Raw genomic sequence first — 1,020,538 nt, forward strand, 5'->3', positions numbered from 1 at the left:
GGTGGGGTGGAGTAGAGTGGGGGTTCATTGGGTAGAATGAAGTGAGTTAGAGTGGGTTAGATTGGGGTGGAGAGGTGCGTAGATTGGAGTGGGATAGATTTGAGTGGAGTCTGGGAGATTGGGGTAGACTTTAGTGGAGTATGGTGGTGTTAATTGGGTTAGATTAAGTGGATTGGGGTAGAGTGGAGTAAACTGGAGTGAATTTACTATACTGGGGCAAAGTGGTGTCGCTTGGGTAGATTGCAGTGGAGGGGGTAGTCTGGAGTACAGTAGATCGAAGTAGATTTCAGTGGGGCAGAGTGGTAGACTGGGGTAGATTGGATTAAAGTGTAGTGGGGCCGAGTGGTGTAGATTGGAGTGGGGTAGATTGAGGTAGACTGAAGAGAAATGGTGTAAATTTGAGTAGAGTGCGATAGAGTGGGGTAGGATTTATTGGGTTTGATGGAGTGTAGTGGAGTGGGACATATTGGGGTAGATTGGATTGGAGTGTAATGGGGTGATTGGTGCGGAGTAGAGTGGCATAGAGTACAAATGCTTATGGTGTTGTGGAGTGAGTGGTGCGGAGTGTCGAGTGGCTTGTCTTAGAGTGGAGTGGCGTAGAATAGAGTAGCGTGGCGTACACTGGAAGTGCATAGAGTGCAGTAAAATGCTGTAGAGTGGAGCGGTGGAAAGTGGACAACAATAGTGTTGAGTATGCATGATGCGACAGTGCACTACAATTAAAGACAACACATTTTCAATTGAAATGACCATTACATTTGCACCCACATACATTTTTACTGTGCACAAATTATAAAGTGTGCAGATATCATCACCTAGTGGATTGAGGTGTTTTGATCGTACTCAAATGTTTGCGTCACCACACTTAAGAATTATAAAAACATGTCCTCCATTTGTACTTTCCTAATTCTGATATTTTCTGAAGCATCAGTACAGTTCATTTTGTTGTATGCCATAATAAAATAACACCCTATACCCTCTTCTCACCTGGGTATTCAGCAGGATTGCCACAAATATTCAAACTTTGAAGTCCGAGAGAAAAGTAAACACCAAGCTCCCTCAGAAGACACAGCCTGACATTGGACCTCCCTCTTGAATGCACAGAAAATGTGACCAGATGAGATCAAGATTAAAAGTCCCGTTTAGAGAAAGCGAGTACTCGTAAGGATACAGTAAACAAGGGATGCTCGTGGGAGGGACAAATTGAAAGTGGACAGCCTAAACCAAATAAAGCCACCAAACAGAAAGCAAGCAACTGTGAGTTACAAAGTTAATAGTAAGCGGTGGGCAAAATGCATTCCCAAGGAAGCTTTCAGAATGCCCACAAGTCGTAAGTAAACCAGACAGTGCAGCTTCCACCTAAAAACGGCCAGGTCAGTAGACCCTCAAGCTGGCCAATCTGGCTGCACATTAATGTCCGACAGACCAGTCCAACAATGGTGGTGCAGCCCCATAGAGGTCTGCTTCCGGTAACTGTTCTAGGTTTGTGTTCTGTTAGAAAGCAGTCTTGTCTTATTCAACAGCGAGCGATAGCAATCACTCGCACTGTGAAGTATGGCCTCTTTGCTAACAATACAGGCATTTCATGTTTCTCAACCTGTCTCCTGGTACAAGACAACTCAAACAAATGTATGACAGAATTCTGCATGCTTTAGGAACTCTATCATTTGAACTAATGCATCTTTAGCACGCAAGTCGTTTTAACGACTTGTCTAAGGGGGCGCTGTATATTGGAATAGTTTAATTTACTATTCCAACTCCAATCTGGGCAACAGTAGAGAAGCTGTTAGACTTTAATTCCAACACCACTCCACCATTGCGCCCCACTAAAAAAATTGCTGTAATGACTTGCGTGCAGAACGACTGCGTGCAAAAAGGCGCTTTAGTTCTGTTGCTGGCGCTGTGAAGGCACAGCATGAATCCGGCTTCGTCCTAAAGGACGTTTCCCACTCAAACTCTAAAATCTGATAATGGCCTGCTAACCAATCTGTTTCCAGAGGTAACTTCACTTTTGCACAAAACTTAGGTCGCAATAATCAATAATGCCTAGCAAATCCTTAAAGCAAAGCCTTGAAAGTACCTCCACAGAAGTCTATAATGAAATAGGCAACTATAACATCAGATTATTTTCCAAAGAAATGCTAGTTAAATAGCTACTTTATGTAAAATGGACATTTTGTTTAAATGTGTCGCTCTCTTCCTCGATCCTTTTTCGTTTCTTCCCGAACCTCAGTTCCTAGTCCTCCCCTTTCCCCGAGCATTTATAATTCAGCCTCAGAATGCTGACGAGGTGAACATTCCATGGTTTGCCCTTACTAGTTATGCGATGCCTATCTTCATTAGAGGAAATATGTTCTCTCCACTTCCTGACTTAACTTATTTTACAATACCACGAATACATTTTATCTAGAAATACTCCCATACTCTGGATCTGACAAAAACTACTCAGAGTATGCAGAGTGGGGCATGCAAGAAACGGGTCGTGACACAGGAAAAAGAAAAAAAACTGCTGTTTCTTTTATATTTTACAAATCGCCAACTAGTTTAACTATTGCCCATTCTACTAACACTTCCAACAGCAGAAAATGAGGCTAAACAACGCGCTCTACGTACGACACAATAACACCAAGAGACAATCAAGATTATACAACTCTGAACAAACTTTCCAATTTTTCCTCATTAGATGGACCAGATAGTACCTCGATATACATGTATATATATATATATACATGTATATATATATATATATATATATATATATATATATACATATATATATATATACACACACACACACACATATATATACACACACACATATATATACACACACACACACACATATATACACACACACACACGTTATATACACACACACACACATATATATATATATATACACATATATATATATATATATATACACATACATACATACACAAACACACACGCACGCACACACATATATATAATTATATATGCTATATCGCGGTTATATTATTAGTCTATGGATATACTTGCAATACATCTACTTCATTCATGCCAATAAAGCATTCATGTATCGAAAATCATCGTTCTAAATCGCCAAACGCAGTTCATCCAGAGTTTTTGTGTGTCTTTCTGCCTCCTGCCTTCAGCATTGAGGTGTTAGTCTTCACTATCTCCGTTACTCGTTATAATCCGTCTTTCCAAGCGTGTGCTGGCTAAAAGCAGGCCTGCCTGTTAAGATTTGGAGGGCCGTCTGGAGCGTGTCCAGTGTGACAGTTCCCTTGTGAGGCGGGCTCGCGCGAAGAAAACATGCCCAGAGCCCACCTCTGTCACACAGATCGTGGCAAGGCTAATAATGGAAGATTTACAGACGTGTGTCTCCACCTGAGAACACAAGCCTCATTCATTGACCGGGTGACTCCAGGCAAATCTAGACACGGGAGGAAAAAGCTTTGCAGTGCGTCCCAAACCGTGAGATCACGGAAAACTAGTTTGAAAGAGGCCTGTCTGATTCCAAACCCACATGGAAATGCCAGTGGCTGCATGTAAAAATATATATGCAAGCTTTGTGGCTTCCATCCATGGGTGAGCTCCGACGGGCCTCGCAGCCAGAGGAGGGCGGGCCACGCTGCAAGCACGGGCCGGGAGCAGAGGATACGCATTTGTCCCAACTTTTGAGTAAGAGAACTCCAGGCGAGTAACACGGAGCGTTTACCGCCTTCAAAGTGGAAAAAAAACCACATCTTGACGTGGACAGTGCTTAACGAAGATGCAGCATAGCTAGGGTGACCAGGCCTCCCGGATTTGCCAGGACGGACCCGATTTTCCGCAATCTGCCATAACAGGTTTCAGGAAATTGCATTTTATGTATGTTCCAACTTACTTACTGTTCTGTAATTCTCTGCTGAGGACTCGGAGCCGTGTCATTCCGTGCGCTCTCTTGAAGTTAAACTGTAGTCCTATTTTTGTGAAGTGTACCGGTTTTTGGCTTTAAAATTCTGGTCATTCTAAACATAGCTTTTTTCCGAAAAAATGGCCTCCCTCTCCACGGCACACGCTTGTGTTTGTACCCATTGACCTTCAGAGGGCATTCGAGATGGCCACCAAATCAGTAGCAGAGCATAGAAGTTTATTGATTTTCCACAGACACTTGTGTATGTCAGTTTTGTCAACAAGCCCGCCAATGCTATCTTTGCGTCATACACATACCATTATTAAATATATAAATATGCGGAAGACTTCAAATAAGTCAACATTTTGAATAAAACAAGACAAAAAATGAGTCAACCACAAAAATAAAATACTTACGAATAACTACATAGCACACACTAGAATTCAATAGTCTGTAGATGCTCGACTGAACCGTATTCAACCTCTAAAAAAAAGTGCCAAATATGGTTATCATAATTAGTTAATTGGCCCAAAACAGAAATGAAAACTGCAAACGTAGTGCAGTTGTGTGAAAAATATATTCTAAATTTTAAAAAGCAAACCGAAACAACAATACTTGGGCGACAAAGCTTGGCGTGCAGTCGTGAGCCACACCTGTTGTAGCTTTCTTAGCAACCCTCATGTTTAGAAAGCCTGTTCCGCCACCCTCATACGCCCGGCTTCTTCAAACATCGGGATTACACGTATTTTTAGCTACTGCTCTTGTTTTGTCTGTATGTAGCCAAACAACCAACCTCAAAATCTTCCGCCAACACCATGCCTTTACACAAAAATATGAAGTTTGATATAAGATACTGATTCAGTAAACCAATTAGTCTCATACAGGGCTTTAAGTAGGATGAAAAAACTGGGGGGGGGGGGGGGGGGGGGGAACTCTCAAAGGGGCGTGGCCGATGTAATTAAGGGCATGGCTTTAAAACACTTACACTAAAAATCTGTCTTTACCATAGTGTGCCGCCCGACTTGTATTTTGCTGTTTCTGTCATTGCATACAGATGTGATACAGCAAGTAACATCATACCTTCAACAAGTCAGGACTATTGACTTTGTCAATGGTTGTTAGTTGCATAATATAAATAATTTGCAACTATGGCTTGTTACATATAATATTGAAAAAGCTTCCGCTTAAAGCCCTGGTGACACCACAATGTTGATGCAACTGTGTTTCAAGAAGAGAAGGGAAATCCAGCAAGAAAATGACTCTTTAAAGTATTTCCCTCCCCCACAAAGCTCACCTGGCATGACGTCAGTAACTTCTCGCCCCCCAGGACCAAAAGGCGACTTTTCTGATAAGTTACTAAGACTATTGCACCGCATACACTAGCTGCAGACAGTTTCCCTGCTAATTGGAGATTTTAATCAAACAGAAATGCTATCAAATTCTAACACTGATAAGCTGATCTCTAATATGAATACCCTTGGTCTTGCCCAGCTGGTCGTTGGACCCACACATAGTGCTGGCCATACCCTGGACCTCCTTTTTACTAATCCGTCCGGAATCATAGTAGAACCCGCAGTCCCACTACTATGTAAATACTACAGTTTACTGAAATTTGCTATCCCCTCAACTATGATTAAAAACGTTCATGAAAGCGATCTTGTATAGCGAAGGCCATGGCGCCAAGTTACTGTGCTTCTCTTTTTAAAACATTTCTGCCTTGATCAGACAAGTTCAGAAGTTAGAGTAAACCAGGCAGCATATAGTCTTGACAAATAAATTTCGAGCGCACTTGACAAAATTGCCCCCCTTAGTCATGTGAAGACCAAGACCAGAACTGCCCCCTGGTTCACTGACCAATTAAGAATGAGAAAGTTCTCGTGTAGAACCGCAGAACGTAAATGGCGCAAAAGCAAAAACCCAGCTGACCGTGAAAAATATAAATAACTACACCACAGCTACATGAATGAAATAAAATTGGCAAAAAAATCATTTCTCATAGACCGGATAAATAGGGCAGAAAATTCCTCAAAAGAGCTTTATCAAATTCTGAAGGAATTCACACCTCCCAGCACTCAACTGTCAATCCCCATCTCTCAAGAAGGGGCTGACTCTCTTTCTAAATTTTTTTAGGAAAAAACTATTGCCATCAATCACTCTCTCTCATCTGAGCAAAACAACTTTTCTTCTGAAGATATGCCCTGTACGTTTTCTGACCCCTCTACATTCGGAGCGAATTTATTAAATGCGACATCAAGTCAGTTACATCTGTCATGCAGAAGATAAAATCTGGCTCTCCCACCGACCCTGCACCTCCAAAAATGTTGTCACCATTGCTCCAGTACTGTTGGAAACTTTAAATCGGCCTTTTTAATAAGTCACTCTCAGTGGCGGATTTCCCTACAATATAGAAAGCAGACAGAGTGAGACCAGTCTTAAAAGAACTGACGGTCGTTCCAAAACTTTTCCTAAATTATCGTCCCATTTCTCTACTTCCCTATTTTGGGAAGATGCTGGAATCCTTTATTAACCAACAGCTCGTCAACCATCTTGAGAAACATGGACTTTTAGAGCCTTCACAGTCTGGCTTCAGGGCGGCGCACAGTACTGAGACAGCAGTGGTCGAGGTCACTGACAATATCAGGCTGGCATTAGACTAACATCAGTCAGTCATACTTGTCCTGCTCGACCTGTCCGCCGCCTTTGACACCATCTCCCACAGCATTTTAGAACATCGGCTCTGGGAGATTGGTGTCAGAGGAAATGCCCTTAAGTGGTTTAAAAGCCATCTATCTGACCGAGTAACTACTGTTCAGATGGGAAACAGCATCTCATGTGAAAGACCGGTCAAGATGGGAGTGCCAGAGGGTTCTATTTTGAGCCCAACACTTTTTAACCTGTACATGACACCCTTGGCTAAGGTCATCAGAGCCTACGGATTTGATGTCATATCGTATGCAGACAATAAGCAGATCCTGGTCACCTTAGGTCCGGACCCTATTGAAACCAAGCAACGTTTCCAAAACGGTCTGTCCCATGTGGATCGTGGATGAGATCTAGCCACCTTCAATTAAATTATGATAAGTCAGAGATCATGCTCTTTGGCAAGGCCACAGAACACCTGGCACATGACTGCTGGCCTGTCAATCTAGGCCCCGGCCCAACCACCATGGAAACAGTCTGCAACCTTGGTTTTTACATGGAGAATCAATTGTCCATGAAAAGTCAAATAAATCATATCATTGGCACCCGTTTTGGTGTATTGCACAGTTTGCGGAGGGTTTTCAAATGGATACCTATAGAGGCGCGGAAATCATTAGTTCAGGGACTGATTATACACAGGATGGACTATGGCAACCCCTTATTGCGCTCAATAAATGAAAACCTTCTGAACAGGCTCCAGATCCTGCAGAACACAGCTGCTAGGCTGGTCTTAGATCTTCCATATAGATCTTCCTCTGCTCCCTGTTTAAAAACCCTTCATCGGCTTTGTGTGAACAAACGGATTCTTTTTAAAACTCTTTGTCTGACTCGTAAAAACATGTACGGAGTTGGCCCAGGATACTGGTCAGGAAAATTACGTTGGTATCAGCCACGTACGGTACTCAGATCTAGTAATGATGCTCTGCTTACTCCCCTCTGAATCCAAACTGCAAGAAAAGGGGTAGATCCTTCTCCTTTCTCGCGCCGGCATCCAGGAACAAAATGCCCTCACATCTACGCTCCATCTTTGACAATAGCTGCTTGCGCAAGAAGTTAAAAACATGGCTATTTGGTAACTAAGGATATTAAACAACAATGGTCCGAGACCTATATATTTATTTAATGGCCACCTATTTGGTAACTAAGTCAGCAGTTTGTTCAGAGCAGTCTGCATGCGCCATGAGACTCTTGGAGTGATGTGTGCACAATACAAATGTCCCCGACTTGACTTCTACACTAGTGAGAAGTGAGCAGCGCACATCAATGTGCTTGCTGTCTCGAAACCGGTCTCTATCGGGCTGTTTTGCACCCTGGCACTTATTTCCAGGCTGCAGTGACAGCAAACTGCAGTCACTGCAGTCCGGGGAAAAAAACGGACAGCCTGTGCCAGGGCTCAAAACAGAGCCCGATAGAGACCAGTTTCGAGGCCCCCTTTAAAAAACTGTCGGTGCTCAGACCCCTTGAGACTCGGTCCACTTAAAGCCCTGGTCTCATAATTGGGGAAAAAACAACGCTCAGCCCCCACCATTAAAACCAAAGACAGCCCTTTGAACAAGCCCATCACAGACGAAAAAATTACAAATACCAAGATTATTCTATGCAATAAATCAATTTCCTGCCTACAAGTGGCTGCTCTGCCTATTTCTTTAAGCAACAATTTCCCTTAAAAAAAAAAACACATAAACGTGACTGTTTGTCCCTTTCGTGATTGAGGGATGCAGGGCAAGGGGGCCAAAGGCACAAACTGAAGAGAAGAGCATCAAACTGGTGCTCAGTGACTGCCTCCCACTGATGAACAGCATCTGGCAGACTTGCATTTTGATTCCCGTCCATGAAAAAAATGGCACCGTCTTGGCGAACATCGCCTGTTAAAATAGTTCAAATTCCACAAGGTTGCTATCTCACGAAAGATCTAATCTTGGCAGTAGCAATGCTTTTACCCTACAAAAAGCGAGGTAGTAATTCAACCGCAAAGTCCTCGTGTGCTTCTTTAGAAAGACTAAGGTGTCAGGGTGCGAGAGGGTAAGAGCGTTTTATTACCTAAAACATGTAAACTTGTAAAATAAAAGAGTGACTTTATTATCCTGTAGGAGCCGGGAACCATTGGATTCCCAGCATCGAGCCCTAACTCAAACTGTGGGCCAGATCTTAAACAAGGAAGGGGGCGTAACTATCAGAGACGCCTGCACCAATTGGAACGCTCCTTGCTCCACAGTTCGTTTTAGATGTGGGTCGGCTTGTTCCAGTCTAGGGAAAACGCTGTCAGTCAGGCAGAATGATGCAAATAGCTTATCTCCGTGCTGTGCTTCTGGAAAAACTGTGAAAACCAGCATTTCCAATGCAATAGGTCTCGCATTTTCAAGAGTTACATCGATTGGCATTGTAAATAATGTGTTTTACCTATGAGTTTTGGTTTGGAGTGTAGTGGACGCATGTGGTGTGGAGTGGAATTATGTGGGTTGTATTGTAATAGTTGTGGTATGATGTGTAAATGTGTTGTGTGTATTGGAGGTAGGTGGTGTATTTGAAACATGCGGTTTGGTGAGGGTTACATGGTGTATTGGAAAGGTGTGGAATTGAATTGTATGGGGTCATGAAAGGAAGCAAGTAATGCATCTGTTTACAAGTATATTTTTAAAAGTAGAGAACACACTGTATTTCCCAGGAGACAAGCTCCAGGGAGGCACGTTTCTGACAAAACCTTATTTTTAACCTAATGGCAAAAGGTTGCGAGGATGTGGCTTAATGGCTAGGACGGCCGACCTTGAAGCAGGTTCGAGTCTGGCATTGGCTCAAACATCCTGTGATTCTGGGAAAATCACTTAACCTCCCGTGCCTAAAAATTAACGTGTCCGTCACTGTCAAAGATAGAAGCTAAACATAGTAACGTGCAGGTGAAGTCTACTGCATGCAGAACAACCAGCGAATGTAAAGATCCGAAACTGTGAAGGGGCGAGGGGTGTTAGACTTTCTGAAGGGACAGCAAGGTTTCGAAGTACTTTTTGGGTGCCTCCAAATATCAATGTGCAACCCAAAAACAAATGATGGACGGAATGCTGAATACATCATACATTCACTCCAGTCAACAGATCTGGGTTAAATGTATTGTTCTTTTGCTCACCATGCCCCCCAGTTTAGACCCAGCCATATACAAATCAGTCTTGACCCTGTGCCTCATGGAAACAGTCCAGACCGAACTGCTAAACCAGGTCCTCCCTGGACCGGAAACAAGCATCCTGGGACCGGTTTCAGGGTGTTACCCTTCATCAGCCAGGCTAGCTTGTATCCGGTGGCACAGTGAGCAAGGGACCCACGTCTGGACATACCCATCCCACTTGGGGTGAAAAGTGCTACGCAAACAAATGGACGGAATGCTGAATAAAAGATACATTGACCCCCAGTCAAAAGATCTGGGTTGAATCCAGCGTTCTTTTTCTCACCATGCCGCCCAAGTTTAGACTCAGCCATATGCAAATCAGTCTCGACTCTGCTTCTCATGGGAACAGTCCAGACCGAACTGCCAAGCCAGATCCTCCCTGGACCTCAAACAAGCATCCTGGGACCAGTTTCTGGGTATTACCCTACATCAGCCAGGCTAGCTTGAATCCAGTGGCACAGTGATTCAAGCTAGCCAGGCTGATGAGGGATGATACTGCAAAACTGGCCCCAGGCTGCTTGTTGGACAGGCCACGTGAAAGGCTTGCTCCCTCCCCGCACGACCAGGCCCGAGCCTGGCTCTTCAGGTGTTACACCCAACAACCACCCGTTTCCCGTCTCATATGGGACCCCTGCCCCTGGACATCTCCCCCTCATGGGCCCGATTCCCTACCGGCCCTCTCGCCCGGCCTGAGCGCCATCTTGGACACAGCACCACGAGGCCGCGTGGCCTCCGAGCGACCCTAACCCTGGGCCTGGCCAGGCCCCGACATCCCGGCACCACCATCCACCCAGGAGGTGAGCGGACTACTTGGCAGGTCAATGGGAGAAAGAGGTGTCGATGGCTCTCCCCCGCCAGGTGCCGATCGCCCCAGCTCCCCGAGGCGCTGGCTCCACCCCCCCTGCTGGGTGTCTGGACTCCCTCATCCTGGACCTCCCGACCTCCAAGTGCGAGGGTCCGGACATCAAAGGGCGCCAGACCTATAACTGGGGCAGCTCCAGAGCAGGAAGGCAGTTGTATCCTGGAGTCGAGAGACGCAGTGAAGAACTCATCCTTGACGGACTACTGGCGCTGCCGTAGCCCTGCCTTGCGAACTATCGACCTGCCTGCTGGCGCTGCCGCAACCTTCTGAAACCTTCATCGTCGTCGGAACCTGCTGGCGTGGCCGCGGACCGTTTGTAACCACCACCTTCATCGGGACCTGCTGGCTCCGCCGCGGACCGTCGCTACCTTCAACCATCCCGGGACCTGCTGGCTCCGCCGCGGCCCGATCCTCTAGAACGCCGAGCTCGAGGATTGTGAGCTATTTCATCTACCAGATTGGTAACGAGACTGTCCCGCTACCCTTTTCCCAACCAAGAGACTAGCATAGAGGGGACCCCTGAGTCCAGACCTCCTTGTACCACTTCACCGTACTTGAAGAATTGCTTATAAAGTAACGTTGAACCTTATCCTTGTGTGGTGTACATCTGTGGGGGGGAAGTTACTTGTCTGTACGATCGCTGGAGACGGCTCTCCCCGGAGACCTCTCCCCTTGTCCTCGGCCGACCCTCCCGGTCCGTCTAACACTGCTGGTTTCCTGTACAGGTAGGACTTGGCTTGGCAGTTTGGGATGCACTGTTACCATGGTGAGCAGGGTCAAGACTGATTTACACATTCAGGGTCCAAACTGGGGTGGTGTGGTGAGCAAAAGAATGATGGATTTAACCCAGATCCTTTTGACTGGGGTGAACATTTTCATTGTCCATCAATTGTTTCTTTTGCATATGTCGCCCTAAGTGGGAAGGGCATGCCCAGACGTAGGTCCCTTGCTCACTACACCACGGATTCAAGCTAGCCTGGTGGACGAAGAGTGATGACCTGAAACTGGTCCTAGGATGCTTGTTTGCGGTCCAGGGAGGACCTGGCTTGGCAGTTTGGGCTGGTCTGCTCCCACAAGGAACAGGGTCAAGACTGATTTGCATATGGCTGGGTCCAAACTGAGGTGTTGTGGTGAGCAAAAGAATAATGGATTTAACCCAGATCCTTGTGACTGGGGGTGAATGTTTGCATTGTCCAGCATTCCGTCCATCAATTGTTCCTTTCCAATATTAATGGACACGCAGTGGGAACCCCCAGTTGGCCAACACGTGGCATCACTGCTGGACAAAGACTGTCAGAGAGCAAGCATGAAAAGATACTGTCAGCTGTCAATCGCTGCAACTAGACAGGCTCACCTCAACCACTCAGTTCACATACAGGTATGCAGATAAGTACAGTGGTACAGATTAGCCTAAAATATTGATGTACACGGTTGCTTTTCCCCATCTCATTGCGTATTTGATGGACACGTAGAGCAAAGAACTGTTTATCGATAAGTACAGTTATGTGCTCGAAATATTTTTTTAAGTTGGACCTGGACAACTGGGGATTGGGGGCTCACGGCATGCTAACCACATCCCATTTTCGTACACGGCAAGACAACGTAAGAGGGCAATGGGCAAAGTATGCTTGCCACCTTCTGTTGAATCCATGTCCCTCGTCTCTTGTACAGAGTTTTGCACTTGATAAATAACCACACATTTAGACAATCGGCATGCACATAGAATCCATATATGCATCAATGCCAATATTACAGGTGAGAGGACTGCGTTATTCGCAGACACTGATGAGTACCTTTTAATAGATAGTTATAAGAGTATTCAACGCCACCTCATATCAGACAACAGGAATTTGCGGTCTGACAACAATACATATAGAAATCGAACACCTGAGAGAGATCTGAAAGAGCTAATACTGACCATTAGTAAGCACTGGGTATTAATACACTCGCCCCCTCCCTCCCCCCCAAATTGCTTTTTAAAAAGAACGGATGAATTTGGTTATTGGTGGGTACTTGATTATTACCACAACGCTGGATGTTGACATACCACCCCACCACTGCTTGAGCAGGAAAGGAGAGAATGGTTATGAATGTAGTAAAGCTCGGTATTATAAATACCTGGGTACCAACACATAATCTGATGCCCCACCCGTACTTGAAGCTGGCCGGCTAAGAGAGCAGCGAGGTTCCCGCTTTGGGTAGTAAAGTGACAGCTACTAATCAGTACGTGTTTCACACAGCTAACCAGAAATTTTCGCACCTACTGATGTTGAAAGAGCAAGATTTAATGACAAATTATTAATAATTTGATCTGTACTGAACAGCAATAGCTAGCTATATTGCCTCACAGTTTCACCGCTGTTGGAACCAGACCGGGCTGGCGAGTTCAGCTTGAGCCTCTTGGCGGACGATGGGCCCTACTCCTCCACATTCTCCGTCATCCTCTGTCAAAAGGTGCACTTTTGTTCTAGCGAACAAAGGGGCGTAACCCTGTTGAAGACCTCTTTGTGGAGAGAGTGAAGGGGCCTTTGCTAAAGGTTTACTCTATGAGAAACAGTAGTTTGATTACCGTCATTGTAACATTTTTATGGTTCAGACATCAGTGCAGTGGCGTCACGGCCAGAGCTGCAGACTCTGGAACTGCAAAAAGAACAATTGATGGACAGAATGCAGAACAATGTCATTGTGTGGGGGTGTCTAACATGGCAAGCACAATGGCGGAATGTACGCCCACACATCCCCTACAAAGCTTACCTGCACGAGCGATGTCCGCCCGATTACGGCGCTGGAAAAGGCTAACAACAAACGTAACTCCTCCCCCATGTCCTTTCCCCGTACAGCCTCAGGACTCCACGAAAGAGGAAGTGGGCATGGCTAACCCCGGAAGAGGATCAGCACAGGATGTGAAAAGGGCCAGGGACACCACCAGATGGGGCGACACAGCCAGGAGGAAGGTGGAGAAGAACCAAGCGGACCGTGACGAGGGAGAAGGAGGAGCCGGAAGGAAGAAGGAGCTTTCAGCGAAGCCAGACGAAGAGGAAGCAGACGCGGGAGACCAAGAAGAAGCAGAGACGTGGTGCGAGGACTGGTTGTCCCCAACGGAGGTGGCTGAAGAGCGGCCGCAACTCAGGAGCGTTGCAGCAGAACCCGTGAGTTTTCGGAACCTGGGGGAAGAGGGGCTTGGGCAGCGGGAGGTTTGAATGTGTACAGGAGGGAGGTGGGAGGTTTAAAGGTGTACAGGAGGGTAGCGGGAGGTGTAAATGTGTACAGGAGGGAGGTGGGTGGTTTAAGGAGACCGAGGGAACCTTGAGTTGTGTGGCAGAATGAGACTTGTTATTTTCTTTATTTTTCCTAGTCCTTCCTATTGTTATTGTGCTCTGGGATGAGGAAAACCGGGAGCGCATTTGGGCCCTCAGGAGGGGTGCTTAGAAACTAAAATTCCCATAACACCATTCTCCTTAGAGTAGGACACTTGTATTTGAGGTTCTGTTCCCTACCCATTCCCACCCCGCATGCCAATCCCTGTGCATGACCTGTCCTACCACATACCCCTCCCCAACCTTTCCTCAAAACGACCTACCTCTCCACACTTGCCTCTAACCCCGTATATTGTTTAACAACAACTGGGTGTGGTGACGGAGACCCTTGTGTCTAAAACCCCATGTTGAAACTCTGCAATCACTGACAGTTCGTTCTTTCTTTCCTCTTCTGAGCCTCCTGGGGAAGGACCATCTAACGGAGAGACGCCCCACTGAAGAGGAAAAGAATCCCCAAGACCAGACCAGAAAGAAGACGTGGAACCCACATTGCAGAACCACCAAAGACAATAACTATTCACCCATTTGCTTGACTTAATATGTGGTTGAATAAAGACCGCCCCACTGGCCCACTATATACAGCCTCCAAGCCTATTTGTCGGGCCTGCACTCCCACAGTCATACATTCACACCAGTACAGAACAGGGCCTTAATACATTGTTTTTTAGCTCACCATGCCATTCCAGTTTGGATCCAGCCATATGCAAATAGGTCTGGACCCCGCGCCCACTGGGAACAGTCCAGCCCAAACTGCCAGGCCAGCTCCTCCCTGTGGGTGAATTTTATGATTTATTCAGCATTCCGTTTCATTATTCGTTTGCGTACGACTCTGGAGCTGGGCAATCCGGTTAGAGTCTCGGAGCAGCTTAACACCCTGTAAATCACACTATTGTTTTTAAAAATGCAATTAAGGAAGGTCATCATCCACTCACAAACTTAAAATGCCTACATCTGTTAAAAGCAGCATTACGGAGAATGGAACACCATATAGCGTAAAAGTTAGAGCTGCCGGCTTTGGAGTCGAGGAGCAGGGTTCGAATCTTCGCGTCGACGTAACATCAGATTCTGGGCTGATCACTAGATTTGCCATGCCAAATGTAAACAAATAATTTAAGCAGCCTCTGCCATATGTATACTAATAGTTTACGTGGCCTTGTGGAATGTGCTCCAATAGTTATCAGCCACTGTAAACAAGCATTGACCAATGCAAGAAAACATGCTACAGCCAATAGAACTGGAGGAAAAATAAGTGGCTGCACAGGAACCAATGAACAGCCAGGAAAGAGAGGAAGCGGCACATAAACCTTTGCAGGCCATACCTAAAAAAAAAAAAAGAAGCCAAACCAAGCAAATATGCTACTAGAAAAAGCCCAAATGATGGTAGAGGTCGAAAAGTGCAAAAAGCCTAATTAAAAAACACAAGCAAGAGTAGGGGAGCCACAGTAGCAGCAGTAAAAAAAAGTTAGCAGTAATACAACTGTGGTATTAAGAGGAGGCAGGAGGAAGAATGCTATATTTGAGTGAAAGCAGCTAGAGCGCTGAAGTTAAACAGACAAACAGTAACAGATCAGGAAACCAAGAAAAAAGGGTCCCCCAGAGAACATATAAAGAGCCATAGCGAATGAGAAAGTACCAAGTCCCTGCTTTGTGGGAGGAAGAAGAGAGAGAAAGGCGGGACAAAGAGGCAGGACTGACCACTAGTAAACAAGGATTTTTAAAGGACAGTGACATAGACAAATTAAAAGCACTGGAAAACAAGCATTTGCAATGCAATAGGTCTCGCATTATGAAAGTTTGAGCTATTGGTCTTGTAAATGACAATTTTTTTATTTATGTGTTGGTTTTGAAAATAGCTAAATTAATAGCTTTGTCATTTCTAAAGCCAATAGTTATAACTTTCGCAAATGTGACACCTATAGCATTTGTAATGCAACCTGTTTTGTATTTACGTGACTTAGATGTATTGATATTACAAATAGCGGCTTTTAATTTTTTTAAATAATACTTAAATAAAAGTGATTGAAATGTATAATGGCAATAGCTTAAACTTTTGTAAATAACGTTTGTTAGGATTATGTTCAGTGTATTTTATTGTGATGATAATCCAAGAACAGAAGTGAAATAACATATTTTTGTGACATTTGTAATAAAGCTTGGAACATTGAGAGAACATAATTTAACCAGTTGTTGTTGAATGGTGGCGCCGAGTGATGCTGTGGTGGCGCCGAGTGATGCTGTGGTGGCGCCGAGTGCACTTTGAATCTGCACTTTGCACTCTAGATATGGTATGTTATGCTTACATACGTTCCATATATTATCCATGTATATGCCACATTTAGTTAAGAATATATGTTCTGTTTAGTTGCATTACTTTGTTTGTATACCCTTTTATGCTGCTCTAAATTTATTTCAATGGGTGAAATGCGGAGCCTGGTCAGCAGGAAGGAGAAGATAAGAGTGCATCGAGTGCAGACTTGTGAGCAAGCGCCTTAAGCCATCAGGATGCTACTTCAAGGCACATAGACAGGGTTGTAATACCCAATGATACTCGTAAAGGTAGATACAAAAAATGGCGTTAGGTTGTGCGCACACCCTGCAAAGATGCGTGTAGCGCCCGAAGTCACAAGTTGAACCTGGTGTTGTTCGCTACAATAGGCGATAGTTATCAGTGAGGTATGATATGGCTCACCTGGCTTTTTTCCACCATGAAACGAAAGTAAGCAGCTCATTATAAAGCGTTTCTTTTATGAATTTAGCGTGGTATGCAAGGCAAATGGGCACCATTCTGCCTGCTAAGCACGGGAGGTGTGAATGAGGATAGCAGCCCCTTTGAAGCTTGTTTACTGAGAGGTAATAAATGAAGATGCACAGGAGCCAGGAGGGAGGAGTAGAGAGGCGAGCCAGATGGTCGCTGCAGGGAAGAATGCCTGCTTTGATAAGCGGGCGTAATGCCGCACTGGATGGAAAGCGCGTGCAGCAGGGGGCGGAGCGGATCCCTTTGAAGTGACGGAGTTGCATCAGGAAAGCTAAACCAGCAGGCGGATGCGCGTTCACGATCACATGCACTGAATCCGCCGGCTGGTTTAGCTTTCCTGATGCAACACTAAAATTCTCCCCTACCCATTCCTGCGGAATGGGATAGGCTCAACCTAAAAAAGGGGATGACTTGAAGCACACAGACTGATCACAGCAGGTCTTGAACAGCACATGAATTTAGGAACAGGTAATCAGGACAGGACAGGTCCTTCTAATCCGTAGCACTCTTAGCAAACTTCACTTCCTTTGCTTCTTGCAGAGTAAGCCTTTGTGTTTAGTCACCGTTTATCTTTGAAAACATTGTGAGTGGTGCCAAGTGCCCCAAAGCCATGCAAAAGGCAAGTGGTGCTGTGTATATATTTGTTGTTATATAGACTCACACCTGTAAGTAATTGATTCCAGTAGTAGTCCCTTTCGGATTTGTGTAGCAATTAAAATGTAAAAAAATGCTGCAAGAATGCTCACGATCATCGAATCTTATGTGGAATAACTGAGCACTTCTCCATCTATTTTAAAAAATGACTGCCACATTAGTCTGACCACCACCTACCTACATGGATTCCTCTGGCTTGAAGTGCTAGACGTACTCAGAAAGTGTAGACAATTACTTGTTATCCTCCTTGAGGACGAGTTTGGCTGGCAGCGCAGGATAAGATGGTTCCAAGTAGATGTTGGATTCATTTAAAATGGTGTCTTGCCATTGTGCAATGACCCAGATAAACTAAACATTAGCAATTACTATCATGAAGGCAAATAAAAGTTAGCCCAATGTCTGTAAAAGCTATTTCACTGCTAGGAGTGTTTTATACTACAACAACTGGAGATAATGGTCAGACTTAATGATGTAGGACTTAATAGGAGTAATATTTTGAGTTTTTTACAGAGCAAGCTGGACCCATAGGTATCAGAGTGCTTTACATGTTATGTGATAATGGTTACAAGAGGTACACGAGTGGATTAAGGACAGTCCTAGTTAAACAGTACAAGTTTAAGTAGTTATAAAGTCAAACAAGTATAACACAAGGACGCATTGAGGAATGGCATCTGGGACAGAATAGGAGACTTAGTCACTAGTCAAAGAAGGAAAGGTTGAACAGCTTGTGCAAGTGGCGGTACCGGCCGACACTGCATAAGCTCCTTGTCCGTGCACCTGGCTCCAGAGGGGGCCTGGTAAGATAATGCCGCTCCTCAAATCTCTAGGTTAACAAGATACTGGTGTGTTCAAAGTGACTAGGTAGACAAAGCTGGAACAGTCGGCCTTCAGACAAAAGTGAGTACAAACCAGGCACCAAAATCCAAATGTACACCCAAAAGGTCTAAATTCCATGAAAAAGTAGAACACCTTAGGGGGAATTTACGTGTGTGGAGGAAATGTTCATCAACAGCAAACATGCTGTTGATGACTAACATTAGATACGCTGCATGCAAATAACTGAAGAGATGTAGAAAGTAGCATGAAGCACTGAGAAAGGTGCACGGGTGAAGCTACATGATATTCCTCTATGGACTAACCACAGATTTAAAAAGACACTGAATGTGCTGGGTACGAAGGAAACAGTACACAGTGTTATGGATGAGTTGTACACTGAAAAGTGGTGTATGCCCTGCAACAACTTTTTGCAATAAACATTACTTGGGCAGAGGGTACTTCCAAAATATGCCTGAACGGCACCAAACGTGAAAAAGTACAATGCAGCCTAAAGAACAAGTGGCATGTAGTCAAGGACTCAGGGAAGGTAGGCTAGGTAGGAAGTAATACAGATTTTTTTAAAATATGCAGAACTATACACAGAGGGTTGCTTGTTTTTTTGAACACACAAACTTGGACTCAAATGCACAGTTGATAAAAGACAGCTCAGAAAAGCAATTTTTTTAAATTGAAAATTCATACAAAGATGTCTTGAAAGTGAACATTTATTTAATAGAATGGAAGTCCCTGGTCACCCATGTCTCTGGTAAGCACAGTACTCTCCCAGTCGCTAAGATCAGAGACTGGCAAACCTGCCTTCATAAAAAGTAGAGGCCCATTGTAGGAAGCTGGCTCTGAATATGGTATACCACATCCAGTGCACAGAGTCCAGAGATTACTCCAGAAGTGTACAGGGCTCAGAGCAAACCCAAAGTGCTCTATTTGCAGTAGTGTGGGTGAGCAGCATTAGGCCTACCACAGAGGAGTATAACACATTTGTTGTGCACACAGTGACACATGACTTCAAAAGGAGATCCACACAAGTTTTACAAAAACAAGCTTTGCTCAGTATTTATTTCAAAACCAAGATCTTCGCAAAAAGGTAAGTATGTTTTTAAATAGAAATTCCTTTCTGTTTATCAAGTGGACACATTGTAATTTTCAGCCTTTGCAATGTTAACCCATGGAGGAAAACAACAATGCGGTTTTACAGGTAAGTAACCAACTTACAAATCCAGTCCTTGGGTTGCGGGGTCAGCAGAGGGCAAGGTTCAGGTAAGCACAAACGCTACACCACTAGCGGCACAGGGGTGGAGAGGTCAAAGTTAAAGATCAAGCCCAATTTAACCAATGGAGACTGGGGGTGCTTGAAGACCATGCTTGAGGGTAACTAGATTGGTTGCAGAGCTGAAGATCAAGAGGTTATAACAAGCAAAGGGAGGAGACACAAGGCAGCACAAAACATGCAGCACAAAAACACACACCACGTGTGGCACATGGGCGGCCAGGTGCAGGGTGCAAACATGGGTCGGGCGCACAATGCAATTCAATGGAGAAACTCGGTTTGGAAAACAGGCTGCAGGCGATGAACTGGATGATACAAAAGGGGATGATGGACGGAGCGTTTGAGCAAATCAAACACTCACCCCCAGTCAACTGATCTGGGTTTAATCCATCACCATTCTTTAGCTCACTCAGCCACCCCAGTTCAGACATGGCCGGTTTTGGATTCATAATCCTCATCAGCCAGGCTATCTTTAAACCAGTGGCCAGGTGTGTATACCTCAATTATGCCACCCTCCTGTGGTAAGGGGCATAGTCCTAGCTCACATTAGAGGAGTGCCCCCCCCCCCAGTCCTGTCCCCCCCGCCCCCCCCAACAATCCTGTGTTCAGGGAAGAGGTCGAGTTTCCAGCCAATGTACTCTCTATGTATGACTTCCCTGGCACTTACAAGATCTAAGGATAGTCTTAAATATTGTAGAGCAGATATGCAGACACCTGAAATATAGTGCACCCTGTCTTAGGGCTTGTAAGGCCTGCTAGAGGAGTGGCTTACCTATACCTTAGGCGGTGCTAGTTGGCATGGCACACAGGCAGTGTGCCACGTTAACAGTCGTTTTGTCTGAACCAAGGCATGCATGATGCAGTGGCTTTGGGGAGGGGTCGCCAGGGAACCCTCTTCGGTCCCAATGCCCTAGGTACCATTTATTATTGACTTACAGGGGGCCTGAAGGGCCAATTGTGGAACAGTTTTAGGGAATGAAAACAGGTATTGGTAACCTAGACAGAAGGTACCCAGTACTTTACCGTCAAAGTTGCATCAAAAGCCAGGCAAAGAGTAGGGAGGTGCTGCAACAGAACCCTATTTTTTCACATCAATATATGCCTACGTTGTGTGAATGTTCAGCATGTACTTTCTCCTATTCCTCTGGAGGAAAAACACAACTGATAACACTAATCAGACTCTCCAATGAATATTGCACAGACCATAAAAAGCAACTTCCTCAGGATAACTAGGCTTAAGATTTGAGTAGCATGTACCTATAGCGCAGGGCACGTATTTATGGAAACTATAAAGCAGGCATCTCCAACCAGTAGCTCGGGAGCTACTGGTAGCTCACCAGTACCCTCAAAGTAGCTCTCAGAGGTGAAGCCAAACCAATCTGATCTCAGGGATTTTGTGTATATTAAAGACGGCAGCACAACTTGTTTCATTATCAGTCAGGGTTACAGACAGCCAAACCAATGGCAGGTCCTCTTGATAACACTCAAACACACACTCTGTTGGCCTATCAATCAATCAATCAATCAGGGATTTATAGAGTGCACTACTCACCCATGAGGGTCTCAAAGCGCTGGGGGTGGGGGGTGGGGGGTGGGGGGGGGGCATTTGGGCAGCTCCGGTCATTCGAAAAGCCAAGTCTTGAGGCTCTTCCTGAATGCTTTCAGTGCGGGGCTTCGTCTGATGCTGAGAGGGAGTTTGTTCCAGGTCTTGACCGCGATGTAGGAGAAGGATCTGCCTCCTGTTCTGGCTCTGTGGATGTGGGTAATTTCGGTCAAGGCCTGGTCAGCAGAGTGGAGGTTTCTCTTTGAGGTGTAGAAGGAGATTCTTTTGTTGAGTTATTGGGGTCCGGTGTTGAGGAGGGTTTTGTAGGTGTGTGTGAGCAGTTTGATGGTCACTCTTTTTTTTTTAAGGGAAGCCAGTGGAGGTCTTGTTGGTTCTGGGTGATGTGGTCTTGTTGTGGGATGCTAAGGACGAGTCTGGCTGCAGCGTTCTGGACGGTCTGGAGTTTGTGGGGCAGATATTCCAGCATAGAGGTCATTTCGGTAGTCCAGCCTGCTGGTGATGAGTGCAAGGGTGACGATCTTCCTTGATTCGGGGGGATCCATTTAAAAGGTCTTGCGAAGAGTGTTGAAGCATGTGGAGGCTACGGTGTTGGCCTATGGGTTTGTCACATGAACCATCTTTATCCACTGTAAATCTACCTAAAAAGGAGATTGGCCATGTTGTATGCCCTGCTCTATCAGTCTCACTGTGTGTGACATCTTAGAATAGTGGCAGCAGTAACCAGGGCTGACCCACCAAAGTGTGTGACTGCAAGAACTAGAGTGAAAATGCGTTGGTTGGGAAAATGATCAACCAAAGAACTGAGGGAAGAGAGTATGCATCCAGGGCAGAGAAAATTAGAAGCATCACATTCATTTTTGTGTGGGTGTGTGACATTGTGTCGTTCCCTAATAAATAGTATTGGTTCCTTAAAGCTACTCCTAGTGTCAAGGGCCGCCAAATATGTATGCTGGTCCCCATCATAAGAGTATTATCTCTGATGCAATTGTGCCAGTTCACAGTATAATTGTGCCATTGCCATCATATTTTCAACCTGGACTATTTTGGACATACAAGTCTAGTAATTACATACTTGCTGCCATCACTGACATATTAAGAGCATGACTGGCTTGCTTTTAGCCATTCCTGACAGAGTGGCAACCGCTTCTCCCATAATAATATTGATAACTGATATATGTTGGGCATCCAGCTGTGGCACAATGGTAGCCCCGGTTTAATGGTGGGCATTATTAGCATAACAGCTGCATTAATAGTGTTATTGTGAGCAATCATGTCCTTCGATTCTAGTTCCTGGGTATCAGAAGCGGAATTTGTCCATCAGAGGCATTTTTACATGGCGGTACTCAATGAAAACAAAAAGCTGATGTTTAGGGACTGTGTATTTTCTAACAATGAAAACTGATTTGATTTTTAAAGAAAAAACTTATGCTTTTTCTGAAAAGGTTTTTTTTTTGTGGAAATTTTAGTTTGATTGCTCAAATTGAAAAGTGGTTTTGATAGAAAAAATATGTGCATTTTAAAAAACTAATATGCCCTGCCGGCGAGTTGATGTAGGCAGCTGGGCTGTGTATGATGCTAACTGGCCGCATGATAAAATGTTTGACTCTAAAAACTAATATGTTAATGAAGACAAAATATTACAACTCTAAAACACATTTAAAGTTGTTAGCTGAATGATAATTCAATTTGAGTTGGGGAGACTTACTGCTGTGGTAGTACCCTTTGTGGCACACAGCATGTGATGATTTGAATTTGATTTGATTGCAAGCATTTAATATTGAAAAAGTTTTCCTAGCATTCTGCTCATAACTTCATCTGGAATGTGTGGGTGGTGACTACTGATAAATCGTTCTTAGGGTGGTCATGGTGTAATGTTAATACATATCATCAGCATTTTACAGTGATAAAATAGGCTGGTAGCTCAGCAGGACTTTCCTTGAGCAGAATTAGCTCTCACTACAGAAAAGGTTGGAGACCCCGGCTATAAAGCCATCTAAAAAGGAGAGAAAAGACACAGCAATCCCTTTTCTGGAGATTAAGGGCTAGATGTAGGTAATTCCCATTTACAGACTCTTAAATACCAAATTTTACCGAATCGGTATTTAAGAGTCTGTAAATGGGAAGGGGGCAGATTTAGGTAATTCCGAATTTAGGAATACAGAATCTGTAAGATTCGGTATTGCCCATTGATTCCTATGGGCCTTGAAGCCCATAGGAATCAATGGAAAATACCCATTCGGTATTTACCGAATCGGTAACTACCGAATCCTGCAAGGGTGCAGGGGGTGTCACTTTGACACCCTCTAGCACCCCAAGTACAGGCTTGTGTGACATGTGGCACACATACATGCCCTAAGGGCATGTCTGTGTGTCACATGGCACAGGTGTGCATGCACATCTGAATTCGGTATTTTACCACACAATTGTGTGGTAAAATACCGACTCTTAAGGGCCTGTGGCACTCTTAGGAGTGTCAGCTACATATGGATTTACCAATTCGGTAAATATACCGATTCAGTAGGCCCCCTACATCTGAAAAGCCTAATACCGGTTGGAAACGGCCGAAATCGGCAGTTTCCGACCGGTATTAGGGCTCCTACATCTGGCCCTAAGCTCCATAGCAGACTGAATCATCATAACTATCAACTCCGTAAGGAAATCTTTCACTTTGCACCATGTACTTAAGTGTATATGTGCGTAGTAATTCAGATGTCCAGAATATCCCACCATTGGTTGCAGCAGATTCTCTGTCAAATTTTTAGCATGAGAGCATTATTGATGATTACAGAGAGGCTTCTGGGTTGAATAAAATGGCCACCTTGTTATGTTATGTTAAAAACACTTATAAAGCACACTTACACCAAGCGGTTTCATGGCGCTCACTCGCATATGAAGAGCACAAAGAATGGTCTACAAGGACACTATAGGATCTACTATAGGATCTAGATGGATATACCAGCCATCCATTGATTTTAGGGGTCAGCACGGACCCACAAGGTAGAGGGCTGCACAGATCCCCTGACTGCACTCAAAGGTTTAGTGGTCTTCCAGTTTCACCATTGTGTGCCTTCTGGATTGTACAGTAGCATATCGTCACCCAGTTGCAGGCCACCACAGTAGAAGGGTGGGAATCATGGTCTCCATGAGGATACACTTCAGTGGCTCAATATGGACATAAAGTTCTAGAAAAACTAGTCCTGGAACATATGCAGATAAACAGTAAAAAAAAGTGGGATATCAGCGCCACAGATTAGAAACACCAAATGTATGTATACTTGAGGTAGTGCTAACAAAGAAATCAAACATCGGCAAAACCAAGTGTTCTTGACAAGCTGGTGTGATGGTTAATAAAAAAAAATTTAAACACATTGCAAGCATATGCTGCAGAACACAACAAAACATGCTGCTGTATAAAATGAAAGGTTTTATATTAAAAAAAGAACCATAGCACATAAAACAGTGTAGGTGCTTCCTAGCAGGCCAGTGTCTTTTTAACATGTTTATAGCCATGTTTAGTTTTTATGCACAACCAATCAAAATACGAAGGAAATGTCCCATTTGCTTTGAAGTTCTGTAATTTGAAGACAGTTTAAACACGTAAAGGAGGACTAAGAAAAACATTAAAAAGGGATAGAGAACGGAATGACAAAAAGCATTAGCAACGTAAAGCAGTGACCCACCAGCCCTCGCACATTTCTTTTTAGGCAGGTGTGCACATCTGCCAACAAATGCTGTCAGTTACAGAGAACGAGAACCTGTTAGTGACGAGGGCTGACCCACTGTCCCATGCTGTATGATGGTGTGGGCAAGACCAAATGTGATTGACAACTGAACAGACTAAAAGTAGGGGATTGCACAGATACCTTCTGTTGTCGTGAGAAACCCAAAGCTTGAATTACGGGCTGCCCTCTAAAGAGAATGGCCAAGCGCTGGCCTGAGATCAGATTTTGTATTTGAGAAAACTGTCCTCAGGCAGTATTTATTACACAACACGATAGCATTAAAACATGTGATTAAGATCACACAATGTATACATCTTTTCATTTTAAGTGGAAAATAGAGAACGTATATACATTGAAATCACCTAACCACATTGTCGAAGTCATGTTTGGCCAACCCATTGGCCCTTAGAGCACAGTCTAATTCACTTGGAAGCCAGAGTGCTAGCCACCAGGTTCCCCAGATATATTCTCTACAAGGAAAACTCCCCTGCTCCCTCAGAAAGAGAGGAGTCAAAGGCCAGCAAGACCACTGAGCCCCTTAAGCATTCATGCCAGAACTACCCAAAGAGGGACCCCCCCACCACCCGGGCACCCTTCGGGAGTTGGGCTTGAACAAGCGGACTGGGTCTTGGTTCCCCGATGCAAGCTCCAACTCCCAACAATCCCCAGGGCAATCTGGACAATCTCCTGTAGTGCAGGTCACTGGCGCGGCCTCACAGACCGTAGTAGGTCTGCTCTGACTTGATCAAAGCTTTAAAGCCAAATATATCCAGGTCTTGCCTCCCTTCTTGTTCCATGTGCCGAGGTGTCTACAAGCTTTGTGGCCAAACCTGACTCAGTCTCCTCCAGATGGCTCGGAAGGTGACCGGCTAGACCTCCCCCACACATCTGCCCCTGTGTGGACAAGAGAAATGTTGCACTGAAACCGTCAACTAGGATTCCACCAACATTTCATTACCCTGAGCAGATACATCTTTGAGAAAGTCGGCATCGCCTCTAAGGCAACCACGAGGCATGGTCTTAAAATGGCTGTATAAAGCATAAAGCTTTACTCAACAAATCAGGTGCCTTACTAACTCATTTAGTCCTTACGAGGGAAGACCTACATGTCATTTGACATGGAATTACAAGGCCAAGCCATCACAGACACCGGGAACATTCTAGCCAGTCGCGAGATATACACCAACAACTTCTCAAAAAGGCCTTTTCTCCCTAGAAGTGCCAGATCATTACCACTTATGTGGAGAATGACAAGTTCGGTTGGCTGCAGCCCTTGCCCTCAACCTCCTCCTCTTCGACCAACTGGTGCAGTCCATTGAGCTTAAGACTGCAAAAAACAGTTGATGGACAGAATGCAGAACAATGTCTTACATTCACCCCAGTACAAAGATCTGGGCCTAAATCCATCGTTTTTTTTGCACTCCAAACCACCTTAGGTCAAACAATGGCTATATGCAAATCAGTCTTGACCCTGTGCCTCATGGGAACAGTCCAGCCCGAACTACCAAGCCATGTCTTTCCTAGACCGGAATCAAGCATCCAAGGACCGGTTTCTGGCTATCAGCCTTCTTCAGCCTGGATAGCTTGACTCCAGTGATGTGGAGTGCCTGGGACTCACGTCTGAGCATACCCAGCCCACTCGGGGTGAAAATTGCAACAAAAAAAACAGTTGATGGACAGAAAGCAGAACAATGTCTTACATTCACCCCAGTACAAATATCTGGGCCTAAATCCATCGCTTAAGACCCCATTGCCAGCCCAAAGAAAACAGAGTCCTGCATTAGTTGCTTGTCTACGAAATCCATTCTGCTCAAAAACTGCTCCTGCTTGTTGCACAAACCAATGGCCGGGAATCCACACACTTAGTAAAGCCATGTGACCCGATCCATTGTTGTATGTTGTGGTGCGCAGAGTCACATGTGAAGGACAGTTCAAAAGACTAAAGGATGGAAAGCGCTGACCGAAAGCCCCTCCAAGTACGTATGTATATTCTTTTTTCAGAAGGTTTGTTGATTATATTTGCTAGCAAACAGCTTAAGCAGTCACCTGGCCTGGCCTAAAAAAACACAAGGACATAACTGCAAAATATGTGCTTAATAGTTATTTTTTTGCATAGTATGTGAAAATTAAACTTGCAATCATTTCTCGCTAGTTTAATATCTGTAAACACGACAGATGTGAATTGTTACACCACCACCAATGGTGCTATTGAGGGGTGTGTGTCAGGTCACAGGTTGCATTTTATAAGGGAGTAAGAGCCAAGATATTAAAAAACACTGCACGTCATCAAAACAGCAGAAGATAGGAACAAGTCTGAGCTGTAATGAGCAGTTTCAGAACAAACTTTGTTTGCATCCCAATTTTGTTAACTACATCAAATGACTTAATTGTTGTTTTCTTGACAATTTGCATTTTACAACATCACAAATCCACCTTAAGGGTGGGTAACAAGGTTTCCTTGCAAGTCAAACGTATTTCGTCCCTGACTACAGCAACGGAAACACAAAACAACTCTTCAGCTTTGATGGGGTTTGTTTTTATTTTTGTTGGATGGAAAATCAATTGTTGCCACTTTATGACGGCGTCTTGCCAAACTGGGGAATAACCACCACTAAGCCTCAACAACATATTTTACCAACTACCTGTAGGCAACAAAAGAGTATACATTCCAAAGGCTACTGATGAGAAGCTCACGTGCCGCAGGTAGAACGCGGTAAACCACAAATCTAGGTCAATGCATGCTTCAACATGAACCATGGATCATTACTAGATTAACATTGATTAATATCTTAAGGTAGATCCCTTGCCCAGTCAAGTCGGTTTTGCGGAACCCTCTCACTCCTAATAAATGCATAGCTCTCGATTTCTGCCCTTCACAGTCAATGAAATATTGAGTGCCTGACTTCAAGTAAGATACTCAAGGCGATCACCAGGAGCCATAGTACAATAAGTGCCAACGGGGCGCAACAGGCGTTTGCACACACCCCCATAGGAGGCGCAGACGCTTGTGCGTCCCCTTCAGTAATACCAGTAGAGCTGGCGCACTTAAAGCACCAGCGTTACCTTCAGGGGGCATTCCTTCATTGGCATAGCGGCATGGCCTATGCAAATGAGACAATCCCTTAGCCTCTGCGCCCATGCCATATTACAGATGCTAGCGCAAAGGCGAAGACTCCCAGGGGGCATACTCACAGTATGCCACCTTCTAGGTGGCGCACTGAGTGCACTCCCTGAGAGCAGCCCTCTGGAGGGGAGAAAGTGGGTTTTATGAACCAGCCAGACATCCCCTTGCAGGTGGGTGCAGTCACTCACTGCAGCCGCCTGCAAGGGGATCCCTAATCCCCTTTAAAAGAGCAGGCTGTTTGCCTTCTGCACTGTGAAAACACTGAGCGGCTGCCAGTAGCCGCTCCGTGTTTTCACATGAATGCGCGGCTGCCCTCGGGGCATCACATACATCATAACAGGGTGCATTTTCATTGTTTGCGCCCAGCACAAACAATGACAATGCGTGGTGATGAGGCTGCGGCAGGGGATGTTGACGATCAATCAGGTGGAGGAGTTTTGGATGCGTTGTAGTCGGTGTAGATGTTTGGCTGGGATTCCTGCATAGAGAGCGTTGCCGTAGACCAGTCTGCTGCTGACTAGGGCATGTGTAACCGTTCTTCTGGTTTCGGTCGGGATCCACTAGTAGATCCTGCGGAGCATGCGGAGGGTGTTATAGCAGGAGGAGGAGGAGACGGTGTTGACCTGTTTCGACATGGAGAAGGAGGAGTCGAGATTAAGCCTAGGTTGCGTGCATGGTCGGTGGGTGTTCGTGCGGTTCCCATTGAGGTCAGCCACCAGGAGTCGTCCCAGGCTGAGGGGGTCGGTCCAAGGATGAGGACCTCCGTCGTGTCAGAGTTCAGCTTCAGCCGGCTGTTCCTCATCCAGTCTGCGACAGCCTTCATTCCGTTGTGGAGGTTGGTTTTGGTGGAGAGTGGGTCCTTGGTAAGGGAGAGGATGAGTTGGGTGTCGTCCCCATTGGAGATGATGTTGAGGTTGTGATGGCGGGCCACTTGTGCGAGGGGGACCATGTAGATGTTGAACAGTGTCGGGATGAGCCCTAGGGGACGCCGCAGATGATGTTCGTGGCTTCGGAACGGAAGGGCGGGAGGGGGACTCTCTGGGTTCTGCCGGTGAGGAAGGACGTGGTCCATTCCAGGGCTTTCTCTTGGATTCCGGCTTCTAGGATGGGTGTTCTTAGCGTGCGATAGCAGACTATGTCGAATGCGGCCGACAGGTCCAGGAGGATGAGGGCTGATGTTTTGCCGTTGTCTAGTTGGCGTCTGATGTCGTCTGGGATGGCAATGAGGGCTGTCTCGGTGCTATGGTTGCATCTGAATCCGGATTGGGATGGGTCTAGGATGTTGTCGTCTCCCAGGTGGCGGGTCAGTTGCATGTTGACGATTTTCTCAACGACCTTTGCCGGGAACAGGAGCAAGGAGATGGGCCGGAAGTTCTTGAGGTCCTTGGGGTCCGCTTTGGGCTTCTTGAGGAGGGCGTTGATTTCGGCGTGCTTCCAGCTTTCCGGAAAAGTCGCCATTTCGAAGGGGATGTTGAGGACCTTCCGTAGTTTGGGTGCGATGGCTGCGTCTGCTTTGTTGAATACGTGGTGTGGGCAAGGGTCGGACGGGGATCCTGAGTGGATGGAGTTCATGACCTTGCGTGTCTCGTCCCCATGGACTTTGGCCCAGGAGGTCAGGCGCTTGGCCCTGATGGTGTTCGCAGGGGAGGTGGCGACTGGCGTGGTGGGAGCGGTCGTAGTGTTGAAGCTTTCGTGGATGTCAGCGATCTTGCGGTGGAAGAAGATGGCTAGTGAGTCACACAGTTCTTGCGAGGGCGGGATGTTGTTGGTGTTGGCGCTGGGGTTGAAGAGTTCCTTTACAATGCTGAAGAGTTCTTTGCTGTTGTGTGCGTTGTTGTCTAGGAGGTTTCTGAAGGAGGATCTTTTGCTAGTCTGATGAGTAGGTGATGTCTGCTGGTGGCGTCCTACTGGGCTGCGTAGTTGTCCAGTGTGCGATCGTGGAGCCAGGTCTTCTCCAGTTTCCAGCATGTGCGTATGGAGGTCTGGAGCTAGTCGGTGAACCAGGTGGCTCTTTTGCTGGTGTGGTTGTTTGGTGGTTTCTTGAGCGGGGCCAGGGTGTTGGCGCAGTCTTCGATCCACTGTCTGAGGTTGCGGGCTGCGGCGTCTGTATTGGTAGGGTCGGAGGGGGGGTTCTGGGCGAGGGTGGTGTTCAGCTGGTCGTCAGTGACTTTACTCCAGCAGCGGCGAGGTGGCTCTTTCGTGCGGTGATGTGTGGTCGGTTTCTTGAGGGTGAAATGAATGCAGCGGTGGTCGGTCCATTGGAGTTCGGTGGTCGAAGGTGACGTGGAAGCCCGTGGAGAAGACGTGGGTGGGTGACGAGTTGTCTGAGGCCGAGGTTGGCTAGGATGTCGATGAGGGTTGAGGAGTTTGCGTCGCCGTCGTTCTTGAGGTGGAAGTTGAGGTCCCCGAGGAGGATGTAGTCCGTTGAGTCGAGTGCGTGGGTACTGGCGAGGTCGGCGATGGTGTCGCTGAACTGAGCCCGTGGTCCGGGGGGTCTGTAGATGACACGCAGCTAGTCCTAGTCTTGGACGAGGACATGGCCAGTGCTGAACAGACTTTGAAAGAGTGTCTGACTGCGACTTTCGCATGGATGGCAAATAATCATCTTAAGTGTAACTCCGCTAAAACAGAAATTCTGCCGTTCGGTCTAAACAACTCTTTTTCCCCTCAGTCGTGTCGGCCAGAGGATGCAGAAGCCCCGCCAAGTACTATCATAGCAGCACGAAACTTAGGGATCAAATTTGACGAGACCCTTTTGTTCAAACAGAAAGCAATGGAAGTAGCTAGCTCATGTTTTAACAACAAGGGCCTTAGGAAATTTTTTGATCTACTACCCTTGCCAGCAAGACGTACAGTCGCGGTATCGCTTATTACATCTAGATTGGACTACTGCAATAGTCTGTATGCGGGGGCAAATAAATCGGCCCTGCATAGACTTCAGATGGTTCAGCATGCGGCCGCAAGACTGGTACTCAGATGGCCGAGAAAATCCTCGACCTCTGCTGCGCTGGATGCTCTTCACTGGCTCCCAATTCAGAAGCGTATTCTGTTTAAGGGCTTGACAATCGCCTAGAGGGCTTTCCATAGGCAAGGCCCATTGTACCTTCACAAAAATTTCAGGCGATACTACCCCTCCCGCGAACTTACATCCGCTACAGCCAACCTTATGATTGTCCCAAAATTCAGATTGGCCACTAAGGGAGTAAAATCCCTGGCGGTAATAGGAGCTAGGGCATGGAATAAATTACCCCACCAGCTTCGCGCGAGCACCTATGAACTGAAATTTAGGAAATCTCTTAAAACATGGATCTATAGCCTGGCGGGCAAAGTACTAATGTGAACCGGCATTTCCTAGGGGGAGGAGGGTAGCTGTAACCATCTTTCAGCTGTGTGAGTTAAAGCGCCAAGATGCTCCTTGGAGTGGTAGTGCGCTATACAAATCCACATCACAGATCAGGGAGAAAAAAAAATGAAGGAAGACACCAAAGGAACAGGACACAAGGTGCAGCGGCTATCTGGGCAGTCGAGGCACAGAAAGCTTGAACTCGCGCTCCAAGCGGCGTGGAGCAGTCGAGCAGGCAGACAGGTGGAGCTGTTGGCAGTAGGGGGCAATCTGGCCTGCAAGCAGGGTCAGGGTCGCTCCTACTGTCCAGCAGCGGCCGCCATTTAAGGCGGGGAGGGTGGGAGGAGCAGCTGGGAGGCAGGAGCGGGGCGGCGGGGCAGAAGGGGGCAGCGGCGGGAAATGGGGGGGGTGCAGGAGCACGAGGAGGAGGGGTGGGGGGGACAACAGAAAGGCTGGGGCCGAGATCAGGGGAAAAAAATAAATACAGGGAGGAAGCCACCAAAGGAACAGGACACAAGGCGCAGCGGCGGTCAGGTCAGTCCGTGCACAGAAGGCTCGAACTTGCGCTCCGAGCAGCATGGAGCAGTCGAGCAGGCAGACAGGTGGAGCTGTTGGCAGTAGGGAGGACGACCTGGCCTGCAAGCAGGGTCAGGGGTCGCCAACTTAGTTGTCCCACAAAATATGGAGGCAAAAACCAAACACCACCAGGTGTGTCCTGATGAAAGATGAATGACCTTTCGGCAAATACAATCAGCTGAAACATGTTGACCAGATGACGTGGGTGCCATTGACTCTTGCTATCACGTTGCCCGTGCCCTAATATCATTGAAATAAAGCACTAATGAAGAACACCTGCAGGCATTTTCATCTGTTTCGGGTCCATAAATCAGACTTCACAGTTATATCCAAGTACTCGTCCCAAAACAGAGGTTGAGCCCACCCGGAGATGACGACTGGGTGACGGGTGAGGACTCTATGATGAATCACGCCACACAGAAACAGGTGGGTGAGACTCCATTTTAAACAAACAGAACACCCCTCAGAGCTAATAGTAAACATTGTGTTTAGGAGAATCCCTCTGTAATGGCATTGATTTTGAAGTATTCAGGGAATGAGGTTAACACCCCTGAACAATGTTCATCTCTCCCTCCATCTTGGTTAAATTTGCTGCTTGTGCCACAGATAAGTGGCGTTGAGCAGACTTTCTCTAGGAATTCTGTCTTGGACCAAACAGGTTGCGTTTAAGCTAGTGAGGGTAACCGTCTCCGAATTAATAAACACGTTCTGACAATGGGGATACAGCAGAGTATTGCCATTAGTGAGAGTTCAACACTGAGCTCTACTATATTATCTCCAAGAACATTACACCACACTGCATGTGTTAATTTGAGGTACAATAAACAGTCTCTTCGTTAAAAGGCATGTAAATGCTAATAAATCACGGGTTGGTTTAGGCCTCTCTTTGGTCACATAGTTTTACAAAATGTTAATACTACTCCCTATACATCCAAGAAAGAGGTCAGTACAGCCACAAAAAAACGGTGCCATCTATTCTGTATTATGCAACAAATGCACTAGCAGAGGATCATATAGTAAGGAAGGAGCTCAAGACACTAGCCTTCAGGAAAATTGTCCCACACAATATATGACCCTCTTATACACCCACCACTAGGACCCCCAGATGAGAATTAGATAGGATCCAAAATGCAATTGAATGCTCTTGCGTGTTAACTTGGGCAGGCCACTAACCAGAACTGTGACAAAGTCTTACCACATGGAGCGCACATACTTTTTGTTTTCCATTTACCCGCCCTATAATGCCACACATTCTTTTTGCCTAATTCTTAAGAATTACACCAACATCACTCCATTTTCCTGACCTTCACTCCCTCACTCTCATAAACAAACCAGGGCTTCTCAATCTTCACAGTTGGCCTCTGGGTCTCCGATAAATTAACATTCCCCCACCCAAGGCTCACCATGTTAGCCTTAATCTAACCTAAAGGGTCCCTCCCTCTTACCATTTTTTGCCACTCTCCTGTGGCCATAGGGATAAGTTAATGGTTAACGCAGATGCCATGTTGGCTTAGATGACTGCATCTACCCAATTACTCCGTAATCTCCCATATAACGTTAACTTGAGAAATTATTTACTAGCTCTCAAGTGTTTTGAATGACAGGAAGAAATATTCTTAATAAATGAGCTACACAAATGTGAAAGACTCACTATCCAGTGGCAACAGATGTCATCTCCCAAGGGTGGCATTTGCCAGATCCTATCTGACTTTGGGAATATATAAAAGGCCCCACTTCAAATTTCATACTGTGAATCACAGACCAGTGTTACTGGTTACCTCTGGCCCGTTGCATGGCGCCGTACAGATAGATACTCGCCGTTTAGGACAGAGTCGATAGAGGACTACACCGGAAAGGAGCACTAGCTGAATCTTTTCTGAGGGTTTTAAATGTTGGCCGACTACATACTGATGTTGTAACCATACTAACACAACTGACGTGGAATTCCCATTGCTAAAGTGTAGACGCTGTTGCTAGTGGTCTATGGATTGGTCTCCCAAAGGGTAACTGGTCTCGGCTGAGCGCCTACAGATGACATTGGTGGCTATAGAGCGCTCATGGACTCCTCACAACAGGCAGAATTCGGAAAGGAAAACCTAGAGACAACCAGAAGCTGGTATCTTAGCAGACCTAGGGCAGCAGCAAAGAGAGTTGGTGCCCAGCAGACCAACAGTGCACCTAATGCAAAGGGTAGGTATGCTAGGCACACATGCGTTAGTCCACGCATCCTAGAGGTAGGACCACGGCACCATTGGCACTCTTCGGAAGTGGTTATTCGCTCAGGCAGGCACACTGAGAACCTGATGGGTGCAATAAATGCATGAGATGGTCCAGCGTTTGTTTACAAGGTGACCAGGAGGGAGGAACAGCAGCACAGAAGGTGTCCTGCACAACACAGATTCAACTAAAGAGATGCTAACCAGGACAAACGTGAACACACGCAGAGAAGGGGACCAGGACTAGCAGGGGGTGGGCTCGAAGCCTTTAATGCAGCTGGCCCCGCCCGGCGTCAGTCCCACTGAGTTAATGTCACTCCACCAGCAGGTAGGACTCAGCTGGGGACAGCAGTACATAAAGTTAAGCAGGAACCATTCCACGGGGAGGTGCACGCAATCAACGCCACACCCCGTGTTTACTGTAAACTCCGAACACCTCAAAGACGGCATGAGACGAAGCCGCGGCCCAGACCTGCTCCAGGAATCCGCTCGCCCTGCGTGCCAAACTCGTCAGACGTGCATTATCCCCACCTTCTAATTACTGGCCACACAAAGGCCGGTTACTGGAGGGAAGGTTTTGTTTAAAGTGGGCAAACAAAAGCTGTAAATCACAACCAATGGGATTCATTCGTCGACCCATGATTAGGACAGTGGTAAACAACGCCCCAGTAGAAGGCAAAACAAAACCACCCAAGTCCCCAGCATTTTGTGTCGCTTTGCATCCTTATCTGCCCAACGGGAAAGTTTTACGTTTACTGTGTCGCGCACACGCACAAAACACTAATGTATGACCTCTGCCGTCTCAGGCACATTAAAGACAGGCTTTGGGGCACCTTAAAACGCCACGGGCCTCATTTGGAAAATCTGGATGCAACTGGAGAACCTCGGAGAGTCTCAAATGCCCGCTTGTTACAGGTGTATCTGGAGCTCACAAAGCGGAGTCAATCCCCAGCTTTTAAAAGGGACGATTGTCCTTCCGAAAGAATGAGGCGACAGGAGCCCCGCATCCCTGAACTGAGCAGAGTTAAACAATCCAGGCCCTTGTGTCACAAGCAGCCATCGGGCAACGGCTGACCACGAGAGCTCGAAGAGGTGCCCTGAAATCTGCGACAGAGAACACGGTGCGGACAGACTCACGGGCTCCATGCTAGCGGAGCTGCCCCCGTGCACAGGCAGGGCCGGTCCTAGGCATGGGCGGTATGGGCAGCTGCCCAGGGCCTCGCGCTCAGGGGGCCCCCTGCCCGCCCGCAGAGTAGGGAAAAGCGCACTCGCGCAGGCAGTAAGGCACTTAGAGGGGCCTCACATCTTCCCTTTCGCCCGGGGCCTCAGAAGGCCTAGGACCGGCTCTGTGCACAGGCATGTGATGGGCGGAGCCTGGAGCAAGCGGGTCACTTCACGTGGATATAGAAAACCAGCCACTGTCAAGCTAGGCCTGCCACAGGGAAAACAAACAGAGGACGAGCAACACTGCACCGGCACGTGCGCTGCGCGCGAGAATGAAGGGGCTTATTGTACGCTCTTGGAAATGGGGAATAAATGCACCCATTGAGCAATGTGGCGCACTGGCAGCATCAAACTAAAGGGGCCATAGCCATCAGGGGGCAGCTTGAAACTACAGCCGCTGCTAATGGCTGTCTGCAAGCTTCCATATTATGCTTTGTTATCCATCCAAGTGTTCATACTGCGCGAGTAATTCATGGTTTATCTACAGTATTTGTTTTAATGTTATTTTATTGTATTGCTATTTGTGTAGTGCATGCATGCCTTTGGAACGTGGTCCTGATATATTCAGTGCCCCAAGCCAGGACCTGCAATCAGCCCCTCTTCATCTCCAACCAGCTCTGTTTAGGAACATTTTATTCACAAAAAACAACTGCTGACTTGGATGGATGGTCACTTCTTACAAAGGACTTGAAAAGAAATGCGTTTTTTGCTCAGGGTAACACAGTTAACTCGATATTAGGGCTCAAACGTGGAATCACCAGTGACACAAGCAATACAGCCCTCGTTAAGAACGGTTGTGATAACGGGTGACGTGCAATCGTGTTATACCACAAATATTAACATAGTATGCGGTTTCACAGTGATGTGGTCGCATGTCATGTGCGAGGTAATGCAATTACTGCTACACCCTTTTTAATAGTGCCGGGGGCACCTTATTAAGCTGGTAGGTTTAACTGGAGAACGGTTCGCTAACACGAATACTACATGGAAATGTATCATATGACATTTAACCAACCGAGGAGAAAACGCAGACATAATTTCCCCTACAGTAAATTCGAAGGAAATTACCTCACAGTTCACCACCTAATTTACTACAAACGTAACCCATGTAATTGCTGCTGTGCTAATTGCTGTAAAGCGCTCCGATATCCACTGGCCAAGTTTGTGCTATGCAAAACGTCCTAAATAAATACAAATAAATAGGGACTGAACCTATACTCCCCTCAGTTATACTATCACAAGGCCACATGGCCACACGGGGAACCGCAAAGGCCGTATGGCCACATGGGGAACCTCAAATATCACAACTAAACCTATACATTAACCTCATCGTGAGCTAGATGATGTCTGGGCCTTGTTGTATATTTCTGTGCAGGCAGTTCAGACAGGTAGCCATTAAAAAGGAGAGTATGTCAGCACCACAAACAGAAAGCAGTTGCATTGTTCCTCACTACACTGGTAAATGATTGAAACTTCCACTGTTATGTTGTCCGCCCACTTATTATTGAACATAAGATTTACAGCAAGCAGCACTTGCACCTATCTTTGAGAGTAATCCATTTAGCACACAAGACTATTTGACTTGCTAACACATTAAATAACACTGCTTTAATGACTCCATCAATTGAGCTGCAGCTAGATAACCCAAGACTTGTGTTATTACTCAGACGCCACACTGTTGACCACCCCACTCCCCTCCACACGCAGAAGTCTCACATGGAATTCATAAGACATTTTCTTCACCCGTTGTCCTCCTACCTATCCAACAAACACCACTTTGTTCATGTGGGTAGCTTCAGGTCCCAAAAGATTCAAATCAATGACGGGATTCCCAGGGATCTATTTTCTCACTTGTAATCTTCAAAGTCTCCATGGAGCCTTTCGGGCCTCTACGCAGAGATAATATCAAAATTCACCTATACGCCAACAGCACACAATTGTAGTTGAAAGTCTTCTTTGTTTCAGACACCCAATGCCTCAAACACTGCTTGCACCTCATCCAGACCTGGATGTCAAGCACCTACCTGAAATTTAACCCAACCAAAACAGAATTCCTCCAGCTCGCCAAGACCAACAATCTAGTGTAAACCCTGCTCAACGGCATGAACCTGGATTCATTCAAGCCCCAACTTTCACCCAATGCCTGTTCACAGATCTCATCCTCATCCTCAAGGGACACATCGCCAAGTAACTATAACGTCCTGATACCAGCACTCTGTACTAAACAAAATTAAACGCTTCCTCAATTCTATGAAACCAAGATTTGGAACAATATCCCCAGGGTCCCATAGGAATGTCTCAACCCTGCTCTAATTTAGGAAGGAGCTGAAGACACGCCTCTTTAAAAAAAAAAAAATCTAAAAAATAATTAATAATCCACTTCCGCTTTTGGAAAACAGGTACTACTGCAATCACACACTGACAATGCCTGTGCATTAGGCCTTGATTGCACAGTGCTCCACTGTATTTTGGCTTGGTTCGCACTACATAAATACAACATACATACCATAGGCAGTGGCTAAAACAGGTGTGATCATGTATTGACTCACTGTCAAGGCCATAACAATCTAGTTGACGAATATGGGTTAGTCTTTTACAAGGGCAATGGAAAAATAACAGGAGAAAACCAGGCAGAAAGTGCCACAAAAACATTGTAAAGTCCAACATGAATCATAGATCTAGGTAAAAAGCTACCTTTCATTAGACCTGTTTTATGCATCATGGCTCGGCATTAAAAGGCGCAGTGATCGCGCCAAGTGTTCGATTAGGATGCCTGGATTTATATTTATTTGTTTTGTAATGTATCAAACATGTTGCTTTGAGATCACTAAGCAGAGCTGTGGGTACCTAGTAAGAGTTCAAGTGAACAGAATAAATATTTCCAAGTGGGAGGGACATCTGATCGTACAAAGAAGTCTTGATGTTAGTTCTCAACCAGGAAGGTGGAAGCTGGGCCTTCATACCACCAACAGATGTAGAATCTCAGTTTCCCCATTTCATTCAATTGTGTGATCCTGGGTAGATCACGTACCCCTCCATCTCAAAACCATGATCGGCTGTAAAAGGGGGCATTGACAGGTTATTAGCAGGATGCTCCCAGAGTAAGTGAAATCCGGCTTGTGGGAAGCCCACGAACGAGAAAATTATCCTTATTGAAATTCTAATACTTTACATAGATTAGGAAAGAATGAGTTCTGGCTAAATAAAGTGTCTTTGTTTTACACCAAAGTTGACCACAAAAAGGTACGTTTCAGTTTCAAATTGTCGAATAGATCAAAGAAGACTGTTCAACTTTAATCAAGATCCCTTAATTCTAAGTGTAATAAACCTCTGATGAAGGAGATGCTGAGATATGCCTCAGGGCGGCATGGTTCTCTGCCCTTTGAAGTAGGTCCTCCCAGTCACTGGGTGTGTGGCACTAACACCCACCCAATAGCCCCCAGCTCACTAATGACCAATGATTAGCTTCTAATGGCCACATATATATCTTTTAAATGCTGGCTCCCACCAACGTCAGAGCACACGTGAGCAAACAGGAATATCCGCCTTCCAACCTTTAAGAGGCACAATGTTGTTTCGGCAACTGCGCATAAGGGCAATCTCTTTGCCAAAATATGTTCCTGAAACACAATGCCTATCGCACACCTTCATAGGTGTGTCATTTCATGCAATAAATGCACTGAGTTGGAGAGAATGTCAAAAGCATTCTTTTAAACCCACTGAAGATTAATGGTATTGACGCCAAAGGTTTACAGGCTTAGAAGGCCAAAACATGATTAACTGTTCAACTCATTTAAGATGGGCATAACGAGGCCTTCCATGGTGGATATTCAGGTTTTTCATTTACCAGAGGATTTGGCTGGTCAAATAGCTGGCATATGGTCTTGACACTGGACTACATATGCCCAGCAAAAAAAAGGAGCCTCAACAGGTTAACCACACAATGCGAAACCAACTGACACCACTGGTCACCAACATCCAGATCCAGGACACTACTGGGATTGATATGACTGCTCTCCAAGGCAGTTCAAAGATTTTTTTTTTAAAGCATCTGGAAGCAACAGAATCCAGTAAAAAAAAAATGTAGAACTGGTGAAGTATGCAGTTACGTCATAACTCGAATGCTTTACCAAATCAGCCACAAAGATTTTGCCACATTCATCATGGAAACTTTAAAACTACAAGTACCAGAATGCATCGGAAAGAAAAAAAGATTAAGTTACTGAATGCGGACATTAAACAAAAAGGATTACAGCGGAGGCTCTGGGTTTCAAGCAAATATTAATACAACACAAAAACAATGAAATGGAAACAGCGCAGGCCCTGCATAGATGCCGAAAATAAGTGTGACACGTGTATACAAGTCATAGCTGTCAAGTGGCCTCGTCCTGGCATTTGTAACCAACAACATGGTGCGTGCAGGGAATTTTAAGTCACCACTTCGAAAGATAAACAAAACTATAAATTCCAGAGTTAACTAGCTAGATTACTGGTAACATTTGACTGCTTTGAGTTAACAAGTTTAAAATCCTATTTTATAGAGGACAGTTTAAACAGAGCGTGATCTTTAATCGTCATTGACTCAAAAACACCACCAGGCTTCATGTTTTGAAGTTGTGATCTTACTGTATTGATCAACTTACAAATCAGTGGAATTTGGGGCCAAACTCTGCGTCATTTACGTTTTTTGTGCTGCATGCACATCTATCAATCTTTCCAGGTATTAAGAAGGTCGTCCACACGTGTACTTTTTCCTGTCATTTATTTCCAACCTGGCAACATTTTGCCCTACAGCTAGACACCGCCAGGTTCGTGAGCCACCTAGCTGTCCGTGTGGGAGTGCAGCCGGGTTTCAGCTCATCCCCGACTCCCAGCAAACCCTCAACTCTCTCCACAAAGCAATAAAGTTCACGTCCGCCACCTCACGCAGCGCAGCCACGGTTAATGTTTAGCCGCAGACAAGCCACGGAACAGCTAGAAACAGAAACAATACAGAAACGAGGGTTCTCACCTCCAGCCATCTCTGCGCCTCGGTGAAAGCCGGCTCGCAGTTTTCCGTGGGGCTGTCTCTCCACTCCATGGCTGGCGGGGGTGGTGCAGAGGTGGTCAGCGGGCGGGCAGGGGTGGTCAGCGGGCGCGCCGAGACTTTATCCCGCTGCAGAGCTGAGCTTGAGTTTCCTCTGCCTGGCCAGTCAGTCCTGCTGCTTCAATGAATTGAACGAGGAAGCGGCGGGTCACACGCCCCTTCCCTGCTGCTACCGCTGTCTGGGGCACCAATGTAATAATAAACCTGCGCACTCCCGCCACGGAGGAGGTTTGAAGTAAACTTTCTGCAGGACGCTCCTCCGCACAGCGGTAGAGTTGTTCCACAAAGTGAGTCACCCGTTCGAGGAAAGCGGAGGGCGAGCTTCTTTCACTCCGACTGACTGGGATAAAAGTCAACTGAACACATTCGGTAGGAAGAGACTCCTGAACTGATGCTGCCGTGGGACTGGGAGCACTGTTAGGGGCTGGGCGGGCCCCGGGGTGGGACTCGCGTTCCGCAGGGGGCGTGGCACGGGTGGGCGAGTCAGGCAGTCCAGGTACTAGTCAAGGAAAAAAAAGTAAGAATGCAGACTATTGCGGTGATTTGATTAATATTTAGGAATGAGCAGAAATACTGGCTGGCTCAGTTTCCGACTTCTTCTGCCAAAAGTTCACCAGGGGTCGTCTATTTTTCTCAGTAAGATGGGGTGGGGCAGCGTGGGAGCTTCAAAGTTTTTCAGCCACTGGCATATTTTCAAATACGTTAAACCAGGCTTTAAGTGGGATGAACACAATTAATAAAGGAGTCTATAAAAGGGAAGTCGCCCATACAATTAAGTGCTTAGCTTAAGCGTGATCTTTATTTCTGTGATTTCCATAGTGTGCCACCAACCAGTATTTCAGTTCCTCTCTGAGCCAATGGCGTAATGCTAAATTATATCTCCCGCCCCTTCCCCACAGAATGTGGCGAGGGCCCCCCACTGTCCCAGATATTAATTATTTTTGGTCTCAATGTGGGCATCCTTAAGGGTTGGGGGACCAACTGCGCTGCAGGGGCCCGCGTTACGCGTCTGCTCCGAGAGTTCTGTTATTCCTTCCAGATATATACCATAATAGTTAACATACACATAAAACCAGCCTGGCTTATTGGCTTTGTCAGTGGCTGGTAGCTGTTTACGATATATGAGCAGCAACACTGATTTTGATGTAAATAATATTGAAAATGTTTCAATTTTGAAATTGTGAGACTGTGGGTTAAATATTACTGAGGCCTGTGGACGGGGTGATGGTGCTCAAAGAGTCTCAATTGCCTATCTTATGCTTCACCACCCCCCAAGCACATACCACTCACCGGTCAACACTGCATTTTCTTGTACTATCGCCTTGTCAGTATTTTGACAACTGTATACCTCCTTCACACACATTTGCACAGAATCACAGTTGCACAGGAACACATGACCATTGCTCTGTGCACTCTGCTGAGAGGCCAAAGATTGGATGCCCATGTATTCTGAACACCTTTTGTATCCGCTCACAGGCATTTTGAGAAACTCACACTACCTTTAGCATCAAATCTATAGCTATCATTTGTGCCAATTATAAATACCTGGAGGCGACTCACTCCAAAATGTGCACTATACAAGAGTAATATGCTGCATGAAAAAAATACAAAAACACAACATCCTGTATATAGCTAGCACTGTTCGGGAATGCAAGATTAAGTAAAACATGAAATATAAACAAACTAAATCGCTGACATGGATTACCTTAACTTTTTTTATATTTAATGATCAGGAATCGATCAGCGTTTTTGCCAGTACATTTGAGAACATAAACATAAGGCCCGATGGTTTCAATGTCCATTTTTAATTACAACTGGGTCTGAGACCCGATGGTTTCAATGTCCATTTTTAATTACTATGGAGTCTGAGACCCGGAGGTCTGAGACTTAAACCCTGTCTTTATACAACTAGCAGTGCAGGAGAGCAGCCTAAAGGGTAGTGGAAAGGGTGAGGATTGCTTATTGTTAGGGGACCTAAATGAGAAGAAACATTATATTTTGTAAAATAAGCAACATTTTTGAAGAACTTTATAAAAGAGAGGAGGAGGGAGAGAGACAGAGAATATGTGTGAATGTAAAAATTCCAGAGGAAATCTGACAGACACTTGACCATACCCAACTGACATTACCTTAACCCAACTCAACTATTTACTAGCGAATACATCTATTGGGGGTGTAACACCGCAATCACTCCCCTGAAGCTATGCCCTGAAGTTCATGAATTAACATTGAGAAATTCAGAGCTATATGTAGGAATTTTAGGGGCATGGCCTGGAGCCAATGGCATAGGACGCGTTTAAGGTTGGCACCTGCTGGGGCCGCCCCATATCTGGCACAAACCTCCAGCTTCATCCGAAGCAGGTGATTCTGGTGAGGTGCCCGTTTTTTGGTGCGGAAGAGAGGATTTTACTGGTCCTGTAGCTGCCATTTAGTCTAGCCATGGCTGTCAGCAGCAAAGCCTGTAGAGGGTCTATTGAGACCAGTAGCTGGGAAGTGGCAGGGCCGGCTTTAGGGCAGTGCGACTGGTACGGCCGCACTGGGCGCTGACTTGTGGAGGGGGTGCTGACCTCAGAGGGGGGTGTTGTGTTTAGCAATAACTTATGATTGGAGAGATGAGGGTCACTTTTGCCCAGTGGTAGTGAGAAAATCTGTGGAGGTGGTCAAGGGGTGTGGGGGCGCCAAAAATGATTGTTGCACCGGGTTCCACCAGCGCTAAAGCCAGCCCTGGGAAGTGCCAACAGGTAACATTTACAAAATGGCACCCACCATGTTGGATCTCTCATATCGTAGGTCGTTGAGCAAAATGGTATTCTGCCTTGCTGCGGACTCGAGCCTTGACCTTGCTGGACACACCTCCTAATCCTGTAATTGACCCACAGCATGGAACCAAGTAAATGAGAGGAGGATCCTGCGGGACTCGAACTTCGAGCGTGGGGTGCAGTAGGAGCAGCAGTGTATGCTAGAGGACAACAGGGCCGCTTGAGGAGCTACAACAGGAGGAACTTGGCAGTTAGCAGTCTTCTTTGTCTGACCTGGACACTACTTGAGTACCCTGCTGTGCTTACCTTACAGAGTTAGTAAGTAGCACAGTAGAGAATCCTTGCCCTGATCAAGGTCATTTAAAGACCCTCAGGCGGGGTAATGGAGTAATGTAGCCCACCATGGAAGTCCTTCCACGACATTGAATGCAAGTGCTTTGCTTAGGAATCAAATGACAGGCTGACTACCCTTAGGAGCATCGCAGTTGCCATTAGACACATAGCCAGAAATGAAGGCCCAAGCCCCCTCCTGTAATGATGATGATAAACACTTTATAATGTGTGCAGCTACTCCCAGGAAGTGTCCCCGCGCAAGCGTAGAGAGGTCGGTCGGAGGGACATTAGACTTGCACAAAGAGCCAGGTTTTAATTTTCTTCCTGAACAGCAATGTGTTACCAACAGAGCATAGCTCCAACGGGAGCTGGTTTCATGCTGAAGCGCCCAGAAATGTTAGTGATCTACCTCCAGATCTTTGATGCTGGCAGTTTGGGATCTTAGCTAGAAGTTTGATGGTAGATCGTAGATATCTAGCCGGGTTATATAAGCTGAATCTAAGTCTAAGGTATTCGGGACCCTTCTGATACAAAGCATCATGTCCAATGTCAGAGCCTTAAATGTAATCCTCTCCCTAATGGGTAACCAGTGAAGTTTCCGCAAATGTAGGCTATTGTGTTTTCTTTTTGGCACATTTAGCAGAAGGCAAGCTGCCGCATTCTGGATCAACTGCAATTTATCCCTGAGGTATTCCGGTATGCCCAGGTATAGAGCATTACCATAATGTAATCTTGTTGTAACTAATGCCTGAATGACTGTTTTTCCTGCAGAAAAGGAGAGCAGGGGCAGACATTTCTTGAGAGACCTCAACATTCCAAAACATATACCCATAAGCTTTTTGACCTGAGGAAAAAATGATAGTTATTTATTTATTTTATTTTATTTTAGGTTTTTCTAGAGCGCGTAGTCACCCAGCGGGTATCCCAGCGCTGAACCTCGTGCTCCCAAGGAAAGAAGGTCGGAAATGAAGAGGGCTCAAGGGAAGAGTAAGGTTTTAAGAGACTTCCGGAACCGCAGGAGATTAGGTTCTGCTCTGAGGTTCGAGGGGAGTGCTTTCCATTTTTTTCCCCTATTGACTGAGAACCGGCGGCCACCTGCACGGGCCTTCTTCACCCTGGGGATCATGATGAAGTTTCCATGTTCGGATCGAAGCGCTCTCTTGGGTCTGTAGGGTGTGATCCAGTTGTTGAGGATCGGGGGACCTGTGTTGTTCAGTACCTTGTGGGCCAGACAGAGGGCTTTAAAAGTTACCCTTTCCCTGATTGGGAGCCAGTGCAGCTTCCTCAATGCGGGCTTGGCTGATGTTCTGGCTGGGGTGTTTGTCAGGAGTCGGGCTGCGGCGTTTTGGGCTTTTTGCAAAGTTTGGAAAGTGGATTCCGGGGCTCCCAGATAAATGGCGTTGCTGTAGTCCAGCCTGGATAAAATTAGGCCTTGGATCAGCAGGAGACGCGACTGGAATGGCAGTAGGGGGAGTACCTTCCTGCAAGATCTGAGAAGTCCGTAGCAAATGCCGGCTGTCTTTCTCGCCTGTGTCCTGAAGGTGAGATCCGTCTCCAGCCACACTCCCAGACTCTTGACCTCCGTCTTGGGGGTGGGGGGTTCACCCAGGCAGGCGGGCCAGATGTTAGGGGGGAGGTTCGTGGTGTTGTGTCCTAGGAGCCGGATCTCTGTTTTGGATCCGTTTAATTTAAGGGCAGAATCACTCATCCACCGATGGACGTTGGAGAGGCAGTCGTGGAGATTGGAGGGATCTAGTTTGGGGTGAGACAGCGTTACCACCAGCTGTGTATCGTCGGCGTAGCTGACGATAGTAACACCAAAAGGTGAGACCAGTTCCTCCAGTGGGGCCATGTACACGTTAAACAACGTGGGGCTTAGAGATGAGCCCTGTGGCATACCACACTGGAGGGGAATGGAGGGGGAACGACTTTCACCTTCCCATACTTGGAAGGAGCGTCGGGAGAGGAAGGACGTGAGCCATTTCAACGCCCTGTCTTTTACTCCGATGTTATCGAGACGTTGGGTTAGGACCTGGTGGCTGACCGTGTCAAAGGCCGCGCTCAGGTCTAGGAGGACCACTGCCACTGATCCTCCTGTATCGATGATTTCCCTGGTCTTCTCTACTGCTGCGAGGAGAGCAGTGTCCGTGCCCTGACCTGGTCTAAAGCCTGTCTGTGAATTGTTGAGGAGTTGGTTTGATTCCAGGAAGTTTGACAATTTTTTGTTCGCTAGTTTTTCGGCGACCTTACCTATCCAGGGGAGGAGTGAGATAGGTCTATAATTGGATAGATCTACTGGGTCTAGCGATGTTTTTTTAAGGAGCCCTTTTACGACAGCCTCCTTCCAGTTTGAAGGGACTTCTCCTTGTGCCAACGAGATGTTGATGAGGGCAGTCAATTGGGGCACTATGGTCTGGGTGATGTTTTTGACGTACCGTATGGGAACTGGGTTACTGGGGGCTCCACTCTTAGTTGATGTAAGTGTTGCCGCCACTTCCTCTTCGGTAACTGGGCCGAGCGACGCTAGATAAGGCTTATCGGGTGAGGGCGGCGTGTCCTTAGCTCTCTCAGTGGTGTCGGGGTTAGCAGCAGGGAGGGAGGCGAGGATTTTTTTTATTTTTTCGTCAAAAAAGGTGGCCAGATTGACGCATTTTTCCTCCGCTTCTTTGGGGTCCATAGGTTTTTGAGGGGGGTCTGGGACATGGAGGAGCTCTTTGAGGATAGAGAAAGTCTCCTTGGCTGAACAGGAGGAACTCTTTATTTTTTCCTCGTAGAAGGCACTTTTCGCGTTGTGGAGGGCTCGTTTATACGCTTTCATGGATGATTGATAGGCGTCTTTCTCCGACACCGACTTGTTTTTCCTCCAAGTGCGTTCTGTCTTTTTACACTCCTTCTTTAAGGCGTTAAGGGAGGGTGTGTACCAGGGGGCGGGGTTGTTCCTTTTTACATGTTTTAGAGTGCTGGTCAGAGGGATAAGGCTGTCTAGGGGGTGGGTGAGCCAATCGTTAAATTCTCTGTCCGCGGTGTCGGGATCCGTGGAAAGAGGGACGACGGTTTCCCGTAATTTCGCTACCCATTCCTCTGGTGCTAGCTTGTGCCACCGTCTGGTTCGTATCCTGGTTTTCTGTTTAAATGCTGGGGTGATTTGGAAGGACCAGTGCATAGGGACCAGCATATGGTCTGTCCATGGTAGTGGGGTAGGATCTTGGGTTTCCAGGTTCTTAATATTAGTGAAAATTGGATCCAAGAGTTGTCCTTTCTCATGGGTGGCTTTAGAGTTCAGGAGGTGGAGGTCGGCTGTTGTGAGGTCGGCAAGTAGGTTGGCTGCGGCATTGTCCGCGGGGTCAAGGAAGTGCATGTTAAGGTCCCCTAGGAGGAGAAAATTGGAGGCTGAAATTGTCTTTAGTAAGATGTGATCCATCAGGGTGCTGGAGAATTCTCCTAGCGAGCCTGGCGGACGGTAGACTAAAAGTCCTGAGAGTGAGATAGATGGTGAGATCTGGATGGTGAAGTTGCAGTTTTCACAGTCTTTGACGGTTCCACTTTCGATTCTGCAATTAAGATGGTCTTTGTAGAGTACGGCTAGACCACCACCTCTGCCGACTGGTCTATTCAAGCAGCAGATTTGGTAACCGGGAGGGGTTGCGTTGACCATGTCAAAGTTACTGTGGGGGGTCAGCCATGTTTCGGTCAGAAACAATACGTCTAGCGTCGAGTTTTGGGCGAGGATGTTTATTTCGTGGGCGTGTTTTACTAGGGATCTGCAATTCAGGAGGCCAAGCCGAAGTACTCGGCCGCGTTCCGTTTCCTTGGATGTGTTACAAAGGATACATCCTGAAAAAGGGGTGTCTTCCTTGAGGATGAATTTGCACTGGGGGTGTTTTTTAGTGTTCCAGGCAAGCAGTGTATCTTGGGTGTAAGAGATACGTTTCTGCGGGTTGGGCATAGTGTCTAGGCCTAAGGCCGTCTGGGCCCGGACCGGCCCAGACGGGCTTGCCTTTGGCGCGCCTTCGGCGCGCTGACGGCGCGCCCGCTGCGCCCGTCCGCTGCGCTTCCTGGCGAGGCACATGATTTATGTTGTGGGGAAGGGGCGTCAAGGGGGCGTGGCCAACTGAGGTGGGCGTGTCTCTCGTCGCGCCTCGCCCTCGAGAATGGCGATGGGAGAGTGGCAAGCGTTGCAGCGCTAAATCCGCTGTTCGTGAACTAAGAGGTGAGTAATTTTAAAATACACAGAGTATCACACAACAAGGTTTTTAAAAGAAATCAATGTCTCGCTCACTCCCGGCTTCCGCCTCAGGAGTCTCGTGGTTCTTAGCGTCGCGCTTTCCAGCTGCGCGCACTATTTATACTTGTATCAGGGGGCGTGGCCAACTGAGGTGGGCGTGTCTCTCGTCGCGCCTCGCCCTCGAGAATGGCGATGGGAGAGTGGCAAGCGTTGCAGCGCTAAATCCGCTGTTCGTGAACTAAGAGGTGAGTAATTTTAAAATACACAGAGTATCACACAACAAGGTTTTTAAAAGAAATCAATGTCAAATGCTATCAAAGGTTATTCCCAGGTTTTTTACCAAGTCCTTTTGAAGGCAAGGAGGGGAAGTATCATCTGGCTAAATAGTTGGCCAAACATTCAGTGCAAAAGTCCCAAAGAAGAGGATTTCTGTTTTTCCTTCATTACATTTAAACAGATCTTTTACTAGCCACTAGAAAACTGCGGTAAGGCAGATTTTAATTTGAGTGCCGTTTGGCTCAGATCCCTTACTCCAGGAGAAAAGCTATTGAGTGTCGTCTGCATAAGATGACACCTTTGCTCCCAATTCTTCTGCTAGAAATGCCTAGGGTGTAAGGAATAAGTTGAAAAGTGTTGGACGTAGGGCCGAACTTTGGGGAACACCTGTGCCAACTTTCGTTGGGCTAGCCGCACGTGGCGAATCCAAATTTGGGCTTCTGTCTGCTAAAAATGATATTAGCCAGTCCAAACCATGCCCTGTCACTCCAATATCCTGGAGGTGGTCAAGCAGCAGTGTAATGAAATGTGATAAGTGAAGCAGGTTACAAGGAGACTCAGGCGCATGAATCAAAACAGGGCCTGGTCACTGGAGACCCAGTACAATACAGAGTAAGGTACTTCTGTGGCAGATGCGAGCTACACCACCAGTGGAGCGAAGAACTTGGACAAATGTCAGAGCTGGCCCATGGAGTCACATGCCCTGCTGCTGTACACAGCCGTGAAAAAGGGACATTGGAACCTGCTGGGGAACTCTGCCCCTCTGTCTGAAGCAGAACCTGAGGATCAGACTTGCTGGCACAATGGTCACCAATAAAGTTTAAACTAAACTCAGAACGGGGAAAAGAGGTGCACATACAATCTTACCAGAACCCCAAATGACACAAATAAAATGCCCTTCAAACATGGAGTGAGGAGATACAATGGACATTGAAAATACCATAATGCTTGGTTCCATCATGAAGGATATAGTTGAGTCCAAAATGGTACTGGAGTCAACCACTTGGTGGCTGTAAACCTAACCCTGTTGAGAACAGACCAAAGGACCCCGGCGGGCCAGCACTCAGAACTTTATTCATGAACTCACTCCATAGGTCTTCAAACTGAAAGCGAGCCTGCCAGATATGTTAGAAAGGATCCATTTCCTTAAATATGGAGCAGAGGATGCAGAATGCAGATCCAGACAAAGCAATATGATGTTTGTTGAGTTTCTAGAGGGGAAGGAAAGCAATGACACAGAAACCTTTGTAAAACAATGGATGAAAGAGACTCTGAACCCTAAGGGCTGATCAACATCTTCACGACTGAGAGGGCTCAGGGAATCCCAACAAGGCCTTTTGCAACAGGTGAAAGACCCAGGACGCTCATTCCCAAACAACTACACTACTGAGACCATGATATGATCCTGAAAAAAGCCAGGACTCGGGGACCCATAACAATGGAGAACTCAATAGTATTAATTTTCCTGGATTACTCTGCATCAATACAGCAACAAAGATCCTCCTTCCGTGCAGTTAATGCAAAACTTTGGAAAATAGAGATACTGACATGCTGTTGTTGAAAGTTATGGCAGAAGGGCAGACATTATTCTTCAGACCCAAAAGAAGTATGGGCTTAGGCAGGGGCCGAGAAGTGGACCCGTGGGCATCAGGTGACCCGAAGCTGAGACAACAACATCCTCCGAGACAGAACAGATAAACATGCAGAGCCAGAAGTGGGCCTACTACTATTCAAGCAGTAGCTGAGCACATAGAGACTGTTTGAACACATGCAGCCCAATGAAAGCTGTTGGGATCTGCATCGCATGGGACTCCCCGCTCACAATGGACCACCAGATAAACACCGTCTCCTCGGCCTGCTTCAACACACTCGGCCTGCTTCGAAAGACGTTTAGATGGATCCCCACCAAATCCAGGAAGCTAGTCACCTATGCCCTCATCAGTAGCAGACCCGACTACAGCAACGCACACTACGCTGGCATTACGCAGATACTCCTCCAAAGACTCGAGAATGTCCAGAACACCGTAGCAAGACTAATTCTCAACATCCCCCTTCGCAGCCATATCATTCAACACCTCTGCGACCTCCACTGGCTCCCAGTTCACAGAAGAGTAACCTTAAAACTCCTCCTTCTCCACGCATACAAGGCCTTTCACAATGCCGGACCAGCATACCTTAATCACCGCCTCACATTCCACGTACCCAACAGACACATCTGCTCCGCCCAGCTTTCCCTGGCTACTGTCCCACGAATCCACAAGACCAGAACCGGAGGCATGTCCTTCTCTCACCTCGCCTTCAAGACATGGAACACCATGCTCATCCACCTCAGGAAATCACCCTCGCTTACGCAATTCAGGAAGGACCTCAAGACCAGGCTCTTCGGATGAACTCAGCACTTAGTCTGATCTTCTGTTGAGAAATGTTATGTCTTTTATCTCTGTTATACCAGCTTCCAATCCACGGGGTATGTCAGTTGGGATGTGTGGAACTCTAGGGGCTTGCTGTGGGTGTGCTCGGCTCTATGGAGTGTAAACCAAAATTAGTTACAGGGGCTTTTTGCCCACTGGGACCTGTTGTATCTGGAAACATGGGTATGCGCTGCCAAGAGTAGCCTGAGGTTGCGCAGTACTCCTACCCAATGCTTACATGGAATGTCAGAGCGCCATGTCACACCACCAAAAGACATCAAACACACTCCAACCTAAAGCATAGGGGAATGAACATAGCAATACTACATGAAGTGCACCATAATGCACAAAATAGCAAAATAAATGGAGAGGGCAGCTCTAGTATGGTGTTTGGCCAAAATATAGAGTCCAAAATATCATGTGGACAAAATATTGTGTCAAAAACATCGAGGACAAAAATATTATGAAGTTAAGTTTCTATTGGTAAGCAAAGATTTTCTATACTTAATTCCACATATATGTACCTTGATGATATATATATCTACATGGTACATTAAAGTGGAGTTAAGAGTATTAAATCTTTACTTACCGTCACAATATTTTGGTCAACAATATTTTTGATACAAAATTCTGTCCACATGATGTTTTAAACATCAATATTCTATAAGACAACCTCTAGCACAGCCTTCTCAATGTATGTGGTGTCTTGATATGGCTACACCCAGGGGTACCATATCAAATGGATTTCTGTAAGGTCGACCAAGAAGGGTGGTGCCACTATACTCTAGGAGACTGGCTGAAAAGTTGGAGAGTTGGATGAAGGGATGGGACCTGTTAGATTGTTGGGGAGCCCTTCATCCCTTAGAGAGAGAGTAATACTTCTACTCTGCTTTACACACACTGCATCTTTGCATTGATATGCTCATTGTTACACAGCAGCTCAACACCAAAATTGCTTAGAGCTAAGTATTTAGCAAAAAGTATATCTGACCAAAACCCTTCATTGGTCACTTCAGAGTGTAGAAACGCCCAGGCAGTTGTAGGCGACTATGCTACACAATACAGTGTTTAGTCATGCCTTTAGTAAAGAGATCAACTGATTCTTTAACACAGATGTGTGCTCCATCGAGTACTTGCTGATTGTATGAAAGTAGGATAGGTTTTCATGGTTACCCCCACTTTTGGCTTGGTGTCAGTGTGTTTTTGACCTGTCTGCTGGGATCCTGCTATTCAGGACCTCAGGAACTGTGCTTTCTCGCCTAAATTGACATGGTAACTACTTTGGTACCTCCACATTTGGCTACTGGTGTACACTTGTAAGTCGTTAATATATGGTACTAAGGTACACAGGGCATAGGTACACCAGGGGCTACATCATGCATTATGCCTCCTATGAGAGTCCACTTAAACTGTGACTACAGGCCAGTCGTTGCAGCCTATGTGAGTTGGTGCTTGCACCTCTCACAACAGATATACGTTTCCTTGTATCTGAAGTCACTACACTTTAGACCTATAAGTCACCCCTATCGCAGCCTCTTCAGTCCTGAGGGCAGGCTGTTTGGTTATAAGTGTGATGGTGCCCCTGCATGAGCAGGACACCACTACGAACCCCAGAGTGGATTCTCCAGGCTTTATAAGTGAGGTCAGCTATTTTTAGACATATAGTGGACAGCAGTCATTACTAGATGTCTAACTATATAGTGACTGCTGGTCATATTGGTATCAAACATGTTGGAATCATACCCCAACACTGATTCCAGTGTTGAAAGTATGAACCCATGTACTGAGGTGCTCATTAGGGGACCCCCTCTACTCCTGGTTACAGCCTTTCAGGGTCTGACAGCAAGCTAGTGCTGCTGTCGACCACAGACACAATTCTTCCCTCTTGCTGCTGAGCCACGCTCGAGCAGGTGAAGGTAGAACAATAGGTTTCCTGTCACAGGGAGGTGTGACCACCTCCCGTACAGGAATTAGTGTATTGGGCTGGGGTTGGGGTGCATGCCAGCTCCACCAGACTGCTTTGAAGAGCACATTTGGTGCCTTCCTTGTATACTCCAGTTTGAGCCAGTTCAGGGAGCCCTTGGCTCCCTCTCTGGAGCAAAACTGGACAAAGTATATGGGAGCATCCTCCCCCGAGTTGTTCCAACCCTTCCATTAGGATACTTAAGGGCTTACCTGTGGGTGGGTCCTTAGATTCATCATGGGACAAGACTCAACCCTGAAACTATGTCACTCGTTAATCGTCTGGACCCTTGGACATCTTTGGATTTCGACTGGAACCGAGACAGCACCAAGGAAGACTCCGGCTGGTTTTGCTGTTCTTCCAGTCTTCTTCATCATCTGTGGCTGTGCCTCTGCCAGGTTCTTCAAAAAACCTGTGGGCATCAAGGACACCTGAAGAAATCTCCCTCAAAGTGAACGAGTCACTCCCCTGCATCTGCAGGCACGGCAATAAAGCTGACTGGTCTGCTGCTCCTATCGTCCTACGGACTTCCCGTGGTTCAGCAACACAGGTGGTGGTTCTGCAACTCCCTTGAGGTCTGACCGGTGCTCTCTGCTATTTTGAGGTCAGTATCCCTTGACGGAACCGCTGGGACTAAACCTCTGTGCCCTGGGTTGACTTGCCTTTGCCAAGGCCTTTGGGCTCTGCACTCAAGAGATCTTTGGACTACCTGAAGCTCCAGCCTCCAGCAGCTCTTCTTTCTAAGATCAGCATCCTCACCGCATCCCTTGCACCGTGGGTCTTCATCTTTTGTGAGCTGCGCAAGGTCCTCTTGCAACTCCTGTGCCTTTGGGCTGCGGGTCCTTCTGAGGGTCCTCTACTGTTTCAGTGAGCTCCCCTGCTTGCTCAGGGACTGCTCTGACTCTCCTGCTCTTGGTGAGTCCCTTGGACCTTACTGGGCCCAACATTGCTCCTTTTTTGCCTTCCATGGCAGTTGCGGCTACCAAGACTTGTTGATGTTCCCGCCGGACACCTAGTCACTGACATCCGATGTGGGACAGCTCGTGCATGGCTCCTGGTCTTCCTCAGGATCGCCTGGTCCTCACAGCTGTAACGACAAGGTAACTGTTGACTCTTCGAACCTCCCAACATTGGTGGGCATTGTATCTCTGTGACTCCTGATCACTTCCGAGTGGCAAAGACTCTGTAACCTCTGGTTTCAGGTTCTTCACTTCCAGAATCAACCCTTGGATTCCAACAGACTCCTTCACCGCCTTCGCCATAGACATCTTCGAATTGTTATCTATGGCAGGTTCCAACGTCATTTCACCCCTATGCATCCAGCATCCCTGGTGTATGTAATCTGGTTACTGGGGCATCCACGGGTGAGGTGGCACTCCAACCTTCTGTCTTCCAAACAGTTTATTCAGGGTCCTCTGGAAAGGGTCCTTCTTCTTCAAAACTGTAGCTGCAACTTCTGACTTCCGTTGGGCATATGGCTGTGTCTCCCCTCTTCACACAGCCTACGTTGTGTTCCTGGGTCCTTACCTTTGTTGGTTTCCTGTGTTCAGGCTCCTCTGGATCGTCTGGTCCAAGTCCCGTTCTCCTTTGCAGTTCACATTCCACTTTCTTAATATATGGTTTGTTTTCCCCGGGTACCTCAGTATTTTGTGCTACGTACCTGACAGCTTTTGAAGTATTTGATTGTATTGTGTTGATATATCCTGGTAGGAGATATACCAAGGTGATAGTGATATGGTGTTGTAATAAATAGACTTATTTTTGATAAACACTGTAGCTTCTTTTAATCTAATCTACATAACAGATTAAACTGGTAAAACAAGCGACTTAGTACTCCTTGAAGATAAGCCCGAAGGCTGCTCTCCACAGCTAACACTTTGAGAGCTATCTGTGGTTATCAAAGACCACCAAAACCACCATAGGGTTTCCTGGATTAGTGTAAGCTGAACCACTTGAATAAGTGTGCACCATATCCTAAGACAGCCTCCTTCACTGATGATCTAGGACACTTCAAAATTTACATGAGGGATATGTATCAAAACACGGTTCAGGTAAGGAAAACTCTAAACAATAGGCTAAGGCAGCCGCGGTCCGTGCAGGTAATAGCGCTGAGGCGGTGGGGCTGTGTAAGGGGGGATTCCGAGGGATGATGCAGAGGGACAAATTAAATAAATTATCAATTTTCCCTCCACATCGTCCCTTGGACTCTCCCCTTACACCGCCCCACCGCTGTTAACTGCAGGGACCACAGCTACCTTAAGGACCTTGAAAACGAAACAATATTACTGGAGTGCCAGGTGATTGGGCAACCAAGCTTCTCGAAAGACTGACAGCGGAGCAAAATTCCCATAGGGAGTTCCAGGAAAGGGTTGTTGTTTTTGAATATAAGGAATAAGTGGCACCAATTAATATGGAAGAGGACAAAACAGGACACCTGTTGGCAAAAATGATTTGCTCAGCTGTTCCATGGTATGACATTATGGTGATGTGATGTGCTTTTGGGCAGACTGCAGCTCCAGGTAGATATACGTACAGCGTACCTGTGGGTGACAATGTGCGGGACTCGAGGCTCTCGTCCGAGGTTTGCTCTCCACCCTTCTTAGGGGCTACCGCTGACTTCCATCACCGCTCGCCGCACCCGCTTCGCGGGTGCCGCTTCGCGCGGTCAGCGAGGGGCAACTCGGTTCTCCTGTGCTCTGAGGAGGGGCTGCCATCCAGAAACAACGAGGAGCTCACGGGAGGCGGAGCAGTGTCAGTGGCTACACTGACCAGGAGGCTCAGCGCATCGCCAGCAATTGCCGCCGCGCCCCCTTGACACCACGCCCCCCGCCCGCAACGCCCCTTGATCAAGGAATAGCAGCCTTGTAGCGGGATAGCAGCCTTGTAGCGGGACGCGAGCGGGACGCCGAGCGAAGCCCGGGCAGTCTGTGGCAGTCCGGGGCGGTCAGCGGCTGGGCTGGGCCACCCCCCTGTCACCCCCCTGCCCATGCTCTCCTGATCCCCCGTGCCACACCATTGGTCAAGATCTGCCTCTACCACACCAAGGCCACGCCTCAGGCCCAGCCTCTGCTGCGCTCAGCCCATGACCCCGCAGTTCCCAGGAAAAGGAAAAGGGTTGTGAGTTTGTGTAAGGGTAGCCTTACCACACTGCACAAGCGCCCGAGGAAGCAAGTTTCAAGGGTTCTCCACTCTAAGTCATGCAAAGGCCCTGCCCCAACGAACCCTGAGATGGGAGAAGGGTATGTTTCTTCGAGTACCACACCAGAGGATGAGCGGCCACATTTAAACTCCCCTGATAAACTAGCAAGTCAGTATGACCCTGTATCTCTCGAACAAATAGAGGTCCTGATCAATTCCCTATTAGTCCCGCTCATTGATCAGGTTAAGGGCCTAGGGGAAAGGTTGGACAGGTTTGAGCAGTCTACACTAGATAATTTTTTCTCCATGAAAACCCTTATTAAACTCCAGTCAAGAGCCAGGGAGGACAGCAGGGGCGGGGATATGGGTAAGCGTGTGCCCGTCGATGTAGTACAGGCTGTACCTACTACAACGTCTAAACGGACTGCTGCAGTCTGCTTCTACAGCTCCCACTGTGCTCAAACCAGGGACTAGTATTCATATTGTCCAGGTTCACTCAAGCTCCCTTGAGTCATCAAAAGATCTAAATACGAAATCTGGCAATCCCAAGTTGGCGGTTGGTGGGGATGTGGCCAAGCCCAAACGATCGGTTCATGGAGCGGCTAAAAGCAGGGGTGCCGATCAAGCTCCCCAGGCGAAAAATGTTGTGAACCGCACGGGAGCACGCTCTGCAACAGCTATACCGCTGAAAGCGACTCCCAAGAGCCCTCCAGTAAATCTTCCCCCAGAGTGCCATCCATATGTTGCTGTTCTTGTCAACGTCCCTCCCTTGAAGGACGTTGATTTTGAAAGTCACCAAGCCTTAAAGAAAAAAAACTATGTACTGGCTAAAATCAAACAAACCGCTACCTAGAGGCATGGACGGGTTGATTCTTGGAGTGCGTAGGGTAGGCTGGATAGGACAGGGTAAGAAACGTTTAGAAGGAGATTGTGTGGTAGTAAACTTTAAAGACCAAAGAGTTGCACACACAATCTGTAACCACAATTCAGTAGCGGGCCGTTCAGGCATCGATGTGGTGGATCTAACTTATTTCTACCCACGGCCTGTTATGAACCACTCCGGCCCTCCCTATGCTGCGACACAATATGGCAACATGGGGTGTGTAGAGTATGCGGCGGCAACACAGCTCAACCCCCAAGCAGTTTGGTCGGGTCTGAATTGGGGCTTTTCAGGTCATTGACTTGATGACGTCTGCGGGGTGGCCCCTGGGGCTAGTGAAGCGGGCGGGGTTGCCCACCCTACTGTACCGTTGACCACCCCATCCATCTTAATAGTAAATCATATAGCCACATCTGTCACCCGGGAATCCGGTGGGGGGCTGGGCATCAATGGAGAGGGCAGTGGATTTTTCGTTCCGGTCAGAGGGAGTGCCTGGCGCGATGTCGTGCCCGGCCGTGTCCCAGCTGTAACGGATCCAGCCCTTAGGATTTTCAGCTGGAACGTGGCTGGAATTGACAGGAAGCTGGCCCTGCCGGACTGGAATGCCCTTGTGGAGGAATACTCAATTTGTATCTTCCAGGAGACATGGAGCAGGGAGCCCATTCACAAGGCGGGCTACTCCTCCTACTCTATCCCTGCTGTCTACCCGGCCTCAGGGAGGGGACGTCCATCGGGTGGCCTCCTCATCTGGGTGGCAACTTCCCTAAACTGTAGAGTAGAAGAGTACCAAACCAACTGCCCGGATCTCCGTAACATCACTCTAAAAGATGCCCAGGGTCGAGTCATCTTGAACATCTATAACATATATGCGCGGGGCACAAAGGGAGGTAGACAGTCGCCCACCATTGCTCTCTTAGAGGGCTTGCTAAGGTCATCACCACTTAAATCATGTACCCTGGTTGCGGGCGATTTAAACTGTACGTTCGAGCCCTTGGGCTCGGACGACACTTTGGATCTGGAGGAGGGGGATCGAAGGAGGGGGATTCCGACCTTAGAGCTAACCCCGATAAAGAGGTGGTCTGAAGTTGCCATCCAGATAAACACACTTACCATGGAATTTGACCTGAGGGCACTTAATGGGAGGTCAAGCTCTGACAAGGCGGGAGCCCACACATACAACAGGCCCAACCACACGTCAAGAATTGACTACATCTTGCTTGACGTGTGCTTATGGAGTTCGGTGAGGGACATGGAAGTCATTACATCCGTTGAGAGCGATCACAACCTGCTCTCTCTCGCTCTGACCCCTTGGTGGCAGGAGGGCAAGGAGAGCCCTTGGTCCTGTACCATCGTCAAACAGGGGGAAACATCTGTCTCGAATTGTGGCAGGTGGCTGAAGTGGGCAAAGCTCACCCTTTCTGAGGAAAGGGTTGAAGCTATAACACTACTTCTGACCACAGCCCAAGGCACTTTGGACTCTCCTAATGGTGGGCCTGAGGAGGTGTCTGGGGTCTTTTGTGATTTGACCACGGCCATAAGCAACCTGTTTATTGTCCCAACCAGACTTACTGGGGCTAAAACCCGGGTCCACCCATTTAAAAGACATGGCTGGTATACCCACAAATGTGGGGCTAGTAAGAAAGCGCTGGTGGAAGCAGTTAAACTAAAATCCCAAACTAGGATCAGGTCGGCTAGGAAGATTTACACCCAAACCCTAAAAATAGCAAAAAAGGAGTGGGAGGAAAAATTCTGGGCGGACCTCCTGGTTGCTAGCCAAGAAAAGGATGCCAGGGGTTTTTGGAACTTGGTGGGATCTAGGAACAGACCTGACGATACTTTGAGGACCTGTACTATCCCGGCCCAGACCTGGTTTAACCATTTCAGGGCCTTATACTCACCGGTAGAAGGGTCCCTCAATGAGCAATTTTGCCCTGCACTCTTGGTAGAGGGCAGCATTCCTGATCCCTTCACTCCACGGGAGGTTGTAAATGTAATTAAGTCCCTGGTACCCCTGAAGGCAGCGGGTCCTGATGGCCTTCCAGGGGATTTACTCCGGGCCTACCCGACCGAATGGGGTAAACTGGTAGCCGCCCTTCTGAATGCCATCCTGGAGGGAGGTCCTGTTCCTGAATCTTGGAAAGGGGCAGAGGTTGTCCCTATATTTAAAAAGGGCTGTCAGGTCAATCCGGGGAACTACAGGCCGATAAGCCTGATTGACTCGACACAAAAGGTGGCGGGGAAGGTGATCCTGGGGAGGATCCTCCAATGGGTGGACGAAAACCATATTCTGTCAGATTTCCAAGCGGGACTCCGCTCAGGAACGGGGACCATCGAACAGGATTTCAGACTGATGTTATTGCGCTGGAAGGTGGTGGAGCTGGGCAAAGGCAGTCTTTACCTGGCCTTCATTGACTTGAAGACTGCCTTTGACCTGGTTCCTAGGGAGGAACTTTGAAGGGTTCTGCAGGGTCTTGGGCTGCCCCCTTACATTCTGTCGCTCCTGATCAAACTCCATACAGATAACTACGCCCAGGTGCGGTGGGGCCAGAATGGGGAAAAGACTGATAGGATCCCAGTCTGCAGGGGCGTCCGACAGGGTTGTGTATTAGCTCCCACACTATTTTCCTTGTATGTAAATGGTGTGGTAGAGCACCTGCTTCAAGAACCAGCAGATGCACCCTACATGGGGGGCGTACGGATCCCCACCCTGCTGTTTGCAGACGACACCCTCCTCATTGCCAAGACTCCTCAGGGTCTCCAGAAGCTTTTGAATCGTTTCCAGGAATTTTGTTCAGCAAGGGGCCTGGTGATCAATGTGGAAAAGACAAAATACTTGATCATGCACCCACCACGGAAACTAGGACGCGCTCCAGCCCTGAACTCTGTCTCTCTCGAGAAAGTCCCCGAATTTGACTACTTGGGAATACGGGTGAGCGATTCTATGAGCTGGCCACCCCACATTAACAAGATGATCCTTAGCCATAAAAGGGTGGGGGGTGCGTTGCTAAGGGAGTATCGTGCTCATCTAAACAGTCTGTGGCACCCGTAATTGACATCTACTGAGCAAGAGGAGTCACAGCAGCGCTATATGGGGCGGAGCTCTGGGGCCTCTGCAATTTGGAGGCTCTATCCAAGTCAGAGAACACATTTCTGAAAGATCTTTTGACTCTCCCCTTGAGCACCCCTACAGTCCCGGTGCTGTTGGATGTGGGCTGTAAATCAATTAAAGACCAGGCTCGCCTCAGGCCGTTGCTCTTATGGGCCCGCTTATGGAGGGTCCCTGAACTGAAAACATACGCCGATGGGCTGTCTGAGGTGATGGGAATGGGGGGCTGGCATAAGATCCAATGGCTAAGAGACGTTAAAAACCTCTTGGTGGAATTGGGTCTGGGGGCTCACTGGGCTACCAAATCTGCACCACCTAAAGCCATCTTGAAAAAAATATATTGGGAATGGGTCTCCTCCAAACTGATCGGTAATCCCCGTCACTGCAACTCCACCGCAGCCTTTTTAAGAATCAAGGACGTGGCGGCCTACGAACCCTATTTGGACTTGATCGCTATGCCAATGGATAGGGCTCTGTATCTCAAGTTCAGACTGGGCACCCTTCAGACAGGGGATCTTCTTTCTAGATGGAACATGCCTGTACAGTTGTCGCCTTTTTGTGCCCTTTGCTCCACAAGGCCCGAGACGGTGGCGCACATTCTCTTTGAGTGCCCTGATTACTCCCGTCCACGGAGGTGTTGGCTCAAACCTGTTTTCAGACTATTAGGGACACGCCAGCATATGGTGGCATTACGTATTTTACAAACTGACACCGCCCCCCCTATAGTCTGTGCTGTCTCAAAATTTTTAAAATGGGCATGATTGATTCGCTCTAAAAGACTGATTATATCAATTTAATTCATTTTTAACTAATTTATTGTATCCATTGTATTCTCTTATTGTTTTAAATTCCTGAATGTATTTTTAAATTGATGATCTGCAGTTTTATACTTGTATGTAATGCTTTTAAGATATCTGCATATTGAAATAAAGCTATCAACCAACCAACATACTGCCCTCACAATCTTCTACCAACATCTGTATGTGAAAAACACTAAACAATATAATGAAACAACAGAGCACTACATTAGAGCAGCTGCCATGTCCTGGTTGACTCCAGAAGGTGGAGGACCTAGAAAGGATTGAAGGAACTATCTGTGGTGGGTCTTACGACTTCTAGAATTTGATAAGACTATAACAAAATGGATAAAATTGTTGTACTCATTGCCCATGGCCACATTCAAACTAGGAGGGTGATTTAGTGAGGGACGACTCAGGGATGCCCCCTTTCTCCACTGCTGTTTGCACTGACAATAGAGCACTAGGCATGCCATATGAGTAGGATTGGAGAGGGGGTTGGGGATGAAATACATGACTACACACACATTAATTCTCTCAATGCAAACAATATTCAACAATATTCTACTCTGTGTGAGAGACTGTGTGGAGTGCCAGCCACATTTGCTGAATGAATTACACAGGTTTGGGGAGCACTCAGGCCTTTTAATAAACATTGCTAAACTGTGTATCTTTCCACTAAGAGAAAGGGGTGGAGAGAGGCTAGCACTGATGGCACCATGGTCCCCAGGCATCGCAAGAAACACCCCAAATATTCTGATACTTAGGTGTCAGAATATACAGGGACCCTTATGATGTACTGCAGGGAAATGTAGGTTGACCAATGATGGTAGCCAGGTCATCAGTGATGTTCTGGCTTAAACTACTGGTATCAGTAATGGGCTGGGTAGCCCTCGTCAAGATGGTACTACTACCCTGTCTAATTATTTCTTTGTAAACTTCCCTCTACAACTTAGGAGAACTTTCTTCCTGTAACTGTCCATACTAGGGATAGAGTTGGTGGGAAGGGGGGGGGGGGGGGGGTAGAGTGCATCTAGAAGGCGTGTTGCATTGGAGAAGCTGCACCTGCTGATGGACGAGAAGGGACTGGGTGTCCTCCACTTTGAATCATACTACCTGGCAGCCCAAGTGCTTGCCTAATGGAATGGTTCACCCCCAGGGTCATAACATAGCATAACATGTCTAACCCCCGCCCGGCCTTTCCCCCCCCCCCCGCCCCCCGCATTGCAAACGCAGCGACACCATATCCTCAACTATCCCCGCCCCTGCACGGCCCACGTAGGGTGCACCACACACAGCTAGGATCCAAAATACACAACCACACACACAAATAATAGTCCAACAGTTGTTGAAATGTTTTTCCTTCCCCCTTTTCTTTTACTTCCCAGTTCTATCTCTTGGTTGACGTAGAGGTAGTTAATACTGTACTCATGATAATGCTCGCTCCCCCCCTCCCTGTCTCCTTATCACACGATGCCGGCTGGATGCTCCCATGTACGGGAGGCGGAAATTCGGCGACCTACATGACAACGGAGGATATGACCCTGCCCTTGCTCACTACTGTGCACATCAGGGAACACTACTTGAAACAATGACTGTTGGTTTTCATGACCACCCTGGTCCTTTCGCAGTGCTACGAGCCGCGAGCACTGCAACACGAGACATTTTCTAGCATTGCCAATTGTGAACTACTGCATCTCCACTGGCTACTGTTTATTTTCACTCATGTATAATTGATATGTCAGTATGTGCTACTAGCTGGGTACCATTTGTAGCAATGATTCATTGTTATGATATCGTGTGGCAACTAATTACCTCCTCTGTGAAACTAAATAAAGTTTGGGACCGTTGGTCTTAAAAAAAAAAATAGCATAACATGTCTATTTCTAAAGCACACATTCACCCGAGGGCATTTTAGCACTGAACAACAGATATTTGTTGTTAATCAACTCAATGGGACATCACCTGAGTGTACTTATGTGTACAGAGAGTTGGCCTTTATGGGCATTTGGGAATACATTTAGAATCCCCAGAGCCGGGTCCACGTTATTTACATAAGCAAAATTCAATTAGGCTGCCTAGATACCGCCCATTTGCTGAAATAGCAGATAAATCTGCATGGACCAAAGCCAGAGTGACCGTAGTTGGTTCCCTGTATGACTCAGGAATCTGTATGGCATTTAAAAAATAGCCATGGTGCACAAAGTGCCCATGGGATAGCACTTGACACATGTGGCTCTGACTAAGGCAATTATTCACACTTGGAGAAAGGAAGGGGATGAGCCAGAGGTCAGTTTCTCTTCACGTTGGGAGGAAGAAGGCATGTTGTACAAGCAGCTCCTAGGTCCATTATGAAGACAAAAAAGAGCATAGAAGCCATGTGAATATAATGAAATGTGGATCTGACAGAGAACCTGTTGGATGCTGGTTAGGCCAAGGTACCACAGCACACTGGCAGTGTATCGCAAAATGCCAGCTCAAGCTAATATAATTTAACTATGGCCAAAGACCCTTCCTGACTCCTGGAACTACTACTAGAGAAAATCAATAAACAGTTCCCAATGTATTTCGGGTTCACCATGAACCCTTCTTCAGGGGATACATTAGTATCGAACATAGAATCATAGTAGTAAAGAAAACAAACAATGACGACAGTTCTTCGTAGAGTTCAGTCCAGATCCCAGTGATGGGTTATGAGATGCTGAATAATTGTATATAGGGTTCTCTTTGGGTACTAAAGATGCTGTCACTCGAAAGAACCACGTCAGTATTCGTAATGAGTCTGGCTCAAAAACTACTGTGTCACGAGTGCACACAGCACCCGAAATGGACGCGAAGTCCCAATATCGGGGGCGTGTGTATTATATTGGCGTTCAGGATTCGGAGGTTCTGAAGTTCGTGGCTTATAGCACAGAGTAATCGCAGGCAAGAAAACGCTACCCAACGTGAGGTACCGTTTTCTTTTCTTTGCTATGAACTTCAGAACCTCCGAATACTGAATGCCGATATAATACACACGCCCCGATATTGGGACTTCGCGTCCATTTCGGGTGGTGTGGGCTCGTGACACGGTAGTTTTTGAGCCAGACTCATTACGAATACTGACGTGGTTCTTTCGAGTGACAGCATTTTTAGTACCCAAAGAGAACCCTATATACAATTATTCAGCATCTCATAACCCATCACTGGGAACTGGACTGAACTCTATGAAGAACTCTCGTCATTGTTTGTTTTCTTTACTACTATGATTCTATGTTCAATACTAATGTATCCCCTGAAGAAGGGTTCATGGTGAACCCGAAATGCATTGGGAACTGTTTATTGATTTTCTCTAGTACATCACATTTGTTTCAACTGAGCATGATGATTTTTATGATTTAGATTGTTTAAACTTTAGATATGATGACTGATTTTTGAAACAAGTGTGTCTCACTCATAATCTTGTTACCTCATGAATGTAATTTTGTTTCTATTTGAATGGATAATCAATAGAAGCATTGAAAAGGAATTGTTCTCTTTTCTTTTCTTTTCTTGTGGAATTCTTATGGCAAACAATAGTTTAAACTTGTGAAGGCTTATACAGCCCTAAGCTGTGCTACATGTAGTCTGAGGTTTTCCTCAGACTTCTGCCTAATTGTTCTTACCCTGAGGGACGTGGGCTTCTTCCCTCATCACATGTAGGCACGCTAACATTCTATCACCACACACATTATTTTTTCCATGCCACCTTTGATCAGTTTCACACATATTTAGGTGTGCAGATTCACCCTCCATTAGCTCATAGTATCTTTGCTGTATTGAGCAGAGCAGCATGCACACAACGTAATTCTTCCTGATTTGAATTGTCTTAGTATCTGTTCATGGGGTAACATGCTTCAGAGACCAATCTGGGATGGAAGAAGGGAGTGCAGTGTATAGTGCCGCCCAACATTCCTGATTTTGTTCATTTCAGAGCAAATATCCTGCATTAATGTAGATGTTGCTTTTTTCCAAAAATCCGGTCATTACATGGCTCTGTGGTGATGAGAGGGGCTTATTGTGTTGTCTCCTCCTGATCCATAAGCTGTCCAGAAACTCTGGTAGGTGTTTCTCACAGAGGAGGTCAGGTTTCCGCCTCCTAACACACCAGATGGAGAATGAGAAGAGGTTTTAGATTTTAAGTAAGGATGGGCTTGGTTATTTGGTTTACTTAGTGGTGGTTTAGATCTTATTCCTTAGCTTGATGACTCACACTTGAGGTGATGGATACTTCTGGATTAGAAGTGTAGGGTGGGTATGAGTTATGGAGTGAGTAGTTTCCAAGGCTATCTTTAGGTTTAAGGCTCTTGTTTTGCATTAGACGCACAAGTAATTTTACTGCTAATGAGATCAGATTGTATTGACTGATGACACTTCTGACCCATGTCATTTCCAGGTGATGTTCTGGAACGTCAGCAGATTGCATGACAAAATCAAAACAGGGGCAGTTCTACAACTTGCGAAAATACATTCTTCTACAATGCTAACGATACAGAAGACTCGCTTTCTATGTACCAAATGTAACTTCCTACAGCAAGTTGAGTACATACAAGTCTACCACACAGGGTTCATGAAGGAATCTAGAGGGGTTACTATGCTCCTTAACAAAATCCATTGCAGTGTTACAACAGCCAATTTAGATCGGCAGGGCAGGTACAGGATAGTTTCAAGGATACTGCAAGGGCAATCTTAGACTTTTATATTGTTCGAAATTGGGTTACTGGTTGACTGGGGAAAGAGCCCTGGTCAAGCAACAACCACAATCCTAGTCAGGGTAAGGGGCAGGCAATCCCTAAATTAACCTATGCTCACCCTCTGGTAGCTTGCCACATTTCAGTCAGGCTAAACTTAGAGACAATGTGTAAAGTATTTGTGCAACTCTTCAGACAGTAAAAACAGTGAAAACACCACACAAAAGATCCCACACCAGGTTTAGAAAAATGTACTATATTTTAGTCTGTTCTGTTCTGTTCATAAATCTTTATTGGAATCCAAGAATTCATAAAAGCACATACACAATTTACACAATTATTATAAAACCCATATAAAATTAATTAAGTCATTGAAACATCAAACAAATTTCACAAATTAATATTCAGAGAAAAACTCAGGTGTTGTCCATCATTTTGCGAGCTCGGACGGCGATTCTCAAAAAAGTACTAGTGCGACAAATTATTTCTTCATTATCCATGGAAAGCAGCAGTTGATAGGATTCCCCCAGAGTAATTGATCTATATTTTTTTAAAAAGGGAGTTAAAAGCCATTTTACATATTTTAGATAAAATTTACAAACAAAGAGAAAGTGCAAATCAGTTTGTATGCTCACCCCGTCACAAGGACATCTTATATTATCGGAAATTGGCCGATAGCCCAGAGGAAAATTTAACAAGAATCTTACAGTTCCAGCCCTCAGTCAAAACAGAAGACTTCTTTCCCAATTTATCATTGGCAGAGTTAAATATAATAACAAAGGGTATCTGTATGATTCCCTGCCCATGTAGGTAAGGACTGTGGTTTTCTTAGATTCTGCCCTGACTCTGTCTGTGTTATAAAGTGCATAGAGTGCTTTCTTCAAATCATTCTTGTGTACCAAGGTAACTTTACTTGGGTCAGTGGAGATGCTACCTTTGTCAATACCACACAGACTTTTATAAAACCCCAAGAGCCAAGGAATCTCCATTCCTCTTTCACATATTAGACAATCGGTTATAATTTCTTGGGTCAGGGTAGCTGATTTATTCCTCCAGACAGAATGCCAAAATAACGTGGGTCGAGCGCTAATAAAATCAGATATAAAATGTAGGTTTAATTCCTTGTGGCAGATGTATTGGGAGGTGGAAATCGGGGCTCCCAGCAGCTTTCTACAGAACCGATTTTCTTCCTGCTGGATACACTGGTTCTTCGCCAAACCCCATACCTCTGCCCCATAGGTAGCTAAGGGGACACATTGTAATTTAAAAATCTTTGCAATTGCTTTAATGGCGCCTGTTTTCTTAGGTCGGGGGATACTTAAAATAGAATTGATGGCCTTTGAGAATTTGCTTGTGGAGTGGGCAAGGGGCCAGTCCACGATCCATTCACAGCAAAGACCATCCCCAAATATGGGAAATTTTGAGTAGAAGTAAGTCTATCGTCCCCTACCAATATGGAGTTAAGCTGACGTTTCCCTGGGCGGCATGACATGATAAATGACTTTTTGAAATTCACCCGTAGATCCAGTCCGTCCATGTATTGTGTAAAGCTTTTGATTAGGATACGCAGGGAGTTTGGAGTGCAGCCCATTAGGACCGCATCGTCAGCGTAAAGAAGTACAGGCAACGATTTGCCATTAATTATAGGGACGTCTGGGGTAGACTGTTCCAAATGGTTACTCAATCCGTTAATATAAATAATAAAAAGCAGGGGTGCTAAGACACACCCCTGTCTTACCCCCTTCCTACCTTAATTGGTCCTGATAATTCCCCCTCCCATTCCTATCCTTACTCGCGCCTTAAGATCAGTGTGTAGGAATGCTAAAAAGTGAACCAATGAATGGTCCAAACCATAACTCAATAAAATAGACCAAAGTTTGGACCTGTTAACTAAATCAAAAGCGGATGACAGGTCCATAAACGCTGAATAAATGGGGACAGAACAAACAATGTTATATTTATTGATAACCAAATTAAGATTTAAACATTGTTCAACTGTGCCAACCCTACTTCTAAAACCCAGTTGGCACGGAGATAAAATGCCACTTTCCTCTGTTCAGTATAAAATCCTGTTATAAATAACACGGCCCAGAATCTTTAGGGTGTTATCCAGTAAGGAGATCGGTCTGTAATTAACAGGGTCCGATCTATCACCCTTTTTGTATATTGGGACGATTACACTCGTTCCCCATGTATCAGGCATGGGTGCTTGGGGTAGACTATTGAAGACATTCACGAGGACTGGGGCCCATAATTCCGGTTTCCATTTTATAATATCTATAGGAAACCCATCAGGACCTGGGGCCTTGTTTCCAAGGCTCTGTGTAATCGCCTCTTCTCCTCCACCAATCTTATCTGTAAGTTGCCGAGGTGCGCCCTGCACATAATGATCCGAGCTGTGTGATGGCAAGGCATACATTTTAGAAAAGTGTTTTTCCCAAGAACCGCTAGTAATAGTGCCACTGACAGGTGTTAACTGTTGGCCCATATTACGTAAGTCTCTTACTGCGGACCAAAACAAATTACCAGTCTTCTCCCCTGCTGTTTCTGCGAGGGCTTCCCATCGCTCACTCAGAAGGATGCCCTTCCGCTCATTTATTGTAGATTTAAAAACTTTCCTAGCTGCACTAACATCTGCCCTACATCTTGGTTTAGCTGTTAGGGCCTTACGCAGTTTCCTATTGGCCTCAGAGAAGTTATGGTCAAACCATCTTGGGTCTTTTGGACCCTGAGAGAATGGCACTGATAGAAGGGATCTAATCACAGAACATATTTTGGTAAAATCTTGAATTACATTGGGACATGGTGCTGTCGTCGATAGACATGAATTAATTAAAGTCTGATACCCTGTTAATAGGGACTCAGTTATTTCCACGCTATCTATCCATTTCCACTTTAATCTTAGTTTATCTGTTGAATGGGTTATATCCCTCGCCCCTTGAGCAGTAGCATACATGGGTCGTGAGGCTAATCTTAAGGCCACTGTCAAAGGGTTGTGATCCCCAAAATCTGTTGCAAGAACCTCTTTGGCCGATAGGCGGTCCGCCAGGCAGGCAGAGACAAAAATGAAATCAATAGTTGAGACACTATCCCTGCCTCTATATGTCGGCACCAGCTGGGTTGTAGGGGATGGGCCTAAATCCATTGCGTTACTAAGAATGTGTTCGCTAAGAAAAGAATTTAGTTCTATTTCCCTCCGCGCAGCTGGATCCGCCTCTCTTGTGCCTATATTTCGGGTATCTATTGGGAGCTTGGCATTAAACCCCCCCAAAAGGAACCCCATGCCCTCACCTGAGCCCTGAATTTTCTCTAGTTTGAAAATAAATTTAAAAAGCGCAATGAAATTCTTATTTGGGATAGAATAAAAATCATTATTATAAAAAAATGTTAATAAATAAAAAGGGACTCGGCGCTTGTATTATATTACTTGTATGTTAGGATTGTTTGTATTTATTATCTTGAAACTCCCACCAGCTGCTATAAAGATCCCAATAAATAAGCCCCCTGCTGCACGGCCAAAATTTGGCTTGGGCGCCACTACGCTAAAACAGTGGAATCCTTCTATTTACAAGTCACGAGTGGCCCATGTTTCTTGAAACATTATTATATCCTGAAATGATAAAATATGTAGCCACTCTGTATCAGCGAGTCTTGGCTCGAGACCGGCAACATTCCAGCCTAAAACTCTAAGGTCAGAGTCATTATTACTTCTCTTATTATTCTGAGGGACCTTAACTATTGACCCGACACCGGTTTTAACATGTCTGGAGCCATCCTCTGCCTGCCCCTGATAATCAGTAAAAATTAATGACTGCGTATTGCATATTTCCAGGGGATCCAGTTCCTTGCTAATGGCAGGTAAATGGATACATAGAGGGTCCCTTGGTATGTTGTCATTTGCCATCCTATCTAGCAGTCAGTCTTGTGCATCTAGGTTGGAAAAAGCTAAATCAAACCGGTTAAATGTTGGCACATTGTACTCATACCTCCCCTGGTTGTGAGCACTAGTTGGTGGTTGGCATCTGTACGTAAGTAAAAGAGGGGGAATACGATAGAAGAAACCTAGAGGTAAAATGTGTATTCCTTCCCTTCCCATGTGCCTTGTCCCTGCTCTCTCCAAGATGTTTTGTACTACCTCTATTGAGCCAAAATTCAGTATTATGCAGTCACCTCTGCTAGATTTGATCGATCTACCTATCCATGGGACCCTTCTAACCATTTTAAAGTCCTGAAACAAGCAGCTGCCCAGTCCCGTCTTAGTATCAAATAGGTGAAGTGCCCTATTTCTTAGAGAACTCCAATGTTCCACTGTGTTGGGAGCTAAAGGTGGTACATTGGAGAGGACAATAACATAGGGTGTACATTCAGGGGGTAGATTAAAATGATCCTTGCTATAAGCAGTTTGTACAATAATTGAACTGTCCACATTCAGGGCCCTATTGTTCCCCTCACTGAATGATCCCCTCCTTTGATTAGGATTGCACGATGTGGGATTTGCCCCATTGGTGCGTGATGTAGGGACATGTGTGCCTGCTCTGATGGAATCATTATTTACAGTAGATGGCTGATTAAGGACGGGTGCCAAGCATGCACTAGACCCCCTGATTAAGCATGGGCGGAAAATCCGTTTCGCTCGCGGATTTTGCGGATTTTCGGTAAATTCGCAATCCGCGAGATTCGCGAATCTCCCGCAAAATCCGCAAAATCCGCAAATCCGCGAGCAGCGGATTTTATGGTTTGCTCGCACTGTTCGCGTGAGTTCGCGGCTTCCCAGTACAACTTCGCGCCCCGCGAATAAGTGCAAAATTGCAGAAATACGATCTTAGCAAAACTGAAACTACTTACCAGGTTCAAAAGTTCAGGCTCATCATTAGTAGCCATTTCCTGTAGTGCTCCCTGAGGGGCCCCTCCAGAGTTCAGTTGCCAGTTGCAACTATTATGTGACCCTGCTCTGAACCTCAGAATAGTTACACATATGCCACAAAGGTCCTGAATTACAGCTAAGGGAGACAAGCAGGAGCCAGGCTGGAAGTTCAAATCCATTAATCAGCCCCTAATTCATTATTGTCAGTTGGGGCAGGGCAGGTGTTGTAACTAATTTTGCAACAATGAAAGCACTTAGCAAGTGCAAAAGATCACTAATCAGGAAGCACTAAGGAAGCAGGTGCCAGCTAAAAAAATATTCTGTGACACATTAATCGGCCCCAAATTAATTCAGGTCACTTGAGGCAGGGAAGGTGTGCTTGCGTTGCCACAATAATGTACACTGACTGGACAACCAGAGGGTGCTGTGATGAAACAGAGGGTGGCATGGGTGGGCCAGAGGGTGGCATGAGTAGTCAGAGAGTGGCAGTGGTAACAGACAGTGGCAGTGATGAAGAAGAGTGTCCCAAACAGGCTGGACACGTAGAAACAACAAGTTCGCGAAACTTGCGACCCGACAGGTAAGTTCGCAATTTGCGAAATTGTACAAAACCCTCGCGAACTGGCAGAAACCCTCGCAAACACAAAAAAACGAGATTCGCTAAATTCGCCCATGCTTACCCCTGATGCTACCGAAGTTCCATTTAATAACTGGCTAGGCTGGGTGGGTAATTTTTGCTCGATGATATTTAGTCTTATATTGATATCAGCAAGTTTGTTTAGCAGTGGATTTAACAATACCACAAATTTGTTTACTAGCTTGGATAATAACACATCTCCTAAATCGATTTGGTGCTGCTTGCAGGGGCAATGGCATCCAGAAGTACGTGGGCCAGTGGGACTAATGACGGTGACCTCATCAAGGGGGCCCGTCTTCCCACGGGCAAAGCCTTTTGTTTTAGCTGCTTTGTTAGTGTGTTGGGTTGTAGCAGGTAAATCCCTCGCCTTCCTTTTCCGTGTTGTAGTTAAAGCTGTGTTTCCCCCACCCTGTAACTGACGTGTAGATCGTGTGACGATTTGAGGAGGGGGTAAAAGGGGCGAAGGGGACATGCCTATGGCTGTAATGGGTAAATCTGGGGCTGCCGTCTCGGGCTCAGAAGGCCCAGTGACTGGATGGTGAATACTAACTAGGCTGCATTCAGCTGGTTTTGATGGATTAGAAGAGGGACCGCCTGTGGATGTTTCAATGGGAACACAACGTGTCTCCATTGATAGTCTTTTTTGCGTGAACTCAATCTCTTGGTTTAGGAATGATTCTGCCCGGATAAAAAAAGGCATCAAGGGTACCCACAGCCCCGTTACCCCCAACCCTGTTGCGAGTACTCATTATTCAGCAAGAAAGTAATAGGCAGAAATACTGAATATTAATATAGCTTGCAGTAAATAGCAAGAGACGAATAATTATAAAAGTCACTGACCACATTAACAAAGTCCAAAAAGTAAGTCCAATGTTCCGTTGAAAGGAGGATGGCCCTGCCATGCCTTGTCATGCCTTGCCCGGGCTTAGCCCGGCGCCGCCCGCGCGCGTCCCACGACGCGGAGGCTCTCCTTGATTTTTATGCACCTCCGGGCGCGGAACAGGCGTGTGCAGCTTCCTGCCGCTGGGGACACTGGGTAATGTAGTCCCCCCCTCACTGCGGCCATGCCAAGATTTCAGGAGGCTGCGGCGGCGGGGGGAGACCAGCATCAGGGGCAAGGAGCGTGGTGCTGTCAACGGGGAGCAGGGAGCCAGGAACTGCAAGGAACTGCAGCAAAGAATCTGGGTCAGTCCAAATGTTAGAATAGAGCCCCCGCTCCACCGGGGCTCTCCTTGATTTTTATGCGCCTCCGGGCGCGGAACAGACGTGTGCGGCTTCCTGCCGCTGAGGACACTGGATAATGTAGTCCCCCCTCACTGCGGCCACGCCAAGATTTCAGGAGGCTGCGGCGGCGGGGGGAGACCAGCGTCAGGGGCAAGGAGCGTGGTGCTGTCAACGGGGAGCAAGGAGCCAGAAACCGCAATGAACTGCAGCAAAGAATCTGGGTCAGTCCAAATGTTAGAATAGAGCAAGACCAAAACGACAAGACTCCAAACCAATCAGGGAAGCCATATTTTAAAGTTTTCGGGTAAAATAGCACCATAAAGCACATAGCTGATATCTGGTAGCACCAGAAACGGCAAAAAGTCCCAAGTTTAGGCTGACCAGAATGGAGCTGGAGCATGGGCTGGCTACAGGGTCTAGGTTAGGTCAGCTGAACAAAGTACCTTAAATCCAGGTGGTGGAGCACTGCGTGGATCGAAAGTCAAGAAGCATCGTGCAGCTGAAGCGATGCATCAGTTCTGAGATGCGGCGCGGTTGCAGAGAGAAGTCCTGCTGTATCAGCGTCGATGATCCCGTCGACAAGGCTTGTAATGCGATGTGTGGGTGACGAGAATACAGCATGCAGTCAAAACACTGCATCAGTTCCGATGAGCTGCGTGGCTGCAATACAGAGGCTGGCGTTGTTGTCAAGCTGCCGTTGATGATAGAATGCAAGGATCTGGGTCGGAGATGAGCCACGCCTGCGGCAATGTGTTAGTTCTGAAGACTGCAAGGGCGATGCAGACCTTCTGTACTGGGCCCAATCCACGCAACAGTAGCGACGAATCGGTTCTGCTCGAGGATGCACTGCTCAGCTGAGGAGATGCATCGGTTCAGCTTGAGGATGCATCACTCAGCTGAGAAGATACTCAGTTCTGCTGGTAAGCACCTTACGCCCACTTCCTAGTCTCCAGGACTGGGGTAGCACCACTTAGCTGGACAGACTCACAGATGGCAGAGAACAGGTGTAGATGCAAGGTTGATGTAAGCCTGTTATGTCCCTGAGGCTTCAGCTCAGGAGGCCAGCCAAATAGCTCATGGAGTCACTCAGGGTTCTGGGTTCAAGAGATGCAGGCCCAGTCCTTCTCATCCAAGCAAGGAGGGCAGCATTCATGAGGTCACCACATCAGTGAAGCAGTTCTTCCACAGCAGCAGTCTTTTCAGCAGCAAAGCAGTCCTTCTTCCTGACTGACAATCCGCAGTTTCAGAAGTGTATAGCACTCACGAGCTCCACATGATAAGGCTAAAGCGCAGTAAATTCCTCACACACAATTGCTGTTACAGATACTGACTGCAAATATCCACATATAAAATATACATGTAAAAACTGGGTCAATGGAGCTTGTACCTATGGTGCTGATATATAAAGGTAACATAAAGGCAATGCTCACATTGGACGAGAAACACTACTTAGTTGTGTCAGCTGTGCCCACAAATCATGGTGATCACACTAGGACCAGCAAAACGGTAACAGCAAGGGTGGAGAGCTAAAAGTACACATCCACAATAGACAAGGAGCTAGAGAGGAGTATTGCTTAACAGAAAATAAGGAAAAACCAATGGAGTACCAGGCAGTGAGAAAGTAAACAACCACACTAGGAATGATGCAACTAAAACAGCAGGGTTAAGAAAGTAGCACAATGGGACCTGGAGCTAAATAAGAGGGAAGAAAGTCAGGGACTAGGAAAAAGATAACTACAGAAAGAATGAATGTTCAAAAAACAAGGACGCACTTCAACAGTGATTGCTCAGTAACCAAGGAAACTCTGTAGGGCAAGGTTATTTCAAGGAACGATTATTTTTTTTAAAATATATTTTTATTATCATTTGGTTATAACAAATACACAACAGTGACCCCAGGACACCCCTACGCCGCACGGCTCGCCAGCTGTGACCCCGGTGCCCCCTCGCTGCTGCTCGCTCTTCTAAGCTGCTCCTGTCCTCATTTTTGTGCCCCTCGTGATTGTACTTCCTCTCTGCCTCTCAGCTGGTATTGTGATACTGTGGTTTTAGTGATATTGTGCTGATTGTTCATTGTCCCCTCTGGTGTGCCCCCCCGCTCCCCGCTTCCCGCCGCTGCTCCCTCGCGGCCCCGCCCCCATTTTGTCTTCAGTACCCCCGCCCAGCTCCCGCCTCCCAGCTGCTCCTCTCTCCCACTTGTCCTCATATAGAGCCCGCGCGGCGCAGGCGAGTGTGTCCTGACCCCAGGACACCCCCAACACCGCACGGCTCGCCAGCTGTGACCCCGGTGCCCCCTCGCTGCTGCTCGCTCGTCTAAGCTGCTCCTGTCCTCATTTTCGTGCCCCTCGTGATTGTACTTCCTCTCTGCCTCTCTGCTGGTATTGTGATACTGTGCTTTTAGTGATATTGTGCTGATTGTTCATTGTCCCCTCTGGTGTGCCGCCCCCGCTCCCCGCTTCCTGCCACTGCTCCCTCGTGGCCCCGCCCCCATTTTGTCTTCTGTACCCCCGCCCGCTCCCGCCTCCCAGTTGCTCCTCCCTCCCACTTGTCCTCATATAGAGCCCGCGCGGCGCAGGCGAGTGTGTCCTGACACCAGGACACCCCCACGCCGCACGGCTCGCCAGCTGTGACCCCGGTGCCCCCTCGCTGCTGCTCGCTCTTCTAAGCTGCTCCTGTCCTCATTTTCGTGCCCCTCATGATTGTACTTCCTCTCTGCTGGTATTGTGATACTGTGCTTTTAGTGATATTGTGCTGATTGTTCATTGTCCCCTCTGGTGTGCCCCCCCTGCTCCCCGCTTCCCGCCGCTGCTCCCTCACGGCCCGCCCCCATTTTGTCTTCTGTACCCCCGCCCGCTCCCGCCTCCCAGCTGCTCCTCCCTCCCACTTGTCCTCATATAGAGCCCGCGCGGCGCAGGCGAGTGTGTCCTGACCCCAGGGCACCCCCACGCCGCATGGCTCGCCAGCAGTGACCCTGGTGCCCCCTCGCTGCTGCTCGCTCTTCTAAGCTGCTCCTGTCCTCATTTTCGTGCCCCTCGTGATTGTACTTCCTCTCTGCCTCTCTGCTGGTATTGTGATACTGTGCTTTTAGTGATATTGTGCTGATTGTTCATTGTCCCCTCTGGTGTGCCCCCCCGCTCCCCGCTTCCCGCCGCTGCTCCCTCGCGGCCCGCCCCCATTTTGTCTTCTGTACCCCCGCCCCGCTCCCGCCTCCCAGCTGCTCCTCCCTCCCACGTAGCCTCATATAGAGCCCACGCGAACGCGCAGCGGTCACGCGCAGCGAGCGCGCCGATTGCGTGCCGAAGGCGCGCCAAAGGCAAGCCCGTCTATGCCCGTCCGGGCCTGGACCGCGCCCAGCGCCATGACCCCTGGCCCTCGAAGATGCCAGCCCATACGACGGACATACGACGCCGCCACTCACAATGCACTCAAACCCGACCGGAATCCCGCCTGCTACCGAGCCACCCCGAGACGCACCCACAGACCCTTCACCTGCCAAGCCTGCAGGTTCACCTGCCTCCGGACCTGCACCGCACCCACCAAGCCGAGCACCAGCGCCAACCACCTCAAGTGCATCCTGCTGAACACCCGCTCCGTCCACAGACACGCCGTCGAACTCTGGAACCTGCTCAACACAACATCACCAGACGTCACCTTCCTCACGGAAACCTGGATGAACGCCTCGTCAGCACCCTACATCACCATAGCCATCCCGGAGGGATACAAGATCACCCGGAGGGACCGCGTCAACCAGACTGGAGGAGGCATCGCCATCGTCCACAGGAACACCATCCGCATCACGACCAACTCCGACGACACCTTCACCGCCGCCGAACACCTCCACTTCCAGATACACACCGACCCAAAGACGACCCTCAGAGGCACCCTCCTCTACAAAACCCCAGGACCACGCACACTATTCAGCGAAGACATTGCAGACTTCATCAGCCCGCACGCCCTCACCTCCTCTGACTACATCCTCCTAGGGGACCTCAACTTCCACCTGGAGAACAACAACAACTGCAACACCACCACCCTTCTGGACAACCTCTCCAACCTCGGACTCAATCAACTGGTGAACACCCCCACCCACCACGCCGGCCACACTTTTGACCCCGTCTTCTCCTCCAGCAAGCACATCTCCTTCAGCCACTCCACCGAACTACACTGGACGGATCACCGCTGTGTCCACTTCAGCTTCAGGAGAACCACGACCCACCACCACCCGCAACAAGTTCCCCGCAGGAGCTGGAGCAAGATCACCGCCGACCAGCTCACCACCTCCCTCAGCCAGAAACCTCCCACCAGCACAATGGACCCCAACGAAGCAGCCCGCATCTTCACACAGTGGCTCATCGACTGCGCAGATGACCTCGCACCACTGAAGAACCCTCCCAGCAGACCCGGCAGCAAGAAAGCCTCTTGGTTCACCGACGAACTCAAAAACTCAAAGAAGAACTGCCGCACCCTGGAGAAGGCCTGGCGCCACGACCAGACCACAGAAAACATGACTGCTCTCAAGAACGTCACCCGCAAACACCACCAGCTGATCCGCACCACCAAAAGGACAACATTCAAAGAACGACTGGAAAACAACACCCACAACAGCAAGGAACTCTTCAGCATCGTCAAAGAGTTCTCCAACCGCAGTGCCGGAAACAACAACATCACTCCCTCGCAAGACCTCTGCGACGCACTAGCCTCGTTCTTCCATCGCAAGATCGCTGACATACATAACAGCTTCGGCACGCCGACCACGCACCCAACCACCGAACCAACGCCCCCCACCACCATCATCCGCGCCTGGACCCTGGTCAGCACAGAAGACACCACCCGCACGATGAGCACCATCCACTCCGGATCCCCTACCAACCCCTGCCCCCACCACGTCTTCAACAAGGCCGACTCCATCATCGCACCCCAACTCCGGGACATCATCAACAGCTCCTTCAACACCGCCACCTTCCCGGAGAGCTGGAAGCATGCCGAATTCAGCGCCCTCCTGAAGAAACCAACAGCGGACCCCACGACCTCAAGAACTTCCGCCCCATCTCGCTCCTCCCTTTCCCTGCTAAAGTCATTGAGAAGACCGTCAACAGACAGCTCGCCGCCTTCCTCGAGACGAACGGATCCCTCGACCCCTCGCAGTCCGGTTTCCGAGCCAACCACAGCACCGAGACCCCCATGATCGCAGCCACCGATGACATCAGATCCTTGCTCGACAACGGGGAAACAGCGGCCCTCATCCTCCTGGACCTCTCTGCGGCGTTCGACACCGTCTGCCACAGCACCCTAGTACAGCGCCTCAGCAACACCGGAATCCAAGAGAAGGCACTGGAGTGGATCATCTCGTTCCTCGCCGGAAGAACCCAGAGAGTCCGCCTCCCCCCATTCACATCCGAGGCCACCGAAGTCATCTGCGGCGTACCCCAAGGATCATCACTCAGCCCAACCCTCTTCAACGTCTACATGAGCCCTCTCGCAGCCATCGCACGCCAACACAACCTCAACATCATCTCCTACGCCGACGACACCCAGCTGATCCTCTCCCACACCAGCGACCCCGCCACCGCCAGAGACAGCCTACACGAAGGGATGAAAGACGTCGCCGAGTGGATGAAGAACAGCCGCCTGAAACTGAACTCAGACAAGACAGAAGTCCTCATCCCGGGATCATCGCCCTCCACCTGGGACGACTCCTGGTGGCCCCCTGCCCTGGGCACCACTCCCAAGCCAACGGGCCACGCCCGTAACCTGGGCTTCATCCTGGACTCCTCCCTCTCGATGACCAGACAAGTCAACGCCGTCTCGTCATCTTGCTTCAACACCCTGCGCATGCTCCGTAAGATCTTCCGATGGATCCCCGCCGAAACCAGGAAAACAGTCACCCAGGCACTCGTCACCAGTCGTCTGGACTACGGAAACACCCTCTACGCCGGAACCACAGCCAAACTTCAGAAAAGACTCCAGCACATACAGAACGCCTCCGCACAACTCGTCCTGGACATCCCCCGACACAACCACATCTCCGGCCACCTGAAAGACCTGCACTGGCTCCCCGTCAGCAAGAGGATCACATCAGACTCCTCACCCACGCACACAAGGCTCTGCACAACCTAGGCCTCAAATACCTCAACAACCGCCTGACTTTCTACACGCCCACCCGCCAGCTACGATCAACCAACCTCGCCCTCACCGCCGTACCACGCATTCGCAGAGCCACCGCCGGAGGAAGATCCTTCTCCTACCTGGCAGCCAAGACATGGAACTCCCTCCCCATCCACCTTCAGCTGACCCAGGACCATCTCTCCTTCAGGAAGCAACTCAAGACCTGGATTTTCGAGCAGTAACGGACCCCTCCCCCCAGCGCCTTGAGACCCTACCGGGTGAGCAGTGCGCTATATAAATTCTGTGATTGATTGATTGACAGTAAAGATCATGTCTTATCAAAGGGTGTCAGAAAGCTAGGAAATGGTATGAAACACAAAGACAAGGAAACAGAGCTTACTGGCAGTCATTTACAAGGTTCCTGGGCAAGCCTAAGAAACCTAAATCGGGTATCACAGGGCTGTGTGTCCTTGAATATATAAGATTGGACATGTCATATCAAGGGGGAAGGGGAGAGGAGGGACGTGGTGGGCACAGGGATAGGAGGAGAACCGAGTCTGTGGGGAGTGGGGGGGCGTAATATCTCTGACCCTTCAGTGAGCTTTCACTCCTTCACCCACAACTGGGTCGTCAGCTCAAGTTCCTTCCCTCTGGTTCTCCCATTTCCCAGTTCCAATTTCATGTCTCCCTCTGGGTGTTCCCAGCACTCCAGTACCTTCGTTCATAGGCCAGCTATAGGGCATCTACTCACCCCTTGTGTATCTTCCCTAAGCAGGACTCTTTCCTCCGCTCTGGCCCAGGTGGTAGCATCTCTCACCCAGGTCTCAAGTACGGGCCCCTCACTGACTTCCACACCATTGCAATCTTTCGTTTGACCAATATGGGCGAGGTCCAAAAACCTAGTGCCCACCTTGTGAACTTTGGTTCTGGGGAACCCACCCAGAAGGCAGGTCTCAATTGTGCACGAAGAGTGAGACCCAGTGTGCTATGCAATCTGAGGAGGACCGCTTTTCAGTACAGCTAAAGCGTAATACACCTGCCTGTCATGTGACAAAAGTCTGCATCAGGTTGCCGACACCTGTGACATTCACAAGGTTTCCCCCGTTAATGACAAGTAGTCTATGCGGTGTGAGCTAGGTCATGTGGACAAAATAAAAATGGATATACTTCAGTCTTGTATTTCTAGAGACCTTCTTAGGGTAGGCCAGTATCTTACTCCATTCATGCTACGCGATTTTGAGGTCTGGTATTCTGTCCCAACTAGTCCTAAGTGCCGCTCGTGGTCTCTGCTCCATGTCGTTTAGGGCCCTATAGAATCATGTCACTAGGTACTGCGCAGTCCCTATTAATAGAAATAACTGTAGTACAGCGTGAGGCCCTGGTTCATTCCGACCCCCATTCCATTGATCTTCAGAAGTCCTTACCAGAATTTCGTAGGTCAGAAATTGACCTCGGGTAGAGTGTGTTGCCCCATCATCTATTCCAGTGAGGCGATAGTTCCCAGCTCGTAGCAGTTTCCCGCCAACACCAGGCCAGCCTCCATCCAGTCCAAAAGTTGTAGGGCAGTGAAACAGGCAATGGGTTCCCCATGGGGTAGTCCCACCAACGGCACGGCAGGAGCATAGAGTGGCACCCTCAGGGTCTGCACAACCCAACGTTGCAAACTCTGCAGGGCCACCAACAATAGGGTGCTGGGTTGTGGAATAACCACTGCAGGATGGAAAAGCCAATCCAGCAGCACTACCTGATAGGTCCAATTCGTCCTAGCGGGTCCCATCAAGCCAACTGGCAACTCATTGGAGCTACGCTGCTAGGAAGTACAGCTCAAAGTCGGGAGCCTCCAGTCCTCCCTCCTCCTGTGGGCATCTCAGAACGTTGACCTATACTCTATGGCAGCCCTCATCCCATATCAAGTCTCAGAACAGGACATCCAACTAACTAAAGCATATATCCGGTATCCTAACAAGTAGGTTTGTGACGAAACAGGCAAGAGCGCTTCACCATTTTGGAAACCGACATCCGGGCCATGAGAGGCAGCCGCAGGGACCTCCCGATAGGGACACATGCTTTAAGGGATGTTTTAAGCGGAGTGCTCTCTCCAGGTCACCCTCTTTCAAATCAACAAGGCTGTGGTACACCTGAATGCCCAAATATTTAAAGATCATAGGGGACCAGGCTAGGCCCAGAAGAAGATTTGGAGGCTGGTGGGTTCCCTGTATAATTGGAAACATGCAGGTTTTAACTCTATTAACTCTTAAGTCCGAAAGGGTCCCAAATTCCCCCAACCTTTGGAGGGCATTCAGACAAGTATTCAAGAAACAACGATTAAGCTAAGCCAGTTCATCGTTTGCATTCACTGCAAGACATAGAAAGGGTCACCTTCAGGCTACTTAACTGAGCACGGAACCTTTTCTCCTACTTTCTCTGATGAAATCTACAACATGGGTCACCTTCAGGCTACTTAACTGAGCCCGGACCTTTTTCGTCTTCTTTGTTTGATTAAATCTACTACATGTTATAGTTATTGTATGTTTTGTATAGCACTCAGCTACTCCGAGGAGTGTCCCGGCGCTTCAAACCCGATGAGGAACAGGGCAGGCAGAGGATGACCGATTCTACTGAACGAAAAGCCAGGACTTCAGGTCTTTCCTAAAAGCTAGCAGGGTGACAGTCTTTCTCAGAGTGACTGGCAAGGAATTCCACAATTGTGGCGCCAGGGGTCTAAAAGAAGATTTGGATTTGAACACAGAGGATATGTAATCGTGTATGACCCTTCGAACTTCGGAGAACTCAAACTCGACTAAGGACCTAACTAAATAATTGTTTGCGTACTCCATTCAGGCCCGGAGTACTTATTCGCTTTGGCTGCCTACATGTTTTACACCAGTCCCGAGGAAGACCCTCCGTGATGTTTACATATTAACTCATACATCATGGGTCCAAACGTCGACACTCATTTATTTCACGTCTTGAGTCACTTCACCTTCTAAGCCAGTGCCAATGAAAACAGGGTGGAAGCTGAACGACATTCATTAGGAATAAGACGGAATTCCAAATTTTTTGTCTTTATGTTTTTTGTAATTCTATTTGTAATTGTAAGTTCTGTAAATGTGTACTGGACATTGTCACATTTCATGTTATGTGAGTCCTTTGATTGATGTGGTTTGCCTGTAATTTATTTGTGTAGCCGCCATATATAACATGATACATTCAAGTGATATATAAATGTGATACATATTAAGAATATTTTGTGTGTGTTGTGCCTTTGACTTATCCTTCTGTTTTGGATTATTGCTGTGACTGACTTTTAATTATTATCATTTAAACTAAGCAATTGAATGACCCAACAGCACACATTGTAAACTTATAATAACTGTGCCAGCTGTTCACACTACTTTGATATATGTTAAGGTCTTCAAAACTCTGAAAAGCATACATCTTTCCTAAAGTTAGCTGAAGAATTTCCTAAACTTCCTGGAAGGTACCCAAAGATTCCAATTGGAACCCTATGAGAAATACCAATAAAATATGCACTGATCTCTGTCTGCCTCTTTGCCTCTCTCTAAATCGTGCCCTAGCGTTCCTTTCTTTTTGTCTCTGTTTCACTGTCATTGGCGCATCAAGGGCATCCTGTTGGGTAGGAAAAAAATCAATAACTGAAGTTCAGATCCCTGGGCCCTTGGTGGCAAAGCACCCGCTCCACCATTTATAGCTACAGCCCTGCTCTCTCGCTTTCTTTCTTTGGGTCTCCCATTTCTTCTCCTGAATAGCTCTCTAAATCAGTCCCCCTCATGGCATGGTGTGATTCCCTAGTCACAGGTGGCAGCATGTGAAAATGTCACCAGAGCCAAAGGGTCACTCGAGAGGACAGGAAGTGGCTGGAACAATAGAGCTTGTACTGGCCTGACATCTCTCATTCACATGCCTATAAATTAAGAAGAATAAATATGTCGTAAGGTAAGTTAATGCTATGCAAAATGTATGAATTATTTGCCCCAGGATAGACGAGGTGAAACTCTAAGAACTATATCACCCCACGCAGGGATTACTACTACTACCATAAACTGCCTAATCTTGTAAAATGGAAGATGTCATTTAAACTCCAAACCAGTGGTTACAATAGCTTAAGAGAAACTCGAAAACACGAGCTTGGCTGGGAGTGTCAGATAGCTATTTGGTGAAATTGAATGGGCGAGGCAGTGGGGTGAGTTCACATTTTAAGCTTTAAATCTTTTATTGTGAGTAAGACACGTTGTTACATTCTTCAACACATGAACTTAAGCAAAGTAAAAGCAGGGTGACAAGAGCCACCTTGGAACAAAGCTCTGAAAAGAATAACATTTCTTCTTAGATAGCTTTTCCATCAATGTTACTGATTAAATAACCCCACCCACCCGGACTTGATCCAGGGGAGGAAGCTGGGAGGAAAGCCATTGTGACCGTAGCGAAACTATAAAAACACATCAGCATGTCTTTGGGAATATAACAGCCAGGAAGGTCTCACTGAGTTCCATCCTCTTTTGACTTAATAGGAGAAACAGACCACATCCTCCACACCACACCAATGATGGGCCAACAATCGGCCAAAAGGGTCTCTCCTGCCACTCTGATTGAGTGGCATGGACCTGTTTGAACTTCTTAAACTCCTGTGCCCCTCCCTGCTGGTTTGGCCAACACAAACACCTTATTACATTTTTCGACAGCCACCCTTACAGGGCACAATAAGGTCAATTCTTAACGCCGGGCAGTTTGTGTTGTTTGAGACTTGCAAGTCCTACTTGTGTTTTTATGTGTGGAAGATTGCATTCTTGGTGGCAGCCCTCAGGATCAATTCACATTGTCTATAATGAAGAAGTCCAGCCAGTGGTGTACCCATACCTGCTCTTATGCCTGTTGAATTCCCATTTGGCCTTCCGTACTATCACTTTCTTTAGTAAGGGTTACATCCTGGAATCATTAGGGGCTTTGGAGGCAATCACCGAGAACATATATTCAGACTGTAATCTTGGTGCATACAGGCTAACTGATTTTCTTTGTTTGGGTAAAAGCTTTATGGGATCAGATGAGAAAGTCCCAATAGAAAAGTTGCCCAATGGGGAGGCAGGAACTCAAATGTCCAACAGGGTGGTTATTCGTCCAAGTGTGTTTGAAGGATGAGTACTACAAAATTATTTCTCAAATTCAGTTGTTTTGGCCGCTGTGATAAAGTTATAAACTGCAGACCAGATTGCACAGAAAGCCAGACAAACTGACCCACCATGAATGTGGTTCAATGTTATGTTCACATGTGAAGCATTAATTCCACAGCCTTTAGGAAGACATTGATTCCAATGTTGTTCTTCTGCCTCCAGAGTTCCAAGGATGAGACACTGCAGGGCTCATCCTGAGCAGGCTACTTATGATTGACCTAGAATGTCAGGCAGTGACCAGAGAGGCGAGATGTATCTGTACCAAAGAAGCTCTGAATGATAAAAAGGATTCTGTTTATCATGACTAAGACCTTGACCCACTGCTTGTAAAGAGGTTGTTGTCCTGTAGTGTCAAGGAAGATTTTGTCAGGATGGCACATCACTTATCGAGACCCTGGGAAATGAGCACAAGATGCAGGATAGATTGTAGGTTCCAACTTTTGTAATAGAAGGGAATGAGGGTGGAAGAGCACAACAGTCGGTGCATCATCTGAATATCGACACTGGGATATTACCTGAACTTAATATTGTGGTTAAATTATTGAGTGAGTACCGAAATGTTGAGGAATGGAATATCGAGGGTAAATATATGTTTTTTCCCCGACAATTATATGGAAAATAAAATACTAAGGGGTATATTCACAAGATTGTGTGATAACTACCGCAAGAGTAGCATAAGGCAACTTTCACCATCACAGCCTATCGCGGGAAAATAACCCTGTGTCAACGTGGAATTCACAACACGGTGGTAGCATGTGATAGACTGCAGAAATCGCGGGCAACGTCCGCGATACAACCACCTCGATGGTGACAAAACCACAACACCAAAAAACCTGCGATGGGCCAAAGCTCGATGAGGAAACCAGCGATAAGCAGCTCCAGGCCTGCAACACACACCTGGCAGGTGGGAAAAATCAACATAAAATTTGGAAAAAAAACACAAACACAAATTGACCAACAACCTAGCACCATGGAGGATGCCGGATCAGGCGCAGAGGACGAGCGCAACCCCACACGCACCCCGAATGACCAGCCTCGGACCTCGGGGCAGGGAAGGGAAAGGACAAGAAGAAGAGGAAGACGAAGTTCAGTCTGCAGGCGAACAGGATCATAGTCACAGAGGTGATGGAACACCATCAACAACTGTTCGTCACCTCCAACGTGTCATTGGGCACCAAAAATGGAATGTGGGGGAACATCGTGGACAAGGTGAATGCCGTCGGGGAGCACAAGAGGACAATGGATGAGGTCAAGAGGCGATGGAATGACATCAACCGGCGGACTAAGGAGAAAATCTCCGCCAACCGGAAACTAGCAATACAGACTGGAGGTGGGGGCTCAGCGCCACAGCTCGAGCTGGATGACATGGAGGAGCTGGTGTCGACCGTCATCAGTGTGGAGACAGTGGCCAGAGTAGGGGGATCGGACACTGCTCGACAGGACATAACACAACCGAAACAGGGTGAGTGACCACCAGGTACTGGGAAGACTGGTGGAGATGGGCATAATGGCACACATGCACTACCAAGCACAGCACAGTGCACGCCCACAACAACTCTGGGTCCTCGCCCAGATCTACAGACTGTCACAATGTACACTGCCATGCTGTCTGAATGTCAACATGTACCATGCGGCTACATACATGTGGACACATTGTAATACACCATCTCCCCTTCACATCGCAAGGGCACCGGCAACACCTCCTACAGAGCAGTCCCAGCCACTCTTCACTGATGACGAGGAGGACAACACCACCATCGACACCCAAGCCAGCCAAGACTTCATTGACCTCATCCAGAACTCACCTCCAGGATCAGGGCAGGTCAGCTGCATCGAGGAGACCCCACCCACTACTCAAAGCACCCAGCAGGAGGCACCCACAGCCCAACACCCCCCAACACCCTCCAGGAACAACACATGGCCTTCCAACTCTCTGTTCTGGAGGAGGGCCAGAGGGATACCACAGTGCAGGCGCGGTGGGGTTCGACCTCATGGCTACCAAACTTGACGCCATCTTTGGGTGTGTAGCCCCGACCATGGTCTCCAACGATCCCTGGCGGACATCGCTAGAGTCATGACGTGGAGAGAAGAACACCTGTCCGCTCAGAGTGGCTCCAGCGATACCAGCCGTGAGCTGGCACACATGCAGAGGCTCATAGAGGACAGGGTGCGGATGGAGGCAGAAAGCATGGCAGTCACTGCTGAACATCAGCGGAATGTAGCAGGGATCTAACATGCCCTGCAGATCCTCATCATGGCATTGCTGCCACAAGGCGTGGCGATGTTGAATGCTGCTGCCCCCACACCATTCACATCTCTGCACCCTGGTGTGGGTATGCCTCCCTGTGAGGCAGGCCTAACCACTCCGGCACCTGAGGTGTCAGTGGCACACAGTGTGGCAGACGGTCCGCCTCTGGCACCTGAGGTGTCAGTGGCACACAGTGTGGTAGACGATCCACCTCCGGCACCTGAGGTGTCAGTGGCACACAGTGTTGCAGACGATCCACTTCCGGCACCTGAGGTGTCAGTGGCACACAGTGTGGCAGACAATCCACTTCGGCACCTGAGGGGACAGTGCCACACATTGTGGCAGATGATCCACCTCCAGCACCTGAGGTGATAGTGCAACACAGTGTGGCAGACGATCCACCTCCAGCACCTGAGGTGACAGTGCCACACAGTGTGATAGACGATCCACCTTCGGCACCTGAGGTGTCAGTGCCACACAGTGGTGCCGCAGGTACAGCAACACCCAAAGGTGGGGCAGGGCACATATCCGGGGACAAGGATGTGGATGGGCCTGTGATCAGAAGGGCCCAGTAGCATTCATTCCCACCACCTGGCCTGTTTCAGCCTGGTCCCGCACATGGCCTCATGACCTTCCACTGACCCCCAATTCACTCAGATGTACTCATCTTGTACAGCAACATGGGCCACCACATCCCGTTTGATGATCAATGACATGGCGACCAGACTGCGGACTGCACCCCTCCTCTTGCTCAGTACTTGTCTTCCGCAGATGGACTCTGGATGGCCTCCCACAGGCCCATATAGTGTGGTGTATTCGGCAGTGCCCTGTACCGCTCCAGCTGAGGAACACCACTGGATGTGTAATAAACATCCAGTGACGCACTGCTGTGTCATGTATATCATCATTCATGTATGTATGTGTGGATGAATGAAGGGACAGTGATTCCCTTTGCGTCAATGATGCTCATCCTGAGGAATGCCAGTCAGAGGGTGCTACATGTCGAATTGGGACACCACAACAGAGACACACACACACCAGCCACTTTCTTGTCCGGACATGGACTGAACCACGCCTGGTGCCCACAAGTCATTTTTGCAAGCCCTGCCCTGTTCCGGTGTATGGCAGGCCAGACCACTCCGCTCACACTTCCAGGTGGTGCCTTATTGCTACCCGTTGCAGGCGTACTCGTTGGTGGTGTGCAGGTCACTGGTCTAGTTGTCAGTATGTCACAGCCACTCCCTAAAGGCAGGTTTACACGCACACCACACCCATCTGGCACAGGCATCACAGGCCATGTGACCCCGCAAATATAAGGCAAATATAACGGGCCGATGACGTCACATACCTCTCTGCTGCTGGGGACTGGATGACAGACCCTAAACCATGAGGCTGGCCGGCCTACCGCCACGTGGCGCTCGCTGGGGTTGAACAGGGTATGTGGCACCCGAGGCCTTGAGGCTGGCACGGGCCTTTCACCACGTGGTGCAAACTGGGTTTGCACAGGGTTTGTGACAGTCGCTGCGGAGCGGCCTGCACAGGCACCCCGCATTGGGACACTGACTGGGTTGGCCAGGGTTTGTGGCAGACACTGCATTGCGGCCTGCACAGGCACCCCACCACGGGATGCTGACTGAGGTTGGACAGGGTTTATGGCAGATGCTGAATTGCGGCCGGCATAGGGTGGTGAGTGGACAGTGGCAGTGTCCCAGCTGCTGTTACGGCGCTAGTGCTAACACGACCTGTGGCGTGATTTTTATACTTGTTTTAATTACGAGGGGGCATAGGGAGGAGAGCGATTAGGCTCCCTCCGTGTATTGTTTTTAAAACCACTTGTTGTACTGTTGGACTGTTGAGGTCTCCTGGAAGCTACCCCGCAGGTATTTTTAAACAATCACTGGTGGAACTGTTGGACTGCTGAGGTCTCCTACCTGAAGGCAGCAACATCGTGCAGGGGGGCTGGGCTCGTTTTCTTCCTTCCCGCCCCGGTCTGACACCGGTGACAAGCACCGTTTGTGCAGAGGGCCTGGAAGGAGCGAGCCAGCCACTTCCGGTGCGCGGGGGAGGACGGGCAGCGCTCTAGTCTTTTTAGACGCTGGGGGGATTAAAAGACACAGGATCCCGGGCCCCCGTGGTGGTGAGTGGACAGTGGCAGTGTCCCAGCTTCTGTTACTACGCTAGTGCTAACGCGACCTGTGGCGTGATTTTTATACTTGTTTTAATTACAGGGGGCATAGGGAGGAGAGCGATTAGGCTCCCTCCGTGTATTGTTTTAAAACCACTTGTTGGACTGTTGGACTGTTGAGGTCTCCTGGCAGCTACCTCGCAGGTATTTTTAAACAATCACTGGTGGCACTGTTGGACTGTTGAGGTCTCCTACCTGAAGGCAGCAACATCGCGCAGGGGGGCTGGGCTCGTTTTCTTCCTTCCCGCCCCGGTCTGACACCGGTGACAAGCACCGTTTGTGCAGAGGGCGTGGAAGGCCCGAGCCAGCCACCTCCGGTGCGCGGGGGAGGATGGGCAGCGCTCTAGTCTTCCTAGATGCTGGGGGGGGTTAAAAGAAGGATGCACACTCAGCCGCGCAGCGGACGAGCGCAGAGGGCGCCCGTCTGCGCCCGTCCGCGGCCGGGCTCGTGCCAGGGCCGTAACCCCTGGTCAAACTGGGGTTAGAACGCAGTGGAGTAAAGATCAACTCCTGAATCTTCGCATAAGAACCCCTAACTCCTGCCTTCATAGCATGAGAGTGGAGGAGGGTGCAGGATGTAAGCACTGTCAGTTTGCGTGTAGTATTGGAGGTGAGGGAAAACAGGAGTTCACCAGCCTGGCTTGTGGGCTACTCAACGTTAGATCTCTGCGTAAACACAGACTGGACATCTATGATCTACTTACAGAAAAACAATTTGATCTCTTGTTCCTCACGGAAACTGGCTGGATGCGAACTCAGATCCGGATGCTCTCGAGGCTTTACCGGAAGGGTATCTGATGGTTAGGCGAGACAGGCCTATTGGTAGAGGCGGAGGTATACAAGTGAGAATAACAAGGACCCCCTGGGTAGTGAAAATCTGTAGACTCCTAGGGCAGGGTAGCAACAGGTGCGAGAAAAAATCCTAGGACATCTAGGTTTTTTGAGTGAACAATTAGGTCAGACCAGTTATCAAGAAGGAACAATTGAAAAAGGTTGTCAAAATTAGATAAAAAGTATGTTTTTATTCAGATAAACAAATGTTTGTGTCCATCCATTTACCATTGTTAATTTTATCATCAGGATCCCCTTCATCTATTAATTATACCTCCACCCATAACTACTGCATGAAGAGTTCACCTCTAATGTCTTTGCTGCATGGATAGAGCATCTATTATTGTAAGTATATCATTGCAAATTGAGTACATCGTTGAGGTCTATCATGACCCTATTCCAACATACAGTAAGAATATATGTGACCAATGTATATCTATCATGTTCTTCCACCTCAAAAAGATATGATCTCATTTTTACATACTGAGAAGTGATTAAACTTCGGCCTAGATATAGACCCTTGATTGTGTATCTCATTAATGAAGGGGTCTTCCCTCTATGACCCATCCACAATGTTCCTTCTCTGAGTCAGTTACTGTACAATTGCCACACGTGATTTTGCTTATCAATGGCTTTGAGTGTACAAATTAATAGTCATGGTCAGTCTTTAAGTAAGGAATAATGTCTTGAATATGTTAGTAATAACAAAGAAAAGGTTTTTTTGATTGTATTTTGGTTAATATGCAGACACGAATTTATGAATGTTGGGATAACATATATATTGTTTTATAACTATATTTCAGGAATTAAACTGTGTCTCCTGAAGAAGGCGGTCCACTGCCGAAACGCGCGTCGAGTTTTAATGTCTGTTTCATTAATTTTGTGATTATTCCAATGTTTTTGTCAATATATTTTTTTACTTTGTGGAGTATGATTTTTATGCTAATTTGTTATTGTAATTGTATATACTTTTGACAGAAATATTTTTAATATCCATCATATTGTTTGGCCCCTTGGTCATTTCTGATATGACTTTTAAACATACTGAATAAAAACATACTTTTTATCTAATTTTGACAACCTTTTTCAATTGTTCCTTCTTGATAACTGGTCTGACCTAATTGTTCACTCCAAAAACCTAGATGTCCTAGGATTTTTTCTCGCACCTAGAGGCGGAGGTATAGCCATTGTTTTCAAGCAGCCACTGTGCTGTCAAATGCAGCAAATGATGGTTACGGACAGTGAGGCAGGTGCCTTCACTATTAGGGTGAACGCTAGTACTACGGTGAAGGGTTTCCTGATTTATAGACCCCCCGGTACTCATACCAGGTTTAGAGATAGCTTGGTAGAAGGAATCACAGAAGCCGATCTACGCAGAGACAAGTTCCTCGTGCTAGGGGATCTGAACATGCATATGGAAGACCCTCTGGACAGAGGGGCTGTAGGTTTCTGTCAGGAATTGCAGGCACTACAGCTAGACCAGAGAGTAAAAACCCCCACCCATCAGCAGGGCCATTTATTGGACCCGATATTTGCTAACTGGAGGGAAGTGGAGATTAAACCCACCATCCCGGTCCCCTGGTCAGACCATTTCCTTGTGCCCTTTGTGGTGCAGATTCCGGGTGCAAGAGCACTGGAACAGGCACCCCTTAATTATCCTAGCCGGAATTGGGCGAAATTCTCTCAGGCTAGGTTTGACGAAGCACTCACCAAAGGAGGGACGGATGTGGAAACAGCTAGCAGCAATTTGGATAAGCTTATTACAGAGGCTCTGGACTGCACTGCCCCACTCTGTCTGACCAATGCGGGACACCGCATACAGAGAACGGCTACTTGGTACAACAATGAGCTGCCGCTAGTGAAGGCGGAATGCAAGCGCTTTGAGAGGCAGTGGAGGGTGGCCTTCTTGAGCCAGGCCAAACAGGAGTACTTAGCGAAGAGGCGAGTCTACTATGGGCTCATTAGAAAGGCAAAGGCAGCCTACTTTGCCAAGAGGAATAGGGAGGCAGAGAATTCCGCGAAGGAAATGTTTAAAATTTATAAATCTATCTCCGCAGCCAAGTCCTACTCTGCGCCGGTGGATTGCTCTGTGGACTCATGCAACGGCATTGCGGAATTGTTTGCTGAAAAAGTGGCAAAGATTTACTCATCTTTTCCGGGACAAACCATAACAGGGTCCGAGTTCGTAGAAGTTGCAGGGGTAGTCAGGGGACGGAGAATTGGTCTGGAGAATTTTACTACCCCTGCCCCAGAGGCACTTTTACAGATCTGCATATCCATAAAGTCGGGATCCCCTAGGGATCCTGCCTCGCCCAAGCGGCTTGCTGAAAGCCTGATGATCCTTGAGCCTTACATCAGACATCTGCTGGAGGTATCCTTTGGGACTCACACGGTACCAATAGGGTGGAAACAGGCGGTAGTGCTCCCCCTCCAAAAAAAGCAGAATATCGGCTTTGAGAAGTTGGAGAACCTCCGCCCCATTTCACTTCTACCCTATATGGCTAAAGTGGCAGAGAAGGTCGTGAATACCCAGCTGATGGAATACGTGAAGGAAGCTAACCTCCTTCACGCTACTCAGTTTGGATTTCGACCAAGCCACTCTACCGAGTCGGCCCTACTTATGGCGGTCGAGACCATCAGACAGGGGGTGGATGAGGGCCAAACCTTGGCCCTAATGTCCTCCTGGATCTAAGCGCGGCATTTGACACTGTAGCACATGTCACCTTGCTACAGTGTCTGAATGAAGGTGGGATTTCAGGTGCCGCGCTGAAATGGATCCAGTCCTTCCTGGTAGGCAGGGGTTTCCAGGTCAGGCAGAGGGACTGTTACTCTAGTGCGATCAACTTGGGCCCGGGCGTACCCCAGGGTTCGTCCCTGAGCCCAACTTTATTTAATCTATATGTCTCCCCAGTGGCAGCCATAGTTGAAGGCCATGGGCTGCGTATAGTGTCATACGCCGATGACACGCAGCTGGTCATCTCCCTATCGCGTGCGCCCGATCTTGCTGCTGACAGGTTCAGAGCATGCATGCAGGAGCTGGCATCCTGAATGTCGACCAACTGCCTGAGGCTGAATGGTAGCAAGACGGAAGTGCTCGTGGTGGGGGCGGGGCCCTTCGGTGTGGTCATCGGCATGGTGGCCACCTTGTCTGGGGCCGGCCCCTACACCATGTCAGGAAGCCAAAAATCTGGGTGTATGGCTCGATGCGGAATTAACAGTTGCGCCCCAGATTAGTCAGGTGGTGGGGGTATGCTTCGGCGTCCTGAAAGGCCTGTGGAAGGTTCTTGAGCTCCTACCTACGGAGGCTCGAAGGACGCTGGGGCATGCCCTTGTCACCGCATAATAGGACTATGGCAATTTTTTTTACTTGGGTGCCACGGGAAAGAGCTTGGACCGCCTCCTGGTGTTACAAAACGCAGTGGCCCGCTTGGTCCTGAGGCTACCCAGAAGATGTGCCTCGAAGGCAGCGCTGCATGCACTTCATTGGCTTCCGGTGAGGAGTAGAATCGAGTTTAAGGCTCTGTGCACGTGCCATCGCATTATAGGCGGCAAGGCACCGAAACCGTTACAGGACCTCATTACTCGCTACGAGCCAGCCCAAGCCTTGAGATCCTCTGGCACGGGGCTACTGAAAATTCCCAAAGTAAAAAAGACAAGCATGGGGGGTAGGTCCTTGCGGTTTCTGGCAGCAAAAAGCTGGAATAGGCTCCCGTTGGAACTCCGCCTGGAATCATCTGAGTCCAGATTTAGGGGAAAACTGAAAACTCACCTGTTTGTCCAGTAGATTGGCCCCGGGTGCTGCGGGGACTCTGTTACTCCCACTCATCATAGCGCGGGGACACGCCGGTGTGCGTAACCAGGCACTTTATAAACCTCCCTATTATTATTATTATTATAGGCACACAGCCAAGGGATGGTGACTTAGGGTGCACTGAGTCATTGGCACCATGAGCTGCTGAGCGGGGGCGTAGCCTGCGATGATGGCCCATCCTGGCGGTCCGTACTGCCCAGGATTTGTGTGCCTTGTTGGCCCACAGTGTAGGCCACGCTAGCGTCCTGCGTGGGCCTACCGCAACGTGGCCCTGCTTCCGGGGTCACAGAGTTAGTGGCACCCATTGGGCTGAGCGGCTGTGCGGGCTGCGATGCTTCCGGGTGCCCTGGTTCATACCATGCCATGGTGTAATATGGTCCCAGCACCAGACGAGATACCTGGTGGCCAGCGCAGCGTGGATGCATGGTGCAGAGGGTGCCATGTCTGGGGGCCCCGGCTTGTGGCTTGCAGCGGCACGTGGTGGGACCTGCAGTCTACAAGTCGGGGGCGGAAGGTGAGCAGTGTCGCCGGGGTGTGCATGGGCGGGCATGCTCGGATGGGTTGCGGAAGGGCCTGGGATGCCTCTGGCTGTGTGTGCATGGGCGGGCGGGCGATGTTGTCTTGCGCACGTGTGTGTACTTTGCTAATCATGTCCCTGGACTCTATTTCAGATGATGGCTCTGTCTCATATGTGTGACCTGGTGTGCAGCTCTACGTACCGGCAAGTGGTTGGAGACACACCAGTGGCAGCAGGTGAGCAGTATGGCCTGGGTTGGCTCTCTATCTCTCTCTCCCCCTCTCTTCTTTTTTCTCTCTCTCTCTCTCCCCTCTCTTCTTCTTTCTCTCTCTCTCTTCCCTTCTCTTCTTCTTTCTCTCTCTCTCTCCCCCGCTCTTCTTCCTCTCCCCTCTCTTCTTCTCTCCCTCTCTCCCCCCTCTCTTCTTCTCTCTCTCTCTCTCTCTCACTCTCCCCCTCTCTTCTTCTCTCTCTCTCCTTTGCTCTCTCGCTGTCCTTTGATGTGTGCAGGACACACCTTCTCACCATGCTTTTTGTCTTGCAGGCTGTGACCTACGGATTGTGTTGAGGGGAGCCGCCGTCTGTCTTCATTTAATTTCTGTGTTGTTTCAATAAAGTTTCATTGTTTGCTTTGAAAGTGTATGTGTGATGCTCTTTTCTATGATGACACATGCATGTCACGAGTTGTGATTGTGTGACATCAGGTGGATTCTTTTGTACATGTTTAGGTTTAGCTGATGTGGCATGTCTTTGGCGGAGTGGCCCGGGGGTGGTCCTGGGGTGGTCCTGGGGTGGTGGCGGTGGGTGTTGTGGCCCTCTTGGGTGTCCGGCCAGCATAATCAGTTGCTCCATGGCATCTGTTGCCCTTCCGACGACACCCAAGGCTGTGCTCCCTTTTGTGATGCAGGTTGTGGTCTGACTTTGCACCAGGTCTGAGCAGGTGTAAAAATCCTGCTCCTAACGCGCCTTCTCTCGTGTTTTCTGTTCTCATAGCAGATAAGTCTGGTCGTTGTGAATGTTGAGGTGTGGTGTTGTCGCGGCTTTTGTCACGGGAACGCCTACTCTGCATCTCATTAGTTTCAGGGGTCCTCTGTGGCGATGTTTTTTTGCGGTTGCTATTGCAGAAAACGTGGTGCTGTGGGCTGTTAGCACCAGCTTGTGAATGGTGGGGGTAAATTTATCACAACTTTGGCTGCGATAAAGTGCAGTTAATTCCACGATAGCTCCTTGTGATTATGCCTCTAAGTACATAATAATGTGGTTTATAATATAGTTTTTTGTATTTTTCTTTTATTGTAGTTTTAACATTTTTTTCAATCAAGTTCATTTGAATTGGTTCTGTAGTATACTGGAGCTTTGGTTGGGTAGGGTTTTCTTTAATAAAAAATTGAACTTTAAAATATTTACAATTTATTTTGTGTGTTATTACATTGAAATTCTTATTAAATATTTCTTAAATAATACTTTCTATTTTTTTTAGTTTGTGTTTTTTGATGGGGGAATAGAGTGGGTACTATTATAAAAATTACAGAAAAATTGGTAAAGTATTACCAATAATAAAACAAATATAAAGAATTATTAATTTGGGATTGTGGAGTTAAGTTGGAGAATAGGGTTGGTTACACAAAAATGATAAAAACAAGTAATAATAAAATATAAAACATTAATATGAACCTAAATATATTGTGCTTTTATAGTTTCTTAAAAAATAAACTAAAGGTTATATTATTTTCTAATGAAAATGTTTAGTCAAATAAAGAATTAAGGGCCATATGTATCAAACTCTGATTTTGAGATTCTAAATTGCGATTTTTTTGCGAATCGCTATTTGAGAATCGCAAAACGCTATGTACGTAGGATTTGCAAAGGATGTGTATGTAGAGTTTGGAATCACTGAATAGGTTGTTCTAACTGGTATTGGTATCTCAATTTTTTTCTATTTTTGAATGTGTGTATCAAGGTTATATTACGCTGAGAGGAGGTCTGCCACTCTTTCACAAGGATGATGTCATCAGTGATGTCATTAGAGATGTCATCAGTGATGTCATGAGTGATGTCACTGACCATGTCATGAGTGATGTAATATGTGACGCCATCAGCAGTGCATTGCGGGCGCGCAAGTTATAGTTAGCTGAACTAACGGGGGAATTTCAATGGTTTTGTATGAGTGAAATGTCCAGCTAACTATAACATGTGTGAAACCTATAGTTTTCTAGTGAATTTCTAAGATTTTTTAAATGCTTATTCCTAACTAAATCGTGTGTGAAACCTATGGTGTTTTCAGTGAATTTCTAAGGTTTTTTAAATGCTAATTCCTAACTATAACGTGGCTGAATCCTATGGTTTTTTCAGTGAATTTCAAAGGTTTTGTAAATGATAATTTTGAAATGTATTATTTGTTATTTTTTTTATACTGATTTACTACATTTTTTAAAATTATTTTTTAAAGATATTTTATTTTTTAAATTACATTACATATTTTTAATATAAATTGAAAAAAATGTTTTTAAAAATATTGAAATTGTAATATTTTTTTATTTTTTTAATTTAATATATATTTTATATATCAGGCAATGATATCCTATGGAAGGAAATTCAAGTAACTGGTAAGTATAGTTAAATTTACTTTTCAGGAATAGTAGTGAGCTAGATTGGGGAATTAATTCCTCTTCAATCCTGAGGTCCCCTGTGAGCCAACTAGCCCACCAGGTACCTCCAGTATGCGCCAGGCAGCTATGTTGCAGAGAGGTGTTCAAAGTGCACGCCCCTTTTTACAACACTCTGTAACACAGCTCTGGAGATACCTGTTGGAGATACCTGTTGGGCTAGTTGCCCCCTAGGTACCCTCTAGATTGAACAGGAATTAATTCCCCAATTTAAAACGCACCGCAGGGCATGTTTGCACTCACATCAACTCAAGCCCCGCCCCCTAACTTCACCACTGTGCAAACGCGCCCTGTAGAGTGTTCTAAGTTTGGGGATTAAGCCCCCTTGCATACTGGGGGTCCCTGGAGGCCAACTAGCCCACCTGGAACCTCCAGCATTGCTGAGAGGTGTAATGAGGACACGCCCCTTTTTAACTCTCCTTGCATACTGGGGGTCCATGGGGGCCAACTAGCACACCTGGAACCTCCAGTATGCGCCAGGAGGCTGCATTGCAGAGAGGTGTAATGGGGCCACGCCCCTTTTTACACCTCTCTGCAACGCAGCCCACGGGCACTTTTGCAGAGGGGGAACTAATTCCCCTTGCATACTGGGGGTCCCTGGGGGCCAACTAGCCCACCAGGAACCTCCAATATGCGCCAGGGGTCTGCGTTGCTTTGCCCCGATGGTGGCGGTCCCCGGGGCAGTGTGGGGGGGTATTGGGGCCCCCCACACTTCTTTTTCACTATGCCCCCAGGATTTGGTCCCCCCGGGGGGTAATTTGAAAAAAAATCAGACCGGGTTTAAAAAAATTTGGGGGGGCCTTGGGGGTCCTTGTGGGACCACTTGAGCAGGCCTAGGGCGTCAGGGTGTTTCTACCCTGCCCCCTTTTTGCCTTCTACACATTTGTTTTTCTGCTTTTTTGTGCCTCGGTCTACCGAGCACAAGACTTCCTGGTTTGGAGTGTTTGCAGCCAATCAGCATGCAGCTCGTGCAAGGGAAGGTCCTGCGTACGCGGATCCGTACGCATACAGGTCTGCGTAGGTACGCGCACCCCGCGATTTTTTTGTTGTTGATTTCTTTGGGGGGTCCTTGTGGGACCCCCTGGGCAGGCCTAGGGGGTCAGTATGTTTCTACCCTGCCCCCTTTGCATGTTTTGCACACTTGTTTCACTGCTTTCTTGTGCCTCAGTCTACAGAGGGACAAGATGGCTGCCAACACTTTCTTGTTAGGAGTATTGACAGGCAGTTGCCAGCCAATTAGCATGCAGCTCATGCTCGGGAAGGTCCGCAAACGTACGCGACCCGGTACGTGGACCCATATGCGGACAGTACGCGTACGGTGCGCGCCTATAGATATACTTATGATTTTACTTATGATTTTCCCAGGGACTACTGAACGGATTTACACCATTTAACAAAAAGCGTGGTCTGCAAACTGAACTCTACCTTTTTGCCAAATTTGGTGTCATTCCTTTCAGCCGTTCGGGCTGTAGCCCTGGCTAAAGGTCCTATGGAAAATTGCACGGGGAAAACATGTTTTGGGACCCCCTTTTTTTTCGGCCCCCGCTTCACAAATCACCCCCAAACTTTCAAGGAAGGAGCGGAGCGGAGCAGGCAATTATCTTCGTCCACCAGCGCCAAAGTTATTCCAAATAGAATGTTGCGAATTTCCTATGGAAACTAGGTCCTGACTATAACTACCTACTGGTGACCGCCAGTAGGTAATATATATATATATATATATTGTGAGCAAGGCCACGCTGCTGGCCGAAACGCGTCATCTCGCACCCCACATTGCGCTGATAGAATAAAAATCAAGAACTGATTTCTGCTTGTAGTAGTTTTCATTAAAGTGTTTGTTTTCTCGTTGGTTGGTGATCGTCTGCACTAGGAGAGGTAATTGGATATATATATATATATATATATATATATATATATATATATATATATATATATATATATATATATATATATATATATATATATATATATATATAACAGTAAACTTCCTCCCAACAAGAACGAAGCAGGACCCGGAGGGGAACAGGTAAGGTAGACTTTATTGTTCAGACAGCAGTTGCAGTGGCGGCAGATGCATTTCGGCAAGGACTGCCTTCTTCAGTGCCCAACACCTGATGCAAGTCTTGTGATTATATATATATAGGTAATTCCCCGTATATATATATACATATATCAAGCCGCACCACAGGACTCAATTTTCAGTTCATTCCACCATTTCGTACAATTTTACAGGGACAGTCTATGCATTTTAGCATTTGCCTTCTACAGGCCCATAGAGCCCAGAATGTCTGTTTTTAAAGTGCTCATAGCTTATTTTCATATTTATTTCTCTTTCTACTTTTCTTCATATATACAAACACAACTAGACCACATATTTTAATCGTTGGTCAAGTGTTTTTCTATTGGTCTATTTCAAACAACATAATAACTGTAAAGTACACAATTATTAATAATTTTTTATTTTGACATGATTTCATAAACTATGCAATACTTTGTACTGATCACAGTAAAGTACTCTTCAGTCAATTTTCTTTTTGAAGAGAGAGGTAATTGTTAAATATATTTACTTATTTCTTTAGTTTCCAAGATTTCTTAAATTCAGCGTTTGACAAAGAAAAGTGGAAAAGCAACATATGATGGAGAAAGAGAGACGGAGGACTTGACCAAAGTTAATGAGATGTTTGAGTGCTTGCATATTGGATATAAAGTTCAGTTTAATTTGTTAGCAACATCCATAATATAAAGTGCTTAGGCATAAATACCTTATTTGTTCCTTTTGGTGTTAAATGGCCATATTGTGCAATTTGTGCAAAAAGATAATATAAAACAGCCTGTTTTGAATGTAAGGTGCAAGATATAGAATGCAATTTTTCAGGTCTCCCTCAGCAGCATATTAAAATGTAAAGTGTATAAAGTGCATAAGAATAGCTGCAAGACTTATTATAAATGTACATGTAACTCAGCATCTAAATTATGTTCCATGGGTGTCTCATTTCCCATCTGGATGATAAGTCTGAACTCCATTCTTCTCAATAACAACTGTTGATCTTCTCCTCTTTCATTCTTCTTTATGTTTTTAATCCCAAAGTTCTGCAGTACCTTAACATTACCTTGATGTGCTTCCTAGAAGTTGATTGCAATCGGATAAGAGTAATCTCTATTTTCCACAGCTCGATGATGTTGCAAAATTCTTAATCGTACTTTGTTCTTGGTGCTTCCAGCATAGTATTTTTTGTACTGACATACTAACACCTATACTACAAAGTCTGTGCTGCAGGTGATATGTTCTGTATTTTTTTTCAATTTTGCCTTAGGCATTTTTTAATCTTTTTGATTGATTCGATTTGCATTTTGAGCATTTCCAAAAGCCTTGATGGCTCAGACAGTTCTTTTTTTCCCTTTCTCATTTAATTTCAGATAAGTAATGGCTTTAGTTAGACAATCACCCAATGATGCAACTTTTCTGTATGTGATGCTTGGATGGTTCGGGAGAACTGTGTTCAAGATTTCATCAAACCGAAGTATTTTCCAGTTTCTTTGGATTGTTTGCTTAGTTTCCTTATGTTGCTTTTTGCAATCCACATTTTTCTTTTTTGGTACTAACAGCTCGCTTCTTTGTTCTTTCTGGACTTTCTCCTTCGCATCTTATAGTACTTACAGAGGGTATCCCCTGGCTAGGAATCTATCTTTCATTTCATGCATTTCTGCTTTAAAATCTTGGTCTTCTGAACAATTCCTCCTTGCTCTTAACATTTCCCCATAGGGGATACTTCTGAGATTTTTTGGATGGTCACTGTTGCCATACAGGATACTATTGCATGGTGTCATTTTCCTATGGATTTTAGTGCAAAGATATCCTTCCCCGATCTAAACGTCAATATTTAGGAAAGTCATTTGCTCAGAACTGATGGTGTAAGTAAATTGTAGGTTTAAATCAATGTTAATAAGGGATAGAATTAATTCTTCTATTTCCTTTCATTCCCCTTCCCAGATTATGAAAAGATCGTCAATAAATCTGGTTCATAGTTTCACCTTTTCCAGGGTCATTTGGTTTCTTTCTGTCTAGATTGTATCAGATTCCCAATATCCCATCAATAAATTGCCGTGTGTTGGGGTAAAGGATGTTTCCATGGCAGCACCCTTCCTTTGCAAGTAGTGAAGTCCATTAAAAATCAAAATGTTGTGTTTTAAGCAAAAGTCCAACAATTCAATTTTGAATGCTCCAAATTATTGATTGGTCTATCCAGGAGAATGTGCCTCACTGCTCTTATGCCATCAATGTGTTTAATAGATGTATAGAGTGATGTTTCATCAACTGTAGCCATTATATATGATTCCTTCCAAGGTATATCCTGGATTTTATTCAAGAATGCCATAGAAGCCCTCAAATAAGAAGGTAAAGCTGTCACATAAGGTGCTAGGACTATGTCAATATATCTCAAGGTTTTCTCCAGAAGCGAGTTGGTTGAGCTGACTTATGGACGTCCCGGTGGATTTTTTAAGCTTTTATGAATTTTTGAGAGAAAGTAGATTGTCGGCATTGTTGGATGTGTGGTTTTTAAGTATTTATACTCTTCTTCATCAATTAGTTCTTGCTGGTACCACTTTTGTAGCTTTTCATCATATTCCTGAGTGATATTTAGAGATGGATTTTCCTTAAAGTGTTCATAGAGTTGTCTATTTCTAAGTTGTTTGTTAGCTTCCATTAGATATTTATCGCACTCCTGTATAACAATATTTCCTCCTTTGTCAGATGCTTTGATGATAATTGTTGAATCTTCTCTCAGTTTTTTTATTGCCATTCTTTCTCCAATAGTAATATTGATTTTTCTTTTTTGTTCCAGAGAATTTCATTGAGAGAGTTTGTTCAAATCTTCAATTACCATCTCATGAAATAGCTCTATCTTGTTTCCCGGTGGTAGTTGAGGGCAGAATGTGGAATGGCAGGCCACATGTGCAGGAATGGAAACACACTACATATAATAACACTTGACTTCCTGAGCAGAATTACCAACCAGGGCTGCATACTGGTGAAGATTGTGCTTTTAATCCAAGACAATAGATGTGCACAGACCCGCTGTGTTTCAGCTCATCCCCATGAGCCTTATTACAGATGGGTGCTCACTGAGAAAACAGTGCTTATCACAATGTGAATGTGTGAACGTAAAAAACATGCATTGCACAGTCGGTTTTCTTCCAACATGAAACAATGGAAGCTAACAATCATTGATATCCAAATTCATTATTTTGAGGTTCCAGAGTCCAAGAAATGTTCAGTGATTGGAAATTGTGGTGCTATACATATTATTTAGGCTTAGTAATTTTCTTTAAGCCCCTAATGTCATACAGTTATTATAACATATCCAAGTTCATAATGTTCAAGTGGGCTATTCTTAAGAAAAAAATATTTTTTCTTTTTTTTTAACAAAATGTCACTTTATTGAAGATTTGTGGTGCAAAGGCAACAACGAATACCATGGGGCCTTGGGCACAGCAAGGCCGCAGTATTCCAGTACATTGTTTTAACCAATGCCACCGCAGGTAATGTAAGGAGTTGCATACTTCACATATAAAAACAGGGCGACTGGAGAGTATAAGCAGAGTATTGGAGTACTAGTGCGTTACTATGAGAAACCCCCTCATTCCAACAACATAGAAAGAAGGAAGAAGTACCAAAATATGTGCACCTTTTGAGAAGTTTACCATACTAGGTTAGCAAGAACCATCAATTAAAGTCCCAGGACCCAGATGGGAATAAGGCAGAGGTCTTCAAACTGTGGGGCACGCCACCCTGAGGGGGCGTGTGGGAGTTACTCAAAATGCAGCATCACATTACCTTGAAGCGGAAGACCCTTTCTAAAGGTTGACTGATCCCCTTTCTGTTACTTATTACTATATATGTGGGTGTTAAAGTGGTACTTACGAGGGAAAATATATGCCAGGACAGTGTTACCAAGTGGAAAAATGGCAAAATAATGCAGTACTGCTATCACAAAATATGCGATACAAAAGGGGGTGGTGATGGACGGAGCATCTGAATCAATCAAACACTCACACCCAGTCAAAAGATCTGGGTTTAATCCATCACCGTTCTTTAGCCCACTCTGCCACCCCAGTTCAGACATGGCTATATGCAAATCAGTCTGACCCTGTGCCTCATGGGAACAGTCCAACCGAAACTGCCAAGCCATGTCTTCCCTGGACTGGAAACAAGCTTCCGAGGACCGGTTTCTGGCATTCCAGCCGTCTTCAGCCCGGCTTGCTTGAATCCAGTGGCAAAGTGAGCAAGGGACTCACATCTGAGCATACCCTGCCACACTTATGGTGGCCAAAAGCGGTACAAAAAGGGGTGGTGATGGACGGAGCACCTGAATCAATCAAACACTCACACCCAGTCAAAAGATCTGGGTTTAATCCATCACCGTTCTTTAGCCCACTCTGCCACCCCAGTTCAGACATGGCTATATGCAAATCAGTCTGACCCTGTGCCTCATGGGAACAGTCCAACCCGAACTGCCAAGCCATGTCTTCCCTGGACCGGAAACAAGCTTCCGAGGACCGGTTTCTGGCATTCCAGCCGTCTTCAGCCCGGCTTGCTTGAATCCAGTGGCAAAGTGAGCAAGGGACTCACGTCTGAGCCTACCCTGCCACACTTATGGCGGCCAAAAGCGGTACAAAAGGGGGGGTGGACTGTTCCCATGAGGCACAGGGTCAGACTGATTTGCATATAGCCATGTCTGAACTGTGGTGGCAGAGTGGGCTAAAGAACGGTGATGTATCAAACCCAGATCTTTTGACTGGGTGTGAGTGTTTGATTGGTTCAGGTGCTCCGTCCATCACCACCCCCTTTTGTACCGCTTTTGGCCGCCATAAGTGTGGCAGGGTATGCTCAGACGTGAGTCCCTTGCTCACTTTGCCACTGGATTCAAGCAAGCCGGGCTGAAGACGGCTGGAATGCCAGAAACCGGTCCTTTGAAGGTTGTTTCCGGTCCAGGGAAGGCATGGCTTGGCAGTTCGGGCTGGACTGTTCCCATGAGGCACAGGGTCAGACTGATTTGCATATAGCCATGTCTGAACTGGGGTGGCAGAGTGGGCTAAAGAACGGTGATGGATCAAACCCAGATCTTTTGACTGGGTGTGAGTGTTTGATTGGTTCAGGTGCTCCGTCCATCACCACCCCCTTTTGTACCGCTTTTGGCCGCCATAAGTGTGGCAGGGTATGCTCAGACGTGAGTCCCTTGCTCACTTTGCCACTGGATTCAAGCAAGCCGGGCTGAAGACGGCTGAAATGCCAGAAACCGGTCCTCGGAAGCTTGTTTCCGGTCCAGGGAAGGCATGGCTTGGCAGTTCGGGCTGGACTGTTCCCATGAGGCACAAGGTCAGACTGATTTGCATATAGCCATGACTGAACTGAGGTGGCAGTGCGGGCTAAAGAACGGTGATGGATCAAACCCAGATCTTTTGACTGGGTGTGAATGTTTGATTGGTTCAGGTGCTCCGTCCATCACCACCCCCTTTTGTACCGCTTTTGGCCGCCATAAGTGTGGGAGGGTATGCTCAGACGTGAGTCCCTTTCCCACTTTGCCACTGGATTCAAGCAAGCCGGGCTGAAGACGGCTGGAATGCCAGAAACCGGTCCTCGGAAGCTTGTTTCCGGTCCAGGGAAGGCATGGCTTGGCAGTTCGGGCTGGACTGTTCCCATGAGGCACAAGGTCAGACTGATTTGCATATAGCCATGACTGAACTGGGGTGGCAGTGCGGGCTAAAGAACGGTGATGGATCAAACCCAGATCTTTTGACTGGGTGTGAATGTTTGATTGGTTCAGGTGCTCCGTCCATCACCACCCCCTTTTGTACCGCTTTTGGCCGCCATAAGTGTGGGAGGGTATGCTCAGACGTGAGTCCCTTTCTCACTTTGCCACTGGATTCAAGCAAGCCGGGCTGAAGACGGCTGGAATGCCAGAAACCGGTCCTCGGAAGCTTGTTTCCGGTCCAGGGAAGACATGGCTTGGCAGTTCGGGTTGGACTGTTCCCATGAGGCACAGGGTAAGACTGATTTGCATATAGCCATGACTGAACTGGGGTGGCAGTGCGGGCTAAAGAACGGTGATGGATCAAACCCAGATCTTTTGACTGGGTGTGAATGTTTGATTGGTTCAGGTGCTCCGTCCATCACCACCCCCTTTTGTACCGCTTTTGGCCGCCATAAGTGTGGGAGGGTATGCTCAGACGTGAGTCCCTTTCTCACTTTGCCACTGGATTCAAGCAAGCCGGGCTGAAGACGGCTGGAATGCCAGAAACCGGTCCTCGGAAGCTTGTTTCCGGTCCAGGGAAGGCATGGCTTGGCAGTTCGGGCTGGACTGTTCCCATGAGGCACAGGGTCAGACTGATTTGCATATAGCCATGTATGAACTGGGGTGGCAGAGTGGGCTAAAGAACGGTGATGGATCAAACCCAGATCTTTTGACTGGGTGTGAGTGTTTGATTGGTTCAGGTGCTCCGTCCATCATCACCCCCTTTTGTATCACAAAATATGCAGCATAATTATTCCTTGCTTGCTGCATAGTTTAGTCAACCCTGATGCATATTTTGGACTTCTCTTGCCGTATAATTCCAGTGGCCCTCTTTATAGTGTTATGAGGCCCCAGCCTATGGCAGAAAGCATTGTGAATATATAAGGCATTATTTAAAAATAGTATTTACATAGTCTAAGCTAGGCTTCTGCTGCAAAATGATGCAGTGATTGAGTATATTTCGTAGGAACTTGTTTTACAAGTTCCTACGAAATATACTTTTTAGTAATAAGTAAACAAACTGTATCTAATGCAGACATTTGTGTCTCTCCACTATTCCAGATCTCAGCTGATAACACCCCTACATTACATCTCAAAATGAATCAATCTTTGCCACCATGAAGCTTTAAGCAGAGCCACTGGAATAATTCAGCAGGAGAAGAACACAATATGCTGCAGGGTTGACTAAATTATGCAGCAAGACAAGGTAAATTATGCAGCACAATGCGGCACATTTTGTGGTTTGCATTATTTCATTATTTTATCATTTTAACTCATGGTAACACTGTCACGGGAAATATTTCACCTCATTAGTACCAGTTAAAAACCCAAATACTGCAGTAAGCAACTACAAGATTACCAGTCAATCTTTGTAAAGGTCCTTCCACTTGTTTGGAACACTTTGCCACTTTTTAAATAACTTTTGTTCCGTTTGAGCTAGAATCAAGTTTTTTGTTAGAATCTGCAGATTATGGATTATGAAGCAAATGCAGTAAACATATAATTATGTGGAAAACGCTGCTGCTGCTGAAACTCATAATTCCAGGGGCTCTGGCTTTAAGTGGCTCAATCAATTAACGTCTGATAAGAAGGCTGGTTTCTAATTTACCTTTCTGCACTACCACCACACCCTTCACTTTCAGGCAGAGGCTCCTCAAAGTCAGCATTAACCATTTAGGGGCACTTTTTGCGTGAAAGCTGAGTCCATGGGGTGACAGGTAGAAGGCCAGCAGGGTTGCATTCAGATGCAGAGCCCTAATCACCTCGACCTTTGGGGCCTCCCACTAATGGTCTAGGAGACAGAGGAAAGGTTTGAGATTCATAGATATTGTCAAAGAGAAGCCCCAGAATAGGGAGTATTTTATGGGGTCTCATTTGTATGTTTACAAATGGTCAGACACAGCTTCTTCAGAGAGATGCCCCAAAGAAGGGGACAATGTAAGTGGTCTCTCTTTTTTTTTAAAGAGCTATTCATTAGTGAAGCTGGTACTGCTGCCAGGTGTGTAAGTGGCCACTGCTGGTTATCATTAAGGAAGCAGATGAAGCAGATCTGGGGTCCAGAGGTTTGAGGGGCCCCTGCATCACAATTATGACTGTCTACCTTTAAAAAAGGGGCATGGCAGCTTATTTTCCGTTCTAGCATTAGGACTGAGGTGATGGTCCGCCATGGTGGGGAAGAGGTAAAAGATGCAGAGGAGATAGCCTGCTACTCAGGACTGCAGTTATGTTTAGTGCAGCAGGGGTAATTGCATTGGGGTGCAAGAGTGTGAGGGGTTCACAACACCCTAATTATGGGGGTGAGTATTTTTGAGATAATACGTGTTTTTATTTGATGTTTTATGTCTCATATTTAGTGCGGTTTATAAGCTATATAAAAAGTACTCCTGAAATCATCTCATGAGCCCCGCTGCCTGCACGCAGCCATGTCCCTCCTGCTCCCTCAATCCTTGCATTAAGTTTTGGAATGGGGTCCGACCTCAAAACATTTTGCTTATGGGGGCTCTGAGCAAAAAAGTTTGAAGACCTCTGGGCTAATGGATGGGGTCAATGAGGGGGAAGGAAGAGATGACAAGGATTGTCAACTAAAAGGTAAGGTTCAGTCAAAGAGCTTGAGAGCTTAAAGTCTAGGCTGGTGTGAAGCATGTGCATTCTAAACTGGAGAAGTATTGTAGAAGAGGTTGCCAGATACTGTTGAACTTCCCTTCTGTGTGTACTAGTGTATGAGAAAGTGATTCCATGGCTAGGACCTGCAATAGGTGTGTGAACCATTGAGATGTGGGGGGGGCAGCCGTCTGTTTCCAATGTACAGCAATGAGTTACTTAGCCGCTCCAAGCATGTGAGAGATTAAGTGCCAATCAGCATGTATCATGGTCTGCAGGTGTTGGGGTTGAATACCGAGAAGCACTGTTGGATATGAATCTGGGATCGGGTAGCCTATTGTCCCCCAAATATCACTAAGGATTTCCTTCCTGAAGGTGGTAATGCCAGTGCATGGCCACCATATGTGTAGAAAGTCTCCTGGTGCTGAGGTACATAGCCAGCACATTGGAGAAGTTGAGGGGAAACATAGTGGGAATTTAGGTGGGTGTAAGGGGCCAAAGGCTCATGACCTTCTACGCCTTCTCGTGTTGGGGTATGCTTTTCTGAATCTATGGGGATGTTGTACCATAGGAGCTCCCATTGTTTTGTGGGCAGCTCTTCCCCAATATCCATGTGCCATTGTAGCTGGTAGGGATTCTGACAGATAGGGGTGGAATGTTGGAGGACCTGGAATGTGCATGAGATGAGCCCACGGGACCCACTGACGGACCTGCCCAATGTCTCGAAAGCAGTCAGTTGGCAGCGAGTTAGGGGAAGAGATGGTCCAGGGGTGGAGCTGGTAATATTGCAGTCTGGTGGACTCAGGGTGATGAAATTTATGACGACATTGTTCAAAGACTTGAGGGAATCCCCCTCAAAGAGATCCCAAAGAGTGTGGCAGTCATCCTCCCTCCAGTGGCTGTAGGAATAGGATCCTAGGACGGGGGCAAATTTAGGGTTGAGCACCAAGGGGGTATTAGGTAAAAGAAAGTTAGTAAGGCAGCGTCTTATTGCAACTTTGTCAGATATTTCTAAGACGTTTTTGTGGTAATGGCAATGTAGGTGCTTCGAGGCCTAGTATTTCTGGGGACGCAAACTAGGTCTAGAGGGGGGTCACAGGCCACAGCACGGTCCATTTGAAGCCAATGCTTTTTGCTTTCACGTACTACCCACTCTGAGATGATGTGGAGGTGTGCGGCCCAGTAATATTCAAGGAGGTTGGAGCATCCTAGCACTCCTCGGACCCAAGGGAGCATCAGTAGTGTCAGAGAAACAAGCGTGCCCCCTACCCCCCAATGAAGGAGCGAATGTCCCGTTGGAGGCGTAAGATCTCTTTTTACGTGATTGATGTAGGGAGGCAATGGAAGAGGAATAGTATTTTTGGCAAGAGGGGCATCTTGAACGCATTAAACCTGCCCATCCATGATACATGGAGAGACTTTCCATCGGGGGAGTTCTTCCAAGGTGAATTTCTGAAATTCACACCAATTGTCCATCGACCATGTAGCCATGGTTGGGGTAAGTCGGAGGCCCAGGTATTGGATGGATCTAGCAGCCCATTGGAAGGATGTAAGGGATTGGACTGCCAGGAGGTCTTCTGGGGGATAGTTAAATTCAGAGCTTGGGACTTGGTCAGGTTGATCTTAAAGCCTGAAACTGCCTCAAAGTCTGGAGTGTGCAGATGAGCGCCTGGAGGGATTTCTCTGGCTATGCGAGTGTCAGTAGAAGATAATCAGCAAACAAGGCAAGCTTGTGAGCTCGCCCCCCGAAAGGGTTATCCCCGCTATGTCCTCCATCTGTTGAATAGTAGCCGCCAGGGGTTCTACCGCTAGGGTAAACAGGAGGGGCGACAGGGTGAAGCCCTGCCTAATGCCCCACTGCATGTGAATGGCTTGGGACAGGCCTTCATTGACTCAAATTCTCATGGTCAGGGAATTGTAAGGGTCCATAATCCTGTCAACCATTGCTGGGCCTAGTCCTGTCTTCTGGAGTACGACCTTCAAGAAGCTCAAACTGCCCATATCAAAAGCATCCTCCTTACCCAGAGAGAGGAGGCAGGCCGTAATAATATCGATTCAGAAAATGGGGTGGTGATGAACAGAGTGTCTGAATTAAGCAGACCACTCTTACCCAGTCCAAAGATCAGGGCTTGATCCATCACCGTTATTTATCTCACTGCACCATCCCAGCTCAGAACCTGGCTATATGCAAATCAGTCTGTCCCTGGCCCAGTGCATCATGGGAACAGGGCAGACTAAACTACCAAGCCAATTCTTTACCAGAAAGGAGACAAGCTACCGGGGACCGGTTTCTGGCATTTCAGCCTTCTTCGGCCCGGCTTGCTTGAATCCTGATGGTGCAGTGAGAAAGGGACTCATGTCTGAGTATACCCTGCCACACCTATAGTGGCCAAAATCGATTCAGAAAATGGGGTGGTGATGAACAGAGTGTCTGAATTAAGCAGACCACTCTTACCCAGTCCAAAGATCAGGGCTTGATCCATCACCGTTATTTATCTCACTGCACCATCCCAGCTCAGAACCTGGCTATATGCAAATCAGTCTGTCCCTGGCCCAGTGCATCATGGGAACAGGGCAGACTAAACTACCAAGCCAATTCTTTACCAGAAAGGAGACAAGCTACCGGGGACCGGTTTCTGGCATTTCAGCCTTCTTCGGCCCGGCTTGCTTGAATCCTGATGGTGCAGTGAGAAAGGGACTCATGTCTGAGTATACCCTGCCACACCTATAGTGGCCAAAATCGATTCAGAAAATGGGGTGGTGATGAACAGAGTGTCTGAATTAAGCAGACCACTCTTACCCAGTCCAAAGATCAGGGCTTGATCCATCACCGTTATTTATCTCACTGCACCATCCCAGCTCAGAACCTGGCTATATGCAAATCAGTCTGTCCCTGGCCCAGTGCATCATGGGAACAGGGCAGACTAAACTACCAAGCCAATTCTTTACCAGAAAGGAGACAAGCTACCGGGGACCGGTTTCTGGCATTTCAGCCTTCTTCGGCCCGGCTTGCTTGAATCCTGATGGTGCAGTGAGAAAGGGACTCATGTCTGAGTATACCCTGCCACACCTATAGTGGCCAAAATCGATTCAGAAAATGGGGTGGTGATGAACAGAGTGTCTGAATTAAGCAGACCACTCTTACCCAGTCCAAAGATCAGGGCTTGATCCATCACCGTTATTTATCTCACTGCACCATCCCAGCTCAGAACCTGGCTATATGCAAATCAGTCTGTCCCTGGCCCAGTGCATCATGGGAACAGGGCAGACTAAACTACCAAGCCAATTCTTTACCAGAAAGGAGACAAGCTACCGGGGACCGGTTTCTGGCATTTCAGCCTTCTTCGGCCCGGCTTGCTTGAATCCTGATGGTGCAGTGAGAAAGGGACTCATGTCTGAGTATACCCTGCCACACCTATAGTGGCCAAAATCGATTCAGAAAATGGGGTGGTGATGAACAGAGTGTCTGAATTAAGCAGACCACTCTTACCCAGTCCAAAGATCAGGGCTTGATCCATCACCGTTATTTATCTCACTGCACCATCCCAGCTCAGAACCTGGCTATATGCAAATCAGTCTGTCCCTGGCCCAGTGCATCATGGGAACAGGGCAGACTAAACTACCAAGCCAATTCTTTACCAGAAAGGAGACAAGCTACCGGGGACCGGTTTCTGGCATTTCAGCCTTCTTCGGCCCGGCTTGCTTGAATCCTGATGGTGCAGTGAGAAAGGGACTCATGTCTGAGTATACCCTGCCACACCTATAGTGGCCAAAATCGATTCAGAAAATGGGGTGGTGATGAACAGAGTGTCTGAATTAAGCAGACCACTCTTACCCAGTCCAAAGATCAGGGCTTGATCCATCACCGTTATTTATCTCACTGCACCATCCCAGCTCAGAACCTGGCTATATGCAAATCAGTCTGTCCCTGGCCCAGTGCATCATGGGAACAGGGTAGACTAAACTACCAAGCCAATTCTTTACCAGAAAGGAGACAAGCTACCGGGGACCGGTTTCTGGCATTTCAGTCTTCTTCGGCCCGGCTTGCTTGAATCCTGATGGTGCAGTGAGAAAGGGACTCATGTCTGAGTATACCCTGTCACACCTATAGTGGCCAAAATCGATTCAGAAAATGGGGTGGTGATGAACAGAGTGTCTGAATTAAGCAGACCACTCTTACCCAGTCCAAAGATCAGGGCTTGATCCATCACCGTTATTTATCTCACTGCACCATCCCAGCTCAGAACCTGGCTATATGCAAATCAGTCTGTCCCTGGCCCAGTGCATCATGGGAACAGGGCAGACTAAACTACCAAGCCAATTCTTTACCAGAAAGGAGACAAGCTAGCGGGGACCGGTTTCTGGCATTTCAGCCTTCTTCGGCCCGGCTTGCTTGAATCCTGATGGTGCAGTGAGAAAGGGACTCATGTCTGAGTATACCCTGCCACACCTATAGTGGCCAAAATCGATTCAGAAAATGGGGTGGTGATGAACAGAGTGTCTGAATTAAGCAGACCACTCTTACCCAGTCCAAAGATCAGGGCTTGATCCATCACCGTTATTTATCTCACTGCACCATCCCAGCTCAGAACCTGGCTATATGCAAATCAGTCTGTCCCTGGCCCAGTGCATCATGGGAACAGGACAGACTAAACTACCAAGCCAATTCTTTACCAGAAAGGAGACAAGCTACCGGGGACCGGTTTCTGGCATTTCAGCCTTCTTCGGCCCGGCTTTCTTGAATCCTGATGGTGCAGTGAGAAAGGGACTCATGTCTGAGTATACCCTGCCACACCTATAGTGGCCAAAATCGATTCAGAAAATGGGGTGGTGATGAACAGAGTGTCTGAATTAAGCAGACCACTCTTACCCAGTCCAAAGATCAGGGCTTGATCCATCACCGTTATTTATCTCACTGCACCATCCCAGCTCAGAACCTGGCTATATGCAAATCAGTCTGTCCCTGGCCCAGTGCATCATGGGAACAGGGCAGACTAAACTACCAAGCCAATTCTTTACCAGAAAGGAGACAAGCTACCGGGGACCGGTTTCTGGCATTTCAGCCTTCTTCGGCCCGGCTTGCTTGAATCCTGATGGTGCAGTGAGAAAGGGACTCATGTCTGAGTATACCCTGCCACACCTATAGTGGCCAAAATCGATTCAGAAAATGGGGTGGTGATGAACAGAGTGTCTGAATTAAGCAGACCACTCTTACCCAGTCCAAAGATCAGGGCTTGATCCATCACCGTTATTTATCTCACTGCACCATCCCAGCTCAGAACCTGGCTATATGCAAATCAGTCTGTCCCTGGCCCAGTGCATCATGGGAACAGGGCAGACTAAACTACCAAGCCAATTCTTTACCAGAAAGGAGACAAGCTACCGGGGACCGGTTTCTGGCATTTCAGCCTTCTTCGGCCCGGCTTGCTTGAATCCTGATGGTGCAGTGAGAAAGGGACTCATGTCTGAGTATACCCTGCCACACCTATAGTGGCCAAAATCGATTCAGAAAATGGGGTGGTGATGAACAGAGTGTCTGAATTAAGCAGACCACTCTTACCCAGTCCAAAGATCAGGGCTTGATCCATCACCGTTATTTATCTCACTGCACCATCCCAGCTCAGAACCTGGCTACATGCAAATCAGTCTGTCCCTGGCCCAGTGCATCATGGGAACAGGGCAGACTAAACTACCAAGCCAATTCTTTACCAGAAAGGAGACAAGCTACCGGGGACCGGTTTCTGGCATTTCAGCCTTCTTCGGCCCGGCTTGCTTGAATCCTGATGGTGCAGTGAGAAAGGGACTCATGTCTGAGTATACCCTGCCACACCTATAGTGGCCAAAATCGATTCAGAAAATGGGGTGGTGATGAACAGAGTGTCTGAATTAAGCAGACCACTCTTACCCAGTCCAAAGATCAGGGCTTGATCCATCACCGTTATTTATCTCACTGCACCATCCCAGCTCAGAACCTGGCTATATGCAAATCAGTCTGTCTCTGGCCCAGTGCATCATGGGAACAGGGCAGACTAAACTACCAAGCCAATTCTTTACCAGAAAGGAGACAAGCTACCGGGGACCGGTTTCTGGCATTTCAGCCTTCTTCAGCCCGGCTTGCTTGAATCCTGATGGTGCAGTGAGAAAGGGACTCATGTCTGAGTATACCCTGCCACACCTATAGTGGCCAAAATCGATTCAGAAAATGGGGTGGTGATGAACAGAGTGTCTGAATTAAGCAGACCACTCTTACCCAGTCCAAAGATCAGGGCTTGATCCATCACCGTTATTTATCTCACTGCACCATCCCAGCTCAGAACCTGGCTATATGCAAATCAGTCTGTCCCTGGCCCAGTGCATCATGGGAACAGGGCAGACTAAACTACCAAGCCAATTCTTTACCAGAAAGGAGACAAGCTACCGGGGACCGGTTTCTGGCATTTCAGCCTTCTTCGGCCCGGCTTGCTTGAATCCTGATGGTGCAGTGAGAAAGGGACTCATGTCTGAGTATACCCTGCCACACCTATAGTGGCCAAAATCGATTCAGAAAATGGGGTGGTGATGAACAGAGTGTCTGAATTAAGCAGACCACTCTTACCCAGTCCAAAGATCAGGGCTTGATCCATCACCGTTATTTATCTCACTGCACCATCCCAGCTCAGAACCTGGCTATATGCAAATCAGTCTGTCCCTGGCCCAGTGCATCATGGGAACAGGGCAGACTAAACTACCAAGCCAATTCTTTACCAGAAAGGAGACAAGCTACCGGGGACCGGTTTCTGGCATTTCAGCCTTCTTCGGCCCGGCTTGCTTGAATCCTGATGGTGCAGTGAGAAAGGGACTCATGTCTGAGTATACCCTGCCACACCTATAGTGGCCAAAATCGATTCAGAAAATGGGGTGGTGATGAACAGAGTGTCTGAATTAAGCAGACCACTCTTACCCAGTCCAAAGATCAGGGCTTGATCCATCACCGTTATTTATCTCACTGCACCATCCCAGCTCAGAACCTGGCTATATGCAAATCAGTCTGTCCCTGGCCCAGTGCATCATGGGAACAGGGCAGACTAAACTACCAAGCCAATTCTTTACCAGAAAGGAGACAAGCTACCGGGGACCGGTTTCTGGCATTTCAGCCTTCTTCGGCCCGGCTTGCTTGAATCCTGATGGTGCAGTGAGAAAGGGACTCATGTCTGAGTATACCCTGCCACACCTATAGTGGCCAAAATCGATTCAGAAAATGGGGTGGTGATGAACAGAGTGTCTGAATTAAGCAGACCACTCTTACCCAGTCCAAAGATCAGGGCTTGATCCATCACCGTTATTTATCTCACTGCACCATCCCAGCTCAGAACCTGGCTATATGCAAATCAGTCTGTCCCTGGCCCAGTGCATCATGGGAACAGGGCAGACTAAACTACCAAGCCAATTCTTTACCAGAAAGGAGACAAGCTACCGGGGACCGGTTTCTGGCATTTCAGCCTTCTTCGGCCCGGCTTGCTTGAATCCTGATGGTGCAGTGAGAAAGGGACTCATGTCTGAGTATACCCTGCCACACCTATAGTGGCCAAAATCGATTCAGAAAATGAGGTGGTGATGAACAGAGTGTCTGAATTAAGCAGACCACTCTTACCCAGTCCAAAGATCAGGGCTTGATCCATCACCGTTATTTATCTCACTGCACCATCCCAGCTCAGAACCTGGCTATATGCAAATCAGTCTGTCCCTGGCCTAGTGCATCATGGGAACAGGGCAGACTAAACTACCAAGCCAATTCTTTACCAGAAAGGAGACAAGCTACCGGGGACCGGTTTCTGGCATTTCAGCCTTCTTCGGCCCGGCTTGCTTGAATCCTGATGGTGCAGTGAGAAAGGGACTCATGTCTGAGTATACCCTGCCACACCTATAGTGGCCAAAATCGATTCAGAAAATGGGGTGGTGATGAACAGAGTGTCTGAATTAAGCAGACCACTCTTACCCAGTCCAAAGATCAGGGCTTGATCCATCACCGTTATTTATCTCACTGCACCATCCCAGCTCAGAACCTGGCTATATGCAAATCAGTCTGTCCCTGGCCCAGTGCATCATGGGAACAGGGTAGACTAAACTACCAAGCCAATTCTTTACCAGAAAGGTGACAAGCTATCGGGGACCGGTTTCTGGCATTTCAGTCTTCTTCGGCCCGGCTTGCTTGAATCCTGATGGTGCAGTGAGAAAGGGACTCATGTCTGAGTATACCCTGTCACACCTATAGTGGCCAAAATCGATTCAGAAAATGGGGTGGTGATGAACAGAGTGTCTGAATTAAGCAGACCACTCTTACCCAGTCCAAAGATCAGGGCTTGATCCATCACCGTTATTTATCTCACTGCACCATCCCAGCTCAGAACCTGGCTATATGCAAATCAGTCTGTCCCTGGCCCAGTGCATCATGGGAACAGGGCAGACTAAACTACCAAGCCAATTCTTTACCAGAAAGGAGACAAGCTACCGGGGACCGGTTTCTGGCATTTCAGCCTTCTTCGGCCCGGCTTGCTTGAATCCTGATGGTGCAGTGAGAAAGGGACTCATGTCTGAGTATACCCTGCCACACCTATAGTGGCCAAAATCGATTCAGAAAATGGGGTGGTGATGAACAGAGTGTCTGAATTAAGCAGACCACTCTTACCCAGTCCAAAGATCAGGGCTTGATCCATCACCGTTATTTATCTCACTGCACCATCCCAGCTCAGAACCTGGCTATATGCAAATCAGTCTGTCCCTGGCCCAGTGCATCATGGGAACAGGGCAGACTAAACTACCAAGCCAATTCTTTACCAGAAAGGAGACAAGCTAGCGGGGACCGGTTTCTGGCATTTCAGCCTTCTTCGGCCCGGCTTGCTTGAATCCTGATGGTGCAGTGAGAAAGGGACTCATGTCTGAGTATACCCTGCCACACCTATAGTGGCCAAAATCGATTCAGAAAATGGGGTGGTGATGAACAGAGTGTCTGAATTAAGCAGACCACTCTTACCCAGTCCAAAGATCAGGGCTTGATCCATCACCGTTATTTATCTCACTGCACCATCCCAGCTCAGAACCTGGCTATATGCAAATCAGTCTGTCCCTGGCCCAGTGCATCATGGGAACAGGACAGACTAAACTACCAAGCCAATTCTTTACCAGAAAGGAGACAAGCTACCGGGGACCGGTTTCTGGCATTTCAGCCTTCTTCGGCCCGGCTTGCTTGAATCCTGATGGTGCAGTGAGAAAGGGACTCATGTCTGAGTATACCCTGCCACACCTATAGTGGCCAAAATCGATTCAGAAAATGGGGTGGTGATGAACAGAGTGTCTGAATTAAGCAGACCACTCTTACCCAGTCCAAAGATCAGGGCTTGATCCATCACCGTTATTTATCTCACTGCACCATCCCAGCTCAGAACCTGGCTATATGCAAATCAGTCTGTCCCTGGCCCAGTGCATCATGGGAACAGGGCAGACTAAACTACCAAGCCAATTCTTTACCAGAAAGGAGACAAGCTACCGGGGACCGGTTTCTGGCATTTCAGCCTTCTTCGGCCCGGCTTGCTTGAATCCTGATGGTGCAGTGAGAAAGGGACTCATGTCTGAGTATACCCTGCCACACCTATAGTGGCCAAAATCGATTCAGAAAATGGGGTGGTGATGAACAGAGTGTCTGAATTAAGCAGACCACTCTTACCCAGTCCAAAGATCAGGGCTTGATCCATCACCGTTATTTATCTCACTGCACCATCCCAGCTCAGAACCTGGCTATATGCAAATCAGTCTGTCCCTGGCCCAGTGCATCATGGGAACAGGGCAGACTAAACTACCAAGCCAATTCTTTACCAGAAAGGAGACAAGCTACCGGGGACCGGTTTCTGGCATTTCAGCCTTCTTCGGCCCGGCTTGCTTGAATCCTGATGGTGCAGTGAGAAAGGGACTCATGTCTGAGTATACCCTGCCACACCTATAGTGGCCAAAATCGATTCAGAAAATGGGGTGGTGATGAACAGAGTGTCTGAATTAAGCAGACCACTCTTACCCAGTCCAAAGATCAGGGCTTCATCCATCACCGTTATTTATCTCACTGCACCATCCCAGCTCAGAACCTGGCTATATGCAAATCAGTCTGTCCCTGGCCCAGTGCATCATGGGAACAGGGCAGACTAAACTACCAAGCCAATTCTTTACCAGAAAGGAGACAAGCTACCGGGGACCGGTTTCTGGCATTTCAGCCTTCTTCGGCCCGGCTTGCTTGAATCCTGATGGTGCAGTGAGAAAGGGACTCATGTCTGAGTATACCCTGCCACACCTATAGTGGCCAAAATCGATTCAGAAAATGGGGTGGTGATGAACAGAGTGTCTGAATTAAGCAGACCACTCTTACCCAGTCCAAAGATCAGGGCTTGATCCATCACCGTTATTTATCTCACTGCACCATCCCAGCTCAGAACCTGGCTATATGCAAATCAGTCTGTCTCTGGCCCAGTGCATCATGGGAACAGGGCAGACTAAACTACCAAGCCAATTCTTTACCAGAAAGGAGACAAGCTACCGGGGACCGGTTTCTGGCATTTCAGCCTTCTTCAGCCCGGCTTGCTTGAATCCTGATGGTGCAGTGAGAAAGGGACTCATGTCTGAGTATACCCTGCCACACCTATAGTGGCCAAAATCGATTCAGAAAATGGGGTGGTGATGAACAGAGTGTCTGAATTAAGCAGACCACTCTTACCCAGTCCAAAGATCAGGGCTTGATCCATCACCGTTATTTATCTCACTGCACCATCCCAGCTCAGAACCTGGCTATATGCAAATCAGTCTGTCCCTGGCCCAGTGCATCATGGGAACAGGGCAGACTAAACTACCAAGCCAATTCTTTACCAGAAAGGAGACAAGCTACCGGGGACCGGTTTCTGGCATTTCAGCCTTCTTCGGCCCGGCTTGCTTGAATCCTGATGGTGCAGTGAGAAAGGGACTCATGTCTGAGTATACCCTGCCACACCTATAGTGGCCAAAATCGATTCAGAAAATGGGGTGGTGATGAACAGAGTGTCTGAATTAAGCAGACCACTCTTACCCAGTCCAAAGATCAGGGCTTGATCCATCACCGTTATTTATCTCACTGCACCATCCCAGCTCAGAACCTGGCTATATGCAAATCAGTCTGTCCCTGGCCCAGTGCATCATGGGAACAGGGCAGACTAAACTACCAAGCCAATTCTTTACCAGAAAGGAGACAAGCTAGCGGGGACCGGTTTCTGGCATTTCAGCCTTCTTCGGCCCGGCTTGCTTGAATCCTGATGGTGCAGTGAGAAAGGGACTCATGTCTGAGTATACCCTGCCACACCTATAGTGGCCAAAATCGATTCAGAAAATGGGGTGGTGATGAACAGAGTGTCTGAATTAAGCAGACCACTCTTACCCAGTCCAAAGATCAGGGCTTGATCCATCACCGTTATTTATCTCACTGCACCATCCCAGCTCAGAACCTGGCTATATGCAAATCAGTCTGTCCCTGGCCCAGTGCATCATGGGAACAGGGCAGACTAAACTACCAAGCCAATTCTTTACCAGAAAGGAGACAAGCTAGCGGGGACCGGTTTCTGGCATTTCAGCCTTCTTCGGCCCGGCTTGCTTGAATCCTGATGGTGCAGTGAGAAAGGGACTCATGTCTGAGTATACCCTGCCACACCTATAGTGGCCAAAATCGATTCAGAAAATGGGGTGGTGATGAACAGAGTGTCTGAATTAAGCAGACCACTCTTACCCAGTCCAAAGATCAGGGCTTGATCCATCACCGTTATTTATCTCACTGCACCATCCCAGCTCAGAACCTGGCTATATGCAAATCAGTCTGTCCCTGGCCCAGTGCATCATGGGAACAGGGCAGACTAAACTACCAAGCCAATTCTTTACCAGAAAGGAGACAAGCTACCGGGGACCGGTTTCTGGCATTTCAGCCTTCTTCGGCCCGGCTTGCTTGAATCCTGATGGTGCAGTGAGAAAGGGACTCATGTCTGAGTATACCCTGCCACACCTATAGTGGCCAAAATCGATTCAGAAAATGGGGTGGTGATGAACAGAGTGTCTGAATTAAGCATAATAATATGGCAGTGGATTTTCTCCACTAAGTGGGCCAGACGACGAATATTGGCCGCACCCTGCCTGGTGTTAATGAAGCTGACCTGATCCAGGTTTATAAGACCCAGGAGATAGAGCTCCAGCATGTTAGCTAAAATTTTGGTATAGAGTTTTGCATCGGTGTTCAGTGGCACAATAGGATGATATGAGGCACAGAGTGAAGGGCCTTTGCCCGGTTTTGTGATCAAAGCGATCTCAGCCTCAAACATAGTGGGAGTGAGACATGAAGCTGCTGTGAAAGTGTTAAACAGGGCCAGCAGTTGGTCTTGCAGTTATGGAAGAAATTTGTGGTAGAAAGCTACAGGCAGGCCATCAGACCATGGGGTCTTACCAAGGAGAAAGCTCTTGAGAGGCCGCTGGAACTCCTCCAAGGATATTGGGTCCTCAAGCAGCACAGTGTGAGAGCTGTCAAGGGGGTCCCATTGACAACCCGCCAAGTAGTTGGCGAGGGCATCCATAGGGGCTTCCTCACTAGAACCTGGTAGAAGTCATGAAATGCCTGTCGTTTATCCGTGTCGGAGGTGGCCCGTTTGGATTCCCAGGATGTGAGCATGAGCAGGTTCTGCCGGAGCTTGTGCGCCAAGAGAGTCCCCACTTTAATACCCCCCTCATAGTACTTATGTTTGAGTGCAAGGAGGAGATGCTCCACCTTATTAGTGAGGTCCGTCCATAGTTGACCCTGCAGGAGGGCCAGCCGGTGTTTAGTGTGCTTCGGTGGGGCAACATGGTCCTCGCATTACACGCCCTTGATCTCTGTGGCCTGAACCGTCCCCACCAACCTGGCTTCTCTTTCCTGGGCAATGGAAATAGAAGTAATTGCACCCCTAATAGCAGCTTTAAACTCATTGCAGAGTGTTTGTGCCAAGATGCCCGGGTGAGTGTTAGTCTCAAAGTAGTTTGTTATCGTAGTGGGGATCACCTTAGCATTCACAGGGTCCAGCTGAAGTTGTGAGGGAAGGCGCCAGGGCAGGGAAGGATGGTGGACATCGCCCACACTAGTCCAAGACAATTCTACGTGTGCATGGTCAGAGATTGAAATATCAGAGATGAGGGAGTAGCCGAAGTCCTGTAGCGGGGGGGAGTGAGGAAGAAGCAGTCGATACATGAATACGATTGGTGGACATGGGAGAAGAATGACCAATCCCTAGTGTCAGGCTGATGGTGTCTCCAGGAGTCCCAGATCTGCTATTTTGCACCTAAGGGCTGCCAACTTAACTTTGGTGCCCTGAAAAGAGGCCCTAAGGAAAGTCCTAAGGAATGTATCTTGTGCCTGGTTGGGAACATATGTAGTCAGAAGTGTAAGGGGACGTGGTCCACGTTGAATAGTGAGTTTCAGGGAGTGGCCCTCCTCATCCCAGGCCACCCGCAGGGTCTTAGAACAAACAAGGCCTTACAGAATATCGCAACTACGGCTGTTTTGTAAGTTGCAGAGGCGCAGTGACGGATGGGGTACTTGGGGTGTGCCATACGCAGGGTGACCTGCTGGAGGATGTGCGTCTCCTGCAAGAAGATCACATCAGCATCCTGCTGAAGGAGATATTGCCACACTTGTTTCCATTTATTGGGCGAGTTGAGCCCTTGACTGAGGTCATTGAGGGGGTTGGATGTCAGGGTAGAGTGCCAGGTGCAAGTAAGTAGTTTGAGGTAAGTAGGGAGGTAAAAGGGAAAGGGCAAGCAGGCTAGCGCTGCATATAGTGGGTGAACCAGGTTCCGGCCTCCTAGGGTATTGCAAGGAGGTGGGAAGGAAAGTTGGGGCGGTGAGAAGCAACCCAGTCCCAGCTGGCCAGGACTTGCAGTGTAATGAGTCCTGAGGGTGAGAGAGAGCATGTACCCCCCAGGGTAACTGTAAGGATTCGGTAGCAGTTTCCGCAGGAGTGCCAGGAGCCGATGAGAAACCCAACCCTTCCCCCCTACACCGCCTGTGTCTATCAAACACTAGAACACAAGGGTGATATGGAGGGAAAGGAGGAAACAAAACAAGGAAAGTTGGGGGAGACAAAACACTGGACTCTTCGGACACTTCTCGTCTTCAAGTGGAAGATGAAGCTAAAAGGAATAGTAGGTTAATACAACAACAGTCAACTCACAAGCCCCCAAGTAGAGACATAAACCACCTTTACCTGATAACACAATGGTGTGACAATGAAAGCAACTAGGATATCCTCTGGAAATATAAGTGTGATCGTGGAGAATATTGGTATCCAGTATGACCCAGTTTGAGGGGTATGAAATGTTACCTCTGAGTCTATCACAAGTAAGTATTTATGTGAGGGTATATCGTAACGCTTCTTACCCAACCAGAACCACAGCCACGCTAAGGTGTCTTGTATAGTAAAAGGTCTGGATCACAGAAGTAGCTGCATGGAAGGTAATAAATGCATACATAAACATAAAATAATCCTGACAAGAGCAGAATGTAAATGTAGTGCGCTACAAGCGCTTTACCGGTTCTTCATGTCCCTGTACTGTGACGAATGTCAGCATCCGGGAAGTCCAGTGAACAAACACAAAATAAGGAAAATAAAGGGAAGGAGGAAACTCGCAGGCGGACCACAAATCCCACAATGCCACGTAAACCACCCGCACCACTGCCCCAGCAAATACCGGCCGTTCGACAGGACCGTAGTCCGGCCCAATGACGGGTCCGCTAGTAGCAGGGCGCAGAAAGTCTCTTATGGCACAGAGATAAGACAGACGGCACTGAGCGAGGGGAGGTAGGGAAGGTAGCATCCACGTAAAATAAGGTATGTGGATCTACCGGGCTAATGGAGAGCTCTTCCGTAATACCAATGAGAAACACCAGAGAAACAATGACTCGGTGCGAGGTATTCTGTAAATGAAGAGCCACGGAAAGAAATCAAGAAATGAAAGCGGCTTCAGGAAATAGGAAGAGCCGCTATGGTTTTCAGGCGAGAGATAAGGTCTTCGAAACCTTAAAGCCAAGACTGGAACAAACAAACAAACGAAACGCACTTGGAATATGAATGCCGTATTTCAGATTACGGAATTAATTCCCATAACAAACATGGTCGAGAAACAGGAAAAGGCCAAGCGGAAGTAACTAGCCGAAGAGCGAGAAACTAGAGCGCAAAGCGCTGAGAGCCGGGGAGATCGGGCTTAAGTTCCGGCTCGAACCCCTCGCGCATGCGCAGTATGGCGAGGCCATCTTGGATTGGTCTTGTCAGTTCAGCGTTCTGTTCCACGGATGATTGGCAGGCGTGACAGTAACAAGCAACCTAGAGAAACAAAAGTGCACATTAGATAAAACATCAGGCTAACCGGACCAGAACAATTTATCCAGAGGTGAAGGGGCCAGCTCCTGGGGATGCCAACCGACCAGGGGCTGTCCCTCCCCAAAAGTCTGGATTCGGGGTGACAGGCTGACAGCAAGTGTAGGTCCGAGGCCCATCGGACCCCCAAGGCCCACAATGTTCAGGGCCAGCTATGCATCACAAGGTCTCATTGGAAGCATCCGTCTCCACATGCCCAGCTGAGGAAAGGAGGTTTGTGGCGTTGGGCGTTACTCCCCGCTGGGCCAGGCGACGGGTGGCCAGTAGTCAGCCCCCAATGAAGCAGGGGAGGCTGGAAGTCAACAAAGGATGGAGGTAGCCATGGGAGCGCGATGCAGGGTGTCACAGGAGACTGACACACACCCCCTCCTATGAAAGGGTAGGAGATGGCATAACAAATCACACTGAGTCTGCTGTCGAAGGGGGAGGTGTGGAGGGTGCCTCCAGATTTTGCAGGTGCTAAATGACGTCCTTCTTAAATTCACTGGACTGGAGGTCTCTGTTTCATTTAGAGGCATTTCAGGAAGGCACTGTGGACCACAGTGGCCGCTGAGGATGCTGGATCGGCATGGTGGGTGGGGACAGGCTACCCTTCCCCCAGAGGCTGGCAGGATGTACAGATCCTTCCGCAATCGGAGGACTCTACGCCTGCCCTGCCACTCAAAGATGATAGCAAAAGGATGGACTCATTGGTAGTGTATATTGAGTTCCCACAGTTTGGCAGTGAAGAGGTGGAAGTCCTTACTGTCCACATGGTGGAAGGCGCAAGATCCTAAAACTGCTGAATTGTATGTCCCTTATACACCAGATCTGCCTTTTTCTGTGAGGCTTGTAGGATCGTCTTTGTTTCAACAGGAAACATCCATTACAACCCAGTCATTACAATGACCGGCCTTTACAACACAACTGTTACAACGCAACTCCCTTTACATCACATGCCATTACAATGCATGACATTACAACGCATGACACTACAACACATGCCATTACAACGAATACCACTACAAAGCATGCCATTACAACGCATTATAAGGTAAGTAATGGGAGATTTCTTTAGTATTAGGGTGGGTATGGGTTCTGGGGTACATGGGAATAGTAATTTTTACCCCTACACTATCCAAAACTTTCCCTACTGTTGCACTGGAGTGGGAATAGTAATGTTTACCCATACACTATCCAACACTTAGTAATTTGTACCCCTACACTATCCAACACTTACCCTACTGTTGCACTCCCTGGCGTGTGAATAGTAATTTTTACCCCTACACTATCCAACACTTACCCTACTGTTGCCCTAAAAGTATTATGTATTCTAATGGTATGCGTTGTAATGGAATGAGTTGTAATGGTAGTTTTAAAAAATGCGTTTTAATGGCATGCATTTGTAAAATCATGCAATGTAATGGTAGTTGCAATGCAAAGACTGTGTTGTAAAAGAATGCGTTGTAATTGCATGCGTTGTAACATCATAAATTCCTTTTCGACAAGAAATGCACTTGGGCGAGGTTATCAGGATGGGAGCCGGGCGCCCAGAAGCTCCTGCCACCTTAGGTGCCCTATCCAACGTGGGAGCTGGATCTGGTCTGGATCGCCTCGGATAGCGTGCAGTAGATTTGCGATGAAGGACATGATGTCGGGTACTCCATTCCGTTCGGTATGCCCCTGATATGAATATTGTACCTCCGGCTGCGATTTTCGATATCTTCATGCTTCAGTTGGAGGTCAGTTTGTTCGTCTTCTAAGGTCCCCATCTGGCACCAGAGGGCCTCCAGCTCTTCCGTTTGGGAATCCAGTGTTTTTGTACCATATCATTGACTCTCTCGCCAAGACCATCAACATCAGGTTTGATTTCGTGGATGCAAGTTTTAAATTCCACTTTAAGGGAGCCGATCTCTGCTCGGAGTTCCCTGAGAAAATTTCCATATCGGCTTGATTGAGGGGAGCTGAAGAGGTGGTCGAAGGAGGGGGCCTCTGCCTTCGCTATAGCGGAATCCATGTTTGGCAGGTTTACTTTGTGCTACAAGGAGGTAACAGATATATGTTCTGCCTCAAGCATGACAGGGCACCCGCAACAAGTTGGGGGACCTCTAGCAGCTGTCTGTCCCGAAGCTCAAACTGCAGCACTCTCAGGCGGGGGAATATCCGGGACACAGGGGGGAAAGCCAAGACCCTTAAGCAGAAGTCAAAAGGTGGCACTGGAGGGCCCAAGGGTCAGCAGCACTCCAAAACTCCGGCTCTGTAGATTCAGCAGGACCCAGGCAGTCCAAGGTTCACTGATGGGAATATTACAGGCCCTGAGTATTAGGCGCACCCCCACATCCCAACAGGGTAGACTGGCAAGGTGGGAAAGGTAGAGAGGATTCCCCTGCCAGAGCTCCGGGTTCAATAGCTGTTAGTTAGGCCTCATTAAGCAGCGAGGGAGGTGGAGAGCTGCCAGCCATGCGCCTGGGCTCAAGAACTTTGTGTGGAGGCTTGTGGCTTACAGCTTATTTTCTGGCCACACTCTCCCATGTCAGCCGTTCAGGACAGAGGTATACGTTAGGAGCCTCCCGGACGGCTCTGTCTCCTACCCTCTGCAGGCAGCATGCACAGTTCAGCGGGGCTCCTTATACTGTTCCGTTGAGCCGCTACTTAAAGCGAGGGCACTGTTGAGTTCTACTGATGTGGCAGGGCAACTTTATCATTTGCAACAACACACTGATCTTGCAGTTGCTGTTGCAGGTGAGTGTCTCATCTCTCTGCGCAGATGGCAAGCAGGTGAACAGCCAGGGGTCATACAGTCCTCTCTTGGACAGTGTTCGCTTGGACAGGGTGTGAAGTGGCAAGGTGCCTACAAGGGGGGTGCGATACTCTGCTCACCCTGTACATCTTCTGCTTATGCCCGGTGTGTTGCTCTTCTCTCACCTCACCAGGACAAAGAAAGCAGGCAGACACATCAGGTAGATGCCGAAACAGGAGTCTGAAAGACACTGTGGGAGATCCAGAATACACTGGTGGTGCACTGTACTCATTCACCGCAACTTTGCTGAAGGCCCTCTCTCACCTTGAGGGGCAATGGCGTAGCGCTGCTCGCTCTTCTTCCGTGCTTTCCATCTCACAAAGTCATCAGGGCCATCTGTGTAGCCGAGGTAGAGGACTCTCCACCCCAGGACAGCCCAGGTCACCCTGATTAACACATCTTCCTCAGGCCGTAGTCATTTGTCTTGACCAGAATTCCTGTGTAGAGCCAGGCACCCCACAGGGATCAGCGTAGCACTCCCCTCAGGTGGGGAGGAAGGGGGACCGGATCGGGCTCTTAGTCCTCAGTCACGGTGATTCCTGCATTCCAGGCCTTTAGCTGGGACCTCCCCTCGGCATTGCAGTCTGTAGTTAGCACAGTGGCAGCCTCCTACCCTCTCATAGCGGAACTGCCCGAGGCTGTCTGGGGCAAGCGCGTCGGCAGCTCACGGGACCGCCAGCTACAAGTTAGGCAAACACTGGGGGAGAATGCAAGCCAGGGTGTCCGACCGTCAAGGTCCGCACAACCAATGTCCAGGGTTGGACCACCCGGATGGCACCCTGGTCCCTGACCCCCTCCTCTCAAACCACGAGGGGGCCAGGGGACTTTGGGTTCTGCAATCACTCTCTCTGGTGACTGCTCACCCCTTAGGTGCCGGCCTCCGCCGTCTGTAAGCTGCTCAGGCCCAGGTCTCTGATGTCACAGCGTCCAGGTAATGTGGCGACAGCGCCGTCTCCATCCATTGCACAAGGAAAGGTACAGCTCGCCAATCCTGGAAAGGCACCACAGACGAGCAGAGCCCCTGAGGCCACCAGGATTCCCAGGTCACTGATTGTCAGGGACTGTCCGGGACTATGTCAGGAACACAGTCAGGGACTTGGGCAAAGACTGGGAATAGGGTAAAAACGTACACAGAGAGGAGTATAGCGCTGCCCAGGATCACACAGGAAATCAGAGGAGGAAAAGGGATCCAAAGGGGAAGCCTGTACTAGTGAACAAGATGGCCAAAACCCAGAAAGGACAGGCACTTATGGAGTAATTTAGCATTCAGAAAAACTACAACCAAACAATACTAACAATAAAGGGGAGTGTGGGGTAAAGCACTCAGGAGCTCCACATGGTAATACTGAAGCTCAGTAAGTTTCTCACCCACAGATACTGACTGCAAATACCGTCATATAGGATATGCATGCAAAGGCAGGGTCTGTGGAGCTTATACCTATGGTAATTTTATAAATGCAACTCAAAGACAATACTCACAGTGAACAAGAAACATCACCTAGGTAGTCAGCGGTGCCCACGGATCCTGGCGATCAAACAGGAACATCCAAGGCAGTAACAGCAAGGGGGTAGAACTAAACACAAGCACAATAGACAAGGAGCTAGCAAGGATGAGTGCTTAACAGGAAAGGAATGAAATCACAGAGCACACTTGGCAGAAAGCAGGTAACAAACATACAAGGTAACAGATGTAAGACAGCAGAATAGAAAGACAGTAAACTAGAACTGAAACCAAGGAAATGGGAAGAAAGGCAGAGACTGGAAAGGGATATACAGAAGGAGAGGCTACAAGGGTACACTAGAATAATGCAGGTTAAGGATTCAAGAAAACAAAGTAGCATAGACGGCAGTGCTGGGGCAGGAACAAGAAGTGAGCTAAGGCTCAGGAATCAAGGCAGCACTGCAGACAGTGCCGGTTCAGGAACAGTGAATTCCCAAAGCTTCAGGTGTCAAGGTAGCACTGCAGGCAGTGCTAGTTCAGGAACAGGGAAATTACTAAAGCTTCAGGAGTCAAGGTAGCAATGCAGGCAGTGCTAGTTCAGCAAAAAAGGGAAATTGCTATAGCTCAGGAGTCAAGGTAGCAGTGCAGGCAGTGCTAGTTCAAGATCTCTAATAAAAGAGAGAGGGACCCCACAACCAAAGGGATGGAGTACCACAATAGACTTTCGTCAAACAAATATTCCCTTTGGGACACCTTACTGTTGGAACATATATTCTCAAGACACATGTACACAGACAACAAATATTAACGTGATACTCTATTAGTGAAGCAAAATGTAAAAATAGACAAACTTATAAGAATATGCTGAACAGTTTATTCATATATTACAAAATAATTAAAAATATGATTAAAAACAGGGGACAGACAATTAAAAAAAGGAAACAATCAAATTCCTATTTGTTAAAAAGGAGGTACCAAACAAAATCAATTCACCAAAGCGTCAGAATTGTCTTCAATTAGTATATAGCACAATCCTCCTTTTTCTTAAGCATCGACGCGTTTCGGGGGACCTACTAATAAAGCCACCTTCATCAGGTATACATATATTGTCTTCCCAATTAATTCTGTAATTAAAAAATAAATTATTTTTAATAAAATGCATATATACAATCTATAAAGCACATCTCACAATTACATTGCTTCAACTGTTAAGTATCACAGAACATTTGTTCACAGGACAGAATACAAGTTACAGGTTTTACAACATCAAATCAGCACAAACACATTATCTCAAACAAATTATCGTAGTGTTAGAACAAAAAAATAAAAAAATAAATAGATTGTAATAGCAAAAAGAATACTTCTGATATTCTTTCTTTGGAGGATAAATCTATCTCTAAAGTAATACACATTCGAATATTCTCCTCTAGAACTTCATACATGTTCATTTATTATAAACCATATTTACATTAAGATACATATTAGAATTCCGCCTAGATTCATTTTCAAACTGGAACCCAATATTTATCAGAGAGGTCAATCAATCAAATCCAATAATAGAGGCATAATTATTCTTTTGCCATTCTCAAAGGGATGTAAATGAGTTCATCCAGGAAGGTCATCTGCTAAGGGGAACCAACAGGACCACCCTAATGACAAAGCACCTATAGTATATTATATCTGGTCACATACCTCGCCTAATAATTCTCAAAGTCTATATTTCAGGGTAGGCACCTCTTACGTCCTTCAAATGCCACACGTGTTGCGAGAAGAAATTTCTCTAAAACAGCAGCCTATGATTTTAAAGATAAATGCATGAAGGCATGTAATACATTTACAGCCAAAAAGACGTTAGCAAAATTAAGATGATATACGTACACCGTTATACGTACATCGATATATGCGCAAGTGAACCCACCCTGCACGCTGCTTATATATGCACAAATCCAGGATCGATATCTCTGGTTAAACCGCATATGGATATTGACGGTTAAAGTGAAGGTTGCAGTATAAACTAAAAAAAGGAGGAACAATAGCCAATTAGTCAAAGGTACCGATGTACTCCCTGTGGCAACATCATTCTATGGTAGAAGTGAACGTATACTCACATCTTTATGCTAAATTCCGTACTATACACGCGGTACGTATATCAGACCTCCGTTCAGGTTCTTTAAAATCTGCCACCTGAGAACATAAGTAGCAATAGTCACTGGCTAGATCTCATATTTGTTCAGTTAATCAAGCACACCATTCCTACACTGATACTTACACTTATAGGCGATGCAATACGGCAGCTACGAGATGGTGGTTTCTAAATACATCCTATTTCATAATAAAATGCCACCTAAAACGCCAACAGACGGACATAGTTAGAGATCGAATCAGAGCCTACGGCACGACCAGCAAATAACACACAGCGCCACTCGTATCAGTTACCGTGATTATCGATCCGCCGGCATCCCGCGTGTGGTTCAACCCCAGCCTGTAAACTTGGAAGCCTCAAAGTCTTTAAACCGTCCTTTTAATACTCACTTGAACCGTGGAAACTCATCGCGACTACGGATATCCGGATCTCTTTCGGTTTCATACTTCCTGTTACCAGAAAAAGTAGTCGCCATAGAAATGGGACTATTCATATTTTAACATCATACTCAAACCGGTATTTAATTGAAATATATAGATTCGAGGACCAATCGAAATAAAAATAAAAAATTCGTCATGGTAGCGGATGTCACTTAATAATTGAACTAAACCTCAGGCATTCCTGATATTGGAAATTGTGTGCCTAAATACGCTTTTCTAGTTAAGGACATTTCACAAAAGTGATCGTTTTGAAATATAATATATGCGAAAAGCCCACAGCATAGGTCCTAAGAATAACTAAAATGGAATAGCTTATCAGTTTGTGTAAAGCATATTCAGTGTTGAAACGCGCACACGTAAAACACTAGTAAGCGGCCCAATGTAGCCTATTCATATATAAGAGAAAAGGCATATAAATGGACACTCAATTTGAGGCCCAGTAGTACACGTTCATATAGTAAGTATTAATACAAGAAGTTAGTCCCTATTAACATATCACACACAGCCCAACCCTGTAGCCACATTAAAGGTTAAACAGAGCGAGTATGGAGAAGAAATTATTGCCCCATTGCAAAATCGGAACTCCGAGTAGCCCAACAAAAATACTATGCGGCGATTAAGTCGGCCAAGGGGGAATTCTACGCGGCTAGAATTCTTAAAGCTAAGAATAATAGCCGAGAAATTTTCTCCATTGTTAAGAGCTTCACAGCCCCGGTGGCAGAGAAGATGTCAGCCCCGATCTCTACAGATTGGTGTGAGCAACTATCCACCTATTTTATTAATAAAATACAAAAAATTCAAGATAGTCTCAAACCCTTTGACCAGCCACCCCTCTGCAAGCCGATCAACTTCTACTCGATCGACTCCCTTCACCTTCACTATGCCAAGTAACAGAGGTTAAAGCCGAGTTGTCTAAATTTACTCATGTTGAGGAGATGGACGTGATGGCCATACTAAAAGCTCTGAAGTCGGGGCCCCCAGCAGATCCATGCCCTGCGAGGGTTCTGAGTGGAGTGGCCGAAGTAATAGGCCCTATGGTCACTGCTCTGGTCAACGAGTCACTAGCTTCAGGAATGGTGCCCTCCCAGTGGAAACAAGCCAAACTCCTCCCTCTGATTAAAAAACCCACTGCAGATCCACTGATTACATCTAACTACCGGCCCATATCCCTTCTCCCAGCCCTTGCCAAGGTATGCGAGAAGGCTGCATTTCGGCAGCTGGAGAGGTTTGTGGAATCCTCTGGGGCACTTCATCCGGCCCAGTCGGGGTTCCACACCTCTTTTAGCACCAAGACTGCACTTGTGGAGGTGGCAGAGGCCATCAGGGAGTGCCTGGACGGAGGCGGCAGAGCGGCTCTAATTTTATTGGACCTCTCTGCCGCGTTCGATACGGTGCCTCACCTCCAGCTTTTGACTAGGTTGGAGGATATTGGCATCTCGGGCGCGGTCCTTGGGTGGATCTTTCCTGTCTGACCGGTCTCAACAAATCTGGTTACCTCCCTTTCATTCTTCTAACCGCAAGGTAGAGACTGGAGTACCACAAGGGTCGACCTTGAGTCCCCTTTTATTTAATGTTTACTTAACACCTTTGATTCTGCTGGCAGAGAACTTGGGTGCGAAGATAATGACATACGCCGACGACACCCAACTTCTCTTTACCTGGAACAAGGATAATATCTGCACTTCAGGAGCTCGCCAATGCCTATCCTCTGTATTTGTAATTATCAATAAAGGACTAGCTTCGTTGTGTTTTTAGGGAGACTCAGTACGTACGTATGACGGCAAACCACTTGGTTTGGTTGTTAAGCCCTCAACCACCAACCTAGTTGGTGGCATGCTTCATCATCGGGCCCACCACAGTGACACCGAATGTGTCCCGGGTGTGCTTCGACTCCAGATTACTGAGGAGCTGGTATACTTCTCTGAGTGTGCTGTGAGGGGGGTGTGTAAGAAAGTGATTTAAAAGCTATGCAGTGGGTCCCAGTTCCCGAGGGTAAATAGGTAACTTTAATATCTGGGCCCCCGCTAGCGAATAAAAAGGCAGTCGGACGCAGTGGAGTGAATTATGAGCTCCCACGTCCTATGTGGTCTACATGTTTCAGCCAGGCCTTTTATATTTACATCTGGCTTTCCTCAGGACCAATGAGTGTGTGGTGAAAAAACTATAAATTATATAAAGTGATATGTGTTGTTAAAAAGTGTCGCACACGCTAAGGTGCTATACGTGTATGGAGGGGGATTCCCTCCGCTTTAACTTGCTATTTGCTGTTAAAGCCTCCTGGGTCACCTGGCAGAGGGAGAGGACCGAAATTGTCGGTCTGCGAGCTCCATGAACCTGTAGTCCTGCTGCGGTGTCCCGCAGCCAGGTGACCCAGGAGGCTTTAACAGCAAATAGCAAGTTAAAGCGGAGGGAATCCCCCTCCATACACGTATAGCACCTTAGCGTGTGCGACACTTTTTAACAACACATATCACTTTATATAATTTATAGTTTTTTCACCACACACTCATTGGTCCTGAGGAAAGCCAGATGTAAATATAAAAGGCCTGGCTGAAACATGTAGACCACATAGGACGTGGGAGCTCATAATTCACTCCACTGCGTCCGACTGCCTTTTTATTCGCTAGCGGGGGCCCAGATATTAAAGTCACCTATTTACCCTCGGGAACTGGGACCCACTGCATAGCTTTTAAATCACTTTCTTACACACCCCCCTCACAGCACACTCAGAGAAGTATACCAGCTCCTCAGTAATCTGGAGTCGAAGCACACCCGGGACACATTCCGTGTCACTGTGGTGGGCCCGATGATGAAGCATGCCACCAACTAGGTTGGTGGGTGAGGGCTTAACAACCAAACCAAGTGGTTTGCCGTCATAGGTACGTACTGAGTCTCCCTAAAAACACAACGAAGCTAGTCCTTTATTGATAATTACATATTAACCAGGGGATCCGGACTGGCTTACCCAGTCCTCTCTCTCCCTTTTGATTTGCTTATCCTCTGTATTTGCCTGGCTAGCAAGAGCCTGCCTCAAGTGCAATGAGGACAAATCAGAAATCTTGCTCTACGGCCAATTTCCAATTGATTTTAGGGAGTCCATCTGGCCCAGTGGATTACCTTGTCCTAAGGGAGAGGGTGGGATAGCTAAGAACCTTGGAGTCTGGTTTGGCGCCGATCTGTGTTTCCGTGACCAGATTTCTAGACTGGCTGGGACCTGTTTTGGAACTCTGACCACCCTTCGAAGATTCTTTCCCCTTCTCCCCCAAGCGGCCAAAGAAACGGTAGCCAGAGCACTGGTGCTCTCCCGCCTGGACTACTCGAATGCCCTTTACATCGGGGCACCTGACTTTCTGATTAGAAAGCTACAGGTAGTCCAGAATGCGACGGTGAGACTCCTCTATAACAACCCGAGGAGGCTCAGCGTTCGTAAGCAATTGAGGGAACTTCACTGGCTTCCAGTGGCCCAAAGAGTGCATTTTAAGGCTCTGGTACTCGTTTATAAAGCCCTGCATGGACCATGTCCACCCTACCTTGCAAAAAGATTTGCTTTTTATCTACCGACCCGTCAGCTGCGATCTGCCTCCCAAAAGCAGGTGGTAGTCCCTAGATTTAAGAGAGTTCGCCTGGGGGGCAATCTCTGACAGTTAGGGGAGCTCAGATGTGGAATGCCCTTCCTGATGCCCTAAAATATTCCCCCAACCTGATCAATTTTAAAAAACTGTTAAAAACTCAGCTTTTTATACATCATGAATAGCTGTTTTTCCTGATCACTCTGATCCAGTTTCCTCACCACGCCAGGACAGTCCCGACTAACAGAGCGCGTTATAAATCAATATATAACATAACATAACATAACATAACATTGGTGTGATGTGAGCCCACATCTCACCAAGAGCAAAATAGATGATGGTCAGGTTAGATTACCTCCATCCAATAAGTGTCATTTAAAGGCTAAGGGGGACTCTATCACGCCTAGTAGTAAAAAAATATAGTATACTTTGCTATTGATACAAAAGAAAAATAAAAATAAAAATGATAATAATAAAAGGAAAGCTAAAAAGAGAGAGCGGTCCTTTCCTTGTCCAGTCTAAACCGCTCCAATAATCCTTTCCCATTCTTCCCTGGAATTCAAACCCTTTCTCACGGTATTAAAAAAGGAAAAATACCATTGTTCTTTATGTTTCCGCGTGGTGGTCATGTTACCACCCCTCTTGCCGAATTTAACCTTCTCTAGGATGAACGATTTAAAGTCACTCTCCCCATGTTTTTTCTCCAGGAAGTGTGTGACAATGGGAGCTCTGATCTTTTTGGTTTTTATGGCAGATCTATGCTCTTGGAATCTGACACGGGCTTCTCTCCCTGTCTCTCCAATATAGCACAGTCCACATGGACACAAAAGAAGATAAATAATATTCTTGCTTCTACAGTTGTTGTGTGTTCTACATTTAACGGTCATTCCATTATTGGTAAAATCAGACGCAACAATACATTGGGGACATACATTACAGGTTCCACATTTAGAGTTTCCTTTTTAACAAATAGGAATTTGATTGTTTCCTTATTTCAATTGTCTGTCCCCTGTTTTAATCATTGTTATATCATCGTTTCGGTAATATTCTCTGACGACATCCTTGGGGATGTGGACCTTGGGGTCCGTAGTGACCGGGGGGCTCTGGTGCCCGGGGACTCCGAGGTCTTTGTTCTGTCTCCGAATCTCTAGTTCCTTCAAGTTGCGCTCATGCTCGTAGGCTAGTCTTTTCTCTTCCAGCTCCCTCTGACTCTTTTTCTCTTCTCGCTCCTCTCGGAGCCGTAAGTGTTCTAGTGTTATTTTTTTTCCCGCCAATTTGAGTTCTCCATCTAAGCGAAGTCGAGCCAGTTCCAATTCGTGGAGCCGGCTCTTCTCCCGTTCTCGGGCCTCCTCGGACGAGAGGCCCGGTCTTCTTTCCTCTGTAGGAGCGGTGCTTGCTTCGGTGGTCTCGAGGCTTTGGTTTGGGGTAAGGGCGTTTCCGTCTCCGCCCAAGACTCCAAGGCGTGTTTGAGGTCATCTTTCGTGCTCAGTCCGGTGGTAGCGATGCCCAGTTCTATACAGAATTGTTTTAGCTCCTTGTGGCTGTATTCTTCTAGTTTCTCCATCAGGAATTTTTCAGTTGTTCCACTCTCCTTTGTCGTCATGGTGGCTGTGTGTCGTGGGGTGGGTTACTCTCTGTACGATTATGCGTCGGCTCGGATCGCGCCGCTGGCCACCAATGTTAGACGGGGACCCGAAGGGTCGGCCGAGTACAGGGGGAGAGGACTCTGGTGAGGGCCTTCTCCGGTGATCGTACAGACAAGCAACTTCCCCCCCACAGATGGACACCACACAAAGATGAGTTCTGCACACTTTATATAGATATCTTGAGGCAAGGTGATAAACGATACAGCGGGACCAGGATACGAGGATCCTGCCAATTCTAGTCTCTTTGGGGAAAAGGGGTAGCGGGACAGTCTTAGTACCGGTCCGGTACGGGAGCAGCAGGAGAGGGAGCTCACAATCCTCGAGCTGGAGAGTTCGCAAGGATGGGCCGCGGCAGCGCCAGCAGGCTTCGACGATGGTTCACAATGAGGAGCCGCGGCAGCGCCAGCAGGCTTTGACGATGGTTCACGATAAAGAGGGCTGCGGCAGCGCCAGCAGGCTTTGAAGATGGTTTCACGATGAAGAGGGCCGCGGCAGCGCCAGCAGGCTTCGAAGATGGTTTCACGATGAAGAGGGCCGCGGCAGCGCCAGCAGGCTTCGAAGATGGTTTCACGATGAAGAGGGCCGCGGCAGCGCCAGCAGGCTTCGAAGGTGGTTCACAAGAAGGAGCCGCGGCAGCGCCAGCAGGCCTCCAAGGATGAGTTTGTCTCGGTGTCTCTCGACTCCAGGATACAACTGCCTTCCTGTTCTGGAGCTGCCCCAGTTATAGGTCTGGCGCCCTTTGATGTCCGGACCCTCGCACTTGGAGGTCGGGAGGTCCGGGATGAGGGAGTCCAGACACCCAGCAGGGGGGTGGAGCCAGCGCTCGGGGAGGCTGGGGGCGATCGACACCTGGCGGAGGAGAGCCATCGACACTCCTTCTCCCATTGACCTGCCAAGTGGTCTCTTCACCCCCTGGGTGGATGATGGTGCCTCGATGTCGGGGCCTGGCCAGGCCCGGGGTTGGGGTCGATCTGAGGCCACGCGGCCTTATCGTGTAGTGTCCAAAATGGCGGCTGGGCCGGGGGCAGGGGTGCTGAAAGGGGCCCGGGCCAGCCGATACCTGGGGGTTCAGGAGCTGGGGTTCCGTTGGTGACGGGCCGTGGGTTGCCCCGGTGGGTCGCCGGGATGGTTCTTGTGGAGGACATAGGAGGAGCAGGGGTCCGGGCCCCGCCATGCGGGGAGGGACCGGGCCTTCCATGAGGCCTGTCCAACAATCATATTTTTAATTATTTTGTAATATATGAATAAACTGTTCAGCATATTCTTATAAGTTTGTCTATTTTTACATTTTGCTTCACTAATAGAGTATCACGTTAATATTTGTTGTCTGTGTACATGTGTCTTGAGAATATATGTTCCAACGGTAAGGTGTCCCAAAGGGAATATTTGTTTGACGAAAGTGCTAGTTCAAGAAACAGTACACAGCTACAGCTCAGGAGTCAATGTAGCACTGCAGGCAGTACTGGTTCAAGGAAACAGTACATAGCTACAGCTCAGGAAACAAGAAGTCAAGAGAGCACTGCAAGCAGTGCAAATAAGGAACAAGAAAATAGCTGAAGCCAAGAATAGGAACAAAGAGTAACTATAGCTCAGAAACTGAGGAAACAAGGTAGCTTTGCAGGTAGTGCTAATTCAGGTACAAGGAATAGCTATAGCTCAGGAACTCGGGAAACAATGTAATTCATGAACAAGGAATAGCTATAGCTCAGGAATCAAGGAACAAGGATTAACTATAGCTCAGGAATCGAGGAATATCAAAAGCTCAGGAAACAAGGATCGGTCTCATAGGAAAAAAGCTACAATGACCAACCCTGGGCTGAAGGGAGCTGGGGCTTAAAAGAGCTCACACTAATAACATGCATCAGGTGTGAGCAGGCTAGCATAAGCCAGCCACAGGTGAGCTGAATTCCTCCACCTATCCTTGGCCTGCAGGGGTGGAGACAAAGCAGTGAGCAGGGAATTCTGGGTAATGGAGTTTCAGGTATGAGCTGGATGGCTTCCACAAAACCTGTCATGGATTGGGAATGGATGTCAATTCCCAAATAGTGTCCAAAAGGCTGGAAGTCAACATATGCATGCAGGGAAGTGTTTGAAATCATATTAGAACACTGGAAAGCCCCACAATGTGCTCCCCTTGTGGTGGGCACGAGAGCACCGGGAGTGAATCATGACACTGATCTGCTGCCATGGGGTAAAATTGCAGCCCATTGAGATTGGTGGCGGCTAAAGAGGCTTCAGGGGTCCGGAGCTCTGATGAAATGCGTCCTACGCCATCTTGAGTCAGGCCACACCCATAATCTTTTTTTCATTAATCCTTTAATCTCAATACTCCTTATCAACTCATGCCCATCAAACAAACAGTTCTGCAGAAGTCCATGTGTATTCTTAGTATATTTCCTATTTAATCCTATAATTGCAATTACATTTATTAAATGATGTCTGTCAAATCAAACAATTCTGCAAGACAAACCAAATGTTGATAATGAAAGGAAAGACTTTCTTTTAACCTGAATTATTGATCTACAGACTATTTCCACCATGATGGGCTTTTGGAAAATTGAAGTCTAATGGCAGACAATTCACTAATGCATTAAGAAATGTCTCAAAAGGCAACAATTTCCTACATAAGTGATGAATCAATAATATGGATATTTGCCTAATTTAAAAATGTTCTGAATGAATGAAAGAGGAAATCAAAATATAGACTGATTCTATGTAACTAACAAAATATAGCTGCAAATATATTGGTCATGATGTATGTAGGTAAGTGAATGGTTAATTCTTCACTCATGTTAGCCTAGTTGGTTCACACATGTGCACACTGATAATATATTCACAATCTAATTTGCATAATTTGTGACATCTATCTCCATCCCTTAGATGTTTGTCAACTATATCAAGTCTAAACAAGCATTTGAAATGCAATAGGTCTCGCATTTACTTGAGTTTGAGCTATTGGCATTGTAAATAACAATGCCTTTTATTTATGTTTTGGTTTTTAAAACAAATAAATAAAAGGGATTGTTATTTACAATGCCAATAGCTTAAACTCGCGTACATGCGAGACCTATTGCATTGCAAATTATTGTTTTGCTTTCTCAGCCTGCCGTGCACACACAGTCGTTAAAACTGGACTGTGCTTGGCTGAGGGAGCGAGTGGGAGCGATGGTTGCAGCACTTCCAACCCCCCCCACACCTTCGTCAACAGAGGTGGGAGTAGAAACTGGAGTACAAGCCAAAGAGATGTGAACTGCATCCCCAGGAGTTACAAGGGCATCACTGTCAGTGATAATTATTAGGTTCCCTGCAGCTTAGCTGCCATGTGCTGGGCAGTGTGAGGGCATCAAATGACTGGCAATATGAGCATATGTGTGCCGTAGAGTCTATGTGGCTGGCATTGTAAAGGACATGGCCATACGGAAAGTAACCCATGCCATTCATTGCAAACGCCATTATTGAAAAATAGCACAGTGATTGATATAAATAGTATACTTTACCTTAAACTGTATATAAGATTCAGTTTGAGGTCTTTAATGACTTGATACTGGCATGACAGCAGTGCCTTAGACTACACATGCCAACACTGTAAAAGGACTTTAATGCCTGGTATTAATACAGCCAGTATATTATAGATGATTTACAACAAACTTTGATGTCAGGAAAAGTTGCTGCATTGCTAAACACTTTCAAGTTCCCAAAACCGAAACCTATTCGCTATGTGAATGCTTGTTGATCTTACCATCAACACTGTCGCAAAGCAGCCACAATTCTGTACAAAATGGCCCAAAAACATTGAGAAAGCCAAAAAATAGAGCATTGCCTCTTTGTGTATTATTTGTGAATGAGCACTGGTTCAGCTGAAAAGCAATAAAATATATTGCAAAGAAAAATGATACTCCAGCATGGTAAACCAAGATGAGGCCTAGAGAAACTGCCCCAACCAATGCCATACACAGCAGTAGATTTCTCTCCTATTCATTTCAATATACATTTGTTTTTTAAAACTTCACCCATTATACATTACCTACATTGCCTCTGCAAATTAACCTTAAGTTGCCTGAAGGTAGCATGCTTTGCACTTTATACCTTCAAAAACAGCCGCGGTGCGTCCATTGGGGCGTAGGGGCGTAGCCCCACTAAGCCTGGACGCACCGTGAGCATACAGCAGCACTAAAGTAAAAATAATGTAACTTTATGAGTTTTATGACAAATAATAATAAAGCGCTTCAGCGCAGCGCTTCAATTCGGGACACACCTCTGATGGATGCGGAGGAGTGCGGAGGGGCTGGCCTGCTGCAGCTTGAGTGACAGTCTGTCTGCAGCAGGCCAGCAGTAGTGCGCATGAGGATTTCTGGGCTCAGACTAGCAAGAGCATGCGCGTTACAGTCAGTTCCCACTTAGAGGGACCAAAGGGGCGGGGGGTGCTGCCTTAGCTGGGGCCCCGGGCTTTGAAAGGCGCTAGGGCGAGTGGTCAGTGTGCCCCCCTAGCCAATCCTGGCGCTGCATGCAGCCCCAGGATTGGCTGGCCCACCGCGAAAAAATCTATTATTGGATGCCTCGCCTGGGGGGTGGCACACTGCTCAGCACTGAATATAATGGCCAATCACTGTGTGACTTCTGCATGTGAAGCCATGCAGTGATTGGTCATTCGGGAGTCGGGACGCGCGGCGCGTGCCATGACGTTTTAGTTAGTTACTCCTTGACCTCTAGTGTAGGGAGCGGGGCTCGGGCCGTCCACGTGCGAGCAGGCAGGACTGAGCAGATGTCCGCACTTCGATAGAGAGACACGTCGCAGTCAACTGATTGAATATTCAGTAGGTGTTCTGCTCTTCGTTGTCGTTGTGTGTAGTATAAAAAGTTGTCAGTGGGTAAGTCAGGATCGTAGCCGTAGCCCCTCCTGCAGATGTGCCACATCCTTAAACAGCATACTTCTTGTGTATGGTGCAACATTGGCATGACACCCTCCCCCCGAAACACCCGGATTCAGATTCTAGTCACAGCACCCCCAAAAGACAGGGCACTGCCTGCAGCTGTACCCCGACATGATTCCTGCCACCCATCACCACTTTGTCTGAAACGAATACAAGCTTTGTACCACTAGTTATGGCTACATTACTTTTTGCAATTTCCATGTGCATTGCGAGTGTGGCTCTAAGGGTGATGAAAACTGGTCTTGGGCACTACTGAGGCAAGCGCCTGCTGCGGCACCTATGAAATGCACCCATTGCAACGGGCGAGGCAAGGGCTATTCTAAAGCTAAGAAACCAATGCCCCCACCTCCTTGTTAGGTGGGACCCCGGGCCCTCAGTGTAAAACAGCAAGTTGCAGGCACAGCCGATAAAGCCGAACAAAATGTAGTTGGGTCCGCGGTGTCTGATTGGGTGTGATGGAGGCTGGCCGTCACGCGTCACCCCCAGGAGCGAGATACCCGTGAATGAGTGTGATATTTACCGGTTGGGGAATAGAAGCTTGTTAGGTGTGGCCGGATTGGAGCAGGCGGAAGCTTTGATGTATATGGTGTTTGTTAGCCTGCAATGTGTATGTGCTCGCTCTAGGCTCTCCACCCGTACCACCGAAGATGATTTCAATGAGTCCGGCGGCGTACTGTACCCCCACCGCCCCCTTGGATAAGACGGGGACCGCTTATAACTTTAAACCAAACAACTAAGGGCCAGATGTAGGTAGGCTTTTACCGGGTGGTAACGGCCGAAAATCGGTAAAATCGGCCGTTACCGAGAAAATGAGATGTAGGAGGCCATGATTTACCGAGTTGTGAAAATCCGAGTCGGAAACATACCGACTCGGTAAGAATGACCCGGTAAAATTACCGTGTCGGAATATACCGTATACATAAATACCGAGTTGGTATTCTCCGACTCGGTAAATCAGGAACGGTAAAAATCTGCCATGGAGATGTAGGTAAGCAGAAAAATACCGATTCCGCCGAAAAATCGGTATTAATTAGTCGGAATTTACCATGCATTCAAAGCAGGTGGTAACCAAGGGAGGGCTATAAAAAAAGTCCCAAAATGCACCTCAGGACCCATGATGGCGGCTTTTTACGTCATAGCAAGACGGCAGAGACTACAGGCAGCAGGACAGAGAGAATGGCTAAGGGAGGAACAAGTGTACAGGCAGAGGATTACACTGTTCCAATTGACAGAGCCTGAAATACTGCAGAGGTACAGGCTACACCCAGACACCATCAAGCAATTGATCAGGGACCTACACCCTCTCCTGGACCACCCAACACCCAGGGCCCATGCGATCCCACCTCATGTCCAGGTGCTATGTAGCTTACACCTGCTGGCCTCAGGTAGCTACCAGAGTGTGATAGCTGCAGTGGGTGGCGTGTCCCAGGGCTGCCTGTCCCGCTTCTTCAGGCGGTTTATTGACGCCATGATGCAGAGGATGGGGCATTATATTTCATTCCCTGTTACACCGGCAGAATTAGCCAAAACCAAGACTGACTTTTATCACCTGGCACACTTCCCTCACGTGATCGGCTGCATCGATGGCACCCACGTCCCACTCTGTCCACCTGCAGCCACAGAGCACATATACCGGAATCGCAAATCGACGCACTCCATCAACGTCCAGGTCATATGTAATGCAGGTAACCTCATCACTGACATCGTAGCCAAGTTCCCCGGAAGTAGCCATGATTCATTCATCTTCCAGAACAGTGGAATATACACGCGCCTACTTGCCGGAGAATTCGGAAATGGATACCTGCTAGGTAAATCACATTGACACACCCTGACACTCACATTAGATCTACGTCTCATGTACTTGCAATTAATGTCTATCTTTCTCCCCCTAGGCGACAGTGCATATGCCCTGCGGTCCTTCGTGCTCACTCCCTACCTCAACCCATCCACCAGGAGTGAAAGGCGATACAACGTGGCTCACAGATCCACACGAAACGTAGTTGAGCGCACATTTGGGCTCCTAAAGAGCAGGTTTCGCTGCCTCCACAAGAGTGGAGGTGCACGGCAGTACACCCCAATCATCTGCTGCAAAATAATAGCGACCTGTGCAATGTTGCATAATCTCGCCACCAAGCAAGGCACTGAGGTGGAGCTCACGTATCATGAGAACATTGATGACGACCCAGAGGTGGCAGAGCCCCAAGCTTCAGTGGCAGCAGCAGCTACAGATGGGAGACTGAGACGGGCAGAGGTTACACAACAATATTTCTGAGTGAGTAAAGAGACACAGGCATGAATGTAACTTTGTTGAAGTAGTTTAATATTCACTACGCCACAGCATTGTTAGCTCACATTGGGCTCACTAATACAAACACTCCATGAGTGTGATGTCACGGTTAACACCACCGTGACTACAGCCTTGGTTGGAGTGATAAGTCATTGTTTGTGGGCACGGGCCACAGGGCGGGGCTGCTGTGGCTGTGAATCTATGTCCTCACGCTGGCCTGTCACACTTCCACCACGCCTGCCACTCCTCCGTAACTCATGCACAGGAGTGCCTGCACCACTCCTGCTGGCGGACCCCTCGCTTTCGGCAGCACAAGTGTCGCCTCCAGTGCCAGTCTGTTGCGCGAGCACCAGCTCCATTGCAGAGGTCATCCTGGCCATGCCTTCACTTAAATTGTTGCAGCACTGCACTATGGCAGTTGCAAACGTGTTCAGGGCCGTGGTTTGCTTGCGCGCATCCACACGGGCCTTGCGTCTCGCCAAATGGTCCCTGTCCAATTTGTCACACAGGACAGTCATGCACTGTGTGATATCCGATATTCCTGTCGCCATGGATTGCATGCTCTCTGCCATGTCCCCTATGCCCTTGCCTACTGCATCCAGTTTCTCATTTGTTGTGCGTGCGTGCCTCTGAACCCCCATCATTGCTTTCGCCTGCAGGCGCTGCACCTTCACCATGGTGGCCTCCAGTCCGCAGAAGACACCTTGGACTTGCCGCACATCCTCTTCCTCCCGTGGACGTCGCCCTCGGACACTGGCCCGCGTGACTCTGGGAGTGGGCTGCTGCTCGGTATTGCCTCTGTCCTGTGTGCCACCCTCCTCCTCCTCCGATGATGTTTGCAGTATTCTGCGAGGGGGCACATCATGGCTCCTGACTCTTCCCAGCACTGGGGATGGTGATGTGGGGGTGGGTGATAGTTCTGCCGCTCCTGTGTCCTGACTACCGAATAGGAGAGGGGATTGTGGATTTTCAGCAATTGCCTCCTCAGGTATCGGGGCTGCCTGCTCTTGGTCCTGCCCTGCGTGAGATGTGCTAGGTCCGGCTCCTTCCCTCCTCTTCTCTCTGACCTCAGCTGTGTTGCGCTTTGACTCTCCTGTGGACAGACATGGACATTGAGTCAGTTATGTTGATCACCTGTGTCATGTGATAAAATACACTTCTATTGCACTTTAGCCTGTCTCTCATTTGCCTATGCTACTTGTCTGTTGCTCCCCTTGCTGCAATGCACGCTGACTGCTCTGATCTACACGTGACTACATTTCACAGGATGCATTGCAGGACATTAGTTGAACCTGTTGTGGAGTCTGATTTGCCATGTGAGGGGAATAGGTAAAAGGGTAAATGATAGTGTTCTTGCATCTTACCTGGTTTCTTGGCTCCTCTTGCTGAGCTGTCTGCGTCTCCTATTCCGTGTATACATTCCTTTTCAAGGGTGGATGCAACCATCTCCTCGATGTCGGTGAGTCTGGGGCCTCTGTTACGTCCTCCGCCTGTGAGATCACATTCCTTGCGGTAGGCAGCAAGCTTTTTCTTGGTGATAATGCGGATGTCATACCACCGTTTCTTGAGGTCTTCTAGGTCACGGTGGGTGACACCAATGGCATTTACCTTGCCTTGTATGTCCAACCAGGTGCTGCGTTTGATGGATTCTGCAACATGCAGAGTTTGCTTTCCTAGAATTCTGCCATGATGTCTGACAACCTCCGAAATCAGCACCTGCAGTTCCTCCTGGCTGAACTTCTGCTTCCTTTTGCGCTCTGCAGCTTCTCTCTGTGCCTCCTGGCTCTCCATCTTGCAGTGTATTTCTGTCTCAGGTAAGGCTGCTCCACACTCTGTCCTCCTGCTCTCCTGACTGTTTGTTTCTGCACCTGCATGGGCGTGGCCTGTCCCAAGTACTGGGGTGTGGTGGCTGGATCTGATTGGTTAGTTCCCCTGTGGCTTGAAATTTGGGTGTGGTTGAAGTACCTGATTGGTTCACAGGCGCACATGTTTGTCAGTTTCAAAATCTTCGGCGGGTAGTTCCGACACGGTAATTACCGGGTCGGTGTTTACCGACTCGGTATTTACCGGGTCGGAAGTTGCCATTCATTCCTATGGGCCGTGGCACCGGTGGATCGGTTTGGGCTTTTCCGTCTCGGATTTTACCGTGTAGGTATATTCCGAGACGGTAAATACCGTTTCCGATTACCGACTGGTTCCGAGTCGGTATTTGTTACCGCCTTCATTACCTACATCTCATTTTCCGACACGGTAATACCGAGTCGGTATGACTCGGTATTTAAGAGGTCGGTAAAAAATTTTTACCTACATCTGGCCCTAAGTTATCTGCATGAAGGTGTGCGGGAGCTTGTGTGAACACACGGGGAGGCTGAGAGGGATTATGGTCCTGGAGAAATCATTGGCTGCAGCTGATTTGGGTGTAGTCGGTGTTCGTGTGCGGGCGGTTGCAGTTAGTTAGTGGGTGACGGGACATGTTTATCATTAGGCTTTGGCCGCACGAGGAAACGTTTAGAAAAGGAGGATGGGAAATATTGGAAACGGTGAATAATGGAGATAAAAATAGGTATGAAAAATAGATCAAGAGAGGGAACTAAAGGGTGGTGAAGAAAAAGGCATGTCTTGGAATCAGAAGAACTATACTGCTTCGTGTTTTGCAGAGTTGGTGTTGGGCACAGGGCACCTAGGAAAACTTTTGGGGGCCTCTGTGTCACGAGAGTTAATTATAAATCGGTTTCCAAGTTATGATAGAATTAAAACTGCAAAGCTTCCAAGGCTGAGTTTCATTATTAGTACTTCTTTGCTAAATTCCAGGCATGCAGTGTCGGATCTTGTGGTGGCACATTATTATTAACATGTTGATCCCTACAGCTTTGAAGGATTTTGGTTAATTCCATCAGTGGACCAGTTCATAAAAGACAGAGGGAAGCCCTTGCCTGGGTCTTCTGGTGGCCACTGAAAATCCCTACCCAAAAAGTGTCCTGTATGCTGCACAATGTAAGATGCTTGCAGGTCCTACCCAAGCATCATCCCTAGCAGAACATTTCCAAGCAATGGGCAAGAATAAACACTCTATTGTATCACGGCAGCTTGATCTATTAGTGCGTGGCGAAGCGTCAGGGGTGGTTTGGGGTGTTACACCCCCTTAATAAATGTATTTTTTAATAAATAGTTGGGTACAGGAGCTTTCAGTCGGGTATGGTTAGATATCTCTCAGATTTCACCTTGGATTTAAAATACTCACTCAAACAAAAACACAGGCCTTCCTATGCAACACTGTGCGCTTTATGTCCCAGGGATGTGTGTTTGTGTGAGGATGTGTGTGTGAACGTGTGTGTGTGGGGGGGAGGTGTCTGTGTGAGTGTGTGTGTGTGGATTGATGTGTGGGGGTGTGGATTGATGTGTGTGTGTGTGAGAGTGTGTGTGGATTGATGTGTGAGTGAGTGTGTGTGTGAGTATGTGTGTGTGTGCATGTCTCTGTGTGTGGGCGTGTGTTTGTGTAGCTCTGACAAACTTTCTCTATTTCTATCCCATGGGTGGTCTCTCCTTATTTCCCCTATGTGAAGGCTATTTCCCAACTGCTGTGCAACAACTTCTACTCTTAGAGCTGAGATTTTCATGAAAGTCTTATAGTCTGAATTCAGCACTTGAGCGTAATAGGACGGAATGTATGAAGCTCTGTGGTTATTCTGAATAAGCAGCTACCTATGTTATGCCATCTATTAATGTAATAACTGCACTTTCACAATTGCTTTATTAACCTTCCTGCTTTCTCAAATTTTTAATCCTAAATTCCTCACGTAGGCAATTGGGGTATGTTTCGGCCAAGCAAGGCAGGCTAGAATGAAAGATTCCAAAATGGTGTAGCTCTTAAAGAGCCATGAAATGTGAAAAGCAAGATAACATTTTTGTACCTGTCCCACACACTTCATCAGCGATTCTTTGGTATGATAGCGGTATCGTTGGTGTAGGCATTTATTAGTTCAGCCAATAGAGCCATACGTAGATTGAACAGAAGTTGGGATAATATTAATCCCTCAGGGCCCCCACGGCTGATAGTGCAAGTTGTGAATGAATGAACACCCATTCTAATTTGAAACTATCTGTCTGTTAAATAACAACCACTCCAAAGCATAACCTTCAATACTAAAAGATCTCTAAATGGATCAACGATGATCAGAAGGTTCATGATAGCAAAGACTGATGAAAGATCTTATAAAATCAATGCAGCAGGATGATTTAGATCTGTGCTCCTGCAGGGATCATCTTGTACCAAAACCATCACTACTCCTTTGAAGCCTCTGGGACAATAAACTCACCTGCAAAGAGTATAGTAAATTGTTGGTCACTACAAAGGCTGATGTCTGTTGAAAAACATCCTGTTCCAACAATTTTGCCGAATAAGGCAGTTGTAAAATTGAGCAGTAGCCTGCCAAATCATTGGGTCTAGTAAGGTTTTTTTAGTAGCGATGTCACTTAAACAGCTTTGAGACAGTTGGGAAATATACCAGCTGAAAGAGCGGCATTAACAAGAGCCATTGGGAGAGGGTAAGTGAAATGTAACAGTTCTTTGAAAATGCTGGTGGTGGTTTGCTGTCTTGTACTAATATAAGAAAATCTTCACTGGCTACCTGGGTTAAGTTTTTCAAATTGCAACTGTTTTCTTGTGTGGCCCTAAGGGACTGTGGAATCTGATAAGGGGAGACATATTGTGGCATTCATGTCTGAGATGGTACATGAACCTTACTAATAAAATCATCTGCTGTTGTGTGCCTTTTTAAATTAGACACCTCAGCTGGGGAAACATAAGGAGGGTCTCTAAGGGGCTTATTTATGCGAGCCCTGCATCACTTTTGCATCGCGTAAAGTGGTACATGCATGATGCAGGGCTCTCATGATGATTTAGGAAGCCATACAAAGCCGTAATGCGTGGCTTTGAGCAGCCTCATAAATCATGAGTAAGGCAGCACAGCACAAACGCTGCATCACCTTAATCTCCTCCTGGACGTGGGTCCTTTGCTGGCTCTGCTACTGGATTTAAGCTAGCCTGGCTGATGAGTGGTAATAACACAAAACTGGTCCCAAGATTCTTGTTTCAGGTTAAGGGAGGACCTGACCTGTCAGTTCGGCCTCGACTGTTCTCATGGGGAGCAGGGTCAAACCTGATTTGCATATGGCTAGGTCCAAACTGGAATGGTGTGGCGGGCAAAAAACAATAGATCCAACCCACATTTATAACTGGGGTGAATGTTTGATTAATTCAGCAATCCGCCCATTGTCTGTTCTTTTTGTATTTGTTGCACTAAGTGGGAAGGATAGGCCCCGATGTGGGTCCTGAGAGAGCGCAATTTGAATAAAAAATATGTATGAACCATATTCACAAGCATATTGCATAAACGTAGAAACTGTAACGTGAAGTTAACACTTGTAGCGTAAAATTAGCCGATGTAACCAATGTAATAGGAAATGTAATTGTATTCACTTTAGAAAAAGCATTAGAAGGCCGTATACCTAGTGGGCTAATATAGAAATATATAGAAATGCTTAAGAATAGTAGAACGTGTAAAACTGAATAGACGTGTGTAACATGAAACAGAGAAAACGGCGAAACGTAAAGTGACGAAATGTGCAGAGAATGTATAGCACGATGTAAGCACGAGAATAAATGATACGTTATATGTAGAATGTATTCACTTATAAGCAAACGATTTGCTAAACTCGAGTATATATAAATGTGTGTTAAAGGTTATACTGTGTAGAAAGCTTTTTGTAGGAATGTTAGAAAAGGTTTAGGTCATATGTGATTTTAACCTAACTGACCGAGAGTTCGCAGGAGTGTAGTCCGCTGTATGTAATTTAGTGGGCTCACAGGAGTCGTGAATAGCCTCGATTTGAATGTGCGAGACAAGAGTCAAAGGTCTTGCTAGATTTAAGGTGACAATGCTGGATGAAGTTTATGGCCTAAACGTGATAAGAGACGCTTGGAATTTGAGTCTTGTTTAGAAACGACCGTTCACAGGACCAACTAAGGTTACGAATACAGTCGTAAAGAGTAGAGTTCTGCTGAGGTGATAGACTTTTGCTCCGAAAGTGTCAAATGAAATGTCAAATGAAGTCACCAGCAAGAAGACGAAGATGGCGTCTAAGGAGAAGGGTCAACTTAACGGACGACGAGAAGAGATGAAGCCATGGAAAGAGCAAAGAATGAGATCATGGGGAAAGTACGTGGTGGGCGTCGAAGGGGCGTTCCACCCATACTGTGATTGTGTATTTTAGGGACAACACCCCGGGGAGAAGGAAGCGAGAAGAGCGAGAACAGCGAAGAGCTCAGAGCGCAGAACAGAAGATCAGAGCGCAGAGCGAGAGAGCAGTAGGCCGAGGACCCTTAGAGAGCGGATGGGTAGGCAGAGAGGGTACTGCTTCTCGACATAAGTTACCATTAGGGGTTAAGAGAGTTTGAACTTCTTTGGAAGTCAAACTGCTGACACCTTTTTAGGTAAGGAACTTGCGAAGTAGGGATGTCACATAGTACAGAGTAGGGACAGAATTAACTTGTCTATTCTTTTGTAGATGACGCAACAGGACCACATTGTATCTATGCTTTAATCTGGAGATTTGGAACAGAATTGGAACAGATTTGGAATTGATTTTTGATTGTATTCCTTTGTATACTTATTGAAACTTATCCTGAGAGGATTGTATATGCCAGGGGTCTCCAACCTTTTCTGTAGTGAGAGCTACTTCTGAGCAGTGAAAATTGTAGTGAGCTACTGAACGCTAGGAAACTCGCACATTTTTTCGAGAGACCCCTCCCACGCCCAGTTTCATTGACTTTAAGCCTAATTTCTTCCAAGCCCATAAGGTGGTTTGAACAAAAGGGGGCACTCTACCTCTTTTGAAGGTACAGACAGCTGCAGGGTGTGCTACCTTAAGCAAAAGCTTGTCTTGCTTGGAAGCATTCCTGGAAAGTGTAACGAAATACTGCAAGATACACGCCTATGACCTGCTTTGGTTATAAGTGTTCACGCACTGCAAAAGTTAAACCTCAACATATCTTCCATACCAAATGTGAATTATTGAAGTCTAGCTTAGATGGGCAGTCACTAGGTTTTAAAAAAGAGACTCATTTTATTGTGAACAACCTCAATTATTTCCCCTTCACCACATACTTTTTTTTATTACAGTTTTAAAATGTCCCACCCTGGTTCAGGTTCAAATAATTTTTAACTAGTGTTATTCATTAAGGGTTTTATTAGGAATACTCCAGATCTGTCCATGATCCGGAACTGTGCTACCCAAAGAAACTGCTGCAGTGTTGGTGTTGATTGCCACATGCACTGGGAACAGACGTTTTAAGCCAGGCATGGACAAATTGGGCGTTGGCTCAGAGCTCCACCCATTCAGGTACCCCGATACAGCTAGAGTTGTAGCCAACGTTGTTCTGCAGAGAGCCTTGCCCGGATGACCTTTAATAATTTTTAAACTGATTGATTTATATATCATTTTCCTTTAATTTATTTTGAATGTGGCTGATATGCGAGTCTATTACAGAGTATTTGCAGAGAAATGTTGCATTATGTTTCATGCAACATCCTTAAAAATGTTTCATTTAGAACAGATCGAAAAAGGACATCATATATTAGAAATGTGATGGTGTCATAGAGATTATTTGCAGTAACGTTAGTGAGCTGCTGCTGTGTTAAGCATGTAAAACACACACCACTATCCCTGAATATTAAATATAATCACATTTATAATGTTGACGAGCGTGCCTATGCTGTCAATGGCTTGTCCAAAGAGGTGATTGAAAGAGTTAAAACTGGATCAGAAATTCAAAGCTCTGAAGAGTGGAACAACTTATATTCTTTTTAGGAGTGCAGACGGGGGATTTTTTTAATGTTGTGCCTTTGGTAAAGGAAACTGAAACTTGGCAACACCCTGCTTCTCCCGATATAAAACTCAGAGCTGGAAAGCAAAAAAAGACATTCTCGATTGTGTCTGTTAGTCTCATTTTTTAGCTGCTTCCAAACTGTCAGGCAATGTTGCTGAAGGGCCTCTTTCACTCTTAAATGCCCAGATAAGTAGTTAGCATTAGCAACAATTTATTTAGCATAGATAGTTCTGGAGCAGATGGGACAAGGCAGGCTCAGACTTCGCTATAAACAAGACCCGTGGCATATCAGCGTTTATGTTTACAGTACAGAAGGCCCACATCACAGCTCCAGTCTGGAGAACAGCGCATTAAGAGGTATAATGCTTGCCGATTGATCTGCTCCTCGCGTGTCTCTCACTCATCTGCCTCTCTTCCTCCTCCGCCCTCCCTTTTTACAGCTACCTCCTTCTCTAACTTCCACGCAGCCCAACCTGCCTCGACCACCCTTCTCATTCGTCTTAGTTCTCTCCCTCCCCCCGGCTGGTATTTAGACCCCTTCACCACTCGCACTACCCACCGCTTCACTGCCCCTGCTCGCCACTCCGGACAGTGTCTTTTGTCAGCGGGCCCATCAATCGCACCGCGCTATACGCCATGTGTCCTGCCCCTATGATGAGACCTGCAGGCACTGGCCTGCCAGGGAGAGCTCCTCCTTGGTGTCTGAGGAAGCAGCTGTGCTCCCTCTCTGCCAGGATGCAAAGTAGAACCAGACAGACTGCGCGACCTGGGGACCCCCTATCACACACACTGCAGGGCACAACTACCGCACAACCACTCTCTGGCCCATAGGCCACACCACCACTTAAGCGCATAGAAGATCCGGGTTCCACTCAGACACCTGCTGTTTAATTACTGACTGGAGCACACGTATTCTAGTGGCTGTTGTTGGTCTTTAGAACCAAGATACTCGGGTCTGCTCCCGGCTTTCCCAAAATCTTGTGATCTGTGGCAAAACAGTTTAACGCCTATTGCCTTGCATTCCTCATCTGCCAAAACTTGGAGCGCTCTGAAACAGATTATGTTTAACATATTTAAGCAATAATCGGCCAATCTTTTGAGGGTGGGTTTAGTTTAAGGTAAATATTGCTCACGCAGTTACCAGCCCCCCTCACTGGCAGGCTCAGAATAGCCGGCAGGCTTGGGGTGAACCGGGGCTGGGCCTAGACATGGGGTGAATCGGAGCAGGGCCTAGACTTGGGGTGACTCCATCTCAGCAGCCTTTGGGGCGGGTACCCCAGGGAGTATTCACTGCATTCACAGCCTCAGGCGATCACAACGCTCACATCTGCCCCCCTCCAGCCGGGCAGTTAAAGGCCTCTGTCCTGATGGGTCTGCCTCTGAGGCCCAGACAGAGCCGAGTCCGCGGCCGCTTATTTTATCACGTGGCTGCCTCCGAGGCCACAATAGTAAGGCGTGGGCCTGGCAGTCCACAGTCCGCCTCTTCTGGAGCCAGCGCAGAGGCCGAGGCCTCATTTTCTACTCTAGGGCCACTACCTCAGAGGCTTAGACGGCAGAGTTACCCCACTGGACTGGCTCGGGCTATCTACCCAGGGCGCCTCCTCTGGAGCCCGGGCAGAGCCTGAGCTGAAGGCCGCCCGGCATCCCTCGGTGTCACTGCCCCAGAGTGCGGAGTAACCCTGCTGGACCTGCACTGGCCTCTATCTCTACAGCACCCCCCCTCTAGAGCCCGGGCAGAGCCTGGCCTGAGGGCCGCCTGCTCTTCCTCGGTGCACCGCCTCAGACAGGCCGGAAGAAGCCTCTGCAGTCCACCTCCTCTGAAGCTCGGGCAGCCCTGAGCCCGGGCTCGCCTTCCCCCCTGTACTGCCTCCGAGGTCACTGGAGCAGGGAGCACGGCCTTCGAGACCCTCCTCTGGGTCACTGTCCCCCAGAGGCCCTTCCGGGTGTTATACAGCACCATCGACTGGAAGCCAGGGCCGCCCTTCATCTCTGATGCCTCCAGCTATCAGCATGCAGCTCCCTTCGGACCTTGGCTCGAGCTGAAAAAGCAGATGGTGCGGGTTCGTAGCAGTTCAATACTGCTTGCACCACCTGCATGCTAGCAAGGTTTTCCAGGACCTGCAGCTTCGCACCAGCACACGTCGTGCTGGAATCGGATCAAGAGCGCGGTGACTGGCTGTGAAAGGCCGGTAGCGTGCACTGGAGGCGGAGATCAGCAATAGCGTCATCATGTTTGGCTTGCCCCGCCCCAACTAAGCTCAGTTAGGCCAATCTGAGCAGTTGGGTTTGGTGAGGGCAGGCAACGGCTGTAAAAAAAGGCCCAAGAATAATAAATGACACTAACAGGCTACAAATTTAAATGCAAGGCACGAGCTACTCAAGGGGGTTCAGCGAGCTACCGGTAGCTCGCGATCGACCGGTTGGAGACCCCTGGTATATGCACTTAATCCTGATTTTATATAAAAACTTTTAAAACTTCATTAGTCGTAAGTGGTTCTTCAGAGTTGCGTCAGTTCATGGGGTTTATCTAACCTATGCGGGGTTTGTCTTTTACTCAATGACAGAAAACAACCGATCCAAATTGATGAATGAGATTAGTTTCTAAGTGACCAAAAAGGGTATCAAAATCTCATTCCCCGCAGTTGGTAGCAGAGAAAGATGGTTTTCTTCTTGAGGAAGACAACCTAGGTCAGGTCTAGATTACCCCAAGGTCCCTAGTCATCGACGACCAGAAGAAGAATCCCTGCCGAAGAAGGTGCTGACGGTGCGTCGAGAGAAAAGCAGCAGAGTCGGTCGAGAGTGAGTATAAGGGTCATGCGTTGTAAGATTGCGGTATTTTATGTTGTACTTGTGTTGTAATGTCAAGCGGAGTTGAATGCCTGTAGTGTGATTGAGGGAAGGTTGTGAGCGCGCGCAACCGGATAAAATCTTAAGTTCAAGGAGGGCTTAAGTGGTTCGGGTGTATCGAACACCCAGAGTAATTGTTCACCATTGAAAGGGGGTCATGAGGTACCATTGATCGCCCGACAGACCGATGATAGGGGGAGCATAAGCGTGAGTGTATGAGTAACGGACGCTGGTCGTACGTTTACTGTGTGTAAGTAACCTATCAGTTAAGGCGAGCGTCTGACCGTGTGAGGAAAGACGTCTCGTCAGTTGAGGAGACAATTACAGTTAGACTGTGGCCGTACAGTCAGAGAAAAGTGATCGCTTGGACGGAAGTAGTCATTTTTCAGCGTATGAATGAAAACGCATGCAAGACCTGGAGACGAGTTGGGAAAGAAGGAGAACTGCTGCAGAAGGAACGAGTGACGTCAGCGTAGAGCCGCGCTGAGATTGGTCGGTCAGCGTAGAGTCGCACTGGGATAGGCTGTTCAGCGAAAGCCGCGTAGGGATTGGTTGGTTTGTCGTCAGGACGTAAACAAGGAAGAGAATTAAGGGAAATCGTAGATTATTGAAAATGAAGTGTTTTAAACGTTTAAGGGCGATCTTTAAGAGAGATAGAAGAAACTTGTATGCCGGAGAAGAAGCTCCACCAGAAGGCACACCAGCTTATCATATGGCAGTGAATGTAGGCTTACACTCGATACTATGGATCTCTGAGTGGAATAAGCTAACAGAAGGGAATAAGGAACTGACGTTTCCGAGATACGGAACGTTTAAGCTGGAAGTATTGAACCAACTGAAAGCGGTAATGCTAGCAACAAGACCTCTACCGAGGCCAACACAGTTCGAAGCCCTTAGTGCATGGTTTAGAGCAGCACACGAAAAGAGCTTAAAGAGGCGCCAGGAAAGAGTGAGACGATCAGTAGAAGCAGTGCAGGATGCTAAATGGGACGATGAAGCTAAAAAGTGGAGGGTGCAAAAGATAGAAGCAGACAAACTGTTCACAATGTTAGAAGCTACGGGAGAAAAGAAACCTCTAGAAGAAGATGAGGATAGCGAGCCAGATGAGGATCTAATAGAGAGACTATTAACAGATAGACCACCTCCGTACAATACAGAAGCCGAAAGTCCTGCATTACAGCAAGGGGACGGAGCTAGGTGGGGGGAATATAAATCGCTCCCAGTATCAGAGTGGGATACCAAGAAGGGTGAGGAAGTACCTCAATCTAGTTCCGAACAGAGAGTAGTAGGAAGATTCGTGGTCCAGAAGGTGCCAGAACACAGCATGCGAGGTCGTATCAAATGCCCGACGCTCTACAAGTACCTGTTACCATAGGCCCTATAGTGTCAATCTACAACCCAGAAGGGGTCCAGCAGAAGGAACAGGCACGATGGGACAGAGGAAGGGCAGAGATAGAGGGTAGGAATAAAACGACCAATTCCCAAAGGCAGTTGTTAGGACCAATGAGTCGGAGTACCCCACTAGATTGCGCAACGGGTCCCTGGATAGAACAGGGGGGCCAAAGAGGACAGATGGATTTGAGGGGACCGAAACCAAAATCCTATAAGGAATTAAGGGAGTATTTGAGAGAATGGGACGCTGCCGAAGAGACTCAGAATAAAAGATTAGAAACAGGAGCAGAATGGAGTGACCAGGATAACAGAATCCTCTCTCACTGCGGAGCTGGCGAAAGCAGCCCTGAGTTAGAGGGAGGGAGTCAAGGAAGCCGAGGAGATACTTGCCATACTGCCAGTGGCAATAGGCAAATGTGCGACGACAGGAATGCAGGGTGTGGGGGAGTGCCTCGCGTCACCTTCAGTGAGGGAGAACGAAGGACGCAGGAGTACCGAAATAGTTTCAGATGCACTCACCATACCCCAGACGAAAATGCGCGACATTGGAATCACGGAAACATGGAGAGCCGCGAAGGGTCCCGCCATGCATCCGGTGATCACGAACGAAGTCATGAGAATATAGGGAGTCGTGAAACGTCTCGCCATGCATCCGGTGATCACGAACGAGATCGCGGGAGCATGGAGGGCCATGAAGGACCTTATCGGTTGTTGAGCGACACCAGACAGCAAACGAGTTACAATGGTCTAGAACCGCACGGAGGATCCTATATCGTATCGGAGGAAACTGAGCCGAAAAGACGGAATGTAGTGATGGGGAATGGAGCAATGTTCCACCACACCCCAAAGGAAGATGGAAAGGCTTGGGATCTAGAGAGGTGGGAACAAAGAGATGGAAGAAAAACTCCTCATAGCTCACCTGTGCTTAGGCGTAGGGCGCATAGTGGAGGTGAGAGGGAGGTAAGAGAACAACCTAGGACTGACGTACTGAGAGCTGAAATTAAAGCAAGACGTATTGATGTAACGAGTTTAAAATCAGACTTGGATGAGATAATTGACGGCACAGTGGCAATAGAAAGGTTAGAGCTGTACGAACCAGATGAAATACTGTTTTTATCTAAGGATGTTACTCGGAAAGCAAGGGCAGTTCACGAAAAATTATCTGAGTTGGCAGACAGGTATATGATAGACATGTCACAAACTAAAGCTTTACAGGGCAACCATAGGCTAAACTGCACGGATCAGGATCTAGATGAGCGTAGGACGATTGGGCTGAAAGTACACATAAAGGAACTGATCCTGAGTATCAGAGTATGGAGGGATTTGGATAAATGGGAGGAAAGATGGTCTAAGAGGGGATCCGTCAGAAGGAGTACACTTGCGAGGTCCCAAGATGGAGAGATAATGCGAATGGAAGCTTTCCCTTTGCGAGAAATCGCGAACGGAAGCTATGTGCATGTACCCTGGAGTAGGGGGGATTTAGCGGCATTTACCAATTCCTTTCCAAAGCTCAGGGAGAATCCCGTTGAGTGGTATAAGCAGGTAGAGAGGTTCGTGAAGATCTCTAAGGTGCTGTGGATCGATTTTAACACTCTGTTTGATATCGTAGTACCCGGAGATTTGTGGACGGCATGCAAACTTAGTGTCGAATGGCCCGCTTGTGAACCCCCGAGGGATGCTCAGACAAACGGTCCATCAGAGAGAGTCATGGAAAAGTACGAGAGAGTAATAGCATGGTTAAAGGAGAAAGTGCCAGTGCAAGACATAGACTGGGTTAAGATAGATCGAACAACTCAGGAACCTAAAGAGACCGTTCACGAGTTCTACGAGAGATTGCTGAAAGCATTCAAACAGTATAGCGGGTTGGATGTCATGGATCCTAAAGACATAGGACAGTTTGTGTCAAAGTTTGTTCTAGGATTGAGACCAGACATAAGCCTAATGATTCAACAGCATTTGATTTGTTGGCAGAACAAACCGTTAGATGAGATTCTGAGGTATGCGAGGTACTGTAGCGACGAAATAGACTCAAAAGCAAAGAAACTTAAAGAAAAGCTGATGTTGGTGCAGATGCAATCAGCTGGAAAGGGTGGACAGCGGCAACAGGGAACCGGAACACCAGCAAAGAAACAGAATAATCAAAACATAGACGAGGAAGAAAGACCGAGACCGAGGGTAGATATTGCGACACTGAAAAGGACAACGAGGTGCCATCAGTGTAACGAGGTGGGACATTGGAGACGTGAGTGTCCTTATAATGTCGAGACGGGGGAATTAGAACAGGAGGAGGATGAGGTTCAATCCAGCTCAAAGGGAACAGCAGTCCCGAAGGGAAAGTTTATCAAAGGGGGGAATCAGACTCCTCGAGCACCATTCCCTCAACCGCCTCGCATTACAAATGGAGGAAAAACCTATAGACAAATGCCATTGTTCGTAGGAGGAGAAGAATGCTACTACGTTGATCCTCTTACAGGGCAACGAGTGAACAGGGAAGAAGACTGTACTCTAGGTGCAGCCCTGGAGGTAGATCAGAGAGGACCATACGTAGAAGCTGAGGTGGCTGGATGTCCTACGACCTTTTTGGTAGACACGGGGGCCACTCGATCCACGTTGAGATCAGCGGTAGTCCCAGGTTTGCCAATGTCGGGAGAGGCGATACAGGTGGTAGGAGTCGCAAACAGGAGGATGACGAATCCTCTGACAGAACCAGTGTCAGTGAAGATAGGGAATTACAGTGATGAACATCAGTTTGTAAACTGTGATTCTAGCCCTGTGTGTCTGTTAGGAAGAGATCTGTTGTGTAAACTGAATTGCACAATACATTGCACACCTGAAGGAGTAGAAGTGCAGACCAACGATGAGGATGCCGATTTTAAAGTTGTAAACTCGCAGGAATGCGTGGAACTATATCCTACCTTGACAGTGGAGGAGCTTCCACGGGATTTGAGGCAGAAAGTGTCAGCTGAGGTGTGGGATTTTACTGGAGAAGAAATAGGATTGATCAAAGGGGTTGAGCCAGTGAAGATCATGGTAAGACCCAATGCCGAGTATCCGAGAATACCACAATATAAGTTGACACCGGAGACGATTGCAGGAATAAAGCCTGTGATCGAGTCCATGATTAAACAGGGAATACTGAAGGAGATCGTGGGTAGTCCATGTAACTCCCCGATTATGGGTTTGCAGAAGCCTAGTGGAAAATACAGAATAGTGCAGGATCTTCGAAAGATTAATAATATCGTTGTTTCATGTTGTCCAGTGGTACCGAATCCATCAGTGATATTGTTTCAGATACCGTTCCAAGCTGAATGGTTCACCGTGATAGATTTATGCCAGGCTTTCTTTTCGATTCCTTTAGATGAAGAGAGCCAGTATCTTTTCGCTTTTAAGCTGGAAAATCGCGTTTTAACATGGTGTCGTATTCCCCAGGGGTATACAGAAAGCCCATCGATTTTTAACCAGCTGCTGAAGAAAAATCTTGAAAGTCTAGTACTGCCCAAGAACTCCGTTCTAGTCCAGTACATAGACGACCTCCTAGTTGCGTCAGAAACTGAGGAAGCTTGCAAGGTAGACACCATCACCTTGTTAAATCACTTGGCCGAGAACGGACACAAGGTGTCTCCAAGTAAATTGCAGTATTGTCTGACTGAAGTGCAATACTTGGGCCACAGGATTGAAAAGGGAAAACGGAAGGTGTCTCCAGACAGAATAGAGGCGATCATGAAAATGAACGCGCCTAAAACACAAAGAGAAGTCAGGATGTTTTTAGGCATGGTCGGTTATTGTCGACAGTGGATAGCCAACTTTTCACTGAAGGCAAAACCGTTACTACAACTGACGCACAAAGGAGTAAGTGATCCGGTACCATGGGACAAAGATTGTCTGATGGCGTTTTTGCAGCTGAGGGAGGACTTATGTCGTGCCCCGGCTTTAGGAATGCCTGATTACACAAAACCATTCTTGCTTTACTGCTGCGAAAGAGAGGGATGCGCTTTAGCAGTTTTGGCCCAGATACACGGAGATGCGCGTAGGCCAGTTGCTTACTTTTCGGCTACACTAGACCCAGTAGCCGCAGCGTTGCCCGGATGTCTCAAATCCGTAGCTGCAACGGGTGTCAGCATTGAAAGATGTGAAAATGTGGTAATGGGACATCAGTTAGTGGTGTACGTACCGCATTCCGTGGAATTGTTAATGACCAGGACTAAGACTCAGCATTTGACAAATAGTAGGCTCACACGCTACGAGCAAGTCATATTGGCTGGTGAGAATGTGACCCTAAAGAGATGCTCCGTCTTGAATCCTGCTACTTTGATGCCACTTCCAAATGATATTGATGATGAAATCTGTACAGATCATGACTGCCTTGATGTGACTGAACTATGCACCAAACCGAGACCAGATATCGTAGATGAGCCATTGACTGACCCCGATGAAATATTCTTTGTTGATGGTTCATGCGTAAGAGACGATATCGGTCAGCTGAGAGCAGCATATGCAGTTTGTACAATTACCAGAGTTGTGGAAGCCGCCTGCCTGGAAGGAGTACATTCCGCTCAGGTAGCTGAAATCATTGCTTTGACCCGTGCTTGTTTGGCAGGTAACAAAATTCGAGTCACCATATACACCGATAGCCAGTATGGTTTCGGGGTAGTTCACGATTACGAGCAGTTATGGTCTCAAAGAGGTTACATGACCTCCTCGGGTTCTCCTATTAGGAATGGAGAATTCATGAGATTATTGTTAGAGGCATTACAAGGTCCGACAGCCATAGCGGTTGTCAAATGCGCCGCGCACACGAAGAATACCGACTTTGTGTCGCAAGGCAACAGATATGCAGACGAAGTTGCACGTTATTGTGCAGAACAAGGTTATTCTCACATCAATGTAGAAGTGGGGGGAATACAGGAAAGAACTGAGTTAACTATGTTGTTAGACACGGTAGATACGTGGGACAAATTAAAATGTGTTCAGGAAAATGCACCAGATGATGAGAAAAAGGGCTGGGAAACAGCTGGATGTATCAAAAGTGAAATGAATTTTTGGATTTCTGCAGATGGGAGAGCAGTTTTACCAAACGAACTTGTTAGTCCAATGGCAAGGAAATTGCATGGATCAGCACACATAGGTAGAGATGCTATGGTGAGAGTATTCAGACAAACGTGGTACAATCCGAAGTTTAGAGTAGCGGCAGAAGCAGTATGTCAGCGTTGTGCGATCTGTCAGCAACTAAACGTAGGAAAGAGAACACCAGTCACACTGAGTCACATTGGGAGGTCTGGGGGGCCTTTCAATAGAATGCAGCTTGATTTCATTGAAATGCCTCAATGCAATAGACTCAGATACGTTTTAGTGATTGTCTGTATATTTTCTAGATGGGTTGAAGCTTACCCGACACGTAGGTGCGATACACTTACAGTAGCAAAATTGTTGCTTAGGGAGTTGATACCGAGGTTCGGGGTGCCATCCTCTTTGGAATCGGACAGAGGAACTCATTTCAATAGCGAAGTAGTGAAGATGCTATGTTCAGCTTTGAGTATTGATCAGAAGCTCCATTGCAGTTATCGACCAGAAGCTTCAGGGATTGTAGAACAAATCAACAGTACAATCAAGTCCAGACTTGCCAAAGTTTGTTCATCGACATCCCTGAATTGGCCAGATGCACTTCCATTGGTTCTTATGAGCATACGTAGCACACCAGATAGGAAAACAGGTCTGTCTCCACACGAGGTGCTAATGGGAAGAGCTATGAGATTGCCATCGGTTCCGACTGCAGCGTTATTGAACATCACAGACGATTTGATCCTGGATTACTGCAAGGGACTATCTGACGCCATTAATTCTGTGTCCCTCCAGGTCCAGGCTGCAGAGGTTCCATCAACACAAGACTTATGCCATGACCTGTGTCCAGGGGACTGGGTCTTGGTGAAGAAGCACGTCAGGAAGAACTGTCTAGACGTGCGCTGGCGAGGACCGTTTCAAGTCGTACTAGTTACGAACACTGCAGTAAAGTGTGGAGGCTTGCCCAACTGGATACACGCCTCACACACCCGAAGAGTGCCAACACCTCTAGAAGAAACAGCTCCTCTCTCGGATGAGAATCCAGCGGAAAGCGGAGAAGCCACAGAGGGGGAAAGCCAAGCTGTAGAGGTGATCGAAGAGGCTGAGCCGGTGTCGGAGCAGGCCGACGATGGTCAGGACACCAGTGGGACCGAAGTCGTCTCAGAAGAAGAGAGTACATGGGAATTCGAATCAGATACTGAACAAGCTGTGAGCGATCAAGAGACAAGTCCAAGAACAAGGAGCAGGAAGACAAGGAGTGACGAAGCTAGTTGGCCGGAGAGAAGAAGAAGGCCAAGCTTAAAAGCAGATCAAGACAGAACCCTTGTCCCGATCTCTGAAGAGTCGGATCAAGAAGAAGAAACTACAGATTCAGGTTCTGAGAGTCCGAGAAGATCAAGAAGGGTACGTGTGCCCTGCAGAAGGTACGCCACCCCAGAGTGGACTTATCTAGCAGATGTCTTGGGGACAGAAATCTGGGAGAGTGAAAGAAGTGAAGGTAATCGACCTCGATCCATTTGTGGCAGTGGAGATATGGATGTTGACGCCTGGACTCGAGACTGAGGGGTTACTGACTTTCACACTTCCCATACCCCCATACCTAAGTCGGATCAAAGATCTAGTGCTAAATCGATTACAGTTTCCAACTTTTGGTCATCAAATTCCAGAAGAAGAAGAAAAAGTTGTTCGTTTTGAACTATTGGAACTTGTTGTTAAAGCTGCAGGTACGAGAATAATTATAGATGCATAAAGACTTTTGTTCAAGCTATAAAGAAGAAGATAACCTAGCGCCGAGTGGAAAGAAGAAAAAATTAGGGATTACATTTAGAGGACGGAGAAGGGTTAGGGTTGTCTGTTGTTAAAGAGAAAAAGACATTGTTGTGAAAAGAGACTTTTTGTTGATAAAGAGCACTTCACAGACTGAGAAAGCAAATAAAGCAAACCAAAGACTTGAAAAGAAACTTTTCTTCGCAAAAGAAAGAGCTACGCTGTTTGATAACATGGAGAACGGCAACCCAAACCGAAAAGCCAAATGCATAATAGGTACACTAATAGCAGTAGTAATTTTTCTCATTATTACAGTAGTGACCATATCATACACAGTAGGACATGAAAGTGATAAAGAAACAGAAGACGTAAAGCCTGTAACGACTTTGAAACCTGCTCTTGTTGGGAAGGAGGAGGAGAGCAATGTCATCCGTGAAAAGGCGTTACTGGCAAATGAAGCTCGTAGGTTACACGTAGACGAGTCACAGGGAAATTTTAGGTCAAATGCATATGCCAAGCTATTGTATGAGTATATCGATGCCATGGAGGCCAAAGAATGCTACGTTTGTATGCAATTGCCGGCTTCCGTAGACGAAGGCATCAGATATCATCATCTCCCACTGACTTATGGGATAACATGTAGTTTACTGCTCAGTATATTTTATGGTAGAGAAGGGTTCGAGTACTACTTTTCAAATTATGATTCGGTACTGCCTGAAGTTCCGAATTATAAACAAATGAATAAGTGGGACTATTATAAAAAGGAGGATAGACTAGCAAAGTTCTTTCTTCCTTGGGATACATTAGATACTTCATATGCACGCAGAAATAATCTGACTTGCAAAGTGTCAGAGGTAGAGAAAAAATTCATAGGACAAGTAGATGACCGATACAGAAGGCAGAAGATTCTGAAAATGTCAGGACAGTGGAAAACAGATTGGACCGAAGAAGAAAAAGCACACAAGAAGAAAGGTAGCAATGGTCCAATAGCTTTGGATAGAACGCAGAAAGGAAAGTTATGTTTAACTCGAAGCAAGACGTATTATGAGAGTGTATTTGTAGGTGAAGTAAATTGCGAACATGCTTTTAGACTAGAGTACTATACGAAAGATTTTATGAAAGGGATGCAAGCGATTCCAAATGTATATTTTGTATGTGGAAGAAATGCCTATGTAAAACTACCCGACAATTGGTATGGGTCGTGTTACTTGGCAATTGTCTTCCCCAAAATATATCATGCAAAGGATCTAGCGATAATAGAAGGAAAGGCTTCGACAAGGGCAAAAAGGGAAGTAGGAGATGCAGAAGTAGTTGGAGACATATTTGGAGCGATGTTTCCTATGTTAGGTTTGATACTTAACGATGTTAAGATCAGGAGACTAGCTACAGTTGTAGATAGATTATCTGCAAGTACTGCAAGGTCATTAATGTTAGTAGAAGGAGAGATGCAGTCGATTAGGGCAATGGTTCTTCAGAACCGACTTGCTTTAGATGTACTGCTAGCAAAAGAGGGCGGAGTTTGCAAGGCTTTGAAGGTCCAAGAATGTTGTACTTACATTCCTGACAATTCAAAACCACTTGAGAAAGTCATACAAAATATTACACAGATACATCGAGAAATCGAAGATTTATCAAAAACAAATGTTTGGGAAAAAGTAGGTCATGGAGTAGGAAAGGTTGGAAGTTGGTTTGCCAACCTTGGTAAAAGCGTTGTGTGGTATATATTAAAACCTGTATTGATAGTATTGATTTGCATAATCACATTGTTAGGGTTAGTGAAATTGTACAAATGGTATAGGTCGAACCGGTTACAAAGATCCATGAGAGAGCAAGAAAGGAGATTAGCTGCTTTACAAGATCAACAGTACAAGAGTTTAAGAGCTCTCGAAACGATAAAAAGAGGGAATCTTGTAACTAGTTCTGTGTAGGGTGTTATTCAAATTGCATTTAGTGATGACTCCTAGAAGTCATCAAAGGGGGGAACTGAGAGAGCGCAATTTGAATAAAAAATATGTATGAACCATATTCACAAGCATATTGCATAAACGTAGAAACTGTAACGTGAAGTTAACACTTGTAGCGTAAAATTAGCCGATGTAACCAATGTAATAGGAAATGTAATTGTATTCACTTTAGAAAATGCATTAGAAGGCCGTATACCTAGTGGGCTAATATAGAAATATATAGAAATGCTTAAGAATAGTAGAACGTGTAAAACTGAATAGACGTGTGTAACATGAAACAGAGAAAACGGCGAAACGTAAAGTGACGAAATGTGCAGAGAATGTATAGCACGATGTAAGCACGAGAATAAATGATACGTTATATGTAGAATGTATTCACTTATAAGCAAACGATTTGCTAAACTCGAGTATATATAAATGTGTGTTAAAGGTTATACTGTGTAGAAAGCTTTTTGTAGGAATGTTAGAAAAGGTTTAGGTCATATGTGATTTTAACCTAACTGACCGAGAGTTCGCAGGAGTGTAGTCCGCTGTATGTAATTTAGTGGGCTCACAGGAGTCGTGAATAGCCTCGATTTGAATGTGCGAGACAAGAGTCAAAGGTCTTGCTAGATTTAAGGTGACAATGCTGGATGAAGTTTATGGCCTAAACGTGATAAGAGACGCTTGGAATTTGAGTCTTGTTTAGAAACGACCGTTCACAGGACCAACTAAGGTTACGAATACAGTCGTAAAGAGTAGAGTTCTGCTGAGGTGATAGACTTTTGCTCCGAAAGTGTCAAATGAAATGTCAAATGAAGTCACCAGCAAGAAGACGAAGATGGCGTCTAAGGAGAAGGGTCAACTTAACGGACGACGAGAAGAGATGAAGCCATGGAAAGAGCAAAGAATGAGATCATGGGGAAAGTACGTGGTGGGCGTCGAAGGGGCGTTCCACCCATACTGTGATTGTGTATTTTAGGGACAACACCCCGGGGAGAAGGAAGCGAGAAGAGCGAGAACAGCGAAGAGCTCAGAGCGCAGAACAGAAGATCAGAGCGCAGAGCGAGAGAGCAGTAGGCCGAGGACCCTTAGAGAGCGGATGGGTAGGCAGAGAGGGTACTGCTTCTCGACATAAGTTACCATTAGGGGTTAAGAGAGTTTGAACTTCTTTGGAAGTCAAACTGCTGACACCTTTTTAGGTAAGGAACTTGCGAAGTAGGGATGTCACATAGTACAGAGTAGGGACAGAATTAACTTGTCTATTCTTTTGTAGATGACGCAACAGGACCACATTGTATCTATGCTTTAATCTGGAGATTTGGAACAGAATTGGAACAGATTTGGAATTGATTTTTGATTGTATTCCTTTGTATACTTATTGAAACTTATCCTGAGAGGATTGTATATGCACTTAATCCTGATTTTATATAAAAACTTTTAAAACTTCATTAGTCGTAAGTGGTTCTTCAGAGTTGCGTCAGTTCATGGGGTTTATCTAACCTATGCGGGGTTTGTCTTTTACTCAATGACAGAAAACAACCGATCCAAATTGATGAATGAGATTAGTATCTAAGTGATCAAAAAGGGTATCAAAATCTCATTCCCCGCAGTCCCATGCCTGCTATGCCACCGTATTCAAGCTAACCTGGCTGATGGCGGATGTTGCCCCGAAACCGGTCCTAGGATGCTTGTTTCTGGTCCAGGGAGGACCTGGCCTGGCAGTTCAGGCTGGACTGTCCAATGAGGGGCAGGGTCAAGACTGACTTGCAAATGGCTGGCTCCAAACTGGTATGGCATAGTGAGTAAAAAAAATGGATTTAACCCAGATTTGTGACTGGGGTGAATATTTGATTTGTTCTGCATTCCTTTCATCATCTGTTATTTTTGCATTTGTTGCCCTAAGTGGAAAGGGTGTACCCAGACGTGGGTCTGATGCTCGCTATGGCACCAGATCCAAGCTAGCCTGGCTGATGAGTTGTGATACCCCAAACCAGCCCCAGGATGTTTGTTTTTGGTTCAGGGAGGAGCTGGCTTGGCAGTTCAGGCTGGACTGTGCCAGTGGTGGGCAGCGTCAAAACTGACTTACATATGGTTGGGTCCAAACTGGGATGATGTGGTGAGCAAAAGAGCAATGAATGGATTTAACCAAGATCTCATGACTGGGGGTGAATGCTTGATTTGTTCAGCATTCAGTCCATCATCTGTTTTTTTTTCATTTGTCGCCCTAAGTGGTAACGGTATGCCCAGACATGGGTCCCATACTCACTATACCACCAGATTCAACCTAGCCTGGCTGATGAGGGGTGATACCCTGAAACCAGTCCCAGGATGCTTGTTTCCAGTCCATGGATGAACTGGCCTGGCAGTTCGGGCTAGACCTATTGGAAGCATGGTCAAGACTGATTTGCATACGTCTCAGTCCAAACTGGAATGGTGAGGCGAGCGAAAAACACAATGGATTTAACTCAGATCTATGACTAGGGGAGAATGTTTGCTATGTTGAGCATTACGTCCATCATCTGTTCTTTTTGCATGGTTTTTAAAGCAGCATGACATTTAGCAAGCATTTTATGTACAGTTTAGATAATTCTTATAGATAAATGCAAGCCCACCCATGTTTCTGCAACTGACGGGAGTATACTGCAGAACAATCAGGAGGGATGATGCCTTTCAAGATGTCTGCAATGCCACCACGGAGCCACATCTCTATAATACAAGGGAAATGAAATCAAAATCTCTGACTAAGCCAGTGCTCTGTCGTCTAAAGGTACATGGTAATTTTCTAATTGGCAAAGACAATGTACCTGAAAGTCCCTAGTATATGGTTGGGTATGTAGGTTAAGAGACCCCAGTGGACTTAAGGCACTTAAGTGTGCACTACTGTGGTGTCCAGAGTCTTTTTTGATTAAAAGATTTATTTCAGGTAACAGAGTCCCCTATTTCTGCTTCTTCCTTCATCTTACAAAACTGCCTCTTCTTAATCATTCTAAGGCAAGTTACACATTAAAATTCCATTAAAAGAAAGGAAGAATACATTGCAGGTAAGGAGGGGAGGTTTAGGATAGACAGGGATAAGGAATAGAGCATATCACTTTGTCATAAATGACAACATATATGGTAATTGGTATAATTTTAATTGACAACAGCAGCCTACTAGTAAGTCCATAGTATATGGTAGGGCATATATATGTTTACAGACCCAAGTGGACTAGGTGCACTTAAATGTGCACTGCTGTGGTGTGTGGCGTCATTTTAAAGCCTGGCCGGCCTTGCAGGCTGGTTTTAAAATAAAACTGTGTCCAAATTCAACTTTGGAACCAAAAGTACTTCCAAAGTTCAAGGCTACCTTTTTTTTTTACATATAAGTCACCCATAAGGTCTTCCCTAGGTGCCCTAGGAGCAGGGAAAATATTAACAAATTTAATATGCCCTGGTAAGAAGAAGCATCCAAAGCTGTTTTCCCTATTGTAGTGCCACTAGCTCCATCGGTTAACATGTGAATACTTTATTAAACAAAATAATGTCTAACTTTTGATTGGAACTAGCTAACAATATAATTCAAAGTATCACAATAATTGTTACAATAAATCCAACAACTTTCCATGTTGTATTTATCATAACTATTACAGGAAAGTAGTTTTAGAACTCACCATCCTGAGGTTACCTATAGCTGTCATGTACCAGTGTCGTCTTATAAGTGTAAATGTAAATGTATAGGCATTTATATAGCGCACTACTTACCCGTAGGGTCCCAAGGCGCTTCGACCGCTGCGAAACCCTTCCTGGCTTCCCTGAGAGATGGTCCCTTAATGGGTATCTCCAGGGTGAGACCAGGCATCCCCGGCGGTCTGGTGGGGCCGTTAGTGAAGATGAGGCAAGCTAATGCCCAGAGTTGCCGAGTGTGATCGCTGGTCAGAGTGGGCACCGAGGCGAGAGAATTATCGAGTCCGCTGACCCTGGTCCAGAAACCTGCCGCGCCGGGATTCGAACCCTGGTCCCGGGCCGTCCTCTGCTCTCGGGTCTGCCACCTCTAACCAGTGAGCCACACTACTTCACAAGTCAGCATTTGACAGCCTGAGCCAACTTTCTCCCAATGTAGGTGTGAAAAGGCCTGGAACTTAAACAGTACAGCCCTTTGGTGGGAGAATTCTTGCTCCTTGGAGAAGCTAGCGAAAGGAAGGGGGCTGGGGAGATAAGCTGGCATTCAAAGGCAGGAGAACAGATGTCACAGGACCCAGGCCAGCCCCCACTTCAGGGATCCAGCAAGATGGAAGCCCCACTAATTAGATTAGGAGAGGACCTGGAAGAGGAGTGTGGTGAGTTGTTAGCCACACCTTTGTGTGGATATATACAAACACATACACAAAGGAGAGATTTTCAAAATTTTTATTTTTTGTGAGAACAGTGCATTCTGGATCACAAATATGCCACACTTTGCAGGAAGTGGTGATAGCCGAGGGATGTAACTTTACCCCTACTGGTTAGGGTGTCCCCCCTCTTGTCAGCCCAGAATAGAGGATGAAAATGAAAGAGCTGCAAGAGTGACTCAGAACACTGTGCCTGGAAAAAAGCAATAAGAAGAACTGCCCTACTGGACCCTTGGACTGCACCACAGATGGGTTTTGCTCAAATGCGCTGCACCTGCTGCAATCTCAAGGCAACACAAAGAAAAAAACTGTGTCTGACTCAGAGGAAAGGGAGTGGAATCCCTGGTCAGCAACAGGTACAACAGAGCTGGAAGAACCCACCTGCAAGTCCAAAGAGAAGATCACCCCAGCTGACCAGTTGCAACTGGATTTTTTCCTGGACTGTACAGATACAACAATGTGGGAAATTTAGTCCTAGCCCCCAAGAGGCAATCCCGAGTCTCTGAACCCTTGGGCTGAGCTAGAGGACACTTATTTTCCCCAAAGGAGCCTAGAAACTACAAGATCTGCAAAAAAAAGAAACTTTCTGCAAGGTTTTGCAGAAAAGCTCCAGGAGGAGACCGGCTCGTGGTCAAGAGTCAGGCAACCTCATTGACTCGCCAATCAGCATGTCTATGCTGATGTGTTCTGCTGAAAGCTTCAAAGCTCCTCACTGGTAAGGACAAAGACTTCCAGAGACTCACCGAGCCATCGTGCTGCAGCAGGCTAACGTTGTTGAATCGAACTTCGGATCTGAGAAGCCAGAGGAGCCGCCTACGAGCTCATCAATGGGAGAAAATCTCCAACAAAAAGACTTAATCCGCAGGTAAACTTTTGACCGGGACCTAACATGCAGTTTCTCTGACCCACGCTCCATCGCCCTAAAATTTTGACTTTGTCCTTGTCCAGTGCAAGTGAGTGGTGCTGTACTCCATTTTGGCGCTAGAATGCACAATTTTTGTTCAATTGTTAGACATTCATATCTCTGGTTTTCTAGATTGGATTTTTGTTATTTTGGTGTCATTTTAAAGATAAAAATATTTTCAATTGTTATCAATTGGTGTTGGATTTTATTGCGTTGTGTCTTAGACTTATTTACTGTTTTGGTTATAATAATAGCTTTATGACACACCTGCCTCCAAAGTTAAGCCTGACTGCTTGTTTGGCAAGCTACCAAAGATTGAGTAGGGATTAATGTATTGAGACTTGACCCTACCTATTAGTGAAGGTGGTATTATTACTGGCTGAAGGGTAATACCTCCACCTACTAATAATCCACTTTTCTAAAGTTGTGGATTGCTATGTCGCTTCTAACTGCTGCGCATGCATTAATCAAAGCCCCTACAGTGAAGACTGCAAATCACATGGAAACAAGAAAGGTGAACAAGAATGCTTAATGTATAAGCCTAGTTCAGTTACATTTTGAACCCAATCCTATCTTAGAAATAACAATGGAGAGAAAAAGCTATAGAGATACTCCTGGCTATAACTTATCTGTCGACAAGCCCTGTAGCGTGTAGCATGCCAGGGCGGAAGGCACAGTCCAGGTGCAGATGGGCTAGCCTTTGATGTGCCTTTTGAAGGGCCTGCTGTATGAGCACGCTGTGTGGACAAACTACGGTGTAGCTTAAGTAGACCCCCGCTGACCTGGCCTGCTCCAGCTAAATACTATTGTGCTGATCAAGATTGCCACAGCTTGTTTGGTAACAGAGAAAGAGAAGAAAAGCTCTTAGGTCTTAAGCCAGGGAGTTCCACTTAACACTCTAGGGGGTTAATCCATGCTTCTTTGTGGGACAGGCAGTGTGGCTTTAACCAAAACTCTTGTAGCCAGTGATTACATTTGCAAACAAAAATACATTCCAAGGCTCAAAGGTTTTTTGGGGAAGTTGTTGTTGACTTATTCACCTACGAACAAAGAATAGTCTGGGTTTTTACTGGTTTGGATCTTGCAACAGTGATACAAATGTACCACTACCAAAATTATAATTATTCAATTGATGGATACATGTTTTCAGGCATGAGATACATGGTTCTTGGCTGAGTACTAACAAACAGCTATAAATGTATGTGCCACAGCTATCTGCTGACAAGATGTATTAATTGTTAATCTGTCATATGTGTATATGATATCTTCAATCTGGTTGCCACATGTGGCTTGTGACATGTGAATCAGGTGATCACATGATCATTGTCTCAGGTGGCAATGTAGAAGGAAACAATTTATTGCGTGTAGGACATGTTGTCAAAATGCGTACGTGGCTCCCTGCGAAAGGAGGGCAGGAGTTTCAACCACTTTTTTACTTATTCTGTAAGGCGCACGCTCAAGTGTTACGTTCTACATTATATGTCAATGTGAATTGTAATTTGTTGTTGTATCACATTATGGCCCATGCATTTCAACTGAAGAACCTCTCACGTTTTGGCTATAGTGAGCAATGGCCGGGCAAGGGAAGGCAGCAGGCCCCATGCAGCAGGAAAGAACCTCAACTGCAGGGTGGGCACCCATAACTGCTATTGAGGAGGTGTAGGACATGAAGAAGGAGAAGGAAAAAGAAGACTTGGAGGAAGAGTGAGTGAACCCTTCAGAGGCCAAGTGGATCCTCCATTCAAGTTCTCCAGGAGTCAGGCGTGGAGGGAAAGCTGGGCCATGTGCATCTTATTGTACATTAATACGTACAGCACATTTATCCTGTTCCCAGGTAGTACATCCAGCATAGAGCAAAGGAATGGCCTTGTTCTGTGCCATACTGCCCAAAGACTGTGCAGCACGGCAGCAGTGTCTCTCCCCTGAATAATATTTATAGAAACATTCTCAAGATTATGTTAAACCAGGTTTTTGGGGTTGTTATCTTTTATTGAAGTAATACAATAACAATGACATAGTCTTAGTCTCATGCCTGATTTATTATTACAAATCCATCAAAAACGATAAAATCAACTTTTTATGGCATAGGAATGTCATGTCAACATTTGACAATCTTTGCTTTACAACATCAAGTAAATATCATATCTTAGTTTCCCATTGACATGGATTGTGAAGGGGGTGGTGGTAGTGGAGTACAAGAGCTGAGGAGAATTGGCAGAGATAGCCAAAAAGTTCTGTACATATCCAGGCAACATGTCAACACCCTGGCAATCTCCTGACCTCTCATTCTTAATTTTCACTTTCTCTATTTTGGTGTTCTTTTAGGAATCCCCTCTTTATATATATCACCTTTCCGAATGCCATGCATCCATCCTGTAGATTAGAAGTAAAGGCCGAGGTACATTGGAGATACAAATAAATGATTTTATCAATCTACGATAAAGATAAGTGTTCTTTCAAGTCTCTCTTTTTTAATCTCTAAACTAGATCCTATCTGGATTTTCCTCCTTTCAGATTTCCCAGCATTTAAGAACGTAATCTATTTACACTACCTAAATTTACATCTTTATGCATTAATAATTTTCAATTATATTTCTTCTGCCCTACACATATAATTTCTACTTATACTAAATGGCTACATTGTTCAAGCTAAATGAGGCACCATTCGATTCGAAAATATTTATTTTTATTTTTCAAGTGATAGACTGTAGACTATGATTTTCAGTACATCAGCACCTAAACCTAATTTTAGACTGCTTTTTGCATCCATATCCAAAACTGGTTGAAACTAGCATAAAAATCTGCCAGCATAAAATTCGAATTAAGATGTTATGTACCTTGAATTTTTCTTTCCAGGTGGGGAAATCCCTTGTTTGATACCACTAGAAAATAGATAGGGGGTTGGTTTTTTTTACACTATAATTGTACCATGTTATATTTATTAGCAATATTGATGAATACCCACAAAATTGTGATCTTGTGGGTTGTCTCAAAATTCCTGATGACCAATCCCTGTCCTTTCCTGGTAATACCCATGTTCCCACCCATAATCCCAAGCTTGCGACTGCAGAAGATCTTTTATACTTGCTGATTTCCAAGGTCCACAGATCCTGACCCCTTCATACTGTTGTAAAACCCACTTTTGTTTCAGAAAAATATTTCTCCTATGAGTTATACTTACACTAATTGACAATTTTTATGATCTAAATGATAGTACTCTGATTAAAGCTATTGAAGTAGTAGCCTATGATTATAACATACACAGCATGTGTAGGTGATCTCTCAGTCCAGACAGAATGAATATGTGAAGGCTACGACTAGGTTGAGGAGTAAGGGGCCTTACCTCCTCATCCGTCTTCCTGGATGCAGTCCTTACACATGATACTTCTCCCTTCTGGCAGAAAGAAAAAACAGAAAGACCAGGACTCGGAGTAATGAATATTACCGGTAAGTAACCAGGGCATTAATCAAGGGTGTTTTGTGCACATGCTGCTGTTGGTTCCCTTTGGCATGAATGGGCATCATGCTGGGTTAACAGCAGAATTACCCAGTAACAGGAATGTGGCATGACGGGGTGAATTACAGGGCGTGGAGGCCAGCGCAAAGGGTGTTTTTGTAATTACCCAGGGAGCATAAGGGGCAGGCAGGCCTGAAGTCTGCTTAGCTCAGTGTGGTTTGTAAGAGTGAGAGAGTGTGAGGGAGAAGCAGGATATGGTCATGGCTGATGCTTTGCACCCCTCTGGGGTGTACCTCTAAGGTGGGTGCGATCTTGGAGGCTGCCGGAGTACCTCAGCTGTAGGACAGGTGGATACAAGACATATCCTGACGAGGTGTTATTGTGGGAGCACCCTGTCCTTTCTCCACTCGAACGAACGGAGACACCTGAGGTTTGTCACATGTTCCAAGCACTTTGGAGAATAAAATTAAGCGGGCAAGCAAGCAAGGCCACTGCTATGCGTTCACCAATCGAGTGGAGGGGTTTGGGGCTCTGGTAATTCTTTATCATGTCCATATCGGTGCTTATGTCTAGGACTGGTGGCATGCCAGATGGTAGGCCTAACTTGTTGGTTTCTGGAATGGAAGTCTTTGGATCCCCGCTCCTGTCACAGTTTCCCTGGTAGAGGAAAAGGGGTGGGATTTGGATTAGACTCACCAGCAGGCACTATAATAATGTTCTTAAGTCCCCTTAGGTCACGGAGCTGCCCTATCTAACATAAGGTAAATGAACAAGGTATAGGGGGGCTGTAGAGCTTAACATGAAGAGTAGCTCAGGACAGTCAAATTTCATCCTGCCACTTTCCTAAGCCCAAAGCAAGTGAAGCAACCATAGCTGTATGTGAGCTCTCTTTATGACTGCATATTTGGTAAAACCCTTAGCTGGGAATGAAAAGTGTGGATGGTCCTTATCCTCCTGAAAAGGATCCCCACACGTTTGTCCCTTTAAGGCACTCCTTGCAGCATTTGCACAGGGATCAGAATTAAGAGTTGTGTGATAATTATTACACCCTTGCAGTTTTCCCCTTACAGATTCCTGGCAGGTCAAACCTGGCGAACGTTTGTGAGAGAAAAAGGCCCGGAAAAAAGGCAAAGTATTCGGATTCTGGTGTTTTAAAACTGATTCTGCATGGTGTGCTTCGTTTTCATAGGAAGAACACAGAATAGGAGGTATTTACCGTATATGGTAACTACCTCAACCTGGAATAATGGCATGTACTAGTTCTGGTAAATAGCTCACCCTACTCTACCCAACTTGTAATGAGGGACTAAGAGTGCAATCCGCACAATCTTGTCTCTTCTTCAATAAATGAATACATTTGATGTCTGTACTTATTGGAGAGCGGAAGGATGGTATAGGTGATACAGTTCCTTGACTGATAAAACAAACGTTTGAGGCACCAGTTGGTGGACATCACACATGTGTGTTAAAAAGGGTTCCAAAGACAACCAGTAACCAAAGACCCTTTTTGTTGCCCGGCGGTATCGCCTCTATGACCCACCAAGGTTAATCAAATGAAGAAGCAGTAGCTGGAGACTGGAAGGCAGGAAACGAGGATTTTATTCTCTCCGGAGGAGAACACATCAATTCAGACAGCAAGTATCGTCACGAGGTGCTCTAACCACATCTCTGAGGCCTGGCCTCTTATACTAGGGTTTATGACCTTTATTGCACATAACACATTCTCGCAATACGTTAATAGTTGAAAGAACATCCTCGGAATCTCCCCTTTAGGCCCGTTCCCACATACATTTACAGTTGGATTCCCCACCCCGGTCACAACAGGTGATGGTTGTCGCACAGCAGGGCATTCCGCCGATTCACGGAATGCATGGGATTGATCGGATCTCATGGGGTGGGGGCTTTGATCGGTTCGGGGGTCTTTTGATGGGGAGGGGAAGCTTCCTACTGTACGGGGTAATAAACAGTATCCGCAGAGCCAGGTGGCGGCCTGGGAACAAGGAAGACAAACGGGGACACAGGGAAAGGGGGTTTGCATCAAAAGGACCTGAGGCCATGAAAGGAATGAGGGGAGGTGTTGCGCTGGGAACAGGATGGGGTTCTGTGGTGAAGCTGCGCTGAAGAGGGGTTTTTGACCCAGGGCATGAGAGAGCGGGGGTTGTCAGTATGCGGGGGGATGCTTGCGAGGTTAAGAGAGAGAGAGACGCGCTGGCTATCAGCGAGGGGCAGGGAGGCCATGGTGCTCAAAATGGCTGCCGCTTACGCGCACGAATGGGCTTGGAAAGGGGCAAGATGGCGCCGATAATGTTCACCAAGTTTGTATTTATTTTCCACAGTCCTCCCTTTAACATTTCCAAGACATCTTGCTGGCCTATTTCCTATCTACCCCTATATGCAGTGATCATAAGTAAGGGAGAGGGGACTTAGGCAAAAGAACTGTACATAGACATCACATTATAAACATCATATAAAAAATCTCATCATCTAGTAGGCGGATTCATCGTTAAGTTGGTTGCAGAAAAAGTCATCGTAATGCAATATCAGACTAGAAGTACGTAGCGAGGGTGTTGGATACAGATCACAGATACTTATAGTCATTTGGAATAAGAACTGGTAAGTTATCATATAAGTAAGCCCTGTTTGTATATGGCGGGAGCATAGTTAGTCCAATGGTGATTGGGAGAGAAAGGAGATACAGTAAAAAAATATCAGAGTTCTCGTTGTCTTTTGTCGTCTTCTGTCGGCTCTGTTGAGCACCTGGATTACCTATCAACAGAAATGTTCATGTGGATTGAGTCGTCGGGGGTCTGCGGGTAGGGGTGCATTTTGTTTGGTTTTCGTCAGACCTCGTAGGAGAAATGCGTTACGGTTTTGGAGCAGGTGCATCTTCTTCCGTAATGCAGAGCATAGATTTGCAATGGAAAATGCAATTGTTCTAGAATTGTGAGATCTGTTCGTTTCTTGAGTCTGTGGTGGGCATTTCCTGTTGCTTCCATCATCTTCGAGGTGCTTGGTAGCGGGCAGAACCACAGACTTTGTTTATCTTTTCTTCGGGGGCGACCCTTGGTGGAGTTTTAGGTCACCGTTCTGGGATTTAACATAGTTCGTGGTCTACTTAGTCGGAGCTCCCTCCCTTCTGACGCAGGGAGTACTCTTCTCTGGGTAGCTCAGTAGGATTTGGAGGAACTTGGGAGTTCGGGTGGAAAGGTGCGGGTGTGAACAGTCCTTATGGTAGGTCGGAGGAGGAGGGGATGGAGCAAGGCCAAGTCGGGAACAGATCAGGGGGACGGAGGGTTTGCGACAGGCGGGTCCGTAACCATGTTCAGAGAGCGGGGACTTTTTGGCACACGTTGATCATAGAGCAGGGGCTTCAGGTCAGCCCTTTCCTTAGCTTTGTTTGAAACAGTGCCCCGTCCTGCGACTCCTTACTGCTGTGGTCTCGCCTCGGCCTCCGTCGCTGATGTTCCACAATCCGCAGTCAGGCCGCGTGCTCCCACATCCGGTCTCTTTCTCCTCCGACAGTGATACCCTTAAATGAGTGTTGAAAAGACAGTCTTTAGAGATTTTGCAGAAGAAGGTAATTACATAAATCTATTTCTCTCCCAACACCAAGCAACTGGGGTAAGCACTTTTGAGATTTTTGCGGCTAACGTATAAACAATTGATGATGGGTTTGCCGGATTCCTTACAACCTCCTTTTGTTGGCTAATTCTTTGGCGCTTTGATGATTATTACGTTCATTTGTAATAGGTACGAGGTCGGGTACTCATTCATTGCATACGTCTATTATAGTAGATGTCAGTTCTTCTGGCAGAGACCCATTTCCCTAGTACAAGTCTTGCAAGGCTAGGCTGGTCTTCAGGGCCTTGTATTTTACGAAAAAGTGCAACGTGCTATTCACCATAGTCTGATAGGCATCCTTCTGAGGGAGGAACATAGGCTAAACAACTCTTCATTACATCAAATGCGTAAAAATCTTTTAGCTAAACATCCTATTTTCAATAAGGTTTACTGCAACAAGTTCTTTCGGTTTTCGATCTAATTTTAACTTTGCACACATCTTTCTAACTTTCTATATAAATTCTCGCAACCTGGTTACTACGAAAAGCTTGGGGGGGGGCTTGCAATAATTATTAAACTTATCCTCGGGGAAGGTGGGATCTTATGTAAAACAATTAGGGACATAGCGAATTGGAGCAAGGGGCGTTTTTCAAGTTCTCGTTCAGGGCAGCTGATACCAAACTGGGGGCATTTTGGGAAGATGGGGGTGTCTCGATCATATCTTACAGCTTGGGGTATGAGGACAATTTGGAATGGGGATGGTCGCATTACCACAGACATATTTTACCATAGAAGCCACTGACAAATGATTCCCTGGGAGTGGGTCAAATTTAGGGAACCTTAGTCGTCTTACCTGTCCCTTTCCTTTCGGTCAATTTAAATTTCATCCATATTTTAGTAGAAAAGGAGAGGTAGTAACGTGGTACCGATACAATTTTATTTAGGACAAATTTGTGCAAATACTTGTGGTATTTGGGGCCAATCAGGAGGTGCACCAGGTTCGCCAATTAGGTGCCAGTCGTTAGGAAAAGGGAAAGTGTGGAGGGGTGGAAGAGTGAGTGAGAGAGAGAGAGAGAGAGAGAGAGAGAGAGAGAGAGAGAGTAAGAGAGAGAGAGAGAGAGAGAGAGAGAGAGAGAGACAGACAATAGGCCAAACAGTACACGTGTGACATGGAGAATGACCGTGTATTGTTTGGGCTATTCAGTGCGTTACCTAACGTTTAGACGTTTCGGGTCTGTGTTAGGATGTAGGAAGCATGCAGTTTTGGGACAGAAGAGCATTAGATCAGGTACAAAAAAGGTCGTGCATTGGGTAGAGCGTCCTTGTTGTGCCGTTTTGCAGCGCTAGTCCGTTTTCATGTATCGGGCGTGACGTGGTTCCAGATCCCTTACGATACTCTAATCGGGATTCTAATGTAACCTGCAGAGGGAAAAAAGGGGGGGGGGAAAGGGGAAGATGGGGGAACAACATTCGAACACATCAAATGTAAGGGCACAAAAGTCCTTTACTTACCGCATACTCGTACTTATCTCTGCGGGATATAATCCTTAGGGTCTTGGTCTCTGAAGTTTAAGGGGGCGGGCAACGTGATAGGTGGTTCATGGGGAGGTTCGAGGATGGCATTAAGGATCGTGTGTAGGGAAACGCTAAAAAGATCAGAGGTGCCTAGCGTGAGGTGCCCGGTTTTGTAGATGTATCCGGCCATCGGGGTCCTTAAATCATTCCCTAAAGCTGTGATGTTCTAAGGCATATCAGTTCTTCGTTCAACCCTGTACCTGAGTACCTTCAACCACCATAACTTTATAGCATTTTATCAATCACACCGCTTTACTTTACCCATTCTCAGAAGTCGAGGTCCTTCTTCATACATTAGTTCCTGAGCTTAGTCGCATATTTTGGAGGCAACGTATCATACCTTTGATTCGATCATCGATCCAGGGTCGAACAACCATTTCTCAGATAACCTTAAAAAAAGAGCAGAACGGTTGCGCACAGAAAAACCCTCCCACTGATTCCCACATTTACAAAAGTATGTGATGCCTATTCATAGTTTTGAAGAGCTTTATTTGCATAAGTATTCAGTACGTAAAATGTGAAGAGTGCAATCATATTTTGGCCGGACATGTCGACGATGGAAGCACATGCGGTAGGGGGTTATTTTGTGGCACAAGAACATGTTAAAAAGGCCTAATTAATTATTTGCAAGTAACTAAAAACATTTCATTGCGTGACGAAGGAATCAGGGGCATTTTAGTTCATAAATGGAAACACAGTCAAGCTCATCAGGATCACATTTCCTAGGTGTAAACCGTGGGTGTGCATCATAAGCGACGTTATGTACCAGTTACAATAAACATTAAAAATAAATCGTTCATTGAAATCAACATTTTTACGGAACCCCTCTCAAATGTTCGCCAAGTGAACCCTCCTTTCTTTCTCATCGAGTGCACAATGGTTCGTATATATATCTTAGTACATCAAGTTTCATTAGCTAAGGAACACCACGAGGCATCCGTTAGTTCCCATTGATACCGGCGCCATTTTGAGCGAGGCCGGTTTAGTCCGGAAGTAGCATCAGAGGAAAAAATGTCCCCGACGATTGGCGGTTGGACCAGAATCCCTTTCGGCAGTTCAAAAGAAAACTGTGCTAACAGAGGGGCTGGTGGTGTGGACCGTCAATCAAGAGAGGGAGGGGGTAGAGTCTTTCTTACCGGGTCGTGTTGATGTTCGGCCGGAACTTGTTCGAGTTCGTTAGCCCATAATGTTCCTGGGTGGTTCAGACGGAAGCTGATGCAGACACGAGAGCACCGCCATCTTGTTGCTGTGCCGTGGTTATTTCAGTTGAGATCAATGCAGCTGTTCCTCACCGGGAGCCTGAAGGGGCTGAGGGCTCTTGGGACTTTGGTAGAATCTTCAAAGTCGAGGGGATGTTTGTCGATGGTGGGGGCTTGCGCCCAGGTGAGCAAGCGCCCGAGTTGTAATTTCGGACAAAGTTTCTCCAGTGGCCTAGACCCGCCTTTCGAGGGCCCAGACGCCATTTCGAGATCCTGCGGCAGCCACCCTTTGTCGTATCCATCAGGAGTGGAAGAAACTTCCTGTGATGGCGAAGGACAGAGCATCATGCTGCTGGAGCAGGACATTTTGGTTCGGGGCGCCAGGGTGCAGCAGTGGAGCCTTCATCTGGGGAGGTGAGGGAGGCTTGTCTGTGCCGCCTCCCTCTCCCGGCGCATCCTTCGCCGTCCCTTTGAATCAGGGGCGCACATGATGACCACCCTACGCCCCTGATTCCGACTCTTGGGGGACCACTGTACATCCGGTGCTCCGCAAATATACCAGTCGGGCGTTGTATGTCTTGTGCTGCGAAAATATACCAGCCGGGTATTATGTGTCCTGTGCAGCGTAGGTATATGGCCGTCGCCCGGCTGGAGGACATCGGCGCCGGACCAGGGCAGGGAAGCCTCCTACCTGTGGAGGTGGGAGAGGCTCGTCCGCGTCGCCTCTCCCTCCCTGCCCACCCTGCATCCGTTCGATGGAGGAATTCGTGATGGCCGGACCAGGAGATACGAGGGAGGGGGTCATTGGCAGCCGCCCCCTCCCTACTCGCGGCCCGGGGGACGCCATCCCTGGAAGGGTAGTATGGAAAGACCATTTCATTGCCTGCTTTGTGGAGTCTCCAGTACCTTCTCGCCAGCGATCTCTTTTTGGCCCATGGTTGCTTGCAGGCCCCGCCCCACACGTGCTATGTGTTCCGGATGGGCGGGACCATCGAACTGTTACATTTCGAGGACTTCCGGAGTGAGCATAACATGTTTTGTATTTTCCTTTTAGTCAAGTTTGTTTTTTAGAGAGTTCTACTAGTTATTCTATTTACTGTTGGTTGTGTGTTTTACCGTAATTAAATCCTAAGTTATATAACAGACGCTTGGCTTTCTTTGAGTCTTTTCTCTAACGGGGGGTTGTTTACACTGGCCTGCAGTTGTGTTTGGTTTTCAGAGTGGGGGAGCAACAGAGAGCAATCAGTCCCAGAACTCTAACATGTCGTTAAAATTGGTCTGACGAAATCTGTGCCATCGAGCATAATCAAACGGGGTGGTTCTGCCTGTCCTGTCTGCACTAGTCTGATTGGTTTTTATCTCGTGCCTTTTCCCTTTCTGTCGGCCTGCTCTTTCTGTCGACCCTCCGTTCTTACCTATGCTCTGCAGAATCGGGCATTGGGCTTTCCAGTGCCCAAGGCATTTACAGAAAGCACATTGGTTTTGTTTTACATCTGTTCGTCCTGTGCATGGTGTCGGGGGATTACCTTCGGGTCGTTGTGTTCCGGGGTTGACTTGTCGGCACACCCCTTTACACCGTTCTCTTTTCATGTCTACTCCTCGGGACTGTGCCATCGCTGGCCCTTCCCTTTGCCTACTAGACGTTCGGAGGGTTGTCCGTCGTGTCTCTTCATCTTTTCTAAATTCGTCGCCTTCCCTTCGTCGTGTGGCTTCTTTGCGCCACATGCCGAGACTATCGAGCATAATAGGTGTTGTTTCATTCCTACGAAGGGCTATTTCTACCGTTTCTATTTTGTCAAGATCAAAGGATCCTCTCAGTGGCCACTGACTTTCTCGATCCTTTTTCGTATATTTATGCCATAGCTCACTATAGGCTATAGCGATTAATCCATGCTTCATGAACATGTCCTTATTAGGGGTGCCTTCCAGCGGAGCCGGATGGTTCATTTCTAATAAGCGGTCCGGGTAAAACAGGCTACTAACCAGTGGGGAGAAGACAGGCATGACGGATCACAATGGGATAATAGTCAGCACTACCTATCTTATCACTGCGTGCAAAGACTAGATAGAATATTTCTATTCTACGTTGTTTGCACGTAGTGAATACCTCATGAACCAATCTCGAGCAATCAACGTTAGGTCAAAAATAAAAAATCAATATGGTCAATGGGAAGAATAAGTAGGCTCGCAAAGGTTCGCGTCACCTACCTTTTCACTATCTGCAAAGAGGGGACCTATTCTTTCCCTGTTTGCAGACAGAGAATCTCCAGAAAACAATCTATAACAGTTAATCAATGGGGGGAAGGGGCAATTGTTCAGCGGGGGAGAAAGATAGGTCCGACGGGTGCGTACCTATCCTTCCCTGTTTATAAAGGGAGAGCCTGTTGTTTCTCCGTTTGTAGACAGTGAATCTCCAATAAATTAACAAAAAGTAATACTAGTATTTTCTCAACAATTATCAATCACTTTCAATTATCTATCACTTTCGCAAATCGTCGTGTTTACACGACCTTACCCGGACCGCATGGACAGTTTCTTGTCTTCCGAATCCAGCGCCCGATCGTCCTCTTCTCTTCGTACTTCTCGTGGCACTCCTGATGGTTCCCAGTCAGGACCGCAGATCACTCGGGAGAGGTCTGTTCGGAACCAGTGAAGTTCGGATGATCGGCTGTCAGACGAGGGTCTATCGGACAGGGTACCTTCCGATCGTTGCAGTCGTTCACTCTGTCGTCAGGACCTCTCCCACTGGATCCGCGAGTCGCTGATGGGCCCCACGCTTGGGACGCCAATTGTTAAAAAGGGTTCCAAAGACAACCAGTAACCAAAGACCCTTTTTGTTGCCCGGCGGTATCGCCTCTATGACCCACCAAGGTTAATCAAATGAAGAAGCAGGCGCTGGAGACTGGAAGGCAGGAAACGAGGATTTTATTCTCTCCGGAGGAGAACACATCAATTCAGACAGCAAGTATCGTCACGAGGTGCTCTAACCACATCTCTGAGGCCTGGCCTCTTATACTAGGGTTTATGACCTTTATTGCACATAACACATTCTCGCAATACGTTAATAGTTGAAAGAACATCCTCGGAATCTCCCCTTTAGGCCCGTTCCCACATACATTTACAGTTGGATTCCCCACCCCGGTCACAACAGGTGATGGTTGTCGCACAGCAGGGCATTCCGCCGATTCACGGAATGCATGGGATTGATCGGATCTCATGGGGTGGGGGCTTTGATCGGTTCGGGGGTCTTTTGATGGGGAGGGGAAGCTTCCTACTGTACGGGGTAATAAACAGTATCCGCAGAGCCAGGTGGCGGCCTGGGAACAAGGAAGACAAACGGGGACACAGGGAAAGGGGGTTTGCATCAAAAGGACCTGAGGCCATGAAAGGAATGAGGGGAGGTGTTGCGCTGGGAACAGGATGGGGTTCTGTGGTGAAGCTGCGCTGAAGAGGGGTTTTTGACCCAGGGCATGAGAGAGCGGGGGTTGTCAGTATGCGGGGGGATGCTTGCGAGGTTAAGAGAGAGAGAGACGCGCTGGCTATCAGCGAGGGGCAGGGAGGCCATGGTGCTCAAAATGGCTGCCGCTTACGCGCACGAATGGGCTTGGAAAGGGGCAAGATGGCGCCGATAATGTTCACCAAGTTTGTATTTATTTTCCACATGTGGAACTATGATTTGGATGTAGTCTGCTGAGGCGTTACATGCCCAATCCTATCTAGATGACAGCACACCTTGTTCCACCATTGGACCTTCCTGTGGCAAAAGCAAGCGATGCTTTAGACCATCACACTCATTCTAAGTATAAGGACCAATAGAAAATATGGCCTACATATATCAAAATCCTTTTTTTATTTTCTTATTTGGAGTGTTAAAATAGATAACTATAATTCAGTGTGGCTTGTCTTGCATGGCGTAGTTTGCAAAATTGCTTTTCAAGAAAAAAAATTGCAGTTATTTAGTAGGCTGATATTTAAAGATCGTAACAATATGGCTTAACATTCCATTTCATTCTGCACCTGACATAAAATTCGCTGCCTTCTCATTCTTCAGTCTCCTTGCCTGAGGAGGGGTTGATGTGTTATAACATGATCCAACTTATTGACCTCACAAAGCCTTTCAGAAAAGGCCAATACTACATATCTCCCGGCTTGCTTCTAGAGATAAGGAAACAAACGAGCATTTTGTGACACAGCTAACGTAATCATTATAGTTTATCAACATAGGATAAAGTCTCTGTTTACCTACAAGCCAATTAGAACTGTATGTGTTTTACAGTATTCTAAATATAACTCGTGTAGTGTTTTACATCCATCCTCCACCCAGTTAGCAGGTTATGGTTGACATCAGAGCCTTTCAGGCAGGCTTACTTTACACTTGGGAAATGGACAAGGGAACCCATATTGACTAACACACCCACTTTCAATTCTGTCAAAAAAGTCCCAGTGATCTAAAGTGAAGGACGTTTTAAAGTTCTGTTTTGTTCATCCATATTTTCTGTACATGCTCAACATTAAGCATCCAATTTAATGTGTCTGCAAATAAAGGGGTCTGTGGCAATCTCATTTGCCTTTAAAATCAAGAAGCATAGCTCCCATATGTTATTTTTTTTGCTTGTTTAATTAAAAAAAAACCTTTTTAAATGTGCATGGATTCTAAACTTTGTCTTGCTTCTTACAAAATCGGATTTAGGCTCATTGATAATCAATCAATCTAACAGTTTTTATAAAACAATAGGTAAACACAGGAGAGTATCCAGGGGCTGAGAACCTGCTGCGTAGGGAGTGGTTGAAACAGCCAGGTCTTGAGCCTTTTGCTGAATTCCAGCAGGGAGGATGATGGCTGAAGGTGAAGGGAGAGGTCATTCTAGGACTCCACAGCGAGGCAGGAGAACGAGTGTCCTCCACTGTTGCTTCGGCGGATGCAGGTGATGTGAGCAAGGGAGAGGGAGGTGGAGCGCAGGTGTCTGTAGGTTTGGTGGAAGTACAGGCATTGGTTGATGTATGCTGGTCCTTGCTTGTGTAGGGCTTTGTAGGTGTGGATCAGAATTCTTGAATTAACATCTCTGCTGAATGGGGAGCCAGTGGAGCTTCTTGAGGTGGGGGTGATGTGGGTTCAATTTGAGAGGTCAAGAATGAGTCTGGCTGCTGAGTTCTGTATGGTCTACAGTCTCTTCAGGAGGTGCAAGGCGATTCCCATTAAATTAGGTTATCCCACCTGTGATTTATAATCGTTGTGTTTTGGTGTTTTGGAAAGTATTATTGCCACTAGGTGCTGTTGTGCTATAGAAAACTGTTGAATTAAAAAAATAAGATGGCTACTAAAACTCAAAAGCAAAAGTCTTGAAATTCACCTGCAAAAGTAGCATTTCATCCTTAACTCTTATCCAGCCCTGTTCATGGCCTTACAGGTGATATCAAATGTAACAACATGATGACTTCACAGGCCATGTATCCACAATAAAATAATTAGTGGCATCACTGATGACACCAATTATGACATAATCAACATAGGGGTGAATTTATGTCTCACTTATTTTGTAAACATGCAGTATTCTTTGTCCTCCCCTGATGGTAAAGTGTGCTCATGATATGGCTAAAAAGGCTAGAAGAGGAAACCTTCCATGCGCACAGAGAGGCACAATTCCCAACATTTCCTTTAATCCTGCCCCCAAAAGCATTCTTCTGTACTGGGATGGAGTAAACTTCAGATTCCACTACTCACCCCAAAAAAAGCCAGGTGGGGAATCAGGACTGCCTACCAACTACATCCACTCCTCCAACGCATGCCCAGAAAGCCATACACTGGCTTCAAGTGGATGCCATAGCTACGGTTGAGTGTGTATCGTTTGGGCACAAGTTCCTGTTGAAGTCTCACTACTAATGGTAGCCAAAGAACAAACCATACTGACATCAATATGCTGAGACCCATTGTCTCTTGATTCCCATGGATAGTGGCCATGATTCACATGCCTCATACCAATCAAAGTGGCCACGATTCACATGCCTCATACCATTCACACATCAAACGCATCTCTTTCAAGCTAAGGTTAGAGAATCAGGAAATTGACAGAATGATCCTTTTAGATGGCCTTGTATAATAAGCGATATGTAAGTTTGCCTACTTTCTTCCTTGTAATCACCATCCCTGGCATGTAAGTACTCGCCATTGCTAAGATGTATAATCACTGGCACATATGCCCCCTCTGTGACACGTACTTACCGGCAATGGTACATAAGTAGTTCAAATCATGGTTGGCAAGCTCAGAATTGCTCAACTCTTCGGTCAATAAAACACTGAATTGAGCTATAATTACACCTGTTAAATAAGTGCCTAGAGAAATTTAGTTTATGGTGAGGGCCTCATGAAAAATCACGTTACATCAGCAACAACACTACCACAATAAAAATCCCACTAACACATAAACCCTAAAACAGAGAACACTAAAACAGGATGAGAACATCCAAGAATTGGGGACAGATGTTTGCAACAGATGTTAGAGACAGAAAACACACAGATCAGCCAAGAAGCAGAGGTTCTGATAAATGTATATGTAACTGTTTTAGTTGTCTATATGACATGCCTTATAGCTAATTGTACGATGAAGGTTACCACATGACAAACTGAGATAGCACGTCTGTGAAATGTAATATTTATTTATACTTTTGTTTTGAGAAAACAAATTTGTTTTAAACAAAATCCCTAGAACAAGACCCGTATTACCACTGCAGTGAGAATGTAAATGTAAATTGGTAGTTAAGAACTGTAGTTGCATTAAGTAGGCAGCTGTCTCTGCAGGGCAGGACTGGCGGTAGCGGGCACCAGTCGTTATCCCAGTGGGCTGGAAGGGTGGGTGCTGGTTTTTGATCTGTGGGGGCAGTTCCAACCTCCCCGCCCCCTTTTCCCGGAAGGCCGGTCTAGCGGAATAGCCAGGGCTGGTTTCTGTTCCCAGTCTGGTCGTCTCTGTCTGTGACTCTGAACTACCCTCTTATGTTTCTTTTTGTTCATTTGGATTGAGTGTTCACCATGGGATATCAGTCATTTTAGTGGGCAGAATTTACAGTGTCTTATTTCAGTTTACTAAAACACCATGTTGGGGATAACTTAACAGTATCGGTTTGGTAACGCGGGCACTCAGGCAATGCCCGAAGGGCCGGTATCCTTGTTCCTGCTGTGTGCTGCTTTTTTGAGCAGCTTGGGGGGGCGCTTTGGGCGGTGTCTGCATTGCTCGATGCTGCCAGAGGCCCAGTGGGTGCCTGAGTGGCCTTTCTGGAAGGAAATGGGCGTCCATTACCTCCCTTTTATCAAACGGCAGGTGTCACTCCCTTTCTCTCGCTGGGTGGCCTATTATTATATATATATGCATATTGAGTGTGGGCAGGGGGCCTGAACAAAAGTGGCCTCACGTGTTTTCAGGTGTGTTTCATCAGTGTACACTAATCTGTGCATGTTTTACCCACCCCCTTTTTTTTAGAAAATTTCGCCAAAGCAATGTTTTGCGGAAAGGCAATATGCAAATATGGGCCACATTTTTCTAGCTTGCCCAGGTTGATTTTTCATCCCAATCCAACCATGTAACTAAATATGGTAGGCGGTACACTCCAACGCGAGTGTAAGAGGGGCAGTGGCTTAGCGACCACCTACCAACCAATTGGACTATTTATGCTGTGGGTGCATTTCTTTGGGTGGCCACCGGAGATTGGATGAACATGTGTAGTGTAGTTCCTATTTTCCCAGTAGGCCCTGTGCATTGGAATAACATAAACAGTAGTATGGACGTAGAAGTGCGGATCTTCCAGGTCTCCACTGACTATGCTAAACTTAATTGGGTTTGTTACCAACTAGCTCAGAGGTCACTGGAAACTTTCTTGACTGAATAGGAAGTGATCAGCTTCCCTGGTACAGACAAGAAGGGATTCAGTTTTCCAACAACCGCATAAACATGACAACTTTGCTCCTTAGAATAAGAGTCAATCTCTAGAGTCGTGTGAAACAATAGACAGTTATTTTACTCAGTCAGTTGTGCAGTTTACTTTCACCAAGATGCAGAGAAATAGAGAGACGGGCGTTTTCAATAAAAAGTATTATTTATTGAACAGTCTTTCTTCTCATGCAAGAGAAATGAATTGCCACAATTGCAAGACTAGTTATTATAAAAAGTGCGTACAGTAAAATGAGGATTGCGAAATAATACTGTAAAAGCATTGATATGGTTTCTTAGCCATACAATGATTAAAATGAATAAAATATATACATTCATATATACATTCAGCTAACGTACTCAACTGGTGCTTCTAACTACGCCTACCCCAGTGTACCTGACCTAAGCCTAATACTTGGAAGGGAGTAAGTAAGTAGCAGTTTTAGTTAAGTTGGTTTTGCCAAGGTTTGCTTCAAGAATTCTCTCTAAGGGTTTAGTCAACACCATACCTCTGAAATAGAATGTTGGAGGTCTTGTATCTCCTTCCAGGACTCGATATCCCAGTTACTCGCAAGAGTAGGCTGGAAACGCCGGAGCTGGATTTTCTCGGCAGGAGAAAAGACAGCGTCTCTCTCAGCGGGTCGAGGAAGAGGAGGGGCAGCGTCCGTGGGCAGCTTGCATCTGCTGGGCTCTGTAAGGGACAGCTGTTCTGCTCCTATGTTCACCACACCATTGCTATCATCAATGTCGTTGAGGCAGCAGCGTTTGCTTAAGGCAACGTTGGTAATATTTATACCTGAAAGGTGCCTTGTTTGACGTACGTTTTTGGACATAAGACGTCAATAAAGATGTCACTAGGAAGTGATCGTCTCTCAGTGCTCATTAGAGTTCTATTACTAATCAAAACATAGCAAGCGGAGTTTTCCCAGGTTGCTGAGTTTTATCTTGTTGAAGAACTCGGAGTGTAATCTAGGAATCTTAGATAGTGGCTTCTGCTGTGTCATTTGCTCTAATGAGCTGCAGAGGAAGTGATTCTGAAATGTGGCTCTGATCGTGTTAGGCCAGAGACGAGTTTCTGAAATATTACTCTTGATCGTTTATGCCATTATAGGGGTACAAATGGATTATAGCCGTATAGGGGCATAAGGTCACAGTATTGATCGGGGTCCTAGATTAGAACGCGACATCCACTCCACGAATTTATGTCCATCAAATTACTAAAAACTATAGCAATAAGATGCATGCGTAACATTACCCACCCCAAAATACATATTCGCATTTGAAATGGCGTATTTGAAATACATGGATTGTACTGTACGTCTTCAAGCATAGAAATCATTCAAAATTATAGCATATGTAATAAATGAACGATTTTGCGAAAAAATTACACATGAAATATCTCTTAATACAGAAAAGAAGGGCGAGATAATTTCATCACATAGAAATGCAATTGCTGTAACATGTGCTAGAGGCTGATGTAAAGTTATTATGTCTCTAGATTTACCTAAAAATAGAAGCTTCTGTTCTTTATGAATAGGTCTACTTTAAGCAAAGAATTTCGTGCCAGAAAAAGGTAAATATTTTTTTTAAAGTGTTCAATTCAAAAAAATCTTGGTGAACAGAGGAATAGAGTTCCAACGCTTTTCAGTAGTTTTTGTTGATCAAAACCGAAGGCCCAATTCAGAGTTCATGGGAACGCTGTGTGTCGGAATGCTTTTCAAAAATTATTGTTTCTGTTCAGGGGAGTACATCATATCAGACAGGCTCTCAAAGAATTGGTCTACAAAATCAGGTGACAGTTCGACCAAGTTCGATAGTGCTGTAACTTGGTAGGTGTGAGAATGATTGCTATCATCAGAGTCTGGATCAGCAATGCTCACAGAGGGTCGTACCTGGGTGATGTTGCTTTTATTTCTTGCTCCACTGTCACCACCTAGTCGTAGCACAGGAGTCTCAACGAATGTCGTCATCAGGATTGGTAGCCGCTGGGGACAACACAATGCGTGAGCCGTTATAGGACTTAGCAAAGTATCGATATCCATAGGTACTGCTGATGGAAGTACAAGACAGATGTCCAACACGCACTCATCTCCGCATAGCATACATCGAAGCACAGGTAAGATGCAGGTCTGCCATATAGATCTGAATGAAAGAAACCAGGTCATGTTCAGATCTCTCAGCCTGGCCAATCCAAGGACTCTAGTTATTCGGTCCCGGTAGCGTATTGCTAGGATCGTTTCTTCCATCCTTGTCGGAGTCATGTCTGAGTTTTGGCTTGCCATATCGGAGCAGGAGGGTCAAAAATAAAATGCCTGCTACTAGTCCCAAAAATAGGGGTATGCAGCCAAAGACTGATTGGACAAAATTAGGAATGATTCCTAGAATTGCTTTGAATGGTGTTAACAGTCCCGTAAAAATCGTCTTAAATATGCCTGGGATGCCTATGGCACTAGGCATGTTAAGGATTTGGCTAAGCATTTCTGTGAAATGCACGGGGCAATTTGTTGATAAAAGGTCATGAATCTCTGATGTTGTCCTTGCAACTTGGAGATCATACGTCTCTTTCGATGACGTGATGGGCACTGTTGTCTGCAAAAGCACAGACTTCATTCTGCTTAAAGTATCAATTCGTATAGAAGAGAAATTCAAACGAGGCCATATGGGAGTCTCAGTGTCTCCAGGGCCGTTTGGAAACAATGATTGCATACAGCATTTGACCATGGAAGTTACGCTTACGAGATATGCTTTCCCTGGCAAAAGGCCACAACAGCTGTGATCCGTTATTAGAATGTAACTCCCATTCGAGAGCTGCTTAAAGAAAGGCTCTATCTGTGTTGCAGGTGTGACATGTTGGTGGCAAGAAAGGTTGTTAGAATTTCCTTCACAGGCTCCGTGTAAATTAATACCTTGGCACAAAAGTATACCGCTTAGTGAATGTTTGCAATTTTCACCACTAAGAAATAAATTTTTGTTGCTGTCACTATAGCATGTGTGTGTGTATGGTAATTTCCATGCTGACTTAATGTATCCTTTACCCAATCGTTCTGGCCAGTAGGTATGTATTCAAGGCATTTTTTAAATCGGAAAGTTGTTATCGGAATTGTGATAATCCCGTGTATTATCCATTCAATGACAGGACTTTCTGACATTGTCAAAGGTAATCTCTCAAGTTTTTCGATGCTCAGGATTGTATAGTCTGCTTCTTTCTGTGCCAAGCTGATTTGTTTATCAGTAAGGTTAAAGATGGAAAACAATGACGTTGTGTTGATTAAACGCCATGGCATGTAGCCTGAACGAAGATTTTGCAGCGTCCAGCCTAACTGTACAATAGAACGCAATTGTGACTGGCCATGCTGTAACATTAGCAAGTCTTTGTCTATTATATCTATGGCAGATGATACAATACTGTCCAGTGAATATATTCTGGAGGACAGAGTCATTAACCCATTGTCCACAACAGAAAGTGATTTTTCCAAATTAATACGATCAATTTCTCGTATTTTTTCAGCTGTTTCAATTTGTGTGACTTTCCAAGCCTCGTTGTAAGCCGCATATATACTGGTCGCTATGAAACGCTTTTGACGCTGTTTGCGTGGTCCCAGAATGAAATCGCGCAACTCAGCACCATCTTTAAGTAAAGATAAGTGTTGCTTAATTTCAGCCAGTGTGCATGATTCTAGCCATTCAAGGCACAGCTTCCCTACACTGTATGTTGTTACTATCCCTGGATGTTGTCTCTGGGAGTATCTAGGGTCTAGTCTGGTCATTGTTAACCCCTGTGTTTTGTTCAGGAATCTATCTTGACAGTTGTTTGTGTCAGTAGGCCAGATTAACCACTTTTTCCAATCAGGATGTGTTCTGTTTAGATGTAACATTTTTGATACGTCTATCTCAATATCTGTTGTTGCATTATCAGGTATTGGCTTTGGAATAGACGGTTTGTTAAGGTCTATGATCTTAGCTAGGCCAAGACAGGTTGTTTGGTGAATTGTGTCATTTAAAAACATTAATTGTTCTGGGATCATGCAGGCTCGAAATAATGCTTCTAGGCCTTGTACCTGCCAATCTTTAGTACCCCAGATTGTTTTTCTTTCAATGTTATTTTTCCAAAAATCAAAACCAAATGTCATAATTTTTTCATAAAATGCTTCTGAATATATCAATTTAGTATTTGTCAGCATTGTTTTCAATCCTGTTTTATCTAACAGTTTATAATAAAACGTTTCTGCATTACTGGTGTTAAACCCTGAGAAGTACTGAAATTTCTCATAGAATGTTTTAGAACTGCTTTTAGGTGGAGTAGCACAATGTTCCCTTTGGTTATATTTAAAAACATTTCTAGGTTGTGCAGATTTATGCAAGTAATGATCCCCATAATGTGAGAAGCAGTACATCTGTTCATAACTAGACGAACCTTGTAAATAATCATGCTCTGTAAATCTTGCTGACAACACTAAATCAGACATCATATTATTAATACTTTCAAAATCCCAATCATCAGAAAATGTACTTGGTTTTACAAAGTCACTTAAGGAAACCTTGAACTGATGAGGATATTTCAAGATTTCGACCGGACCATATATTTCATAATCAGTTTTGTCCCATACTACCCCGCCGGGTATTAGAATGGCTGTGACATTTACTGTTGACAGTTCTCTTTTCTTCACGTGGGATGATCTGTGTGGTTTGAGGACTAAGTTGATGTTCTGACTTGCTGTGTCCATTGTACTATATTTTCCCTCAATGAATTTTCCCAAACAAAGTACCATGATGAGCCAAAGCAGGAGGATAAATATACCTAGACCAAACCAGAACTCTAACCATGGAGATATAAGGTAAATTTCCTTGAGTTGATGAAAGAGTTCTGTTGTTTTTTCTTTAAAAGTCTTTATTTCTGGCATCACTTCGGGACTGCTTTGATCCTCAGAAAAGTTATCAAAATTGATGAAGTAGCCAGAGGCAGTTCTGTCAATTGTTGGAATTGTTCTTTCAATTTGTCTTTCGGTAGCACATTCTGATGCCACATCATTGTAGACTGGTGTTTCTTGACGAACTGTTTCAATCTGTGTTTCAAGAGGCACGAGTTCCATGGCATTATTGCGTAGTCCCTCTCTGTGCACTGCAGGCTTATCAAATGTGATTAGTCTTTCAGTTTGAACCTCTTGGATTGTTGCAAGTTTGGGTATTCTGTTGTTTCTCGGGAGTCCACTGGGCCTACTGTTGATTATAGGCCACATGCTTGTGGTTTTACCAGGTCGATTGATATAACTCTGTTCTCCTTTTTACCAGCAAGAAGCGATAGTACTACTGATCTTGTTCCTTTGATAGTTAAGACAGGTACTGCTTTTCTGTAGGAAGGCCCAAATTCCTTCTTCACCGCTATTTTTTCTCTGACTAGATCCCCAATCTTTGGAATCCAGACAGGCCTTGCTGGGGCTGGTGGTGCCTCGTCAGTGGTAGCTGGCTGTTGCTTTAACTTTATGTTGCTTAAGGATTTTCTTGTTTCATTCAAGTCCTGTAAAACAGCCAAACGGTCTTTGATGTCAAAGTCTTGTTGCGTGTTTATCTAGGTTCCTGATCGATACTGTGACCTTATGCCCCTATTCGGCTATAAATCCATTTATTCCCTATATTGGCATAACCGTTCAAGTGCGATTTTCAGAAAAGTCATCTCTGGCCTCACACGAACAGAGTCACATTCCAGCATAGCTCTCTGCCACTTCCTTTGCGACCAATTAGTGCAATGACAGAGCAGAAGTCACTATCTGATATTCCTAGATTAACACTCCGAGTTCTTCAACAAGATAAAAACTCAGCAAACCTGGAAATCCCCGCTTGCTGTGTTTTGATTAGTAATGGAACTCTAATGAGCAACTGATAACTATCACTTCCTAGTGACATCTTTAATTGACGTCTTATGTCCAGCAAACTTGCGTCAAACCCGGCACCTGTCAGGTATAAATATTACCAACGTTGCCTTAAGCAATGAGCTACTGTTGCTGATGCCAGCTGCCTGCAAGACCCCGTGTTGGTAAATCTAGCACTCTGTCGCTGCAGCCTGCTGTCCCTGTGGTGGTGAAGCTGCTGATACCATTATCGCTGCTAAAGCGCGAACTATGGTGCAGTACGCTTAGGAGCTGAACAGCCGTCCCTCTGCGAAGACATCCAGCAGATTCCAGCTGCCCGCGGACGCTGTCCCCCCTCCTTCCTCGACGCGCTGAAGAGACCCGCTGCCTTTCTCGTGCAGAGAAATCCAGCTCCGGCGTTTCCGGTCTACCCTCGCGGGTGACTGGGATATCGAGAGTGACCCCTGAAGGAGATACCAATCCTCCATCATTCTATTCAGAGGTATGGTGTTGACTAAACCCTTAGACGAGAATTCTTGAAACAAACCTTGGCAAAACCAACTTAACTTAAAGCTACTTACTTACTCCCCTTCCACGTGTTAGGCTTAGGTCAGGCACACTGGGGTAGGCTTAGTTAGAAGCACCAGTTGAGTATGTTAGCCTAATGTATATATGACTGTATATATGTTTTATTACTTTTAAACCATTGTATGGCTAAGAAACCATATCAATGCTTTTACAGTTCTATTTCGCAATCCTTATCTTACTGTACATACTTTTTATAATAACAAGTCTTGCAATTGTGGCAATACATTTCTCTTGTACGAGAAGAAAGACTGTTCAATAAATGTTAACCCTTTATTGACAAACGCCCGTCTCTCTATTCTCTACATCTCGTGAAAGTAAACTGCACTAGACTGACTGAGTGAAATACATGTCTATTGTTTCACACGACCCTAGAGATTGACTCTTGATCTGAGGAGCAAAGTTGTCATGTTGCACGGTTGTTGGAAAGCTGAATCCCTTCTTGTCTGTGCCAAGGAAGCTGATCACTTCCTATGCAGAGAAGAAAGTTTCCAGTGACCTCTGAGCTAGTTGGTAACACACCCAATTAAGTTTAGCATAGTCAGTGGAGGCCTGGAATATCCGCAGTTCCACGTCGATACTACTGTTTATGTTATTCCAATGCGCAGGGCCTAGTGGGAAACTAGGAACTACACTACATGGCGCCCAACGTTTGGTAAGGCGATAAACTAACGCAAGACAGTTAGAGTAACTCAGTCGTGCATTTTTCACACAGACTCCTTTCTCCCGTAAATACTCCAATAGACGTCTGGAGTGGGTGAAAGGTTAAAATCCGCCCGACCTTAGTAGGAAGAGATTCCTATGTAAAGCTCTGGTTTATTCAACGTTGAAGGATACAGTGTTCCAAAATATTGTGCACCTAATCTTTGTCTCCTTGGAGACCTACTCTGCAAACCTTGCATTTTTACAATGCCAGAAAATAACGGAACCAATGGGGCCGCAGCAGATGCGACTCAGCAAGGTCCCGAATACACAGACCCAGATGCTATTATCATCCCGGTCCACTTAAGAAGATCTATAACTTTAAAACTTATAGAGAACGGACTGACACCTCAAGGAGGTACAGTAATTTTCGTGATAGAGGCTCACGAATATCGGCAGACAGAGGTATTCTATTCATGGATAAACTTTCCAGCGGTAAACGCTAGAACAAAAGAGTTTCACTATTACAAAATAGAGAAACCTCCGGAAGAGTACGCTCCTTTCGAGGAGATTGAAATTCCACTTAAATTTCAAGAGCACCTGCTCTGGTTTAATGGCGCCCTAAAACACAATGATCACATTACCAGGCTCGGTCCACTAGGTAGACCAGGAGCAACGTGGCCGGTTCTAGCCAGCTACATACCACATCCTGACATTGCAAAAATGTCAAAAGAAGATCTCTTAGTTAACATAGGAGAATTAACTAAAGCTTATAGAGAGTTAGTAAAATTATTTATTAAAAATAATTTAAACACTCCTAAAAAGAGCTGGGATGGAAATAAACAATCCACTCCCAAGGAAAAAGTTTTCCAGTCCAGAGGAAGGTCTCCTCGACGGAGGGAAAGAACTCCGACTCGAGAACGCCAGTCTCCCCAGAGGGAGCCCTCTGAGAAAAGATATAACCTTAGAAATAGGGATAATCTGAAAAAACCTGATAGATATCAAAGTATTGATACACGTCCCTCTCGATCTTTTCCACAGAATTCGGAAAGAAGAGGACGGTCAGACCCAGGAGAGCACACCAAGTCCAAAGACAAGGAACCTGCTCAAAATAAGAAATCTCAATTTCAGAAAAAGAAGGTAGCCAGTATTAGAGTAATCAACCATGCCGAGAATACTGAGGACACAGTTGAAAAACGGGGAGTGGGCATTGACAATGTTGGACAGTGCAGCAGAAATCAGTATAGCGCGCAAGATCTTGATGAGTCATCTGGAGACAGTGGACACGAATGAATTCATTCAAGTTGAAACTGCCGACGCCAGACTTAGCGAGCCCCATAAAATATACAAAATAACATTGCGTATAGAGGGTGATAAGACTAGGAAAATTAAGGGTCTATTTTGGGATAAACTCTCAAAAGGCTATGATATTCTGTTAGCTGAAAAAGATTGGCCCCCAGAGTTTGTCAGGGAGTGCCCTCGTGGCGAAGAAGTGATTATGCCTGCCTTCTCGAATCACATTCCGATTCACAAAAAATATACCTATGCAAGGAAATGGGCAGTAGCCCAGGCACCTGCATTATATAAAAATCATGTAGGATGGGATGAGGATTCACCTCCTCACAAAATCCAATTAAAAAGTGAACCGACTGCCCAACGGCAGTATCCCATAAAGCAAGAAGCTAAAAAACAGGTCAGGGAGATCTTAGATCAACTTGAGTACCAGGGGGTGATTGAAACATGCACCTCTCAAATGAACAATCCTTTGTTTCCTGTCTCCAAGCCAGACAATTCATATCGTCTAGTTTTGGACTACAGACACCTTAATACATGTTGCAAAACTTTTGCAGTACAAAACTCGCATAGTGCAGCCCTAATGAATAACATAGTTAGGAAAAAATATAAAACGACATTAGACATTTCTAATGGTTTCTTTTGTCAAAACATTGCACCGGAAAGCAGATATTTGACCGCTTTCTCTGCATTTGGGTCACAGAAAAAATTCTGTCGACTCCCACAGGGGTTCAAGAACAGCCCAGGGCTATTCTCAGCTAGGGTAACAGAGTTACTACAAATCTATGATGATGAAGCATTGTCTTACGTAGATGATATTTATCTCACAGACGACGACTTGGATACTCACTTGAAAAGAGTGAACACCATTATACTTGGGTTCGCAGCAGAGGGTTACAAATTCAACTTTAAAAAGTCCCGAATTGCCCATCTGACAGTACTATTTTTAGGGTACGAATTATCAAGTGAAGGGAAAAGCCTAGCGGACAACTTCTTAGAGAAGTGCGCTGTACTCCAAGCTCAAAAAACGCTGAAGAATTTACAATCCATTCTAGGTTTTCTGAATTTCGGAAGAACTTACATCCTAAATTACGCAGAGAGGGTTAAACCTCTCTACGAACTAATTAAACCTGATTTTAAACAAATCAATTGGACTCAAAAACACACAGAAATTTTGAGATCACTGCAAACAGACATGTTAGCAAAAACAAAATTAGATACACGTGACAACACGATCGATCTTGTAATCCGAGTCATCCCAGGAAGATGCGGATTCACGTACCTAACCTCTAATGAGGGAGAAAAGGTACCAATTTCAATTAAATCTCACTTGTACACACAAGCAGAAAAAACATTCAGTCACACAGAAAGAACTGTGAAAGCAGTGCAAATCGCATTAGCGAATGAACGAGAACTAGCACACGGCAAACGGATTAATATCCTTACAGCGGAATCCGCCTTCGAGGCGCTATTCAGCCCAGTAAACCTGCCTACAGTGTCACTGGATCCGAAATGGATACAGTGTATAGATTCTCTAGGAGCGGAAGATGTGAAATACTATTTCGCCCCGCAATACGAAGAACTGAATGATTTAGAATATGAAGAAGAATATCCTCTGCCAATCGAAATTCTGCCTCTCCCACAATACGCCTGTATAATCTATACAGATAGCTTTGTACAGCATTTCAACGTAGAGAGAAAATCCTACAATGCAGCGTGTGCGATCATTAAAGGTCGTTGGCTGTGCGGTAAATTCAGACCGAAAGTAACAAAAACTGAATCTGTAAGAAACTGTTCGGTTCAGAGAACTGAAATCAGATCTTTAAAGATGGCGCTCGAAAATGCAGAACGTGAATTCCCGACACTTATAGTGTGCGATTCTCATTTTTGCGTCAACTCTTACAACAATAAACTGCAGAGTTGGATCGAAAACGACTACAAAGATGACACAGGTGCCACAATAAAGCATAAATTGCTCTGGAACGAGGTAGCTCTTTTACACAAAGAACTACAAAAGACTCACGTGATTCACGCACAGAGTCTTCGACGTGATGGCGTTCACGTTGCAGGGAATTCATTGGCTAATACAGCCAAAGCGGAAGCAACTAAACCGGCTTCCGTAGCCACAAAAAAGCGTACAGATAAATACATAGACGGGGAAACCATGCTGGCAGTAAAAACGACCGTAAAAAGCGACTGTGCAGCACTACCCGTAAACTATCCACTCAATTATGCATACATAATCGATGCAAACTCCGTTCCTTTTGCTCGAATCCCTGGAGTGGGGGACAGAGTAATTCCAAACACGAACAGGAGAATATTTTTAATAGCAGACGCACACATGGGTTTGGGTCTTAGGCACAGAGAGATCAAGGAATCACTGACTGAATTACAATCAGTATTCTGGTGGCCGGGAATGAGTGTAGAACACCAAATATATGCAAACAACTGTGAAAACTGTAATAGGGATCGCAGTAGCGAACCTTGCTACCGGCTACCAGTCAGAAAGAGCGTAACGCTGCCTACACCCCATCCTGCGTCCTATTAACAGTTAAGACGAAAAGCACTTAAAAAATGAGGCCTCCAGCGCTCGGCTGACGCTAGAACGGTTATAAAAGATTTGCGAGTCTTTATCGGCACATACGCAATTACCACGTTCCATTCTGATCAGGGTCCTGCTTTTAGCTCTCGAGCTTATAAGGAGGCCATGGCCAGCATGGGAATTGGGTTGCGGTATTCTTGTCCGTCATACCCCGGAAGGGAACAGTGTGGTAGAAAGAAAAAACCGTGACATAAAGCAATCTATAACAGCGAAGGTATTAGGTTCAGGCGCTGGGTGGGTCAAACATTTAATAAGTGTCCAGACTAGTCTTAACAACATGCCAAGAAATTCTCTAAAAGGTTTCAGCCCATACGAACTATTGTTCGGAATTAGAATGCGTGTTCAGGACCTCGATAGTCAGATGTCAGTGGTACAAGAAGAAACAACGCACTTTGATGTAAAGGATCGTTTGGCTGTTTTACAGGAACTGAATGAAACAAGAAAATCATTAAGCAACATAAAGCTAAAGCAACAGCCAAGTACCACTGACGAGGCACCACCAGCAACAGCCCCAGCAAGGCCTGTCTGGATTCCAAAGATTGGGGATCTAGTCAGAGAAAAGATCGCGGTTAAGAAGGAATTTGGGCCTTCTTACAGAAAAGCAGTACCTGTCTTGGCAGTCACCGGAACAAGATCAGTTGTGCTACCGCCCCTTGCTGGTAAAAAGGAGAACAGAGTCGTGTCTATCGATCTGGTAAAACCACAAGCATGTGGCCTATAATCAACAGTAGGCCCAGTGGACTCCCAAGAAACAACAGAATACCCAAACTTGCAACAATCCAAGAGGTTCAAACTGAAAGACTAATCACATTCGATCAGCCTGCAGTGCACAATGAAGGACTATGCAATAATGCCATGGAACTCGTGCCTCTTGAAACACAGATTGAAACAGTTCGTCAAGAAACAACACCGGTCTACAATGATGTGGCATCAGAAAGTGCTACCGAGAGACAGATTGAAAGAACAATCCCATCAATTGACAGAACTGCCTCTGGTTATTTCATCAACTTTGACAACTTCTCTGAAGATTTAAACGACCCCGAAGTGATGCCAGAAACAAAAAAGACTTTTAAAGAAAAAGCAATGGAACTCTTTCATCAACTAAAGGAAATCTACCTTATTTCCCCTTGGCTCGAGTTCTGGTTCGGTCTAGGTGTATTTTTCTTCCTGCTTTGGCTCATCATGGTACTGTGTTTGGGAAAATTCATTGAAGGAAAATATATTACAATGGACACAGCAAGTCAGAACATCAACCTAGTCCTGAAACCACACAGATCATCCCACGTGAAGAAAAGAGAACTGTCAACAGTAAACGTCACAGCAATTCCAATACCTGGTGGGGTAGTATGGGAGAAGACAGACTATGAGATATATGGTCCGGTTGAAATCCTGAAGTATCCTCATCAACTAAAGGTTTCCTTAAGTGACTTTGTGACACCTAGTACATTCTCTGATGATTGGGACTTTAACAGTATTAATGACATGATGTCTGATTTAGTAATGTCAGCTAGATTCACAGATCATGATTATTTACAAGGTTCATCTAGTTATGAGCAGCTATTCTGTTACACCCACTATGGGGATCATTACTTGCATAAATCTGCACAGCCTAGAAATGTTTTTATGTATAATCAATGGGAACATTGTTCTACACCACCTAAAAGCAGTTCTAAAGCATTTTTTGAGAAATTCAAATACTTCTCAGGGTTTAACACCAGTGATGCAGAAACGTTTTATTACAAACTGTTAGATAAAACAGGAATGAAAACAATGCTGACAAATTCTAAATTGATATATTCAGAAGCATTTTATGACAAAATGATGACATTTGGTTTTGATTATTGGAAAAATAATATTGAAACGAAAACAATTTGGGGTACAAAAGATTGGCAGGTGCAAGGCATTGAAGCACTATTTAGAACCTGCATGATACCAGAACAAATGTTATTTTTAAATGACACAATACACCAAACATCTTGTCTTGGCCTAGCTAAGATCAAAGACCTTAAAACACCGTCTATACCAAAGCCAATACCTGAGAATGCAACCGCAGATATTGAGTTAGACGTGTCACAAATTTTACATTTCAACAGAACACATCCTGATTGGAAAAAGTGGTTAATCTGGCCTACAGACACAAATAGCTGTCAAGATAGATTCCTTAATAAAACACAGGGGTTAAAAATGACCAGATTAGACTCGAGATATTCCCAGAGACAACATCCAGGGATTATAACAACATACAGTGTAGGGAAACTCTGCCTTGAATGGCTAACTTCGTCCACAGTGGCTGAAATTAAGCAACACTTGTCTTTACTAAAAGATGGTGCTGATTTGCGCGATTTCATTCTTGGACCACGCAAACAGCGTCAAAAGCGTTTCATAGCGACCAGTATCTATGCTGCTTACAACGAGGCTTGGAAAGTAAAGCAAATTGAAACAGCTGAAAAAATACGAGAAATTGATCGTATTAATTTGGAGAAATCACTTTCTGTAGTAGACAATGGGTTAATGACTCTGTCTTCCAGAATATATTCGTTGGACAATATTGTATCCTCTGCCTTTGATGTGATAGACAGAGATTTGCTAATGTTACAACATGGCCAGTCTCAATTACGCTCTATTATAGAACTAGGCTGGACGCTGCAAAATCTTCGTTCAGGCTATGTGCCTTGGCGTTTAATCAACACAACGTCATTATTTTTCAGTTTTAACCTTACTGATAAACAGATCAGTTTGGCACAGAAAGGAGCAGACTATACAATCCTGAGCATCGAAAAACTCGAGAGATTACCATTGACAATGTCAGAGAGTCCTGTCATTGAATGGATAATACACGGAATTATCACAATTCCGATAACAACTTTCCGATTTAAAAAGTGCCTTGAGTACATACCTGCTGGCCAGTATGAACAATTGGGTAAAGGATATATAAAATCTGAATGGAAATTACCAAACACTCATTCTTGCTATAGTGACAGCGACAAAAATGTATTTCTTAGTGGTGACAACTGTAAACATTCACTAAGCGGTATACTTTTGTGTCAGGGTATTAATTTACACGGAGCATGTGATGGAAATTCTAACAACCTTTCATGCCACCAGCTAGTCACACCTGCAACTCAGATAGAGCCCTTCTTTATGCAACTCGCGAACGGGAGTTACATTCTTAGAACGGATCACAGATGTTGTGGCCTCGTGCCAGGGAAAAGTTATCTAGTAGAAGTAACATCCATGGTCAAATGCTGTATGCAAGCATTGTTTCCGAGTGGGCCTGCAGACACAGTGACTCCCATCTGGCCTCGTCTGAATCTCTATTCTATACGAATTGATACATTAAGCAAAATGAAATCTGTACTTTTACAGACAACAGTGCCTATAACGTCATCAAAAGAGACGTATGATCTTCTAGTTGCAAGGACAGCTACTGAAGTTCATGACCTTTTATCAACAAATTGCCCCGTGCATTTCGTAGAAATGTTCAGCCAACTCCTTAACATGTCTAGTGCAACAAGCATCCCAGGCATATTTAAGACAGTCTTTACGGGACTGCTAACACCCTTCCAGGCAATTTTGGGAATCTTTCCTAATTTTGTACACTCTGTTTTTGGCGGCATACCATTATTTTTGGGACTCGTCGCAGGGATTTTATTTTTGACCCTTCTGCTTCGTTATGGCAAGCCTCGGCTCAGACATAGCTCCCATGGGAATGGAAGAGACAATCCTAGCAATGCGCTACCGGGACAGGATAACTAACGTCCTTGGATTGGCCAGGCTGAGAGATCTAAACATGACCTGGTTCCTTTCATTCAGACCGATATGGCAAAATTGCATTTTACCTGTGCTACGGTGTATGCTTTGCGGCGATGAATGCGTGTTGGACATCTGTCTTTCACTTCCATCAGCAGTACCAATGGACGTCGATACTTTGCTCAGTCCAATAACGGCTCACGCATTGTGTTGTCCCCAGCGGCTACCAATTCTGATGACGGCATTCGTGGAGACTCCTGTACTACAGCCAAGTGGTAACAGTGGAGCGAGTGACAAAAGCAACATCATCCAGGTACAACGTTCTGTGAGCATTGCTGGTCCCGACTATGATGACAGCAATCATTCTCACACCTGCCAAGTTACAGCGCTATCTAATTTGGTTGAACTATCACCTGAATTTGTAGACCAATTCTTTGAGAGCCTGTCTGATACGATGTTCTCACCCGTACAGAAACAATAACTTTTGAGAAGCTTTCCGACACACAGCGTTCCCATGAACTCTGAATTCGGCCTTCAGTTTTGATCAACAAAAACTGCAAAGAGCTTTGGAAATCTATTTTTCCCCGTTCAAGCAATAATTCTTTGAATTGGACAAATTTTTTTTTTAATATTGACCCTTTTTTTGGCACGAACAATTCTTTGCTTAACGTAAAAACTATTCTTAGAGAACAGAAGCTTCACACTTCTATTTCTATACACATCTAGAGACATAACAACATTACACCAGCCTCTAGCACATGTTATTACAATGCATTTTTATGTGATGATTTATCTCGCCCTTCTTCTGTCAGAGATACTTCATGTGTAATTCTTTTTGCATAATCGTTCATTGATTTCATATGCAATAATTTTTGAATGATTTCTATGCTTCAAAAAACGTACAGTACCTAAATTTCATGTATTTCTAGTACGCCTATTTCGAATGCATTTCTGTATTTTGGGGTGGGCAATGTTACACATACATCTAATTGCTTTAGTTTTAGTAATTTGATGGACATGAATACGTGGAGTGGGTGTTGCGTGTTTATCTAGGTTCCTGATCGATACTGTGACCTTATGCCCCTATTCGGCTATAAATCCATTTATTCCCTATATTGGCATAACCGTTCAAGTGCGATTTTCAGAAAAGTCATCTCTGGCCTCACACGAACAGAGTCACATTCCAGCATAGCTCTCTGCCACTTCCTTTGCGACCAATTAGTGCAATGACAGAGCAGAAGTCACTATCTGATATTCCTAGATTAACACTCCGAGTTCTTCAACAAGATAAAAACTCAGCAAACCTGGAAATCCCCGCTTGCTGTGTTTTGATTAGTAATGGAACTCTAATGAGCAACTGATAACTATCACTTCCTAGTGACATCTTTAATTGACGTCTTATGTCCAGCAAACTTGCGTCAAACCCGGCACCTGTCAGGTATAAATATTACCAACGTTGCCTTAAGCAATGAGCTACTGTTGCTGATGCCAGCTGCCTGCAAGACCCCGTGTTGGTAAATCTAGCACTCTGTCGCTGCAGCCTGCTGTCCCTGTGGTGGTGAAGCTGCTGATACCATTATCGCTGCTAAAGCGCGAACTATGGTGCAGTACGCTTAGGAGCTGAACAGCCGTCCCTCTGCGAAGACATCCAGCAGATTCCAGCTGCCCGCGGACGCTGTCCCCCCTCCTTCCTCGACGCGCTGAAGAGACCCGCTGCCTTTCTCGTGCAGAGAAATCCAGCTCCGGCGTTTCCGGTCTACCCTCGCGGGTGACTGGGATATCGAGAGTGACCCCTGAAGGAGATACCAATCCTCCATCATTCTAGTCAGAGGTATGGTGTTGACTAAACCCTTAGACGAGAATTCTTGAAATAAACCTTGGCAAAACCAACTTAACTTAAAGCTACTTACTTACTCCCCTTCCACGTGTTAGGCTTAGGTCAGGCACACTGGGGTAGGCTTAGTTAGAAGCACCAGTTGAGTATGTTAGCCTAATGTATATATGACTGTATATATGTTTTATTACTTTTAAACCATTGTATGGCTAAGAAACCATATCAATGCTTTTACAGTTCTATTTCGCAATCCTTATCTTACTGTACGTACTTTTTATAATAACAAGTCTTGCAATTGTGGCAATACATTTCTCTTGTACGAGAAGAAAGACTGTTCAATAAATGTTAACCCTTTATTGACAAACGCCCGTCTCTCTATTCTCTACATCTCGTGAAAGTAAACTGCACTAGACTGACTGAGTGAAATACATGTCTATTGTTTCACACGACCCTAGAGATTGACTCTTGATCTGAGGAGCAAAGTTGTCATGTTGCACGGTTGTTGGAAAGCAGAATCCCTTCTTGTCTGTGCCAAGGAAGCTGATCACTTCCTATGCAGAGAAGAAAGTTTCCAGTGACCTCTGAGCTAGTTGGTAACACACCCAATTAAGTTTAGCATAGTCAGTGGAGGCCTGGAATATCCGCAGTTCCACGTCGATACTACTGTTTATGTTATTCCAATGCGCAGGGCCTAGTGGGAAACTAGGAACTACACTACAGTCTTTATTCTTATCTTCTACTACTGATACCTGACTATCTAAGTCCTGAATGTACATTCTAGTTCCGAACAATAGTTCATATGGGCTGACACCTTTTAGAGAATTTCTTGGCAAATTGTTAAGACTTAACTGGACACTTATTAAATGTTTGACCCACCCATCACCCGAACCTAATACCTTCGCTGTTAAAGATTGCTTTATGTCCCGGTTTTTTCTTTCTACCACACTGTTCCCTTCGGGGTGTGACGGACAAGAATACCGCAAGCCAACGCCCATGCTGGCCATGGCCTCCTTATAAGCTCGAGAGTTGAAAGCAGGACCCTGGTCAGAATGGAACATGGCAATTGCGTATGTGCCGATAAAGACTCGTAGATCTTTTATAACCGTTCTGGCGTCAGCCGAGCGCTGGGGGCCACATTTTTTAAGTGGATTTTGTCTTACTGATATACAATGGGACCCGTTTCTCTTGTTTGATTGCGCGGATAGATCGCCTTATGCTTTCTATTAGGGTTCCTGACACTACACTGGCCGGTTCTCCACTGCGATTTCTGTTGCAGTCTTCACAATTTTTTGCAAAATCATGAATACCTACACTCATTTCCGGCCACCAGTACTCTGATTGTAATTCTTTCAGAGAGTCCCTGATTGTTTGGTGTCTCAGACCCAACCCCATATGTGCCTCCTGTAATAGGAATCTTCTCCTGTTCATGTTTGGAATTACTCTATCCCCCACTCCAGGGATTCGAGCAAAAGGAACGGAGTTTGCATCAATTACGTATGCATAATTGAGTGGATAGTTCACGGGTAGTGCTGCACAGTCGCCTTTTACGGACGTTTTTACTGCCAGCATTGGTTTCCCCGTCTATGTATTTTTCTGAACGCTTTTTTGTGGCTACGGAAGCCGGTTTAGTTGCTTCCGCTATGGCTGTATTAGCCAATGACTTCCCTGCAACGTGAACGCCATCACGTTGAAGACTCTGTGCGTGAATCACGTGAGTCTTTTGTAGTTCCTTCTGTAAAAGAACTACTTGTTTCCAAAGCATTTTATGCTTGATTGTGGCACCTGTGTCATGTTTGTAATCATTTTTAATCCAGCTCTGCAACTTATTATTGTAAGAGTTGACGCAAAAATGCGAATCGCACACAATTAGTGTCGGGAATTCACGTTCTGCATTTTCAAGCGCCATCTTTAAAGATCTGATTTCAGCTCTCTGAGCCGAACAGTTTCTCACTGATTCAGTTTTTGTTATTTTCGGTCTGAATTTACCGCACAGCCAACGACCTTTAACAATCGCACAGGCTGCATCGTAGGATTTGTTCTCTACGTTGAAATGCTGTACAAATCTATCTGTATAGATTATACAGGCATACTGTGGGAGAGGCAGAAGTTCGATTGGCAGAGGATATTCTTCTTCATAAGTCAAATCATTCCGTTTTTCGAATTGCGGCGCGAAATAGTATTTCACATCTTCCGCTCCAAGAGAATCTACACACTGTATCCATTTCGGATCCAGTGACACTGTAGGCAGGTTTACTGGGCTGAATAGCGCCTCGAAGGCGGATTCCGCTGTGAGGATATTAATCCTTCTGCCATGTGCTAGTTCTCGCTCATTCGCTAATGCAGTTTCTACTGCTTTCACAGTATTTTCTGTTGGACTAAATGTTTTTTCTGCTTGTGTGTACAAGTGAGATTTAATTGAAATTGGTACCTTTTCTCCCTCATTAGAGGTCAGGTACGTAAATCCGCATCTTCCTGGGATGACTTTGATTACAAGATCGCGTGTGTTGTCACGTGTGTCTAATTTTATTTTTGCTAACATGTCTGTTTGCAGTGATCTCAAATTTTCTGTGTGTTTTTGAGTCCAGGTGATTGGTTTAAAACCAGGTTTAATTAGTTCGTAGAGAGGTTTAACTCTCTCCGCATAATTTAGAATGTAAGTTCTTCTGAAATTCAGGAAGCCTAGAATCGTTTGTAAGTTCTTCAGCGTTTTTGGAGCTTGGAGTACAGCGCACTTCTCTAAGAAGTTGTCCGCTAGGCTTTTCCCTTCACTTGATAATTCGTATCCTAAAAATAATACTGTCAGATGGGCAATTCAGGACTTTTTAAAGTTGAATTTGTAACCCTCTGCTGCGAACCCAAGTATGATGGTGTACACTCTTTTCAAGTGAGTCTCCAAGTCGTCGTCTGTGAGATAGATATCATCTACGTAAGATAATGCCTCATCATCATATATTTGTAGTAACTCTGTTACTCTGGCTGAAAATAGTCCTGGGCTGTTCTTGAATCCCTGTGGGAGCCTACAGAAATTTTTCTGAGACCCCATTACTAAGAAAGCGGTCAAGTATCTGCTTTCTGGTGCAATATTTTGACAAAAGAAACCATTTGATATGTCTAATGTCGTTTTATATTTTTTCCTAACTATGTTATTCATTAGTGCAGCACTATGCGAATTCTGTACTGCAAATGTTTTGCAACATGCGTTAAGGTGTCTGTAATCCAAAACTAGACGATATGAATTGTCTGGTTTGGAGACAGGAAAGAAAGGATTGTTCATTTGAGAGGTGCATGTTTCAATCACCCCCTGATATTCAAGTTGATCTAAAATCTCCCTGACTTGTTTTTTAGCTTCTTGCTTAATGGGATACTGCCTTTGTGCAGTCGGTTGACTTTTTAACTGGATTTTGTGAGGAGGAGAGTCTTCATCCCATCCTACATGATTTATATATAATGCTGGTGCCTGGGCTACTGCCCATTTCCTTGCATAAGTATATTTTTTGTGAATCGGAATGTGATTCGAGAAGGCAGGCATAATCATTTCTTCGCCACAAGGGCACTCCCTGACAAACTCTGGGGGCCAATCTTTTTCAGCTAACAGAATATCATAGCCTTTTGAGAGTTTATCCCAAAATAGACCCCTTATTTTCCTAGTCTTATCACCCTCTATACGCAATGTTATTTCGTATATCTTATGGGGCTCGCTAACTCTGGTGTCGGCAGTTTCTACTTGAATGTATTCATTCGTGTCCACTGTCTCCAGATGACTCATCAGGATCTTGCGAGCTATGGTGATTTCTGCTGCACTCTCTAGCATTGTCTGTGCCCACTCCCCGTTTTTCAACTGTTTCCTCAGTATTCTCGGCATGTTCGATTACTCTAATACTGGCTACCTTCTTTCTTGGAAATTGAGATTTTTTATTTTGAGCAGGTTCCTTGTCTTTGGACTTGGTGTGCTCTCCTGGGTCTGACCGTCCTCTTCTTTCGGATTTCTGTGAAAAAGATCGAGAGGGACGTGTATCAATACTTTGATATCTATCAGGCTTCTTCAAATTATCCCTATATCTAAGGTTGTATCTTTTCTCAGAGGGCTCCCTCTGGGGAGACTGGTGTTCTCGAGTCGGAGTTCTTTCCCTCCGTCGAGGAGACCTTCCTCTGGACTGAAAAACTTTTTCTTTGGGAGTGGATTGTTTATTTCCATCCCAGCTCTTTTTAGGAGTGTTTGAATTATTTTTAAGAAATAATTTTTCAGGATTTTCGAGCAGTTGGGGCTTTACTGGTTTTCCACCCAAGCTGTCTCTACCTAGTTCTTCATAACATTTTTCTATAATTCTGGCAAGCTCAATTGGTTGATCTGTTACATCTGTTTCCTTCAACTTCTGGCGGATCGCCACAGATGCTGCTTTTCCTTTTCATATTGGCTAGTAATATAGCCGAGACCATTTGAAGTCTTTCAGTAATTTCATACCAAGAGTTAAAGCAGGTTCTGGACCATATTCATTCTGAATCTGTTTTAGCACTTCTGGTATTACCGCCATTGACGGAACACCATGTGGTTTTGTGTAAATGGAGGCAAAGACTGTACCCCAAGTGTCACAGTCCTCCACGTGTGGTGCGACCCCCATTGGAAGGCAGATGGTCAGGATCCTGTGTTTCTCAATAGGGGTAGTTTTCGGAAATACTGCCTCTATTTGAGTAATTGTCTGCGCTAACCAGAAAGGAATTTGTTCCCGTTTTATGGGTGTTTTACCAAGACATGATTGTATGTTCTGTGGTGTAATTTTATTTGTGTTCCCCTGATGAGGGGTCAGCTGTGGTACATTAACAACTGTTTGGATTGTTGCAGTCCGCATTACATATTGGACTAATTGTCTATGTATTTTGATTAATGTTTTTAGCTGTGCTAAAAGTTCTTCTCTAGACATTTTTGCAATGTCCGGATGTGGTGTGTAGCTGGCTAGAACCGGCCACGTTGTTCCTGGTCTACATAGTGGACCGAGCCTGGTAATATGATCATTATGTTTTAGGGCGCCTTTAAACCAGGGCAGATGCTCTTGGAATTTTAATGGGATTTCAATCTCCTCGAAAGGAGCGTACTCTTCAGGTGGATCCCCTATTTTGTAATAGTGGAACTCGTGTGTTGCGGTGTTTGCCGCTGGAAATTTTATCCAAGAATAGAATACCTCTGTCTGCCGATATTCGTGTGCCTCTATCACGAAGACGACTGTGCCACCTTGTGTGGTCAGTCCATTTTCTATGAGTTTTGACGTTATAGATTTTCTTAAATTTGCCGGGATGATTATTGCACCCGGTTCAGTAGTAACGTCGGGACCCTGCTCAGTCGCATTTACTGCGGGTGCAGCGGTTCCGTTTTCTCCTGGCATTGTATAAATGCAAGGTTTGCAGAGCAGGTCTGCAAGGAGACAAAGACTAGGTGCACAATATTTTGGAACACTGTATCCTTCAACGTTGAATAAACCAGAGCTTTACATAGGAATCTCTTCCTACTAAGTTCGGGCGGATTTTAACCTTTCACCCACTCCAGACGTCTATTGGAGTATTTACGGTAGAATGGGGTCTGTGTGAAAAATGCACGACTGAGTTACTCTAACGTCTTGCGTTAGTTTTATCGCCTTACCAAACGTTGGGCGCCATGTAGTGTAGTTCCTATTTTCCCAATAGGCCCTGCGCATTGGAATAACAAACAGTAGTATGGACGTAGAAGTGCGGATCTTCCAGGTCTCCACTGACTATGCTAAACTTAATTGGGTTTGTTACCAACTAGCTCAGAGGTCACTGGAAACTTTCTTGACTGAATAGGAAGTGATCAGCTTCCCTGGTACAGACAAGAAGGGATTCAGTTTTCCAACAACCGCATAAACATGACAACTTTGCTCCTTAGAATAAGAGTCAATCTCTAGAGTCGTGTGAAACAATAGACAGTTATTTTACTCAGTCAGTTGTGCAGTTTACTTTCACCAAGATGCAGAGAAATAGAGAGACGGGCGTTTTCAATAAAAAGTATTATTTATTGAACAGTCTTTCTTCTCATGCAAGACAAATGAATTGCCACAATTGCAAGACTAGTTATTATAAAAAGTGCGTACAGTAAAATGAGGATTGCGAAATAATACTGTAAAAGCATTGATATGGTTTCTTAGCCATACAATGATTAAAATGAATAAAATATATACATTCATATATACATTCAGCTAACGTACTCAACTGGTGCTTCTAACTACGCCTACCCCAGCGTACCTGACCTAAGCCTAATACTTGGAAGGGAGTAAGTAAGTAGCAGTTTTAGTTAAGTTAGTTTTGCCAAGGTTTGCTTGAAGAATTCTCTCTAAGGGTTTAGTCAACACCATACCTCTGAAATAGAATGTTGGAGGTCTTGTATCTCCTTCCAGGACTCGATATCCCAGTTACTCGCAAGAGTAGGCTGGAAACGCCGGAGCTGGATTTTCTCGGCAGGAGAAAAGACAGCGTCTCTCTCAGCGCGTCGAGGAGGAGGAGGGGCAGCGTCCGTGGGCAGCTTGCATCTGCTGGGCTCTGTAAGGGACAGCTGTTCTGCTCCTATGTTCACCACACCATCGCTATCATCGATGTCGTTGAGGCAGCAGCGTTTGCTTAAGGCAACGTTGGTAATATTTATACCTGAAAGGTGCCTTGTTTGATGTAAGTTTTTGGACATAAGACGTCAATAAAGATGTCACTAGGAAGTGATCGTCTCTCAGTGCTCATTAGAGTTCTATTACTAATCAAAACATAGCAAGTGGGGTTTTTCCAGGTTGCTGAGTTTTATCTTGTTGAAGAACTCGGAGTGTAATCTAGGAATCTTAGATAGTGGCTTCTGCTGTGTCATTTGCTCTAATGAGCTGCAGAGGAAGTGATTCTGAAATGTGGCTCTGATAGTGTTAGGCCAGAGACGAGTTTCTGAAATATTACTCTTGATCGTTTATGCCATTATAGGGGTACAAATGGATTATAGCCGTATAGGGGCATAAGGTCACAGTATTGATCGGGGTCCTAGATTAGAACGCGACACATGAGAATTGTTACATTTAGGCCTGATTGGAATGTCTCCAGTTAAATAATTAGCTCCTAAAGTGTCTGGAAAAGGCCGCACCCATGACTCCACTATTTTGTTGCAGAGCAATGTTTTTGTGTCTGTGTTTCCTAAAAGCGCAAACTGTTTTCATTTGTATGAGGTATAGGCATGGAAATCCTTTCACTCGATGGTCCACTGTCCACTATATTGTGTTGTTTCTTCCAGTGTTGTGAGTGCTATTGTAGGAAATGGGACCCCCGGCCGGCCAGGGCTTGCGCCACAGCCAGTCAGAGACCACCACTCCTATGTAAAGTCGACCCCTGCTCGCCCTCTAGGTAACGCGGCGCGGGCAGTCAGGCCTATCTCGGAGGACATGTGTGAAGCATTTGCGCACGCACCCACCAACAACAACCTTCCGGGCCCCCCCACAAAAGGAACTCCACACCAAATATATATATGAAAATAGTCTTTGTATTACGAAGGACACATAGGAACATACACCTTACAAGGGGCTCGAGGTACGGCAGGGGTTACAAGGGGAAAGAACAGGGCAGGGCCAAGGGGCCCCTGCCAGGAGTAGGCACATGATCGATCTAGCATTAGAACACATGTTCACTGGGAGCTTCCTCGGACTAGGACTAGGACACAATCACCAGGAGCTTAGCATAGAATACGTCCCGCCCCGGGGTCTCATAGAACCAGCAATAGAACTCACTCTAACCAGCATAGACATACATGAGGCAAGGTTATACAGGAGGGAAGGAATGGCAAGGTACATAACACAACAGAGGCCCCCATCAGCAGGGCAACACATAATCAGTCTCAGCAACACATTGATAATAGTCAGTAGCGCCCCCTAGGCCAGATGGCCTTCCTGGGGCGAGGGCGCCTTAGAGTCTCGGAGTCCTGAGTGGGCTGCAAGGGGCCCAGGGCAAACCTAAACGTGGCAGCGGCCCACTAAGTGCTGGGCCGCTGGGGGACTTGGACATAGCAGGGTCCGGGACACGTGGTGGGGCCACTCGGGGCCCAGGCAGGGCCAGGGACACGTGGTGGGGCCACTCGGGGCCCAGGCAGGGCTAGGGACAAGAACTGCAGGCAGGCGGGGCCCCCCTCGGGGGACCCGGCATCACTGGGGGCCCCAGGGGCCGTGACGGAGCCTCACGGGGCTCAGGGCAAGAACTGGGCAGGCGGGGCCCCCCCTCGGGGGACCCGGCATCAATGGGGGCCGTGACGGAGCCTCGCGGGCTCGGGATCAGAACTGGGCAGGCGGGGCCCCCCTCGGGGGACCCGGCATCACTGGGGGCCCTTCGGGCCTCGAGGCACACGCGTGCTCGCGCTGGAGGGGAGGGGCGAGCACCGACAATGTGCTCCGACGCCCCGCCTCCCCTCCGGCAGCACTCACCGTCGGCGGGCAGACGCGCCGGTCCTCCTCGCTCTCCGGGGCTCCCTCTCGCTCCTGGGGGCCCCCGGGGGGGAAGCGGCAGTGGTTCGGGTGGAACGCAGGGGCGCGGAGTAGGCTCCCGCCGACCCCTGCCTTCGTGGCTCTCTCCGGTCGTCCCCACAGCTCCCCGGGCCGCCGGCCAATCAGAGCGCGGCCCGGGGAAACGTCATCAGCACAGCCCGGGCCGACAGCCAATCAGAGCGCGGCCCGGGGGCGGGCTTCACGCAGGGTCCCGGGCTGCGGCGGTGAAACACAGGGGAAATTGACGAGGGCCCGGCTCCCTCGATAAGGCAGCCAGGAAGGCAATAACGCGAGGTAGGCACTCGCTGGGGGCTCGGGCCCCCTCCCACGACAGGCATATGCCGGGTGGGCACCGGCTGGAGGAATAGAGCGCTCCTAGCGCTGGGGGCAGAACGGCAGCGCCTCGAGGCGCTAGGACAGCCGGATGGCACCGCCCCAAGGCGCTAAGACGACAGGAAAGCGCTCCCAAGCGCTAGAAGCGGGAATGAGCGCCACAAGGCACTAGGATAGCAGGAGAACGCTCTCAAGCGCTAGGGCCATAGAAAGCAGGGTCCATAGGAAGTCCAGGAGTTCAGGGGGGAGCACATCAGCTTGTAGAAGGGAAAAAGGGACATCAGCAGTGCAGGAGCAGGGCAGGGCCCAGGGAGGCCAGCCAACCCTGAGCCCACGCAGCAGCACGACCCTGGGAGGGTTCCAGGCAGGACGAGCAGGAAGAGAGGAAGAGAGAGAGAAGAGGGCCCACCCCCCTTTTATACAGGAGCTCCCTTTGTCTCCAAAAGGGGCAGGCAGGGAGAGAACCAGCCAGAACTGGTTATAAGGAATTTCATGCTACTGGCCAGGTCAGGGGCACTGGACGCACCCTAGGGGGTGGGGCCAGCCTGGTGGGGAAGGCCCAGGCGGCTTCAGCCAATCATACACCAGCACACCTACTGCACACATGCACCCAAGTCTAGAAGTGGCACTTCCCTTCTAGTCACACACATGATGCATACATCATCTTGTAGCATTCAACCTCACGAGCGCACACATACCAAACACGACCCGGCACGCCCCCACGCATCAGGAACTACCAGGGCCACATCCATTCCCCATGCATTCCTATGGGAGGCAGGTCTCTCTCACCACACACACACTCAGAGGGGGAATCACCATTCCCCGGACACATATACTAAGCACCAAACTTCAGGGGCGGACCTGCCAGACGGGCCAAGTCCAACACATGCCCCTCCCAGCCCAAACGCAGGGCAGACCAATCACTACCGTGATGGACTTCCCTGCTGCAGGGCGATAGAATTTGGACGCGGCCCGCACCGCCGGACCGATAGACATACACAGACTAAAAATAATAAAAGTTAACAAAACAAAACAACAACAAAAAAAAAGAAAAAAAAAATGAAGACATAGGCCCAACCAGGCTACCCACCTGGTACTCCTGAGTTGTCCATGACTAGGACCAGGCCCTAAGCCATCCAGATACCACTGGTCCCTGCTAATCCGAAGTGGGGGGTGGTAACCCCGGGCCCACAATAGCCCTTCTCCACTCCCTTTCTCAGGGTAGCCACGACTACCACTGTTCCTTCCACCTAGGGTCCGCACCCCCAGGCTTGCCAGAGGTCACGGGCAAGAATGCCCCACCCTACCTCTACTTCTGAGGTTCCGCGTTCTCCCAGGAGAAACACCCTCAGAACACACTTTCCTACCAGTCTTGGAACTTCCTCCCTCCACTGGTCTTCCACCTGGGAACTAAGCGTTCAGCTCTCCCCAAGGCAAGCCGCGGCCGCGCCAGCAGGTCTTCCTTGTCCGGGATACAACTTAACATACATTCAGCCAGGGCGACACCTGACGCCTAAAACACAACAGGAATACCACTTAAGATAAATTCAGCCAGGGCGACACCTGACGCCTAAAACGCAACAAGAGGAGTCTCAGTGTTCAGCTCTCCCCAAGGCAAGCCGCGGCCGCGCCAGCAGGTCTTCCTTGTCCGGGATACAACTTAACATACATTCAGCCAGGGCGACACCTGACGCCTAGAACACAACAGGGATACCACTTAAGATAAATTCAGCCAGGGCGACACCTGACGCCTAAAACGCAACAAGAGGAGTCTCAGTGTTCAGCTCTCCCCAAGGCAAGCCGCGGCCGCGCCAGCAGGTCTTCCTTGTCCGGGATACAACTTAACATACATTCAGCCAGGGCGACACCTGACGCCTAGAACACAACAGGGATACCACTTAAGATAAATTCAGCCAGGGCGACACCTGACGCCTAAAACGCATCCAGCGGGATACGGAACACATGATGCGTCAACCACATTCAACGGGGTAAGGAAGGACAGGATTATCGGTGATTCAGCAAGCTCCCCATCCCAGAGAACTTACACTCCATTACTCCGTGCACCTCAACATTCATCCACACACCGTCCCCTAGACTGGTAAGACAGTTTTCCACCGCCCCTGATTCCTCAACCCGACCCTCGGGGCACAGGTACCATTACTCTAGGGACAAGGACCCTTCACATTTGAACACAATTACACAACCACCACTGGATCCCACCCTCCTGGTGAATCCAGAAAACCAAATTACACTAGGGAGATGATTTACCCTCCCAAGCTAGGGGCACCTAACTCACAGTGCATACGCACACATTTTTCCACAGAACGGACATTTAAGTAACCTTAAAAAAACTCTCCACAGAACGGGTATTTCTATTAATCATTAAACATTTCCACAGAACAGACATTTTCAGCAACCTGACCCGACCCATGTGGCACAGGTATCATTACTCCAGGGAAGGGACAGGGACCATGCACATTGAACACAATTACGCTGCCACCACTGGATCCCACCCTTCTGGTGAATCCAGAAAAACCCATTGCACTAGGGAGTTGATCTACCCTCCCGAGCTAGGGCCACCTAACCCATAGCGTACCAGAATACATTTTTCACAGAACAGACATTTAAGTAACCTCTTAAAAGCAATAATCTCCTTTCTTTGCGACCATTTACAATGCAGAGTTTTGTAGGGAGGCCAGTTATCGTTGTGGTACTGCGCAAACACAAGTCCGGATCCCACCGCTAGCCACCAGTGTAGGAAATGGGACCCCCGGCCGGCCAGGGCTTGCGCCACAGCCAGTCAGAGACCACCACTCCTATGTAAAGTCGACCCCTGCTCGCCCTCTAGGTAACGCGGCGCGGGCAGTCAGGCCTATCTCGGAGGACATGTGTGAAGCATTTGCGCACGCACCCACCAACAACAACCTTCCGGGCCCCCCCACAAAAGGAACTCCACACCAAATATATATATGAAAATAGTCTTTGTATTACGAAGGACACATAGGAACATACACCTTACAAGGGGCTCGAGGTACGGCAGGGGTTACAAGGGGAAAGAACAGGGCAGGGCCAAGGGGCCCCTGCCAGGAGTAGGCACATGATCGATCTAGCATTAGAACACATGTTCACTGGGAGCTTCCTCGGACTAGGACTAGGACACAATCACCAGGAGCTTAGCATAGAATACGTCCCGCCCCGGGGTCTCATAGAACCAGCAATAGAACTCACTCTAACCAGCATAGACATACATGAGGCAAGGTTATACAGGAGGGAAGGAATGGCAAGGTACATAACACAACAGAGGCCCCCATCAGCAGGGCAACACATAATCAGTCTCAGCAACACATTGATAATAGTCAGTAGCGCCCCCTAGGCCAGATGGCCTTCCTGGGGCGAGGGCGCCTTAGAGTCTCGGAGTCCTGAGTGGGCTGCAAGGGGCCCAGGGCAAACCTAAACGTGGCAGCGGCCCACTAAGTGCTGGGCCGCTGGGGGACTTGGACATAGCAGGGTCCGGGACACGTGGTGGGGCCACTCGGGGCCCAGGCAGGGCCAGGGACACGTGGTGGGGCCACTCGGGGCCCAGGCAGGGCTAGGGACAAGAACTGCAGGCAGGCGGGGCCCCCCTCGGGGGACCCGGCATCACTGGGGGCCCCAGGGGCCGTGACGGAGCCTCACGGGGCTCAGGGCAAGAACTGGGCAGGCGGGGCCCCCCCTCGGGGGACCCGGCATCAATGGGGGCCGTGACGGAGCCTCGCGGGCTCGGGATCAGAACTGGGCAGGCGGGGCCCCCCTCGGGGGACCCGGCATCACTGGGGGCCCTTCGGGCCTCGAGGCACACGCGTGCTCGCGCTGGAGGGGAGGGGCGAGCACCGACAATGTGCTCCGACGCCCCGCCTCCCCTCCGGCAGCACTCACCGTCGGCGGGCAGACGCGCCGGTCCTCCTCGCTCTCCGGGGCTCCCTCTCGCTCCTGGGGGCCCCCGGGGGGGAAGCGGCAGTGGTTCGGGTGGAACGCAGGGGCGCGGAGTAGGCTCCCGCCGACCCCTGCCTTCGTGGCTCTCTCCGGTCGTCCCCACAGCTCCCCGGGCCGCCGGCCAATCAGAGCGCGGCCCGGGGAAACGTCATCAGCACAGCCCGGGCCGACAGCCAATCAGAGCGCGGCCCGGGGGCGGGCTTCACGCAGGGTCCCGGGCTGCGGCGGTGAAACACAGGGGAAATTGACGAGGGCCCGGCTCCCTCGATAAGGCAGCCAGGAAGGCAATAACGCGAGGTAGGCACTCGCTGGGGGCTCGGGCCCCCTCCCACGACAGGCATATGCCGGGTGGGCACCGGCTGGAGGAATAGAGCGCTCCTAGCGCTGGGGGCAGAACGGCAGCGCCTCGAGGCGCTAGGACAGCCGGATGGCACCGCCCCAAGGCGCTAAGACGACAGGAAAGCGCTCCCAAGCGCTAGAAGCGGGAATGAGCGCCACAAGGCACTAGGATAGCAGGAGAACGCTCTCAAGCGCTAGGGCCATAGAAAGCAGGGTCCATAGGAAGTCCAGGAGTTCAGGGGGGAGCACATCAGCTTGTAGAAGGGAAAAAGGGACATCAGCAGTGCAGGAGCAGGGCAGGGCCCAGGGAGGCCAGCCAACCCTGAGCCCACGCAGCAGCACGACCCTGGGAGGGTTCCAGGCAGGACGAGCAGGAAGAGAGGAAGAGAGAGAGAAGAGGGCCCACCCCCCTTTTATACAGGAGCTCCCTTTGTCTCCAAAAGGGGCAGGCAGGGAGAGAACCAGCCAGAACTGGTTATAAGGAATTTCATGCTACTGGCCAGGTCAGGGGCACTGGACGCACCCTAGGGGGTGGGGCCAGCCTGGTGGGGAAGGCCCAGGCGGCTTCAGCCAATCATACACCAGCACACCTACTGCACACATGCACCCAAGTCTAGAAGTGGCACTTCCCTTCTAGTCACACACATGATGCATACATCATCTTGTAGCATTCAACCTCACGAGCGCACACATACCAAACACGACCCGGCACGCCCCCACGCATCAGGAACTACCAGGGCCACATCCATTCCCCATGCATTCCTATGGGAGGCAGGTCTCTCTCACCACACACACACTCAGAGGGGGAATCACCATTCCCCGGACACATATACTAAGCACCAAACTTCAGGGGCGGACCTGCCAGACGGGCCAAGTCCAACAGCTATAAAGTAATTTAGCAGGCATTTCTTTTTTCAAAACACGTTATTGTGTTTCTGCCACAAAATAGCCCAAGAGGGTGAGTCCAAACATGTACAGACCATTACATTTTGACATGGTGTATGCGTAATAGTCTACATTGATCCATAACAAAGGCGAGCTACCATTCAACAAAACATTTAAGTGCGCTGTGTCCCAACTATGCTCCCCGAGACTAGCTCTCTCGCACCCATATGTCGCCAGCTCACACAAATTACAAAGCTGTCCAAAAAGCCAATTCTGCTTATCAGGATTCATTATCCAGTTGTGTTTGCACAGAGGTCAGAGGCTCCATTAGGCATTTCAATGCTCCATAAACTTATGTTTTTATGCAGATGGTCAGATATGACAGTGGTAAGAAATATTTGGACCTGCCCTAAGCTTGGGGTTATCTCAGGTAATATTGCTACCATAAAACAAACTCAGGGCTTTATTGCGGGTAAAATGAATGAGCAATAGCACCGGAATGTGTAATATATCGGTATGATACAGATACATCATTAACAACAAAGGGGTACATATTTTAAACTTTTTGTTAAGTAAAGTGCTTCCGGCTTTGTACATCAGCAGTACAGCTGAGTTGTGGAATTTTTAAACTCTTCAAGCTCTGCACAAATGGGTTTCACGTGTCAAGAACTGGCACTGGCGACCAGTCCAATTTTGGACGGGGAAGTATGTGCGCCCTGGGCCTTAGACAAAACGGCCTGTAAATGCTGACGATTGCAATCATATTTGTTTACAGATGTTTCCTCTGTTCCTTTGAAATGGTTTGTTATGTTTTCCCTTGCCAATTGGAACATAGTATTGCTGAATGCTGCATTCTACGGCCAGGGCTGCTTGCTTGACAGATCAGACCGCCAGACACAAAGCCTTCAATTTGTTTTCATTTTTGTTGTCGCCGCCATGATAGATTTTACTGACTGAGTTGTGAAACTACAATGTTTGTGTTAAACAGTGTCTTTTTTTCTGATAGCAACCTGGATGGTGAAGAGTTGCTTACAAATTGTATTTGTTAACCAGCTGTTACTCATGTTACAAAAAGGTTCATTGCTCTGTTATATTTTTTCCCCATAAACAGAGCCACTGAAAATATGCAGCACAATGGGCCCAAATTAGATATCCTTTTTGTCTGAACTATGTGGCAAGAAAATGACAATTATGTGCCAATAACATCCACTCATAACTCTTGTTCCACAGTATATTCTGAGGGGCAAATTTACAAGCCCCTTGCGGTACATTTACGCCACTGTTGCGTCACTTCTGTGACGCAGCATCAGCGTAAACCATGCGCCATGTTGCGCCTTATTAACAATGTTACGCATCTAGGGAGATGCGTCACGTTGTAAAGCCCTACGCCACATTAAACCTGCGTCAGGTTTAATGTATGCAGGGTGGGCGTTCCGTTGGAAGAAGCCTCGGAAAAGTGACACAGTGAAATCTACAAGATTTCACTGAGTCACTTTTCCAATGCCCCTTCGTCAAAACCCTGCGCCTGCTTGAAGCAGGCGTAAGGCGTGTCGCAGCATGTTAGGTATGGGCAGCCCCTGAGCATTGCTAGAGTTGCGTCGAGGTTGCGACACAACTCCAGCAATGCGTCGCCCTTACGCAATCAGATGCGTCACGCATCTGTTTATCCTTGCACTACGATGCACTGCATTGTAAATGTGGCGCATCTGTGGTGGCGCAAGGGTACACTTGCGTGACGCATCTTACCTGGCGCATCCCTGCTGATATGCAGGGATGCGCCAATCCTTGTAAATCTGCCCCTGGATGTATACGACGAGGAATCTGTTAAAAACACAACTGAAAGCCAGCATTGGCAAAGCCAATAGGTATGGTGTTGACTGAAAGCATTTTTTTCTCTGTTAGTGCTCGTTTTGCCATGGGATTTGCAAAACTTTATTGTTAGGGAGGATGCTGGGTGTTTTAAGGGAACTACTTTGTAGATGGATATGCTCAAGGCCATCACTAATGGTGATATTAGGCAATGGCTGAGGTGGACTGGCCTCTTTGTCCCATGCTGTATGCTGTAGGAGGCAGACAGCCAACATAAATAGAGACCAATAGGTGAAGAGGACAGGCTGCCAGCTCCTATAAAGTAAGTATATTGTACATTTAATTTTAGTAAAATCAGAAGGTCTTGGCTAATCCAAAACCGAAAACGGATGCCAAATTGCACCTTATTCCCTTAAGAAATTATGGGAAGCAAAAAGGAATGTCCTTTAACATGTGGGCTCACTTTATAATATATGAAATGTGGACAACAATGGCCTCATGTTCTCCTTTTCTGGGAGTCAAGCTGCCTCATGTTCTCCTTCTCTGGGACTGAAAGTGAAATTGCCTCCAGCTCTCCTTCTGTGGGAGTGAAGCTACCTCGTGTTCTCCTTCTCTGGGAGTCAGGCTGCCTCAGCTCTTTCTCTGGGAATGAAGCTGCCTCGTGCTCTCCTTCTCGGGGAGAGGAGCTGCCTCGTGCTCCCCTTCTTTTGGAGTGAAACTGCCTCTAGCTCTCCTTCTCTGGAAGTGAAGCTGCCTCAAGATCTCCGTCTCTGGGAGTAAAAAGTCCACATGCTCTCCTTCTCTGGGAGTGAAGTTGCATCATGGTCTCCTTCTCTGGGAGTGTAGATGCCTCGTGTTCGCCTTCACTGGGAGTGTAGCAGCCCCAAGATCTTGTTCTCTGGGAGTGAAGATGCCTCATACGCTCCTTCTCAGGGAGTGAACATGCCTCGTGCTCTCCTTCTCTGGGAGTGAAGCTGCCTGAAGATCTCCTTCTCTGGAAATGAAGCTGCCTCGTGCTCTCCTTCTCAGGGAGTAAACCTGCCTCATGCTCTCCTTCTCTGGGAGTGAAGCTGCCTGAAGATCTCCTTCTCTGGAAATGAAGCTGCCTCGTGCTCTCCTTCTCAGGGAGTAAACCTGCCTCATGCTCTCCTTCTGTGGGAGTGAAGCTGCCTCGTGCTCTCCTTCTCTGGGACTGAAGATGCCTCGTGCACTACTTCTCTGGGAGTGTAGCTGCCCCGGGCTCTCCTTCATTGGGAGTGAAGCTGCCTCGTGCTCTCCTTCTCTCTGAGTAAAACTGCCTTGTGCTCTCCTTCTCTGGGAGTGAAGCTGCCTCGTGCTCTCCTTCTCTGGGAGTGAGCTGCCTTGTGCAGTCCTTCTCTGGGACTGAAGCTGCCTCGTGCACTCCTTCTCTGGGAGTGTAGCTGCCCCGTGCTCTCCTTCACTGGGAGTGAAGCTGCCTCGTGCTCTCCTTCTTTCGGAGTAAAACTGCTGTGTGCTCTCCTTCTCCGGGAGAGAAGCTGCCTCGTGCTCTCCTTCTCTCAGAGTCAAGCTGCCTAGTGCTCTCCTTCTATGGGAGTGAATCTGCCTCAAGCTCTCCTTTCAGGGAGTGAAGCTGATTTGTGCACTCCTTCTCTGGGAGTGAAGCTGCTACATGCTCTCCTTCTCTGGGAGTAAAACTGCTTCGTGGTCTCCTTCTCTGACAGCAAAACTGCCTCAAGCTCTCCTTCTCTGGAAGTGAAGCTGCCTCGTGGACTCCTTCTCTAGGAGTGAATCTGCCTAGTGCTCTCCTTCTCTGGGAGTGCAGGTGCCTCATACTCTCCTTCTCTGGGAATGACGCTGCCTTGTGCGCTCTTTCTCTGGGAGTGAAGCTGCTTTGTGCTCTCCTTCTCTGGGAGTGAAGCTGCCATGTGCTCTCCTTCTCTTGGAGTGAAGCTGCCATGTGCTCTCCTTCTCTTGGAGTGAAGCTGTCATGTGCTCTCCTTCTCTGGGAGTGAAGATGCCTCGTGCTCTCCTTCTGTGTGAGTGAAGCTGCCACATGCACTCCTTCTCTGGGAGTGAAGCTGCCTTGTGCGCTCCTACTCTGGGAGTGAAGCTGCCTTGTGCGCTCCTTCTCTGGGAGTGAAGCTGTCTTGTGCTCTCTTTCTCTGGGAGCGAAAGTGTATTGTGGTCTAATTCTCCGGGAAAAAAGCTGCCTCGTGGTGTCCTTCTCTGGGAGTGTAGCTGCCCCGTGCTCTCCTTCACTGGGAGTGAGGCTGCCTCGTGCTCTCCTTCTCTCTGAGTAAAACTGCCTCGTGCTCTCCTTCTCTGGGAGTTAAGCTGCCCTGTGCTCTCCTTCACTGGGAGTGAGGCTGCCTCGTGCTCTCCTTCTCTCTGAGTAAAACTGCCTCGTGCTCTCCTTCTCTGGGAGTTAAGCTGCCTCGTGCTCTCCTTCTCTCTGAGTAAAACAGCATCATGCTCTCCTTCTCTGGGTGTGAAGCTGCATTGTACTCTCCTTCTGTGGGAGTGAAGCTGCCTCATGCTCTCCTTCTCTGTGAGTGAAGCTGCCATGTGCTCTCCTTCTCTGAGAGTAAAACTGCCTCAAGCTCTCCTTCTTTGGGAGTGAAGCTGCCTCGTGCTGTCCTTCTCTGGGAGTTAAGCTGCCTCGTGCTCTCCTTCTCTGGGAGTGAAGCTGCCTCGTGCTCTCTTCTCTGGGAATGAAGTTGCCTTGTGTTCTCATTCTGTGGGAGTGAAGCTGCCTTGTGCTCTCCTTCTCTGGGAGTGAAGCTGCCATGTGCTCTCCTTCTCTGGGAGTTAAGCTGCCTCGTGCTCTCCTTCTCTCTTAGTAAAACTGTCTCGTGCTCTCCTTCTCTGGGAGTGAAGTTGCCTTGTGCTCTCCTTCTGTGGGAGTGAAGCTGCCTCGTGCTCTCCTTCTCTGGGAGTGAAGCTGCCATGTGCTCTCCTTCTCTGAGAGTAAAACTGCCTCGTGCTCTCCTTCTCTGGGAGTGAAGCTGCCTCGTGCTCTCCTTCTCGGAGAGTAAAACTGCCTCAAGGTCTCCTTCTTTGGGAGTGAATCTGCCTCGTGCTCTCCTTCTCTGAGAGTAAAACTGCCTTAAGCTCTCCTTTGGGAGTAAAGCTGCCTCGTGCTCTCCTTCTCTGAGAGTAAAACTGCCTCGTGCTCTCCTTCTTTGGGAGTTAAGCTGCCTCGTGCGTTCCTTCTCTAGGAGTGGACCTGCCTCGTGCTCTTCTTGTCTGGGAGTGAAGCTGCCTCCTGCTCACCTCTCGTTCCTTCGGAGTGAAGCTCGCGTTTTAAAGATGTTCTAGTTGTTGCTAACCTCACCGCTGACTGACAATTGAGGCGACATGCTGAGGGGATCTGTCAGAGGAGAGCATTTGCGGAGCTTCCACGGTTTTCTTTCAGCGCTCCTTTCACCTCCCTCTAAATTTAATGGAGACCACAGGAATCCGAAGAAGCTGGTTTCTATAAAACTTAGGAGCGCAACCAAAGAGCTGCTAACCGGCGACCCGCCAACGGGGCGAGGGCATTTAACTCCATTCCGTAAAGATAACAGCTTCCAAAAATTCCAAAAGCGGCCTGCTTGTCTTCCAGACCATAAAACAAGCCGCTGCCACCAGGCGACAAACGGAATTAATGTTTGCTCCTAAACATGGCATATTTGAAGATCTGCATTTCTGAAGCCAGCACTGAAGATCACTTCTTTCCTTGAGTGGTTTTAGGGCCATGCTGCAAAATTTAGTTAAAAGCCACCTCTCAACCAAACTGAATACGAATATATTATTTTCGATCATGTTTTGCTGTCGCTGCAGTTTATACTCGGGGTTGGATAGCAGCAATCTTCACCGCGGCAGAGATGCGTGGCTTGTCACGGATGCCAGTGCATTACCGACCCGCAAATTCCTCCTCTTTGGGCCAGATTTTAGTCAAAAGGGCCGGGTTACAGGGCCCAGACATCCATAAATACTCCCCTGGGAACCACACTTTCATTACAGTTTTGTGTCTTTTTTTAAATGCAGTTTGGACTTGTTAAATTCACACCAATCTAGGTCTCTGTTTTTAATGCAGCTTGCTCTCTTTCATGACATCTGTTTTGTTGTGTCCTTGACCAATGACCATGCCTCCTGCCCACTTCTCTTCAGCAGGAAAAGTCTGGGTTTTGAACCTCAAGTAAAGGCTAAATATATTTCCTTTATTTGTGGGACCTCTTTCAAGAGACAATGGAAGCCTCCTGCTTTTATTCCAGTTTTTTCAAGATGAATGCCTGAAACCAAATTGATCAAGTCAACTCTTTCTTAATCTGTAATCCATACTAGGGACCAATCACCATGACGTGAGTTACGCTGAACACAAATATCAAATCCACGCAAACCACAAGGGATCCAGGGCACAGGATCTCAGATGGATGTTGGAGGGGAAAAGGATCAGTCGTTAACTATTGTGCAGGCATGTAAGTTAACACGATTTATACGTATTTAGTTAAAAAGCATTTAAGAATTTGCCTAAGGCATCATGCCTTGCGTATCTTCGTATCAACACTGTGTGATGGGGAACAGAGTTGCACATTTATCTTGCCATCTTTGCCAAGGGTGTGGCAAATGCAGCCAAATAAGAAGTACTGTATTGAACTTCCTGGATTGCAATATTATGATGCAGAGTACTGCAGTGATTCTCTCTGTGCTTTAACAGCATGGGGAAATATTCAGCACGCAGTCGAATACACAGACCCATTTTTAGTGATTTCGCTCAAGACCCACCTTACATTCCCTCATGTGGTGTTTTGACGTGGCATAATCTGGTCAAAATCATTTGTTAGGTGGCTGTGTAGGCTATGCTGCATGAATTCTACAGTAGTTCATGGTCATAATGTTCCTTAAAGTGAGATTACCTTGAAACCACGCCCCACTAGGGCAGTGTGCCTTTATTACAGACACAATGCTACTGTTCCGTAGTACTATGGAATTATGTGTATGTGTGGCATTGAAGGCATGTACTCCGGAAATTAGAACCCAATGGCCAGACTGCTAGCAGCTTGACCAGTGATGGTAAGTCCATCCCCATGACTGTTGTGCCCCCGGTCTTCCTGTAGTCCCACAAGCATGTTTGTGGGTACGGCCAGTATGTGCATTGAGAGCACGTATTGATAATGTGTCCAATAGCCTCACATGTGGCCCGACGATTCTTGGCCGTCTCCTCCTCAGCATTATACTGCACCACATGGTCTCTTCTGCCATATTGAATATGGCTGGATAGATTACATTGTTCTATGTTTCACCCTATTTCGTTGCATCTTTGCTTAAGACATTTATATTTGGGCTTTATGTACCCATTGGATTTATAGATGCATTGTTTGCCTTCTTTTGGCATAGTTACAGTTGTTGTTGGGCATTGTGTTTTTGCTGAGTGGCCATGTTGTTGATCATTCTGCTATTACTTCTAATGCAGCGCAGTTTTGCACCAAAGTTATTTCTATAACACCATACTTTTAGTCTTGAGCCACATTCTGAATGAACTTTACAGTCTTTTAAGGGTTATGGGGCACTTGGATAAAGGGTCACCACCAGATGAATCTCTCCCTGCTTCTTATGAAATTCTCCTGCTTCCTTCCTATATTCAGCATACCATATCCCTTGAGGCTGAGGTACAACTAACCAATTAAAGAAACCTTACATCTCAAATGTCCCAGATGAGGCACTAGGGCAGTGCCCCACTAACACATCACCCACCTCCTCCAAATACCTGCTCGATATGTTCAGCTTTTATATAAAAACACAAAATCTTACAAATCGTTTGTTTATATGTAAGAGCTGCAACACCATGCCAGCACCAGAAGGGGCTCCAGCATGTTCATTGGTGATGTGCATGTGTGAGGGCATTGGCTCTTACAGCCCAGCTCACGTATTCACAATATATAGCTAACATGCTTCACAATCCTCGGGCCGTGCTACATGTCAACTAATGGAGCTTTGGAGTGGCTTGTGTTTCATACGCTCATATGCCCTATAAGAAGCCTGGTTAGAGAAGGAGGGTCGACCTTCAACTGTATCCTGGCTTCTGACTGGGCCGAAGCTCGAGCATATGAATAACAAATGATAAAAAAAAGTGGACGGTGTGGTGCCAGCTTCCAGGGGCCCAGTTACACAAAGTGCCCTGGAGGCACAACTGGCATATGTGCCCGCTTTTTACACCACTAGGGCATTTTGCTATTACAGAACTTGCTGCAGATGCTTGTGTGGCCTCTTCTGTAATACTGACAGTGCTGGCACACATGTAGTGTCAGTGATATCTCGAGAGGGCATTCCCACGTCCCCATGTAAATAAGGGAATCAATGCAAAACACTAGAACAGGGGTATAGGGCCAAGAAAGCTGCACTTTATCCAATGTATTGTGGTATAATAAATTTGTTGTGGGTGCTAGGAACCTGAAGTCATATACCCCTAGACTCCCAACATAATTACAATCCAGCACAATGGTTCAGCACCCCACACAATGTACAGTTAACAGTGATAGTCAAAACAGTAATCCGGATAAAACTATTCAGTAGGACTTAAAGTTTTCTTTCTTGCTTTTATTGAAAGTCTTCAAGTAAAAAAACGTAGCCAACGCGTTTCGTCCGTAGTACTTCTTCAGGGCGAAAGATATTAAGAACGTTTTTGTCAAAGGTTTTCTCTCAGGACTATTTTTGTATATTTTCAAAGCTTCGGGTGTAAATGGCATTAATGGCCTTATTATGGAGAACTGTAGTCAAATCCTTTTTCTCAAAACTTTATATTCAGAACTTCAGATGTGCGAGGCATAAATGGCCTTATTATGAAGGATAGCAGTCAAGGATAGCAGTCAAATCTTTCCATGCATCATTCATCATGATCAATAGGCCATCCGGGAAGATTTTTTTTTTTTACTGTCCACAGCCCATTTGTTTTCGGTCACGAGCAGCGTGTGCCTTCTCCCTCGGTCCCAGTCTCGAGTTTGTAGTGTGTAGGGAATCACATCGCCTCTGCACCAGCGCCATATTGTGGACGTGGGTGCAAAGAAGCCGTCAGAAGGCACATTGACAGTGTGCCACAAAAGGTGGCGCACTGTCAGTGCGCCCCCTGAGGATAGATCTCTGGAGGGGACAATTGACATCCCTCTGCAGGCGTGTGCAGTTACTCACGGCATCCGCCTGCTAGGGATCTCTGTGCCCTCACTAAAGTGGATGCGGGTGCCACCTGTACAGTGACACACGGAGCAGCTGATCAAAGAAGCTATGTCACTAAATTCGATGCCCTTGGGGCAGCCCTGAGTTTGCAATTGCCCTTGGGGCAGCACATTCATTGTAATCAGGCGCACTGTTAATGGTTGCGCCATGGGGATCTTTTACACAGGTGCACTGGGCACAAACATGAACTGTGAGCCCGATACATAAAGCAGCCACTTCTTTCTTGCGTGGGCTGTTTCCAAAGCAGGAGGCTCAAGTTCATGATTCTTACAGCCAGCCAAGCTGGAGTTGTAGTTGTGAGCACGTCAGATGAGGTAAGTTTCAATACTGGAATGTGTGGGTTCCTAAATTCACGCATGCGATTGTTTGTATGTATGTAAGTATGTTTGTATGCTGGCGTGGTGGATGTCTGAGACCAAGCCTCTGAGTAGATTTACAAGTCTGTCTGTTAAGAAAAGAATAAGTAATGTGGTGCAGTCAGAGAATTGTTCATCATGCACATTTCTATACAAGCACGATTCTTCTCTTTGCTCTTTATTAATTCAGTCATTAATTATGTAGCGCATAATGACACATACCATATAAAATTCCAAATCTGACTGAAATTAGGAAAAACATAAAAGATGCTGACAGAACATTGATGAAGGAAACTGTGACTAACTGGCTGGTAGTGTATATAAAATTTGTGGTGTTTGCAAGGGATGGGATGCGTGTGTATATATGTATATGTATGTATATACATTCTTCTCTACATTTCCACAAGCCGCTGCTCAACACTCCGTGGGTACCGGTCCCCGTGAAGGCGAGTCACATAAAAATGTTGAACTTTGCAGGCCTATCCTGGCCACATGGAATGAAGTGCATTCACTGGAGCTCTTATTATATCAAAAATGTATTGCCAGATCGCAAAACACATTGGACAGACATTTTTCGACACGGTTGCCTTTTAAAAAAAAAAAATGTATATTACCTATTGGAGGTCGCCAGTAGGTCGCCAGTAGGTAGTTATAGTTAGGACATAGTTTCCATAGAAAAGTTTTTTGTTTTTCCAATAACTTTAGCGCCGGTTGACGAATCTTCGCGAAATTTTCAACACTTGTGATCAGCTTGGGTCAGCTCCTGTCTTGAAATTTTCGGGGTGATTTGCCAAGCAGGGGCCGAGAAAAAAGGGGGGTCCCAAAATGTGTTTTCCCCATGTTATTTTCCATAGGAAACTTTAGACACGGCTACAGCTCGAACTGCTGAACGGTATTACACCAAATTTGGTAAAAAGGTAGCACTTGGTTCAGAAAGAGTCCTTTTTGTTAAATGGTGTAAATCCATTCAGTAGTACCTAGGAAATTCAAAAAATAAAAGATGGAAAATCAATTTCCTATAGGAAACTTTATCCAAGGCTACAGCCCGAACTGCTGAACGGAATTGCACCAAATTTGGCAAAAAGGTAGTGCTTGGTTAAGAAAGCAACCTTTTTTTAATGATGTAAATCACTTCAGTCGTTGTTGAGAAATTCAAAAAATGAAGTTTCAATATCGAGGTATGCGGTGGGTTTGCAAACCCTCCCGACCACGAGCTTAAAAGTGATTGGCTGCCAACACTCCAAACCAGGAAGTGTTGGCAGCCATCTTGTGACTTGGTAGAACCGAGTCACAAGAAAACATTAAAATAAAGTTGAAGTGAAGAAAATGGGGCAGGGTAGAAACACCCTGACCCCTTAGGCCTGCTCAAGGGGTCCCACAAGGATGTCCAAATGCACTCTAGGTGAGCGAATCCGGACAAAAAATAAATAAATAAAGCAGGGGCTCCCCCACTTCATTTAAATGAGCCCCCAGGTGGGCCAGATCCCGGGGGCAATCGTATAATTATACCGCCACCTCCTCGGGCGTTGAAAATAGAGGGAGGGGGCAGCGCGGCCCCCCTCCTGGAACGCTTGATGGCCCTGTGGACCGCCAGCCCCCAGGGCCGGCTTCTGCAATGTCCTGGGGTGTCGACCCCGGGCCTTTGCTGTTTGCTATGACAGGGCAGGAGCATGGCTTCCACCTTGTGAAAGCAAACCCTTGTTTGCTTCGTTGAAGCTAGAGGAGGAAAACCTCCTCTCGCTTCAATAAAGGAAAGGAGAGTTGCTTTTGGGCAAGGGAAGCTGCATGTTAGCAGCTCCCGTTGCCCAAAAGCAATGCCGGCTCCCGCAGGAGGTGGGGAGCCGGCGGGACCCTGGGGGCATTGGGGCTCCCTTCACTGGCCCCAACAGGGAGGTCAGTCCCCGGGGATGGGGTCCCTGGGGCCAGAGGTGGTCTGGGCATGCCTCGGGGTATGGGGCCCCCGGGGCGATTGTAAATTAATGAAAGTGAACTTTTTTTCCCCAAAAAAATGTTTGGTGTTGCGACCCTAGTGCAGCTTTCAGCGAGGTGCCCTAGTGTGAGCCCAAAGGGTGCGCGGCTCTCAGCGTGGCCCCCTAGTGTGAATACGAAGGGTAGGTGGTGTTTAAAACACCGAGGGGCATATTCTCAAGGACACATTGCTGAGTTAACTGCACTTTATTGCAGCCAAAATGGTGATGAATTTAACGCACCATTCACAACCTGGTGAAAACAGCCCATATCACCAGTTTACCAGCGATAGCAGCCTGAAAAAACGGATGACCCCGGCAAATATCGCTAATGAGATACAGGGTAGGCGTTCCCATGCAAAAAGCACTGAACACACCACTTTGCAACATTCTCAACGACCAGCAAGATCGGCGAAGAGAACACTAAACAGGCGATAAGGTGCGTTAGCACCAGGAAGTTTACACCTGCTCTGACCTGTTGTTAAGTAGGATTACAACCTGCAACATAAAAGGGAGCTTAGCCCACAGCCACACCTGAATGACAACAGATGCCATGGAGCTAACGATTAAGCAGCTCGGACACCCAAGAGTGCCCCAACACCCCCCGCCATCAACCCCTTGTCCGCCATCCCCGACAAACAAATGTGACAGCAACCTTCCGAAATATGGAACGTAACAAATTGCCTGATGTCGCACAATTATAATAATGTGAGGTTGGACAAATGAGAATCACAGTCATCCATGGATTTAGATATAAAACATTATATTTACACAAAACAACAAAATAAAAGTAGATATAGCCATGGCGTGTCATCCGTCGGCAATCTGCAAATCCCAGCCTGCAAGACAAAAAGCAAGATAAGATTGTGCGTCATGCGCCCATCAAAGGAGAGAGAGAGAAAGAGAGAAAGAGTGAGAGAGAGAGGAAGAGAGAGAGAAAGAGAGAGAGAAAGAGAGAAAGAGTGAGAGAGGAAGAGAGGAAGAGAGAGAAAAAGAGAAAGAGTGTGAGAGAGAGAAAGGAAGAGATGGATAGAGAGAGTGAGAGCCAACACTGCGGACAGAACCCTCACAGCTCACATTTCCATCACTGGTGTGCCTCCAACCATGTGCCAGGACATACAGCAGCCCTCTAGCTCACTAATCTGAAATATAATATAGAATCAGTAATGGCAGAGTACATACAACTGAACATGCCTTCATCGCTGTGCAGCCCCTGCGTACCCAGGCTGCTGCACCCCATCCACACCCGCTGACCAGAGGTGTCTGCCCGCCCCAGCGCAACCAGACTGCTGCACCCCATCCACTCCAGCCGCCGAGAGGTGTCTGTCTGCCCCTGCATGCCCAGGCTGCTGCACACCATCCACTCCCACCGTCCAGAGGTGTCTGTCTGCCCCTGCGCACCCAGGTTGCTGGATACCAACCACTCCCACCGCCCAGAGGTATCTGCTCACGCCTGCACACCCAGGCTGCTGCACACCATCCACTCCCACCGCCCAGAGGTGACTGCCTGCCCCTGTGCACCCAGGCTGCTGCACACCATCCACTGCCACCGCCTAGAGGTGTCTGCCCACCCCTGCGCACTGCGCACCCAGGCTGCTGAACACCTTCCACTCCCACCCCCCAGAGGTGTCTGCCCACCCCTGCGCACCCAGGCCTGACTGCTCATCTTACGCCACCTGCGTGTAGAAAAGAGGGTCCACCACGTGCCGCTGCAAGCCCCAAAACCGGGGCCCGCGGACAGGGCACCCTCCACATCATGCATGCCCACTCCACAGGCCACCAGGTCCCACATTTGATGCTGGGTCTTGATTTCGACATGGCAGAGGACATACCAGTGCACCCGGCATCATCGTAGGCTGCACACCCGCTCAGTCCTTGCAGTGCCACTAACTCTGTGACCAGCGAGGCCACGCCATGTGGCAGGTAGGCCCCCGCTGTCCGATGGCTCAGGCCTACACTGCTGTCTAGCAGGGCACACAAAACCTGAGATGTCTGGACCTCCGGGACGGGGCATCATCGCAGGCTGCACACCCGCTCAGCACTTACGGTACCCCTACCTCATTGCACCAAAAGTCACGGTCCTATGGTGGTTTGCCTGTGCCATGCCGCAGTGCATCCGGTGCCAACAAGTCTATGCCACAAAAGTCATGGACCCTCTATGATTGGGTAACGTGGTGCGGATGCCATCATGTCACCTCAGCACTATTTTGAGAAACAAGGGAACCCGCTCGGTAAGCAAGGACCAAGGGTATTAGTATTATCATAGAACAATGGTCCTTGACAAGAGAGAATGTAACAACTGAATAATTATAGGCCACAATAAGCACTATAATACGTAAGGTGTCCAGCCGGACCCTAGAATTTAATCAATGAAAATAATGCAAGACAATAACAGCACAACAAATATGAAGTGGGACACAAGCCTGTATCCACAGCATACAACAGGACTAGACAAACAAGGGGGTAAAAATTCATCAGGCAATATTTCTTTTGTGAAAAGCTAGTACATATGGAACCTAATATCCTAGCTTTTCTCATGTAGTAGAAACATAAATCTGTCGCACAATGGAGAACTGGTGTTTAAACTACATTTACTGTTGACGGCGTTTCGATCCTGTAAAAATAAAGGATCATCATCAGGACAATCAATGTACTGCCTGGAATTGCGAGCCACGTTTTAAGATCGTGCTGGGCCCAGGGAGTAACGGAGAATTGGAGCTGGAGGGGTCCAAGCGAGGTCGGAACCTGTAACCCATGTGTCGAGATAGGCACCAGTGATTGTGGAATTCTCTGATGCGACTGTGGGGGCCGGACCCGTAGGTCGTACTGCTTCAAGGGGCAGACGATATGTGGAACGCGGTTGGTCCACAGGAGGACGAAACCTAATTCTCTGTAAAGGAGATAGGAGCCAGAGGACGCGGAGCCTGTAGTGGGGCTGCCAGGAACGGACCTTGGTTTTCTCTATGGAACCTAGTAAGGAGGTATGCGGTCCGGATCGCAGGGGAAGTGGTAGGTATTGATCAGTTGGTGGCCTATAGTGAGGCCAGACCTTCGTGTTCTAAGTGGAACATCCGTCTGCTGGGCACAATTTTTCTCACCCCCACAGATGTCCCACACCGCCCCTGTCGTGACGAGACCCTCCATCCATTAAAGGGTCGAAACGCCATCGACGCTCATTGGGAATGAACCTACCAATCAATGTCTATGAATTAAATAGTCATTGTATATATTATTGAATATTGCTTGTCTGGTCATTTTCCCATTCCCTTGTATATATACCCCTGTTGAAACCGTGTACATAACTGTCACTTGCTGTCACCTTAATGTGTGCTTAAACCACTCTTTCGGTTCACACTTTACACTTGGGACACCCTTTCATAAGTCTCCACACTGTTATATGGGAATTACAATATGTAAATAATTGAACATTCTTTTTCGTAAAAATAACAAATGATGGTACTCAATTGGTGTTATGAGTTTTGTTTTTCCTTCCTACATCCTCGGTAACCTTCATATTATTATTAGACATTGTTGTGTATTCATCGAGTATACTTTTATTGTTCCACTGGAACCACTGTTTGCTAGGAGGGCGGGAGGTTGAGAGGTGCAGGGGTATGTTTCTGAATGAGGAATTTATAGCATTCAAGGCTGCACATTAAAACTTCCATACAGGGCCGGTCCGATTTTTGCAGCATGCTAGTATTGCAGCTATTGTGCACTGTTCCCAGTGGTACCCAGTTACATCACTTAGTTTTAGAGGTCTCTCGAAGCTGGATGGGAGCAACACTTGGTATTCCATCTATATAAGGCCATGACAATGGATCATAGGTGGGACCCGTTCTCAGCGTGAGGGCCCTGGGTGTGGGACCTGGTAGCTCCAATAGGGGATGCCCATTGGATGCATATGTGTGCTTTGCTGAAGAATGTGTCGAGTAATGCACTTTTCAAACTTCTACACTTTGACTTCCTTCATTGTACATATTTCCCACCAGTGTTATTTTCATAGAAAAGATCTTGGTAAGATAGATGCTTGCCACAGGTGCTGCGTTCTGGTGGCCTCTTTTTTGCACTTGGCATGGGAGTTCCCTGAAGTGAATGAATATTGGGGAAAGTGTTGACGCGTGTGAGGTTTGTGGTGCAGATCCCTGTGGATAAGGAACTTGCTGTCTATCTCTTGGGCGACATCCAAAGGCTGAAAGGCTGAAAAATGGCTTTAAATTCCTGCACTTGATGTTTTTGTTGACGAAGAGACGGGCGGCGATGCGTGGATGGGCAGTGGTTGTGGTTGAATGGACCGTAGGCGGGGAGGTCCGTCTGAAGAGGTGCAGGCATGATGATAGGGTGCAGGAGGATATTGAGGTTTGGGTGGGACTGTTTGATAGATTTACGGATCGGGGGGCAGGGTCACCCTCCTTGTCAGAGGATGAAGGGTCGCTAGTCACGGATGAAACGTAAACATGGACTGTTGTTATGAGTGAGGTGGAAGGGTTTGGAGGAGGAGGTTCGGGCAGATCTTTCGAAAGGTATGTGAACATGTATGTTGGGCAAATCATCAATTTGATGTTACACTGATTCTACTGTATGGCGTAAACCTTTTCTGTGACATGGTTGAATATGGCCATTGGTTGGGCACCACTTGGTACTTGTTTGATTGTTGAAACTAATAAAAATGTGTATTTAAGGGGGCGTGGCCAAGCTGTTCAATATTGTTATGCTATGCTGCAGTAACCTCTGTAATTTATGTAACACGCTAATACTCATGAAAAGCGCTCTGGTACCTCCGGGTATAGCCAGCGCTATATAAAACTCTTCAAATAAAAATAAATAAATAAATAAATGGTGGACGTGTTTTAGCCCTTATCAATCTGGGAATTATTCTGCTGTTTTTTCGACACTCACCTGTCCTACTTTGTGGCTAGTGATCCGCTAGTGGATCCTGGAAACCTAATTGTGACCCGTCTTGTTGGTCTGGCTTCCTCCTGAGCCCGGCAGGGATCTGCAGCCTGGCAGTCCCCGCTCTTGCGTGGTGGGCGGTGCTGAACAGGCCTCAGCTAGTTGCCGTGTGAACTGGTCCCTGTGCCGCATTTTGGAGGCGGAGGGGTGGCGCCTCTTTGTCTGCCGCTTTGAGACTCGGCGGTACTATCGAGACGCGGCAGCTGCTCCAGTGCTCTCCTTTGAGATGCGTTGAGGGAGACGGTGACAGCGGTGAACGGCCAGGGCCTCCTTCCCTCCTGCGGGGCGGCGGCGATGATCTGCCTTGACGTGCACATCGGGCTGTGGCGCTTCTTGGGCCTGCCTGGTTTGCTGCCTGCCTCATTGGGCTGGAGTCCCCCACAGCAGGGTGAGTGGGCCTCATTAATGATCCTCCTGCGAGCGACGGCTGCAGGTCAATGTGGGGTGAGGCCAGGCTGGTGCATCAGCGGCCTACCCCGGTGAAGTCGGACCCCTCGCACTGTGGCGCTGCCGCCAGCTGGGCACCAGCGGAGGACCTGCAGAGACACCTGCACTGTTTTCTTGAGGTACAGCCTGCACCCATGCAACTGCTACTTGGAAGAGGTAACAGCGGCGTTGCTGCTTGGAGGAACGGTCATATCGTCTCGGATGACTCTGCGGCAACTGCGGGCCGCAGCGCGCCGCCTTACGCCCTGAAGGGTCCGGCCCTGTGTTTCACTCCCTTTGTTGCCGCCCTAGTGCCTGCCGACGTGGTACACCTGACCCTGCCTACTTGGCCCTTTGTGTTGTGATGGGCCTGTCCTAGGCCGCCGCTGAGGTGCATGTAGAAGGCAGATGTTAGAGGGCTTCGCCATAGGAATTGTGTGGAACCTGGCCTGCAGGATAGAGGTAGGGCCTAGACGGTGGCCTAAAGATACTGTGGCAGCAGAGCCCTGGTCTTCTGATGTCTGCGCATTGGCCTCCTACTAGACTGGGATATTTATGTATGCACACTGCATATCGCCGTGTCTAGGGGTTGCAATTTAGAGATCCATTGGCCGGGAGTTTCTCTTGACCCCCATTGCAGCCTGTAGTCCTCTCATGCCGCGACAGATGCTTCTACTGTTTTGAGGTATTGGGTGGGGGGGGGGGGCAGGAGTTAGTTAGGTTTATATCCGTTGTTTGTTTCTAAGTGCCATACATATGTCCATTCAGCCGTGGCAAAATCTGTGCTTGTTATAACTTGCTCCCCATATTTCCTCAATGATGTCTGCCCCAATCATTGCTATGTCTGGGACGGTTGAGAGATGGCTCCAAAATTCTCAGCTGGAATGTACGGGGACTACTGGATAAGGTCAAGAGAGGGGCAGTCTTGCGCCAAGCTAAACGTTATGGTGCAGACATTGTATTTCTGCAAGAGACGCACCTGCTTGGCATTAAGCTTCCATGGTTAACACGCTTTGGGTTTGTTCAGATCTTCCGCTCTGGCTTCACCCGGGGTTCGCGTGGAGTAGCAATATTGATCCACCGTAGGGTCCCTTTTGTCCATGAGAAAATGTGACCGACCCACAGGGTCGATATGTGGCCATTACAGGCTCAATTCATGGCAAGCTGTTTGTCCTGAGGAGTGTCTATGCCCCCCGCCCCTTACATTAACTCTGACTGAAAACTTGCTGCGACTTTGGGTGGAGATTCCTCAGGGACTGACCCTGGTTGGGGGGGACTGGAACAACAGGCTATGTCCTTCTATTGATAGGTGGCGGGCTACTGGGAACCGGGTCGAGACCTGGGAGCCAATTTTCGAGACCTTGCTTCGGGGGTTGGATTGGGTGGACTCTTGGAGACGGCTGCACCCCAGTGCACTGGGCTACACTTAGTTTTCCAGCACCCATGGCTCCTTTTCCCACATAGATCACATCTTCTTATTGGCCACACATGCACTTAGCCTGGCGGAGGGCGAAATCCTGCCCGAGGCCTTTCTGACCACTCCTCTTTACAGGTAGACTTGAGACTGGACACTATGCGCCCTCCCTTCCGGAGGCGCCTTTCACCGTGGCTACTGCTGGATGGTAAATATCGGTCAATATACACACATCTGTCAAGCCCACACTGGTGTCAACGCTCTTTGTCCCTTTACCTGGTATAAGACTAAAGAAGTTTCCTTGGCTATATCGTTCCCGCTTTTGGAGAAAGCCATTGTAGCCAAGAATTTGGTAGCTGACTGTTCTATCCTCATTGTGCCACGCTAACACGAGGTTAGCGTTCTAGTCTTTCCCGCTTTGAGCGGCCATTTCGTGCGCGCGCTGATTGAGCGCTGCGCACTTCAACCGTCTTTCTGGAGGTAGCGGTAGCATCCCGAAGAGTCTCTGCTGAGGCGTCTCATTTCTGGTTGCCGCTGCCGTTTGGATTCTTCGAATTTGGTGTAAACGAGCTGGCAGTATCCTTCCCGTCCTGTATGGGATTTGCGTAGCTCAGTTCAGCGATTCTGCATTTTCCTGTATATGTCCCTCGCCTCGTCTGGTTCGAGGTAAGCCCGCTAAAGACTTTATTCATTGCGGTCTCCTTCCAGCATTCCACGGTTGAACAATTCTCTAGCACATTTACTGGAACTTTCATTTGCGCTCTGAGGAATTAGAGGCTGGCAGAGTTTGAGTTGTTTGCTGCCCGTTTTTCTCTTCAGAGAATATAGTCTTCTCAGTCCTTTGTAGCGTTCCTGTCAAGACTGCAATTGTCCTTTGAACTATATCCAATGGTATCATTAATGAACTCAGGAGGCATGAGACATTTGTGAGAATATAATTGGGTTAAGGCAAGCTGCGCAGTCGTCTGAATTGCTACATAGACTTTGGAATAATCCTTCTTGAAAGCAGCAATACAGTCCAGTGAAGCAATTCTTTATAAACTGAGGACCTACTTCTACATAGAACTGCAAATTAAGGAGTTGTGTTTAGGGTTATAATATATGTGCATATAGTTTATATCCTTACTCACAGTATTGAATGGTCCAAGCTTCATCATCTGGATGAGAGTCTTTGCCATCTACTTGACTGCTACAAAGATTCAACAGAGAGCGGCGCATTCCACACTCGTATCAGGTATTCCTTTTGAACTATGGTGTCACAGAAGAGCAACTAGTCCTATTGAATGTGTAACTGTGATTTACCAAGTCTTGAGGGAACGTATTAATGTTGTGTTACTTTTGCAGGTGTCCCAAGCAACTACGCAGTTCTTAGAAGACACCAGGGTGTGGCAGTCTCTCTTGTTTGTTATCCACTTCCCCTTTCCCTATAATTCCTGGGCTCAGAGTCATCTGGGTGCAGGGGTGGCTGGGAGTTGGGAACTTATCTTCTGAAGACCCTCTTCAGATCGCCCCCACAGTCTCCAGGAGTGCAGGTTAGTCCTCTTGACAGATTGAAGTGCCATTAATAGTGCCTTCTGTCTGGGCGAGATGGCAGAGGGTTGGGATGTTAAGGCTTTGACCTCCATTCTAGAAGGAATGCAAAAACAGCTGAGTGAAACCCAGGAAGAGATTAGGAAGTCCAATCAGGAGACTAGTTATTTACGCCAAAGATTAGATGAGCTAGCCATTAGTCCAAGTCCAAGTTTTGAAAGATCAAAGTTTCAGAGTTTTGCTCCATCCTCGTCCTCCTCTGAGTTAACTACTCAAGTAGTGCATGCCATGTCACCCACTATTCCTTTGGCCCCACCCGAAAGGTTTCAGGGGGATCCACAGTGCTCTTTTTGTGCAAACCAATTTTATTTAAGGAGGATCAGTCCAAAGTGGCTTTTGTTCTGTCTTATCTGAGTGGAGATGCAGCAGCATGGTCTTTACCCTTGGTATCAGCAGATGATCCTGTGCTTTACAAGTTTGAAGATTTTAAAGCAGAATTTTTACGCATTTTCGACAGAAGAACCATTTCGCAGGCCACCGACAATGAGTTGTTGGATTTAAGGCAGGGTAACAAGGAGCTTGTGGCTTATATTGCACAATTTAATCAACTCATTGTAGAAACCAACTGGCCCACGGCCAAGAGGGCAGCCATTTTCTATAGGGGACTTAAGGATGAGCTCAAGGATGGATTAGCTCAGATTCCAAAGAGACCAACTGACTTGTCAGAATTAATTGACTTAGTGTTGCATATCGATCAACGACAATCGGAAAGGCGGAGTGAACGACGCAAGGATTTTCGGTCGGTTCCGCCTAGGTTGGATCGTGCTCGGCCAGAAGTCAGTAAGAGCCATGAAGGGAGTCAAGCCGAGGAACCCATGCAGATAGGATCAGTGCGGGGTCCTCTCAGCAAGGAAGAGCGAGAAAAGAGGCGAGCAGGCAAGCTTTGTATGTATTGTGGTCAATCGGGCCACTTTGTTCGCGAATGTCCTAAGAAGCCAAAGACGTCTACGTGGGTAAAAGATCGGCTCCACCAGTAGACGGAGTTGCACTGGTGGAAGCGGCACAAGAGTCAGCTCCAAAATTGCAGTCTTTAGCAAACACCTTACAATCCTCAGCTCCCCATCTCATTTTGTCCTGTAAAATCCAGTTTGGAGAGGCAGTTCATCAAAATATCTCGATTATGATTGATTCCGGAGCTACTGGGAACTTCTGCGATATTCAATTTGCTAAATCATTGGGTATTCGGTTTGAAAAGAAACTGAGGCCTGAGCCAGTTCGAGCGGTGGATGGTACAAATCTGTGTTCTGGACCCATTGTAGCGGATACTGAAGTAATCACAGTGTTCGGCCCTGGGGACCACCGGAGTTTGGTTTGATTCAATTTAATTGATGCTCCTCAGTTTCAATTGATATTAGGTCTGCCTTGGCTCACAGAACATAACCCAAAGATTGATTGGGCCAAGCGCACTTTGGATATGTCGTCAGAGTTTTGCCAAGAACACTGTCAAGATTCCCTTCCGACGGTTCTTCATCAGTCCATGTCCTCAAGTTTGGCGGATCAAGTTCAAACCATCTGCTCCTTGGAAATTCCTGAGATCCCAGAAGAGTACCATGACTTGGCGGAGGTGTTCAATGAGCAGGAGGCGCAAAGGTTACCTCCTCATCGGGCCTACGATTGTCGCATAGAATTGGAACCTGGAGCAGCTCTTCCGTGCAGTCGCATTTATGCCCTTTCAGAACCAGAGAATCTGCATTTAAAAGAGTACATTGATCAGCATCTAGCCAATGGATTCATACGCCCATCACAGTCCCCAGTGTCTTCTCCTCTCTTTTTTATCCCTAAAAAGGACGGTACTTTGCGAACCTGTATTGATTATAGAGCGCTCAATTTGGTCACAAAAAAGAATTGCTATCCTTTGCCTCTCATCTCTGAACTTCTAGATCAGGTAAAGGAAGCACATATTTACACAAAATTAGACCTCAGAGGAGCTTACCATTTGGTTCGTATGGCCGAAGGGGAAAAATGGAAGACCGCGTTTCGCACCAGACTGGGGTTATTTGAATATCAGGTGATGCCCTTTGGGCTCTGTAATGCCCCGGCTGCGTTCCAGCACTTTGTAAATGACCAAACGGTAAACAGGGGGGTGGTGTTGCCTTAATCCACAAATCCAAATGGACGGCTTCCTTCCCTACATATGACCCTATTGACTGCATAGAGGGTCTACCTTTTACTATCCATTTTTCCTCGTCCACCTCCTGCTCTGGAATACTTATCTACCGCCCTCCCCATTCCAACCTCTCCTACCTGCCGGCCTTGACGGATTACATCATCCAGCTTAGCACTCGCTACACCAACTTCACTGCTTTAGGAGATTTTAACCTTCACGTAAACGATGAATCATGCTCACATAGCAATAATTTTATTTCTACACTGGCGACCTGCAATCTAGAGCAAAAAATAGATTCCCCCACTCACAAAGCGGGACATACCCTTGACCTGATTTGTTCCAACCTACCTAGCATTCTGGTAGCCTCTCCCATCCCGGTCACCTGGTCAGATCACTTTCTCATCTCTTTTGAGATCATCATCTCCCGCTCCATCAGACCTACCATCGCCCCCAAAGCATCAGGCAGAAACTGGAGTCGTATCACCCTTGAAACGCTCCAGGAACACCAGAATAATTTTCTACCCTCCCCATCATCTGATCCGGATGGTGGTATTGAGCATTTCGACGCCTGGATCGGCCAAGCCCTAGAGGCTATGGCCCCTCTCAAACCCATCAAAACCTACAGGGCCACTCCATCCGCACCCTGGTACTCTGACATGCTTCGCCAGAAAAAGGGTTCATGCAAAGCCCTCGAACGCTCCTGGAGGCAGAACTATTCCCTCGACAGTAAAATCACCTATAAAACAGCTCTAAAAGAATACCGCAGAATGATTGAGGATCATAAAAGGGACTTCCTGGCTTCCAGAATTAAACATGCCAGTAACGGCGCCAGGGAGATTTTCAACATAGTCAGATCCTTTACGGACCCCAGCGCTCTGACTCGAACTCAACCAGCCTCCCAGTCTCTGTGTGATAAACTTTCACAATTCTTTGAGGAAAAAATCCAGGCTATTTACTCCTCCTTTCCCATCAGCAGTAGTGCAGGGTCGGGTGAGGAATCTACCACGTACCCGCTACAGTCACCCTCATTGCTAGAGTTTGCAGATATCTCTGAGGCTGACACACTGGTAGAATTACTCAACTGTAAATCTGGCTCCCCCAAGGACCCTTTGCCAGCCAAACAATATAAAAAACTGGCACCCCTGCTCAACCCATTCCTTAACCATATCTGGAACGAATCCCTGAGAACGGGCATTTTTCCCGCAAAATGGAAGCATGCGTCCCTAGTCCCCATCCTTAAGAAACCTGATCTTGACCCAGATAACCCTAGTAACTACAGGCCCATCTCTCTCCTGCCTGCCCCAGCTAAGATCCTGGAAAAACTGGTGCACGCCCAGCTTGCCAACTATATTGAATCCCATGGGCTCCTGCATGACTCTCAGCACGGCTTTCGATCGGGCCACAGCACGGAGTCGGCCCTTGTTGAAATGGCTGACTCGGTGAGATGGACGCTGGATCGAGAGTCGAGGGCGGTGTTAGTGCTGCTGGATCTCTCAGCAGCATTTGACACCGTCTCTCATAAGATCCTGCTGAGAGGGCTGGGAGACCTGGGTATTGGCGGTACAGTGTTGAGATGGCTCTCTTCCTACCTGGGTGACCGTACTCAGCAGGTATACACCCCTCCCTACACCTCCACCGCTAGACCACTTAAATGGGGAGTTCCACAGGGCTCCTCCCTGAGCCCGCTCTTGTTCAATGTTTACTTTTCCCCCTTGGCTAAACTGATTGCGCAAACTGGGATTAAATCCACCTCCTACGCTGACGACATTCAGTTACTCTTCACCTTTGATACCCCCACTGCCTCTGCCTTCGACCCATTGAAAAACTGTCTAAGAGACATCTCTAGCTGGATGGACTCCAATTCCCTCCGACTCAACGCTGGAAAGACAGAGATTCTGTTTTTTAACTCATCATCCCCTCTTGATTCTAATTTATGGTGGCCGGATGATCTCAGCCATGCCCCCACGCCTAAAGACTCGGTGAGAAACCTGGGAGTGCGCTGGGATAATCATCTCAGTTTCAACGCCCAGGTTCAAACAGTAGCAGCATCCTGTTTTGCTAAGATCAAGACAATTAGACGGCTCATCAACTACCTGCCGATGGACTGCCGTAAGACTGTGGTACAAGCCCTGATAATATCTCACCTGGACTACGCCAACGCACTATATCTTGGCATCACAGCAGGCCTATGCCACAAGTTACAGACTGTCCAGAATGCTGCTGCTCGGCTGGTGGAGAGAATTCCTGCCAGACATCACATCTCCCCACACCTCCGTAAACTCCACTGGCTCCCCATTTCCAAGAGATGTATTTTTAAGGCCATGACCCTGGCTTTCCGGGCCTCCAAGGGCAAAGGCTCGGCCCATCTGAAAAGCACTCTGAGACCGTATGTCAACACCAGGACATTACGCTCAAATTCCCTACTTCTGCTGGAAACCCCTAGATTTAAACGTACTCGCGCCGGAGGGAAAACATTCGAGGTCTGTGCCACTCGGTGTTGGAATAACCTCCCGGTTGCATTACGAGCCTGTCAAACCGAATTAGCATTCCGAAAGTCCCTGAAAACACATCTCTTCCCCATATAATGCCCCATTGGTGCCTAGCCTCTAAGTTCCATGATTTATCAGCGCCGGGACGCCCCTTTGGATCAGCTGTTGCGCTTTACAAAATACACAAATAAATAAATAAATTTCTTCGTGAATACCTGGATCGCTTTGCGGTTGTCTACATAGACGACATTCTAATTTTCTCAAACAGTCGGGAAGAGCATGTGGGTCATGTACGAGCCATTCTTGAAAGACTTCTTGAGCATCAACTATATGTGAAGCTGGAAAAATGTGTTTTCCATTCGTCTAAAGTAGAGTTTTTGGGCTTCATTCTTTCTCCAGATGGGGTGTCAATGGACGACACCAAATTGCAAGCCATAAAGAGTTGGCCAGCTCCTCGATCTGTTAAGGAGATACAAAGTTTCCTTGGATTTGCTAATTTTTACAGACGATTCATTCATAATTTTTCAAGTAAAGTGAGTCCCATAACTAAATTGCTGCGGAAGAATGAAAAATTTGTGTGGGAACCTGTAACTGAGGAGGCTTTTCAATCTTTGAAAGAGGCGTTCACCACAGCACCCATCCATCAGCATCCAGATTTGAATGAACCATTTTTTGTGGAGGCTGACGCTTCAAATTTAGCAATTGGGGGAATATTGTCTCAACGACATAGGAACACTGGTCAGCTGCATCCGGTTGCCTACCATTCTCGTAAACTCACTCCGGCTGAGATTAATTATTCAATTGCTGACAAAGAATTATTGGCGGTGAAGGACACCTTCCAGGTTTGGTGGCATTATCTTTTGGGAGCCAGACATACAATCACAGTCTTCACTGATCACAGAAATCTCCAATTCCTGAAGTCTGCTCGAACTTTATCTCCTCGTCAATTAAGGTGGTCCCTTTTCTTTGCTGACTATGACTTTGTTCTAACTTATAAGCCAGGAGCAGCTAATGCAAAAGCGGATGCTTTGTCCCGGTTGGAGTTGGGTAGCGAAGCTGAACATCAGACGGAGTGTTTGTCATCCCCAAAGAAAAGATTGTGGCGACTTCTGTGGAAGATGATTTGGGTGACAGAATTCGTGCTGAGTTTACTCAAGAGAAGTTTGAAAATTGGGATAAGGAAGGCCCAGATCGAGTGATTAAGGAAGGAAAACCTTATCAGTCTGGAAAAATATTTGTTCCCAGCGAAGATCTCCGAGTAAGAATCATTCAGCAATTTCATGACCACCTGTTGGCAGGACACAAGGGAGTTGCAAAGACTTTGGATCTGATTAAGAGAGAATTCATTTGGCCGGGCATGGAAGCTCAGGTGAGACAGTTCATAGCCACTTGTGAGCAATGTGTCAAAGGAAAGGTCATTAGACAGCTCCCACAAGGTTTACTTCAGCCATTACCAGTGGCCCCTTTTCCTTGGCATACTATATCAATGGATTTTATTGTAGACCTACCCTCCAGTAAAGGGAGTACGACTATTTGGGTGGTGGTGGATCAGTTTTCTAAAATGAGCCATTTCATTCCTTTAAGACCCTTCCAACTGCTCCTCAGTTAGCTGATTTGTTTGTTCAACATGTGGTTAGGTTACATGGTATTCCTAAGGTTGTGATCTCGGATCGTGGCCAGCAATTTGTGTCTCGCTTTTGGAGGTCCTTTTTGAAAGGAATGGGAGTGGATTCTCGACTGTCCACCAGTTTCCACCCAGAAACGGATGGACAGACTGAGCGGGTAAATCAGGATTTGGAGCAATATCTCCGTTTGTATCTAATGGATCGGGAAGGCGATTGGCCATCCTTACTTAGTACAGCGGAGTTTGCTTACAATAATTCTATCCATTCCGCCACAGGTTTTTCCCCTTTCTTTTTAAATTCTGGGAGGCATCCGAATATGAGAGTGGGTAAGGTTGAGGTTCCTGCTGCTCGAGAGGTTCTTTCTAATTTGCAACAATCCTATCAGTTGGCCTTTTCCAATCTTTCTAAGGCGAAGGCAAATCAGCTGATCGTAAAAGAAGGGAAAGTCCTCAGTTTGAATCTGGAGAATTGGTTTGGATTTCCACTAAACACATGCGATTGGGTGGGAATAAGAAGTTTCAACCTAAGTTTGTGGGCCCTTTTCCGGTTGACAAGATGATAAACCCTGTCAGTGTGAGAGTCACTCTTCCCAGTTCCATGAAGATCCATCCTACCTTTCATGTTTCCTTGGTAAAGAAAAGTCCGCCTCATCTACGGCAGGAAGCCCCTCCTGTACCTATTTTAATCCAGTCCTCTGAAGAGTTTGAGGTCAAAAGAATCTTAGATTCCAAGTTGAAGAGAGGTAGATTGTTCTACTTAGTGGATTGGAAGGGTTATGGCCCAGAGGACAGATCTTGGGAGCCTAGCTGTAAAGTTCATGCCCCCAGACTAGTGGCAGCATTTCACAAGACTTTCCCATTGAAACCTGGAGGGGGGGCTTTGGTGGGGGATACTGTCAAGCCCACCCTGGTGTCAACGCTCTTTGCCCCTTTACCTGGTATAAGACGAAAGAAGTTTCCTTGGCTATGTCGTTCCCGCTTTTGGAGAAAGCCATTGTAGCCAAGAATTTGGTAGCTGACTGTTCTATCCTCATTGTGCCACGCTAACACGAGGTTAGCGTTCTAGTCTTTCCCGCTTTGAGCGGCCATTTCGTGCGCGCGCTGATTGAGCACTGCGCACTTCAACCGTCTTTCTGGAGGTAGCGGTAGCATCCCGGAGAGTCTCTGCTGAGGCGTCTCATTTCTGGTTGCCGCTGCCGTTTGGATTCTTCGAATTTGGTGTAAACGAGCTGTCCTTCCCGTCCTGTATGGGATTTGCGTAGCTCAGTTCAGCGATTCTGCATTTTCCTGTATATGTCCCTCGCCTCGTCTGGTTCGAGGTAAGCCCGCTAAAGACTTTATTCATTGCGGTCTCCTTCCAGCATTCCACGGTTGAACAATTCTCTAGCGCATTTACTGGAACTTTCATTTGCGCTCTGAGGAATTAGAGGCTGGCAGAGTTTGAGTTGTTTGCTGCCCGTTTTTCTCTTCAGAGAATATAGTCTTCTCAGTCCTTTGTAGCGTTCCTGTCAAGACTGCAATTGTCCTTTGAACTATATCCAATGGTATCATTAATGAACTCAGGAGGCATGAGACATTTGTGAGAATATAATTGGCTTAAGGCAAGCTGCGCAGTCATCTGAATTGCTACATAGACTTTGGAATAATCCTTCTTGAAAGCAGCAATACAGTCCAGTGAAGCAATTCTTTATAAACTGAGGACCTACTTCTACATAGAACTGCAAATTAAGGAGTTGTGTTTAGGGTTATAATATATGCGCATATAGTTTATATCCTTACTCACAGTATTGAATGGTCCAAGCTTCATCATATGGATGAGAGTTTTTGCCATCTACTTGATGGCTACAAAGATTCTTCAACAGAGAGCGGCGCATTCCACACTCGTATCAGGTATTCCTTTTGAACTATGGTGTCACAGAAGAGCAACTAGTCCTATTGAATGTGTAACTGTGATTTACCAAGTCTTGAGGGAACGTATTAATGTTGTGTTACTTTTGCAGGTGTCCCAAGCAACTACACAGTTCTTAGAAGACACCAGGGTGTGGCAGTCTCTCTTGTTTGTTATCCACTTCCCCTTTCCCTATCATTCCTGGGCTCAGAGTCATCTGGGTGCAGGGGTGGCTGGGAGTTGGGAACTTATCTTCTGAAGACCCTCTTCAGATCGCCCTCACAGTCTCCAGGAGTGCAGGTTAGTCCTCTTGACAACATCCCTTACAGAATACTTTCTACTCATTGTTGGATCTGTGGACTCACCTCTGACTGTATGGGAGGCAAAGAAACCCACAATGTGAGGGATAGACATTGCTTACAGCATGGTGCAGCGTAAACTTCATCGGGAGCGGTGAATCTTTTAGAAGCCCAGCTAGTGGATGCGGAGTGCACATGTGGGGAAGTAAATGGACAGGATTTGCGTAGACAATTACTGCATACCCAGCAATTGTATGCCCGGGAAATGAGGCCAGGGTGGCCTGGTTGGCTACTCGGAACAGAATATGTCAGTGTACATCCAAGTCCGGGCACACATCAAAGTAAATAAATAGTATGTATAGACACTACACAATTAGTGCAAATTAAATTCAACGATCAATGGACTATAAAGAAAATGTTGCTTTGTCTTTAATTCATTGTTCCATTCGACCAAAGCAAACACAGAATATATCAGTGGGGCGACAGGTGGCCGTCAGCTTCGCGATGCATTATGCCGAGCTGTACGCCCCTCGTGAAACTATTTTGCTACAGTTAGTCAATGAACTGCCTCCTCGTGCCCTCACGGACCAGACTAGAAACACAATTGATGTCCCGATCGCGAATCCAGGAGGCACTCGCTGGGATGTGTTCTGGTAAGTTTCCAGGCCCTAACGGTCTCCCCTGTGAATTTTATAAAAAATATCAGTCCCTTCTTATGGCTCCTTAACTTGCTGCTCTTCAGGCCGCTTTCGAGTGTCAGTGTCTTCCAGCCGATTGGTGACATGCAGAGATTAATGTCTGTGGCACTTAACGTAAGTGCCAGCTCCTTGGGCACAACCTTTTAGAACATGTTTCTCATTGTTATTCCACAGTTGGCTTGAAATAAAGAATTTTTTTCACATAAACTCTTGTTTCAGATTCTTCTTTTCATTTATTTCATGTTGTGTTCACATGAAAACGATTTTTCTCAGATGATTATAATCAACAAATTTCATGCTTTAAAGTTGATACAACACATATAGGTACATCACTACCCAATGCATTTCGGACGGTCTGTCCTTCGTCAGGGGTATTCTGTAAACAAAATGAACATTCTATGTAACAAATCCTCCGAAAAGTGCCTAATTACATATATATACAACATAAGTGTAGCGAGTTTTGAAAGTGCTTTTAAGTCGATTTTCACATCCCAAGTCATATTCAGTGGTTATCCAATGTGCTCTGTGTAGTGCCCGAGTTTTAAAAAAAATGATAAATAAGATAGACTCAGTTATGTGTCAAAGATAGAATATAACCCATAGTATCGGCAACTCGACCATTAGAGTGATCATCCGACGTGGTTGCGTGCAAGAAGTAACGAAAATAACATAGATCTCAAGAGGAAACAATAACATGCACTAGTACGCATTCTTCCTAGAACTTACTTGTGAGGTAGTATAGACCCATACGTCTACTTCGTTCGTCCCTCGCTACCGAGTGTGGAAAGTACCGTAGTATATACGGAAGTGAAATCACCCGTGTACTATCAACATAGAAAAAGGACTCTGTAAGCGGCGGCCATCTTATAGTGGTGTGAATCCCGAATCGGGTAAGAATAAGAAAAACGTGATGTGTAAATAATGAGTGATATAAATGACAAGTGATTTTGAAAAGAAGTGATTTAAATAAGTAAAGGATGACAATCCTGGGGTGAAAGATCAATATGGTACATTGCATTTTCAAACATACACTTTCTCACACAAATGTTTCTCAAAGATAACATAAAAACTCCATCCGGTCATTTAAACCAAAAGGTTTGGAAGATTGCAGGAACTTAATCCAGTGATTCTCGCGTTTCAATAGAAAGTTGTTATTGTCTCTGTCATCACGCTTTTCCACGACCTCTACAGCAGCAAATCTGAGTTGGCTGACGTTGTGTTTGTTTTCCTTGAAGTGCATTGCTAGAGCAGATTTTGTATTCTCAGTTCTTATATTGCTCTTATGTTCATTGATGCGCACTTTCAGTTTACGTGATGTTTTCCCAGTGTAAACCAGTCCGCATGGGCATTTGATTATGTAAATTACATTTTCTGTATCACATGTAGCATTCAATCTTAAATTGATGTTAGTGCCCTTCATTGGATGTTTCATCGATGGCCCTTTTATCAGGTTATTACAATTTTTGCAGTTCAGACATGGTTGGTTGCCTTTAAAAGTGACAGAAGAAGTTTTTTTAGGCTTCTTGATAATTTCTTTCAAATTGTTCGCCCTGGTGTACGCAAATAGTGGTTGGTCTTTGAAAATTTGATTGAAATCCTGTTCAGTACTGACAATTGGCCAATGTTTCAATATTGAGGTTTTGTATGCTTTTGAAACAACTGAAAATTTCGAGACAACTACAGGTCTCTTCATTTCATCTTTTCTTCTGACCGCTAAAGCGTCCTGTCGGGTGATCTTGTCACATCGTTCCTTTGTGTTGGTTAGGATTGATTGAGGGTAACCTCGTTGTCTGAAGCGTTCCATCATATTGGTAGCTTGTTCTTCATATTTGTCTGAATCAGATACTATCCTCTTGACCCTAAGTAGTTGGGAGAATGGAAGATGGTTTTTAAGAGGTTTTTGATGGAATGACGTATAATGCAGTATGTTATTTTTATCGGTCTCCTTTCTGTATATGTTGGTTTCCAAATGATTGTTTACTCTTGTGACACTCACATCCAGGAAAGTGATGGTATTTTGGCTCCTTTCAGCAGTAAATTGTATTCGATCATTGATGTGATTGAGTTGTGTCAATGCTGTTTCCAAAGATGTTTGATCGCCTCGCCATAGGACAAATATATCATCGATATATCTCAAGAACACCCTGGCATGTGTATCCCAAGGATGACAATTCAAGATATAGTTCTCTTCAAAATGTTTCATGAATGCGTTCGCATAGACCGGCGCTGCACAGTTGCCTATGGAAGTTCCGGACAACTGTGCAAAACACTGGCCCTCCCATGAGAAATAACTTTGATATAAAGTGAAATGCATCAATTGCAAGATGAAAAGCTGGAAATCCGTCTCTAAACCAGAGTTTAGTAAAATGTTCTCAATAGCTTCCAAGCCAAGATCATGTGGTATACTGGTGTATAATGCTTTCACGTCTATGGAGCATAACCAGATGGGTTCATTGTCTTCAAAAGTGATGCCATCTATCTGATGCAAAAAGTCTGTTGTGTCTTTCACATAAGTGCGAGATAGTTGGATCAAAGGTTGTAGGTATTTGTCAATCAATTTGCCAGTGTTCTCATGGATGCTACCCCGAGTTGAAACGATTGGTCTAAATGGTGGGTGTCTTAGATCTTTATGAATTTTCGGTAGCATATACATGCTGGGGGTTTTTGGATTACTCGGAGTCAAATACTGTTTAGTTTTTTGATTGATAACACCATTCGCATGTGATGTGGTTAGAATGTTAACCAATACTTCCATGTATTGTCGAGTTGGATTTTGTTGCATCAGACTATAGGTGTTGGTATCTGAAAGATGCTCTTGTACTCGTTCTCGATAGTAGGTAGTGTCCATCAGGCCTAGGGCACCCCCTTTGTCTGCTGACTGATATGTGATCTCCTCTCTTTTGGCTAAGTTGTTAAGAACCGAGTATTCCTTGTTAGACATGTTGATAGATTTTTTCTTCCTTGTATAGTTGAAGCTCGAGATATCATTTCTTACTAGGTTTTCAAAGATATCAAGAGATTTGTGGCTCACAGGTGCCATGAACGTACTTCTTGTTCGTAAACCTTTCAGTTGGTCAACTTGATTATTATCTGTTGCTGGTGCAATGTTCTCAAAGAAATGTCTTAAGCGCAAGGTGCGCATGAATTATTATTATTATTGTGACATGCAGAGATTGCCATCTTTCAGAAGCCGGGTAGACCCTCCGAACTTCACTCCTCCTATTGCACGATATCTCTCCTTAATGTTGAGGCAAAACTTCTTGCCAAAACTATATAGCCAATCGTATAGTTCTGCATGTACTTGACCTAGTCCATCCTGATCAGGCAGGATTTATGCCGGGTCGCGCTACCCAACATAACATTCGACGTGCTCATAGCGCCATTGCGTCGGTAGATAGATTGGGTGAACCTGCTGCCCTCCTGCTGGCGGACATAGATAGGGCGTTCAACTCTTTAAGTTGGACGCACCAGTTTGCGCTGTTGAACCGCCTAAATCTTGGTCCTCATCTCTTGCGATATATTGAACTTTTATACACTGATTTTACAGCATTGGTCCGGGTGGCAGCCTCTGTCTCACATACCTTTTCTATTGGACGCGGCAACCGCCAGGGATGACCCCTCTCCTCATACCTCTTTGCGCTCGCTATGAAGCCTCTTGTGGCATGGGTGCTGATAGACGCTCAGTATCGGGATTCTGAGTGGCCTGGGGAGACGTTGGTTCACATAGCATTAAAAGCGGATGACGTATTATTTTTCCTTACAAGTCCAGATCGTTCCGGGCCTTGACTTCTCAGGATTATGCAGGTCATTGGTGAGACCTCTGGACTGTAAATGAACCCACAAAAATCCTTTCTATGGCCCCTGCGCACTATGGGACAGCTTGGTCCATGGTCCGAAGAAGTCACTGTGGTGTTCGATTGCTTCAAATATCTTGGGGTTTTCTTCGCTGATTTGCAGCCTTTGTCCTGGGAAAGAAATCTAGCACCACTGTGGGTACAGATTAGAGAGCAGACTCGTGTTTGGTCACACCTTCCCCTTTCCTTGTTTAAGATGGTTTCGTTGCCTCGACTACTGTACCAGCTTCAAAATCATCCCTATCTGATCCCACCTAGCTGGTTTACACAGCTCAACGCTACGCTCCGACACTTTCTCTGGGGAGATGGGTCTGCCCGGGTCACTTTGAAGACCTGTTTTCAATCAACCTACTGCGGTGGATTGGCAACGTCCGATATCCAAGCTTATTAGGCGGCCTCACACTTACTTATTTTTAATGACTGGTGGTACGGGGGTAGGTCAGATCCCGCCTATACGGTTGAACGCTGACTAATGGGCACTCAACCACTGCATTCTGTCTTAAATACGGGTGATGCCCTGAAGGCATTGTCCCCAGCGACTGCCACAGTCTTTAGTCTCTGGAAATATACTCTCCGGCAACTCGGGTGGTGGGGCAGAATAACAAAAGAAGCTCCCCTCTGGGGTAACGGCCTCTTTCCGCAATTGGCTGGTCTCCCTGGTTTTTCGGGATGGGATAAAATAGGTTTTTCCACCATAGAAGATCTCCATCATGGACAGACTTTGAAGTCCTTTCAGGAGCTGCAACAAGAGTATGCGATGTCTAGGTCGCAATTCTACAAATATCTGCAGTTCGGTCATGCCCTTGCACCCTATTTAGCACTACAGGAGTCCATGCCCGAGTTCAGCCCTCTTGAGGCTTAGGTGTTCATGGGGAACACAAGATTGCAAACATGTATCACACACTTGTCACTAATAGCCACACAACACTTCCCCACACACGAGAGGTCTGGAAGACTGACCTGGGCCCATTAGATGATAAAGATTGGACTGAGGCGCTTGCGTCCCCGTGCTCTGCTGCCATCGCAACGCGACTCCGGTACATACAGTTTAAATACCTACAAAGGGTGTACTACACATGACATTGGCTCTGGCTGGCAGGACTCATTTCCTCCCCGCTTTGCTTGAGGTGCCGTGCGGCCGACAGTAGTTTACTTCACACTGTTTGGTCATGTATATCTCTTTCAAAGTTTTGGTAGGGTGTTATTACCTGTTTGTCACGGGTACTGGGGTGGGACATCCCCTACATGCCCAGATTGGCCCTCCTACATATCACAGACAACACTGGGGGAAACGTGTACAAATGACACCTACTGTTACTGGGCCTCACAGTTGCAAAGTGTGACATCACAAAAGAATTGAAATATACCTCCCGCCATCCTTAAGGGTCTGAAAAAAGGGCTTAGAATTCTGCATGGGGCTGGTGATACCTATTTTTGCTGCTCGGAGCTGCCCTCGGAAAATTCCCAAGATATGGAAGAGATGGGCAGATTACCGGGGGATTAATTAGAGCCCATTCCTGATCCACCAACAGAGTGATTTGAACATAGTTGATATGTGGGGATATACAGATGGTTGTGATGTAGACCTTTCAGTTTTGGATGGACCTTCTACGCTCTATACTTATTGTAGATTGATGGCACTTTAGTTATTTGTTATTATGACAAGTTGTTATGCACAGGATTCTCTATTATATAACTTGATACAAAATGTCGACCTCAGTATTTGTGTTATGTACTTAACGCTGTTCTAACGCTGTTCTTGTGCAACGTCCTTTGGCTGTTGACAGTAAAAAGTTGTTGTGAAAAAAAGGGGGGGAAAAAAACATAGCAAGAAGGGATAGAAAGAACAGAGTACAGGTCTGAGCTCATTTTGCTCCCCTGGCAACCTTGTTTGGTGATGCTTCAGATTAAGGCCTGAAATCCCCTGTGCAATAGATTTTGAGATGGGGCGCCCCATGAGAATTATGCAGATTGCAAAATTGAGCTACCCAACCAGTATATGAAGCTGATGGAGTGTCATTTTCCAAGCAGTCAAAAACAGAACCTTATTGAATCCCTGAAGACCACCAACTTTTCCTTGGGAAGTCAGCACAGACCAACTATGGAGTCCTTTTTGATACTCAAAAAACTAATATTCATGAGGGGCCCACATGTCTTTTCTGCATTAGGGGAACCTGAAGTGGCATAGCACCTGCACAACATCTCTAAGGCTTTCCCACTTTGAGATGATCCTGCGAGCCCCAAAAAGTAGAAGTATTCCAAGCCTTCCAGGAATGAGCTAAATTTCTCAAAGTTTGCACAAGAGACCGAACACCATATCAGCATGCATTTGTCAAAGAATTTATGTCATGTAGATTTGTAGAGCGCTTTATTACCAGGGAAGGTATCCTGGTGCTTAGCAGGTGTGAGTCTAGGCAAACCAAGGGCCTAGTGGGACTACTTGAAAAGCCATGTGTTCAGCGTCTTTTCATGCAGAATTGAAGAAGTGAAGAGGAGGCTCTTAAGTGTAGCTACATGTCTTGGCAATAATGTCCCTGCACTCAACGTCGACCATGGCAATAGCCTGGTTAAGCAAAGCATATTTAACAGGGTACAGGACAGGGTCAGTAGTTTCACTGATTGCCCCAGTTTCCCCGGGGGACTGATAAGTTGTGTATAAGGATTTGAGTCTGTTGGGCACCAACCCCAGCAGGCCCTGATACCCATCTCAACCTCTTCGCTTTGTCAATTTTCTGTATAGCTTAGTGTAGGTGTAAGAAGTGCTGATTCTTGCAAAAGGGGACAGCACCCAAACAGCTGTGTGCCAAAATCCTAAACCATGCCTGAAACCTTCATACAGAACTTGGGCCATTTCAGTGTTGCTATAGCTGTTTAGTCAAGGGGTCATAACCTATAGGTTAACTGGGGAATGTGCCTTTGCAAACAGAGACTGGTCCTTCGTGCACCTTCTCCCTCCCCGTCTTGCAACACCAAAACTCCAGATGGGAGGGCATACTACAGAAAAAGCAGTTGTGTTTGAACTTACATGTGCCTGGGGACCTGCTACACTTCTTCTTATTATATTCCCCAACACGCCCCTCTCCCTTTCCCCCTCCCTGCGGTGACCTTACGGGCTGTTTGGAATGTGCCTTAGGCTTTTTAAGCACCATATGAAGCAACTCCACTCCATCTGTTTGACCCCAAAACAAAGTCTGACAGGTGTCCAAGCTGTTTTCCTCCTGTTGGGAACTGAAGATAAACACCCCCACTTGAGACAACCACAGCAGAACATTAGCTAATTTGGCTAGATCTAGTCAGACTAGATCTGACTATGGCATCAGCCTGGCCCTACATGCAGCACAGCATTGGAAGAACTCGCGGTTAGCAGGAGAGCAGCCCCCTGACTGCTATGCAGGTATTGCTGCTCTGTACAATGTTATTATTAACCACGGTCCCTCCTGAGCCCACCTGTAACCCCTGGGACTACCTCTCCCTCCTATCCATTGTTCCTTTCGATGTATCGATGCAGCATTATCAACTCCACTAGAACCCTCCAGGGACTGAGGAGGGAGAGGCTCAACCCGCCCCAGCTCAACCTTGCCCCTTCCTATCCTTGTTCGCTAAGGGAGGGGTGAAAGTGGCCCTGGGAGCCACCCCCCCTTCTAGGCCACTCAGGAACCTCTGCCTGCTGTGGTGGGTCAGGGCCCTCCCTAGCTAGGATTGCAGAGGGTAAAAGCTACAGTAATTCCTACAAGGAATCCTAATCATCACTCCTTCCTTATTCCGGTCCTTGCGCCCCCTTATTGAACTTACCAGGCATACCAGCCCGCAAAGTCACTAGTTACCCTCAACAAAATGAAAATGATATAAAATCAATGGGCAGTATTCCCAACACATAACATCAGCTGATCCCTTTTGACTTCTTACTTCCTTAGTCTAGGCACTGGTGGGAAGAGGGGTCAAGTAGTTGCCTCCACCAAATGCAGGTAAACCCGGCTTATGCTTGGGTGACTGATGAAACTAGTCCATTAAGCCCCCACCAGACATGACCACAAAAGTGCTGGAGCCACAGGCGAATGTAACACATTACAACACGGGCAAGCCCTAAGCCTTATTAATGCCAGTGTGGATACTAGGTAGTAAACAGTGCTTAGAGAACTGTTTTTCGCCCAACTATGACTGAGATCATGCACCTCACGCAAGCAAAACACCGATAACGAGTATATAACCTGCCAAAAGGTGCACTGGTAAGGTAATCAATTAATTTTAGCAAAGCAGAATGCCGTTTATTGGCAAAAAAATATCCCAAACTAGTGCTTGCCGCACTGAAAATAAACACAGATGTAATGGAATTAAATTAACTATTACCGGGGGATGCAGTTAAACAGGTCACATCAATGAAATAGTGATTCAAGCTTAAAATTAGCTGTCGAGAAACAATGCCCCTGGTCTTCACCAATAGCAGCCACCCATAACGAAGAGAAAGGAGACATCCCCAGGAAGGCAGTGGCTTCTGATACGCTGCCGGTTTCACAGCGGCTGTTGGCAACACTCATCATGGCAAGGAGGACAGCAAACAGAGACCGTGCCCGATCGCTCTGGGCCTTTTGACCCCTGGGCATGCCCTGCGGTCATGCCTATCATCCCCATCAGCCGCCATGAGTTCACTCCTATCACAGCGGAGGCGCAAGGTGACAAAAGTTGGTGAGCCAAGCCCAACATGGGCGCTTCAACAGCTGGCTCGCTATCTTATGCTGCCCAGATTTCTGCACCCTCCATAATGTCGGCTCTCCACCTTCTGGGGGTGAGTCTTTGGGTATTCATCACAAGATCACTTCCATCACAGTTCAATGGTAGTCAAAAATTATGTCATCATCAGCAGTCTTAAAGTACACTTCAAGAAATCAACAACCGCTGTGCTAGCTGCTCCCAGTCTAGGACAAAGCAGCCTAATTTGTATTGATACCCACCCAGGAAAGAGACATCTCAGTTTCCTGATATAACCATTTCTTCTTCGCTTCTCTGAGTAACTTGTGTTTCTGACAGAAATGGATACTTCATCTTGCAAGGGCCAGTTTAAATAGTGGGAAGACATGGGCCATGAATATGATAGGAAAGTTCCCTAATTAAAATGTAGTTTAGAAACATTTAAATGTGTGTTAATTTAATCTGAGGTTAATTATTCATGCTGGCAATAAGAGAATTAATCGGGTTTCTGGACAGTGTTAAACCAGAAGGGCTATATTTCTAAATCAGCTACATATAATCCTCTCTAGGCACAGACAGGTAAATCAGTCTCCAAGGATGACAAATGATGTTGGAATGGAACCTTAAAGACAACACAGACAGGCCTTAGCTTCTCCAAGCGATGCCCCTTAACCACCTTGCAGTCACACATCGCCTTCACCAGATACTGCTGTGATTTCCTACAGGAGAGGCCTTGTCTTGCTCACAGCTTTATGGAATAAATGAAACAATTGAAGGGCGCACAGCAACCACAAGTGATATCCACATTCCATGCTACATCTGAATGTTAACTCATCCTCAGATTGTTGTGCCTTGCCCAGTGCTTCTTGTCTCAAATTGTTAGCTGACCTTGCTGTGTCCTTTGTCAAACATGCCCTGCCTCAGGCTGGTCGAGACAGAATTTGCTGACTATGCCACACCTTACTATGGCTTTGCCCATATACAGTTGCATCATGATACATATGCCCATGTTTTGTGAGGTTTCTGTGAGATGAGCAAATTCAGAGTGCCACTGGTGTTGTAGGGTGCTCTATAGACGAGCCGCTCTCCACCAAAACTTGGGAACTACCCAGAGTTCTCTGCTTCTTTTTTGCATAATTTATGAAACACTCTATGCCTGAAATGGTATTGTTTTGACTGATACTGGGTGCTCCCTTATGTCTGGACAAAGCCAAACCTCTCTGAAGAGCTATAATGATAGTGATTTACAAAAAGGGGGTGGTGATGAACAGAGTGTCTGAGTTAAATAGACCACTCTTACCCAGTCCAAAGATCAGGGCTTGATCCATCACCGTTATTTATCTCACTGCCCCATCCCAGCTCAGAACCTGGCTATATGCAAATCAGTCTGTCCCTGGCCCAGTGCATCATGGGAACAGGGCAGACTAAACTACCAAGCCAATTCTTCACCAGAAAGGAGACAAGCTACCGGGGACCGGTTTCTGGCATTTCAGCCTTCTTCGGCCCGGCTTGCTTGAATCCTGATGGAGCAGTGAGAAAGGGACTCATGTCTGAGTATACCCTGCCACACCTATAGTGGCCAAAAACGATTTACAAAAAGGGGGTGGTGATGAACAGAGTGTCTGAGTTAAATAGACCACTCTTACCCAGTCCAAAGATCAGGGCTTGATCCATCACCGTTATTTATCTCACTGCCCCATCCCAGCTCAGAACCTGGCTATATGCAAATCAGTCTGTCCCTGGCCCAGTGCATCATGGGAACAGGGCAGACTAAACTACCAAGCCAATTCTTCACCAGAAAGGAGACAAGCTACCGGGGACCGGTTTCTGGCATTTCAGCCTTCTTCGGCCCGGCTTGCTTGAATCCTGATGGAGCAGTGAGAAAGGGACTCATGTCTGAGTATACCCTGCCACACCTATAGTGGCCAAAAACGATTTACAAAAAGGGGGTGGTGATGAACAGAGTGTCTGAGTTAAATAGACCACTCTTACCCAGTCCAAAGATCAGGGCTTGATCCATCACCGTTATTTATCTCACTGCCCCATCCCAGCTCAGAACCTGGCTATATGCAAATCAGTCTGTCCCTGGCCCAGTGCATCATGGGAACAGGGCAGACTAAACTAACAAGCCAATTCTTCACCAGAAAGGAGACAAGCTACCGGGGACCGGTTTCTGGCATTTCAGCCTTCTTCGGCCCGGCTTGCTTGAATCCTGATGGAGCAGTGAGAAAGGGACTCATGTCTGAGTATACCCTGCCACACCTATAGTGGCCAAAAACGATTTACAAAAAGGGGGTGGTGATGAACAGAGTGTCTGAGTTAAATAGACCACTCTTACCCAGTCCAAAGATCAGGGCTTGATCCATCACCGTTATTTATCTCACTGCCCCATCCCAGCTCAGAACCTGGCTATATGCAAATCAGTCTGTCCCTGGCCCAGTGCATCATGGGAACAGGGCAGACTAAACTACCAAGCCAATTCTTCACCAGAAAGGAGACAAGCTACCGGGGACCGGTTTCTGGCATTTCAGCCTTCTTCGGCCCGGCTTGCTTGAATCCTGATGGAGCAGTGAGAAAGGGACTCATGTCTGAGTATACCCTGCCACACCTATAGTGGCCAAAAACGATTTACAAAAAGGGGGTGGTGATGAACAGAGTGTCTGAGTTAAATAGACCACTCTTACCCAGTCCAAAGATCAGGGCTTGATCCATCACCGTTATTTATCTCACTGCCCCATCCCAGCTCAGAACCTGGCTATATGCAAATCAGTCTGTCCCTGGCCCAGTGCATCATGGGAACAGGGCAGACTAAACTACCAAGCCAATTCTTCACCAGAAAGGAGACAAGCTACCGGGGACCGGTTTCTGGCATTTCAGCCTTCTTCGGCCCGGCTTGCTTGAATCCTGATGGAGCAGTGAGAAAGGGACTCATGTCTGAGTAAACCCTGCCACACCTATAGTGGCCAAAAACGATTTACAAAAAGGGGGTGGTGATGAACAGAGTGTCTGAGTTAAATAGACCACTCTTACCCAGTCCAAAGATCAGGGCTTGATCCATCACCGTTATTTATCTCACTGCCCCATCCCAGCTCAGAACCTGGCTATATGCAAATCAGTCTGTCCCTGGCCCAGTGCATCATGGGAACAGGGCAGACTAAACTACCAAGCCAATTCTTCACCAGAAAGGAGACAAGCTACCGGGGACCGGTTTCTGGCATTTCAGCCTTCTTCGGCCCGGCTTGCTTGAATCCTGATGGAGCAGTGAGAAAGGGACTCATGTCTGAGTATACCCTGCCACACCTATAGTGGCCAAAAACGATTTACAAAAAGGGGGTGGTGATGAACAGAGTGTCTGAGTTAAATAGACCACTCATACCCAGTCCAAAGATCAGGGCTTGATCCATCACCGTTATTTATCTCACTGCCCCATCCCAGCTCAGAACCTGGCTATATGCAAATCAGTCTGTCCCTGGCCCAGTGCATCATGGGAACAGGGCAGACTAAACTACCAAGCCAATTCTTCACCAGAAAGGAGACAAGCTATCGGGGACCGGTTTCTGGCATTTCAGCCTTCTTCGGCCCGGCTTGCTTGAATCCTGATGGAGCAGTGAGAAAGGGACTCATGTCTGAGTATACCCTGCCACACCTATAGTGGCCAAAAACGATTTACAAAAAGGGGGTGGTGATGAACAGAGTGTCTGAGTTAAATAGACCACTCTTACCCAGTCCAAAGATCAGGGCTTGATCCATCACTGTTATTTATCTCACTGCCCCATCCCAGCTCAGAACCTGGCTATATGCAAATCAGTCTGTCCCTGGCCCAGTGCATCATGGGAACAGGGCAGACTAAACTACCAAGCCAATTCTTCACCAGAAAGGAGACAAGCTACCGGGGACCGGTTTCTGGCATTTCAGCCTTCTTCGGCCCGGCTTGCTTGAATCCTGATGGAGCAGTGAGAAAGGGACTCATGTCTGAGTATACCCTGCCACACCTATAGTGGCCAAAAACGATTTACAAAAAGGGGGTGGTGATGAACAGAGTGTCTGAGTTAAATAGACCACTCTTACCCAGTCCAAAGATCAGGGCTTGATCCATCACCGTTATTTATCTCACTGCCCCATCCCAGCTCAGAACCTGGCTATATGCAAATCAGTCTGTCCCTGGCCCAGTGCATCATGGGAACAGGGCAGACTAAACTACCAAGCCAATTCTTCACCAGAAAGGAGACAAGCTACCGGGGACCGGTTTCTGGCATTTCAGCCTTCTTCGGCCCGGCTTGCTTGAATCCTGATGGAGCAGTGAGAAAGGGACTCATGTCTGAGTATACCCTGCCACACCTATAGTGGCCAAAAACGATTTACAAAAAGGGGGTGGTGATGAACAGAGTGTCTGAGTTAAATAGACCACTCTTACCCAGTCCAAAGATCAGGGCTTGATCCATCACCGTTATTTATCTCACTGCCCCATCCCAGCTCAGAACCTGGCTATATGCAAATCAGTCTGTCCCTGGCCCAGTGCATCATGGGAACAGGGCAGACTAAACTACCAAGCCAATTCTTCACCAGAAAGGAGACAAGCTACCGGGGACCGGTTTCTGGCATTTCAGCCTTCTTCGGCCCGGCTTGCTTGAATCCTGATGGAGCAGTGAGAAAGGGACTCATGTCTGAGTATACCCTGCCACACCTATAGTGGCCAAAAACGATTTACAAAAAGGGGGTGGTGATGAACAGAGTGTCTGAGTTAAATAGACCACTCTTACCCAGTCCAAAGATCAGGGCTTGATCCATCACCGTTATTTATCTCACTGCCCCATCCCAGCTCAGAACCTGGCTATATGCAAATCAGTCTGTCCCTGGCCCAGTGCATCATGGGAACAGGGCAGACTAAACTACCAAGCCAATTCTTCACCAGAAAGGAGACAAGCTACCGGGGACCGGTTTCTGGCATTTCAGCCTTCTTCGGCCCGGCTTGCTTGAATCCTGATGGAGCAGTGAGAAAGGGACTCATGTCTGAGTATACCCTGCCACACCTATAGTGGCCAAAAACGATTTACAAAAAGGGGGTGGTGATGAACAGAGTGTCTGAGTTAAATAGACCACTCTTACCCAGTCCAAAGATCAGGGCTTGATCCATCACCGTTATTTATCTCACTGCCCCATCCCAGCTCAGAACCTGGCTATATGCAAATCAGTCTGTCCCTGGCCCAGTGCATCATGGGAACAGGGCAGACTAAACTACCAAGCCAATTCTTCACCAGAAAGGAGACAAGCTACCGGGAACCGGTTTCTGGCATTTCAGCCTTCTTCGGCCCGGCTTGCTTGAATCCTGATGGAGCAGTGAGAAAGGGACTCATGTCTGAGTATACCCTGCCACACCTATAGTGGCCAAAAACGATTTACAAAAAGGGGGTGGTGATGAACAGAGTGTCTGAGTTAAATAGACCACTCTTACCCAGTCCAAAGATCAGGGCTTGATCCATCACCGTTATTTATCTCACTGCCCCATCCCAGCTCAGAACCTGGCTATATGCAAATCAGTCTGTCCCTGGCCCAGTGCATCATGGGAACAGGGCAGACTAAACTACCAAGCCAATTCTTCACCAGAAAGGAGACAAGCTACCGGGGACCGGTTTCTGGCATTTCAGCCTTCTTCGGCCCGGCTTGCTTGAATCCTGATGGAGCAGTGAGAAAGGGACTCATGTCTGAGTAAAAAACGGTGTTGGATCTAGCCCTGATCTCTTGACTGGGTGAGAGTATTCTGTTTAATTCGGAGGCTCTGTCCCTCACCACCCCTTGTTGTAGATATTTTTGTCCACCCTAAGCGTGGAGGGGTATACTCAGATGTGAGTCCCTTGCTCATTGCACCATCAGGATTCGAGCAAGCCGGGCCGAAGAGGCTGAAATGCCAGAAACCGGTCCCCGGTAGCTTGTTTCCTTCCCAGTGTAAGAATTGGCTTTTGTAGTTTGGTTTGCCCTGTTCCCATCATGCACTGGGACAGGAACAGACTAATTTGCATACAGCCAGGTTCTGGGGCTGGGATGGTGCAGTGAGCTAAAAAACGGTGTTGGATCTAGCCCTGATCTCTTGACTGGGTGAGAGTATTCTGTTTAATTCGGAGGCTCTGTCCCTCACCACCCCTTGTTGTAGATATTTTTGTCCACCCTAAGCGTGGAGGGGTATACTCAGATGTGAGTCCCTTGCTCATTGCACCATCAGGATTCGAGCAAGCCGGGCCGAAGAGGCTGAAATGCCAGAAACCGGTCCCCGGTAGCTTGTTTCCTTCCCAGTGTAAGAATTGGCTTTTGTAGTTTGGTTTGCCCTGTTCCCATCATGCACTGGGACAGGAACAGACTAATTTGCATACAGCCAGGTTCTGGGGCTGGGATGGTGCAGTGAGCTAAAAAACGGTGTTGGATCTAGCCCTGATCTCTTGACTGGGTGAGAGTATTCTGTTTAATTCGGAGGCTCTGTCCCTCACCACCCCTTGTTGTAGATATTTTTGTCCACCCTAAGCGTGGAGGGGTATACTCAGATGTGAGTCCCTTGCTCATTGCACCATCAGGATTCGAGCAAGCCGGGCCGAAGAGGCTGAAATGCCAGAAACCGGTCCCCGGTAGCTTGTTTCCTTCCCAGTGTAAGAATTGGCCTTTGTAGTTTGGTTTGCCCTGTTCCCATCATGCACTGGGACAGGAACAGACTAATTTGCATACAGCCAGGTTCTGGGGCTGGGATGGTGCAGTGAGCTAAAAAACGGTGTTGGATCTAGCCCTGATCTCTTGACTGGGTGAGAGTATTCTGTTTAATTCGGAGGCTCTGTCCCTCACCACCCCTTGTTGTAGATATTTTTGTCCACCCTAAGCGTGGAGGGGTATACTCAGATGTGAGTCCCTTGCTCATTGCACCATCAGGATTCGAGCAAGCCGGGCCGAAGAGGCTGAAATGCCAGAAACCGGTCCCCGGTAGCTTGTTTCCTTCCCAGTGTAAGAATTGGCTTTTGTAGTTTGGTTTGCCCTGTTCCCATCATGCACTGGGACAGGAACAGACTAATTTGCATACAGCCAGGTTCTGGGGCTGGGATGGTGCAGTGAGCTAAAAAACGGTGTTGGATCTAGCCCTGATCTCTTGACTGGGTGAGAGTATTCTGTTTAATTCGGAGGCTCTGTCCCTCACCACCCCTTGTTGTAGATATTTTTGTCCACCCTAAGCGTGGAGGGGTATACTCAGATGTGAGTCCCTTGCTCATTGCACCATCAGGATTCGAGCAAGCCGGGCCGAAGAGGCTGAAATGCCAGAAACCGGTCCCCGGTAGCTTGTTTCCTTCCCAGTGTAAGAATTGGCTTTTGTAGTTTGGTTTGCCCTGTTCCCATCATGCACTGGGACAGGAACAGACTAATTTGCATACAGCCAGGTTCTGGGGCTGGGATGGTGCAGTGAGCTAAAAAACGGTGTTGGATCTAGCCCTGATCTCTTGACTGGGTGAGAGTATTCTGTTTAATTCGGAGGCTCTGTCCCTCACCACCCCTTGTTGTAGATATTTTTGTCCACCCTAAGCGTGGAGGGGTATACTCAGATGTGAGTCCCTTGCTCATTGCACCATCAGGATTCGAGCAAGCCGGGCCGAAGAGGCTGAAATGCCAGAAACCGGTCCCCGGTAGCTTGTTTCCTTCCCAGTGTAAGAATTGGCTTTTGTAGTTTGGTTTGCCCTGTTCCCATCATGCACTGGGACAGGAACAGACTAATTTGCATACAGCCAGGTTCTGGGGCTGGGATGGTGCAGTGAGCTAAAAAACGGTGTTGGATCTAGCCCTGATCTCTTGACTGGGTGAGAGTATTCTGTTTAATTCGGAGGCTCTGTCCCTCACCACCCCTTGTTGTAGATATTTTTGTCCACCCTAAGCGTGGAGGGGTATACTCAGATGTGAGTCCCTTGCTCATTGCACCATCAGGATTCGAGCAAGCCGGGCCGAAGAGGCTGAAATGCCAGAAACCGGTCCCCGGTAGCTTGTTTCCTTCCCAGTGTAAGAATTGGCTTTTGTAGTTTGGTTTGCCCTGTTCCCATCATGCACTGGGACAGGAACAGACTAATTTGCATACAGCCAGGTTCTGGGGCTGGGATGGTGCAGTGAGCTAAAAAACGGTGTTGGATCTAGCCCTGATCTCTTGACTGGGTGAGAGTATTCTGTTTAATTCGGAGGCTCTGTCCCTCACCACCCCTTGTTGTAGATATTTTTGTCCACCCTAAGCGTGGAGGGGTATACTCAGATGTGAGTCCCTTGCTCATTGCACCATCAGGATTCGAGCAAGCCGGGCCGAAGAGGCTGAAATGCCAGAAACCGGTCCCCGGTAGCTTGTTTCCTTCCCAGTGTAAGAATTGGCTTTTGTAGTTTGGTTTGCCCTGTTCCCATCATGCACTGGGACAGGAACAGACTAATTTGCATACAGCCAGGTTCTGGGGCTGGGATGGTGCAGTGAGCTAAAAAACGGTGTTGGATCTAGCCCTGATCTCTTGACTGGGTGAGAGTATTCTGTTTAATTCGGAGGCTCTGTCCCTCACCACCCCTTGTTGTAGATATTTTTGTCCACCCTAAGCGTGGAGGGGTATACTCAGATGTGAGTCCCTTGCTCATTGCACCATCAGGATTCGAGCAAGCCGGGCCGAAGAGGCTGAAATGCCAGAAACCGGTCCCCGGTAGCTTGTTTCCTTCCCAGTGTAAGAATTGGCTTTTGTAGTTTGGTTTGCCCTGTTCCCATCATGCACTGGGACAGGAACAGACTAATTTGCATACAGCCAGGTTCTGGGGCTGGGATGGTGCAGTGAGCTAAAAAACGGTGTTGGATCTAGCCCTGATCTCTTGACTGGGTGAGAGTATTCTGTTTAATTCGGAGGCTCTGTCCCTCACCACCCCTTGTTGTAGATATAATGATAGTGAAACACATGTCAGGTGTTGCTTTTATTAATTTCCGGTTGGCTTGGATAGTTTTTTACCAATCCAAAGCTGTAATACGGTGTCTGGAGTGGTAAAAGGCTTTTGCCATTTTACAGCTCGGCATGAATAGCACTTTGCTAATCTTATGCTTAAAGACTTTGCTGTAGAAATGGCAAAATACATTGGGCCTCATTTATGAGGCCCCTTGCGCCATTGGAACTTCACTTTTCATGAAGTTCCGTGGCGCAGAAGCTTGCATGGTATTTATCAGGCAGCAGTACGCCAGTTTTTGTGGCGTACTGCTGCCTGATAAATATCAGTCCCTTTAACGCAGTGTACTGCGTTAAAGGGGCGTGCAATGGGTGTAGCTGGGGGCGTTCCCAGCAACATCCATGGCCTTTTGACACTGCCCCAGATTTACAAGAAATCGTAACTCTGAAGCAGTGCCAAAAGCTTACGCCTCCCCAGGGGAGGCGTAAGGGAGGCGCAACAGGGAGAAATGTCTTTATTTCTCCTCGTATTTCCTTTTTCTATGTGCATTCTACAGCACACATAGAAAGAGGAAAAGCCTCTTGTGATTATTTTTGTACAGAAAGGTTTCCCTTCCGAGAGGGAGGAGCGAGGCAAGATGGCGTCAGTGTGAGAGGTCGCTGCAGTGCTTGCTCCTGGAGCTGAGATGCCCGAGATGCCTGAGACGCATTCTGATTAGATTGTCAAGCTTCAAAAAGCTTCCGTTTGTGCTTGTTTGTCGACGGAGATTTATCTCGGAAAAGCAAATGTGAAGCTGTAACCAAAGCTATGGTTCATACCGGCTCCATTAGCGGCGTGATGCACGGTGTCTCTCATCTCATCATGGATGCCTCGTCAGATACGGGTTTGGTGGTGAACAGATGGTGAGCGAGTGCAGGCAGAGCAGATCGCAGATCAGAGATTGGAGCGGATCGAGCCAGCAACGTGTTAAATGTCTTACGTCTGTTGTGAGGCTTTGAAGAGGCTGTGAAGAGGCCGTGAGGAGGCTGCAACATTCTGCGAAAAAGTCTTTTCTTAAGGGCTTAAGCAGCGTGAATGGTGTGCGCTAATTTATAAACGGAGTGCTGAAGTACGTGACAAAGACTCAGATACACAGCGCGACTTGAACTGCTAATCTACTTGCCTTATTACAACTAACTGTACTAACAATACTATACCCATGCTCTCTGGGTTCAGGGGGGGTCACGCAGATCTCAGTGCCGAGCTCTCAGTGCTCTCAGTGCTTTCAGTGTCATTGATGGTAGCGTTTGCAACTGCAGCATAATTGAAGCACAATAGTAAGGCAACAGGCGGCGCAGGCAGGCAGAGAAAAGGGGAAAGAGATTCGAAAGCTCCTTACCTGCCCTGCGTTCAGCAGTGACTGCTCTCCCCGGCCTTCATTAGCAGAGGAGTCTGTTCTTCGAGCTCAGTGCTCGGCTTTCCGTTCTCGGCTCTGCACTCCTCTGCGCTCCACTCACCGCCTCTGCCTTCTGTCATCTGTCATCTGCAGACACGGCGGCCGAACGTAAAAAAGACAGGAGACCACGCGTCGTTGTCAAGGGAGACGACGTTGCTAGCCCAGGAAGCTCGGAAGACCCAGACTGGTGGGGGGGAAACCGAAAGTAAAGAAATAAAGAGACAAAGAGACAAGAGATAAGAGGAATAATAATACAATACGAGGATACGAGGATATAATTCAACGCAAGGGCCAAAATAGTGGAACGGGAACCGGAGGAAAAAAAATAAATAAATAAATAAAAATAAATAAATAAAAGGAAGTGAATTAAATTCAAATCTCGAAATAAATAAACTGGGAGCAAGAAAAGGAAACCACATATGGGCTTTCTGGCGGTCATTCAAAAATTCTATCTAATCTGCTCAGACCTACCATTGGGAAAAAATATAGGTCTAGACACTAAGATCACTAGGATTTGTGGGAGAAAAAGAGTGTATGCTGGGGCCTTAAGCTTACTCAGACTCAGACTCAGACCAATTACAAAGTTTACAAGGATTAGAGGTGGAGGAATCGGAGTCAGAGGCAATGCAGTACTGTTAGCAGCAAATATGGCGGGAATTACCATACCGACTCTGATCTCACAGCCGAATACGATCATGGAGAAAGATATGGAGAAAATTAAAGTAAAAGATAAAGGTAAAGATAAGGATAAAGACAGTGATAATCAAGTTCAAAACCAAAAACAGAATCAAACAGAGACAAAGAACGATACAAAAAAGGATACAAAAGCAAAAGCAAAAGCAAAGGCCCTGGCTCAGGGAGTAGAGGGTGATCAAGAAAAACAAGAAAGTCACGAAAGGGAAGAGAATTCAGAGGACAGAGGAAATACCAAAGAGACCTATAATTTACAAGAATCTCAGAAAATAAAAGAAACACAGAGACGACCCGAAACCAGGGGTTATAAGGCGATGGAAAATAATGATGAAAATAATGATGGCAAAACAAGAGCTACCAAGCCTGATGGAAGAGATAGAGACATTGAGAATGAACAGAATGAACAGAAACTCCATAAGGAAGACGAGAAACCAAAAAAGAAAGCCAAGGAAAAACAGAGAGCAAAAGATGCAGAAAAGGAATTGGTAACCAGAGAGAATCTTGATCTCTTGGAGAAAAAGGCCAAAAGACTACAAACGATCAAAAACTTAAAAGCTGCAGCTAACGTAACTGGCCACTCAATAGGCTACCACCTAGAATTTCAAACATATTTAGCCCAGCAATCAAAGAAATACAACAGAGTTGCCTTCCCAATGAAACTGTATTAACTACAATGGATCAACAAGGATTGCAAAATAAGGCCATCACTGCGGCAGCTGAAGCTGTACCTTCAGTAGAGCATTTAGAACATGAAAATATGAGGGCAGAAAGCAGATCTGGCCCTAGCATAGACGCAGTCTCAAATATAAGTCCATTTGTGAAAGGGAGCACTTCAGAAGAAGCCTCGAATATTAACCCAGTGATGGAAGGGTATGCTTCAGCAGAAGTCTCCGATGACTCTGAGTCAGAGATCTATGAGACAGGAATATCAATCTCCAGCGAATCCAGCAAATCCAGTGAAGAGAGCGATCTTGGCAAGGATTCTAGACAGGAGGAACCTGACAAAAAAGTACCTTCACCAACAGATATTGGATCTAAAAATGCACTAATATACGATAATACACCAGCAAAAAAAATGGGGAAAAAAAGAAGTAAACATAAAAGGCACTCAAAAATAATTCTTGATGAAACAACAGATCCTGGAAGTAACCCAGAACATACAATAGTGAGAACCAAACTCTCACGTAAAAGCCCTCATCGTAAATCAAACATGGAATCTGAAAGAAATAAGAATATCTCCGACATCCGGGATGACGATGAGCAGATGAAGCATAGTGAGCCCACACTTAGTGAAGTCCTAGAATCAATAAAAACTTTTCATCAGGACGTAAAGAAAGATAGCCAAAGAAACCATGTCGCCATTCAAAAATTGAAAGGTGCTATTAATAAAGTTGGTAGTACATGCCTGGAAATCTCTGATAGAATGTGCTCGGTAGAAGTTCGTGCAGAAAACTTGGAATCAGACGTTGGCAAACTACAACTTCAGGCAAAGGAGCACGAGGGAATAATCAAGGACTTAATGATAAAGGTCGAAGACCAAGAAAATAGAGCAAGGAGGAATAATCTTCGATTTCTTGGGATTCCTGAGGGCTCGGAAGGGAGTGATCCAAGAAGCTTCATGACTAATCTACTAAAATCTTCTTTTCCGGAACTCAACTCTTGGGAAATGGATAGAGAAGTATGTCGAGCACATCGCTTTCCACTAACACAATCAAAACGGTCAGAGAAATCTCCGCAATATCCCAGAGCATTTTTAGTCAACTTTGGAAACTTTCTGGTACGTGACATTATATATGACTTGGCCAGGCCAACGGCTCAAAGAGAATATAGGGGTTTTAAGTTCTTTGCAAGACCAGATTTCGCACACGCAACAGTAGAAAGACGTTGGCGAATGCGACAACTTTTTGCCCCTTTTGAAAAGCTAGGAGCAACGGTCTATCTACAAAATCCGGCGCGCTTAAAAATAACTTACAAAGGCTCAACGAAGAGTTTCACAAGTGAAATCAAGGCGGAGGCCTATCTTAAGGAGGTTGAAGCAAGAATTAAACAAAATAATGGCAACTGAATAGAAGAGGGAATCTAGTGCCGACAAACTATTATTATTTAACATATGGTTGATACTCTCTAGGTTCAAACAGTATCAGGCCAGGGGCAAGTCCAGGCGTACAGAACACACGGCCATCAACAGCTGGGTGAGTCTAAACCCAGGTTGCCTCAAAGGGTGGCAGGAGGGGGGGAAGAGGGTGGGGCAGGGAGGGGGGAAAAGGGGGTTGGGTGGCTGGGGTGGGGGGAGAAACTAAAAAATTGAAGAGAGTTCATACTGGTAAAATGATTTCGAATGAAAGAGTAAATTTGAAACTAAGGATACGTTCCCATTATGTATATTGTGTATATATTAGTTATTTGGACAGGTTGATGGACTGGCAAAACTTGAAAACTAGATATGTCTAAGCTAAGGATCGGATCTCTCAATATTGGAGGATTAAATGATTGGAAAAAGAGGGGGAAGTTTGAACAATATCTAAATATGATAAACTTAGATTTAATATGTCTACAAGAGACCCACTTACCCTGGAGGAAAAAACACTGGTTGAACTTTAAAGGCTATGAATTGCTGTCATGTACATCCCAGACTTCTATGATAAGAGGTGTGGCCATAATTGGTAAAGTGGGGCTAGGGGGGGCCAACAGGTGTAAGGCGGATCCACTAGAAAGATGGGCAATTTGTGAAATGAATTTAGGTATCACTATCTGCTCGATATATGGATCTAACACAGACGAGTCAGAGGTCTTTAGTCACATTGAAAATGAACTAATTGACTGGCATACCCCCATTGTATTATGTGGGGATTTTAACGTTTCTGCTAATTTCTCGGATGGTAGCCCATACATAGGCAGGAAGCCAAGGGTGTTTAGAGCAATAACTTCAATGATGCAGTCACATGGCTTAGACGATGTCTGGGGAAATTTATTGAGTGGAGATCCAGGGTTTACTTATTTTTCACATCCCTTTAACAAATATTCGAAATTGGATTATTTCATGATCTCGACCACCCTGCTGAAGAGTGTTCAAATAAACAAGCTTCCCAAAATCATGTCAGATCACAATCCCCTAGTCCTAAATATGGTTATCAATAAACCATATAAAGCTCCTAGGCCTTGGACATTTGATAAAAAACTATTAGCAGATATGGATTACATCACTCATATGAAAAAATGGTCCCAGGCCTTTTTTGATGCCAATAGGTATAGTGCATCAAGGGGAGGGGTCTGGGATAGCTTTAAGGCAGGATTAAGAGGAGAGACCATAAATTATACTACCAACGTATGGAAAAAGATTAACAGGGAAAGGGAAGCATTGATGGGAAAGCTGAGTGAGGCAGAGACACAACACAGACTAGATATAACTGTAGGTGCTCAATCTGTCGAGAGTCTACATAGAGTAAACTCCCTAAAAGCAGAGATCCAGAAACAACTAGCAAGAAAGGCGGCAGCAAATTATCAGGTACAGAGATCACGCCTTTACGAAACTGGCGAGCAAGCAGGTAGAGCACTTGCCCTGCAAATCAGACAGGTGGCAAGTAAGAATATAGTGACACAAATTGAATATCAGGGCCACATATACGATAAATCAGGTGAAATTTTGGAGGTGTTTAGGAAATTCTATCAAGATTTATATCAGGAGGAAGCAGGTGTAGAGGCCCCAAATATAAGCTGGCTAGACATGGGTAGTAAGCTAAAACAGGCCCAGATCGAATTTCTGGAACAAGATATCACAATGTCTGAGGTATTGGAAGCTCTGCAAGACCTGGCAAGCGGAAAGGCCGCGGGCCCAGATGCTATACCGGTAGAGCTATACAAAAGTCTAAGGGAGGAAACAACACCAATGCTTTTAGATCTATTTAATGGCGTTATGAATACTGGAATAATACCGGAGTCCTGGCAAGAAACTAATATAGTGATCTTTCACAAAAAAGGGAAACTAAAGACCAACCCGGGCTCCTACAGACCAATATCATTGATCAACAGTGACAACAAGTTATATGCAAAAATTATGGCCAATCGTGTGGGGAAGGTCATTGCGTCCTTGGTTCCCCCTGGCAGCATGGGTTTATCCCAGGGAGGGGAACCACAGATCATATTAGGAGAGCTATCACCTTATTTGACATCGGTGCTGCTAGGGGGGAGGAGGTTGCAATGATCCTCCTCGATGCGGAGAAGGCATTTGATCGCGTCAGATGGAGTTTTCTATGGAAGGTTCTGGAGGCAAGGGGATTTGGTCCTAGATTCTGTCAAGCCATTCAGGCTATGTATTCATCACCTACGGCAAGAATTCAATCAATGGGGGAAAGATCAGATAGGATCAACATAACAAGGGGTACGAGACAGGGTTGCCCATGCTCTCCAATCTTGTTCGCGCTCTATATAGACCCCTTAATCACACAATTAATGAATAGTGCGGTTATTAAACCAGTAATATCAAATGGGTATCAGACTAAACTTCTCGCATATGCGGATGACTTAGCAGTCATCACAAAAGACCCAGAGTCAGCTATGAGGGAGGTAGTTAATATAACCGGTCAGTTTGGAGATGTGTCGGGTTACCGACTAAATGTGGACAAAACACAAATATTATGTTCCAAAAAAATAGCCAAGTTGGACGGTAGATACCTAGAATCTGTAGTTTACTTGGGAATAATAATAAATGCAGATCCAGGAAGAATAATTGACGATAATTACACACCGCTTATCCATTCGATGGAAACAGAACTAAAAAGAATGGATTCATTACAGCTGTCATTGATTGGGAGGGCTAACGTTATAAAAATGACAATGTTTCCCAAGGTGCTTTACAAATTAAGGTCAATCCCATTTAAAATTGATGAGAAGATTATTAAGAAGATTGAGGTTATATTCATGAAATTTTTGTGGCAATATGGTAAAATAAGGCGATCTAATAGATATATGTCATTACCACAAGATAGAGGAGGGTTGGGATTGCCAGATATCAAGAGCTATCATTTCGCATGTCTCCTAACAGATATGGCTATCCTATTTCATCCGGGGGGCCCAACCCTCAGGCAGGCGGTGATACCATCAATTTTTCAGCTATTGGTGGGAAGTGAAGCCGTAGGGCTCTTATTAAGGAGAACTCATAGGAGCTATTACAAGGAAATTGGATTCAAGACGCTTGAAGACGTATGGTATATATGGAAAACTGTAAAAAAAATCCTAGATATACCCACTATCCATCACAGCACACCGCTTTGGAACTCAACACTCTTTCCAAACCTTAGTAGGGATGGAGCGTGGCGTCATTGGGAGAGTCAGGGCATTGTGGAGTTGGGGCAAATAATGATTAGAGATCACTGTAGGACACTTGAAGAACTTACGCAACATTATTCACTACAAGGTTATCAAGAGTTTAAATACCTACAGATTGTCAATAGAATTAAATCAATTAGGCCACGTATCACTTTGCTTGGGAGATTTGAATTAATTGAGTATGTGAAGTCGGGGGGCCATAGAATTAGGGATATATATAAAATATTTAATGATGCATCGATAGACGATATAGGAAAAATGGAAACCGCCTGGTCCAAAAAATTGGGGGATCCCGAAGTAGATCTTGATAAGGCACTAGCAATGGATAAGAGGTTTCTGCGCTCTTCGAATCTCAGGGCCCAACACTACAAAACACTATTCAATTTATACTATACTCCGGAAAAATTATTCACTTGGGGGAAAGCGGCTGATAGTAACTGCCCCAGATGTGGAAATGGTCCAGCCGATCTTATACATATGTTCTATGGGTGTGAAAAACTAAAAAGTATTAAAACTGAAATAGTGCGGTTTTTAGAGGGGCTACTTGACGTCAAAATTAATCTATCCCCTACTCTGATAATTATTGGATGTGATGTGAAATTAAATATGTGTACTGAGGCCGAAGCTTTAGTTTTCATCTCTGTAGCAGTCCTTAGGATTTTAATAAGTGCAGCCTGGAAGGATACAGAAGCTCGTACTTTGCAAATGTGGATGTGCAGATTGTTGGGTATACATAACATAGAGGAAGCACTATATGATTTAAAGGGAGCGAAGATAAGGGATATGGGTAAGCGACTTTGGGCCCCAGTAGCTACTTGGAGGAAAGCAAAAAGGTCAAATGAATGATTTACTGGTATTGTAGTTATTCAACCTGTCTATTGATTACTATTGATTACTGTTTATTGTTTATTATTCTTTCTGTTCTTTTATTGATGGTATAATCTTACGTATCTATTTATGTATTTATGTACGCATTTATGTATATGTATTTTCTGGTATGAACTCTCAATAAAAAAAATTATTAAAAAAAAAAAAAGGTTTCCCTTCCTGTACAAAAATAATCTTCCCCGCAACGCAGGCACCCTTGCACCATTGTGCAAGGGTGCCTGCGCTGGCGCAGGCAGCCCATTGTGCGCTGGCGCAGGGGAAAAGGACAGGAATGCGCCGTATCTTATAGATACGGCGCATTTCTGCCCTTTTCTTTTGCCGTAGGGAAGCGCAGCAGGAAGGCCTGCTGCGCTTCCCTACGGCAAAAAGTCATAAATGAGGCCCATTGTTCCTTTCTATCTCGGCGTGGACAGCACTGTGCTAAATCCTATGCTTAAAAACTGTGATAGAGAAACAGACATTTGAAGTGAGCAAATTCAGTGTGGCTGGTGTTGTAGGGTGCGCTAGACAGGAGTTGTTCTACACCTAAACGTGGGGACTACACAGAGTTATCTGCTTCTTTTGCCAGTATATAGGATATATACAAATTGCTAGCTGCTTCAGTGCAGGTGCAATTTGTTTTACTGATCTTTCTATATAGCACTGTTTACCCTTGTGCAATTTATTGCCAACAGTTCCACTGCCTAAGGAGTCCAAAACATAGATTTGCAAAAAGGACCAGTGCAAATATGACAATATACACTGGCGGGTCAAACGAGGGGGTGCTAAATCACCAGTCCACTGCCACTGTGTGTAAATTAGAAACATCGGTGCAAAATTGGTCCGGCGCAATGTGTGAAATCCGACCCCAGGAGTGTAGAGGGGACAAATGCATCCCAACAAACAGAGTTGCTGCCAAACTCGTTTTCGAAGCAGCAGAGGGCTGTAATCAGGTTTACGATGGCGATTATCGCTACTTCATGGTTGCTTGGATTAGAAGAAACAACACATTAACAGGGGTGGGGACGGCACAAGGCTCTTTTTGGATTGTTTCGAAATCAATCATCACTTCCATTATCTCAGCACTCAAGATAATGCGAGGCCCGAGGCAGCTGAATGCGGTTCGAGACTCCTCTCGAGGCCTCCATCCACATTTCACATTCGTTTTCCTGCTGTCGTCTTGTTTGTTGTTCTGTCTCTCTGGAACTTCCCCTGGCTACAGCGTATGCTTGTTTGTTCCAGTCAGTTTTCAGCAAGTCATCAGCAGGTTTATTTCAGCCTTCGTGTTTGTTTTCATAGTATTTTGGGAGGTTTTGGCAAATCCATTAGAAGGTAATTAAATGAACCCTCGTCTAGAGCTGCAGTGATGGAAAGAGCTTTGGCACGCCAGGGAAGGAAAAGAATATCTGTTTCACACACTACACACAGCACAACAAAGCAAGCCCAACTCTCCCTGCAAGAAATAGTTTCCAGTTGGCAGGGATGACACTTGCTTTGAACCTTACTTTTATACATTGTTGTTTTCAGGTGTGTTAGGTCAATTGACGTCAGCCAAGATTACCCCCTCCAGATTGCATTAGGACTTACTAACTGTGTCATTAGGTTACCAGGTGAGTCGATGTCATCTTATTTCCATCCCAGAACGTTCAGTTAACACATCAGTGCTTTACAGGAGTAATAGTTTTGTCGCATTTTAATTAAAACAATTGGACTAACCAGCAGCGTAGCAAGGATGCTGCAGGCCCTGTTGTTACAAGGAAGGAAAATGGCCCCTTTGACTGTTTGCTGCAGTAGTAAAATACAGCAATTATCAAGGTTAAATATGCCCTTCAGTGCTCTGGGAACCGGCTGCACCAATTGTAGTTATGCCCCTGGGACTAACACAGTCACAATCAATGATTGGTTAAAAGAAAAGCCAAGGAATGGAAAGAGTTTGCTGTGGTGACACACAATCAGCTGGTGACTCTAAGTGGTAGGTGACATGGAGCCAATGGTAGCCCTAATAGTTTGGCACGGATAAAGAAATAATCCTCCACACCAGATAAAAATTGCTCTGTTTCAGAATGAACTGTATAGAATCAGACTGGTGGCTTGGAAACCAACTGCAACTGAACAGTTAAGTAAAACTGTTTTTTTCATGGTGGAAAGCGGCATCACAACTGCAGTAAAATAACTGCTGGATGGGCTAGCGGCCAAGGTCCCTATGTTCTGTGGCATAGCAAAAAGTTTGGCCCTACAGAGACAAAAATATTGAGGGGTGTACAGGCAGGAGGGCTGGAGGGATGTCACGGGGTAGGACTTCTACCACAAAATGTGTAATGAACAGAGGTGAAAATCTGGACAGTCAGCTGCGTTAACATCTAAACGTGAATGCCTTAGTAGCATTCATTAATTGACCTTCTATCTTTAAAGCCATCCAGAAGGGAAGAGTTGAATATAAGGTACAGATTTGGCGGCACACCGCTTGCATATCTCTCATTTATTTTATTTTGTTTATTGTTTTTTGAATAGCCGGAGGAGTAGTCAGCTACGACTGTACACCATGGAAGAAAGTGTGTGATCAGGACAAATGCTTACCTTACATCAGTTCATGATAAGCGGTGGCCAAAGTCCTGTGGATACAAATACGTTTTCAACCTTTTCCTGAATTTTAGGAAATATTCTTCAAGTTCTAGAGAATTAACACATTCGCTCATACAAGGCCTTATGGACTATGCACAAGGTTATGAACTGTGGGGCTTATTTACAAGCCCCTTGCGTTGCCGGTTCTTCATTTGTTGTGACGTACTTGCGCCACATTTTTTTTTGCCACATATTTACAAGGTCATGAAAAACCATTCTGTGTGGCTTTTTCTGTTCTTATAAATACGGCCCTTTTACACGCAGCAGTTTGGGTGAAAGGAACGTTCCATGGGTGTTGCTGTGAGTGTTCCCACGCAACACCAATGAAACCTGACAAATTTCTAGATTTACGAGAAAATGTAAACTGGGAAATGCGTCTGAATGCTACGCCTCCCCAGGGGAGGCGTAGGGAGGCGCAACAATGAGAAATGCATTCACTTCTCCTCGTTTTTTCCTCTTTCTATTGTTTTTTCCTCTTTCTATTGGAACACGGATCCAGCACAACCCGCCCACAAGAACACAACCGAACCGAAGACCCTGCAATGCATCCTCCTCAAAGTCCGAACCCTCCACAAACACGCCACAGAAATCTGGGACCTCCTCGACAGCACCACCCCGGACGTAGCATTCTTCACCGAAACCTGGACCAACGCCACCTCAGGACCGGACATCGCCATCGCCATCCCCCAAGGATACAAGATCTACAGGAAGGACCGCCCCACCCACCCAGGAGGAGGAATCGCCATCGTCCACAAATCCAGCCTCCGCCTGAGCACACTCCCTGACGAGTCCACAGAACTGATGGAACACCTTCACTTCAAGATACTGGCCAGGTGATGGAGTTTCCTGTAGTGAAAAGGGGGTCGAGGGTGTGTCCTGCTGAGTGCGTGGGCTCGGTCACGATCTGGCAGAGTCCAATGTTGTGGAGGTTGTCCAGGGGGCATGTGGTGTTGGGGTCCAGTTGATTGTCGAGGTGGAAGTTGAGGTCTCCCAGCAGGGTGTAGTTGGTGGATGTGATGGCCTGCGGGGAGATAATGTCCGTGATGGAGTTGGCGAAGGGTCCGCGGGGTCCCTCCGAGGAACTCTCATCTACCGACCCCCTGGACCCCGCGGACCTTGGTTTTGTCTAAATTCAGCTACAAAGAGTCCAGAATGAAAATTGGTGAATGCCTAGGTATAAGACGAGCAAGTGAGATAATACTCCTTAATTAGCCGTGCAAGAGGGGTCATGTATAGACTGAAAAGTGCCGGGCTCAATGAAGAGACTTGTGGGACTCCACATAACACAGAGTTGGGTGAAGATTTAAAAGGTGGCATCAATAAAATGTGTCTGTTGTTAGTTAGAAATGGTCTAACCCAATGAAAGATCTAGGCACAGTCTCAGAGCCCCCTGAGCCTACTGAACAGTATATTATTATGGCTCATGGTGACGAAGGCTGCAGGGAAGTCAAGAATAAAGATGGAAGCAAGTCGACCTTGAACCAAAACTATCTATAGACATGGAACTCTGCTTGGGTGGGGTTAAGGAGGATTTTAGCTGTTATAAACTCTGTTACCTGAAAATTAACTACTATCTCTGTCAATTTTGTGCACAAGGTAGAAGATAGATTGGGCAACTGTTGCTTAAAACCGAAGGATCTAAGAAAGACTTATTCAAAAGAGGGGTAACACAGCCATCAAATTGAGTCTGCAGGAAGTCTGCAGGAAGTGATCCAGGCAAAAGTGCGTGAGTAAATCATTAACTTGGAGATTACCTGGGCCATGACCGACCTTGTAAGTATGGACAATCTATATAGACAGGGATCATTCCAAGAGCCTGACTTAATTATGTTAAGCCTGACTTAATTATGTTGATGTCTCATCTAGGGAGACAGGCCTATATTCAGTAAGAGTCTGAGCAAGACTTAAAATCAAGTCATTGGAAGAAGATACCTTAAGTAACTGAACTGACAAAGTTCAATACATAGTCAGAATTTTGTCTCTGAACAACTTGGATAAAGATTTACAGAGCACAGGCTGTTTTAGTAAAATTCTCTAACAATGTTGCACATTTCATGGGGCTCATTGCAGAAAGTGAGTAGGCGGGATGCCTAGAAGTCCAATATTGGTGGTGTAACCGAGACTTTCAGTTCTTAAGAGCAGTCTTAAATTACATTTCTGCTTCAGTGTGGTTACTTCCATGTCACCTGCTCTCATGCAGCTTACACACTTGTTGAGCTGCCAACAAGTCAGAGGTATACTAAAAATAAGTATCAGAGAGAATTATGAAAGTTGTGAAGAAGGAATCCCATTTTTTAATCGCCATGCCTTCACCCACTTTCGAAGCACGCTTCATCGTAGGGCATGCTGCCAACACCTGAGTGTACACATGTACGTACAATGGTGAATCAATATGCATCAAGTGTTGGCAGCATGCATTATGATGAAACCTGACACAAAAATGGGTGAGGAAGTTGCACATAATAAAACGGGATTTCTTTAGAAGATAGTGGCTTTATTCACTACTTTCATCAGGTTCCATGATACTTAGGTCGCTGATTGATGGATCACTCCTCTCTCCTCATCGTGGTGTACTCATGTATAGTAAAAATAGCCTAGTTCAGTGGGACGTAAAGGTTCCCATGGGGAAATTTAATCTAGCGCTGCTGAAATCCAGGAATTAAAATTAACGTTATTGACCCGAGTGCCCCTCTCAAAGCTGCAAGGAATGACATCTCTCACAGCATCAAGATGCTCAGCATTGGCCAGTTTACGCTTAGCCATAGAACTGGTGGGAGTATTGAGCCAGCCAACATACACCAAATGTTCTATGCAGCACCAGACACTTCCCCTAGGTGTATGGAACCTGTAGCGAGGTTCTCGCACATGACCTGGTGATGGTTAGGCATTTAGGTGTTTTGGAGGGATATAACAGAGACCCTGAAGTATTGGATAGGCAGGCAACAACTCCTACATTCCAGGGAATGCCCGATCAGTTTGATGAACAGACCAATCACTCAAAAAGCTCATTGTTTTAGAAAGAAGATATCCTCAAACAGGGTCGGTCGGAAGAAGAGGTGACCAGGCTAGTAAAGTAAAAGGACAAAAAACCATGATATGGGAAGACTGGTTCATCATCCTACAGAAAGTGGACACCAAGTCAGACGATAACCCCCCCCCCATAAACATTTAACATAGGGGAAACCAAATAGGTAGCTCTCAAACTTCAACCCTGTGCTAAATCACAGATGTAAACTTTCTCAAAACCAGGGTTGAATAAAGGAGCATGTGATCAGTTGTACATACTGTTTTGTATATAGTGAACTCACTCTTAAGCACTTTTGTCACGCCGTACAGATGCTTAGAAGTGTTATGGCTTGAAAGCCATGTAATGTATCACTTTATGTGACACCAGTAATATGGCGTAACATGAATGGCATAGTCAACATAAACAAGTAGAAATAGAGTGCATTTACCTGTTTTATCCAGCATCGAGTTTCCCCAAAAAATCATAATACCAATACAGGCTTATACATACATAAAGGGCCTCTCAGACATCTCTTCATCCATTAGTCTTTTCAAGCGGCATCCTTGTTTTGCTTCTGCCCACTGCAGACAGTATGCAGCAAGGAGTAATCTACCAGCCCAGGTTAATCGGGTACAATGTTTTGCTTGTGCACCTATCCACATCCACCAAAAAATATAGGGATGTCAGTATCAGGGCTGGTAGGCCAATCTCTACTTTATTTCTGCTTTCATTTCTTGATTGTATTATTTATTTTTGTGATGGGTTCTTTTGTACTTATTTGTTTTTGCAAACATATAAACGCCACCCACCGTTAAGCTGTGGCATGGTTTACTTTTTATCATTTTTATTCTTTTAATACCCATTGCTGAATATGTTTGCTAAATAAATACATACCGCACTGCAGGCCGGACAAGGCCATACCTATCGACTTTGCCACTGCTTCTTTTAAATGTCGTAAAACCTGAAATGTCGGGTCAGGGCCATGTGAACCACTCCTTAAGTTAACCCTCTGAGGCTTAACCTCTCAAAGCCTGGAGGAGGATACTTTGCTGCTATCATGTTTATAGTTCCCTTTGTTTCTCGTCTGCAAGGCCCTTCCTTCGTGTCCTCAAACCTAAGTGTTGGCACAGCTAGGATTACAAGTCAGTCTTCGACGACAAATAAAAACATCAGCTTCCCGAAATGGTTTTCCGTTGCTTTCACCAGACTGTGGTGTTCTATTTTCGTTCCAAAAACAAACACAGAGGATGCCAGTCGAGGCATTCAAATGACTGTCCGTCGTGGACTCTAGTTGACAGGTCTCCTCTCAAAATGGCTTCCAGAATTGTAACGTTTTCTTTTCAAATGTCAGTTATATGAGTTATATAAAGATATGCTGCATTTTAAAAATGTTTGGATGTGGGTCTCACTGAAGTGCACTGTTTCTCGCGTCCCAGACTTCTGTTATCACGTGGCATGGATTTTGACTCGTGAGGCATTGGTTTGCGGTTGCATTCCCGAGCACGCGCCTCTCGCGCTCTTATTCGATAAATAATTCACGTTTTCCCACCGGTTCATCAAGTTCAGAAATGCCGTAGTCACTCGGCTAATTCGCCATTACCACCCCGTCAGTAAAAATGTATCTAACCATGCTGTTTACTAGATAGAGGGATTTTTAAAGGGAGAGGTGCAGCGATGAGAGGACGCGGGTAGTTACATTTCTATAACTTTTTATATTTTTTTCAACTGGCAACTTTTAGTATTTGGCCGAAGTCAAATACTTGCCTTTTTATAACTTTAAGTTCCAAACTTCACGAACCAGCTTAATAAAAGTAGTTTAAGCGTTCAGATAAAATGTTGTTTCTATACTTGTTATTGTCTTCGTCGATCTCGCTTTGTTAAGGCACCAAAAGCAGAAAATATTAGTTTATTTTCAATTTATGGAATCCTCTTTTCTGAATGAAAGTTATTTTTCACAGATCTTAAACATCCTTTGAGTACTGTAAAGGCATCTAACCGAATGTTTCCTTACCCTGAGCAAAATACCTACTCTAGGCTGAACATTGCTACATCAACAGCATAAATGAGTGTATAAATCATAAAAGGGATGCACTACACAATCTTCTTAACACCACTTGGTGCAATTAAATGAGGAAAAACACACATATACATAGCTGCTGTAGGTTATTTCTCATTTAGAGGTAAATTTGTGGTAATATGAAAGTTGCTTTAACACAGGTATCAAATCGTGGGATTACCACCAATATAGCAAACTCTAAATGAGCCCCTCTTTCTCCAATGTTATCCTTACCCTTAGAATATTAGTGATTTTAGGTCTGACCTATAGACAGCTTTAATGTTTCATCAACCTCATATAATTAGGTACTTTAGGCCAGCCCTCATCGTCCATTACTCAGTCCCGGTGCCTTACAGAAGCTCTACAGAAGCTCTCCCTAGCGAGGTAACTGGGGCTGCGAGCAACTGTTGTGCACATGAATGTCTAATTGGGAATTTTACTGCTTCACAGCTTCGTGATTAGCGCTTTTTAGCGCTTTTTACCCGTTTTAAAAACTGTTTGGATTTTACTCTGGGGGCTCATACATTAAGGGGAATTGATTGTCTAGGTATTCTGACACCCTAAACACCTATCCTCTGCTTTTAAACTCACCCTACCGCTCCTCAGCCGATTCTCGGCGGCGGTGGGCGCCATCTTGAGTGAGGAGTCGGGGAGAGCGCTCTAGTCGCGCCCTACTCCCGCCCTCCTGGTGTATATGAGTGGAACTCTTGCAGCGCTCTTCGCCCTACAGAAGCTCTCCCTAGCGAGGGAACTGGGGCTGCGAGCAACTGTTGTGCACATGAATGTCTAATTGGGAATTTTACTGCTTCACAGCTTCGTGATTAGCGCTTTTTAGCGCTTTTTACCCGTTTTAAAAACTGTTTGGATTTTACTCTGGGGGCTCATACATTAAGGGGAATTGATTGTCTAGGTATTCTGACACCCTAAACACCTATCCTCTGCTTTTAAACTCACCCTACCGCTCCTCAGCCGATTCTCGGCGGCGGTGGGCGCCATCTTGAGTGAGGAGTCGGGGAGAGCGCTCTAGTCGCGCCCTACTCCCGCCCTCCTGGTGTATTTGAGTGGAACTCTTGCAGCGCTCTTCGCCCTACAGAAGCTCTCCCTAGCGAGGGAACTGGGGCTGCGAGCAACTGTTGTGCACATGAATGTCTAATTGGGAATTTTACTGCTTCACAGCTTCGTGATTAGCGCTTTTTAGCGCTTTTTACCCGTTTTAAAAACTGTTTGGATTTTACTCTGGGGGCTCATACATTAAGGGGAATTGATTGTCTAGGTATTCTGACACCCTAAACACCTATCCTCTGCTTTTAAACTCACCCTACCGCTCCTCAGCCGATTCTCGGCGGCGGTGGGCGCCATCTTGAGTGAGGAGTCGGGGAGAGCGCTCTAGTCGCGCCCTACTCCCGCCCTCCTGGTGTATTTGAGTGGAACTCTTGCAGCGCTCTTCGCCCTACAGAAGCTCTCCCTAGCGAGGGAACTGGGGCTGCGAGCAACTGTTGTGCACATGAATGTCTAATTGGGAATTTTACTGCTTCACAGCTTCGTGATTAGCGCTTTTTAGCGCTTTTTACCCGTTTTAAAAACTGTTTGGATTTTACTCTGGGGGCTCATACATTAAGGGGAATTGATTGTCTAGGTATTCTGACACCCTAAACACCTATCCTCTGCTTTTAAACTCACCCTACCGCTCCTCAGCCGATTCTCGGCGGCGGTGGGCGCCATCTTGAGTGAGGAGTCGGGGAGAGCGCTCTAGTCGCGCCCTACTCCCGCCCTCCTGGTGTATTTGAGTGGAACTCTTGCAGCGCTCTTCGCCCTACAGAAGCTCTCCCTAGCGAGGGAACTGGGGCTGCGAGCAACTGTTGTGCACATGAATGTCTAATTGGGAATTTTACTGCTTCACAGCTTCGTGATTAGCGCTTTTTAGCGCTTTTTACCCGTTTTAAAAACTGTTTGGATTTTACTCTGGGGGCTCATACATTAAGGGGAATTGATTGTCTAGGTATTCTGACACCCTAAACACCTATCCTCTGCTTTTAAACTCACCCTACCGCTCCTCAGCCGATTCTCGGCGGCGGTGGGCGCCATCTTGAGTGAGGAGTCGGGGAGAGCGCTCTAGTCGCGCCCTACTCCCACCCTCCTATCTCCCTATATAATGTGCATAGCAACCAGACGGCGCAGCGGGCTGGCGCAGCGGGCGCGCCGGATACGCGCCTAAGCCAAGCCCGTCTGCGCCCGTCCGCGCCAGGGCGACGCTGGGCGCGGGCCATGCTACCCAATTCAATCCTGTTCTCAGGTACGACTCTAACACGCTACTCGCTATGCGCCCGCCAACATCAAGCCATAGCTGCAATGATCACCGTCCCATTGCTCACCTCTGGGGACCATTTTCATGCCGCTCTTGTAGATGGTCATCCTTGGGACCCACTGGCACCATCCCACACCCTTCCCCTCCACCGTCACATAAGCCGATTACCTTTCGTTGTGGACTCATCAACGCCAGATCCTTAGCTTGTCATGGACAAGATATCCATGACCTCGTACTTTCCCATAACCTAGACGCACTGTTTATCACTGAGTCTTGGCTAAATGACTCGTCGAATCCTGATCTGGCTACTGCCCTTCCCCCGGATTTCACGATTCTCAGACGAGACAGACCAGTCGGCAGGGGAGGTGGGTTAGCTATCATCATCAGAAAAGATGTAAGATTCCACACATTTGAACCGACCTCACTCAAGGACTGTGAGAGCTTAGGCTTTGTGATTCACATTAACTCCTCCTCCTCTCTTACGGGTGTACTTGTGTATCGCCCCCCCGGAAACGCCACGCCTTTCCTGGACTCCCTGGATGACACCCTTGGATCTCACCTGACTCATTACCCCAGCTTTACCCTTCTCGGCGATTTCAATCTTCATTTGGAATCCCGCGTAGACCCCCACACCTTAATCTTTCAACAATCCCTTGATATCTTTGGCCTTTCTCAACTGGTCGTGCCCCCCACGCACTCGGCCGGACACACATTAGATGGCATCTGTACCAATTCAGCCACTATAACTGTATCCCCCCCAATCCCACAAATTTGGACTGACCATCACTTTATACCCTTTTCTATCAAGGCAAAACCCTCTCCCCACCCATACTGTAAGAATTCCCCCTCAACCTTTGCGATAAACTGGAAGAAAGTAGCTGAGTCCATTAAGTCTCATCCTCAGCTCCCTATCCATCCTCCCACTATTGTAGGAGATGTATCGCAAGATTCCAAAAACTTCCATATCTGGATCAACAAATTGGTCCTGGATAAGTTCAATTCAACCAACCAAAAACCAATTTCCCATAAAAGGAAGCCCAATGCCCCGTGGTATACCCAGGCCCTCACCGATAGCCATCGTACATGTAGGGTCCTTGAAAGAGAGTGGAGGAAAACATACGACCCCACCTCCAAAACCCTATACATTCGTCAGAGGAAACTATATCTGTCACACATAAAGAAAGCCAAAAAAGAGTTTTTCACCACAGCTATAGAAACAGCCAATCAAAAACAACATACCATCTTCAATATTGTCAAGTCCTTCACACACCCCAAAGCCCTCGCACTGGAAATCCCCCCATCCCAAACTCTTTGTAACCAAATCGCTGATTTCTTTGTTGACAAAATTAATAACATTCACAAGGATTTCCCTCCCCCTGCCACCCCTCCCTTACCTCACAACACTGATTCACCTTCATTTTGCAGTTTTTCACCAGTATCCTTGCTTCAATCCCAGAAGGCCATCATGACCTGCCGCTCGGGAGCCCCTACCGACTCCTGTCCCCCGGCTATCCTACATCTTCTCATTGAAGCCGTCAACCCTCTTATCAATTCCATCATCAATCAATCCCTCAGCTCAGGCACTGTTCCGGCTGAATGGAAGAAAGCCATCGTAAAGCCTCTAATGAAAAAGCATAACAAATCCCCGACTGACCTTTCCAACATGCGCCCAATTTCCCTACTCCCAGCATTAGGCAAAATTACCGAGCAAATAGTACATGCTGAGCTTAAAGCCTTCGTGGAAAACAACCATATTCTCCATCCTCAGCAATCCGGTTTCCGCTCCGGCCATTCTACTGAAACTGCTCTGATCGAGTTATCCGACACCATCAAGTTCCTGCAGGATGAGGGGAAACACGCAGTTCTCATCCTGCTCGACTTAACCGCAGCATTTGATACCATCTCTCATGCAATTCTCATCCACAGAATGCGCGAAATTGGTGTGTCGGATCCCGCTCTGAAATGGATATCTTCATTTCTGTCTAACAGATCACAAACAGTCTCACTTGGCCCCTTTCTCTCCAGCGAAAGAACCATTCCATCAGGTGTGCCCCAGGGGTCCATTCTGAGCCCACTTTTCTTCAATATTTACATGGCCCCCCTGCTTACCCTGATTGAATCTCATGGCATCCTTGTAACATCTTACGCTGACGACACACAACTTGTCGTCACCTTAGACAAAAAACTCCCCGATGCCGCTCTTAGATTCCAGAATTGCCTTTCCCAAGTTTTTGCATGGCTCAATAATAATCACCTCAAGTGTAACAGCGCCAAAACTGAGATTATACCCTTAGGCAAAGACACCATTTTTTCTCCAAATGATTGGTGGCCCCAACACTCTGAGGCACCTCCCAGTGCAGTCTCATCGGCCCGCAATCTGGGTGTCCAATTCGACTCGTCCCTCAGTTTTGACGACCATGCGCGCATTACTGCAGGGTGCTGCTTTAACCTCATTAGACAGCTAAAGAAATTCTTCGACTTTCTCCCTATTTCCGCCAGGAAATCAGTGGCCGTGGCTCTGATCCTGTCCAGGCTCGATTATTGCAATGGTCTCCTGGCAGGTATAAAAAAGTCCACCCTTAAGAAGCTACAGAGCGTCCAGCACGCGGCGGCCAGGCTCGTTCTCGGACTCCCGAGAAGGTCCTCGGCCTCGGCGGCCCTCAACACCCTCCATTGGCTGCCCCTCCACAAAAGGATCCTTTTTAAACTCCTTGTTACTGTCTTTAAAGCCACTAAGAACACAGGCCCCTCCTATCTTGTCAAGCGCTTCCCTCAGTACACTCCTTCGCGCTGCCTGAGGTCATCAGGAGCCAATCTGGTTACCATACCCAGGTTTAAGCTCAAAACGAAAGGTGGAAAAAGCTTTTCACTCCTGGCGGCTAAGGCTTGGAACGGCCTTCCCTCCAACCTCAGGCACGCCTCTTCAGAAACCCTTTTCAGAAAACTTCTGAAGACTTGGATCTTCCTTCGACCCGACTCTTTGGTCCTCGCAGCCATATGATTCCCATTTCCATCAAGTTGGCTTCTTCTGATTGCTCAGCGCCAAGATGCTCCTTCCGGAGCGATAGTTGCGCTATATAAAAATCAATAAATATCAAAATATCAAATTTCACATTTTGCTTTCTACCATGACAGAGTACAGCACGGGCCTGTGAATCAGTCCGCTTCCGCTATTAGCTATATGGTACAACAATTTCCAAGATTACGTGTGTACAATCACCTAAAAAACTTAGTGCCAGCACTGGATGACAACGTACGTGGCCAAACAACGTGAAGGACAGATTTTTACTTTTTTTTTCTTGGAAAACATATACCTTCTGCGTTTGGATCACAGCTTTTTTTTCTCCATTTTTAATCTTTTGATTTGCATTGTATTTGCTTAACTGCATGCGCGCTAGCGGGTTTTCCCGCTGCGCGCTGAAGATTCGAAATTCGCGGGTTACGTGACAAAGCCAGCTCGTCATGCGCGCAGCGCAGGTAACGCCCATGACGAGCTGGCTTTGTCATCCGCATCGAAGGGGTTAAAAATAAATAATAAATAAAATCACATTATATGCCTACCTTGGCCCGACCTATTGGCTTTGTCAATACTTGTTTGAATTCTGACACTGATATTGTCTCTGGAATGTAATTCTGTTGCCCTGGTTTCCCCACATTGGTGCAATGTATCCCTCTAGTACGGGACACTTCTATACATGGGTCGGGTTGGCACTGATCTGTATTGGAGGGGGCTCACATTCTGGTCCTGTGTGCACACTGTACCGCAAAGACATCGTCCCTGTCAAATACGTGGTTGGAACTAAAAAAAATAGTTCTGCAATTTTGCTGTTCCTGTTATTTTCTTGTTCCCCATTATTCACACGGCATTCCTCCATACTTCCAGGATACACCAAGAAATAAATGCCCTGTGCTGTACTGTCCCCAGAAACGCTGTCCTGAAGAGACCCCATATCAAGAGAGGGTCGAAACGTCGTTGACACTAAGCAAAAGAGATCCTGAATGATTTGTTATCCATTGTGTATAGCTCGTCCTTTTGATGTTTACCTATAACCTGTTTCCCCCCCCCTTTTTTTTTACATGTTTTCACATAGTATTCACCAAGATAGGTTATGGTCACTTCACTGGGACTCACAAATTACTCCTAATGTTCAACTAATGCAAACTTTCCAATTCTTCCATGTATAAGGAAATACATCTGTGGTAAAGATGTGACTGCAGAATAAATTCCACTTACTTTGGCTGAAATAAGCACTATCTTTACTAATTGTTGTGTTGGGCTTTTTTAAGAATTCTTATAAACTAGTATGTATAGATACTTATTAGTATTTTTATACCGTGACCCAATTAGGAAGGTCGTAACTAGATATTTATGATTGAGATTAAATCTGAGCAAGTTACCTTAGCTTGCATATATTGTATTGCTTTGATAAATGAGTTCCTTGTGAACATTGTGTTTTTCTGCTTAAGTGCTAACCCAGCTCACAAGGACTTGTTTTTTTGAAATAATAGAAACAATTTCCACAGCGGAATCAAGGCCGTCGCCACCTGGATGAATAGCAGATGCCTCAAACTGAATTCGAACGAGACTGAAGTCCTAATCTGAAGACCCTCACCCACAGAATGGAACGACTCCTAGTGGCCCTCCAACCTAGGAACCCCTCCCACCGCCACAGACCACACACGTAACATTTGCATCATGTAGAAATCCTCACTCACAATAAACCATCAGATCAACGCTGTCGCCTCCTCGTGCTGCCACACGCTCTGCTTGCTTTGAAAGACATTCAGATGGATCCCCACCAAATCCAGAAAAACAGTCACCCACACACTCGTCAGCAGCAGACTCGACTACGGTAATGCACTCTATGCTTGCATCACCCAGAAACTCCTCAAGAAAATTCAGTGTTCAAAATGCCGCAGCCAGACTGGTCCTCGACATTCCTTGCCACAGTCACATCTCCTAACACCTCAGAGAACTCCACTGGCTCCCAGTAAACTAAAACATCACCTTCAAACTCCTCACTCATGCCTACAAAGCCCTCCATGACACAGGACCAGTATACCTGAACCACCACCTCTCACTCCACGGCCCCACCAGACACCACAACTCTGCCCATCTGGCTCTGGTCACAGTCCCCCGGATCAACAAGACTAGAACCAAAGCTACCACCCTCTTCCACCCCCACCTCCAGTACCTTGAGACCCTAATGGGTGAGCAGCTGCACCTTACAAACCCTCATTGATTAATTGAACTCTGACCTCTGCCCCCACTGGTTTGAATTATGGTTGCAAAGAGGCTCACTGTTGGGAGAGAAGGGAAAGAAGGATTGAGCGACATTCACACAAAGGCAAGCAGAATGTTCTGGAATTTTCCTACACATTGACTGACTGGAAATACATCTTTGATGTGGGCCTTTCTCCAGCCACACTCACTCCTTGCCCCCAAGAGAAAACACTAATTGAGTTATCCAGCTGGAATCGGTGTCTCTTTGAAGGGGAAGTCAGACAGGTGGTTAGAATGGACATGTCACTGGTGGGCTTTGGGAGCTCGCGGAGACAAACATGTCTGAGTCTCCCATCCACAATTTTGAAATGCGATGATTTTGGAGATAGTTTCAGCCATAAGGGGCTGTAAAGTCTTTGAGGAAATAGCTTGGGAACTTTGTATGCAACAGGTCAAGAATCCATGCACCACTGCAGTGTTACCTTTGTTAAACTGAGACTCCCCCAGATGAGAATCAGAATAGTACTCCAACACGACGACGTCCATAAGAGACTGCAGAAGGCATGCTTGTATCATATAGAAGAGGACTGAGGAAAGTTTGCTTCATCTTGAATCTCCAGAGATGTAAGCCATTCTTGAAGACTTTGAAAGCTAGTTCCATGGGCCACACAAGGACCAATGCTGAACCTGGGACTGATCCAGGTTCCAGGTGGCTACTGCTCTGCACTGAGTCTTCCCAAGGCACAAAAGAATAACAAGGGCCCCATCAATCGAGCAGATGGTGTCTTGGATAGTGCTCTAGCCCTGATAGCCCTGAAACACCCTGAATCATTCATGAAAGTTTTGGTGCAAAAGATGCATAAGTGCCGTAGAATTTGACCAGGGCAAACCAGGCCCTTCTACCCAATATTGTTCCATTACTGTGTGGTATTGCATGTTGTTCATTGGGGTTTTACTGTTTCTTTAAATTACAGAATTCTAGGTTAGAACCTGTTTATGTCATGTATGATTTTGTACTGCCTAAGACAGTTGCTGCTGGCTTCTGGCTTTTTGAATCGCTCCTTCCATGAGCTCTTCCTTATGTACTTACTTTATTGGTACTTCCACCAATAAAACTTATTTGGACATCTTATCAGTGTTTTCAGAAGTTTTGTGGATACCCCTTACTACAAGTTGGTACCAGGAGTGGGGTCCCGGATATTCTCTGAAATTCTCTACCCCTATGCTGATTTACAACGTCTCAAGAGCTCACCGGACTATCTAAACATCAAAAGGGCATTGAAAACCTCTCCGGATACTTTGAGTTTAATTTGACTTTGTCTGTTTTCTCTTATTTCTGCGCGCATGTCTTGTTCTGTTGACCTCGCGCCACCATTTAAATAAATACATTGCAGCCTGGCTCGCTCTTACCTGGCCGTTCCAGACTCTAGCAACTCCGGAGTTCCATCTTCTCACCTTCCTCCTGGACGACGTATTTTGCCGCATTGCATCCTGGGACGTATGCTGATGTCACACGCACGTCGGCCGCCATATTGGATGAGTCAGGAAGTGGTTCTCCTCATATCTACAACCACAATTTGGAGTGATTTTTACACGTCGGATTGATAGCATTGCAGGTTTCTATTTTAAGTGCGACATTACGTACGGTGATTCGCACACCTACCCAATTCAATATTATTTTAAACCTACTCAGCATTTTCTTCAGTGTGACACACGGTGATTCACACACCTGCTTGTTCCTGCCTTTGAATGACAGTGAGTCTATTCTACATTTGTTAGTGTGACACATGGTGATTCAGGATATATGATGTTACAACGCGGACTGTTGCAACGCATACCGTTACAACGCGGATTTTACAACGCGGATACTGTAACAACGCATGTATTTACAACGCATTTTTTTACAACGCAGGTACCTTTACAACGCAGACCATTACAACGTAAGTATTGGTAAGTATATATTAATATTAATATTATAATAGTAAATTAATTTTTAAAAATATAATTTAATGTAATTTTAATTAATTTAATTTCAGTTAATTAATTTAAATTAAAATTAATATTACTTTATTTTTACCCTGTACCCCCGTACCCCAGAAACTCAAAACTGACCCTCAACCCCAAAAATAAATTAAAGTAATTTTATTAAATTTAATTTAAATTAATTATTGTAAATTAAAAAAATGTTACCTTTATTTTTACCCTGTATCCCTGTACCCCAAAAACTCAAAACTGACCCTCAACCCCAAAAATAATGTAATGTAATTTAATTTAATTTATTTTCTATTAAATAATTTAATTTAAAATTAATTTTAATTTATTTTTACCCTGTACCCCAAAAACTGAAAACTGACCCTGAACCCTAAAAATACCCCTTTACCCAAAAACTGAAAACTGACCCTGAACCCTAAAAATACCCCTTTACCCAAAAACTGAAAACTGACCCTGAACCCTAAAAATACCCCTTTACCCAAAAACTGAAAACTGACCCTGAACCCTAAAAATACCCCTTTACCCAAAAACTGAAAACTGAACCTAAACCCTAAAAATACCCCTTTACCAAGAAACTGAAAACTGACCCTGAACCCTAAAAATACACCTTTACCCAAAAACTGAAAACTGACCCTGAACCCTAAAAATACCCCTTTACCCAAAAACTGAAAACTGACCCTGAACCCTAAAAATACCCCTTTACCCAAAAACTGAAAACTGACCCTAAACCCTAAAAATACCCCTTTACCCAAAAACTGAAAACTGACCCTGAACCCTAAAAATACCCCTTTACCCAAAAACTGAAAACTGACCCTGAACCCTAAAAATACCCCTTTACCCAAAAACTGAAAACTGACCCTGAACCCTAAAAATACCCCTTTACCCAAAAACTGAAAACTGACCCTGAACCCTAAAAATACCCCTTTACCCAAAAACTGAAAACTGACCCTAAACCCTAAAAATACCCCTTTACCCAAAAACTGAAAACTGACCCTGAACCCTAAAAATACCCCTTTACCCAAAAACTGAAAACTGACCCTAAACCCTAAAAATACCCCTTTTCCCAAAAACTAAAAACTGACCCTGAACACTAAAAATACCCCTTTACCCTAAAACCCAAAACTGACCCTAAACCCTAAAAATACCCCTTTACCCCAAACATATAACATTTAAAATATAACTATATACTTACCAATACTTACGTTGTAATGGTATGTGTTGTAAAGGTACCTGCGTTGTAAAAAAATGTGTTGTAAAAACATGAGTTGTAACAGTATCTGCGTTGTAATAGATGCGTTGTAACAGTAGTGCGTTGTAAAAAATGCATTGTAACAGGTGCATACCGGTGATTCACACACCTGCTTGTTCCTGTGTTTTGGTGACATTGAGTTAACATTTTATATTATTTTAGGTGGATCGGTTATTGTTTCATTTCAGTATTATAGTACTTTTATTATTTTGTGGTACTTTCAATCTTCATGGCTTCCAGTCAGGGCGTCATTCAGCCGGCGCCGTTCCTATTGAAACCAGGCAAGCCTGAATTAAAATGGTCCGAATGGCTTTGGGACTTTCAAAATTAACTCACTGCCATTGATGCAGATAACTACTCTCCTACAAGGAAACTAGCTCTGTTTTTGAACCATTTAGGCACAGCTGGTCGCAGGGTTTTTGATAATTTACCACGCCATCCTGCCTCTACTTCTGAAGATGCTGTCTGGAATGTCTTCATCAAAGCAAAATTCCGCATGGCCAAACAAAATTCTGACTCCACAAGTGTTATGTTAGAAAGGTTTAATTTTGCCATGTTCAAACAATCCTGTGAAGAATCAGTAGAGGATTACATAGCGACTTTAACAGTTTTGGCTCAAAAGTGTGAATTTGGTTCTGACATTGATACTTACATTAGGGACCAATTTGTGTTCTATTGTTTTTCCAAGAAAATTCAGGAGCGTCTCCTTACTTCACAAAATCCCACTTTGGCTGAAACGATTGATATTGTCAAAAGCATTGAAAGGTCAATTGTTACATCTAAAGTGTTGTCTGGTAAGACTAACCAAACTATGATTTCTCCTACGCAGTCAACTGTGCAACCTAAGGTTTCTTCTAATGTGGGTCTTATTTCTGATGAATATGTTCTATTAATACAAAACTAACATATAACAAAAATAAACCTTATAAGAATCTAACCTTCAGAGGACAGTTGGTTTGTTTTCGGTGTAGTTCTAGAAACCACATAGGAAATAATCCTAATTGTCCTGCTTTAGGAAAAAAGTGACCTACATGTCAAAAAGTTGGTAATTTTCAAGGAGCTTGTAGGAACAATGTGAACTCAAATCCAAACAGAGTTAGGATTTCTAATATTTCCTTGGAGATTCCTGATGTCCAAGATTGCACTTCACAATTCGCCAATATTGTGGTCACTGTTGAAGTTTTGGAGTCTATTTATAAACCTATTAAAGGGCCGTTGGTTGACATTTCCATTGATGGGAAAACTATTCTGGCAATGGCTGATTCAGGTGGTCCAGTTACTCTTCTTGCAGACTGTACATTTTATAAATTTTGGCCTAATGGTATGTCACTTCAAGCTCCTGACATTAACCCCAAAGCCTTTGGAGAACAAGACATCGATCTTTTGGGTTATTTTTGGGACAGAGTGGAATGTCTTGGCAGATCTGTTAGGACAAAAGTTTATGTAGCCGTTAAAGGAAGAGACATCATAGGCTGGAAAGATATTGCTCTTCTGGGCATCATATTACGTCCTGGACAAGATCCTCCCATTGTACTTGTTAATCTTCCTTCCAATATTTTAACCATCGACCAATCTGATTCAAATGTTGAAAACCTTCTAAGGTCTTTCCCAAATGTGTTCAGGAATACAGTGGGTACTGTTAGAGGCTATGAGCACAGTATTGTGTTAAAGGAAAATGCTATTCCCATAATACACAAAGTTAGACCTGTACCCCTTACTGTCAGAGAGGATTTAAAGTCTTTACTTAATAACCTACAAGCTGAAGGAATAATCTCCCCAATTGATTCCTCAGAATGGATTTTTCCAGTGGTTTTATGGAAACAAAGACTGGAGACTTGAGGTTATGCGTAGATTTAAGACCTTTGAATCAAAATATTCTTGTAGTCTGTCACCCTCTAACCCTGATGCATGAAATGCTGGCAAAAGTTGGTAAGTCCAAGTTTTTTTCTACCATTGATTTACACTCCCCCTATCATCAAATTCAACTCTCCCCAGATTGTCAAGCACTCACTGCCTTTGTGACTCCTTTTGGGGCCTTTAAATACTTAAGGCTGTCTTTTGGGCTTGGTTCAGCTGCGAGTGTTTTTCAAAAATTTATGGATAGTCTATTTGGTGACCTGCCCCAAGTGCAAGCATATCAGGATGACATTTTAAACCATACTCAAACCAAAGAAGAACACATACAAATTCTCCACAAAGTATTAACCATTCTACAAGATAAAGGCATTACAGTAAAAGCAAATAAATGTAAATTAATGGTTAATGATGTTGAATATTTAGGTCACAACATCTCAAGTGAAGGCATGAAACCAAAGTTTTGTAATGTATAAGCAATAAGTAATGCTCCACCTCTTTCTGATAAAAAATGCTTTACGCTTGTTCCTTGGCCTGTGTGAATACTATGCCAGGTTTGTACCTAGTTATGCACTAGTGATTCAACCACTAAGGTGTCTCCTTAAGAAAGGTATTACGTTTGAATGGAATGATACCTTACGTGATGCATTTAAAAAGGTGAAAACGTTAGTCATTAATGCTCCTGCCTTGCATCCGCTTGTATCCAATGCTAGTTCTTTTGTGTCAGTAGATGCTAGTTAGAAGGGTATTGGAGCATTTTTTGGCCAATGGATTGATGGTAGAGAACAAACTATTGCCTTTGCCTCCCGCGCTCTGACCCCAACTGAGTGCAACTACAGCACAATCTAACAAGAGATGCTGTCACCAAGTGCAATTGAAGCATATCATAAGATGAATGGGCCTCTGCCATGGCACTTGAGGAGACTCTTAAGAAAGTAAAACTTTTCATCAAAGGAAAATGGCCAGCTAATAAGAGTTTGAGCAATGATATTAAGTGATTTGCACAAGTTAGTGAACAACTATCCTTTGATAACAGAGTTTGTGTGAGGAATGGATTGTTTGTCCCTCCTAGCTCTCCCAGAGAGAAGATCATAAATATTGCCCACGAAGGTCATTTGGGTATTTCTGCAACCTGCAAGACACGTACATTGGTGGCCAGGTATGGACAAACAAGTAGCTCTGTTCATAGACAACCGTCCTAGTTGTGTTGTTTCTGACAAACATTGGAAGGTTCACATAAAACCTTTGATTCCTGTTCCATTCCCCTGGGATAAGATTGCTTTGGATTTTTCAGGACCTTTCACCTCCCTGCCCATGGATACAAGGTACTGCATAGTCGCCATAGACTACCATTCAAAGTGGTTATATTATTCATTTGTACAAGCAGCTAATTCAGCCAATGTTGTTTCTTTTCTTCAAAACATTTTTTAAATTGAGGGTACTCCTAGTTATTTTGTCACTGACAATGGCCAACCTTTTCTTTCTCACCAATTCACTAGTTTTTTTGAGAGTTCTGAAATAAAACACTGCTGTGTTGCTTTGTGTAGTCCTTCCTCTAATGGACTCGTTGAGAGGGCCAATTGCTTTCTTAGGAAGGAGTTCAAACTGCTATAGAGTGGCTGCTAAGCAGTCATTACAAAAACATTCTTATGATGGTTGTTCTGTATCTCATGACCCACTTCTCAAAGTGAATGATTGGGTGCTTATCAAGAAGCCTTTCAAAGTCTGCAAACGGCAATCTAAGTTCACTTTACCAGTTCGGGTTGTCAGAGTCACCAAATCTTCTGTTCTTTTAGGAAACAGAGGTTGGTGGAATAAGAACAATGTTAAAAAAGTTACTGACAACCAAGTTAAGATTTTTAACACAATTTATGCCAACAGATCTGATGAAGAAGATGATGGTTTTATTTTTGGACCTGATTTAGACATCAGATTCAATGCATCTAATGTTATATCCAATCCTACTACAAGTTCACCAATAAGCTCTCCTAGTCAATCTTGTACTTCTCTTGATGTTGTGCCTGTACGTGACCAACGTATTTGTAAGATGCCACGAAAATTGAATGACTATGTATTATATTAATCATTTTTGTTTCATATGGGGGGTATGTGGTATTGCATGTTGTTCATTGGGGTTTTACTGTTTCTTTAAATTACAGAATTCTAGGATAGAACCGGTGTATGTCATGTATGATTCTGCACTGCCTAAGACAGTTGCTGCTGGCTTCTGGCTTCTTGAATCGCTCCTTCCATGAGCTCTTCCTTATGTACTTACTTTATTGGTACTTCCACCAATAAAACTTATTTGGACATCTTATCAGCGTTTTCAGAAGTTTTGTGGATACCCCTTACTACATACTGCTCAGCCACAAAGAGCACTCTGTCCCAATCTACCATGTTTTTTTTAATATGAATTCAATGTTAATCCCAATTGCTTTGTATGGGTATTTAAAAAATATTTTCTTTAAAAAATCGTAACTCTTGAACCCTCTACAATATTTTTATTATGGTGTCATTTAGTTTACTTTAGCTTACTACTTTTTGCTAAATGTGTCAAGAAATTGTACCTGAATTATTTCTTGTACTTAACGTTGTTTTTGTGTTGCTAAAAATGTTTACACACTTTTTCTCTACGTAAAGTCTGTTGCATAGATCACAGCTATCAAGGGTATGTCCATAACTTCTCACAGAAACCTCATTTTACCTCTTAAGTACTAGAACGTGTAATGTTGGACACTCACAGCTCACATTAAGATTCAGAACCTGATTTAGACTCTGGCGGGGATGGTACTCTGTCGCAAAGGCCCTCTCCCCCAAACTGACGATTCGCCTGCCTCATTTAGAGTCAGACGTACCTTCAGAATGTTGAGGGTGGAGACTACTTTGTCTCCGCCACCGACATTACACCTCTGAGGGCCTGACAAAGTAATGGTCATTAGAGATTCTTCCATTTGTCCGCCCGCTCTATTTAAAGTGGGTGGAAAAATGGCAACTTTTCACTATCCGTCACCGGCAGCTAAAATCTGCCCATAGGGGACAGTGAAAACTGCAATATAGCCCCCATGCCACGGGAGCAAACTGCCGTAGCAAGGGGTTCATGGCATTTTTTTTTTCCAAAATAAAATTCCAATTGGGAATTTTCTTCTTGAAATTGTTTTTTTTGTTGAAAGTTTGACATACAGCTACAAAATGTCAACGGAGCTGATCATTAAACAGACAGCTGTTCCAGGAGAAGCAAGAGATGTCTGCTTGGCCGGCAGGCATCTCTAAATTCGAGAGGCAGAGTACTCTGCCATGGCATTGGTACATACTCCATGGGGCAGAGTCTAATTTAGCCCTTAAGTCTGCTCTTCTCCCTCCAGTTCCTCTTACTAAGTAAACACCCAGCACATGAAAAGCCCTTTTCCTAGATCAACCCATATTACATCTGTGGTAGGAAGACTTTGAGTTTTCCTTCGCTGGAAGTAGATGATTAACATCTTCTCTAGCCCTTAATAGCAAGGCTAATTCCCCACACGTTATGAATCTTCTCTCAGTTGGTGGTTCAATTGTTGTTATAGTTGCGTACCCATTGCAGGGCAAGGGGGAATGGGTGTTGTTTTGAGGGCTGGGACAAGGGGCCAGGCAGCAGCAACTCAGCATTCAGAGCCATAATCCTCGTGGAGCAGACAAGAAGTCCTGAGTGTGTCTGCAACCAGCAGTGCTCCCAGCAGCAGGGCTTTTGCGTCAAGCGGGAGTCTAGGCTGCCTACACAGAAGACAGGTCAGAATCAGCTCTGTAATATGCCCATTCTTCCTATAAAAACAGGCAGGAGGAGGCGTGGCTAAGATGGCGGCGAGGTAGGATGTTCTTTCCTATCCTTCTAGCGCCGCCGGCTAACAGCCTTGTGACATCGCCCACCCTGCTGCCCATCTGCACTTACTGATGGAAGGAGCACTGCATGTTGCTGTCCTGGTGCTGCTGGCAGCCGCATTTTGATCTCATTGACGCCCCTGACTTGAGAAGTTGTCTGCCCAGCCCTGGCCTTGCTGTGGCCCAGCGGATCTATCGAGGGCCCTGGTGGTTGGGCTCAGCGAGGCTGACTGATGTGAGTGCCGGTGGATCCGAGGGGTCTGCGTAGGGCCTCCTCCCTGGTGTGCTGTGTAGAGGCGGAGTCCCGGATCGCTGTGTGCTTGCGGGGATCCGAGAGCTGACAAGTGACTTAAGGCGCCCGCCATTTTGTCCCTCCCGGGGCGGCCTGCCCGTGACGCTCCAGGCTCTTGCTTTTAGACGAGTGTGCTGCAGGCTTTGAACACGCCGGAGTCCTGAGGGAATCAGAGTGAAGGGTGACTCTGTTGGGGCAGAGAATCCTGCTGTGTGAGTCCGGCTTCTGAGAGACCTGCAAAGCTTTGCTGGACGGGATGGCTGCCCCTCCGGTGCGACTGAGGTGAGGAGTGGAGTGGAGTGGAGTTGAGGGGCGGCGTGCTGCTACCCCCTGGGGGGCCCGTTCCATGCATCGGCGGACAGAGATAGCGCCGGTGGAGTACGAGAAACGAGAACGGCTGGTGGGTCCACTCTTTCCCTGCTGCCGTTTGGTAGTGCGAGGCCCTGCTGCGGCTGTGAGCGGGAGGCCTGGAGTGACAGCTGCAGTCCGCGAGCTCCGCTGGATTGATCCCGGATGCGCAGAGACTCCTGCTGGCAGAGACAACGCAAAGGTTTGCAAGGCCCTGTTTCCATTAACCCCCGCGCCTTGAGTGTGCGGAGGCCTGCACTCGGCCCGTAGATCGATGGGCGGTGGTGTTACTGCCTTGCAGATTAGGGTGGTTTCGTCCCCCCAGCTTAGACTATACAGTGTGGGACAAGTGCCTTCTGGGCCAAGAGAGCTATTAGCTCGGGGCCTTTCCTGCATTTACTTAGCCAGCGTCTGGCCTCTGGTGGAATACAGACTCAATTTGCCATGGCGCGCCTCTGGATTTGACTATGGAGGGAGAGGAGGTGCGTAGGGAAGGAGAATTCAGCATAGCTGCTCAGTAGCGATCCTACCCTCCCCCCCTATTGGAGCGCTATACCTTTAGCTTGGGCACGGCGATGCCACGCGGAGATCCATACTCTATTTCTGCTGGTCCTGGGGCACCGCTGCGTTGAGGGCTTGCTGTGGCTGTCCCCCCCGGCCCTGCTGTGCGGCGCTCGTGATTCCACCTTGGTGTGGCGGCCCTGCAGCTACACTGTGACGCCATCCTGCGCACAGGTTGATCGGGTGATCAAGAGCCTGGTAGCCGGTGCCCTTGCCCAATCATACAGCACACCGGGATCTTGCGGCGACCGTGGCTGCAGTTCACGCGCATTTCTTCATTTGCCTAGGCGTGTGCGCAGTTATCTGGCTGGGAATACTCTGGAACACGATCAGCTGGGCCCTCCCTTTACTCCGTTTGGCAACATCTCCTAACAGGCCCCGATACTCCGGCCACGCCATGTCATCAGCCAGAGGCCGAAAGGATAAGTCACAGAAAGAATTCCTGCAAAAAGGAACGGAGCACGCTGCCGCCCAACCAGATGATAAAGGCGCTCGGGCAGAAGATGAGGATGCTCTGGCAACCAAAGCTTTTATGGTGGAGCTGTTTATGGCCATTAAGTTGGATATACAGGAGCTGTGCTCCCAACTCGCCTCGGATCTCAGAGAAGTTAGAAGGGATGTTGACGCCATAGGAGAAAGGGACGCGACCCTGGAGGAGCATGATTTGGGTAAAAAGGATGATCTGCACCAACTTTAGCAAGAGGTGCTCCGGCTCAAAGATCAAAATTTAGACCTTCAAGCACATACAGAGGTCCTGGAGAACCGTTCCAGACGTAATAACATACAGATTCCAGGAGTTCCATGGAGAGAGGAGGGAGATGACCTTCGGGCTTACGTGACTGCCCTCTTTCGGCAGATCCTCGGAGAGGACGTGATTCAGGAGATACAGATGGACCGAGTGCACAGGGTGGGACTGCCGCAAGGCCCCCAGACATTCTAGTTTGTGTGCACGATTTCAAACTTAAGGAGAAGATCCTCCGCAAGGCCAGAAATCTACAGCGGGTGCAGTTCCGGGAAAGCAACCTGCGCTCTACCAGGACTTAGCCGCTTCCACGTTGATTAAGGGTCGAGAGTACAGACCCATCACTAATCACCTGCGAGACCGGAGCATCTCTTATTCTTGGGTCCATCCATTTCGCCTCATCTTTAAGCTCAACGGCAAGCTCCTGCAGATTCGCTCCCTAGAAGACGCCTATGCTGCCATGGGTCTGGAAAGGCCCTGTACATCGCCTGAGGCCGACCACCCTCTTCCATGGTGTCGCCGTCGCTCATTGGAGTTGCAACGAGTCGGGAAATCATTGCCTAGCTCCAAACCAGATATCTCTGCTAGTTAACGTGAGAGGGAGGCAGCCTTGGCGTCAGTAGTGCAGGTCACCGACAGTTCTGATGTCCCGTGAGGGGTGCAATCCAGGCATCTTGGTGGGTTCCATCATGGGCGCTGGAGGGAGGGATGAGTCCGACGGTGACGGATAATTTCATTCTTTACTGACAGGAACTTGTACGGTCCAATATGGTAAGGGTTGAGTTCGGCCTTTGCCCCCTTGAACATTTGGTCAGTGAGACGAAATTTGGTTGCATCTTTCAATTTCCTATTTTTGCTGTTTTGTTTTACTGTCTTTGTCCACAATTAAGCTGGGGTTTTTGGGAGTTTGGGGTTTTCTGTTTGGGCTCCGCATCAGTTCATGGGGATAGTGGGCAACTGGTTGGTTTAGACGAGATGGCCCTCTTTGCTCACTCCCTTGCGGAGCTTAGGCTGGCATCCACCTTTCCTTCCCTGTAGATCATCCTGAGTAGAGATCTTAAAATTGTGAGCCTGAATGTCCGGTGGTTAAATAATCTAGTTAAGCGATCTGCCATCCTTTCCCTCTTAGAAAATGCTGAGAGCGATATATGTTTGCTTCAAGAACATTTTTAACTAGGGACACCAAACGGATGAGAGATAGGTGTTTCCCGCTGCTCCTGTGGTCCTCTGGGGCGTCCAAGAAAAATGGGGTAGCCATACTCTTTAGTGCACGGTCGCAATGCAAAGTACTCTCCACTGTGGCGGATCTCAAAGGCCAGTTCTTGGTGGTACGGGTGCAGCAGGGTGACACTCAACTGACAGTAGGGTCTTTATATGCCCCAAATGAGCGTCAGGAATACTTTCTGCAGCTGGCGCTGTCTGAAGCCCTGGCCTCGCCAGATGTAGCCATCTTGGTGGGGGGTGATTTCAATGTAGTGATGGATCCGGAGATGGACAGGTCAGCTCAGAGGTCCCCTCACACAGGCACATTGACGCAAGGGGGGAAACAATGGTTGACTGACTATGGACTGAGTGATGTATGGCGTGTCCAACACCCTAGCGAGCGCGATTACACGTACTTCTCAGCTGCACACAAAACATATGCGCGCTTAGACCACTTTTTGGCCTCTTCCTCTCTCCTCCCATATTTACACTCAGCAGAAATTACCCCACACTCCCTTTCTGATCACCAACTCATTTCTGTCTTATTCACACCATAGGGTTCCCGCCCAACGAGCTCCGGGTGGCGCCTCCGCGAATCACTTCTTCACTCAGAGGACGTCACTAAATGCATTAGAGATACTATAGTACAGTATCTTTTGGAGAATGATCAAGAAGGCACTCCTCTTAAAGCAATCTGGGAGGCGCTAAAGCTTGTGGTGCGAGGTGAATTTATCGCAATTGCGGCATCCTATGCGCGGTTTCAGAAGTAGAAACATGCGGAACTAGAGAGGGAGGTGGGGGAACCGGAAGCAGTTCATAAGCGAACTGGAGCCCCGAGAATCTGGAGTGTACTAGAGACAAGGAGGCGCATGTTACAACATCTGGATCTAGATAGGGCAGAGCATGCTCTCCTGAGGGAACGCCACAATTTCTATCTCAGTGGGGATAAATGTGGGCGGATGCTTGCACATCGGTTACAGGCGCAGGCCCAGAGGTCGGCCATCCAATCTATCCGGGACCTGCATGCAGTTGAGCATTCCACGGATGCTCTTATTGCTGACACTTTTCGGCAATTTTACCAACTCCTATATGCAAAAGAAGATACCCACTTACACGACCCAGAGGAATATTTAAAGTCTTGCGGTATCACTCCTCTGTTTAAGTCCTCGGCTGACGATTTGGACTAAGCCATATGCATTGAGGAAGTCATCTCGGCGAATCGCGATTGAAGGTAGCCAAGTCACCAGGTCCAGATGGCTTTCCAGCGTTGTTTTATAAGTAATTTTGCGCGGAGCTGGTTCCCCTTTTAACAAAGCTTTTTAACTCCTTCCTTGATACGGGAGCACTAACGCCATCAATGTCTGAGGCGGTTATCTCGGTTATCTCGGTCATCCCTAAGCCCGAGAAAGACTCTAAAGAGTGTTGGTCATATCGTCCAATCTCGTTTCTTAACATAGGCATAAAGTTATTTGCGAGTGTCATGGCTGCAAAACTTAGCCCGCTTATGGATGGCCTGATAGATCCGGACCAATCCGGATCTATCCCCACGCGTCAGGGAGGGGAATATACTAAGAGATTCCTTCACCTCATTGACCTGACCCATCGATCTCGCACTCAAGCCTTCTTTCTCTCAATCGATGCAGAGAAAGCCTTTGATCGTGCTGATTGAGAGTTTCTCTTCACAGTTCTACGCTCCTTCGGCTTTGGAGATAACTTTATCCGGTGGGTCCGTAGCTTGTAAGCCTCCCCATAGCAGTGGTGCGGGTCAATGGTTGTAGATCAACCTTCTTTCCTATTGCCCGGGGCACGCGTCAAGGCTGCTCCCTTTCCCCACTTTTATTTGCTCTCTACATGGAGCCGTTTGCCCAATGTATTCAATCCAACCCTGACATAAAGGGTATCAAATTTGGAGCCGACGTACATAAACTCAGTATGTATGCTGATGATGTAATTCTTTCTCTCACGCAGCCCCGGACGACTCTGCAGCATTTGTCCAACGAGCTTACTGCTTTTGGCGATGTGGCAGGGTTTAAAGTCAATTTTACAAAATCCCAAATTCTTAATATCTCTATCCCCGCGAATGAGATTTGGGACCTGCAGCGGGATTATGCTTTCCCGTCGGTCCACGCGGACATGACATATTTAGGCATTAGTCTGACCTCGTCCATCATTGAGGCAGTCACCCTCAATTATGCCTTGTTGCTGGAGCAAACCACCAAGGCGCTCTCTGACTGGACACGCCTTAAATTGGCGTGGTACGGGAGACTGGCAGCGGTAAAGATGACTGTGCTTCCACGTATCCTCTACTTCAGATGCTCCCTGCTAGCCCTCCACCAGGGGTCCTCCGGAAGTTACAAGGGCTCCTGAATAAGTTCTTGTGGAAAAATAAGAAGCCCTGTCTCGCGTCAGCACTGGTCTCCACCTCGAAAGAGAAGGGAGGGCTTGGCTTCCCACTAGTAGGTGTTTATCACCAAGCGGCCTGTCTCCGATACACTGTTGAATGGAATAGGTCTCTATCCAGCAAGCGCTGGAATTTTATGGATCAGACTGTAGCTGGGCGTAACATTGTGGCTGCTCCACAAGCACAGAGCGTGGGGTTTGTATTCTTCGGCAGTAACCTCCCCTACCCTCAAGGTATGGGACCAACATGCGCGACAGAAAGGGTAGACTTCGTTTCCCTCTCCACTGTCCCCTATTGTAGATAACCCTGACTTCCAGCCTGGCTGCGAGTTCATGACGTTTCATCGGTGGAGGGAGGAAGGGTGCAAGAGGGTGGGTTCCCTTTTTGACCTCAATTATGTGAAGATTATGGTCTACCAGCTTCTAATGCCTTTCATTACTCGCAGCTTGCGCATTGGGTCACGCGTCCTGTGAATTGGGCCCTCATTTCCTTTCCTTCTCCAAATTTTGATTTCTGATTTGAGCTGAGGGTGTCTGATGCGTACGGCCTACGCATCAGACACCCTCAGCTCTAATCAGAAGAAGGAAAGGAAATGAGTACTAAAAACTGCTAACCCTCATAACAAAAAGGAAGAAATAAAATAACGGGTTCTAGCCACATTCTGAGGAGTCTATCGGAGGACACGATACATGTTGTTCACTTTTTTCACTGTAGTGTGTTGTTGTCAGTAATGTTAGGATAATTGGTATGAAAGTTTGAGTTCGTATGAATGATGGTATGAGTGAAAGTCATTCTTTATGTACTGTTTAGGGGTTTCTGTTTAGATATGATTCAACCATGCATTTTTTAATTATATATACACTTGTTACCATGTCACTGTTTTGTAACTTTGATAAAACGATCACCAGAAAATGAAAAAAGAGATATAAAATAAATGAAAGAAATCAAATATACATTCTATGTCTTAATGAATTACTTTTTGTCTTATGTAGCATCGTAATTGTAATTGTGTAGAGACTTTAATGCTCAGACGTAAAGGAATATAGGTCAGTATAGAGGTTCCCCTCTTTGTTTGCTGTAGACTGTCATTCCCTCCTCTAGACCTTAAAGTAGCACAGGGAGTTCCCCGTTCACTTATGTCACTCCCTTTTTACAGCTCCTTTTGAAAGACATGAGGGAAGTAACATGTCCGAAATACCTGCGGATTTTACGGCTTATACCCTTAGACCCACCTGGTACAGAAGTTGCCTGCCGTGGCCAGGAGCCTGAGACACTGGCTTGAAACAGCTAGCGACATTGTGGCACCACTAAAACGTGTTAAATTAAAATCCCCCCACGATACACAAAAATGGTTCTCAGAGGAACTTAAAGCAAAAAAATTAACACTTAGGCAGGCTGAGCGTCGTTGGAGGCGAGATTACGCCCCCAAGGAAAAATTGGCCTTTACGGCCTTGCTTAAAGACTATAAGCACAGTATTCTTCAGGCCAAATCTTTATACTTTTCTAACAAAATCATAGACTCTGCATCTAAGGCGAAAAACATCTTCTCTATTGTGGAGGAATTGTCGCACCCGGACAGGGTAACCCTCAAACCTCTCCCCTCCCAGGCACTTTGTGACTCTCTCAACTCCTTTTTTACGGACAAGATAGCAAAAATTAAAAATAGTATCACCTGTAGTACACCCTCATCCATGTCCACCTCTGCCACCGTGCCTGTCATCTTGAACTCTCATTTAGTCACACAGATACCCCCGATCTCTGAAGAAGATTTCTTCGCCCTGTTAAAAAGGGTGACTTCAGGGTCCCCCACAGATTGCTGCCCCCCTCACATTTTTCGTGAGGCTTTCACCGCCTGTCCACAGCCCCCTCTCACACTCCTTAATGATTGTCTTCGGCTTGGTCTGGTCCCTACCTCTTTTAAGACTGCTGAGGTGGTACCTATCTTGAAGAAGCCCAATGCCGGCCTTGATGAGCAACTTCCGCCCCATCTCTTTGCTCCCTTACTTGAGCAAAGTATTGGAAGTCCATGTTACCAGCTTCCTGAGTTCCTTTATTGAACATACTCAGTTTTGGATCCTCAGAAGGCTGGATTTAGACCCGCCCATTCGACTGAGTCAGTTATACTCTCAGTGATGGAGGAATTGCGGAGAGGGGCCGATCTCAAGACTAGTCAGACCTTGGTGCTCCTGGATTTGTCGGCCGCTTTTGACACGGTCAACCATGATATTTTGGTCGGACGTGTCAGGGATGCCGGCATTCAGGGGCCGGCCCTTGAGTGGGTTCGCTCTTTTTTAAGTAATCGCTACCAAGCAGTCCGCCTTTCCCACTTCTCTGCTGATAAAGTGAAACTGACTTGTGGCGTTCCTCAAGGTTCCTCCCTTTCCCCCTCCTTTTTAATTTGTACCTCACCCCCTTGATCCGTGCCCTACGAGGAAGTAATGTCACCGCATTTAATTATGCGGATGACGTTCAGTTGATCTTTGATATCGACTCCTCGGATCAATCCATCCATAACTTTCAGTCGACTCTGTGCCTCATCAGCGACTGGATGGGGATAATCATCTAAAACTTAACCCCGACAAGACCGAGTTGGTCTTGATCGGGGGCGCCTCCAACCCTTGGAGCTCCAATTTTTGGCCGCCATGTCTTGGTCCCCCTCCCTGCCCTGTTGACTCTGCTAAAAGTCTAGGCAACATTATCAGTAAGGACCTCTCGATGAAGCCTCACATTAATGCGGTGGTTTCCTCCAGTTTCTTTCACCTCCGCAAAATTCGCAAGATCTCTCGCTTCCTCACTACAGAGGCCCTTACCTTAGCCCTTCTGGCCCTTGTAATCTCCAGGATCGATTACACTAATTCCCTTTATGTCGGTATCCCCTCATACCAGCTGAACCGGCTACAGTTGGTCCAGAATCAGGCTGCGAGACTGATCTTCCACCAACCCAGACACCATCCTGTTCGCCCTCTGCTCAAAACCCTCCACTGGCTCCCAGTAGCCAAACGCTGTGAATTTAAACTAGGCCGGCCTCGGCCCAGTCTTTATTTCTTCTCTCCGCCACCGTTATTGCCCATTTCGTAATTTGCGTTCCTCCCATCTTGCCCTGCTTACGACCCCCACCTTTAAGCGCAAAAAACATGGGGGTCTCAGATTTTCGTTTCTTGCCCCACCCGTTGGAACTCTTTCCCTTCTGAGCTGAGTTTCACTACTTCCTATGCCCACTTTAGGTCCTGTCTGAAAACCCTACTGTTTCGCTCAGCCTATGACTAACATCTTCTTTCCTTTTACCGCTTAACGTCTTTCTATTCCCTTCTGCTCCCAGCGCCATGAAGCCGCCTGGCATAAGTGCGCTTTATAAAATTGTTTAACATAACATAACAACGTGAAAAGTAACATATAATAGCTCATAGTGGAGTTGGTAGTTGGGAGGTCCTGAACTGATGCAGAGGGAGGGTGGAGGGAAGGGAGGGTTCATTTTCTGTTGTTTCTTGTGTTTTTAAAAGTGGTGTCTTGCTCACGGTGCCTTGAACTTTCAATGAGATTTGCATTATCGTAAGGTCGTCCCCCGATATGTAGGCCTTATACGCTGTGTATTGCTCTCTCATTCTCGCTCTGCCGGCGCCTGGATGTAGGCAGTTGAGCTGCGTTTTAAGCACTTATCACCACACAATAAAAATTATTGATTCTAAAACAGGCAGGAAAGACCATTGTGAACAGATTCGTGCAGGGTCTTTGTGCAATTAACAATGCGGTTATCCTTCGTTTTCCTGTGGTCCTCAGCCCTGCCATGATCCTTTCTTGTATCCCCACATATGCTCAATGGTTTCAGGAGGTGGATCTGTGTTCCACATTTTTTAGATGCTCTTCCACGAACAGAGTCTGTTCCTCTTCACGTTTTCAATTAGAGGATCTCAGAATGTGTGGCAGAGGCTACCTTAAGGGTTTACAGAGTATCCATCAATCTAGTCCTATGCCTTAAAGAAAGATTTCAACACTTCGGTCTTTCCCAGGGCTCTAGCCTAGTGCAGTATGTGGGTGATTTATTGTTGGCCTCTGGAACAATAGGTCACAGCAAAGCAGTCTCTGTCTACCTCCTCGCTGAATTGTCTAAGAAGGAGCATAAAACCTCAAAAAAGAAATTGCAATTTTACCTCCTTTGGGTGCCTTAATATGGTCATGAAACCTCTGCTGGAAAGTGTCCTCTAATAGGATTGAAGCCATCGGTAACTTGCTCTGTCCAGAGACAGTCTTCCAGATATGCATGTTCTTGGGTGTTTGGCTGGGTATTACAGATATTGGATCATTGGCTATGCCACTACAGCAAAGCCCCTGCAGAATTATGTCAATAGGGACACCCCTGAACTTTTGTAGTGGTTCTTGTGTACAAATTAAACAAGCTCTTGTCTCTGCCCTCATCCATTCTGCTGCTAGAAAAGCTGACTTGCCACAAACCAATGTTGCTGTGATGTATATTGTGCAAACCGATTTGTTTGTCGTATCCTCATTAGAACATTTGTTGCTGTTAAGGGAACAAGCCTTCATAAGTAAGAAACTGTATTGGACCAAACAAGGGACTTGAAAGAAGTATGGAGAGACAGCCCAGAGCATGTGGTTGCACTGAAATTTAAACTCTCCAGCCTTGCAAAGTTGTATCATGGAGTTTCCGACGTCAGTAGAAATGGCATGATTGAGCTGCTACAGCTCAATGTTATGCACCCATCTTTACCTCAATTGATCAGAACTATTGCAGTTCCTGTATAATTTGTCAGTCCCATAATGCTAGGAAGGCAATCACGATTTTGCCAATGCGTATTCCATCTCATACGTTTCCCTGACCAACATCCACCAATCACTTATGAGTGGAGGGTTCAGACTAATCCATACCCGAGCAATTATCAGCCTAGCAATTACAAGTAGTATCAAGAGTAGGGGAGCATGTCTATGATTCATATTTTCTGGACCAATCATGATTTCCCTAATCGTAAAAGAAGGATCTGTTCCCAGCTTCTAAAAGCATATTTGGCCCACCTGCTGCCAAAATCTATCTAGTTTTGGACATGTTACAAACATGTGTGTAATATCAGCTGTGTACAGATCACATCTAGGGCACTTGGTTAGAGTACTTACAGAGCCCGGCACAGCCTACTTAGCTATTTTCTCTGGTGTATAATAAAGCAGTCAGATGGTACGAAATTGTTGTAGTCGCAAATTAGTAGAATGGACAGAGTTGCCAATACCGCTTAAATTTTGTTCTACAAAGAGTTATACACTCAGAGAAATACCCATTTCTAAAAGTAGCCTTTCTAAAATAGTAATATGAAATCCAAGTTCACCAGTAAGTAGGATTTATCACTACTATTGTAAACATACCAAACACGACAACACTACTCCCTTCTGATCAGCAATTACCACATAAAAGTATATAAGGGAATTGCCAATGTTAGTCTATGAGAGGAGTAGGCTTAACAGCAGAGAAAAATTAAATAGGCTGTATGTTACTATCAGGGCATGCAAAACATAAAAGTACATGTCCTACCTTTTACGTACACAGCATCCTGCCCATAGGGCTACCTAGGGCTGACCTATGTGTAACAAAAGGGGAGTTTAAAGCTTGGCAAGTAGTTTGAAATGCCAAGTCACAGTGGCAGTAAACTGCGCACACAAGCCCTTCAGTGGCAGGCCTGGGATAGGTTTGAAAGGTTACTTCTGTGGATGGCACAAGCAGTGTTGCAGGCGCACTCGTAGCATTTAATTTAAAGGCCCCGGAAATATGGGATACCACTTTACAAGGAACATACAAGAAATGTAAATACGCCAAACAGGTGTAAACCAATCATACGATGTTTAGTGGGAGAGCCCATACACTTTAGCACTGGTTAGCAGTGATAAAGTGTCCAGAGTCCAAAAGCCTACAAAAAGGTCAGATAAAATGGGGGGGAGGAAGGCAAACAGTTTAGGGATAACCCTGAAGAAAGGGCCAGGTCCAACAGAGCAGATGACATTACTGTACCCAAGTGCTTACTTAGGAACTCTATTCTCCATTTCGGAATACTGCGCTTCTTCTGGAGTGACCTGAAAACACTTTTAATTGTATCAATAATACAGGATATTTGCAAAGCATTAAGGATCAGCTAACGCTTCCATCGTGAGTCAGCAGGAAAAGTAGAGAGGAATAACGGTACAGATATCAAAGATCCGTTCCAAAATCTCAGCTGAAATGACCCGATGCACTGCTGAACCCAAAAACCAGACTGACTCTCTCTGAGTTAGCTATGGGGAACGCTGTAATGTTACTTTGAAACCTACCAGTCTCAGCTAATAAGTTTTATTGCTGAAATCTTATTTTCTGTGTCTACAGTTTCCATTCTCATGTTCAAGCTGCCCTAGCTGGCTGTTCGTCTGAAATCTGCTACACCCTCAAGCCTCGTGACTGGGTGTGTATTCGGATCCATTAGAGGAAATCTGCACAGTAGCCTTGTTGGCGTGGCCCGTACCTTGTGCTACTCATCAACAACACAACTGTAAGGTGTTGTTCACTGCTAATGTGGATTCACTCATCCCACTGCAAGTGCGTTTCCCCTTCCTGGAGACGCCTGCACACCACTGCCCATCGTCAGACCTGCATTGAGGCCCAGGCCAGGGCTTCCTGCCAGGACTGCTCCTGTTGCTGTCTTGCTACCCAGTGCTTAATTTGAGCCGGTGGTTTCTGGTGCTTGGCACCGCTACTTAATTGCCAACACCGGCACTTGTGACAGTCTGCTACAAGGTGGTACTGTCTGGTTAATTTAGAGATGACCACAACAACATTTGTTTATTAATTCTATATATATATAATGATGGTTAATAATTGTGTTGTTACTATCATCTGCGGCATAGGAGGGGCAATGTGCGGTGCAAGCGGCAGTGGCCTCCTGACAAGAGCCATGGCACTTACTTCTTTGCAAATTAAGCACTGTTGCTTTCTGCAAGTCCACCGAAGCCCACATTATCTGTCTGCTACACCGCAGCCACGCATGGATGCACCCATCACCCCAGATCGTTACTACCTCCATCTCAGTGGAGCCACTATCTTCTAGGTACTGGATCCAGCTGTGGGACTGACCTGTGCTTTGTGCCACTGGACTCAGCCTCTGGCTCCTCGTGGGATACTTCATTGCTGTGGATAGAGGAATAGTCAGAAAGCCAAACTGTACTGCACCTGTACTTAAATGGAGCCGCCGCTCTATATATGGGAACAACTCCTGCTTGCTTTTGCTTGAGAAGTATTGGCAAACGATTCGTCTTTCTTCATGCTAAATCTGTACTCTCTCGCCTGCTGATGTTCTGGAGGGGGTGATGTACCTTTGATTGAAGTGCCTCTCTTGCAAAAATTAAACTTGACTAGATCTGATCTACAATGAGCCCCAGCTGTTATAATGGGCCAGCGCTTCCCAGAGTCTTGGCAATGTTTTTAGGATTATAACAATCCCACTAGTTATCAATTGCTTGACGTTACTCACCTTGCATACTCTGAACAGGGGCAACGAGAAATAACTAACTGCAGGATTATTGTGGACCAAAGTGAATGACCAACTGTTTTTAAGACCATACACCAGAAAGCAGTCTCCTATGAACACAATCTTGCCACAGGCATTTTGTTTCGCAAACATCAATAACAGAAGGAGTATGCATATTTCAAAGGTGGCAAGAAGGCCTACATGTGGCCAAGTTTCCCTTAAATTATATTTCTCCATGTGCGGCAAGAGACTGTATGTGTGTGCACTTCTCTCATCCATGTGCAAAACTAAATTAAATTGTGGCACTGTGGCAGCAGCCTATTCCTTTCAGGCTAGGCGTGCTGTAGGGTTAGGTCCCTCAGCCATTTTTTCATTCTTTGTGCAAAATGGTGAAATTTTATCCGAAATGCGTTATAAAAAACAGATATCCTTTAAACAAACAGCTTGGCACACAATAACAGATTACACAATTTAAATGGGATTCCTTTTTGAGTTTCAAAACATTTTGGCGCTCCCCACCTCACAAAAGCAAATAGGTTCTTTTTATGAGTTGCCCTGTAAGTGGTCAAGCTTTTCCCCATCCCCATCCCCAGATCTCCCAATAGTGGGTTTAGCAGTAATTCTGGAAATGGTGACTAAGCGGCACATTATACAGCACACACTGTAAAGTCTTTATATCTAATATTTAACAGAGCCTAGAGATTACTGGAGAGTGTATGATGTCCTTAGCCTTAAATAAATAAACATCTTCAGGCACTGCAGTTTCATGGATTTTTAAAAAAAGACAATCCTAGTTTCAGGTGATGTTTGCTGGATGATTTCGATACCAACTATTTTCAGGACTCCGCTCCTGCACTGGCTCTCACAGCCCAGCCAGACCCCTGGATTGGCTCAGATCTTCCTGCTAATTTGTTAACTCATCAAACTCTTGGAAGGGAAGACCTACAAAGTGAGACTCCCCTGGACGGGAATTGAAAATTCTGAAAGAGAAGAAGGAAGAAGCAGAACTGGCCTGGACAGGACCAGCAAGAACTAGCAAACATCATAGATTGAGAGAAAAGCAAAAAAGGATGGAAACAGAAGACCTGTAAATACTATGGCAGTGAAGAGCAAAGCAGGTCTGTCCTGTTTAGGACTGATTTATTATCTAACTTTAAGGAAATACGAGAAATGCAGGAATGGCCTGCCTCCCCTTTCTACTTTCCTCCCTTCCTTTTTCCCTCTGCCCTTTATCAGTCTTTATAATAATTACTTCTCTTTTATATAGCTGTACCGTCCACATCGATATTGTTTCTAAATGCTGTAAAAAACATGTCATTATCCAATTTATGCTACGCAAACAAATGATGGACGGAAAGCTGAATAAATCAGCTATCCTGGCTGATGAGGGCTGAAAGCCAGAAACCAGTCTTAGGATGCTTGTTTCCAGTCCAGGAAGGGCACGGCCTGGCAGGTCGGGCTGGACTGTTCCCATTGGGCGCAGGGTCAAGACTGATTTGCATATGGCTGGGTCCAAACTGGAATGGCATGGTGAGCAAAAAACGATGGATTGAGGCCCAGATCTCTGTACTGGGGTGATTGTAGGATATTGTTCTGCATTCTGTCCATCAATTGTTATTTTTGCATTTGTCATCCAGAGTTGGACGGGTATGCCCAGACGTGGGTCCCGTGCTCTCCATGCCACTGGAGTCAAGCTATCCTGGCTGAAAGCCCGAAATCGGTATTAGAATTCTTGTTTCCAGTCCAGGGAGGACCTGGCCTGGCAGTTCAGGCTGGACTGTGCCAATTGGGTGCAGGGTCAAGACTGATTTGCATATGGCTGGGCCCAAACTGGAATGGCACGGTGAGCAAAAAAACAATGTATTGAGGCCCAGATCTCTGTACTGGGGTGAATGTAGGATATTGTTCTGCATTCTGTCCATCAATTGTTATTTTTACATTTGTCATCCAGAGTGGGGCGGGTATGCCCAGACGTGGGTCCCGTGCTCTCCATGCCACTGGAGTCAAGCTATCCTGGCTGAAAGCCCGAAACTGGTACTAGAATTCTTGTTTCCAGTCCAGGGAGGACCTGGCCTGGCAGTTCAGGCTGGACTGTCCCAATTGGGCGCAGGGTCAAGACTGATTTGCATATGGCTGGGTCCAAACTGGAATGGCACGGTGAGCAAAAAAACAATGGATTTAGGCCCAGATCTCTGTACTGGGGTGAATGTATGACATTGTTCTGCATTCCGAATGCAGAACAATGTCATTGTTGTTTTAGCAATTATCCAATTTATGGCACTCCTATTGCCGTTATGACAGTGTTCTTCACTTTATTTTTAGTAAAGAAGCCAAAACAGATTTTCTTTGGTGAGTGTTTATACCTCTACACTGCTGCCTACACCTTTGTTTCTCAGCTGACCCCAGTGATACTGTACTTTAAGAGGGAACATTTTTTGTTGCATTAAACAGTTTACCTCTATCCAGACAGGAACTGAAATATTACTCTACTGGCTCCCCGTACAGAAGAGATGCCAATTCAATCTGCTGACCCAGTAGTGTGGCTCACTGGTTAGAGGCGGCAGACCCGAGAGCAGAGGACGGCCCGGGACCAGGGTTCGATTCCCGGCGCGGCAGGTTTCTGGACCAGGGTCAGCGGACTCGATAATTCTCTCGCCTCGGTCCCCACTCTGATCAGCGATCACACTCGGCAACTCTGGGCATTAGCTTGCCTCATCTTCACTAACGGCCCCACCAGACCGCCGGGGATGCCTGGTCTCACCCTGTAGATACCCATTAAGGGACCATCTCTCAGGGAAGCCAGGAAGGGTTTCGCAGCGGTCGAAGCGCCTTGGGACCCTCCGGGTAAGTAGTGCGCTATATAAATGCCTATACATTTACATTTGTGTACATACTCTACACAATCAAGGATCAGATGGGACTTCAGTTACCTGATGGAAAACTCTAGGCATGAAAGAAAGGTAATTATCATTCAGCAATGATCTGTGAATGACTGTAGAAAGCCCAACTTAACCAATCAGCGGGTTAATATAAAGGACTAGATGTATCCCGACCTGTGAAGGCGAGTCACAACTACCACCTTCCCCTTAATAAACACCTGAGGGGGTAGAGAGTCCAAGATAAAGATGCAAAATGGAAATGCTCTGACTCCACCACAAACCAGTGGTACCATCTAGGGACTGCACGACAGGCACATGGAAGTATGCATCCAAGGATACCATCCAATTCCCCAGGTTCACAGCAGAAAGAACCTGGGCCAGAGTGACATTTTTTAATTGATCCTTACGTAGGATGGCATTCATAGGGCGCATATCCAAAATCAGCCTCTTCCACCCCTCCCCACCCCCACCCCCCCCCATCTTTCTTTTGCAACAGAAAGTAGTGGCAATAGCAATATTTTCCCTTTTCCAATCCAGTATCGTCTTGATGGTGTCCTTCCCCCACAGCAACTCAAATTCCTGAAAAACAATGCCTGTACAATTCGCTTAAGTATGAGTAGGAAAGGGTTGGATACAAGGGAGCTTGATAGGAATGGCAGGGGATATCTGTTTTGGACAATGTGCAGCACCCACTGATCCCAGCCAGTAGGCGAAATAAAATCCTGTCCTACTGTAAGTGGAAATGAAAGAGGCTTGGAAGCTGTTGCAGTGGGCAAAGATGAAGTTGAAAACTGCTGCCCTTGGTGTTGTCTAAAACTCCACCCACTACAATGTCCTGAGGAGCTTTGAAAAGCCTTGGCTCGCTACTGAACTAGATACAAGGGCTGCTGCTATGCCTGTGCCAGACCCAAGAAGTAGGTTCTGAATTTTCTCTTATTTTGGGTAAACTGGAAGTCTGTTGAAAACAACTCTAGGGAACGAGCTTAACGTGGCTGTCTTTCAACCATTTTAACACTGAGTCAGTCTTTTCTCAAAAGAGTCTGGATCCATCAAAGGGCATATCCATTAAGGAGCCTGTTGTATGCTTTTTTATAATGATCCATTTCCAAAGTTACTTATCACTACAATACAGTGCTTCCATCACAAAACAAATAAAAACTACTTGACATAAGAAGAATGAATCAGGGACTGTTTTGTGTTCCTAATTCTGGGCTCGTTAGGAAAAAAACATTGTTAACGGGGTCATTTCCCCATGAAATGCAAAAAAAGCAGGTGAAAATAAAGTCACTTGAGAGAAAGGTGCAGATGCAAAATGTCCAGTACTTCCTGTTTTGATTTGGATCTCATTCTTAACACCATAAGATGGTCTAGTGCAAACAGGGCCGACTTTAGCTCTGGTGGCGCCCAGTACGACAATGGTTGTTGGCGCCCACCAATGACCACCTCTGCCACGGATCCCTCATTACCACCCTTTAACTGTACTCCTCAAGCCTCCATATCCACTCGCTCTCTCAGCTGCATTTAATTTGTTTGATAGCACCATTCATACCAGTGTAGGGTGTCAAAGCACTTTACATCACACTCAGTACACAGAGACAATCAATCTTAGATGTGCAAATCAGTGTATAGGAAATGTTACATAAGACAGATGACTACAAGGTGAGTCACATGTCATCCACACTGGTAGACAGTATAGTTTAATAGTGCTTGGTCTGGAGAAGCACAAACTCTGAATTAAAAACCTAACACCATAGTTGGGGGTTCTCTTAAATAACCAGAATTAATTTCTATCCAAATGAATCCTTTTTCCATTAGGATAATGAAAGACTGGGGGGAAATCATAACGCTCTAATCTAATCTATACCTTGCAGGTTGCATGCAGCTGTTTGAAGACAGTTACTAGCTCACTGTTCTATGTTAGGATGGTAACTTATAAACTGCAAGTAATAAAAGGCTCTCTCAGACAAAAGCAGCAATAACCCACTGACCTATATACATTATGTGATCTGCACGGCACAGGTTCTTTGCAGTAGGCATATTAACCCCCTGCCTACCTTACCGTGGGTCATAACTTCCAATAGACAGACCTCGATTCTTTCTGTAGGGAGAAAATTAATCACGTAGTTAGTTATCTTGACATTTTTATTGTTGCCTGCAAATTGCCGGAGGCCAGGAACGCAGTCAGAAGGTGCTTTTAACGACGCCCCCGCCTGAAGGCAGCGCTTGGAGCGGTCGCACCAATATATTGAGATATTCGCTTTGCTCCATTCGTGCACTAGCTTGTTTGAAAGTTGTCCCTCCAAACCACACACACCTTACTCAAAAGATATACATTTATAGCAAATTATAAGTATATTTGTAGCAAGCAATGATGAGTGTTTTCCTCTGCTTAAATCTGAATGCTGGATCCAAGAAGGACCGTTTCATTTCTCTTTTTAAAGGTGTGTAAAATGTAGCCTCCCAGGTCAGGAGTGAGGTATGTTTGCCCACACCGAAGAGACACCTCAGCTAAGCCGGAGGCACGTCGTCTTCCTTTTATTTCTTATAATCCGAGGAACACTGCAGGCTTTCTTGGAACAAGACCTGCTCCGTGCTTCCTCCCACACTTAAGCCGGTATATTTCTCTCACGGTGCATTCCTGTCAGCTTTTCAAAAACATAATTTGTCAGGCTTAAGAACTCCTTCTGATTTTCAGTCTTCCAAACACCAGCTTCACGTGTCAGGACAGTCCCTAGTTTAGCACAATTAGACTTCTCGAGAAAGTCTAGTCAACAGTGCCACAAATGTTTGTACTCCACAATGAGGATATAGCAAGTGAAATAACAAGCATTTGCAATGCAATAGGTGTCGCATTGGGAAAGTCTGAGCTACTGGTATTGTAAATGACAAATTTTGTATATATGTGTTGGTTTTGAAAATAGCTAAATTAATAGCTTTGCCATTCACAATGTCAATAGTTTTAACTTTCGCAAATGTGACACCTATAGCATTTGTAATGCAATATGTGGTGTATTTACGTGACTTAGATGTATTGCTATTACAAATAACAATGGCTTTTTTTTATAATTAATACTTAAATAAAAGTTATTGTAATTTATAATGGTAATAGCTTAAACTTTTGTAAATAACTTTTGTGAAGATTATGTTCAGTGTATTTTATTGTGACGAAAATTGAACAGAAGTGAAATATTAACATCTTTTTGTGACATTTGTAATAAAGCTTGAAACATTGAGAGAACATATTTGAACCAGTTGTTGTTGAATGTTGCACAGATTGATGCTGTGGTGGCGCTGAGTGATGTTGTGGTGGCGACGAGTGATGTTGTAGAGGTCATTGATGTTGTGGTAGCGCATAGTGATGTTGTGGTGGTGCTGAGTGATGCTGTGGTGATGCGATAGATAGAGTGAGGGCGATAGAGTGAGGGTGATAGATAGATGGAGGTGTAGAGAGAGAGGTAGAGAGAGGGGTGCAGAGAGAGGGGTGTAGAGAGAGGGGTGTAGAGAAAGAGGGTGTAGAGAAAGAGGGTGTAGAGAAAGAGGGGTGTAGAGAGAGAGGGGTGTAGAGAGAGAGGGGTGTAGAGAGAGAGGGGTGTAGAGAGAGAGGGGTGTAGAGAGAGAGGGGGGTGTGTAGAGAGAGGGGTGTGTAGAGAGAGGGGTGTGTAGAGAGGGGTGTGTAGAGAGGGGGGTGTGTAGAGAGAGGGGTGTGTAGAGAGAGGGGTGTGTAGAGAGAGGGAGGTGTAGAGAGAGGGAGGTGTAGAGAGAGGGGGTGTAGAGAGAGAGAGGGGTGTAGAGAGAGAGAGGGGTGTAGAGAGGGGTGTAGAGAGGGGGTGTAGAGAGAGGGGTGTGTAGAGGGAGGGGTGTGTAGAGAGAGAGGAGTGTAGAGAGAGAGAGGGGTGTAGAGAGAGAGGGGGTGTAGAGAGGGGTGTGTAGAGAGAGGGGGGTGTAGAGAGAGGGGGGTGTAGAGAGAGGGGGGTGTAGAGAGAGGGGGGTGTAGAGAGAGGGGGTTAGAGAGAGGGGTGTGCAGAGAGAGGGGCGTAGAGAGAGGGGGTTGTAGAGATGGGGGGCGAGGGGGCTATAGAGAGGGGGGTAGAGAGGGAGGGTGTAGAGAGAGGGGGTGTAGAGAGAGGGTGTAGAGAGAGGGGGTGTAGAGAGAGGGGGTGTAGAGAGAAGGGGGTGTAGAGAGAGGGGGGTGTAGAGGGAGGGGGGTGTAGAGGGAGGGGGTGTAGAGAGAGGGGGTGTAGAGAGAGGGGGGTGTAGGGAGCGGGGGTTGTAGAGAGAGGGGGGTGTAGAAAGAGGGGATGTAGAGAGCGAGGAGTGTAGAGAGAGAGGTTTGTAGAGAGAGAGGGGTGTAGAGAGAGTTAAGGAGGGCCTTTATCTAAGATGACTTATTCATTGCACTTCCTTAATTAACTATGCTGGGCCCCAAGTCACAAGAGCCTGCTCCGAACTTTTAAAATAAAGTGTTAAGGGAAAGAGAAAGCATAGTAGCTCCAGTCTACGCCACCAACTAATCATTTCAAATGCATCATCTGACATGAAAAAACACAAAATGCTAGCGTTGAAACCTATGCATACATAGATTCTATAGCACAACCACCAGTGCTGTCAAAGCGCAGGATCTGAGGATAGAGTCTCTTTGGCAGTCCTAGTGCTTTCAGTGGGATGAAAAGTTCACGAGCCCACAGAGAGGGGGGTAGCGTTAGCCGTTTATAGCGCAGGCGGAAATGCAACGAGGTATCATGATCTGCGCACAAACTGTAGATACTGACTGTTCTCACTTTAAATTAAAAATAAAAAGCGGGTAAAATTTCATCAGGCAAAGGTCAACTACGGGTTACATAATAGAATATTTAAAATGGTGCATTAAAAAAAAGGTTTTGCCTCATTGCCTATTAATTATATATTTTATTATTATATAAACTGACGCAGCTTGTGCTTTGCCCAGGAGTGAATATCATTTGCTAAATTAATGTTACACAAGCAGAAAAAATCCATGAAACAAATGCACACACACAAACAGCATATTTAATAAGTCTTATTTTAAATGATGATTACTCTGGAAAAGTTAAGCTGTGTCTCTGTAGTGGTACAAGGGCCGGGTGAAACGTGAGCCTGTTATTGCAACAGCATGGGGGCATTGGCCTGCTCGGCGGACATGAAAGGGTGCCCGGAGAGAGGTGCTTAATTACCCATGACAAAGGAAAGGCAGATGGCCGTGCTGGGTGCTCCACTTAACAAGGGGTGCGAGGGGGCTGGTGGGTGCAAAGTCCTGCAGTGTTAGCAGATCCCAAAGAGTGAGTGAGGGCCGGTAAATAACAAACAAACGTGCGCTTTGGCGTGAGTGCAAAGTAATGCATGTCAATGCTGGAGGGAACCAGCAGCGTCGCCCAACATATCCATTCACAAGGGGTGCGAGGGGGCTGGTGGGCATCGGGTCCTAAAGTGTTAGCAGATCCCAAAGAGTGAGGGCAATGGCGCCTGTAGGGACGGAATACCAGCAGTCAGGTGGCATATTGAAGTAGAGGCGTGTAATCGAGCGCTCACTTACCTTTAGCAGTTGGAGAAATCGAGCTCCTTCCTTGTGTCGCCTCTGGAGAGGTGTGTCATCCATTGGCTCAGTAGGGAGATCCTTTATATTGGAAGAGTAATGGAAAGCAACGTGTGATGGGGTAAAATGTCAGTGGTGAAAACTAGGAGAGACTCCCGTCGACGTGCGATTCAAATCGGCTGGTCGGCCTGAGTGTTACAAAGAACGTTCGACATGCCGATTGAAGGGCCTGTGGTGAGTCCTGATAACCATGGGAAGAAGAATTCCCAGTGTAAACAAAGAGCGGAGATAATGTCAGCTTCCCCCAGAGAACGTGTGAACATGTGGGGCTGTTGGAGGCGGGCGCTACATAGCTTATCCAAAGGAATATGTGTATATGTGACAAGAGTAAGTAAAAAACGGCAAGGGATTTGCAGATTAGCGCATCCAAATGTTTTACATATAAGAAGAGAATAGAGTGAATAATAAACCAGCAATGGGTAAGCTGATTCGTAACAGTGGAGTAAAAATGCGGCAATGGGCATGCACTGCAAAGACTACCCCGCCTCGCCTAAAATGAGATGTCACAATATACATCTCTGTTCCGACCCAGAATATTTGCACGAAGGGCGATAGACCAAAAATATCTCAGCCTGAGAGTGGTCGCGTAAAACCGGTCCAAGCAGCTCTGATAAATCAAACAGTGATCGATGTTCAAGATGGTTGCACCACCCAAATGTGGCCAAATAAGAATAATATAATAAATAAATAAAAGAGCGGGTCTTGGTGCCACCGGAGTAAACAAAAGGAAGGGGAAAGAAAAACGCAAAAAACGTTCCAGGACAAGGTGCTAGAAGGCAAGGGGCACGTGTTGGGTATGTGGGTGAGCCTAACACAAGTGCTATGATATACAAAATGTACCCGAGAGAGTCGGTGAGTGGAAATAAAAATCTGAAGAACATGTGTCTAGGTAGTTGAATCGCGAGACACGGCCTGGCGGCCATGAAAGTGAAAGTACGGCCGGCCAGCCGGGAATAATTAGGGGAGGAGAAATGCCTGTAACAAGAGGCTAATGCAAGTGAAGCGGCTGGCAGCAGATGGTTGGCTTTCATGTGCACGCGCTTTTCAGGTCAATGCGCTTGCGCATTGAGCTTGCTTTTCACGGGCACAGCATGAAATCGCCCGATGGTTAAGCTCTCGTTAAGCCCCTATATTCTCGCAAGCGCATTGACAGGCGAGACCTAAAAATGGACAACTGAGTCAGAAACACCCAACAATAATAGAGTGCCTAGAGCCTACACAGCACCACCTCTACTCCACAGAGAGGACAAAACTCTGTTACCCAACACAGAAACTAGAGGATACAACTCAGCAACCCAATAAAGACGCCCAAACGAGGAAGGAGAGGACCAAGTCGCTGTCCTACAACCTCCGCCACAGAGGGCCCCAGGAAGACAACCACAGTAGGTATCATCCAGAGCGCACAAGACACCAAAACAGCTCCAGAGCACCCAGACCAGCTAAGTCACATTGTGCAACCTCCATGCTGGCAAACGTAACTTCCCCAATGATCCAAAAGGAAGAGCTGGAAAGAAAAGAGTAGACGGAACCTCAGGAGTATCCAACCCCAGACCGAGCCCCAGCCACTCCAGGGCAGGCACCCTCACCAGAACCACCAGCAACTGAAATGGGGAAAGGACAAACATCAGAACCAGAGGCCCACAACAAGATGAACTGTCCACTGGTAAAGCCAGAGGACACCGTCCCGCAGACTAAAAGGTCCACACTATGGCAGACTCCCAAGAAGCCACCTCAGACAAGTCCAGCCAAATGGCACAGGACCAGGGAGAAACGTAGGAGGGCTGGAGCTCCAGGCTCAAGCGAACCCTTGGTACATTCGACAACCCCCAAATGCACATAGCACACAGGGATAGAACCAACCATGTGCCCCGTAAAAGAAGTCCAGTGAAAAAAAGAACAGAGCCATGGACTGGGTACAGCACTGCTAGAGGACAGAAGAGCCCCCCACCAGAAAACCCGTAAGCCTCTGCATCATCCACCTCAGCAGGAACGCCAGAAATGCACCAGCGCAACGGTTGACAATGCCATCAAGAGACCAGAAGAGACCAGAACCCCAGGACCTGCCCAGACTCCTGAACTGGGGTGGTGTGGAGTGCAAACAAACGATGGATTTAGGCCCAGATCTCTGTACTGGGGTGAATGTATGACATTGTTCTGCATTCTGTCCATCAATTGTTGTTTTTGCATTTGTCACCCCGAGTGGGATGGGTATGCTCAGAAGTGAGTCCCATGCTCTGCAAACCACTGGAGTCAAGCTATCCTGGCTGAAGACGGCTGATAGCCAGAAACCGGTCCTAGGATGCTTGATTCCGGTCCAGGAAAGACATGGCTTGGCAGTTCGGGCTGGACTGTTCCCATGAGGCACAGGGTCAAGGCTGATTTGCATATGGCCATGTCTGAACTGGGGTGGTGTGGAGTGCAAAAAAACGATGGATTTAGGCCCAGATCTCTGTACTGGGGTGAATGTATGACATTGTTCTGCATTCTGTCCATCAATTGTTGTTTTTGCATTTGCCTGCCCAGACTCCAGCCAAGCCCCCAGTCCCCACCAAGAGAGGAATGCGTCTATTGCCATCACCACCGGAAACAGAGAAGACTGAGAGAATACCACATGAGAAGCCAGCCAGCACCACAGAACCCTTGGGGTTGAGGTCGACACCTGTAGGCAGACCGGATGATTGAGGGCTCCTGGTGACCAAAGAGAGTTAAAACCAGATGACTAGCTGGAGCAGGAGACACAGGCTCAAGAACCAGAAACCCACTCGAAGCCAGGTGACCCAGTGATCACAACAAAACCACAACAGCAGAGCTGCCAGAACCATCAAGGAACGCACCAGAACAAGGAAGCTGACCAACCTCCTCCGGGACTGAGGCAGCAGACGCCAACGAGTCAGAAACCGCGATCCGGCGACCATCAATTCCGGGTAAGGCATCAAAGAAGACTACACCCAAATGATCAAAAACCCACGCCCCAGCAGGAATTGCAATCGCACAACCATATGAACCACCAATTGGGATTTCAGTAGGCTGCACCAACAGGTTGCTATATTAGGGAGGAACAAAAACACCCTCATTGCGACAAATAAACATCCTTAGGGCCAGAACAACAGAAACACTCCAGGCAAAGATTTGAAGTGGAAGGGGAGACCATAAAACTGGAAAATAATCAAGCCCATCACAACACGCAGGACTGCTGCGAGAAGACCCGCAACAGGAACAAGTAGATAGGCACCCAGGAAACCCAATGTGGACAGGCTGCGGTAGACATTGGGGTGTCGGCCAGAGCAGTGGCATACACCTCCCGGACCCATGAGAGGAACCAGAAAGAGAAAAACATCAGCCGCTGGGGGAACATGCACGATTTGAGTACGCAGACAGCGGCCAAAACAACCAGGACCCATAGAACAAATAAACCTGCCAGCTAAATTAAAAGAAAATGTCAGAACCAGCCACCCAGTGGCAGAGCCCCCTGTTAGACTTGGCATCTTTTGGCATGTTTCCCCTGAGTTTTTTGCTTTCTGACCTCCCGGTTTTGACTCTGTTTTTGCTGGCTAAGCGTTTCTGCGCACTTTTCTCAATGCTGATCAGTGGTAAAGTGCAAGTGCTCATGTGGTAAAATATGTTATGGATTGGTGTTTCCATGATTGGCCTATTTGATTTGTGTGTCAGTCCCTAGTAAAGTGCACTCGGTATGCCAGTGCCTGTAAATCAAATGCTGTTAGTGGGCTGCAGCACTGGATTATGCCACCCACACAAACAACCTGTAAATGTAACTCTGGCCTGCCATTGCAGGGCCTGTGTGCCGTCTGGTACCGACATGTCGACTTGGCAAGTGCACCTACTTGCCAGGCCCTAACCTTCCCTTTTCTTGCATGTCAGTCACCCTTAAGGTAGGCCCAAGGTACCCCTGTGGGCGGGTTGCAGTGTATGTTAAAGGTTGGATATGCTCTGGTGTGTGTGGCATGTCCTGATAGTGAATTACTCCCCATTCCGTTTTTCACCATTGCAAGGCTACTTGTTCCCCAAAGGACAGAATGGGGAGTTCGTTTATAACGTCTTATAAACATAACTGGCCCCATGAACTAGGTAGGAAATTAAAGTTTGGTATGCCTGAACTCAGAATCTAAAAATGCATCTTTTAGTGAAGGTGATTTTTACATTCTGTGTTTGAAAATACCGCTATTAGAAAGTAGGTACTTTCTTTCTGAGCCATCCAGCAGGCCTCTGCTGGGTTTGTGGATTGACTGTCTAGATTTTGGATGAAAGGGGCTGGGGAGCAGCAAATGCTCCAGACAGTCTAGGCGGGTAAGGAAAGGGCTGAATAGACCTGGGCTGCATTTTGAGTAAGGGGAGGAGATTTCCTTGCACCTGAATGGGCCTGATCTGCCTCTGACAATGCTGTCGCCACCTCCTGCCAGAAAGCTACACCAGAGAGGGCAGAACTGGTTCTGGCTGGGCACAGATACTCCACACCGAAATCGACGCCGCTACTTGCACCGTGGTTCGAGGGCACCGCTTGTAAAGTTACATGACGCACCGGCCTCCTCACGTACTGCAGCCTTGGCCTATCGATGCCGGTGCAGTTGACTCCAGTTCGTCAGCCGACTCCAGAGCTTCAGTAACGATGACGCCACTGCTTGCAACGTGACTTGCCAGTACCGCGACGAGCACCGCAGCACTGCGCACTGTGACCCTGGTCTCTCCGGCGACACCACATGAAGACGCCAGCGCGTCACTGCTCGCACAGCGACCTGAGGGCATCGCATGGCGCACCGCTGCATGTTGCACCGCAGCACCCGACACCTGCCGACACCAGCGCTCCTGACCTCAACCGTGTGGAGTTCGATATGCAACATGTGTGACTTCGAGGGCCCGACAACTCCTGCACCGACCACCGGATCCGATCCGTGCAGACACCGTGCTTTCGGAAGCTCAACGAGAGGTCGCTGACGCCCTGCATTTCTAAAAGGTACTGTTTTGTGGGTCTTCCCGACACCGTAGCTGACCCGAACTGTTTGGATTTGTTTGTTCACAAAGCCGTGATAGCCCCAGGAGGAGCTATCGACTTCAAGGAACTGTTTTTCAAAGTTTTCACAGTTATTTTGATGACTGAAGATTTCGAAGTACTGTACTGTATTGTGGATTTTTATCGTTTTTGGTCTTGTCTTGAGTATATACAACAATTGGATATATTTTTAAACTGGTGTGGTGTCTTTTGTAGTGCTTACACTGTATTACTGTTGGTTATGTGCAAATGCTTTACATACTGCCTCTAGATTAAGCCTGACTGCTCGTGCCAAGCTACCAAGGGGGTGAGCAGGGGTCTTTTTTAGGAGAGTTACTCCCTTATCCCGACTAGGAAGAAAGGTCCCTATTTGGACAAAGGTACCTACCTCTGCCAACTAGAGACCCCCATTTCTCACATTGGTTGTCAGCGGTGAGGATAGGACTTGTGTTTGCACTTGACTTAGTGATTGGTGTGCACTACTACCATAATGCAAACCATTACGTATCACATACTGGTTTTTTGGCTTATTTTTGCCTTTCCATTGGTTTTAAACTTGAACTTTCCAGTACAACATGCCTGAATCAATTGCATCATCTGAGTAGGAGAGGTTAGAAACATACAATGTGAAGGAATTGAAGGCTATCTGCAAGAACCTCAAAGTCCAAATCAGGGGCCTCACCAGAAAAGAAGAGCTACAAAAGGCGCTGCTGGCCTGGGTAGCAGCCAGACATGCTAGAGAGCAGTCTGGGGAGCTTAGCCTGGAGGCGGAGGAGTCTATTCCAAGGGTGGATGTGCTTTTGGGAGGGGGGCACCCTCTAAACCAGGCAGCAGCAGTGTGTCCCCAGAGGAGCTGGAGGACAGGCGGGAAGCAAGGAGAGTTGCAGTAGAGCTAGAGAAGCTTAAGTTAGCCTTAGAGGAGAAAAGGATGATGTTAGACCATGAGATCAGGATAAAGGAGCTGGATCAGAGGAGTAGATCCGGCTCAGATGGTGGCAGCAACCCGTCAGGACAGGCAGACAGAATTGTGCACATCCCTAAGAATGTGGGCAAGGAATTCAAGAAGGGGAATGACATACAAAGGTGGTTTCAGGGTTACGATGCAGCGATACACATGAATGGGGTCCCGAGAAGAATTGGGGAGCAGGATTGTTGCCTCTTTTTTCAGAAGAAGCCAGGGATACTTTTGATAGCTTTGGGTAAGGGGTGTAACCTCATCTATGCGAACATGAAGGAGGCCTTCTCACTAATTATGGTCTCACTCTTGAAAAGTACAGGGATCAGTTTAGGTCCAGTAAGAAGTCTGATGCCAACACTTGGTTAGAATGTGTAGATGTGTATTGCAGGTCACTGGATGGCTTGGTGATGGGTAGTATTGTGACAGATTTTCAGGGGCTCCGCAATTTGATATCATGGGCGCATCTGTCTAGTCTTTTTTTTGCAGATCTGCCCCAGCACCTAGTTGATAGTAAGCTGACTGACCCCAGGAAGCTTGCTATGGTGGGAGACCGCTTGGTGAGTACCCGGGTCCACAAGAAAGCGTTTGGGGGAGACTCAGCCAAAGGTGGGCCGGGTCCCCAGCAGAAGAGTGGGGGGACAAGAGTAAAGCACTGGAGTTCTCTAAAGGCCCCAAAAAGAATACCCAGGGTAAAGGTTTCCATCCCCCAGGAGACAAGAAATCTGTTGTCTTTTCAGGAGAGACTGGCCCCCACAAGTGTTTTGCATGTGACCAGGTGGGTCACATGAAGGGGGATCCAAGTGTCCAAAGGGGGCACAGTCACCCATCAGTGGGTGGGCAGTCCAAGGTGTTGGCTAGAGTAGCCCTTGGGGAGGATGGGTACCCACAGGAGGGTGAGGATCCTGCAGAAATGACCATTGCCCCTAACACAAAGAAATACAGCACCTGGGTGACCATCAATGGGAAAAGGGTAGAGGCTCTCAGAGATACTGGAGGCAGTGTGACCTCTGTCCGGTGTCACTTGGTCTCTGAGGAGCAGGTAGTCCCAGGGGCATTCCACCAAGTAGTTGCTGTGGACAACTCAGAGTGCCAGTGCATGGTGGCACAGGTTCCCTTTGAATTGGGGGGGATCTCAGGTCCCTTGAGGGTGGTTGTGAGCCCTACCATGCCAGTACACTGTCTGCTAGGTAACGACCTGGAGCAGACAGTATGTTGAGCTCAGGTCTCACTTGGAGATGCTTGGGTTGGCAGAGTAGGCATGCATGTCCACTCGGTCAATGGCGACCAGAAAGTGTGATCAGAAGGACTTGGAGCCTGAAACAGTGGCCCAGGTCCCTGCCAAAAAACAGACAAGGGGCGCAGGAAACCGGCCCATGAAGTTCCAATGGTTAGGGAGGAGACAGACCTTGAGGGGGACGCCCCGGTGCCTACAGGGGAGCAGGTAGCTGACTGGGGACATCTCTGAGCTGACCCATTGGCAGCAAGAAGGTAGTCCCACCAGAGACACATTCTGCAGGGAGCAGAAAGAGTGCCCTTCTCTGGAGGGTCTGCGGTGGCAGGCTGCAGACCAGGCAGCTGGTGATCAGTTCGAATCACATTGGATCTACTAGGAGAATGGTCTACTGTATAGTGAGCCTAAGGTTACTGAGCCTGGGTCAGCCCGTGTGCGGGTGGTACCCCAGCGCTTCAGGACCTTGCTACTGGGTCTGGCTCATGACGTGCCTTTGGCAGGACATTTGGGGCGGGACAAGACCTTTGACAGGCTTACCACCCACTTCTTTTGGCCCCAAAGGCAGAAGCAGTCAGATGGACATTGCAGGTCTTGCCAAACTTGCCAGGCAAGTGGCAAGAGTGATAGGAAGCTCAAAGCTCCTCTCCAACCTTTTCCAGTTGTTGGAACACCCTTTTAAAGGGTAGGGATGGATATTGTGTGGCCTCTGGATCCCAAGACAACCATGAGCAACAGGTACATCTTGGTCTTGGTGGACCATGCCACCTGGTGGCAATCCCTCTCAGGACAACGGCGTCTGTGGTGGGCCGGGGGTTAATGGGGATATTTTCCCCCGTGGGGTTCCCCAGAGAGGTGGTTTCTGACAGGAGGACCAATTTCATATCCAAGTATATGACATCCCTGTGGAAGGAGAGTGGTGTAACCTACAAGTTAACCACTCCTTACCACCTACAAGGTAACGGTCTGGTGGAGAGATTCAGCCAGACCTTGAAGGGCATGATTAAGGGTCTAACATAACTCATGAGGCGTAAGTGGAAAGTCCTCTAGCCATGCCTTCTCTTTGCATACAGGGAGGTGCCTCAGAAGTCTCGGGCTCAGTCCCTTTGAGCTCCTGTATGGCCACCCCGTTAGAGGACCTCTGACTTTGGTGAAGGAAGGCTGGGAGGCAGCTCCCAGGAAAACTCCCCAGGATGTGTTTAGTGACATCCTAGCCTTCAGAAACCAAACTACCCGCTTCAGGAAACTCCCTCAGGCGAACCTAGAAGCAAGCCAGGAAGAAATGAAGAAGTGGTATGACCAGAAAGCCACTCTTGTCAAATTTCAACCTGGGCAAAAAGTCTGGGGTATGGCCCCAGTGGAACCTTGTGCCTTGCAGGACAAGTGGACTGGGCCTTTTGAGGTGGTGGAGGGTAAAAGTGATGTCATGTACCTTGTGAATATGTAGACTCCAAGCAACCTTTTGAGGGTCCTCCACATGAACCGCCTCAAGCCCCACTTCGAGAGGTCCGAAGTGAGCATGCTCTTGGCAACCGATGATGGGGTAGAAGAGGAGAGTGAACCTCTCCCTGACCTCCTGTCCACCAAGGAACATGATGGGTCAGTGGGAGGTGTGATCCTCTCCCCTACACTGACCCCCGAGTAGCAGGGGGACTGTCACCAGTTGTTGGGACAGTTCACCCTACTGTTCTCCCTATGACCCCAGGTGTTACTCAATGGTGTCCCAATGATGTGAACACTGGTGACAGCCCTCCTGTAAAACACAAGATTTACAGGTTGACTGACCGGGTCAGGGCGAGCATCAAAGAGGAGGTCTCTAAGATGTTGGTATTAGGGGTGATCGAGCCCTCCAACAGTCCTTGGGCCAGCCCAGTGGTCTTGGTCCCAAAGGCTGCTGCACCCAGTGCCACCACAGAACTGCGGTTCTGCGTGGACTATAGTGGGCTCAATGCCGTCACCAGAACAGGCGCGCACCCCATCCCAAGAGCTGATGAGCTCATTGATCGGTCGGGAGCTGCCACGTTCCTCAGCATGTTTTATTTGACATAGGGGTACTGGCAGATTGCCTTAACCGATGGGGCCAATAAGAGGTCAGCATTTTCAACCCCAGAAGTACATTACCAGTTCCTGGTGATGCCCTTTGGTTTGAAGAATGCCCCTGTCACCTTTCAGAGGTTGGTCAACCAGGTGTTGGCTGGACTGGAGGATTTTAGTGTCGCCTACCTGGATGACATTGCAGTGTTCAGTTCCAGCTGGGAGGAATACTTGCAGCACCTCAAGGAAGTGTTGAGTGTTCCGCAAATGGCAGGCCTCACGATCGAGGCCAGTAAGTGCCAGATCGGGCAGGGCACTCTGGGGTACTTGGGACACCAGGTAGGAAGCGGCCAGGTGGCGCCCCTATAGGCCAAGATTGACACCATTCTGGCTTGGAAGCCCCCCAAGACCCAGACAGATGTGAGAGCCTTCTTAGGTCTCACTTGGTACTACAGGAGATTTGTTAAGGGCTTTGGCACCATTGTTGCCACCTTAACAGAGCGGACTTCCAGGAAGCAGCCAAAGAAGATGATCTGGACTGTTAAAAAGGCTCTTAAATTAAGCTTGATTAGGGCCACTAATAAGGATTAATGAAGTGCAGTTTTGGCTATGGTCTTGCTGAATAATACCGTCTTTTTATTGATAAATAACCCCCTTTTTTAATGTTAAAATTAAGACTATTCGCTATTTTTAGTAGGGAGCCAGCAGCTGATCGAGTCGAAAGAGCAGATCAACTGACACTTAGAGCTCGAGCAGCTGTTGCCCGTAGTTATGGAGACTTGAGGGCGAGCGCGTCTTGCAGTTCTCAATGATCGCAAGGCATGCCAGTTGCCATGGAGACTTAAGGCCTAAAATATTTTTTAAAAATGGCCCTTGGCAACGGGAGCACGTAGCGCAACCGTTGCTAAGGCACGGTCCTCTAATCGGTTTGGTAATGGAGCGGGAGCCAAAGCCAGAGCGACGGATTGCGTTCGATGGTGAGAGGGAGAGAGCCCGATGGCCAGGGGACTGTCTCTCTCCCTCAGACTAGCCACAAAACCGCTGAGGATCGGGTAGGAGCAAAAATATGAGTTTAAGTAGAATAATCTGAAAAAAAGTATTATTCAAAAACATGATCGGAGGGATGGGCCCTTGTTATTAATTAAGAAAGAAGTAAGGAAAGGGAGTGTTATAAATTAAGAAAGGAGTAAGGAAAGGGAGATGGTGAAAGAAAGATCTCCGTAAATTGGAGATCGGTAAGAAAGCAGTGGGAAGGATGTTGGGTCAATCCCATATGAATTTAGTAGTATAAATATGATAGAATTAATGCTAACATGTTAGTAAGTTAGTCAAAACAAGAGCAAGTAATAAAGGTTGAACTTAACTGCTTGGAGCCGCATTTAAAAGAGGCAGACTGTTCTGTGCTCATGACTATTGTATGTTCTTAATGTTCTGTTCTGGAACTTTCCTCTTTATGAAGTATGCTTTCAAGGGGCTGCTTGGAGTAAACATTAAAATAAATATGCATAATGGTAGCCACCGGTCGTGTAATGAAATTAAATATATTCCACTAATATTTAATATATATAAATATATACTTATATTAACACACAAACATATACATATGTTTGTATTTTTAGAAAAGTATATATAAATAGCAACATAATTAATACAGATATTTATTTTACATTGTATTAATTTGTTTATATTTTACATGTATTACTATAAGAAAAATATATTAAAGAATGTAGACAGTAAATAAAATATTGAAAAATCATCAGAACACATTTACAAAAAATACTGTACGCATTAAAATTATTCAAAAAATAAAAATAAAATACAAATTATAAAAAATATAAAACAATTAATGTTATGAATCTATTTGATCAATAATATTAAAACGATTGGGGTCAAAGAATATTAAATACCCTATTCCCATTGTAGGATATGCAACATTAGGGTTAGTGTTGTACTTCGGAGGCGTTAGATTTACTACTCCTACTCCAGTCACCTTATTAATAGGGAAAGTGTTGGCCTTCGGAGGAGTTAGATTTATTATTTCTATTCCAGTCAGTGTCACAGTAGGGAAAGTGCTGGACTTCGGAGAGGTGGATAGTACTATTCTCACTCCAGTCTACAAACAGTAGGGAAAATGTTGGACGTTGAAGGGGTACATTTTACAATTCCCACTCCAGACTATGCAACACTAGGGAAAGCGCTGGATTTTTGATGGGTGAAATTTACTATTTCCACACAAACAGCACAACAATAGAGAAAGTGTTGAACTGCGAAGAGGTTAATTTTACTATTCCTACGGAAGTTTAAGCAAGTGTAAAGAAAATATTTCTCTTCAAACATATTACATATATGAGAAACCCGATGAATGTAGATAAAATATTAAACTATTAATAATAAAATATGAATGAACATAATAATAATAATAATAATAGTAATAAATGCAACTTGTAGAGCGCACAGCTACGTCAGCTGAGGTGTTCCGGCGCTGGTCACGGTTTCGGTGAGGGAGGTCGAGCAGGTCAATTAAGACTGGTTGGAAAGCCAGGTTTTTAACGCTTTCCTAAAAGCCTGTTCTGAATCCAACATGCGGGCGTGGACAGGCAAAGCAGTTCAAAGTTTTGCTGTTTTTTTTTACATAAAACGTATATGTATTTAAAAAGCTAAGAACAATGAATCAATATACGTAAGTACTAACCTAGCAGTCAACACCTAAAATATAACAAAAAATTACTATTCCATAAACTACATATCTAAAACAAATTAAATCATTAATAATTACCTGGTGCTTCATTTTTAACTTCCCAGCATAAACCCTAATAAACCTAGCATCCCACAGCAAAAATAAAATTAAATAAGTATTCCACAATTTACATATTTAAAATCCAATTAAATAATTATTTGACAAATAATAATAAACTGTTAGTTCATTATTACTCAACTCCTCACCCTACACCTCTACAAACCTAGAAACCCGCAACTAAAATATAAGTAAAATAAATAACTATTCCCCATAAATTACATAATTAAAAATCAATTAAGTAATTAACAATTACATGCTATCACTTAACTTCCCACCCTATAACCAAACAACCCTAACAGCAAGCAAATAGCATATAACGAAAATAAATCAGTAGTACATAAATTACATAATACATATCAATCATATAATCAAATAAATTGTATTGAATAATTCTTATTTATTAGCTAATTAGCTGAGAGGATAAACCTTTATTAAAAATTAACAAAAAGCTATCTTTTTTTTTTGTAACAGATTTTTTTGTCAGAGCAGTACATACAATGCAGATCTCTGAGTCCCAGAGACAAAACGGCTGCATATAAGATACAAAATACAAAAATTTACTTTGACGATTTTGCACATTTATAAACATGAGAATATTAAAGGCAATACAAATAAAATCAATCCCTGCATAACAACCAACATCCCCCCTCAATCCCCTCCCCCAGCGCACTGTCTCCTTATTCCGGAACAATATATCAAAGACCGGGACTGCCATTGATCTACACAAGAGCTTAACATTCACTGTACCATTTCCCTCCAAGGAAATGCGAGTTGCAGAGGGAAATAACGTAATGTAAGGGAGAGGTCAGCAGTTTACTCTGGGTGTTGGCCTGGCCCTCCTGCGGCGGCTCCAGCCCAAGACCCCGATAATCTGCCCAGCGCTGCCAGATCTTATAGTGTTTCCGGGGGCACCCTCTAGCTGCAAGATGGGGAGCTCGAGGCCCATACAGAAGTCCAGCCCATTTTTCCAAATCGAAACTGAAGGGGCAACAACTGCCGTCCAGGCTCTAGCTATATGCCTCTTTGCTAAAGTGAAGCCTTGGAGCATGAGATGTCGCTTATAGATATTGCTCCCAATTCCTTCCATCACATGAAGGAGGGCAAGCTTCGGCGAGCTAGGAAGCTCCCATCCCAATACCTCAGAAAGACAAGCCATAACTCCCCTCCAGAATCATGCGAGCACTGTGCAGTGCCATATGGTGTGCAAGCGAGTCCCCTCCTCGTGCCCACAACGGAGGCACACTGGGGAGGGAACATCCTTTACAACGCAACTTTTACAACGCACTACCATTACAATGCAACTTTTATAACGCAAGTGCTTTTACAACGCATGACTTTACAACGCATGGCATTACAACGCAGATGTCATTACAACGCAAGTCTTTACAACGTAAGTATTATGTATTTTTTTATATTTCTTTCCATTTTAAATTTTTTTAATTATTAAGGAATATTTAATTTTTTTTAAATTTACATTATTAAATGATTTATATCCCATTAATACTCAAGTAACAAATAAAAAAAATATTTAATATTTCGAATAATTATAAATTAAATTTCTATTAAAATTAATACTCAAGTATTTTCACAATCTGTTTCAATAATAATGGATAATTAATAATTAAGTATAAATTAATAACTGATGGTATATATTAAATATTTGATTAATTTAAAAAAAATATTAATACAATTAATACTCAAGTAACATTTTCAGTAAATGAAATATGAGTAAATGTAATTGATTTGTTTTATTGTAATTATGTATTTAAAATATAATACTCAAGTATTAAAAATTAACTGAAGGTATATATTAATTAATTTGATTAATTTTAAATAATATTATTAATTCAATTAATACTCAAGTAACATTTTTAATAAATGAAATATGAGTAAAGTTATTTTATTATTTTTTATATATTTATGTATTTAAAATATATCAAAAAATTATTGAAGTATACCATAAATAAAAAAATACTGTAGTAATAACATAATATTTTTTTTAAATGTTTTGGATTATTAATTAAAATGAAGAAAATAAATATGAATGCATTAGTATTAATCACTGAGTTATAGAATATATAGAAAAATATATACAAAATAAATGCACAAAATATTACATCCAATTACAATTTTTTTTTGAAAGTATAATATAATTAAACATTTGATTAATACTGAAGTATAATTTTTTAAGTAATGGAATGTCTGTAAAAATTCTAATTTTAAATGAATGATTACATTTTTTATATTAATATTCAAATAACAAATTATTAATAGAATATTGATTCATTAATAGTTAATTGAAAATAATATTAATTATTTTGAAAAATAAATTTGTTAAAAAACAACAATTTCTAGAACATGAATAAATTAAAAAATATCTATATTGTTAAGAAATTTTAAAAGTTAAAAAAGTTTGTTTTAAAATTAAAAAATGACATTTTCCCCACGCTTTTGTATTGAATTCAATGGAGAGTTTGGTCCTTTATTTATTTCCATAGTTGAAGGTATGAATCCCGCGGAACTACTTTACAAGCTTCTTAAAAGGTAGAATAGAGAAGTTTGGGATGGAAATGGAATAAGCATAGAGGTAAGTACTATTTATCATTATTAACTATGATATAAAATCTATAAATATTTGTAATTAAAAAAAATTACATTATAAAAAACTAAGACACAATAGTTTTCCTTTTACATTTAAAAAAAATATAGAATATAAATAATTGTATTCAATTTTTGTAATTTTTTAAATGTAATGTAACATTAATAAATACATGTTTCAATATGTTTATTATAAAAAAAAGAAACAGTCCTTTTTTCATCTTTGCAGCTTCTGATGACGTTGATGCGTAAACGTCCATGCAAGCGGCAATTTTGAACAGCGTCGATGGATGAAGCACCAGGAAGCTGATCTGCGTTCAGGTAGGAACCTCTTTAAACTTTATTTATAAACATTAGAATGTTAATTAGTATATATATATTGTAAAGAAAGGATAAGGAGAGGTTGCATATGATAAATGTAATGTTTATGTTGTAATTTCAGTATATCGCCGATCATGTTAGTAGAGAATGCCTTTGTCGGGTCGCTATAAATGATAGGTTAATGTTATTTATGGATGTATTTTGTTAAAGATAGGTGAATGGTAATGTTATTTAAGGATGTCTGACTATTTATTGCTTTAAGGAAAGTTAGAATTTTAAATGCATTTGTAACAAATATCTAAAAGTACATCGAATACATGTATTTTGAAATAATTTGGAGCTCGAGATTGAAAGACAGCTGGTTTCGTGTTTTTTGGATTATTTGGGTGATCTAGTTGGAATCAACTTTGTTTTCTGGAATTGTGGTTTTTATGGCGTTTTTAAATTTCGGAAATATGGGCTTTCGGAAACTTTTGAAACCTTGAAAGATGGACATAGAAAGAACATGGATTTCGAGGACTTAGTATTATTATTAGGATGAAGTTAGGAAGTTTTTGGATTTCGTGCACGTTGTTTTACTTTCAGGATGCATATGGAATTTGGAAACCTTTCAAGATTGATTTTGTAAGAATATGGATTTCGTGGAGTTTGGATTACTATCAGGATGCACATGGACTTTGGAATCTTTTCCAGATGGACTCGGAAAAAACATGGATTTAGTGGAGTTTGGATTACTTTCAGGATGAATATGAACCTTGGAAACCTTTCCAAATGGACTTGGGAAGAACATGGATTTCGTGGACTTTGAATTATTTTCAGGATGGATTTTGAAAGATCTTGGATTTCGTAGACTTTGGATTACTTTTAGGATGCACTTTGAAAGTAAAAGGATTTCCTGGACATTGGATTAAAGAATACAAATTTCGAAAAAAAGGAAGATGGATTTGCGTGAAAAAATCATATTTTTGAAGACATTGATTAACACATGGGTTTCGATTTTGACTTTGAAACAAGAAGAAAAATGAGAGGACTCAAAAAGAAGCATTTTCTCATGTTTGTTGTATTCGATTCAAGAAGATATTTTTTAAAAGAAAATAAATGATTTTTTGAATAATAAACAATGGATTTTGAAATAAGGAAATTAAAAAAAGGTAATCTAATTGGAAAAAAGAAAAAAAAAATGTTTTACATCCTTGTATTGCTTGGGTTATTGGATTTTACAATAAAGTAGATTTATTTTGGGGAAACAAGATGAAGAAAAAGAAAGAAGACAACTACAGGTAAGCTGACCCGACGTTAATTTATTAAAATGTGAATGCCAATTGAATTGAAACGTTTATATAATTTAGGTAAAAGCAGGAAAGTAAGGTGTAAATTATATTTAGAAATGTAGAATGTTAGCAACATTATCAAGGTAGTCTACAGCCACACACAACGAAAACTGTTGTAGAATAGCCAATAGTCTCTCAGACATTTCCTTTGATTTTTTGGAAAGGCTACCAGTTAATGTTTGAGAGATTCTCATTTCTTGAAAACTTTGCTCCTTCTTCAAAGTTTCCAAAAATGAATAGAAGTTAGGGTGTGGTTTGCCAATTGTATGGTTGAAGGAGTTATGCCATCCCTCTATGGCATTGTTTGTTTTTGCTTCTCCTTCTAAACAGCTCGTGTAGCAGTTCCACCACTCCACATAGAAACGTGGCTTCCTCCTGCGACCCGATCAGCTTAGATGCCCAATCCACGTGTCCTCAAAATAATTTATTAAGGGTGCCAATATATCTTCATTTTCGTTAAAAAAATTCTGATTCTGTAATTGCAGTGTAGTACTCGTCTACACTTTCAGGAGGAACAAAGCAAAGAGCTGTAAGTTTTTTTAATTCGAACTGTAGTTTGCTATCAGTTGAGTAATCTGCAACCAGGGATGTTTTTTGTAGTTTACGCCAGAATGCCTGGAAAAAATGAAAAAAACATCCCTGAATTTTAGTATCCGTGTACGTTTTAGTGATCACATCGATCATAGTCAATTCAAAATCAACAATTATAATTTTAGGACTTTTATTGGATGTTTTGCTTTTAATCACTTATAAAAGCTCAGTGTAGGTTGCAGATTGCTTATCAGGTAGCAAACTATATACTAAGGGAATTACATTGTGGTTAATCTTTGCGTGAATAGTGTAAATTTGGGTGAAAGGATGGGGTGTACTTTTAAACGTCCCATCAATAATCCAAATTTCACTGTTCTCTAACTTAACAAGGTTGCGGGGTGTACTAAAGATAAGAATACGTTTATGAGGGTTTTGGTTGTCATGCAGGAGGAAAGGCATACTAGTAGCAACATGACTGGGGACATGCTGTGCAACCTCTCTTAAATTAGATCCAGTAGTGTCATTGGAGGTGCATGCAATTTCTTTCATTTCATTTATTGTTTCCCTTACTTCAATCTCCATTGCAGAGGCAGAGTGGTTATGATTGATTGTTTTAATAATGGTTTCACCAAGAGTAACTGCTCTTCCACTGCAATGGGATGAGTAATATTGCACACACCTCCAATGTCTACGTTGTTCACTTATCCTTTCTTTACAATATATATATCCAGCATGCTTTAACAAGCAGTTTCCCTTTTTAGATTTAATGTAGGATGCAGTTTCTTGAGTTGACATTATCTGTTAAAAAAATAGAAAAAAAATATTTATTATGTGAAATTTTACATGTTAATCTTAAACTACACTATCACACAAGTTCCCTACTGCTGAATCTTTCTGGAGGTAGAATAGTACATTACAAAACTCTGCACTATCCCTCACTTCCCTAATGCTGCATCTTCCTGAAGTTAGATTAGTATTTTACACCCCTACACTATCCCCCACATTCCTTTCTGCTGCACCTTCCTGGAGATAGAATAGTAAATTGCACCCCTACACTCTCCCTCACTTTCCCTACTGCTACACCTTCCTGGAGTTAGAATAGTAAATTACACCTCTACACTATCCCTCACTTTCCCTACTGCTACACCTTCCTGGAGTTAGAATAGTAAATTACACCTCTACACTATCCCTCACTTTCCCTACTGCTACACCTTCCTGGAGTTAGAATAGTACATTAAGCCCATACACTATCCCTCACTTACCCTACTGCAGCACCTTCCTTGAGTTAGAATAGTAAATGGTACCCCTACACTATCCCACACTTTCCCTACGGCTACACCTTGTTGGAATTAGAATAGAAAATTACACCACTACACTATCCCACACTTTCCCTACTGCTACAATTCCTGGAGTTAGAATAGTAAATTACACCCCTACAGTATCCCTCACTTTCCCTACTGCTACACCTTCCTGGAGTTAGAATAGGAAATTACACCCCTTCACTAACCCTCACTTTCCTACTGCTGCACCTTCCTGGAGTTACAATACTAAAATATTGCTCTATGTTTAGTTTCATATTGTTGCATTTTGATCTGTTTTACCTTTTTAGTTTGGGGTATTGCCTTTTTCTGGAAACTGTTTTCTTTGTATTGGCTTTGCTTTGCTTTTCTTTGGAAGGTAGTTATGAATCTGTAAAGATTGAAAAGAAAGAATATGTTATAGAATGTTTTTATTCTTTAAAAATGTTTACATGACTGTATTCCTCTGCACTATCTATCCCTTTAATTAAAGATTCAACTCACAGGAGTTAGAATAGTATATTACACCCCTACACTATCCCTCACTTTCCCTTCTGCTGCACCTTCCAGGAGTTAGATTAGTAAATTGCACCCCTACACTATCCCTCACTTTCCCTTCTGCTGCACCTTCCTGGAGATAGCATAGTACATTGCACCCCTACACTCTCCCTCACTTTCCCTACTGCTACACCTTCCTGGAGTTAGAATAGTAATTTAAACCTCTACACTATCCCTCACTTTCCCTACTGCTACACCTTCCTGGAGTTAGAATAGTGAATGGTACCCCTACACTATCCCACACTTTCCCTACTGCTACACCTTGTTGGAGTTAGAATAGTAAATTACACCACTACACTATCCCACACTTTCCCTACTGCTACACCTTCCTGGAGGTGAAATAGCAAATTACACCCCTACAGTATCCCTCACTTTCCCTACTGCTACACCTTCCTGGAGTTAGAATAGGAAATGACACCCCTTCACTATCCCTCACTTACCCTACTGCTGCACCTTCCTGGAGTTGCAATACTAAAATATTGCGCTATGTTTAGTTTCATATTGTTGCATTTTGATCTGGTTTACCTTTTTAGTTTGGGGTATTGCCTTCTTATGGAAATGTTTTCTTTGTATTGGCTTTGCTTTTCCTTTCTTTGGAAGGTAGTTGTGTATCTGTAAAGATTGAAAAGAAAGAATATGTTATAGAATGATTTTATTCTTTGAAAATGTTAAAATGACTCTATTCCTCTGCACTATATATCCCTTTCACTACAGATTCAACTCACAGGAGTTAGAATAGTATATTACACCCCTACACTATCCCTCACTTTCCCTACTGCTGCACCTTCCTGGAGTTAGAATAGTAAATTGCACCCCTACACTATCCCTCACTTTCCCTACTGCTACACCTTCCTGGAGTTAGAATAGTAAATTACACCTCTACACTATCCCTCACTTTCCCTACTGCTACACCTTCCTGGAGTTAGAATAGTAAATTACACCTCTACACTATCCCTCACTTTCCCTACTGATACACCTTCCTGGAGTTAGAATAGTAAATGGTACATCTACACTATCCCACACTTTCCCTACTGCTACACCTTGGTGGAGTTAGAATAGTAAATTACACCACTACATTATCCCACACTTTCCCTACTGCTACACCTTCCTGGAGGTAGAATAGTAAATTACACCCCTACACTACCCCTCACTTTCCCTACTGCTACACCTTCCTGGAGTTAGAATAGTAAATAACACCCCTACACTATCCCCCACTTACCCTACTGCAGCACTTTCCTAGAGTTAGAATAGTAAATGGTACCCCTACACTATCCCACACTTTCCCTACTGCTACACCTTGTTGGAGTTAGAATAGTAAATTACACCCCTACAGTATCCTTCACTTTCCCTACTGCTACACCATCCTGGAGTTAGAATAGGAAATTACACTTCTTCACTATTCCTCACTTTCCCTACTGCTGCACCTTCCTGGAGGTAGAATAGTAAATTGCACCCCTACACTATCCCTCACTTTCACTACTGCTGCGCCTTCTTTGAGTTCAAATAGTAAATTACACCCCTACACTATCCCTCACTTTCCCTACTGCTACACCTTCCTGGAGTTAGAATAGTAAATAACACCCCTACACTATCCCACACTTTCCCTACTGCTACACCTTGTTGGAGTTAGAATAGTAAATTACACCCCTACAGTATCCTTCACTTTCCCTACTGCTACACCTTCCTGGAGTTAGAATAGGAAATTACACCCCTTCACTATTCCTCACTTTCCCTACTGCTGCACCTTCCTGGAGGTAGAATAGTAAATTGCACCCCTAAACTATCCCTCACTTTCACTACTGCTGCGCCTTCTTTGAGTTCAAATAGTAAATTACACCCCTACATTATCCCTCACTTTCCCTACTGCTACACCTTCCTGGAGTTAGAATAGTAAATTACACCCCTACACTATCCCTCACTTACCCTACTGCAGCACCTTCCTGGAGTTAGAATAGTAAATGGTACCCCTACACTATCCCACACTTTCCCTTCTGCTACACCTTGTTGGAGTTAGAATAGTAAATTAAACCCCTACAGTATCCTTCACTTTCCCTACTGCTACACCTTCCTGGAGTTAGAATAGGAAATTACACCCCTTCACTATTCCTCACTTTCCCTACTGCTGCACCTTCCTGGAGTTACAATACTAAAATATTGCTCTATGTTTAGTTTCATATTGTTGCATTTTGATCTGTTTTACCTTTTTAGTTTGGGGTATTGTCTTTTTCTGGAAACTGTTTTCTTTGTATTGGCTTTGCTTTTCTTTTCTTTGGAAGGTAGTTGTGAATCTGTAAAGATTGAAAAGAAAGAATATGTTATAGAATGTTTTTATTCTTTAAAAAAGTTTACATGACTGTATTCCTTTGCAGTATCTATCCCTTTCACTATAGATTCAACTAACAGGATTTAGAATAGTATTTTACACTTCTACACTATCCCTCACTTTCCCTACTGCTGCACCTTCCTGGAGTTTGAATAGTAAATTACACCCCTACACTATCCCTCACTTACCCTACTGCAGCACCTTCCTGGAGTTAGAATAGTAAATGGTACCCCTACACTATCCCTCACTTTCCCTACTGCTACACCTTGTTGGAGTTAGAATAGTAAATTAAACCCCTACAGTATCCTTCACTTTCCCTACTGCTACACCTTCCTGGAGTTAGAATAGGAAATTACACCCCTTCACTATTCCTCACTTTCCCTACTGCTGCACCTTCCTGGAGTTACAATACTAAAATATTGCTCTATGTTTAGTTTCATATTGTTGCATTTTGATCTGTTTTACCTTTTTAGTTTGGGGTATTGTCTTTTTCTGGAAACTGTTTTCTTTGTATTGGCTTTGCTTTTCTTTTCTTTGGAAGGTAGTTGTGAATCTGTAAAGATTGAAAAGAAAGAATATGTTATAGAATGTTTTTATTCTTTAAAAAAGTTTACATGACTGTATTCCTTTGCAGTATCTATCCCTTTCACTATAGATTCAACTAACAGGATTTAGAATAGTATTTTACACTTCTACACTATCCCTCACTTTCCCTACTGCTGCACCTTCCTGGAGTTTGAATAGTAAATTGCACCCCTATACTATCCCTCACTTTCACTACTGCTGCACCTTCCAGGAGTTAGATTAGTAAATTGCACCCCTACACTATCCCTCACTTTCCCTTCTGCTGCACATTCCTGGAGTTAGAATAGTAAATTATACCCCTCACTAAGCATGGGCGGAAAATCCGTTCCGCTCGCGGATTTTGCAGATTTTCGGTAAATTCGCAATCCGCGAACGCTCGCAAATTTACCGAAAATCCGCAAATTCGCACGCAGCTGATTTTTTTTCTTGGTGATACAATTTTGCGGCGTGCAGCGTTCACTTACCGTCATTCAGAGTTTGCCGAGTTGTTTTTCTCGATATTTTGCAAGTGCTGCGCCATTTTGGATCTTGCTGCGAGATCGCGCGGGAGTTTGGCGACCGCGATTACGTCATCGCGCTTGCCACCTTGCACAGCGAGAGTTTGTCAGCGCGAGTACGCCGTGATCACGTATCGCGGGAGTTCGCAATCGCGAACCCGTACATGCGGCGGGCAGCAACAATCTCGCACTCGCGAAAATACAAAATTTGCAATTCTGCACAAGAAATCCACCAGCAAGCAGCATAAACCTTCTGAAAATGATGATTTTTATCAGAATAACTCCTCAAGTTGACATTTGCCTGCACTTTTTTTTGCAAGGAGTCCATTTTTTGGGGGGGGGGGTGGGAGGAAGGAAGTGCCCCACAGTCTCCAACTTCTTGTTCCTGTCCAGTAGGCTCCTCTCAGTGCTTTCTTCATGTGCTGGTCACTTTCATTCGGATTCTTCACCTGGAAGGATTACTTTTTGTGGATGCTGCTGGATATTTGGATTTGAGGCCTTTTTGACTTTCTTTGGATCACTTTTGGATTAGAAATTTCACAAGTAAGTTTGTTTGGGGTATTACAGTTGCTGCAACTACAATTTTGTAATTTTTGATTTTTGAGCTGTTGTTGGGGCCTTTTGCCCAGGGGTACTCAGTGGTGGGTGGACTGAGTCTTTCTGTGGGGTCTCTTTAATAAAAACATCATGGAGGGCCTGGATGGCTTGGGATTGTGCTGATTTTTCTGTGATTTTCGTTTTTTTGGGCTGTTGTTGTGGGCTTTTCACCAGGGGTAGTGAGTGGTGCATGGGCCTAGTCTTTCTGTGGGGTGTCTTGAATTTAAACATCATGGAGGGCCTGGATGGCATGGGATTGTGCTGATTTTTCTGTGTTTTTCGATTTTTTGGGGTGTTCATGGGGACAGGCCATGAGGGTGGGGGCCATTTTGAGTGCTGCTACAGGCCCTGGCCATGTGCTGGGAGGGAGGGGGCCATTTTGAATGCAGGCAGTGTTCTTAGGTCTGCAACCATTTTGCCTAGCTTTCAACCTTTATGCCCAGGGGTAGTGAGTGGTGCATAGGCCTAGTCTTTCTGTGGGGTGTCTTGAATTTAAACATCATGGAGGGCTTGGGATTGTGCTGATTTTTCTGTGATTTTCGTTTTTTTGGGCTGTTGTTGTGGCCTTTTCACCAGGGGTAGGGAGTGGTGCATGTGCCTAGTCTTTCTGTGGGGTGTCTTGAATTTAAACATCATGGAGGGCTTGGGATTGTGCTGATTTTTCTGTGATTTTCGTTTTGTTGGGCTGTTGTTGTGGCCTTTTCACCAGGGGTAGTGAGTGGTACATGTGCCTAGTCTTTCTGTGGGGTGTCTTGAATTTAAACATCATGGATGGCATGGGATTGTGCTAATTTTCTGTGTTTTTCGATATTTTTGGGGTGTATAACTGAACTGATGTTCCTCTGTCTTCCATTGCTTTTAGGTGCACAAGACTCAAGAGAACCACCAGTGCCAGGAAGAAGTCCTGCAGCGGTGTGTGTGTGCAGCATAACGTCACGCGACGTCACGTCTGGCCACAGACAACTCTGCAACTCGTGCAACTGCGGCCTGCTGTTCTGACCTGCTCTGAAGAAGATGGCCCCAAAAAAAGTTCCCCGTAGCTCCTCTAGCAAGAAAGTTGCCAGTAAGGAGCAGAAGAAGCAAGTTACCAAGGAGACTGGTGTGCCGCCCGCCACATTTTTTGGGAGTAAAAAAAAAAAGTACGCCTGCAGCAGCGGGATCTGCTGGGGACCAAGCTGGGAGCAGCACCCCCGCTCCATTGGGCTCAGTGCCACAACCACCACCACGCCAACTTAAGTCCAAGCCCTTGAGTGCTGCAGAGGCACTTAGTCTAGTTGTTCAATCACCATCGACCAGTGATGGTGGCTCATCGCAAGAAAGTAGCAGCAATGTCCCTCAATCAACACAGTTTGTTGTAACTCATCTGACGAGTGTTGAACAACCACAGCCGCAACAACAACCACATGTGCAAGTACAAGCCCAAGTACATGTGGAAGGAGAGGCAGCGCAAGGAGATGCGCAAGCAGAGGTGCATGGAGGGTCACAAGTGCCCACAATAGTTGTTCCTCCCAAAGTAGGGGCACATCAGGAAATCGACAATCAAGCCGAGGAAGCCACTCCTCCTGATGATCATTCATTGTCTTCCACATCCCTAGCAAGGAAAAGATCAAGGGTGGTGTCTACATCTTCTTCAAGCCCACCTCCTTCTGATGATATGGATGAAAATTGGGAACCACCACGGCCGTCTGAGAGTGAGGCACACCATGATCTGACAAAGGTAGTTAAGCGTAAAAGGAAGGTCGTCGAAAAACTAATAGTTATGGAGTGTGATGCGGCTCAACAAGAAGTGGCGGATACTGCTGCTGATGAAGGCTCTCACGACAACGACCCAGTCATTATAAAGGTCACTGCAGCCCCAGCGGGCTTGCAGCAAACAGACATTTTGACCCTAGCCCGAGAAGCTGCTGAGCGTGATGATGACGACGAGGAGGCAATGGAAACACAACAATCATTGGAGTTAACTAGTACACCAACACATACCGCTTCCATATTTCTTCCTCGCCAGAAGGGACCTCCATCCACCTCAACCTCAATTAGTGGTGGTGAAAGTGCACAACTTACTAAAGTTCGGCAATCCACATCCTCCACTTCATCTGGCATTAGCAGCATGACCCCCACCACCAGTATCGCTGCCTCCTTCAGCCCCCACAGACAATTCAATTACCCAGCTTGGGACTTCTTTAGTGTTTGCCCAAAAAGGGAAAACTTCGCCATTTGTAGCATTTGTAAGGTTGCAGTTAGTCGTGGTAAGCTTGGTACCAACTATGGTACCGGAGGCCAGAGAGGTCATCTTAAGAGACAGCACACTATCCAATGGTTTGCGCACCTACAGGCGATCAAGGAAGCCCGAATTGCACGTCACGAAAACGTTGATGTTTCATCTGATGATGACGAGGAGGAAGAAGACGTGTCTAACACTTCACTTACACCCAGTACCCCTGTCAGCAGCACACCCCATGTGAGCCACACTAAGAGTGTGGGAGAGAGTGAGACACCAATGCGAAAAAGTTCATCAGCGAGCGTAACTGGGTCGAAGAAATCATCATCATCCCGTAAATGCTTGGTCCAGGGCAACATTAGAAACATGTTGTTTACAGAAGCGCCATATGAACGCAACCACCCACTGACGAGTCTGTATAACACTAAGCTGGCTAAAATGATAGCTTTGGACCTTCTCCCTTTTTCTTTTGTAGAAGGGGTTGGTTTTCTAGAATTAGTGGCAGCGCTCTGCCCTAAATGGAAGGTTCCTAGCCGGTTCTATTTTGCCAGAGTTGCGGTTCCAGCACTACCCGAGAGCAGAGGACGGCCCGGGACCAGGGTTCGAATCCCGGCGCGGCAGGTTTCTGGACCAGGGTCAGCGGACTCGATAATTCTCTCGCCTCGGTGCCCACTCTGATCAGCGATCACACTCGGCAACTCTGGGCATTAGCTTGCCTCGTCTTCACTAACGGCCCCACCAGACCGCCGGGGATGCCTGGTCTCACCCTGGAGATACCCATTAAGGGACCATCTCTCAGGGAAGCCAGCAAGGGTTTCGCAGCGGTCGAAGCGCCTTGGGACCCTCCGGGTAAGTAGTGCGCTATATAAATGCCTATACATATACATACATACTGCACACTGGGTTTCTTTTTCAGGGGTTAAAGCAAAGCTAAACGCAGGTGTTGACCCGGACCAAGTTTTTAAAGCTGCTCGGAAACATGCAACACTAGCCATGTTTGGCTTGGAGAAACGTCACACAGCACAAAACATTTTGGATGAGTTTAACACAAAGGTCCTTCACTGGCTGTCCCCAAAAAAACGCCAGATTGGTTATGTTTCCACGGATAATGAAGCCAATGTAGTTAAGGCCATGGAGCTGGGTCACTATTTCAGAGTGCCGTGTTTGGCGCACTGTATAAACCTGGTTGTTAAAAAATTCTTGAGTGATAAAGACAGTCCAGCATGCGAGGTAGTGGACACCTGCCGAAAAATGTGCAACCATTTCAGCCATTCTTTTAAGGCCCGGAAGCATCTGAGGAGCCTGCTACATGAACGTCGAATGCCAGTGAAAGCACTCATCCAGGAGGTGGCAACACGTTGGAACTCAACCTTCTACATGCTTGAGCGTCTGTATGAGCAGTATACGGTACTCGATCACTATTTCTTAAAACAGGGTACAGCTCAGAAGGACCTGAGGATGGATGCGGCGCAATGGGAGCTAGGTAAAAGCCTGACAGACATGCTTCGTCCTTTTGAGTTCTTCACGCGTGCGGTCAGCAAGGAGGACTGTAATTTGGGAAAAGTTATCCCATTGTTGTACATGCTGGAGCACCAACTGAAGGCGGTGTCTTCTGTGTTTCAAAAAGATGAAAAAAAACAAGACCCTTTTGTTTTGGCGGAGAAATTATTAGAGCGCCTACAAGGTGATGAACGTCTTAAATTGATCCACTCAGAACAGCATTACATTTGTGCTACTATTCTGGATCCACGCTACAAAAAGGCGATGGCAGGACGAGCATTCTTTCCTTTTGCTGATGAAGATGTTACAAAGTACAAACGTTGGCTAGCCTTGTCAGCCAAGAGGTTTGAAAGAGAACGGCAGCTCATTGAAGGAAAAGGCAGTACATCAGCATCAGCATCAGCAGACCATCCCCAGTCAAAACAATCCACTTCTGCGGCTGTGGCACAAGTGACCTCTCAGCCGTTAAAGACACAGGCAACTGGATCATCTGCACAAGACACAACAGTAACATTGGATGCTGAAGAGGATTGGCTAACTCTGCTTGGGTTTGGTTCTCAAAAGGTCACAGCAACAGCTAAGCAAAGTGAAGGAACCTTGGAGGACCTTGAGTCGATGGTGCAGGACTATCTGAATGACTCAACAGAGGTCTATGTTAATGCTGACCCATTGGCGTATTGGCATGAGAAAAAATTATTGTGGCCACAGCTCTCCAACCTGGCTTTAAACTACTTGTCTTGCCCACTCGCAAGCGTGTCTTCTGAACGTGTTTTCAGTGCTGCTGGTGGCATTGTAACTCCCAAACGGAGCCGCCTCTCGCCCAAAAATGTGGAGAGGTTAACAATGATCAAGATGAATCGGCACCTCATACCACCAGATTACAAAGTACGAGAAAGCACGCCGGATGAAGACGAGGTGGACAGCAACGTAGATGAGGGAATTTCTTCTCTGTTAGGTGACACTGAGCTCACCCTGCCTGAATTCGCAGAGTATGATGACGAAGCCTTATTCTTATTCCCTGACACCGAGCCCTGAAAATGAGACAATGAATCAATAACTTTCTTTTTCGTCCTTATTCACTTTTATTCCTGTGTGTCTGTCTTTCTTTGTTGTGCACAGTTAATATAATTCAAACTTTAATCACCTAATCACAAAAATAAGCCCATCAGCAGAACTGGCTTCACTTGTTTGCTTATTGATTTGAAGGTGCCGCAGTCTGCATTCCTCAGGTTCACAAGTTCAGAAGAACATGCTCCTCTATCCTCCTCCTCCAGACTCCTATTTCCCTCAAAGCAGAGAGCTGGATTACGCCCAATGAAGAAAGACTCAGCACTTGTGGGGGTGTTCTACTTCTTTGCGGGTGAGTTGACGGCTCTGGGGCCATTGCTGGGAAGCTCTAATACCGGATAAAAGTAGTTTGGACCAAATCGGAGGCGGAAATGTTTTTGCGTATTTGCTGACTTGCTTGCCTTTCAGGTGCTCTTTGGGGGGGTTCCGGGTGTTTGTGGGTGAGTTTTGGGGTCTGGGAGCACTGCTGGGACAGTCTAATCTTGATTGCATTTGCTTTTCAGGAAATCCGTGGTGGAAAACGGGAACTATGACCTAGCTGCACAGCGCGTTTGGACCGAAGGCCGAGAAATATTGTAAGTATGAGATTTTCCTTTTTGGCTGTTTGGGGGTGTTGTGCTTTTTGGCGGGTGGGTTGGTGTGTCTTGGGGCATTCCTGGGAAGGTCTAATACCGGATAGAAGTGTTTTGGACAAAATCCATGCCGATTTTTTTTGTTGCTATTTCTGACATTTTGCTCAATGTAGCGTTTTCGGGGGCCTGTTTGGGGGGCTTCCTGGTGTTTGTGGGTGGGTTTCGGGGTCTGGGAGCACTGCTGGCTATGGATACTTTAGTTTGCAAGAGGTTTGAAGCAAATCCATGGTGGCAGAGGGGAGTTAGGGCCTAGCCGCAGAGCGCGTGCGGAGTGATTTTGGAAATTGGCAAGAAAATGACTAAGTCCACATTTTTGTACTTTTGCTTTTTGGCAGTTTGGGGGTCTTCTACTAGTTTTCTCCTGGGTTGACGGCTCTGGGACCATTGCTGGGAAGCTCTAATACCGGATAAAAGTGGTTTGGATCAAATCGGAGGCAGAATTATTTTTGCGTATTTGCTGACTTGCTTGCCTTTCAGGTGCTCTTTGGGGGGGTTCTGGGTGTTTGTGGGTGGGTTTTGTGGTCTGGGAGCACTGCTGGGACAGTCTAATCTTGATTGTATTTGCTTTTCAGGAAATCTGTGGTGGAAAACGGGAGTTATGACCTAGCTGCACAGAGCGTTTGGACCGAAGGCCGAGAAATATTGTAAGTATGAGATTTTCCTTTTTGGCTGTTTGGGGGTGTTGTGCTTTTTGGCGGGTGGGTTGGCGGGTCTTGGGGCATTCCTGGGAAGGTCTAATACCGGATCGAAGTGGTTTGGACAAAATCCATAAGGAAAAGCCTTTTGGCAATTTTTGTAACTTAGGGTTCGTTAGGGTTAGCCCTAGCAGCAGGATTGCATGTGTTTCGGGGTGTTCTAGATTTTTGCAACTGAGTTCTGGGGTCTTAGAGCACTCGTGAGAATGTGTAATTTTGGTTGCAAGTCATTTGAAGAAAATCCATGGTGGGAAAGGGGGGATTTGGCATAGTTAAAGAAAGCCTTTGCCACTATTCTTAACTTAGGGCTCGTTAGGGTTAGCAGTATTTCTATTGCATGTGTTTGGGTGGGGGGGTTTTCGAGTCTTGGAGCGATGTGGATACTTTTGCTTGCTTGCAAGTGGTTTGAATACAATCCACGGTGGCTAAGGGGGTATTTGGGCCTACTTTTACTTTCAAAGTACGTTTTGTCACCAGTTTTCTGCTAGGCCTCGTTTTTTGAGATCTGATTGGGGGTCTTCTACATTTTTGCGACTGGCTTTAGTAAGGGTCTGGGTGGGAGCACTGCTGGGAAGGTCTAATTTTGTTCTAAAACACAGTTTACAGTACACCTAGCTTGAGGGGAAGATCCGCTAAATTAATTTGCCCATACTTATTTATCCTTCAAAAGGTGACTCAGACAGAGTACGCACTTTCAAAAATATTGTGCTGTCTATTAGGAAAATCAAAGTGTGACTTTTTGCACTACACAGCGTACATACCTTATATTTATTGATCAGTGGTGTTGTAATATATCACTTCCTGTTTTTCGTTCAATAATTACAGGCCGGGTTTCAGTCTGTGCAATGGGGAAAAAAAGGATGGAGTCAGGCTTCACATTAGCGAGCCGCAATTCAGCATCCGCCAGGCAGGCAGTGGACAGGGTGTCTTCTGGTCACCAACATTGATGGACGAAGCGTCAGCTGGAATGGAGGAGTGCCGCTAATAAGAGGAATTGTTTGCTGCATGCAACTTACTTACCAAATTCAACAGGACAACTACAACAACATACAGATACAGTATCCATTGTTTTCTTCTATGAGTGTGACACCATTTCTTGGATCTCTCTCTGCTTCTAAATTGATCCCTACAGCCATTCTATAGGTTTTACTTCGGCTATTTTTTTAAACCTAATTTAATGTAAGAAGTGTTTCTCTGAGTGCAGAGATAGGCAAGTGGAAACGCTACAGCTCTGTACGGTCGCATTCTAGTACTACTTACTTTTCAGTAACAATGCATGCAGTAGTGCATGCACTTCCTTTATGTCACTTAAAAGATTTATGGTTAGCTTAGTACCCAAAGATTTCTTTATCTTCAATTATTGTTTGTCCATGCTGTGCTTTTTTTTTCTTCTCTCAACAAAACCTACCCAAAAAGAAACCCCCATTCCCATCCATTTTCCAAACCCTAACCCTCTTTCCCCGGGCTGTGTGGTTTTGCTTGATGTGTGACTAAATGACATCAATAATTCCACACACTTGCTGGGGAGGATAAGGTCATAGCAACAGGCTGGTGAAGGAATCAGAGGATATATTCTAGACTTACTCAGCTTCAGTACTATTTCTTGTAGTAGTAGCCAATGTCAAAGAAATCCAACACAAGTACAAGTTATACTTTCAATACATTACCATTTGTTAGGCTACATTGTGGCACTGTTCTAGTGTACTGTCACCTGCTATATTCTCTATCGTACCGTTGTAATGCTACAGTAAGGACAAACCAGGTTTCATTTTCTTTTTTTCCATAGGCATGCAACTGCCACTGTGTCACACCACTAGTACCACCGCAATGAGGAGCAAATTTCATCCGCCCTGGATTGCCAACCTTAATCGCCATTTCCCGCGGAGCCAGCCCTGGGCCTAGCCCTACTTTCAAACACAAATTACATATAAGATGAGCGTTTGGTTCGAGGTAGTATAATGGAGTATTAGGAGAGACGAGAGATTGACGGTAGTACTACTAAAGTCCTAGGACTATTCAGGAAAACAAACTTACTGCTAAACCCCCACCCACCACTGAGGGCCAGCTGAGCACAACTATGTTCAGGAAACCTACTGACCGGATCAGCCTCCTACACTTCTCCAGCCACCACCCTAAAGCGCTACGAACAAATCTACCGTTCGGACAGTTCCTGAGAGTGAGGCAGTGTCCCCGAATACAAGAAACAATCCGCTATTTTATCCATAAATCTAGCAGAGAGAGGGTACCCGGTGAGAGACATAACTAAAGCCCAAAAAAGAGCCAGAAATAACCATAGGGAGGCCCTGCTTGAACACAGGGAGACAACCCCTAGTGAAAATGAACCAATGACCTGTGTAACTACTTTTACACCAGCATCAACACAGGTTAAAAGCATTATCAAACGCCACTGGCAGATTTTGAATACCGGGGACCTTTCTCTTGAGTTGCCCAGATTCGCTTTCAAGAGATCGAGAATGTGAAGGACATCTTGATCAAGACCAGACCGAAACCGATTAAAAAACCCACTCAATCTAGCCTCTGGCACTTACCTCCGGTGACAGGACATTATCCCTGTGGGTCCTGTAGTGTGTTCCCCTACACGGCTGTGCACAAGACTGTACAACTGACAGAATCATTTAATTGGGAAATAAGGAGTCATACCAATTGCAACACCTCACATTGCATATACCTACTGCAATGCACCTGTGATCTACAATACGTGGGCATGACCACACGCCCCATCAAGACACGCATTACAGAACATCGCAGCAGCTTCCGCTGTAAGAAGGACAACACCAAGATGTGCAGACATTTCATTGAGCTTAAACACACCGCGGACTCCCTTAAGTGGTTAGTTCTAGAATCAAGTCCCAACTGCTCCAAACGGAGTCTATTTTTGAAAGAACAACAATGGGTACACCGTCTGGCCTCGGACAGGGAGGGATTAAATGAAGCTATCCCTTGGAACTCACTATAAGGCTAGGACCCACACTACCTGCACCCTAGAACGATACTCCATCACCACTCCCGGTAGATGTCCCCAGGACCAATATATATAAAATATATGTAACTAATATACACTACTAATGAACAGATATTGTGGTATATCTGGAACTATTCTAGCCACCCAGAAAAAACGGGGGTAGTACACTGAAGCCCTGACCCCGTGAGCCTCTCTATATATAGAAATATATATTTAAATCCTAATTCTAATCGGCCATGGGTTCAATCCCCATAATTCCCATAAACACCATTTAGGCCCATTTGGTCATGTAAAGTATCCCCTGCCATACAGAATGTGCCAACACACCAGTATTTGATGGCAAGCAACTACGAACGTTACCAGCTAAACAGTTGGCTCTTATAACTAGCCACTATAAAATGGCCGCCTCATTTACCGACCCTATCATGTGACTTATTTATCACTAAGATTACAAAAGGGGGTTGCTGAACTGTTCCTATGGAGAGTAAGGGGAGAATTTAAAGAAGAATTAACTGGCGTGACCAAAGGTGTTAGAGTAACACCCTGGGGCATCCATTTTGTTGGATGTAGTTGCCTCACACACCCAGAAGGGTGTCATGCTTCATCATTGGCGGTTGCTCCTCGTCGGGGAGGCGGTGCAATCCCCAACGGGCTCACCTCAAAGAGGGGCTCTTTGGCGGAGATCTTTTAATCCAACAGCCTTATGGTGAGGTGGGGGTGTGTGGGCAGGGCTAGGTGTAATGATGTGAGGGATATTAAAATGTAGCAAGGGGTACCGGAATTCAGTGTATTCTGGGGGTCCCCTGGCTACTTATTTATCACTCCCACAACCTCCACCGTGAGCATGGCCACGCCCAAACACACCGCTCTTAGCCGAGTGCAACGGGACAGTCTGTACCAGCCCGTGCTCGGTGGAAGAAGGGGTAGGATCAATGCCTACTACACGGAGAGCAATAGGTAAGTGGTGCGAGCAATAATTTAGAGTCAGGCAATACGTATACCGACAGTTGGCCGCAACTGTCGTTCTCCCCATAACTAACATGGGTCTGCATTATATGCACACTAGCAATTTGAGCCTATGTAGGAATCTAACCACGAGAGGGAGGTTCGCCGTGTGTTCTCTCTACAGAGGGAGACTGACTTTCGGTTCTGTTTTGTTTTGTTCGGTTCACTTTTAAACTATGTTAGGGCTCGATCACACTCCCGAGCAGGTCACAGCCAGCATCTGCCTTTTGTTTCGCTTTGGTTTTGTTTTCTTGGCATTACGGAGTAAACTGTATCAGGGCTCTAGCACACTCCCAAGCAGGTCACAGCAAGCATCTACCTCTGTAGTTCCTGGGCCATGATGCGACACTACCCACCAACGTTGTAAAGGGCCCATATGCATGTATACTGGCGGGCAACTGATTCCACTACACAAGTTAGGAACTGTAGATTACTGTTGGTTCTCCCCTGATACTGGATGATGCATATGCTATTTTTAAACCCCTCACTACCCAGCCTACTAACCAGAGGCTTCTCTTTTGATGTACAACCGCCGAGTATTGATGGGACAAATAAATACTGACCTTTAGGTGAGTTGTGAATACATTCTGGATTGATAAAGAATTGAATGCTGCTGTATTATTATTGTTTTTATCACTTCATCCACACGCATGCAGCCCCACACTCACTAGCTGCATGTTGAACCCACGCTGCACTACAAGCATGACACATGGTTCAAATTGAATACATGCCTAATGCGCAAATGCAATTCATAGCATGTCATTATGTGTGCACCTGGTCACTGATATTATGTCACTCTTGCTTATAACCAGCCCTTTTTTAGTTCCCCTCTTTAGGCAAGGAACAACATAATTGAGGTAAAAATTTTCCCAATTATTTAAAATAAGCAACACTTTTTGACATAAGGTTTCTTACTTTTTGTAGACCATACCATATAGGTCCTGACGAATCGCAAGTCATTGCTACACAGCGAGAAACATGTCAACCGTTTTTATACTCCCTAGCCTAGTCTAGAATATGGAAACATTATTTTCCGGTTAAGTCTAGTCTAGCTCCACCTTTTAATTGTAACGAGGGACCACCCGAATAAAATAGTCTTAGGTACCCTGCGCTACATTTTAACTCACACCCAGGTCTGCAAACCCCTTGGCCCCACACCCACACTTCACCCATAGGCAGTTGGATTCAAAAGATCTCCGCTAAAGAGCCCCTCTCTGAGGTGAGCCCGTTGGGAATTGCACCGCCTACCCGACGAGGAGCACCGCCTATGATGAAGCATGACACCTGCAAGGGTGTGTGAGGCAAACATATCCAACACAATGGATACCCAGTGGGAGGTGAATATTGTTTAAACCACCACTTTTCCCTTGACCAGTGCACCTTACTTCCCGTTCATCCCAGAGGAACAGCCTTGCCAACTTTTGATCAATATACTTATTGAGGGCACGCACTTAGGCTGGACCTTCCGCTCTTAATTGAGTGGTAATTACGCCCTCCCTGATCCCCTCTGGATCAACTCCTCCCTCTTTTTGTACACCGAAAAATTACATTTGACATTTGCTTATTTTTAAATACAAGTAAATCGATTAGCTCTTATTCTTTTTAAAAAAACACTATTTACATACATTTCTAATACTGGAAAAAAATTCTAACACTGTGTCCCTTGACATTTAGCAAACTTGTTTTCGTTAATTTGAATTAATATGCATTGTGGGTTTTAATTTTTTTTTATATGTTACCACATTTAAACAAATTGAGTTATGCTGCTATTTTACGTATTTTGCAAACTTATGATTAATATTAATAGGTACTTACATATCTGTCAAAATTCGCTTTATCTTGAAAAAATTGCTTTTTCAAATCAGCAAATTATGGTAAATCTGTAATTTAATTAATTATATAATTTAGTATTAATACTTAGTTATTATGGATAAATCCTTGTTATACTTCTATTTCTTTTTAAACTTACTTGTATGTGTCAAAATATCTGTTTTTCAATGACTCCAGGTCGTCGCTGTGTGAAAAGGTCAGAGGGTCAGTTTTTGGCGTCTGCTCTCTCTGGTAGTTGATAATCAACAGTTTTCAAAATGGTGTCTTGCTCGTATTTATAGGTTTGTATCAGTGTGTTCTTAATTTTTGACAAAACATGCGTTTTAAAAAGCTTTAAAAATCCTTTTATTTGCTGTGTAATTATGCAATTTAAAAAATCGATTTAAAAAGTGTTGTTTTAAGTTTCTAATTCCGTTTTGGCATCCATTTTGTTTTCAGGGTTTTGGTGTTACGTTCATGAAAAGAGTTGTAGGACAATTTTTTTATATTCACTATTTAAAATGGCTGGTATGTGTTTGTTATTTGTTGGTTATTTCGGATAGTTCTTTTTATTTCTCGTTCTTTTTTTAAATTGTTATTTTTAAGTCGTGCTTCTTTTGTAAAAAAATTACATTTTAGAATATTCGAATACTTTTTTTAATACTCAAGTATTAATTTATTTGAAATGCTTTTCTTTTCGTAAAATTTACGTACAGTTTATTACCACATTTTAATACACTTCCCCACCCAAAACCCCTATTTTCCCTGCATCCCGTGCCAGGTTTTATTTTACAAAAAAAAAAAAATTACTTTTGTTTATTTTATGCGTTGTAAGGGTATGCGTAATATGTGTTTTCGTTGTAATGGTACTTTCCATTACTTTTAGTATTTCACGTTGTAATGGTATGCGTTGTAAAGTCATGCGTTGTAAAGGTACTTGCGTTGTAAAAAATGCATTGTAAAAGCATGCGTTGTAATAGTATGCGTTGTAACGTCATACATCCCACTGGGGAGGCTACCAAGCCCTCCCTCCAGAGCCTAAACCTGGTAAAAGAGACCCAGTGAAGGTATTTGAAATGAATCAACCTCAGGCTCATTGCAATAGCTGCCCCTCCCGGGGAAACCAGGGCTTCTGTCCGGTCCTCTTCCTCCATCTGACTCACGTCTCTCTCCCAGGCCACCCGCAAACGCTGCAACGAGGGGGAACAGTGCGTGACCAACAATTGATAGATTTTAGAGATCTTATGGTCTAGGAGGTCCCCCATAAATACCTTACACTCTACTGGGCTGAACTCCGGCAGCGAGTCCCAGCTCTCCAAGCTGGGGGAGACAGCATGCCTAAATTGCAGATATTTAAAGAATTGCGTCTTCGGCATCTGGTAATCTTTTAGGATGTCTTGAAAGGATTTTAAAATTGTGCCCAGCATAACATTCCCCAGAGTAGATATCACAATGCAGTCCCAGTCGCGAAACCCGGAGAGATTCAGCAAGTGTGGAAAGCGGCTGTTAAGCCATGATGGGTCCTCCGGAGGCAATTTATTCCACCAGCCAATCCTCCAGAACGCCTGCCTCCAGAGCTGAAAAACAATCCGCCTGGCAGACGGAAGGGGACACCTCAACGGAGCAGAGTAAAGAAGAGTATGGAGGGACCGGTCCCCCATGGAGCGCCGCTCCACTGCATACGCCGGGTCCGCTCTGTCCCCATACCACCAATCTTTTAAGACAAGTAGATGCGATACTACAAAATAAGACCAAATATCGGAAGTTGCCAGCCCCCCACAATACGTGGATGGGAAACATGTCCGGATCGCCACCCTCACCATGCTGCCATTCCAAAAAGACTGCCCCATGACAGAGTTCACTTGCTGGAACCACCTTGGGTATCGGGTATGATACAACAGTCGCGGGAGAGTTGCCATCTTAAAAATGGCCGACCGGCCGTAGATGGGCAGGGGCATGTGGGACCAGGTTTTAATATCCTCCCGAACCCGCTCCCATACCGGAGCAAGGTTCCACTCCCAAGCGTGGTGGGGGAATCGGACAAAAATACCCCCAAATATTTAATGCCCCCATTTACCACCTGGACCGATGACGCCCAAAAACCGAGCTAGCCCCGACTTCCCAATACCCACAGAGTGGATTTCCGAGGGTTCATATACAGACCTGATGTTTCCCCAAAGATCTGCATGATACGCAACAACCGGGTTCCGTTCGTTCCAAGTTGGTAACAAAAAGCAAAACCATCTACATAAAGAGCGATGCGATCCGAGAGACCGTGCGCCCATTCAAAACCAGACACCTGAGCGTCTGTCCATACCCAGGCAGCCAAGGGCTCCAACAAGCTATCTTTTAAAAACAATTAATGACATTAGTATAACCAATAGTAACACATAAAATGTATTTATTAACTAAAACATTCAAATAATTTAAAAACAAAATTTTTAACTCCTGAATGACTGAAAACAATCAAACACATCAATGTATTTATTTTTTTATTTATGGGGTTTTCTATATTATTTACAACAATATTACTTACCTAAACAATTATATTCTTCTCAACTATACTTCTGCATCACAATATGTGTGTCACGATATTTCATTTCTGAAATTTCTGTCTCCCGATATTTTTAAAATTATATTTTGTCCAAACAGTATATAGGGGTTGAAATTAATGGGCAACAGGAGGGATCTCGGTGGGCTACCGAGGTAACCACAACATTTCAGAATCTGGTAGTTCCTATCTTATTGATTTGCTTTCGATTGGTCAGGTAGGATGTGAAACATTGTAGAACTATGTCAGTGAAGTCCATGCCAGTTTTCAGGACATTGTCAGCTACTAGGAACATGGCTGTTTCAATATGCAGTGTGGTCAGAACCCTTATTGATAATCTTGAAGTCGGTTATTCTTGCTGATGTGCTCCTGTAACTGGCTGGTGACTGACATATTGATGACATTCCCAACAATTTGAAGGTGGTTTATTGAACAGATTTGGCACGGTTGGCTGGATCTTCTGTAGGCATTTGCAGCAGAGGGAGCATCTGTCTGGCTAATGAGGGGTTTACTATGTGGATAAGGGATGTGGGGTTTCTCCTTGCAGAGACCGCATGATAAGGAGGAAGCATGTCATCTTTGTAGGAAGTGTCATTGAGTGAGTTCAGAATATTAAAGAGGCCTGCATTGGAGAGAGTAATAAAAGATGACTAGTTAGTGGTATGGCAGCTGGGTATAGGTGATGGTGTACATGACTATGATGAACTGGTGATTAAGGGTGGGCGGCGCATGCATAGTGCCTCTACGCAAAGTTCCACAGACTTGGAAAACAACTCCGTGGAACTTTGCTCCGCTACAAACCCTCACCCCCTCCCAAAGTATTAGAATGTTTACCTGCCGTGGCTGCTTCCTCGTCCTTGCCGTCCTTCTTAGATAACCCCTACATTGTATGTCTTGCGCGTGTGCATGGGCACTCGCAAGTCGGACAACGTAGGGGTTATCAGAGAGGAAGGACAGCGAGGAGCAGGAAGGACAGCAGCCATGGCGAGGAGGAAACAGCCACGGAAGGTAAGTGAATTTTTTAATTACTTTATAATTACTTTCGGAGGGTGTAGGTGCCTGCTAACTACTCTCCGCCACGGAGTCATAGTTTTGCCTAAATTCTGCGTTCCCAACGGAACGCAGAGTATGCAAAACTACGTAAACTAGGCTGGCGGAGTGTAGTTACCCACCCGGGATTACTGGTGACAATAAATCTGATTTTGTTGATTTTTTTCTGTGACGAAGAGGTTGATACTCTTGCATCTGTTGGCTGAAGGAGGGATAGCGATTTCAGAGCTGAGGCTGACACACTGCAGAATGATACTGAAAAAAGAAGTGCTGTCATTGCATTCTCTGTACAGATGGATGCTGGGAAATCTGGAGAAGTCTTCTTGTTGAGGTGGATGCTGGGATATTAAGTCTGCTTGCTGGGTTTGTGTTTGAAGGTTGATTTTGATGTGAAAGAAGTGATGTCACTCCAGTAAGGAAGGATGATGATGCGGAGAAATGCAATGATGGCATTTCTAGTTCAGACGGATGTTGGGAAATTCGAAGAGAACTTCTTGTTGAGATGAATGCTGGAAAGATGCTGCTGCTCAATAGTAAGAGACCCAATACGGCAAGGCGCTCCTACTTGCTCTAAAGGTCATAAATGCAGTACCGTATTGCATTTTGGTGAATATACCATGACACTGGGTATTATCCTCCCCAGATAATATTCGGTCCAGTTTATTTTTGACCATGCACTTACTAGCAGCATTTACTCAGATTCTAAATAGTCCAAATCTTACCAAAGAGAGCACAGGAATAAGTTAGAAAAGTGATGACCAAAGAGCATAAAATGAGGCCTACGATAAGAAAAACATGGTCAACAGTTTCTAACTAGCCCACAACTGTGATGGAAGTGATTGATTTTCATGGCACAGCCAAGGGACTACCATTCCTAGGGAAATGTCAGTGTGTTATGCGCCAGCCCAAATTTAGAACACAGGGTTTATTTTCAGCATATTTAGGTGAAATGGGAAGCAAGACCAAAAGCCATGTAAACTAGTTCCATGACTAAAACATACCCAGTGGATTACATCCAGTTCTACAGTCTGCCCACCCCAGTGACTTGCTCACGGTCTTAGGGGTTCTGTCAACGTTTATATATAGCTTTTACCCAACATTTTCTCATTTATAGGAAAAAAGAAATAAGTAGTTTGCAAGACCTTTTCTTTGGGTCCTTTGGCAGTTGGTGGTTACTGGGCAGTATCCACGGAGGACACTGATATTTACCAATGCTTGGTCAGACCTTACACCATTTCCTTACATTTCTATAACTTAGTTATTTATTTTGTAGACTTGCCACTCAGAAGCGTTAATAGGGAGCACTAAAGGTTTATTCCAGGCGGTGGTAAATGGATTGGAACAGTGTGATTATAGTACTCACACTGGTTAATCTCAGTATCTGGTCTGATTTTGAGGAGGGGGTTATGGAATGATGCCTGAACATGTGCTCTGCAACTCACAGTCCTCCCTCCTCAACAAACATCTTCTGATGTTTCATTGTACGCCAACTGTGTCCACGCACGTAAAGTGTCCTGAGAAGATGTAACGGAAAGTTGTCCACCTAGTTAACCATATGCATTTAAATTATAAGCACAGCTCACAAATAAACCGCTTTAACCCGCTGCTCAAGCTGAGACACAGCAGCGCACCTTAAAAAATACACAAGCACAGGTGCTACATCCATAGGGATGAAAGGGCTTGAGGAAACTGTCACAGCTTAAGACCCCCCCGCAAAGTGCCTGGAGGAGCCCCCTTTTGATTTACTTGGGTACTTACTGCACTGAGTAGGCCCCCCTGGAGCGTTGGGCCCCCTGCACTGCTGGGGTTGCAGGGGCCTTTGTTACGCCACTGCTCTCACTTCGATCATACTGCACTCACACTGCTCACCATGCACTTACGCCATTCACCCTCCTATCCTGCACTCACATGAGCAGCAGCGAGTCCCAGCTCTCCAAGCTGGGGGAGACAGCATGCCTAAATTGCAGATATTTAAAGAATTGAGTCTTCGGCATCTGGTAATCTTTTAGGATGTCCTGAAAGTATTTTAAAATTGTGCCCAGCATAACATTCCCCAGAGTAGATATCACAATGCAGTCCCAGTCGCGAAACCCGGAGAGATTGAGCAATTGTGGAAAGCGGCTGTTAAGCCATGATGGGTCCTCCGGAGTCAATTTATTCCACTAGCCCATCCTCCATAACGCCTGCCTCCAGAGCTGAAAAACAATCCACGTGGCAGACGGAAGGGGACACCTCAACGGAGCAGAGTAAAGAAGAGTATGGAGGGAGCGGTCCCCCATGGAGCGCCGCTCCACTGCATACGCCGGGTCAGCTCTGTCCCCATACCACCAATCTTTTAAGACAACTAGATGCGATACTACAAAATAAGACCAAATATCGGAAGTTGCCAGCCCCCCACAATACGTGGATGGGAAACACGTCCGGATCGCCACCCTCACCATGCTGCCATTCCAAAAAAACTGCCCCATGACAGAGTTCACTTGCTGGAACCACCTTGGGTATCGGGTATGATACAACAGTCGCGGGAGAGTTACCATCTTAAAAATGGCCGACCGGCCGTACATGGACAGGGGCATGTGGGACCAGGTTTTAATATCCTCCCGAACCCGCTCCCATACCGGAGCAAGGTTCCGCTCCCAAGCCATGGTGGGGGAATCGGACAAAAATACCCCCAAATATTTCATGCCCCCATTTACCACCTGTACCGATGACGCCCAAAAACCGAGCTAGCCCCGACTTCCCAATACCCACAGAGTGGATTTCCGAGGGTTCATATACAGACCTGATGTTTCCCCAAAGATCTGCATGATAGCAAACAACCGGGTTCCGTTCGTTCCAAGTTGGTAACAAAAAGCAAAACATCATCTACATAAAGAGCGATGCGATCCGAGAGACCGTGCGCCCATTCAAAACCAGACACCTGAGCGTCTGTCTATACCCAGGCAGCCAAGGGCTCCAACAAGCTATCTTTTAAAAACAATTAATAACATTAGTATAAACAATAGTAATACATAAAATGTATTTATTAACTAAAACATTCAAATAATTTAAAAACAACATTTTTAACTCCTGTATGACTGAAAACAATCAAAAACATAAATGTATAAATTTTTTTATTTTAGGGGTTTTCTATATTACTTACCTAAAAAATTATATTCTTCTCAACTATACTTCTGCATCACAATATGTGTGTCACAATATTTCATTTCTGATATTTCTGTCTCCCGATATTTTTAAAATTATATGGGGTTGAAATTAATGGGCAACAGGAGGGATCTCGGTGGGCTCCCCAGGTAACCACAAGATTTCAGAATCTGGTAGTTCCTATCTTAATGATTTGCTTTCGATTGGTCAGGTAGGATGTGAAACATTGTAGAACTATGTCAGTGAAGTCCATGCCAGTTTTCAGGACATTGTCAGCTACTAGGTACATGGCTGTTTCAATATGCAGTGTGGTCAGAACCCTTATTGAAAATCTTGAAGTCGGTTATTCTTGCTGATGTGCTCCTGTAACTGGCTGGTGACTGACATATTGATGACATTCCCAACAATTTGAAGGTGGTTTATTGAACTGATTTAGCAAGGTTGGCTGGATCTTCTGTAGGCATTTGCAGCAGAGGGAGCATCTGTCTGGCTAATGAGGGGTTTACTATGTGGATAAGGGATGTGGGGTTTCTCCTTGCAGAGACCGCATGATAAGGAGGGAGCATATCTTTGTAGGAAGTGTCATTGAGTGAGTTCAGAATATTAAAGTGGCCTGCATTGGAGAGAGTAATAAAAGATGACTAGTTAGTGGTATGGCAGCTGGGTATAGGTGATGGTGTACATGACTATGATGAACTGGTGATTAAGGGTGGGCGGAGCATGCATAGTGCCTCTACGCGAAGTTCCACAGACTTGGAAAACAACTCTGTGGAACTTTGCTCCGCTACGCACCCTCACCCCCTCCCAAAGTATTATAATGTTTACCTGCCGTGGCTGCTTCCTCGTCCTTGCCGTCCTTCATCTTAGATAACCCCTACATTGTATGTCTTGCGCGTGTGCATGGGCACTCGCAAGTCGTACAACGTAGGGTTTATCAGAGAGGAAGGACAGCGAGGAGGAGGAAGGACAGCAGCCTTTTTTAATTACTTTATAATTACTTTCGGAGAGTGTAGGGGCCAGCTAACTACTCTCCGCCATGGAGTCATAGTTTTGCCTAAATTCTGCGTTCGCAACGGAACGCAGATTATGCAAAACTACGTAAACTAGGCTGGGGGAGTGTAGTTACCCACCCGGGATTACTGGTGACAATAAATCTGATTTTGTTGATTTTTTTCTGTGACGAAGAGGTTGATACTCTTGCATCTGTTTGCTGAAGGAGGGATAGCGATTTCAGAGCTGAGGCTGACACACTGCAGAATGATACTGAAAAAAGAAGTGATGTCATTGCATTCTCTGTACAGATGGATGCTGGGAAATCTGGAGAAGTCTTCTTGTTGAGGTGGATGCTGGGATATTAAGTCTGCTTGCTGGGTTTGTGTTTGAACGTTGATTTTGATGCGAAAGAAGTGACGTTACTCCATTACAGAAGGATGATGATGCTGAGAAATGCAATGATGGCATTTCTAGTTCAGACGGATGTTGGGAAATTCGAAGAGAACTTCTTGTTGCGATGAATGTTGGAAAGATGCTGCTGCTCAATATCAAACAGTTTGTTAAAGTAGGAGACCCAATACGACAAGGCGCTCCTACTTGCTCTAAAGGCCATAAATGCAGTACCATATTGCATTTTGGTGAATATACCATGACACTGGGTACTATCCTCCCCAGATAATATTCGGTCCAGTTTATTTTTGACCATGCATTTACTAGCAGCATTTACTCAGATTCTAAATAGTCCAAATCTTACCAAAGAGAGGACAGGAATAAGTTAGAAAAGTGATGACCAAAGAGCATAAAATTAGGCCTACGATAAGAAAAACATGGTCAACAGTTTCCAACTAGCCCACAACTGTGGTGGAAGTGATTGATTTTCATGGCACAGCCAAGGGACTACCATTCCTAGGGAAATGTCAGTGTGTTATGCGCCAGTCCAAATTTAGAACACAGGGTTTATTTTCAGCATATTTAGGTGAAATGGGAAGCAAGACCAAAAGCCATGTAAACTAGTTCCATGACTAAAACATACCCAGTGGATTACATCCAGTTCTACAGTCTACCCACTCCAGTGACTTTCTCACGGTCTTAGGGGTTCTGTCAACGTTTATATATAGCTTTTACCCAACATTTTCTCATTTATAGGAAAAAAGAAATAAGTAGTTTGCAAGACCTTTTCTTTGGGTCCTTTGGCAGTTGGTGGTTACTGGGCAGTATTCACGGAGGATACTGATATTTACCAATTCTTTGTCCGACCTTACAACCATTTCCTTCCATTTCTATAACTTAGTTATTTATTTTGTAGACTTGCCACTCAAAAGCGTTAATAGGGAGCACTAAAGGTTTATCCCAGGCGGTGGTAGATGGATTGGAACAGTGCGATTATAGTACTCACACTGGTTAAGCTCAGTATCTGGCCTGATTTTGAGGAGGGGGTTATGGAATGATGCCTGAACATATGCTCTGCAACTCACAGTCCTCCCTCCTCAACAAACATCTTCTGATGTTTCATTGTACGCCAAGTGTGTCTACGCACATAAAGTGTCCTGAGAAGATGTAACGGAAAGTTGTCCACCTACTTAACCATATGCATTTAAATTATAAGCACAGCTCACAAATAAACAGCTTTTACCCGCTGCTCAGCGCACCTTAAAAAATACACAAACACAGGTGCTACATCCATAGGGATGAAAGGGCTTGAGGAAACTGTCACGGCTCCGTTCTGGATCAGGGGGAGCAGGAGCACGAGAGGGACTGGGGTACTGATGGACTGTGCCCCCTGAATCGCCCCCTTTCCTTTCTTCACAGACTGACGAGTGGAGTGCGGAAGGGAATGCACCGCATGAAACGGGCATGGTGTTTGGTGGCCACAGTCCCTTTAACTGGGAAAGCCTTTCAGAAGACCCTGCCCAGGACACAGTCATCATCCAGGAGGAGCCAGAAAAGGAACGCAGGAAGGGCGCGCACTGTGAGTCAGAGGAAAGATACAGCTACAGGGAGAAGCCACAAGGCCCACGTTCCGCTCGAGTATCCAGCTTGAAGGAGGAGAAAGGACCCGAGAAGCAAGGAGGCCAACATTCCGACCTATCGCCCAGCCACGCAGGAAGGGCGTGCACTGTGAGTCGGAGGAAAGCTACAGCTACAGGGAGATGCCACAAGGCCCACGTTCCGCTCGAGTATCCAGCCTGAAGGAGGAGAAAGGACCCGAGAAGCCAGGAGGCCAACATTCCCTCCTATCGCCCATCCACGCTTCAGGAGGGTCGTGACTTACACAGGTACGCGACTGTGTCACGGGGTGGGTGGGGAGGAAGGCGAATGCAAGTAGCTATATTCGCCCCTCTATTTCCCCGCACCAACCCTCACATCACTATAACCGTGAACAAAGCACTGGTGTCCATCCCTTCCCTTCCCCGTAGGATATTCATATAAACCGGCCACCCTCACATCTGCCGTATTCGCTCTTGTCTCCCGAGCCTCCATCCAGGACTGGGGTGAGACCGGAACCCTGAGAGAAGACGAGATCCACGTCTGAGAACCGAACAAGAGGGGACCGAAAGACCAGACTACCTAAATATTGACTTGGGCGTCTCGTAAGAAGAGATTGGTTTCAATAAAACCTAAGTTGAATCATCCTTGTGGCTCCCCAGATCCTTCTGTACAGACTGACCCCCCCCCGCCCCCAATTGTGTGTCTCAGCTCAGTCCTGGCTGCTGTAGCTTCCAGGATACACAAAGTTCCTGAGCTGCTGTGGTCTTGGCTGTGCAGTCTGGCATCTTATCTAAGCCTAACCCGAGTATTTCACTAGTCTTTAAAAGACCTTTTACATGCCTTTATGGACTGGTTAACGAGGCTTTCTTGTTTTTTTTTCACTCTGTCCAGTACCCCCTGGGTCCCTATCCTGCCTATTCCTTACATTTGTATCTTACTTTTACTGCCACAGTGGGAGAATGCATTTCCTGGAAAGGCATATCACAGTAGGGCTGCCACCTTTCCAAGAGAACAATACCAGCATTTTTTGTTTTATAGAGTCTGCATAGCCCTGGCCACGATACTAAACAGGGCTGTAAATAAGATTGCCTGTGTTAATTTGTAACATGACGTTTCTGTCTTTGTTTCCTTTATTAGTTATGAACCATTAATGCAGCCCTGGAACAAATTTAAACATGCTTTACATTTATATTTGACGTTTTGAGTATGTGCAGACAAGGACTAAAAATATGGCTTTTGCTGATTTTGCTTATTTTTCTACAAGCCAAGACATTAAACAGCAGTGGTTCTCGTATAAATCCGATCTGCTGGCAAACCAACTCAAGTGACTGAAAGTTTGTTACAGGATTAGAAAATTGTTTGTTTCCTCTACTCTCCATCCCTGATTGATGCCATAATAGCAACAGTTTAACTTGTAGCTGAAACCCTACGTGCTAGCCGTCAATAACATGCTGAGTTACTCTAACTGTCTAGGAATATATCCTGCTTTCAGACAATTCACTACTCATTCTCACCACTCACCACTCACTTTCATGCTCGCCTTGCTCTCACACAGTGGTGTAATGAAACTTAAGCCCCCCCCCCGCAAAGTGCCCGGAGGAGCCCCCTTGCGATTTACTTGGGCACTTACTGCACTGAGTAGTCAAGTCAAGTCAAGTCAAAAGATTTGTATAGCGCGCTACATACCCAGAGGGTCTCAAGGCGCTTGTAGAAGGGTGGGGAGTTACTTGTCGAATATCCACGTTTTGAGTTGCTTTCTGAATGCTAGGTGGTTCTGAGTAAGGCGAAGGTGAGTGGGAAGTGAGTTCCAAGTTTTAGCCGCTAGGTAGGAGAAGGATCTACCTCCCATGGTGGTTTTGTTGATGCGAGGTACATTAGCAAGGGCTTGGTTGGAGGATCGTAGCTGGCGGGAGGGGGTGTAGAAGGATAGTCGTGTGTTGAGGCATTCGGGTCCGATTTCGTAGAGTGCTTTGTGTGCGTGGGTTAAGAGCCGGAAAGTGATCCTCTTATTGACGGGGAGCCAGTGGAGGTTTTTCAGGTGATCAGAGATGTGTTCTTTACGCGGGATGTCTAGTATGAGCCTGGCTGAGGCGTTCTGGATGCGTTGTAGTTTTTTCTGGAGTTTTGCGGTGGTGCCGGCGTAGAGGGTGTTTCCGTAGTCCAGTCGGCTCGTGACCAGAGCGCGGGTGACTGTTTTTCTAGTTTCGGTAGGGATCCAGCGAAATGTTTTTTTGAGCATGCGAAGAATGTTGAAGCAAGATGAAGAAACGGCGTTGACTTGTCTGTTCATCGAGAGTGAGGAATCCAGGATGACGCCCAGATTCCGTGCATGGTCCGTCGGGATGGGTGCTTTTCCAAGGGCCTCTGGCCACCAAGAGTCGTCCCAGGCGGAGGGGGAGGTGCCTAAGATGAGGACTTCTGTTTTGTCTGAGTTCAGTTTCAGACGGCTGTGCTTCATCCATTCGGCTACTTCTTTCATTCCTTCGTGTAGGTTGGTTTTGGCCGTGTTAGGGTCTCTGGTGAGTGATAGGATCAGTTGAGTGTCGTCGGCGTAGGAGATGATGTTGAGGTTGTGTTGGCGTGCGATGGCCGCGAGGGGGCTCATGTAAACGTTGAAGAGGGTGGGACTGAGTGAGGACCCTTGAGGTACGCCGCAGATGACTTCAGTGGCCTCTGACTTGAATGGTGGGAGGCGGACTCTCTGGGTTCTTCCGGAGAGGAACTAGGTGATCCATTCCAGTGCTTTTCCTTGGATTCCAATGTTTTTGAGACGCTGTAGAAGGGTGCTATGGCAGACTGTGTCGAAGGCTGCGGAGAGGTCGAGGAGGATGAGGGCGACTGTGTCTCCATTGTCCAGTAGAGTTCGAATGTCGTCTGTTGCTGCGATGAGGGCGGTTTCGGTGCTGTGCTTGGCTCGGAAGCCGGACTGTGAGGAGTCGAGGGATTTGTTGGTTTCGAGGAATGCGGCTAGCTGGTTGTTGACAGCTTTCTCGATGACTTTGGCCGGGAATGGGAGGAGTGAGATAGGGCGATAGTTTTTGAGTTCGGTGGGGTCAGCTGTGGGTTTCTTCAGGAGGGCGCTGAGTTCGGCATGTTTCCAGCTTTCCGGGAAGGTTGCGGAGTTGAGGGAGCAGTTGATGACGTCTCGGAGGTGCGGTGCAATAATGGAGTCTGCTTTGTTAAAGATGTGGTGAGGGCAGGGGTCTGTGGGGGATCCTGAGTGGATAGAGTTCATCAGACGGATGGTGTCTTCAGTGGAGATTGGCTTCCAGTCATTGAGGATGTTCAGGGGGGGTGGGGGATCTGCAGGGGATTGGGAGGCTTGGTCTTCTGGCTGGATGTCGAAGCTGTTGTGGATGTCTGCAATTTTGTTGTGGAAGAATGAGGCTAGGGAGTTGCAGAGGGCTTGAGAGGGGGTGATGTCGTTGGAGTTGGCTGAGGGGTTGGTAAATTCCTTGACGATGTTGAATAGTTCCTTGCTGTTGTGGGCGTTGTTATCTAGACGGTCCTTGAAGGCTGCTTTCTTGGCATTTCGGATTAGTTGGTGGTGAATGCGGGTGGCGTTTTTGAAGGCGTCCTTGGTGCTGGTGTTTGGGTCTTTTTTCCAGGCCTTCTCGAGGGAGCGACAGAGTTTCTTGGATTTCTTAAGATCATCGTTGAACCAGGAGGCCTTCTTGCTGCCTAGTTTGGTTTGTCGTTTTTTCAGTGGTGCTAGGATGTCGGCGCTGTTGGATAACCCTTGGGTGAGGTTGGTGGCTGCTTGGTCTGGGTTAGAGGAGTGGGCGGGGGGGTTTAGAAGAAGCGATGAGGAGATCTGGTCGATGGTGATTTTGTTCCAGTTTCTTTGCAGAATGGGTTGGGGGTGGTTGTTGGATGTGGGCTTGTTGTAGGTGAAGTGAACGCAGCTGTGGTCAGTCCAAAGGAGAGCAGTGGTGTGGCTGAAGGAAACATGCTTGCTGGAGGTGAAGATAGGGTCGAGTGTGTGACCTGCGATGTGGGTGGGGGTAGTGACAAGTTGTTTAAGTCCAAGGTTTGCGAGGTTGTCCAAAAGGGTGGTGGTGTTGCGGTCGTTGTTCTTATCAAGGTGAAAGTTGAGGTCTCCCAAAAGGATGTAGTCCTCGGAGGGGAGCGTGTGTGGAGTGATGAAGTCCGTGATGTCCTCACTAAATTGTGCGCGGGGTCCTGGTGGCCTGTAAAGGAGGGTGCCTCTGAGTGTGGTCTTGGGGTCGATGTGGATCTGGAAGTGAAGGTGTTCAGAGTTGGCGAGATTGACGTCTGAGTTGGTTGAGATGCGGATGGATTTCTTGTGGACGATAGCGATGCCTCCTCCTGTGTGGCCGGTACGGTCCTTGCGAATGATCTTATAGCCTTCCGGGATGGCGATGGTGATGTCTGGGGCTGAAGAGGCATTCATCCATGTTTCTGTTAGGAAGGCGACGTCCGGAGAGATGGTGTCGAGTAGATTCCAGAGGTCAGTGGCGTGTCAGTGGACCGAGCGGGTGTTGAGCAGGACGCATTGTAGGTGGTTGGGATCGGATATCTGTTGTGTGTTCGTGGATGAGGAGTTGTTCTTGGTGCCGTCGAACTTGCAGGAGTAGCAGGAAAAGGGTCCATGGGTGTGTCCAGGAGCGGCTTGGACGCAGTTGGGGGAGCGGCCAGGGTTAAGGGCTAGGAGGGTGGTGGCATCGTAAGTAATGCGGGAGGGGTGGGTGGTACGGGGACCAGGGGGACTGGCGCTGGGCGCGGCCTTGGCGCGGACGGGCGTAGACGGGCTTACCTTTGGCGCACCTTCGGCGTGGACGTAGCGCGTGGACGCTGCGCGTGGGACCATCTGGCTTAAATGGTTGGTGGAGGGGGCGGAGCGTGGGAGGGTCAGCTGGGAGGCGGGATCAGAGAGGCGGGTCAGGGGAGAGGAAAACACAAAATGGAGGGCAAAAGTGAAACTAAAAGCAGCAGCGAGGGCACAGCACAATGATCGTCAACAGGCAGTTGAGCGTTGGCCCCCCCTGCACTGCTGGGGTTGCGGTGGCCTTTGTTACACCACTGCTCTTACTTCGATTATACTGCACTCACGCTGCTCACCATGCACTTACGCCATTCACCCTCCTATCCTGCACTCACATGAGCACAGCTCTCACCCTGCACGCACATGGCACTGCACTTACCTGTCACTTTTACCACTCACCCAGCACTCACGGAGATCAAACCGAACTCAAACTGCTCACCATGCACTGATGCCGTTACCCTGATATCACACGAGGACACCACTCACCCTGCACTCACAGTGACCACTGTGCACTCTAACCACTCGCCATAAACTCACACAGTTCTCCCTCCACTTACCTTGCGTCACATAGCTCACTACTCAGCAATGTCCAATGTCATGAGAGCCGAATACCGAGACTTCCTGGACATGATTCCACTGTGTGCCACTTTCAACCACCACCAGGCACCCCTTGCACTTTTATCTCAATCTTGCTGTTTTTTTTTATAGTTGCTTTCTTCCTTTGTCGCCATTTTGTCATCTCCCTCTTATTCCTGTTTCCCTTTTGTGTTTTTCTCTCTCTTGTTCTGTAAAAGTGTGATGAGGAAAACTGTGTGAGGGACCCTGAAAACGAGTACCTTGGGGCTCCACCTGCAACTGCTGGCTCAAATTAAGCGCTGCTACCACGCCTAATATTTTGATACCGGTACATAAGGACAGCCTTACCCATGAATATTCTACAACATCTAATTTAAACTAAAGATGTACCTTCAGCCAACAATGGGTCGTGAGCATTTTCCTGGCCTTGCAATGAGTTGAAGTCTAGGAACAGTACAAAATCAACAAAAATATATGTTATACCAGGTTTGTACAATATGTTTAAACAGCACAATTTGTCAAAGAAGCGACCACATCATACCCATGTTATCCACCCTCCGCTGGCTTCCCATCGAGGCAAGATCTATCTACAAGACTGCCTGCATCACCCACAAAGCCTTGCACTCCTCCTCTCCTCGCTACCTGGCGAATAAACTGAAACTCTCTGGAGGCTCTAGACCATCACGAAATGCGGAAAATGTAGTGCTTGAACCTCCCACTTTCAAGAAGGAAAGATCGATGGCCCAATCCTTTTCAGGCAACGCGGTGAGAATCTGGAACTCACTTCCGCCTCAGCTCCGGACCACCTCCTCCTCCCAGGCCTTCAAAACTGACCTCAAAGTTCTCCTCCTTCAAAGACACTTCCAAATTTAATTCATGCCCTCTCTATTATCTGAAGGAAGACCTTTTATTATAGAAAATTCTATACTCCATGACTATGGAAGTGCCTTCCCAGTGCGTTCTTGTGGTTTGAGAGTCTGCCATTTACTGCAGTATTACCCTTTTACCTGTGTTTGGTACTCTTTTGTAACATGCACACGCCACTTTTCTCTTGTAACACACTGTTTGCTACCTCTTACATTTTGTTTGCTTTCGATACTTGCACAAGTGCCACCATTGCCTACGTAACGTTTGTTCTTGTGTTTGAGTGTCTGCCATGTATTGCAGTATTTTATCTCTACTTGAACTTTGTACGCTTTTGTAACCTGCACACGTCACTTTTGCCTCATGCAAATGTACCGTTTGCTACCTCTTGTATTTGTTAGCTGACGATTGTCACTTTTGCCTCATGCAACTTAGCGTTTGCTTTTGTAATTTGTTCACTTGTAATGTTCTCATGTATCAGTTATGTTCCTATTGTGAAGCGCTCTGACACCTTCGGGTAAAGTCCGCGCTATATAAAAACGCATAAATAAATAAATAAAATTTTTCCTCATATAATGACTATGCGGTTAGCTCTGACCCACTTCTGGAAATGCCTGTCCTGTCCCATTGCTGGGAGTGTTACCGCCTGTCCCCTCCCCCCCCAAAAAAGTTCGGTTTCAGTGCTGCCCCCGCATCAGCATCTTAAATGAACACCATAACCAACACGCCGTACCCAGCTTGTGAAAAATTACTTGTTGCACCCGCGGGTTTAAGGGCAACATTGTTCTCTCCAAACAAACAACCTTTATCAAATTACTTTCTCAAAGCAAACAAGAAACGTCCTATTCATTGGCGCTGCGTTCCACAATGTAAAGTACACAGCAATTGACTTGGCAATAAATCACCTTCCTGCTTCCTATGGGTTCAGCCGTCAGCGTCAAAAATCCTTCGCCAGACGGCGAGCACACACCGAAGGGCCCGGGGGTTACACGGGCTCGTGAAGTTTGTAAACAAGGCAGGCACTGACACGGCCAGCTCATTCATGCGAACAAACACTGTGTCTCGGCATCCTTGGCAGCGACAGATTCACTGCCTGCCTTCCTACAACGCGCTGGAGAGGTGAACGAAATCTCGCATTACTTGCTAAGCCTTCCATTCAACCCCGGCAGCATCCGGAAGCCGTCCGTCGCTATGTTGAGGGATTGCATGTGAGGTGTGTCACGCCACGACACTGTAACAGCGTAATCCACTGAGCTGCCGCCAGATAACCATCATCCGGTGTGCTTTGAGCTCTTGGGCAGGGTTCCACTTTTTTAGGCTGGTGTCATGTCATTGAAACAGTTGCAAACATTATTTCAGAATAAACACAGCACTTGGCTCAGGATCATTACCTCTAAAATTGACCAAAATCCATGGGGAAAAATAGCACAATAAACAGAAATTCTGTAGGCTAATGTTTATCAACTTTATATGAATGACATTTTGGTACAGAGCAGCAGTAACCATAATATAGCACAAGGTTGGTTAGCAGCAAAAGTGGTTATTAGAACTGTTGTCGGGCAAAAGAATAATGCTGCTGGCAGTTGTGACGTGTGGCGAGATGTCTCTGCATCATGTGACTGCATAGTTGGTGCGCTACATAGGGGGTGGGGGCAGGGGGCAGGGCCAAACTTGTGGACTTTCCAGTGACCCTATACAAATCGCCCGCTGTGTGAGAACTGTACGCTTCGTTAAACGATTACAATCGTGTAGTTATGAAGAGAAATACTGAGAAGGGCAGGCATGTAGTCAGAGTTTGCAAGTATGCTTTATTGTTATTTACATTCACAAAGTAATTAGACCAAATGTGAAAAAACATGTTTATGAATCTTGCATCTGTGTGCACCAAGCAAACAAAGGTAGGACAGAAAAAAGGAAGGATGAACTAAATGCTCATTTCTAAACCTCAAAATGCAATTGGACTGATTAGAAAAAGTTTTTTCTTGCTACAAGCAGCATTAAGCAAATGTACCCTAGGTGAATGCTGCCAGTTTAGTAAACCGTGTTGTTGTTTTGTTATGCCGCTTGGGCAAGACTGGCCAGAGAAAAGTGACTTACTGGAAAGTGAAGTTTAAAAGATTTGGAAAACAAACAAGCTGGAGGAGTGGCAAGTCCAAGACAACACAACCAAAAATAATGAGATAGAGTGGCATATGAGTGTGTAAAAAGAACATAGAAAGAAACAATACACACCCACAAAAAAGTGCCATAATCTGAGCACAAGCAGCATGAAAGAGCAATAATCAAGTAGTCAATCAGTGCTTTGTCCATGCTCCATGGAAGAAAACAAAAACATGGAGAAAAAAAGCGAAGCTGGCATGCATGGACATGTGCTTACCAATGAAAAGGAAGAAAATAAGAGTGACATTGAGGCCAACTAATGGTAAGTAAACTACTTTTAAGAGGGTTTTTTTGGTAGAAAAGCGAAGAGACACATAGAACAATTATCACCATACCCAACGATTCCCTGACTAATTATTATCTAAGGTTGCAATCTCGGACTTTCTCATCCAGTAGAACATTGGAGGGAGTGGTTGGTTCCATCACAATCTCACTGTATTATTCTGCAGTTTTATATAGTTCGAATTTAAAGTATTTTTCATGAGCATTTGTTTCGTTTGACAAGGTCACGTTTCTTTTTTAAGTATAGGGAAAGATGCTCTGTCCGCAGCTCTTCACAGTTGTTCTTTGCTCCTCCACAAATCCATGTGCACTTCACTTCTGCCGTCTCCCTACTCTGTACACATTGCAACAGCACATGGCATGCCCATTCTGCCTAAGGCATCTCTATCATGCCCTCAGAACCCCTATCCTGCCCTGTGCACATCCTTCATTCCCTGTGCATTCTCACCTTATACGAGGAACTCACTGCTAAGCGAAGAACCACCATTGTTCCCTAGTCTTGCCTGTAGCACCCACAACAATCAATCAATCAATCATCGCATTTATATAGCGCACTACTTACCCAGAGGGTCTCAAGGCGCTGGGGGAGGGGGATCTGCTACTGCTCGAACATCCAGGTCTTGAGTTGCTTCCTGAAGGGGAGGTGGTCCTGGGACAGGCGGAGGTGGGTGGGGAGGGAGTTCCATGTCTTGGCGGCAAGGTAGGAGAAGGACCGTCCCCCTGTGGTGGCTCTTCGGATGCGGGGGACGATGGCGAGGGCCTGGCTGGTCGATCGAAGCTGGCGTTTGGGAGCGTAGAAGTTGAGGCGGCTGTTGAGGTATCCTGGGCCTTGGCTGTGTAGGGCTTTGTGTGCGTGGGTGAGGAGACGGAAGGTGATTCTCTTGTTGACCGGGAGCCAGTGCAGGTCTCTCAGGTGTCCGGAGATGTGGCTGCGACGGGGGATGTCCAGGATGAGTCGTGCTGAGGCGTTCTGGATCCGCTGGAGTCTCTTCTGGAGTTTGGCGGTGGTTCCGGCGTAGAGGGTGTTGCCGTAGACCAGACGGCTGGTGACGAGGGCCTGGGTGACCGTCTTCCTGGTCTCGGTGGGGATCCACCGGAAGATCTTACGTAGCATGCGCAGGATGTTGAAGCACGACGAGGAGACGGCGTTGACTTGTCTGGTCATGGAGAGGGAGGAGTCCAGGATGAAGCCCAGGTTGCGTGCGTGGTCTGTTGGTTTGGGTGCGCTGCCTAGGGCGGGGGGCCACCAGGAGTCGTCCCAAGCGGCGGGTGAGGATCCCAGGATGAGGACTTCCGTCTTATCTGAGTTCAGTTTCAGGCGGCTGTTCTTCATCCATTCGGCTACCTCTTTCATCCCTTCATGAAGGTTGGCTCTGGCGGTGGCGGGGTCGTTGGTAAGGGAGAGGATCAGCTGGGTGTCGTCGGCGTAGGAGATGATGTTGAGGTTGTGCTGGCGTGCGATGTCTGCGAGGGGGCTCATGTAGATGTTGAAGAGGGTTGGACTGAGCGAGGAGCCTTGAGGGACGCCCCAGATGACTTCGGTGGCTTCAGATCTGAACGGAGGGAGGCGGACTCTCTGTGTCCCTCCGGCGAGGAAGATGATCCACTCCAGTGCCTTCTCCTGGACTCCGACGTTGCTGAGGCGTTGTACTAGGGTACGGTGGCAGACAGTGTCGAAGGCCGCGGAGAGGTCGAGGAGGATGAGGGCCGCTGTTTCTCCGTTGTCGAGCAGCGCTCGGATGTCATCGGTGACTGAGATCAGGGCGGTCTCGTGCTGTGGTTGGCCCGGAAGCCAGACTGCGAGGGGTCGAGGGATCCGTTCGTCTCGAGGAAGGCGGCCAGCTGCTTGTTGACGGTCTTCTCGATGACTTTTGCAGGAAACGGGAGCAGCGAGATGGGGCGGTAGTTTTTGAGGTCGGTGGGGTCAGCCGATCGCTTCTTGAGTAGAGCGCTGAGTTCGGCGTGCTTCCAGCTCTCCGGGAAGGTAGCGGTGTCGAAGGAGGTGTTGATGATGTCCCGCAGGTGGGGTGCGATGACAGCGTCGGCCTTGTTGAAGACGTGGTGAGGGCAGGGGTCGGTCGGAGATCCGGAGTGGATGGAGTTCATTGTGCGGACAGTGTCTTCGGTGCTGATCGGAGTCCAGCCGCGGAGGGTGGTGGTGGGGGGCGGTGGTTCGGTCGTGGTGTTCAGTCGGTTGAGTGCTGAAGCTGTTGTGTATGTCCGCGATCTTGTTGTGGAAGTAGGAGGCGAGGGAGTTGCAGAGGTCTTGCGAAGGGGTGATGTCGTTGTTTCCGGAGTTGGGGTTGGAGAGCTCTTTGACGATGTTGAAGAGTTCCTTGCTGTTGTGTGCGTTGTTGTCCAGTCGTTCCTTGAATGCAGTTTTCTTGGTGGCGTGGATGAGTTGGTGGTGTTTTCGGGTGGCGAGCTGGAGGGCAGTCATGTTGTCCGGTGTTGGGTCTCTGCGCCAGGTTCTCTCGAGGGCTCGGCAGTTCTTCTTGGAGCTCTTGAGTTCGTCGGTGAACCATGGGGCTTTCTTGCTACCGGGTCTGTTGGGCGGGGTCCTCAGGGGGCGAGCTCGTCTGCGCAGTCGCTGATCCACTTTGTGAGGTTGGTGGCCGCCTGGCTAGGGTTCGTTGTGCTGGTGGGAGGGTTCATGCTCAGGGAGGTCGCGGGCTGGTCGGCTGTGATCTTGTTCCAGCTCCTGCGTGCAGCCTGTTGCTGGTGGTGGTGGATCGTGGCCCTTGCGAAGCTTAAGTGGACGCAGCTGTGGTCCGTCCAGTGGAGTCCGGTGGCGTGGCTGAAGGCGATGTCCTTGCTGGATGAGAAGACGGGGTCGATTGTGTGTCCGGCGTAGTGGGTGGGGGTGGTCACCAGCTGCTTGAGTCCCAGGTTGGCGAGGTTGTCCAGCAGGGTGGTGGTGTTGCGGTCGTTATAGTTCACGTGGAAGTTGAGGTCCCCGAGGAGGATGTAGTCAGCGGAGCAGAGGGCGTGCGGGCTGATGAAGTCGGCGATGTCTTCGCTGAATTGGGTGCGTTGTCCCGGGGGTCTGTAGATGAGGGTGCCTCTGAGGGTGGTCTTGGGGTTGATGTGGACCTGAAAGTGCAGGTGCTCGGCGGTTGCGAGGGTGTCGTCGGTGTTGGTCGTGATGCGGATGGTGTTCCTGTGGACGATGGCGATGCCTCCTCCGGTGTGGTTGATGCGGTCCCTTCGGATGATCTTGTAGCCGTCTGGGATGGCGATGTCGGACGCTGAAGAGGCGTTCATCCAGGTTTCCGTGAGGAAGGCGACGTCTGGTGACGTTGTGTCGAGCAGGTTCCAGAGCTCGATGGGGTGTCTGTGGACGGAGCGGGTGTTGAGCAGGATGCATTTCAGGTGGCTGCTGCTGTTGCTCGTCTTGGTCTTGGTCGGTGCTGGAGTAGTGCAGGTCCGGATGCAGGTGAACTTGCAGGCGTTGCAGCAGAAGGGTCCGTGGGTACGTCTCGGTTGGCTCGGTAGCAGCCCGGGAGTCGGCCGGCGTTGAGGGCGTTGAGTTCGGTGGCGTCGTAGGTCCGGCGGGTGGGCTGGTGATGGCGGGGGCCAGGGGTCCTGGCACTGGGCGCGGTCCAGGCGCGAACGGGCGCAGACGGGCTTACCTTTGGCGCACCTTCGGCGCTCAGTCGGTGCTCCCGCTGCGCGTGTCCGCTGCGCGGTCGCTCCGGGGGCGTCATAAGAAGGGAGCCGGTAGGGAGGGTCCGCTGGGAGGCGGGGAGCGCATGGGCGAATCGGCAGGCGGGGGGGGGCGGGGTCGCGGCAAGAACCGGCGCGAAAACCTATGCGGGCGGCCCTGCGGCGGCTGGGGCGCCGGGGATCCGAGGACGAGCGGCCCTGCGGCGGCTGGGGCTCCGGATCGGCATCAGCAGGCAGGCAGCAGGTAGGAGGCAGGCAGAGCAGGCGGGGAGCGTGGGGGCAACCAGGCCGAGGAGGGCGCAGGATCACAGGCAACAGGATCACTACTTGTGTCTACCCAGTTCAGAGGATGCACCTCAAGCAGAACTCACCCAGAAGAACTCTGCTCTGGCATTTCTCAAGGTTAGGAATATTATGCAGAAACTAATATCAACATGTTAAATAAAACTATGTGCATACATTTTAAACTGTAAAAAGCCTAAGGAATAGAACATCACATCAATAAAACACAGTTTCTACTCCGGTGATACTTCCCTACAATGACCTCTAATATATCATGGTGTTGACTCCAAAATTTCCAATGAAAAGCCAGGTTGCAGTATTGCCCAATCTTGAGAGACCTACCCTGGCAATGCCTGGCAGCAGACGTGCTTCAGACAGAACAACATCAGCAAGCAAAACTGCCGAGCAGTTACACTGTGTGCATCATGAACTGAATTATGTAGTACAGATGGGCACCGCTCACAGTCCTACAACATTCTCCACTGTTTAAGGATGTATACTGAATAACCTGCATATGCCAGTTTTTGGGGTAACACAAATTGTGCAAGGAGGTGGAGTGGGACAGAGGCCCAAGAAGGCAAAGGTGTGGGGGGATTGCTCTGAGGTCACATTTAACCTGGCTGGACTGGCCTGCTTTTTAAATCTGGAACAGGCTGTTCCAGCCTGTGTAAGTCCCCATTCCTAACAGAGCATAGAAAGTGTGGGCCACTTCTGAGCCAGGCTGCGTTTTGCTTTAAATAGGAGCAGCATCAATACAAGTTTAAAGATACAAGATTAACGCTAGCTCACGTGCATCACGCTTAGCATTAGTGCAAGCTCCCATTAGAAAACAAGGAAGAGGCTGTGGTTATTCCTAGATTGTATCTGCAAAGATACTCGGTGTGACTGTTTAGTAGCTGCTATCATGCACAGCTCTCTAAATCCTCTGGGCCATGTCCATGCTATATAAAAATCACAACTATAAAAAGAATACATGTCTTCTGGCATGTAGATACATTAGTGGCCCCCTTGGTCATCAAACTGCAGGAGGCATGTTAGAGACGTGTTGCCTTAATCCGTGGCCTGCATAGATGATATTTTCTTACTAGCAGCCCGTCCCGATGTTGTCCGGGTATGAATTGCTGCCGGCCAGTAGTATATTGTTTTGTAGGATTTAGTTTTGATAGCATTTCTTAACTGTGACAGGCCTGTGAAACGCTCCGATTCACAGTGCTCTGCAGATGCACTAAAGAATGCGCGTTCAGATGTTGAGCTGACGCCGAGATTCGAACGTAGCTCCCCAGCTCTAAAGTTCGCAATTCTAGAACTTGTGGTGGGAGGTGTGTCTGAAAGTGGACGTCGGTGCTGGCCATCAATGAGAGAGACCTGTGCATTTTTCAAATGGGTGGAGAAAAAATATGAGTATGTTGCTGGCGATGTGGGTCGCCATGCCACCAATGTACTTACTGGGGGAGTGTAAACACCCATTATTCCGCAACTTTCTTTCCGCATACCATCACTCCGCATACTTTCATTACGAAAGTACCATGACTCCGCAATGCCATCATAACGCATGGCATTACATTTTATATGCTTTTACCACGCATACATTTACAACAAAATTCGTTGTAAATGCATTTATGGTTAAAGCATGTTTTTTTTTCAAATGTTTGGATAAGGTAAGTATGGGTATAGGGGTATATGTTTTGGGGTGTTTGGGTATTTTAAGGGTTCAGATATAGTTTTGGGTTATGGGGTACAGGGGTAGTTTTAGGGTTTAGGGATAGGTATGGGTTTTGGGGTACAGGGGTATTTTTAGGGTTCAGGGCTAGGTTTGGGTTTTGGGGTATAGGGGTATTTTTAGGGTTCAGGGGTAGTTTGGGTTTTGGGGTACAGGGGTATTTTAAGGGTTCAGGGCTGGTTTTGGGGTACAGGGTTATTTTTAGGGTTCAGGTCTAGCTTTGGGTTTTGGGGTACAGGGGTATTTTTAGGGTCCAGGGGTGGGTTTGGGTTTTGGGGTACAAGGGTATTTTAAGGGTTCAGGGCCCATCTCGGGACCGGGACTCAGGGCAAAACAGTATCCGGGGCTCCCTCCTGGTCACGGGAGCCCCGCAACGCTCGCGCCACCTCCTGCTTCCGGCTCCTCCCCCGATGACACGGCGGGAGGCTCGGCCGGCTGGGCCAATCCCAGCGCGGCCGGGTATGCCGGCGGCTGCCTTTCTCTGGGGTCAGGGAGAGCTAGGGGCGGCGGCGGTGTTTTTGGGGATATCACGAGGGGTCGGCTCCCTCAAAATAGGAACCACAAACCAGCGGCAAGGTCCCAGGGCGGGGTGGGCACCTGCCAGGGGACTCAAGAGGCCAGAGTACGGCCACAAGCGGCGTGGGCAGCCACACATGTGAAAATAAAGCGCTAGGGGTTCAATAAAGCGCTTCCAGGCGCTAGGGGCTCAAAAGTAGAAGCGCTCCCAGCGCTAATGGCAAGATAAAGCGCTCCCAAGCGCTAGGGCAAAGAACAAGCGCTTCCAGGCGCTTAGAGAAGGAATCAAGCGCCCCCAGGTGCTAGAGGAACAGAAAGTCCAGCAACAAGAGTCCTTCAGGGGTCCAGGACATCAGCAGTCTAGGGGCTGGGCAGGGCCCAGGGAGGAAAGCCTTCCCCTTGGCCCCAGCAGCTGCATGCCCCTGGTAGATTAGAGTTGGGAACAAGAACATTTGACAAGAGGTCACAGCTTCCTTTTATACAGAGAAATCCTTTGTCTAAAGGTGCAGGGTGGGGGAAGAACCAGTCGCAGCTGGTCTGGGAGCACCCTTGATGTGCTCAGCCCCTCACTCTATTTACTGGCAGGGCTAGGGACATTAGACGCACCACACGGGGCGGAGCCAGCATTGTGTAGGGAAAGCCCAGCCCTATTCAGGACCCAGGTGCACTCCTCCCAAGCCATCAGCATGCTAATCTCCACACTCACCACCGGGCAGACCCATCCAGACTCCTGGAGCCAGGCTCACCAGCCAGCTCCAGCCAATCACGTGCCAGCACACTCACTGCACACGTACACCCATGTCTAGAAGTGGCACTTCCACACTAGACACATTCACGCCGCACATATCATTGCGCAGCATTAAATCACACGAGTCCGCACATACCAAAGTACAGCCTGCACACCTCACGCATCAGAAACTACCAGGGACACAGATATTCCCCATGCATTCCTATGGGAGGGCAGGCCAACCTTACTCCACGCACTCAGAGTGCGTACGCACTTTCCACTGGGACACAGTGAAAGTGCACAGAAACCAAAAATCACTATCACCAGGTCACAATTAAAAGCAAAAAGTTCAGGGGTGAACCTGCCAGAAGGGCCAAGTCCAACAGCAGGGATCTACGCAGTCCGGGGGAGCTCCCCCGAGCCACAGGCTTTGTCAGGGCAGATAAAACAGGATAATCACTGAGGCAAGTGCGGAGCTCTCAGCTCACGCGTCCATACTCGTCGGTGGTCAAGCCAAGCCCCAGATCGTAAGACATTCAATACAACTAGACTTATGGCGGGACCATGTTGAACCATTTCCCCCACACTTTGTGGAACAATTCTGGAGAGCCTCGGGATTCGAACAGGGCCTCCTCTTGGGTGCCGCACCAATCCACCCCCTCCTCCACCCCTTTACAGTAGGCGCCGCGGCACGTGACCAGTACATTGCTATGTCCCTTTTGGCCACAGCCACCGCCGTTCCCAATAGGCGCTTGTCCATCATGGAACCATCCAGGCCATCAAAGATCCCCAACAGCATCCGCAGCGGGTCATCTGGTACCTCCCATCCCAGGGCCTGTGTGAGCTCTCACTCCACCCCCTTCCAGAACCTCCCCAACACCAGGCAAAGCCACACCATGTGGAAGAAATCAGGGGGGGATGAACCGCATTTCGGGCAGTCTGGGGAGGGTCGCAAGTGGGCACGGAAGAGTCGTTCGGGGGCGAGGTAGACCACGTGTAAGTAGTATATCTGCACCAGGTGAAGCCTGGAGGACGTGGTCAGAGTTCTGGGAGCCATAAGGGCATCCCTCCAATCTGCCTCCTCTAGAGGGCCCACCCAACCCTCCCACCGAGCGTGCAGCTTATCTAAGGACGCAGGGCCATTATTTACTAGGGAGCGATAAATGCGGGACACTCCTCCCTTACCCAGGTTACCCATCATCACCTGGGCTTCTAGTGGGCTGAACTCCGGGAGGGTAACTGGTGAGGGGAGATGTGTGTGGAGGGCGTGGCGCAACTGCAGATATCGAAAGTATTTGGCGTGGGGAGGGCATGACGCTGCTGCAGATCTGCAAAGGCACGGATATGGTCTCCCGCCCAGAGGTAGCCAAGGACTGAAATGCCAATTAGATCCCAGTGACTGAATCCGTTCAGGGACGCAACCTCCCGGAGCCAGATGCTGTGCCAGAGCGGCGTCTGACGAGTGAGTTTACGGTCCCACCCCGCGTGGCGCAGGGCAGCGTGCCCGGCCAGGAGGACCGTTCTAGTGATGGGCGCTATGGTCTGTGGGACCAGGCTTCCGTATAGGAACGCCTGGATCTATGGAAAGTCCGTAGCCCCTAGCTCCATGCTGTACGCCGGGTCGGACCAGCCGCCCGCGTACCAGTCGTGGATGACTATCAGTTTGGTGGCAAGATAGTAGAGGTAAAGGTGAGTCACCCCCAGGCCCCAATCGAAGGGGGGGGATGCTGCTGTGCGCCAGGGACATCCGCGGTCGTCCGCCTCCCCAGAGGAATCGGGACAAGGTCCCGTCAAGCTCTCGGAACCAGGTGCGGGAGAGGGGGATGGAGATGTTTTGTAGGATGTAGAGGAAGCGTGGGAGGACCATCATTTTAAACAGAGCGCTTCGTCCTAGGGGGTTGAGGGGAAGGGTTTGCCATTTTTTAAGGTCTGCCTTCATCAGGGTCACCAGGCGTGTGATATTTAGCGCCCACTCAAGTTCCGGCAGGAAGGCCACCCATATTCCCAAATATTTAACCAAGTGGTGTCTAAGGGGAATAGACGCCTGCCAGTCAAAGCATTCCCTTGAGGGATGAAATGGGACCAGTGTGGATTTGGCCGTATTGAGCCGGAGCCCGGAAACCCTCTCTAAGTCCGCAAGGATCTGCAGGCATCTGGGGCCTAAATTTGCTGGGTCCGCCAAGTATAGGAGCACGTCATCAGCGTAGAGGGCTATTTTGTCTACATGGCTCTCGTTCCAGGCCCATCCCTGGACGAGGGGGTCCTGCCGGATGAGCGCCGACAGGGGCTCCATCGCTAGCGCAAATAGGAGTGGGGAGAGGGGACACCCCTGGCGCGGACCTCTGCAGATCGGAAAGGCCTCGGAGAGCGCCCCGTTGACAAGCACCCGGGCCCTTGGGTTGGCGTAGAGGATCCAGATAAGGCGGCAAAACAACGGGCCGAAGCCCATCGCCTTCAGCACATCCTGCAGGTAGTCCCAGCCCACCGTGTCAAAGGCCTTCTTGAAGTCGAGAAAAAGGAGGGCCAGATATGGGGACAGGCGGGACCGGTGGGCCAAGGCCAAGTGAAGGAGGCGGATGCAGTGACGGGTGCCCCTGGTTGGCATAAAGCCGCATTGGTCGGGGTGGACCAGATCCTCCAGGAGAGGCTTAAGCCTCTGGGCCAGTATCGTGGAAAAGAGCTTGATCTTGGTGTTGATAAGGGAAATTGGATGGTAGTCCGCGCAGATCGTGGAGGGCGTCTGGGTCTTAGGGATGACCACTATCGTGGCCAGGTCCGAGTCAGGGGGGAAGGAGCCATTCTTCGCCACATGCCAGAAGAGGGCCAAAAGTCGAGGAGCCAGGATATCCCGGAAGGCAGCATAATACTTTTGCGGGTATCCGTCCGGGCCGGGCGTCTTGCCAGAGTGGAGAAGAGGGATGGCCTCCAGAACCTCATCCAAGGTAAAGGGTCGCTCTAGGGCTTCTGCGGAGTCAGGAGTGAGAGATGGGAGCCGGGCACTAGCCCCGCCCAGGAGGGTGGTCAGGGGCGCGTCTGTCGGTCGCGCCACGTATAAAAGGTTGCAAAGGTTCTGGCTATGGCCGCGGAGATCACCTGGAGGGTGCCGTCCGGAGCATGAACCTCTGGAATAATGCGATGGATTTTGGAATAAGAGACCAAGTTATGGAGGAGTTTGCCATTTTTGTACCCCCAGCCATACACCTGCGCCACCGACGACCGGCACAGCATTTGGGCTGAGTCCAATGAGATTTGTCGGATTTCTTCCCGAATCAGCGCCAGCTGCCGAGTGGGGTCCGCAAGCCCAGCGGAGGTTTGCTCTGCCTCCAGTTGTGTGGCCCAAGACTCCAACTCCACGAGCCGGGCCAGCAGGTTTGTTCGCTTGGCATGTACAAGCCCGCTAGCCACCCCGCGAATCACCGCCTTGCCAGCCTCCCACAGGGTCCCAGTGGAGGGAACTGAACCCTCGTTAGTTGAGAAGTAGTGGGTTAGTTCTGGTCTCAGCATGTCCACCAGTGTATGGTTCTGAGGATTGATTTTAATGACCTAAATGACTAAAGATAAAAAGAGGGTAGATAAATTCACAAAAACACAATTAATAGCACCAAACAATAAAAGGAGGGATTAACGGCTTTATTTGTGTAAAGTATGTTTCAGTTATAGGAACAAGATAAAGGCAATATCAACATTTGCAGTAATCGTACATGGCACCTTTTGAATTACAAACAGCTTAAAAGGGTTGTATTCTCCTTAAAATTCATGAGATTTTCCAAGAGCAACCACGGTAAATCTCAACTCATCTGGGTCCCGGTTCATGAACTTCTTACAGATCACTACTGCATCCTGCAAATAGGGAAACAAGCACACCTTTTAGAGTGTGTTGTGACTGCACACACACCTTGTACTGACAGTACATGACAATTTTAGACTGTTACAGTTATGAAAGATGCGAAACAGAGAAGTACGGCAGGCATATATTACATATTAAAGAAGGTGTACAGTCCTAACACTGCTTGTCTTTCAGGTTTCTTTTTCTCCAGATTCCTACAACTAGCAAATATCAACTGACTCCTAACAAAAACTCAAACATTTTGACTTTATTACTGTTTGGGTACTGCATACATACTTTACACATTGCCTCCGATTTAAGCCTGTATGCTCTATGCCACAGCTACCAGGGTGTATTGAGCTCAAGTTTATTTAGTGAATTTGAGGGTCGACCCTCACAAGGATTTAGATTTTCCCTTGAAGTGGGAAGTCATCCACCCCAAATAATAATCCAATTTCCTTTCTTACCCTCACCTTTTCAGGTCAGCTGGTGTTCGAGACAAACCAAGATCCTATACATCTTCCTCACCTTGGTCTATAAGGCAGCCAATCATTAGCTTTCCCTATCTAGGCAATGTCACCACAGAATTTAATGGCAAATTGCACATGGACTGCCAAGGAATTATTTGTGCTGTCTCATCTCTCTACTTCCTTTGCTTTCCCTAAGTGCACTCCATTACAGTTTGTTTAATTTTCAGTTATGTACCTCTTCCTGACTGTATATATCAAACATTTCTGCAAGAGGTAAAAAAAACAGCTAAGACATATTATTGAAAAAATGATCCCCATGCACCTTATTTGAAAGATCAGTTTAACGCAGAGGATGTTTTCATATTTCTTGATGTTTCATACCACCACTAACAAGAGTATACAGTTGTAATACTTTATTCGATATATACATATCATAAAAGTACAAACATAAAAACACATATTTAAAAGATATCATATGCGTTTCATTTCATGGTATAAAAAGATATTTACATTTAAAACACATAATTATATAAGGAAAGTCATGTGATGCATATACAGTAGTGGATTTATATACCAAGTTGGGTGCCATAGCCTAGCTTTTGACAGTGTTTAACAGCCTTGTTCGTATGACCCACGCATTTGTTAGATACTTAGCAATCCCACATACGACAAACAGAGATGTAGTGTCTGATGAGAGAATACGCAGAGCGATCCTAAAGTCTCTCACTCCCATCTCTACACACAGGTTTTAACCATCTTGATCTGGGTTTTTATATGCTATACAAGCGAACAAGAATGGTGTACAGATTCGCTCGTGCATGGGCACCCAGGGCAGGTATGAGAATGAGTCCTCAATCCTATCCATCCCTCCATGAATTTATTCAGAGGGAGTACCCCATATCTCATTTTCAGGAAGAGAGACCTATCTCTTGGGATTTGGATGAAATCTAGGAAGGGTTCGAACTTCTTAGTGGATTTGTGTTCCATAAATTTGGTAATTAGAGCCCCCCACTTTGTACTTTTTGATTCCTCCTCCTGAACCCATTCCCAGTAGATTTTTTAAATAATTTGCTTATGGGGAGGGGATTGGGAGATCCAGAATTCTCCCAAACCTAGATTCAAAACCAACTGCTTCAGTTTGTTTAGCCAGTGGATCTTATTTGAACTATTCAAGTTAATCCGCTCATCCAACACCAAGGCATAGTTTGCCAGTTCTGGCGTCCTTCGCAGGCGCACCCAGAACAGCAAAGGACGGAGGCGCACAAAGTCTGCAATTGAGTGCTTACCCATGTCTATAAAAAGGGGTTTTAAAGGGGTGGAGGGCAGGAGAGCAACTAAATCCCTCAAACTTATTCTCCGCTCTTTCCAGGTCCGTGGTGTTCTCACATCCCCACAGCTCCGAGCCATAGACAGCAGAGGCCAAGGCCTTGCCGTCATAGACTGCCAGAGCTGGAGCTACCGGTCTGCTGATGGACAAATGCTGATTTCTCAGGATTGCTCCTGAAGCTCTTTTGAGGTTTAAGAGCATTTTGGCAACATGGGAGTCCCATTTCATTCTGTTATTAATCCTGACACCCAAGTAGTCAAACTCCTCCACCACCTCTAGTGGGGGCCATTCAGAGTTATACTTATTCTCCTGGCTTTTTTCCATGTGGACAACATCATCAGTTTGGTTTTGGCGGTATTTACAGTAAGCCCCCTCTCGACACAAAATAGACTGAATATGTCTATTAGCTTCTGGAGACCCGAAGGGGTTTTGGACAGTAAGAGAGTGTCGTCTGCAAAGAGGAGGGTAGGTGTTTTCTCACCCGCCAGGGTAGGGGCATCCGCAGAGTCCTCCCTCAAATGGTCTACCACCCCATTGATAAAGAGGGAGAACAATGTCGGAGCCATCGCACATCCCTGTACAGGCACCGTCCCAGTTAATTGTCCCTGGGCCCCCCACCTAATTCTGGCATAGTTTCCCTGGTGGAGCCTTACAATCATCTCCAAAAGATAACTCGGGAACCCCATATCCAGTAGCACCTTCCAGAGTTTGTCTCGGGGGACCAAATCGAATGCCATTTTTAAATCTATGAAGGCCAGATATAGACTACCCTTTGCAACTGACACCGACTTCCAATAAATAGCATACAACCTGAAAACCTGATCTATTGTTCCCACATTTCGTCTAAAGCCTGCCTGAAAATGGGTAAGTATATTGCCTTCCTCTATCCAGGGCCCTATTCTAGTGACGATGACCCTGCCAACTACTTTCTGGATAGTGTCAATTAGACTTATTGGTCTGCAGTTGGCAGGGTCCTCCCTGTTGCCTTTCTTGTATATGGTCACTACCTCAGCACCCTTCCATGACTCAGGGACAGGATGTCCCTGGAGAATCAAATTCATTAGGAGGGCGATGAAGTCTGACCATAATTCGGGTGCATACAATAATAGGTCGCCAGGAAGCCCATCCGGGCCTGCTGCCTTACCAGGGGATATATTTACAATGGCGTCGTGTACTTCCCTGGAGAGAAAGGTTTCGGCATCGCTATGGATCTCTGATATAATTGTGGTTGGTGGCACTATGTGATGCCCCGAAATTACTGGATCACAATACAATTTAGCAAAATGGGTGTGCCACTGGTCTTCGGTAATGGGGTTCGGTATGGGCTCTACACCCCTTCTCTCAAAATTGTTTACCAAGTTCCAGAACGTGGTTGAATCTTTCAAGCCAGCAGCTTTTTTGAGTTGCTGCCAATACTCTTCCTCCCACTCCTTTTTGGCCAGTTTGATACTGTTTTGATAGTCCTTTCGGGCTAACTTCACTGCTATTAGATCTTTGCTCCTAATAGAAGACAAAATGGCCTTTCTCTTTGCCCTGCAGCCTGCCGTATACCAGGGGTTCCCTTGTTGGAAAATTTGTTTTTTGTGGGCCTCTGGACTCCCCATAATGAAGAAGGCACCGATCTTCTCTATCAAGTTTTTATAGGAGTCAACTAGATTAAAACTTGGGTCATTCGCCTGCAGAGACGTGGAGGTCGCCAGAACTCTGGTTTCTATTTGAACAAACTCCTTTATACTGGTCAGTTTGTCCTCTTTGCACATAACTCTGTTCCATTTTAGCTTGCGATTGCAATGCGAAGGGATTACTTCTTTAGCAATCATTAATGGGCCATTCGTCGCTATAACCTCATTCCCCCCTTTAATTTTCATGCAGAGTGGGTTATGATCGCTATCCTGAGACTGTACAACCTCCATGTCCACTAGTATTCCCCAAGATCTGGTGTGCAGTAAGATATAATCAATGCGCGATGGGCAACTAAGTCTATTATACGTTATTGCCCCCTTTTCATCAGAGAGAGTCCTCCCATTTAGAGCACGTAAATTGTGCTCTAATGTTAGGGCGTTTAGTTGTATCTCTCTTGCAGATCATTTCTTAATGGGTTCCAGATTTAATGAGGGAATAGACTGTCTTATATCCTCTGCACTGGATCCCACCAAATCTTCTTCAGCTAGGGGTTCATATGTGCAATTCAGGTCTCCACCTACAATGATGTTGGACAATGGGGGGGGGACATACCTGCTAATGCTGAATCAAGTACTGCTATTGTAGAGGAAGATTGGCCACCCGGAGTGCCTCTAGCATATACACAAAACAATTCTATAGTTGTTGCAGTATGATGGCCTTTAAGGGAGATGTGTTATATATCATCTGTTGGTAACTTATGCACCAACACAGTCCAATTTAAGGCCACACTAATCCATATATGGAGACCGCCTGATGGGCGGCCTCTCCCTACAGTAGTTGCCGGAATAAAATAGGTAGCGTATCTTGGAACAAGCAAATCTCAAACCTCCCAATTAATTGGTTCCATTCTGGGCTATCCAATTTTTTTGAGTGAGAGACCCGCTATGTTCCACGAGACCAGGTTAATTATTTTTAAGTTCTCAACTATGCCATTGGCAGAGACTTGGAGCTCACGACCCTCTTTCGTTATACAAGTAATAAGGGTGAGTGGTGATCTGATTGGTGATAAGCAAGGACATCAAAGAAACAGAATTTGTTTTTTCTGTGCAAATTATTTTTGGCAGATGGGAAATGGAAAAGGGAAGGGGGAATTAAGATAATGGAGGATAACCATCTCAAAAGTAAGTCCATGCTGACAATTACAAGAAACACAAATTTAACTAACTGCTATTATGGATCCAACTACAAAAATCTTACTGATAAAGACTAGAGCCACTAAAGTAATTAGTAGCAAGGCTCAGACTTGCATAGTCCTAAGGAAGTGTGAGCTCAGTTGAAAGACTTTCTAATAAAGACTGAGTTCCTTCTCTAACTTGTTTCCTTGCCAGAAAAAAAGTCACTAAATGCCTTTAAAAATGAAAAACAACACATTTTAGGTACATTATCTGGCAGCATGTATTACTCTGCATCACCCCTAAGCGAAGAATTATTTTAAATATTTTTAATAGGCTTTCATCAGAGTCATTAAAAAAAATCATACATATTTATGATTTAGAAAGTGGAAACTATAATACCCCATGAAGTACTGAATGTCAAAGGTAAGGACTACAACACATCTCTAAATTAGTGACTTTTTTTCTCCATTTTACACATAAAATACACTATATTATAAATCAAGTTGTTGCTTAATTACTCTTTGCGTTTCAGAGAAATTGCAGAAATACTGAAGCCTCTTTTACAATGTTTGGTCCATTTTCCCTAAGGAAGGGCTTCAACCATTTCTACGACTCTGATGGATCAGGAACCAATGTGCAAGAACCCCCATATTTTCGCCTACCTCTCTATCATATCCGTTATAGCATCTCTCTCTTAAAAAAACTCAATCTTTTGTAAAACCACTTTCTCAGATTTAGGGCTACCATGTCTATCAAATAGCTTCTTGGGACACCACCACTGTAATGGGATTATAGGTCTGTGGCACAACTTTTTCCACTATCTACTAACTTTCGGCACTTTGAGGCAGGTTTTTATTTCATTCTTACCTACTTACATGGATGCATACCCATTGCTTTAAGCCTCCCAAAAGAGCATAATTATCTTCATATAATTGGCTTACTTTCTCAGATCTGTGTCCAGAAACAAGCAGTTGAAGCTCCTGAAATTCAGTTACCTTCATCTCTTTGACACCTAAGTGTATAGATAGGATGTATCAGAATGCAATTTACAGATGCCCCAGATGTGACTATAATAGCACCAACATTTTCTTATTATTTCGAGGTCCATGGTAATAGCCCCTTTTTGAATATTGCAACTATAAAATTATCTGAGGTGACGACCAAAAGCACACTTCAACCCCTGGAAGTTGCTATCATGGTACTTTCCAGGAAGTCTCGAGCAGAGAGCTGCTTTATAGATATGGCCATGATGCTCGCCACATGCTAAATAGCAATGTCCTGGGAGTCTACTATGGGCCAAACTATAGCAGGCTTGACATCTGTGGTTTCTAGATAGATAAAGACTGAAGAAAATTTTAGAAGAGCCGAGGATACTAGAACGGGGTGCAAAGATTTGGCAAGAGCCTTGGGTGCTTCCTGGTCGACTGGTCAGCAAAGTATGATAAACTTCAACAGAATGCCTTCCCTAATGGCCAAAATACTCTTAGACTCTGTCCGGTTAAGCAGAACTAGGTATCCAACTCAATGATCCACACAAGAACCAGGCTAGGAGGGATGATCCCGACATACTGTTTTCTTAAATTGAATTTTGTACAAAGATGGATAACTAGTAACTGCCAGTGAATCGTGAAAGGTAGCAATCAGTCATGGGTGCTTTGCACACTAATGTTATTGACTGCTGTGTTTTCTTTTGTTATTTTTATTTATTCAGTGTTTTCTATAGCGCGAACAAGACCCAAAATGTGTGTGTCAGAGCTCTTTACATTTCAATCACTTCAACATCAGCAGATAACCAGTTCATTCACGTCAAGAACATATATACGCACTCCACTAACATGGACATATGCTTACCCATACAGAAAACCCATAAAATGAAGCATACTAGAAAGCATTAGATTACAGTAAAGTATGCCATATCATAATTAAATTTAAAATAAGACCACTCCTGAGATCGTAGATACCCATACTGGTTATAGTATTGCTAGTCTAATCAAATATAGCTGTGGATTGATCGAGGTACCTGTCCATAGACAACATCACTGTTGGTAGTCGAAGGGACTAACTGTATCCACCCTAGCTGAAAAGAGCAATTAGAGCTCAATCCATGACAGTAGCTTGATTCGTGAAGTGATCAGTTTCTTTGGTCTGCGATTAGCAGGACATTAATCCTGCTCACAATAGCTTACTTGAACAGCTGAGTGTAGAGTGCAGAGGATCGCCGGGTTGCCTGCAGATTTCCAAAAAGTCTTAGTAATCCCGGTTGTTCGTTATGGGATAAATTTACCCATCAGAAATGAATTTGTCTTCTTTTTGAATCGTGGAGCATAGGTGATTCTTCTAATATTCGGTGCTATATTGTCACACTTAAATAAATCAATATCATATAATATTATAACCTGTCGTCCATAAACATATAACAAGTGATGATAGCTACTTATAGATCTGTATAAAAATGTATATATTTTAAATCTCCGCCCTAAACTTTCCTTTTTTTGTTAAATTGAATTACCTCATAGTGTTGCTCCCCATGTCAGACTTAGTCAATAGTTACTGCTATCCTTCTGAGCTTTTTTGACTATTGGACAATGCACCTTCGGGTACTGCTGCTTACAAAAGACACCTGCTAGTTCCTGCTCAATTAATAAAGCTCATCCCTTTTCCACAGACTGTTCAAGCGGCAGTTATTGTTCTTCCCACTACCTTAGAACTGTGTTGTAAACTCCAACATCGCTAACATATGTACCTGTGTACCCATCTCACACTTCAAGTCTTCTAAATGTGGTGACTGGTACATAACTACATTTTACTACCTAAGCATGCATTTCCAATCATAAAAAAATATTGTTTGAAGTTTGACACCAACATAATACATCAAACTGCTTCCCTGTCCCCATGCTTCTTAGCTGTGGTCAGTGTTGGTGCATCAATCTACAGTCATATTCCACTGACTAAGGGCCCCATGCATCAACCGAAACACCAGTCGCAAACAAGCAGATTAGCAGAATCTGCCCCTTTGCGACTGGTAATTTTGCATTTGGGATGCATCACCCCAAATGCAAAAATCGCTATTTAAGTAATCGCTAAAATAGCGATTACTTAAATTGTGATTGCAGTTAGAGAATCACAAATTGCGATTCACTAAATGCAATGCATGATGCAATCACAAATAACGATTTCACTATTAGGGGTCGTAAATTACCATCAATTTGAACTTGATGGTAATTTGGTGAAAAGCATTTTTCAAAGTTCCATGTTACACACACACATTCCCTTGGGGCATGTGTGTGCGCAACATCTGCACACATGCATATTTCAGGGATGCAACAGGGTGTCCTTTTGGTACCCTTGCACCCTTGAAATTGCATGCACAAATTCCCATTCATTCCTATGAGCCTGTAGGCCCATAGGAATGAATGGCAAGCCATTCATTAATTGCGACTCACAATTTGGGAGTCACAAATAAGGAAGAAATGCGTTACTTACCTGTAACTGCAGAAATCCAGTATTGGTATCTTTCATAGATTCACATGCCTGAATCATTCCCAGTCGTCGGGATGGGAGTCCCCGGTACATAAATAAAGTAATGTCCCATTAGACATATAGAGTAATAGGCCAAAGGCCCCACATTAGTAACATATCCATGTCCTTTTATAAAAAGGACCAAACGCTAGAGAAGAGCCAATCAACTATCACCTCCCTCTAGAACCCTACTGTAAGGAGCTCCTGTCCCTCAGATTTTCATAAGTAGGTATATTACGTAGGTGTATTACTGAGAAAAGAAGATGAGTCCTTCCAGGGGAGGCAGGAGGGTTGCATGTGAATCTATGAAAGATACCAATACTGGATAACTGCATTTACAGGTAAGTAACACATTTCTTATCCAGTATTAGGGTATCTTTCATAGATTCACATGCCTGAATCAGAGTAGCAAGCAATGATAAGCACATTTCAGATGGTACAGCATATACAAATTCACCAGATAATAACATATCAAAGTGACACATAGAAAGTATCAATTTGTAATCAAAGATACCATTAAGAAATACAATAGAGAAATGTGCTTATACAAGAAAGGATGGTAGGATGAAAAGAAGGATCACCTCTATTGAAATAGATGACAAGTACTTCTTGTCCCACTGCAGCATCCTTCATGAGTTCTGTATCCAAGCAGTAATGCTTGGTGAATGTATACGGCGTCTTCCAAGTTGCCGCTCTGCAAATGTCTATGATAGGCACACCTGCGAAGAGCGCCATGGATGTAGACATCACTCCAGTGGAATGAGCCCGTACTGTAGAATGCAGGGATACTTTGCTTAGTAAGTGGAAGACCTTTTCTAGGTCGACTGTAAGCCACAAAGAGTTGGTTGGATTTGCGGAAGGTCTTTGTCTTCTCAATATAAAACTTTAGGCAGCGTTTAAGATCCAGAGAATGCAGAGTTCTCTCTGCCATAGTGTGAGGTTTTGGAAAGAAAGAGCGTAAGACTACAGGCTCGTTGAGATGGAAGTCTGATGGGACTTTCGGCACAAATTTTGGATTTGTTCGTAATATCACCTTGTCTTGTTTGAATTGAAGGCAAGTATCTTGAATTGAAAAAGCCTGGAGCTCACTTATTCGTCTCGTTGAGGTAAGGGCGAGAAGGAGCGCCGTTTTCCAAGAGAGATACTTAAGTTCAGCTCTGTGTATTGGCTCAAAGGGATGTTTAATGAGCTGAGAAAGAACTGTGTTTAGTTGCCAAGCGGGAGGTAAAGTCTTCACAGGAGGAAAAGTCCTGAACAGGCCTTTAAGAAACTGCTTGATCAATCTGTTAGACCAGAGAGAAGGGCCAACAGAAGATCTTATGTAACGGGATATTGCCGCCAAGTGAACCCTGATGGAAGCGTGAGCAAGACCTGAGTTCGCCAAATGGAGAAGGTAAGGCAATATTTGGACTGAAGAATAAGAAAAAGGGTGTATTTTCTGTGACTTGCCCCAAATGCAGAAACTTTTCCAGTTTAAGGAGTATGTCTTGTTAGTACTGACCACTCGAGCCCGAGCCATAACAGCTCTACAATCCGGCGGAATGTCTAGATTCTGAAATTCCTTGAACTCAGGAGCCAAGCGGATAACATGAGAGATGCCGGATCCTGATGCTGGACTTGCTGGTGGTTCATTGTGAGGAGAGAAGAGAACGGTTTCAACCGGATTGGTGGTTCCAGGGAGAGAAGGTGAAGCTCTGTGAACCAATGCTGTTGTGGCCAAGCTGGGGCTATCAGAATGAAAATGCAAGGCTCCGCTTTCAATTTCCTGAGAACTCTGGGAATCATTGGAAACGGTGTGGAAAAGCGTATGCAAAGAAGTTGCACCGTGCGATTGAAAATGCATTCCCTAGAGATCCCTTCTGGGGATGCCAGCTTGCGAAGTGTTGGCATTTGGCGTTCTGCCTTGAAGCGAATAGATCTATGAGAGGAGTGCCCCATTGTGAGAATATTTGGTTGAGATTTCACTGGTCCAATTCCCACTCGTGACACGTTTTCTGTTGCCTGCTCAGAGAATCGGCCAGAACGTTGTCTGTTCCTGGGACGTACTCTGCTCGAAGGGAAATATTGTTTTTTTTTAAAATTTTTGAAAACCTTTATTGTGCATCAATGAGAGAACAAATACGGGCCCACAACCATCAGGCCGGCCACGGATATACTTAAAGCACTAAAGCATTCAATACGGCGACACAGTAGCACGTTATTATGTAAAGCAGACATGTAAAAGTTACACTGTATATCACCATAATACCATGTCCAGGAGTAGTGAAGGTTCGTTTTCATATTTTTGTTGCAACTATTAGAGTCCGACATTTTAAATTTTCATAAGCAGCAAATTAAGAAATGAAGTCTGTGCAGGCGGTACGTGACATTACCAACAATTGTATCGAGTAATCCAAGTACCCAAAAAGACAAGTCCCCCTAGGCGAGATGGCGGCACAAAGTATACAAACAGGAGTATCAGACCTAACATCACACCCAGTGCCCACCGCCACCCACCCCAATCCGTCCCAAACACAGACCCAAGAAAGAAAGAAAAAGAAGAAGCATAAAACAAAAAATATAAAAAGGCACCATAGAAACTGAAATGAAAAAGGAAAATCCCATCCCCCAACCCCCACCCTACACGCATGCAGAGGCTACGGCCTTACACCCCCCCCCCCCCCCCCCCCCAGCAGTGTGTCTGTCGCCCAATAAACCCAAAATATAGGACAAGAAAGGAAGAAGAGAAGAAAAGAAAGAAGTAAAACACTTAATATATAGGGAGTAGGAAAAGAGTAAACTAATCTATGACTCCCATAAAAGGGGAAAGTGGGGAGGAGCCCACCAAATACCAATTCTCCCGGACTCCCCAGCCGTGAAAACATCTTCTACGCCATATGCAACAATAAATGTGGAAGGCATAGTATCGAAGGGAAATATTGTTGAGGATCAACCAGTTCCAGATTTTTGCGACTCGTGAGAGAGTGTTGGGGAATGAGTCCCTCCCTGTTTGTTGAGATAGTGCATTGTCGTGGTATTTTCCGTATGCACAAGCACTAGAGAATTCCTGATTCTTGGTAGGAAAGCTTGAAGAGCGAGAAAGTCCGCCCGCAGTTCGAGGAGATTTATATGACATTTTTCTCGAAGGGGTACCACTTCCCACTTATCTGCAGTTCTTGGAGGAAAGCTCCCCAACCTTCCAGTGACGCGTCTGTTGTGATGATATGCGGCGAAGCTGGAAGCAAGAAAGGCAAGCCTTGAGAAAGGTTCTGAGGACAAATCCACCACCGCAGAGCCTTGACTATTTGAGGGGTCATTCGTAAGACATCTTCGAATGCACCTGTGCATTGGACCCATTGAGCTGAGAGCGCCTCTTGAAGAGGGCGCATGAGGAGACAACAGTGTGGGACCAGTAAAATGCATGATTACATCATCCCGAGCAGGGACTTGAAAAGGCGAACTGTTAAGGACCTCTTGGAACTTATAAGAATAGCCAATGAAAGAAGCCTGTTATTTCTTTCTTGTGATGGAAACACCTTTCTCTGGTTTGTGTCGAGGGTAGAGCCTAGGAAATGTACACGCTGGGAAGGCAGGAGGACCGACTTGTCCCAATTGAGTGTGAGTCCCAAGCAATCAAAAAGCTGTAGACAAGCGCTGGAAGACCTGGGCGCGTCTTCTAGGGATGGTGCCCTGATTAACCAGTCGGCCAGATATGGAAGAACTTGATGGTGTTGTTGCCTGAGATATGCAGCCACTGGAGATAGGCATTTAGTAAAAATGCGTGATGCAGGTTTGAGCCCGAACGGTAGGACACGGAAATGAAAGTGTCTGCCCGCTACTGCAAACCTCAAGAACTTCTTGTGATTCCGGTGAATAGGGATGTGAAAATAAGCATACTGAAGATCCAGAGACACCATGTAGTCTTCCGCATCTAGAAGTTGTATAACTTCCTGAATTGTCACCATACGAAACAACTTCTTTTTCAAGAATCTGTTGAGGGATCTTAGGTCTAAAATTGGTCTCCATTTTTTCTCCAAGATTTGATCCAGGGTCACAAGATGGCAACGGACGGCCGTCACGCTGGCTCCCGTGTCGCGGAGGGCTTCGGTCCGGTGTCCATTAATCGTGACCCACTGGCTGTACTTCTGTGTGTTGGCCGGTATTGGGGCCCGGGGGACCATGTCTCTTTCGCCCAGACATACCAGGGACATGGCTGCGGGTTCCCACTCTGTCTGGTATTGTTCACAGTCTTCGGCTTCTTCCTCGCCTTGTTCCTCCCCCAGGGAGACGGCGGCGATCTGGCGGTTTTGCGGACCCGTGGGGTTGGATGGTTGGTTTCTCGGACAGTTGGGGTCATTGGCGTAATGACCGGGTCGCTGGCATTTATGGCTGATAACGTTGGAGCGGGATCCCGGCCGTGCCGGAGGGACTCCTCTCCCGGCCAGGGAAGGGGGAGTGCTGGTGGGGGGCACCGTGGTGGTGTCCCGGCCCCGGCCCTGTCCTCCTCCTCCTCCTCCTCGCGGCCGGTGGGACCCCTGGGGGGGCTCGGCCTTGGTCTCCCGCCCAGTTCCGGGGGACCCGGATGCTCTCTCATCGATCCGCTTCAATGGCGAGTTTCCGGGGCTCGGTCAGTTTGCCGTCGAGGAGATGCTGCCTTAGTTCGACAAAACAGTTGTTGGCGAGGTGTTCCCATACGATGAGATCGAACAATTGTTCGTAGGTGGTGACCCGGCTGCCCTTGATCCACCCCTCCAAGGCTCTGCTGTAGAAGTTTACATATTCTACCCAGGTGGTACCGGGGATCCTTTTACAGTCTCGGAATCGCTGCCGGTACATCTCGGGGGTGAGCCCATAGCGAGTGAGGAGGGCGGCTTTCATATGCTCGTAGGAGGTCATCTCAGCGTCGGGGAGCTGTAGCAGGGCGTCTCTCCCTTCGTTGACGAATCTTCCCCACAACCCGGCACCCCAGTCTTTTTGCGGAACACGGTGGGAGGTCATGGCTACCTCGTAGGCCTTAAACCATTGCTGGATGTCGTCGTTTTTATGGTACTCTCGGACGACATCTTTGGGGATGTGGACCTTGGTGTCCGTAGAGGGAGTGGAGCTCTGGTTCCCGGAGACGCCGGTGTCCCCGTTTTTCGCCTTAATCTCTAGTTCTTTTAAACCGCTCGTGCGCGAGCTTCTTCTGCTCCAGCTCCCCCTGGCTTCTTTTCTCTTCCAGGTCTCCCTGTAATCGTAGTTGCTCAAGGGCTATCTTTTTTTCCGCTAGTTGCAGTTCCCCATCTAAGCGGAGTCTAGCCAGTTCCAACTCGTGGAGCCGGCTCCTCTCTCGTTCTCGGGCATCCTCATGAGAGAGGCCCGTGTTTCTCTCCTCCTCTGGGGTTGCAATGTTCTCTGTGATTGCGATGTCTTCGTTTTGGGGTGGCGACGCTCCTGTCTCCACCCAAGTCTTCAGGGCCTGCTTGAGATCGTCTTTGGTGCTTAGTCCCGTGGTAGCGATACCCAAGTCTTTGCAGAATTGCTTTAATTCCTTGTGACTGTAATCTTCCAGTCGTTCCATCTGGAGCTCTGCGGTTGGTCCGGTTTCTTTAGTCGTCATGGTCGCTGTGTGTTTTTGTTTGTAGTGGGGCGAGTTACTCTCTGTACGATTTGCGTCGGCTCGGATCGCGCCGCTGGCCACCAATGTTAGAAGGGAAATCTTAGGGTCGGCCGAGCAAGGGGGAGAGGCCTCCAGGCGAGGGCCCTCTCCTAGGATCGTACAGCCGAGCAACCACCCCCCTACAGATGGACGCCACACCAAGATAGGTTCTTAACACTTTTATCAGTAATTTTAGGCAGGTTAACAAAACGATACAGAAGGAACAGGATTCAGGGATCTTCTTAAACTTAGTCTCTGTGGGAAGGGGGTAGCGGGACAGTCTTGGTACCAGTCTGGTACAGGGATGTCTTGCGCACAGCTCTTAAACCTCGAGCTGGGGGGTTCTTCGGTATGGGCCGCGGCAGCGCCAGCAGGACCCCAGGGATGGTCTCACGAAGATGGGCCGCGGCAGCGCCAGCAGGGCTCCAAGGATGGTTTCACGAAGATGGGCCGCGGCAGCGCCAGCAGGACTCCAAGGATGGTTCCACGAAGATGGGCCGCGGCAGCGCCAGCAGGACTCCAAGGATGGTTTCACGAAGATGGGCCGCGGCAGCGCCAGCAGGACTCCAAGGATGGTTTCACGAAGATGAGTACGTCTCGGTGTCTCTCGACTCAAGGATACAACTCCCGACCTGCTCTAGAGCTGCCCAGTTATAGGTCTGGGGTCCTTTGATGTCCGGACCCTCGCACTTGGAGGTCGGAGGGTCCGGGATGTGCGAGTCCAGACACCCAGCAGGGGGGTGGAGCCAGCGCCCAGGGAGGCTGGGGGCGATCGAAACCAGGCGGATGGGGGACCATCGAAACTCCTTCCCCCATTGATTCGTCAAGTGGTCTCTTTACCCCCTGGTTGGATCGTGGTGCCTCGATGTCGGGGCTTTGCTGGGTCTGTGGCTGGGGTCGGGCCGAGGCCACGAGGCCTGGCCGTGGAGGGTCCAAGATGGCGGCTGGGCCGGAGACGGTGGTCCGGGAAAGGGTCCGGGCCAGCCGAGGGGTTTGAGGAGAGGAGGTCGAGTTCCACCGGGGAAGAGCTGGTGGCTGCCCGGAGGGACGGCACTCGTGGAGGGTGGATGGTGCTGCTCTTGGCCGGGGAACAGGGGTCGAGGTAGTCCGGGACCCGTCATGCGGGGGAGTGGGGCCACGCCACGAGGCCAGGTCCAACACTTTCTATAGCTCCCTTCTGGAGCATAAGTGAAATCTCCCGGAGTAGAATACGTTGATTTTTGTGAAGCATAGGTCGGGGAGGAATTTGAGTAAACTCCAGTGAATGACCGTATTGAACCAATTGCAGAACCCAACGGTCCGTTGTAATTTGTTTCCAATTTTTCAGAAAATGGGAAATTCTTCCTTCAACTTTTGAGGGCGGAGATGAAATGAAGACTGGCTGAAGTGAAGAGTCATTGTCGCCGAGCAGCGCCTTTCTGTTGACCCTTGCCACGAAAGGAGGATTTAGGATAGGACGATTGCTGCTGCTGACGCTGTTGGTACTGTGGTCGATATTGTTGACCAGAAAAGTAGGATGACGATTCTGGTAATCACCTCTAGAAGAGGACTGCCCTCTCCCTCTTGAGCCACGAAAGGAAGGATTTCTGAATTGGAGAGTACCCAAAGCTCTGGGCGTGTCGGTATCCTTTTTTATACCTTGGAGAGCTGCATCTGTATGCGGCCGAAAAGAAGCTGGCCATCATTGGGCATAACCAAAGTTTTCGTTTGTATTTTAGGTCGTAATTAAGTTGCTTTCAACCAACCCTACCATCTTAACACTGCTGCGGCAGCCAGCTGTCGAAATCCAGTAGATGCAATATTAATTGCACAATCTACTATTTCCGATGCCGAGCGTTCACTTTCAAGCAAGATCATTTTTGCTTCTTCTTTTGATTCTTCCAGCAAGGCTGCCAGATACGGAGCTATGTCTGCCCATAACTGTCTGTTATAACATCCTAACAGTGCCAAGGCATTGGACGCCAGTACAGTTAACGCGGAAATTGAAGGAAAACGCTTTCCGATGTTATCAAGCTTTCGGCCTTCCTTATCCGGAGGAGCGGTTAGCGGGGCAAAAGGATTTTTTGATTTTCTTTGAGCGGCCTGCGTTATGACAAGAGTCCGGTTTGGGATGTCCTATCAAGCAAGCTGGAGCAGTATCGGGCGCTCTGTATTTTTTATCCAGGCGAGGCAATACTGGGGGCACCGAGGAAGAGTTATGCATAATCTTCACACCCTGACCCCATAAGTATTCTATCATGGGTGTAGATCTGCCCGATTTCTTGAAAGGCTCCTTAAAATCATACAAGAATCAATCTTGTTGTTGTGAAGTCATGGGTATTTGAAAACGTTGCGCCGCTCTCTCAACTATGTTATGAAATCCCCGATGTCCTCAGGTGGTGAGTCAGCCTGCGCAGGCACCGGAGAAGCAAGACAGGGAATGACATAGTCGTCCCATTCCTCATGGGTAGACTGGAAATCTTGGAGTTCCCTCCTCTTCATGCGGATCTTCCTCTTCCTCATCAGTAGATGGAGGATGCGGCAAAACGACAGGCTACGGCTGTAAATTTAAAGGTGGAAGCCGTAGTCTTGGTGGTGGAGACACCGTTTGGGGTTGAGTTTTGGGAGATGTAGGAAACCTCGGTTTATAGTCTGTAATGAGAAACTGTAGGTCTGAAACCAAGGATGCTGGTAGGCAAACCATAAGCGGAGGAGGCGGCTGGTATTCTTCCCAATAAGCGGTCTGATCCTCCTGATCTTGATCCTCCTCATCTGAACTATTTTGGTACTTTACATCGCTATTGCGAATCCTCAGGGCTCCAAAACAGCTGTATCTAGTATTGAGGTCGACCCGCTGGTGATACTTACAACCCGGCAGGGCCCGTGACCTGTTCAGTGATTGTCAAGGATGTAGATTCAGCACCCTATGTCAAGAAGTTGGCGATCACAATGTAAAGATTAAAGAAACTGCATATAAAAATTACGAAGGACGGCGTGTGTGTCCCTCGCCGATCCCCAAATTAAAGTGCTATGAGCAGTAAGCCCAGGAGCAGCGTAGAAAGTAGAATTGAAGAGCCGATAACCCTCAGTCTTTCTTATGTCAGATGCGAAAAAGTAGTTGCGGATCAGCGTACTCCATGGGTTGCTGTGTTCCGACCACACTAGGAACACGGCGACCCGGGAATAGAATTGAAGAGCCGATAACCCTCAGTCTTTCTTATGTCAGATGAGAAAAAGTAGTTGCGGATCAGCGTACTCCCGGGTCGCCGTGTTCCGACCACACTAGGAACACGGCGACCCGGGAGTACGCTCCAGTTGGTCTTTATCTTTAAGCCTCTGCAGCCAAATTAAAAGGCGTCCCTCCCGATCTTTGAGGGTCTTAGTCGAAAAGGTACGACATACCTTGCAGTCCTTAGAAGAGTGGTCCAAGTAAAGGTAGTAGAGACAAACTTTATGCTGGTCATCCACATGAAGTCTCTTTTTACCACAGGAACCACAGGGCCTAAAAAGGCCTTTCTAAGGTGTCTCAGCCATGAAGCACCAAATAACTCCAATCAGAAGATGTAAATATGAAGCAAGAAAACACTGGAAATCCAGAAGAGAAGTAGACTTGATCAGAGCTCAGAGGAGACTCCCTTAGCACAACGTGCGGTAGAAAATTTGAGGGACAGGAGCTCCTTCAAGGAGGGTTCTAGAGGGAGGTGATAGCCGATTGGCTCTTCTATAGAGTTTGGTCCTTTTTACAAAGGTACATGGATATGTTACTTATGTGGGGCCTTTGGCCTATATGTCTAATGGGACATTACTTTATTTATGTACCGGGGACTCCCATCCCGACGACGGGGAATCATTCAGGCATTTGAATCTATGAAAGATACCCTAATATTGGATACATTTTCGGTATAGAACATATTCAATTACAAAGAGGCTGAGATTGGAGCATACTTCTCTAAGAATCTTTTACAGTGGGTAATTCACACTCCCTAATTTAATACAATGTGTTACTCGAGGGCGCAGGTGAGGCAGCTGAAGACTGTAGACCGATGACCTTGCCTGCAGTGGCTCTTCATCAGAGTGAAACCACTATATCCCTAGAACTCTGCCTATACTTTGAGAAGCAGTCCCAGTACTACATGAGGACTCACCATCTGTCACTGTCTGCTCGGGGGCCAGTGAATGTAACAAAGCAACCTGCTCTGAACAGTGCCAATTTCATTTTGTGTATGTCCAACCCAAAGTTTTGTGGTGGTGGTGCGGATGGAAATGGGTGGTGGTGATGCTGATATTTGAAAAAAACAGCTTGAACATAGGCAGTACATTGATTAGGTGAGAGGTTTGGTTTGGACCACCTAGCCTCCTACTGGGATTTTTTGGTGGTGGTGATGTGGGCTAGGATGCATGTTAGCCAGTCCTCTCTGAAGCCGTCAGCTTATTGTTGTGGTGTCAACGTTTGAGAGGGAATTAATGCTCATGGAGCACCTCAACCAAGTGCCTTTTGTAGAACATAAAGAACCATCAAAGGCGCTCTGTTCCTCAGCTCAGGAAACACTCTCATATAAGCCTGTGGAAGCGCTACCTCGGAGTGTAGTGCAGGGTAAGGTACTGGGGCTAAACTTTAATGCAAGCTCTGCTGTACCACAAAATTACTTAGTGCAAGCTTAGTTGCACCACAAAGTACAGTAATTTTCAGAGAAAGTTCTCGCACAGGAAACTCCAGTAAAATCTTGAACCACTGATAATGGATGAATGCAAATGGGCTCCAGTGAAGAGAGGCTTACATAGTCTATTGTTTCTCATGTGGAAGCCCAGCACTCCAGAGAAGAGAAAAATGCGGCTGTGACTGAATTATTCAGCAGGAGCTTCTTGATGGAATACACTGAAAGGGATCTGCAGTGAAAACACGTAGAACATGGGGTGTCTTGGATTTTATTTTCTTAATTTCAGATGAGTCTTAAGTCTGCATTCAAGTGACTGAGTGGTATTTTGTCTTCCTCACAATGTAGTCCCCCCTTCAAAAATCTTGACTGATTTAAGATCTCAGCACTAGGCTAGTAAAGAGTGGCAGAAGTATGAAAATAAAACTAGGTCAATTGGAGGAAGTTGCTGAAGAGACAAAATCGAAATGTTCTGCAAAAGGACAGCTCTATGCCATAGTATGGGTGCGCTGCGCTACACTACATTTATATACCTATAGGAATTCTCTTAATTTATTATCTAGTCTTTGAAAGCAGTTAATACAAGTAAACAAAAGTCATATACAGATAGACTTGAAAATACAAGATCAGAAATTAGACTTGACTCCACTCTCCATTTCTTACTTGATAAATACAGATGATGCTTACCTAAGACACAAGTAATAAGTGACTTCTTTAATCAGAACACATTTTGCTGAAAAGTTCTCGGCGATCTATTTTCTGCCAGCCTCCAACATTGAATGGGATGAGATAACAAGCGGAGATGGTTGTGAGACTGGACACAGAGGTGCAAACTTGGAGTTTGAGCACCTCAATATGATATGATAGCAATTTAGAACGCAAGACAGCTACTTCAAGGAGTGTCCTGGCGCGAGCAATGAGATTGGAATATGGAAAGGCTTTGATTTGCCCAAAGAGCCAGGTTTTGAGTTTCTTCTTGAAACGTTCGCCTCACTCATCATCCACAGCTCCAAAGGGAGATGATTCCAGGCTGTCGCACCCAAATACGCTAGGGACCTTCTACCTACTCTGACGCGCTGAATACTAGAGATCTCTGCCAATCAATTGTGCAGATTTCAGCGGTCTAGTGGGCTTATGGGAGCCAAATCTGGCTTTGAGGTAGAGGCGGCAGATTAATGTAGAGCATCATGTACTATTATCAGAACTTTACATTTTTTTTAAATGTGTTTATTGAGTTTACAACACATATAGCAGTACATTTCAACAATCCCCCCTCCCACTGGTCTGACTTGGATTACAAGGACTGTATAAGCAACAGTGTGACAATCCCCTGTCAGGTGAATACACAGCCATTTAGCCAACAACCCTTAGATGGGCAGGCGGCGATCGTACTAAATCTGCAAGCATGCACGCCAATGGTTGACACATCCCCCCTTCACAGAGGGAGTCCCCCTCAGAGCCACTTCAATGCGGTCTCTACCCGCCACTCCAGTATATCAATCCCCCCTCCCATGGCCAAAGTCTAGAGTCCCTGGTCGCCCTCCGTGGTAGGAGTCTCGCTACTGCTGGTAAGGTATGTTCAGAACTTTACATTTAACTCTATCCCTGATGGACAGCCAATGTAGTGGATGCAAATGTAGGGAGATCCGTGATCTCATAGGAACATTCAGCAGAATTGCCACCGCATTCTAGATCACCTGGAGTTTGTCCATCAGGTACCCTGGTAACCCCAAATATAGTGCATTACTATAGTCTAATCTGAAAATTTTATCAGCACCTGGACTACCGTCTTCCTTGCTGAGAAGGATAAAAAGGCAAACATTTCTTTAGGGACTTAATAATTCTAAAACAAGTGCCTACCAGCACATTTACTTGAGGCTTAAAAAGGCAGCTGGTTATCAAATTTGATACCCAGATTTTTAAAAGTATCTTTCTGAGGCCTGTGGCGGGGAAGGGGTGGGGGCATGGGGGGCGAATGCACCATCAGGCCACAAGATTAGCCAAAAATCTGGTGGAATCGTCCCAAAGATGGCATCTTTCTCACTTCAGCCTTTTCAAATGGCAGGCTCTAACTAACCAACTGATAGATGGATATCCCAAGCAAATGGAGGAGACGGGATGCACCACTACAGATGTTTTTAAGAGAGGTTAGGTGCCAGTGAGTAGGAATCAGATGAGGAGCCACGAGAGGTGATGGAGCACTAAAGAGATTAGTGTTTTTGTGTGCCCTTGAGAGACTTGCGGTGTTGCATAGTCAAGAATGGACCATTTTGGTATGGAAGGTTTGCAGAAGGGTTACTAAGGATGTACGAAGGGAGATTTCCAGGGAGTGATGAGACTGATATGATGATTTAAGGTTTGGTCGAATAGAAGTAGTACATTCATCAGCAGATAATGTTTATTGTATAATATCTATGGTAATGCTAAACAAGATTGCGAGGCGCTGAAAAATTAGTGGGTGAAAGAACAGAAGTTCTTGCATGGATCAGAAAGGTTGTGCCTCCCTGCCACTGCTTTACTGTTTAGTGGATATCTGGCAATCTGAGTCCATCCACTGAATGAAACATTCAACTATAGAGCTAAGCTCTACTGGTAACGGGGCACTCCAGAAATGTCCCCCTATCCACAGCTGAGAGTGACTACTGCAAACATCAACTAGGCTATGAGAGAGACTGGCAGTTGATGATGGCTGGTTATAGTCACAGGGTCAAATAACTTTCTGCCCGTAACCAGAAAAGAAGAGGAGTTTCCAAGCTCTCCTCTACAGAATCCATGCAATCTTCCATAATTGGGGTTCTTACTGTACCCCAATCGTGTGGTGTGTGTTAAATCTGTTTTGCCTGAGGTAAGACAATGTGCACGGTGTCTACTAAGGAGAGCGAATTGTTGCCCAAAATACAGTTATTCTTCAGATTGTCTTTATTTTACTGTGGTTCTGCATGTTCTATGCCCAAACCTCAAAATTGTAAGGTATCTGATGAGCTGGAGGCATCGGTTACTGGTCCCTGACAAACCGATTCTCCCTATACTATAAAAGAGATCATTCTTGTGTTGTGGTAAGTGTTGCTTTGTAACACAAGGCCCTTGATTGAGGATCAGAGGGCGCACTGTAAAGCAGCCCATCATTACATACAAGCTTGACGTACCCAGCAGCTTCCCAGAACCAACTACCCGGTCATCCACTGGTCAGTTTTGTTGCTCTTGACCTCCTTATGGGGGTTTCTCCACTTCTGACCTTGTTAAGTTGGAGGCCAGAGAGTGTGTCAGACCTCATCCAATATCCCTCAATTCACTCAAGTCATTGCCCACGAGGCAGTCCTCACTCTTTAAAGAAACAGAGCACTCGTGTGCTTACTATGTTCCTCACCCAAAGGATTCCTAGATGCTGCAAGCCTAACACAGGCCTGCAGAAATAACAGGCGCCTCACATATAACTGAAGCACTCCAAGTGCTTGAAGTTCACCTGCCTGTCCCTTTGTAGCAAAAGATAGCAGCTGCAATATTTTGAATGGATGTCGAATAAGAGTCGTTTAACCTCACAACCCCAATGGAGTCTGATAACAGCTTGAAGATATAGCTGGCTCCACTGCTCTGCTACTATGCCCTATAAGATTTTCAGAAGTGATTTAAAACAATCAGGTGAACATAAACATATGACTTGGATACAAAATAAACCACAGAATGTGGTATAGGTTACTTCGGAATGCCCTTACTACAAACCAGCTAACTCTACAAAACCGGACCATTCATGGGATTAAGACAGACACCAAGGAATGTTTGAGTCAGCCTCCCCAATGCATCTCCCTTCCCCCAAAATATTTATTTTAGATAGAAAGAGGGGTCACACGGCAGGTTAGGATTGGGGGTGGGATGAAATGTTATGAGCGCAGACAATAACTGCTTATCCTCGTCCACCCAAGTAATTCTAGTCTGGTATGGAAATAAGATGACTGGGCTAGCTAGTGGGTCATGCTGAGGTGCAAGGACAGAGTTATGTTTGGGTACAATTATTTAAAAACTAGAATGGATGCTCCAGTACTATAACAGCAGTGAGAGGTCCGCAGCTGAAGGAGATACTTTCATAGACCGGGGGTGACTGCTAGTACTGGATTAGAAGGGTACTACAGCAGTGCAGGATTGGCATGTGCCACATGAGATTTTAGTCCATCCATGCAGCACCTCCTGATATTCCAGCACTGAGACACACTGGCAAAGCTGTGAGTGGGACCACAGCAATGAAACCGTACAGTGTGCGGCAGGTTTGGTTAGAGGTACATTGATAATCTGTGCCCCTCAGTACATCTGCATGTTTAATTTCTATTCCTTCCCTAGGTCTGTGAAGTTGCTGCTTCTGAGACACCTTTGTCTTCCTTCACACACTCCCTCACTATTTACAGAACTTAACTCCCATCCTTAACTTTCTCCCCCACCCACCGTCTCCTTTCCCTCACCCACTCTAATCCTGAAGGATGGTGGTGGGCATAATCCTGCTGCCTTCTGAGAAAGCAGGTAGCGGAGGATGGGGTTTGCACCGATTTTCCAACTGTTACCTCTAAAGCAGATCGAGTATTTTGTCACTACCACACAGTCATTTAATGTATAGGTAGGACTTTACAATTCACTCTGAATAAGCCATGCATAGTGAAAAGCCACAACATTGGGGTCACATCGGCAGGGTCCGCACACAGTACGCACACTTGCCGTTTTTTCAACAAAAAAAATTGTGGGCCCTGGGGGTCGTTCGGGGACCCCCTAAGCAGGTCTAGAGGGTCAGAGTATTTCTACCCTGCCCCCTTTATACGTTTTGCACACTTGTTCCACTTCTTCAGCCTCGCTTCTACCGAGGCATAAAATGGCTGCCAACACTTCCAGGTTTCGAATGTTGACAACCACTTGACAGCCAATTAGCATTCAGCGGGTGATCGGGAGGGTGCGCTCCCGGTGCGCGGATCCACCGCTCCCATAGATATATATGTACTTTTAATTGTAATTTTCTCAGGAACTACTGAACAGATTGACACCCCACCAAGTTTGAAACTTTCGCAAAGATTCGTCAACCGGGGCCAAAGTTATTCCAAATAGAATGTTGCGGATTTCCTATATATATATATATGTATCTTATGCTATGTAGACGGAGAGGTACTTACCTTTAGCTGCTTCTTTGCAGCACACATTGTTGTCCATGTGCCTCTTTTATAACAAATGCATCTGTGTTCTTGTTTCTTGGTGTATTATTTTTGTCATAGCACATATCATGCATCATTTCCAAGGTCGTCTTCTATTTAATCTTGGCTGGCATGGTCCTGAGCCTATTACTAACCGTAAATTTTTTCAGGGATCTGACCTTTCTACGGTGTTATAGTATTTAGCAGAAAAGCTTCCCCTGAACTTTGAGGAAGTGCTTCCCAGCACCAGTCCGGCTAAGTTTCAGTACTTACAACATCATCCTCAGCCTAGTCTTTCAGTAAACTAGGAGATTTTGTGATCTATTTCTAACATGGCGGAAGTATCCTCGAAGGCTGACTTACCCAGTTTTTTGGAGAGAGACTATTCTTTGGCCAGAGTTGAACTGTATCTTCTGGCCGCTGTTCAGTTGGACCTCATGTTGGTGAATTTGTCTGGCCATTCCTCTGTGTTCTCTGATAATGCAACCTGCCCTTAAAAATAATTCTGCTGTTCTCAACTTGATGATAAGAGCTGATATATATGCTGCCAACGCTTCCCATTCGTTAGCCAGATTTCTATTCGTTTGTTGAGGCTCATCGAGCAGATAAAGGCTGTTGTAGTTTAACTGCTACTACAGAGTTCTAGGCAAAGTTTTTGATTGATGTAACTTGTGACAAACTGAAAGGATCAGTTACTAATATACAGACCTTTAAGAAAGCCTTAAAAACTCATCTGTTTGCAGCCATATAAGATCTTGGCCTCCATATGATTATGTTTCTGATCTGGCATCTTGGAAGACCATAAGCGCGGAGATACCCTCCGGGTCGATTCCTGCGCTATACAAGAACCCAAATAAATAAATAAATCAGCTTTTTCCACAGCATTCAGTGTTGCAGCTCTACATCTGATACAACTTTGAGGCTGGAAGGCCAACTGGGTTCAAAGGGATGGCTTTCTGCATTTTCCTTTTTAGGGATTCTAGCTTTTTGGGAATCAGTTGGAATATGTAATACATTTTTATCATAATTGGGCTGGGTTTCTCCTGCTCGAAGCTAGTGATCCTACGTTCACTGTACAAACATTTGATGCTGTTCTTCCTTACTGCATAATGTGCTTTTTTGCATAGCCTGCTATATACCTGTTTATTGTATTACTCATCCTGTCTTATCTGCCATGTAACCTTGTAATTATGTGATTATGCCTTGTTTTTTTAATTTTTATTCTTACTCAATGTTGTCATTGCTCTTATGTCCTTCCTTCCATCATTTTTGTAAAGCGCTCTGATATCCTTCGGAATCTTGTTCGCGCTATATAAAACTTTATAGAAAAATACAGGTAACCACTCAGCCTTGAGGGACAGCTTAGCCTTTCCATTCAGCCCCCCTCACTTCCAGGGCCGGACTGGGGAATCAAAGCAGCCCTGTCAAAAATGCTCAAATCAGCTTCCCTACCTTACTCTTTATCTCTCTCTCCCTCTCTGATCTCTCGCCATCCCTCTCTTGAAACCCTCCTGTGACTGCAGTGATTAAACTCGTGTAAAGTGACAGAAGCGGCCCTGGGATCCAAAAAGCGGCCTCCAAAGGCTCCAACCCACTGGGGAAATGCCCAGTGGAATGAAATGCGAGTCCTGCACTGCTTGCTTCAATCAAGCACATGGACCAACACATTTATGAAATGGGATCAGTGCACAAACTCGTAGTGATGTCCAGTGTGGTATGCAGATACTCATAATTAAATGTGCAGGACACTATAGCACAATGTGCAAACTTGCCCCTCTAAGACAATACTCGTGCTATATTTTCCCAGAGTAAAGCCATTTCTCTTAAAGCTGGTTCTGGCATTATTATGTCAACAGTCATTCCACTTGTTTCATTGGTTTCCCTTTCTTACCTCCAACAATGTCTCACTGCTGGTTGGGCCATGGTTAATTGGGAACTCTTTGCGTCCATCTATGCACATAATGAAAAAATAAATAAAAAAAACGTCAATGAAATGCATTTGAATCCCTACATTCATATAATCAAGTGATAATTATAATGGTAATGAATGTTCTTTATTACAGTGTCCTCATCCAAGCAACAAACAAAGTGTACAATGCTGAATGACAGTAAGAGTCTCTAAAAGTACAGTAAGGTAGCTTCCTAGTTTACACAGATGTTTGTTTAAAAGTATTCTGAAAACAGATACAGAAGGAACAGAATAGTAGAGACCAGAAGGTCATTTCGGGGTAGAGAGAAAGCAGTGAGAAGGAACAAAAGCACAAGAAAGCACATGGAGGCTGGGAGAAATTGAAAAGGAATTGTGACCCTGAATGAAGCGGATGAGTAGGGGTAAAATGAAAGAACATAGATAACATTTGAAAACAATACAAAGATAACGGAATCCAATCCACTTTCTTTATTGGAAAGTTTTGTGCTGAGTCGGACAAGTTACTTACCTTCGGTAACAACGTATCTGGTAGAGACATCGTCTAGCTACAGATGCCTTAACTTAGAATTTTCCCCAGGCTCCAGTCTGGAGCTGGAGATTTTTCAGCAGTACCTCTGTGCGCCGGGGGACTGGGTCGCATGGCTCTGCCCTGACGTCAACCACGGATATGACGTCAGTGGAGTCCCTCCCGGCGCTCTGCGTGAGTTTTCTATGTGAAACTTTTCCGCGCCAGAACACGGAGCCACGTGTAAAACTAGACGTGGAAACAGTGTGCCAAAAAAGATCAAAAACCTTTAAAACAATAATAATAATAATAAAGAAATAACACACAATGGGAAACCTCAGAAATGGAGTATAGGTAAGTATAGATAAAATATCCAAGACTGAAATAGAAACAAGGGGGAGAGTAGAGAACTCGCCCCATAAAAAGCCCCGCATAAGGGAAAAACCATACTGTCATATGAGGTAAACAATAACGGACATGATTGCAAGGAAAAGGTCTACAATCCTGCAAAAGAGAGTGTCCGACAAACAATGCACACTAAATATGATCTATTGACAGTAAGAGTCAAAGAGCCACCAAACCAAGGAGACAAACTACAAGGTGGGGAAGAGGAATATGACCAACACCCACACTGTAACATAATCAGGCTGTAAGAGTGTGCATGCAGATTGGAATCGAGAGAGAGAGAGCGCGAGAGAGATAGAGAGACGGAGAACAGAAGCACTTCCTCACACCAGAGAGTGTGGATTAACCAATACCACGAAAACAGCCAGCGCTGTGGCGCAAGTTGGACCAGCAGGCACCCAGTGACTGTTAACGTACCCAGTGTCTGTGATTGTACCGTGTCACAACTGAAACCTGAACAGAAACTGTTCGTTAAGTGGAAGAAAACAAACATGCTCCCAAGGGGCACTGGCTGTACGGCTATAACAGCAAACATAGATAAATGCTTGGAATCAAAGCTAAATGCTTGAAATGACCGCCAACAGCTGGAACAGTAATATACGGGAACATGACGAGACAGTCGTGAGGGAAACCCACTCATAAAATACTCTGGAGGATCTGCATCCTCCGAGACGGAAACAGTACTACGGATCCACCGTACAACAAAACGCATTCCACAAATGCCAAAATTGAACTCAAACAGAGCCAAGTTACCCTCGTGGGCCTGCACAGTTGTAAAGTCTTACAACAACATTTGGAGCACCAAGAAGCAAAAAACATATTGTTAAAAGTCTGTAGTACAAACTACAGCGGGACCCCCTAGAGGGTAGTGCAGGAAGACAACAAACCGAGAAGGAACCAGCTGGATCCTCTGCAAGGAAATACCCTACCCAGGGCCGTTTCTATCTGTTTTGCCGCCCTAGGCGAGAACTGAAAAATGCTGCCCCCTCCCTTTTACTACCATCTCTCTCTACCCCTGTCATCCAGGCTAGAAGGACCGCCCCCCAAAAACATGTTGGAATGATGAAGGTTCAACCAGTGTTCTACCTAAGGGTATTTAACAGATAACCATTACACAAGTGAATATGTTGGGAACCGAAGACGTGTAGCAGACAGGGGACCTACAATAAGAACACACAGGCTGTTGAAGAGGTGTGCAGTGGGACCTCGAAAAAGGAACATACAGGAGGACCCCAGAGTGGAAGTACAGAGGGCACCACAGAACATGAGATTCAAAGACCCCACAGTAGGAGCCAAAGGGACCCAGAAGAAGTGCCCCTGGGGCTCCAAAACAGAAACCTAGAGGAACCCTAGAAAAGGAGGCCAGGACTCAGCGACCTGAGGAGCCCCATGGACCCGACAAACACAACCACAGGGAACGCAGATGAAGAGCCCCAGTGTTCCTGTATATTAACAGTTAGATATATATATATATATTTTTTTTAAGAGTTTAATATAGCGCAAACTAGCCCAAGGATATCAGGTATCAGAGCCCTTTACCTGAGCACCAGTTTTGTTACAGATGGACACATTTATTTGTGTTTTTGTTAGGCACAGGGAAATTAAGTGATTTGCCTAGAATCACAGGATGTTGAGCGTCGTTGCCGAGACTCGAACCCGGTTCGTCAGCTTTGAGGTCGACCGTTCTAGCTGTAAGGCTACATCCTCTTCCCAATATATAGCGCCTAATACCGTTATGTGGGGCACTGAAGCACTCATCTACATGGGCAGAAACTAAGCCATGTATGGGATGTGGTTGGAAGGCTTTTGTCTTTGTTCTTTATCCTATGTGGGAAGTATTTCCCCGCCATGCGTGATGACCACGCGCGATTAGCATGTGATGGGACGCAGCGCCTAATAAGATAGGTGAAAATGAGTGCTCCAAGTCCAGGTACGTTAGACAGGATGCATACATTTGAATAATGTGAGCCCTAGGGAGAGACCCCCATAACAGAAGACGGAAGGAGCCCGGACAGGAGATCCCAGAATAAGAGGAGGGCATGTGAGGAAGTAGAGGGAGGGAGGGGACTGACAGCAAGCCGAGGGTGTGAGGGGGCAAGAGGGAGATGGGTGTGACAGGGCTAGAAGGAGGTGGCGTGAGTGGGGTATAGTTGGCAGGAGGGCACGGGGTAGAAGGTGAGACAGGGATAGTGACATCGTCCGAAGGAGGAGTGAGCGTGTCACACCGTGACAGGACGCCTACCTGCTCTGAGGAGAGCTCCAGACTGGAACTCCTGCCGGATTCGGGTAGTGAGATATGAGAGGGGCCTCTGCAGGGCAGTGCTGTTGAAGATGCAAGGGTGTTTTAATACCGCTGTCACGTTTATTCTACTCGGGACACATTTTGCAATTCATGTTCTATCCTGAGCACACTCTGCCCTGCGTTACCAGCTATCCCGGACACACACTGACTGCGAGTCTTGCCACCCTGCCCGGCATGCCCTCTTATCTTTGACACTCTGTATTTACGGGCCTTGCTGTCCTGGACACACTTGCACTATGTGCCCCTCTGCCCTGGACTCACCTGCCTGCCGGAGCTCCGCGGCCGCCTTCTCCAAGTTGTGGCTCTAGTTTTCCGGGTTCCAAACGCCCCTGCTTTTAATGTAGTCAGGGCTGTTTCTGCCATTAGGCAAGACTAGGCGGCTGGCTAGGGCGGCATAAAACATTAGTTTGGGAATCTCGGCCAAGTGACTCGGGAGTGGCGCCTTTCCTGTATTACTATTTTTCAGCAATTAACTGCCGTGCACTTGGACAGACTCAGACTATGGCCCACCCCCCACGCATGACTGCGCCCCGGAGACTACTGACTTTGTAATAGTTGCAATTGCAAACAATGTCACGTAGTCACGCAGCGCGCCGTGTTGTAAATGTAAATGTAAATGTATTTGAGCTTATATAGCGCACAGCTACCCACAAAGGGTTTCCCGGCGCTTGCTTAGGGAACCCGTCCTGGTATTCCCCTGTGAGATAACCCCGGCAGGGTATCCACAAGGTGAAAGCCAGGCATCCCGCCGCGAGGGGCCGTTGTGGAGATTAAGCAAGCTATTGCCCAGAGTCGCAGAGTGTGAACCCGTGAGTTGAGAAGGCACCGGAGCGAGAATTATCGAGTCCGTGGAATTTTTGAGCCCAAGACCCGCCGAGGCGGGGAATTGAACCCTGGTCCAGGGCCGATCTCAGCTTCCGGGTCTGCCGCCTCCAACCCCTGAGCCACACTTCTCCACGTGTTCGTACAAACGCAAGAGTACCTCTTGAGACTAGCTCCTCGACCGAGAAAGGGAAAATAAGGGCGAAAACAGCTGTCTTGCTGTACAGTCTATCTGGGAAAGAACAGCTTGAACACAGAGACTGACAGTACAGAAGGAAGATAAAGCAGTGACAACACTGCAACCACTAACACCTCAATAAGCCTGCAACTAAAGGACTAGAGGAAATGGCAATTACTGAATACCAGACATGAGGCGCTGGACGTCCGAGTCAGTGTGGCTATAAAAAAGATGAGCTTGAACACAGAGACTGACAGTACGTAAGGAAGATAAAGCAGTGACAACACTGCAACTACTAACACCTCACTAAGCCTGAAACTAAAGGACTAGAGGAAATGGCAATTACTGAATACCAGACATAAGGTGCTGGAGGGCCGAGTCAGCGCGGCTATCAAAAAGATGAACTTGTAAAAGGGTAAATCCTAAAGAGGTTCCTGAACATTGTCAGGGAAACTGCCATCACGTAACCAAGCATGGCGTCGTAGAGCAACTGATCTGGCCATAGCTCTACCTGGAGTCTGTGGTGTCCATGACTGACTGATTTGAAAATCCGGCCAGCTCACGACCATTCTGAAGTAGCTGAGTGAGGTCAGCTCGAAGACCATCCGGAAGAGAGGGAAGAAGACGCTCAACCGATTCCCAGAGGGCAAAAGAAGCCTGTCCAAACACGCAGGATGTGTTTAAAACCCTGAGGGCAAAGCTAGTGGACACAAATACATTTCGACCACGTCTCCAAATACCAGCATTTTCTAGCTGATGGAAGCATCATAGCAGAGGATAAACACATCTTAGTTGAGGCTGTCTGAACTACCAGCACTTATACCCTAGGGTGTAGGGACAGACAGACAGGATCATCTGGAGCCGGGTGATGACGGTGAGCGATAGCGCGCTTTACCAAGTTTATCGAAGAACGTCTCGCCCAAGTCCCTAGAAGAATGTCATACAACGACTCACAAAAGGGCAGCATGAGCTCAACATTAGTGTTGCCCTGGTGGAGCAGATCCAACAAGGGATCTAAGGGCAGAGACACAAGAGGAGGCTGGAATTGCAAATTGTCGGCAGCTTTGCTAATGACCCCAGCAAACGCTGCAGTAGCCTCCATCGCCATTCTAGGGGGCAACAGCAAGTCATAGGTAGGGAACGGTTGCGGCCTAATGTGCCTTCAAAAGGTCAAACTTCTGCCCGAGGTTGTCCCAGGGCTTGAAACTGCTCAACTCCACCAGGATGTGTAGAGTGTTCAAGCAACACTGGGGAGTGTGAATCCACAGCGGCCTGCTCGTCCATTTGTAAAGTAATTGTAAAGGACGTCTATGGTGTCAAAAGAAGCAGAGATGGCGCCCTACTACCATTAACAATTTCTGGCGGAGGCTCCTCCAAGCGGCGTCGGGACGGGGTTGAATACTCACCCACTGCGATGGGAGATTGCAGTGTGGAACGACATCGAGTTGGAGACAAGTCCCCTGCTGCAGCTACCAAAGAGGCTACTACAGGAAGCCCCACTGGACTATTTCCTGACGTCATAGCTTGACTGCGGCCTTTCATCTCAATGGGAAGCCCAACTGGACTGAGTCTCGACGTCTCAGTGGCTCCGTAAACGGAGCCATGGAACTCGATCGTCATCGAGTGCGAGCATTCCGGTGAGTTCTAGATCAGAGTCATTACCACCTCTGTGGGGCAGAAGGTGCACCAGGGAGAGTGTTTGACCCAAAGATGACCTGCAAAGCCTGAAAATAGGCTTCGATCTGGGTCCTAGTTGCCCCTTCACCAGGATATGGTGGATAGGTGAGGGTCGACTGCTGTGGAGCCTTCTACGGTAAAGACCAGGAGGAACGGGAACCAGCGTCACGGCTACGCGAAGTTGACAGCCTCCGTGACTTCTTCTTGGGCTTGCTCAAGGAAGGCGAGTGGCTTCCACTGGAACGACTCCGTGATCAGCCCCGAACAGGAGCTCCAGCCCAAGATAGGGATTGACGGCACTTGGATTCCGAATGGGATATCCGGGCAGACAACTATTTCATCCGTCGTTCCCTCAAGGATTTCAGCTTCAGCTTCCTACAGGCGTCACACTCCTCGGAGTTGTGCTACTCGCCCAAGCACTACATGCAAATCATGTGCAGAACCGTCGCCGACATCTGCCTCAAACAGGTCTTGCATGCCCTAAAGCCCAAAGGCATCGGCACACTGTTTCAGACGTGAAAAGGCGTCAATAAGGCCAAAGCCAAAAGAGGGCAGAGGAACCGCTTCTCCTGGACCTGCGTAGCTGCGCGGAAAAGAAGAAAACTGACGTCGGCTCGCCGGGAATACGTCAGGGCGGAGCCATGCGACTCCATCCCCCATCGCACAGAGGTACTGCTGAAAAATCTCCGGATCCAGACTGGCACCTGGGGGAAATTCTGAGTTAAGGAATCTGCAGCTAGATGTCTCTATCAGATATTTAGTTATTAAGAAAACAAAAAAAAACAAGTTTTTTAATTTTTCTTTTTTTTTATAAATAGTTTTATTAAAGAAAATATTTGCATATTCGACAATAATCACATTGACAAATGAATTTGAACATCATAGTGCAAATGCTACTTACCAGTATGCATCTGTTCTTGGCATGTAGGGCTGCTGACATTCATATGTGTGCATAGATCGCCGCCTAGTGTTGGGTCCGGATGATTGCACATTGTTGTCCTGGAAGAGTCTTCGAAGTATCACAAGACAGGTGGCTCCTCCCCTGGACTACAGTGCGCATGGGCATCGCCTCTATCCCCAGATTGTTTTTAGCCATTGGCCGAGATGGAGTGAACTATGTGAGTGATGACCATGCTATGAGCATATATATATATGAATACTGCAGCTGCTACAGGCGCCGGGGAGGAGGGCGGGCGATATGAATGTCAGCAGCCCTACATGCCAAGAACAGATGCATACTGGTAAGTAGCATTTGCAGTTCGAGGCATGTGGGCTGCTGAATTCATATCTGTGCATAGAATACATAGCAGTCCTCCTATTATTGGCGGCCGCCCGTGCCAGCTGCAGCAGTTTGAAAAAGTGTTTTGAGAACAGCCTGACCAACAGCTGCCTGCTGTTTAGAGTGCACGTCTACACAGTAATGTTTAGTAAAAGTATGTGTGGTAGACCATGTGGCTGCTCTACAAATATCCTCTAAGGGAATGTTCCCAAGGAAAGCCATAGAGGCCCCCAACTTTCTGGTGGAGTGGGCTCTTGGTGGAATTGTGAGAGTGCGTTTAGCCTTAGCGTAACAGATCTGAATACATTTCACGATCCACCTAGCGATACCAGCTTTGGAAATAGCGTTACACTTGTGGTGTGAGGCAAATGCAACGAAAAGTTGCTTGGTCTTTCGAAAATCCTTTGTCCTGTCAATGTAGTACATTAAGGCTCTTTTAACGTCAAGGGTGTGGAGCATCCGCTCCGCCAGCGACTCAGGGTTTTGAAAAAACACTGGCAACTCAATTGTCTGGTTTATGTGGAATTGAGATACAACCTTGGGTAGAAATTTAGGGTTAGTGCGGAGCACCACCCTGTTAGCATGTACTTGGAAAAATGGTTCTTGGATGGTGAGTGCCTGTAACTCACTAACCCTCCGTAGCGATGTCATTGCTACTAAGAAAGCCACCTTCCAAGTCAGAAACTGAAGCTCACAAGAGTGGAGTGGCTCAAAAGGAGGACCCATCAGCCTTGTGAGAACCACATTGAGGTTCCATTCTGGGGCTGGTGGTGTCCGTGGTGGAATGACCCTTTTGAGTCCTTCCAGAAATGCCTTGATAGCAGGAACCTTGAAAAGTGATAGGTGTTGCCTATTCTGGAGGTATGCGGCCATAGCAGACAGGTGAATGCGGATGGAAGAATACGCCAAATTGCATTGGTACAGATGGAACAGGTAACAAATGATGTTCTGAATGGAAGCATCCAGCGGGTCAATGTCGTGGTTTACACAGTAAACGACAAACCGCTTCCATTTAGCCGCATAACATGCTCTAGTAGTGGGCTTCCTTGCCTCCCGAATGATGTCCATGCAATCGGGGGGAAGATTGAGGTAGCCAAACTCTAGGACTTCAGGAGCCAGATCGCCAGGTTGAGCTGTTGCGGATCTGGGTGCTGAATGTCGCCATGGCTCTGCGTCAGAAGGCTGGGTGTGAGATGAAGCCTTTGATGCGGTACCATGGAAAGTTCCAGAAACGGGGTGTACCATGGTTGGCGAGCCCACGTTGGAGCAACCAGAATGAGAGTCATCGAGTGCTGCCTGAGCTTGCGTGCCACCAGCGGTATCAGAGGTGCTGGGGGAAAAGCGTACGCACATCTGCCTGACCAGTTCATCCACATCGCATTGCCCTGCGATTGCGGGTGTGGGAACCTGGCGGCGAAGCTTTGGCATTTTGCGTTCTCCCTTGTGGCGAACAGGTCTATCTCTGGATGACCCCACCTTCGGAAGTACGGTTGGAGTACTGATGGATGTATCTCCCACTCGTGCATTTGGTGGCTGTGCCTGCTGAGCAGGTCCGCCATCTGATTGTCCTTGCCTGGGAGATGCTCCGCCATGAGGAATATGTTCCTCTGAATGGCCCACTTCCACATGCTCTGAGCCAGATGAGACAGCTGCGGAGAGTGTGTGCCTCCCTGCTTCTGAATGTAGTACATGGCCGTCATGTTGTCCGTCCGGATCAACACGACCTTGTTGCACAGATGTACTTTGAATGCCTTCAAGGCCATGAAGATCGCCATCAGTTCCAATACATTGATGTGCATCTTCCTTTGCTGTAGTGTCCATAGTCCCTGCACTGTGTAGTGGAGTACATGCGCTCCCCATCCCTGGAGAGAAGCGTCCGTTGTCAGGATAATCTGTGGCACTGGCTCCTGAAACGGTCGGCCCTTGCAAAGGTTTTGTGGATTCCACCAATGCAGAGAGTTGTACGCCCGACCGCTCACCAACACTAGGTCTGTTAGTTGCCCATGAGCCTGAGTCCACTGACGTGCTAGGCACTCCTGGAGCGGACGCATATGTAACTTTGCGTGCGGGACGATGGAGATGCAGGAGGCCATCATGCCTATCAACTGCATGAACACCTTCGCTGGAAGCGAGTGCTGAGGTCTGAATCGTTGGATCAGCGTCTGGATACTTGCGATTCTCACTGAATTTGGCTGCGCAGTGGCTGCCAGAGTGTCTATTTTCGCGCCCAGATACTGCCGTATATGGGCGGGTTGGAGATGGGATTTTGGGTAATTCAGTGAGAATCCCAGATCGTGCAGGAGATGAATGGTGCGGGACACGTGGTCGGCGCACTGCTGTTCTGACTTTGCCTGAATGAGCCAGTCGTCCAGATAAGGATAGACGTGGATGTTCTGGCGTCTTAGATGCGCCGCCACAGTCGCCAGGCACTTTGTAAAAACTCTTGGCGCTGTGGTGACCCCGAAAGGCAGAACCCTGAACTGGTAGTGCTGGTCTTGAATTGTGAATCTGAGGTACTTCCTGTGTGAAGGATGCAGGGGAATGTGAAAGTATGCATCCTCACCAGGACTTGGAATTGGTGTACCGCTGCTCTACTCTGCTGTGCGAGGGATCTCCCCCCGCTGACTGTATCCAGTGCTGCCTGCTCAGGGTGTGTAACAACAGCGCGCCCAGCCCGGGGGACTGCGAGGACCAGAAATCCCAGCTTGGATCAGCCGGTTCCTCTTCCCCCAGGCGACACGCCCACGGACACGCCCACTGACGAAACGTATAAATAACATATCGCTCCCCGCGACGCGGGACGCGCGCGGGACCAAGCGCGGAGCTAAGCCCGGGCAAAGGGCGGGCCGTCTGAGGCCGTCCGAGGACGACCTAGGACGGGACGGGCCACCCCGCTAAACAACTGCTCCTGGTAAGCAAAGTCTCCATTAGATTAGTTCCCTCAACTAGTGCCAAATTCTGCTCTCTAACCACGAGGAAATAGAAGCTAGCAAGTAGCAAAAGACATCGTGGAAAAAAGAAATGGGGCTAATAAAATTACGATCTAGGACTATCTTTATGAAACGTATGGGTACAGAGGACGCTGTTCGGAAAACTTCAGATAAATCAATAAAACAAGGTCGAATTACACGGACCCCGGCTATCACTGAATATTTCTCTGCCCTAACAGCTAAAGATGAAATTGACAAAACAAATTTGGAGACAGAAATGATAGCCAATCCAATATTGCATACAGGGTTAGAAGAATGTATTCTCATTAAATCTGGATCAAATCTAAATTCAAATCTGAGCGATATGGTTCTTGACAACAAACAAAAATCTTTTAACATCTCTAAAAATCTCCAAACCCAGGGTTATGAAGAAAATCATTTAACATCTTCAACACCTAAAAAAAGCCCTGGAAATACCTGCCAACTGGAAGAACTCTGTGCAAATAATTCCAAGATATCACAAAACCAACCTGAGCCTAAAATAACAAATAGTCCCCTTCTACAAAAAAACCAAGCACAACCTCACACACTTGAATCATCTGTAGATCCTTTTAATATAAAAACCAACTATTCAGCTAACATAGCTACACCTATGTCAAAAGCCCTATTCTCCTTACATGAAATACTTGAGTCTGTCCTTTCCTTTCTGGGAAACATATTAGAAAATTCGGACCAAACCTTGGATGTTCAAATCGGAATTCTTAAGCATCTAGTGGAGGAAAAGAAAAAAAGGAAAGAATCTCCGGAAATGGAAAAAAACCAATTGAAGCTCAATAATAATGAACAAAGGAATAACACAAGCTATCAAAATAGAGAAAAGGAGATAGAAAAAAACGATTGTGGTACACAGACATCAGATGTTCCAAAACAAAAAACGGGAAAGTTACTAAGACAACATGAAACACCAATATTCTCCCTGAAAAAACTTTTTACAGAAAAATCCGTCAAAGATAAGCAATACCCAATTTTCACAAAGGCAAAGAATTTAAATACTCCAAAAAATGAAGATACGGATGAAAATACCCAAAAAGTCAACTTTTTGGGTAATACATCAGAAAGCGAAAAAGGAGAAAAAATGGATAAAACGATAAATACTGAGCAAGTAGAAGGAAAAAGAAAGAGGAAAAAACCACTAAGACGTATCCATAAAAAGAAAAACCGCAAGTTGAAATTTCAAAAGTTTACAATTGTTAATAATACACAAGAATTACAAGAAGCTGAATCTACAAAGTCCGGGACCATTGTAAATACGGAAACTAGCTCTAAAAAAAGAGAAGAGAAATTAAAACCATTAGATCCGGCTGCAAAAGAATTTCTTCCGTATAATGTCCTTGAAGAATCACATTATCAAAATACGACTGAAAGAAATAACAAAGGAAAAAACCATCATGGAGTAGGAACACCATACTCCAGAACATTACAACTTGAAGAACTTTTCCCAATGGATACGATACCACTTAACAGAAGAAGGGTCATCAATCTCCTTCACTATATAAAACCTTTCGAATCCTTGAACAGTAATGAGATAGATCTAGTAATTTTCCCGCAACAGGATAACAATAAAATAGTTACAGTAACTTTCTGGTCATACGTTATTCCTGGGATCATAATTAGTGAAAAGGAAGTACTACACAAACATGGATACGATGTCTATTTAAGAAGGGATCCTAACGAAAACAGAATTCCCCCAGGGTATGATGAACAAATTCGAACAATCTCAAACTCTCAATATAAAAATCCTCCGAGAGAATCTGATGTGTCCAGAGTAACGTACTCAGGAATTAAACAATCAGGGAAAGACACTCTAAAGGTAAAAGTGGAAAATGGAGAAAGGTTAGTATGGCAACAAGATTCAAAGGAAAAGGAACACAGAGAAAGCATCAGATCTTGGTCATGGGTATCCGAGAACTTGAATAGCAATAAATCCTCCTCATGTCCAGGACAATCTGTTTAGCAATGGTCTAAAAATAATATCGTGGAACATGGCGGGAAAAACTAAGACCAAATTGACGAAACCCATAAGTAACCATCCAGATATATTAATGCTACAAGAAACCTGGGCAACTGAAACATTTTCACAAAAAAACTACTTTGTTTACGACATCCCAGCCAAAGCATCCAATCGGGGCCACGCAAAAGGTGGTTTGGCCATTTTATTGAAGGAGGATTATATGTGGGCCCAGGAAATTATTCAGACTAAATCATACTATCTGCAATGTTTAAAGGTCCTTCTAAAAACCCATAACGCAGCACCTAAAAAATCAATCTTGTTGTTTAATGTATACGCCCCCCCTGGCAAGAATTATGATACCACTTTCTTAGAAATCATGGAACCCGTCACACAGATCGTAGAAGAACAATCATATATTCCATACATAATAACAGGCGATCTAAACGGCAAAATTTCCAATTTGGAAATTGGTAAATGGATACAACTTTATGATGAGGAACCTGTCGAACTATCAGCCCCGCAATTCCCCAAAGGTGCAAAATGTGATAAAAGAGGGAAATTACTACTATCGACACTACCTACCCTAAGAGGGGTAATTCTGAATGGAAACATAGAAGGAGACATTCCGGCATCATACACCAGACGGGGCAACGGAAGCTTATCCATCATCGATTATATCATTTGCAATATGAATCTATTAGAGACTGTCACTCACCTACAAGTACAGCCAAGCCAAGAGAGCGACCATGCACTGTTGATCCTAAATTCTGAATGGAGGCCTCAAACAGCAACTGACAGACAATTAATATTCCGCATAAGTTCTGTTGTGATAAATAGTGAGCAAAGAAGAATTTTCTGGAGCTCCAAAGCACTAGACAGAATATCGTCATTGATTGAACATAACGATATCCTAGTAAAAACAATCTCGGATGACCCAATAGAAAATTTTGAACACATTACTAATGAGCTAAAAAATCTTCTACTGGATAAATTGCATCATGCTTCCCCAGGTGCTAACAATGGGAATAATAATAACCGTAATAAAAATAACACACAAAATACCCAAAATTCTATTACGAAGAAAACATTGAATAGACTGGTACGTGCACAATACCTGAATCATTCTATGTCAAATAAGAAAGAAATCAATAAATTAAAAAACAAACTCAGGAGAGAAAAGCAAAGAATTAAAAAAGAAATCCAAGATCGCAATTGGGTGGACATTCAAGAAGCCGCAAAGGACATAAATTCCCGTAAATACTGGTCCCTCGTAGCTAAACTAACTGGGACGAAAAAGAAGCTCCAAGCAATACCCGTTCCACCAAAGGATTGGGAAACTTATCTTACAGATCTATACCAAGCAAACCCGATATACTTTGAGGGGAAAAGCACTGAACAAGTCAAAGGAGACGTTGACTTAGAAATGTACAGAGTAACAGCTATCTCAGTGGAATGGAACATTAGAAAAGCGAGAAAAACAGGAGCTTCTGGCCCAGATCAGATACCTATAAAGATTTATCAGGCAAACCCAAGGGAATGGAGTAAGTTGTTATCACATCTATTTACCTATATTCTTAAAACTGGACTAATACCTAAATCCTGGCAGGGGAGTACCATCATCCCAATACATAAAAAGGGAAGTAAGACAATAGCAGGAAATTATCGGCAAATTGCATTAATGGATGCTGCAGGAAAAATCTTTGCAGCAGAGGTTCTACAAAGATTAAAGGACTGGGCTTTTTCACTGGACAAAATCCCAATGTTTCAAGCTGGTTTTAGGCCAAAACATTCAGTTACGGATAATATTGCTATCATCCAAACAATATTAGACAAATACGTAACAGGAAAATCTCAGGCGGTATACGCAGTGTTCATAGATTACTCGACTGCGTTCGATCGTGTCGACCGACCTACTCTATGGCACAAACTCAGGGAACTTGGAATCCCAGAACTACTGCTTCAAACTATAGTGAACCTTCACACCAACACTTGGTGCCAGGTACAAATGGGAGGTGAAAAGGGCTTAACAAAAAGGATAAAAACAGCTAACGGCCTAAAGCAAGGGTGTCTCTTGGCCCCACTACTATTCTCCCTATACCTCAGCGATTTACCCAAGCAATTACAACAGGGTTCAAATCTATCCCCAAAAATTGCTAAACAAAGCATTCAAGTACTACTCTATGCTGATGATATAGTGATGCTTGACCTCACTCCCTTCGGTCTGCAAAAATCCTTGGACATTCTCCATAATTATTCAAAAACAAACTTTCTAATTCCGAATTTAAAAAAAACAAAAATTGTGGTTTTCTCAAGAAAGAAATCTAGTGACAAATATAGATGGAGTCTAGGCGGAGAGAAAATAGAAACAGTAAGCGAATACTCATATTTAGGCAGGATACTTACAAAGAATAATACAAATGTAAAACAGTTAGAAAACTTAATGAGGAAGTCAGAAGTACATACTGAGGCCCTCTTAAGACTTTATCGGTCAACTGGGAATCGGCATTTCTCTTCTCTAATAAAAATATATAAGGCAAAAATTCCTCCTGTATTGTCATACGCAACAGAATACATTCCAATGAAACAATGGACCTATATGGACCGCAAAGAGGGAAAAATTTTAAAAAAGATAATGAAAGTTTCCGACTCCACACCAGTTCAAGCATTACGTTTGGAATTCTCGATCACAAGTTCCTACGCCACGGCGGTAGCCAACGTAATCAGGTGGAGCTACAATCTTCTCCATGCAAAGGAGGGCACATTAAGACATTTGTTGAAACAAGAAATCTTCGAGGGTGTATTTAAAAATCAGACGTTTTTAAAAAATATGACAAATATTTTTCAAATGCCAGAAATTAGCCCAGAAATGTTAAAAGGCTGGACAGCAGCCCAAATGAAACTCTTTTTAAAATGCTTCACCCCGAAGTTAAGTTATGAACTGGATTACCAACACTGTAAAAAACTGTCAACATACAATTCCTTTGTAGATTCTTTGGAATATAAGCAGAATCAACCATATATCGGGTTTTCCTTGACTCATGGTGCAAGGAGGTCAATTACCATGTTAAGATTGGGCACCTTACCCATATTAACTTATACAGTAAGATGGTTGCCAGGAGGATCTTTGTTATGCCCCCTGTAGGAGAGTAGGGTCTGCAATCCTATGATCACCCAGATTTTTTGCTTTTGTTTCACTGGTTTACGACTTTCTCTGGCTGTGGGCCTGCCAATCAGACCCACAGCCTGGCTGTTCTCTCTCTAAATTACGACATGTACCCTAGGTGCATTTACCAATTGGTACTGGGCCACCTTATCAGACCCTGTAACTCAGGGCATGGGCGTACCCAGGGCTGCCAGGGGCTGCAGCATGTATTATGCCACCCCTGGCTGGCCTCCTAAATTTGACACAAATGGCTGCATGGCAGCTGGGGCAAAGTCGTGTAATCACCCTTTGCTGTAGGTGTAGTATACCTATACCTAACCATAAAATGGACACACAGATTCCTATCAGTCATTCCTATGGCAGGCCTTGACAATCCTGAAGGCAGAGTGCTTGGAATCGTGTGAGATGGTGCTCTGGCATGAGCTGAGCCTGTCTGCAGCTTGCGGAACCAAGTCCCAATAGCTGTTCCATGATATCGCATACCATATACTCTTAAGTGCATTATAATCCTCGCGGTTAAATGCTAACTTTGGTATTGCTTTATCAAAACATGTCGAGTAAGGTGTCATACGAATTGGAATACTAACCCCTCGCCAATTCTGGCGACGGGGTTAGCATTCCACCCTTCTAGAGGGACACGACATGTATGTAACTGTGAACCCCGGTTAAAGTTAACTGAAGCCTCAGCTCCACAAAATGGATGCTGCCACCACAGACACGAGTCTGACCCCCTGCAGCTGGGAGTCCTTCCAGCGAGGGGAGCCTGGACAAAGGGTTTCCTGTCAGGGGCGGTGCTAGCACCGTCCCAGACATGGTTTTGTGTATCCTGGGTAGGCAGGGCTTTACAGGAAGGTGACTGCTGAGTGGCACCCCGGTGCTCACTACGCATAGGCCAGTCAGAACCAGTTCCAGGGGCACACCAGCCCCTGGCCTGGGGAATGTCCGGCAGGGGAGAGGGGTGTAACCACCCCCCTCCTAGTCCCACCCATAGGCAGGACCTAGTCACCGGGTCAGCCCCCTTTTTTAGTATAAAGATGGGAGCGGGCCCCCTGTTAAAATTAGATCATCTTTGGAATCAAGACACGACTTTCTGCGAAAGGACTTCAAGATTTCCTTCTTCAAGATTCTCCCTTGTGGCTAATGAGTAGTCACCCTGCATCCGCAGGCACCATCCTAAGAACACTGCGGTCTGCTGCAAGTCCTTCATCACGAATCCGACGACCCAGCTCGACGAGACCCGGCTTCCCTGGCACCTCTGACCTCTACTCACCTCTACAGCAAAGCTGAGAACCGTGAGTGCGACGAGACCTCGAGGGACCGACGATCGCCAAGACTGCACGACTTCTTTGTAACAAGCCCACCGAGTCTTCCACTGGTGAGTGCTTTGGGGTCCGAGAAGCCCCAACCCTGAGCAGCTCCAGCACCGAAGATCAGCCCTCCAGCATCTCCACGATCTGCGTGGGGCCCTTCTGCTTTTGCGTGCTCACCGCGCTGTGTGGCTACTAGCCGGCTGGCTTGTGGCCTTCACGACGCCCGACGACATCACTGCTGCTGGTCTGGTTGCTCCAGACTGGCCCTTGCTTCCTTCTTCAAGAGAGGCACCCCGGACCCTCCTGGTCCACTCCAGACGCCATTTTGAGTCCACCGCGTGGGCTTGAATTTGCCAAGGCTTTGTTGCCCAATCCTGGGTCCAGCGACGCCGACAGCTTCAATCTTCGTGGGACAGCTCGCTCCTCCATCCTGGTCGCCGACAACGCCTCCTGGTCCGTGAGATCTCCGAGCACAGCGTCACCCACTCACCTAGTCGAGGTGACTACCATCCGGTGCCCTCCTGGTGCCCGCTGACTACTGGCTAGTAGTCTCGAACTTGGTCCCCTCTGCTTTCAGGTGTCATCTTCCATCGATCCAGGCTTGGATCCACCGAACTTTCTTCACTGGTCGCCTGCCAGCAACTTCTTTCTTCCAGGCTCCTGGTCCGTCAACGAGGATTCCCGACGTCTTTTGAGTCCTATGCAGCTGCAGCCCCTGGGCTAGGTAACTTCGGCATTTCGGTGCCCCAGCATAGCCTCAGTATCCAAGGGTCAGGATCCACTTTCGTTTTCTCCCTACCAGGTCGGGTTCGCCCGAGAACACTAACTTTGCAATTTCTAGCTACCATAGACTTTGTCCCGCATCTCGCGTGAGAGTGCACACACTGCACCCGAGTCACCTGGGTCTCCTAGAAGTAATCTAACGATTCTATAGTCAAGTCCTAGCGATTCCAAAGGCTATTAGTACTGTACTTACCTGCTAGTAATTTCGCATTCCACTTTCAGAGTATATGGTTTTCCGTGCCCCTCGGGCATTTGTATATACTGTGCTAACTTAAGTATTTTCGTAAGAGTTTTGGTTTGTGCTTAGTACCCTGTCCTCATAAAGAGTACAGGGCTGTTGTGATTCTTAATAAATATCTGTTTATTTTCATAACACTTGTGTGGTGTTTTTTCACTTGGTATTCAAGGGGTATATGTGTGGTATAACAGCTGGCTTAACACGCCCTCTCGAGTCTTTAGCCTTAGACTGCTCGTATCCACGCTACTAGGATAGCTGGTCTATAAGGTTGACTTACAACCAATCATCAATAAGGGTTGCTGGACTGATACATAGTGTTCACTAGAATAGTGAGCACTACATATCAGGCCACCTTCTCACACCCCCTGTGCGAAGGGGGAGACCAAAATTTAGAGCACTTGTTCGTGTGTCCTAATTTAAAAGTATCTACCGCACGGACAAGATTCCTTGCTCCTATCTATCGAACTTGCAGAATCTCCTGAGTGAGCGAATTAATAGAATTATGTAAACAGCCACCAAACGAATTTGTCTGTTATAATTTTTATAAATTTCTTACATCTTTTTTAATACTGTATTGATTAAAATGTGTAATTATCTTTTTATTTTTCTGCAAAATGTAAATTTGTGGTCCTCTGTTGAGTACCTTTACAAATAAAAAACTTTGACTTTGACTTGTATGCATCCTTGAGATCTAGCGTAGCCAGGAAGTCCCCCTGCCGAAGCAGAGGGAGAACCTGCTGCAACGTGAGCATATGGAAGTGTTCTGACAGAATGTACCAGTTGAGGGGCCTGAGGTCCAGGATGGGCCTGAGGGATCCGTCCTTTTTGGGGATTAGAAAGTACAGAGAGTAAACTCCTGTTCCCCTTTCTTGCAGTGGCACGAGCTCTATTGCCCCTTTTTGCAGCATGACTTTGACCTCCTGCTGCAACAAGTGCAAGTGCTCGCCGGACATAGGACGGTTTCTTGGAGGTATGTTTGGTGGAGTGGAAGTAAGTTCCAGACAGTAACCTTATTGGATAAGAGATTTGACCCACCTGTCCGTGGTGATGGATTTCCACGCGGGCAGGAACTGCTGGAGTCTCCCCCCGACCGGTGTTGTGTGGTCGGGGGGCAGTGACAAGGCGTTACTGTTTGTTGGTGGTGGAGGACCTGGAGCTGTTGTTTCCACGTCCTCTGCCTTTGACGTTGTTGCCCCTGTAACCACCTCTACCCTTGTTGGTGTATGAGGTCTGGGTGTTGCTTTTATAGTACTGCGTGGATTGTGATGCCTGACCCCTTGAGGTGCCTCTGTTATTGGAGCGGCGAAAGGAACCACCCCGAAACTGCTGGGACTGGAGGGCCCCCATAGACTTAGCAGTGTCCGTGTCTTTCTTCATTTTTTCAAGGGTTGCATCCACTTCAGGGCCAAACAGGTGGTCTGGATTAACTGTTTGATTTAAGATGGTTGTCTGTATGTCTGGTTTAAAGCCTGATATTCTAAGCCATGCATGTCTACGCAGTAACACGCTAGTGTTTATAGCCCTGGAGGCGGTATCAGCCACGTCCAGTGCACACTTAATGGAAGCATTGGTGATTAGCTTCCCCTCCTGAATTAACATTTCAGCTCCCTCTTTGTACTGATCAGGTAAGTGCTGCAGAAGTGTTTCTAGGGTGTCATAGTGCGCCCTATCGTAGCGTGCAAGTAGGGCCTGCGTGTTTGAAATGCGCCAAATATTAGCTGCCTGTGCAGCAATACGTTTTCCTGAGGCTTCAAAGATTTTCGATTCTTTGTCTGGGGGAGGAGCATCACCCGTTGTTTGCGAGTTTGCCCGCTTGCGTGCGTTGGATACAACCAAAGAGTCCAGTGGCAAGTGTCCCTTGATGTACGTTGGATCAGTGGGCGCTGCCTTGTATTTTTTGTCAATACGAGGATTGATGACTCGCGCCCGAGTGGGCTCCCTGAAAACCTCAGGCGCGTGCTTCAGCACTCCCTTGAGCATAGGCAATGTCTTGACAGTCTTTTCAGCCACCGAGAAAGTGTCAAACAGAAAATCGACATCCACTGGGTCCGCATGGAGGTCGACATCATGATTAGCCGCAGCTCTCTCAATTAGAGCGTTGAAGGCTGCTGAGTCCTCTGTTGGAGAAGTTTTTGCTGCAAAAAGCTGCGGTTCGTGACCTGACTGAGGGTCCTCAGGGTCGCCTCCAGCAGACCAAGGTTCATTGACCTCCTCTGGATCCGAGTACGCTGGATAATTGTACTCGTCCTCCTAATCTCCGTCACCTCCCCCAGCGTTAGAGTGAGTTGGTGAGAGTTCTAGATTGTGTGGAGATGCAGGCTCCACAGGGGCAGAAGTACCCGCAGAGTCCAACTTCTTTTTGAGTGGAATACGAAAATGTTCTAACACTGGCTCCGGGGTGATCTTCCTTTTAAGGAGAGAGAGTTTGCCTGTGTTGGCGTCGATGACAACCTCTCGACGCTCCTCGTCCGCGAGTGGCTGGAGCTGAGGCTTCGGCACCACCAATGACACTTTAGGCGTCGACACCAGCTTCAAGGGTACCCCGGCCCCATGTCTTGGAGCGAAAGCCTTCGGCGTCGTCTTTGGCGGCAGCGTGAAGTGGATCGGCGTCTGCGCCTTTGCCGGTTTTTGTGGAGGCTTCGGCACCACATCCTTCGGTGCGGGAGCCAATGCGTCCTTCCGAATACATTGAAGGGACTCCGTGACCTTCTTGGTCAAGGACGGTGAGGGCTGGACCGGCTCGAGCGATTCCCCCGAGTCCGGAGTCGGGTCGGCGATCAAAGGCACGGTCTTCGGAGCCGACACATCACCACCCTTGGCCTTGTCGACCGGAATCGGCGCAGCCAGAGCTTTGGGGTCATCTTGACGCTTCTTCGAGGCTTTTTTCGGGTCGTCGACCTTCTTAGCGTCGACGCGGCTCTTTAGAGCGTCGACCATCTTCGGCGCCGACGCGGCCGCGTCGGTCGTCTTCGCCTTCGACACCGGGGTATTCGGGTCGGCCATCTTGGCGTGGCTCTTGATGTCGGCGGCCATTTTGGACTTTTTAGGCGCTGAGGCCTCTGGAGCCTTCTGTCCCACCAGTGCGACTTTTACTTTCGGTTTCGATACCGTTGGTGTGGACCCTGATGGCTTCACTTTCGGTTTCTGTACCGGGAGTGGCGCATCACCAATGTCCATGGCCGGGCCCGGAGGCGGGGCCGTGGGACGAGTATTAAGGTCTTGGGTAAGGCCCGAAGGCGATCCCTCGACCTGGGCCGTATAATGGGGATTGACCCCTGAGTCAGTTTGAGGATGCTCCTCCTCTGAGCTATCCTCCACGGTGGCAATGGCCCCGTCGTCGTCCCCTACCTCTCCGACGACTTCCTCAAACTCCTCGTCCCCCGCGTCGTAGTTTTCATCCTCTGACGCCGGGCTGGAGTCTGAAACTTGTAGGACGGTGTCGTCATCAACCTCTTCCTCAAAGATGTTGTCCGGCGGGGGCGCTGATAACTGGGCCTGGAGTCTAGCGGCCCGACGAAGCATGAGAGTCTTCTTGCACCGGAACTTGGAGCAGGCCATACACCTGGCCTCATCGTGGTCCGGCGACAAACATTTGTTGCACACTGGGTGCACGTCGAGGTGTGAATACTTTGAGGTGCACACCGGGCACCTCTTAAACGGAGTTCGTTCCATGTTGAGTAGTCTGGAGCGTCGTGTAGGCCCGTCCGCGCCGACAGCACGCGGAAGGGCAGCAAGTGTTCGGAGCCGATGAATAAACAAACCCGAACGATGGACAATACCGACGCCAATCGTAAAGACCTTTTGGTCTCAAGTTAGGAAAGCTAAACAACTATTGATTCCGACAGAGGGAACCGAAACACATCCGAACCCAATGGCGGAAAAAAACAATCTGGGGATGGAGGCGATGCCCATGCGCACTGTAGTCCAGGGGAGGAGCCACCTATCTTGTGATACTTCGAAGACTCTTCCAGGACAACAATGTGCAATCATCCGGACCCAACACTAGGCGGCGATCTATGCACAGATATGAATTCAGCAGCCCACATGCCTCGAACCTTAGGCAATCAAATGATGCGCTTGACAGTAGGCTCTTTGATCATTCAGGCTTAGGCAATTTGACAATTCTCAAGACAGGCTGCACATCATACATTTCGCAGTGAAATAAACAATCTTTTCAACGCGCGCACCATTACGCCCCCAAATCTTCCTCATCTGAACTATCCACTTTTCTTCTGGCAGTAAGTCGCATATGTCCCCCCGTATGCTTTCCAAGATGGCCAGATTTTGTTCCATTTGCGTGGGCTTCCCCTGGTTTTATAGACTGTGCGCTCCGTTACCATGATTACATCCATATTTCTACACCACAATGCCAGCGTGGGGGGGGGGACCGCCACTCCCCATTTCTGCGCTATATCTCTCTTAGCCACTATGAGACCGAGTGTAGCCCAGGTCTGTCCCTGTCGAGTGAGGTCCGTGGGGTCCCATATATTCAGGATACATTTTCGAGGTTCAGGCGGGAGGGAGACACCCAAAGTTTGCGACATAGTGCGCAAAACCTGGCGCCAGTAGTCGACTATGACTGGAATATCCCACAGGGTGTGAAAGAGTGTGCCCTCCTCCCCGCACCATCGGAGGCAGAAGGGATGTGTCGCCCGATGTATCTTGTGTAGGGTGGTTTTAGTGTAGTATACTCTGTGTACTATTTTGAGTTGCACCAGTCGAAACTTAGCCGATATGCCCACCTCCCTGGGGGACGCCAGAGCCATCAGCCAGTCTGTATCGTCCATATCTCCCACTTCTTCCACCCATTTTTCCCGGAGTTTAAGTGTGGGGTCGGGCATATTATTAAGTAACTTCTTGTATGTGAGGGATGTTGCTCGTTGTTACATGAAATCTGTGAGTGGGCGATCCTCCAGTGGCGAGGCTTCTGGAACGTCTGTGTCAGCTGGGAGTACATTCAACAACGCATGCCGAATCTGTACGTATCGATACATCTCATTCTGACCCAGGTCATATTGTTGCTGAAGTTGTGTAAAGGGGATCACTGTCCCTTTATCCCACATGTCACCCACCGTGGAGATCCCAATGTTGTCCCATTGCGTAAAAACCTTGCTGTTCCTGAATTGTCCCAGTGCCTTGGTGTCCCACAGCGGGGCGAGTTTGGTGATAGTGTTTTTCCAACCCAATTTTGCCTGCGCCGTATACCATAAGGTAACTGTCTGTTCTGTGGGCCCTATTAATTTTGTGGCCAGACTTTTATTATATAGCACCGCCAGCATGTTGTTCCTACCCAATTGCCACCTATCTGTTCTATATGCTGGGTCGTCTTGGGGAGCGTGGATCCAACCGTTGATGGTTTTGAGTTGTGCCGCCCAGTAGTACAATTGTAGGTTTGGCAATGCAATACCACCATCATACCAGCTCTTATTTAGCTTAATTTGGGCTATGCGCGCCGGTAGATTGCCCCACATAAGGGTCGAAACATGAGCTGCGACCTGTTTAAAGTATCGTGGCGATATCGGGTATGGCGTGTTGTCAAGAGCGTAAAGGAACCGTGGTACGGCCATCATTTTGTAGAGTGCTGCCCTTCCCTGCAGAGTTAAGGGCAGGGACGCCCAGTGCTTGACATCGCGCTTCAGTCACACCGGGGGGGGGGGGGGGCTCGTCAGGTTCTTTTCAAAGAAATCTGTAGCATTTCTAGTAATGTGTATACCTAAATATTTGAAGGAATCTCTGGCAATTACGATCGGGCAATTGGCAGGGAGCGATGGATCTGGACCTTTCAGAATGTATAGCACTGATTCGGACCAGTTTATCATGTATCCTGATGTTGCCCCGTGCGTATTGCAAATTTCAAGGAGTTCAGGAATGCTACGTTCAGGGTCTTGAAGGTATAGCAGCATATCATCAGCGTAGAGGGAGACTCGGTCTTCCCAACCCATTGCACAGCTAATGCCTTTTAGCAATGGCGTCTTCCTAATTAAGGTTGCCAATGGCTCCAGCGCCAACGCGAATAACAACGGTGACAGCGGACAGCCTTGGCGTGTCCCCCTTGCCAGTTGTATAGTGTGGGATATGTGGCCGTTGGTTGTTATCTGAGCCACTGGTTCAGTATATAAGAGCCGTATCCAGGCCTGGAATCTGGGGCCAAAGCCCATTTGGGTCATGATTGCGAAAAAGGTATTGCCATTCCACCAAGTGGAAGGCCATTTTAGAGTCTAGAGACATGATTACTGTTGGATCAGAAAGCAGCGAGGCCCCCGCCAGCACTCCATGGACCCTCCTGAGGTTAAGAGCAGTGTTCCGGTGTGGCATAAAGCCTGACTGATCTGGGTGGATCAGCTGCGGGAGGTGGGGCATAAGCCTATTTGCTAAAACTTTTGCCAAGATTTATGCTTCCGCATTTAGAAGCGATATTGGGCGGTAGGCCGCGCAATCCGTGGAGGGTTTACCCAGTTTGGGAATTGCCACAATCATTGCCGTACGCTGGTCTAGCGTGAGTATAGCTGACTGGAGGCTATCATTATACATTGCTAGCAGCGGCGCACTTAGTGTCTCAGACATGAGCATGTACCACTCTATAGGGATCCCGTTGGGGCCCAGTGCCTTTCCAGATTGTATTGCTCCTATGGCTGACTGTAGCTCGTCGGTCGTGAGGTCTGCTTCTAGTTCTGTGACTGCCTCGGGAGGGAGGGTTTTGGTTTCTATGTGACTAATGGAGCCGAGTGCCTCCGACTCCAGGACTTCCCGGGCTGGAGTGTAGACTTCCTCAAAGTGTTCAGCCAGTGTAGCTACTATCTTCTCAGGGTGGGTCTGTAGTATGCCTGTCTTTGAGTATAGATGTTGTATACCCCTGGGTCCTTCCCCCTTTTTACCTTTTTATCCAACCACGCCAACATCTTTCCCGCTTTATCCCCCACGTCGTATATTCTGTGTGTCGTTGCAGTGATGTGGCCTATGGTTTGGTGCTGCAAGTGGTCCTTGTTACGCTGCTGCTGCAGCTGTAAAGCGTGCGCAGTGTCCAAGGAGGGATCCGCCATGTGCGCTATGTTTGCCGCTTGGGCGGCGAGCTCCAAGTCCGCCAGTTCTCTTTGCTGTGCTCGTTTATGCCCCGTAATGGACGTTATGGCCTGTCCCCGGAGGACCGTCTTGTAAGTTTCCCAGAGGATGGATGGGGATTCTACAGAGGTAGTATTTTCTGCAAAATAATGTTTGGTCGCGGTTTTGAGGTCTTTTTTTAATATTGGGGATTTTCAGATAGTTAGGGTAGATTGGGTATATCCTCCTGCGTGATTTCTCTCTGCAAGAGAGAGTTAACAACATCGGAGAGTGGTCCGAGATGCCCCTAGATTTGAATTCAACCTCCTCAACATTCTGTACCCTCGATCCCACCATTAGGAAGTAGTCTATTCTTGAAAGGCTATTGTGCACTGAGGAGTGGTATGTATATTGGTGTGTCGCTGGGTGTGTCTGTCACCAGACGTTGATGAGCCCCATCGCCTCTATAAAGCCCTGAAATCGGGACGGTCCCGATGTTTGCGGCTGTGCCGAAAATCTGTCTATTTCTGAGTTTATAGTTGCGTTAAAGTCACCACCAATAATAAAGTCACCCTCTGTAGTGTTAATATAAACGCCCCCAGCACCGGCATCGCCACCGACTGCAGCGCTGGAGGTACGCAAACTGAAACTATGTTTAGAAGTCTGCCCTTCCACTGTCCTTGTATTGCAGTGAAGCGACCCTGGTCATCAGTCTTAGTCTGCAGCAGTAGGAACGACGAGGTTTTCTTGATCAGAATACCCGTTCCCCTCGACCCCGAAGTAAACTCAGCGTGTGCCGCCATCTTGTACCCACGTCTATCCTGCGCCTGGCACGCCGTCTCCGTGAGATGAGTTTCTTGCAGAAGGACTACCGTTGGGCTATTTCTTTTCAAGGCCTGCAGTACCAGGCCCCTTTTTATTTTATCACCCAGTTCTCGCACATTCCATGTTAGGATCTTCAGTGGGGGCATAGGGGTCATTCGCGTCATGTCGCCGTGGACGTCCCTTTGTGAACTGCGCGCCAGCATAGGTCTATCTAGCTCAGCGACGTTGTTGTTGTGCATTGACATCACTGCCTGCATGGTGTAATCGTGGACCTAATATGTGTGTCTCACCTGTCACGATCACAATGTAACGGTCATCTCTGCGCGCATGCAGTGTGTGCCGGTTGTCTAGTCTAGTCATAAGAAATAAACATTGTTTAACTAAAACGTTCCCTACCCCCCCGCACCCCACCCCAACCCACCTCCATGCCTCCCTGTTTAACGGACATAGAACCGCCCGCCTCCCCAACTTAGCAGAGTGCTTTTCCCCAAACCCAACCATAGTACTTGCTTGTCGGGGTATAAGGTCCGTAGAGGCTGCAGCCCTTCCTGCCCCCCGGGCTCGCTTTAGTCCAGAAATCAGGGCTAGTCCAATATCCAGTATTTAGTACGTTATGACGCCGGTGGGAATCGGGAGGCCCTCATTCCTGGCTCAGTTCAAGATCTTCAGTTCCCGCCTGTGGCAAGCGGCTCGGCGCTTCCCGTCGTTGTTCTTGAGATCCCACAAGGTCTGCTTCCTGCTGCTGCTGGTGATTCCAGTTGGTGCGTCGCTGTGAACCCACTGGTCGCCAACCATCCAACCAGTCGTATGCCGATTCTGGAGTGTCAAAGAGCCATGTCTTATTGTCGGCTACTACTCGGAGCCGGGCCAGGTATAACATGGAGTAGGGTAGTTCACGCTCCCTCAATGCCTTCTTTACCTCCCAAAAACTTTTCCTGCGGCGGGCCACCTCTGCTGTGTAGTCCAGGAAGAAGGCAAGCGTTGAGTTGTGTATACGGATCGGCTGGGATGTTCTCGCCATTTGTAGGATTGCGTCCCTATCTCTAAAGTTAAACAATCTGGCCAGTACCGGTTTTGGGGGCGCTCCAGGCTTAGGTTTGCCGCCTGGGACTCTATGGGCCCTTTCAACTGAGAAAAAATGGGATAGACCCTTGGGTTGCATCTTAGTTTTGATCAGGTCTTCTACGTACAAGTCCATAGCCCGGGTCCCCTCAGTTTCAGGAAGGCCAAGAATTCGCACATTGTTCCTTCTTGATCGCCCTTCTTGATCGTCCAGCTTTTCCCTCAGGTGTTTATTTTCCATCTCGATCCGTTCCACCGCTTTCTGTAATTCTGATGTGTCCTCTACCAGCGACTTTGTGACTATTTCCACTTCTTTTTTTCGTTCAGTCATTTTGTGGAAGTCCGCCCGCAGCAGAGAAACATCTGTAGATATTGCACCCACCGTCACTTGAACTGTTGAAAGGGATTTTATTATATCCTCCAACGTGACTTTTTTGGCCCCTTCGCCTTCCGATGTCCGTCCCCCCCACCCCCCAAGGATGGACGTCCCTCCGTCCCCTGCGAACTATTCTTTTCATATGCGTATTTGTCCAACTTAGACTGTGCTCATTGGTTCCTCGGGCCTCTGCCCGCCATGGTGACCCTTTCAAATGTTCGCCGTGGAGCAGGGGGGGAAAGAGTGAGCAAAGCTGATTTCGCAGGCAAAGTAGTGTGGGGCAGTTATAGTTGTGTTGACATAGCTGTTGCAATAGGTGCTCTTGTACAGGCAAGGGCGCGCAGTGTCTCAATTACCTGTTCCCAGCGGTAGTCGGTGCATATGAGGCAGCCGTGACTGGAGTTTCGTGGCCAACAACAAAGATCAGTCAGCTTGGGAAGCGGTTGTAGCTGGGACACTGTGCCTGGTAATGCACACAAGGCTACAGGCAGGAGGGGGGAGGTTCCAGATCACTCCACTACGGTGCTCACAGCCCGCCTGCTCGCCCGTTCTAATAATGGCTACTGTCTCTTCTTTTAGGCACCCACTGCTGGCCACACGTGATCTTTCTGATCATGCAAGCAGTTAACAGTTAACCATCTCCAATGCCTGAGCAGACTAAATTACCTTAAAGATAGACGATGATGGTCATTGCTTCAAGTCATGAGACGTTTCAGTTCCTTCAACACTGTATTCTCCAGACCCCTTCTTTTCTCTACACACGTTGCCAAGGGTTATCTCGGTTTCGATTCTTTCTGAGGGTAGCTGGAAGCAAAATATCAGGATTTCCCTTTGGTTATGATTCTCAAGCTCACAAGGAATCATATCATGTACTTTTAAGTCTCTTTCCCTGAGGACTCTTCAGAGGGCATCAAAGCTACATTTTTGGCCCCTATAAGGTCAAAGTGACTTCCCGTAACATCAGGACTGTGGAGTTGTCATACTAGGTCAGGTCTGTCCTTGAACCCTGGAGTATTGAAAGATCTCTGTAGCTGAAAGGTCTGGAAAGGGCATCCCACAGTGGTGCCGGCTCAGTGTTCTCAACTAGGAGTGGAGGTTGATGCCCTGCATGTCCATTCCACCTAAAAGAAACAGTGCAAGTCTTCCGGCTTGAGGACCTTAAGTATATAGTTAACTACAAACAGGCCAACACAAGGGCCTTCTTTCTATTCTGGGATCCCCACCAGTATAATATTACTTGTGAGAGGCTGGCTTGGTATATGATGCACACTTATGTAAGTGGGCACCCTGCACCAATCCAGACAACCCTTATGGCGATTTTAGTGGTCTTAGACAACCTTAGAAAGCTCTGTAACTGGTAGCTGTGGAAAACAGCCTGCAGGCTTAGTCCAGAAGGAGTGTAAAGCAACTTATTTTACCAGAACATAATCTTATAGGTATAGATTAAGAGAAAAAGAACCACACAGTGTATTTATAAAAATATGTATTTATTATAAGACACTCACTAACACATACAGATCTCTCTTAGTAGGAGATATACACAATGCACACAATACCTTTCAATAGAAATAGGTAAGTAGCACAGAATACACAAGTCACTGGGGGGACCAAACCATATACTAAAATAGTGGTATGCAAACCACAACTCGAGTCACGACTATACCCAGAGGTCATAGAAGAGCAGGGGACCCAAAGAACCACCCAAGGTGAGTATCAAGGAGCCCCACGTAGGTCATGTGCAGTGTGGGAACACGGCTGTGGGCTCAATGTTAGCCAATGGATAAGTTGTGGTTGCAATTTTAAATAAGCAGGACCCTTCCCAGTGGACCCTTAAGAAAGAAACCCTGTGAAAGAAAAGAGGTTGGAGGGCCAACCCACCAGTGGATACCCTAGGAACAAGGATACCTACTCCAGGGAAGCCGGGTGCATAGGTGTTAAGTGGCGTCGTAAATCATAGTCAAACTCAATCGGAGACTTCAGTAAGACACAGCTCCTAGAGAAGGTGAAAGTGTATTCTGGAACCTAAAGGTAGATTCGAGGTGAAGAGTACATGAAAGCAGAGGGGACAGAGTCTAGGCCACTCAGGAGAGACCGGGGGCACAGAAGAGGAGTGCCCACTGAAGTCGGGTGTTGAAGGAGAGATATTGGTGACCTTAGAGCAGTAGCTGGGAGGACCAGGCGACGCAGTGGAAGACGAGGAGCCGTTCACCAGCTGTCCCACGTCGGCTGTCGAGAGTTGAGGGGTCGGTGTCCATCGGCAGCACCAACAAGCCTGGGCAACTGCAAACCACATGGAAAGCAAAGAAGGTGAAGTGTCGGGACCAGCAAGGTCCAGGTGATTCACCACAAGCAGTGAAAACAGGACCGGCCACAAGCAATCAGGGGAGCCCACAGAAATCAAAGGGAACCCTCAACAGGACCCACAGGCCGGAGGCACTGGAGTGGCAAGAGGACCTCGAGCAGCTCACCAAAGATGCAAGCCCACGGTGCAAGCAATGCGGTGAGGACAAAGATCTTGGTAACAGGAGATGCTTGAGGTCGGGGCTACTTTGAGCCTGAAGAGCTTGATGGAAGAAGCCAACACGCCTTTGCAATGGCAAGTTGAGGCAGTGTACAGGGGTTCGGTTTCCTATTTTTCTACTCCTTCTTGCTCAGCCACCCCACTTAAGTAGTGGCTGCCACTGTCTGAGAGGTGTATTATGTCGTATATCTTTTCGAGATCGTCTTCTTCCCTTTTCAGGAGAAAAGCTGACACCTGGTGAAACTCTTACTGTGTAGTGTTTCGGATACTGTCACAAGTCTGTATACAGCTTGGGTAGATTACCTGGAAGAAACTTACAATAAAGATGCTGCAATTATTCAGGGCCGAGTAAACCCTTATGTTAACAAGGAAATAAAGGAGAGGTTTTCAGCACCAATAACTAAGAAGACAGTTGAGTTGCTAAAACTCACAAGGGGAGCTGGGCGTTACAATCTACCGGCAGTAATGGACAAGTTACTTACCTTCGGTAACAATGTATCTGTAAGAGACATATATTAGTTATAGATTCCTTACCTTCGAATTACCCGCAGTCTTCAGACTGGATCCAGATTTTTTTTTTCTTAGCAGTACCCATGTGCGTCGGTAGGTGGCGTTGGTCGACTCCGCTTCCGTCGTCGGTGTCATGGTCGCTGGGATGACGTTGCGGTGTCTACTTAGATGCCGCCCCTGCGTACGGACGTCAGTTCTGACACGGCTTTCCATGCCACAAGCGCACAACCACGCAAGACATTGACTGCTGGTGCACAAAACTAGGACCCTGCATGGCAGTCCCTATCCCTAGAAGTCAGTTCCAGAATGGGGAGGATGGGTGGGGCGGTAAGGGATCTATAACTAAAATAGGTCTCTTACAGATACATTGTTACCGGAGGTAAGTAACTTGTTCATCTGAAAGAGACTATTAGTTATAGATTCCTTACCTTAGAATAGATACCCCAGCAATACCAACCCCGGAGGTGGGTCTGCAAACTAAGTTCACCTGGAGAACACAAAGGCCGAAAAAGCTGTCTCTCCGGATTTGGCTGTCCAGGTAGTAATGCTTACTAAACGTTTGCAGGGATGCCCACCTGGCTGCCTGGCAGATGTCAACCAGTGGAACCCCACGTACCAAAGCAGTAGTAGCTGCCATCGCTCTGGTAGAGTGTTCAAGCAGTCCTACTAGAGGTTCCTTTTTAGCCAAATAATAACAGCTCTTAATGCATAGGACGACCCATTGAGAGATGGTACATTTGTGCACTGCCCATTCTTTCTTGCCGGCCACATAACCCACGAAGAGTTGATAGTCCACCCAGAAGTCTTCAGTGAGGTCAAGGTAGAAAGATAGCGCATGTTTAGGGTCCAGACGGTGGAGTTTCTGTTTCTCTTTGGAAGGGTGCAGAGGCGGGAAGAAGGTGGTCTGACCTATGTGGAAAGAGGTAACCACTTTGGGAAGAAAAGAAGGCCTAGTCCAGAGGGCTACTTTGTCCGGATGGACAGCAAGAAAGGGAGGTCTGGAAGATAAGGCTTGAAGTTCACTCACCCTGTGAGTAGAGGTGATGGCAAGCAAGAAGGCAGTCTTTAAAGTAAGCAGGCAAAGAGGATAATTATGTAGTGGCTCAAAGGGAGCACACATAAGATGCGCGAGGACAAGATTGAAGCCCCACTGGGTCATTACGAAAGGAGGAGGAGGAAAGAGATGAGTAATGCCCTTCAGAAATCTGTTAACAATAGGGGACTTGAAAAGAGAAGGCTGATCAGGGAGGAGAAGAAAGGTCGAAATGGCAGAAAGATAGCCTTTAAGAGTGCGCACAGTGGAGCCCTGCTGGGCCAAAGAAATAATGAAGTGGATAACCTCTGAAAGAGGGGCGGAAAAGGGATCCACAGCCTTTGCTGTGCACCATACCACAGATGTGTTCCTTCTACAGGCGTATACTGTTTTAGTGGAGGGACACCTAACTGCCAACCTCAGACAGACGCTAACACTCTCCAAGTTCACAAAGGACTTCAAGACCTGGCTCTTCGACGGACCACAATGAACTTCCAGGATCCCTCCCAGCCCACCCCCTAGCACCTTGAGACCCGATCAGGTTAGTAGCTGTGAATAACAAACCCATGATTGATTGATTTTTGCTGTATGCTGCTACTTATGTACAATGATGATGGAAAAAACAAAAAAGAAGTGGGAAAGATTCTCATAGCCGGCCTGCCCATGAGGCCCATGTGCAACCATGTATCTACACTGTATACCAGAATCGGGTCCACAGATTCTACAGACTTCGGGAGGAAGATCGAAAGCTGTCAACAGTCGCAGCTCAATCTCCACGCTAGGAGGTGGAGACTGGACAGGTTTGGATGGAGGACCGTCCCCTGCTGCTGCAACAGAAGATCTTCCCGAAGAGGCAGTCTGATCGGAGGATTGATGGCCATGCTCAAGAGCTCGGGGTACCAAACACTTTGCGCCCAGTCTGGAGCCACAAGAATGACTCTGGGCAGAAGTGGTACAGGCGGAAAGGCATACAGGAAGCCGCAATTACACTTGCGACAAAAAGCATCGCCGAGTGAGTACTGCCTTGGAAACTCCAACACGCAGAACTGCTGACATTGCACATTCTCTTCTGTGGCAAATAGATCTAACCAGGGCTCTCCCGACTGCTGAAAGAGACCTTGTATCACCTCTTAGTGAAGATACCATTCCAGATCCATCATGCAAGAGCAATTGAGTTTGTCCGCCCTGGCCTTCAGTGGTTCAACACCATGTGTTGAACCACCAGAGATATGCCCTGATGTTCCAGCCATGCCCAAAGGCAAAGGGACTCTTGACATAGGGTCCGAGACCCCACCCCACCCTGTTTGTTGCAGTACCACATGGCGGTGGCGGTGGCTTTGTACTACTCTTCCTTTGACAGAAGGAATGAATGCTGCACAGTGCAAGACGAATCGCCTAGTACTCCAGAAGGTTGAGGTGGATCCCGGACTCCGCCGGAGACCAGAGGCCTCCGATCTCTGCCTCTCCCATATGGCTGCCCCATCCCAGGAGTGATGCAACCGTCACTAATGTGAACTCAGACCTGCCAAGTGTCACACATCAGGCGTGACGCTAACGCATTTCAGTGTGGTGTTCCCGCATCACCGCACTGAAATGCATTGTCACGCATTTTGGCAACTGACCGCACTGTGCTCTGACAGCGCTGAAACTGGCTGCCGGCTATGCCAGGCGCTAGCGTACGCAGGTGCTCAGACACCTGTGTGCCCCCTACCGCAGCAGACTTCACTTGCGGCCAGCAGCAGCACAGTTAGTAAATAGTTAAAGATCTGCTCCCAGATAGTGTGCTACTAGTGTTAGAATCTGCCCTGCTGCCTCTCATTGAAATCCCCTCCGGCTGCACGGCTACAGTGAGCCATTGACTGCCCAATTACCAAGACTCGAGCGGGGCCTGCCCTTAGTAGTCGAGTTACAGGTTGTGGCGCCACGTGGGGGGATCTGATCGGATGTGAGCTCTCATCCTCCTGGAACAGGCAAGTGAGGTTGGTCAGAAGCAGCGCGGGGCCTGGGTTTCGACTGGAGTCACTGCCATGGTCAAATTTAAAATTAAGTAACATCACATTTATCCTACAACGACTGGACTGAGGACCTGAAGAATCATGCTCGGGCGGCGCGGTTTGCTGCAGCCGGATGAGTAATTGCGGCTAGGACTGGAGGAGGCCCGCAAATATAAGTAAGTGCCTGGCTGACAGAGCCGTCACTGACTCCCTCGGAAAAAATATATTTGGTTTATATTAGCACGTGGTCTTCCTGATCCTCACGTAGCCTGCCCTGCTGTGTTACACAGGTGAAGTAAAGTTCGGATGTCCGCCACAGACATACACACAGTAAAAGACTGGACAGGACTCAGCTTGACTCCAGTGGTGTGGAGAGCATGTGACTCACATCTGAGCATACCAATCCCACTCTGGGTGACAAATGCAAAAACAACTGGAGTCAAGCTATCCTGGCTGAAGACGGCTGATAGCCAGAAACCGGTCCTTGGATGCTTTATTCCGGTCCAGGAAAGACATGGCTTGGCAGTTCGGACTGGACTGTTCCCATGAGCCACAGAGTCAAGGCTGATTTGCATATGGCCATGTCTGAACTGGGGTGGTGTGGAGTGCAAAAAAACGATGGATTTAGGCCCAGATCTCTGTACTGGGGTGAATGTATTGGAGTTCTGGACTTTTGGGTTCCGTCCAGAGGTGTCAGGGATAACACCCGAAGACCCCGGAGTTCTACCTGTCTCGGTGCACAAATAAACAGAAACACGGGCTTCTCGATGGTGGCGTCAAAGACCAAAGGTTTATTACTGCAGGGACACAGAAGTCACAGAAACTACACACGGGCAGAATCTAGGAGCCTGTTCGATTTGTACAAGAAGGGTTGCTCCTTATATACTAAATATTGGCCTTCAGGCGAATTCTTCACATGTTAGTACATTCCCAACCTTTGTGTCCTAAACAATAAATATTTGGCGTTGCACAGGAATCGTCGATAATACCTGATGTCAAACATTACGAAGAGGGGTTCCCACTATTCCATCACAATCCCATGTCAACATTTCATTCAAGAGCCGGACCTCCTCATCGTAAATTTCGTTACCTCCCCCTAATAAAAGCCCAGAAAGAAAGGAGCAGAGCCAGGTGCAGAAGATAGCAAAGCAGGATAAGAGATGTTTGTGGGTCGTAAATGGGCAAGGCTACCAGCTTCGGCCGCCTAATCATGATCAGGCCAACGAACACGAGAACCAGTATAGTAGGACTGGCCTCAGGCAGAGGAGGCAGCCTTTGTCGAGTCATGCAGCCACAGCGTGTTCTGTTCTAAGGTGCACGTGTCACTAGAGAGGTGAATCTCCGGCTAAGCCTACGTGTCTTTAATCGAAATGAAGTAATCAGAGGTCATTGCGTATCCATTGTCTATGTGAGGGCAAGAAACACAAAATGGCTGCCATGATCTAAGATGGATGCCATGGGTAGATCAGAAATGTGTTTGTAACAGGAGTACTCTTGCTCGTAGCATAGCGAAAACACCAGGATATGCTAAATGGATCATTTGCGGTTCACTGATACCAAAATTATGTATTTACGACAATATTGAAAACACGGGTTCAAATCGTCACGGAACCTCAGTATGACATTGTTCTGCATTCTGTCCATCAATTGTTGTTTTTGCATTTGTCACCCCGAGTGGGATGAGTATGCTCAGATGTGAGTCCCATGCTCTCCGCCCTACGAAACATCACAGCGTATGAGGCTTCCTCCTCTACAGCCAAGGTAGGGGGGAGAAAGCATACCAAGGTCTGGGGAGGTATCCAGACCACTGGCATCAACCAACTCCTATCGCCAGTCTGGCTCCTCAAGTTTGTCTGCTAGAGGGCCAATAGTCCTCCTCACCCTCCTCAGGGCAGTAAGGAATGCCTGGCATGAACAGTGGTACAAAAGTACCCTCTGTAGGTAGCCTATCAGGGAATGATACGGCTGCAGTTCCAGTACAGTGCTGAGGTGGTCTGAATCAGTAGGAAATAAAACTGAGACCGTAAAGAGGGTAGGTGCTTAAAAAGATTGCTCGCTCTTCCTGCATCTGCTATGGTCTCACCCCTGCCTTTTCACATTGTCAATTTTTCTCCTTTTTCTCCATCTCTTTCTTTCCCTCTTTTGTATTTATTCCCTCTCCTGCTGCGGATTAAAGTTTGTTAGGGAAATATTGTCCTGGCTCTCAAAAATGAATGCCAGTGGGCACCACCTGCAACCGCCTCGAAATTAAGCACTGCAGGGTGCACTTGTTTCTCCTCAGGCACACCCAACAACTGCACTTGTGACTTAGAAAAACGAAAAAAACAAGCATCAAAATTTAAGTTGAAGAATGCTCCGGATGCACTCAGTAGTTTGTAAAGGTTCATTTGTGCGGTGAGGAGATAAAGCAAGTTAATCCTATCAGGGGCCCAGAGGTTACTGCCTGTTCTGGAATAACAGAGGGATTCGGGTTCCATGACAGAGCAGTGTCCTAGGCAAGCATCACCACACATCTCCCTTTTTCCAAATAAAGAACAAATCAAACACAGAATAATAAATTAGAAAACCTAGGAGCAATGCAATGAACAATAATAGACATGTAAGTAGACAAAGTGTTAACAATGAAAACAAGAAGAACAATATACTCTCCTCCCCTCTAAAAGGGAAAGAAGAAATTAATCACAAATAAAGTCTTGAAACTTGCAGCAGGTAAACGTGGTGCCAACGCTTCTCCTCAAAGTTTCATGTGAAATTCCCTTATTCGCTTGCATGAATTGGTGAGCGAAAGGGTTAGAGGTATTTTGACCAATAATGTTCATACCAGCACTAGGATCAAGTGCTAGACGAGAAATATTCCACCAATTTCCATCTGAAGGTTTTGCAGCATTTATCCTGAGATCCAAAATTTGTAAAGGTGCTTTAAATTTAGAAAAACCTTTCCCAACTAGACATGGATTTTTAACACAAACCCAGTCACCTAACTTCAACCTGCTGCATTTTGAGTTATCAAAAATTATTTTTGCACTGGAGGCATCCGAATTGGATTCGGCTATATTCCATGATTCTTTAATATTCACATTTTTGTCAAAGCTTGTAGTCATCCAAAAAGGACATAAATCAGTTGTTGCTTTTCTTCCTCGCATTAATTTTGAAAGGAGTTTTTGTTGTAACACTGTGAGGTGTTGTTCTGTAACGCCAAATCAACTCTTTTAAAGCAGTTTCAACATTCAAGTTACACTTTAAAGTAGACTGGATACATTCAACTAAAATTCTGTTGAAACGTTCTACTTTACCATTACTTTGGGGTTTATATAAATGTGTTTTAATATGTTTGATATAACATTTCTCTAGAAAAGATTTAATTTTGAGAGGAATAAGTTTATCACCCCGCATTAGTTTAGTACACTCTAAAGATAATTTGTCAGATACTTTCCAAAAAGCTTGCAATTTATCAGATAAACTTCTGCCAACCAGAAGTAACCATTTGTATGACATCCCTGAGTACAGTATCATTGTGTAAATCTTATACCCAATCATTCTCTTCTTTACAAATGCTTGAATCGCCAATGTAGGCAATAAAGCATTCTTCAATCTCTGACTCCCAATCATATTCATCACAGTCTCCAATCACCTGGAATGTATTCTACAGAGAAAGAAAATTCTAGTAGTCTTGCTGAAAGTCGAGCTATACGGGCAGTGGTGTGCTTTAACTTCCTTCCTGACAAAATTTCTACCAGAGGACGATGATCAGTCCTCAAAGTAAAAGGTCTTCCCCACAAATAAGCTTTACATTTCTCTACGCTCTATACGCATGCTAGGAGTTCTTTCTCTAGAACGGAATATTTACATTCGGGTGAACGTAAAGTCCTAGAGGCAAAACCAACAGTTGTTTCATGATTAATGTTGAGTTGGGTCAAAACTGCTCCTAAACCATATTCTGAGGCATCTAGAGTAACAAACGTATTTCTAGCTTCTACAAATGATTGTAGTGCTGGTGCTGAAGTAATATCTTTTTTAATTTTCTCAAAAGTGTGCTGACATAGATCTGATCATACACATTTTTAGCCTTTTTTTAGTAAAACCTTAAAGCATTCAGTGATTGTAGCAAAATTCTGCATGAATTTTGCATAAAATTCACACAAGTCTAAGAAAGATAAAAATGGTTCTCTATTTTAGGAGCAGGCGCATCTACAATGCTTTTTACCAAACTAAGTTTAGGTTTTACACCTTGCTCAGAAAATACATGCCCAAGATACTCAATTTCTTTTGTTTTGAATGTCCATTTGTCTTTTCGCAGCGTAAAACCTCTTTTTTCTAAGGTCTCTAGAACATTGTTTAGTGCGAAGCCATGTTCGTTTTCGCTAACAGAAAATATTAAAATGTCATCCTGAAAGATTACAACATGTTCGTTACCAGTAAACATGTCTGACATGAGTATCTGAAAGACTGCAGCGGCAGAAGCGATACCAAAGGGCATGCGACAAAATTGGAAAACTCCATCATGAGTTACAAATGCAGTCAAATGACGGGAACTTTCATCTAACTCAACTTGGTGGTAAGCCACGCTTAAGTCTAATTTGCTAAACCACTTGGCTTGGCCAACTTTAGTGATTAGGACTCCAATCCTAGGTAGAGGGTAGTTATCTATCCAGATAGCTTCATTCACACTCCTCATATTCACACACATGCGTAATTCCCCATTCTTTTTCTTCGCTAGAGCAATGGGAGATGACCACAAAGTTCCATCAGTTTTTTTCTTTCATACCTTGTGAACACATATCATTGAGCATGACAGAAAGGTCACTTCTCACACTGAAAGGTATTTTATGTAACTTATGTTTTACAGGGACAACATCATATATGACCTTAATGCGATAGATAAAATCTGAAATTTTGCCTAATTTGTCATGAAAAACTTTACTGAACTTCCTGACCCAAGTGTTGTCGTGGTTGCTTACTGAACCTAGTCTTTTCTTTTCAAAGGAAATGTTGTCCTAAACCTGGTTGTTGTTCTAAACCTGGTCTGATCGTAATACCAAATTCAGCTTGATGAATTAAGCCCAAAACATTGATCCCTTTTTTTGCAACATACATTTTACCATTGATGGATTCATCTAAAATCCTAATGTCAGCCCGGAAGAAACCAATGAGGTCTACTTTGCTTCCTTCAAATGCTATTGTAAGAATATCTAGAGGAAGTAAATTTTTGTTATACCAGTATTTTTCAAAAATATCATTGGAGATAATAGTTATGCGTGCACCAGTATCAACTAAAAGTTGTATAGCCTTAACTTCTTCGGGCGATGGCCGTACACTTTGTGGAGCAGGTAATCGTCGCCAAATTACTCAAGAATGCTCCGGATTCTCTCAGTAGTTTGCAAAGGTTTAATCGTGCGTTAAGGCGAGAAAGCAAGTTAATCCTAACAGGGGCTCAGAGGTAACTGCCTGTCCTGGAATCACCGAGGGATTCGGGTTCCATGACAGAGCAGTGTTCTAGGCAAGCATCACCCCAGAAGTATAAGCTTGTGTTGAGCAAGTCACCACTCAAAACAAGAATGTTAAACCTATCTATGGATCTAATTTTGGAGGGTCCTGGCTATGTATAATTCCCTATTACAAAGTCCCGGTGGGACTAGCCAAAGTGTTACCCACCACACCAGCCTAGATATGGCTCAGGCCAAAAAGCAGGTGGCTCAACAAAATCAAGGGACTAACCATCCTCTATGGATGCCCCTCAGGGTTTGCCCTTTCTGTGAGGCTAGGGACCTTTTGGCATTAGGGTACTTTCCTTCAGATGCTGATATCAGGTGTCAGTCATCCAAGGTAGAATTCGTAAGGAAGTGGCCCTGCAGGCTGCCCCATAGCATTAATCCAAGAGTGCCTTTCTGGGCACAAACAGTGGTTTACCACCCCAAAATCATAATTAAATCCTACAAGAATTTGGAAGTTCTTGTACGCTCCCATGCTCATATGATCAGCCAGTCAAATGACAGTTCTGCCCTCAGTCATCCTGAAATCAATTTTTGTTTACAACTCTTTATCATCCCTCCTTCTTAGGGGAGAAAAGGTTCGCCTTCTCCCCAAACACGTAGCTTACCAGGTGCTTAGCTAATAGTGCATATGCTGCAGTCCTTTAACTTCCATACCTACCTTCACACATACTGTTGAAAAAGCAGACCTACAATATTATGAAACAAGCATTTGCAATGCAATCAGTCTAGAATTTGTTAAAGTTAGAGCTGTTGGCATTGAAAATGCCAATGTTTTATACTTTGTTTTTTTTAATTTACAGTTGAGTGATTATATTTTCATATCGCTATTGCTATTCGTATGACCTACAGTTATGCAAGCAGGAACAACATTGATGTATCGCCGAAACTCCAAGTAAAAGATAAAGTGCGGCACAGTACCTCCAGGAATGTTGCACTTCTACACCAGCGGCAGGCTGCCCAACGACAAAGGCACGGTCTCCCTAAGCAGGCAGTGGGTACGGGAGGAGCTTAAAATAGGCAGTCTTTTTTTTGGTGTTGGGAAGGAGGGCATCCGATGGGGAGATGCAGTGCCAAAGCTGCAAATTAAAGATATAGCGCAGCGCTGGTAAAATGGGCTCTGCACGGAGACTTATTGCGCGGCCCAAGTTATTTAAAAAAAATGGAGGTGGCGAGCAGAGTCATGAAGAACAAAAGAAAGACCGCGGCCGTCATACTCCAAGATAAAGCTTGGCATGCCACGCTGAAACAAAAACAAACCGGTAATAAAGAACACGCTGGCAAGAGCTGTGGTGCAGAAGAAAAAAGCTCAGCCGCCATGCTAAAACTGGATGAGTGTAGTTTTGCAGAAATAACACGCCGCAAACTAAAGCACTTGTAACTACAAACTGAAACAATTGTAACAAATGTTATCTCCTGCGAAGCGCGACGGTGCAATTAGACCCCAGGGTAGGTTGCGGGAGAGCGTGTTGTGCCTGCAACAGCAGCTAGGATAAAAGTAATTAAGAAAGTAGTGCTGACAAATTGTAAACAAAACATACTGAGGAAGATCACATGTAACAGGAGCCATCCTCATGGGAGAATACAACTGGAGAAAGGGAGGGATTAATGAAGTCCTACTAAACAAATTAACCAATGGAAAGAAAGCAATTCCAGTCAAAAGAACCAATTGAAAACGTAAGCGGGAAATGGACAGAGCATAAAGCCTATATTCTGAATATGGAAAGAGTCAATGGGGTAACCCTGTGTCCCTCAGAACCTGGGTATGTATATAACAAACTACAAATGGTTCAGTCACGTAAAGCAATTGCTTTTACGCTTATGAAGTATTAATCATGCAAACAATAATAATAAATCTTTGAAGACTGCAGAGTGAAACACGAACGACACACAATATGCGTTAGAAAAGTCAATTTTTACTTTTTTTCCTCTATAAAGTAAATAATCAAATACGGCTGTCAAACTTAAAAAATCATCAAATGACATCAGTGACATAGAATTGAGTTTATAAAGTGACAAGGTGTAGTTTATATACAAGTCATATGACACAAACAGACATACGCAATATATAAAAGCCTGCTAAACGGAAAAATTGGGGTCAGTCCAAATTAGTTATAGGCAAAGTGGCTCAGGTTCAAGCTGGGTAGGCTTACTGAGGCGCGATCTAAAAAAGAAATCAAATCTGAGCTTTTTACAGGACGTAAGAATTGAACACACGAGTTGGAACTAGCCAGTCTCAAGATTTGACAGCCACGAATTTCAATAACAAAACAAAAAAAATCCTCCAAGATATTTTCAATTACATAGTAAAATTTACATTACGTTACAGCAATATTGTGTTTCACATGAGCTTGCAGGTTCTGCACATACCATCTATATCCATTTATTAGAAATTAAGTCATGACGGTTCTTACCTAATTCGTAAAGATAGCCCTGCTCTTCTACGAATGTAATGAAGTGCAAATCTACTTTGTCATCGATATGTGGAGCCTGAAGGAAAAGATGAAAGGAATGGTTAAAGTACATGAACATCAACAGGCAAAAGTAATTGCATCTGAAAACACTGCGGAGGACAAGCAACAGTTTCAACCAACAGCATGTACAATACAATGCAAGAGATGACTGTGCAGAAAATACAACAAAATCCCCAATACAGTAAATTTTCAAACTTCCAACAAATTAATTTGAACAAATCCACTGTGCGCCCACTGACAGTGGAGTTCATTGCGACAGAAAAAAACAATTAAATTATTCCAAATTACATTTCTCAAACATTAAGCACCCTGGGAGGAGTACACTGATGGCGCTTTAAGAAACAGATGGTCTTTTACAACAATTTTTAATGGTTTTCTGACATACATCAGAGGAGTCTTGTACACATAGATATCAATATCATTACACAGATTTCACATTTTCCATTGCTACCTATCTCTAAATTTCAAGAGACAATCATGACTCCTGGAAGTAAACCCATTTGCTGCTGGAATGATGGCACTTGGATGAATCAGTCAGAACTCTTGCAGGTACTAAGTGCAGTCTTCTTCATTTAGTTACTTTTAGGGACATACATGTCCCATCAGGAGCAGACACTTCCATGCTCAGCCTTCTGCAGCCACTGCATTGTCACCCCACGCATTCAAACCCCTCGCTTCATAGCATATTTGACCACGGAAGTACGTAACATGCATATCATCACACAATACAATAAAACACAAAACAGAAAAAGAGGTTAGAAATCTTGCTACATAACACAATGCACAAAAACTACACCTTCCTCGTGCCAGAATACTAACATCCCAAGGTACCACACAACTGCTCCAAGCAAGGTGGTGTTTGCACAACCAAAATCCAAATGAATGTAGACGCAAAAGTAAAAGGGAAATTCAATGTAACACAGAAATACAAAACTGACAAGCGTTAATTCTCCACGAGAAACAAACTCAACCACAAGACAAAGTCCCAAGGTAACTCTCTGAATGACTTGCCGTGAATCAAATGAGTCTCGCACAAAACTGAGCAACTGCAGTGCACACAATGGATCCATGAGCATGCGCACCATGCAAATGTGGAAAAAATGTGGAAAACCGAGGTTCACACTATGAGCATCCTCATCCGGTAGCAGGAGACGCTAGGTGCCGAGCGGGTGCAGGGCGTTGCGGGCGGTGTGCCATTGTCGCCCCACCCACCTCCCGAGACCTATGGGGCGTGGATATTTTTTCATACAAACTATACAGGTTCCTCTAAAATAGAGGTAATCCCCACAACTTGATGGTTTGTTTTCCTGCACTAATTTTTACACAGTAATTTTTAACTTTCACGTCCTCTGGTAGGGTGGACCTTAGCGAGCCCACACCGCCGAGGTACACAACCCATGGTCCTGAAGAAAGCCTAGTAACTTTACACATAAAGACTGAAACATGTCGACCCCACCTTAAGTGGAAATAACCAATACATTAATTGCCACATTTTCTTACACATATTTTAACCTTGTCAGGCTGACCATTGAATAAAAATTTCTTTCTTTATGGTACAGTCCTTTGACAATTTTAATATCACATACTTTTTCACATCACTGTCACAAAATCCAGCTCCGCAGTAATCTGGCGTTGTAGCACACCAGGGAGGCACTCGGCTTCTCCTGGTGGGCCCGATGATGAAGCATGTCACCACCCAGGGTGGTGAGTGAGGGCTTCTAATACATCCCTAGTGATTTCCAGTGTGAATCCGACAGAAAGATTTTCATCTCTGTTTTTGTGCTAATTTCCTGTGTTTTTTGACACTCTTGTTTTACTAAGATTGCCCGGGGGACTGAGGGTGCCCCTTTCCCCTCTCTCTCATATTGTTACTACCCACAATAAAAAGACTCCACACCAGTTTAAAAAAATAGTAAATATTTTTCTGGATAAAACAAGACAAAAACGACAAAAATCCAATGGATATCATCAGCGATTAGCTTATAAGAAGAAGAGTGCTTTAAGGTACACAAACATTCCAATTGGGCTTAGCCTAGAAGTTGGTGTGCTTCTATTGTAGCAATTATGGTATTGCTGGCTGTTCCTGCGAGGTGCATTGTACAGAAATGTTCGGACCACTCGGGTCCTTTGTAAATGATCAAACGTGTGTCCCAAAATATTGTGGAAATGACGGCTAGCTGAGCTAGTGCTTGGGGAAGTGTCCTTTTAAAAATCACACAGTTCTTTTTTATCAGGCAATTTTTCTCAATTGCGGTGCCTCACTCGAGAAAACTGGTGCGCTCCCTTTTAACCCCTTTGGTGCTGATGACGGCCCCCAGCCGTCATACATTACAGTGTTCGTGTGCTGAGGACGGCTGGGGGCCGTCATGAACCCGCCCACTCATTAAAAGCGCCGCACAGGCGCAGAATCGCGGCCGCACCCAAGGGGTTAAGAGAGTTATGGTACGCTCCCTTTTAAGAGAGTTATGGTAATGTCACCAGCAGGCAAGGGAGCGGCTGATAGCCAGGCCCAGCGACAGTGTTTCTCAAGTACAGGACAGCAACACCCCAGCCCAGACTTCTTTACTTCACTTCAATCGCCCGTGAGGAACTATCTTCCAGTCTGCAGAAACCCAGGTGGTTTGGCAGTGAGACATGATGAGATTATCTCTGCAGGAGGCGGAATTGCCCTCAGTTGAGGCAACGTTTCTGCGATCAGGTGTGCCACACCAGAATCTTGAGTCCAGATCCCTGCTATTTTTCCCTGGACACCCCGCTCTGGAGGAAACACAAGCACTGTGCTTGAAGATAGCCACGTCCCAAACACACTTGGTTTTCAGAGTAGGTGGGTGCTCAACTTTCGCTCGGGCACACACTAGAATGGTGGTGGGAACATGCTGATCGTAGAAGACGTAAACACACAGAGCTGTCAATTACGGCTCCTCAGTTATAATGCACTGCTGCTGGGCCTCAAGTTGGCAAGGCTCAATAGTGGTGGGGAAGGAATAGGTGAAACCTTTTATGGCCCTGAGGTCTTGGGAACAGGAGGCAAGCTTGACAAGCCCTTAGAGTGCTCGTAGTAATGGGATGTTGAGGGCATGATCCTTCCTCCCTCACTGCAGAGGTAAGGGGCAGCAGGCTAATACAGCAGAGCACAGTGCAGAGTGGCAGTCCCTACTGTCAACATAGGAATAAGCTTGAAGCAGGCCAACATAGTATAGCAGAGATAAAGTGGCAGTCCCTTCTGACAGTGTAGCTCTTGATTGCATAGTCTCTTCAGGACTCCAAAGTTTGGGGGTGTCAGAGGACCAGTACTTAAACCAAAATGTGCCTTTGAAGTGGGGGAGACAACAAAAGAAGCCTTTGATCCTCACCAGGTCCTTTCCTTCCCTTGTTCCAGACACACTACAGAGACAAATGTAGCTATTTGTGTGGGGTCAGGCACAGCCCTATTCAGGTGTCAGCCCCTCCGTCCTAATTTATTGCAAGAAGGCCCATCCGCCTGGTGATGGGCCATCAGGATGCAAATGTCACAATCCAGCTGCCTTTATTTGACTTTCTAGAGGGAATGCACAGAGTCCAGCTTTCACCCTAACCCAGACGTGTATCAAGAGACAGACAGAGGCCCAGAATGGTTAAAGTAAGAAAATGCCAACTTTCTGAAAATTGCATTTTTTGACCTGCAATTTAAAAAAAACTATACTAAAATATGTGTTTTTAAATTGAGAGTCCAGAGACACCAAACTCCAACTTTCTATCTGCTCCAAATAGGAAGTTACACGTAAAAGATGTTTTAAGGCAATCCTCATGTTAACCTATGGAAAGGATAGGCCTTGCAGTAGTGAACAATCAATTTTACGTTTTTTCATTACCAGGACATGTAAACTCAAAAGTACACGTCCTACCTTCTAAATACACTACATCCTGCAATTTGGGCTACATAGAGCCTACCTTATGGGTGACTTACTTGTAATAAAAGGGAAGGTTAACTTGCCAGGTAGAAATAGCAGTTTAAAACTGCACACACAGGTTCTGCAATGGCTGGCCTGAGCCATGTTTAAAGGGCTACTGAGAGGGTGACACAATCTGTGTAGCAGCCACCAGACGGTGAGCACATAATAATCCACATTTGTAAAGCGCACAATCACCCGTAAGGGTCTCTAGGCGCTGGGGGCCGTCGGGAAGATTCAGAAAGCTATTGCCCAGAGTCACATGGTGTTGGGCTAATCTGCCGCCGGGGATCGAACCGCGATCCCCCAGATTCCGGAGTCAGTCCCCTTAGCCGCGGCGCCACAACTCTTCCACAGGTTAATTCAGGATTTGCTTGTGCCTTACCCTGACTAGGATTATGGTAAAGTGGCCCAAAATGATTTGCCTAGGATTGTGTAGGTACATACGGCTGATAAGGACCCCTCTGATAATGATTTAATAATAAAAATATTCAAGCTCTAAGTCTCAGGCTGTTGGCCCATGTATACAGTAATTCTGTAGTGTATGTGTATTCTTAGTTGCTCAGGGGTGTTGTTTCTACATTAGCACTTTCCCTGCCCTGAGAACAGTTAATGTTTACAGGGGATCCCTATATATGCATTTATGAAGAAAAAAAATATCATCTATTTGGAAACTGCCAGAATAAAATCAAGGTGACCCAAAACCGCCAAAGCGTCTTCACTCCCTGTTCGGCAGGGCAGTGAAAAACACATGAAGGTCTACAGACTACCACAGCAAAAGAAGCACTTTCTTCTATAGTGGTTTTCAATGGGGAGTTCAATTCTGTCTCAGGTTAAATATCTAAGCCATTTACATTTTGTAAGTCTTTATATGGGTCCGTATCAGCATAATGAGAGAGAAGTTGTTTGCCTCCTTATCATCCTCCTCATCAGGTGGAACGTTTTGAAGGCCCTGGATTGTGTCTGAATCTGAACCAAATAAGGCCTCAAGCCTAAGGTAATTACTGGCATCAAGGTAATTGTAATCCTTAGAAATCCTCAAAGACTAGAGGATCGCGTTTGTTATCTCATACTGAGACACAAGCCAAGATCAAGCTGAAGTTTATTCTGGTTCCAAAACTGTTGTCAGATCCAAAACAGGCATCTTTGGAGCAGATAGCGGCAAGGTGTTCGGGGCAGGTGTCAAGGTATGGGTTGAAGGCATCTTGGGCAAGATGCCTAACAATTTCAGTCTATGCCAGGGTAGGCGCTGCTACAGGAATCCAACCGAAATAGCTGCATTAAGGCCTCCATTGGCTGAAGGCTCGAAGATAGCCAGGAAAACTGGGGCCGCATTGAGCTTCATGTACGAATGTACTCTGAGTCAGACGACTGGGGCAAAGTCAAGTCCTTCGAGTGTGAGACTTCTCCTAGCAGTGGGAGTGACAGTAAGGAGATAAATTCTGGTTGGACGTCTACTGCCTATGATGAGACATGTCTTTCAAATTAGTCATTGACACACTCTAGGATGGTGACTTGGAGCAGGACCGGGCCCTAGAGCAGGAATGGGCCTGCAAACTGAAGCAGGCCTCCCAGATTTCGAGGATGACATGCCTTGTTTCTTTTGCTCAGTGATGTACTTCTTTGCCTTGCACTGCTGGATGGCCTTCGGGTGCTTCAGGGAGCATTCGTTGCAGGACTTTGAGTCATGATGGGACTCTAGATACTACAAAATGAAGCCATGTGGGTTTTTGATGGACATCCATTTCCTGCAGTATAGTTTGAAGCCTATAGTATTTGTGAGAGACATTTCCCTGCACACAGTCTACAAAAAGAAAATTTGGAGGTCAGTTAAGACACATACAAAAGCTTTGGAAGCAGAGCACTGGCTCTGCATCGAAAGGTGCGGAAGAAAGGAACTAATGTTAGTACACAGGGGTGGTGCCTATTTACAGCTATATGGGGCCACTTTTAAGAGGCCGTGTGATGCCAGTGGAAAGTCTGATGATGTCATATATTGCCATGCAGGAGTAATTGCTAAAACATTCTGGGTCCAGTCTGGTGCCTTGGGAATTTCAAAAGGCTAGGAAAACTGCTGTTAGAAGTACCCACTAGAAACATTGTTACTATGTGCGCTCCCAAGGCCATGCATGACTGCCATAATATAGGTTTGAAGTCCTATATTCAACCCCTTTGACAAATGAACACGGTTTTAATGAGCTATCTGAGGCCTGCACAATAACGTATAGTATCCTAGAATAAGAGAAGTGAACAGTTATTGGTGAAAAGAGTGAGAAGGCGGTCAGACATATGATGGCTTGGATTGAGTATGCGTTAACGGAGTAGAAACATTACGAGGTAAAACACTAAAGTCACATCCCGGCCTGGAAGAGGTAGAACAGCCAGAATGTAAGTATTTATAGGTCTCCTAAATAAAGAGTCTGGTATCAACAGTAGGCCAGCTTACAGTCATAGTTAAGTTGTTAGGTGTGTGATTAGCAATAACTATAACAATGCCCTGATAATGCATTGTCAAAGAGCAGGCATTAATCAATACCCATTCAGCTGCATTTGGTGACCGATTCGTAGCTTCGTGGGACTTGGGTACAAGGAAACACATGATCAACAAAGCTGATCAGAGTTCACAATTGCTTTGACATGGAACAAGCTTTTAGCGGAGTTGCTCAGAATATAGATATCTGTTATGCAGATCAATGGAAATGTGCAAAGTGTAGCACTGGTAAGTTAAAAAAATAAAAATCCAAAATGTAGTAAATCCTAGTAGAGAACTGCCCTATCAGATTGTTCTACCAACTGGCCTGATTCCCCAAGGTCAAGGGCAAAAGGTGTTGACTTGGGTATGTTTTTGCCCCACACACACACAAACACACCTGCAACCAGTACATAAGGCCTTGAACCATACAACTCCAGTCATACGAAGTGGGTTGGGCGAGGCAACAATCTTGAATGGAAGAGGCAGATCGGGTTGAAGTCTAGGTGAGTTGCAATGGTGGTATAAGTGTGGCAAGTGAAGATGCAGGGTAGCCAGTAGTAAGGTGAAACAGGATCAAGGTTCATTCTTAGGGTAGTGGTCTCAGGTTACAGGTAAAGTAGGTATGAAGGGAGCTCCACGGGGAGCAGCATCCTTGCAAATAAGCCCACACATTCAACTGACACTCTCTCAAACCATGCCCACACCAGCATTCTAATTACATCACAGTCACTCTTGTGGAGCAGCAGAGGACATAACAATAAGAGGAGAATGCATCGAAAAGATGAAGATACCACACATCCTTCTTTATGGATATAAATCCAAGTAAGACAGTAATACACAACATCAATAAAAAAATGAGAACCAAGCAAGGGAGTACAAAATGACCAGAGAAGAGAATAATGATATAAGACTAACATATACAAACCTCACTAGGCAGGAACACCCACTAGTCCCCCCTCTGCTGACAATAAAACATGGAGGTGCAACAAAAGTGACACCTAATAATAGAGTTATCGACTCTGCAGCATAGTACAAGGGTGCAATAGAAGTGCCCCAACAGGTGCCATACACTTGCCCAATATTAAAGTGCAAAACAAATGCCCCTGTGGCTGCAACACATATGCCTCAAATGCCCCATTCACAAGGGTGCAATACGTGGGCCCCAATGGGTGCCACACATTGTCCAATATTAAAGTGCAAAACAAATGCCCCATTCACAAGGGTGCACTACGTGTGACCCTACGATTGCCATACACTTGCCCAATATTAAAGGGCAAAATATAGGCCCCTGCAAGATATATGCCCCAAAGCAAAAGGTTAGGGTACAAAATAAATGCGCAATCACCAACAAAAGTAAGAAGTTGTAAAGTATGGTGGCAGCCTGGGTGAAGGAGACAGGAGCTATGGCCTACTGTCAGTTTTGGCTTCAGGCAGGCTGCATAACAGTCAACCAGGCCCCTGCTTCTTTTTTAATCGCTGAACTAAAGGACCTCATTGTGAATAAACAAAATGCATATGTAGAATGTTTGGATTTCATGACGGCTTTTGATGTGGTAAACCAGCAATTTCACTGGCACACACTGCATGAAAGAGGGTTGGCGATATCACTTCTGGAATAGGTTAATGCTGGAAGATAAGAGAATCAGTACTCTAAACAATATGAAAACCCCTAGAATGAGTGAAGCTACGATAGGACAGTGGGTGGTGCAATATTGTGCCCTTGACTCCTCCTCTACTGTGTACATAAGTGGTATCGCTGAAATTTTCAACAGCCTACCCGGATGTCTCAAGCTTAGAGCAACAAAGGATGCTGATACAGTTATTTGCAGATAATGCCATTTTCATTGCTAAGTCACTCAATACTGCTGCATAAACTAAACTTGTGGCTTGTTTTAAAGTTTTTGCCAGGGATAGAAACTGGCGGTAAGAATTTAAAAATCCAAAGCTATGAAAATGGGGAATATGAGTTCGAGGGCGCACATCTTGAGAATCGGTAATATGGGATGGCGGGCGGTCAGATTTTCTGAGTCGTTATGCCGGAGCAGCTCTCTGGCTATATCATTTCTGGCTGATTCTTCACCAAATAATGGTTTCTTGGCTGTTGCTCGACAGTCATGACCAAAATTATAGTAAAATCTAAATATGGTGCACAGATGGGCCAATAATGTGGACAACTATTTGGTGGTTCTACAGAATGCATTCCTAAAAATGATTTCGAGAGTTTCATGTAGCATATCCACTAGGATTGAAAATTGCAGGGTAGCAATTGGTCAAGATCCAAAAGGACAAGGCACTCAATAAGCATTGGTCGCTTGCAATATCTGAAGATAGAGAACAGTACCTGGGCCTAGAGCTTGTAACTTATGATAGAAAGCTCCAAAGAGCCGGAATGATAACTGCATAGAAGTGCTGCTTCACCAATGGAAAATAATAAAATGTATCTTGTAAAAGTATTTGCCTGTGTCCCCCCCTCCCTCAAGTCGAAATGAAGACATAATTATAACAGGATTTGTCTAGCACTCCACACCCAACAGAGATGTCCAAGCGAATTATCGCATCGGTAGCATGCTACGCTGTCACCGTTGGGATATGCTTGTGGAGATGGTGTTGTGATTGCAATGAAACCTATGAAGGATGCGTTTTGGTTTTGGCTACACGAAGACTCATTGGACAACAGTCCACTGTGACAGCTGCGCGCTAAACACATACTAGGCGTTCACCCACTGATTGAAGGCTTGAGAAAAATATAAACATTGGAAAAGTACCTGAAGCAGGCACACAGGAGTTATAACTGAATATATTTCAATGCCCAGATCTAGACCTGGCTATAAAACCAGTCAACAAGTCAGTTTATTCCACCGACGGTATTTTCGGTGTAAACAAGTCAGTACGGACCTTCTGTCGCTTGAATATCTCTCTATGGGCTCAGCTAAATACAATATAAATCTTGTGATATTTGGTGAGCCAGGCCGGCGGGTAACACGGTTCCACAAGGCACGAGCTGAACCCTTCACGCGTACCAGAGAGTGACTATCCCGCCGCTTGTCACTGCGCACATCAAAGCAGAATGCACCACAGCCAAGCAGGGCAGTTCTAAATAATAATTTTGCAGCAAAGCTACACAGCTGGAAGGGTTTATGCAACACATGCTCCAGACTAAACAACTCGAAGCCACTTGTTACAGCATGCAAGCCGGCTGATCTTTATTACACGCTGAAACATTAATTATACAGTAAGTAGCCTGCATCCTCCATGCGGTTACACAAGCTATCAAAACCAAAGGGTGTCTCTTTCATCACGATTGGTTTCTAACTTGAATAACGAAGGAAAGGTGTAAACACTGATTAACTAAGGAAATGCGTGACGGCGGGCTGGCTAATGTGGATATATATCTATATGCAGTAGACAGATAGGGACTGGGACCTGAAGGGAGGGGGGATGTTGGGGAACTGTTAGTGGTTTATATACATATAAACAATGTCATACAGTATGTGACTGAGCAATATTGTAGAGAAAGTGTACAATAAGCAATGAGGAGCACAAAAATTTGTGTCTATGAGAGTGCTGCACGTGTGCTCTGTAATACTGTGAATTGTAAGGTACACATGGATTGTTAGTACATAACTGTATGCAATCGGATATCAAAAACTCAAAATAGGTTTTAAAAAAAAACGAAGGAAATGCGTTTAGCGTCAAAAGCGCAAAAATAGCATTCAATAACAAACTGTATAAAAACCAAACAGGTTTATTCAAACTTCCTTGCTCTTTAGAGAGAATAAGGTGTGCGAGTAGCGGGGCGTGGCTCGTTTAAATAGTGCCTATTCTTGTAAGATAGGCACAAAGAGGTGAATGAATAACAGTGACACAACTCTCACCCTTGGCAGCGAGTATGGCAGTGAGTATTACAGTGACCACAACGGCAGACCTACCTGAGCTTCATTTCAGAGGTGAATAAAGTAGTAAGGCCCCGAAACACAAAACGAATGCAAAAACAATTGATGGACAGAATGCAGAACAATGTGATACATTCACCCCAGTACAGAGATCCGGGCTGAAATCCACTGTTTTTTTGCTCACCATGCCATTCCAGTTTGGACCCAGCCATCTGCAAATCAGTCTTGACCCTGCGCCCAATGGGAACAGTCCAGCCCGAACTGCCAGGCCAGGTCCTCCCTGGACTGGAAACAAGCATCCTAGGAACGGTTTCGGGGTTTCGTCCCTCATCAGCCAAGACTGAGGCAATACATATTGACAAAGGCAATACATATCATGAGGTCATCCAGTACAGTCTGACTAATTCAGTCCCATGGGGAACAAAACTACTTCTTTGGGACCAAGGGAACCTTTACACGATCAGGCATGTTAGCCTATGGCATTATATATTTACCAGAATTTGAATGGACACAGACTATGCAAAGACCATCCATTCCAAAAACTAATAACATAAGAAGCTTAAATTAAGAGAAACCTTAAAGTATGACAAGCAAAAATATACATTCCAATAGGAAACCCCGGAGACATAATATTTCCGAGATACAGCCCTTCACCTTTATGAAGAAAATGATCCCCCAATGGAGTCATAAGGCCCATTGTTGCTCTATCAACTGTGCATGCACCTGCAACCTTTCTACACTAGCAACAGAGACAAACTCTGGCAGTGGCCCTACTGCACACCATAAGCACACATTGCAAGAGACTCCAGAAAATAAATATCTGTAGAGACTATTGTAAAGCATTTTTTTTGCTGCATTAGTGTAGGAGTAACACATAACCATATCAGGAACACAGCCAAAGGAAATCATACAATCACCAAATCTATGGTACCTCTGATGGAAAGCTGAGGAAATGCTAACACAATCAATGTAAATCAAGGCAGGCACTTACTGTATGTTATTCTTATATTCACAGTTTTGAGACCTACACTGTCCCATGAATGGCACCTAACTTTGAATGCGGAAGGTGATGTTTGCAGGAGAAGAAGTTATAACTTAGGGTGACGTAGGCCTAAATAAAGTACCCGTGTAGAGGGACTTTCTGTTACATCAGTTCACCTATGAATGTTCTTCACTAGCAACGCATCCACATAGGGGGAAAAGACTCCAATAATTGAAATGCAACACAAATGTTGATTTAAGCAAATGCTGCACTCATAAGGTTATCTCCTTAATCACCCAGTATGTGAAATAAAATTGGCATTGACACATTGGTAAAAATACCTTAGTTCGAAAATAAACATGAGCAAAAAACAGATGAACATTAACGGTGGTTTACCATAACTGGACCTGTACTTAATTATTACGCAAGTGTAATTTCATGTAGATTATTGGGCTACTTGTTTTCGTCTGCCTAACTTCGCAGCGCATATAAAGCAGAAAAACTAGTTTGAGCAGATCGTGGTATGTAGGGAAAAAACTCTATGCAACTTCATCCACACTTAGGCTCAATTTCTAATCCGAATCGGATGTTTAGATCATAGACCAGGCGGAGAAAGAAGATTAATCCCTTGACAAAGGCGAAACCCGCCGAAATGCATTGGGAATAAGGGAATAAGGAAATATTTGTCGCATTGGATTGTTTAAGCAATATTTTTTTAAACGAAATAATGGATATAATATAAGATGCGAATGCAACATCTAAAGAGAACATGGAATCATTTGAATAAATATTCAACTATCAACTAAGTGACTCGATATATCTTTGTAATATAATTTGTATGGAACTATAGCTGATGTATCAGCATATCCTGATGCCCTAGGAGACAGAGCCAAAACGTACGTTCTGCAGATCAGGATTATCATTTAATCAATCGAGAGTAGTGGGTGATACCTAGGAGCACGGAAAGAAATCAATTAAGAATGTACCACAGCAGTGCACACCCCTGCATCATAAGTGCAATGTTAATGAATTCATCTCATGGAAGAAAGAACAAACTTAAACTTTGGCAGCTCAGCACTAAGGGCTTTGACTTTCTCATTGACCATGACCAAATTACTCTCCCCATACGACACAAGTCTAAAAATTATAAGGAAGAAAGGCACTGATAACATTTATAATCAAGACTACAGAAAAATGAAAAACACCATACAAGCCCTAGAGAGGACATAGACAGGTACGCATAATATTTGCTTAGGTGATTCACCTTGAAGAACTTCATTTGGTTCGGTCTGCTTTATCTAAATAGAAGTGCTTAACTGTTGTAGGTGGTTGGCAACTGCACCTATTTTTGTGGGTCTGGACTTCTATTTCATCATTTATTCATCATATATTCATCATTCATCGTTTTCTTCTTCCTTCCTTTTGTGCTGGGTCAAAGTTGACCCAACACAAAAGGAAGGAAGAAAAAAACGACAAAGGGAAATAGGAGGGTTGAAAAAGAACCTTCAATTGTGAGTAAAAGATATGGGTAATGTAGGACAGTAGAAGTGAAAGGTAAAGTGAAATTAAAAGTAGGCGGCCCTTGTATTACCTAGCCCTGGCATTCTGTAGCAGCCGCCTAACAAGTAGTTTACAAATGCAGTAGGTTTTGCCTTGTGCCACCCTCTCCATAAGGCCAGGGCATTAGTAAATACATTTGTCTTAGGTTTTAGACAGGTTAGCCAAACATGTACACTAACATACCTACTACTACTACTGTTTTTCATAGAAAGTATTTTTATTTTTACTATTTTCATTTTCGGTGACTATTTGTGGATGTTTGGGCTTTTGTATAGTAAGTTGCATTTCAGTAAAGACCTACAATAATTCAATGGGGACGCCCTGGGATAATGAGTTTTTGGTTTGTGAGGGATAAGAATTTATAGTTAACATATAGATAAGGTGCCAAGTACAATATTGAGGCACCTCCAGGGCTATTGATAGTAGTGTCTCAGCATTTCAGTGTTTTCAGTCAAGGATCATGTGATCAGTCAAGGATCATGTGATCAGTCAAGGATCATGTGATCAGTCAAGGATCATGTGATCAGTCAAGGATCATGTGATCAGTCAAGGATCATGTGATCAGTCAAGGATCATTTGATTTGTCAAGGATCATGTAATCAACAATTGGAGGGAAAATGCGAGTTGAAATAGTCGTGGTAACAAAAGGATTGTTTGGTCACTGATAGAAGCTGAACGGCTATCTCACTGCAAGTCGTTCCACTGCTTAAATCACAGGCATGTAAAATTGGAGGTTAATATTTTAGTTTATTGTTTAGTTAGAGGAGTACTTTAATGATTTAACATATCCCAACATCTATAATGAGTTTATAAATTTGTTTTTAAAGATATAGATTATTATGAAGAGGAAACAAAGCTTTCTAATCGATATTAAGTGGATGATCATAACTTGAGGACAAGACGGAAGACTTAGGTGAGATAAATGCAAGATGGTTCATGCTTACTTCCGACTTTATTAATTCGGGAGTTTGCATTGATTATTACCTTTATTCCCTTATATTACACTTTCAGATTAAAGTACATTTTGCTAATAAAATGTAGCGATCGGCGGAATTAAGGCTGTGCACTGCATATTTTGAGCCGAACAGGTGTTGAGTAGATGGTTTTTATTTGTGTGAAGTGATTGTTGTCATTACTACTGTTACTTACGAACTTGTATATAGACTATATAGGTGGGGTTAGGTCTTTTTTGGCAGTTATTTCTGGATGAGTTAATTGTCTTTTTGTGGTTTTGTCTTTTCACTTCATTAACCTCAAATCTAGACTAAACTCTTTTTACATAGGTTTGGGATTATCTAGTTGGAATTGAAACTATGCAATTTGTTAAGTAATTGCGGTGGTTTGCCAATAGTTAATGAATTGTCAAATTGTCATTGGGAGTGTAATTGGTTCATGTATTTCAAAGTATCAGCATCTATGTATAACCTACTGTTCCCCATTATAATATTACTTTCCATTATTTTTCACTGTTATATGGGTTTTCAGTGTTGCCTTTTCTCAAGTTTTTTGTGTGAACCTTGCGATTAATAATTTTCACCATCATTTTGGGTAATACCATAACATGAAATCATTTGCCTATGCAATTTAAATTGAGATATAACGAGTATATATGGAATTGATATTTGAAACAATGTAGCAAATGTGGTTATGTATCATTTGAAAGATTATATATGTGTAATGCCATTTTAAATGTATTGAGTAATTTATAGTCTTTGATAGGTCACTACTGTTAATATTTATTTATTGATCAGCCTTGAAAAAGCGCAGTGTCTGCAAAACATATTCACTGGCTGTGAATATTATCTCCTGGAAAACTTGAGAAGAATAAACATTGTGACGGCACATTGATCAACATTTGTTTCTATGAGTGCTATAAGAAATGGATGGACTATAAATTGAATCTAATTTGATTTACTAATACTACTGTCTCCCTAGCTAATAACTAGGGATCTAGGAGGTAAAGCGCTGGCCTTTTTCTTGGTTCTGAGCCTGCCAGAACTTTCAAGTATTCAAAGTGATTGACATTTGTGCCTTGGCACCTCATACTATGGTTGTCTACAATAGACCATGCATTACCACCACTGAGCCACGATGAGCATGGCGTCGCTAAATAAATCATTGTGTCTGGGCCAGCATGTTGCCAAATATTTCCACATTTGTGCCAGGGACTGCCATTTTGCTTAGAAACACCTCTGTTGTGCTAGGGTTAGTGGGTAGCTAGAGATTACCAATGTATTATGGTCAGTATTTTATCATGAATTACCAAAAATGTAACAGACCCAGTATGTTTGTTTCTCAGGGATAACTGTTGGACCATGTCGAGCATGTTGCCAGGATTTCGTTCCTCATTTGATGTCAAACATGATTCACATTTCTAATAGTACCTGCTCATTATTCTTCTCTATTTAATGTTATAAGACAATGACAGTTAACTGACACTTTTAGATGACATGTTTACTGAACACAAAACTGAAAAAGCTAAGAAATTTAGTAGCTATGGTGCGCAACACACAGTGCACACCATAACTCATAACCATGCCATATTTTCGTTTTGCTCTTTGAAGACAGTTTTCTTTTACAGGCCACCGGCCAAGGGGTGAAGGCCATGGTGTGCGTTACACACCATACTGGGCAAGTTTTAGGGCTATTTTGGTTTTCTGTTGAATAAACTTACAATAATCTTTAACTCTTTTTTCAGTGAATTTCATGTTTCTATGATGTACCACATTAACCTGGTAGGTACCTGTTCTGTGCTTGGGCCAGGACCAGAGCTCTTCCCCTTTTGGTCATGCGCCAAGAGGGATAGTCAGAGAGCCTGTCTAATCTTGCAGTGAGCTTAATTTACTAGCTGACAAACTTCATGCAGATTTATCGAACAGCACCTATGTTACATGATTGAAACTTTTCTTGTATCCATTTATCGCTGCGTGCCGAAGGGCCTGCTTAAGACTTGACTTAACGAACAGTAAGCAAAATCAGTAAATGTCTTGCAATTCCTCTGCAGATTCATCAAAACTTGCCAGATTTGTTAGATGACAAACACTTCTTTGACCGCTTCCCCACCCAGCCCATTAAATCTGTCCCCCATTAAAGGACCTGCAAGAAATTGAGAAAACCAACAGTAGGCTACACATGCTAAGTTGCATCCAAATTTTGTGCTGATCATCATACAGTGACAAAGTTATTAGAAAATCTAAAATATTTGTTGCCTCCCTCCTCTGTAACTCACCTCCTCCAACCCCGCCACACCTTTTTAACTGTAACCTTCTTCAATGATCTTCATGAACTTAAAACTACCAAGAGAAGGCTAAGTGGTTTAAGTCTCAGCCAATTTTCTATAAGAACCTTCAAACTCTGGCAAAGTTATTAGTGAATCAAACCATATTTGTGATCCCTCCTTTAACTCTTTCCCCCAAATGTATCTTCAAGAAGCCTGAAATACCTGCACTGGGAGCAATTTGCTAACTGTGTGTGGGCTGTGAATCAGATTCCTCAAACAGAGCCAAATTTATGAGAAAATTACATGTTTATCCTCCCCCACATTAACATAGCCCTGTGCCTCCTTGATGGATTGGAACAAAAAAGACTAATAGAAAACCAATCCTTCAAAGCCAATGCCAATTTTTGGGCAGACTCAACACACTGTGCCAAACATTTTAGCAAATGAACATGTTTTTTGCTGCCTACTTTTTTTAAGTGGACCCCAGACCAATTGATCGATAGGCACACATTTGATAATACCATGAGTAGTTACAGCACACAAGGTGTCTGCCAATGTTCATGCATATTCAAAATTGGTACTAAATCTATAGGCAAACAGCTTTTCAGCAGACAAAATAAATATAGTGTTAACTTTTTCAAGCCCACTCAACACCTTTTTCAAACTCCAATTTCTCAAAATCTACTGAAAGGATAAAGAACAAAGCCAACAAAAACACACTTTCTCAGTAAAGTACTATTTTCATGCTCAGCTTGGTGTAAATTCATTCAGTGGTTTGGGGTGTATATGTCCGCAAAATGTTCTTTGGGAGGTAAAACAGAAAAAACACATCTGTTATTCCTTTTGGAACTACATGAAATTTGGCATGCTGGGCCTTTAGCGGACTATACTAAGCGAGTGCTAAATTTGGTACCGATCGTTGATGGAGGCCAAAGTTATAGGCAAATCAAAACAAATTTTAAAAATGAATGCTTTCAACTAAAAAAAAACACAGAAAGTCACCAGGTATAGTTAGCAGAGCTAACCATAACTTCCGCCCCCACCGCGCCCTGCTTATGACCTCATACATTAAAGCACTCATGGCATGCTTTGATATTACTGATGGCATCATCCAAACGTCTTTTGCAACATTGCTCAATAAATGGGAATGGCATTAGAGCTATGAAAGTAATTACAAAATAAGTTAGAATAATATCTAGCAACATTTATGCCATTACACACGCAACTCCCTTAGATGTAGTAAGCATGTGTTTTGTGCAACATCGACTCTATGCCACACACTTCAAGGGAAGCCTAGTTCATGTTAACAAACAACCAGAGATATATGAGAAACCCTCATTGCACACACTGTTCAATATGCATACAACTGTTCAGAGAAAGCCAAGTTCCTCAAGATACTCAACATCTGTTCCAAAATTAATGCGCTACTAAAACAGCTTTTATCTGTTTCAAACCCCTCACTGTCACTAAACCTACACTGACAAATGAAGTTGATATGAGTAGAAAAGTGGATACTGTAAACAGTTTTTACTCTATGGAGAGAGCTTACTCTGTATCACACAGTTTGCAGACAGTGAAAAATTCACCAAAGAGTATTAAAAAGTATCTACCAAGAGCGGGGAACACTCTTTGCTACACTTGCCAAAAACACACTATACTCTTAAAATAATCAAGACCTGAACGTGCTAAAGATCATACTACCTGTAGACTTCACACTGTGGTGAAATCTTTACAGATAACTGATCTTTTCAAGCAAAAAATGTACGGTTCATAAGTTTGTACCTGGAGCACACAGACTTCAATGTAATGTAAAAATTGTCATGCAAAGACGATTCTGTCCAGCAAATCAAGGCTGCGTACAGTATTTACTGCGAAGAATTGTTGTTCTACTGGAAACTTTTTCTGTAGAACTAAACCACTTGTATGGAACATGCTGAACACAGGTTGTCAACTGCCATCTGCACACAGAGGTAGTCTTCAGTTCAAAGATGTAAAATGTGTTCATTACCTCTACACACCTATGATGCATTAGAAGCACATGCATTTTTTTTGTAAAAACCTACACCCATTAGACTGACACAGACTGCAAAGGAAAAGGTAGAAAAGTAATATGATAGTTCCCCACCACTATGTAAACTATAAACAAACCAAAACAGTCAATGGATGATGTCCTTAGTGATGTAATTAACTAGGTAATTTAAGAGGTCATTAGTGATGTTATAAATGATGTCACAGAACATATCACAAGTGATGTTTGGACAAAACAAACTAACGAGGGAGACAGAAATATCGAAAAAATATATAGCGATACAAAACTATTGTGATACAGAAATATCTTCAAGAATAAAGTTCTTTGTAGGTAGGCAATATAGTTAAGAATATTGGTTTTAATATAGTTTTCAATTCTATAGTTGATACAAAATTGCTTTTTGTTTATTTTAATGTGTTTTAGTGCCTCTAAAAATGTTGTGTGTTATTATTTGTATAATATTTTTTTATATATAGATTGTAATTTAGATTTCTTAATTTAATTGCCAATAGTAATTTATGGTGGCATAGAGAGTTGTTGTGTTTGTATGGGGATAGGGAGGTAAGTTAGTAACTATTAATTAATTTTTAAATAAGTATGTGGTTGATATTAATGTTGTACATTATGTTTTTGTTATTTATTTTAGTTTTATTTTAGGTGCTGGTTGCTAGGTTTGTAGGGGTATAGGGTTAGAAGCTAATCAAGTAATAATTAAATATAATTAATCGTTTTATTTATAATTCAATTAATACTTCTGTATATTGTGTAATAAATATAGAATTTAGTTATATTTTAAGTGTGTGCTGCTGGGTTTTCTAGGGTTTTAGGGTGGGAAGCTTATTAAGTAATAATTAACAATTAATTGTGAATGATTTAATTGATTATTTATTAAGCAAATTGTTTTATACTTATTTAAGTTATACTTTTATGTGTGGGCTGCTCGGTTTATTAGGGTTATAGGGTGGTAAATTAATTAAGTAATAAATAAATATGTTTTAGTTGATGATTATTAAACTGTCTATCAATTCTGCAAATTCTTTGATTTTATCAAATAAATTATTAGAGTTATTCGAATATGTAATGTGTTTGAAGTGAACTTTCCCTCCGTTGCTGTACTGGGAATAGTAAATGTTACCACTCTGAAATCCAACACGTTCCCTACTGTAGCATTGACTGGAGTGGAAATTGTAAATGTAACCCTTCTGAAGTCCAACACTTTCCCTACTATTGAACACAGTGGAGTGGGAATTGTAAATTCGATCCCTGCAAAGGCGAACGCTTTCCCTACTCTCATAGTATTTTTAGCAAATGTGTTTTGGGGGATTTCAAATTTGCAATACATGTCTAAATTAATTAATATATTTTTGCTATTGAATTGTTTATATTTTTAGGGTTTTGTGTATGATAGATATATATATGAAAAAAGAAGGTTGCCGCTTTGTTGAGTCGCACTCACTGGGGGTTAAAGCCACAGCAGGGAGGCAGCACTCGATTCATTTCCTCACACTTGGCTTGCCGATGTGTTTCGGGAAACTCCCTTTCTCTGGGCAGATGCAGACACAGGAAAGACACATCGTAGACCGCCAGATTATTCCCTCTTTTATTTCCATGCCCTACAGGTGAGTTATTGGCATTCTGGGACTGGTAGTACATTTAAACCCAAGTGGGCGCTGCCTTGCTCAATGTCCGTAAAAAGTTAAAAACATTTGTGGGACCAACAATGTTCAAAAAGCGTCTCAACCTGATCAAAGGCTCCCCCAGTCCCGCAACTCAGTCTCAGTCTCGCAACTTCATCGCAAACACTGGTGAAAATATAAAAAATATATATATTTGTACACACTCAACGGTTACTGTCACACTCTCATGTATGCACATACAAACTCACTAAGACACTGATACACCCATTCACATACCCTACTCACACACTTCTACATTCCGTCACATACTCACCCAGGTACTCATGCACCCACTCACATACCCATTCAGGTACTCATGCACCCACTTACAGACTCACTCAGAGAGTGGTGCACCCATGTACAGACCATTCAGAGACTCATGCACCTACTTAGATACCCAATCAGACTCATGCTTACAGTCTCATATCCACTTATAGAGTTTTACACCCACACTTACGTGGGCACCCATGCACAGACCCACTCAGATACCCATGCACCCACTTACAGACTCACTGGGAGAGTCATGCACCCATGAACAGACCCTCTGAGATACTCCAAAACTCACACAGCCACTTACACTCACTCAGATATACATGCACCCACTCACTTACCAACGGAAGGCTCATGCTCCACTCGCAGACACTCGCTCTCCCAGTCACAGACCCACTCAGGCACTCCTGCATGCACCCATTCACTCACAAACTCAGAGACTTATGCTCTCAATCACAGACCCATTGTGACACTCATACACCCACTCACATTTCCACTTACGGACCCACTCAGACATTCACATCTATACAGTCACTCACACACCAACTCATTGACCCACCCAGAGACTTATGCATCCAGTCAGTTATACACTCTGGACTCATGTACCCACTCCCAGTCGCACTCACAGACCCACACACCGACAGAACCACTCAGACATTCAAGCTCCCAGTGATAGACCAGAGACTTATGCACTCACTCAGAGACTCACTCACTCATGCAACCACTCACTCACCCACTTAGACACTCATATATCCAATCACAGATCCAGTCAGACAGTTATATACTTACTAACAAATGCACAAAGGCACTCATTCAGCTACTCAGAATGGCTAAGAGACTTACGCACCCATTCACAGACCCACTGCAAAAGGGAACTAGAATTCGAAAAACCTTAGAAATTCACTGAAAAAACAAGGGTTACATGGACGTTATAGTTAGGAAATAGAATTTAAAAAACAAAGAAATTCACTGAAAAAAAACAAAGGTTACAGGGACGTTATAATTAGAAATTAGCAATTAAAAAACCTTATAAATTCACTGAAAAAACCAAACGCTACAGGGACGTTATAGTTAGGCTCAAGTTTCACTTGTGCAATACCAGAGAAATTCAACAGTTCTAGTTAGCTGAGCTAACTATAACTCATGCCCCCGCAATACACTGCTTATGACCTCAGATATTACATCACTCATAACATGGTCAGTGACCACTGATGACATCTCAAATGACATCACTGATGACATCATCCACAGAATCGGATGAGCCCACTCACACCCCCATATAACCTTTCATACACTCACTCCAACTGCCACACTACCATTCTCAAAACCATTGACACACCCATATGAGCACATACAAACCCACTCACTGATTCATAAGTCTACACACACAACCACTCAGTCATTCATACACCAACTCACTAACTAGTACAGCCACTGATATATCCACTCATACACCTATACAGTCACTCACTGTCACTCAGAGATACTCGCACGTCTACTCACTCACCTAGAAGTCAATCACACAGCCATTTACTCACCTATAGCGTTATTAACACACCCACTCACTTATTCATTCAGGAAAAAGGAGTTAAAAAATAAAGTTAAAACTCTTGGAAAAAAGAGGAATGCAAAAAAACGTAATACTTTTTTTAAATGTAAGGGCTAAAAAGAGGAACTTATCAAAAAGGCTAAAATCAAATTAAGGAAAATTTGTTCTATAGGAACAAATCTTGCCGCTTTTGTGCACAAGCTAGGGCGGCAAAGCAGACACAAAGATAATTACACGGTGTGCACGCAGCCTGAGCCCTTGTGCTTAGACACCTTATATCTTTATCCTGATGGCGCATCAATTATCCTGTTCAGCAGGCCTATTCCCTCAGCCTTTGAAATGGTTATGTGTTAGGTGTAGGGCTGTAGCAACCTCTGCAATTACTTGATGGTGTGCCAACAGTCTCTTAATGGTGGTTTGGGTTTCCTCAGTTTAGTGCTTGCTCATTGGATGGAGCAGGAAGCTGACGAGCTTGTCATTAGTGCTCACATTGTCCATTCGTCTCATTTTGCCTCTCCGGATCAGTGTTGTTCAGCGAAGGGTGTTGTGGTACACTGACAAGACATTATGGATAGCCCACTTGACAATGCCATCTTCTTTAAGGCTGTTTCTATGGGCTTTATTCGGTGCCTCCATTATCTTCTCATTATCCCTGTTGTCCTGTGGCCACAGTAGCTTATCATGGGTGATACTGTGGTATGGACGCCTAGTGAATTAGGGTATTCCAGAAATTCTAATCTTTGAATGGACCGCTCATTGATCACCTTTAAGGTAAAGGCTTAGTGTGGCGGCCACACCGTTCCCTTCTGCCGCTATTTGTTTCTGTACTGCTCTCAGTCATGGTTGTAAAGTTTGTTTATCACTTACTCCATGTGGTAAGGTGCTTCTACAAGTACAGTGAGGCTTCTCAGTCTGATACTCCAAGCCATTCCGCAAGAGGGAAGACATCCTTATGTGGGGGATTGGCTGCACTCTCTGACGCACTGCTGATGAGCCATGTGGGGCTGTGGAAACTGTTAAGTGTTGGCCGTGGAGTGGATGCATCTCAGACACTCAATAGTGCTTGGTGCTATACAGGTGGCAGACAAGGCCCTTAACAGCTGGATCGATGATGGTGTGGGTCCTGCACAGACCGTCCTCTTTGCAGTGTTGTGTCTGTGAGAGGCATGTCAAAGCAGTCTCTGAGACAATTTACAAGTATCCACATTATCTGAGTCAGAATATACAAAGTCTTTTTTTATGTGCTCATGCGGTGTCTGGAGTCAGGGTGCAGAGAGTCATGATGTCATGAGTTGTTGGTACTGGGACGATCACTACAGCCACAACAAGAATTCTTATAAAGACTCCTTGAACAGGTAAGTAGATGCATGCAGATATTAAACCTGGATAGCCCTTCTGTATACTGATAACCCATTTTCTTGCCAAAGAGACTATACAATGTAGGATGTGCAACACTCTACTCTCCAAAGGCACTGTTTTAGCAAAAAATGCAATTTCATTTTACACTACTAAAATCCTCAATGAATTTGCTCTTCTTTGCCTTTAAAACGGACAGTGAAGTTGTTTAATTATGTGTTGTCTGCTAGAGCTCTCAGGGGCCATATATATCCAAATCTACAACATGTAGTGTGCGCATCATATGTAGTGTTCTTGCCAACCAAAATTATATTTGTTCACTCAACAGATCTTAAAAAGACTGGTGAAAATGAAGTTACATTGACTTGAATCAGGAACATGCAAAAAGAACAATAGATGGACAGAATGCAGGATAAATAACAAGAAAAACCTCTGGACTGACCTATTTTACTTTTGAAATGGCCAATAATGGCTCAAGACTAACGCAAACCCCAATGTCACAATCATACAACACAATTAGTAAAAAATAAAAAATAAATAGTTTTTCTTTATACAGAATTATTTTGTCCTTTTTTCTATTTCAAATTGATTTATCATTGAGCAGTTGCTTAGATTGCAGAACAATGTCATTCCTTAACCCCAGTACAGAGATCTGGGCCCAAATCCATCGTGTTTTTGCTCACCATGCCATTCCAGTTTGGACGCAGCCATATGCAAATCAGTCTTGACCCTGTGCCCAATGGGAACAGTCCAGCCCGAACTCCCAGGCCAGGTCCTCCCTGGACTGGAAACAAGCATCCTAGGACCGGTTTCGGGATTTCAGCCCTCATCAGCCAGGACAGCTTGACTCCAGTGGCATGGAGAGCACGGCACCCACTCAGGGTGACAAATGCAAAAAGAAGAATTGATGGACAGAATGTAGAACAATGTCATACATTCACCCCAGTACAGAGATCTGAGCCTAACTCCATCGTTTTTTAGCTTACCATGCCATTCAAATTTGGATCCAGCCATATGCAAATCAGTCTTGACCCTGCGACTAATGGGACCAGTCCAGCCTAGACTGGAAACAAGCATCTTAGGACCGGTTTCGGGCTTTCAGCCCACATCAGCCAGGACAGCTTGACTCCAGTGGCATGGAGAGCACAGGATCCACGTCTGGGTATACCCGTCCCACTCGGGGTGACAAATGAAAAAAGAACAACTGATGGACAGAATGCACAACAATGTCATACATTCACCCCAGTACAGAGATCAGGGCCTCCATCCATCGTTTTTTTGCTCACCATGCCATTCCAGTTTGGACCCAGGCATATGCAAATCAGTCTTGACCCTGCGCCCATCAATTGTGTCTCTTTTGCTTTCTCACCCTAAGTGCGCCGGGTATGCCCAGACATTGGTCCTGGGCTCACTGTGACACTGGAATCAAGCTATCCTGACTGATGATGGGTAAAACCCTGAAACCTTTCCTTGGATGCTATGGCTTGCAGTTCGGGCTGGACTGTTCCCATGAGGCACAGGGTCAAGACTGATTTGCACATGGCTAGGTCTAAACTGGGGTGGCATGGTGAACAAAAAGAATGATGGATTTAACCCAGATCTCTTGACTGGGGATGAATGAATGTTTTGATTCGTTCTGCATTCCATCCATCAATTGTGTGTCTCTTGAATCAGGAACATGCCATTAATTATCCATAATATGTTCTGTTCGTTAAGATTTAAGTTCTAGCTCTTCTTCTCAGGTATGGTTCTGCCCTTTCTTCAGACTGCCGTGCAATAATCCAGTTATCCAGTCATAAAATACTCATAACATCTTCAGTTCAGTAAGTTCACTGATGTTAATTGGTCACAATTGTGGGCCTAGGTCCAAGCCAAGAATGCATAATAGAGGTAAGGGCACGGCTGTTGAAACCTCAAAGCAGGCTTGAGATGGAATCATTTTAGAGATGTAGAAACTAAAATAAGCACATAAACCACATTCTGTACTGAAAGCGGAAAAAAGAAGAGGAGACTCAAAGTTATTTTAGGATATATTTTGCAAAGGCAATCCATATCACTACAAGCATTTAGCCGAGAAATGCAAATCATAAGCAAAAATGAAATGCAAATTTATAAAACAGACACATTCCGTAAGCGACCTCGTGCCTTTTTCTGTAAATATCTGCCCTTTCCATTGCGGTGACCCCATACTGAAAGCTCTAAACTTCGGAATCTGTCCAGCCCAACGTGTTTTTGTTGTTTATGTCAATATTCCATTTAAAGGTGTGACAGCAGGCGTTTCCAGTCCATCCTGCCCATAGATGAGTACTTATGAACAATAATTACCCTTTCCGAAAATGACAACCTACCCGTCCCTGGCACGCTTCAGTACAATAGAGCCCTTGGTTACAAGCTGTGTATGCCTTTTGTGCGTCTATTCTTACAGCACAAGCAGAACTATAGAGCTCTTTCAGGCACAAGATTAGGCATACAGCTGCAGAGTCGGTTCTGTAGAGGATTTATAGTTCACACGTGTAACATGACAAATGTGGGTTGACTATATATATATATATATATATATATATATATATATATATATATATATATATATACGGTGAGTATACTACACGTTGGCAGTCGATACTGTGTACCTATGATTAAGCTGCACTTTCCATTAAAAAAGTCAGTTTTTGATATTCTTATTACTTTGGTCACTATGGATGGATCAGCAACAATTTGGCACTCAGTTAAGGTGTGGAATGTGTATTTTTGTATACCTCCATGTAACAGAAAAAAGGGGTGGACTAAAAAAACAACAACAATAAAAAATAGATGCGTTTTCCCATTTTAGGGAATTTTGCTCACAACTATAGCAAAGACAGCTGAATGATTTATGCCAAACTTGGCAAGAAAGTATAGCTTTACTCGGAGTGCTTTTCGTGGTTTGGTTCAAACCTGTTCCATAGTTTTAGATATATTAGCATTTGAAAAAGGGGTCAGGTGGGCTGGAAAGTGTTAAAACGATTGTATATCTCATCAGTTGAAATGCAGGGCGGCAGCAACATCTTTTTTATTTGCATACAACTTTGGTGCTTTTTGAAAAAACTGCATCAAATTGTGCAAGTCGTAAACAAGTTACACCCAGTGCTTGTCTCATGTTTTGTGCCGATCCAATGGAGGGGCAAAAATACAATAGGAGGAAAGCAAGAGAGTTCAATTATTACTATATTTGCCAAATTTCAAGACTTAGCACATTACCACATTTAGGGCTTTTTTATGGACCGCCGAACTCGTGATAGCGGTCGGACCTTCACCACACTGTAGGCCCGCCTGCGGTATTATGAGGGTCACAGGACTGCTGCGACAGATGGGGGTCAAGGATACCGCAGTAGTCGCGCAGCGGTCAGGAGCACAAATATGCTGGCAAGCTTATTACCACCCTTTTCATGGCTGTGAGCCCGCCATGAAAAAAGTTGGCAACAAAGCGGGCCGTAAAAGAGTCCCCTTCCACCCTTGGTTTTGCACCAGTTCCAGCGTTCAATGAGCCTGGCAGACCGTTGCAGCACTGCCCGCTAGACCAGGATTCAATCTGATCTGGAGGGCGGCAGCACCATGGCTTTGTGGGTCCTACAGCAGATGGTCAATAGGACCACCAAAGTCATGATGAGGCCCTATGACTACTATGGGCATTTTCAAATTTCTGGAGATCTAAGAAGGGGAGCAGGGGGTTGTTAAACAAATGGGGGTTAAAATGTGTCTTTTGCTAATAACACGGTCTCTGTTTGATGACACTGCACACAATTTGAAAGAAGTTTGAACGGATTGCTTTCCTATTGCTTTATCAAGTTTTATGTCAAGCCATCAAAAAGGGGGGGGGGGAGAAGAGTGGTATAAAATTCTGATTTGCTTATACCTTTATTTATCTGTATCATATTACAGGTAGTTAGCAATATACACCCAGTGCGTTCATTTAAGGTTTGATCCCGAACCAACGAAAGGTGGTAATGGACTCAAAACATGTTTTATTAATTAATAACTTTGGCACCGTATGGTGGATATGAATGAAATTTAGTAGAGACTTAATATGTTAAGATTACTCTTTGTTTTCTCAATCTCATACAGCTCCATCAAAGAGAGGAGAGGACAGATGTTAACAGAGGATGGTTTAAAGAAGTATTCATTTACTAGTAAATCGAACACCTTGAATAAGTCCACACAAAATGTGGGAGCTGTTTTAATAAATTCAAATTTCTGTTGGTTATGACAAGTTGATTCAGGAAAGGGGGTGGTGATGGACAGAGTATCTGAGTTAAACAGAACACTCCTACCCAGTCAACAGATCAGGGCTTGATCCATCACCGTTTTTTAGCTCACTGCACCATCCCAGCTCAGAACCTGGCTACATGCAAATTAGTCTGTCCCTGGCCCAGTGCATCATGGGAACAGGGCAGACCAAACTACCAAGCCAATTCTTTTACTGGGAAGGAAACAAGCTTCCAGGGACCGGTTTCTGGCATTACAGCCGTCTTCGGCCAGGCTTGCTTGAAACCTGATGGTGCAGTGAGCAAGGGACTCACATCTGAGCATACCCTTCCACGCTTATGGTGGACAAAACGATTCAGAAAAGGGGGTGGTGATGGACAGAGTATCTGAATTAAGCAGAACACTCCTACCCAGTCAACAGATCAGGGCTTGATCCATCACCGTTTTTTAGCTCACTGCACCATCCCAGCTCAGAACCTGGCTACATGCAAATTAGTCTGTCCCTGGCCCAGTGCATCATGGGAACAGGGCAGACCAAACTACCAAGCCAATTCTTTTACTGGGAAGGAAACAAGCTTCCGGGGACCGGTTTCTGGCATTACAGCCGTCTTCGGCCGGCTTGCTTGAATCCTGATGGTGCAGTGAGCAAGGGACTCACATCTGAGCATACCCTTCCACGCTTATGGTGGACAAAACGATTCAGAAAAGGGGGTGGTGATGGACAGAGTATCTGAATTAAGCAGAACACTCCTACCCAGTCAATAGATAAGGGCTTGATCCATCACCGTTTTTTAGCTCACTGCACCATCCCAGCTCAGAACCTGGCTACATGCAAGTTGTGAGCAGATCTGTTGGGGGAGGGGCAATGAAAAATGAGGGGCAATACAATATTAATTCACTAATAATGCTGGTGTTATATGATGAACTTGCATGAATTTTGGCAGTTTGCACATAAAACCAATTGCAAAGCCAGAAGGATTGGTGACCTACTCCCACTGCAAACAGCTGATGCGAATTGGGCAGAAGGCCTAGCTGAAGGTCCTGTGCAGTGAGTTGAATTTGGTACATCATAAAACCACCATAACATTCACTGAAAAACAGTTAAACTTTAGTAATGGTTTAGGAAACACAAAACTGATAAAGTCCTCAAACTGACCAGTCATGGGCAGCAACACACAATGCACATCATAACGTATGCCCCCCGTTATGTCCAGTTCACATACATACATACTCCCTGTGACTTATTACTGCAATGCTTGCCTCATTCCTGACACTCATTATTATGAAGCAGTTTGGCAAATAATTAATCCTATAGAAAACAAGCACAACTGTTCAAAATGGATGTATGACATTACAATGCATACTTTTACAACGCATACATTTACAACGCATTTTTTACAACGCAACATCCATTACAACGCATTCCATTACAATGCATGCCACTACAACGAATTTTTAAAAACTACCTTTACAACACATTCCATTACAACGCATACTACCTTTACAACGCATACCATTACAACGCATACCATTACATTGCATGTATGGTAAGTATTGGATAGTGTAGGGGTAAAAATTACTATTCGAACTCCAGGGGGGTGCAACAGTAGGGTAAGTGTTGGATAGTGTAGGCGTAAAAATTACTACTATTATAAATGAGTTGTAATGACATGCGTTGTAGTGGTATCCGTTGTAGTGTCATGCGTTGTAATGGTTGCATTGTAATTGCATGCGATGTAATGGATCTTGCGTTGTAAAAGTTTCGTTGTAATGGTAGTGCGTTGTAAAAGTTGCGTTGTAAAGGTTGTTTCCCCTTCAAAATAGCTAAACTGTTTAAGCAAAAGTACTTACTAAAGTCACAAACCCTCACATGATGCAGACCATTCTTCACAAGGATGCAGTAACGTCTGCTTGCCCAAGAGGGAGAGTACAAAAATAATCACCAACTCCAACATGGTAAAGTGAAGCATTTTCTTTTAACTTGAACTAGCCCTCTATTAACAACAAGGGAAACTGCAGCTTTATGAAAATATTTCCATATTTTTGTATTTGACTAGGAGGGGAAAACTAGTACCTACTTCTGGAACTGCAGCTTCATGAAGGGATGTCAATGCATTTCCATTCCACTTTTGAGGGGCCCCTACTGACAACTAGTGGAACTGCAGGATGGATGTAAGAATTTCAAAGTTTTCCATTTAAATTGTAAGGGACAGACACCTAGTTATTGACTTGCGGAACTCCACCTTCACGAAAGATTATGAATACATTTGCCTTCATGGACATCTAGTAACGACTACTAGATGTCCCTCAAAGTCAAATGCAATAGCTTTGAAATGCTTACTTGAAGCTGCACTGCTACTAAAGACTTGTGGAACTGCAGCTTAATCAAAAAATTTCAATACTTTTGCATTTGACTGTCTGAGGGACACCTATTAACGATTTGGTGAATTGCACTTTCATGAAAGACTAGCAATGCTTTAGAATTTGACTTGTGAGGAACACCTAATAAAGACTTAGTGGAACTACTGCTTAATTTAAGAATGTTAATGCTTTTGTATTTAACTCAATAGGGAAACCTAGTAATGACTAGTGGAACTACAGCTTCATGTAAGTTCAATACTTTTGCATGTGACTGGAGGGACACCTAGCAATGAATTATGGGGGACAAACGAGCAACGAATTGTGTTACTGCACCTTCACGAAAGAATATAAATGCTAACTTTTGAGGGACACGTAGTAATGACTTACAGAACAGCACCTTCATGAAAAAATATTAAAGCAAAATTAGAGTAGCAAAAGTAGATATATACATTTGTATACTGAAGCTGCACCTCCTAAATTTTGTGAAGGACATCTTAAGCACTTGCATCTTTCTCAAGAGGGATATCTAGGGCCAGATTTACGAAGCCCCTGCGTAACGCAGAGCAGGGCAAGGCATCACAAGGGCTCTGTGAGATTTACTAAGCCATGCAGAGCCAGGCACCTTGCATGGCGCTGTTTAGCTTAGTAAATCTGGAGCAACGCAACGCAATCGGAGGCACAGGTAGAAAGAGGCAAAAGACTGAGGATTGCTTTTTTGCACGAAAGTGTCCCTTCCAGCAATAAACACAATCCTGGCAGTAATGCAGGTATATTTGAAGCATGGTACTAGGCTGCACTCAGACTTGTTAAGCAGTTGCTTTTGACTTGAGAAGTACATCTAGTAAAATTCTGAAAGGCTGCATTCTTATTAAAGACTTCACACAATGTTTCTGACTCGGAAAGGACATCTAGTTATTACTTGACATAACTGTAGCTATGTGAAGGACTAGACCAATTGGCTTTGCCAAAGCTTATTATTTGAATAGACGTGTGACAAGTGGTTGACTGCAGAGGAGGTCCATATGTCTAGAGTGAGAATGGACAATAACCTAACACACGACCTCCAAGACTGGCGAGAAATGTCAAATAATTTGACTGACGATGGTGAAAGAGATCAGCCCTCATTAGAATCTAGTAACCAGGGATGCTTAATTTAAGAACAACCCAGGAGGGAGATTGTTCAGCAGACAGATTGATTGTGTATATGTGTAACCATAATGTGGTCCCTGGAACTGTATTGTATTTCTTGGACTGAATTATGTGGCCTGTCGCTTTTGTAGATAGTCCTACCCAAATGTATTGTACTGGTTTTGTTTTTTTGTCTATTAAAGTCAATAAAACTAGATTAAATAAAGTTCTGTAAAACAAAATTAACACAAAAGTGGCTCCCTTTATTAAATGTCCAACTTAATTTACAAAGTCAGTGGGCAGGCGGAATCCGTTCTGGTTTCTACTAACGCTCTCCGCCCCGCAAAACCAAGAATATGCTGACACCCATAAGGAGTCAGGGTACAACCCTTGAAACTATTAAGTCTAGAGCAAAATGTCCTAACCTGAGAGGCCTTTAAATTCTATGTTTATCTTGTCACATTACTGGGGCTTCAAAGACCGAGGTTAAATGTCAGGCTATGTCTTCTGACACATTGCTGCTTATTCTTTTAACATAGGATTGGTGTTTCCTTTTCTTTCTCTGACTGCAAATTGAGAGGAGTTTTTTAAGTGAGTTTTGTGACAACCCTGCTGGAGTACAGAGCATGTGAAAGGAAAGGCTGTAGGATGTCATAACATTTTGAAGTGACAAGGTCTGCAAAGATCTACTTTGACCACAAATCAAATTAGTCTTCGAGGACGATTCTTACTACAACGTAGTACTGCCTCACTGTCCACTGAGGTGTAACCAGTATGAAAAGGATATGGTACTCCAAGACGTGTGTGCAACGAAAGCGTGGTCCATAGGGCACACCAATTTACTACCTGGAGCAGAACACTATTAGCTGGAAAGTCAATTTCAAATCAAGGTAATCTCAAAGGTTTTTGAAGCCCAACACCATGCAACGTGTGGCTATAATTACCAAATAAGAATAACTGGCTTTATCTGTAGTGGACAATGAAGTGGCGCTTTCTAATGTTGTTGGGTATGTTGTGTGTAAAACTAAATGGAATACAAAACACTGTGCAATGAAGATCCCGAAAGACTGATCCAAGGCAACTCTCTGCAATGTCTTGAGATAACTGAACATGCACTGGTCCTGAATGGGGCTCGTCCAGCTTGTGAGTAGTCAACCTGAACGTTTGGCATGGATCTGAGTCTCCTGGAACTATGCTGGACACCACTGGTTCAGAATATGAATGAAATGGTCAAGATAAAAAAACAGGTCAAGCTGAAGACCGACTTGAGTGACAGAGTGTATCAGTTAAGGCATTTTTTATTGTTAATGTTAAAAAAAAAAAAGCGTGAAAGGACCCAAAGCACCAGGGCTTCTGAATGCTGGTGGTGCTGGGGTTGCCAAACGCCCAGGCGGCCTAATTTTGATTTTGACTCCAGATCACGCCTTTCCTCCACCACTGGACAGTTAATGTGTCTTTATCGAACTCTTGCATGTTCTTTCGTCCCAATTTTCTTCTTTTTGACACTGTTCCTATCCTAGACTTTCCGTCTCTCTCTTGCTCAATGCAAAAGTCTGATGAAGGAAAATAAGTCTCAGTCACCAAAAACTGGTGTCCTCACTACCGGCACAAATAAGGCCCTGACTTAAGAGTGCAACTAATACTTTACTGCGACTAATATAGTGCAGAGATAAACAGAATGGAACAACGTAAAAAAAATATAAGCTAAGTTATTTCTGATATGCGATGCAACATGTTTAATACCCATCTGTTAGGCGTAGCTGAGGTTAAAGTGCCAAGAAAGATTTAAGGGAACGTGTTAATGGCACTAAAAAATGTTTGTCATCTCAGCCTACCTAATCTGTCATAATTATCGAAACCGTCTTGCATTCATTTTCGAAACCGGAGAAGTACAAACTCTTAACAAACCCGAAAGTATTTCGGTTTCTCTAGAGGGTGGCTTTGCACATAATATTCACCTGTGGTTTCACAGACTTGCCAAACCAACAGATAAAAAGTGCAAATGTATGAAATTAAACAAAGCTGTTTTTAGATAGCATCTATTTTTGAGTCTTCGTTTATTACACTCAAAGGAAAAATGCTCTATAATTACATGTAATCCCGCACCACTCTGCATGGTCGGTCCGCAGAATTGAAAATCTCATAAAAAATGGTAGGTTATTTGAAGAGGATAAAAGTTATTGCCATGTCTCTGCCGAGCCTTCTTTTTATGCGTCATACACTTCTGTGGTATTTAAGATATGCGTGCAGTGAATGTAGTGAACAATCAGGTCTCAAGGCGTGGCACGAGTCAAGGGTGACATGGACACATGGCTTGCCAGCTCCACCACTAGGAACACTTTGATCCTTAAACTAGAGTCGGTGGGAGCAGAGGCGTAGCTAGAGCTTGTAGCGCCCGGGGCTATCCCTCAGATTGCCACCCTTGGCCTCTGCAGTTGTGCGATTGTATGAGGTTAATTCGCGGTCTCGAATTTTGAATCTCACCTCTCTGTCAAATTTCGGGCACCAATATTTCTCACATAAGCCATATTTCTTTCAATATGGCGCTCTCCTGTTCTCTTCTTTTGCTTTCTTGCCAGCTGAGCTGGGTTGCGCGAGATTTTAGTAAAACAGCCCCACAGTTTACCTACACGGCATTGCCGTAACATTACACTCATCATAACTGCACAATATATATCAGTCACAGCATCATAACAGCACAGAATATCAGTGCACCCTCATTGCCTAACAATAGCATAATATATCTGCGTCCTCTCAAGGCATCATAATGGCACTTGGCTCAGCGTACCCTGGTTGCCTAATATTAGCACAAAACCTCAATGCATATCATAGCCGAATAGTGACTGTAACTCATGTCAAATTTTCAGTACGCTTTTCTATCATCATAATTGAACAATACATCGGAGTAACCTCGAGGCACACTATTTCGGTGTAACCACATAATATCACGATAGCATCTAAGTGCATCCTTATACAATCAAAATACCTCACTTTCTCGTTGTGCTCTCACGGCGGTATCAAAGTACGGTAGCTGGATGTCTGCTCGAAGGGTTGTGCTTCTTTGCGGGTGTCCAGGTCCAGGTCCAGGTCCAACTGTCTGCACAAGGCCTGGCCAGTTTACAGGTCTCCCTGTCACAGCTTCCAAGTGCAGAGGGTCACATCACTCAGAAGGAGGCATGCCATTGTGCCTCTAAAGATGTGTAATAATTAACCAGTAACCGAGAAAGATGGTTTCACCGTGCCCCTGCTGCTCCGTAACTTAGCCTCGAACCTACCTCAACGTGGAAGGAGTGACGGCGGCCGTGAACCCCTTACTTGGGCCACGCAGCCTCGCACATCCCCCACCACGCAGCAGGTGCTGGGACAGGACAGCCGGCCACAGGCAGAGGCGAGCACTGCACACACAACACAAGAACTGTGGTGATTAAGCTGAAGATTAGAAGCACAAAAGCACTGCATGTATCATTGGAGGAGAGACTTGGGTTTGCAGCTCAGAAAGGGGGCACCCATATGGACAAGCACTTAGGACTGCAAAATATTGATGGGTGGCCCAAGCTCTCCAAATTAAACTTAAATTCAGATTCATGCTTATTTCTTCTGGATAGGACAACTTCAAGGGCGGCTCCAAGTTTTGGAACACATGTCCAGAGAGCGACTTCAGAAACTTCAAATGAACTTTTCACTCTCAGTGGTTTTCTAGGGGGAGATGCTGAGCGTTCCCTATCTCCGAGCCCTTTTGATGTATCACCACCGTTGATGTTCTGTTGGAATGTCTGCCACCACACTAAGATGCTTTTTACATGATCTCCTTGAGTATTCATATTGCGGCTACTATTTTCTCCAGAGCTTTTGCCTGACTCCTGTATTACTCTTTGACTACACATCATATACTTCGAGCCTTTCACAACATGTCTATGCTGATGATGTAGAAATCTCTCTAGCCTTCTCTTCCGTCTCGCCTCATGTCCAAAAAATGTTTCCTACATGTCTAACTGCGGTCAATCTTTAGATACAGTCCCACTCTCTTCTCCTCAATAAAAACACAACACATAGGACTGTCTCTTCTATTTTTTTTATCTAAAGTTTCCCCAGTCTTCACTTATCACTCCAAGTAACCTTTCTCCTTCTGATAATAAGGATGTTTTTTTGACTAATTTTTTCCTCTCACATCTCTACTGGTGTACACACCTGGAAGTTCCAACTTAACAGCCGTCACAAGATTAATTCACTCATCAATGTGACAGCTAACAAAATATTTACATCTGTGGCTGTCATTTCCTGTCTTTACAAGTACTTACTTTTTCTCTTGGTACTTCCAGCGTCCTCAATTTCTACTGAAGCAGCCGCTCACGAGCTGGGCCATAACGAGGAGTGGGGAAACGACCCTGTGGTGCGTGTGATGCGTCACTGCTGCGTTTTCGGCGCGGGGGCTGGCCAAAAATTATGCCCAGGGCCGTCAATGGTAGCGCTTTCGCGCTACAAGATTGACCTCCCTGGGACCCACAACAAACGCAGTATGTCCTGCACCGGGCTCCTGTGGGTGTACTGTGTACGTCATCAGTCACTGTAGGGGCGGCGGCCGTGCGACACTGGTGGCCGGCTTTATAATTTATTTCGGGACACTGACAGTAGTCTCAGTGAGTGTCCCCATATAAACTATAAAGACCGCCGCCACGGGTCACCAGTGTCACATGCCACCGCCCTCAAACTAGTGCCGTCTGGGGGCGGGCTGCTCCCCCCTATATACGCTAGTAGGTGGGAGGTAGGAGCCTGTACCGCCAGGATGACATCAGCAATAGATTTGAGAGTATTACGGACATACAGCCCCATGCTCTGGAGGATTTTCTGGGACCTATGGTCCTATCGAACTTGGAGGCCATGGAAGCGGAAGACCTTGGCGGGGAGATCACAGATTCAGAGGTGAGGGTTGCGGTAAAGGCCATGGCTAGAGGCAAGGTTTCAGGAACAGACGGACTGCCAGTAGAGTTTTATGCCACATATGCAGACGATCTGACACCAAGACTGGCCACATTGTATGCGGGCGCCCGCAAACTGAGTTATCTCCCGGTCTCTACGGGTGAGCCACTAGTGGTTCCACTGCTCAAACCAGGATGCCCTCCCGAAGATGTGAGAACATACTGCCCACTGTCAATGCTTAATATAGATTACAAGATATTTAGTAGGAAAATGGCCTCTCGATTATTACTGCAAATGCCCACGTTAATCCACGCATATCAAACTGGGTTTATTACCTCAATAATGGAAGCGGATTTCTCAGGTAAACAGAGCAGCTGTAGGGGCAATTTATATAGAAAAGACATTTGACAGCTTACGCTGGAGATTTCTTTATCAGGTAATGTTGAAGAAGGGCTTTGGACAGGGATTTGTCCAGTGGATGAGGCTCCTTTATTCAGCACCCACGGCACAAATGCAGACAGGGAAAATTATCTTGGACTTGTATGGGGTGTGCCGAGGGACTAGACAGGTGTGCACGCTCTCCCCACTATTATTTGTGTTGGTCGTCAAGCGTCTTGCGAGTAGAGCATGGTCGGGGGGAGTACTACAGAGGGTTAGATGTACATGGGGCATTCCACTATGCGGCCCTCTATGCTGATGATATGCTGCAGTTCCTCTGTGACTTTGCTGTAGACTTGCCGAAAGCAATTTCGTAGTTGGAACAATTTAACGCAATCTCAGGACTCCATATCAATGGGCAAAAATTACACTTGTTCCCACTATGCAGGGATATGTCGCAGCCTCAACACTTACATGGCCTAGCATGGGAGGGGTCTTGCCTGAAATATCTTGGTACTAAAATAAAGTACAGTGCCAATGACCTGCAGGATGGTAATATTGGAGATCCACTACGAGCACTTAGATAAGACCGTTGTCTGTTGCAGGGGGGGATTGCAATAGCTAAAATGGTGGCACTCCTCCACCTACTTTTATTTCTATACCGCCTTGCCGCTGTTCATCCACATCGCAGATTTCAGGACTGAACATACTGATGATCAACCTCATTTGGGGTTCGGGCAGACGGAGAGTCGCAATGACTAGGCTGCAGAGGTCCACAGCAGAACGAGGGCTTGCAGCACCTGACTTAGAAAGGTACAATCTTTAGGTGCAGCTCTAGTGGTTTAACCAATGGATCCATGCCCATATGACACAGAATGGGAGACTTTACATTGACCTACAACCTATGTCCTTTTGTACCCTCGACTGCCACTTCGTGACCATACTAAAATGCTGCAGTTTGTTGCTGCTGGCAAGGGTGCCTTCTGAAAACCAGGACCCACCTACCCTACTCTCAAGGTATCCCATTGCTGGGGCTGGAGATACTTGATAGAAAGGGGGCACTAAGGGGAATGGGTGACATACGGTGTGAAACGGGTGAGTGATCTTTACAGAGACCGATAATTACTGGAATTTGAGGAATTCTGGTTGGCTTTTGATATACTTGGAGGTCAATTCCTGAAGCACAGAACAGTTATGGTTTGAGATTACTGGAAGGCGTGGATGACAGACCCCACCTGCCCCCCCTCCCCCACGCTGTCAAATCCTTTGCACTATCCCAGGCGGCACCAAAGCAGTGAACAACCTTTACGGGCCCTGAGAGCTGACATTATTACACTCCTGGTAAGCTTGCATGAGAAGTGGTAGGTAGAACTGGGGGCACTTATCACGGAGGCAGAGTGGGAAATGATCCTAACCGCTACCTACAAAATAGTCTGTAATGCTAGATTTAAGTTGATCCACTTCTACTTACTCCGTAGGGCAAATTTCTTCCCAGGCAAAATTATTAGGACATTCCACGTGGCTGAAGCCTCCTGCCCGAGGTGTGGGGAGCTGGGAGCAGAAATACTACACATGCTGTGGTCATTTCGTACCTTGCAGGACTACTGGAGTAAAGTGGTTTAGTGTATCAGTGATGTTACCCTGAGGCCAATTCATTGCACTCTACTGGTGTGTTTCTTGGATGGTTTCCCACGCCCTAGTAAACACAAGGTTACTACCAGATTAGTTAAACTAGCACTACTCGTGGCTAAATGTGAAATCACATTACAAGGGAGAGCAACTAGAGGCCCTAAAATATACAAATGGAAGGAGAACCTGATATTGTCGGCAGGCTATGAAAGTGCAGTGATATTCTAGGGAGTTAGAAGGGGTGTGGGATGAATAGACAGAGCCCAGTGAGGGACCACCTAGTAGACTGGCTGAAAGAACCAGAAGCAGAGCCTCCTGTCAGCACACCATCAGCTGCACCCACGCGAAAGGGAGAAGAGGGAACACCTTAATGGGAGTGATGATGATGTTGCTTCTTTTTGCCACGTCTGATGGGACTATATTGTACTAATACATTGAAAGTTTGATTATCATTGCTCTGTGTAAGGGCACCCATTTGTTACTATATTGAAAATCTCAATAAAATGTGTTTACCAAAATAAAGCGTGACATGGACATCCAACCTGAAACACAAGGCTTCTATAATATACAATGAACTTTTCCACGGATTTATGCAAAGAGACTTAAGAAAATTTGAACAGATAACATGCAACCATGATATAGATACAGCACAGATGGTAGTGTAATGGTAAATTTAGCATTTATACAATGCCACCCTCCCATGTTGTGCATTTGCTGGTCGAGTAAAAAGCGATTACGTTTGTTCTGTGGTTGGTAGAGTGGGGGCTTAGACAATTAACTATGTGGTAAGAGCATTGGTCTCGTGTGTGGCGCTTAAATGTCTTCTCCAACCATCTCACAGCAAACTTGGGCCTGTGTTTAATCATGGGCTGAGGTGAAGGGATGGACGAAAGTTGGGGTCGTTTGCGCTTAGGGCTGCATAACTTTTTTACACATAATGTATCCATACAAAATGTGAGTCCTTTTTTCCCCCAACATCCTGGGAAATCTAAAGGTACCCAGGGTTTGTGGATTCCCCTGGTGACTGAGAAAATAGGCAAAATATAGCCACATTTCGAGTTTTGGGGAAAAATATGAAAAAAGTGCTCCAGATAAAAAGTGTGTTTTTTCCCTAAAAATGGCATCAACAAATGGTTTGCTGTGGTAAAGTTACCATCTTCAAAAAAAGGATACGGATTACGCACTCCGCTTTCTGGTTTTAAAGTGAACAGGTTGTGGTGTGCATCAGAGATATCACTCCCCGACAAAAGGTGTGGATATCAATGTATTGTCCGCGACACTTAGGATAAGTGCCAACTCCCTGAGCACAACCTCTAGAAACGACTATCGTTTTTTCAAGTTTAGTTCCAATAAGGTTCAATGTTATGTTTCTCCTCAATACCATTACAATGTTGTCCTGATTATTATTTTTTCCACATTTATATCCTTTCTTTCTTTCGCACCTCTGAACTCTCGACACCTTGTGTTTACACCACTACATCATGGCCACCATTCACGATGTCCTCTTTCTATGTCTATGTTACAAGTCAATTCACTTCCGTATATACGGCACGGGGGATCACTTTCAGTTAGTGAAGGGCGTTTGATGTAGACGCGCGGGTCTACGCTTTCTCACAAGTAAGTTTCCATAATGGCGTTTGAACGTGTTTTCGTTTGTTCAATCTTTTTAATCACTTAAACTTCTTTTCACACTCTGGGCAACCACTTGACGATGTGATGTATCTTGGATATAACGTGCATTCAACCCTTTTCTAACAGTCACACATGTTATACTAGTGCACGGGGTTCTATATTATCAGTCATCTTTCCATTTCTATCGTTATTGGGTTAAAAAAAACACTCGCCGTCTTTTTCTTCACTTATCCATTTTGTATACACTATGTATCTATGCGTTTAGACATTTTTTGGTGGATCATACATATATTGTATTTATATTGTTTACAGAACACCCCTGATGAAGGACTGACTGTCCGAAATGCATTGGGTGATGATGAACTATAACCTGTTGTACCAGCAATGAGATATGGAAATCATTAACTAGAACTTCATGAACAAGAAAATTCATGTGAAAACAACATGGAATAAAAGATGAAATAATGTAATACAGTATTGGTTTGAACCTTATTGGAACTAAACTTGGAAAAACGATAGTAGTTTCTAGAGGTTGTGCTCAAGGAGTTGGCACTTATCCTAAGTGTCGCGGACCCTACCCAGCATACGAAGGTTGGCAGGGCTTCCCGACCCAAAATCGTTACGAGTGCCTCGATATGGTCGATTGACCATTTATGGTCGATCTTAGCCAACACACAGTTGCCGTCCTATATCACCTAGTCTCTGATAAGCACCCGACAGTCCCACCAAAACTGCCTGACTCATCAGAGACACCAACGATCCAACTAAACAACCCTTTGACCCACACCTCCCCCAAAAAAACGGACATGAGCGAAAGATCATTCACTGACCAAGTTTCAGCCGCTGAAATCCCTACCAACCACAAAACAGTACCCGCCACCTCGACAGACAACGAGGCCATGAATATAGGCATAGCTTTCTGGAACGTCGCAGGTCTAACCGGAAAAATAACATGCCCTCAATGGCTGGAAATAGCAGGAAGCCACCAAATCTTGTGCCTACAAGAGACCTGGCGTACATCCCCCCTCCATCTAGCGGGATATAAGACATTCTTCACCAAAGCAACGCCTAGCACAATGGGAAGACCAAAAGGTGGACTCATGATCTATTTCTCCAACACTATAGGAGTCACGGTAAAACTAACGAAAGAAACACCTACTTTTCAAATCATCCAAATTACCCATCAGACTACCGCATCGAGGAACATATATATACTCATAAATTATTATAATAACGCAGGTACTCTGGACTGCTGTACAAATCTAGACGAAATGGTGGCTCACATATCCACACTACAAAGCGCGAACCTAAGCGCGACAATAAAATACATCTAGGGAGGCGACTTCAACCACCCATTATGCCCAAACCACAAAATCGGAATTTGTGGCCTGCAATCTGAATCCGGAAATCCCATCCCCCATTTCGCACACACTGAAAGCGGAAATAAGCTAAATGAAATCCTATTCACTCTGGACCTAGACTTTGTAAACGAACTAGTGGACCCGGCCCAGGAATTTCTACCCACCTTCCATGGGCGAGGCTGCACGTCCACCATTGATTTTATCTTAGCCTCTAATACGTGTAAAAGTTCGCTAAAAAACTACAAAGTAGGGTCCAGTCCGATTAGTGATCACTATCCCCTTAGCGTGGAGCTCAAAATGGAGAAAGCGGGCCGCTCCATAACTAAAACCAGTTCTCTTGACCAACAATCAATAACAATAAAGAAGAAGAACGGGTACGCCATCAAATGGGCGAAAGTCGACCCTGAAGTGACCTCGCAAAGGATACTTGAAAAAACGCACCCCTGGTTAAGGGACTGTTTGTCCGCAGAGGCCTCCCCCGAACTAATCATTACCTCTTTCCATAACATTCAAGGGGCAATAAGAGACGAGTTACTCAAACACACGGCAAACAAACCTAAACCCCAAACTAAAAGATGGTTTAACTCAGACTGAAGAAAGGCCCTCACGTCCCTAAAAGAAGCCCTCCGGCAGAAACCAAGAGATGCCCAATTAATTTCACTCCGGAGGAAAACGTATAACGAAGCTAGGAAAAACCGAAGGCGGCAGATAAAGAGAGACCTCTGGTGCCAACTACACGAAAGCGCACTAAAAAAGGACAGCATCACATTTTGGCAGACCATCAGATCACCTTTTTTAGATAACAACACTGATCCTTACCACCTCGACGTAGCAGTAACCGAGAATGACTGGGTTCACCACTTTACAAAAATCTTTGGCTCGCCATCTGACATACCTCAAATAGAACGCGAGGACGAAGCAGAGAAAAATTTTCTTCCCATTGATCTACGTTTCACTGTCACCGAGGTCAGAAAGGCAATCAAAGCGTCAAAAACTGGCAAGGCTCCCGGCCCAGATGGGGTACCTATGGACTTGTTTTTACACAATAGTGACTATTGGTCGCTAATAATAACCCGGGTAATGACTGCAGTCGCTGAAATCGGTCTCCTCCCATCATGGTCATCATCCACCCTCTTGCCAATATTTAAGAAAGGGGACCGCAACGATCCCGCGTGCTACCGGCCGATCTCCCTTCTGGATTCCACGGGCAAAATTGCAGGCCGACTACTCCTGGACCGATTACAATCTTGGGCCCAGGTAAATAACATCTTCACAGACCTGCAATATGGCTTCCAGAAGGGGCTCGGAACGGTGGAGCAGGCCCTAAACCTGACCCTCCTGGCCGGAAAATACGCTCACGCAAAAGAAGGAAAAATCTACCTGGTCTACGTAGACCTGAGCGCGGCTTTTGACTGCGTTCAGCACGCAAAGCTGTGGGAAATTATGTCCAATCTTGGAGTAGACCCACCGATATTGGCTTTCCTTAGGGGTCTATATACCAACGCAGAAGGCCGAGTGCGTTATGGCATCGGCGGCGAACTGTCACGTCCCTTTAAAATCACACGAGGAGTAAGGCAAGGGTGTGTACTGGCTCCCTTCTTATTCAATCTATACACCAACGGGATCGAAAAAGCTATGTTGGCAGGGAGCCAGGACCTCCCACAGATAGCACGCCGCCCTATACCCATCCTCCTCTATGCCGACGACTCGGTCATCCTGGCCCGAACAGCAAATCAACTCCAGCGACAATTGAACAAATATGTGACGTTTATGGACTCTCTGGGTCTAAAAGTAAATACAAAGAAAACATTTACAATGATCATAGGACCCAAACACGGAACTTCAAGATCCATATACATAAATAACACCAAGCTGGAAAAAACAACAGTATACCCCTATCTGGGTATACTCGTGGACGATTCAATGACCTGGCGTAAAGCCATTGAAGCCAGAAACCTCAACTTCCGTCGAGCAACATCAGCACATTGTGCCTTCGAGGAAACTCGGCAAACCAGCTCCTTCCGAACTGTTAACGCTATACTATGCAAAGTGCCACAGCGTGGCTAGTTACGGAGCAGGCATCTGGGGATACGGAAGCATTAACCAACTACAGATAACAGAGAACGCCTTTATTAAGTACGTTCTGGCCCTTCCCCAAAGCTCTCCGATTCTAGCATCACATCGAGAGCTAGGGATGGAATTTGTGACAGACACCATACGCTGCCAGCCTCTCATTCTATGGCATCGCATATGGTGCAATCCAGAAAGCCATATAACACGCTCCCTCATCGCCGATTGCCTTAGCCTAGCTCACTGGAGGAAAATTCCCTGGCTCAACTACATTTTTAAATTTTTTCAAGATCTAGATCGGGAGCAATATTTTCTTGATCCACCTTCAATAGAAGACATTTCAAAGAAACAGCTTAAAGAACTATGTATGGGCCACTTAAGAGAACTCCGCAATCAGGCTGAGATTGTAAAAACACAAAACGGAAAAATCTGCCTATTGCAACCAGAGAAACTGATACAGCCCTACCTGACGTTCTTTCTTTCAAACTACGAAAAGTTTCTATTGACAAGACTCCGGTTCGATCTTTTCTTCCGCTTGGTTTCATTTCCGGAACAGAACAACTGGTCTCGGAACCTGTGTTGTTGTCCGTGTGACGGGGCCTCCAAGCAATCAACGGTCCATGTCACACTGTTCTGCAAATACTACAACGCAGCCAGGAAAAAATGGATTGTTCCCCTTCTTCGTTCAAGCGGTCTCAGAAGCACATATCCAGCGCTTGTTTATCTCCAGTCACCGGTAAACCCGCACGAAGCCAAAATGATATCGACCTTTTTAAAAAAAGTAATGAAAACCCGTCAGGGCATTGTTTTATAAACTATAACATGTGAATTTCTGTATAAAACCGATGATTTTTATAAATTGTACTTTTTATGATTATGCAAATTTTTATAATCGAATAAAAGTTTACGAAACGAAAGTGTCGCGGACAATACAAAGTTACCATCTTCTCAGCTTTCTGGAAAATACAAAGCTGAACAAAAAAACTTCTTTTGTACCACAGTTTTAGCAATTTTCAAAGAGGCAGACTATTTTTTTTTTACTGTTTGACCTCACTACCTACTTCCAATTTCTGGTGGAAACCAGTGGGAAACACATGGATGATCCAGGAAAGCTTTACAAGTCTGAAAAGTAGACATAATTTTCAATACAGCAAGAGGTCATATGTGTACATCATTCACGTTTCTTTCCAAATAAAATAACTGTTGAAATAAAGAACTATTGAAAATAAGTAGGAAAAAACTGCCATTTGGAAGAACGTTTTCATCTGTAAGGTTTTCTCACGATGGCAGATTTACAAAAGCAATATACCATTACGCCTTTTAGACCCTTCTGATTGTAGGGATATATAGGGCTTGTAGGTTCTCCAAGAACACAAGGTACCCAGAGCCAACAACTGAGCTGCCCCATACAATGGTTTTCTGTGTGTACTGACTATAGACCAATTTATCAGGTGAAACACGTAGACTGTAAAATAGGTATCAATAAAAACCTTTTTTTTTTTTAAATGGTCACAAAATATTGGGTGTATGAGCAGTAGTTTTTTGACCATACCTGAATTTGTGTACACCTGTACTAGCATATGATTTAGATGTTTTAAAAAGGTCTTCTTTCTTACACACTGTCTTACATTTGGAAGGCATAAATGCAGCAAAATCTGTAATAACAAATGTTCTACTATCCTATGCTCCCACATGTCTTCCGATAAAAATGATGCCTCACTTGTGTGGGTAGGCCTAGTGTCGGAAACAGGAAATGACCCAAAACATAACATGAATGCATCATACTTTTCCACTCAAAACTGACCCTTTTTTTTGCAACGTGGTTAGCTGTGGATTTTGGGCTTTAGCTCAACTAGTCCTTAGCTCACTTAGGGAAACTTAGCAGAATTGCATATAACTGAAAACTAGACCGCTTCGGGAATCCTCGACTAAAAAAACATTTTCTTCACATTTTTGTGATGGAAAGGTCTGGAATTTGCGAAGGAGCTACAAATGTCCTACCACCCTAAGTTGCAACATGTTTCATGATAAAAATGGCACCCCACTTGTGTGGGTGGGCCAAGAGACCATGACACAAAAAGCGCTAAAGCGCTCCCATTGATAGATAAGCAGTAGGGGTGCCTACTGTATTTGGGGCAGTGCTGTGACACCACCCAAACAAACCTATGAACCACAAACATATTTGAAAAACTAGACAAACAGGGGATTCCAGAGTGGCGTGTCTTGCATGGATCCGGTGAGATTTTCTTACCCACAATGCTCTGTAAACCTCAAACTTTGCTCAAATCATGCATTGCCCTTCTATTTCTTTGATTGAAACGTCCGAAATCTGCAGGAATCCACAAAATAGCTAACACCCGGCGTTAACTATTTGTTCCGATAAAAATGCTGCACCTCTTGCGTGGCTGGGCCTGGTGCCCGCAACAGGAACAGATCAAACCAAGGTCAATGGAAGCCCTTGCAAGGGGATTACACAAATAAGCCAGGGAGAGCATACGTTTCTCAATTGGTTGGATGGAGCATAGAGAATAATCATGTCATGCAAATCAGCAAAGCATGGATTGTCGGTGTCTGCAACCGGGGGAGTGGGGGGAGGTGAGGACAGAGAGACTTTCTGTGTCCCTTTTGGGGTGCGCTATGATCATGCTCATGGTGGGCAGTCTCGATGCCTATGTTTATTTAAAAAAATATATTCTTTGGTGTTTAGTGAACAATTATGTATTGGTTCGAAGGGAGAAACACATTAGAAAGGTTGAGAACTACATTTAAGTCCCACAGTGACATTAAAAAGGGTGTTGGTGGAAACATATGCTGCAAACCTTTTAGAAAACTCATCACAATCAGTGATTTGAACAAGGACGCTTGGTTGGCAAAAGTAAAAAGCCCAACAGGGAACTGTTAGACCTATAAGCCTTCATCCCTCCTATTTATGCTGATTTCATTTGTGTTCGCCTTATGGCTTGTTGGACCCGGCCCATTAGGCAGGTTCACCCCTAGACTTTTTGCGTTTTCCTAGCCTATTTATGGAACCTGGTATTGGTGATTTTAGGCCTCTGCGCACTTTTTCACTGTGGTACAGTGTAAAGTGCTTGAGCTCTCTGTGGATGAATGGTGAGTGACCTGCCCTCCCATAGGAATGAATGGGGAATATGTATGCCCATGGTAGTTCCTGATGCGTGGGGAGTGCAGGGGCGAGTTTGGTATGAGAGAACTCGTGAAAATGAATGCTGCAAAATGATGTATGCAGCATGACTGTGTCTAGTCTAGAAGTAACACTTTTGGAAGTTGGAATATTTGTGTAAGTTGGTGCTAGCGTGTGATTGGCTGGTGAGCCTGGCCCAGAGTGCATGGGCCTGCTTGTGGATTGACTGTCTGGTTTGAGGATGACAGGGGCTGGAGAGCCCAGGAGGTTGTCTGAAGTCAGCCCATGGATGAAAGGCAGCATCTGCTGCCAGGGAAGTGGGAGGAGATGGCACCTGATAGTGAAGGGCTGTTCCTGTGCAACTACAAAGCTGGCTCCACCTCCCGCTGGGCGACTGACACCTCTGTCCCTGATACTGAGGGGGACTTCCCTCTAAACCAGTCCAGCTGGTTCTCACACTGCCTGCTTCAAAGGACTTCCAAGGACTTCAAAGGTTTTGCACTGTATAAGAAGGGGTTGTATCCCCTTCCAAAATGTTCTTGTTTTCAACTTGAATCTGCCAGGGGCATGCTGCTGCTGGGGCTCAGGGGGATCCCTGGGCCCTGCCCAGCTCCTGGACATCTGATGGACTGCTGGGGGACTCTTCCTGGCTGTCCCCCTGCCTGGCTGCACCTTTGAGGACTGTTTGCTGGACTTTGTTTTGGCCCTGGAAGCCTTGACCTGTAATGCCCTGCAGCTGCTGGGACCCTCCTTGCTGTGGGGGTCCTTTCTGGGGCGTTTTGGTGCTTTCTGGGCTCCCCAGCGCCTCGTGGGCGCTTTCTTAACCTGATTGATGGCAGGGCGCTGTGGTTATCCCGTGGGGGGAAGCGCTCCTGCCCTGTGACTGTCCGAGTGCTTCGTGTGCACTCTTATCTGATTTGCGGGTGCCTCCCCGACTATGGCGCCCTTTGCGAGTGCCTACCTCGCTTAACTATTTTATATTACTTTTGAGGGTGCCCAGCCCTCGATTTGCCCCCGTAATCACCGCCGCGGCCCGAGCCGCGCACAGGAAGTCAGGCAGCGTTTCGCCTGACCATAGGCGGGACTTCCGGGTTGCAGAGGAAGTCCCGCCCCATTGCCGCGCTGGGATTGGCTGCCGGCAGCGAGAGGAGAGCGGCGGCGATTGTCGAAGCCCCGGTCCCGAGATGGGGGACCGGGTGAAGCAGCGAGGCGGGCGCCTGCCTGTGCTGGGCTCCCATGCGAAGGGAGAGCCCTGCAGGCGCCAGCGGTGATGTCCTAGAGCGCTCCGAGGTTTGGGCGCTCTTCCGCTGCACGGCCAGGATCCCCGGTGGACTGGAGAGGATCCCGGCGCCCGTCCTGCATCAGAAGCGGCCCGGTGAGTGAAAAGGGCCGGGGGGGGGCTCCAGTGGGGCTGCTGCTGGTGCCGGGAGACGGCACCCCGACGAGAATGGAAGTAGGGCGGCCCCAGATGGCAGTGGGCCGCCCCAACATTTCAACGGAGCCCCAGTGCTCCAACCCGGGCACATATTTTTGCTGAAGAGCTGAGAGGCTCTGGGGGCATGTCACGAACCGTGAATGAGAGTCAGGGCGGCCCCGGTTGGCAGTGGGTCGCCCCAACGCTTGGAGAGTCCAGGGAGGCTCCAGGGGGCATGCTGCTTTAGAGCCTGTGTGGCTCCAACGTGCGCAGTGTTGGCTTTAGAGCCTGTGTGGCTCAACTGGCGCAGTTTTGTTGATTCTTCAGGTGCCCAGCACTTTGTGGGCACCTGCCACGTTTAGGCCTTTCTGTGATGTACACAGTTGCCCAGCACTTTGTGGGCAACTGCCACGTTTAGGCTTTTGTACTCTGTGACTGGCGCTGCATGGCAGCGCGCCCTGACATTGGACACAGGGCATCTGAGCCCCATCAAGGCCAGTTGGCCTAGGGACTGCCACAGGTAGTGGCTTATGTAGTGTAGGCGCAATGTGATTTCTATGCTTTTAAATAGTAATTGCCTACTGTGTGTTTTTGCGCTATTGACTTATGTTATGGCATTATGTGTCTTCCTTTCCATGCGCTGCACCTCTGAATGTTTAGTCATCATGTGTCTTCTTGCGCTGCACCCCTGAATGTGATTTTATTGCATCATGTGCTCTATCCTTATTACTCCTCTGAATGTGTTCATGCATCATGGGTAAGGTGTTCTGGTTTATGCCCCTAAATGTGGTTATTCTTAGGTGGTTGTCTTTTCTACTCCTCTGAATGTAGGTTTATTGCATCATGAGTAATGTATTCTTTCTTAGACCCCTAATGCTGTGTGATACTTAGGTGGTTCTTCTTTCTTAGTACAGGTGGTCCTAGTAAGGTCCTGGTTCCTGTTACCAGTGGTTACTGGTTGTTATCTTTGATTATTATTTTATGTTACATTTATTCTTTATTCTAAAAGTGATTTTAGATTCTACACTTTATCTAGAAGTTCTATATCTGATTTTGACAGGCGCCCATGAGGCCCTGTCTTGTGTACATAATCCCTGTGAATATTGCCCGTGCCAGTTGGCACCATGTATATGTGTGATTTTATCTGATGTGTTTTTACAATACAAAAGTTATTTTTATAATAACCTTGTGTGGAGTCTCTTCTGTGGTGTGCCTAGTATGTTGTTGCTGTTGTGCGCTGGCGCAAATGCTTTACACATTGCCTCCGAGTTTACGTCAGCCTTAGCCTACCAGAAATAGCCAGTTCTAACATGGCTTAGTGCACTTTACCACTTCTAACTAGTGCTTACGTGCTTGTGCTCTCTTCCCTAAACACGGTAGAATTAACGTGGATCGATTTGGCACATTTTATTTTATTTACTTGTAAGTCCCTTGTAAAGTGGTACCCCATGTACTCTGGGCCTGTGCAGTAAATGCTACTAGTAGGCCTACATTGATTGGCCTGATTGTTCCACCCACTTAAGTAGCTCTGCAGAACATTTTCCTGCCTGCCATAGCCTATATGTGCAGTTTTAAACTGCTATTTTAACCTGGCAAAATAAACTTTTAGCCAGGCCCCAACTTTCCTTTTCAAAACATTTAAGTCACCCCTAGTATAGACCCTGAACAGCTCAGAGGGCAGGGTGCAGTGTATTTAAAATGTTGGACAAAGGGTTTCTCACTAGTCTTGTGTGTCCCCAGGCAAGCTGGGGCAGAGAAGAGGGGTTAAAACCTCCATAACCTTCTCCTCCTTCGAAGTTATTTTAACTTTAACCTTTAAAATTGCGTATCTTCGGTTCTACTGATTGGAGTTTTGTCGGTTTTGTATTTCTTAAAAATAACTATTTTTCTAAATTAGTGTGGGACTTTTCTTGAGTTGGTTAACTTTATAACTTTACACATAGCCTCTACGTTACATGTGACTGCTCCGTGCCAAGCTACCAGACGGCTGAGCACAGGTTCATTTAAGGTTTGCTTGTGACTTCACCCTGATAAGGATTGTCATTGCTGCTTGAGAAGGGTTTCACCCCCCTCAACTAGTAACCCAATTAATTTTAATAACCCTTAACTGTGCCCAAAAGAAGGCCTTGCTCAGCCAAAAACAAAGCACTATACAACATATCTTACAGTTTTGCCTGCAAAGGGACTGACTGCCAGGTATCACATAACGCCACAAATTTGTGTCACCACTAAGCATATACAGTTTTGGTGAAAAGGCGTATGGCCAACAGGATGATATCAATGACCTCATGGGGGAGATCAAAATAACAAAAGTTCTGCAGCTCAATAAAGAGTTCAGAGGGGTTGTGTTAGAAATAAAAACATATATATTTGATATATACCCTGTGTGGTGTCCTTTCATTTGGTACTCAAGGGATTATAATTGGTATAACAGCTTGCTTTACATGCTCTCTGAAGTTTTAGCCTAAGACGGCTAGTCCTTGCTACCACTAGGATAGCTTGTCTATAAGGTTGACTTTACAACCACCATCAATAAGGGTCGTTTAGACTGGTGCAAGGTGCCCACTGGAATAGTGGACATCATATGCCAGGCTAACTTCTCACAGAAAATACTCACAGCAACAGCTATAGAACGCCCCTTCAACACAAAGTATTGTGTATAATGAGGACATATTTACATAGAGAAGAAAAGCTACACGCAGTAACTTATCCTGTCCTTTTAAATAGGAAAGAGAATTTGAAAACACACTCTGTGACGTATTTTATGTTGAGAAATTTGGTCTCTTTTAATCCTGAAAGTCCCTGGTCTCTACTAGTCAAGCATGTCTTTCTATTCAATACCATACAGGTGTGTTGCAGAGACCTGTTCTCAAGCCATGTCCCATTTTATACACTATGACATCTTAGCCTACCACTATCTCACTGTAAGTAATACCTTGCTTAATCTTCCCAACGCCCCAAGCGCCAGCACACCTTTCCGAGGGTAGCTTTACGATTTACAAATGATAGCATTTTTTTTTAATTAAGAAGCATAGTAATAACAAATATGAATCCGTTTTTTTTCTTCTATTGTAAACAATATTTTTTTTAGGTCTTCTATTTAGATGTTTTTAATCTTGAGAATGCAAAAAACAGTTTACCGAGTAACATTTTTTAAACTCTCCAACATATGTAGATAATAATTACCTTATACGTGTTACTATGGAAATTGAAACCTTTACAGCTTCACAGTTTGTAACTTTTCCCAACATGTGCATAAGTAAAACAGTTAAAAACTCAGCATGTGTAAACTGTAAAACGTGACATCTGCATGGGCAGAGCAAATCTTCCTTCCATACTCTATGAAAGAACCAAAAGCTATATAAACCACACCTACTGTGCAATTAGTTTTGTTTTCGCGTGTTATTTCCGAGTCGCCAATCTGTGATGCAGGTTCCCTTTTCTAGCATCGGATTCTTCTTTTGCGTCAACAAACATATTCCAGAGTTGTAAGTTGTTTTAATATGGCATAGGCATTGTACTTTGTTATAATTTGTGGCTATGTGTCAATATTTAAACATTTATATCTAGAAAAAAATGTCATTGTATGTTTTTCGCTTTTTCTCTAACGTCAGCAGCTTGTTTTCAGAAACAGATAGATTACAACAATCATTGCTCCTTTTCTGGCTCCTTTCAGCTTATATATTGTGACTTTCTATATTATAATGTTGACACTGTACTTCGCTTGAGAAGTGTTGGTGACCCGTCGGCGCAAACCCTAAACATTTACAATCAACATCACTATCTTCCAGTTGTTATTGTGTTTTCCCCTAGAGATCATATACTGTTAATATGTATATTAAGACATTACCAGTTATGCTGATCTCAGTGGAGTTCATGATACGTCGGCACAAAGAGTAAAGATATATGAGCAAAGTCACTGGCTTTTGGTCTGTTCCCCCCTTGTGATCATGTGCTTTGAATATATATATATATATATTATAATTCTCACAGTTATGATCTCAGAGGAGTTTATGACCTGTCGCGACGAAGATCAAACTTTTTCACCTCCCGGAGAAAAGAAGTTCAGTAAATAATTACCGCTTGAAAATATTTCATTATGGATGTTCTGAAAAATAGATAACTTTATTTTCCTTTTATTTTTACTGCAACAATGGTATCAATCGTTATATTGTAATAGATTGTCCTATTGGAATAGGAGATTTTTCAGCGCCATCTGTAATATATGTCTGTATATATTTTTTTCAAGAAACATTTTACGAAATTGCACAATAAAAAATATAGCTATCATGCATACTTTGTTACTTTATATATTTGATAAACCCTACACTTCTGAATGTTATTTTCTAATTTCTATTCTTATTTGCGGTTCCTATTCGCCTCCTCCCTAAAGAATATATAGGACCAGTACTGTACATTATAAGAGTACCATCCTACATATTCTTAAGTGACTATGTGATTTGTTAGCGGAACAGTGTGCAACCTCTAAGCACAACGACAGAACATTCCTGAATTCTATAGAATACAAAATTGAAAAATAATAATGCATACATTTCTATGTAGTATGAAGTCACTTGTATGTAACTGTTTTTTACTTGTTCTCTTGACCTCAGATAATGTAGTGCGGGAGTGTTTGCCATAGCACTTCTATTCTACTTTATCTAATAGTAACTGATGCCCTCTTACATTATCAACAATATGGGGCAACACTTTTACAAACTGTAGCAGAAAAAAGGCAGATGTGGCTTAACTGATATTTTATGAAATTCCATTTTTAATTCTCACCCCTTTCATATATACAGTGACCATTTCTGAAGAAAGTTTATTTGTATTTGCTTAATAAAAACAGTTTCAAACCTAGATTGAATTTTTTGCTGCGCAACCACACCTCCCCATCAGAAAAGTTAATACCACATTATAAGTAAATAGAACTCCTAATAAGTATGTCACCCGCAAACCTGATTAAAAAAAAACAGCGCAAGACACTTTCATTTTTCCGCCGTGATTTATACACCACACGGCAATTATATAAATGACCCTTGAAACATATAAAAACAATTTTTTACCTCATAATCCCTCTCCACCACCTTATGAGCACTTTCTAGAGTTAATATTGTTCCCAACCTTCCGTCTACTACTTTCTTTTCCCATACTCCTTTGGAATAGCGTCACAAAATCACTGACAACAGTCAACCGTTCCTACCCAATAAGGAACAAACTTGTGCTCGGAACAATAAAATGTCCATGTTGTTCCGCAGAGGAGGAAGGAATGACTGCCAAAACCTCTACTTTTAATACTTCACAGCCGATGAACATTAAGCTTCGTAAGGTCCCGCTTGGAACACGTTACCCTAATACTACTTGAACAGGAAGGAATCGCTAACAACACTTTCACCAGTTTACAGCCAATAAACATTAAGCTTAGGAAAGTCCTCCTTAAAACACGTCAGCCAATCAGATGTCCCTCCTACTCCGCAGAGCGGAAATGAATGGCTGGGCTGACAACACTTCTACTTTCAATAGTTCGCAACCAACCAACATAAAGCTCAGGAAAGTCCTCCATACAACATGAAAGCCAATTACATGTCCTTGCAACTCTCCGGAGCACAAGCGAATTACAGAAAATACTTCTATTTTCAATAGTTCACACCCAAATGAACATTAGGATTGTTGTTAGAACAAATTAGCCAATTAAATGTTAAATTTCTATCACGCACACATACAAACACGCCGTCCTACATATGAATAAATTGCCTGTAACAAAGTGACTATCTGTAGCAAGAGTGAACACTGCCTAATAAATAAGTATTATTCCACATTATATTAAAGAAAAGACACAATAAGCCTCATTGTTGTTTTCCCGATATAATTTCCACAGCATACTGCACCCTCCTTCCAACATGAGTGAAGCCCCGGGACTGTGAGGGTCCCAGCGAACCCCTGCTATTATTTTTATTATATTTTCCACTGACTTCAACGACTAACGATTCCTATGGAAAAAATGTAAAACTCCACCAAGTAAGTATTTCTATTACCAACATAGTGTGGTGAATTTCTAACCTCTGTGCTCAGTAACTGTACCATGAACTGTTACTATGGTAACAGGCAGAAAGCCGTTTGGTGGTAGAGTTGAAATGTACTAGCTGTACAAAAAACGTTATATTTACCCTGCATACTCTACAAGACAGAAAGGAAAGCAAAGTAAAACAAAACACTGTGTTCCAGATTTACAACCCCCTTGCGCCACTTTCGCGTCCAAGGCCCCCCACCCTACAAAATGCTTCAAAAATAAAAACGAGTCTAAATAAAGCATTTTAGAAATTATACGAAAGTTAAAAAGTTTAGAAAGAGGCACGTTTACATAAACACGTGACGCACTAAAATAGTGCAAATGAGAACACTTAAAAGTGGGAGGAGTGATTGTCATAGCACTTCTATTCTACTTTATCTGAAAGCAAAAAAAGCCCAAAAATTAAAATAAAATGATGGAGCAACACTTATAGAATGTAAACTTAAGAAATGACTGCTTATGATAAAATAAAAGAAATGTGGTCCAACGCGTGATACCAATGAATGAAAAATAAAAATTTGCATTTCACCCATATGATGAATATAAAAGACTCAATAAAAATATTTTGAAAACTAGTGCAGATTTTTAAATACCTTCACAGTCAACAAACTCGTAAGCAGACTACACACGTTCAAAACACCCCACCAAAACTAGTTTTTGAAACACATTGTAAAATAAAGTGCGTCACAAAATGGGCTACATACATGGTGAGTGTATCGTAACGTCACACAGAAAAAAAAGCCAATCAAAATTACCATGAGGAAGGTACACGTAACCAACCATCAGCCAATAAAATGTTTTTCAAAATCTGCGCAAGTAAAGGGATTGGTCGCTAATACATCTTCTTACAATGCTTCACAACCAATCAAAAAGAGGTGTTGAAAGTATCTTTTTTTAACATACGAGCAAATCAGATAACCTTGCAAGTACACACAGCGAGAGGCAATTATTAAAGATGACTTACTTTCGCAAGAATCCGAAAGACTTCTTCCAGAATAACTACGCACTTCACTGCCAGACCCCATTTAATAATTATCCAGGCTCTCAAGCCTAAACATGTCACAAATCATCTCTCATCACTTTCTCTTCTTTTTTTAGTGTATTGCTTGAGGCAGACTGCGTGTTCCTGTGCCTAGAGTCCTCGAAGACCCTGGAGACAGCCACACCCCTGGGACAGCTCCTGCAGTGTCCCGACCCGCGCGGCCCCCCTCCCAACATTTAAAAGCCCCGGGGGGTGGTGGTAAATTAATTGAGGCTGAATACATTAGTACAGCCCACTCCGCTTACGCTACCAGGGAAACAACACTACATGGTCCAGATTTCGATTGTAGTGATTTCTTAGTTCCAGGTCTAGTTGTCAGATCGGCACACACTCCCTAATGGCTGGTATACACCTATACCACACCCATCCAGCACATACGTCACTACACACGTGAGCCTACCAATTAAAAAGACGTGGTGCACGTGCTGTACGCCATTTTAGAGGTGCTCCCATCGCAAGCGCTGTGATGGCCCGTCCTGGTGGTTCGCATGCTTCATGTAGGCCCAAACTACTGAACAAAGGGGCCCACTACCAAGTGCATGGCCTCTTTGGTCACTGAGTTAGTGGTACCCGAAGCACTGAGCGAGTGAAGAACCTGCGATGATGATGATGGGAGCACGAGTATGTCGTTAGCCATAGAGATATCAAGACTCTGCACCATATGTGAGACTTCTTAGTGGCAGAGCGGAACTGCATGATGTAGAAGGTGTCCTATCCATGAAAAGGTGAGCAGTGAGGCATGGGTACGCATCGGAGGGAGTCAAAGGGCTGTAGCAGACTGGATACAAAAAAAGCGATGCAGCAATTTAGAAAAACGCAGTCCTATATAGTGTATCAAATTACATGTATATATTTTTTTCCAATAGCAGGAACGTTTTTATAATTGCTCAAACGTCCGGAATATAAACTATACAAATAGTTCTTATAAATGTGAGAAGGAACGTGTGTGAAAAGGCATTGTTATCCAACTCCACATTAAGATAGCAACAATTACCAATCATAACATCTTCCATTACTATCTTTTAGATGTAGAGCTTCCGGGTGCATTATGTCCTAGCACGTGGTGAAAAACACACTGGTGACAGAAAGTTGAGCTGCGAATATTCTTTGCAGTCACTCCGTCACTTCCTCTCTCCTTTGATAAAAAAATTACACACAATGTTAAATTCCTTTTTATCTTACAGGCTGTGTTTCACAAATTGGCGTCCCCCACAACACTTCTGAAACTCAATGTTCGAGGATTCTGCGATGATGCGTGGCCATCGTAACAACTTCTGAGAAAGCTGGTTCGACACGTAGTGCACCCTCTTTCAATCATGCCAATGGAACAAGGTGAGCAAAGAAGCTTATTTCCGAAACAACGACAAGTCATCAGTCAAAGGGGAAAGGGGAAAGTGGAACTATACTATTTCTAACTCTTTATACTAGCTTTCAGATCACTAAATTGGAGGGTGCCATATGAACTACCACGTGCTTGGACACAACGGAGGCAAAAGGTGAGCTACGAGTATTTTCTCCAGTTTTAACTGTTCCATCCATAACTTTCTCTCTCCCACGTTTTAATGTCGTTTTTTTCTCTCTTTCGCTTTCTCTCACATCATTCCTCTTTCTCTTTTAACGTTATTGTCGCTGCTGTCCACTCTGCTGTGCACAACCTTAGCTGAGTTCAAGTAGTGAACTCGGTTGGCCACAGTGAAGCCTGCTTTGACACGTAGTGCACCCTCTTTGAATCACGCCAATGGCACTAGGTGAGCAAAGAAGCTTGTTTCCGAAACAATAACAAGTTATATGTGAAAGGAAAGAGTGGGTAATGTCCAGCACATTCATTACGTAGAAATATACAATTACCTCCGATCAATGAGAATAGATAGGTTACAACAGTCTGACGAACAGATTTACAAGCATCTTACGCCACTTTTATGTCACTTTTAACATGGGAAAAGTAGTGCAAGGAGCTTGTAAATCTGCCTCTGACTTCTCAAGAAAAATACTCAACAAAGGGCTTACGGTGCCACGCTACGGCACTTTCAGAGCATACAAATGCAACATATTCTGCATTCCTGTGCTCTCCCCTCCGCTGGTGCACAAACAGTTGCCATGCGCCGGGGCAGGCACCTTGCACCATGGTGCAAGGATGCCTCCGCCCAGGGGAGATTGTTTTTGTGCAGCCTTCCTACACCTTCCTGCACTTAAACAATCACTAAATACATTTTTCCTCTTTCAATGCGTGCTTAGAATGCAGCAAGCATTGAAAGAGGAAAAAAACGAGGAGAAATGAAAACATTTGTCCTTGTTGCGCCTTGCTACACCACGTCTAGAGTGACGTAGCATTCAGATGCATCTCCAGATTTCACGATTTCTCATAAATCTGGACAATGTGTCTTGTTCCATGGGTGTTGCGTGGGAACACCCACAGCAACACCCTTGATACGCCCCTTCACCACAAATTGCAGCGTGTGAAGGGGCCATATTTACAAGGAGAGGGAAAAGTCACGCAGGGTGGCTTTTCCTCTCGTAAATATAAAGGAGTCTCCTGCGCCACCAGTACGTCACAAAAAGTGACATACTGGTGGCGCAGGGAGCTTGTAAATCTGCCCTGCAATATCGAGAACTCATCGCTATGCAGTGGGAGTGTATGTAATATACTACTTTGGAAGAAAAACAGCGCACAAACACCTGCTTACAGTGGAAGTAAAAAAAATACATTATCCTGAGTATACAAATAAATAAAGAGAAAATAAACCTGTGCAGTTGTATGTACTATGCTATTTTTTTTACAAAGTCTACATTCTATCTTTCAGATCACTAAACTGGAGGGTGCACTATGAACCACCACATGCTTAGACACACAACAGAGGCAAAAGGTGAGCTACGAATATTTTCTCCAGTATTAACAGCTCCATTTATATCTTTCTCTCTCCCACGTCATAATGTCGTTTTTTCTCTCTTTCTCTTTCTCACTCTCTCTCACATCATTTCTCTTCCTCTTTTAAAGTTATGGACGCTGCGGTCTACTCTGACGTGTAGATCTAAATCTAAGTTGAAGTTGTGAATTCCGCTGGCCAAAGTGTTTACACAAGGTAAGCAGAGCGTCCTAGATATACAATACCTCCGATTAAATACATTACAAATAAAAGAGCTTATTTACAGTCCCCTTGCGCCACTTTTGCGTCACTTTCAACATAAAAAAATAACACAAAAGTGGCACAAGACTTGTAAATAAGCCCTAAAGAATATTGTCCAGCATAATGACTTGATCTCTCACCTAATTATGTCTCATCTCTGAATCATTTTAAAGACTTGTTGATCTGTAATTTAAATCTGACGCAGTAGGCACTTCCATACAGACACCGCTTCAACGCGGCCTTATAACACAAGTGAAACGTACCAGGCACACTGTACACGTAAAATCCTAGTGTTACTTTGACTTGTAATGTTTGACCTTACTTAGTCACATCGATCTAATTTTAAACACTAATTTTCTTTTTTGTTTTGCAGATTACTTACCATACGTCTATTGGAGTCCACATCTTATTTTGTTTATTATATTGTTTTATTAAAGTTATGTTTCTAGTACTTTATTGTATTGTTATCTTTAAGTTACGTTTCCAGTTATTTATTGTTTTAACAAAAGTTAATTTAAAAAACTACATACGTCTCTTTTTTCGGAGGGTATCGGTCCCCAATAAAAATAATATTTATAATTTGAAGTACTATGGTAACAGGCAGAACACCGTTTGAAGGTAGAGTTGAAAGGTACTGGCTGTACAAAAACCGTTATATTTACCCTGGATCCTCTACAAGACAGAAAGGAAAGCAAACTAAAACAAAACACTGTGTACCAGATTTAAAACCCCCTTGCGCCACTTTTGCGTCCAAGACCCCCCTTCAAAATTAAAAGTGTGTGGGCCTCAATGACGCCCCTCAAACCCCGGGAACAACCACACCCCGGAGATTTGTGTATTGTGGGAGGCAGGCTGCGTGGCCCTCCGCCTGGTGCCCTCGAGAACCCTGGACACCGCCACGCCCACAACCGGCTCCTGCAGTGTCCCGGGGTGCCTACCCCCGGGACACTGCTGTTTGCTATGAGAAGGCAGAAGTCTTGCAGCTCCCGCCCTCCCATAGCAAACTTGGTTTGCATTTTGAAAGACAGTAGTGAAATCTGTTCTCACTTTCAAAATCCAAACAAGATTGCATTTCCACATGCAAGTTAGCATCTCCCCATGTGTAAAAGCAATGCCGGCTCCTGAAGAACGCGGGAAGCCAGCCGGACCCTGGGGGCATAATGGCTCCCCTCATGGTCCCCAACATTTTTTATAAGACCAGGAGGATATGATCCCCAGGAATATTAGAAACTTCTGATAGGGGCTAATTTTTTAACGGAAAAAGTAAAATTTGCGCACCAAGCTCAGTGCGGACCCCTGTTGTGCACGCCCTAGATGCACGACTCATAATCCTGCGATTTAAAAAAAAAATGGGGGCCTGGTGGGACCCCCTGAACACGCCTAGGGTGTCAGATTGTTTCTACCCTGCCCCTTCTGCGCACTTTTCAGTTTTCCTGTGCCTCGGTTCTACCGACACACAATATGGCTGCCAACACTTCCTGGTTTGGAGTGTTGGCAAACAGTTGACAGCCAATTAGCATGCAGCTCGTGCTCGTAAGGGTACGTGTATAATCCTCGGACGGTACTTTGTCTATAGATATATCGATGATTTTACTTTTGATTTCTCAGAAACTACTGCACGGATTTACACAATTTAACAAAAAGCGTCATCTGCGAACCAAACTCTACCTCTCTGTCAAATATGGTGTCATTCCGTTCAACAGTTCGGGCTGTATCGCGTCTTAAACATCACTATGGAAAATTGCATGGGGAAAACACATTTTGGGACCCCCACTTTTTTCTCGGCCCGCTTTTCGAATCAACCTCAAACTTTCAGGGAAGGAGCGCATCGGAGCAAACCATCTTTTTGGAGAATTGTGCGAAGATTCATCGACCGGCGCCAAAGTTATTCCAAATAGAATGTTGCGGATTTCCTATGAAAACTAGGACCTAACTATAACTACTTACTGGCGACCGCCAGTAGGATATATATATATAAAATTGACAGGTAATTTGAAATGGAAATGTGTTTACCTAAGAAAAAATGTTTGTATGAACATTTACATGTGAAAAATAACTGAAGATAACAGATGCTCAGGAAGAATTAGAGGTTTTTGACTAACAGTCCCCATATGGGTTTCATTTGTGTATATTCAAATTAAGAAGAAATATTTATAGCAAAAACACTCATGCAAGATAAATATAGGTATGTAAGCAAAATACAGAGCATTTGAGTGAAAGGTAATGTTTGTTGTACATGGTTGGCAGCATGTCGGGTTTACAGACTGGGCTGTGTGGGAGGAGTTTAAGTGTTGAGTGTGAGGTTTGGAGTGTACTTCAAACGGCTTATGGTGATTCGTGATATGGCTCTACTTATGCATGGAGGCATTATAAGATGGATAGAGAAACTTCTGCATATTTTAGATTGCAAGTAAATATTTTGATGTTTTTCACTGGTTGGTAGAGAACATGTTTTAGTCTGGACAGAGTGGGAAGCATTTAATGTCATGAATGAAGTTCAAGGAGGTCCTCCACAGTGATGTAGCAATCTTATAGCTGTACCTAAGCCTCAGGTAAGACACAGCAGTGCAGGATGAGTAAAGAAGGGCAGTGTAAGTGAGAGAGTAACACATCATATTAGGTACAAACACTCTTGCATACAGCCTTCACCATTCACAATCTTCTACTTGCAACAACGTGGAAAGACCCAGAAGACTTTCCTCTCGGATTTGATCTATGTTCAGCTGCCACAAGTCAACTAGGGTTACAGTACACTATATACACTTCACAATCCAATAAAAAATAAAGTCACTCTTCCCACAAAAGCAACCTGCATTCCAAAAGGTTAGCACCAAACACCTTCCTTTACTCATGTCAAACAGGATGCAGACAATGTCTATACTAGAAGGGCAACTCACAATACAGCCTATAATTAGCCACCATCCGAAATCTGGATGGAAAACCAACCAAATTTTGGGGGGGGTTATTTATTTATTTTTATGTCTTTTTTTTAGGTAACATAGGCATACAATCCTCATAACAATAACTTTGGTTGTGTAAGGTACATTCACCAAGGACAGTGTTACAGTAAATAGTGGTGAAATTCGGTGAATCCCATTTCTATATCCTGGCCTATGTACAGTGACAACATTTTGGATTTAGAGCTAGTGGTTTCTTCATTATGCAGTGGTGTCAGCATAGAATTCCAACCATTTTTAACATGAACCTAAAATCTATTTAAAACTGAATGCTTTCCTATCAACATGCAAACTTTTCTATCCTCTGTGAATATTCCACTTTCACTTCACAAATTTTCAGGTCATCCCCCATCACGTCCACTGGCCAGGTCTTCTGATCCCCCTCTCAATGAAGGCAGCCCATCACCAGTCAGGTCAAGACAAGATGGTTAGAGGATCAGTTAGAATTGTGGTCAAGTATTTAGTGTTCGGATAATGCTCATCTGAAAACAAATAAGCTAACTAGAAGCGAGAACCCAGGCGAGTTATGAAGGGTCAGTGATAAAAAAAAATACAGCTTGTGAAAATAGTATGATTGGGCTTATCACTTACACACTAAAAATCATAGACACGACGTAATTAAACAGACTCTGGCCACTTCAAACCTTAGATCAAGTCTCCTTTACTCCTTTACAATCCACATTTCCCGATCTTAGGAGATCTGAAATGACCTTGTGCCGTGAAAGTTGTGTGGCTCTGAAGAACGAGGCAGTAAATGAAACCACTCAATGGTCTTAAGTGATGGGCACAGTAAAAGCAGTTCTCTAATTAAAAACGTCAATCCACAGGAGACCATGACATTGGAAGTACTCCACAACAATGCTTAGATTCCATTTGAGGGTGTCTTTCTGTCACAATATAAAACATGTATAGAAGGTCATCCAAGTGACTCATAACCAGAGAGAATGGTTACTCATAAGGACCCGTCATCGAGTAAATATGTTTCAGATCGGTCACCTTTACCATAGTTACAATAAACAAGAAAACAGTCAATGGAGAGAATGTAACTCCCTATTAAAAGCCTAGTACGTCACTGTAGTCAGCTTACTTTTGTACTGTGGTCTTTACCGTCCTCCTTCATAGACTCAATGTAAGAAGGCAACATGTTTAGGTGTCTCAATACAAGTAATTTCATTAATCACATAGTCAAGATACGAAATTAAAGTGAAAAAAGAGAAGACTTAGAAACTTTCCCTGCTCAGACAGTAAAATGAGCCCTGCAGAAAGTCGAAATTCCTGTACCTGGCAAGGTGTAGAAGTCACAAAAAAGACACATTATCCTGTGGCCGGTGCTATCAGAATGAAAGTGTCTTAAGAGTTCGGACTACATTTCTGTAAGGATATGAGCATCACAAAAAGGGATGAACTGTAGAATGTTCCTAAACCAGTCAAGAAGGAAATGTGTTACTCGAGGGATGCCTTACCCTTGAACATGTAGTAAGAGTATAATGTGTGCCAACCGTTGCACCTGTTGACATGCTGAAATAAATGCCATATGGCAAAGACCCACTGGAACACTGGGGTCTTTCATTTCCAGTCACATGTCTGGAGAATCCCAATGTCCAACATTTGCTTTTTCACATTTGCCTTTTCTGCAAGTTGGTTGTTAAGGGAGCTGTTATATACATCTATGCACAAAACCGTATGCCTAACTAGCAGGCAGGATGGAAGTGTCCCTAAGACCCTTGTTTATGAATAACAAGTCACTGAGCAGTGCAAAGGAAAGGTTGGACTGTAGGAACAAGACTTCAGGGCAAAAAAGATGGTCTTCAGCCTCAGGATGTGGTTATTCGACTTAATTTCCTTCTCCAGACACAAAGGTTTTGTGGCCCAACTATGCTGATGATATGGGCTTATGAACCAGCTAGTGAGAAGTAGTTCGTTTTGTGGTTCAGTTTACTGCTGAAGAAGGAAAACCTATTCTAGTTAGTGGCCAAGAGAAGGGAAACTCGCTGGTGGGCAGAGAATTCTAGTTTGCCAGGGTATAGAGATTAAACAGCAGTATGCCATTGTAGAACAGTCCGTAAACCAGGAGTGCATGCTGTAAAGTGGATGGGCTGCATCATAACCCGAGACAAAGAACTTCATTTGGTTAACACACCCAAAATTAAACAGATAGTGCTGGTCCTTTCCACTACCAATTCGAGGAACCTCTGATGTTAATATCAAGGTGAAAAATGAAGTAAGAATCAAGAAGTTACGCAAATCAAATTCCCCATTTCCATTTGTGATAGGAACTTTGGAAGCCTTACAGTTGGAGACCCTGGATAGCAGATAGTGGTACAAATCAGAAACCTGCCAAACTGTGCACGATGAATTAAGAAAAGAGCTTGTGATCTCATTAAGCCACTGAGGATCATTCATCTGGTAGGAGGAACTGTGCAAAGTCCTCTGTGGCACAGAATGGGGCAAAGTGACAAGATGTACGTGAAATGTTAAACCATGCAGGATGATGCTAACAAGAGGATTCCATGAGAATTAGATGTAATAATATCAATCACTGGGGGCAGAGCTAGCCGGCGTCGATGGCGGACGCGTGAGCTCTCGGCTCCTCGCCTAAGCCCCGAAATAATCCTGTAAATTCATCCTAAAGCGTGTCCAATCTACCATAGCGGGCTCTCCTGCACCCTTCGACACCCCTAGATTCTGTTGGAGGCCTTTTGGACATTGGCTGGCGAGCCTCTCCGAGTAGTTTGGAGAGCGGCTCATTGCGATTAGGCGGAGGAGAACTGGGCCTGAAGCCGCGTGCTATCCTGGAGAGAAGGCCGGGCGACGTCACCTGACGTGCGGCCTCAGAGTCGAGCGCGGGCGGACTGGTCTCCGGCCGGACTAACACTTGGATTTTTCCTTCGCCGGAGCATCCCCCCTTCTGTCTGCGACTGCCACACATCAGAACGACCAGTCCTCCCAAGCGGGGGGCCACCAGCAGAGCGGTCACTGAGCACCCGAACCACGAGGCGGAGCAGACGCCATTTCGGGACGGTTGCGGGACCGGATTCTCCCTGTGGTGACCTGCGGTCCCTGAGCTCCCACGCCACAGATGCCCGGCGATGCCCAGTGCCGACATCGTAGAACTAATACTACTCAGTGACGAGTGATTGTGGGTATCGCCGGAGTGATTGCAGACTGTTCGTCCGCCATAACGGACGCCATCTTGGCCGCATCGGGCTTCTGGCACAGACCCAGTGTCTAGTGGCTGTGGATCGCTGTCTGGTGTGTCTTCCGTACTACCTCTGCGGCCTGCGGACAGCGAGGCGCCTCTTGATCCTGGGTCCCACTGCGGCAGGAGCAGAAAATGGGGAAAAACGACGCCACTCAGGCGAAGCTCTCCTTTGATCGGCGCAGAACGAAGGGACCTGATGCGACGGCCCCGGAGACATCCCCGAAGGGGGCCACTGCGACCGCCCCAGCGCCTACAGAGCTCCGGGACATGCTGGCAGCCATGGAAAAGGGCATCCAGGACAGCATTGCGTCTGTGGGCTCTAAAATAGACGCTCTGTCATACCGCATGGACCGCATGGCGGAGCAAGTGGATAAACATGCGGAGCGCCTGGACATGGCGGATCGTCGACTCACCGAAGCTGAGGAGGCCCAGACCGAGTGGGACAAGGATAGGAAGCAGTTTGGTAGACTTTTGCAGGTTATCCGTGATAAAACTGAGGATTTGGAGGCGCGCTCACGCAGGTCCAACATCCGCATAACAGGTGTGGCGGAAACGACGCAAACTGGAAAGATGGAGCTCTACGTCGAAAAACTGCTGAAATTGTTACTCGGGGAGGAGGCTTTTCTCCCCATGTTCATCGTGGAACGGGCTCACCGTACGTTGGGCCCACAACCGCAGCCAGGCGCGCCACCTCGCCCCATCATCGCGAAGCTCCTTAATTACCGCGACAGGGACATTGCTTTACGCTTGGCTAGGGAGAAGGGTAAGCTTCAGCATGAGGGTATGGACATCTCCCTCTACCTGGACTTTACGGCCAAAGTACAAGAGGAGAGATGACAGTTCGCGCCGTATAAAAAACAACTGCGTACTTTGGGCCTCGACTACGCGATGATGTACCCTGCCAAGCTACGCATTAACACAGGAGGGCGATCACATTTCTTCACGGATCCCAAAGAACTCCAAAAATCCCTGAAGGTATGGACTCTGGAGCGAAAGGAGGCTAGGCAGAGTCAGGAAGACGACGCTGGCTCAGCTTCAAACCTGGAAGACCAAGACTAGTGGGGCTCTGCCGGGACATTTGGCTTTTCCTACCGAGTATGGACGCGTTCCTGCTATTTGGTACGCTGCACCACCCCACAAGGGGCGGTAAGTCTGGCTTACATGAGTGCTGCCAGCACTATTTGGAGGGGCAACGGCCACTATGTTCGGACATGTGCTTAAGGGATTACTGGTGGTGAGGTCGTTGAGTACTGATAGGGGGGGGATCTGGACACTGTTGCATTGTTGGGGGATTAGTAGGGGGGGGGGGGGGGCTGTTACACTTGCTTCCCGATGGGCACTGGTCCATAAGTGGGGCAGGGACGAAGTGCCGAACTGAACAATATCATTGGGACAGTTTGTGGTGTGGTACTATTCTGGCGCGCTTTGCCCCGTTGCCTTTGGTTGTGCGACTCTCCAGGGAGTTGAGTATCGAACTGACGAACACTCTGATGTTTAGGGGTTGATGGGGGGAAGTTTTGGGACCTGTCTGACCTGGTTGGGGTGGTCGGCTGTGGGTGGGTGGGGGAATGGGGGGTGGGGTCTGGGGACTGGGCTGTTGGGGGTGGGGTCTGGGGACTGGGCTGTTGGGGGGGGGGGTTGCCTTGGGGTGTTTGAGGGGTTTGTGAGTATTGAGTGTGGACTGCCTTGTGGAACTGTACCTGTTAGGGAATGCCGGCTGGTAATATGGGGGCAAGTGTACTGCTGTGTTCTGTTTTGCCCATCCCGGATGCTAAAATGGTTCATAAGCCCATGCAATGTCTAATGATGCACTGAACGTTCCCACATGTACCCCGCATAAGCTTAAATTGTTGACCTGGAATGTTCGAGGCCTTAATGACTTTCGTAAGCGGAGGAAGGTCCTCAGCTACCTCCATAGACATCATGTCGACCTGGCCTTGTTGCAGGAAACACACTTGCCACTCAACAGCAGGATGTTGCAATCTAGGGGGTTGGCGGGGAATATAGTTGCAGCAGGCTTCACGACACACGCCCGGGGGGTGTTAACCTGGGTCAATCCTACATCACAACTGAAGTTGATCCCGGTACATGCAGACACTGAGGGCAGATACGTCCTAGCTAGATGTGTGGGTAAGGGTCTTGACCAGCTGGTAGTAAATGTTTATGGCCCCAATTATGATCACCCTGAATTCTATGCGACTCGGTCTGCCCATTGCCGGTCACACGCTCAGCCTGGGATGTTGTGGGGAGGGGATTTTAATTTTGTGTTTGACCCTTCCAGGGACCGCTCCGCGGGCCCTGCTCGGCGCCCGGTGGCTTCGGCTTCATATATGTAAAATGTAAATGTAAATGTGGCGTATTTGTATAGCGCGAACAGTGACCCGGAGGCATCCCGGCGCTTGTACTCCTACCACAAGGGAACCCCTCCTGGCTTTTCCTTGTGGGGTGTCCAGTCCTGGGCATCCCATGGTGAAACCAGGCATCCCTTGTGTATCAGGGGGCCTATATGAAAGCCGAATTGACCAAATTGGACTTAGTGGATGTCTGGAGAGACAGGCACCCCACGAAAGGCGGCTTCACGCACTACTCGGCCTTTCACAACGTGCATACTAGGATAGATTATTGGTTAGCATCTCCTCCGGTCCTTGGTGGTATCAGCGCGTGCGAGGTTCTCCCGCGCACACTATCGGACCACTCCCCCATTCTATTACACCTCTCCACTGCCAGGAAGGGGATACCTGCCTTCACCTGGAGGTTCCCTCCTTTTGCTTTGCTAGACGACGCCTTCCGGGGGGAGCTTGCGGAAGATATAGAACAATATTTCGCTACGAACCTAGGCTCGGTTGATGACTTTTTTACGGTCTGGGAGGCATTCAAAGTGTACATCAGAGGAATGGCTATGTCTAAGCACTCCAGTGTGCTACGCTCCATCAGGCGGGAACTCACTGCTCTTGAGACCAGGATAGCGGAACTGGAGAGACGACAATTATCAACTCATAGCTCTGCAGATTGCCAGGCGCTCACCCAACTCCTGTCGGAGTATCATACTCTGGCGGATAGAGAGATTCTCTATATGGGCAAATATGCCACTGCCCGTGTGTATGGTGAGGGGGATAGGCCAGGTGCCTTGTTGGCTCGCATGGTTCGGGGCTCTCGGAGGCCTCTGGTTGTTGAGGAGCCAAGGACCCCGGATGGTGATACGGTCGTGGAAGAGGAACAGATACTAGGGACCTTTAGACGATATTACTCCGAACTGTATCAGTCCAAGACACAGGGTGTGGAGAGCGAAATGGACGATTATTTAGATCACATTACCATGCCATTCCTCAAGAACTCGGATAGGGAGTTTTTGATGGCCCCCTTACATGAGGACGAAATCCTAGAGGCTCTTGCGAGCATGAAATCGGGGAGTGCGCCAGGTTCCGACGGACTCACAGTTGGCTTTTATAAAGCCTTCAAAGATATTCTGCTTCCGCACTTGGTCGCCCTCTTTGATGCCATCTGCGAGGATGGTGAGATGCCACTCACCATGCGTGAGGCGTTGCTGATCACTATACCTAAGCCAGGGAAACCTCCGGACCTTTGCGGCTCGTACAGGCCACTAAGCCTGCTGAACGTAGATGCAAAGATCTATGCCAAAGTCTTAGCCAACCGGCTGGCTTTGTTGGTACCAGAGCTTGTCGCCCCGGAGCAGTCCGGATTTGTCCCATGCAGGAATTTAACCTACAATATACGCACGGTGCTGGGCACGATGCAGCATGTCAAACAGGAGAACAGTGCGTTGGCTATATTCCTTGACATGGAAAAGGCGTTCGACTCGGTCGAGTGGCCTTTCATGGTTAGAGTACTGCGAAAGCTGGGCCTGGGCGAACCGTTTCTGCAGAGAATTGGGGCGCTGTACCACCGGCCGTCTGCCAGACTGCGGTTGGGAGACAGTGTGTCGGAGCCGATATACGTTGGCAGGGGCACTCGGCAGGGTTGCCCTCTGTCGCCGTTGCTCTATGCGCTGGTCGCGGAACCCCTCGCTTGTGCTATACGGGAGTACCACAGCCTGGAGGGTATAAGCTTTCCCACCCCGGTGACCCAACCCTTTGATATGGAGTACCCACTACAGTGGTCCACCGACTCAGTCCGGTACTTGGGTATCCGCCTGCATACTGACCCTGAGGTCCTGGTTAGGGATAACTACGGAGTTGCATACAATAAATTGGTTGATAATGTAGATGCCTGGGTCAGACTCCCGCTCTCCCTTCTGGGCAGGATCGCTATAATGAAAATGATAGTTCTTCCCCGATTCCTGTTCCTTTTTCTTAACTTGCCAGTGGTTCTGTCGAGATCATTTTTTCGACAACTTACGCAAGTCATGATTCGATTAGCCTGGGGCGACAAGCAACCGAGAGTACGATGGACGACTGACTCTCCCCTGTGAGATGGGGGGCTTGGGGGCTCCGGATCTAGAGCGCTACTACCGAGTCGCGCAGGCTTCACACCTGCACTTGTGGATTCACGGTAACGCACGTACTCCGCATCTCATTCTGGAACGGTTGTTTGCAGACCCGCTCTCTCTGCCTGCCACTATCTGCCTTCCAACAGATCGATCGATCGGCCGGATGGACTCTCTTAAAGCGACCAATCATGCCTGGCACTCCCTGATGCGTGCTCGCGGCTGCGCCCTTTTGTATTCCCCATTGATGCCTGTAGAATGGGCCCTCTGGCTGGACCCATTGGGCGAAAGAGGAGTGGTCGAGGCCTTGCGTGCTCTTGGCATAGTGAAGATGGAGGACTTGTTCTCCGGTGGCACTTTAAAGACCTGGGATCAGCTTACTCCCATAGACTCGGGCCCTTCCTTGCTGCAGAAATTCCAATTTCACAGACTCCGCTCTGCGTTCCGGGAGGTCCTGGGCTCTTCCATGGAGGAGCCTGAGGAGATCCCGGAACTGACCCATGGCATTAAGTCTAAATCACCTGCAAAGCTGATTTCACAGGTCAACAGGTTGGGGGTGGCGCATCAGCGCCCACAACCCTCTAAAGCTAGAGTGGCCTGGCAGGACGATTTGCAAACCCCCATAGACGACGTCATGTGGCGATACTGCTGCTCCAGCACGCGCAAGATCTCCCTGAATGGCAGGCACAGGCTGGTGCATTTCAAATTTCTCCAGCGGGTGTACTATACCCCCGAACAACTGCACCGCTATGGCCTCCGCCCCTCTGCGGAGTGTGAACGCTGCCGAACAATGGTTGCTGACTTCTTTCATTTGGCGTGGCTTTGCCCCGGTGTACAAGCTTTCTGGGGGGAGGTGTTCGCGGAACTTGACCAGATGCTGGGGGAGACCTTGCCGCGCACTCCGGCGCTTGCGCTCCTTGGTTACTCTAAGCCGTTGGCCCCTTCTCTGCGCCGGCTGGTCGATATGGCCCTGCTGTTGGCCAGGAGGGTGGTTGCGGCCTGTTGGATGCGCGGTCCCCTACCTGCCAAAACGAGATGGTTGAGAGACCTGCAATACTGCTGCACACAAACAGAACTGTACAGCGAATTGTTACCGCCCAGGAGTAGGCCAAAGAATTTCTGGGACCTTTACAAGGAACACCTGCAAAAAGGGGAGGATGGCGACTCTGACACCTCCGAAGTAGTTGATCTCCAAGACCGGGTGTTGGAATAGTGGTTTGAGTGCATGTGACTCTTTCCCTGGGGGAGTGGGACGGGGTGAGCGACGGGGCGGGTGGGGGCCACGCTGAGGTTCTTGACTCTTGGGTTCGGTTGGGGGTAGCGCTGGGGGGGGCAATACACTTGCGATGGGATGACACGGGACACATAGCAGGCACACCTTGAGGTATTCATGACTAGATGGGGTTAGCAGTTCCACAGCCACACTCAGGGGGGAGGGAGCTGGGATGTAGTTGGGGTAGTTCCATTGTCTTAATTTCGACACAAGACCTTCTTGCCGCGATTACTGTTGGGGATTGCCAGTTGACACACTGTTCTAATAAGCTGCACATGAAGGAGCATAGCTCTTGGTTATACTGGAATAATGACATTTTACATCGCCGCCGGGCCTCCGGGATGCCGGCAACAAGGCTGTGTACAGTTCTACTTGATTATTGCTCACATGTTCCTTGCGTGGTGTGGTACAGTGCGATGCGAAACTGTAGAGACTTGGTGATGTCAATGGCTTTGCTTTCAATAAAGGTCTTTTATAAAAAAAAAATATATAATATCAATCACTGGATAACTGGAACAAAGAAGCATGATTCTTGAAAGAAAAACACACATAAAACATCAGAAAACAGAGGAATTTGGGTAAGCTTTCTAGATTCAGGAGTGCAGAATATATTTACCGAACCTCCAACCTGGTCTTATGAGATGTGGTTCTGCGCTTGAGTGCCATAAATTTCTAGAAATCTGACAGGCAGTTGATAACAGCAGGTTACTGATCAACTCACAAATAATGGGGAGAGTCTTGCGTCTGGCACACTCATTTTATCCATCTCACCCAAGGAGAATCTAATTTAATGAGAAGGATCTTGAGTCTGCAGACTTACCAGGGTTTTTACAAATTAATTCTCAGTTGCAAAACAGAATTTAAATATATGATATGGGTTCACTATGGTAATTGACCAGCAGAGACTAGTGGGTTGTGACATCTAAAGCACGACACTGCCTATGTTGATACTGATGTTCTGACATATAAAACACATTTATTTTTCTCCGTTTCTTGTCCCTTTTTTGTGACTTCGTTTTCAGTTGGATAACATAGTGATCCTGTAACGCTTCTGTAAATACACCCTGTTCCAAGGGATGAACCCATTATTTGTGCAGCTGGACAGTGCCAAGGGGCAAATAGGTGCGGAGGCCCACTACATACCAGTTATGGTTATCTGTTACTACCTACACTCAGAATGGAATAGCCCATATTTTTGCCTACATTAAAAACGATGACATTCTTGCTGCACCATTGTGTGACGCACCTACATTTTCCACCAGCCACAGTTTACTTACTTTATCATTTATTCACAATTTTTACCCTTGGTGTACCTGGCCTCCTGGCATCTTTTTTCTCTGTCCTCAATCTGAAAAGGTTTGACAGGCAAGTGCAGAAGACGCAGGGACTGAAAGATGAGGTACCACGCAGGTGGAAGTGGCAACCAGTAACATTCAGTGTATTCTCCATCGATAATAAACTGAGTATCTTAAGTCTTGACATATCACTGTCGTAAGCTGCTCTTTAGAAAGGTAGTAGCTACCATGTTATTTTGACCTTGTCATGACCAGCAAGCAACCCAGAAAAGTGGGGGTGATGATAATCATTAAGCATGGAACATTTTCTTTACAACCCTGTTTTAGGGTATTTATTTTAACACAATCGTTTCATAGAAGAACATAAAATAGTGGATGGTTTGAAAAATCTCTTTGTTATTTTGACAATTTTTTCTTTTAAACTGTGATAGAATTTTATACATATTAAAGTAGACAATATAAATGAAACTTTGTGCTACATCAGATCACTTTAGATTCGTTTAACTGATAAAATAAACCCAATAACTAAGTTAACTTCACAAAATATCAATTAAGAGTACTGATAAAGAAAATGTAGTCACGCAAACAAAATGACCCCTCGAAGATCCATTAAAACACGTACCACAAATCAAAATAATAAATATATTGTATTTATTTATTTATTTGAGGTTTTATAGAGTGCGAACGTGAACCGTAGGGTATCAGAGCGCTTTACAGGGATAAACACGTTACGTACAGGTTAGGCATAGGCAAATACAAGGAATGGGGGTTAGGGAATGGACTACAATAGGACAAAAGACAGAGTTATATACAATAATCTGTGCAGTACCAAAATCGGAGAGCAACATGTCAGCAATAAAAAGAGAAAACCAGCAATTTTATATGAGGGGGCAAATGATAGCAAAAGGCAGAGAGAACCGGCAGAACATTTGAAGGAGTGAGAATTGGTACACAGAGAGTGCCAAGCAGTACAGAAGATTATGCACAGAAACAACAGTCATGATAAAAGGTGGTATGTGCGACAAAGGAGATTTACTGGAGGAATTTGCTCATTAGGAAGGTTTTAGCTCCATTTTTGAAGATTGACAGAGAAGGTATTCTTCTGCTGGAGGGTGGTAGCGAGTTCCAGATTCTTGGTGCACCGGCACACCGGTGCCAGAAGAGGATCTGGTGCTGATTTTGATGTATGACACAGATTCGACTTCAGTCTGATCTCAACTAATGTCACGCTTCAAGACAAAAGCACAACTGGTCATCATACAGCATGACTCTGAACCAGTGCCTCTACCATAGTAGCTGTTCCAACAGACTCGGTTACCTTTTTGGATAGGACTCACAATATGCACCCTAAGAGGGAGAGGATGATGGAGGAGGTGGGGTGGTTTTCTCCCTCCTCACTGTACAGATGACAACTTTTACAAGAGACCAGTAGGCAGGATACCCGACCTCCTCTCAAACACGATTTGACTTGCCACATTGGTCACCAACAGAAAAAGTGCTTCATTTTCAGAGGTGGTCTGACACGCAGCTGATGTCCTGGATGACTGATTGAAGTTTTTATTAAGCGCTCGAATGCCACGGCATCTTGGTGCTGTAGATTAGAAGGCGATGTGAGGCAGATCAGGGTAGGGAAAACAGCCATGTTTTCAGGGATTTTCTGAACCTCAGTTTGGAGGCTTGTGAGCGAAGTTCAGCAGGCAGTGAGTTCCAAAGTTTGGAAGCCTGATTAGAAAAGGATTTTCCACCCCAACGCACTCTCTAGATTCTAGGCACGCAGACCAGGTCTTGATTGGCCGATCTTAGAATTTGGTTGGGCACATATCGCGGGAGGAGTTTGGCCAGGTCATCCGATCCTTTTCCGTGAACGGCTTTATGGGCCAGGCAGAGGGCCTTAAACTGAACTCTGCGCTTAATTGGCAGCCAGTGTAGCTCTCGAATGGCACGGGAGGTGGTGTGACACCTTGGCAGGTTCAAAAGAACCCTGGCGGCCGCGTTCTGGATAGCCTGCAGCTTGCAGATCTGCAGCTGCCTTCAGTTGAGATCAAAACAAACATCCCTAGAGAATTTTTTTTAGACTGAGCTGCCAAGTCGGACACCCCGCTTTGCTTTGCTAAGGTCCTCTATGACACCTAGATTTACACTCGGTCAAAGTCCTGCTCCTGCCGACCGGTGTACAGGCAGGTGAGCGGCCTTCATAGACCAGCACCTGGGGATCCTCATTTTCTCACTAATTATCATAATCTAGACGGCCTGGTAGTTCATGCTTCAACCAGCAAGGTAAACCCCAAATGATCCCTCGCAACTCCTCCGGATAGAAATCCCAAGAGTATCGTGGCATTTAAAAAATGTATGTTCTGTTTACCTGGCACTGAGATGGATCAATGCTTTTCAGTTGCTACACACATGACCCCTTGGACATGGGCAAAAAAATCTTGTCGGTGGTCCAGAAAGAACTTTTGGACCCTGTAGTTGTGTCTCGAGCTAGGCTCGAGAACTTAGGCATTCTATCTCGTGCCTTCTCGAGTTCATCTTGCCGTGAGTATGATTATTATTATTTTTATTTGAATACTGCCCTGTGTTCAGTTTGCACTGTTGTAACTCAATGCGCATTTGATGAAAGGAGATTGAGCCTGCGTCTGTCTCCGCACTTCCCTGCTGTTAGGGTTAAGCCGCAGTAAGGCTTCCGTTTATTATTCATCACTCATATGGTGATTTATACGGCATAATATAGCTCACACAACTCATGATCGACTAGATACTACGGATTGCCTGGGAAGGAAGTTTGTCTCCAGTGTTGTGCTCCACCGACACGTAATGATGCGTTCTACAGGATTTTTTGAAGATATACAAGCCTCTCTCCTGAATATGACCTTTAATAACTCGTGCCTTTTGTGTAAAAAAGCCACTTTGGCTTGGAGCACTCTAAAGCTAGTACAGACACAGTGTGGCCACTGAGACCGATAACACCTGCCAAGCAGTTCCAGCATCAGTTCAGAAAATTCAGAGGCTACTTCTGGGGGCTGGAATGAAGGTACAGATATTCATATACAAGTGCAACCCTTATATCCAATGTGACGGAGGACATGGGGCCCATGGGACTCACTTATAAGGCTAACAGCATGTGTACTTCTTCTATTTGGAACGAAACATTCACTGTTTGCATTTACTTTGAATAAACACATTCAATGCGTAAATACATAGAAATGCAGGACTCTCTCAAATTGTTCTATTCAGATATTGTGCTGATGGAATACAAAACCAATTAGGGTGCAGGTGGCACAGTGTTTATGGTAACATTTGTATTGGCAATATTACATCAAATCAATAACTTGTCCTAGTTGATTTCATACCACCAAATGTCCTGCATTCCAAAGGGGTGGGGGGAGGGGGTACTCTGAAAACAAAACACATATGTCGGGGAAAAGATTGCTTTAAAAATAATTAAAAATGTTTCACTTGTTAAGTAGACGACCTGTCACAAGACAAATGAAGGCAATGTGTATATACATCACATGCAGGAAAGTTCACTCCGCGAGAAACTACAGGAAAGTGGCACATCGAAGAACCGGAAGCCAGCAGGAAAAAAACTGGCATTTCAACTGCGCCAAAAGAGCCCCGGCCGTCAGTCAATTTATAGCCCCTACAGCTAATGTTCTAGGCGAGGAGTCCGGCCTCTGATCTGCCTCTGAATTCTGCCGTCAATGTTCTTGATTCAGCAGTCGAAGTCTCCGATATCCGTTAGGCCGTTAGTAAATTAGTAAAGTTGTATAATATTCTTGTAGTGCTACCATTTTCGCAAATGCGGCAGCGCCTCCCAACACGATTACAGGGCCGGTCCTAGGCATGGGCGGTATGGGCAGCTGCCCAGGGCCTCGCGCTCCGGGGACCCCGCCACCGGCCCGCAGAGTAGATCGCAGAGCAGGGCCTGACATGAAAATGCGAGAAAGCGCTGTGCGCACTCACCGTGCACGCACGCACCACCACCAAGCTTAGTGGTGTTGGTGCAGTGTGCGGGCGGCAGATCTGTTTGATGTGGGTCCCAGGGACGTCAATCTGGTAGCGCACGAAAGCGCTACCAATTACGGTCCTGGACATCATTTTGGCCAGCCCCCGCGCGCTGTGCGCTGTGCTGCTAAAATGCAGTGACGCACGCAGCACGCGCTCCCTGGCCTGTACAGTCTCTTCTTCAGCCAGGAGTGGAGTCGGGAGTAGGTTAAGCTGGGCCGCGTTGGCATAAAGTCTTCAGACAGATGGTAATTCACGGCCATTGCCACTTTGTTAAGGAAGAAGTTGCCGTACACTCAGGCGCGCAACACCCATTGGGCTCACCGGGCTTCAGCCCCCCCCGTCGTCTTCTACAGCCCGGGCTAATTTGACACGCACTGAAATGATGAAAGAAGGCTGCGCATCGGAGCCGAGAAAGTCATTTTCATGATGCTTTCTGAGAGGCCCAGCAGCCGGAGCCAGCCAGCCTCTGAAGTCTGAACAGTTAAAGTGAACCCCCTGCCCCCACCTCTTGTCATCTGATTAGAGTGTCCAAGCGGCGAGTTGTGCTTTACCCAGCTGCCTTCCTCTGCTGCTGGGGCCCAGGTTAGTGGATGCAATGGGGACAGACGTCTCATCCAAGAGTAATTTAAGCATAGCCCGAAGGCCAGGGGCAAAGAGTTGACGCTCCACTGAGGTGTGCTGCTTAAGCTGACACGACTAATGAGGTCTGTGGCTGAGCAGTAGTGATGTCATTGTTGTGTATGTTGAAAATAGACATGGGTGCGGTATTAGGTTTGGAAATGAATGTTTGTGTTAAGAAGAGGTTGTATTCGGGTGTCAATGTGTCAGCATAGGGACTTTCGCAGGAACTAATTACAGGCTGCGATGGCAGTGGAGTAATGTTTGCGTGCACATGTCGCAGTGCACACTGGTATCTGTACTGGAGCATCCATGTGGCTTCAATGCACTAAATCAATTTGATGCACGTCCAGGTATCTGGGAGGGAGGTGGGGGGGAGAGGGAGGGAAGTGAAAGAGAGAGAGAGAGAAAGAGAGGGTGAGAGAGAGAGAAGGGCGAGAGGGGGAGAAGAGAGAGAGAGAGAGAGAGAGAGAGAAACACCAGGTCTCTAAATAGGCGGAATGTTGGCAATTGGATTAGGGAACCAAATGGATTCATTCTCACAAACACAAAATATCACTTGCTAATATTTCTCTCCAACATCGCAAACCTGTATAGATACATTTCTGCTGCTCCTCTTTTTACTTTTCTCCCATTGCCCCCTTCATTCCAGTTTAGAAGCTAAAACAGTGGGGGACACAAACTCTACTATACTGGAGGTTAGGGCCACAATCACTATCCTTTCTAGCTTTTTCTTGTGGCTCTCACTTGCGCCTTGCAGACTCATGTTCTCTTTCTATGCCTCTTATGCTTTCAGCAATAAGCAAGTGCTGCACTAAAAGATAGAGCCAGTCCCTCCCAAGAGCACCTCCCAGGCACACTGCACTGAGTTAATGACTCCATATCCCACATTGAGTCCATCTCACTCCCTGAGTGTGTATTTGGGATCACAGTGGTCTGGCGCTCCATGGTCCGAAGGCCGGGTAGTTGAGCCTCGCTCCTCATAAATGCAGGCTCTCTTGCAATCCTAGTCTAGCATAATCCCTTCTCCTGACCCACCTCTACCCTGTGGTTTAACCCAACTTCTGTCCTGGGCAAATGATTGTTAAGAAGAGTTCATCCCAGGAAGCCAGCAATCAGTGCAGAAGGCAGGCCTCTCACAGTGCTCAGACACACCCAGTACCCAACCAAGGTACAGAAGGCACAAAACGGAAGCACTTGAAGGCACTGCCATGTCTGAAAACTCAGTTGCAGTCCTGCTTAGAAGTTGCCCTGACACTAGAGGAGCAATGCACCAAAGTGTACGTGACCGCACAATCTACTTCATTGGTCCACTTCCTTGAGGAGCAGACACCAACACTGCACAATAATTTGCCTCTCGGGAGTCTTATCTGGAATTTGCAGCCTGTTGCATCAGGACACAGTCACCAGCAGTAATCCCTTCTTCAAGGGCAGTGGACTCCATGGCAGACCAACCAGATTCATCTTAACCCTCTCAGACAGCAAGTAGCTGCTGCTTCAACACTCCCTGTTTCTCCTTGATCCAGCTGCAGGATTTGCCTGTATGCTGTCATCCTTCACAGATTTCTTCCCGGATGCTTTGTATGCAAATTTGAAAGACTGAGAGACAACCATTGGCCCAATAAACTGTCACATCACCTGGTAACTCCCACTTTCCTTGGTGCAACTCTCACAGTTACCCATGCAGCTCCTGAGATCATCCTTTGGTCCCAGGGCAGCGGACTCAATTGGTATCACTGTCCTGATACAGGGTACCATCTCTGCCTTTGGTCCCAGATGCAGATGCCTCTGTGTGGACAGTTCTCCAGTATTGGATCTTTCATGGATTCACATGTTTGAACCTTCCCCATCGTCGAGCTTGGAGTCCCACAGTATCATTACAATAAAGTCTAATGTTAAACATAGCCCTTAGGCTGTAAACGTTTCCACTTATGTTACCTGTTCCCATCATTTGAAAAGAACCAAACTCTAACTCTGCGGCAGTTTTGGACTTCCTCCGTCTATTGGAAGTGTGTTGAATGTAGACTGACAACATAAGCAATCAGCTTGTCTTGACTTAACATATATGGCACAAAATTCAAAACGCTTGGAATTCTCCTTTAAAGGAACCCACACTATTTTACCTCCCACCCCTGAAATGCATTCCTCATGACCTGACACATTACAGCACAAATAAATCCTCAATGATACAATATATAAAGTCTCTATTAACATCATTGATGATATGACTAAAGTTACTTTGGGATCAGTGAAAGACCCAAGGGCCTGACCTTGTGGCCAGAGTCTGCTTGGTATAGCGGCCTGTAAATCTCTGCACCGTGTGGCAGGCACCTTTTGGTGCAGGGATTTGCCGGGAGGTGCCTGCCACTCGGTTCAGGGATTTGCACAAACTCCCATTTCTTTATGGGAGCTTGTGCTACGTCAGGTTTAAGGCCACAGCACAAGCTCCCATAGAGAAATGGGAGTATGTGGCTGCACCATGTGTGGTCGCATCGTAATTATGCGGTCGGGACTGCCAACTGGAGGTCTGTCAGTCCCAAATCCGCGATGTTGTCCGTTGGAGGTAACTCCGACCAACATCATAATTGGGCCCAAAGTGTGTCATTCTGCCAGGGGAGAGAACCACATACTTGCAAAAGGAACTGTGCCATGTTACATAACAAGACATACTTTTTTTCTTACAGCATTCATCCTCTGGCTTGTGAAGCTGTTTGACTACATGCTCATTGTAGTCAAACAACATCCTTTGCATGACGTAGAGCTCACAGCAATTCCCCCAATAGTTTTTCATCACTGTATATGATATGTTATACTTTGATGCCTTTATTAAACAAGCATTTGTAATGCAATAGGTTTTGCATTACTGTAAGTGTGAGCTATTGGAGCTAGAGGAGGTTACCTGCAAAACATAAAGAATAATATAGAGCATCCCATGCCCATTGTTTGACTAGCAAATGTGTGCTCTAATTGTTGTCCAGTTTCAAATGCAGAATTCATCACATGTTTTCTCCGCTTGACCTGAGCATTAATCGATCCTGATTATCTGCCATTTTAGCCCCGCCCCATTGATTAACATTAGCCACGCCCCTTCATTTGCCATGTTAGCCCCCCCGAAATTAAGACCTAGTTGCGCCCCTGCGTACACTAGTCTCTTTCTGTACAACTTACAGCAGTGACTGCAATTACATCTACAGAGAACTACATAGACGACTGCACATACTTAGCGCAGATAATACACTAATGTGTTTAATTCCATAAGCACTGCCAGTGCTTAATTTGAGCGGGTGGATTCCGGCGCTAATTTGCACTTCTTGCAGAGGGAGAATTGCACCCCGAAGGAGTTTCCCTTGGTACTAGATTTGTTAAAGGGAAAGAACGGGCAGGATTGCAGCCAGTTTGGTTTGAACTTTTTTGTTACAAGTAGTAAGATGTTGCGCACTTTTTATCACAAACAGCTATACGCTTTCCTTTGAAGTCGGAGCCTCTAGATTCAGGTAGTCAGTGGAGAGCACGAAGAGAGGGGAGGTGAAGGAGCGGTCTCGCGCTGTTTCTGGGATGTCTGGAACTTCTTAATCACTTGGACAGATGCTCCACACGTGCACGGTGGGTGTAGTTCAGATGCAACAGTACTACTCTGATGATGGCTTTTACTTTCTGTTAAATTCTTCAGTTATATTGGACCGAGTGAAATAATGGGCATAAATGAGCAGGAAAATCTCAGATTACCAATTGTGGGACTGGATTGCATCACCTCTGTGTAAACTCTATAGGAGTGCCCAACAATAAACGTGATTCGTTTTCAGCACGGACATGATTAGGCTCGAAATAAACTATTTCTCTGCCACCTGGTGGGACCTTTAGTGGTATAACGTGTGACCTTATTCAATTTGTGAGTCAGTGAGGTTTTTAGTAGGGGGTAAAAGTTATTTGGTTAATCTGGAAGGGTCATGGACTGCACAGGGGGGCCTGGCACCCTTAAGTCAGTTTATGTACATACCATATGTGTGAAGTGCTTGTTCATTTTCACTATGGGAGCATCTCCTAACACGAGACACACAATCCGGGCCTCCTCCCATGGTGCTTTAATTAAACCGCCTATATTTTGTTGTTGCATACATCAAAGCAGCATCCGTTTACATCTTAAAATAAGAACAAAGGAAGCCCGGCTGCAAAGAAATAGGCGACAAGTCTGGTAACATCTCTGTGTGCGGTGATAGGAGTGACAAGGTGTTTCTATTTAACATCGTAAACTTTGCTAGTACCGTATAGCACAATTTCCACCTCCTCCCGCCCTGCTTTAATTAAACAGCATATATTTTGGTGTGTATTATGCACGTAAACATTTTTTTTGGGGAAAACATTGTTGTATTAAGTTACAAAAGATATAAAATTATTTAAGCAGCTAACAAATACACTGCCGTTTAAAAAACAGAGCATTCCGCAAGAGCTCCTCCTTTAGCAGCGTTTTGTGTTCACCTTTATCTACTGACATTATAAATAACAAACCTTATATTTATTTGTTGGTTTTAAAAACAAATACATGAAAGACATTGCCATTTACAATACCAATAACTTAAAACTTTGCAAATGCGAAACCTATTGCATTGCAAATGCTGGTTTGGATTGCAACTACTTTTTGTCCATGTTACTGATATCCACATTAGTTTGCTTCAGTGATGCCAAATAACTAAGATTAATAGTCCTACAAAGTCACTTTCTGTGATGTCACTTCTTGCAACGCAATTTACAATTAGAGGGGCCTCACATCTTCCCTTTCGCCCAGGGCCTCAGAAGGCCTAGGACCGGCTCTGAGTGGTAGCTTAGAAGGAAATGCTACTCGCAATGGCCGCTTGGATATTGCCTACAACTACATCCACGTCTATACGATGAACTTGGCCCCCCAAAAATAGAAATGTAATGTATTCCGACGAGAGCAATGAGCGGGGGGGGGCGGAGGCGCAGTAGACCACTTACACTGTGCACAACTCAGTGGGCAGTCGAATGTGCTTTCATCAGAAATATTATTACCCAAATTAAGCGCACCGAGTTTCTTGACCTTGGAAGGATGAATAGCTGAGTCGGGTCGTGTTGCTATTAAAAATCGTTAAAGAAGTCAGACCTCTTTGGACACAAATCTCTGCTCTGCAGGTTATATACAGGATTCGCTGCAGTGGCAATATAAGCCTCTGAGCTCCCCTAGCCTCTGTAATAGAAGGAAACAAGCCACAAGTATGTGCACATAAAACCCATTGTTATCGTGATTGCTATACCGGTAAAAAATAAATCACAGATTTTTTTTTAATGCACAATTCTTTCACATTTACTGTTCATAGAATCGTATATGTTTGTTGTACTCGGACATTGTCTAAATTACTGTGTCAGGGTGGAAGCCACACAGGGCAGGATACTGAGAAAATGAGATGAGAATAAAAACAACTGGAACAGAAACAAAGCGGGCTCAAAAACAGGACAGCCTTCATTTGTGCTTCTTGAGAAACATGCATAGAACAAAGAAACACCGGCCATGCAATTCAAATTTTAAATGCTTTACAATATCCCTCACCCCCATCCACGCAAGAATTTACTGGATTTTTTTTTCTCAGTTCGATGACAAAGGGCAAAAGTAGCCTTAAATCTAGAACAGCGAGTCTGTTTGCCCGAATTAAAGCATGACCTCGAGAAACAGACATGTTTATTAAAGAGAGACCTTACTGGAAATGGCGCGCATGCCAGCACGTGGAATCCTTTCTAGACGTTACCATAAACCTGCACCTGTGGGAGCCTCCCTCCGTTGAGTTTGGTATGCGCTGTATTGGCCTGGGTCAAATATGCAAACAACCCCCCATAAGCTAGGGGCTTCCTGGAACAAAAGCAACCGCGTTGATTTGCATCTCTGCTACGACCTGCTGTGGGGCCTCAAATATTTTCGCTGCTTGCATTGCTAAGAGATAACTGCTCTGAATACTCTTTCCCGCGTGTATGTATGAGCTCACTTCGAAGAACTCAACCCGTCCTGCTGGTACGGAAGTCTCCCCCCTCCCCGGCAGCAGGGGCGGCCTTAGGCATGTGCAAGCTGTGCATCTGCACAGGGCCACCAAACCCCAGGGGCCACCACGCCAGTAGATATCCTTAATATAATAATCCTCTGAGGATGAATATATATTTGCGTGGCGGGATTTGATTTGAAGTGTTCCACTTCCGAACTCCCTGACGGACCCCCCCCTCCCTCCCCCTCCCCCACCATCTTCACTGGCCTCCGCGCTCCGCCCCGCCCGGACCCCCTCTTCCGGAGCCCCCTACCTACGCTCTCTGCCCAGGGCCACCATGAGATGAGCCTAGAGCCGCCCCTGCCGGCAGCCATACTAGTGGTTCACGACACTGCTTCCTGGGACAAAGCACCTACCTACATCTGCGCTCCTTCAGACCACAGGAAACCTTTGGCGAAGTCACCCTTCCTGCCAGGGACATAGAGCCATAGAAGATGTCGAGGCCCGCCACAGGTCTATTTCCCCTCATCTTAAATGAGGATTGAATCACACAATTGGCAGGGTATTCGACAACGCGACGTCAACCACACCGGAGTATACTCCAACTGGTCTACAACGCAGGAAGGCAAAAACACAATAAAGTTCGACCCATTTCTTAAGATATTAAACACAAACCCCAAGGTTTAATGAAAATTCCGAAGACTCGGCTCTCAGGATGGTGGCGGTTGCGAATGGGAAAGAGGGTGAGGTTTGTAAATAGGGAGTCGAGAGGAGATTGTGACACGTTCTACTGTCTTAGCAAGCATGGAGTTTACCAGCCACTCCCTCGAGGGCTAGACACACTTGCACCCAACACCCATCCACCGCAGGAGTCACAAGTGACATGACCCTGAAAATAAAAGGCCGCTGGTGCACGTGCTCATGGCCAGTTAACGAAGCAGAACTTGGTATCCATGTCCATCATGTTCAGTAGCATGTGGGCCTAGGGCCAACACACTACATTGGCGACAAGGGGGTCCTGACCCCTGCATGCTTGCTGAAAGTCACTCAGCCATTACTTGTTTGGATAAGTGAAACCAGGGTATGCAGTACCCCTTTACCTGCTGACACGCAACAGCAGCCCACAGCTGTATAAAACACAATGGGAGATAAGCATCGAAGCAGCACTGAGCTTGAGGTGCCTCTACATTGCCAATACTCACTGCAGGAAAAGAGGAGCCCCTCACCCCTAAAGAGCCCTGGGGGCAAATAAACTACACCAATAGCAGCGCAGTTAAAGAGTCTGCGGATGAGAGGTGCGTGTCCATTGTGAACAACACATCCCCTGGATGGAACTGAGTCGACAAGGAAGCCGTAGCCCATAGCGCCATAGCCCTTGCATCTAAAGTGTAGTGGCACTTACTTGGGCACATTGTGTAAAGTGGCCCCGAGCAGGGCGAGAGTCTCAACAGGAGGAGCCGGCCTGTGTCGTTCATCTGCCCATTACCGGCAGGAGGAATGCCGCACATCCCCAAGCGGCAAGCGGCCACCACCACAAAATGGAGATGAGAATGTGGCTCAACACCACACCATGAAGCAAGAGAAGAGTGACAGTCCTGTCACCCTGAACAACCGGATGAACACAGGTGCGCTGGAGAGATCTACGAGGGGAGAAGAACAAGGACTCGTACCACTACAAGACAAGAGTGCACCCGCAGACACAAGACAGCTACCAAGGTGGAGCAATGTCCCTGGAGACAGCTCAATGGGAGAACCAAACGTAAGCTACAGCAAGCACGAACCCCGTCTCTTCCCTACACTTCCTGGTGTGACCATCAATTCCAGAGTATCAGCAGTCTAAGTCAGACGGCATCTCCTGCTCATGACCGCAGATGCCACGTTTTGGAAAACAGCCTCAGCTAAGACACGCATTACATGGCTGCGAGGTCCCTTAAGTCAGCCTTACTCCAGGCGAATCATCACCATCTATCCTCCAGTCTAACGGCAACCACACATAGTTTTAATGTGCATCACCCAATTCATCAAAGGAGTAAATCCTCACCTCATCACCCAATCCATCAAAGGAGTAAATTGTCACCAGGGTGGAGCCTTGCACCTGCAAACCACCAAGAGACTGAAAAGCCCCTGGCATGTCTTATCATCAGAGTGCCCAGACTAAACGGAGGGTGGGGGTTTGAAACGGAACAAAGGAACAAAAACATCAAAGAAATCCTCTCCAAACCAACTCCCGAACCGAAAACTTACAAAGGCACCCAACCTTGTTTTAATTGCAACCACTGCAACAGCATCATTAAGGGCAACAGTATCAGACACCCCATGAAGGGACATGCGATTCACCTGCAAGTTAATGCCACCTGTGACTCTGCTAATCTAATCTATGCTTTAAAATGCCCATGTGGCAAGCTATACGTCGGCAAGACCGAACGCAAAATCAAAACGCGTTTGAATGAACACAAATCAAACATTCGCTTAAAACAGGAGAAGTCCAACATTGCAGCCCACTTCTCTGAAGCCCGACACACCATAGCACAATTACAATTCATCGTCTTGGAAACCATCATCCCCAAAGAAGGTGTTGACAACAGAAAAACTTTACTCAGAAGAGAACTGGAATGGACTTACCGTTTACAAACTTTGAAACCACACGGCCTCAATGACCGCACAGAATACAGTTGTTACCTGTAATTTCATTGCACATAGCTGTACATATGTCCTGCATTGTTCTTTGAACTTGTTCCACCTACCTTTAAGTTCCTTCTTTCACATTCACCTGTCTTCTAAAACTCTAACATGGCGTCACCTTGAACCCACCTTAACCATTCCGACCTTAGTCCTTCGTTCACCTTTACCACCCCTCATACACTTTAAAATTTCATCACACACCCCTGGCTAACCGTCACACGCCACGCGTTTGTCCCGACTCGTTGAGGTAGCGGCTGCCACCATCATCGATACTAAGTAAGTTTCATGCCCAAACTTTTGATTATTGTTACCCTCATGCCTAGTGCCCCTCACCATTTTTTGTATCTTATGCACACCCTGCATGCATACCTTTAACCTTCACCTACCCTTTCCCTAACAACATTCACTTTCCATTCATCGAGCACCTTGTACTTAGCTTTCCGCATTATCATACCACCTCGAATTCTGATCCCTTTCTGTCTTCCTTTCAGCACTCCGTGATAAAGGGCCACCCGCCCGAAATGCATTGGAGCAGTTTAAATGTATGATGGCAACTTCAATGAGTGTAACATCCTAATGATATCTCACCAATGAAAAACTTTTCTACGAATAAATCGTGAAAAACAACTACAACCTCTCTTTGAACTTTTTGAATCATTGTCATGATCAAGTACGGTGTGCCTCACTTGGGGATGTATTAGCACTTCGTGCGTACACACCTATCTAGTGGGTAAAGAAACAACATGGAAAGGAGTGGATAAAGAAGCAACATGGAAAGGGGTAGATAAAGAAGCAACATGGGCGGGTGGGAGGCAGAAGAAGCGTATGCTTAAGAAACCAATATGGGAGACAGCCTGATAACACAAGCACTCCTATGAAGTGCTTGAACATGAAAAACAAGTAGCTCCAAAAACGGGAGCAGTGGAAGGACAAGTATTTGGTCCATGCTCCAAGGGGTGGCCAAACACAAGAAGAGTGAATGAATGAATGAAATGAAAGGGTTGCACTCTCAACACAAGAAGAGGACATGACGCAGACAAATGGGAACAAAGCAAACAAATGAGAGCGACGCTGAAGCTAACTAATGGTAAGGTATGGGCAGGCTGTAATTCCGCAGTAAATAACAAAATATCTCAAAGAGACAGTGCACATGCTGTCTAGGTGAGACATAAAAAGGGGCCAATATTTGCAAATCAGGGCAGTTTTGAATTTCCAAAGGCATGCAGTATAGGTGTTTTGCAACGTATGGGAAACTGCATGCATTTGTGCTTGCCGCAGGTAATGTTTTAACTAATATGAGGGAAATCAACAGTAAAAATGTGCATTAGACCATAACAGGCCCCCAAACATCAAAAATGCCAGCACTCACACTGCCCTCCAGGACAGCCAGACTGCCTCACAGGCCACCCCAACGCTCATTATGTTCCACATGTGTTGTGCAATGAATGGCACATGTAGACCTACCTTTTAAGTTAGACCTTGTGATCAGACATTGGAAGCCCATTGTTGCCCAGATTCCCATACTTGCTCAAGTCATTTTAAACCAAATGTAAGTGGGCAACAACAGCCACTGCCACCACAGTTGTGGAGGGCTGTAAATGAGTATTGGTGCCATCTGGACTGAAAATGGATATGGTGTGAAGTTATTCCTCATTTCCTCTCCTTCGTTATGCTGTGGGCCAAGGAGCAGCAGCATTAAAGAATACTGTCCCAGAAAAGCTACTGTGCAAACGCAGTACACCCCACTACAAAGGCTCCATTAGAATCAGTTAATATTTTTTGAAGCCTTAGTCAGACAGAATTGAACAAGACAAGAATGACACTGATGGGCACAAACCAGAACTACTGTTATAAGCAAGCGTTAACAGTGAGCACAATGAGGTAACAAGGTCTTCATGAGGGCAGCTCTTCCAGGGCTTTGGGAACATACATGCACTAGGCTTCATTATAGTTAAACAACCAACACAATAAAAATATTTAGTAATAGCAATGGCCAAGCCAAAATGTGTAGTTGCATTTCGAGTCCGGATGAACAAATTATTTACCTTCAGTAATGCTCTTTCTGGTGGATACTCTTTCAAAAAACAGATTCTTCATATCTAGAATATTCCCAGGTGCCAGACTGGATCCAGAAGATTTTTCAGCTTAGCCCCTGCGAGCCAGTCGGTGGAATTGTGTGGCTCCGCATTGAACTTTTTCTGCCCTGGAAGCGATAGTCTAAGGCACAAATAACTGCCACCCAAGCATACTGACGTCAGTTTTTTTTCTTGACACGGTCCGCGCCCTTGGGCACTTGACACAAAAAAACAATTATCTATGCCAGTGTGCGGATCTCTAGACCTGAGACCTTTTTAGATGGAAAAGAGGCCATACCAGTGAAGGGGGAAGTGTGGTTAGATTGAGTATCCACCAGAGAGCATTACTGAAGTTAAGTAACTTGTTCTTCTAATGAACATTGCTAACTGCATATTCTCACCTTTAGAATAAATACCAAACAAGTACCTCCACAGGAAGTAGGTATCTAGAATGGCTCAGACTAAAATATTCTGTAGAACTAAGTGGCCACAATGCTCTTCCTGTCTGAGCTGGATGTCAAGGAAGTAGTGCTTTGTGAATGTGTGCACTGAAGACTACGTTGCGGCCTAACAGACGTCAAGGACGGACACTCCATGTGCCAGCACAGCAGTAGCAGCTTTGGCCCTGATGGAATGAACCCTTAAACACTCGGAAGACTGTTTCTTGGCCAGTGTGTAGCAGATTTTTATACCAAGAACTATTCACCTGGACAAAGTCCTTTTCTGCACTGCCATGCCCATCTTTGCCCCAGAGAACCACATAAACAGCTGATTGTTTACCCGATTCACTTTGGTGCAATTGATATATATAAAAAAAAAAGCAAGCAAAAAAAACCTCAGTGCTTTCCTGGGGTCCAAATGATTGAATCGCTCCTCCTCTTTCGAGGAGTGAGGTGGAGCAAAGAACATCAGGAGTGTGATGGAATGTTCGACACGAAAGGAAGTCACAACCTGTGGTAAAAAAGCCACCCTAGACCTCAACACCAGCTTCTCCTGAAAGAAGGTGGTGAAGGGTGGTTGGATAAAAAGAGCCCGAAGCTCACTCAAATAACAAGCGGAAGTTATCAGAGTCAGGTGATGTAGAGGACAGCTGTGCACTGAATCAAAAGGGGTGCACAAAAGAAAAGTAAGGACACATTAAGAACCTACTGTGGCATCACAAATGGTTTAGGAGGAAACATGAATTAAGCCTTTAAGGAATTGCATCATAATAGTTAATTTAAAGAGGATAGCTGGTACAGCAAATGCAAAAAGGCCTAAAGGTCCGGCAAGTAACCTTTAACTGCCCACAGCAGGTTCTTGCTGGATCAAAGACAAAACAAACAAACATACATCAAACAGTTTGGCCTGTAGTGAATCCGTATTTCAAGTATCACCCCAAGCCACAAACTTGTGCAAGCATACGGCGAAAACAGACTTTGTAAAAAAATGCCTGGCCGCAAGCACGCATTCACTACTTCAGTAGGGAGTTCGAACACAGTCAACTGCTACAGCTCAACCTCCACACAAGGAGGTGTAGATTGCGATGCCTGGGTTGAGGACCCTGCTATGCTACTACAACATAAGATCTTCCCTAAACATCATCCTGATCAGTGAACAGATGCTCATGCCCAGGAGTTCCAAGTACCACACTCTTTGAGCCCAATCCAGAGCCTGTTCCTTTCCAATCTTCTTCAGAACTTTTGGCAGAAAATGTATTGGCAGGAAGGACATCAGTTCTGTGCTCCACTCTAGACGTAATGAGTCTCTAAGAGAGCCTTCTCAGGAATTTCAGTGGACAAACATGCTAATATTGAGTATTCTCAGCAGTGGCGAAGATATCAATCCAGTGTTTTCCTCATTTCTGAAAGACGCCCTGCACCACCTCTGTGTGTAACAACCATTTGTGATCTGCCAGGTGTCACTGGCTAACATAATTCGTTCTGGTGTTTAAAGATCCCTCCAGGTAATGCACGATTAGAGAAATGCCTTGCTAATACAGCATGTCACTGAGGCGCAGGGCCCCCTGGCAAAGGACCCCACCCTGTTTGTGGCAATATCACATGATGGTGCTACTGTTTGTGAGGCCTTAACCATCCTCTCCTTGATGGATGGCAGGAAGTCTTTAAATGCAGAGCGAGTGGCCCACAACTTCAGCATGTTGAAGTGGAGCTAGGTCTCCACCAGAGACCAGAGTCCTCTGTTCTCCACCTTTCCGTTATAACTTCCCCAGCCCAACAATAATGTGTCTATAACCATCGACCGCTTTGGGTGAGGTAGAGAGAGGGGTCTCTCGCTCATCCAAATGCTACACAACAGCCACCAATGCAGATATTTTGCAGTCTCTGAACCCTAGATGGAATCTGACAGGTTCCCTTGCTGCTGAGCCCACTGAAACTTCAGATTCCACTGAGAGCCCACATATGCAATCAGGCATGGCCGACAAGCAGAATGACGAAAATCAATAGGCCATAAAGCCTCACAGCCACCCTCATGGAAATCAAGAACAGAGGCTGAACATCAGGATCATAGGGCTTATGTTCTGCACTCGCTGATCTGCAGAGAACATCTCAGTCATTTCCGGGTTTGGTTCCTGCAGATAAAGCACCGGCCCAATAGAACTGTGAACATTCCAGTCCCCCAACCAGTCGTCAACACTCCCTTTGAGCGGGTAGGGATTGACATTGTGGGGCCCCTGGAGCCCTGGACATCGCAAGGTCAACGGTTCATACTCGTCCTGGTGGACCATGCCACCCTCTATCCCGAAGCCATACCTCTCCGGACCGTGACAGCGCCCGTGGTGGGCCGAGCCCTGATGGGGATCTTCTCACGGGTGGGCTTCCCCCGAGAAGTCGTCAGTGATCGGGGCACGAACTTCATCTCCCGATACATGAAGTCCCTATGGCAACAGTGCGGGGTCATGTACAAATTTACGACCTCCTACCACCCGCAAGGTAACGGACTGGTGGAACGCTTCAATTGCACCCTCAAGGGTATGATCATGGGCCTAGCAGAGCCCTTACGACGCCAATGGGACGTGTTGCTGCCCTGCCTCCTATTCGCCTACCGGGAGGTCCCACAGAAGTCCCTGGGATTCAGCCCCTTCGAACTGTTGTATGGGCACCCCGTCCGGGGTCCCCTAAGTCTGGTCAAAGAAGGATGGGAGGTGACCCGCCAGAATGCTCCTCCTGATGTGTACCGGTACCTCCTGACCCTCCGGAACCAGACTCGGCGGTTCAGGGACCTTGCCAAAGCCAACCTCGAAGCTAGCCAAGAAGACATGAAACGGTGGTATGATCAAAACGCCTCATCCATTGAGTTCGAGCCGGGACAACAGGTCTGGGTCATGGCCCCGGTCGTACCATGCGCCCTCCAGGACAAATGGACTGGACCCTTCAAAGTGGTGGAGCGCAAGGGCCCTGTCACCTACCTGGTGGACATTGAGTCCCCCAGGAACCCCCTCCGGGTCCTCCATGCCAACCGACTTAAGCCTCACTTTGTCCGCTCCGAACTTAGCCTACTGATGGCTACCGACAGTGGGGCTGAAGGACTCCGAGCCCCTACCCAACCTCCTGAAGACCCTCAAAAAAGACGGCTCCGTGGAAGGAGTCAACCTCTCTTCCACCCTGACCCCAGCACAGCGCCAAAGCTGCCAAGACTTATTACGACAATTTGCCGATCTATTCTCTCTCACCCCCGGGGTCACCCCATGGTGCCTCCACGATGTCGACACCGGGGATAGCCCACCTATCCGGCACCGGGCCTACCGAGTACCCGATCGGGTACGCGCCTGCATCCAGTCGGAAGTGTCCAAGATGCTGGCTCTGGGAGTGATCGAGCCCTCCGACAGCCCATGGGCCAGCCTGGTCGTGCTGGTCCCCAAGGCCGCCGCCCCTGGCGTCGCCCCCGAACTCAGGTTTTGTGTGGACTACCGGGGCCTGAACGCCGTCACCCGAACAGATGCTCACCCCATCCCTCGGGCTGATGAACTGATCGACCGCCGGGGGGCCGCCCGCTACCTGAGCACCTTCGACCTAACCGCGGGCTACTGGCAGATCGGCCTCACCCCGGGCGCCCAGGAACGATCCGCCTTCTCCACCCCTGATGGCCACTACCACTTCAGGGTAATGCCCTTTCGGATGAAAAACGCCCCCGCCACGTTCCAGAGACTAGTGAATAAGGTGCTGGCGGGGCTCGAGGAGTTCAGCGCTGCCTACCTAGACGATATCGCGGTGTACAGTCTCCACTGGGCCGAACACCTCCAACACCTCCATGAGGTCTTGGCCGCCCTCCGACGGGCAGGACTAACAATAAAAGCCAGCAAGTGCCAAATCGGCCAAGGGTCCGTGACCTACCTGGGGCACCAGGTGGGAAGTGGCCAGGTGGCCACCCTCCAACCCAAGATTGCCGTCATCATGGCCTGGGAGCCCCCGGTCACCCAAACAGAGGTCCGAGCCTTCCTGGGGCTCACGGGATATTACCGGCGCTTCGTGAAAGACTACGGCAGCATTGTGGGCCCCCTCACAGAACTCACGCCAAAGAAACACCCACCAAAGGTACACTGGACACCCGAGTGTCAGGCCGCCTTTGAGACCCTCAAGACAGCAATGTGCACCGCACCCGTGCTCCAAGCCCCCGACTACAGCCGGGAATTCATAGTACAGACCGATGCCTCCGATCACGGCGTCGGAGCCGTCCTCTCCCAAATCAATGCAGAGGGAATTGACCAGCCAGTAGCCTTCATCAGCCGACGTCTGCTGGCCCGAGAACAGCGCTGGAGCACCATCGAGCGGGAGGCCTTCGCCGTGGTGTGGGCCCTTGTTAGACGGAGACCCGGAGGAGGGCCGCGGCAGCGCCAGCAGGCTACAAAGATGGTTCACGATGAGGAGGGCCGCGGCAGCGCCAGCAGGCTACGAAGATGGTTCACGATGAAGAGGGCCGCGGCAGCGCCAGCAGGCTATGAAGATGGTTCACAAAGAGGGGCCGCAGCAGCGCCAGCAGGCCTCCAAGGATGAGTTCGTCTCGGTGTCTCTCGACTCCAGGATACAACTGCCTTCCTGCTCTGGAGCTGCCCCAGTTATAGGTCTGGCGCCCTTTGATGTCCGGACCCTCGCACTTGGAGGTCAGAAGGTCCGGGATGAGGGAGTCCAGACACCCAGCAGGGGGGTGGAGCCAGCGCCTGGGGAGGCTGGGGGCGATCGACACCTGGCGGAGGGGAGCCATTGACGCTCCTTTTCCCATTGACTTGCCAAGTGGTCTCTTCACCCCCTGGGCGGATGGTGGTGCCTCTATGTCGGGGCCTGGCCAGGCCCGAGGTTGAGGTCGATCCGAGGCCACGCGGACTGGTTGTGTAGTGTACAAGATGGCGGCTGGGCCGGGGACAGTGGTTCTGGAAGGGGTCCGGGCCAGCCGATACCGGGGTGTTCAGGAGTTGGGGTTTCATCGGGGACGGGCCGTGGGTTGCCCCGGTGGGTTGCCGGGATAGTTCTTGTCTAGGAAACGGGAGGAGCAGAGGTCCGTGCCCCGCCATGCGGGGAGGGATCGGGCCTCCCATGAGGCCTGTCCAACAGCCCTCAAGAAACTCCGGCCCTATCTCTTCGGCACCCACTTCCGGGTACAAACTGACCACCGACCTCTGCAATGGCTGATGCAGATGCGAGGGGAGAATCCGAAGCTGTTGCTTTGGTCCATCTCCCTGCAAGGGATGGACTTCACTGTGGAGCATCGCCCAGGCACCGACCACGCCAATGCAGACGGCCTGTCCCGCTTCTTCCGCCTCGGCGAGGAGAATACCCAAGGAGATGGGTGACTCTCCCTGCCTTCAGCTGGGGGGGACGCGTGTTGGAACCGGCCTCGTGGCGTGGCCCCACTCCTCCCGCATGGCGGACCCCGGACTACCTCGACCCCTGTTCCCTGGCCAAGAGCAGCACCATCCACCCTCCACGAGTGCCGCCCCTCCGGGCCGCCCCCAGCTCTTCCCCGGTGGAACTCTACATCCTCTCCTCAACCCCCTCGGCTGGCCCGGACCCCTTCCCGGACCACCGTCTCCGGCCCAGCCGCCATCTTGGACCCTCCACGACCAGGCCTTGTGGCCTCGGCCCGACCCCAGCCTCAAGCCCAGCAAAGCCCCGACATTGAGGCACCACAATCCAACCAGGGGGTAAAGAGACCACTTGATGAGTCAATGGGGGAAGGAGTTTCGATAGTCCCCCCATCCGCCTGGTTTTAATCGCCCCCAGCCTCCCTGGGCGCTGGCTCCGCCCCCCTGCTGGGTGTCTGGACTCGCACATCCCGGACCCCCGACCTCCCAGTGCAAGGGTCCGGACATCAAAGGGCTCCAGACCTATAACTGGGGCAGCTCCGGAGCAGGTCGGCAGTTGTATCCTGGAGTCGAGAGACACCGAGACAAACTCATCCTCTTGTAACCACCTTGGAGTCCTGCTGGCGCTGCCGCGGCTCATCTTCGTGAACCATCCTTGGAGTCCTGCTGGCGCTGCCGCGGCCCATCTTCGTGAACCATCCTTGGAGTCCTGCTGGCGCTGCCGCAGCCCATCTTCGTGAACCATCCCTGGAGTCCTGCTGGCGCTGCCGCGGCTCATCTTCGTGAACCATCCTTGAGGTCCTGCTGGCGCTGCCGCGGCCCATACCAGAGAACCCTCCAGCTCGAGGATTGAGAGCTGTGTGTCAAGCATCCCCGTACCAGACTGGTACCAAGACTGTCCCGCTACCCCATTCCCACAGAGACTAAGTTTAAAGGGATTCCAGAATCCCGTTCCTTCTGTATTGTTGCGATAACCTGCCAAAGAATACTGATAAAAGTGTTAAGAACCGATCTTTGTGTGGCGTCCATCTGTAGGGGGGTGGTTGCTCGTCTGTACGATCTTAGGAGAGCGCCCTCGCCTGGGGGCCTCTCCCCCTTGCTCGGCCGACCCTCAGATTTCCCGTCTAACAGTTTTGTTATGCTATGCTTTGCAATGCTAGGTTTTGTTATGTATGCTATGTTTTGTTGTGTTTTGGTATGCTATGCTTTGTTTTGTTATGCTATGCTATGTTTTGTTTTGCTATCCTATGCTTTGTTTTGTTATGCTATGCTATGTTTTGTTATGCTTTGTGTGTTTTTCTATCCAATGCTTTGTTTTGTTATGCTATGCTATGCTTTGCTATCCTATGCTATGTTTTGCTATCCTATGCTTTTTTTTGTTATGCTATGCTATGTTTTGTTATGCTATGCTGGTGAGGGTGTGTGAGGGTGGGTGAGGGGGGGGTGAGGAGGGGTGAGGGTGGTAAGGGTGTGTGAGGGGGGCGAGGGTGTGTGAGGGTGAGGGGGTGTGAGTGTGAGGGTGAGGGGGTGTGAGGGTGAGGGGGTGTGAGGGGGTGTGAGGGTGAGAGGGGGTATGAGGGTGTGTGAGGGTGTGTGAGGGTGAGTGGGGTGAGGGTGTGTGGGAGTGAGGGGGTGTGAGGGTGAGGGGTGTAAGGGTGAGTGATGGGGTGTGTGGGTGAGTGAGGGTGTGTGAGGGTGAGTGAGGGTGAGGGTGAGTGAGGGTGTGTGAGTGGCTGAGGGTGGGTGAGGGTGGGTAAGGGTGAGGGGGTGTGAGGGTGTGATGGTGGGTGAGGTGTGTGAGGGGGTGGGTGAGGGTGTGTGAGGGGGTGGGTGAGGGTGTGAGGGGGTGTGAGGGGGTGTGAGGGTGTGAGGGGGTGCGAGGGTGTGTGAGGGTGTGAGGGGGTGCGAGGGTGTGAGGTGTGTGAGGGTGGGTGAGGGTGGGTGAGGGTGGGTGAGGTGAGGGTGTGTGGAGGTGAGGGTGCGTGAAGGTGAGGGTGTGTGAGGGTGAGGGTGTGTGAGGGTGAGGGTGAGGGTGGGTGAGGGTGAGGGTGAGGGTGTGTGAGGGTGAGGGTGAGGGTGGGTGAGGGTGAGGGTGGGTGAGGGTGAGGGTGGGTGAGGGTGCGTGAGGGTGAGGGTGCGTGAGGGTGAGGGTGTGTGAGGGTGTATGAGGGTGAGGGGATGTGAGGGGTGTGAGGGTGAGGGGGGGTGAGGGTGTGTGTGTGAGGGTGGGGGGTGTGATGGTGAGGGGGAGTTAGGGTGAGGGGGTGCGAGGGTGTGAGGGGGAGGGTGTGTGAGAGTGTGGGGTTGTGAGGGGGAGAGTGTGGGGTTGTGAGGGGGAGAGTGTGGGGTGGGGAGGGGGTGGGGTGTGAATGTGAGGGTGAGAGGGTGTGAGAGTGAGGGGGTGTGAGGGTGAGGTAGGGTGAGGGTGATGGGGTGAGGGTGACGGGGGTGAGGGGGTTTGAGGGTGAGGAGGTGTGAGGGTGAGGGGGGGTGAGGGGGTGTGAGGGTGAGGGGGTGTGAGGGTGAGAGGGTGTGTGAGGGTGAGAGGGTGTGTGAGGGTGAGAGGGTGTGTGAGGGTGGAAGGGTGTGTGAGGGTGAGAGGGTGTGTGAGGGTGAGAGGGTGTGAGGGTGTGTGGGTGTGAGGGTGAGGGGTGAGGGTGTGTGAGAGTGTGTGAGGGTGGGAGGGTGTGAGAGGGTGAGTGAGGGTGAGTGAGGGTGAGTGAGTGAGTGAGGGTGTGGCGGTGTGAGGATGAGAGGGTGTGTGAGGGTGAGAGTGAGTGAAGGCGTGTGAGGGTGAGGGTGTGTGATGGGGAGGGTGTGTGAGGTGAGAATGTGTGAGGGGGTGTGAGAGTGAAGGGTGTGAGGGGGTGTGAGGGTGAGAGGGTGTGTGAGGGTGAGGGGGGCGAGGGGGGTGAGAGGGGGTGTGTGAGGGGGTGAGGGAGGGTGAGGGGTGTGAGGGAGGGTGAGGGGGTGTGAGGGTGAGGGTGGGTGAGGGGGTTGAGGGTGAGGGGGTGAGGGTGAGGTGTGTGTGAGGGTGAGGGGTGAGAAGGTGTGAGTGTGTGTTAGGGGGAGGGTGTGGGGTTGTGAGGGTGTGGGGTTGTGAGGGGGTGGGGTTGTGAGGGGGTGGGGTTGTGAGGGGGTGAGGGTGTGGGTAAGGGTTGTGAGAGGGTGAGAGGGAGGGTGAGGGTGACGGAGGTGAGGGTGACGGAGGTGACGGGGTGAGGGTGTGAGGGTGTGTGAAGGTGAGGGTGTGTGAGGGTGAGGGGGTGTGAGGGGGTGTGGGGGTGTGTGAAGGGGGTGAGTGTGTGTAAGGGTGTGTGAGGGGGGGTGTGAGGGGGTGTGTGAGGGGGTTTGGGTGAGGGTGTGTGAAGGTGTGAAAGGGTGTGCGAGGGTGAGAGTGAAGGTAGGTGAGGGTGAGAGAGTGAAGGTAGGTGAGGGTGTGAGGGTGTGGGGGTGTAAGGGTGTGGGGGAGCGAGGGTGTGTGAGAGTGTGTGAGGGTGAGGGTGGGTGAGAAAGAGGGTGGGTGAGAGTGAGGGGGTGAGAGTGAGGGGGTGGGTGAGAGTGAGGGGGTGTGAGAGTGAGGGGGTGTGAGAGTGAGGGGGTGTGAGAGTGAGAGGGTGTGAGAGTGAGGGGGTGTGAGAGTGAGGGGGTGTGAGAGTGAGGGGGTGTGAGAGTGAGGGGGTGTGAGAGTGAGGGGTGTGAGAGTGAGGGGGTGTCAGGGTGAGGGGGTGTGAGGGTGTGGGTGTGTGGGGGTGTGAGGGGGTGTGTGAGGGTGTGTGAGGGGGTTTGAGGGGGTTTGAGGGTGATAGGGTGTGTGAGGTTGAAAGGGTGGGTGAGGGGGTGAGGGTGTGTGAGGGCGAGTGAGTGAGGGTGTGTGAGGGTGAGAGTGAGTGAGGGTGTGTGAGGGTGTGTGAGTGAAGGGGTGTAAGGGGGTGAGAGGGTGTGTGAGGGTGAGGGGGGAGAGGGGGTGTGAGGGTGGGGAGAGGGGGTGTGAGGGTGGGGGAGAGGGGGTGTGAGGGTGGGAGGGAGGGTGAGGAGGTGAGGGTGCGTGGAGGTGAGGGTGTGTGGAGGTGAGGATGAGTGAAGGTGAGGGTATGTGAGGGTGAGGGTATGTGAGGGTGAGGGGATGTGAGGGTGAGGGGATGTGAGGGTGAGGGATGTGAGGGGGGAAGTGAGGGGTGGGGATGTGAGGGTGAGGGGATGTGAGGAGTAGGGGAGGGGATGTGAGGGGTGAGGGGAGAGGGTGTGAGGGGTGAGGGGATGTGAGGCGGTGTAGGTGAGGGGGTGTGAGGGTGTGTGAGGGTTTTGAGGGTGATAGGGTGAGAGGGTGTGAGGGTGTGGGGGTGTGGGGGTGAGAGGGTGAGGGTGTGAGGGTGAGAGGGTGTGAGGGTGAGAGGGTGAGGGGATGTGAGGGTGAGGGGATGTGAGGGTGAGGGGATGTGAGGGGTGTGAGGGTGAGGGAGTAGGGAGGTGAGGGGATGTGAGGGTGAGGGGATGTGAGGGTGAGGGTGTGAGGGTGAGAGGGTGTGAGGGTGTGAGGTGAGGGGTGTGAGGGTGAGAGGGTGTGAGGGTGTGAGGAGGCTGTGAGGGTGAGAGGGAGGGTGAGGGTGACGGAGGTGAGGGTGACGGGGTGAGGGGGGTGAGGGTGTGTGAGGGTCTGAGGGGGTGTGAGGGTGTGGGAGTGTGTGAAGGGGTGTGAGGGTGTGTAAGGGTGTGTGAGGATGAGAGGGTGTATGAGGGGGTGGGTGAGAGTGTGAGGGGGTTAGGGTGAGGGTGTGTGAGGGTGAGAGGGTGAGAGGGTGGGGGAGAGTGTGTGAGGGTGTGGGGGAGCGAGGGTGTGTGAGGGTGAGGGTGGGTGAGGGGTGCGGGGGTGGGTGAGAGTGAGGGGGTGTGAGAGTGAGGGGGTGTGAGAGTGAGGGGGTGTGAGAGTGAGGTGGTGTGAGGGTGTGTGTGAGGGGGTGTGGGGGTGTGTGTGAGGGGTTGTGGGGGTGTGTGTGAGGGGTTGTGGGGTGTGTGAGGGGGTGTGGGGGTGTGAGGCGGTGTAGGTGAGGGGGTGTGAGGGTGTGTGAGGGTTTTGAGGGTGATAGGGTGAGAGGGTGTGTGAGGTTGAGAGGGTGTGTGAGGTTGAAAGGGTGGGTGAGGGTGAGGGTGAGTGAGTGAGGGTGTGTGAGGGGTGTGAGGGTGTGTGAGGGTGTGTGAGGGTGTGTGAGAGTGAAGGGGTGTGAGGGGGTGTGTGGGGGTGAGGGGGTGAGAGGGTGAGGTGAGGGTGGGTGAGAGGGGGTGTGAGGGTGTGTGAGGGGGTGAGGGAGGATGAGGGGGTTTGAGGGTGAGGGGCTGTGAGGGTGAGGGGGTATGAGGGTGAGGGGTGTGTGAGGTTGAGGGGTATGAGGGTGAGGGGGTGTGAGTGTGTGTTAGGGGGAGGGTTTTTGGTTGTGGGGTGAGAGGGTGTGGAGGGTGTGGAGGGTGAGAGGGTGTGAGGGTGACGGAGGTGAGAGGGAGGGTGAGGGAGAGGGGGTGAGGGTGTGTGAAGGTGAGGGTGTGTGAGGGTGAGGGGGTCTGAGGGGGTGTGGGGGTGTGAGGGGGTGTGAGGGGTGTAAAGGTGTGTGAGGGTGAGAGGGTGTGTGAGGGTGTGTGTGAGGGTGAGTGAGGATGAGAGGGTGTGAGGATGAGAGGGTCTGAGGGTGTGAGGGTGAGAGGGTGTGTGAGGGTGAGAGGATGTGAGGGTGTGTGAGGGTGAGAGGGTGTGTGAGGGTGAGAGGGTGTGAGGGTGAGGGTCCAAAGTAAATGGTGGCAGGGCAGACATCATAAGTGTTGGACAGGCCTTGTGAAGGGTCCGCTCCCTCCCCGCATGACAGAGCCTGGACACCGGCTCTCCCGGTGCCACCAGAAGAACAACCCCGACGACCCACAGAAGCAACCCGCAACCCGTCCCCTATGGGACGCCTGCTCCCGGACATCTCTGTATCACTGCAACCCCGACGACCCACAGAAGCAACCCGCAACCCGTCCCCTATGGGACGCCTGCTCCCGGACATCTCTGTATCACTGGCCCGGGCCACCGCCAGCACCATTGCCCGGCCCAGCAGCCATCTTGGACCCTGCACCACGAGGCCGCGTGGCCTCAGCTCGACCCCAACCCTGGGCCTGGCCAGGCCCCGACATCCCGGCACCACCATCCACCCAGGAGGTGAACGGACCACTTGGCAGGTCAATGGGAGAGAGGAGTGTCGATGGTTCTCCCCCACCAGGGGCCGATCGCCCCCAGCCTCCCCGGGCGCTGGCTCCACCCCCCTGCTGGGTGTCTGGACTCCCTCATCCCGGACCTCCCGACCTCCAAGAGCGAGGGTCCGGACATCAAAGGAGGCCAGACCTATAACTGGGGCAGCTCCAGAGCAGGAAGGCAGTTGTATCCTGGAGTCGAGAGACACCTAGAAGAACTCATCCGTGACGGACTGCTGGCGCTGCCGCAGCCCTGCCTTGTGAACCATCGTCCTGCCTGCTGGCGCTGCCGCGGCATTCTGCAACCTTCCTCCTCGTCGGGACCTGCTGGCGCTGCCGCGGCCCTCTGCAACCTACATCGTCGTCGGGACCTGCTGGCGCTGCCGCGGCCCTTTGCAACCTACATCATCGTCGGGACCTGCTGGCGCTGCCGCGGCCCTCCTCAAGTGAGACTTGCCATCCGAGCCGGCTGGCGCCGCCGCGGCCCGACCTTCCAGAACTCCGAGCTCGAGGATTGTGAGCTATCCAGCAGACCACCTCAAATACCAGAAAGGTATCAAGACTGTCCCGCTACCCCTTTCCCTTCAGAGACTAGAATTGAGAGGACCCTCGTGTCCCGTTCTCCCTGTACCGTGATATTTTGCTTCGAGAACTGCATATAAAAAGCCTTAACCTTATCCCTGTGTTATGTCCATCTGTGGGGGGGAAGTTACTTGTCTGTACGATCGCTGGAGACAGCCCTCACCGGAGGCCTCTCCCCTTGTCCTCGGCCGACCCTCCAGGTCCCCGTCTAACATTGGTGGCCAGCGGCGCGATCCGAACCGACGCGTAATCGTACAGAGTAACTCACCCCACGACTCAACCACAATGACCACAAAAGAGAGCGGATCCGCAGAGAAATTCCAGATGGAGAAACTAGAAGAGTACAACCATCGAGAGCTAAAGCAATTTTGCATGGAACTAGGCATTGCTACCACCGGGCTGAGCACGAAAGAGGACTTCAAACACGCCCTAGAATCTTGGGCAGAAACGGGTACGGCTGTACCCCGGAACCAAAACAGCGAGGCACCAGAAACAAACACCACTCCAACGGAAGAAAGGAGAGTGGGTCTCTCCCCGGAAGAGATCCAAGAACGAGAGAAAAGCAGACTCCATGAATTGGAGTTGGCACGGCTCCGGTTGGACGGAGAACTGAAACTGGCAGAACAAAAGATAAACTTAGAACACTTACGGCTCCGAGAGGGGCGGGAAGAGAAACAAAGGCAGAGAGAACTCGAAGAGAAAAAACTGGCATACGAACACGAGCGCAAGCTAGCAGAAATAGAAATGCGGAAACAGAATAAAGATCATGGGGTGCCCGAGCGCCCGCACACCCCGGGCACTACCGAACCAAAGGTCCACATCCCCAAGGATGTCGTCAGAGAATATTTTCGGAACGACGACATACAGCAGTGGTTCAAGGCCTACGAGATCGCTATGACCTCCCACCGGATTGATCGAAGTGACTGGGGAGCCGGGCTATGGGGGAGGTTCGTCAATGAAGGCCGCGATGCCCTGCTACAGCTCCCGGACCATCAGATGACCTCCTATGACCACATGAAGGCCGCCCTCCTCACTCGATACGGACTCACGCCCGAGATGTACCGCCAGAGGTTCCGCGACGGCAAACGGATCTCGGGTACAACTTGGGTAGAGTATGTGAACTATTTCAGCCGAGCCTTTGAGGGGTGGATCAAGGGCAGCCACGTAACCACCTACGAGCAACTCTTTAACCTCATGGTGTGGGAGCACCTCTCCAACAATTGCTTCGTCGAGCTCAGGCAGCACCTTCTCGACAGTAAATTGACTGAACCTCGGCAACTCGCCGCTGAAGCTGACCGATGGGAAAGCACTCTAGTGGCCCGGAGTGGGCCGAGTGAACAAAACCGAAACAACCAAGGTCTCTATCACCCCCGAGGAGGAGGAGGAGGAGGCCAGGGCCGGGGCAGAGATGCCGTCCCAGCAACTCCCGCCAGCAACACCCAGCCCCCGGCCGGTCGGGGAAACCCCCCGATGCGCCCAGGGTTCCGAGCCAACGTTACTTGCCACCGGTGCCAGCGAATTGGACACTATGCCAGCGACCCGAGCTGCCCGAAGAACCAGACTCCCGTGCCCCGCCAGGTCACTGCCGCCGCGCTAGGAGAAGAGCAAAACTCCGAAGAGTATGAAGAGTACGAGCAGGAGCAACCCGAGTGGGAACCTGCCGCCATGACCCTGGCCTGCCTGGGGGAAAGAGACATGATCCTGCGGGCTCCTCTACCCGCCAACACCAGAAAATACAGCCAGTGGGTGAACATAAATGGGCGCAAGGCCGAAGCCCTGCGCGACACCGGGGCCAGTGTGACGGCGGTCCGCTGTCACCTGGTGACCCCGGAACAAATCCTGCCAAACGTTCTTTGCCCCGTCCGATCAGCCGACAATTCAGAGAGCCTGTGTCGGATGGCCTGCGTCCCCTTCGAATGGGGAGGAGTGTCCGGTATGCTAAAAGTGACTGTCCGCGATGATGCCCCCGTGGACTGCCTCCTGGGAAACGACCTCGAGAGTTCCCCGTGGGCGGCCGTTGAGAGAAGAGAGCACCTGGGGATGTTGGGCCTCCCGGATTGGGCGTGCGTAACAACCCGGTCCATGGCCGCCCGTGCCATCCCCAGACCCGAAGAACGCGAATGGCCAGCACCTCCTCCCCCGATCACCACAGAGGAAGACGCCCTCAGTACTAATCCCCCAGAGCAAACCCAAGAAGGGCCCACTCCGCTCCAAGATCTTCCAGAACTGGCTCAGTGGCGTCAAGAGGGTGGACCCACCCAGGAACAATTCCGGCAGGAGCAGAAGACCTGTCCCTCCCTTGAGGGACTCCGACAGCAAGCACTCGCCCAGAGTGCGGGATACACCGCAGGGGCCCACTGGATCTATTGGGACAATGACCTACTATACAGCGAGCAAAGAATTGCCGAATTGGGGGCCAGTCGAGTGCTAGTGGTGCCCCTCCGCCTCAGAGACTTCCTTTTGAACTTGGCACACGATGTCCCCCTTGCTGGGCACTTGGGGCAAGACAAAACGTATAACCGCCTGGTAGCCCACTTTTACTGGCCCAAAATGCGAAATGACGTCTCCAACCACTGCGGGGCCTGCCCCACCTGCCAGGCCAGCGGGAAGAGCGGCCGAAAAATCAAAGCACCCTTGCAACCATTCCGCGTCGTAACCACCCCGTTCGAACGGGTGGGGATAGACATTGTGGGGCCCCTGGACCCCCGAACAGCACAAGGGCATCGATTCATCCTGGTCCTGGTGGACCACGCCACCCGCTATCCCGAGGCCATTCCTCTTCGGACTGTAACAGCACCAGTGGTAGGCCGAGCCCTAATGGGGATCTTCTCCCGAGTAGGATTCCCCCGGGAAGTCGTCAGCGACAGAGGCACGAACTTTATCTCAAATATATGAAATCCCTCTGGCAGCAGTGCGGGGTTACGCACCGGTTCACGACCCCCTATCACCCGCAAGGAAACGGACTGGTCGAACGGTTTAACCGCACTCTCAAGGGGATGATCATGGGCCTGGAGGAACCCCTACGTCGCCAGTGGGACGTGCTGCTCCCGTGCCTCCTCTTCGCCTACCGAGAAGTCCCCCAGAAATCCCTCGGTTTCAGCCCCTTCGAGCTCCTGTATGGACACCCTGTCCGGGGGCCTCTCAGCCTGGTTAAAGAAGAATGGGAAATGGCCTCCCAGAAACCCCTCCGGACGTGTATAAGTACCTCCTGACCCTCCGCAACCAGACCCGGCGATTCAGGGAACTCGCCAAAGCCAATCTCGAGGCCAGTCAGGAGGACATGAAGAAATGGTACGATCAGCATGCCTCCTCCATCGAGTTCGAGCCTGGTCAGCAAGTATGGGTAATGTCTCCCATCGAGCCTTGTGCCTTGCAGGACAAATGGACAGGACCCTTCAAGGTGGTCGAGCGCAAGGGCCCTGTCACCTATTTAATCGACATGGAGTCCCCCCGGAACCCCCTCCGGGTCCTTCACGCCAACAGACTCAAACCACACTTCGTACGCTCGGAGCTCAGCCTACTGATGGCCACAGATAGTGGGGCAGAGGAAGACTCCGAGCCCCTCCCTGACCTACTGAGGACCCGTGAGAAAGATGGCTCGGTGGACGGGGTCTGACTCTCCGATGCCCTGACCCCGGAGCAACGCCAAGACTGTCGGACCCTCCTGCTGCAATTCGCAAACCTGTTCTCCCTCACCCCCGGGGTCACCCCCTGGTGCCTTCACGACGTGGACACTGGGGACAGTCCCCCTATCCGGCACCAGGCGTACCGAGTACCAGATCGGGTGCGCGCCTGCATCCAAGACGAAGTCTCCAAAATGCTCACACTCGGAGTCATCGAGCCATCCGACAGCCCCTGGGCCAGCCCAGTCGTACTGGTCCCCAAAGCTGCTGCACCAGGCACCACCCCCGAGCTTCGATTCTGCGTTGATTATCGGGGCCTGAACGCTGTCACCCGAACCGACGCTCACCCCATTCCCCGAGCAGATGAACTGGTTGACCGCATGGGGGCTGCCCGCTACCTGAGCATCTTCGACCTGACAGCGGGCTACTGGCAGATCGGCCTCACCCCCAGAGCCCAAGAACGATCCGCCTTCTCTACCCCGGATGGTCACTACCATTTCAGAGTGATGCCATTCAGCATGAAAAACGCCCCCGCCACTTTCCAACGACTTGTGAACCAGGTACTGGCGGGCCTCGAAGAATTCAGTGCCGCCTACCTGGACGATATCGCTGTGTACAGCCGCCACTGGACAGACCACCTCCACCACCTCCGAGAAGTCCTGCACGCCCTCCAACAGGCCGGCCTCACCATCAAGGCCAGCAAATGCCAAATTGGCCAGGGGTCCGTGACCTACCTCGGGCACCAAGTGGGGAGCGGTCTGGTGGCCCCTCTCCAGCTCAAGATCGCTGCCATCCAGTCCTGGCAGCCACCCGTCACCCAAACCGAGGTCCGAGCCTTCTTGGGGCTCACCGGATACTACAGACGGTTTGTGAAGGACTATGGCAGCATTGTGGGGCCCCTCACGGAACTCACATCCAAGAAACATCCCAAAATCGTCAACTGGACCCCGGACTGTCAAGCGGCCTTCGAGAAACTGAAGGCCGCCATGTGCCCCTGTGCTCCAGGCCCCCGACTACAGCCGAGAGTTCATCGTCCAGACGGATGCCTCAGACCATGGCATTGGGGCAGTCCTCTCCCAACTAAACACCGAGGGAGTCGACCAGCCAGTGGTCTTCATCAGCCGACGCCTGCTGGCCCGAGAGCAGCGCTGGAGCACCATCGAACGGGAGGCCTTCGCAGTGGTGTGGGCCCTCAAGAAGCTCCGGCCCTACCTCTTCGGTACCCACTTCCGGGTACAAACAGATCATCGGCCCCTGCAATGGTTGATGCAGATGCGGGGGGAGAATCCCAAACTATTGCGATGGTCCATCTCCCTGCAGGGGATGGACTTCACTGTGGAGCATCGTCCAGGCCAGGACCATGCCAACGCGGACGGCCTGTCACGCTTTTTCCGCCTCGACGAGGAGAGTTCCCAAGAGGATGGGTGACTCTCCCCGCCTTCAGCTGGGGGGGACGCATGTTGGACAGGCCTCGTGAAGGGTCCGCTCCCTCCCCGCATGACAGAGCCTGGACACCGGCTCTCCCGGTGCCACCAGAAGAGCAACCCCGACGACCCACAGAAGCAACCCGCAACCCGTCCCCTATGGGACGCCTGCTCCCGGACATCTCTGTATCACTGGCCCGGGCCACCGCCAGCACCATTGCCCGGCCCAGCAGCCATCTTGGACCCTGCACCACGAGGCCGCGTGGCCTCAGCTCGACCCCAACCCTGGGCCTGGCCAGGCCCCGACATCCCGGCACCACCATCCACCCAGGAGGTGAACGGACCACTTGGCAGGTCAATGGGAGAGAGGAGTGTCGATGGTTCTCCCCCACCAGGGGCCAATCGCCCTCAGCCTCCCCGGGCGCTGGCTCCACCCCCCTGCTGGGTGTCTGGACTCCCTCATCCCGGACCTCCCGACCTCCAAGAGCGAGGGTCCGGACATCAAAGGAGGCCAGACCTATAACTGGGGCAGCTCCAGAGCAGGAAGGCAGTTGTATCCTGGAGTCGAGAGACACCTAGAAGAACTCATCCGTGACGGACTGCTGGCGCTGCCGCAGCCCTGCCTTGTGAACCATCGTCCTGCCTGCTGGCGCTGCCGCGGCATTCTGCAACCTTCCTCCTCGTCGGGACCTGCTGGCGCTGCCGCGGCCCTCTGCAACCTACATAGTCGTCGGGACCTGCTGGTGCTGCCGCGGCCCTTTGCAACCTACATCATCGTCGGGACCTGCTGGCGCTGCCGCGGCCCTCCTCAAGTGAGACTTGCCATCCGAGCTGGCTGGCGCCGCCGCGGCCCGACCTTCCAGAACTCCGAGCTCGAGGATTGTGAGCTATCCAGCAGACCACCTCAAATACCAGAAAGGTATCAAGACTGTCCCGCTACCCCCTTTCCCTTCAGAGACTAGAATTGAGAGGACCCTCGTGTCCCGATCTCCCTGTACCGTGATATTTTGCTTCGAGAACTGCATATAAAAAGCCTTAACCTTATCCCTGTGTGGTGTCCATCTGTGGGGGGGAAGTTACTTGTCTGTACGATCGCTGGAGATGGCCCTCACCGGAGGCCTCTCCCCTTGTCCTCGGCCGACCCTCCAGGTCCCCGTCTAACAATAAGACAGAGAGATGAGACTGCGTGGTGACTGCGTTGGTCAGTTTCAGAATCAGGAGGGGCAGAGTCAGCACAGTCTGCGAGGGATCAACGTGTCTAGAGGCAAAGCATAGCGGATGTAACATAGCAGCTAACAAGTCGAGTGTATTCAAGCTGAGTGTCCCTAGAGAGAATGCAACACAGCAACAGCATTTGAGGAGCAAGGCTACTGTAAACAAGCACGGTAGACTTTCATTTTCGTCCAGAAAAAAACCAGAGAAAGGTGCAGAGAACGCCAAACAAAACATGGCTTCCCCACGAAATGGATGCAAAAAAAAAAAACAAGCTCTCCGCATTGCTGTGGGAGGAATTGGGAGGGGGGGTGGAGCGGCAACCTTTGAAGTCTGATGGCGAGGCACAGACAAATGGTGGTGTGCGATGTGCACGTGGGGGTCTGGGGAGCGGCAACCTTTGAAGTCTGATGCTGAGGCACAGACAAATAATGGTGGTGTGTGATGTGGCTGGCGATGGTGTGCACGCCCATAGCTCACATGAACTGTATGCGATCCGCAGCCGTTTTGGTAGACTTTTCTTTTCCGTTTACTATAATCGCGCCTATTTTTTTCCATGCGGGATAGAATAGGCGATACCTTAAAAGTCATCAGAACATTGTATATCCAACATAAGCATGACGTTCCATAGAAATAAACTAAGGGCGCACATGAAACATCAGACCACTGAAAACTGAGCTAGGTGAAGGCGACAGTGCAAGGCGGTATAGTCTGGCAGACAGACAGTACTTGCTGCTAACCAGAACCCCAATGCTTGAGGAAGCACAGCAAACCGGGGAGAAGGCCGGACACCTTAGTAAACAAACACAGAAAAACAGTTCATTCCTGCTATGCTGCTTTCCAAAACAAAGTGATGTTTTAGCATGGGGTGCGCATTCAAATTATTCAAAAGTGTTGGACAGGCCACATGAAGGGCCGCTCTCCCCCGGCCCAACCAGGCCTGAGCCCAGTCCCGCAAGTACCACACACCACCATTGCACGTCCTCCGTCCCCTCAGGGACCCCTGCCCTCGAGCCTGCCGACCTCGTGGGTCCGATCCACTGCCGGCCCACGCGCCCAGCCTGGGGCGCCATCTTGGACACTCCACCACGAGGCCGCCTGGCCCCCGATCGACCTCAACCCTGGGCCTGGCCCGGCCTCAGACATTCCGGCACCACCCTCCACCCAGGAGGTGAGCGGGCTACTTGGCAAGTCAATGGGAGAAAGAGGTGCCGATGGCTCTCCCCCACCAAGTGCCGCTCGCCCATCGCCTCCCCGGGCGCTGGCTCCACCCCCCTGCTGGGTGTCTGGACTCCCCCATCCCGGACCTCCCGACCTCCAAGTGCGAGGGTCCGGACATCAAAGCACGCCAGCCCTATAACTGGGGCAGCTCCAGAGCAGGAAGGCAGTTGTATCTTGGAGTCGAGAGACGTAAAGAGGAACTCATCCTGGACGGACTACTGGCGCTGCCATAGCTCTGTCCTGTGCACCATCGTCCTGCCTGTTGGCGCTGCCACAGTCGTCGTAACCTTCATCCTTCATCGTCGTCGGGATCTGCTGGCGTGGCCGCGGACCGTTGTAACCGTCATCTTCCACCGGGACCTGCAGGCTCCGCCGCGGACCGTCGTCCTTCCTTCATCCATCTCGGGACCTGCTTGGCTCCTCCACGGCCCGATCATCTAGAACGCCGAGCTCGAGGATTGAGAGCTATTTTGTACTCATTGGTAACTAAGACTGTCCCGCTACCCCTTTCCTAAACCAGAGACTAGAACCGAGGGGACCCCTGAGTCCAGACCTCCTTGTATCCATCATCGTAACCTAAGAATTGCATATAAAGTCTCGTTAACCTTCAACCTTGTGTGGTGTCCGTCTGTGGGGGGGAAGTTACTTATCTGTACAGTCGTTGGGGACGGCTCTCCCTGGAGACCTCTCCCCGTAACCTCGGCCGACCCTCCCGGTCCGTCTAACATTGGTGGCCAGCGGCGCGATCCGAATCACCGCATAAACGTACAGAGAGTAGCTCACCCCACGACGAAGTCACAATGACCACGAAAGAGAGCGGATCAACCGAGAAATTCCAAATGGAAAAATTGGAGGAGTACAACCATCGTGAACTTAAACAATTCTGCATCGAACTGGGTATCGCTACCACCGGACTGAGTACCAAGGACGATTTTAAGCATGCCCTAGAATCTTGGGCAGAAACCGGGGCTGCCGGAACCCCTGATCAAAGCACCGTAGAAAAAACGACCACGGCCCCGGAAGGGCAAAGAACGGGTCTCTCGCAAGGCGAGATCCAGGAAAGAGAAAGGACCCGACTACACGAACTAGAAATGGCCCGACTTAAAATGGACGTTGAACTTAAGTTGGCCGAACAAAAAATCAACTTAGAGCACCTGCGTCTCCGAGAAGAAAGAGAGGAGAAACAGAGACAAAGGGAGCTCGAGGAAAAGAAACTAGCGTACGAACACGAACGAAACCTAGCCGAGATCAACCTACGCAAGCAGAATAAAGAAGCAGGGGTGCCCGAGCGACCCCCCACCCCAGGGGCCACAGACAAAAAGGTACACATCCCCAAGGATGTTGTCCGAGAATACTTCAGAGAGGACGACATCCAGCAATGGTTTAAAGCCTATGAAATCGCTATGACTGCACACCGGATCGATAGAAGCGACTGGGGAGCCGGTCTCTGGGGAAGATTCCTCAATGAGGGCCGCGACACCCTACTACAGCTCCCGGACCACCAGATGACCTCCTACGACCATATGAAAGCAGCCCTCCTCACCCGCTATGGTCTCACACCCGAGATGTACCGTCAGAGGTTCCGAGACTGCACCCGCATCCCGGGTACAACTTGGGTGGACTATGTAACATACTTTAGCCGAGCCTTCGAGGGCTGGATCCGAGGAAGCAACGTCACGACCTACGAGCAACTATTTAACCTGATGGTATGGGAGCATCTGTCGAACAATTGCTTCATTGAACTCCGCCAACACCTCCTCAACAGCAAGTTAACGGATCCCCGGCAGCTCGCAGCCGAAGCTGACCGGTGGGAGATCACCTGAGTGGGCCGGAATGGGTCCTACGAACAGAACCGGAACAACAATGGTCAGCACCGACCCAGAGGAGGAGGAGGGGGCCAAGGGCGAGGAAGAGACAACGCCCCGGTCGCCCCCGCTACCAACACCACCCCCCCGGCCAACCGGGGCAGCACCCCAGCGCGACCGGGGTACAGAGCCAATGTCACGTGTCACCGATGTCAACGAGTCGGCCACTATGCGAACGACCCAAACTGCCCGCAGTACCAGAGCCCAAGACCCCGCCAAGTGGCCGCTGCAGCCCTAGGGGAAGAACAGATCTCCGAGGAACAGGAAGAGTACGAACAAGAGCATCAAGAGTGGGAGCCAGCCGCCATGACTCTAGCCTGCTTAGGGGGGAAAGACATGGTCCCGCGGGTCCCCCTACCCGCTAACACCCAGAAGTACAGCCAATGGGTGAGCATCAATGGACACCAGGCCGAAGCCCTTCGTGACACCGGGGCCAGTGTAACAGCCGTCCGCTGTCACCTGGTGGCCCCAGAACAGTATCTACCGAACATTCTCTGCCCTGTACGATCAGCCGATAACTCGGAGAGCCTGTGTCGGATGGCCTGCGTCCCCTTCAAATGGGGGGGGGTCTCCGGCATGTTGAAAGTGACGGTCCGAGACGATGCCCCCGTAGACTGCCTCCTGGGCAATGACCTGGAAAACTCTCCATGGGCCGCCGTGGAGCGAAAGGAACACCTGGGGATGTTGGGCGTCCCAGACTGGGCGTGCGTCACCACCCGTTCCATGGCCGCCCGTGCCAACCACCAGCCAGAAGAACCCGAATGGCCGGCGCCACCGCCTCCGGTCGCCCCGGCCGAAAACACCGACCGTAACGTTCCCGCCGAACCAGCTCAACCTACCGACCTCGCTAACCTCGACCAGTGGCCTCAAGAAGGGGGGCCCACGCAAGAACAATTTCGCAAAGAACAGAAGACCTGTCCCTCCCTCGACGGCATGCTGTCACTTAAGGTAAATACAGCAGACGGGGAAACACACAGTGGGACTCACAACTGCCGCAGGGATGACGGGAACTGAAAACATGTTCATTGCATCATTTCAAGAAAATGTCCTGCGTTTTGTGGTAATTACAGTCCGAATTGTCAAATGACTATAGTGGCTCATGAATCTGCCAATATCTTGTTTTAGCAACAATTTAGTGTAATGATATTTACATACAAAGACCTTCAATGAATTACTAGTACAAAGATGGTAATACAAAACATACACATACACACACACACACACACACACACATATCCAGCAGGAAACCTCCTCTCCGAGCTCATTTAAAAACTCATTTTGAAATACCCTTCATAGTAAACATTACATTTCTTGGCCCACTAAAAACAGAGAACTCCATACAAATTCCTACAACATATCCCAGGAAACGGAATTGTCTTTGCAACTATCTCGTGTAGGGTACTCATTTCAGCATTCAAAATATTAAACAGTCAGGAAGTAATTGAGCACACAGCCAGTTCCTTTGCCAAAGGAAGCTTCACACGCGTCTCATTAAATTGCCTCCTCAGGGCTGTCCACTAGACCTAAAACTCTTTTTCGCAAACAGCCTTCGATTTTTATTAATTCTTCCAAGAGCTTTCTTTATGCTAATAGCATTTAATCTTTCAACCCATCAATAAGACAAAAGTCATTATAGTTAGTTCAAAACACTCAACCACCGCGGAGGACCTTAATCTTATGGAGATGAATATAAAGCTCATTTTCACCAACCCACCAGACACCTACGCTCTGCCTCACTCTCACTCGCACACATTTCCCGCATGCACAAAAGCAAAACATTCTCCAAATCGCACCAGAGAAATGGAAAGACCTCTTTTAGCACATCAGAGCTTCCTCCTTACTACTTGAGTTTTGAAAGAGGCTGAAGATCTGGCTTTTCGTATAAACACCCTCCTTACTTCTTGAGTTTTGCAAGAGGCTGAAGATCTGGCTTTTCGTATAAACACCTTGGGGACCAAACACCTACACACCTCTCATATTAGAATTAATATTCTTGTTTCCATTAATAATGCAGAGACAAGGGTCCCCAAGAATCTATCCAATCTAAAGTGTCCTTTACTAACTATTAAACAGGGTATTTTCTAATTCTCTCATTATCATATGGCATTCGAGCTACAACACACAGCCCACAGACTTCAAAATGGACCCACACGCAGACTTAATCCTGCAAAAAATAGAATCGAATCAAAGAGCTGTCCTGTTTTCCCCACTTGAAATACTGCAATTTAAAAAATCCTTAACAAAACTAGACCTTAATGAGTGTAAGACCTGTTGGCTGACAAGTGGAGATGAAACATCCCTTAAGGATCAAACTTTTGCAAGGGTGCTTCAGCTGATACCACAAAGAGTTTACAAATTCATGTCAATGAATCAACTGAACAAAAGGAGTCCGACAACATTGTTTTCAATGCATGAAATTGGCACAAATGCAGAGTTCAACACTAAATTGCACACCTGTAGTCTCAAACATATGTGTGTGAAAACATGTGATAAGTAACCTCTCTCCACCGACGTAATACTACAAGTAAAACGTGACTGGGGAAGACATCCCTTAAGGATAAGAACCCTCACTCACCCAAGGGTGACATGCTTCATCATATGGGTCCTCCTTACCAGTGTAGAAAACCTAGTCAACACTGGGAGCTACTACTCCGGTGTTTAAGGAAGGAGCTCAGAGATGTTTTTAGGAAGTAAGGTTGCCCTTGTTGGTTCTCGGCTGGACTACTGCAATGCGCTGTATGCGGGACTGAACAGAAGTCTGCTGCAGCGCTTGCAGGTATTCCAGAATGCAGTGGCTAGGTTTGTTCTGGATTTACCCCGGCGCACTTCGGCCACCTCCGCCAGAAAATTGCTTCACTGGCTTCCTATAGAGGATCGTATACTTTTTAAGACCATGTGCATGATCTACAGGGCCTTAGCAAAAAATAGCCCTACTGGAATTGGATCCATTCTGTCTCGTTACCTACGTTCCTCTAACAGATTTCCTCTATCAGACCCTCGTATCCGGAGAACCAGATGGGGTGGCAAAGCCTTTTCCAATCTGGCACCTAAGTGGTGGAACGCTCTCCCAGTGGAACTAAGGTCCCTTCCCACCCTTCAGTTATTTTGAAACGCTCCTAAAACCTGTTGTTAGACGGGGACCCGGAGGGTCAGCCGAGTACAGGGGGGAGAGGCCTCCAGTGAGGGCCCTCTCCGGTAATCGTACAGACAGGTAACTTCCCCCTCCCCCCCACAGATAGACACCACACAGGGAGGAGTTCTGCACACTTTTATATATCTTTAAGCAGGGTACTTGACGGTACAGCAGGACCAGGATCCGATGATCCTGTCAATTCTAGTCTCTTTGGGGGAAAAGGTAGCGGGACAGTCTCAGTACCGGACAGGTACGGGGGTAGCAGGCGCGGAGCTCACAATCCTCGAGCTGATGGGTTCGCGAGTAGGGGCCGCGGCAGCGCCAGCATGCCTTCACGATGGTTCACGAAAGGTTGAGCCGCGGCCGTGCCAGCAGGCCTTCAAGATGGTTCACGAAGAGGATGAGCCGCGGCAGCGCCAGCAGGCTTTCAAGATGGTTCACGAAAGGATGAGCCGCGGCAGCGCCAGCAGGCCTTCAAGATGGTTCACGATGAGGATGAGCCGCGGCAGCGCCAGCAGGCCTTCAAGATGGTTCACGAGAGGATGAGCCGCGGCAGCGCCAGCAGGCCTTCAAGATGGTTCACGAAAGGATGAGCCGCGGCAGCGCCAGCAGGCCTTCAAGAGCGTTCACGAAGAGGAGCCGCGGCAGCACCAGCAGGCCTCCAAGGATGAGTTCGTCTCGGTGTCTCTCGACTCCAGGATACTGGAGGTCGGGAGGTCCGGGATGAGGGAGTCCAGACACCCAGCAGGGGGGTGGAGCCAGCGCCCAGGGAGGCTGGGGGCAATCGGCACCCGGCGGAGGGGAGCCATTGACACTCCTTCTCCCATTGACCTGCCAAGTGGTCTCTTCACCCCCTGGGCGGATGGTGGTGCCTCGATGTCGGGGCATGGCTGGGCCCGAGGTCGAGGTCGACCCGAGGCCACAAGGCCTGGTCGTGTAGTGTCCAAAATGGCAGCTGGGCCGGAGACAGGGGTTCTGGAAGGGATCCGGGCCAGCCGCTACGGTGGTGTTCAGGAGCCAGGGTTTCGTCTGGGACGGGCCGGGGGTGGCCCCGGCAGGTTGTAGGGGTGGTTCTTGTCCGGGGAACAGGAGGAGCAGGGGTCTGCGACCCCCCCATGCGGGGAGGGGACGGCCCTGCCACGAGGCCTGTCCAACATGCGTCCCCCCCAGCTGAAGGCATGGAGAGTCACCCTTCCTCTTGGGTACTCTCCTCGCCGAGGCGGAAGAAGCGGGACAGGCCGTCTGCGTTGGCGTGATCTTGGCCTGGGCGATGCTCCACAGTGAAGTCCATCCCCTGCAGGGAGATGGACCAACGTAACAGCTTCGGGTTTTACCCCCACATCGGCATCAGCCATTGCAGGGATTGGTGATCTGTTTGCACCCGGAAGTGGGTACCGAAGTGATAGGGCCGGAGCTTCTTGAGGGCCCACACTACGGCGAAGGCCTCCCGCTCGATGGTGCTCCAGCGCTGTTCTCGGGGCAGCAGGCGTCGGCTGATGTAGACCACTGGCTGATCGACCCCCTTGGTGTTGAGTTGGGAGAGGACCGCCCCTACGCCATGATCTGAGGCGTCCGTCTGTACTATGAATTCCCGGCTGTAGTCGGGGGCTTGGAGCACGGGGCGGTGCACATGGCGGACTTCAGGTTCTCGAAGGCCGCCTGACATTCAGGAGTCCAGTCGACTTTCTGGGGGTTCTTTTTGGACGTGAGTTCTGTGAGTGGCCCTACAATGCTGCCATAGTCTTTTACGAAGCGCCGGTATTACCCGGTGAGCCCCAGGAAAGCTCGGACCTCTGTCTGGGTGACCGGGGGCTCCCAGGCCTGGATGGCAGCAATCTTGAGCTGGAGGGGGGCCACCAGGCCACTTCCCACCTGGTGTCCCAGGTAGGTCACGGACCCTTGGCCGATCTGGCACTTTCTGGCCTTGATGGTTAGCCCGGCCCGCCGGAGGGCGTTCAGGACCTCCCGGAGGTGGTGGAGGTGTTCTGCCCAGTGGCGGCTGTACACAGCAATATCGTCCAGATAGGCGGCGCTGAATTCCTCCAGACCCGCCAAGACTTTGTTCACTAGTCTTTGGAAGGTGGCGGGTGCGTTTTTCATTCCGAATGGCATCACCTTGAAGTGGTAGTGGCCATCCGGGGTGGAGAAGGCGGATCTCTCCTGGGCACCTGGGGTGAGGCCGATCTGCCAATAGCCCGCTGTCAAATCGAAGATGCTCAGGTAGCGGGCGGCCCCCATGCGGTCGATCAGTTCATCTGCCCGTGGAATGGGATGAGCGTCGGTCCTGGTGACGGCGTTCAGACCCCGATAGTCTACACAGAACCTGAGCTCGGGGGCGACGCCCGGGGCGGCGGCCTTGGGGACCAGCACGACCGGGCTGGCCCAGGGGCTGTCGGACGGCTCGATCACTCCCAGAGCTAGCACCTTGGAGACTTCCGACTGGATGCAGGCGCGTACTCGATCAGGCACCCTGTACGCCCTGTGTCTGATAGGGGGGCTATCCCCGGTGTCAACGTCATGGAGGCACCAGGGGGTGACCCCAGGGATGAGGGAGAACAGGTCGGCAAATTGCAGTAGCAGTTCTTGGCAATCTTGGCGTTGCTCTGGGGACAGGGCATCGGAGAGGTGGACTCCCTCCACGGAGCAGTCTTCCTCGAGCATTTTCAGGAGATCGGGAAGGGGCTCGGAGTCTTCTTCAGCTCCACTGTCGGTAGCCATCAGGAGGCTAAGTTCCGAGCGCACAAAGTGGGGCTTGAGTCTGTTGGCGTGGAGGACACGTAGGGGGTTTCGGGGTGACTCCATGTCTACCAGGTAGGTGACGGGGCCCTTGCGCTCCACCACTTTAAAGGGTCCGGTCCATTTGTCCTGGAGGGCGCAAGGTTCAACCGGGGACATCACCCAGACCTGTTGTCCCGGCTCGAACTCGATGGAGGAGGCATTCTGATTATACCAGCGCTTCATGTCTTCTTGGCTGGCTTCGAGGTTGGCCTTGGCAAGTTCCCTGAACCGCCGGGTCTGGTTACGGAGGGTCAAGAGGTACTTTTATACATCAGGGGGAGTCTTCTGAGGGGCCACCTCCCACCCTTCTTTGACCAGGCTGAGGGGGCCCCGGACGGGGTGTCCATACAAGAGTTCGAACGGACTGAAGCCCAGGGATTTCTGGGGGACCTCCCTGTAAGCAAACAGGAGGCACGGGAGCAGCACGTCCCATTGGCGACGTAGGGGTTCTTCCAGGCCCATGATCATCCCCTTGAGGGTGCGGTTAAATCGTTCTACTAGTCCGTTCCCTTGCGGGTGATAGGGGGTCGTTAATTTGTAGGTGACCCTGCACTGTTGCCATAGGGACTTCATGTACCTGGAGATAAAGTTCGTGCCCCCGTCACTGATGACTTCTCGGGGGAAGCCCACCCGCGAGAAGATCCCCATCAGGGCTCGGCCCACCACAGGCGCCGTCACGGTCCGGAGAGGTATGGCCTCGGGATAGAGGGTGGCATGGTCCACCAGGACAAGGATGAACCGGTGTCCCTGTGCTGTCCGGGGATCCAGGAGCCCCACAATGTCTATTCCCACCCGCTCAAAAGGGGTGGTGACGATGGGAAAGGGTTGCAGGTGGACTTTCAGTTTTCGGCCGCTTTTCCCGCTGGCCTGGCAGGTGGGGCAGGCCCGGCAGTGGTTCGCTACATCGTTCCGCATTTTCGGCCAGTAGAAGTGGGTCACCAGGCGGCTGTACGTCTTGTCCTGCCCCAGGTGCCCGGCAAGGGGCACATCGTGCGCCAAGTTCAATAGGAAGTCTCAGAATCGGAGGGGGACCACCAGCACCCGGCTGGCTCCCAGCTCGGCAATCTTTTGCTCACTGTAGAGCAGCTCGTTGTCCCAGTAGATCCAGTGAGCCCCCGAGGTATCCCCGGCGCTCTGGGCTATGGCTTGTTGTCGGAGGCCCTCAAGGGAGGGACACGCTCTTTGCTCCTGGCGGAACTGTTCCTGAGTGGGGCCACCTTCTTGGCGCCACTGGGCCAGCTCTGGGAGGTCTTGGAGTTGATCCAGTTCTTCGTTGCCGGACCCCGGAGGACCAGGCTCAGGGGTGGTTTCTTCTGTGACGATCGGCGGGGGAGGTTCGGGCCACTCCTGTTCCTCTGGGCTGGAGACGGCGCGGGCGGCCATGGATCGGGTCATTACACAGACCCATGCAGGGAGACCCAGCATCCCCAGGTGCTCCCTCCGCTCAACGGCTGACCAGGGGGAGCTCTCGAGGTCGTTTCCCAGAAGGCAGTACACTGGGGCATCGTCGCGGACAGTCACTTTTAGCATGCCGGACACCCCTCCCCACTTGAAGGGGATGCGGGCCATCTGGCACAGGCTTTCGGAGTTGTCTGCCGACCGCACTGGACAAAGTACATTGGGTAGGATCTGGTCAGGGGTCACCAGATGGCAGCGGACTGCGGTCACACTGGCCCCTGTGTCACGGAGGGCTTCAGCCCGGCGTCCATTGATGGTGACCCACTGGCTGTATTTCTGCGTGTTGGCGGGGATGGGCGCCCGCGGGACCATGTCCCTCTCCCCTAGACAGACCAGGGACATGGCGGCTGGTTCCCACTCGGGCTGGTACTGCTCGTACTCTTCGGCGTCTTCTTGGCCCGGCTCTTCTCCCAGGTCGGCGGCGGTGATCTGGCGGTTCATGGGGCTCTGATTTTTCGGGCAGTTGGGATCATTGGCGTAGTGGCCGGGTCGCTGGCATTTGTGGCAGGTAACGTTGGAGCGGAACCCTGGTCGCGTTGGAGGGCTTCCTCTTCCGGCCGGGGGCGGGGGGTTGCTAGTGGAGGGCACTGTGACGGTGTCCCGGCCCCGACCCTGGCCTCCTCCTCCCCCCCGTGGGCGGTGAGGCCCTTGGGAGGCTCTGTTCCGTTCGCTGGGCCAGCTCCGAGGGACTCGGGTGCTCTCCCATCGGTCTGCTTCGATGGCGAGTTTCCGAGGTTCGGTGAGCTTACTATCAAGGAGGTGCTGTCTTAGTTCGACAAAGCAATTATTGGAGAGGTGCTCCCATACAATAAGGTCAAATAATTGCTCGTAGGTGGTGACCTGGCTGCCCTTGATCCATCCCTCGAAGGCTCGGCTAAAAAAGTTCACGTATTCCACCCAGGTTGTACCGGGGATTCGTTTGCAGTCTCGAAATCTCTGCCGGTACATTTCAGGCGTGAGCCCATATCGAGTGATGAGGGCGGCCTTCATGTGGTCGTAGGATGTCATCTGGTGGTCGGGGAGTTGCAGCAGGGCGTCTCTTCCTTTGTTGACAAATTTTCCCCTTAACCCGGCTCACCAGTCGCTCCGTGGGATTCGGTGGGAGGTCATTGCTACTTCGTAGGCTTTAAACCATTGCTGGATATCATCGTTCCGGTAGTATTCCCTGACGACGTCCTTGGGGATGTGGACCTTAGGGTCCGTAGGGGCAGTGGGGCTCTGGTGCCCGGAGACGCCGAGGTCTTTGTTCTGCCTTCGAATTTCTAGCTCCTTCAAGTTGCGCTCATGCTCGTATGCTCGTCTTTTTTCTTCCAGCTCTCTCTGGCCCTTTTTCTCTTCTCGTTCTTCCCTGAGCCGTAAGTGTTCGAGGGTTATTTTTTGTTCTGCCAATTTGAGTTCTCCATCTAAGCGGAGTCGAGCCAGCTCCAATTCGTGGAGCCGGCTTTTCTCCCGTTCTCGGGCCTCTTCGGACGAGAGACCCGATCTTCTTTCGTCTGCCGGGGTGGTACTTGTTTCGGTGGTCACGAGGCTTTGATTTTGGGGTAAGGATGTTTCCGTCTCCACCCAAGATTCTAAGGCGTGCTTGAGGTCATCTTTCGTGCTCAGTCCCGTGGCAGCAATGCCCAGCTCTATGCAAAATTGTTTTAGTTCTTTGTGGCTGTACTCTTCCAGCTTTTCCATCTGAAATTTTTCTGTTGTTCCACTCTCCTTTGTCGTCATTGCTGCTGTGTGTTGTGGGGTGAGTTACTTTCTGTACGATTATGCGTCGGTTCGGATCGCGCCGCTGGCCACCAATGTTAGACGGGGACCCGGAGGGTCGGCCGAGTACAGGGGGGGAGAGGCCTCCAGTGAGGGCCCTCTCCGGTAATCGTACAGACAGGTAACTCCCCCCCCCCCACAGATAGACACCACACAGGGAGGAGTTCTGCACACTTTTATATATCTTTAAGCAGGGTACTTGACGGTACAGCAGGACCAGGATCCGATGATCCTGTCAATTCTAGTCTCTTTGGGGGAAAAGGTAGCGGGACAGTCTCAGTACCGGACAGGTACGGGGGTAGCAGGCGCGGAGCTCACAATCCTCGAGCTGATGGGTTCGCAAGTAGGGGCCGCGGCAGCGCCAGCAGGCCTTCACGATGGTTCACGAAAGGTTGAGCCGCGGCCGCGCCAGCAGGCCTTCAAGATGGTTCACGAAGAGGATGAGCCACGGCAGCGCCAGCAGGCTTTCAAGATGGTTCACGAAAGGATGAGCCGCGGCAGCGCCAGCAGGCCTTCAAGATGGTTCACGATGAGGATGAGCCGCGGCAGCGCCAGCAGGCCTTCAAGATGGTTCACGAGAGGATGAGCCGCGGCAGCGCCAGCAGGCCTTCAAGATGGTTCACGAAAGGATGAGCCGCGGCAGCGCCAGCAGGCCTTCAAGAGCATTCACGAAGAGGAGCCGCGGCAGCGCCAGCAGGCCTCCAAGCATGAGTTTGTCTCAGTGTCTCTCGACTCCAGGATACAACTGCCTTCCTGCTCTGGAGCTGCCCCAGTTATAGGTCTGGCGCCCTTTGATGTCCGGATCCTCGCACTTGGAGGTCGGGAGGTCTGGGATGAGGGAGTCCAGACACCCAGCAGGGGGGTGGAGCCAGCGCCCAGGGAGGCTGGGGGTGATCGGCACCCGGCAGAGGGGAGCCATTGACACTCCTTCTCCCATTGACCTGCCAAGTGGTCTCTTCACCCCCTGGGCGGATGGTGGTGCCTCGATGTCGGGGCATGGCTGGGCCCGAGGTCGACCCGAGGCCACAAGGCCTGGTCGTGTAGTGTCCAAAATGGTGGCTGGGCCGGAGACAGGGGTTCTGGAAGGGACCCGGGCCAGCCGCTACGGTGGTGTTCAGGAGCCAGGGTTTAGTCTGGGACGGGCCGGGGGTGGCCCCGGCGGGTTGTAGGGGTGGTTCTTGTCCGGGGAACAGGAGGAGCAGGGGTCCGCGACCCGCCATGCAGGGAGGGGACAGCCCGGCCACGAGGCCTGTCCAACACCCGTCTCTTTGTGCGGGCATACCTGTAGTTGTGCTCTTCCTTTTTTGATCTGTTTTTGGTAGGCGCCTTGATACGTTCGGGTTTTAGTCGCGCAATACAAATCGCTTTCAAATCAAATCAAGGATGGTAATCCCATATGTGAGGGAGTTGGTGTAGTGAGGTATGCAGCGCTGTGTGAAGGATAAGTGAGTGAGATTAAAACTATCTAAGTGGATACACTATATAACTTTATTAATGTGTTCCGCTTGACAGGGTTAAAAAGGAAACAGCACAGTGGTGTAGATATAGAACCACTGTCACTTAATGGTCAACATGTTTCAGCCTATTGATCCAAACCATAGTATCATCGACTTTCTTCAGGACCAGATCAGAATGTGAAACTGCTGCTGCAAAAATGCGTGACAACAAAGTAAATCTAATGAAATAAAGTAAGTTTTTTGGTACTACACCTGTATTCCTGCTTTTTATTTGTTGATCAGGTCATACCCAAGTATCCTCAATAGTAGGAAAATCCTGCCTCACCTCTACCTGGCTGGCTGCTCTGGGAGGAGGCCCCGCACTGTCCGTCGGTACCTCGTTGCTCAGTAGAGCTCGCGCATTTTTGCAGCAGCAGTTTCACATTCTAATCTGGTCCTGAAGAAAGCCGATGATACTATGGTTTGGATCAATAGGCTGAAACATGTTGACCATTAAGTGACAGTGGTTCTATATCTATACCACTGTGCTGTTTCCTTTTTAACCCTGTCAAGCGGAACACATTAATAAAGTTATATAGTGTATCCACTTAGATAGTTTTAATCTCACTCACTTATCCTTCACACAGCGCTGCATACCTCACTACACCAACTCCCTCACATATGGGATTACCATCCTTACTTCCTAAAAACATCTCTGAGCTCCTTCCTTAAACACCGGAGTAGTAGCTCCCAGTGTTGACTAGGTTTTCTACACTGGTAAGGAGGACCCATATGATGAAGCATGTCACCCTTGGGTGAGTGAGGGTTCTTATCCTTTAGGGATGTCTTCCCCAGTCACATTTTACTTGTAGTATTACGTCGGTGGAGAGAGGTAACTTTTCACATGTTTTCACACACATATGTTTGAGACTACAGGTGTGCAATTTAGTGTTGATCGTATATTAGGGAACGCACACGGAGTGGTCTATAAAATATCCCTGCAGACCCCCAATCTACGGTAGTTTTTCACAAATGCAGAGATACCCGAGGACAAATGGATAATGCAGCCAGAAAATGCCGGGTTTTCTGCCCCTAGTAATTAAATCTGAGGTACACTCTGAGCTAGGAGGACAAGCCCAAGAGCAGCAGACTTATACACTGACAAGAAAAAAACTGGAACCATAAGGGCAGCAGCGCAACCTCATCCTCACCATTAGTTTTAAGACGGGCACTCATATTAATACTCAGAGGGAAATCCATGAGGCATTTACACACTGTCACACCTTCCAATACCAGTCTGCATCACAGACCACACAGAGTTACCTTGACTCCTTAGCCAAGGTGACTCTCACCAACTCCACTTTAGAACATTGTGAGGAACTTAAGGGGAAATTCACACTACATTAGATTATGGATGCAATCCGCACTCTTGCGTCAAGCAAGTCCTCCGGCCCGGGTGGACTACTGCCTGAGTTTTATATAAGCTTATGCCCCACAATTGGCCCCTCAACTGTAGACTGTATATAATGTCACATTGACTAGTGCACATCATCCCCCTACTCTGTGAGAAGCCCCTATTGGTATCACTAACAAAACCGGGCAGGGACACAGAAAACTGGGACTCCTATATACCATTGGCCCAACTCAACAGAGATTATACAATACTGGCCAGATACTGGCCGATCGGTTGGTCCCGAACAGTCCTGCTGCTGGTACACCCTGACCACGATGGGTTTGTACCAGTCAGAAACACCACCCTTAACCTGCGGTGATTTGTCAGAGTTTTAGAATATGCACCATTAACGTGGCCTCGAATGGGTTGCCTGGTGCTTGATATACAGAAAGCCTTTGACTCCCTGAAGTAGCCCTATTTATATGAGGTCTCGCCGGCTTCGGCGGTGCTCTCGCTTTCTCCACCTTGTTAAGTTTCTATACATACCCCATGGCCAGGGTCAAAAATGGGTGGCTCATCTTGGACCTGATTTCTGGCCACAAAGAATTCAGAGCTGCCTGGGGTCCCCATTGTTGTTAAACCAATGGTGCATGTGCCCCACACATTGGTGGGGGATTCACATAGGCAATGGATTGCATGTTGTTCACCCTATGTGGAAAGGGTATGCCCAGACGTGGGTCCCGTGCTCACTACGCCACTGGCGTCAAGCTATCCTGGCTGATAGCCAGAAACCGGTTCTAGGATGCTTGATTCCAGTCCAGGGAAGACATGGCTTGGCAGTTCGGGCTGGACTGTTCCCATGAGGCACAGGGTCAAGACTGATTTGCATATGGCCATGTCTGAACTGGGGTGGCTTGGTGAGCAAAATAACGATGGATTAAACACAGATCTGTGACTGGGGGTGAATGTTTTGCCATTGTGCAACATTCCGTCCATCATCTTGTGTGTTTTGCTGTCCCTGTACATGGACAACATGCTTTTATACCCCCGAGACCTGAGTGATGTCCCACTATGCCACTATGCAGCACGCATTGGAAGGCTTTGCACTAATGTCTGGCCTAGAGGTTAACTGGGCGAAGTGGTGCCTCTTACCATTTCTGCCCACCACCCCTGATCCTGCCCTGCAGATTGGCAGCAGTGCTCTGCGATGGCAGCATTACACGTTTCGTTACTTGGGCATCCATATATACCGCACCCCGACTGACTTAATGGATGGCAACCTGATCAACGCTGTGGCTTCCATTCATGCGCAGATGGCATTTTGGAGCACCCGATCACTTTTAGTGGCTGGTCGCACCACACTCTCCAAAAAGGTTGTCTTGCTGCACATCTTATATTACTTCACCAACTTGACCCTCTATATCAATAGGCCCTTCTTTCGTTGTCATGAACAATTTATTAGGGATTTCATATGGCATGCCAAGCGGCGAAGTGTAGCCTTTGTTAAACTCTATGTGTCAACTGACCAAGGAGGTTTCGGGATCCCAAATTTCGAGCACTGCTACTTGGCCTCCAATCTCCAATGGGTTGACAAATGGCTGGTGGGTCACCAACTGGAGGAAATGGGTACTACCTAACCTCCTTGGGATCTGCCCTACTGCTCCACCATTTCCACACCCTCACCAAGGCGACCACGCTACCACTCACTCATGTTGCGTGTAACACACTGCTGTTTTAAAAGGAGTCTATTTCTGACTAGAGATACCCCACCTTATGCTCCGGCTGTACCACTTCTTGGTATGCCCTGTGGCGCGCTCGTGACTTCAATGCTGGAGTGGAGTCCCTGGCATACACCAGGGTTGCATACACTGGGAGATCTCCACCGCGACGTATACATCTCACCACAGAAGAGCTCATGACCAACAACGGTATTACCCCGGAGCAGTTCATGTTCTGAATTTCCATTGTGCGCTCATTGAGACTGCACTGGGGCAACATCCAGCAGGAACCCACAATACAACAAACAATGCAATATTTTCATGTCAGGGGGATGACAGTCACTTGACAAGGTGGATAGTCACCTCCCTGCGTTCCCATGACGTCCACATCTTTCACTAGGCTGCAACACCACTGGGACAGGAACCTGGGAAGACCCCTCAGCAACAAGGAATGGCACTGCACACTGGGATATCCCGGTCGGGCATCCTGCAATGCTGGTTTCCGACTGGCACAATATTATGTGCTACAGAGGGCGTAACCCTCATAAGATCAATTGCTATTTTTATCACTCTGACACCACCTGCCCTCGCTGGAACACTCCTTACACCGAATTCCTATATATGGTGTGGCTCTGCCCCTCCCTTGCTTACTATTAGGTATATGTCAAGACCCAGCTGTCTCGCTCTACGGCACTCAACACCCTAGACACATGGAATGTATGCGAAATGGGCTTGCTGTGTCGTCCTACAATGCCTAAAGCATTCACACGCTTCATCCACCTAGCACTCTTATTTGCCAAGCGCCAAACCATGTGCTGATGGAAGTCCGCAGACCCCTACATGGTCACTAGCTGGGCCCTTTCTCTGAAGGCTTGGGCTCATGCCAACAGCAGGACGCTTCAGCTGAAGGACTACAGCTTAATCAAATACCCCATTGCCCCTGCCTGGGACAGACTTCTGATATAACTCACTGCCACAATACGCGGGGGACTGATGACACTACTGACGCGGCGCCTGTCACACCTCACCTTTGATACTGGTCTGGCACTACCTTACACCATAGCCCATACAACACATCTCCCCCCACTACACATCGGCCAGCAGCAGCAAGTTCATCCAGGACAAGCTGTTGTTATTGGTTCATTATGTTTTTATTATTGATGGGTTGAAACATTCTCGCTGCATATTTTAAAAGAGACAATTTACTCTAATGGTAAACCTCCTGACAGTCTGATCGCCTTCATAATAAGCATTTTGCTTTTGTTTCTTTTCCTTCAATTCCTCAGTGCTTTTCGGTGACCTATTGCTTAGCCATGTTAACGTTGGGAATATATGACCCATATTCAGGCTGTTTTTATGCACGGTCTTGCATTACTTGACAAAATGCAAATAAACACGAGTAATAATAAAGAAACTGGAGCCATAGCCAATTTAAGGGACATCTTTGTTTCAATATCACAGCAGTGGAATTAGCGGCGGAATATGCACACGGAGCAATAATTCCTAACACCAGTCTTCTTACCGGTCAGCTGTTTTTGGTCTTCTTTATTCAATAATCTCAACCAAACCATATTCAATTCTTGCTTTTCTCCCTAGACGTTCTTTAAATCAAACCTAGCTCACTAATTTCTGTGTATTTTGGGGCATGAGCACTTTAGAATGCTCCATATCATATTTCTTTTGACAAACCTTTTTCCCTATAATAACGTGACCTCAGACTCCTAAGCCTGTACTCGCCCCCACCAAAATCATCGCTTCTCTTTGACTGCCACTTCACTATGCACACCAGCTTCTAGTCGGCTAGTCTGCGACCCAGTCATCTTAAGATACATTAAACAACTAACAAGGCACATGATAAGGTGCACTTGAAGTAGTTAGTTTTCTAGCTATAGAACGACCATGGCTTAATTGAACATCCCTTGATGTTCAAAGTCAACTAATTATGATTAGCCTCACAATGCATACAAGGAAACCGCTCCAGCCAGGATACTTCCACTATACTCTCCGCCACAATTTGCAAACAACATTTTAGGTACTTTGACAGTTACTTTCTACCTCCTTTTGTTCAGGGCAGAGTTCCATCTTCTCGCCAGCACCATAGGCTGCTCAATCCATAGCCACATGATTAAATGTGCTTGGCGCCCATTATGCACGCCGCTGTGTTGGCAGCTTAAGCAACCATGCGAGCACGGCTCTTATTCTGCACGTTTTCTGAACGTTGCCTCAAAGAGATGACATGTTAATTAGTTGTCCCCGTCTATCTCACAGCAGCAACCCTCGGTCAGGCAACTGTAGACGCACTGAAGATCATGCAGCTTACCAGACATTTTATTTACTAACAGAGAACATTCCAGAACACTTTCGGAAGGGCGCATGCGCAGGACGGTCGCTTCTTGGCACCGATTAACACCAATACCGGTTGCATTTTATTTTCTGCCACAAAAAGCTGACAGACTACACCTGGCACAGGAAGAATTAAAATCGTGTCTCAGGGAGCAGAGGCATGTTGTTTTTCATGGCACCGTTTTTGCTATGAGCTGTATTCCCATTGAGTACACGTATTAGATATATTGCTTCTCCGGTCAGAACAAATTATTCAATTATGCTTTCAGTACTACGGGAACATCATTTTTTATAGGTATTTTCACGATTTGATCCAACAGACCTGCATCAGACGCTGAAGCCCTGGAACATTTTACAACATTCTATAGATACTGTAAATATTGCATGTAAAAGCCTGCTTAGCTAAAAACATATGGATAACTGCGTGGTACAATATATGGTCCTCAAAATGTGTAGGAGCATATTCATCTCGCCTCCTCCCCTCCCTACCCTACCCTACACTTCTAGAAATAAGTACATACTATAAAAACAGGTTTCTGTGCACCATCTCAGGCTTCTTTAAAAAAGCAATGGTTGAACAGCTAGGTCCTAGTCATCTAATCGTTCAATTCACCAAAAATGGCAATACCACTTCGAATTATACAGCTAAAATAATACTGGCATAACACTACCATCAGGTATACACAAATGATTTCACATTAGGAAAATTTCCCCAAAGAACATTTATTTTCCAAAACAGATTTCTGTCACATCATGATTAAAAGTGACAATGAGGGGCAGAAAGATAAAAAAAAATCAAATGTTTTTGTTGATTGTATTTTGACCTAACCACTGAGCAACATAACATGTTTCTGCTTCCACACAGTAAATATTTGTGCCTTCACTTTCTAAATATATATTAAAAAAACACATTTAAATAATCAATACCTCAGTCTGTCCTTCTTGCGCACTGCTCTCGTGACTCAAACGAATACTCTGAAATCAGAATGGAGAAAATTATTTGTAAGACTTCTTTTAAACACGAATGTGAACAAAAGTGTACATGCAGTGCAGCAAACCTAACATAAAATGAATGTTTACGATACCAAGGGCAGGTTTTGGTAAGGGGTGCAGAGACTGGTGGTGCAAACAGAACGAATACAATTAAATGATATGCTTTCAAATAGTACTTTCAGAGCTAATAAAACCAATGTCTAAAAAATTTTTTTTTTCTTGTGTAATTTTCAGTTAGGCCCTCCTCCATCACCTGGTCAATTTTTTAGAGCAGAAAACATCATCAACATTAATTTCATTTCAATCTAGAAATGTGCTAGCAAACATGCTCATGAAAAATGCAAAACCACTAGCTAATGTGAGTTTGGAAAAAAAAAGCAATGGCACTCATTTTTTTAAAAAAACATCCTCTGGCAGACAGAACACATTTGGCTGTATTACCGGCCAGTAAATTTGCTGTTTCAGTTAGACGTTTTCTAGAGTAGCTCATATTCATCATCCATCATTTCTTACCGTCCATCCAATGCAGTCCTTTCAGGTGTTCAAAGCACATTATTAATGACTTCTCCACTATGCTCTTACTGGTTACCAGATCAAGGTAATATTGACAAATAGTCCTCCATCTTATCCCATCCCCAGGTACAAACTACGCTATTGCTGTTACTTCAATGAGGAGGCGCTCCTAATAAGTAATTCCTATAGCTTTTGGGAATTTTTATCCCATTCTCATTTTGTTATAGAGAAACAGTCCACCACTCAGTCCATTGTTTTTCTGGTTCAAATTCAAAAATATGTCCCTGGTACAATTCAGTTTCTGATCTTGATCCTTTATTGTGCATTACATCACGTTCATAAAAGGAAGATACCAACCCAGTCAACACATTTCGTTCAAAATTGAACATTCTTCAGGGCTAGTCCAAATAAATTGTTGAATCTAATCAAAAGTCTGTTTTACTGCCTATTCTTCAAATAATAATCTTAATTTTTCTCCATAGTTCCTCTGTTGTTGTCCTTTTCTATTTAGTATCTTTATCTATATGAAGCTTTCCCAAAGTCATCCACAATGTAAAACTGTGGTACGTGCACACAGAGCCATGGTTATGTTTTTCATTTCGTTAAGTGAAGAGGGATTATAGGCAGCTAACCTCCAGAAGGCTATGGAAATTAGGGAATGCTATGAATTGATCCACAGCGATCAACAAAGTAAAAATTGAATGTATATTCCTACAATAGTATTACTCACTTGCAAATCTGCATTGAAATATTAATGTATCCTTTGTAGGTAAACTCGTCTCTAAATGTTCGTAATCCATTAAGACCACACATCTATTTCGAAGTCTAAGATTATACTGGTAAGGCTACTGCTAAATTCATTCAGTTGCAAAAGGCGCTTTCTTTTTTAGGAATCGACTTAGGATTCCTGTTAAAAAATTTCCTGCTTACTCTCATCTTTGGACTATTGTCAAGCAAACACAACAGCTTATGGGCTTTTTTTAGAGAAACGATTGAGGTTTGCTTTTTGCGTTAAAAGAAACGATTCAGGTTTCCTTTTATTTGTGTTTTTAAAAGAAACGATTCAGGCTTTCTTTTAAATTACCTGTCTCCTCACATCTCTTGCACTTCCCCGCCCCGGTTCACCGCGACGGTGTGCCGTTTGAATGGAGGGCGTTGAAGAAGCAGGCATACCAATCGCTGGGCACATCCGGGCTGCGGAAGGACGGAGACAGGCTCTCGCGCTTTCCACTACTTTAGACCAATGTGCCAGCGGACACGCAGCGGATGTGCCAGCGGACGCGCAGCGGACGCACGCCAAAGGCAAGCTCGTCTGCGCCCGTCCGCGACCGGCCGGGGCCAAGGGCCAGAACCCCTGCCTGTGACAAACCAGTCCTACATAACACCATTAGGTACACGCGAGAGGCACAGTTAGCTCCCTCGCATAACTCTGGCAATAACCCCACACAGTGTGCTTTAGCCTACCTCGGAAACACATATGGCCCGTTTTCCTGCAGCATTTGTAAATGGTATAGTTTGGGGCGAAGTCGGACAGGTAGACAGGCTGTTTCATACCACCATAAACTATCCTGTATCTACTTTAAAGCCAGATCAGTACCAAAGCACTCCCCGACATTTGGGACCTTCTCAATGAAAGGGATCCCGATCTTGTTTTCATCACGGAAACTTGGTTGGATGACAACAACTCGCCAGACGTCGCCAACACATTACCAGCCAACTACAAAATTGTCAAACAAGGTAGGCATGGTCGTAAGGGAGGGGGGTGTAGCAATCCTGTTTAAAGACCATTTGACCGGTCAACCTGTTCAAGTGGCACCACAGAACGAACACCCTTCTAAATACTCCATGAGGGTCTAATCATTCTGGCGGGAGCTGTGATTTACAATCCCCCAGGTCACCAAGTAAATCTTAGCACGAGGCTACTTACACAACTTCTTCCAGTCTGCCTGAAATACAAAAATTACCTAGTGATAGGGGATTTCAATGTGCACTATGAAAACAATGATAACCCGGTCGTCTCTCAACTGGAGAGAGACATGCAAATACTCAAGAGAAAGTGCCAACATTTTGATCATCCATGGAGGATGTCAAAAAAAGAATCAGACAAACTGAGGTACAAGCCCGAACTTAAATCCCATAATCACACCATAAGAATCGCAAAAAAGATCCACTATGCTCAACGAATCAAAGAAAACTGCTACTCAGCAAAATAATGAAATAAAATAGTTAAGGAACTCCGCAAACCAGCCAGCATGTCTCAAAGTTTACCCCCATCAGTAGATGCCTGCGAAAGAATAAGTAACTTATTTTCGGAAAAAATAAGCAAGATATATTCCTCATTCAGTCCCTCTACAAAAACCGACACAACTACTCGGGATTTTCAGACCCCACATCCAGAAGCCACATCGGCAATGTGCGACTTCACCCCCCTTACGGATATGGAGGTCCTAAAGGCTATGGGCGAAGTAGAGTCTGGATCCCCCCTAGACCCATGCCCCCATTTTATTTCTGCTCAGACTGCCACCATCCTCTGTGCATATGTCACCCAGCTCTTCAACAACTCTATCAGATCCGCCACCTTTCCCGACATATGGAAACATCCTTCAGGAATCCCCTTGCTGAAAAAAGCTGGAACAGACGTTCTCAATCCCGAGAACTATCGCCTATTATCCCAACTTCCCTAACTCTCCAAAGTTTTGGAGAGATTGGTGAATAGGCAGTTATCAGATTATCTAGAAACTAACAACCTATTGGATCCCTCGCAGACGGGATTCAGGACCATAAATAGCACAGAGGCAATGCTGCTGGCAGTGCTGGACAATATCCGATCATGCACTGACCAAGGAGGGGCAGTTGCTCTGATAATGTTGGATCTGTCGGCAGCGTTCGGCACGGTCTCTCACAACAGTATGCTGGAAACCCTCTATGAAAAGGAATTTACTCCAATGCGTTGAATTGGTTCAATTCATTTCTAAGTAACCGTACACAATCCTTTCGCCTTGGTCAATTTCAATCCAAATCTAGCGCCATCAGCTGTGGTGTCCCGCAGGGAGCATCATTAAGCCCCATTTAATTCAATGCCTATGTTTCATCTCTGCAAAAACAACAATTGATGGACAGAATGCAGAACAATGTCATACATTCACCCCAGTACAGAGATCTGGGCCTAAATCCATCGTTTTTTTTACACTCCACACCACCCCAGTTCAGACATGGCCATGCGCAAATCAGCCTTGACCCTGTGCCTCATGGAAACAGTCCAGCCCGAACTGCCAAGCCATGTCTTTCCAGGACCGGAATCAAGCATCAATTGTTGTTTTTGCATTTGTCACCCCCAGTGGGATGGGTATGCTCAGACGGGAGTCCCATGCTCTCCACACCACTGGAGTCAAGCTATCCTGGCTGAGGATGGCTGATAGCCAGAGACCGGTCCTAGGATGCTTGATTCCGGTCCAGGAAAGACATGGCTTGGCAGTTCAGGCTGGACTGTTCCCATGAGGCACAGGGTCAAGGCTGATTTGCATATGGCCATGTCTGAACTGGGGTGGTGTGGAGTGGAAAAAAACAATGGATTTAGGCCCAGATCTCTTTACTGGGGTGAATGTATGACATTGTTCTGCATTCTGTCCATCACTTGTTGTTTTTGCATATGTTTAATCTCTGGCCAAAATCAGCAGGAATTGGGGAATCGGCATATGCTCCTATGCAGATGGCACACAGCTGATGGTTGCCCTGGATGAAAGGCCAGAGGTTACTAAATCAAAACGACAATTGCCTTACAGAGATGGCAAAATTGATGCATGAGCATTGCTTAAAGCTGAATACAGGGAAATCTGAGATCTCACTCTTTGGAGGTGCCAACCTAGTTTGGGACGTCACGTGGTGGCCATAAACACTCGGTAGTGCCCCAACTCCCAAACATTGTGCAAGAAACTTGGGCATCATTTTTGACGACACCCTATCTATGAAAGACCATATCCGGTCCCTTTGTGGCAAAGGGTTTGCAACCCTGAAACTCTTAGCCAGACTCTTCCCTTGGATACCGCTGGACTGCAGGAGATCAGTCACACAAGCCCTGCTATAAGTCTGATGGACTATGTGAACGCACTATTTGTAGGTATGACAGAGCTCCTGTTCACGTGACTACAGGTACTTCAGAACGCCGCTGCTAAACTTGTCTGCAACAAGAGCATGCTTCGGCCTCGACGTGCATGAAGAGCCTTCACTGGCTACCCATGCGCCGAAAATTTGCAACAATCTCATTTTATAAGAGCTCTGATAATAGCCTCTCTGGTTATACCAGGGTTCATAATATAAAAGGTTTGAATACTAGCAATTTCTTTATTTTGCCACCTGTTGGACAGGCCACATGAAGGGCTTGCTCCCTCCCCGCATGACAGGGCCCGAGCCCCGGCCCACCAGGTATTACCCACAGAAGCAACCCGCACCCAGTCTCATACGGGACTCCTGCCCCCGGACAACTTGGTATCATGGGGCCGAACCACTACCGGCTCCCTCGCCCGGCCCGGCCGCCATCTTGGACACTGCACCACGAGGCCGCGTGGCCTCAGCTCGACCCTAACCCTGGGCCTGGCCAGGCCCCAACATCACGGCACCACCATCCACCCAGGAGGTGAACGGACCACTTGGCAGGTTGATGGGAGAAAGAAGTGTCGATGGCTCTCCCCCGCCAGGTGCCGATCGCCCCCAGCTCCCCCGGGCGCTGGCTCCACCCCCCTGCTGGGTGTCTGGACTCCCTCATCCCGGACCTCCCGACCTCCAAGTGCGAGGGTCCGGACATCAAAGGGCGCCAGACCTATAACTGGGGTAGCTCCAGAGCAGGAAGGCAGTTGTATCCTGGAGTCGAGAGACACCGTGAAGAACTCATCCTTGACGGACTACTGGCGCTGCCGTAGCCCTGCCTTGCGAACTATCGTCTTGCCTGCTGGCGCTGCCGCAACCTTCTGAATCCTTCATCCTCGTCGGGACCAGCTGGCGCTGCCGCGGACCGTCGCTACCTACGATCATCTCGGGACCTGCCGGCGCTGCCGCGGCCCGTCCATCTAGAACGCCGAGCTCGAGGATTGTGAGCTATCCATCATATCATCACCTCTGCCAGATTGGTAACAAGACTGTCCCGCTACTCCCTTCCCATCCAAGAGACTAGAATCGAGGGGACCCCTGAGTCCAGACCTCCTTGTACCATTCTACCGTACTTTAAGATTGCTTATAAAGAACGTAAACCTCATCTTTGTGTGGTGTCCGTCTGTGGGGGGGAAGTTACTAGTCTGTACGATCGCCGGAGACGGCTCTCCCCGGAGACCTCTCCTCTTGTCCTCGGCCGACCCTCCCGGTCCGTCTAACATTGGTGGGCAGCGGCGCGATCCGAATCAACGCGTAATCGTACAGAGAGTAGCTCACCCCACGACAAAACCACAATGACAACCAAAGAGAGCGGATCCACCGAGAAATTCCAGATGGAGAAATTGGAAGAGTACAGCCATCGTGAATTGAAACAATTCTGCATTGAACTAGGCATTGCTACCACCGGTCTGAGTACTAAAGACGATTTCAAGCACGCCATTGAGTCGTGGGCAGAAACCGGGGCCGTCAGACCCCCGGACCAAAACATTGCAGCATCAGAGAGGAACACCACGGCTCCCGAGGAGCAAAGAACGGGTCTCTCGCAGGAAGAGATCCGAGAGAGAGAAAAAAGCTGACTACATGAGTTGGAAATGGCCCGGCTCAAAATGGACGGTGAACTCAAATTAGCCGAACAAAAACTGAACCTAGAACATCTGCGGCTCTGAGAAGAACGGGAAGAAAAACAGAGGCAGAGAGAGCTCGAAGAAAAGAGATTGGCGTACGAACACGAGCGCAAACTAGCAGAAATAGACCTACGGAAGCAGAACAAAGAACTGGGGGTGCCCGAGCAACCGCGCACCCCAGGAGCGACAGAAAAGAAAGTACACATCCCCAAGGATGTCGTTCGAAAGTATTTCCGAGATGACGACATACAACAGTGGTTCAAGGCCTACGAGATCGCCATGACCTCCCACCGGATCGATCGAAGTGACTGGGGAGCCGGTCTATGGGGGAGGTTCGTCAATGAAGGCCGCGATGCCCTGCTACAGCTCCCCGACCATCTGATGACCTCCTATGACCACATGAAGGCTGCCCTCCTCACCCGATATGGGCTCACACCCGAAATGTACCGCCAGAGGTTCCAAGACTGCACCCGGATCCCGGGTACAACTTGGGTGGAATATGTAAACTATTTCAGCCGAGCCTTCGAGGGTTGGATCAAGGGAAGCCATGTAACGACCTACGAGCAACTTTTTAATCTCATGGTGTGGGAGCACCTCTCTAACAACTGCTTCCTCGAGCTAAGGCAGCACCTCCTCGACAGTAAATTGACTGACCCACGGCAGCTCGCCGCCGAGGCTGACCGGTGGGAAAGCACTCGAGTAGGCCGGAGTGGGCCGCACGAACAGAACCGGAAGAACCAAGGTCAGCACCGTCCCCGAGGAGGAGGAGGAGGCCAGGGGCGAGGAAGAGACACCGTCCCGGCCGCTCCCCGCTGCCAGCACCCCGCCCCCGGCCAACCTGGGCAACCCCCCGGTGCGCCCGGGGTTCCGAGCCAATGTCACGTGTCACCGATGCCAGCGAGTAGGCCACTACGCCAATGACCCGAACTGTCCCCAGAACCAAACTCCGAGACCCCGCCAGGTAGCTGCCGCCGCCCTGGGGGGAGAACAAATCTACGAAGAACAGGAAGAATGCGAACAAGAACCACAAGAATGGGAACCAGCCGTCATGGTTCTAGCGTGCTTAGGGGGAAGAGACATGGTCCCGCGGGCTCCCCTACCCGCCAACACCAGAAAATATAGTCAGTGGGTAAACATTAATGGGCACAGAGCCGAAGCCCTACGTGAAACCGGGGCCAGTGTGACGGCCGTCCGCTGTCACCTGGTGACCCCGGAACAGATCCTGCCGAACATTCTCTGCCCCGTCCGTTCAGCCGACAATTCGGAGAGCCTATGTCGGATGACCTGCGTCCCCTTCGAATGGGGAGGGGTCTCCGGCATGTTGAAGGTGACGGTCCGAGATGATGCCCCCGTGGACTGTCTCCTGGGGAATGATCTTGAGAGCTCCCCGTGGGCCGCCGTGGAAAGGAGAGCACCTGGGGATGTTGGGCCTCCCGGACTGGGCATGCGTAACCACCCGGTCCATGGCCGCCCGTACCATCCCCCGACCAGAAGAACACGAATGGCCAGCACCTCCTCCCCCGATCGCTCCAGTAGAAGACACCGACCATACTGACCCCCCAGAGCAAACTCCCGAAGGGCTCGCTCAGCCCCAGGACCTTCCCGGCCTGGCTCAGTGGCGTCAAGAAGGGGGGCCCACTCAGGAACAGTTCCGTCAAGAGCAGAAGACCTGTCCCTCCCTCGAGGGACTACGCCAGCAAGCCCTCGCCCAGAGCGCAGGGGACACCACCGGAGCCCATTGGATCTATTGGGACAACGACCTGTTGTACAGTGAACAGAGAATCGCGGAGTTAGGGGCCAGTCGAGTGCTGGTGGTGCCCCTCCGTTTTAGAGACTTCTTGTTGAATTTGGCCCACGATGTCCCCCTGGCTGGACACCTGGGTCAGAACAAAACCTACAGTCGCCTGGTGACCCACTTTTTCTGGCCCAAGATGAGAAACGACGTCCTCAACCACTGCCGGTCCTGCCCCACGTGCCAGGCCAGCGGGAAGAGCGGCCGCAAACTTAAAGCACCGCTACAACCCTTCCCAGTTGTCACCACCCCGTTCGAGAGGGTGGGAATAGACATTGTGGGGCCCCTGGACCCCCGTACAGCACAAGGACATCGGTTCATCCTGGTACTGGTGGACCACGCCACCCGCTACCCCGAGGCCGTTCCCCTGCGAACTGTAACAGCCCCGGTGGTTGGCCGGGCCTTAATGGGGATCTTCTCCCGGGTGGGCTTCCCCCGAGAAGTCGTCAGCGACAGAGGCACAAACTTTATTTCAAAATATATGAAGTCCCTCTGGCAACAGTGCGGGGTCACCTACCGATTCACGACCCCCTATCACCCTCAAGGAAACGGACTAGTCGAGCGGTTCAACCGCACGCTCAAAGGGATGATTGGGGGGTTGGAAGAGCCCCTCCGTCGCCAGTGGGATGTGCTACTGCCGTGCCTCCTCTTCGCATATCGAGAAGTCCCCCAGAAGTCCCTCGGCTTCAGCCCGTTCGAACTCTTGTACGGACACCCTGTGCGAGGGCCCCTCAGCCTAGTCAAAGAAGGTTGGGAGATGGCCCCCCTAAAGACCCCTCCAGATGTCTTCAAGTACCTCCTGACCCTACGCAATCAGACCAGGCGATTCAGAGAAATGGCGAAAGCGAACCTTGAGGCCAGTCAGGAGGACATGAAAAAGTGGTACGATCAAAATGCCTCCTCCATCGAATTCGAACCTGGCCAACAAGTGTGGGTGATGTCTCCCACCGAACCATGTGCCTTGCAGGACAAGTGGACGGGGCCCTTCAAGGTGGTCGAGCGCAAGAGCCCCGTCACCTACCTCATTGACATGGAATCCCCACGGAACCCCCTCCGGGTCCTCCACGCCAATAGACTCAAACCCCACTTTGTGCGCTCGGAGCTCAGCCTCCTGATGGCTACAGACAGCGGAGCAGAAGAAGACTCCGAGCCTCTCCCTGATCTCCTAAAGACCCGTGAGAAAGATGGCTCCGTGGACGGGGTCCGACTCTCAGATGCCCTCACCCCGGAACAGCGCCAAGGCTGCCGGGACCTCCTGCTGCAGTTTGTGACCCTGTTTTCCCTCACCCCAGGAGTCACCCCCTGGTGCTTGCACGACGTGGACACTGGGGACAGTCCCCCTATCAGACATCGGGCGTACCGCGTACCAGATCTGGTACGGGCCTGCATCCAAGAGGAGGTGTCAAAGATGCTCACGCTCGGGGTCATCGAGCCTTCGGACAGCCCCTGGGCCAGCCCGGTCGTCCTGGTCCCCAAAGCGGCTGCCCCCGGCACCACCCCTGAGCTCCGATTCTGCGTCGACTATCGGGGCCTGAACGCTGTCACCAGAACCGACGCTCATCCCATCCCCCGAGCAGATGAATTGATCGACCGCATGGGGGCTGCCCGCTACCTCAGCATCTTCGACCTGACGGCGGGCTACTGGCAGATCGGTCTCACACCCCGGGCTCAAGAACGATCCGCCTTTTCCACCCCCGATGGCCACTACCACTTCAAAGTCATGCCATTCGGCATGAAGAATGCTCCAGCTACTTTTCAGCGACTGGTAAACCAGGTCTTGGCGGGACTCGAGGAGTTCAGCGCCGCCTACCTGGACGATATCGCTGTGTACAGCCGCCACTGGTCCGACCACCTCCACCACCTCCGAGAGGTCCTGCAGGCCCTCCAACGGGCCAGCCTCACCATCAAGGCCAGCAAGTGCCAAATTGGTCAGGGGTCCGTAACCTACCTCGGACACCAGGTGGGAAGCGGTCTGGTGGCCCCTCTTCAACTCAAGATCGCTGCCATCCAGTCCTGGCAGCCTCCCGTCACGCAGACCGAGGTCCGAGCCTTCTTGGGGCTCACCGGCTACTACCGGCGGTTCGTAAGGGACTATGGCAGCATTGTGGGGCCCCTCACGGAGCTCACGTCCAAAAACCACCCGAAGAAGGTCAACTGGACCCCAGACTGTCAAGCGGCCTTCGAGAAGCTGAAGGCCGCCATGTGCACTGCCCCTGTGCTCCAGGCCCCCGACTACAGTCGGGAATTCATCGTACAAACGGATGCCTCCGACCATGGCATTGGGGCGGTCCTCTCCCAGTTGAACATCGAAGGACTTGACCAACCAGTGGCCTTCATCAGCAGACGTCTCCTGGCCCGAGAACAGCGCTGGAGCACCATCGAGAGGGAGGCCTTCGCAGTGGTATGGGCCCTCAAAAAACTCCGGCCCTATCTCTTCGGTACCCACTTCCGGGTGCAGACAGATCATCGGCCCCTGCAGTGGTTAATGCAGATGCGGGGGTAAAATCCCAAACTATTGCGTTGGTCCATCTCCCTGCAGGGGATGGACTTCACTGTGGAACATCGACCTGGCCAAGACCACGCCAACGCAGATGGCCTGTCACGCTTTTTCCGCCTCGACGAGGAGAGTCCCCAAGAGGATGGGTGACTCTCCCCGCCTTCAGCTGGGGGGGACGCATGTTGGACAGGCCACATGAAGGGCTTGCTCCCTCCCCGCATGACATGGCCCGAGCCCCGGCCCACCAGGTATTACCCACAGAAGCAACCCGCACCCCGTCTCATACGGGACTCCTGCCCCCGGACATCTTGGTATCATGGGGCCGAACCACTACCGGCTCCCTCGCCCGGCCCGGCCGCCATCTTGGACACTGCACCACGAGGCCGCGTGGCCTCAGCTCGACCCTAACCCTGGGCCTGGCCAGGCCCCGACATCCCGGCACCACCATCCACCCAGGAGGTGAACGGACCCACTTGGCAGGTTGATGGGAGAAAGAAGTGTCGATGGCTCTCCCCCGCCAGGTGCCGATCGCCCCCAGCTCCCCCGGGCGCTGGCTCCACCCCCCTGCTGGGTGTCTGGACTCCCTCATCCCGGACCTCCCGACCTCCAAGTGCGAGGGTCCGGACATCAAAGGGCGCCAGACCTATAACTGGGGTAGCTCCAGAGCAGGAAGGCAGTTGTATCCTGGAGTCGAGAGACACCGTGAAGAACTCATCCTTGACGGACTACTGGCGCTGCCGTAGCCCTGCCTTGCGAACTATCGTCTTGCCTGCTGGCGCTGCCGCAACCTTCTGAATCCTTCATCCTCGTCGGGACCAGCTGGCGCTGCCGCGGACTGTTGCAACTACCATCTTCACCGGGACCTGCTGGCGCCGCCGCGGACCGTCGCTACCTACGATCATCTCGGGACCTGCCGGCGCTGCCGCGGCCCGTCCATCTAGAACGCCGAGCTCGAGGATTGTGAGCTATTCATCATATCATCACCTCTGCCAGATTGGTAACAAGACTGTCCCGCTACCCCCTTCCCATCCAAGAGACTAGAATCGAGGGGACCCCCGAGTCCAGACCTCCTTGTACCATTCTACCGTACTTTAAGATTGCTTATAAAGAACGTAAACCTCATCTTTGTGTGGTGTCCGTCTGTGGGGGGGGAAGTTACTCGTCTGTACGATCGCCGGAGACGGCTCTCCCCGGAGACCTCTCCTCTTGTCCTCGGCCGACCCTCCCGGTCCGTCTAACACCACCTTTCTGCAGAACTACATACTGGGGCTAGAGGTAGTGGTAAGCAATGGTTCCAAGGTTGAAATGCCTTTTTGAGTCTGTGCAAACCTACTAACTTGCATGTTATAGCAGTATTTAAACTACTCAGCCAGGCACATAAAGCGTTGTACCTAAGCGGCCCTAAAATACTCCAGGAGAAAATTGAGTTCTATGCCCCCACAAGGAGCCTGCGGTCACTTCATCTAGCATTGGCCAGAACGAAGCGCATTAAAAAAGTGAGGACCGGAGGACGTTCCTTTTCTTACTTGGCAGCTAGGAAATGGAATGAACTGCCTCTGGATCTACGGCTCACCTCCAACTAGTTATTATTCCGGAAAAAACTAAAAACACATCTGTTTCCCAAGTACTAAAACCCCCTCTTGCAGCTGAACCAGGATATTCGTTTTTTGCGCCTTGATATCCCTCAGGATGAGTGTAGCGCGCTCTATAAATAAATAAAATAAAATAAGATCTTGAATTTACAAATAGGTCAGCAAACCACGAACACCTCTTTCTCAATAGCACTGCAATTTAGTTATGTCCCCCTTCACAATAATGATGCACAGAGAATTGTTACTTTATTCCTATTATGTTTTTGCAATAGAACCACTCCATACCATATCTATTATTATTGGTTATAATCATACTCAGCCCCTCCAAACATTCCGAATATCAATGTTTGTCTCACATTCTCCTTTTAATATTTAGACTCTAATCCCCATCCATTTAACCACTCACAATTTACACCCTGACAATAGCCTTTTCAGCCATATTCCTTATGAGGCTGGAGTGCCTTGCCTAGAAACGATTACACTTGTTCCCAAAACGTCAGCTCTCATGTCTTCATACTTGCTCTAACCAGACTTTCCTCCATTCTCAAACCCTCATCAGATGACACAGGTGCCCCCCCAATTATTTACAACTAAAAAGTAATTTTTCTCTCTTTAATGTCATCCCACAAAACATCCCACATGGCACAAAAATAATGACCTCACCATCAAGAAGATGCAGAGCAGAACTATGCATCACCATATATAAAACCGGAATAGTGTTGATACAGGCAGCGAACAGTGAACTTATGAAGTTCGACAAGATATTCCCTGCTATAAAAGAATCACTAGAGGGCTTAAGACACCAAATACACCCAACCCCACCAGAAGTCACTCATGATAAGATCTATATCAATCGAACGGGAGGCTGCGTGGAGCCAGCGACTAAACCTGGAAAGAAAACTGAAACAGGAGAGATTATATCGAAAAATAAGACAGAACGGACAGGAAGATCGACGAGTCGTGAGAATAAAGAACAAGACCAACTCCAAAGAGAAGAGCTGACACCGCTCCCAAATACCGAGCCTTCCCACGCAGAACACACAGTGGTGCCGAGTGAACCGCTCGATGTAAACCAAGAAACAGATATGATAGGAGATAACAACCGTGCGCTACCTACCGCTAATACTACTCTAAAACCAGGTAGAACCTCACCTACAAAAACACCCCTATCTTTACATAACTCAGACAACTCACACAACATCCCAAGAAGGAATGAAACAGACGACCAAACAGAGGATATACAGGAAACGACTGAGGCACTAAGAAAAGATCGAAAACCGAGAAAAGCAACATACAACCCCCGGACACACAGGCTAACCATCCCCAAGAAACTAATCAGGAACCAGAAGGCTACTAATGATCTTCAGAAACTAGTCAGCAACATGACACAAATCACAATTAGTACTTTACAAGCGATGAAAGAAATACTGGAAATGACAGCAAGCACCCATGCTAAGATCACAAATATTCAAGATCTTGTACACTCCATACATAGAAAGAGCAAAGAAATTGACATATCACTAGCGAATAGGAACAACCGACCAAAAAGGACGAAGGCCCTGTCGAAGGAAGATGCCACTGCCTTACTCCAATCCTATGAATCGCCTGATCATAAAGAAGAGGAGAACATCAAAACAGTTCCGATAGACCCTAATAGAATACCAAGAAAGAACGATAGGAAGCTTAATCATAACAACTTACAACAAGTCCTGCTTAATTCCGAACACGAAACGCTGAAGATTAAGAACCCTGGGAAACAACTGACATGCCTCCTACTCAACTGTCGATCGGCTACAAAACATGCGTCAGACATAGCAGACCTCATCATCAACAAAGAAATTGATCTGGCAATTCTTACAGAAACGTGGCTATCGGAATCATCATCCCCAACCATGGATCTCTTAGTACCACCTGAATATAACATTGTGAGACTTGATAGACCTATAAAGACAGGAGGAGGAATTGCCTGCATTCACCGATCGGAGATAGAGGTCAATCAAATTCAATCTGACCCCCTAGAATCTTGCGAATACTTAGGTCTCAATATAAAATCAGCAACGAATCAAAGATGCAATCTACATGCGTTTTACCACCCACCAGGAGAGAACGCTAAGTTCATAGAACAGTTAATGGAGATCATTATGACCAACTCTAACACGAATGCCAATAACATATTCCTAGGAGATTTTAACTTACATTGGGACGACTGCAATGACAAGCTAGTCAACACGCTTAAGGACTTCCTTGTTGAGCTAAAACTCAACCAAGCATGCACGGAACCCACACACTCAAAAGGAGCAACACTTGACTGGATTATCTCAGATATCAAAAATACAACAATCCTCTCAATAGCCCCATGTGACTGGTCGGACCATTATGCAATAACATTCCGGATACCCATATTGAAAAGGGGCAAGACTGTTCAACCTGCCAATGTTAAAAAATGGACCCGAGACACTAGAGATACGAATATTGAACTGCTAGTACAAAGCTGTGAGAGTGACTTAAAGCCACCCAGCAATTTACAGAATGCAAACGAGTTGACAGAGCATTATATAACCTCAATCGGGAACATCGTCAACAAAACCATGCCATTAAAACTAAGAAGAATAACGGAAAAAACGAAGAACCCATGGTTTGACGGATCATTGAACGAAGATAGGCGCAAACTAAGAATGGCCGAAAGAAAATGGAGAAAAAACCCTTCATCCCCCGAGCTGAAAGCCCTCAGAAAAATTAGGAACCAATATAACAAAAAGATCATCAACTCCAAAAAGGAATTCATAAGATCGGAACTGGATAATGCCAAAAACAGACCACGGAAACTGTTTGAAATCCTGAAACAACAATCAAACAAACTAACCAAAACAGCGCATGAAAACGTAAAAACATCCATAAGTAGTGAGGAATTTTCTACATTTTTCACGGAAAAAGCCAAAGCGCTTGAAACAGAGCTCTTAAGCGCAGCAAATAACCCCCCCATTCAGCCACTGACTACGAACGATCCCAATTCAACTACAGTGTGTAGCACAACGAAAAACAATGCAAACTGGGACACATTCGAATTATACAATCAGAACACGATCGCCAAAATGCTCGTAAAAATCAAACCCAACAACCACTACCAAGATCCCCTACCTGCGAAATGCTTAAGAGAAATCAGCCACATTGTGGTGCCAATCTGGACCAAAATAATAAATGCATCATTGTCACAAGGGACCCTCCCAGACTGTCTAAAAACTGGTCAAGTTGTTCCATTGATCAAAAAACCTACTGCAGATCCTACAGACCCGAATAACTTTCGACCAGTAACCAACATCCCCCTATTGGCCAAGCTAATTGAGAAATGCGTGCAGGGCCAGCTGAGCCAACACATCAACAAGTTTTCCCTACTAGATGATTGCCAATCAGGATTCAGATCAGGACATAGCACGGAAACAGCGATCCTCCATATTGTCGACGACGCGCTACTGGCTCTTGATCGAAATCAAGCATGCTTGCTAATTCTTCTGGACCTGTCATCGGCATTTGACACAGTAAATCATGAAGCTTTACTGGCCAGGCTACAAGACAGGATGGGAATGTCTGGAAATGTGTTGAAATGGTTCGAATCTTTCCTAAGGAACAGAACACAACGTTTCCTGGTCAATCATTCAATTTCACCATCCTGCCCTAACTCAATCGGAGTCCCACAAGGATCGACACTATCCCCTGATCTATTTAACTTGTATGTTGAACCTCTTACAACAATTCTCAGTAACTCACAGGTATCTTATCATATGTATGCGGATGACACGCAGATATATATAAAGATCACCTCCCTTGAAGACATTGAGCGAATGAATGAAATATTAAAAAGGGCAATGCAATGGCTAACTACCAATCATCTGAAGCTAAATGCTCAAAAAACAGAATTCTTACTAATCTCTCCACCAAAGTGCGCTACGGAAATAAAGGAATGGACCAAGTTGGTGACTGCGCTCAACTGCACCCCGACTCTAGTCAACTCAGCTAAGTCGCTAGGGATCACCTTAGACGAGAGTCTCGACATGAAAACTCATATTAATTCAATGGCAAAAAACGCCCGCTTCCACCTGAACTACCTAAGAAAATTGAAACCATTCATCTCTGAAGCAGATCTGAAACTGGCAATCCAATCTTTAGTCATCTCTAGGATTGAATATGGTTGCACCACCTTAGCAGGTCTACCAAAAACATCCACAGCACCACTAAAAGCCTGCCTCAATGCTGCAGCGAGACTCATCACCGGATCTAGAAAGTTTGACCACATCTCCCCGCACCTGAAAGCGTTGAATTGGCTACCCTATGAGGCCAGAATTCAACTAAAGATAGCATGTATCACCCACAGAGCACTCCACCACAATACTCCTAGATACCTATCCAAGAAAATTGAGCTATCAGGAGGCAACAGACCGGCCAGGAGTGCCAAAGAGTTGGTGCTGCGCCCAGCCATATTCAGAAAGAAAAAAACTTATGACAGAGCATTCTCAGGAGCGGCCCCCAGGATTTGGAACTCATTGCCTCCAAGCATTAGGAAGATTCCTAATACCTCAAAATTTAAGCGAGAAGTGAAGAGCTTCTTAATGAGTAAATATCTGATATAGACAAGGTTATGTCTCACTATGAGAACGAATGCTAGCAGAAAGGGAAGGACTGCCGTGAATTTAGATGGAAGATAATGATGGTCTGATACTGTCGACTTTCCTTTTGTAACTAAACTGTATACCAATTGCTACCTCTTGTCAAAGCTAATTCATACAACTATCTCACATCCTGAAACTATATAACCGCTACCTCATAGGTATGACAAAAAGGACAAATGACATAACCTCACGTTGTAAAGCAAATTCGTTTTATAACCGACGTACCCGAGTGGAATGTAGCTACTTAAGCACTCTCTATAGCCATATAACGAGTCTCAATCCCCGCCACCCAAAGCCGTTATTAAAAAACTTTATTGGGATTGGGTCCAGAGTGAGGCCACGAGGGCTACGAATGTGGGTTCACTTACGGACAAATTTTTATCAATTAAGAGTGTAAGGAAATTGGAACCCTTTTTAGACCTAATAACTAAACCGTGGGATCGATCGCTGTACCTGAAACTGCGCTATGGGACGCTTCCAGTACTTGATTTCACGGCAAGTTGGTCGGCCTCTGATGCCCTCTCACGTACATGCCCCGGCTGTGCGGCCCCCAAGGAATCGGTGGCCCACCTGTTGTTTGCATGCCCAGCCTATAAAGGGGCGAGGAAGCTTTGGCTGAAACCGGTCTGTAGGGAATTAGGGCTGAGGTGCCATAAACAGGCACTCCGTGTCCTCTCTACAGACTCTTCGTCTGCCCTCATGATCTGTGGGGTGGCCAAATTTTTGGGATATGCATGGCGGATACGCTCCCGTTTATTAAAACCCCGGGGGGCCCTACTGGTCGATACTAATCTGGTTGTGTTGTAAATCTATCAAAATGAGATCTCCCTGTTCTTATGTATTTTACAAATTTTTATTGGTAAATGTGAATTGTATATGTATATGTGCTCTTTTATGGTGATAAAATTGCCGAATAAAGATATTTCACATTTGTATATCCATATAACTATCTACCTCATATATATTTGTTTGTTTAATTGGTTATCTTCTTGTTAATATTTAAACTACTTTTATGTGAAGCGCTCTGATACCCACGGGTCTTGTTCGCGCTATATAAAACTTTAAATAAATAAATAAATAAATAAATAAATAAATAAATCTCACATCAGGTTCATCCACCTGAAGTTCATCCTGGAAAAATTCTACACTAGTAATAACATTAAACGAGTTATGCAGGGCTCTCTAGAAAAACGATAGCTGCTAACACCAGACCAAACGTCATCCTACAGCAAATGAATGTACCATTGATATGACCAGCCACTGGTCATCTGTCAAATTCGACAGGTCTTCAACCCATTTCTGCCTCAGCCCATCAGAAGAATTTGGGAAGCTGGGTACTACAGAACGGTACACCGAGGATATTTTGTGGACATTAAATTCCACTATTAGCAACTAGGCTTTTAATGGATTGAATTAAGTTCTCGATATATGGAGTAATTGTGTGATACAGTTGGCAGTACAAGAAAAAATAGCTCCCCTGGAGCTTGTATTTCTCCTGAATATCCTCAAACGAGCCTAACACAGTTACTGACATCATATCCCCAAGTCTTGTTATTCCAATAGTGTCCTGACCACTAAAACACTGCAAACTCTACATCTGGTCCAGACTATTCCCTCAAACACAAAGGGGTCTACTTAGTTAACTTTTTTCTCCAGTTTAAGTCTGACAATATCACATGATATCTTGAAGACTGTGCAGCAAGCGGAAGGGGAGTGGGTTGGAGGGACTTTTGATTAGCTCCGAAGAGCAAGTGTAGCACCTGGGTACTCTCTAAAGCCCATTTCTCATCACACATCAGGGGACAATTTGTTTGTCATACAGCCACTCAATTATTATCAGGTAGGGGCTCTGTAATTTGAGATATTTCCCGCCTTCATAGTTGGACTTAAAACATTTTGCTACAGCTTTTCTACAGACCCCGATTTCAGAGAAAGTCTTGAAATATAAGTAAGTTTCCTAAAGAACAAGTTACTTACCTCCAGTAACGCTCTTTCTGGTAAAGACATCTAGCTACAAATTCTTCGGCTTTTGAATATCCCCCTGGTATCAGACTCGATCTGGAATCTTTTCAGAAGTTCCTTTGGCGCCATCAGGTGGTGCCATGTGGCTCAAAACGAACGCCATCCACTCCATAAAAAACACGCAGAGCCTGATAGGCAGCACCCCTGTGTGCTGGCATCAGTAGCTTTGGAGGCTGTCCGTGGCCTCAGACACAGAGCCCCAAGAGCAAATTGGTTGTGACCAGTGTGCAGATTCAAAACTTGTGGCCAGTGTGCAGATTCAAAGATTTGGGAGCTTAACAAGGGATGGAGTCCAATCACATTACAAGTAGAACGGAAGGGTCAGTGAGGTATCTGTGGCAAGATAAAGTTTCTACCAGAAAGAGCGATAATGAAGGTAAGTCACTTTTTGTTTCTGATAAGAGACTTCTAGCTGCAGATTCCTGACCTTTTGAATAGATGCCAAAGCAGTACCTATTTGGAGGAAGGCCGTTGAATAAACTCAAACCAGAAAGTCTTCCAGGACAGAGTGGTCAAAATACCCCTCTTGGCAAACCTGGCTGTCCAGACATTAGTGGTTTGTGAACATATGGAGCGACAGGGCATATGTCTAGGACAGGGACTCCGCGTGCTAAAGCAGTGGTAGCATCTTTGACTGGTAGAAGGAGCACGCAATCCTTCTGGAGGCTGCTTTTTTAGCTGCTTAATGCAGAGCACGATCCATCTGAAGATTATTTTCTTCTGCAGTGTCTAGCCTTTTTCTTCCAGAGAACCCTCTAAAGAGCTGAACGTCTCCCCAGTGGTCTCTGGTACAATCAATGTGAAAGCTGAGCACTCTTTTGCGTTCCCCCTCCCTGCTGGGAGGGGTGTAAATGGAGCCTAGAATGTCAGAAGGGTGATAGTTTGACTGACATGAACCAGCGCCACAACTCTTGGTAGAAATGATGCTCGCATCTGCAGAACCAATTTGTCTGGGAAGAACAGCAGAATGTGTGGTGGATTAACGGAGAACAGGGACACCAACATGTTGTAGCCCTTTAAAACAAGCATTTGCAATGCAATAGGTCTCGCATTATTAAAGTTAGAGCTATTGGCATTGTAAATGGCAATGCCTTTTATTTATGTTTTTGCATTTAAAACATAAATACAAGGCTTTGACATTTACAATGCTAATAGCTTAAATTCTAGCAAAAGTGAGACCTATTGCATTGCAAATGCTTGTTTAAAGGATGCCCCAGACACTACTTCCCCAACCTACCAACTTTCAGCAATAGTACAAAACTGCAAGCTTATCTTAACAAGTCCATACCTGAATAAAGCGTGCTTCGAAGAGCAGCACATGCGTTGCTCAGGATCGACCTAAAAAGCATTATACAATATGGTCGGGTATACAGGGAAGAGCCGATTCTGCAGCTAGGATGGCTATAATGTTCAGGCAGTGTCGGATAGTTGTCAAGGGCTATTCATTCGTTGCCTTTTAGAGGATAAAGAACATTCTTTTCTGCTCCTAAAAAATGTAATAGGTGTCAGTTGTGTGGTTCTGTGTGCGGTTGTAGTTGTGTGTGCAGTTGTGGTTGTGTGTGTGGTGGTGTGTGTGGGTGGTGGTGTGTGTGTGTGTGGTGTTTGTGTGGGGTTGTGTGTGTGTGTTGTGTTTGGGGTTGTGGGGTTGTGTGTGTTGTGTTTGGGGTTGTGTGAGTTGTGTTTGGTGTTGTGTGTGGTTGTGGGATTGTGTGTGTGTTTGTGAGTGTGTGGTTGTGTGAGTGTGTGGTTGTGTGAGTGTGTGTGGTTGTGTGTGCTGTGTTTGGGTTGTATGTGGTTGTGTTTGGGGTTGTGTGTGGTTGTGTTTGGGGTTGTGTGTGTGGTTGTGGGGTTGTGTGTGTGTGGTTGTGTGTGTGTGTGGTTGTGTGTTTGGGGGAGTTGTGTGTGTGTGTGGGGCTGGTGTGTGTGTGGGGCTGGTGTGTGTGTGTGTGGGGGTGTGTGTGTGTGTGTGTGGGGGTGTTGTGTGTGTGTGGGGGGGTTGTGTGTGTGGGGGGTTGTGTGTGCATGTTGGCTCAGCGAGACCTAAAAAAGTAGATACATGTAAATCGTTTTTTCCGTTTTTTAATACGAGATAAAACATCCAAACTCCAATTCGTGGGGTAATGCTTGCTGGGTGAAAATAGGGTTCCCTTACCTCCCTGAAACAAGCCAGCTGTCCATCCTACAAAGGGTGGTAACTGCGTAGCATTACATTGGGTACTAAACCCTGAAATTGTGGTTGAAAATGTGAAAAACTTCCAAAGGAAATCCAAAAAATCCACTTAACATGACATTAATATAAACTTGCATTTAAAAGGCAGGTTTTAAAATACCATACTTAAAATCTAAATCGAAGACTGTGTGCAGACTTAATATAACTAATATAATTAATGATCGCGGACATCAGAAGCATCGACCGATCAGAACCCCCGTTCGAGCGCACGAGAGTCCAAAGACGAAGTGTTTATATAATAAAATATTTCCATCCAGCACATGTGCCGGCGTCACTGCATCAAGTGCATATTTACTACAAAGAAACTGATCACGAGATTTGACATTTTTTGCGGGAATACGATCAGAAAAATAGGATGTTGCCCTGAAAAATTGCAAATAATAATCGTCGGATATCTGAGAGTCAGACTACTGGAATAAAGATCCTAAGGACTCGTTTTTACCGTCAATTGACCAGACTCACTAAAATCAACCCGTGACTAAGTGCGTTGAAAGTCATTTTGCAGAAATAAATCAGCATATCAGACTCGATACTAATGATATAAAAACTGTCGCCATAGGAAGCGAAGTCTCTGTGTTGATTCGTCAACTTGTCAATTATTATGTTATATCACTGTTTCTATTTATATAAAATGTACGAATGACGGTCACCTGACGAAGGCCTTGGGCCGAAACGCGCGTAGTTCCATTCAACCGCATTGCCTTCACCAATTATTCCAACGACTGAATATCTCGTATATCACTGGGTTAATTTGTTTTTGAAATTGTGGTTATGTAATTTTTCTGTTTTCACTTATTGTCTTTGTACGTCTTTAGTTGTAAATAACCAATCTCTTGCTTGTGTTTGAACATTATGTATTATATACAAATGTTTTTTAAGTGTGAAAAATGAAATAAATAAGTAAATGAAATTTAAACAAAAGATAAAAATAACAAACAAATATACTATAATCAAAATAAAAAGATTGAAGAATTTTTGTATAACTCGCTGTTTCAGCACACATTTATTTGAATATTGTGGAGGGTCTATCATCTTGTTTAGATTCTGATCTAGGGATTATCTATGCCCTTGGAGTTTGCTACACTTTTTCTCTACATGACTTAATATAACCAGCCATAAATAAACAGGCCTACTCATGGCCAACGCCTAGACCCAAGAGTGACTGGTGTCCGCTTAGTTTACCGTCAGGACCAGGGCTGCTGTTTATGGCCCCTAGCCACATTAACAAACCTTACTCCTGTTCCTAATAGATGATGCAATCCCCTAACAGGGTAAACGTGGTGAGATAATTTTTTTTGAGTGTACACATTATCGCCTCCACTCCACTGGTATATCTTTGGGTCATTCCAGGGCTTAATTTGAGCCGGTGCCTGCTTGGGGGAGGGTAGGGGTTTGGGGGAGGGGGCACCGGCGCTCATTGTTGGGAACTGGGACATATTTTTCCAATCATATTTTTATCGAGCGCAAGAGGAGGGGGGGGGGGGGGGGGGACACACAGATTATAAAGACGCAAGAAAAGAAAGAAGGCAAAACCGTCACCAAGGGGGAAAGCAGTGACTGGAAAGAGCGATAAAGGAGCAGTGTGTGTTTGGTACTGGATTAAAGAGCTCTGAAGTGAATAGAAGACTACTCGGCCTTAGTATTCGGTACCCTAATATTTAATTGCACTGGCCGCGTGTTTCTGAGTATAGCTTCAGCACTGGCTCTGGTGCTTGTAAAAATTAAGGACTGTAACTGGGCTTCTCAGAATAGCTTCGGGCATCGGCACTCTTTGTACAAATTAAGCCCTGCTCAAGAGCTCAAGACTTCTGAGAATAGCATCGGGCACCGGCACTCTTTCTTGTACAAATTAAGCACTGCCATGTGCTTCTGAGCATAGCTTCGGGCACCGGTGCCTTTTCATTTACAAATTAAGCACAGCCACAGGTTTAGGGGAATAGCTGCGGGCACCGGCACTCTTTCTTGCACAAATTAAGCGCTATACATTTTGCGCTTGAGCACAGCTAAAACGTTGGCCGCACCTATCATGCAAAGATACCAAAGCTCTGTCGCCGTTACTACGATCTATTAGAGGACCTCCTTTTAATCTTTCAATCAAATTAACTTATCACGCCATTTTGTGTGATATTTTGACTGATGTCTGTCCATCACTCTTACCGTAGGGAATAGATTTATACAGGCAATGCTCAGTGCAATCCATGTTTCACCGCTACGAAGCAGTAAAGTGGCAACTGTGAGTGAAGTGCACTCATATACCTAAAGGACTCTGGTGAGAACTACACAACCACCGAACTACAAGGGGAAGTAAAAACAAGTTGTTCTTCTTTCTGGCTGCCTGTCCATCAATCCATCAACACACAGAGTTTTACTGGTATTTTGTAGAGGTATCATTAATTTACAAAATATCCTACTGTGCAGAGTTTGGAGACGTCCTTCAGAGCGGGCTGTCTCTTATCGGTGCCTGGCTCAGTTGCTGACTATTGTGATCTGCAACACATCGTTACAAACAAGCATTTACAATGCAATGGTTTCGTCTTTGGAAAAGTTAGAGCTATTGGCATTCTAAATTACAACATTTGTATTTATGTGTTGGTTTTGAAAACAGATAAATAAATGGCATTGTCATTTACATTGTCATTAGCTTAATCTCAGCATTCACTCTGCAATCCCTAGCACTCCATAGCACTCCCTAGTCACTCTGCACTCCCTAGCACTCCCTAGCCACTCTGCACTCACTAGCCACTCTGCACTCACTAGCCACTCTGCACTCACTAGCCACTCTGCACTCACTAGCCACTCTGCACTCCCTAGCCACTCTGCACTCTGTACTCCCTAGCCACTCTGCTCTCCCTAGCACTCCCTAGCACTCTGGCTCCTTGTCAAACTGTGAGAGCAGCACTGCAATGAGTTTTTCTCTCATTCAGCATCGCCCACGTTTACACTGACGCCCTTGTGTAGTATATATTATTTGTGCACAGTGCAGAGGAGATAGTTTCTCTCCATGGCTTTCAGTAACGCGAAGTGGTGCATTGGGGTTCCCAAGTGTCGATCATCATATTATTTGCAGTTGTTGCTAACTGAACATTAAAGTGTTGAAGTTCTGTGTTAACTAGCATGATTAGTTTGTGTTCATGCAGGGGAGTGTTCTCGCCGCCTCGAAGTGCATTTACACCTCTTGAGTAATGCTCGACACGTCCCTTCATTGGAAATGACATTTTTGCACCTTTTAACAACTTCTTCCCGTGATCAGTTTGCACTCAACACCAGGGTGAAAGAGTTCAGTGGGAAGACATTTCTATTTCTATTGTTGCGGATTTCTCCATCAGATCAAAACCTGTATGGGTTTGATGTCCAAAAAATAGTCACTTTCAAAATAACATTGGTTTTCCATGTACAAAAGTTTCTTGGTGTAGAACTCTGAAACTTTGCCAACTCGTTTTGGAGCCCTCCCACCTGGTACATTTGCGTAGGGTTAATTACACGTCTCCCAGGCCTTGCATAAGAATGGAGGAGGACCCTACCTCCCCTGCTTTTTGCAAGAGCACCGAGGGAAATGAAGCACAGCAGCCCTGGTGCCCCCGACATGGCAAAGTGTGTGGGTGTTTGTTATATCCATCACCTTGCCAAGAAGTGGCAAGAAGGAATATTTCTCCCCTAACGTAGCTTTCATTGACAGAGTGCGGGGGAATTAGATTATCTCTCTCGGAAATATTGACTCCTTAACTGAATGTGTGGGGGGCGGTTTTTACATTAACTCTTCCTCTTGCCCTAGGGCTGGGAGTGACTGCCCTCTCATCTCCGATTCTGTAAGTTTCGCTCCCAGCCACCTTGCTCCAGGGTGGTGCGGTCTTGTCATTGGTTAGCTGGTGTGGTGCCATCTTCTCATTCCATGAGGGGGCAGTCGAGCCGCTGCCAGCAGCCCTGCACCCACTCAATGCACAACGTTTTGCAGGCTGCCGCTGTCCCACTGCCTCTTTGGCCTGCAAGGTAGCTCACAGCTATGCCTCAGCCCTCTGTGCAATTAAGAAGCGCTTGCAAGCTGCACCTCTCTGACCCGCGGCATTTTGCAGACCAGGCAGGACCTCTGTGCGAGTATTTTAATGCCATACTGTGAAAATTAAAAGTAACCCAATAACATGTTATTTAAAGCAACTGAAACCGTATTCGCACATTTGTTACAATAGGGCAAAGATCAATTCAACAGAACTGACAACAAGCACTGACAAGGCCAATAGATCCGATTTGTGAGCGGGAGGGGGGGGGGGCGGGAAAGGCACGGACAGCGGGAGGGGGGGGCGGGAAAGGCACGGACAGCGGGAGGGGGGCGGGAAAGGAACGCACACCGGGAGGAGGGCGGGAAAGGCACTGACAGCGGGGGGGCGGCGGGAACGGCCAGCACTCACCTGGACCTGGACTTCTCCGGCGGCGTTCGGCCGCGGAATGACCAAAAGAAACCTGGAGGAACAAATAAATAAACCCCGCCCACCGTCGCACTGACGTGACAAAAGGGGCCGGATGAGAAAATTCTCAGGAACGCCTACATGTCGCCTCGCAGAATGACTGACGCCTCTGTTTTCCAATGGCTAGCCTCCATTTATGGAGCTAGCCAATGGGAAACAGAGGCGGGACAAACATCCATACTGCAAAACAAAAGATTTCGCCTGCGTGAAACGCTGCTTGCGCAGCTTTCGACAGGCGAAACCTATAAAGACATTAAGCTAAGCTGTGTACAGTATTTAAAGGGCTGTCAACCCTTGCCGCAGATGACCCATAATCGTTGCTTGGCGGGCACAAAAAACAGCCTTCCCCGAGTCCCTTCCCCAAAAGCAGAACCGACAGCAACTCTCGATGCCACAATTGGCTTTACACGCTATGCATACATTTGAATGATTCCATTTTGTAAAGCTGCCAATGCGGAATCACGCACCTCAAACAGTATACAAAACATATTAATTGTCAGAAATTATAGTAATAAAACATATTTGTCTTCACATTCCTAACTAGTAAAATTTTTAAAAAAAATATAACTCAATGCATATCAGATTCATTTTATGGTTAAAACTGTATAAATTCACACATATTAACAGACGTGACGAATAAAAACAATACTAGACCTCAAATATTCTAAGTCCAATGAAGAAATTAAAACAATTTGATTTCCGGCATTCTAACTGTAATGAAGCCTTAAAACAGATCACATTTTAGATATTAGTCTAAGGAATACTTTAAAAATACACGAATTCCGAAAGTGAGCATTTAAAGTTATGCTTTCACACACACCAAGTGTAAGGAAGAAGTCCTGGTTTATTATTGCATCTACTTCTAGTTAGTGACGGAATGTCTCATACATACATTGCGTCAGTAAAGAGCCTTTGTAGAGCAAGGGCGAACCTTCCTAGCTGAAGGCGAGACATCTCCCGCTGCGCGCGGCCTGGAGGGCCCCTGTGCCAGGCGCTGCCCAGCCTGCATTCAAAGACAGTGGACCGAGCCACACACGAGGCGCTCTATATTTGGACAGCACAGGGCCTCTTCTCAACTGTTCTCCCGACCAGTGTAGTGCCTGGGGGTGCCAATAAGGCCTCCCAAGTTAAACTGTTGAGCATCAATCTTCCTCGCTCAACAAACTGTCAGGCACCAGGGGGCTGCAGCCGCTACTGCGCCTAGAATACTTAGTATTCGGTGCTTTTAATTGTAGGGGCCTTTCCTGTGCAACAGGCTCAACCCAGATGAAAGATTTATTCTGTCCCCCCTACAATAACAAGGCGGAAGGGACGCCTGAGGACGTGCTCGCGCACAATCTCCCGTCCAGTACACAGTGGAAGAAGGAGGGGCCTGAGGGAGGGAGGGAAAGCGCACCATGCGTGTGCACTGCTGACGCCGCAAGGATACCGAGGAGCATAGGGTGCTTTTGCATAAATATCAAAAATACCTTACACCAGCGGGGCCATTCACGTGGACATCCATGGATATTTGAAACATGCCCCTGCACGCCATGCTGCACGGCCGAGGAGCCTGCCTGCCCGAGAAGAGCTACCGGGAGGCGACCAAGGCGGGTGAGTGACTGCACTGCCGTGCCTGCGAGCTCCGCGCTGTTCCAACTCAGTGCACTGAAGCAAAGTTCCTCACCAGGCTGTGAGTTTAAGCAACGCGACCCTGCTAAACAGAACCGTGTGCAGTGCCCAACTTTCTAGTGCAGTGCGAGCTTAACTTCCATTCGCAGGGTGTGACGTTACTGCCCTTCGATAAACAGAGAAGGGGCGAGGCAGTGCAGAGTCATTACCGTGTCTTAGAACACTATTTATGGACCCTGTGTGCCACTTAAAACAAGTGATGTGCTCAGGTAAGGGGGAGGAGGGGTGTGTGTGTGTGTGTGTGTGTATGTGTGCTTCCGTGAGTGTGGCTGTGAACCGAAAGCGCGCCCACACAGCAAGCAGCCAGCAGCAAAAGCGTGCTCACACGGGCAAATCTGAGACACAAAAAGCGCGTGGCCGACTCGTGTCTCACATTCCCAGAAGTCAGTAACATAAGTTGTCGAGCTTGGACGCATGCTTTGCATGCTTTTCCAGCTCGACAGCAGCAAAAGCGCGCTCACACGGGCAAATCTGAGACACAAAAAGCGCGTGGCCGACTCGTGTCTCACATTCCCAGAAGTCAGTAACATAAGTTGTCGAGCTTGGACGCATGCTTCGCATGCTTTTCCAGCTCGACCTAAAAAAGCATCCCAACTGGTGACTTAAGCAAGAAGGGCCAATCTAGCAAACACAAGGAAGCCGAAAGGGCCGAAAGATAACCTGTAACCATGGCCAACGCAAAGCCTTGCCAGGTAAGAAACAAAACAAACAGAACGCCAGATGACTTTGCCTGGAGGGGATCAAACTGGCAGGTGCTGCACCAAACCACAAATTATTCCCAAATTATTCTCAAAGATAGGAGGATACAGGTTTTCCCCTGAGGGAAGCCTAGCTCCCAACATGACATCAACCACCTCAGAAGGAATGTCAAAGGTGGTCAGCTGCTGCCACTCAATCTATAAACATGAAGGTGGAGATTGCAAAGGACTGGGTGCAGAACACAGCCTTGCTGCTGCGATAGTAGGTTCTAGCGGAGAGGCAGCCTCAACAGAGGATATACGCTCAAGCCTGAGAGTTCTGGATACCATACTCACCTTGTCCAGTCCAGAGCTACTAGAATGACTTGGGCCAAGTCTGCCCTGATCATCTTGAGTCGAGCAGGAGTGGTATTGATGGAAAGGCATACATCAGTCTGAGTGCACTCAGAAGAGAAAAGCATCTTAGAGCAAGAAGTATCTTGGAAACTCCAACGAGCAGAAGCGCTGCTATTGCGTGTTCTCAGCGGTGGCGAATAGATCAAGACTAGGTTCTCCCCATTGGCAGACGAGGGCCTTGCTGTTCTTTCCTTGCGTTAAAAAAATCCACGAGGAAAATTCCCTGGTGGTCCAGCCATTTTCAGAGGCGCAGCGTCTCCTGGCACAGGGTCTGAGACCACACCCACCCAGTTTGTTGCAAACCCACATGGGGATGGTGTTGTCCATGAGCAGCTGAACCAGCCTTCCTTGATAGACGGAAGGAAGGCTTTCAGCACCCACCAAATGGCCCTGAGCTCCAGAAGGTTGATGTGGAGCCATGATTCCACCAGAAACCAACCACAGACTTCTGATCTCCACCTCTCACAGGTGGCCATACAAACCCAGAAGCACTGCATTTGTCACCACTGTCAGCTCTGGGTGGAGTAGGGAGAGGGTTCTGCCGCTCACCCAATCACAGACCTGCAACTACCATTCAGGTCTTTTGCTGTCTCCTCCAAGATCTGAATGTGGTCAGAGAGCCCCCTTGATGTTGGGCAGATTAGGAATTATGATCTCACTGCAGATGCCACATATACCACCTGGCATGCTTGACCAGCAGGATGCAGGAGGGAGGCCATCAGCCCCAGCAGCCTCAGAGTCAACCTCACTGTAATCCAGGACGAGCCTTAAAGATCAGGATCATAATCTGAATGTCCTGTACTCTCTTTCCTGGGGAAAGCCACAAATCCGAACCATGTCTAGAATGGCTACGACGAAAGGGAGCATCTGAGAAGGAGTCAGTAGTGACCGACATGTTTATAGTGAACCTCAGGGATGACAGGAGGATCACTGTAATCTGGAGGTGGTTGAAGACAGCCTAGGGTTCCCCTCTCGATGAAGTTTTTTAAAGAAATAAAGTGCTCTCCAGGGCTAGGAGCCACAGCTCCTCGGAAAAAGTCCATGAGAGGTCCAGGGGGCAAGGTCTGGGCCCAGGGAGGCAAGTCTTCATAGCGGTACCTCCTGGGCACCAGCAGCAGCCAGGCCCCAAGTTAGGAACAGCACAGCATCTGGGAAGAGAGCCACTTCATGGGGTCACAGCCCCTTCACTTATACCAGCAAAAGTCTTTGTTCTCAACAGTCACAAGTCACTCAACCCAGCCAGAGCCATTGTGGTGTGGTCCTGGAGCACTTTGTTTACAAGGCTGCATCCTGCCTTTGAGGAAGAGGGGGGTCTGCCATCCGACGCACAGTGGGAGGTGGAGCCATCATTCACCTTGCCAGGCATAGCCCTTCTCAGATCAAAGGGTCACCCCTTCCCATACTCCAACTGCAGATCTCTCTATTCAACTCATGTCTGGCCCAGCCTGGCTGTCCCTCCAAAACTAGACATGCAATTCACATCAGGCAGGTAGACACATAGCACACAGAAATGCCACTTCTAAAAGTCAAGTCAAGTCAAGTCATAAAATTTATATAGCGCACTACATACCCAGAGGGTTTCAAGGCGCTTGGGGAGGGGAGGGGGATTATTTGTCAAATATCCACGTTTTAAGTTGTTTTCTGAACGCTAGGTGATTCTGGGTGAGGCGAAGGTAAGCGGGGAGTGAGTTCCATGTTTTGGCAGCCAGGTATGAGAAGGATCTGCCTCCCATGGTGGTTTTGTTGATGCGAGGGACAGTGGCGAATGCTTGGCTGGAAGATCGAAGTTGGCGGGAGGGGGTGTAGAAGGACAGTCGAGAGTTGAGGCAATCTGGTCCGATGTCGTAGAGTGATTTGTGTGCGTGGGTAAGCAGTCGGAAAGTAATCCTCTTATTGACGGGTAGCCAGTGGAGGTCTTTGAGGTGACCAGAGATGTGTTCGTTGCGTGGGATGTCTAATATGAGCCTGGCTGAGGCGTTTTGGATTCGTTGTAGTTTCTTCTGTAGTTTGGCGGTGGTACCTGCGTAGAGGGTGTTTCCGTAGTCCAGTCGGCTCGTGACCAGAGCATGGGTGACTGTTTTCCTTGTTTCGGTGGGGATCCAGCGAAATGTTTTTCTGAGCATGCGAAGGATGTTGAAGCAGGATGAGGATACGGCGCTGACTTGTCTGTTCATTGAAAGTGAAGAGTCCAGGATGACGCCAAGGTTCCGTGCGTGGTCTGTCGGGATGGGTGCTTTTCCGAGGGCTTCCGGCCACCAGGAGTCGTCCCATGCAGAGGGGGATTTACCTAAGATGAGGACTTCTGTTTTGTCTGAGTTCAGTTTCAGACGGCTTTGTTTCATCCATTCGGCGACTTCTTTCATTCCTTCGTGTAGGTTAGTTTTGGCGGTGCTGGGGTCCTTGGTGAGAGAAAGGATCAGTTGAGTGTCATCCGCGTAAGAGATGATGTTGAGGTTGTGTTGGCGGGCGATGGTCGCGAGGGGGCTCATGTATACGTTGAAGAGGGTGGGGCTGAGTGAGGATCCTTGTGGTACGCCGCAGATGATTTCAGAGGCCTCGGACTTGAATGGTGGGAGGCGGACTCTCTGGGTTCTTCCGGAGAGGAACGAGGTGATCCATTCCAGTGCCTTTCCTTGGATTCCGATGTTTCTGAGGCGCTGTAAAAGGGTGCTGTGGCAGACTGTGTCGAAGGCTGCAGAGAGGTCGAGGAGGATGAGGGCGACTGTGTCTCCATTGTCCAGTAGAGTTCGAATGTCGTCTGTTGCTGCGATGAGGGCGGTCTCAGTGCTGTGCTTTGCTCGGAAGCCAGATTGTGAGGAGTCGAGGGATTTGTTGGCCTCGAGGAAGGCGGCGAGCTGGTTGTTGACAGCTTTCTCGATGACTTTGGCCGGGAATGGAAGAAGTGAGATGGGGCGGTAGTTTTTGAGTTCGGTGGGGTCTGCTGTTGGTTTTTTCAGAAGGGCGGTGAGTTCAGCGTGTTTCCAGTCTTCTGGGAAGGTAGCGGAGTTGAAGGAGCAGTTGATGACGTCTCGGAGGTGCGGTGCTATGACGGAGTCTGCTTTGTTGAAGATGTGGTGAGGGCATGGGTCTGTGGGGGATCCAGAGTGGATGGAATTCATCAGGCGGATGGTGTCCTCAGTGGTGATTGGGTTCCAGGCGTTGAGGGTGTTAACGGGGGGAAGATAGTCAGCTGATGGTAGGGTGGGTTGGCTTCCGGGTTGGTTGTCAAAGCTGTTGTGGATGTCAGCAATCTTGTTGTGGAAAAAAGAGGCTAGGGAGTCGCAGAGAGTTTGAGAGGGGGTGATGTCGTTGGAGTTGGCCGAGGGGTTGGAAAATTCCTTGACGATGTTGAAAAGTTCCTTGCTGTTGTGGGCGTTGTTGTCGAGTCGATCCTTGAATGCTGTTTTTTTGGCTTTTCGGATCAGTTGGTGGTGAGTACGGATGGCGTTTTTGAAGGCGTCCTTGTTGCTGGTGGATGAGTCTTTTTTCCAGGCCTTTTCAAGGGAGCGGCATAGTTTCTTGGATTTCTTGAGGTCCTCGTTGAACCATGAGGCCTTCTTGATTTTGTGTTGGCGTTTTTTCAGTGGTGCTAAGGTGTCTGCGGTGTTGGATAACCAAAGGGTGAGGTTGGAGGCGGCTTCGTTGGCGTTAGAAGAGAGGGCTGGGGAGGTTTGAAGGAGCGATGAGGAGATCTGTTCCGTGGTGATTTTGTTCCAGTTTCTTTGTAGAGTTGGTTGGAGGTGGATGATGGGTTTCGGCTTGTTGTAGGAGAAGTGGACGCAGCTGTGGTCAGTCCAGAGGAGATCCGTAGTGTGGTTGAAAGAGACATGGTTGCTAGAGGTGAAGATGGGGTCGAGTGTGTGACCTGCGATGTGGGTGGGGGAAGTGACCAGTTGTTTAAGTCCGAGGTTGGCGAGGTTGTCTAAGAGGGTGGCGGTGTTGTGGTCGTTGATCTTTTCAAGGTGGAAGTTGAGGTCTCCCAGAAGGATGTAGTCTTTGGAGGGGAGCGCGTGTGGTCCGTGATGTCTTCACTGAATTTTGCGCGGGGTCCTGGTGGTCTGTAGAGGAGGGTGCCTCTGAGTGTGGTCTTGGGGTCGATGTGGATCTGGAAGTGGAGGTGTTCGGAGTTGGCGAGGTTGGCGTCAGAGCTGGTTGAGATGCGGATTGATTTCTTGTGGACGATAGCGATTCCTCCTCCTGTTTGGTCGGTGCGGTCTTTGCGTGTAATCTTATAGTCGTCAGGGATAGCGATGGCGATGTCAGGGGCGGAGGAGGCGTTCATCCATGTTTCCGTTAGGAAGGCGACGTCTGGAGAGATGGTGTCTAGTAGGTTCCAAAGGTCAATGGCGTGCCTGTGGACCGAGCGGGTGTTGAGAAGGATGCATTCTAGGTGGTTGGGGTCGGGAATCTGTGGTGTGGTCGGAGCGGAGATGTTGACGGTGCCGCTGAATTTGCAGGAGAGGCAGGAGAACGGTCCATGGGTGCGTCCTGGAGCGGCTTGGATGCAGTTGGGGGCGCGACCGGGGTTAAGGGCTAGGAGGGTGGCAGCATCGTAGGTAACGCGGGGGGGCTGGGCAGTGCGAGGGGCAGGGGGTCTGGCGCTGGGCGCGGTCCAGGCGCGGACGGGCGTAGACGGGCTTACCTTTGGCGCACCTTCGGCGCGGGTTGGGCGCGGTCGCTGCGCGTGAACGCTGCGCGCAGGAACTCCTGTCATATATGGATAGTGGGAGGGGGAGGGGCGAGGGCTGTTCAGCTGGGAGGCGGGGCGGGCTCAGCAAGCACAACAACAACAACAGGGACAAAATGGAGGGGGGAGCAGAGCAGGGCGCCGGGGGTATATCGCGCTAGAATCTATTTGCGGAGCGGAGATGGTACAGGCGGGCAAGCGCTAATTAAATAACAGGCAAACAAAAATGAACAATGGCACACTTATAATCAGAGCAGCACACCAGAGCAGGGCGCCGGGGGTATATCGCGCTACAAACAAATTGCGGAGCGGAGATGGTACAGGCAGGCAAGCGCTCAGGCCCCTCTCGATAAATGTGCCACAGAGGGCACACACTTTACACTGGACCACAATGCTAAAGTGCCCAGAGGCCTAAAACCACTACCACTACACAGTGAAAAAGGCTGGGAGAAATGCAAAAAGTTTAGGGGTAAACCTGCAAAAAGGGCCAAATCCAACAGATACCCTATTGGGTGGTGAGTTAGGGAATGCGCCTTTGGAGATGGAGGCTTGTCCAGCCCTCAGGGGTGGGGTGTTGGGAGAGGAAAGTGGGGTCGGCCAGGCGGTGGGGTCGGGCAATCATCCTGTCCACAGGAGCCCCTGTGTTGGGCTTGGGACTGGACCAGGTGCCCAAAAGGATGCCTGTGAGGGCTTCATTAAACGCCAGAAGGGGTTCCGAAGAGCTTGCTGCCGGTTGAAGCACCTCTGTCAGGAGGCTAGTCCTGACTGCCACCGTAGGTAGCTCAAGGTGGAGGGCCACGGCCGCCCTACGCAACACCACTGGGTATGACGCTCCCTCCTCCGCAGCCATGGTAGGAGAGACACATGCCAAGGTCTGGGGAGGTATGCAAACCACTAGCTTCCGCCAGTTCCTCTCTCCAGTCCGGTTCATAACCTAACTGGTTGGTTAATGTGTGTCCAGACACCTCCCAGTCCTCCTCACCCTCCTCTGGCTGAGAAAATCTGGTCTCAAAGAGCCAGGGTAGAACAGCGGCACAAAAGTACCCATCGGTGCCGGATCAGGTGGAGGTCGGGCTCAAAGTTGGGTGGAGACACAGCCGACGCCAGCTGCAGATGTGGTGCTAATAAACAAGGTTGACCAGCGCCGATCCAGATCCAGGCATGGATCCAAGAGACCCTGCGGTGTCGAGGCCGAAGCCGCCAGCGTCGAAGGCCCAGGGCTCCCAGCCGAGTCCGCAGGGCCCGAAGGCACGCAGGTAGAGTCGGGCTACCCAAAGATGGCGTGCATCGCTTCGTAAAACAAACGAAGCTGGGCAAGGGACGCTCCCTGTCCCGGAAAGGGGGGAAACCCGGATCCGCCCCTTCATGCTCCACATACGGAGCTGCGGGAGGGGCACCACCCGCATCCCTCGTCGTGTCGGCTGATGGGACGGGGAGAAGTCGAAGAGCGACAATGCTTCTTCGTCTTCTTGTGCTTAGACTGACTGACCCAGAGTGTGAAAACTTGGACCGCTCCCGCAAAGACTTCAGGGCCATGGTGCGGAAGTCGAAACATGACTTGGGGTCGTGGTGGTGCTCCAGGCAGTAGAGGCGCACGTGGTTCGGATCCATCACCGACATCAGTTGGTTACAGGAACCGCAATCCTTGAAGCTGGGCATCCTTCGTGCACCAGTAGTCAATAGACTCAAAAAACGAAGTCGACAAAAGTCGTCAAAAAGTCAGCTAAAAAGTGACTGGATGTACTGCTCTCTCCGAACCTGCACTTGCTGGAGCGGAAAAAGAACGGACGTCAGTGCGCGAGGGTGGCGTCTATGTAGCTATCGCTATGTCATCCCAGCGACCACAACGCAGACGACGAACGCGGAGTCGACCAATGCCACCTTCCGACGAGCAACGGTACTGCTGAGTAAACATATTTTGTTGTGTTGATTATGTATTTCCATTCATTCCACAGGCCACATCACATTAAAATGGCACACAGTTACAGTATGAACAGCGTGGGAGTGCTAAGTCCTATCTGGGACCATAAGCAATATTACAAAAATAAAATGCTCTGTCCCCAGAGCAGGTGCTTATGTGAAAGCAAGAACTCATTTCAATGAGTTGGAATAATCCTTATTTACAGAAGGGGTTACACAAGTGTCTGCAGTTCCTTCTGTAAAACCAAAGTGCACCAGGAGTGCAAAAAGTGAGAGGAAAAGTCCATCCTTTTCGAAGGACACATTCGTTAATAAGCCCTATTGGACTTGCCCCTTTTTGCAGGGTCATCCCTAAACTTGTTGCCTTCCTCCTGTATTTTTTCTGACCTGTTGGTGGTGGTTTTAGGACTCTGGGCACTTTTCCACTGCTGATCAGTGCTAAAGTGTATATGCTCTCTATTGTAAATTGCTGTAATGGATTAGTGATTCCACCATTGGCTATTTGATTTACTTGTCAGACTCTAGTACAGTGCACTATGTGTGCCGAGGGCTGTACATCAAATGCTGCTGGTGGGCTTGCAGCACTGGTTGTGCCATTCACAGAAGCAGCTTGTACAATATGGTTCAGGCCTGCCATTGCAGAGCTTGTGTGCAGTCTGGGACGGTCATGTCGACTTAGCAAGTGCACACACTTCGAGTACCTAAACCTTCCTTTTTCTACATATTAGACACCCCTAAGGTAGGCCCAGGTACCCCCATGGGCAGGGTGCACTGTATGTAAAAGGTAGGACATGTCCTGATGTGTGTGGCATGTCCTGATAGTGAATTACAGTTCATTTATTTTTCACTATTGCAAGTCTACCTGGTCCCATAGGCCAGACTGGGCAGTTTGATTAGAACATCTTATAATCTGAACTGACCTAGGGAACAAGGTAGAAATTTGAGTTTAGTATGCCTGAACTCAGAATGTTAAAATACGTCTTTTAGGGAGGTTGATTTTTACATTCTGTGTTTGAAAATACCACTTTTAGAAAGTAGGTGTTTTCTTGACTAACCATGCAGTTGGCTCCGCTACGTTTGTGTATTCCATGTCTGTTTTGTGAGTGACAGGGGGCTGGAGAGGGCCTTGGCTCCAGCAGTCTGATGGGTCAGAGCTGGGCTGAAAAGGATCTGAATTGAATAGAGATTAGGGGAGGAGATTTACTTTCACTGCCCTAAGCCCTCATGGAATAGAGAGCAGGGGGAGATTTCCTTTCAGCTACCTGGGCCAGGTCTGCTCTCAAACAATGATGTCTCTACCTCCTGCCAGGAAGCTGCACCCAGAAGGACAGAACTGGTTTTGACTAGGTACAGACAACCTCTGCCTTCGGAGGAAAAAAGATTTTGCAGTATGAATATTGGGGCCGTAAGTGGTCAAACTACGACTTGCAGTTTCCAAAGACCAACTGTGAGGCTCCAAGACCGCGAAAACCTGACACAGGAAAGCACCACTGCACCCGAGCCACCTACCCCGAGCTGAAGCGTGCCAACATGATCCCCAGATCCTAACTATTTACAAAGAAGGAGAGCTACTGACTTGGCACCAGCCCTTCTGGCTTGTCTGCTGTTCCCTGTCGAAACTGTGCCAAAGACGACTCGCCCTGCAGCTGTTGTGCCCCCAAAGCCTGTGAGGGAGGCCTGCCTTTAATAAATACTCAAGCACTCCGGTGGAGCAGCAGAGCTGCTTCCCTGCAGGCACCCCAAGGAAGACCGTGTGCTCTGGACTATAAAAACCAGACACCGCCAAACACCAATGCACATGTGCTACCTAGGCCATGCTAAAACGGGCCAGAGGTACCAGCGTTGTCCCCTAGCCCTTGAGAGACAAAGCCCACCTTGGACTTACCCATTGTGGACTTCCCGCTGCCGCCTGCAGCCTCTGTTTGCAGGCCACCTCTACCGCGAGTGCTCACAGTGACAAAAATACTGCGCCTAAAGACACCTCTGCACCCGTCGCCCCTGGAGAAGAGGATCAAAGGCCATGTCTGCACCAGGCCGTCCCAGAGCTGTTCGAAGTGAGCTGTTGGTGCTACCTTAGACCTTGCCCCATACTCACCTTAAGTCCACAAGATTGGTCCCGTAGGTCGCTGCTGAGTGGCCGAATGCAATGCATGCTTTTCCTACTTAGATTAACATTACAGCTTAGTGCTTCAATTCTGATTTAAAGTATCAAACCTGTGTTTTCTTCAAACCTGCTACTTTAAAAAGTACTTACCTGATTTTGATGATCTTGGAGCCTAAAGTTATATAAAAATGAATGTTATTTTTTTAAATTGGTGTGGATCTCCTTACTAAGTCATGCATATGAGAGAGAGAGAAAGAGAGAGAGTGTGCGTGTGTGTACATGCAACAGATGTCTAACACTCCTCTCTGATCAGCCTAAGGCCGCTCGACCACACTACCCCGTAGAAGAGCACCTGGGGATTGCTATAAAAAGTCCCTATCCACTAGTAAGGGAACATCTTGACTCTTTGCACAGTATACCCCTTTTGGGTATACCACATAAAGAGCCAGATTCCTACATTAATATAATATTGAAGTATTGTGTACCCACCACTCTGTCAGTACATTCTCATCTGTGTTACACTACAAGCTGTCTCACTCTACATCACCTCCCAAGAGCTAGGTTTTGACTACTTGGAAATCAAAGAAGCTTGGTGAAGTCAACTTTCTGCTACATACCAAGTACTTGTAGGATTGGCTGCTAGGGACCCTGCTCATTCTCACTGCTAATGTGCTTGGTGACCCCTGCAGTATGTGCCAGAGTAACTGCAAGTTGGATTTATTTATTCACCTCGGTAGAGATCACTAGCTTTGTAGTAAGTCGTTGCACACAACGGACTCCTTACAAGAGTCTTTACATTCAGTATTACATATTACAATTGTTGTTTCTATTACAATGCCACTCTTATCTGTAGTATGGTATTACAGTACCTTACTGTGCCCAAAAGACTGATCTTGACAAAGGCCTGTAAGAGCTATGGTTTGTATTTCCTCTCTCCTACGCCTAGGATTTGTATCAGTCCAACCAGTGTATGTTCCGTGTCATTTGCATTTTTAACATTTCACCTGAACTACAGCCTGCACTAACATTTTAGATTGCTATCAGGCCAGATAATCGATAGAATGTGTGCACAAAAGTAAACTTTGCATATTCTAGCATACCTGAATGACAGTTTCCAGACATCTAGCAGGGTCAGATTTTCAATATTCAGATGTGGTCCATATTCAAAAGGATCTAGAAATAGGTCTACACAGAATTTCACTTGCAATGCTCTATAGTCTGAGAAAAATATCCACGTACAAAGACTGCAGCTTTTTTATTTTGACGCATCCATCTGCCATATTACAACACCCTGTATATACTTTTCCCAGTTCTGAACATCCGTCCTCACCCAGTCTATCCTTCATTGTAAGCAACTCCTTTGATTGCAAATGATGAGAAATTATGCTAGGGATGGTAAGATTTGCATATGTTGTTCCCCATTCATAATTGAGGATCCTGAAAAGAATGTACCTATGTTTTTCAGCCTTTTGAAGATCAATTTGTGCTTAGCGTCTTTTCAAGTTGCTTAGCTCCATTTTAACTATTCATGCCCGCCAAGGCAGGGCCAGACTCAACTGTCCACTGCACTACCAATGCAAGTCTCAGACTCAATCCACATTAACCTGTCACTTCTTACCAACCTACCCCTTACAACCATGAAACTTATCTCTGCTCTTATTCTACAAATAAGATGTGTCAGAGTATCAACGTAGGTTGTGGATGGGTTGGTCTGGCACGGGGACTCACCATAGTGGCAGGTGTTGACAGCAGGGCATGTTCAGGAATGGTTGAAGACCAAGCAATGAAGCATATGTGCAGCTTGAGGAGAGGTTCCATACAGACTCAAAGAAAACACAGATTCACAAGACATCCCCCAGGCTAGGCATCCTGTCACAGCAAGTGACAACTACTTCTTCAATCTACATTTTTTTTGGGGGGGGGAATAAGAATGAAGATAATAAACACTAGAGGGCTAATATTGTTCACAATTCAAAATCACCAGAGACGATCATGCCTAAAAAAATGTCAACAGTTCAGATGAATTCTAAATTCCTGGCACTTGCTTGACTTCAGAGCAGGACTTTATGTCCAAATTCCTAAAATGAATAATGTCCTTGATCACGTTGGCTCCCTCATACCATTTTCAAGCTTTACAAGCTGAACATAATGTTCTATTATCAACTAAAGTATATACTTTCAGAAATACAAATATTGATATGTAAAGACATTTTAACAGATTGGAACAGATCTAAAATAAGGTGGTGCTAAGAGTATAGTTTCCCAAACATATTTTGCATTGAAGGAAGATGATGAAAACTGGCTACAACCAATCCCAGATGCATGTGGCGAGTATCTGCTTAATCTATCAATTACAGTGATTAAAAGATATTTTCCACAAAAGCTTCTACATTTTATCACCTTACATGTGATCACCTCTATTATCAGCCAACTAGAGCCCAACTACAGTCTGTTAAAGTTATTAAATGTTCCATTATGATAGAACAGATTCATTAAATAGGCACATGTTCTATTCCTATTCTTGTTGGACTCGCCTTTTGGCAATTCCTTCCTACAAGCTAAAAGCCACGCTCTGGATGGATAAGATAGCTAAACTTGTCACATTAGGCATGAATGTTTCCACACGTGTAAGATTTACAAGTAAACCATACAACATAGCAAATCTGGTTATAAGCAAAGCCTGCATTAAAAAGCTCCAGACCTTACTTATTTTGTTAGCTCTTTTTGTAGTACATTTTCAAACGGAAATAGTTTTAGGGCTGTAGGGTCAGAAGTCAATGCAATAGAGTCAACGTGACAACCTGCTTATTTTTAGGTCGCGCCTGGGCAGCGCATGTAGTAGTGGAGTATGGCTTTGAAGCCCCACCGACTCCCTGCTGTTATTTGTCATTGGCTTGTGTCTTTTTCCTTTGTAAATGCTGGCTTGCAAGTAGTTATTAGGTTTGTTAGTCACTCCTTGGTACCGCCTTGTCTGCATTAGTTACCTCCCATAACGACTGGACCTTTAACTTCTGTTGCAAAATGGTATTTAGGTTTTGCCTGGCGTCCGCTGCGCAGCAGCGTTCGCGCAGGCGAACTCTTATGTTAGAACAGTACGGGGGCTTTGTCCAGCCGGATCTTCCATTGGCTAGCTCCATAAATGGAGGCTAGCCATTGGAAGAGAGATCTGTCAGTCATTGCCGGAGCAGATTCGTGGGCGTTCCGGCGATTTTTCACTCTCCGCCTCTTTTCGTACGCCATGCGGCGGTGGGCGATTGTGGGCGTTTATTTATTTATTTATTTATTTTTCACGGATGTTTTTCGTCCCCGTCCGGCGTTGTCCGTCCTCCCTCCCGCTGTTCGTGCCTTTCTTCCCGCCCCCCCTCCCGCTGTCTGTGTCTTTCAGGAGCTGCTTGGCTCCGCTCGCCTCCCCTCCTTCCCTCTGCCCTTCTCTGTCGCGCTCTCGCCGCCCCCCCCCCCTCCCTCTGCTCAGCTCTCCTCCGTCCGCTCCGTTGCATCACCCCCATATGCAAGAAAAGACGGGGGAAGACGTGTCTTGTGCTGGAAGGCAGCGTGTTTTCAGCCTCACAGGCAAAGAGCAGCTGAGCAGCACTCGCTGTGAATTTTAAACCCAGTTGCTGGGACTCCATGAAAAGACTTCTTAGGTTGACACAGTTAGCTGCCAGATGGGGTGGAATAGAAATGAGCCCTCTCTCCACCACCGCTCCCACCCCCTGCACATTACCAGCCTCCCTTCCACCAGCCATTTAAAAAAAGAAAAAGGACCGCCAGCTGCGTCTGCGGCATCCTAGGTACCACCCCCTACCTGGCCTCCGACGTCGAAAGAAGAAGGCCTGCGGGACCGAGGCCAAGTCTTTCCCGGCGGAGGGCTGTGTTTCCCCGATGCATAATGAGCACGGGAGGACGGCGGGGCTGGGGCGGAGGGGTGGGGCCCAAGACAGGCCTACAACAAATGGCTCTGCGCCGTGCACGTGCGGTGCATTCCGCAGGCACCGCTGCCCGCCCTCGCGAGCGCTCTGGCCTCCCATCCAGGAATTTCTTAAGGATAACTAGAAAGTGAAAGGGAATTTGCCCCCGAGGGGTTATGTTCCCCATGATCCCACCCAGATGTTCCCCTTCCTTTATTTGGAGCATGGGACGTGTTTTTAGACTACAGCAAAATTCACATGTGTTGGCCAGCGCGGAGTGAGTTATGGCCTCAGAACATCTTTATTCAATCAAATGTTCTTTCTGTATTTAGTAACAAAGTACTCAGGGCTTTAAGTGGGATGAATAAACTGGGGGGGGGTCTCTCAAAGGGGCATGGCCAGTGTAATTAGGGGCATGGCTTTAAACACTTAACACTAAAAATCTGTGTTTAGCATAGTGTGCCGCCCGACTTGTATTTTTCTTTTTCTTTCATTGCATCCAAATATGTGATACAGCAAGTAACATCATACCTACAACAAGTAAGGACTATTGGCTTTGTCAATGGTTATTAGTTGCATAAGATAAATAAGCTGCCACTATGGCTTGTTTAAAAAGGCTGCTTATGACGTCGCTGCTGTGATGCTGTAGGGAGGGAAGGAGGCTGTACCGTACGTTTTTAAAGCCAGGACACCTGCGTAGGCATTTTTGCGCTTTATAAATGATATATTCATAATAATCATGGTAAATATATTATTATTTACACCGCCTACCTAGCTTTATCTATTGTACTCACCTATTCTACTTGCCTTGAGATGCAGCGGATGCAACATTATCATCATGCGATGCAGCACCTGAAAGCTAGCACCTCTCATCTCTTTAGTTGAGTAAGATCCCACACTTACTCTGAAACGAAAACTGGTGGCCAGAGGAACAGCACAGGGGTCGGAGAGTTTGCAGCCGGTGCAAAGTGGTGATCGGCAGATCGATCACGTTTGAATCCTGGCAGGGCCTACTCAGCCTTCCATCGTCCCAATGGCAAGTAAATTTAATTTCACGAGTGGATAATAACATCTAGTAATTACAACACTTCGACACTAAAGTGCGGTACGAAGCACTATATAAAAAACAAGTTAACATCTCAGCAGAATGCAATGGCTCTATGGCCAGCGACGCTACTGGTGCAGCTATTGTAACCCACAGCAAAAATGTTGATGCATTATTGAAAATGCCACAGAGGAATATTTCTAAATGTAATTTTTTTTTTTTTTAATCGACAAATTGATAAGTCAGAGTATGTCGACATTTTGAAGTGAAAGGGGACTGCACTCATGACTTGGCCGGATGAGGTAACACGGAGTTAAAGTAAAAGTGCTTGATTTAAATGGCGGCAGTGACAGGGCTTAAGTTACTTGAACTCTTGCATGTTAGGAGTTGCCATTCTGGTGTGTCTGCCTGCGAGAGAGCGGTCTGTTTGGAAAGCACAGACGGAAATCCGTGGTTGTCCTAAACCGCACCTGGATGGTTATTCGAGGGAATTAAATCACCAGTGGCAGCTCAGAGAAGGCACTGGAGGGCACAAATCGAAGCATGAAGTGCTAAGAGCAGAGAAACCTGGAAAAAGTGATTCCTCCGCCTCTCAAACCATCAATTTTTTTTTTTTTGTTGTGGTTCGGTTACAGAACAGTACGCGCTGTGACCGAGGCTGTTCAGCAGAGCGAAAGAAAAGAGAGTTTCTTTGTTTAGTGTGTCAAGCGGAGACCTGCACCTCGGAGCCTGCAGATGGCTAATCATTCAGTGAACTAGCAGGCAGGAACTCTGCCCCCAAAAGTGCAGCCCATGACAGGATAGAGCTTAGCCAAGAGACGCGGAGACATTACTTGCTGACTTATGCTCCCAGGCAATGTGGGGTCATCACCCAGGATGAAATCGGAGTACGATAACTGCCCTCCACGGGAATATTTTGAAGGTGCATATGTAAAGGGCAGGCACTGAAGGAGGGATAGACAGTAAGTGTTAAGCTATTAAAATTAGCATACTTACTGCAATCTATTTCTCTCTAGTTTTGCCATATTTTATAGAGTTACAATTTGATATCAATATTCCTCTGTGATGGGTTGGGGATCATCAACACAGATGGCATGTGCATACTAATATACTAATTACACGGTTTATCAAAGAGCTGTGGCTTTGTGTGTGTGTGTGTGGCTCTGTGTGTGTGGCTCTGTGTGTGAGTGTGGCTCTGTGTGTGAGTGTGGCTCTGTGTGTGTGGCTCTGTCTGTGTGTGTGTGTGTGGCTTTGTCTGTGTGTATGTCTGGCTCTGTGTGTGTATGTGTGTGTGTCTGGCTCGGTGTGGGTGTGTGTGTGGCTGTGTGTGTGTGTGTGTGGCTGTGTGTGTGTGTGTGTGGCTGTGTGTGTGTGTGTGGCTCGGCGTGTGTGTGTGTGTGGCTCGGTGTGTGTGTGTGTGTGGCTCTGTGTGTGTGGCTATGTGTGTGTATGTGTGGCTGTGTGTGTGTGTGTGTGGCTCTGTGTGTGTGTGTGGCTCTGGGTGTGTGTGTGGCTCTGGGTATGTGTGTGTGTGGCTCTGGGTGTGTGTGTGTGGCTCTGGGTGTGTGTGGCTGGCTCTGGGTGTGTGTGGCTCTGGGTGTGTGTGTGTGGTAGTAATTGCTGTCTGCTGAGCTCGTCCGTAGGGTACAATAGGTCTCACATTTGCGAGAGATTAAGCTAATGGCAATGTAAATGACAATGCCATTTATTTATCTGTTTTCAAAACCAACAAATAAATACAAATTTTGTCATTTACAATGCCAATAGCTCTAACTTTTCCAAAGGCGAAACCATTGCATTGTAAATGCTTGTTCAGTCTGGAAGCACTATTTTCTTTAATGGGTTTCTGCTACTGCAGGTACGACGTGCTTTCCTCGCCATGCGTGCTTTCATTTTCAAGCAGCCCAGAAAATGGCGGCCAGTTCTTTGAAGTGAAGTAAGTCTCGCATTTACAAGATTTTGAGCTATTGCCACTGTAAATGACAATAGCTTAAACTTGTAAATGCGAGTCCTATTGCATTGCAAATGCTTGCTTATATTCTGCTAAGTCTGCTATGTTTATTGGAGCACAAGAAGCCTTGTATAACCCTCACGAGGTTCATGACGCAGATGTTTTCTTGGATATCATTGTTCAAGAAAGAATAATGCTATTGCACTGGATACCGTTTGCTGTGCATGTCACATACTTTCAGCAGGGTTCAAAGTGTCGGTTGGTTTATTTACTTAGAGTGCATATATTAGGATTGAGTTGTTTATCTGTAAAGCGCGTGTTTATTTCTGTGAAGCAGAATGTACCAGAGCCTGCCACAGCTGAAGGCTCCTGAGATATCAGTGGAATGTTGGGACTCGTGCTGAGGTTCAGTAGAATGAGTCAGTGAGGAGTCAGTCCGGCGTTTAGAGAGAAGAGTAAATGTGCGAGTTTCGAGTTCTACCAGTGACAATGTGGAGTAGTTGCACCCTCTTCAATGAAACTGTTGATGATTTCATTTGGTTAGACCATGTACATTTAGAAAGCTACACAGGGCCTCTCCCGTGCTTAACCCGAGACAAACTTCGGAATCCGAAACCACAAGAGGCATTCTGTCCTTGCCTCAGTTTTTGTGCTGCAGATTAATAAGTGGACTCTGAGGTAACTAGTGCCTTGGTGAAAAATCCGGGATCCATTGGCAGCAATGAGGGCACAGGGCCCATTTAATGACTAAAAGACAGTGCTAGGTTATTGGGCCGAGGGATATGTTTGGTGAGAATCAAAGAATGCATTTATACAATCACATAAAGACTGTAGAGTAGGTACTGATCGCTTAAATTAGATAACTTACACCCAAGTAAAGTGTCCATTGAAGTCAGAAAAAGGATTCACTTGAAGTTCTATTTCATGATGATTAATCATTATGCAGTTAATTAAAACCTTTACATGATAAAGGAACACAATGTAAGAAATGCAATAACAGACGCTAAACTCAAGGATCCATCCAGAGCTGGTGTCACAGATGAGAATAGAACATGGGGGTGGGTATTACCTGTATAAAGGTCAGTTAAAAAGCGCAATGACATGCAGAATCATGAGGTCTCTTTAGTAATTGTCCGAATTACCCCAAACATGCACAAGGTAAAGTTCTAGTGCGTGGATTCTTCAATAGTTATCCTTTAGTGCTTCCTAAAAAAAACCTAGTGTGTAGCAGATAAAAATAAAGAATGGAGGGCATTTTTCCAATGTAAAAAACAGTTATCATGTACAGTTACATACTAAACGCTAAAGGATTCTCCTTAATTGAACCAGACTACACAAAGTAAAGTGCCAGATTGTGGAAAGTGCAGATGAAAAGGGGAGAGCCTTTAGGAAACAGTTCCTGTGACTGTGAAACAACTTTACATAGCTGCTCCATTGATAATACATTTAAGTAGGCAAGCTGTTACTTGGGGACTCCGGTCTTGGAAGCAGACCAGCAAGGCTTGACGGCCTGTTCTTACTCTGTTAGCATTAAAAACGTTTGCGAAAAAGCGTTCTGCGTGCAGGTCGCATAACGGGGCATAAGCACAATATGTGCAAAAAAGATTATTACAGCCCCTGACAGCCTGCATGACTGCGACCTTTTAACGGGGGCTGGTAATAGTCGGGAGAGGGAGCCTCATACAACGTTATATAAAAGTTCAAGAAGTGCAATATTCATAGCAGGGCACTGTAGGAAGGTGGATATCTGACTATGGTTACCCCCAAACTTTTTGCCTGGTGTTTAGCTGGTTTTTTACTTAGTTGGCCTGGGATCCTGCTATTCAGGGCCCCAGGCTGATTGCTCTCTCCTTAAAATGGACTCCATGTACCTTAGGTGCATAACACAATTGGAATAGGTTCACCTTGTTGGCCCCTGTAACAGTGTACCCTAGGTACCCAGGGCATAGGTGCATCCAAGGCCTACCAGGATCTTCCATTGGCTAGCTCCATAAATGGAGGCTAGCCATTGGAAGAGAGATCTGTCAGTCATTGCCGGAGCAGATTCGTGGGCGTTCCGGCGATTTTTCACTCTCCGCCTCTTTTCGTACGCCATGCGGCGGTGGGCGATTGTGGGCGTTTATTTATTTATTTATTTTTCACGGATGTTTTTCGTCCCCGTCCGGCGTTGTCCGTCCTCCCTCCCGCTGTTCGTGCCTTTCTTCCCGCCCCCCCTCCCGCTGTCTGTGTCTTTCAGGAGCTGCTTGGCTCCGCTCGCCTCCCCTCCTTCCCTCTGCCCTTCTCTGTCGCGCTCTCGCCGCCCCCCCCCCCTCCCTCTGCTCAGCTCTCCTCCGTCCGCTCCGTTGCATCACCCCCATATGCAAGAAAAGACGGGGGAAGACGTGTCTTGTGCTGGAAGGCAGCGTGTTTTCAGCCTCACAGGCAAAGAGCAGCTGAGCAGCACTCGCTGTGAATTTTAAACCCAGTTGCTGGGACTCCATGAAAAGACTTCTTAGGTTGACACAGTTAGCTGCCAGATGGGGTGGAATAGAAATGAGCCCTCTCTCCACCACCGCTCCCACCCCCTGCACATTACCAGCCTCCCTTCCACCAGCCATTTAAAAAAAGAAAAAGGACCGCCAGCTGCGTCTGCGGCATCCTAGGTACCACCCCCTACCTGGCCTCCGACGTCGAAAGAAGAAGGCCTGCGGGACCGAGGCCAAGTCTTTCCCGGCGGAGGGCTGTGTTTCCCCGATGCATAATGAGCACGGGAGGACGGCGGGGCTGGGGCGGAGGGGTGGGGCCCAAGACAGGCCTACAACAAATGGCTCTGCGCCGTGCACGTGCGGTGCATTCCGCAGGCACCGCTGCCCGCCCTCGCGAGCGCTCTGGCCTCCCATCCAGGAATTTCTTAAGGATAACTAGAAAGTGAAAGGGAATTTGCCCCCGAGGGGTTATGTTCCCCATGATCCCACCCAGATGTTCCCCTTCCTTTATTTGGAGCATGGGACGTGTTTTTAGACTACAGCAAAATTCACATGTGTTGGCCAGCGCGGAGTGAGTTATGGCCTCAGAACATCTTTATTCAATCAAATGTTCTTTCTGTATTTAGTAACAAAGTACTCAGGGCTTTAAGTGGGATGAATAAACTGGGGGGGGGTCTCTCAAAGGGGCATGGCCAGTGTAATTAGGGGCATGGCTTTAAACACTTAACACTAAAAATCTGTGTTTAGCATAGTGTGCCGCCCGACTTGTATTTTTCTTTTTCTTTCATTGCATCCAAATATGTGATACAGCAAGTAACATCATACCTACAACAAGTAAGGACTATTGGCTTTGTCAATGGTTATTAGTTGCATAAGATAAATAAGCTGCCACTATGGCTTGTTTAAAAAGGCTGCTTATGACGTCGCTGCTGTGATGCTGTAGGGAGGGAAGGAGGCTGTACCGTACGTTTTTAAAGCCAGGACACCTGCGTAGGCATTTTTGCGCTTTATAAATGATATATTCATAATAATCATGGTAAATATATTATTATTTACACCGCCTACCTAGCTTTATCTATTGTACTCACCTATTCTACTTGCCTTGAGATGCAGCGGATGCAACATTATCATCATGCGATGCAGCACCTGAAAGCTAGCACCTCTCATCTCTTTAGTTGAGTAAGATCCCACACTTACTCTGAAACGAAAACTGGTGGCCAGAGGAACAGCACAGGGGTCGGAGAGTTTGCAGCCGGTGCAAAGTGGTGATCGGCAGATCGATCACGTTTGAATCCTGGCAGGGCCTACTCAGCCTTCCATCGTCCCAATGGCAAGTAAATTTAATTTCACGAGTGGATAATAACATCTAGTAATTACAACACTTCGACACTAAAGTGCGGTACGAAGCACTATATAAAAAACAAGTTAACATCTCAGCAGAATGCAATGGCTCTATGGCCAGCGACGCTACTGGTGCAGCTATTGTAACCCACAGCAAAAATGTTGATGCATTATTGAAAATGCCACAGAGGAATATTTCTAAATGTAATTTTTTTTTTTTTTAATCGACAAATTGATAAGTCAGAGTATGTCGACATTTTGAAGTGAAAGGGGACTGCACTCATGACTTGGCCGGATGAGGTAACACGGAGTTAAAGTAAAAGTGCTTGATTTAAATGGCGGCAGTGACAGGGCTTAAGTTACTTGAACTCTTGCATGTTAGGAGTTGCCATTCTGGTGTGTCTGCCTGCGAGAGAGCGGTCTGTTTGGAAAGCACAGACGGAAATCCGTGGTTGTCCTAAACCGCACCTGGATGGTTATTCGAGGGAATTAAATCACCAGTGGCAGCTCAGAGAAGGCACTGGAGGGCACAAATCGAAGCATGAAGTGCTAAGAGCAGAGAAACCTGGAAAAAGTGATTCCTCCGCCTCTCAAACCATCAATTTTTTTTTTTTTGTTGTGGTTCGGTTACAGAACAGTACGCGCTGTGACCGAGGCTGTTCAGCAGAGCGAAAGAAAAGAGAGTTTCTTTGTTTAGTGTGTCAAGCGGAGACCTGCACCTCGGAGCCTGCAGATGGCTAATCATTCAGTGAACTAGCAGGCAGGAACTCTGCCCCCAAAAGTGCAGCCCATGACAGGATAGAGCTTAGCCAAGAGACGCGGAGACATTACTTGCTGACTTATGCTCCCAGGCAATGTGGGGTCATCACCCAGGATGAAATCGGAGTACGATAACTGCCCTCCACGGGAATATTTTGAAGGTGCATATGTAAAGGGCAGGCACTGAAGGAGGGATAGACAGTAAGTGTTAAGCTATTAAAATTAGCATACTTACTGCAATCTATTTCTCTCTAGTTTTGCCATATTTTATAGAGTTACAATTTGATATCAATATTCCTCTGTGATGGGTTGGGGATCATCAACACAGATGGCATGTGCATACTAATATACTAATTACACGGTTTATCAAAGAGCTGTGGCTTTGTGTGTGTGTGTGTGGCTCTGTGTGTGTGGCTCTGTGTGTGAGTGTGGCTCTGTGTGTGAGTGTGGCTCTGTGTGTGTGGCTCTGTCTGTGTGTGTGTGTGTGGCTTTGTCTGTGTGTATGTCTGGCTCTGTGTGTGTATGTGTGTGTGTCTGGCTCGGTGTGGGTGTGTGTGTGGCTGTGTGTGTGTGTGTGTGGCTGTGTGTGTGTGTGTGTGGCTGTGTGTGTGTGTGTGGCTCGGCGTGTGTGTGTGTGTGGCTCGGTGTGTGTGTGTGTGTGGCTCTGTGTGTGTGGCTATGTGTGTGTATGTGTGGCTGTGTGTGTGTGTGTGTGGCTCTGTGTGTGTGTGTGGCTCTGGGTGTGTGTGTGGCTCTGGGTATGTGTGTGTGTGGCTCTGGGTGTGTGTGTGTGGCTCTGGGTGTGTGTGGCTGGCTCTGGGTGTGTGTGGCTCTGGGTGTGTGTGTGTGGTAGTAATTGCTGTCTGCTGAGCTCGTCCGTAGGGTACAATAGGTCTCACATTTGCGAGAGATTAAGCTAATGGCAATGTAAATGACAATGCCATTTATTTATCTGTTTTCAAAACCAACAAATAAATACAAATTTTGTCATTTACAATGCCAATAGCTCTAACTTTTCCAAAGGCGAAACCATTGCATTGTAAATGCTTGTTCAGTCTGGAAGCACTATTTTCTTTAATGGGTTTCTGCTACTGCAGGTACGACGTGCTTTCCTCGCCATGCGTGCTTTCATTTTCAAGCAGCCCAGAAAATGGCGGCCAGTTCTTTGAAGTGAAGTAAGTCTCGCATTTACAAGATTTTGAGCTATTGCCACTGTAAATGACAATAGCTTAAACTTGTAAATGCGAGTCCTATTGCATTGCAAATGCTTGCTTATATTCTGCTAAGTCTGCTATGTTTATTGGAGCACAAGAAGCCTTGTATAACCCTCACGAGGTTCATGACGCAGATGTTTTCTTGGATATCATTGTTCAAGAAAGAATAATGCTATTGCACTGGATACCGTTTGCTGTGCATGTCACATACTTTCAGCAGGGTTCAAAGTGTCGGTTGGTTTATTTACTTAGAGTGCATATATTAGGATTGAGTTGTTTATCTGTAAAGCGCGTGTTTATTTCTGTGAAGCAGAATGTACCAGAGCCTGCCACAGCTGAAGGCTCCTGAGATATCAGTGGAATGTTGGGACTCGTGCTGAGGTTCAGTAGAATGAGTCAGTGAGGAGTCAGTCCGGCGTTTAGAGAGAAGAGTAAATGTGCGAGTTTCGAGTTCTACCAGTGACAATGTGGAGTAGTTGCACCCTCTTCAATGAAACTGTTGATGATTTCATTTGGTTAGACCATGTACATTTAGAAAGCTACACAGGGCCTCTCCCGTGCTTAACCCGAGACAAACTTCGGAATCCGAAACCACAAGAGGCATTCTGTCCTTGCCTCAGTTTTTGTGCTGCAGATTAATAAGTGGACTCTGAGGTAACTAGTGCCTTGGTGAAAAATCCGGGATCCATTGGCAGCAATGAGGGCACAGGGCCCATTTAATGACTAAAAGACAGTGCTAGGTTATTGGGCCGAGGGATATGTTTGGTGAGAATCAAAGAATGCATTTATACAATCACATAAAGACTGTAGAGTAGGTACTGATCGCTTAAATTAGATAACTTACACCCAAGTAAAGTGTCCATTGAAGTCAGAAAAAGGATTCACTTGAAGTTCTATTTCATGATGATTAATCATTATGCAGTTAATTAAAACCTTTACATGATAAAGGAACACAATGTAAGAAATGCAATAACAGACGCTAAACTCAAGGATCCATCCAGAGCTGGTGTCACAGATGAGAATAGAACATGGGGGTGGGTATTACCTGTATAAAGGTCAGTTAAAAAGCGCAATGACATGCAGAATCATGAGGTCTCTTTAGTAATTGTCCGAATTACCCCAAACATGCACAAGGTAAAGTTCTAGTGCGTGGATTCTTCAATAGTTATCCTTTAGTGCTTCCTAAAAAAAACCTAGTGTGTAGCAGATAAAAATAAAGAATGGAGGGCATTTTTCCAATGTAAAAAACAGTTATCATGTACAGTTACATACTAAACGCTAAAGGATTCTCCTTAATTGAACCAGACTACACAAAGTAAAGTGCCAGATTGTGGAAAGTGCAGATGAAAAGGGGAGAGCCTTTAGGAAACAGTTCCTGTGACTGTGAAACAACTTTACATAGCTGCTCCATTGATAATACATTTAAGTAGGCAAGCTGTTACTTGGGGACTCCGGTCTTGGAAGCAGACCAGCAAGGCTTGACGGCCTGTTCTTACTCTGTTAGCATTAAAAACGTTTGCGAAAAAGCGTTCTGCGTGCAGGTCGCATAACGGGGCATAAGCACAATATGTGCAAAAAAGATTATTACAGCCCCTGACAGCCTGCATGACTGCGACCTTTTAACGGGGGCTGGTAATAGTCGGGAGAGGGAGCCTCATACAACGTTATATAAAAGTTCAAGAAGTGCAATATTCATAGCAGGGCACTGTAGGAAGGTGGATATCTGACTATGGTTACCCCCAAACTTTTTGCCTGGTGTTTAGCTGGTTTTTTACTTAGTTGGCCTGGGATCCTGCTATTCAGGGCCCCAGGCTGATTGCTCTCTCCTTAAAATGGACTCCATGTACCTTAGGTGCATAACACAATTGGAATAGGTTCACCTTGTTGGCCCCTGTAACAGTGTACCCTAGGTACCCAGGGCATAGGTGCATCCAAGGCCTACCAGGGGCTGCAGCATGTATTTTGCCACCCCTGGCCTGGCCTCCATATTTGACACAACTGGCTGATCACTCAGCTGGGGTAAGTTGGTGTAATCACCTCTTACTTAGGTACAGTATGCCTGTGCCTAACCCTAAACTGGACACATATGTTCCTATCAGCCACTCCTATGGAAGGCCTCATCAATCCTGGAGGCAGAGTGCTTGGAAATATGTGAGATGGTGCTCTAGCATGAGCTGAGCCTGTCTGCAGCTGTCGGGAACCACTCCCTAAGCTGTTCCGGGATATTGCCATACCATATACTCTTAAGTGCATTATAATCCTCGCGGTTAAATGCTATCTTTGGTTTGGCTTTATCAAAACATGACGAGTAAGGTGTCATACGAATTGGAATACTATCCCCTCGACAGTTCTGTCGACGGGGATAGCATTCCACCCTTCTAGAGGGACACGACATGTGTGTAGCCTTAACCCCGGTTAAAGTTAACCAGAGCCTCAGCATCACAAAATGGATGCTGCCACCACAGACACAAGTCTGACCTCCTGCTGCTGGGAGTCCTTCCAGCGAGGGAGGCTTGGACAAAGGGTTTCCTGCCTTGGGAGGTGCGAGCACCACCCCAGACAGGGTTTTGTGTATTGGGTAGGACAGGGCTGAATAGATTGAGACATGCCCGGGGCACACAAGGTGTCCCCGTGCATAAGCCAGTCCAAACCGGTCCTGGGACTTTCCAGACCCATGCCTGGCGAGGAGCTGGACAAAGGAAAGGGGGTGTAACCGCCCCCCTTCCTGGTTCCTCCCAGAGGAGGGACCTAGTAGGTGATCCACCCCTCAGATTGGGAATAAGAGTGGGAGCAGTGTCATTGCACAGCAGATCATCATGAATCAACTTGAAATAAAGAAGAAGACTGGACTTCGACATTCTGCTGCACAGAAGACTGAAGAGAATCTCCCTTGTGGCCTAGGAGTGGCCACCCTGTGAACACAGGCACCAACCAGCAACTCCACGTCTGCTTCGCCGCCGCCTCCCGCCGGAGCCCGAGCCCAGAGCCCGACAAGAACCAGACTCCCAGACCTCTCACAGCCCGATCCACAGTCCCTGCAAAGAAGGGACCCATGGAGGCACCGAGTGACGTGGGACCGGACCTCTTGGAAGACACTCGAAAAGCTGACTGCGCAGCAACCGAGGCATCCTCGACGTTGTGCTTTGGGGACTGAGAACCCCCACCACCGAGCAGCCTTTGCACCGAAGATCAGCCCCCCAGCATCTCCACGATCTGCGTGGGGCCCTTTTGCATTGTGCCACTCGACGCGCCATCCCGGCCACTAGCCACGTGGTCAGCGGCCATCTTGGCGACGAAACCGACGAACTACACCGCGGGTCTGGTTGCTCCAGACTTCCCAAGCTCCTGTGAAAAGGAGCACTTGCTCTGACCTTGCTGGTCCGAGTGTTAAGCATCTTTCGATTCCTGCGTGGCTTGCATTAGCCAAGGCCTGTTTGCTCCGATCAGGTCGCCGACAACGCCAACAGCGAGAAGCCTGCGTGGGACAGCTCGTGACCGACTCCTGGACGTCCTCGACCCCCGGTGTCCACGTGGCTGCAGAGAGTAGCTACACCTCAACGCCTGTTTGCACCCGACATCGCCTGGTTCCAATCTGGTTCCACGGTAGTCACTGGCTAGTGACTTTGAACATTGTCCCCTCTGCTTTCAGGTCTTCACATCTTCAGATCCACCCTTGGATCCACCGGAACTCTTCACATCGAGCCGCCTGCAGCATCTTCAGCTCCAAGCACCATCGACCAGCGTGACGAAACCCGACACTACTTCGACCCTGTGCACCCGCTTCCTGTGGGTGAGGTAATTCAGCTCCGCCAGTGTTCCTACACTGGTACACATCTCAAGGGCCTGCGTCTTAAGTTTCAACGTTCTAGGTCACTCGGAAGGTTCCAAACTAACTAACTTTGTACTTTTTACGCACCATAGACTTTACATTGAAAAGTGCGTGCACTTTAGACACTGCACCCGAGTCCCGCGGGCCTTTCCCGACTTAGTCACTGCTAGTCTCGAATAGCTCCAGCGATTCCCAAGGCCCTAGGCCTGTTTCCGTTCTGATTGGTATCTCTTATACCACTTTCTTAGTATATGGTTTAGGTGCCCCCTAGGGCTCATCCATATTGTGCAACTTTTGTGTATTTTAAACTGTCTTGTGATTTAACGCTTGTGCTTCTGTGCTCATAAAGAGTCCAGGGGATTTTATAGTTAATAAATCAATATATATTTTCAATATATATCTGTGTGGTGTCCTTTCATTTGGTATTCAAGGGAGTTGTGTATGGTAATACAGCTGGCTTCACATGCCTTTCAGAGTTTAGCCTAAGACTGCTTTGTCCACGTTACCACTAGGATAACTGGTCTACAAGGTTGAATTACAACCAATCATCATAAGGGTTGCTTGGCAGGATACAAAGTGATCACTAGAATTAGTGAGCATTATATACCAGGCCAACTTCTCACAGGCACTGGCAAAGCACAGCAGTCAGGTGGTGATTGCCTCCCCTTTGTTCAAGTTAAGTTGAAGATCCAGCGAGATTTGTGGGCGTGCACCAGGAGTCTTTGCTGTAACCCTTCCCACCGGGCTACATCCCCATACTGTCCCAGCATCAGTGGCGGCCAGCACTGGTAAGAGTCGTAGGGCAGGAGTCGATAAACGGATAGTTAAAATTAAATAAAAAAAGAAAATAAACTAAACCTTGCGCTCACTGCCCCGACGACTCCCACCACCCTGCCCTACCGCCTCACGGCTCTTAAATGTGCCGGCCGCCACTGCCCAGCTTGTGCTTGTTCTGATTCGCGAGGATTAGTGTGGTCTCTGTAACTGGCTGGGAGGCAGACAGGTCTCAACGACCAAACAAGATTGAAACTAGGCCTCTAACTATGTCACAGAGCAGACACCGGGGTTATTTCCTTTTCGCATGCTTCTTTCTGTTATTACCTATAGATAGACGGTGGCCAAAAAGGGTTGTTAGCGTTAGGGGCATGGTGGCCAAAAAGGGTTGTTAGCGTTAGGTGCGTTTTTCCCTAGTCCTGCCCAAAAAACGGACTTTGCCAAAAATATACAGCTCTAAGTTGGTTACATATGTAGGTGAGGACAAATAACATATCATTTAATTTACTTACTTCATCTTTCTCTAGGAACTTTGCTCTTGCATCAGCAGTCATTTTAGATGTCTGATTGAGGAACTTTTTCATGGCTGAGTCCGGTCCTAGTTATATATAGCAAAGAAAATGAAAACATACTTCAGATTACTTATTTGGTGCATAAACACTACAGAGGCAGGTCGCAGGCAACAAAACAGTTCTTTTGAAAAGTGCATGGTTTATAACATCAAATTTAAAAGGTTTATCCCCGTCAGCTTTTTCACATTATTGCCAGGTGAAAGAATTGAATTAGTATGCGTTTCTAAATTTCATTTTGCACTAAATTAAAAGGTAATGAAAACACAAAGGGTTGGGACGGTTGTTTATGGGTTGCACATAGAGTGAAAAAGATGCCTTATGACCGCTTCAGAGCTCTTTTGAGAAACAATAAGTACAGAGAAAAATCAAACAAAGTGGTACCATATAGTCACAGTGAGCATCATTCCTCAAGGTATTTGCAGCGGAAAGCAATGCTCTCTCTCCCCGAGGACCCCTAAATCACTCCAGATAACGGGGACTGCTTCCTTCTGGTTTCTGCAAAGAATTCAACCAAATCCCCATTGCTACAATGATAGATTTCAGTTTTTTTGAAGACATGTCCCTATTCCACAGCAAAAGAAAAATACAAATTTTAAGAAATATTGGTCCATTCACTCAGCCCAATAAGGTTGCAAAATTGATTTCTCATCGAGAAGATGAGTAGCATTTTATGTCTGATTGCCTAACCCAGTGGTTCCCAAACTTTTTCGACCTGTGGCTCCCTTGACCTAATTGTCAGTTGGCCGTGGCTCCCCGCCATTTTTAGGTTTTGACTGGCGAGGAGTACGAAGCACGCATGCGCCAAAAAACCTTATGAGTTGTGTGTGGTGTCGGGTCTACGCCCCCTCCTCCCATTGGCTAGCTCCATAAATGGAGGCTAGCCATTGGGAGAGGGCTCCGTCCGTCAATGCCGGACCAGATTCGGGGGCGTTCCAGAGAATTTTTGGCTTTTGGCTACGTCAGCTGAAAGCCTCTTCTCGGGATCGCCCCCGAATCTGCTCCGGCATTGAAGGCACCTGGAAGAAGTCCAGGTGAGTGCTTGCTTTTTTTTTTGCCCGTTCCCACCCCCTCTCCCGCTCTCCGTGTCTCCGGACCCCGTTCCCGCCCCCCCCCCACCGCTGCCTCGCTCTCCGTGTATCCCCGGCCCTGTTCCCGCCCCCCTACCGCTGCCTCGGCTCCCATTCCCGTCCCCCTACCGCTGCCTCGCTCTCCGTGTCTCCCCGGCCCCGTTCCCGCCCCCCTACCGCTGCCTCGGCTCCCAGTTCCCGCCCTTCTACCGCTGCCTCGCTCTCCACACTACTGCTAACGGTACTATTACACCAGGGCTAATAAAAATTTATAGCATTACAATTGTTACAATTGAGATTACATACTAGTGACACATTACAAGCTACAGAAATAAAAGTAAGATTCAAAAACGTTACTTTCAATCACTCCTGTCTTTACATCATCTCATGTGCACCCGGAGCTACACCCCAGGCAGCTAGAAATCTATCACTTCAGAATCTAATTGTGTTCCCTTTAAAATACCTCGATGCCTGCGGGGGATGAAGGGGTCACATCTTTGGGACGAACCCAGGAAACGTGTGTTCTGTTATTGGGGTTTGTAAAGCACAAGTAACAAAGGAGGCGTCTTGGCGCTAGCTAAGAATGCAGTGAATGGTATAAGGGGAGGAAACTGGGAGGCCAAGGAGAGATAAAAAGCCATTCCAGAAGTCCAGTAGGTTGGGTCCATTTTTGATATGCAAAATGTGCTTTCTAAATTATTATTGCTGTTGTTGTTTTTATTGTTATTGACCTCAGACACGCGGCCCCTTTCTGCTCGGCTCCTGCCTCAGGTAGAAGTCACCATGTCCCCTGCGCCTCTGTCCCGTGCATCCCCGTGCGCCTCCTCCTTCCCTCTTGTCCTGCTCCTCTGCCTCCTTTCCCTCTGCACCTGTCCCGTGCCCCTGTTTCGAGGGTGTCAGTCCCTCGTGCCCTTGCCAAGGTGCCCCCTGCCTCAGTGCCACGTGTCTCTGTTCCCTTTGCCTCCGTTGACAGTTCTCCGGTCCCCGACCCGGTGATTCAGCCCTGGTGCTCCTGTCCCTCCCCCTTGCCTGTCTCGTATGCCCATGTCCCGTGTGACTCTCCTGTGTGCCCCTGTCCCATGTGCCACCCCTGACCTGTGTTCCTCTGTTCCGTTTGCCTGTCCCATGTGCCAATGTCCCTTGAGACTCTGTGTGCCTGCCTCATGTGCCCCAGCCCCGTTTACCTGTCCCGTGTTCCTCTGTTCAGTTTCCCTGTCCCTTGAGCCTGTCTGTGTGCCTGTCCCATGTGCCCCTGTCCCGTGATCCTCTGCCTGTGTGCCTGTCCCATGTGCCCCTGTCCCGTGAGCCTCTGCCTGTGTTCCTCGTATGCCCCTCCCCACGTGCGCCCGGTTCTCCCAGCTCCACCGTGCCTGCAGGGTGCCAGGCTGCCTACCTGGGGTTGCTGCCGGCCGGTCCCGGTGCGCTCCGGCGGGGGCTGCTCCGATGGCTGTGTGTATCCGATGGCCGTGTGTGCTGAGTCCAGACTCCACGCCCCTGACCGCGCGGCTTGAGGTTCTTATCCCCTTTCGTTCCTGTCCCTGCTCTGTTTCCCTTTTCTCGTGTGCTTTATCACTGAACCATTTCTGCTTTAACTCTGAACTTTCTATTCGGCCGCCTCTCCCAGACCCCTGTCTTTACTGCCCTCTGTCCATTCTCTCGGCCTCACAGTGTTTGTCCGGGGAGTCACTCTCTTGCCGCTGTCCCTCTCGCTCTCTGTCTCTCTGTATTCTTGTATTCTTGTATTCTTGTCACCTGCTCTCTGCTCTGTGTCTCTCTCGATCTCTGCTCCCAGCCCTCATCTACTTCCTTCTCCCTTTGTTTTTGTTGACTCTCACTTTCCTTCTGTCTCTGATTTGTCTCTTCCCCTGGCCTCCCCTGTCTCAGCTCTCAGCGCTCATCTGTCCCTGCTGTCCGTCTCCTCTCTCTCTCTCTCTCTCTGCTTTCAGCCTCCCTCTCCCCTGGCCCTGCTCTCCTCTCTGTTCTGCCCGGCACTTGCCTTTATAATCTCGCTGTAATTGCTTTTAATCGGATTATTGGTGGCTCTCTCCTCTCTGCTCCTGGATAGGTCTCCAGGCCCCACTCAGGCTCCGCCTGACGAGAAACGTCATTTCTCAGCAAAACGCCCGTGTGTTTTACCCTCTCTCGGTTTCCCTCCGGCGTGTTCTGCCCCCCACCTGCTCCCAGATACTGGCCCAGTGGCACGGGCCCTGGTGCCAACCAGGAAAAGTGCCTCTGGTGACCCGGTTGGGAATTAAAATCTGAATGCAGTGGGCCTCTGGGAGCACTGGTGCCGCTGCACCTGCTGCACAGTGATAGCCACGCCGCTGCTAGTTCTCATGCACTGGGATGCCCCCTGATCCTAGGCCGCACGGCTCCCTGCTCCCGCGGGCCCAGTCTCAGGCAGGCCTCTCTCCTACAGACCTGAAATTCCTTCATGGCCTGTGCGGTTCTGTACCCACCCTGGCATGGATGCCTCTTCCTCGTGCAAGCCCGCGCCATCTTATGCAGATCGCCACTCTACCCTGCTTCTCCCGAAGGTTCACTGCCCTCTCACCCTGCATCTCTTGCAGGGCTCTTGTATCTTCCCTGCTTCTCCCTAAAGGGTTACTGCCCTCTTGCCCTGCATCTCTTGCATCTTCCCTGCTTCCCCTGAAGGGTTACTGCCCTCTCGCCCTGCATCTCTACCATCTTCCCTGCTTCGCCCGAAGGTTTACTGCCCTCTTGCCCAGCATCTCTTGCAAGGCTCCTGCATGGCTCTGTGAGGGTGTGTGGAGGGCTCTGTGTGGCTGTGTGTGTGGGGAGCTTTGTGTGGCTGTGTGTGTGGGGGGCTTTGTGTGGCTGTGTGTGTGTGGGGGGCTCTGTGTAGCTGTGTGTGTGGGGGGCTCTGTGTGGCTGTGTGTGTGGGGGGCTCTGTGTGGGTGTGTGTGTGTGGGGGCTCTGTGTGTGTTTGTGTGTGTCATTTGCGAGAGATAAAGCTAGTGGCATTGTAAATGACAATGCCATTTATTTATGTTAAAAAAATAAATAAATAAAAATAATGTCAAGAGCAAGCCCAATAGCTCTAACTTTAACAAAGGCAAAACCATTGCATTGTAAATGCTTGTTTACCGGTGGGAGGATGTAAGCCCGACCTCGGGAGTACTTCCAGTTTTCTCCCTGATATTAATTGGGATGAAGCCAATGAAGGTCAAATTACTGTGTCTACAGCTACAATTAATCCAAATTAATTCCTATTTTTACACCATTTTTTTGCTTGAACTTTTTTCTTCAATTTCAACATTGTTTCATGTTGCTATCCAATTGGAACTTCAAATCCCAACATGCATCAATCACATATGCATTATATACTGCGATTTCTCCCCTCCCAATGCATTTCGGCTTGTTGCCTTCTTCAGGGAAAAGTCAAGAAAAAGTAAAACATTACATTCCTTTATTCAGGAGGTTCTCCACCAAATAAACTGTAACCACCACCACACTCCTCGTGGTTTCTTAAAATATGCCTCGAAGTTTGTGCTCACTTTCAGCACCGTGAAAAGTTAGTGAGTGTCCTTCCCATCCTACATAAAAAAATAATGCCCACTGCTTTCATTGTGGAAGTGTGATCTTTTAGCATAGCGTGAAATGTGTCTCTACGTTTGGGCTCACTCTCAGCACTTGGGTTAGTTAACCTGTCTCCTACACCCCATGCATAGACACCTATATTATCTCCGTATGGTCGTATAATCTTAAGCATGCCCTTTAAACGCTATGTGTTCCACTATATACTCTGTCCACACAATTTTGCAAACCTTCTGGGTACCAATATACACCCTCCCCCTCCGTGCTTTTCGTTATCAAAAGAGCCTTCCCTTGCGCGAAGCAACAAAAACGCTGCCCTACTCGCTTTCCGGTGAATCGGGATGAACGCACTCCTCTTTCCAGAAGCTACCGCATGGGTGCGAGCTAGTTAGTAGGTGTGTGTGTGATAAATGCTCGATATGCGTAGCGTCTTGACGTGATGTTATAAACTAGAAAGTGGACTGATCGGCTTGTGCAGTGCGCGCTACTATGTGGATTAATAAAGTATTTCTACGAAGTGGATGTCACTGGCGGCCTCTTGTGTAGAAAAACGTGCTATCTTCCCCACCTCGTGTGCGGCGACCCTAGCTACGCTTAACGGCGCACCAGGGCGCCGCGGCGCACAGTTTGGGAACCTCCGGCCTAACCAGAAGACTGAACCAATGCATGCTCCACATCAGAACACAGTCTTTCTTCGACATGTGCTCCATACAGAACACAATGGGCAATAAGGAAATCCGTAGTAGGTTCTGAGACAGGTACAGACAACTACAGAAGAGACAGTGATGCGAACACCCTATTGCAGGGACAGCTCCAATAGCAGGAACTTCTACCTACCACTGCTGGTAAGTATCACACATGGGTTGCACCGGGCCCTTTTTGCAGGGTTATCCCCAAACGTTTTGCTTTCTTCCTCCTATGATTTCTGACATGTTTTTGCTGGTGTGAGGACTCTACGAACTTTACCACTGCTGACCAATGCTAAAGTGCAAGTGGTCCCTGTGTAAATGGTATTGGTGATTGGTTTGTCCATGATTGGCATTATCTGATTTACTAGTAAGTCCCTAGTAAAGTGCACCGGGTGTGCCCAGGGCCGGTAAATAAAATGCTGCTAGTGGGCCTGCAGCATTGATTCTATGTCATGACCGGAGGAGAGATTATGCTATTCTTTCTTCACTTTATTGAACAGCAGCCATTCAAAGAACACAGTAAAACCTACTATTCCCATGGAACATAGGGAATCAACAAGTTTTAACAATAGAGTTCAGGTACAGAGTGCCATGCGAGTCCACCAATCACAGGGTTCCAGGCATATCTTAGTCCTCCGTCAACCTCCAATCCTCCTCTTTCTACGCTGCTTGCAGCCAGATAAGTGCCTTTTATTTATCGCTCTCAGTTTGCCTTTTAGTGCTTTCTGTGATGAGTTTTTTGGCTATTTCAGCTGTAGTGTTTATGTTACTTCTATATTTCAGCGGTAGTGCTTATGATATTTTGATTCATTGCTCGATTATGCGCTTATGATTATCTCTGCCTTAGGGTTTTTGCCTGTTTTCTCCTCAGGTGCCGATTGCCTCGAGTTTCATTCCCACTGTGTAATTTCTGTATCCGCCGGTGAGGGTTTTATGTTTATTTTTCCCCTCTCAGGTTAGTTTTGCGCGTTCGTGCGCTTTCCTCGGCGGCCGTCTGCTTTGTGTCAGTTGTACCGCGCACAGTTAGGAGTAGCCTCAGCACGTCTTTCTGGTGCTGACTGCTTTCAGCACAGCGCGCTTGAGGTTTTTCTGGTCGGCGTCGTGCCGTTTCTTTTTCGGCCGCCGCCTTTTACCTGACATTGTCAATTTCCCAATATTGTTTCCTGGTTTTTGCAGGTCAGCCACTACTCAACTTGCCCGCTTTTAGCCTTGGGAGGGTTCCTCCCTATCGGCAGTGACTTTGGTGCGGATTGCGGTGCTCTCCTCCCGCCGCCTGAGGGCATGTCTCTGAGTCCTCCTCACAACGTGCAATCCAGAGATTCCGCGCATTTTACGCATTCTATCTCGGGATTACAACGCCGTGAGATGAGCCTTTGCCTGCCTCCGACACCGGATTGCCGGTCTGTCTGCTGCTTTTAAGCAGTTTATTATTATTACTTCTGAACTCCCCCTGAACGCCTCTATTGGTCTGTAACTGCCTTTGGGCAGTCTTTAGTGGTTTGTCATCCCACGTCGGGGGGGTCTGTATCTTAGGCCTATTTAACACTCTGGTTGAGTCTGTAGTGGCAGGTTAAACCTGCGGGCCCTTCTTAGGCAGGCTGCCCTTGAATATTAATTGGCACCAGGGCTGTTGGGTCCCAGGGCTTTGCCTGATTGCGAAGACTCTTCACCCAAAGTGTAGGCTGACACCCAGCCCTCCTGTATCAGAGGCTATCCCTCTCTTTTTGTTTATATCGCCGTCCCTGCGTAGTGTCTTCTACTGGCCCTTATGGAATCCTACCAGGAAGACACTTTCCAGGACGACCAATGGGAGGCGGAAGCACTGACTGCCTTACAGTGGGATGAAGATTTTTATGACCCTGTGAATGATTTGATTCATAAGGCGGTAGAGCAGGCAATGGGTCCCGTAAGATTGATCAGGCCAGCAGTAAATTGGCCAAAGCGACCCAGGCCATCCCGGCGCCTATGCCGTCCAATCGAGTCCCAGATGATCCTCAAGCCCCTTCGGCCAAACGCCTCAGGGACAAGGGGGTTGACACAGATGTCTTTGAGAGCCTTAAGCAGGCTTTCCTGGCATGTTTTGCCCCATCTACGGCTTCCGCCGCCTCCGGGGATCCTGCTCAAGGGGCCACCGACGAAGCCGGCCCATCTCGCCCATGGCGCCCAAGGCGTCCCCCGCCTACCCCAGAGGCCCAGAATATTTGCGCAGATATGTTCGACCCGGACGACATTCTGCACCCAGATCTTCAGATTGGGCGCCCTCTGAGAAGGTGGACCAATATGTCGCTAGTTGCATCTGCTGGCCGTTAGAGGCCACGGTACGAAACTGTCTCAGGGCGGAAATGTCCTCGCCCCTCCTTAGAGGGGAAGGTGGCGGCGACATCAGATATTGATAAGCGGATGGCGACCTTTCTTTAGAAATGCGTCAAAGATCCTAAAAAGGGTATTGACAGGTCCTGGCGGGCATGCCAGGACAAACTCCTGGATGCTCTTGGCCCTATTACAAAAATATTGGACACAGCGGAGAAAGCCAAGTCATCCGGCTCTCCGATTTCTCCAGACTATCTCTGCTCCTGAACTCAACGCGTGGTGGTGTTTCTGGGAAACGCGAACTGCGCCATCGAGTGGTGCAGATCATTACTTATCAAATGGATCCTAAACTTGGGGACTTTGCCGACTCGGCGGGAGTGCCCGGTTGCTCAGGGCAGCCTCTTTGGAGAGCCCTTTATAAGGGAGCTGGGACACTTTGTTAACATGTTTACTTCATTAGACAGGGCGCAATCCTCCATAAAGAAAGTGTTTCGCCCTCTGGTTTTCCGAGGGGCTGGACGAGATAGGGGCCGCTCGTCCGGCCGTCCAAATTCGCACAGAGGGCAAGGCTCCAACCAAGGAAGTTATCAAGATGCAGCCAGATTCAGCAACTTCTATCCTACAGGAGGACGAAGGGGCAAGAACAGAGGCGGTCGAGGTGGGGGCGCCTCCAGCTCTTCCTGTGAGTGTTCTCTCTTCTTCCCTTCTAAAAGTGGGGGGCCGTCTGGCGCATTTTTTCCAAGCTTGGACTACTGTCAAGGGGGTTGCATGGGTCCTGTAAACCATCTGGGGGTTTCATATCGAGTTTCAGGGACAGCCTTCACAACCGGTTCCACAGCGCGCTCTCGTTTTCTCTGCGGCGGATTTCGCTCTAGTCGATCAAGAGGTTCGTTCTCTTCTCAAAGGAGTGATTGTGGAGACGGTACTCCACCCTTGAGGGTTCATCGGCAATCTCTTTGTGGTGACAAGACCGACAGGGGCCTGAGACCCATTATCAATCACCGCAAGTTCAATGGGTGGCTGATTTATCGCCACTTCAAGATGGAGGGAATCCATCTGCTCCGCGATCTCCTCCGTCCGAACGACTGGATGGCTCGCCTCAACCTCAAGGACGCCTATCTGACTGTACCCATCTTCCCTCCTCACCGGAGGTTTTTGCAGTTCCTTTGGCGCGACAAGGTGTACGAGTTCACCACTCTTCCCTTCGGACTCTCCTCTGCTCCTTGGTGCTTTACCAAGGTGCTCCGTCCAGTGATTGAGCGTTTACGAGCGTCCGGCATGTGCCTCATAGTTTACTTGGATTACATTTTGCTGATGGACCAATGTCCCAACACCTTGACGCATCAGCTCCAAACAGTGGTCAACCTGCTTCAGAGCCTGGGCTTCGTGATCAACTAAGCAAAATCGACATTTGTTCCCTCCCAGCAGGTCGTTTTTCTCGGGTTTTCCGTCGATTCCGTGGGGGCGACCCTCAGACTTCCTTCCAGGAAGGTGACGAAGATCTGCCACGGGCTCCGAGGAGCTCTCACGCTTCACCAAATATCTCTACGACAGATAGCCCGGATCGTAGGCCTTCTCTCTGCCTAAATCCAGGCTATGTTCCCGGGTCCGCTACACTACAGGGCCTTCCAGCGCCTCAAAGCCCAACACCTTCGTAAGGGTCTTTCCTATTCTCAGAAGGTGGCTCTCTCGTCGGATGCCAGAGAAGAACTGCATTGGTGGCTCGTCAATATGGAAGCATGGAACCGTCGCGCGATCCTCGGTTCCGAGCTGGACATAGTCATCGAGTCAGACGCCAGGAGGTCCGACTGGGGTGCGCGGTGTGGCCACTTCACTACTGGCGGCATGTGGTCTCCACATGAACAGCAGTTGCATATCAACTGTCTGGAGCTGTTAGCGGGGTCCTTTGTGATTCAATGCTGGAGCAAGGACTTAGTCCGTTCATGCGTGCTACTCAAGATGGACAACGTGTCAACAGTTCGATACATCAACCATCTTGGGGGTACGCGGTCAAGGGCGCTCTCCGACATGGCAGCAAACCTTTGGCAATACTGCCTGGATCATCATGTGTCGGTCACAGTGGAGTACCTGCCGGGTCAGGCCAATCAGGTTGCGGATTTCCATTCTCGTCATTTTCACGATACAAGTCTGTGGAAATTGCATCCGGGAGTCTTTGCGGATCTCCAGAGCCCATGGGGACAGTTTTCAGTCGATCTATTCGCTTCCCGCTTAGATCACCAACTTCCCCGGTTCTTCAGTTGGAGGCCGGATCCCTTGGTAGCACGGACGGACGCATTCCTCCAGAACTGGTGGAACGAGAAGGGCTATGCCTTCACCCTTTCGTCATGCTCACCAGGGTCTCAATCCAAGTTAGTCGCCAAGGGGAGGATGTAGTTCTCATATCCCCGATTTGGAGATCTCAAGCTTGGTTTCCGGTTCTTCTGGAACTTTCTTGAGATTTTCCAATCCCACTCCCCCGCTTCCTAGCTCCTCTTCTCAATTCGGACAAAGTTCCGCATCCGCTGATCGAGCAAGGATCTCTCACCCTGATGGCGTGGCGGATTACCGAGGACGCTGGGAGGTCCCGGGCCTTTCAGGAGCGGCTGCGCGCTTATGTCCAAAGCCTGGGCCGATGGTACTGTCAAACGGTATCGTTCATCCTGGAGAACGTGGTATTGTTGGTATCTGCGACGGGGTCTCAATCCCGTGGCAGCAGATGTGACCTCTATCTTGAATTTTATAGCCTCCCTAGCGGAGGAGGGTCTGGCGTATCACACAATCAACACGTTCCGCTCTGCCCTTTCAGCTAGTCGCATGATTGTGGATGGCTCCCCGGTGGGTGAACCTGCCTTGGTCTGCAGTCTCCTTCTGGGCATCCGCCTCTCCTTACCTCCGGAACCTCAGTATTCTCAACTTTGGGATATCAATCAGGTTTTAAACCTGTTTTTGTCTTGGCAACCGAACAGATTCCTTTCGAGGATGGAGCTGTCAGCCAAATTGGCGATGCTTCTGTGCCTTATCTCTTGTCGACGGGTCTCGGATGTGAGAGCCCTGGATGTTTCTAGCAGGATTTTCTCCCCCACAGGGGTCACCTTCACGATTCGAAGACGAACGAAGTGTGGCACAAGGCCATTTCTTATCTGGCATTCCTGGATACTCCGAAGTTGTGCGTAGTTTCGTGCCTCAAGGCTTACGAGGAGATGTCAGAAGAGTTCCTCGCCTCCGGTCCGGACATAGAATGAAAAATTTCCTAGCAAGCGTAATGGAAAGTTTCAATTCTATTAAGGACTCGGAGGCGAGGATTATACCACCCAGGGTACATCTGTATGTATTTTTTCCCAGCCTCGTAATGGGGTAAGTAAACTGTTTTCTGCTCTGAATACTCGTGGTATATTGTCATCTGCAATGCATGTGTTTCCCCTACAGGGCTAATCTTTAGCCAATGCAGGCGCCTAATTATATTCCTTGTTTCTGGCAGGAGATTCCAACAAACAGGATCCTTGAGACGTTCCACCTGGCTGACTACGAGCTACCAAAGAGGGGGATTGGAGGTTGACAGAGGACAAAGATATGCCTGGAACCTGTGATTGGTGGACTCGCATGAACACTTTGTACCTGGACTCTCTATTGTTAAAACTTGTTGATTTCCTATGTTCCATGGGGATAGTAGTTTTTACTGTGTTCTTTGAATGGGCTGTTCAATAAAGTGAGGAAAGAATCCTCGCCTCCGAGTCCTTAATAGAATTGAAACTTTCTGTTGCGCTAGCTAGGAAAGTTTTCATTGTGCCACCCTCCCCTCACGAGTAGCCCTGCAAACATGCCTCAGACCTGCCACTGCAGTGTTTGTGTGTGCCGTTTTAAACTGCCATTTTGACCTGGCAACTTCCCTGGCCCAAACCTTCCATTTTGCTACATGTAGGACACCCCTAAGGTTGCCCCATGGGCAGGGGAAGTTTATTTAAAAGGTAGGATATGTACTGTAGTGTTTTAGGTGTCCTAATAGTGAAATACTGCAAAAATGTGTTTTTCACTATTGTATAGGATAACACAGGGATTGCCTTGAAATAACTTAAATTGTAATTTCCTAATGGGAGCTGATCGAGATTTGGAGTTTGGGGTCTCTGAACTCACAATTTAAAGATACAATTTTTGGTGAAGTTGGTTTTTAAATTGTGTGTTTGAAAATGTTGCTTTTAGAAAGTTGCCATTTTCTTGCTCAACCATGCTGTGCCTCTGCCTGGCTGGAGAATAAATGTCTAGGTGGGCTGACCGTTGTGCTCTTGTGCATTCACTTTAGACCAGAGGTCTTCAAACTTTTTGATGCCGAGACCCCCTTGTAAAACCTTTTCAGGCGTTAGGACCCCCTTCCGACAAAAGATTCTAGAAACTGGTACTCCTCATCATCAACTTTTGACAACCATAAATGCGCCTGTTAGACCAAATCACATCCCTCCATCATTCATCCACCCACACTTTGACACATCCATCCATCCACCCTTTCATCCTTCCATCCATACATCCATCCTTCATCCATCCACCCTTTCATCCTTCCATCCATACATCCATCCTTTACCCATCCACCCTTCCTTCCACCCATCATTCATCCACCCACCTTTTCACACATCCATCCATCATTCATCCATGCAACCTTTTATCCATTCATACATCCATTCACCCTTTCATCTTCCCATCCATACATCCATCCATCCTTCATCCATCCACCCTTTCATCCTCCCATCCATACATCCATCCATCCTTCACCTATCCACACTTTCATCCATCCACCCGCCCTTTCATCCATCCACCCGCCCTTTCATCCATCCATCTACCAATCATTCATCCCCCCACCTTTTCACACATCCATCCAACCATACATCCATCATCCATCCATTCACCCATCCACCCTTCCTTCCATCCACCCATCATTCATCCACCCACCTTTTCACATATCCATCCATCATTCATCCATGCAACCTTTTATCCATTCATACATCCATCCACCCTGTCACCCTGTCATCCTCCCATCCATACATCCTTCATCCATACATCCTTCATCCATCCACCCTTTCATCCTCCCATCCATACATCCTCCCATCCATACATCCACCCATCCATACATCCACCCTTTCATCCTCCCATCCATACATCCACCCTTTCATCCTCCCATCCATACATCCATACACCCTGTCATCCATACATCCATCCACCCACCCTTTCATCCATCCACCCATCATTCATCCCCCCACCTTTTCACACATCCATCCATGCATCATTCATCCATACAACCTTTTATCCATCCATACATCCTTCCACCCTTTTATCCTCCCATCCAGACATACATCCATCCTTCATCCATCCATCCACCCTTTCATCCTCCCATCCATACATACATCCATCCATCATCCATCCACCCTTTCATCCTTCCATCCATACATCCATCATACATCCTTCCACCCTTTCATCCTCCCATCCATACATACATCCATCCTTCATCCTTCCACCCTTTCATCCTCCCATCCATACATCCATCCTTCATCCATCCACCCTTTCATCCTTCCATCCATACATCCATCATTCATCCATCCACCCTTTCATCCATCCATTCACCCTTTATTCATCCACCCATATTTTTACATATCCATCCATCATTCATCCATCCATCCACCCTTTCATCCATCCATCCTTCATCCATCCTTTCATTCTTCCATCCATACATCTATCCTTCACCAATCTATCCTTCATCCATCCACCCTTTCATCCTTCCATCCATACATCCATCATTCATCCATCCACCCTTTCATCCATCCACCCATCATTCATCCCCCCCATCTTTTCACACATCCATCCATGCAACCTTTTATCCATCCATACATCCTTCCACCCTTTCATCCTCCCATCCATACATACATCCATCCTTCATCCATCCACCCTTTCATCCTCCTATCCATACATACATCCATCGTCCATCCACCCTTTCATCCTTCCATCCATACATCCATCCTTCCACCCTTTCATCCTCCCATCCATACATACATCCATCCATACATACATACATACATCCATCCTTCATCCTTCCACCCTTTCATCCTTCCACCCTTTCATCCTCCCATCCATACATCCATCCTTCATTCATTCATCCATCCACCCTTTCATCCTTCCATCCATACATCCATCATTCATCCATCCACCCTTTCATCCATCCATTCACCCTTCATTCATCCACCCATCTTTTTACATATCCATCCATCATTCATCCATCCACCCTTTCATCCATCCATCCTTCATCCATCCACCCTTTCTTTCTTCCATTCATACATCTATCCTTCACCAATCTATCATTCATCCATCCACCCATCATTCATCCACCCACCTTTTCTGTGCCTCTCTCATGGGGGGATCAGTATCTCTCTGCGTCATCTTCCTTCTTCTTTCCCGCTCATGGGAGGGCATCTCTGTGCCTCCCTGCTGGGGGCGGGGGACGTGTCACGGGACCCACAGCTCCAGGTGCGCAAAATCCATTGAACTCAAAGGGCTACACTACAGCCACTCCCCCCCCCCCCCCAGCTCCCCCCAGCTTGTGTATGTGAGCCAGGCTGTAACAGCTTCAGGGACACACACACAGTCACACCCAAGTACTTGTCAGGTCTTTAAAAGACCTTTTACTTGGTAATGAGGCGTTGATGTTTTTCACACCTCTGTGTGAATTAGGCCTCCGCCGTGAGCACCCTCAGCCCAATGCCAGGAACTGCACTCTGCAGAATCTGCGACCCCCTTCCCAGGACTCCACGACCCCCCTGGGGGTCGCGCCCCACAGATTGAAGACTGCTGCTTTAGACTGTCACACAAAGGGAGCTGAGGAGTGCCTTGCATATCCTGATGAACCGTCCTGAGCTAGAATGGTGGGAGCAATTGTCACAGACAATTGAATAGGGCTATGCCTGTCCTCACACAAAGCTGTCTTCACCCCTCGGTAGTGTGTCTGGAGCCCCAGGTCAGAGAAGGGCAGGGTCTTGAGCACTAAAAAAGATTTTCCTTTAAAGTTTATCTACTTCAAAGGCAAAAAGCGTTACAAGTATTGGACCTCTACACTCCCAAAAGCACAACACTTCTGGGCTCAGAACATACTGCCCGGAATAAGAGTAGGATTCTGTTGCTTTGTTGTGCTGGTCTGCCGCCTCTGTCCTGGGAGTAAAAGGATTAGACTTTGCTTTCTGAATCCTGCTTTCAATGTTCTCCTAGGGCTTGTGTGTGCTTGCCTCTTGTTAAGAAGTCTAAGGGCCAGCAAAGACATCACCTAATAGTGCCTGGGTTCTTCTGCCGAGAGCCCAGACTTGCCAAGTGGTGCCAAATCCAGTTCTTGAGCTCTTGGAAGTGCAAGATGGTGAGAAAATCCATGCATCGACTCCCCACACCCACACCTCTGAAGAATAAATGCAGCACCTGCTTTGTGGCTGAAAAATCACTGCAGCCAGAGTCTCGAGCTGTGTCACAGACATGTGTGGCACATGCTCCAAATCCGAAACTGCCTCTGCTTCGCGACTGTGAAATCAATGTAGTGTCTGCATCTCAACAGTCAAAGCGACGCAGCACATCTGGATTTTCAATGCATCTTCCCCCTAGGCCATCTCTGCAACGACTTCAGCCCGCAGTAAGGAACAGAGGCCGCAGTGTCAGTGGATCGATGCATCACCGCCCCCCTTCTCACTAAGGAACTGGCACATCACCTCCCCTACCTAGCAGTAAGTACCCACCGCATCACCTCCCCTGGCAGTAAGGAACAGACACATCACCTCCCCTGGCAGTAAGAAACCAACGCATGGGGTGGAGCAATAGGTCTGAGGTTTGAGACCAACCGGTCTCACCAACCATAAGACAACTTCATTGGCTCCCGGTGAAAAAGAGGATTAAGTTTAAGGCATTATGTCTAATATACAAGGCCTTACACAATGCCGGACCAGTGTTCTTCACTCAGAACCTAACCCACTACTGCCCGTCTAGAACACTGCGCTCCTCTAGTTCCTCTGATGTGGTGGTCCCCCGAACTAAAACTGTCAACTGGGGCGACAGACGATTCCTGGTAGCTGCACCGAAACTGTGGAACACACTCCCTCACTCAATCAAGACCAGCTCCTCCCTCTGGTCTTTCCGGAAAAGCCTTAAAACCTGGCTTTTCAATCTTTGATTTCCACCATCCTCTGTACTTCAGTGCCTTCACGGGTTAAACATTGCAGTTATCTAGCGCCGAGATGCCTTAGGGCCGTCGTTCGCGCTTTACAAATGTTGTTATAAATAAATAAATAAATAGGGTGGGGGAGACAAAACTAACACAAAGAATAGTTGGGGTCAAGTAAATAGTAAGTGCAGAAAATTATATAAAAACTAGCTACAGGATATCCCAATACCTATTTTATTCCTGGACTCCCTGGCCAGGGTTAAGAAGGTCTAACAACCTAGAGGACGGTGGTGAACATGGTCAATTATGCACCGTTCGCCCCTCCTCTGCAGAGAAGTCAAAATGTTTCTTCCGGCTTTTTGTGTCTTCCCCGGCTTTCTTCAGGATAAGTGTTTGTTTTTTCTTCCCCACCCTATTGATCCACCCCATGCGTTGGTTAGCACAGTAGTGTTTTCAGCCCAACTTGCAATCAAACAAGCCATCATATTCAAGGAAGGATTGCAAGTCCTGCCCTGGTGATTGATGAAGGCCACAGTCATGGTGTCGTCGGACCGTACCAGAACCTTGCTACCCAGGAGATGATGGTGAATGTACTGAAGAGCTCGCTCCACAGCAGACAGTTCCTTCCAGTTGGAGGACTGGCGGGACTCTGAGCCCCTGCCAACGAGCCTACAAGGTCCACTGCCCCAGAGTAGCACCCCTAACCCGATGCACTTACATCCGTCATCAAAACCTGCGGCGGAGGAGGTCGCTGCACATGCCCTTGGAGAGATACGCAGAATCCATCCACCACTGTTGATCGGTCACAATCTACAGAGAAGTCCTGAACAGTGAAAGGCACCCAGTGGTGAAGATGCTACAGCAACGGACGAAGATGCAATCTGGCCCATGTAACCATAAACACTGTTGCAGCCATATGACCCTGTACTTCCAGCCATTGAAGCAGGGGCACCGAAGACCCAGACAACAGCTTCCATAACAGTGATGGCAGACGCAGAATCTTGGACAGAGGCAGAAACACCTTGCCCAGAACAGAATCTAAGTCCGCTGCAATGAAGGATCTACAGATGGCAGGAAGAAGATGGCATTTCGGGAAGTTCAGGAGAAATCCATTACTTTCTAGCGTATGAATGGTCAAAGTTAGATGTGGAGACATCACCAAGGACGAAGGGGCCTGCAGAAGCCAATCATCCAGGTAGGGAAACACAGAAACTTCCAGGAGGTGAAGATGGGCCAAAAGAGGGGCCACCACTTTGGAGAAGACACTGGGAGAGGACTGCAGGCCAAACGGTAGGACACAGAACTGCCAATGCTGACCTTTCAGGAAAAGCCTCAGAAATTGCTGACACTCCTGCAACACCGGCACATGAAGGTATGTATCCTGAAGATTCAAGGAAGGTATTACCCAACCACCCTGAATCAAAGGAATAATGCGTTGCAGTCTCCATCCTGAACAGAATTATCCGGACAAACTTGTTCAAAATGCCGGGATTTATCACAATCCCAAAGCCCCCCGTGACATTTGGAACAAGAAATATGACAGAATAAGTCCTCTGACCCCATTCGGACCGGGGAACAGGTACAATCACCTTCTTCAGAAACAGCGACTGAACACTGTCCAGCAGAGCCCGACGACGAGACACGTCTTTTGGGACCAGAGTCCGCACCCTGCCCGACGCAGGTGGAGGGGATATGAAATCAAACCAGTAACCTTGTTCCAGGACATCCAGGACCCACTGTCAGACGTCGACAGATGCCACGTCACCAGAAAAAGGTGCAACCTCCCACCAACCTCTGGTAGCACTCCAGACGGAATGATCCGGTGGTTTGCATAGTGAGGAACACTGATTTCAGGTCCCACCCCAGAAGGGGGGGGGGGGGGGTTTCTGAAATTGCCGCTAGAACCCTTTCCCAGCATTCTTCTGGTTCCGGAATGGAGAATTTTGCAGACGAGAAGGCTGACGGAAAGATTTAGCATTGGCATAGAACGAATCCTTACGACGCAGCTGATGCTGGAAGGACAAGGAATGTGTCCGTTCTTTGAACACCTTGTGAAGCTTCTCTAAAAAGGACTTTACCAAAAAGCAGAGGACCAGTAAACGGTAAATGCAAAGCCATGGAGCGCTGAGCCACATCAGTGTTACAACCTTGAGCAATAAGTTCAGTCTAGCAGCAATTGACGCACCAGACAACATGACTGAAGCACGCACAGAGTCAAAGGCAATATCTGATAGGAACGCAGCCTGACATTCATTGGATTCAAGCAAGTCAGGAAAAACTGCACCTTTCCTGCACGGTGGCAAATAAGGTCTTAAAGTCGGACAACAAAGACTGAGCGACATAAGCCCCATACAACCCAGATCGGATGGCGAGATGTGATCCAGCATAAGACTTCTTCAAAGAAGAGTCAATCTTCTTTACACCCCATCTCTGAGGACATTATCACCATGAAGGATGGCCCACCAAACTAGACACAATCGAATCCACATGAACAGTCTCAGGAATTTTACCCTCCATGTCCTGCAAGGGGTAGAGTTTTGACATCAAGCGATGCATCATAATGTGATCCGGATCCTTCTACTCTTAAGAGGACGTTCATTACAAAAGGAAGAATAGGCAGAGTCTTAGTTGCCGGCTTCCTAAACTGCAGCAACACCTCATCTGTGGAAGTGCTGGCAACCTCCTCATCAGGGAAACCCATGTTTTCACTCACATTGGGACAGAATGTCTGGCAACATATCCTTGAAAATATATTTTCCTTTAAGGTCGACTGCACCCAGGAGGAACCATCTGAAGACTCAGAGCTGGAAATATCGGAGTAGAGGTCATGATCCCCACCAGAACGCACTCCAGCAGACTTCTTGGTGGACTTCAGATCAGACAAGGTCTCCAAAATCCGCCTTTTCCAACGCACGTCATCATCCAGCCTGACCTGCTTCACGGGGTTGGGCAGAATCCACACTGTCCCCTGGAGAGGGCAGAGAAGACACAGGTGAAACATGCCTGCACTTCTGATGATGCTTCCACGTAATGCCAAACAGTAACCGAGTCAGTAGCAACAAGGGAGAAACGTTTTCCCCCTTATATGCAAATTAATGTGTAGAAGCAACCAGTTCCAGCAAGTGTAATGACCAGGCAATTCAACCAGCCGTCAGCTGACCCTGAAGAACGAAAGGAATGAAGACGCTTGGCCAACCGCACCATGAAAAAAAGCTATTACCTGGCCAAGGTAGGCTAACTTGCAATGGGAGGAGCGCTCGCAGTACTGGAGAAGCAGACCTTGGAACAGCCCGCATCCAGTGAGTCTGCCCGACCCAACTCGCCTGCACTCGGGCGGCTCAGGACTCATCGACCACCCCGTAGCTCCCCCCCTGCACCCTATCACAAAGACAGGATCAACAGGGCAGGATGGAGGATGGTACCCACAGCTCCAAGGGAAGCCGTCGACTCTGTGCCTCCCCCGAAGAGCCAAAACAGCAGGGAGGGGAACATGATGAAACACTCTCTGTAGTACTTTCATCAACAAACAACCAGCAGGTAGAAATTAGAACCGTACTGCATCCCAAATGCGGTCGGTCAAACAGACGTCCCAGGGTGGCAGCAACACAAAACCACCAAGTAGGAAAAGAGAAAAAATTGAAGATAACTGGTGTCTGATAATCCCAGCAAGCCAGGCGGCAGGTGTCACTTACGGAGTCAAGGAGGCCACACGTCCCAACTCCAGCTGCTCCCTCAAAGGCTCAAAAGCACCCCCAGAGTCCAGAAAAGGAAGACACTAAAGTGCATCCAGCAACAAGGTTAGTGCCCAGCACATATTATAGCGTCCCCAGTCATGTCCACTGACAGGAAACAAAACAGGAAGTGCTTTCTGCTTGCTATGTAATTATAGCCCCTGGCAGGAGGGTGGGAGGAGCTTAAAAGTGTTCACTGTTTTGTTTCCTGTCAGTGGAATATACCTCATTAGTTATGACTATGTCGAGGATGAGAGACAAAGGTAATACTTGCCTGTTGATTTACGTTGTTGGAATCTGGAGGAGCAATACCTTCTGTGGAACACCTACTTGATAAATCCAAGTTAGAAGATGAAATGCCTAAAAATATTTTGCTAGGATTCCTCGAAAAATTCTCAACTGGTGGCATTTGTGCTTTCCCTCAATGCAATATGTAGAATAATTCACACAATTTACGTCATGCACAATTTATGTCACACAAATTACGTTCAGCTCATTTATCCATCTGTTCCCTAAGGGATGAGGTAGCTGAAAATACTTAGTCTGCCCTGTTCCCATGATGCACTGGGCCAGGGACAGACTGATTTGCATATAGCCAGGTTCTGAGCTGGGATAGTGCAGTAAGATAAATAACGGTGATGGATCAAGCCCTGATCTTTGGACTGGGTAAGAGTGGTGTGCTTAATTCAGACACTCTGTTCATCACCACCCCCTTTTCTGAATCGTTTTTGGCCACTATAGGTGTGGCAGGGTATACTCAGACATGAGTCCCTTTCTCACTGCACCATCAGGATTCAAGCAAGCAGGGCCGAAGACGGCTGAAATGCCAGAAACCGGTCCCCGGTAGCTTGTCTCCTTTCTGGTGAAGAATTGGCTTCGTAGTTTAGTCTGCCCTGTTCCCATGATGCACTGGGCCAGGGACAGACTGATTTGCATATAGCCAGGTTCTGAGCTGGGATGGTGCAGTGAGATAAATAACGGTGATGGATCAAGCCCTGATCTTTGGACTGGGTAAGAGTGGTCTGCTTAATTCAGACACTCTGTTCATCACCACCCCCTTTTCTGAACTGTGGTAGTTTAGCAATAATTAAGTTAAGCATTAGCAGAAGACATTCGGTATTTCGAGACTATCTTGCCGGTTTTACGGAATCCATTTTGTATTTCTGTCGGCCATTTTGTATGCCATGTGCTCTGTCCTACCTTTCTGTCAACTGCTCTTAAAATCTGCCTAGAGACAAGATATGTTTAGTCTCCTCTACTTTGCACATGCTCAGAAGAGCATACAGCTGTCTCCAACTTGTAAGTGTCAAGGTGTGCCCACCAAAATTAGCTGTCAGCCCTTCCCACTTGTTGCTAGCACACTCTCTGTATTACCTTATATGTGTCTGAAAACAATGCTCTGTGCCTTGTACCGCCTTCATTTCAGCCCCTGTGTGGGTATAAAAGGACCAAGCTCCTTCTAGTCAGTGTGCTACCTCATACTATACCGAAGAGTGTTGTGTGAATGTAGTTCCATCTCATGAGGTTTAATAAACTGTCTTTTCTATTCCAGTTTCTGTGCCAACTTCTTACTATTGGTCTAAGGACTCTGAGCAGAGAAGGGTGAATACCTTGCACTAGTAAACCTGGCTGAAGCTTGCTACTACACCCACCGAACTGGGTGGAATGAGGAAAAGAGACCTTACTGTCTACTATTCAGGCTCGGGCCTTTAACAAGAGAGCGGACCTTTAATGGCTGGTAGAGCCAGCCACGGAGGGCTCTAAGGTTATTATAACATTCTACCCCTAGAGGGCAGAATGTTCTAATTTGTAAAAAAAAAAAAAAAGGCCTCAGGGGCACAGAAGAGGGTGATGAAATCCCCTCGGTTGGCGAGGCCTTTTGTTCACAGCAGCAGTTGTGAACAAACATTTGAATGTTGCTGCTCTGGGCTTCTACCACCATAGAAACCTGGAGCACTCCATTGTCTTCAATGGAGCCCCCAAAATTCCAATGTTCTAATACGGCCACAGATATGGTAGAAAGGAGACCATGTTAAACCATACTTGCTCACTCAAGAAAACAAAATGAATAAATATTACAGTCGAATAGGTGGACCAAGTGCAGGCGTCTTACAAACACTACCAGGCAACACCTCTCGAGGTATTCTGGAAAGGAGACTGAGACTGGAATACAAAATGGAGATCTTGGAAAGGCCAAGGGCCATCTAAACATGTGGATGAGAACATTGCAGTGGTAGAACAGACACTCATTAAGCCATATGCTGGGCAGTTGCCTCTTTTATTCTCATTTGTGGAAGGGAAAGAGGAAGCTGAGTTGCCTAAAGAGAGATTATACGTGACCACTGGTAGGTAACGGAAACAAATAAACACCAACCCCTTAGTTGGTAACAAACATACCAGTTTTAGGGCATCTCAGGAACCACAGAGTTATACAAATTCCATCAGGCATAAAAAATGTGAAGTCAACAAAGTTAACTGGGCTGGAATGAAACAGCCGAAAAACGAGAGGGGAACAAAAACATACCCTGTAATGGTGACCAGAACTGGTCCATTTGCTCTAAACTTCCATGTAAAACTCCTTCCGAACTGTCGTCCCTCGTTAGCATCATTTTGCTGCAGATGAAAGGCACATTCTTCAGGCCTGAACCAGAGCGAGCGCTATTGAAAGAGCATGTGCGCCACCTAGTGACCAGTAGGGAAAAGGCATTATTTCAATCTGGAAAGACGGGCTTTACTCACTGAATTCCAATTTCTTCTGGTTATTTGCCACGGCGTGAATGAGAGCGATGGTGCCACAGGCGTTGCGGATGGTCTGCTTCACGAAGTACATCGTGGGGCTCACTGCTTGTCCCCGATTTTTAATTCTGCTCTCTTCTTCAGCTTTGTGTTCCTCATACTAATTGGAAAGAAGTTATGTGATAAACACCTTTTACACAAAAGCATGCATGTGTCGGGGCAAACTTTCAAGACTGCACCTCAGCATATGCAAAAGTATTCACCTGCCACCTACCCTGACACACCCTCACACACCCGAGCCCACTCTCATACCCAGTTTCTAAAGGGGGTATTAATCAATAGAGGTGGGCGAGCCAACTAATTAACAGGGATAATCTGGCTTGGCTCTGAGAGCTCATGCACGAGGTGAGTCCTGAAAACGTTTGCTATGCAAATCATACACAAAACATCATGACAAATATGATACAGTTTCTCCAAAATGCAAAACAGTGTGTTTCTTTAACATATAGAAGCTATGACATCAATACAACACATTATACCCCTGCACTGAGAAGTCTTACAGTGTGATAAACGTTAAACATGAACCATCAGTGAACTAAGAAGCAAAACAGTTGTCGTGTAAATAAACCCTGTATATGACTCAGATTCTTATAGAGCAACATTATATTATATTCTAAGTCAAACGCAACATATTTTGGAACAACTGGTATTCCAAACTCACATATTTTAAACTGCTTTCATGTGTGATAATGAGGAAAAAGGAGCTTTGGTGAATAAAACATTAGCCCAAGATCACACAATTTAAGTGGGAAAGTCGCGATTTATCCAGCTGTTTTCATGTCGTACAAATCCACTAGTATTATGGTAAGGCTTTGTTTTTATCGCTTTTAATATTTTCGTTTCATTACCTTTGCCTTCAGACTTGTACTGTTTAGCTTAATCGCCTCCTTTCCGTTTCCTCTGCCTAGTGCCCCGGTCCACCACGGGTGTTCCCGTTTGTGTGGAGGGCGTGTTTGGCAAACAGCTGGTGTTACCACTCCCACTGGCCGGACTAGGTCAGGCGGGGCTACTGACGTGGGAGCTACCCTATTTAGCTGGGATGATTTTCTCCGTGCGCCGAAGTCGCGCCTAAGTCCAGCCCGTCTGCGCCCGTCCGCGCTGAGGACGGGCTGGGGGACGGGTCGGGCGGTGAGGAAGTTTTACACCGTGCTAGCCCTGAAGTAAGTCTGGCATACACACATCAGGACCTTATGGTATTAAAACCAACTACTTTACTGTGCCACCACAGACTCCCCCCGGAGGCCTTCTTTGGGCTCCCCGCATGCTTTTGCTACACCGGAAACTCAGAGCCCATAACTTCCGATCATTCTGATATGCGGGCTCCTGTTAAAACTCCTACTACCCCCATCATAAACCTGGAAGGGGGCTTTCTTATCAATGCAAGATTATTAGTAAAAAACAACATTGCATTTAGCGACTTTGTTATTGCCAGGAAGCCAACGTGGGTTTTCATAACAGAAACCTGCGCATCTGACTCCTCCGGCCCGAACTGGTGACGCTGTTCCAGAAGGCTACGCGTTAGCCAGACTGGGCCGCAGGGGAGGAGGTCTGGGTATCCTGTATAAGGTTTCCTCCATTTGTCGCGTCAAAACGCTTTCCTCGCCCTCAGATCCTTTTCAGGCCATCTATTTCTCTATAACCTCCTCTACCTCAGTTTCTTTTTCCGGTCTCCTCCTTTACAGACCTCCTGGCCCCAGATCTGGTTTCAGCCATAACTTACTTAAAATCCTAGAACCCTATTTTGGTAGACCCCATTTGACTGTTATGGGTGACCTAAATTTCCACTTAGAAACTCTAGGTTCGAGCGAAAGCCTCTCCCTGGTGTACCCACTTGCCGCGTGTGGTCTCTGGCAATTGGTAGACAGCCCCACCCACCGAGCCGGTCACACTCTGGATGGGGTTTTTTCCAACGACACCAGACTAACGACGGGTCCCCCCATTCCTTTGGTGTGGTCCGATCACTTTGCGGTTCCCTTGGAACTTAAACTTCCCCTCCCCTCCACTCTGTCTTGTGACCCTAGGAAAAGGGAACCCATGCAGAATTATAGGAAAATTTCTAATAACACCCTGGCCCCCCTCATAGCCAATGTCAGGATATCTCCTGCAGGGGATGCCAGTGCTCCTGCGCTGGAGCTCTCTAACTCAATTGCAAAAGCAGTAGATCTCTTGGCCCCTGCCTCATTTCGTTACTCAGCTAGGCTGAGACCTTCGGCCCCCTGGTTTTCAGAAACACTCAGGCTCTCAAGGCAGGGATGTAGGAAACAGGAGAGGCTCTGGCGAACGACCTGGGACCCCAGGGAAAGAGAAAAGCACAAACTCCTTCTTAGAGAACAAAAAGTGCTGGTAATCAAGGAAAAGCAGGCCCACTTCTCCAAACGAACGACCTCCCTTACCTCTTCCAGGGAACTATTTAAGATTGTTGATTCCGTGTACCTTGCAAACTCCCGACCCCATCGTAGGTTCTCAAGAATTGTGCGACAAGATCCCTCTGATTTTCCACTCTAAAATAGCGGATATCTACGCCACTCTTGAATTGCAAAGGGACCTACGGAGCTCTCCTTCCCCCATGGACCGGCCTCTTCTAGAATGTTGGCCAAAGGATCCCCTCCTGAGCTTGCCTAGTTTCCCTCCCCTTACCTACCAGCAATTAAACCTGCTTTTGAATAAAACCAAATCGGGCTCTCCACTTGACCCTTGCCCTCTGAAGATCTTGAAGGATTGTAGAGAAGTCCTGTTGCCCCCCTCCTTGAGGTAATGAATCGGGCCATGGCCGAAGGCATTTTTCCATCGCCCTGAAAAAGGCAGTTGTAAAGCCTCTGTTGAAAAAGCCGACTCTCGATCCGGAGATCTTAAAATATTTTTGTCCAATATCTCTGCTACCGGCCCCAGCTAAGATGCTTGAGACTTACCCCAACCAGCATTTGACAGCCTTTCTCGATACCTCTGGGTTTCTGGACCAGTCACAACATGGTTTTCGGAAGTTCAACAGCACCGAGTCGACTCTCACCGTGGTCATAGATAACATCAGTGCGAAGGTCGACCTGGGCCAGACCACCCTTCTGGTCCTGCTCGACCTGACAGCAGCCTTTGACACCCTGTCTCCCTCTATCTTAACAGCTTGTCTCAGGGAGATAGGGGTGGAGGGCCCAGCGCTGAGCCTCCTGACCTCCTTCCTCAATCAGAGAGAACAGAAGGTCAAGCTGGGCAAGTACCTCTCCCCTGCTACACCGGTGCAATGTGGGGTCCCGCAGGGGTCGGCCTTGAGCCTGACCCTTTTTAACATCTATGTGGCCCAACTTGCCAGGCTAGTAAGATCGCATGGGATGGAGGTGGTGTCATATGCCGATGACACCCAAATCATGGTGTCTCTCTCCCACTCGGTGAATACATCCGCTTCTAGTTTCAGGAAATGCATGGAGGCAGTTTCAAAGTGGATGATTCTGAACTCACTGAAGCTGAACGGAGAGAAAACAGGTCCTGATCTTCGGCAGAGATCAGGACATCTGGTCAAGTGACTGGTGGCCCCCATTTCTTGGAGCCTGTCCATCACCCACCAAATTCGCTCGGAATTTGGGCGTGATGATTGACACCTCCCTTGATATGGTCCAGCAGGTAAACAGAACGGTCTCTACTTGCTGGGGGGTCATCAGGATCCTAAGGAAAATCTCCCACTATCTTTCCTTGCAAGCCCGGAAACAGGTAGTGGTTGCTTTAGTCGCCTCACGATTAGATTATCGCAACACGCTGTACGCGGGCTACAACAAAGGCCTGATACAATGCCTGCAGACAATTCAAAATGCGGCAGCTAGGTTTGTTCTCGATGTTCCCAGTCTTTCCTCAGCCACATTAGCTAGGAAGAGCCTGCATTGGCTCCCGATCCAGGCCAGGATCTCCTTTAAGATCCTGTGCCTTGTCTATGGGGCCCTGTTTGGCGAAAGCTCAGAAAGTATTAGATCTCTGCTGGTTCCATACACCCCCAGCAGAAACCTGCGCTCCTCCAGCAAGAATCTCCTGTCTGTTCCCAGGGTAAACAGAGTCAGGTGGGGAGGAAGGACCTTTTCTTGTGTGGCCCCTAAGTTGTGGAATACCCTCCCCCCTGAATTAAAAATGCAACCTTTCATTGCGACTTTTAGGAAAGCACTAAAGACTTGGCTTGTTACCGAGGCATATCTGTAACCGGGTACTTGGCTCCTTTCATCAGGTATTTCTGTTAGGCGCCTTAATGCCCGTTGGGCTAAGTTGCGCGATATAAGATGGTTTTCATTCATTCATTCATTCATCTATTCATGGATGTTCAAATAGCGCAAACTCGACCTGAAAGTGCTGGGGCTGCTTTGAATGAAAACCAACTACATTACACTTGGCCAAGTGCAATGGTTTTCGCCACAGTAAGATTGACTTGCCCACAGTCACAAGATGTTGCTGCCATCGGCGAGACCCGAGCCTGGTTCCCCGCATCCATAGACGACAGCTCCAGCCGTAAAAGTCACATCCTGGGTTGAGAAGGATGGGAGGCAAAAGCCACATGAAAGCTCGGCTCGAGTATCCATAAGGACCTCGAGCTGAGGCAGAGCCAGGCTCGAGCGGTCAGTGACCCACTTTTATAAATCAGGTTGCGCAACGTTAACATAGTCCAGAGTAAACACTTAGTTTCATTAGTTTGGAATGCAAGTACAACTGTGGCTTAAATAACCACAGCAAACTAAAAAAACAACAACAAAAAATAACAAAAAAACGATTTTATCTCATATTATTACGCACCGTGAAACAATTACGTTTGTCTTGCAGACTATACACGTGGCCATTATTAGGATCGCATAAACCTACAAATGACAATACATTCGTGTAATGTGCGTTTGGAGGAGTTGTTTCCTTTCATACTACCAGTGCTTTAAATGGGAAAAAATAAGTGCAGGTACTCATTAAAATGAGCTAGAGGTGTAATGAGGGGGCAGGGTTAGGGGCGGAGCTAAGGGCAACTTCTATATTAGTTGCAGCACATATCAAAACACATGAGAAATGTGTTTAGATAAACCAAGCAGGTTAACTCATTACACAAAATGAAAGATATGTGATATGTTAACATTTCCTTTTTTGCAATAGTTGCACCTTCTTAATGTCATACTGTTAATTGCTGTTTAGCAAAATACTATATATTTTTGAGTATGTGAGTAGGAAGAAACTGAAAATGCCCCCAGGTTGAACCAAAGCTCTTACGGCACCAAGCAAATGAAGCAACCCTGCATGACCCTCCCCAGAAGATATCTCTCGTCTCCTCCATCAATCTATCCATTCATCCTTTCATCCTACCATTTACCTGCTGATGTCCACCACTTAACCTTTACATTCTATCCTTTATTCAGTCTTTCATCAATCATTCAGTTGTTCACAATTCTGTCTATCCACCCTTCTATCCATCGCCAAACCTATCCATTCATCCATCCATTCATCCTTTCATCCTACCATTTACCTGCTGAAGTCCACCATTTAAGCTTTACATTCAATCCTTTATTCAGTCTTTCGTCAATCATTCAGTTTTTCACTATTCTGTCTATCCACCCTTCATATCCAAACCTATCCATCTCCAATGTATCCATTCGTCCTTTCACTCATTCATCTCTTTATCCACTCTTTCCCTCATCCACCTATCATTTCGCTCATCCATCCATCAACCCTTTCACTCCTTTATTCCATTCCCCCGTTCACTAAATCCCTCCTTTCACTCATCCATCCCCCTTTCATCCATCCTCCCTACCTTTCATTCATCCATCCAATCTTTCACTTATCCACTCATCATCTGCCCTTTTATCCAATCATCCACCCTCTTTCACCCATGCATGCTTTCATCCATCCATCTATTCATCCATCCACCCAGCTATACATCCATCCTTGCTCACACATGCATCCATTCACTCATCCACTCACTAACTCACTCATCGACCCACCCTCCCTTTTACGTTATTTATTAATCTTTGTCGCTGAATAGACATGTACAAAGTGCAACACATTTTCTTTAAAATACCTCCTGAGAGTGTCTGGATTCCCTTTCTCTTTCTCTCACTTTTTTCTTACAAAAACAGGCATACACACAAAAAAATCAGACATACTAAATACTAGGGTATGATTAAAGCCATGTAATACTCTTCACCTACCATGGCTTTTTACATTTTTTTTTATTTTACAGAGTTTTATATATCGTAAACTTGACCAGAATTGGGTATCAGAGCGCTTTACATAGCACTAGTTGCATTACAGATGGACACATTCATTTTTGTTAGGCACAAGGAGATTAAGTGATTTGCCCACAATCACAGGATGTTCAGCGTTATGGCTAAGGCTCAAATCCAGGTCCACCAGTTTTGAGGTAGGCCGCCCCAGCTGTTATACCCAACTCCTCTCCCGAATGCTCTATCGAGTAGCGCTAGCTCGTCCGATCCAACGTCCAAGGCTGTGGCTTGCTGTGATGAGAGAAGCTCTTAGACTGGGATATTGACAGATTGTATCAACATGTCCATGAGATAACGGTCTCTTACTTTTATTCATGGCCATACCCTCTCACTCACTGGTGCAGTACTTGTGAGTACCTCGCTATGTTGGATAGACCTTGTTAACATGAAGCATCTATTTAGTTCCAATGGGGCTTGTGGTTCAGCCAACCATTGGAGGACTTGCACATCTGCCATTCTGCACCAAGCCAGACTCTCAGATGTAAATAAGAGGCGTGTCACGGGGACCCCTCTCCTTTGGCAGTATCCAGGGAATAATGCCACAAGATGCATGGAGTGGCACTGTTCCATTGTTTTACGCGAAGCCGTTTCTTGCTATGGTGAATTAGGGTGTGGACAGAGAGAGAATATGTTGGCCAGGCTCGTTAAAAAGCACTTTTGAAGGCTTTCCAGTACAGTACATAACATCTGACAATATATTTGTATCACTTATAAAACCAGGGGGATGCTCCTATTGGTAGAATACAGAATTGCTGATCTGTTGTTCTAACGATTTTTTGATTGAACAAGGCGCATTTCAGCTACGAACCACATTTGGCTTGGAGATCCATTAAAACGCTCCTCACAAGTGTGGAATGGGGGAATGCATTTTCCCCTGTCTGATGCAGGTTACAAAATACAATACAAAATCTAGCAAGATAGAATAATTCTTGGTGAATGTTGATTCTTTATCAGAGTTCACTGTAATTGTCTTCAACAATTGCCACCAGTGCCGGACTGACCGTAGCCTGATGGCCACTGCCAGGTCACTGACACGATTCCTGTGCTTGCACGTACACACAGGATAGTGTGAATGTGATTGACAGCAGAGGGCCTGAATGGACCCTGCTCTGTCGAGCACAGCGTGCCGGTAAACACCCGGACATTATCCAAATGAGCCCTGCTGAATAGCTTAGCTGGGGCTCAGATCGGGAGCTGCAGAAGCGGCGCCTTGGCTGCCAGAGACACGTTCTACTCCTGCTTACCAGCACAGGCAATGAGCCTTACTTTTCATGAGTACAGGTGCTCTCCACGGCACTAGAGAAGTGCCGGTACTCTGAACGATAAATCTAAGAATGCCGGTACTCAGTACTGGTGAGTATCGGCCCATTTAAAGCACTGCATACTACCCAGGCGAGGTACAGCCCAACTTACACCATTTTCAGGTCTCGCCTGTCGATGCGCATGCGCATCGAGCAAGCGAGACTATGGGGGCTTATCCACTCTTTATCCACTGCAAGGAATCGTGGCGATTCCTTGCAGTGCCCGTGACTTAAGCTCAATGCGCATGGAGCTTAAAAGCGCGTGCACGTCCGTCTTGTTTTACCCGCTCCGCCCCCTCCCCTTCCCGCCGTGTCGCATTTCTCCTCCCCCTCCCCTCTCTTCCCTCCGTCTTGTTTGTTTATTTTACCCGCTCCGCCCCCTCCCCTTCCCGCCGTGTCGCATTTCTCCTCCCCCTCCCCTCTCTTCCCTCCGTCTTGTTTGTTTATTTTACCCGCTCCGCCCCCTCCCCTGCCCGCCGTGTCGCATTTTTTTTTAAATCCCCACTTCCTCCTCTTCATACTGCGTACAGGATGTTGTTCACTTCATCCACTGCACTGATCTATAAGGCTCCGTTGCCCACATACATGTGGAAGCCCCCTCTATCCTTCACTCCCCGCCTCAGTTTCCGTCGACCCTGAACCCGCCCCCTGATGTGTCCATGTCCGTGTCCAGCATGTCTAGCTGCCCTTCAGAGAGGTTCGTCGTCACGTCCTTGGCTCTGTGCTTGGTGCGGTAGGTGTTGGCGAAGATCTCTGGTTGTAAACCGGGATGGCCACTGTGCCTGTCTGAACACACTGACTTTCTTCCGTTATGCTTTGCAGTCCTAAAGAGCTTACCGTTCTTTTTCCACTTTAGCTTCTGTGACTCGTAAAGATAGTTCTACGTTTAGTAGTGAGTGAGTAGTAAAAAGTACACTGTGTTACTGCTCACCAACTCCTAATTAGCAGGTTGAAGTTTCTGCTACTCTTGGTAAATAGCTTTGTGCATCCGGCCCCGGCCCCGGCTCCTCCTTTGACGCGCGTCATTCGTTTTGCACTGTCCGGTACTCCGCTGCTGCGCTCTTTTGCCATTCGAGACCCACTCCGCACTCTTTAAAACTATGAAGTGCAATGAGTGTTCCGTGAAGGGAAATGACGCGCATAATTCATGGCTGCCTCCTGTGATCGACTATGGTCCACGTGTGTCGACTGCCGGATTCTCGCCCGCAGCTGCAGTGTAAGGTCAGATCACACGGCAGAAGGACGTGGAATCGATTGAAAATGTGTCCCTGCTCAGTCGGTGTCCAACTCTCAAAGCATTTCCTTTGCAAACCGCTGGGAAGACAAGGCAAGGGGAGGTCGACGTGACACGTTCAGCTGTTACCATGACCTCGCTCTGAGCACTGTCTCCCCACTCCAGTGCCCGCCGCCTATTCATGCCTCTCAGTTCACTGAGTACTCTACGCTCAGACCTCATATGTTGACCACCTCACTCACCCTCAACCCCTCACCCTCACTCACTCACCCTCAACCCCTCACCCTCAACCCCTCACTCACCCTCACTCTCACTCATCCTCACTCAACCACCCTCAACCTCACTCACCCTCAACCCCTCACCCTCACTCACCCTCAACCCCTCACCCTCACTCACTCACCCTCAACCCCTCACCCTTACTCACCCACCCTCAACCCCTCACCCACTCACCCTCAACCCCTCACCCTCACTCACTCACCCTCAACCCCTCCCCCTCGACCCCTCCCCCTCAACCCCTCACCCTCACTCACCCTCAACCCCTCACCCTCAAACCCTCACTCACCCTCAACCCCTCACCCTCAAACCCTCACTCACCCTCAACCCCTCACCCTCAACCCCTCACTCACCCTCACTCTCACATCCTCACTCACCCTCAACCCCTCACCCACCCTCAACCCCTCACCCACACTCACTCACCCTCAACCCCTCACCCTCAACCCCTCACTCACCCTCAACCCCTCACTCACCCTCACTCTCACTCACCCTCACTCAGCCTCAACTACTCCCCCTCACCCTCACTCACCCAAAACCCCTCACCCTCACTCACCCTCACCCTCACTCACCCTCAACACCTCACTCACCCTCACTCACCCTCACTCACCCTCAACACCTCAACCCCTCACCCTCACTCACCCTCACTCACCCTCACCCTCAACCCCTCACCCTCACCCTCACTCACCCTCACCCTCACTCACCCTCACCCTCACTCACCCTCACCCTCACTCACCCTCACTCACCCTCACACAGTGCAATAGTTCTCAGACCATTTCAGTTAGAGCTTTTAGAAATGTTTATGGCTTTTTTTATTTGTAATACTTTCGCATTGGCTACAGGAAACAAAAATGCTAAACATTTACAAAAAAACCCATAAACAATTCTAAAAGCACTAACTCTAATGGTGCGAGACCTATTGCATTTCCAATGCTTGTTAACTCTCTTGTTTTTCTATGTATATTTTCCTCACTCATGTAGAAAATCGTGCGCCTTTTCACGGAAATTGAGAACGACCCTTGTTCCCCTTTTCTGTTCTTCTCCCTGCGGACCAGTGAGCTGAGGCACTGAGGGGCGATACGGGTGTGCAGCTGCCGCCCTCATCTCCCACACCATCTCCCAGCCAGGAGAGCCAGACAATATAAAAGTGACAAAGGGGGTTAACTGATAGTCACCAGGTAAGACATTACAGAGAGGTTCGGGACAGCTCTTTGGCTCCGTCATCACCCATTGGCATGCACCCTTGCTCAGGGCTATAAGTGGGAAAACAAACTAGTGGTGCTCTAAAAGGGGTGTGACACATTTCCTAAAGGGGTGTGGCCTATCCGAGTAGGGGCGTGGTCTAAATTAAGATAATTAGCATTGTGTGCTTAAGAAAATCATGAAGTCGCACCCAGCAAAGGATAATGAAATAGGCAAAAATGAATATTTATTAAGTATAAGCCTTAAAATACCAAACACTTAAAAACACATAAAAATTATTTACATTACTCCCTTGGTCCTCTTCCTCAGCAATCACAGCAACTGTAGGTCAGCTCCCAGACACTCAGCACGGATTTCTTCTTGATCACGAAGTTCCCTAATCTATTTTTACTGGGGCTCCAGTCCTACTTTCATACCCCAAAAGTCTTTGTTCTTCTTGTGTGAGGTGTCCTGGACCCAATCTTAACCAGTTCTGGGTGCACTCTGCCAGTGCAATTCTTCTTCCTTTGTGAGTGTGTGCCAGGCTCATCAGACGCACCACAGGAGGTGGAGCCAGCATTGTGGAAGGCAGGCACAGCCCTATTGAGACCCAGGTGCTACTCCTCCCACCACTCCCAATCAAATAGGTCTATTCAGCCTTGTGCTGACTCAACCAGCCTCCTGGAGCCGCCCCCAGCCCCTGTCACTCACAAACCAGACAGTCAATACACAACCAGGCAGAGGCACACAGAAAGGTTGAACAGGAAAATAGCCACTTTCTAAAAGTGCTATTTCAAAACATAGAATTTAAAAACCATCTTCACTAAAGGATGTGTTATTAAATTCTGAGTTCAGGGATGCCAGATTCCATATGTCTATCTTGCCGTTATTGGAAGATATGCAGGTAAACATGTTACACAGCATTCCCCATGTTATCCTATGGGCAAGATAGCCTTTCAATAGTGAAAAACGAAATTGGCAGTATTTCAATATAAAGACATGTTACCCACACTAGTAACAACAAACAAAAACCGGGATGTCTGGTCACCCTATATACCCTTGAGGCCCGAAAATAGAACTCCCCTTCAAGGCCCCTCAAAAAAAACTGTGTGGGGGTGAGGGCTCAGGACCCCCCCCCCCCCCCCCACACACTTAAAGCCCTGCCCTTGCTCATTTTACCGTATCTGCTTAGGAGATATTTTCAACCAGCAGCACTTTAAACTCCAGGGCTGGTCAGGGGTGCTGTATATGGGTGCGGGCAGGGCGTTAACGGACAGGCCTAGAAGAGTGACATCACTCTTCATTGGGTCCTGTCCTTTTCATCCCTAAAGGTGCCTGTTTTGTAAAACCTTGCACTGAGGGTATATGCACTGGTAGTAGCAGACTGCATTACAAAAAACACACGGACTGTCTGTCCTCTACTCAGCATTGCAATCGAGCAATATTATCAATACTATGCAATGCAAAAGATACTTTGATGCAGGTTAAAATTGAGGGTGGAATTAGAGTACTTGGGATTTAGCCAATGACCCCATATTGACCCAGATACCAAGGAGTGTCCTCCCTTTTGCATGACATTGCTATTGGTAAATCAGTACTTTAAATCTCTGGGTGCAATTCACTATGTTATATAAAACGATTTTCAGATCTTTCTGGGGCGAAGGGTTAAAAGAAGGGCAACCGACCTGCATTGTTTTCAGTGAAGTGGCTGCCATCAATTTTGCTTCCGGTTTCAGAGGAGTACAAAGAGACTTGATTTCTGCTATGTGCAACAATTTACATGTTTTAGAAAAACTATTTCACTCTGGGAGGTGAGAAGGGCAGTTTTACTGGAATGTAGTTCACTTGCTTCCATGCCATACCAACTGTTAACTGTGGTTAATTTCATTTTAAACAGGATAAAATGCTGCATGATTTGACCCTCATTATTAATTTACTGGAGTCGAACTGCCGCATCCCTGTGTATAGCACACTGCACATGCTGAATTTGTCACTTGCATAATAGATGTTACTGTTACTCATTACCCAACTCAAAGGTACTCATTTTATTTACCTGAAAGAACAGAAGTTAGACATTGTTGCTGTTACCTTCAAAGTACACAATCATTTTGTGTCTCACCTAACAGCAATCTAGGGTCTCGGTTCTAGAACATAGAATAGCCCTCTGCTGAAGGCTAAACCAGTTCTTAAAGGCTCTGCACCAGTGGTCGAAAACACGGCGGCGCGCCTCGACTCAAACGTTCCACTTATAACGGCCTCTCTTCCCCTCCTACAACAGCTCCACTGGCTCTCGGTACGCAAACAAATCAAGTTCAGAATTTGTTGCATTGTTCACAAGGCCTTGAATGCCAAGGGCCCCAGCTATCTTGCAAGGAAATTCAACCACTATACTCCCACTAGGTCACTCCGTTCAGGAACTAAATCATTTCTCCTTGTTCCTCGGTTCAAACAAAATCACGGATGGGTGGGAAAGCTCTCTCTCGCCTATACCCTCTCTATTGGAACCAGCTTCCTATCTATCTGCGGCAATGCCTGATCACCTTCAATCCAGAAGGTTCCTCAAAACTGTATTATTTTAATATGCCCCCCTTATTGGCCTACTGTAGCACGTCCACAGCGCAGATACACCTTTGGGGGTGATTCAGGCGCTCTACAAAATAAATAAATAAATAAATGTGTCCAAGATGTAGGCGTGGGCCTATAACAATGGAGAGGGGCTTCAAGCACCGGTATAGCCCAAGGCATAAAGGCTATGTGGCTATTGGAACATTTCAACCACTGAGGGTAGAATGATCCAAGTCAAAAAGAGAAAAAAACACAAAACTTTGCAATAATGGAGCAGAAAGCCTGTACCAGCCATTATGAGCCCTAAGACACTCCACTGTTTTCAACTAAACTTTCAACATTCCAATGTTCTAATACAGCTTTATAGCCCACCGAGGCAGGCTATACATGCTATTAAAGTCCTGCTCCGGCATTAAAGGACCGAGCCAAAGCGGGCTTTTAATGGCCGGTATAGCCCAGCTACGACAGGCTGTAAAGCTATGACAGCATTCCACCCCATGACAGCCGACTGTTCTATTTAGAAAAATAAAGGCCTCTCAGGGCCTGACGAGCTGAAATACCTCTCCGCTCCGACCGCTTTGTTCACAGCTCTAGCTGTGAATGTTCTACAGGTAACAGCCAAGCGCAGAATCACAGCTGTTAGCTATCGAACATTCGCAGTAAGACCTGTGAAAGGGAGCTGAAGTCAGCCCCTGGTTCTCTCCGTGACACGGAGCTACAGGATGAGGAAGGGTGAAGGCGGAGTGTGTCCTCCTGCACGGCCTCAGCCTTCCCTTTCCTCGGCCTAATTAATATATTTTCAAGAGGCAGGGGAAAGAGAAAGGCAGAGGCTGTGTATTAGGACATTGCAATGTTGAGAGCAGTGGGCCTATACCAGTCCCGCTGCTGCTCCATGGTTTTCAATGGAGCTCTCAACATTCCAATGTTCTAATATATCGCATAGCCCTAATAACTGCAAGCAGATGGGCATCCCTTGCAAACTTGCATTTGCCATATAGAGAAATAATATTAGCAAACAAAACCTCTTGAAAATGATACTTGGTTTGCAAGGGCCACCCCTGCTCTTCACAGCTTAGACTCACATCCTCATTTAGTTGTCAAAACAAACAATCTATCAAAGGCAGAATGTGCTACCCCAGGCTTGCCTTTGGACAGTAGTGCATTGTCTTTGCTACTTCTGGTCTGTGATCATCAAGGCAGTCAAAGGAAAATATAGTAAATGGGGTTCTAAGAGCCAGATTTTCTATGTCTATGTGAGGGTATTCGTAGAGCGTACTGCCTCTCCAAGGAGTGTCCTGGATCTAAATGCAGAAGGGTAGCAGTGGGGGAAAAGGGGGGATTAAGGGCAGGGATAGAGCCAAGTTTTCAGTTTTTCACAAATTTAATCTCCAAATGCTTGGCACAACCCAATGCATTTCGCATCTACACTGAAACTTCATCTGGGGTTGGTATAACGGAGATTTTGAGCGGGCAATATTAATTCCACAGAGTCTCGTGGTGCTGCGGCATTAACATTGCACCCTCGAAATCCCCAGATGAAGGGTCAGTGTAGACCCGAAATGTATTGGGTTGTGTCAAGCATTTGGAGATTATATTTGTGGAAAAAAATGCACTACATGTGTTTCAACAAATGAATAAATCACAATAAATCAATGAAGTAATCAAATGAAGTATTGCTCTTAACATATTTTTTGAAAAACTATTTACTGTGGAGAAATCTTTAATTTATACTTTGTTGGCACTGGGAGACACAGTGTAACAGATGGAGTAGCACGCAATGAAAAACAAGATTTAATCTAAAACGCGAGATTATTGAGTGCACTGAGAAACCTTTTCAGTTCAATTATATCCTGAGTATCATGCCACACACTGCAGGCTGGCTACTGAAGGATACTTGGACTGTGAGACACAAAGGTGCAGAAGAGAGAGATCATGCTATTTGGTTAGTGCTTGTTTTGGTGTCTATTAGAACCAAATGACAACGACTCCAAATGACAAAGCTGGCACTAACTTCGAGAAAGGAAGTAACTGAAATCCTCAACACTGCTTCAACTGTTGCAAGTTGCCGTAAGGTATTATTTCCATACGAACTTGGAGCATGGGTATGCCAAAGCTCCAGAAGTCCAAGTTTGGGCTAATCAGAAGGTGTGTCTCTGCAATTCATAACAAAATCGAAGCCTGTAAAGTGCACTACCAACCCACACTTGTTAAGGGCCTCACTGTGAATGAGTATGAATCTTACCTACCGTATGTCTCTCCTACTGTTAGGCACCGGTACTTCCTAGCGAGGTGTGTGACGAGAAAGAAAGAGAGAGAGAGAGAGAGAGAGAAAGTAAGAGAGAGAGAGAAAGTAAGAAAGAGAGAAAGTAAGGGAGAAAGTGTGTGGTGTACATGTGCATAAGTAAGCACAATATGTAGAGCATCATTACGTAGTGCAGTAAACTGTACAAATCAAGATTTAAAGTGGTCTCACCAATTCGTATAGCATAAAAGAGAACACGATCAAAATCGCTAGCGTTTGTCGTTTATTTCAGTGTTAAAAAAAAGTTTCGGAAAATTCCGACGGTATGAACCAATGAAAAAAGAAATGGGATAGGTCGAGGGTTAATACTTTACTAAAAAATACAAATAAAATCCTTCACTTTCCTGTCCTCTATCGGGGAAGGAAAAATAACAAACATCCACCACTGGCAAATTCATAAATGAATTACCAGCCCCGGTCAACAGCAAAAGGAAAAACACGTAGATTGTACGTAAGCGAAATCTCGACAGTCATAGGGTAAAACAGCACAACACGCGACGCCACTTTGAGTCATCTGCCAGGAGCGTGGCTGCTCCTTTACCCTCCCTACAAGGCAAACATTCATATCACTTAATGACGCCCTTGATGACCCATTGGTGCAGTGAAGTGAAATACAATGTGTTCTGTATCTGCATAGCCTGCGTCACACTTCCAGCATTGGAATGCGAGGCGAACAAAGGTTAACTAATGAATATTGTAAGGGCAATCCCAACTCAGTCTGATTATGGAAGAAATCCAAGACTACACTGGTAAGCAACCACACTGTAGCTTTTGCAATAATCATGATCAGTGTATTTTTCATGTGGCAACGAGGGATTTCCTTTCACCTGCGCATTAGTGGGGGAGGAGGGTTACTTTTATTTCTCCCCCAGACTTTTTCTCCTCCAGCCAAGAGTATCCGACCTTTCACTGGACATATCTACCTGCACTTTTCCCATTAACAGCCTCTGCACGCCTAGTTCTATCTTTCATCCGCTTTCAGTCTCAGGCTTATAGTTTCATGCTGGCCAGGACCCAACAATCCTATGCCATGAAAGGCTCAACAACTGTGAACAGAGGGTACATAGGGGTGTGCAGAGGGCGTCATCAGCTCTAAAGGCCATCTCAACCTCATGCTACCTACCTCGTGCCAAGGATCAACAAGAAGTCGGCAAACAGCACTTCGCCAACTTTGTCCACACTCTCTCTCTCACCTTACAACCGCCATTTCAAGTGGGCCCAACCCATCACCACAAAGAAGTTTGCCCACAATCTTTGCAGGGGCCCGCTCAATCCCCAAAGTTCTTCCGTCCACCTTGTCCTTCATTTATAAATAAGCGGCCCTGTGAAAGTGGATGATCAGCACATAAGCAACGTATCGCCATTAGGCTCAGTGGTCTCATGCCCAGGGCCACCACAAATGGACCTTCCAGCTCATCAAGCAAACAGAGAATATCCCAAGTATTATACAGAAAAGCTAGCCCCTCCCCTGTAAAGTGTATTTTGAGACATTTACTGTACATTCAGTACCTGAGTGAGTAAAGCTAACAAACATGTGAGCTATAATATGTTTTATTAAAATGTGCGGTCCAACAGCAAATTGCGCATGTCTGATTCCTTCATCATAGTAAGAGGCCACATTAATTACATCTAACAAATGACAAATTCCAGTTATATAAAACGTCGTGGTGTGACTAATTAATTAGAAATTGGATGTTACCCATCATTTCTTTAGGGACCAACAAACATATGTTCCTCTCGGCAGCAAAAAATCTTGCACTAGACCAAAAAAGCATGTAAATAAAAACTGGAGATGAAAAGAAGAGGACATGCTATAGAAAGGCTGGGAGTTAATTATTTCCCCTCCTATCCCGAAGCTCCAATCACAAGTAGAAACAAAAGTAAGACTACTTCTCTATAGGTGAAAGGTACTTTCCAGTGGCTGCTGGTGACATTTGAAAATGGTGAGGCTAAAAAGGTTGGATATGACTTATTTAGCGAGTGAAGCGAGCAAGCTTAATGGACAAACACAGGGCCTGGGGAGGCCTTACTCCCAAGAAAACAATTGAAAAAGATTGCCAAATGGCTCATTTTAAAGCAAAAGAATTTAGTGATGAAGCAAGGTTTAAAAAGCAGAAGGAACATTTAGTCTTGAAATATTAAACACAGCAAAAACTGCCCCATATCCTACTACATTATTATGTTCAACAGTTAGTGTAATGTGCAAATGGTACAGCCTAACACCTTCAGGCCCTTCAAAGTGTGTGCTTGCCCAATGTTTTGCACTGCATGCAGCATCGACTTTGAAGTAAATGCTCAAACCAGGCTTTGGGAAGCACCCACGGCTGCTGGCTGCAATCAGTCATATAGAAATATGTGCAGACAGGTCTTTAAGTGAGATGACAAAAGTGGGGGTTCTCTAAAAGGGGACATGTAAAATAAATTTCTGTGATTCCCATAGTGTGCCACCGACGGGTATTTTAGTTTCTCTCAGACAGGTTATTGCATCCAGATATGACATGCACCTAAAACCTGCCAGTACTATTGACTTGGTCAATGGTTGCTAGCTGTTTAAGTTAAATTAACAACAAGGATGATTTGTTATAAATAATTAACATTTAAAATGTTTACATTCTGAAATTGTGAGACCGTTAATGAAATATTATTGAGGCCTGTGGAAGGAGTACTGGCCTTCAGCTATGTGTGCTTTAAGTTTGATATGTATGCCCTTGTTCTCTTTACATCTCATTCATCTGGACATCTTCAACATCATTTCTTTGCTCTTCAGCATCCTCTTTCCACTCTCACCAGAATCCACTTCTTCGCATCTCCCTGACTGCACCACTCTAAACATATACTGCACTCACTCACATTTAAGCCCTTGATTTTCTTTTACTTTTGCCTTGTAAATATTTTGACGTCTATGTACCCCCTTCACACACATTTCACAGAATTTCAATTACACCTGGAATACATGACCATTGATTCTGTGTGCTCTATAGACAGGCCAACCCACTGACAGACGCAGATGCTTTTGCTTCAGCCTTAGCGCCAGAGTTTTCAATTAAAGCCCCTCATTAACGCTTGGCACAACTCAAAGTATGCCCTACACAAGAGTAATAAGATGCACGAAAAAAACCCAGTATCACAACATGATGAAATAGCTAATATGCTTGGGGAATACAAGATTAAGTAAAATACGTGAAATGAAAGAGGAACTAAATTGCAGACATGCATTAACTTAACGTTTTTAACATTCATTGTTAGTAATTACATCCATGTTTTTGGCACTGATGTTAAGGGCACGAAGACAGGGCCAGTTTCAAAGCCATACAGCATGCACCTGTGGCTACTATAAGCACATATTTCTCCCTTTGGGCTTAACTGAGATGTTTTGTACAACTTCGCAAGAGACCAGAAACCTTGCATGGCTTTTAGATATAGTTTAAGGGCAAGAACTTCTAATGGGGCCACCAACCTGCAGCCAGGGCCTGAAGTATCACTGTGGGGGGAGGTTAGCATGACAAGGGGTCTCAAAACAACATATATAACACAATAGTATCTTTATAAAACCCACCATTACCAAGGACAAGGCGCCAAATCACACATGCTTGCATCCAATCCCACCTTGCGATGAATGGGAAAGGTTGGGATCGATGCCTGTGAATGACGGACGTTTGGCCTCATACAGGGATACAGACTCAGACGCCTGAAACCTTGATGCTGACAGCATCACTAGCCTACAGTGGATAGCATCATAGAGTACAATTGCAATGAAGGGCTTTAGAACGGTGAGCTGTGTGTCACATTGTAGAAAGTTGATTTACTGCCTACCTTCCGCCTTCTACTTTATTTGCGAGCCGTGGAAGGCAGCACGGTACTGATAGCCCAGACTTAAATATTATATTTCTAAATAAAATTGATAAATGTATTATTTTTTGAGGTAAGTGTAGGAATTTGAGAGGGGAGCAGCACAAGAGCCTTAATGGAGAAACTGCCCCTGGTACTTTAAAACACCAATAGCAAACAGACACATACACATTGGGAAACGCAATAATACATATACAGAGCTGGGCAGAGAGAGAAAGAGAAGTCATCAAAACCAGATAGTGCTGAAACTAATAGGCTATCACAGACAACCTGATTGGCCGGACCCTGGCTTTGTGTCCCATAATCTCCAAGCGAGTGGTCCCTGTTTGCATTGTTGGAATTTGGGCTTGATGAGGACTCTACCTGAAGGTTTGTCAGTTTTTGACTGGGCAATAACTCACCAATAAGTTAAATTAAATCACCAATAAGTTGTAACAGATCCCCTTCACTTGTCCATATACCAAAATTCCTGCATGCAAATTTAATGGGCTTGAGTGCACACTGGGTCAATTAACCAAGACAATACTTAGAAAGGGCAGACAAAGAACATGGCTTTTCATGTTCTACACCCTAAATGAATATTGACAACATTAGCGACACATGTGATGATTCATTCATTTTTAAAAAGCGAGGAAACATATGAACTCACTTGATCAATACCATGAGTATTGTTCCACAATCAAGATGAGGTTTTGGAATAACAAAGCCTCTCAAAGCATAAATTAATCCCAATAGCATTTCCCCATGCCCTAGTGGTTTCTGCCAGCAAACCTTAAAGACCCTTTACTTCAATGTTTTTATTTCTATTGACCAGTGTTTGGTGGGCAGCAAAACTACCCAAACCAGATTTAATTCTGGTCACCAAACCTAAATTAAACCCAAATGTGTTTTTCTAGAAACCAGTTGTCACCAGTAGGGTGTTAGGTGTCAATGCACATTAAGTCTATGTATTTCCTTTGACACCATCAATCAGTTTAATACAAATTTCCCAGAATATCAGTTTGAGTAACTGATGTGATGGAGCGCTGAACATGCTCGATTCACAGGCAGGCAGTATATGCAAGCTCTCATTTAATGCCTGCAAGTAAGGTGCTAGCACAGTACATTTGAACAGGGATCTAAGACCCTGAAAAGGCAGCCTTAGTTATGATGCAGAGCTGTAAAAACCGTTCTCTTGCAGATCCAAAAATTAATTATTCAATCTATCCGATGTGGACGAAACGTCCACCACCAGCCATTTCTGCCAAGTATTCATGCAATTAAATTCCTAACAGCAACCCATGCTCATCTAGTCAACGCCTTCAGGTCTCTCCCAGATCCTTGCTGCACCTCACTCAGATATTAGTCCTTCAGTGCACTGGGGACCTCCACTGGTATTGTTTTCCCGCTGAGCTGCAAACTCCCGAGCCCTTGTGTTGAGATTGAAAACAAAGCACTTATCCTACAACTAGAACTCAATGGTTGGCAGACTCTTCCCCCCTCAACAGGTTTGGCAAACTGAGTACTGTAAACAGGTATGATCATATGCATGTTTTGTCTTGTCACTCTTATTGTCATCTCCTACCAACCACTAATCCAGCCACCTTCACTAAATGCATATACAAGCAATCTGACTTGCCATGACTGCAGGCTTGTCATCTAATTGCAAAGAGCGATATTTCTTTAAGAAATGCTCCTCATTCTTAATAAACAAATATCAATGAATTAAACAACACTAGAACCTCAAATTCAATAAAGAATTCGTAATAGCAAAAAAAAGCTGCTATGCCAAGGTAGGACAATAAAGGTTGGCCCTCATTGACCTCTTTCCGCCGACAAAACTGGACAAAATAACAGAGGAGCCAAGGGGGCTGGGTTCTTCAAAACGACGGAGTGCAGTCAGAACCTCAGGTATCTTGACCAGGTGCTATGCTCATCAGTGTCAGTTGTGGGATCAGGAACCAGCATCCAATCTTGCAGCAGCCAGAATTCAGACCCCATAACCCCTTGCTACATCAGCTTTCTAAAGCATGACATGACCGTAAAAAATCCACTTACAGATGTCAATCTTTCCTGCTAAAGGAAACATAGTGGCTCGCAGCTCATCAAGGAATTTTGGATAGGAGCAAGTACAGTACGTACTACCATTTCCAAGAAATTCACAACATGGAGGTAGGACCTATAAATGAGACCAGCAAATAGAAACGTAATGTACAAGTTGGTATGAATAAATCACAAAGATAATGTCCGTCCATCCTTGGAAGTCTGACATTGGCATTCACATGCTGTGGTCTTATGCCTGCTGAAAAGGTCTCTGTTACATTGTAGCATTCCCTTCACTGCAACTCCTTGTTATCCCAAGGCTGGGTGACACTCGGAAGCCAAATGGCTCTCACAGTGACAGGCTTATTTATGGCCTTCCAAGTTAATCATCTGTCCAGCATACATTGGCTGTCTGTTCACAACATGACTTATCTGGTCACAAGTGCAACTGCACTGAGAATGTGGCATTTAACCTTTTCTCCCTATAAGCCAATATTGCCTCATGTGGTTTCAGACAACAGTTTGCTGCCAATCAAGAAGCTGCAGTACCTTCAAGGGCAAATGTGAGCCCATCTTTAGGCATATTTCCAAGTGATATAGTTTGAAGGATGACCAATATTGGCCTTCTAGATTTGGGAAATACACCTCTCAGGGAAAGCAGATGTTTGCCTCTGAGTCATTTCTGTTCTCAACAGCATTTATACATTTGGCTCCTAACAAGATGTAGAGATAAGGTGTAAAAAATGCTGCGACGCATCTCCCTTCATCATGTCCGTGTACTTGCTCAACGTTCTTCACTAGTTTTGTGGGAGGAGAGATGCCCTAACTTTGTGCTGGACAAATGTCTGTTCTTGAGATTTACTACTTGGTGCACTAAAGATATGGCTGCAGGATTAGGGAAAGTAGACTCCTGACTGACTTACCGGGTAGGAAAGGGAAGGTGGGCCATTAGTTAAAAAAAAACAATGACAGAAATGTCCTGGCTAAGGTGCAAGAACCTAAAACCTTGATTAATGCCCTCTAATCCACAGGGTTGAAAGCTTCAACATCAGACTAAACCCATCTTGCAGAAATTGTAAAGCAAGTAGCCCCTGCGGTTCCAACTTGCTTATAGGTACTACAAGTGCAGCTACGGTGGGAGGCTTGCAAACCAAAGGATTTCCAATGCTAACAACCCACGACTCGGACTCTTAAAAGTCTCTTGGGAAAGGGTTGGAAAGCTAAGAGGTGAGGAAGACAGCAGGAAGACCAACCTTCTCTACTGCTAGTTGCCAGAGCAAGGGGAAACACAACATGGTCGCCTAGAATAGTACTACTGATAAAAACAAAAGAAGTCTATAAACCGAATGATGATGGCAAATGTGGACTGGGTTAGAGAGAGTGGAAATAAATGAAGGAGGACTCAGTGAAATGTGCCAGAGAAGTGTGACACGCACAATCAGACATAGGTATTGTGCTCACTGGGCCACAAGACTCAAGCTGCACCCTTATGATAAGGCCTGTGTACAAGGTGTCTTTTCCTCCGTATTAAAAATATTAAATGGAAAAGGACGGTGTACCTGTGTTGCGCTGTATTTGCCTAGGTTGGGAGAAAAAAGAAAGCAAATCACAACAGGTTATACTCCACAACCAAAAGTGCGTGACCTAAAACACTCAGTGTAACATGCCAGTGTGGTTGTGGCTAGCATGTGAGTTAAAAACAGTATGTATCATCCTTAGTGAGCATAGTGAGTGGCATGCCCATGTGGGAAAACACAATATAAAAACAATATTGAAGGCAGTATTCTCATGGTGTTATTAAATTCTTGACACTCACCTATCTGTTCAATGGTGAGCTACAACAACAGCACCCGGCGGGTAGTACATCGGGTTCAACCTCTTTGCTTTCAGGCTAAGTATGGCAGACAAGTGGCATTATTGACCTCTGAGCTTACTCGTCTTGCTTGTGTACAGGTGCTCAAACTGATTTGAAGAGTTGTAAGTGTTAAAATAAAGCAGCATCTGAAATGTGCTTGCTCAACTTGAAAAAAGTGGCTAGCACAAAGGCTTACAATACAGTTTCAAAGCCTCCTCTCTCTTTCTCTCTCTTATTTTCAGGAGTGCAGCTAAATGCTGGGAATGCTACACGCAATGGAAACGGCGATTTGCCGCTGATCATGCGTTCGTTTAAGAAGATCCGTGCAGTGGTGGCCAGCCGGTTGACTAATTCCCCACGTTGTGTAATGGGGACCACTTATTTAATTAGGACAGGGCATGGATTACTGCAGGCTGTAATAAGGGAAGCCACATGCATTGGTAAAGTACGGCATGTCGTTGATATGTATTACATTCAGCACAATCATGGATGCCCCTCAGTATAAGTTGTAGGGGGACGGAGGAGCTGATATCGGAGAATGTAGCAGGTCCCGATAACTCGCACCCTCTATGTCTCACAGGAAAATGCGGGCGGAAGACTAGCGAGTTACATAATACTTTGGCTCGAACTTGCCCATGCATATTCAACATCCCTTTCAGGTACCATGGGTACTTATGTACTTTTGGGAAGACACCCGGGCCGGACCTCTGGGGGGGGGGGAAGTTAACTACTGCCATGCCCCTCATCCCCTGAGAGTGCCTACGGATGTCCACATACTGGGACTGTCGTTCCCTCTGTTCTTCGTTGTGTTTTTTTTAATGAGACTCTACGTTGCTACATTGTGTTCTGTTGATTCTTTGGTAGAGCGCATGGGTCTGGGAGGGGGGAGGGTCTCTGGGTGGTCTAATGGGGGGGTTGGGGGAGTTGGGAGTTGGGGGGACAGTGGTGGTGACCAAGATGTGTGGGGCTGTGTAGCTTCCGGCCTATGGTGTGATGTGTCCTTGCCTTCTGGCCAGTCAGAGCTGGGCTCTGGGGCACTGTGCGTACGCAAGGATGATTTCCCTGTCTTGATGGATGCGTGGTGCTGGGGTCCCAGTGCGTTTGGAGGCGGGAAAGTGGGGTGGAGCCCACAGGCGCTCGGGGTTGGGTCATGGGGAGGTGTGAGACTTGGGGGCAGGGGGAGGGGGAAGGCGGGATGTTGGTTGTGCGTTCTCCCAGAGCATGCTCCCTGTAGCAATACTCGCTGTGGTGCATTAACACAACTTGGGAGCTGGCATTTTCGGATGGGGGAGGATGAGAGGTTTTGTGTTTGTCTGCTTATGGAGGAGGGGAAGGTCTCTACTTTGTAATGCCGCTCAACATAGGAACATGGAATGTGAAGGGGTTGAATTCCCTGCAGAAACGCCAAAAAGTTTGGAAGTATGTAATTGATCATCAGCTAGATGTGGTGGGCCTTCAGGAGACTCATTTGGCACGCAGGGATGAGACCCGCCTCAAACATAAGCATTTTCCCCTTATTTATAGATCGTCTGCCCCCACGAAGCATAGGGGGGTGGCCCTTCTCTTTCGCTCTGTCCTCCACTTCCAGCCCATGGGTGTGCGTAGCGATAAGGAGGGCCGCTGGCTAATGGTTAAGGGTATGCTGCATGGTAAATTATGCACCTTTGTAGTCCTGGATGCCCCGAATGTAGGCCAAAATAGCTACATCCAGGACCTGTTGCGGAGGGTGGAGGACTTTGTTGAGGGAGTCCTGTTTTTGATGGGGGACTTTAATTTGGTATGACATAGGGAGTTGGATAGCTCTCATCACCAGTGATCCAATACTGGTCTGTTCTCCGCTGAGACGCAGCGGCTGATCGGTGACATGGGTCTGGTAGATGGGTGGCGTTCTCTCCATCCCCATTCTCGGGACTTCACCTTCTTCACCCATGTCCATCACTCATATTCCCGCCTTGACCACATTTATTTGAGTCAAGCCCTTAGGGGTGATGTCCGCGAAGCCAGAATATTCCCGCTCTCTGTCTCTGATCACAGCCTGCTCGTGCTCTGTCTACACTTGTCGGCGAGGGGTGACGGCCAACGCAAATGGTACTTCCCGGCCTCTCTTGTACGGGACGAGCCCTCATTTAAGGAGCTGCGTAAGGCCATCCGGGAGTTTTTTGATCTCAACCCAGTGACCGACACGTCAGTGTTCAACACATGGGATGCCTTTAAGGCGGCGATGCGGGGCACCTGCTTGGCCCTCAATGCTAACATTAATAGGCTGCGGCGGACGGAGCGGGAAGAGTTGGAACGGGAGCTAGCCGTTCTTGAGCAAGCGCACAAACAGAATCCTACCAGACTAACACTTCGCCCACTGACAGCGGTCAGGGGAAAGCTTAGGGCTCATTATAACAACAGAGCGGAATTTACCCTGCTGAAACTTCGGCGCCTCTCCTACTCCCAAGGGAACAAGGTGGGGAAACACCTGGCCCGACAACTCCGGGACAAGAGAGAGAAGGACTACATAGGGGGTATCCGGGATGTGACGGAAACTATGCAGCACCGAGACCAGGCCAAAGCTGAGCTCTTCGGACATTTCTATGCCGTGCTCTATACGGGAGATGCCCTTAACCCCGAGAAACAACGAGACTACTTAGGTAATCTTCCTCTGCCCCAGGTCTCCAAGGAGTGGAATGAGTTACTCTCTGCTCCATTCACTAGAGATGAAGTTTTGGGAGCCATTAGAGCTCTGAAGCCCCACAAGGCGCCTGGGCCGGATGGCTATACATCTCTTTTTTACCAGACCTTCGCAACTGAGGTATGCGATTTCTTGGAGTGTCTTTTTAATAACATGGCAGAGGCCGGGGCAACGTCGGGATCAATGGCAGAGGCCGTGATTTCCATTATCCCCAAATCGAAGAAGGACCCGTCCAAATGCTCCTCATATAGACCAATAGCCCTCCTCAATATAGACGCCAAGCTGTATTCCTCCATCATTGCGGGCAGGCTCCAAGACCTGATGCCGGCACTCATTCATCCAGACCAATCTGGATTCATTAAGGGGCGCCAGACCCATGATAATACTAGGAGAGTAATCCATCTGATAGAGAAGGCTAATAGATTCAGAATCCCAGCGGTCCTGGTGGGCCTGGATGCAGAAAAGGCCTTCGATCGGGTGGACTGGGGCTTCTTGTTCCACAACTTGTCAGCCTTTGGCTTCTCGGATAAATTCCTATCGATGGTCAGAGCGAACTACAGCAGCCCCCGATCTAGAGTGGCGGTTAATGGCCACCTATCGGCGTTTTTCTCGCACTCCCGGGGCAACAGACAGGGCTGCCCCCTCTCCCCCCCTGCTCTTCGCTCTGAGCATTGAGCCGTTGGCGCTAGCAGTACTGGAGCATGGGGAGATTCGTGGACTTCCTTTCACAGGGGAGCAACACAAGATTACCCTATTCGCGGACGACGTTCTCCTCTCTATTATGGATCCAGCTCACTCTCTTCCTTACGTCCAGGAGGTCTTGATGCGCTTCGAAGAGGTGGCCGGCTTTCGGGTTAACTATGATAAATCTTATGTTCTCAACCTCACGCTCTCTTCGGCGGAAGTGGATCGACTGCGGCCGCTCACGCCGCTGCCGTGGACCTCCAACTCCATCCTGTATTTGGGGATCCATTTGACTCCCTCAATAGGGAAATTGTACTCCGCGAACTTCCCCCCATTACTAGCAAAGATTCAGGGCGACCTGGGGCGCTGGAAGCTGAAGTTCATATCGTGGCTGGGTAGAATTCATGCGCTCAAGATGGTTCGTCTCCCCAAGTTCTTATATCTCTTCCAGGCACTTCCTATTCCCCTGGAGGTGGACTTCTTCCGGCGTCTCAAAACACAGATGCTTTGGTTCGTCTGGCAGGGGGGACGGGCGCGGTTTTCCTTTACTACTCTCCGTCGGCCGCAGAAGGAGGGGGGGTGGGCCTCCCCGACATGCACCTATACTACAAAGCTGCGCAATTGCGGGTCTTGGTGAAGTGGTCTCAACAGACCTCGGAGAAACATTGGCTCCATATGGACAGGAGTGTAGCAGGGAGAACGATATGGGATTTGGCGTGGAAACCCAAGGGAGATAGCCCCCAAAACGCGTACATCAGTACTCCCACCAGCACTACCCTGAAGGTCTGGGACTCAGTGTCTGGTGATGAACGCTGGACGTCGTTCCCCTCTCCCTTTACGCCAATACACTTTAACCAAGCCTTTCCGCCGGCACTTCGGGAGGGCCCCTTTGATGTTTGGAGAGAAGGGGGTTGTCGTGCCCTCACGCACTTGTTTCATGGCCATACCCCGCTTAATTTTGACAATTGCATGCGGGACTACGGAGTCCCACCGTCCGAATGATTCCACCACGTACAGCTGCTCCATTGGGCTTTGTCGCCCGCGGTCGGTGGCGCGGCTATGAGGTCTCCCGCCCCCTTCGAGGCCTTCCTCTTGCGAACCTCCACCATGAAGGGCACCATTTCATTCCTTCATAACCTCCTGCTTGCTTCCGCCGTGTCGCTGCGTCCCCGTTATATGTGTCTCTGGGAGGAGCTCCTCGGGCGCGATATTTCGGATGGGGAGTGGTCGCACCTGTGGCGGGACATCGCCGAGCACAACCACTCAGTGGAGCTCCGGGAGGCCCATCTTAAGACCCTCATGGACTGGTACCTGTACCCAGCCAAGTTGCATCGAATCTTCCAGACTTCCTCTGATAGATGTTGGAGGGGCTGTGGCTTGCTGGCAGACTTCCGCCACATCTGGTGGGACTGCCCGGTCATTCGCCCATATTGGGAAGAGATGCTGTCCCATATCAAAGGGATTCTGGGGTACCCAATAGCGGATTCGATGGCCCATGTACTGCTGGGTCTTCGGGATCCGGAGCTCGAACACCAGACTAGGGCGGACAAAAAAATCTTGTGGCTGTGTATTGGAGCTGCCAAACTCACCCTAGCGATTCAGAAAAGGGGGTGGTGATGAACAGAGTGTCTGAATTAAGCAGACCACTCTTACCCAGTCCAAAGATCAGGGCTTGATCCATCACCGTTTTTTAGCTCACTGCACCATCCCAGCTCAGAACCTGGCTACATGCAAATTAGTCTGTTCCTGTCCCAGTGCATGATGGGAACAGGGCAAACCAAACTACCAAGCCAATTCTTATACTGGGAAGGAAACAAGCTTCCGGGGACCGGTTTCTGGCATTTCAGCCGTCGTCGGCCCGGCTTGCTTGAATCCTGATGGTGCAATGAGCAAGGGACTCACATCTGAGTATACCCTTCCACGCTTATGGTGGACAAAATGATTCAGAAAAGGAGGTGGTGATGAACAGAGTGTCTGAATTAAGCAGACCACTCTTACCCAGTCCAAAGATCAGGGCTTGATCCATCACCTTTTTTTAGCTCACTGCACCATCCCAGCTCAGAACCTGGCTACATGCAAATTAGTCTGTTCCTGTCCCAGTGCATGATGGGAACAGGGCAAAATAAACTACCAAGCCAATTCTTATACTGGGAAGGAAACAAGCTTCCGGGGACCGGTTTCTGGCATTTCAGCCGTCGTCGGCCCGGCTTGCTTGAATCCTGATGTTGCAATGAGCAAGGGACTCACATCTGAGTATACCCTTCCACGCTTATGGTGGGCAAAATGATTCAGAAAAGGGGGTGGTGATGAACAGAGTGTCTGAATTAAGCAGACGACTCTTACCCAGTCCAAAGATCAGGGCTTGATCCATCACCGTTTTTTAGCTCACTGCACCATCCCAACTCAGAACCTGGCTACATGCAAATTAGTCTGTTCCTGTCCCAGTGCATGATGGGAACAGGGCAAACCAAACTACCAAGCCAATTCTTATACTGGGAAGGAAACAAGCTTCTGGGGACCGGTTTCTGGCATTTCAGCCGTCGTCGGCCCGGCTTGCTTGAATCCTGATGGTGCAATGAGCAAGGGACTCACATCTGAGTATACCCTTCCACGCTTATGGTGGACAAAATGATTCAGAAAAGGGGGTGGTGATGAACAGAGTGTCTGAATTAAGCAGACCACTCTTACCCAGACCAAAGATCAGGGCTTGATCCATCACCGTTTTTTAGCTCACTGCACCATCCCAGCTCAGAACCTGGCTACATGCAAATTAGTCTGTTCCTGTCCCAGTGCATGATGGGAACAGGGCAAACCAAACTACCAAGCCAATTCTTATATTGGGAAGGAAACAAGCTTCCGGGGACCATCAGGATTCAAGCAAGCCGGGCCGACGACGGCTGAAATGCCAGAATCCGGTCCCCGGAAGCTTGTCTCCTTTCTGGTGAAGAATTGGCTTGGTAGTTTAGTCTGCCCTGTTCCCATGATGCCCTGGGCCAGGGACAGACTGATTTGCATATAGCCAGGTTCTGAGCTGGGATGGTGCAGTGAGCTAAATAACGGTGATGGATCAAGCCCTGATCCTTGGACTGGGTAAGAGTGGTCTGCTTAATTCAGACACTCTGTTCATCACCACCCCCTTTTCTGAAACTCACCCTAGCAGCAGCTTGGAAGAAACCGGAGGCCCCAGCGATTTCCCTGTGGCATGCGCGATTATGGAAACTGTCGGGCATGGAACGCATGGCGGATATATTCTTGGGTAACTTCAAAAACGTCATGTTCCGCTGGGGCCCTTTGGTCCGCTTCCTTTCCAGGGGACTACCGTCCGCAATTTGTCCGCCCACGATACGTGCTCTCCATTTGTTTCAGGTTTGAGTGTTGCGATTTGGATGAATGAATGAGAGGATGTCGTCACCACCACTGGGGGGGGTTGGGATGGAAGGGGCGGGGGGGGGTGTGTTGTTTGGTTCATGTTATTGTGGCATCCTGAACAAGGGCTGAGGCGCAGAAGAGTCCCAACGCAACATGCAATGAGAATCTGTTCCGCTATTTTCAGCCTCGCAGAGCTTCCCACCCCAACTTGGCTTTTTGATTCTGTGGCCCTTCTACAACCATAGCCTGGGGATGTCTTATTTCTCTATGGACTGCCTTCCGGGCTAGACTACAGTGGTTCTCTAGCCTGCATGCCTCCCTGCTTTTTGCCTCTATGACTGACCCCTGTGTGGGAAGTTGTGCGGGAATGTCGCCTATTTTCTGTTTCCTTTAACAAAATAAAAAATAAATATTTAAAAAAAATAAAAATAGCGCCAAAAAACGCAAAACAGCAACTGCAGGCAACGGGTCATGTGAAATGAGGTCAAGGGTAAGGATTAAGACTGACCACGATAGAGCTAAGGTTTTATACAAGGGTTGGATCTGTACGGGTCATAAAGTTACCTTCACACTTTGAAAATTTCAGAGCTGAGAGAGACTTCAATGGGGTAATGATGTAGGCTGTATCTGAAGACTAGGTTGTAGACGACTGTTTAATGAAGGACGAGGTCTCAGTGAAGCCGTCAATAAAGGCAGGAAAAGCTCCCAGAAGGAGTTAATCGGATGCTACTCAGCATTAGGCCTGGTGAAGCGTTCTACCTTTGGACTTAGACACTTTCCTGGAAGTTGAATTTCCTTAGCAGGGCAAGGCTAGAAGCGGTAGCCAGAGAGGGTTCCAGGTCATTGGATGCCAGTTGGCCTCAGGCCTAGTGAAACGGATTTGGTGCTCCATAGGAGAACATAGAGGGAGCTGCAGCAAAGTCAGGCCTATCTGCAATGCACCATGAGCTTGCAGATTGGTGTCGGCACACTCAACGATTTTTATGGCAGACAGATAGACAGTTTATAAGTCAGAGGTTTCTAGGTTTAGGTAGGAGCAGTTCATTCTGACACCAGCCAAGGATTCCAGGACCTCAAAACACAACTTGGGGGTCAGGACTCCAGCAGAAACCTGGGCAGGTCTAGTGGAAAGTGATCAGTTGGGCTTTACCAGAAAAGTGGGCCTCTTACAGCTTTTTTTCCATCTAGCTCAACAGGAGGTCAGTCCACATCTTTGTTGTGAATAGAGGTTAGAGCAGGTTCAGGCTTTCAGGTCTCCTCTCAGGACTCAATAGCATGCGTAGTCCTTATTCTGTCTTCACAGTTTCAGTAGTGTTCTGAAGAGGGTGCCAAAGGTGCCACATTTATTCCTGGCACTAGCATGTGGGGGAGTGTGATTTTTGTCCCAATAGGGTAACCGTACCCATGTTTGCAGCACTTCCTGTGTGCTTTACTGCAAACAATCCTTCTCTATCCCCTTCTACCAAAATCCAACATATTCTTCCTCTGTGCAGAGCTCCTATGCCCACCCTATAGGTGTGGCCAGAGACAAGAACAACTCTCCTCTGTGTTCACTCAAACTCGGTTTTGGAGGAAGAGCCTCTCCCACTTTGATTGGTGCTTGGCTGGCTAGAGACATAAAAGATGAAGGGGGAGAGGCAAGGTGTTTGCTACATCTGCCTGTGGCAGGGTAGACCTCCTTGGAGGTAAATAAGATCCTGGGCACAGCCCAGATGGTCCTTGGCTGGGTTACTCTTCAGAGCAACCACTTCACTTTAAAAGTCCCAATTCATTCATTCATCCATCCATCCATCCATCCATCCATCCTGTTGGAAAAACAGAACACTTCCCCACACCCACGTCCTTTGTCTCAGCTCTGGGGGCAAGTTCACCTCACCAAGGAGCTATTCAGCTCCTGGGTGACAGTTGGAAGAATATGCAAATAGGTTTCTAAAGGCCTAAGGCTGCAAAAAAGGTGATTTTCTAAAAACACATTTTGTAAAATATTTAGTATAAATCAGACTTTACCAATAATATTTGGGCTTATAATAAATATTTTTTTTAAATCCAAGAATTAACTATTTAGCTGCTTCCTAGGCAGAGATAATTGTATTAACTTTAATAAAATAGCCTAAAGCTTTCAAATGGAACAACTAATCCTGATATAGTGATAACAGGTTTTAGGGCATTGTCACTAAGGACGAGTTTAACATAAAAAAATAGCATATCCTACTTTTAAATACTATGCACCCTCCCTAATGGTCATTCAAGGTCTACTTAGTGATGACTTATTAATATTTAAAAGTATCGCTTGGGTCTGTCTCAGGGGGTTATTTTGGCAAGTCGAATTTGCAGTTTTGAAACTGCACAGACCAGCTACAGTGGTAGGCCTGCATCATGTTTTGCACTGGAACTCTAATGGCAGCACAGTATATACTGCAGTCTACTAGTGAAATTGTTCTTACAGGCCCTGGGTATGATTTGTAAGATATACTAGGGACTTACAGGTAAGTTAAATAGGGCAATTAGGAGTATAGCCAATGTCAACATGTTCATGGGGGGTCACAGCACATACACTGGGCACTGGGCAACAGTGAACAAAGTCCAAAAAACAGCAATACAATCTGCCAGAAAAGTGTGTGCTCTCATGCAAAAAGCGGCAAAATTGAAATGTTCCTACAGTTGTCTATTTTTTACGCAGTTTGCCACATGAATCATGCAGGAAGACTGTAACCCCTCACAGCTCGCCATCAGTTACACTCCCAATAACAATTCTACCCTTCTGAGTAATCCACACTCTGAAATCAGGGCTGGGCTACTCCCTCTGGACAGTCTCTTACCTTCTGCAGGGCCAGAGACGAATATGCTACTTACCAGTATGCATCTGTTCTTGGCATGTAAGGCTGCTGACATTCATATCTGTGCATAGATCGCCGCCTAGTGTTGGGTCCGGATGATTGCACATTATTGTCCTGGAAGAGTCTTCGAAGTATCACGAGATAGGTGGCTCCTCCCCTGGACTACAGTGCGCATGGGCATCGACTCCATCCTCAGATTGTTTTCAGCCATTGTGGCCAAGATGGAGTGAAACTAAGTGAATGATGACCATGCTAGAAGTATATGTGAATTCTGCAGCTGCTACAGGCGCCGGGGAGGTGGGCGGGCGATATCAATGTCAGCAGCCCTACATGCCAAGAACAGATGCATACTGGTAAGTAGCATATTCGGTTCGAGGCATGTGGGCTGCTGAATTCATATCTGTGCATAGAATACATAGCAGTCCCTCCATTAACGGCGGCCACCCGTGCCAGCTGCAGCAGTCTGGAAAAGTGTTTTTAGAACAGCCTGCCCTACAGCTGCCTGCTGTTTGGAGTGCACATCGACACAATAATGCTTTGTAAATGTGTGTGTGGTAGACCATGTGGCTGCTCTACATATGTCTTCCAGAGGAATATTTCCAAGGAAAGCCATGGAGGCCCCCAACTTTATGGTGGAGTGGGCCATTGGTGGAATGGTGAGAGTACGTTTGGCTTTCAGATAGCAGATCTGAATACATTTAACGATCCACCTAGCTATACCAGCTTTGGAAATGGGGTTACCTTTGTGTTGTGGCGCAAAGGCAACAAAGAGTTGTTTAGTTTTCCTAAAATCCTTGGTCCTATCAATGTAATACATCAGGGCCCTTTTGACGTCAAGGGTGTTGAGCATTCTCTCCGCCAATGACTCAGGATTTTGGAAGAACACAGGTAATTCAATAGTTTGGTTAATATGGAATTGAGATACTACTTTAGGAAGGAATTTAGGTTTAGTGCGAAGCACCACCCTGTTAGAATGAATTTGAATAAATGGCTCTTGGATAGTTAGTGCCTGGAGCTCACTAACTCGTCGCAGCTATGTAATCGCTATAAGGAAAGCTACTTTCCATGTCAAGAATTGAACCTCGCAGGAATGCAGTGGTTCAAAGGGGGGACCCATCAGCCTGGTGAGGACCACATTGAGGTTCCACTCCGGAGCTGGCGGAGTCCACGGAGGAATGACTTGCTTGAGCCCTTCTAGAAAGGCTTTAATGGCAGGCACCCTGAAAAGTGAGAGGTGCCGCCTGTTTTGGAGATAAGCAGCCTGTTGGAAGGCGGTGACCCCAGGGGTCAAGAGGTCTCTCCTAACCGCCTGGCACCTCCTCTCCCACAACTACTGCCGAGTCTTATCGAGGGGGAGTCCTCGCCGGGGAGGACTGATCGTACACACTGTCGACACACCACACTTATGAACGGACACCACACCGTGATTCTTTATCAGAAAAGACTTTATCAAGATATAAAGTAGGGAGCATTACACAGCGATCGAGGGATCGCGAAAGTCTCGTAACGAGGGCTCGGGGAAGCGGGACAGTCTTAGGAGGCCAGCTGGTACACCACGCACCCAGCGCACAGTTCTCAATCCTCGAACTGGGGGGTACGGGGGCTGGCGATGGGACTTGCCGTCCTACTCACTTCTGTTCAAGATGATCGTGAGGGTAGCGCCGATGGTCCAGCGGAACCAGAGAGTTCGTCAAGCCGCGACGAGGTCAGCAGGGCTTGGTCAGGAGTACTCCGTCGTACTCGTAAGCAGGTGGAGCCGCGACAGCGTCAGCGGGGCTCCGATGGTTTAGGTCTGGTGCTTCAAGAGGGGGCCGCGACAGCGTCAGCAGGGCTCCGGTGGTTCAGGTCTTGTGCTTCAAGAGGGGGCCGCGACAGCGTCAGCAGGGCTCCGGTGGTTCAGGTCTTGTGCTTCAAGAGGGGGCCGCGACAGCGTCAGCAGGGCTCCGGTGGTTCAGGTCTTGTAGATTCGAGAATGAGCCGCGACGACGTCAGCAGGGCTCAGTGGGTCAGAGTCTGTTCTCCTCTAGGTCAGCCGCGATCAGATCAGCAGGGCTTTCTTGTCCAAGATACAACTGCCGACTGGAGGGAGGCTGTCTTATAGTCCTGGAGCTCTTTGATGTCCGGACCCTCATAGGCAGGAGGCCGGAGGTCCGAGGGCCAGGCACTGATTGTCTGGGCGGTTGGTTCTTTGATGCTTTGGACCATGCGTCCAGGGAATCCCAGACGCCCATCAGGACCTGGAGCCAGCACACTAGGAGGCCCAAGGTGCGATCGAAACCAGCCCTCAGGGATAGTTCCGAGGTGTGAGGGGAACCAGTTCCTCGGGAGGGGGCCGGAGGTGTGATGGAAGTCTTGGTTTCGGGTACTTGGTGAGTCGTTCACCCCCCGGGTGGAGCTGGGCGCGCCGGACGCCCAGGCTTAGCTGTAGCCAGGAGAGGCCAGGAGCTGCCGAAAGGAAAGGCGGCCGGCCAGCCGGGGTGGCCAAACATGGAGTCTGATGGTCACGTGCACGGGTGCAGGCACGCGGTCTGGAGATCGTCTCAGGTCCGGAGTAAGAGTGTCCTGTACAGGTCTGGGTGGACGGGAATCAGTTCCACCCATAGTTCTGGAGCGGCGGAGATCCGGAAGGACCACGCCACGAGGACGCGTCCAACATGCGTCCCCTCCAGCTGAAGGACGAGGAGAACTACCCATCCTCTTGGGGGTTCTCTTCGCTGAGGCGGAAGAAGCGGGACAGGCCGTCAGCGTTGGCGTGGTCGGCACCAGGCCTGTGTTCTACAGTAAAATCCATCCCTTAAAGGGAGATGGACCAGCGTAGCAGTTTAGGGTTCTCTCCTCTCATCTGCATGAGCCACCGGAGAAGACGGTGGTCGGTTTGGACCCGGAAGTGGGTCCCGAACAGGTAGGGCCTCAGTTTCTTCAAGGCCCAGACTACTGCGAAGGCCTCTCGCTCAATGGTGCTCCATCTCTGCTCTCGGGGTAGTAGCCTCCGGCTGATAAAGGCTACCGGATGATCAATCCCCTTGTCGTCCACTTGGGAGAGCAAGGCTCCGATGCCATGCTCAGAGGCGTCGGTCTGGACCACGAACTCTCGGGAGTAGTCAGGGGCCTGTAGTACTGGAGCGGTGCACATGGCCTGTTTCAATTCTTCGAAAGCCTTCCGACAGGCGGTGGTCCAGATAACCTTCTTGGGGTTGGCCTTGGCTGTTAACTCTGTGAGGGGGCCTACAATACTCCAGTACCCCTTGATGAATCCACGGTAGTACCCTGTGAGCCCTAGGAAAGCCCGCACCTCGGTCTGGGTCGTGGGGGTCTCCCAGGCAGTGATCGCGTCTATCTTGGGTTGGAGGGGGGCCACGAGGCCGCTGCCGACCTGGTGTCCTAGGTAGACCACTGAGCTTTGTCCGATTTGGCACTTACTAGCCGTAATGGTGAGCCCGGCTCGACGCAGGGCGTCCAACACCTCCCAAAGGTGGTGCAGGTGCTCGGGCCAGTGAGCACTGAACACCGCATTGTCGTCTAGATAGGCCGCACTGAAACCTTCCAACCCGGCCAGGACCTGGTTGACCAGTCGCTGGAAGGTGGCGGGGGCGTTTTTCATGCCGAAGGGCATGACTCGGAAGTGGAAATGGCCATCCGGAGTGGAGAAAGCAGACCTTTCTTGGGCCCTCTCCGTGAGGCCGATCTGCCAGTAGCCACTGGTGAGATCGAAGGTACTAAGGTACTGAGCCGACCCTAGGCGATCAACCAGTTCGTCGGCTTGGGGGATGGGGTGTGCATCGGTTTGGGTGACTGCGTTGAGTCCGCGGTAGTCTACGCAGAACCTCAGCTCAGGAACGGTGCCGGGGGCGGCTGCCTTCGGAACCAGGACCATGGGACTAGCCCATGGGCTGTCTGAGGCTTCCACCACTCCTAGGTCCAACATTTTGTCGACCTCAGCCTTGATGCAGGCTCGGACTGGGACTCGGTAGGCTCTGTGCCGTACCGGAGGGCTGTCCCCCGGTGTCCACGTTGTGGATGCACCAGCTGGTGACGCCGGGAGTGAGGGAGAAGAGGTCCAAGAATTGTCCCAGCAAGTGGCGACATTCTTCACGCTGCAAGGGGGTGAGGGAGGAGGAGAGACTCACTCTCTCTACGGAGCCATCTTGATCCTTTGCACACAGGAGATCGGGTAGAGGGTCCGTCTCCTCTTCCTCTCCGTCGTCGGTGGCAAGGAGTAACCCCAACTCAGACCGCACAAAATGGGGTTTGAGCCGGTTTACGTGCAACACTTTCAGGGCGTTCCTGGCTGATTTCGTATCAACGAGGTAGGTGACCTGACTCTTGTGCTCTATCACCTTAAAGGGTCCAGTCCACTTGTCCTGCAAGGCACAAGGCTCCTCTGGGGACATGACCCAAACCTGTTGGCCTGGTTGAAACTCGACCAGAGTGGCATTCTGGTCGTACCAGCGTTTCATCTCCTCTTGGCTGGCTTCCAGGTTGGCCTCGGCCAGTTCGCGAAACTTCTGCGTCTGGTTCCGGAGGGCCAGGACGTAGGAGAATACGTCGGGGGGTGTGCTCGGGGGGGCTGTCTCCCAGCCTTCCTTGACCAGGCTGAGGGGGCCCCGGACGGGGTGTCCATAGAGCAGCTCATAAGGGCTAAACCCCAAGGATTTCTGGGGTACCTCTCGGTAGGCGAACAGGAGACAGGGTAGGAGGACGTCCCACTTGCGTCGCAAGGGTTCCTCGAGACCCATGATCATCCCTTTCAGGGTGCGGTTGAACCGCTCAACCAGGCCGTTGCCCTGGGGATGGTAGGGGGTGGTGAACCGGTATGACACCCCACACTGTTGCCAGAGGGACTTCATGTACCGGGATATAAAGTTCGTGCCTCGGTCGCTTACCACTTCTCTGGGGAATCCCACCCGTGAGAATATCCCCATGAGGGCCCGGCCCACGACCGGGGCTGTCACGGTCCGGAGGGGGATGGCTTCAGGGTATCGGGTGGCGTGATCGACCAGAACCAGAATGAACCGGTGGCCTAAGGAGGTCCGGGGGTCCAAAGGTCCGACGATGTCGATCCCCACCCTCTCAAGGGGGTACTGACAACTGGAAAGGGCTGGAGGGGAGCCTTGCGCTTGCCTCCACTTTTGCCGCTAGCCTGACACGTGGGGCAGGACTTGCAGTGGTATTCCACATCAGCCCGCATGTGGGGCCAGTAGAAATGGGTCACTAGTCGTTGGAAGGTCTTATCTTGGCCCAGATGTCCTGCCAGGGGCACATCGTGGGCCAGGTTGAGGAGGAGTCCGCGGAAACGTAGGGGTACCACCAGCACACGGGCTGACCCTAGTTCCGCGGTCTTCTGTTCACTGTACAGTAGGCCGTTTTTCCAGTAAAGGTAATGGGAGCCGGACTGGTCTCCAGCGGCCTGGGCTGCGGCCTGTCGGCGTAGCCCCTCTAGGGCAGGGCAGGAGGTCTGCTCTTGGCAGAACTCCTCTCGGGACGGTCCTCCCTCTTGACGCCACTGGACCAACTCGGGGAGATCTGCTAGGGTCGGGACTGGTTCGACAGCGGGTCCGAGGGGACCTTCGTCGGATGCGTTCTCTTCGAGGGAGGGCTGGTCGAGGACCGTGGGGTGCTCGCCGCCCTCGGGGACATCAGGGGCTGAACTGGGGAACTCGGGCTCTTCGTTCCCGGGGTTGGACATTCTGGCGGTCATGGCTCGGGTGCTCACACAGGCCCATTGGGGCAGTCCCAGCATTGCTAAATGGGTCCTTCTCTCTACCTCTTTCCACTGGGAACTCTCTAAGTCATTCCCCAGGAGGCAGTCTACAGGCATGTCCGTGCGGACTGCGACCCGCAGATCGCCGAGACCCCCTCCCACTCAAATGGGACCTGGGCTATCCTGCAGGTGCGGATGGAATTATCGGCTGCGATCACTCGACAGGAGGTGTGGGGGATGATCATGGACTCAGGAACTAGCGTGTACCTAACAGACGTGATGCTGGCTCCTGTGTCCCGAAGGGCTCCTATGCTGCGCTCGTTAACCTTTACTGTCTAGCGGTACTTTTCGGTGTTGTCGGGCAGATAATCTCCGGGGATCATCTCACTATTCCCCAGGGAGGCTAGGACCATGGCTGCAGGTTCCCACTCCCCCTGTTCTTCTATTTCTTCCTCTTCTAAGGCTACTGAGGATATCCATCTAGTGGAGGGCCCAGTGGGAGTGGATTTCGGGGTCAGGGGACATCGGGGGTCACCGGCATAATGCCCAGGTTGCTGACACTTGAAGCACGTGGAGTTGGGGCGGAGCCCCGGGGGTCCTGCACTTGGGACGGCTCTCGTCGTGGGAGGAGAGCGTGGGGTCTGGTTTCTGGGGGGACTGCGCTGGGGCCCTGACTGGGAACCTTGTTGCTTGCCCCGACCTCCCCCACCCCGCTGGCGTGAAGATCCTTGGTCGTTCCACTGAGTGTCTCCCCCGGGCCCCTTCCGGACTCGGGTGGCCACCCATCGATCGGCTTCCACAGCCAGTTTCCGTGGGTTGGCGAGCTTGCTGTCTAGGAGATGCTGTCTTAGTTCCACAAAGGAATTGGCGGACAGGTGCTCGTAAGCCACTAAGTCGACTAGGCCTGCGAAGGTGGTCACATTGCTGCCCTTGATCCACCCGTCTAGGGCCTGGGTGTAGTAGTTCATATAGTCTACCCAGGTGGTGGCAGGAATCTTTTTGCACTCCCTAAACCGCTGGCGGTACATTTCCGGTGTGAGGCCGTAGCCGAATAGGAGGGCGTCTTTCATGTGGGGGTAGGCGTTCATGTGTGCCGTCGGTAGGTCCAGCAGGGTGTCTCTCCCCTCGCTAAGGAAGCGGCTCCACAGGCCGGCCCCCCAATCTTTCTCGGGGACCCGGTGAGTGGACATGGCCACCTCGTAGGCTTTGAACCACTGCTGGATGTCGTCCCCTTTGTAAAATTCCTTTACAACGTCCTTGGGGATATGCACCTTAGTTTCTTTGGGGACCACCTGCTCCCCAAGGCCCAGTGATCCGGTTGCGTCTTTTCTTGCTTTTAATTCGAGTTCTTTGAGGCTGCGCTCGTGCTGAAGTTTCCGTCCTTCATGCTCCCTCTGGAGCTTCTTCTCCTCTAGTTCTCCTTGGAGCCGTAACTGCTCCACCGCCAACTTCTTTTCTGCGAGTTTGAGTTCGCCCTCCAATTTGAGGAGCGCCAGTTCGAGCTCATGGCTTCGGTCACGTTCTCGATCGCCATCTCCTCCGATGACCGCTCTCTCCCGGTTGCTGGGCTCCGGGACGGTTGCTGGACTCTCTCACCGGTCGGTGTACCGGGTTCGGTCTGTGGTCTCCCTCCCTCGTCTTCGATCGGGGGAAGAGGTGCTCCGGACTCGACGCAAGCGGTTAGCACTTTCTGGAAATCATCCTTGGTGCTTAGTCCGGTACTCGGGATACTCAGTTCTTTGCAGAACTGTTTCAGCTCTCTATGGGTGTAGTCTTCCAGGAGGTCCTTGTCGAAGGTTGTCTTTACACCAGATTCTGTAGTCGTCATTGTTGCTCTTCTTTTCTTGTGCGTTTGCTGCGTGTGGGTTCAGGTAGTGTGTCAGTGGTACGATCTTTTTAGACGTAGGTTCGTATCGCGTCGCTGCCACCAATGTTGGAAGGCGGTGACCCCAGGGGTCAAGAGGTCTCTCCTAACCGCCTGGAACCTCCTCTCCCACAACTACTGCCGAGTCTTATCGAGGGGGGAGTCCTCGCCGGGGAGGACTGATCGTACACACTGTCGACACACCACACTTATGAACGGACACCACACCGTGATTCTTTATCAGAAAAGACTTTATCAAGATATAAAGTAGGGAGCATTACACAGCGATCGAGGGATCGCGAAAGTCTCGTAACGAGGGCTCGGGGAAGCGGGACAGTCTTAGGAGGCCAGCTGGTACACCACGCACCCAGCGCACAGTTCTCAATCCTCGAACTGGGGGGTACGGGGGTTGGCGATGGGACTTGCCGTCCTACTCACTTCTGTTCAAGATGATCGTGAGGGTAGCGCCGATGGTCCAGCGGAACCAGAGAGTTCGTCAAGCCGCGACGAGGTCAGCAGGGCTTGGTCAGGAGTACTCCGTCGTACTCGTAAGCAGGTGGAGCCGCGACAGCGTCAGCGGGGCTCCGATGGTTTAGGTCTGGTGCTTCAAGAGGGGGCCGCGACAGCGTCAGCAGAGCTCCGGTGGTTCAGGTCTTGTGCTTCAAGAGGGGGCCGCAACAGCGTCAGCAGGGCTCCGGTGGTTCAGGTCTTGTGCTTCAAGAGGGGGCCGCGACAGCGTCAGCAGGGCTCCGGTGGTTCAGGTCTTGTGCTTCAAGAGGGGGCCGCGACAGCATCAGCAGGGCTCCGGTGGTTCAGGTCTTGTAGATTCGAGAATGAGCCGCGACGACGTCAGCAGGGCTCAGTAGGTCAGAGTCTGTTCTCCTTTAGGTCAGCCGCGATCAGATCAGCAGGGCTCTCTTGTCCAAGATACAACTGCCGACTGGAGGGAAGGCAGGCTGTCTTATAGTCCTGGAGCTCTTTGATGTCCGGACCCTCATAGGCAGGAGGCCTGAGGTCCGAGGGCCAGGCGCCTGATTGTCTGGGCGGTTGGTTCTTTGATGCTTTGGACCATGCGTCCAGGGAATCCCAGACGCCCATCAGGACCTGGAGCCAGCTCACTAGGAGGCCCAAGGTGCGATCGAAACCAGCCCTCAGGGATAGTTACGAGGTGTGAGGGGAACCAGTTCCTTGGGAGGGGGTCGGAGGTGTGATGGAAGTCTTGGTTTCGGGTACTTGGGGAGTCGTTCACCCCCCGGGTGGAGCTGGGCGCGCCGGACGCCCAGGCTTAGCTGTAGCCAGGAGAGGCCAGGAGCTGCCGAAAGGAAAGAAGGCGGCCGGCCAGCCGGGGTGCCCAAACATGGAGTCTGATGGTCACGTGCAAGGGTGCAGGCACGCGGTCTGGAGATCGTCTCAGGTCCAGAGTAAGAGTGTCCTTTACAGGTCTGGGTGGATGGGAATCAGTTCCACCCATAGTTCTGGAGCGGCGGAGACCCGCGAGGACCACGCCACGAGGCCGGGTCCAACACAGCCATTGCAGATAGATGTATGCGAATGGAAGCATAGGCCAAATTACATTTGTACAGATGGAAAAGATAACAAATGATGTTCTGAATAGAGGCATCTAGCGGGTGAATGTTGTGGTTTGCACAGTAAATGACAAACCGCTTCCACTTTGCCGCATAGCATGCTCTTGTGGTGGGCTTCCTCGCCTCCCGGATGATGTCCATGCAGTCAGGAGGCAAGTTTAGGTAGTTAGTCAAAGGGGAAATCCCTGGAGTCGACTAGTCCACTAATCACTCTTGGCCTTTCTTGTTGTAGAAGAAAAGGTCACAATATGCCATGGGTATTCGGACAAACATAAAAATAGGTTTCCACAAAGAAATAGTCTTGTTTACAATCTAGATTTATTAAAATTACATTTAATTAAACAATAAAAACAAGGTAAATTCATACAATTCTTCCAAAACAATTAAAATCCAAGATTAGGTACCTTGGAGGGATAAAAATGATTATTCAACAATGTGACACAAACACAATATTACGGTACACGATAAATGGAAAGACATTCAAAATATGTTCACAATAAACAACAGACTAAACATAATCACAACAAACCCCTCATGTATAAGTGGCCCACTTGATATCTCTGCCACTGTATTTCACTAGATCCAATGGCCATAGACAGTTTGGTTACTCTAAAGCTTTAGTGGAAAGATGTAATACCCATCTAAAGTTTTACCCGGCCCTATCTGGATTCTTTTAGACCAAACAGTGCGTCGACGCGTTTCGGTGCTTAACATTTGATATCGTGGCACCTTCCTCAGGACTTCTTATTTCTGGGGTTTCGGGGAACGGATGGATACACCGTATCCTTGGGACCGTGTAGGAAACGTTCCAAGATGGGGTCTATTTGAAGTATCACTTTTTGCTACTACAGATGTAATGCTTGGAGCCTTCTCTCTCCTGTATAGGGAGCTCCTTTTTATGGGGTTCCTTGATTTTTTGTTTGTCAGGCGTTTGCCCACTTGTCGTGTATCTCAAATGTTTTTAAAACGTTCTTAGAACGGGCATACAAAGTCCTTGGTCTACTCCTGAACTGGATGTGTTCGGGTTAGCGCTGTTTGTCTGCTTCTGCCTCGTTCCTTCACTCGATCCTTTGTGGAAACCTATTTTTAGGTTTGTCCGAATACCCATGGCATATTGTGACCTTTTCTTCTACAACAAGAAAGGCCAAGAGTGATTAGTGGACTAGTCGACTCCAGGGATTTCCCCTTTGACTAACTGTCTTCCTACCCTGTTCCCTGGTGAAAGTGGGGTACCCTCTCTTTTTTGAAACCGGCAAGTTTAGGTAGCCAAACTCTAAGACCTCAGGAGCCAGATCGCCAGGTTGAGTTGTTGCGGATCTGGATGCTGAATGTCGCCATGGCTCTGCGTCAGAAGGCTGGGTGTGAGGCGTAGCCTTTGATGCGGTACCACGGACAGTTCTAGAAACGTGGTGTACCATGGTTGGCGAGCCCACGTTGGAGCAACCAGGATGAGAGTCATCGAGTGCTGCCTGAGCTTGCGTTCTATCTTGTGGCGAACAGGTCTATCTCTGGATGACCCCACTTTTGGAAGTACGGGTGGAGTACTGATGGATGTATCTCCCACTCGTGCATCTGGTGGCTGTACCTGCTGAGCAGGTCCGCCATCTGATTGTCCTTGCCCGGGAGGTGTTCTGCCATGAGGAATATGTTCCTCTGAATGGCCCACTTCCACATGCTCTGAGCCAGATGAGACAGCTGCGGAGAGTGGGTACCTCCCTGCTTCTGAATGTAGTACATGGCTGTCCGTCCGGATCAACACGACCTTGTTGCACAGATGTACTTTGAAAGCCTTTAGCGCCATGAAAATTGCCATCAGTTCCAGAACATTGATGTGCATCTTCCGTTGCTGTTGCGTCCATAGTCCCTGCACAGTGTAATGGAGTACATGAGCTCCCCATCCCTGGAGAGAAGCGTCCGTTATCAGGATGATCTGTGGCACAGGCTCTTGGAACGGTCGTCCCTTGCAAAGGTTTCGTGTATTCCACCAATGCAGAGAGTTGTATGCCCGACCGCTCACCAACACTAGGTCTTTCAAATGCCCGTGAGCCTGAGTCCACTGACGTGCTAGACACTCCTGAAGCAGACGCATATGTAGTCTTGCATGCGGGACTATGGAGATGCAGGAGGCCATCATGCCTATCAACTGCATGAACACTCTCGCTGGAAGCGAGTGTTGGGGTTTGAATTGTTGTATCAGCGATTGAATGCTGCTGACCCTCACTGAATTTGGCTGTGCTGTGGCTGCCAGGGTGTTTATCGTCGAACCCAGATACTGCTGTATGTGGGCGGGCTGGAGGTGGGACTTTGGGTAATTCAGTGAGAATCCCAGGTCGTGAAGGAGGTGAATGGTGTGGGACACGTGAGCGGCATACTGCTGAGCTGACTTCGCCTGGATGAGCCAGTCGTCCAGATAAGGGTAGACGTGAATGTTCCGTCTCCTTAGGTGCGCCGCCACCGTCGCCAGGCACTTTGTAAACACCCTGGGTGCCGTGGTGACTCCGAAAGGCAAAACCTTGAACTGGTAGTGTCGGTTTTGGATGGTGAACCAGAGGTATTTTCTGTGTGACGGGTGCAGCGGAATGTGAAAATACGCATCCTTTAGGACTAAAGTTGCGAGAAAATCCCCCTGACTGAGCAACGGGAGCACTTGCTGCAGGGTCAGCATATGGAAGTGCTCCGATAGGATGTACTGGTTGAGGGGTCTGAGGTCCAGTATGGGTCTGAGGGACACGTCCTTTTTTGGTATCAAGAAGTACAGGGAGTAGACTCCTGTGCCTCCTTCCTGCACAGGCACGCGCTCTATTGCCCCTTTTTGCAGCATGACGAGGACCTCCTGCTGCAATAAGTGCAAATGCTCGGCGGACATAGGACAGTGTCTTGGGGGTATGTTGGGTGGAGTGGATGTTAACTCCAGACAATAACCGTACTGTATAAGCTGTCTGACCCACCTGTCTGTGGTGATGGTCCTCCAGACCGGCAGGAACTGCTGAAGTCTCCCCCCGACCGGTGTTGTGTGGTCGGGGGGCAGTGACAAGGCGTCACTGTTTGCTGGTGGCAGAGGATCTGGAGTTGTTGTTTCCACGACCCCTGCCCTTGGCGCTGTTTCCACGATATCCACCTCGACTTTTGTTGGTGTATGTGGACTGCGTGTTGCCTTTGTAGTACTGCGTGGTTTGGGAGAGCTGGCCTCTGGAAACGCATCTAGTGCTTGAGCGACGAAAAGACCCACCCCTGAATTGCTGGGACTGTAAGGCACCCATGGACTTAGCTGTTTCAGTGTCCTTCTTAATCTTTTCTAAGGTGGAGTCAACCTCCGGGCCAAACAGGTGATCTGGATTCATTGTTTGATTAAGGATGGTGGTCTGTATCTCTGGCTTAAATCCAGAGATTCTCAGCCAGGCATGTCGTCTCAGCATGACACTAGTGTTGACAGCCCTGGCTGCGGTGTCAGCCGCGTCCAGTGCACACTTAATTGAAGCATTAGAGATTAGCTTCCCCTCTTGAATAAGCCTCTCAGCTGCCTCCTTGTATTCATCTGGCAGGTGTTGCAAAAGGGTCTCCAGTGTGTCATAGTGTGCTCTGTCATACCTCGCTAGAAGCGCTTGCGTATTGGAAATGCGCCAGATGTTGGCCGCTTGTGCTGCCACTCTTTTCCCTGATGCCTCAAACACCTTAGATTCCTTGTCTGGGGGAGGAGCATCACCCGTTGTCTTAGAATTAGCCCTTTTCCGGGCATTCGAGACGACAAGAGAGTCCAGAGGCAACTGTCCTTTAATGTAAGTAGGATCAGTAGGCCTGGCTTATACTTTTTCTCAATCCTAGTGTTTATCACCCTTGCTCTGGTAGGCTCCTTAAAGATCTCTCCAGCATGTTTTAAGACACCTTTTAACATAGGTAGAGTCTTGACAGTCCTCTCCGAGACTGAAAAGGTATCAAAAAGGAAATCGACGTCAATAGGGTCAGCATGGAGCTGGACGTTGTGATTTTTAGCCGCCCCTTCAATGAGGGCATTGAATGCTGCTGAATCCTCTGTAGGAGATGTCTTCACAGAATAGAGTTGAGTGTCTTGTCCAGAATGAGGATCACCTGGGTCAGCACCAGCAGCCCAGGGTTCATTGGTATCATCAGGGTCTGTATAGACAGGATAGCTGTACTCATCCTCATCATCGCCCTCCCCAGCGTCCACATCAGAGTAAGTGATCGAGACATCATGAGTTTGAGGAGAAAGTGGTTCCACAAGGACAGGAGTGGAAGCAGAGTCCTTCTTTCTCTTTAGAGGAATCTTGTAGGACTCCATTTTTCGCTTGTGGAGGGAAAGTCTGCCCGTTTCGGCATCAATGAAATGTTCTTGTTGCTCGTCTACCGAAGATTGCCGATGCTTTAAGGTGGACACCACCGTCGATGACTTCGGCACCGAGGACACCTTCTCGGGGACGCTGGCGACTGCTCTAGGGGTGAAAGCCTTCTGTGCCACCTTTGGCGGCAACGTGAAGTTAATGGGCGTCGACGCCTTGTGAGGTTTCTCGACCGGCTTCGAAGGTGGAGGATCTCTTGGTCCGACCGCCGAGCCCTTCTCCTTGATGCGCTGTAGGAAATCCGTCACCTGCTTGGTGAAAGCGGCGGACGGGCGCGCCGAGTCGACGGGATCCCTCGAGGCCCCACTAGGAGTGGACTCTCGGGGTGCGCCACTCTTGGCCTTGTCATGTTGACGCGGAGTCTCGATAACCTTCGGGTCACCGAGTCCTTTATTCGGGTCACCGAGTCCTTTGTTGGTGTCGACCGCCTTCGGCACCGACTTATTCGGCTCGACCACCTTGACTTTAGTCTTCGGCGCGGCAGACATCGTCTCGACGCCCTGGACTTGAGCCTTCGTATTGACAACACCCTTCTGCTTCTTCGGCGCAGAGGGCTCCGAGGCCTTGGATCCGATCAAAGTAATGCACACTTTCGGTTTCGAGGCGGGCACCAGTGCTGCTTCTTGTGTCGAGACCGTAGGTTTCACTTTCGGTTTCGATTTTCCAGGGTGCGGCTCAATAGCAATGTCCGTGGCTGAGCCCGAAGGCGGGGCCGTAGAACCCATCGTAAGATCTTGGGTAAGGCCTTGTGGCGATCCCTCGACCTGAGCCTTATGAATCGGTACGGCCCCAGTGTCAGTGCGAGGTAGCTCCTCGTCCGAGCTATCCTCCATGGCCCCGAAGGCCCCGTCGTCGTCCCCTACCTCGTCGACGACTTCTACAGCTTTGAACATTTCGGCGTCTGCGTCGTAGTCGTAGTCGACGTCTGACGCGGGATTCGACAGGTTGTCACCGATGTCCCGGTTAGCTTCTTCCTCGCCATCCCCTGCATCGAAAATGTCCGCAGGCGCCGGTGCAGTGTGCTAGGCCTCCAGGGGCGCTGCGCGTCGATGCTTAAGCGTCTTCTTGGACCTGAAGCGGGAACAAGCCATGCAACTGGCTTCATCATGGTCCGGCGACAGACACTTGTTGCACACCGGGTGGACGTCGATGTGGGGATACTTCGAGTTGCACACGGGACATCTCTTGAACGGACTTCGGTCCATGATGAACAGTAGATAGGGTCTGAGGCGTCGACTGGGCCCTCCGCGCCGAAAGCACGCGGGTGTATGGAATCCGGCTCGGAACTGAGCTGGAAGAGTTAGGCACCGAACGCAAGACTATACCGACGAAGAAACTAAAGACCTTTTGGTCTTAAGAAAAGTTCTTTATCGATTCCGACTAGAGGGAACCCAAAGACATCCGAACCCAATGGCGGAAAAAAACAATCTGAGGATGGAGTCGATGCCCATGCGCACTGTAGTCCAGGGGAGGAGCGACCTATCTCGTGATACTTCGAAGACTCTTCCAGGAACACAATGTGCAATCATCCGGACCCAACACTAGGCGGCGATCTATGCACAGATATGAATTCAGCAGCCCACATGCCTCGAACCATTACTTCCCTCTCTGAGCACACAGGCAGGCATATAGATGATAGGCAGACCTACAGCTCTTCAGCAAATTGCAGAGACTACTGGTGACGTTTCCTCCACTCTATCGGCTATCAGGCAGTAGCTCCAGTATTCTGTGCAGCACCCCCTTCCTTGTTCAAGAAGAACTTGGAACAGGAACAAAGTGGTATGGTTTGAGTCCTACAGTTACACTGATTTTCCAGACTGAATTTTAATCGACTGTTATAAGTCCAGAAACTACTTTGGGGTGGTTACTTTTCAAATGTAGTTTTCTGGCACTGGGAAGAATACCTTTGTGCAAGGTGATGGCTCTCACAGAAGGTTCGGATTATACTTTTTCCGAGAAGCAGAATCCAAATCATGGGTAAAATAATTTAGTGGTCATCAGCCTCTCTGAACTGGCACTCAGTTAAAGACAAAAGGGCAGGCCCAGTCTAGAAACTTCCCTCTCCCTAACAAGAAAAGCTACTGAATCACTTCCATTCTCCTACCATCAACATAATGGCAGGGTTCTGGAAGGACTAATAGCCAATCCCCTGCTAGAAGGTCACAATAGAATTTCTAAGGGTAGCTCGATCTATATCCTCCCACACGTCAGTATCTGGGGATCCTCCCTTTAGCCCGAGGAATGCAGGAAATACACTTCTAAAGTATGGGGAAACTGTACTTCCACCCTCTAGCTTGCACCATGTCAAACCAGGAGCAACCCAAAATGGATCCTGTTTGTCCCAGCAACCATACTCCAACCACAACACTGACTCTTGCAAACACCTTTACCTTCCACACAAGCACTCAACATCCATATGAGATGTCAGGGTAAAAGATAAGTGTGTGACATATAAGCAGAACTTTACACAAGTGGAGATAGTACATACTGAACTCCATATGAACCACAAAAAAGGTCTGTTTAGTAGTATAATCTACAGAAACAGGTATGCTGACACAATCGCTTTATTTCAACAACCAGGGAGACATGGACAGTAGTCCCAAGTCAAGACTGAGGGCAAGATTAGGCCGCTAGCTGGTCAAAAAAAACTCAGGCTACGAGTTTTGCATTCAATTGTGTCACTCAAGAGAGGGTTTAAGGTTTGTTTATTGTACAGTTCATAAAAACTCACAATTTTAAAACGTACAAATATTAAAAGTTAGTAATTTCTTTAAAACAAATAAAAAGTAGTAGCTCAAGTATTTAAGAGTGTTAAAGTCACAGCTTGGGTTGCATAAGAATCAATGGGGTTTACGTGGCCATTGATGCTTCCAAGTTTCGAGAACGATGATAGCCAGGGGTGTTCACTTTGTTATTGTTTAGCTAGTGCTTGAGTAAACCCTCTGGATTTTTCATTTAGTCTTGTGGCCACTATTTCAAAGTATTTTGTTGTTCTGCAGTTTAGCTGAGTTTCTTCGGGATTAAAAAAAGAGAATCACGGCCTGCCTGCAGCTCGTTATGCCCTTCTGGTTCCATAGAGCTCGAAACAAAGAGCGCCTTATGTCCAGGAGATTTGTGCAGATGCAGATAATGTGTACAGGTCCTCTTTCCCAGAAAGACAGAGGCGGCATTGATTTGCAGGGTTTTCCCTTGTCCATGGTGCCAGGTGCGGGGCTATAGGAATTTTGCCCAAGCGCATGTTAAGGAACTTATTTTTTGTCTTCTGTGTGAGGCCCGTCGATAAGTACTCTTGTGGTTTTAGAGCGCTGTAACCTTTCAACACGACCCATCCGTGCGCTCTCTTGGCTAGGGTGGCTTTATCCTCAATTGATGAGACCATCTTGGTGACTTTCGACACCACTTTTTTGAAGGTGCCATGGTCAGTTGCCGACTCCCATAGGTCTGCTAGTCCTAAGATCTTCAGTGATTCCATTAAATAGGTCCTTGCAGGTGAGTTATCTCTGATGGTTAGTTCGGTCCAGAGGTGGGCGTTTAGGGATCCGTGGTCGGCATCTCTGATTTTCCGCAAGCTTTTTAAATATGCGCCTCTTCTCTCCACCGCTTGTTTCTGGAGGCCAAATTCGAGGCAGATTTGTGCGGGTGATGAGTTGGTGGGGAGATGAAATATTGCCCTGTAAGCTCGGCTGATGGTTTTGTCTAGTGTTGTTGCATCTTTGCCTCGCATGGACTCGCTGCCGTAGGTAAGCATGGGCTGTAAGCGAGCTCTTAATACCTGTAGAAGAGGGCCTAGTGACCGGTCAGGGAGTGCTTTCTGCAGAGGCCTTATCGATAGGTGGAATGTCGTGCCCTTTTGACGTATGGCCTCTAGTTGTTGTTTGAAGGAGCTATTGCCGTCTATTGTGACGCCTAGATATTTGTAAGAGGCTACCTGGTCTAGCCTCTGTCCGTCCAGGAACCATGCGGGTTTCCGTTTTTTTATGGTAGTTTGTTGCCATTACTTTTGTTTTATTTAAGTTAATTGTTAATGAATTGGTTTTTGAAAATGCGTTGGTTTTGTCAAGAAGGTGTTGGAGCCTGACGGGGAACCGGCTGATGAGGACTAGGTCGTCTGCGTAGAGGAGGTTTGAGAGCGTGATGTTGCCTAGTCTTGGGGCATGAGATTTAACTGTCTCCAGTTCGCCAGGTAGGTCTGCGAGAAAAAGATTGAACAACATGGGGGCTAGGACGCAGCCCTGTTTCAGACCTTTACTGGTCTTGATTTGTCTCGAGAGGTGCGTGCCAGGCCCCAGTTTAATCCTGACCCAGGTGTCGGTGTGAGCATTACCAGCTGCTGTAAGAGTAGGCCTGAAATTTCCCATCCGTCCAACTTCCGCCAGAGTTTGTGCTGATCTACGTGGTCGAATGCAGCGCATTTCAATGAAGCACCTAAAGAGAGAACTCTTGGAAGCTTTTGCTGCGTCGGACAAAAGGGTTAGCGCCATGATATTTGTCGAGGTGCCCTGGCCGCTACGGAATCCGGTTTGGGTTGCTGGGATGATGTTATTTACTGTTGCCCAAGATGTTAATTCCTCCAAGATGAGGCTCGCGTAGTATTTTGCCTCTGTATCAATTAAGGCTATAAGGCGGTAGCTACTTGGGTCATTCCTGGCACCCTTTTTGTAAATCGGGCTTATTATCGAGCCTCTCCAGGATGTTGGTGTATTTACTGTTTCCCTTATTGCGTGGAATACTGGTGTCAGGATGTTGCTCCAGAAGGCAGGGTCTTGCTTATATAGTATCGGTGGGATCCCGTTGGGACCGGGGGCCCCCTCAAGTTTGCCCTTTAGGATTAGTTTTCTTAACCTATCTGGTGTGTCCAGGAATGAGTTTTCTTCTCGAAGTACGAATGGGTCGAGTGTTGGTAATAGACATTTAGCCTCAGTTGACGTTTGGTCCTGGGTTGGTTTCCACCTGCGGACTTGGTTCTCTTTATGGTTAAGTGTGCCGAAATTGTCGGAGCTCTGGCACGCTCCATCTGACCGGTCTCCCCCTGTTGACTCGACCGTTGCTGGGTCAGCTGTATTGAAGTGAGCTGATAGATAGATAGCCCAGTCAGATTCAGATATGTTGGAGTTGATGTCTTTGTGACCTGGATGTTGGAGGCTGTGAATGATCTTCCAGAAGCTGGAGCTGTTCTTCTGTTTGGAGTTGTGAAGGATTTTTATCCAGAGATCCTCGTTCAGTTGCCTTTTTCTTTCCCAGGTCTTCTTTTTTAGCAGTGCTTTTAACGTACGGAGATTCTTTTGGGTGTCCTCGGTGTTAGGGTGTTTTCGGAGTTGTTTAAGAGTCTTTTTTATTTCTCGCTTTATATTTTTTGTCTCTGCTGTTGTTAATATGCCATGTGTAATCCTGGGGGTGTTATTGCCTTTTTGAATTTTTATCTCTGTTGCGTGTTTGGCTCCTAATTCCGTTACGAAGTCTACCCAGGCGTCAAGTGGGTTATTGTTTGAGCTGGATGTCTGGTGTATAATTATTTTAGCACTATTTGAAAGTTTCTCAGGCTCGGTGGGCTTGCATCTTATTCTTCTATAGTTGGTAGTGTGTTCTGTGGCGATGTATCTTCTTACCACTGCTTCGTTCACGCAGGTCAGTCCAAGATTGGTTTCTAGCGGCAGATGATCACTTTGGGTGCTTTCTCCTATCTTGAACGAGTTTATTTTCTCGTTCAGTGGAAGTGACACAAGCATGAAGTCAAGGTGTGAAGAAGTACTTGATGAGAAATGTGTTGGTACTGGAGGGATGTCCTATATGAGTCGTCCGTTGAGCACTCTTAGGTTTAGTTGCTCAAGTTCTTTTACTAACTGGTTTGAGGTTTTGGTGTGTTTGTTTCGGGAGGGGATAGATTGGCTTGGGATTTTCCAGATGGTATTCATTTCCTTTGTCATTTCGTCCGTGGTTTTATCTCCAAAGAGGTTAAGGTTGAAATATCCTGCCACAAGTATGTTCTCCATATCCCCATCGACCATGAGCCTTGTCAATTCTTTGACAAGTTCCCTTGACCCAGATTTCTTGTGCTTCGGATGAATATATGTGTTTATGACATGTAGCTGTTGAGTGACCGGTTTGTTTTTAACTGTAAATGATATGGACTGTATTTCATTTGGTGGGGTGATGTTTACTCTTGTTACTTCCATTGTGCCAATGGTTGATATTGAGGTAAGTATTGCCAGTCCGCCTGAGCTTCAGCCATATTGAGAACCTCTAGTTGCCGATGAGTCAAAGTTGTGTAGCCTTGTAAAGGTATATCGTTTGGTTCCCAGGTTTCCTGGAGGAGGATCAGGTCAAAACAATTTAAGTAATTTAATGTGTCTGGGTCCTCCAGTTTGTCTGAAAGGCCGTTAATGTTCCAACTGCATATTTTGATTTTAGTGAGGGGGGTCGTAGGGTCGGGTATTAAGACTGGCACTTTTTGTCAGTTGGAATCACCTCCAGGAATGGTGCGTGTAATTGTTAGACTACGTGATAGTAGTTGCTGAGAGATGGGGTTATGAGAAAACAATGAATATTTTTCCAATCCTGGGGAGTAGCTAAGTGCTCCTTTCAGTATTGATTTAGCCAGTTGGGGGCGTTCTTGTTTCCTTTCTTCAAGGAGCAGAGTAGGATAAGCTGGCCTTTTTCCTACTTCGAGCTTGATTCCCCACTGTGAGAATCTAGGAGATTCATTCATGATTAAATTTGCTGCCTCCCTTGTTGACCATGAGGTCTTTGTTGTTTCGTTTCCTTGTGGGTGGGGGGCTGGTTGAAATTCAAGTGTTAGCAGATCGGAAGTTTTTATGTTTTTTAATTTATCTATTGAATCGATTAACTTTAAAATGTTGCCCCTGTTTAAAGTGTTCACTCTTCCTCTGGAAATAAATTCGGGAATGAATAAGATTTTGTCCGAGTCCTTTTCCCCGAGGGGCCGTGTTTGCTGGTGCGTTTGTTGCTCGCTATGGGTATTCCCGTGTGGCTGGTGGTTATGCGAAGTTGTTGTTCCGCAGTTGGAAATCACCTCCTCCTATTTCTCCTTCGTCTGGCTGCTTTCTGTATTGACGACACTTGTAGATCGGCGATTCTTTGTTGTTTCACTAGTAGTGGTCTCAGTTTTATCGCACGTGCATTTTTTTGAAAGATTTTTTGATGTAACTTCGCTTTCGGTTGATTTGGGCTCCTCTCGGTCCTGGTTACTGGCTTCCGAGATTGGTTGCATTGTTGCTGCTTGACAGGCCCGTTGCCCTTTTTGTTCCAGTTCTGGTGGGTTTCTGGTTGCTGGATTGTATGTTTGACCGGCAGGGTTCTGCTCTAAATAGATGCTGAAGGCCTCTTTTGAGAGTGTAAAGGTTCCTGTTCCTGCTGCTGTTAGCGTCTTTGTTTGCGATGAGTTTGTAGATGATAGTGGGAGATTTGTGAGTTCCCTTTCATGCTTACTATCGCCTGGCAGCTCCTTGTCCCTCGGTGTAATAAGATGACTGTACTCTTCTCTGCCGTCCGCTTCTACTCTTTTCTTATTCCAGCCCTTTCTTTTTTGCTTTCGTCGGGCCGGGCGTTAGGTGGGCTCTCCGGTGGCTCGACTCGTCCTCTTGTGAGGATGTTCCGAGGGGATTCTTCAGGTAAGATTGTGATGGTTGGGGGTTGGCACAACTGCGTGCTTGCTTTTAGTGGGTCTTTGCTGCTTCCTGATGCCCTTTTATTTGGAGACTGGCACCACTGCGTGATTGTTTTTTGTTGGTCTTTGCTGTTTCCTGGTGCCCCTTTGGTATGAGGGGTGTCGGACCTGGCCTCTGATAATAGAAGTTTTGTTGTGATTGATTCTATAACGGTCTTATCGTGCCTGTCGTTTGTTGGGGGAGGCTTTATGATGTTTGTTTTTATGTCCTCCAAGAGGTTTCCCAACATCATGGGCAGAGATGATAGTTTGTCGATGATTGGCGAGCAGATGCAGTTGGTTCTTTCAATTTGAATTAGTTTAGCTGACTCCTGTCCTCTTTTTATGAGGCCGTTAAGGTCAGCAAGTTTACTGTCGATCCCCATAGTGGCCTCTGCTAGCCTATGTAGGACTGTCAGTTGTAGGTCAAGCTTATCTGATTGATACTGAAGTGCCATTGATGATAGCTGTATTGTGTTAAGTAGGGTTACCCAAAAGGAGTTAACTGGATCTCTGGTGCGCTCTGTGGGCAAATGGGAGCTTTCTTTGCTGTTACCGTTAGTAGGGTCCGTGACGTTATATGCTGCCACTAGTTCGCTCCATTCTTGGGATACCAGGAAGGTCATGTCCCTGTCTGGGGAACTTTGGTCCCCTCTTGCAATGTTTGGTGAGGAATTTGCTGGGTCAGGTTTTGATCCCGGTGTGTCAGGAGCCTCAGTGTGGCCTTGAGTTTTTTGTTCTAAATTTGGGTGGGCGTTGAGTGCTTGAAAGGATGCGGTTTCTTGATTTATTGTTGCGTCTGCCACCCCTTGCAGAGTGTATAAGGAGGGATTGATTGGAGATAGATGGCGATGTTTTTTGATGCTGTGAGGCCCCGGGGATCCTTCCAGCTCTGGGGCGTGTTTTCTTGGTGTGTCCTCCATTGGTGAAGGACTTGTTTGGTTTTCTTCCTCTATGCGTCCCTCGATGGGTTCCTCTGGTAAGGGGGCTTGGTTGGTGGTGTCTTCTGGCGGCTCTTGCCTTCTGGTTTCTTTTGCCCGGTGGTCCCCTACGCCTGCTTCGCCTCCGGCATCGTCCGTTCTCTCCCTTGGGGTCGGTGCCTTGTGTATTTCTGCTACTATGTAGCTTTCGGTTTGTGGCAAAGCGTTGTTTGCGCTAGCAGGTTGTAGTGGAGATTGGAGGCATGTGATGGAGTCGTTTGAGGAAAAGATGACATTTCCTGGGTTTTTTAAAAAGGCAAATTTTGTGTACATTTTCGGCTGAAAGTTGTGTTTTGTTTCAGTTTGCTGTCCCGCTACATTAATTAGTTGGTGGGTATTTTTCCTTTTGTTACTTCTGGGTTGTTCTGGAAGTAGGGTTAGGCTGTGGTTTGTGTCCTTATCGGGCTGCAGACCGCCGGTTTGCAAACCGTCAGTTGTGCTGATATTGATTTCGTTGGGGCTACTTTCCGGCATGGTAGTGTCGCGAATTGTTTTGTCTTTTTCTTTGCTGTTATTAGGTGTTCGCTTATTTTTTTCCAGTGACACTGAACTCGTGGTTGTGTTATTTCTTTTTCGTTTAGCTGGTTGCTTTGTTGGAAGTCTTCTTTCTCTTCCCGACCTCATAGTGATCCGATGAGTCCCTTACAGAGGCTCTTGAAGTCTCACAGTCTCACTGTGCCTCCGTGCCTCCGTGTCTATGTCTCTCACCGTGACAGTGCTGCTGCCGCTGTGGACCGCTGTTTAAATGCTCTTTGGCGCTGCAATGGTTTACGGTGATTTGCTGCGACTCGGGTTCTCCCTGTTTGCCGCTCCGCAGCTGCTCACGGGCAGTGACTCGCTTGCTGTATACGGGCTATATGCGGGCTGTGAGCAGTAGGCTGTAGTCTTTCACACTCTCCTACAGCTACCGCGCTGCTGCGTTTGCTCAGCCTCGGGGAGAGGGGGGGGGGGACGAGGGGGGGGGCTACTACCGGGAGTCTGCCGCCGGGAGCCTCAGCCTCCTACCTGCCGTCACCTCGCCCCACTCTCCACACTTCTCTTGCTGACTTCTCTCGCTGACTGATGGGTGTCAGTGCAGGCAGTGAGCAAATCTCTTCAATGGTTCACCCACCGGCCGTCAGAGCGCCAGTGGGGATCGGTTAATTAATTAATTCGAGCTATATGGGGTGAGAGTCGGTGGAAAGTAAAGGAAAAGTTATACTCTTACTCCCACTCACCGCCGTCCGTAATCGTCAGGGTCAGATCCAGGTTGTGTACCAGCAATGCCAGGGTCGCCAAGATGCTCACTCAGCCACCCACATTCACATGCGGGCAGGGGGAATTGTGTCCCGTATGCCGGGTCCGGGAGCAAGGAGGGCTGACTGGGGCAGACTGGAGCAAAAAGGCGGAGCGTCCCGATGTGCTGGTGCGAAGCGCCGTAGCCCCGCGTTTAACCCGCTGTTGTCCGTGTCCGTGAAGCCCCTTTGCCCCCTCGCTGGTAAACTCGGCAGTCGGGGTAATTCGGCTTGACGGTTTAGAAGACCTCAGCGCTCGGACCTCTGCGCTCGATACTGGCTGCCTGATGGCGGCGGCGGCAGCGGCGTCCTGCTCGCTGCAGCTCCTGACTGCTCTGCTCTGCAAGCTCCACTGGCTCCACTGGCTCTCTGCTGCGCTCTACAGGCGTAGAATGAATGAAGGCGAAAAGGCAGGCGACTCCTCAAGAGAGGGGTATACCCGTACTTAACATGAAAGTGACATCCCAGTCCCAACAGTCCCTCTTTTCTTGGCTTTTCGTTTGCCAGAATTCCATTTGCTGAAATAGTGAAGTTCTTTAACTCAGCATTTTTCTAGGCAAACTTCAACTTCTCTCCCCTTAAAGTCACACCATTGTTGTTAGTTCTTGCAAGATGACCTGGAAAATGATAAATATCTTGCAAGTCTTTGCCATGGATAAACATGCTGCCTTAGAATGCTCCTATTACTTAGCGGACATTTAATAAATCAAAACATTAATATGGATGGTACACTTGCCAGTAAGGTTGCCACCCATTTGAACTCAAAGGCTTCTCTTATGTGACAGAATCCAGTATTAGGTACAGAAGTGAATACTACTGGATCTTGCAGAGTAAGCACAGACTTATGCAAGTTCAAAAGTAGATCACTGAGCACCCCTTTATTGTAATGACTGAGTCAGTGTTATATCATTACTGGCCTTCTGAAACAGAACAGGAGAAAGCCAGTTAAACTATTTCCTCACATCTGTTGTCCTTTCGGCATATGTCATCTAACATTCCTTAACTCATGTCAGGGAAAATAAATTACCCCTTATTTTAACACGATCTTAGTTGGGTTTAAACTAACTTTCATTACATTACCTTGCTTGAAACGCTTAAATAAATCAGGATTTCACTTCTTTCAAAGATGGTCCTTGACCATCATCTGCACGAGGAATTAAGATCTTCCACATCTGCCTTTGATGTCACAACTCCACACAGAATACCCACCGTTTTGGTATATTACATTTCTCCTCGTATTATCTTCCTTGATATTTCATGGTGACTCACAAAAGTCTTGCAATTTAATTGTTATGCTTCTCATTATTCACCTTGGTACATCACAATCGTAGCAGTTTTGTGAAAGGTGCCATCTAAGTGACAATCTTTGGTAATTATTCAATTTGCTAATCCCTGCAACCAATAAGTAACTTCTTGAACATTTATAGTTTGCTACAATGAAGAACCTAAACACATTTTCTTTGCTCTACCTGGATAGCCAGTACCACATTTTCAAGTCACCCTTAATGCCTTTTAATTCTGCCATCACACTATTTCCTTTTCCCCTCTCTCCCAGGCCTTAAAAATGTCATTTAAATCAGGACAATCCGTAAAACTAGAATAATGAACACACCTGAAACATTCCTCCTTCCGATGTCTGTACATTTCCTTCCTTTCCCCCTGGGCTCCTGTGTTTTTTTTTATTTCTACAGACTTATCTATTATCAATCTGCACCTTCTTTTCCTTCGTTCTTTCCGACTCGCTGAAACCGACAGCCAAACATGTCCTTGTGGGGGCAGTTTCCAATTCCAAACCCATTTGGTAACTTCACTATTACTCCCATGTGAACCCTAGTGTACAACACTTATCCCTAAGGATCCCATAATATATACATTCATAACACATTCATTTATTAGAATACCTCAGAAATGGGGTACATCGCATCAAAAAGTGATTCATTGTGGTTCAGGCCTGGTGTCCAAAGACCATTTGAAGTTGGTTCAGTGAGACAGGGTGTGGTGCAGTGCCAGGAGGCAGGCTGTATGCAGCTTGCTTGGTGACGTATGGGCCGGTGCAGATCCTAGTCACAGGCTAGGCCCTGCATCTAGACCCCACTGCGGAGAATCGTAGACGTTGAGACCTGGAAGCACAGGCACTTGCCTGTGGCAAGGTCTTATACCACAGCGTAGTGCACGTCATTCATGTTGGACTTGGTGGCAAGGGTCTGGCACAGGGCCAAAGGCCACGTACAGCGGGCTTGGCGGCAAATAGCTAGTGCAAGACTGAGTCGCAGGCCAGTCCCTGGGCCCAGAGTTCAGCCAAAGTATATGTGAAGTGGTTAAGTGGCATGGAGGTTGCTGCGGTACCAGCCAACAAACTACTCTGAGCACCCAGGGTCCGGTGGGTATGGTCAAATGCCACACGCAGAATGCACAGGCTCTTGCCAGAGTCAAGGGCCAGCACCCACAGTCTGCCACCTATGGCTGAAAGCACTGGGTGTGGGGCTCAGAGGCACAAGGGCCGGTGCAGAAGTATTCTTTTTTCGCGCCATGCACCCAGCTGGCACTGCACTGGCAGAAGCTGCACAATGCATGTGGAATGAGCTCGGTCGAATGGGGGCTGGCAAACGAGAAGTACATGATACCAACATAGGAGCTTCAAGCATTAAAAAAAAAACATTGGAACTAATTTGTTAAAATGTATGTTGCTCATAAGTTAGTGTGTCAACAAAAACAGACATTTACTGAAAAATATGGTTAAAATGATCTTATGGTTATGATTTTTAGTTGAACAAAAACAGAGATATTAGTCAATTGGGCAACAATAACTTAGCCCAATGCACTGCTCATTACCTCAGACATCAAGGTAGATGACATCAAAAACGACATCATTGCTGTGGTGACAATACATACCATCGCACCGCTGGCATCACTGACGGCAATGCTATGGATGGCCCAAGCAGTGTAGTACTATACCAACTAAAGGACATTTTAGATAAACACAGCATATCCAGATAAATCAAATTAAAAAGAACTAGACTATAGCGACATGGTTATGAAGCTATAAGTTATAGATTCAACTACAAAAATGGCAAGTCTGTTCTGAACTACGTGAAAGTGATGATGAAGACATAAGAGCCTAATCTGGACAATCCGAATTTGACCCTGGTTTACATTGGGGAAGATTCTTTCTAACCATGCTGGACATGGCCGTAGGCTTTGCGCTTTGGGTTAGGTACACAGACGGTGCTGACACAGGTCTTGGCGTTCGGACAGGCCGTGACATCAACCCCTGCTGTGCACAGCTGAATTCTGTGTGCAGTGGTCATCTCTACATGGGGTCTTGGTGAATGGCTTAGTCTGCGGCCAGAACCTTTATTCAATCTGCCTAAGCTGTGAACAGTGTCTAACATTAACCCAGGGGCTGTGTGCAGAGGTATGTCCACATATAGGTTTGACCCACTGCTTTGCCAACAAGCATTTACAATGCAATAGGGCTCGCAACTGCAAGTTTTTGAGCTATTGGCATTGAAAATGGCAATGCCTTTTATAAAAAATTAAAAGGCATTGTTATTTACAATACCAAAAGCAACACCTATTGCATTGCAGAGCTTGGTGTCTGTGAAGCGGGTGCAGCGTTCATTAAAGTAAAACAATTAATAAAATAAAAAAACGAAAGAGCCAGTGTCCCTGAAGCGGGCGTTGCGCTCAGTATTAAATTAAAAAAAAATAATAAACTGAGCGTGGTGTCCCTGAAGCGGGCGTCGCTCTCTGTATTAAATAAAAAAAAATGTAACCAAGCGCGGTGTCCCTGAAGCAGGCGCCGCGCTCAACATGCAAATACAACAAAATAAAGAAGCAGTCATTGTCCCCATCAGTGTCAATAACAAAAATAGTGCTCACTCAATAGATAAAGCTGTCTATGTAACGTGCCAAGTAAAAAGTCTAGGTCTAATGAGCGGTAACAAACGGTAACAAGGAGGGACTAACAAGCCTCATAATGAATCGGAAGCCAGCTTTTACCAAGGACAATGACACCAGCCAATGAAAAATATGGGAGGAGAGTGGGTGGGACTTTCAGCATACGCTATCACAGCATGCTTCGCAGAGCGAGCAGCGCATGCGCACTGCCACTAGGCTCGACCTAAAAAGTAAAGTGAAGCTTCATAAGAATAAATAAATGAGACAACAACAGTAAACAATTACACATATGATCATAGTGGTGTGATTGTGATTCATATTGATGTTGCTGATGAGGTCAATTGTGAGGTGATATCCGATGTCACCAGTGAGGTCATTAATGATTTGTAAGTTCATGGGCAGTGCAGGGTTAGCCATTACTTGCAGATTCCGATAATTTTTCGATTTAAAGTAGTAACCAGAAATTCATTTTAACTATATTTATTTCAGTGAATTTATGTATATTTAAGCATGTTTTATGAACATCATGAACTATAATGTAAGTTTAGCAAACTTTCTTCAGTGAATGCATTTACACAGACGCTATATGCACAAACACACACAAATAAGTGACAATTAATTTCGACAGTGGAACCTTATTTTTAATGAGACACATTCAACTCCCTATATATCTCATTCAAGACCTAGACCGCCAAAAAAGAGTTAAAGCATTAAGAACTAGAAAACCACTGAGCGAACAGCAATCATTATAACCGGAGTTACCTCCTCAGTTGTGTCAGAACAGGTTATTTGTGTTAGAAATCAAAGCACAACTTTTAATCTTGGATCATAACTCAAACAACCAACCATCACTTCCTATTTTGTGGCAATATGTCAATGTTCCATGGCCCTTTCCTCAGGATGCAACCATTTATAAAGAGCTCATGATGTGGCTTAAATCCATGTGCCTCAAATTCCAGGAGCCTCAGCATCAAGCTACTCCGCACCAAAGCAGTGACCAAAGAGGTCATGGTCACTATTAACAAGCATTTGCAATGACACAGGTCTCGCATTTACAAGAGTTTGAGCTATTAATATTGTAAATGACAATAGCTTAAACTCTCGCAAAGGAGAGACCTATTTTCTGTATGGCAAATACTTTGTTAAAGTGCCCATGCAGCGATTTCACGTTAATACAGACCACGCCCCTTTCTTTAGACGGGCCACATCTAAAGAAAGGTCTGCGACTGCCATTACGGTAAAAGCGAGATAAAGGGCACTAAAAAGTGCCCAATGCCGTGGTTTCACATTAATAGCTGGCACAGACTTTTCTGTATATGTGGCTTGTCTGAAGAAAGGGCCATAACCTCTATAAACGTGAAAGCGCTGCATGGGGCGCTTCTCAACAAAACAAAAAACAGTTAATAAAAAGGGAAAAAAACATGCAGATGCGTTCGGCACGCAAATAAAACAAAGGTGCGGCCGCCACTGTGGCGTGCTGTGCTATTAAAAAAAAAAAAAAACATGTTAGGCGAGAGCAAGCCTTGCCTGAAACAGCAGGCAGGTGAAAACCAAGGAAAAAATTGTGCTTGGCGACTGTAATAAAAGCCTACAGAGTAACAGCACACATAACAGGGTGTGTCGCCATGGAAGGTTACCAAAAGAGAGAAGGACTATTAAGCCTTTTGACCAATAAACAGCCACAGTTTACAGTGGACAATGACACAAGCCAAAGAAAAATATGGGCAGAGAGTGGGCGGAGCTTCAAGTCCCTACCTCAATACAGCCTGCCTCTCAGAGCAGAGCATGCACCGCCCAGGCTCGATCTAAAAATTAATTACATATTTAAAGAATTTTCAAAAACTGCTGTTTCCAAGGTGTAGAGTGTTAACATTTGTTTTTCACCTTCAGTGCCTGAAGGCTGAAATATTCCCTTCTTTAAACTCGAACATTAAATATTGTGCAGCAGAAAGTGAAAAACAAGAGGGGAATCTTTGTCACCCAGTCAGAGGCTGATGGATAAAAGTGCACTGCTACATTCCTATATGCACATATGTGGTATCTTCCTATAACAGGGGGCTACTGGCAACTATGCCATTGTTAACCAGCCCCCTGTCACCGCTGTGGAATGCGCCACCGTGACATCAATTGGAATGCCACGGCGGGCAACGTTCTAATGCAGTGGTTCACAAACTTTTTTGACCTGTGGCTCCCTTGACCTAATCGGCTGTTGGCAGTGGCTCCCCACCATTTTTTTACCGGTGGGTGGTATGTAACTCCTGTTATCTTCCTTAAAGTAATTGGGACGCATTCTTTCACTCATCCAACCACCATCCGTTCACTCATCCAGCCATCCGTTCTGTCATCCATCCACCCTTTCACTTCACTCATCTATCCATCCTTTTGTCCATCTACCCCCTTTCACTAACTCATCAATCCTTACATCCACCCTTTCACTCATCCATCCATTCACCATTTCACTTATCAATTCATCCATCCACCCATTCACTTGCCCATCATCTACCCTTTCATTCATTCATCCATCCATCCTTTCACACACCCATCCACCAATTCACTCACTCATCAGCTGCCCTTTCACTCATCCATCCATCCTTTCACACACCCATCCACACTTTTACCCATCCATCTACCTTTCCTCCCATACATCCATCTATTTACCTTTTCTGTCATCCATACTTCCACTCATTCACTCATCCATCCATCCTTTCCTTCATTATCTATCCATTCCCCCTTTCATTCATCCTTTCAGTAATCCATCCAGCCATTCAGACATTCCTTCACTTATTTACTCACCCACCTTTCCACATTAAGAGCTGAGCCTTTGTCTGCAGAGTTGCAGGCAGAAGAGGCCTATCAAGAACGAACTACAGCAAGGGGTGGGGTGCGGTGGGGGAGAGTTCACTGTGCCCCTGCACATAGGCAGACTGAAAACGTAGAAGTCATGCATGATGCACAGTGCCAGGATGTGAGGTTACTGTAACATGGTGTTGTTTCCAGGGCGTTAAGCGGTGTAAAAAAACTGGGGGGTCTCTTCAAAGGGGGTGTTGTATGTAATTAAGAGCGCAGTTTAAAACACCTAGGCTAAAAATCTGCGCTTAGCATAGTGTTCCGCGCAACTGGTATTATGTTGTTTATGTCATTGCATCCAGATATATAATACAGCAAGTATCATTGCACCAACAACAAGCCAGGACTATCGGCTTTGTCAATGGTTGCTAGTTCCTTAAAATAAAAAAGCAGCAACCATGGCTTTGTTGAATATAATATTGAAAATACTTCCGTTCAAAAATGATGAGACAGTGAAAGAACGATAACCTGTTCTTTTAAACTTATTTCACAGGCTTCTTTAAATGTAGTGTTCTCTAACATTGCCGCATGGGCCGTTTTAGTTTTTATCTAACAGGCCCTTCTGTAAACTGAGGCGGGAGGCCGCCAACACATGCTGTCACACCCCTGACTGCCCCATTGTCCCCATTGTCTTTCAGTAAGTGGCAATCAGCCCCATACAGAATTTCGATGGGAGGGGCTGCTCTTGTGTTCCTGGAGGAGTGCGAGGCGGCTCCAGCACCGGGGGTGAGCCTCTCACAGGGGAGCAGCGCTGCTCCCTGTGATGGCCAAAATGATAGATAAAAGGCGTAGGGACGGTCCGTGGAATTTACGGACGTTTGGTCACCCTAGTGTGCGCGGCGCCCCTGGCACCTCATTACGGCGCACTGGGGTGCCGCGGCGCACAGTTTGGGAACCACAGTTTTAATGTGAGCGCCTGCGGAGGAGCGGATGACGGCAGGCGAACTGTTGCCTGTCAGCTGTGGCTGGGGTTGGTTCTTGGTGATTTGAACGTATTCAATAAATCACTTGTTGATGATACTGACTTGCATCAGCCTCCTTCTTACTTTACCACACTGGCGACGAGGACAAACAAGAAATTATCGAAGAACTAACCCTAACACGCGAAGCAATCACTGCGTGCCTGGAATTGGAAAGATAAGCCGAAACATCGAAGCCTGAGGGTAAACTCCGAGGCATCCTACAGGCTATTATAAGGCGCAAGGGGGAACACAGCCTAAAGAGAAGCTCAGCAGCTGGCAAACAGAGACAGTGATGAAGAACTGACTAAATGCAGGCAAGTGTCTGAGCATGTCATTGAGTGCGTGGAGAAATAGAGAGAGAAGCACTAATCAAAGTTGGTTGGGTGCCGAAGGAGTAAACAACGCCTGAGTAAGAATGGCATGCGGAGCGGTGATGAGTGAATACGAGCGTTGACAGCAGCATATAACGGTCACACACGCTGCCTGTGAGGATCTGCGAGAGTCAAGTCGGAAGGCTATATAGAGTGAAGTATTATCCGGCGAGGGAGCAAAAGAAAACAAGTTACTTACCTGTAACTTTGGTTCCCCAGTATTGGTAACTTTCATAGATTCCCATGCTTTGTATCATTCCCCGTCGTCGGAATGGGAGCCTCGGTAAATAGAAAAAACCATAGTAGTAAGCACAAAGTGAAAAAATAGGCCTAGGCCTCATCTCATTTTGTAGCTTATCCACCTCTTTTTGTAAAAGAGACCAAAATTCTGCAGTAGCCAATCAGAGCAGCCTCACCCCATAGAACCTTCCTGAGAGAAGCTCAGAGCCTCAGATTTTTGTAGCCGTTGTATACAGCTATCCACCAAGACCAGAAGAGTGAGCTTTCCCAGGGGAGGTGGGTGGGCGCATGGGAATCTATGAAAGTTACCAATACTGGGGAACCAAAGTTACAGGTAAGTAACTTGTTTTCTTGCCCCAGTATTGGAACTTTCATAGATTCCCATGCTTTGTATCAGAGTAACCAGCAGTAAAGAAAAAGCATATTTTGCCATACATGAACCTGAAAATGTTACACATCTCTGAAAAGAACAGCAGAACACATAGGATCATAAAATATGACAATAATGCAGTTATACAAAATATGCAATAGGAAGGCGGGATAGAAAGGAAAAGCTCACCGACTTATTGGAAAAGATTCCTCAGGACTGCTTGGCCCACTGCTGCATCCTCCTTCACAGAAGAGTCCAGACAGTAGTGGCGGGTGAAGGTGTGGACACTGCTCCACGTTGCCGCCCTGCAAATGTCCTTGATAGGGACTCCTGCGAATAACGCCGCAGATGAAGCCATGGATCTGGTAGAGTGAGCACGAACTGCTCGCTGCAGAGGTTTCCCAGCCGCCTGGTGACAAAATTGTATAGCACTGGAAATCCAACGGGAAATACAAGCTTTAGAAACTGGACAACCTTTGCGTGGAGCACTGAAGGAAACAAAGAGCTGTGAAGATTTTCTGAAATGCTTCGTTCGCTCCAGGTAGAATTTCAGGCATCTGTGAATGTCCAGAGAGTGCAAAGTTCTTTCCGCAGGTGAAGAAGGCTTTGGAAAGAATGGTTTCAAGACTACGGGCTCATTTAGGTGGAATTCCGAAGGTACCTTCGGGATAAACTTAGGATTCGTCCGTAGAATCAGCACATTATTCTTAAACTGGAGAAATGGTTCCTCAATCGTGAAAGCTTGGAGCTCACTTACTCTGCGAGCCGATGTCAGGGCCAAGAGAAGAGCCAGTTTCCAGGAAAGAAACTTAAGGTCAGACTTATGCACAGGTTCAAAAGGGGCTTTCATGAGAGATGACAAAACTAGATTCAAATGCCAGGCCGGAGGTGGCGGCCGGACTGGAGGAAAGACCCTGAATAAACCCTTCAGGAATTGCTTGACAATCCTTGCTGACCATAGGGAAGGACCTGAAGATGAACGTCTGAATCTAGAGATGGCTGCCAGATGGACTTTTACCGAAGATGGAGCCAATCCAGATTTCGCCAGTGAAAGTATGTAAGGCAAGAGTTTGTGCGGAGAAGAAGTATATGGGTGTAAACCTTCCTTCTGGCACCAAACACAGAATCTCTTCCATTTAGCACGATAGGTCTTGTTGGTACTAGGGGCTCGAGCCTGAGCCAGAATGTCTCTACATTCCCCTGAGAGATCTAAACCCTGGAACTCTCTGAACTCAGGAGCCACGCTGTCAATCGCAGTGACTTCAAGTCCGGATGTAGAACCTGACCGTGAGACATTGTTAGCAAAGTTGGAACAGGATGCAGGAGAACTGGCTGGTCCTGGGAGAGGAGAAGAAGTTCCGAGTACCAAACTTGTCTGGGCCATGCTGGAGCGATCAGAATCATCCTGCACGGTTCCACCTTGAGTTTGCTGATCAACTTCGGAATCAGTGGAATGGGAGGAAAGGCGTAAACAAAGGCGCCTGACCAGGCAATCAAAAGCGCATTCCCCAAGGATTCCCGATGGTGAACCCTGCTTGCGAAGGACAGGCATTTGGCGTTCTGGGGAGTCGCAAACAGGTCGATGGATGGTGTCCCCCATCGTGCAAAGAGTTCCTCCAGAACGGTTTGATCCAGTTCCCACTCGTGAGAGACTGTTCTCTGACGACTCAAAGCGTCCGCCCTGATATGGAGTGTCCCCGCTAGATGTTCCGCTGAGAGGGAGACATTGTTCTGTATTAACCAATTCCATAGCGTTTGGGCTTCCTTGGAGAGGGTGGAGGATCTTGTTCCACCCTGTTTGTTTATGTAGTGCATGGCTGTAGTGTTGTCCGTACGAACCAGCACTGCCCTGTTTTGAATCCTCGGAAGAAAAGCTTGAAGAGCCAAACGGATAGCGAGAAGTTCCAGGAGGTTGATATGGAACTTGCGTTGCACTGGACTCCAGTGACCGCTGACCTTTAGCTCTTGGAGGACCGCTCCCCATCCTTCCATGGAAGCATCCGTTGTTACAATAAGGGGAGATGGTGGAAGGAGGAACGATAAACCCTTGGAAAGATTGTCTTTCCGCAGCCACCAGCTGCCTGCTTTTCTCATCTCCTTGGTAACGACAACCTTGTCGTCGAAGGATCCTGTGACTTGCCGCCACTGTCTGTCCAATTGCTCTTGTAGTGGACGCATCCTGAGCCTGCAGTGCGGAACTAAAGGAATGCAAGATGAAATCGATCCGAGAAGCGATTTGTACCTGCGAACTGTCAGTGTCTTTCGAGATTGGAGAAGACGAGCTGAGCACATTAGTTTGGTCTGGCGTTCCTCCGATGGAAGGGCTAAGCAACTGTCCGTGTTCAGGATGGCCCCTAGGAACCTTGCTGACTTGGATGGGCATAGAACCGATTTCTCCCTGTTGAGTCGAAGACCTAGTCGCTCGAACAGATCTTTGCATGCCCGGACTGACCAGGACGCTTCTTGAACAGATGGAGCTTTTAGCAGCCAATCGTCCAGGTATGGAAACACTTGAATAGCTTGCTTCCTGAGAAAAGCTGCCACCGGAGCCAGAATCTTTGTGAAGATCCGCGGGGCGGACCGGAGACCAAATGGCAGTACTTTGAATTGAAAGTGGCTCTTGCCCACTGTAAATCGAAGATATTGCCTGTGAGCTGGATGAATAGGAACGTGGAAGTAGGCGTCCTCCAAATCTAGGGTCGCCATATAGTCCCCTGGATTGAGAAGACGAAGGATGTCCTGAAGAGTGACCATCCTGAAGGACAACTTCACGAGATAAGTGTTGAGCTGCCGTAGATCTAAAATTGGACGCCACTTGTCCTTTGTCTTCCGAACCAGGAAGAACCTGGAATAGAACCCTTTCCCCTTCTGCGAAAGGGGTACAGGCTCTACCGCCCCCTTGGTGAAAAGTTGGTGGGCTTCGAGATGAAGGAGCCTGAGATGTTTGGGAGGGAAGGCATCCGGCGCTCTCGTTGGAGGAAGGTCTTGAAACTCCAATGTGTGTCCTTCTCTGACAATCTGTAGGACCCACTGATCCGATGTAATAATCATCCAGTTGTTTAGGCAATGGGTAATCCTGCCCCCCACTGATGTGAATGAGGGAACAGGAACAGTGGAAAGAGCCACCTGGCCGCTATTGTTTCCTGGTGTTGTCTCTCCTTTGCTGCCCCTGACGTCCTTTAGGCTGCTGGCGAGAGAAAGAACCCCTTTGAGAGTATTGAGGCTTATACGTCTGGCTGGACTGAGATCCAGAAGAGTAGCGATTTTGATTTCCTCCACGATAAGAAGAAAAACCTCTACCTCTAGCTCCCCTGAAAGGCACTTTACGATACTGCAATGTACCCAAGGACTTAGCTGTATCCGTGTCCTTTTTGATGCCTTGCAGGGCCTCATCGACGTGCTTGCCAAACAGCATCTCACCGTCGTATGGTAGATCCAAGATCTTATTCTGCACCTCCTGCCTGAACCATGTGGCCTTTAACCACCCTTGGCGTCGCAGAACCGCCGAGCCGGCAAGTGCTCGGAATGCGGTGGTCGCAATATCCATTGCCACATCAATGACCTCCGAAGAGGCCCGTTCCCCTTCGAGCAAAATCTTCTTCACCTCCTCTTTAGAAGAATCCTGCAGTTCGTCTACAAATGGAGCAAGGTCGCACCACATTTGCCGATCATAGCGTCCCAGAATCGCTAAAGCATTGGCTGCTCTAACCAGGAGACTGGCCATAGCTGAAAATCTTTTGCCTACATTGTCTAGGCACCTGCCCTCCTTATCCGGCGGTGTAGTCATCGGCGTAGAAGGATTCTTGGATTTGCTCTGGGCAGCCTGCGAAATGACCGAATCCGGTTTCGGTTGGCCAAGCAAACATGCCGGACTGCCATCAGGTGCCTTGTACTTCTTTTCCAGTCTCGGAAGCACCGGGAGGACTGTGGCCGGATTATGCATAGCCTTCAAGCCCTCAGACCAGACATGCTCAATGATCGGGATGGACCTCACTGACTTTCTGACTGGTTCTTTAAAGTCATATAAAAAGCAATCCGATTGAACCGTGGTCACTGGGAGACCAAATCTTTTGGATGCCCTGTCCATTAGGTTGTGAAACCCTCCAACGTCCGCTGGAGGCGAAGTAATGTTATCCGGATCGGTGTTGTCCGGATCTATAGGGTCAGTAGTATTCCATTGCGCCTGTTGATCTTGATCAGGGTCCGCTTGCTGGTCTGCATCTGAAGACGCAGCGTCATCATCAGTATCCTGCACCTGTACCACCTCTTGTGGGCGCACTTCCGGCGCAGTGGCACGCTCTCTTGGAGGCAAAGAATGGTCTGCCACAGGTCGTAATGTCTGAGGCGGAGGTGTCGGGGGGCGCACTTGTTGGGTTTCTGGAGGCGCAGGGAAACGTTGCCGGTAGTCCTGCAACATAAGTTGTAAATCCGCCACTAAAGTGGATGGTATTGCCACCATCCCTTCAGGTACCTGACGCATAGGCTGCTGTGGAAGCATGTGCCTGGTAGTAGTGCGCTCCTCCTCATAATAATGCTCTGGAGCATAGTGCTGTCGTTCCATCTGCTCTTCCTCAGAGCTAACGTCCTGAACCTTAACCTGAAGGTCAGAAGGGCTATAGGCCTGCCCAAATTCACTGAAAGTCTCTTCATCAGAGTCGTCTTCCAATAGTAGGCTAGGTGGTAATTTCTGAACCTGGCGAGGAGACGTCATCTCTGGCGTTATTTGCCTCCTTTTCCGCGAAAAAACATGTTTTTCCGAAAATTCCGTCGTCGACGAGGTCGTCGTCGACGGGGAGCTCTTCTGGGTTTGTGTCGACAGTGGAAGTGCAGACGTAGATACTGTCTTCGCTGCCGAGGGTTGCGTCGTCGACGAGGTGAAACTCCTCGTCGACGATGGTGGTATCGTCGACGGGACCGTCGACGAGCTCGTCGTCAGCAACATGGTAACCGGCGTCGTCGACATCGTCGTCGTCGAAGTCGTTCTCGTCGTCGACACCGCCGTCGACGCCAGCTTTGCAGACATTGTCGTCGACGTGGAGATGGTCACTCTCGTCGACGACGAGCAGGATTCCGGAGCCTTGAAAACCGTCGACGGTGTAGACGTCGTCGACACAGCCGTCGTCGACGAGCCCGTCGACGAGGCAACCTTGGCAGAGCTGTCCTTTTTAACACTCGTCGACGACGTACCTGGGAGTTTAGTCGTCGACGACTTCTGCCTCTTGTCTGAAGTGACCTCATGAGCAGGGGTTGAAGGCTTTTTGACCCCTCGATCTTTCTCTGAGGGAGGTGAAGAGACTGTAGAAGTCTTTCTCACCTTTTTTGAGGGCTGTTGTTCCTCAGGCTTACCCTGCCTCTCCTTTTCACCTCTGTGAGGAGATTTTTGGGCAGCCTGTCAGAGGTCCCTGGTAAGGCCTTGTGACGGGACTCGTCTGAAGTAGAAAGGGGGGACCTACCCCTTTTCAGAGACTTTCTGGATGACACCATCGACGAGGAGCCCTCACTGTCCGAAGAGATAATGTCCTTCCGGTCCTTCATCTTCTGAAGCCATGTGAGGAGACGTCCTTCCCTGTCCCTCAAGGTCTTTGCTGAGAAGGATCTGCAAATCGGACAGCCTGTTGGTTTATGGTCCGGATACAAACAGTAGATACAATCCTCATGTTTGTCCTCGACAAACAACCTCTTTTTGGAGCAGGTGGCACAGGCTCTAAAAAGGGCTTTCTTCTCAGACATGATGAGAAAATATCCAAGTAGTTGAAGAAATAACAAGAAAAAACTGAAGAAAACTGAGCAGAGCTCAATGGAGACTCCCTTGCACAACGTGCGCTAGAAAATCTGAGGCTCTGAGCTTCTCTCAGGAAGGTTCTATGGGGTGAGGCTGCTCTGATTGGCTACTGCAGAATTTTGGTCTCTTTTACAAAAAGAGGTGGATAAGCTACAAAATGAGATGAGGCCTAGGCCTATTTTTTCACTTTGTGCTTACTACTATGGTTTTTTCTATTTACCGAGGCTCCCATTCCGACGACGGGGAATGATACAAAGCATGGGAATCTATGAAAGTTCCAATACTGGGGCAAGAGGGGTGAACTCTGGACTGCGCAAAAGTTACTTGTAGAGAAGCGCCTGAAAGAGACGTTAAAAAGCGTGGGGCACTGCGCTTAAGCGAGTCAGGAAAAACACACAAGCGCGACCTATTGAGGAATTAATAAGAGACATAACTTATGGAAATTCATCTGTGAACGACGAAGAGGAGAGTAAATTCCTAACGTAACAGTGCCATCTACTGGGCAGGAGGAAAATAGGCCCGTGTTGTGTCATTGCTGCATTGTGAACCAGCCACGGATATTATGGAATTTGAACTGGGTTTTTGGGTGCACAAGTATTTTGCGTATAAAGACTGTAGGACCATTTGGGGGGGGGGGGGGAATATCTTCTACCTCCAGCCTCCTATGTGGTTACCATCCATGGTATGTCAACACATATGTACAAAGGTAAAGTTAGAAACGAATGTTAACGTAGATACATCTTGCAGAAAGTAATGCACCCCCCTGATGCATAGAAATGTGTGTGAAGGTCGGCTTACGTGAGACATAGAAAACCAGGCCCACTTGGGCCATTGTAATACAGTATATTTTAGAAGTAGTATCGGTTTTATGGAAAACATTTTCATCAGTCTGTTAAGCGGGTAACTATAAGTGTGTTAGTATAGAAAATCCACAGGGAAAATATGCAGAACGTAACGCCCCCCACCTTTCTTTTTAACTAGCCCAGGGGAACACGCTATACAGTGGAAGAAATGGAAGAAGGTTTTCGTAAACTATGCAGTTGTGTGTGGGCCCAATTTAGGATTAGAAAGGAAAGTAGCGTTATTGTCATACTATATGGGGCGGAAGGGGAGGAAGTGTTGGAACACCTCCCAGAGTTGAGTGCACATGAAGCGAGAGTACCATTTTGGCAAAAGAGGGCAGAAAGAAGGGGAATCAATTGAGGATTTCGTATCAGATTTACGAAAAACTGGCCGCCACATGCAAATTTGGAGGTGCGTGTGAGGAAAGAATCAGAGACCAATTTGTATTAACATGCAGGACTGAGCGTGTGCGTGAGGAGTTGGTGTTAAAAGACTACCCACCACTAAGGGAGGTGCTCATAGTAGCCAAGCAAGTAGAACACATGATGCAGTGTGTTAGCGAAATCAAAGAAGACAAAGAAAATAAAGTCAGTGATAGCAAGGTCAATGTGAGCGAAGTAGTGGCAGAAAGTGAAGTTGTGTTCGCTGTGAAAGAGCAGAAGAATGTACAGAAAGAACAGAAGGAGAGCAAAGGAGGATGGAGCTTCAAGGGCAACTGCTATAGGTGCGGCAAGCAAGGACACATGGCGAATGACAGAGATTGTCCCGCATTGAAATACACATGCAGTAAGTGTGGCAGGAAGGGTCATTTCAGGCAATACTGCAGGCGTGGCCAGGGGTACAAGAAGCAAGGGAAGAATAACACTGCATAGGTGTGCGATGAGATCGTCCTACAGGTGCAGAGCGGACAAATTGGCAATCCAAAAGACATGATAAAAGTTGACGAGACAGGGTTGGAGGCCATGTTTGACTCATGTTCAAAGATAACAATCATTAATGCCAAAGAATTTGAGAGGGTGGCCAAAGGAAAGCTCAAGTTGAGCAAGATGGACGTCAGGCCAGGGGGCTATAGTGGTCAACCCATCAACATGAAAGGGTACTTTTGGGGCACTGTAGGCTACAAAGACAGACTGACAGTCTCTAAGGTTTACGTATCCTAGAAGGGGACAACATACTGGGGTGGCAAGCGCAAAAATAACTAGGAGTATACCTCAACCCCAACAAAACCCCTCAGATTTTGGTGCAAGAGGTAGGTGAGACAGTAGGAGGAATCGAGGAAGAGTTCAAGGAAGTTTTCAGCGGGGAACCTGGGTGTCTAAAAAACTATTCTCACAAAATAAAACTAAAAGGAGCACGCTGTGCCAGTAGTGGCGAAAGTAAGAAACCTCCCCATAGCTATCCAAGAGGCAGTCAGGGCAGAACTGGAGAAACTATGCAACCAAGGAGTAATCAAACCGGTGGAGGCAACAGAGTGGCTGGCGCCGATCGTCGCAGCTAAGAAGAAAGATGGGTCTGTCTGGCTATTCATCGACCTCAGGGCACTGAACAAAGAGGTGGTGGTCGACAAATTCCCGCTGCCCCAACATCACGCAGATGATGAGCCTGCTGGAAGGAGCGAAAGTATTCTCGACACTAGATTTAACATCGACCTACTTCCCAATCAGGCTTCACAAAGACTCACAGGAACTCACTGCGTTCGTAACACCAATGGGAGCCTTCAAATTTAAAAGAATGCCATTCAGTCTGGTCTCAGCCGCAGCGGTATTCCATAGACTCATGGGCAGCATTCTTCGAGGCATTCCTGGGGTATTGTGCTATCAAGACGACGTGCTGGTCTTTGGCGCGGAAAGTGGACAACACGATGCAAGATTGAGACAGGTGCTGGCGAGATTCATAGAGCAGGGTCTTACTGTGAAAAGAGAAAAATGCAGGATTCAATGTAAAGAATTGGACTTCTTAGGACACAAAGTAACGCCAGGTGGCATACGACCCAAAGCAGAACTCCAGAATACTATAATCAGTTTGGCTCCGCCAAGGAGCAAGGAGGAAATAAAATTGTTTATGGGCATGCTGGAGTTCTACAGCAAGTTTGTGCAGAACTTCGCAGGCAGGACCTATGCTATTCGCCAGTTGCTCAAGAAAGACGTGGTGTTCAGTTGGAATGAGCAGTGCCAAGAAGAATTCGAAGACGTGAGGAAAGCACTAGCGGAAGCCCCAAGCGTCAAAGTGTTTGTACAAAACAGGAAGACGGTGGTGACAACAGATGCGAGTTCAAAAGGACTAGGGGCAGTCCTCACACAAGTAGGAGAGAGGGGTGAAGAAACCATAGCCTTCGCATTGAGATCTCTTAGGAAGTCCAAAGTCAATTACTCCGTAATTGAGAAGGAGGCTTTGGCGGTGGACTGGGCCACGAACAAGTTCCGGGACTTCGCCTGGGGAACAAAGTTCAACCTGAGAACTGATCACAAGCCCCTGGTCGAAGTGTTTAACAAGAAAGGGCTCGACGCGATCTGCAGTAGAATCAGACGCTGGGTCGTAAATCTACTGCAGTATACATTCAACGTCGAATATGTACCCGGGACAAGAAATCTCGCAGCAGACTGCCTCTCACGCCTTGTGGGAGAAACTAAGGAAGAGGAAGCAGTCGAAGGGAATGAACACGAGGAGGAAGGAAGAGTCTCAAGCGGAAAAGGTGTGCGTGATTACCCAAGGAGCCGTGGGAGAAGAAATTTGGAAGGAGGCCCTTAAAGCGGATAACCAGGCCCTTAAAGCGGATAATAAGAAGTGTACACGAGGGTAAAAGAAAGTTGGAAGCACAAAGACAAACAGGATGTGACCCTACGCCCGTTCTGGATGGTCAGGAATGAATTGTCAGTCATTGACTAATGCCTGTTCCGTGGCACAAGACTGATACCTCCCAACAACCTGAGAGAGTACTTAGTAGATCTGGCCCATGAGGACACTTGGGCATCACAAAAACTAAACAGAGGATGCGAGGAGACTATTGGTGCCCCAGCATGGACAATGAGATTGAGAGGAAAGTAAGAGACTGCATATCATGCACCATCAGCGACAAGGTGTTGAAGCAACACACGCCTCCCATGCAATGTAGACCACACCCGTTGAGACCCTGGGAAGAAGTGGCACTGGACATTGTGGGCCCGCTAACAGACGAAATCCGCACTCCCTATATTTTGGTGCTTGTAGACCTATATTCAAATGGCCAGAGGTGAAGATAGTGTCCGAGATCACCACCAAAGGAGTTATTGAGTTCTTACAGGAATTGTTCATCAGGGAAGGACTGCCCAGGAGCCTGTTGGCAGACAATGGGGTGCAACTCTGCTCTAAAGACATTAAGGACTTTCTTGAGCTTAATGGGATTGAACACAAGCGCTGCGCTCTGTATCATCCTGAGACCAACGGGTGGTCAAGCGGTTCAACAAGACCCTTAAGGAGAGCATCCAACTGGCAAGAATCAATGGGCTGAATTGGAAGGAGGAAGTGAGAAAGCGTCTAGAAGCTTACTGACTGACCCCCCACCAGACAACGGGCGTCGCTCCTTTCGAACTACTCCGGGCAAGGAAACCCAACACTAAACTCTCACCGGGGTGGATGGGATGGCACAAAGGGTGGACTGGACACTCAAAATAATTGCAGAGGGTGGACAGAGAACACAAAGCCATGTTAGACAGGAAAGACAGGTATGACAAACTGCACTCTGTAAGAGACGTAGGATTCCAAGTGGGAGACGCAGTGAAAATCAGGGCACCCACTGGCAGAGCGAGCTGGTCCGAGTTTACGAAAGATGGTTAAAAATGCCATAAAAACTCAAGAGGGGATTTGAAATCTAGGAAGAGTAGTAAGATATCACTTCCCTGAAGGGAACAAAGACAGAGGATAAATGGGTGGTCAATCCCCGGATTAAGGGCAACTCGTCCACGAAGGGGTGTCCTGGGGAATCCTACCCTTCCCGCAGAACCAGCCAAAGGGTGGTTAGTCGGCCCAAGTACCTGGAGCAATATGTTACTGAGTAGACTTCTACGCATGTTCAAATGTTTCTCCTATGCTATGTTTTTCTTGTTTTGCGCAGGGAAGGGAGATGTGTGGTATCTTCCTATAACAGGGGGCTACTGTCAACTATGCCATTGTTTCCCAGCCCCCCCGTCACCGCTGTGGAACGTGCCACTGTGACATCAATTGGAATGCCACGGCGGGCAACGTTCTAAAGTGAGCGACTGCTGTGTCAGTTGTGGCTGGGGTTGGCTCTCGGTGATTTGAACGTATTCAATAAATCACTTGTTGATGATACTGACCTGCGTCAGCCTCCTTCTTACTTTACCACAACATACCATGAAAGGCAGAACCTCCACCCTGGAACCAGAAGAAACCATAAAGATGCCACAGTTTAGAGGTTACTCTCAAATCACTAATCAAACACTCCATCCTCAGCAACTGCTACTGTACATCTGTGCATTGCAATGTACCAAGAACATTGCCATTTTTTCTGTACTTGCTTTTTTACGCATTGTAAGTGTGGTGAAATGGGATACCACAGGCTCAATTAGCAGTGCTTTCGCTATTGTATACGGTCTCTTCCGTGTCAACGTTGTATGAACTCAAAAAATATTGACATAAAAAAGGATCGTTCTCATTGACCTGATTCAGAAGTTTTTGTGTACCCACTTATACCCCAAATTACAAAATGTGGTACTACATCTTCATCCCCACTGGTGCGAAGCAGGAAGGCCAGGATGCTAAAATCAATACAGCTTGCTCTCAGCACTCTGTATTCACATAGTTCTTCTTGTACCAGTTCTGTCATTTCAAATTAAGCTTCTCTTTCTCCCATTCCCGCGTTCCAAGTGACACTGCTCACTCCCACAGACCACCTCAATGTGCACTTCACCATATACATCCATCAGCCTCCCACCCACAATTTATAAGAAATTAACACAAATATTGTATCAAAAGGCAGCTACCAGCAAAAAGATAAAGAAATTGAGTACGGTTGTTGAATTTCCTTGTCTTTGAGTACAGAAAAACTGAAGTGGCCATGGTCCCAGTTCCAGTCCAATTGATGGCATGCTTTATTGCATGAGAATGAGATGTCAAGCTAGGTTAGGATTTGTAATGGTGGATGAGGTTTGATTCCTTGACCCAAAGTTAATCATATTATAATGCTTGTCATCGGATATCGCCCCAAAGCCATAAATATTAGTGGTTATTGATAATATTGCCCTTGTGGCTTATAAATGATAATATAATACTGGTGATCTGTAGTTTTGATGGAACAGTTGATAGCATAACACTGGTGATCAGGAAAATCGCATCAATGGCTTAAATGAAAATACTGGTGATCATTCAATTCCTTCACAATGTCATAGACTATCTCAGAAGAGTGATTATTAGGGCTATCGTCCCTATGGCATAGATAATATAACTCTGGAGATATTGCCGCAATGATATACTAGAAATGATAACGCTGGAGATCTGTAATATCATACATGTGGCATCTATAATGAAATGCTGTGATCAGTGATATTGTCCTCTAGAGTAAAGTGGGAGTCGAACCCCAATATTTACCTACTCCACAAACAAACAGCAGAGAAATGTAGTAAATTACTGGGTCCACTAACCTGATTTCTACACCAAATTCAATTAAATGGTTATATTACAATATCTCAAAATAGGCATTAGAGAAAATTAGAATGCAATGCCATGTAGGATCAAATACAGAATACATTGCCAGAAATCAGAATTATTTTAAGTCCTAATAGGCAGCAAAAAAAACATAAGTGAAACGGACTGGATTCCTTGAGAAATAGGAAAGTCATCAAAACAAACAGTCTTGCGAGGAAAACAAAAAGTCGCTGGCTCACCCCCCAAACCAGGGATTTTATACACATTTTATGCATAGGCAATATGCAAACACTGCAAATTCAGCATGGCATGCCAAGCAATAACACATATTGGACAAATCAGAATCATGAATGTAATTAGAATTATTACAACGCTACCATTTCTAAGGCAGAGGAAATTTTCCATTAGCTTCCACAGCAACAGCGTAGTCCGGAGATGTAGAACACTGTATGAAACATTTTCCAACAAGGACTCGTACACTAGTATTTTGATAAGACTACATCGGAACTTCCAGTGGAAGTGTCCTTTGGAATGAGACTTTGTGAACACAAAGAAAGATTCCTTCATAATACACACTCTAGGAAAATAACGATTCGCGCCAGTGTTCTGTTGTCTGCGAAGGCTGCTGGGAGGGAAGACATGCATGGGGACATTGAATGGGAGGTGTAATGAGCAGAAGCAAGATGAGCAGACCACAAAACCAACATTCATTTGAATAAAAATGGTGTCTCTGCAGAAATGTGGTATAACTAAATTACACTAATAAAAACACTTCTGAGCCTCTAAATAAACGTTTCAAGTATAACATTATCAATTAATCAATTACAACTACATTCACTATAAAAATCATAAGTATTCAAAAATAATTTGTCACCCAAAATTGCACATTTTAAAAACTTTCGACAGCACCACAATGCATGTCATGAGATAAAGGAATTACAAGAAAAATTATGTTTTATAGTCTTATTTAAAAAATAACCATATTTACTGCCCTTCTTTCCTGATTGTTCATTTTTTAATTAGTTGTCACATAAGAGCACAATTAAAACTGCACTTGTGTATCCAAGTTTAGTACTGATATCAACCAAAATTGTGTGGGGAGGCGGGGTAATTACCTTTTGGGTGACTGGAAAAAGAAGCAGCACCGCACAGACGGGTCTTGGTACTAGGCTGAGGAGCTCGTGGTCCAGTCCGTAAACATCCACAAACTGCCAGCTAGGAAGTACTCCAAGTTGCTTCAGAAACTGTCCAAAAACAAGAATTGTGTGGCATCAGAAACAGGTATCATCAAGATTGATGTTGTTACCACTTTTTTTTAAATGACAGTTTTGGATAAATCAACAAAAACAGAAGAACACAAATTGCGGGTAGATGGAATTGTAAAGAGCTTGAGGAGCACAGAAACAATAAACGATAGAGGTGATATCAAAGTCATCTTTCGGATATCGCTGAACCAGGAAGCTAAGATAAAACTTTTTTGTACCAGTTTGGTCACTGTGAGTAAAGGCTGAGATTGACATAATTCCAAGAAAAACAACAGTTGGTGAACTCCATCTGGGAACATGATCGACATAGAAAATAGAGATAGATAACAAAAAGAAAGTAGAGAGGAGCTACAAGAGGGGGAGGGATAGAGAAGGAAAGGGAGCCATGTGAACTGGTTGGTGATCTGACACAACAGCTGCAGAATGTGAATCTTATATCAGCGCGGCAGGGCCGAATAATACCTTTATGGATGCTACAAGTTCTGAATGAAGGTGTATAGTGTCTCCCATTTGCGTTGTGAAGTCACAAGTCTGCCCCTTTCCTGGGATTGTGCTATATATGTACTTTTAAGGTAAGTGACCCTCGTCCATTATGTATGGTAAGAGGCATTGTTAAAGGATTTCCAGTATATCCGTTTTAAACATTACTGCATTTTATTTTTGTAATGGTTTTTATTAACTATACAATAAAAGAATGTACTACTACAGTCTATTAGTATAACCTTAAAAGCAATAATGAGCAGTAATTCAAGTAGAGCTAGGTCTGAGTCTGGGATTTTGATAGACGGTACTTCTATGTGTGGCTTCAAGTTTACCATTGGGAAGTTCAATGAGATGGAGGATTGAAGATTTTATACAATTGAGAAGTGATATTCACCCAAAAGGAGGACAGGTAGGGGCATGAGAAGAGCATATGCTTGATGTCACCGGATAATGATTTACATGACCAATTCAAGTCACAATCTATTAGTTTTAGTATAAAGAGTTTAGTAGGGGCCCAATAGATTAAGTGAACATCACAAATATTTGTTTGAATCAGCGAAGGGAATAGTTTGCTTTGAAGAAGGTACGGTGAGAACAAAGTTTTGAACAGGTTGCCACATCACGGGGTGGTGAGCCTTTAGTGGGGAGATATGAAGACCATCTGGTTTGTAGGATGGGGTTTAGTTGAGGGGGTGGCTTTATTTACGATTTTGTAAATTTTGGATGAAACGTGACCCCGTGCTTGAAGCAGTTGAATAGTGCGGAGACAAGATGCTACTTGAAGAAGGCCTAACTTGGAGATTTTTGCTTTGATTTGAAAGAAATCTTAGAAATCCCAGTTGGAGAGTCCGTGTTTCACTTGGAGAGCCGCAAAGGATGATGGTTCACAGGCTGCATAAAGATCAGCTATTCTTATAGATACCGCCATATAGGGTTGATGATTGGGAGTTGGCAATCTGCAGTCTCTTATTGTTCCATAGGGAGTAGGATTTGTGTACATTGGATGAAAGGGCTTTATCTGACAGTAAAGCTGAAATTGTGTCTCTAAGCACCTTGCTAGAATGTGGAAAAGAATGGTGGAACATAAATCAGGTTTTTCTTCCAACGGGAAGGGGTGGCTGATGGTTAGAGAGATACTAAATCACAAAGGTTTTTTGAAGACCTCAACTTCAAACCAACGTGCCCCCTGTGCTGCCAAAAATGTGGTTTGGTAATTGACCCAGTTAGGGATGTAACAACTACCATCCGGAGACAGCCGAACAGGGAGCATGCTAGCTAAGTAAGTGATTAATGGGGACAGCATCATTTTGATAAGATTCTACCCCGCCCCACCATGAGATATGTTATGGGGTCCAGGGGTCCAAGCTGCCAGTAGGTCTCTAATGCTTTTGATTGTTTTTAATTCATTCTAAGCTACTGATTCTGAGAGGTCATTGCAAAAAAAGATACCTAGATATTTGATGAATTTAGACTTTCATTGGAAAATGGAATTACAGACACAGGCAGGGTGGCAGTGAACGTTCCAGGGGAAGACTTTTGTTTCATCTTTGTTCAAAGAGGTCACTGTGTTTAACTACGCAGATGACCTCCAGCTTATCTTTAACCTTTCCTCTTCTCCTCATTCTATCTCTAACTTTCAGTCTATTATGATTTTTATCAGGGACTGGATGAACCACAATCATCTGAAGTTGAATCCTGATAAAACAGAGTTGGTCCTCACAGGTGGTTCATCCAGTCCCTGGAACTCCCTCTTCTGGCCCTCCTCTTTGGGACCCCCTCCCACACCCTCTTCCTCAGTTAAAACCCTGGGTATCAAACTCAATAACCATCTCAACCTCCACTCACAAATCAGTTCTGTTGTATCTTCTTGCTTTCTTGTTCTCCGCACCATTCGCTCTGTCTCCCGTTTCTTTTCTCCTTCTGCCCTCAGGTTAATCATGTCCGCCCTGGTTGTTTCCCGGCTGGACTACGCCAATGCCCTCTACAACGGCATCCCGGCTTACAGTCTCCAGAAGCTCCAGCTGGTTCAAAACCAGGCGGCCAGATTGATCCACGGACTTTCTCGTTTCCATCATTCCACCCCCCTGCTGAAGGCTCTGCACTGGCTGCCTATAAAGGAGCGAACCTTATTTAAAACTGGCTGCATGGTCTTCCAGGCACGCCAAGGGACTGCTCCGGCCTTCATTTCTTCTTTACTCAAAGAATACACCCCTGTTCGCGAGTTGCGGTCATCTACCCAATCACTCCTACAAGTCCCCAGATACAGACGTAAGAAATGGGGTGGATCCAATTTTTCTGTTTTGGCACCCTCCTTTTGGAACTCCCTTCCTGACCATTTACGTTCGGCTACTCACTACCCTGCCTTCCGAAAAGAGCTTAAGACTTTTCTTTTTACCCAAGCTTTCCCAGTGTAATTCCTTCCCCTCCCTGTCATCTCTAGTCTTGTTTGTGTCACTGCTAAAGTTTGCCTCCATAGCGCCAAGAAACCGCATGGTGAACGTTGCGCTCAACAAATACTTTTTAAATTAAATTAATTAAATTAAAGAGTATCAAGAGCAACTAGTAGAACTGGCTAATAATATTCAGGATTGCCAAGATTTCTATATCCGGTTTTCCATAAATATGAATAGGTTGCCCGCATACGGAGCTGTTTTGTAGACCACGTCACCAAATGGTATGCTAGTAACTTCTGTGAATGCATTTAACATTAATAAGAGGGGATCAATAGCTAGAAGTAATAATAAGGGTGATAATGGGCCGCCCTGAAGAGTACCTTGTTGTAAGGCAAAGGGTTGTGACAAGGCACCGTTGATTTTAATTCTGGATGAGGAATTAGAATATAGGGCCATAGTCATTCTGATGAAGTTGTCCCCTAAGTGTTATCTGCGGAAGGTGGCTTCTATATATGGCCAGGAAACCTTATCAAAGGCTTTCTCCGCATCTATAGCTATAGCAGCTGCAGATGGAGAGAGCGAGTTTGAGGATTTCCCAATTACATTACAAAACAAGCGTACGCGGTCACAGGCTAATCAGCCTTTACTAAAGCCTGTCTAAGTAAAATGGACCAGTTTTGGGATCAGGAGTGCATGTCGCTTGGCCAAGAACTTGGCTTACATCTTCGCTTCTCTATTTAGAAACACAATGGGTCTGAAATCCTTAGGGCCAGGGTAATATTTCCCTTCCTTGGGAATAACCACAATATTGGCCTCAGAAGAAGTACCAGAACTTTTCCTGAGATGGTAAAATGATTTAGGGCGTACTCTAAGGAGTCCATAATCGTTGGAGCGAAGGTTTTGTAGAAGTTAATGGGGAGGCCATCCTTGTTGAGATAGTCTTTATTGCAAACATAATCTATTCCAGATCGATAGATCTGTTTAATGCAAGTTGATCAGTGGCAGAGATTGATTTTATTTTGAGACTCCAAAGGAATTTTAAACATGCCTCTTCAGAAGTGATTATGGTTTGGAGTGTATAACTCCGTATGGAATCTTTGGAAGGCCTTGAGAATATCATCTGTTGTCTGCAATCTACCTTGGTGATCTTCAATGCTCTGCAGTGTTACTCTTGGAATTTCAGGTATGCCACTTGGGATCCACCAGCCTTATTTAAGTAAAACAGCTTCTTGCCTTTCTGGAGATGCACCCATAAGTGTGACGATTTACTGATAATAGAGTTATATTCATTTTTAAGGTGTTTAGGTGCAGTCATGTCCAGATGTTCATTTGAATGCCTACAAAGAATATCCTTAGCTTTAATCTCAGCAGTTAGTTTATCTGAGGAGAATTGTATTACTTTGTTTTTCCTAGACATGCAGCTCATCACCTGTCCTAAACACTTCAGTGTATCCCAGATTATAAGGAGGGAGGAGGCAGAGGTTTGTTCTCTTGTATAAACAAGGCTAATCATTTATACAGTTCCCGCACCACCCTCTTGTCATCTAGAACCTCAGTGTTCATAAGCCATGTACGACCTTTAGACTGCAGTATCTGCAGGGAGATCGAAATGGTGGCATGGCCTGAAATTATGGTAGCTTAAAGGGACATGAAGGACGTATCGTGGAGGAGACAGGAGCCTACCAGAATGTAGTCAATTCTCAAAAAGCTATTGTGTGGTTGAGAGAAGAACATGACGTCATTACCTGTGGGGTATTGGAGTCTCAAGACATCGACTAGACCATGATTTGTACAGAGAGAGTAAATTGATTTATAAGCCTTGGGTAGGCTACAGGCATAGTTCCTATCTAAAATAATGTTTATCAGTAGATTGAAATCACCACATAGAACCATCTGGGCTTGATGGGGTGGAAGTGTGAGTTTTGCAGATAATTTTCCGAGAACTGTGGGTCATCTATAGAGGTGGCATACATGTTCACTGCATATATTTCTGATGCATTGCTTTGAAGTCGTGTGATCAACCATCCACCGTTTTCATCTAGTTCAGATGTAGTAATCAATAGTCCAACATTTTTAGAAACCAAGGTGATTACACCATTCTTCTTGGAGACCGCAGCGGAGCAGGCTAGGTCTGCCACCCAATCTGTGAGCATGGAGAGTGCTTCTTTATAGCAAATCCTGGTTTCCAGGGGGAAGGACAGGTAACCCTTAAGTGAGTGGCATGTTTTACCGGATGGTTAATGCCTTTAGTGTTTAGAGAAACAACTTTGATCAAAGGAGTCCGATGATCAGTCACTGGAGTAGTGGGTGACTATTGTGTGTATGGTGTGAGTTGAGGCCACCGCATGTGGTGAGTTTGAGGTGATGTGGCCAATGTCACATGGCTTATAAGAAAGGTGAGTAACAGAATAGAGGGGGGGGGGGAATAAGAAAGTCATAACATACGAAACACACACAACTTCCAGGGTTAAGAGGAAGTCCCTAGGAGACGAGGTATGAAGTACAGGCCAATGGGAATCACGCACCGGAAGGGTGAGCGATCTCCACACTGGACTTTATAAGAGATATATAAATGTATAAAAAACCTTAATCCATGGAATTTAAACAGCAACCATTATTACAAAATATAAAGGGCATAGCGCATGGTACATTTGTTGAAAATCAGCATAGCACACTTACATTTCTGCAAGGGCCAGAGACCAAATAGTTAACTGGCAGGTTATTAACTAACTCCGTAGCCTTGGATAACATATGCCAATGCCAGAAAGACTTACTAAGGTAGTAAGTGTATTATCCCACAGGCACGATCCTATTAAGAGCTGCGAGACTATGCCATTTGCTATTGGGTATCCATAAAGAAGAAAATAGGTGTTGGAGAGCCACATTGAAACGAAACAGTTCTGAGTCGGTTCCTCATCTAGTGCATGTAATGCCAGCAGAGGAAATAGAACAAGGCTAACAGCATGAACATCAAACCAGCAACATTAGGAGATGTGAGGCTGTAACATGTGTTCTTGGGGGATCCATAAAGAAAAGAATAGGTGTTGAGAGCAACACACAAGAGGAACAGATCTAAGTCTGTACCTCATGGAGTACATGTAACACTTTCAACGGAAATGGAGCAAGGTTCACAACGTTAAAGCTGAACCATCAAAATACTCCAATATACGGGGGACGCTAATCGACAAAGTAATTGGAGAAGCCGCAGTAGTATATTGGGCAATTGTGGCTTCCGCATAAGAAACCCTTGTGACCCAACAGGCCCATCAAATCGCCAAGGAGTGTTTGATTATATGGCACAAGGAACAGCCAGCTGCGTTAACAATAGTATTGTGGTGAAAACAGTAGTGTCACAACTTTATCTACCTGTAGTTAGCAATGATAGCAAGTACGTTCCCGGGGCAGTAGAAGGATGCAGGGTCAATTATGGGTGCAGCCCCAGGAGGTAGGGGCTACCTCAAAGTGCGGCCAGACATTTCTAGGTAGGCCACAAGCCCTGCCGAAGGCTAGCCAGGATTACTGGTGAGCCATCTAAAATATAGATGTTCAAAGTGAACATCACAGAGAGATTACATTTCACATCTCCCTTAAAGATAATGCTATTAATTTCAGAGCGGATTACAGATTCACAGCTAGAAGTCTCATTACTTTCTAAAACAGCTTATGCTTTTAAGAATGCATATTTCTTGCTCTTTCGGGTACCTGGTGAGATGCAGCACTATAACAGGAAAAACAGGATGATCAACCTCTATTTTTATGTACATTTCAAAAATTGCATTTCAAGGTTTTTAGTCCGAAATTAAAAAAAAAATGATTTCTCTAAATTCTTGATTGTTATCAAAAACACAAGATTTCAATACCAAACAATCTGGGTAGACTCAGTTCTCCATAAATAATCCCAAAACTAAACTGTACACATTTGCCGCTTGATGGGGGTGTAACAGCAAACATTATTGATAAGTGCATCCATAGTTTTAAGCATGAAGCATCACATAGCAAGGTATGCAAAAGCTGACAATATATTGGGCAGCTTTCACATATAACATATATAGCTTGGTTCAATGCACACAGTCACTGGAACCAAGCTATACCAGGCTGATGAGCCCTAACTAGGGCAAAACGTGTCCTGGTTTGTTTGTGCTCTGGTTGAGGGAGGACATAGCCTGACAGTTTGGGCTGGACTGTTCCCATTGGAGCAGGGGTAAGACTGATTTGCATATGGCTCCGTCCAAACTGGGGTGGCATGGTGTGCAAAATATCAAAGGATTGGGATACTGCCCTGAGTAATTACCAGGTCAAGTAAAGTCAAGTGATTTATATAGCGCGCTACATACCCAGAGGGTCTTAAGGCGCTTGAGGAAGGGTGGGGGATTACTTGTCGAATATCCAGGTTTTAAGTTGCTTTCTGAATGTAAGGTGGTTCTGAGTGAGGCGAAGGTGAGTGGGAAGTGAGTTCCAGGTTTTAGCTGCCAGGTAGGAGAAGGATCTGCCTCCCATGGTGGTTTTGTTGATTCGAGGTACAGTTGCAAGGACTTGGTTGGAGGATCGTAGGTGGCGGGAGGGGGTGTAGAAGGAAAGTCGTGAGTTGAGGCATTCAGGTCCAAGTTCGTAGAGTGCTTTGTGTGCGTGGGTTAGGAGGCGGAAAGTAATCCTCTTGTTAACGGGGAGCCAGTGGAGGTTTTTCAGGTGTCCAGAGATGTGGTCTTTACGCGGGATGTCTAGTATGAGTCTGGCTGAGGCGTTCTGGATGCGTTGGAGTTTTTTCTGGAGTTTTGCGGTGGTACCGGCTTATAGGGTGTTTCCGTAGTCCAGGGGGCTCGTGACCAGTGCGTGGGTGACCGTTTTTCTAGTTTCGGTGGGGATCCAGCGAAATGTTTTTTTGAGCATGCGAAGAATATTGAAGCAAGAAGATGAGAAGGCGTTGACTTGTTTGTTCATAGAGAGTGAGGAGTCCAGGATGACACCCAAGTTCCGTGCGTGGTCCGTCGGGATGGGTGCTTTTCCAAGGGCCTCTGGCCACCAAGAGTCATCCCAGGCGGAGGGGGGAGGTACCTAGGATAAGGACTTCCGTTTTTTCAGAGTTCAGTTTTAGACGGCTGTACTTCATCCACTCGGCTACTTCTTTCATTCATTCATGTAGGTTGGTTTTGGCCGTGTTAGGGTCTTTGGTGAGTGATAGTACCAGTTGAGTGTCATCAGCGTAGGAGATGATGTTGAGGTTGTGTTGGCGTGCGATAGCCGCGAGGGGGCTCATGTATACGTTGAAGAGGGTGGGGCTGAGTGAAGATCCTTGTGGCACGCCGCAGATGACTTCGGTAGCTTCTGATTTGAATGGTGGAAGGCAGGCTCTCTGAGTTCTTCCGGCAAGGAACGAGGTGATCCATTCCAGTGCTTTTCCTTGGATTCCGATGTTTCTGATCCGTTGTGTTAAGGTGCTATGACAAACTGTGTCAAAGGCTGCGGAGAGGTCAAGGAGGATGAGGGCGACTGTGTCTCCGTTGTCTAGCAGAGTTCAAATGTCGTCTGTTGCTGCGATGAGTGCGGTCTCAGTGCTGTGTTTGGCTCGGAAGCCGGACTGAGAGGAGTCGAGGGATTTGTTGGTTTCAAGGAAGGCGGCAAGCTGGTGGTTGACAGCTTTCTCGATGACTTTGGCCGGGAATGGAAGGAGCGAGATGGGGCGGTAGTTTTTGAGTTCGGTGGGGTCAGCTGTGGGTTTCTTCAGAAGGGCGCTGAGTTCGGCATGTTTCCAACTTTCCGGGAAGGTGGCGGAGTTGAGGGAGCAGTTGATGACGTCTCGGAGGTGCGGTGCTATAATGGAGTCTGCTTTGTTAAAGATGTGGTAAGGGCATGGATCTGTGGGGGATCCTGAGTGGATAGAGTTCATCAGGCGGATGGTGTCCTCAGTGGAGATTGGGTTCCAGTCATTGAGGATGTTCAAGGGGGGTGGGGGTCCTGCAGAGGGTTGGGTGGGTTGGTCTTCGGGTCGGTTGTCGAAGCTGTTGTGGATGTCTGCAATCTTGTTGTGGAAGAATGAGGCTAGGGAGTCGCAGAGGGCTTGAGAGGGGGTGATGTCGTTGGAGTTGGCTGAGGGGTTGGTAAATTCCTTGACGATGTTGAATAATTCCTTGCTGTTGTGGGCGTTGCTATCTAGTCGGTCCTTGAAAGCGGCTTTCTTGGCATTCCGGATCAGTTGGTGGTGTATACGGGTGGCGTTTTTTAAGGCGTCCTTGGTGCTGGTGTTTGGGTCTTTTTTCCAGGCCTTCTCAAGGGAGCGACAGAGTTTCTTAGATTTCTTAAGATCATCGTTGAACCAGGAGGCCTTCTTGCTGCCTAGTTTGATTAGACTTTTTTTAACGGTGCTAGGATGTCGGCGCTGTTGGATAGCCATTGGGTGAGGTTAATGGCTGCTTGGTCGGGGTTTGAGGAGTGGGCGGGGGGGTTTTGAAGAAGCGATGAGGAGATCTGGTCGATGGTGATTTTGTTCCAGTTTCTTCGCAGAGTGGGTTGAGGTTGGTTGTTGGTTGTGGTCTTGTTGTAGGTAAAGTGAACGCAGCTGTGGTCCGTCCAAAGGAGAGCTGTGGTGTGGCTGAAGGAGACATGTTTGCTGGAGGTGAAGATAGGGTCGAGTGTGTGACCTGCGATGTGGGTGGGGGTAGTGAAAAGTTGTTTAAGTCCGAGGTTGGCGAGATTGTCCAGAAGGGTGGTGGCGTTGCGGTCGTTGTTCTTTTCAAGGTGAAAGTTGAGGTCTCCCAAAAGAATGTAATCCTCAGAGGGGAGGGCGTGTGGGGTGATGAAGTCCGTGATGTCCTCACTGAATTGTGCACGGGGTCCTGGTGGCCTGTAGAGGAGGGTGCCTCTGAGTGTGGTCTTGGGGTCAATGTGGATCTGGAAGTGAAGGTGTTCAGTGTTGGCGAGATTGACGTCTGAGCTGGTTGAGATGCGGATGGATTTCTTATGGACGATAGCGATGCCTCCTCCTGTTTGGTCGGTACGGTCCTTACGGATGATCTTATAGCCTTCCGGGATGGCAATGGTGATGTCTGGGGCTGATGTGGCGTTCATCCATGTTTCTGTTAGGAAGGCGACGTCTGGAGAGATGGTGTCTAGTAGATTCCAGAGGTCGATGGCGTGCCTGTGGACTGAGCGGGTGTTGAGCAGGATGCATTGTAGGTGGTTGGTGTCAGATATCTGTTTTGTGTTCGTGGATGAGAAGTCGTTCTTGGTGCCGTCGAACTTGCAGGAGTAGCAAGAGAAGGGTCCATGGATGTGTCCGGGAGCGGCTTGGACGCAGTTGGGGAGTCGGCCGGGGTTTAGGGCTAAGAGGGTGGAGGCGTCGTATGAGATGCGGGTGAAGTGGGGGGTACAGGGGCCAGGGGGTCTGGCGCTGGGCGCGGTCCAGGCGCGGACGGGCGTAGACGGGCTTACCTTTGGCGCACCTTCGGCGTGAATGGGGCGCGATCGCTGTGCGTGAACGCTGCGCGCGACAGCATCTGTCATAAGTGGGTGGGGAGGGGGGGGCGAGGGAGGATCAGATGGGAGGCGGGTGCGTGGTGGAGGGGGCGGGCTCAGGGAAAAACAACAACAACACAGCAAATGGCGGCTATAACGCGAGTGCAGACCGGGTTGGAGGAAAGTGCAGAGGTTATTACCAAAAAGATTACAAAACAGTGAACAAATGCAGGCACAGTCGAGCGCACAAACAGGCAGGCACGTTCAAGCGCTTAATGAGGGCAGCAGCGCTATGCAGGCAAAAGTGAAAGTACAGTGCAACAAGCCACTTCAAGCGTCAGGATAGCTCAGCAGCGCAATGCACACAATACCAGGCAGCTTTAGGCAGGAGTCAGCCAGTTTGCAGTCAAAAATGATGCAGTCTTTTGTCTAGTTGATAGCTTGACTTCCTCTTAGTGTTGTATGTATGGTATTGGGTATTTAATTCCTTTTAGCCAAATCGATTTGTCACAGTAATAAATTAAAAAAAGAACGTATTGTAAAAACAAAGCTTTCATGAGCAGTCAGAAAGAAGCATACATGTTTGTGTGTTGGCTAGAGGAGTAATATCGGAGCAAGCCATTGGCTTCAGGAATTTAAGAAACAAGGATTATGGTTGAACATAAATGTGCATATGTACTTTAACATGGAAATTTGTGAAATCCCAGAGTTTTGAGTTGATAAGTGTGAAATGTTTAAAAATTATGCATTACTCGATTTAAGATTATTTCTTGTTTCTCCGCGTTACACTTTACATTAAAATGTCTTCTGAGATACCAAGGGAGAGTGGTTTGAGTAAAAAAAGAGGTCTCGCCAAGAAGCATTTTCTACTCAAACCAGTTTCCTACTGGCATCTCACAAAACTCGTAAATGCAAGAAAAGCTTTCGGGTGAATGGGAAAAGAAAATGGATTGAATATACCGGCAAACACATTTCTATAAAGTGTAATTTTGCAAAATGTTAAAGGAAATTCCCAACTTTTTTTAAAGAAAAAAAATACCCAATTAAGCCCAGCCCTATTTATTATGTGCTGATGCAAGTAGATACTTGCTCTGCAGGATAAATGAAGGAAAACCATAACACATGCTTAGCAGTACGTGGGTGAAATGATTTCCTGCTTTCTATAGTAGCTTGGCATGAGCTAAATCTCCAGAGAAAATCCACGTGGTGCAGCATATAACCAACCAAAGTACAGTAAAAGTAAAAAAAAAAAAAAACAATGTCATGGTTCAAACAAGAGTTACTTAGAAAGTTGGAGGAAGGCAGCAGCTTCAGATCTTGACAGCCAATGTAGATGTAGTATTTTGTAGAGCACTCCAGTGATCCAACAGAGTATTTCCAACTTGAATGCGAAAAATCCAGATTTCAGGAAAATTGTAATTGTTTGTAATGAGTTTCCCGTAGTAACATTACCAGATAGCGCTCTCTTGCTATAACAGTCCAAACTTGGTTGGGAGGTCCCTCACAATTCAAGCATCAATGCCAGACGTCCTAAGGGGACCTGCCAAGTCAGTTCAGACATCTCCTACTGACATCTGCCACTGTGACCCTGTGACAAAGAACTTCCCCACCCTTGGAGGTGCAAGCATTAAAGAAGAAAGCCAGGCTAAGCTGAAGCCATTTTCCCTGGAAGTCCCCACAGACCCAGAACCAAGCTGCAAGTAAGGGCCCTCTTATTTATCTAACCAACATCTAGCTTCTTCTGCCTTAAATTAATTGGCAACTAGTTAGTGAGTAGGAGATACACCACATCCGATTCTTTAATTGCTTCCCAGGCTCCACACTCCTCCACCCACAATGATGTCAGAGCGCCATATGGCAGGGAGACCTTCTCTGGAAATATTGGTGATCAGATCCTAAGTGATAAATTATAGAGTTAGAGAGGGATTCCTATTGTATGGTGTAACCAACACAGCATTAAACATTCAGAAAGTTTGAGACAGCGGGATGCAAGCGTTAAAATTCTGTATCAGGGTTGTTAAGGAGTGGGGGAATTAGGGTTGTGTCTGATATGGGGTGTTGGTCGCTTTGCTTCTTTATAGTGTGAGGGGCCGCCTCATGTAAGTTACCGTAAAAGCCAAATTAAAATAATTGCAACTTAAATAGTAAATTAAAGTGATGTAGCAAAAACACTCTCTACGGAGCTCACACTCGCCTCTCCCATCTGACCTCGTCCGTTTTAAGTACCATGGATAACTCAATGACAACACCCTGGGCTTAGAGACACAAAGCGGTTAGTACCTTTCGCTCAGTATGGAGAAATCTGTTAAACTGCTTTCACAGGATAGAACACTACGATATATCCTGAGCTAGATCACACAATAGTAAATTTGTATATTAAATCAAAATCCACACGATCTACTTATGGTCTTTGTTTATTTCTCTTTTTCAATGTAGATCTTCACACTCGAGCCTAGCCAACACGTGTTTCGTCTCTTGTGGCAACAGATCCAGATCTGCTGATATATGCAGTGATTGTTATTCTTACCGATCCACCCCCGTTTGGGATATTGAAACCACTACTTTAAAGAGAGATTGCTCAGCACTGTCAATAACGATCTAATACGAAACCCTGACGATTTGGGTATTTTAATTTGACTGGTTTTGCACTGCATCTTGGTTTGAGCGCATACATAGATTTAATTAGCCTTGATGAAGTCTGTGGTCGTTGCCACAAGAGACTAAAACCTGTGTTGGCTAGGCTCGAGTGTGAAGATCTACATTGAAAAAGAGAACATCCAAGGAAGAAATACGGCAAGCCATCAAACATCTGAAAAATGGGAAGGCAGCAGGACTTAACAACATTCCAGTAGAGGCAATGAAAGCAGACATTGAACAATCAGTAGAAATGTTCTACTCCATGTTTGGAAGGATCTGGGAATTGGAAAAGGTGCCATCAGACTGGAAGGAGGGATATCTCATCAAGATCCCCAAGAAAGGTGACCTGAATAACTGTGCAAACTACAGAGGGATAACTCTCCTATCAACCAGAGGCAAAGTGTTCACCAGCCATCCCGAATAGAATGAAGTAACCATTTGATGCTCAGTTGTAAGGACAATAAAGATAGATCCTGCAGAGACCAGATTGCAACACTAAGAATCATTGAGCAGTCATCATGCTTTAGAAAATGTTCAGCTACACTTGTACTAACTCTGATAGATTGACGCAGCATGAGAGGATCGAATAAAATACACTCAAGTCTCGGTCTGAACTACCCTCCCTGTACTGTTTTTTTGTATGGCATCAGATGCGGCTTCACACAAAGGTAGTAAAGCGTCTGAAGATAAGTCAGACGAAAAAGCATGCAAAGTAAATATCTAAAATTGCATGATGATGAAAACAGACCATATTGCAACCGCTATGACAAAGGTTGTTATTAGGCTACTGCAGGGACTCTCACAAATGGTCACATTTTTGCTAATAAACCACTTACAGCTTATCATTTTTCAAAAAGAAATTTAAAAGCTACTAAAATTCACCTCAACTAGTTTTATGAAGGTGCAAGTCAGTAAATGAAGGTTCACTGAAATTTACAAACATAAGCACAAAACGTATGTCTAAGTAAACATCTGACTTCACATCTCATTAGCCATATGACTCAGTTAGTTGACTTTTGCCCTGTTCAATAGCGTCATACACAGGTTTTGTAATCTTTGCCCATCTTAGTTCTGCTTGCATAGCAACAGCATCCTTATTCTTTGAGACATCAATGGTCCCATCAAATTATACACAATCTTATCACACAATTTGATTTGCATCAAAAACACCTTGTTTTTAAAAAAAACTTTATTTATTCCATTTGTTTGATGATAAAGCTACAGAAGACCAAAAAAAATGGTAGCATTTCAGCCTTTACATTTCGATGTCATAGATACGGTACAGTTCATTGATCTGGTGCAGTACGCTTGGTGGGTGTGTGGGCTCTAGGACGAGTCTCCCCTTCTCCCACGGACAGCAGAAAACCTCTGAAGGGTACCCATATATCCTGCGGACGAGAAGTTGCTGGCAATAGTTTGTCATTGATTTCCAGGAGTTCATTACAATAAGTCAGTTCAGCCAGCCAGTGTTTTTTCTTTGTGATGCGTCCTTTGCATAATGCTTGCCATATGCTACTTGGTCAGCAGCAAGGCCAGAGGAATGAATGTCCAGTGGGCCTAATGTATGTCCTTTATCCAGCTCATCAGCACCATTTGCTGTGATATTTCAAAGGGCGAATCTAGGATACATTGTATAGTGGTCAACACTCGAGACCATAATTGCTGGATGCATCTACACTACTATGCTAAATGGAAAAATCCCAAATCAGGAGCTGCACATCTCTTGCAGTTATCGTCTTCTCTCAGTCACCTTTTACACAGCGTTGCCAGGTTATAAAACACCCAATTGGAAGTGAATTAGTCTAAAGCAGCTATTGGGGAAGAGCTCTCCCGTTTGGGCACAGCCGTGTTCCCATACTTATCAGAGACTGAGGTCTTCCCAAATTTCTCTCTAGCAGGGGCCGTTCATGTAGGCATCACCTCCTGCATCTCCCTGTAGAGAATGATTATCTGTAATGGCCAAAACTGTGCAGGATTATGGGGGTGGGCGGAGTATATCTAGTGTGGTAATCTCCGAGTGTGTAAAGTAATGTAGTGGCTATTCTCGTTTGGATCGCTCTACTTCGCTAAGCCCCAACTGTGCGACTGGGATGCCGATTTTGCATCGTGTCATTGGATTAATGGATAGAGGGTATGGGGAATATTTGGGGAGTTTAGCAGAGGGGAGCAGGCCGCTCCTGAAGCTTATCCCAGACCTCGGCTGAGCATTGGACTGTGTTGATATCAGAGCTAACCCCAGGGTGTCACACCAGCATAGCCATAGCCAAGGGGGTGTGGAAGCTACATCACGCTCGATCACAAAGTGTCCCACATATTTCAGTGGGTGGATACGATAGTGTGCCAGCACGCACAGGTAGTAAAGTTTCATGTGGAGTACTGCGTATCCGCCTCACATGTAGGGTTGGGTCAGCCTATTCCACAAAAGTCTAGGTCTCTTTCCGCCTCATGCCAGTCTGGTACATAGCGAACTGAACGTCTGGAAGAAGCTCCTATGCAGGACATTGGGAAAATTAGCAGGTATATGGAAAAGACAATTCTCTTAATTAGGACTATCCTTCCCCGCCATCGTGAGCAGGTCTATTTTGTCTTCAAGTTGATCAACTGCACGGCCATATTTTAGCCTAGCAATATCCTCCACATCTGAGCTTATCCACACACCCAAGTATTTAATACTGCTTTTGCACCATTCTGGGGGAATTGGTGTCTAAATGCTAGTGCAGGGGGGCGTGGCCAAGATGGCCGGGTGAGCGGACGCTTCTTCCAGCAGCTCCTCCGGCCCGATCAGGCCCGAGCCCTTTATCGACAGCTTCTCTCCCCCCGCTGGAGCTCAGCAGCCGCGAGAAGGGTGGCGGAGACCTTGGTGCATGCAAGGGTGTTAAAATTGGGTCCCAAGTGCCGTTGTAGAAGACTACTTGAGCGATGGTGAATTGACTGCGGAGCACCACTGAGCCAAGGCGGCGCGTGTTGCCGGACGCAGGGTCCTGGGCGAGCCCCGGCACGGGGGCTTCGGCTGAACAGCGTGACGTCTGTTTGCCTCCTTGCAGCAGTTCTGTGCCTTTGAAGCTGGTGAGCCGGACGGACAGCCTGCGAGGGACGCCGCGGGGAGGAACGGTCGCTGCCTGAGCATAGTGACACTCGAGACCGCGGCTGCAGCCTGGTACGCCATGCGCTCCCCGGTCCCGTATGTAGTTTGGAGAGGAGTATGGAACGGGGAGGCAGGACACTCGGCCCTCCTACGGATCGAGGGGCCCCGGAGGGGACTCATTATTGTGGCCCTGAGACTGTATGCAACCCGGACAGTGGCCATCGGAGTCGGAGGGTCTTCTTGGAGCCGCCTAGCCGCCATTTTGTCCCCGAGAAGGCGACGGAGACGAGCCCCTGAGGTAGCGGCTTGGGTTACCACGCGCCCCCCCCGGCCCCGAGCGGAACGCCCAGCAAAGGTGCGGTTCGGTTGGCGGTGCCACGGGCCGGGAGGTCTCTGAACTGGCCGGCGGTCTGGACATTGGTTAGAGAAGTAGGAGGGTCTATACAGTGGCGCCCGGCCGCCATTTTGTTCTCGAAGGTACGGAACACACGACGGCCCTGCTATACCGGACTCCCACCTCGATCGCACCTGGTCCATAAGTGGAGACCCAGCAACGCCGGGACCTGCTGTCTGCAGCCTTGAATTACCTCTTCCATCAAGCGGCGTGCTGTGGTCCACGGTGTGCAAATGGCAAGCGGCCGGAACGTGAAGGAAGGAGATTGCACTATCCCGGACATGCTGAGCAGGGCCGAGCAACAGCGTGATAGAGCGCAGCCGTCCCCGAGCTCTTCCAGAAACTCAGGAGAACCGGCTGGGGGGGAGCCCCCGGTCACGAGATCTTTCACGGAGGCCCTGTTTAGTTCGCTCAAAGAAGAATTTCAGACACTAAAGCAGGAAGTGGCCAGCGAGGTGCGCGAGGTTCGCAGTGAAGTGGAGGGCCTTGGTGAGCGGATGGAAACGGTGGAGACAGCGGCCCAACGGAGGGATGAGGAGATTGTCCACCTACAACAGGAGGTACTCCGCCTCAGGGAACAGCATGTGGACCTCCAAGCGCACAATGAAGACTTGGAGAACAGGTCGAGACGGAATAACATACGGGTCCGGGGAGTCCCGTCCGATGAAGAGGAAGATGATGTTACTGGCTACCTGAGGGACATGTTCAGGGAGATCCTGGGTGAGCCCGCGGACTTCCCGATCCGGATTGATAGGGCCCACAGGGTCGGCCGCCATCGACAATCGGCGGCGCCTCCACCGGACATTTTGGCCTACCTTCCTGATTTCCTCGTAAAGGAGCGCATAATGGCGGAGGCCCGCAATACGCAACCACTGACCTTCCGTGGACGGCCCGTCGCGCTGTTTCAAGACTTGTCTGCCATCACGTTGCAAAAACGCAGGGCCTTCAAGATTGCGACGGACTTTCTGAGGGAGCATGAAACACCATACTCTTGGGGGCATACCTTCCGCCTTATCTTTCGCTGGAACGGCGTGATGCACCAATTGCGCTCCTTGCAGGACGTATGTGGGGTCCTGGGTCTCACAGCTACAGAGGAGGATGGAGCGACGCCGGGCCGGTGTCGCTCAGAGCGAGGAGGACGACGGCGGACGGCGAGAAGGAGATCGGTGGCTAGCGCTGGGAGGCCGGATTCACCTACCATTGGAGCGGAAATGGCCAACGCGTTGAGAGAGGCAGCCAGGGACTCTGCTGCCACGAACGGTGTAGCCTTGACGGCGTAGAAACGCTGCGGGGGGAGAAGGACATAGCTTCTGAGGATAGCAGGTTTGGGGCTGGAGGGGGGTTGGGGGGGAGGCAGGAAGAACGAGTGGCCGGACGTCCACTTTACGTACTTTCCACGGACTTGTCCGTTTTGGGACATGACCGGGACATTGGGTTGTTCGAGTTTGGGTTGGGGGTTGGCCGGTTGCCACGGGGTTGGTTCGGGGGAAGTTGGGGGGAAGGGGGGAATCGTCCAGTGTCTTACATACTATTGCCTTATTTCACTTTAGCTCCCCTGCGCTGCCGTCCCGTGCCCTACCCTCCCAGATTGGGTGCCCGCTGCTTAGCGCACACTGGACTACAGGAATATGGAGACACTTAAAGTAGTAACCCTTAATGTTAAGGGATTGAACAATCCAGTTAAACGGAGGGCAGTCTTGTCTTTGTTGGAGGGGACACAAGCAGACATTTGTCTCCTGCAGGAAACCCACTTGTTAACACAGGACTGTCATAGGCTGCGCTCTCGCAAGTTTCCCACACAGTTTTTCTATTCCACAACCTCTAAGAAAGCGGGGGTGGCCATATTGATAGCAAGTTCCTTCAGGGGGGAGGTGCTGTACAAATTCGCAGAACAAAAAGGGGGGGGCTGTTGGCGTACCGCCTCAAGCTGGGAGATGTGACGTTTACTATTGGCTCTTTGTACAGCCCGAACGACCACCAGAAGCGCTTTCTAGACTCGGCGCTGGTGGACGTGACTGCCTCCCCGGACAGACATGTCATTCTAGGGGGTGTGGAGTGGTGTGGCTCACTGGTTAGAGGCGGCAGACCCGGAAGCAGAGAACGGCCCGGGATCAAGGTTCAATTCCCGACTCGGCAGGGTCTTGGACCAGGGTCAACGTACTCGATAATTCTCGCCTCGGTGCCTACTCTAACCAGGGATCACACTCGGCAACTCTGGGCATTAAGCTTGCCTCATCTCTACAACAGCCCCCCACAGACGCCGGGGATGCCTGGACGGGTTCCCCAGCGGTCTTCCGCGCCAGGATACTCCGGTAGTAATTGAGCGCGCTACAAAACAGCATATTACATATTACATAACATTACTTGAACATGGTTTTTGATTCCACACTTGATAGGTCCGCGCAGAGACACCCGCAAACTGGGGAACTTTCACAGGCAGGAAAGGCCCGGCTCGCTGATCTGGACCTGCATGATCTTTGGCGCACACTACACCCCATGAGTAGAGACTATTCTTACTATTCACATGCACACCGGACATATGCGCAGTTGGACCACTTGTTAGTCAGCGGACCGATGTGTGCCTCCGCTAAGACGGCGGACATAGGGGTCCTCATTATCAGATCAAAAGCCGGTCGCGGGCACATTTGTGCTCGCACCGGTCTCCCCCTCCCGCGGTGTCTGGCGCCTTAGGGATACCCTCTTACATAAAAAAACTGTTGTGAAACGCATTGAGGAGTCGATCCGGGAGTACCAAACACATAACGATAACTCAGACACCTCGCTAGCGACACAGTGGGCGGCGTTGAAGGCGGTTGAGAGGGGAGTTTATTTCTATCTCCTCGGCAGAGAACAGAGAGCGACAGCGCAAGAGGGAGGAGTTGACTTCCAAAGTTAGAGAACTGGAGCATGTACATCGCCGTACGGGGGCCCCTAGGATATGGAAACAGTTGAAGGCTGCTAGGAAACTCTTATCAGTGTTAGATATGGACAGGGCGGAATACGCGGCGCTGCGCCTCAAACACGCGTTTTACACGGGAGGGGATAGGTGTGGCAAACTCCTGGCGAATAGGCTTTGTGTGGCGCATCAGCGTAACCTGGTTAAAGAACTGCTAGATTCTGATGGGGTGGCGGTCTCTGAAGACGCAGCGGTAGCGGAGGTGTTCCGTAGGTTCTATGAAGACCTTTACACAGGGGAGCCCCCTTTGCCGCAAGATACAGCGGACTATCTGGAGTCGGTGGCCCTTCCGGCCCTGGACCCAGCGCAGGCGGAGCACCTGGAACGTAGTATTCACGTAGAGGAGGTGATAGCCGCCATCTCCAGGCTCAAGCATGGGAAGGCCCCGGGTCCGGAGGGTTACACAACCTTGTTTTATAAAACCTTTTGCCCGGTTGTGGCCCCTATCCTTGCTCGCTTATTCAACTCCTTCTCTGCACCGGGAGCCATTCCGCCGGACCTGTTAAGAGCAACGGTCTCGGTAATTCCGAAACCAGGGAAGGACCGAGCTCTCTGCGGCTCGTACAGGCCAATATCCCTCCTGAATGTTGACCTAAAGCTATATACAAGGATTCTGGCGTCCAGACTGGCTTTACATCTGCGGGGCCTGGTAGAGGCTGATCAGGCTGGATTTGTCCCAGGTCGACAAACAGTCGATAATACCAAGAGAGTGGTACACGTCTTGGAGAAAGCCTCATGGATCCCGGGAGAGAGAATGTTGCTGGCGGTGGACGCGGAGAAAGCATTTGATCGCGTTCATTGGCCCTATCTTGAACAGGTGCTCCGGAAGATGGGTATCGGAGAGAAGTTCTGTTCGATGATTTTTAATTGTTACAAGCCCCCTTCGGCTACAGTTAGAGTTAATGGCTGCAGCTCTCGCAGCTTCGAGATAGAAAGGGGTACTAGACAAGGGTGCCCGCTTTCCCCACTTCTCTTTGCCCTCTATATGGAGCCGTTTGCCCAGAGGATTCGCCAGAACCCAGATGCGATAGGGGTTAAGATGGGGCGATATGTCCACACGGTTAGTCTCTATGGTGACGATGTCCTATTGACCCTGGATGACCCGAAGCGGGCCCTCCCGGCATGCTTTTAGGAACTGGATGATTTCTCGAAAGTGGCAGGCTTCAAGATGAACATGGGCAAGTCAGCGGCCCTGGATGTGTCCCTGACAGCGGATACAAGACGAGATCTGCAGAGGCTTTTTCCCATGCAGTGGTCGTCATCCCTGGTACCTTACCTGGGGATTCTGTTAGCACCGACGTTGCCAGCAATGGTAGCGGCCAATTACGCATCTCTGGGCAGGAAAATCAAGGAAGAGCTAGCCCGCTGGGGTAAAGGAATGTTGTCCTGGCTCGGCAGAATAGCTACGGTCAAGATGACGGTCTTGCCCCAGATCTTGTATCTCTTTCGGGCCTTGCCGCTCCAACCGCCTACGGGATGGATCAGACAGACGCAAGCAGATATTGCACGTTTCATCTGGCAGGGTCGCAAGCCGAGAATGAAGAGGGTTCTCTCCACACTGGCCCCGGAGGCGGGAGGCCTTGGCATCCCAGATCTCCGGAAATACTTTCAGGCAGCACAGTTGCGCTACTTGGTGGAATGGAGCAAATGGGAATCTGACAAGCATTGGCTCTTTCAGGACCAGGCGGTGGCGGGGCGTCCCTTACAGGAGGTGCCATTCTTGCGGCGGATCCACTGCCCCCCCAACCTATACGCTTCTTATGTCACGCGAGTCCCCTTGAGAGTGTGGGACGCTGTTAATGAAGTTCACGACCTCACCACATTCCCCTCGCCTTTCACGCTCATAGTAGAGAACCCTGATTTCTCCCCAGGTCTAGAACCGGGTGCGTTCACGCACTGGAGGGCAGCGGGTTGCCGTGCGCTCTTCCAGATGTATGACTCTGAGGGGGTGGTCCCTTTTCAGCACTTGAAGCAGGAATTCCAACTGACTGAGGCAGAGAGGTTACCGTACATGCAGGTTAGGCATTGGGCGCTCCAGCCGCAGGTACGAGACACTGCAGATCGCCAGATGAAGCCGTACGAGAGGTGGTTAATAACCCGCACCTCTGACGCCAAACTGGTCACGGACCTCTATAAATTCCTGCAACCCCCCCATTTCACTTTTATAACCCTGGTAGGGAACGCTGGAATAGAGAGCTGGGGAGGACACTCAGTCATAAGGAATGGGATCAGATTGCATACCGCGCGAGACACTCAGCATACCACACAGGACTCACAGAAACATTCACAAAGGTGTCCACGTATTGGTATTATACCCCGGAGAGACTACATGAAATGAATAGGAATATTGGGAAGGCGTGTTGGAGGGAATGTGGACAGACGGGGACTCTCACGCATGTGCTTTGGGACTGCCCTCGTTGAGGGAATACTGGACGGAGATCATTGACGAGATAGACGCTCACTTTGAGGTAGAATTGCCACGCTTCCCGGTGTATATTTTGTTGGGCTTCCCGAATGGGCTAATGTACCCGCTGAAGTCCCGTAGAGGTCGGCAAATAGCAATAGCACTGAGATCGGCGATCCAGAACATATTGATACATTGGCGCAAAACCACAGTCCCCTCCATCACGGAATGGCTCCATAGACTTTGGCATGTCCTAGGCATGGAAAAACTATCGCTTATGGTGGCGGGGGACGTGGAGCAATTTGATGAGTTGTGGCGACCCTTTCATGCGCTCTTGACCACAGAATTTAGAGAACTTACCTGTCCGAGGTACCTTAGACTCCTGAGACTAACACCTCCTGTAGACCCAACCAACTAAACAGACATGAGATGGGGACTCATGGGGTGGGGCAGCAGGACGCATCAATGCTTAAGCACTGGACGGGGGGGTTGGGAGGGAGTTGGGGGGAGTTGGGGTGTTGGGGGGAGGGTTCAGGGGGGGAGGGAGGGTTGGCTTCTTGCTTTTCTTTCCTTTAGCTCTTCAGCCTCACCGACAGTGGCAAACATATTCAGCTTTTTCTCAACGAAATCTTATCTACGGTAGCCACTGTCCATTACCATGCTTTGATTACTTTCGCTTTGACATTTTTGTTTGTAATGTGCATACCCCTCCCTTCTTGTCCCCTTCCCTCCTATGTTTTGCCTTAATAAAATGCTTTAAACCTAAATGCTAGTGCATATTAGCGAAGTGCTGGTGCAGATTAGCAGTGATTGGCTCTAGAGCCATAGCAAATAATAATGGCCACAAGGAACACCGCAGTCGCATACCATGTGAATAGTGATCTAGAGCTGCCCCTTAATGTGCAGGTTAAGCGGGGTGTTGTATAGTGTATCCAGGTTAGAAATGATGCTGGTAGATTCATGTGCGATGAGCGCATAAACATTCAGGGCGATTCCAGCTAGCTAAAGGCTTTTGCTGCATCTGGAAACACCACCACAGCTTTCTATGCAGGGTCGATAGGATGTATAGCCGCAAACAGTGTCCGCAAGTGGTGGGCTGTTGATCTACCCAGGATGAATCTGGATTGGTTAGGTAGTATAGTAGTGGCATGAGTAGATTCTGAATTACATTAGCTAGGCTCATGGTATCGCAGTTAAGGATAGTGGTCTACACGACTCACAACTATGGGCAGGTTTAGAGGGTTTCAGAATAGGTATTTAAAGGGAGAGGGGCGAGTGTTATGACTTCTTCAAATTGTGCCAGTAGGGGAGGTGCTAACTGCTATATATACACACATAATATAGAAGTCAGTTGAGAAGCTATCTGAATCCGGGCCTTCCCACTCTGTAAATTTCATTTGGCCACCCTGACCTCACCCAATTTCATTGACCGTGCCAGAAACTCTCTATGTGCAGTCCTCAGCCTGGAAACAGCAGTGTCTTCCAGGTATGTGTGTGTATCAGCAAAGGTGGCCCAGAAGCAGGACCCATACTATACAGTGTTTTGTAATATTGAGCAAGTTCATTAGTGATCTCTGCTGCCTCATGCAAGGTAATCCCTGTCTCTGTGCCATAACATTGATATTGCCGGCAATTCATTGTTTTTTTGATTATGGTTGCCTGAATTCTCCCAGGCCTCTATCACTCTGCATCAGCTCTAGTGTATGTGCCAAAACATATGGCTTCATCCTCGGCTGAGTCATTGTATTTCAACACTCTCCAACATATGAGTTCTTCAATGCAGTTGCAGTCCCCCCTCAGGAGGTCAGCTACGAGATGCTTCATTTCCTTCTCTAATCTTTGCAGTTGCTCTCACAGTGCTTTTAAGAACCTGTGTTGTTTAGCAATACAAAGGCCCCATAGCACTTCTTTAAATGCTTCCTATAGGGCGGCCTTCTTCTCCACAGTCACTTGGTTTGTCTTAAAATATTGCACTATTTCAGCATGCATCTCCTCTCTAAATGCACTATCTAGCAGTGCTCTTGTGGACAGCTGCAACACTGCCAGCGTCTTCAGGATCCAGAGTTTTAGGAGTACTGGAGAGTGGTCAGATAGTGTACGTACCATGTGGGTTATGGAAGGAGTCCAGGTGCTAACCTCTCGAATGGTGAGCCAATAGTCCAGTGTGGACCATATATTGTTGGAAGCAGAATAATTAAGTTCCTTCCCTATGGCTCCTGTCTATAATTCTCCATATGTCCAAAAGATCTTTATTGTCGATAATGATATGTAAAGGTCTGATGATTCAGGTCTGTCCTCTCGTCCCTGCGTTTAATTGATCCATTTGAGGGTCAAGTGGAGTATTTTAGTTCCCTCCCAAAATAATGGACTTGGGTTCTAACTCTTGCACCTTGGCCCACAGTTCATTGAAGAAGTCAGGATTGTCAGTGTTGAGGCTATATGTGTTGAACAGAGTAATATATTGCTCATGCAGTAATCCCTGCACTGTAATTAGGATATCCTGTTTTAGGTTTAAATCTATAATTACTGGGGAAAAAACACAGAAATGGATATTGCCCTTGCCAGTGTAAACATATAAGCACTAATAAACACCTAGATAGCCACAAACTAAATGCCATTCAAAGAATGGAAAAGGAGAGTGAAAGGGTCATTTTTTATTTCTTCCTAAAGGGGCCATTACAATGTAACTTTGTTATACAAGGTAGCAGCAAGAAAGACTGGGCTAAGGTTATTCTGCTGGAGTTGTTGTTTAAGACTGTTCCTAAAACATGATTTCTTCGTCCCTTTTATATTTTTCAGTTTTGCGGTCTTTGTCTAAAGATTAAGGGTTTAGAAGCATGTTTTCTGTCTTAATTTATTATTTTATAAAGTGTAGAGAATCAGGAAATATCAAAATCATATTTGATATTTTGGCTACCTTGGATTCTTTCACGGACCGGTACAATGGCTTGTTTCATAAGAATCTTATCCAATAAGTACCATCACATTTACCCACAGAGAGAGAATAGATTAAACCCTCTGATACATCAGCCCCCTTTTCTATAGAGTCAGTATTGATAGCAGGTGAATTGCCAAACACTCTCGGCTTTAAACATTCAATGCAAGGTGCAGTGACAGATATATTTGGAAAGAGTGCTGTCATCAAGCATCTGGGATAATGGTGAAAAAAGGACACCAGACTTTTGAAAACCATGGAGCAGTGTCACTTGGAATGCTGCAGCAAATAGTTTTTACAAAGTTCAACAAAGATTGGAGTGATCTTGTTTGTATTTGCGGTGATTCAGCTTCGTATATGAAGAAGTTGTGTGGTGACCTGTCAAAATCAATACTTTAGCTGGAGTGCTTTACTGTAAGAGATCCTTGCCACTTGCTGCAGGTTATGCTGAGTTAATGAAGAATGCTGTTGACTTTGTAGTCCATTTTGGTCCACTGTTCTATGTGCGTAGTAACTAAAACGCAAATATTTCTCATTTTGTGCTTTGTTTGGCATCAAAGTAAGAGTCATCCCAACCGTGGCATTTAGCAGGTGGTTCTCCATTCTATAGGCCATGAATGCTATGTTAACCATGTGGCGACAGTTTACAGATTTTAGTGATGATGCCAAAGGCAAGAAATGTGGTGATCTATCTTGCACCTGCACTTTGCTGCATTCTAAGATTTTTACAGGAAATCATGACTGCTGTAGTGGACATAATCAAAATCCTAGAGTCCTAAAATACCCTTGTCTACCAAGTGTTCAGCATAATTGGTGTAGATGTGAAACATCTCCTTGAGTAGGCTGGGTGACATGTTGTGACTTTGGCACTGCAACATGTTCCATGTTAGAATGCTTGCCATTTGGTAAGGAAAGAAATGTTGAGGAGCAATTCAGGAAATTGTATTTTACAATGCATGAGAAATGGCTTGCAATGATGCATAGAAGTATCCCTTCACCAACCATAGCATCTTAAGTCAATGAAACCTCACTGTGGTACTTTGCACAAGCTCTAGATCTCTTACATAAAGGAGAATTTTCTCCTTAGTTTGAAAAGTGGTGCTTCATTTTTTACCACTTCAATTACTCTGAACGCCCAGTTCAACGTATATGTTGCAGAACCGGTCCCAGAGAATCGCAAACATCAGGTGCACCAGTATTGGCATGGAAAGTTAGATCAGTGGCCAGAGTAAGCAAATTGCGTAGAGGCTGTTCTTCCGGTGCCAGTCTCAAGTGCCAGATAAAAATTTACATGGGAAGGAAAAAAGCGAGCAGGCATAACCAAAGACTCATTGAAGAAGTACTGCATGGTGTACTACAAAAAGTTAGATTTTTATAAATGTATTTGGACCACATATACACTGTACGTACATTATCTATATTCCATGCACTATCAGTGCAGAAAGCAAGCAATAATAAAAGCGAAACGTTCCGTAAACACTGGAAAATCACGGTTTCTGTTTTTGTTAGAGCAAAAATGTGTAACCACTGATAACCACGGTTTATTTAAGGTACTGAAATCACTGGAAAACACTGAAAAAAACACCAGAATTTACCAAAAATAGAAACTGAAAACAGGAAAGCCTAACTATAATGTAGCAGCCATTTGTGTCTGTGTATGAGGGAGTTAATTGAAATGTGACGCAGTGCCAGAGTATCACTCCTCCTCTGGCACAGGCCGAGTATGTACCTCTGATTCCCTCCCCACCCCCACTCATCATGTGAACAGTGCAGTATTGTGTTAGCTCAGCATGCGTCTCTTGAAGGAAACAGACATCCGCATCCTGGCGTTGTATGTACGCGATGTCTTGCATTTTCTTTGTGGGTTATTGCACCCACCTACATCCCATGTGAGGAACATCAACACCTTTTCATAGTTCTGGGCATATGTCATGTATTAAAAATGCTGTGGGATCAGTTCTGTGCCTTGCTATCTCTTGCTGACTGTGTGCCTTTAGATGTGTATTCTAGTGACTGTGCATGTCACCTGTGGTGTGCAGAGAATTTGCTTTATGGTACATTTCCCCTCAGTCACTCCTACCTCCCATACCAGCCCCTGAACTTGTTGGCAAAACATTAACTAAACCAAAAACATCTGCAGCTTATTGATGATATTGCAAGTGGTTGAAAATGTAACCTGGAGTTTACCAATGGGGCGGTGGGGGGCCTTGACCTTATGCAGTAAGTCAATGTATCTCAGTTCCAACCAAGGGGAAGGCATTTAGTATGAGGCCCTGCAACAAAATCCCCCAGGACCACTGTCTGGGAGATTAGGGTGTCTGGCAGTTGGTGCATTAACTGTTGCATTGAAGGTTTTAGTGGTTACTGCTAGGAGCGATACAGACTTTGTTGCGTCTCTTGACCTCCTGCTTTTTTCTCATTCTTCTCTGCTTGCATATGGTTCAAAAAGTCAGATATTGTTGCGGGTTAGTAAAGATCACTGGCTTTTGATGGTGCATCATCTTCACATCTGCAGGATACAGCATGCCATATGATACATTTAGTTGGATCAGCATATTTTTCTGTGCTGTATAGGCTCTTTGGGCCTCTTGTACACACAGTGTAAAACTGGGATACAGCAAGATTTTGCTTCCATCATCTTGGAGGTCTCCCTTTTTCCTCACAAGCTGGAATACTCGGTCTTAGTCATGGAAATTAAACACCCTGGCAATATGGGCCAGGGCAATGCTCCTGGCGGCAGGCGCGCTGACAGCAACCAATCTGCTTTTTCCACCACAAAATCTTATCAGCATCCAGCAGTGTGGTCAGCTGGTTCTCTGCATGTGTTTCTATCTTGCCCATGTTGGTTGTTTTTGCCACATCCAGGATCCGCATGTTTTTTCTTCAGGATCTGGCCTTGAGGGTTTTGATTTTGTTCTTAATAAAGGCCAGTATGTTTTCCATGTTGAGCAGTTTTTCCTTTGTTCCTATTCTGGGAATCTTTGATGTGCGATACTCTCTGCTCCACTTCCACCAGCCGGGTATTCTACTTGTCTAGTCGTGTGCTTGTATTGTCAATTCAGCAAATCCATATCCTGGTTTATGGATTGCAGCCTCTGCTAAAAACACTACTCCTAGGCATGCAAGTTGGTGTCAGCAATGCTGCCAGCAGGCACCTCTATTTCCTATGCAGTCTGGTATTGGTCACCGCCCAACTGAGGCACTTAGTCTCAAACACAAGCTGTTGCTGTTAGGGGTCATTCACTTTCCCCATGGTAACCAGTAAAGTTCCGTTCAGTTTAGTTCCTTAGTGGCCTCTGCCATCTATGCTGCTTCTTGCATGAGGCTTTCCATTCATTGGTTGGCAACAGACTTCTTATGTCGTGCCGCGGCATCCAGACATTACTAGCCAGGAATGCACCTATTTTTCACTATATGGTTCCTGTAGAGTCCGCGATGATCTACCACCTCAGAGACCTGCCACCCTCAAGACACAGGCATTCTCTCAGTGTAATGTCATGCGAGGCAAGTTTAACGAGGGCTTTACCTATGGTTGCCAATGAGCGACACATTCTCATGTTCTCAACAGCATTCGCCCAGCTTCTCTCCTAGGCCTGTCTCACAGATCACTCATGGCATCTAAGGGGGCTCACATCCCTCCTGGCTCCATTCACTTGGGTTTGTGGGTGAGGGGGCTCCTTCACATGCCGGTCACATCACTTTGCTGCCCCACTCCCTGCTCAGGCATACTGCACTTGCAGGGCTCCGGTCCCATTGCAGTGCACATCATCGGCGTCTCCGGTTATAGTGTACGCCACTGTCAGAACAATCCTTGCCAGTCTGACATGTAGGTGGCACCACTTGTCAAACAGCTCTATAGAGTCTGTGCCTACAGGGATTTGGGTGTCCCGGCGATCCTGCAGACATGGACTCTATAGAGCTGTGCGACAAGTGGTGTCACCTACAAGGCTGGACATTAGGATCTTTCAACACTAATTAGACGGTGGACCCTCTACAAACCCGAATCATCACCAAATCGGACAGGCTAGTGAATCTTGGTGGGCAGTATATTTACATATAATTTTTTTTCTTTTCTATGCAGGGTGGCTATTTACTTGGTCCTGAAGACCCTGACCTGCTGACAGAGTTCCTTCGCCGACGACGCCAGCAGCGCCCCAGCCGCCGCTGGGCCGCCCGCTCTGCCGGTCCCGTTCCCGCGCCTCCTGCCTGCAGCCCCGCCCCCCGCCACACGATTGGTTATCCCCTTCCCACCTCCCAGCGGACCCGCCCTCCCAGCTCCCCTCTTATGACGCCCCCTCAGCGACCGCGCAGCGGACGCGCGCAGCGGGAGCACCGATTGAGCGCCGAAGGTGCGCCAAAGGTAAGCCCGTCTGCGCCCGTCCGTGCCTGGACCGCGCCCAGTGCCAGGACCCCTGGCCCCCGCAGTTCCCAGCCCACCCGCCGGACGTACGACGCACCCACCCTCATCGCACTCAACGACGGACGAGGCCCGGGATGCTACCGTGCCACCCCGAGATGCTCCCACGGACCCTTCTGCTGTACCGCCTGCAAGTTCACCTGCATCCGGACCTGCCTCGCACCAGCACCCGCCAAGACGAACACCAGCAGAAACCACCTCAAGTGCATCCTGCTCAACACCCGCTCAGTCCACAGACACGCCATCGAACTCTGGAACCTCATCGACACCACTGCTCCGGACGTTGCCTTCCTCACGGAGACCTGGATGAACGCCTCCTTAGCACCCGACATCGCCATCCCAGAGGGCTACAAGATCACCCGGAGGGACCGCACCGCCAACCAGATAGGAGGAGGCATCGCCATCATCCACAGGGACACCATCCACATCACGACCTACACCGACGACATCCTGACTACCGCCGAACACCTACACTTCCAGATCCACACCGACCCGAAGACCACCCTCAGAGGCACCCTGATCTACCGACCCCCGGGACCACGCACCCAATTCAGCGAGGACATCGCCGACTTAGTCAGCCCGCATGCCCTCCCCTCCGCTGACTACATCCTCCTGGGGGACCTCAACTTCCACCTGGAGAACAACAACGACCGCAACACCACCACCCTGCTCGACAACCTCGGACTCAAGCAACTGGTGATCACCCCCACCCACCTCGCCGGACACACACTCGACGCCGTCTTCTTATCCAGAAAAGACATCGCCTTCAGCCACGCCACAGGACTCCACTGGACGGACCACAGCTGCGTCCACTTCACCTTCAGAAGAACGACGACCCACCACCACCAGCAACAGGTCGCCCGCAGAAGCTGGAGCAAGATCACAGCCGACCAGCTCGCCGCTTCCCTGAGCCAGCACCCTCCCGCCAGCTCAGCGAACCCCAGCCAGGCCGCCGACAACCTCACGAAGTGGATCAGCAACTGCGCGGACGAACTCGCCCCACTGAGGACCCCGCCCAGCAGACCCGGCAGCAAGAAGGCCCCGTGGTTCACCGACGAACTCAAGAGCTCCAAGAAGAACTGCCGAGCCCTCAAGAAAGCCTGGAGAAGGGAGCCAACACCGGACAACATGACCACCCTCAAGCTTGCCACCCGGAAGCATCACCAACTGATCCGCGACACCAAGAAAACTGCATTCAAGGACCGGTTGGATAACAACGCACACAACAGCAAGGAACTCTTCAACATCGTGAAAGAGCTCTCCAACCCCAACGCCGGAAACAACGACATCACCCCATCGCAAGAACTCTGCAACTCCCTCGCCTCCTACTTCCACAACAAGATCGCGGACATACACAACAGCTTCAACACCCAACCAACGAACGCCACGTCCAACTCGACCGAACCACCGCCCCCCACCACCACCCTCCGCGCCTGGACTCCGATCTGCACCAAAGAAACCGTCCGCATGATGAACTCCATCCACTCCGGATCTCCGACCGACCCCTGCCCTCACCACGTCTTCAACAAGGCCGACGCCGTCATCGCACCCCACCTGCAGGACATCATCAACACCTCCTTCACCACCGCCACCTTCCCTGAGAGCTGGAAGCATGCCGAACTCAGCGCTCTACTCAAGAAACCCACAGCGGACCCCACCGAACTCAAGAATTACCGCCCCATCTCGCTGCTCCCGTTCCCAGCCAAAGTCATCGAGAAGACTCTCAACAAGCAGCTGGCCGCCTTCCTCGAGACGAACGGATCCCTCGACCCCTCACAGTCTGGCTTCCGAGCCAACCACAGCACCGAGACCGCCCTCATCGCTGCCACCGATGACATCCGAACCCTGATGGACAACGGAGAAACAGCGGCCCTCATCCTACTAGACCTCTCCGCGGCCTTCGACACCGTCTGCCACCACACCCTAGTGCAGCGCCTCAGCAACGTCGGAATCCAGGAGAAGGCACTGGAATGGATCATCTCCTTCCTCGACGGAAGAACACAGAGAGTCCGTCTACCACCGTACAAGTCAGAGGCCACCGAAGTCATCTGCGGCGTCCCTCAAGGATCCTCGCTGAGCCCTACCCTCTTCAACGTCTACATGAGCCCCCTCGCGGCCATCGCACGCCAACACAACCTCAACATCATCTCCTACGCCGACGATACCCAGCTGATCCTCTCCCTGACCAACAACCCTGCCGCCGCCAGAGCCAACCTTCACGAAGGAATGAAAGAGGTAGCCGAGTGGATGTCGACCAGCCGCATGAAGCTGAACTCGGACAAGACGGAAGTCCTCATCCTGGGATCCTCGCCCTCCGCCTGGGACGACTCCTGGTGGCCCCCCGCCCTGGGCACCGCACCCAAACCGACAGACCACGCACGCAACCTGGGCTTCATCCTGGACTCCTCCCTCTCCATGACCAAGCAAGTCAACGCCGTCTCCTCGTCATGCTTCAACACCCTGCGCATGCTACGCAAGATCTTCCGGTGGATCCCCACCGAGACCAGGAAGACTGTCACCCAGGCACTCGTCACCAGCCGACTGGACTACGGCAACACCCTCTACGCCGGAACCACCGCCAAGCTCCAGAAGAGACTCCAACGGATCCAGAACGCCTCAGCCAGACTCATCCTCGACAGCCCACGACACAGCCACATCTCCGGACACCTAAAAGACCTGCACTGGCTCCCGGTCAACAAGAGAATCACCTTCCGTCTCCTTACCCACGCACACAAAGCTCTTCACGACCAAGGCCCGAGCTACCTCAACAACCGCATCAACTTCTACGCTCCCAAACGACACCTCCGATCAGCCAGTCACGCCCTCGCCGCCGTCCCCCGCATCCGAAGAACGACAACAGGAGGAAGGTCCTTCTCCTACCTGGCCGCCAAGACCTGGAACTCCCTCCCTCCCGACCTGCGCCTGACCCAAGACCACCTCGCCTTCAGGAAGAAGCTCAAGACCTGGCTGTTCGGGTAGCAGCAGCACCACCCCCCCCCCCTAGCGCCTTGAGACCCTCCGGGTAAGTAGAGCACTCTATAAATGCCTATGATTGATTGATTGATTGAAGAATGCCCCTGAACCCAGAGTGCGGTTACCTAAGGACAGAAACATGCTGACCTACTGTAGGGGGTATATTTGCTGATAACCTCTAGTTCTCTCTTCTTTTAATCCTGTCCTAGGAGACCACAGAATAAGAGTCATTTGGCATTTTGTAGACCTATTTATTTTACAACCCATCCTCAATTGCATTCTGCCCCTCAATAACCCCGTCTTCACCTCTTCACAGGAGTTTCCTTGAAAACAGTTCAGCTCCTCTTCAAAGTCCGGAAAGTTGTAGCCCACACCAATGACCTTGCAGCCTTGGTGGGAGGAGGGAACCCAATGATGAAGCATGTCACCTCCGGGTGAGTGAGGGTTCTGGTCCTGAAAGAGGTTCTTCACTGCAAAATAGTTGGAACACTCGGTCCTACACCGAGACTGCAATAAGCTTGTGAACAATCACTCTTGACTCGTAGTTTCTCAAGAAGTACTTTTTGTGATGTGCAAAGGCAAAAATGCAACACTATTATAGCTATTCTCATGGCCTTTGACACAACGGACCACAAAAACTCCTTGCTTGCCTAGACAAGGACTTTGGCATTTGCGAGAAGCTCACCTTTTGGAGGAGGATCCATCATGACAAGCAGGAAACACTACATTAAACCAGGTTAGTACCCTTCTAAATAAACCCATCATCATCCATGGTGTCCCAGAATGCTGTCCCCTATACTGTACATTCCAAGACAGTGCTTTTACTCAGCCATTGGCATGTGCCTCCATGGAACTGAAACCTGGATGAATATAAATTTCCTTTGCCTGAACAAGGGCAAAATAGATATTGTAACATTTGGTACAAAAAAAGGTATCTGACAGGGGCGTGGCCAAGACTGTGATGAAGCTAGACACACTTGCCTGACCTCCTGCCGTCCGGCCCCCACCTGCCAGGTTATCCTGAGCCATTGGGCCCCAGGCTGTGGCCCTGGGGGCCCTTGCTGGTGTGCTCCAGACCAGAAGGGCCTGTGAGGCACCGGCCAGCCCCCGAGGATCGATGAACGCAGCATATGACAACATGCAACCCATATGATCGCAGGGCAATAGGGTGGTGTGTCCGGGCTGCAACGCAGCAGATCGGAAGTGGGGGATCAACGCTCTGCACTTCTCTGTGCAAGCTTGTGACCCCCGGAGGGCCCTTATGGTGGCTGGAGTCCTGCAGAGGCTGCCACCTGGCCGCATCATGTTTGCAGCCTGGGTGATGGGCTGGATCGGAGCCTGGGGACAGCCTTAAGGACACTGCTGGTTGCCGCTCTGGTTGTGCCTGGCCAGCGGAACCCCCTCCATCCTGTGGTGATGCAACAGTGCAAGTGGGTGCACAGGAGACCCTCTACTTTTGCTTGGTGCTTGCGGCCACCAACGGCTGATGGGTCAATTTCTCATACTATCTGGGGGGGGAGCAGGAGATCCTGGTGTACAGGGACATGATCCTTTTTGGAACTTGATGTAGTGATGGAGAAGACGGTACAGCATAGTTCCAGGTTGGACTCCTGGGTATCCTCGGCGATGTGGATCCGCCTAGAAAAAAAGTTTATATTCTGCATACTAGGGCTGACTGTGGTGAAAAGACATGTCGCACAGGTTTGGGGGGTAGCCTACGCTGCCCATGAAAGCCCAGTAGCTGGAATGAATGTCTGTATGGGGGTGGAGAAGTTCATTTATGAAGCTACGGGTTGGCTGTGAAAGTTTGATAAGGTTTGGGTATGTGAAGAAATTATTGTGGCCTTACATCCAAACCCCTCAGGGCTCTGTTCGGCGGGACTCCGCGGCAGAGTCCTGGTAGCCCCTAAATGGCTCTCGTCCCTGGGGGTCTACTGGGATGTTGTGGGGGCGGTGGTTTTGCTCCAGACGCACAGGGTGGGGAGTCTCCCTTGGGTGTGCTGGGGAGTCCTGGGGGCTTCAGCTAGCTCCCCGAGCCCGCTGCCTGATGCTTGCTCTTGTGTTTTATGGTATCCTGCGTTGCTGTAAGCATTGCTGAGCAACAGTTTGTTATATGACTGAAAATGTTAATAGAAACCTATTTAAAAAAGGCACCGGTGCTCCCTTTCAAATGGTCATCATACAACAAAGCACCTCATGCTCCTGTCAAAACAGCACAAAAGTCTATATGCATCATATCGCACCATAACTTTACCGAACTAAGACACTATAATCTTTACTCGAGTCATGGTTTCCAGGCTACAATTAGCCAGACCTATTCTAGCTACTACAGTCTAGCTTTGAACAAAGTCATCAAACAGGCGACAACACTAGGTTGGCGATTAATTTAATAAGCAGATCAACATGGGGAAAAACACAGCTGGTCCTTCCCTCGCTTGACGTGATTAAGACTTTCAACAAAATAGACTGGCAGTAGCTACAAAAGGTACTGTCAAAAAACGAATCTAGGCCCAACAATGTCCTCATTCATTTTGGTTGACTTCATACGATTATCAGGTCATGTTAAAATCATCAGTGGCTTTCCCAGAGTCCAACTTACAAAAGGCTTGAGATAGGGGTCTCCATTTTCACCCCTGACCCTTGGTCTCACAATGAAACCCCCTAAATAAAAAACTAAGAGGGCTTTTTGAAAGTTTCCTCCAATTTTTTGCCCCATTTTGTACTACTATCTACTGGATCTCGACTTTGAGAGTGCACCGAGGTACTGATTTCCCCTGTGCCATGATGTAACCCAAGCAGAGGCCATTGATATAGCTACTACAGCCTGTTGCTAAGAGAATGTGAAGTACTATCCTTATGATCCCCTGTGCTTAATGTTGTAGCAATGAAGTTAAGTGTTAGGAGCACAACCGACAAACACTGCATTGCAAGAAAAAAATCCGTCAATAAAAAATAGACTTATCCTGAGGAGTCTGTAAGAGAGCGGACAGGGGGAGTATGGAGGAGCTGAGTAGATCGGAAACGATCTGATGGGTTCTGAGAAGATATCTAGGTTAACCATTTGTGTAGCGCCTGAAGCGCGCCAAGCGCTGAGGGGGAGAGGAGGCGGATGTAAGAAGGAAGGCTGGAGCGGAGCCTCATCGGGTCTCGGTTCATGCGCGGAGGGGTGTTTTAAGATACTGCAGGAGTCCGCAGGGGGGGCGCCGTGAGCTGGAGGTCTGGCGGGGGTGAGCGAGGGCTGAGGGGAAGGGTTATGACTGAGTCTGGGTAGTTAGAGGGGGATCTGGGTAGTTTCCTAGGGTTATAGGGCAATGGCATATGGTGTTTTGAAGGGTCCATAAAGAAACGGCGGAGTTCTGTGGTGGTCCGGGTGAGGGGATGTGGCGGACAGTAAGGGGGTCTGCAAGGACCGAAGGAGAGGGCGAGCAAGCCGGGACGAGAGAGCTGCAACGCGAGGATGTGGGTGACGGGGGGTTGGTGGGGGTCTGAGATGATCAGGAGCGGGGGAGGGGGTCCTGGGGGCTTTGATGTGAGAGATAAATTAGGGGCGGGGTGGACTCTGGCAGGGGAGGGAACATGGCCTGGAGAGAGGCCGGAGGGAAGCCGGATGGGGCGGGAGAGCCTGTTGGGGGGGGGGAGGGGGGCGGGAATGCGAGCGAGGGGAGGAGAAGTGTGGCAGGCGGAATAGGGAGATGCGCGTGCTTGTGTGGTCACGTGACTCACATGCACTGTGAGAAAACCGCAGTGGTTTCACGAGTCGATTGAGCACTTGAATTTTCGCCTATTACATTCGCAAGCGAATGATAATAGGCGAAACCTAAAAACTTTAAATCAGTACTGGCAGTTTTTTTCTTACAATTGGTTCATAACATCTGTCAACTAAAATGTATGATTTTGGAAACAGTGGAAATGAAGCTAACACCTCCTCCACAGAGAGAATTACTGGATCAAAAGACCGGACATTTTGATGCCCAAAGGGCTGAATGACAGAATTGAATTTAGCCGTTACTTGTAACTACACCATCGCCAGCATGAACCCTTTGATGTAGACATTCAACAGTCTTTGATTTAGTCGTGACATTGGACATTTACTAATGGCCTCCACCAATTCAACATATGGTGTACATGTACCTGCTCATTAATTGTGATTTTTGTGCAAAATTGACCACTCTATCTTTGCCCCAAACATTAGTATACTCCTGTGTATAATTAGTTCTACCATATTTACTCCGGTGACTGGAGAAGAATTTGTTTTACACTACACATTGTATGTTCTAATATGGCCGCCGTGTTATGCACACGTTTTATCAATTGACTGAATCCACCGGGCAGCCTTAAGGCCTCTGGGTAACATTTTGGATTGACACTGACGGGAGAAAGCGTTCATACACTTCACTAACCTTCGAGTTTCGTATGTTTGTTTTATTTCATTTTATTCACTTTATCTTATCCATTTTGAGCACCAGAACACGTTTTTCATATTTTGTTACGAGAGGTCACTGATAAGCTTTCAGTATTGTGATTTTAGAAGTCATGATTGTGATGAATGTAATCCCGGCCTTAATTTCTAGAGCCTTGGCGCACTCACACCGGTACATGCCATATTCACAGATCATTTTCACTGTGTGACGTCTTATTTGTGAGTTTGAAAAATATGCTGAATGCAACCACTGCTAAAATACGCGCTGTTTCGTTTATAGAAGCTTGTCCCAGTAGTATGCAAGTTCACAAACGTTGTCATTCTGATCTTGTTTTTCACCGAGTTGGACCAGCTCGGTATACCACTCTCAAATCAGCATTAGTACCCAGTTTGTTTTAAATTTGCACCGGCTCTCCGTTTATATAAGAGGAATTGGATTATTTGAACCCGGTTTACGCGGTCTCCACGAATGTATATTATAGGGCTTGACTGACTCGTTTGGTCGTTTTGCTCCACTTTCATTAGGATCAGGTTTACATGGACACTAAAACACTGTGGGTAGGTACTAATATTTGATGAGGAGATTCACTTGTTACAACTTTGGAACACATGTTTATATGTATATATGCTTTATGTTGAATACAGCCTGACGGCTGGTCATTGTGACTCCTACAGATTATTGTTTTACTGTACAGATTCTATGATTCCCTGATGAAGGGCTAATCCGGCACAAAATGCATTGAGATGGGATGGCTTTATTTTTGTTATGAAAGAAGTGCTTTAAATTTTTAACGTTGTTTTCACCATCATGAATACGAATGATAACGAGCTACAAAAATCTCATTGGTAATTTCTTGAATACAAATTGATTCTGAGAATCTCAATCTTCAATTGTGATTAACATCTATGAATTTTATAAACATGACTACTTGTTAGGTTTTCAAGCAGTACAAAGAGGGGACAGACCCCAGTGGGGGAAACGATTATGTATGCCTGGTTAAACTTACCAGTCGTGAGCTGTGAAGCTATTCTCTGGTGTCACGCTTAACAGCCACTTTTTTGGCACCCGACGGAGTCTTGGTGTCGGTGTGACTGTCCCACATTGCCTTCGACAGCTTTTTTTCTCCATGCTTTAGGCAGTGTAGGGGGTCCTTGCTCCTGGACCAGCTGATGCCAGATCGTTCGTACTCCACGCTGCTGAACCGCAGAGTAGGGGGGCGGTGCCTGCAGGCAGGCCTGATGCTACGCCGCTACAGGCGGGTCTCAGCACAAATCTTTTTCCGGGACAATCAGAGCAGGGTCAGCTCATGCTGGATGCCCCAAAACAGCCTGCAGAAAAGTACCCTCTAAGCCATGCTCCCAACAGATGATGCAGAGGGTTTGATCGTGACAAGGCTCTTGGAAATCACATGATCCCAGGATGAGTCAACCGGGCAGGAGGCAAGATATCCTGCGCATCTCCTAAACTCACGGCGGCCAGCAGAAAGAGTAAAAAGAGGTCAGTGCAAGCTGGGGAGGGGGGATTGAATGGGGTGAATACTAAAAGTGCCCCAAAAAGATATGCCTTTAGAAATAAAAACATTGCTTTATTTGAAGGTTGCTTGAAAACCCAGGGTCCTGCACAAGGTACATGGGAGAAAAGTAGAAAAACAGGGGATTTGAGCGCCTTTTATAGAAATGTTGACTATACCCCCTTATCAATCCCAATTACGCTTAAAGCAAAGGACCCTTTAGCTTTAGTAAATAAAAATGTTTTAAAAAAAGTTCTTAATGAGGGGTTTATTTTAAGTGTAGGCCAAAGGGTCAGACTCAATAAAACTTTTCTCCCCAGCGCTTGGGGAGCTAAATAAGCCCATCCAGGAAATAAAATACAAAACTATAATGGAGACTAAAAGACAAGGAGCAGATGCTCTTCTAGCAGACATTGAGATTAACAACAGATATCAGGTTCTGGGAGACAGCTCCAAGAACACTCCATAAACGCAGTCGCAGGACGAACATTCCTTGGTTACAAAGGATGACCCCAGGATAAAGGACAGTGAGAAGCAGCAGATACTGGATGATACCTTAACTGCAGAGATTGGAAACAAGTTTGCAATATCAGAGAAATCAAGCAAAAATTCAAGAGGACTGTGATACTTTGGAAACAAATATGTCCTTCATAACTGATAGAATTTGTAGAATTTGTGGTATGGAAGCTTCATTAGAGGCTCTTAATAAGGAGGTTGAGGCCAACCAGAACGAAATCCGAGCTCTAAAACAAATGGGGGAAATGGTATGCTTGACAAAATTGAGTCATTGGAGAACAAGGCTAAACACAATAATCTTAGGGTACTCAATATCCCAGAAGGCCTTGAAGGAGAGCACATCAATTGTTTCATCAGAAGCTTACTCAAGGAATGTATCCACTCCATAGACTCTGCAGACCTCGAGGCACATATACAGAGACTTCATAGGGACCCCTTTTTAGAGAACTTAAACAGGAAAAAATCAAGGAAATTTTTTATTAATTTTTAAACCTATATTTTGAAGAACGAGTCTTATCTGAAGCCCAAAGCACAGGAAATATCCCTAAAGGAGGTTGGTCGTTTCGGGTCAGATCCGATATTTCAAGAATTACACAAGATAGACAGTGAGAGCTGGAGAAATTTATACCAAAGTTAAGATCATCAGTTGCCACTGCCCAAAAGAGATTTCAAGCTCTACTGAGAACTATGTGCAATAATAAGATGCATAATATTGGGAACCCAAAAGAGGTAGGATTTTTTGTCGAGGAAATTAGGGCGCAGCAGAAACAAATGATAAATGCCGGAGGAAGTAGAGAGCTCCAATGGGTATATTAAACAACATACCCGATTTTGGTGTAGGGAAGGTTCCCCAGGATGGGTTGGGTTCACTTAAGGATGTAGTTTGGCTTGAAATTCACAGAGTAGGGCACAGGTGCGAAAAAACAAAAAAAGATGAAAAGTCCTCGATCACAGAAGACTAGAACATAGAGGTAAAAGAAAATTATAAAAGGTATTTGTTTTACTTTTTAAATAAAGTATCTAAAATGTCTGAACAAATGAATTTGACCTCACTCAACGTTCAAACATGGAATGTAAACGGTCTTAGAGTAGCCAGCAGAAGGAGAAGAATCCTGCAATACTTGAAAACGGGCAACTATGATATAATAATGTTACAAGAGACTCACTTAATGAATAATGAGTAGTAAGACATCTTGGTAAAACAGAAGAGGATTGAGGAGCCAATATACACTAACCAATCATGATGGACAAAGGGAGTAGTCTTGTTCATTAAGAAATCTATTGAAACCACTATAGGGGAGTGTAAGGTAGATTTGTGGGGATGCTAGATCATATTCAAAATCAATGGAGGGGGATAGGAATACGTGATCCAATCAGTTTCCTATATTGCTACCAATTTTGATCAATGAGAAAGGATCACTTGTCCTGCATAACATGGGGTATGCGGGGATGGTTCGTACTATTCCCAAATAAAAAAACCCTCATACACGTGTTGGAAAGTTACGATGTTTTAGCGGTATATCTTGGTTCTCCGCTGTCCCTAACACGTGTTCGCATAATCACGGGGTTTCGTAGTTTATGCGACCTCCAACCAGGAGGTATTACCCTTGTTAGAACAGTAGTGATCAGAAATCGTGATTGTGAAGTGAAATTATAAAGAAAATAGGTAAAAATTGTTCTCTATAACAGACAATTATTTTAATAGTTCTGGTTTTTAGAGGACAATATTAAAATTAAAGTGAGTGAAATTAGAGCGATTATGACTCTTTCACATTTGTTATGTGGTATAGGTCGACATGTTTCAGCCCTCTAGTCGCCAATAGGTCAGTGGGGCTTTCATCAGGACCACAGTGCTCAAGTGAATAGAGACTTACTCACGTCTCTATAAGTACAAGAAATTCAATAGAACATCTCTTTGCGCTGTTCTTTGGCAAGGTCAGATAGTACCTGTAAAATTTAAGAAGACAAACTAGACAAGGGAAAGGGTATAGGGAATGACATTTAAAATTGGTTGACTGGTATACAAATACCAGACGTTCGTTCATAGCACATTGGCATTGCAACTGAAAAATGACAATACTTTAAAACTGAACACTCTTACACCCAGAATGGGTCAACTCACTCATAATTGGCGTTTTCATATTGCGGACCTTGTACATGAAATGTCGCATAGAATGGGTTAATCAGGCTGTGATTTCTAGATAAGCAAAATAGCAAATAAGGGGGGGGGGGGGTTCGGTCAGACTATGTCTATTCCGCTACCTGGTTTTCTGCGCGGTTGTACATTCATAAATCTCGACAAGTACTCATGCATCTATGTGATGCTATCTTTCGCACATTTGTACGAAAATCTCACACGCCTTGTCCGGTGGTTATATAACTTTAACGTAATTCAGCCATGTCAGGGAGGAAAACTGTAGTGCAGGTCTAATGCGTGCCCGTGTAAAATTAGGTAGGTTATACAAAGTTGTAGATATGGTTCTGTTAGACTATTGTTAGTCCGTTACACGGCTTGCTGCGTAGTAACACGTGCACCAGTATGGAAACGTACCCATGCGTTCAAAAGATCTTAAAATAACTCTCATACGTTCGAAGTTATAACATACCTTGTCGTGCGGTTATACTAAACCTCAACGGGATCCAGCGGGGTCAGGGAGGTACGCTACAAGGACAGGTAGTGATTTAGTGGCTTATTACAAAACAAAACAGAGATACGTTACGATTTTTGAAGTCCTTCCCGCTACCCAATTCACTCCATAAGGCTGCTTGTGCTGACTCTGCAGATTCTGGTCCCGGAACCTGGATGTTCTTCCGGGGACTGGTTTTGTATAGTCGGCATAGAAAATGAAGACAGACTTGATTCCAAAACATACTCTGTTAATTATACGAGGTGGATCGTATTTTTTGACTGTAATTGTCAAAAACACAGATACTTTACCAATTAGTGACAAGGAGCCAGAGTCAGAAAAATGGCGATGTTCATTATATAAATTAAAATTTTTATATATAAATTATTTCACGTAGCCCAATGTGTGCCAAATATTATTCAACCACGTAGTCATGGTGAGGAGTCAGGCGATGTTCAATATATAAATTCGAAATTTTATATATAGATTATATTACGAAGCCCAATGTGTGCCAACTAATATTCAACCACGTTGTCATGGTGAGGAGTCAGGATTGGTATCTGTATATCTGTAGTGTCCATTATATCTAGGTAGCACTATGCATTAGGTGAGGGCTAGAGCAGTTGTAAATGGCTTTTCATATCTGATCAGGTTCTTTTATTGTTTCTAGTTCATCATCTATAGATGTTCCCCCATGGAATATTATCATTTAGTCCATTTTGATCAGTGCCAAGTCTATGGACCCACCTTTGTTCCTTTTCGAAGAGAATCTACTCGGCATTGTGATCTTTGTGTAGCAATGTTTCAAGGACTACCCACTTCAGGTCGTTTACTGTGTGTTGTGCCTCCAGAAAACGACCATCACCTGAAAAACCACTAGCAATCACAAACTCACCATGGGATAGTAGTCCAGTAAAAGGCCATTATCCATGTGGATCGTGTTCAGTTTGCCCTCTCACAAAAACTACAAAGGAGATACAACTCCTACCTAACTTTAAATGGAAGCTCTTACATCATACAAATTGTAACACAAGTCACGTCATTTACATGATCACTTGTCCTTGTAACAAACGTTATATAGGAATGACTTGCCGCAAGATCAAACAACGTTTGTGCGAACATCGAAGCAACGTTAAATGTAAAAAGACGACAACCAAAATGCTGAACCATTTTCTGGAGGCACAACTCACAGTAAACGACCTGAAGTGGGTAGTCCTTGAAACATTGCTACACAAAGATCACAATGCCGAGAAGATTCTCTTCGAAAAGGAACAAAGGTAGGTCCATAGACTTGGCACTGATCAAAATGGACTAAATGATAATATTCCATGGGGGAACATCTATAGATGATGAACTAGAAACAATAAAAGAACCTGATCAGATATGAAAAGCCATTTACAACTGCTCTATCCATCACCTAATGCATAGTGCTACCTAGATACAATGGACACTACAGATATACAGATACCAATCCTGACTCCTCACCATGACAACGTGGTTGAATAATAGTTGGCACACATTGGGCTTCATGAAATAATCTATATATAAAATTTTTAATTTAGAATTTATATATTGAACATCGCCTGACTCCTCACCATGACTACGTGGTTGAATAATATTTGGCACACATTGGGCTACGTGAAATAATTTATATATAAAAATTTTAAATGTATATATTGAACATCGCCATTTTTCTGACTCTGGCCCCTTGTCACTAATTGGTAAAGTATCTATGTTTTTAGACAATTACAGTCATAAAATACGATCCACCTCGTATAATTAACAGAGTATGTTTTGGAATCAAGTATGTCTTCATTTTCTATGCCGACAATACAAAACCAGTCCCCGGAAGAACATCCAGGTTCCGGGACCAGAATCGGCAGAGTCAGCACAAGCAGCCTAATGGAGTGAATTAGGTAGCGGGAAGGACTTCAAAAACCGTAACGTATCTCTCTGTTTTGTTTTGGAATAAGCCACTAAATCACTACCTGTCCTTGTAGCGTACCTCCCTGACCCGGCTGGATCCCGTTGAGGTTTAGTATAACCGCACGACAAGGTATGTTATAACTTCGAACGTATGAGAGTTATTTTAAGATCTTTTGAACGCATGGGTACGTTTCCATACTGGTACACGTGTTACTACGCAGCAAGCCGTGTAACGGACTAACAATAGTCTAACAAAACCATATCTACAACTTTGTATAACCTACCTAATTTTACACGGGCAACGCATTAGACCCGCACTACAGTTTTCCTCCCTGACATGGCTGAATTACGTTAAAGTTATATAACCACCAGACAAGGCGTGTGAGATTTTCGTACGAATGTGCGAGAGATAGCATCACATAGATGCATGAGTACTTGTCGAGATTTATAAATGTACAACCGCGCAGAAAACCAGGTAGGGGAATAGACAGAGTCTGACAGAACCCCCAAACCCCCCCCCTTATTTGCTATTTTGCTTATCTAGAAATCACAGCCTGATTAACCCATTCTATGCGACATTTAATGTACAAGGTCCGCAATATGAAAACGCCAATTATGAGAGAGTTGACCCACTCTGGGTGTAAGAGTGTTCAGTTTTAAAGTATTGTCATTTTTCAGTTGCAATGCCAATGTGCTATGAACGAACGCCTGGTATTTGTATACCAGTCAACCAATTTTAAATGTCATTCCCTATACCCTTTCCCTTGTCTAGTTTTTCTTCTTAAATTTTACAGGTACTATCTGACCTTGCCAAAGAAAAGCGCAAAGAGATGTTCTATTGAATTTCTTGTACTTATAGAGACGTGAGTAAGTCTCTATTCACTTGAGCACTGTGGTCCTGATGAAAGCCCCACTGACCTATTGGCGACTAGAGGGCTGAAACATGTTGACCTATACCACATAACAAATGTGAAAGAGTCACAATCGCTCTAATTTCACTCACTTTAATTTTAATATTGTCCTCTAAAAACCAGAACTATTAAAATAATGGTCTGTTATAGAGAACAATTTTTACCTATTTTCTTTATAATTTCACCATTTCACTTCACAATCACGATTTCTGATCACTACTGTTCTAACAAGGGTAATACCTCCTGGTTGGAGGTCGCATAAACTACCAAACCCCGTGATTATGCGAACACGTGTTAGGGACAGTGGAGAACCAAGTTATACCGCTAAAACATCGTACCTTTCCAACACGTGTATGAGGGTTTTTTATTTGGGAATAGTACGAACCATCCCCGCATACCCCATGTTATGCAGGACAAGTGATCCTTTCTCATTGATCAAAAAGATGCTAGATCATAGCCAACATAAAAATACAGAGTGCCTGGTATGCCTTGGTGGGGTACTACGGGCCAAATATTGATGACACTGCGCCCCTACTTTGCCAGTTTTTGGAGGTTAAAGCGCCAATAATACGTGGAGGCGATTTTAGCGTGCTATTTATTCCAAGTATAGATAAATCTTCCAAATGGAAATCATCAAACTCACCAAAAATGAGGAGAAGAAGTATCAAGACTATGATGGAAGATTTAGGTTTGATAAATATATGGACAGAAAAGTCTAAAGGGGCTAGACGAAATCAAAGCTTTACTTTTCACAATAAAAAGCATGGGCATGCCTCTAGAATCGATTCGAAGGAGAAATTACAAGTTTTAATTTTTCCGGTTAGGGAATGAGGCTTGCCTAGTAGAAACTTTGAAGGTCAAAAACAAAGGGAGGTACTGCTGGGCCTGACCTCCATCTATACTTCTGGGCCTGTCAGCTAAAAAATAAAAGATCTCTAGTCCAATGTTGCTACTTTCCCCCTCCCCAAGCTCCAAGCAATGACAAAAAAAATCTGCCCTTCGGAGGTGACTTTTTTCTTATTAAATTTGGTCATCCAATCAAGTCAAATTAAAGATCTTCCGAGCGGCATGTGAGCTTTGGTACCAGGCCAGACGATTTTGAGAATACCCTTTTATAGCACTTGTACACCTATATGGAATTCACCAGGGAAGTCACGCCAAATTTCCTACAGGCTAAACTGTCCTTCCCAGTAATGGAGGCAGGTACAAATGGGGTCAACTAATACAGGAAAACAAAATAGTCCCTGACTATTTCCCGAATCGAAGACTATTTAAATTAAAACTTTTTCAATTATCAGGTTGGGCACATGGCCTAGGCAAAGATGGGGAAGGAAACAAAGAATGGTAAGATAAACTTCAAGGGCCCCCCCTTTCAGCACAAACAAGTTTCCAAGTGGTATTGGATGCTGGTAAAGGGTGAGGACGTGGCGTCAATGCCACCGGAGGAGATCTAGAGGAGGGTCCTGCCAGCGACAGATTTAACACATCTATTGTAAGTATTGATGCGTACTTTATGGTCGGTAATAAAAGCTGCACCTTTCAGAAGAAACCATCTATTTACAGTTCACAGGGCGTATTGGACCCCGAAAAGGCTATCAAAGCTGCGAGGTGGAGAAATCAAAGCCTGCTTAAAGTGTTCCATGGAAAAAGCAGACATAGTACTTCTTTGTTGGTAGTGCCCTCTGATACAGGATAGTACAGTACTGGTTGTCTGCCTATGCATGAATATGCTCCCAGTCTGTTATCAAGCCTGTATTCAACTGTGTACCCCCAACCCGAGCAACATTCATGTTTCGAGTACCATGATTCAGCGAGACCAAGAGGTAATGGAATTAATGCATACGGATATTGATTGATACCGATATTAATGTTGAACAATTGTTCAAAGGGTGGATTGTGGAAGTAGATATATTTCGTGAACAACTGTTCATCTATTATATAAGTTGTACGTCATTTTGCAGTTCATGTTATTGCATTGTTCATCTGCTCTTCGTCTGTGGAGAGACCGATACCGTGTATGTGCCTCTGATATTCATGCAAACAACAGGTGGAGTATGTTTTTAGCTAGTGGGTTTTCTCGGAATGTGCTTGTAGACAGTTTCGGTGCATCCTGGGTGAGCCTCATGAATAAGCCTCCTCATTATTGCCTGACCACAATGATTTATTCTTTACCAACTGTCTTCAGTGCGTGGCTCGAAATGTATAAAGGGCTGCCGATTGTCACCCCCAGTAGAACAGTGCAGTTGGTCACTGGCTGTTCTCGCTCGAGCTAAAGCAAACTTCCTGACTGCTTACAACTGTGTTTGTCCATGCTTTTTTTATAATGAGAAGTTTGCTTTAGCACAATATTTCTTTGATATTGAAGTTAACTTCTGCTCATAGATCCAGAAATCTATAATGTATGTTATGTTATGTTATTTAATTTTATAAGGCGCACAGCTACCCAAAGGTTTCCCGGCGCCGCCTGCAGAGGTCCGAAACAAATACAGAAAGAGGCCTATTGATTAAAAAGCCAGGTCTTCAACATCCTACGAAAGTGCACAAAACTATGCTCATTTCTTAAAGACAAAGGAAGAGAGTTCCACAAAGTAGGCCCTAGATAAGAGAAGGAATGACCACCTACTCTAGATAATCTATATCTAGGGACCGCAAATTTAGTCTGACTAGCTGAACGAAGGGAACGAGGAGGAACGTACAGTTGACCAATAGATCTCGGATATTGGGGGGCCTAACCCATTTTTATCTTGTACATATAGGTTAAGGTCTTAAATTTATTTATTTTTTTAAAATTTTTGAAACCTTTATTGTGCAATATAAGCATACAGATACGGGCCCACAACCATACAGGCCGGCCTCGAAAGCAGTTAGACGCACAAAAAAGTAAGGATAGATCGGCCCAGCGGTCCCATGACAAAAGCAATTAGTGTCCAAACCAGAACATGTGTAAGAAGGGACCGCCGGGTATAGGAGAAATGAGGTTATTTTTAAATTTTATAAGAAACAAAGGATCAGATGTCAACAATCCACCGAAAGTACCGTACGGGCAATGAACCCAGCAAGCTCCTACAAACGAAAGATAATAATCAAACACCAGCACATAATAACACGAATCAGGATGATAGCACAGTCCGACTGAACATATTGGTCATTGCCCGCCCCCCGGACACAAAACACCTAAGTCTACAAAAACACAGGACCATCAGCGGAAAGAAGAAGCAGCTCTATCCCCAGGAATCCCACTGACCCAGAGAGAGAAAAAGTGAAAGTAAAACAGAAGAGAAGAGAGAAAAAAGGCCCATAGAAACCGAAACAAAACAAAATCCCTACCCCCCGACCCCCACCCTGCACGCATGCGGAGGCTACGGCCAACCCCCCCCCCCAGCAGTGTGCCTGTCGCCCATGAGAACCCGAAATATAGAAGAAAAAGGAAAGAAAAAGAAAAAGAAGGAATATAAGTCACATAAGACCGGGGGAGGGCCATACGAGCACATCCAAAACCACCAGCATACATTATTCCGGCCGCCCTTACCCCGACCCCACTACCAATACAGTACCAATGTGCAAAATCCCCGGCAGTCCATCAGTATCCCAGCGGTACAAGGAAGACAGTTCCGAATTGAGAAGGGACACCCTCAACCTTGCCCCCTACGGTAAGGTGCAGCGACGCAGTCCAACTGCATAAAAGACATCTTGGATGAAATGAGTGGATGAGGGGACCTCGTCAGGATGGGAGGACAGTCGCAAAAGTTCATCCAACACGCAGCCATGAAATCGTCGATGATACAAGAAGAGGAATCGCACTGCAGTGGTCCACCAAAAGCAGTCAGTCTAATCAACCGCAACCGCTCCAGGAGAAGGGAATGAGTCCCGCCAGCAGTCAGTGAAGAAGCCTCCAAAAATGGCCCCAGTGACGTCTCCCCGGCCGTAAAACAGCCCCAAAAACTCCGGACCTCCCTAAGGGTGCTCCCGCCGGTTCCCTGACAGGATTGAAGTCTCGCGCCCCCAACGCTTCAATGGCGGCCGGGGCGGAAGAACCACAGGGATAAGACACAGGGTGTGGCGTAGCGGCCCGCTCCTGAGGGCTTCCGTGGACAGGTAGGGCGGTCGCAGACAGAATAGCGTCCATCCGATCCCCCAATTCACCAGCAGCAGTACGCAGGGCAGCTCTCAAGGTGCCTAGGGCGCTCAGGATGTCACCAATCCGCAGTGGCTCCTCAGGGAGAGAGGACGCAGCATTGTCCTGCACTCGGGGCAAACATATGCGGAGCCGCCCTGATAGTCGATCGCCTTCACTCTTCGCAAACCCTGGAACACCCTGCCGTTGCTCAGCATGATAAACCCAGGCGGGGGGCACAGGGGCAGTAGTCTCCATCACCCGCAATGTTGTAGTGGCGTGGGCGCAGCCCTGAATCCACACTAGCAGGAGGTGGAGGCAGGCAAGAAGATGGCGCCCACCTCGGCACTCAGGGAAACAAAGTAGCAGCGGAGCCGTCCCGGGTCCGGAGAGACGAAACAATGTGTTCCCTTCAGCTACGGCATCCAGATCAGGTGAAGCGGCGTGACAGGATGCCTAGATCGGAATACAGCTGCCGCGCCACGCCGGCCAGTCCTGTCCAGCACTTACTGGCAGCCGTCGTTCTGCACGGGGCCGGTCACACACAAAGGACAAAGACCCGGACCCAGCCTCGCGGCGTCGGGAGGAGGCGAGGGCGTCGCGGCGCTTCCACTGCCGGGATCGGTCAACAAAGCACATCAGTAGGATCGGGCTCTCCTCCCGGTTCCGCCGACGTCATGCAATCCGAGGAAAGTAATCAGGATAACGCGGAAATCGGGAGACTGGCGAGAAGGTAAGCGGAGCCGAGGAGTCAGGCGGCCATCATGGTTGCGAGCCAGGCTCCTCCCCCTAAGGTCTTAAATTTAATGAGATTCTCCACTTTCAGCCAGTTCAGATCGCGTAAGGAACTAGACACAGAAGAGAACTTGGGAGTTTGGCATAGCAATCGGGCAGCAGCATTTTGAACAATTTGTAGCTTATGAATCACCTCCTTATTAGCTCCAAGAAAAAGGATGTTGCCATAATCCAGGCGAGAAGTAATCAAAGCCTGGATGACAGTTCTTTTTGTAGATTCCGGCAGCATCCATAAAATCTTTTTGAGCCATCTAAGAATGGCGAAACAAGTTGCAGCTACCTTAATGGCTTGAGGCCTCATTGAAAGTTGATCGTCAATTATAAAACCCAGATTGCGGGCTTGTTCAGTGGGCTGAGGAGTAGCTCCCAATTCAGGAGGCCAATGTTGGGGGCCCCAAAGTTCTTTATTTTTCCTCAGAATGAGCACCTCTGTCTTTTCTCCATTAAGCTTAAGCGAATTGACTTGCATCCACTGCATGATTTTACTCAATCCGACTTGAAGAAAGGAGGGCCCAAAGGCTCCTTTAGCAGAAAAGGAGAACACTATTTGGGTGTCGTCAGCATAGGAAAAAATTGGCAACCCCGTCTCCTCCGCGATATCAGCCAGTGGTTTAACTTAAATGTTAAACAATTAAGGGCTGAGAATCGAGCCCTGTGGCGCCCCCATAGGGTGAAGCATGGACTTTGGAAACTGCTTTAGAGAAAGAAACCTGAAATGTGCGACCGGAACAGAAAGTTTGCTATCCATTCCAGAGCAACTCCTGTCACGCCAATGGATTTAAGTGTTTGCAGGAGCACAGTATGTGACACCGTATCAAATGCGGCGCTCAGGTCTAACAACACGAGCGCCACGATGTCTCCATCATCCAAATGGCTACGCAACATTTCACTCACTGCCACAAGTATGGTTTCAGTAGAGTACCCTTCTCTAAACCCTGATTGAGATGGGTGTAAGAGCTTATGGGACTCCACATAGTGAGTTAGTTGCGAGTTCACATGTTGGAGAAAACTGGGAGCAGGGAAATAGGTCGAAAGTTGGAATGCTGAGCTGGATCAGCATTAGGCTTCTTTAACAATGGAAGAACCATTGCATGCTTCCATTCAGGAGGAATCAGGGCTTCACGTAGAGAGGCATTAAGTAGTTCCCTAATCAGATCTGGAGTTGAAGGGTACATTTTTTGCAGTATAGTAATGGGCAGCGCATCCCGGGGAGAACCCGATTTAACATTATCTAAAACACGATTCAAAGAAATTGTGTCAAACAGTGTCCAATGTTAAAGTTTATTCCTACTGTTCGCAACCAGAGCCATTGACTGAGTTTCAGGGTTTGGTAAACCAGTAGGGATATCTAATCTAGAATGGATCCGTTCCACCTTATCAAGGAAAAATGTTGCAAGCTCCTCACATTGTGAGTCTGATAGAGTAAATTGTGGAGCTTGACAGGCCATACCAGACAATTCCTTAACCAAATTAAACAGGACTTTAGGGCAGTTTTGAGCACTCGAGATAGTGGTACTGACGTACTCTTCCCGAGCAATATTACAGAGAGAATGATATTCTCTGATTGATTGTTTATATATTACTTTAGATTCTGGAGCACAGTCTTTCCTCCAGTGTCTCTCTATTGCTTTGCACTTACTTTTCACTTTTTGTAAAGTGAGTGAGTACCAGGGGGCCAGGGACGGTGATTTTTCACCTTCTGAGTGGACAGAGGAATACAAATATCCACTGAGTTAGAGATCCAGTTCATGATAGTCCCTAAGTCGGTCATGGAGGTGTGATTAATAGAGGGCATGGTTTCCATTAAATGGTCGTTAAAGCAATCCATATCAAGTTTGCTCCAATTTCTAGACTCAAATTTATCCCCCAAATTAGGTAAAAATTGATTGGTATGCTCTACCGTAAGTCGAAAGGTGACTATAAAATGATCGGACCAGGTGACAGGAAGGGTCGAAATACATCGGAGACTAGATAGATTAGAAAAAACTGGGTCTAATAAATGACCTGCTGTATGAGTTTGTCCTGAGTTAATCAGCACACAGTTCATAGCCGCTAGATCAGAAGTTAAAGATATATTAGCAGGACAAGAGATCGTCAAAGTGAATGTTTAAGTCACCTAAAATAGTGAAATTAGCCGCACTAAGCAAATGAGGAGAGACCAAGTTAGAGAGAGTAGAGGCCCACAAACCAGCAGAGCCAGGTGGTCAGTAAAGTAATATTCCTGAGAAGGTAAACTGTGGACTAAGGGCACGTTTAAATAACATTGCCTCCCTATCTTTCCAGACAAGTTTTTCAAATTTGCATTTATACACATTTTTAAAAATTATAGCTAGGCCACCACCTATTTTACCATCACGATCTCTTCGGACTATAGAATAGCCAGTTGGAAGCGCAGCCGCTACATCCAGGCCTGAGCTATCACGGAGCCATGTTTCAGTTAAAAAGACCGCATCAGGATGTTCACTATTTAAAAGGTCAAATATATCAGCTTTATGCTTTGGAAGTGAGCGACAATTCAGACTCAAAAAATTAAATTTGCCATCCTTAGGAAAAGTGTTATTTAGAATACGATTTGCCTCACATCTATTGGTATGAGGAGAACCATTAAGGTCGGACTGACCCTTAATGGTTGGAAGGAGCAATGTAAAACCACATTTCCTAAAATTTCCAGACACTTCATCCAGAGAAACAGGGTACAGCAAGGTGCAATCTGTATGAACCTCGGACCGCAGATCCCACAGTTGTTTAGATGAGTAGATATGAGGGGCAGATAGAATTTGAGCAGGGCTCATGGCCCCTGAACCCCTACTGGCGCGGAATGCATTACTTGGTTAATTAATGTATTAATTTGCAAGGGGTTTTTCACTTTGAAGTCTTTATGTGCGTTTATTAGAAGAATGTGGTGGAACCAAATATGAATCACAAACTGAATTAACTGAGCATACAAAGTGAGCATACACAGGCACTGAGAAACTATTAAAGTTGATTAACTAATTAAATCAGTTGGTCTGATTTCGCCCAACATGAAGATGCTACACTTGAGCAAGATGTCACTTTACAGTGGCTGGCTTTAGTCAGTGGTGCTTCATTATTTTATAAGCTGGTACTGTAGATCCTTTGTGCACATATTTGTTTTGGCATAATAAGTGGCCTGGTGGTGGAAGGTTGTAGGGGGGCATTAAAAGTCTGTATTGGATGTTTCAGCTTGGAACTATACCAAGGCTAATTCTGTATTCCGGACCCAATAAAATGAGAGTTACCCAGATAAGACCAAAAAGGGACCCAGTGATAATATTTTCAAAGAAAAAAAATTCCCTTTTGTATCAGCATTTATTCCAAGTACCACTTCAAATCAATACACAATATCAAAAAACACACAGTTGCTTAAAATTTTTGACATTGATAATTGTCATTAGCAAGTCAAGCAGAAAAAAACCTACTTGGACAGATTTTAAAAAATCATGATTTGAAATTGACGTAAAATGTGTACCTGTTTTTAATTATTTTTAAATGCGCCATATGAAAATGAATAATGCATATGATCAAATGAGCATATACAAACTGAAGTGAGATGTTCTTTAATTTCTGCACCACTTGGGTAATATAGTTGGTCATATGTTTTTTTCTGCTTGACTCACTAATGACAATTATCAATGTAAAAAAATGTTAAGCAACTGTGTGTTTTTTGATAATGTGTATTGATTTTATGTAATACATTTGATAAGAAAAATGTTTTATTGAATACAACCTTTAACACATAACATGTGGAATAAAGATACATTATTCATAGTAAAAATGTGTCATAACACATTTTTACTATGATTAATGTATCCTTATACTAGGGATATCTTTTGGTTCAGTGGTAACTTAAAGTGGTACTTGGAAAGAATGCTGATACAACAAGCATTTGCAATGCAATAGGTCTCGCATTAGGAAAATTTGAGCTATTGGTATTGTAAATTACAAATTTTTTATTTATGTGTTGATTTTGAAAATAGCGAAATTAATAGCTTTGTCATTTACAATGCCAATACTGTTAACTTTTGCAAATGTGACACCTGTAGCATTTGTAATGCAACATGTTTTGTATTTGTGACTTAGATGTATTGATATTACAAATAACAATGGCTTTGAATTTTTTAAAATAATTAATACTTAAATAAAATGTATTGTAATTTATAATGGCAATAGCTTAAACTTTTGTAAATAACTTTTGTGAAGATTATGTTCAGTGTATTTTATTGTGACGAAAATCCAAGAACAGAAGTGAAATATTAACATCTTTTTATGACATTTGTAATAAAGCTTGAAACATTGAGAGAACATATTTGAACCAGTTGTTGTTGAATGGTTGCACAGATTGATGCTGTGGTGGCGCTGAGTGATGTTGTGGTGGCGACGAGTGATGCTGAGGCGTTCAGTGATGCTGTGGTAGCGCATAGTGATGTTGTGGTGCCCCTGAGTGATGCTGTGGTGGTGCTGACTGATAGATAGTGAGTGCGATAGATAGTGTGAGGGCGGATGTGGCGGTGGACGTGGTGGTGGGTGTGGTGGTGGTGGTGGTGGACGTGGTGGTTGTGGACATGGTGAAGGATGTGGTGGTGGAGGAGGTGGTGGAGGTGAGCATGGTGGTGGTGGACATGGTGATGGACGTGGTGGTGGTGGTGGATTTGGTGGATGTGGTGGTGGTGGATGTGGTGGTGATGGACGTGGTGGTGGACGTGGTGGACGTGGTGGTGGGTGTGGTAGTGGTGGACATGGTGGTGGTGGACATGGTGGTTGTGGACATGGTGATGGACGTGGTGGTGGAGGAGGTGGTGGTGGTGGACATGATGGTGGTGGATGTGGTGGTGGTAATGGTGGTGGACGTGGTGGTGGTGGTGGTGGTGGTGGACATGGTGGTGATAGTGGTGGTGGGCGTGGACGTGGTGTTGGTGGACGTGGTGTTGGTGGACGTGGTGTTGGTGGATGTGGTGGTGGTAGTGGACGTGGTGGTGGACGTGGTGGTGGTTGGTGTGGGAGGGTTAAAATCTGAAGCACTCCAGAGGCGACGAGAATCGCTTTTACAGAAATTCAATGAGACAGGTATAATCTTTCAAAGATATCTGTAGTTTAGTCGTGGATTTATTTTTCCGTATTACGTCATATGAAAAGTAAATGTTCAATCCTTGTAAATACAGTCCGATTAAATCATAGGACAGTTCATCACATGTGTTGATGCTAGTTACACTTTGAAACGAGCAAAAGCTCTTTATCAGGGGGGATTTTCTGGGAAGTAAAACAAATGAAATAAGTGTCTGAATCCAAGAAGACAGATTGCGAGCAAGACAAAAACATTCAACTGTAGCAAAATGCTACGTCTGGGGTTAAGGAAACAAAACTACAGCAGTAAAAGACTCTAGGAGAAGGTGCAGAGTAGGGCGCCCCGTTTTGCGCGAAGCGTGTGGGTGAAAATACTGGATCTAAAAATACCCGAGTGAATTCCCGTGTTCCGAGGCATTTATGTGCGGAAAACAGGAGAAAAAGAAATGTGCTTAGGACACACAAACGTGAGGGTTAAGAACTTGAATGGATCTGTGACACTAATCAGTGAGTGAGCTCTCAAAACAAAGAGAAGGAATCTTGCTGAAAAAAGCAAATGTGTCTTTAGATGTGCGACACGGACAAAAATAAATGACCCATGGACGTGGGAACAAGCATTATTAAAATGTAGCCTAGCCTAACAAGAAACAGCGCGGCAATCGGTGCAAGTGATGCCGCACATTAAGCCTGCTGGTTACTGAGTTAAATACGGGTGACCGAAAGTGATCGGGGAAAACACAGTGCTCTGAACAAGTGAATATGTAAGAGTTAGCGCGGTTAACAAGTTTTGAAAAGGGCCTTCCACCACGCAGCTGCATTTTTAGTATTGTAGGAACCGTTTGAGCTAGAAACAAAAAATATTGTTGTTAAAATATGCAGACGATAATGTAAATGCGGAAAATCTATAATTATGCGAATATCACGCGACCGCACAATGGTATAATTCCCGTAGCCTTGCTTTTAGCCTACATGTATCATTCGGGCAAGTTCAGCGGACTTAGGGACACATACTTCCCCAGAAAGATACTTCGACTTGTGCTAGAAACAAAAACTTAACAGAAATATTGAAAGTATACTCAGTATATTATACTACAGTATACCAATTATAATGGTATACCACATGAACAGGAGAACAGTAATGGAATTAGTAATACGAATAATGACCATAATAAAACAGTACGCAGCACAGCTCTGCGATGCACACTAATGGCGGCACTGCGCTGTAAACATCTCAACATAGAACTCAATTGTAACTTTGAAAGTAACTCGCATCACGGTGACAGTGACAACAGGAATAACGCCGACACTCACAATAATCACATTAATAGGTATCATACAGTGTGTAGTGATGCAGTGCTTATATTCAATAACCAGTTTAGGCCAAGCCGTGGTGATATGTTATGTGCAAGGGAGTTATTGGGAGGGGGAGGGGGAGGGGCGGGAGTGTGTGCAGGAGGAAAGGGACAACCTGAGAGGAGAGAGGCAAGATAACGGACAGAGCCCGACTGTTGTGCTCAATAATAACACGGAACTTGAAAAACGGGTTTGTTGGAAAGGAGGAAAAGTAGAAGGTTGGAAGGGAAAGGAAAATGCACGGGGAGGTGAAAAAAGTAACAAAAGGGAAAGAAGCGAGGAGAGCGAGAGAGTACATATAGAAGGGAAGGAAAACATCGAAGACTTTGGATAAAAGGTGAATGACAGAAGGAAGGAGGTGAGGAAATGCACTGGGAGTGAAGGAAACAGTGGGAGGAAGGAAGGAAACTGCGAAAGGCGGAGTCAAGCTAGGGAGGTGAGAAAAGAGAACGAGGTGAAAAGACGAGGGAGAGAATAATCTAGAAATAAGGAAACAACCCAAGACAGAGAGAAGGAAGGGGGTTGAGTTGAGTGGGGGAAAGGGCAAGAAGGGCTGGGGTGAAAGGCCAACGCGAGAGAGGGGCGGGAGGTAAGAGATGAGTGAAGAGAGAAAGTAGGGCTCGCAGAACAGAGGGTGGTAGAAGGAAGTTTCCAGAGGAAAAGATATTAGGAATGGCAGGAGGTGAGAGAAAAGAGACCTTGGTAGAAGGAGGGAATATGGGAAAGAGGAGCTCAGTGGAAGTCGGGGAAATGAGGGTAGATTGGGGTAGGTAAAAGTATGGAAAGACGGGGGAGCAGCAATACTTAACATGCATTGTGAGAAATCTGCTTGTTTAAGAGAGTTTGGTCACATGTAATAGATTCAGAGCAAAGTAAAACATTGGAAATGCAAGGCCTCTAGTTAACAGAAACAATACAGCTTTTTACACATATGCATGCTATTTGTAAACACCTGTGAAGTACTTACTTGTGGCTCCAAGAAGACTGACGTCAAGCCACGCAGCTACTTTGAAGTTATTGGTTTCTTTGTGCCCGTGAAGCACACAATTGTAAGAATACCTGCAAAGTACTTTGGTGCGGCCTTAACACCAAGCCAAGCTGGCACAGCTTTCCTAGCCCCTTTCACAGTTACGTTGGAAGATAAAACCTGAACTACATTAATGTCCCTAAGCAGCAGGGAGTCACAGCTGCACAGGGAAAAACAGGTGCAGGCTCATAATAATAATGATGAAATATAAAATCTGTGCTTACAGTGTGCGCTACAGTACAGTGTGCAGCAGAGAAGTGTGCCACACTGAGGAGAGCGCTCGCTGCTATTGCTCTACCAAGGCTTGTGTGCACTAACATTAACATTTGGGCAAAATACATGGCGTTGCTTTGGGCCGGATAATGGTGTTGCTTTGGGCCTGGTAATGGCAGTGCTTTGGGCCTAATATTTAAAGCTCCGGGTTGGGAAGGGAAGACTAAGCTTGCCGCGCCGGTAAAATATATGGAGCCCGCTTAATTACTTTTTGATTCCGGTGGGCTGGTTTTTACTTATCGACCTGGACAAGATGAAAGGCTATACTGGCTCCTTCGGTATTGAATAATGTGGCGCGCAGATGCACTAGCATTCTAGCAGCATGTACAGTAACTCTAAAGTATCCTAGCATATAAGATACGGCTGGATGAAGTGTTCGCATCTAACATGGGGCAGCTTCAGATATCTGCACCAATAGCTATTTTATGGGGAAAGACTGGCATTTTACAGCATATGCTAATAAATATTTACAAAATAAAAACAATAAAAACAAACAACAAATAAAAGTGTTCAAACCCAAAATAATAGACAATAAAAATATGTGCATTTAAGAGCCCAGGAGTGAGTGACTGCCCAGGGCATTCTTCACACCGCTACCACACAAGAGGGTGGGTGCATTTAAAGGGGAGCTGCATGTTTTGGGACAACTCAAGCACAACCGAGCTAAGGAAGCACAGAGCTATTTGTCGTGCAGCAGTCTCTGCATAACCTTGATCCAAAGCAAATGGTATTTAGTCACTGTTTTCTGCCGGCTTGCGGCACTGATGTGAGAGTAAATTCACACAATGTTTATACTTTAAAAACCTGTGAAGTACTTAGCTACGGTTCCAGAAAGACGGACACAAAGCCACGGAGCTACTTTGAGGTGATTTGTTTTTTTGTGCATATAAAGCATACAATTTCAAGAGCACCTGGGTGCAGCTTTAACACCAAGCAACAACTTTAAATGTAATCTCTTAAAAGACGACCACCTCACACTAAACAGCTCTAATAAAAAAAAGTGTGTGTTTTGGCCAAGAATGCAACTGATCGGCAGGGGCTGTAACTTTTTGCATTTCATGAACATCACCCGCTTAGCAAAATACAAAAAGAGCATAGCATAAAAATAAAATGTAATCCAAAATAATAATACCTAGCGGACCAAAACTAGGCAACATCTAGAAATATATATAAATGATAACCCGATATTCACACAGTTGGTAGGGGAAAAACGACACATATAGCAATCTCAAATTTTAGCAGCTATAGGTAGACAATTTTGAACAAAAGCGCCTCCTGAGTTGGGCTTATCTCGAGGAAGCGCATTCCTCAAAGGCTCTGTTAAAACTAGCTGAAACGCGAGAACAAGCCCCCAGTAACAACAGGATGTTTATGGGCTGTTACCAGAGCTATTATACACATTAAAACAGGAAAAATTAGAAGTTGATCCCAAAGACTATTTAAACCTATGCACAAAACAAAAAAATATATAAAACACACACTGATTTGCAGCAAGCAAAATAACCTACAAAGTTACATGCAGATTTAATGGTTAAAAAGAAACAACGCGATTAAGAAGGCACATCCTTTTTAGCCCCGGTCACAAAGTAATGTTGGAGAATAAAACGTGAACTAGGTGAAAGTTCCCCTTAGCAGCAGACAATAACAACTACACGGGGAAATAGAGGATATATAAAATATGTGCATGGAGCGCACGTTCTACCTAGGTGCTCTAGGCACTTTAGTGCATTGAGGAAAGATACAAGGTCCGTAAAAAAAGCTACGAAGGTTCTGGTGTTATTGTAAGGTGGATGAGAGTTATACTTCCCTTACTGCAGCGGTTCTAGGGGCCTATGGAGAGTCTTAGTGGCACCATTAAAGTATAGTGTACACGAGTCAGTCATTAAACCACAAAAAAGTAGAAACTTATCCCAAAGACTGTTCCAGCTATAACTGCTGTTCTTATAGTAAAATACCTCACTGGCAGGGTTCAAGGTGCCCGGTGCCACTGCACCAACTGTAGGTGCGCCCTTGCTCTGCAGTCCTGGCAGCCGTCTCTTCGGTAGCGTAAAATAAATGGCGTCTATTTTAAGAGAACATGGGAATCTTCAGGTCACGCACTTTCAGTAAAAGCAGTCGGTTCTCGAGCTGCTCTGGGCCCGTGGCGGGGTGAGATGCGCCTGGGGCCTACTCGAGGACGGACCTTGCCCTGGCGCTGAAGGAATGCAGCCGGCCTTGAGAGGCACTTCGCAGTGAGATTTTTTTCCATTTCTCGCAGAGAACAGGCTGGGCTGGGCAAAGTCTGCAAATAAAGCGCCCTCTCGCATACCTGTGATTTTCGCCTTCCCTGTGTGAGTGGGCTGGGCGCCAAGAGGCACTCCCCGCTGTCCTCTTTACGCTTTTACTTCCCGAGGCAGGAGGCAGCTGCAGGGCTTTTTGTTCCCGCTGTTCAGGTCCACCTTCGGCGCGGCCATGAGTGATTTGCTGACCTCAGTAGAGGAGAGCAGCGCGCCCCCAGGAGGTGAGTGTGTGCACGTACCCGTGTGCTAGTCTCAGTGAAAGGGTACGTCAATGAATGCTGTGACGTCACTACCATTCTCAAAGCCCACACTCTGACAGTGTGGAGATCTGTCTGATGTCAGTGGGCATTGGCTGTTCAGGATGTATTGATTGGGTGAAGAGGACAGAATGCGATTATAAATTCAACAAGAGGAACAAGCCGTGAGCGTGCACTCTCCCTAACTTCCGGTGTCGGGATGTGCACGCTCACGGCTGTCGTGGGGCGGGACATCCGTCTTAAGCGCCCACGGAGTGGATGGCTGGTCCAGAGGAGTGGTGGCAGCAGAAGAGAGGAGTGGTGGCAGCAGAAGACAGGAGTGGCGGCTGAGGCGCTGATGTGGTAAGTGGAGCTTAGTAGTGGGGGTGTGTGTCTGTGTGTGTCTGTGTGTGCGCGCGTGTGTGCGTGTGTATATGTATGTGTGTGTGTGTGTGTGCTTCCGTGAGTGTGAATGTGGTGCAAGAGATGTGCGTGTGCCTGTACGTGCCCATTCACGTTCCTGAATCGCCGCGCGTGCACCATACTATCTCCCTTGAAAGCCGACTCCATAGCAATAGGTTTCGAACGAGACCTAAAAAGGAACGTTTTTTTTTAAAAGTAATTCTGCATTCCTCCACAGTCTCAAGTGGTCAAGAGTTCTTGAAACAGATAAGGTATTTTGGCTTCCTGTCTGGGATAGGACATTTAGCTTGCAATATTTTGTACAGCCGTGCAAAAAAACTGTGTGGTGTTGGGATGTTTAGGATATGGTTCAGCACTGATCTGCTTTGCAAGTAGGTTGTTGAAAAGTTTTATCAGTGTGATCCAAAACATTGGTTTGGCGGGTGTGTGTTCTGTTTCTGGTCCAAGGAGCAAATATTGCGTCTAGAACTATGATGCTGTTTCTCTAGAAGATGCCATCAAGTGTATGACTTCATGAAGTCTACGTGGGAAATTAAATAAAAGGTGTATGCTCAAGGTAAAAGAACAGTTGTGGCTAGGTAATGGTTAGGAGAGTTGGTCCAGAGGTCACACAGTGTGATACTTTGTCACAAGGCAGATGGGTAGGACAGCACCAGTTCATGGAAAAGGAGGGAGGAATGCAGAACTCATTTGAGGGTCGGTAGGATTTATAGACAGATGAGCATATAGCCTAGTGCAAGCTAAATAGCTTTCTAGTTGTTCTAATAAAATAGTGCATAGTTAATATCTAGGTGGAGATGGGTGGACGTATGAGGGATCTTTTTGAGTTGTAGGTGAAATTGGAGGGAAAAAAAGGCTACCATGCCGTAGTGCACTGTGTTTTAAGCGTAGGAAACAGTATCTAGGTAAAACCAGTGTACTGAGTAGATAGGCAGCAAGTGGCTGTAGCTTCTGGCGATGGACATTATCACTAGTGACTTTGTGGGTTTAATAGTGGTGCTAAGTCTTTCTCTAGTATTGTGGAGATGAGATAGGGTTGTTGTATGAAACTGTTGTGTGCAGAGAGTATGGCTTTATGTGCACGTTTATTTCCTGTATGGAGCCTTCAGCTGATAGAATGTCCAGTGAGGACTCAGACATTTTTTGGGGGGGTTAGAAAGTTTGCGGAGGGGGTGCGAGGGCGCTACTTTGTATAGTTGTTGCTGTATGGAGTGGTTGACAATGGCGTTTGAATTATACAGTGTAGTTTCCAGCAGAAAAAGATAGGGTTGCCATCAAGCCATTCTTTACCAGCATAGCCAGTATTTTTGTGTTCGGGCTGGTACAAAAATTAAACAAACCACCTAAAGCCGGAATGTTTCTCCTTATCAATACATACATTAAACAATAAACATAAGACATCACTTTAAGATGAGTTCCTCGGCCGCCTTAATGATCCTTGACTGATGATAAAAGGTAAAGAAAGACAGAAAAACCATGCTGAAAATTAATACAGACACATTTAAATAAAGTTATTTTTAAGTATCGTGATCGGGCCTTTGCAGAATCTTAAAACATTAAAAATCGACCTGTATTTTAGTCTGGGAAAGGTGACAAGCCAAGCAGCAGTGCAGCGTGTTAGTGTCAAACTTATGCAAAGCCAAAAACTGTAAATCTGTTACTCTCTGCCAACTCCTTGGTTAAGGAGGCCCACAACTTTGTGCTGACTCGCGCAGCTTCCTTATAAATTGCTGTGCCAACCTAATGTTCTCCCAATCACCACTACTCTAGCGCCCAGGAAAAAATAAGATGCTCAAAAGACTCGCTATATCTCGCCTTTTACATAATGAAGTGTATATCCTTTAACGTTGACAAGTTCACATTCAAATAATTGACGAAAAGCGAGACTGCTGAGTTGCAATATACAGATCTTAATTGTATGCTTTGTGTTAGATATAAAAAAGGAACTCACCTGGTTCATGACCTGCAAAAAAATACAGAAACAGACATGAGATACGTTGATGCTGCAGACAGAGTAGTTAAAATAATAAGGCATTTTGCAAAAAGTTATTCTACACACATCAGGATTAGCCTCAAGGGGCAGCCAGCGCTGGGACTGCATTTTGTCGCTGAAGCTGAGAAGCAGCGAGATGTTGTGAAGAGCAGGTTCAGCAGTGTACACTTTCTACATTGACAGTGGAAACCACGCTTCCGCCGGCCATAGTAACAGACGTAGGACTACGACAGCGCAAACTACCAAGCGTAACAATGCAGGTGGCCATATTGGAATGTTACTACTTTGCAATTTACTCAATAGTTATTAGGTATTATCAACTTTACATATTTATATGCATCAAACTAAACCATTACAAATCTTTTATTTGATCAATTATTTGCGGTTAATTTACGATTGATATAAATAATGTTAATTATTTAAAATGATAAAATAAGCAACTATAACTATTGCTGTTACAAGAAAAGACTCTGACCCGGCTTAACACTTAAAACTCTATCGCCATTTTTTTGTGATATATGTTTTCTCCAGTTTAATAAATTAAAGGTCCGCCTTTTTAAAATGCTAGAGGCTTTACTTATGCGTTATTGACATCTCCGTTTTAGTTTTTTCCTTAGGTGAAGATGGGCATGCGTAGCTCAGAGGGTGGTGATATGATTTAAACAAAACCGGTCGAGCCACAACCCGAAACTTCTGGCCCACTTGTCAAAGCTTGAAGTGAAATTACGAGTAACATAATGAGGAGTCGACGGTTAGAATGATCTGTTTTGTTTAGGTTGAGCATTGCTAAGACTGCCATCGGATTTTCGGAACCAGTAATTAATGTATTCCTTTCTTTCCCACCTAGCTACAGAAGGTGACGCGAACAAAAATGACGGCTATGATCGAGTAGTGATTGTTGAAATTCTTAGATTATTCAGTCAATGGTCATACTATTGCTATCCTTTATTATGCGAAGAAAATATTTTTTTACCCCCAGCATGGCCGACGTGCAGACACTTACACATCCCAATTGGCTAGGTCGCGGTCTAGTGTTTGATTAATGTGTACCAAGTCCTTGTCCTGGGCTGGCACTGTCACTAGGGCTCCATGGCGGAACAAGGAGCGCTGATGATTCGGAGCCTGTTGGCGAATTGCGGTAAGTCCGACCCTGCCCTCAAGATTTGAAGAGCTTTAACCTTTTGCCATAATTATTCCCTGTAATTACACGAATCATTTTGAAGTGCATGAATACTACCCACCAGCCTGTCCTAATAGCAAAAAGAAATGTCATAAAAGATTTTGTCCGTGTCCCCCAGTGGCAAGAAGAATCATTTGGGTTTCTGTTGTCTTTTATGTTTATTCGCACTCCTAGTATATTTGTTGGTTTTGCCTCACCTTTTCCTCACGTGTTTTTAGATGATGAGTTGTATCCAGACGACTACTTCCTCCGTAGGTCGATAAGCGACTACCGTTAAGTTGATTAATAAAAACACACTACATCAAGCACGATGAAAGGGCAAACCTGCAAGGTAGAGTAAAGTTATATTGAGAGTTCATAGCTTTTGTATGGTGGATAACTTTTCTCAAGCGTTATTAATCTGCAAATATAAAGCGATATACAGAAGAGAGTTGTGTCAGCTATCCACTCACACACAACTGGTATAACATGAGTACATAGCTGCAAAAGTTTCACATTGCTTATGTGTGACATATTTATGGTTTCAGTGTACTTATGAGTGACATTCAATGACCAAATGTGTGCCACTTTGAATGACACTTTCTTGCCAGCAAAATCGAGCAATGAAGTCCATGGAAACAGATCCATATGAGAAATTACACCTATTTGAGCAACAAGATCTCTAAAAAGATGTTTAAACTGGTCCAAAGCCCCTGAAGTTTGAAGCAGACATATTAACTGTTACATTCTGTATCACACTTTTTCTATGTTCAGTGGTTGGGAGAGAAAAGGCCAGTTGCATCTGGATCTTAAAGCAATGAGGTTATGAATGCTGTGCTGGATAATAAACACCAACTTAATTTACTTGAATCCTGGAATTGATTTTAACAATTTTGGCGACGTGGGAGAAGAACCAAGTTACACTCCAGTCATTTTATCAGCACAAGTACGGAGTGTTTCAAATATTCATGTTTAATTACTTTTGTGCATTGATAGCACCAGCGTCAGTTGGAACATTACTTTACATTATTTGTGCATTGGTAGCACCTGCGGCTGTATTTTAACTAATTTGCACAATTTGAATCAATCCTCCACGTACCTATGCAGGTGGGACAACACTGTTGAGAAGTGGAGAAGTGTGGCTCAGGGGTTAGAGGCGGCAGACCCGGAAGCTGAGATCGGTCCTGGACCAGGGTTCAATTCCCCGCCTCGGCGGGTCTTGGGATAAAAATTCCACGGACTCGATAATTCTCGCTCCGGTGCCTTCTCCACTCACGGGTTCACACTCTGCGACTCTGGGCAATAGCTTGCTTAATCTCCACAACGGCCCCTCGCGGCGGGATGCCTGGCTTTCACCTTGTGGATACCCTGCTGGGGTTATCTCACAGGGGAATACCAGGACGGGTTCCATAAGCAAGCGCCGGGAAACCCACTGCGGGTAGCTGTGCGCTATATAAGCTCAAATACATTTACATTTACATTTAACTAATTTAATGAATTGTCTTCATCAGCAGTGGTGCTTGAATTGCTTGAACTGCCTTCATCAGCAGTTGTTTCAACACTTGGTCTATTTGAAATTATAAAAGCCTGTATTCGCTTTATATATTCTTTGAATTTAATATCCATCTATCGCAATTAAGCGCTGAAGACTGATTAATTGGATCTTGCCGATCGCAGACTAATGCTTCGGAAGATACTCGTGTTTGCCTGCATTGAACGAAGCTGCCACCTAGTGATTGATGGCGTTACTACATTATTTTATTCCTTGTTCAGTGCGCTGGTGAAGGTTAAATTATTGAACTAATGAATGTTTTCGCCGCGTTCACTGAAACGTGAGGGGAAACTGTGAGACGGTGGTTTGTAGCAGGGAAATATTGCCTACATTGCGCTCTTCTCAGGCTGGACTGATTGCCATTTGAAGAGAAGTCCGATTGAAGATCTTGTTTTTACGTGTTTAAAACATATCATCATATCATCGTTTAAAGTCGTGGCATCTTTCAAATCTACTCACGTTTGACAGCAAGCTGCATTTCAGAGTTCCAAGGAACATCCATGACAACAGTGCTTTCCATCGTCACGCGCACCACGACGTTGTACGCTTACGTCTGACGTCATCAGCGGCCATTTTCTATCACGGGAGCAGCAGAAATAAACAAAGCACGAAGATTTGCGGTGATTCACATTTGAATACTACACGACTTTGCTTACTTCATTTTTTTTTTGTTTCAACTTATTTAGTATATTTTCCTTATTCCTTGTTCTATATGAATAATACATGACTGCTCTACTACATTTCAACGCAAGGAACTACTAATGGTGGTTTATTCATGATGTGGTATTTCATTTTTATTTTAAAACGATTGAATATGTTCAAATGATATTAATATCTTAAGAGTTATATTATAATAGTTATTATTTATTTATTCTTACGCAATATATTTTTTTCAAAGGTTCTTAGTTAATGCATATATAACATAACTATTCCTGCTTGTTTTATTTTCTTAATTCAACGTGTAAACATGCAGTTTGATCCCCCAGCAAAGTTTTTGCAGTCCAAGGGTGATCCTCCTATGCTTTTGGCAAGATGGAAGGAAGAGTTTATTACATATATGAAAGATGGATAGATAGATAGATGGCGAACGCATGGGGCAGAAAGAAAGAAAAGTATTTTGTTGCACTGTTTAGGATCGGAGGGGCAAGTTATTTTTAGATCTTTGCCTCAAATCGCTTCCCAGAGCGATGGTAGCGGTGATAATTTGAATGTATATAATGAGGCTTTATTAAGAATAGAAAAAAGATTTAAGCCTGTTACAAGTATTGCTTTAAACAGATTCAAATTTTATACCAGAGAGCAAAAAGATGATGAAAGTTTTGATGATTTCCTCACAGGATTAAGATCTTTATCGTTGCATTGTAATTTTGGATCGTTAACAGATGAAATGATAAGAGATCAAATCATAGCACACGTTAGGAATAAAAAAAATTAAGAAAGATTGTGGGTTTTAGGAAATCCCAGCTTGACTGAGGCAATTACAGAAGCAAAGGCACTAGAACAGTCGGAGAAATGGATGGAGGTTGTCAAAGACTATTCTAATAAAAAATCGGCAGCGGAGGAAGTTTGTTATATTAAACCTAAAATTGAGAACACAATGCAACAGCTACCTACAAAGTTCCAACAACATACACGTTTCCAACACAACTATAGGGGAAATTCAAACACTAATATGTACAGGTATGCCCAAGGACCAACACGAAACAATGCAGTTTGTTTTAGGTGTGGCAATAAATCTCATCAAGGTCCTGGTCTCCTATTGGTTCTTGAAGTTAGGGCTAATGTTGTGATTGGATAATGTTAGGGGTAGGTGTGGTATCTCTCACCTGATTTGCCCCCCGGCGTCTCCGCGTGTAATGGAGCTGCCCGCGGTGACATCACTTAGAATGTCACCGCGACCAGCGTTCCAAGGCGAGCGCCGGGGCAAGAGTGTGAGGAAGCTGCGGAAGCGGAGGTTGTGGCTGAGGTCGCAGAGTATGTCACATACTTTAATAAATGCTCCTGGTTAACCAACGTGACGTCTTTGTACATCTGTGACCGTCACTACACTGGCGACGAGGGAAAACACACCAGCGACCTCAACACGCCTGAAGGAAGGTAAAGAGAACAGCTTACTGGAAGAAGCAAGAGGAATTTCCTTGAGAAGAAGGAGACGGCTGACGAAGAAAAGTATTCGAATGCTCCTGAAGCAGACCGCGTCGCGGCGGAATTTTCGAAATAAGGAACAGCAGCGGGGTCGAGAGGTGAAGCGATGATCCCATTGCAGAAGGCTCTGCGGAAGAAGGAATGAGGAAAAGGGCGACTGCGGGTCAGTGAGAATATATCACCCGTCAGTGCGAGCAAGAAGTGAGGTAACGCCTGCCAGCTATCCTAGCGCGCTGCACATAGACCCGCGTTTCACGATCTGCATGGTATGAACTGGCATCTGGGGTCATGTAAGCGTGTGAGGCGTTTTGGTGCGGCGGGGGTCTGATAAACGGTGAAGCGAAGCACCAGCTGCATCGACCCGACAAGCGAGAGCCAGGCGCGCTGTTCCTTCACCCACCTCAGGATTTTATGGTGAGCCTGTGACAGGCAGTCACGGAAGCGTAGAGCAGACACCTTTTACCCATTTCTGACTCAAGTGCAGCGTAGCGCATTCGAAGGGTAGCGCGTAGTGAACAGCACGACTAGAATTGGTTGTGAAGTGCGATTCACCATCCCTAGTGACTTTGCCGATGATTAAGTGTGCAACCGGAGAATGACAGGAAAGGCACAGCTGTTCAGAATTAACGCAGCGAGGCGCGTGTGATGAAGGCAGCTATTCTGTTACCTCGGAGGGCGTTTGATAAATGACATTGCCAGCATTTGAAAGTCAGAGTGAACGGAGTGTAACGCACTCACTGTCACAAAGGAATATGAGCATTGCCAGTATTTGGAAGTCGTACTAACCGGAACTCGTCAGAAACTGTGTGCTGTTTCCTAACGCATCGAGGGGCATGTGAAGAAGGGGTTTTTTGTTTCTCTGTCACCACGGAAGTGTTTCAACATGAACTGTGCTGGCAGTAAGGAGAAATAAACACGGTGTAGTGCACAAAGTGAATGAAGGAATGACATTTTGAAGGGTGGTGGCCACGCACTATTGGAGTCAGCATTCTTCTGCAGTCAGCTTTAAGCAGAGTGCAGTCTACTCCAGGGAGTGTGGGCCGTGCAAGGGAAAAAAAAAAACAAGTAGTTTTCTGAAGTATTTCCGCTGCGGGCTGAATGTGGACTGCGCTATTCATGTATTATTGAACTGACCCGTAGCATGAAAATCTAGAAGCCCATGCAACTGGGGCACACTCCAACTGTTCCTACAAGAGGGTTATTTGAAAACTAATACTAGAAGTAGAAGTGTACACGGATGTAGTTTATGAATGTTTGCTTATTTTGGCACAGGGAAATAGTACCCTTCCCTACGTTTACAGTTGGTCTAGCAGAACGTGTACATTCTCATCTGGGTTGTAGATCTGTAATATAGCCCTGTGACGAATAACCATGCAAAGTGTGACTCCTCCACCCTTTTTCTTGACCAACCCAGGTGATCCCACCATTCAGTGGAAAAAATGGAAAAAATTGTTTTTGAATTACGCTACTGTATGTGGGCCTAACCTTGGTTTAGAAAGGAAGGTTGCATTGTTAGCCTATTACCTAGGTGCGGAAGGAGAGGAGGTTTTGGATCACCTCCCAGACTTAGGGGCGCAGGAAGCAAGGGGTCTCAATGAGTTTGAAGTAAGTCTAAAGAAATTAGATTTGCACTACCTCCCCAAGACAAGCACAATCATGGAGAGGTACCACTTTGGGAAAAGAGCACAGAAGGAAGGAGAATCTATTGAATATTTTGTTTCTGAGTTGAGGAAATTAGCAGCTACTTGCAAGTTTGGTGGGGCGAGTGAGGAAAGAATTAGGGATCAATTTGTTTTGGCTTGCAGGATGGAGCGGGTGCGTGAAGAGTTATGGCTTAAAGATGACCCACCGTTGAGGGAGGTTCTTATCATAGCCAAGCAGGTGGAGCACATGTTGCAGTGTGTCAAAGAGATAAAGCAAGACTCTGGGGAAAAGAGAAACGATGACAAGACCAATGTCAGTGAAGTGGTGACCGAATGTGAGGCAGTGTCTGTAATCAAAGGCCAGAAGGTAGCGGGCAGAGAACAGAAGGAGAGCAGATTGGGGGGATCGTTCAAGGGCACCTGCTATAGGTGTGGCAAGCAGGGACACCTAGCCAACGACAAAGAGTGCCCCGCCCTCAGATTTACATGTAACAAGTGCGGTAAGAAAGGTCACTTCAAGCAATACTGCAAGAGTGGGCAGGGGGTCAGTACACAGAGTAGAGACAGGACGAATGTAGTGTGCGACGAAATTGTGGTGCAGATCAAAGAGTTGCAGGTCCAAAGCCCCAACGACACCATGTGTGAAGAAATAGTGGTGCAGGTTGATGAAGGTCAGGTCAACAGCCCAAAAGACACCATAAAAGTAGGGGGGATTGATCTGGAAGCATTGTTCGATTCCTGTTCTAGGATAACTATTATCAATGCAAAAGAGTTCTCTCGAGTGTCTAAGGGAAAGATAACCTTGAGGAAAATGGATTTGAGGCCTGGGGGGTATGCTGGTCGCCCCATCTCTATGAAAGGCTATTTCTTAGGGAAAATTGAATACAGTAACAGGGCAACTGTGTCCAAAGTGTACGTGTCCACTGTAGGGGACAACATCTTAGGGTGGCAAGCACAGAAGGAGTTAGGGGTCTATCTTAATCCCAACAGTAATCCCCATACCCTGATACAGGAGATACAAGAACACAAGACTGATATGGTGACAGAGTTCAAAGGAGTGTTCAGAGAAGAACTTGGATGCCTAAAAAACTACTGTCACAAGATAAGATTGAAAGAGAACGCTAAGCCAGTTGTGGCTAAAGTCAGGAAACTCCCTATTGCCATCCAAGAAGAGGTGAAATCCGAACTAGAGAAATTGTGCAAGGCTGGAGTCATCGAACCAGTGGAAGCGACGGAATGGTTGGCACCCATCGTGGCCGCAAAGAAGAAGGATGGGTCGGTCCGGCTCTGCATCGACCTAAGGGCGTTGAACAAGGAGGTCGTGGTCGACCGATACCCCCTACCGAACATCACCCAAATGATGAGCATGCTAGAGGGAGCTAAGGTGTTTTCCACTCTCGATCTCACCTCAGCCTATTTCCAGATAAAGCTACACGAAGAGTCGCACGAACTCACAGCATTTGTGACACCGATGGGCGCATACAAGTTCAAAAGGATGCCTTTCGGGCTAGTCTCGGCGGCCGCCGTATTTCAGAGAATCATGGGCAACATCTTGAAAGGCATCCCAGTCGTCATGTGTTACCAGGATGACGTGCTCATATTCGCTAAGAACCATGAAGAGCATGATAAGAGACTGAGATGCGTGCTTGGGAGGTTCCAGTCACAAGGACTTACAGTGAAAAAAGATAAGTGTGTGTTTGGCTGTGCAGAGCTAGATTTCCTGGGGCAGAAGGTGAAGACAGAAGGAATATGTCCCAAGGCCGAACTGCAAAACACCATCGTAAATTTGGCACCTCCCACGAGCAAGTACAAAATCAAGTCTTTCATGGGGATGTTGGAGTTCTACGGGAAATTCATAAGAAACCTGGCAGAAAGGACCTACGTCATCAGGCTGCTGTTAAAGAAAGAGACTGAATTCAACTGGAGTCAGGAGTGTCGGAGGGAGTTCGAAGACGTAAGAAGGGCACTTGCAGAGGCCCCCAGCTTAAAGTCATACATACCCAACCGGGCGACGGTAGTCCCCACCGATGCAAGTGCCAAGGGGCTGGGAGCAGTCCTCACCCAAGTAGGCAAAGACGGAGAAGAAACCATAGCGTTTGCCTCAAAGTCACTCCAGAAGTCCGAGAACAACTACTCGGTAATTGAAAAAGAGGCCCTAGCAGTATCCTGGGCGGTGGGAAAGTTCAAAGACTTCCTGTGGGGAACTCAGTTCACTCTTCGTACTGACCACAAGACGTTAGTGGAAGTATTCAGCAAGAAAGGTCTGGATGCCATCTACAGCAGGATAAGGCGGTGGGTGGTCTGCCTCCAAGAATACACTTTCGGTGACGAGTACGTCCCGGGAACGCAAAATTTTGCAGCAGACTGTCTGTCGAGACTCGTCAGTGAAAATGAGGCGAGGGAGAAGCAAAAGAAGTTGGATGAAGAAGAGGATGGACTTCAGATGGAGAATGTCTGCACCATCCAGAGAGCGTTGGGAGAGGAAACCTGGAGAAAGGCATTGGAAGAAGACAAGATACTGGAGGAGGTGTGCAAAAGAGTAAAAGGCAGGTGGAAGAACGAAGACAAACGGGAAGAAAACCTGCGGCCATACTGGGCTGTCAAGGATGAGTTGTCCATAGTAGACGAATGCCTATTCAGGGGGACAAGACTTGTACCACCTGCATCGGTGAGAGACAACCTTGTTGAGATAGCCCACGGAGGGCATCTGGGTATCACCAAGACTAAACAAAGACTCAGGGAGAGCTATTGGTGGCCGAACATGGACCTGGTCACCGAAAGGAGAATCAGAGACTGCATTCCGTGCAGCAACAGTGACAAAGTCCTGAAGCAACTGACGCCCCCAATGGTATGCAGGCCGCCACCGTCAGGACCATGGGAAGAGTTGGCGCTAGACATCGTAGGCCCATTGTCTGGAGAACTGCGAACGCCTTACATCTTGGTGCTTATGGATTTGTTTTCTAGGTGGCCGGAGATGAAGTTTGTAAATGAAGTCACGACCAGGACAGTCATCGGGTTCCTGAAAGAGGTGTTCATCAGGGAAGGGCTACCCAGCAACATCCTCACGGATAATGGGGTGCAACTATGTTCGAAAGAAATGGAAGACTTCCTTGTGGAGAGAGGCATCAAACACAAGCGTTGCGCCTTGTATCACCCCGAAACCAATGGCATGGTTGAGCGATTTAACAAAACCCTCAAGGAGAGCATCCAGTTAGCCAAAGCCAGTGGTATAAGCTGGAAAGAAGAGGCGTGGAGGCGGTTAGAAGCATACAGGTTCACACCGCACCAGACGACGGGAGTCACCCCATTCGAGGTGCTCCGTGCAAGGATACCCAACACCAAGCTATCCCCAGGGTGGATGGAGTGGCACAAGGGATGGTCAGACCAAACCAAAGGAGCGGAAAGCTTGAAGAAGCAAGAGGAAGCCATGAAAAAAAGGAAAGAAAGATATGACCAGCTCAAGGCCACACGGGAGGCCGAATTCAAAGTAGGGGATAGCATCAAGATCAGAACCCCCACTGGAAGTGCAAATTGGTCAGGGTACAGTAGTCCTACCAAAATCACAAAACTATTCAAGAATGCCGTCAAGACTCAAGAGGTAAAGATATGGAACCTAGGGGGAGTAGTGAGGTTCCACCCACCAGGGAATGACTCTAGGAGTGAATGGGGGGGTGAGGGTGATGCAAGGCAGGACCAAGGTCCTAACACCAAGAAGCTGTTGTCAGTCCCCCACCCAGGTGGTAGGTCTAGCAGGAGAGTGACCAGACCCCCCAGGCATTTCGATCAATATATTAAGTCGTAGCCCCTGCTACTCTGCTATTCTTGAGTTATTCTTCCTAGCAGGATAGTGACCAGACCTTCAAGATATTTCGTTCAGGATTTATCTTGTCCTCCTTGTTTTCCTGTTGTTCATGCACTGTTCTATGTTTTCTTTCCGCAGGGGAGGGGGATGTGTGGTATCTCCCACCTGATTTGCCCCCCGGCGTCTCCGCGTGTAATGGAGCTGCCCGCGGTGACATCACTTAGAATGTCACCGCGACCAGCGTTCCAAGGCGAGCGCCGGGGCAAGTGTGTGAGGAAGCTGCGGAAGCGGAGGCTGTGGCTGAGGTCGCAGAGTATGTCACATACTTTAATAAATACTCCTGGTTAACCTACGTGACGTCTTTGTACATCTGTGACCGTCACTACACTAGGGTTCCCATTGGCTGAAGGGGTACCTGATTACTAGGGCTACAAAAAAGGCCAGGCGTAGGGCGTCTCAGCTAAGGGTGGAGAGGACATGGGTAGTTGCCTGTTTGGGCCTGTTCGAGACTGGTCGGGACTTGGGCCAGAAATGCAGCCCTTTTGCTCATTAAAAAAAAAAAAAAATCCTTCACTCTCTTATCCCTCCATTATCCTTTTTTCTATAAAAATTAACAGACTAACAGGTTCACTTCTCAAATTCCATGTTCCATATTCAACTATACTAATATACTGCCCAAATAACTGAATATCATATCTACTACTCAAATTACTTCATATTTATACTATACTAATTTTCAACACTTATCCTTTATGGGTTCTGGAGTGGCGTGCTACTCGCCAAAAAAGCCCTTCAACACCCATCAGGGGTAACAAGTGCTATATGAATGCAAATCTTTCTTCCCCTTTTATCCATCCGCTATCCTTCTCACTCCAAGTAACAGACTAATATCCACCACTGAAATTACCTCATATTTCACCATATTAATTCACCACTAATCCTTTATAGGCTCCCTGAATAGCATGCGTCAACAAGCGAGTGATAAATAAATACTAACCTTTGTCCTACTCTATCCTTCTGCTATCATTCCAAATCCAAATAACTGACTAGCCTATCCACCACTTAAAATGTACTTGCATGTTTCACTATACTAATTCAACACTAATCCTCTGTGGGTCCTGGAGTAGCGTGCTATCTGCCGAAAAAGCGCTTTGACGCCTCGTCAGGGGTAGAAAGCGCTATATAAATGCAATTACAATACAATACAATTTAGCATCATTTCCGGGTTGTCCTGCAATTAACAAGGAATGTAGGAATTGCGGTAGAGAAGGGCACTTCATAAGTGTGTGCAGGGACATTAGACGTAGTGTCACACCATCCAGAGGTGCAGTGTCATTTGTTGCGGATAATGAAGTAAACTCATCCAATCTAGCGCATGAAACAGATAAAGTTGATAGGGGTTTTGTTGTCTCCATTATTGATGGAGTTCCTGATCATATTAAGAAATCACCTAATAGTGATTTTAAAGTGTGTGGAGTGGACATAGTTCTGATGGTAGATTCAGGGTCCCCATGGACTATTATCACACGTCAATATTTTTTAGAGAAGTCGAACAAGCAATTGAGTTTAGAGAATTTACTAGCTTCTGATATTTTGGCTGCGAGTTATGAAGGCAATCAAATTGAAGTTGATGGTTACTTTGGAGTAAAAATCTGCTTTAAGCATAGGAGTACTGAAATTAAGCTGTACATTGCAAAAAAAGGAATTAATGTCCTAGGATGGCGTGATCAGTATAAACTTGAAATTATATTGAATCCAAGGGCCAAAGAGCCAGTCACTTTATGTGATGATACACTATTTAATCAGATTGCTACCATTGGCAACAATAACAACTGTAATGATAGAGAGAAAGTTTTGGTGAACAGTTACAAGAATGTGTTTTGTGACAAGTTAGGGAAATTAAAGAATTTCTCTCATAAAATTGCTCTGAAGGAAAATGCCACACCTGTCAAACAAAAAATTAGGGGTGTTCCAATAAGTGCAAGACAAGAATTAAAAGATATGTTAAAAGAGTTATCAGATGAGGGAATCATTGAAACCATTGAATCGGCTGAATGGGTTTCTCCCATTGTTTTGGTCCGCAAGCCGGACCAAAAATTGAGAGTATGTGTAGACCTTAGAGCTCTCAACTCTAATATTGTCATAGACTGTCACCCATTACCAAATATAAATGAAGTTGTGTCAATGTTTGAGGGAGCTCAAATATTTTCTACGTTAGATTTGCTCTCTGCATATCACCAAATAGAACTTAAGGAAGAGTCAAAAAAACTTACAGCGTTCATTACGCCTTTTGGCCTATACCAATATACACGAATGCCATTTGGCCTGGCATCGGCGTCGTCAGTTTTCCAGAGAGTGATGTTCCAAATATTTAGGGATTTGGATGAATATGTCAAATGCTTCCAAGATGACATCTTAATTTTCTCAAGGAATGAAACGGAGCATGTTTTTCATTTGAATGAAGTTTGCAAAAAGAGCCATGGCCTCACATTGAAAGCACATAAATGTAAACCTTTTAAACGTACAGTCGAGTATTTGGGTCACACATTGTCTGGAGATGGAATTGTTCCCAAAAAAACTAATGTAGATGCAATCGTTAAAGCACCATCACCTACTAATAAGGATCAATTGTTATCATTCACGGGTATGTGTGAATATTACAGTAAGTTTGTGTAAAATTTCGCTACAAAAATGGAACCATTGCGGGTTTTATTAAGACAGAATGTAAAGTATGTGTGGTCAAATGAGCAACAGGAGGCTTTTGAATGCATAAAGAAGGATATAATTAATTCTCCTACATTGAAACCCTTTAGGATGAAAAAAGAGTGTATTATCATGGTGGATGCCAGTTTATATGGTTTAGGTGGCATTCTGTCTCGGAGAGAAGGAAAAGAGGAGTGGAACGTGGCTTTTGCTTCACGCACGTTGAACGAGTGTGAACGGAAATATGCGGCAATTGAAAGAGAGTTGCTTGCATGTGTGTGGGCGGTGGAACATTTTAGGTTATATGTATGGGGTTGCAGGCTTATCCTCAGAACAGATCATAAACCGCTTGTTAATATATTGTCTACAGGTGGTGTCTACAGGTGGTGGTTGCCATTCCACTGCCAGGATTGCGAGGTTATCTTCTAGATTACAAGAGTACAATTTTAGCACGGAGTATGTTCCAGGGAAGAAGAATGTTACTGCAGATTTCCTATCACGTTTGCCCTGTGAGCAGGACAAGGTAGATGTGGTTAAGGAAGGAGAATTCATTGTGACTATAGCTGATGTGATGGGAGATCAGTTTCAGGAAATTACAGAAGAGAAGTGGGACAGTTGTGTAACTATGGATGATAGGTGGAGTTCCCTTAAAAAGTACATTATGGAAGGATGGCCTAAAAAAAGAGTTAATTAAAGAGGAGCTTTTACCATTTGTGAAGGTAGCGGAAGAATTGGAATGGGAGAATGGTTTTTTATTTAAGTCAGGCAAATGTGTTCCACCACAAGGTGTACAAAAGGTCATACTTAAGCTAGCTCATAAAACACATCCGGGTATATCTTCTATGAAGAGGTTGATTAGGGCCTTCTTTTGGTGACCTGGAATGGATGCATTTATAGATAGAGTAGTGAGGGAATGTGAAGAGTGTGTGTCGAGTGAGAGAATGTTAAGGACTTATGTTCCCCCTTTAAAGGTTGTTAAGTGGCCAGACATGCCGTGGCAAAAGTTAGCTTTTGATATTTCAGGCCCATTTAAGAATCTACCAGAAAATTCACAATATGCCTTAGTCTTGATTGATTTCCACTCAAAATGGCCGGAAGTAAAATTTGTACCTAATGCCACCACAAATACAGTGATTGTGTTTTTTAAAGAAATTTTTGCTCGAGAAGGTTGTCCTTCTGTGTTAATTACAGACAATGGAGTGCAATTGAAATCAATAGAGATGGAGAATTATTTAAAGGAACATGGCATTACACACAAGTGTACATCTTTATATGAACCACATGAGAATGGCCAGGTGGAACGATTTAATAGGGTGTTGAAGTCATATATAACAGATGTGGTGAAAACCCGTGGTGAATGGATGAATGAGTTAAGAGAGAGATTGTGGGTTTATCGAATTACACCTCATACAACAACTGAACTTAGTCCTTTTAAACTACTCAAAGGAAGAGATCCTGCTTCAAAAGTATGTCCATGGTGGTTTAAGAACAAGTGTCAAGGTAAACTAGATATTAAAGAATGTGTACATGATACAGCTAAGAGAGTGGAAGTGAAGCAAAATAAGACCGTGAACTGGTACAATAGGAAATGGAAAGTTAGAACTCATAATTTTCTTGTGGGATATTGGGTAAGAATTATGAGGCCAGGTCTAATGACCTGGCCTCATAATTTGGTAAACCTATACAGATCAAAAAAGTGTTTACTAATTCTGTAATTACACAAGATGGAAAATTGTGGAATATAAGAAGAATTGCTAAGTGTAATAATTTTGTTTCTGATTCTAGTTCTAGATGTACACCCAACACTGAAGTTTTAGGACAAAGTGTTGATGGCACTGTAGCTTCAAGAATCAAGCAAAATGTTCGTGTAAGAAATAGTCCAGCTAGGTTTAGTGATTATGTCTGAACAACATGCTTGTTTATGGAAAAGGGGGATATGTTACATTCTGTATCACACTTTGTCTATGTTCATTAACATCTTGGTAAGTGACATCATGATGCTCCTGAGCTGCTGTCCATGAGCCATGTATTTATTCTAATAACATTCTGTATTCTGGAAGGTGGTTGGGAGAGATAAGGCCAGTTGCATCTGGATCTTAAAGCAATGAGGTTATGAGTGCTGTGCTGGATAATAAACACCAACTTAATTTACTTGAATCCTGGAATTGATTTTAACATTAACTCTCTGCACTAATTTATGGCGAGTCAAACATGCCACTAGATAAAGCCCGATCTTTCTCCAGCTGGAACATTAATCAGTTAACTATGACATTTTCATTGATACCTGAAAACTGTTGGACACGCAAGTAACTCTGCAGCAGTTTAGGTGCTTTTAAACCCAAAAGTTACTTCTGAGCACCGCAGCTCAGCGCAGTGCAGCACAGCACAGGTACAGCTGAACCACAAGTAACAAAAGTATGTCTGTGACAAAAGCAGCAACTCACTGAGCTATCCACATAAAAAATACAGTCCTGTGGTATGATGGTGTTGTAGTCAAAGATTGGTGGAAGGCTTGTTCAGTATTAAATATGTACTTTATTAGGCGAGCCAGAAGAAACAGTGGTGTTCCCTATCCAGCCAGCCGACAACTGACTGGCAAGGAATACAGCTATGTCAAGGTGCATAGCATCGCTAGAACTTACAATGGAATGTAATACTTAAAGCACCAGATACAACAATATACATATTATGAGAATACAACATATTCTCTCTCCTTTAAATAACAATAGAATAATTAGATACATAAGAATAAATACATTACTATGTGATAATTAATGTCATGTCATATTAACTCAAAAGTCTCCACATACATAATCTTGAAAATACATAGGAGAACATGAGTTTCTATGTTAAACATAACTATTGGCAACTAAAAGTCTCCACATACATAGTCTTGGAAATACCTGGGAGGACATCTGTTTCTTTGTGAAACACCTCTATTGGTAACATCTCCTAGGCCATCACTTCTATCCCTTGAGTGATCGCTAAGCAGTCTTCTAATAACCTCTTCATCACTCATGTACAAATGAGGATTGAAATTGCTAATCGTCGTAAAACTACTACCCTTCTTGTGATCATTGTTTTTCTTATATAGAGCAACTCTCCACAAGTTCCAATTTTCACAGTTGAACAAGTAACATACCCTTTATGCACAGTTCTAACTCTGTATTGACCTCGAAATTTAGTGAAACCACCACTCACACAACCAGGTTTGAATTTTACTAAATCATTAGGTTTTATAGTCCCATTTTGCGTTGAAATGTTCTCATGATCTACTTTTTCATAATCTAGATTTGCTAGACCCATAAGGTCTTTCATTAATGCCGGGATTAATTTGGTACTCGCACAACGTCCCCTCATGACCACAAAGGGAACCTTCCCAGAGGCAGAATTTTCAGTTGTACGTTAAGCCCACACCAAATCATTTACCATCCTTCTCACATCCTTCTCACATCCCCTCTATTCGCAACAGCCATCTGGATGACACCCTTAACCATGCGGTTGGCCCTTTCCACAATTCCATTTCCCTGTGGGTTATAAAGAGATGTCCTTGCATGTATAACCCCACAAGATTTTAAGTAAGTAGTCATTTCTGTTGAAATAAGTTGTGTGCCATTGTCAGTGATCAACTTAACAGGATAACCCTCTTCTCTGAAGATTTCGCTAAGCACATGAATGGTATTCTTTGTGGTAATTTCTCGTACAAAGTTTACAATTAACCATTTAGATGTCACATCAACCATAACTACACCAAACTTCAGACCCAAACTTAAAGAAGCAAAGGGCCTATAAAATCAAAACAAACAGCATGCCATGGTAAGCCTAGATCATCAATTTTACCCATTTCCAAATGACTACCAACCTTCAATCGCTTCTCGCTCTCAACGCAAAAGCTAGAACCTACAATGAAATGTAATATTTAAAGCACCAGATCCAACAATATACATCTTATGAGTATACAACAGATGGTGTGCACTCTTTGCAGCAGGCATATTAACCATCTGCACTACTTTATGGTGAGTCAACCAAAAAAATGCAGTAGACAAAATTATGATCTCTCTCCATCCGTTTTTCACTTACCAACTCAGAGCCACTGTCAGTGCTGGGAAAATGCCTGCTGTCTCGGGCTGCCACTGTCCCTGCAGTCTGTGGAGTCACACTCCCTACAGACAGCTGCTCAGACAGTCGCTATGATGTGGCCCCAGGAGTCAGTTGCCAGTCTGGAGTGGGCAGGCTGGCACAGTGGGAGAATCAGTGTCTAATTTGTAAAATAAAAAAATAGTGCAAGGGCGGTCGCCGGGAGGCGACTGCATCTTGTACCACACATTGCCACTGACAATGATAATAACAACACACCTACTAACCATCACACTCTTACAAGTGTGACAGTTCGGACCCAAAGCTATAAGAATGACTTGCATGGCCGGTAATAGTAATTTTTAATGTATAATAAATTAATGACTAACTGTTGTTGTGATCATCTCTAAATTAGGCACACAGCGCCACCTTGTGGCAGACTGTCACAAGCCCTGGTGTTGACAATTAAGTCCTGATGCCGAGCACTGGAAACCACCGGCTCAAATTAAGCACTGGAGATTATGCTCCTCTCTCATCTGCTGTAGAAGTCAGGGCAAGAGCTCATGGTCAGGCATCACTGTCCAAGTTAAGAGATGTGCCCTGTCCCTTTTAAAGACACTCTGGCTCAGCGCCTGCTCTCACCATGACCGGACACAACTCCCTAGCACCCTCCACACATGACAGAGCAGCATGTGTCAGGGTGGTCAGGAAAACACTACTTGTCCTCAATTAATTAATTCCAGTGGGAGGGGCCCCATCAGCATATCCTTGGTGCCAGGGCAAAAAGGAGTTTAAAATATTCTCTCTGCTGCCGCACCAAACCAGGCCCTTTATGGGAAAGGTGTGGCTCAGCAGCCAGAGTGGCTGACTCCAGAGTGCTGGGCTCACAGTTTGATCGCCGTTGGCAGCTCAGCTCAGCATCATGTGACTCTGGGCAATAGCTCACTTAATCCTCTCGGAGGCTCTCCAGCATCTGGATACCGTTAGGGGTGATAGGTTTGCGCTTTACAAATGTGGAATTAATTTAGTGACAGTCACTAGCCATCAAGCAGCTTGCTACACTTGTACACAGAAGCACCACATGTACCTGAGACTTGTTAGCAGCTCCACTATGGCAGCAGGTGCCGAAGATGAAACAATAGATACCCATCTGCCTCAGAATCGTGCCTGCCATGGCCGCAACGAGAGGTCAATGTCAGTGACGCAAAAAAGACAGAAAAAGAGCAACCCACATCCAAAAAATGCTCAACCAAAAGCCATATCTTGAATGAAACAAGGCAGTACTGTTTAGTGTCACAAAAATAAAAAGATAATTTTATTGCACAATTCATTAAAATCATTGCGATCATATTGGATTAAAATTAGTATAAAGTGCATAATTTCCAGCAGTAAATAAAAATGAATTTGTGACAATTTTTCGTCCTGTTATTCTAAAGATTAGAAATTTAGACACCGTTTTATCAGCTTTAAAGACATGTAGAGTAAAACGATTGACCGGCTTAGTGCATTATAGTTCTGTATGGTTGTCTAGGTCCAGCATGGTTTTTACAGTTGTCATGAATTTCAAGAATCGTGCTGCCAGTTGCACTGAGTCGCCTTTCATACATGCAACCAAAGCTTCTTGACATGTTCGCAAGTTTAAAGTACACCACATAGGACAAAGCTAGTAAATTCTCAAGGTGTGCAGTTTCTCACAGTTGCACAATATGTGGATTAATGTTTCTTCTTCTCGTCCACATGCTTGGCACTATGTGGCAATGACTTCCTTGTACCCATGGCCATGCTTATATGCCAATAGTGGAATCAAGCCAAACTGTAATCTCATTAGTTGGCACTTCATTATTGGCTTTAAAGGAAAGGACAGGTAGAGTGGCAAGACCCCACTGTTACAAAGTGTTGACGCCCAACTTCCATGACTTAGGTTTTTCAGGGTTAGGGCATCACTGTCGTCCGGCATGAACTTTGCTGGTTTGGCTAATAAATTTGCTGCTGCAATTGTGGGTGTGGGGACAGACCATATTTCCCGAGCTTCCAGTACTTCTATGCAGTGTGTTAAAATGCATGCCAGGTTGACCCTGGGTTTCTTATCATTAACCAAATGTACTTCTTTTGCTTGTGGTCCCGTGCTTGTTTGGCTTTCAGAAAGTTGGCAATAAACCTAGCTTTTAATAGCTACTTTTGAGATGTCAAATTTAAATTCCGTACGGATTTCCACATGGGAGATAGCAATTGGTAGAAAAAATGCTCTACGAAAGTAGGGTCACTGAGCTCTGTCCAAACAAGGTGACATTTTATCTTTAAAGGCAATGGAGCCATAGGCCACTGATGGTAAAAATGTTGCCCCCATTGCTCGAATTAAGGGAGTAAGATCAGGTAAACCTATGGATTTCCTTGCTCTGCAGAAGACCCCTCGAACGATTGTGCCATTCCTTGCATTGCGGTGATGTGAGTGGTCTGCCTTAATTTATGGTTGAACCATACTCCCAAGTACTTGTATGCAGTACCTACCTCAATGGGTTTTCGTTCACATGCCATGAGCCTCTCCTCTTTATTTGTCTGGAGATAATCATCGCCTTTGTTTTTGCCGAGTTTATTTTCAAGTTGTTTATTTTACAATATAGTATCAGAGCAGTCAAAAGCTGCTGTAGCCCGACTGGTGTTTGGTCGAGCAATATTGTGTCATCCGCATATTGCAGCGATTGGATTTTAGTTCCAGAAAGTTCGAGGGAAAAAGCTTGGGCGTCAGCCAGACAGTCCAGTAGATCTGGCTAGTACAGGTTAAAGAGCATCTGGGCCAGTATACATCTTTGCTATAGTCCCTTGTTGGTTTTTAATGTTTTGGTCGTGTACCATCCAGAGGAGACTCTTATCTTGACCCAGGTTTCCGAATAAAAGGCAACAAGTACTTTTAATAGTGTGTTGTCAATGCCCCAGCTTTTTAATTTCACCACAGTCTCAGATGGCCACACTGTTAGTGTCACAAATGTAACGTTTTATTTTCTGTATTTAGAAATGTATATCTTAATAGCTTATAATATTTTGAAACATAAACATTTTATACGATAGCTGCCATGCCCTCAAACCAAAAAACACAAACCGATTCATACTATCAAGTGGTAGTCATACCATTCATACATTTCATACCAAATTTAAAAAGAAAACAAGAAAAAACATCTTACAAACATTGTACAGCACGCCTTAGTTTGTGCCGGCGCTTTCATTAGATAGTCTGGGTCTATACTGTATTGTATTGTATTTATAGAGCGCTTACTTCCCCTGATTAGGCGTCAAAGCGCTTTTTTGGCGAGTACCACGCTACTCCGGAACCCATAAAGGATCAGTGGTGAATTAGTATGGTAAATATGAAAGTAATTTGAGTGGTGGATATGTTAGTCAGTTATTTGGATTGAGAAGGATAGCAAAAGGGTAGAAGAGGTAAAAAGGTTTCCATATATATATGTCGCTTGCTACCCCTGATGAGGTGTTGAAGTTCTTTTTCGGTGAGTTGCACGATACTCCACAACCTATAAAAGATTTGTGGTGAACGAGTATAGTGGAATATGAAATTACTTTGAGTGGTTTACATGTTAGTATATTATTTGGATCGAAAAGTATAGTTTAAGGATAGAAGGGAAGGATTTAGAATTGTACTTTTTTTGTTTTGTTTTGGAGCTCATAGCTGTAAGAGGAGGCTCGGGGTGAGTAAAAGGGAGGTGGAGGGGGATCAGTAAAAGGGAGGCGGAGGGGTAAGAGTCTGAGGGAGGGTTTAGAAAGTCTAGTTTTGGGGGATCGGAATAGTAAAAAAGGTATGAGATGATGCAAGGAGGGGTGGAGTAGGCAAGAGTCTCGAAAGGGTATTTTGGGGGTCATAGTAGTGGTATGGGGTTTGGGATGAATGAGAGAGAGGAGGTAATGGATATATTGATAGATATATAGGGTGAGAAATAGGCTAGTGCATTGGGAAGATTAGTAGAAAGAGGTTTGAGATGAGTCGGAGAGTTGAGCTAGAGGATATACTGAGAACGGTATAGGATGAAAAATAGGGTAGTGCATAGGATAAGTTTGTTTAATGTTAGCGCGCTGCCTGTGGTGCGCACGAAGGACCCTTTCATCAAGCGGTCACAGATACATGGCAAATCCTGTTTGCAGTTAACTGAGGTATCGGACCTTCTGTGACCCGCCACCGAAACCTCCCAAGTGCCGAGAAGCTGCTGTGGTACAGCGGGCTAAGACTGCTTGGCGAGACGCCGTCACTTGACTTGTGCCTCCGAACTTGTTGCTTGTGGGGTCGATGGCTGAAAGAAGGGGACATAAGGTTGTCATATTTTGAAATTTCGCTGCGGTTTCCTATTTGCACTGGATACTCACATGTTGCATCGTGGGACTGGTAGTCCCTGTTATTGGCGCATTGTGAAGAGGAATCCAGCACAGGTGAGCCCCACACCACTGGGAAAGAGGGGCCTATATAAAGACTCTAAGTGGGAAGAACGCTTTTTGGACTGTTGGCATTTGAAGAAGGCTATTTGCTGAAACCGGTCTGCCTGATCTCCAAATGAAGCAACCTATGAATCCCCGCTGTGTCCTTTTGTTTTTCGACCGCGAAGGGAGGAGAAGTTTGTTTAATATATATATATATTTGTAGATCAAAAGTGAAGCAATTGTAGATAGTTATGATGAAAAGATTCAATTATTTATGCAGTCACTTATATACTTGTTAAAAACATAGAATAATGTAACTATCAGTAATATGTACATTTGTTAAAAAGAACTAATGAATATCTATATTGTAACCTGGAGGACCTACGAGAGCCGCCTCCCCGCGATACCCGGCGCGAACCTATATCCTATAACGCCCCTCTTATCTCCAAAGCCACCGAGACTCCCAGAGTGGACCCGAGAGGAGCAGTACAGCTGCGACGCTGAAGACGAGATCGGGCCCTTTAACTGGATGGGAGGTCGATGGGAGTCCCGATCCCCGATATGTGTCAGCAGTGAAATCCACAGGTGTGTTATTACACCGGAGGAGCGGACAGTGTGTGGAAGAGCGGAGCAACGAGAATGGAGGAGAAGGAGAAGCAGGAGGCGGGTGAAGAGACAGAGGCGTGCGCACCCAGAGTACCATCAGAGACGGAGGAGCCGCCAGGAAAAGGTGAAGAAGAGGACGGTAGGAAAGTAGCTGAAAGGAGAAAGCCAGGAGGCCAACACTACGCGTTGCCCAGCCGCACACCAGGAGGGATGTGGCTATCAGAGGTGCGTACTCGTATCGTGGGCTGGGTGAAAAAGAAAGGCAAAAGCCTCACCTAATCTCCGGGAGTCCACCACCTTTCACCCCCCGTCACCTCCAGTGTACAGTTTCGCACTTACGGTTTCCCTCACTCCCCACCCCTTGCTCCTGATATATCGTAGGAAGTGTGAACTGATACTTTCCTCTTTGTGTTTCCTCCCCTCACCTGTGGAGCCGTGGTCATTACGGAGCCGAGGGAGAACAGTCGAAGGAGGAGCCCGATCCGATGAAGAAAGGAGGGAATACTCCGAAAGACCCGACTAGAGAGAAGCCGATCACCAAGAAGAGGCGTCCCTAGAAAGGCCTGTACCGACTTGTTGTTTCATCAAATAAATCCTTCCAAAACCAAGACACGTCTCCTGCCCCGCATGTTACATATATACAGTAATTTTTTTAAACATAATTATTCTATACCTTTATACAAAGGAATACACATCTATAGGTACAAATCTATAGTACAAATAAATGCTTTAATACAGAGAGGTATGCTGTATATTTCTATCTGTTTGTGTATGGTGGTTATGTGGGGAAGAGCCAATTCTTGAGTAGTTTTCAGAAGATAAGGTGGTTATCCGTGAAGAGTTGCCTAGTTTGGCTGCTTGAACAGAGAATGATGTGCCACCCATTGTTTTTTTCTTGTATATTGGGATTTTGAGGCGAGGTGCCACTCTAGAGCAGAGGTTCCTTTGTTGAATGTGTTGGGTGATTTTATTCCTGATGAAGAGCGGTACAGTTCCATGTATCGCATTGTGGGTGATACATAGCAGATTGAACATGGATCTTCTGGCAAACTGTATCCAATATAGGACTTTCAAGGCAGGGGAGATGTGGTCTTGTGGTCTGGCAGCCGAGTTCTGAATCTGTTTTAATCTTTTCATGGTTGTTAAAGATGATCCGTGGTACAGGCTATTGGCGTAATCAAGTTTGGACAAAACAAGGGAGATGGTAGCCTGGATCTTGTGTGGAAATCCCAAATGGGGGAAGATTCATCACAGAGTTTTTATGGTAACAAAGCTTGATCTTGCTAGTTTGACCACTTGGGCATTCATTGATAGCTTGGAGTCAATAGTCATTCAGAGGTTTTTTACTTCCTTCAATATTTTTGGCGGTGTTCCCAGATCATTAGGTCACATGGCGAGCGGGTCATAATGTTTCCAATCGCCCCACATGAGCATTTCAGTTTTGGAAGCAATCAATTTGAGGTGGCTCCACGCCATTCATTGATCCACGGCTCTGAGAAGACTGAAAATTGGCGAGTGTCCAGTATAGTCACAGATAGTCAAAAAAACATTTAAATATGCAATCGAAAATGAAAAAACTGCACCATTAATAAGGCAAAAGCTCCTGTATACACATCTTATTTCCATACTTTAACCTCTATTGAAATAGAGAAAAGTTGCATCACATTTGTTCAAATATTTGCTCTCTTGGTGCCATCTTAGGCCAATCTTTGAAAACTGACTTATGCCTATCATGCTGCGAGTCTAGGGAAGTTTATCACGCGGTGAGTCTACTGCTTGGTTCTTTACAGCCACAGACAGAGGTCTCTATATCTACGACCTTACTCTTCTAAGGATTCCTTACGTGTTACAATGACCACTTTTCCTTTCAGTAGTCATCAGATATGGTGCGGTTGAGTGTCAGTTGGAGGATGGGCTGAGCAGCATGGAGGCTGCTCCTGGTGGGGCTTACAATAGAGCTTACTATAGGATTTACTACAAGACTATCCTATGAACTAAGACAACTAACCTTCATCTATAACCTACACATCGCTACCTGATTTTTCCATTATAACGCAAATTTATGTTTCTTTGACCATTTGTGTCTATACTGTGCAGACCCAAATTATCTAAGGAAAGTGCTCACACAACCTAATGTGGTGCTATACAATGTTTGTAAGATGTTTTTGAAGGTTTTAATTTTACAATTAGTATGAAACGTATGAATGATATGGCTGATAGTGTGAAGTGGTTTGTATTTGCTGGTTTGGAGGTATGGAAGCCATCATATAAAAGTGTTTATGTTTCAAAATATAAGCTATTGATCTATATTTTTCCCTAAATAAAGAGAAGAAAGATATATTTGTGACACTAAAAAGTATTGTGTTGTTTCATTAAAGGTATGACTTTTAGTTGAGCATTTTTTGGAGGTGGGTTATTCTTTTCAGGTCTTGTCTAAGTCAACGCGTTAGCGATACTTGGCGAGATATTTAGTGGGGCTTTCAAAAGTGCACCCAAAGTCTGCAGGCGGATCGGGCACAGTGCATGTGCGCCGGGCACGCGCACCATTTGTCCGCCTGCAGCTTTGGGAGCAATTTTGCGGCCGCTTTGATGTTCTCAGTGAGCCACGCGGCCACTGAGAACATCAAAGCGGCCACCCAATGCTCACCATTTGCCTCTTAGTCTCCCTTGTAGTTCATGACAGTCTGTAGCTTGGAGGTGTTGTAAAAGAACCACGTTCATTCAGCAGGATAACGGTGGGGTATTAATAGGCGTCCAGTGATGCTTCTTACAACACATTATCCCATTTGGATTGAAATGCCCTCTTTAAATGCCCAATCAATGTGCATCAGGCATGCCGTTTTTTCTTGCATCACATTGTCCCAATTTGGATTGAAATGCCTTCTTTAAATGCCCAATCAATGTGCGTCAGGCATGCAGTTTTACTGCTCATCCTATATTACACACAAATAATGTGTGGAAATGTGCTTCTTGTGCATATTTATCTCACTAGTAAAGTGTCTTGCTTTGTTCTTTCTTTGAATACACAGCAATTGTTACATGATTAAAACAAAATGCAAGGCCTCTCTAGTAATCATTCACCTTTTAAAGTGTTACAAGGTTATTCTGAGGGGCAGTTGGCGACTGCCACCTTTACCCTGGTATGCTGCAGGCCCTCGTATCCTGCCTTTGCCCCGTTCCTAGATGTGTTATGTTTCCCCTGTGGCCCAGCAAGCAAACCCTTCACCTACCCTGCCACACCGCCCTCCCCATGCCCCCCAGGGCAAGCGCAGCCTCTGTCTGCCCTGTGTCTTTTATGTTGTGCCTTCACAGTCCCAGCTGTTGGTTTCGTAACCATTTCTGTGGGGTCTGTAAGAGAGCGTCGAGGTCTCGCACCCTCCCTTCACCCGCTCCCCCCTCCTATGTGTGCACCCCACCTTCCCGTCTCAGACGTGTATTCTCAGAATGCCTCGGTGCTGCAGTTTCTGAGAAGAGCAGTCCTGCGGCGTGTGTTAATATGCGGCTGTGTTTGTGTGGAAAATCACGATGCGCCTCTCGTCCTCCATCCCTTGGTCTGCAGACTTCTATGTGCTCGTGGCTGCATCTGCCTGTGTGTGCATCCCTCGCGATGGGTTGTATGACCAGGAGTGTTATGTGTACCTTCTTACACATGCGTCGTTATTACGTGTCTCTGTACCTTTCTGTAAACGTTTGTGTGAGCAAGTTGGTCCATGCCTTTCGGTGTATGTTTGGGCCAGCGTGGAAGGGGGCGTCTTTTTGAATATGTGTGTGTACTTTATGTGTGTCTTCCTGCAAATAGTTATGAACGCTTATATATAATTGATTAATTTTAGGAGTGCATGTTGGATACCTTGCAAATGTTCGAGGATGCATTTACGTGGGGCCTGCTTGTGTTAGTTTGTGCATGCCTACATACGTATGCGTAAAATGATTAAAAAGAAAGAAGTCTCAAGAAAATGGACAGTGTAAGGATATGCCCAAATTTCAATATGTACTCCTAGGGGTATAACTATTTATCTAAAAACAGCATGCCATCAATTGGGCGGGACAGGCAAAGGTACAATGTGGTGTGTTCCAATTATAACAGTATCGCACAAGAAGGGGGGGGGGGTTGCAATTATGGATTGTCATATACTATTGACACAATTCCTGATTATAATGATGATCATTACAATACATGTTTGGTAAAACTCTGTCTGGATTTATTCATACAGAAAATTATTCATACAAAGAATTAATTCATTATTCAACATTACAACATTAAAAACATCATATTATACATTTTATTAAAAATAAGAATAAAAACAAAGAATCACAAAGAGTCGACGCGGCGTTTCGGTTTTTTCTGTTAGTACACCTTCTTCAGGACTGATTCTAAATTAATTTAAAAACGCAGAGTTACCATCCATTTTTTAGTACAGTTTTATCAGGACATGTCTCTATGTCTGACACAGTATCACAAACGTGATTGCCCTTTCTTTTTGTCATGTTACTCCGATAACTATTTCCCAACATTTATCCACATTTTTTCTGTTATTGAACCCCACAGTGCTGTATTTCTTTTTCTCTTAGCTCTTCTATACATGCTGTCCCCTCTGACATTTATATTGTTCATTGTAAACACATATTAATACACATATTACACGGCTAGATTTGTTTGCCTCTCCCTTGGACCTTTTGTCCAATGCTGTTGACCCCTATATTAAACATTTAAGAACATTATGATAATGTTCTCATCATGCATACCTTGTTCCAGGTGGAGGATTATCTCTCTACTGGAAAGAACTGATTGACAAAATTCCTATGGGTTTTTGGATGATTAACCCGTCACAGGATGCTGTGCTCAATTAGCAAGGTGTGATGTCTCTAGATAGAAAAACACATCTTATTTTTTATGTTTATTTTTGTAGATTTTTTGATGATACTTTCATCTGTCTTTACTCAAATTGGGCGGACTTTATCATCATTACATACCTCCCTAGTAGAGAATTGTTAACAACGTTCTCTTTTGTTGTCATCCATTTCTATTATTCAACATCAGTCAATGTCTCTAAAACATAAGAAACACACAAAGAACAACCCTTAGTTTTTTAGGTTTACATGGCTCATGTCCACCTATTGATTTTAATTCGGTTCCATTCGTCTTGTACCTGTAATTAGGACGTAGTCTTGCTGGATTTGGACTGCCAGGGGGAGCCACCGTTTTTATAATAGTTGCTCTCGTTAATTTACCTAAGGGGTTACAATTTGTATTTTAATTGCAATTCTAGTGATTCATCACAAGGGGACCTTATTTAGTACTGATTTATCACTCACCATTCAAGCTAGGTATTCCAATGGCTGTCCATAAGTACTAATCTGCCCCCTTTATCTGCTGGTTTTACTGTCAAAGCTGTATTTTGTTCGAGGAGTTCTAATGCTTTTTTCTCTTCCTTCGTCAGATTAGAGGGTGCCCAATTCTTCTGTTTTAAAAGATTATCTACACTTTTATCTACAGATCTCTCAAAAGCCTCTACATCTTTATGTACTGTATTAAGTGAGGGGGTCCAGGTAGATTTGTTTTTTAACCCTGACTTATTTTGTCTCAAGGGTTTCTCCTTGCCATCAAATTTCGAAATTCGAAATAGTAAGAAGTGAGGCCCCGTTAATGAAAAAAATGGGAATATAATGGACACGGATGGGTCGAGTTCTTTTTTGCCGGTGTAGAATTGATAAACCGAGACCGAGCAGAACATAGAGAATATAAGAGATAGTGGTCATATTGGGGCAAACATAGCGATAAGGGGTCGTGAAATAATACACCATTTGTAACACCCTCACAGGTAAAAGACAGATTGATGAGGCCAGCCCCTTTTTGTCGTGTGGTTCTCCACTAAGAACGGACCCAATTGAAAGCGGACCGTATTAGAATTGGTATACCTAGCTTGAATGGTGGGTGATAAATCAGTACTAAATAAGGTCCCCTTGTGATGAATCACTAGAATTGCAATTAAAATACAAATTGTAACCCCTTAGGTAAACTAACGAGAGCAATTATTATAAAAACAGTGGCTCCCCCTGGCAGTCCAAATCCAGCAAGACTACGTCCTAATTACAGGTACAAGACGAATGGAACCAAATTAAAATCAATAGGTGGACATGAGCCATGTAAACCTAAAAAACTAAGGGTTGTTCTTTGTGTGTTTCTTATGTTTTAGAGACATTGACTGATGTTGAATAATAGAAATGGATGACAACAAAAGAGAACGTTGTTAACAATTCTCTACTAGGGAGGTATGTAATGATGATAAAGTCCGCCCAATTTGAGTAAAGACAGATGAAAGTATCATCAAAAAATCTACAAAAATAAACATAAAAAATAAGATGTGTTTTTCTATCTAGAGACATCACACCTTGCTAATTGAGCACAGCATCCTGTGACGGGTTAATCATCCAAAAACCCATAGGAATTTTGTCAATCAGTTCTTTCCAGTAGAGAGATAATCCTCCACCTGGAACAAGGTATGCATGATGAGAACATTATCATAATGTTCTTTTTTTTTTAAATTTTTTTTTATTTTGCATATAACAAAGAGGAAAGACACAAAAAAGCAGCACCGAGGTGCCGCACATGTCCCCACACAGGGGGAAGAAAAAGCAAAGTAAAACGGTGGTGATGCTACATCGCAAGGAAAAAGATCAGTCAATCAGTCTAGGCACCTGCAAAAAAAAAGGCGATAAGAGAAAGCTCCATTGGAGCCGAGCCTTGCGAAATCAAAGTGTCCTACAGCAAGCAGGTCTTCAGGCTATACAAAACCATGGAAATGCACCAACTGGCGAAAATCGGCACCTCGGTTGCAACAGGAGAAAAGAAAGAGAAAATGCAACTCCCCAGCCCCCTTTCTCCCCCCCCCCCCCCCCCCCCCATATGACGGTGATGCACACATACCACAGTCATTCAGCAGGCACACTAAATTTGGAAGAGGTGTAAAGATCTCAATGATGCTGGGCAAACAGCCGAAGGCAAGCCAGTAGAGAGGAATGTAACCAAGGGACCCCACACGTGTTTAAAATTCTTATAATTACTGAGGAAGATATCCGCCATTCTTTCCAGGCTCAAAAGCCTCCAGAGTCTTGCGTGCCAAAGGGATATCGCTGGTGCCTCCTTCCGTTTCCATGTCGCCGCCAGTGTGAGCTTGGCTGCCCCCAAGCACAACCACAGAATCTTTTTATCCGAGCGCGTCTGGTGTTCCAGACCGGGGTCCCGCAGGCCCAATAGCACAAAGGCCATAGAGTCCTCTACAGGATATTGAAGGATATCCTTGATATGGGAGAGAATTTCGTCCCAATAAGGCCTAATCACCGGGCAATCCCACCAAATGTGTCGGAAGTCCCCCAGAAGTCCACATCCCCTCCAACACTTATCCGAGGCTGCCGGATAGATACGGTGGAGTCGAGACGGACACATATACCATTGCGTGAGAGTCTTCAAGTGAGCCTCCCGTAAGTGGATCGAGTGGTTAAATTGGTTCATGTCCCTCCAAAGCGCTGACCATTCGGCGTCGGTGACATCCCTTCCCACCATCTCCTCCCATTGCTCCATATATCGTGGCCTAGGTGACAGTTCAGATTGAAGCAGTAATTGATATAGGAAGGAGATGGCTCCCTTCATGGTAGACGTCCGCAGCAGAAAAGCCTCAAATTTCGAGGGAGGCCTCGTAGCCGCCTCCAGCACTCCTGGTGACGTGGCTCAATGTAGCAATTGGATATGCCGATACCTATCAGTCTGCGGCACCTGGTAGTCCCGCACACAGTTAGTAAAGGTCAAAGGATCAGAGCCATGAAACAGGTGAAGCAGTGCCCTACACCCACCCTCCCTCCATGCGTCAAAGGGCCCCTCGACAAGCGCTGGCGGAAAGGCCGGGTTGAAATGCAACGGCGTGAACGGAGATGGGAAGGTCGTCCACCGCTCATCATTAGCCAAGGTATCCCAGACCTTCAGCGTAGTACCCGTGGGGGTACTGATGTAGGCATTCAAGGGGCGGTCCTTCTTCGGTTTCCAGGCCAAATCCCAGATGGACCGACCCGCCACACTCCGGTCCATATGCAGCCAGTGTTTTTCTGATAGCTGCTGCGACCATTCCACCATGACCCTCAATTGGGCAGCCTTATAATACATATGCAGGTCCGGTAGACCAACCCCACCCTCCGACCGAGGGCGGCGCAAGACTGCAAAGGACAGACGGGCTCGGCCCCCTTGCCAGATAAATCTCAGTATCTGCGTCTTGAGCTGTCGGAAGTAGGCGCTATCCAGCGGAATAGGTAGAGCCTGGAACAGGTATAAATATTTGGGGAGAAGGACCATTTTAATCGCATGTATCCTACCTAACCAGGACAGGAATTTAGGTTTCCACCTCTCCAATTCCGCCCGGGTCTTCGTCAGGAGGGGCGGGAAGTTGGCCGCGAATAGTTTACCCACCGTCGGAGTCAGGTGAACTCCCAGATAAACAATCGAACCAGTTGCCCACGCCAATGGAGTCAACGCCCGTACTTGAGCCACGTCAGTTTGCGATAGAGTCAGATTCAAAATATAAGACTTGCCATAGTTCACTTTAAATCCCGCCACATCCTCAAATTCAAGCAAAATCTCCCTAACGCAGGGCAAGGAACCAGCCGGATCCGCCACCGAGAACAGGATGTCGTCCGCGAAGAGCGAGATTTTATGTTGCTCTACCGTGAACGGTATGCCTTTCACGCCTTCATGTTCCCTCACCGCCACCGCCAGAGGCTCAATACTGAGCGCGAACAGCAGGGGAGAGAGGGGACACCCCTGCCTGGTGCCCCGCGAATGCGGGAAGAAGGCCGACAGGTGGCCATTCACTGCTACTCTCGAGCGTGGGCTGCAAAAGTTTGCCTTTACCATAGTTATGAATTTGTCAGAAAAGCCGAAGGCCATCAGCGTATTAAACAGAAAGCCCCAATCCACGCGGTCGAAGGCCTTCTCCGCGTCCAGGCCTACAAGCACAGCCGGAATGCGAAACCTGTCCGCCTTTTCGATGAGGTGAACCACTCTACGGGTATTATCGTGGGTCTGGCGACCTTTAATAAAGCCAGACTGGTCTGGGTGGATAATCGCCGGCATCAAATCCTGTAGGTGGCTCGCCAGGATCGCAGAGTATAGTTTCGCGTCAATGTTAAGTAAGGCTATGGGGGAAACGAAGCACAGTGCTCCGGGTCCTTCCCTGGTTTCGGCAGGACCGTGATCACCGCCTCGGCCAGGGTCCCTGTGGTCATTCCGGACGACGCCATAGCGTTAAAGAGAGCCACTAGAAAATCACACAGCTCGGTAGCATATGTCTTGTAAAAGACCGCAGTGTAACCATCCGGTCCCGGGGCCTTGTGTAATTTCAAGTTTTTGATGGCGGAGAGAACCTCCTCTCTAGAAATTGGCGCCTCCAATAGGTCGTTCCACTCTCTAGATACTCGAGGTAACGGCAAACGTCGCAAGAACCCTCTTTGTGTGTCTGCGTCCAGGTTGTCACCCGTATACAACTCGGCGTAAAAGCGTCCAAAAATGTCCGCCTTCGTTCCGTCCCGATGTTGCAGCACACCCGCACCGTCTCTGATCCCTCCTATGTATTCCCGCTCCCTCCTATCCCGCAGTTGCCGCGCCAGATGCCTACCCACCTTGTGACTGCATGAATATGATTGTCGCCCCAGTCGCAATAGCGTAAGCTCGGCCCTATTGGCATAATGCGCCTTTAATTTACCCCTCACCGCTGTCAGCGGGCGGAGGGTCACCCTCGAGGGGTTGAGTTTATGAGCATGTTCGAGCTCGACCACCTCAGCTTCCAAGGCCTCACGTTCCTTCCTCCGCAGGGCGTTAAGCTGCGAGTTGAGTCCCAGACACGTGCCCCTGATCGTAGCTTTAAAGGCGTCCCACGTGGTCGACAGTGAGGTGTCCGACGGGGGGTTAAGGTCAAAGAATTCTCTAATGGCAAGTCGCAAGGCGTTATTAGATGTATCGTCCCTGATCACCGACGCCAAGAAATACCACTTCCGATGCGACGCACCGGGCGGCGACCAACGAAGGCTAAGCACCAAGAGACTATGGTCCGAGACAGATATTGGAAGAATGGCGGCATCTACCACGTCCCCGCGCAGAGATTGGCTAAGGAAAATGGAGTCCAAACGGGAATAGGAATGATGCACGTGGGAGAAGAATGTGTAATCCTTCGTAGTAGGGTGGAAAAAATGCCAGCCATCAACCAACCCCAGCTCCCCCACCTCCCGCTGTGTCGAAGCAGAAAACACCCCCGTGCCCGCCCTATGCCCCCCTGAGCTGTCCATGTCCTTGTCCCACACCAGATTGAAATCCCCCAGCAAGAACAGACGACCCTCCGTAAAGTCTCCAACCTTCACCAACAAATCCTCTAAATACTTATTCTGACCTGCGTTGGGCAAATACACCACCACAAAAGTGCACAGTCGGCCCTGAATAAGCCCTTTTACCATCAACCAACGGCCTTCCTTATCGTTACGCACCTCCATAGGTTGAAAGTGCAGCGCAGCTCGGAAAAGGAGTGCCACGCCCCTGTGTTTCGTAGCGGCGGAAGACCTATAGATAATGGAATAAGCCCTATGTCGTAGCCGCATCTCATCCTTCCGTGCTAGATGGGTTTATTGCAACCCCACTATGTCAAGGTGATGATCCACCACATATTTCCACACCTTCTGCCTCTTCTGTGGTGAATTCATGCCCTTAACGTTCCATGTCCCTATGCTAATCGGAATTACAGAAATGGACCCCAAAAAGCTCTCCTGTCACTCCAGTCACGCACATCAGCAGCCATTCATCCAGCAGTTCCCCCTTCCCACCGTCATGGAACCCCCCCCAACCCCCCAAACCCCCCAACTCCAAACCCCCCCCATTCGAAAAACAACCAATAGCAAGAACAAAGGCAAAACTGTGTAAGCAAATACAGTACTCATCGTGTCCAGAAGTCCAGAGTCCGCACGGGGCCTTCCATTCAGGAAGTGGGACCGGGGGACCAATACGGTATCCCCCATGGCCACGGTCAAGGGTGTCTCCTCCAAAAGTACATCCATACCCCCAGACCAGGAAGCCAGAACCCCTCCGGCGCCGATCCATCAGCAAGAAAGAGGTTGCGCTGCACCTGAGCTCTGCTGCGTATCAGCTAATGTAGCCGAAGCCACCGATGCCACTGCGTTGCCCCGCTCCTGCAGGCTGGTGGTGAGGTCTGGTCGCCGCCGATCAGGGAAAGCGCCCACCCTGTGCCAGGAAGATGAGCGATGGCGCCTCAGAGACGGGGAGGCAGTTGCTTCCTGCGAGGGCGGCACATCCTCCAGACCCAGGAGGTCCTTCGCCACCTGGAGCGAGCGAATCTGTGCGAACCGGTTCTGCCACCGAAAGATGATTCGAAATGGATGACCCCAGGAATAAGCGATGCCACGATCCCTCAAAAAAGCAGTCACTGGGCGAACTCCCTTCGTTTCCGTAGTGTGGAGGCCGCTAAATCTTGAAACAGCTGAGGGCGGTGATCCCTGAACTGCAATGACGAGTGCCCTGGCTTTGCGGAGGATACGCTCTTTCACCTGAAAGTCATGGACACAGACAAGAATGTCAGGAGGGGGCCCCCCCCCTCGTCTGGGCAACCCCACTCTATGCACCCTGTCCATCCCAATTTCCCGCACATCCTCTTCATCCAATATCTGGAGGAACAGTTCTTGGACATAACCACGCAGATCGCCCGCCTCACCATCCCAGGGCACAGCTCGGATGCGGATGTTGTTCCTGCGGGAGCGATTTTCTAGGTCCTCCGTGTGCGTCTGTAAGTCCAGGTTCTGCTCGGTGAGGCGGATGATATCCTGCTGCAACAAGTGCACATCGTTGGCCATACTTAAATCATGGTCCTCCAGAGTCGCCACCCTTTCGCCTATACCATCCACGTCCCTCCGCACCTCCCGTAGATCGGAGGCTAATTGCGCGCGGAGCTCGGAGATGTCTTCCTTAATGGAGGCAAAGAGTTCGGACATAAAAGCCTTCGTCACCGGCGCCTCATCGTCCGACTGCTTCGATGAACCGCTAGCCCCTGGGGATGCCGGCTGCTGGGAAGATTTCGAAGTGCCATCCTTCCCCGGGCGCCCCTTTCGCAGCGTGGTAGACATGGCGGCAAGCGGCACTCCACCCAAGCGCCACACGGCTAAACAAGATGGCGGGCCCTGCCACTCGTCCCAGTCCAGATGTGAGGCCTTTGGACCCACTGACCAAGCCTCGAACCATAGGCCGCAGTACTTCTGAAAAAACGCTCACGGCCCACACAGCGGCCCGGGTCTTCGTGCCGCAGGCGTCACAGGCGTCCGGGATAAAGCGCAAGCTTGCGGACGGTCCAAAGTCCCATGGCGGCCATGCAGGAATGTCGCCGCTATCCCGTAGGCCGCGTCCTCCACACGCGCAAATCCGGCCTCACCGGTGCTCGCAGATCCGCACCACTCTCCACCACCAATCACGCTCAAGGCCACAGCCGGCGCCTGGTCTGCGCCTCCACCGGCGTTCAGATGTTTCGGGCCTCCTCTCGCCGACCACCGCCGGGTGCCGTTAAACTGCCCCCTCCAAGCCTCGTGGGCCCGCTTCACGCCCCCAGCTGGACGAATCCAAGCCACACCGGTAGCTAGATCGGCCGACTTGCCGACTCAATGCGGTTCTCCACCGTCAATCAGCTCCGGAGCTTCCAGGCGGGATCTCAGGGGCTCCGCCCTCTTACTACATCGGCCGCCAGGACCCAAGAGAGGTCGGGGTCGGGCAGGCCGCAGAGCTCAGTCGGTCCCATGGTCGATCTCGAAGACTCTCCGCCCCTCCGACGGCATCAAACCTCTCCGCTATGCCAGGGGGACTTCCGCAGCACTTTTGAAGTGAAATCGCTCCCTCAGGACCGTGCTATAAGATGCTTTGTCGGATCGGTGCCTGAGCGGCTCGGAAAGGCGTCCTACTCCGCCGCCATCTTGGCCCAGGAAGCCTATCATAATGTACTTAAATGTTTAATATAGGGGTCAACAGCATTGGACAAAAGGTCCAAGGGAGAGGCAAACAAATTTAGCCGTGTAATATGTGTATTAATATGTGTTTACAATGAACAATAGAAATGTCAGAGGGGACGGCATGTATAGAAGAGCTAAGAGAAAAATAAATACAGCACTGTGGGGCTCAATAACAGAAAAAATGTGGATAAATGTTGGGAAATAGTTATCGGAGTAACATGACAAAAAGAAAGGGCAATCACGTTTGTGATACTGTGTCAGACATAGAGACATGTCCTGATAAAACTGTACTAAAAAATGGATGGTAACTCTGTGTTTTTAAATTCATTTAGAATCAGTCCTGAAGAAGGTGTACTAACAGAAAAAAACGAAACGCTGCGTCGACTCTTTGTGATTCTTTGTTTTTATTCTTATTTTTAATAAAATGTATAATATGATGTTTTTAATGTTGTAATGTTGAATAATGAATTAATTCTTTGTATGAATAATTTTCTGTATGAATAAATCCAGACAGGGTTTTACCAAACATGTATTGTAATGATCATCATTATAATCAGGAATTGTGTCAATAGTATATGACAATCCATAATTGCAACCCCCCCCCTTCTTGTGCGATACTGTTATAACTGGAACACACCACATTGTACCTTTGCCTGTCCCGCCCAATTGATGGCATGCTGTTTTTAGATAAATAGTTATACCCCTAGGAGTACATATTGAAATTTGGGCATATCCTTACACTGTCCATTTTCTTGGGACTTCTTTCTTTTTAATCATCTTTCCCCCCAGTCCCTTACAAGTCTGCGTGGGGTCCTCCTTTTCTTTTTTTTATTTTTTTTTCTTTTTTGGTAAACCTTTATTGGTACTTAAATCAGTTACAATCAAAACAATACAGACCAACATGGTCAGCCACCAGGTCGGGAGCGGATAAAAGGGTCCTCCTTTTCTTTATAAATTACATGCGTATGCGCACATTCCTTCACATGATTGTGCTGTATACACTCCTCAATATATTTTAGTATGGGTACCCCCTCAGGAGTCAACGGCTTGGCTTCCTCATACTTTGTATATCTTTATGGTCATACATATGTGTGTGTGTGTGTGTGTGTGTGTGTATTCTTGCATGTATTTGGTTTGTGTGATGCTTCTTGCTCATGCTTGGATGGGCACGTGTGTGAACCAGCTTATGTGTGCACTCGAGTGTGTACATTCCTCCATATGATTGCACTTTATGCATATGGTTCTGTTTGACTTTTTTAGGATCTAGGAAATTGAATGTTTGTTCGTAGTACATCGCACACCATTTGCCTCTCTCCGCACTCATGCTGGTTTGCTTGCAGCCGGCATCAGACTTCAAACACTTCAAAAGAATCCGCCCGCCCCCGCCGTTTCTGGCTTTGCTCGCTGAAGGCTGTTATACCCAAGATCACACCCGATTAAATAGCTGAGGTAATGCGCCCATAAATTATATTGTTGCTTCCTGCTACTTTGGTGTCACCTCTGCTTTCATCATTGGAGTCCAGTCTTTTGCTATCTAGATGTTGTAAAATAGACATGAAAGGTTTAGTTATGTCCTGATTTGGGTCACTTTCGGAAATTCTTACAGAAACTACACTGTACGCATTCCTACCCGTTCTGGTCTCGTTTCTTAGAGGTTTATGGTGCTGTTCATTCACACTTGCTAGAGGTGCCGAAACAGCTCTTTTGAGCTTCTAATTTGATTACGTGCTAAGAAATGTTTTATTGTGTACTAAACCGTGATGCCAAATTCTGTGTGAAGTCTGTGCATTGCAACAAACGGCTAGAAGCGCTGCTGAATTTTGCACAGCCTGCTGGCAGACTCCTGCAGGATTACCACCACACCCTCCTCCACCACCACACCCACCTCCACCACCACCACCACATCCACCACCCACCACCATGTCCACCACCACTACCACCACCACTACGTTCACCACCACCATGTCCACCACCACCATGTCCACCACCACCACGTCCACCACCACCATGTCCACCACGTCCACCACCACCACGTCCACCACCACCACATCCACCACCACCACGTCCATCACCACCACGTCCACCACGTCCATCACCACCACGTCCACCACCTCCATGTCCATCACCACCATGTTCACAACCACCACATTCACCACGTCCACCACCACCACATCCACCACGTCCACCACGTCCACCACCATGTCCATAACAACCACATCCACCACCACCACCACGTGCACCACTACGTCCACCACCACCACCACCACAACATCCACCACGTCCACCCTCACCACGTCCTCAATCACCACCTCCACCACATCCACCACATTCACCACCACTACGTCCATCACAACCACGTCAACCACCACACCCACCTCCACCACATCCACCAAATCCACCACCACCACGCCCACCACCACCACATCCACCACCACTATGTCCACCACCTCCATGTCCACCACCACTATGTCCACTACCACCATGTCCAACACCATCACGTCTACCACCACCACACCCACCACCACTACCACCACCACATCCACAACCACCACCACATCCACACACCACCAATACGTCCACCACCACTACGTACACCACCACCACCACAACATCCACCACGTCCACCACCACCATGTCCACCACCACTGCCACATCCACAATCACCACCTCCACCACCACCACATCCACCACCACTACGTCCACCACCACTACGTCCACCACCACTACGTCCACCACCACCACATCTACCACCACCACCAAACCCACCTCCACCACCACCACGTCCACCACCCACCACCACATCCACCACATCCACCACCACATGCACCACCACTACGTCCACCAACACTACGTCCACCACCACCACCACGTCCACGTCCACCACCAGTACGTCCACATCCACCACCACTATGTCCACCACCACCACGTCCACCACCCACCACCACACCCACCACCACCATGTCCATCACATCCACAACCACCACATCCACCACCACTACATCTACCACCACCATGTCCACCACCACCACACCCACCTCCACCATGTCCACCACCACTACCACCACCACAATGTCCACCACGTCCATCACCACCATGTCCACCACCACGTCCACCACTACCACGTCCACCACCACATCCACCACCACCACGTGCACCACTACGTCCACCACCACCATGTCCACCACCACCACCACCACAACATCCACCACGTCCACCCTCACCACGTCCTCAATCACCACCTCCACCACATCCACCACATTCACCACCACTACGTCCATCACAACCACGTCAACCACCACACCCACCTCCACCACCACCACATCCACCAAATCCACCACCACCACGCCCACCACCACCACATCCACCACCACTATGTCCACCACCTCCATGTCCACCACCACTATGTCCACTACCACCATGTCCAACACCATCACGTCTACCACCACCACACCCACCACCACTACCACCACCACATCCACAACCACCACCACATCCACACACCACCAATACGTCCACCACCACTACGTCCACCACCACCACCACAACATCCACCACGTCCACCACCACCATGTCCACCACCACTGCCACATCCACAATCACCACCTCCACCACCACCACATCCACCACCACTATGTCCACCACCACTACGTCCACCACCACTACGTCCACCACCACCACATCTACCACCACCACCAAACCCACCTCCACCACCACCACGTCCACCACCCACCACCACATCCACCACCCACCACCACATCCACCACCACCACATCCACCACCACATGCACCACCACTACGTCCACCAACACTACGTCCACCACCACCACCACGTCCACGTCCACCACCAGTACGTCCACATCCACCACCACTATGTCCACCACCACCACGTCCACCACCCACCACCACACCCACCACCACCATGTCCTCCACAACCACCACATCCACCACCACTACATCTACCACCACCATGTCCACCACCACCACACCCACCTCCACCATGTCCACCACCACTACCACCACCACAATGTCCACCACGTCCATCACCACCATGTCCACCACCACGTCCACCACTACCACGTCCACCACCACATCCACCACCACCACGTCCACCACCACCACGTCTACCACCACACCCACCTCCACCACACCCACCACCACCACACCCACCACCACCACACCCACCGCCACATCCACAACCACCACCACATCCACACACCACCACTACGTCCACCACCACTACGTCCACCACCACCACCACAACATCCACCATGTCCACCACCACTGCCACATCAACAATCACCACCACCACCACATCCACCACCACTACGTCCACCACCACTACGTCCACCACCACCACATCTACCACCACCACCAAACCCACCTCCACCACCACCACATCCACCACCCACCACCACATCCACCACCGACCACCACATCCACCACCACATCCACCACCACCACATCCACCACCACTACGCTCACCAACACTACGTCCACCACCACCACCACGTCCACGTCCACATCCACCACCACCATGTCCACCACCAGTACGTCCAAATCCACCACCACTATGTCCACCACCACCACGTCCACCACCCACCACCACCACGTCCACCACCCACCACCACATCCACCACCCACCACCACATCCACCACCACCACATCCACCACCACATGCACCACCACTACGTCCACCAACACTACGTCCACCACCACCACCACGTCCACGTCCACCACCAGTACGTCCACATCCACCACCACTATGTCCACCACCACCACGTCCACCACCCACCACCACACCCACCACCACCATGTCCACCACCACCCCTCCCACCACCACACCCACCTCCACACCCACCTCCACCATGTCCACCACCACTACCACCACCACAATGTCCACCACGTCCATCACCACCATGTCCACCACCACGTCCACCACTACCACGTCCACCACCACATCCACCACCACGTCTACCACCATGTCCACCACCAACACCACCACATCCACCACCACCACGTCCACCACCACCACGTCTACCACCACACCCACCTCCACCACACCCACCACCACCACACCCACCACCACCACACCCACCGCCACATCCACAACCACCACCACATCCACACACCACCACTACGTCCACCACCACCACCACAACATCCACCACGTCCACCACCACTGCCACATCAACAATCGCCACCACCACCACCACCACATCCACCACCACTACGTCCACCACCACTACGTCCACCACCACCACATCTACCACCACCACCAAACCCACCTCCACCACCACCACATCCACCACCCACCACCACATCCACCACCACATCCACCACCACATCCACCACCACCACATCCACCACCACTACGCTCACCAACACTACGTCCACCACCACCACCACGTCCACGTCCACATCCACCACCACCATGTCCACCACCAGTACGTCCACATCCACCACTATGTCACCACCACCACGTCCACCACCCACCACCACCACGTCCACCACCCACCACCACCATGTCCACCACATCCACAACCACCACATCCACCACCACTACATCTACCACCACCATGTCCACCACCACCCCTCCCACCACCACCACACCCACCTCCACCATGTCCACCACCACAATGTCCACCACCATGTCCATCACCACCATGTCCACCACCACGTCCACCACTACCACATCCACCACCACATCCACCACCACCACCACGACCACCACCACATCCACCACCACCACGTCCACCACGACCACGTCCACCACCACATCCACCACCACTACGTACACAACCACTACGTCCACCGACAGCATGTCCACCACCACCACTTCCACCAAGACCACGTCTACCACCACACCCACCACCACCACACCCACCACCATATCCACCACCATATCTACCACCATGTCCACCACCATGTCCACCACCACCACCACACGGGCACCACCACGTCCACCACGAGGCCACTACCACATCCACCACAACCACGACCACCACCAAATCCACCACTACATCCACCACCACTACATCCACCACCACCACATCCACCACCACTGCGTCCACCACCACCACGTCCACCACCACCATGTCCACCACCACCAATTCCACCACCACCAATTCCACCACCACGTCCACCACATCCACCACCACCACCACCACGTCCACCACCACCATGTCCACCTTCGCGTCCACCACTACCACATCCACCACCACCACATCCACCTCCACTACCACGTCCATCACCACTACCACGTCCACCATACCACGTCCACCACTACCACGTTCACCACCACCGCGACCACCACCACTACATCCACCACCACCATGTCCACCACATCCACCACCACCACCGAGTCCACCACCACCACCATGTCCACCACCAACACATCCACCACCACCACCTCCACTTCCACAACCACCACCTCCACCACCACTCCAAACACAACTTAGTGCCACATAATTACAGGCCACATAATTACACTGCACTCAATGCAACATACACTCCCAATACCACTCAGTGCCACATAATTACACACTACATAAATACACTGTGTCACATTACACACCACATAATTACACTGCACTCAATGTAACATACTCTCCAAATACCACTCAGTGTCACATAATAACATGCCACATAATTACACTGCACTCAATGCAACATACACTCCAAATACCACTCAGTGCCACATAATTACACGCCACATAATTACTGCACTCAATGCAACATACACTCCAAATACCACTCTGTGCCACATAATTACACTGCACTCAATGCAACAAACACTCCAAATACCACTCGGTGCCACATAGTTATATGCAACATAATTACACTGCACTCAATGCAACATACACTCAAAATACCACTCCGTGCCACATAATTACACGCCACATAATTACACTGCACTCAATGCAACATACACTCCAAATACCACTCAGTGCCACGTAGTTATATGCCACATAATTACACTGCACTCAATGCAACATACACTCCAAATACCACTCAGTGCCACATAATTACACACAACATAATTACACTCTTTGCCCTCTGGAACCTTCAATAAACGAAGATTATTCCTCCGTGAATAGTTCTCAAGTGTCTCCATTCTCTCCCGCATGGCGTCTCCATCCCTTCGCAGAACTTGGATTTTCACTTCAGCAGACCCCAAATTAGCCTTAAGCTCCTCTACTGAGCCCTCCAGAGATTCAGTTCTTTTATTAAGTAAATCTACTTTTTTCTCCAACACCTCACAAGCTGCCCTAATCTCAGACTGGTTTTCTGCTGATATCATAAAGCCTTGATTTATGTCCGTTTTCAAAGAGGCAAGGAGAGCCTCGATCGAGGACCCAACTGGCATTTCTGACCCACTATCAATAGAAGCAACAGACTGAAAAGGCCCTGGTTGATCTAAAGGTGGCTCCGTAAACTCATCAAGGCTAGGTATATTAGTATCTGACCCTAAGGGTGGGACAGCGGTATCCAACTGCTCGGACAAGGTAGAAGGGCTAATACTGGACTCTGCGGATATGGATTTAGACATTCTGCAAAGGATCTCAGAGGGAACCTCAGATGTTTTAGAAGTGATATTATTAGCGACAGGGGGGAGCTATGTGAATCAGTAGGAGCCTCTTGGTTATTAATATTCAAAACCTGGGGCTGGACCCTGAAAAAAGATCGCAGGAAGGGGGTGATACGAACAGAACTATTTTTCTGCTCGGCTTTATTCCAGGTCTCCCTCACAAACCTCACCTTCCCTTGGTATCTCTGCGAGGCCGTGCCCTGTCCCGAGTCAGAGTCTTCCTGCTGTTGAACGTTGTAACTGAAACCCTCTAGTGTGCTGATTGGATCCTCAGTGCTTTCCCCCAAGACCTGTGTACGGGTGACTCTGTGGGGTGCCGATATACCCTTAATCCGTTTCCCTCTCTTCCTACCCCCTTTCTTACTCAGGGGAGTGATTGAGGTCAGGGTGCGAATCCCGGCAGCTATTCTAGGCACCACAAAATGATGACCCCCCCCCTTGTGCAGAGGCAAGCACGCTCTTACCGCCCTTATAGAGATGCTCCCCCGCTTCAATGGACTCCCATCCACCAGGGCCGGTAGGCAGCTCTGATGCTGCTGCTACTGCCAGCTAAAAGAAGGCGCCGATTCCGGGGCTGCTGCTGCTGGTTCTGGCACTGCTTGTATTGCCCCGGGGGAGACCGCGGAGAGGGCCACCGCACTGCGACCGCATCTTAGCTCCAGGGCGGCTCCAGCCCAGCGCGGCAGGAGTGAAGGGCGCGGGAGCCGTACGGGATCCTTGGCGTCTCTGAGGCACATTCAGCGAAGCACACCCCGCGCCTTAATGCGGAGTTGGAAAAAGAAAAACCACCACAACAGCCTTCTTTCAGCACCTATTCACACCGACGTGCCCACATGCTCGCGGACGCAATGTTCCTCCAAATACCACTCAGTGCCACATAATTATATGCTACATAATTACACTGCACTCGATGCAACATACACTCCAAACAATACCACTCAGTGCCACATTTTTTCACGCCACACAATTACACTCTACTGAATACAACATACACTCCTCATAATACCACTTAGTGCCACATAATTACATGCAACATAAATACACTCTACTCAATGCAACATACACTCCAAATACCACTCAGTGCCACATAATTACACACCACATAATTACTGCACTCAATGCAACATACACTCCAAATACCACTCTGTGCCACATAATTACACTGCACTCAATGCAACATACACTCCAAATACCACTTAGTGCCACATAATTACATGCCACATAATTACACTCTACTGAATGCAACACACACTCCACACAATACTACTCAGTACCACATAATTATATGCTACATAATTACACTGCATTCAATACAACATACACTCCATACAATACCACTCAGTGCCACATAATTATATGCCACATAATTAGACTGCGCTCAATGAAACATACACTCCAAAAACCACTCAGTGCCACATAATTACACGCCACATAATTACACTATCTATCTATCTCCCTCACTCTATATCTATCTATCGCCCTCACTCTATCTAACGATCGCCCTCACTCTATCTATGTATCGCCCTCACTCTATCTATGTATCGCCCTCACTCTATCTATGTATCGCCCTCACTCTATCTATGTAGCGCCCTCACTCTATCTATCTATTGCCCTCACTCTATCTATCGCCCTCACTCTATCTATCTATTGCCCCTCACTCCATCAATCTTTCTATTACCCTCACTCTATCTCCCTCACTCTATCTATCGCCCCTCTATCTATCTATCTATCGCCCTCTATCTATCTATCACCCTCTATCTATCTATCGCCCTCTATCTATCTATCGCCCTCACTCTATCTGTCTATCTATCGCACTCACTCTATCTATCTATTGATCGCCCTCACTCTATCTATCGATCGCTCTCACTCTATCTATCTATTGCCCTCACTCTATCTATCTATTGCCCTCACTCTATCTATCACCCTCACTCTATCTATCTATCTATCCATCTATCTATCTATCTATCGCCCTCACTCTATCTGTCTATCTATCGCACTCACTCTATCTATCTATCGATCGCCCTCACTCTATCTATCGATCGCCCTCACTCTATCTATCTATCACCCTCACTCTATCTATCTATCTATCTATCTACCTCCCTCGCTCTATCTATCGCCCTCGCTCTATCAATCGCCCTCACTATATCTATCGCCCTCACCCTATCTATCACCCTCACTCTATGTATCTAGCACCCTCACTCTATCTATCAATCGCCCTCACTATATCTATTGCCCTCACCCTATCTATCACCCTCAATCTATCTATCTATCTATCTATCTATCGCCCTCACTCTATCGATCGCCCTCACTCTATCTATCGATCGCCCTCACTCTATCGCCCTCACCCTATCTATCACCCTCACTCTATCTATCTATCTATCTATCTATCGCCCTCACTCTATCTATTGCCCCTCTATCTATCTATCTATCTATCTATCTATCTATCTATCTATCTATCTATCTATCTATCTATCGCCCTCTATCTATCTATCGCCATCACTCTATCTGTCTTTCTATCTATCGCCCTCACTCTATCTGTCTATCTATCGCACTCACTCTATCTATCGCCATCACTCTATCTATCTATCAATCTATCGCCCTCCCTCTATCTATCTTTCACCCTCCCTCTATCTATCTATTGCCCTCACTCTATCGCATCACCACAGCATCACCATCGCATCACTCAGGGGCACCGCAACAACACTATGCGCTACCACAGCATCACTGAATGCCACAGCATCACTCGTCGCCACCTAACCTCACTCAGCGCCAACACAGTATCAATCTGTGCAACCATTCAACAACAACTGGTTCAAATATGTTCTCTCAATGTTTCAAGCTTTATTATAAATGTTACAAAAATTGTTAATATTTCACTTCTGTTCTTGGATTTTCGTCACAATAAAATACACTGAACATAATCTTCACAAAAGTTATTTACAAAAGTTTAGCTATTGCCATTATAAATTACAATAACTTTTATTTAAGTATTAATTATTTAAAAAAATTAAAAGCTGTTGTTATTTGTAATATCAATACATCTAAGTCACGTAAATACAACACATATTGCATTACAAATGCTATAGGTGTCACATTTGCGAAACTTATTACTATTGGCATTGTAAATGACAAAACTATTAATTTCACTATTTTCAAAACCAACACACGAATAAAAAATGTGTCATTTACAATACCTATAGCTCAAAATTTCTAATGCAAGACCAATTGCATTGCAAATGCTTGTTTTGGTCTTGTTTCTCCCAGTCCCACTCCACATTGCTACCCTTTGAGGACCCCCTTGTTTCACGTTTCAAGGACCCCTTTGTTTGTATTACATAGCGTCAATGACACTCCATTGGTGGGGGTTGTTTCATGTATAGTCACTGGTGGATTTAGTATGTAACATACAAGCCACGTGCTACCGTCTCTGAAGCAGCTGCTGTGGGGACTCAGCTAATCAATTACTGTCAGTTGAACTCAGCCCACGGCACACCAGCCTGAGGTGAGAGTTGCAGGCTGCTGCCTACTTAAACAATTATGTTGAATGTGTCAAATTGTTTAACTCTTGACACACACAGAGCACCGAGGCCAGTACGACTAGTATCTTCTGCAGCACCGTTTACACATCTCTTGCATGCAGCTCTTTAACAAGCATTTACAATGCAATGGTCTCGGCAGCATTAAAGGTAGAGCTATTGGCATTGCTCATGATTTTTTTTATTTCTTTTTCTTTTTTTAAATCATAAATAAATGGCATTGTCATTTAGCTTAATCGCACTGACCTGTTAGACCTGCCAATCGGGCCGTGCCTGATGACTTTATTGGCCAGTCCGACCCTGCTCTCCTCCACTGGCCACTCTCACATCATCGTATCGGAGAAGAGGGCAGCGCTGAGGGGTTTGAATGTTAATTGTGTAAGTATAGAAAGGCGGGTGTCTGAAAGAGGCGTGGCTCAAACACGGAAGCTGACATTTTGTGATCCTAATAGTGTATTGCATTGAATTGTATCTAATAGTGCCCCTCGACCGGTATCACGGACATGTATTCCTTTAACGTTTTTATACAGATTGTTCAGAAATCGGTCAGTGTTTTTTGCCAGTAAAGTCAATTACATGAAATAGGGCCTGAAACCCGTTTCAATGTCGGTTTTACTTACTGGGCCTGAGGCCAGATGGAGCCGGTCACTTCAACGCCCACTTCCTCTGCTACTCACAGGAGAAAGAGGTCATAGTGCACGAAAGGGGCACGAAAGGGGCGCGGAAGGCAGACGAAGGCTCGGCATCGTTTTAGACTCGAGGGTCCACGAGGACGAGGTCCGAGCCACAGCCGGGCTTCTGCTCAAGCCTTCAGTTGCTCGCCCACCTCTATGAGGGGGCTTGGCTGTAACCCCTCTAGGGACGGCTCCAAGCGACAATAGTTAACTAGTCTACCCAAACACCCATAAAGTTCAAAACATGAGACCTGTTCCTCCCCACGAGGTGTAACTGTGATAAACTATAATGCTGTTGGATCTATAAAGCGCTTTATACACCTCTCGAGGCATCGAAGCACATTAAGCCCCAAACTAAAGAAAAAGCAGAGCCTTCTTTTCAAACGACCCAATTCTCCTTCTTGAAGCATTTTCTCGGAAATTGTAGTGCTAGTACTACGTCTTCACTCCCTACAAATCTGTACAAGCAGCACCCAGCAATCAACGGGGGAGTGGAAGGGAAGGTCTTGAAACATGCCGAAGTTATGTCCTAAACGACAGCTCTCCAACAAATGCCGGGAAAACTACGTGCACGCTTTGTCATGGTGGTGTGAGGTAAAAGGTCAAATTTGGGGCAGTGGAGTAAGAACTATGCGGAAAAGAAGGTGAAAATGACATATATTAATTTTGTTCAGTAATGCAAAAATGATCTAGACTACACCAACTATATCCACTTAACGTCAATATTCATAGGAGTTTCAAAGGTAAAACGGTTTAAATATGTACTCAATTCCTCCTCTAACAAATGTCTCGTAATTCCCTCCTGTGCACCAGGTGGTTTGTCCCCACAACGAGGAACAGGGGGGGGGGGCAGAAAAGCGAGCGGGACGAGGAACAGGGGGGTGGGGGGATGAAAAACGAGCACAACGAGGAACAGGGGGTGGGGGAGCAGACAAGCGAGCGGGACGAGGGACAGGGGGGTGGGGGGATGAAAAACGAGCAGAACGAGGAACGGGGGGTGAGGCGGTTCTAACGCTCCAACTGCAATGCTGTGCTCTTATTAGGAAGTCATTCATCATATCTCCTTCCTTGTAAAGAGGTGGAGGAACCAGTGGCGTAAGAGCCCCCTCCGCAACAAATGCAGCAACCAGGGCGAGCAAGTGTAGGCTTCTCCGCAGTGGTAATCAACATTCCAGAATGTAAGTACGTCCACCAGAATAGCCCTCTTAGTGCACGCGTGAATGTGTATTTGCACAAGAAGTGTGATACTGCGTCTTCGTGCCTGCGCACTGCTCATGGCAGATAGTTGCATGTGGTGTTTTTCCAAGTGACCAGTCACCGGATCCTGCAATACAATGTAGATAACTTCTCTTTGCCTATTTCTTGGCCACGTCCATAATTCCAATGGATGCATCAGTTTCTACCGCTTGATGCGAAATCTCCTTTTTGAAATGGCCAAAGGTTGCAGGACGTGCCGATGCGCACACTCTGGAAGGTAGGGTGCACGTGCATCGGATCCATTGTACACGTAGCATTCATGATGCTTGTGACAGCTACTGAACCATTTTATTAGAGAAATAACTGTCCTTCATTGCGATCGGACGGGCATAGCAAAACAAGCTAACACAGAGGAAACAAGGCGCAGGATTGTAAACACTGACCTAAGGTATCAACAAAGCAGTGGGCGCGCTTCAGTTTTTTGCGGGGTGAATGGCGGTTAAGACTGCACGTGTGTCTACACTGTGGGCGGCAGCGGACTGTGTTTACATGCGGCATCGCATCACTGTACAGCGGCAACGAAACAATATGAACAAAAAAAACAGATGCTCAAAAATATATGCTTGTGTGTGACAAACGTACCAGAGAACAAAGCTCTGTGATATCGCTGCACAGAAAATACCGGGAAACAAAGCGACACAGGGGAGCATTAACACGGCCTCGGAGCTGCCAACATGTAGACCACCAGTCTTTCAACACAGCTGTAAGGAGGCACATTCAATGCTGCGATTTCATTTAAAGTTTGCTTAGTAGAAATCTGATTAAAAGTGTTTTCAGGTTTATTTTTATGTTCGAGTTTGCTGTGTCATATTCTATTATCAGCCCGATCCAGGCCTTACTAACTGGTCTCCAGAACCCTGTAACAAGACATTAGAACGTTGGAGGAGGAGGAACTTTTTCTAAAGTCTGCTGCTATTAAAGGTGGCTCAATGGTAGACCTCTGATCCTGGATTTGTCTCCAATAGTCAACATTGTCAATGAGAATTAATGAAACTCAGAGTTTCTGAGATGTGTAGGCGTTTGTTGTGGCATACGCTGGTCTTCAGAAGCGTAATATTTTAAAATGATTTCCTAAGCAATTCTATTTATGGAAAATAAGTCTATAAAAGAAATAACGTTTTTACTTGTTTCCAGAATTGATCTTCATTCCATCTGTCCTACATGCAGACTCTGTTGCTAAACACGAGGCTCCAAACACGCCCTCCCTAGCTTGCAGGCAAGACCTAAGGCGGGGACGCGCTGTCCGTGAGGCCTGAACACCTCTGTGCGCCTCGTACGCCGATCGGGGACGAACCTACCGAGTCTCATGCATCCCGCGTGAGACACGTACTCGGGAGCGTACTTGAAGATGTACGAGTCGTACCAGGCAGGCCGAGCGGCCACTCCATGCTCCCCTCTCACTGCCTGCAGCCCACGCACAGACCCCGACAGGGAAGCCGCACACTTGGGCTGGGACAGAGGCAAGGGGCGTGCGGGAAGCTCCAGCCGGGACAGAGCTGGCAAAGAGGAGGCGGAGTCCACCGGAGTGAGAAGAGCGCTCGCCGAGGCGGTTCCTCGTTCTCCTCAGTGAACTCCTCCTGCGCGCCGCAGCCCTCGGGGCCAGGAGCACTGTCGGAACCGGGCGGGACACGGACAGCGGGCGGGAAGGTAGATACCAGCTGCGATGCTGAGATCCTGTGCGGGCGGGACACGGACATCGGGGGGGGGGGGGCGGGAAAAAAGACGGCGGGACACGGACAGTGGGAGGGGACGGGAAGAAAGACGGCGGAAACGAGGAAAGCGAGCGAGAGCAGCCTACCTCAACCTTACCAGCAGCAAAATGGCGGGCATCAAGCTTCCGGATTTTTTCGGATTGGGGGCGTGTTGGGTGTTCTCTGAATGGGCGTGGCCTAAAAGTGGAAAGAAGAACACCGAACACACCTCCAAATCCGAAAAGGACGGAGCCTATTCGGAGGGACAGCTCTCTTCTCCAATGTCTGGCGTCCGTTTAGGAAGCCAGCCAATGGGAAAGAGGCAAAAACAGAGGCGGGACAAATAGTCCACACTAAGAAACATTAAATCTCGGTACTTCCGGTTCTGCCTTCGGCAGACCGGATATTGCCTCGACCTAAAAAGGATAGAATAAGAAATATTTTTCCATTTTTTTCTTTGTCGTTGCAGATCTATTGTGGTCCTGAAGAGAATCCCAAGATTGTAGGGATTTGAAACGGGTAGACCATCGGTTCTGCCAAAATAGTTTGCTTTCTAATGAGTTGTGACAGAGCCACACTTAATTTAGAAGAGTATTTTTTGCTTAGAATTGTTAAGTTGCATTGATTTACATCTGTTATACATATGATGGAATTCTGTTAATTCAGTGGTTTTGGCAGTCCATGCGCTCTTCCATTGGTTTATTTTTAACTACCTTTGCTGTGTGAGTGAACTTTAAAGGTTGGATGCGAGTGGTATGTTGTGAAACAGAAATGTGAGTGATTGTGTGATTTCCTATGGGTCCCCTTGTCTTCAATTTACCCTAATTTTTGGTGTTGTCTTTTTTATAAAGTGAAAACTATGATGAATCTTTCATGAGATGAAAATATTAAATATTTAAATTTTAAAAAAGCTACTAATGAGCTGTATGGACTATGCATTTTGGGTAATTAGTTTTTGAATAGCATTCAGTATTGGCACTATCCTTGTTGTAGTTTAGTTTATTTGCAGCACCGAACGCGGGTGCATGTTTTAAAACATTTAATAATTTATTTTTATTTAACTGCCCAATGCAGCACTTTCACTTTAATGGCAGTGGCGCTCCTTTCCTTAGACGAGTCACGACTAAGTAAAGGGGCACAGCCACAATTAAAGTGAAAACCTGGCATGGGACGCTTTTACAAAAAAAAGCACTTGTTTGTCAAGTTCACAAACAAAGGCTTCTTTCTGTTAAAGCGCCCCATAACGCTCTTTCACTTTAATAGCAGCCGCGCCACTTTCTTTAGATATGGCTCGTCTAAGGAAAAGGGAGCGGCTGACATTAATGTATAAGAGCCGCATAAGCGCTTTTAGAAACGAGCATTTACAATGCAATAGGTATCGCATTTACAAGAGTTTCGTGAATGTGAGACCTATTGCATTGCAAATGGTTGTTTTTGTATATTCTGTGCACTAACAGAGTGAGACACAGCATGGACTATGGTGTTTTGCATGTGGTGAGCAGGAATGATCAATGACTTCCTAGTCCCCGCCGGGAGCCTTCCCAATCCTCTGAATTACGCTGGCTCATCTGCTTTCAAATATTTTGTTATCGAAGTGTGATCGTTACAAAGAAGGTAAGTGTTGAGTGGTGCACAAAATTAATCTCTTTTGTAGCTGAAGAAATTTGACCAGTAAATAGTGAAGAATGTATGGGCGCTCACTCTCTGCTTCTTTCTCCAAATCGCATTTGATTTCCTGAAAAGAGGGATGAAAGATTATGTGGACCTGAAGCTGGCATTACTCAACCACTCAGCGCCAACACAGTATCAATCTGTGCAACCATTCAACAACAACTGGTTCAAATATGTTCTCTCAATGTTTCAAGCTTTATTATAAATGTTACAAAAATTGTTAATATTTCACTTCTGTTCTTGGATTTTCGTCACAATAAAATACACTGAACATAATCTTCACAAAAGTTATTTACAAAAGTATTGCCATTATAAATTACAATAACTTTTATTTAAGTATTAATTATTTAAAAAAAATAAAAGCTGTTGTTATTTGTAATATCAATACATCCAAGTCACGTAAATACAACACATATTGCATTACAAATGCTATAGGTGTCACATTTGCGAAACTTATTACTATTGGCATTGTAAATGACAAAACTATTAATTTCGCTATTTTCAAAACCAACACACAAATAAAAAATGTGTCATTTACAATACCTATAGCTCAAAATTTCTAATGCAAGACCAATTGCATTGCAAATGCTTGTTTTGGTCTTGTTTCCCCCAGTCCCACTCCACATTGCTACCCTTTGAGGACCCCTTTGTTTCACGTTTCAAGGACCCCTTTGTTTGTATTACATAGCGTCAATGACACTACATTGGTGGGGGTTGTTTCATGTATAGTCACTGGTGGATTTAGTATGTAACATACAAGCCACGTGCTACCGTCTCTGAAGCAGCTGCTGTGGGGACTCAGCTAATCAATTACTGTCAGTTGAACTCAGCCCACGGCACACCAGCCTGAGGTGAGAGTTGCAGGCTGCTGCCTACTTAAACAATTATGTTGAATGTGTCAAATTGTTTAACTCTTGACACACACAGAGCACCGAGGCCAGTACGACTAGTATCTTCTGCAGCACCGTTTACACATCTCTTGCATGCAGCTCTTTAACAAGCATTTACAATGCAATGGTCTCGGCAGCATTAAAGGTAGAGCTATTGGCATTGCTCATGATTTTTTTTATTTCTTTTTCTTTTTTTAAATCATAAATAAATGGCATTGTCATTTAGCTTAATCGCACTGACCTGTTAGACCTGCCAATCGGGCCGTGCCTGATGACTTTATTGGCCAGTCCGACCCTGCTCTCCTCCACTGGCCACTCTCACATCATCGTATCGGAGAAGAGGGCAGCGCTGAGGGGTTTGAATGTTAATTGTGTAAGTATAGAAAGGCGGGTGTCTGAAAGAGGCGTGGCTCAAACACGGAAGCTGACATTTTGTGATCCTAATAGTGTATTGCATTGAATTGTATCTAATAGTGCCCCTCGACCGGTATCACGGACATGTATTCCTTTAACGTTTTTATACAAATTGTTCAGAAATCGGTCAGTGTTTTTTGCCAGTAAAGTCAATTACATGAAATAGGGCCTGAAACCCGTTTCAATGTCGGTTTTACTTACTGGGCCTGAGGCCAGATGGAGCCGGTCACTTCAACGCCCACTTCCTCTGCTACTCACAGGAGAAAGAGGTCATAGTGCACGAAAGGGGCACGAAAGGGGCACGAAAGGGGCGCGGAAGGCAGACGAAGGCTCGGCATCGTTTTAGACTCGAGGGTCCACGAGGACGAGGTCCGAGCCACAGCCGGGCTTCTGCTCAAGCCTTCAGTTGCTCGCCCACCTCTATGAGGGGGCTTGGCAGTAACCCCTCTAGGGACGGCTCCAAGCGACAATAGTTAACTAGTCTACCCAAACACCCATAAAGTTCAAAACATGAGACCTGTTCCTCCCCACGAGGCGTAATTGTGATAAACTATAATGCTGTTGGATCTATAAAGTGCTTTTTACACCTCTCGAGGCATCGAAGCACATTAAGCCCCAAACTAAAGAAAAAGCAGAGCCTTCTTTTCAAACGACCCAATTCTCCTTCTTGAAGCATTTTCTCGGAAATTGTAGTGCTAGTACTACATCTTCACTCCCTACAAATCTGTACAAGCAGCACCCAGCAATCAACGGGGGAGTGGAAGGGAAGGTCTTGAAACATGCCGAAGTTATGTCCTAAACGACAGCTCTCCAACAAATGCCGGGAAAACTACGTGCACGCTTTGTCATGGTGGTGTGAGGTAAAAGGTCAAATTTGGGGCAGTGGAGTAAGAACTATGCGGAAAAGAAGGTGAAAATGACATATATTAATTTTGTTCAGTAATGCAAAAATGATCTAGACTACACCAACTATATCCACTTAACGTCAATATTCATAGGAGTTTCAAAGGTAAAACGGTTTAAATATGTACTCAATTCCTCCTCTAGCAAATGTCTCGTAATTCCCTCCTGTGCACCAGGTGGTTTGTCCCCACAACGAGGAACAGGGGGGGGGGGGGGCAGAAAAGCGAGCGGGACGAGGAACAGGGGGGTGGGGGGGATGAAAAACAAGCACAACGAGGAACAGGGGGTGGGGGAGCAGACAAGCGAGCGGGACGAGGGACAGGGGGGTGGGGGGATGAAAAACGAGCAGAACGAGGAACAGGGGGTGAGGCGGTTCTAACGCTCCAACTGCAATGCTGCGCTCTTATTAGGAAGTCATTCATCATATCTCCTTCCTTGTAAAGAGGTGGAGGAACCAGTGGCGTAAGAGCCCCCTCCGCAACAAATGCAGCAACCAGGGCGAGCAAGTGTAGGCTTCTCCGCAGTGGTAATCAACATTACAGAATGTAAGTACGTCCACCAGAATAGCCCTCTTAGTGCACGCGTGAATGTGTATTTGCACAAGAAGTGTGATACTGCGTCTTCGTGCCTGCGCACTGCTCATGGCAGATAGTTGCATGTGGTGTTTTTCCAAGTGACCAGTCACCGGATCCTGCAATACAATGTAGATAACTTCTCTTTGCCTATTTCTTGGCCACGTCCATAATTCCAATGGATGCATCAGTTTCTACCGCTTGATGCGAAATCTCCTTTTTGAAATGGCCAAAGGTTGCAGGACGTGCCGATGCGCACACTCTGGAAGGTAGGGTGCACGTGCATCGGATCCATTGTACACGTAGCATTCATGATGCTTGTGACAGCTACTGAACCATTTTATTAGAGAAATAACTGTCCTTCATTGCGATCGGACGGGCATAGCAAAACAAGCTAACACAGAGGAAACAAGGCGCAGGATTGTAAACACTGACCTAAGGTATCAACAAAGCAGTGGGCGCGCTTCCGTTTTTGCGGGGTGAATGGCGGTTAAGACTGCACGTGTGTCTACACTGTGGGCGGCAGCGGACTGTGTTTACATGCGGCATCGCATCACTGTACAGTGGTAACGAAACAATATGAACAAAAAAAACAGATGCTCAAAAATATATGCTTGTGTGTGACAAACGTACCAGAGAACAAAGCTCTGTGATATCGCTGCACAGAAAATACCGGGAAACAAAGCGACACAGGGGAGCATTAACACGGCCTCGGAGCTGCCAACATGTAGACCACCAGTCTTTCAACACAGCTGTAAGGAGGCACATTCAATGCTGCGATTTCATTTAAAGTTTGCTTAGTAGAAATCTGATTAAAAGTGTTTTCAGGTTTATTTTTATGTTTGAGTTTGCTGTGTCCTATTCTATTATCAGCCCGATCCAGGCCTTACTAACTGGTCTCCAGAACCCTGTAACAAGACATTAGAACGTTGGAGGAGGAGGACCTTTTTCTAAAGTCTGCTGCTATTAAAGGTGGCTCAATGGTAGACCTCTGATCCTGGATTTGTCTCCAATAGTCAACATTGTCAATGAGAATTAATGAAACTCAGAGTTTCTTAGATGTGTAGGCGTTTGTTGTGGCATACGCTGGTCTTCAGAAGCGTAATATTTTTAAATGATTTCCTAAGCAATTCTATTTATGGAAAATAAGTCTATAAAAGAAATAACGTTTTTACTCGTTTCCAGAATTGATCTTCATTCCATCTGTCCTACATGCGGACTCTGTTGCTAAACAAGAGGCTCCAAACACGCCCTCCCTAGCTTGCAGGCAAGACCTAAGGCGGGGACGCGCTGTCCGTGAGGCCTGAACACCTCTGTGCGCCTCGTACGCCGATCGGGGGACGAGCCTACCGAGTCTCATGCATCCCGCGTGAGACACGTACTCGGGAGCGTACTTGAAGATGTACGAGTCGTACCAGGCAGGCCGAGCGGCCACTCCATGCTCCCCTCTCACTGCCTGCAGCCCACGCACAGACCCCGACAGGGAAGCCGCACACTTGGGCTGGGACAGAGGCAAGGGGCGTGCAGGAAGCTCCAGCCGGGACAGAGCTGGCAAAGAGGAGGCGGAGTCCACCGGAGTGAGAAGAGCGCTCGCCGAGGCGGTTCCTCATTCTCCTCAGTGAACTCCTCCTGCGCGCCGCAGCCCTCGGGGCCAAGAGCACTGTCGGAACCGGGCGGGACACGGACAGCGGGCGGGAAGGTAGATACCAGCTGCGATGCTGAGATCCTGTGCGGGCGGGACACGGACATCGAGGGGGGCGGGAAAAAAGACGGCGGGACACGGACAGTGGGAGGGGACGGGAAGAAAGACGGCGGAAACGAGGAAAGCGAGCGAGAGCAGCCTACCTCAACGTTACCAGCAGCAAAATGGCGGCATCAAGCTTCCGGATTTTTTCGGATTGGGGGCGTGTTGGGTGTTCTCTGAATGGGCGTGGCCTAAAAGTGGAAAGAAGAACACCGAACACACCTCCAAATCCGAAAAGGACGGAGCCTATTCGGAGGGACAGCTCTCTCCTCCAATGTCTGGCGTCCGTTTAGGAAGCCAGCCAATGGGAGAGAGGCAAAAACAGAGGCGGGACAAATAGTCCACACTAAGAAACATTAAATCTCGGTACTTCCGGTTCTGCCTTCGGCAGACCGTATATTGCCTCGACCTAAAAAGGATAGAATTAGAAATATTTTTCCATTTTTTCTTTGTCGTTGCAGATCTATTGAGGTCCTGAAGAGAATCCCAAGATTGTAGGGATTTGAAACGGGTAGACCATCGGTTCTGCCAAAATAGTTTGCTTTCTAATGAGTTGTGACAGAGCCACACTTAATTTAGAAGAGTATTTTTTGCTTAGAATTGTTAAGTTGCATTGATTTACATCTGTTATACATATGATGGAATTCTGTTAATTCAGTGGTTTTGGCAGTCCATGCGCTCTTCCATTGGTTTATTTTTAACTACCTTTGCTGTGTGAGTGAACTTTAAAGATTGGATGCGAGTGGTATGTTGTGAAACAGAAATGTGAGTGATTGTGTGATTTTCTATGGGTCCCCTTGTCTTCAATTTACCCTAATTTTTGGTGTTGTCTTTTTTATAAAGTGAAAACTATGATGAATCTTTCATGAGATGAAAATATTAAATATTTAAATTAAAAAAAAGCTACTAATGAGCTGTATGGACTATGCATTTTGGGTAATTCGTTTTTGAATAGCAATCAGTATTGGCACTATCCTTGTTGTAGTTTAGTTTATTTGCAGCACCGAACGCGGGTGCATGTTTTAAAACATTTAATAATTTCTTTTTATTTAACTGCCCAATGCAGCACTTTCACTTTAATGGCAGTGGCGCTCCTTTCCTTAGACGAGTCACGACTAAGTAAAGGGGCACAGCCACAATTAAAGTGAAAACCCGGCATGGGACGCTTTTACAAAAAAAAGCACTTGTTTGTCAAGTTCACAAACAAAGGCTTCTTTCTGTTAAAGCGCCCCATAACGCTCTTTCACTTTAATAGCAGCCGCGCCACTTTCTTTAGATATGGCTCGTCTAAGGAAAAGGGAGCGGCTGACATTAATGTATAAGAGCCGCATAAGCGCTTTTAGAAACGAGCATTTACAATGCAATAGGTATCGCATTTACAAGAGTTTCGTGAATGTGAGACCTATTGCATTGCAAATGGTTGTTTTTGTATATTCTGTGCACTAACAGAGTGAGACACAGCATGGACTATGGTGTTTTGCATGTGGTGAGCAGGAATGATCAATGACTTCCCAGTCCCCGCCGGGAGCCTTCCCAATCCTCTGAATTACGCTGGCTCATGTCTGGCTTTGAGATGAGCTTAGTCCCTGGTCTGCCCTTTCAATTACTTGGCCTGATTGGCCAATCATGATTACATGCAGAGCTTAGTTACTGCAGTTCCAGGCATTCCACCATGATCCTTGAAACTGGCAAAAAGCGTTCCAACACTCACTGAGAGGGCTTGGGAACTCTTTCAAACGTGTCATGCACCAGTTAAGAAGCTGATTGAACATGATCATTGGCTGTCTCAGTATGGGTGCTGATTCTGTGACTAAGTGGCTTTCTTCTCATGTGTGATTTGTGAGACTTGAGGTATCTGTGACACATACATTATTTGTACAGCAGTCCACGTGGAGTTAACGGCAATATACGTGTTTAAAAACTGCAAAACGAAATTAAGGTGATTGCTACATGAAAGGTGATCCTGGTTTTAAAAATCACAAAAAGTTGATCCTATGACAAAAGACTGCAAGTACCAGAGTCATCGATGTCCAGAACCGGAGTGCTGTAAATGATAAAGCTTATTCTCTGAGCGCAACTACATCTCATTTTCAGGGATTGTACTACTGATTATCAAGGCCATGAATATCATGATACAAAAAAAACAGAAAATATCAAAGACCAAAATATCGAAAGGTAAGTACATATAGAGGAAGCAAAGATTTTTATTCCTAACTCCATTATGTATGTACCTTGAAGATATATACACCGTCCGATACATATTTGTAGAGTTGGGTATAGAAGATCTATACTTAATTACCTTTCAATATTTTGGAATTTAAATGTTGTCCTCTATATTTGTATACCTCGATATTCTCGCTCTGATAGTCAAAGGCATACTGTTTTCAGACATGTTGATCTTCATTGTGCTTTAGCCTGCTGCAGAGGTATAGCACACTTGCTTCTGAAAGAAGGTATTTGCCATAAGTGTGTCAACACTGCAAGAAAGAGTAACTGCTGAAAGTTCAGCTACTTTGATGATTACTAAGAATTAAAAGCATACGTATGTGCTCTGCCTATATGCTTCAAAGGTTTTTATTCTACATGGGTAATTAAAACCATTGTTTGTATATCAATTATAGAACATTACTGAAATGCTATAACTATAAAACTAATATGATCAATCCAACTAAAATAGCAATTCATTATATGCAAGGTACTATTATAGTTCTTTCATATTTCAGCATGAATAATGTTTTGCCGGTTACAATTCCATATACTTTCTATTCAATCAACTTTTTCTCTGCGAAGTTCAGCAATTTAAATATATGGGCGTTCAGAACAGTGTTATTCCCATTGAGGAATTCAGTAATTGCTTGTCTACATTTCCAGATGCCTAAAGAGTTAAAAAACTGGTGACATAGAAAGAAGAGATATCAAGAGAGCGGGGCATACGCAAAAATACATGCATGATGGTTGATACCTGCACTTGTTGGCACCATCTATATAGGTTTCCGTTACTTGTTTTTCAATTTCGGGACGCAACACGAATTGTACCTTTTTAAAAATTTAATAAAAATACCAGCGACTATGATAAGGAAGAATGCAAGTCCCGAAATGCATGGGGAATCACTAGGGACCAAGGCTCCTCATTATAAATGCTGATGCTGCTTTGTCTGAGCGTGACCACACCTCCTTTTCAAACATTTTGTTATCTAAGTGTGATCGTTACAAAGAAGGTAAGTGTTGAGTGGTGCAGTAAATGAATCTATTGTGTAGCTGAAGAAATTTGACCAGGAAATGGTGAAGAATGAATGAATGCTCCTTATGTTTGTTTTGGTCGCCCTAAGTTGGCAGGGTATGCCCAGAGTGGGTCCCTTGCTCACTTTGCCACTGGATTCAAGCTAGCCTTGCTGATGAGGGTCGTTAGACCAAAACCAGTCCCAGGATGCTTGTTTCCAGTCCAGGGAAGACATGGCTTGGCAGTTCGGGCTGGACTGTTCCCATGAGGCACAGGGTCAAAACTGATTTGCACATAGGTGTGTCTGAACTGTGGTGGCAAAGTGAACTAAAGTATGATGATGGATTCAGCCCAGATCTGTGACTGGGGGTGAGTGTCTGAAAAGTTACAGCGCTCCGTCCATCATCGCCTTGTGTTTGCTTTGTCTGAGCTTGACCACATCTGCTTTTCAAATATTTTGTTATCGAAGTGTGATCGTTACAAAGAAGGTAAGTGTTGAGTGGTGCACAAAATGAATCTCTTTTGTAGCTGAAGAAATTTGACCAGTCAATAGTGAAGAATGTATGGGCGCTCACTCTCTGCTTCTTTCTCCAAATCGCATTTGATTTCCTGAAAAGAGGGATGAAAGATTATGTGGACCTGAAGCTGGCATTACTCAACCACCAAATATTCCTGCTTCTAGATGTCCATTAATCTATCCACATTTCTGTTTGTCCATGTCACCAATATTATTTGACAGAATGTGCATTTCTTGTCAGTGTACGTGCTGGTCCTTGTATTGTCTATGTTTACACATGTATTGGTAGCAATAGATCTTTTGGTCAGTTTGCAAGCGTGCTTCTTTATTTTACTCTGTGTGCATGCCTTTCTGTGTGCCTGTTGTCTGTTTGCATTGCTGTTAGAATGTCTTTCAATTGGTGAACTTGAATCATCATCATCACATACCTACTAGAAATCCAGAGACTTTCAGACTACAAATCAGGCTTCGTAAACTCTGCGTACTGTGGAACGCCATTGAACGCATCCACAGAACAGAACGTAATCGCCTAAGTTTTTAGAAGAAACTGAGGGATAATGTTTAGTGGGCCTGACACCTCGCGTCCCTATGAAATACAACTACCCTCATTCTGTCATGAGGATTTGTACACTATACTGGCCATTTCATCTTTCTGCTTGGCCATGAGATGAGGTGTCTTGATGATCTTTATAAGCATAAATGGGTACCTATATTTCTGGAAAGTAAAAAAAGTATACCCCTTTTAGGCTGCTTCATTCTGCTTCCGTTAATTGAACCCAAGTACCGGAGGTCTAGACTTGTGGAGACACGCCTTTTTTGTAGTCGCAGCAAAGGTGTGGAACAAACTACTGATTAAACTACATTGGGAAACCAATGTCGTGGTTCTAAAGACTCACTTTTTTGCTCACCATTATAAATAGATCTTGAATAATTCTTCATTTTCTATTTAGATTTTAAGCACTAATAGGCAAAGCTGAAACCTTAACTTACCTCTAGAACACCCTTGGGTAATCACATGCTCTACAACATTAATAATAATAATAAACTCATAGATTGGTAGATTGCGTCCTAGAGCCGTGGTGTAGGGCCATGGTTCAATTTTACTAACCAACGAAGCATTCCATGATGTTCTCCTTTCAAAGCGATGTGGGTTATTCTTAACAAGTAGCATTACACATTTCTGTTTAGTTAAGCATTTTTTGATGCCCACATCATAAATATTCAATGTTTTTTTTAATGTTCTTGATACTTTTCTTGTAGATTTTGACTGCACGTTTGATAAAATCAGATCCGCACCACCTGACTTGTTTGCTGAGCTCGTAAGTACATAACTGCTAATACAATGTAGTCATACATTTTAAAGGTTGTTTGAACCAATCTGTTTGCGAAACATACAAGAGAATGCATAAAAAAACGAATAACACTGTGTGAATTGGTTTCCTTGATTTGTCAACGTAAGACCAAGGCATCTTATTGGTTTGATTTCACGTTTGCGCCTCAAAGAACCAACTCAACTGATGGAGATAGTTGTAAAGATTATGAGGTAGGTTAGGTTACGATTTCTGTGTTAAAAATGAAAAAAGTAAAAAAAAATACTGGCAACACAAGCTGGTAGTAACTTGCTTGACAAAAGATACTACATTTTGTGAAGCTAACAAATATTTTTAAATGTACTTATTTGTTGACCGCAATAAAACTTTTTAAAAGTAAGGCAATATGGTCAGAATAATATATACTGTAATAAACGAAAATCAGCAATAGCCACATATACATCTGCATTTGTTTGTTTGACCTTACTTGTACATGCCATGTTTACAAAACGATTAGTGTATACTCAGGGCAATACTCATACCAGCAATGGGTCTCGTTGTCCTTAGTGCTCTATTAAAGATTTAAGCCAAAGACTTAATGCTGCTACCTCATTATTACAATCAGACCATGTGGTGTATGATGGTTTGTCATCTCAGGCATTTAAAAAAGCTGAGCAGTACCAATTCTGAATTTATTTATCTGTGTCTTCATGCCCTTATGTTGTAACAGAACATCTAGTTCAGCTATGGCCCAGGAAACCGGCCATTGCCAAGCCCCGTAAAGATGGCTCTACCACAGTCTTCTATTTCATTCCAGTTTGCCTCCTTGTAGCGACCCAGGCCAAACCTTTAAATCAACCATCCTTATGTTTTCAGATCACCAAACCCCAACGTAGTATGCTGGTCAAAATATGTCATATCCCTAAGGCTCTAAATAAGTTTTGTAACGGCTTCCCAAGACTTATGTAAATTGCTACAGCTCACTACAGGCAGCCCGCCATTACTTAGCTGCCAAATACCAACTGCCAGCTGAATTTGATAAATGTTATGCTACATTGCTCGCACCGCAGTTGAAGCTCTTGTATGAGGAAGGACTTTCGGCTTCCACCCTTTCAAATACCCAACAAAAGACCCTACTCGTTTCCCTCCCTAAACCTGATAGGGATCCGATAGAACTGGGGTCTTTCAGACCGTTTGCACTGCTCAACATGGATTACAAAGTCCTGAAAAGAGTTCTGGTGGCCCTGCTTAGCCCCTTTAGTGCTGACCCTGGTACACCCGGATCAAAACGGATTCGTGCTCACACGTAACTCCTCCTTAGATCTCCTGCGTTTTATCTGAAGTCAGGCTTATGCACCACATTCCTGGGCTTGAGCCGGATGCCTAGTGCTGATCTTTCGAAGGCCTTCAATTCACTGGAATGGCCATTTCTGTTCGTGACACTACATCAATACGGTCTCGGAGCACGTTTCATATACTTGATAAAATTGCTATACGCACAGCCGCGCGCTAGGGTAAGGACTGTTCCACTAATATCTGAATAGATACCAATTGGCCGTGGCACTTTGCAGGGATGCCTTCACTCACCTCTACTATTTTCTCCAGCGATTTAACGCTAGCTACGGATCTTCGCAAGAGGGGCACAGACTGGTGCATATGGCTGGGCAATGGCCTGGTCATAGTATCTCTGTATGTAGATGATTTGCTGTTGTACCTCCAGGATGTCCACATGCGTCTGGGCTGTATACACTGGGCGACATGTACGGCAATGGTATCTTGCTGTCCTTTGAGGTCCTGGTGGGAGGCACAGACTTACCCCTGGAGCAATTTTTGCTACATAATTCTTTACTGGCAACTTTGACACGTGCATAAGATGCAATCATTCCTTGTGTGGGCGCAGGTGGAGAGTGCAGCACTACATCGGGAGGATACCGTAGAAGTGCCCAAATACTCAGTGGCTCAAAATTGGGATGCAATACTAGTGGATTTCCAACTATCGACACAGACACCAGAGTAGGGCACACATGATTGCGGCAAAGGCAGGAAATTGGGGGTTGGGAAGATTACCCAACTATTGCAAAGGCGTTAGGAACTAGTACCAATGTGTTAAGGATAGCGGATGTATGGGTGTGTGGCGCCGCTCAGACGTCTATGATCAAATATGAGCATAGGCATTGCTGATTGTGGGTGGAGGGAATGACAAAGTTGTAAATATCATTATGTCTGTAAACTCAAGATGGTTAAGCTGGTTGAAGTTTTTCTTTTCACATAATCAAGAATTGTGCAATGTTCACCTTGCCAAGCTGATGTTTTTGATGCCTGCACAATATACATGTAAAATGCCTTGATGATCCGGACAATTCAGTGGGCAATTGCCTTCAGTAATCCTGGCTCATTATATACTGAAATGATCATTTGTTTAATTCCATTTTGGAGATGTATGAAAACTAGTTACTTACCTGTAACTACGGTTCTCAAGTATTGGTATCTTTCATAGATTCACATGCCTGAATCATTCCCCGTCGTCGAGGCGGGAGTCCCACGGTATAAAAATATACAAAAGCAGTGCCTAGAAAATTTCTTGTAGTAGGCTGGAAAAGCCCAAAGGCCTAACTAGGCCTCAAAACTTAGCAGCCTATCTACATCATTATGTAAAAAGATCTGAAATAGTAGCCTCAGCCAATCAGCTGTCCTCACCCTCTAGAACCTTCCCAGCTCAGGCAGTTCTCCTCAGATTTTCCCAGCACAAGTGAGAATGAGCATCCATAAAACAGAACTGCCGTGCCAGGGAGGAGGGTGGGTGCATGTGAATCTATGAAAGATACCAATACTGGATAACCGTAGTTACAGGTAAGTAACTCGTTTTCTTATCCAGTATTGGGGTATCTTTCATAGATTCACATGCCTGAATCAGAGTAGCAAGCAGTAACATCATGTCTGTCGTTAGAGGAAGGTGGGAGACAAATAAATCATATATACCCCCACACAACCAGGAAGGTATTAGAGCACAAACTTGTTAACATAACATATGCATCAAAACCTTCATAAATACATCATAGATAGGACAGCGTGATAAAATGCTTAAACAGTCAAAGAAGAATAAAAGACTATAGGAAATCTAACCTCAGTGAAGAAGATGCTGCAGTACCGCATCCCCAACTGCTGTATCATCATGAACCGCCGACTGCAGACCGTAATGTTTGGTAAAAGTGTGTACACTTTTCCAAGTAGCAGCTCGGCAAATGTTCTCCAGCGTCACTCCAGCGAAAAGGGCCGTTGACGCTGACATTGTTCTAGTGGAATGTGCTTTGACCTTTCTTGATAAAGGTTTGTTGGCCTTGTCATGACAGAAAGTAATCGTAGAAGACAACCACCTAGCTATAGTTGCTTTCGTGACAGCTTGACCCAAGGTGGCTTTGCCATAAGGAACAAAAAGTTGATTAGATTTGCGGATGTCCTTTGTTTTTTGAAGATAAAACTTCAGGCACCGTTTCACATTCAGAGAATGTAACACCTTCTCCGCTGGAGTTTTAGGATCCGGGTTAAAAGGTTTTGAGTTTGACCGGTTGATTGATGTGGAATTGAGTTGGTACTTTAGGAATGAACCTTGGGTTGGTTCTAAGCGTAACAAAGTCTTTAGAGAATTGCAAGAAAGGCTGTGTAGGGGGGGCGTGGCCAGCAGCCGATGATGGCGGTGGCTTAGTGGGAGAGCTCCGCGGCTGAAGCGGCCTCCGATGAAATCCGACCAGTGATCCGCTACATTTCTGTCCCACGCGGGAAGGTACTGATGCCCAGGACCGGGCGGCAGAGGTACGGCAAAACGGGAGGAAAATCCGACGCAGGGGAGACGAGTTCTCGTAGACCCCGAGTGGGCCCCTGAAGGGATCCAAAGCCGGGGACTTGCATGGGCTGGTGAGCCGACGGGAAGTGAGCCAACCTGGGCGGAGAGCCGCCGGAAGCGCCCGCTCGCGACGACGAAGAAGAGAGGACCCTCCGACGTCCCGCTGCACTGCACAGGCATCAAGAGCCCCGAGCGGGACACCGGGCGCCCCCGCGCTGAGTGGCGGGGAGCGGCCCAAACGACCAGAGGAGACGGGCGAGGGTGCTCGGAGGGGCAGATTTCGAATCAGGATCCGCCATCTTGTGGAACTGGCTGAGACCCCGTAGAAGCCGGACTGGAGCAGGTACCGACATCCAGCTGCGAAGCGCCGCCTGACACAGCGAGGCACAGCGCGCAAACCCCCCCTCCCCTCCCCCCCCCCCCCCCCCCCGCCGAGTGAAGGCGCATTGAGGACGAAGCGGGCGCAGGTGTGCACAAGGGCCTTTGGGGCATACCGAGCAGCCCACGTGACTCCTTATCCCTGGACACAGGCAGAGCTACCGAGGGGAGTCGAACACCCTGCAGTGGAGGTGGGGATGTGAGGCAGAGAACTAACGCAACGGACATTGGTGGGGCGCAGCAGTCAGAGACTCGTTACCACTCACCATCCATCGGCCTCACGTATAGCTAACCAGGGAGATCACGCACCGACACACAATAAGGCCGGAGGAGAGCCTGGAGGTACCAAGCCGGGGCGCCAAGAGGCACAACAGAGGGTGGACTGTGACCCGGATACATCCGGGAGGCTGGTGGCCCCAGGGGAGTGTATAGGACCGAGTATCAGCAAACAGGGATAGAAGCAATCGGCTCCACGACCAGGATGGCCGGCAAGGGGCCGAAAAACAACACGGCGCAGTCCCGCCTTGACCGCTTCGCATACGAGAAACCAGTCACCCCCCCACCGGACGCCAGATCACAGACGGGCAAGACAGTGGAGGCGACGGGAGGCAAGAAGGCTACTCTAGATGATGTCATGAGGGCCCTCACCCAGGTGCAGGCGACGGTGGGGTCCATCTCAGCCGAAATCACACTGATTCGGGCAGATTTCCACAAGATGACGGAGAAAGTGAACACGATGGAAATTGTGACGAAAGCCTTGGTGGAGGATGTATCGGAACTGCAGATTAATATGGAACGTATCTCGAAGGAAAATAAGGAATTGAGAGATAAGCTCGATGACCAGGAAGGACGCTCGAGGCGGAACAACATCCGCATAATAGGTGTGCCAGAATCGGAAGATACAAGAGCAATGGATTTGTTTGTGGAGAACTTAATCAAGCAGCACCTACAACCTAAGGGACTCTCAAACTTTTTCACTGTGGAGAGAGCACACAGGGTCCCTGGTGGACGCCGACAAACGGGAGCTAACCCCAGGCCAATTATAGCACGGCTCTTTAACTTCAGGGATCGAGATGTCATTCTGCAGGCGGCAAGAACCTCACCCCCCATTAAGATTCAAAACGCCATGCTAGCCTTCTTTCCAGATTATATAGCGGAAGTCGCGAGAAGGAGGAGAACTTTTTTCGAGGTTAAAAAAGAACTACGGGCCAGGGAGATCCCTTATTCTATGCTCTTCCCAGCCAAACTTCGGATTGTGGATGACAACAAGACCTGGTTTTTCGAAACCCCGGAGGCGGCACGGGAATGGCTGGAGGGCTGGCGGACGACGGGCCAGCCTCGGCGCTCCAGCAGGCAAACCAAACATCGCACTGGCGGATCCCAGCGGGGCCTGCAATCAACCGGAGAAGAAGAAGAGCCGCAATCGCCTCGGAGTAGTATTCAGGAGGGGGGCGACGACGGAGAGCAGTAATCCCCGGATACTGATTATTTGAATGATGAACACTGCGGGCTGAGAATGCCGCCTTGGACACTGGGCTGAGGGCCTCCGCGACCAAGGAGGAGGCCACCGACTTCGGAGAGTCCTTCACCCCAGCGAGCAAGTACTATGTTTTGGGTTGGGATCAGGCACTCTGCTGAGTTTGGGGGGCGGGCAGTTCATAGTCCGTTGAGCAAGAGGGCAGGGAGGGGGGGGGTTGGGGGAAGGGTAGATGTTGGGGTTTTAGTTTGGTTTCAGGGTCAGGACAAACAACGCTGGGCGCAAGCGCGTAGAGTAGAGGTACCATGGCACGGCATAAATGCTCACTACTTGTCCAAACATGGTGGGAGGAGGTGATATTGTGGGGCAGGCAATCCCGTTGAATATTATGTCCTGGAATGTGAGGGGCCTGGGAGACAAAATAAAGAGAGGGCTGGTGTTACAAGGCATAAAGAGACTGAACCCCGCTCTGATACTACTGCAGGAAACACATCTAACAGGCACAGCTACACGGGCCCTGGATAGGAAGGGATACAGCATGGTCGTACACTCTGAATTTACGAAGGGTTCCCGTGGCACAGGGATCTTAATGCACCGGACATCAAAATTCATAACCCTATCCACTAAAGTCGACACACAGGGACGCTTTGCAGCGATACATGGGCAGTGGGAGGGGAGACCGCTTAACGTGGTGTCAGTATATATCCTACCGGCACTGCATGCCACTGCTCTTCCAGAGTTGGGGAACTTCTTACTGGAACTTCCGGAAGGGGACCTCGTTATGGGGGGCGACTTCAATGCCGTGGCACATACCACGATGGACCGCTTCCCGGTACGCTCACAAACACCGGGACCCTCCCGATTGCACGACTTCATGGAAGCACAGGGGTTGGTAGATGTATGGAGGCAGTCCCACCCAGACGACCGTCAGTACACATATTATTCCGCGGTTCATGACAGCCTATCAAGAATTGACTACCTCCTCACACTGGGGGGGGGGGCCTCCTCACTGTAGCCGAAGTCCAAATCCGTCCACGAGGGGTCTCGGATCACTCCCCACTGACACTATCCCTTTCCAGTCATGAAAATACGCGCAGACGCATTTACCCTATCTACCCAGGCTACCTTCGTGAACCGTCAGTGGCCAAAGCATTAAAAAAGGGCACCAGGTCATACTTTGCCGAGAATACGGGATCAGTGCGCTCCCGTACAACTTTGTGGGAAGCCTACAAGACAGTTCTGCGCGGGCAGGCCGTCTCCGCTATATCACACCATAAGCGCACAAAGCGTCAGGCACTGGTAGACTTGGAGGAACAACTGGACAGGGCCACACAAGATCATGAGAGAGACCCAACCGAGCATACACAACACGTGCTCCGGCTGTGTCAACAGCGTCATACAGACCATGAGCGCCGCAGGGCGATAGACAATATGGCAGCGACAACACACAGGATATACGACGTGGGCGACAAGGCGGGAAAACTGCTGGCCTGGCTAGAAAAAAAAAGGGGAGGGCAGAGGGCCATTCTGCGGTTGAGAGACCCAGACGGAGTGGTACAGACCAGCCCGGCACGAATAGTAGAAGTGCTGGCGGATTATTTTCAATCCGTATACTCCCCTGACTTCGAGGTCACCCAGGAAATGGCGGAGAGGTCACTAGCAGATGTACCTACCAATACTCTGCCACAGGACAAACGGGACGAGCTTGACTCGGACCTGACAACCGAGGAGATACAGGCAGCTATTGCGGCTTTACACCCGGGGAAGGCGCTCGGCCCCAACGGGGTGCCGATTGAGTGGTACAAGACCATGGCGGAGACGCTGTCTACGCCCCTACTCCAAATGTACAAAGAGTGTTTGGGGAAAGGGCAACTACCGCCCGATCAGCGTACGGCCACAGTAATAGCTATACCAAAGCCCGGTAAACCCCCGGAAGACTGCGGGTCATACCGTCCGATTTCCCTCCTTAATGCAGAGAGTAAAATTCTGGCGAAACTGTTGGCCACTAGATTGCTACCACACCTGGCGCACCTGATACACCCAGACCAGTCGGGGTTTATGCCGCACCGGAGTACGGCGCTGAACCTTCGACGGCTTCACGGAGTGATGGCACGCGCTCCGCTACTGGAAGAACCAGCGGCAGTGCTCTCCTTGGATGCCAGGATGGCGTTCGACATGGTAGAGTGGAGCTATCTCTTTGCGGTCCTGGCACACATGGGTATCGGCACAAAATTCATATCGTGGGTCAGGCTACTGTACACTAAACCCGTGGCACGAGTGGTGGCCAATGGCCACATCTCGAGGGAGTTTCCGCTAGCGAGAGGCACGAGGCAGGGGTGCCCACTCTCACCGTTGTTATTCGCCTTAGTATTGGAACCCTTGGCGACAGTCATCAGAACCACACGGCTGCTGAAGGGCATTCAATGGGGAGGTGACTGGGAAGACAGAGTCTCCCTATACGCCGACGACATGCTAGTCTACATCACGGACCTCGAGCATGGAGTACCGGTCCTGTTGGCTTTATGCGAGAGACATGGCACGGCATCAGGGTATAAAATTAACTGGTCGAAATCAGTACTCTACATGCTTAACGGCACTCCACCGCCCCTGACTGCAGACTGCCCGTTGCTGATAGAATCCCTCTCCTTCAAGTACTTGGGGATCCAAATCACCCGTGAACATGCGACCTTTCTAGACCGGAACCTTAAGCCACTACTGGATAGGTTCAAGGCGGACGTGCGACACTGGAAGACCCTACCATTGACTTTGCTAGGCAAGGCGGCGCTGTTCAAGATGATGACACTGCCGCGCTTCTTGTATGTCCTAGAAAACACGCCAGCAGTGCTTCCACCGTCGTTTTTCAAGCAGGTATCGGCGCAAGTGTCAGGCCTACTATGGGGAGAGAAACCGGCCAGGGTCGCACAGGTGAAAATGGTGAGGGATTGGTATAGCGGGGGGATAGCGCTCCCACACCTTGAATTGTACTACTGGGCAGCACACCTTAAGGTGATTAACCAATGGATACACGTAGCACAAGATGACCCCGCGTACATAGCTGACAGGAGGCAACTAGGCATGAACACCCTACTGGCCCCGCTATATAACAAAAGTCTGTTAACAAAATTGAGAGGCCCGACCAAACACACAGTGGCTATATGGCACAAAGCACAAAGGCGTCTGGCATGGGAGGGAGTGATCACCAAGCTCACACCGCTATGGGACACCAAGAGCCTGGGTACCCTACGAAGTAGTAAGGGATTTAACCAGTGGGACGACATTGGGATCTCTACTGTGGGGGACATGTGGACAGGGGATGGGGTAATCTCGTTTGCGGCCCTGAGGGAGCAATACGAGATGGAGGTTACTGAAACATATAGATATATACAAATCAGACATGCACTCCTATCTGTGCTGGAGCCGGGCACTGCGGTCCCAGAATCGGCTCCGTTAGAGGACCGGCTGCTGACAGATTACATGGAAGCAAGTGCTACCTCACTTACCTACCGTAAACTATTGAATAACCTACCGGACCCACTAGTAAAACTGAAGGAACGCTGGGAGGATGAGGTTGGGGATATGGACGAGGCAGACTGGAACGCAGCATTAGCGTCACCCAAGGAGGCGGGTATATCTACACGTTTTAGACTGGTACAATTTAAAATTCTACATAGGGTCTATTACACCCGCACGACACTACATAGAATCCAGAGGGCTGATCACCCATACTGTCTGAGAAATTGTGGGGGGGAGGGTACGCTGTTCCATACATTGTGGGCCTGTCCAAATATTCAAGATTACTGGAGGAGGGTTACACGCACAATGGGCCAGACCTTGCACACCTCACTTACACCTGATCCCAGAGTCAGCCTACTGAATGTTTGGGACCCGACAGACCTGACACAGCACGGAAAGAGATGGGTAATTATTGGGATGATGTTGGCAAAACGTGACATAGCACTGAACTGGGGGGCGAGCAATACCCCGACCCTGACTCAATGGAGTAGAAACATGGACATGTTAATGATTACTGAAAGAGCAGTTTACCAACAGAGACTTAACCCACGAAAATGGAATAAAATATGGTCACCATGGAATGTCTATAGGGGTGAGATCTGTGAGCCACTACCCGAGGATGACGATTCTGATAGCGAAGGGGAGGATGAGGGGTTAGTGTGAGAGGGAGGAATGGGGGTTGGGGTAGGGACGTCGGATAAGGCGGGTAGCTTGAGCCTCGCGAAGAGAAATGAAATTGATTTCAGTTTGGAGATGTAACCGGTGAAATGTCCAGGGTAACCTATACTCTCGCAAAGTAGTACGTAATTCTATGCAAACAAGAAACTGTCAAGACCCTGTTTGGTTGTTAAGTTGTAAAAAAGAAAAATGCTAATATGAAAAGTTGCTTAAGTAGCTGCGGACGGCTGAATGTTGATGCCACGCAGTCGAAAGGAATACCAATGCATATTTACACTGTCTTTGCAACAATAAAAACAAATTTAAAAAAAAAAAAAGAAAGGCTGTGTAACAGTGAAGGCCTGTATTTCACTAACTCCGCGAGCTGAAGTGAGAGCCAGCAAGATAGCCACTTTCCAAGTTAGAAACTTTAGTTCCACCTTATGTATCGGTTCAAAAGGCCTTTTTAGAAGTTAAGAAAGAACAATATTAAGATCCCACTCAGGAGGAGGAGGAAGAACTGGTGGAAAAGCTCGGAATAGTCCCTTAAGGAATTGTTTGATCAAAGAGGATGAACATAAGGATGGTTTATTGGAACTCTTCCTGAATCTGGATATCGCCGCCAGATGCACTTTAATGGATGAAAAGGCTAGACCAGCCTTAGCCAAAGACAGCAGGTATGGAAGGATGGCTTCAGGAGGAGCTTGAAGTGGATGAACATTATTTTCTCCACACCATGAGCAGAATCGCTTCCACTTAAAACGATATGTCTTGATGGTACTTTGCGCACGTGCCTGTGACAAGATCGCCCTGCAGTCCGAGGAGATGTTAAGATCCTTGAACTCTAGGAAGTCAGGAGCCAGGCGTGCAAGTGCAGCGATTGAGGATCCGGATGATGGATTTGGCCTCCCTCTCTTGTCAACATTGACACTGTCGGTTTGAGACGAAACGGAGGTTGTTGAGAGAGCAGAAGGAGCTCCTGAAACCAAAATTGCCTTGGCCAACGGGGAGCAATGAGGATGAGAGTGCAGTGTTCCCTCTTCATCTTTTGCAGTACCTTCGGAATGAGCGGAATCGGAGGATAGGCGTACGCAAGTACTCCGGGCCATCTCATCAGAAGGGCATTTCCTCTTGACCCCTGTTGTGGGAACCTGCTGGCATAAAACAGGCATTTGCTGTTCTGCTGTGTGGCCAACAAATCCAGCGTTGGTGTCCACCAAATTTGAAAGATCATCTCTACTTGATGTTGTTCGAGCTCCCATTCGTGACAGCCCGTGAACGTTCTGCTGAGGTTGTCTGCTAGAGAGTTCCGAACGCCTTGTACATGCTCTGCTCTGAGGGATATGCCGTGGCGCAGGGCCCATTCCCACATCTCCTGAGCCTCCAGCGACAGGGTGAGAGATTTCGTTCCTCCCTGTTTGTTTATGTAGTACATGCTGGTGGTATTGTCCGTACGCACCAGCACGGATGAATTCGCAATCCTTGGAAGGAAGGCTTGTAGGGACAGAAAAATTGCCCTCAGCTCTAGGCTGTTGATGTGCTTCTGCCTGTACTGACGAGACCATCGTCCCTGGATCTGAAGGTCCTGAAGGTGACCTCCCCAACCTTCCATGGATGCGTCCGTAGTCAGGGTGAACTCTGGAATGTCTAGGAGAAAGGTGAGGCCTGGTGACAAATTGTGCGCCTTCGACCACCAAAGAAGAGCATGTTTCATTTTGGCAGTCACTTTGATGCGGTCGTCGAATGATCCGTCGACTTGCCTCCAATGGCGAAGTAACTCTTCTTGTAACGGTCTCATTCTGAGTCTCGCCATAGGAATGAGGCTGATTGCAGATGAGCACATCCCTAGAAGGGAAGCGAATATCCAAACTGAAAGTGACCTTCTTGCAAATATTTGTTTTGCTAGTTTTAACAGCTTGTTTTGCCGCTCTTGTGTCAAGTACGCCTTGCACTGGCATGTGTTCAAGACTGCTCCCAGAAAAGTCAACTCTTGACGAGGTTGAAGCTGAGATGTTTTTGAATTGAGAAGAGAGAGACCGTACTCCTGACCACTTCCATTGTTGAGTCTCTGGATGGACATTTTAACAGCCAGTCGTCGAGGTATGGGAAAACTTGTATTCCCTGGGACCTAAACATTGCTGCCACCGGAGCCAGACATTTGGTAAAGATTCTGGGGGACGATTTTAGGCCGAATGGGAGCACTTTGAACTGAAAATGGACGCCAGCCACTTGAAACCTTAGGTATTTGCGGTGTTTTGGGTGAATAGGGATGTGGAAGTAGGCGTCTTGCAGATCCAGAGAAGCCATAAAGTCCCCTTCGTTGAGACAATTCAGAATGTCCTTCAACGTTACCATGCGAAAAAACTCTGTTTCTTTAGATACTTGTTGAGTTTGCGCAAATCCAGTATTGGACGCCACTCTTCTGAATTTTTCTCTACGAGGAAGAATCGAGAATAAAATCCTTTCCCTTTCTGAGAAGGAGGAACTCGTTCTATCGCATTCTTGTGTTTCATCTTTAAGGCTTCTTTTAAGAGTAAGTGAAGACGAGGGGGAGGGGGACCCCTGGGCGGTGTTGTTGGAGGCTTCTGTAAAAACTCCAGAGTGTGTCCATTCCTGACAAGATCCAGGAACCACTGATCCGAAGTTATAGTCCGCCATTGGTGGTAAAAGGCGGAGATTTTGGCGCCCACGGGGAGGGAAAGGTGAGTGGCTGACATCCGGCAAAGCTCATTGGCGCTTGTTGGAATCACGCCCTTGATTGTTTGAGCGTCGTTTCCCTCCTTGCCGAGAGAAAGAACCAGAGGCAGGCTGTCTGTAAGAGGATTGATAGTAAGGTTGCTTGTAGTGAGATTGGTATTGACGATTCTGTTGGTTGGAATAGTTTCCCCTGGAGGAGTAACCACGGCCTCTTGCTCCTCTAAAGGATCCCCTCTTGTATTGCAGGGTACCAAGTGATTTAGCTGTGTCTATATCTGTTTTTATGGCCAGCAAAGCGTCATCGATGTGCTTCCCAAAAAGTGAATCTCCATCGTACGCCATGTCCAAGATTTTTGTTTGGACCTCGGGCCTGAAGGTGGTAGCCCTGAGCCAACCTTGACGCCGAAGTACAGCTGCTCCAGCCAATTGTCTGAAATTGGTGTTGAAATATCCAGGGCGCAATCAATGATTTCTGAAGCTGCCCTTTCACCCTCCTGTACAATCCTGGTCACCTCCTGCTGATGATCCTCAGGGATCAAGTCAAGATATTCCGTCAGGTCAGACCACATCTGCCTATCATAACGGGCCAGGATAGCCAATGCTTTAATGGAGGCTGCTGCATTTGCCGAGAACTTCTTCCCAATGGCATCCAGTCTCCTTCCCTCCTTGTCAGGTGGTGTTGAAATGGGAGCAGAAGGATTCTTGGATTTCTGCTGCGCAGCCTGGGATATGACAGAGTCTGGTTGAGGGTGACCTATTAAACAAGATGGAGTATCCAATGGTGCTCGATACTTTTTCTCTATTCTTGGAAGAACTGCAGGAATGGAAGCGGGCGTTTCATGATGGTGAGACCCTCCTTCCAAATATAGTCAATAATGGGGATAGCCCTGGTAACTCTGCGATATCCCTCTTTAAAGTCATGCAAAAAGCAGTCAGACTGCTCAACTGTGACGGTCAATTCAAATCTATTAGCAGCTCGCAGCATAATATTGTGAAAACCGCCAATATCCTCAGGTGGAGAATCTGAAGGACGGGGCGCAGGCGGTGAAAGCATAGGAATGACATAATCCTCCCAAGGATCTATAGGTGTATTATCCGGCAACTCGCCTTCTTCCCTGCTTTCTTCGTCATCATTTGAAGAAGTATCTGCGTCATCTTGAGGTGCTGGACCAGTATCCTGTCTCGGCGACAATGAAGCTCGCGGCGACGGAGGTCTTGGCACGTCAACTGGAATAGGCGACCCAGCGGGTGCAACCGGAGTTGGTGGAAATCTCTGGCGATAATCCGCCAACATAGCCTGAAAATCCTGAATTAAGGTAGATGGCAAATGACTAGTGTCCTCTGACCGATAAGGTCTGGCATGGGGTGATTGATATGACGTCGAATAAACGTCATGCGTATAATGACCATGGACATCATCTTCATCCTCCTCCTGATATTTAATATTCAATTGAGAAGGGTAACGGGCAATCCCAAAAGGACCGTCATCCTCTTCACCTTCATCTGAATCTTCCTCCACATATGTCTCCAAAATGTGTGATGGTAAGAGTGGAGAAATGTGAGAATAATCTTGTCTCTGATACGTTTTCATTTGAAAATGAGTATATTGAATCTTTGTCGGAGGTGAGCTGTGCAACAGATGAGCAGATGCCACTGCTGAAACCATTGTTTTTGGGATTTCCGTCGACGGTACTGTCGATAGCTTGTTCGCTAATGGAACCGCCGTCAGTGACAAAGATTTTGCCGTCGACGGGGTCGTCAATGGTGTCTTCGTCGACGAGTCCCTCGTCGACGGGACCGTCGATGATGTCTTCGTCGATGGGGCCGTCAATGGTGTCTTCGTCGACGAGTCCTTCGACGACGAGCCCTTCGCCGACGAGGCCGTCGATGGTGTCCTGGTCGACGAGTCCTTCGTCGACGATATAGTCGAAAGTGTCTTCGTCGACGATGATGTCGGCTTCGTCGACAGAATTGTCGTCGACGGACCGGAAGATTTAGTCGACGGGGCCGTCGTCGACGGAGACGTCGACGACGGGACAGTCGGCAACTTGCTTTTAGTCAGCGATGGCTTGACAGGCGATGGCAAAAGTTGAACAGACATCAGAGGTGAGGTAATAGCCGAAGTGGTAACCGAAGTAGCAGTTGAGGAAGCAGAAGTCAAGGTAGTAGTAGGAACAGACACCAGAGAAACAGTGTACTCACAGTTGTCATTCGTGAAGAAGCCGATGCACTCTTTGAGGGTTCTGAAGCTCTCTGAGAGGTTTTAAGTTTTTTCTTTCTCTCAGGAGAAGAACTTTCTTTGGATCTGGCTCTCTTGCTGGAGGTAGAGGCCTTGTCCTCATCATCAGTGGAAGAAGATTTCAACCACAAAAGAACCCTTGCCTCCCTATCCCTGATTGTTTTCTGAGGGAAGGTACGGCAAATCCTACAGTCCTTCACAACATGTGAAGGGTGTAGACAATAAATGCAGTCAGAGTGCTGGTCATCCACATGGACCCTCTTCTTATAGCAGGTTCCACAAGCTTTGAAAAGAGCCTTCTTTTCAGACATTTTGAGGAAAAAAGTAAAAAAACTGAGTAGGCACTCAGGGAGACTCCCTTACACACGAAGTGCAGTAAAAATCTGAGGAGAACTGCCTGAGCTGGGAAGGTTCTAGAGGGTGAGGACAGCTGATTGGCTGAGGCTACTATTTCAGGTCTTTTTACATAATGATGTAGATAGGCTGCTAAGTTTTGAGGCCTAGTTAGGCCTTTGGGCTTTTCCAGCCTACTACAAGAAATTTTCTAGGCACTGCTTTTGTACATATTTATACCGTGGGACTCCCGCCTCGACGACGGGGAATGATTCAGGCATGTGAATCTATGAAAGATACCCCAATACTGGATAAACCTTTTGTAATCCGAAACAGATGATGATTATTTGCCTACTGTAATGTCATGCGAGCTGTTAATGTAGGAGATGACCACAAAAATGCAATATTGAGAGTCAAACAAAAAAATTACTCATCTGCCCAATCCAGACTGACTGCTTGGTACCATCTCTGTATTGTTTGATGGCTTGGACTTTCTAAAGTTCAGCAGTAGTTTGTACAATATATATATAGGACTTATCTCTAGGGGCCTGGTGCACTGCTCACACAAACTGGTCATAGTTTGCGACCAGTGTGGAATTTTGTGAAGTGACCTATGTACTAATAGGTTGGATTGCAACATTTTGAATTGTAGTGGGTCGCAAACAGACCTCCCTCATGAGGCAGGTCGTAAACTGCAACCCACGCTGATTGGCCACAATCACAGGAATGGTGTCTATGATTGTGCTTAAATAAAGGAAGCTTTTTTTTTTTTTTTTTAAATGCATCCTGTTTTCCTTAAGGATAACTGGACTGCGTTTAAAGAGTTGTCAGTTGTCCTCAGGACCACAGCCTATTTTCCCTGAAATTGTATTCAACAATCACAAATTGCCAGTGATCCTAAAGGCTTCCCTTCCATTTTGCGAATGGGATCCCCACTCCAACGTGGGAGTCTGTAACTTTTTAATGGTTTGTGATGGGAGTTTGGTATTCAGAAGGGACTTCTATAACACGCCCCTTCAAGTAGTAATTCGGTTTCCAGTCACAATCCTATTTTAAGAGTCAATAAAACGTGTTTATTTGAAAATCCATGTTTCTAGTCATAAAGTCCAATAAATAGTGTTTGTCACCACTAAAACGGATAGTACATTTTGGTTCTCAATTTTGTCAAGTGATGCAGGAAGGGAAATACAGATGGAGCAAGTGAAGCTCCCCCCACTAGTCCATACTAACTATATTAATCCTAGAACATTAAAGAAATTTAGTGGAGGCAATTTCAAATATGCGTCGCCTCTTTGCACGAACAGCACAAGCCACTATCACAGAAAAGAGAGGCAATAAGCCCACAAGCAAGGGATGCTAACCAGACCCAAGCCTTGATTCTGGGGAAAATAACAACACATTAGGCACAATGGCTGAAGTAACAATATTCCATGCTGCCAAACTAGAGGTACAAGTCACCATTTTACAGACAATAGCCACTTTAATCACAAGAATTGATTGGAAACTTGGACCAAATTTCAGACCCAAGGAATTTATAGCTGGCCCTCCCTCGAAACGAGCCACAGAAGGGGGGGCGACAGCACTCCAGATGCAGCAGGGGTGTTCCATAATCCGCTGCCCCCCGTGAGGCAGTGCCCCCCCCTGTTTTGCGCATGCGCATGCATGCGCATATTACGGCTGATGACGTGGTACCACGCCCACCATCATTCCGTGACATCACCATTGCGCATGCTCTATTCGAACATGGCTCGCGTCTCGGGCAGAAAGCGCCCGCGGGGTCCTTGTGCGGACCTCTATACACAGCCCGTCTCCGTACACCCCACCTGCAGGCCGGTATTGCCCCGCATTAAAGCTGGTACATATTTATTAAAAATGTACATGTTAAACACAATACATTTCTGACAGCTCTCAGCGTATCCCCAGTAAGTGTCCTCAATTCTTTAGCCTTTCCTTGCTATGTCCATCTGATCGGCCTCACTCGGACTTCTTCTCAGACCCCACTCCCTTTCCTTCTGTAATCAAATCTCCATCAGATAGATGGTGATTAAATTGGCATTAATTAAAATGAATTTTGAAGTGTTCCAGCCTCGTACACCGCCTCGGGCTGCTGGCGGCTCGAGGCTCTGAACAATGTTGGCACAAGGACCCCGCGGCCGCTCTCTGCCCTTCTCCGCCCGTGACGTAGGGGGGGCAGCCACTCACGGGGATACAATGGTTCTCAGAACAGGGGCACTGCTGTTGAAGAAAAAAAAATGTAACAAAAGCAAAAGGCTACATTTTATTACCTGCCAGCAGAGCAAGAAACCCAAGAGATACAAATTGTACTCCGCTCCTGAAATTGGTACGAGGCAGGTATTGAGGGGGTGTGGGGTAAAAGAGTAGGACAGTCTCTTAGGGGGTGTGGGGTAAAAGGGTAGGACAGTCTCTTAACTGTGTTAGAAACGGGCTGAATTCCAATTACTGTATTGTACAAACTGTCATCTCTAACAACATATGGTTTATGATTGACATGATGTAAATGTACAAAGGTTGTATCATTTTGTATTTTATCTTGGTCGTTGGACCCCTACTGCACAGTTTATTATTGTTATAAAGCAATAAAAATTAGTTTAAAAACAAAAGAAAGAAAGAAACGCAAGAGATCAGAACATCTGAAATAACCCTTATGCCTAATCTAAAAGTTAATGGGGCTCTTAAGTCAAACCCATGGAATCCCCAAAGACGGGCAACTCAGCCTACCAAAGCCCATACACTTTCATCAGCTTAGGCACAAACATTACTGCTAATAGGGCTCTAAACAAAGATACTGTGACTGAACTCATATTGCCCCCATAAAATGAACCAATGTTACGAAGGGAATGCATCAAAGGTATTACTAATAATAAAAAAGAATAGGTAAACATACAGAGGGCACCCAAACAGCATCCACTTTTCCAGACCGCAACTAGCCGCTCGGGAGCCCAGTGACCAGCTGCTACATGCGGGCCTAGCACCAGCGAGCGGACACCCCAGCAGGGATAAAAAGAAAGACCTAAATTACACCCCGAACTTGCCTGAACAATGGGAAATAAAAAGTGACAAGTCAAGCTGTGATCAAATATCTGGTGATGTTCTTACCAAAGTTGGCAATTATTATTAAGCTCCTGATTGGAAGGACAAAACACACCAAAGAAAACACAGGAATAAGTACTAAAGGATACCACAAATGCTAGCAGACTTTCTGAAATTTTACAAAGTGCGCTAATAATAAAGATAAGCCACTCGAGGAAAAGGCGATCCCGCGTCATACAGCAAACAATCATGGATTGGGCATGGTTACCAAGAGCATTAAGTACCTGGCCTTAGCACACAGAATCATACCATGCTGACCTCTCTAAGAATAAGCTCACGGAATATAAGAGGCCTAATTGAATCTGAAATAAAGAAGGCGGCAATAGGTCAACTGAGGCATGCTGACATCATTTTATTACAAGAAACATGGGCCCTTCACTCATCCCTCTGACATGACTCCACAACTTATAAATCCCCGGCAATTGACTCGCAGGCAGGGATCCATGCTTACGGTGGAGTTTTTAATCTGTGTGAAAAATTAGCTGGTTGTAATGACAACAGTAGCTGCAAAGGGGAAGGGATAATGTATTATCTTTTTGGTAACCCAAGTTAATAAACCAAATCTGAGTACTATCCCATCACTCATTATAGGTAGTATTTACCTTAACCCAGATAAGGGCAGAAGGGAGTTAACATTTGCATCACTCCTCCCAACATTAACAGAACTAAAACTAGACAATCCATAAGCAATGTGGGTAATAATGAGAGACTTTAACGGCAACCTAATTGCGCAGGGCTAAACGACACGCCCCAGGACTTTGGAGATGAAATCTAGGCTATACCGTTGATCCAGAAACAACACCAAAAGTCCAATAAACAACGGACCGCACTAGATAACACTTTAAATCAAATGCGCCAACATATACTAAATGTCAGGTGTGAAATAGTCACACTGTCTGATTACACCCACTTTTCATGTTTCAGGGTGGCTACACTGGTTTACATCTGGGTGTCTGTAGCCCACTTCCAGTATATAAGTAAGTTTGCAGTTGTTCCTATTCTGGCAGTGGCCATGTAATGATAAAATGCGAAATCTTGGCCCTGAGAATTCATTGACCGAAAGTAAGCCACATTGGAAAGCAAGGGGATTTGGAACCTATCAAACAAATAAAATGCTGACCATTGTCCTAGTATTGAAGCTGTTGACAAAAGAAGCAAAATGGATATCTAGGCAGCAGGACGTGCAGGCATTAAAGGAAAACGCGTACAACATTTGGGCAGTAATTCTGTATGAATCGGGCAGTCCCCCAATCTATCTTTTGCACCAGTTGGCAAAGAATTGAAAAAGCAGCTGATGAAACTTAGATTTGGTTTAATCCCCTCAAAAGCATACTGGTATGGCTGGTGGAATCTTGACAACAGGCAGTGAAGACTTTGTTCAAGGGGCGAGGAATCCTTGCCCACATCCTCTGCATTTGTGAAAAGTTACTCCTGTTAAGAAAGTTTTGACTGCGCCCGAAATTGCGAGTAATAAATACCAGGACTTGTCAAGACGCTGTGCAAGCAAGCTTGAAAGGCGAATCAAGTCCACTAGCTGCCCAATTTCTGAAATTCCTTAAAGACACTTTAGCAGTTCTACAGATGATCCTGTCTCTGTTGGAGGACAGATAGCACTACCATTCTAGGCGATCCATGTTGACATGCTGCTAAATAGTTTGCACTTTACCTGGCTCTTAAGAGATGGGCTTCTTATTAGAAGGCAAACTTGTACCTTTGTGTAAATATGAGCCCAAGGAAAACCCTGGACTGCTAGAGGCACAACTGATGGGCCATAGGCCTTTTAAAATTCAGAGCACATAGCATTTATTTTCAGTAGTTTGCATGTTCATAAATAAATGCTATTTGCTCATGCAGAAAAAGTACAAATTTAACCTGTGCTCTCATATTTACACATTTGTTACCACTTAGGGAGCCAGGCACGCACCCTTCACACTAGAGAGCACGTTAAAACTCCCAAAAAAGTTAAGTAGAGAATAAATCTAGCCGAATACAGGTGTGCCGATCCACCCACTTCAAACTTGTACCTTTGGCATTTAACAAACTGTCTTGGAGACAGAACTTGGAGGTATGCAGCACTTTTAACAACACTTGCCCGTACGAGGCACAGTTTTTGTTTGTAAGAATTTTTTTTTAACTGTATGTATGTACTTATGAACATATGAGTTTTATACATTAATCTCTGGAGAATCTGATCCAGCGCCCCTAATGAAAAACGGTCTCAATAACACTGCTCATCTTCACACTACTCACCATTAATCATGAATCTTTACTAAGGCCCATGAACTGAAAAGACAATTTTGAGCGACTGAATCATGTGACCTAATTAAACACTAATCATAAACTATTTACAAAGATATATACATCTGCAGTTTATTAAACATCACCATGGTTTTTATTCTGACGTCATTTAATTAAGTCACTAAGGCGAATGGATCTAATAATGATTACTAGACCATGAATAAACAAGACCAGCTTGTCATTTCAAAATCTAATTTTTATTATCTTTATTTTATTCAAGGAGAAAGCATTTTTATTCAGAAATCATTATTTTACTAGCAAAATGGAAGCATCTGTCAAGGAAAGGCACATTAGTCTGACATTTTAAAAGGTAAATCATTCAGCATGAATTAAAGCCAAAATAAAGTTTCCATTGCCTAAGTTCTATTTTCCCTATCTAAACTCACTTCACCTAAAGAAATAATTAATAAAGTCTTCTGTCCTTACGTGCACTTGAAGTTCATCAGCACGTTACTCTGGAATCGGGAAGCAAGAGCCCCCTCCTGCCTGAAGGGTCAGATTTTATACCTTTCTAACTTACTAATCTACTAAGAAAGTGTCACTTCACGTTCCCAACTGCATTCTCATTGGCTGACAGATGTCAGGCCATCCATGTCATCATTGCTTTCAGACCAAGAACGGGCTCTTCTTTAGCCCTATTGTTCATAAAACTTCGCTTCCTCGGATTTGTTACAAAATCTGGTTCATCCGAGTTAGTCTTTTTGCTTTCTCACATTGGCAATCCTGCCGTTTCCTGTCCTTGAATAGAACACCATGAGCACAATATGCACGTCTTCATTCCACAATAATTTCTTTTAACGTGGTAAAACTTTCCACATCTTATGCGTGCAAGGCTCCTCTCTGGACAGGTTTCATAAACGCCATCTTTTGCGAAGGCCCAAAAAGCCTCTCCGGGAACTAGTATTTAAACAAACACAAGACAGTAATTAATTAGAGAAATGAGACCCATTCTGTTACCCACCCCTCTCTTCTAAATATTAACCAAGTTAATTATGTTATCTAGCTGAAGCACAAAAAGCAACATTATAAAAACCTTCTTCTTTGAGGCCATCAGGAATCTCCACGAGCCTTTGCCACAGAAAAGACACGACAAAACACATTGCTCATAAATAATAAAGCACATGCCATTAATTAAACTGCCGCTTTTAATACTGACAAAACAAAAGACAAAGTTAGTTTATTATTTTCCACGTACTTGCAAGTGCAACATATAAGCATATTAATCCCATGTGTAATGTGTGCAGCTTTTAAACTAAGTTGATTAGTTATTCAACCCATGCCATTAGTACTGTCATTAAATTATGGAAGTTTAACTTTGCGAGTTTAAATCTCGCTCCATCAAATCTTTGGCACCATTGTAATGATTTTAATTAATCAATAAGTAAAGGATTATCTATCAATTGGTCTGTTTGCAAACACACAGACTTTACCCTCTCTGTGACCAATGGTGTGACAGCCCTCAGATTTCCAAACCAAGAAATTGATTTCTCCAGCTACTTGTGCAAATTCCCTTGCCTCTCCCAATCCTCCCATAGTTTTATATTAGAACACAAGGAAGAACTGTAGGAAAAATAGTAATATAATCCCTCTCACAACTATTGACTGGCTTTGACCAGTTGCACAAATCATCATTACTGCCTGTTCCCTCAGGAGAATGTCCCTCACTTTGATTTGGAACACTGCTTATGCTAACAGATCAGATTCTGAATCGTTTGCTTTTTGCCTCGGATTACTCCTCAGCAGTTTATCGTAGAGCAACATAATCTGTAATCCAAGTCTACCCCTTTCATGCTGCATTTTAAGGACGTGAAGTTGTACTTTAGACGCACCCTTTTCCGATACCCGGTTTATTTGAAGAGGCCTACATTTTAAATAAGTCTTATCCCAAGTATACGGAAAGGCTTGGAGCTATATATACAGAAACATTGCAGCACTGTCATTTTGCATAGTGCAAACCTCTCAATTACTCGTAAAGGCAATACAGTCCAGAGCTATTGAACCCTGTGAGGTGGTCTGTACTCGACACAGATTGAGTTGAAATTATATGTTGTAGCGTTGTACACCGCTAATGCCCAAATATTAAAATATTGTGTGTTCCTTTTTTAGCTGTAATTCATGCAGTTCTTTACCAATATTTGACATTGCTCCTACTCGAACCAACCCAGATTAACTTCTTAATTTGAATGCCAGACATCAGATCACAATCTCATTGTTTTAACATGATGGGACTTCCTGGGCCATCAAATATGGCCATCTTCCTAAAGAAGGGTTGTCGAACTGATAGTGTAAGCAATCACTATTTAAATTCGATCCATTCAGAGTCATATTCTGTAGATCTATTTTATTTAGCCTGCTATCCATTGCTCCTTGGCCTGCATTTGACACTCCTGTCATAGAGAGAGATGCACAATGTGGTATTTCAGACAACATAACATTGCAATCTGCTTCTGAGTTTAAGAACAAGGAATTTTCACAACCTAGGTAAAGAGAAAACCCTGGCTATTCCTTCTATGGAACTACAAGGAATCAAAGCATTTTAGCCCAGCTGTAATATGCCCCACAGGCTTGTTGTACATCAGTTCACTCTACTAATAAACAAAGGTCCAACCAGTATGGATTTCATTGTCTGAAACATACACTCCCACCCACAGAGTCAAATACATTTTTAGCATGAAGGGATGACCCAGACATACGCTCTTTAGAATCTGTGGCTGCTCCAGGATGTGAAAAAAATTACACAAATTCCTGCTTGAACCACTGTGATAGCCATATTAATTGAGGCTAAAGCAATGCCATTCTTCTAAGGTTAATTATAGATTGTCCCATCGGATTTCCCTTAATATTTTGGTGTCCCCCCTCAGTGTGCCCCATTCCTCTGCTGCCTTTCTAATCTCCTTCTCAGTCTGTCTAAGAAGTCACTGTCCCCAAAAGGGCGTCAATGATACGATGCTTGGCTGGTTTAATCTTCTGTGACTTGGCCCTCAGGAAGGATGAGGGCAGCGGAAGGACTTAAGAAACTGGAGAAAACTGTAAGCAACTGAAGTATCACAAGTGCTGCGAGGGATCGTTGGCAGGCCTGGAGGAATCTCTATAACAAAACGAACAGAATTGAAGCCAAGCAGCAATGAGTGCGAAGAAGAAAAACATCCCCGAAAGTGTTGTGGTGCATGGAAGAACAGAAAACCTAGTTCTTTTTATTTGGGCAGGAATCTATCCCACAATCCCTTTCCCTGTAACTTGATTTTGAAAAGCAGTGATTAAAGTTTCAGCCCTGTCTTTGGCTCCAGAAGGCTCCTCCTTAGAGACACTCCTGGTGGCCTTCTGGGAAGGAGGGCAATGATCGACCAGACAAGCCATGAAACGCAGAGCGCATCGGCATCAAGAAGGCCCATAGAGGGAGGATACTCTAGAAGATAACCCACTCCGGCAGGCCGGCAAGTGCCTGGTAAGTGGCTTTCTGCTGCGCTGTCCGCTGTAGTGCTGCTCTGCCTCCCCCCACCTCTGTCCAAAGTGGTTTTCCTCCATTGTCCCTCCCGCCAGCAGCTATCACATTACAGGGCTGCTTGTGGGACAGGTGTGGCAGTAGTTGCTCAACAATTAAAATACTCTTTTCTTGTTCCATGAAGGCTGTAGACTGTACATTTACTTACAGTACTAGTGATGCATTGCCCAATCACTCTGCTTATGCTGTCCTTAATCACCATTATATAATCCCATCTTCATGAGAGTGAGTGGCGCATCATGCCAACAATGTAACAACTTTAGCTCCTTCTCTTTGTAAGGTACCTGGTATTCAAACTTTTCCAGTGCCTTCAGAGAATCTTCATACTCTGCCATCTTTCAAACCGCTTCCTCATAAATTCTTCAATCCATTGCAACCTTTTGATTTTGCAATCTGCGCAGCCATTCCTTCTAATCCTGACTGTAATTGCTTACCTAACTCCCCAAGTGGTATTGATGCATGCTCCCTGTGAGAAGTTGGCCTGGTATATGATATTCACTATTCTAGTGAGCACCTTGCACCAGGCCAAACAACCCTTATGGTGATGGTTGTAAAGTCAACCTTATAGACCAGCTATCCTAGGGGTAGCATGGACAGAGCAGTCTTAGGCTAAACTCAAGAGGGAAAGTGTAGCCAGCTGTTTTACCAAATGCAATCCCTTTAATACCAAATGAAAGGACGCCACACAGGATAGATATTTAAAATATATATGTATTTATTTCTACACAAACCCCTGAACTCTTTATGAGCACAGAAACACAAGCGCAAAACAAGGAACTTAATATAACATACAAAAGTTGCACAAATATGGATAGGCCGGGGTGGCCCGTCAAACCATATATTAAAAAGTGGTATAAGTACCACGTCACGAACAATGGTAAGGCCGAGGGCCTTGGGAATCGCTGGGGCTACACTGATCTATTCAACAACAAAAGGAGAGGTAGGGAGAATGAGGACACTCTCTTAGTCCCCGGTTAATTATGCAAAAACAAGAAAAGAGAGGTCAGATCAGGCTATTGATCAATCTAAACGCAAACTTTACAGACCACAGTTCATGGAGTTAACACAAGATTCGACTATCACAACCGATTTGGGTGATAAAGAAAGCCCTCACACACTGACCTAGTCAGTGTCATGCTTCATCATCGGGCCCCACCGACAGAGGCCGAATGCCTCTGTGGTGTGCTACGACGCCAGAAAGACTGCGGAGCAGGTTTTGTGTTTGGAGGGCGTGCTCTTGTTTTGTTTTTAGACTAAAAAATTGAGTATATTCTGTATTTTACCAACCTTAAACCTTGGCATGTAAATACAGACACATAATACTCCTTATTTTGTGCCTCAGGGATCATTTATTAAATATGTTTTTCGATACCCTTTTTCAGGCACTTTTAAACCTTTCACTGTAAACAAGAGCACGCCCTCCAAACACAAAACCTGCTCCGCAGTCTTTCTGGCGTCGTAGCACACCACAGAGGCATTCGGCCTCTGTCGGTGGGGCCCGATGATGAAGCATGACACTGACTAGGTCAGTGTGTGAGGGCTTTCTTTATCACCCAAATCGGTTGTGATAGTCGAATCTTGTGTTAACTCCATGAACTGTGGTCTGTAAAGTTTGCGTTTAGATTGATCAATAGCCTGATCTGACCTCTCTTTTCTTGTTTTTGCATGCTACACTGATCTAACAATGGTTAGGGAGCAGGAGGCCCACGGGATGCGTGTGCAGTGTCTAAAGTCACACGGGTTCACACATAGAAGTCAATGGGTGCGTAAAAGTTATAAAGTTAAAGATTTAGGAGTCTTCCGACTGGACTCGAACTTAACCACTGGAAACTAGGACACTAGGGATGTAAACCTCTACAGGAGCACCGTAGTACTCGCGTTACCTAACCCACAGGAAGCGGGTGCATAGGTCCAAAAGTGCGTCGGGTTTCGTCGTGGAGATCTATGGAGCCTTGGAGTAAAGATGCTGCAGGCGGGCAGAAGAGAAGAGTCCGGGTGGATCCAAGGGTGGATCTAAGATGTAGAGGACCTGAAAGCAGAGGGGACAGAGTCTGGGTCACTAGCCAGTGACCAGGATGGAAACAGGCAATGTCGCGTTGCAATCAGTGCTGATGGGAAGCTTGTCTCTGCAGCCACGTGGACCAGGAGGCATAGACGATGACCAGGATGGAGGCACGAGCTGTCCCACGAAGGCTCTCGCTGTCGGCGGTGTCGGCTTCAAGATTGGAGACAACAAGCCTTGGCAAAGGCAACCCACGCAAGAATCGATGTAGGCTTCTTACTCAGACCAGCAAGGTCTGAGGGGCTGCTTCTTTTCAGGGAAGCAAGGGCCAGTCTGGAGCAACCAGACCAGTGGTGTAGTTTCACGGGATCGTCACCAAGATGGCCAACGGGCAAGTGACCGGGCAGACGCGTCGAGCAGGAAAATGCAAAAGGGCCCCACGCAGAACTCGTGGAGTGTGCAGGGCTGATCTTCGGTGCAGATGCTGCTCGGGGCTAGGGCTTCTAAATCCCCAAATGCACAGCTTCGAGGAGGCCTCGGGGGCTGCACATTTAGCAGGTCGCAGATTTTCAAGATGGCCGGTCCCACGTCTCTCGTCGCCTCCACGGGTCTCAGCTTTACAGGGACTGTGGATCGGGCTGTTGGATGTCTGGGAATCCGGTTCTCGTCAGGTTCGGGGCTCGGGCTCCGGCGGGAGGTGGCGGCAAAGCAAATCGTCAAGCGCTGGATGGTGCCTGCTTTTGCAGGGTGGTCACTCCTTGACCACAAGGGAGATTCTTCAGTCGTCTTCTTCCAAAGTAGAGTGATGAAGGTCCAGAGTTTCGTTTCAGTGTTTCAGTCAGGATAATCTACAGTCTCTAGACTCAGCTCCTACCTATATACGAATCTTAGGGGCTGGATTACCTGCTAGGTCCCTCCTATGGGTGGGACCAGGGAAGGAGGTGGTTACACCCCTTTCCCTTTGTCCAGTTTCGCGCCAGAGCTGGGGCAGGGAAGCCCCAGCACCGGTTTGAACTGGACTATGCATGAGACACCTTGTGTGCCCTAGGCAGTGTCTCAATCCTTTCAGCCCTCCCTGTCCCAATACACAAAGTCCTGTCTGGGGTGGTGCTAGCACCTCCCAAGGCAGGAAACCTATTGTCCAAGCCTCCCTAGCTGGAAGGACTCCCAGCAGCAGGAGGTCAGACTTGAGTCTGTGGCAGCAGCATCCATTTTGTGATGCTGAGTGTTAGAAACGGGACCCTGGCCGGCCAAGACTCGCGTCGAGGTCAGTCAGGGATCACCATTTCTAAGGTCAGGGCAAGGGAGTCACACACCAAGGTAACCCCCACTCGCCCTCTAGTTAACGTGGCGCGAGCAGTCTAGGCTAAACTTGGAGGCGGTATGAGTTAAGTATTTGCGCACGCACCCCAGCAACAACACCCAAGGCCCACCGCAAAGGAAAACTCCACACAAGGATATATATAAAAAATAGCCTTTGTATTTATAATAAACAAAACACATTAGATAACACACAAACTTTACAATGTGCCAGGGGCACAGGCAAAATTTACAAGGGGAATTATGTACAGGACAGGGCCACATGGACCACTGTCAGGGGTAGGCACTTGTCAGAAAATACTACTGGTAGGTACACACTTAGGACATAAACATTGAATGAGTAGCACCAAAATTATAAATGCAACACACATCCAGTAATCACTGGAAAAGTAAAGACCTCCTACGCAACCCTAAAACACTGTAGGTAATCACGCAGGTAACTAGGACCTTCTCATCAGGACCTAAGGAAGGAATACCAACACCTAAGCAATTCACTCCTCTTAGAAAAGGGAAGGAAACCTAAACATAAAATGAAACATCAACAATCCTCTATGCAGGTCACATTTAGCAAAGTGGATATACATCAAATGGGACATCACCAATCCTCTATGCAAGTCACATTTAGCAAAGTGGATAAACCTAAAGTGGGATGTCAACAATTGCACATGAGGTATTAAACACAGAGGTGCAGATTAGAACATATGCGCAAGAATCACATACACAGAAATTACAATGCGCGGGGTGCACGTAGCACAACACTCAAAAATGTCCCTCAGGCCAACTGGCCTCGAAAGGGGCGGAATGCCCTGAGTCTCAGTGTCAGGGAAGCTGCGCAGGCAGCACAGCACACAAAGCCTAAACGTGGCAACTGTCCGCTAAGTGCTGGACAGTTGTTAAACAGGACTGGGCAAACGTTGGAGCCAGGAGGGCTCAAGAACAAGGTGGGGAGACACAGTGTGGGAGCCTCGGGGCTACAACCAACTAGCTGCCTGTGTCCCCCTAGAGCCTCTCAGGGCTCGCAAAGCAAATGCACAAATAGAGCTTCAGCGCTCTAAATCAATGAAAGGCCCCCTCGAGCCTTGGGGCTCGTAAATGCAGGCAGGGCAATGAGCCTCGCCGGGCTCGGCAACAACTGTGGCCTCTGGAGCCTCTCGGGGCTCGAAAAGGACCAATGCGGGCAGGTGGAGCCTCTCTCAGGCTCGTAAATCAAATAACTGGCACTCGAGCCTCGCGGGCTCTAAATCAACAATTTACCCCTAGGAGCCTCGGGGCTCCAATCTGAAATGCAGGCTTCGTTGGAGTCCCACACGGGGGACTCAGGATCAAGCAATGCCCCAAGAGCCTCGTGGCTCTAAACAACTACGGGCGCGAGGTCGCGCTATGGGGGAGGGGCGGACACCGACAATGTGTCCCGACGCCCCTCTCCCCTTGCAGGCACTCACCGGGTCTCTGGGTGGCAGGACGGCTCCTCGGCGGCTCGGCTAGGACCGCGGGCGGGCTCCCCTCCACTCGGGGAGCCTCGAGGACGAAGCCGGCTGCTCCTCTCGCCTCCCGCCTGACCTATCTTGCTACACGCCGCCTGCCTTCCTCCGGGGCCGCCAATGGCAGCGCGGCCCTGGGGGTCAGGAGGCGGGACTTCCGGGTCGCTGCAGGCAGCGCGGCGGCCCGGCAACAGCTTCCAGTGCTCCCGGGCTGCGGCGGTGATTTCCTGGGCAATGCCGGGTGGGCACCGGCTCGAAAATAAAATAAACACCACGGGGCAATGCCGGGTAGGCACCGGCCTTAAATTAAATATAAAGCGAGGTAGGCACTCGCTATGCACCAAAAATCGGCAAAGTCGGCTCCAATGCCGGGTGGGCACCGGCAATGTCGATCAAGCGCTCCCAAGCGCTCAGGGGCTAAGGAGAAGCGCGCTCAGCGCTAAAAAGATAAGCAAAGCGCTATTGAGCGCTGGGGCACAAGGAAAGCGCTCCTAGCGCTACAAATCAAGATCAGGGCGCCTCCAGGCACCGGAAAGCTCCAGCAGGGTCTGGAGGCAGGCAGAGGGGCAAGGCAGGGCCAGAGCCAGCACACTGGGTCTCCAGGCAGGGAGACAGCCAAGTGGCGGTCCTCTTGGCCCCTGCAGCAGCAGCAGCCCCCTCTGGCAAGATCCTGGAAGAAAACCAAAGACAGGACAAATTGTATGGGGACACAGCCCCTTCTTATACAGCAAAATCCCTTTGTCTCAGGGTGCAGGGTGGGGGGAAAACCAGTCGCAGCTGGTTTTGAAGTACTCTGTTTACCTCAACCACCCTCCCTATTCACTGGCAGGGCTAGGGCCATCAGTCGCACTACAGGGGGTGGAGCCAGCATTGTCTGGGGAAAGTCCAGGCCCATCAGGGACCAGGTGCACTCCTCCCAAGCCATCAAGCATGCTAATTTCACACTCACCACCGGGCAGACCCATCCAGCCTTCCTGGAGCCAGGCTCACCAGCCAGCTCCAGCCAATCACACTGCAGGCATATTTTACAGTAATATGCCAAGTACTAGAAATGGCATTTCTACACATGACACACACATGCCACATACACAATTGTGAAGCATTCATTCCCACGAACACGCACATACCAAATTCGAGCATGCACTCCCCACACATCAGGAATTACTAGGGACACCGACATTCCCCATGCATCCCTATGGGAGAGCAGGCCAGCCTAACTACATGCACGCACTTTACTCTGGGACACAGAGAAAAAGTGCGCACAGACCAGAAAATCATCCACGCATATCACAGATCACAAGCAAAAAGATTAGGGGTGAACCTGCCTTAAGGGCCAAGTCCAACACAGAGGCTCTGGTTAACTTTAACCGGGAATAGTAGGAACAACATGTTTTCTCCCTCTAGAAGGGTTGAATGCTACCCCCGTCGCCAGACCTGGCGAGGGGGTAGTATTCCAAATCGTATGACACCCTACTCGACATGTTTTGATAAAGCCAAACCATAGTTAGCATCTAACCGCGAGGATTATAATGCACTTAAGAGTATATGGTATGGCACTATCCTAGAACAGCTAAAGGACATGGTTCCGAAAGCTGCAGACAGGCTCAGCTCATACTAGAGCACCGTCTCACATAAAACCAAGCACTCCGCCTCCAGGATTGTTAAGGTCTGCCATAGGAGTGACTTATAGGTGTATATGTGGCTAGATAAAAGGTTAGATATAGGTATACTATACCTAAGCAAGGGGTGATTACACCACCTTGCCCCAGCTGAGTGATCAGCCAGTTGTGTCGATTTGAATGGCCAGCCAGGGGTGGCAAAAGATATGCTGCAGACCCTGGTAGGCCTTGGATGCACCTATGCCCTGGGTACCAATGATACACTGTACAGGGGCTCATAAGGTGATCCAGTATCGAATTGGTAATGCACCTAAAGTGCATTGTAGTGAATTTAGAGAGAGAACAGCTGGGCTGTGGGTCTGATTAGCAGGCCCACAGCCACATTAAGTCGAAAACCAGTGAAGCAAAAAGCAAAATGTGGGGTGACTATAGGAAAGCAGACCCTACTCTCCTACACTCCCCTTACCCCCCTCTCCTTGCCTGCTGCTGGAATAATGTTCAGGCTGGGGTTACTGCCATCAATGTTCCATTTCTAAACTCCTAGGGATTCTGAAAAATCAAAGCGTCACACAAAGATCAAGTGTCGCAAATGAGCTATGACTATTTAACAAAAGAGTGGTGAGGTTGTAGTATGTAGCTAGTGTTGAATTTATGAGCACATTGTCACAAATATATTGCTAAAGCATGGTGTGGTAGCACACTGTCATTTACAGACTGCAAAGTTTTCATTTCATGAAGTTTAAAAGACGAGGCAAGTCATAAAATCTTTGGCGACACCCAACATGAGAAATGCACAGATAGTATTGCACTGAAAATAAGTTTATTTGCTTGGGAGGAGAGGGCTCCTCACTCTGAATGTTGAAATAGTAAGACTGACTCAAGGAAATGAGGATGATCAATGTAGTGGAAGGTATCTTGTCATTGAGATCGTTTGTCTTCTGGGTAGCTTATTGATGTTGCATAGTGGCTAATGTCTTCCCACTCCAAGAGGATTCTCAATGTGAACTTAATTTTCCTGAGTTAAATGAGCTGCCAATTGCATTACATTTTTGATTTTAAAAAAAAGGCAAACACAAAAGGCCCGTCAGTATTGCCTAGCATTTTGTTTTTTATTCAGCGAGTTTTATTGGTTATTTTATGCCAAGTTTATTTTTTTCTTTGCTTAGAAACTATGAAAATAATTTGCACGCAAAGGCATTAACTGTTAAACCTAGTCTTTTGTATCAGCTTGGGCAAAAATAAGGTTTTTCTGTTTATTTTTTCAGTGCAGTCAAGTTATTCAACATCTCCATCGTCACATCCCAGGTGTTGATGTCGCCCAACTATGCCAGGTCAGTTTCAACATAAATTGCTCATAAGCAACAACACAGAGGCCAAGACCACTATTTGTTTAAGCTTGGAGTCACGCATGTGTCAACTTTAAAATACATGCAAAAAGAACAATTGATGGACTGAATGCTGAACAATCTCAAGCATTCACCTCCAGTACATAGATCTGGGCCTAAATCCATCGTTTTTTTCTCACCATGCCATTTCAGTTTGGACCCAGCCATATGCAAATCAGTCTTAACTCACTCCCCTTGAGAACACTCTAGCAGGAAACAAGCATCCAGGGACCGGGTTCCGGGTGTCGCCCCTCATCAGCCAGTCTAGCTTGACTCCAGTGGCACAGTGAGCATGTCTGGTCACCCCAATCAGAGATCTGGGTTTAATCCATTGTTTTCCTTTTGACTGCAGTTTATAGAAAATACAGGGGAGGCATCCTGTACATGTGAACAGCATCGCTATGGGCACAGATGAGCCCGAGAAAAATGCGCACTTGCTGTAGTGTGTAGACTGATAGAGCTTATTGGGAATAAATTATATCCACTGCACCAAAATAGCACCATACTTGATTTGGCGTTTGAAACGCCTTGATTGGGTTTATTGCAAATAAATTACATCCAATAAAGCAATCTGTCTACTCACCACCTTGAGTGTGCAGTTTTCTCTGGCTCATCTGCTCCCAAAGCCCTTGTGTGTCACTGCGTCCTGTACGTTGCTCTATGCAAGTAGAAACTCAAAGCGTACATGAGAATGTTTTTAAGCAGCCAAACTTGCCATAGAGGTACAGTTATTTTTGGTAGTATGCTTTTGGGCGGCTCTTAACATGAATATATAATGTTGGAAAATTAACTAGGGGCAAGTTATGCATTCACATTCACAGCTACATTGCAATCTACTGATAACATGGATGCTTGTAGAGAGCAGCTACATCCCTACGTAGTGCATTATATTTAAACAAATGACTGGAGTGAAGCATTTAAAAAGTACGTTTTTTACACTAAAACAGCTAATTGCCCTACCATTATGTGAAAAAAAGTAAATATTGATGCAATTTGAACACGGCAACAATAAATTAGGTTGATATTACATTAACTAGCACAATAAAAATGACTTATTATGTGGGCTAAGGAAATAAATGAGATTCCTGCTATTGTGGCAAAGGGAGCACAAAGTCACCACCCCCTTTTTTTCCGCTTTTGGCCGCCATAAGTGTGGCAGGGTATGCTCAGACATGAGTCCCTTGCTCACTTTGTCACTGGATTCAAGCAAGCCGGGCTGAAGACGGCTGGAATGCCAAAAACCGGTCCTCGGAAGCTTGTTTCCGGTCCAGGGAAGACATGGCTTGGCAGTTCGGGCTGGCCTGTTCCCATGAGGCACAGGGTCAGATTGATTTGCATATAGCCATGTCTGAACTGGGGTGGCAGAGTGGGCTAAAGAACGGTTATAGATTAAACCCAGATCTTTTGACTGGGTGTGAGTGTTTTATTGATTCAGATGCTCCGTCCATCACCACCCCCTTTTGTTCCGCTCTAAGATGTCTGAGCACAATTTAAGTTGCATTTTATATTGTTTTGCTATAAAGTCTTGTTAATGAACCTTTTTTTCTCCCTACAAATTTGTTACCAGAGGTTTCAAACAGCAGGCCTGGATATTACTGTGGGAGAGTTGGGGAAAGTAGTTCATGCTGTGCATTATCTATACAGGTATGAAAGCCAATATGCCTTTTTTCTTCTAAACATTATTTATAAATTATCGGCGAGCAGATACAGTTATGAATCATGATGTACATTAAAAGAGAAATGGAAGCATAGAGAAATGTAAATTGCATATTTTGCTAAAAATACACAAAATACAAGCCACCTTTTTCATTAAGTGCAATAAAAAATGTTTTTCAGTTAGCAGTCGTATCCTGAATCTCTTTGCACCCTGGGGTTAGGGGGTGGGTGCAGTAACCGGTAGGGGTTAAGAAGGAGTCCCATATGTTTTTGAATTTATATATACGCACTGCAGGTATCTTCCCTGTGGCATAGTCAGGCCTGGTGCCAGTGGGGATCAAAAGACCTTAACACCTGTGCCACTGTGTGGCACACCGCTAGTATTAAATAGGATATCATTTTTGCCTCTAACTGCCTTTTGTCGTTATAGCAAATGTTTTTAGCCCCTTTCTCCACTGTTAATGCACTAACTCTAGTACGCCTTGAAAAGGAGAATGAAAGTAAGTTCCTTCCAAGTATCAATTTATTATTCATTTTTAGTTAAATTACATCAAGGTTTGGTGTCAGACCCTGCCTGGGAAACCACAGGGCATACCGGGGCCACTTGGCCCCAACTGTGGTGGTTGAGGTCATTTGTCACTGGTGTCCTGAGTTCTGTCCTATTATGCCAATGCAAACTGAATCAAGTGCCCCCTTTTTGCAATTGACTCTCTGGGCATCAATCAAAAATTACTTTATTCGTGTTTCACATGAAAGACATAAAAGTACAGATAAAAATATATTTCATGGACAATAAATAGGAGAGTGCGTTGTACTTTACAGCCTAATTGTCTTTCTTAATCTGATCTTGCTTTTAAAAAAACTTACTACACATCCCATCGTCAATTCATCTTCCATACATTGCATCTTTAAATATGCAGCTCTGTATTGTCTTGAACCGTACAGTTTTAAAATCGGTAATAAGAACAACCTCCTTGGCAGCATATAAAATCTACAGAATAAAGTTGCATGCAGTGTCGATTGTGTCGAACTACTATCGCACGGACATAGTGCTAGAGTACGTGACCAATCGTTTGTCACTGGTTTGATTTTGATTGACTCTCTGGGTAGCACAAGTAAGCAGTCAAAAGCTTCTCATGGAGGCAGCGTGGAGGCAAAATCTCTACTTCACAGTCAATGTGACCCAGTAAGGCAATGTTCAGCCTAGTGCTTATCTTAGTAAAAGGCATGTACTGTAATAACATATCAAAACATAATACAACCTGAACCTGACTCTTCCCCCCGCGGAGGTGGGCAGGGTGCGCTCGCTTACGCCCTTATCATAGGCGTCTGCCTCTCTGTTGTATCTGGGTATCCGGCTAACACCTACCCTAGGCTCACTGTTCTCGGCTAACTTCCCCCCAATGCGAACTGCAGTGCGCGCTGAGCTGGAGCGGTGGAAGCCAAAATACATCTCATGGCTTGGTAGGATCCATGCTCTCAAGATGGTCCTACTTCCTAAGTTCTTATATCTTTTCCAGGCTCTGCCCATACCGGTGGAGTTGGATTTTTTTCGCCGCCTCAAGACTTTGATGCTGAAGTTTGTGTGGCAAGGAGGCCGGGCGCGCTTCTCGTTCGCAACGCTGAGGTGGCCGCGGAAGGAGGGAGGAGTGGGGCTCCCGGACATATACCTGTACTATAAGGCCGCGCAGCTGCGGGTACTGGTGGAATGGTCCCAGCAGCTCTCAGAGAAACACTGGCTGCATATGGATCGGAGTGTGGCCGGGAGGTCCATATGGGATTTGGCCTGGAAGCCTAAGGTAGACCATCCCAGGAATGCTTACATCAGCACCCCTACCAGCACGGTCCTGAAAGTGTGGGACACGGTCAGTGGTGATGACCGTTGGACCACGTATCCGTCCCCATTTACGCCCATTCACTTTAATCCGGCATTTCCTCCGGCTCTGAGAGAGGGACCCTTTGGAATATGGAGAGAGGGAGGCTGTAGAGCCCTCACGCATTTGTTCCACGGAACAGCGCCTCTCACCTTTCATAATTGTATGCGAGATTATGAGATTCTGCCCACTGAACGCTTCCGCCACAACCAGCTCTTGCATTGGGCAACCTCGGCGGGAGTGGTGGACGCCGCCACAAGACCATTGACACCATTTGAGGCCTTTATTCTCCGCACGTCTACTATGAAAGGGGCGATCTCCTTCTTATATGGGTTGTTGCTGGACACTGCGGTATCCCCACGTCCCGCTATATGGAACACTGGGAGGCCCTTTTAGGCAGAGCCATTTCTGACAGCGAATGGAAAAGCCTCTGGCGGGACATAGCTGCGCATAATCACTCGGTGGACCTTAGAGAGGCTCACCTGAAACTCATGTTCGATTGGTACCTCTACCCGTCCAAGCTACATCGGATATTCCCAGCCTCCTCAGACAGGTGCTGGAGAGGTTGTGGTCTGTTGGGGGACTTCCGCCATATTTGGTGGGATTGCCCAGCTATCCGCCCGTTCTGGACTGAGATTTTGTCCCACATCAAGGACGTCCTGGGTTATCCGATTCCGGAGTCGATGGATAATGTCCTGTTGGGGCTCCATGACCCGATGTTGGAACACCAAACTACGGCGGACAAACTTATTATATGGCTATGCCTTGGAGCTGCCAAGTTAACACTATCGGCGGCCTGGAAGAAACCAAATGCCCCGGCTATATCATTGTGGCACGCAAGACTATGGCGATTGCTGAGCATGGAGAGAATGTCGGACATATTTTTGGTCAATTTTAAAAATTTCTTGTTCCGATGGGGCCCTCTGGTCCGCTTTCTGTCTCGAGGCCTGCCATCTGCGGTCTGTCCCTCCACATTTCGTGCTCTTCACCTTTTCCAGATTTAAACAGATGGTTTGTATGAGGGCTTGGAGTGAATGTGTGGATGGTCGCCACCGCCAGGGGGGGGGGGAAGGGGGGAGTGGGGGGGGACTATTGTTGGGGTTGTTGGTTCTTACCTGTTGCGACACTGCTTAGCCTATGGAGACGGACTGTTGTTTGAATCTTATGCAGCTATGTCCCCCAGTTGGGGTCGCCGCCTCTCATAGCATGACTATAGCCGGTCGGCTGACCGCGAAGGGGTTTGAGCCTAATTTTCCTTCTGCTTCTGGCGAACATTGACTCTTGTACCTGCACCTAAACATTACTCTATGCTGCCTTTTCTTGCCTCCTTTGAGAAAGCGTTCTCCAGCACCCCCTGTGTGGGGTTATTTGCGGATTGTCGCCTGTAATTTCCTTTTTTTCTTTTTTTTGTTTTCCTCTCCTTCTTTCTTTCCTGCAAAACTAAATAAAAAATTTTATTTAAAAAAAACATAATACAACACAATTCAGTGGACTCACCTATGTGGTTCTGGTTCCAACTACAGTTCCTAGGTAAACATTTACTTACTCTGAGGCACCACCCGGACGTACTAGGACTTTCCCTAGTGCATATAGGACTTTTGCAGAAGCGTAGGCTTAGATTTGGTACAGGTGCAGTTCCCTAGGTCTTCACTTATGTGGATTGAGTTATAGTTCAGCATAACAGTTTATAAACAAAATGGAATTGAATAAGTAACTGTCACGGTTTCTTCTGCAGAACACTCGAATGTGTGTCTAATTGAGACTTTTGTGTGTGAAGCACCATTATCTGCTCAAGGGTGCTGCTGCTGTTCTGTTCTATCGCACTTTCATTGCTGATACTGAGCCACTGCAGCAGCTTCACTTGGGATTCACGCTACGTTGATTGAGCAGCACAGAAGACCTGTGCTACTGTAGGCCGTCCTGACGGAAGTGGCTAGGATCCGAAGGGGCTGGTTAGGGGCAGTTTCAGCCTCCAGGCCTAGATAACGTAGGTGCTCATCTGGCATGTGCATTCTCTGGTCAAGAATGAAGCTTCTGCTTTGGTGATGGAAGCTCCTCCACTGAATTTGCTTGGAGTCGAGCAGCGGTACGAGGCTGGCAGAAGTGCCAGATAGTACATGGTTACTTCTCACGCTTGATTTTTGTAGGGAGCCTGCTCTGGCGGCCACAATAGGTGACTGGGAGATCCATCACAATGTTGGTCAGCTCCGCTTCCAACCGATTTCAGCATCTTATGGGTATTCCACACTCCAGGCTCACATTTTGCTTCTCCTACTAGACATTCTATACTCTTGCATGACTAAGTACCCATCTTCCCTCTCTTAGCACGTATGCAGGCTTCTGGGCACCTGGCACACCTTCAGCAAGTTGTGAAGACTTCTTTCTGGTAATGTGCCCTCACCCATGCGAGAAATGGCAGGCATGTAGCATCGCTGATCACACAACAGCTGTTCATGTACTCTTTGAAGTACTCCCTTCCTGGGTCAAGAACAACTTGGAACTGGAACAAAGAGAAGATGGATCCCTCTTTTATACACATGTTCCATGCAGGGCATGTGGATCCGCAGTCTAAGGTTGTAGAAATGGTTTGGGTTGCTAAACCAGCTTTGTGGTAGGTGATGCCCCTTTGATTGTGGTAGTGGAGTATCAAACGTCACAGTAAAGTGGGAGAACAATGCACCCTGCTGTCATTAACCTTCCTGAAGTAATAATCAGGGCTAGACCAAAGGGCAGCCCCTGGATAGTAATGTTATCACCTTGCACAACAGAAATGTTACTCACCCTTCACCCTACTATCCACCAATCCGTGGTTCTCAGGAGGAACTAATCAGCAGCTTTTTGCTAAAAAAGAAAAAGGCCCTCATTGAATTTCTGAAAGCAGCCCTGGCCCCATTCTCTTTCACTCGGTACCGAGATCTCTACCTTCGTGTTACAGGAACGCACTCAGTACACTTCTACTGTCTGCATATGCTGTATCATCCTCTATCTTGTGCCATTGATATGCTAAACCCGAATTTATCCAGAAAGGAGCTCATCGGTCCCAGTACGCCGACACATACCACAATCAGTAAGTATGTGTATGTTCTACACACTCTGCACATACATGCACTTGACACACTCACAGAATGTCCACATAAGCAAGGCTCTGGGGTTCACATAACAGTAGACCTTTACCTGAGAAGGGTCAGTAGACTCTCCTGTTTTTTTCTGGAGTTTTTAGCCATAGTTCAACCTTTCTGACATTGATAAACTTCGTAGTCTTCACAGCTAATCTTAATATTTCACACAAACCTTGGTATAGTTGAAGAATATAATTAAAACTTTTCTCACACTCCCCTTTTTTTCTCTTCATTTCTTATATTTTGCTGCTTAAGGCGTCTTTAGTCTGACGAAGGCACTTGATCTACTTTAATTCCCAGAAAACATTTTCTACAAAGAACAGCTTTTAAGGGTATTGATCTAGAACTGTTTGTATATAAATTGTAGCAAAAAGTTAATTATGACAAAAGTAATTAAATATTTCATCTATTTTTCCAATGTTGTTGCTGCTAAACACCCGATCTACTACCAATTGTATTCTTCTGATTTATTTTCAGCTTAGCAGCAAAACACAATCTTTCTGCAGAAGAACTGTCGACGGTTTTGGTTGAAGCCAAACGTCCATTGCCAAAACAAACTTTGCAGGTCCTACATAGCGTGTGGAAGGAGCAGGGTAAATCTTTGTCGGTGTCGGAAGAGGCTAGAAATGTAGTTGCAGGCGGTCAGGTGAGAATGAATTCCTTATTTTTTTGTCTCCTTGCAGATGAGGTGGCATTTAAGTTTGTGTTCCTACTTATCTCCCATTATCTTATTCTTGGTTTCATTTCTGTCCCTTTATTTTCTATTTTCTCCTAACATCATCATCATAATCTTTATTTCGGCACAATTTGAACTATAAAAGATACATATATCAACAATGCATAAAAAAAAAGATTTGGTTACATAGTGCGTTTGCTATATAGAGAAGCAAATGGCGTTACACAGGACAGTGGTATGGGTGAGATTCGTTGGGTACATAAATAGGTTAAAACAACATACAAATATTAAAAAGTGTTATTATTAAAACTTTAAAATTGGTACTGGTTAAAAAAGTGAATAGGTATTACGACAAAGTCATTTCTCTTTTGTTTTTACAATTGGAGTCCCTTCTTACTCGTGCAAAATTTCTGGAAAGTAAGAATCTTCTAATACCAAATACAATCACTCTTCTGGTATCTGACTTAATAATCCTCAGTGCCTCTCCACATTATCTTACTCCTAGGAGATTACACAGTGGCTTTATCCATTTCTTTCTAGCTATCGCATAGGCAGGACAGAAAAAGAGGATGGGCTGATCGTCCTCCTTGGCGCTATTTTGACAAAGAGTGCATAATCCACATTGCCTTGGTTCGCTTTGCCCTGATTCATCCACCCTGGACCATTTTGCTAAAGTTGAGTTCGTTTTTAGGTTGCCATATCTGAATTTCATAAATAGACTTTTGGCCAAAGGGGGTTGGATGTCGTCAAGGAAATCTTCGAAGCTAGGAGAATCCTTGAAGACCAAGAAATTGCTTGTTAGTGATCCACCCCTATGCTCAGTGGTCAAAGTATATGTGATGTAGCCCCAGAAGGCAATTTTAACCAGATTTTTAGCGTTTTGAGGTAAATTTTCTGGCTCTTCCCAAAACTGTGACAACCCAATTTTGATGAGCCAGTAACGCACATGTTTGAGTCAGATATTTGTCTTTAGTGAGTCCAGGCTCATTATTTCCCTCAGTCCATTTCTGTAGTCTAAAAGCTCGGGTGTAACCCAGAGCCTAACCCAGAATGATAAAGGCCGTAAGATGGTATAATGATCTGTGCGTCTGATATTAAAATCTAGCATTAGTGGTATTGACGGGATGCCCGTTGGCAACTTCACAAGGCTTCTCAAGAATTTGTTGTCATTAGTTGTGAATGCATTCTTAGACATTGGCCCCCATATTTCGGCCCCATACTGTGCTGCAGACTGGGCCTTAAACTTATATACTTCTAATGCCGGAGAAACAGCTTTGCTAGTACTTTTGCCAAGTCTTTTTAGGATAGGTATGGTGTTCTGCATAAATGTCAGTTTGCTCTTCTCTATTTGGCTTCTCCAAGAAAATTTACAGTCAATGGAGATTCCCAAATAAGAGAAGTCTTGAACTAGTTCTAATTTTTGCCCAGATAGTGTCTAGTTCACTTTAAAAGTTTTATGAGGGTTTAGGGTCATGCATTTGTTTTTTTTAGCGTTAATCTCTAAACCCTTTTTATTACAATATAAGTGGAATGAGTGTAATAGTGCTTGTAGTCCTCTGGGGGTTTGGGAGATTTATATAGTATTGTCCGCAAACAGCAGGGCAGATACTTTCTCTCCGTTCAGCGTAGGGGAATCATTGTGACAGCCTGCTAAGTGGGACGGAATGTCATTAACAAACAGTGAGAATAGCGTAGGAGCCAGCACACAGCCCTGGCGGACTCCACGCTCAATCGGTATTTCTTGCGTCAATTCTCCATTTGGTCCCCATCGCACTTTTGCCAAATTGTTTGCATGCAACCTTATGATCTGATGAAGCAGACAAGCAGGTAGCCCTTGTGAATGTAAAGATTCCCATAGGAGATCGCATGATACAAGGTCAAACGCGGCCCTGAGATCAACAAAGGCAACGTAAAGGTGCCCTTTTCTTATAAGCACGTACTTCCAATAAAGGCAACAGAATCTCAAGACTTGGTCAACAGTGCTTACTCTGTTCCTAAAGCCAGATTGAAACTTAGTAAGAATGGAGTTGTCTTCCATCCACAAATTCACTCTAGCTAAAATATGCCTTGAATAAATTTTTTGTAGATATCCATTAGGCTGATTGGACGATAGTTAGATGGTTCAAACCTGTCGCCCTTTTTAAAAATTAAAACGATATCCGCACCCCTCCAACTGTCTGGGAGATCGACCCCGGACGCCAATGTATTACATAAAAGGTTAATATAAGGTGCCCAGACACTAGGCTCGTGTTTATAGAGATCGCCTGGAATTTTGTCTAGGCCAGGTGCTTTGCCGTTTTTAACAGCATTGATAGCCGTTACAGTTTCCTCTATACTGAACTCTAGTTTGTTTTCATATGGAGTAAGCCACGGGGCATCCTTGCCGAAGGCGTTTACAAGGTCAGGTTTTTTAAAGAGTGTAGTGAAATGGTTGACCCAAGTTAATTCATCCAGGAACACATCCTTTACCGCTAGTCCCACGTGGTTCCCTTTTGCCACCAGTCTCCAGAAACCAACGTGGTCCTTGGTCTTGGCTGCTATTAGCAAGTCTGCCCGACATTCTTCTTCCCAGTCTCTTCTGGCAGCGTCCTGGATTTGCTTGTAATCTTTTCTTGCCAACCTAATGTCAGCGGGAGATTTGGTTTTATTGCCACTAAGAGACTCGCTTTGCCTGAACGGCAAGTTTTGCCATACCATGGTTTACTATGTGATAAATTATTTAAATGTTGGTGTTTTTTCCTCGGCATTGTCGTTACCATTGGTTTTAAGTTTAAAAAAAAATTAATTATGTAAATTAATAAAATTGTCAGCCTCCAACGGCGCATTTATATACTTGGAGAATGTCTCAACTAAGAGTAAATAAATCCCAGCAAGTGCTTCACCATGCTCCAATATATGTCACCATTTTAACGAACGCCGGTTATTGCTAACCAATGTCGCATCATTGTTACAGGTTTGGTCATCTATTCTATTATCTACACTTGTGCCATGAAGAAAGACAGAGTCAAATATCAATTCCAGTGGGCGATGGTCACTCTCAGCTCTCTCTTTGACCTCTAGGTCAACCATGTGCTGCCAAATATCCAAGGAAACGATTATATAATCGAGCTTACTACTTGAGTCATTCCTTACAAAGGTTGATTGTTTGTATAGGTCAGATGGAAGGCGGACATTACATGCCCTTAGGCCAAACTCCGCAGTCAACTTCATGATTTGGACAGCAAATACCGAACAATGCACAGGGTCAATGTTATCTAGCAAGGGTATATTATTTGCTCTATCTTCCTCATTGAAGACGTCTCCCAGACCTATGATAGGTTCGTAGTTGCAGTTCAAGTCACCAGCTATTATTACAGTTGGTTTCTCTTCTTTACTGTTTAAAAAACAGTCCAACTTTCCCAAAGTCACTGACTCTTTTGATGGTGCAGAGGGTCTATTATATACATTAATTAAAATATAGCACCTTTCCCTCATTAGTGGTGACTTTCAAAGCCAATATATCCAGGGAATCGGTGTAAATTTTTGTTGACCCGAACTTTAAGAGTTACCTTTACCCAGATAATGAGTCCGCCGGAAGGCCTACCTCTTACAGGGGGGACTGCATTAATATTGAAGGTCTTATAGCCAACTCTATGTGGGGTACTGAGTGCCCAGGTTTACTGCAAAAGGCAGAATACACTCGATTCAATGTAATTGGACCAATCTGGATCACTTAGATTTTTGGTTAGCCCGGCTATATTCCAAGATATTAATTTTAAGTTTGAAGCGTGGCTTGCACTATTGTGGATTTGCTAACAGACAATTGGTTGACCCTTCATTTTTGAAGTTCTCATATAGCTTATAGGCGACGCATCTTCTCAAGAATTATTATTGACCATCCTTCCTTTTCCTTTCCCTAAATTAGCTAAAGACACAGTGAGCCCAGGATCTATACTTATTCCTTCCTTGGCTTGACTCATCGGTGCCAAAGGTTGATACAGTCAATCCACTGCTTCCAGCAGATATAACCCTTGAAATATGTTGGGAGTTACAACATCATTCACAAAATTCAATGTTTTTGCCTCACTCTGGGTGCGATTTTTGTAAAAATACCCTAATGGGAGTGCATGAATATTTGTGTTACTTATAGTTGTTTCTTCATGGGCCCTCAACAGGGAACGAACTACCTGGGGATGTCTGAAATTTACAACTATACAGTCTCCCTGTATATCTTTCACAGTATTCCCGACCCAACCTAACCTACGGACCATTAGAATCTCATTTACCCTGTACATCCTAAATTTTTTGTATTTACATAACAATCCGTAACCTTATTCTTTAGGTCGTTCCAGGATTCTTTCTGGTCACGTTTTAAAACAGGAACACCAGTTAATACTATAACGTATGGGCATGCTGCAGGCAGAAGATCTAGCCTTTCTGTGTTAGAAATCAAGTCTGTCCTTTTGGGGCTATGTTGTATTTCCCTGCAGTGATTATGCACGGGTCTTGTTGTTGCATTGTCGGGAGCAGAGGAAACCCTCTTTCTTTGCAGGGACTGGTCATTAAACTCTTTGTTAATTCTTGAAGGAGCTCTATCTGGACTTCTTACACCCGCTTTCGGACAGTGTTCCGCGTTCCCTTCGTTTCCAGTAGGGACACTACATGTTTTTAGTGATGTTTTTAAGTTGACAAATAGATTTTCCCCTTCTGTAATTATGCCTCTCCCATCACTAATACTTTTTCCTAGGTGAAGTAAAGGTGCGTTTAATTGGGCAATTTCACTATTCAGGTCCCTCAGTTTAGTGTCCATTGTTGTACTTATTTGATTGTGAACAGAAGCTAGAGTGGTTTTAATAATGTCTGCCACAATTTGTTCGAGACCTTCTATTATCTCATTGTCCCGGCCGGGACCATTATGATCAGTGTCATCAGTTTGTATTCCTACTGATCTAGATGTGTGGTTTGTGGCTTCAGTTTCCTTTGCCTGGGAATGACTAGCCCCCCTTTCCCACCTGCATTACCTTTCTTTTTGTAAGATTTATTTCCCCTTACAGATTTTTCATTTTTGTCCTCAGTATTTAGACCCGTTAGACCCAGTGCCCTCTGTCCTCGTAGTCAACTCGAGATTCCAGGGCTTGCCCCTGGGCTCTCATCCGCTAGTCTGGTCAAAGGGCTAGAATGGGCAAATGGAATATTATCATTATCTTGGTGATCAGCTGAGCTGATTGTCGGACTCTTAATTATCAATGGGAGTTGTTCCCTATTTTCACTGTACGTGGGGAGTTTGGAGGGGTCTAGTGATAGCCTTCTCTGAGCTATTTCATTTTCACGTAACAACACATGTTCAGCTCTAGTTATGAAATCGTCTAGAGTATCAGCTGTTCCCTTCCTTTTGCTCATGGTCAGATTATACATATTCAAAATATAGCATTGACCCGGGTGTTTTTAGAAGTGCAATACAAATAGGCGGGAAAAAAGCAAAGTCAATAATGCCCACAAATACAGGGGATACAAAATTATACTCCGATATGTTTTGTGGCAGAAACAGTACCTTTTCTCAAGTTTCCGCAAAAGGGAGTGGTCCCAGCCCAGCCTCCTCCGACCTCTGACTGCCGTAGACGGCCTGCCCTTTGCCCGGGCTTAGCCCTGCGTGTCCCCCGCGCGTTCCCGCGACGCGGGGAGTAAGCATTATTTAAAGCGCCTCCGGGCGCGGAAGATGACGAGGGCGGCTTCTGCCGCTGTGCACCCTGGGAGGTGTAGTCCTCCTCTCGGCGGCCGCTGTCGTTGGAAATGCGGCGGCGGGAGGACAGAAAGCAGCAGTTCAAATTGCCCAGCAGCGTCTTGGAGGTGGGACCAGGTAGGTTAGAAAATACCCCAAGTAAGAAACAGTAGCACCCGCTCCACCGGGAGTAAGCGTTATTTAAAGCGCCTCCGGGCGCGGAAGATGACGAGGGCGGCTTCTGCCGCTGTGCACCCTGGGAGGCGTAGTCCTCCTCTCGGCGGCCGCTGTCGTTGGAAATGCGGAGGCGGGAGGACAGAAAGCAGCAGTTCAAATTGCCCAGCAGCGTCTTGGAGGTGGGACCAGGTAGGTTAGAAAATGCCCCAAGTAAGAAACAGTAGCACCCGCTCCACCGGGAGTAAGCGTTATTTAAAGCGCCTCCGGGCGCGGAAGATGACGAGGGCGGCTTCTGCCGCTGTGCACCCTGGGAGGCGTAGTCCTCCTCTCGGCAGCCGCTGTCGTTGGAAATGCAAAAAACACAGTTGATGGACAGAATGCAGAACAATGTCTTACATTCACCCCAGTACAAAGATCTGGGCCTACATCCATCGTTTTTTTGCACTCCACACCACCCTAGGTCAGACAATGGCTATATGCAAATCAGCCCTGACCCTGTGCCTCATGGGAACAGTCCAGCCCGAACTACCAAGCCATGTCTTTCCTAGACCGGAATCAAGCATCCAAGGACCGGTTTCTGGCTATCAGCCTTCTTCAGCCTAGATAGCTTGACTCCAGTGATGTGGAGAGCCTGGGACTCACGTCTGAGCATACCCAACCCATTCGGGGTGAAAATTGCAAAAAACACAGTTGATGGACAGAATGCAGAACAATGTCTTACATTCACCCCAGTACAAAGATCTGGGCCTAAATCCATCGTTTTTTTGCACTCCACACCACCCTAGGTCAGACAATGGCTATATGCAAATCAGACAGATACAAAAATGTGGAGAGGGTCTAAGGGGAAACTATATTTACAGACCAGCTTGCACCCTGTCCCCCAACTGAATAATCAAACAACACTAAAGGGGATGCTAAGGGTCTCATACAATACTGTGGAAAAAACTAAACACTCGAATGTAGTGTAAAGAGAAAGAGAAAGTGGACCAAGCCAAAGGAGAGAGAGAAAGCACAAAAAGGAATACCCATCAGCCCACCCGTGGGCGGAACCTCATCATCTGGGTTTTAAAGATGTAAACTGGTATCCACTAGATCCCTGCTTGAATGTTTTTTTCAAGGGATGCTAGTAGAGGATCCACCAGTGAGAAGGACAGCCAACAGGTTGTGTTAGTGGGCTGAGGGAAAAGAGGGGGGTTGCAGTGTTCAGAAAGTGAAGAATAATGTTAAAAATGCCTGTTGTGATGCCAAAGAACAACTTTATTGAGGGTGACCATCATAACGGCATGATTAAAAGCAGAGTGATGATAGTATGGAAAGAATTACTATCAGTTACAGATGTTAACTAATCAACATGTTTCAGCCTCAGCAGGCTTTCATCAGGACCCAAAAAATACACTGCTGCAACAGTGGTTCGGAGGATACCACGAGTGAAAAAATATATAATAATGGTGATGTAGACCTACCGGTAAAGGTTTTTAGGTCTCGCCTAGACGAAAGCAAAAAGCGAAGCTTTTTGCTGTCTAGGGCGAGACAACTTATGTAATCACTTTCGGGGGAATGTGGACAGCAGACTCTCACGAGCGTCTCCTGCCGGAGATTCTACCTCGTGAGCGCGCACGTCGCCGTGCCTCATTTTCCCATTCTGAAACCAAGCCACACTCACGCATGCGCACATACACACACTGCATACACACACACGCACCCCCTTAAACAGACACACGCTGCATACACACACGCACCCCCCCTTAAACAGACACACGCACGCACAGACACACTCAAACAGACACACGCGCGTACACCCCCACTCACCGGGCTCCTCTCCCCTTACGCATGTGAAGGCACTGTGCTAGAAGGTGCGCTGTCTAAAATCACTGCCGCCTCCCACAGCAGCATTGTATGTAAATTACAACTTGCCTCCCCGTAAACACCGCCGCAGCCCGGGAAGTTCGGTAGCCTCACAAATCCCGAGCGCAGCTCCTCTGACGTCAGACGAGGAGCCGCGCTGGGATTGGTGCCGGTGGGGCCGTTGCCTGGCAACGGAAGTGTCGTCGACGCCGGGCGGGAGGGGCTTCTTTGCGTAACATATCACATAATCTCCCCGTGTTTACAAGAGAATAAATATTTCCTTGTTTCTTTTGTTAACAATTTTAATTCATTGAACCCATAAACAAATACTCGGAGAATGGGGGACCGCACCCGCCTTGGCTGAGGAGCCCTCTGCGTTCCCTGTCAGGAGAATCGGGTGCGAGCCCCTGGCCTGCGGTGACACCTCCTTTGCAGCCCCAGGGCCCACCTCCGCCAAGCCATATCCTCGGCCCGCTTTGACTCGTCGGACCGCTCGAGCTGGTACTTCAGGCCGGTGTCCCGCAACTAGGCTCATCGGCAGCTGCAGGGGCAGCGGGACGGCGTCTTCCTGGTGTGGGACTCGTCCACGTGCCCCGGAGACTACATGCTGTCCGTGTCCGAGAACTTGCACGTCTCCCACTACATCATCAACTCGCTGCTGCCTTCGAGGCGCTTCAAGATCGGCAACCAGGAGTTCGACAATCTGCCGGCGCTGCTCGAGTTCTACAAGATCGACTACCTGGACACCACCGTGCTGACCGAGCCGGACGCCAGGTAACACCCGGACTGAGTGGGGGTGTGGGCAGGTAGCGTTTGTGAAGGGCTGGCAGGGTGGCGGGATCCACAATAGGGCAGCCAGCGGTAATCGTAATCGTAGTTACGGAGCGTGAACTACCCCCTGCCGAGGCGTTATCAGATGACCCCTTGTCACTAACAATGCAGTTTTCAACCCCTGAGCGTTGGTTCGTTTGGGTCAGTACAACGGGCCCAGGACTGCTGCTCCCAGAATGCATTGTGTAAAACAGTCCAGGACAGGAGCTGTGTTCTCGGTGGCTGTCATCTGGTAGCCTTAGGTACGTTTAAGTTGTTTGTGGGTGTCATTTAACTGTTTAGCGCTTTTAGGTAAGGGGGGGGGGGGTCTCGAGTACAGACCGAGATGGAGCATGACACTAATAGTTTGAAGCAAATTTTCCCTTAGCATTTTGAGTCCGTAAAGAACCAACCAGGTGACAACCGGGAAATGGGAAGGGAATCTCTGGTTAAAATCAGAACATCCAGGCGTAAGGTTGGTGTATGCTAGGAGAACGAGTCTCCGTCACCATGGCCCCATCAGATAGCTTGGCCATCACAAGGAGGATCTCACACCCTCCATTGCTTAGAGGATTCGTAAGACAACTTGTCTCTTCCGGTGCCGTTTTGTGAGCGCTCGTTGTCCTGTTTTCAGAGCTCGTTGTGGTCCGGAGGGCCGGTCACTGCCCCACACCGTCCACCGGGGGAGAAGAAAGCCGCAAAAACACAGAGGTGAAGGAAACAGAAACACAGATAGGAGTTGACAAAGAAACAGGCCCGTACTGGCGAGCAGAAAACACCAAAGAACGAATTAAATACAAACAACAGGGATAAAAAAAATAATGGCATGTTTGCATGTATTTGCATTTAAGAATCAGCTCCGACACCCACTACGCAAAAACGTATCTTATGCAATTATACATTTTTATAACACATAGGGGTGTGGGATAATCACTCGCCTCCAGCGGGTGAGGCACGGGGTCTGTGAAATGTGGGAGACTTGACAATCCGAGGGGCACCCCATTTTACGTAACTTTACGCCACTGAGCAAGGCGGCCCTTTTTGTCCACACTGCAGTAGCTGACGTTAGGGGCAAGCGGGTCGGGTTGCGAGGCCCTAGGCCCATGCTTCTCAAATCTTTCCATACACTTTTAAATTGCCACTTCACGGCATGACATAGCAATGCGGTGGGGTGACTCGACAGTGGCACAGCATGATTAACCTGTCTCAAAAAAGCTTTCAAGATGTGGCCACACCCACCGCCTATTCCACCTGGACAGCAGAAAAGCTGAGTCCCACAGCCTGTAAGGCGTTTGCTTAGAGCGCGGGATCCTTTCACTGCTGCCGAACAGCATGCATGGTCCGGACATTGTAATTAAGTTTAATGTTGCTAGCCATGTGGGTATTACTGAAGCAGGTTACAACATTTACACAACACAAGCCAAGCTTGTGATCTCCAGCATATTCATTTTTTTATTTCCATTTAATGCTCTTTGGAACAACAATTTTATATTACTTGTGTGTATTACCACTGGCCAGAATTTCAAAGACTTATATTCACGCAATTGAAATAATACTATTGTGATTAGGGCCGATTTTTGGAGTCTGACCGTTTATTTCCTCCTGTTACATGTGGTATAATTTTAAGCAAATGATTGGCGTGGCAGATATGATGTAAGGCGCCCACTGCCCCAAATGAAATCACATGAAGTGGTATATCACAACTTCTGGACTAAGAGGTGTGGTTCTTCAATTTTTTTATCCTGTACCCCCGGTAATGCCTGGCTCCTGTTGTCACACAGGGGATGCAGCTACCCTTCCTCCTTCTGTTCCGGGGACCTGCAGCTTCCAGCTCCCCCTCCTAACATCAAGCCCCGTTTTTATTTTACCGAATCACATGCTCATGCTGCTGCCTGGTTTGTCTACATGCACACAGGCAGAATCACTCGGTACAAAATGGCTCCTGTTCACTCGTCAGTACGGTCTTGCGCCGCCCCACCTTCCCCCTGCCAAATACATTCATTCCAAATACTGCTTATTTTCATATCAGACTGACTTCTCACATCTGGGATAGCAGGGGCACCTTCCACAGTGATTAGTGCTTCACAAAAAATAATTCTCGGCTAGCGCTCAGAAGCCTTGAAGCTTTGATTGAATGACACTGCAGTTTGATGCCCCGCTCGTCTTTGATGCTATGCGTTCCAGACACTGATTTTATTAAGACTCACTTGGAGCTCTAAACTGTCACTTGATCTTTATTTTGGTCATTTCGTTTGCCCGGAAGGACTAACATATCTGTGAAACCCTCTTCTTTTATAGTTTGAGCATCGTCTTCGTTTAGCAGGATAACATTATATATTTGAAAATACAAATATCCGGGAAGAGCAGAGAGCAAATCTCCGCGATGTTGGGCATTCTCCTATCATAAAGGAAGCGTGTTGGTGGGACCTGTGGCGTCTAACGCATCATTTAACCCTATATGCGTGGGCACCTACCACAATAATGTATAGGATGAGTTTGTTCCGTTCCCGTTTTTAATTTGATGTAAAACTCAAATCACTGCACACTCTCTACTACACACTCCCTACTACAGTCACTACTCTCTACTACACATTCTGCTACACACTCTCTACTACAGTCACTACTCTCTACTACGCACTCTACTCTCTACTACATACTCTACTACACACTCTCTACTACACACTCTACTACACACTCTCTACTACAGTCACTACTCTCTACTACACACTGTACTACACACTCTCTACTACACACTGTACTACAGTCACTACTCTCTAACACACTCTACTACACTCTACTACACACTCACCACTCTACTACACACTCACTACTCTCTACTGCTCACTCTCTACTACACACTCACTACTACACACTCTCTACTACACACTCTACTACACACTCTAGTACACACTCACTACTCTACTACACACTCTACTACTCACTACTCTCTCTACTCACTCTCTACTACTCACTCTCTACTACAGTCACTACTCTCTACTACACTCACTACTACACACTCTGCTACACACTCACTACTCTACTACACACTCACCACTCTCTACTACACACTCTCTACTACAGACTCACTACTCTCTACTACACACTCTACTACTCACTTACTACTCTCTACTCACTCTCTACTACTCACTACTACTCACTCTACTACTCTCTCTACTACTCACTCTCTACTACTCACTCTCTACTGCTCATGACAATGCCATTTATTTATCTGTTTTCAAAACCAACACATAAATAAAACATTTGTCATTTACAATGCCAAAAGCGCTAACTTTTGCAAAGGCGAGACCATTGCATTGTAAATGCTTGTTATTCCTCTTTCCTTCTTTCTGCCTTGCTGTCCCCTCCCTTCTTCTCCCACTAACACCTCATATTTCTCTATTTTCTCTCCTCCACTAAACATTCTTCCTTCCACTCACTTCTGTTCTGTCTCTTACTAACGTCCCTTTAGACCCGTTTACATGGTCCCCTCTCTCCTTCGTTTACCGTGTCATTGCATTTTCTTCTTTATCCCTTCGTCTCATTCTATCGCCCTCACTCGGTCTATCTATTGCCCTCACTCTATCTGTCTATCGCACTCACTATCGCCATCACTATCGATCGCCCACACTGTCTATCTTTCGATACCCCTCACTCTATCCATCTATCTATCGCCCTCACTCCATCTCTGGCCCTCCCCCTCTGAATTTCTCATGGTCAAATCAACAGAGCCTTTCTACCAGAGATGCTCATTTCTCTTTCTCAAGCAGTAAGGCATGAAGCACGGAGGAATCAGTACGTCAACAGTGTTCTAGTGTGCATAGTGCCTACGTCACTCATTCTATCGCATCACCACAGCATCACTCAGGACCACCACAGCATCACTCAGGACCACCACAGCATCACTCAGGACCACCACAGCATCACTCAGCGCCACCACCTCATCAATGTGTGCAACCATTCGACAACAACTGGTTCAAATATGTTCTCTCAATGTTTCAAGCTTTATTACAAATGTCACAAAAAGATGTTAATATTTCACTTTTGTTCTTGTATTTTCGTCACAATAAAATACAATGAACATAATCTTCACACAAGTTAAAGCTATTGCAGTTATAAATTACCATAACTTTTAAGTATTCATTATTAAAAAAAATTAAAAGCCATTGTTATTTGTAATATCAATACATCTAAGTCACGTAAATACAACACATATTGCATTACAAATGCTATAGTTGTCACATTTGCGAAAGTTATAACTATTGGCATTGTAAATGACAAAGCTATTCATTTAGCTATTTTCAAAACCAACACAAATAAAAAAATTGTCATTTACAATACCAATAGCTCAAACTTTCCTAATGCGAGACCTATTGCATTGCAAATGCTTGTTACTTTATGGTAGTCTCATTCTTATGTGACAGACACTCTCCTAAGGACAAGAAAGAAGTGCACACAAGGTAGAAACATTTGTAAGCATTTTCAAATAACATACATGTTATGTTCCACAGTAGAATAAATTTTAACTCGCCCATAAATTTTATGAAGAAGGCCCTACCTCGCCTGGCACTCGCTCAGGTCAAAAGAGGCCACGCTCTAGACATAGAGATTAAAGACATGAAAAAAGAGAGATTTCCTTTCACATGTGTGGATATGTCGCCAGAAAGTGCGTCATAAAAAACTATAAGTGATGATCTCAATAGGCAGCAAATGATGGCAAGAAATACAGCTGGAAAAGCACTCAAAGCTGAAACGTCTCTCATTAGTGTGATTTGATTTTACAGTGTTTAAATTTAGAGTCAGGTACTCTGACTTAACAAAGTCAGAAAATGTACCTCCATTGGCAATAGTATATACTTGTGTATAGATAATATAGAGAGCAGAGGGACACAGAACCATTGGGCAGTTGTTAAAGTGTCTCCTGCATGCTGGAAAGATCGAAAAAATATATATACTTAAAAACTGACCAAATTGGAGCAAGGCTCATGTTTTCAACAAGTCTGGAGCTCAATAAAGATAGTTTCAGTAAGGGAATCTGGAGCTCACAAAAAAGGCGAAAAAAACGAGCCACGGTTGCTTCACCCACCTGTCCATCGTTGCCTCGGATCTGTCTTCTGAGCCGAGGGGAAGGTGGTGAAGCAACCCGTGTGGTTCGAATAAAAAGGGCCAGTGGCGGACCGAAGAGGAACCACATTGATATCATCATCCAGAATTTTGTTAAAGCTGATTCGTTCAGTGACATATCCATACAGACTCCCACTTGATTGGTTAAAAGAGGGGCTTTAACAATTGGTCCAGGATGGAACCCGGAAACAAACTGAGTGTTTCCGGTGCCGCGTCACTATAGTCGTTAGTGTCGGAATTTGGCGGCAGATTGCGTACCAGATAGAGAACGGAAACAAACTAAGTGTTTCCGGTACCGCGTCACTCTGGTCGTCTATGTTGAAGTTTAGCGGCAGATTGCGGACCAGATTGAGAGTTGGTATGCAGGCCAGGAAACGGAAACAGGCTATGTATTTCCGATACCCTGTGACATAAATCTCGTGTGTTGGCAATTAGGCAGGTTGCGGACTAGAAGGAAAGCACGCAGAGATAATTGTTATTAGTTCGATAGTACGTGCAAGCCGGAAAAAAGATGTCGGTCAAAATGTTTCACAGCCCGAAAGATTGTAAGTATCAGGTTTGTTGAAACAGACCTGATGTCAATAAAAGGTTGTTAATGGTGTAAATCGAGAGGTGTATTTGCACACATCATAGTGTTGTGATGAAAGGTGTAAATCGCAACCAGTCATTCTTGGCTTGGGCCGTAGTTGTAAGGCAAGGGACGCCTTGCGAGGCTATTTAGAACAGGCATGGCAATAAACCAATAGTGGGTTTGGCCGTTTTCGAGGACCATGAGTCTAGCACCGATATAACCGCTCATAACCGAGCGTCACTTCAGATGATCCCTCAGATAGATAATGAACCTGTTCATGGGCATTGTACTAAAACTTGGTAAGACAATGGATATACACGTGTTAATCACCTCAACTAGGCATATAAACTAGTCCAAAGTTAAGAGCACCGAATACCCATTGCCCAGTAACGGATATTTGAGTATGTGTTGAATATGTACACAAACTGAAAAACTGAAAACAGTATTAGCAGTGGACACCAAATGTAGTCTAGAGGTATCTGAGATAGAAGGTGTATCTCTACATGGGCATTGTTTTAGAAAAGGAATACCAGATTGGGTATAGGCATGTGTATGTAAACACAATCACCAGGTTCCAGCAGATGGTCAAAATTGGGCACACTGAATCAACAGAATTGTATACCTATTTTGTTGTGTTGGGTATATGCAAAAGTGTATTATTATACACCCCAGGTCTGAAAGGTGATAGATTTAGAGCTGAATCCAAGAAATGTCATCATTTAAACCTTCAGTGTCACATTTAAGTTTGAAAATCCAGAGAAGGTTATTTACCAAATCACTTGCCCATGTGCCCTCCGATACATAGGCATGACGACCAGGAAGGTCAAACTAAGGATACAGGAACACAAAAGTACCATCAGGCGCAACAAACAGGCGACCAGGATGACAAATCATTTCCTTACAAAGAAACACACTGCTGAGGATATGGAGTGGCTAGTTCTTGAACAACCGTTCATACCCCCACATGTCAGTGACATTTCCCATTTCCTGTTCGTTAAAGAACAGAAATGGATTTTCAAACTTAAATGTGACACTGAAGGTTTAAATGATGACGTTTCTTAGATTCAGCTCTAAATCTATCACCTTTCAGACCTGGGGTGTATAATAATACACTTTTGCATATACCCAACACGACAAAATAGGTATACAATTCTGTTGATTCAGTGTTCCCAATTTTGACCATCTGCTTGAACCTGGTGATTGTGTTTACATACACATGCCTATACCCAATCTAGTATTCCTTTTCTAAAACAATGCCCATGTAGAGATACACCTTCTATCTCAGATACCTCTAGACTATATTTGGTGTCCACTGCTAATACTGTTTTCAGCTTTTCAGTTTGTGTACATATTCAACACATACTCAAATACCCGTTACTGGGCAATGGGTATTCGGTGCTCTTAACTTTGGACTAGTTTATACGCCTAGTTGAGGTGATTAACACGTGTATATCCATTGTCTTACCAAGTTTTAGTACAATGCCCATGAACAGGTTCATTATCTATCTGAGGGATCATCTGAAGTGACGCTCGTTATGAGCGGTTATATCGGTGCTAGACTCATGGTCCTCAAACGGCCAAACCCACTATTGGTTTATTGCCATGCCTGTTCTAAATAGCCTCGCAAGGCGTCCCTTGCCTTACAACTACGGCCCAAGCCAAGAATGACTGGTTGCGATTTACACCTTTCATCTCAACACTATGATGTGTGCAAATACACCTCTCGATTTACACCATTAACACCTTTTATTGACATCAGGTCTGTTTCAACAAACCCGATACTTACAATCTTTCGGGCTGTGAAACATTTTGACCGACATCTTTTTTCCGGCTTGCACGTACTATCGAACTAATAACAATTATCTCTGCGTGCTTTCCTTCTAGTCCGCAACCTGCCTAATTGCCAACACACGAGATTTATGTCACAGGGTATCGGAAATACATAGCCTGTTTCCGTTTCCTGGCCTGCATACCAACTCTCAATCTGGTCCGCAATCTGCCGTTAAACTTCAACATAGACAACCAGAGTGACGCGGTACCGGAAACTCTTCGTTTGTTTCCGTTCTCTATCTGGTACACAATCTGCCGCCAAATTCCGACACTAACGACTATAGTGACGCGGCACCGGAAACACTCAGTTTGTTTCCGGGTTCCATCCTGGACCAATTGTTAAAGCCCCACTTTTAACCAATCAAGTGGGAGTCTGTATGGATATGTCACTGAACCAATCAGCTTTAACAAAATTCTGGATGACGATATCATTGTGGTTCCTCTTCGGTCCGCCACTGGCCCTTTTTATTCGAACCACACGGGTTGCTTCACCACCTTCCCCTCGGCTCAGAAGACAGATCCGAGGCAACGACGGACAGGTGGGTGAAGCAACCGTGGCTCGTTTTTTCGCCTTTTTTGTGAGCTCTAGATTCCCTTACTGAAATTATCTTTATTGAGCTCCTGACTTGTTGAAAACATGAGCCTTGCTCCAATTTGGTCAGTTTTTAAGTATATATATTTTTTCGATCTTTCCAGCATGCAGGAGACACTTTAACAACTGCCCAATGGTTCTGTGTCCCTCTGCTCTCTATATTATCTATACACAAGTATATACTATTGCCAATGGAGGTACATTTTCTGACTTTGTTAAGTCAGAGTACCTGACTCTAAATTTAAACACTGTAAAATCAAATCACACTAATGAGAGACGTTTCAGCTTTGAGTGCTTTTCCAGCTGTATTTCTTGCCATCATTTGCTGCCTATTGAGATCATCACTTATAGTTTTTTATGACGCACTTTCTGGCGACATATCCACACATGTGAAAGGAAATCTCTCTTTTTTCATGTCTTTAATCTCTATGTCTAGAGCGTGGCCTCTTTTGACCTGAGCGAGTGCCAGGCGAGGTGGGGCCTTCTCCATAAAATTTATGGGTGAGATAAAATTTATTATACTGTGGAACATAACATGTATGTGTAGGAGAGTGGGGTCTGCAATCCTATGGTCACCCCCGATTTTTGCTTTTTGCTTCACTGGTTTGCGACTTTCCCTGGCTGTGGGCCTGCTAATCCGACCCACAGCCTAGCTGTCTCTCTCTAAATTGACAACCATGTACCTTAGGTGCATATCTAATTGGATACTGAGTCACCTTATCAGTCCCTGTACTGTGTACCTTAGGTACCCAGGGCATAGGTGCACCTAGGGCCTACCAGGGGCTGCAGCTTGTATTATGCCACCCCTGGCTGGCCATCCAAATCTGACACAACTGGCTGATCAATCAGCTGGGGCAAGGTGGTGTAATCACCCTTTGCTTTAGATATAGTATCCCGATATCTAACCCTAAAATGGACACATATCCTCCTATCAGTCACTCCTATGGCAGGCCTTATCAATCCTGAAGGCAGAGTGCTTGGAATTATGTGAGATGGTGCTCTAGCATGAGCTGAGCCTGTCTGCAGATTTCGGAACCAAGTCCTTTAGCTGTTTCCATGATAACGCTATACCATATACTCTTAAGTGCTTTATAATCCTCGCGGTTATTGCCAACTTTGGTTTAACATTATCTAAACATGTCGAGTAAGGTGTCATACGAATTGGAATACTACCCCCTCGCCAATTATGGCGACGGGGGTAGCATTCCACCCTTCTAGAGGGACACGACATGTATGTAACTGTGAACCCCGGTTAAAGTGAACTCGAGCCTCAGCATCACAAAATGGATGCTGCCACCACAGACACAAGTCTGACCTCCTGCTGCTGGGAGTCCTTCCAGCGAGGGAGGCTTGGACAAAGGGTTTCCTGCCTTGGGAGGTGCTAGCACCACCCCAGACAGGATTTTGTGTATTAGGTATGACAGGGCTGAAAGGAATGAGACATGCCTGGGGCACACAAGGTGTCCCTGTGCATACACCGGTCTAAACCAGTTCCTGGGGCACTCCAGCCCCAGAGCTGGCGCAAGACCGGACAAAGGATAGGGGGTGTAACCACCCCCCTTCCTGGTCCCACCCAGAGGAGGGACCTAGTCGTAGTACAGCCCCCTTTAGCCGGATAAAGGTAGGAGCTGGTCCCATTCCAAATTAGGTTATCCTGAACAACTTTACAAGAAGAAACTCTGGACTTCGACGTTCTGCTCCATAGAAGACTGAAGAAATCTCCCTTGTGGGCAAGGAGTGTCCACCCTGCACAAGCAGGCACCATCAGCGTCCAGCGGCTTCCCTTTGTCGTCTTCCTGCAAGGATCCAGACTTCAGAGCCCGACGAGACCCGGATTCCCAGACCTCTCCGACCTCTACCTACATCTGCAGCACAGCTGAGATCCGTGGGTGCGACGAGACACGTGGGACCGGCCATCTTGAAAGAAGCAGCACTTCGCTCCAGCACGACTTCTGAGGTAACCTCGTCCAAGTGCTTTGGGGACTGAGAAGCCCCGACCCCCAGCAGCTCCTGCACCGAAGACCAGCCCTCCAGCCTCCACGAGATCTGCGTGGGGCCCTTCTGCCTGTTTGCTGCTCGACGCGTTGTCTGGTCACTTGCCGGCTGGCTAGTGACCTCCTAGACGACGAACTCCAAAATCTTCACTGCTGGTCTGGTTGCTCCAGACTGGCCCTTGCTCCCTTCCAAAAGAGGAGCACCCCGGACCCTCCTGATCCACTCCAGACGCCGTTTCCACTCACCGCGTGGGTTGCCTTTGCCAAGGTCTGTTGACTCCGAATCCGAAGCCGACACCGCCGACAGCTAGAGCCTGCGTGGGACAGCTCGTGCATACATCCTGGTCGTCGAAGACACCACCTGGTCCACGTGGCTGCAGAGACAAGCGTCCACCCTCACCTGATCGCGACGACGACATCTGGTTCCACTCCTGGTTCCACTCCAGTCACTGGCTAGTGACTTTGAACATTGTCCCCTCTGCTTTCAGGTTCTTCTCTTCACTGATCCACCCTTGGATCACACCGGACATCTTCCTCTTGACCGCCTGCAGCATCTTTTCTTCCAGGCTCCATAGACTTCAACGCCGGAACCCGACACGACTTGGCACCTATGCACCCGCAGCCTGTGGGTGAGGTAACACGAGCATTTCGGTGCTCAAGGGTAGCTTGACTCTCCTAGTGTCCAGTTCCACAGTCGTTTTAGTTCTACCTAGTCAGGATTGTCCGTACTCACCTTTTTCTTGAACTGTACTGTCCATAGACACTGTTACGCATCTTGCGTGTGAGTTCACACTCTGCACACGCGTTCCGTGGGCCTCCTAGTACCTACCTAGAGTTAGTATAGCGTGGTCCCAGCGATCCTACAGCCTCTGGACAGCTCCATTCCTTTTATCGACTTTCACATTCCACTTACTTAGTATATGGTTTGTCGTGCCCCTAGGGCACCATTGTAATTTGTGCAACTTAAACGTATTTTGCCTAAGAGTTTGCCATGTGCTTAGCCCTCTGACCTCATAAAGAGTTCAGAGGTGTATGTTAGTTAATAAATACTTGTTCATTTTCATAACAACCTGTGTGGTGTCCTTTCACTTGGTATTCAAGGGGTTATATGTGGTAAAACAGCGGGCTTCACATGCCAAAAGAGTTTAGCCTAAGACTGCTTTGTCCATGCTACCATTAGGATAGCTGGTCTATAAGGTTGACTTTACAACCAATCACCATAAGGGTTGTTTGGACTGATACAAGGTGATCACTAGAACTAGTGAGCGTCATATATCAGGCCAACTTCTCACAGTATGTTATTTGAAAATGCTTACAAATGTTTCTACCTTGTGTGCATTTCTTTCTTGTCCTTAGGAGAGTGTCTGTCGCATAAGAATGAGACTACCATAAAGTAAAAACCTTTACCGGTAGGTCTACATCACCATTATTATATATTTTTTCACTCGTGGTATCCTCCGAACCACTGTTGCAGTAGTGTATTTTTTGGGTCCTGATGAAAGCCTGCTGAGGCTGAAACATGTTGACCAGTTAACATCTCTAACTGATAGTAATTCTTTCCATACTATCATCACTCTGCTTTTAATCATGCCGTTATGATGGTCACCCTCAATAAAGTTGTTCTTTGGCATCACAACAGGAATTTTTAACATTATTCTTCACTTTCTGAGCACTGCAACCCCCCTCTTTTCCCTCAGCCCACTAACACAACCTGTCGGCTGTCCTTCTCACTGGTGGATCCTCTACTAGCATCCCTTGAAAAAAATATTCATGCAGGGATCTAGTGGATACCAGTTTACATCTCTAAAACCCAGATGATGAGGTTCCGCCCACGGGTGGGCTGATGGGTATTCTTTTTTTGTGCTTTCTCTCTCTCCTTTGGCTTAGTCCACTTTCTCTTTCTCTTTACACTACATTCGAGTGTTTAGTTTTTTCCACAGTATTGTTTGAGACCCTTAGCATCCCCTTTAGTGTTATATGCAAATCAGCCCTGTCCCTGTGCCTCATGGGAACAGTCCAGCCCGAACTACCAAGCCATGTCTTTCCTAGACCGGAATCAAGCATCCAAGGACCGGTTTCTGGCTATCAGCCTTCTTCAGCCTGGATAGCTTGACTCCAGTGATGTGGAGAGCCTGGGACTCACTTCTGAGCATATTTGATTGATTCAGATGCTCCGTCCATCACCACCCCCTTTTGTACCGCTTTTGGCCACCATAAGTGTGGCAGGGTAAGCTCAGACGTGAGTCCCTTGCGCACTTTGCCACTGGATTCAAGCAAGCCGGGCTGAAGACGGCTGGAATGCCAGAAACCGGTCCTCGGAAGCTTGTTTCCGGTCCAGGGAAGACATGGCTTGGCAGTTCGGGCTGGACTGTTCCCATGAGGCACAGGGTCAGACTGATTTGCATATGGCCATGTCTGAACTGGGGTGGCAGAGTGGGCTAAAGAACGGTGATGGATTAAACCCAGATCTTTTGACTGGGTGTGAGTGTTTGATTGATTCAGATGCTCCGTCCATCACCACCCCCTTTTGTACCGCTTTTGGCCACCGTAAGTGTGTCAGGGTATGCTCAGACGTGAGTCCCTTGCTCACTTTGCCACTGGATTCAAGCAAGCTGGGCTGAAGACTGCTGGAATGCCAGAAACCGGTCCTCGGAAGCTTGTTTCCGATCCAGGGAAGACATCGCTTGGCAGTTCGGGCTGGACTGTTCCCATGAGGCACAGGGTCAGACTGATTTGCATATGGCCATGTCTGAACTGGGGTGGCAGAGTGGGCTAAAGAACGGTGATGGATTAAACCCAGATCTTTTGACTGGGTGTGAGTGTTTGATTGATTCAGATGCTCCGTCCATCACCACCCCCTTTTGTACCGTTGTTGGAAATGTGGCGGCGGAAGGACTGAGAGCAGCAGTTCAAATTGCCCAGCAGTGTCTTGGAGGTGGGACCAGGTAGGTTTGAAAATGCCCCATGTAAGAAACAGTAGCCTAACATGGATAGTCCTGGATTTTTTTCTTTATGTTGACTAATTGATATAGGTTGCAATCAAGTTTAAAGTGATGAAAAGGTGGGTTTGAGAGAGCTGCATGCTAAAAATAACATTAATCCTCAACTTATCTGTCTTGCAACTTAAGGGTCTCACTATGGATTATGGCATACTCTATTTCCCATGACAGAGAGCTTCTGTCTGTGAAAGGCGTGCCGGAATGATTGATTATGGATGTTGAGAAGCTTATGTATAGGAAGTTAGATAAATGTGCACAATAAATAAAATACAATAATACATTTCAGGGTACTTCGAAATATATGCATGTTTTTATCACAAATAGATTTCAACAACATAGGAGCAAAATGAAATAGCATCATATCATGCAGACCTTTATATACAATATGTATGCATACATGTTCTGGATTTATCCTAAGTTTATTTGGTCTGGTTGTACATCGAGTTAATCCTTGTATGGGTGAAGTGAAATCATGTTGTTAAATTCTATTTGTGTAAGTTTGTCTCTTGCAAGCCTGCGCGTGCTTTCTATTTATTGTAGTCCACTTGACACTTAGGGGGTCTGGGAGACTCTTGAGTCCATTGAACAATATTAGCACAGTAATAAAGTATACCTACATAAAAACAAGTAAAATTGAAACATTTTAAAGGCTGTGCAAATGTAAAGGAATTTGAAATTAGAGGCTACAAATTAAGAACCCTACTCTCAAATTGCAATTTTTTAGTAATTTAGTACTTTTATTAAAGTACTACAACATGCTATTCACAAATCTGAGTGGAAATCTTCTCTTCCATATCTCCGATATTTTCTGAGGAAATCTTCACACATGTAAGTTTATTCCTTAGTAGTAGATGTGGGAAGGTCCAAGGGCAGTGGTTGAGAAATGGAGTGTATTCACTAAAATTTGGTGGGCTTTAGGGAGGAGAAGCCGGGGTCAAGATAGGGTTCAGGGGTGGAATTTAGAGAAGGCTAGACACTCACTCTCAAAAGAGTAAGCTCATTGCTATTCATGAACTGCATTTCTAAATCTAATATAGCAAAAAGTCCCAAAACGGTAGTAAATGTAATCCAACTCAGACCTGGAGTAAGTCCAGCACCACATTTGGCCACCCACAGATACTGCAACACCTGCCCACAGAAAGTAATGGAGGCAGGAACGAAACATGTCCAATGTAGTTGTAGGCATACTGAAGGAATAACTACTTGGACATTTTTATCCCAGATGTCACAAGGCACTCCCATACCATATGACAGAAGTCTGCTGCTGCTGTTCGGCATCTTGATATCGCACTCCTTACAACACTACCTGCGTAGTAGCCATGATTCCCTAATGCCTGTTGTAAATAAAGCAGGAACCCTTTGGTCTGACACCATTTGTCCTGGAGCTGCGCCTTGATGCCATCGGGCTAAGTTTGCGCTTTAAAAGTTTTATATTCATTCATTCATTCAGTTGCTGCACTATGATTCACTATGGATATAAGGGGCTCAGAATCACACACTCCTAGACTGGATTTCCCCTACAGTGGAAGCAGTTTCCTACACTTTATACTTCCTGAGTAAAAAGCCGCTCCTGTGAGAATACCTCTCAAACCATCATTATCCACCCACATGCAGTCTGTACGCTGCCTGATTTTGACATTAAGTCCAGACTTCTCCCAGTGCATTTGTTTCTGTTGTACCTGGTTGAGTGCCACCCTTAGTAGGTACTAACTTGCGATAAGCCTTCTGCTACCTATTCTTGCAGTCCCAAACCATATTGCAACAGAACCCTTTTCTATTATGGGTTAGCTAAAGAATGGGGAAAAAGACAGCCAAACAGGTCTTCTTGACACACAATATGAATGGGGTACTGAACTTAACAGATCACCACTTTGATTTAAGGTATAACTTCAAACACATGTTGATGTGTGCTTGGATTCATATGAAAAATTCTTGCTTATACATTTGTTAACAATGTCCTTTTATTAATATCTTTCCATTCCAGTGATCTGACGTCGTACAGAAATAAGCTAATCATGCACCCTCATTTTAAGGTTCTTAGCAGTACCCATCAAATTCTGATGTTCGATATCTTGCGAATCGATGATATGACATCCTTGAGAGTTGCCTGATCTTTAAGTCCAGAAGAATCTTAGAATGTCTCCTCCTTCAGTACCAGTCTGTGTGTGAAAACCTGATTCTCGCTCAACAATCCTTTCTGCATTCTCAGTGAGATCGGAGTATGGTTGTGGCTCTGCTGGACGAATCTCTCTTGGACTGTTACTGACTGTCATTTAAGACTGTTTGCCTTTAAAATGGACTAGTGATCATCATCCAGGGGCAGTGAGACGGTCAAGTTCATTCTCTTTCTTCGTATGAATCTTATTCACTGAGACATGTTGGTAATCTGCAGCCCCTTCTTTTGAACCCTAATGTACGATAAGAATTCCACATGAAAGAGGAGTTCTCGGGCATGGGCTAGCTCATAACTGACATGCTGACAAGCTTATATATTTTGAATGCTTTCAAGACTGTCTTCTTTTTTAACCTGTCTTTGTGGTTGTCAGGAGAATAATTGCAGGAAAATAATTTCCCTTCCAGTCAAGATCCCAAACCAGTGGTGTTAAGTATAGCATATTTCCTTTATTAAATGACATGAGCTGAAAATGTGTAGCCCTAAAACAAGTGTAGCTCAATCCATAATACCTCTCCCAATGTTGATTGTCTAAATTCATCCCTGTGCACTGTTTCCATTTACTTCACATTTCTTCTAAAATTTCTCTGATTTGAAACTGAGCCCTTGATACCAGAAACTAAGAGAAATATTTATTCTGTCCTCCCTAAACCGGCCTTTTACCACCTTCCTGGCTGACTTGATGTCGATCCAATTAAGATTAGCAATGACTGCTATTATTTTGACGCAAATATAGAAGTGGCGCCTTGCCAGACAACAACCTCTGGGGGGAGAGTGCCACTTAAAACTTGGACCCACCAAAAAATCTTTTATCTTCATTATGCTGAGATCTGCTCATTTCCCAATTATCCCTTTGATCAGGCAAGGAGACAAGAACCTACAAAAACCTAGCTATTTTTCCAGCATTTATGGTGGGAATACCCTGACTTAAAAAGATCTTCGGATGTACCCGCATTTATGTTAGCGTTTTGTAACTCACGTTTTGGGGATATTGGGATTTTTTGCACAAAAGAATAAGTCAGAGGTGTTAATATATTTCAATATCAGACATAAGGCTGCAGCATATAATTTTCTAGTTGGGTCACAATAGGTCATGGACTTCAGCCAGTCGGCAGCGGTGGGACATTGCCTCTACCCCAGGCCGTGCCTCACCAGCAGTAGCATGATGGCGGTAAATCTACGCACAGTGGGCTTGATGTACTACAGGAGGGCCAGGGATAGGTCAGTCACGAATGGAATACCTATCATGGTGAGGATTTTCGTCCAATATTCCTGTACATGAGGGCAGGGTCAGGCCAGATGTATTAACAGGTCATTATCTGCACTACACTTTAGACAGAGGTGAGATTGTGTCGGGTCAATTTTAGCCCGGCCCAGTGGTGTAGTGTGTGCATGATGGAGGAATTTGTTTGTGGTTAGGGGTGATGAGCTTCATTTGGGAGCAACAATAGCTCCAAGTCTTGTTGGATAGTGGATGTCCCAGATCATGTTCCAATCTGCCCTGACCCCTCTATTGCATTTCGACTTCAAGGCATCACATGCCTGGTACAACCGAGCAACCAGGCTAGTCCCCTCTTAAGTGGTGATCACTAAGGTCAGTGGTGGGAAGTCCTCTAGCTCCAGTGGGTATGTGGGTAGCCTAGCATGCAGAGTGTTGTGGAGGTGCTGGAGTACAAAATGCTCCATATTTATGGCGTCCACAAAATGGACAGTGTCTGAGTGTGTAATAACATGACCATCTGGAAAAAGATTCCCAACTATGTGTAAGCTGTGAGATCGTAGTGTACGCTTTACTAGTTTCTCCTGCATGAGGGGTAGCCAAGGGTTTTGTGCAAGTGAGAGTGCAGGAGAATAAAGCACACCCCTACCCAGGCATTGTCGTAATTTCCTCCATGCCCACCCAGTGGTGGATACGGTCTGGATATCAGAAGGGCCTCTTGGTATGCCCAATGAGATAAGAGGAAAGCTGGGTGCGCCCTCTCTGAATCGCCTCCAGCCTTGCATATGGTAAAGGAGCATCAGGGTGATACCAATGGTATGTAGTTTAGCATTGCGCCGCCAGGAAATAGCGCTGTCAGTCTCGAATGGCAAAATCTCCCCTCTCATAAGGGAGCATTGAGGTGTTCCATCTAATATAAGGTCTTTGTTCCGCCTATATCAGACAGAGCATAAGGACATTACATATGTCAGGTAAAGGTAAGGTAAAAAATGTAAGTCCCCCTCCTCCCAGGATAACCTCCCCTGGCAGGGTACAGAGAAACCCACTCTGGACAACACTGCTTGCTCAGTGTATCCATCCAACCTTGTAAAAGACTTCAAGTTTGCCCCATTGAAAATTTGCAACCTCTAGAAAATGTTCTTAAAACACTTCTATAAACTTTTCGTGGGAATTCCAGAACGTTTTTCAAATGTTTTTGCCTGTTCGATAGGATAACATTGAAATAATGTTTGCAGTACTTCTGCATTACAGTTCCTTTTTCTTTCCCTTAATTTTTGTGTAATTTTTGTATGTTTTTATAACAAACTTTGGACGGGTTTAGGATTTTTTATTTCTTAACTGTATTATTATTGGTCTAGTTGTTGCATTTATGAATGCTACATTTTCTGTCAGGAAGGCCTTGCTGCTTCATAAAAAAAAAACAATGTTGTTTTGTCAGTCAGCTACACTACAGATGATATACAGTGGGTCTGTGTGAATTTGAGCTTTTTGGATTTGAATAAACCAATGAAATATTTTTCGTTTTCTGCAGCTTCTTGATTTCCAGTGGAAGCTGGGAATGGCAGTGAGCTCTGATACTTGCAGGTCGCTTAACTATCCCTACGTGGCAGTGGCATTAAAGGTGGCCGACTGTTCGGGACACATCACCAGCCAGTGTTTTGAAATGACGATTCCACAATTTCAGGTTTGTGCATTTAAGGGTTCATACTCTTGTTTTGCGTAAATGGTGTGTTTTGTTTTTCAGTGCAGTGAAAGTCACAGGGTTAATGCACTATGTCAAGTTGTACAATGTCATGATTGGTCTCCGGGGGCACACAGCTGCAGGGGCCCCCAAAATGGACAATGCGAGAGTCTTTAGTAAACAGTGCATAAACCAAGATGGACTGCAAGAAGTAGTCTTCAGTTAAGCCTCTTTGACACTGTGGGTAGATGTGCACGAGCAGTCCATGCCTAAATCACTGAATATGATGTTTGGTGAGACTAGGTACAGTCCAACATAATCATCTCATTGCAATAAAGTATAGATGTCTAGCCAAGGTCAGGTGGGTATGAGTGGCTCCATTGTGCATCTTGCTTTGTAGGCCTCTTGTGTGTTGGTTTTGGTCTGGAGTGGATGACCCAGTACACCTGTCAGAGTGGAAAGATCTGGAAAAAGAAAGTGACTTCTAAGAAGGTCCCATTCACCTTACAGAAGGTAGCCTAATACTTCCAGAGACTAAAATGCCACGTGCATTGCCCAACCCTCACAATGACTAAGATTTTCATGGATGATCCTAATTTTCCTCACTTTACATCATACTTCTAGGTGGTTCCTCATGGCATGCATCACACTCTAAATATCTTTATATTTCATAACTAAATGGACCCATCCTCCACTCACTTGTTGAACATGAATCCAAGTTTAGTCTGTGGATGCAGTAATTCTTGTTAAATATCCCTCACTGATACTTTTCCTGTGCTAGGAATTATGATTTGTTTTATACTGTTCTGACTTTTCAGTATTAAACGGCCAACACTCCTATATAACATTTACGCTACACAAGAGCAGTTTGAAAAATAAATAACTAATACAATTAGTCTTTTCCGTTACAAGCAAGAATACTTATCAGATTGGAAATTATCACCTCTGCCAGGCTGCCATCAGCACTGTCATAGCCAGTTATGGAGTTCACCTGTCTTGTGTCATGAAATTATGGTCCTAAAATGGTAGTAACTTGTTGGCGAAATTACAATTCCTTTCGCTTCATGGCAACAAAGGAGCAGGCAGTTTCAAAGGAACAGATAGACTCCTTCTGCAGGACAGTGGCAATTGGGGTTTCTAGAAAAACCAAAGGGGATGATGGACGGAGCGTTGACAATACAAACACTCACCCCCAGTCAACTGATCTGGGTTTCTAGTCATCAACAGACTTAGATTTGCGTATTTGCTTCACCAGCAAGAAATTCAAGGCAAGTGTTATCAATGTAACTTTACATGGTGGAAACAACTCTTCCGCTATCAAGCTGTTTTCAGACTGCTTAACAGCTCAAATCCTGAAGATGTATTTTACGTTTAAGAGGTAGAAATAATTTCTTATTTGCTGTAGCCAGTATTATGCTTTGGGCTAATGATTTACCTAAAGGAACAGATACATTTGTCCTGTAAATTCACGTTTAAGATCACAAAGAGGTATCAGGAGAGTTCCCCCTTTGACATAGGACACCTGGTCACCATGACTGGAATGTCTGCTTCTTTGTGGTTGTTACTGACTTACCGGATCCGGCTCAGATGCTGCTGGGGCGCAGGCATGGAAGGGCAAGAAATAAGGGCACCTTGAGGGATCTCTGAGTTCATTCATACAGAGGTACGCTGGAAAGTAAAAGGGAACAAGTGAGTAGCACTGAAAGAAAGTGCTGAAGCATGTGGTGCAGGGGACACAACCAGCAGGATGGTGAGCTGTACATGGTTGCCTCCCCAGTGCATTCCAAAATTAAAAGGTGAGAGAAACGGGGAGGTATGGAAGGATTCCCCAAGCAGGCAGCCACAACAGCTATGCATGCACTGCTTTCCCGCCTCATGTAATCTGCGGTGTCAGAACTGCATCATCACATACCCGAGTAGGAGAACAAGCACATGTTCATCCTCCACCCCCTGTTTTGTATTTGGCATGTCATTACTATCTGGTTTGGTTTTTGCTGGAAGTACTGGGCTGGTTTTAGGAAATGTGGTTGGCTAGTACTCCCTGCATCCGTGCTGGGCACCAAAGTCTCTCCAGGAAATCACCTTCACTGTTTTTGCCGCACGTTTTTCAGGGAACAAGACAAAGTTGTCTTTCTTTGATGCTTTGAGGGGAACATTTTAGTTCAACACGAGGCGCTGTTTTCATCCTAACACCATTATCTCAATAAGGATATAATGTCGAATTTTGGCCTCATCTCGTGCAAGTTGTTGACACTGTATAGCCAAATCAGGTGTCTTTAATGTATTGTCGTAGTAGCTGTTTCTAGATGATCAGTGGAAGCAAGCCTAAGGAGATTTGGAGGATTTGCTATCCGTCTCTTACCGTTCTTCATTCTCTTCAGTGATGGGTGTCAGAAAAAAATATTAAAACGCTTTTTCTTTTAGTGTAGAACAGCTGAGGAACAGTAATCTCAGATCCAGCTCTCAGAGAGGGGATCTGGGACCGTTTTATGTATAGGGCGCACTTTCCCTATTTGCGCCTTGGCGCACCTTTTAAGTGGCGCACTGTCATTGCGCCTCCTGACAGCTTCTTTACCTCTGTGCCCCTGTCTAATACGGCGCCAAGGCAAAGGGATTCCATCATTTGCATGGGACGTGCCCCCATGCATATGAGGGAACGCCCCCTACAGATAGCGCTGGCGCTTTATGTGCACCAACACTATTGGTGTTACAGAAGGGGCCGCACAAGCGTCTGTGGCCCCTTCTGTAATACCGAAGTGCTCCAGGCCACGCATAGCGGGCGCGAACGCCCGTTGCGCCCCTGGGTCACTCACTGTAATACAGCCCCTGATGACGAAACATTTCTAGATATCTGCGCTTCAATGATCACACCATGTTTGGACATCTAGTTTACACATGCAGGAAAGAAGTAAGACCAAATTCTAGTAGACCACACACCACTGGGTTTTAATTCAGTGAATGGTGGTGAATGAGAAACAGGAATCTGTTTGACCGCAAATGCTCACAGACCCATTTTATCTTTTTAATCTGGAAGCACTGTGCTGTGAAAGTGAAATATTCCCCAAAGGCTAAAAATGGAAAATAGAAATGCCTCTGAGGTGGAACTAAATCCGTAGATTCCAGGTGGCCTTTGCCTTTAGAGGAAACAGTTTAATCAATTTTGCTGCAAAGCAAAAGGTGAAGTGCCACTGTTTGGCATGAATATTCTCAGCAATGAAAGTGACAAGAACAGCTTCAAAGAATGTATAACCCATTCCTGAACACCTTGCCCAACGCCGCAATTTTTACAGCAGTGCATGTAAACAAAGGCATATCCAATCCTCAGAGCATTGTCATGCGTCAGAAAAATCTGTCACTCCGATCCCCTTTACATCATGCAGGTCCAGCACGTATCTCAAGGCAAATTTCACAGCAGGACAGTGCATCATAACTGAGCAGTATCCAGGAATGGAGCTCTTAAAGTCATAGCACTTTGGTAGTCTAATCTTCCTCCAGACATTATGGACACCGTAATCAAAGATGAGCAATCTTCCTGCTGTTTTGACCGAATACCTGTAGTGATTCTTCAAATCCTGTTTAAAAGAAAAAAATCATTTAGCTCAATGGGTTTAAAAAAATCGAATATTAATACCTGGCAATGGGAAAAAGAAACCTTAAAAACGGAAACAATATCGATTTTTTAAATTTATGGTTTTTGTTTTGTGTGAACAATTGTGGTTATTTTAAAAAATCACAAAAAGATTTAAAGAAATATGCAGTGAATCCTGGGCAGCATTTGATAACGGACATTATGTGATGTCCGTTATCAAGAAAACCGGAGAAGTCTACAGCAATTATTTCCCATGGATGCATTGGCAACTCTGACATGCTTAAGGTGTGTTAAGAGGCTTTTGATGACAAGCAGTTGCATAGATGACAGGCCTTCAAATCTCTTTCAATCTCCCGTTGAGATGTGGAAATCAACTCGGTCTCAAAGAGCTCGTTTGGTGGCAACAATTCCACAATGTCTTTCATGGGCCACTTCGGTTATCTGTTGTCTGTGACTTTCCTGAATGACCGATCTCAAATCATCTTAGAATAATACTGTCGCGGGGTGAGAGGGGGCTTGGGGACAGGGCTAGCTTCTTCTATTCTAGTCGAGGCCCTTGGAGACTGTTCAATTGAAGAAGAGGCCGAGAACTTGAATACACCTTTCAAAGATGGCTTTATTTGAGTATAGGTCTTTCTCCGCCTACTGGTAATGCGTTCTCTGGCAAACGCAGCTGGATCATAGGCCGGGGTGCGGGGAGGATCCAGGGTGCCTCTGCCTTGGGTCTGGTCTTCCGGTGAACCAGGTATCGCCGTATGAAAGAAGAGACAAAGGACGTATTAGGACCAAGCAGGGACTATACGTTAAGGGCCGGGAGTGAGGGAAACCAGTGCACAGGTGTTTTTACAAAGAGCGGTTCGTGAAGGGGTTTGTGCTCGTGAATCTCAGGGTATCAGGGTGGAGCTGTACAAGGGACTATACAGTTAGTCAACGGGAGGCGAGGTTCGATGTCCCATCCAACCCGCCACACGAACCCGTACCTGTTGGAGCCACACTCCTCCCGTGGGAGCGTGGCGAGGCGGCTCGTTGTTCCGTTGGCCTCCTGGCTTCTCCGACTCCTCTCCGGTTCTCGATATGTTCTCCTCGACTTCTCGGCAACTGCTCACTCGCTCCTCGGTTTCACTCCTCTCCTCCTGGGAAACGCTGTCCGTCGCTTCCTGTATCAGGGCCTCTTTTGACGCCGGCGCGTTCTTCCAAAGGGGCGGGGCTGTCAGTGCGGGCTCCAAGTCCTTAAAGGCACAGGGTTGGATTCCTTCCTTGGTCGGCCACCAGTACTACGGGTCTCCGGTTTTCCAGTCCTCCTCCTCAGGGCTGTCAGGCTGCTGCAGGGAGGGAACGGAGGCACGTGATACAGCGGTGGCGGACCACCAGTCCATAGTCTGATCCCCCTCTAGGGGTTCAAGGGAACCCACCCTGTCACACACCTCTCCCCTTGGACTCTCCCGCTCGGGGAGAGGAAATACTCAGGAAAGGAAGTCCGCATTCCCGTTGTCTTTTCCTTTTTTGTGTTGACCTGAGAAGGAATAGGGTTGTAGGGAGAGAAACCACTGCAGGACACGGGGATTGTGACTACTGTTTTGGTGCATCCACCGTAGCGGGGCATGATCGGTATGGAGGACGAATGGCCTTCCCTCTAAATAATACTGTAGCTTCTCTACCGCCCACTTGATGGACAGGCATTCGCGTTCTATGGTGGAATACCTAGTTTCCCGGGGATACAATTTCTGACTTATATACACTATGGGGTGCTCAAGTCCATCGGGTCCTCTCTGTGACAAGACCGCCCCCACTCCCACATTGGACGCGTCCGTGGCTAGTACAAAGGGTTTCTCAAAGTCAGGGGATATCAACAAGGGGGCAGATGTCATGGAGTGTTTAAGAAGGGAAAAGGCAGAGAGAGCCTCCTGAGAGGGATGGTGGAAGTCCCGAGGTCTTACTTCCTTTCGTAACAGGTCGGTAAGGGGAGAGGCTGTTTCGGCGAAATTGGTGATAAAGCGCTGGTAGTAGCCTATGAGGCCCAAAAAGGCTCTCAACTCTTTTTTTTTGTAGTCGGAAAGGTAACTTCGTTGATAGCCTTCACTTTCTCCACTTGTGGGGCTATGTGGCCTTCCCCGAGTACGTACCCCAGATAGTTCACTTTAGAAAAAGCCGCTCTGGACTTTTTGGCATTAATATGTAGGCCGGCCTCCTGTAGCGCCGTCAAGACGATCTGGATGTGGTTTAGGTGTTCCTCCCAACTCTGGCTGAAGATCACTATATCGTCCAGGTACGCTGAACTAAAGGACAGATGTGGTCGTAGGACACTGTTCATGAGGCGTTGGAAGGTTGCCGGCGCCCCGTGAAGGCCAAAAGGCAACACGGTGAATTCATAGAGACCGTCATCCGTGACAAAGGCCGTTTTCTTCCTGTCTTCCTCATGAAGGGGTACCTGCCAGTAACCCTTCATGAGGTCTAGGGTAGTTATGTATACAGCGTCTCTGATCTTTTCTATTAGCTCATCCACCCTCGGGATAGGGTATGTGTCAAATGTGGATATCGCATTCAGAGCCCAAAATCCATACAAAAACGCTTGGACCCGTCGGGTTTTGGGATCATCACGATCGGGGAGGACCAATTGCTGTTTGAGGGTCTGATCACACCTAGGTCCAACATCTCCCGAACTTCCTTTTGTACTGCGGCACGTCGAGCTGCTGGGATCCGGTATGGTTTCTGTTTTACAATCATCCCCTTGTTGGTATTGATGCAGTGTTCAACAAGGCTTGTCTTTCCTGGGAGATCTGAGAAGATGGTTGAAAAGGGGAGAAGAACACGATGCAGGGCTCCCTCCATCTCGGTGGTCAAGTCGGGGTTCACCACTAGTTTCTTTACTGTGGATGGAGGTATTGTCACAGGAGACCCCACGTGCACCCCTCTAGGAGCCGGTCCCAACCACTCCTTCAACAGGTTGATGTGATAACTTTGTGTTTTTCTTGCAGACAGGCGTAGCTTGTACGTTGTATCCCCGATGGTTTCTACCACTTGGTAGGGCCCCTGCCATTCACTCTTGTTTTTCCCACTTATGGAGGGGAGTAACACTAGGGCCCACTTCCCCACGGAGAGACGCCTCAATCTCTTCCCCTTGTCGTAACTTTTCTTTTGTTCTCCTTGTTTCTGTTCCAGATTGTAGGAAGCAAGGCTGCTCAATTTGCCAAGCTTAGTCTTCAAATGCATTGTATAATCGAGGACGGATTTCTGTTCTTGTATTTCCTCCGCCTCCCACAGGTCCTTGGTTATCTCCAACAATGACCTAGGGTGACGTCCGTACAACAGCTCGAAGGAAGTGCATCCCAGACTGCTTTGTTTTTGGGCTCGTAGAACGTATAGGGCCAGTGGCAGCAGATGATCCCAGTCCGGTCCCTCCGACGTCATCATCTTCTTGAGAACCTTTTTCAGGGACTGGTTATACCTTTCTACCAGCCCGTCGGTCTGGGGGTGGTAGACAGGTTTTCAGATGCCTTATGTTCAGGGTCTTGCAGATCTCTTTCATCAGTTTAGACGTAAACGGTGTACCTTGGTCCGTCAACACTTCTTTGGGAAACCCCACTCTGGAAATCAGCTCCACAAACCGGTCTGCGATGGCCGCTGTAGTGGGGGCTCTTAAAGGAAATGCTTCTACAAATCTAGTGGCGTAATCCACGATCACCAACGCATACACATGCCCTTTCGCGGATTTAGATAGAGGGCCTATTAAATCCATGCCGACTCGTTCAAAGGGAACCCCTATGATGGGCAAAGGATGCAATGGAGCGGCGCTAGGGCGATGTGTATTCCTTCTCTTGCCCACCTCACATTGGGCACAGTAGTCTTGCACTTCTTTATAGATGCCAGGCCAGAAGAAATACCTGAGAATGCTCTCCGTTGTTTTTTCTTTGCCGGAGTGTCCAGCGGTTAGGTGCGTATGGGCGAAGAATAGCACCTGGTCTCTGAACGACCGAGGTACCAATAGCTGTGGCTGACAGTTCTCCTGGGGTTGCCGATAAAGCAGGCCATTCTGGATGCTGGGGATTCTGTTCCCTGCTGTGCATGAGCGCTCTCCCAGGCGTTGAACAGGGTTCGGTCTTCAGCTTGAGCATATCGGAAGCTGTGGTCCGTGGTCCAAGGCTCAGGCGTGAGGTAGTGGGGTATGGGACGGCCGTCTTTTTGTTTGGTGGGCCATAGGGAGTCCCTGAACAGGGAAAGGAAGTCGGGATTATCCACCCCTAGAATAACGTCCTCTGGTAAGGAATCCACCAGCCCTACTCGTACCGTACAGGGACCCTTCTCCTTGGGTGTGAGGGTGATAGAGGCCAGGGGGTAGGGCTTAACATCCCCATGGACGCATCTTATGTGTACTAGGGCCCTGGGGACATACTGGCTAGGCAAAACAAAGCGTTTTTGTACCACCGACTGTCTACACCCCGAGTCTAAAAGGGCCCTCACCTGAAAGCCATTCATCCTCATACTCATGTAGAAAGACGTGCCCATTTCGGCGGAGTACAACACTGTCCTGGGAAGATACCCCACCTCCATCGGCTCTTCGGGGGGGGGGGGCGTTTTCGGGGACACATTCGTGAAATGTGCCCCCATTCACCGCACTCGAAACATTACCCTCTTAACATGGGGGAAATCTTTCCGGGAGGTTTGAAACGCTCTGGCTCCACGCTGGGTTTGGATTTTCTATCCGTCTTTACTGGCAACAAATGTTTGGAAACTTTCTCGATTTCCCAAGAAGGGGTCTTGGGCTGTGCTCGGGCGTAGTTGGCAGCCATTTCGATGGCCTGATCGATCCCTAGGCCTGAATGTTGACGCAGCCATCGTTGGGAGGCATAGGGAAGTGCGTCCATGAATTGTTCCAAATACACTTTATTGAGTATTTCTTCCTTGGTACAGGCTTCTGGCGTCAACCATTTGTCGGTGGCCATTTTGAGGCGAAAGAAGAGGGTCTTGGGGTTCTCTCCGGGGATGCTTCTCTCCTTCCTGAACTTTACTCTATACGCTTCCTGGTCTAGCCCCAAGTGATCCAGGATCACTCCCTTTATCACCAGGTAGGGTGTGTTCCCTAAGGGATTCATAGCCTGATAGGCGGATTGCGCTTCTCCAGTAAGCAATGGGGCCAGGAAGAAGGGGCCATTTGTCTTCGGGCGATCCCAAGGCCCGGGCTGCCCTTTCAAAGTTCATCAGGAAGGCGTCGGGATCTTCCCCGTGTAGATAATCTTGTAATGCTATACCCGAGGGGTTAGGAGTGTGTACTCTGGCTTCTCCTAGTGGCATTATAGCTGGAGGCGGCACATTTTTCAGGCTCTCGATCTGGGCAGAGATGGTGGATTTGAACAACTCACGGTCGGCCTGGGCTGATGACAGCTGTCTTTCTACTGCCCACTCGAGTTTCTCCTGTCCCTTTATTATGTGCTGGATTAGGGCGTCCATCTCGCTGGCACAGATGGTCTGGTCTTGAGATCCCACTTCTGACATCAGTTGCCGCGGGGTGAGAGGGGGCTTGGGGACCGGGCTAGCTTCTTCTATTGTAGTCGAGGCCCTTGGAGACTGTTCAAATGAAGAAGAGGCCGAAAACTTGAATAAACCTTTCAAAGATGGCTTTATTTGAGTATAGGTCTTTCTCCGCCTGCTGGTAATGCTTTTTCTGGCAAACGCAGCTGGATCATAGGCCGGGGTGCGGGGAGGATCCAGGGTGCCTCGGTCTCGGGTCCGGTCCTCCGGTGAACCAGGTATCGCCATATGAAAGAAGAGACAAAGGACGTATTGGGACCAAGCAGGGACTATACGTTAAGGGCCGGGAGTGAGGGAAACCAGTGCTCAGGTGTTTTTACAAAGAGCGGTTCGTGAAGGGGTTTGTGCTCGTTAATCTCAGGGTATCAGGGTGGAGCTGTACAAGGGACTATACAGTTAGTCAACGGGAGGCGAGGTTCGATGTCCCATCCAACCCGCCACACGACCCCGTACCTGTTGGAGCCCCACTCCTCCCGTGGGAGCGTGGCGGGGCGGCTCGTTGTTCCGTTGGCCTCCTGGCTTCTCCGACTCCTCTCCGGTTCTCGATATGTTCTCCTCGACTTCCCGGCAACTGCTCACTCGCTCCTCGGTTTCACTCCTCTCCTCCTGGGAAACGCTGTCCGTCGCTTCCTGTATCCGGGCCTCTTTTGACGCCGGCGCGTTCTTCCAAAGGGGCGGGGCTGTCAGTGCTGGCTCCAAGTCCTTAAAGGCACAGGGTTGGATTCCTTCCTTGGTCGGCCACCAGTACTCCGGGTCTCCGGTTTTCCAGTCCTCCTCCTCGGGGCTGTCAGGCTGCTGCAGGGAGGGAACGGAGGCACGTGAAACAGCGGTGGCGGACCACCAGTCCATAGTCTGATCCCCCTCTAGGGGTTCAAGGGAACCCACCCTGTCACAAATACCTTCCTGAGTAACGGACAGATCAACTTTGACATTTTTTAAACTTATGGTTTTCACTGTCACTGGTTAGAAGTTGAGTGTTTTTACCAAGACTGGTATGTAATAAATGTATTTTAGTTTTAGCATGTCACTATTTTGACTTTTGGCAGTGACCAATTGTTCCAACAATATGGCAGTTGGGGTGCTTAATCTCACAATGAAATTTATGTATGCTTCAGCCATCTAAGAGTGGGTGCCAGGAAACTATAGAGGCACTCTTGAGAAGTATTTGGCAGGGTTCTGATCTTTCCCTGGACGATACACGATGGTGTTGTTGTATTGTTGCAATCGCAGTCCCTAAACGTTCAATGCAAGGAGACATTTTTACCTTTAGATTGCCAAAGATGGTCAACAATGCTTCTGTGATCAACAAAAATCTTCTGTGGTCAACAATGCTTCTGTGAACAATCTGTGATAAGCGTGAATACGCTTCCACACAATAACACATGGAAATACATTATTGGGAAGGGTGGCGGTAGTCAAGATGATTGCGTTGCCAAAGTTACTGTACGCCCTCCAACATACCCATATGCTCACACTGCCCCTCCCAACGGACCCCATATTCATTATTTTGGGTATTCCCAATGATATGGAGCTACCACTAGTCCAGTTGCTGTTTTATAGCCTTGCCCTGGTGGTGGCCAAGAGAGCTGTGTCCGGTCATTGGGGTTCTGCAAAGAGCCCTACGGTACAGGAGTGGAGAAATGCTATGGATATGTATATACCTTCTGAAAAGGTGACCTATCTCAGCTGAGGCTGCCCTAAAAAAAATCTACAAAATATGAAGTAAATAGATTTTGCCCTTTTCTCTGGGAGATCTGATAGAGGATTAAAGGTGTGAGCGGGAAGGGACTGAGGAATAACTTTACATCTATTTGTAATCCTGTTTGGCTTTATCATTTGGGGGGAGGTCTTGTTGGGGGTTATACACAACAATGTTTACTTACAGGTATACCATGGTAATTTCTTGTTTGTTGACAGGCTGTTCATAAATTCTAGGTCTTAACTGGAAATTTTAATAAAAAAATGCTAAGTATTTTTTAAAAGAATACGTGAAAATGTTCACAAGCCCGCACCACTGTTTTCTTACCCAGGTTGTGAATAAGCATGTGCAGTTTGGGACATACATCGGCTTGCATATGCCACAAAATGTCTTCGAACACTTAAGTGTCCACTGTGCTGTCCTAGCCCGACCTAACCGACAGGGTTAGTGTCAACAACAACCTCAGTATGAAGCTTTGGATCAAAGTATGCCATTTCAGTAACACTCTCAATAGCTTGTTTGATTTTCTGGAAGCTTTGGTCGCATTCATGTGACCAAAGAAAAGAAACATTATTTTTTTGTCGTCTCTTAATGGCGCTCTGACAGTGGCAATCTCTTACTTGTATCTAGAGCATAGGTGGCCATGCCAAGGAATGAGCATAATATGGAAACATCTTGTGAGGAACTGGCAGTTGATAGCGCTTGGACATTAGCTAGATGGGGTGTCATGCCACCATTAAAAAAGATATGGGCAACACATTTTAATGTTGTCTTATGGTACTCCCATTTTTCAGTATTCAAAGTTAAACTGGCATCAGCGAGCAAATGACACACTTGCATGAGAGTTTTTTGGTGCCCCTTCAGTGTAGCTCCAAAAACGAATATGTTATGTTGTCACTATAATTGAAAGCATTCATGACAGGCTGTATGATAAGTCAAATGAAATCTTGAAATAGCTCTGCAGCTAAGACGCACCAAAACGTAGTCTTTTGTAACAGAACAGACCAACATGTTGCTAATGTTTGCAGGCGTCACATTACTACTATCCAAATCACCCATGGGCATACAGGGAAATTCTGGATGAATTTAGTAGTATCTGCACAAAGAGTGGATTGGAAATAAACATTAGGAAAACTATCTTACCAACCCTAAAGTATCCTTATCTACTTTTTTCGATGTATTGACCATCTTTGGTAGGTACTGCGGATTGGCCATAAATTGGACAAAGTCGGTGCTATTTGTCCTGGTGGGCGACCCGCCGGTGATCCCACGGTTGTGTCCAATACAGATCAAGACGGTAGGATTTAAGTATTTAGGCATCTACATTACACTTGATCCGCAGCAGCGGTATGCTAATAATCTTCTCTCCCCATTGAACAGATGTAAGAAAGATGTGGAGCGCTGGAGGGCCCTTCCGTTATCCCTGCTCGGGAGAGCCACTCTCTTCAAGATGATGGCTTTACCCCGATTCTTGTATGCTTTGCAGAATTCGATGGACCCAGTACCGGCTTCTTATTTCAAGAGGATTGAGTCTCTACAGATGCAGCTCCTCTGGGACTGTCAGCCCCGAATATCGTTCACAAAGATAACTCTCCCGTAGTACGATGGTGGGATCGGACTCCCAGATTTAAGGAAATACTACAGGGCTTCCCAGCTGGCTGCTGTAAACAATATTATTTATGGACCTCTGGGCGACTCGGGCTATGCCATGGACCGGGGTCATGCCCCCACTGGGATGATAGATAGGGCCCTGTACTCTAGACCCGGGAAGTTTCCACTGACTGGCCGGACTGCACATGGGGTACAGGTGTGGCATGCGGCTAATGGATATTTAGGCTGGAAGGGCAGATTAACGTTGGCCACCCCCCTGTTCAATTCGGAGAAGCTTGGTAGTTTGTGGAGAACTAAGGGATTCGACAAGTGGGACCTGATTGGCATTACTCAGATTAAAGATGTATGGGCTAAAAATACTGTGCTTACCTTCGAATCCCTCAAGGAATTATATAGTCTACATAATAATGAACACTACCGGTACTGACAAGTGAGACATGCCCTCATCACTCACGTCCCTAAGGGCACGGTACTACCGGAGGCATCGCCCCTGGAGGACCGGGTGTTAGATGGGCATATTCCCGAGAAAACTATCTCCCTAATATTTAGGAAATTGGTCAACAACATGGAGAGCCCGTTGGAGCAAATCAGAGCCCAATGGTTCGCAGATGGGCTGAAATTAGATGACGAGGATTGGGTAGAGGCGGTTTCCTCCCCGAAGGTAGTGGCTATCCAGATGAGGCTCCGTTTTGTCCAATTGAAAATCCTGCATAGATCCTATGTAACCGGGCCCCGTTTGGTACGAATGGGACGAGGAGGAAATGGTGAGTGCAGGAGAGAATGTGGAGACGCTGGTACCCTAATGCATTTTCATTGGCATTGTGTGGCGATACAGGTTTTTTGGGCAAAGATTCATGATGAGCTGGGAGAAGTTATGGGTGTGGAGATTCGACCAGAGATCCGAAGATGTTTGTTGAATGGTTGGGAGCCTACAGATCTGAATGTTTACCAGAAACGATGGGTGACGCTGGCATACATGGTAGCCAAACGTAACATAGCTCAGCTCTGGGGTGCCAGCCAACCACCAGAGTCTCCAAGTGGGCGGAAGACCTAGACTGGTGTATGTTCAGAGAAAGATCGGTCTATGTGGCCAGGGGTTGCCCGAAGAAGTGGGGGAAGATATGGGGGGCATGCAATAACCACCGTGGTGGGATCTGTGAACCACCTGCACCAAGAATGGAACAGGAGGCGCTGGAATCCCCATGATCCGAGTGTTCCATATTGCTGCACATGATTCTGTACCTTGCCACAATGACTCATGTGATGTAGAATGTTTATGATCACCTGCGGTTTGTTTCCTTTTTGTAATGTCCCTTTTTGTTTCTTTAATAAAAAGAGTTAAAATAAAAACATTAGCAAAACTAAGTACATGGTGTTTAATCAATGTCATACAACACATGCCAAACCCACCAGGCCCATTTGTTAGATTACCTAGGCATTACCCTGAACAAGAAGCTCAGTTTGGTGCCACACATTTGAAAACGTAGGCTCAAACTGGAGCAATATGTAGGAGGGTTGCTGAAACTACACCGGAGCTCCTTTTTCAAACCAGTTACACCGGCAGTCCAAATATACACCCACCAGACAGTCAGTGCTGCCCTCTATGGCTCAGAGATCTGGGGGTCATAAGGACACAAAACCCCTAGAAACAGTTGAGAATTGGTTCCATAGGCAAGTGCTGAGCATTTCGGTCAGCACTCTGCTAGTCCCATTAAGGATAGATTTGGAGCAATGGCCAATCCAAGAAAGAATCACTGTCGGACAAATAATGTAGTGGTGAAAATTATGGGCCACTCCAGAACTGCTGGGGTGGCTAGGGCCTAGAAGAGATACGTGGCCTGGCAATCTCCCCTGGATCAAATGTGTCAGAGATACATTGCTAATTTTCGGGTTAGTCCACCCCTGAAAAAATCTGGAAAGGGGGGTATTAATTACCAAATTGGAGCTGAAGAGGCTGTTTAGGAACTTTAAGACTGGTATGCTCATGTCAAGCCTGGCCCTGGGTGCTATGACGGGCGCCTTTTTAAGGATAAAAGATTTTTATAAGACTGAGGAGTTCTTGGACAAAGTTGAACCAAATCTGGCCAGAAAGCTGTTTGTCCAGTTCAGACATGGGTTATTACCTATTCGACCCATTACTTCGAAATGGGCAAGTGCTGATAGAGCAGCCAAGAGGGAATGCCCATCTTGTGACCTTGGTGAAGAAAATGGTGGTGCATGCTCTGTTCTTCTGCCCCCCGTATAGAATGCCCAGAGCTAAATGGATAATCCCCATTTGCAGAAACCTGGGCACTCCACACTGTGCAGAGGCATGCAGGATTTTATTGTCTGACACCAGCAGGCACATTGTTTTTGCAGTCTCCAGGTTCTTATTTGTAATGTGGCGAATGAGGAGGAAAAATGTACTAACAACGGCCGATAGATAGGACAGAACCGAGGCTTGACTGCTAAGGGAACCCCATATGGGGGTAAGCTGTCAAAGTAAATGAGTTTAACAACTAATCAGCCTCAACCAAATAATTGCTGAGAACACTGGTACTATGTATTGAGAAGATGGATTTCGTTTTTAGCTTTTTTTGATAATTATTGTATTTTTTTTTAAACTTGTTGCGTTACCTTTGTGCACAATCAATGGGGGTTTATGTTTTATCAATTTTGTCTATTTTTATTGTATTTAATTGACGGCTCGAGGCCACTTTTATGTTTCGTAGTATGTACATAGACACATGATTTTGTATGTTTTAATATTTTATAATGCATGTCTCTTTCATGGCAATTGGCTGGAATAAAGAGTATTGACTGACTGACCAACATGTATAGAAAATGTTGTAATGTAGCTGCAATTCTTCTCGGGTTCCAACTGATGATATCCTTTATTCAGATCAAGGCTATGGAATACCTTTGCTCCATTCATTGTGTTATCATGACGGTTGTTTGCGGACCTGGATGTTGTTTTCTTTTAAAAAGCCTTGTTCGCTTGACACATATCTGTGCATATGCACACAGCTCCTTCACTGTCCTTTTTGGGTACTACCACTATAGGAGAAACCCATGTAGTTGGACCATTGAAACGCTCAATGATATTGTGCTTGAGTAAGGATTCAAGTTCTTTTGTCTGTCTTTGAACAGTAGGACGGATGTCTTCATTAACGTGTACTCGACTTTCATAGTCTTGAGTTTTCCCAACCCATAAAAAAAGGAAGGAATTGACTTACTATTTCGTGAGGAGCATTCATGTTTTAGTTTACAGATATCCGTCGCATATCAGCAGCTATGCTGAAGCTGAATAAACAGGTGCTTGACGCTGTACCTTGAAGTGTATCAATGGGTGCTTGTACTTTTGTTTTCTTGTTTTTAATTGTTTCTAAAAATGAACTTGACTTTTTAAGAGTGTCGATGCAGCCGACGTATACACTTACCTTTTCAATGGCATAAGCTGGGGTAATGGAGACATTTCATTATATTTCTCCGCAGGCATATTATTTATTGACGCACTACTATCAATAATGAAAGGTATTGAACAGCCGTTTACTTTCGCTGTGATTTTCGGACAATGTGTGAAAGACTTTGGTGCTATGTCATGTCGACTTTTCTATGACCAGTATGTTTCCTCAAAGGTTGTGTTGAAGGGATTCTGGTGAGTCACAGGACAATGCTTTGGACCATAGAATCATAGTGTGCAGGGTCTGAGTCATCCTACCACCTTAGTACCCATGAGCCCGGGACCGACTAGCTATGAAGTCTCACTTGTCCTCCTACTCACTCACAGAGGAGCAAGTGATTAGACAGCCCAGAACACAACACTCCTGACTCTCTCAGGAATTGAGGTGACATGACATACTCTTTCACTCTCGCACTCCCAATAAGATGTGACAGAGACGCGAGAAAAGTTAAAAAATAGTCATTTTAGCTATTGTGTTCTTGTATGAATTGTACGTGCCACAATAAGTAAGAAGATGCCTAACACAGACGGTCAGCATAGTAACTAATCCATGAATCATAAAAGGAGCTCCCTTGATATTTAAACAGGGTAAACTAACCCCCCCTCCCCTTCTACAGAAGCAAAGTGATTATATATCAAAAGATCTCTGGGTGTTTGCAGCGGACCCTGTACCTTAGCATGCACAGATGAAAGTTCTACATCTTCGGTGTAGTCGCGATCTCTTCTCTGTAAATCTCTCCCCAAGTGTGCATTTGCATGTCTGTGCATACCGATATGACAGAGAGTACGTGTTCCCAAACTACAGCTGCTTTCGCGTGTTTTGTCTAGGTGCTAGAGCCTGACCAAAACAGAATAACAAGAGGCATTGTTGTTTGACCTTGTCTACGGTGTTCAGACTAAATCCCAGGAAAGAACAGAAAGTAAGAACAACGGGAGGTTCTGTGTGAAAGTACATGCAGACTGCAACATGCTTATGCTCACATAGGGAAAACAACAATGGACCTGCACTGGACATATGACAGTAGCCAGTCCAACATGCACATGTTTTTCTGAGGTAAACATCAACATGTCACAACCATCTTTTTCACTTTCACTTGACATGAAGAACTGTTTGATGAAGACTTAGATGCTGATCGACTTCGTTTGGTTTCGATTTGCCTCAGCTGATGTGGTCGCTAGGCCTTATGGGCGTGCATCAAACGTCACCTCTTCAGACAGCCATTTTGTCTTCACACCATGATGCACTTACTTTTTCCTTTGCCTTGCAGACCATTACACAATGGTTCTCCTTTCCACAGCCTGTGCAGATCTGCCCAATGGGGGACATTTACCTTTGTTTGGAAACAAAAATCTACATCTGAAGCACAACTTTTTTTTCTGTTGAGAAATCACTCTGTCACATTCATGACTGACTCACTCTAGGCACCTCTGGCCTCCGTGTCAGCAGCTTGTCGATCAGCACGCTCTTCAGCTCTGGCAGCCATGAAAACTCACTAAAAGAGTTTGTCTCAACATTTGTCGTCTGAATGAACCTTATAAACATCCATCAATCACTCTGAGCGTATAGCTTCCACATCATTAAATTCATTGAGCTTTCATTGTTTGATGATTGTGTCCATTTTCTCAACAAATTAGTCAATGATCTCACCAGCTTTCAAGCATTCTTGACTGAAGATGTACCTTTCATAATCTACATTCGGCATTGGATGGAACTTGAGATTCAAGGCTGCTTTGATTTGACTGCATGTCATTTTGTCAGCTTGCTGCATTTTCTTTGACTTCTTTTACACCATCACCAGCAAGATTATTAAGCTGCTTGATAATTTTCTTGTTACCTGCTTCTTCTATCACATCAATGAAAGTATCAAATGTCTCTATCCAGGCAGTCCATCTGTCGCCAATATTTAGGTTTTTGGTGATATAGAATGGTGGCAGTGGTTTAAAAAAGGCAGCTGCAATGTAACCATTTACGAGATTGGCTGACACTTAGGGTGGAGTTCTCTCTATCACTGTCTGCTAGTTCCTGATTCATCCATGCCATCTCTAAGGCCCTGTTCTGTGCTGGTTTCTGAGTCATCTTGAACAGTCTGTGGAACCTCAACCTCCCTTTTGGCCTCCATGGGAGTCCTGTGCTTTCAGGAGACATTTGGAGTTGTTCTGAGCACACCCCTGGCTTCTTTGATGGTGTGATGCTTTGGGTATGGACTGCTCCACAAGCACAAACCTGTGTGCTTCCTGGGGGTTCCTTCCCCCAACACTATGGCACGAGGACTCTTACCCAGTTCTGGTAAGCAGATGACTGTTTCTTGCATTTTAATTTTGTTGCTTACAAGCGTCTCTTTGTTCTGCCTAACACCCGGTTGATCTCAGCCTCGCAACGCTTTTGCTTTCAGCGTTATTACTCCATATAATGTATAGCTTAAGGTTGTGTAGCAGTGCAGTATCTCTCTTTGGAGCCTTCCCACCAGGTTTTCGGCCAACGATAGGCAGACTTCTCACCAGTGCTTTCGTTATCTATACACTTGCTGGAGTTGCGGTTTGACTCTACATATGTCAAACATCGATTCTGCACTTTAATGGAAGCACACGTGGCACGCACAAGGCATTTACTGAACCACGGCAAACTTACTGGAAGAGCACTGTCCATTTTCGGGATACTTATCCCCTATCCTGTCGCCAGTTGTAGTGTCCTCCTCAGCCCGGGTACTCTGCAGTGACTATGCCACACAAAGGGCTTAATATAACACATCTTTATTCATCTGCGTGTAACCTTAAACTCAGAATTCCAAACCTGCATTGACCTCACTATGCTCTAATGCAGAGTTCTTCAATGTGTGGGGCGCCCCCCAGGGGCGCGGCACCAACTCAGGGGGGGTGTGCACTTCACACGAGGATCTTACCTTTGTTAGTCTTTAACTGTCCCACGTTGTAAGTCTTCACTTACTTCAAATGGGATTATTGTCATTGGCGAGCTCTGGTAACAGAGGGCTGGAGGGTGGAGGGTGGAGGGAGGGGAAATAGATGAGGCATGACGTGCCCATGCTTTTGTCTTGCAAAGAGCTGAGTTAACTGTCACGGGAGGGGGTTCATTCTTAGAGCTGAAATGCTTCAGCTGCAGTGTGAGGCAGGGAGTCTCCTGCTAAAACCGAAAGCAAATGAACAGACTTTGATTTCATAGCAGAGGAGACCCCTTGCCTCCCACTGCAGCTGAAATGACAGTATGTTCCTTGCTTTCAGTTTTAGCAGAGACATCCTGCCTCCCACTGCAGCGGAAGTATTTCAGCTCTATGAGTTTAACCCCATCCTGGGAGGGTTAGCTTTTAGTAGAAAGTAGACAAAGTTTCTTTTAAATTTAAACTGGCAGGCACGCAACGCCCACAGGGCTTCAGGTTGTAAATAGAAAAACGCCTGCCAGCCATATGTTTTTTAACCCCTTAAGCGCTGCCGTCGGCCAACGGCAACGCTACCTCCCCAGTGCTGCCGTCGGCCATTGGCTGACGGCATTCCATCCGCGCATGAAAACGCCCTCACCGCGGCGGAATTACCGCCGCGGTTAACGGGTTAAACAGCCTGGAGATTGCTTGCCTTGTCACTAAATATGCTTATAAATAAAGAAGTATGTATACATTTGTAATGTGACTTTTCTGTCTTTGTTACATTTTATTATCAGTAATGGATCATTCCGGCAGAACTAGAACACAATTAAAAGTGCTTCTGTTTATAATTGCTGTTCAAAGTATGCACAGATAAGTGCTGACCATACAGCTTTATTTTGTATTTTTGTACTGCCTGGGACATCAAAATAATGAGCTGGCAACCCTAATCACAAGACTGTAAGTTTGTTGCAAGATCAGCACATTTATTTCCTCCACCCTGATCCCTGGTTAAAGCCATAACAGCAATAGTTTAACTTATATCTGAAACCCTACGCTGCCGTCAATACCCTGCTGAGTTACTTCAACTGTCTGGGAATGCACCTTGCATTCAGACAACTTGCTCCTCATTCTCGCCCTTCAGTTTCACTTTCATCCTGCACTCACAGCGATCACAATGCCCTCACACTGATCTGGATGCACTCACACCATTCACCTGCTTACCCTGTACTCACAGTGATCACTCTGCACTCACAATGCACTTGAGCTGTTCACCCTGTACCTCACCCTGCAGTCACACGAGCACACTACTCACCCTGCACTCATGTGACACTTCACTCACCTGCCCCTCTTATGGCTCAATCTGCAATCTCCCTCAAATAAGAGCATCAATAATCATACATTCATTCGTCCCACTCTGCACTTACATCTGCACCCACATTCATATGGTCACCTCTCGCACCCTGCTGTCACTCCTCTTACCCTTTTCTCAAACTGTTGCATAGCTCACCCGGCACTCAGATGGGCACTTCGCCACCCACACAGCGCAGAGATTTAATGTGCCAGCTACAAAGAACGTGTACCATGCAGATCAAAGAGCTGAGGGTGAGTAAATAATGAGTAGTGCTATAAAAAACTAAATGTTTGCCCGAAAGGTGCTATAGAGAGATGAGGTGCATTGTTGGTGAGGGGTAGTGAGGAAATTCATAGAGGAGGAGGAAATGGGGGAGGGGCGCCAAAGCAAACCTTTGCACTTTGTGCGACCAGTGCTAGGGCCAACCCTGGCTGGGAGTGTTAGCCCCCACCGAAGTTCGGGCTTAGTTGCGCCCCTGTACAAAGTATGTGCATGTCGTGCCCCATCAAGGTTTCCATCCTAAATTACAAAAGGACACATTTACATGCACTGCAATCCAGCCTTTCAGAGGGGCACCTGATAGAGGCAGCTCTGTTTTTGCCCTGATGGCATGGAATAATTCCTAAACAAATTCTTGAAAATACCGTTTTGTTTAATTTCTTTCTGATGAGATTGATCTGAGAGAGCCTATTATTTGCTGAGAAATGTTTTTGTTTCATGCAACAACCATAAAAAAAAGTTTATTTTAGAACAAAACGGGTCCTCACATATGAGAAAATGGAAAATATCACAGATATTATTTGCTGTAAAATTAGTGGGCTGCTGCTTTGTTACAACAGTGAAAACAGATATCTCTGAATATTAGATGTAAACACTTTTAGAATTTCGACCATAGCGACTGTGCACTGTTAGTAGCCTGGCAAAAGAGAGTATGGCAAGCTGAAAATGAATCATTTATTCTCAAAGCTGTTCTGAACAGGGGCCCCAAAATAGTATTGTTTGAGGGCAACTAAAATACTTAACATGTCCCTGCCACCACAAAGTCTGTCAGATAACATTGCTCTGAAGTAACATAAACCCGACGTGTCCTAAACCCCCACTGCTTCAGGCAAGCAACTTATTGTACCACCTAGGAATTCTCAATTAGGTGGTAGCTTAGCTCCCTCTCTGTGGACTTTTGCCTTTGTCTTCGGATTCGTAACTGGTTGGTGGGCAATTATCCCATTATAATGCTGCCTAAAACGTTTGTTAATGGTTTCTAGATAAGAATTGTTTCTTGTGTACCAACTCTGAGCTAGTGAGTGCTTGAAAAATCTGATAATACGGTCTCCTTTACAGTCACTGTTTTAGATGTAAATGTCTGCAGAATTTTCAGCTTTGAGAGAAACTGCTATCAAAACTCCCTTGCCTTTCAGCTCGTCCTATTCATGTGAGACTGGGTTCTCAGCACTTGCGGTATTAAAGACTAAGTACCGTTCAAGACTGGATGTGGAGCAACCTGAGGATGACGGTAGCAAAAATCCATCCAGAGATTGACAGTCTATGTGGCTAAAAACCAGCACACCCGTCACATTTACGTTGGTTGTGTTATTATTAATCTATGTCATGTGTAAAACAAAGCATCCTAGTAAAAACAATTTGCGCACATTTTATCTTGGAAAATTGTGTTTTGAGCTGTGTAATAAGCCTGTCATTTCACCACACCCACTCACCTGCAGTTTACTAAACACTCTTATTCAGTTAGTCAGTCAAACCACTTTATTCGATTACTTAAAATCATAAAAGTATGCTATACATGTACAATTTTTTTTTAAATTGGTTAAAAATGCGATATACAAGATAAAAAATACAGTACAGGGTCATTTAAAACACCGTTAACGGTCATTTTTAAATTTAGAGCAATTGATTCTGCTACAATGGCATTATATTAAAAAGGTTGGATTTCTAGTGCAGCTTTCTGTCTGTCCCTCTTATTTCTTACAGACGCAACGAGAAAGCTGGCGACACTAAACATAGTTACAGGAGATTCCAACAATTGTAAAAACAATAAGGCAGGTTTACACTGGATAAAATTCATTTTCTTTAGTAGAGGGAGGATAAACCTTTTCCTGGCATCATGGTAAAATGGGCAAAATAACATAAAGTGCAAGGTATCTTGGGGGGGAAAATCATCACATTTACACAGGGCAACATCTTCAGGTCTGCTCCAGCCCTCCAAATCCCAGAATACAAAATGTAGTTGGTTAAACCAGAATTTAGTCAGTAGCCATCTATGAAAAGAGTTTGTCACTATGGACAAATAAGGTGACATCGCTAAAGACAAGGTAGCCAAAACATGGCCCCTAACCGATATTTTACCTAATTCTACAGCTTCCCGCTCTGCCTCCCTCAATCTGATAAAGTTAATTTTTACCCACTCTAGGTCAGCCTTGCATAAGGATTCTGGGTTAGAAAAGATCTCAGGTCGCCCCATATACATGGCTAACATTTTTATATAGGACAACCACTGGATTTCTTTCCTATTGTCAAGGTTGATACAGTCTTTTAAGATCTTATGATTTATGGAAAGGTTAGGATTCAGCCAAATTTTAATCCATAGCAGTATCGGGGCTATTTTAATTATGTCTGCTATGTAACCTATCCCCAATTCAAGATGGACCGAGTGGGTAGCTGTAGATTGCGGGAGGCCCAGAAGGGACCGCAGAAATTTATTTTCCTCTGTTTGGATGCGGTCCGGTTTTGTAAATCCCCATATTGATGCCCCGTACCTTGCAATAGATATAGTCTTGGCTTTGTAGATTGCCAAGATCGCCTCAAAGGGTTTCCCCCAGTGCTTCATTTGTGCCGGTGCTTTCCGGTGCTAAGTACCGGCACCTATTTATCAGGGCCTGGTCTACACCTGAGTGCTGACGGATCGAATTTCACCAGACGCATAGATGTAAGGTATTTTTCTGTGCTGCCTTTCAATTCCATGATCACTGAAGTTTGGAGAGACTCGCAGTACGGAATCTGCGTAAGTACATTAAACGGGAAATATTTTTATTGTGAACTAGGGGGCTCAATTGTTTGAATTAGCAGTGTCACATGTAAAATGAATCAAGCTGCTGTAAGTTACATAAAGGAGCTTATCACCATAATTGAGGCCATGATAGGGCCCGTTACTGGAAGATGGCACACCTACTTGGAACGCGTATATTTTAACATGATAGAATAAAGACAGAGCCAATAATAAATACATGCTAATTTGCCTTCAGTCAGTGTTGCCGGGGGCGGGCCACTGATTGGGCTGGATCTAGTACTGTGGGAGTGCGGCAGCCGCCGCAGTAGCGTGTGTGCGTAACCTTTTTTTTTAATTCCACGACCACAACAAACATGCATGAGTCACGACGCATTGGCACGGGCAGTTCAGCATGACAGTACGATTATTTGAAGCAGCCAGCGTGTCGTGAAGTGTGCAACAGCAGGCCTCTTCTCAATAAAGGCAGTAAGTAACCAACGCTGCTTTTTTTCTTTTGAGCTTGGTCACCGTGATGGTTGATAAACTTGTCATGAGCGACTCCGAGAAATCATGCCACGGTGCCAGGCACTCTGTGCAATCACCTGGGCAGGAAAGCTGGAAGGGCATGTATTAACCCCTTTCTGTCTATATTCTTGTCAATCTCACTTTTATCTCACTCCTTAGCTTTGGCATTTTCCTCAAAACCACTCACAAACAGCGAGGCCCAAATGCAACCCGTTCTTTAAGATCAGTGGAAAGGAGGCAAGACATGGCACATAATACTGGAAAAATATGTTTAGTGGTTTAGCAGCGTTTAATCTAAGGCACAAATCGCTTCACATCAACGCCTAATTGGAACTCAATGTAATTGTATCCAAATCCAAGGAAGGAAGATTTAAATTGGCGCTTCTCATCCAAATTCATTGTGTCTGCCGGATCTGCTGGATCTGAGATTTCTTGAGTGTTGTTGCAAGCTGTTTTCCATTTTATACAAGTGTGTATTATTCTCTTTGCACTAAATCTTGCAGAGAACGATGTGAAAAGGAGGCGCTGATCTTCAGGGTACTAAATCCTAGCTTCTTGAACATTCCAATTCCCACAGATAGGTTTGCAGTGTCACCCTGGATTACCGAGGATTGCATTATTTGTTAATATGTCAGCCGTGCAAGTGAGTCTTTCATCACCTGTCATCTTTCACAAGCACAAGGCGCTTTTCTATCCCACTCAGGGCAAGCTATGGAATTGTCTCCTCTGTCTTTGGGCAACAGCTTTTTTGGGGGGAAATTGGTGTTGAGCAATTCTTGTTCCTGAGTATGTCGGGCCAGTAAATGCTTTTACAGGCAATACCATGAATTACTATTGATTATATTATGCTGTGCTAGAAGCCAGGGGTTGTGTTTGTGATGCTAGAAGTGCTGTGATGATGATGATGATGTAGGAATAACAACAGCACTTATGTAGCACACAGTACCACTTGCCTGGTCTCTAGGCCCTGATAACTGTAATAATGCTCATCACACTCATGTAGCATACAATTCAATTTGTGTATGTTTATTTGCGTCAGACTGTGTCTGGGATTCAATTTCTCTGCCACCTACTAAAGTAAGCCTTTACTGTTCACTAGCCTCTTTTCTTGTTACTCACAGGACCATGTTTGTGCCTAGTTGCTGCTGGTCAGTTCCTTCACCCGAGGTTTTTAAATCAAAAATATCTTGTCCCCAGCACCAAATAGCCCACCAGGGTAGGGCAATGGTCGAAGTGTGGGATCTGAGGGGCACGACTTGCCCATACTTTTAAAATTTTAGACAAGTAGTTCCCCTACTTTTTCTCAAAAGACAACCATCCTGGGACGGTTAGAGAGAGAAGGCATCTCCAACCAAAATGAAATGTTTTCAACTGCAGCTCAACGTATGCTATTCCCCGAACTACCACAGAACCTACCCCATCCACCACATCCACAGCTTGCTTAGTCTTCCATGTAATCCATCTGAATCTCAGCGTGACCTGCCCTTCATAACTACCAACCAAGACATCACCAAGCACTCATTTACTGCTGGGATTGGAAGTGGAATAGCAAATTAACCTGGTTCATAACGATAGCATGGCTGGAAGTCCTTTTTATGGGAATATCTAAATTGTTAATGAAAAAAGTAACATGGTAATTTTAAGGTATGTATACAGTGTAAGAGCAGGTTGAGGTTATTGTAGTAGATATTTTTGGTGCTGATATTTGTTTAGTAGATATTTGTGTTGCCTGAGTTAAGGCAGAGGACCTTGTTAGCTGTGTTACCCGAGTGTAACGTTAGCCTGTGTCATTAAGTTGAGTATTGCATTTTGACAACCCTGACAACTTGCACTCATAATAAATCTCAAAGCAAGGAGATAGATCCAACTCCCAGAAGAAAACCTCACCACTGTGAAAGAAGACCTCACAACATGACCCAAGTTAACATAGTTTCAAGTGTCAATGTATTGTTATAAACTCCTGTTGTCTACACAATTGCCCGAGACTGCTTCTTTTTCTTTCTAAACGCACACCTCCTCCGACTCCTCCCTTTCCTACAGCATCATGTTCACGGAAAGTATGTCATGGTGTGATACTGTATATAACAAGTCAAGCATAAATTACACACCTAAACTGTGATCTAAAGCCCTTTCTGTGGGTAGATAGCTCAGTGAGATATGCTGTAGCTCTCAAATGGGGTGTATATATGTGTGTGTGTAATCTGCCAGCTTCACACTTAGTCATTTATCTTTCTGAAGTAGATCCACTGAATATTAACACCTAGTATTTACAGTGCTTTAAAGTGACAAATACCACAGCTAGCAAGCACTATAAAAACAAGATATCACGTTTTATAGTTCTAATCTTTAAACCAGTCATATAATATTACACTATTGTCTACATAATTGTTTAGGCACAAATGTTGTTCACTTATTTGCTTCAGAGTCAGAAGGCTCCCTTGCGGAAATTCAGATCGGGTATTACATCTGACTTTCAGCAGTGCCAGTTAATGATGTGGGTGGAGCCAGTGGAGCAAGTGGGTTGAGCCGGGGAAAGTGGGTGGGACCTCTAACAAACATTTGAGCACCTGGACTTCATATTTTACAAATTAAGCACTGGTTTCCCCCCCCAACCTTTTTGCGAAACCTAACACTGCGGCTGAGGAACTTCTCACTGCATTTACCTTTATTGTGAGCTGTGGGGACCATGAGCCCCTGTCATCAAAAACTACTCCCAAATAGGTTAATGCCTAAACTCTGGTGATTACCTCTCCGCCACAGAAAAAGGTCTTCACTTTGTTCTTAGAGACACCCAGTGACATAACATGCGATTTGCCATAATTTACCACCAGATCCAGGCTTTTCATAAAGTCCCCAAATGAGTCCAGCAATCTTTGCAGGGGTCCTTGCTAATAAAACAGCGTCATCCGCATATAGGAGCACCGAAACCGGTGTGCCTCCCATGCGTGGGATATCTGGAGTTGCTGATAACAGGTTTACCTCCAGCGAATTGATATACAGCGTAAACAACATTGGGGCCAAAATGCATCCCTGACGCACCCCTCTACCGGACTTAAATCTTGACGTACATTTCCCCTCATTTGTCATCCTAATTGAGGCATTTAAGTCTTTATGCAGCTCGGCCAGGAAATATACAAGAGGCCGATCCAGGCCCAGCTCCAGGAGCATTCTCCACAGCTTTGACCTATTAACAAGGTCAAAGGCCGTGGACAGATCCATGAAGCCCAGAAAAATAGAACACTCTTATTGTGTTGAACATTATTTGCCGGATATGGGCCGTGACATGCGCGTGGTGGTTGATTAAGTAGTGTACCAGATTCTAGAAATTTCTGTCAGGTGAGGGGGTTCAACATCTTAAGAAAATTCAGCTCAGGGGCTCAACCTACAAAAGTTTGAAGACCTCTGCACTAATGCTTAGGTCACATTTCAATGGAGTCCATCAGAAGCCACAAGCGTTCCTTCATTGCAAACTCACACAACACCCATCTCCCCAAAATTGACTGTAGGAGGCACATGCAATCTTCAGGAGAAAAAGAAAGCGAGAGAGGGAGGGGGAACGGGGAGAGAAAGCGATCAGAGAGGGAGGCAAAAAAGAAAGGAAGGAGAGCAGAGAATGGATGAATGGGAAAAGAGTGATTGTGCAAGGAGAAGAAAGGAGCGGGCTGGTTTGAACATTTCTGCCAGGGCTGTTTGACTGCGGGTACTTTTGGACTTTGCCAACAGTGCTTTTTTGTGTTGTGATGTAAAACAATAGATAAGTATGCATTATTAACATTCATAAAAAAAGCCATTAACGGCCAAATACAATTCTCAAACTGGTCAACATATTAAAAAATGTTAACTTCTAACTAGAGAGGCGTCTCAGTCTCTATAACATGAGCTGATTTTTTCATAATAATGACACCTCATGCCAATAAGCAAAACAAAAAGTACATTTGCCCAACTACTGTGAAGCCTTCCTAAAATAACATTTGTGCAGCTGTGATAATCTATCATGAGCAGCAGAACTGTATTGTGTTTAGACCTTAGGCAAGAAACAGACTGAATTTTCAAACAATGTGCATTTAATTGTACTTTGTTTGGCTCGGCAGTGGAAGATAAACTGTCCCTTGTTCTCCCTATCACTACCCGGAAATGAGTTGCTGATGACTGAAGCAAGTGCTTTGTTCTCCCTATAAACTCGCACTTTGAATTAAAATGTCGTTTTGCGACGCTGCGAATCAAGATGGCCGCATAAGCTCCCGGCTCCGTCGACCTCCGCCGGCGGCCCGTCTATCCTGTTGTCTATCCCCTACTCACGCCCTATGCCTGGATGTATGAAGGTTACCTGATGCCAACGGTGCCGTCCCGGACTTCCTACCATATTCAGCGACGGAGTTATGTCGTGTCCTATCTTCGGCGTACTCCAGGGCTGCCGCCGGGACCTCGATTCCTTAACTGTCCGAGTGGGAACTGATCAACATCGGCTGTGGGACCAAGATTGTGGCCGGTCTTCCGGATTAGAATAATTCTTTGCACTTTCGACTTCTGACCTCGTTGATGGAGAGTGCCGGAGAAGAGACATCGTGGCGTGCTGTGATCCTCCTGACCCGTGGCTGGGAGCTATGTGCCTGACCCTCGTTTCCCGGTCCGGGGGCTGACGGGCTGCACCCACGGCCGGTGACTGTGTTGAGCGAGCCAGTACGAGGGGCCCCTGTTATTGAGATCGCCTGAATGTGTGCCCGAAGCCCGGCGATGTGGGCTGAAGATTGTGTCCCCCTCCGTCCTCTGGGTCTCGGGATGGAGGGGACGGATAGCGCACATTCATTAAGTTCCGTAATGGCAGCGATTGGGGCGCTCCGCTCACAATTCACCGTCACATATGTCTCCCTGGCGGCAAAGCTGGACGATGTTTGCTTGCGACCGGCCACCGATGCAGCGACACCTGAACAGCATTTTGTGGTCCCGTCGAGCGATTTGGTCCGCCATCTTAAGGTGCCCGAGTGGCAGCCCGACTTCGCTCATTTGGGAGTCGGCCTCACTTCTCCTTCACCCGTTACAGTGCCTGGTCCTTCACGTCTCCTATCCGATGGAGTATCGTCGCTGGAGGTTCCGATCGTCAATGCCGAATCTCAGGGTCCTGTCGAAGGGGATTGCCATTCTTCTTTGTCCTGGCCCGTCTGCATAACGGAGGCCGCCATTTTGTGTCCGGACTTTGTTCCATCTTCAATGCCTCGGACTGCCGTGGACGCTTTGTTTGCCTCTGGTCGGCTACGGCTTGGTTGGCGCGTGCTTCGGGAAGGATTCGCACTGGTCAGGGCTGAATCCGGCTTTGAGTTGTTCTTGCTCCTTGCCACTGCTTTGGACCACCTGAGACGCTCTCCCTGATCGCATTTGCTGTGACTTTGGCGATAGGTCTCCCCGTGATACTTGCTGGGTTGACTTCTACTTTCCTGGGATTGCTCAGTTCATTTTTTGCCGGGATTGCACCGAATATCTCACCGGGCTTGGGGTGGGGTGGGGGGGTTTCTTACTGGTGACTGTCCTCCCCGTATATTGCCGAATGTTTGCCTGATTGACGATGATTGTGCTTTGGGGAGGTTGCTGCCGGCGGGGAGTACCGGGTGTCCGGGAGTGTGTTTGTTTCTCTCCTCCTCCACTTCTTTTACTTTTTCCCTTCTGTGGGGCAGTTCCGGGGCGACAGGCACGCTGTTAGTGGGTTAGGCCGTAGCCATTACAGGGGTGCAGGGTGGCGGGTGTGGGGGGGGGTTTGTTATTTTAGTTTGTTTTGTTCTATGGCCCCTATCACTCTTTTCCGGCTTTGGGAGGGCTCTTCCTCTTTCGTAGGGTTGGCTGTCTCTTGGTCTTGCACCTTTTTTCTTTTTCTGGCATCTCAACAAGCCTCCGTTTCTCTGCTCTTGGGGGGTGGGCTTTCTCGGATGATACTTAGTAATGTTGCTTTCTGTATTATTGCTTACTGCCCAGTTCTACCGTCGCGGCTGCTAGATTCATAGTTGCTGTGTCCATAGCCTATCTCCGACTGTAAATGGGGTACGTCCCTCTTGTCTCTTTTGCGTATTTTCATGTAAGGTGTGATGTCCTTGTTGTTGCAGCCCCTACTCTTCTCCTGAAATTTAAAAATGAAAACCTCCTATCCTGTGTTGCGAACCCCACAGCCACGTCTAGAATAACTTGAAATGTCCGGATTGTTGTTTGGCCTACGTTTCTCCTGTTCCTATTTACTGCCTTTGCGGCCGGCCATGGTGGTTGTGGGCCTGCGCATGTATCTCCTCACTGTTTGAATAAAGGTTTTCAAAAAAAAACAAAAATCGTTTTGCGCTTTCATGTTTAGGTCTCACCTTCAAATAGCCTGTTAAATGCTATCTCTGGATCAAAAAACAAAACTGACAGCCACTTCAAGCCATCCTATTGATTACGATCCATTGGCTACCTTGCCACTCTCATTTGCTTGCTATTTGATGGCTCTCTTTGCTCTTGTGTTTGTCGCTCTCCTGGAGCATAGCTTTTGAATAGATAACTTGTATCCTCCCACTACACTCATTCAGGGACCTACACTGTTGAATGTGTTTCAGCACACCATGAAGTGTATGTGTTTTCTTTCTTTCTCCGTTGTATAAAGCTTCAACTCTCAAAGACTGCCCGAGCACTCTGTATTACTCCATCCTCCCCCAACCCAGTCCCGGATTGCCATATAGGCAAAGTAGGCGCCGGCCTATGGGGACCACTCCTTTTAGGGGCCCGGCGGCAACAGATCAAAAAATTATTGATTTGAGTTTGAAAGACAATTACAATCAAGCTTTCTTAAATATTGATTCCAAAAGATAGAAAAAAATTAATCAACTCAAAGAAACGAAAACTTTACATTAAAGATTCTGTATAGAAAATACTGTATTAATGTAATGCACCCATTAATAACTTAAAGTACATAATCCAGAGACATCAGATTCACATAACAGTTTGTCTATTAAAAGCTCATTTTCTGGCAGATGTCAGTTTGAAAAATAATTCGGTACATTGGGTATTAGGAAATAATTTGCGAGGAGGGCCCTGAATTTCGACTGCCTAGGGACCTCCACAGGGTTTAATCCGGCACTGCCCCAACCCCAAGCTTATTTATTGCTTGCCCACCATTCTTTTTATTTTTATTCCTCCTTCCAACGTCCAGCTCCTTTGTTTCCCGCTGCCCGCTTCCCCTTCCTTCTCCACCTGCTCCTCTGTTACTCCCCAGATTGACGATCCCATTAGCGTTTTTCCCTTTTTTGTGTTCTGTCTGGACCATCCTCTGTGCCACCTTTTATGCTGAATGCTCCTTTTGCACTAACTTCTATTCGTCCATGTTTTTTTTATAGGGGTCTGTTCTTTAGATCATCATTATCAACATCCTCAGTCTTGGTAAATTGATTCTTTTCTGTCCTTCGTAGCACTGAAAGCCAAACTCAAAAATGCGTTTCCAAGGCATTTACATCTCGCAACATTTCCTTGATCATCTTTACTTTTTCTTCCAGAATTTGTTGCCTTTTCTTAAAACTTGAAATTGTTCCATTAGTTCTGCTCTGTTGACATCACAGTATGCATTAATTAATAAAATATGTGGATCTTGCCCTATATTGTGTATCTCCTTGCAAACAGATCATTCCTTGGGGGGCGTGGCTTTGACTCCGCCGAGCATGGTCGCCTGAGCCCCGAGCTCCGGGCTGATCTCGGTATTTATCCTGACCCAGAGCCTCCCCGGCGGCGCCACTGACCCGGCGTGGTTCCTGACCGACGTGGAGCACCTCGGCATTGGCCGAACAAGAGAGGGGACCCGCGGCTGTCTGCAGGCGGCCACTGAAACGGAGCCCGGACTGCGGCGGTTGGCCATTTTGCAGAGGGCCCGCTGCGGCCCACTGATCCCCGACCTCGATTGCTGAGGGGTCGACTGGGGACCCGGCCTATGTGAAGGGCCAGGGATCGGAGCAGACCGGGACACGGCCCATTGGCGGGGATAGACGCGGGCGCCTGGCGCTGGGGCCCGTGTACTGGTGGTCCCGTCTGACCAGCGGTAACGACCGGAGGTCCCGACGAGAGGGGGCTGTGGCGTCATCGCCTCCGGGCGGCGGAGTGGAGTGGTCCCGGCAGGGGGTCCATCATACGGCGGACCCGGCGGGGCAGCTACTCGGGAGCGCCGGTCTGCCTTGTTTGGTGCACCGGAACCACGGACCCCGACTGGGGAGCAGAGACACCTCGGAGCTGTGAGAGGGGAGTGGCGCCTGGCCTGCTGGGGCCTCAATAGCCATGCTGGAAGACTAGAGGCCATTGGATTTGCGGTTTGCCCAGGATCGGACGGAGAGGGGCCCTGCTCTTGGCCCAGTGCAGACACGGTTGGTGACGTCTTGGTGTCTACGCCACAGGTCCCTGGACTTGGGAGGACTTCTGGCCCCCCGGCGCGGCCCTCCTGTGCACGGGTGAGGACCTGAGGGCGCGTTGGCGCTCCCCCTAGATCTGCCATCTGGGTATCCTGGTTCTCACAGAGGGGCCGGGGTGGCCTAGCGTCACTGGTGGGCCTCATTGATGGACGTAGGGCCTAGCGAGTGGGAGCCCCCATTGGAGCACCGGGTACCTGAGGCCGGACGGCGCCACCCGGAGCGATCTTGTGGACGCAGTTCCGGCTCTTTGCTCAGACCGACCTGAGGGGCGGCGGCCCATATTGCCAACCGGAGCACACCTCGTGACAGACTCTTGGCGATTGGCATAAGTGCGAGAACCGGTGGTGCGACATGGGAAAACCACGGAAGGGAGCGGGCACGGCACCACCGGACCAGTCTGAAGATTCTCTTGAGGCCCATGACCAACGGCTGACGGATGGCCAGGCTACAGGGCTGCAACAGCAACAGATGGACCAGATCCTCAAGGCCATAGGGGACACAAGAGAGGCGCTACGACAGGACATCGCTCAGGTCTCCACAGGCCTTGGCCTCCTGAAGGCGGACCACGACAAGCTCGCTGATCGAGTCAAGGCAGCGGAGCTGGTGCTAGAGACGCTGGAACCGGCCCAGAGAACATCGGACGCCACATTGGAGGATCTAACGCGCAGGGTGCGGCAACTGGAGAAGAGAGCGGCTGACGCAGAAGGGCGCAACAGGCGCAATAACATTCGCGTGGTGGGTCTACCCGAAAATGTCGAAGGGGGCGACATGGTCTCATATCTGGAGAACTGGCTGCGAGATGTGGTGGTCCCTGAGGGCCTGACGCACTTCTATACACTGGAAAGAGCTCATAGGGTTCCGGCTCGACCCCCGGCCCCGGGCCGCCCCCCCCCGACCAGTGATAGCCCGGCTGCTACATTTCAGGGACCGGGACATTATCCTGCGGCACGCCAGGTCGGATGGCCCGTACAAGGTGGACAACGCATCCGTGTCTCTATTTCCCGATTATTCCCAGGAGGTCCAACGCTGCCGCTTCTCCTTCGTCGCTGTTAAGAGGGCTCTCCGTGACGAGGGGGTGCAGTACTCTTTGCTGTTCCCTGCGCGCTTGAAGGTGCTGGTAGATGGAGTGGCGACGTTCTGCGACACACCGGACGACGCTTGGCAGTGGTTGGAACGGTACAGAGCGGGCAAGGATGGCACGGGTACCTGGGCGGAGGCTGCGGAGGACCGGCCGAAACCGCGTAGGAGCAAGCGCAACCGGAGGCGAGAGCAGAACAGGCGGTCCCCATCGGCGTCGCAGACTGAACTGGAGAGGCAGGCCGCCCTTCAGGCGGTGTCGATCATCTCTGGAGTGGTGACGGAGGCCCCGGCGGTGGACTCGGGCTCCCGGTTGGGCTCTGATGAAGCGGAGCGTGGAGGTTCGGATGGGGGCTCGGAGAAGGACCCTGAGGAGTTGCCTCAGGTCACTCCGCAGACTGCCGATGGACTGATGGACGAATGATCTCCAGGAGGCTGAGTGAAGGACAGTAAGGAGGTGGGCTCAGCCTGAGGGGGGAGACATTACCGGGGTTGATGGGGTCTTGCTGCCTGGGGCGCTAGGAAGGCCGCTGTCACCTGTCCTACTGGGGTGTTGCTGGAGCGCGAGGTGACCCTGGTACATTCAACGGGTCGGTGGTGCTGCTGGGGGGGAGGGGGGAGGTCTATTCTTAGTCGGGATCGGCTTCTCCCGGTGTGGTGGGTCTCTGGCTATCCGGCCGGCTGGTGTGGAGTCACCTCCTCGATCTCACATAACTTGTGAGTCTCTGGTAGTTCCCAGAGTTTCCCTCGTTAGGGGGGGTAAGGTTTGGATGGGTAACAATTGTTTGGCGCCTGTTCTGGGGGTGGGTGGGTTGGGGGTTGGTTGGGGCTGTTGCAGGTTGCAGGGGATTGTCAGTGTGCCGACAGGGCTGTCAGGGACTGGACTCCGCTATAGACCTATTGATGGCGGCTAGATTGGAACTGAAATGTGTTACCTGGAATGTGCGGGGGCTCAACTCCATGAGGAAGAGATACAAGGTGCATGCATACCTAGTGCGCAGGGGGGTTCAGGTAGCTTTTCTGCAGGAAACGCACTTAACACTGGCAGAGGGGCAAGCGCTGCAGCGGCGATGGAGGGGGCAACTCTTCTATACTACCTATTCTGCTCATGCTAGGGGGGTGTTGATTTGGGTGCGAGCAGGTGTCCCCTTTCAGCCCATGACGACGAGGGTGGATTCAGATGGGAGGTTTGTGGCAGTACTAGGGCGACTGGATGGCCGGGATGTTACGCTCTGCAGTGTTTATGTTCCAAACTTTGACCAGGCCGCGTTCTTCTCTACGCTGTCGAGGAGGTTGGCGTCTATGCTGGTGGGCACGGTGTACATGGGGGGGGACTTTAACTCAGTGGTGGATGTGGAGATAGATCGTTCCCACCCTCCGCTGGCTCAATCGGTGGTGCGCAGGGTGGCCAAGGCTCAGAGGAACTGGCAAGAGCAGTGGGGGCTTTTAGACGCCTGGCGGACGCATCACCCCGTCGATAGGGATTATTCGTTCTACTCCACGCCACATGATCTACACGTGCGCCTTGACGCTTTTCTTTGTACGGCTGGGGCCCAGGAACTCACACGCAGCAGTGAATACCTGGCGAGGACCATCTCGGACCACAACCCTTGCTTACTTACGGTCCTCTGGTCCAGACAGCGGCAACCAATCCCCACGTGGCGGCTGAACCCGCTGGCACTGGAAGATCCGATATTTCACGCAGAGGTGCAAGAGTGCATTGAGCGTTACTTTCAAGAGAACACGGGTACCGCGACCACTAGAGCGATCGAGTGGGACGCCTTTAAGGTGGTGGTGCGGGGCGCATGCCTCTCGTCCTCGGCGGGGGTACGTAGGTCACTGTTGGCTGATGTAGCGCGGGAGGAGACCTCACTGCGGCAGGTGGAGAAGGATAGCCACGTGGAGGGGGGCAATAAGGAGGAAGTGCTGGCTGCTAGGGAGCGAGTTGCCGTCCAAGTGGAGAGGCTCCGCTGCCATGATTACCGGGAGTACATGGTCCGAGCACACGCAGAGAGGGACCGGGTCGGTTCGCTGTTGGCGTGGCTGGCCAACCCTCAATCTAGGGGTACGCCAATACTATCGCTGACCACACCGGCCGGGGACTTGGTTTATTCGCAACAGGAAATCAATGACCAGTTCCTAGCTTATTACTCGGAACTCTATCGGAGCAGGTTGTCGGCGTTACCGGCTGGATTGGATGCCTTCCTCGATGTGGCGCAGTTACCACGGCTAAACTCGGAGCAGGGAACCGCGCTGGGTGCGGCTATCACCCTGGAGGAGATCAGAACGGCGGTTAAGCACATGGCCAGAAAGAAAACGCCAGGGGGTGACGGACTCCCGGTGGAGTTTTACGCCGCATATATTGACCTCCTAGCGCCTCAACTACATCAGGTGTATGGGGAGGCGTGGGATCGGGGCAGGTTACCAGTGTCGACGAGGGAGGCGATTATAGTGCCGTTATTGAAGAAAGGCGGGCTTCCTACGGCTAGAACGGCATATCGCCCGCTCTCGATGCTCACTGTGGACTATAAGGTGTTGAGCAGGATCCTGGCCACCCGATTATCTGTCCATATGTGCTCTCTGGTACACCCGGACCAGTCGGGCTTCATCCCCACGCGGAACACCTCGACGTGTATACGGCGCCTGATACGGGTCATGGAAGTTGAGGGGGAGGGCCCCCAGGGCGCGGCCGTGCTCTCGGTAGACATCGAAAAGGCATTCGATAGTGTGGAGTGGCCATATCTGTTCTGCGTGCTTCGTCGGTTCGGGTTAGGGGACGGTTTCGTCCGCTGGACGCGGCTGCTGTACGAGTCTGCCACTGCTAGGGTCCGCACGGGCCGCTCAATATCTACGGCATGCCCGGTGGAACGAGGCACCCGACAGGGTTGCTCTTTGTCCCCGCTCCTCTTCGCTTTGGCGATTGAACCTTTGGCAGCACAGGCTCGACAGGGACGGCATTATGAGGGGGTGTCCCTGCGCGGGGTGTCGCATTATATTTCCTTGTATGCCGACGATCTCCTGATGTACTTGGCTGATGTGGAGGCTTCGGTGCGGGGTGCGCGGGCCTTGCTCCGTGAGTTTGGCGAATTGTCGGGGCTGCAGGTTAACTGGCTTAAGACCTGTCTATTCCCCTTGACTCCCCGTTGCATCCAGCCTGCGGAGCTCGGGGGTTTGCGCTGGGAATCGGAGTGCCTGCCATACCTCGGAGTCTACATTTATCATACCCACTCGCACCTATATGAAGGGAATGTGGGCAGAGCCCTGAGGGGTATTAGAGGCAGCATGGGATTTTGGCGCACTCTCCCATTGTCTGTGGCCGGTCGGATAGCGCTGCTGAAGATGGTGGCCCTACCACGCCTGCTTTATTTTTTCCGCACGCTGCCGGTGTGGATCCCGCTCTCTTTTTTTCGGATGCTGCGGTCGATGGTGATAGGGTTTATATGGGGCTCTGGCAGGAGACGTGTAGCTTTGAACACCTTGCTTAGGTCCCGGGAGGAGGGCGGCCTGGCGGTACCGGATTTTGAGTGGTATTACCTGGCGGCGCAGCTACAGTGGCTCACGATGGCTGTGGCGCGGGAGTTTAGAGGCCCGGACGGCCCGCAGGGTCGGATTATACAACGACACGTCCTGTCCTTCATCGTGCTCCAGCAGGGGCTTCGGTTGGATCAGCTGACTTTGGAGGAGCGCACCCTTCGCCAGTGCTGGCTTCGTAGCCAAAAACGGGCGGGATGTCACACTCCTTATGCGCCGGAGATCCCCCTGGGCATGTGTACTGCCCTCCCGCATGGTGGGGACTGGTCGGCGCTGGCCACCTGGGAGGATCTCGGGGTCCACATGATAGGGGACTTGTATGGGGACGGTGCCCTGCTGTCGTTCCACGACCTACAGGAGGCCTTCGATCTGCCGAGGGGTGACTTTTTGCTCCATGCGGCTCTAGTGACTGGGATTCAGAAACGCTGGAGGTTGGGGCTGGTAGAACCTCCCACGTCGTTGGGCTGCCAGTACGTTGTGATGGCAGATGGCGCTCATAAGGCTATCACCTGCCTATACCGGAGATTGGCGCTGGATGGGCCGCCCCCCCTGGATAGGTTGCGGGAGCGCTGGGAGGGTGACATCGGTCGGCCGATACCGGAGACGACCTGGCCCCAGCTTGTACGTAGGGCCTGGAAGGGCACGCGCAATGTTAGGTTCCAACTGGTCCAATACTTCACCCTACATAGGGCGTATTGGACGCCGGCCAAGATCCAACGGGTCTTTGGAGGCGCGCACTCGGTATGTCCTCCCTGCAATACGGAGGGTGCTGATTTTGGGCATATGTTCTGGGCATGCGCGGGGCTTGGCACATACTGGGCTGATGTTATGTTTTGCTTGAATGAGGTTACGGAACGACAGATCGATACGGACATGGGGGCCTGCCTCTTACTCTGGTTTCCACATACTCCAGCCACGAAAATTACCAGTAAGTTCTTCGACCTGGGGTTAATCCTGGCCAAAAGGGAGCTCACACTGCACTGGAAATCTAGGGGGGGACCCAGCTTCCTGAGGTGGCGGGAGTGTTTCCAGCAATGGGCGACTAGTGAAGGGACACTTAGATTACAATTAGCCAGACGCGCCGCTAATGATAAAGCGCTAGATGCGGCCAGGGCATGGAGCGCGCTAGTGGTGGACCTACAGGCACTGTCAGAAGCTGATGGGGATGATGAGGTTGACGTGCCGGCGAGCCAGGAGGGGGCGACAGAGGGGGAGAGAGCGGGGACATTGGTTGAGGATGTGGCATGCTAGACCGCGTAACCTGCAGCAGGCGAGATTGACGGCATGGGCCGAACGAGATGGAGGATGGAAGGGGTAACGTGCGCGGATTGGGGCAGCGCCTGGACTCCCGCTTGGCTGGGGGGCCGAACTTGGAGAAGCTCAGGAGGAGTCGCCCGCTTTCTTATGGAGGTCTATAGTATGTCACGAGAGAGACAGTAGAGGGCACACTGACAAGGGGGGGTGGGGGTAGGGGGGGTGGTGGGAGAGATGGATAGGGCTTTTTTGGTTGGGGATGTTGAGACGCTGCATTATTGAGCATCAGCGCGATGGAGGAACGTATGAAGCGTGACTGTGAGGTGCTACACAGACTCAATAATGATCTGTTTGGTTAAAAAGAAATTCATTTGGGCAGTAGGGCCAGTTCTTTGTTGGGGTCAGGGGTGGGGGAGAAACGGAAAAGCAGATACCAGATCGTTCTGTCGAGCAGATGTCACTGTTTCCTTGTACGATTTCCTGGTCCGGTTTTTACTAGCTATTGCCGCCCGACCTCCGGGATGCGGGTTACACGGCTGTGTAAAACTTGTTTTACAACTGGTGTAGGTCATTGCTAATTGATGAGACACTCGAAATAACTGACTGTATGTTTACTATATATCTGCAATAAAAATACAGTTTACAAAAAAAAAAAAAAAAAAAAACAGATCATTCCTTTTGGGCAGTATAGGAGTGCCGATACTAGCCCATGCCTCCTTTGTGGCCACCTTCTTTGTTTTTAATACGGAATGGCTACAAAATCATGTGACTTTTGATGCCGTCATCGCCAGCTGCTGTGACTGACTTGAATTTTTTATAGAACTTATCCAGCCTTGTGTGGCTCTCTGGGTGCATTGCAGACTAGTTACTCATTGTTTCTCTTTGAACTGATGTAATTTCTACTGAAGCTATGCACCTATTTAACTACTAAGTGGTGCTTGGGTCATCCTTATTACCAGTGGTGGCTGCTACAAAACAGGGGTGGTGGGGGAGCGGAATGAACAAAAATTGTACTTACTTGGGTACTGCTGCCACCGCTCCTCCGTCCTCCCTCTTACGAGGTTCGGCGCTCTGTCAGGGAGTGGGAGACTCTAATGTTCTTCACCCAGGCTGTGCAATACAGCCGGTGGAGAAATGCTAAATCCCCATGATGGTTTGGCTAGCCCAAGACGGCCAACCAAACCATCATTCGCACTTAGAGAGTGCCCAGCACTACTCCCCCTGCTCTGGACTGCTCAGTCCCACCCCGCCCTGCACCTAAGCCAGTACAGAAAACTAAGATGATAACATTGCGTTATCAATTTATTTTTTAACTGCTCTGAGAGCAGTGGTGCAGCGCTCGTACGCCTTAGCGGAGGAGCCGCCTCTGCAAATTGCACATCATATGACTGCTGATCATTCACACCTTCGATTATTGCCATGTTTCCTCTGGCTCTGTGACCCTTTATATGAATATTTTATCCAACATTTGTGGAATTTTGGTGCCTACATAATCACCCTTTCGCATATGTTCTACATTGTGTCTGCTAGATTTCCGGATATTACTGTGTAAGCCCTTTAAATTGCCTTCCCACCCAGGGCTCTATGTCATTTGTGGCGCTGGCAAACCTTCACCACACTTTGTTTTTCAAATTCAGCAGTTTGCCATGTATCTGCAGGAGATTGTCCCTCTTCTGCACCATTCCTACTAGGCAGGATATATGCCTACCTCTTCCAGCCAGTAGCCTCAGTTGGGAGTCCTGGAGTACAGCCTTATGTTTTGATTTTCACGCACAGCAGTGCTACACAGTCCGAGAAAGCCAACTCTCAGTTCACATCCCAGTCATTTCCAGGCCCTATCCCACCTCACGAGTGACTCAGATGGCAGTGCCAAGGTGTGCCACTTGTCTTTACATTTGTGTCACACCTTCTTCCTAGAAGGCCACAAACCCCTGCTAAGTCCTGTGAATCCTTAAGGTGAGCAAATACTTTTTTATACTAAGTAGGTAATACTGCTGCGGTACTTTACATACTACAAAATGCAGTTTGTGAATTGCGCCCATAGTTTAAACACACAATAATGACACAAAAAAGGATAAAGAAGTGAAAGAAAACACAGCCAAAATAAAGTATTGGAAACAGCCATTGCATTGAAGAGTTTTTTTTTCTAGTCAGGTGTGCATATAGATCTGGCAAAATGACATCACTCACCAGGAGTCAGTGGCTGAAGTGGGATGACCTATTGCCCTGTGCTGTGGTGACCGGAAGTAAAACGTGAATAAAAGTTGAACAGACCAGTGAATAAAAAGAGCTCAACTAAAGCCTATGTATGTATTTTTTATTTAATATATTTTTATTTTGTAATGCTGGTGAGACTGATAAAACATCTTTAGGCGAGATCAAAACAGTTCGGGAAGAAAACTGTCGCTCGCACACTTTCAGGTTGAACTGTAACCATCCGCTTCTGATTATTTGATACCAAGGTAAAGCTTTCCTGGATTTCATTTGTTCCCTCAAAAAGTTACATGGCCAGTTTTATTTGTAAACCGTAGCTAACTAACTGTTATGTTGCCCCTTTAATTCATTTCAGAATGTTTCCTATGTTCTATTGTATCCTAGTTTCCCCTCCCTAGCAACTATGGTAGTTGCTGATGAAGAAGTCCTGTGTAGGTTGTTCCCTACCTTGCTCCTGTGTTCCTTTAATAAACCACACTTATCAACCTATTCTGTGTAGTGATCAACATTACAATTTTGGCGACTTGGCTTCAAGGAACACCAGGAATTTCAAGAACCCATTCTACAATTTATTTTTCTCTTCTACAACTTTCCATTTGAAAAGGAAACTTCAAGAGAACTTTTTCGACGATATTTTGATGGAAATTCGTATCAAGACTAAGCTTCTAGCTTCATTCACTCGAATTTTCTTCTTCGTCGTTTAAAAGGGGACTTTAATGAGCACATCGTAAGTGAAGCGTCTGAAGGCATTGACAAACGCTCTCGGAATTTAACCTTCAAAAGCTTCGTGAGTAATCCTTTTCATTAAGCGTTTTGAATCCTTCCCGCTTATGCTTTGTGTACATTTAGACTTTGTTAATTTTCGGAGGCTTAAGCAACTTCCCCTGTGCATGCATCGTTTAAAAAATACAGACGCGACCGTTACCTTCAGCGCGTGATAATTCAGTGGAGCGCGTTCTGGACTGCCTCGTTCTACATTCCTCGTTCACCCGATTCTTTCTTCCTGCCTCCTGTGACGTCATCAAACACAGCGTCTCCTCCACGCATTGACGCTGCACGCAAGGGATCATCTCCGCTTCATCATCCCCATGACAACGTTGACAACGCTGACAACGCTCTTCATTAACAAAGCTCCGTTTCGTAACGCTTTTTAATAGCGTTTTTCTACACATTGCGCGCATTTATTGAAAACGAAATTATTCATTCGTTTTTATCATAATTGCTGTTAAAGAGAATTTTAATCTTATTTTATTAATTTTCCTTCTGATTATTTTGAAGCGTTCTGTTAAGAGATTCTTCTACACCAGAGATTCTTCTTCTGCTACACCAGCCAGAATCTTCAAGTAAGATTTTATTTATTTCTGATTTCTGTTACTATTCAAAATGACTTCACAGAATTTTACAATTCAATCGCCACAACCTTTTTGGCCTTCCGGTTTGGAACCATGTATGAAATGGCTCCAGTGGAAAGCTTATTTCATGAACTTTATTGACACAATTGATGAAGATGGCAAAATGAAACCGGAAAGAAAGAAAAAATTATTTTTACACTCATTAGGCGCTGGTGGCCTTAAAGTTTATGAAGAAATGCCTAAAAATGGTGGAAGTGGTGATTCTAATGTTTTTGATGATATTCTAAAAGACTTTGACAGTCATTTTTCTCCTAAGGTTTGCATAGGTATTACTCGTTATAAGTTTTTTCACAGAAAGCAAAGACCTGGAGAAAACATCGATGTTTATATTGCCGAACTTAAAAAAATAGCTGAAGATTGTAAATTCGACCATCTCCAAGAGCAATTTATTAGAGACCAAGTAGTTATGCATGCTTCTGATCCTTCCATTCAGGACAGACTTTGGATAAACGGAGATTCAGACCTCAAAGATATTTTAGCTATTGTTAGAAAGGCAGAACTTTCGGGTCGCAGCGCAAAAGCGATTAAAAATGAGGAAAAGGCTATTTCTGAATCTAAAACTACTTGTGATCAAACTGTTTCAAAAGTTCAAGGCAAATCCAACTATAAACAAAGGATTCAATATAAAAACAAACCTACTGAATTTAAAAAGAGTGATAATCTAAAATGCTTTCGTTGTGGAAGCAGTTCGCACTTAGCTAATTACAAGCTTTGTCCGGCATTGAAGGAGAAATGTTCGAATTGCAGTTTAATTGGACATTACTCCAGGGCTTGCAATAGACTGAAAAGTAAAACAGTTAAGATTGTTTATGATTCATCTTCTGATGATGAAGAGGATTTAAGTAACAAAGTTATGCATTGTTATGTTGATGATGATTCTGTGAAGAGTATTACACCTTGTTCTATGAATGATATCTGCATACCTAAACCTCTTGAGAAAGTTTACATTTTTAATTTTAATGACTCAGGCAAAAGGAATGTCCTTAAGAAACCTATTTGTAGTATGCTTATTGGTGGGGTCCCTATTGATATATATGCTGACTCTGGTTCCCCATATACCATCATCAATGAAAATGTTTGGAATTCTAAATTTGTACGTTATTTAGGAAATGATCTTTACTCTCCTGACATCTCTGCTGAAGGATTTTCTGGTGGTAAGATCGATGTAATTGGTTACAAACCTTTAATATTCAAGTTCAAAGGGAGAGAATCCTTGTGCAAATTATATGTTGCTAAAGTTGGACATTCTGTCCTAGGATGGAGAGATCAATGGGATTTAGACATCGTTCTAAATCCTAACAGTCCAGACCCTGTTTTAGTTATTAATGAGGGAACTGAGATTGGAGATTCCATGCTTAAGAAATTTCCTAAAGTTTTTAGCGGTAAAATCGGCAATTTTCAAGGTTTTTCCCATCACATCGTATTGAAAGATAATGCCGACCCTAAAATTTTCAAAGCAAGAAATATTCCTATTCTGGTTCGTGGTGATGTTGAAAAAGAATTAGAAAAACTTGTCAAAGAAGACATTATTGAGCCAATAGAGTCCTCTAATTGGATTTCGCCAATGGTTATCGCAAGGCGTGCCAATGGCAAAATCCGCCTTTGCGTGGACCTCCGCCACTTAAACGAGAATATTGTCGTAGACAAATTTCCCTTACCTAAAATTAATGAAATGTTGTCTCTAGTTAATGGTGCTATGTATTTTTCCACAATAGATTTATCCTCAGCGTACCACCAGATTTCCCTAGACACTGAGAGTAGACAGCTTACTGCGTTTATCACTCCCATGGGGTGTTTCCAATTTAAACGCATGCCATTTGGTTTGGCATCTGCGGCTGCCATTTTCCAGCGCATCATGCACCAACTATTTGGGAAACATCCTAAAGTTAAGTTCTTTCAGGATGATATTCTGGTTTACGGTAAAGACAAAGATGAACATAATGCCATTTTAGAGGAGGTTTTAAGCATTCTTGAGGAAAAAGGTTTAACTATTGAATTTTCTAAATGCCATTTTGCAGTCAAGTCTGTCACTTATCTTGGACATGTTTTATGTGGTGATGGCGTTTCAACCAAACCTAAATTGGTTGATGCCATTAAAGATGCTCCTCCTCCCACCAGTAAAGATGATGTAAGATCTTTCCTGGGTATGGTGGAATTCTATTCTAAATTTATTAAGAATTTCTCAAGTAAGGTTTTCAACATTAGACAACTTTTAAAAAGCAAAATAAAATTTGATTGGTCTTCCTCTTGTGAAAATGAGTTCAACAGTATCAAGCTAGATATTATTAATGCTCCTGTGTTATGCCCTTTTGATTTAGACTTAAACTCTGTGGTCACAGTTGATGCTAGCAACAAAGGCCTGGGAAGTGTTTTATCCCAAATTGATAACTCAGGTAAAGAACGCATTATTGCATTTGCGTCAAGAGCACTTTCCGTTCCGGAGAGTAAATTCTCTGTTATTGAGAAAGAAACCTTAGCTGTCGTTTGGGCTCTTGAGCATTTTTGCAGTTTCGTATGGGGAAAGGAATGTATAGTGCGGTCAGACCACAAACCCCTCACCAAACTCCTTTCCACTGAAGGCCTTTACAATGCTACTGCTAGGATAGCGAGAATGTCCATGCGGTTACAAGATTTTATTGTCAAAATTGAATATCTACCAGGTAAAAGCAATGTTATTGCTGATTTTCTCTCCCGGATGCCCACTGACTTACAAGAATGTGAGGTGAATGAGTGGGATTCTCTTCATGTTGCTTATATTCTTGATAGTAACCCTTTTTGTATTGAAAAACAATTGTGGAAGGACAATTATCTTAAAGATAAAATTCTAACTTCCGTTATTTCCTTCATTCGGGAAGGTTGGTCAGGAAAAAAAGACTTGTCATCTGATTTTAAGCCCTATTGGGAGGTCAGAAATGAGTTAACCGTCTGTGACGACACTATTTTTAGAGGTGATAGAGCGATTCCTCCTTCATCTTTGAGAAATAGCATTATTGATTTATGTCACAAAGATCATTGTGGCATTGTAAAAACCAAACAAAATGTTAAACAATGGTATTGGTGGCCAGGTATTGATGTCCTTACAGAGAGAATTGTTCGAGAATGTGTCACTTGTTCCAATTCTGATAAAGTGCTCAACACACTTAAACCCGACATGTGTGAACCTTTTGTACCAGAGGGTCCTTGGCATACTGTTGCCATCGATATTATGGGACCAATTGGAGAGGATCACAAATTCATAATCTCTATGATTGATGTATTTTCTAGATGGCCTAATATCACTATTGTGGACAAGATTGATTCTTCATCTGTTTTAAATTTTATTGACAGGGTTTTTATTGAAGAAGGCCTCCCCAACCAGGTCATTAGTGATAATGGCGTTCAATTCACTTCCAAATTAACTAAATCTTACTTTGAGCGTGTTGGCATCATTCATAAGACTACCTCTCTTTACAACCCAAGTGGTAATGGACTTTGTGAAAGGTTCAACAGAGTCCTGAAGAATGCCATACAGATAGCTGTGCAAAATGGTGAGGATTGGGAAACTTCAGCTTATAAAGCAGTCTGGTCCTATAGAACCAATATTCATGATGCGGTAAAAATGTCACCCTTCGAGATCATGAGAGGTCGTGTTGCCAGAACTAAATGTAATCCCAAATGGTTGCACAAAAAATCCTGTTTAGACATATGTATGAGTAAAGTTAGAACTAATGTCATTGATAAGCACTTGGAGTATAAGAAAAATTTTGATAAGAAATGTTGTTCTAGCACTGCTGATGTTAGTATTGGTATGTGGGTTAAAGTGAAGAAGCCCTGGAAAGTCCGTAAGGGGGATTCTCAATTTTCTGAACCCCTTATGGTTAAGAAGATTCTTCGCAATGCTGTCCTTCTTAGCGATGGTAAAGTGTGGAATCTTAAAAGAATTGCAATCTACAGAGGCAAAAAAAATTCGACAAATGACTGTTATTTCTCCTAATTGTTCACTTACTACTACTACCACTCCTCATTCTGTTCCTTGTGAGGATCATGGTGGTTTTAGTGTATCTGAGAACCTTTTCTCCAACCCCAATCCTCCCAATGCGGATGTAGTTGACCCTGCTTCCAATATAGATGTGTTGGATCCTTCCTCTGGTGCTTCTACTACATTTGATCCTTTCCCTTCCAATCATGTTTCCAACTCAACTTCTGTCAATATACATTCTTGTAGCAGTGATGTATTTGCAAACCGGAAACGCATTTGCTCTAAACCTACGTGGCTATAAGACTTTGTTTGCTGATTGTTTTTTTTTATTTTCCTTTTTTCTTTCTTTGTTTGTAAAGGGGAAGATGTGTTATGTTGCCCCTTTAATTCATTTCAGAATGTTTCCTATGTTCTATTGTATCCTAGTTTCCCCTCCCTAGCAACTATGGTAGTTGCTGATGAAGAAGCCCTGTGTAGGTTGTTCCCTACCTTGCTCCTGTGTTCCTTTAATAAACTACACTTATCAACCTATTCTGTGTAGTGATCAACATTACACTAACTCTGCTGTTTGTCAGAGTAAATTCATTATCTCACATGCTAATATTTCGCCCCAGCATGCCCAGGCCGCTGCGCCACAGCTCTCCCCTACCATTCTCCTGAATTTGACTGGTATATTTGTTTTGAGAGTTTAGCCTGTGGCAATGTGGTTTGAACAGAAATAGTTTTCCAGGAACACTGGAAACACGGCCAAAGGACATTTGCTCCTCAAACCTAGATAATGCCACTAAGTCAAGAGACTTTAGAACACGTGGAATAGCTAGCCCACTTGTTCAAGTATTGTGTGAAGGGCAGACCAGTGCATATTGCAACATTTCACAAATTTTACTTACGTTTCGAGTTTAATGGAACGAAAGTTTGAGACTTTATCCAACCCTAGTTGTAGTGCACGGCTTCCATTGTGCTTCCTTCTAGGATGCATCCGGCGCTCAGCCTTGTTTTGCAGTGACAGGACCGTGAACATAAGCTCTGATTGTCGAACAAGTAATCAAAGCTCGTAACCTATTAATATCCCTTCAGTTTGGCTGGTGTTTGTTTACAAGTTATCTATTTCACTTAGTGAAAATGTTCAAAGTTGTTACACAAGGGTGACATGTTTGCAACTGCTGGTATAGCATTATTTATTTGGAATATTTATGGTTTTATGTTAAATAACTCACGACCTTCTTTTCAATTTTGTTTTCAGAATTTTTTCAAGCAATTCAAGGAAATGGCAGCTGTTCTTGAAACCGTGTAAACAATTCTTCCAGGCATATTAAATCCCAGTTGCACCTTTTGTGATTTATGTTTTTTTTCTATTAAGCATTTATTTGTTCTGAAGGCTCAGCTTATAACCCTGTGCTTTATTTGTACTGTATGTTCAAATAAATATCCATAAAAATTGTAAATTTTTTGATGATGCTTGAATTTCTTCCATTCCATATATTTTCATCAGGTGATTGATTATGTTGACTTAATAACAATTTTCAGGATATTATGATGTAGTTTGTGTGTATATGTCTCTGGCCATTTTTTCATGAACATTCGTGGGCCAAATGTATAAAGCACCTTTCTGTAAGTGTGACGTATTCCTGACCTAGGTGTTACTTATCCCTCCATTTTGAGAGGTCAGTCATAATGACTGAAAAACAGTTTGTTCATTGGGCCCTCCATGTTTAAGTAAGCAGAGTATTTCTTTGATCCCTTTAGATTTGCAAGGGTTTATGTTGCTCTATGAAGAATAATAAATTGCTGCTGGAATTAGTACCAATTTGATGCTTTTAAGACAAATTGGGCACTCCTTGTTAGTGGTGCTCTATGAAGATATATCTTCTATTACCTTAGCCTTGGACCAGCCCTGTCATTTCCACCAAGAAGGGAAACAAATGTATGTTCAGCTCTCTACTGGTATTCTGCTTTCCTGGATGGCCCAGACTTGACAGCTGCTTGACTCTCAAACACACATTACCCTTGTGATTGCAGAACAATTCTTTCCTCGTTTGTGTTATTTAGACATTTTTAATTCATTTAGTTTTAGTTTGCCTCTAGTAGTAGAAGAACTAAACATGCGTGTTTAATGTACTGTATATATATATATATATATATATATATATATATATATATATATATATATATATATATATATATAGTTCAAACATGTCCATCCTCTTTTCTCTAATGTTTTGGAATCTTAATCTTTTTTTTCTCCATTTGCCATTTGTATGTAATTTTTTCTCCTCTCGGTTATTTCCTAGTTAGAGATAAAGGTGAGAGTTTTACAACTTTTATAAGAATAAAATTTGTATTTTAGACAAATAAACGTGTGTCTGTTTTTGCTGCAAAATGGAGTGCGTATTTTTACTGTCTGCAATCAAACTTTATTATTCTGTAAATTTGAGCTCTAGAATTTTACTTATTGTTAAATCTACTGCTTGTGCATCTTGTACTTTTAACATTCTCCAATCTCGGCAATTTTGTCAGCCGTGGTGGATAGACTTCACAGACCCATGACTTCGAGGTGTGAATTGACGCAGCAGCACTGTTTGTTAGGAAATATTGTCAGGCCCAAGAAAAGTATGATGTTTTACCGCTTCTTACAGCTGGCCTTGATACTGGCCCGGTGGCAGGTTGCCATTACCTGGATGAGAGTGGGGGGTTCCTGTGATGGTCCAGTGGGTCTAGGAGGTCTCGGAGTGTTCTGTCTGAGGAGGTGAATCTCCGATGGGTAAGAACTGATGACACATTGCAGGCAGTCCTGGAGACTTGGGGCGCTTTGTGGATGCTTTTTAGGGGACACAGGCAGTGTGTCTGACACTGGTGGTACTGAGAGGGATATGTCCTTGTCCGACGGGGGGAGCATGGAGCAGAGTTAGAGACACTTACAACTGATCTGAGGTACTGTGTTAGATGTTGACTATGGCACTACCATTATGTGCTGCATTGTATGATAAATAGCTTGAAGGCAGTCTTTTAACCATAAACCCGGTATTTGTAAAGCACGAACAAATCAAGGCTCTGGGGGCAGTCGGGAAGATCTACAGCCAGATTCATCAAAGACCCGTTTTGCGAGTCTTTAATAGCGATTCATAAGGAATCGCTATTACAGACTCGCAAAACGGGATTCATGTAGGAATCGCAAAATAAAATGCGATTCCTACACATTCCTTATTTGCGATTAGCAAATTGCTAATCGCAAATAAGGAATAACTCCCCATTCATTCCTATGGGCCTAAAGGCCCATAGGAATGAATGGGTAGTATTCCTTATTTGCGATTAGCAATTAGCTAATCGCAAAAAAGATAGCGATTTTAAGGGTGCCAGGGGTGTCCAAAGGACACCCTGTTGCACCCCTGAAATGCAAATTTACACAGGTGTTGCGCACACACATGTCCAAAGGACATGTGTGTGTGTAACATGCAAAAGAGAAAAATGCACTAAAGTGCTTTTTTCTATTTTTTCGCAATTTACCACGAAGTCAGACTTAGTGGTAAATAGCGACCAAATATTGCGAATTCGCAATTTCTAATTGGTTGATGAATTGCATTTAAGGAATCTCTATTAGAGATTCCTTAGATCCAATTCCTCGCAAATATGCGATTTCGCAAATAGCGATTTTTGCATTTGGGATGAAGAATCCCAAAAGCAAAAATCGCACTCGCAAAGGGCCAGATTCTCAGAATCTGGCCCTTTGCGAGCGCAATTTTGTTTCATGAATCGGGCTGTAAGCGAGCTATTGCCCAGAGTCACATGGTGCAGGGCTGAGCTGCTGCCGGAGATCGAACCATGAGGCCGCTGCGCCACACCTCTACCCTACCATATTGTAATTAATATTAACATTATTTCTTGTGGACTATGTACAATGTTGTTTGTTCCCTGTTGGAAAAAACAATAAAAGTTTTTAGAAAAAAACATTCTCCAATCTCTCCCCACAACCTAGTTTGCCGGGTCTGGTGGCTCAGTGGATTAATGCGTCCACTGCAGGGGCCTGTGTTCGACCTCATGGTCACAGGTTCAAATCCCAGTGTGTCCACTCAGCCTTTCATCCATCTTAGTTTAAAAAAATGAGTACCATTGAGTTGGGTAACAATAAACATCCGTTATTCAGCGCCAAGATGCCTAAGGGGGAACGTGCGCTTTACAGATACACGTCATGTTATGTTATTTATCTTCAGTTGTATTTTGTTTCAAGATGACACTCAAAACTCGTTTGGAATCTGTGCCCAATGCTTCTTAGCTGGTGTGGGCACATTGCAGCTACATAAGCTGTTGATTTAGTTCCGATTTTTGAGACACTGAGTACCACTTCCCATGTTATCCTGACCGGACCCTCTACACTTTCTTCCTTACCATGCTGATTTTGCTCCCTTACTTTGTAAAGCACCCATCTCGCCTCCTATCACACACATTCCAACCTGCCTCCGCCCTTCCTCCTTTTCTCTGACACAGAATTAAAAACAAAGCACACAAACTAACACGTGTCCAGCATCCACCATCACCATCCCCTTCTCCCAGACCCAGACCTTTTGTCTTTCTCTGTACACTCCACTCTGTTCCTTTCAGTGCCACTCTGCTGTATACTCAAACTTTGGGGACAGAATGAATCTGATCAAGGGGCTACTAGTGAGGGGGTACGTTGCATGGGAAAGGGAACTTTGGAAAACGGCTACTGCTTTCTGCCACTGTCACAGTTTTGCAACCTCTCTTGTTTATATCTGTTTGAAACGTCAGGCTTAATGTGTTCTCGTGGAGTGCAGTCGTACCTGTGGGCAGATGACACTCATTTGGCGATTAGTCTCTCCAGCAAAGGAATGGCCACAAACCAAGTCACTAGTTTTACGACCGTCCCAAAATGGCGGACACAAAATCGGAATTTCGTTCACTCCATTAGTCTTGATTTCTCAATAAGTCTCATCTAGTTTTAAGATAAATAAGACTATTTACAATTGAGACGGATAAACTATCTGTCAGAATTTGATGGCTGATATTTAATTTTGATTGACGATTTAGACCGCACAGTAGATCGATAAATTAATACTAAATATAAAATATATTTCAGAACCTGTAAACTATACCAGTACTTATAATTTAATAGGTTTTTATAACAATAGTGATACGGACTTGAGCTTATACATTAGTTTTAACCATCGGGTATTACCAATATGGCGCATCCCGCCATCAAATAAGTTTATATAGGAATAGCAAGATGGCGCCATACTAGGACGCCGATACGACGAGACGCGATCCGAAGCGAGGAATATCTTTTACGAGGTGAGAATCCATATCGGGCTTTATCGAGATAACACTATAAACACTAAAAACAGCATAGCATTATAGAATCTTTAATTCTAACTTAAGGAACTTGATATTATTTCAGGTGACGGATACCATCACCTTTGAATATAGCCCTTAACATGGGTAACTAACTACGGATTAAAGGTAAGAGAGTCGACTGTACCCACGCCTACTAATACCTCGATATTATGACACGAACAGGCTATTATTCATTAAGACAACTATTGACCATTATATCAATTTGTAGATTGAATTATATTGACATATGGACCACATTGGATAGGATTGGCACAGCGAGGAGGCATATAGGTATGACGTTCTATAACATGGTCGCTTTCTCTGTTTGATACTAACCCTTAAATAGACTATATCTTTTTTGATATTTAAACAGATGAGGAGATACTATATTTTCCAAACATTGATCCATACTTTGGTAACCTTATGAACACTTTGGTGATTCCAAGCTTTTACTTGGTGGTGAGCATTATATCATATTACATACCTTTTACTTAAGCACTTGTTTGGCTTTGGGATGTTTCCCTTTTGACCGAGATTTATTTAATAGATTACTTTGTTATATCAAATATTGATATAGTATTATAATAGCGATTATACTTTGTTTTGGGTTGCAGCCCTGAGGAAGTCATTAGTCGAATCAGACTAGACGAAACACGTGTTGGCTGCACAGTTTGGCTGCACAGTTTGAAGATTATATTGAAGATTGCATTTCAATGAAGAAAAGAATTGAAATATTTCAAGATTAAAAACTACTATTGCATTACTTGAAAAAGTTTTCTTTTTGGACTCTTGAGTGCTCGATGGAAATAATTGACTTTGTTTGAGCTATTTTATAGCTCTTTATCTTGTCGTGGTAACCAACTTGCTTTCATTTAGAGCACCATTTCTGATAAATTGATTTGTGACAATCCTTTACCTGCTGAGCGCTCTCATCCTAACAGTTACCGCTTTTCTTGTGTTTAGTTTTACGACTAGCTTGGAAGTCGCTAAAAGTTGGATGTTGGTCAACTTTCTGAAGATAAATCCATGCAAATTGAGATTCTGTTGACTGTCTATCTCTCCCTGCTTCTCTAGGCTATTAATTGCACCCTTTCACCAACTTTCTCTCGGTTCCCCTGTGACGACAGACAAAAGTGTATCTTCTTTCTTCTTGAGGCCCTCTGCCACATTCTGCCTATAATGGACACTAACCCATGTCTGACCGTGGTCAGTGCCTTGATCCAATCAGTGAATTTGTACAGAGATAGTATCTACCTGAAAGTGTCCAAAGCTATGTTTGCCTGCATGTCACCCCCCCAAAATGCAGCAGCATGATTGCTGTGAGGCTAAAAGAAGTGGTGCCATATTTCTCCCATGTTTTGTTCCTTCCATTGACTTCCTATCTGGAAACCAGTACAGTTTAAAGTGCCCCCTTTCATCCACTGAGCAGTTTACTCTCCTATTCCTGACGTTCTGGACTCGAAGTTCCCTTAGCATAAAGTTGCCTTTTCGCTCAGGTATGCCAGTTCGACTCTTAAGGTTGTGCTTAATACACTTGCATTATGCGTATGGAAAAAAAACATATAGTGACCAAAGAGGATCTGGAGCACTTTCGACAAACAAACAGCCTTCATGTGGAACCTTCTCTTCTAAAATTCCAGAAACATTTAAAGACTTGACTATTTGCCTGTAATATATGCTGTTTTTTTTAATTTATTTTATTAAACTATGTTGTTCTTTCCCATAAACAGACAACAAACTTTTCTGGCCTTTGTAGTTTGCTGGAGACCATTTGCATCTCCCTGTTGTGGTCTCTTGCTATTGTATGCAATCTCCTCACAGCCTTGATGTTCCCTGCTGCTTAGCCACTGAGTGAGGTCATTGGATGGTTGGAAAGTTGAGTGTGTTGTTGCTTGGATGAGTTGACAGTTGGAGTGTGAAGGGCGGGGCAGCAGGATGCTGCTCCCGGTGGGGCTTTACATGATTCACTTGTAACCTGATCTAAACCTAATAAAACTACTCCTTTTGTAACCTACAAGACTGCATCCTTGAATGTAACACTCCCTTTACTGCTTATGTCACCTCCTACTTTGCCTGCCCCAAGTGAAAGTCCTGGTGAAAATGGCTATACTAGAGATGTCATAAAAATAATGTAAGATTGTTTTTTGTTTTTCTTGTTATTTTAACCCCACCCCATCAAGCCCTCTTGCCAACCATTCTATAACATCAGGCACCTTTCCCTCCAACCTCAAAATCTCTTACATGGATGGCGCTTATATGCAGTTCTGCTCTGTCACTTCTGGGATGGATGGACGTGGGATCGCTGTCATGAAAAGTTTCTGGATCCAATTTGCCGTTGGGGAGTATTCTAATGTTGAGGAATCTGCGTGTGGGTAGTTATGCAGTCCTCGGTGGCCCTTTCGAGGTAAATCCCAAATATAGCCTACTGCGCCCCATTTATGTCTCATGCTTGCTTTGCGCTGCATGACACCCTCGCTTCACCACTAGCCCCTTGCTCTTTAAATTGCACTAATGTTATGAATCTGACTGAAGCGTTTTTTACCTAGAGAGAAGAAAAGTGATTCTTCCCTCCAACAAGACAAATCGTTTTGAGTGAGGTTGTAGTGTCCCTAGGCCTTTACTATCATGGAGGAACACCTGTTGATTACTGTGCTGTATATGTCTTACTCAGCAATGAAAAACATGTCCCACATGTGTAACTGTTGCTGAAATCCCACATTCACCCCAAAGATGAGGTACTTCTTCCCCTTGGTGGCTACTACCCACATGCTGCTCAGCACTGCAATGCTCCAAAATGATTGCCCAGCTTGGGGGCTGAACATTAGGCAAAGAGTCGAATGACATGATCCTGTGAGGTGTTGACAAAGATGATCGCCAATCCTGTCAAGGCACACTGAAAAGGAAGCAAACGCTAAGGGGCGTAGGGTACTGGCCTGGCACCTTTGTGTGGGGACCGGTCCCTGGGCACGAGGCCTGTCTTGAATTCTCTCCCCCTTCCTGCCTGGTTCCACCAAATAAGTAACCCGGATTGCAACGTCCACTTACTGCTCGTCAAGATACCTGGGGATCCGGGTATCAGTCTGCCCCTATTCATCTGCAGTGTTGCCCTGTGTTGCAGAGATGGCCTGTGCCTGGTCAGGATGACCCATGGGAATCTCTGCCGACTGGTGGTTCGAGACCAGCCAAGTGCAGACCTGACCAAACTTTAGGTCCTAAAGGGCACTGACCACTTTTGCCCTCGAAGCAATCGCCAAAGACCGGGTTCATCAGATGGGTAATTTGATTGCCCACCACTGTCTAGACCGCCCACTCAGAGAATCTTCTAGAACATTGTCATGGGAATCACACATGACCATTCTCCTTCAGGCTCTCAGTCAGTCACGCGTGCTCTCACTCAAGAGATCTAACGCAAGCATACTGCTACGAATGACCTTGATGGCGCATGGGGTCACTGCACGCTCGCAGTCATCTAAACAAGATGCATAGTCACCACTCACATTCACACCCACACGCATACAGTTGGGAGGGAGGCCCCTACAAGTGACTCTACAAAGAGTCATTATAGTGTGTCTTCAAAATATGTGATTTGGACTTATGACTAGGCAGTGCCTAGTTTGTGTCAGTAGTGGCAGGTGGTAGGCACCTGCACTCATGTTTCACAACTGTTTTTCTTTCCTTCGTCCACCTTAACCCAGGACAAGACCGACTTTGACACAGGACAAGAAAAAAAAGGAAGTATGTGGGAAAGATGGGAGGACGTGAAAAAGAGAGACAGCACGGATAAACAAGCATTGGTGAAGCCAAATAGGTTTCACTTTAATGTGCTAATGCATGTTAACACAGCAATTAAAACGTTGTTTAATCATTCAATTAGGTTTCTTATGAAGCGCGACTACTCACCCGTGAGGGTCTCAAAGCATTGAGTGGGGGGTATTACATGCATTATATGCAAAAATACTGTTGTTCCCACCAATTGTTGATGACTGTTTTTGGCAGTTCTGTGAACAAAGTAGCAAAAAATGTATGCTTTCTGTACAGAATGCATACATGAGACCTATAATTGAATGTGATAACCTGCTGAGTGTATTTTTCAGATGTAAAGCGTCTCATGCATTCTAATGGCAGCATTTCCTGGATGACAGAATGATACATCAGACCTCCGTTGGCATGGGGGCACTACAGAGCCCGAAACAAGATGGAGGTTTATTAAGAGAGCTCTGTAGGCTGGAGATATAATCCTCGGATACATCCTTTCAAAGTAATCATCTGTCTTTACAGATACTGGGATTCAGAGGCTCCCTGCAGCTCTGATTCAGAGCTGCAGGGAGCCAGTCATTGTAAAAACCACACCTAGAGAGGTGAGAAAGCGACCACTATCCATAGTGAGCACAGCCCGCCTCACGGCCTGATGGAACATTAGGGAATGCCCAGAATGCAGGGCTTTAAGTGAGCCAGGTCCTAAAAAAGCAGGTGCTGGGACTGGTCCCTATCGGGCTCTCCATTTTTGCCCTGACCCTCGGGATGTAAAAAAAAATCTTAACTCTGTAACAGTACCACCCTTCACTGCCTTTGATGCAACTTCAAAGAGACCTGTTGCAGTTTTTTCACAGTCTCATCATTACAGAACGGACACATTTTCAATATGCTCTACAACAAAGCCATAGTTGTTGCTTATTGATCTTATGCAACTAACAACCATTGACAAAGCCAATAGTCCTGGCTTATCACTTGTATTATATATCTGGAATACGAAGCAGGCAAATACCAGTCAGAGGGCACACTATTCTAAGCACAAATTTTCAGCTTAGGTGATTCTAAGCCGCGCCCTCAATTACATTCGGCATGCTCCTTTGAGACCCCCCACAGTTTTTCTATCCCATTCAAAGCCTGGCAAGAGTGGATTTGGTTTAGGGCTCTAGGATTTCATATCCCTGTGCCATAAAAACAAAAAAGTATGCTTTCGTGTAGAACTTCTGCTTCTCATGTAAAGCACATGAATGTCCTCCTGTCAAGTTTGTGCTATACATAACTGCAAAAAAGTATAAATTGTGCCTTGCACACACGAGCTGAACTTGGCTGAAAGGTGTTAGGTGCTCTCACAGACAATGGTGAGTGTATTCCAGCACTGCAACCTTACACTGTAACTGACAGCGTGACAATTCCAGTGTTGGGAGCTCTAGCCGTCAAGCAACATCTCCTTATTCGTGTTGCGCTTTTAGTTGGAGAGTAAGGCTGCAGGATCAAACTGCCTCTGGAATATACTCACCATTGACTGTCACAGGCCCATACCCCAGCATACCACTAAGAGTAGTGGTACTCACTTGACACAAGGAGAAGTCCCACTATTCAACGGGAGAACACTGAAAAATGTGTGCTGGTACTCCGTACCAGGGAGTACTGTACATTTAAAGCACTGCAGGTAGGACTACAAGAAGCAACAAGAGATGGATGCTAACTCTGGCCGATTGTTGAATCTCTGTGTGGGGTGCTCCCTCCTTGAATTCCCGGGTATAATTACTCAGCGGCATTTGTTATAGTGGAGCGCCTGCAGTTGCGGGATCGCGACTGGGTGGCGTGCAGACCAAGCCATTGTATAGGTGCCTGGCTCCTCCAGAAAATAATCGGTGTTTGTTAAGAATGAGTTGATCGCGAGAGGGTGGGTCGCTGATAGCGAGAACTGTGAAAGTGCCATTAACATTATATTGGCTCCTGGAGGCGAGGGCTATGACGGCTTAAGTGAGAGAGCGTACACTTTCCACTGTGAATAGGGGTCCGAATTTGCATGCGCACTATGATAGTGGGACCATTACTACACTGTACCCTTTGTCTACGCATTGGAGGTAGACATTTTGGACTGTATAATTGTAGGTGTCTGAATATATTACAACATTATGACTGTTTGCTTTGGAAATTTCTGTTTAGGTGACAGGACTTAGGGCACTCACTGTGGGGAAACGCGATCATTTGACGCATAACAGTTTTTTCCCGCCCCTGGCATCTATGGTTGCAGGTATATATGATGGACGCAACCAGATGGTGGGTAATAGATGATTTTAAAAGTGTAATAGTGAGACTACATTGGATCAGTGTTAAGCAGAGTGTGTTCACAGTTGGTGTTTCCTCTTGTTTTTATACCATCATAGGTTTGATGTGAACCTACCATGAGAAGTTTAATCTAGAACCCCAAAAGCCCCGAAGAAGCTGCCTGAAATTCTATATGGGCAATGAAACATGTCGGCAGCGTGATTGATTATGGTTTGATTTGAACCATATTTAATGTGGGAACGTGCAGCACCAAATAAAGGTAGTTTCAGCTAGGTAGCTTCACCAAGTTTTAATTGTGAGGATTATCTGCTTATATCCTCATGGGGTCCATTGGGCATACATGATATTAGCTTGCTATGACACTTAGGTTTTGAGTTTTCTTTGATTTCATGGGTGAAGGTTTTTGTTAAACACATACGTTTCTTTAAACAGGAAAGGTGGTAACCGATGATGATAAGTGGACTTGCTGTCGAGTACCAGCTAGCAGTCCCCTTGGTGTTACCACCGTGAGGTACCTCCTTTCCTTTCGACACTTTTTCTTGCACATTGGGTGGACTATGATGGTATGAACATTTTAGAAACTTGTACACACCACAGCCTAGGGACATAGTTAAGCCCGTGAGAAAGGTATAAAGTGTATAATTACCCCTGTAGTGCTGAACGGTGAAAGCTGGGTGTAATGACTAGTGATCAGGCCCATTGTTGATTGGTAAATATGGCATGGCACAAAACTCAAGCTACAACAGATGCTTTAGTCCGAATAAAGACTTTCTCCATCTGGCCTGGAACTACCCAAGTGTTGAATGCTTCTGGTCCCAAGTGATAGCGACAATGGAGATAATGACAGAGAGAACCATGACTATCACTCCACTGGTGGCGTTGCTCAGGTGTGTGATGGATGCTCCAAAGTATTATAGAAATGTGGTGCCAATGGCTGTTTTATTGAGGAAACATAGTGTGGCAATGACGTGCAATAGCACGGCTGCCTTGTTTCATAGACTGGCTGAGAGAAATTGTGTTCTGTGAGGAGATGGTGGGGCTCGTTGCTTCTACGTTTCCATGGGTGTCTTGTTCTGAGAAACGTCTGTTTGCCTTTATGGATGTATACAACCAGTAGTGATGAGCTGGATAATTATAATAGTTTTGGAGGTAAGGAATCCTCAGTGGCCTCAACTGTATCCCAGACTTCTGCACAAGTAGATAAATATGTAATAACGAATTAGCTCTTTAGCAGTGCCTTTGATTTTTCATTACTATGAATCATTGAACATAAAAAGTGTTTTGCTTTCACCATGAATGTGCTGAAATGTAATGAATTAAAAAAACAGTCAATTAGGATGAAGTGAGGGATCAATATTTCCCTGAGTTCTAGCTAAATACTACTGCATGTATATTTTAAAGCTTTGGTCACAATACATCTTTGCAGACTGCAGCACTGTTAGGCCAGACCTAAAAATAACCAGCAACAGTGAGAAAAGGAGATAAGAAAGGTGGGTGGTGGAAGAAAGAGGCATGACATTAAATCCAGTTTAGGCAGTCTTGGTACTCAGTAAGCCCAATGGGCTCGTAAGAAAAACTTGACAATATATGTTTTAAATTAAACACTGCAATTGGACCGGGCCCTTTTTGCAGGGCCTTCTCAGATTTTTGCCTTCCTTTGCTGAACCCCTTTTGTGTTGGCTTTTAGGACTCTGTGCACCGTACTCCTGCTAATCATTGGTAAAGTGTGTGTGCTCTCCTTTGGAAACCAAAAAAAGAGGGTAAGCAGTTCCCCAGGCTAAAAAGGGGGTGACAGATGAACCAAAGTGAGTGAAAGGCATGTAGGAGGGGAATCCTCCTTGTTGGAAGTAGAGTCCTCACACACCCAGCAAGCTAAGTGTCATGATTCATCATATGGGCTCACTCCTCGTCGGGTCGGCTGTGCAATACCCGACGGGCACCCATAAAGGGGCTCTTTAGCGGAGATCTTTTGTTCCTGCCGTATGATGCCGTGGGTGTGAGGGCCCTGGGGGAAGGGGGTGTATGTGTTAGATGTGCCGCTCGAAGCTGCGTGTTTGTGTGCGCTGGAAGGACTTTGCCTTTGTGTCCCTGGTGTCTCTGGGAGCCCTACCAACTCTACTGGACGGCGAGGGAGAGTGGGACTGCGAGTCTCAGGAAGCCTGCAGCTCTGCCATCGGCCGCACCTGTGCTGACTCTTCCCCCTGACCCCGCCTCCTCCCAGGAGTTTAAAGACACGCCTCGCGGCCCCCGCTTCGCGGGAGCCGCTCGAAGCTGCGTGTTTGTGTGCGCTGGAAGGACTTTGCCTTTGTGTCCCTGGTGTCTCTGGGAGCCCTACCAACTCTACTGGACGGCGAGGGAGAGTGGGACTGCGAGTCCCAGGAAGCCTGCGGCTCTGCCATCGGCCGCACCTGTGCTAACTCTTCCCTCTAACCCCGCCTCCTCCCAGGAGTTTAAAGACACACCTCGCGGCCCCCGCTTCGCGGGAGCCGCTCGAAGCTGCGTGTTTGTGTGCGCTGTAAGGACTTTGCCTTTGTGTCCCTGGTGTCTCTGGGAGCCCTACTAACTCTACTGGACGGCGAGGGAGAGTGGGACTGCGAGTCCCAGGAAGCCTGCGGCTCTGCCATCGGCCGCACCTGTGCTGACTCTTCCCCCTGACCCCGCCTCCTCCCAGGAGTTTAAAGACACGCCTCGCGGCCCCCGCTTCGCGGGAGCCGCTCGAAGCTGCGTGTTTGTGTGCGCTGGAAGGACTTTGCCTTTGTGTCCCTGGTGTCTCTGGGAGCCCTACCAACTCTACTGGACGGCGAGGGAGAGTGGGACTGCGAGTCCCAGGAAGCCTGCGGCTCTGCCATCGGCCGCACCTGTGCTGACTCTTCCCCCTGACCCCGCCTCCTCCCAGGAGTTTAAAGACACGCCTCGCGGCCCCCGCTTCGCGGGAGCCGCTCGAAGCTGCGTGTTTGTGTGCGCTGGAAGGACTTTGCCTTTGTGTCCCTGGTGTCTCTGGGAGCCCTACCAACTCTACTGGACAGCGAGGGAGAGTGGGACTGCGAGTCCCAGGAAGCCTGCGGCTCTGCCATCGGCCGCACCTGTGCTGACTCTTCCCCCTGACCCCGCCTCCTACTCCCAGGAAACCAATAGAATCACTGGGTATATAAACATAGAAGCTAACGCGTCACGCGGGACGCGCGCTGGCGGGCGCCGGGCTAAGCCCGGGCAAAGGGCGGGCCGTTTTAGGCCGTTCGAGGCCGGCAGAGACCGGACCGGGCCATCCCTCTAACGCCCTGCCTTTACATCACTATCTTCTTCTTCTTTGGTGCGGCTCGTGCCTCACAGGCGCCCCATACACATGGCTACGAGAGAATCCAGAAGTAAGGTCGCCCAACAGATTTCCGGAACCATGGAAAAATGTATTACCAGGGCTAATGTTGTGGCTAACAAAGGACTCACTGTGCTAGGAAACCAACTAGATGAGGGTGCAGAAAACTTGTCATTGGCTTCACCTGGCTCCTCAATTAATGCTAGCACACCACTACTGCTTGATGCCACCCACCTGTCGCTTATGGATAGTATTGACCAGACTATTGAGTCAGTCCTGCAGCAACTGAGGACACCATCCACCACCCAGAGGTATAGAGACTCACTACGCCTCTCTGGGATTGTAGAGACCCCCTGCAATGCCAATTTTGTAGAGATAGTGTCGCAGGAGGGGGGATCAGCTGCAGCTTTAACTGAACATAAGAGCAGCAGGGGGGACTATCCATCTAAAAGGAAGAGGTCAAGAAAGCCAAAAGGTGCTAAAAGGTCTAAAGTCGATCGAACAATGCCCGCTCAAGGCGACAATACAGACATTATGGACTGTCCAGGGGTAGCATCCACCATAACCAGGTCAGATCTTTCTAGTTCTCCAACAGTTCCATCTCTATTGGTGTGCACGGGGCCATATATTTTTGGTGGGGTCCCTTCGAATACTACAGGTCTGCTAATTAGCTCACTCACGGACATCTTTAGAGATTTTCTGAATCCCCTGTCTTTTAAACTAGACTCTATAGAGGCTAGATTGACGGCCATAGAAAAACTCTGTACGGCCAATAGCGCAGATTCAGGGTTGGGAGTCAACTCACAAAGGGCCCCCAGGGATAGTGCTAGGATCAGTCAATTGCCCCCAGTTACAATTACTCAGCCCCCAAATCCTCCACCAGTTCAGTCAGGGGAAGCCGCAAGAAATATTACTGTACCCGTCGCCCAACCGGGTCCATCAGTGCCCCAAACAGGGAGGCCTCCGGTACCTGCACCTAGAAGGTCAAAACAACTTGCTCCATCTCAACAACCTAATCAGGAAAGACCACTCAGTGGGCAAACTGGTTGTCCTATTAGCCCCAACACCAGGCGTAGGACGGTTAATCTGCCCCCTGAGGCTGTAGCATATACTGCGATCTTGGTGGGAGGACCGGAGTTTACTAGTGGTGCTTCGGAATCGCAGGATTCCCTACGTAATAAAGTAATAAATTGGCTAAATATTCACAGGCCACTCCCACCCCATCTAAAAGGACATGTTCTTATGGTCAGAAGGGTTGCATGGATTGGGTCTACCCCCCAAAAATGTGTGGGCGATTGTATAATCGTTAGTTTTAAAAGCCCACAGGTTGCCCCATATATTTGTAACTGGCTTGGCAGTGCTGGCAATACTTCTATTGAAGTAATGGCCCTTTCATACTTTTACCCAAATGCAGGTAATTCTGCCATGAGGAGGGAAGAGGGTTGGACTAGAGTTGGCTTTGCAGTGGATGGTTCACGATATAGGCCCAGGTTTAATGCACCCCCTAGTTATGGTAACTTCATCCACCCAAACAGATATTCTTGCCTTGACCAGGTTGATTGACCACAAAAGGACGCTACCCAACAGGCCCCCCAAAAAACTCTTACTGGTGAGGATGATAGGGGGGTGAAGGGACCTGCTTGTGAGAATAACAATCGGGTGCAGGACTCCCCCAATAAGAAAAGGAGATCACTTGGAAGCCTGGGGGGACAAGTAGCCAATTCTCTAAAGAGATTGACGTGTACGAACTCGACTACGGAGGCCGTGTGTGCCCCGCTCTCGACACTGGTACCTCCAAACGTTCCGGAAAGCCCCGACCCTTCCCAAGCCATTGTAGTAACCACATTTGATGGGGCAGGAACATCGCGTACTCCACCTATGAGGGTCCTCTCTTGGAACGTGGCGGGGATCACAAATAAAGTGAACACAATGGATTGGGATCTTCTGATAGATGGCAGCGATGTTTGCCTCTTTCAGGAGACCTGGGCGAGGGAACATCTGAGTAGATCGGGGTATGACATTTTCGAAATTCCGGCCAAGTGGAGTGGTACAGGGAGGCCCTCGGGTGGCTTGGCGATCTGGGTAGCGAGTCACATTGGGTGTAAGGCGGAAAGTATGGTTACATTCTCGCAGGACATCCAGTGTGTCCTGCTCAGATGGCCAGGCTCAGTAACCTGGGCAGTTATTAATGTATACTCACGGCCTGTTGCCGTGGCCAAGGAGTCATCTACTTTAGATGACCTCTCATCCTTTTTGGGTCAGCTTCCAGGTGATTACAAGATAGTGATGGGTGGGTATTTAAACTGCCATTTCGAACCTCTAGCAGGATTAAAGGAGGGTGCCCTCACTACTGAGGATGACTTTTGGGGAGTTCCACCATCTTCATCCCCACACCCCAAAACCTGGTCCCCTCTGGCAGTACAGATTATGTCCCTCACTCTGAATTATACAATAAGGGCCTGTAATGGGCGTACCCCGTCTGATACCCCCTCAATGTGCACCTTCAATAGGAAAGAGCATGAGTCTAGGTTAGATTATATATTCATAGACATCACCATGTGGTCTAAAGTTCAGGATTTCAGGGTGGTATCCAGAATAGATAGTGACCACAACGCGCTTCTACTGGAGGTGCAACATCCTGCACCTGTAGATGGGCCTCCATCCATCACTTCTAGCGATACCCTGGGAATCTGCTTCTCACTACCAACAGGCGTCGTGTTAAATGGGGCAACCTGATAAAGGGGGAAGGTGCCATGAATAAGTTATATGAAATAGCACTCACCGGGTTTAATGAAGTAGACGATCTCATAGACCAACCGAGACCCATAGATTACAACAAGAAATTAGCGCAAATTCATGCGGAACTTGTGAGTGGTCTTGCTGAGGTTTTCCATCCAGTGGTTCCACCACGTAGGAAAAAGACTCGAACCCCGACCTGGTATAACTCGATTTGCAGGAAAATCAAGTCTGAGTTAATTGCTACCATAAAAGCGGGCTCGAATAAGGTCAAGGTTGCAGAACTCAGGAGGGACTATAAAGCGGCAATGAAAACTGCTAGGGTAGAGTGGGATTGGGACCGTTGGCATGATTTATCTGAAGCCCTTGACGCTAAAGATTCGAGGAAATTTTGGGCTCTGGTGAATAATGGGACAGGGGAACTTAAATCAGCAGTGGAGCCCAACATTGCCCCCTCAGTGTGGGAGGCACATTTTGGGTCACTTTACCAAGACACCACCTCACCTCCTGAAGGTGAGGAGTTCGAAGCTTCCGCTCTTTTGGAGGCGGGCCTGGAACTTACGCTTGGTGAGGTGATGACTGCAATGGATCGATTAGCGATGGGGAAGGCGCCTGGGTTAGATAGATTACCGGGGGACCTGTTCAGACACCATCCTGAAATCTGGGGTCCGTACCTTCTCATTCTGTTTAATGCCATCTTAGGAGGTATGGCGATCCCCTGTTCTTGGCTGGGGGCAGAGATTGTACCCATATACAAAAAGGGCTCTCCTCTGCTCCCGGCCAACTACAGGCCGATCAGCCTTATAGACGTCCCCCAAAAGCTATTCGCTCGTCTAATCCTGAACCACCTGCTAGACTGGGTGGAGGCCAATGACATTCTGAGTCCCCTTCAGGCTGGCTTAAGGAAAAACACGTCCACCATGGACCAGATCTTCCGCCTTGTTTTGCTTTACTGGAAGACGGTAACGATAGAGGGTGGAAGGCTGTACATGGTGTTCGTGGACCTCAAGTCAGCTTTTGACCTAGTCCCACGTAAGAAACTGTGGGAGCTACTGGAAAAGTTAGGGGTACCCGCTCAGATATTAAACATCATAACCAGGCTCCACGATAACAACTATGCACAGGTCAGGTGTGGGAGGGATGGTAGACTGTCATCTAGGTTCCCTGTGCGTAGAGGGGTGAGGCAGGGCTGTGTCCTGGCACCGACCCTGTTTTGCCTCTTCATAAATAAAATGTTATAGCCCATCTAGCAAATGTCAAGGATAATGATGCCCCATGTTTGGCAGGCAGGCGGGTCCCGGCAATTATGTTTGCCGATGATACCCTCCTTCTTTCCAAATCTCCAATGGTAATCCAGAGGATTTTGGATGGATTTGGTCTTTTCTGTAGCCAACATGGTCTAGAGATCAACACAGAAAAGACCAAGGGCCCGATGTAGGTAGCCCTTTACCGATCCGAATCGGCCGAAAATACCGATTTTCGGCCGTTTCCGATCGGTAAAGGGCTACCGAGATGTAGGGGCACATTTTCGGTAATTTTACCGAATCGGTATCATTACCGATTCGGTATATTTACCGATTCGGTAATATGTACCGAATCGGTAAAATTACCGAAAATGCAATGTAGGTAGAACATTTACCTTTGGCACATGGCTTACAGAATCGGTATTTTACCATGGAATACAAATCCATGGTAAAATACCGATTCCTGTGTACATGCACATCTGTGCATGTACACATGTGCCATGTGACAGACAGACGTGCCCTTAGGGCATGTCTGTGTGCCACATTGCACACATGCCCGTTTTGGGGGTGCTAGAGGGTGTCAAAGTGACACCCCCTGCACCCTTGTGAATTCTTTAATTACCGATTCGGTAAATACCGAATCGGTAATGCCTAATCATTCCTATGGGCTTCAAAGCCCATAGGAATGAATGGGCATTACCGATTCGGTATTTACCGAATCGGTAATTAAAGAATTGTTAAGGATTCGGTAACGAATCCAGATGTTGGGACCTACATCCCATTTACCGATTTTGAAATACTGAATCGGTAAGATTCGGTATTTCTAAATCGGTAAATGGGATTTACCTACATCGGGCCCCAAGTTCATGATATTTAATCCACCCAAAAAAGTCAGACCCAATCCGACCCTGGGTAATGCCAGCCTTGAGAGGGTAACCACCTTTCTGTATCTGGGAGTCACGTTACAGGAAAATCTATCCTGGGACCCCCAGATAATAAGATCACGGTTCAAACTGTCCCAGCTGTCGGGTGCAATACTGAAAGTGGCAAATACTTCAACTTACAAGCCCATTAGCCCGGCACTTGAACTGTACAAAACCCAAGCTAAGGCAGCTGCAACATATGGGAGTGAACTATGGGGGCATAAAGTAGGCCAAGAACTAGCAAGAGTGGAAAACAATTTTCTGAGACGCCTCTTGGCTCTTCCTCGAGGCACACCACTCTTGCCCCTGAGATTAGACATGGGCCTCCCTTCTATTACTGAGGAGCTAGAGTCAAAGCCGGTGAGGTTCTGGCATAGGCTATGATCCACCAACGAACTGCATCACTATAGGCAGGACCTTATCCATGTCATGATGTCATGAACCTGAACCAAAGTAATAAAATCTCTTGGCTCGCTTTTGTTAAAAAAGAACTGCACGCCTTGAATCTATCTGAGCTCTGGGAGGACCCTGAACAGGGCTGCCGAAGGGTTCCACGCAAAGGCTTAGTCCGAATGATTAAAGAAAAAAGACTTTCACTCCTGCTGAACGCACAAACCAGCGGCACTCTCACAGATCGGTTCCTGGAATCCAAAAATTCCTATGTTTTTGAAAGTTTTATGGACCTTATTTTTCCTATCCTTGCGAGGAAATTATTTGTACAATGGAGGGTAGGTACACTGCCCATTGGAACATTTACTCACAAATGGCACAATGGTGGCGATATAATGTGTCCAAGTTGTAACACTCATAAGGAAGATGAGCTTCATGTTATGTTTGTCTTTCCTGTCTACCTTAAATCTAGAAAATACTGGTTAGCGCCCCTCTGTAGAAACTTGGGGTTCAGTAACTATTCACACGCATACAGAGTATTGAAAACCAGCACTCTCGCCCATATTGTGTTTGCAGTAGCCAAATTTTTAATGGCAGTTTGGCAGATCAGGAAAAAAAAAACCTCTAATGTATGACATTGAGTTGGTTTGCTCTTACCTCCTTTTTTCCTCCAAGGTGGGGAATCTATCAATTTTAAGATTGTATGAAATGTGTTTTTGTTTTTATGTAAGCAATGTTTTTATGTTTTATGTATTGTATCTTTTATGGTCTATATGACCGAAATAAAGAATTTTTGGATTGGATTGGTTTAAAAAAAGTTTGGTTGTCCACAGAGGAACTTTAATAAAGTGGTAACCCACCTTACTAAAAACAAACAGAGTGGAAGTTCTCTGGCTTAAGGGTCCAGGGGACCCAGTCTCTACTCTATATCCATGGTCAACATGTTTCACGCAAAAGTGTTCTAAGCGGTACAGTGCATTTCACCAGGACCAAAAGACTATCTTACACTAAGTGGTGTGGGTGGACGGGTGCCTACTCACTAGTAAATCTAGGTGCGAGTACGTAGTCCCGCCAAGGTCTATTGAAACCTAAAGGAGGGGGATAACATAAACACAAACAGTACAGGGTGGTCAGTAATGTCAATATGTACTCACTCACACGGTGTGGTTCATCTTCAAAAGATAAGAGACAGTAATTATACGCTCTATACTCTTAGTAAAAGGTGGGTGGGAATAGTTAAAAGGAAACAGGGAGCCAAATGGGTGGTTAAAAACACAAATGAAGTACGAATGGCAACGAGGCAAGTCCTGTCTCACCCTATTGACTTGAAGCGCTTGCTCCTATCATTTCCCCAGCGTAGGACACCTCAAGGTGGTTGTCCTGAAATGAGGGAGAAAGGAAAACATGGAAAGGTGCCCGGAAAGCGGGAAAATGTAGCCCGCTTAGTAAGGGGGGAAAGAGAAAAGGTGTAGTGCTGCAGTACCCAATGATATAATGTCAGGGTATGTGGATACCCCGCCCATGGGGTAGCCTACGAGAGGCACAATAGCCACAGAGGTAACCGCAAAGCGTGACCCGTTACCGCAGGCTAGGGTAAAACAACTTTAAACTGACCCGGCATGCGAGCTGAGGAACAACCTGACACGTTACCCGCCTGGGACGCTACCCGTCCCGGATACGGAACATGCACCAAGTTATTTCCTGCCACGCTCATTGTCGATGACAGTTGTAAGGACCCCCCGCGTCCACATGTGGCAATCAGGTAGGCAGTGGGAACCCTGCGACAAACAAAGCCACCCGCTCCGCTGTCCCGTGAGCGGTGTAGGTTCACAGGCACAGAGCCTCGTACTCGGAGTACCATTCCGGCTACTCCCGCTACAGACAGACCCAGCATAGTCACTCACCTGTTCTTAGTAGAGCGATCGCAGGTCACCTACCCATGCGCTGTATCTGGGGAGCCGGTACAAACACTGGCTCGCGATGTTGCCTTTTAAAAGCACAGTGTGATCCACGCCATCTCCCGCGGGACAGCGTACGTCTCGTGAATGTGGATCACGTGGTGTCGGACGCTAAGGCATTGTGTGCATAGGAGTGAGGCTCTGTAAGACCAGTGGCCATATTCAAGTGTATGACCTTGCATTGGAAAACTAATCCCACAGTTATGTCAACTATCTACAAGGTATGCCTGGGGTTAGATTAAGGGGGCAGTTTTTTGTAGAATGGCTATTTATTATGAGGGAGAAGGAAGCTGGGGATAGCACGAGCTAAGAGTCCGCCATTAAATTCAAGATGGACTGAAGAGAGTGTTCATAAATATAATCAAATTGGAGATTTAGCCCGTCCCACTGGGCGAGCGTGGTAGCAGGGGTAAAAACCATAATGCATACTACCCGCAGTGTCATGTAAATAAACCCAGGGCATCTGTAAGGCAATGTCTAAGAAGTGTCAAAATCCAGAGACAAGGTGGTACAGTGCCTAAATCTGTGAGGTCAGCGGGTGTTGTGCACTTCTCTGGGCCACAAGGAGAGGTCAGGAATCTAATGTCCCATGGGCCATACTAAAAGATAGTGGGCCTCAGATACTAATTTTTAGCCAAGGCTGTCCAGGGTATGTTGTTGTTGAGGCCAATACTGTCAATGGCAAGGCGGTGAACCCACCTCTGTTCAATTCTGAACAGGGTTTGCTTCTTGATGTTCGTGTGAGACTCAAGCACCAACCACCTGAGATCGTCTGCTTTGTGTTGGAACTCCTTGCAGTGTGCGTACAGTTTAGTGGTGGTCTTCATGCATTTCACATTGCTCTTGTGTTCAGTCACCCGCAGTTTCACCTGTCTCATGGTCATGCCTATATATTTCTTGTCACAAGATCAAATAAGAAGGTAGGTGCATTGTGCTGTGTTGCAGTTCTTGTGCCTCTTGAGGTGCCAAATAAAAGTGTCAGAGAGTCGTACCTCTTTACAGATGCTAGTCTGGTTACAGACTGACCATCCCCAGCACGGGTAGTGGCCGACCACGGGCGGTAAGTTCCAGAGAGTCCACTGGACAATCGGCTGCTTGGTCCTAGGTCTTGTATGTATTAGTGTGTCCTTGAGGTTGGATGTGCGTTTGAATGCAAACCTGGGTTTGGGGATGTTGAGGTACCCTGTGTTCACTATACCCCAGTGTTTGTTTATTGTTTTCTTGATGAGTGTCGAGTTGGATGTGAAGGATGTGACACAGGTGATTGTGTCAATGGCCTCTTTCGCTCTACCCTGTAGCAGTGCCTCTCTTGGATTGTTCATGGCCCTCTTGTAGGACCGCTTGATCTGTGCGGCTGGGTACTCCCTGTCCCGTAGATTGAGTTGCAGGTGCTGTGCCTCTGCTCTATAGTCAGTCAAAGAAGAACAGTTTATTCTAATGCAGAGAAACTGGCCAAAAGGCAGGTTGTCCCTCAGTGACTTTGGGTGAAGACTGTCGTAGAAGAGGAGGCTATTCCTGTCAGTTGCTTTTTTGTACAGGCTGGTGTGAAGACCTGTGTCTGTGAGCCAGATCCTTAAGTCCAAAAAGGGGATGTCACTGCTTGATATGGTGCTGCTAAAGTTCAAGAATCTGTTCTGTGCATTGATCCAATTGCAAAAGGCTTCACAGGTCAGAGTGTCTCCTTTCCACAATATGAGGATGTCATCAATGTACAACCTCCAGAGTGTTAGGTATGAAGAAGCATGACACCTAGCTTGCTGGGTGTGTGACGACTCTAGTTGCAACAAGGAGGATTACCCTCCTACATGCCTTTCACTCACTTTGGTTCATCTGTCACCCCCTTTTTAGCCTTGGGAAATACGTACCCTCTTTTTTAGTTTACAGTCTTTAGGGCACGTACCCTGGGCCCAGTTAAACAGCCCTCCTTGTCCCTCTATTTTGTTATAATGCTCTCCTTTGGAAACACAGTAAAACTGGCCCACACCTAATTAGCACATTTGATTAACTTATAAGTTCCAGGTAAATGGTACTTCATGTACCTAGGGCCTGTAAATTAAATACTACCTTAGTGGTTGGCATAATAAGTGCTGCAGCTCACTAGTACAGTCCTAAAAGCCCAAAAAACGGGTTCAGCAAAAGGAAGGCAAACATTTTGCGTGAACCTGCAGAAAGGGCCTGGTGCAACAGAAGCCCCCGCTAGCCAGAAGCTAGGATAGACTAATAAATACCTTGATGGGCTTCCCTGTTCAGACCGTAGTATAGGGATAACTGGCCACTTCTGCAATGGCACGTGTCCTTTCTGTGCCCCTCTCAACCTAGTTGGAGCCCTCTGTCAACGCCCTTCTGAGCTACTGGTCTGAACCATGGAGATCCCTTCTCCTCATCTGGGAACCCCATCTGTGAGACTCCTAATCTTAGTTTACTCACAGATGCATCCCACGAGGCAGACCGTACCCTTATTGCCAACAGGGTGATATGGCCCATTCCATCCCTTAGATCACATTTCTGTCCCCAACTGAGGGAAAGCTCTGCACAAAGGGGTAACAAACAAAATAGGTCACTGACAGCTGTCAGTTTCAAGAGCCTGACCCGGGCTGTCAACTGCCAGATGGAGGCTCCTGGCTGGGTCTTTGGACGGGCCACACTTCGAGCTTTGGAGCTGGCAATGAGTTTTCAATTCGCTCCTGAAGATTCTCTAACCTCTTAGGTTTCTCAGAGTGGGGTAGCACACTCTCTCTCTCCTGCCATCTCAGGGTGGTATCCTGAGCCTGGGGTCTGTACTCTGGGGCTTAATAGATGCCTGGCAAGCCAGGACTGCCAGGCGGAATCCACCACCCCCTCAAGGGTGGCATATCTGTATCATGCTCGGATCGGCCTGGTGCAGATCTCATGTCTTCTGTCTCTAGGACAGCACAGGCGCCTTCAAGGTCAGAAGTGGTCTCACACGGGTCTGTCTTGAGCTGCTCGTCTGTCATAACTGTAACAGTGACCCACTGGTCCTCCACTGTGGGTTGTCTCCAACTCATAACCCTTACTTTCCATTGGGGCCTTTGTCATCTGCCTTTGGGAGTAGCACTCCCAGAAGCCTAAGCTCTCAGGGCGCCCTGGCACCACCCCACCCAGATCTTCTATCAATGGTGGTAACTCATTTCCCGGGATTCAGTCTATGGGCATCTGGGGACTGACTATGACACTCTCTGGCCACTTCACCACCCAATTCCAGGGACACCAGAGCCATAGGGTGGAAGAAGTCCTGCCCATGGTTGTGTGTTACCCTACACACCTGTCCCAGCATGCACTGTTCTGGCTAAACCAGCCTTTCCACCACCATGTTCTGGCTGGCACAGGTATCTCTCATCCTCACCCATCCTCAGCAATCACAAGCTTATCCTCTGAGTCCACCTCCCATCTAAGGGGAACTAAGGCATGTTCTAACCTCTGCTTCTTTGGACTAACTCCCCTCAATGCCACATTGGCCACCCCTGTAGAGTTCCCACAAGAGGATGGTCTCCCAGGTAGAGACAGGATAACCTTGCTTGTGCCCTAACTGGAAACAATCAAAGCACCAAGGATAGATAAAGGGTGCCCTGGGCCCCTGCCCATTAGAAGCTCCCCCCTGCTCTCAGAAGGGGCAATGAAATCCTTCTCCCCCACACCAATATGGGGTCCTTTTTGGGGCATGTTTTACCGTGGACCTTACAGTCCCTATGTTAAGGGTTAACCTCAACCACCCTTCTCTGAGTCACTCCCAGGTACCTTCTTTGACACTCTGGTACAAATCAAGGTCAGCCTCTTTTGCAAGCACAGAGAGCTTGGTATCTATCAGGTGTTGGCACAACTCTGCAAAGCAATCGGTGAGCATATGGCCTCTTAGAATTAGGTTATACTACCCATAAACATCACTCACTTTGCTGCTCTTCACCTAATCAATCAGTACCTTACCGGAGTAGTCTGTGACTGTGGCTGTAACTCTCTGGGCTAAGACCAAACTTTGTGATAAGGGCTGCTTTCATGGGGGTATACCTCATCTGGTCAGCCATCTCTAAAGTCAACATTATATCCCTCCCAATGCTGGCCTGTGCTTTCATAGACTGGCCCCCCAATCCTCCTCTGGGACCCTGTGTATACGCAGGGCTACCTCATATGCTGCAAACCAGTAATCAGTATGATATCCCACCTCAAAACTAGGCACCAGGTCTTTAGGAATGGGGCCCCCTTTACCTCCTGTGGACACTGGATTGTTGCTACCACCATTTCTACTGGATGAGTTGTTGTTTGGCTTTTAGGTACAACTCCATTTGACTCACTTCATCAGCCCATCAACATGATTTTTTTCCAGAGCTAGCTTATTCTTCACCTTGGCCCTTTAATCTTCAGCCTTTTCTCCTCTGTGGCTTATTTCCTTTTCTCTACAGCCAATTTCAACGTGGCCAACTGCAGTTTCATTTCTCTTTCTGCTCTCTTGCCCTCCAGCCCCTCAGCGGATAGGTTGTTGGAGGACACTTGCTTCCTAATCTGGATCCAGCAGGGGACCCCACTTTTGTGGGCTCTCCTCTCTCCTCTTGGGCCGTGGGCAGGAGGTTTTCTCCCTTCACTTCCATTTCTTCCTCCCCTCCCACATCATCATTATCCTCCTCTTGTGCTGTAGATTGCAGCTGACGGGCCTCCTCCTACGTTCTTGGGGCTTTCTAGAGTTCCTTTGTCTTGGAGCCTTTTGACACCTGCTGCCCCCACTCCCTGCACCACTGTTTCAGCTCTGCTACAATGTAGTCTTAAGTGTTGCTGAGGGCTCTGTTCATTTATCCAAACAAGTATCACAGGTGCACAGGTATAAGACAGTATTTGAATTTGGAAAAAGAAAAAAATGGCCATTCACAGAGAATTGAAAAAAAATAGATTCTAATGTCAGATTATTGGCAGGAATCTTTGTTTTACATTAATGACTGAGTGGCACGCCACAAACACAAAGATTAGGTCCCACCACTCAGCACCAATTTAAGAATTTGGGTTATTAGTTGAGAGGGGTGGGAGCCCACTTCAAATAATAAACACTATTGTTGTCAAGGTGAGCCACAAAAGACACAAAATATACCTGTGCTTAACCCTCTGGTAGCATGGTACAAAATCAGTCAGGCTTAATTTAGCGGTAATGTGTTAAGAATTTATGCAGCTCTCAAACAGTAGGAAAGTTAAAACACAACACAAAAATCCCAAATCAAATTACAGAAACTAGTAAAAAAAGTGACATGAAAGCAACAAAAATCAATCAGCGCAACCAGATTGTTTCGTTTTTTATGTTCTAGGTGAATATAGCGCAGAAAATCACAAACGCCGCTTGCGGTTATCTGGTTGCACTGTACCGAGTCAAAGTCACAAGTTCAGGCTGACCGCCGTGGAATGCGGGTCAAATTACAGAGACCAGTGACATCATTGTCGACGCGAGGAGCAGTAGTTGCTGGAGCTTTGTGTTGGCTGCAGACACCGGTGATTGCTGTTTGGCAAAAACAGCAGGTTGCAGCGGTCACTGTTGTTTACTTAAGGTGCCTGCCACAGTACCAAAGAGCCCCAGACGTCTGGTGTTTTACCTGTAGCTTGGTTTTGAGGTAAGAGTACACTCTGATGCCAGGCAAGTGTCCAGGACTTGGGAGGCACGCAGTGGGAATAAAGACCCACTGGCAGAGCTAAGAAGCAGGGCTCAGGCAGGTGCTGATGACCAGCTGGACAGTTGCAGGAAGGCCTCTTAACACCTTCAATGCTACAGCAATTCTCCCTGGGTGCTTAACTCCCTTGAATCCCCTTGTTCATGACGAGCTCAGCTCGTCATCAGCACACGAGCAGTGTACTGCATGACGAGCTGAGTTCGTCATGAGCAGCGAAGGGGTTAAAGCTTATTGTGTCCCTGTAGCTCAAACAGGAAGTCAGACAACTGACCCTTGAAGTCACTTCTGGGTATACTGGGTTTAAGGCAAACCGGTCCCAACTTCCTTTTTCAGGCAGAAGGGAAGTTCTTCTTCTGATTATTCCACAGGTCCAGGAGTTTTCTGGTGAGAATGTCTGAAGGTCCTTTTTTAAATCCAGTGCCAGCCTGTAGGTGGGGACATCCCCTTTGTCTAACTTTCACCCTTTCTTGGGTTTGGTTCCAATATGTCTAGGGGGACAAAGGCAGGCAGACCTAGGTATGATCTGCGTTAGTCAGTGGTATCGCAAGTAGCCCTTAGAAGTCTGAAAGGGGTTGGGCATAGCCCTGAGGCTTCCCTTTGAAGCTCAGGCAGGGCTGTGTTCAACCTCCCCAGAACATGCTGCACAGAAGAGAAACATCCTACCCCTACCCCATACCCGGGGACCTTTTGTCCCCATGCCTGGAAGAATACCCAACACACCACAGCAGAGCCATTGACATTCATGTGACCAGGGGTGGCCTTAGGCATGTGCAAGCTGTGCACCTGCACAGGGCCACCAAACCTCATGGGCCTCCACGCCAATATATATCCATAATATAATAATTCTCTGAGGATGGATACATATTTGCTTGGTGGCCCCTGGCAGGGATTTGGCGGCCTCCAGCTCTGTTCCACTTCCTAACACCCTGACCCACCCCTCCTGAGCTCCGGGGGGCTCCGCCCCGACTGGAGCCTCTCTTCCGGGGCCCCTACCTATGCTCCCTGCCCAGGGCTGCCATGAGCCTAGAGCCGCTCCTGATGTGACCCAAAACACAGGCAGAAAGGCACAATTGGTTTAATCATAAAAATGGCAACTTTCTAGAAAGTGGCATTTTCTGAATAGTGAGGGGTTGAGTGCGCTACAAAGGTGTAGGCGCATCCCTGTGGTGGGCACACTTATGTGGTTCTGTGTGTAGAAAACAACACAGTAGATTCCAAGTAAAGTTCAAATAAAGTTCCAAGGATTTATAGTATCAAAGTTTCAAGGTTTATTTGATGTTTTCCATTAGATTATGTTTCATATTTGCTTCATATGAGTCGTCAAACAATCGATTTAAGCAACATCAAAAGGCTGAAAAAGCTCCAATGCATTTCGGACTGAAAGTCCTTTCTCAAGGAGCACTGCAACAAAGAATATACAAAAAATGCGCGTCAATAAGAAGTTCAAACAACAGCGTCACAAAAGCTATATAGGTGACTTAGTGAGTCGACCTCATGCACCCTCAAAAAAGGATGAAGATAGTTGAAGTAGTTCCACCGTTGTGATGAAGGGTGATGAAGATATAAACGAGTCAAGAAGAAAGTGTGAGTAACAGATTCACAGAGATCAATAAAGCGGAGGATATCAGGGAAGTGGAAGTCACAAGTGCGGGAAGAGGGTAATATGCCGTGGCAGCGGAAAAGAAGTGAGAAGTTCTGGGACAAGGTAAATGTAGAGGTAAAACAAACCGCTCGTCCGAAGGCGAGACTTACGTAATCATCTTCGATGGCTGGTGTGGCCCTGAGAAACAAGGGAAAGACAGTCGGGCGTCCGGCCAAAGGTGCGGGGAGGGAAAGGATTGAACGGACGGGTGGGTAGGGAAAAGACTTACTAGGTCTGACGGGTAAGCAGGAGTCTGGGGATCAGGTTCCGAGTGCAAGGAACTCCGCGTAGAGAATGCGGAGTTTTGGGAAAGTGTTAGAGATAAAAAAAGGACTAGTGGGAAAAGTCAAAAGGTGCGGCCATCTTGGAAGGGGGAAAAGAAAATGAAAGGATACGACAAACGGAATGTGTAGAACAGTTTAGAAAATAGAGGTGACAGAACAATCAGCAAAACAAAATAGTAATGCATCAATAAGCGCCAACTATTGGCATCATAAATAGCAGCTCAGTTCAGTCCGGTCATTGAGACCAAAAGGCTTCTGCGATTGCAATCTGTACATCCATGCTGTTTCTCTTTGCAGAAGGGTTTTATTATTGTCTCTCCCTTCGATCTTGGGGACAATTTCAAGAACCATATACTTGAGTTGGGCTACATTGTGATTGGCCTCGTTGAAATGGATGGCCACGTTGGATTTGGTGTTTTTAGTCCGTATGTTCGACTTGTGTTCGTTCAACCGAGTTTTAATTTTTCTGCTGGTCTTGCCCACGTAGGTTTTGCCACATGGGCATTTGAGTAGGTAAATCAAGTTAGACGAGTCGCATGTGGCGTCCACATTTAGTTTAATGTTAAAGCCTCTCATGGGGTGGTTGAGGTTGCTTCCTTTAATTATGTTATTGCAGTTGTTGCAATGGTGGCAAGGGCGGGTGCCCGTGTGTTGAATTGAAGTGGAGATGGTTGTGCTCTTAGATAGGATTTCTTTGACATTCATGGGTCGGGTATAGGCAAAAATTGGGGGATCTTTAAAGAGGTCCCCGAAATCTGGTTCCGATGATAGGATGCGCCAGTGTTTCAATATGATGTTCTTGTAGCTTTTACTTGAAGTAGAGTATCTTGAGACCAGTACCATTCTCTGGTCATTTGTTCTGGAAGTGCCCTGTAGAGCTTCTGACCGGGAGGTGGCAGAAGTTCGGTCAATGGCTTCCTTGAGGATAGCATCTGGGTGCCCTCTACTACGGAATCTTGATGCCATAGATTGGATTTGATTGGTCCTGGTATTTGGGTCTGAGACGATGCGGGTAATTCTCAACATCTGGCTGTATGGCAGGTGTCTCTTTAAAGAATTTTGGTGGAAGCTACTGAAAAGTAGAGCATTATTGCGGTCCGTTGGTTTGCGGAATAAGTCTGTTTGAATTCCCTGAGGGGTCATTTTAATGAGAACGTCTAGGAATGCTGATGGTTGATGTTCCAAGTAAATTCTATACGTCGTCTTTGGTGTTGAGATCTGTTAGGGCAAGTTCTAAGCTTTCTTGGGAATCCTTCCAGATGAAAAACAGATCATCAATGTAACGCACATAGAGTTTGAGATGATTCATCCAGTTCCTGTCCTTATAGATATGGTTGAGTTCAAAATTGCCCATGTATAGATTAGCGTAGGTGGGAGCCGCACAATTACCCATAGCCATTCCGGACATTTGTAGATACCATTTTTCTTCAAATTTGAAGTAGCTGTGATAGAGGGTGTATATCATAAGCTCAAGAATGAAGGGTTTCAAAGAGTCGTTGATGTCAGATTGGAGCAGGGCGTGTTCCACAGCATTTATACCTCCTTCATGGGGGATGGAGGTGTATAAGCTTTTCACATCAGCTGTGCATAGGATTAATTTCTCATTTTCAAGAACTTGTATAGTTGAGAGTTTATTCAAAAACTCTGTGGTGTCTTTAATGTAGCTTTGTAGACTTGAGACCATAGGTTGCAGATATCGATCTATAAATTTGCCAGTAGGTTCATGAATCGAGCCTCTGGTAGAAACAATTGGACGAAATGGAGGATCCATCAGATTCTTATGAATTTTGGGCAGCATGGTGATAGAGGGGCTTCTGGGGTGTTCAACAGTCAGGTATTTTTTAGTTCTGTCATCAATAGTTCCATCAGCTGCAGCTCGGTCGATAATTTTAGATAGCTCCATTCTGTACTCATTAGTTGGATTACCATCTAATGGTAAGTAAACATTTGGATCCGTGACATGTTCTGTCGTTCTCCGGTTGTACAATTGCGTGTTGAGGATGACGAGGGCGCCTCCCTTCTACTTACCTTCCTCAACCCAGACCTAATCGTTTTTTGGTACACAACGCTGTGCGCCGTGCCCAATTCAATTAGTTCATTTTCTGAATAGTACCATAAAATCCGACTTTAGCATTAAAAGGATTTAAAATTACAATTCATGTGAATGGAAGAAACATTTCCATATGTGTTCCCTAACAGAAGTTATCACTTAATAAGTGTACAAAGATAACCCAGTGTTAGTCTATGGGAGAGATAGCTTCACTACAGTTCAAAACAACTTTAGGAGTTGTTAACTGTCAGGGTATGTAAAACTTAAACACACCAGCGAAGGAAGTGGGAAACCAGCGAAGGAAGCTGCTGCAGAGAGTTGTAGAGAGCCGCGGAGAGCTGCAGCTGCCAGGAGCCGCCCTCGCCTCCAGCCGCTTGCGCTGTTTGGTCAGCTGTAGAGCCGGGGTGTCTCTGCTGTCCCTGCTGCTGGGGGAGCCCCGTTTCGCCACCGCCGTGAGCTGTTAGCCTCGAGGAGCCACTGGCAGTAAAGCCGACACCGAGATACTGAGAGCACGGTGAGCCACCCCTGCCCCCACCCTCACGTTGCTACGGCCTGCCTCTGCCTTTGCCTCTGCCACTTGCTTGCGCTTGGACCACAGCAGGCCAGCGTGGCAGCATGGCAGGGCTCGGACTCGGCGGGGAGTGTTGGGAGATCTGAGAGCAGTGAGGTGGGCGGGTTAAAGCCTACCCTTTGTTGCTTTACCTCCATTGTCTCCTCCATTGATCCCCCTGCTGCCAGCTACCAGCCATATCCTCACACCGAGGGGGGAATTTTTAGCAATATCAGCAATTCATCATCATTGCAGTCACTAAATTGCCCACCTTTACCATTATTCACCATCAATATTCAAGTTGTGCCTTGTGCATGGAATATGAATCGCCGCTCGTGAGAGGACTTTCATTGCCATACCTTGGTTCCTGCTACTGGAGTAGCAAAAGAAGGCGTTTCTCCATTTGGACTTGGGTGCAGGCTCCTGACACTCGGACGTGGCCGCAGAGGAGGTGCGAGGCGCGGCGAGCGGGACTGCGAGGACCAGCATTCCTGAAACATCCGCAGCTGGATCCTCTTCCCGCCTGAGCCGCGCCCCCTCCCAGTGCCACGCCTTCTTACCAACCAAAAGTGGGCCTGCTAACGCGCATCGCGGAGCTCGGGGCGAAGACCGAGCAAAGAGCAGGCCGTTTGAGTACGGGAGAGTCCGGTTCGGACTATAAACCTTGGCCCCACTCCCATTTTTTCTGCCTCACTTCACCCAGCGGTGCACGCAGCACCTAAAGTGCGATGTCTACACGCGAGCACAGACCCCGGGCAGCTAAGGGGAAACTGCAAAATGGAACACTTGATGACTTCATCACCAGAACCAATATTGCAATAGACAAAGAGATCAACAAGATGCAGCATAGGGTCTCCATTGAGCTAGATGCTGCCAGAAGGCTCTCCCAGGAGTTGGCCAATGCCAAGAAATCCTCTCTGGGTCACTTTGCTTTTGCCAAAACACCGGATCGTACAGGGGGTCTAGCACCAAATTTAACACAGGCACTTATCCATCATCAACCAGTCTCGTCTCCCGCAGTTCTCCTATTGGAGGCCGAAGCTCAACAGGAAGCCCCGACATCACCACCCAGGGTGGGAGGGCCAGATGGGCCATCCACGGGTACCCTACCAAACACAGATCTTAAGAGCAGGTGCCCGAGTACCCCCCCCCCCCCCTTTCACTAAAGGGCCCCAATCAAAAACGGAAGCGGAATACCACCACCGCCTATTCTAGGAAGAAGGCTAAGGTTGCAAAGGCCCAGCTGCCTTCCCAAGCAATAGCCCAGCCTTCCCACACATCCGCTCCCAAGGTAAATGGCTTTCCCCAGCCCAAGATCCTAGTCCAGTGGGGATGGTGGACGAACATAAGAATCTTGTAATTGATAATGAAAATGGTGGGGTGCCACTTTGCATGATTGAAGGAAAGCATGTTGAATTCCTGACAATTGTGTGGGAAACGTTAAAAAAACTGCTGACCCCTCTAGAAGTCAGACTTTCCCGTATAGAAACTCAGCTCCTCGAGACGGAAAAAAGCATCCTAAACCTCGCCTCCCTGACCATCCCTGCTAACAAACCATCTATCCAACCATCAGCGATCAATACTCTTCCAGTAGTGACTGCCACCCAGCCAGCAACGACAGTAACCAAACCTGTTCCAAAGCCTCGCCACAAGGTTCCTGCAACCCCCAATGGAAATAGGGCAGCGGGAAGGACAAATGAGGTGCCGCTTCCACCTGTATCAGCTCCGGAAGCACCGGCTGCCCCCCGGAACAAAGATCATGATACACATGCCCACAGACACAAATACTCGAAAAACCATCAAAGGGGTTATGTTGATCTTCCCCCAGAGGTTAGACCATACGTAGTAGTGCTCACAGGGGTGCCTGAAATTCAGTACCATCAACGGGAGGATTTTGGATCCCTAAAAAACAAGGTCATCTACTGGCTTAATGTGAACAGACCTCTTCCCAATCACCTGAGAAGTAAAATTCTCATGGTGCGGCGTGTTCCTTGGATAGGCACATCGCACAAATCCATTACTGGTGATTGTGTCATGGTCTCATTTGAAGATCCTAAAACTGCACACTACATACTCTCATGGAGCAACCAGGGAGCGAATTCTCCCATTGCAACCAGATCACTAACCTACTTTTATCCCCCGCGTCCTCAAGCCCAAATGGGTGGAAACTGGAATTGGGACACGTTGCCGGCACGAAAAAGTGCGCTGTGGGGGGTACCGAATTTTTGGCAAGGTGCTTTTGGAGGGTGGAACGGAGTCCCTACCTACAATAGATTTGGATGTCTCGAGGATGTGGACTAACTTCCATATAGAGCAAATGTCACCCTGCCAGCACTAGACACACATAGCTCTTTGTTTGATCCCCCTCCCTGTTTTGTTCCTGTATCACCGTCAACATATAGGATTAGTGAGAAATCGTCCCTTTTGGGAGACCATATTCAAATCAAGGGTGGAAATAAGTATAGGAAGGGGCAGCCCAATGATCATCGGGAGGGGGGCACATCCACTGAACTTAAGATAGATGAAGTCACTACCATTAATGCATGCATAGCTTGCTATACTGAGAGGGACAAAGCCTCCTCTGAAGAGTGCAATCTAACTCCTCGGTCGGCACCAGAGGCTATGCCTTTCTCAAAACCCAGCCAGCCCAGGCCAAGTAGGTGCAGATACCCTCATAATCCTAGAGAGGAGCGGGGGGTACCGGGTACACTCTCGATACTCTCTTGGAATGTGGGTGGGTTGGCCAATAAGATGGATTCCGAGGAATGGGCGGAATTCATGGAGGAATATGATATCTGCCTGTTCCAGGAAACGTGGGCAAGAGAACAATACCCCCGCACAGGATATGCAACCTTCGAGTCTATGGCCAAATGGGGTGGGAAGGGCAGACCATCGGGTGGCCTAGCAACTTGGGTGGGTTCCCATCTTGGCTGCAGGGCAAGTTATATCGAAACTAACTCACCGGACTTGCTGTGCGTTGTCCTAGAGTGGCCAGCTGGTGAAAGAGTAGCATTAATAAATGTTTACTCTAGACCAGTTGCCATCACTGCCACCTCCGGAACGATCGAGGACTTATCTGCATTTATTGACTCCACGACCCTTTGTCCATTACTCGTAATTGGGGGGGACTTTAACATTCAGTTTGAGCCCCTCCCGGATCACATGGAAGGGGTAATTAACGATGAGGATGTTCTCTCGGAGATACCCACCGTGCCGGGCCAACCTGTTAAAGCATGGTCACCCTTAGTTTATTTATTTATTTATATTTATTTATAACAACATTTGTAAAGCGCGAACGAAGGCCCTAGGGCATCTCGGCGCTGAAAACTGAAATGTTTAACCTACAAGGGGTGCTGAGGTAAAGAGTCAGGATCATAAGTTAAAAAGCCAGGTTTTCAGATTTTTTCGGAAAGACCAGAGGGAGGTGCTGACCTTAATAGAGAGAGGGAGAGTGTTCCACAGCTTCGGTGCCGCTACAAGAAATCGTCTGTCGCCCCAATGGACCGTTTTGGTTCGGGGGACCACCAGATCAAAGGAGCTGGAGGAACGCAGTGTTCTGGAGGGTCAGTAGGGGGTCAGGTTCTGAGTGAAGAACACTGGTCCAGCATTATGTAAGGCCTTATAGATCAAACATAATGACTTGAACTTGATCCTCTTCTTCACTGGAAGCCAGTGAAGTTGCCTTATGATGGGGGACACCGATTGGTATATTGTGGTTCGCCCTAGTAGCCTGGCGGCCGCGTTCTGGATGGCCTGCATTTTCGATAACACTCTCTCCTGGGCACCTAGGAACAGAGCGTTACAGTAATCTAGGGTGGTGAGAACCAGGGCGCTAACCAATGTTTTGGCGGCATTTTCGGGCAAGAAGGGCAGAATTTTCTTAATAAGCCGTAGCTTGTAAAAGGCTGAGGAGGAGATGTGGTTGGCATGTGGAAGGAAGTTCAGACGGTTGTCGAACAGAACGCCCAAGTTCCTCACCTTGTTGACCGGTTCTGGGGGCTGACCCATTGGGTGAGGGCCACCATAAGGGGGACCACTCCGGGGTAAGATTGCCAAAAATAACGACTTCTGATTTATCAGAGTTTAATATCAGGCAATTATGGGCCTTCCAGCTCCCAATTGCCTGCATACCCTGATTGAATATGTTGGCTTTTTGAGGCCCGTCATTCTTGACAGAGAGGACCAGTTGGGTGTCATCTGCGTAGGATGTTAGGCTCATCCTGTGTGCTCTGATGACATTGGCAAGGTCCGACACATAAATGTTGAAAAGTGTCGGACTAAGGGATGAGCCTTGGGGAACACCACATGGCAGTGACAAGGGAGAGGATTCAAACGGTCCCACAGTAACAACCTGGGTCCTGTTAGCTAGGAAGGAGGCAAGAAGATTTTTTGCGTTGCCTCGGATGCCTATACTCTCGACACGGTCGACCAAGGTAGTGTGGTCGACCGTGTCGAAGGCAGCCGATAGATCCAGTAGGATCAGGACAGCAGTGCCTCCCGCATCCCGAATGGATCTAATGTCATCCGCCGCCTTGACCAAGGCGGTCTCGGTTCCGTGGAATCGGCGGAAGCCGAACTGAGATTCGTCCAGACATTTGTTTTCTTCTATAAAGAGGGAGAGTTGTGCGTTCATGATTTTCTCCACTATTTTGGCTAGTAGTGGAAGACTCGCAATGGGTCGGTAACTTTTAAGTTCTTCTTTATCCAGGGTGGGTTTTTTAAGAAGCGGTTTTATGAGTGTTTTCTTAAGGGTATCCGGGTAAGTACCTGTAGAAAACATGGAATTGCAGATTTCGGTTATGGCAGGAAGAACTGCTTCCATGATAGGCCGTAAAACCTTCATGGGACAGGGGTCCAGGGCTGACCCCGATTTGATGGTGGAAGTGATGTTTAATACCTGAGAGCAGGACACTTCTCTGAACTGTTGAAGCGTAGGTCCGTCAAGGTGGGTGGGGGGCCTAGGGGAACGGGTTGATGAATTGGCAAAGATCCGATAAATGTCGTCAACTTTGCTGAAAAAGAACTTTGACAGAGCATCGCAGAGAGCTTGGGACGGGGGAGGTGTGAGATCCACAGAAGAACCTGCTAGTTGTTTAGTGGTCTCATAAAGGCATTTATGCGAGTTTTGAGCGGCTTCAATTTTGTTACAGTAGTGCTTTTTCTTGGCGTCAAAAATAAGATTTTTGTATATAGCTACCGACTCTTTATACAAGGATTTAGCTTCCTGATTGTAGTCTTTTCGCCAGTGTCTCTCTCTGTTTCGGCACTGTTGCTTTTGTGTACGTAGTTCATCCGTATACCACGGGGCCGAAGGAGTGGATCTATTACGAGACCGTTGTTTAACATTGAACCAGGTCTTTGGCTGCGGAACTGATCCAGTTGTGATATTGGGAAGTAGCAGTGTTTGGGTTGGGAGATAAGGTAGGGAAGGTATCGTTGAGCGTGGTTTTTAGCCTGCATTCATCTATGTCATCCCATGCCAAATAGGGTTGGCGAGGGTTGGAGTTTGATTTGTTGGTCAGGGAATCGTGTATTAGTAATGTTGTCAGGATGAGGTGGTGGTCAGACCAAGTTAAGGGAAGTATTTGTGTGACTTGAAAGTCCGTGGCATTAGAAAAAATGCCATCTAGCGTGTGACCTCCTTCGTGCGTGGGAGAGTGAACCAAGGGAGTAAGGCCGAAGGTAGCCAGGTCGGCTGATAGCGTGGCTGTATCAGGATTGTCAGGGGCATCAAAGTGGAAGTTAAAATCACCTAGAACGGTGAAGGAATTATCAAGTGCAGACATTTCCAAAAAGGACCTGAAAGAACTAATGAAGTCGTGTCTGGGCCCCGGAGGGCGATAAAGAAGGATCCCTTTGAAGGTGTATGAGGGGGACAATTTAATTGCAAATTCTATGGCTTCGCAGGATGTCTGTGGAATAGTAGTAAACCTTACAGTGTAGGTGTCACGGGCGATGATGGCAATACCACCTCCTTTTTTCTTGGTTTGCCTATCTAATCTATGGGTGGTAAACCCTGCCGGAACAGCTATGACTAAGTCCGGATCGGATGTTTGGCCCATCCATGTTTCTGTCATGAACAGAAGGTCTATTTTATGGTCAAGGATCAACTCGTGAATGTCTTGGCTATGTTTGCCAAGCGAGCGGACATTCGTGAGAGCTATAGTATGGGATTTATTGGAGTTGTTCTTACCACTCTGGGGTTTGTGGGTAGGAAGTATCCTGGTGTGACAGCCAGGGCAGTAGATGACAGAGTTGGAGAGCAGTGAGTTTGGATGGGATATAGTGCAGGTTTGACTGGTCTTGGGACGGAGGCGCTGGAGCTGGGCGGCCGGGTAATAAATACGAGGGGGCAGGGGGGATGAACCAGGGGGGGTGGCCCTAGGCCCGGGCCAGGCGCGGACGGGCGCAGACGGGCTTGCCTTTGGCGCGCCGCCGGCGCGCCCGCGGCGCCCACCCGCTGCACGGACGGGCAAATCTGTTGTTTTTATGCATGGTTTGGGCGGGAACAGGGGGAGGGTGGGAAGGGCTCAGAGCAAACCGGCCAGCCTTCCCAAACAAAGATGGCGGCCAAAGTGATCGTCAAAGCTTCCCAGCGCCTGAGTACAGCGGCGCTGTGGGAGCAAATGTACAAAAGCCTCAGCGAATTAATCTCGCATTGAGGTGGGGGGGCGGAGGTGTAAAATAGCACCTGATTAAAATATTATACAATTTTTAAAAATAAACGGATTAGTGATCAATCGTTTAATTAAATTGTCAGAGTAAACAAAGTGCAAGTGAGCAAGCAAACCTCCGGCTTCCGCCTCAGAGGGGAAAATATCAGTCAGCAACTAGGTTCGTGGGTAACGCCCTTTAAGTACCCTAAGAGGGCGGGAAGGGCTCAGAGCAAACCGGCCAGCCTTCCCAAACAAAGATGGCGGCCAAAGTGATTGTCAAAGCTTCCCAGCGCCTGAGTACAGCAGCGCTGTGGGAGCAAATGTACAAAAGCCTCAGCTAATTAATCTCGCATTGAGGTGGGGGGGCGGAGGTGTAAAATAGCACCTGATTAAAATATTATACAATTTTTAAAAATAAACGGATTAGTGATCAATCGTTTAATTAAATTGTCAGAGTAAACAAAGTGCAAGTGAGCAAGCAAACCTCCGGCTTCCGCCTCAGAGGGGAAAACATCAGTCAGCAACTAGGTTCGTGGGTAACGCCCTTTAAGTACCCTAAGAGGGCGGAAAGGGCTCAGAGCAAACCGGCCAGCCTTCCCAAACAAAGATGGCGGCCAAAGTGATCGTCAAAGCTTCCCAGCGCCTGAGTACAGCGGCGCTGTGGGAGCAAATGTACAAAAGCCTCAGCGAATTAATCTCGCATTGAGGTGGGGGACGGAGGTGTAAAATAGTACCTGATTAAAATATTATACAATTTTTAAAAATAAACGGATTAGTGATCAATCGTTTAATTAAATTGTCAGAGTAAACAAAGTGCAAGTGAGCAAGCAAACCTCCGGCTTCCGCCTCAGAGGGGAAAACATCAGTCAGCAACTAGGTTCGTGGGTAACGCCCTTTAAGTACCCTAAGAGGGCGGGAAGAGCTCAGAGCAAACCGGCCAGCCTTCCCAAACAAAGATGGCGGCCAAAGTGATCGTCAAAGCTTCCCAGCGCCTGAGTACAGCGGCGCTGTGGGAGCAAATGTACAAAAGCCTCAGCGAATTAATCTCGCATTTAGGTGGGGGGGCGGAGGTGTAAAATAGCACCTGATTAAAATATTATACAATTTTTAAAAATAAACGGATTAGTGATCAATCGTTTAATTAAATTGTCAGAGTAAACAAAGTGCAAGTGAGCAAGCAAACCTCCGGCTTCCGCCTCAGAGGGGAAAACATCAGTCAGCAACTAGGTTCGTGGGTAACGCCCTTTAAGTACCCTAAGAGGGCGGGAAGGGCTCAGAGCAAACCGGCCAGCCTTCCCAAACAAAGATGGCGGCCAAAGTGATCGTCAAAGCTTCCCAGCGCCTGAGTACAGCGGCGCTGTGGGAGCAAATGTACAAAAGCCTCAGCAAATTAATCTCGCATTGAGGTGGGGGGGCGGAGGTGTAAAATAGCACCTGATTAAAATATTATACAATTTTTAAAAATAAACGGATTAGTGATCAATCGTTTAATTAAATTGTCAGAGTAAACAAAGTGCAAGTGAGCAAGCAAACCTCCGGCTTCCGCCTCAGAGGGGAAAACATCAGTCAGATAATATCCTTTACCCTATCCCATTCGTTGAGGGCTTGCAACGGGCGGCTTAAGGGAGATATCCCACCCCAGAACACCTTCAATAGACCAGGATACGAATCACGGATAGATTACATCCTGGTCCCAATTAAGGATTGGGCTAAAGTGAGGGATTTCACAATACTTAGCAGGACCGACAGTGACCACAATGCATTGTCACTTAGACTAGCTATACAGGGTGTCCCGATACACAGATTCAAACTTAACATCCACGGACGGCCTAGTTGCAGCTTGCAACAGACGCAGAATCAGATGGCCAACACTAGTGAAGAACCCCCAAGACATCCAAAGGCTATATGAGGTAGTGGTGCCCGCACTTGAAAAGGTGAGGGACCTCCCCTTACAGCTTTCCAACACCGATAAGCATAGTGCACTGGAGGACACCCACTCCGAGCTCGGTACTAATTTGGCAAAAATATTAAACCCGGAGGTCAGGGTGAAAAAGGCTAATGGGAAAAGAGCCTCCTGGTTCAATGCTGCTTGCAGAAGAGCAAAGGCTGCCCTTTTGGAGTCCCTTAAGACACGGGAAACTCCTTGTAAGATCAGGGATAAACGTTTGGCCTACAAGTCCGTCATTCGTTTAGCCAAAATAGAATGGGACCAGGATAATTGGGCGGAAATGACGGCTGCCCTAGCAGTCCATGACGCCCGTAAGTTTTGGTTGATCGTTAAACATGGATCAGCCGAACCACTAGCGGCAGTAAATGCAAACATATCTGCCGCAGTCTGGGAGGACCATTTTAAATCTTTGTATAGTTCCCCCGAGCAAAGCCAAGTGGGTAACTTAGCTGAACCCGCTCTGGACGGAACCCCCGAAATCCTAGCCCAAATGGACGGGTTCACCTTAGATGAACTTAAAATGGCAATTCAGGGTCTCACGTCTGAAAAGGCGCCAGGCCTGGACAAACGCCCAGGAGATCTTTATAAGCATGAAGTAATGATCTGGGCACCGTATTTACTGATGCTGTTCAATGCAATTTTGGACGGCATGACGATCCCCACTACTTGGCTAGGGGCAGAGATCGTCCCCATATTCAAGAAGGGTTCGCCTCTGCTCCCAGCCAACTACAGGCCAATAAGCCTGATAGATGTTTCTCAGAAACTCTTTGCAAGGCTACTTCTGGATCGTCTGTCGGATTGGATCATGGACCACTCTATTCTGAGTCCACTCCAGGCAGGATTCAGAAGAAAGATTTCCACCATAGATCAGGTCTTCCGGTTTGCCCTCATTTTCTGGAAAACGGTACAGCTGGAGGGTGGCAGCCTCTACACCCGGGGTCTCCAACCGGTCGATCGCGAGCTACCAGTAGCTCGCAGAGACCCCGGGAGTAGCTCGCCTAGCCCTTCGCTCGGATTGGGCATTATGTGTGGATGGGGCGGGCGAAGAGGATGACGCGATGACGCTCCTCTCCTGGAGCTTCCGACTTCTCTTCTCTCGTGAGAGTCTGACGTCATCGTCTACAAAACGCGCTGGCATGGCACTGTCGGCCTTGTGAGACGGGTGCCAGCGCGGAGCAGGAGGAGACGTGATTCCACCGCCAGAAGCAGCCACTGCAGGTAAGCTCGTTTTTTTCTTGCCTTCCCCCCTGATTTTGCCGTTTTTCGTGTCTTGCCTCTCCCCCTGATTGTGCAGTTTTTCGTGTCTTGCCTTTCCCCCTGATTGCCCTGTTTTTCGTGTCAGACCACCCCCCCCCGATTGTGCCGTTTTTCTTGTTTTGAAATACAAACAGCATTTTAAGCACAGCGAATCTGAACTGCCGCTTCCTGCTTGAAGACGGGCAGTAACCTTGAAAGGTGTCTAGGAATGCGCAGAAATACTAGGCCTAGCTAGACCAGCTGATGGCAGTCAGTTTCTCCCTTTGTGTGTTACTGAAAATATTATGAACTGTAATAAACAGTGCAATGGGAAAATATGCTGATATGACAGAAGCATGCTCCTTCTGCCCCTGTAATGAAAGCAAAGGACCCCATGTGTGAGAACTGTATCCTTGTCTAGGGGATCTGGTAGGCAGTTTCCCAAAGGGTGCACGTAGAAGGCAGGTGCCTGTGACTACAAAATTAGCTGCCAACACACTACATTGCTTGGGTAAAGAGGGTAGTAAACGCATCTGGGTGTCGGGTAAATCGTGGTAAATCCAGTGGGCTTGCATGATTGTCGAGTTCACTGGAGGTAAAATAAAAATGACTATACTTAAAACTAACCAAGTAGACCCTGCTCACAAGAAAACTGGAATTGGAAAACCGGATCCATGTTAACTGACCACACAAACCGTACCTCGTATCCTAATTTTGCACAGAACGTCTTCAGAAAGACGCCATAGTTCAAGGATTTTGCAGATTAGTCTGCCCTCTTCAATTCACAAATGCAGTCCTTTCCTTAGCAAAAAATTAACTTTAAACTTGAACGGGAGCAAAAACGCAATCAGACCTGCAGGTGACTATATCACACGGGCAGTCATACATCAATCTTTGACACCGAAAGTAGAAAGTGCCTCCAGAATTACTATTTTTAAGCCTTGAAGCGTGCAGTATTGGGAGGTGGCAAGGTAGTAGTTATCCAGGCTTGTGGAGCGTCTTGCCTCCCCCCCCCCTGGTTGTGTCATTTTTCAGAAGGTATTTGTAAACGTCAAACACCTACTATTGATTAGTAAGAGGCGACAGAGAGCCTGTGATGGATGAAGTCGGGGGTCGGTAGGATACAGAAATAAAGATTACCTGTGGTGGATGAGAGGGGGCAGGATCAGTTGAATGGTGGAGACGTGGAGAGCCTGAGACCTGTGATAGGTGGGAGTGGGGGCGGGATCAGGAGAGACAATGGACTTCCGATGGGCGAGAGCGGCTTGGAGAGACATCCTGTGATGGATGGTAGTGATGAGGATGAGCAGTGACACAGACCTGCGGTGGGTGGGAGTGGTGGGGGGGGAATGAGTGGAGAGGAAAAACCGGGGTTGTGGGTGGCAGGGGGAAGGCAGCTACAGACTCTGTGACAGGTGGGACAGGCGGGAACCAAACCAGGATATCCAGAAGAGATGCCAGGATAGGCTGGGGAGGCGACCCAGAGAGCCTGTAATGGATGAAGGGGAGACCCGGGAGTCACAAGCATGGCTGAGGAGGAGAGACAGCGAACTATGAGAGACATCGAGCTTGTGGTCAGTGAAGGGAAGGCTGGAAACACATGCCTGGATAGGAAAGAGATCCAAGGATACTTTGTTGGATGAAGGGGAGACACGGGATGCTCTCGCATGGCTGAGAAGGAGAGACAGCGAGCTTGTGGTCATTGAAGGGAAGGCTGGAAACACATGCCTGGCCGTAGAGGAGACCCAGAGAGCCTGTGATAGACGAGGGAAGAGTGGAAACACACACATGACTGACTGGGGAAGAGAGCAGAGATACTGAGATGAAGGGTTTGCTGATTAGTGATGCATACCTCGTGATTTTTTAATCCCCTGTAGTTTGATTGTCCTTCCTGTGTTCTTGCAGCATGGCTCACATTGCAATAGGCCTGTCTTGGCAGGTCCAGCGGTGCTTTATTCGAGAAAGAAGTGAGACCCTTCTGAGCATACGCTGGTCCCTGGAACGCGTCACCACTGCTGAAATTGGATGTGCAAACACACCTGATCCCTTTTACTGGGCTTGGAACAGGGCTAGCCTTTCCAAGAGTTAGCTGCCATTTGGCGAGCTTCTAGTTATGAGAATTTCGCTCTTTAGTCCAATATAACTCTCAAATGCATTTAAAAGCAAAGCGAACGGCCTGTTTTGGGTATTTTGATCAAACCACAGTATGGGCTCTGATGAAATTAGGCTTAAAGGCAATGAAACTGGGCGTGGGGGGTCTCTCGGAAAAATGCGCGAATTGATTCGGGTTCAGTAGCTCACGACGATTTTCACTGGCCAGAAGTAGCTCTGACTACACAAAAGGTTGGAGACCCCTGCTCTACACTGTATTCGTGGATCTGAGGGCGGCCTTCGACCTGGTCCCCCGCACTAAACTTTGGGAAGTGCTGGCCAAACTGGGGGTCCCGAGGGGCCTGTTAGAGATGATCATTCGTCTCCATACGGCCAACTTTGCTCAGGTGAGGTGTGGCAAGGATGGGGCGCTGTCTAATCGATTCCCCGTTGACAGGGGGGTAAGGCAGGGTTGTGTGCTCGCACCGACCCTGTTCTGCCTCTACGTCAACGGGGTATTTGCTCACCTCAACGGAATTCCCAACCTAGACGCTCCCAAGCTGGCGGGCAGCAGGGTGCCAGCGATCATGTTCGCCGATGACACCCTGCTGCTTTCCAAGTCTCCAAGGGGGATACAGTATTAAATGGTTTTGTAGATTTCTGTGGGGAATATGGCCTAGAAATCAACACCTTAAAGACCAAATTTATGGTCTTTAATCCCCCACCAAAACTACGCTTTACACCTACCATTGGTCAGACTAGTCTTGAAAAGGTAGACACCTTTGAGTATCTTGAGGTCATGATAAATGAAAAAATGTCTTGGTGCTCACACCAACAGAAAGCACTACTTAAACTAACCCAGTACTCGGGAGGGGTTCTGAAGTTAATACGGAATAACAGGTAACCTACCAAACCCGTAGGCCCACCTCTTCAGATTTACAAGGCACAGGCAAGGGGGGCTGCTATGTATGGCTGTGAGCTATGGGGTCATGAAGTCTCCCCAAATTTAGTGAAAGAGGAGAATAAATTCATTAGGCGGTTGGCGGGACTACCGCCAAGTACACCCCTTGTCCCATTAAGGCTAGATTTGGGGCTGCGCCCTCTGAACGAAGAACTGGCATTGCGCCCCCTAGTTTACTGGCGGAGGTTGTGGGCTGTCCCGGAACTGACCAGCTACAGGCAGGGTCTACAGGAGGTCTTAGCCATCCCGAACGCGGGAAAAATCAAATGGCTAAAGTTCATTAAAACTCAACTGGAGGACATAGGCCTAGCGACACTCTGGTCTGATCCCTTGACTGTATCTCCATTAATTTCTAAGAAGAAGCTGGCAAAGGTCTATCGTGACAGTAAATTAGCGGCTTTCTGTCGTCAGCCAACATTGGGGTCACTCACGGATGAATTCTTAAAGACTAAGGATCATTATATTTTTGAACCAGCCCTGGAAAAAATGTACCCTGTCTTACTAAGAAAACTCTACTTGCAGTGGAGGCATGGGACCCTACCACTAGAATCCCTAACTAGCAAGTGGAGAGACCCAACTACCAGCATATGCCCGGCCTGTAGAGTGGCCACTGAATCAGAGCTCCACATGATCATTTTTTGTCCAGCTTATAAAGCTCCCAGAAAGACATGGATTGTCCCCATATGTAGGAACATGGGGTTCGCAGAGTGTTTGGCTGCGTTCAGAGTGTTAAAGACAGATATGACTGACCACATTGTTTTTGCTGTAGCCAAATACTTAGGCGCAATGTGGACGCTGAGATTACAGAGTCTTAAGGCTGGTCACTAAGTGTACTCTGACCTTGAACTTTTTAACTCTAATATCTGACTAAAATGAACTGTGATGTTTTAAAGTTTTAGTTGTTTTTATCAAATGATGAATGTATCTTGTATCTTTTATGGTAATAATATTACCGAAATAAAGATTTATGAAATGAAATTAAATGAAAATGAATAGTACCATAAAATCCGACTTTAGCATTAAAAGGATTTAAAATTACAATTCATGTGAATGGAAGAAACATTTCCATATCTGTTCCCTAACTGAAGTTATCACTTAATAAGTGTACAAAGATAACCCAGTGTAAGTCTATGGGAGAGATAGCTTCACTACAGTTCAAAACAACTTTAGGAGTTGTTAACTGTCAGGGTATGTAAAACTTAAACACACATGTTCGACTTTTTAAATACCATGCACCCTGCCCTGGCAGCCGTTAGGATCTACCCTAACGGTGATTTACAAGTATCAAGAAGACAGGCTTAGGCCTGGTATAGGGTTTACTTTGCCAGGTCAAAACAGCAGTTCAAATCAGCACTCAAGGCTGAAGTAGCAGGCCTGAGACGTTTTACAGTGCTACTTTAGTGGGTGGCACAATGAGTGTGGCAGCCCACTTGCAGCATTAAATTAGGGACCCTGAGTACCATTTACTATGGACTTTCGATATAAATTAAATTGGCCAATTAGGTCTAGGGAAAATTTACAATTTTTTCAAGGACTTTACCACTGATTAGCATGAGTACAGTGCACAGAGTCTTAAAAGCCAACATAACAGGTTCAGCTAAGGAAGGCAAAAATCTGGGGTGAACTGCAAATTGGTATGCACTAAACAACCATGGAATACATTCGGAAAGTGCAGCTACCAAAGATGTAAGAATTCAATTGGACTTTCTCTGCTAGACGGCCCAATGCAATATAAAAGATAAGTTCTCAACCTAGTAGCATGCCACCCTTTCTAGAAGCATTAAGAGGGGGAGGTCATTTTCTGCACCAGGGGCGTAAGGCATTTTTGGATTGTTAAGTACCATTTTGTAACCATGGAGTGATTTACTGCAAAAATGATAAAAACGATTTGAAATTAATGTAACAGGTAAAGTTGTATTTTCATATAAGCTACTGGTCTGAACATGAAAACAATTCTGTGAAAATGATGAGTTCAGTCGAGTATACCCTCACAATAAAAGCAAGGCATACAAAGTAGAAAATGGAAAATTTCTAACATTTTCACTGCGCTGCAATTTCTACAGTGAAAGATATAGAAATTCCAACTTGTTCACGTGTGAGGCAGTTTGAAAGCAAGAGCAGTTACCACAACAGAAATGTAAAGCTTAAGATAATTAAATCAAATGGGTGCGAGACACTAAATATAAAAACAGTGCCTGGTATAACTAAAACAAGCATTGGCATAGCCAATAGGTCTCGTTTTTGGGACCTTATAGGTATTTAGTTTGCAGCACAATATCCTTGGTGCAACAACATCAGCTGTTGCATGGCTAAACCTTGTACCTTATAAGTGTTTAGCCATTCAACAGCTGATGTTGTTGCACCAAGGATATTGTGATGCATAACTAAATACTAATAAGGTCCCAAAGGCGATACCTATTGGCTATGCCAATGCTTGTTTAGGACTTATGGTGAGTGTGTGTGTGCGCTTGTGTATGTGCATGTGTGAAACTCTTTCCACTAATCTGCAGACTCGCCATCTAGAGTAAGCAGAAAATGAAATTGTAAAGTATCCCTCCCACCTAAGCGTCTTCTCTGCCAGAACGTTGATTAGGGACCCTTGATAATGACACTTTAGGGGCTGTGGAACCCTCTGTGTTACACGTTAAAACAGGCAGAATGCCATCCATCCACGATCCATAACTGTGTAGACGTTTTGGACCACAAGTTAAGAACCTCTTTTGTAAGCTAACATGAAGTAGATCTGGGATTGCATGTCCTATTTTCGTACGTGACCAAATAATATGTGATCCTGAGCAAATTGCTTCTCTCTTTGCCACACCTTCTTAATTTGTCCAATTTGCGAGTGCCTAAAATGTGGTATTGAGCATTTGACAAACCTATTGAGGACGGACATTAATTTGAGGGAGACAGTCATAGCACGCAGAAACTCTTAGACGGAATTTGCCTCAAGACCTCCATTTATCTCAAGTTACTTCAATATTGCACTTAATCTCACTTGCCTCAACATTGCCATTCATTTCAGTTGCCTCCATGTTGCTCTTCATATTTGTCTACTGAGTTCCTTTAGATTTGTTTGCTTCAACCCTATGCCCCATGGTCTTTTCTGTGCTCTAACACATTAGCTGCAGGGGGTAGTGTCATTAGCTGCTTGAAGCATACCAGGGACCATATTACAGAATGTGCCCAGGGGTGCAATGGGCATATGTGCCTGCTTTGCCCTTCCTCTGGGAACGAAGGTTTTACAGAAGGGGCTGCAGACACTTGTGCGGCCCCTTCTGTAATTCTGTAGTGCCAGCGCTTTCTCAAGAAGGCATTTAAGAATGATCACAGCCCTCACCTGACCCAGCTCCTGCTCACCCTTCTGGACTTTTATTCTGGGATCTTTCCCGTGACCGTGGAGACTTTGCTATTTGAACGATGCCCGTGGAGCTACCGGATAGCTAAAGAGGAGATGGGTTGTGGACTCCCCCTCGGCCGTCACCTACCCAGCCGGACTTTGGGCAGACTTTCCTTAGTCTCTCTATCATACCCCCCTCCCACCCCATCAAGATATGGAATCTGTGAACCTACCTCTGACCGTGAAGACCTAGCTTTTTGACCAATGCCCGGTGGAGCTACTTGATAGCTAAAGAGGAGATGGGCTGTGGACTACCCCTTCAGTCATCACCTACCCAGCCAGTCTTTTGACAGAACTTACTTTGTCTCTCCATTGTATTCTCCCTCCTACCCCTTTACTCCACCCCATTCTTCCTTACGCTCCATTTATCCCTCCTCTATGCTCTTTAATTGTTTTCAGGTTGAGACCTAGCTGTTTGGCTGATGCCTGATGGAGCTACTTAATAGTTAAAGAGGAGATGGGCTTGTGGACTTCCCCCTCGGCCGTCACCTACCCAACCGGACTTTGGGCAGACTCTCCTTTCGTCTCTCCATCTTATCTACCTCCTACCCCTTTATCCCACCCCCTTATCCCACCCCCTTATCCCTCTAAGCTCCATTTATTTCATCTTCTACACTCTCGAAATGTTTTTCTAGTAACTGATGTAACGTGTAACTGATGTAATGTTGTAATTTCGGTGGAACCTTATGTAAAGCGCTCTGATACCTCCGGGTCTAGCCAGCGCTATTTAAAACTCTCAAAATAAAAGTAAATAAATAAATACCTATCAGAAGTAGGTTGATCTATTAACCTTTTTAAATGTTGCACAACCTGCAGTTCGCAAAATAACAGGTTGCACAACTGCATTAAAGCAATTTATGATGTACTAAAGGTATGTTAGAAGTCAGAAATCGCTTTCCGACCTGCAGTTTGCTTTTTGCTAATCATTAAAATTTGGAAAGAGGAGAGGGCCCTCTCCCTTCTCCTTCTGAACCACAATTCAGGGTATGGTTGATTTGCAGTTACACAAACTATTGAGTGGATATGGCTACCCATAAGAGGGTGAACATTATTTGCAAGGAGAAAGATGTCTCTGTGGGGCATTAAATAGGAACACCTTCTTCCTAAGGTTTCACAATTAAATGCTACAATGGTGTGCTGCTGCAAATGTAGCTGTGCAACACTAATTGGATACCGAAACGTGCAAATGGGTTTGGGAATTTGCAAAATGGCAGCTGTCAGTAAGGGACAGTCTGCACTTTGTGAATGTGGGCTTTTGGGGTTTGAGAGCCAACCAAGGGACCCCTGCAGGCTTTGCCCAATGTCCTGCAATTCATAAAGATTTAAGGGGGGCGAGATGTGATCAAAAAAGAAAAATTGCAATTGTTTGATTTGGAAAGTAGTGATGGAGGTTTCTAGGCAAGGGTCCCTGCACGCAGAGCTCTCTGACTGGGCTTCACAAGCAGAGTATTTCCTCATTAATTTTAATGGTGAGAGAATGATCGTTTTTGAACTGCGACCGATCAGTACATATGTTGCAATGGAAAATACAAATATGACCAGAGTCACCAATCAATTGCTGTGCAAACACACACACCGGGGCTTTGTGCATCCTGTTCCATATTATCACTTTTACATATTTTAAAAGCAGAATTTCTTTGATACAATTAAGAGGACATCCTCCCATAAAACCAATAACAGAATATCTTAACATGACTAATGGTAAGCAACTAATTAGACAAGACATTTATTCTTATATTTGAATGGCAAGTATTTACTGCATGTTTACTTTGGTAAAGTTGTCTTGCGTTATCGGATACAACCAAAAAAGTATTAATGAATAATCGCGGACTCTCCGGACAGGATTTGTGTAGCAAAACGCTACGGAATTAATTGGCAGGACTGGTCCCAGGTGGCCTTCAGCAAAATCAATGGAAAGGGATGCAAGAAATCACGTTCTGTTTTAACGAGTTCTGTGCAACTTGGGACTAGCAACCAGATGAGCACTCTTAACGACCCTGATTCACTTCCGGTATCTGCTAAAGGGGTGTTTCAACTACACTTTATTATCTATTTAATCTTCACACACTAACAAAATTGCTTAGACCCTTTTTTCAATTTTAATTAACAATGCATGTTGTCATGTTGGAGAGAAAATTAAAGAGAATAACACATGCAAACTCTTTTGTTTTTTAAGTGAACCGCGGCCTGTGAGAAGAACCAGAAGCAAAAGTAGGGTTCTGAGCAAAAGCAATAATGGGGGGTTGGGCGGGGTATTAATCTGGAGCCACACGGGGTAACATGGAAGCAGCAGGGAGGGTGCAGTGAGTGCTGAAGCAACACAGGGAAGGTTGAGGGGGCGGATGTGAGAGCAACATGGGGTTGGGTGAGGGGATGGATACGAACTGAACACAAAGAGGGTTAGAGGGACAAGCGAGAGGTGCACGCAATGGCAAAAGCAGGCTGACTAGTGGTATGCGATGTGCGCGCACCATGACGAAAGATGAATGCCATATGGCGCCTCTGCTCATCATTGTGCGCATATCCGCACGCAGTATGTCAGCCAAAAGCGTGCGGTCCGACTTTTAAAAGCCTGTTTACTAAATGTCTCACCGAGCAGCGAACGCACTGTTTCAGGCAAGAACTAAAAACAATGATAACTGGTAAGACAGTAAGTCAATATATGTTTGTAACTGGATCACTTTATAAAGTGTGTTACCAAAATGTCTCTTCTGTTTTCCTCACTCCAAGTTAGCAACACATTTTCAAAGTCAGGAAGAAGTGACTGCACAGCTGATAAGAGGGACATGATTGAGCTGGGATTTGCAATTTTATGCATCGTGGGCCAAATTTAATCCAGTTTCTTGCTACCCGTGCATTACATTTGTTCTGAATGTTCTTTGCAAAACTGCTATATCGCTGGTAGGTAAAAAACTGATAATACAAAATCACATGACTTAAGAAGGTATGCGGGTTATGATGTATGCCAGTGGTTCCCAAACTTTTGACTCCTGAGGACCCCCACTGAATCACTACTGTAAGCTGGGGACCTCCAAGCAATTTGTACAATTTAAATTTCTTTTTTAAAATGCCTTTTGAAGCAGAGGCAATTTCAAGAGGGAGACAGCCTGAATTGGGTCTATTGGCATTGACATGTATGCATACAGCAGTGTATTATTTAGTGGTACAAGTCTCCTGCTCTCAGCCATAGCAGCACCTCTACATTCTCTTTCCAGAGCCTTGGAGTGGTGACCCTTCCTTACAGCAACAGGTTGAATGATTGTAAATTATTAGCATTTTTACTTATTCACAGTTTAAGAAGGTCTAAAATATTATACAATTATGAAGCATTTTATAAGACATGCCCCAAGAAGCAACGAAAATTGTGAAAATTCTAACAAGATAGTGCACAAAGCGATGAGTCCAGTGTACAGAGCAAATTAAAGGTCTATATTAGGAGTTCATCATGGAAGTGCAAGAGATGGCAGGAAGGTATCTGCACAGGAGGCATATTGTTTCAGCAAGATCATGGAACAATGCTATGCCAATTACCATAGACCCCTGTTAGACATAATCTTTAGTCACAGACAGCAGAACAACATGTTACCACCAAGAGGTGAGCAGTGCAGTTAAGGCATATTTCAGAGAGGCCCCGCGTGGCACCTGACATGACCCTCTCCTGTTAGGATGCCCACTGCCCCGTCCCTTGCCAACAACAAACTGCAAAGGCTACACAGAATAATAGCTTGATATGTCTGAATATGAACGCTTGACAGCACACATAATTCACCCAAGGGCTTGTGGAAAGTGAGCAATCAAACAGCAGCACGAAAATCCTACTGCTGATCCTGGCTGCATCTATTTTTACCTGCCTGCCAAGTAACGGTACCCTATACACTTGTGCCTATCAACGCTTTATTGCTTTTATTGAATTGCCTGTATTTTCATTGTTGTGTCTGTGACTGCTGTTGTCTGCCTTCCCCCCGCTGCATGTACGTGGTCCATGCCCCTTTTTTGTCCCTCTGTTCCCCTCGCTGTCCCCGTGCTCTCTCTGCCCAGTCTTTCCTTCTGTACCCCTCGCTGCCCCGTGTCTCTGCCCGGTTTTTAGGTCTCGGTAATATCCGGTCTGCCGAAGGCAGACCGGAAGCCCGAGATTTAATGTTGTTTAGTAGGGCTTCAGAACTTGCCTCCCTGCCCTGTTTCTCCACCATTGGCTGGCTTCCTAAACGGAGGCCAGCCATTGGAGGAGAGAGCCGTCCCTCCAAAGAAGCCCCGTCTTTTTCGGATTTGGGGGCGTGATTTTTTGCGTTCTTTAGCCCTGTGACGTCGTCCGTCACTCAGGACAGCAAAACCACGCACCCAAATCCTCAAAATCCAGAAGCTTGTGTCCGCCATTTTCTATCCTTCGCAGTGAAGGTAAGCCCGTGTTTGTTTCCCTCCGTGCCTTCTTCCCCCTGTCTGTTTCCTGCCCCCTGTCTGTTTCCCGCCCCTCTCCCGCTCTCCGTGTATTTTCGCTGTCCGTGTCTGTTTGTGCCTTCTTCCCCCTGTCTGTTTCCCGCCCCCCTCCCACTCTCCGTGTATTTGAGCGCCTCGGCTGCTCCTCCTTGGCTTCGCCATTCGCCGCCTCAGCTCCCTCCTCAGCTTTGGAGACATTTCAAACTTCGAGCAGAGTTCCCCTGGATGAAGGAGAAGAAGTCAGCAAAGAAGAGCGCCCCGACACCGGCCTGTTCTGCCTCGCCGTCTCCGTCCTCCTCGGCGCCAGCCTCGGCTGCAGGATCTCCTGAAGGTCGGTATCCTGGGAGTGGGTGAGCTCGGGGAGAATCCGGAGCCGGACCTTTGTCTGAAAACCAGTTTCTTGCTGTGAGCTGTGTGATTAATACGCCTGTGGCAGCTAGCGCCTAACCATCTTCGAGTCTCAGACAGACCCTTCTCCAGATAGGGTAGATTAAGCTGAGGTGGGACGTCATTCTCATTACATTTATTTTCCTGCAGGCAGTACACTTCAAGTGGTGGACTCGCGCTGCTGGCTGGCAGAGCGCTTTCCAGGCAGACGACGGGGGCCGTGCGAGTGAGGGGACTGTATTCTCACAGAGGCGCTAGAAGGAGGTGCAGCCGGTAAGACTCTTCAGGATGGCGAACGTGCAGCTGAGGGGGGCTACTGCTGAGCTGATGATTGCAATCAGAGTTAAGAGGTAGGAGGGAAGATCAAACGATAACGGGACTCTGAATGAGCCGTGTAACTTGCCTCACCAAGCTTTTTTTTTTTTTAATGCGAATTCCATCATTTGGATGGCTACCTTAGCTGTTTTCTACTTTTGGCCGCGAGAGCTCCGGGCTAAGCACGAAACCCCGCTCACCTCACAGGATTACAACTAGATGATATATGAACTCCTCTCTGTATGACGGGACGCCCCCGTCTCTTCCCTTCAGGAATCACAGTCACGGGACGCATGTGGGGGGTGCCAACGACTCAGCCGGAAAGAGTCACTATTCCGAAGGGTGCTACGAGCAACTTTTTGTGTCCCCCGAGGTGTTTGTGATCCTGGGCATAGTGAGCTTGCTGGAAAATATCCTGGTGATCATCGCGATCACCAGGAACAAGAACCTCCACTCACCCATGTACTTCTTCATCTGCAGCCTCGCCATGGCGGACATGCTCGTGAGCCTGTCCAACGGGTCCGAGACCATCGTCATCAGCCTCCTGAACAACACCGAGTCGGGGTCGCCCAACTTCACCGTCAACATCGACAACGTGCTCGATTCGGTGATCTGCAGCTCGCTGCTGGCCTCCATCTGCAGCCTGCTCTCCATAGCGGTAGACGGGTACTTCACCATCTTCTACGCGCTACAGTACCACAACATCGTGACGGTGAAGCGGGCGGTCATCATCATCTCTTGCATCTGGGCCGCGTGCACCGTCTCAGGAATCTTGTTCATCATCTACTCGGACAGCGCAGTGGTCATCATATGTCTCATCGGCATGTTCTTCACCATGCTCGCGCTCATGACGTCCCTCTACGTGCACATGTTCATGCTGGCCCGGCTGCACATGAAACGCATTGCCATCTTGCCCGGCAGCGGCACCATCCGCCAGGGCGCCAACATGAAGGGCGCCGTCACGTAACCATCCTGCTCGGGGTGTTCGTGGTGTGCTGGGCGCCCTTCTTCCTCCATCTCGTTTTCTATATCTCCTGCCCACAGAATCCTTACTGCGTCTGCTTCATGTCGCACTTCAACGTGTACCTCATCCTCATCATGTGCAATTCGTTCATCGACCCCCTGATCTACGCGCTCCGCAGTCAAGAACTGAGGAAAACCTTCAAGGAGATGATTTGCTTCCTAAGCCCCGTTGGGCTGTGCGACCTCCCGGGCAGCTACTGAACCAACAGAATAAGGCGCGCCTTACACATTTCTGCCATTGTCCGGAAAAAGGCCTCCTGCTATTATCAGTGGCATACATTTGATCAACGCACTTTATGTTGCTCGCGAAATCTACTTGTTCCAAACACATTGATTTTTTAAAAACATTTCTTGCAACAGGTTCAAATTTTACATCCGGTGCAACCACATTCACCAAAACACGTGAACGTGTATTTGCTCGATATACCTTATATTATGTATGCGGTGTTGAAATGCTGTCAGAATTTTTTTTCTTTGAGGGTCGTTATTGGTTAATATTTGAAAGTATATGTCTGTTCCCGTCCTCTATGTAGTGACGTGAAATGCTGTCTGACTTTTTTCTTTAGCCGATGGTTATTAGTTATGACTGAAATGGATTTGTCCGGCCCTTTAATCTGTATGGTATGCAAAGTCGGCATATGAAGGGTACCAAAATTGTCCCAAGCCAAGTCCCGGCGTAACCTAGTGTGAGAAGTTGGCCTGATAGGTAGTGTTTCCAATTCTGGAACCACTGGTTATCAGTCCAAACAAACCCCAAAGATGTCAGGTTGTAAGTCAACCTTGTAGACAAGCTATCCTAGTGGTAGCATGGACTAAGCAGCCTTAAAGGCTTAACTTAAGAGGTCGTGTTAAGCGAGCTGTTTTACCACATACAATCCTGTAATCAAATGAAAGGACACCACACAAGTATATATTATAAAAATATATGTATTTATTTCTAAATTACTCCCCAGTACTCTTTATGAGGAAAGGGGCACAAGCGTTAAATCAAAAGCACTGTTACACATATAAAGTTGCACGTTTATGGATGAGGGCGGGTGGCCACTCAGACCATATATCAAAAAAGTGGTATAAGTAACACTTTACGAACAATGGTTAGGCCTAGGGCCTAGAGATTCGCTGGGAGCAGTCAGGACAAGCAATGAAGAAGTCGGGAGTAGCCCACAGGAGACGGGTGCAGCACGGAAAGTGCGGCGCGCACCAATGCACTGTCAATGGTGCGTAAAAGTCAATAAAAGTGAATAAAAAGATACTTCCGCTGAACCTAGGAACACAAAACTTTAGACACAGACCCTAGAGGTGTGTACCAGTGTAAAGACACCGGCGTTGCAAAGTTACCTCACCCACAGGCCGTGGGTGCACAGGGTCGAAGTGGCGTCGGGTTCTGTCACGCAGGTTCTGGGTGCTTGGAGCTGTTGCAGCTGCAGGCGCTGTGAAGCAGAAGTGTCCGGTGCGGTCCAAGGGTGGATCGATGTAGAAAAGTACCTGAAAGCAGAGGGGACAGAGTCTGGGTCACTCAGCAGTGACCAGGGTGGAACCAGGACGGAACCAGGCAATGTCGGGCGCAATCAGGCGGTTGTCGATAGGCTTCTCTCCGCTGTCACGTGGGCTCTGGGGCATCTGCGACGTCCAGGAGCAGGTCACGATCTGTCCCACGTAGGCTCTCGCCGTCAGCACCGTCGGCTTGAAGATTGTAGCAAACAGCACTTGGCAAAAGCAATCCACGCGGAACCGGGAGATTGCTTATCACTCGAACCAGGAGGGTCAGAGTGGGTGCTCCTTTTCACAGGAGCTGGTGCAGATCTGGAGCAACCAGAAAAGCAAGTCAGATTTCAAAGTTCGTCGGCACAGGGGCCACAAGCCAGCTGGCAAGTGACCGGGCCAACGCGTCGAGCGCACACAAGCAGAAGGGCCCCACGCAGCACTCAGCGAGTGTGGAGGGGTGAGCTTTGGTGCAAGTGGAGCTCGGGGCTGGGGCTTCTCAAACCCCGGTGTACAGCTTCGAGGGTCACTCGTGGGCCGCACGGTCAGCGTCTCGTGGCCTTTTCAAGATGGCGTGCCCCACGCTTCCGGTCGCCTCCACGGGTCTCAGCTCTGCAGGGACTGTGGATCGGGCAGGTAGAAGGCAGGCAAGCTTGATCTCGTCGATCTCTGTCGCTCGAGTTCCGGCGGGAACTGCAACAAAGCAAGGGTCGAGGGCTGGATGGTGCCTGTTTGCACAGGGTGGTCACTCCTTGACCACAAGGGAGATTCTTCAGTCTTCTCACGTCGTGTAGAAAGTCGAAGGGTCCAGATTTCGTTTCTTATGTTTCTTCAGGATGATCTCCGGTCCGTTGGGACTGCTCCCCCTCTTATTCGAATCTAGGGGGTTGGACATCCTGCTAGGTCCCCTCCTATGGGTGGGACCCAGGAAGGGGGTGGTTACACCCCTCTCCTTTGATCCTGGCCGCGCTGGGACAGGGGCTGGGAGGCCCCAGAACCGGTTTGGCCGGATCCTGCAAGGGGCAGCCTTGTGCTCCCCAGGCAGTGTCTGGTTTCATTGAAACCTCCCTACTCCAATCCACTATCTCCTGTCTGGGGTGGTTTGACACCGCCCTGTGACAGGAAACTCTTTGTCCAGGCCTCCTCTGCCGGGTTTCGGTCAGCAGCAGGAGGTCAGACCCGTGTCTGTGGCAGGGGCATCCATTTTGTGGATCTGAGGCTCATTTTAAATCAACCGCGTTTCAGTAAAGTAACATGTCTTCTCCCTCTAGAAGGGTGGAATGCTACCCCCGTCGCCAGAACTGGCGAGGGGGTAGTATTCCAATTCGTATGACACCTTACACGACATGTTTTGATAAAGCCAAACCAAAGTTGCTATATAACCGCGAGGATTATAATGCGCTTAAGAGTATATGGTATGGCATTATCCCGGATCAGCTTAGGGAGTTGTTCCCGACAGCTGCAGACAGGCTCAGCTCACGCCAGAGCACCATCTCACATAAAACCACGCACTCTGCCTCCAGGATTGATGAGGCCTTCCATAGGAGTGGCTTACAGGCTATATATGTGTCCAGATATGGGTTTAGATATAGGTATACTATATCTAAGCAAGGGGTGATTACACCCACTTGCCCCAGCTGAGTGATCAGCCAGTTGTGTCAATTTAGATAGCCAGCCAGGGGTGGCAAAAGATATGCTGCAGCCCCTGGTAGGCCTTGGATGCACCTATGCCCTGGGCACCTATAGTGCTCTGTACAGGGGCTGATAAGGTGACCCAAGCCAATCTAGTTATGCACCTAGGGTACATGGAATCCATTTTACAGAGAGAGCAGATAGCCTGGGGCCCTGATTAGCAGGGAACCAGGCCAACTAAGTCGAAAACCAGCTAAACACAGGGCAAAAATCTGGGGTAACCATAGTCAGGTAGCCACCTTCCTACATAACCCCCCCCCCAAACGAAAGGAGATAAGGCTATCCTTGGCCAGGTAAGCCTTTATTGTCTGAGTGGCCATATAAGGAAGTACCTGCACTAGCATGGGTACCCCCTGTCTCATGGTCCACTAAGCAGTCCCTCACCCTAGGGGTATTAGAGGGTCTCCACCATAGGGAATCACTACCTTGGGTGTGTTTATGCAAAGTTAAAGGCTGGTTTGGATATGGAGTATTGAAGTGAGGCTCCACTATTTTTGGGCTCAACTTCCTCCAATTATCTTCCACCATATGTGCCTTTCTTTCTTCGACTGAGTTGCACTGAGCTCTCAGGGTCAACCTCTGGCTACCTAAAGCTGGAGGCTGGGTCCCTCTGTTTGGCTTGCTGGAGGGACAGTTCAGGTTTGGGCCCTTTGGGTCCCAGGTTTGGCTGTGCCCAACAGAATCCATCTGTGGGAGGTCCCTAACTGTTTTTAAGGGGGCTCCCTCAGGAGTTTTAAAAGTTTTCACCTTACTAGGCCTACTAGTTTTGGTGCCCCTAATCTGTTGATGGGGGTGCTTTATTTGACAGGGGGCCCTCTGGGTCTCACTGTCCTTCTTGTCCTCTGCAGCCCTGGGCTGACTGAGGCAAGGTAGAGAGGGGCAGGTTACCTGCTCCAGACTGGATCCCACCTGAGAAGGGTCCACTGCCATCAGAGGCTCTGTCAGGCCAGGCCTAACAACCTCTGGGGCAGTTCCTTCATCAGGGGTAAGATCAGTTCCCTGAGGAGGCTGATCCTGTCCTACTGTCTGGTGAGGGGGAGATTTCTCTTCCTCCTCCATGCTCTCAGTTTGGGTGGAGTGATCCATCATTTCAGGCTTCACAACACACATATCTGTTTGAGTTTGGGCTGTGGCCATCACAGCCCCACCAACCTTTTCAGGAGGAGACTCAGTTTGGGTTTCTGCTGTTATCATAACAGCTTTGCTATTCTGTCTGGGAAGAGCTTCTGGTAAAGATGGGGCAGAGAGTTGCTCAGCCCTACCAACCTTTTCAGGAAGGACATCTTGAATTGGGGCCATAGCCAGTACAGCCCCACTAACCTTTCCATTGGAATTTACCATTCTAGAATGGATTTCCTGTTCAACCTCAGCCCAGGCTGAGATTTCCAAATCATTACCCAGTAGACAGTCTACAGGCAAGTTTGGTGACACTGCCACTCTCTTTGGGCCAATGACACCTCCCCAGCTGAGACTTACTACTGCCATTGGATGATTTGTTTGGATACCATCAATGTTTGTTACCTGGTATGTGGCACCTGGTAAAAGTTGCTTAGAGGGGACTATACAGTCAGCCACCATGGTGATGCTAGCCCCTGTGTCTCTAAAAGCTTCCACTTTCAAACCATTGATGATGGGTTCCTGCCTATATTTGCTCAAGGTATTTGGGCAAACAGAGAAGTTGGCAAACCCCATGCCAGTCTCATAGACAAGATCATTTGGGGATGGGGACCTGGATAGGCCAGGGTCCCCTTGGGCTCCAAAAGTAAACCCACCCAGATTCCTGGGTGTGCTCCCACTTCCTGGGGGATTACTGCTGACAGTAACAGGAGGTGTTGGAGCTGGCTTTGGAGGTATGTTTTCTTTATTGCCATTCTTGGGACAACAGCTGTCTGTTTTGTAATGCCCAACCTGTTTACAGGCATGGCAATAAGGCTTTTTCTCTGTTGAAGAAGTGTCTTGGGACCCACCCCCCTTCTTGGAGTTTTGGGGCCCTGGGGAAGTGTTTTCTTTACTTTTATCCCCACCCTTATCTTGAGGCTTGGTAGACTCCTTCTTCTGGTTATTGTCCTGATTCTTAGGCCTAATCCTGGTTCTGACCCATTTATCTGCCCTCTTTCCCAATTCTTGGGGAGAGGTCAAATCTGAGTCCACCAGGTGCTGGTGTAAGAGCTGGTTCTGACAATTACTAAGGATCTGCTCCCTCATAATCAAATTATACAATCCTGTAAAGTCATGTACTTTGCTGCCATTCAGCCAACCCTCCAGAGCCTTAGTTGCACAATCAACAAAATCAGTCCAGTCCTGAGTCTGTGTCTTCTGGGTATCTCTGAACTTCAACCTGTACTGTTCAGTGGTTAAGCCAAACCCATCTATCAGAACACTCTTCAGGACTTTGTAATTGCTGGCATCCTCATGTCTGACAGTGAGGAGCCTATCCCTCCCTTTCTCTGAAAAGGAGTACCATAAGATTGCTGCCCACTGTTCCTCAGGAACCTGCTGTACCATGCAGGCTCTCTCTAGAGCAGTCATCCATTTGTGGATGTCATCCCCTTCCTGATAGGGGGGCACAATCTTTGTCAGGTTTCTACTATCATAGGACCTGGGTTTCTCTTTAGGAATTTTGCTGCCACCAGTGGCATCTAAGCCACTTAATTTCTGTTCCCTAGCCAAGGTAAGTTTAGCTTGAGCTAAGGTCAGTTTAGCTTGAGCCAGAGCTACCTCCTCCCTCTCTATCTGGAGTTGGACAGCCCTCATCCTGGCCCTATGCTCTTTTCTCTGGGAGGAAGTCATTCCTCTTTGAGATTCTCTTGAGGCACTAGAAAGGTGAGAGTCCCTTGACAGAGATCTCTCCCTTCTATTACCTGGGAGAATTTGGTTATGAGATCTGGAGTGGTGCTGGCCCCCTCCATTCCCATGTAGGTCCAAGTTGGCCTGGTTAAGCCTGGCAACCTGTACCTGGTTTCCCACCTGATCCTGATCTTCAGGCTCTTCTACATCAGAGCCTTCCTCTTCTTCTTCCTCCTCCACTACATCATCTTGAAGATCCTCATTCTCAGGGGAGTTTATCCCTTCCTCTGTTTCTAAGGGAGTCTGACTCACCTTGTCTAGGTCATCCTTTTCTAGGAGAGCTACTAGGGAAGGAATGGTAGGGCCTCTGCCCTTTTTTAGCCCCCTGGCTGTGCACAAGGCACTCAGGTCTTTGTGGCTAAGGTTGTCATATCTGGATGTTGTCCCTATAGGATCAACTATTACAGGAGCAGAGCCTGAGGCTCTATCTGTATCAGACATGACTGCTAGTGAGGTGTAAGTGGTGCACTTACCTACACTAAGTGGTTTCCTACTGTACCTTGCTAGTGAGTTGTAGTCAGGGTGTGCTAATCCCTTTAATCTACAACTACTAAGTTCAGTAGAACTTAATATGCTAAGCTTTTGATTTATATGTACCTAGAGGTACTTGAT

The 1,020,538-nt window shown here is 46.8% G+C and overlaps 3 protein-coding genes and 1 pseudogene across 23 annotated transcripts in view; 2 read left to right on the forward strand and 2 right to left on the reverse strand.

Moving 5' to 3' along the window:
- Positions 1-40,696, reverse strand: part of LMO7 (LIM domain 7) — a 501,535-nt gene extending 460,839 nt beyond the window's left edge. For 18 of the 21 annotated variants that reach the window (XM_086934884.1, XM_086934878.1, XM_086934881.1 and 15 more), the window contains exon 1: positions 40,207-40,671. In XM_086934884.1, the coding sequence (XP_086791010.1) occupies positions 40,207-40,275 (69 nt within the window). In that variant the 5' untranslated portion in view covers positions 40,276-40,671. Of the gene's footprint in view, positions 1-40,206 lie in introns of all 21 variants that reach the window. The other 3 variants (XM_086934883.1, XM_086934880.1, XM_086934882.1) reach the window with 3 other exon arrangements.
- Positions 40,697-378,457: 337,761 nt separating this feature from the next.
- On the reverse strand, positions 378,458-787,004 carry UCHL3 (ubiquitin C-terminal hydrolase L3). The gene is made up of 8 exons (XM_086934885.1): positions 786,785-787,004; positions 725,065-725,193; positions 647,138-647,294; positions 624,811-624,896; positions 569,933-569,980; positions 444,994-445,069; positions 404,090-404,148; positions 378,458-378,682 (listed from the first exon to the last, which is right to left on the reverse strand). The coding sequence occupies exons 1-8, from the start codon at positions 786,932-786,934 to the stop codon at positions 378,590-378,592; spliced, it is 798 nt and encodes a 265-aa protein (XP_086791011.1). The 5' UTR covers positions 786,935-787,004; the 3' UTR covers positions 378,458-378,589.
- Positions 787,005-787,827: 823 nt separating this feature from the next.
- On the forward strand, positions 787,828-961,669 carry COMMD6 (COMM domain containing 6). Its single transcript, XM_086934886.1, has 8 exons — positions 787,828-787,964; positions 847,908-847,966; positions 879,691-879,756; positions 881,378-881,454; positions 886,937-887,105; positions 913,696-913,848; positions 960,557-961,433; positions 961,500-961,669. The coding sequence occupies exons 1-7, from the start codon at positions 787,916-787,918 to the stop codon at positions 960,605-960,607; spliced, it is 624 nt and encodes a 207-aa protein (XP_086791012.1). The 5' UTR covers positions 787,828-787,915; the 3' UTR covers positions 960,608-961,433; positions 961,500-961,669.
- A 51,439-nt stretch (positions 961,670-1,013,108) lies between these two features.
- LOC147698226 (melanocortin receptor 4-like) lies at positions 1,013,109-1,014,106 on the forward strand (annotated as a pseudogene).
- Positions 1,014,107-1,020,538: the final 6,432 nt, after the last annotated feature.

This window comes from Lissotriton vulgaris, chromosome 8 (genome assembly GCF_964263255.1).
Source record: "Lissotriton vulgaris chromosome 8, aLisVul1.2, whole genome shotgun sequence".
NCBI classification, from domain to species: domain Eukaryota; kingdom Metazoa; phylum Chordata; class Amphibia; order Caudata; family Salamandridae; genus Lissotriton; species Lissotriton vulgaris.

Coding starts and splice junctions, on each gene's coding strand:
- UCHL3 (XM_086934885.1), bottom strand. CDS start 786,934: ATGCAGTCCCAGCGCTGGCTGCCCCTTGAGGCTAATCCTGATGTGTGT. Junction 445,070..569,932: donor CGCAAGAAGGACAGACTGAG/GTATTGATTATT, acceptor CTTTTCCTTCAG/GCTCCACATATCGATGACAA. Junction 404,149..444,993: donor GGGCTATCTTTACGAATTAG/GTAAGAACCGTC, acceptor TTATGTGCATAG/ATGGACGCAAAGAGTTCCCA.
- COMMD6 (XM_086934886.1), top strand. CDS start 787,916: ATGGCGGAACAAGGAGCGCTGATGATTCGGAGCCTGTTGGCGAATTGC. Junction 787,965..847,907: donor GAGCCTGTTGGCGAATTGCG/GTAAGTCCGACC, acceptor CTTTTCTTGTAG/ATTTTGACTGCACGTTTGAT. Junction 881,455..886,936: donor GCTGTGCATTATCTATACAG/GTATGAAAGCCA, acceptor ATTTATTTTCAG/CTTAGCAGCAAAACACAATC.